We start from the raw sequence: 1,074,860 nt of genomic DNA, 5'->3' as shown, positions 1-1,074,860 counted from the left end.
TGTCAAGACAATTATGTTTTATTTTGAAGATGCTCTCCAATTACATAGAACATAGAACATAGAACGTAGAAATCTACAGCACATTACAGACCCTTCGGCCCACAATGTTATGCCGACCATGTAACCTACTCTAGAAACTGCCTAGAATTTCCCCGCTACATAGCCCTCTATTTTTCTAAGCTCCATGTACCTATCCAAGAGGCTCTTAAAAGACGCTATTGTCATTGGCAATGTTGTCAAGAATCCTCTTACAACACAAACTTCTTTCCTTTTTAATCACTTCCAGGAAAAAACACTTCCCACATCAGGAGTCAGATTAAGATTATCACTGCAATGCCATTTGTATTTTTGGGGTGTTCCAATTTTTAAGAAATAATGTTATTATTTAGGGGCAGAACCAGATGCAGTAAGGAGGAAATTTAATTCCATTTTATAGGCAAAGTTAAATTACATTTGGTAAACGTATTCACTCTCTCCCGATCCTCAGTCATTTTCATTTCAAAACTCTATCCTGAATTTGCTGGATGTCCTCCCACTTCGTTTCCAGTCCTGAAGAAAGACCTCGGCCCTAAACGTTGACTGTTCATTCATTTCCATGGATGGCGCCTGAGCTGCTGATTTCCTCCAGCACTTTGTGTTTTGCTCTCTGTTATAAGTAAAATTTCCATCCTACAATCAAGCAGGATCCCGGTGCAGGTTTAACAGCCCTCTGGGCAGCTTTTGCATCATGAATGCTCCATTCAATCTAACCTGTGGGAAGAGGCCCAGAAATGTAAGTGTACAAATTCAATTCGAAATAAAAAAACAAAAATGCTGGAAATTCTCACTAGGTCAAACAGATATTACCATTTCATATTAATTCTATTTCTCTCTCCACAGAGGCTTCATGACCTGCTGAATATTTACAACTTTTCTTTCTTTTACATCCTCCGAGAGGACTTACAAACCTTGATGTAGTTTGTAAGCTTGCATACCTCAATGACCCGGAGAGCTATGTTGGCTGGATTCAGGGCTTTATGGTTTGGTTCTTGGTAGGGTCACCCATGCCAAACAGGTCAAAGGGTAGAGGCCAGATAAAGAGTGGTCCACCACTCCTCCAGGTTTGAGGGCTGAGCTCAGGGCTAACAGCCCTGATTGGTAAAACAAAATCGTTATGGAAATGGCAATGAAGATTCCTTCAACATAATATTCCTGAATCTCCTACTGGGACTTGCATGACTGACAGCAGTGAAAACTGAGAGGAAACTACTGACATGATGAAGGAAGCCCTGACCACTGCCAGAGATGGAGGACATTCATAGTCATAGTCATAGTCATACTTTATTGATCCCAGGGGGAAATTGGTTTTTGTTACAGTTGCACCATAAATTATAAATAGTAATAAAACCATAAATAGTTAAATAGTAATATATAAATTATGCCAGGAAATAAGTCCAGGACCAGCCTATTGGCTCAGGGTGTCTGACCCTCCAAGGGAGGAGTTGTAAAGTTTGATGGCCACAGGCAGGAATGACTTCCTGTGACGCTCAGTGTTGCATCTCGGTGGAATGAGTCTCTGGCTGAATGTACTCCTGTGCCCACCCAGTACATTATGTAGTGGATGGGAGACATTGTCCAAGATGGCATGCAACTTGGACAGCATCCTCTTTTCAGACACCACCGTCGGAGAGTCCAGTTCCATCCCCACAACATCACTGGCCTTACGAATGAGTTTGTTGATTCTGTTGGTGTCTGCTACCCTCAGCCTGCTGCCCCAGCACACAACAGCAAACATGGTAGCACTGGCCACCACAGACTCGTAGAACATCCTCAGCATCGTCCGGCAGATGTTAAAGGACCTCAGTCTCCTCAGGAAATTGAGATGGTTCTGACCCTTCTTGTAGACAGCCTCAGTGTTCTTTGACTAGTCCAGTTTATTGCCAGGTATTTGTAATCCTCCACCATGTCCACACTGACCCCCTGGATGGAAACGGGGTCACTGGTACCTTAGCTCTCCTCTGGTCTACCACCAGCTCCTTAGTCTTTTTCACATTAAGCTGCAGATAATTCTGCTCACACCATGTGACAAAGTTTCCTACCGTAGCCCTGTACTCAGCCTCATCTCCCTTGCTGATGCATCCAACCAACAGCGGTGTAACAGGCAGTAAGTGAGTTCCTTTTACATAGGTCTGGAAATTACTTTGATAAGGCTTAGAGAAAGTTAGAACTTTGAGAATATAACATGGGCCCATGAGAATAACAAGGCCCATGCCTCTATGATTTAATTCCACTGCCTGGAACTACCTGCCTGTTACATCACCTACCTCACTGTTGACAGGACATTGACAAGCACTTCAGATGAGGAGCAGTGTGGCTTTCAAAAGTAGACCACACTCTCACTTCAACAGATTTAAAACTCCTCCAGTTAACAGGGGTTCCCAACCTTTTTAATATCATGAACCCCTACCATTAACCGAGGGGTCCGTGGACCCCTGCCCTAGTGCAAGTGGGTTGGTTAGGCTTACTGGAATAGAAAATAAATCTCTTTGTTCTATCATGCCTTCAAGCTGTGTCTGAGTACTGATGGTAACATTGGCTTCAGGCACCTGTAAAAAGCTGGTGTTAAGTCCATTGTATAAATGGATAAGGCCTCTATTGGAAATTTCATAATTTCAGATAGCAAGGGGAGATGATTCAGTCAGCCAAGACTGTGTTGGCTCCTAGAACAATTCCATTCCTCTAATATTTCTTTGTAACGTACCGTCTTTCACATGCTCCCCAGCTCCACAATGGTTTTCCTACTATTCAGCTGCACTGCGGACACTTTACAGATACCAGGCGGCATATCTTTAACTTGCCAGAAGAAACTGGAGCCTCTGGGAAGTCGGGATGAAACCGTGTTGCCGGAGAGACGAGACAGCTCCTCTATCCGCGCGGCTTCTGCGTCAACCCACTTATTTTAATGAAAATTTCAACAGATACATGGTGATGAATATTTTCAATATACTATACACTGCAAAAAAAAATTGGATATTACAATTTTAAAAAAAGAGATTCTTTGATCAGTGGGGCCCATTTCCTGTGTCAGGCACAGGCACAGAGAGAATGCTCTGGTGCTTGTGGCAGGTTTTGACAATAGTCAAGCGTGATATTGGGATGTTTCGATAACATCAGGTGTCCACAATGTGAATATACTGATAGGACTGAGAAATAAAATGCTGTAGTGTCCACGGCTGTTGGTGTGTTGTTTTTCACAGGCTGGTGGGTTATCATTGACGTTGCTGTGAAACGGACAGTTTCACCAGCAGTGATGTAACAGCTCTTTCATTTCTGATAACTGCAGTTTCAGGTAGCCAAATCTTTGCAAATGAAAATCAGTAAAAGGACTGCAGGTGCCAAAAATTGAAATAAAAACAGAAAATGCTGGAAATACACAGCAGGTTGGGCAGAAATTGGGGGAAAAGACAGTAAAGACTTCAATTTGGAAGCTCTTTGTTCCAAGTAAATGCCCCACCCCTCAATCCAAAAGAGAAAATAAATTCACTGAGAAGATAAATTCATTTTGGAAGAAGAGAGCTATACCAGGTTAGATGTCAGCTGTTGGATCTCTGTCTATTTTCTGATCCCTAGGGTTCTTCCAGGAGTCAGGAATGATGAGCAGACATAATTCTAATGATCGTTAATTTTAGAGTACAAACAAACACACAAATACTAAGTAAACGAAATCAAGAAGTGAGAAACGATGCGAAGAGGAAAACGAATGTAAGAATGCAACGACAAAAAGATAGTGCCTCTGAAAAATCCATCACTTTTATGGATAAATTAAGGAAAATTCCTTGGATAAACTAAACCAATCAATGGTTGCGCGATTACATCACGTGGGTAATGTGCTAACACTAGCCAATGAAAAATGAGAAAGATTCAGCTCTATATTGCTTGTTGTCAGTGAGCGAGGATGAACAACACATACGGTGAAAAATATGTGAGTTTGTTAAGAAGTACAAATCTTATAAAAAAGTTTTATTTAAAAATACAGTGGTCCACATTGACACCACGAGAGATCCAAATGCAAACATAAAAAGAACAACCAGATTTGAAACACAACATCCCCCCCCACCCCCACTCTTAAGGCCTCTACTAAAGACAACTCTATGGAACAAAGAGCTTCCAACTTGAAATCTTTACTGTCTTTTCCCCCAATTTCTGCCCAACCTGCTGTGTATTTCCAGCATTTTCTGTTTTTATTTAAGTTTTTGGCACCTGCAGTCCTTCTACTGATTTTCATTTGCAAAGATTTGGCTACATGAAACTGCAGTTATCAGAAATGAAAGAGCTGTTACATCACTGCTGGTGAAACTGTCCGTTTCACAGCAACGTCAATGATAACCCACCAGCCTGTGAAAAACAACACACCAACAGCCGTGGACACTACAGTATTTTATTTCTCAGTCCTATCAGTATATTTACATTGTGGATGCCTGATGTTATCGAAACACCCCAATATCACGCTTGACTATTGTCAAAACCTGCCACAAGCACCAAAGCATTCTCTCTGTGTCTGTGCCTGACACAGGATATAGGCCCCACTGATCAAAGAATCTCTTTTTTTTTGAGAGGGAGGGGGCTGGGAGGATTTGATGTTATTATCACTTTTTTTGTGAGGGAGGGGGTTGGGGGTTTGGGGTTTTTGATGCTCCATCTGCCATTTTCCATGTGGGGATATCTGTTAGATTTTTGTGCAATTGGGGGGGTGGAGGGTTTTGGGGTTTGCAAGTTTTGTTCCTTTTTTTGTGCTGGAGGGGCAGTTGATATCTTTTCTTTCATGGTTCTTTTCCCATGATTTTTCTGCACTTCAGCTTCATGGCTATCTGGAGAAGACGAATATCAGAGTTGTATTGCACATGCATACTTTGGCAATAAAATGAACCTTTGTGCTTCTGATTGGCATGCTCATTTTGGTTTCCACTTTGATTGCCACCAGCAAAAAGGAATCTTTGATTTTACTTTTAGACAATTCTATGGATTTGTGAAGGCTAAATTCTGCTCTAGTTTCACCATACACTCCAAGGACATTGCCAGCCTGTGATCACTGACCCTCTGCTAGATACCCAGTGCAGGTCAATGGGAGTAGGCATTTTAATGGGCTTGACTCAGACTAGATGTGCCAAAGAGCCAATTTCTATGCTGTACTTTCCTATGACTCGATGACATGTGTGGTACATATATGAATGAACTGCCAGGGGAGGTGGTTGAGGCAGATACAATAACAATTTTTAAAAGACAGGCCTGAGTCTGAAGCCTCTGTTGGACAGAGTTGATGATGGATGTTGTGTCCTAGCTGTCTAGATATGCAAGCCTGTGCAGTGCGATATGGAGAGCAAGCTGTTGCCCATGTAGAAAGTTCCCCTGTCCATGCATCTGATGAACCCAAAGGAACGGCAGAGATCGATACAGTTTGGTACCAGCAGCGTCGCAGGAGTTGTCAGTCAGCATTGAACTCAATGTAGGACTGCCTTAGGGACTCTAGTTCTCGATTTTTCCCTCGGGGTTTTTCTCCCAAAGCCTTCCTCCTGAGTGGGTATAGCCCACAAGGCAGCGGAGGTTTGAGACCTGAGTTTTCCTTCTCTCAGATGAGCTGCCAACCACAGCTGATGAGCCCCAACTGCCCAAAGAGACTGATTCTAAGGCATCAGTTAACCCGCAGTTGCCCCTTGCACCGAGTTTGGGTCTCGGCCAGCATGGACCAGTGGGCTGAAGGGCCTGTTTCCATGCTGTATTGGTCTAGTACTCTATACAATTTTGCTTTCTATCCCCAGTACCTGTGAACGAGGTACATTAGATTTTTAGATTTTAGTTTCCTTCCAATGTGGCAGCCAATTAAAACTGGAGAAGCTGGGCCAAGTGTCTCTGGACATGTGCCTGTACTGCAGTGAAGCCGAATGCCTAATCCCTCTGACACCTCAAAGAACTTGCCTTAAGACAATGCCCTTAGAGTGGCTTGCTATTAGTCTTGAGTGTGACGTCAATGACCACAGTAAATTTAATGCAACCTGCATGGGTTCATTTACAAGGCAGTCGCTTCCCAAGTGACACAATTCAATCAGCAATAAGAGTTAAAATTTACAGAGCATGGGACAAATTGATGTAGAAAAAAAAGAGTTGGAGCAATCAACAGTCTTCTATTTTCACACTATGTTTGTTTCATCTCCTGTGTTATGTTGTGTAGGATGTGATGATTACCAGCCAGTTGCATCTTGAGATAGAAAACACTGGGACACAGGAATTACAGGCATTATAGAATCTTCAGAAAACACTGGGATAGGAATTACAGGCATTATAGAATCTTCAGAAAACACTGGGACACAAGAATTACAGGCATTATAGAATCTTTAGAAAACACTGGGATAGGAATTGCAGGCATTATAGAATCTTCAGAAAACACTGGGACACAGGAATTACAGGCATTATAGAATCTTTATTTCTCTCAGCTGTTGTAGCACATGTTATTTCTATGAACATGAAAAGCAGTGATATTACAATTTGTTGGTAATTAACCTGCAGAAACATGTTTACTTCTTCAGTATTTCATATTTGGTCACAGGAATTTACAATATTTTTTGCAGATGCTATAGCAGATAATAGGTTGCATATTTCTTTGATTCTCATTATTTTCCTTATTTTATCACTGTTCAACTTTATATTCTTCTCTAGTCAACAAGGTCCTCAGGTAATTAAACAAGGTCATAACTGTGAATATGTAGAATCATGGAATGACAGAATTTTAACAAACCAAAGGGGGTCATTTTGGCCGCTATGTTCTGGTCGATCATAAATGATATCCAGATTAATTCTACTTCCTTGCTCCTGGTGCCTGGCCTTGAGGGCTGGGTACTTGAAATGCATATCTAAGATCTTCTGAAACACGAGGAGGGTTTCTGTTTCAGCCAATCTTTCAGCCTCTTTTCTCTTAATTCTTCAGCCAATTACTTTAAATCCACAATTGACCCTACTGCTAAGGGAGATAGGCCCTTCCTCCCTATTCCATCACAATCTCGTAAACTAAATTCCAAAGGCAAAAACCTCAACCTACACATTCCTCATGGCCAAAATTCTCCATTTTTAACAACTTCTACAAGCCTCTCTAGTGCTTCTACAGCCTTCCTGTGTGGACATTGAATTCATATTTATGTTGGCTCAGGTTGGGATCTGATCTCTTATTTTCTGGCTTTCCAATTGCCCGTAACAGCACTCTGATACTAACAGAACTGACAAGCATTTCTGCCAGCTCTCAAAAACGTCTTGCAAAATGCAGGTTCATTTTTAAATAACATGCGACACTTTGATGGAAAGGATCCTCGATGACTGAGGAAGAATATGATTTGAAACGATGAGAACTTGACTCTGCGGCTGTATACAAATTGTTTAACGTTAGAAATTTGCATGGAATTGCAGAGTAACTAGTTTCTGGGACACATTCCAGAAAGAGCATTTAATATTTTGTCAATTGACTGATAGTTGGTGTGAAGCAGGTCAAACTTTCCTGGAGCAACGGTGGTTGAATGGTAGGTAGAGATCAATAGTGTTTTCAGGAAGAACAGGAATTTCTTTCAGCTAATGTGAGCTGCAGTCGAAGACATGGCTAAAAGAAGGAGGAAATACAGAGAGTACTGAGTGCGTGGGACTTGCTGCCAGGATGGTGGTAGAGGCCACCATTAGGGACATTTAAGAGACTCTCAGAGAGGTACATGAATGATAGAAAATGGAAGGCTATGTGGGAGGGAAAGGTTAGTTTGATCTTAGAGTAGGTTAATGGGTTGGCACAACATTGTGGGCAGAAGGAATTGTACCGTGCTGTAATGATCTATGTTGTAAATCTGAAGTGCATTAGGAATAATTTGTGTGAAAATATAAAGCAAACTGACAATAGGTTTGCCTTTATCCAAAACAAATCCATTTTACTCTCACAATTCAAGCCCCTCTCACATTCCCCTCCAGGAATTATAAAAACACCAGAAACTATTTCATTATCTGGAAGTGTGCCTCTTTGAAGCATGTAATGCTTTCTAGAAAATAATAAAGGAAATGTATTATAGGCAAAATCCATTTTCTCCATCTCTTTTTTATTGGATTTTTGATCTACCGGAGTATTCTATCATAAAAACCCAATAAGTCAAAGACTTAGCAATGTAAACTGCACATATCAACAAAATAAAAACAGACAAAGATACAGTAAAAATCCAGGCATGTCTGTAAATAATTGATTTACAGTCAATATATTCATGACCCTTACAGGCAGGGTACTCATTCCCTGTTAGGTTCAATATATGTTTGCCTTTAATTAAAACAGGAGTTGAACAAAGAATTGGTGAATCAGAAATGAAATTTTGATCTTCGAGCCAGTGTTTGAGGTATCCAATATGGCAATCACAGTTCCATGGTTTGGAGGAAAGATCGACCTTTCTCAAGTTGTAAAGCATATCAAACTTTCCTGGAGCTACGGTGGTTAAATGGTTCTCCTGCAGGTAGAGTTCAATTGTGTTTTCATGAAGAGCGGGAACTTCTTTCAGCTGTCTTGAGCTGCAGTCAACTTTGAAGCCTTGGTGACTGATCTTCGTGCATTCACAGGACATTGGACACAATTCAGCACTTGACAACTTAAACAGGAAAAATAATGCTAACCCAGCAACGGCCAACATTTTTTACTGCACTGAAGCAAACGGCTGTAAAAAACACATTAAAAATGAGCAGAAATTGGTAAGTAACATTTTTTTTGTTCCACTTCTCCCTTTTTCTCTTTTCCCAAAGTTGTTGATTCCTTTACTGGAATAAATAGGACCATTACTCATATGTGTATATTGATAACAAGTATAGAAACATGGAAATATTGAAGTCGGTGGAGGGTATTTAAGCAGCAGAAGTATATGTGCAGTTAAAGATCTGCCATTTCATTCCCAAAGTACTCTAGGCAATATGACAAACTCCGTTGTGTGCTGTAAATCCAGAATTTAACGGTTTATATCAAATGCTGCTTTTACCTGTTCCTGCTACTTTGCTTCTGAAAGTATTTTTTCACTCAAATGCCAGTGTTTTCTGTCCATCCCAATCCTTAAATGAGGACGCAATTAAGAGACAATCACATTGCTGGGTCTGGGGTTCCATTTAGAACAGACAAGGTAAGGGATTGGTGAATCAGATATATTTCTCTGTATAGTTTCATGGCTTCCTTGTCTTTTTTAATGCCGGACTTTAGTTACTTGAGTGAACTCGGCCTTTTCTCCCTGGAGCGACAGAGGATGAGAGGTGACTTGACAGAGGCGTACAAGATAATGAGAGGCTCTTCCCCAGGGCTGAAATGGTTAGCAAAAGAGGGCATAGTTTTAAGGTGCTTGGAAGCAGGTACAGAGGAGATGTCAGGGGTAAGTTTTTAACGCAGAGCAGTGAGTGTGTGGAATGGGCTGCTGTCGGCGGTGGTGGAGGCGGAAACGATAGGGTCTTTTAAGAGACTCCTGGATGGCTACATGGAGCTTAGAAGAATAGGGGGCTATGGGTAAAGCCTAGGTAGTTCTAAGGTAGGGACATGTTCGGCACAGCTTTGTGGGCCGAAGGGCCTGTATTGTGCTGTATGTTTTCTATGTTTCTTTGATAACTTAAGTTTAAATTCGGCTGCCATGACCGTATTCTGTCTTATGTCCCCTGTCCAATGGTCCAGAATTCTACTTGTCAGTCCAGTAACTTAACTATTTAGTACTAGTGTCAAAACTGATGATAACTGATAATGCTATTACACACATTTTCCAAACACCCCAAATCTTGAAGTTACAATTAAGCAACCTTACTTCTAAATTAAGTTCTTAGTATTTTCATCATAGATGTAGCAACCATACCTGCGATATTTGTGGAAGGCACACCCTTAATATTATCCCACCAAGTACTGAAAGAATTAGATAGAGTGGCAAGGATGAATCTAATAGCGGGCGAGTCTAAGACAGAGGACACAGCCTCAGAGTAGAAGGGTGTCCCTTTAGAACAGAAATGAAGAGGAATTCCTTTAGCCAGAGGTAGGTGAACCTGCAGAGTTCATTGCCACAGACAGTTGTGGAGGCCAGGTCATTGGGTATACTTAAAGCAGAAATATGATATGCTCTTGATTAGTAAAGGCATCAAAGGTTATGGGGAGAAGACAGGAGAATCAGGTTAGGAGGAAAAATAAATTGTTATTAAATGGTGGAGCAGACTCAATGGACATAATGGCCTAATTCCACCCCCATGTTTTATGGTCTTACTCATTTTATGTTCCTTCTTCGGTCACTGAGTTAGTGAATGATTAGAGTACACAGTACATGCTCATCAGTTGAACTTTTGCAGCAATGTTAGTTATGAGCAGCTCTACTAATATTAGTGAGAACCATCAAACAAATCTTTATATTTATCATAATTATTAGACTCATTCTCTGTTTAGAGTTAAAAGTCATTAAGAGAATAGGGCAGAAATATAACATGTGGCGGGTGGAGATGTGGAGACAGGCTGGAGATACGTCTCTACCAAAGGAGGTGTAAGGCGCTCCTTCCCTCCGGTAGCCAGCAGGTCACCCTTGGGCAAGGTGTAGCACCTGATCAGCCCCCGATCAGGGTCACGTGAAGCCATGGGAGCAGGCGGTGGATGGTTGTGTGAGCTTATCACAAGCCCTGGTTATGCGACCACTAACACCAGCCAGTCAATCTCTGAAGGGTATGGATAACGGCTGGGGTCACTCGTCTTGTGAAGACACTGCCCAGAAGAAGGCAATGGCAAACCCCCACTTCTGCTGGAAAATTTGCCAAGAACAATCATTGTCATAGACCACAATCGCACACAACACGATGAGAATAGAAGCTGGCAAAATGGAAGTACTGTCCTGCTTCAGACTGCAAAGATATGTTTATTTGAATTTAAGTATTTTGCACATATCTTTATTGGAGATATAAAAATACAGATGAAGATGGCTTAGCATTCCCTGCAAATGTCTAACCCTCATTCTTGTTTCAGCACATACATGAGGAGCAGTTACTCGAGAACAGGCTCCTGCAACCACAACCCACGATCGGTTTCAGAAAAGGAAGGGCAAGAGTGAGAACAACTACATGAAGCATCAGAAGCTGACACTTTCAGTTCACTCTTCAGATTTAACCAATTAGAGGATTAAGGGTTATGGGGAGAAGGCAGGAAAATGGAGTTAAAGAAGTCACCCATGGTGGAACAGATGCGATGCGGCGAATGACCTAATTCTGCCCTATATCTAATGGACTTAATAAGTAAAGATAATTTTTTGCACCAATTTGACGATTTAAAATAAACCATTTGTGTTAGATTTAATCTCTTACCTTGCAGTCCAGATACTTTTTAATTTGGCTTGTTGATCAAATAAAGCCTCAGGATTGAGTGGTACATATAAAACACAAGCAGTCTGTTAACCCGAATGATTAAGCAAAGTATTTATTAGCTTTCGAGGAACTAGTACGGAAGTGAGTTTGCAAACATTGACATATCATTGTGTGCCACATTTCCTGCATTCTGGCAAAATATACAAAACTGAATAGTCCTGGATCTGGCAGGCTCCCCCAACAATGTCTGCCCAATTGGATAACTTTTTCTGGACGTGGAAAACTTGCTGGACTGATCCATCAGACCCAAGAAGTGTCCCAGACCACCAGGCACCAGGCAAGAGGTCCTGAGGGGTCACACCCTTGGAGAGTCCTGATAACCAGAGACAATTAAAAATTGTTCAAGTAGATTCATGTAAGTAGAAATTAATTTAAAATACCTTAAATTTCTTGAAAACAATTGAACATATCAAGGTAAGTAAAACAGATAGAACACTATTTACATTTAACTTTTACTAGGCTGGCAACCATTCAGAAGTTACAGTTCAGAATCAGAATCAGGCTTATTCTCCTTGACATGCTATATGTCATGAAATATTTTTTTTTCTTTTGACAACAGTGCAATGCAAGACATAAAAATTAGTTTTGGTTACAATAAAAAATAAATAGTGTGAAAGAGGAGTAGCGAGGTAGTGTTCATGGGTTCATGGACTGATGGTGGAGGTGAAGAAGCATAGAGAGTGGATCTTCGGGCTCCTGTACCTCCTCCCTGGTGAGTTCATGAGAAGAGGGCATGTTCTGGATGGTGAGAAACCTTAATGACGGATGTCACCCTCTCGAAGCACAACATTTTGAAGATGCCCCCGATGTTGTGGAGACTTGCGCCCAGGATGGAGCTAGCTGAGATTACCATACTCAGCAGCTTTCTCTGACCCTGTGCTTTGGAGCCTCCACACCAGGCGTTGATGCAAACACTTGGAAAGCTCTCCATGGTACATCTGTAGAAATTTGCTAGAACCTGTGGTGACACGCCAGATCTCCTCAGACTCCTAATGCAGCACAGCCACTGGCGTGCCTTCATTGTGATTTCATGTTGGGCCCAGCATAGATCCTTTGAGCTATGATGCCCAAGAACTTGAAGCTGCTCACCCTTTCGATTATTGACCTCTCGATGAGAACTGGTGTGTGTTCTCCCAACTTCCCCTTTCTGAAGTCCATGGTTACTTCCTTGGTCCTGCTGATGCGTCCTTGAGGTGCGCCTGTGTTGATCGTCAGCCAGGTGGAGATTTTATTTCTGCGGTCTCTTGATGAGGAAGTCAAGAATGCAGTTCCATAGGGAGGTACAGAAGCCCAGTTTTTGAAGCTTGTTGATTAGTACTGAGGGGCTGATGGCCTTGGATGCTGATCTGTAATCAATAAACAGCAGCCTGACGTAAGTGGTGCTGTTGTCCGGGTGCTCCAAGGCCAAGTGAGAGTCCACCCCCTGTGGACATGCTGTGGCAGCAGGCAAACTACAGTGGATCCAGGACCTTGCTTAGGCAGGAGTTAATTCTAACTATGACAAACTCTGTAAGCATTTGTCACAATAGATGTGAATGCTACCGGGTAATATTGTCGAGGCAGCTCACCCTGCAACCAGTGGGTTCACACAGGTTTTCTGTAACTAGTCAAATACATCATTGGGGACTGATGCCTTGCATCAGGAAGGGTGCTTAACCCTCTCTGACCAGATCCCAAGGGCTGTATGTAACATACATCTAGTCCCTCTTTCTAGCATTCCGATGCTCCAGGAATTTCTCAGAGTAGTGTCAAAGGATAGATCATCTTCAACTGCTTTATCCAAGTCCTTCCTTCCATTAGGTCACAAGTAGGAACGTTTGCTGATGGTACGTGATGCTCATGTAATGCCCTGGTTCACACGGTTCATGTGTTTTTCTCTGTTATGCATTTCGGTTCTCTGTGTAAGCTGCTTGTTTGGGTTACTGTTGAAGATAAGAGATCGGAGAAATGTGCGCCATCCAATGGGGAGGAACGGATTCAGGGGAGGTTTCTCTGGAGAGGGACACAAAGGTTGGGCTTGGGGCTTTTGAGACGGGAGAAGAGAGAAGATGCTGGAGAGGAGAGGCCAGAGGATTCGACCCAGAGTGGCGCCAGGATTCGATGAAGCCCGTGAAGATCGAAGGAGGACTGGTGAAGAGGAAACCATGAGCTTCAACTTGTGCACATCAGACTGTTTCATTTAAAATATGCCCCTTTCCTTTTTTTTGCTTTTTCTTCATCGAATTACAAATCTAAATCTTTTAATTGTATGTGGTGTACTGCCTGTTATGTCATGGTACTGATTTGTAACAGGGTAACAAATCACGCAGCATCCACACAACAGGGGGATTTGAGGGGGCTTGCACTTCAATCTCCCTCCTTTGGTGGGCCAGAGGGTGTCTTCCTTAGACTTATGCAGCCAATGGAACCAGACTGTTACATTCAGTTCCATTGTTAACTACTTAGGTCTCATCTGAGGTGGAATGACATCTGGAAAACATCTGGTAAATGGTTTGTACCATGCATGAAGCACAGATAACCACCTCTAACTAAAGAGAGCCCAAGTGCCATGATACTGAGTGATATTGCCCCCACTAACAGCATCCTTGATATAGTGGTGTTCGTGGGGACAGTGTCACAAATGACACAAAAGCTAACTATAACCAGCCACACAAATACTGGGGCTAGATCTTGCAGATCAGAGGCTAGTCTTTGTCTAACAGATGATCTCCCGTGGAGTCCCCAGAGATCATCTGCCAGGGTAGTTCAGGAATGAGAGGGAATAGTTTCCACTTGCCTGCATTGTAGCTGGAATTTCTTAATCAACAGCACTGAAGGGCCAACTTCATCACACTGGCAGAGGTGGTTCAACAAGGCAGCTCACCTCTACCCGCTCAAGGGCAATTGACAATGGGCAATAAATATCCAGCTTTAGCCGATACACCCACATCCCATGAATTATTTTGTGAAACTAGATTAGTGACACTTCCCAGATTGGTGTGTTCGTATCTCAAGCATTCTCCTGGGTGTGCATTTGACGTGGCATTTATTTTTTTGGCTCTGCTGCTGGTAAATGGTTTGTACCATGAGATGGTTTGTATTATGAGAAATAGATGACAATTTTGGAATGTATCCAAAAATGTGAGAGTAATTCAAGTTAAAGGAAAGAAACAGAGTGAAAGGAAATGAGATAAACAGAGAAAGCAACATGCCAGATAGTTGTGACTGAAGCCGCTTGCTTCCATGGAAAGATACTGTAAATGACAAGTTGCATTGAATGTCTCACTATTTCTGTGCTGTAACTTTAATTATAGTAGTTGAGTCATAGGGTATGGAAATTGGCCCGTCAGTTCAAGTTGCCCATGCCCACTAAGCTAGTCCCATTTGGCTTAATTTGGCCTGTATCCCTCTAAATCTTTCCATCCATTTTCTTATCCAAATGTCTTTATAGATATTTTTACATATTACTTGCTCCCATTGGCTTTCTCAGCAGATAATCATTTATCCAGACCTCAAAAGGCAATTCCCAGGAAGAATAGCTGGGTTAGGCTGCTGAGGTACACTGTTCTCACGAGACCAAGAAACAACAAGAGATCTTAGAGAAACCTTTCAATCTCGAAAGTCAAAGTGGCCTTGTTTTCCTCTGGTCTTCCAGTTTATCTGCGTTCCCATGACAAACACAAAAAAATTCTTATGTCTCTGTGCAATTCACAATTGTACCTGAACTTGCTTTTCTCTCATGTCTGGTCCTTTACCATATGCAGCTCAGAGTCCAAACCCCACCACATTTCCTTCTGCCCTTGAAAAGTTGGTAGCAGTTAATGGGCAAAGAGAAACACCTAACTAGCTACTTATGTTTGGACCTGGACTCCCTGGCCTTGTGTGCTTGTAGTTGGAAAACCATAATTGGACGTAAATCATCTGACTTTGTGTGATCAGGGAAAACAAGGTCCACCTGCGCGAGGAAGGCGATTAGAACACAGTCAGAAACTTGTGACACAGAGCCACGATTGTGTAATTAGAAACATACCAGGGGTGATTGATAAGTTCGTGGCCTAAGGTAGAAGGAGTCAATTTTAGAAAACCTAGCTCATTTATTTTTCAACACAGTCCCCTCCTACATTTACACACTTAGTCCAACGGTTGTGGAGCATACAGATCCCTTCTTTGTAGAAGTCGGTGTCTTGGACCTCCAGGAGTGGTCCACAGCAGGGGTGATTGATAAGTTTGTGGCCTAGGGTAGAAGGAGATGAGTTATACAGCTCTCGTTACATGCACATGCAGTTCAACTCTGTGAGTGATGAAGCAGAAAGTTTGAAGTTAATAGCTCATCTCCTTCTACTTTAGGCCACGAACTTATCAATCACCTCTCGTAGAAAACTACAGGCCCTTTGGCCCACAATGCTGTACCAAACATGTACTTACTTTAGAAATTGCCTAGGGTTACCCATAGCCCTATATTTTTCTAAGCTCCATGTACCTATCCAGGAGTCTCTTAAAAGACCCTATCACCACCGTCGCCGGCAGCCCATTCCATGCATTCACCACTCTCTGCATAAAAAAACTTACCCCTGACATCTCCTTTGTACCTACTTCCAAGCACCTTAAAATTGTGCCCTCTTGTATTAGCCATTTCAGCCCTGGGAAAAAGCCCCAGACTATCCACACGATCAATGCCTCTCATCATCTTATACACCTCTATCAGGTCACCTCTTATCCTCCGTCGCTCCAAGGAGAAAAGGCCGAGTTCACTCAACCTATTCTCATAAGGCATGCTCCCCAATCCAGGCAACATCCTTGTAAATCTCCTCTGCACCCTTTCTATGGTATCAGAAATTATAATAATAACAATAATAATTAGTATTAGAATAATTACCTTGTGTTTCTCCTTACATCCATGGTGTACAGTCACTGTGCTTCTTTGTGAATTAACATTTTGCTCCATGTTGTTTCGATTACTGGTACAGTTATTCAATATTGCTTCCAGCAGAGTAAGAAGAAATTTGGTTATATTTCATAAAAATAAGAAGATTGAGGCTGACTCAGACTTCCACAGTAGGAAAGATAGAGCCCAACTAAAAATTCAACAAAAGTTACATATGCTCCAACTTTTATTGAAGAATTAGAATATTGAGACTGAATAAAAAAACATTAGTACAGGATGGTGAAGGTATACTAATTTATTGAACAACAGGGGATAACTGATTCACTAAATTGCTTATAGCGATTTTGGCTTTTCTTGGTGGCACAGTTGCGGTTCATTAGCAAGGGGAAATAAAACCAAGGCAAGGACAAGCAGAGGGGCCATTTTTTTTGGAGCAGCCATTGTTGAAGTGGACCAGGTTTAGAGTGGGGAGCTTTGGCTCAGGCTTCAGTGAGATCACGCTCGGGCGGGGTAAGTATCTGGTAAGTTTCTTCTTCTTCTTTCTCCTTCCTCTTCTTCATTCTTCATTCTTCGTCTGTTAGTGCATATTTAGAGCAGGGAGTATAGCTCTAGGGGCTGTGCTGTGCTCTTTGTGTGAGGTGTGGGAATCCCGGGCGACCTCCAGCTTCCCAGGTAACCACACCTGCACCAGGTGCACCGAGCTGCAGCTCCTCGGAGAACGCGTTAAGGAACTGGAGCTGCAACTCAATGACCTTTGGCTTATAAATGAAACTGAGGAGATGAGAGAGGGGAGCTACAGGGCAGCAGTCACCCCTAAGTTGCAGGAGACAGGAAAATGGGTGACTGTCAGGAGGGGGAAGGGAAATAGACAGACAGTGCAGAGAGACCCTGTGGCTGTTCCTCTCAATAGTAAGTATACCATCTGGATACTGTTAAGGGGGATGACCTATCAGCAATTGGGTCTTTGGCACTGAGGATGGTACTGGGGCTCAGAAAGGAAGGGGGAGAAGAGGACTGCTGTAGTGATAGGGGATTCAATAGTTAGAGGAGTAGAGATTCTGTGGACATGATAGAAACACCCGGATGGTATGTTGGCTCCCAGGTGCCAGGGTCAGAGATGTCTTCGATCGGGTCCACAACATTCCATCGGGGGAGGGTGAGCAACCAGATGTCTCGGTACATATTGGGACCAACGACAGAGGTAGGGAAAGCGAGGAGGTCCATGAAGAGAGAACTTAGGGAACTAGGTAGAAAGCTGAAAAGCAGGACCTTCAAGGTAGCAATCTCTGGATTGCTGTCCGTGCCACATGCCAGTGAGGGTAGCAATGATTTGGCTGATGAATGCGTGGCTGAGGAATTGGTGCAGGGGGCAGGGCTTCAGATTTCTGGATCATTGGGATGTCTTCTGGGGAAGGTATGACCTGTACAAAAGGGACGGGTTACATTTGAGCCTGAGGGGGAACAATATCCTTGCGGGCAGTTTTGCCAGAGCTGTTGGGGAGGGTTTAAACTAATTTTGCAGGGGGGATGGGAACGAGAATGATAGGACTGAGGATGGGATGTTGGCTTACAAACAGAGGCAGAGTGCAGTGAGGCAGTCAGGAACGACAAGCAGATGACAGAGCAAAATTACAGTCTGGGGGATGAGTTGCAGTGTCAAAGGGGGACAAAATTGAAAATGGTGATCAATACAGGACTGAAGGTGTTATATTTGAATGGACACAGTATACAGAATAATGTAGATAATCTTGCAGCACATTTAGAGATTGGCAGGTATGATGTGGACATCACTGAGCTGTGGCTGAAAGATTATAGTTGGGATCTAAACTTTCACGGATACAAACTGTATCAAAAGGACAGGCAGCTGGGCAGAGCAGGTGGCATGGATCCGTTGGTAAAAAATGAAATCAAATCATTAGAAAGAGGTGACAGATGACCAGATGATGTAGAATCCTTGTGGGCAGAGCTAAGAAACTGCAAGGGTAAAAAGACACTGATGGGAGTTACATACAGACCTCCGAACAGTGGACAGGATTTGGGGTACAAATTACAATGGGAGATTTAAAACGCATGTCAAAAGGGCAATGTTACGATAATCATGGGGTATTTCAACATGCAGGTTGATTGGGAAAATCAGTTTGGATCCCAAGAGAGGAAATTTGCAGGATGCATATGAGATGACATTTTAAAGCAGCTTATGGTGAACCCATTAGGGGATAAGGTATTGAGTGTTTTGTAATGAATTGGATTTTATTAGGGAGCTTACGGTAAAAGAACTATTAGGAGTCAGTGATCATAATATGAGAATTCACTCTGCAATTTGAGAGGGAGAAGCAGAAGTCAGATATATCAGTATTACAGTGGCGTAAAGGGAATTACAGAGGTATGACAGAGGATCTGGCCAACATTGACTGGAAGGGGACACCTGCAGGGATGACAGCAGAGCAGCAATGGCCGGAGTTTCTGGGAGTAATTCAGAAGGCACGAGATAGATATGTCCTAAAGAAGAAGAAGTATTTGAAACACGAGAAAATCCAAAGCAGCACATACAAAATGCTGGAGGAACACAGCAGGCCAGGTCGCAGAGTATGAAAAAGAGTAAACAGTCGACATTTCGGGCCGAGACCCTTCTCCGGAATTGGGAAGGGAGAAGTCACGGTAAGAAGGTGGGGGGAGGGGAGGAAGAGTTCAAGGTGGCAGGTGATAGGTGAAACTGGGACTTGGGAAGGGTTGAAGTAAAGATCTAGGAAGTTAATTGGTGAAAGAAATAAAGGGCTGGAAGAGGGGAATCAGATAGGGCAGGACAGAAGACCATGGAGAGGAGGGTTGCCATACCAGGAGTTCGAGAAATCGATGTTCATGCCATTAAGTTGGAGTTACTTAGAATATAAGGTGTTGCTCCTCCAACCTGAGTGTGGCCATGGACTGACATTTCACAATGCGAATAGGAAGTAGAATTGGAATGGCTGGCCACCAGGAGATCTTGCTTCTTGTGGTAGGTGGAACGAAGGTGCTCAGCGAAGCGATCTCCTACGGTCTCACTGATGGACAAGGGGCCACATTGGAAACACGGAATACAGCAGATGACCCCAACAGACTTGTAAGTGAAGTGTCGCCTCGTCAGGAAGGACTGTTTGGGGCCCTGAGTGGTCGTGAGAGAGGAGCTGTAGGGGCAGGTGCAGCACTTGTTCCGCTTGCAAGGATAAGTACCAGGAGGGAGATCAGTTGGGAGGGACGAACGGACAAGGGATCCCTGAAGAAAGTGGAATGTGAGGGGGGGTAGGAAAAGATGTGCTTGGTGGTGGAAACCCCCTTCTTTGAAGAAGGAGGACATCTCAGTTGTTTTGGAATGAAAAGCCTCATCATGAGAGCTGATGTGGCTGAAACGGAAGAACTGATTGCTCGCCAATTCTTCCTATGCTGCATCGACAACTGCATTGGTGCTGCTTCCTGCACCCATGGTGAGCTCATCGACTTCATCAGCTTTGCCTCTAGCTTCCACCCTGCCTCAAATTTACTTGGCCCATTTCTGATACCTCTCTCCCCTTTCTCGATCTCTCTGTCCATCTCTGCAGACAGTCTATCTACCGATAATTTATGTAAACCCACTGACTCTCATAGCTATCTGGACTATACCTCTTCCCACCCAGTCACTTTTAAAAATGTCACCCCCTTCTCTCAGTTCATCTGCTCTCAAGAGGAGTCTTTTCATTCCAGAGCATCTGAGGTGTCCTCCTCCATCAACTCTGCCTTCACCTGCATCCCTTTCATTGAATGCACATCTGCCCTCACCCCATCCTACCGCAACCACACCAAGGATAGAGTTCCTCATGTCCTCACCTACCACCCCACTAGCCTCCGTGTCAGGCTCATAATTTTCTTTAACTTCCGCTATCTCCAGTGGGATCCCACCACCAAGCACATCTTTCCTCCTCTTCCACTTCCCGCTTTCCACAGGGATCGCTCCCTACACGACTCCCTTGTTCACTCGTCCCTCCCTGCTGATCTCCCTCCTGGCACTTATCCTTGCAAGCAGAACAAGTGCCACACCTGCACCTACACCTCCTCCCCTCACTACCCTTCAGGGCCCCAAATAGTCCTTCCAGGTGAGGCAACACTTCACTTGTCAGTCTGCTGGGGTCATCTACTGTATCCGGTGCACCCAGTGTGACCTCCTGTACATCAGTCAGACCTGACGTAGGTTGGGAGACTGCTTGCCGAGCCCCTTTGCCCTGTCTGCCACAAAAAGTAGGATCTTCTGGTGGCCACCCGTTTCAGTTCTGCTCCCCAGTCCCATTCCAACATGTCAGTCCACGGCCTCCTCCACTGCTGCGATGAGGTCACACTCAGGTTGGAGGAGCAACACCTTTTATTCCATCTGGATAGTCTCCAACCTGATGGCATGAACATCGATTTCTTGAACTTCCAGTAATGGCGCTCCCCTCTCCTTCACCATTCCCCATTCCCATTTCCATCTCTCACCTTATCTCTTTACCTACCCATCACCTCCTTCTGGTGCACCTCCTCCTTCCCTTTCTTCCATGGTCTTCTGTCCTCTCCTATCAGATTCCCCCTTCCCCAGCCCTTTATCTCTTTCACTCATCAACTTTCCAAATCTCTACATCACCCCTCCCCTCTCTCAGTTTCACCTATCACCTGCCATGTTGTACTTCTTCCTCCCCTCCTCCCCAACTTCTTACTCCGACCTCCTTTCCCTTCCAGTCCTGAAGAAGGATCTCAGCCTGAAACGTCGACTGTTTATTCTTTTCCATAGATGCTGCCTGGCCTGCTGAGAAGTAATCTGAAGGCAGGATGACACAACCATGGCTGACAAGGGAAGTTAAAGCCAACATACATGCAAAACAGAAGACATATAATCAAGCAAAACTTAGTAGGAAGTTAGAGGATTGGACTTTTTAAAAAAAACAACATAAGACATCAAAAAAAGTTGTAAGTGGGGGGAAAGATGAAATATGAAAGTAAGCTAGGCAGTAATATCAAAGAGGATATGCAATGTTTTTCTTCAGATACATAAAGAGTAAAAGAGAGGCGAGAGTAGATATTGGACCACTGGAAAATGACACGAGAGAGGTAGTAATAGGGGAACTAAAAAAAAATGAACCGAACAAGTCTTCAGTGTGGAAGACACTAGCAGCGTGACAGAAGTTCAAGAGTGTCAGAGTGAAAGCAGTCGCTATTACTAGGAATAAGGAGCTTGGAAACTGAAAGGTCTGAAGGTAGATAGGTCACCTGAATCAGATGAACTAGTCCACAATATTCTGGAAAAGACAGCTGTAGAGATTGTGGAGACATTGGTAATGATCTTTCAAGAATCAGTTGATCCTGGCATGATTCCAGAGGACCGGAAAACTGCAAATGTTACTCCACTCTTCAAAAGGGGAGACATGCAGAAGAAAGGAAATTACACACCAGTTAGCCTGATTTGGGTGGCTGAGAAGATGTTGGAGTCAATTGTTACGATGTAGTTTTGGGGTACGTGGAGGAGGCAACTGATAAAATAGGCCAAAGTCAGCATGGTTTCCTCAAGGGAAAATCTTGCCTGACAAATCCATTGAAATTATTTGAAGAAATAACAAGCTGGATGAAGAAAGGAGAATTGGTGGATGTTGTGTTCTTGGATTTTCAGAAGGCCTTTGACAAGGTGTCGCACATGAGGCTGCTTAACAAGATAAGATCCCTTGGTATTACAGGAGAGATATTAGCATGGATAGAGCAGCAGCTGATTGGCAGGAGGAAAGAGTGGGAATAAAGGGAGCCTCTTCTGATTGGCTGCCGGTGGCTAGTGTTGTTCCGCAGGAGCCGGTATCGGGACTGATTCTTTTTATGTTGTATGTCAATGATTTGGATGATGGAATTGATGGCTTTGTGGGTAATTTTGTGGACAATATGAAGTTAGGAGGAGGGTCAGGTGGTGCTGAGGGAGCAGGGAGGTGGCAGAAGGTGAAAGGGCATTGAAGTGGCAGATGGAATACAGTGTCGGGAAGTGTATGGTCATGCACTTTGGTTAAAGGAATAAAAGCACAGGCCATTTTCTAAATGGGGAGAAAATTCAACTCCCCCAAAGTGCAAAGGGACTTGGCAGTCCTCAAGCAGAATTCCTTGAAGGTTAATTAGTAAGTTGTATCAGTGGTGAGAAAGGCAAATGTCATGTTAGCATTCATTTCAAGAGGACTAGAATATAAAAACAAGAATGTAGTGCTGAGGCCTTATAAGGCACTGGTGAGGCCTCACTTGGAGTATTGTGGGTAGTTTTGGGCCCCTTATTTAAGAAAGGATGTGCTGACATTGGAGAGGGTTCAGATGAGGTTCACAAGAATAATTCTGGGATTGAAAGGGTTATCTTATGAGGAGCAATTATTGGCTCTGGGCCTGTACTCACTGGAATTTAGAGTACTCGGGGGGGAGGGTGCTGAGGAGAGTGTGATCTAATTGAAACCTATCGAGTGTTGAAAGGCCTAGATAGAGTGAATGTGCACAGGATGTTTCCTGTGGTGGGGGAGTCTAGAACCAGAGGGCACAGCCTCAAAATAGAGGGGTGTCCATTTAGAACAGAGATGAGGAGAAGTTTCTTCAGCCAGAAGGTGGTGAATTTATGGACTTTGTTGCCACAGACGGCTGTGGAGCCCAAGTTATTGGGTGCTCTTAAGGCGGCGACTGATAGATTCCTAATCAGGGTGTGAAAGGTTACAGGGAGAAGGCAGAAGAATGGGGTTGAGAGGGAAATGGATCAGACATGATGAAATGGCAGAGAAGCCTCGATGGGCCAAATGACCTAATTCTGTTCTTGTGTCTTATGGTCTCGTGGTCTTATAGCAAGATAAATTGGTAAATGAGTTTGTTATTGTTGCATGAGCTGAGGTGCAGTGAAAAACTTTGTTTTGTATGTCACCCATACAGATCGGTTCACTATGACAGTGCACTGAGGTGAAACCAGGGAAGATAGTAACAGAATGCAGAATGAAGTGTTACAGAGACAGTGCAGGCAGGCAATAAGGTGCAAGGCAATAATGAGAAATCTTGTGAAATCAAAAGTCCATTTTATCGTGTTTATAAATGTGGGGTAGAAGCTGTTACTGAGCCTGACGAGGATGTTGCAAACTGCTGTCCTGATCCTCCACCTTGCGAAGGACTGAAGCATCACAGTTATAGTCATCTCGTTATTAAACTTTAACAAGCAACTTTTCTGTTGTAGCTTCTCTTAGATCTATGAAAGAAGAATCTTTTGATCCAAAAAATAACCACATTCTTTCCAGTTTCTAAAACTGTTTCTTCAAAGGGCATCGATAATTTGACAGTTTTCTTGCAGCCACTTCAGCCGATGGAAAATTGTGTTTCAAGTCCAAGAGGAGTTTCCTTCTATGATATCAGTTCTCACACCACAATGCCGTGAGCTCACAGTACCCACAAGTCCACTTACTCTCCTAATTTGTTATGTGCTATTGGAAGAGAGTCCCCTCATTAATATATACATGAGCTGGTCTCAAACGAGAGCACCAGGCTGGTTAGTTCTGCTGAATAGGCACACACAGCACCTCAGGGTACAGTATTAACCTCATTATATATTGTAGACTTCAGGAGAGGGAAACCAGAGGTCCACGAAGCAGCCTTCATCAGAGGATCAGAGGTGGAGAGGGTCAGTAACTTTAAATTCCTGGGTGTCACTATCTCAGCGGACCTCTCCTGGACCCAGCACATTAGCGCAATTGTGAAGAAAGCACAGCAATGCCTCTACTTCCTCAGCAGCCTGTGGAGATTCAGCATGACGTCTAAAACTATGTCAAACTCTATCGATGTGTAGTGGAGAATGCATTGGCTGGCTGCATCACGGCCTGGTATGGGGACACCAATGCCTTTGAACGGAAAACCCTACACAAGGTAGTGGATTTGGCCCAGGATATCACAGGTAAAGCCCTCCCAACCATTGATCATGGGAGATCTTCATAACCCAGACCATGCTCTTTTCTCGCTGCTACCATCAGGTAGAAGGTACAAGTGCATCAGGACTCGCACCACCAGGTTCAAGAACAGTTACTACCTGTCAACCATCAGGCTCTTAAACAAAGGGAGTAACTACGCTCACTTGCTCCATCATGGAGATGTTCCCACAACCAATGATCTCACTTTAAGGACTCTTCATCTTATTATTTCACATTCTCATTATTTATTGCTATTTATTTATATTTGCTGCCTTCTGCATGCTAGTTGATCTTTCATTGATCCTGTTCTAGTTACTATTCTATAGATTTGCTGAGTAGCCCACAGGAAAATGAATCTCAGGGTTGTATGTGGTGACACATATGTACTTTGAAAATAAAATCTGCTTTGAGCTTTGGACCACTCCGAGAACGTCTGAGAAACGACAGCTCATGGAGTTATAGAAGAAATGTTACTGATTCGATACAAGTTGAAAAATAGGAAGTGAACTGGATCATGGCATAATAACTTGGAATCTGGTCCCCTCATTCTTCTAGAGTGGGAATTATTAACAATTCATCCCAGTCTAAAGATGATAAAATATTGCAGGAGAAGGCAAATTGGATCACAGAGAATTTAGGAAGGTTTAATAACTAAGTATGTGAATGAAAAATTGCAGGTATTCATAGAAAATAGGTGCAGGAGTAGGCCATTCGGCCCTTCGAACCTGCACCGCCATTTATTATGATCATGCCTGATCATCCAACTCAGAACCCCGCCCCAGCCTTCCCTCCATACCCCCTGACCCCTGTAGCCACAAGGGCCATATCTAACTCCCTCTTAAACATAGCCAATGAACTGGCCTCAACAGTTTCCTGTGGCAGAAAATTCCACAGATTCACCACTCTCTGTGTGAAGAAGTTTTTCCTAATCTCGGTCCTAAATGGCTTCCCCTCTATCCTCAAACTGTGACTCCTCGTTCTGGACTTCCCCAACATCGGGAACAATCTTCCTGCATCTAGCCTGTCCAATCCCTTTAGGATCTTATACGTTTCAATCAGATCCCCCCTCAATCTTCTAAATTCCAACGAGTACAAGCCCAGTTCATCCAGTCTTTCTTCATATGAAAGTCCTGCCATCCCAGGAATCAATCTGGTGAACCTTCTTTGTACTCCCTCTATGGCAAAGATGTCTTTCCTCAGATTAGGGGACCAAAACTGCACACAATACTCCAGGTGTGGTCTCACCAAGGCCTTGTACAACTGCAGTAGTATCTCCCTGCTCCTGTACTCGAATCCTCTCGCTATAAATGCCAGCATACCATTCGCCTTTTTCACCGCCTGCTGTACCTGCATGCCCACTTTCAATGACTGGTGTATAATGACACCCAGGTCTCGTTGCACCTCCCCTTTTCCTAATCGGCCACCATTCAGATAATAATCTGTTTTCCTATTTTTGCCACCAAAGTGGATAACTTCACATTTATCCACATTAAATTGCATCTGCCATGAGTTTGCCCACTCACCCAACCTATCCAAGTCGCTCTGCATCCTCTTAGCATCCTCCTCACAGCTAACACTGCCGCCCAGCTTCATGTCATCCGCAAACTTGGAGATGCTGCATTTAATTCCCTCATCCAAGTCATTAATATATATTGTAAACAACTGGGGTCCCAGCACTGAGCCTTGCGGTACCCCACTAGTCACCGCCTGCCATTCTGAAAAGGTCCCGTTTATTCCCACTCTTTGCTTCCTGTCTGCTAACCAATTCTCTATCCACATCAATACCTTACCCCCAATACCGTGTGCTTTAAGTGTGCACACTAATCTCCTGAGTGGGACCTTGTCAAAAGCCTTTTGAAAATCCAAATATACCACATCCACTGGTTCTCCCCTATCCACTCTACTAGTTACATCCTCAAAAAATTCTATGAAAAAAAATTCAAAAAATTCCTGTAGATAAAAAGTAAAACATAATCATAGACTCTTAAAATATTAAGCAGAATGAAAGCTAAAAGATAATTTTCTCAGTGTCAGTTGGTTTCTGGTCAGGCTGGTTTAGGAGCACATCATGAGGAAATTTTACATGGAATACTTAACTCAGGATTCTATTAGACTAAATAATGGATTAATGAGGATTGCTGTAATGGCCTTCTGATCACAACTCTTAAAGACCGACAGAGAATAGTGGAGCAACAGGCAGGGCAAAAATAAATAACATACAGAACAGTCTGAAAAATTGGTAAAAAGAAAGATTCAGACTTATTGTAATTCTGTCACAAAATGCAAGTGCCAAACAATTGTGCAGCTGTTGCTGACTGATGCACTGAAGACAGGAAATTTATGAATTTCCATGCATAGCTCGCTGAGTTGCTGTCTGCACGATTTGTTTTTTTGCACGTGGGTGTTGATGTTTTCTTTGAACAGCTTACATGGTCTTCTTTGGTTTTTTTGCTGTCTGGAGAAGAAGAATCTCAGAGTTGTATATTGCATACATACTTTGATAATAAATGTACCTTTTACCTTGAAACTTGAACCTTGGAAAATGGAGCCAGGTATAGGTATAGCAGGGGGTGGGGGGTGTGGGGAGTGTTGGCCTAGGGATTGGGGTTTATCCTGTCAGGCTACGCTTAAGCATGTTTTACCCAGTGGGGTCACCATAAAAGTACTAAATTTAGGATAGTCTAACGTTAAGAAATCATTGTCATGGTTTGTCTGCTTTGAGAGATATTAACTCCCAGCTGACACATTCACAGTCAACAGCTGCAGAGAGTTGTCTCCTTGTACATTCAATATCAGCTGGGTAGTTGTCCACTGCCGTGGAGATGTAGGAATTGGGGAAGAGGGGAATCAGGGTGAGGAGATGGTTATCCTCTTGCACTGTGCCTTAATTGGGCCCAGTGCCATCAGTGGGCTCAGTCGGGCCTACTGACAGATGTCAAAGGGGTCACAAGTCTACAGATGAGCGAGACCGGGGAAGAGGGAGGATCTTGATGCTCAGATGCTGGGCTGTTTGTGATATGACAGCAGGTGAATCATCAATCATCATTATCCAAAGATACAGATGCATAGATGCTTTGATCTGCTCTCAGTGATACTAGCAGAAAGGTTTTAAATGCAGATGGGGGCATGATCTGTGATTCACGACTTTCAGTTATTTTCAGTCCACTTTGAACCACAAGTTAATAATGATAATACAACCTGAGCCAATTTCTGTCAGCATGGAGGACCTGAATTACAAGGAAAGATTGAATAGGTTCGGACTTTATTCCTTGGAACGTAGAAGATTAAGGGGCGATTTGATAAAGGTATACAAAATTATGAGGGGTTTTCCCCACTGAGGTTGGGTGGAACTGTAGTTAGAAGCCACGGGTTAAGGATGAAAGGTGAAAAGTTTATGGGGAACATGAGGGGAAACTTCTTCACCTGGAGGGCCATAAGTGTGTGGAGCAAGCTGCCAGTGCAAGGGGTGCATGTGAGCTTGATTTCAATGCTTAAGGGAAGTTTGGATAGGTACATGGATGGTAGGGGCTATGGTCCCGGTGCAGGTCAATGGGAGTACACAGTTTAAATGGTTTGGCATGGACATAGATGGGCTGAAGGGCCTGTTTCTGTCTCTATGATTCTATAAGTAACATGTTGAAAAGCAACAGGAAAATGACCACCATGTTACAGTTAATAGTAACAGGAAGTGCTTGGACAATTTTCCCTGTGAGGAGGGGCTCAATGGAAATTGGTACAAACACTTCAAAACATGTGGAAAATACTTTACTGCACAGCTTACACTGGGAGTGTGTGTGTGTGTGTGTGTGTGTGTGTGTGTGTGTGTTGGGGTGAAGGAGTGGGGAACGGAGAGGGAGAGGGAAGACGTATGAGGGGTAATTGATAAGTTTGTGGCCTAAGGAAGAAGGAGTCAATTCTAGAAAACCTAGCACACTTAATTTTCAACATAGTCCCCTCCTACATTTACACACTTAGTCCAGTGTGGGCACATGGCCAAGTGGTTAAGGCATTGGACTAGCTATCTGAAGGTTGTGAGTTTGAGCCTCAGCTGAGGCAACGTGTTGTGTCCTTGAGCATTAGGGTATCCTTGCCCAGGCCTGCGCCCTGGAGAGTGAAGACTTTCCAGGCACAGATCCATGGTCTCGCAAGACTAACGGATGCCTTTACCAGTGGTCGTGGAGCATGTGGATCTTGGACCTCCAGAATGTCCACGGATGGGTGATTGACAAGTTTGTGGCCTAAGGTAGAAGGAGATGAGTTATACAAACTCCACTCTTGTATAATTTAGCCACACTTTACCCATTTTTTTAAGACACTAATCAACAGACACTAGATGTGATGACATTTTGAGTGAGCATATTTCATGTCAGAAGTACAGGAAAAATATAGATTTTCAAATGTCCACAAATGAAATAAACATTAAGATCTTTGTTTATTCGAATACAGGATACAAACCCGATATGAAGAATTGATTGCTTATTAGGCAGCCAATGCTAGTACTGGCTTCACACAGAAGAATTAAGTCCCAGGTTTAGTTGCGAGTTATTTTTAAAATTTGCTTACCTGATGAATGTAAAGCAGTTTCCACTGACTTCATATCTAACATATGGAGGATGATCGGCTGGTTGAGTGTTATCACCACTCAACCAGTCAATAGGAGGGAGATTGAAAATCTGGCTGAGTGGTGCCATAACAACAACCTCTCCCTCATTGTCAGCAAGACCAAGGAGCTGAATTTTGACTTCAGGAGAAGGAAACCAGAGGTCCCTGAGTCAGTCCTCATTGGAAGATCAGAGGTGGAGAGGGTTAGCAACTTTAAATGCCTCGGTGTTGTTATTTCAAGGACCTGGCCTGGGCCCAGCACGTAATTGCACTTGCGAAGAAACCACAGCAATGCCTCTACTTCTTTAGGAGTCTGTGGAGATTTGCCATGACATCGAAGACTTTGAAAAACTTCTATAGATGTGCGGTGGAGAGTATGTTGACTGGGTGCATCGCTGCCTGATATGCAAACACCAACGTCCTTGAATGGAAACACCAATACCCGGCCCATCATGGGTAAAGAACTCGCAACCACCGAGGACATCTACATGAAACACTGTCACAGGAAAGCAGCATCCATCATCAGGGACCCCAGCAATCCAGTACATGCTCTTTTCTCACTGCTAACATTAGGAAGAAGGTACTGAAGTCTCAAGGCTCACACCACCAGGTTCAGGAGCAGTTACAGTTACTATCCCTCAAACACCCAGGTTCTTGAACCAAAGGGGATAATTTCATTCAACTCCATTGCCCCATCTTTGAAATGTTCTCACAACCAATTGACTCCTTTTCAAGGACTCTTCATCTCATGTTCTCAATGCTTGTTAGATAGATAGATAGATACACTTTATTAATCCCGAGGGAAATTTAGTTTCGTTGCAGCCGCACCAACCAAGAATAGAGCGTAAATATAGCAATACAAAAACCCTCAACAATCAAACAACAAAATGCAAACTACGCCAGATGGAAATAAGTCCAGGACCAGTCTATTGGCTCAGGGTGTCTGACCCTCCAGGGGAGGAGCTGCACGTTCGATGGCCACAGGCAGGAACGACCTCCCGTGCCGCCAAGTGTTGTATCACGGTGGAATGTGGCCGAAGTCCAACAGTAAAAAGTTCAATATCCAGTCTGCAAACACTTTCCTCAATCGTAATATACCCCGGATTGCACCATCCGTTGTTAGCCAGAACAGTAAGCACCCAACTCCTTTACGCTTACCGCTCTCAGTGCACTTCCGGTCAGCCGGAACGGTATTACCCACCGAACTGCTCTTCTCCATAAGTCTCTGTTGTCTTGACCCGGTCCTCTTTCCTCGACTTTGTGATCCCCCTCTGCATCCTCTGTGTGTCTTCCTCCAGATTTCAGGAGGGGTGCCCACCGCTCTGCTCGCTAAACCGGCCGGTATTTGCTGGTCCATGGAGTACACAATGCGACCTTGCTTCTGTCCCACGTGTCGGGATGTAACCATTTCCAGCGCTAAAGAAAACCCAAATAAAACTCTCTCTACCAGCATATTAGAGAGGGTGCAGCTTCGACGTGTTACCGTGAGAAAAAAATACAAAAAATAACGTAAATTAAAAAGTAAGAAGAAGAAAGTAAGAATAGATCGGAACGGCTGTACCAGGCTGCATGCACGACCAGCGCATGCACACTATATGTTCTTATTTATTTATTATTATTCTTTCTTTCTTTTTATATTTGCACAGCTTGTTGTCTTCTTTGATTGAATGTCCCAGTTGGCAGACTATTGTTGATTCTGTTATGGTTATTATTTTATAGATTATTGAATGTGACCACAAGAAAATGAATATCAGGGTTGTACATGGTGATATATACAGAATGTACTTTGATAATAAATTTACTTTGAACCTTGAACCACACACTCAAAGTCAGCAATATCAAAGAAATAATTATGGACTTCAGGAAGGGCAAGTCAGAAGAACATGAGACAAAGTCCTCATGGGGGGGGGCGGGGTCAGAGGTGGACCAGTCGAGCAGCTTTAACTTCCTGGGTGTCATCATCTCAGAGGACCTGTCCTGGGTCCAACACATCGATGCAATCACAAAGAAGGCACAGCAGTAGCTCTGCTTTGTTAGGAGTTTGAGAATATTTGTTATGTCACCAAAGACTCTTGCACATTTCTACAGATTGAGTGCATTCTGATGGTTGCATCACAGCCTGGTACGGAAGCTGCAAAGCACAGGATTACAGGAGGCTGTTGAGGGTTGTGGACTCTGCCGGCTTTGTCATGGGCACAGCCATCCCCACCATCGAGGACATCTGCAAGATGGGTTGTCTCAAGAATACTCACCACCCAGGACCTGTCCTCTTCTCATTGCTACCATCAGGGAGGAGGTACAGGAACCTGAGAACCCACGCTCAACAATTAAGACAGCTTCTTCCCCTCTGTCATCAGATTTGTGAACAGTCCAGGAACCCATGAACACTATCTCATTATTTGTTTTTCTTTTGTAATGTTCAGTACTGGGTAAAGGCACATGTATATAGCAAGGGTGTCTAAGACTTCTGCACAGAATTGTAGTAATTTTATGTATTGCACTGTACTGCTCCCTGAAGAAAAACTAATTTCATGACATATATGAATGATGATAAACCAGATTTTGATATGGGTCTCTGTTGTTGACTGAGAGTGGGAAGGAGGCAGGAAGAGGGGAATCATGGTTGGGAAAAGGGGAAGAGAGAGAGAAGAGGGAGCAGGAAGCACCAGAGAGATATTCTGTAATGATCAATAAACCAATTGTTTGGAATCAAATGACCTTACCTGGAATGTCAGGACTAGGTGTGTCTGCACTCGCCCCACCCCTGCCCCGGCACTCCTTCTCTGCCACCTGTGCCACGTCCTTCCTGTGATATTTCACCCTCACCATTCCCAACATCTGTTCCTGCCAGATTTACTAAATCGCTCTCCATTCCACGTTGTCAAATACAGTACCATGCAAAATTCTGAGGCACCCTAGCTATATATATGTGCCTAAGACCTTTGCATAGTACTGTATAATAATTTTATGTCTTTTTATTTTTTCTGCTGCGATGTACTAACACATTTCAAATCAAATAGGACAGTGATAGCAAACAACAGGAATTCTGCAGATGCTGGAAATTCAAGCAACATACATCAAAGTTGCTGGTGAACGCAGCAGGCCAAGCAAACCTCATTCTGACTTTGACAATGAGATACAAGGTGGTGTAATGTTACAGTGTGGCCATTAGGGGTCACTGTGGATTTATCTTTACTCATTAATATCCTCAAGAAAATAAAAAAATATTTAATCTGATAACGGACTAATGAAGGCTTCTGGTCTCTAAAGCAGCCATTAAAATTCATCTATCTACTAAACAACAATTTGATTCAAAGCCGGAAACAAACTAAATTGTTGAACAAAATTAAGTTTAATTTGATATAAGACATGGAAAGGATTTTTAAAATAACCCTGGCTTAATGAAAAAGGCTGGGGAACCCTTTGAAGCTGGGAATGACTGTGTGGCCATGATCCAGTTTGACACAAATTAGTTTAATATGTCAGCTGCTTGTAATGATTGCAAAATGTTTTTTTTTCATAAAGATTAATAGAGCTTTAGCATTAAAGATCTTGATGAGTTCGACGATTTAAGTCTAGGCTGTTGTATAGAATTATTACCAGAACATTAACAGAATATTGGCCCCAGGACTAATCCTGGACATTGAGAAATAAGTCCAGGGGTATGACATTATTGACATTACATTAAATGCCGGGAAACGCTCTGGTTCAGGGGAAAACAGAAAATGAGGGGCTGTTCGTTCCAGGATTGATGTTCAAGTAAGTGAAAATGTCTTCCTGGCTTCCAGTGTTCCCTTTAAGATAGGCAGGCTTAATTGCAATTCATAGAAACATAGAAACATAGAAAATAGGTGCAGGAGTAGGCCATTCGGCCCTTCGAGCCTGCACCGCCATTTATTATGATCATGGCTGATCATCCAACTCAGAACCCTGCACCAGCCTTCCCTCCATACCCCCTGATCCCCGTAGCCACAAGGGCCATATCTAACTCCCTCTTAAATATAGCCAATGAACTGGCCTCAACTGTTTCCTGTGGCAAAGAATTCCACAGATTCACCACTCTCTGTGTGAAGAAGTTTTTCCTAATCTCGGTCCTAAAAGGCTTCCCCTTTATCCTCAAACTGCAATCCCTCGTTCTGGACTTCCCCAACATCGGGAACAATCTTCCTGCATCTAGCCTGTCCAATCCCTTTAGGATTTTATACGTTTCAATCAGATCCCCCCTCAATCTTCTAAATTCCAACGAGTACAAGCCCAGTTCATCCAGTCTTTCTTCCTATGAAAGTCCTGCCATCCCAGGAATCAATCTGGTGAACCTTCTTTGTACTCCCTCTATGGCAAGGATGTCTTTCCTCAGATTAGGGGACCAAAACTGCACACAATACTCCAGGTGTGGTCTCACCAAGGCCTTGTACAACTGCAGTAGTACCTCCCTGCTCCTGTACTCGAATCCTCTCACTATAAATGCCAGCATACCATTCGCCTTTTTCACCGCCTGCTGTACCTGCATGCCCACTTTCAATGACTGGTGTATAATGACACCCAGGTCTCGTTGCACCTCCCCTTCTCCTAATTGGCCACCATTCAGATAATAATCTGTTTTCCTATTTTTGCCACCAAAGTGGATAACTTCACATTTATCCACATTAAATTGCATCTGCCATGAATTTGCCCACTCACCCAACCTATCCAAGTCACCCTGCATCCTCTTAGCATCCTCAACAGAAACATTCTGAATGTTGGATGTGTATGTGGCAAACAGCTAGCAATTTCACACAAGTGTCCGAAATAGTCCTCATTTGATTTATTTGTGAAATTAGCTTAATGTTTCAGTGAGTTCTCAGGGTGATAACGAGTTTTCTTAGCCAATAGGTGTGTTTTGTAGACTGCGTGGCAAGAGAGCACGCTGCGTTACAGTTTAAATCTCTCAATACCTATCCACCTTCCTCTTGTTTGTACCATCAGGTTCCTAGCTCATTAAAGTCCAAATTTCTATTATCAAAGTAGATATATGTCACCATATGCAAGGCTGAGGTTCATTTTCTTGTGGGCATACTCAGCAAATCTATAGAATGATAGCTATAACAGAATCAATGAAAGACCAACCAGACATACAGAAGACAACAAATTGTGCAAATGTAAATATGAATAAATAGAAATAAATAATGAGAATGTGAGATAAAGAGTCCTTAAAGTGAGATAAGTGATCGTGGGAACATTTCAATGATGGGGCAAGCGAGTGTACTTATCCACATTTGTTCAAGTTCCTGATGGTTGAGGGGTAGTAACTGTTCTTGAACCTGGCGGTGTGAGTCCCAAGGCTCTTGTACCTTCTACCTGAAGGCAGCAGTGAGAAGAAACCAAAACCTGGGAGGTGGGATCTCTGATGATGGATGCTGCTTTCCTACGACAGCATTTCATGCTTTACCCGTGACGTACTGGGCCGAACCCACTACTTTTTGTCGGATTTTCCACTCAAGGGCATTGGTGTTCCCGTACCAGGCCATGATGCAGCCAGTCAATACACTGTCCACTTCACATCTGTAGAAGTTTGTCGTGGTTTTAGATGTCATGCCAAATCTCCACAGACTCTAAGGAAGTAGAGGTGCTGCTGTGTTTTCTTCACAATTGCACTTACGTGCTGGGTTGAGGACAGGTCCTCTGAAATAGTAACACTCGGGAATTTTAAGATGCTGACTCTGTCCGCCTCTGATCCTCTGATGGACCTCTCTGGCTTCCCTCTCCTGATAATAATCTCCTTTATGATAATACGGTTTTATTTCTATCATAATATTGCATAACTTTCAACATTTCATCTTTTGCAAAATTCTTAGAATCACAGATTCTTGAAGGTCATCATCGTTATATGAATTATAGAACACAGAACATAGAACAGTACAGCATAGTAACAGACCACTCCATCCACAGTGTTGTGCTGAACCAGCTAAAAAGCAAATCAAAAACACCCAAACACTAATCCCTCCTACCTACACAATGTCCATATTCCTCCATCTTCCTTTGGATGTGCCTATCCAAACGTCTCTTAAAAGCCTCCACTGTATTTACCTCTGTCACCATACCAGGCAGCGCATTCCAGGTCTCCACCACTCTCTGAGTGGAAAACTTACCCCTCACATCCCCCTTGAACCTACCCCCTCTCACCTTCAATGTATACCGTCTGGTATTAGACATTTCAACCCTGGGAAACAGATACTCTCTGTCCACTCTATCTACGTCCCTCATAATCTTTAAACCTCCATCAGATTTCCGCTCAGCCTCTGGCATTCCAGAGAAGACAACCCAAGTTTATCCAGCCTCACATGATAGTACATGCCCTCTAGACCAGGCAGTTTCCTGGTAAGCCTCTTCCATATTCTCTCCAAAGTCTCAACATCCTTCCTGTAGCGGGATGACCAGAACTGTATGCAATTCTTAAAAGTATTACCTTCTTTTTCCCCTATTTTCTTTGTTCTCTTACTGTTGTTCATTTAATCATATGCCATGACTTTCTACTTTTATTTCAAAGAAATAAGAAATAAGAGTAGAAATTCATCCCAGGGGCACTGATTTATTTTTCCTTTTGAATGGTTATAAAGGAAACTATTCTTTTTGCAAACGATGCCTGTCTGAGCAACATGACGTTGAATGTGGTTATATTTAAGTCACCTAAATGAAATAAAGCAGATAACTCAATATTTAATATCTATCAAAGTTCTTTGGGAAAATAAAACAAATCCTCATTGTGTGGACCCAGTCAGATGCAGTGAGGCCTCCCTTCAATGTGGTGAGCTAGAAACAGCAAGTTTAAGCACATGTTTTTGAGATGCCTTCCGGCTTTGAAATAAATGCTTTAATGTAGGGTATTAAGCAGATAAAAGCCAATTCAGTTCACAGATTTATTAATGTCTTCTGAAGCATTGTGGCCTATCCAGTTGTGTTTAAACAGTAAATGCTGGCGATATCCAAAGGGCTTTCAATCTGAAATGTTAGCCTTGTTTCTCTCCTGCCTAACCTGCCCATTGTTTCCACCATTTTCTGGTTTTATTTCAGATTTCCAGCTGCTATATCTCTTGGCTTTCATTTCAAAGTTTATTTAAAGCCTTCCACTGAACATTCATAGTTTCCATTATTGTTTTAGTACTTGGAATGTTTGCTTCCTTAACAAACAAATTAATTCACATACAGCTGTCCGGTCATAACATATTTATATATGGATTTTCCTCTCAGCAGTGAATGAACTCACAACCTTCTCAGTGACAGTAGCCTAGAGATATTCTTCGATCTGGTAAATGAGATTTTCTGGCTTTGTGTCCATAGTACTCTCTGCAGAGTTCTGTGGCACAGGCAGTCAGGAGAAGTACCGCAGGAAGCGAATATGCATGACATGCAGGTTTTCAAATGTTTAAAACATAGGCCAATAAAGGACAAGTGAAATCGTAATGATGTAACTGATATTGTTAAAAAGTGAAAAGTAGAAACAAATTAAATTCAGACTGATAGGTAAGTGGTTAGAAAGTTGCTACCCTCTGCTAGAAAGCTATGGGAATGGCTGCTCAGTTCAGAAATATCTTTAAAAGCTGAGCATTGCACATTCTGTTTTCAGAAGAGACTTTTTTAAAAATGAATCTCCGGTGAATTGCTGATATTGTTCAAAGATTTTGATTAGGAGTTAACTGTAGAAGGTAAAATCTATGCCTCACAATTCAATTATTTGTCATATTAAACAAGGTGTTATAAATTATGAAACTTAAAACTGAGGCAAGTGCTGGAAATTGAAAGGAATCCTGGTGTCCTCCTTATCTAATCCACACTATGGAGCAGTTTAAATTACATTCTTAATGCACCACGTTAATACTCTTTGTACTAAATCACTGTTTCCTGGGATGAGATTTGGATTTAAGGCAGACGGAACAGCTGTTTATTGCAGTTCAGAATATATTGAAGTAGAATCCCATGAGATAACAGGCATCAGTTGTTGTGTTGCCATGGAGGCACTAAGTAGGATGTGAATGAGGTTCCTTTAGGGGCTCTTTTTAGCTCCTGTGTACCAGACACTTCCTCACTGAGTGATTAACTCTTGAGTTACCAAATGCATTTTCAGCATGCCTGTATGTTTTAAACAAGTACTAAATAGTATAAAATATATTAAGAAGGTAAGATTGTGGGATAATTAATAAATATCCAATTGACCCCACGTTTTCAAACAACACAAACAAAATGCTGGAGGAACTCAGCAGGCCAGGCAGCATCCATGGAAAGGAGCAAATTGTCGACGTTTCAGGCCGAGACCCTTCTTCAGGACTGTAAGCATGAATTTTAGCATTGGAACAATAGAATATTATTCTGACCGGACGTTAGATAAACAGAGAGAATATGTCACAGCTGGTGCGATAAGAACAGTGAAGGTGTTTGGAAATGGAGTTCACAGTTTCACCAGATGCCACAATATGCTTGCTCTGTTCAAATATTCTATTGTGTTCCTCCTCTATTTATATCTGCTTCCCCCACCCCCCACTCGCTTCCTTCTGAATGCAATCAGATTGTGGGTTATTTCTCCAAGCAATAGCCACGCTCCAACTCTTTGCCTGAGGGACTGTACCTCTTCCTCGGGATGCTGCCAGGCCTGCGGCGTTCGCCAGCAACTTTTATGTGTGTTCTTTGCTTGAGTGACTGCTTTGTTTTAGCAATCAAGTGAACTTCCCAAAGAGTTCAGCCGCTTGCATTAGAGGAAGAAGAATGGCTGGTCTTCCCTTCATTAAATATGGAGCCCTCAGGCCAGATTTAATGGCTGTGGACTATAGACTGAAGAGGAAATCTCAGCTCTCGGTGCATAACAGAAAGCATTAACTGCTGGACAAGCTGAGACATTGAGATGGGTGCATTATTCATGCAATGACTTATGAAGTATATTTGTAGAGTAAGGTTTACGTATTTCATAGCTATGTACTTCATAGCTGTTTTTACATTTGTATTTGTAATCAGAGACGGCAGATGACTATACGGCTGAATTGCGAGGCAAAGAGAGGTGCTTGGGTGAGGGGAAGGCAGGAAGAGTGGCAGAGTTTGTAGAGCTGCTACAGCACTAGTCACTCAGAAACATGAGATCGTCCGCAGACGCTGGAAATCCAAAGCAACACGCACAAAATGCTGGCGGAACTCAGCATCCATGGACATGAACAAATAGTCAACATCTTGGGCTGAGATCCTTCAGCCCTGGAGAAGGGTCTTGACTGGAAACGGGACTGTTTATTCATTTCCATGGATGCTGCCTGACCTATTGAGTTCCTCCAGCATTCTGTGTGTGTGTGTTGCTCCAGTGATTCAAGTTACAACCTGACCACTGGTGATGTTGGTGTGTAGTTTGCATGTTCTCCCTGTGAATGTGTGGGTTTTCATTGGGTACTTTGGATTATTAGGTTAGCTGGAATCTGTAGATGGTGCCTCGTTTGTGGGAGAGTGTTAAACTCCAGAAATAATTGATTGGAGTGTGGGAAGAATAAATTAGGTTTGGGTAGGAGTATAAAATTGGATGCCTGATGCTTGATGAAAACTTTCTTGGCCAAATGGCCTGTTTCCATTCTCTCTCTCTCTATGACTTTCAATATCAAGGTTGGGCGAATGAAATTTGGCTCATTAAACTGTTCAGAAGTCTGATGGGGGAGAAGAAAAAAGCAGTTCCTAAATTATTGAGTGTGGGTCTTTAGGCTCATGTACTTCCTCCCAGATGGTAGCAATGAGGAGAGGGCATGACCCAGATGGCGAAGGTCCTTAATGATGGATGCTATCTTCTTGAGGTACCTCCTTTTAAAGATGTCCTTGATAGTGTGGCGGTTAGTGTTCATGATGGAACTGAGATGAATTGGAAAGAGTGCATTATTTATGCACTCGCAGTTTATTCTCTCGATCAGGGGTTCGCAGATCCCTTGCTGAATGGTATTTTATTCCATGGCATAAAAATGGTTGGGAACCCCTAACCCCTGCTCTAGTAGGTGTGTAATGCACTGAAACTTTTTGTTAATCCTGGAGCGTGTTCTATAGTACAGATACCAAGATTAGAGCCATTGTTCAGATGCCAATCCACAGCATCATTGATCTTCAAGATCAGATTCTTACATTCAGATTTATGGGAAACCTCTTAGAAAATATCAACCTCCCATATATGAAATGACTTGAACAGTCACTTTCAATCCAGGGCCAATTGTGTAATTGATAGATTGTGATATACAGCATACGAGTGGTATAGCTAGGGTTGACTGCAGGAAGTTTTTCCCTGTATCAGAGGAAAATAAAACTAGCGTACATAGACTAAGGTAAGAGGGAAGAGATTCAGTGAGGATATCAGAGGGACCTTCTTCACCCAGAGAGTGGTAAGTATCTGGAATACACGCCCTTGAAGCATTTAAGAACTGTCCAGATGAACTGCTGAATCGCTTAGGTAAAAGAAGGTTGTGGAGCAAGTGCCAGTGATGGGGTCAATATGGAGAGTGCCCACTGGTCAGCATGGACTAGTTGGGCTGAATGGCCTATCATAGTTCTTGGTGGTGAATCATTTTGGTCCAAGGACTTTGCCAAAGGAATTCCTCAGGTCACTGGTTCAGCTCCATGCGTTTGCTTGACGTATGCTAAAGCCTAGACTGGCCATCCAGCGTTTCTGGCAAATATCAGAGTAGCCTGCATGAGAACATTAAATGAAGTGGCAAATGTAATCAATTTGGAAGTAACAGACTCTCCGTCCGGTCCCTGAGTTATTTTTATTGGCTCCATTTTCTGTGCATTATTTCGGATGTAGCTCTGCTGCTGGACCACACACATTTAAGAACAAACGAGTCCTGACGAAGGGTCTCGGCCTGAAACGTCGACTGCACCTCTTCCTATAGATGCTGCCTGGCCTGCTGCGTTCACCAGCAACTTTGATGTGTGTTGCTTGAATTTCCAGCATCTGCAGAATTCCTGTTGTTTGAGAAAGCAACTATCCTGCTTTTCACCAAGATTATAGTTGTCATGCTCTCTTCTCGCTGCTGCCATCAGGAAGAAGGTACAGGAGCCTCAGGACTTGTACTTCTCAGTTCCACAACAGTTATCATCCATCAACCATCAGGCTGTTGAACCAAAGGGGATAACTTCACTCAACTTCACTTGCCCCATCACTGAAATGTTCCCACAACCTATGGACTCACTTTCAAGTTCTCATGTTCTTGATATTTATTGTTTATTTTAAAGTTATTATTATTTATTTATTAATGTATTTGCACAGTTTGTTGTCTTTTGCACACCAATTGAACCCCCAAGTTGGTGCGCTCTTTCATTGATTTTATTGTGAATTTATTGAGTGTATCTGCAAGAAAATGAATCTCGGGGTTGTATTTGATAATAAATTTATTTTGAACTTTGAACTTTGAACTTGACCATCTTCCTCAGCACCACTTTCCTTGCACTGCCCCCATATCCCTTGATTCCCCAAATATCCAAAATATGTTTGTATTATGTTTTTTTTTCTCTTGTGAATGAATGCTGCTTTTCTGATGCTATGTGTCTGTGAGGCTGCTGGCAATTATTTTTTTCATTTCAGCCGCGTGTACTTGTACTTGCTTGGGTGGCAGGGTGGAGATACGTCTCTACCAAAGGAGGTGTAAGGCGCTCCTTCCCTCCGCTAGCCTGCAGGTCACTCTTGGGCAAGGGGTAGCCACCTGATTAGCCCCCACCCCCTCGATCTGGGTCACGTGAAGCCATGGTGGATGGTCATATGAGCAGCTGGTGCACATCACAAGTCCTGGTTATGTGACCACTGACGCCAGGGAGACAGTCTCTGAAGAGTATTGATAATGACTGGGGTCACCCGGCTTGTAAAGACACTGCCCAGAAAGCAATGGCAAACCACTTCTGCAGAAAAACTTGCCAAGAATAATCATGGTTGAAGACCATGATCGCCCACATCATACAAACATGGCACATAATGATGGTGATAACATGTACTCAGAATCAGAAATCAGAATCAGGTTTATTATCACCATCATCTGACGGGAAATTTATTAACTTAGCAGCAGCAGTTCAATGCAGTACATAATCTAGCAGAGAGAAAAATAAATAAGATTAAAAAAATAATAAATAAACAAGTAAATCAATTATGTATATTGAATAGATTTAAAAAAACATGCAAAAACAGAAATACTGTATATTAAAAAAAGCGAGATAGTGTCCAAGGATTCAATGTCCATTTAGGAATCAGATGGCAGAGGGGAAGAAGCTGTTCCTGAATCGCTGAGTGTGTGCCTTCAGGCTTCTGTATCTCCTACCTGATGGTAACAGTGAAAAAAGGGCATGCCCTGGGTGCTGGAGGTCCTTAATATTGGACGCTGCCTTTCTGAGACACCGCTCCTTGAAGATGTCCTGGGTACTTTGTAGGCTAGTACCCAAGATGGAGCTGACTAGATTTACAACCTTCTGCAGCTTCTTTCGGTCCTGTGCAGTAGCCCCTCCATACCAGACAGTGATGCAGCCTGTCAGAATGCTCTCCATGGTACAACTATAGAAGTTTTTGAGTGTATTTGTTGACATGCCAAATCTCTTCAAACTCCTAATAAAGTATAGCCACTGTCTTGCCTTCTTTATAACTACATCGATAATGTTGGGACCAGGTTAGATCCTCAGAGATCTTGACTTCCAGCAACCTGAAGCTGCTCACTCTCTCCACTTCTGATCCCCCTGTGAGGATTGGTATGTGTTCCTTCATCTTACCCTTCCTGAAGTCAACAATCAGCTCTTTAGTCTTACTGACATTGAGTGCCAGGTTGTTGCTGTGGCACCACTCCAGTAGTTGGCATATCTCACTCCTGTACGCCCTCTTGTCACCACCTGAGATTCTACCAACAATGGTTGTATCATCAGCAAATTTATAGATGGTACTTGAGCTATGCCACACAGTCATGTGTGAGTAGAGCAGTGGGCTAGCACACACAGACATCCCACCCTGCAAAAACTCATTTCAGGGAGGTAGCACCCCCACCCCTGCAACCCCATATCCCTCCCACCCCGTCGACCTCCAAGGGCGTATGTAATACTTTGTTTAGTGATCTTGTCTAATCTGTAAACCAAGTTGGGTATATGCAGCAAATGTATGTACTTATATATATAAATATATATATATATATATTAAAGTATGTACTTATATATATATTATATTATATTATCATGGTTGTTCTATTACAACTTTAAGCAAGTCTACAGGGAGTTTGGACTCATCACGTAGGACATCAGTAGCGTAACTCCTTGGCAGCCAGCCAGCTAGTTTAAGTCAGGGGTCCCCAACCTGTTTATCACCGCGGACCGGTTTAATATTGACAATATTCTTGCGGACCGGCCGACCTGGGGGAGAGGGTGTTAAATGTGACCGGAATATAGGTGGTAAGTCAACTATAAGTCACTTGTAAGTGGCTAATACACTCAATTTCATTTCTAAAGGGGTTTATCTAACGAATTTAATATTAAACACACAGCGCATATTTTCCTTGCATGAATGTAGTGATAAGTCAATTGTAACAGTGGTCTCAAACCTCCGGGCCGCGAAGAATGCAGCGGTACAGCGGTGGCCGGAACGAACCCAGCACATCTTTGAACAAAAGCCAAAATAAACAAGCTAATTAATTAGGTGCTGCCCGGCACGTGAATATCGGCCCAGATCAGAGACGACGCAATCGGCAATCGCCCCTGAGGCTGGGGACCACTGAATTATAAGTCAACAGCATCATAACATTTTAGGTAACGTTTGGATATTAAATGCACAGCGCATATTTTCCTCATATGAACATATAAAATCATTGCAACGCACCAATATCACTGAATCAGTGGGAGCCCTGGGTTTGTTTTCCTGCAACAACACGGTCCCATCGAGGGGTGATAGGAGACAGCGATACTCGACGGGGTTCCTTATGTCCAGTCTATTCCGCGATTTAGTTCTTGTTGCATTTATTGCAGAAAACTCCGCTTCGCAGAGATATGTTGGAAATGGAAGCAACGTTTTCAGTGCTTTCGTGGCTATCTCAGGATATTCAGCCTTGACTTTGATCCGGAATGCCAGCAGAGATGTTATGTCAAACATACTTTTCAGCCCGCTGTCATTTGCAAGCTGCAGGAGTTGATCTTTTTCCCGTGCTGACATGGATGATTCACCGGGGACATTCACAAGTGGGTCACGGACCCATTCCTTTGCACGTCTTGGGTCACTGATGGCCTCGTGTGCGTTAAAATTCAACAGTGCGTGACGGAATGAGGAAAGGTGCAGCTGACTCATATCGTTTCATATCGCCCAATCATATCGTTTCCTCGTGGCCCGGTGGTTGGGGACCACTCTTAGCACAAAGAGAGACCAATCAGGATGCTCGCTCTCCCTCTCTCTCTCCCTCTCAAAAAAATCTATTTCCGGGATATTGTATATAATTTCCGGGCGTCAGGGAGCCACTATCGATATGCAGGAGACTCCCGGAACTTCCGGGAGAGGTGGGATGTCTGCACACATATTCTGAGGTGCGCCAGTGTTGATTGTCAGTGAGGAGGATATGTTATCACCAATCCGCACAGATTGTGGTCTTCTGGTTAGGAAGTCGAGGATCCAGTTGCAGAGAGAGGTACAGAGGCCCAGGTTCTGCAACTTCTCAATCAGGATTGTGGGAATGAAGGTATTAAGTGCTGAACTATAGTCAATGAACAGCATTCTGACATAGGTGCTTGTGTTGTCCAGGTGGTCTAACGCTTGTGAATATGACAATGAACTCGACATTGACTTCGGAACTAGTTTATTAAATCTCCTTGCACTCCATCCTTCCCTAGGTAAGGAAGTCAAAACTGTACACTATACTCCAGGTGAACCTCACACAGGTCCAATACATTGCAAGATGATCTTTTATTACGGGCATCTCTGACTTTCATCCATATCTTCTTAATTATCCAATGGTGCAAAACCGGATAAAGCAAAACTGGCTAACCTTGTGTAAAACATCGCACGTGTGATGAGTCAATCAAAAATGAAGTGAGCTGGGTGAGAACAGAAGGGAGCAAAACAAGACTTAGGAGACCGGAGCCGCTCTATTTGCTAAGGTAACTGATTTGTTCATTCATTGTACACAGGGTCAAATTAAACCAGTTCCTGGGCCTAAAGACAGCACATTTGCTGAAGGTATGCCCAGGCCTATCAAAGAAAGCATATCTGCCAAGGAGAAGGCTGCTAAAGCACACAGTGATCAATAGGAGGTAAGTGTTGTTGCTGAGGAAAGCATGTCAGAACAGAAGGGCAAAGCATTCAATAATGCATACGCTTTTTACATGCCTTAATTTTGGTTGAAGTAATTCAAAAAGCAAGAATTTACTCTTGCAATTAGGCCTACAGACTATAAAATAACTAAAACAGGTAAACAATATTATTTGAGAGTGGTGGCTGTGTGGAACGAGCTTCCAGCAGAAGTGACTGAGGCAGGTTCGATGTTGTCATTTAAAGTTAAACTGGATAGGTATATGGACAGGAAAGGAATGGAGAGTTATGGGCTGAGTGCAGGTCGGTGGGACTAGGTGAGAGTGAGCGTTCGGCACGGACTAGAAGGGCCGAGATGGCCTGTTTCCGTGCTGTAATTGTTATATGGTTATATTTTTAACCTCATGTATTTTTATTGAACATACAAATTTAGCATAAGAATAATTTGGCCTAAAACCCACAGTTTAGACTTGGATCTGTTTGCTCAAAATGCTGGGGGTGGGGTTAATTCTTGGTCTACAGCTACAGATGTTGAATATGATGATCACATTTACAGCCACAAAAAATGCAATGCAGGTAGGAAGTTGGGCAGCATGGAGGGCCAGTGGTTAGCACAATGCCTCCTGGTACCAGAGACCTGGGTTCAGTTCCGGTCGCTGCCTATAAGGAGTTTGGACATTCTCCCCGTGACCATATAGGGATCCTCCGGGTGCTCTGATTTCCTCCCAACTGGGAGGTTAATTCGTCATTGTAAAATTGTCCTGTGATTGGGCTAGGGTTAAATCGAGGGTTGCTGGGCAACACAGCTCAAAGGGCCGGAAGGGTCTATTCTGTGCTGTATCTCAATACATTGAAAGAATGAGTAAGAAAGCCCAGTTGATGGCCCTCTTTCTAGCGATGAGATGTGAGGTGATGTCACTGGCCAGTCCAGCACCTATTCCATATTTGCTACTGCCCTTAAGAAGATGCTGGTGAGCTGCCTTCCTGACCTGTTGCGGTTTTGTGTCTGGAAGGTGTAGTAGTGTCAGGGAAGTTTGTTGCAGTAGAGGTTAAGGATTGGAAATATATGTCCAAGTTGAGACAGTATTCGATTTGGAAGTAGTTGTATTTGTCTCCGCCTCATCTGTTCTCAGGATGTGGCTTTCCTTCCCAGGACATCGGAGATGTCTTCCTTCTTCAAAGAACAGGGCTCCCTTCCTTCATTCCACTTGTCCGTCACCTTCATTCAAGGCCCCAAACTGTCTTTCCAGGAGAGGCAACACTTCACTCGCGGATCTGCTGGGGTCGTCCGTTGTGTCTGGTGCTCCCGATGAGGCCTCCTCGACTTTGGGGAGACCCATTGTAAATTGGGGTCTTCTTTGTCAAGTACCTCTGCCAAGAGTGGAACTTCCTGGTGGCCAAATACTTTAATTCCCATTCCCATTCCTGTTCTGACCTGTACCATGATGAGGCCACCCTCAGGGTGGAGGAGTGACACCTTATATTTGTCAGGGTAGCCTCCAAACTGATGGCATGAATATCAATTTCTCCTTCTAGCAAAAAATATCCTCCCCCTCCCCTCTTCTTTTCCCCATTCTGGCCTTTTACCTCTTCTCACCTGCCTATCACCTCTCCCTGGGTCCCCTCCTCTTTCCCTTTCTCCTGTGGTCCGCTTCTCTCCTATCAGATTTGTTCCTCTCCAGTCCTCTACCTTTCCTACCCACCTGGCTTTATCTATCCACCTTCTATCTCTCCTCCTTCCCATCCCCTGACCTTTTCATACTGGTGTCTTCGCCTTTCTTTTTCAATCCAGAGGAAGAGTCTCGGCCTGAAACGTCAACTGTTTATTCTCTTCCACATATACTGCCTGACCTGCTGAGTTCCTCTAGCATTTTGCGTGTGTTACTTTGGACGCCTGGGTGCCTACTTTCCCTCCTAAAATATAGAGGGTGTAGGTTTAGCAGACGATATCAAGAAGAGATCCGGGGAATTGTTCAGTGTATAACGTAGCTTGTTCGCCTTATAAAATATGGACGATGATGCACCAGCAGTTGAGAGAATAAATATTTTCAGAAGGTTAGCTCAGTGGCAATCAAGCAGATTACTCTGCCACATTCCCAGCCATCCGGGGAAGTGGTGAGGGTTCAGTCACACTGCACTCGCTCAATATTGGAAAGGACTCGGGAGTCAGGAGGGATTGAGTGATTGTGTCAGAATTAGGATGGAGTGTGACTTGAAGGGAAACATGTAGGTGGTGGTATTTTGTATGCCGAGTTCCCTGTCCTCCTCGGTGATGGAAGTCATAGGGTTGGAAGGAGACTTGTCTGGTTGCTCCAGAGCAGGTCATGTAGCCCAATGGAGAACATTTCATTGTACTTTCTTCTCATCTTCGGTGGATAATTTTTGAGGGCTCAAATGAGATTAACTGTGTGACAGACAAGTGCAGGGTGCAGGGACCAGGGGCTGTGGAGGTCAGCTGGTTCAGATACAATCTGCTGCAGCACTGGGGACCCTCAGCTTCAGTGAATCGTCTCCGCCAGACCATTCACATGCAGATCGCAGGTCTTATCAGATGACTTCCCATCTGCATGTGAATGCTCTTCATCATCTTTCTGATACATTCACCTTCATTGCTCTCTTCAAACAGTCTTCTAAAATGTCAGATCGGACAGCTTAACGCTCCTGATGTGAAAATCCAGAGGTTCAGTCGGCACCTGTCAATACCACAGTGAGAAAATGTGGCTCTGTGTTTTCCCTGATAGCTTTGTGTCTCAAAAGGTTCCATTTGCTCTACAAAACTCCTGCCTAGTGAGGCAATATTTAACCTCCAGCTCGCCGCCTGCTTGTGGAAGATTCAAGGGCAGACAAAAACGTTGTTTCCTCCTTAACTAACTTCAATTTGAATGCAAGTCCAGTAGTCACCAACCCACAGAGAATAAATGTGACGATAGCATGGCAGCTTTTTGTCTGCTTCCTTTGTTAACATTTCTATTTGTCCTTCACATGGGAGCAGTGACGTGTGGTTCATTCAGTAGCCCTTTGTCAAGCAGCAGCTCCAAGTTCTCCAAGCTGCTCATAGTTGCTAACAATGTGTTCGAAGAAATGTTTGACTGAACGTAATGTGAGGAATTTACTCTAATTTCAATTGACGTGTACTATAACGAGGCCATTCAGCCCATCGCCGGTCACTCTACCCTTGCCTATAGATCTCAGTAACTACAGTGATTCCATTTCCAATATATAGGGTAAATCCTAAAGCACAAATACGAGGAAGTCTGCAGATGCAGGAATTTCAAGCAACACACTTAAAAGTTGCTGGTGAACGCAGCAGGCCAGGCAGCATCTATAGGAAGAGGTACTGTCGGCGTTTCAGACCGAGACCCTTCGTCAGGACTAACTGAAAGAAGAGACAGTAAGAGATTTGAAAGACTCACCTCCAAAAGCTCTTACTTTCAAATCTCTTACTATCTCTTCTTTCAGTTAGTCCTGACGAAGGGTCTCGGCCCGAAATGTACACTGTACCTCTTCCTATAGATGCTGCCTGGCCTGCTGCGTTCACCAGCAACTTCTAAGTAAATCCTAAAGCAAATGTGTTTTGAAAGTTCCAGGTGAAGTACCAGAAGATTGAAGGGTGGCAAAAGTTATTCCATTGTTCATGAAAGGTAATAGAGATAAGCAGATCAGGTTTAATATCATGAAATTTGTTAATCTTGCTGCAACAGCACAATGCAATACATGAGAAGTATAGAGAGAAAAATACTGAACTGCAGTAAGTACATATATGTATATTAAATAGTTAAATTACATAAGATGTGCAAGAACAGAAATAATAAGACAAGTGTTGAGGTAATGTTCATGGGTTCAATGTCCATCTGGAAATTGAATGGCAGAGGTAGGGAAGCTGTTCCTGAATCACTGAGTGTGTGCCTTCAGGTTCCTGTACTTGCTTCCTGGTGGTAACAACGAGAAGGGGTCATGTCCTGGGTGGTGGGTTGTTAATGACGGGTGCCGCCTTGCTGAGGCACTGCCTCTTGAAGGTGCCTTGGATACTATGGATGCTAGTACCTATGATGGAGCTGACTAATTTCACACCTCTCTGCAGCTTACGTTTGATCCTGGGCAGTAGAATTCAGTTGCTGAGGGAGGTACAGAGGCCCAGGTTCTGTAGTTGTTCAATCAGGACTGTAGGAATGAGGGTGTTTAATGCTGAGCTGTAGTCAGTAAACAGCATCCTGACAAAGGTATTTTTATTGGCCAGGTGTTCCAAGGCTGCGTAGAGAGCCACTGAGATCACATCTGCCGTAGAAATATAGTGGCGAGAGGCAAATTGCGGGACTTTCCGGGGGCGTTCATGGAGTGAGCCGCGCTTTGGCATCGCTCCATTCCCTTTACCTCTTTTACCTGTAACCACCCTTATTTACTTTATCTATACCTACACTAAAGGGTTTACACTACAAATATATCTTTGAACTTTGTTTTTAATTTACTGAAAATGCCGACCAGAGCACGAGAAGTTAAAAACAGAAAGGACTCCGGCGGGAACGGAAAAAAAGATGGCGATCCTAAAGCGTCAAAGGAGACTCCATTAACTGTTGAAATAATGACAAAACTCCTAGAGAATACACTTAACCAAAGATTTGCTGTGTTTGAAGAAGTTTTGAAGACGATTCAAGTCGACGTTAAATCGTTTAGACGCAAAGTTAATCAACAACAAATTAGAATCTCGGAACTAGATGAAGATGGTCGGAAAAGGGATCGAAAAATTGAATCTCTTGAGAGGCAAATTGCAGTCTAGCTCTTTGCTGAGGCAGGAGTAGATTCTAGCCATAACCAACTTCTGAAAGCATTTCATCACCATAGATGTGAGTGCTATTGGGCGATGGTCATTAAGGCAGCTCACACTGCTCCTCTTGGCACTGGTATAATTATTGCCCTTTTGAAGCAGGTGGGAACTTCTGACAATAGCATTGAGAGATTGAAAATGTCTTTGAAATTACAGACCAACAAGTCTTACATCAATGCTGGAGAAACCATAGGAGAGAATTTCTAGAGAAAGGACTTATGAGCATTTGGAGAAGCATAATCTGATTAGAGATAGTCAGCATGGCTTTGTGAGGGGCAGCTGTGCCTCATGAACCGGGCTGAATTCTTTGAGGAATTTTTTTTAATGAAACAAGTTACATTCTTACAGAGCTCAACAAGGATGAAAGTTTTCCTGCCTATGATGAGTAGAATCGGGGAATAACGGTCTCAGTGTCAAAGGCTGCCCAAGCAGGAGCAGGACACTCTGAAACTCAAGCCTGCTTGACATTCAGATCATCATATTTTCTCTGCCTTAGTCTCCACCTTCTCATCTAACTAATTCCTCGTAGCCCTCAATGCCTCGCAATGTTTATCCCCCTCCTCTTTAAATACTTCCAATGATCTAACCTGCCCAACCCGCCAGAGATTCATCACACTGATCTGAAAAGAAGCAGCCTCACCTGACAGGATAGTCAATCGTGATGAAGGGTCTTGGCCCGAAACGTTGACTGTTTATTCCTTTCCATAGATGTCGCCTGGCCTGCGGAGTTCCTTCGGCATTTTGTGTGTGTCAGTCAGTAGAAGTTGACTACCCAACAGGACCATGCAGACTCAGTTGCTGAATATATTTCTAGCAGCCAAATATTTTGCAAACTCCCATAGACAGCAGGACTGAACATGGAGATCCAATATTGTGAGGCAGTAGATCTGATAGCACTGTTTTTGTGCTGTCCTTCTACTGATAGATCGCTACTGCTGATGTAAAACTAACTGCTCTGTAGACCCACATTTTCTCTCCCCACTTTTCTTAATAACTGGGGCTATATTTACTACCCTCCAATCTGTGGACTTAATTCTAAAGTCTATGGAATATTTGTCAAACATGATTTCTCTTTCAGAAGTTCACATGACTCTGCCCAATCATATAATTTTTTTCCAATGATATAAATTACATTCTTATGGAAATTGACAGGGATCTTCTGTCTGGGATGAATAAAATCAGGAATAACAGTCTCAATGGCAAAGGCTGGCCAAGCAGGAGCAGCCCAATTTGTCCTTCAGGCCTGTCTGACATCAAATCATTATAACTTTGCGCCTTAGACTTCACCTTCTCATCTGTGCTAATTCCTCATAGCATTCAATGCTTCTCAGCCTTTATCTCCCTCCTCTTTAAATACTTCCAGTGATCTAACCTGGGCAACCCTCCAGAGATCCATCACATTGACCTGAAAAGAAGCTTCTTCATCTCAAGGATAGTCATTCTGGAGAAGTTGACTACGCAAGAGGACCATGCAGACTCGGTTGCTGAATGTATTTGTGGCAGCCAAAGCAAAACCAAGACCAAAACAATTGCCGTTGTTGGTGACCCTACTGATTTGTTATACTTGCATGACGTGTCCTCACCCCAATAATGGTTGCTCCAAAGGTTGACGATATGTATTTGATCCTTTATTAGCAATTAGCAAACATAAGACCTTGAAATGATGAAACTTAAGCACACCCAAGTGTAAGCTAAGTGTTATTGAGTGGTCAGCAAAAGATACGACCTCCGTTCCCCCACCTACGACAAACTACAACGAACAAAGCACAAAGATGTAACTTAATCACTTCACTTTTACCATGTCCACACTCATGTGACTAGTTACCATATAAACTTGCACACAGTATACAATGCAGATAGAAAGCAGATGCATAGCTCCTACAGAATTCAAGCATGTTTTGATAGATCTTTGGATATTGAAGGCAAGGTAAAAGATTCTCATATTGAATGGAAGAGCAGTAGGAGAGGGTGGAATTGCTTCTATTTCTTATGTTCTTAAGAATACCATTATTTTGGGAGTGCAGAGATGAAACACTGCCATTGCCAAATATCCGACAGAAAAATCAATGCATAACGACTACGGTGTGTTTACCTAAATGAGATTCTTCTAACGATAAGTCAGATGTTAATACTTTATTCTTGAATACTTCTGGAATGCCTTACTACCTCTTCTTCTACAATGAAGACTTAATAATTTAAAACATTTTTATGCCTGTTTTCATCTGGTGAAATTTGCCTGGGATTCCCTCTGCATAGCAATGAGACCATAAGAAGTAGGACCAGAATTAGGCCATTCAGCCCATCGAGTCTGCTTCACTACTCCATCCCAGATCCCACTCAACCCTGTACACCTGCCTTCTTGCCCTGACCAATTCAGAAACCACCAATTTTCACTTTAAATACACACATGGACTTGGCCTTCACAGCAGTCTGTGGCAGAACATTCCACAGATTCACTATTCTCTAGCTAAAAAAAATTCCTCTTTACCTCTGTTCCAAAGGGTCACCCCTCAAATCCTCAAATTTAAGGTTGTGCCCTCTCGTGCTGGACGCCTCCACCATAGGAAACATCTTTTCCGCATCCACCTCATCCAGTCCTTTCAATGAGAATCCCCACCCCCCCCAAGCATTCTTCTAATTTCCAGTGAGTACAGGCCCAAAGCTGCCAAGCACTCCTCATACGTTAACCCCTTCATTCCCAGGAAACATCCTCGTTGAACCTCCTCTGGACTCTCTCCAATGACAACACATCCTTTCTGAGATACGGGGCCCAGAACTTGACAACATTCTAAGTGCGGCCTGACTAGTGTCTTATAAAGCCTCAGCATTATCTCCTTGCCTTTATATTCTATTCCCCTTGAAATGAATACCAACATTGCATTTGCCCGCTCAGAAGAAGGTTCTTCTTTGGTCCTTGTAACATGATTTCAACCCAGCTATGTTTAGTGCAAGCATATGTCCAACAGCCATCCAGAAACAGTGCTGGGGTGCCACACCAGCTACTGCACTCCATTAACAACAAACATAATCCCATTAACAGATGTTGGCTTGTCTGATTTTCCACACTAAAAAAACTCAGCATGCAGGACTTTGATGCGCAGCCAGTTTATTGAAATTTCTGCGAGGAAAACCCGCCACCCCCCAGCCAACAGCTCATGCAGTTTAGATTCTGACAGCTGTAAAAAAAATCAGGGCCGTGGTGCCTGACGCAGGCCACACTTCAGAATCAGGCGTCTTATATGACGTGAAATTTGATTTCTTTTGTGACAGCAGCACAGTGCAAAGATATACAATCGCTCTAAGTTACAAAATGAATCATGCTAAAAGGAAAGGAATAATAAGGCAGTGTTCATGGGTTCGTGGAATGTTCAGAAATCTGATGATAGCGGGGAAGAAGCTATTTCTAAATCACTGAGTGTGTGTCTTCAGGCTCCTGTTCATCATCCCTGATGGTAGCAATGAGAAAAGCGCATGTCCCTGCTGGTGACAGTCCTTAATGATGGATGCTGCTTCTTTAATGTCCTTGATGGCAGAGAGGGTTGTGGACATGTAATCCTGTGTATTGGACTGCCCACACCAGTCAGAACGCTGCTCATTGTACATCTATAGAGATTTGCAGGAGTCTTTGGTGTCAGAATCAGAAGCAGGTTTAATATCACCAGCATATGTTGTGAAGTTTGTTACGTTTGCAGCTACAGTACAATGCAATACATGGAAAATAGAGAACAAAAGAATTACAGCAAGTCTATATATATATGTATATGTATATTAAATAGTCCAATTAAAACAAGTAGTGCAGAGACAGAAATTTTTAAAAAAGTAGTGAGGTAGTGTTCATGGGTTTAAAGGAATCTGATGGCAGAGAGGAGGAAGCTGTTCCTGAATCATTGAGTGTGTGCCTTCAGGCTCCTGTACCTCCTTCCTAATGGTAACAATGAGAAGAGGGCATGTCCTGGGTGGTGGGGGTCCTTAATGATGCACGCCGCCTTTCTGAGGCACCGCTCCTTGAAGATGTCTTGGAGACTATGGAGGTTAGTACCCACAATGGGGCTGACTGATTTTACAACTCTACGTAGCTTCTTTTAATCCTGTGCAGTAGCTCCCCACCCCTGCCAAACCAGATGGCGATGCAGCCTGTCAGAATGCTCTCCATGGTACATCTGTAGAAGTTTTCAAGTGTTTTATGTGACAAACCAAATCTCCTCAAACTCCTAACATAAGGATGAAGATAAAGAGAAAGTGAGAATAGGAAAAGTTAAGAATGACAGCAGAATCAACAGAGCAGAAAGCTCAAGAAGGGATCTTACAGTATGGCCAAGCGAATTAGGAATTGATATGGGAGGTGAGGGGAGTAATGAATTAAAAGTATTATATATGAATGCACGGAGTGTAAGAAATAAAGTAGATGAGCTTGAGGCTCAGTTGGAAATTGGTAAGTATGAAGTTGTGGGAATAACAGAGACATGGCTTCAAGTGGACAGGGCCTGGGAAATGAATATTCAAGGTATACGTCCTATCGAAAGGACAGACTGATGGGCAGAGGGGGTGGGGTGGCTCTGTTGGTGAGGAATGATATTCAGTCCCTTGCGAGGGGGGACATAGAATCAGGAGACGTAGAGTCAGAATGGATAGAACTGAAAAATTCTAAGGGTAGAAAGACCCTAATGGGAGTTATCTACAGGCCCCCAAACAGTAGTCTGGATATAGGGTGTAAGTTAAAATTGGCATGTCGCAAGGGTAATGCTACAGTTGTTATGGGGGATTTCAACATGCAGGTAGACTGGAGGAATCAGATTGGTACTGGACCCCAAGAAAGGGAGTTTGTGGAGTCCCTCTGAGATGGATTGTTAGAACAGCTTGTACTGGAGCCTACCAGAGAGAAGGCAATTCTAGATTTAGTGTTGTGCAATGAACCGGATTTGATCAGGGACCTCGAAGTAAAGGCGCCATTAGGAGGTAGTGACCATAATATGATCAGTTTTAATCTACAATTTGAGAGGGAGAAGGGAAACTTGGAAGTGTCAGTATTACAGTTGAACAAAAGGAACTATGGTGCTATGAGGGAGGAGCTGGCCAAAGTTCAATGGAACAATACCCTAGCAGGGATGACAGTGGAACAGCAATGGCAAATGTTTCTGGGAATAATGTGGAAGGTGCAGGATCAGTTCATTCCAAAGAGGAAGAAAGATCCTGAGGAGAGTAAGGGGAGGCTATGGCTGACAAGGGAAGTAACGGACAGTATAAAAATAAAAGAGAAGAAGTATAACATAGCAAAGATGAGTGGGAAGCCAGAGGATTGGGAAACTTTTAAACAGCAACAGAAGGTAACTAAAAACACAATACGTGGAGAAAAAATGAGGTACGAAGTTAAACTAGCCAAGAGTATAAAGGAGGAATAAAAGAGGTGTAAAGCTTCTTTAGGTATGTGAAAAGGAAAAAAATAGTTACGACCAAATTTGGGCCCTTGAAGACAGAAGCGGGTGAATTTCTTATGGGGAACAAGGAAATGACAGACGAGTTGAACAGGTACTTTGGATCTGTCTTCACTAGGGAAGACACAAACAATCTCCCAGATGTAATAGTGGCCAAAGGACCTAGGGTAATGGATGAATTGAAGGAAATCTATATTCGGCAGGAAATGGTGTTGGATAGGCTGTTGGGTCTGAAGGCTGATATGTCCCCGGGAACGGATGGTCTGCATCCCAGGGTACTTAAGGAGGTGGCTTTAGAAATTGTGGATGCATTGGTAATCATTTTCCATTGTTCTATAGATTCAGGATCAGTTCCTGTGGATTGAAGGGTGGCTAATGTTGTCCCTCTCTTCAAGGAGGGAGGAAGAGAGAAAACAGGGAATTATAGACCGGTTAGCCTGACGTCGGTGGTGGGAAAGATGCTGGAGTCAATTATAAAAGATGAAATTACGACACATCTGGATAGTAGTAACAGGATTGGTTTGAGTCAGCATGGATTTATGAAGGGGAAATCATGCTTGACTAATCTTCTGGAATTTTTTGAGGATGTAACTATGAAAATGGACAAGGGAGAACCAGTGGATTTAGTGTACCTGGACTTTCAGAAAGCCTTTGATAAATTCCCACATAGGAGATTAGTGGGCAAAATTAGGGCACATGGTATTGGGGGCAGAGTACTGACATGGATTGAAAATTGGCTGGCTGACAGAAAACAAAGAGTAGCGATTAACGGGTCCCTTTCGGAATGGCAGGGGGTGACCAGTGGGGTACCGCAGGGTTCAGTGCTGGGACCGCAGCTGTTTACAATATATATTAATGATTTAGATGAGGGAATTAAAAGTAACATTAGCAAATTTGCCGATGACACAAAGCTGGGTGGCAGTGTGAAATGTGAGGAGGATGTTATGAGAATGTAGGGTGACTTGGACAGGCGGGGTGAGTGGGCAGATGCATGGCAGATGCAGTTTAATGTGGATAAATGTGAGGATATCCACTTTGGTGGTAAGAATGGGAAGGCAGATTATTATCTAAATGGAGTCAATTTAGGAAAAAGGGAAGCACAATGAGATCTAGGTGTTCTTGTACATCAGTCACTGAAAGCAAGCATGCAAGTACAGCAGGCAGTGAAGAAAGCTAATGGCATGCTGGCCTTCATAACAAGGGGAATTGAGTATAAAAGCAAAGAGGTCCTTCTGCAGCTGTACAGGGCCCTGGTGAGACCACATCTGGAGTACTGTGTGCGGTTTTGGTCTCCAAATTTGAGGAAAGACATTCTTGCTATTGAGGGAGTGCAGCGTAGGTTCACAAGGTTAATTCCGGGGATGGCGGGACTGTCATATATCGAAAGATTGGAGCGACTGGTCTTGTATACTCTGGAATTTAGAAGGCTGAGAGGGGATCTTACTGAAACATATAGGATTATTAAGGGATTGGATACACTGGAGGCAGGAAGCATGTTCCCACTGATGGGTGAGTCCAGAACCAGAGGCCACAGTTTAAGAATTAGAGGTAGGCCATTTAGAACGGAGTTGAGGAAAATATTTTTCACCCAGAGAGTGGTGGATATATGGAATGCTCTGCCCCAGAAGGTTGTGGAGGCCAAGTTTCTGGACACTTTCAAAAAAGAGATGGATAGAGCTCTTAAAGATAGTGGAATCAAAGGTTATGGGGATAAGGCAGGAACTGGATACTGATTGTGGATGATCAGCCATGATCACAGTGAATGGTGGAGCTGGCTCGAAGGGCTGAATGGCCTACTCCTGCACCTATTGTCCATTGTCTATTGTCTATATTGTCTAATGAAGTATAACCACTGTCTTGCCTTCGTTATAGCTGCATCGAGATGTTGGGACCAGGTTAGATCCTCAGAGACATTGACACCCAGGAATCATACCATATCTCCTCAAACTCCTAATGAAGTATAGCTACTGGTATCCATTCTTCATGATTGCATCAATGTGTTGGGCCCAGGATAGATCTTCTGAGATGCTGACACCCAGAAACTTGAAGCTGATCACCCTTTCCACTGCTGACCTGTCAATGAAGACTGGTGAGTATTCTCCTGATTTCCTGTCCCTGAAGTCAACAATCTTGGTCTTCGTTATTGCAGACATTGAGTGCAAGATTATAAAACCACTCAACCGTCTGATGTATCTCACTCCTCGTTCTGTAAACCCCATTTCATTTTGAGGTTTACAGAACCAGATTGTATCCATTCCTCATATAAAACCATGTAATTTAAAACACCAAAATGCCATTATCACACAGGCAAAGACTTAAAGAGAGAAAAAAGATCATTTGAATTTCTGTGTTTTGCTAATGTTGGATGAGATATTGTTAAATTTAGATATTAGGCCACAATTTAGTGGTACACATATACAGCTCACACAGCAGAAGCACAATTAAATTAAGAACTTTCTGTGGCTATGTTGTTCTGATTTTATATTTAGCTTTGCAAAAGCCTGCCCATTGATTCACTGTTCAAGCTGATGTAACCTTTCTGTTTCTGCATTGTAAGTGTAAAATACAGCACTGTGCAAAAGTCTTAGACACATATGTATTGCTAGGATGCCTAAGATTTTTGCACAGTACTGTAGTAATTTTATGTATGACACTGTACAGTTTCCGCAAAAAAATCCCAACAAACTTCATGATATATGTGAGTGATGATAAACCTGATTCTGATATGGGTCTCTATTGTCGACTGAGAGTGGGAAGTGGTCAGGGAGAGGGGGATCATGGTTGGAAAAAGGGGAAGGGAGACGGGAGGGAGTGAGAAGCACCTGGGTGACATTCTGTAATGATCAATAAACCAATCGTTTTCAATCAAATGACCTTGCTTGGTGTCTCAGAGCTGAGGTGTGCCTGCACCCACACCACCCCCCACCCCAGGCACTTCTTCTCTGCCACCTATCCCACACCCCTCCTGCAATGCTCGACCCTCGCCATTCCCAACAACCCTTGTTCCTGCCAAATTTACAAGCTTGTTCTCTGCTCCACGTTGACAAATACAGTATTGTGCAAAGTAGGGGAATTAATGATTATGGGGAAAAGACAGGTAGGTGGAAACCAGTCCATGGCCGTATCAGCCCTGATCTTATTGAATAGCGGAGCAAGCTCGATGGGCCAGATGGCCGACTCCTGCTCCTATTTCTTATGTTTTCATGACTTTTGCACAGGACTGAAGGCTTTCCTTAGATGTCAGTCCACTTCATGCATCAGAGATATGTGTCTGTTGGCCTCTCTGTACTGTAACTACAGATCTGAAATATTATTGGAAGTGTATTTATTAAGATACTTTCTCTTACTTTCCGTCTTGTTTTTAATAATCCTATCTTTTTCAGTATCTGACATGAAACTAAGTTCACCCATTCTCAGTTACACTTCATTCCTTGTGCTTTCAGACTCATTCGGTATGATAGATAAATGGGGGAAATGCCGTCACTTGTCTTACTCCCAGATGTCCTGTAGAGGGAGCATGCTCCTTCAATCCAGCAATGCAAAATACCACACAGCGTAAATCCCTAACTCAAGGCAGTTAGGCCATTACTTTTGAAAGCTCCTGGCTAACTGACTAGTACTTTCTGAAGAAGCCTGTTCATATTCATTCCGCTCCAACTGTTGCATTTTGTTTTCTTTGGTACATTACCCCTGTAAAACTGATATAGCCATAAAGAGTCCTTTATGAGCTTCCCAATGGTAAACCAGTCAGATGTTCCTCATGATGTGTACTGAGCCACACAAACATGAAAAGTTCCATTTCAATCACTGTAGCGACGGAGACTGCACTGTTAGGAAAAAAAGACACACGTTGCAGGGGTGATGCGCAGTCAGTGAATGTGCTCTTTTTTTTGACGAATATTGGATAAACAAATTGCAAACTCTAGTTGGAAAGTTTAACATTATCCAAAGCGTCTTGCTTTGCTGTCATTCATAAATTTATAGATTTCTAAAATGTACCTCAGAGGCTGTCTTTTTAAACTCATTGACAACCATTTTGTGACAAGATTATTTTAAAAGGCAGAAGAAAGGAATTCTAATTAATTTGCAACAAAAGTACATGCTGATGTACAATTCTGCGCAAAGAAGTCTTAACCTTTAAACTCTCAGCTGTTTGAAGCTTCGGTGTCAGAATTATGGTGATGAACAAGACTTCTGACAAAGCTGGGCTTCAATCATTCACCTTGTTTTTGTACTCATTTCAAAGACAAGCAGATAACGTTGACAGGGAATGGACATTAAGTGTATTACCCGAAGCCCTCCATTGGTCGTGGTCTCCCGTGGATAGTGTGTCGTGGCAGTCTATGTGACATACAACCCACGGCAGTACAATATGGAGACCAAGCTACTGCAACAGGCTCTCTCTCTCCACTTCACTGATGAATCCAAAGGAATGGCAGAAGCTGATATAGTTTGGCACCAGCAGCGTCCCAAGAGTTGCCAATCAGTGTTGGTATCCCTTACAGGCTCCAGCTCCAGATTTTCCCTCGGGGTTTATTCCCGAAGCCATTCCTATGAGCGGGTATAGCCGCAAGGCAGCGTAGGTTTGAGATCAGAGTTTTCCTTCTCCTCGATAGGCTGCTAACCACGGCTGATGAGCCCCATCTGCCAATAGTGATTGGTTTTACGGTGCCAGTAACCTGGCTTTGCCCCTTCTCCTGTCGGTAGAAATGCTTCTGCTGGGCTTAGTAGCTAAGCACACATGAAAGCCAGGAGGTGGAGTTGGTTGTCAGAGGCTATTTGAGACGCATGTCATTGGGAACATTTAATAGGTGGTGGGAGCTTATCCCCACTACCACACCATCCATACCCCCCTACCCCGAGCTCCCCAGCTATAACAAACTTAAAGAATCAATAAGATACTGAGTTCTGGTTACTTAACTTAGATTGAAGGGTCAGAGTTTGATAAGCTGAGGTCTCTTAGAAGCAGTACTACCTTGTGTAATTTTGAAACTATCCTGATAAATTTGGTAGCCGAATATTCAAATCCCTGGCATATGTGAACATGGCTTTGTAGCATCTGTGAACATAGCCTTCCCAGCATCTATTCTGATATCTACCTTCTTTTGTTATTCAGTAGAAAAGTAAGGATGTGCGGAATAAATTACAATAATTTACATAAATGATGTTGAATCAATTTGGCATTGCACTTCTCGGCCTAACCTTGAAATTTTCCTTTCAGCATCCTCAAGCTCGCTCAGTTCTTAACCTTACCTGCATACGTTCTTCGATTTCAATATTTATGGTCTTATGAAGAGCTGTTATGGGTTTTGTTAAAGTTCAAAGTTCAAAGTAAATTTATTACAGTATCAATGTACATAAATATCACCAATACAACCCTGAGATTCATTTTCTTGCAGGCATACTCAATAAATCCATAATGGATAATAGCCATGATGAAAGATCAGACCAACTTGCGATTCAACCAATGTGCAAAAAGCAACAAACTGCGCAAATACAATATATAAATAAATAAACAAATAATAAACAATAAATATTGAAAACGTGAGATGAAGAGTCTTTGAAGGTGAGTCCATAGGTTTTGGGAACATATTAGTGATGAGGCAAATGAAATAGAGTGAAGTTTATACTTTATACTTTATTGTCGCCAAACAATTGATACTAGAACGTACAATCATCACAGCGATATTTGATTCTGTGCTTTCCGCTTCCTGGATTACAAATATTAAATATTAAAAATAGTTAAAATAGTAAAAAATAGTAAATATTAAAAATTTAAATTATAATTCATTAATTGAAAATAGAAAAATGGAAAGTAAGGTAGTGCAAAAAAACCGAGAGGCAGGTCCGGATATTTGGAGGGAACAGCCCAGATCCGGGTCAGGATCCGTTCAGCAGTCTTATCACAGTTGAATAGAAGCTGTTCCCAAATCTGGCTGTATGAGTCTTCAAGCTCCTGAGCCTTCTCCCGGAGGGAAGAGGGACGAGAAGTGTGTTGGCTGGGTGGGTCGTGTCCTTGATTATCCTGGCAGCACTGCTCCAACAGCGTGCGGTGTAAAGTGGGTCCAAGGACGGAAGATTGGTTTGTGTGATGTGCTGCGCCATGTTCATGATCTTCTGCAGCTTCTTTCGGTCTTGGACAGGACAACTTCCATACCAGGTTGTGATACACCCTAGAAGTATGCTTTCTACGGTGCATCTATAAAAATTAGTGAGGGTTTTAGGGGACAGGCCAAATTTCTTTAGTTTTCTCAGGAAGTAAAGGAGCTGGTGGGCCTTCTTGGCAATGGACTCTGCTTGGTTGGACCAAGTCAGGTTATTTGTGATATTGACCCCGAGGAACTTAAAGCTTTTGACCTGTTATCCCCTTTGGTTCAAGAGCCTGATGTTTGAGGAGTAATAACTGTTCCCAAACTTGGTGGTGTGAGTTCTGAGGTTACCATACTTTCTTCCTGATGGCAGTAGCGAGATGGGAGTGGTGGGGGTCCCTGATGATGGATGTTGCTTTCCTGTGACAGCTCTCTGTGTAGATGTAACTACTATGTACAAATAACTACTATTGCTTTTGAAATGCGACCTGTATGGTGATTGGATAGAACAATATCAAAGCACATTTCAGCAATGTTAAGAGGTTCTGTGCAAAATGCAACATTTGTTATTGAAAAAGATTAGGTATTAAAATTTGTCATTGAAAAGTTTTGTTTTTGAGAAGCGAAGCCTTTGCAGTTTTTATGAAATAAGGATTTGTATGCGTAGAGCAGTGAGGAACAAGGGTAGAATCAATAGTTCTAGTACCCTAGAGAAATCTTAAAAAATGATGGCCCTGTCAGCATCCATTCTCTCTGAACTGAACAGCCTGGCAAAGAGGTCATCGGTGACCTGCAAAATGATTATGGTTGTTTCACGTGTCTTGGGCTGTGGGATGCTGTTCCCTGAAAATATCCATCAAAACCTATTCAATGGGCTCGGATCTCCACTGTTTTGCACACTGGTTGAATGCCCAGGAGATCTTTCATTGATTCTGTTATGGTTATTATTCTATTATGATTTATTGAGTATGCCTGCAAGAGAAAGAATATTGAAACATAACAGCAGATAGATAGTTCATTGATCCCAAAGGAAATTACAGTGTCACAGTAGCATTACAAGTGCAAAGATATAAATATTAGAAGAGTAGAAAGAATAAAAAAAAAGTTACCACGAACAGCCTAACAGGAGAGGGTCATCACTTCCTCGACTATAGGATGACTCATTATAGAGCCTAATGGCCAAGGGTAAGAACGATCTCATATAGCGCTCTTTGGAACAGTGCAGTTGTCCGAGTCTATTACTAAAAGTGCTCCTCTGTTCAGCCAAGGTGGCATGCAGAGGGTTAGAGACATTGTCTAGAATTGCCAGGACTTTCCATAGGGTCTTTTGTTCTACAACAGCCTCCAGTGTGTCCAGTTTGACTCTTACAACAGAGCAACCCTTTCTAATCATTTTATCGAACCTGTTGGCATCACCTGTGTTGATGCCATTGCTCCAGCACACCACCACATAGAAGATTGTACTGGCGACAACAGACTGGTAGAACATGCGAAGGAGAGGCTGCATACCCCAAAGGACCTCAGTCTCCTCAGGAAGTAGAGGCAACTCTGGCCCTTCTTGTACACAGCCTCTGTGTTGGTGCTCCACTCAAGTCTGTCATCCAGGTGCACACCCAAGTACTTGTAGGTCTTCACCACATCCACGTCCTCACCATCAATAGTAACAGGGAGCAGTGCAGGCTTAGTCTTCCTGAAGTCCATCACCATCTCCTTTGTCTTCCTGATGTTGAGATGCAGATGATTCAGCTTGCACCATTTGACAAAGTCCTCCACCAGGGCCCTGTATTCATCCTCCTGTCCTCCTTCTATACACCCAGCTATTGCTGAGTCACCAGAGAACTTCTGCAGATGACATGACTCAGTGCTGTATCTGAAGTCCGAGGTTTACAGGGTAAACTGGAAGGGAGCCAGTACAGCCCCCTGTGGGGCCCCAGTGCTGCTTCTAGCCATGTCTAACACACAGCTCTGAAGCCACACAAACTGTGGTCTGTGGTCAAAGCATATGTACTTTGATCATAAATTTACTTTGTCCTTTGAGTACATACATCTTACTTAGCAAATTCCTGCTTGCAAAGATGAAGTCACAGAGGAGAGAGCAAACAATTTTTTAAGAATGGAATGCACAGGAGATAAAGTTAGAAAATAAAATACATAAGATTAAACACCACTCTCAAGTTTGGAAAAGCTGCCATTTTATTTTAAGTTTTGTTCCATTTAATGCCATTGACATTGTTTTGAATTTACAGGGTAAAGACACAAATCTTGACTGTGGTATCTTCCATAAAATTGCCTGAATTGAATAAAATTGCCAGTGAACTTATGAACCAGAAGCAGGACTCATTCACCCAGTCCTGCTCTGTCATTCAATAAGATCAGGCTGATCCTATCTTATGTACAAGAACCGAAATGAGACTTTGCAAATTTATGATGTATCAATTTGAGAGCTTTTGTGCTGGGTGGTTACAGCTATCAATCCGCCCAAGCAGCCTTTGACTAGCAAATAATCTAACACAATAGTAAAAAATTACTTTATTTGTATTTTTATAAAGTGAGTCACACATATAGTAAAATAAAGGAAAATACAGTTTACCTTGCTCTTGAAGTACACAGCAAATTGTGCAGCTGCTCTCTCTCTCCCCCCAAAGTAAAAATAGGTTACAGGCTTTGTTTTGGATGTGCATTTTGGAGTTGGAAATGCATACAGAGTATCTGCCATTCTGCACATACAGTCTACTAACTTCAACATTCCCAAACCTTGTTTATGCTTTCATTCAAGGACCATCTATTAGTTCACAAAACACTTCCTTCTCACTTGAGGATCTTTATTCCAGATACCTACACAAAACTTCTGAGAGAACACAGTGAGACATACTGGCCCAAGTTCAGGGAATCTCAGCGAATCGCAGAGGCACAGTTTCTGGCTCTTCCAGCCGCATCTACTTCGGCAGCCCTAATGGAACATTCACTGGCCGCGTCAGGCGGCACCCGGAGTATTGTCAACAATTTTGGGCCCCATATCTCAGAAGGGACGTGTTGTCATTGGAGAGAGTCCAGAGGACATTCACAAGGATGATTCCAGGAATGAAAGGGTTAAGATATGAGGTGCTTTCGGCAGCTTTAGGCCTGTTCTCACTGGAATTTAGAAAAATGCATGGGGATCTTATTGAAATATATCGAATGCTGAAAGGACTAGATGGGGTGGATGTGGAGGGAATGGTGGGGGTTATCCAGACTAGAGGGCACCGCCTCTAAATTGGGGGGGGGGTGACCTTTTAGAACAGAAGTAAGCAGGAATTTTTTTTAAGTCAGAGGGTAGTAAATCTGTGGAATGCTCTGCCACAAACTGTGGTGGAGGCCAAGTCCGTGTGTATATTTAAGGCAGAAGTTGATTGTTTCCTGATCAGTCAGGGCATCAAAGGATATGGCGAGAAGGCAGGTGTGTGGGGTTGAATGTGCTCCAGGATCAGCCATGATGGAATGGTGGAGCAGACTCGATGGGCTGAATGGCCTAATTCTGCTCCTGTGTCTTATGGTGGTATGTTAGGGATTTAAACTGCAACTGAAGCCAAGCACCCACCAACTTTAGATACAAGTACGACAACGTACAACTCTGAGATGGCTACAGTTAAAGCTTGTTACCAAAAGAGTACTGCATGGGAGCTTGTCCAATAACTCCACGATCTGGAGTTGGAGGCTACGACTATACCTTGCTGCAGGGTTATTCCCATCATCAATCACAAGCTCCCTTCAATTTTTTATTTGAAAGATTCCTGGCGAGAAGTGTCAGAGTCATCAGCACAGACTTGCTGATTGGTTTCAGTTCCAGAGACCACATTTTAATGACACAATGCCAATTAATCTAACTTTTGTTTGGTTACCAGGACTAACGGAAATATCTGTCTCACTTAGAAGTGGCTCTACGAGGCTAAGTTTACTTAATTCAGCATAGAAATTACAAATGTTATAGCTGGCTGCTTATGGACATAAATTTCAGTACTGCAGTTTTAGAACTGTTCTCTAAAGTTATCAGATACATTTTGTGTATAATGTGGCAATGGAATAAATACATATATATTTATTGCTGCAATAATATTTATAGTAGCAGCAGCACAATGGTTAAAAAAATCCTCCCCATAGTGTTCACTGGCATTTGCCATTCTGTCTGGATCATAACTATGGCATTTAATTTCCCATTTGAGCTGTTCGGCTGTCTGTATTTGTCACTTCTGCTATTTATGTCAGAAGAGCTCACCCAATTAACATTTCGTACACTAAGTCGGAGTTAAATCTGTCACTTTTTGTGATTTTGTCTAAAAATATATATATTTCATATTAATGACTTTGAGCCAATGTTGTATGTTTTCTTGTTAGAACTTACATTTTAATGATAATCTAATATTTTGGTTGTTCATTTAATACTTCTAAAAGACACAACTATTTCTTTGGGACTCAAATGCACTTGTTAAGCATTCTTTATAGGACAGTCCCCTAGCGTTCTCTTCCTCAAGTTGCAAAGACTAACAAGTAGGAGCCGGAATGATACAATTTAGTCTCCATCCAGTAAAGCAAGTTAATCTGGCCGACAAGTTTAACATTGTGTTAAGTAAGGTGCGTAAGACATTTTTTACGAACTTGCTTGGGGAACAGGAGTTGTAGGTTTATGGGAAGCGTTCGAAGTGCTCGATGAACAAATCAGCAAAGCCAGCTTGCAGATCCTAATCCTCAACAGGAGATAAGCAGTGGATTTCCCAGGGACTGGTGACTCTGAGCTTTTTCCAAAGACTTGCCGGATAGAAGGTCACAAGCAGCAAGTTCATGATACAAGGCATTCAGTACCTCCAGGATGTGAGTCTTTCCTGTAAGAAAGAATCAATAAATCATTTTTTTAGATGAACAATTTATGCTTTCTACACTATTGCTAGGGGGAATGTTAGACACAGGATCTGACTTGTTTGGACATGCAGCATAAGGCAGCTGTTCCTGTATTCATAGGAACAATAAAGTACAAAGTGCTTCTTTGTTGATCCATAATATACAGTGGAGAAAGATGCTGTCAGAAGTAATAGCAAAAACAAAATAAATCCATAGAAGGGGATCAAGCGAATGTAAACTTTCCTCAAAAATACTATTCAAACCCAAAAAGAGGCTCTGCAAATTACAATGTATGAATTCCATAATGATTAAGACCTTCAGATACAGGAGCAGAACCAGGATACCTGGCCTATCGAGTCTGCTCCGCTTAACTATACAGGTAACTGCAGTGCATGTGCTCTCTAACCTGCACATCAAACCTTGATGATTTCAGACTCCTTACCAGCTTCCTCTGTCTCACTCCCTGAAAATTTCACCACTATTTTCAAATCTCTCCCCACTTGTAGCTGTGGCCATTCACTTTAACACTAGAAAATATTTGGTGCCACGTCACTTCGAGTCCCTGGCTCAGGGAGGGCCCTCAGCTGACTTTCTAGCCAGTAGAATAATGTTGGGGGTCATTCTAACGATGTCCGCAAAAACCTCATGAACAGATAGAACTTGATTTCTGAAGGTTCAAAGGACGTTGTCAGATTTCCCGGTGAGGTTTTGACAGTGTTGTTTCAGCACAGTGTTCCCTATTGACATTACACGTTTATTGGTTGGCATCCAACTGTCTCGAAGGACAATGGGCGATAATGATCATCACAAGCCTGGGTGATGATCAGTCATCAAGATCCCCCTCTCGGCCTCACCAGCGTAGTCCAAAGGAAAGCTTATGAAGCAATACGTTTGGCACCAGCTTGGCTGCAGGAGCTGCTGGAATCATGTTCGATAACATCTGGCCCCCTTCGGGGCCCCATTCCGGATCTGCTGTCTGGGTTGGGTCCCGTAGCCTTCCTCTCTCCCAAGGCTGCCCACAAGGCAGTGGGGTTATAAACATGTTTATAGTTCCCAGCAAATGGGACCTCTGCAGTCACTTCTCTGTGGGACCTATGACCGATACCCTCGTAGCCCCATTGCAGTAGTGCTGTTGTGGCAATAAATGGGGAAGGAAGAAGGGCACGGAGAGCTGGATTGGGGGGGTTGGTGAGTTGTTCAGGACGGTGAGAAGTACACATGGGAGGCATGTCCTGCGTTCTGGGAACCACAGTGAGTCTCTAAGACTTCAGGCTGATTTTCCAGGTATGGGGCTGCTTGAGAGTTACAAGTGCCATGCCCAATTGTCTGTATTGTAGGGAAGCCCTAGAATGCGGGCAAATGCCTGTGGCTGCTTTGACCTCCCCATGCAGCAGTGAGAGGCAATCTGTGGACGTGGTGGTGATCGGAAGCAGCAGCAGGTTGAGGCTGGGGGCCGGAGACTGACTGTGATTCTGATCCCCACTGGCGAAGCAATAAAGTATGTAACTGAGATTGTGTTTGAGGATGAAGGGGGTTAAAGACTGCAGCTCCACCACAAAACTGTCAGTTCAGAACAGCGAGCTTGAAAATTTCCCTGCGGGAGTTACATGCCGGGGGAGAAAAGCATTAGAATTGTTAACACGTATACTGTTTACTTGTCTGCTTCATGCAAGCAAGAAATGTCATTGTGCTCGGGTGTATTGTATACGACAATAAACCATTTATAATCTGAAAACAAAACTCCCGCTGTAAAATGAAAAGGTGTATTTCTTGATGGGAATCTAGACGCTGAAACTTGTGTGCAAAATTCTATGTTAATTGGTCATTGTAAATTATCCCGTGATTAGACTAGGGATAAATTGTGGTTAGGGTTAAAACTAGGGATAAAAGGCCCAGAAGGTCTTATTCTGCATTGTATCTCAATCAATCATTCAGTCAATAAATATATAGACAGACATGTGAATTGATGGCTAATCATTCTTTTCCTTTTCGTGATATTTTCATTTTATTCTGTTTTCCTTACGAAATCTTGAATTTTTACGTAATATATTGTCAAAGTCTGCTGATCGTGGAAAGAAGTATCATCAGGTTCATATGGAGTAGCTGGAACAAAACTTCGTGTTGAAAATATCCTGGTCTGTAGAAGAGAATGAGAGAACATTTTTGCCAATTCAAGAGACCACAGCAAATAGGAAATATCAGAAAGAGAAGACAAATAGAAGTCCTGAACTAGCTATAAAATAAAAAACAATAAACATAAATTTTATATTATTTTCTAGCTCATCATCTTTCCCCTCAACACCCCTGCCCCCTGTTTCTACTCTAGCATTCCCCTGCTTCCCAGTCCTGAAGAAGGGGTTTGACCCATAACGCCAACTGTTTATTCATCTCCACAGATGCTGCCTGACCTGCTGAGTTCCTCCAGTATTTTGTGTGTGTTGCTTTGGATTCCCAGCATACAGAGAATTTCTCCCATTTAACGTTTAGTGTTAAAAGTCTTTTTTTTAGAAATTCATCTGGTAAAAAACATGTTCAAAAGTAGCTGCAACACACATCAAGTTGCTGGTGAACGCAGCAGGCCAGGCAGCATCTCTAGGAAGAGGTGCAGTCGACGTTTCAGGCCGAGACCCTTCGTCAGGACTAACTGAAGGAAGAGTGAGTAAGGGATTTGAAAGTTGGAGGGGGAGGGGGAGATCCAAAATGATAGGAGAAGACAGGAGGGGGAGGGATGGAGCCAAGAGCTGGACAGGTGATAGGCAAAAGGGATACAAGAGGATCATGGGACAGGAGGTCCGGGAAGAAAGACGGGGGGGGTGGGACCCAGAGGATGGACAAGGGGTATATTCAGAGGGACAGAGGGAGAAAAAAGAGAGTGAGAGAAAGAATGTGTGTATAAAAATAAGTAATAGATGGGGTACGAGGGGGAGGTGAGGCATTAGCGGAAGTTAGAGAAGTCGATGTTCATGCCATCAGGTTGGAGGCTACCCAGACGGAATATAAGGTGTTGTTCCTCCAACCTGAGTGTGGCTTCATCTTTACAGTAGAGGAGGCCGTGGATAGACATGTCAGAATGGGAATGGGATGTGGAATTAAAATGTGTGGCCACTGGGAGATCCTGCTTTCTCTGGCGGACAGAGTGTAGATGTTCAGCAAAGCGGTCTCCCAGTCTGCGTCGGGTCTCGCCAATATATAAAAGGCCACATCGGGAGCACCGGACGCAGTATATCACCCCAGTCGACTCACAGGTGAAGTGATGCCTCACCTGGAAGGACTGTTTGGGGCCCTGAATGGTGGTAAGGGAGGAAGTGTAAGGGCATGTGTAGCATGGACAGCAGTTGAAAAGCGTTGAAGTCCAGGTGATCTGGGTAGGTGGTCAACAATGGAAACCTTGAGATGAAAGTCAGAGGAAGGGGAGGTTGGCGATGGTGTATTGGGAGTGGCCTGGGAGCAGGCTATATTCTCCAGGGTCAGGGAAGAAGCCCGACCTGCAGAAACATAAACAGGTCACAGATGGAGAAAGCGTGGTGCCACTAAAATGGTGTAAGACAGTGAAGGGACCTAAAAAGCAACTTTAACATGGTAACAACAGACACAATATGACACAAAGTCTTCAAATATATAGCAAAAGGGAAGGAACTGAAAAACTAGTGACATCCCTATCAAGCCAAGAGGAGAACATCAGCAAAATCTGTTTTTTGTTAACCTGAATACTTTTTTAAAAATGTCATTACATAACATCCTGTTTGGCTAGATAGTTCAACGGCTGTTTATATACTTGAAATAATTCTGGAATGCAAGACATGACAAACATTAATCTTCCAAAGACATTATGCTGCAGGAAAGTATTCTCATTATACTGCTGTGCTGGCACATTCAACGCATCACAGCATCACAGAATAATGCAGGAAGGAACAGTCAGTTCACAGGATCTGAGCTGATCCTTTGCCAGAACGATTCCAATTAATCCTTTGACCCCTATCATTTTCCTCATTGCTCAGAAGTTTATTTTCCCCCTCAAAGATGTATTTGCTTGGACTGGATCATCTTTGGTCTGGGCTGCTCCACACATCGCACCCATTGGATTGCACCATCCAGTGACAGACACGAACTGATCCTCCGACCCTGACAGACGTGCTACAAGACGAAGGGATCTGCACGATTTCCCCATATTGCTACTGTTTCCGATTGTCACAAAAAAACTGTGGGTCAATTGTTTAAGAAAAATAACAAGATGGCTTGAGTCGCAAAACTAGACAGAGGTGCTTTTATTTACCTCAAAACAAGACAAAAACTGGAAAAAAACAATATATATAGCTACCCTCAGACTAAACACAAAGGAAAACTAACCCCCAAAGCCTTGGTAACCTGAGGCTGATAACTGCTAAGCCCCTCCCCCTAGACCAACCAAAAGCTAATTAATGCAATTATCCAATTAAAGATGGTATCCTCCACCATCAGCACACCTGCTCGGGTTGCTGCTGCCTCTATGAGACAGCTCCAAGCAGCAGCTCTGTTTCAGACCCAGTCACTATTACTGCTGGGGACGAGTGTTTTTACTGAGTGCGCTATGTGCCATCCGTAATCAGTGACGGGCCTTCGTCACACTGATGTTATTTATCTTAAATTAATGTCTTCTGTTACTGATTTGTCTGTCAGTTTTTACTTATTACCATACTGAAACTATTAATGATCATAAATAATATCAAAAGTTCTGCACTCCAGGTAGAACGACTCCAACTTTTCCATTCTCCCCTTCCAGCTGAAGTCGCTTAACTTGGTATCATTTTCACAAACTTGCCAAGGCCATCGTATCTCATTAAAACCCAATGGATTGTATTACTCTGCTTTGGTAGATGATAGTCTTCCAAGGTATGGATCAGGTGGGAAGGAAAGGCATTTAGACCAAAAGCTCAGGAATCAGATTGGCAACATTTGCAAATGGGACTACAACGAATGGGACAGCGCGGTAGCGTAGTGGTTAGCACAACGCTTTACAATACCAGAGACCTGGGTTCAATTCCTGACACTGCCTGCTTAGGAGTTTGTACATTCTCCCCGTGACTGCATGGGTTTTCTCCGGGTGCTCCAGTTTCCTCCCACAGTCCGAAGACGTACTGGTTGGTAGGTTAATTAGTCATTGTAAATTGTCCCGTGATTAGGCTAGGATTAAACCGGGGGATTGCTGAGCGGTGTGGCCTCGAAGGACGGAAAGGATCTATTCTGCAAAGAGTCTATTCCACACGGCATCTCAATAAAATAATACAGGCAACATGGTCAGCATGAATGAGTTGGGTCAAGGGGCCCATTACCATGCTGTTTAACACTATAACAAGATCATATATAAAGATTAGGTTTATTTGTCACGTGTACACCAAAACATCCCAACATTCAGTCAAATGCCTCATTTTGTCTCAACAACCTACACAGTCCAAGGATGTACAGGAGGCACCCCTTAGGTGTACACGTGCTTCTGGCACCAACATAGCGCACCCACAACTTACTAACCCGAGCCATCTTTGGAACATGGGATGAAACCAGAGCACCCCGAGGAAATCCATGTGGTCCCGGTGAGAACGTACAAATACTTTACAGGCAGTGTCAAGTCAAGTCGCTTTTATTGTCATTTCAACCATAACTGCTGGTACAGTACACAGCAACAACGAAACAACGTTCCCCCAGGACCATGGTGCTACATGAAACAATGCAAAACTACACTAGACTACCTGAAACAACACAAAAACTAAATTAGACTACCTGAAACAACACAAAAACTAAACTAGACTACCTGAAACAACACAAAAACTAAATTAGACTACCTGAAACAACACAAAAACTAAATTAGACTACCTGAAACAACACAAAAACTACATTAGACTTCAGGCCTACACAGGACTACATAAAGTGCACAAAACAGTGCAAGACAGTACAATAATTAATAAACAAGACAATAGGCACAGTAAAGGACAAATTATGGTACAATATAATAATAAATGATGTAAATGTAAATGTAAACAATGTAAACAATGTTTTAACAGGAATTGAGAAAGAAATGAGCAAAAGTCGCAAAGGGAGTGCAGCGGTGTTCAGTTGAGTGAGTGAGTGAGTGTGTGTGTGTGTGTGTGTAGGTTGGTGTCAGACTAGACTCTGGGAATTGAGGAGTCTAATGGCTTGGGGGAAGAAACTGTTATACAGTCTGGTGGTGAAGTCGAACCTCAATTGGAGATCACTGGTGCTCTACGGCTGCTGTGCTACCATGCTGCCAAATATTGATCACAATGTTCTCCACAATTGTGACTTCATTGCGAGGAGTAAATGAATGAAAACACGTTTACTGCAATTATACAAGGCTTCGGTGGGATCATACTCAGTCTTAGTCTCCGTCCCCAAGGAAGAATATATTCATCTTCAAGGTTCTCTAGATGGCACGTACTTTCAATAAGACATATCTTAGAGTACTTTATAGGATAGATGCTGAGCAGATGTTTCCCTTGGCGGCAAGATTATAATATCATAATAAGGAGTCACAAATTTCAGACTGAGATGAGAAAAAATAGTTTCACTCAAAGTTTGTGAACATTTGGAATTTTGTACCCACTTGATAACAATGTTCAGAACTGAGATCAATAGATTTTAGGAGATGAATGGGATTAAGGGACCAAGAAGGTGATCTTAATGCAGACATTTTGACATGATCTAATTGGACGGTGAAGCAGACTGGGCAAAAGTACAAACATATGTACTTTACCTGAACAGTCAATTATTTACCAATGTTCCAATACTTCATAATTAAAAGACCACTTTTTAAATTTTAAAGTACCATCTTAATAATTAGCAAGCAATTTTCAGCCAAATTTAATACTTTTCTCTGACTTTCTGATCACAACAAAAACAAAATTAAAACTCCCCTTTCAGTCTTGCTAATAAACCAAATTTAGTTTAGAAACTGGCAAAAGTTTGCAACCATTCAGACTTAAAGTTGGAACTTATGTCCTTTTCTTCTCTAAACATTTGCACTCCAAATATCTGTAGACCCAACCGGTGTTTCATCAATGTGCGATTTCTGATTCTCTCCACCTCCCTTTGTTGCATGTGCTTGTTTGATTCAAATATCAACTTCCCAGCAAACTCCATGGTTCCTCCTTTATTATCTGTCGCAGAGGCCAAAGAATTGGGCAATCAGCCTACACTCTGTATGAATGACACTAGGACAATTTAATGAAACCCAATCTCTCTAAAAAGAAAACCTCTGACGGACACCTTGTATCCAACTGCTGTGCCAAATATACCTTTCCAGATTACTTAAGTATAATACGGATTTAATAATAATGCATTGAAATTGATTTAATGGACAGTATATTAGCTATATTCCTCAGTAGATATGTTTCTTGATTAGTGAGGGTGTGAAGGGGTATGGGGAGAAGGCAGGAGATTGGAGCTGGGAGGGAAAACAGATCAGGGTGATGAAATGGTGGAGCAGATTCAATGGGTCAAATACCCTAATTCTGCTCATGGACCTTAGCTCTAAGTTCCTTTTCTGCTGAAGTACACAAATTTACAACCATGACAATATCTTAATTTACCATAACACCATACGACCATAAGATATAGGAGCAGAATTAGGCCATTCGGTCCATCAAGTCTGCTCTGCCATTTCATCATGGCTGATCCAATTTTCCTCTCAGCCCCCAATCTCCTGCCTTCTCCCCGTATCCCTTCAGCCCCCATACAATCAAGAATTAACAAGCTAACAATTTTAGCCAATGGAACTTCTGGTAGAATTCCTCAGTGCCTGCGACCATAAATCATGCTACCAAGCTGTTTTTAATTCATTCAAAATCTTCTGCACCAGAAAAAAAATAGCAGATTTGTAAATAAAATCAAATGCCAAACATGACACTGGATTTGCAAATTCTTCACCAAGTACTTATTACTTCTGAGTTATAATTTTTTCTAATAGAACTTGTGACATTTTGTAACTTCAAAACATTGAACTAATTTAAAGGAAGACATGGGGCTCAGAAATGTGGGCTAACTTTATGTTTACTTTTAAGTATTTAATATTTCAATAATATTTGAGTAATCTTATGTATATGTTGAAATATTAAAGGCACAACACAATTCACTTATCCCTTTATAAACGTGAATAATATTCAACTCAATTATCTCGACGGTGAATTTATGGAAACCCCATCAACAGCTGGTACTAGCTTACATTTCTCACTCCTCACAAAATTCCATTACTTCTCTATTAATGACATAACGCTAAATAATACTGGAGCAAAATTTCACATTTACTTCCAGAAAGTTAGCAACCCCTGTGCGGAGCACAGTCAGTGAAAACTGGTGGAAAACTTCACACGTTGGAAATGGACATTTCTGGATTGTATTTTCATCAGCTACTTTTTTTGTACCTGTCACCAGCAAAAAAAAAATTATATAACTTTCATTCTTTAACATGGCAGGAATGACAGTTTGGACGAAGACAATTTACCCCTGCCATGGAGCTAAGTTTTCCCATTGGACTTTTTATGATTGTCTCTAGGATTTGGCCTGATGCTATTATTTTAGCTTTCACTGAATAGCAGAGTCAAAACTTCCATGAGACTTTGACACCCATGTGCCATGCCCTCAAGTCATTCTTATATTATCTATCTTCCTGAGCCTTCTCCATTTTATTTCATGTTCCACATCTCTCCCCCACCAGGGACACGTAGATTGACTTTTATCAGACATGGATGCTATTGTCAAATAAATCAGCTGAGTATTCTTGCTCTCTGTAAGCGCTGTTAAGGACAAAGAAGGACAAAGTGAGAACCACAACATCCACACGTTTCAATTTGTTTACTCACCGTGCTGAGGGTCATTGCAGGATTCCAGAGTGCTGAGCAAGATTTTTCCCAACGATCTCCTCGACACATTCTAGATAAAATAAAGGTTTTATTGAATACACTGCAGAATGAAAATATGGTTGTTAACATTTTGGCACTCAAATACTTTCCAAGTCACATTTAATAATTCTCATGGTGTATTCATTTCTACATAGGGTGAAATTCTTATCCTTTTTTTTTCTGCAAGGTAACAGACATAAATCAATCCTGATGCACCATTGGAAATGAGCTTTTCCTTACTGTGAGAACCTATTGCATTAAATTACTGAAAGTTGTCAGAGCATCATTCACTCACAAGGTCACGTAATTGCTGCAGGAGCTGCAGTACATCCATCAGTTTTTCTTCAATCAGTGATAGACGTACTCGCTCAGTCTCTAACATCTGCAGCTCCATCTGCAGTAGTTCAGTTTCATCCACTTTGTGCTGTAGTTCGCACAGCAACGACCCCTTCAGCTGAAAAGCAAAGACAAAAATGCAGTTACATGTCCAAGCTTTGAAATCAAGTACATAGAGGCACTGCTGAAGAACTTCCCATCATGAACGAACTTGCTTAAGGATATTTATGTCTTTCTGAGAACACCATTAGTGCATAAAATAACTGAAAAGACCATTTGATTAATGAGTATTAATAAAATCCCTTCATGCCCTGACCAGTCAAGAATCTGCCTTAAATATACATAAAGATATCCTCCATAGCTGCCTGTGGCAAAGATTTCTACAGATTCACCACTCTCGGGCTAAAGAAACTCCTGCTCATCTCCATTTTAAAAGGGTACCCTCTATTCCGAGGCTGTGTCCTCTGGTCTTAGACTCTCCCATTATTGGAAACATGCACCCTATTAAGGCCTTTCACCATTCGACAGGTTTCAATGAGGTCACCCCTCATTCTTCTGAATTCCAGTGAATACAGGCCCGGAGCCATCAAAGGCTCTTCATATGATAAGCTGTTCAATCCTGGAATCATTTTCGTAAATGATATGGGCTGTCAGCGGCGGTGGTGGAGGCGGAAACGATAGGGTCTTTTAAGAGACTCCTGGATAGGTACATGGAGCTTAGAAAAATAGAGGGCTATGGGTAAGCCTAGGTAGTTCTAAGGTAAGGACATGTTTGGCACAGCTTTGTGGGCCGAAGGGCCTGTATTGTGCTGTAGATTTTCTATGTTTCTATTATGAGACTTCTACCTTATGCTTTAGGGATTAAGTCTGACTATTTTATTAAAACACTTAATTGTGCAGCATATAATTAAAATATAATTTTATCCCTTCATATTTCTGACATCAGAGATAAAATTTCAAAGAAAAGGAACCAAAAGGTAAAAATTTGTTAACTGGATGTGCTATATATATATGTATATTATATTGTTTCTTTTCCTGTCTTGTGGCACACTGGGTGGCATTTTTGCTATTTCCCTGTTTTTTACAAGGCCAAGTTGCTAATTCAACACAGATGGAAAGCGTGGAAGGAGCTGGCCGGATTTGAACCCAGGACCACTAGCCCTGAAGCCCGCTGCTGCTGCCACTACACCACCGGTCAGTGATATACATCATAGGCTGCTTCCAAAATGTCATACTACTGAAATCTATGGAAGCAGGATCCAACGTACATAAAGTAGACTTAGCTAGCTCTAGCAGCCAAGGATGAAATATTATATCATGTTGCACTTTGGGGCAAGCCACAGGCTGGCAGAGCTGGGGTTTAATAGCAAAGCCCTAGTGTAATAAGTTCTTTGGACCTATGTGGGGCGTCGGAGAACATTGGGCTCTGAGGTTTTTAACCAATTGGTTAATTGTTGTTTAACGACAGTTATTAATCATTTAGAGTACCTTCTGTTTTTCTCGAGCAACTCACTCTTTTTAATGTGGTCTCCTGCTGCCTTCTGTTTAAGCTGGTTAAGTTTATTTTGTTAGGCTCAGGGATACTGTGTTACTTGTAATATTTAAGCGGATGCCTGATTCGCACTAGTTGCGGGGTGCTTGTCTCGAGAATGATTCCTCTCGCAGTGTTGCTCAGTCATGCCACCAATACTCTGTTGGAATTCCTGTGTATAAACTCTCATTTCCATCTCTACATGGAAGCCTGTCGTTTCTGTGCACCTGGGTTCAGTCGTGGCCAGCGCTCACTGTGACACATTAGAATCCCAGGGCTTTGGTAGAACTGGAAAGCAAGGCAAAACGTTGACAACGACACACAGAGGTATTGCTTGGGTAAGGAGTCTTGACTCAGTGTTACTGTGAAGAATCTAACAGAACTAGTAGTTGATTGTAAACTTTTGTCTCGGCAGTAGATTGCTGGTATATGTGATCAGGAGCAAAGACATCTCAGAAACCATTCTGAGTGGTTCTTTTATAACTGAATAGCCAGCTATCATTTATACTCACAGTAAGATAGCAGCTATTCAATGTTGAACCGGCTATTAAATGCTTTATTGCCTATTTCATGAGAAAACAAATGGATAAAGGGAACACAGATTCATTATAAACAGGTGCAGTTCCAATTATGAAGAGAGCAGCCCTCTGGTGAAAAATGATATTGTATTCTTTAAATAGGGGCCGTGGACAATTTTGATTTGATGGAGACGGAGGTGAAAGCACAGAGGAACATCTGGAAAAATTTCTGAAACGTTCATTCGCTGCTGTCATTACTGCGTGGTCAGGAATCTTTCGGAGGGAAGGCCTCAAAATCCCCGGCTTTGCCTGCTGTTGGCCACCGAGATGGAGGTCGAATCGCTCAGATAGAGATGGCGCTCAGTACTCGGTTTCGGAGAGCTGATCAGAGCTCGAAGTTTTCGGATGACTCAGAGTCGGACCATGGTCGGGTACGGCAGGGAGAGTTTTTCTTCCTTCTCCCGTCTGCGTGAGATGTGGGACATTTGAGAGACTTTGAACTTTTACTGTTCTCATGGACTTCTTCATCAAGTTATGGTATTGTTGCACTGTTGTAACTATATGTTATAATTATGTGGTTTTGTTAGTTTTTTTCAGTCTTGGTCTGTCCTGTGTTTTGTGATATCACACCGGAGGAAATATTGTATCATTTCTTAATGCATGCATTACTAAATGACAATAAAAAAGGACTGCGTGTATTCATAATCTAAAAAAATAAAATTGGGAGGCACCTGTCTTGGAAAATGAGTACAAGTTTGACTCAGGCCCACCTCACCCACACTCCTCCCTCGGCTGCACTGACCTTTGCAGCCCCACTGGGCAAGTGAGGGATCAGGCCTCACTACTGCAGCTGTTCCGTGAAGCCAAGCGATCCGTGATTAGCATTAGGCCTTGGGCGGTGGATCCTAAGTCCCCATACCCAGACTGCTCTGGGAACCCTCAAGCTGTCAAAGGCTTTTTTTTCCCCCACTGTTTCTAATTATCTTTCGTTGGCCTATGGAGCAATTGAGTAAGTTAATCAAAAACATTAACATGAGGATAAAAAAGGACAGCCACTGAGCTTCAGTTACTTTTTCCCATCCGGGCTCGTGACCCCATTCAAGTGCTGGTGAAATGCTGCGCACTCATATACAGGTTGCATCTGGCTCCCCAGCGCCGCACATCTGAGTTCTATCAGCTGACTCTTTGCTGAGGGAAGGACAGAAGTTCCAGCATTTGAGTCGCACCCCCCCCCCATCTGCATAACCACCTGCCTCTACAATTAACAGGCACAGAAGTCATGAATCATCTGTTCCGTGCCATACTGTGAACCAGTATCTCTCAACAGAACTTCTGGCTTAAAAATAGAATGAGTCTCATTATTCAGTATAGCAAGTTCAGGTTTGCCGGGGAAAGGAATTTAGTGGATTACTTGTGGAATATATGAGCTTTCCAAAGAAAACATGGATTTGGTTAAAAGCTCAGCTCCTGTGGAACATTTTTGAAGATGCTGTAGATGTGTAAATAGGGAAGTGGCTATTGTCGTCATCTGAACCCTTAGTGCCTAGGTGGCAGATGGGGCCTCAGGGAAGTGCCTATAGATGATGTCTATAGGTTCATAGAAGAAAGCTGGCATGGATCTGTATGAACGACATCTAGCTGGAATAAAATAATACAGATTTGGAAGTAACCTTGTGTCTTGTAATAGATTGGAATGTAGGAGGTTGATGATGGTAACCTGATGAATGTACTGGATTCTCAGCTCTTCACCAAACATATTAAGATAAAAAATATGAAAGTTTGGGAGCTAAGGTGGCACCAGAAGGCAACTTCTTTGAGCTCATCTGTGAAGCAGCTTTAATTCCACTCTTTAAGATCTCTTTCTTCGTTTTCAAGGTGGTTGGGGTCCTGTCAGAGTCTGTGATCTACAGCTGCACTCAAACTGCGGTTCTTCACGGCGGTGGGTTCCACTCCCGGAGCTCGCTGACCAGCCATTTTTGGTATCTCCAGGAGCGGCCTGGAAGACGTGCACCTTCAGGGTGCAGCCCTGTGGGCTTGATTCCTTGTCGGTGTCACCAAATGGAACATCGCGGTAGATGGGAACATCACGACGGTGGGTGAGGCTGGCAGAGGCTTCTGCACTTGGGTGATCGTGCGCTCTCTCCCTCTATCCCCTCCCTCTCTCTCCCTCTCCCTCTTTCGATGGGAGTGGAGGTGAGAGTCTACTGGTCCTTGAGTCGGGAGAGCTCAAATGAGCGTCACTGCAGACTATAACATTGAAATAGCAATCTGTTGGTCTCCTCTCTTGCTGTGACACCTCTCTATCCCTTGTTAGTGAGAGAGAGACAGACAGACAGAGAGAGAGAGAGCAAGAGAGAGAGAGAGAGGGGACACACACATCGAAGTGTTGGGTTATGGACTGTAGTTTTTGACAGACCTCTTTGGGGGCTTTGCTATTGCTTACTTGGTGAGTGGTGGCACTGAGGCTTCCTGCTGGAACCAGTGGGAGGAGGGTTGATGCTTTGCTGCTGCTTGTGCGTGGGAGGGACTTTGGGGATCTAATATCTTTCTGTCATTCGTTCTTTGGGGTTTTCTTCTGTTTTGTGGATGCTTGTGGAAAGTAAGAATTTCAGGTTGTATACCAAATACATTCTCCGATATTAAATGGAAACATTGAGAGTTTGGAGTTCACATTAAGTTAGCCAAAGCTGCAAAAATAGGAACAGGAATCTTAATTGGATTATCTTTTCATTGCTGCCATATTTTCTCTTTTTTTCCTGCTACGTATTTGCTTTCCTCGCTCAAGTATTACTGACTTTCTTTTGATCTCCGCCCGCCCTTTCCCCAGCGCCGTTAGTTTCTTTCAATCCCTTCTACATTTTCACTTCCTCAAGGCATTCTGAATTATTTTCTCCTTCTCCTCTTAAGAAACATTGTTCCTGCCTTTCTTAAATGTTGGTTCACAACTACTAACCGTTTGCAGTGCTGTTATGATTGATGCTGCTGTGTAGCATCAAGGGAAATTCCCAATCCTCTGAAATCCCATCGGCACGTTATAGCAATTACCACAAAAACACAAACCGAAAAGAGTTTGACAGCAGTTTGGCAAAAAAGAACAGAGTCAAAATGAGATTATCAGTCTTTAACTGATGATTTTGTATAAAATTGCCCTCTATGACATTAAGAACTATTGCAATTGTTTTAGATAAAAAGAAGGCTTTTAAGTAAACTACTTGATCCAGATAAAATTGTAACCAAAGAAATCGCAGCAATTGGTGCTGACCTAGATGTTAACCATCACTATTTCAACCATCTGGACCTAAGTTCAGATGTAGCATTTTCTTTCCAATAGTAATTAAAATTATTAAGTCAAATGGTGTTATCTTTCATCAGAATCAATTAGGAACAGTTTGATTTTGTAACTACATCTGACAAGACATAATTTTTTAAAGTGCTCAGTCAAAGAAATCTAATCTAAAGGAAGGTTAACTTTCTCATATCGTTGATAGAATTATTTGATCTCTAAAAATTGGCTTTGAGACATCAATAATCTACAACCATCAGCAAATACGGAGTAATGCTTTTGGCATGATTTTTGAAAGGAATCTAAACTAAATGTCATGAAGTGCACTGGCGATATTGGAAATCAAGTACGGAGAAACGATCAATTCTGATGTAGAGACGGCAAAGAAAGTTTATTCACAATAATTCCAAAAGTACATCGGTGGCTTAGCCGTGCAACACTGTGAGAAGTAACATTCTCAAAACTAGGACCCTGTCATTAGAGCAGATCAGGCATCCACTTCAATAATACAGGTAACACGGAATCCCTGAGCACATCAAAATAAGACCATAAGATATAGGAGCAGAAGTAGGCCATTCAGCCCATTGAGTCTGCTCCACCATTCAATCATGGGCTCATCCAATTCTTCCAGTCATCCCCACTACCCTGCCTTCACCCCATACCCTTTGATGCCCTGGCTAATCAAGAATCTATCTATCTCCGCCTTAAATACACACAATGACTTCACCTCCACAGCCGCTCGTGGCAACAAATTCCACAGATTTACCACCCTCTGACTATAGTAATTTCTCCGCATCTCTATTCTAAATAGATGTCCTTCAATCATGAAGTCTTGCCCTCTTGTCCTAGAATCCCCTACCATGGGAAATAACTTTGCCATATCTAATCTGTTCAGGCCTTTTAACATTTGGAATGTTTCTATGAGATCCCCCCCTCATTCTCCTGAACTCCAGGGAATACAGCCCAAGAGCTGCAAGACGTTCCTCATACGGTAACCCTTTCATTTCTGGAATCATTCTTGTGGATCTTCTATGAACCCTCTCCAATGTCAGTACATCCTTTCCAAAATAAGGAGCCCAGAAATGCACACAATACTCCAAGTGTAGTCTCACGAGTGTGTTATAGAGCCTCAACATCACATCCCTGCTCTTATATTCTATACCTCTAAAAATGAATGCCAACATTGCATTCACCTTCTTCACAACCAACTCAACCTGGAGGTTAACCCTTAGGGTATCTTGCACAAGGCCCTTTGCATCTCTGCATTTTGAATTCTCTCCACATCTAAATAATAGTATGCCTGTTTATTTCTTCCACCAAAGTGCATGACCATACACTTTCCAACATTGTATTTCATTTGCCACTTCTTTCCCATTCCTCTAAACTATCTAAGCCTCTCTGCAGGCTCTCTGTTTCCTCAACACGACCTGCTCCCCCACCTATCTTTGTATCATCTGCAAATTTATCCACAAATCCATTAATCCCATAGTCCAAATCATTGACATACATTGTAAAGAGCAGCGGTCCCAACACCGACCCCTGTGGAACTCCACTGGTAACCGGCAGCCAGCCAGAATAAGATCCCTTTATTCCCACTCTCTGTTTTCTGCCGACCAGCCAATGCTCCACCCATGCTAGTAACTTCCCTGTAATTCCATGGGCTCGTATCTTTCTAAGCAGCCTCATGTGCGGCACCTTGTCAAAAGCCTTCTTTAAATCCAAGTACACCACGTCTACCACATCTCCTTTGTCTACTGGATGAAAGACTTGTAATTTCCTCAAAGAATTGCTGTAGGTTTGTCAGGCACGATTTTCCTTTCAGGAAACCATGCTGGCTTTGGCCTATCTTGTCATGTGCCTCCAGGTACTCTGTAATCTCATCCCTAACAATCGATTTCAACAACTTCCCAACCACTGACATCAGGCTAGCAGGTCTATAGTTTCCTTTCTGCTGCCTTCCACCCTTCTTAAATAGCGGAGTAACATTTGCAATTTTCCAGTCATCCGGTATAATGCCAGAGTCTATCGATTCTTGAAAGATTATCGCTAATGCCTCCACAATTTATCCAGTTACTTCCTTCAGAAACCGAGGGTGCATTCCATCAGGCCCAGGAGATTTATCCACCCTCAGACCATTAAGCTTCCTGAGCACCTTCTCAGTCATAATTTTCACTGCACAAACTTCACTTCCCTGACACTCTTGGATGTCTGGTATACTGCAGACATCTTCCACTGTGAAGACTGATGCAAAATATGCATTCAGTTCCTCTTCCACCTCTGTGTCTCTCATTACAATATCTCCAGCGTCATTTTGTATTGGTCCTATATCTACCCTCGACTCTCTTTTACACTTTATATACTTAAAAAAGCTTTAAGTATCTTCTTTGATATTAATAAACTTAACAAGCTTAAACAGAAGGAACCAGGAAACTGTATTACAAAGAGTGAGTCATCCAAGAAAAACACGAGTAACTCAAAATGATTAACAACTTTTGTTAGGCAACAATTAACCAACTCAGGTGCTCTAAACCTCGGTGCCCAATGACCTCCAGCGCTCCCACAGGCCTAAAGAAATCATTACACTAAGGAGGATGAGCAACCAATAAAATAATCACTTGAGATAATCACTGCCGATTGTCTGATGAGTATCGTCAATTTTTAACTAGAACAGGACGACATGGTGTGCAGACATATTTGCAGCTCAGTAAGCATGCAAATCCCCTATAATGTTCCAAGTTGCATTCTTTCAATTTCAGACGAGTATGAAACCAACGAAATCAAAATAGAAAATGCTGGAAATATTTGGCGAATTTGGCACATTTCTTTCTTTCAGATGGATGAGCCATAAATAACAAGCCTGCATCACCCTCTTGCAACTGACAGCATTGCATTCAAATCATTCTGTTTCCCTTATCTCAAACAGTTCCCTCCAGCCTTCCCATGCCTGGCAACTTAAAACATGTTTGATTTCAAAATTTTGCCCATTCTCTTCAAAAAGTACAGTATTGGATTATTAATCTAAATGATAATCTCTCCTACCCTTTTGGAAGGCCAGCGAGCCAGATGTCAGTAGCGGTTAAATTATTGGAAGGGACCGAATATACACACAGTCATCATCATTATGTGCCATGTTGTAGGCAAAGATGGTCTCTGACAGGCAAATTTTTACACAGAAGTACTTTGTCAATGCCTTCTTCTGGGCAGTGTCTTTTCAAGATGGGTGACCCCAGCCATTATCAATATTCTTCAGAGATTGTTTGCTTGGCATCAGTGGCCTCACGAGAGGACTTGTGACATGAACCAGCTGCTCATACGACCATCCACCTCCTGCCCCCATGGCTTCCTGTGACCCTGACCCGGGTGGGGGGGGGCAAAGCAGGTGCAACACCTTGCCCAAGGGTGACCGGCAGGTAAGTGGAGGGAGGGAGCATCTTATACCTCCTTTGGTAGAGCTATATCTCCACTCTGCCATACTATGCATTCAGTGGCCATACATTAGGATTGGAACTGATTTAAAATTATTGCATCAAAACGTGGTTCACAAATGTTTTAACAAAGACAGCACCCCTTAAATATTTTTGTCATTATACCTCAAAGGCACAGAAGAAATGCATCAAGGTGTTCTGATTTCTCACCTGATCAATGTCGGTCTCCATTTGCTGGGTTTCATACTCCTTTAACTCCAGCTGTTCCTTTAATTTTGCCACTTTTTCAACCAGTTCCCAAACAGCGCTGTTACTCTCTTCACACCGTATGTTCCCAAACTCTGAGAGTAGCTTTCTTACAGTTTTATCATCACAGCTGTGAAAAGATATCACATAACAGGGGATTGTCATGGGGCTGAGGATGCTGTCTACATTCACAATTTTGTTTTAAGAACACTGTTTAGTTAAAACATCCGTGATTTGTTGTCAAAATACCAGTAGGGCTAATAGTATTCATTATTCTATCTTTAGCAGATAGTGTAGAATTCCAGGTGAAACAGGTATATTATTCAATGTGAATTTGGAGCCATGGTAGTGTAGTGGTTAGCACAACGCTTTACAGTACCAGTGACCTGGGTTCAATTCCTGTCACTGCCTGTAAGGAGTTTGTACCTTCTCCCCGTGACTGCGTAGATTTCCTCCGGGTGCTCTGGTTTCCTCCCACAGTCCAAAGACATATCAGTTAGTAGGTTAATTGGTCATTGTAAACTGTCCTGTGATTTGGATTGCTGGCCGGAGAAGTTCAAAAGGCCAGAAGGGCCTATTCTGTGCTGTATCTCAATAAATTAACACATTCCAAATGCTGTTGTCTGTATGACACCATCCCAGACACTAGCCTTGTAGTTAGTAGCTAATAACCACTAATAACCAATGCATTACATGATGTTGCTGTATTTGCTCAACATGTAATCTGCAAACACTAAATAAAGTTGGGGCTTATCTGAAGTTGGGTCTTATCTCCTGAATGAAGTTAGGTCTTATCCACTTCTTCGTAATAACATAATGTTAATTATTACCAACAATCTTTTTCACACTAGAATTTAACTACAGCAACATTTTTTTAACTGTGTGTTTAATATTTTAGAAATATAATTATTTAAATTTTTGTTAAATGTTATGGATAAGGGGACATAATTTTAAGGTGGGTGGAGGAAAATATAGATGGGATATCAGAGGTAAGTTCTTTACACAAAGTGGTGGGTGCATGGAAGCCACTATCGGGGTGGTGGGAGAGGTTCTTAACTTAGGGACATAGAAAAATGGAGGGCTTTATAGGAGCCCTTTATTGGAGGGAAGGGTAAGATTGATTTTAGTAGGTTAAAAGGGTCAGCACAATGTAGTGGGCTGAAAGGCCTGTACAGTCAGGACCAACTCTAAGCAACTCTTTTCTCTTAATCTTAACTTTCTTCTCCTCTCCTTATCTTTTTCTGTTACAAATTTCACCCATCATAATCCACGCTTCATTTTTAGTCTTTGGGCTAATGGGCCAGATGATGTGACTAACTGGCCAATGGTTCTGTAGGGAACCGGTTTCAGTATTTCTATTGGTGTGCCACAGAGTCATATGGTGTGGACACAGACCTGTTGGCCAGTTGAGTCTGTATCTGTATCTGTACCCATTGCACTAACACAGTTTTTCTTTGTTCTTGTTACTTTTCTATCAGCTCTCCGCAGATTCCACCACCCACCCCTTCACAATGGATAATTGACTGCGGCCAGTTAACCTACATATGCTTTACAATACCAGCAACTCAGGTTCAGTTCCTGACGCTGACGCTGACTGTAAGGAGTTTGTACCTTCCCCCTGCGACCGTGAGGGTTTCACCCGGGTGCTCCTGTTTCCTCCCACAGTCCAAAGACATACCAGTTGGTAGGTTAATTAATTGGTCATTGTAAATTGTCCCGTGATTAGGTTAGGGTTAAATCGGAGGTTTCTAGGCGGCAAGGCTTGAAGGACTAAAGGGCTTATTCCATGCTGTATCTCAATAAATAAAGTAAAGGCATCCGTTAGTCTTGTGAGACCATGGTTCTGCGCCTGGAAAGTCTTCACTCTCCAGGGTGCAGGCCTGGGCAAGGTTGTATGGAAGACCAGCAGTTGCCCATGCTGCAAGTCTCCCCTCTCCACAACACCAATGTTGTGCAAGGGAAGGGCATTAGGACCCATACAGCTTGGCACCGGTGTCGTCGCAGAGCAGTGTGTGATTAAGTGTCTTGCTCAAGGGCACAACTCGTTCCCTCAGCTGGGGCTTGAACTCACGACCTTCAGGTCGCTAGTCCAAAGCCTTAACCACTTGGCCACATGCCCACATCTCAATAAATATATGAATAAATATTTACTTATAGTCACATGCACTTGAAAGAAATTTGGAAAGAGTAGGTGACAGTTTCTTCCGTTCCTGGCTGTGTACTGAGAGACAACGAAACCGTGTGATTATGATGCTAGACGAGCAACCACGAGGTGTCATGACATTAAGAGCGAAAATAACCAAGAAATCATCAAGCTGCTGTTAAAGCCCAGAAGTTTCAATAATAAACCTCAGGGAGAGGAATGTATTTATTATTTATAATATTTATCTCAGTATTAATAATTTTTCCATTAGTTATTTAGAAATTCATTGTTATATTCCTATTCCTTTGGGTTGAGTACTATATTTCTAACTGTTCACCTTGGCCATTTGTGAAAAATACCTCTTTAGATCAGCTACTGGTGCTGGGATCGCACTGTATAGATTTTGCAATTTCAAGGTAGTTTTACCCGTTTACCACATACTACATCGGCAATAAAGAAACCTCCATCTTAATACTTGTTTCAAAAATTAAAGCAGTATTCTCTCTGAGAGAATTAATGTGGTTTGGCATTCTCTAATCTATGGGATTGGAGGGAACTGGATGCAGTTCATTACTCAAAAACAGGCATCCATGTCCCTTCTGTTAGGTTTTTGCATCTGATTGTAGAAGATACCTAAGGCTCTGTGGTTACTTAAGTTCAGTAGGTTGTACTCACCCATTCCCACAGCAACAGAGCCGACTCAAAAGCTTCTTCAGTTCTTTCACCTGGGTCTTCTGATCTTCAGTCCACTTCTCATCCTCCTCATCTGAGGCAGCTTGTCCTTCCACTGAGCGGAACATCTGTTCTTCAACTAGTTGATGCAGAGAAGCAAACACTAATGAAACTTAAATGTTTACATCTACAGCAACACTTCATACCCGGATGTGACTGGATTATTTATCTTTTTGTGGAAAGGTTGAGATACTTAGCTTTCAAAATTGATTGTGCACAAAAAGACATAGATTATTTATAGGCACTGGCAGTTCAAAATGTTCTCAAAGCCTCTTTGAGATCTTGGCTTTGACATTTATGAACTGCAAGCCTTAATTCACTAAAATTCCAAAATAAACACAAACTTTGCTCCAAAGTAAAATACATTAGGATTATATCATAATTGCATACAACTTGCATGCCAGGAATCAAAACATTTAAGATATGCAGTATAAATGAATAAATATTTCTTCTATTCTGACTGTAATAGTTAACGCAGGTAAGGCAAAGGTCAGAATATTGTGCTGTTTTAAATACTCTATAATAAAACAAGTTGTGCACTTTGCATTTCCATAAATCTGGTCCCCTTCATTAATGAAGTTTACACAAGACGTATTTTGCACATGCCTTTACAGTTTTTTTTGTTTCATCTTCGAGGATCGGTACCTCAGAAAGGTGGTGTACATTATTAAGGACCCCCATCACCCAGGACATGTCCTCTTCTCATTGCTACTATCAGGAAGGAGGTACAGTACATAAGTCTGAAGGCACACACTCAGCGATTCAGCAACAGCTTCTTCCTCACTGATATCCGATTTCTAAATAGACATTGAACGCATGAACTTTTTAAATTAGCAACACACGCACAATGCTTGGAGGAACTCAGCAGGCCAGGCAACATCTATACAAAAAAGTACAGTCGACGTTTCAGGCTGAGACCCTTCCGCAGGACTCTTAAGTGTGGCGTGTGGAGCGCAGTGGGAGAAGCAGTCAATTGAACATGAGTACCTGGGGTCCTCAGAGGGTTCAAATCCAGAAGCTGGAAAACGAACCTGGAAACCGTGTGGTGCGAGCTGGTGACGAAGACATGTTCCCAGAAAGGATACATGGCTGTAGCAGCGGGTTTGGGTAAGTATTCCGTCGAAGTGAGTCCTGTCAAAGGCTTTCAGCTCAAAACGTCGACTGTACTTTTCTCCATAGATGCTGCCTGGCCTGCTGAGTTCCTCCAACATTTTGTGTGTGCTGCTTGGATTTCTAGCATCTGTAGATTTTCCCTTGTTTGTGAACTTTTCTTATTATTTCTGTTTTTGCACTATTTTTAATTTAATGGTTTAATATTCATATATATACTTACTGAAATTAATTAATTTAGTTTGTTTTCTATATCTATCATATAATGCATTGTACTGCTGCCACTAAGTTAACAAATTTCACAGTGATATTAAACCCAATTCTGATTCTGATTCTAACGTATGTGGTTTATACTTCCAAGTTTACTATCACTGGGCTCATAGAAGGTTCAGGTTTCAGATTTGCTGCAGCATATCTCCATGCGCTATTATTGGTCCCTGTCTCAAACAATTGGTCTTTCCCTGTTTGTTTCAGACAATCCTGATGTCTGTATTGCACTTCAATTTTCTGAGAATCATTGCTGAGATTTAATTCCTTTCACAGTAAGGCATTATCCTTCACATCCCTTTTGGGACTGAGCAAGTTAATTAGATTGCATATATTGTAGAGTACGAGCAATTTTTCTATCTATACTTAATTGATTGCACACCCTTAAAGAGCAATGCCCACTTAATCTAAACCAGTCTGACTTTCCTTAAAATAACAAAATATTTCCTGCTGTATTATTATTCTTTTTCAGGCACTAGTACAGGTCCATTTGCTATCTAACTGGATTTTGATATTTGTTTTCAAAAATGAGGTCCCATATGATTTTTATCTCTATTTTCGATATTTCTGCCATCACAGAGGAATTCTGTACCTAAAGTCAAAGCAGTTTTATTTCTCCCATGTGTCCCAACGTATCTCTTCCTACTTTATTGGCAGATTAGAATCAGAATCAGGTTTAATATCACCAGCATATGTCATGAAATTTGTTGTCTTTGTGGCAGTGGTACAATGCAATACATAATAACGGGGAGAAAACGAAAACTGTGCATTATAGTAAGTGTGCATGTGTGTGTGCATGTATGTGTGTGTATGTGTGTGTGTGTGCATGTGTGTGTGTGCATGTATGTGTGTGCATGTATGTGTGTGTGTGTATGTGTGTGTGTGCATGTATGTGTGTGTATGTGTGTGTATGTGTGTGTGTGTATGTGTGTGTGTGTGTGCGCGTGTATGTGTGTGTATGTGTGTGTGTGCATGTGTGTGTGTGCATGTATGTGTGTGTATGTGTGTGTGTGCATGTATGTGTGTGTGTGTATGTGTGTGTATGTGTGTGTGTGTATGTGTGTGTGTGCGCGCGTGTATGTGTGTGTATGTGTGTGTGTGCATGTATGTGTGTGTATGTGTGTGTGTGCATGTATGTGTGTGTGTGTGTGTATATATATACACACACACACACACAGTTAAATTAAATAAATAGTGCAAAAGATAAAAAAATTAAAAAATTGAGAAGTAGTGCTCATGGTTCAATGTCCATTCAAAATCGGATAGCAGGGGGGAAGAAGCTGTTCCTGAATCATTGAGTGTGTGCTTTCAGGCTTCTGTACCTCCTTCCTGAAGGTAGCAATGAGAAGAGGGCATGTCTTGGGAGGTGAGGGTCCTTAATGATGGACGCCGCCTTTCTGAGGCATCACTCCTTGAAGGTGACCTGGATACCATGGAGGCTAGTGTCCATGATGGAGCAGACTAATTTTACAACTCTCTGCAGCTTTCTTTGATCCTCTGCAGTAGCGCCCCCCTCCCCACCCCATACTAAATGGTTAGAATGCTCTAACTGGCTTAGACTTTCTAATCTTTTTAAGTTAATCAATGTAATGGAGTTAGTGCCAAAAAAAATGTCCCTCTTTTGAGAGACTGTATCTCATAAAGTGATACTGATGTTTTTGGGTGCTGGGTAATTTGTAATGTTAAAGGAGTTTCAATGGTGAAAACAGCATAATTGCAACAGCACTAGCATAATCAACAATCTACCAAAGAGCTTCTGAAGTGAGTCTCTGAGGCTCTGCAATTTGTCATTTCTACGGGTAGCTGCAGGTTAGACTTAGATACAACAAGACAATGAGAAATTTGAGCAGTGGTGCAATAAAGCACTAACCATGGTAGCTGCACCAAAGTCACCCCACATTGCCAAATGATCAGGCCTATTCAAAGTATGATTGTAGACATGTATACTGTGAAACAAGCAAGAACTGAACAGGAAGAAAACAATGGCCTGGGTCTACAGTATGCATTTGCAGGAACCTTTAAAGAACAAATACAGAATCAATCAAAATGTCACAAATGACATCAAACTTGCCATATAGTTTATAGCCAACCTGCCTATAGTCCTTTTCTGGGTGGTATAGTGTGTTACCAAATAACATGTAGATGTTGGGTGTGGATTTGATTCTAGTTCAATACAGTAGGTTGACAGACTATTCTATCAATAATGTGCAGATTATTTCTCTTGCCATTGCACGACTCTGCTAGACATTGATAATGTAAGATGCCATGGACCTGTTTCCCTTTTTCAGTGGTGCGACAGATGGTGGGGGAGCTGCGTGGCCTCAGTTGTAGCAAGGACTAGGTCTCAAGCCGCGGGCTTGCCTGCTGCTGCAGTCCAGGAGAGGAGACACCAGAGGCAGTGTAGCCTGCTTGCTTGGGGGCTAGCATCTCCCATTAGTGCTGCCCTCCAGTGTTGGATTGGTGGAATGACAGAAAATGCTGAAGGAACTCAGCAGGCTGGGCAGCATCTATGGAAAAGAGTAAATAGTTGATGTTTCAGGCCGAACCCTTTCATCAGAACTTTGATATCCAGCATCTGCAGAGTTTCTCTTGTTGGTGGAATGACAGGCTGGATTGCAGAGTCTGTGCACTGCTAGGAACTGTATCATTGATTTGCAGGACATGTCGCTTAGGGACTTGGGCTATATAAGTGTTTCTTTTTGTGTGACTATGTTTTTTTTGCTCACTATTTTGAATGTGCTGTGTATGTTTTGCATCTTGGTCCCAGAGGAACTCTGTTAGTTCAGCTGTATTCGTATCTGGTTGAATGATAATTAAAATCGATATTTGATTTGACTTGATTTGATTTGATTTGAAGAACCTCACCTAAAGTAGTTCCAATAAAATAGCAAATTAAATATCTAACTTGAGAAATGAAAGGGAAAATGAAATGAAATAGATTAAACAGATTGAGAAGAAATAAAGGTACCTCTGCGTTAATTAGCACATAATTTAATTTTACTCTGAAGATCTTCCAAATTTTCTTACTGTTATAAGCTGATGTTTCGATATCCCCTGTTGGAGATCTACGTTCCTGATGTACTGGTAGACATCCCTTCCACTCATACAGTGCAGGAGGAGGCCTCCCCTCTGGAGGATTTGAATGTTGGAATTGAAACTGCATTACCTCTGTCCTAAAAGAAAAGTAAATAAGTAAATGGAAGAGCACATCTCTTTAAGTTTGCAGTCATAATTGGGATTTTCTTACCGTAACTGCTCTCACATGCTTATATACTTTCTAGTTGTTACTTTGAAACAAACCAAAGCTGCTGAAAGATTGAGAATTGACACTGTATGACACACTTCCAAATAACTGAGTTCCAAGTAGAAAAATGTATGTTTGATGCTTTATTATGAAATCAGCAAAGATGAATGATCTTGCAGCAATATTAGAAAGTAGCGTAACCAAAATCAGTGTTCAAATTAGTAGTCAACAAAAAAAATCATCCCTGTCCCTGGCTGCCTCTAACTAACAACTAATTAGGACAAAGCGTGAATGCGTAACTATGCTCATTTGCTTCTACCACGCCCAATCTATGTGACAAATTATCATAACCCATAATAAATGCACAATACAAAATACAATACAGACTGACAGAATATAGATACATAGCACATACAATACTTAAGCACTAAATTTTACACATTTACAGCTATTATAATAAGTAGAAAGCACCACATATTTTCTGGTGCTTCCTAGTGAGTTGCCTGGAATTGTCTGCTCACTGTTAGTTGTTTTAATTACAAGATAATAAGTTTATTTCAATCCAATATCAAATAAACTTAATACATTTTCGAAAATTTTCTGAATGGCATGTTGAGTCAACAATTAATCCTTCCACTTTAGCGATTTGAATAACAAAACAGGTTGGTTAAATGACTATCCTGCTGGTAGCTGATAACTGGAAATTAGATTTTCTTATGCAACACACAAAAAGTACTAGAGGAACTCAGCATGTCAGGCAGTATTTATGGAAGTGAATAAACAGTTGACATTTCGGGCCGAGGACCTTCCTCAGGACATCTCAGCCCAAAACATTGATGGTTTATTCATTTCCACAGATGCTGCCTGACCTGCTGAGTTCCTGCAGCATCTGCCAACTTTCTTACTTATACTTATGTTAATACTTTTTAAAATCACTGCTCTACACTGCTTTATCTCAAAATACATTACACTAAGTTGATTAAAAATGAATTATGTTAAACGTTTTCTAATGTGGGATTTAAACAAAAAAAACACATGGCAAAAGTATTACATAAAATGAAGGAAAATTGAAGAACAATGTTTAAAACAATGGTAAATGTTTCACAGAACACAGGAACCAGGAAAAGCCATTGCCCAATCCTTCATGCAGGGAGATTTGATCTTGAGAAATGACTAAGAAGATAATCCTCCAGTAATAAGACAAAGATAGTGGAACGTGTAATGGAATGAAACAAAATTGGGAAAAAAAAACAATGGAGTAGTTTCACTCATCATCCACAACCACAGCAGTCGGTCAATTAAGATTGTTGAATTCATTGGTTTGAACCAGACAAGTGAGCTCATAAAGTAGCCCATCAATATAAACAATCAAATGAGAAAATTTTGCTGGTTTCACACTGAGTTAGAACTAATTGGAACTTGCAATGCTACACATTGGTAGCTTACAATTTAATAGCTGTAGATGTGCAGTGATATAAATCAAACGCTTGAGTCTTGCAGCTCTTGCAGATAGACTTTCCACCTGTTTAAATGTGCTCATTTGAAGCTCAGTTCTAAGAGCTCAAAACCAACAATGAAAATTGGTCCTTCAAAATGCCAAGACAAAGGTTGATGCAGATAATTTGCTCCATGTGGAGATACGCAATAAGTATAGAGAAGAACTATTAGAGTTTGCCGGTTAAAGGTACAATGAGTTAGAGTAAAATTGCGTAAACTAATGCTAAACATACAGAAAAGACATTTTTCCTCTTGGATGCTCTTGACAGTTTTTAGAAAGATGGAAATTATTATGTTCCAATATCAACAACATATGATGTATATTCTTATTTTAGAACTCGGACTTTATAAGTGTCAAATCAGATTCTAAAATTAGTTTGGTGTCACAAAGTTTTAATCATCAATCTCTAAACAATTTTAGTCATTGTACATTTTTTGTTGTGGTTTTGTTTTATTTGAGAACCAGAGAATTTTGAAGGGTTAGAAAAGATGGGGAAAATAGAACTGAAATTGCACAGAGATCATGAACTCATCAATACTTCCAAGTTTTGGGTAACTTAATGTATTTTTACTGTATTAAATGTAAACAATACTTTAGATTTAATTGTCTAGACAATCTCCTTTTTGATGTAAGTTCTAATGCTGAGCTTTTGACAGAGATCGGCTCTTCTTAATTATACATTCCTACTGTTCGCTTAAATGAGCCTAAGAACAAATTTAAATTATTTTGGAAGTTGCTCATTATATCTTCTTAAAATCCTTTGCCAAACAATTCAACCTAACATTTCACAAACCCCAGTATAAAATCTATGTAGTAATAGCTCAGTGTGATGACCTTCAGAAGCATTGGAGACACTAGTAATGTATCAGTGCATAAATCGGGTGGAAAGAGGTCGCCATAGTGAGAGACAAACATCTCTCTTGTTCTTTTGTGTGAAAGAAGTTAGCTGCTTTAGATCCTGAAACAATGTCATAGAGCGTGAAAGAATGTAAAGTGATAGGTCTTGAAATATTACCCATGACTAATGACATTTTAATCAATGTGACTCTGACTGAAATAGCAAATTAGAAGCCAAATTGTGTAAAACACTTTAGATATAATAATTCCTACTCTGAGTGTAGTTATTTTTACTCAAATCAGTAATTACTTCCAATAATTACCAGGAACTTCTAACAACAACGTATTCTAAATCCAAACTACCATTCAATAAATAGTACTAAATTTTGAAATTCATGAAGGTTTTGGTTAGCCTTGGAACCAAAAATTTAGCTTTGGACACTGCAAAGGGTAATAAATTAGCACAACGCTCTTTCACCTTTGATACTTTGGTCTGACTCCACGATAGATTACCTTCAACTGGATACATGGATTTTAAACAAATTTACTCCTTGAATTTGAGGAGGTATTTCCCTCAGTCTAAAATTCAAATAATTCTACAGACTCATATGCCTTAAGCATCAATTGAGCACAAAGCAAAGACATCTATCATTTGTCAAGACTTTTTAAAATGAATTATCTAATCTATATTTTATGGACATGTAGATTTTTAATGTTGGATGGGTCAGCACACACCCACCAATAGCTTTTCAGGTTTGGAAGTCTCAATTCAACTTCTATTATGTGTTGGTCCCAAGGATAGCCTGTGTGTGTAATGTAGGAACTTATTTAGTACGTACCCAATCTGATGCCAGATTACATTGCCAATGCCTATAGAGACTTTACTCTGTCTTTGAAGTTCAAAGTTCAAAGTTACTTAACTACTTATACATAATACAACCTTGAGATTTGTCTCCTTTCAGGCAGCCACAAAAAACAAGAAACCCAAAAGAACCCGTTTAAAAGTTGTTTATAGATGAATCTAACTGTCTAACTTGAATTTTTAAAAAACATCCCATTCCAGCCCTCTGGGAGATTTTAACCATTGTCTCCGAAACTCCAACTAATTTTTATCTCAACTCCACTGTCTGGATAAGAGCTCCCATGAGATGCCACACTCATTAAGAGAAATAATTTTATTTCATTTTAATCATTTTGCAAGGAAGTTATATTTTTTCATAGACTTTCTTTCAATATGTTTGTAAAGTGTATGGAAATGAGTCTGTCCTTTGCTAAAATGTATGAGTAAAGAGATAATTAGGTGACTACCGGACTCCTTTTTCTCTAACCCTTCTTAACTCTTATTCTATTTTTAGTTTCTTCCAAGCTGCAAACCTGCCAAACTACAAACTCTTTCGGGCATCAGGTTTCAATTACTCATAATCTTGCACTTCAACTCATTCCTTGCCAACTGTTTCTTGTACTATAACTTCAAGTCAAGTCAAGTTTATTGTTATTTAACTATACAGTATACAGGTATACTGTCAAATGAGACATTGTTTCTCCGAACCAGGGTAAAAAGCACAGTAGTACACATAACCTACAACACCCATTATAACACACAATAGCTTAGGAAAGTAAGGATAAAATCTATAGGTGATTTATGCAGAAATAAACAAAGTAAGATGGATAAATTAAATGTTGTCAGATACAGAACAGGTTAGCCAGTGACACTTCAAATGCAGTGCATCAGGGAGTTTAGAAGCCTAATGGCTGGAGAAAAGAAACTTTTTCCTGTTCCACCCATTTCTGTTTTTATGCATCGGAGTCTCCTGCCTGATGGTAGAAAGTCAAAGAGGATGCTCGGTGGATGGGTGGGATCCTTGATAATACTAAGGACCCTGCGTATTCAGCGCTCCTGATAAATGTCCCCAGTGGATGGTAGGGAGACCCCTTTAACCCTTTCAGCCATTGTCACAGACTTCTGCAGGGACTTCCGGATATAACTTTCATTGTGACTTTCCAATGCTTATTCAAAATGGGTAAGATATCTGTACAAACATGAGGACTCAAAGTCTACCTATTGTGTCTTACATTTCAGTCAAGCTCTGCACCCAGCATGATCAAATACTTAAATCCCATTCACTTCATAACAATCCAACTCTACTGATGATATTGGAATCATGTTTTCCAATTTGCTGGAATCAAGATATTGAATATTGATGACAAATTCTGCAAATGTGATTAACCTTCAGTTTGAAATGTTTAGGTTCTGCCACCAGGGACGAAGGGAATCTCAACTAGATGAAAACAGGCATCCCTATACACAGCCACAGTATTTATCTCTCAGATGATTTAATATGGAAGTGAATATGGAGGAGCAACACCTCATATTCTGTCTGTGTAGTGTCCAACCTGATGCCAGTAAAAAAAATCCCTTCACTTTTCTCTCTTCTAATCCTCATTCAGGGCTCTTACTTCTTCTCCTCATCTGCTTATCACCTCCCCCACTTTCTTCCCTTTCTCCCATGATCCACTTTCCTCTCCGATCAGATTCCTGCTTCTCCAACCCTTTACCCTTCCCACCCATCAGGCTTCACCGAACACTTCTTGCGAGTCCTCTTTCTTCTATCCCCACCTTTTTATTTTCCTGTAGTGGCAGTAAATGCTGAACAGCAGAACTATTGCTAGGAGATGCATGTCAATATATTCATTCATTTTATTTTATTGAGATACAGTGTGGAATTGGCCCTTCTGCCCTTCGAGCTGTGCTGCACAGCAATCCCCCGATTTAACCCAAGCCTAATCAAAGGACAATTTGCAACGTACCAACCAGTACATCTTTGAATTGAGGAAGAAAATCAGAGTACCCAGAGGAAACCCACGTGGTCATGGGGAGAATGTACTAACTTCTTACAAGCAGTGGCGGGATTGAACCCGGATCGCTGGTACAGTAAACCGTTGTGCTAACCACTACACTGCCATGCCACCCTCCTGGCAGTCCGATAAGGAGAAAGAGCAATAAATGAGGAAAGTGTTTTTTCCACTGGATTTACTCTCAGAGGAAGATTTTTATTTGGAGATAAACTGAAAAATGTCTGTGTAATCCAAATTTCTAAGCTATTTGGCAATTGTTTGTTCTTAACAATATATATATCAACAAAAAGAAACTAGATTTTCTAATGTTCACAATGTTACATTTCCATCAGAAAAGTATACACATTACAGTAATGTATAAATAGGAAATTAGAAATTTAGAACACACAGCTTAAACACATTTTTTCCGTTAAAATATTTATAATATAATAAGACATTGGAGCAGAATTAGGCCACCACTTGATCGTAGCTGATTTACTCTTCCCTTTCAACCCCAACCAATCTCCTGCTTTCTCCCCATAACATTTGGCACCCTTACTAATCAAAAATCTGGCAACCTCCACATTAAATATACCCAGACTTGGTCTCCACAGCTATCTATGCCAATGAATTCCACAGATTCACCACCATCTGCCTGAAGAAATTTCTCAGCTCTGTTCTACAAGGACATCCTTTGATTCCCAGACTGTTCCCCCCGCCCCCCACAACAAGTCCTAGACTCTACCCCTGCTGGAAACATCCACCCTATCAAGGCCTTTCAATATTCAATAGTTAGAGATCACTTCTCATCCTATATTCCTACGTTTTCATAAATATTACAATACTGTAATAGAACCTCTATGATCTTCACTTCCTTTTACAGTTTCACTGATTAAAATAATTTAAGACTTGGTGTGCATCTTGATATTTAAACCTCGGTATAAACGTGGTTTGAATTTATATAGAACACGTTCATAAAAAGGGAAAAAATGTCTAAAGCTACATCAGGATATAAATTAGATGGAAGTCAATGGAAAATCGGCAGATAGAATTTAATCCAGACTGTAGAAATCGATGTAGGACATTTGCAATAAACAGCAGGGCACTAAGAAATGTCAATGAACTGCGAGAGCTACAGTAGGGGTCCAAGTTTATAATTCCCTGGAAGTGTTGATACAGTTCAATAGGATGCCTTCGTAGGTCAGGACATCCAACCCAAAGTTGGGATTTTAGTTTGCAACTTCACTAAATAAATTGTTGGACTACACTTGCAGTGTTGTGTGCTTTTCTAATTGTCACATTATAGGAAGGATGTGATTGCGCTGGAGAGAATGCAAAGGCGATTCATCATAATATTGCCTGGATTAGAGGACTTCAGCTATTGGGAGAAATTGGTTAAGTCTGGGCTTATTTTTCCGGGAGTGAAGGAGGCTGAGGAGTGAGCTGACGGAAGTATATAAGATTAAGAGAGGGATAAATAATGTTGATGGTTGAGATCTTTCTCCCAGGTTAGGGCCATAAAGAATGCATCTCAAGATTGTGTGTGGTATTCATACCTTGATAATAAATCTACTTTGAACTTTGAAGTAAGAGCTGAGAGATAGGAGCTTTAAAGGGGCTCTGAGGGTAATGTTTTTACGCAGTGGTTGATATCTGGAACTTGCCAAATGAGGTGGTGGAATCAGATACAATTAAGAGGCATTTAGCCAGATATTAATTAGGTAAGGCATAGAAGGACAGATGTTTAATTGCGCATGGTGGACTAGAATAGGTGGACAGAAAGGTTGGTATGTACTTGGTATGGCACCATGATTAAGAGTTACACATAAAAATCTTCATTAACAGACCGAAATGCTGTCAATAGTATGACTGACAAAACCATTAGGTGGATCTCCTTTCTTCATAAGATGCCGAGGATCAGCAGATTTCCAAGATGAACGGGGTTTGATGGACTCTAGATCGAGGTCTCTTTGGGAGCTTTGCTGTTGCCTGCATGGCAGGTGGTGGTTGGGGGGGGGGCTGATGTTTTTGCTGAGGGAAATGGGGGGGGGGAGGGTTGATGCTCCACTGCTATTGTGTGGGAGCAGTGGGGGGCTTTGGAGTTCTAATGCTTTTCAGTCATTCATTCTTTGGGGGTTTTCTTCTGTTTTGAGGATGATTGGGAAGAGTAAGAATTTCAAGTTGTATATTGGATACATTCTCTGATATTAAATGGATGGAGCTGACTAAGTCAGAGTGGTAGAGCTTTGGCTCTACTGCCTCCAACAGCAGCCAGGGTATGGATTACAAATTACAGCAGGAGATAGATAAGGTGTGTCAGAAGGGCAACATCAAGATAATCATTGGGGATTTTAACATGAAAGTGGACTGGAAAAACCAGGCCAGTACTGGACCTCAAGAGAGAGAATTTGTAGAATGTCTAAGGGATGGCTTTTTAGAACAGCTTGTTGTTGAGATCACTAGGGGATCGGATGTGCTGGATTGGGTGTTGTGCAATGATCTGGAGATGATAAGAGAGCTTAAGGTGAAGGAACCCTTAGGGAACAGTGATCACAACATGATCGAGTTCACTTTGAAATTTGAGACTATTTTCCAATGTGTCAGTATTTCAATGGAATAAAGGAATTTACAATGGCATGAGAGGGGAACTGGCCAAGATGGACTGGAAAGGGACACTGGCAGGAAGGACAGCAGAGCAGAAATGGTTGGCGTTCCTGTGAAAAATGAGGGAAGTACAAGACAGATATATTCCAAATAAGAAGACATTTATGAATGGAAGAAGGACACTACCGTGGCTGACAAGTGAAGTCAGAGCCACAGTAAAAGCTAAAGAGAGGGCATACAATGAAGCTAAAGCTAGTGGCAAGATAGAGGATTGGGAAGCTTTTCAGAACTTGCAAAAGGAAACTAAGAAGGTCATTAGGAAGGAAAAGATAGATTATGAAAGGAAGCTGGTGGCTAATATCAAAGAAGATACTAAAAACTTTTTTAAGTATATAAAGGGTAAAAGAGAGTTGATGGTAGATATCGGACCAATAGAAAATGACACTGGAGATATTGTTATGAGAGACGCAGAGATGGCAAAGGAACTGAATGCGTATTTTGCATCAGTCTTCACAGTGAAAGACATCTACAGTATACTAGACATTCAAGAGGGTCAGGGAAGTGAAGTATGTGCAGTGAAAATAACGACTGAGAAGGTGCTCAGAAAGCTTCATGGTCTGAGGGTGGATAAATCTCCTAGACCTGATGGAATGCACCCTCAGGTTCTGAAGGAGGTAGCTGGAGAGATTGCGGAGGCATTAATGATGATCTTTCAAGAATCGATAGATTCTGGTATTGTACCGGATGACTGGAAAATTGCAAATGTTACTCCGCTATTTAAGAAGGGTGGGAGGCAGCAGAAAGTAAACTATAGACCTGTTAGCTTGACATCAGTAGTTGGGAAGTTGTTGGAATCGATTGTTAGGGATGAGATTACGGAGTACCTGGAGGCAATTACAAGATAGGCCAAAGCCAGCAGGGTTTCCTGAAGAAAAATCCTGCCTGACTAACCTATTGCAATTTTTTGAGGAAATTACAAGCACGGTAGGCAAAGGAGATGCAGTGGATGTGGTGTACTTAGATTTTCAGAAGGCCTTTGACAAGGTGCTGCACAGGAGGCTGCTTAGCAAGATCAGAGACAATGGAATTACAGGGAAGTTACTAGCATGGGTGGAGCATTGGTTGATTGACTGAAAGCAGGGATCCTATTCTGGCCGGCTGCCGGTTACCAGTGCAGTTCCACAGGGCTCGGTGTTGGGACCGTTGCTCTTTACGATGTATGTCAATGATTTGGACAATGGGATTAATGGATTTGTGACTAAATTTGCCGATGATACAAAGACAGGTGGAGGAGCGGGTAGTGATGAGGAAATAGAGAGCCTACAGAAAGACTTCGATAGTTTAGGGGAATGGGCAAAGAAGTGGTAAATGAAATACAATGTTGGAAAGTGTAGGGTTGTGCACTTTGGAAGAAATAAATGGGCAGATGATTGGGGAGAATTCAAAATGCAGAGACGCAAAGGGACTTGGGAGTCCAGATTGAGTTGGTGGTGAAGAAGGCGAATCCAACGTTGGCATTCATTTCTAGAGGTACAGAATATAAGAACAGGGGTGTGATGTTGAGGCTCTATAAGGCACTCGTGGGACCACACTTGGAGTATCATGTGCAGTTTTGGGCTCCTTATTTTAGAAAGGATATACTGACATTGGAGAGGGTTCAGAGAAGATTCACGAGAATGAATCCAGGAATGAAAGGGTTACCATATGAGGAATGTCTGGCAGCTCTTGGGCTGTATTCCCTGGAGTTCAGGAGAATGAGGGGAGATCTCATAGAAACATGCTGAATGTTAAAAGGCCTGAACAGATTAGGTATGGCAAAGTTACTTCCCATAGTAGGGGATTCTAGGACAAGGGGGCACGACTTCAGGATTGAAGGAAGTCCATTTAGAACAGAAATGCAGAGAAATTACTTCAGTCAGAAGGTGGTAAATCTGTGGAATTTGTTGCCACAAGCAGCTGTGGAGGCCAAGTCATTGGGTGCATCTAAGGCAGAGATAGATAGGTTCTTGATTAGTCAGGGCATCAAAGGGTTTGGGGAGAAGGCAGGGGAGTGGGGATGAATGGAAGGATTGGATCAGCCCATGATTGAGTGGTGGAGCAGACCCGATGGGCCGAATGGCCTACTTTGGCTCCTATATCTTAACGTCTTATCGTCTTATCGAACCATTGAACCACTGAAATATAATTACGAGAGATTTTCTCGGAAGCTGTTCCTAGCAAACTAAAACAGGATGGCTTGTCCATAGCGAACAAGTTTCAGACCTTGATAAAGTACTAACATAATGGCAATACAATAAATGACAAAGCTTAGATGGATTATCTTTCTTCATGAGCTAACAAACAAAAGCAGACTTCCAAGTACAGTAATACAAATTGAATGATAAGATTAAAGAGGAGTGAAGGGAGAAATAAATGAACAAAAAAATCATTACTCTAGCTGGTTAGAATGATGAACAAGTGAAACATTTCAGGATGGGTTTGGACTTTCTCCCTGGTTAGGTTGGATTCAGCTGTGATGCCTGCAGTCAAGCCCTGCCCTGGGTTTACAGTAATAGCCAGACCAAATAAAACAAAGATTCCAGCAGCTTTCATTAAAAAGATTTTGTTCTTCCTTCAATCAAACATCATAACAGTTCTTTGTAATTTGTGAAGTTTTCTCCTTCAATTCAGCCAACAGTGGAATTCTTAAAAAGACTGCTCAGAACTTTTCTTTTGTTGTATGATTAATGGTTAACATTAAAGGACTCATACTTCAACTTTAATGAAAATCATTTCATTTCAGATACTTTTGTTTGTAAGTTCTTGTTCTGTTTTTAGTGATCTCTCTTTAAAATACAACATATTGTAGTTGTATAAGACGTTGGTGAGGCCTAATTTGGTGTATTGTATGCAGTTTTGGTCACCTAGCTACAGCAAAGATGTAAATAAGATGAAAGAGTACAGGGAAAATTCACAAGGATGTTGCCGGGTCTGGAGGACCTGCATTATAAGGAAAGATTGAATAGATTATAACTTTATTCCTTGGAACATAGAAGACTGAGAGGAGATTTGATAGAGGTATGGATTATGAGGGGTATAGATAGGGTACATGCAAGCAAGCTCTTTCCACGGAGGTAGGGTGGGAGTACAATCAGGGGCCAAGAGTTCAGGTGAAGAGTTTAAAGGGAATATGAGAAGAAACTTTTTCACTCAGAGAGTCGTTAAAAGTGTGGACTGAACTGCCAGCACAAGTGGATTTCAACGTTTAAAAGAAGTTTGCATTGGTACATGGATGGTAGGGGTAGGGAGGGCTATGGTCCCAGTGCAGGTTGAAGGGAGTGGGCAGTTTAAATAGTTTGGCATAGACTAGATGGGCTGAAGGGCCTGTTTTTGTGTTGTACTCTGTCTTTTTTTGTTGTTGACAGCAGAGTTTCTGCTGATAGCACTGTATCTAACAGTAAGTTGGAGTCAGGGTGATACAAATATCTGGACTCACAGCAAATACTCTTTGTACCAAATTAAGTAACTTCACTCAAAGTACAGATTCTATATAAAGAGGAGAATATATAACCAAAGCTACACGACTTCTCCCAGCTAAAGTAAGGTAACTTATTCATGAAAATGCAATCCAGCAGAGGATATTTATCTGCAAATTATGTGCACAAAATTAATCTCATTTACCAAGATTGATGCAAACATCAAATATAATTGATTGGGTAATTACTCAGAAGAGTGCTGACACCATCCACACGTCTCTCGGGAAAGTACACAGAAGCCACTTTTCTATTCTTATGGATGGGGAGACAGAGAAGTGGATGGACTCTGACAGATTTCAACACTAGAAATTAATATGAAGCTAAAATTAGAGATAGCAATGTTTCCCCATCACAGATCATAAGAACATAATGAAGGCCAATATAAGCCACTTACAAGTCACACTGCAAAGGCGATAATAGAATATATTTTAACTGGATGGTTGAATTTTTAAAATGAACGGCAAATTACATTTGGTGCTAATGGGAAAGGACAAGGATTCACAATCACAATCAGAATCAGGTTTAATATCACCCACCAGCCTATGTTGTGAAATTTGTTTTCTTTGCAGCAGCAGTGCAATGCAATACATAATAATAGACAGAAAAACTGTGAATATATATATATAAAATAGTTAAATTAAGTAAGTAATACAAAAATAGAAATAAAAAAGTAGTAAAGTGATGTTAACAACAGGAATTCTGCAGATGCTGGAAATTCAAGCAACATACATCAAAGTTGCTGGTGAACGCAGCAGGCCAAGCAGCATCTATAGGAAGAGGCGCAGTCGACGTTTCAGGCCGAGACCCTTCGTCAGTCCTGACGAAGGGTCTCGGCCTGAAACGTCGACTGCGCCTCTTCCTATAGATGCTGCTTGGCCTGCTGCGTTCACCAGCAACTTTGAAGTAAAGTGATGTTCTTGGGTTTGATGTCCATTCAGAAATTGGATGGCAGAAGGGAAGAAGCCGTTCCAGAATTGTTGAGTGAATGCCTTCACACTTCCGTACCTCCTTCCTGATGGTGCCAATGAGAACAAGGCATGTCCTGGGTGATGGGATCCTTAATGATGGATTTGCCTTTTTGAGGTATCACTCCTTGAAGATGTCCTGGACACCATTTAAAATTGTGTACAAGGTGGTACTGACTAAGTTTACAACTCTCTACAGCTTATTTCAACTGTGTGCAGTAGCCCCTCCCCTGCCCCACCTTCCTCACCGCACCATACCAGATGGTAATGCAGCCAGTTAGAACGCTCTCCAAGGTACATGTGAAGAACTCAGCTATCATGACTCAAGTAGATATCTTGAGATAATGATCAACAAATTTTCATTAAGCTTCACTCTCATAAAAAGCTAACCTTTTATTTTCTATCTAATGAATGACAAACTGCTTGAGTTAGAGTCATCGAGCAATAAAGTATGGATACAGGCCGTTTGGTCCAACACCTTCATGCTGACCACGGTATGTCAGTGATAACCCACCACCACTGGACAGGCCTTAATATCCATGTCAATGCTTTAATAGAGTTTGAATTAAAGGCCATTGTTAAGTATGGTGCTGAAAATTAGTAGCTCAGGTTGAGGTGTTGGATGTTGCAGAGTTCACTGAGCCTGGCTATTAACTTGCAGATGTTTCATCACTAGTTGAGGTGACATACTCAGAGCGCAGTTGTTGGTGTTTTTCTGGGAGTGCTCATGTTTATATAGCACTCCCCCCCCCACTCCGTTCTCTTGCCTTGGTCTTGATTGGCCGTTTTCTTGCCTTGGTCCTGATTGGCTACGCCTTCAGTTGACCTTTGAATTATATTGGCTTGCATTTCTTTGGCTCTTAGGTGCTGTCTATTTCGATACGTTCTGTTTACGGAGTTATCAGAAGAGAACCACGCTTCTAAAAATTCTCGTGCCTGCTTTGTGTTTGCCTGCGCTGGTACCTCCACATTATCCCAGTTAAAGTGGTGTCCTTCTGGTCTTCGGGTACCGAGATCAGAGACAGTGGATCATGTCTCCGTACCACCAGTTTGTGTTCCCACAAATGAGTTGAGGGCTTGCGTGCTGTCTGGCCACCGTAATTCTGTCGCAGTCTCTACAGGTGATCCTGTGCACCACATTGCTTTTGTCAGTTGTCTTTAATGGTATCTTGGTTCTTGTGACAAGCTTCCTTAAAGTCCCCGTTGGTTTGTAAGCGATTGTGCTGCCATTTCTAAAAGTATTAAACTTGGTACTTATGGCAATATGTGATTAAACATTAAATACCTAAAGAGCTCTGGACCCTTATGTGACTACAATGCTGTCAGAACTGGACAGGAGAAAGACTGTGCTGGAAACCAGTGCAAAGTAAATCAAAGTTTCATTTATCATTAAAATCAATCAAAATACTTCAAGAAGTCTAAATGGAAGTTAAACAGTTTTTGGAAAAAATTGCTTTTCTCATCACTTCCTAAGTACTTCCAGTTTATCTCAATTTGTGATGACCCTATGCAAACCAGCAGCAGATGTAATTGACTCCAGTAAAGGGAAAGTAACTCATATAAATGTCCTGTAGAGACATGCCAGAGAAACGACATCTTTAAAACAATTATTTATTATTCATTAGAAATGATTTTGGTATTTAGAGCTTGGATTTTAATTGAGCTATTCTATTAAAACATTTAGATCGAGAGCCTGCCTTATCAATGATGAAAACATCAGTTGGATAAAGTCTCAGCAGGGACTCTTAATGGTGCTACAGTAAATCCTGTGGCCTCTCCCCCGGGTTGTACTTTGCCAATTATTCATAGTGCCCACCAAATGCATCACCAACACTAATTTCATTTCGCCGGGTCAGGCTACATTGCAGACATTGCCTCATATCACGGTGGGATTCCTCTTGCTTTTTTTTTCTCACTACACCCGTGGCTACTTCGTCACAGTTGATCCCACCCATGAGATTAGCATCATCTGTCAAGTTTGAGCAATTTGTTTTGCATGTCTGAATGTAGTGATTTATGTGAATTTAAAAAAAACAGGAAAGGATCATCTGTGATCCCTGAGGTAAACGATCCCATCATTTTCCTGCTTTATTTCCATAATGATAATCTTCTGTTAGAAAATTCTGCCAAATTATTTCTTTCTATGTTGGCTTTTTTTCCTTTCAAGAAAATACCTCAAATCATAAGTAGCAAACCCAATTTTTTTTATAAATTCAAGTTCTATAACAGTTTAATTAACTAAATAAAATTATTTTTGATATTCTTGCTTTCTCAACATTATTTCATCAAACATATACAGAAAGCTTAATGTAAGATACCATAGATTCTGGAAGTATCGGATCAAAATAGAAGATGAAGTAAATAATCTAAAGGTCAGGTAATATCTTCGGATAAAGAAAAAAGCGTCATTCATTTTGATATTTCATCAGAAATGGATTTTTTCTCAGTTTGTTTAAAGGTCACTGACTTTAATATAAGTTTGTTTTTTCCCTGTCTGCAATTGATGCCTAATTTCTCAAATATATTCAATATTTTATTTCATATACAGCAAATTGTTGGAGTCTAGGCTTTCATAAGTCGATGAGAACCGAGTGTTCTGAGCTGACGAATATCTTAAAACCTGATGAGAAATGAATTAGGCTCTCCACGCTTATAAAATTAACTTCAACTTGAAAAATTGTAGAAACAGATATCAGCAGCTCATACAAAGTGCTGGAGAAACTCAGCAGGCCAGGCAGCATCTATGGAAAAGAGTAAACAGTCAACATTTCAGGCCGAGACCCTCTATGGGTAAGCAGTCGACGTTTTGGGCTGAGACCCTTTATGGAAAAGAGTAAACAGCTGACATTTCAGGCTGAATCCAGGACTGATGAAGGGACTCGCCCCAAAACATCAACTGTTTACTCTTTTCCATGGAGGTTGCCTGCCCTGCTGAGTTCCTCCAGCATTTTGTGTGTATGCTTTGGATTTCCAGCATCAGAAGATTTTCTTCTGTCTGAGATATCAGCAACTCTTGTTTTCAAAATTCTACCCAGCAGGTACAGCTAAATTTGGAAGGCTCAGTTCAAGTTCAAATGAGTTGATGAATTTCAAATTCAGTAATCAGTCTAACAACAATAATTATGTAGGCACTTTGATGATGACCTTACAGACTGGGCCAGAAGTGTGAACCTTCACTGAAGTTCTAATACAGCTTGGTTGAGAGTGAGTGTAATTTTTAATTGTGCTTTATAATATTTTCCTTTCAAAACTTGAGCAATTTTCTTTTACAGTAGATATGGTAAATGGAAAAGAAATTAGTAATAACCAGTTAAATATCATAATCAAACAAGATTGGGATCTGTGACAGTTCCTACAGTGTGATAAATGAATATAATGCTATTCTGGAGCTGAGTTTGGAGTGCATGGGTGGTTGCTTTTTGTGTTAATTTTAGCTGCAGAGTTCTTTTATATGAGTACCCAGCCACTGGCGGTCTGATAGACAGCCCCGAGGCCCGTGTAGCAGGGTTCCGAGCTTCACACAATTATGGAATAAACTTTTGAGGGAGAGCTTAGTTAGAGCATGACTGATCCTAAACTCCATGGTGGGGGGTGGTGATGTGTTCTGACATAAAATTGGTCTTGTTATTGCTTTCCTTACCTACTAGTAGAGTTGCTTCTAATTGCTATCCAGTTATGTGCAGTTGGTATACATTTAGAGGCATCCTGGTACAAGTGCTTAGACTTTCCATCTCAATTTCCAATAATGATTTAATTTAGTGCAGAGGGATTGTTACTTCTGATGCAGTTTATCAGCAATGATTATAAGGGATTGAACAGGAGGGAATTATGGTAAAAAGTATTGTATCATTAAGATTAGATTAGATTAGATTCAACTTTATTGTCATTGTGCCGATTACAGATACAAAGCCAATGAAATGCAGTTAGCATCTAACCAGAAATGCAAAGAATAGTGTTATTTACAAAATAACTGCGAATAAAAAGTAACTGCTACAGCACACAAATATAAAAGTACTGAGACAGTACAATATGGGTGCAATACTGCTCAGCGCTGTGATGTGAGGTTCAGCAGGGTCACAGCCTCAGGGAAGAAGCTCTTCCTGTGCCTGCTGGTGCGGGAGCGGAGGCTTCTGTAGCGCCTACCGGATGGGAGGAGAGTAAAAAGTCCATGGTTAGGGTGAGATGCATCCCTGATAATGCTTTTCACCCTGCCCAGGCAGCGTTCATGGTAGATATTCTCAATGGTGGGCAATTGGGTGCCGATAATCCGCTGGGCAGTTTTCACCACACGCTGGAGTGCTTTGCGGTCCGATACGGGACAATTGCCATACCACACTGAGATGCAGTTGGTGAGTATGCTCTCAATGGTACAGCGGTAAAAGTCCGTCAGTATCCTGGGACAGAGGTGAGCTTTCTTGATGCTCCGCAGAAAATAAAGGCACTGTTGTGCCTTTTTGATCAGGATGGAGGAGTATTTGTTCAAATACACTGTATTCAAAATCCATACAGCCAAAAATTGGTTACGTCAGATGTAAAATCATTAGTATTAACTTTATGTAAAAGAACAGTTCATGCATTTTCACATCTTTAAGAGTGGTATTTACTACGCTATTAAAATACAGAGCTGCAGAGACTGCACTGGAAGTAAACTTAACTACTAGAGGCGGATTTTAGAGAACTTACAGTTGACAAACCTGGTATATTTATTAGGTAAGATGGCAGACAGGACACATAGGGAGGGATTAGTGAACGTAGCGTACACGAACTTTATGAAAGCCTTTAAGTAGTGAATTTGATTGCAGAATCTGCCCAATTTATACTCTATTGTGTAAGTGGGATGAGCTGCATCATATTCCAAAGAACTGCATTCATTTTAGCCCTTACAGAGCAAAATGCAGGTTCAGCCTGGTTATTGTAGATCCCAAATTATGTACTATACAATATTCGCCTAACAATTTTTAAAGATACCTCACAATATTTCTTTAATGTCTTGTAAAGGCAGGCTAACAAATACAATATTTGGACTATGTGCAGTTGGCAACAAAGGCTATGAAAAACGACGCTGCATCATAGTTCTGTTTTCTCAAGTGAAATTCTAATTACTTTTGACCAGGTTACTTAACTGTTTCTTTCAATGGTTGCAATGCTGATAAAGGTAACCACAGTGAACTACTTTAGAAATACAAACAGTGCAGAAAGTGTAAGCATCAGAGATGCCCCTCTGTAAATGTATTCATGTCAAACTGACATCTAGCTTCAAGCACAGCCTCTGGCAGGAGACCGGTGTGGATTAAGCTGTAATCTAGGGACTAAACTTCACATGATAAACAGACGCAAATGGACAAGAGAGCAGGTTCATTCATGTGAATCTCCATGCATTCATAGCATCCTGCACACTTTCACTTCCAAAGCTCCTTTTGACACTAACAAGGTCTGACCACAATGTGTCACCATGGAAGATAGTTTTCTGAAAGAAAATTAGGAAGGCTGAAAGATGGATTTAGGCCAACGATACTGTAACAGCCGAACTCATTAGAGAGTCAGGTTGCATCAGTAGAGCGAAATGAACAGTGGATGTTTTGGGTCAAGACCCTTCATCTGCAGTTTCCTTTTTCTCCAGATGTAGTGCTGCAGGAACAACTTTACTCTGTCGAAAGATTATTTCATGTAGTGGCTCTGCTTTCCAAGAGGAAATGAAAATGATCAACTATATCCACAAGCTCTGCGTAGCAACACTTTAACGACAGAGGGATACTTGCTTTAAAACCTCTGCTTCAGGGGATTTGCATGAGAAATAAGAGCAGAGTGGGTTAGATGGGATCTGCTCTGTCATTCAAGATTATGGCTGATCAGATTTTGGCTTGAACTCCACTTTACTGCCTCATCTCCAAAATCCAACTCAAATCCTGAAGTCTAATAATCTATCCATTGCAGCCTTGAATATATTTAATGACTCAACCTCCATAGTTCTATGAGACATCTTTAAATTCATAAAATTTGAAAGAAAAAAATTCAGTCTTAAATGTTTGACTCTTATTTCTGAGACTATATTCCCTATGTCTAGGTTCCCCCACCAGAGAAAAGGTTCTTTGAGAACCGACCTTATCAAAATCTCTCAGGCTCCTGTATGTTTCAATAAGATTACCTCCCACTCATCTAAACTGCAGTGAGCGTATGTCAGTTTGATTAAATTTCTCTTATGAAATTAGCGGCTTAAATCTCAACAAAGGTATGAGGTGTGACCAGAAACAGGAGAAAATCTGCAGATGCTGGAAATCCAAAGCAACACATACAAAGTGCTGGAGGAACTCAGCAGGCCAGGCTACGTCTATCGAAGAGAGTAAACAGTTGACGTTTCAGGCCGAGATCCTTCACCAGGACAGGTGTGAGGTGGGAAGTTGGGAACTACGTTAAAATGAATATGATTGTTAAAAAAAAGTAATGACTAACATTTGTATAAAAATATAGTTTACAGCAAATTTCCAGCACTACTAAATGGCAATACCCAGCAAGGATAGACAGTCCATCCACTGTTAACAAGTAAGCCAAGATAAAGACAGAATCAAATAAAAAGGCAAGGTTTACACTATGAAAGAGCAGTCAATATGATGACTGATTAAAACAAAAACTAAGATTTCAGTAAAAGACAATCAAAACATTGATAAAGGAAAGTGGAATACAACAAAAAGAAATTTAAAGACAAATTGTAAAAGTTTCTACAGATACAAAAAGGAAAGGATCACCATAAATTAGTTTGGCTTCCCTCACTGAAGCAAGAAAAATTAAATTGAGGAATAAAGAAGAATAAATTGAAAGTATATTGGGGAATAAAGAAAAGGCTGAGAAATTAAACTATTATTTTTATCTGACTTCATGCCTTAAATAGATTGAATGTCAATAAATCCAAAGAGCCCAATGATCTGCACCCAAAGATTGCAAAGGAGAGGCTAAAGAGGGAACGGGTGCATGGGTTATTATTTTTAAAATAATGATTCCCATAGATTGGAAGACAGCGTATGTAAGATCAGTACATAGGAAGGAAAAGAATCTTTGAGGTTGTTACTGGAAGAATAGATAAGAACATACAAGTGATGCAGTGCACTTGGGTAAAATTAGGATAGATGGGTTTAGAAGTAAGGAAATAGTGAGAGGAAGGCTGTGGCTTGTGGGGTGGCACAAAGATCACTGCTGCAGAATTCTGATTCCGATTCCCCTTCTGACATGTCAGTCCATGGCTTCCTCTTGGCCAAGATGAGGCCACTCTCAGGGTGGAAGAGCAACACCTTATATTCCATCTGAGTAGCCTCCAATTGGATGGCATGAATATCAATTTCTCCTTCTGATAACTTTTCCCCTCCCTCTCCCCTCTTCTTCTATTCCCCACTTTGGCCTTTTACCTCTTCTCACCTGCCTATCGCATCCCCCGGGTCCTCTCCTCCTTCCATTTTTCCTATGGTCCACTCTCCTTTCCTATCAGATTCCAGCCGTTGGCCTTTCCTGCCCACCTGGATTCACCTGTCACCTACCAGCTAGCCTCATTCCCCCCCCCACTTTCTTATTCTGCTGTCTTCCCCCTTCCTTCTCAGTCCTGAAGAACGGTCTCAGTCTGAAATGTCAACTGTTTATTCGTTTCCACAGATGCTAACTGACCTGTTGAGTTCCTCCAGCATTTTGTGTGTGTTGCTGTGATGTGGATGGGTGAACGAGTGTAATATATCCATGTTAGGGGATAATACCCAACCTTGATGGCAGGGTGAGTTGTAAAGTGGATATAGAGAGACGTCAGGGAGAAAGGGGCAGCCTACGTAAATAGGCGAGAATACGACAAATTCAATAATATGTGAAAAACCGTGAGCTCATTTACCTTAATAGAAAAAAAGTTAAGTATTTTTAAATGGTGTGAGATTGAAAGGTGTTGGTTTTCAGAGTTACTTGACGTCCTTTGTGAATTATTTAAAACTAACATCTAAGGACGGAAAGCTATTACGAATACCATACTTCGGTTTTTAATTACAGCAGAATTTTGATCGCAGGTGTCATGAAGTTGTGTTGCAATTATACAGTATAGAGCTCTGGTAAGTCAGTAGGTATATCGTGCTTACATACGGTTTAATTATCAAAGAAAGGGTATGCTTGTTATAGAGGGATTTTTTTTTTAACAAGAAGAGATTAAACAGCCCAGAAATTAGAAGAATGAGAGGCTATCAACTGAGACCAGGATTTTGTGTATGTATTTGCCTGTAAGTTTGGGGAGGTGGAGAGGGATAGAGGGTGTCAATCTTTCCAAATGGGTCCTATGTATGGCACGTTCACATACTGCAGATTATAAAGAGCCCTATTGGTTGGTGTTGGGATTCTGTAAAAATGGTGAATAACCATTCCTTGGCATTAACTGGGTAGTAAGTTTCCAAGCCCCAATTTGAGGCTATTATTACCTATTTAAATTTTGGCAAGATGAAATCGACTCCAATATTTTCAGCTAGTTAGTCCCCAGACCTATAGTCATTTTTTTCCCATGACCTAGTTTTTTTCCCGCAAGGACGGGAGGACACGAATTTGCTTCAACTTTTGTTTTTGCACTTTCAGTGTGGACTCTCAGGAAATGGTTGATTGTAATCTCAACATGCGATAAGGAATGTGCAGCATTTTGAATGTCCTGAGGAGGAGTCTCGGCCTGAAACATCGACTGTTTGTTCATTTCCATAGACGCTGCCTGACCCTGCTGAGTTCCTCCAGTACTCTGTGTGTGTTGCTTTGGATTTCCAGCGTCTACAAAATTTCTCATGTTTATGATTTTGCTGCTTAGGATATAATCCTTTTAAAATCTAATAGCAAACACCAATAAAGGAAATAGATAAATTAGTCAGCCCTAGTGCTATGATGCATTTATTTGTGCCATGCAACTACAGCGCTTGATAAAAATGCAAAATTACATTTTTGCTAAGGATTCAGAAATGCTGAAGAGCTCAGAAATCATGTTAGTGTAATGTTTTAAGCAATAATTATTTGTTACAGTACGCACCTGACCATGCCGGCCCCTGGGGTTTAGACGCTCAGATTCTCCGGAGTGTGGATAGCTAGCATTGTCCCTTTAAAGATTCTGGCCCACTCCACTAATTGGCGGCCTGTTTGGCGCCCCAGGATTTAGATATTTAAAGAGCACCTGAACCCAGGTTCAGTGCCCAATCATCAGCTCAACTTTAGTTCAGTCTGTGATTGCTTTTAAGAATTATGTCTTGTTTGGATTCTTGTCCAGTCTCATCAGGTTCTTGTCTAGCATCGAGTCATGAGCCCAGTTCTCGTCTCAGTCTCGAAATTGAGTCTCAGTTCTAGTCTCGGATACTTACCATCCTCGCCTGGGCCTCTTGTCACATTATTATTAGTTAAGTTTCTTTTTAAGCAACACCCTCAGTACCTACAACAAAACTTACAAGAAAGCATTACATCCACACACACAAAATGCTGGAGGAACCCAGCAGGGCAGACAGCATCTACGGAAAAGAGTACAGCCAACATTTCAGGCCGAGACCATTCAAGAAGTGAAAAAATATTAAATGTTTATTTTGCTATGGCATAGACCATTTGGCAACCTCCTAGTAGACCAATCCCGTCAGTTCCATTACCTCTTTCCTTATTTCATTGTATCTTTGCAACATATTTGTCATAAACCTGTCAGCACATATTTGGGACATGGGAGGTAACTGAAGTCCTGGATAAATGTGCAAACTCCATACTGATAGTATCCCAGGTCAGAATCAAACCTTAGTCTCTGAAGTAATGAGGCAATAGCATTAACCCTGCACCATCGTAAGTATATTTATTTTGTTTTGCAGCAAAATGAAGTGTTTTTAAGAGATGTTAAACTTCTGAAGCATCTGGAGATGACAACGTTCTCACTGAAACTTCTGAACTAAATATTTCCTTGAGGGCTGAACTGTCAGATCTGAACAAACAGCCTACTCTAAAATGGAACACAGCCCTGGCATGGCTCAGCAGGAATCGGACCAAAATTTCAGCTTTGGTAGCTGACACATGTGATATACTTTTAAATTGGTAACCATCTTTTATTCAATCATCTCCAGTTTATGCTTTATCTATGTAGGTGTCTGAAATGCAACATTTCTTCATTTAGCTGTAGCGTATGTTGATTAAAGTTCCACAAGCCGACGGATAAGTCGAGGACCAGAACCACAGTTCAAGCGGTTGGCAAATAAACTTTTAAAAAAATGAATAAAATCCTCTTCCTGCACTCTCTGAAAGCATTCTTGAGGATAAATTGAAGCCAAACACAGCTCACAATAAACAGCTTGCTTTGGCTGTTCAATTTTGAGTCATATAAAATCAGTAGCCAGTGCAAAAACATTAAAAGAATTCCCTCCTATCTATAATTTTTCACTCCACCATGAGAAACTCATTGTACTTTTGTAAAGCAGGAGAACACATTTTTTTTTTAAAACTATTCAATCGATTACGTAGTGTCTTTCAGAGTCTGGAATGATTGCCAGGTCTTTTATTCACACTTACTTCTTTACCATAGGCACAAGATGCCTGCTATAGAGCAGTAGGAGCTTTGTGTAAACTGTCACCCCATTCTAAAGGATAGAAACGCTCTGCCCTTTGCGGTCCTTCAAACATGAGGCTCTGGCTATAAAAACCAGAAACAAATGGACAAGTGTTTTCAGCACCTCCAGATGGTATTACTTCTTTGCTGCTGCAAATGGCCCTATTGTTTTGGAAAGGGACCAAGTTTTTCATTAGTCTCTTTGACTGTTTGATTGAAACAGTGCTTGGCTAGGTCAGGGAAGGCTGCAGAAATGAAAGGATGAAAAGAAGGTGACGGTTCGATGGCCTCGGTTCTTTCATGGTAATGAACCAAACAGCTTTTTTTTCCCTTTGGTTGCATCCCACCCCATCCCCCTTCTCTTCAGCTGGATTATTCCCTTAATCACTTTACTTCTGTTAGTATGAACTCATAAACTTTGGGAGCGAATCAACTGTCAATCGATGGAAGAATTTTCCAGATTCCAGCACTTTTTTAGTGAGCAGGTACCATAATAATGAGCTGGTATTGCATTTTTTTCTCCTACTTAAATCTGATCAAATGGGGTTCTTCCAATAAATGATAAGGCTATCATAAAGTATAAGTTATCAAAAAAGTTAACTTTTTGCTGGGTGACCGTGGGTTTTGCCATTGTTGTAAAATAAATACTGTATTAACTTTATTTAGAGAGCCACTTATTCACATTGCTGATTCTTTTCCCATAGTCAGCAGCAGTTCCCCCTGTCTATGGGATGAAGTGAAGCTAGTTGCCTTTCTTAACATAATTCAATTAACCCAGAGGCACCTATCTAATAATGCATGAATTGAACACAACAGTTACATCTGAATACTGCTCACTCTTAGCATTCAAAGTCACAAGGTAATTTAAAGTAAGCATCTAAACTGGTGAAATATCAGGCAACAACAATAAAACTATCTGAGTTGAAACTGCCTGTTCCCAGTGATCACATAGTTAAAATTATTAAAATCTATCAAGGCCTCTTTTTCACCTTCTGAAATGTTCGAAATCTCTAAGGACCATTAGTGATTATAAATGACATTCTGTATAGTGCCCTCTAGTCATATCCTTACAATTATTGGCCATCTGGCAGGTCTACAGTTTCTTTCTTTCAATAGCAATAGGATAACACGAGTTTCTGCAAACCACTAGAACCCTTTCAGCCCTGTGAAGGGTACGCAAGGAACCACAATTTACTTAAGCACCAGAGCAGAACTGCAATCACATTTAGCATCATGATCAGCTTTGTGTCCAGATTAAAGCCAACTTTGTAGTTGGTTTTGCTTCACTCCTTATATTGAGTCTTGAAAGTAGCATTGCAACATACGATGTTTTGCAGGAGAGCATCGCATCAAAAATCTAAAATTTCATCAAAACTGTAGATATTAATAAGTGTCTTTAAGAAGGGGAGGAGGGTAGAGAGGAGGCAAGGTTTTGCAAGGGAATTTCTGAGCACAGCACCATTGATGGAATGATTAATCTATGGAAGTAGGTGATGTGTAAGAGATGAGAAATTGAGTGCTATATCATCACCTACAAAAGCAAAAACAATGTAGATCTTCAGAATCAGAATCAGGTTTAACATCATTGGCATGGGTCATGAAATTTGTTAACTTTTCGGCAGCAGGAAAATGAAATACATGATAAATAATTTTAAAACTAAATTGAATATTATTGAATAAAAATCAATCAATATTATTGCATAAAAACCAAATTACATTAAGTATATATATGTCTACTAAATAGTTGTTAAAATAAGTAGTGCAAAAAAAACAACAGAATTAAAGAAAGTAATGAGGTAATAATGTTCATGGGTTCAATGTCCATTTAGGAATCAGATGGCAGAAGGGAAGAAGCTCTTCTTGAACTGTTGAGTGTGTGCTTTCAGGCTTCTGTACCTCCTTCCTGTTGCTAACAATGAGAAGGGGGCATGTCCTGGGTAGTGGGGTTCCTTAATGATGGATGCTGCCTTCCTAAGACACCGTTCCTTGAGGATGTCTTGGAGCCTAGTACCCATGATAAAGCTGACTAATTCTACAAGTTTCTGCAACTTACTGCGACCTTGTACAGTAGCCACCCTCCATCCCCCCCCTCTACATACCAGATGGCGATGCAACCAATCAGAGTGCTCTCCACCGTACATCTGCAGAAGTTTTCAAGTGTTTTAGTCTTCAAACCAAATCTCCTCGAGCTCCTAATGAAATATTGCCACTGTCTTGACTTCTTTATAGCCTAATCAATATGTTGGATCCAGGTTAGGTCCTCAGAGATCTTGACAACCAGGAACTTGAAATTGCTCACTCTCTCCACTTCTGATCCCTCTAAGAGGGATCCATATTAACATTATCTTTTATTTCTTGCCACACAGATAAATATCATTATCATTATTTTTTTCCATTTAAAGCATTATTGAAACTAAATGCTGTCAGATTTTTCTTCTCAATATTCTACCAGCACTAATTATATTACACTGTTAATTATACTTCTTCTGAAATTTGTTAATATGTCAAAAAGATTATGTTGCCACTGTAACCATGAACAGCCTACATTCATAAAGTGATCAATGCTTCTGATGACAGTACACAAATGTAAAGTGAAGTCAAAATGATGTCAATAAAGTTGTAAACACGAGGAATTCTGCAGATGCTGCAAATTCAAGCAACATACATCAAAGTTGCTGGTGAACGCAGCAGGCCAGGCAGCATCTCTAGGAAGAGGTACAGTCGACGTTTCGGGCCGAGACCCTTCGTTAGGACTAACTGAAGGAAGAGTTAGTTGTAATTTGTAACTCAATTTGTAAGTTGTAACTCAATAAAGTTGTATTTTGCTTATGTGAAGAGGCTAACAGGTAGTGTGTAAAATCTCTGCAAAATGTTGCCTTATAAAAATACCTTCAAGTTGCCCTTTACAAACTTAGGCATAGTTTTGGCACTGAAATACATATTACCCAGCATGAAATCATTGAGGCATAATTAATATTTCCTTGTTATTGGCAATGTTGTTCTCTTTCATCAACTGTACCATCCTCTAAGTATGTTCACCAAAGCTTTTTATGGATGAAAATTTAAAAACTGCTGATCTAGATATCTGTAAATAAAGAACAGACATTGCCAGCTGTAAAAACGAGTGAAAGCCTACAGATGCTGGAAATCCAGAGCAACACATGCTGAATGCTGGAGGAAATCAGCAGGTCAGGCAGCATCTATGGAAATGAATAAACAGTTGATGTTTTTGGGCCAAGGCCCTTCTTCAGGACTGGAAAGGAAAGGAGAAGACACCAGAATGAAAAGGTGGGGAGAAGGGAAGGAAGGTAGCTAGAAAGTGACAGGTGGGTAGGAAAGGCAAGTGGCTGGTGAGGAAGGAATCTGATAGGAGAGGCGTGTGGGCCATTGGAGAAAGAGAAGGAGGGGGGACTGAGGGGGAGGTGATACTTGAGAAGAGGTAAGAGGCCAAAGTTGGGAGTAGAAGAAGAGGGAAGGGGGAGGGGAACATTTTTTTTAACCAGAAGGAGAAATTGATATTCATGCCATCAGCTTGGAGGCTACCCAGATAGTAAGTAAGTGTTGCTCCTCCATCCGGAGGGTGGCCTCATCTTGGCACAAGAGAAGGCAATGGACCGGCATGTCGGAATGGGAATGGGAATGGGAATGGGAATTAAAATGTCTGGCCGCTGGGCGGTGGCACTTTTGGCAGATGGAGCGGGGTTGCTTGGCGAAGCGGTCCCCCAACTTATGACGGGTCTCCGCGAAGCAGAGGAGGCCGCGTCGAGAACACTGAAGAAGAGAGAAACAACCAGCAAGTCACGCAGTAACAGAGGAAAGAGAAACAGAGCTCATCTTTCAAGCTGAAAACCCTTTGTCAAAATCATAAGGCTATTTGGTGGTTGATTTGATACAGTCTTTAACATCTTTCTCCCTGTTCTGAGAACACAGCAGAGTAAAAGCCAAGTTTTATTTCTGTATCCCCGAGGGTCTTTGCTAGCTCCCAGCTTGCTGCCAGAAATCTGCAGGGAGCTAGGATAAATTCTTCCCCCAACCATTGACCTGCAAATTGAATTTAGATCATGGTATTTCAGAGGAGGTTTCATTCCCCGTAAGAATGAACTGTTCTCTATTATTAAATATATTGTACCTTAAATATATTGTATAATTTCAGATTTACATTTTTGCCAATTTTAATCTGTTCATTCTCCATTACTAATCTACCTAAAAGCCTGATACAAAGGCTGAAAAATAACAGCCACTTAGAAAAACCAAGCATGAATTTAAGTGGGAATTTGTTGCAAAGGTCATCATAAATATATACAATGAAAACTTGCAGCATTCCAGTCACGTAAAGTACTTCACCCGCACCTAAGCCCTGTTTCAAAGCCTGAATGGTTTTATTTTGAAGATTCACCCTTAACAATGTGTTATGTATAAGTATTTGGCAAGGTCTCAGTCCTAATTTCCTGAAAAAAAAACGTTTGTACTTCCATCTGGGCTCCAGACGTATACTGAAATGGACAAGTATTAAACGCTCACCAGTAGAATGTGGACTGTACAACAGCGAGATCAAACATACCTGACATGTTAAACAAGAGCCTTTAGATGGCCTGATCGTAATTGTGGGAGGTTTATATATTGTTTTCACATGTTTGCTTTCATGATTTTAGGTGCTTTCTTTCGGCCAAATGTCAAATTTACTAGCATTTGTGTTTTGATACTTAACAAGAGTCCTCTTTATGTGATGTCCAGGAACCAGGGTGAAAAAACTCACTGCAAAAACACATATGTTCTGTGTTTCTGCACGTTTCACTTGTCTTGCCAGATAGCCATAGGATGTATAAAATTCAGTTCCCTGTTATGCATTTTAAAATGTCACTTAGAAATCACAGATTTACAAAACAATGTAATAGGAGTCCATTCTGCACTTTATCGATCTAACCAAATCTTAAAGTCTCCTAATATTTCCCTCTTCCTAGAATTGCTTTACAAGTATTTATCAGAATCAGGTTTAATATCACCAGCATATGTCATGAAATCCATTGTTTTTGTGACAGCAGCACATTGCAATACAAGTAAAAACTGTGAATTACAGTAAGTTTATATACAGGCTCCCGTCCCTTCTCCCTGATGGTAGCAATGGGAAGAGGGCACGTCCTGGGCGATGGAGGTCCTAAATGATGGACGCTGACTTTTTGAGGCATCACTCCTTGAAGATGTACTGTGGTCCCCAACCACCGAGCTGCAAACCATGTGCTACCGGGCCGCAAGGAAACAACATGATTTGGCGATATGAAACGATATGAGTCAGCTGCACCTTTCCTCATGCCCTGTCACGCACTGTTGAACTTGAACGTAAGGTTGCCAACTGTTCCGTATTAGCCGGGACATCCTGTATATTGGGCTAAATTGGTTTGTACCATATGGGACCGCCCTTGTCCTGTATTTCCCTTGCTAAGGTAGAGCGTTATGAAACTGTTCGTAAGCCAAAATGGCGTAAAGCAAAGAAGGAATTACCATTAATTTATATGGGAAAAATTTTTGAGCGTTCCCAGACCCAAAAAATAACCTACCAAATCATACCAAATAACACATAAAACCTAAAATAACACTAACATATAGTAAAAGTAGGAATGATATGATAAATACGCAGCCTATATAAAGTAGAAATAATGTATGTTCAGTGTAGTTTCACTTAACAGAATCGGGAAGATTAAGCCAAAACCAAGTTGCAGAAAAAAGATCGGCACGTACACGCATGCGCACATCATGTATGTGCTCACAGGTGCCCGCGCAAGACTTCATGGTCATGGTAGTCTTTTTCGGGGTAAACACAAGTGTCCCGTATCTGACTGCTACTTTTGTCCCTTATTTGGTAGTGAGAAAGTTGGCAACCCTACTTGAACACCACCCCCCCACCACCCCGCCGCCCCCCCCCCATCGGTCAGTCTGCAAGAATGTTGTCAATAGTAAACTGGTCCGCGGTGCAAAGAAGGTTGGGAACCCCTGATGTACCGGATGCTGGAGAGGCTGGCGGCCATTATGGAGATGACACAGGCACAGATTTCTTCAGCTTCTTTCGATTGTGCGCAGTTAGCATCCCCCTCCCCCCAACATACCAGACGGTGATGTAGACAGTTAAAATGCTCTCCACGATACATCTGTAAAGATCTGTGATTCCAATATCTATTTCAGAGTTTTTTTCCGAATCTGTTCTAACATTCTTTCAGGCAGTGCATGCTGGAATGCAGCTTAATGGATAGGTAAAACAAGAGGTTTCCTTGATGCTTCAGGATCCTTTGACCCAATTGCCTTAAATCTGTATCTCCAGTGGCTGACCCTTCTGCTGCCTGTAAACAGATCTTCATTATTTACGGAACCAAACCATTCATTATTTAAAGTCCTGTGTCAATCACAATTCCTCTTCACCTGCTCAGCACAACATTCCTTTCTGCTCTTTTCCTAATCAGTAGGTTCTTCCTGGACTAGTCTTTGCACTGGCTCACAATTGCTGCATCGTCCCACGACATCCTTGTTTCTTGTACAGCAGAAACCATACGCCTTGGAAACCTTTTGCCATTCGAAAATGAAGTAACTTTCTGACAAGTAAATTTGACTGATTTCGGCAGATACTTCATATCAGTCTGAATCCTCGGAGATACAAATAAACTATCTATGGATGGCTGCATTTTCAGCTTTTATCAGTAACCATATAGTGTCAGACATCCCACCCTGCAAAAGCTCATTTCGGGGAGGTAGCACCATCAATTTGTGGGAGACTCCCGGAACTTCCAGGAGAGGTGGGATGTCTGCAATAGAGTAGCTCCTTAGCAGCTAGCCAGCTAGTTTAAATAACGTTAGCTATGCTAATGAATGAATGACACCCATTAAACTCACCTCAACATGTCTTCTACAGTCTTAACCCACCATGGGCAATAGAAAAGTCACTGTTGCAAACAGTGCAGCGAGCAACACTGTCATTATTTTTGACCCCTATTAGGCAGGGGTACACTTTAGGGTAGTCTGGGGTGACGAACATTTTATATTTTCTTTTTTTGGAACACTCTGCCATGGTGCTCTCTCTCTCTCTCTCATGGTCGTGCTTGCTCTCTCTCTCGCGCTCTCTTGCTCTCTCTCTCTCTCTCTCTCTCTCTCTCTCGCTTTCACGCTCTCTCGCTCGCTCTCAAAAAAATTAATTTCCAGGATATTGTATATAATTTGTGGGCATCGGGGAGCCACTATTAATATGCGGGAGACTCCCGGAACTTCCGGGAGAGGTGGGATGTCTGTAGTGTTCTACAAAAATGTTGATCATATTGGAATCTTTTTTCTAGAAGTATTCTACTGAAGTGTCCAAAATGCTGTAAGATCAGTTAAAATCCATGCCCCTTAACCATCTACTGTTTTTAAAGCACCAGAATCAACATTTGGGCCTAAGAAGAATGCCAATACTCACTCAGCCTGCGGCAAACCCCTAGAGACAGAGAGTGTGTCTGTAACATAGTATTTACTTTCCCAACCTTTAAAATTCTAGCACTTAGTTTATTTTTACATTTTATAACCTCTTCCTTCCTTCATTCCTTTAACCTTGCAAAAATATTTTCTATTTATGCCTTTTAACTTAATTTTTTAAAACATCTACTTAGATTTAAAGCTTGTTATTAACCTTCATCCGTATGCCCATTGAATATTTAATGAAAATACTTGAATTCAGAATAAAAACAGAAATTTTTCGAAATATTCAGCAGGTCAAGCAATATCTGAGAGATGAATAGAAACTGAGGAAAAAAATTTCACCCTGAGACATTAACTCTATATTTCCCTATCCAAAAGGTGCTTACTGATGTATTCAATATTTCCAGCATTTTATGCTTTTAGTTCAGGATCCAAGCATCTTTATCATTTTGCTTTTGCATTTGCATTCAGATTTTTTTAACCACCTAAAATGGACAACTTTTGTTTTTCTGCTCCTATTCCTCCTAATTACTCTTTCAGTCAACATTGTCTTTTAATGACTTGTTGTGGGAAGTGGAGCTCACATTATTTAATCCATTCTAATTATATAAGCAACTTGAGTGGATCATGTAAACCATGCATATGTCATAATTACTTCCAGAAATAAGCCAGGAAAGCTTCATTGCCTTTGCCCTTGCACACCAATTAAAAGTGGGAACTATGCTCAGATCAAAAAGGAGGCATTAGCATTATATTTGGGATCACAAGTTCTTGTTTGTGGACGATTCACATTGAATACTGATCACAAATCCTCATTGGTCATTCTTAAAACCAAGCCTGTAATTCTCACAATGGTGGTCTTGAGAAGGCAGAAGTAGGCTGTATTTTTTATCTGGATATAACAATAACATTGAGAATAGAGCATTCAATTGCCTCACCTTTCCGTTCATTAAATACGTGAATTTTATTTTGGTTTATATATTTACTTATTGAGATACAGCACGGAATAAGCCCTTTTGGCCCTTTGAGCCGTGATGCCCAGCAATATCCCAATTTAACCCTAGTCTAATCTTGGGACAATTTACAATCTGTGTCTGCAGATTTTCTCTTGTTTGTGAATTGGCACATCTTTGGACTATGGGAGGAAACCCATGCGGTCGCAGGGAGAACATACAAACTCCTTACAGACAGCAGCAGGAATTGAACGCAGATTGTCTGCACTGTAAAGCGCTGTGCTAACCACAACACCACCGTGCTGCCCTAAAATATTTGTAACCCTTAATGTTGATAAGAGGATCTTTGAAAAGATCTGTGCATTGTTCTTGAAACGTATTTAAATATGGCTTACCACATTATTCAAAATAATCTTTAATTCACTGAGCTAATCTTTCTGCAACAGCATTGATCCCTTTGTGAAATCCACTGTTATACCTAGTATTTCCACTTTTAGACCACTTGAGAAATGACACATCATGTCTGATTTAGAGTTTGAATCAAATAATCACAGCTCAGGAGGAGGCCATTTTCCCCACAGCTTCTAAGCCAGTAGAAAAAGAACTGCTTAATCTAAGTCTACCTTGCTATTAATACTACGTCAGTAGCTCTGCTGGTATTGGCTTTTCAAATGCATGTCCAAATATTAGTTAAATGTGGTGAGTGTTTCGGCTTCCAATGAGTTTCAGATTCTGTGTCAAAAATATTTTTCCTCATTTCTCTGCTTCTTTGTCTACCAATTATTTCAAATCTCTGCTCTGGTTTTTTGAGTCTTGTCATAGGGTAACAGCTCATGCTTCCTTTCAGCCCACCTTCATTTTGTATACTTCAAGTAAATCTCTCCTAAGCTTTTCCTTCTTCAAGGAGAACAACCAATTTTCACATATAGCTACATTTAAAAAAATCTTGATAACAGCTTCGTAAATCAGTGCCTCACTTGAACATGTCTTAACCTGCTTTCTGTTAGTCATATTGATAAACCGTGTGCATATCTCTGCTGCAAACCAAACAACCAGCTGGTATACTGATGGCAATACTAATAAACTGATCAACAATTATAACTTCAATTTTAAAATCACTATATTTTCTACTATTGCCTGGACACTAAGAATCTCTGTGACCTTGACTGGAACGAACAACACTGTTGATATGCTCATGAGAGGTGACCAGTGAAATTTATAGGAGATTGCAGAGCTCATTGAAGATAAAGAATGAAGTAGGAGTACCAGACCTTTAAAGAACACACTTTCAGGGAAACCTGGCTAGTAAAACTTGGCAGAACTGTGAGTAAATGTTTTTCTTTCAGACCAATTCACTGCAAAATATTTGATATGTTTCACCACAGTTGGCATCATTTGGGGGAATTTCATGGCAGGAGAAGTGCAGGGGAGCATGAAAATACTACCAAAAATTAGCAGGAAGATATCCCTGGTGCGAAGACATCCAGAAATGAAGACAAGATTGTCCTGTGCTGGCTAGATTTTTAATAGCACTGGGCATCTTCTTTTAGAGCTGTGTGGGTGATTTTATAGATACATATCTCTCCCTGATAATGCAACCATAAATCATAAACCCTGAGGTCTTTGATAGGCAAGGTAACACGTTTTGTTTTATCAGAACCTTTCTAATATTTTGCTGCAAAGCAGCGTCGAAAACAACTCAGGAAACTCACAGGGAATTTGTTTATGGAGTAGGAGAGAAAGAAGTAGAATCAAAATCAGAATCAGGTTTAGTATCACCGGCATAAGTTGTGACACTTGTTAACTTTGCAGCAGCAATACTTTGCAATACACGATAACAGATTTTAAAAAACTGTGAATTACAGTAAGTGTATGCATATAAAATAGTTAACTTAACTTAGTGCAAAAATAAAAAGTAGTGAGGTTGTGTTCATGGGTTCAATGTCCATTCAGAAATCTGGTGACAGAGGGGAAGAATTGATGAGTGAATAGCTCAGGCTTCTGAACCCCCTTCCTGATGGTAACAAGAAGAGGGCATGTCCTGGGTGGTGGGGATCCTTAATGATGGGTGCTGCCTTGCCGAGGTACCACTTCTTGAAGATGTCCTGGATACTATAGAGGCTTGTGTCCATGATGGAGCTGGTCAAGTTTACAACTTTCTGCAGTTTATTTCGATCCTGCGCAGTAGCCCCACCACCCCCAACCCGGCCCCACACACCAGATGGTGATGCAGCCAATGCAAAGAATAGGTTTTAAAACTAGGATGGTGGAACAAGTTGGACATACTGTCGCGCTTTAAAAATTGCTAGCTAGCATGAGAAGAAATAAGCTGTTTTCCAAAGCAAAATGGTCGTAAGTTCAAATCCCAGACTTGAAGTTTTGCTTGCATCGGGCAAGATTTTCCATTTCACTGTGAGGTTATTAAGTTAGGAGAGCTCCATACTGATGAGGAAACCTCCTTGAGACCATTTTAGTGCCTGCCATGGAGATATCATTGTTCCAGGTTGTTGTAGTAACCAGCTGAAAATTCAATTACCAGCTATAGCAGTAGGAATCCTATAAAAAGGGATCTTGATGATTGAACAAGAACTGTAAAAACAGTAGCTCCTTATGTACATGGGAAATACAGATAGGCAGATGCTGCTCTTATATAAGAGTATCATTAGCAAATTCTCATTCTTAAAAGTTTGTTTGAAGGGGATGTATATTGGTTTAGGGCCTATAACCTACTAATCCATAAACCCTTCCAGTTCTTTATTGGAAACACAGGACTGACACACTGACCCTACGGTGCAGTTTGATTCATTCCAGGCAACTTAGTTTATTGAATCTTGTCCAACAAATTACTTCGGGGAACACCGAACAGACAGCCTGGTTCCAGCCTTATGCATAAGAGACTAATATGATTGGTTTTTCATATGTGTTAGGATGCCTAGAGTGAATTGTTCACCATGTCCTCGTTGCAGCCAATCCCAGGGCAGTACAAATTCTCAACATAAAGAGAGCATTAAGTTTTTTTTTATATACTTTTAAGAAACAGTTCGTTAATTCTGAAGCTACAAACATTTGGATTAGTGCGCAAAGAGACAGAGGCTTTTCATAAAGCTTTGCGAGAGTCTGGGCTGCAAAGCGACCACCAAGAAACCTGTATTATAATAAGATTGTTTACTTTGGCAGACCCAAAAGATTAGACCAGAATCAAAGAATCTGACTGAGAACCAAATACCGGGATGTGAAAGTTGACCTGAAAAGTGCATTGCTGTGTCTAGTTTCATTTACTTGATGATCCTTGTTTCATATTTCTGTAAAGAAGTTTGCTTCTTTGTGGTTACAAGTCAAATAATTCTTTAGGAGGCAAGAAATGATGAAGTGTCACCTGTTCTCGCCCAATTCCTTTGGTTCCATAGGCTTAAAAGTATTAATTTTAGCATATAGGCTGTAAACCCAGTTTTCCTACTATTAAACTAACAGGGCACCGCACACAAAATGCTGCAAGAGCTCCATCGGACAGGCTGCATCTATGAAAAGGAACAAAGAGTCGATGTTTCAGGCTGAAACCCTTTGCCAAGAGGGACCTGGCCTGAAACATCCCCTATTTATTCAATTCCATAGATGCTGCCTGACTGCTGAGTTCCTCCTGCATTTTGTGTGTGTGCGTTACCCCGGGTTTCCAGCACCAGCAGAATCTCTTGTGTTTAATTTTAGTTAATTGACGGATACAGCACAGTAACAGGTCCTTCCAGCCCAAGAAGACTGTGCTGCCCAATTACACCCACGGGAACAATTAATCTGACAACCCATACTTCTTTGGAATGTGAGAGGAAACAACAGCACCCGGAAGAAAGTGACGCGGCCACAGGGAGAACGTACAAGTCCCTTACAGACAGTGGTGGGGACCTTGTGTTAAAATAACAGGGGCATTCTTCCTTTACTCTTGGATTCTATCTGCCACAATTCACCATTATGGAGTCCATATGATTTTCATTTATTAATATTAATGACATGTGGATGCCTGATTTAACACGATGTTGCAGACTGCTTCAATCACTCTTTTGTATGCCATGTGCTACAAGGTTAGGATGGCTCAGAAGGTTAAAAAAAAACATGAGCTGGAGGAACTCGGCTTCTATAGAGGGAAATAGACAGTCGACGTTTTGGATCAATCTGGACTGAAGGGGTATGAAGGGAGATACCCATCTTAAAGAAATGACAAGCTCGGGCTAGAAATAACAAGAGAATTGTGGATCCAGTTAAGGAGCAGTTGACTGGCAGATGGAACCATGTGAGGAAGGGAAGGATAGAGATGGCAATGGGAGGCTAGGAGCTGAGTGCAACAAATGCAGAAGAAACTGGAGATGGGGAGGGCCTGGAAAGAAGGGTTTGTATGAGAGGGCCACAACAAATCCTGTTTTACCACAAACAACAAGAGTTTATTTTAGTGACCCCTGAAAAATATAATTGTGGCAAGCCCCCACTCAGGGTTTGGATCAATATGTTGTGTTTCTCCGCCAGCTGCTTTAAAACAGACAGTAGTAGCTATGCAATATGGAGTTTATGCAAATGTAGAGACAATGACTTTCAGGTCTAAAATCTTGACAATAAAACCCAAGTGGGTGATGTTACAGACTGCCACGGAAGATGACTTTCCTCACAGCATCACATGCACCAAAACCTCATTTTAACAGCCGCGTTTTGATATTATAACTCCACTGTGTAGACTCAGCCCGCTCCATCACGGTGATGGCCTGCCCACCATCAAGGAGACCTTCGAAAAGCAGTGTCTCAAGAAGGCAGCATCCATCATTAAGTCCTTCACCGTCCATGACGTGCCCTCTTCTCATTACGATTAGGGAGGAGGTACAGGAGTACCTCAATGTTTGAGCAGCAGCTTCGTCCCCTCTGCCATCAGATTCCTGAACCTCTATGAACCCATGAGCACTATTCCATTATTCAATTTTTGCAGTATTTACTTATTGTGTAACTTACGTTTCTTTTTCAAAAAATGTTTTGCACTGTCTTAATCTTAAAGCAACAAATTTCACAACGTATGTCAGAGTTAATAAATCCGATACTGATTCTAATTTCTAGTTTTTGTTTCTGATCGTATTTTCTAGTTGTTATAGTTTCTTGCATTCAGGTATAACTTGATGCTTTTGTATAAATGTAAAATTTGAATGAATCAAGTAGAAATATTTATTATGTTGAGCATGATTAACAAAATACAGCCAGTGTTTTGTATGCACTTTTTCAGCTCACAGGTAAGTGTGCAGACCAGCTGTCTCATTCACTCTCTGTAACTCTGCTTGTTCCCGCAGTGATTCTTTCAAGTTCCCTCTCTCTGAGCTGAAATTTCTGAAGTCTCCCTGCATCTCTAAAAGGGCAATGGGGTTCTAGTCAGTACTCTGGCTCAACAGGGCCTTTAGAAATAAGGAGAGGATGTCTTACAACACAATTGGTATGTCTGCATTTCTGGAGGTCAGCAAAGTCAGAACGATACCTTGTCACTCCCATAGAGGGAAGGTGAGCAGGTAGGGATTTTTAGATTGTTTTTGTTAAAGACGGCTGTAAGTATTCCATTGGCATATTCTGGTGGCTCTTTTCTGATGTCAACCAGTTACTCAGATAAATTTGCATTGCGCTCACATAAAGTAAATCTTGTAGGCAAATTTGCTAGGAAAAGCAAATATGAAAAATGAACATCTTCTATTATATGACTGTAAATTTTATGAACACGGATTTTTGGGGAAATAAAGTGTTGGGATTTCTGGTTGAACCCGTGGTTAGGTGGTCAATATGCTCTTGAAAATGGAAGCCAAAGTTTTCCTCAAATTCCTAGCACTGCAATACCCGTAACTTCATCACATTCATGTGTCCTCTGTTCTTTTAAATCCAGGAATGTCTTGGTCCTCTCTTTATGTTTATTTTTCTCCCTTCTTGAATAGCTAGCCACATTCATTTCTCTGCCTTATTTGTGTCTGTTCTGCAGTTAAAATAGGTAGAAATTCTCTTTTATGAATCTATGAAATGCCATGAAAACAGGTGTCGCAATTTTTTTCCCCACAAACATGCACACCCACATGTAGATATTGATCTCATTCTTGGATGATCTTCCTGCCATTTGTGCTTTATGAAGTAACATCAAAATTCTCACTTAATTAAAAGGAGTGAAACCATTGCAGACTTGTTTGTAGGGTATTCTCAGACTGCCCAAGCACTAATTAGGGAACAGTGGATGATGCATAAGGTTATGTGGAGTGTGTGCTGGAGCAGCACTGAGGGGAAAAAAATGCACCAACTATGAAAAAGAACTTCAAATGATCAAACCCATCTGTCCAAAGCTTGAAAGACTACCGCAGCCAAGGGATGATGTAATAAGTACAGGGTGCTCTCAAAGGGGCCTGCTCTGCGATTTCCAACCCGATTTTCTCTAGCTTTAGTTTATATTTTTCTCAATTACTTCAAGCTTGATCAGAATCAGGTTTATTATCACCGGGGTGTGTCAAAACATTTGTCAACTCAGCAGCAGCAGTTCAATGCAATACATAATATAGAAGGACAAAAATAAGTACATATACATATATTAAATAATTAGATTAAAAATAGTGCAAAACAGAAATAATGTTAAAAAAGTGAGGTAGTGTTCATGGGTTCAATGTCTACTCAGGAATCAGATGGCAGAGGGGAAGAAGCTGTTCCTGAAATATTGAGTATGGATCTTCAGGCTTCTGTACCTCCTTCCTAGGGGACATTGCCTCAAGATTCAGGGGAGAAGATTTAGGACGGAGATGAGGAGAAACTGATTTTCCCAGAGAATGGTGAATCTGTGGAATTCTCTGCCCAGGGAAGTAGTTGAGGCTTCTTCACTAAATATATTGAAGATACAGTTAGATAGATTTTTACATAGTAAGGGAATTAAGGGTTATGGGGAAAAGGCAGGTAGATGGAGCTGAGTTTATGGACAGATCAGCCATGATCTTATTGAATGGCAGGGTAGGCTTGATGGGCCGGATGGCCTATTCCTGCTCCTATTTCTTATGTTCTTATGTTCCTGATGGAAACAATGAGAAGAGGGCATGTCCTGGGTGATGGGGGTCCTTAATAATGGAAGCCACCCTTCTGAGGCACCGCTTCTTAAAGATGTCTTGGACACTATGGAGACTAGTACCATGATGGAGCTAATTTTACAACTTTCTGTAGCTTCTTTGGATCCTGTGCAGTAGCCCCCCCCCCCACCCTCCGTCCCCCCATACCAGACAGTGTTGCTGCTTATCAGAATGCTCTCTGCAGTACATCTATACAAGTTTTCGAGTGTTTTAGGTGACAAACCAAATCTCTTCAAATTCCGAATGAAATAGAGCCACTGTCTTGCCTTCTTTAAAACCAGCTACCTTTCTCACTGCAATAAGAATATTCTGAGCACCACACTTACTAGTGAACAGCTATATTATAAACTTTGTTAAGCTAAAGCTGGAGTCGAATAAACTTAATGTTATGTCACACTATTTTTCTGCCCTTAAAACATTCCTGCTCTAATACTGGGATTAATTATTTTCTTACCAACACTGAACATTAGCATTTCTTAGCCTTGGATTAAGAAATTCGGATGGTGTTCTGGCAAACTCTTGTGTGGCACAATTTTGCAAGATACATGATACTGTTGTGGTGGAAAAATCCAAATTATGAAAATCAGTTGAATTCGGTTTGAAACTCTGATATTTTACATGCAGTCCTGGCAACCTAACGCACTGAGATTTTTGCACACCATGAACATTGAACCTGCTGAATAATAAAAGTTAATTTTTCTCCTCAGCTGTATTGTTTCATAAAAGTCCACATGCCAATGTGTTCGTCAATGTGTTTTTAATTAGCTGATTTCTTTTAAGATTTTGAGATCATCAACTTTTTAAAAATGTTAATTCTGCAGCCAAGACTTTAGGCAATTAAATTTGACCTTGTCGTTTGCAGGAGAAGACAAATTGCACAGGAACACTAATTAAAAGTTAGAGATCTGCAAGCAGATTTGAAATAGACATATTTCCTTAATTCTAGAATGGCAAATTATGGTTAAGTCTTCGTTTGAAGTTCTGCATTAAAAGGGAAAGGGGCTGAAACTGATTGGTACTGGAAAGCAGATAGGAACCCTGAAATATGTGAGTAGTCCTGGTCTGCTTGAGATTGCACACAGAATTTGTCATGAGTAGTGTGACCAGCCACTGCTAACTGCACTGTCACTGGTCCGAGTCCATATTGATCTGCTCTAATTTTGGGAGGGACTGGAATTAACTAGAGCGAGCAAGCGATACCTCCTAAAGCTTGTACCTCCTAAAGAGATGGTTTGTGACATCAGATAACAGATCAGACCCTTTTTCCAGACAGTGGTAACTGACACTCCCCATTTCTCTTTGTGCAGCATTTAAACCACTGGGGATGAGGTAAAGTAGAGGAGGGATAACCTTTGGATAGGAGGCAACATAGGCAGATGGTCAAGCTCTAGTGTGAGGAGTTTGCAGTGAAAGTGATCATGAGGAGTAAAGTCCACAGTTGCTGAATTCAATGCAGAAAGAAGCTTCATAATCTATACAAGTATTCTGGTCATTGGTACATCTTCATTTCCCTTCTCCCAAAAATCAATGTTAGCCTTACATACTGCTAATTACAGGACATTTCCACCCGCTCATCTAATACCATTTTTCAATAAGAAGGACTCAATGCACCACAATTTCACACACTTAACACTACTCGAAGCTTTACACCCATATTTCAAAGCTAGCAGTCAGTTACTCAGTGAAGGCAGAGAAATCAGACAAACACACGGACTCACTAATAGCCTTTGTTGGTTTTGCAAGACAGTGTGACACTCTTTTCGACTGACACTAGCACTGCCATCATTAATGTGAAGAATATGAAGGTCAAATGATACTTTAACTTCATTAAGATCTTCATTCGTAGTAATACTGAGGAGTGGACCCATTCAGGCTGAGCCTCAGCACCCAAGATTCACATTACAGGGGTGGCCCATCCTATGGTAGGTTAGCATATTTCATCATGACCCAAACTCCTGCAATCTATGTAATAATGGTACTTAATTAGGAAGAAAATGTAATTGTCACTTTAGGAATAAATTAACACAGTCAGTTAAGGATCTAAGGTTCAAATTATTGCCAACTTGCATGTACAGTACAACTCTAATATTCATCTTCTCCAGATAGCCATGAAATACGGAAAAAACCATGGGAGTTGTTGAACGAAAAGACATCAACAACACCGCCCCCCCTGGCATAAAAAAAGAAACAAAACTCCACCTCCTCCCTTGTAGAAAAATGTGACCAGCTTTGGCCAGAGGGTGGTGAGCTTGTGGAATCTGTTGCCACATGCAGCTGTGGAGGCCAGGTCATTGGGTGTATTTAAGGCAGAGATTGATAGGTTCTTGATTGGACATGGCATCAAAGGCTAGGGGGAAAAGGCCAGGAAATGGAGGAAGAGAAAAAGAGGATCAGCCATGATTGAATGGCAGAGCAGACTCGATGGACCAAATGGCCTAATTCTGCTCCCATGTCTTATGGTCTTAAATCCCCAACCCCCTCACCCGCAGAAAAATAAACAGCGACAATAGCATCAAAACCCTCAATCCTCTCTCTCACGCCCAAAAAAAACTAACAGATCACCCACACAGAAAAACACCAAGAGAACATCAGACCCCAAGTCCCCAACTCCTCCCTCTCACAAAAACTAACATATTGCCCACAAGAAAGAAAACACCGAAAAGCTGAAGGAGACCAATATAAAGTACAGTCCATGAATCAACATAAATCTCAGAATATCAAAAAGACCTTCCCATCATCAAGAGAGCAGCTGCATGAACCTGGTCCTCCTCTGTGGCATTACTACAATTCAAATTATTTACCCCGCAGCCTATTCATGTGTCATTGGACGATTTAGATGAATCATCTATTTGTTTTTAGATATGGTAAATATTTCAATCCCAACAATGATCCTTGCGAAATATCTTTTGGTCAATACTTTGAAGATTAGTAGATTATACTTTGTTCTCAGTCATTCAGCCAAGTTCCTGACCTGACGAAAAACTGTCCTCAGTTCTTTCTTGACCTTCGCTCCAGGTTTCACGGAACATGGCAGAGCCACTGCAGAGTGGTCCTGTGATGTAGGTATTGATTCCACATACCAATTTAATTAGCAGCTTGGTATTCTTTGTATCACATTGTCCTTGTGGGTATATTTCCAAGTACTGGCACCATTTCTGAAAATGTCACTGAATAGTCTTTGTTATGCAATGGCTGTCTTTTGGTTTATATTGATGGCTTGAGTACAGATGGCGAGGCAGATGGCCAGATAATGAAGTTATCATAGCTGCTGCCAAGATAACAGCTTTGATGTGCACTAGTGGATGTTCGTGGTAACAAACGAGCTGAGCGCTGAGGAGTGGAATCCATTCTGGTTGCGGTATATCTGAGAATTGACGTGAACCACCCCCAAAGCACTGTCCTACAATCAGGGACTTACTGCAGATGGAGACAGCGGCTATCCTACAGAGAAGGCGTGTGCTTCATTCCACCTCTTGCTCTGAGGTAAGGAATAATGAAATGTTCGCAGTTCTCTTTGTAGAGGGATTATCTGTGACCTCCTTATCCAACGTTGGATGGTAAACTGGGAGATTTGCAATTATATCCAGCTCCACTCCAGATTGGTCTGCTACTTACCAGGCCCTTGTAGAATCAAGTTAACCAGTAATTATCCTGCTAACCCAGGAGCAGTAATGATCACTGCAAATAATGGTGGTGATAATTCCATTCCAGTTGCCCTCTTTTGTGTGTGGAAAATCCTGCTTCACAAATTTAATTATGTCTTTTTAAATTTAAAAAAGGTGACACAGAGCACAGACAAGGGCAGAGTCACAGATGTTGTCTCTGAGGACTTTAGCAAGGCCTTTGACAAAGTCTGATCCAGAAGGTGAGATCGCATGGGATCCAGGGTGAGCTAGTCAATTGGATACCAAATTGCAAACAAAACAAAATCTGCAGATGCTGGAAATCCAAGCAACACACATAAAATGTTGGAGGAACTCTGCAGGCCAGGCAGCATCTATGGAAAAAAGTACAGTCGACGTTTTGGGCTGAAACCCTTCGGCCAGCTTAGAGAAAAAAAAGCTGAAGAGTAGATTTAAAAGGAGGGGGCAGGGGAGAGATAAACACAAGGTGATAGATGAAATGCCAGAACAAGTGGGATCTCCCAGTGGCCACCATTTTAATTCCACTTCCCATTCTACTATTATTAGATTAGATTAGATTATGAGGACATGCAGTCCTCTTTTATTGTCATTTAGTAATGCATGCATTAAGAAATGATACAATATTCCTCTGGTGTGATATCACAGAAACACAGGACAGACCAGGACCTAAAAACTAACAAAAAACACATAGTTATAACATATAGTTACAACAGTGCAGCAATACCATAACTTGATGAAGAACAGGCCATGGGCACAGTAAAAAAGTTCAAAGTCTCTTGAAAGTCCCACATCTCACATAGACAGGAGAAGGAAGAGAACTCTCCCTGCCATGCCCGACCACAGTCCAACTCTGCGTCGTCCGAAAACTTCGAGCCTCCGACCAGCCCTCCGACACCGAGTACCGAGCACCATCTCTGCCGAACGCTTCGACCCCAGCCTCGGTCACCAGCAGCAGGCAAAGCCGGGGATTTTGGGGCCTTCCCTCCGGAGATTCTCAATCGCACAGTAGCAGCGGCAGCGAACCGGGCATTTCAGAAGTTTCTCCAGATGTTCCTCTGTGCTTCTCACGTCTGTCTCTATCAAATCAGAATTGTGCACGGCATCCTACTTACAAATACGATATGATTTCACTGGAGAGCTGCGTGCGCTGCGTCGCGCCACCATCTTCTCCTCCCGCCTGAGGCCACACTTAGGTTGGAGGAACACACCTTCTATTCCATTTGTGCCGCCTCCAACCTGATGGTATGACCTTTGATTTCTCAAACTTCCGGTAATGTCCTTCACCATTTCCCAAACCCTTTCCCCTCTCTCATCTTATCTCCCTGCTCACCCATTACCTCCCTCTAGTGCTCCTCCCCCCTCTTCCTTTCTGCCATGGCCTTCTGTCTTGGTGGCAGGAGTCAGAGGGTGACTATGAAGCATGTGTTTCAGATCAGAGCCCTGTGGGCAATGGTGTGCCACAGGGATCAATGTTCAGTCTCCTGTTGTCTATCACATATACAATGATTTGAATGACGTCAAAGAGCATAATGGGATCTTGATCATATGCATCAGTGGGCTGAGGAATAAATATGGAATTTTAATTTGTTCACATTGAGATGTTACATTTTGCTAAGATGAACTAGGGCAGGACTTACACGGTAAGTGTTAAAGCCCAGAGAGTTGTAAAACCAGACAGACCTAGAACTGCAGGTGCATACTACAGTTCCTTAAAAGAGTGACACAGGTAGACAGGGTGATTGTTTGTTCAGCCACTGAGAGGTAAGCAAATATAAAAACTGCAACACCAACTCCAAAATGGCAGCGTTTCCATCAATTCAGTAGTGCACACAAATTGATGTCATGATCTGCCCATTCACAATCTTCCCAGCCAGACTCTCATATAATACACCCTGTGACTCTCACCGTAAAGAGCATAATTTTGAAATTTAATTGGCAATTTTATAGATTAAAAAGGGCAACATAGAAGCAATGTCTGCAACCTTAGATTTTTTTCCAGTTTAGACTTAAAGGGGGTGATACACTCCATTGGCTTACTGGATTTATACTATTTACCTCAATAATATTAAAAATACAACTGTTGAGATCTTTATTTGATCATTTATAAGCAATATTTATAGCATTAAGAGAAACAGGTAGCATGATTGATTTCCTTCAACCTGTCAGTCAAATGAAAGAATGCCCAGCAGACCTTTCTTCTTAAAATGCCATGTTCCTCATTTATTGCCAAATAACAGGATTCTTTTCTAACTCAAGAAAACAAAATTGTTTGTCTACATGTCATTCAAGCACAAGTGTCAGGAAATATAGAGGACGTTTGACCCAGAAGCAGAGCAGTGGAGACGATTTAGCGGCGAGCAATCACTTTAAAAATAAACTGCAAAAATAACAAGCCTTGAGGGGCCGCCAAACAAGAGAAAACGGATACTTAACACGACAAGGCAATGGGGTAACTGAAGTCTAGGAGAGTCTGGCTGAGGTTGGCTGGTTTGATAAGGGGACAAAGACTGTGGATGAGGGCTTGGTTTAAATAGGCTGCAGGTGATGCGTTAGAAACAAGTGGCAGGTGAATCCCATTAGATGGGTGTAGACTGGGAGGAGCCTGCATGTTCAGGCCTGACAGGACACCACCCCCACGCCTATGGCTGCCCCCGATGGCCTAGGACAATCTGGATGGGTTTAATGGAACTCTTCAATGAGCGATGGATCAAGGATGTAACTGAACAGCATCCAAGATCTCTCCTCCAGGCTGTACCCTTCCCAGTTAATCAATCCTGTCCACGAAGACATGAATCCATCAACCGGTGAACCGTATATACTAGACCACCTTCCACCATCTTGGGTTCTAGAGGCGCAGGTCTATAGACAACAGGCCTGAGGCAGGATGCGTGGAAGGTAGATGTGATCTTGAGGTACGGTGGCAGCTGGAAATGGCAAGTGTCTGGATCGGTGTGATGGGTAATCTCGGAGGGACCAAAGAACTGGGGTGAGAGCTCGCAGGAGCAGGTCTCGGGTGGACAGCCAGGCACATTTCCCAGGCCGGAGTGATGCAGCTGGGCGCCAATGGCAGTAGGCACAGTTAACAGCTAGGATGGCCCTCTGTGCCCCTTTCAAAGTATTCCAGCAACGGCAAACCAGGGCCCTGGCAGACGGAACCTCCACCATGGCTCCTCTGCGGGGAACAATGGGGTACCAATGATGCACTTCAAAGGGTGATATACCCTGTGGCAGAGGGTGTTGTGTAGATTGTGGGAAAGCCCAGCCCAGATCAGATATTTCTTTCATGTGGAAGGGTTAGAGGCAGCGAAGCATTGCAGAAACTTCTCGACTTGCTGATTGACCCTTTCTGAATGACCGTTGGTCTGCGGATGATAGCCAGAGGAAGCGCAGAGGAGGGATCAGAAGCTTGCCAGAAGTGGGAGATGAACTGTCCTGAGGGAAAGCGTGGAGGCGAACTATGTTGGCGAACCAGGCTCGCCATCTCAGCCGCTGGCAGAAGTTTGGGGAGGGCCAGCTTGGAGAACCAGCCCACCACTGTCATGATTACCATAGCCCAATCAGAAGGCAGCAAACCCATGATGAAATCCATAGAGATGTGGGACCACAGCATCAAGGGACTAGTAGGAACTGCAGGAGCCCAGAGAGCTGCTGAATGGAGGAACAGGATTGGGCACATTGAGAGCAGGCAGCAGCGAACTGCCTTACATCTGTGAACACGGTGGGCCACCTGAACTGGCGTTGCAGAAAACCCAGGGTCCTTCAGGTGCCTGGATGGCCGGAGGGAGGTGAGGAGTAGGCCCACTGGTGTGCCTCAGAGCATGTGGCCACTGGCACGTGCATGTCTGGTGTGTCAAGTGGAATGGGCTTGCGCTGTAGTGCCTTGTGAATCCTGGTTCTCAGGATCCCGGGTGAATGTGGTGACGATGATGGGCTGAGGGTCTATTTCCATTTCAGCTGGGTCAAACTGTCGTGGTAGGGTATCCACCTCAGCGTTTTTGAAGCAGGGTTGGTGGGATACAGTGAAGCTGAATTACTCAAAGAAGAGGGCCCAACAAGCTTCATGTGGGTTAAGCTGGCAGGTCCACTGGCTTTGGTGATATTATACTTTACTTTATTATACTTCATACTTTATTGTCGCCAAACAATTGATACTAGAACATACAATCATCACAGCAGTAGTTGATTCTGCGCTTCCCGCTCCCTGGATTACAAATCGATAGTAAATATTAAAAATTTAAATTATAAATCAATAATTGAAAATAGAAAAATGGAAAGTAAGGTAGTGCAAAAAAACCCAGAGAGGCAGGTCCGGATATTTGGAGGGTACGGCCTAGATCCGGGTCAGGATCCGTTCAGCAGTCTTATCACAGTTGGAAAGAAGCTGTTCCCAAATCTGGCCGTACGAGTTTTCAAGTTCCTGAGCCTTCTCCCGGAGGGAAGAGGAACAAAAAGTGTGTTGGCTGGGTGGGTCGTGTCCAGGAAATCAGGAAGGGCACAGTGTTCCTCATCAGCCAATGTCTCCGTTCTGTCAAGGCCCATTTAATGGTGAGTGGCTTCCTGACTCCTACTCCATAATCGTGCCGTGTAGAGATGAACTTGCGTGGGAAGGCACAAGGGTGCATCATCCCGTCCTGTCCTCACTGGGAGAGGATAGTCTGGCACTCACATCAGATGCATCCACCTCCATCACAAAAAGCCCAGAGGGGTTTGGATGGCAGAGTAGGGGAAGTGTCCCGAGCTCCTGGAAAGCATAGCCTGCGTCAATAGACCGGGTTATCCGTGAGGTAGCTGATTTGGTGATGGAGGTGAGAGGAGGGGTGGCTTGGCAGTAGCTCCTGATGAAACACTGGTAGAAGTTGGAGAAGCCCAAGAAACACTGTAGCTGTTTGAGGGGGTGTAGTCGGGGCCATTCAATGATGGCACACGCTTTCTCAGGGTCCATGGTCATGCACTGGTGTGAAAGGATGTATCCCAGGAAGGAAATAACTGGGGTGTGGAACTGGCATTCTTCTAACTTTCAGAAAAGTTGGTTTTCGAGGAGTCGTTGAAGGTCTGAATGGACGTGACAGACATGGTCTTGGGGGTCTTGGAAAAGATGAGGATGTCATTGAGGCAGGCAAACATTTACCCGTGCAGCTTATCTCAGAGAATCTCGTGAATGAAGGCTTGAGCTGTTGGCAAGTCCAAAAGGCATGGTGGCCAGTGGGTGTTATGAATGCCATCCTCTACTCATCTCCTGGCAGATGCAGATCAGGTTGTAAGCACTTTGTAGATCCAGTTTGGTGAAAATCTAAGCCCCACAGAATGTTTTGAATATACTGTCTACCAAGGGGAGAGGGCAGTGGTTCTCAATGGTGATTTTGTTGAGTCCACAATAAACAGCGCAGAGAGAAAGACCTCCATCTTTCTTTCTGACAAAAGAGAATCCTAAGCAGGGTGGGGACTGGGATGGTCGAATGAAGCCATGCTGTAGCACTTCAGCGATGTGGTCATTCATGGCTTAGGTCTCAGGAGGGGAGAGGAAGAACAGACGGCCTGGAGGGGGGGGTGCAGATTGTGGCCTGGAGGAGGTTGATCGTGCAGTTGAGGTGGCAGTGTGCTGGCTTCACTGTTACTGAAGGTGATGGTGAAAGTGTGGCATTCCCACGGGAGTTTGAAGTTATGGGGTGAAGTCACCTGAAGTTGCAGGCAGATAGTCCAGCAGGTGGGTCCCCAGCTTAGCAGTAAACTGGATGACCAGGCCAAGTGAGGGTCGTGAGTGGAGAGCCAGGGGTAACCCGAGATGAGAGGAGTGTTGAGTGAGTCGATCGGGAGGAAACTGAATGGGCTCGCGGTGCTCTCCAATGCTCACGTGTACAGGATGTGTATGCACTCTGACCATCCCAAACTCCAAGGGACATCCGTCAACGGCTGTGATGCAGAAGGGGTGCAAGATAGGCTTGGTAGAGTGACCAAGCTGCAGACATAGCATCCAGTTCAGACAGTTGCCTGCAGTGCTGGAATCCACCAGAGCATCCTCTGCATGTAGAGCCATTGGGTTGTGGAGGGCAGAGAGGGAGGATTAGTCAGGCTATAGTACTGGAATGAAAGGACGGGCAGATAGAAGACCCCTTGGCTCTATCTGGTGGTGCCATCTTCCCAGATGCAGTGGGCATTTGATGGGTGGGTGATCGGCTGGTCTGCAATAAATGCACAAGTTGTTTCTCCACCAATGCTCACGCTCGGGGTGTGGTGGGGGTTGGTGGTTAAAAGAGCTCTCCCTAACTTGCATGGGTTCTAGGGATGTTGCTGACGAGGGTCCCCCAGCCTGAAATATTTCTGGGAATGGAACTGGGTTACTGGCTGATGACCTGGAGGGTTGTTCCACGAGGCCCTTGTCAACATGGAGGGCCAGAGTGATGATACTTTCGAGGTTGGTGGGCATCTCACGTACAGACTGCTCAATCTTTCAAACAGTCTGAGAGGCTGTGAAGGTAACGGGCTAGCAGTGCTTTCACATTCCAGTCACGCTCTGCCTGAGGGCCCTGAATTCCGCGGTGTAATCCGACACCAAGCATAAGCCTTGACGCAGGTAAGTGGCCGATCCGCCATCTCCCTTCCGCTTCCTGAAGAGTTGAAAACCTGGAGCATCTCAGCAATGAATTCCTCATTTATTGCAGATGGTGCTTTTACCTGTCCCAGTTAGTAGAGGCCCATGTCAGAGCTCGCCCAGTCAAGAGAAAGATGACAAAAGCAGTCTTGGCTTGGTCCATAGAACACAGGGATGGCTGCAGATCAAAGTGCAAGATGCACCGGGACAGGAAGTTGCAGCAGTGGGTTGGGGATCCAGTGAAACATTCAGACACCAGAATCTGAGGCTGTGAGGGAGGAGGCTGTCTGGCCCGGGGTTGCTGAGACAGAAGGTTGGTTGAGTGTTGTGAGGAGATGGTCAATGGGTTCCTGCTGCTTCTGGATTGGGTAAGGCAGGCAACTTCCTTTGGGCAAGCAAACTCTGTTGGGTCAATCTATGGTTCACCCATCTATCAGGAAATGTAGAGCAGGCTTGAGCCAAACGCAAAGCTGCAGAGACAATTTAGCAGTGAGCGATCACCTTAGTAATTAACGGCAAAATATCAAGCAACAAGTTGGCACAAAACAAGAGAGAATGGATAATAAGCACAACAAGGTAACCGACGGCTGGAGCATCTGGTTGAGGCTGGCTGGTCTGATGAGCAAACAAGGATGGGATGAGAGCTGAGTTTAAACAGGCTGCAGATGATGTGTTAGAAACCAGTAGCAGGTGACTCCTATTAGCTGCGTGGAGACTGGGAGGAGCCTGCATGTGCAGGCCTGACAATAAGGAAATTAAGAAAACCCTCAGAATATTGCTAAAAACACAAGACTGAAGAGTGTCAGCTTTTATGAAGTGTGAACGAGTAGTAAATGCAATAAAACGCAAAATCATTAACAAACAAATGGAACTGCTGGGTCTAAAACTTTTTCACTCAGTGTCATTGGTGAAAAGATTTCCAATAACACGTCAGTTTAAAAAACTTATAAATGGAGACTCGTGCAATTAAACATACAAAATCCCCTTTCCAATTATGTTAACTACCAGTAAATTAACATTAATAATAATCTCAGTTTAAAGAATCTCTTGCCACAAAACCATGGGCGTATTGGATGCATGCAAAGCAAGCTAAATGTGACTAAGTTTCCCATATCTTCCCACAGAAAACAGAAGATACAAACAAAACAAAATAATTATGGAAAGGAATAATTATAAACTTATAGCCTTGGATACCAGTGATAATTATAATTCTCAGAGTTCATAAAGATATTTATTTCCTATTACTTTCTGTAGTAATTATCCTTCACATAACTCATCATTCTAAACTAGTTCAGGTGCTATTTAAGTAATTATATTTCTGGCATCTGGTTTTATATTGCATCTTGTTATTAGGATCTCTGTAATGACTGACTGCAATAAATTTGAAATATTCCCCACTGGCATTCTTTTTCTTCTGCAAGTGGGAATTCACTGTTTCTGTCACCCAATTGCTCTTCAACCTCTCTGCTACTTTTCTTTCTCATTTGGTTAAAAGAACTGCATGTTGGATTCAAACCAAGAACAATCAATTTTGCTTTGGATTTTATACAATAAAATTTTCATGATTTTCTGTGAAAAAAAGTTGATATAAAGCAGGCACATAGACAAGAAAATGGAAGCAGCAGGCAGTCATCTGGTCCTTCAAGCCTGTCGTCATTCAGTTTGATCATTGCTGATCTACCCCAGGCCTCAACTGCTTCTACGTGCAATTCTACATTGCCCTTATCCTTCCAGTCTTTCAAAAAATCTATCTGTTTTCACTTTAAATAAGCTATCTTCCATAGCTATCCTTGGAAATTCTCTACAAAAAATGACTACGTATTTTGTTTTTGAATGACCAGCCCATATCATCAAACTATATCCTCTTGTTCCTGAGTCTTCCACTAGTGAAAACATCTTGATGTCAACCCTTTCATGATCCCTTGGGATCCTGTGTGGTTCAATAAGACCCCCCCTCCCTTCTCATTCTTCTAAACTCCAAAGAATACAGAACAATACAGCATAGAATGATTCATGCCAATCAGGTTCTGATGCTGATGAAAATGAGCATGTGATACTGGCATACTTTTGCAATATTTCATTTTGCAACTTTTAATAGTTTTCATGCCTTGCACTGTTCTGCTGCCACAAAACAACAAATTCATGACAAGTGTTTAATTTTTTAATTTAAAGATATGGTAACAGGCCATACTGGCCCAACGAGCCCACACCTCCTAATTGCTGCCATGTGACCAATGAACTTACTAACCTCTACATCTGTGGAAAGTGGGTGGAAACCAGATCATCTGGGAGGAAACCCACATAGTCACAGGGAGAACATACAAACCCCTTACAGACAATGGTGGGGATTGAACTGGGGTTGCTGGTATTATAAAGCATTGTGCTAACCAATGGGTTACCATGCTGCCCTAAATGTTAGTGACAACAAACCTGATTCCGATTCCGATTCTTCCAACACTGGACTTAGAAGAGTTACCTGTGGTTTAAGTATTGCATGAACAAGGAATAACTAATCATTGCTAAAATGACTACACTTTATCTTCTTCATGACTTTTTTTCTCTTAATTGTGAACTTAGACTGCAGTAGGTTGCCATTTTATAATATCTTCGAAGAATATGTTACCAGGTTATTTCTCATAATTAGATACATAGAAGTTACAGACTTTAATAGTTCACCTGTCACCAGTACTTGTCTGGATTGTGATTTCTCGTGTTTCAGAGGTACTGATGATCCCTGTTATTATTAATATTCCTGATGTGCAGAAGAGATTCATCAGAGGTGGTGGCCTGGTGATATACAAACATAAAAAAAAAAGCTCTGAGAGTCTTCAATGTTGACTCTAAACCCAGAAGGACCCCAAAGTGAACCACTTGATCTTCAGCTTAAAGGAATCTCAAATGGTCTTGTTGTGGTTTGGCATGCTGTAAGTTAAGCAATTGATTAGATGTGCCAAGTTAGCATGACCTGGATGGAGAGGAGTTAAATTTAACTTTACCACCCAGCAAGAAAAAAGGAAGCAACAAACTGATTTACAACTTGATTGTTTTTCCATTGAATCCTAACTCAAGGCTATGCTCTTCATTGCAAAGGCCAGTTAATACTCTAGACCAGGGGTTCAACAGACCCCTGATTAATAGTATTGGTCCATGGCGTAAAAAAGTTAGGAATCCCTAACGGAAATTCTGACAGGGCACGAAAACACAGCTGGAGTTTTGCACAGGAATGTTGCAAACTATTTCTGTCCAAATGGTTTGATGAGCAGTAATGATGCATGGAGAGTCATCAAGATGTGATGACTAAACCACTGGATTTCCTGCCACCATTGAACATTCAGCCCCATTCAGAAAGCAATTCCATGCACAGAGAAAGTGATGAATGTACTGAAGCTAGTAAGTGCCTCCCTCCTAGCGAATGCATGTCCACTGTGGTGGACGTTCATCACAGTTGCTTGCAAGGATCCAGTGGTACAAAGGGTTATTATTTTTACAATCTTCAATCCTGTGGGAGGAAGTATCATTGTGGTAGAAGCTGTTTGTCGGCCCACAGGAGAGGATATAAACCTCCCCATAGGGAAGCAGCAATAATGAAGACGTGCCAAGTGCTACAAGTAACCGACAGGTGTCAAGATAATACACTGAGTTTGGTCCTCCAAGCTTGACTTACTCTTACAAACTTGCCTTCCACTTATAAATCATGACAAATTCAGGGAACTTCTCAAATACTCATCACTTTACTTGCCATCACTTAATTTGCAACCACATTTCACATACTGGAAGAAATCAGACATTAAATAGTGCAGTCAAAGCAAAGGAAACAGCATCCTGTTGACATGAAGATAATTCCATGTATGATTTTCCTATCAGTTCCAGCTTGGCAAGATAGAGTAAGTGGCTATTTGAGACATTTCCAGTGGTTTTCAGTCAGAGATCAGGTTAGTTGCTACTGAAGTTTTACTTTAAAAATTCAGATGGGAACAGGAATGGGTAAAAAGTAGTGCCTTGCCTTAGTGAGGAAACAGTTGAATACAATAGATTTCCTGTCCATTACTGGATAGATAACACTGGAAAGGTCAAAGAGCATCCTCAAGTAGATGTCTAAAAGAGGAGGAAATTTGGAGGAGGATATTGTAGTCAATTGTGTCTAAGTTTATAAGGGAGTCACAGGGAAAGAACACCTTTCATTCACCCCTACTTGAGGATGAAAGTTGTGCCTTTGATGAGGTTTGTTCCTGTGTAAGGATATGGCAAAAGGTTAACTCCAGTGCTTCATTTGCAGAAAGACAGACAGACCTATAACAACACTCTTCAAAGGAGAAGTGAAGAATGGAGATGAGGCAGTATTTTGGAATAATGAAAGCGTTTAGAGACAGTGAAAGCAGATTTGCAAGGGAAGAACATAATACCAAATTGTTATCATCTAATATAAAGGCCAAGAGGTAGTTTTTAAGTGAATCAGCAGGAATAGATGCAAGGGAGTAATAAGTGGCTCTTGTATATATGGTAAGTTTACAGAAGACAAAAGAACTGAAGGGAGTTAAAGAGATAAGTGTAAAGGCAGAGGATAATGTGGGATAAGAATTACTTGATGAGCAAGAAAGGGTGCAGAGGATGTGAGATAGATGTTTCCAAAATAATATTTTATCACTCTATGAGCTGGTGCATGTTAGAGTGGTGGTAGTGAACAAGATAGTGGCAGTGTTGGACATAGTGGTAGTAAATGGAAGAAAAGTTTACACTGCACACAGCACATTTTCCTACCATTCACAGGATCTTTAAAAAGTAGGAAGTGCATTTGCTTGAGGGTAGTTGTGTGGCGGGTTCAATTGTTTTTTTCTCAATTTTTCCCATTTTCAACTCAGAAAACAACCGGTCAATTCCATTAATTATTTTAATCTACATGTGAAAGCGAAACATTTAGCACCATACGCTTTGATAGTGACAGTCTGTCCAATAATGTTGCAGATTGGGTTAAAAAAAAAGACAGGTGAATTTTATGCCAACAACATTTTACGCAATCAATCCTCGGAGGAGAAATTGCAAATTGACAGCGCACTGAGTGTCCTACCTGTAGTACTGCAGTTCCGATTCCAGTTGTACGATGTTCCTCTGTAAGAGAGGAACTTGTTTAGCTCTACTTTCCAGTTCTTTCACCTTTTCCAGGCTTCCCAGCAATGCGTGGCGCGCTTCTTCCACCCTCTTCCTCATCTGCTGTTGCTCCTTCTTCAGGCAGTCGTTGCACTCCTCCAGTTTCAGCAGAGCGCCCTGCGATCTGCTCAGCTCCCTCTCCATCTCCCGGTTGAACCTGATCGCCTCCTCGATCTGCCCGTCCCTGGAGATGCGGATCAGCTCGATTTCCTTCAAGACGCTCTGCAGTCCGTTCTTGGGACTGCCGTGGCCACGGAGATACCGGCAAGTGGCCGACCTGGTCCAGGCTAGGAAGCAGTTCTGCGACTCGTGGTTGGCGTGACTCTTCCACAGTCCCACTTGGAGCGCCAGGGATCGGGCATCGCTGCTCTGCAAGGCGGCTCTCATGTCCTCCACAAGCTCCCTCAGGCTTTCGTTCTCCTGCTCCAGCTTTGCGATCTTGTCCTCAGCTGCTTCCAGGGCTACTATGTCCTCGTAGCACTCCTTGGTGCAAGCACCGTGCCGCTCCCAGGACGGGCCACCTCGCTGCCTGTCTAGCGAGGATGCTCGGTTGCGTTTCTCTTTCCTGGGAGATCCCGAGGACGCCGTGCCTGTTGCTTTCTTCCTCCGTCGCAGAGGGCTCCTTAGGCGGATCTGCGTCTCGATGTGCTCGCTGTCCTTCCCGACTAGCAGCCGCCCCGTCTCGTACTGGCAGCCGGCTTTCGTGCTGAAGTGACCGCACAACTTGGCGTGGAACTGCCTGAAGTTCAGCTCCTTCGGCACCTGCTCCAGGATCCCCGCGCACTCTTCGGCTTCCGTGTGGTTATCCAACCCCAGGATCTCGCACAGGGTTTGGAAATCCTCTCCCGGGATCTTGCCCTCTCCTTCGTAATCCAAGTGATGGAAGATTTCCTGCAGGTACTGGTCCAGCCCCGTGGCCAGCACAATGATCTCGTTTTCCACCCCTCGGTCTAGTCCGTAGTGGTAAGCCAAGGCGCTGACTATCCACTGAGTCCGGCGAGCCGGGCACCTGTAAGGATCGCAAGTATCTGATCGATCCATCTCTTCGGAGGGAGCAATGCCTTTAAATGGGGTCAGCACTGAGAATCGGGGCCTGATTGCACTTTAAAGGCGCGGATCCGGCTTTTCCACCGGGCATAATGTTTTAGCAGCGGATCGGAGGACTGACATCGAAACCTGGCCGAGTTTGCCACTTTGCCCAGATTAAGCGCGCCTTGCCTGATGCTGCGAGTTTCGGCAGTTCTCTGCCGCAGTTGGAAGTGATCATCCGAAATCAAAGTCCACGCGTCCGTGACGCTACTGGGGGAGGGAGCAAATCAGGGAGCGCCGGACTGGAAACTTTACCGATCTTTTCAAAGTATGTCCTTTAAGAGAGACTCGATATTTTCCATTTTTGAAAACCTAGATGTTTGAGGATACCTTTCTTTTGAAACTATGCTTGTACTCACAAGACGCTTCTGTAGAAGCAGAAAATTACTTCTGCTACAGCTGCAGACTGCATGTTTTATTAATAAATGCAAATATAATCAGAGGGGTTCGGGGAGGTCTGGATCAAGCCCTTGTCTTTTTTTTTACCAGCTTCTCAGAAGAGGCTTTCGAAGCGTAGCAGAATTTCACAGAATCTTTGCAATAAAAATATTTTAGACATACTGCAGGTATTGGCAATTTGTAAAAATTAAAAACAACGAACTCTACATGTCAGGCAGCATCTGGAGGAGAAACCAAGTGAAAGTGTGCTCAGCCCCCTGCTCTGCCGGCTTTACACCAATGACTGTGTGGCTAAGCACGGCTCCAATGCCATTTTTAAGGTTGCTGATGACATCACTGTCCTAGACAGAATCAAAGGTGAAGATGAATCATCTTATAGGAGGGCGATTGAAAATTTGGCTGAATGGTGCCATGCCAACAACCCCTTGCTCACTGTCAGCAAGACCAAGGAGCTGATTATTGACTTCAGGAGAAGGAAGCCAGCAGTCCATGAGCCAGTCCTCATCAGAGGATCAGAGGTGGACAGGGTCAGCATCTTTAAATTCCTCAGTATTATTATTTCGGAGAACCTGAACTGGGCCCAGCAGGTAAGTGCAATTAACAGCGCCTCCACTTTCTTAGGAGTTTGTGCAGATTCGGCATGATATCTGAAATTCTGACAAACTTCGATAGATGTGTAGTGGAATGTACATTGACTGGCTGCATCACAGCCTGGTATGGAAATGCCAAAACTACAAAAAAGTAGTGGGTAGGGCCCCATCCATCATGGGTAAAGCCCTCCCCACCATGGAGCACATCTACATGAAACATTGTTATAGGAAAGCAGGGACACGCACCAGACAGGACGTGCTCGCTTCTCACCAGTGTCTTCAGGAGACTCTGTATTCACACCACCAGAGATTCAGGAACAGTTATTACCCCGCAATCATCAGACTCTTGAACCAAAGGGATTAACTTCACTTTCCCCATCATTGAAATATTCCCACAATCTATGGACTCATTTTCAAGGGCTCTTCATCTCACGTTCTCGATATTTATTGTTTATTTATTATTATTATTATTTCTTTCTTTTTGTATATGCACAGTTTGTTGCCTTTTGCACATTGATCTGTTTGCATGATTTAAGTTAATGTTTCAGGTTTGCTAAAACGTCATCCATCTGAAACCACAGAATTTCCCTGACTTGCCAAATATCTCGAGCGTTTTATTCTTTCACTTCAAATAGTTTTTGTGCAGGTAGGTAGTTGGCATATCAAGGAAAGAACCAGAAATGATTAAAAGTTATCAACAATAAACCCATTACAAGATCCATTCCAAGATATAGTGTAAACTTTGTCTTAACTCTGAACCCAATGACCCGTTTGTTATATCCTGCTTTGTGACTATTGTTTAGTGGCATTCATATCGACTGTGATGAAGTGCTTTGAAAGGCTAGTCATATCTAGATTCAACTCCTGCCTAAGCAAGGATTTGGACCCACTGCAATTTGCTTATCACCACAGTAGGTCTACAATGGAAGCTACCTCAATGGCTCTTCACCTGGCCTTGGATCACCCGGACTGACTGTTGATTACAGCTCAATGTTCAACACAATCATAAACTCAGTTCTAATCGACAAGCTTTTACAAGTGGTAACCTGCTGCGTGTGGTGTTCATTTTGATGAAAATGAATTAAAAGGTAGTTTATATTGAATCAATTGAGTCAATTTGTGTTGGGTCCCGGCATTTATGAGCTGTCCTTACAATATAATTAATATGGCCAATAAGCACAACATCTGTTTCTTGTACTGTGTGTAAGGGGGTTCACTGTAATGCTAACTATGCTAACTATCTGCTCAGGCTTATAAAATGGCTTCCCTGTAATGCTAACTGCTGAGGTAATGGGTTTTCCTGTAGCTGCGATGTTTGGGTTATAATTGCAGATAACGGGGAACTAAACAATGGGGGAACATGTTATTCTATCTTGTATATCTCGTTCGTGGTCTTTTCGTCGAGGAGAGATGAAGAGGAAGGACGCGCTCGGAGCGCTCTGGTACACCACCGGGGTGGTCCCAGCCAAGGATCGTCAGAGTTCGGAGGAGATCGATTGCTGGAAAGGAAACTTGGTTCCATGAACTCCAATGAATTTATTTGTGCACAGACTGTTTAAAACCAAATATAAGTGGAGTCTTTATCTTTTATATTTTGTTTCTCTACTAACCACAGTCACAGTAAGATTTATGAAGTATAATTATTTAATTGCTTGTTGTGTACTGTCTGATTTTTGCATCGTGGGTCTGTACTGGGGTACATTACACAGCATCCACACAAACTTGATTATGCAGTTTGGCAGGGCTGAAGACCACTTCCTCTAGACCAACACGAGCTGAGTGAGCCTGAAACTTACATTTGGGGGCTCGTCCGGGATTTGAACCCAGGACCTCTCGCATGAACAGTTGCCACTTCCTCAGAGCTCAATTCAGGCAACTGTTTGGTCTTCAGAGCAGTCAGATTACAGCAAACAGTGGGCAGAGCATCATCAGAAACCCCCAATTGATCCACTGCTCGATCCGGCCTCAACTTGTCCTTGGCCTTCACGGCAATCACAAACTGACACATGGCCTTCACCCCAGGGGCAAGAACGCTCTCCCACTCCTCGTCCTTGTCTAATCCCTCATGCATCTCTACGGGGCCAAGTTTGAGGTGAGGACGGACAACAATCCTCTCACTTATATCCTGACCTTGGCGAAACTGGACGCCACAGGCCATCGGTGGTTGGTAGCGTTGTCACAGGAGGTAGTACGAGATGTGAAGGTTAACCAGCCCTCGGCTTCCTTTGCTGAGTATCTGGACACCTTGGAAAGCGCGTTTGGGTTGACTGGGAGTTCCTGGGAGCTTCTAGGGGAATTTCAAAACACGCGTCAGGAGCAGGGTGAGAAGCTCTCGGCGTACCTTTTCCAGCTAGAGAGACGGCTCAACGGGCTGTGGCGCCGGGGCGGAGGGGGAGTTGGATCAGTTAAGGATGGAGCAGGTAACTAGGGGCACCCAGGCTGAGGACAAGATTGCTTGGAGTCTCCGGCAGTCCTATAAAACGTGCCCCCTCCATTGTCCGTTCAGCTGATCAGGGATGTGCGGGAGCATTGGGCCCGCAGGAGGATTCTGGCAACAGGGTGCAATCCTCATTTGTAGCCCCTTGTGGTGAAGGGATCGGAGCCAGCTCCACCTAGTCATTGGCACTATTTGGTACATGGTTAAAAAGGGGGATATGGCTCAGGCGGAGAAGACGAAACACGTTTCGGTGCCTTCACTACTGAAAGAATGGCCTCAGTTGAAGTTGAAGAACCAAATCTTATACCGGGTCACGTCACCCCCGGACCGACCTGGGCATCGCCAGCTGTTCCTGCCTGAGAAGTATCAGAAAATTGCGTTCAATTCACTTCATGATGATTCTGGACATCTGGGAGTGGAAAAGACCTATTGCTCAAAGGCCGATTGCTGTATGTGCTACACACTGATGCCAGCCGAGAGGGGCTAGGTGGCGTCCTGTATCAGGATCAAGGCACGGGGTTGCAGATGTCCTACCTCTCCCAGAAGTTCTGGGAGTCTCCCGCATATTGATAGCGGCTCCCTGACGCCCGCAAATTATATAGAATATCCCGGAAATTGATTTTTTTGAGGGGGGAGCATCCTGATTGGTCTCTCTTTGTGCTAAGTAGACCTAACAGTTTTCTCTGTGGGCAGGCTTTACAGTCGACCTCTCTCTCTTTCATTGTCCATTAGTTCAGTTCAGTGTCCTGCAGTGCCATGACAGAGCACTTAGCCATTAACAATGAGACTGCCAACAAAATACTCAACAAGGAATATATATGTATGTGTGTGTGTAAATAGTTTCAATATGTGATCAAATAAATTGCTGTGTTCTTTCATAATCAAATGTCCCGTATACATACACCCTTGGAGGTTGACGGGGGGTGGGGGGCGGTGGTGGTGCTACCTCCCTGAAATGAGTTTTTGCAGGGTGGGATTCTGGGGTTGAGGTCGGTGGCCTTTGTCAGCCGGAGTCTGTGACCCTCTGAGAGAAACTATCCCACTCACAAGTTGGAATTCCTGGCGTTGAAATGGGTGGTGGTGGATAGGCTGAGTGAGCAGCAGACAATGCAGAAATCCACGAGCTGTAATATATCCCTGCCTTCGGAAATTGAGCAGAGCCTGGGGTCCGTGGCCTGGGAGACCGAGAAAGATCAGATAAAGACTGAAATTGAGAAGCTGCATCAGGAGTTACTGACCTTGATGGACATGGACCACTCTGATAGTTTGACTGGATCTCCAGGCAGCCCTCTCGCACCTGAAAGGTTTGGTCCAGATTGTAGACCAGCTGGTACCGGTTCACCCAGAAGATGACCCTATTGGATGCTGTGTGAGCGCCCTCTTAAATTACTGTTATTATGGATGCAGCTGAGTTCGAGCGCTGGTGTGCAGCTGTAGGTCTGCCACTGAGTAATGCGTGGGGGTTGAGTGGGGTAGAGGTTGGTACCCCGAATGATGTGTTACCTCGATTTTTGAGTATGATTGAAGTTGATGGCAAAGTTGAAATCGTATCGCGAAGTTATGATGAAGAGACGAGATCAGACCTGGTGTTGGTGCAGGCGAGCACTGAACCGACAGCTGCAGAACCGACTGCGGGAGCTGAGTTGCCAGCAGCTAGGGTCGGCCGCCAAGCAGAATCGGGGAAATAATAGGAGGTATGATCAGAAAGTGAAGTTCGCCCAACTACTACCGGGAGACTAGCCCCTCATACGGAATTTGGGACGACCCAGACAGCACAAGTTGTATGACCGCTGGGCGGCCACACCCCATGTGGTGGAGAGTCAGGTGCCAAACCTACCTGTTTTCCGGGTGAGACCAGAGGAGGGGAAGGGGCCTGTTGAGATTCTTCTTCGGAACCAGCTGTTACACCTGGGGCAGGAGGTGCAGGTAGACCGAGAGCGCGACTTGGAGCCTACACCGAGTACGAGGACTCTGTGGAACCGCAGGGTGACGGAAGAGCCCACCGCGGAGGAGATTGGGCCAGGCCCAGCCCCGGAGAGGGATACTGATTCAGATGTGTGGTATGTGCTGCCGTTCGCTAACTCCTCCGTGATGGAGGAAGAGACTCCTGGCCCTTCTCCCACTGAGTCAGGTGAGGCGAGGGGGGCTATTGGTGGGCAGCCTGCGGTACAGCAGGACTCTGAAGGAGAGGAGGTGGGGCCCGAACATGGGACAGGGAGCTCCGTCTTGCCGAGGGACTTGAGTGACAGATCGTGGGAGATTTCGCTCGGCAGGCCCAAAGAGTCTTCAGTTTGTCCAGTAGTGCCTGAGCCGGAAGAGTCACAACAAGGGGTACAGAGGTCTCAGAGAATTAGGAACCCCCCTGGATAGGTTGGCCTATGTAGCGCCTGGGAAGGAGGGTGTGATCTCTATTGTTTTGGGGAGTTATGTCACTGCTTTCTGCACCTGGATTGGGCTCTGTGTTTTGCAGGAAGGGTTGGCGAATTATCTTAATGTCATGAGGCCATGACTAAATTTGGTCGGGGGAGGAGAGTGTAAGGGGGTTCTCTGTAATGCTAACTATGCTAACTGCTCAGGCTTCTCTGTAATGCTAACTGCTGAGGTAATGGGTTTTCCTGTAGCTGCAACGTTTGGGTTATAACTACAGATAACAGGGAACTAACCAATAGGGGGGACATGTTATTCTATCTTGTACGTCTGGGAATCGAGCTTGTTCGCGGTCTTTTCGTCGAGGAGAGGAGAAGAGGAAGGGCGTGCTTGGAGCGCTCTGGTAGACCACCGGGGTGGTCCCAGCCGAGGGTCGTCGGAGTTCGGAGGAGATCGATTGGTAGAAAGGAGACCTGCTTCTGTGAGCTCCAATGAATTTATTTGTGCACAGACTGTTTAAAACCAAGTACAAGTGGCGCCTTTTTCTTTTATATTTTATTTCTTTACTAACCACATAGTCACAGTAAGATTTATAAAGTGTAATTATTTAATCGCTTATTGTGTACTGTCTGATTTTTGCATCGTGGGTCTGTACTGGGGTACATTACACAGTATCCACACAAACTTGATTACGCAGTTTGGTGGGGCTGAAGGCTGTTTCCCCGAGACCAACACGAGCTGAGCGAGCCTGAGGCTTACATGTGGATTCTGGTTAATTGGGTAACTTCGGAACTAGTATATTTTGGCCCAATTAGCCAAAGTTTCATGGAAATAGTTTAAAAGGTATACAAAGGACAAACTGAGCAACAAGTTTTGTATTTAAATAAAATGCAGAACAAATTAGAGCACAACCAATAGTACTACAGTAGTATAAAATTGTGTATTAGTTCCTAATAGTTATCGACAAAGGAGTTCATCCAGTGTATGCAATGATCAAAATCAGCACAGACACCTGGAACAAATAATGGACTGCCTTCGTACAATGCTATCGACGATTGCATCCTCCAAACCTTCATTTTCATTGTGACATACAAAATGATTGTTGATACCTTCAAATTCCTTGTAGTTCCTAACTTGTTGAAGTAGTGAAATGGTTTCATTATCACTTACAGCTGCCTCTGGAATCTCCAAGCCTGAATGCTTGAAACTGCAGTGAGCAAAGGAGTTTGGAATTATCTTACTGCTTAACTCTCACCAACTAGCAATGATAAAATTCACTGCTTTTTGGAAAACAAACATATGCAATTGACACTAGTTGAAAACTGTTTGTTCGAATCATGGTATAGCATCTAACAGTCACGCAGGTGCATGTGACTGATCTGCCCTCACCTCATCCTCCCACTGCCGCACTAGGGATGGGGGTTCCTCTTGCCCTCGCGTACCACTCCACTAGCCTCCACATACAGCACATAATTCTCCATAGCAGACATCCCACCTCTCCCGGAAGTTTCGGGGGTCTCCTGCATATTGATAGTGGCTCCCTGACACCCGGAAATAATATACAATATCCTGGAAATAGATTTTTTTGAGAGGGAGAGGAAGAGGGAGAGCGAGCATCCATTATTGGTCTCTCTTCATGCTAAGAGTGGTCCCCAACCACCAGGCCGTGAGGAAACGATATGAGTCAGCTGCACCTTTCCTCATTCCCTGTCATGCACTGTTGAATTAATGCATGAGAGGTCATCAGTGACCCAAGACGTGCAAAGGAATGGGTCCGTGACCCATTTGTGAATGTCCCCGGTGAATCATCCATGTCAGCGCGGGATAAAGATCAACTCCTCGAGCTTGCAAATGACGACAGGCTGAAAAGTATGTTTGACATAACATCTCTGCCGGCATTCCGGATCAAAGTCAAGGCTGAATATCTCGAGATAGCTACGAAAGCACTGAAAATGTTGCTTCCATTTCCAATATATTTCTGCGAAGCGGAGTTTTCTGCAATGAATGCAACGAAAACTAAATTGCAGAATAGACTGGACATAAGGAAGTATCACTGTCTCCCATCACCCCTCGATAGGACCGTGTTGTTGCAGGAAAACAAGCCCAGGGCTCCCACTGATTCAGCAATATTGGTGTGTTGCAATGATTTTATATGTTCACATGAGGAAAATATGCGCTGTGTGTTTAATATCCAAACGTTACTTAAAATGTTATGATGCTATTGACTTATAAGTGACTTATAATTCAGTGGTTCCAAACCTCCAGGCCGCGAAGAATACAGCGGTGGCCGGAACGCACCCAGCATATCTTTAAGAAAAAAGCTGAAATAAACAAGCTAATTAATTAGGTGCGTAATTGCCGATTGTATCGTCTCTGATCTGGGCCGACATTTACGTGCCAGGCGGCACCTAATCAATTAGCTTTTTTATTTCGGCTTTTTTCTTAAAGGTGTGCTGGGTGCGTTCCGGCCACCGCTGTACCGCTGCATTCTTCGCGGCCCAGAGGTTTGGGACCACTGTTATAATTGGCTTATCACTACATTCATTCGAGGAAAATATGCACTGTGTGTTTAATATTAAATTTGTTAGATAAACCCTTTTAGAAATGAAATTGAGTGTATTAGCCACTTACAGGTGACTTATAGTTGACTTATCACCTAAATTCTGGTCGTGATTAACACCCCCTCCCCCTTGGTCGGCCAGTCCGCAAGTATATTGTCAATATTAAACTGGTCCGTGGTGCAAAACAGGTTGGAGACCCCTGATTTAAACTAGCTGGTTGGCTGCCAAGGAGTTACGCTATTGATGTCCTACGTGATGAGGCCAAACTCCCTGTAGACTTGCTTAAAGTTGTAATAGAATAAACATGATAATATAATATAAGTACATATTTTAATGTCACATTTGCTGCATATACTCAACTTGGTTTACAGATTAGACAAAATCACTAAACAAAGTATTACATACACGACGGGGCGTGGGCAGAATATGGGGTCGCGGGGGGTGGAGGTGCTACCTCCTTGAAATGAGTTTTTGCAGGGTGGGATGTCTGCCATAGGTTCTGCGATCTCCAACAGGATCCCACATCTTTCTCTCCCCCTCCACTTTCTGCAGGGATCACCCCTTACGTGACTCCTTTGTCCACTTATCGATCCCCACTGACCTCCTTCCTGGTGCTTACGCTTGCAAGCGGAAAAAGTGCCACACCTCCTCCCTCACTACCATTCAGGGCCCTAACCAGACTTTCCAGGTGAGCTGACACTTCACCTGCGAGTCTGTTGAGGCCATCTACTGTATCTGGTGCTCCTGGTGTGGCCTCCTGTATATCGGTGGGATGCAACATAGATTAGGAGACTGCTTCGTTGAGCACCTTTGCTCCATCCGCCGCAAAAGCTGGGATTTCCTGATGGCCACCTATTTCAATTCTACTTCTCGTTCCCATTCTGATATGTCTATCCATGGCTTCCTCTACTACTGTGATGGGGCTGCGCTCAGGTTGGAGGAACACCACCTTATATTCTGTCTGGGTAGCCTCCAACCTCATGGCATGAACATCGATTTCTCAAACCTCTGGTAATTTCTCCCCACCTTCTCTGCTTCAATATTTCCCATTCCAGTTTCCCTCTCACACCTTCTCTTCTTCCCTGCTCATCGCCTCCTCTGGTTCTCCTCCCCCCTTCTCTTTCTTCCACGGTCTCTGTCCTCTCTTATCAGATTCCCCCTTCTCCAGCCCTTTATCTCTTCCACCAATCAACTTCCCCGCTCTTTACTTCACCCCTCCCCCTCTTCCAGGTTCACCAATCACCTTGTGCTTCTTCCTCCCATCCCCCCACCTTCTTAGTCTGACTCCTTCCCCCTTCCTTTCCGGTCCAGATGCAGGGTCTCGGCCTGAAACGTCAACTGATAACTCTTTTCCATAGATGCTTCCTGGCCTGCTGGGTTCCTCCAGCATTTTGTGTGTGTTGCTTAGAATTTGGGAAGCTGGCCAGAAGAATTTTGGAATAGTATCAGAAAACTTCAGCAGTCTGTGAGTTGATAGATAAGGAGGTTTGGAAATGTAAGTGAATTGTCTTTGTAATTACACCTCATTAAATGTAAAGTTGAGTTGCATTTTGGGTCTGGATCTGCAGCCTTGCTTGATCAATCATAAACATGCGTTGAACTTGACTATAATTGTCTAATTCAGATCAAGCTCTGTATGAATTATCAGACAAGGATGACCACCTTGAGAAGTGAGTGAGCAGGTTGGGTTCATTCAGTCTTGTCATCTGCTCGAAACACAGTTTTGGAGTTAAGATACATGAAACTGCCTAGCCAGTTTGTGTTCCTTCCCAGCTTATTATAATTGCACTATTTGTTAATTCTATCAGTACAGTTATAAGCCTGAGAATCTCTGAATTAGTTTTAATATCACTGGCATACTATGTCATGAACGAAGGGTCTCGGCCTGAAACGTCGACTGCGCCTCTTCCTATAGATGCTGCTTGGCCTGCTGCGTTCACCAGCAACTTTGATGTATATTGCTTGAATTTCCAGCATCTGCAGAATTCCTGTTGTTTATGTCATGAAATTTGTTGTCTTTGTAGCAGCAACCAATGCAATACACAATAATAGGAAAAAACTGTGAATTACAGTAAGCGTGTGTGTATATATATATATGATAGTTTAAGTAAGTAGTGCAAAAATAGAAATAAAAAAGGTAATGAGGCAGTGTTCATGCGGTCAATGTCCATTCAGAAATCAGAAGGCAGAAAAGAGGGGAAGAAGCTGTTCCTGAATTGCTGAGTGTGTGTCTTCAGGCTCCTGTACCTCCTTCCTGATGGTAGCACAGAGAACAAAGCATGTCCTGGGTGATGGGCATCCTTAATGCTGGATGCTGTCTTTTTGAGGCATCACTCCTTGTAGCTGTCCTGGATGCTACAGAGGCTTGTGTCCATGATGGAGCTGATTGAGTTTACAACTCACTGCAGCTTATTTTGATCCTATACAGTAGCCCTTCACACCGCCCCCCCCACCCCACCAGATGGTGACGTAGCCAGTGAGAATGCTCTCCATGGTACATCTGTAGCAATTTGCAAGTGTCTTTGGTGACATACTAAACCTCCTGAAACTCCTAATAAAATATAGTTGTTATGCCTTCTTTGTAGCTGCGTCGATATGTTTACTTTAAAATCATTATAGAGAGAAGGGGTTTCCATATCCAACTGGTCAACACACATAAAATGTTGGAGGAATTCAGCAGGCCAGGCAACTTTAGAAAAAAGTACAGTCAACGTTTCAGCCCAAAATGTCTGCTGTACTTTTTTCCATAGATGCTGCCTGCCCTGCTGAGTTCCTCTAGCATTTTTGTGTGTGTTGCTCAGATTTAAGGCATCTGCAGATTCTCTCTTTTTTCAGATCCAAATGGTGGAGGGTTTGGACGAAGATAAACTACAGTAAATGATATCAAAAGGCATGGCAGTTGAAGGGAAGGTCTGCACAAGAATTACAGGAATAACATCAATTCTAGCTTTTAGATTTTGTTTTTATTTTATAAAATACAGGATTAATTGCATTAATTTGACCATTTTCAATTATAAATTACTCTGATTTTATTTTCATTGTTCACTTTGAGATATGGATATTAACAGCAAAGCCAGCATTTGTTGTCCTTCAAAAGTTTCCCTTGAGAAAATAATAGTGTGCCTTCCCCTTGAGCAGATTATACATTTAATAAGGGTAATTCCGAAGTACAGTTAAGTGGAGAGTTCCAACATATTGACCAAGGAAAAATGAGAACAAATGTCATAAAAAACACAGACAAGATTGTATAGCTGAACGGCAACTTTAAGCTAGTACGATTGGTGAGGATGTTTATAGCTCTTTATCCTCTTCAGCTTGTTGGATGATCGCATTTGTTACATTAATGGCCAGAAGACCCATTTTATTGAATTGGAAAGATACCAATCCCCCTACTACATTTAAATAGTTTTCCCAAACTATATCATGTTTAAATTTAGAAAAAATCAGAAGTGTCATTTTTGATCCTTTGGTTAAATTTGAAGAGACTCGGAAGCCATTTATTCAACATTTTCATATGATGTAGTTTGACCTTTTCCAAATCCTTTTTTATTAACTTAGGATATATGAACAGAGGAGTGGAGTTGTTGACATTAATGAATGTATTCGATCTAATATATTTTTTGGATCTAGTAGTTTAGTTTTTTTTTTAGCTTTTTTGTTTTTTGGGGTTTTTCTTTGTGATATCCTTTTTCTTTTTATTTCTTTTTAACCATATAACAATTACAGCACGGAAACAGGCCATCTCGGCCCTTCTAGTCCGTGCCGAACGCTTACTCTCACCTAGTCCCACCGACCTGCACTCAGCCCATAATCCTCCATTCCTTTCCTGTCCATATACCTATCCAATTTTTCTTTAAATGATAATATTGAACCAGCCTCTACCACTTCTACTGGAAGTTCGTTCAACACTTACTTCAAGCTCCCCTGTCCTCCCCTGATAATTGACTTATCACTATATTCATGCAAGGGAAATATGCGCTGTGTGTTTAATTTTAAATTTGCTAGATAAACCCTTTTAGAAACGTAATTGAGTGTATTAGCCACTTATCACCTATATTCCGGTCGTGATTAACAGCACCCACCGCCCCAAACAGAATTGCCAAAAACAATTTGTGGAAAAAAGTTTAGAAGTCTATTACACTTGTATTATCTGTAGTTTCTTTTGTATATGTTTATTACCTATAATGTAATTCCAATCTCTTTGTATCACTATTGTTATTATGTTTATGAACTTGAAAACTAATAAAAAGATTAAAAAAGAAAAGAAGAGGATGGTTAAGGTGGTGAAAAGGGTCCATATCTTGTGAAATGGTTTCTCGAACATACTGTTGAGTATTTTCTGTTTTGCTGGACTTGGATCCATCAGTCAAGTGGAGAACATTCTCACATACACCCTGATTTGTTCTTTATAAAAATAAAGGTTTTAAAAGGTGAACAAGGAACACAATGGCAGCAGGATATCTAACTTCTGATCTACTGCAATGGAAAGAAAGGAAGACAGCATTAGAAATAAATTCAAATGAAATAATTAATAACAGTTTAATAGAAGTCCCCAATGTATTACATGTGAGTTGTGGAAACAAGAGCAAATTCAACATCTGTTCTTTATGCAGCCACTGCAGATTTCTCAGCTCTTCAGTGTAAATGAAATCATCTGAAAGTAAGCTTTGCACTTGCCAGTTCATGGCCGTATTGTGAATAGTGGATTAGACTATAAAGCATAGGAGCAGAATTGGACTGTCCAGTCCATTTTTTACCAAAAGAACGAGCCCACCCCCTCTGCCCACGTGTTTGTCTCTTCAATAGGATGTGTATCCTTGGATGATTATCTCCAAGTTGTGATCTTCTTTCAATCATAAATCCTTATTTCAATTTAATATGCAAATAGTAAATAAGTGAAAGAAGCAGTTGAAGTCAACGTGACTCATAGCTTTCAAATCCCATATTTAATTAATTTTCCTACCAGTGAATATCGTCTAAACTGCACACTAAACTCCTATCATGTTTGGCAAATATTCAAGCAAACATTTCTATGTTAATTTAAAAGTAATCCATGAAATTCTTACATCTACATCCAATGCTCAGCAGATGCAGTAGCAATTGAACTTTTGAAATAGTATCTTGAAATCATTAATGTGCAGAAATACAATTTAATGGAGGCAATTTTTAATTCAGTTTTGTTCATGCAAGACAAAATCTGAGCAAAAGTTTGTCAAAAATTTTAAGCATTAACATCCAGAAAAACAGTGGAAGTATTGAGAAGTGTCGAGAATCCACCCCAGCACCTCTCTGCTCACAACATCTCATCCTAACCCACCACTTTTATCACCCACATAGATTGAGGGCAAAGGCATAGCCCCTTACTCTATAACAAATATCAGCATAAATTTGTGAGCAGCACCTGCTATTTCCACTTGATCTGGGTTGCAATAAAGCAGCAAGACATTTTAGAAAACATTCAGCTTTTTGTTGAGTTGCTTCATTAGCCATCTGTTTTTTTAACAATGAATGTTAAAAAAGTACAATCTGTAAAACTGCAAATATTCCAAATGCCATTAACAACATTGTGTTAATTGGATAGGAAGGATCTCGAGGGGGGGTTCAGGAGAATCACCAAATTAATGTTGATAGCATATTGTGTAGAGAGCTGGAAGCATATGCCCGTACAAGAATTTCAGGTTGTGTATTGTATAGTTCTCTGATTTTAAATAGAATTATTGAACTATTTAGGGTAGTAGGTTCTTTTTCAGTAAAGATACGGGTTCCATAACAAAATCAGGATTCCATTTCATTGTAACATTGTTGGTACTCAGCAGACTCTGACAATTTTGTTGGTAACTGGGTCTATAAGGCTACTGGAAGATGCTTTTGATCATTTTATATGGATGGACCATTCTCCAAAGCAACTTGGGCTGCTGATTCCTGAGTCTTTCTACATCACCACAGCAAACACCCTTGCAGTACAGTCAAAAATGCATTGTCTAAATCCCAGCATGTGTTTGTGGCATTCTATTTATTTTGGCATGGAATGAGAATAAGTTAATGGATAGGAATCACAGTGAAAATAAAGAGATCTTTCTCAAACTGCCAGGCTGACTAGTTGGGTAACCTCCAAAGGTTGCAAAGTTAAATTCTGTGACATAAGGGACAGCAGAGATTTGCTCCAGATGAGCTCAATGCCTCCTATACTCACTTTGACCACCAGAACTGGGAGGAACCATCGTGTGCCCCATGTCTCCTGATGATCCTTTGGTCTCAGTATCTGAAGATGACTTGCGGGCATTCCTTCAAGAGAGTGAATCTAAGGAAAGCATCCGGTCCGGAAGGAGTACTTGGCCGAGTACTGAAGACCTGTGTTGATCAGCTGGCTGGTGTGTTCAACCTCTCGCTCCTGCAGTGTGTGGTACCCACCTGTTTCAGGCAGGCTTCAATCGCACCAGTGCCCAGGAAGAGTGTGGTAACCTGTCAAAATGACTATTGCCCAGTGGCACTTACATTCACAGTGATGAGGTGTTCTGTGAGGTTGGTGTTGAAGTGCATCAGCTCCTGTCTGAGTTGCAGCTTGGATCCGCTCAGACTTGCCTAATGAAGCAACAGGTCTACAGCAGATGCCATCTGCATGCAACCCTGGAAAGTCAAGATGGTAAAAATGCATACATCAGGATGTTTTTTATCAATTAAAAAGTTTGAACGGTGACCAGCGGTGCTCCACAGAGATCTGTTCTGGGACCTCTCCTCTTTGTGATTTTTATAAATGACCTGGATGCGGAAGTAGAAGGGTGGGTTAGTAAGTTTGCTGATGACTCTAAAATTGGGGATGTTGTGGATAGTCTGAAGCCATCGTTGTAGCGGCCATCGTTGGAGTGGACTGAGTCAGAGTGGACAGCTTTGGCTCAACAGGCTTCGGCGACAACAGGCAGAGGCCAGGGTAGGTTCTGGTAAGTTTTTTGTTCAGATTGTCTAGCGTAGAGAGAATGCCAGGCAGGATGTTGGAATGCTCCTCTTGCAGGATGTGGGAGGTCAGGGAACCCTCCGGTGTCCCTGACGACGACACCTGCAAGAAGTGCATCCAGCTGCAGCTCCTGACAAACCGCGTTAGGGAACTGGAGCAGGAGCTGGATGACCTGCGGATCATTCAGGAGAATGAGGAGATTATAGATCATAGCTACAGGGTGGTAGTTATGCCAAAGGAGCAGAGGACAGGAAATTGGGTCACTGTCAGGCGAGGGAAGGGGAAAGGGCAGGCAGAGCAGGGTTCCCCTGTGGCCATTCCCCTCAGCAACAAATATCCTGCATTGGATACTGTTGGGGGGGATGACTTACCTGGGACTAGCTGCAGTAGCCGGATCTCTGGCACTGAGTCTGGCTCTGCAGTGCAGAAGGGAAGGGGGAAAAAGAGGAGAGCGGTTGTGATAGGGGACTCGATAGTTAGAGGTGCAGATAGGAGGTTCTGTGGTCGTGACAGAGAATCCAGGATGGTTTGTTGCCTCCCAGGTGCCAGGGTCAAGGATGTCTCTGATCAATTGCATGACATTCTGAAGTGGGAGGGTGACCAGCCAGATGTCGTGGTGCACATAAGCACCAATAACGTAGCAAGGAAGAGTGAAGAGGTCCTGGACAGTGAGTATAGAGAGCTTGGTAGGAAGTTGAAAAGCAGGACCTCAAGGGTGGTAATCTCAGGATTGCTACCTGTGCTAGGTGCCAGTGAGGGTAGGAATAGGATGCTCTGGAGGAGGAACAAGTGGCTGAGGAACTGGTGTAGGGGCAGGGTTTCAGATTTCAGGATCATTGGGACCTCTTCTGGGGCAGGTGGGACCTGTACAAGAGAGACGGGTTACACTTGAACCACAGGGGGACCAATATCCTTTCAGGGAGGTTTGTTAGTGCTATTGGGGAGGCTTTAAACTAGATTTGCAGGGGGATGGGAACCAGAGTGCCAGAGCTGACAGTGGGGCTGGGGTGAAAATAAATGATATTGAAAGTTTAAGCAAATCCGCTGATAGAAAGGTTGTGAGTGGTGGTAAAAATCTTCTGAGGTGTATATATTTCAATGCTAGGAGTATTGCGGGGAAGGCGGATAGTTGAGGGTGTGGATTGACACGTGGAATTATGATGTTGTAGCAATTAGTGAAACTTGGCTACAGGAGGGGCAGGACTGGCAGCTTAATATTCCAGGTATCCGATGTTTCAGATGTGATCGAGGCAGAGGAATGAAAGGTGGGGGAGTAGCATTGCTTGTTAGGGAAAATATTACAGCAGTGCTTAGGCAGGACAGATTAGAGGGCTTGTCTACTGAGTCCTTATGGGTGGAGCTGAGAAACAGGAAAGGTATGGCCACATTAGTGGGATTGTATTACAGACCACCCAATAGTCAACGAGACTTGGAAGAGCAAATCTGCAGAGAGATAGCAGACAACTGCAGGAAACATAAAGTTGTGGTGGTAGGGGATTTTAATTTTCCATACATTGATTGGGACTCCCATACTGTTAGGGGTCTAGATGGTTTAGAGTTTGTAAAATGTGTTCAGGAAAGTTTTCTAAATCAGTATATAGAGGGACCAACTGGAGGGGATGCAATATTGGATCTCCTGTTAGGAAACGAATTAGGGCAAGTGACGGAAGTCTGTGTAGGGGAGCACTTTGGTTCCAGTGATCATAACGCCATTAGTTTCAATTTGATCATGGACAAGGATAGATCTGGTCCTAGGGTTGAGATTCTGAACTGGAAGAAGGCCAAATTTGAAGAAATGAGAAAGGATCTAAAAAGCGTGGATTGGGACAGGTTGTTCTCTGGCAAAGATGTGATTGGTAGGTGGGAAGCCTTCAAAGGGGAAATTTTGGGAGTGCAGTGTTTGTATGTTCCTGTCAGGATTAAAGGCAAATTGAATAGGAATAAGGAACCTGGGTTCTCAATGGATATTGCAACTCTGATAAAGAAGAAGAGGGAGTTGTATGACATGTATAGGAAGCAGGGAGTAAATCAGGTGCTTGAGGAGTATAAGAAGTGCAAGAAAATACTTAAGAAAGAAATCAGGAGGGCTAAAAGAAGACATGAGGTTGCCTTGGCAGTCAAAGTGAAGGATAATCCAAAGAGCTTTTACAAGTATATTAAGAGCAAAAGGATTGTAAGGGATAAAATTGGTCCTCTTGAAGATCAGAGTGGTCGGCTTTGTGTGGAACCAAAGGAAATGGGGGAGATCTTAAATAGGTTTTTTGCGTCTGTATTTACTAAGGAAGCTGGCATGAAATCTATAGAATTGAGGGAATCAAGTAGTGAGACCATGGAAACTGTACAGATTGAAAAGGAGGAGGTGCTTGCTGTCTTGAGGAAAATTAAAGTGGATAAATCCCCGGGACCTGACAGGGTGTTCCCTCGGACCTTGAAGGAGACTAGTGTTGAAATTGCGGGGGCCCTGGCAGAAATATTTAAAATGTCACTGTCTACGGGTGAAGTGCCGGAGGATTGGAGAGTGGCTCATGTTGTTCCGTTGTTTAAAAAAGGATCGAAAAGTAATCCAGGAAATTATAGGCCGGTGAGTTTAACGTCAGTAGTAGGTAAATTATTGGAGGGAGTACTAAGAGACAGAATCTACAAGCATTTGGATAGACAGGGACTTATTAGGGAGAGTCAACATGGCTTTGTGCGTGGTAGGTCATGTTTGACCAATCTATTGGAGTTTTTCAAGGAGGTTACCAGGAAAGTGGATGAAAGGAAGGCAGTGGATATTGTCTACATGGACTTCAGTAAGGCCTTTGACAAGGTCCGGCATGGGAGGTTAGTTAGGAAAATTCAGTCGCTAGGTATACATGGAGAGGTGGTAAATTGGATTAGACATTGGCTCGATGGAAGAAGCCAAAGAGTGGTGGTAGAGAATTGCTTCTCTGAGTGGAGGCCTGTGACTAGTGGTGTGCCACAGGGATCAGTGCTGGGTCCATTGTTATTTGTCATCTATATCAATGATCTGGATGATAATGTGGTAAATTGGATCAGCAAGTTTGCTGATGATACAAAGATTGGAGGTGTAGTAGACAGTGAGGAAGGTTTACAGAGCCTGCAGAGGGTCTTGGACCAGCTGGAAAAATGGGCTGAAAAATGGCAGATGGAGTTTAATACTGACAAGTGTGAGGTATTGCACGTTGGAAGGACAAACCAACGTAGAACATACAGGGTTAATGGTAAGGCACTGAGGAGTGCAGTGCAACAGAGGGATCTGGGAATACAGATACAAAATTCCCTAAAAGTGGCGTCACAGGTAGATAGGGTCGTAAAGAGAGCTTTTGGTACATTGGCCTTTATTAATCGAAGTTTTGAGTATAAGAGCTGGAATGTTATGATGAGGTTGTATAAGGGATTGGTGAGGCCGAATCTGGAGTATTGTGTTCAGTTTTGGTCACCAAATTACAGGAAGGATATAAATAAGGTTGAAAGAGTGCAGAGAAGGTTTACAAGGATGTTGCTGGGACTTGAGAAACTCAGTTACAGAGAAAGGTTGAATAGGTTAGGACTTTATTCCCTGGAGCATAGAAGAATGAGGGGAGATTTGATAGAGGTATATAAAATTATGATGGGTATAGATAGAGTGAATGCAAGCAGGCTTTTTCCACTGAGGCAAGGGGAGAAAAAAACCAGAGGACATGGGTTAAGGGTGAGGGGGTAAAATTTTAAAGGGAACATTAGGGGGGCTTCTTCACACAGAGAGTGGTGGGAGTATGGAATGAGCTGCGAGACAAGGTGGTAAATGCGGGTTCTTTTTTAACATTTAAGAATAAATTGGACAGATACATGGATGGGAGGTGTATGGAGGGATATGGTCCGTGTGCAGGTCAGTGGGACTAGGCAGAAAATGGTTCGGCACAGCCAAGAAGGGCCAAAGGGCCTGTTTCTGTGCTGAAGTTTCTATGGTTCTATGGTTCTATGGGTTCTCAGAGGTTACAGTGGGACATTGAAGGGTGCCAAACTGGGTTGAGAGGTGGCAGAAGGTGTTCAACCCAGATAAGTATGAAGTGGTTCATTTTGGAGGGCCAAATTTGAAAATAGAATATAATATTAATGGTAAGACTCTCTTGGCATTGTGGAAGACCAGCAAGGAGTTCATGTCCATAGGACACTCAAAGCTGCTGTGCAGGTTGACAGTGTTGTTAAGAAGGCGGATGGTGTGTTGGCCTTCATCATCCATAGGATTGAGTTCAAGAGCTGTGAGGTAATATTACAGCTACATAAGAACTTAAGTTACTCCCACTTGGAGTACTGTGTTCAGTTCTGGTCACCTCACTACAGGAAGGGTGTGGATACTATAGAGAGAGTGCAGAGGAGATTTGCAAGGATATTGTTTGGATTGGAGAGCATGCCTTATGAGAATAGGTTGATAGAATTTGGCCTTTTCTCTTTGGAGCAACAGAGGATGAGAGGTGACCTGATAGAGATGTATAAGATGATGGGAGGCATTGATCGTGTGGATTGCCAGAGGTTTTTCCCCAGGGCTGAGATGGCTAACATGAGGGGACATAGTTTTAAGTTGCTTGGAAGGAGGTACAAGGGGTTGTCAGAGGTAAGTTTTTCACAGAGGGAGTGGTGGGTGTGTGGAATGCACTGCCAGCGACAGTGGTAGAGGCAGATACAATAGGGTCTTTTAGGAGACTCATAGATAGGTACATGGAGCTTAGAAAAATAGAGGGCTATGCGGTAGGGAAATTCTAGGCAGTTTCTAGAGTAGATTACATGGTCCGCATAACATTGTGGGCCAAAGGGCCTGTAATATGCTGTAGGTATTCTGTACTCTGTAATTATGTTCTGATTACCGCTCAGCATTTAATATCATTATCCTCTCAAAAGTAATCAGTAAATTCCTAGACGTGGGCCTAAATACCCCCTTGTGCAATTGGATCCTGGATTTCCTCACTTGTAGACTCCATTCAGTTTGGATTGGCAAAAACATCTCCTCCACCATCTGCATCAGCACAGGAGCACCTCAGGGATGTGAGCTTAGACCCCTGCTCTAGTCACTTTTCACCTATGACTGTGTGGCTCAGCACAGCTTCAACACCATATACAAGTTTGCTGACGAGGTCACCGCTATGGGCCGATCAAAGGTGGTGATAACTCAGCATAGAGGAGTGAGATTGAAAACTTGGCTGAGTGGTGTAGTAACAGCAACCTCTCACTCAATGTCAATAAAACAGATTGTAGACTTCAGGAGAGGGAAAACAGATGTCCATGAGCCAGTCCTCATGGGAGGACCGGAGATGGAGAGGGTCAGTAACTTTAAATTCCTGGGTGTCACTATCTCAGAGGACCTGTCCTGGACCCATCATATAATAGCAAAGAAAGCACGACTGCACCTCTGCTTCCTGAGGAGACTACGGAGATTCAGCATGTCATCAAAAACCTTGGCAAAGTTCTTTAGATGTGTGGTGGAAAGTGTGCTGACTGGCTGCATTACACCCTGGTATGGGAACACCAATGCCTTTGAGTGGAAAATTCTACAAAAGGTAATAGATTTGACGCAGTACATCACGGGTAAAGCCCTCCCAAACATTGAGCACATCTACATGAAACGTTAGCTGGCCGGTGGGTGTTGTGGCATCAGCACCAGCCATTCACGGCGAACGGTCCCCAGTTCAAATCCAGCCGGCTCCTTGCATGTTTTCCATCCGTGCAGGGTCGAACATCGCTAGCAACTCGGCCTTGTTTTAAAAAACAGTCAACAGTTAAAAAAAAAATGCCACCCAATGCTACCCAAGGCAGGAAAAGGAACAACATGAACATGAAAAGTTGCCATAGAAAAGCAGCATCAACCTTCAAAGATCCTCACCACCCAGGCCATGCTCTTTTCCCACTGCTGCCATCAGGTAGAAGGTACAAGAACCTCAGGACTCGCATCACCAGGTTCAAGAACAGTTACTACTTCTCAACCATCAGGCTCTTGAACGAAAGGAGATAACTACACTCATTTTATTTCTGGTGTTCCCACTTTAACCACTCTTTATCTTGTTTTTTCATACTCATTATTATTTGCTATTTATTTATATTTGCATTTGTACAGTTTGTTGTTCAGTGATCTGTTTACAGTTACTGTTCTATAGATTTGCTAAGTATACCCACAAGAAAAAGAATCTGGTGACATGTATGTACTCTGATAAATTTTACTTTGAACTTTGGACACTACTCAGTGTCTAGGTCCTGGCTATTCACAATCTATATTAATGATCTTGTTGAGGAGAGCAAGTGGCATGTTTCCAAGTTTGCTGATGAAAGTGCGGAAAAATGAGACCAACAGGATTGATCAAGAATACTTACCTGGCAGAGATCAGGGGGGCCGAGGTTCCAGGACAAGGCTATCTCATTGCACTTCGGGTGTGCTGATGCCTGCGATATCCCCAAATGAGGGATACTGGTCTGTGTAATTTGTGGTAGTGGGGGACTGCGTTTGCGCTCTAAATTGATGACACAAAGGTTGGGGGTGTTGTGGATAGTGTGGAGGGCTGTCAGAGGTTACAGCGGGATATTGATAGGATGCAAAACTGGGCTGAGAAGTGGCAGATGGAGTTCAACCCAGATAAGTGTGAAGTGGTTCATTTTGGTGGGTCAAATATGATGGCAGAATATAGTATTAATATCAGTGTGGAGGATCAGAGGGATCTTGGGGTCTGAGTCCATAGGACATTCAAAGCTGCTACACAGGTTGACTCTGCAGTTAAGAAGGCATACGGTGCATTGGCCTTCATCAGTCGAGGGATTGAGTTTAGGAGCAGAGAGGTAATGTTGCAGCTATATAGGACCCTGGTCAGACCCCATTTGGAGTACTGTGCTCAGTTCTGGTCGCCTCACTACAGGAAGGATGTGGAAACCATAGAAAGGGTACAGAGGAGATTTACAAGGATGTTACCTGGATTGGGGAGCATGCCTTATGAGAATAAGTTGAGTGAACTCGGCCTTTTCTCCTTGGAGAGACAGAGGATGAGAGGTGACCTGACAGAGGTGTATAAGATGATGAGAGGCATTCATCGTGTGGATAGTCAGAGGCTTTTTCCCAGGGCTGGAATGGCTAGCAAGAGAGGGCATAGTTTTAAGGTGCTTGGAAGTAGGTACAGAGGAGATGTCAGGGGTAAGTTTTTTATGCAGAGAGTGGTGAGTGTGTGGAATGGGCTGCCAGCAACGGTGGTGGAGGCGGATACAATAGGGTCTTTTAAGAGACTCCTGGACAGGTACATGGAGCTTAGAAAAATAGACGGCTATGGGTAAGCCTAGGTAATTTCTAAAGTAAGGACATGCTCGGCACAGCTTTGTGGGCCAAAGTGCCTGTATTGTGCTGTAGGTTTTCTATGTTCTATGACTTAATAGGCCAAATGGTCTCCTTTTCTGTCACTATAATTCGGTGAATCTGAGTCAAAAGCAGAAGGATTGACCAGCTGAGCTTTTACCTTGGTTTGAGAATTTGGTAGATAGGTGTGGAACAAGTTTTGTTTTTGGTCTTTGCAACTGAAAGACAAGTTTTCAGACCTTTGACTTTAAAAGTTGAAATGTTAACGTTTTCTCCATACATGGTGCCTGATTTGCTGAGCATTTCCAACGTTACTTTTAATGCAGATTTCCCAGCAGTCAGCAGATTTCATGTTTGTATTCAACCTACAAATCCATACATTTGTTTCTTCCCAATAATGTCAGGGGCTTAGTTTGTGCTGCCAAGATGATTGCTAGTAACACCAAAGCAAAGTGAGATATCAAATCCCAACAACTTTCAGTTTCCCTGTGCTTCTGGTAATTCCCCGACACGTACCTGAGCAGTTAAAGGTGTTAAATATATTGTACCCAGATTGAACGATGTCTGATTTGGTTCATTTCAATAAGCTCAGGTCAGAGCAGGCAACACTGGTCGGCAGGGTGATCAGGTTGGAGTTTGTGGCACACTTACCTTCATTGGCCAGGGCACCCAGTAACGTGCAAGTTGTTGGCAAGGCCACAGTTGGGGCATTGTGCACAGTTCTGTTTGCCCAGCTATGGGAAAGATGCCATTAAAGCTGGAAAGGTGCTAAAACACTCACAAGGTCACTGCCAGGACTGGAGGTTTGGAATAAGTAGGTGAATAGCTAGGACTGTTTCCTTTGGAAGTGTTAGAGGCTGCGGGCAGCCTTATAGAGAGGTACAGTACTGTGCAAAACACATAGGCACAGATGCAGAAAGCCAAAGACTTTTGCACAACACTGCATTTGTCAACATGGAGTGGAGAGCGGGTTTGTAGATCTGATGGGAGCGAAGGATGTTAGGAATGGTGATGGTGGAGTGCCATGGGAGGGGTGTGGGACAGGTGGTGGAGAAGGAGTGCTGGGTTGGGGGAGCTGTGTGGGTGCAGACACACCCAGCCCTGAGACACCAGGCAAGGATATTTGATTCCAAACAATTGGTTTATTGATCATTACAGAATGTCTCTCTGGTGCTTCCTGCTCCCTCCCCTCTCCCTTCCCCTCTTCCCAACTACGATTCCCCTCTCCCTGCCCCCTTCCCGCTCTCAGTCCACAATAGAGACCCATATCAGAATCAGGTTTATCATCATTCACATATATCATGAAGTGTTTTTTGCAGCAGCTGTACAGTGCAATACATAAAAGTATTACAGTACTGTGCAAAAGTCTTGGGCACCCCAACAACATATAAATGAATATATACACATGTGTGTGTGTGTGTGTGTGTGTGTGTGTGTGTGTGTAGACTTTTGCACAGTGCTGTATATAAGACAAAGGAGCAGAAGTCAGCCATTCGGCCCATCGAGTCTGCTCCACCATTCTATCGTGAGCTGATCCAATCTCCCATTTCGTCCCACTCCCCCGCCTTCTCACCATAACCCTTGATGCCCGGCTACTCGGATACCTATCAATCTCTGCCTTAAATACACCCAATGACTTGGCCTCCATTGCTGCCTGTGGCAACAAATTCCATAGATTCAGCACCCTCTGGCTGAAAAGTTCTCTTCGCATCTCTGTTCTGAATGGGCACCCTTCAATCCTTAAGTCATGCCCTCTCATACTAGACTCCCCCACCATGGGAAACAACTTTGCCACATCCACTCTGTCCATGACTTTCAACATTCAAAATGTTTCTATAAGGTCTCTCCTCATTCTTCTAAACTCCAAGGAGTACAGTCCAAGAGCGGTCAAATGTTCCTCATATGTTAACCCTCTCATTCCCGGAATCATTCTAGTGAATCTTCTCTGAACCCTCTCCAACGTCAGCACATCCTTTCTTAAATAAGGAGCCCAAAACTGCCCACAGTACTCCAAGTGAGGTCCTACCAGTGTCTTATAGAGCCTCAACATCACATCTTTGATCTTATACTCTATTCCTCTAGAAATGAATGCCAACATTGCATTCACCTTCTTCACCACCGACTCAACCTGGAGGTTAACCCTAAGGGTATCCTGTACGAGGACTCCCAAGTCCCGTTGCATCTCAGAACTTTGAATTCTCTCCCCAATTAAATAATAGTCTGCCCATTTATTTCTTCTACCGAAGTGCATAACCATACACTTTGCAACATAGTATTTCATTTGCCACTTCTTTGCCCATTCTCCCAATCTGTCCAAGTCTCTCTGCAGACTCTGTTTCCTCAGCACTACCGGCCCCTCCACCTATCTTTGTATCATCAGCAAACTTAGCCACAAAGCCATCTATTCCATAATCCAAATCATTGACGTACAAAGTAAAAAGAAGCGGCCCCAACACAGACCCCTGTGGAACACCACTGGTAATCGGCAGCCAACCAGAATGGGATCCCTTTATTCCTACTCTCTGTTTCCTGCCAATCCGCCAATGCTCTATCCACGTATGTAACTTTCCCGTAATTCCATGGGCTCATATCTTGTTAAGTAGCCTCATGTATGACACCTTGTCAAAGGCCTCTGAAAATCCAAATACACAACATCCACTGCATCTCCCTTGTCTAGCCTACTTGTAATTTCCTCAAAAAATTGTAATAGGTTGTCAGGGAGGATTTTCCTTTGAGGAAACCATGCTGAGTTCTGCCTATCTTGTCATATGCCTCCAGGTACTCTGTAACCTCATCCTTGACAATCGACTCCAACAACTTCCCAACCACCGATATCAAGCTAACAGGTCTATAATTTCCTTTTTGCTTCCTTGCCCCCTTCTTAAATAGTGTAGTGACATTTGCAATCTTCCAGTCCTCCGGGACCATGCCAGATTCTATTGACTTTTGAAGATCTTTGCTATTCCCTCCGCAATCTCCACAGCTACTTCCTTCAGAACACAAGGGTGCATTCCACCTGGTCCAGGAGATATATCTACCCTTAGACTATTCAGCTTCCTGAGTACTTTCTCTGTCGTAATTGTGACTGCGCACACTTCTCTTCCCTGACACCCTTGAGTATCTGGTATACTACTGATGTCTTCCTCAGTGAAGACTGATGCAAAATACTCGTTCAGTTCCTCTGTCATCACCTTATCTCCCATTACAATTTCTCCAGCACCATTTTCTATTGGTCCTATATCTACTCTCACCTGTCTTTTACTCTTTATATACTGTACTTGAAAAAGCTTTTAGTATCCTTTGATATTATTTGCTAGCTTCCTTTCATAGTTCATCTTTTCCCTGTTAATGACCTTCTTAGTTTCCTTTTGCAAGCTTTTAAAAACTTCCCAATATTCTGTCTTCTCACTAATTTTTGCTTCCTTGTATGTCCTCTCCTTTGCTTTAACTTTGGCTTTGACTCCTCTTGTCAGCCATGATTGCATCCTTTTTCCATTAGAAAATTTCTTCTTTTTTGGAATATATCTGTCTTGCACCTTCCTCAGTTCTCACATAAACTCCAGCCACTGCTGCTCTGCCGTCCTTCCCACTAGTGTCCCTTTCCAGTCAACTTTGGCCAGTTCCCCTCTCATGCCACTGTAATTTCCTTTACTCCACTGAAATACCAACACATCACATTTCGGCTTCTCATTCTCAAATTTCACAGTGAACTCAATCATGTTATGGATCACTGCCTCCTAAGGGTTCCTTCACCTCAATCTCTCTAATCATTTCTGGTTCATTACACAATACCCAGTCCAGTACAGCTGATCCCCTAGTGGGCTCAGCAACAAGCTGTTCTAAAAAGCCATCTCATAGACATTCTACAAATTCTCTCTCCAGATCCAGTGCCAATGTGATTTTCCCAATCCACTTGCATGTTAAAATCCCCCACAATTATCATAACACTGCCCTTCTGACAATCCTTTTCTATTTCCTGTTGTAATTCGTAGTCCACATCACGGCAGCTGTTAGGAAGCCTGTATATAACTGCCATCAGGGTCCTTTTACCCCTGCGATTTCTTAGCTCAACCCATAAAGATTCTGCACCTTCCGATCCTATGTCACCTCTTTCTAATGATTTAATATCACTTCTTACCAATAAAGCCACGCCTCCCCCTCTGCCTACCTTCCTATCCTTCCGATACACCATGTATCCTTGGACGTTCAGCTCCCAGAGACATGCATCCTTTAGCCACGTCTCAGTGATGGTCACAATATCATACCTGCCAATCGTAGCTGTACAACAAGATCATCCACTTTACTCCTTATGCTGCGTGCATTTAAGCATAACATTTAAGTCCAGTATTTGGTACTTTTTGCTTTGATTGCACTGCAACTTTATTGCACTGCAACTCATCCCAATGGCTACAAATTTGCCTCATCATCTGCCTGACTTTCCTGACATCTTTACTGCTCACTATCTTAGATTTATTTGTTTTCCCCCTCCTCTGCTCTATCATTCCAGTTCCCATCCCCCTGCCAAATTAGTTTAAACCCTCCCTAACAGCTCTATTAAACCTTCCCACCAGGATATTGGTCCCCTTCAGGTTCAGGTGTAACCCAGCCTTTTTGAACAGGTCATACTTCCCCCAGAAGAGATCCCAATGATCCAAGAATCTGAAGCCCTGCCCCCTGCACCAGTCTCTCAGCCACGCATTCATCTGCCTGATCCTACTATTCTTGCCCTTGCTAGCACGTGGCACAGGTAGCAATCCTGAGATTACTACCCTGGAGGTCCTGCTTCTCAGCTTCCTTCCTAACTCCCAGAAATCTCTCTTCAGGACCTCCTCCCTTTTCCTATCTATGTCATTGGTACCAACATCTACCAAGACAGCTGGCTGCTCGCCCTCTCCCTTCAGAATATTCTGGACCCAATCCGAGACATCCCACACCCTGGCACCTGGGAGACAACACACCATGCGGGTATCTCTATCAGGCTCACAGAATCTGCTGTCCGTTCCCCTGACTATGGAATCCCCTATGACTACCGCATTCCTCTTCTCCCTCCTTCTCTCCTGCACAACAGCGCCAGGCTCAGTGCCAGAGACCCGCTCACCGTGACCGTCCCGTCATGTAAAATCATGCCGTACACAGCTAAGGTGAATAATCGGTCATTTTTTCCAGGGTAAGTGGGGGGTGGGGGTCTCGATTTAAGCTGATAAGTGAAAGGTCAAAAAGGGATCTGAGGCGCATGTTGCTCACATAGAAAGTAATGGGTGTATAGAACGAATTGCCAGAGGAAGCCGCATTACCAGTTACAATTAAAATGTTTAAAAGACATTTGGACAGGTACACGGAGAGAAAAAGGTTCAGTGCCCAGGAAATGGACACTAAACAGGCAAATAGGAGAGACGTCTTGATAGGCATGGGCGAGTTCGAACAGACAGCTTGTTTTTGCGATGTCTGACTATTAAAAGGTTAAATAAGTATTAGAAATAAAAGAGAAAAATAACTCAGGAAAAGAGAGAAAAATAACTCGTAATTAGGCAGAGAAGGAGTGGGTTAACCCCTCAGTCCCTGCCAGCTGTTCGCTACAGCAGTAAGTACACCAGGACGGCCAGCGAAGGGTTTGGGGGCTTGTTCTGCCCTGTCGAAGTTGCTTGGCTGGAACTGCCCGTGCCCAGCAACTTCGTCGTCCAGTTGATTAGTGAAATGTTACAATTTCCAATCCTGCGGAGGGATACGCGGAGCAGCTTCCGACGGCGCGGGGCGGCCGGTTGCTGCGCGACGGGAAGAGTTGTGTCTGTTGCCGAGCAACCAAAAGTTGGAATCAAACTTGCGGTGGGAGCACCTGAGCCCGGGAGAGGGCGAACAATGGAGGCGCGGAACTGGTGGTCCGCTCCCCCAGCGAAGGGCGAGGGTGGGCCGCATCGTCACTGGTACCTGTGTTCGACGCATGGGTTTTAGTTTTTACAGACTTTATTTATTTGCTTCCCCATTTGAAGTGCATTCAAACTTTTTAGAAGCAATTGTAGCTTATTCCACCCCCAAAAATGGACAGTCAGCTTCTGGCTGAGAAGTACACTGTAAGCAGCAAAGAATCCGATTTGAATGTATAGCGAGACATTTTTTCCTTTGATAATAGCAATATTATCGTTCTAATTGTTATTTCACAGGATGATTCGGAAGAATTACATTTCCCTGACTCGATTTCCACCGAACTAGCCCCCTCGCTATTAAGTAGTGGAACACCTATGAGTGGAGAAAGAGATGCATCAGCTTCTGGCGATGACACAGCAGGAGGGACTTCAGACTACCGGCAAACCCTCGCTACCCCGGCGCCAGCTACTGAGCCCAGTAACGCAGAGCAGAGTTCCGGCGTGTCCGAGGTCCCGGGTGATTTCCAAGCCGAGGATACCGCCGAACCCGTTCCTCACCTTGTCACATTCACAGTGACTGTAACCCTGGCAGTACCGACCGGTATGTAACACTAATCCAAACAAAACATTCCCAACCTGTAATAAAGTGGGAAGGTCAGTCCCAGTTTTATTAAACTACTCACAGATACAGACTTTTTTGCACATCGTTAACGGCCAAGAAACGCGGATTACTTGTTAAAATGTTAAATGCTCGTTAGTCAATTTTCGATGTTACTTTTTGAAAAAAATTGCTAATTGTACAATTAATAATACCTGACTGATTGCGATTTATTGCTTTTCAGTTGCTGCATTTTGTACTTTGTTTTGAAGCTTATTTTTGCTGTGACTTTAAGGCACTTAATAACAAATTGTATAAAAATCAAACACAACGTCTCCGTCCTGTTATGTTAACGTAGGGCTTCTTTCTGCAAATGCTGCCTGACTACAATGTTTCCATTTATTAAGTAAGTAATGAAATAGTCATTTCATGGTTCAAGTGTTTTACAGTGATTTGTAGCCTGGGCAAACATTTTCCAAAAATGCCAGTAGCCCATTCTCCACTTAAATGTTTCTGTTTAAAGTTTTCAGAGAACTTTGTGAACAATAAAAACTAGAAATGTATCTGTTGTTGATAATAATAATGGATAATCCTTTTTCATAACTCATGCTGATTTGAGTGTACTCTATATTACATTGACTGTCCTATTTACTATAAGTTACTATGATTGCACATATAGATGGAATGTAATGTAAAGATTTTTACTCATGTATGTGAAGGATGTAGGAAATAAGGTCAATTCAATTCAGATTAATCCCAAACACTTCAATATCTCCCTGTGAAGGTATAGAGGAGTGTAATAGAACATAGAACATTACAGCATTGTACAACCCTTTGGCCCATGAGATGTTATGCTGACCTTTTAACCTTCCCTCCCACATAGCCGCCTATTTTTCTATCATTCATGTGCCAATCAAAGAGTTTCTTAAATGTCCCAAATCTACCTACATCTACAATCACTCCTGGCATTGCATTTTACACACCACCACTCTTTTTTTAAATCTTACCTTCAGCATCCCCCTATACTTTCCTCCAATCACCTTAAAAATTATGCCACCTCATATTAGCCAGTTAGGTAGTACAGAAAGTAACTGAAAGACTGGAAAAAATAGACATGCGCCCTGCTCTAGCATTCAAGAAACAAGCGTTCTTTTGTAAGGCCAAGACTTAGAAAAACAGAATTGCCCCAGTCCAGAGAGAGAATTTTGGCTATTAAACTAATGGTTTATATTTTGATTGTGTAGAACTGGGGAAGAGAATAGCATTCCTGAATTGGGGACTATTCTTGTGCATCCTTCAGTTGCATTACAAATGATTTTTAAATTATATATTCTGTTCCGGGTCCATTCATAGTGCTTCATAAATATTCTTACAGTACTGAACATATCATAATTAATTTGCCCTGCATTCATCACTAGTCCATTTTGAATGTTATTGATTGTCCACTATAAATACCACTGCTAGTAAAAAAACATAGAGTTCGTGTGCCAACTGCTAAGCAGTGTAGGTCAACTCATTTTAGGTAGTTGGCACATGGTATAGATTTGCTTTCAGTAGATTGAATGTTTTTTTTATTAATTATGAAATATGTATTTCTCAGTGAAAGAGAGTAACAAAATGAAAGATCGGAAGTCTAAGGCACTGAAGATGTTGGAAGCATTAAAAGCTATCAGCTACTTCCACATGGAAGCATCTCTTCTTCCAAATGCTGAACCAATAAAATTTGATCTGGTGACCTTTGAAAAAGCTGCTAAGCTCTACATGGCAACTGATTCCCAGGTAGGTGATTTTGTACAGGTTTATCGATTCTGTTAAGAGTTTATGCTGTCTGTGGGCAGAGGACTGAGATGACCATGATATGGAATATGCAGATGGCGAATGTGGATTCAGATGTGATTTTGGAAGGGAAATTGGATAGATCTTGATTGGGAGGGATTAATGCGTGGCCGCTGCTGCAAAAAAATAGAGTGTGAAAGAGTGAACCTGGTTTTTGGACTTGTGTAATGATTCTATTATATAGTTGTAGTCATTGGGTAAAATTTCCTGCTTAGTGCAAATTAGATGTTTTCCCATGACACCATGAACTCCATTGGGAAGCACCACTACAGGGCGTGGATTGACACCAAGCGTTTCACTGAGATTTCAACAGGTTCATTACTATTGTTATAACTCCCAGTCTGTAAATGAATGTGGTACAGAGAGACACTAACTTAATTCCTCATTTTTATTGAACTTTTGTCAGGTTGGCAATGGAAGCTTGGAATTGTATCTCAATATTATCCTTTGATAATAGCATGAATTTAAATTTGAACCAGCTTTTTCAAAGATCGTGAGTGGCAGTTTTTCATTATGCTAGTAGTTACCATGCTTCAAGGAATAAATTATGAATCCTTAAAAATACAGCTCTTTTAAAAATAGCTTTTGAAACATGCGTTTCCATGGCTTCACCTCTCATTATTTCTGTAACCTCCTCCAGACTTGGAACCTTATGTGAATTCTGCATTCCTCCAATTCTAGTCACTGGGAGCTCATCAGTTTTAATTGTGCTACCTTTGTAAGCCATACATTCACCTGTCCAATCCCTATATGCAGGAATTGCTTCATCAGTCCACTCTATCTCTGGCTGCTTTTAAAAACTTACATTGATTTTGTGCTGATTTTTATTTGTCAATGCTTGGAATATTTTATATGTTAGTTTATAAGATTACAGATTGCTGCAGTTATATTTATCTTAACATTTTTTGTCTATTTTATTTAATTAATAAACTTTAAAGATCTTCACCTTGAATTAACTGTTTATATGTTTACTACAAGAGGAAGTTTCCAATTAGTAACATATCACATATTTTGTACTGTCACGGAGAACAATTATTTTTGCCTACTGAAACATTGTTGACAGAGGTGAAAATAAATTTGATTGTCATCTAGTCTCTTACTATTCAAAAGGCAATAGAAATCTTTTGCAATGTTTCAGTTTTAATGTGGGAGAGTTGGGACGAAATGGGAGCTGACTTATGCCAACTGGAACAGGAATGTATCCTTTATTCTCCTGAAATATATTCTGTGACTAAGAGTTCTTAGTATCCAGAGATGCTCCTTCAATCCCAAATCCTCCAATTAAAACCAAGTGGGTAGTGAAAACGCTTGAAGATTAGAATAAAAATATATGGTCCAATTTATTGAGAAGTTGTGGACCTAACGAGGGATTTGCCAAGCTGTCAAAATTTAATTCATTTCTGCTTTGCTATGAATAATGATAGGAAATGGGCTGCAATAATACAGGGAAAATTTAACAAAATTATGCTGCTTCATTAGCTTTTCTACTCAGGGTACTATGAATGCTGCCACAAGATGGCGGCATGCATGGTCGCACCAGCCTCTCTGGCTCCAATAAATGGTGAAATTTCCTCTCTTGTGCATCTTTTCTATGATTGAAAAACACTGCTGGTCATAAAGGATAGTAAAATTTGCAAACGTACCTCACCAGTGACCGGAATAATGAAGGTGCTGCATAGTTATGGCCCCTGCTCTGCACTGCGGCCTACTACGGCTACTTGGGGAGTGGACGTCAAAAGCGGTGCATGAGCACACACAAGTGCGGTATTTGAGGAAAACTTAAAGTGGATCCCTCCAGGCTCGTGCTCCCAACGATTCTACTCACTAGTGTCGATCGCTAGAAAATAAATTGGATTACCTGCACTGGTCTCAACCAGCTGGAAATGAGGGACTTCTGCACACTGGTCCTGACGAGTGTCCACGGAGGTCTGTGTGGCCTCTGTGTCTATGTCATTAAGAATTGGTATGTGAGTGCCTTGGTAGTAACGGCTCACTGCAGATAGAGTTTTTAATGGTGAACTGCAGCCCCTTCTATATATCAACGGAGTTCACTGTCATTGTGAATAATGCTGTTTACTAACCACCTCCCCCTGCCAACCAGGTCTGGGGAAGCACTGCAGGGGCCCTGTGGCGCCATCTGCAATCTCAAAGCCTCTCATCCAGATAGTTTCGGGAGGTGTCAATCACGCCAACTTAAGTACAGTCCTGTCAGAGTTCCACCAGCATGTCAACTTCGCAACCAGAGGAGAGAAGATATTGGACCTGGTCTCTGCCAACGTTTGTGCAGCCTGCAATGCTGCCCCCCCCCGCCCTCACCTCAGACACTCGGACCATATCCCTGCATACAGACCACTGGTTAAGCAAGCCAAGCCAGTTTACAGAGAGATCAGGACCAGGTCAGAAGGTGCCACTCCGGGCTTGTGGGACTGTTTCAAAAGCACAGACTGGAGCATATTCAGGGAGTCGAGTACCTCGGATCATCATGTCAATATTGATGAGTCTGCAGGACAGGTGACTGGCTACGCAGGAAAATGCATTGAGGACGTTACTGTGATTTAACGCTACACTGCCAGGGCAAAGCAAAATCCATGGCTGACTGCAGAGGTTTGTGCACTGCCCTGGGATCAGGGAATAGGACAACTAAGGTCAGCAGTTGCCACATTCTTACATGCCACCAGGAAGGCAAAGCGAGAGTAATCATATAAAACTTCCAGACATCTTTGCAGTGCCTGTGACAAGGTATACAAGCCATAATAGATTACAAGTCCATTCTGTGCCTCAATGTCCCTGATGTCTCCTGTCCTGGCAGGCTGAATGGCTTCTATGGATGACTTGACACAACGAATGATGTGACATCAAGGAAGGTCCCTCCTCCCCAGAGGAACAGGTACTCTGTCCGGCCGTGGCCGAGGTGAGGAGGACCCTAGCCAAGGTAACCCCTCACAAAGCTGCAGGGCTGGACAGGTGCTGATGGATTGTGCAGCCCAGCTAACAGAGGTCTTAATGGACACCTTTAATATCTCTTTGAAACAGTCCACTGTCCCTGCAGGCTTCAAGGCAGCCACCATCAGTCCGGTGTCCAAGAGAGCGACGGTAACTAGCCTAAATGATTACTGCCCAGTGGCAATAACCTCAACCATCATGAAGTGCTTTGTGCAGCTGGTACTGGACTGTGTGAAATCTCACCTTCCAGCTACATTGGACCCTTTCCAGTTTGCCTACCACTCAAGCCAATGATGCCGTAGGCTGAACCCTCCACTCTGTCCTGTCCCTCCAAGAAAATGGTGCCTCTTCTGCTAAGTTGTTGCTTATGACTTCAGCTCAGCGTTTAACACTATCATCCCTCGGAGGCTGGTAGGTAAACTGTTCTCATTGAGGCTTGACATCTCTCTCTCTAACTGGGGCCTGGACTTCCTTGTGGAGAGACCATAGTCAGTCCGAGTTGGCAGCAGCATCTCTAACTCTGTCAGGCTGTGCCCCGGTGCCCCCAGGGTTGTGTACTCACGACTGCACTGCCAGATCCAACTCGAGCTGTGTCATCAAGTTCGCTGCTGATACAACAGTGATTGGCCTCACCAGCACCAGTGATAAGGAGGTAGAGAGGCTTGTCAAATGGTGTGAGAACAACAACCTGAGTCTCACCATGGCAAGACAAAAGAGATGATTGTGGACTTCAGGAGGGTGCAGGTCGGCCATTCTCCATTGCACATCAATAGCTCTGTCATGGAGGGAGTGAAGAGCACAAAGTTCCTCGGTGTGCACATAACCGATGATCTAACCTGTTTCCAACCTCCTCCTCATTGGTCAAGGAGGCACAACAGCATCAACGCTTCTTGTGATATGCAAGTCTTCCCACCCCCATTCTACCACCTTTCTACAGGAGCACCATGGAGAGTGTCCTGCCTGGCTGGGTCACTGTGTGGTACGGAAGCGGCAGGGCTTCGGACTGCAGGACCCTACAGAGGACAGTAAAAACCGCCGAGAGGATCACGGGGGTCTCCCTCCCCCACTATCTGTGACACTTACCAGGAGTGTTGTATATGAAGGGCCCATTGTTGAGGATCCTTACACCCATCCCAAAATTTCTTCGACCCACTACTATCAGGAAGGAGGTACAGGCGCATCAGGCCTAGGACTGCCAGACTGGGTAACAGTTTCTTCCCTGATAATAAGACTAATGAATACTCTGCCGCCACCAAGGTCTTGTCACTAGAACAGTGAGCTGTTTATAGTTTACTGTTAACCTGTGCTGCACACTACATGTACTTTAAATTATGTATTAGTAATTAATTTGTGGTAATAGTTTGTTTTATATGCTGTGTGTGATATATGTTCTGTGGGTGCACTGTGATGTGGAGGAACATTGTTTCGTTTGGTTGTAAGTATATATTATGTAGTCAAATGGCGATGAACGTGAACTTCACTGTTGTGGCTATTTATAGGGGATCTGTGATGCTAGCAAGTGTTACAGGCATCTGTTAGGATCATTAACCAATCAGATTAAAGATTTCTTACATTCAGCAAAAAATATGGATTATAATTAGTGCCTTAACCATTGCTAGTGAATTAAAAGAGACATGCAAAATGTGTAAGGAAGACACAAAAGTATCAAACAAATTAAAAATAATTTTAAAAACATACATCCTTTTTTTAAAAATGATATTCTGAAGGAATGAGACGCTACACATTGAAAATACTTTTACATTCAGTACTGCTCTGCACAGAGCACCTTGCATTGTGAGACCTTCCAAGGGTCATTTCCTCTGTTTGAATCCCAGCTTTACAGTTTAAATAGGTTAATTGTGAGCAAGATTAAAAATCTAATAGCTGTGCCCAGTTACCTCATATTTTGCAGCAATCTAAGATGCGCTCTGATGACAGCCTTGACCTACTAGGTAGAATTATTGCCCGAACAGAAAGTTGAGTCCTACTCCAGATACTTGAGCAAAACTTGATTTGAGTCTTCAGTGTGGCTCTGAGGAAACGAACTACAGAGGTGCTCTCTTTAGAATGAAACATTAAACTGAAGCCTGGACTTCCTCCTGTGTTGGTTCCAAAAAAATCCCATGTTGTTTTTTCTAAGAATAGTAAGGATGTATTACCCAGTAAACAATGTCAATACTCGCTCCTCAACCAATGTGACCAAGACTCGTTACCTGGGCATTGTAATGTTCTTTGTCAAAGATTGTCATATACAAATTGACTGTTGTCTTTACAGTGCTACAATATGAACATTAGTAAGTACTTCATTGTCCAGAAGGTGATTTGGAATACCTCTGCTCGTGAAGAATGGAAATACAAGTTTTATTTTAACACTTTATAAGTTGTGCTATTTCCTGGTAGCTGACAAGTTTTAGACCAAATATCTTGAAGCGGTTATAACAATTGTTACTTGAAGAAAGATTTGGCATTAAAACTTGTGTTGTTGCATGTCATTCATATTTGTGAAATAAATGTTTTGTGAATTCAATTTAAAGATGAACTTGTAGATTTAGGTGATCACTGTATTTTTCCTACCCATGGGATTTGTGTTTCAGTATGTAGTGTTGTTATTCGTTAGTGTTGCTGCATTCGTGTAGGGGAGTGAGCTTGCAGAGAGAGCTGACATTGACCAAATAGTTTTGATTTTTGTTGTGAGAAAATAGGAAAGATATGAAATGTAAGATATTTTTTCCTGATCACTTCCCACTAAGTGATTGAAATTACCTATTATGTATACTAATCAAGTTGACTGTATCTGCATATTTCAATGTATAGTAAGTTTTCCTTTAATGTTATAACTTACCTTTGGAAAATGGGTTCTTAGTAAAAATTGACAGGAACAGATATGTTAATGATATGTTTTCACCAGCTTTGAGATACAAATAAAACAAAACCTAGTACTCAGTACTGGAGACTATAAGAAGATGTTTGAGCAAATTAAAAAAAATTTCAACAAGAAATAATGTTTTGGAAAAAAAGTAGAACTTTGAATAAGTTAGTGACTCTATGATTTCTAGAAGTCATCAGAAGTTCAGATTTTATATTTATTCTTAAATACACATTATGTATTAACTGGGGGAGAACCTGCTCAATAAAAGAGAAGGATAAACTGAGTAATTATAGATAAATTAGACTAATGCCAGAATTATAAATTCTTTAGAACTGTAATGAAAATTAAAATGTACAAGCAGCTCAAAGCAATGTATGTTTGAGAAATACACTTTATTTGAAGATATGATCATTGATTAGAGGAGGAAAATATTTAAGAAATGGACAGTATAAATTTTCTTAAGGTGAATCACAGATAGGTTCTTAGACAATTTAAGTTAAAGCTATAACAGGAAAATATAAACCCTATTGAGAAAACTGGCAAGCAGAAATGAAACCAATACGTTAGGATAAGTGACTTGATTTGATGAGAGAAGGTTAGAACATTGGGTTCAGTCTGGTTCTCTTTTCTCTAAGATGAATTTACATGTTAGGAACTTAGTTTCAAAATTTGATTATATTAGTGAGAGCCTGATGGACACAAATGAGGACTTTAATGACGTCAGGAAAACATAAACTAGATAACACAATGAGCAGATAGACAGTGGGTCAATTTAACAGGTAGATATGATTTAATATAGTGTGGGAGGGCAGACAATAAAAGGAACCTTACCTTGAATGGTACGTATTATGTTTAATGGATGGCTCTAATATAGATCATTGGTATGCCATTACAACATTAGTAATGTAATAGAGTTTTGTTATTTGAAGGGGGATGAGGATAACAGAATTCATCTAAAGTGCAACTGAATGAAACACTTCATTTTTATGCATTTAATTTCAGATTTGTTAAAGAGGCAATGCAGTATAATAGCAACGATTATTAATTTATATCAAATTATAAGTAAGGCACGGTTTTTGACACTGTCTTTTAGGAAGTACAGTATAATAAAGCCAGATGCTGGCTGGTGGTGTAGTGCCATCAGCGCCAGACTTCGGGGCGAGGGGTCCCGAGTTCGAATCCGGCCGGCTCCCTTGCACGCTCTCCACCTGTGCTGGGTTAAGAGCAGGTGATCTCTTTTTTTAAAAAAAAAATTCACCCAGCAGAAGGCAAAGGCAATGGCAAACCACTGCCATGTGACTTCCCAATACATCAGAGTGGCGTGGAAGGAAATCGTCTGCCAGCTGGAAATTCCAGATGTGACATACTGACGACGACGAATAAAGCCAGATTTGCTTTTTGTAAGCTTAGTTTGGATGTTAGAATTTTCTGTTAGTGAGAATAAAACAGTTGACCTTTGTTATTGAGAATGCATCTTGATTCATTTAGTTAGGTAGATGATGTTGATATAAGTTAATAGCAATGTTGATACTAGAATTTACAGTAGAGTAAACAGACACAAAAATGTTACTTTAGAAAGGAAATTTTGTACACAGAAAATGTGTGCAAATCTATGGACAAATTAGAAATTACTTAAAGACTAATTTTGTTTTACTCCTGGGACAGTTGATTGGTTTGCTAATGAATTTTGTGGATGGCGGGGTGCAAATACATCTACCAAAGAAGGTGTGAGGTGGTCTTTTCCTCCACTAGCCTACAGGTCACCCTAGGGCAAGGCGTAGCACCTGCTTAGCCCCCCTGATCAGGGTCACATGAAGCCATGCGAGCAGGTGGTAGATGGTCGTATGAGCTGCTGGTGCATATCACAAGTCTGGGTTATGTGACCACTCATGCCAGGCAGACAACCTCTGAAGAGTATTGATAATGGCTGGGGTCACCTGTCTTGTAAAGACACTGCCCAGAAGAATGCAATGGCAAACCACTTATGTAGAAAAATTTGCCAAGAATGATCATGATCATAGACCATGATGACCCATGTCTTACGACATGGCACATAATGAACAAATGAATGAATTTTAACTCCATATGATGTTGCAGCAGAAATGAAGTAGAGGGTAGTGACCCGTCTGGAGGATATGCAGCATGTAAGCGTATTCAAGCTTTACTTATGATGGCATCTAAGCCAATCACTGTTGAGATTACCTTCAGACGTTATTCAGATGATACTCTTGATTTTTGGTATAACAAAATTAAACTTTGCATTCAACACACACAAGATGCTGGAGGAACTCAGCAGGCCAGGCAGCATCCACGGGAAAGAGTAAACAGTGTATGTTTCAGACCGAGGCCCTTCATCCAGACTGGGAAAAAGGATGAGAAGTTTGAGCAAGAAGGTGGTAGGTGATAGGTGAAACTGGGAGGGGGTATGGGTGAAGTAAAGAGCTGGGAAGTCGATTGGTGAAAGAGATAAAGGGCTGGAGGAGAGGGCAGAAGATCTTGGAAGAAAGGGAAGCGGGGAGAGCACCAGAGGGAGGTGATGGACAGGTAAGGGGATGAGGTGAGAGATGGAAATGGGGAATTGTGAAGGGGTGGGCAATTACTGGGAGTTTGAGATATCGACGTTCATGCCACCAGGTTGGACATTACCATAACGGAATGTAAGGTCTTGCTCCTCCAACCTGAGTGTGGCCTTATCGTGACGGTAGAAGAGGCCACGGACTGGCATGTCGGAATGGGAAGTAGAATTAAAATGTGTGGCCACCGGGAGATACTGCTTTTTCTGGTGGGCAGAGCGTAGGTACTCAGCAAAGTGGTCTCCCAATCTATGTCGGGTCTCACCGATATAGAAGAGGGCACATCAGGAGTACTGGATATAGTAGCTCACCCCAACAGACTCACAGATGAAGTGTTGCCTCACCTGGAAGGACTGTTTGGGGCCCTGAGTGATAGTGAGGGAGGAGACGTAGGTGCAGTTGTGGCACTTGTTCCGCTAGCAGGGATAAGTACCAGGAGAGAGATCAATGGGGAGAGATGAGTGGACAAGAGAGTTGTGTAGGAAGCGTTCCCTGCAGAAAGTGGAGGAGGGGGTGGGGGGGGAGAGGAAAGATGTACTAGATGGTGGGATCCTGTTGGAGATGGCAGAAGTGATGGAGAATTATGTGCTGGACGCGAGCTAGTGGGGTGGTAGGTGAGGACGAGGAACCGTATCCTTGAGAAAATGGGGTGAGGGCAGATGTGCACGAAACGGAAGAAGTACAGGTGAAGGCAGTGTTGATGGTGGAGAAAGGACACCCCTTTCTTTGAAGAACGAGGACATCTCATTAGTTCTGGAATGAAAAGCCTCCTCCTGAGAGCAGATATGTCAGAGACGGAGGAACTAGGAGAAGGGGATACCATTTTTACAAGTGACAGGGTGGGAGGAAGTATAGTCCAGTAGATCTGCGAATTTGCATTGCTTGCTTTTGAAATATATTTAAACCATGTTTAAGCTTGTGACCTCTTTGGTAATGAATTGCAGGTTCTAAAGCCGTGGAATGAAGATGAACGGAGGTGGTTGATCTTCTGCCATAACGTGGAGCTGCCTGTTACTAAGGAATTAATATTAACACTTGTCCCTCATAGAATGACACTTGGGATATGGGAAGGTAAAGACAAAGTGAGCCCAAAGGCCAAGTTTGATCACCCCAAGAACTTGCATCATCTTTTGGACAAGGAAGAAGCAAGTGTCGGTGAGTCAAAAGAGGTGGATTTCTCTGCTGTCTTAATAATAAATGTAAATGATGAAATAATTTAAAAGACAAAAAGACAATTTTAAAATCCAAAACTGTTTACTCTGTTATAACTAACATAATTATATTTGAATAATGAAAACTACATTTAAAACTTGAACGCCATTAGAAGTGATACTGGTTATTGAGTTTAGGATAAAAAAGACAATGTTAAAATTTTCAATGGTAAAATAGTTTGCCTTGTATTCTTCTATCATTATTAGTAAACTGCATGATAATTGGCAGCATGCTGGGATTGTAGGTTGTCCCAATGTTTGTCTCAACGTGAAGTTTGTTACATTAAAGGAGAAACAATGAGGGCAGGGGTTCCCAACCTTTTTTATTCGTGGACCAATGCCATTAAGCAAGGGGTCCATGGACCCCAGGTTAGGAACCCCTGAAGCAGAGTGTAGAAATACAGCTAGAAAACATTTTGTTTGGTTTGTTTACTTATTTCTTTCCTGTCACACCAAAAGCATCTGTGATATCAGTAGTATCTTCACAGTTGTAGAGAAGTACAGCTCAGAAACAGGCCCTTTGGCCCATTTAATCCATGCTGAAACTATTTAAACTGCCTATGCCCACCGACATGCAGCTGAACCATAGACCTCCATACATCAATGATCCTATCCAAACTTCTCTTAAATGTTGAAATCAAGCTTGCATGCACCACTTGTATTAACAGCTCATTCCACACTCTCATGACCCTTTCAGTGAAGACTTTCCCCTCATGTTCCCCTTAAACTCCTCACCTTTCACCCTTAACCCATGACCTCTGGTAGTGTTCCCACCCAATTTCAGTGGAAAAAGCCTGCTTGCTTGCAATTACCCTCTCTATACCCCTCATAATTTTGTATACTTCTATCAAATCTTCTCTCAATAGTCTATGTTCTAAACAATACAGTCCTAACCTATTCAATCTTTCCTTATAGGTCAGTCCTCCAGACCCAGCAACACCCTTGTAAATTTTCTCTGTACTCTTTCAATCTTTCCTGTAGGTCAGTGACCAAAACTGTACACAATTATCCAAATTAGACCTCAGCAACATCTTATACAAATTCAACGTAACATCCCATCTCCTGTACGTAATACATTGATTCATGAAGGCCGATGTGCCAGAAGCTTTCTTTAGGACCCTGTCTGCCTGTAACGCCACATTCAACAAATTATGGACCTGTGTCTCCAGATCTTTGTTCTACCACACTCCTCAGTGCTCTACTGTTCACAGTGTAAGATCTACCATTGTTGGTCTTACTGAAGTGCAAAACCTCGCTATTGCCTACATTAAGCTCCATCTGCCATTTTTTAGCTGATTTTTCCAGCTGATGCAGATCCCTCTGCAAGCCATGATAGCCTTCCTCACTGCCCATTACCATATATATAATAGTATCATGTTATAAAATGGATGGCTTAAATTAATGTTGCTGGAAAAAGTGCATAATTCTTTCTGACTATCTGATTTCATTGGCAGGTAGTATAAAATATTCGGTTAAGGATCAATTAGAATTGTTGGAAAACAGCCCCCTCTTGACAACCTATAAAGCAACAGACGATTTGCCACCAGAAACCATGAACGTTCCTGCGCAAGGTGAAAGAGCACTCTGCAACAAACCAGCATCATGTGCACCTCCACTTTTCTTTAATTGCACGCCTACTGAGCAGTTTTCTGAAAACATCTAAAAACCCATCATGTAGGGTGACATTTGTTTATTCCATGCTGATTGTGGAACTTGTTGTTTAAATGTGTTTGTAGGGCATGATTCAACCAGTGGAATATCAGTCAAGGCAAAACTTCAAGGAATGATTAGAATCGGTTCATATGCATTTTATAACATCTATAACCACATAACTGTTCTCTTTCTTTTAATATTTGTAGCATCCTAAATGTTTTGAGTAAGGATCACTACTGACAATGGCCACTAAGGTTCCTAGGTAGATAGTTTCCTCATAATAATCATAGAATTGATGTCAATAGAAAGAATGAAATGAAGTGAACACACAATGGTTGTGTTGTCATGAGCCGAAGAACTATTGATGCCTACCACGATTATTGAAGCTATCCTGTGCTGTTATCAATATTGTGAAACAACTAAATCAACCACCACAAATCAGTTTACTGGAAAATGTCATGAATAGAAATTCAAGAAATTCTGCAGATGCTGAAAATCCAAAATCAAAACAGCACCAGAATGTTGGAGGAACTCAGCAGGTCAGGCAGCAAAAAATGGAAATAAATAAACAGTCAATGTTTCGGGCCAAGACCCTTCTGCAGGACTGGAAAGGAAGGGGGAAGACACTAGAATTTTTAAAAAAAAGTTGGGGTGAGGGGAAGATCGATAGCTAGAAGGTGATAGGTGAAGCCAGGTGAGTGGGAAAGACCCAGGTAAGTGTGAAGTGGTTCATTCAACCCAGATAAGTGTGAAGTATGAAGTGATTCATTTTGATAGGTCAAATATGATGGCAGAATATAGTATTAATGGTAAGACTCTTGACAGTGTGGAGGATCAGAGGGACCTTGGGGTCCGAGTCCATAGGACACTCAAAGCAGCTGCGCAGGTTGACGCTGTGGTTAAGAAGGCATACGGTGTATTGGCGTTCATCAATCGTGGAATTGAATTTAGGAGCCGAGAGGTAATGTTGCAGCTATATAGGACACTGGTCAGACCCCACTTGGAGTACTGTGCTCAATTCTGGTCGCCTCACTACAGGAAGGATGTGGAAGCCATAGAAAGGGTGTAGAGGAGATTTACAAGGATGTTGCCTGGATTGGGGAGCATGCCTTATGAAAACTGGTTGAGTGAACTGGGCCTTTTCTCCTTGGAGTGACGGAGGATGAGAGATGACCTGATAGAAGTGTATAAGATGATGAGAGGCATTGATCGTGTGGATAGTCAGAGGCTTCTTCCCCAGGGCTGAAATGGCTGCCACAAGAGGACACAGATTTAAGGTGCTGGAAAGCAGGTACAGAGGAGATGTCAGGGGTAAGATTTTTACTTAGAGAGTGGTGAGTGTGTGGAATGGGCTGCCGGCAACGGTGGTGGAGTCAGATATGGTAGGGTCTTTTAAGAGACTTTTAGATAGGTACATGGAGCTGAGAAAAATAGAGGGCTTTGGGGAAGTCTAGTAATTTCTAAGGTAGGAATGTATTTGGCACAACTTTATGGGCCGAAGGGCCTGTATTGTGCTGTAGGTTTTCTAAGTTCTATAAGATAGAATATAGGATTAGAAGTAGGCCATTCGGCCCATCGAGCCTGCTCTGCCATTCAGTCATGGGCTGATCCAATTCTTCCAGTCATCCCAGCTCTCCTGCCTTCTCCCCATACCCTTTGATGCCCTGGCTAATCGAGAACCTATCTATCTCTGCCTTAAATACACCCAATGACTTGGCCTCCACAGCCGCTCATGGCAACAAATTCCACAGATTTACCACCCTCTGACTAAAGTAATTTCTCCGCATCCCTGTCTAAATGGATGTCCTTCAATCCTGAAGTCATGCCCTCTTGTCCCAGAATCCCCTAGCATGGGAAGTACCTTTGCCAAATCTAATATGGTCAGGCTTTTTAACATTCGGAATGTTTCTATGAGATCTCCCCTCATTCTCCTGAACTCCAGGGAATACAGCCCAAGAGCTGCCAGACATTCCTCATACGGTAACCCTTTCATTCCTGGAATCATTCTCGTGATTCTTCTCCGAACCCTCTCCAGTATATCCTTTCTAAAATAATGTCAGTATATCCTTTCTAAAATAAGGAGCCCAAAACTGCACACGATACTCCAAGTTTGGCCTCACGAGTGCCTTATAGAGCTTCAACATCACATCCTTGCTCTTATATTCTATATCTCTAGAAATTAATGCCAGCATTGCATTCACCTTCTTTATCACCAACTCAACCTGTAGGTTAACCCCTTTAATGTATCCCTCACAAGGACTCCCAAGTCCCTTTGCATCTCTGCATTTTGAATTCTCTCTCCATCTAAATAATAGTCTGCCTGTTTATCTCTTCCACCAAAGTGCATGACCATACACTTTCCAACATTTCATTTCATTTGCCACTTTCTTGACCATTCCCCTAAACTATCTAAGTCTCTCTGCAGGCTCTCTTTTCCCTCAACACTACCCCTTTCCTCCACCTATCTTTGTATTATCGGCAAATTTAGTCACAAATCCATTAATCCCATAGTCCAAATCATTGACATGCATCGTAAAAAAACAGCGGTCCTAACACTGACCCCTGTGGAACTCTACTGGTAACCGGCAGCCAGAATAGGATCCCTTTATTCCCACTCTCTGCTTTCTGCCGCTCAACCACTGCTCCACCCATGCTAGTAACTTCAGAAAGTATAAATCTTCAAGTATAAATGCAAATAATATATTTTATATTGAAACAAGAATAGGCAAGCACCAAGTGGAAAGTGAGCCATGTGAGTAAAATATTGGATTGGGGACAGGCATCACTTTTTAGTCACTGATGATTTTGCTCTGTTTGCCTAATCTTTACTCACTCACTTATCTGTACACACTGGTTACCTCCTTTTGCTCCCTTTTCAACTTCCATTCCTACTATTGTACATCACAAATTTAGCTGTCAGGCTGTCAGACTGTCAGAGTCGTCATTCAAGCCATTCACGTGGATTGTGAGATGCTGAGCACCTGCAGAAGTTTAAGGCTCCGGTTCAGGTATAACTTAAGTTGTAGGCAAGTTTCTTTTGGTAAAGGGCTGGAGAAGAAGGAATCTGATAGGAGAGGAGAGTGGACCATAGGAGACAAGGAAGGAGGAGGGGCACCGGGGGGAGGTAACAGGCAGGTAATAAGAGGTCAGAGGCTAGACTGGGGAGTAGAAGCAGAGGGGAGAAGGAAATTTTTGTTTACTGGAAGGAGAAATTAGTATTCATGCCATCAGGTTGGAGACTACCTGGAAAGAATATAAGGTGTTGCTCCTCCACGCTGAGGGTGGCCTCATTGTGACACAAGAGGAGGCCATGGGCTGACATTGCCAGAAAGGGAATAGGAATGGGAATTAAAGTGTTGCACCACCAGGAAATTCCGCCTTTGGCGGATGGAGTGGAGCTGCTTGACAAAGCGGTTCCCCGATTTATGACGGGTCTCACCAATGTAGAGGAGGCTGCATTGGGAGCACCAGATACAACACACGACCCTAGCAGATTCGCAGGTGAAGTGTTGCCTCACCTGGAAGGAATGTTTGGGGCCCCAAATGGAGGTGAATGGGTAGGTGTAGCACTTTGGGTGCCTGCGGGGATAAGTGCCGGGAAAGAGATTAGTGGGGAGGGACAAGCGGAGAAGAGTCTCATGGAAGCAGTGGGGAGTGGTGGCGGTGGGGAGGTAAAGATGTGGAAAAAGCTTTCCCAGTATACATGATGAATAAACTCTTCTCAGGCTTCTAGCCAGGCATAGGTATAGACCTGAACCAACGTGTCAATGACAAACTCTGCCATTTTCATCAGGGATGATGCAAGTCTCATGTTCTGCTACCACCGACTTCTCCAGGTAATCCAAATGGATACATCTTTGACCAACATAAGCTGTGATTTGAGCTTCCTTATGGGTTTGTGGATGGTATTGATCCAGTATTTCTTCCTGACAATCCTTCCAGAAACTGTGGAAATAAAGGGATGACAGGTGGCATCACATCTCCCAATGTAGAGCGGTTCTTTCTACTTCGATTCACCATGTGAAAGCTAGTTTGGGCCTGGGGAGTCTGCATGAGGAAATAAGATGATTACACACTCCTACACAATGGCTACAAGGTGAAGGAAATCAATTGGGCCCTTAAAAGGAAAGACAGAAAAACCAGGAAACCCAACAACGAGGAGGAACCTGTCATTACCGCCTGCCTTCCCTACATTTCCACGGTTTCTGCAAGGATCGCTAGGATCCTGAAGAGATAGCAGATTAATACCATTCACAAACCCATAAGGAAGCTGAAATCACAGCTTATGCAGATCAAAGATAACCTGGGACACAGGACGGCTGGCATTTACGGGATTCCCTGTGAATGTGGATCAGCATATATTGGTCAGATAGGATGCATGATGGAAGCCTGCATCAAGGAGCACAGGAGAATGGGTTACCCAGAGAAATTGGTGGTGGCAGAACATTGCCTTTGCAATGGCCATAGGATTGACTTCAGTGGCACAAAACTACTATGCCGTGCCATTGTCTTTTGGGACCACCAGTGAAGAAAGCCATTGAAGTAAAACTAGAGGAAAAGGATTTTAACAACGATGAAGGTTTGGCTCTAAGTAAGAACTAGAATTCAATTATAAACAAGGTGGGAGAATAGAAATCTAATTGGATGAGGACAAACCAATCAGGAGGGACGGACAACAGGGGTATAAACACCAGCGGTCTAGATATGCCCAGGCATCATCCCTGATGAAGACTGCACAGCTTGTTATTGAAATGTTGGTTAAAATTGGTACCTATATCTGGATGGATAACCAAGAGGAGTTTATAGGTAAAGATGTGTTTAGTGGTGGGATCCCTTTGGGATTAGCAGAAGTTGAAGAGAATGAAGTGTTGGATGTGGAGGCTCATGTAGGTAAGGACAAGAGGAACTCTGTCACTGTTGAGCCGGTGGGAAGATGGAGTGAGCATGGATGTCTGGGAAATGGGCGAGATGTGGGTGAGGGCAGCATCCATGGTGGAGGAAGGGAAACCCCGTTCTTTGAAGAAAGAGAACATCTCTGATGGCCTGAAAAGCCTCATCCTGGGAACAAATGCAGCAGAGCCAAAGGAGCGAGAAAAGGGAATAGCATTTCTACTGGAGACCGGGTGGGAAGAGGTGTAGTGAAGATAGCTGTGGGAATCTGTGGGTTTATAAAAGATGTTGGTTGATGGTTAGTCTCCAGCAATGGAGACTCAGAGGTGTAGAGAGGGAAGGGAGGTGCTTCCAGAGATGGACAGAGAGATCGAGAAAGGGGAGGGTGGTGAATAAAATAGAATGAATGTAATTTTCTTAAGGGAATTATTAAAATTGTCATTCTATTGAATAAATTCTTGGATAATTAACAGTTAGTGAAATTATTGGAAGACACAAACACATCATTTTATCATTATTTCCCTTGTCTGTAAAACTGCACAGACCTTTTAATCCTGCTGGGTAGTTGTGGCTGGTGTTAAAGTAAATCTAGTGATCTATGGTTCTAATTTTAGAATTCCCTTGCCTCATTTTCTCAACACAGGAGCAGTTTCCACATTGACCCTTCCTGAAACTGAAATAACGACTTTGAATGAACAGCTACAGAGGTAAGATCTGACATTTGCTTTTCAGGATGACCATAACATAAGAATGCATGGAACTGGGGTTAATGTTTTAGTGTGGATAGAGCTTGGTTAACCAATAGAAGGCAGAGAGTTGGGATAAATGGGTGTTTCTCTGGTTGGCAATCATTGTGAGTGGAGTGCCACTGGGTTTGATGCTGGGCCCCCAACTGTTCATGATATACATTGGAAGAGGGGACTGAGTGTAGCGTATTTAAGTTTGCTGATGACACTACATTGAGTGGAAAGTCCGCAGAGAGATATAGATAGATTAAGTGAGTGGGCAAGTGTCTGGGAACTGAAGTGCTATGAGAGGTAAAATAGAAGACTGCAGCAGGCTGTTGTGCTGAGAGACTTGGCAGTGCTTGTGCATGAATTGCAAAAGATTGGTTTGCAAGTGCTACAGGCTATCAAGAAGGTAAATGGAATGTTGGACTTCATTGTAGAGGGATTTAATTTAAGAGCAGAGAGGTTATTCTGCAACTGTACAGGGTCCTGGTGAGACCACATCTGGAGTACTGTATGCAGTTCTGGTCATCTTACTTGAGGAAAGATGTACTGGCTTTGGAGGGTGCAGTGGAGGTTGATTCTGGAGATGAAGCGGGGGTTTAACTGATGAGGAGAGATTGAGTCACCTGGGGCAATACTTGCTTGAATTCAGAAGAATGAGAGGGGTCCGCATAGAAACGTGTAAAATTATGAAAGGGATTGATAAGATAGAGGCAGGAAAGTGAGACCAGAGCTAGCGGACATAGTCTCAAGATTCGAGGGGGAATAGATTCAGGATAGAGATGAGGGGAAACTGCTTTTCCTAGAGTACTGAATCTGGTATTCACAACCCAGGGAATAGTAGAGGCAACCTTATTAAATACACGTATGTAAGATGCACTTGGTTAGAGTTGTGCAGGGCAGGGGAATTAAAGGTAATGGGGTAAAGGCAGGTAGGTAGAGCTGAGTCCTTGGTTAGATCCGTCATAATCTTATTGAATGGCGGAGTAGACTCAACTAGTCAGATGGCCTAGTGCTGCTCTTACTATTAATGCAAGAAAACCTGCCAAAACTGCTTTCTTTTACCATTACAAAAGTACAATTAAATATTGATATCTGTTTTACTTTATTTTTATATGCTGTTGAGCTTCATAAACTTAAAAAAAAAAAGTGTTTACAACCATGGAATTTAATCAGGGGTTCCCTACCTGCAGCCCATGGACCCCTTGCTTAATTGTATTAGTTCATGGCATTAAAGAGGTTGGGAACTCCCTCAATTTAATAAATAATTGAAAGTCTGAAGAATTTGAATTTGTGAGCAGTGTTTTTAATGCCCCTTGTAAATTGTTATCCTGCTTTCTGATTCCTGAGCAACATAATAGATGCTGGTAGGCAATGGCAGCACAAAACAGAAGTATTAACTCTACCTAAGTTGGGAACTTGTTAGATTCATGTCACTGTTCTGTATCGGGTACCTGACTGGCATAGCGGTACAGCTGATAGAGCCGCTGCCTTACTGTTCCGGCAACCCAGTGCAGTCCTGTCCTTGGGTGCTGTCTGTGTGGAGTTTCTATGTTCTCCCTGTGACCTTATGGTTTCTTCTGGGTGCTCTCCAGTTTCCTCTCATTATCTCAGAAACGTTTGTAGGTTAATTACCCATTGTAAGTTGCCCCTAGTATTCAGGTGAGTGGTAAGAATCTAGGGCAGGGGTTCCCAACCTGAGGACCACGGATCTCTCAGTTAATGGTGAGACTTCATAGACCCTTCAATAACGGTAAGGCTCTATGGCATAAAAAAGATTGGGAACCCCTGGTCTACAGGGTAGTTGATGGGATGAGACTGGTAGGATTTTAATGTTTCTTGTGAAATCAGTGGGCCAAAATGACTTTTTCCATACCATTAACACTCTAATACTCAATGTTTCTGGATTCTTGATGCACCAATTGATTAAAGATTAGCTTAGTTTGTCACTTGTCGAACAAAACATACAGTGAAATGCGTTGTCGGTGCCAACAGCCAACACAGTCTGACAATGTGCTGGGGGCAGACAAAAGTGATCAATATTATTAAAATAGCCCGATATACAAGTATGCAGTTTGAGTACGGATAAAGAGCTTTACAGTATGAGAAATTTATGCAGAGAAATATTTCCTACTCTTTTAAAAAAAAAAGCTTCAAAAGCATTATTCTCCCGAATATCTCAAATAAACAAGGTAGTATCCAACGCTAAATGTTTGGAATGGGTATTTTTTACAAATTACAATCTTAACAAAAGGTCTTGTTAATCATTAGATATCCAAATACTGAATTTACAAATGTATATGGTGGTGAAGAGACTCAACTTTGGTTACAAATAATGGAAAGTCAACTGTTATGTAGCCAGTTGTTTGTGGCTGTGCTGATGAATTCCATTGGAATTTATGACTGGACTTTACTGTAATGACCAAGCACACTTGGGTTAAACATTGTAATGAATTTGTCAAAGATAAATTAATTTAGGTATCATGGTGTACAGCATTTTGTTTGTATGTTAAATTCTGCAACTCAACTTTCATAAAGAAATATTTACAGAACTTTCTCGTGTGATTTATGTACAGAACTTCATGGAATACAATTAGTAAAGAAAACTATTTGAAAACTGTGACCTTATAATGCAGTTTGTATCGGTGTTACATGATACAGGATGACATCACTTCATCACAGAAGACCTGTCTGGAGGATGATATTGTCAGTGCAGTTTATCATTTTTATATGTTTTTTAAGTAGAAATCAGTAGCATCGGCTGCAGCAGTCACTGAGAAGGGTGCACAGGGAGGCCAACTGCTAGCTATATTTTCCAGAGATAATGTAAAGCAAGTGTTGGCAATTCCTCCGCACTGAAAACTGTCTGAGCCCTTAACTCTTGGATTGATCATCTGTCGGTGATAAGTTTAAATGTTTAAAAGTTGGAGCATCAGTGTTTTCAATCCCTGAAAAGTTAATACATCCTAGCTTTGTAATGAACTTATAATGGCACATTGTTTTTTATTTTTAACCGGTCATTTTCATGTAAAACTAAGGAACGTTTCCCAGATGGTTTATGAGGAGCAGGCAGACCATTTATCAGGAATAATATTTGCCAGTAGAGATACAATTGTCTTTCATTATTTTGCAGTCAATGGAGCGAATACACCATTCAAATCTTTCCACATCATTTATTTGGAAATAGTAGACAATTCAAAAGAGTCTTTTAAGGGTGCTTCCCCGGTTCATTTTGAACATTTATTCTGACCATGAATTTATGTTTCACTCTGTCACTGCCTTTGTAGCACAGTCTGTTATGGCACAAATCCCCTTGCATGGAATTGGTATGTTGAAGAACTGTGAGCTCAGTGTAATTTGATGCTAATTCACAACTCATTTTCCTAGTTAGGTGATTATCAGTTTTAAACTATTCTGACTGATCTCATAGGAAGTTTGTCATTGTAAAAGCCATTCTTTATACTTTAATACTTCATACTTTATTGTCGCCAAACAATTGATACTGGAACATACAGCGATATTTGATTCTGCGCTTCCTGCTCCCTGGATTACAAATATTAAATATTTAAAAAATTAAAAATAGAAAAAATTAGTAAATATTAAAATCTTAAATTATAAATCATAAATAGAAAGTAGAAAAATGGGAAGTAAGGTAGTGCAAAAAGAACCCGATAGGCAGGTCAGGATATTTGGAGGGTACGGCCCAGATCCGGGTCAGGATCCGTTCAGCAGTCTTATCACAGTTGGAAAGAAGCTGTTCCCAAATCTGGCCGTACAAGTCTTCAAGCTCCTGAGCCTTCTCCCCCCCTCCCCCCGGTGGGAAGAGGGACAAAAAGTGTGTTGGCTGGGTGGGTCGTGTCCTTGATTATCCTGGCAGCACTGCTCCGACAGCATGCGGTGTAAAGTGAATCCACGGACGGAAGATTGGTTTGTGTGATGTGCTGTGCTGTGTTCACGATCTTCTGCAGCTTCTTTCGGTCTTGGACAGGACAACTTCCATACCAGGTTGTGATGCACCCCAGAAGAATGCTTTCTACGGTGCATCTATAAAAATTAGTGAGGCTTTTAGGGGACAGATATAAAAAGGATATAGTGCTTTCCAGTGTATATGACGAATAAACGCTTCTCGGGCTTCCAGCTGGATACAGGCATTGATTATAACTGACGTTTCAATGACAAACTCTGCCATCTTCTTTAGGGAACCATTCTGTCCATGTACCTGTTTGGGCATTACCCTCACTTTGTTATTTGTATTGCTTTTACCCCTGTACATGGAACATAAAGATCACATAGTAGTGCAGCATTAGAATAGGCCCTTCATCAAAGTAAAATTGATTATCAGGGTACATACATGTCACCACATACAACCCTGAGGTTCTTTTTCTGCAAATCTATAGAACAGTAACTGTAAACAATAAACTATAAACAAACAGGCAAATGCAGATCATAAATAAATAGCAATAAATAACGTGCATGAGATAAATAGATAATCATTAAATGAGTGTAGTCTTACCCTTTTGTCCAAGAGCCAGATGATTGAGGGGTAGTAACTGTTCTTGAACCTGGTGATGCAAGTCCTGAGGTTCTTGTACCTTCTACCCGATGGCAGCAGTGAGAAAGGAGCATGGCCCGGGCGGTGAGAATCTTTGATGATTGATGCTGATTTTCTACAGCAAAACTTCTCACTGTTTATAAATAATGTTCTTTTTTTGTAACACACACTTGGCAGGTCAGGCAGCAACTATGAAGTTGACATTTTGGGCTGAGGCCCTTCATCAGGACTGGAAAGGAAGGAAGAAGAAGGTGCCAGAATAAAAAGGTGGGGGGGGGGAGAGGAAGGGGGACAAGCTTTAAGGTGATGGTACTGTGCAAATGTCTTGGGGTGCCTGAGACTTTTGCACAGAACTATATTTGTCAATGTGGAATGGAGACCAAGTTTGTAAATCTGGTGGGAGCAACCATGCTGGGAATGGTGAGGGTGGAGTGCCACAGGAAGGGTGTGGAGCAGGGAGCAGAGAAGGAGCACCAGGGGTGGTGGGGGGGGCGGTGGGATGCTGAGGGAGCAGATACACCCAGCCCCGGGACACCAGGCAAGGTCATTTGATTCCAAACAATTGGCTATTGGTCATTACAGACATCACTCTGGTGCTTCCTGCTCCCTCCCCTCTCCCTACCCCTTTTCACAGCAATGATTCCCTTCTCCCTGCCCCCTTCCCATTCTCAGCCCACAAAAAAAACCCATATGAGAATTTAGTTCATCGTCACTCACATGTATCAGGAAATTTGCTTTTGATATACTGTATGTGGCAGCAGTACAGTGCAGTACTGCGGGTGAAGGTGGGAAATGTAAAGGGCTGCAGAAGAAGAAATACTTGCTTGTACTTTACCTGCCAAAGGCAACAACAGAGCATTTCCCATTTTATACCCCAAATGCCATTTTTTAACCACCTGCTTCACCATTATCTATCCTTTTGGAGCCTTTATTTCCTTATTTATGATTTGAGCATAGTTAACAACTATATTTTTTGGTGCCTTCACTAAAAGATATTTTTATGAATCTGAAGTTGAACCAAACACTGATCTCTGTGTCATAACACTTGACGCCAATCAGAAAATACCAATTTATGCTACTCTTTGTTGCCTGTTCTCTTCACACCATTACATTGCCACCAATACACAAGCTATTATTTTCTGTAATAACCTTTGGAGCAGTACGTCATCTAAGGCCTTTGGAAATCTTTGCACACGCAGACGTTCCCCTTTATCCACAGCACATTAGTTCTTCAAAGAATTCAAATCATTTGGCTGGATATGATTCCTCTTTTCATAAAACCTTATTGATTTTGCACAACACAGACAAAATGCTGGAGGAACTCAGCAGTCCATGCAGCATTTATGGAACAGTAAACAATTGACATTTTGGGCTGAGACCCTTCATCAGTCCTGTGTTACACTCATCTTACACCTAAGTATTGTACAAGATTAGTGTAAATGGGTAGTTAATAGTTGGTGCGTACACTGTAGGGCTTGCTTTTCCATGCTATAACTCTTTATCTCTTCTGATTATCAGAGGCTACATAAATGTGTCTGTGATCATTATCGAAATTACTTAAAAACACTCTCACAAGAGCAGATTAAATCATCTACTTGGCTCTGGTATTGGTCATTTTGAATGTCACCTGAGTTCTGGCCTTTACACCATTCCTTTACATAATCACTTGGTTTATTCAGCCATGTAATATTTTTCAGAGTTTGCAAATGTTACTTAATTTTACTTTGCAAAGTTCCACGCTCTATAGTAGCTGAAGTATCTTCCTTTTATTTGTCGTCGTCGTGGCTATCCCTCGAGGTCGAGGATGATGGTCCTTGTTCTGTTGATCCTTTTATTACCTGTATTTGGTTTGACTTCTTGATAGTTTCAATGACTCTGGAATCTTGGAATCTCTGGAAGGTTACGGTGTGGAAGGGGGCTCTTTATCCTGTTGAATTCCGTACAAATCTAAAGAAGACCAGACATGAGGAACTCTGCAGATGCTGGAAATTGAAGCAACACACATCAAAGTTGCTGGTGAATGCAGCAGGTCAGGCAGCATCTCTAGGAAGAGGTACAGTCGACGTTTCAGGCTGAGATCCGTCTTGACGAAGGGTCTCGGCCTGAAACGTCAACTGTACCTCTTCCTAGAGATGCTGCCTGGCCTGCTGCGTTCACCAGCAACTTTGATAAAGAAGACCAGTCCTGCTAGGCTTTTTTCTTTCTCTTGGCTGCTACAATTGAATCTGCCACCTCTACTGCGCTTGACAATCTTCTTCCAGATCCTAACTTACTCACCATGGAAAAAGGATTTTCCTTCTGCTTCTTTTGCTCATCTATGTTCCTTCATTATTGACTTCTGTTAATCAGAGCACGTGCTTTATACTCTGCCTTGGTGCTGCACAATTCTAAGTAAGAGCAAGCAGAAAGCGTAGGAATGGTTTTGGGGCATTTGGGCCATTGGGTCTGTTCTGACATTCTATCATGGCTGATTTATTATCTCTCTCAACCCCATTCTCCTGCCTTCTCTCCATAACCTTTGAAGCCCCGATTAATCAAGAACCTATCAAACTCTGCCTTAAATGTACCCAATGACTTGGCCTGCACAGCCGTTTGTGGAAATGAATTCCACAGATTCATCACTAAAGAAACTTCTCCTCATCTCTGTTCTAAATGGACACCGTTCAGTTCTGAGGCTGTGCCCTCTGGTCTTAGACTCCCCCACTACAGAAAACATCCTCTTCGCTTGTTACAATGCAGTATCTCTCTGAAGTTCACTCACAACCTTTTCTGTTCCAAGAAGAACAATGCAGGAATGTCAAACATAACCCAAGTCTGATATTCTTGTGATTGTTTTAGTAAATCTATTCTGGACTCTCTCTGCATTTTTATATAATCTTTCTGAAGTGTAACCATCAGAATTGAAGTAGGTGTTCCACCTGGGGCTGAACTAGCTTTCTACAAATCTTGATCAAGCATACATAAATGGCACAACGTGCCAATATGCATACTGAAGCAGTGTCCCCTTGGTAATGGGTAAGTGAGCTACTCATGCTATCTGAGAGAAGCCTGTAATGCCGTGGTCCCATCAACCTACCAACTGGAACATCGTTGGGCTGTGGGACGGAAACCTCATGTTCATGAGGATAATGTACAAACTCCATACAGGTAGTGACGGGAACCCTAGATGCTTGTAGCTTTCTACCATTTCCTCTTAGTGTTGCTATGTCTGTGATTTTCCTTTTCTCTTTAGTCATAGATGTAACATCTTTGTAAAGAATTCCTTTTTAATATGGGAAAAAAACATGTTTGAGTGAATGTCAGTGACAGGGCAGCCTTTCTCCTGTGGAACCAAAACTATCTCCACAGGAAGAAGAGTTCAGTGCTCTTCGGTACAGAAGTTATTAGGTAGGAAGACTTTTGTGAATCATTTACATTTATGCTGTTGCTTTATGAAATATTATGTTGCTGATGAAAAACATTCATACTGTGTACCAGTTGCTAAAACTCCTTGAACTAAATTGGACGTTCCTGGACTGTTTCAAAGACTCTGCAGTTTGAGGTTGAATATTCTGTGTGCCTGTTTTTTCGCCGTTGGCACAGTTTGTTCTTTTTTTTGTGTGTTGGGTGTTTGATGTTTACTTTCAGGGGGTTCCATGGTGTTTCTTTGTTCTGTGGCTGTCTGTGGGAAAATGAATGTGGGGTTGTTTACCGCACGCAAACTTTGAATTGTTTTGAATCCATCCTTCCTTTCACATTTGTATAGATGGAGTAGCTGCTTTTAGATTTTAGACTGAGGGTCATTCTCAGGAATCCGCTTGTATTCCCAGGTACTGATTAGTACTGTTCTAGTGAGACTTTTTGTCTTAATTCATGTTCAGGGACTGGATGTTGATGGCAAAGTTTAATGTTTATTGCCCATCTCTAAGTTGTCCAGATAAGGTGAAGGTACGATAGCACATCCCCAAAAATTTCCACTTGCTCAGCTGAAAATTTATATCTCTCATCGCTGATACACAGCATTGCCATTGTCACTTGAAGCAGACTTACAAACCAGAAATCAGCTGTGAGGTTGTTTGACCTCAGGTAAAACCAAAAGTGTGCAAGTTTCAACTCAGAGAAGTTTATCATCCAGGGTATTCACAGTAAATGCTCACGTGATCAATATTCTGAATTTCTGGGTAATTCAGACATCTGGAGAAGTTGATGGTTCTAATCTACAGAGTGCCTGATGTCCAAGACAAGACTGACACAAGAAAGCTATTACAGGAAGAGCACTAAGATTGTTCAGTGAGAACTGGGATTGTTTGGCTGAATAGGGAGGAGGCATTCAAAACCTGATAGTGAATGGGTCATTTTACAAAAATCTACCATTATTACAGAGACTTGGTTGAGAGAGGGACAGGAATGCTTAATGTCCCAGGGCTTTTATGTTTTTAGAAAAGATAGAAAGGGAGGTAAAAGGGAGGGGAGGGGAGTTGCACTGCTAAACAGGGACAATATCACATCTGCACTCAGAGCGGACGTAATGGAGGAGTCAGCCACTGGGTCTATATGGGTAAAACTCAAAAATAGGAAGAATGCTGTACTGTTCTATGTTCTAAGACAATACTTGGTATAAAAGTACCATCTGAGAAAAGTAGCTTGAGAACTACATAAAGACAAGAGGAAAAACATAAGAAGTTCACCAGGTACTGGAAATATTGAGCAACACACATAAAATGCTGGAGTAACTCAACAAGTCAGGCAGTACCTGTGGAGGGCACTAAATATTTGATGTTTTGGGGTGAGACCCTTCACCAGGACTGGAAAAGAAGGGGGCAGAAGCCAGAATAAGAAGGGAGGAGGAGGGGAAGGGACACAGGCTGGCAGGTAATAGCTGAAATCTGGTGAGAAGGTATGTGGGTGGGTGGGGGAAGAGGGGTGAAGCAAGAACCTGAGAGGTGATAGGGTGAAGCAGGAAAGGGCTAAAGAAGGAATCTAAGAGTGGACCTTGGAAGAAAAGGAAGGAGGAGGGGCATCAGAGAGAGGTGACGGGCAGGTGAGGAGAAGAGAATTAGAAGCCGCCTGACTTTCTGAGTTCCTCTAATGTGAGTGTGTATGTTGCACAACAGGGAAAAATAATGTATTTTAAATACCTGCATTAAAAAAAATCACAAATTAACATAAAGGAATCTTGACCCGTAATAGCATCTAAAAATATAGAAATGTTACATTGTGGACAATGGAACTTTAGCCCAGAAGCAAAGTTTAATGATAACCATGAATAATTTGGAGCATCATTCAGACAAGGTGTGAATATGGGAGAAGCGCAACACAGGCAATAGGGTTAACAGCAGGAACCATATAAAAATGACAATATATTCTCCTCTTGGATCTTTGACACTCATTCTTCTTTGTAGAACGTTTTTAAATGGTCCCACTCCCAATGTCCTGTACTGGCCACAGGTTCTGATGCATGTGTTAACAAATCTAGCATTATGCTCCAAGAGTTGTTTGCCTCTCCCAGCAGTAGTTGATTGTGTGAAGGCCCTACCGATTTGTCAAGAATTTGCACCTGTCAAATTGCAGTCCCAATCTGCTCTTGTCCCAGATATGCCATCTAGAAACAGCATGTACTTTTCACAAGGGGCATCCCCACTTTGGCTCCCTTCAAAACTCTTCTTACTGAGTTCTTGGGTTTGTCACAGAACGATTTTGGCGTGTTTCAGAAATCAATTATAATAGGGTTGAATATTACTGTGTTTGGACTGAACTGTCTTAGGATATTCTCATTACATTTATGATCTGTGGGTGCTAGGGAGGAGATGCATCTCTACTAAAGGAGGTGTAAGGCACTCCTTCCCTCCGCTAGCCTGCAGGTCACCCTTGGGCAAGGTGTAGCACCTGCTTAGCTCCCCCATTCAGGGTCATGTCAAACCATGGAAGCAGCTGGTGCACATCACAAGTCCTGGTTATGCAACCACTGACGCCAGGCAGTCAGTCTCTGAAGAGTATTGTCTTTTAAAGACACTGCTCAGGAAAAGGCAATGGCAAACCACTTATGTAGAAAAATTTTCCAAGAACAATCATGTTCATGGAAAGACCATGAGTGCCCACGTCATACGACTTGGCACATAATGATTGAATGAATGATCAAACAAATAAGTGTTCTAATTAATTTGAGCCATAACATCTTATAATCTTGAATTATCTGATACTATGTTCTGCAAATAATCTATATGGTTGTTAGAAGTTCGTTTCTATTTTTTATCGTGGACTAAACTGCAAGAGTGTGAAAGGAGTTTAACAGTGAAAAAGAGGTTAAAATACACAAATAAAATAAAACACCTACAAATACATTCACCTTGTGTTGTGCAGGTTTTAAACTTCATACAACTGTCTTTGTTCAATGACAGGAAAATATGTGCAGATATGAAGCCAAAGAAATTAATCAAGATACAGGGTGCAAAAAAGCATTCATCAGTTTGGATGCCCACAAAGGCAAGTTCTCACAAAAAAGGCAAAGAAGGTATGTAAATGTAAGTTATGGTGTTCAGTTTAAAAAAATAACAAATCATCTCCCAAAAGAAAGCAGGCAGGAACTAAGCAAGACTACTCAGCAAATGACCCGATTCAATTTTCTAAGTCACTCCAAGTCTTCACAACTGGATGCAAGTTGCCAGCATAAAGCACCATTCCCCAGAGACAGCTTTCTATCTAATTGGTTGGAAATTAAGCACTAAAATTGAGTTTTAAGTGGGTTCGGGTTATCATTTTAAAGGGGAGAGTGGGACAAAATGGGAAAGGACACTCTGTGGCTGACACACTTAAGGAGAGTTCCCAAGTTTTCAGATGCAGCCATTGAGATACTGGAGCTTCACAATAAACCAGTTGTCCTCTTTCCACAGATGATTGACAGGCAGCAATTTAAATTGGTATGCGTGAATGGGGAGGGGAGAAGTAAAATAACGTGTATGCGATTAGTGGTTTGAACAGGACCTGGTTGCAGTGCCTAGAGAAATGTAATGGTTACACGAAGAATACCAAGCTGTGACACTCTTCTACATCTTTCCTATTTTCCACCCTGTATCTCGAATCATTTATTTCACCACCACTGATCTTTCCCTTCCCACTTGCTATAGAATAGTACAGCACATGGACCGGCCCTTCAGTTTGTGCTCAACATGGTGCCAAATTAAACTATTCCCTTCTGCCAGCTTTCAGTAGTCAAAAAAAGAAAAGCTCACTGCACCTGCTCTCTCCTTTGACTCCACCACTACATTTTCCCAATTACTTCTCCGCATGGACACATTTGGCTTCCTGTGTTTTCCACACCATGACAATCTGGCCCACAGATGCTGAAAACCATTGTCACAGCACATACTTGGACATGTTTGCTTTGGCTTCCTGTGTTTTCCGCACCATGATAATCTGGCTCACAGATGCTGAAAACCATTGTCATAACACATATTGACACACTGTGCTTGGAGTGGGGTTCTTTCAACTTAGCAGTGTGAATGGGGTGAGAGATCTCCCAGCTGGGCAGTGGGGGTTGTGGTTGATCTCCCGCCTGGGTGGTGTGTGCATTAAGTGATCTCGCCCCCGAGTAGGTGGGGTCTCCAGCCTTCCAGGGTTTCAAACCCCATGTCATTGAATCACACAGTATGAAGTAGGTCCTTCAGCCCAACTCATGTTTGCTGACAAAGATACCAATCTAAGCTAGTCCAAATTCCCACCAAGCCTTGGATATAAGACAGCCAAGGATATATTCTGAGCGCAGTTCTGCAGCTCATGCATCAATGCCTATTGCAGCCAAGGTTACTGCATGCCTAGAACCTTTTTTTGTGTCCAGTTCTTTCCAAGCTAAGAAAAGGACTATCACTCTGCAGGAAAGCATGTGTGGTTGAAGAGGAGGCATGGGAGAAGGCACAATTTAAAATTACTTTGAGGCAATATAAGAGCATAGAAAATTCAAGAACAGCAAGCATTTCAATGATGTGTTGCACTAATAATCAAGTGGTATATGTTGCAATTCATAAATGCAGTTCCTTTGAGTAAGTCCTCACAGAGGAATCTAGAAGTGGAAAGAGTGAGCAGCTTCAGGTTCCTGGGTGTCTATACCTCCAAGGCTCTATCCTGGATCCAACATATCAATGTAGCTATAAATCAGGCACGACAACAGCCATATTTCATCAGGAGTTTGAGGAGACACTTACAGATGTACCATGGAGAGCATTTTAATTAGCCGCATCGCCATCTGGTATGGAGGGAGCAACTAGGCAGGATGGAAATAAGCTGCAGAGATTTGTAAACTCAGTCAGCTCCATCATGGGCACTAGTCTCAATCGTATCCAGGACAGCTTTAAGGAGCGGTGCCTCAGAAAAGTGGCTTCCATCACGAAGGACCCCGTCACCCAGGACATTCCTTGTTCTCATCACTACCATCAGGAAGGAGATACAGGGCCTGAAGGCACACATTCAACAATTCAGGAACAGCTTCTTCCCCTCTGCCATCCAAATTCTGAATGGACATTGAACTCATGAACACCACTTCACAACTTCTTTTAATTTCTATTTTTGCACTACTTAGTTAATTTAACTATTTCACATATATTTATTGTAATTCACTTTTTTATGATTATATATTGCATTGTACTGCTGCCGCAAATATATATACTAGTGATATTAAACTTGATTCTGATTCTGATTGTGACTAACATAGAATGTCAGGAAATCCTGCAACCTGTGCAAACTTACCTTACTGCTTCTCAGTGTAGTGATAAGACTGAATGTATTTACTCTAGAGCAGGGGTTCCCAAACCTTTTTTTATACCATGGACCTCTACTGTTAACCAGGCTGAAGACCCCACTCTAAAGGCTAAACAAGGCTCTGGGAATTCTCTAAGACAATAAAAATGTACAACAGACAGTTTTATATTGGAGATGGTCACTTCGTTAGCTTCAAAGGAGTGAAAGGCAAAGAAGTTGTGGGCAAGAATGACCTTGACAACAATGGGCATTTGAAAGTGAGCTGCAGAATTTCATCATTCATGCAGTAGTTACCACCCAGAAAATCAGAATTTCCATGCGCATTTCACCTCAAAACTTTCAGGTGCACGATCTTGGATGCAGACACAATACTGGTTTTCTGTGATTAGGAAAGAATTCCTCTGAAACTGATTGGAAAAATATCAAATGAAAGGGTTCTGTTTCAATTTAATTACTCTTCCTCCTGCTTCTGCAGTTCCAAGAAGCACCCTCCTTAAGAAATGCCAGAAATCACTTAATTGGGCAATATTTGTAATAGGGATTATGTTTTCAAAGCTTGGGTTAAATGGAGCAAGCTACTGCAAAATAATTGTTTCAAAAGCCTTTTACCCGAGAGGAACAGAAGATTCCTTTGACTGAGAGTTGGAATGGTCACCTTAGGACCATCCACAATTAACAAACAGGGCAAAGGCATATTGTTGTCAGGTGTAGAGGTGAAACAATGTTATTTAATCCGAGTTTGAATTTACTCACCAGACCGGCATTTAATAAAAGTAGCAGAAATAATTTCTCCTGAAACACATTGTAAATGGGGGTGTGAGGGCACGGATGAGCAGATACTTTATTATAAACCCGATGCTACCTTATTTATTATAGAATTGTAAAAAAAAGTGAAAATCGTTCCTTTTTTTGCCTTATATATGACCACCACAAGTTTGACAAATTCTGAAGTATTTTTTTTACTCTTTTTCTATTTTAATTAAAATCATTCCAAAACTGACTGTATTTCATTAATATGGCTGGGGGATGGGAACCAGAGTGATAGGCCTGAGGATGGACCAGTAGGTACACTAAGTAGTGAAACTGTGAGCAAGGACAGGCAGATTATCGGGCAAAATTGCAGTCAATAGGATGAGTTGAAGTGTATCATGGGGGCATAATCACAAAGGATGATGAATACAGGATTCAAGGTGTTATATCTGAATGCATGCAGTATATGAATGAGGTAGATGATCTTGCAGTGCAATTAGAGATTGGCAGGTTTGATGTTGTGGACATCCCTGAGTCGTGACTGAAAGAAGATCACAGTTGGGAGTTTAGTGTACAAGGATACATATTGTATTGAAAGGATAGGCAGGTAGATCGAGGGGATGGTAAATAATGAAATCAAATCCTTAGAAAGAGGTGACATAAGATGGGAAGATGTAGAATCCTTGTGGGTAGAGTTAAAAAATTACAAGGGTTAAAGGACTCTGATGGGAGTTAAATACAGGCCTCCAAACAGTAGCCCGGATGTGGGATGCAACTTGCAACAGGAGATAGAAGAGGCAAGTAAAAAGGGCAATGTTACGATAGTCATGGGGATTTCAATATTCAGGTAGATTGGGAAAAATCAGGTTGGTGCTGGATCCCAAAAGAGGGAATTTGTAGAATGCCTATGGGATAGAATTATAGAGAAGCATGTGGTTGAGCCCACTAGGGGAAAGACAATTATGGATTGGGTGTTGTGCAATGAACAAGATTAGATTATGGAGCTTAAGGTAAAGGAACTCTTAGGAGGCAGTGATTATAGTGTGACAGAATTCACCCTGCAGTTTGAGATGGAGAAGCTATAGTCAGATGTATCTATATTACAATGGAGTGAGAGAATTACAGAGACATGAGAGAGGAGCTGGCCAAAGTTGCTCAGAAAGGGACGTTAGCAAGGATGATGACAGAACAGCAATGGCTGGAGTTTCTGGGAACAATTCAGAAAATGCAGGATAGATACATTGCAAAGATGAAAAAGTATTTTAAAGGGAGGATGACAAAACCATAGCTAACAAGAGAAGTTAAAGACAGCATAAGAGCAAAAGAGAGGGTATATAATATTGCAAATGTTAGAGGATTGGGAAGCTTTTGAAAACCAACAGAAGACAACTAAAAAAAGCTATTAGGAGTGAAAAGATAAAGTATGAAGATAAGCTAGCCAATAATATGAAAGAGGATACCAAACGTTTCTTCTCAGATATATAAACAATAAAAGAGAGGTGAAAGTGGATATTGAATGGCTGGAAAGTGGTGCTGTAAAGGTAGTCATTGGGGACAAAGGAATGGCAAATGAACTTAATAAATATGTTGTGTCAGTCTTCACCCTGAAAGACACTAGCAGTGTGCCAGAAATTCAAGAGTATCAGCAGGCAGAAGTGAGTGTAGCTGCTATTACTAGGGTGAAAGTGCTTAGGAAGCTGAAAGGTCTGAAGATATATTGGTCACCTGGACCAGATGAACTATGCCCCATAGAGGTAGCTTGAAGAGATTGTGAAGGCATTAGTAATGATCTTTCAAGAATCTCTAGATTCTGGAATGGTTCAGAGGACTGGAAAAGTGTGGATGCCACTCCACTCTTCAACAAGGGAGGGAGGCAGAAGAAAGGAAATTATAGACCAGTTAGCCCGACCTCAGTGGTTGGGAAGATGCTGGAGTCTGTTATTAAGGATGGAGCTTTGGGGTGCTTGGAGGCACATAATTAAATAGGCTAAAGAGAGTATGGTTTCCTTAAGGGGAAATCTTCCCTGACAAATCTGTTGGAATCCTTTGAGGAAATAACAAATAGGATAGACAAAGGAGAATTGGTGGACGTTGTATACCTGGATTTTCAGAAGACCTTTGACAAGGTGCCACATATGAGGTTGCTTAACAAGGGAAGTTATTGGAGAGTATTTTTAGGGATAGGGTTTATGAACATTTGGAAAACCATGACCTAATTAGAGAGAGCTAGCATAGCTTTGTTCAGGGCAAGTCTTGTCTTATTATGTTTATTGAGTTTTTTGATGAGGCGACGAGGGTGATTAATGGAGACAGAGCTGTGTATGTTGTATATACGGATTTTAGTAAGATGTTCAACAAGGTCTCTGATGGGAGGCTTATCCAGAAGATTAAGATGCATGGGATTCTTGGTGAAATGGCTGTTTGGATTCAGAATAGGCTTGCACGTAGAAGACAGGGTAATGTTTAAAGGTACTTATTCTACCTGGAGGTCTGTGATTATGGGTATTCAGCTGAGATCTGTACTGGGTCCTCTGCTCTTTGTGATGAATATGAATGACCTACATGAAAATGTAGATGGGTGCGTTAGTAAGTTTGCAGATTATATGAAAATTGGTGGTGTTGTGGATTGTGTAGAAGACTGGCAAAGAATGCAACAGGATATAGATCAGTTGCAGATATGGGTAGGGAAATGGAAGGTGTATGTGAACTGTTGCCTTGGTAATTCAAATGCAAAGAGGCATTACACTGTGAAGAGCAAGGTCCTTAACAGAGTTGATGAGCAAAGGTATCTTGGGATCCAAGTTCATGGCTCAGGTTGATAGGCTGGTTAAAAGGCAGATGGCATGTATGCCTTTACTAGTCGAGGCATTGAGTTTAAAAGTCAGGATGTTATGTTGTAACTTTACAAAACCATAAGATATAGGAACAGAATTAGGCCATTTGGCCCATCAGGCCTGCTCTGTCATTTTATCATGGCTGATCAATTTTCTCTTCAGCCCTAATCACCTGCCTTCTCCCCATATCCCTTCATGCCCTGACCAATCTAGAATCTATCAACCTCTGTCTTAAACGTACAAAAAGACTTAGCTTCCACAGCTTTCTGTGTCAATGAATTCCACAGATTCACCACTCTCTGGTTAAAGAAATTCCACTCATCTCTGTTCAAAAAGGTTGCCCCTCTATTCTGAGACTGTGTCCTCTGGTCCTAGACTCTTCCACCATAGGAGACATCCTCTCCACATCCAGTCTATCAAGGCCTTTCACCATTCAATAGGTTTCAATGAGGTCACCCCTCATTCTTGGGAATTCCAGTGAATACAGGCCCAAAGCCATCAAATATTCTTCATATAACAAGCTGTTCAATCCGAGAATCATTTTTATGACCTCCTTTGAACCCTCTCCAATGTCAGCATATCCTGTCTAAGATAAGAAGCTGAAAACTGCTTACAATACCCCAAGTGAGGCCTCACTAGTTCCTTATAAAGCCTCAACATTTATCTTCTCGTCTCTTGAAATGAATGCTAACATTGCATTTGCCTTCCTCACCACATACTTATCATGCAAATTTACCTTTAGGGATTCCTGCGCAAGGACTTCCACAACCCTTTACACCTCAGATTTTCGGATTTTCTCTCCATTTAGAATTCTCCTAATCTGTCTAAGTCCTTCTGTAGCCTCTCTACTTCCTCAAAACTGCCTGCCCCTTCACCTATCTTTGTATCGTTTGCAAACTTTGCAACAAAGCCATCAATTCCATCATCCAAGTCATAGACATAGGATGTGAAAAGAAGTGTTCCCTACACAGACCCCTGTGGGACACCACTAGTCACCAGCAGCCAACTAAAAAAGACTCCTTTTGTACTCACTCTTTGCCTCCTGCCAATCAGCCACTGCTTTATCCATACTAGTATCTTTCCTATAATACCATGGGCTCTTAACTTGCTAAGCAGCCTCTTGTGTGACAATTTATCAAAGGTCTTCAGAAAATCCAAGTACACAACATCCACCAATCCTCTTTGGTCTATCTTGCTTGTTATTTCTTTAAATAATTCCAAAAGATATGTCAGGCAAGAATTTCCCTTGAGGAAACCATTCTGACTATGGCCTATTTTATCATGTGCTTCCAAGTACCCTGAAACCACGTCCTTAATGGTCGACTCCAACATCTTCACAACCACTGAGGTTGGACTAACTGGCCTATTAATTTCCTTCCTTCTACCTCTCTCCCTTCTTGGAGTGACATTTGCAATTTTCTAGTATTCTGGGATCATTAATAATCAGAATCAGATTTAATATCACTGGCATATGTCATGAAATTTGGCAACTTTACATGGCAGCACAGTGAAATACATAATAAAGAAATATGGAGAAAAAACTGAGTTACATTAGTTTAAATAGTTAAGTTAATATAAGTAGTACAAAATAAAAGAAATTAAAAAGTAGTGAGGTAGTGTTCATGGGTTCAATGTCCATTTAGAAATTGAATGGCAGAGGGGAAGAAATTGTGCCCCTCTGAAGAATACCTCCACAATCTCTTCAGCTACCTCTTTCAGAACCCTGGTCCAGGTGACTTTCCCAAGAACTTTCTTCCTAATAATGGCAACCACACACTTCTGACCCCTGACACTCTTGAAATTCCAACATACTGCTAGTGTCTTCCACAGTGAAGACTGGTGCAAAATACTTATTCAGTTTGCCCGCCATTTCCTTGACCCCCATCACTACTTCTCATTTTCCAGTGGTCTGATATCCACTCTCGCCTCTCTTTTACACTTTATCTGAAGCAGCTTTTGGTATCCTCTTTAATATAATTAGCTAGCTTACTTTGGTATTCCATCTTTTCCTTCTTTTAGTTTTAGTTGCCTTCTGATGGTTTTTAAAAGCTTCCCAATCCTCTAACTTTCCACTAATTTTCCTGAATTATGTGCCCTCTCTTTGGCTTTTATGTTGGCTTTGACTTCTCTTCTTAGCCATGGTTGTGTCATCTTGCCTTTAGAATACTACTTCCTCTTCGAGATGTATATATCCTGTGCCTTCTGAGTTGCTTCCAGAAACTCCAGCCATTGCTGCTCTGCCGTTATCTTTTCTCATCAATCTTGGCCAACTCCTCTCTCACGCCCCTGTACCCTCGTACCCTTTACTCCACTTCAAAACTGATGCATTTGAACTTAGCTTCTCCTGCTCAAATTTCAGGGTGAATTCTATCATATTACGATCACTTGCCCCTATGGGCGCTTTTACCTTACGCTCCCCAATCAATTCTGTTTCATTGCACAACACTCAATGCAGAATAGTTGATCCCCTAGTGGGCTCAACCATTAGCTGCTCTAAGAAGCCATCTTGTAGGCATTCTAGAACTTTGCCCTCTTGCGATCCAGCGCCAACCTGAAATAAAATTCTATTGAGGGGGCATCTGGAGTATTACATACAGTTCTGGTTGGCCCATTATGAGAAGGATGTCAAGGCCTTGGAGAGGGTGCAGAAAAGGTTTACAAGGATGGTGCCTGGATTAGAGGGCATGTGCTATAACCAGAGGTTGGACAAGCTTGGGTTGATTTTTCAGGAGCGGCAGAGGCTAGGGGTACTTCTGATAGAGGTTTATAGGATTGTGAGGGGCATAGATAGAGTAGACAGAAAATATCTTTTTGCAAGGATTAAAATGCAATTGGGCATGCGTTTAAGATGAGGAGAAGGGATAATTTCTTTCAAGGGAGATATGAGGGGTAAAGTTTTTTTTTACACAGAGTTGTGAGTACCCGGAATGTCCTGCCTGGGATGGTGGTAGAGGCATTAGAGACTTTTAAATGATGTTTAGATAGACACATGATTATGAAGAAAATGGAAGGATATGGACACTGTGTAGTCAGCAGAGATTAGAGTAGTTGGCCACTTGATTACTAATTTAACTAGTTCAGCACAACATTGTGAGCAGAAGGACCTTTTCCTGTGCATTATTGTTCTATGTTGGATTATGTACAAAGGTGAAAATAAGAAGCCAAAATATTCCACAAACACCAGGAATTCTGCAGATGCTGGAAATCCAAGCAACACACATCAAAGTTGCTGGTGAACGCAGCAGGCCAGACAGCATCTCTAGGAAGAGGTACAGTCGACGTTTCGAGCCGAGACCCTTCGTCAGGACTAACTGAAAGAAGAACTAGTAAGAGATTTGAAAGTGGGAGGGGGAGGGGGAGGGGGAGATCCAAAATGATAGGAGAAGACAGGAGGGGGAGGGATGGAGCCAAGAGCTGGACAGTTGATTGGCAAAATGGATATGAGAGGATATGGGACAGGAGGCCCAGGGAGAAAGAAAAGGGGGAGGGGGGAAAACCCAGAGGATGGGCAAGGGCTATAGTGAGAGGGACCGAGGAAGAAAAAGGAGAGAGAGAGAGAAAGAATGTGTGTATATAAATAAATAACGGATGGGGCATGAGGGGGAGTTGGGGCATTAGTGGAAGTTTGAGAAGTCAATGTTCATGCCATCAGGTTGGCGGCTACCCAGACAGAATATAAGGTGCCATTCGACTGTACCTCTTCCTAGAGATGCTGCCTGGCCTGCTGCGTTCCCCAGCAACTTTGATGTGTGTAGCCAAAATATTCCAAATATCTTGGTATCTAATTAGCGTTTAATTGTTTCTTTTGTTCATTTAAAAATTCTGGGAAATTTTCCTTAACGAAGATATTATTGAAATGTTTATATTTCTGTTGAGGTTAAGACCTTGTTCGGAGCCAGCTTGCTGCGCCTTTGTAAAGGGTGGGTGGGCAAATATTGCATGTCTCAAGGAAGTCAACTAATTGCTTCAAGCTTGACAGAAAAGTAAACCTTAAAATTTATTCAGACTATTAGGAACCATAAAATATGGAAGAACCAGTCTATTCCATCTCAGACTTCTGGTGAAAAGGTTGGCAATCGTAATTTAAAATCCATCGTTTGCTGTGTATAATAGCATGGAAATGCTCCTGCTTTGGGGAGCTGTGTAAAATAGTTGATGTTTAGCAGGCCAGTAGATACTGTGCATGGGCCTGCTGCTGTAAGTTTCTATTATACTGTAGACATTGCATGTAATTAAACAGGCCTAGCTCCTACATTTTCCTGCTCACCCTTTGATGCAGGATGAAGAGAGATTATAACAAGAGGCTGTAAACTGGGTTTTTCTCTGTTGATGGAGTTGTCAGTGCCACCATCAGGTGTTTGGGGTCATACAGAGATGCAGCACAGAAATAGGCCCTTCCAGCCCGTGTTGTCCACATCGAACATCAGCCATTTGTTTTTCAATCATCCTACATTTTCTTCATTCTCCCTAGATTCTCTTCAGTTCCTCCCCCCAGATTCGATCACTTACCTCTTGGGCTAATTTACATTGACCAGTTAACCTGCCAACCTGAAACTGGAGCACCTGGAGGAATCCCAAAACGTTACGGGGAAAAGATGGAAATACCACACAGAGAGCGTCCGAGGTTAGGATTGATCGTGGGTTTCTTTCACTGTCAGGCAGCAGCTTTACCAGCTGTGCCAAAGCACCATCTAAAAATTGGGTGAGGAACAAGTCTAGCTAGTGGGAGATGCTGCCCTTAATTACTAATGACTTAAGTTAATAAGAAGGAAGGGTGTGAAGAAATATCTCTACTAACTGGAGTTATAAATTGCACCATATTTAATAGAATATAGTCTATAATGTTTCATAGAAAAAATCATGCACAATACTCACAAATTAATATTTAGCAAAATAATATACACATTTTCATTGTCTCCTCTGCTCAGTTTATGGACAAGGAGAATTCAACAATAGCCTGTCAACTACAACCAAAAAGCATAATAGGTCTGAACTTATCATTAGCATACTTTGACAGGCTAAAAAATAATAATTTTAATGAAGTTGTTTGTGAGGGAACTTGTTCACACTGACTCTCCTTTGAAGCTAGAGGAAGCTGTAGATCGAAACAGATTTTTCAATAACAGAATGAAAATGGTTTCCTCCTTAGTCGTGAGGTCTAAAGATCATCCTGGACACCTTGGAAGTCTGGTATTGAAAATTTGCACACACATTTTCTAGGGGCAGTGGTTGTCTGCATTTGATAGCAGTATTTGCCACGTGGACATCAGTTACATAAGTCTGGCTGAAAATGTTTTATAGAATCTCAGAATGATAGGCATCCATAATTGCATGGATCTTTTAATGTCATGTGGAGGTGCTCTTCGAGAAGTTTAATGTTCTTTGCAACATGTAATCCTGGACAAAATGGGTCTATTTTAGAAGACGTTTAGAGTTTGCAATAGATGGTGATGGTAGTGGTTAGCCCATGACCAATGGTCTACCACAGAAATCGCGAATCTTACTGTTTCTTATTTATGTTCATGGCCTGGACAGTTGCCCTCAATATATGAGTTTGCAGATAACAAGAAAATTGGTGATTTTAGTAGTGAGGAAGGTAGTCTTGGGATGAAGAATGATATCGATATGCTGGTTAATTGGGAAGAACAAGAGTAGATGGAATTTAATTCCAGTAAGTATGGTACACTTTAGCAGGGTCAAATAAGGGTTAGTCATACAGAACTGTGCAGAAATCTAAGGCGTATGTATCTAGCTAGGGTGCCTAAGACTTCTGTACAGTACTGTAGTAATTGTATGTATTACTCTACTGCTGCCGCAAAAAAAAATAATTCATGACATATGTGAGTGATGATAAACCCAATTCTGATATGGGTCTCTGTTGTTGACTGAGAGTGGGAAGGGAGCAAGGAGAAGGGAATCATAGTTGGGAAAAGAGGAAGGGAGAGGGGAGGGAGCAGGAAGCACCAGAGAGACATTCTGTAATGATCAATAAACCAATTGTTTGGAATGAAATGACCCTGCCTGGTGGTTCAGGGCTAAGTGTGGCTGCACCTACGCCAAACCTACCCCAGCACTCCTTCTCTGCCACCTGCCCACACCCCTCCTCGCCATTCCCAACATCCTTTGCTCCAGCCAGGTTTACAAACTTGCTCTCCACTTCACATTGACAGATACAGTACCACGCGAAAGTCTTGGGCACTCCAGCTATATTAAAGCATTTGCACAGTATTGTACACCATGTGTGGTAGGGCCCTGCGGAGTACTGAGGAGGTGTGAGTCCAAAGGCATTTGCAGGTGGCAGCATGCATAAATAGAACATTGAAGAAGGCATATGGGTTGCTTTTTTTCATTGGGGCAGCACAGTAGTGTAGTGATTAGCACGAAGCTTTACAGTCCCAGCAATCCAGGTTTATTTCCTGCCGCTGTCTGCGAAGAATTTGTACGTTCTCTCTGTACCTGTGTGGGTTTCCTCCCACGTTCCAAAGACATAACGGTTCATAAGTTAATTGGCCATTGTAAATTGTCCTGTGATTGGGCGAGGGTCAAATTGGGGGTTGCTGTAAATTGTCCTGTGATTGGGCGAGGGTCAAATTGGGAGTTGCTGTAAATTGTCCTGTGATTGGGCGAGGGTTGCAGGACGGCGCAGCTCAAAGGACTGGAAGGGCCTATCTGGACTGTATCTCAGTAAATTAATGAGCTGGGGCAGAGAATACAAGAGAAGAAGGTTGTGGTATAACTTATAAGACATTGATTAGGCCACAGTTGGAGTATTGTGTGCAGCTCTGATTGCCATGCAGTAGGAAGGATGTGACCGCACTGGAGAGGGTGAGGGGGAGGTGCACTAGGGCATTACCTGAGGGATGGATTGCTTCAGTTATGAGGCGACATTGGATGGGCTGGGTTTGTTTCCCTTTGAGCAGAGGAGGTGAAGAGGGATGGCAGTGGAATATAAAATTATGAGGGTCATGGAACAGATGGATAATAAGAATCTTTTCCCCATGGCAAAGGCAATGGACAGACATTGAAGAAAAAGCTAATCCCAGTTACTAAATCCTATTGTCTATTTATTTATTTATCGAGAGATACAATGCGGAGTAGACCCTTCTGGCACAACGAACCGCACACCCAGCAGCCCACCTATGGTATCTTATAATTAGGCTAATCACAGGACAATCTACAATGACCAATTAACCTACTGACCAGTATGTGTTTGGACTGTGGGAAGAAACCCACATGGTCACGGTCCTTACAGATGGCACCAGGATTGAACTCTGAACTCTGGAACGCCAAGCTGTAATAGCGTCACGCTAACCACTTTGCTACCCTGGCACCCACGATTGTTCATTCTTTTAGATTGTTTTTTTGTAAAGTGTAGATTATTCAATCAGAACCTTACAGGTGGAAAAAAAAATAATGGTTGTAAATGTGTAAAAATGTCTTGACAAAATGTGCCATTGAAATCCTTAAGGCATTGTGAAGATGGAAAACTGAAATATAATCAGAAAATGCTGCAAGCACTGGGCAGGTTTGACAAAGGATCTTCAACCTCAGACAATCTCTGTTTCTCTTCCCTGCTTTCAGCGCTTAACTGCTGGGTGTTTCCAGGTTTTTTTTTCACCCCACCACACTGTCATTTTTGCTGACTCTTGCCGAGATGTATGTGATGGGGATGGTACAAGAATTCTGGTATCTCTTTACCAGAGTATGCAATAAAAAAAAAATAGCCCACTCAGTTTTCCCAAGGAAGTTCACTCATTTTAAAGGCAAGAAACAAATGATAGTAGGTTTTCATAAATAAAATGGCAGGGGTGTTTTAAGCTTAAGGGAAACCATCACAACTCCGTTATTGTCCTCCAAACACGGAACATAAAGCGCGGTAAAAAATTCACGTAATTACGTCATCACGCCAGGCCTCTCTTAAAGTGAACCCCAAATCAACATCGGTGGCTGTGAATTATGCATATGCGTCCACCCTTTACATTACCCTGCAATATCACATCATTTAGTGTGGATGCAGAAGCGTCCCGTAGTCAGTCCCGCTCGGTATATATTTGAAAAATAAACCCAATGGAGTGATGACTTCCAAAGAGTGTAGGGAACTGTTACGTTAAAGGAGGAATCTTAATCAGTCATCTAAAAATTGTTAAAGTATTATTAAATGTACAAAAAAATCAAAAAAAAAGTGTAAAGCAGAAAATACTTTTTAATTACTTTCTGCGCTGGCATATGGAATTTTAAAATCTATTGAGTAAGAATTCCCCTGAAGTTTGGAAACTGGCCGACAGTACTAAATGAGCTGTGTTGTTTAACAGTACACACATCCTCGTTTTCATGTTAAATAAACCACAGGACAATTGAAATATCCTGTTCAAAAGAGAAAACCAGTTGTTGCTGAAGCTTGGGTAATCCCCACAAGGCAGTATTCCAATAGAAAACAGCATTGTCACAGACAAATGCAGAAATACTAACTGGAACCTGCTGAGCGATGCTGTTGCTCACAGCTTTTCTGATTCTTAGCAAGAAGTTGTTCCTAATTATTACTATATTTGCATCTGTGGCAGCTATAGCTAAGACAGGCTCCATTAAGTTCTCAAAAAAAACTTTGACTGACAAATTAAACAAAGATGTAACAAACAATTTACCAAATGCTGCATTTCAAATACCTCTAAGTGCAAACTTCCAGATGTTAGAATAATTATCTTAATTAGTTCAGGCAGTAGATTCTTCATGGGTTCTGCTTTTGTGCACTCATAGCTGCTGTGAGTCTGTGTTTCCTCTTTGGCAATCTCAATCCAATAATATTTTCACAGATTCAGAGATTCAAAATTAATAGCTCAGAAAGAGTCCTTTTAGCCCATCGTGTCTGCTTGCAAGGGTGATTAAAGCTATCAAATAAATCAGAATAAAAGCTGATTGCTGCCACAAGACTAATGTCAATTCCACACAGGCAAACTGGAGAGCATTGAAATAGCTCTGACTTGGGAAGTGTGCTTAGAATCGTAGAATATTACAGCACCAGAAATAGCCTGTCTAAATAATTTTACAGGGAAAAGACTCAGGTGAGTAAAAGAAACAGGAATCCACATTTTAAATCAATAGAATAAAGGATTGTAAGACTACTAATAAAGATGGCACACAAACTAGTTTAATAACTGTCACAACACTAAGCGCATGTCAAAACTTGTCTTTCCAAACTTTAATTTAAAAGAAAAAGATGCGTTCAATGTTTTGTTATTGGATCAGCATCACATACGACTTTTGTTACTGTCACATAATTTAGCTTTTTTATCTTGCAGCTGGCAATTTTTTTCTACATTTTGAAGTTTGTAGTTTCTGCACCTTCTCAATTTTCTGCTCTTTATAAAGTTTTGAATTTATGTAACTAAATTATGTAGTTTATTATTTGACTGGAAGAGAATTTTTCGAAGTATAGCCACTTAAACCTATTTCTTTGTCCACAAAGCTGGCAGAAACTGTTTTTTTTGCATTAGACCAGTGTAGAGATAATTCACAATGAAGTACAGCAATAAAGGGATAGAGAATTACAAATATAAGTGGATTAAACCGTGAGTCTACTATTTTGCTCAATGGATGCAGCAAGTAGTTGCTGGTTAAACAGTGGCAATCATGAATAACAGATAAACGTGCCAAGTCAAAACAATAACCAGCAGGAAAGGAAAGTTTCTTATAACTTCAGGTTTCAATTGCTTCATTTGGACCATGTCATATTAACTGCCTTCAGAAAAGTTGCTGGTATTGGCTTTGTTATTTGGAACCTGTATTTACTGAATATGGTAGTTCACCTGCCAGTCATTCTTTTTTATCTTTGTGGGTGTTTGATATTCCTGTTTCATTCTTTGTGGATTTTGTCCCTCTAAGCATCACTGCCTGTTACGGTTTTTCTTTCCTTTGGATGGACGAACAATGAGATGAAAAGAAGCAAAATAGTGAGCTATTAAGTAATGCCCTGAACACAGACCAGGAGCCACTTGCTCGGACCATTTTTTGTGGAGCATTGCAGGAAAAAAAAAGATGTAGTTTACCGGGCAAACCTGCTGAACACTGGTTTGTCAGGCTCATCACCACTCTTAACTACAGCTCTTTACTTGTTGTGGGCTGAGGGACCTTTCCTGTGCTTGTTACTGTTCTACCTCTTACACCTTTTAGCCCGAAACTGGGATTGTCACCTAAGTGTCCCAGTTCATGGCACATTGCTATTTCAAATAGGTGCCAGTGGCCAGAACAATAAAGCTGGCCAGCTTCTTGTAACCAGAGTATATTAGACTACTCTTGTGCAGTTTATGTGAACAGCAAGATATTCCACTTGATCTCTATTTCACTGGTGGGTAATTGTCATGAAAGGGCACATGGGCACCTTTTTAATAGGCAGTGTCAATACACCTTAGTTCAGCGACTCTTTTCCATCTATTCGGTATTATTTAACCTTATTTATGCCATGGACCAATACCATTAAGCAAGGAGTCGGTAGACCCCAAGTTGGGAACCCCTGCTTTAAACCCATTTAAGAGCACTGAAGAAACTCTGTTGGTATACTGATAGTCTCTCCAATTCCCCCTTTCATGAAAAAGCACAACAGATACCACGAGACTCTTGGGACCAACAGGAAACATGGTGCATTTCGATACATATATTCTGGGAGCTCTCTACAACATGAGTCTGTCAACATAGGCTGATTTATTGTGGTTTGCTCCATTCTTCATAGCCTGGTAATTCAATAAAGACTGGTGCCTGAGAAGGTAAAGGAACCACTATTGAGCCAGCACCAATGCACAAAAAAATGCTTGAAGGTCTATTCTATAATAGGCATCCGTTAGTCTCGTGAGGTTTCGAGGGCGCAGGCCTGGGTAAGGTTGTATGGAAGACTGGCAGTTGCCCATGCTGTGTCTCCCCTCTCCACGCCACCAATGTTGTCCAAGGGAAGGGCACTAGGGCCGATATAGCTTGGCACCGGTGTCGTCGCAGAGCAATGTGTGGTTAAGTGCCTTGCTCAAGGACACAACACGCTGCCTCAGCTGAGGCTCGAACTAGCAACCTTCAGATCACTAGAGCAACACCTTAACCAGTTGTTCACGCGCCAACACCTTGAAGGTAAGGGACAACCAAAGGAGACAGGCCAGCACCTAGATAGGTCAGGAAGCATTTGATAATACTGTGCTTTTAATAACCTCACTCAATCTAACTGGTAATTGCGCAATAGCTTCTCAATCCACTGCTTTCCTTTGATTCCTTGGAACAGTGATGTGGAGGAATTTCTTAGCCAGACGGTGGTGTATCTATGGAATTCATTGCCACAAGCAGCTGTGGAAGTCAAGACATTGGGTATATCTGAAGTGGAGCTTGTTAGCTTCTTAATTAGTAAAAGCATCAAAGGTAATGTGGAGAAGGCAGGAGAATGGGATTGAGGGAAAATAAATTAATCACAATGGCATTCTGCTCCTACATCTTATGGTCTAAACATTACCCCATTAAGTACAGCCAATTTTTGGGTAAATATCTTCAGATATCCAACTTAGTGATGAGAGAACTATAGATTGTTATAAAAATAATATTTCTGTTTCTGATCTTCTAGTGGATTAGGTCATCCAAGTTACCAATTTACTTCGCTTCTCGTTGCAGTTTTAAAACAATTTATTCATTTACGGGATGTGGACGTTGCCAGCTAAGCCGGCATTTATTGCCCAGCCCTGGTTGCCTTTGAGTAGTTTCCAGGCATCCCACCCTGCAAAACCTCTTTTCAGGGAGGTAGCACCATCAATTTGCGGGAGACTTCCGGGAGAGGTGGGATGTCTGCAATAGGGTAGCTCCTTAGCAGCTGGCCAGCTAGTTTAAATAACGTCAGCTATGCTAATGAACGAATGACATCTGTTAAACTCATCTCAACATGTCTTTTACAGTCTTAACCCACCATGGGCAATAGAAAAGTCACTGTTGCAAACAGTGCAGCGAGCAACACTGTCATTATTTTTGACCCCTATTAGGCAGGGGTACACTTTAGTCTGGGGTGACGTACGTTTTATATTTTTTTTCGGAACACGGCCACTCTGACTTTTTTTGGAACTCTCTTGCTCTCGCTCTCTCTCTATCGCGTGCTCTCGCGCTCTCTCTCTCGAGGTCGCTCTCTCGCACTTGCTTTCTTGCTCTTGCTCTCGCTCTCTTTGGCGCGCGCGCTTTTGCGCTCTCTCTCTCTCGTAGTCACTCTCACGCTCGCTCTCGTGCTTGCTTTCTCGCTGTCTCTCTCGCGCTTGCTTTCTCGCTCTCACGCTCTCTCGCTCTCATGGTCGCTCTCACGCTCACTCGTGCTTGCTTTCTTGCTCTTGCGCTCTCTCTGTCTCTCGTGGTCGCTCATTCTCGCGCTTTCTCGCTCTCTCCTGCGCTTGCTTTCTCGCTGTCTCTCTTGCTCTCGCGCTCTCTCACTCTCTCTTGCGCATTCTCTCATGCTCGCTCTCAAAAAAATCAATTTCCGGGACATTGTATATAATTTGCGGGCATCAGGGAGCCACTATTAATTTGCGGGGGACTCCCGGAACTTCCGAGAGAAGTGAGATGTCTGAGTTTCCCCTACAAGATGTTGTCCTGGTGGTTTTGACAGAGCTGGACTCTTTCATGGGTTGTCAACATCCTTGCATTGCCAGCACTCTGATGCTCGAGTCTCTGAGAGCCTGGTTGCAGACTGCAGCATTTAAGCTGCTCCAGGGGCTGCTGGCCCAGATGCTTCTTTGAAGGACGATGGCTTTGGTCATGTGGGTGGTTAGGAAGCAGACGTATTGTTATCCTAAGGAAAGCTCATATTGCTACGCAGTCCGAAAGCGCTGGGGGCGGAGGGATCAGCACTTCCTCCATATTTGTTATCTTCCCCTGTATTCAACAGGAAAACTTATTGTATTGAAAATGCAGCATTTTTGCTTTGCCTTCGGTTTTGTGCTGTTGCATGGCACTGCATCATTTGTTGGCAATGACTAAAGATTATGCACTTTCAGTGTGAAATACTGTTTTGGAAAACATTGATAATAGAGTTATTTCATTGTAAAATCTAGCTCTGTGATCAAGCTGCACCTAAACTTGTCCACATTTTGCTGCAGCAACAACAAAGAAGCAAGATACAATCAAAATCATCCCCCCAAAAATACATCATAGGAAAAAGAAAGTCAAAGAGAAACCAGTACCAGCTTTGATAAACCTGGACATTAAACTTCTCCTTGCGGGTGAGTGAACACAAATGTCAGAAATGATCATGTGAGGAAGACAAACCTCAGTGTTCTATACTGCATAGATACTTTGATAATAAATGTACTTTGAATCTTTGAATCTTAAATCATGGGGAATGGGGAAAGGATGTGGCCAACATCTTTTGACAAAATTGTCGTATCCTGTAGGTTTAAACCTGTTAGATTACTTCCCATTCCTTCATTGTTTTATACAAATAGATCATCACTTGGAAGAGATACTAGTTTGTTCAACTAAATGAAATCACTGATGTAACGGTTTTCGGTAGGATACGGACAATGATTATTTTTTTCATGGTCAGCAATTCAAGCTGATAGTGAGACCATTCAAATAATTTCCAAATTTTATAGTGGGTGGCAATGTCCAGCATTTGCAAAGTGAGCTATGGAAGGTTAGCTGCTCTCAGGTAGGTAATCCCTGGACTGACTCAGTCCCTTGGGGTGTGAGGATATGCTAGGATTTCCCAGTACTGTACTGAAGAATTCTCCTGAATTATGAATTGCAAGTGGAGATCTCAGTAACCTGCATGGGTTTTCCCTAATTGGAGATTAGGACAAACAGGTTAGGTTCAGTGACTTGTTTCCACATTTTATTCTAATACTGTACTTCTAAACTTTAATTTTTAGTTTATATTAAGTTTAGTAGTTTTTATGTCAGAATCAGGTTTAATATCACTGCCTTATAATGAAATATGTTTTGCGGCAGTGTACAGTGCAGAGATATAAAATCGCTCTAAATTACTAAATAAATAATTGGTGTTTTTAAAAAAAAAGGAATAACAAGGTATGTTCAGAACTCTGACAGAAAAGAGTCAGAAGGCTATTCACCATACGTTTACAGAAATCTAAGATTCTTGGTGACACACCAGATCTTCTCAAACTTCTAACGAAGTAGAGCCATTGGTGTGCTTTCTTCATGAATGCATCAATGTGCTGGGCCCAAGACTGATCCTGCGAGATGTTGATGCCCAGGAACTTGAAGCTGCCCACCCTTTCCACCACTGAATGAGGAATGGTGCATGTTCTCCTAGCTTCCTCTTCCCGGTCCACAACCTGTTCCTCAGTCTTGCTGTTGTGACACTACCCAGCCAGCTGATCAATCTCACTCCACACTGCGTCGTTGCGAGATGTTACCAACAATGGTGTCATCTGAGAATTTATAAATGTATTTTAATAACATATCCTCCTTGCTGATACTCCTGTATTGGTTGTCAGTGAAGAGGAAATATTATCACTGATCCATACTGACTGTGTCTCCTGGTGAGGAAGTTGAGGAACCATATCCAGTACTGAGGGGATGATGGTATTGAACGCTGAGCAATGCTATTGAATGTTTTGCGCTTGTCTCTGGCTATCAGAAACATTTAAACATTGTCACGAACTTTCTCAGTTGTAAACTGGTGGTGAGACTCTAACCTAAGTTGAGACCTCCATCAAGGTTTGCTGAAGTGATCTTTGAGTGGGGTCTTGTGGGAATTTTGGAAGAAACATGCTCTCACATTGGCCCATTGTCATTCAGAGTTGTATGGCTCTTACTAGGATAATGTGTTACCAAATAGGTATTTCCAAGACTGCCAAGATCACCACATTCTTTGGACAAGTATTTTTTTAAAGAAACAGTTTTAAATTAATGTGACAATATTCTTCAGAATGATACTTTGTATATTGAATCCATCTATTGCTGTAATAAATACCGTACAAAGGGAATAATGTTTAACATGACTTGCTTTAGTTCCTTTTATATACTCTCCATTTTTATGTCATCATCATTATCATCATCAGGTGCCGTGCCCAGTTTGAGCTTTGACTGCCATGGCCCACACACTCCTGTTTCAGGTCAAGTGGATCAATTCATTGGTATTCATTTCTAATTCTTCGGCTGCTGTCTCCATCATCATTTGTCTTTGTCTTCCTCTTGCTTTCTTCCCTTCAATCTTTCCCATAATTACCGTGCATTCTAATTCCTCTTTCCTAGTCACATGTCCAATGAAGTCACGTTGTCTTTTCATGATCTCATACATTATTTCTCTTCTTGTGCTTGCTCTGCTCGTGACATGCGCATTAGATATTTGTTTCATCCATAATATTCTTTGCAAAAACCACATCTCTGCTGCTTCAATTCATTTCCTCATGTTACTAGATATTGTCCAACATTCTGAGCCATATAACGTAACTGGATAAACGTAACATTTTAGTGCTCTGAGGCAGGTTGTTATGCCTAGTTTAGTATTGGTCAGTATACTCTTCATTCTCGTAAAGGTGTCTTTTGCCATCGCTTTTCTTCTGTTGATGTCCAAGCCGCACCTGCCATCTGATGTCACCCAGCTTCCTAAGTAGCAAAAGTTCTGTACTTGTTTTATGTCTTCCTCATTTATTCTCAGCCTGCAGATAGGATTCTCCTTCTTTTTGGATATCACCATACATTCTGTTTTTTTGCAATTGATAAATAGACCCATTTTTGCACTTTCTTCAACAACTGTATCAATTAAGTTTTGTAGTTCTTCCTCCATACTTGCAATTAACATATCGTCATCCGCATATCTAAAATTATTGATGTTTTCACCGCCAACTTTGATTCCCAAGATCTCTTATTTTTTGTAATATTGTTTCACTGTACACATCAAACAAATCAGGGGAGAAAACATACCATTGTCTAATGCCTCTCTTGATTTTCGTAAACTGACTCACTTCTCCATCTATTCTTACAGCGGCAGTTTGTTCCCAGTACAGATTTCTGATTAGTCTTTCAAATCTAGATCTGAAGTTTCCTGTAATATTTTGAATAACTTATTGTGCTTCACTTTATCAAATGCTTTTGTGTAGTCGATAAAACAAACAAATCTTTTTGCACTTGAATAGCTCGTTCTGATAGTACCCTTAACATCAATATCACGTTTCTTGTACCTTTGTCTTTCACAAAACCACATTGTTCTTTACCTATTTCAGCTTGTATCTTACTTTTAGCTCTTGTCATCAAAATTCTTAGTGATATGATTCATTAAACTTATGGTCCTATGTAATTCACATTCTATTGCTCCAGGTTTCTTAGGAAGAGTGATAAATACTGATTTTTTCATCTCTTGTATTATTCCAGTCTCATAAATGTCAGTGATTAAATCAGTAAGTTTTTCAATTCCATAATCTATTTATGTACTTGCATAAAACTCCATTTTTATGTACTTCTTCAAATTTCATTTTTGAAATTCTTTTTCCTTTAGCTACCAATATTACTTTAACCTCTCCCTTATTGATTTCATCTTTAAACACATAATATGTTGAATAATCTCTTTTCGGGCTTCCAGCCAGATACAAATATTGATTATAACTGACATTTCGATGACAAACTCACCTTCTTCAGGGATGATGCCTGGGTATGTCTAGTCCAGTGGTATTTATACCCTGTAGTTCGTCCCTCCTGATTGGTGAGTCCTCATTCAATCAGATTTCCGCTGTCCCACCTTGTATACAAATTCTTACTTAGAGCGAGACCATCGTCTTTGTTAAAATTCTTTTCCTGAAGTTTTAGTTCAATAGCTTCCTTTACCAGGCGCTCTCAAAAGCCATTGGTGTGGCACAGTAGTTTTGTGCCGTAGTCAATCCTATGGCCATTGCGAATGCAATGTTCTGCTACCACCGATTTCTCTGGGTAACCCAAATGGATGCACCACCTGTGCTTCCTGATTCAGGTTTCCACCATTTGTCCCATCTGGCCGATCGATATATGCTGCCCCACGTTCACAGGGAATCCTGTAAACACTAGCCATCCTGAGTCCCAGGTCATCTTTGATCTGCATAAGCTATGACTTGAGCTTCCTTATGGGTTTGTGGGTGGTATTAGTCCGGTATTTCTTCACGATCCTGGAGATCCTTCCAGAAACTGTAGAAACGTAGGGAAGACGGGCGGTAGCGATAAGTTCTTCCTCGTTGATAGGTTTCCTGGTTTTTCCATCTGCCCTTTTTAAGGGCCTAATTGGTTTCCTTCACCTTGTAGCCATTGTGTAGGAATGTCATGAGTAATTGAAAAAGTGATCCTTTTTCACTTAATATGTTAATTTAACTTTGTCACAATCTTGAGGTTGGACCTCCATTTGCCTGAAACTAGCTTTTGCTTTATTCTAGCTATTGGGTGCTTTCGTCTCATTTTTGAGCGCAGTTTTGGTATTGGTTTAGCTGATGAGACTTCACAGCAGTGGTTCAACTAGCAGATGGTGCTGAAATTTATATTTTGTCATTACATCAATCACAATTCCCAGTGCTTCTGTTACTTGAGGCTTCACGATGATTTGCATCTGAAGTTAATTGCATTAATGATACACTTTTTTTTCGTATGCCATTGACATATTGTATTCACAAGTAGGATGTATCTTTCTAAGTGAATTACAAAATATATATATTTGAATTTAAAAATTACATTAAAATCAGGAAATATCTAAAACTGGGGCAGCATGGTAGTGTATTGGTTAGTATAGGCGACCCAGTTTCAATTCCTACCTCTGCCTGTAAGGAGTTTGTACGTTCTCACCATGACCCTGTGGCTTTCCTCCTGGTGCTCTGGTTTCGTCTCACAGTCCAAAGATATACCGGTTGGTAGGTTAATTGGTCATTGTAAATTGTCCCGTGATTAGGCTCGGATTAAAATCGGGGGATTGCTGGGCCAGAAGGACTTATTCTGTGCTGAATCTCAATGAATAAATAAGGAAATAAAATGCCACTATATTAATTGCTCACATTTTTCAAATCACATCTGCCTGATGGCAGTAATCTGAACTATAGAGAGTAAAATAGTTTACAAGCTAACATCGCAATAATAAATTTACCAATTGCATTTTTCAGTGCTTATATGTACCTAAAGTTAAATTGTTATGGTTGGATTTCATTTACTCAATGCACCTAATGCAATTTATTTGATTTTATTCTGGCTTAGAAAATCAAGCAAAATTTGATATTGTGGTTTTGAGTTCTATAGATGTGGGAAGGCAAGTTATTTTAAGATATTACATGTCAAAATGATTCCTCTGTAATCTTGCAGTTGTTGTTGAACTGGAATAAAGCGGAATTTAAAAGAGAATACACATGTATTATCCCACATCCTGTGACAAATTAGCAACACATGCTGCCCTTCCTCAATTCTTCAGCAATTCTTTAAAGATTTAATGATGCTTATTTTGTAGTTGTGTCTACGTCGTGACTTTGAAGTCTTCTCCAAGAGGTAGGGGTAGAACATTTTAATAACTGCCTGTAGACTGGTACCAGACCTGACCTGTCTGCTTGACAGCTTTCTTTTGATATCAACTTTCAGTTATTGCCAAAGTGGATCATCTTGGGGAAGAATAGTGAAAGCTAAAAGGAACCAGACCAAGCTATATATGGCCACTATTTAATTTCCATACAATAATTGTGAGGTATGTCTGAGCTGGCATATGTGCACTGAATGGCAGAATTCAAGCTTCCTGGCAGGAATCCAGTGGAGTGAACAGTGTGTCCATCAGAGGTGGCAGAATGCATGCTTTTATTTATTTACTTACTTATTAAGATACAGCACAGAATAGGCTCTTCCGACCCTTCGAGCCATGCTGCCCAGCAGTCCCCTGATTTAACACTGGCCTAATCATTGGACAACTTACAATGACCAATTAATCTTCCACCATCTTTGGACTGTGGGAGGAAACCAGAACGCCTGGAGGAAACCCATGCAGTTACAAGGAGAACGTGCAAACTCCTTACAGGCAGTAGCGGAGATCGGTTGCTTTTAACAAGGCAGTCACCTTTCTCTCTGGTGGTGAAATGGTCAGGGTCCCAGAGAGAAGCACTCTTTGCTACAAAACCCCACTCCCTGCCCCTACCTTACCCGTTAAAGTCAGGGCAAGAGGGAGAGGGCTACCTGAGTCCCATTATATAGTCTCTATACCAGAGAACTGGGAAAGGAACTTCAATCGAAGAATAGCAGAGGAAATGCAGGCCAGAGGAGGACTTTTTTTCCTCTTCACTCAAGAATGAAGGAGGGAATTTACACAAAGAGCCCGAGGAAGCTGGCAATGTCATTAATGAGTACTTTGCATTAGTAACCTTCAAGGAGGTGAAATGAGAAACTGGGAGATGATAGGTGGAAGAGCTGAACAGTTAAATAAGAAGAAATCTGATAGGAGAGGAGAGTGGACTTCAGGAGAAAGGGATTTTGATCAATTTAAATGAGAATTTTTATTTGTGAATCATATGCTCCTTTTCTCCCACACCTTAGAGCCCAAAAAAAAACACAGGAAAATTGTAAAGCATGGCAAACTAAAAATTCAAAAACTGAAATGTCAGGAGCTCAAGAGTGTTCATCCCCCTTTGCTCAGTAGTTGCTTGAACCACCTCTCACAACTATTATATTCAGTAATCCTTTTGGATAAGTCTCTATTAGCTTTGCACAATGTAATGGAGCAAGATTTGCCATTCCTTATTGCAAAATTGCTCAAGCTGTGTCTGGTTACTTGGGGAGCGGTGGTGAACAGCAGTCTTGAGGTCTAGCTGGAGATGTTCAGTCGGGTTAAGGTCGGGACTCTGACTGGGCCACTCAAGGACATCAATTTTCTTTATTTGAAGTCATTCCGTTGTTGATCTGGCAGTGTGCTTTGGGTCATTGTCCTGCTGAAAGACAAACTTTCTCCCCGGTTTCAGCTTTCTGGCAGAGGCTAACAGGTTTTTATCTAGGATCTCTCTGTATTTAGCAGCATTCACCTTCCTATGAATCCTAATCAGATTTCCAGTCCTTGCTGCTGAAAAGCATCTCCGTAGCATGATGCTACCCCCACCATACTTTACAATAGGGATGATGTTACCTGGCTGATGTGCAGTATTAGATTTACACCACGTGTACCACTCATCTTTGAGATGAGGATGTTTTGTTTTCGCCTCATCCAACCACAAAACTTTCTTCCACATCTTTACAGTATCTTTAAGTGATGCTTTGCCAAGTCTCGATGGGCAAGGATTTTTTTCTAGCCAGGGTTTTTTTCCCTGCCACTCTTCCATAAATATCCGTTCTGTACAAAGCCTTAGAAATTGTGGAGCCATGAACTCCATCTCTGTTGCAACCACTGACTGTTGGCATTACAGTAGCCATGCTTCTCCAGCAACTAAGTTCAGAGGAGATGCATGACCTAGGCAGTGTGGCTGTGGTTTTGTATTTTTCCTCTTTTTCACAGTGGACTGCACTGAGCTCTGAGGTACATTCAGTGCAGTTGAGATGGTCTTATACCCTTCCCCTGATTTGTACTTCTCTATTATCATTTCTCTGACTAATTGTGAATGCTCTTTTATCTTCATTTTGGTTTCATCTTTTGAAAATCTACCATATTGCTGAACCTTACAGACAGAGGGGGTATTTATTCTTATGAATTCATTGAAAACAGGCGATCCTCCAATTTTCTACAAATTGGGTGAATTGGTAAGGTAATATATTGCACCTGAGGATAGAACCCACTAATTGCAAAGGGGATGAATACTTTTTCAGCTTCACAATTTTGCTTTTTTAATTTTTACTAAATTGTTGACAGGCCTTGGAATTTTTCTTTTGATTTGACATGATGCACAATGTCTTGTAGATTAGCTCAAAAATCCTACTTCAATCTATATTTAATTCAGAAAATGAGACAATAAAATGTGAAAATAGTTGTGAAGGCTGAATCCTTACTGTAAAATTGTGAGAGGCATAGATAGGGTAGAATTCAAAGTCTATTCCCAGAGTGGATATGTGAAATATGAGAACACATAGGATTAGGCTGAAAGTTTAAAAGAGATTTTCGAGGCAATCTTTTTAACACAGGGTGTGGTAGGTGCTTGGAATGCTCGGCCAGGGGAGGTGGCGATGGTTTAGAGCTGTTTAGACAGGCACAGGGAATAGTTTAAGAACCAGGTGAAGCTGAAGGGATCAGTTTCATTTGGGATTGTAGTTGATGTAGACGTGTTGTGACTGTGATTTACCCGTGTCTGATAATTGCTGAACAACATGGTTGGCTAGAGGACCTGTCTTTATGCTGTATGTTGTACGTTGATGGGAGAGAGTCCCTCTACCCAGTACTTAAGATGTAGTCTTAGCTGTGCCTTCTGTAAGTGTACCCTATTTTGTATTCATATACCATAGTAATGAACAATAACATTCTTTTGGCTTTTCTAAAATCCAGCTGTACCTGCATCAGAGCCTTTGCAAATGATGGATTAGAACATGCAGATCAATTTGCATCTCAGAACTCTACAATCTCATTTAGATATTATGCTTTTTATTTTTTTCTTTCCAAGATAGACAATATAATTTTTTTTGAAAACAGTATACACTACTCCATCATTCACTCCGTTTATAACCTCCAAATATATACTTCACAACTTGCTCTCCTGTCTTTGTGTCATCAGCAAATTTAACAGCTTCAGTTTCTTCATCCAAGTCATTTATAAATTGTTAAAAAAAAAGAATCTGCAGCATTTTGCTTGTTACAGCTTCCCAACCAGGAAGCCCTTCATTTATTCCTTCTCCCTGCTTCCTATGGCCTGCCATCTCACCATAGCAAGACCTTTTACTTTCTGAAATAACCTTTGTTGGGGTGCTTTATCAAATTCTGGAAATCTATGAACTGTGCATTCACTGGTTCCCCTTTATTCATAGTCCATTTTACATTTTTTTTTAAAAGCACCTCTGGTAGGAGCCATGTATCTATTTTCTGTCTGACTGTGTTGTATTTTGTGTTGCACGTTTATTATGGGTAATTTGTCACGTGGGTTTGGATGTGGTAGAAGCAAATGAGCATAGTTACATATTCATGCTTAGTTCGAATTTAGTCTGGTTAGAGCCAGAGAGTGAGCTGGGGTGGGGCGGGGGGGGGGGGTGGTGTTACTTCTTGTTGACCATTAATTTCTGTATTACACTAACTTTGCTAATTCTGATTATACTAATTTTATTTGACTTTTTAGTTATTGGAACATTAATTTCACTATATGGCTAGATTTAGTTACATTATCTTTATATTGCTATAAGATTGTTCATCTGTGCTGGTTCATAATAAAGGATCGAACATACTTTTGTCAATTTGGAACTCAGTTATTTGGAAGTGCGTCATGCAGTGTCAATTCCCGTACTCAGTCTCTCAGCGGCTTTGGTTTGTTTTCAAGTAACCGCTACAACTCCAAATAATAGTTCAACCATAATTTCCTCTTTCACCGACCATTTTGGCTTTGCCTGATTACCTTGAGTATTTTTCTAAGTGCTCTGCTTTAACATCATTAATAGTAACTTCTAGAATCTTCCCTATGATGGATGTTAACTAGTTTGTAGTTTTCTGATTTCTGTCTCCCTCCCTTTTTGAGTAAAGAAGCTACAGCTGTTATTTTCCAATTTAATTGAACCTTACTCAAACCTCAGGAATTTTGGAAAATTAAAATGAATGCATCATCTATCTCAATTCATGAAGATATGCTTTTATACTTCATTGTTGCCAAACAATTGATACTAGAACATACAATCATCATAGCGATATTTGATTCTGCGCTTCCTGCTCCCTGGATTACAAATCGATAGTTAATATTAAAAATTTTAATTATAAATCATAAATAGAAAATAGAAAAATGGAAAGTAAGGTAGTGCAAAAAAACTGAGATGCAGGTCCGGATATTTGGAGGGTACGGCCCAGATCCAGGCCGTTGATATGAGGTTGAAATCCAGCAGTACTCAGGGATTTGTTAGTTTACAGCTCCAATACTTGTAGGCTTCCCCCAGCACATCCATTGGTTGTTAACACAAATGGCACATTTCACTGTATGTTTCATCATGCCTCTGAATCTGATCAGTAGCTCAATTCCACTTCCCTGGTGATTGTAACTTTCCCAAGTTTCTCTTTCCATGCCCGAGAGGGGGCCCACCCGCATGTGCTCCAGCCACGTCTGCCTTTCCATTGGCTGCGTATAACAGTCCATGTTCCTAGTCTTCTCTGGTAACGCTCCCCAACACATTGATGACTGCATTGGTGCTGCTTTGGTGCATCCATGCTGAGCTTGTCAATTTCATCAATTTTGGCTCCAACTTCCACCCTGCCCTTAAATTCACTTGGTGAATTCCATTTCTCACACCTCCTTCCCCTTTCTCAATCTCTCCATCTCCATCTCTGGAGACAAACTGTTGACTGACATCTTTTTATAAGTCCACCAATTCCTATGGTTATCTTGACTATACCTCTTCCTGCCCTGTCTCCTGTAAAAATGATATTCCCTTTTCTCAGTTCCTTCATCTCCACCGTATCTGTACTCTAGAGGTGGCTTTTCTTTGCAGGACTTCAGTGATGTTCTCCTTCTTCATAGAATAAGGTTTCCCTTCCTCCACAATTGACACTGCCCTCACCCACGTCTTCTCCATTTCTTGGATATCCGTGCTCACCCCACCTTCTTGCTGCCTTAACAATGATAGAGTTCCTCTTGTCCTCACCTACCACCCCGCCATTCTACACAGCTTCCGCCATCTCCAAAAGGATCCTACACCAAACATATCTTAACCTACTCAGAGATCAGTTCCTCTGTGATTCCCTTGTCCAGTTGTCCCTCCACACAAATCTCCCTCTCAGCACTTATCCCTGCAAGTAGGCTAAGTACTACAGCTGCCCATTCACCCCCTCCCTTGTCTCCATTAAGGGCCTGGTAAGGCAACACTTCACCTGCGAATGACCTGGGGCCATCTATTGTGTCCAGTGCTTCCACTGCAGCTTCCTCTACACTGTTGAGACGTGTTGTAAATTGGGGGACCGCTTCGTCAAGCACCTCTGCTCCACCTGCCAAAATCAGAACTTTCTAGTGGCCAAACATTTTAGTTCCGTTTCTCATTCCCATTCCGATATGTTGGTCCATGGCTTCCTGTTGTCTCACGATGAGGCCACCCTCAGGGCGGAGGAACAACACCTTATATTCTAGGTAGCCTCCAACTTGATGGCATGAGTATTGATTTCTCCTTCTGGTTTAAAAAAAAACTCCCTATTCTCCACTCTGGTCTGTTACCTCTTCTCTGCTGCCTATCAGCTCTTCCTGGGTTCCCTCCTCCTTCCCTTTCTCCTATGGTCCACAATCTTCTTCTATCATATTCCTTCTTTTCCAGCCCTTTACCTTTCCTACCCACTTGGCTTCAGCTATCACCTTCCAGCTATCCTCCATCCCCTGTCCAGAAGAAGGGTCTTAGCCCAAAACTGCAACTGTCTATTCATGCCTGCCTGACCTATTGAGTCCTCCAGCATTTTGTGTGTGTTGCTTTTGAAACTTACCGCTGAGCATGTACAAACTTCTGAAGCTCTGATAATCCTACCCCTGCCCTTGCCAAAACAGAAATAACCCCCAATCTGCCCCAGGAGTTTTGAATAATCATGGAAATAAAAATTCCACAAAATCAACTGCAGTTGTCTTTTAATAGCTAAATTACTTAATTCTCCAGATAAAACACAGCACATTCAGACCCATCAATGGCTGTGAGTAAAAGCCATTGATAGTACTGTACAATATATTTGAGCAGGTATTGAATGCACAATTTATGGCCAAAGACACATTAAAACAATGTTGGCTGATTTAAACAACCTTTTAGAAAGCACACAGATACTAATACAGTATACATATTTAGCTATTAAGAATATTGCCTAGTATAACAAGTAACTACACATTTGTTAAGACTTCCAACAACAAACTTTACGTCTGGGATAGAGCGTACCTGCTTGTACTTGAGCTGTTCCTGAAATACAGTAGCTTCAATGTAGGAATTTTATTCTTTGGAGTTTTAATTGTACATCACTTGTGGAAACTCACTGAATTTCAAAAAGCCGATTGATTTAACTGCAATTGGTTAAGTTTTCAGCTAATTATTATTTGGGGCGCCACAATAGTGTAGCAGATAGAGCGATGCTGCTACAGCTCGGCACGTTGGAGTTCAAAGTTCAATTTTGCTGTCCTCTGTAAGTTTGTTCTTTCCTATACATGTGTGCATGGGTTTCCTCCCATAGGCCAAAGACGTACTGGTCAGGTATTGATTGGCCATTGTGATTAGGCTGGGATTAAATTGGTGGGTTGCTGGGTGGTGTGACTTTAAGGGCTGGAAGGGCCTTTTCTGTGCTATTTTTAAATAAACAAATGATTGTCTCCAAATTCAGAAGCAAACTGCTGCTGTGCTGACTGGGAATTTCAATTTTCATCTTTCACCTGCCTTACGAAACTTGCTTCTGACCTGTTTTTGTAGCCATACTTGAGTGGTTGGTCCTTTTGGTTTTTAATGTCAGTAACACAAGGAATATTGCAACAACTTTTGGATAAACGGCAAGAGAAAGAAAGAACACTCATTTCCTTGGTGTTTTAAGTGAAAATAGAGAACAATCAGTTCCAGCTGTAATTTACTAACTGACTGGAGGATTTACTGTCAATAAAATGATTGCCATCAGAGAAAAAAATGTATCGTGAAAGCTGCAAAATTACTCAAGGAACACAAAACTAATTTATGAAAAGCTAAAATAAATTAGTCTGTTTAAAATGGCATGCAAGTGCAAATGAAAAATAACAAGATAATTGGAGTATTGGAAGGCTAGGTCAGTTATGCTAGAGAAGATGCCTCTTTTGAAATAACTACAGAAATATGCAGACCGTTGTGCTATACAAAGAGAGATGGCTGATGTTCTAGTCTTGGATTGCTCTAGCATCTCAGATGGGCTGAAGAGCCTCCTCTTGTGTAGCACCTTTCTACAGCTTTCTTAAACTAGTTCTCACTCTTCAACAGTTCTATCGAAAAGCACCAAGTCCTAGATGTTAGTGCTGCATTGCTTAAATTTTTGCTACACTTAAGAGGCTAATCTTTTCATTATGTTTTCAGTGATTTTGCTAGTGATTCTCTCCATTCCATCTCCAGGAGAAAAATCCGTCACAAATAAATTGGAAAAAATAATCCCTGGACTACTGGATGCTCTTTTCACCGTATCAGTGGATAAATCACTAATGTCAAAGGAAGTGGAGGAGGAATTGAATCCAATGGTTATTCGTATTATTTCAGCCAGCTCAATGCCATCGACCCCTGTGCCAATACATGTACTGCAGGTACACTAGCCATAAGGTGATAGTTGTATTTTCAGAAGATGGTATGGAACTAAAGTTTTCTTGAAAGATATTTTCTAGTGGGATGCATTGAAAAAATGCTACAAACATTTATCATTGTTGTCATGAATTGGATTGTTTAAAGTGTACAAAGCATAGTGGATTGTATTTTCCTGGAAATAAAATACTAATGTTCATTTTCCAACAATACTAAAAGGAAAATAGAGAGAGCAATGCCATGGCTGATTCTCTACTTCAGGAAAGTGCTGGATAGTAATGGATCCAGCACAAACAGTGCCTATAACAAAGTTAATTTTAGGCCTTTGACGCCATCTCTCTCTGACTCTTGAGACAATCTTGCACATCGAAATACCTGATTTCGAAACACTCTACAGCATGATGTACATAAAATAAAACTGTTTAAAACAAGCTACCACTGTGTGTTTGAGGCCAAATAACTCAGGTTCTTTGTTTTGATGAACCTTGGATGAGCTTCACACTATAAATCTATCATGCTACTGTGAAGGCTGCTTATTTCCACCTTTGTAACTTTGATTAACTCTCCCACGCTCCAGCTAGCTCAACTATTCCTGCAACATCTGACGTGATTATTGCACAATTTCTCGGCTGGCATCCCTTGTTCTACTGTAGATTTGAGGTAATCTAATACTTGATAGTTCTCTTGCCATTTCCCTGAGCTTTCTCACAGGCATTACTCATTCAATAAGCAATATGTCAGTTTAAAAATTATTATCCTCATATTTTAAACCTTCCATTTCTTCACCCCTTCCTACACCGGTAATTTCCCCTAGCCAATGATTGTGCTTTCAGTTGCCATGATATTGAGCTCAGAAAATTCATTCACTAAATCTTTTCACCATCAAGACATTCCTTAAAGCAGAGGTTCACAACCTGGGGTTCAGAGACCCCTTGGTGAATGGCAGGGCATAAAAAAGGTCAGAAACCCCTGGCCTATGTCCTTGCATACATTTTTGTCATCTGCCAGCTGGTTGTTAGCTGGTCGTGAACTACAGGAGGAATGGAGACAGGCTAGCCCCTATTGATATCAATGGATCTGGGGTTGAGAGGGTGAACAGCTTTAAGATTCCTTGGCATAAATATCTCCGAGGATCTCACGTGGTCTGTGCATACCGCCTGTGTGGTTAAAAAGGCACGACAGTGCCTCTTCCACCTCAGACAGTTGAAGAAGTGTGGTTATGGGCCCCCAAATCCTAAGAACTTTCTATAGGGGCACAATTGAGAGCATTGTGACTCTGCAGAGATTGGTGCGGACAGTACAGAGCATCTGTAGATGTGAACTTCCCACTATTCAGGACACTTACAAAGAAAGGTGTGTAAAAAGGGCCCGAAGGATCATTGGGGACCCAGGTCACCCCAACCACAAACAGAAGCTGGGCGGCACAATAGTGTAGTGGTTGGCGTAATCACTTTACAGAACCAGTAATCACTGATCAGGATTCAATTCCTTCTGTTGTCTGTGAGGAATTTCACCTTATCCCAGTGTCTGCGTGGGTTTCTTTCAGATGCTCCTATTTATTCCCACATTCTAAACATGCACATTTATGGTTAGGGAGTTGCTGGTAGTGTGGCAACACTTGTGGGTGGCTCCCAGCGCAATCATCGGAACATGTCGGTTGTTGGCACGAAGAACGCGTTTCACTGTCTTTGTCAATGTACATGTGACCTATACAATTAATCTTTCATCTTTAAACTGACCTGATTTAAAGTAGTGGCAGTGGAACACTTTTCAAGTCCTCCAGAGCTCCCTGTAATCTGTGTGGTTATAATTTGTCTGATGAACCGCTGCAGGGGAAAGAGGAAACTTCAGAAAATGCAGGAATATATCCCACACAGGTTGGTAAATTGGAGAAAGATATTGAAAATGGAAAACATGCCTAATCCAGTCACCGTTGTAAGGTTTGACTGCTTTCTGTTATTTTTGCTGTTCTGAAAATATCAGTAGGTGTCTCTTAGTACTGAGTAACTTGTAATGGTTAATGGAGATGACATTCATTGTCGTCTCCTTCCACGAAGCTGGATCATACCTGAGGCTTTATGAGGCCAGAATGCACTTGGAGTCTTGTGAGCAGTTTTGGGGCCCTCATCTAAGAAATGATGTGCTGGCATTGAAGAGGGTCCAGAAGAGATTTGTGGGAATTATCCTGGGAATGAAAGGCTCTAACCCTGTGATTGCTGGAGTCTTGAAGAATGGGAGGGGGTGAGGGGGATCGCATAGAAACCTATCAAGTATTGAAAGGCCTAGATAGAATGGACATGGAGAGGGAGTCTAGGACCAGAGGGCATAGCCTCAGAATACGAGGATGTCTCTTTAGAATAGACATGAGGAGGAATGTATTCAGTCAGAGGACGGTGGTCTGTGGAATCCATTGCTACAAACAGCTGTGGAGGCCAAGTCATTGGATATAGTTAAAGCGGAGGTTGATAGTCCTCAATTAGTAAGGGCATCAAAGGTTACAAGGAGAAGGCAGGGGAGTGGGGCTGAGGGGGGTGATAAATCAGGCACGACGGAATAGCAGAGCAGACTCAATGAACCGAATGGCCTAATTCTGCTCCTGTGTCTTATAGTCTTCAATCCTTTAGTGTCCGCCAATCTAGAACTGCCTTTTCTTTGATATTTATGTAAGCTCAGTTAGGAATTGCATCTCTACACTGGATATGTTTACTCCGGGCAGATGCTGTAATGTAATTCAGGCTGTTCAAACTCTATAAAATGAAGCCATTTTCGCGATGGATAATTTTTTTTTCCACTGACCAGTAACTGTGCAAACTTGGTATTCCTCGAGCCTCCTATGGTTATTGAGTGAAACTGTAATGTCCTTGTTGTATGTTTGGCTTTAGGATTCATTTCTAAGAGCAATTCTTGTAGTCAGTAATCATTAAAATCTGAAGTTAGTTCAGAGATGGACTGCAGATCAAACAGCATACCGCCCGGCTTTATCAGGAAAACTTATTTACTTATTTTAAGCAAGCTTCTTGTGCATGCATAATGTACTGCAATTTAGAAATGAGTTACTATTTGAAGTACTAAATGTGACCATTGGACAAATTAAAGCATTGATTTCAAGTATTGAAGTGAACATAATGACTGTGAAAATTATAAACAGCCTATATGGTAACTTAGCGAAATCTCGTGGGCAATCTACATTGAAAAGATTGATATCTACTTCCCAATATGCAATAAATAATGGTGCCAGAAAGTCCCATAGATGCACTGTTCTTTATTGGAACAATAAAGTGTTTTTGTTTCACTAGGATTCTAGCAAGGTTCCATATGGCTGCATGGAAACTGCCCGCTGAACTCTGCAAAGTGCCAAAGATATGAATAATCTTAAACTTCAGTGCTAAAACTTCATTCTATGAAATCCTTACATTTTCTAATATTACTTCAATGCATCTGACTTTAGCTGCAGTTATTCTGATTTATATACTGTTTGATGACTTCCATAAGTACGTAACATATTAAAATATATATAATTGAAACTAACAAGGCTGACATTGTGATAAAAAATGCAACATATTCTAAAACCTGGTAAAATTGTGCCTTTAAACAACCATAGCTGCCTGAATATTATTGCTGTCTGATCGACTCCTATTGCTGGAACTTGGAAGATCACTCAGCACTGAGGTTTGGAGCTCATGTCTGCTCCTGGCCTGCACAATGAGTGTGAGCCACTGCTGGGGCTGAGAGCACCTGCTCTTTGTGTTGACACGTTACTTGGATCTGGTGGTCTCCCTGCTGCCTTTTCTTTACTTGGCTGCACAGCTCTTCCCGGTCCAGGGACCTCTCCATGCTAACAATTTTAAAAGCCAGCGACTACCATTGAGCCTGTTGCCTGAATGAAATCTCACTCTGACATGCAGCCATATGCGAGGGGCAGCAGCTTCCAGGAGGTGATGAGAGAGACTTTTGGATCTGAGTAGACGGTCAACATATATAGCATGTACTGCCTGTTCCCTGAAGTTTTTCACAACCACTGCGCTCACCAGGGTGTAACACTGAGTCTCCCAACTCAGAGCGAGGTGGCCTAGTGCTTACCCCCACCCACGCAACACCACCCCCCTCAGCAGGTCTCTCCACATGAAGTCTTGCATGATATTTTGCTTTGAGGATGGCAGCAGAAGGGAGTGGTTTGCAGCAGATCGCTGGTACTGAGGTTGCTTGGTCTCAAGTTCCTGTAACAAAGGAAATGGAGGTGGATGTGTATCCGTGTGTGTGAGATCGAGAGAACTATGGAACGTCCCCAGGCTGCAACAGAATTCCATTCATAACACTGACATGAGCAAACACAGCAGTGAAGGGAGAGCAAGCAGGCGTGGGAAGAGCCTCACGGAATCAGCGAGCCAGAGTACGACTGAGTTTGCTCAGCTCTTCAACTCTGCTCGGCCCAGTCCAACCCTGACTGTTGTGGCTCGGAGTGGGGATGGGAACGTGCCCATCCGCACTGGGTGGAAAATGCTTCCAGCTCTGCAACCGCTGGCAGTTCCACTCCCATCGATCCCGCCCATCTCTTAATGCTGTTACAACCTGTGAATTTCTCAGTCTCACACATAGATGCATAACCAGCTCCATTTCCTCCTAAATGCTCATTTGTATGTATGGGCTGTTCATAAGACAGGCCTTTGTAATGTGGGGAGGGCGTGTATAACACATCAGAACCTAAATGGGCTATCAGTGTATTCACAATTTTGATATATTATTGGTTAGCTTATAGATAAAACAGTTTTATTTCTCAAGTATGTTCTGATTTCATTTTCTAACCTTGCTGCATCAAACTGACTGCTACTGTATATCTTTTAGCCATTGCAATGGGAGCTTGCTCATAACTCAACAGTTATCTGGTCTGTGTTCATCTGCAAGTTTTTTTTTGCTGTTCTGCACCCAAACTCTGATCTCTTCCTCCACCCCATAGTACAGATAATACAACATTACGTCATAGTATAGGCCTTTAGGCCCACAATGTTGTGCTGGCCCTTTAACCTACTCCAAAATCAATTTAACCCTGCCCTCTAACATAAATTTCCATTTTTCTTTCTGAGTCTCTTAAATGCCCCTAATTTACCTGTGACTATCACCATCCATGACAGAGCATTCCATACACTTACCTCTCTGTGTATTTAATAAAAAACCTTCCTCTGACATAGCCCCTCCAATCACCTTTAAAGTGTATGTCCTTTTGTATTAGCCATTGCCACCCTAGCAAACAGGAGCTGACTGTCCACTCTATCTGTGCCTCTTACCATCTTGTACACTTCTATCAAGTCTCCTCTCATCCACTTTCTCTCCAAAGAGAGCAGCCCTTACTCACTCAACCTTTCCTCATAAGACATGCTCTCAGTTCCAGTCAGCTTCCTGGTTACTATCCTCTGCACTCTCTGTAAGGCTTCCGCATCCTTCCTAAAATGAGATGACCACAACTAAACATAATACTCCGTGTGGTCTAACCAGATTTTTATAGAGCTGCAACATTACCTCACGGCTCTTGAACTCAATCCCCTTGACTATTGAAGGCAAACACACCTATGTCTTCATAATCGCTCAATCAACATTTAGTATTTTTCAATCTTCTAGTATTTCTCCTGTGGCCAGTAAGGACAAAAAAATCATCACCAACGTCACAACAATCTCTTCCCTCACTCCTGTAGTAACCTTAGTTATATCCCATCCATCCCCACTGCTTATCTATCCTAATGTTTTTCAAAACCCCCGACACTGTCTCTTTCTTAATCTCAACATGTTCCAACACTTACCTACGCTTACCTCGCATTCATCAAGAGCCCTCTCACTGGCGAATACTGAAGCGAAGTATTCATTAAGGATCTCCTCTACCACCTTTGACTTGAGGCACGATTCTTCTTTTATCCCTGATCACTCCTACTCTCACTCTAGCCATCCTCCTTTTCTTCACATACGTGTGGAATGCCTTGGGGTTTTCCCTAATCCGACTCAACAACGCCTTTGGATGTTCCCTTTTAGCTCTCATAAGGCCCTTCTTAAGCTCCTTGCTCTCAGAAATCCTGTCTATTCCTTGCTTCTTAAACCTTAACTGTGCTTCTTTCTTTCTCTTGTCAATCACGGCTCCTTCACCCTACCATCTGTTCTGTGCCTCAGTGGGAGAAACTGATGCAGAATGCCATGTAAGTGCTCCCTTAACACTTCCACATTACCATTGTACATTTCCCTGAGAACATCTGTTCCTAATTTCCTGCCTAATAGCATCATAATTGGCCCTCCCTCAGTTAAATACTTGCCCAAAGTAACTGCCCATATCCTTGTCCAAACCATATGTTAAAGGTCAGGGAGTTGTGGTCACTGTCTCTGAAACGCTCACCCACGGAGGGATTCATCACCTGACCAGATACATTCTTCGTACTAGATCCAGTATGGTGTCTCCTCTAGTTGGCTTGTCCACATATTGTGTCAAGTTTCCTTCCTGGACACACCTAACAAATTCTGCCGATCTAAACCTTTTGCACTAAGGATGTACCAATCAAAATTAGGGAAGTTGAAGTCCCCCATGACAACAGCCCTGTTATCTCTGCGCCCTTCCATAGTCTGCCTACTGATTAGCTCCCCGGTGTTCCTGTTGCTGCAGGGGGAGGTGGGGGCAGGGCTGTCTATAGAATGCTCCCAACAGAGTGATTGTTCCCATCCTGTTTCTGACTTCCACGCACACAGACTCAGTCGATGATCCCTCCACTATATCCTCCATTTCTCCATCTGGTGTTTGGTGACTCTAGTTCTGCACAAGTATGTGGTAACTTATTCAAGGACTCAGAAAATACACTTCATGAGATTGATCAAGTTTATAACGTCAGACAGAGTGAGCCATAAATTTAAAACTCATGGTAGTATTGATTTACTAAAACCATTGTAATGATTATTGTTGTATACATAAACGTATGATTAAGATTCTCCCCCCATCTCTCCTTCTGCTGTCCTCCTTGTTCAGCGACTAACACAATCTGTAAACGTGTACACTGTAATCAGGAGATATGGTAAGCAGCAGTCCATTTGGGAGATGAAAGGAAAATGCTTCATGAACATCCCATGTGATTTACATTGAACTGGATGAAAGCATCCAAAATCAAGAATGCTGCTGTCTGGTTCCAAAGTATACAAACAAAAGATAAAAACACTTTCCCGGGGGTCTTGAAGAGGTCAAATCTGGCCCCTTTTGCAGTTTTGCACATGTTTCGATTTGGATTATGGAAGCACAAGACTGTACAGATATGCATGAGTTAGTCCAAGTGCAGTCTATTCCAGTATTTGATAATCACACTAACCCATTACAGACAGTCCCCAGGTTCTGTTTCCTGAATTGTACATAAGCTGATTTCTTTGTAGTTCAGTAAGTCCATTTGTTGTGGTAACTCATATCATTTCACTCTACATACACCTTCTCTAGTTCTCCCATTTCATTGGACATTCATCCTAACGCTGCCTCATAATTAAACTGATTGAAATATGTACTGTATCCAGTCTCAAAATAATTATTATGATTACTTTCTTGTAAAAGGGTTTGAAACTGAATTTGGGCAAGGTCAGATTTCTAAGTCAGGCCACGTTAGCACAGGAAGCCGCTGTACTCGATTCCTTATACTCATTTTTCCACCAGGTACTTATCTGGTGATCATTTGAAATAACTGATACACTCTGCTCCCCTGGACTCTGCATGAGATGAAAAGGAATGGCAATTTCGGTCTAATAATGTCACACTGACATACCATGGAATCCCCTTATAGTTTGTGCTGGTCTGTTGGAACTCAGTGAGATGACCGCAGGCCCTCGCATCTCCGTTTATTCAGCCATCTCTCATAACTCAGGATCCTAATTTCTGTCATCAGCGGATGTTTTTCTTCAATTCGATAAGTAGAAGTTAGAAATGGAACTAACTTAACATAACTTTTGTTGTTCTGATTGGACAGAAACTGCATTGAACCCAGCTGTGAAGTTGCAGCCTAGTACAGTGTGCTCTCTCTGTTGGCGGTGCACATTGTTCTGACGGTTTGAGTTGACCATCCACCAATCTCGCAGATCACTTTCTTGCATCAGCTCCTGTAATACTATTTAGATTACTTTGTATAACACTTATTATTCTTGCCTAATCTCACAAATTTATGTTGATACTGAATTGTTCCAATCTGTTTAAGCTCTTCACCAGTTAACCATCTCTCTTGTTATAAACAGTACTTCATGGGTTATTGTCCATAGAGTTGTGTCACTTTTGTCACTGGCTCACTTCAAAGTCATTAACATACCATGCAAACTAAAGCTGTAGAAATGCAGAGGTGATCGCTGTAAATTCAAGTAGCAGTAGGACTTGTATTTTTGAGGTGTCATGCTATGTCACTTTGCCTTGTAGTATCTGTCCCAATTTTCAAGTACCAGTTCAAAATTCACCTTATAACAATATTCCCATTCACTATTTTAATCTGGCCTTTCATGGAGAAATAGCTTGGGATATTTCCTGTATGAAATACAGTATATTATATAAATGCAAGTTCATGTAATGGTATCACCACCTAATATTTTTCAGAAAAAAACAATGGATAATCAGTGTTTTCCTCAAACAGATGATTTTAAGTAACAGCAGTAGAATTAAATATTACAACTTGAAGGGGTGGAGAAGGCAGAAGGATATGGGGGAAATCAGCAGACAAGCCTTTGTCAGGTTTAAACTAAGTGAGAAAACCTGTTAAAATCCTGGGAGTTAGAGAGTTCAAAGGCAGGGATTTTTTTTTTCAATTGTGAGTCTGATTGCATCAGTTCTGACCACCGTTCTTTAGGAAGGATGTCAATGTGAAAGTAGAGATTTACTAAAATGCTGCCAGGAATGAGAGATCTGTTACTCGGAGAGACTAGGGAAACTGAACTTTTCTCCTTTAGCAGAGGGAAGATTAAAGGGAAATCACCGGAGGAACCAGCTACAAATTGGGTAACTTGCTTTCCAGCACAACCCAAACATTTCTACACATAGTTGTCTGTCTGATGCAAAAGTTTTCTTCCCTTGTCACACTGCCTTGTGCAATGTACAACCATACAGTACTTTTTCCCATAGGTTTGACTATTCCATGCTCATTTTCTCATTGCCATTTGAGGAATGAAACATGGAACAGAGTGGCTCCAAGAAAATAGGATAAGGTCATTTGTCCTCCAATGTGATTGTGGTTGCATACTGATACAGCAAATTCTACTGAAGCAGGAAATGCCTCTAATTGTATCGATATGCTGTTGTAAAAGTTTCATTTTAAACAGCACAGAACTAGTATGACACAGAGATGCTCCACCAGTCATGGCCAGTCAGCTTTTAAAAGGTACATCTCAGAAGGAAAAACAATTAGAAAAATTGGAGAGATTCATCAATGTGAAAAAAAATTGCTTTCAGGAAATTCCATAAAGTTCCAGTACTGGAAATTCACTGTACAATTTGGAAATTAGCTATTGGCCTTGGACTATTTAACCACAGTCAGAGAAGTGGCTGGTGCAATCCGGTCCAAAGCAAATGGAAAAGTGTGTAAGGCACAATAAAACATTCAGACATGATTGGTGGCTCCATTTCAGGAAGAACACTTTGGATTTTTTTTAAATAGCCTGCTGAAAAGCAGAACTTTGCACCAAACGAGACAAGTTTTCTGGCAGCTCTTTTTCCCCTACCCTGCAATTAATACTGGAAAATATAGACTCCTGGACACTTCTCAATCAGGAAAGTAGATTATAATTATTTTGCATTTTCTGTGGCTTATCATCACCACTTTATTTAAAGGCCCAATGTTCTGTTCTGTTAACTCTTTGCTTAAAATTCCAGTAAAGTCTGTGAACTTCGATGCAGTTGTTCCCATTCTGTGATGGAAGTGCACTGGTAAACCTGTGTAACAGATCCAGAAATAGATTCATAGAGTCATAGAAAAGCACAGTACAGTACAGAAACAGGCCCTTCATCCCATCTAGTCTGTGCTGAAACATTGAAACTGCCTAGTCCCACTGGCCTGCATTTGGAGCATTGCCTTCCATGCCCCACCACCCATGTACTTATCCAAACTTCTCTTAGTTGTTGAAATTAAGCTCGCTGTCACCACTTGTGCTGGCAGCTCATTCCGCATTCTTATGACCCTCTGAGTGAAGAAGTTTCTCCTCATGTTCCCCTTAAACTTTTCACCTTTCACTCTTAACCCATAACCTCTAGTTGTAGTACCATCCACCCTCAGTGGAAAAAGCCTGCTTGCATTTATCCAATCTATACCCCTCGTAATTTTATATTCCTCCATCAAGTCCCCTCTCAAGCTTCTTCATTCCGAAGAATAAAGTCTCAACCTGTTCCATCTCTCCATATAACTCAGATCCTCCAGATCCAGGAACGTCCTTGTAAATTTTCTCTGTACTCTTTCAACCTTGTTTACAACTTTCTTGTAAGTGACCAAAAGTGCACACAGTACTCCAAATAAGGCCTCATCAATGCCTTAGACAACTTCAGCATAACATCCCATCTCCTGTACTCAACACTTTGATTTATGAAGGCCAATGCCAGTGTGCCAAAAGCTTCCTTTATGACCCTGTCAATTTGTGACGCCACTTTCAGTGACTTATGGACCTGTCTTCCCAGATCTCTTTGTTTTACCTCACTTCTCAGTGTCCTGTCATTCACTGTGGAAGACCTACCCTGGTTGGCCCTACCAAAGTGCAACGCCTTGCACTTGTCTGCATTAAATTCCATCTGCTGTTTTTCTGCCCTTTTTTTCCAGCTGGTCCAGATCCAGCTGCAAGCTGGCTGTGCACTACACCCTGCAATCTTGGCAATTTGCTTATTCAGTTAACCACATAATCATCCAGATCATTGATATAGATGGCAAACAACAATGGATCCAGCACCACTCCATTAGTCAGAGAGGCAGCCATCTACTACCACTCTCTGGCTTCTCCCACAAAGCCAACGTCTAATCCAATTTACTACCTCATCTTGAATGCTGAGCGCCGGAACCATCCTGACCAGCCTCCCAGTTGTTCCCAGTTCAGTGTTCCTGGTCACAAGATAGTTGTAAATAATGAAACGTCTGGTCTCTTACTAGTTTTACTTGTTCTATGTTCTGATTTAATCTTTATTTTTGAGAGAGTATTGAGTAGAACCAGTGACTCACCTTCGGTTTAGGAGCTTCACCTACAAATAATTTAGACTCTTAGTCATTTGAGTGACATATGGAGTTATGGTATTTTCCTTTCACATTTATATGAAAATTACCTTGCAGTTTGATATATTAGGCAGCTATTCAGAGGAGGCATCTATGAAAGTGTCATGCTCGGGTCCTCTAGCATCCTGCACCAGGTTTAGTAGTGGCAGCAAGATCAAGCAATAAGGTGTACCACATGTCTGATTAGCTTACACAGAAATACATGGAATGAATTTCAGTTGGGACACTAGTCAAAAATCCAACATTAGGTTATAGAAAAAAAATAAATACTCTGGTAAGGTATTACTAGATCATGTTAGAATAAATGAATCAGAATCAGGTTTAATATCACTGGCATATGTTGTGAAATTTGTTTTCTTTGCAGCAGCAGTACGATGCAATACATAATAATAGAAAAAATTGTGAACTGCAGTAAATATATATATAATAGTTAAATTAAGGAAGTAGTGCAAAAATATAAACAAAAAAGTACTGAGTTAGTGTTCATGGGTTCAATGCCCATTCAGAAATCTGATGGCAGAGGGGAAGAAGCTGTTCCTAGATCTTCCATCTTCAAATTTACCTTGTGTTCTAGGAGAGATCTGGTGTCAAGTACTGTCCCCTCACCTTGCTGAGGCTGCAGAATGAGAAGGATCAAGCGGTTCAGAAGAAGTTTCCATCCATCCACCCCTCCCTCCTACCTAACAAGCCTCACCTCCCAGTAACCCACCTATTTAACTCTAGCCTGATCGCAGGATAATTTACAATGACCAGTTAACCTACTTACCGGTACATCTTTGGACTGTGGGAGGAATCCAGAGGATCTGGAGGAAACCCACGGTCTCATGGGAAGGACATTCAAACTTCTTACAGACAATGTCGGAATTGAACTCTGAAGTCCCAAGCTAACCACTACACTACTTTGGCACTTGAAGCAAGTTGTGTAAATGTTTCTTGAGTCAAGAATAATTTAGGTGGTTTGTTGTTGCAAGAGGTCACCCTGTAATAATGCTGCTGAGATACATCATCAGTGATGTAACCTGGGTCTTCGGGTGTTTTGGGTCTTTCAACATAAGACACTCTCGCCCAAGCGACCCCTCGAGGGTTGATCAGGTTCTGGCTTGTGTCCCAGCAGCCTTGGTCCATGGGTCCATAGTCATCAGGAGGATCGATCAGCCTCTGTGTTGGTCCTGATGGTTCTTTTCTTTGCCATCCCCGTAGTGCCAAGGGGCGTAGGTGCTGTTTAGTGAGCAGCCAGCAAAACCTCTACACCCCATCTCTTTGGCTTAACGAACACTTGCAGAAAGACGTGAGTCAAAATTTAACATTTTAAAATAACATTTTAATTGGACAAAAACGGACTTGTCCTACCGTAACACACATAAAAGTTGCTTGAATTTCCATCATCTGCAAAATTCCTGTTGTTGTTTGTCCTACCGTACATCACTTCCATCCTGAAGTGGTGGGCTCATGAGCCAAAAGAATTCTTTACAAGGGAAAAGAGGTTTTTGAATGAAATAAACATTATTTTTAGTTTATTGGCACAGAGCCATGGAAGTTGAAGGCAAAACTTCCTCAGTTGGTAATATTCACAATCTGGAATTCACCGTAGAGTTAAACGTGAGCTGGATTAGTAATTGAAGAAGGGGAAAAAAGCAGGGTTTTGGGAAAGAGTTGGGAAATGGGACTGACTGGATTGAACTTGCAGTGAACCTCTGTGGTGACAATAGGATAAGTATTAATCCACTGTGTAATGACTCTATTCCATAATTCTAACCAATAACTTAATTTCCATTCACACCAGAGAACTAGTATTCATAATTTAAATTCAGAAGTGGAATAAACTATATAAGGTATCATTGTTGACAAGAATGGACAAAAACCTAGGTGGTTAAATGCTGCAGATGCCGGAGGCTGAAATAAAACAGAAAATGCTGGATATACTCAGGTGGTCAGATAGTGTCTTTGGAGAGAGGAAAAGTTAAAGATTCGAGTTAATAATCTGTTGGATCAAAATAATATAGATAATTTTAAACGTAAATTGCTTCTCATCATTGAACAAGGATTTTTGGCAAATTAATAATTATATGGGAAAAACAATGAATTAAGTGGAGAATAGAAAGTAAACTATATTCTATCTATTTACATATTTGATTATTCAATCTAGTACCTCTGGTTGTATATCCATTACTGAAGTGTATATTTAGAAGTTTTAATTATCTATACTATCAAGAAAAGTATGAATAATACTTTATACTTTATTGTCGCCAAACAATTGATACTAGAACGTACAATCATCACAGCGATATTTGATTCTGCTTGATGATTGTCAATTGTCAATTCTTATTGTTAATAATTGTCAATTCTTCAAATTTTTTACAAAATCCTACAGAAAAACCATCCAATCCAGGAGCTTTAACAGATTGCATTGAAAGAATAGCTTTCTGAATTTCCTTTTCAGTAATAGGAGTATCAAGAGTTAGTTGATCTTCAACAGATATTCTAGGAAAATCAATCTTTTGTAAAAAGGCATTCCTTTTAGAAGGATCAGCTGGAAAGTGAGATTTATAGAGTTCACTGTAAAAGTCATGAATAATTTTATTAATGTCTTCATAATTACAAGCTAAACTACCATCTCCCTTACAAATTCTTAAAATTTGTCTTTTAGCTCCAGCTGCCTTTAATTGGGATGCTAATAGCTTATTATTTCTGTCTCCAAACATATAAAATTGACTTTTTAATTTAAACAAATTTCTTTCAATAGGATAAGTTAATAGTAACTTGTATTGTAAAATTTGAAGAATTGCTTTCTCCATATATGTTGGAAATGCTCAAAGATTCTTCTTTGTTAGGAGAGTTACATCCCACATTTTATGAAGCTTCTATTTCTTTAATTCTTAAGAAAGATAAAGACCCTACTGATTGCGCTTCATATAGACCTATCTCACTATTAAATGTGGCTAAAATTCTTTCAAAAATAATGGCTAATCGACTGGAGAATATTCTAGCTAAAATTATTTCCCAGGACCAAACAGGTTTTATAAAAGGCCGTTATTCCTTCTCTAATACTCAGAGACTGTTAAATGTTATATACTCATCCCTTTCTAAGACTCCCCAATGTGTTGTTTCTCTTGATGCTGAAAAGGCATTTGATAGAGTTGGATGGAAATACTTATTTAACGTTTTAGAGGAATTCAACATTGGTAGTAATTTTAATAAGTGGATTAGAATGTTATATAAAAGCCCTATTGCCACTGTTACTAATAATAATTGCAGATCTCCTTTTTTTCGACTTTCACGGGGTATGAGACAAGGATGTCCATTAAGTCCCCTGTTATTTAATTTGATGTTGGAATCTTTGGCTATTGCACTTCATGAAGCTAAAGATATTCAAGGAATTTCCATAAATGGGACTATTCATAAGATCTCCCTTTATGCTGATGATTTCTTAGTTTATGTTTCGAATCCTGAAGAATTTATTCCTAGTTTATTGAAACTATTAAATGAATTCAGAAAGTTTTTGGGATATAAATTAAACCTTAATAAAAGTGAATTATTTCCTTTAAATGATCCTGCCTCTATATATGATGACATTCCTTTTAAAGTTACGGACTCTTTCTAATATTTAGGTATTATCATCACTAAAAATTATGGAGACCTTTACAGAGCTAATTTGGTTCCCTTAGTGGATTTTATGAAGCAAATATTTTGTAGATGGAATCCACTTACACTTTTGTTAGCTGGCCGAATTCATGCAGTTAAAGTGATGATTTTACCAAAATTTTTATATGTATTTCAAAATATTCCTGTTTTTTTAACTAAGAAGTTTTTTGATCAGGTTGATTCTATTATTTCATCTGTTGTTTGGAATAATAAGAGACCAAGAATTGGGAAATATCATTTACAAAAATCAAAAAAGGATGGAGGTCTTGCTCTGCCTAATTTAAAAATGTATTATTGGGCGGTTAATGTATGTTATGTGTGTTCTTGGTTATATTGGACTGATAAAAATGAACGACCACCTTGGGTTGATTTGGAATTGAAAGCTGTGAAACAACTTTACTTAACTTCGTCATTAGGAGCCTCTTTACCTGTACAACTGGCCAAAATTTCTGTTCTAAAATTATATCCTATGATTAAGCAGTCATTACGAATTTGGTACCAGTTTCGTAATTTTTTTAATCTTAAAAAAAATTAACCTTCTTAAGTTTAATTTATTGAAACTATTTATTTAAACCTTCACTTAGTGATCCTACCTTTTTTCTTTGGAGGAATAAAGGAGTTTATTCCTTCATGGATCTGTTTCAAGATGTCTTTTGAGAAATTAGTAACTAAATATTCTCTCTCACACTCACATTTCTTGCAATATCTTCAGGTCAGACAATTCTTACAAGAATATTTAAGTAATTTTCCATATATACAAGATTCTGACCTGTTAGACATTATTTTAAAAATGAATGCTTTAGTGAAAGGTTTTATTGGGAAAATTTATAATTTACTATTACAACAGTATAATTATCCTTAAGATTAAGCAAGATTGGGAAAGAGAGCTTAATATGAGCTTGATAATAGAGGATTGGTTGCAAATTTTGAAGTTGGTTAACTCTTCTTCAATTTGTGCCAGTCATTCTCTAATTCAATTTAAAATTGTACATCATTACTATTTGACAAAGGAGAGACTGTCTAAAATATTTCCTAATGTTGATAGTCAGTGTGATAGATGTAAAACTGAGGTGGCTATATTGACACATATGTTTTGGTCGTGTTCTGTATTGAAACAGTTTTGGAAATCTATTTTCTCTATAATTTCTAAAGCTTTAAAAATTAATTTACAACCTAATGACTTGACAGTTTTGTTCGGTATAATTCCTCAATATATTCACGGTATTTCTATATCAAACCAACATGTAATTGCATTTGTCACATTATTGGCCAGAAGGGCTATTTTATTGAAATGGAAAGATGCCTCTGCTCCCACTTTGATACAATGGTTCTGTCAGGTGATGTTATGTCTTAGTTTGGAGAAAATCAGAAGTCGAACTTTTGATCCTCGATTTGACTTTGAGTAAAGGTGGGGTTCTTTTGCCCGCTACTGTCATTTGATTTGAGTTAATTAAGATGGTCCCCTTCTGATTCTTGTGTAATTGGATTTGTTTGACGGATTGATGTTTTTCTTTTATGGAAGATTGTATGGTGTATAGCTCCGGGATTGTGTTCCCAATGGTTTTTTTTTGGTTAGTAGGGGTTCTTTTCTCCTTCTTTCTTTTTTCCAAAACAAAATAGTTTTAACATTTTGTTTTTTCTTATTATTATTGGTATACTGTTTAGCTTGGTTAATCAGTGATTTGATTGTTTAACTCTTATTGTATATATTAACATGTTGATTTGACTACTTTAATGTATTTTTCTGTTGATTTTCAATAATAATAATTAATAAAAAGATTTTAAAATGAAAAAAAAGAATAATAATTGTCTTTTATTGTTTCCTCTCTAAGGAAAGATGCAGCCCTGTTTACTGTCAGTATCAGCTCTTTGATTTGCCTTGTCATCAGACCAAAGAAAGAGAACATGGGTCGGAGGTGTCCTTCAAGGATGTCAATGTGATTCTGACTGGGACCATCGATCCAGATAAACTCAGAGAGTATTTCCACGGGCCCCCACTCATGATAGAGATCCACGACCGTGACAAGAAGCCAAAAGCCCAATCTCAACCACCGGCATTGTTTGGTACTGAAACTGAAGATAGCAAGCTGAGCAACATTGGCCTTGTTAGTAATAAGCGAACTGTTCATGACCCCTTTGTGGATGCCAATAAAGCTTGGGATCCTTACGGCATTGCTAAACTGAATTTTTCAGAATTGGTATATGGTGAAACATGCTTAAACCTTGCTTTGTCAATACAGAACAGCAGTTTGCCAGATCCATTAGGATATCGAAGGGACGGATTGGGCGGACGTATTCTAGGTGTTGCAGGAGCTGTTGATGGACCCGAGGACCAGCCATTACCAAAAGGACATTACTTGGAATCAAACTCCATGCTTCATGTTAGAGTGCAAATTGCTTACCCTTTATCACAAAGGGGTGAGTCCTCGTTGAATGAAGAGTGCCAATTTGGTCGGATAATATACATTTTTGATTATAATAACAGAACCTTTCTTCACAGTCTACTCGAGCAAGTTGGTTCAATTAATTCGCTAGCTCTTTGCTTGGATTCACAGTCAAGTGGAAAAGGAAGCGAAGGTGGATCAGTGGATGCAGAACTTAGTTCAGATTCTGAACTAAAACCCAGTTCCAATCTGGATAGTGTTTCAATTTATAATGTGCATGGTGGTTCAGTTTCCAGTTTGAATGTGGTGACAGGTTTTCATGTAATGGATGGAATAATTCACCTCTTTGTTTTGGAGGGACTGAAGAACAAAGGACTCAGGACATTATGGGAAAAGCTGCCTATCAGGTGAGATGATTCAGTGCATCATGCTAAATTTATTAAGCTGTGAAGACAAAATTACTACCTCCACACCCCCTGCCCCGTCTTTCCTCAGGGATTGCACTCTGTACGTTTCCCTTGTCCAGCTGCCCCTCCCCACTGATCTTCCTCCTGGCAGTTATGCCTGCAAGTGGCCAAAGTGCTACACCTGTCCATTCACCTCCATTCAGGGCCACAAACAGTCCTTCCAGTTGAGTCAAAACTTCACCTGTGAATCTGTATTTGTTTCTCCAGATGTGGCCTCCTCAACATTGGTGAGACACATCGTAAATTGAGGGACCGCTTTGTTGAGCACCTCTGCTCCATCCACCAGTTAAATTTCCCGGTAGCCAAACATTTTAATTCCAATTTCCATTCCCATTCTGCCATGACAGTCCATGACCTCCTCTTGTGCTTTGATGAGGCTATCCTCTGGGTGAAGGAGCAATATCTTATATTCAGTCTGGGTAGCCTCCAACCTGATGGAAGGAATAGCAATTTCTCCTCGTAATTCTACGGTTGTTATGGGGGATTTCAACATGCAGGTAGACTGGGAAAATCAGGTTGGTACTGGACCCCAAGAAAGGGAGTTTGTGGAATGCCTCAGAGATGGATTCTTAGAGCAGCTTGTATTAGAGCCTACCAGGGAGAAGGCAATTCTGGATTTAGTGTTGTGTAATGAGCCAGATTTGATAAGGGAACTCAAGGTAAAGAGCCATTAGGAGGTAGTGACCAAAATATGATAAGTTTTAATCTACAATTTGAGAGGGAGAAGGGAAGATCGAAAGTGTCAGTATTACAGTTGAACTATGGACCCATGATGGAGGAGCTGGCCAAAGTGGACTGGAAAGATACCCTAGCAAGGATGACAGTGGAACAACAATGGCAGGTATTTCTGGGAATAATACAGAAGGTGCAGGATCAGTTCATTCCAAAGAGGAAGAAAGACTCTAAGGGGAGTAAGGAGTGACCGTGGATGACAAGGGAAGTCAAGGACAGTATAAAAATAGAAGAGAGGAAGAATAACATATCAAGGATGAGCGAGAAGCCAGAGGATTGGGAGACTTTTAAGGAGCAACAGAAGATAACTAAAAAGGCAATACGGGGGGCAAAGATGATGTATGAAGGTAAGCTAGCCAAGAATATAAAGGAGGATAGTAAAAGCTTCTTTAGGTATGTGAAGAGGAAAAAATTAGTTAAGACCAAAGTTGGGTCCTTGAAGACAGAAATGGGTGAAATTATTATGGGGAACAAGGAAATGGCAGACGAGCTGAACAGGTACTTTGGATCTGTCTTCACTAGGGAAGACACAAACAATCTCCCAGCTGTAATAGTAGCCAGAGAACCTAGGGTAATGGAGGAACTGAAGGAAATTCACATCAGGCAGAAGATGGTGTTGGGTAAACTGATGGGACTGACGGCTGATAAATCCCCAGAGCATGATGGTCTGCATCCCAGGGTACTTAAGGAGCTGGCTCTAGAAATCATGGACGCATTGATAATCATTTTCCAATGTTCTATAGATTCAGGATCAGTTCCTGCGGATTGGAGGGTAGTTAATATTATCCCACTTTTTAAGAAAGGAGAGAGAGAGAAAGCAGGCAATTATAGACCAGTTAGTCTGACATCAGTGGTGGGGAAGATGCTGGAATCAATTATAAAAGATGAAATAGCGGCATATTTGTATAGCAGTAGCAGGATAGGTCCGAGTCAGCATGGATTTACAAAGGGGAAATCATGCTTGACTAATCTTCTGGAGTTTTTTGAGGATGTAACTATGAAAATGGACGTGGGAAAACCAGTGGATGTAGTGTACCTGGACTTTCAGAAAGCCTTTGAAAGCCACATAGGAGGTTAGTGGGCAAAATTAGAGTGAATGGTATTGGGGGTAGGGTACTGACATGGATAGAAAATTGGTTGGCAGACAGGAAACAAAGAGTAGGGATTAATGGGTCCCTTTCAGAATGGCAGGCAGTGACTAGTGGGGTACTGCAGGGCTCGGTGCTGAAACCGCAGCTATTTACAATATACATTAATGATTTAGATAAAGGGATTAAAAATAACATTAGCAAATTTGCAGATGACACAAAGCTGGGTGGCAGTGTGAAATGTGAGGAGGATGTTATGAGAATGCAGGGTGACTTGGACAAGTTGGGTGAGTGGGCAGATGCATGGCAGATGCAGTTTAATGTGGATAAATGTGAGGTTATCCCCTTTGGTGGCGAGAACAGGAAGGCAGATTATTATCTGAATGGTGTCAAGTTAGGAAAAGGGGAAGTACAATGAGATCTAGGTGTCCTTGTTCATCGGTCACTGAAAGTAAGTATGCAGGTACAGCAGGCAGTGAAGAAAGCTAATGGCATGTTGGCCTTCATAACAAGGGGAGTTGAGTATAGGAGCAATGAGGTCCTTCTGCAGTTGTACAGGGCCCTGATGAGACCACACCTGGAGTATTGTGTACAGTTTTGGTCTCTAAATTTGAGGAAGGACATTCTTGCTATTGAGGGAGTGCAGCATAGGTTCATAAGGTTAATTCCCGGGATGGCAGGACTGTCATATGTTGAAAGATTGGAGTGACTGGGGTTGTATACACTGGAGTTTAGAAAGATGAGAGGGGATCTGATTGAAACATGTAAGATTATTAAGGGATTGGACACGCTAGAGGCAGGAAACATGTTCCCGATGTTGGGGGAGTCCAGAACCAGAGGCCACAGTTTAAGAATAAGGGGTAGACAATTTAGAACAGAGTTGAGGAAAAACTTTTTTCACACAGAGGATTGTGGTTCTGTGGAATGCTCTGCCTCAGAAGGCAGTGGAGGCCAATTCTCTGGATTCTTTCAAGAAAGAGTTAAATAGAGCTCTTAATGATAGCGGAGTCAAGGGATATGGGGAGAAGGCAGGAAAATGGTACTGATTGTGGATGATCAGCCATGATCACAGTGAATGGTGGTGCTGGCTCAAAGGGCTGAATGGCCTACTCCTGCACCTGTTGTCTATTGTCTATTGTCCTTCCAGTTTAAAAAAAAATCCACTCCCATTCCCCTCTTCTTCTATTCATCTCCCCCTGGTGTCCCTCCTCCTTCCCTTTCTCCTATGGTCCACTCTCCTCTCCTATCAGGTTCTTTCTTCTCCAGCCTTTACCTTTCCCACCCACCTAGCTTCATCTATGACCTAGTTATCCTCCTTCCCTTCCCCCTACCTTTTTATTCTCGCATCTTCCCCTTTCTTTTCAGTCGTGAAGAAGTGTCTTGCCAAAAACGTCAGGTTTGTTTGTTTCCATGGATGCTGCCTAACCTGCTGAGTTCCTCCAGCATTTTATGCGTGTTGCTCAAAATTTCTAAACAGTTAATTTTGAAATACATATCCAAAATATCAAAAGACCGCTGACAATTGGTAACTTAATAAAAGGGTGAAGATGCTGTCTTTAAAAATATTCTTTTAGTAAATCAAGACATGGAATCCAAGAGATTTTACCATGAATGGAAGTAAGTGCATTGTGTCTGGAAAGATATTCCCAATCTTCTTAGTTCATTGTTAATAGATAATGAACGTTCAGTAGAACATCACATTTTAAAAGGTTACTCTCTCTGATTGTTTTTGTAGGAGGTCAATCCTAACCTGCTTAGCAGTTGTCTCCTAGCCCATGGAAATAGGGTCCATGGGGAATGAGATATGTTCCATGGTGGAATGTGAAAAGTATTTCCCTCATAACAAACAAGAGAAAATCTGCAGATGCTGGAAATCCAGAGCAACACACACAAAATGCTGGAGGATCTCAGCAGGCCAGGCAGCATCTATGGGAAAAAAAGTATGTCGACTGTACTTTTTTCCATGGATGCTGTCTGGCCTGCTGAGTTCCTCCAGCATTTTGTGTGTGTGTTCCCCTCATAACAGCTTCTCTTTCAAGTCTCATGTTGATAATTCCACAGGTAGAAAGAGCTGTACAACCTTTAATTTGAACAATGCATCGTTGAGATAACTGTTCTTCCAGTCAGGAGAAAAATCTGACACATAAAGAAAGCAACCTTGGCAAAGAACTGCCCTGTTATGAAAATCATCATCACAGTCAGTGTAAGAAGGCATGGTGTGTCAGAATCAGAACCAGGTTTATTATCACTGACGTATGTTGTGAAATTTGTTGTTGTGTGGAAGCAGTACAGTTACTACAAGTTATGACAGATGAATAAACAAATAGTACACAAGAGGAATAGTGAGGTAGTATTCATGGGTACATGGACAGTTCAGAAATCTAATGGTAGAAGGAAAGAAGATATTCCTAAAACATTGAGTGCTGGTCTTCCAGCTCCTGCGCATCCTCCCCAGTGGTAGTAATGAGATGAGGCATGCTCCAAGTGGTGAGGGTCCTTAATGATGGACGTTGTCTTTTTGGAGGTACCACCTTTTGAGGGTCCTCGATGGTGGGTTGGGTAGTGCCCGTGATGAAGCCGACTGGATCTACAACCATCCACAGCTTCTTTCAATCCTGCACATTGGAGCATCCACACTGGGCAGTTGCTGCAACCCGTCAAAATGCTCTCCACCGTATCCCTGTCAAATTTTGCTGGTCTTCTTGATTGCATCGATATGTTGACCCAGGACAGATCCTCTGAGATGCTGATGCTCAAGCACTTGAAGCTGCTCACCCTTTCCACTGCTGACTCCTCGGTAAGGACTGGTGTACGTTCTCCCAACATCCCTTTCCTGAAATCCATAATCAATTCCATGGTCTTGTCAACATTGTGTGCACGTTTGTTGTTGCAAACCACTCAAACAACCAGTCAATCTCACTCCTATGCGCCTCTTTTGTCACCATCTGAGATTTTGCCCAAAACAGCAGCAAATTTATAGATGGAATTTGACTGCGCTTAGTCGCAAGTCATAAGTGTAGGGAGAGAGCAGTGCAGTGGGCTAAGCATTCATCTTTGAGTGCTGCGCCTGTGTTGATTGCCAGCAAGGAGGAGATCCACAGTAACTATGGTCTCCTGATGAGGAAGTTGGGGATCAGGTTGCAAAGAGACGTACAGGGTCCCAAGTTTTGAAATATTACATAAATACTTTAATTTTCAACAGAAGCATGACGTGCATGTGTTCAATTCAGTTTTGCACCATGAGGAATTGCTATGATGAAAAATATTGAACAACATGTAAAATGGGATGTTGATATGAAGCAAGAGTAATACAGGTTGACCACCACAAATCCAGAATGATTGGGACAAATCCCGAATGATCGGATTAGCGATTTTGCCAAATCACAGATGGTTGAATTAGGATTAAATAAGTAAACGCCTCTAACCCATTTGATGATCACCTCATGTCACGCCAGTGCAGACATGGCCCAAGTGTGGAGTGAAAAACACTGACGCAGGTCAATAGTTCACAGACTTTAAGGGAAAGAAAGCAATAAACGCTAGGCCAAACAGGGCCGTTGACTAAAACTCTCAAATGGAAAACGAAGCCTACACTGCGGCTGGGAAGAACAACTAAGAATTAAACGAATACCGCTAGTCTTCAGATTCAATTCACTCAACCGTCCAATTTCTCAGGCAAGGCGGAATACGGAAAACAAAATGTGGCTGTGTCCATGTCCAACTCGCGACAAAAACTACGGCGGAATGAATGGAGTTACATGCTTTCACAATGAAACAATAATTAGCTGACATGTACATATTCACGAGTGCAATTGCCCAGTCTGATGAGCTGCCAAATCCGTGGTTCTGACACCTCACCCTTGAATAATAAAGAGAAAAGAAATGACCAATGAAAAGCAAGTGAAATTTATTGAAGTACAGTACAGGCAAGATACCTTGCAAGGTATGTGTATTTACTTACATCAGAAGATTGGTTATTGCCTCTTCCAGAGAAAAGAGTTGGATTGTACAACTAAGCAGAATTACATGTCTGAAAGTGGGGGGGGGGGGGTCATCAGGATTGTCTTGCATTTCACCTGGAAAGACGACTGTATTTTCAGGACCTGGTGGTGGTGATGAAGTTGGCGTAACATCTTCAAGAATTGGTGATGGTGGTGGGAACACATCTGGATGAGCCGAAGTTGATGGCACTGAATTTTTAAGTGTTGACTTTTGTCTTGCACTTTTCTTAGCTATTTTTGTGAACATGTCCTGCAAGCTAAACTGTTTCACGTATGTTGGTCTTTCTTTGAGTACCAAGTTCAGTTTCATTTCTACTATTCCATTATTAATGTTTTTCTTCAGGGGCTGCAGGCTGCTATTTATTGTTCATCTCTCCTTACACCTGGGAGTGGTCAGGACCCTACCATATCTGTGGATTTGAAGCCACATAAGTCAAACTTAAGTCAAGGACAGCAGATTTCCTTTTTTTTATGAATTCAATAGTTTTGTGGTTGCATTTTACTGAGACCAGCTTTTGTTTTGAAACATTCCATATTTATCAAATTACATGAATTAACATTTCCCACAGTGAAATTCAAACTTGGATCTCCAGGTCAGTGTATATTGTAGCTCCTAATTCAGTAATGGAAAGTCACTAGGTCATTCAAAGCCAGATGTACTTGTTTACATGCATTGTTATTTTAACATTAAATGCATACACTTCCTGTTCCAGAAAATTACTTCCTTGTTGTTATAATTGTTTCACCTTCTGGCATGATAAATTACCATGAGCAGATTTCTTATTATATCTCACGACAGTGAAATCACAGAACTCACTTAAAAACAGAACATAATTTTTCAGTTGTTCCATTGACTGAAGTGTATGCTAGCAGAAACTGGAGTGACCATTGGTGAATAATTGTAAATGGAGATGACTTTATAGACATTACTGAAAATGTAATGGATACCTTGGTGTGGCCATAGCTGGGAACGAAATATTCCAGAGTAGGGAATATTTTGGAAGGGCAGGCAAAATTCAAGTCAAGTTTATTGTCATTTAACTATATACATGTATACCGTCAAACAAGATGATATTTCTCTGGACTGGGGTATAAATCACAGTATATGTGACACACATATAACACACAATAACTTGGGAAGGTAAGAATTAAATCTACAGATGAATTACACATAAATAAACAATGTAAAGAGTATAAATTCAATATTGTAGGGTGCAGAACAAGTTAACTGGTAACAGCTCAAATGCAAATGACTGAAGGCTGTTCTTGTCTTTATTCTTTGGCAATCTCCTGCCTGATGGTAGAAACTCAAAGAGGATGCTGGATGGATGGGTGGGATCCTTGATAATACTGAGGGCTCCTGGAAAGGAAAATGAAATGGTGTTATTAATAATAGGTATCATTATTACAGTGGTTAGAAAGGATCTGGTCATGAATTAGAGTTAGAGCCAGGTTGGGTGACATTAAAAGAACATAGGTGGAAGTTGGTTTTAGGCCTCTACGCAGTAATTATACGTATAAGGCACTGTACAAATTTGAAAATTGAAATAGCTGCAGCAGTGTTGTAAAATAATCATTGGGGCTTTAATCTACACATAGACTTGAAAAATCAAAATCATGTTACCAACAGAGAATGAATTGCTGCAATTGAAATGGAATAGATTTTTTAATTAGTGCATTAGGGATCAGGAGGGAATAGGTTGTTTGTGGTCAGAAAGAGTTAGCTAATAACCTCATTGTTGTAAAGAGACCACAAGAAAAAAAAGTGACCATGATATAAAAGAATTCAACATTATCACTTTTGAATTTAATCTGAAACCAGGGATTTCACGGTAAAAAAGAAGAAACTATAAAAATCTGAAGGGAATCTGTCTGGCGGGTTGGTAAACTGCATTGAATGGACTGACGATGGCCAGCATTTTTCTTAAAAAATGATTTGCAACAAATATACATTTCTTTCTAAGTGAGAAAAGTTACAAGAAAAAATAGTCCAACCAGGGATTACAGGAAAAATTAAAGAAAACAACTTGGGGCTGCCAGAAAAAAAAGCAATAAACCCAAGGTCTGGAAGTGTTTTGGAATTCAGCAAAGGGTGACCAAGAAATGATAAATTTCAATTAAAGCTAACTAGCAAGAACAATAAAGGATAGAGTGTAGAAGTTTCTATAGATGTGTCTGTGAGAGACTAGAATGGGCAAAAGTGTGTTCCTTACACGTAGATATGAGAATTTACAATGGAGAGTACAGGAATTAGAAAGGAAGTGAAACAACCAAAGAAACCTAGACCACCAACAAACCAAGGGTCCAAAGCAAAGGAAATCCAGGAAAATAGTCTTATTGAGAGAGAGAGAGAGAGAGAAGAGGAGAGGAAGAGAGAGAGAGACTCTTTCAGGTTTTTCATAAGTCCTTTCATAGTGGTTGAAGATGGGGATTTAGAGGTTCTGCACTGGTGTAGATTGAGAGTTGGTGGATAGCTATATATCAATACAGAAATAAAAGGGTCTTCTGTTGTTGATAGACAAAGAAGATTGGAGTACCAGAACGGAGGTGTTTTACCACAATTAAGTAAACGCTTTGATGATGCCACATCTGGAGTATTGTGCACAATTAGCACAATTGGCATAGGGTCAAGAATATTAGAGAGTTAAATATGTGGCTCAAGGATTGGTGTGGGAGAAGTGGGTTTGAATACATGGGGAATTGGCACCAGTATTGGGGAAGGAGGGAGCTGTACCAGTGGGACGGGCTCCACCTGAACTGTGATGGGACCTGGATCCTAGCGAATCGCATAGCTAGGGCCGTGGATAGAGATTTCAACTAAATAGTAGGGGGGTGAGTTCAACAGATTGGAGAAGTATGGATAAAGAAAATAAGAAAAGTGTGGATAAAGAGAAAACAAAAGATTAAAAGAAGAAAAGTAAGAGTGGAGTGAAGAAAAGTCAAGTGCAAAAGAGTAAAAGATTACAAGATTTTAAAATACAATGAGTATTTGAAACAAAGTCAGTGAACTTGTGGCTCAAATCAGTGCAAAGAGGTATGATTTAGTGGCCATTACAGAGACGTAGTTGCAGGGTGGAGAGGATTGGGAATTAAATATCCAGTGATATCAGGTAATACGGAAGGATAGGCTGGAAGGTAAGGGAGGGAGGGGTAGTGTTCTTAATTAAAGATGAGATCAGGGCAATAGTGAGAGACGATATAAGATCTAAGGAGCAGAATGTTGTATCAGATTAGGAATTATAAAGGGATAAAATCACTGCTGGGAGTTGTCTATCAGCCACTGAATAATAACATTACCATGGCACAGGCAGTAAACAGAGAAATAAGAATGGAACAGCAGTTATCATGGGGGACTTTAACTTACACATAGTTTGGGTGAATCAAGTTGATGAAGGCAGTCTTCATAGAATGCATCTGTGATTGCTTTGTTGAACAGCATGTTACTGAACCTACAAGGGAACGTGCTACCTTAGTTCTGGTCCTGTGCAATGAGACAAGTAAGATTAGTGATCTTGTGCTTGGGGATCCTCTTGGAAAGAGTGATTACAGTATGACTGAATTTCTCATACAAATGGAGGGTACAATAGTTCAATCTGAAATCAGTGTATTATGCCTAAACAATGGAAACTACAATGGGATGAGGGAGGATTTGGCTAGTGTGGACTGGGGACACAGACTATATGGTGGGACAGTTGAGAAACAGTGGAAGACTGTCAAAGAGATTTTTCACAGTGCTCAACAAACGTATATTCCAGTTAAAAGCAAGGACAGTAAGGGTGGGGAGAGCCAGCCTTGGATAACTAAGGAAATAAAAGAAGGCAAAACTCGTGCATTCAAAGTCGCCAAGAGTAGTGGGAAACTGGAAGATTGAGAAAACTTTAAAAAGCAACAAATTACCACGAAGCAAGCAATAAAGAAAGGGAAGCTAGATTATGAAAATAAACTAGCACAAAATATAAACATGGATAGTAGAAGTTTTTATAATTATATAAAGTGGAAAAGGGTGGCTAAAGTGAATGTAGGTCCCTTGGAGGATAAGAAGGGGGAATTGATACTGAAAAATGAGGAAATGGCTGAGGTTTTGAATGACTATTTTGTGTTGGTGTTCACGGTGGAGAACACTTCTAACATGCCAATGTGAGATATTATGGATGCGATGGGAGGTGAGGACCTTTTAAATCTTTTTATTGGATTAGTACACAAAAGGTAAACCATATAGGCACTAATACACTGTGCAATATAACTTTACAAGAGATATTAATACATAAAAAAAGTACAAACAGTGCAGTTCAGATGTAAAATAACAAGGTAATATAATAGTATACTAATTTTCATACCTATCAATAAGGAAAAGAAAAAAAAACCCAAAAAAAACCCTCAAAAAAACCCACCATGCAACTAATCTAAAAAGCAAAGCAAAGCAATGGGCTAACTAGGAATCAAGTAGAGTTAAACAACTTAAAGCTATCACGTCCTCAAACTCGACCTCCATTAAAAACAGTTAAAAAGCAAGAAGGGAATGTAAATATGGACAGAGAGAAAAAAAAATTACATTAAATGAAAATGTTGAATAAAAGATCTCCAGGTCTGTTCAGATTTAGCTGAAGAATGATAAAGATTACTTCTAATTTTCTCCAAATTTAAACATAGTATCATCTGGGAAAACCAAAAGAATGTAGTTGGAACATTAATCTCCTTCCAATGTTGTAAAATACACCTTTTCGCCATTAAAGTAAGAAATGCAATCACTCTACGGGCTGAAGGAGAAAGATTACTGGAAATTTTAGGTAATCCAAAGATAACAGTAATAGGATGGGGAGAGATATCCATATTCAATATCTTTGAAATAATATTAAAAATGTCTTTCCAAAAAGTTTCCAGAATAGGACAGGACCAAAACATATGAGTTAAGGAGGCTATCTCCCCATAACATCTGTCACAAAGAGGATTAATATGAGAATAAAAACAAGCTAATTTATCTTTGGACATATGTGCTCTATGGACAACTTTAAATTGAATTAGAGAGTGTTTAGAACAGATAGAGGAAGTATCGACTAGTTGTAAAATATGCACCCAGTCATCCGCCGAAATAATAAAGCCCAATTCCTTTTCCCAATCTGACCTAATCTTATCGAATGGAGTTTTCCTAAGTTTCATAATAATATTATAAATAATAGCCGTTACATCTTTCTGACATGGATTAAGGTTAATTATAGTATCTAAAATATATGTAGGGGGTAACGTTGGAAAGGAAGAGAGTATAGTACTTAGGAAATTTCTAACTTAGAGATATCTAAAAAAATGTATTCTTGGTAAGTTATATTTGTTAGATAATTGTTCAAAAGACATAAGGGAACCATCTAAAAGTAAATCCAAAAACCGTGAAATACCATTAGTCTTCCAAATTTGAAAAGCACGGTCCGTGGAAGAGTGGGGAAAGAATATGTTGCCTAAAATAGGAATTGCAAGCCCAAATTGATTAAGATTGAAAAATTTTCGGAATTGAAACCAAATACGTAAGGTATATTTAACTACCGGGTTACAAACCTGTTTGTGGTGTTTCAAATCAAAAGGAAGAGAAGAACCTAAAATGGAGCCAAGTGCATAACCTTGAGCAGATTGTAATTCCAATACTACCCATTTAGGAATGGATAGTGTATCTTGGTCAAGTAACCAAAATTTCATGTGATGAATATTAATTGCCCAATAATAGAATCTAAAGTTGGGTAATGCCAAACCTCCATCTCTCCTAGCTTTCTGTAGGTGTATTTTACCCAGTCTCGGGTTTTTATTTTGCCAAATAAATGAAGAAATTTTAGAGTCAACTTTGTCAAAAAAGGATTTTGGAACAAAAATCGGTAGTGCATGAAATACATATAAAAATTTTGGCAGAATAAACATCTTAACTGCATTAATACAACCAATCAAAGTTAAATAAAATGGAGACCATTTAAATGAAAGAGGTGAGGACCTTGATAGCTTTCACTAAAGTGGTAGTGCTGAGCAAACTTGTGGGCCTGAAGATAGATAAGACCCCTGGTCCTGATGGAATGCAACCCAGGGTACTAAAAGAAATGGCAGAAGTTATAATAGAGGCTTTGATGATGATATACCAACATTCTCCAGACTCTGGGCAGGTCCCGGCGGATTGGAAGATGGTGAATATCACACCACTGTTCAAAAAAGGATGTAGGCAAAAGGCAGGTAACTATAGGCCACACACATCAAAGTTGCTGGTGAACGCAACAGGCCAGGCAGCATCTCTAGGAAGAGGTACAGTCGACGTTTCAGGCCGAGACCCTTCGTCAGGACCTGACGAAGGGTCTCGGCCTGAAACGTCGACTGTACCTCTTCCTAGAGATGCTGCCTGGCCTGTTGCGTTCACCAGCAACTTTGATGTGTGTTGCTTGAATTTCCAGCATCTGCAGAATTCCTGTTGTTTGCGTAACTATAGGCCAGTTAGTTTAACATCTGTAGTTGGAAAAATGTTTGAAGCAGTGATTAAAGAAGAATTAGCAAGGCATCTGAAAAGAAATGGATCCATCAGGCAGATGCAGCATGGATTCAGCAAAGGCAGGTCCTGTTTGACAAACTCACTGGAGTTCTTTGAGGATGTAACGAGCGCAGTGGATAGAGGGGAACAGATGGACATTATTTTCTTGGATTTCCAGAAGGTATTTGATAAGATGCCCCATAAAAGACTTATCCATAAGATAAGAATGCATAGAGTTGGGGGTGATGTATTAGCATGGATAGAGGATTGGTTAACTAATAGAAAGCAGAGAGGTGGGATATATGGGTGTTACTGTGTTTACTGTGGTTGGCAGTCAGTGGTGAGTGATGTGCTGCAGGGGTCAGTGCTGGGCCCGCAACTGTTCACGATATACACTAATAATCTGAAAGAGAGGACAGAGTATAGTTTATCTAAGTTTGCTGATGATACTAAATTGAATAGAAAAGCAAATTGTGCAGAAGATACGGAGAGTCTGCAGAAAGATATAGATAGGTTAAGTGATTGACGAGGGTCGGGCAGATGGAGTACAATGTTGGTAAATGCAAGGTCATCCATTTTGGAAAGAAAAATGGAAGAGCAGATTATCATTTAAATGGTAAAACAATTGCAGCATGCTGCTGTGCAGAGGGACTTGTGAGTACTTGTGCATGAGTCACAAAAGGTTAGTTTGCAGGTGCAGCAGGCTATCAAGAAGGCAAATGGAATATTGGCCTTCATTGCTGGAGGAATTAAATTTAAGAGCAGGATGTTATCCTGCAACTGTACAGGGTACTGATAAGGCCACACCTGGTCTCCTTACTTGAAGGATATACTGGCTTTGGAGGCGATGCAGAGGAGGTTCACCAGGTTGATTCCAGAGATGAGGAGGGGTTAGGCTATGAGGAGAGATTGAGTTGCCTGGGACTGTACTCACTGGAGTTCAAAAGAATGAGAGAAGACCTTATAGAAACACATAAAATTAAGAAAGGGATAGATAAGATAGAGGCAGGAAAGTTGTATCCACTGGTAGGTGAGTCTAGAACTAGGGGACATAGCCTCAAGATTCAGGGGAGTCGATTTAGGAGTAGATGAGGAGGAACTGCTTTTCTCTGAGAGTGGTGAATCTGTGGAATTCTCTGCCCAATGAAGCAGTGGAGGCTACCTCAGTAAATATATTTAAGACAAGGTTGGATAGATTTTTACATAGTAGAGGAATTAAGGGTTATGGGGAGAAGGCAGGTAGGTGGAGATGAGCCCATGGCCAGATCAGCCATGATTTAATTGAATGGCAGAACAGGCTCGACAGGCCGGATGGCCTACTCCTGCACCTTTTTCTTATGTTCTATTCAGTGTCCTTGCCGAGCAACAAATGTACATACAATAAAGAGAGTGCAGTAAAGATTCACCAGACTGTCTCCTTGGATAATAGGTTTATCTAATGAAGAGTGTTTAAGCAGGTCAGGCCGCTGTTCACTATAGAAACATAGAAAACCTACAGCACAATACAGGCCCTTTGGCCCACAAAGCTGTGCCTAACATGTCCTTACTTTAAAAATTACCTAGGGTTACCCATAGCCCTCCATTTTTCTAAGCTCCATGTACCTATCCAGGAGTCTCTTAAAATACCCTATCGTATCGGCCTCCACCACTGTCGCCGGCAGCCAATTCCACGCACTCACCACTGCGTAAAAAACTTACTCCTGATATCGCCTCTGTACCTACTTCCAAGCAAGTTTTCCAAGAATGAGATTGATTTCATTTGAACGTGAGGGCTTATCAGGGCTGATGCAAGGAGAATAGTACTGAGCATTTGAGTCTCAGGAGAAGAGAAGGCCAGATAGGACAGAAGGTGAAGAGGAGAATCTTTGGAATTCTCTATCCCAGTGGAGGTATGATCATTCATCACATTCAGGACACAGACAACAGCTCTCTGGATATTAAAGGAATTCGGAGACACGAGAATAAAAGAGGAAAATAGTGTTGAGGTAAAATAACAACCACAATTCTGTGGAACAGCAGTGCCGAATGGCTTTCTCCAGGTTCTATTTCTTGTGATCAGTATACCCCTTCATGGAAAGTGCAGCTGTTAAGTAATGATCTTCTTTTGCTTCTATTTTTCAGATCTGTGGCTGGTGAAGAAGGGGTTAAGGTTTTGTACAATTCTGAATTAAGTTTTCATCAGCCACTATATGCAAACTTAGATGATTACATTTATCATCTTTACCTCCACGAGCCCTTGAGTAATATTATAAAGCAACCTTTGTTATATGTCCGGGATATGGCACCTCAGGACTGTTTTCAGGCATTGCACAGGTGAGGCCTTCCTTTGCAGGAATAATGAATTAATAAGAAATTTGAAGGAATATTCTAAGCAACTCCACCTGCATTTTATACACTCATCTTTATTTTGTTGAGATACAGTGTGGAATAGACCCTTCTGACCCAGCAACTCCCGATTTAACCCTAGCCTAATCACGGGACAATTTACAATGACCTATACACCTACCGGGATGTCTTTGGACTCTGGGAGGGAACCACAGGAAATCCTATTATTTGGAGAACCAAATCAGCTTATCATAATCCAATCCATATATTCATATTAAAGGTTGTGATTGATGCTTTGTAAAACATAGAAGCTGAATAGCATTGAACTACCTGGTCAAAATGTTGAGTATGAAATTTAATTAAAATATCCAATTAACTGACTCGGAGCCCATAATGTTTGGCAGGTCCCTGATATTTGATGTTATATTTATCTGACAATTGATCCAACGTGAAAGGATGTTGAATATTAGCCTTTACTCAGTGACAGCACTCAAACCTCTAAGATATGTATTTTATATGAGAGTGCCAGTCTGAGGTCTGTTGTACACTTCAGTCTGGTACTGGGAGAGTGCTGCACTGCGAGAAGTGCCTTTTATTGGGTAATTCTCTAACCAGTGACTCTGGCTTCTCAGGTGGGTATAAAAGTATCAAGATACCTGTTAAAAAGGATTAGGTATGCGTTTTCCAAGATTTACCGACAATCAATATGTTCTTCCCAAGGTTTACCAATAATCAAACAGGCTCTCTGCTCTTTCTGTGCTTTTTTTCCACATTACTAAATCCTGTACAGTGACTTGGGTCATCCTCAATATGTGGAAGACAGCAGAAATGCAACTTCTTTCATTACGTTGCCTAAAGCCCATTTCCAAATTGTCCAATTAAAAATAATAAAAATAAGACATCCCTGCTTAAATGTGTATAAAATTGCCATGCCTGCTTAAAAGTGACCTCAGGAAGTTATGTTTAAGTTTACCAAAAGCTAAGCAATTTTTTCCTTAAGTTTCAACAAGGAATGGCTGGAAAGAAACGCAAAGAACAGCCACCAGCCACTTATCAGGATGTGTTCAAATGATGATCCCAGATATGTTTGTTTCTTTTTCATGATTCAGTTGTGATTAGGAATTTCCATCTGGAATATTATAGGTTCACCACTGAAATTATTCAAAGCCACACACACATTAGTTTGACTCTTGCAGTACTTAAATGCTTCATACAATTTTAGAAACAATTCTTCCATGGAAAATCTGATGACTGTTCATTGAAAACCTAAATCAACTGAAAAATTGCACCCAGAAGCCGGTGCCTCATTGTGACTCAGGCCAATCGCACTCTTTTACTAAACATAATCCTACCCGAAGCATTCTCTGATTTTTCTACACAATGGTCATCAGCCTCAAGGCTGAGCGATGTGACTTTCATCTTAAATTTGGATTACATAAATTAGCAACAGCAAATTTCTGATATGCCCTACTGTCATACAGCTGTATTAGGAAGGTCAAGCTCATCGGAGGTACTAGGATGAGCAGTTTAATTACTCTTCAAAGTACAATCAACAGTGATTGCAAACACATGGTGCTGTAAACCCTGCTGGTTCCAGAACACATCCTACATAGTCCAGAAAGTTCACCCACGCTTGTACTCTGAGGGGGTTGAAGAGAGCTGGGCTTTGCACATCTTTAAACATGTCATTCTACAGACGTGAGGTAGAGAGAATCCTAACAAGCTGCATCAACGCTTGGTACAGAATTTACACTGTGGCAGACAGGAAGGCTCTGCAACAGGTAGGCGAAACTGTCCAACACATCACTAGCATCAGCCTACCTGCCATCAAGGACATTGATACAGAATGGTGCCCGAAAAGAGCCAGTAACACCATGAAGTACCCCACACACCCTGCTGCGTGCAGGAAATGACATGAAACAATCTTGAATCTTGAAATACATCAGATTTGTTCAAGATTGTTTAATGCTGTTTCCTGCACACAAGGGAAAAGGAGAACGAAGTAATTGTTACTCGAGATCCGATTGAGCACAAAAGAACACACAAGGTAAAGAACACAATTAAAAAATAATAACTATAAGTACATAAGATAGCTTGTATGCATAGTTCAAATGTATGTCCATAAAGTGACACTTGTTTTTTAGTATGATAAAATACTGTGTAGTATAATGGGTGCTATGATAACCTAGCGGTTGGCGTGACACTATTACAGCTCGGAATGTTCTGGAGTTCGGATTTCAATTCCTCCATTCTGTAAGGTGTCTCTACATTCTCCCTGTGAAATGTGTGTGTTGTGCCCAGGTACTCCAGTTTCCTCTCACGGTCCAAAAGCGTACTGGTAGGTTAACTGGTCATTGTAAAATGTCCCGTGATTAGGTTAGGGTTAATCAGAGTTGTGGAATTGCTGAGGTGGTGAGGATCGAAGGGCTGGAAGGACTTCCTCCGCGCTGTATCACTAAATAATAAAACAAATAGAGTTTGCCAAGTTCCAAATGAATTGGAATCAGGAATATATGTTAACCATCTCAACATGCAAAATCTTTTCTTTTCCAAATTAGGTACAACTAAAATCTTGTCGTGCTTTAATCTATTGCAAATGTCTATTGTTTTAGCTTGGGTTTGATTTTTTAAGAATGGACTTTTGTAGTACTGAGATTTTAGGGAAACATGATCACTTATTCTCCAGTTAAATTTCAATTGAGATTCATTTTATTTCTCAGACTTCAATGCATTTGTTCTGCTAAAAAGTTGAGGGAAGTTGTACAGGGCGACCTCTTCCCAACGGCAGCAATGATAATGGTCCTGAGCCGGGAATTTGGAATTCCAGCCTCTGAAACTGGTCCACATAACATCAAGGATTCAGCAACCATCCCAACTTTACTCATCTCAGAAGCTGCACCACTGATAAGGTCTCCTTATAGTCGACTGGACATGTACAATAACAAATATATACAGAGCAAACTACATCAGATAACCCATACAAATCACATTCAGGTAATAAGTTGGCATAGTAGCTAAGTCGTAGTCATAGTCATACTTTATTGATCCTAGGGGAAATTGATTTTCATTACAGTTGCCCCAACCAAGAATAGAGTATAAATATATCAATGTCAAACCATAAATAATTAAATAGTAATATGTAAATTATGCCAGGAAATAAGTCCAGGACCAGCCTATTGGCTCAGGGTGTCTGACCCTCCAAGGGAGGAGTTGTAAAGTTTGATGGCCACAGGCAGGAATGATTTCCTATGACGCTCAGTGTTGCATCTCGGTGGAATGAGTCTGTGGCTGAATGTACTCCTGTGCCCACCCAGTACATTATGTAGTGGATGGGAGACATTGTCCAAAATGGCATGCAACTTGGACAGCATCCTCTTTTCAGACACCACCGTGAAGGAGTCCAGTTCCATCCCCACAACATCACTGGCCTTACGAATGAGTTTGTTGATTCTGTTGGTGTCTGCTACCCCAGCACACAACAGCAAACATGATCGCACTGGCCACCACAGACCAAGAATGGTAGGACTATTCTAAATGTAGAAATTAAAAATTGAATTTCTTATTTGATATGTTATTTTAATCAATGGAAATGAAGTCCCATATATAGCACTGTGCAAAAGTCTTAGTCACATATATGTAACTAGGATGCCTAAGACTTGCACAGTACTGTATCTACTAAATATTTATCAATATTAACAAAAAGACTCACAGATATTGCTGTTTTGAGGGCAAGTAAAGAGGATGGAGATGGATGTAATACCATCATGTGCTTCAAATCAAACCAAAATTAACCCACACAGGAAATGATATAAAAATCATGCTACAGTATGGTGCAAAAGTTTTAGCCACCCTAGCAATATACACACAGTATGTGCCTAAGGTTTTTGAACAATACTGTGTATGTTTAAAGAAACAGCGAATCCTTTCCGTTTGACGACCCTCTAATATTACTCCTCTGGTCCAGTCTCAATTTTGCAGGTTAAAAATCTGCACTATGTTTTGACCATCAACTTTTCAAGCAAACTGGTTTGCAAATGATGGACTGCTCTAAAGCTGTACGTTATAAGCAATAACTGGCTACCAAAGACAAAAAGAAGCACATTTGAAAAAGTCACTAGTTTGTAATGTGGAAGAAATATTTGGACCTGGTATCGAATAATGCACTTTTCAATGACTTTTTCACTACTGCAGCTGACTGTTATTCAATGAACCCTGATGAATTCTGATGATTTGGAGCTGCAAAAGTTTGGAGTTCAGTCTTCTCAGACTGGTGATAAATTTAACATAAGAAAGTAGTATGTTTTGAAGTGCAAATATTCTAGCTTCATGTCTAAAGTCTTTTAAAAGCATTGTTAAATTTTTTGAACACAAATGTTTTCGTCCTTTCAGAGTAATATTGATGCGATTTATGAAGCCAGCAAAAAACTGAAAGAAATCAAACCAAGATCAATAAAAGTTGTTCCTTCTGAAGGGACAAAGGTGCATAACTATTCCATTCAGACCTTCAACTCTGCCGAGCAGGCGAAGGAATTGTTGCGTGAGGAATTGGCTAAGGTACCGATTGACTTGAAGGCGTATATGTATGTGATAGGCAGCTATTAATAAATTACAGTTCATTTCTGATAAGGTGATCAGTTATTTGAGAAGTATAACATCTGGAACAGACCAGTGACTCGGGTAAGTGAGCTACTGCCACACAGCTCCAGCAACCCAAATTCAATCCCAATCTCCAGCGTTGTGTGGAGACATTTGCCCAGTAACCGCATGGGTTTCCTTGGGGTGCTCTGGTTTCCTCCCATCCCAAAATGAATGGATTGATTGGTTTATTGACTGCTGTAAATTGTTCCCCCCCCCCCCCCAGTGTAGGTAAGTGATGGGACCGCGGCAAGACTAGATTTTGGGGAAATTAGTGTGGGGACGGGACTGGTCGGCAAACTGATTTAAATTTGAAGGAATGAAGTGGCCTCCCATGTGGTAAGGTGTCTTGGGAAGATAGTACTGTATTTGATGTTATCATCCTGAATTGCACAATGATAATAAACAAATGATCCTGGAAATATATTACTATGCTGGAGAATTTGCCCATACTTTGCGATCACCTGGATCAACTGTGAATATTTTATTTATTGAGATACGGCATGGAATGGGCCCTTCCTGCCCTTTGACCTGCGCCACTCTGCAACCCCTGATTTACTCCTAGCCTAATCATGGGACAGTTTACAATGACCAATCAGTACATCTTAGGACTGTGGGAGGAAACCAGAGTATCCGGTGGAACCCCTCGCGGTCTTGGGGACAAACTGCTTACGGACAGTGATGGGAATTGAACCTGGTTTGTTAGCACTGTAAAGCATTGAACTCATAACTGTGCTACCGTGCCGCAGGCGGTGGCAACTTCCAATGCTAATAGTTATGTCTAACTTCTTTTTAAAGGTTAGTGTCTGTACAGTTAACGTTGAAAACACTTTTTGTTATAAACTCTTAAGGAGTTCACTAATTTCCTGCTACTTTATCCAGTCTGATTTATAGAGGATGTTGGTTCATTTTTGATTACCACCCCCCCTCCATCTAGTCCATCCAGCTAGATGCTTTGCCTGTTACTCGGCGGCTGGGGCAGGTCGAAGTGCTCGGCAGAGGATGGTGCTCGGTGCTCGGTGTCAGAGGGCTGGTCGGAGGCTCAAAGTTTTCGGACGGACTCAGAGTCGGCTGCGGTCGGGTGCTTCCAATGCATCAGCAAGTTAGCGGTGCTGGAAGCTCATGGCAGGGAGAGCTTCTCCCTTCTACCGTCTGTGTGAGATAATGAGGCTATCGGGACTTGAGACTTTTTTTTACCATGCCCCTGGTCTGCTCTTTCTCAAATTACGGTATTGCTTTGCACTGTTGAAACTATATGTTATAATTATGTGGTTTTGTCAGTTTTAGTCTTGGTTTGTCTTGTGTTTCTGTGATATCATTCTGGAGGAACATTGTATCATTTTTTAATACATGCATCTCTAAATGACAATAAACGAGGACTGAGTGTCCTCATAATCTAACCTAATCTCCCAAGATTCAGGAATAAGTAGGGGTAAATAACGGCTGATATCGACATTGTGTGAATGACTAAATAATTAAGTCTGTGCCTCCCCCTTTTGAACCTGAAGTTCAAAGATCCAGTGCAACGTGGACTTGGATTTTATCTGACAGTATTTCTGGTTGGAAAATGGTGACTCTGGCTCCAACTAGTGATGTAATTGTTTGTCCTTTATGATCACAAAACACTGCTGGATATTAAAAACACCAGGTACTTCAAGCCTACCTCACTAACGAGTTGCTGGGTAGTTGATAAGCGCCGCAACATTGGCTTATTGCATACCGTGCTGTCACCTGCTACAGTCACCCAGGGAAGACACTGTCGGAAACAATGCACAAGGAAGCAAGAGCACGGAAAGTGTGCTGGTGTTCACGCAAGACTAAAGGCGAGCCTCTGTAGACCAGCTCTCCTGTTGATTGTGCTTTCCAGCGTCCGATTGCTGGAAAATAAACTAGATTACCTGCATCTGAGACTGAATGAGCGTGAATTTGTCAGCCCAATACGTCGACTATTAATTCATTTCCACAGATGCTGCCTGACCTGCTGAGTTCCCCCAGCGTTTTGTGTGTGGTGCTTTCGGCAGACCTCCTGGTGTTTATGATGCTCATCCTGAAGGAAATGTTGCTCCAGGACACCGCCCCTGAACAGTCCATCCAGCTAGATGGTTTCATCTCTTTTCGGCCGACAGAATTCTCGCGGTCTCTGGCAAGACCCACGGTGGAGGTGTGTGGATCTACGTTAATATGCGTGAATGCTTCGGTATTGAGGACCCATTATTTGCCTCTAGTAGATTTCTTAACGGTGAAGTGCAGGTCCTTCTATTTACCGAGGGAGTTCACTGCTATTTATATTGTGGCTGTGTTCATCACCCCCCCACCCCTCCACTCCACTAATGCCGCAAGAGTTCTACAGTGCAATCAGTGACCTGCAGACCACACACCCCAATGAGTTCTTCATTGTTACTGGCGGCTTCAGTTATGCTAACGTAGAAACACTCCTGCCCAAATTCTGTCAGTATGTTGACCATAGATGAGAACACATTAGACCTGTTTGCACCAACATTTCATTTCACTTATTTATTTATTTTCGAAGCACCACTCTGAAATTCATTTTCTCCAGGTAGCCACGAAATTAAGCACATGGAAGTCATTCAGAGAGAAGCATCAAACCCAACCCCCCATACAAGAAGAATGGCACCCTGATCATCAAACCTACCCCCCCCAAACCGCCTCTCTCCACACAAAACAGGAACATCGATTCCCAAAAACGCCCCTCCCCCGCACAAAAACTAACACAACATCACCCTCAAACCCCTTCCCCCCGCACAACAAAACAGGAAAGGAATGGGTGATTAAAGAACCACAGAATATAAAAACCATAAGTCAGAAAATGTCCACAGTCCGTAAACGCAATAGTCCACTCCATAAACACAGGACCACGATATCACCGACATTCATCGAAAGAGAGGGACACCACGTGAGGCAGAGAGGCCTACCCACCTGCCACAGCAAGCCACACAGTGATAGGCCGCTCACAGACTCCGTCCCCGGCAGTGATCAGAAGCAGGCAGAATGTGCTGAAACTCTTGCTCGCCTTCTGCATTCCTCGACACTTTAATCGGCGATTAATGGACGCTTTAAGTGACGAAACATAGTCGCGCATTGGCTTGCGCCCTGTCTCAAGGTTTCTTTGCATCAAGACCATCCAAGTATGCGCTGGCTTCCCGGATACACTGAAAGCTGCAGAAGGTTGTAAATCCAGTCAGCGCCATCTTGGCCACTAGCCTACAAAGTACCCAGGACATATTTAGGGAGTGGTGTCTGAGAAAGGCAACGTCTATTATTAAGGACCTCCAGCACCCAGGGCGTGCCCTTTTCTCTCTGGTACCATCAGGTAGGAGATACAGAAGCCTGAAGTCACACACTCAGTGATTCAGGAACAGCTTCTTTCCCTCTGCCATCCGATTCCTAAATGGACATTGAAGCTTTGGACACTACCTCACTTTTTTTAAATATACAGTATTTCTGTTTTTGCACATTCTTTTAAATCTATTGTTTACTTATTATTATGTTTTATTTTATTTATTATTTTTTTCTCTCTCTGCTAGATTATGTATTGCATTGAACTGCTGCTGCTAAGTTAACAAATTTCATGTCACATGCCGGTGATAATAAACCTGATTTTGCTTCTGATCCTGATTCTGATCTTCTCAGAGCTAGCAAAGTGCTGCATCACTCGAACAGTCTCCAAGCTGTGAATCACAGGCTCTAACAGGCCCAGAAACACAAGTAAGGTAAAAACCAGATGTAACCGAAATAAAAAACCTATTTTCATTTGCGATCTGGAAGATGTCGCCCGAGGGAGCATTGTAAACTGGCACCACCCTTACTGCTCCCTGCCCTCGCCACGGAATCTTTGATCACTTATCTGTTATGCTAATTCCTGTATACTGAACCTCAAATTAAATAAATCAAACCAGTTCAAAGCGGGGATTAAGATCCGGGCAGAAGGAGCAACCTCAGCCTTGTGGGACTATTTTGAAAACATGGACTGCAGCTCCAGGTTCCTGGGAGTGCACAAAACAGATGATCTCAGCTGGTTGTTCAACCCCACCTCTTTGGTTAAGGAAGCACAGCAGCATCTTCACCTCCTGAGGAGATTGATGCAAGTGAGCACCCCCCCCCCACCCCGTATTCTAACCAATTTTTACAGGAGCACCATCAACAGTGTCCTGACTGGTTGCATCACGGCCTGGTACAGTGATGGTTCAGGAGGTTTCTTCCCCTCTGCCATCCAATTCCTAAATGGACATTGAATCCACAAATACTACCTCACTTTTATTATTTATGGTTTTGCATTATTTTAAATTTATATTTATTAATTCATTTCCTACATTATAATGTATTGCATTATACCTTTGCTGCTAAGTTAACAAATTTCACGACATATGCCAGTGACAGAAAACCTGGTTCTGATTCTGGTACGGGAATTGCAAGGCATCTGACCATGAGCCTACAAAGATTCCAAGGACTGCTAAGAGGATCACCGGGGTCTCCTTCCCACCCATTCGAGATGTTTATCAGAAGCGCAGCACGCACGGGGCCTTGTCTATGATCCCTCCCACCTGTCCAACAATTTCTTTCATCCCCTACCATCAGACTGGAGTACCATAGCGTTAGGACAAGAGCTGTTAGGAACTCCCAGCCACCGCCCAGATATCATCACATATGAAGCACCAGTATACCGCTTACCTTTTAACTTGTGTCGTAAATGCACCTTATTATGACACCTTAGTCCTGATGAAGGGTCTCGGCCCAAAACGTCGACTCCATTCACCTCCATAGATGCTGCCTGACCTGCTGAGTTCCTCCAGCATTTTGTGTGTGTGTGTGTGTGTGTGTGTGTGTGACCTTATTACTTGTGTACTATCACTTGTGAGTTATTTGTACCGTGTTGTGCACCTTGGCCCGCAGGAATTTTGTTTCATTTGGCGGTATACATGTGTACACAGTTGAATGCCAATAATTAAAGTTGAACTTGAATCTGTCAGTTCAAGCATCTAATTACAGATACACCAAACCCAGAAGGAGAGAGGACAACTTATTTTCCTCTGAAAAAGCATTGATGTTACAAATAAATCTTTTGCAAAAATACTAAATAATGCTGATATAATCAAACATCAGCTTTTAAACATGTTGCAACACATGTTAAAAAAGTGAATACATAAAATCAGTTTTATCGGGCCTGTTAAATTGCTAAACATATAATTAGACTTCAAAAAATACTCATTTAGAATCAAAGCAATAAAGCATAACAAGGACCTGTTCCGTACAGAATTTCTAAATAAATGAATAAAAACTTCAGCACATTTGACTGCAAGTCTGATTTATAAATGCTTTAAGTTCTCAGCAATTGCACTGATTTCCCATGATTTCTCTATTTCCCCATAGCGCACCTGTGGAGGACCGGTGGTTCATTGACAGTAGCTTGTGCATTGCCATGTTCCACTAGATGTTGTTTCTCTCCACGCTTTGTGTTGCTTCAGGCAACAACCTTGCTGTTTCTTTAGCATTTGTCTTTTTTTTTAAAATGAGGCCGAGTTGCTAGCCCTACACTCAACCCAGCACGGCATGCAAGGAGCCAGCCAGATTCGAACCCGTGGCCGCTCGCCTCGAAGTCTGGTGTGAATGCCACTACAGTACCGGCCAGCAAATGTTCCATCAGGCATGCACTGAAATCCTCAACCTAATGTTGTTGTGGTGAGAAGGAACTTTAACTGTGTCATCCACGTTCATGCTTCAGAGCTTGGGCTGAGAAAATCAGCTGGCATTGGAAGATTTTATGCCAAAGATGTAATTTTCCTGTCTGCTCATTATCCTTCATAATTATGCTCACCACTTTGCCACCACTTTGCTGACAGATGAAGTAACATCGCCAATAACATTGACAAAGTTAAAGTTGATGGGATGAGAAGCAACTAATGAGATGATTTTTGTCACAGTATTGCCCCGATTTTCTGTGTACAAGTAACAGGAGATGGGAACATGTCCCTCAAGATTTATTTGTTAGAATTATGATCCTGAATTTGCATTCACCCTTTAATTTTGCAAACTTACATTCCAGTCCAGATGTTAAATCACAGTTCAAAGTTGTGTTTAAAAGTTCCATACAATTTAACCTCATATTTTAAGCTGTGTATCGTGGAGAGCATTCTGACTGGCTGCATCACTGTCTGGTATGGGGGGGAGGGGCTACTGCACAGGACCGAAAGAAGCTGCAGAGGGTTGTAAATTTAGTCGGCTCCATCTTGGGTACTAGCCTACAAAATACCCAGGACATCTTCAAGGAGTGGTGTCTCAGAAAGGCAGCAACTACTATTAAGGACCCCCAGCACGTTGGACATGCCCTTTTCTCACTGTTGCCGTCAGGAAGGAGGTACAGAAGCCTGAAGGCATTTTTTAAGGCATTCGTTAGTCTTGCGAGACCATGGATCTGCGCCTGGAAAGTCTTCACTCTCCAGGGCGCAGGCCTGGGCAAGGTTGTATGGAAGACCAGCAGTTGCCCATGCTGCAAGTCTCCCCTCTCCACGACACCGATGTTGTCCAAGGGAAGGGCATTAGGACCCATACAGCTTGGCACCAGTGTCGTCGCAGAGCAATGTGTGATTAAGTGCCTTGCTCAAGGACACAACACATGTTGCCTCGGCTGGGGCTCGAACTCACGACCTTCAGGTTGCTAGTCCAGTGCCTAAAGGCATACACTCAGCAATTCAGGAACAACTTCTTCCCCTTATGGGTTCATTGTTATAAATGGATATTGAACCTCACATTCAAAATCTCCTCACATTTGTAATATATATTCTGTTTTGCACAATTTTTGATCTATTCAATATACATATACTGGAATTTATTTATTTGTTTATTTTCTCCTGTATTATGTATTGCGTTGAGCTGCTGCTGCTAAGTTAACAAATTTCATGACACGTGCTGGTGATAATAAACCTGATTCTGATTCTGACATGTACCAGTGATTCTGATATTGCAAATGGCAAACTGTTTACGGTACGTTTCTATTTGCTATTTCTTGGCAGAGGCCAAAGCAGAGATTCACATACAGTCAGACATTCTTATGGGGAACAGTGGCTCCTGTGGACATTGCCAATGAGGAAAAGAGAATAAAGAAAATATCGAAGGAGGCTTGGCTAACCTTTGATGGATTCCGGTTTTCGGGGTTCAAAAGTAGCCAGGAGGCAAATGAACATCCAAAAAAACCCGATGAAGCCCGGGTAGACGAACTTAAAAAGGTATAACTGATATTTGAATATTTCAGTAACTTGGTTTTTAGAACTCAAATGGTTTGCTGAAGACATCAACATTTATAAGACATACAGTACTTCATCATCTCAAAATTGATTATTACAGTACTTAGGTAGTAAGTGCATAGAAAAGCAAAATCATCTGTTAAACATTTAGCTTTCATAAACAGAATAACATTTACTGAATTGGAAAGGAACCTTTGAAATTTATCAAGTTTGTAGTTATTTCCCCATTGATTATATGACTTCCTTTGAAGAATTATTGAAGAACATTTGGCCAACTGCAAAAGTTATCGTGATGTGAAATATATTTTGAAAAGAGTAAGAGTGATTTCATTTTACTCTGTATAGGAAAATAATTTTAGTGATATGTTGTAATAATTCTTGCTGGAATCGCACCAACTATGCACAAATAATTTGTGTAATTAAATTACAGCAACAATATGAAATTGATGGCCATGGGGGAATTGTGCAAAATTTATGGGGTTGTTTTTGGATATGAAAGGTTTGGCAGATAGGTAGAGATCCGTGAGATGCAATTAATTTCTACTCACAGATATCAAAAGGTATTTAATTAAATTTATCAGAAAAGCCAGCCTGGTTGCATTCATTCCAGCTTTACTTTTTGTTTATGCAGTGTAATTAATTACATTGCACACATTGTTTTCTGCTAAAGGCTTTTAACAATGAGTAGTAAGTATAGAGTGCAGCTGGGAGGTGGATCAGAGAATAAAACACTTTCAGGATTTGTTCTCAATGGAGCAAAGGAAGAGTGTCGGTAAACAGATTATTAAAAGCAAGGATCCAGATTCAGCAATTACCTTCAAGAGGAGATTGGTGTATAATTGAAAAGTAAAGTTCTGCAGGAGGGGGAAACCACAGGGGTATGGGTAATTTGGAGAACATTTTCAAAGAGCAGACAGAATCAGCAGACATGTAAGCAGTCTCCTTGCTTGCTGTGGGTTCTGTGCTTCTAGGGGGAAAGGGTAAATGGTATTAACATGACATAGATGCAGTGAAGCTCAGACAATATGCTGTCATGTTTAAATCATGATAAAGATTGAACAGAATTTCTGTGACACCAGGGATGTGAAAGTGAAATCACAAGTATAAGATTATAAAATATAAATATATTCAGTGTTTCTGAGAGTTCTAAGAAATACTCAACATTGTGAAGACGTTTGAGAGAATAAGATCTTGGAAATGTTCTCTTAATTGGTAAATGGCTGAATAGAGTCAGCATAAACTAGATTTGCAGGGGGATGGGAACCAGAGTGCCAGAGCTGACAGTGGGGCTGGGGTGAAAATAAATGATGTTAAAAGTTCAAGCAAATCCACTAATAGAAAGGTTGTGAGTGGTGGTAAAAATCTTCTGACGTGTATATATTTCAATGCTAGGAGTATTGCGGGGAAGGCGGATGAGTTGAGGGCGTGGATTGACATGTGGAATTATGACGTTATAGCAATTAGTGAAACTTGGCTACAGGAGGGGCAGGACTGGCAGCTTAATATTCCAGGGTTCCGATGTTACAGATGTGATCAAGGCAGAGGAATGAAAGGTGGGGGAGTAGCATTGCTTGTTAGGGAAAATATTACAGCAGTGCTCAGGCAGGACAGATTAGAGGGCTTGTCTACTGAATCCTTATGGGTGGAGCTGAGAAACAGGAAAGGTATGGCCACATTAGTGGGATTGTATTACAGACCACCCAATAGTCAATGAGAATTGGAAGAGCAAATCTGCAGAGAGATAGCAGGCAGCTGCAGGAAACATAAAGTTGTGGTGGTAGGGGATTTTAATTTTCCATATATTGATTGGGTCTCCCGTACTGTTAGGGGTCTAGATGGTTTAGAGTTTGTAAAATGTGTTCAGGAAAGTTTTCTAAATCAATATATAGAGGGACCAACTAGAGGGGATGCAAACAACAGGAATTCTGCAGATGCTGGAAATTCAAGCAACACACATCAAAGTTGCTGATGAACGCAGCAGGCCAGGCAGCATCTGTAGGAAGAGGTGCAGTCGACGTTTCAGGCCGAGACCCTTCATCAGGAGAGGGGATGCAATATTGGATCTCCTGTTAGGAAACGAGTTAGGACAAGTGACAGAAGTCTGTGTAGGGGAGTACTTTGGTTCCAGTGATCATAACATCATTAGTTTCAACTTGATCATGGACAAGGATAGATCTGGTCCTAGGGTTGAGGTTCTGAACTGGAAGAAGGCCAAATTTGAAGAAATGAGAAAGGATCTAAAAAGCGTGGATTGAGACAGGTTGTTCTCTGGCAAGGATGTGATCGGTAGGTGGGAAGCCTTCCAAGGAGAAATTTTGAGAGTGCAGAATTTGTATGTTCCTGTCAGGATTAAAGGCAAAGTGAATAGGAATAAGGAACCTTGGTTCTCAAGGGATATTGCAACTCTGATAAAGAAGAAGAGGGAGTTGTATGACATGTATAGGAAACAGGGAGTAAATAAGGTGCTTGAGGAGTATAAGAAGTGCAAGAAAATACTTAAGAAAGAAATCAGGAGGGCTAAAAGAAGACATGAGGTTGCCTTGGCAGTCAAAGTGAAGGATAATCCAAAGAGCTTTTACAGGTATATTAAGAGCAAAAGGATTGTAAGGGATAAAATTGGTCCTCTTGAAGATCAGAGTGGTCGGCTATGTGCGGAACTAAAGGAAATGGGGGAGATCTTAAATAGGTTTTTTGCGTCTGTATTTACTAAGGAAACTGGCATGAAGTCTATGAAATTAAGGGAAACAAGTAGTGAGATCATGGAAACTCTACAGATCGAAAAGGAGGAGGTCCTTGCTGTCTTGAGGAAAATTAAAGTGGACAAATTCCCGGGACCTGACAGGGTGTTCCCTCGGACCTTGAAGGAGACAGGTGTTGAAATTGCAGGGGCCCTGGCAGAAATATTTAAAATGTCGCTGTCTACAGGTGAGGTGCCGGAGGATTGGAGAGTGGCTCATGTTGTTCCGTTGTTTAAAAAAGGATCGAAAAGTAATCCGGGAAATTATAGGCCAGTAAGTTTAACGTCGGTAGTAGGTAAGTTATTGGAGGGAGTACTAACAGACAGAATCTACAAGCATTTGGATAGACGGACTTATTAGGGAGAGTCAACATGGCTTTGTGCGTGGTAGGTCATGTTTGACCAATCTATTGGAGTTTTTCGAGGAGGTTACCAGGAAAGTGGATGAAGGGAAGGCAGTGGATATTGTCTACTTGGACTTCAGTAAGGCCTTTGACAGGGTCCCGCATGGGAGGTTAGTTAGGAAAATTCAGTCGCTAGGTATACATGGAGAGGTGGTAAATTGGATTATAGACATTGGCTCAATGGAGGAAGCCAAAGAGTGGTGGTAGAGAATTGCTTCTCTGAGTGGAGGCCTGTGACTAGTTGTGTGCCACAGGGATCAGTGCTGGGCCCATTGTTATTTGTCATCTATATCAATGATCTGGATGATAATGTGGTAAATTGGATCAGCAAGTTTGCTGATGATACAAAGATTGGAGGTGTAGTAGACAGTGAGGAAGGTTTTCAGAGCCTGCAGAGGGACTTGGACCAGCTGGAAAAATGGGCTGAAAAATGGCAGATGGAGTTTAATACAGACAAGTGTGAGGTATTGCATGTTGGAAGGACAAACCAAGGTAGAACATACAGGGTTAATGGTAAGGCACTGAGGAGTGCAGTGGAACAGAGGGATCTGGGAATACAGATACAAAATTCCCTAAAAGTGGCGTCACAGGTAGATAGGGTCGTAAAGAGAGCTTTTAGTTCATTGGCCTTTATTAATCAAAGTATTGAGTATAAGAGCTGGAATGTTTTGATGAGGTTGTATAAGGCATTGGTGAGGCCGAATCTGGAGTATTGTGTTCAGTTTTGGTCACCAAATTACAGGAAGGATATAAATAAGGTTGAAAGAGTGCAGAGAAGGTTTACAAGGATGTTGCCAGGACTTGAGAAACTCAGTTACAGAGAAAGGTTGAATAGGTTAGGACTTTATTCCCTGGAGCGAAGAAGAATGAGGGGAGATTTGATAGAGGTATATAAAATTATGATGGGTATTGATAGAGTGAATGCAAGCAGGCTTTTTCCACTGAGGCAAGGGGAGAAAAAAACCACAGGACATGGGTTAAGGGTGAGGGGGGAAAGTTTAAAGGGAACATTACAAGGGGGCTTCTTCATACAGAGAGTGGTGGGAGTATGGAATGAGCTGCCAGACAAGGTGGTAAATGTGGGTTCTTTTTTAACATTTAAGAATAAATTGGACAGATACATGGATGGGAGGTGTATGGAGGAATATGGTCCGTGTGCAGGTCAGTGGGACTAGGCAGAAAATGGTTCGGCACAGCCAAGAAGGGCCAAAAGGCCTGTTTCTGTGCTGTAGTTTCTATGGTTCTGTGGTTCATTAGTGTCAGAGAAGTGAGTGAGCTGGAAGACATTTTTCAAACAGGTTTATGATAGTACAGCGTTTTGGATAACTTGCTGGTTATATCCAAGTCATTCAAAGTAAACTACAAAGAAATGAGAAAATACTGATGACCCAGACATTAGTGATAGCTGTCGTTGGAAGCCAGGAATGGTACAAAAGGCCACATGGTCTCCAAAAACAACACTTTAATTATTTGGTGACCCTAATTTAAAGCTACCTTGTTGTCATCGTATGCTGGCTGTAAATCATGTGGGAATATTACTAATGTCAGAAAGGATAAGCATTATTATAATACATTATATCATGACAACAGCAATTAGATTGTTCACCACAAGGAATTTTAACACTTCTAACACCAGTCATAAGCATGGAATAGGTCCTTCCACTGCTTCGAGCCACGCTGCCCAGCAACCCCCAATTTAAGCCTAGCCTAATCACAGGACAATTTACAATGACCAATTAACCTCTCAACTGGTACACATTTGGACTGTGAGATGAAATTTGAGCCCCTGGAGTTAACTCTCTCATTCCACGGAGAGGACATACAGACTCCTTGCAGATGATGTCGAAATTGATCTCCTGACCTGTAATAGTGACACACTGACCTCTATGCTATCGTGGCGATTTTAGGAAAAACAGAACTTAATTTCCTCAACGGGTCACCTGCATTCCTTTATTTCAGTAATCAGTGATTAATGCTGCAGAAAAGAGACTGTGGATGCGGCTCTGAGTCAGTTTACGTGTCTCTCATTAACTGCAGTTATCGTATTAACTGATGTTTATTATGGGTATTGAGTGAACACAGCAGTGACGTGCTCAACACTGTAACTGTCCTGTAGAATTTGACTGGCATTTGGACTCCTGCTGAATCAACAGTGCACCTTTTTATTGAAGGCGGCTTTTGTTTGAGTTGGCCCTCGTTTCAGTATTAAACTTTGCAACTCATGCTGACTTTTCACACTCTGCAGCAGTAGAGTCCAACATATCTGTCGTAGGGATTGCGGAATGCGTCCTTACACTGATCCAGGAATACTCTCCTTCCCCTCCAATAGTATTGCTGCTTAAATTCATCCTGTATGCTCTGGCTATGGTGTCTGAAGCAGTGGAACTCTGAATGAACTGCATTGTAGCGGCCAGTAGGTGCCCTTGGGTCACTGATTTTACTGTGTATTAATGAGGACATACTTAGCACAACCGTTGGGCTTCCAGTCTGGCGGAAGGTCCAGATTGGCCTTCAATTCAGGTAGAGATGTAGGACAAGGCCTATGGAGTTGATTTGTTCATAGGTTCTTTCACGGATGACTTTTTGAAGGACATGCAGCAAACTCTCCAATTTTTCTTTCAGCCTTGGAAGGAAAACGTTCTAAATGAGAACCTAAAACCATTGCTCAAGAGTCGAGATAGATGGAAATGGAGTGAAAGGCATAAGGATTTTGAATTGTACAAGAAAGTACAAGCTGCTCCAGTGCCAGTCAGCATTCACTTGGCCGGTATGTGTTTGGTTGATCAGTCAAATTATTACTAAAGACCTTGTAAGTTCAAAACAGAATATCTATCAAACAGTGAGAATTAAAGGAATGTTTCATGTTATAGTCTAGCACACCTGCTCACCAACTTTTCTAAATCGGGTTCTGATTTAAAGTTGTGCTTTTATCCTGAACTATTCCAAGATAGTCAGTTTCTACACACTGTGGCCAGTGTATGTGTACACCTGCTCGTTAATGAAAATAACTTATCCGTCAATCATGTGGCAGCTACTCAATGCATAAAAGCCTGCAGCCCTGGTCAAGAGGTTCATTTGTTGTTCAGACCAAACATCTGAATGAGGATGAAATACGATCTAAGTGACATTGACCGTAAAATGATTGTTGGTGCCAGACAGGGTGGTTTGAGTATCTCAGAAGCTGTTCATCTCCTGAGATTTTCAGTCACAACCATCTCTAGAGTTTACAGGAATGGTGCGATTAAAAAAAAAATCAAGTAAGCAGCATTTCTGTGGACAAAAATGCCATGTTAAGAAGAAAAAAATCAGAGAAGGATGGCCAGACTGCTTCAAGCTGACAGGAAGGTGACTGTAACTCAAATACTACGCGTTGCAACAGTAGTGTGCAGAAGAGCACTTCTGAATGCACGACACATCAAACCCTGAAGCGGATGGGCTACAGCAGCAGATGACCACGAATATTCACTCAGTGGCCACTTTATTAGATACAGGAGGTACTTAATAAAGTGGCCACAGGATGTATATCCCCTGCTAAATACTTGCAAAATCTTAAAGAGCTCACGTACCTTTTAAACTATAAGACTTGTCTATGATTTCTCACAAAAAAAGTAGCAAAAATGACCTTTAATACAAGGGGTGATTGATAAGTTTGTGGTCTAAGGTAGGAGTCAATTTTAGAAAACCTAGCACATTTATTTTTCAACATAGTCCCCTCCTACATGTACACACTCAGTCCAGCGGTTGTGGAGCATACAGATCCCTTTGTTGTAGAAGTGGTCCACAGCAGGGGTGATTGATAAGTTTGTGGCCTAAGGTAGAAGGAGATGAGTTATACAGCTGTTGTTACACGCACATGCAGATCAACCCTTTGAGTGAAAACGCAGAAAGTTTGAAGTTAGTAACTCATATCCTTCTACCTTAGGCCACAAACTTATCAATCACCCTGGCGGTGGACCACTTTCTGGAGGTCTAAGACACCAACTTCTACAAAGAAGGGATCCGTATGCTCCACGACTGCTGGATTAAGCGTGTAAATGTAGGAAAAATAAATGTGCTAGGTTTTCTAATATTGACTCCTTCTACCTTAGGCCACAAACTTATCAATCACCCCTCGTAGCTTGAAATAGTCTGAGGGTATAACCTGAGTGAAACACAACCCTCTGGTGGAGTTACTGATCCATTTATTAAAATGTGTTACTGCTGCTAAGTTTGTAGATGGAGGATACTGGACAGGCATGTGAGCACAATTCACTCAGTTCATTGGGTGTAAGGCACTTTGGGAAGGTAAGAGGTCATTCCGTTTGCCGTATAAGTTAAAGTTTACAGCCTTGTTTTCAGTGGGCTGCTCAGTTATAACAATGGCGTTGGAGATCAGCACTCTGATAACAAAGAGAGCTGCATTTTCCATTGGTTATGACAGCACGAGTACGCCCTTTATCCGCTCTACAATGAGATCATAAACAATCTATTCAATGTATTGGATCATGTTTAATCCAGGCTGTGTACACCCTCGTGTGCTAACCATGCAGTTTCGAGAAGGTGGTGTCCATCATTGGGTACTCTCACCATCCAGGACATGCTCTCTCCTCATTACTGCCATCAGGGAGGAGGTACAGTAACCATGTTGGTGGATGCAGAGTAAAAGACTAAATGTGAGCGCCATGGCCCCAGCTGATAGACGTCCCAGAGAAGGTGATGCTTGATCAAAGATGAGGCATAACTACGCTCAGGGGTGCTGGCTAGTTTTTGTTTTTAACTGAAGTCTGGATGCTGGGAACTAAATACTGGCCCCACGACAGCCACACCATGCAGGCTATGCTTCCTTTATTTGGTTGTTCTCATCACAGCAATGTAACTTACATTTGTTTGTGTGCCTCATTAAATCTGGTGAAGAAACTAATATGAAGATAACTGAGCACTTCTTCATTTTAATTTGCTTCAGCATAATGGGTACAGAGAGATTGAGCTTCAGTAGCTGAAATTAAACCCTGTATTAGCAAAACATTACCAAAAACAAACCGTCTGAATTGGAGGGATGTGCAAGGATAAGCGGAGAAGGGGAAACTTTATGAACTTTGCTCCAACTAGCCGATATTTACTTATAGCTTTTGGACACCTCCGAACAAGAGTCTTTCATGATTGTGACATCTGAACAGACACCAAAACGTTAGTGTACAAAGCAGTGGTAATCCCAACGCTCCTGTATGCAACAGAAACCTGGACAACATACCAACGACATCTGAAGGCACTTGAAAAGTTCCATCAACGCTGTCTTCGAAACATCTTAAATATCAGTTGGGAAGATAGAAAAACCAACGTCAGTGTGCTAAATGAAGCAAAAACAAGAAGCATTGAAGCCTACATCATCAAGAACCAACTAAGATGGAGCGGTCATGTTGTTCGGATGAAAGACGAACTTCTGCCGAAACAAATCTTCTACTCCCAGCTTAAAGAAGACAAACGTAAAAGAGGCGGATAACAGATGAGATTCAAAGACATCTTAAAAGCCAACATGAAGAAATGTAACATCAACAATTGGGAAACCAATAGCAAGGACAGGAAACTCTGGTAAACCATTGTCCGAGAAGGAACAGCAACTTTCGAAGCCAACAGATGTGCAGAATTAGAAGAAAAGAGAAGAAAATGGAAAGAGAGGCAGCAACCGAAGCCCGATCTGCCATCTGGAACTACCTGTCCTGAATGCGGAAGAACTTTCAAAGCCAGGATTGGACCCATAAGCCACTTGAGAGCCCATAAATTTGTAGATCAACAGAACGGAGACTATCATCCTCGATCTGGAGGGATAGCCATGACGACAACTTACAGATACAGTGCGAAACAACCTTTCCAGCCCAACAAGCCGTACCACCTCGCAATCCACCTATTTAACCCTACCCCAATCACAGGACAATTTACAGTGACCAATTAACCTGCTAACCAGTACATCTTTGGACTGTGGGAGGAAACTGGAGCACCTGGAGGAAACGCACATGATCATGGTGAGGGTGTACAAGCTCCTTATAAATGGTGCCTGAATTGAACTCTGAACTCTGGAATGCCCTCAGCTGCAATTGCATTGCGCTAACCACTAGTCTACCAGTGCAGCCCAAACAGCTATTTCCCACGTCGCTGACCAAACTTCACTAGAATGGTTCTGTGCTTTAGAAGTAATGTTAACAGATTCAAAAATCAATCTTGGATTTATCAAAATGTAATCAAATTTACACAGAAGACTTCCAATTACCTAAAAAATTGAAGGGGGGGCCACAGCTGATGTGACATCTAACAGACATCTTCAACATCTCTCTGGAATAGTCCACTGTCCCCTCAGGCTTCAAGGCAGCCAGCATTATCCCAGTGCCCAACAGGGTGATATTAACTAGCCTCAATGCCTACTGTACAATGGCACTGACCTCAGTAATAAAATGCGTTGAATGACTGGTCATAGATTGCACTAAATCCCATCTTTCTGCTTACATTGGACCCTTTCCAGTTGCTTATCGCTCAGATCAGACCTTTGATGATGCCACACCCTCTGTACTCCAATCTGCCCTGTCCCATCTGGTAACTGGTGCCTCATATGCCAGGATGTAGTTCATCGACTTCAGCTCAGTATTTAATACGATCATCCTTTAGAGGCTGGTGGATAAATTGTCTTCCTTGCGTCTGAACACCTCTCTATAACTGGATTTCTTGACTAAAGGTCACAGCCAGTCCGTGTTGGCAGAAACATCTCTAGCTCTACCACGCTGAGCGCTGGCGCTCCCCAAGGCTGCATGTTCAGCCCACTGCTGTTCATGCTGCACTGCCAGCACATCACTGCACTGCTAGATCCAGCTCAAACTGACTCATCAACTTCACCGATGACACCACAGTGGTTGGCCTCATCAACGACGATGCTGGTGGAATGGGACAAGCCCAACAACTTGAGTCTCAATGTGGACAAAAACAAAGAGATGATTTTGGTCTTCATGGAAATTCATGAAACTCCTCACTGCACATACATGGTTTTTTTGTGGAGACAATTAGCAGCACCAACTTTCCGGGAGTACACAATGGACAATCTCACCTGGTCTCTCAACACCATCTCTGGCCAAGAAAGCACAGCAGCATCTTCACTTCTTGAGGAGATTGCGTCGGGTGAGGCATTCACCACCCCCACCCCTATTCTAACCAGTTTTTAAAGGAGAACCACTGCAAGTCTCCAGACCAGCTGCACACTGACTGGTTACAGGAACTGCAAGGCATCTGACTGCAAGACCCTGCAAAGGATTACGAAGACTGATGAATAGATCATCATGGTCTCTCTTCCACCCATCAGAGATTTTCATCAGGAACACTGCGTACGCAGGACCCTTGGTATTGTCAATGATCCCTCCTTAACGTCCAACAATCCCTTTGATCCCCTACCTCAATCAGGCAGGAGGTACCATAGCATTAGGACAAGAACTGTTAGGATAAGAAACAGCTTCTTCCGCCAGGCCATAAGACTACTGAACTCCCTGCCACCACCCAGGTCTCATCACACCTGAAGCGCCAGTAGCATTATACTTTTTAACTTGTGTGGTGAATGCATCTTATTATTTGTTAATTTACTCGTGGTAATATTACGTTGTGTTATGTGTGAGAGTTATCTGTACTGACTTGTGCACCTTGGTTTGGAGGAGCGTTATTTCATAAGACCATAAGATATAGGAGCAGAAGTAGGCCATTCGGCCTATCGAGTCAGCTCCACCATTCAATCATGGGCTCATCCAATTCTTCTAGTCATCCCCACTCCCCTGCTTTCTCCCCATACCCTTTGATGCCCTGGCTAATCAAGAACATATTTATCTCTGCCTTAAATGCACCCAATAATTTGGCCTACACAGCCACTCATGGCAACAAATTCCATCCTCTGACTAAAGTAATTTCTCTGCATCTCTATTCTAAATGGACGTCCTTCAATCCTGAGGTTGTACCCTTTTGTCCTAGACTCCCCTCCCATAGAAAATAACTTTGCCATATCTGATCTGTTCAGGCCTTTTAACATTCAGAATGTTTCTGTGAGATCCCCCCTCATTCTGCTGAACTCCAGGGAATACAGCCCAAGAGTTGCCAGACGTTTCTCATACAGTAACCCCCATCATTCCTGGAATCATTCTCGTGAATCTTCTCTGAACCCTCTCCAATGTCAGTATATCCTTTCTAAAATAAGGAGCCCAAAACTGCACACGATACTCCAAGTGTGGTCTCATGAGTGCCTTATAGAGCCTCAACATCACATCCCTGTTCTTACATTGTACACCTCTAGAAATGAATGCCATTTCTTTTGTCAGTTACATGTTTACAGTTGAATGACAATAACGTGTGTTGAATTTGGATTAAAATCATGTATTTAGGGGAACATTGTTTTATTAGCTAAAGTCTTTAGATTATTTAAGTGTTTGTAAATATGCAAATCTAAATATTTAAACATTTTTAATACAAATCACTTTTTAAGTGATCGTGATTTGCATTAAACAAATGAAAGAATTAGGTATTTCTGTTTTGGGTCAGTAAAATTCTAATTCTCCCTATGACATGTTCCTGCCACATAGTAATGAATTGCCACGTAGTAACAGTCTGTCTCAATCCATGTAATAAAATACAGGGGTTGTATATCTGCTTTATTTTCACATTTCATGGAATAGTTTATTTTACATCCTTTCCATAATTTTGTTTGAATCCCAGATTGGTAAAGAGCGCTCAATTGCGCTCAGAAAGGCAACATACTACCGTGTGGGATGCTGAGCTAACTGGTCTTTATTATTACGCAGTAATAGTATCTGTGAAATTTGTTGTTTTGTGACAGCAGTACAGTGCAAAGATAAAAAATTACTACAAATTATAAAATAAGCAAGGTAGTGTTTATGGACTGTTCAGAAATCTGATGCTGGAGGGGAAGAAGCTGTTACTAAATTATTTTGAATCCTGTATCTCCTCCTTGATGAGAAGACAGTATGTTCAGGATTGTGAGGGTCTCGGGCAATGGATGGCAATCTGTTGAAGATGTGCCTGTTGTAGGGAGGATTGTGCCTGTGATAGGGTTGGCTGAATCTACAACCCTCTACAGCAGGGGTTCCCAACCTTTTTTTATGCCATGGACCAATACAATTAAGCAAAGGGTCCATGGACCCCAGGTTGGGAACTACAGCCTCTATCCCAGTTAGAATGTTCTCCAGTTCACATCTCTTGAAATTTGCAAGATGTACCAAATCTTCTCAAACTCCAAAGTAGAGTAGCTGGCATGCCTTCTCCGTGACTGCATCAAATTGTTGGGCCAACGGTAGAACTTTTCAGATGTTGAAACCCAAGAATGTGACCCCCTCAATGAGGGCAGTTGTGTGTTTTCCTGACATCCTTTTCCTAAAGTCCTTAATCATTTCCTTGGTCTTGCTGACATTGAGTGTGATATTTTGTATAATTGTGATTTTTTTTTTGCTTTAACTATAAAATGCTATAATCTTTCTATATTTTAGGTGATACTTTAAGAGCTGAACAGCTTGAAAGCATTCACAAAGATTATGAGGACTGGCATAAAAAGCTTAAACCTTACAGAGACACTACAAACCCCAAGTTACCATCAACCAGACTAGAAGCTAAGTTGGAGTTAGACAATTGTGTGACAGTCTGTCTCAAGCCGGCAATTTTTCAAAAGGTACTGTCCCACATATTTTACAGAACTTGCTTTTTTGATGGGTCTGGACAGAAAATCCTTTTTATCCACCCCCCCCCCCCCATTCTTTCTCTCATCTGCTGTTTGTTCTGAAATACCAAGGCTCCCAGGGTTACAGATTTACCTTACAGAAATCTGACCTTATACAAATTCTCCCATAATTTTAAATCAATTTTCAAGCTAGTAGTAATAAAAAAAATTCATAGGATTCATTAATGACTGGATACAGTTTATATTTAGGTTTAATTAGGGGCAATTAGTCAGTGAAATGAAAGCAGGTGTATGTAGATAGAATGCTACAAAATGTACAGCAATTGATTTAATCTTACATGGGAAGTTGTGTCTAACCAGTTTTTCAAGGAATTTATCAGGAAAGATGATGAAGACAAGGCAGTGGACGTTGTCTACGTGGACTTTTATAAGGGATTTGACAAGGTCCTGCATGAGAGGTTAGTCAAGAAGGTTCAATTGCTTGGCATTCAAGACGAAGTAGTAAATTGGATTAGACATTGGATTTGTGGGTACTTGCTTCTCTGACTGGAGGCCTGTGACTAGTGGAGTGCTGCAGGGATCGGTGCTGGGTTCATTGTTGCTCCTCATCTATATCAATGATCAGGATGATAATGTGGTTAACTTGATCAGCAAATTAGCAGATGACAATTTAGGATTGGGGGCGTACTGGACGGTGAGGAAGACTATCATGGCTTGCAGTGGGATCTGGACCAGCTGGAAAAAATGGGAGAAGGAATTTAATGCAGTGAAGTGCGAGGTATTGTACTTTGGTAGGACCAACCAGGGTAGGTCTTCCACAGTGAATGGTAGAACAAAGGGATCTGGGAATACAGGTCCATAATTCATTGAAACTGGCAGCACAGGTTGACGGGGTCAAAGGCTTTAAATATGTAAGAAAGCTTTAATCACATTGGCTTTCATATATCAAAGTATTCAGTACAGGAGATGGGATATTATGCTGAAGTTGTAAAAGATATTGGTGAGGCCTAATTTGGAGTAATGTGTGCAGTTTTGGTCACCTACCTACAGGAATGATGTAAATAAGGTTGAAAGAGTACAGAGAAAATTTACAAGGATGTTGCCAGGACTAGAGGACCTCAGTTATAAGGGAAGATTGCAAGCAGACTTTTTCTACTGAGTTTGGGTGGGACTACAACTAGAGGTCATGGGTTAAGGGTGAAAGGTGAAAAGTTTAAAGGGAACATGAGAAGAAACTACTTTGTGGGTGGTGAGAGTGTGGAATGAGCTGCCAGTCGAAGTGGTGCATGTGAGCTCAATTTCAATGTTTAAGAGAGATCTGGATGGGTATGTGGGTGCAGATCAATGGGACTAGGCCAGTTGAAATGGGTTGGTATGGACAAGACGGGCCAAAAGGCCAGTTTCTGTGCTGACTTTTACGACCAGTTCTCGGTAATGAACCCTTAATTAACCTGGGATATTCTTTTAAGTGCTAGGATCATTACAAAGACATGAACAAAAAATCCTGACCTTGGTAAATTAGGCTACTGAATTCCGAAAAAAGCATTCTAACCCTTGTCTAATATTTCACTGAACATAATGCTCGACACTGTATTTCACAAAAATCAATAATTTATTCAAAAGTGAATACATACATTGAACTTGTTTTTCCATAATTTAATACTAGTTATCTTTGAAATTAAAGAATGCAGTCATTGGTATTCGAGTGGTGCAATAACTACAATCAAGTGAATTCCCAAAATTGACCTCTAGTAAATATTTTACAATTCTAATTAAATTTTCTCAACCAGCTGAAGGCTGTATTTGTTTCGAATTTTTGTTACATCAATCCAGACTAATCAAATTGCAGAATATAGCTCTTCTCTTGAAGTAGTTTGTTACTTCAATGCATGTGTTATTCGAGGTACATTGTTCAGAATATGATAAACCAGAAGTCTAGATGCAAGTACAATGTTTAATAGTAATTCTTGAAGGGTGGAGATCTCCCAGTATCCTTGCCTGGTCTCATCTGTTGTGTTCCAATCTCAAACTGTCACTTAAGATATTGTATTCCTATTTAAAAATAATTCCAAACTTTATTGCTGTACCCTGATTTTATTTCATTCATTGTTTTTATTTATTTTATAGAACTTGTGTATATTTAATTGAGAAAAAGTCAGCCAGAACAAAATTTGTCAGTGCTTAGTATTTTATACCTCTTTCAATCTGATCAGTTCCTGAAACCTGGGCCACCATACTGCTCAGTTGTTTTGTCCTGATGCATAGATGCGTGACTGTTTCTTTCTTGGCTACCGAGGATAAACTCAGCCCAAAGTCAGTTTAGTAGGATGATTCAATCATCCTATATCCATGCTTATTTTTGATGAGTATCATATTGGCTTTCCATTAGCCATTATTCTGCTTTTCCAGTCCCAAAGATACACAATTATTCCCAGTATAAAACTAATTACTGTTTTCTGCTCTTCAACCAACTTCTATTTATTTGTAGGATTTAACCATGAATCTTGTTTTGAACTTTGCCAAGTTGCTCTTGGAGATTGAGAAGCCTTCTGAAATAGTAAATCATTATCTGTGGAGACCTTATTAATCTCAAAAAGTCAATGCATTAAGTCAATTGCATAAACATAACTAGAGCTACAATGGATATGTCTTTACATCTTTCTTTCCACCAAAAGATTCTCCTCACTGTTCAGTTAACAGTATTAATTTGTTCACAGTCAGAAACTGCCTCTTTGAGATAAATATCTCACCCAAGGAAAGTGTTGCCGTTCCCATAACATTGTTTGCTTTCATGTGCGCTTTGACCACCTACTCCATTTTTTTTTGCCATTGAATTTCATAATAGGGCTTCCATACTCCTCTAACTACAGCCTATCTAAAACCCCTCTGCTCTATATTCTATCCAATAATGAAAACAATCTCACTTTTACAACCTTTGTATGCAGAGTTCAGTGTCACTCCCAGTCAGTCCACCCATTTTACCCTCAACTTCTCCACTTTCAGCTGGCATCAAATGTTTTTGATTAAAATTCCAAAATGCCTGAGACAGAAATTAAAATGTCTCCAATAAATTGGAGAAACCAAGAGAAGACATTAATAACCATCATATAAAACAGCACCGGGTATACTGTATCATACTAAAACATGCTACCAAGAGGGCCTCATCTTACTCAAAGTTAATCTGATTTTAAAGCTAGTCACATATAATTGTTGGCATTCTTGATATAGAAATCGCCAGATTGATAGGTTAAGCAGATGCATCAGGTTTAAGTGATAAGCATAAATAGAAAATGCATCTAATACAACTCCTTGCTACAGCATAGAACAAGTAAATTGCTGCCCTCGGACATGATTTTCTTAATCATTTTCTTTATCTAGATTATTGGTACTTTAGCAGAATTGATTAGATAACAAATGAATTATTGATTCAACCATGAAACCACTTAATAAATGTGAACTAATCCAATTTCTCTAATGGCCGCTTATAACTTTGGCTCAACTGGCTACATTGCACTCTTAATTGTGAGAGGTTCTGGACAACTATCTGCACACAGGTACCTTCTATGGAAGAATATTCATCTGTTCTGATTTGGGACTGAATAAATTCTGATGGGACACATCTAGGCACTTAGTTGAATAATCATTAAAAATTCCCTGAAGCTAACCAGAATCTGCCATAAATGTGCAACAAACTAACAGTGACAATATTCTCTCACAAATGTTCTGTATTTTTAAGAATTGCTTCAGTGTACTATATTAAAGTTCATGATGTCATTGTACAAATAGCTACCTCTCCAATCCCAGGACTTTAATCATTCTGAAGCCTATAATGAAAACAATATCATAGGTTAGTTTTGATCTCAAATTAAAGCTATTTTTGTGCATTTTTCCTCAGCATGTACTGAAGTAGTCACATCGTCAATGTCTGAAAGCCTACTAAGGATATGCTAAAGACTCATCATTCTCAAGACAACAATATAGCAATATAATCATTCTAAGATAATATGATAACATATACCCAGTTACCTGATTCACCACCTGACAATATTTGTAATTTTTGTTCAAACCAATGTAGAACATATTTAAGTGGCTTGGTCATCTCTATCATAAATACATTGCTTTAATCTGTTACTGAACAAAACTTTTGAATTATATTGTACAATTAAAATTGTGTACAGAATTAATACAGTTTTAATTATTCAGTAAATCATACTTTTAATCGCAGATGTTTTATTGTCAGGTAGTTACATCCAAGTTTATTTGCAACTTGACCATAACCATGATCAAATATTTCTTAGAAAGTTCGATCAAGTGGGTGTGAGCAAATATATGCTCGCTTGTCCAGCACTTGCTGTGCTATTTTCTTAATGCTGTCATCAAGATTTTCAGGAGAATCTAATAAATAAAAAAAACCATTAGGGAATAATATCATTAATCAGCACCTGATAAAGCCAAGAAAAGTGATATAGATAAAACTGGCAATATTGGCATTAAACTAGAAAGAATGCAGAAAAGATCTGAGGATGCTGACTGAGCTTAGGGGCCCGAGTTACAAAGACAGGCTGCACAGACTAGGATGTTGTTACCCTGGAAGTAGAAGATTGATGGTGACCTGATAGAGATTTATCATTCATATCTAAGAATTGATTTGCTGTGCTCTTCTCTCAAAATATGGCCATCTTTAAATCTCAGTGAACAGAACATTACTACCTAGTCTTTTGGCAAAAGACTTTGATTTTAAACTTAACATATTCAATTTCCCTTCTAATAGTCTATCACGATCAATTTTTTCATTTACTATTGAGTAACTTGGGAGACAAGCATTTACAGATCAAGTAGTGGCACTGTCTACAATAATATCCAGTACAAGATAAATATTAATGTTTACTAATGGATTCTGAGAAAGAACCAAGGATAGTTTCTAAAATGCACAAGTATCCCCATTACGGAGTAACGATTAATGTTTGCAATTCTGCATTAAAAGATTATCCCTGTGCACAGAAAAAAAGATTTTTTAAATACCAATCTTATTCATCTGTTACACAAGTCAAAGGATAATCTACAAAAAGGGTTTCACTAATCCATAAAAATAGCAAATCCTCAAAGCCCAACTCTACACATTACACTCACTCATTGTAAAGCTATAAATGTGTAACTTTTATCATGTTATACTTTAAATATTTATAACATTTAGAAACAAGTACACTAATTATAAACTGAGAAGGATCAGGCATTGCAAGATAAATAAAGATAGATGTGGCTATCTTACAAGAAACATCTCATCAGAGCAACAATTGTTTCTTCCCCCATCACAATTACCACATCCAGGAATCTATTCCATATGAAGGACCACCACATAGATCGACCAAATTAGATTTTTTTTGTTTGTCCTCCATCCAGAGTTTATCTCAGCATATGAATTTAGATTTATAAGTTCTTTTTAAGGCTATATAGCTCAGCTTGTTCGTCAGCTTTCTGACATTATGGTGGGTGCTCATAGCTTTTCAATACATTATCACTCTGGTCTGCAAATATCCCTGACAAAAAGAGTGAATAACTCTAAAACTGTTTCAAAAGTACACGTATAAACATTTAAAGTGCTCAGGGAATGCTAAGTTTCTCAGAAAAAAAAGTCATGCCAATTTAATCCAGTAACTTTTAATTTTAACTTACTTGCAGAAAATAAGAAAGGCAGATAACTCTTTTGGGGAGCTGGCATGGGCTTTATGAGTTGAACATAAGAAACAGGAGCAGGAGTAGGCCATCCGGCCCATCGAGCCTGCCCCACCATTCAATAAGATCATGGCTGATCTGTCCGTAAACTCAGCTCCATCTACCTGCCTTTTCCCCATAACCCTTAATTCCCCTACTATGTAAAAATCTATCTAACTAACTTAAATATATTTAGTGAAGAAGCCTTAACTGCTTCCCTGGGCAGAGAATTCCACAGATTCACCACTCTCTGGGAAAAACAGTTTCTTCTCATTTCCATCCTAAATTTTCTCCCCTGAATCTTGAGGCAATGTCCCCTAGTTCTCATCTCACCTACCAATGGAAACAACTTTCCTATTTCTAACCTATCTGTCCCTTTCAAAATTTTGTATGTTTCTATAAGATCCCCTCTCATTCTTCTGAATTCCAGAGCGTATAGTCCCAGGCGACTCAATCTCTCCATAGGTTAACCCCTTTGGAATCAACCTGGTGAACCTTCTCTGCACTGCCTCCAAAGCCAGTATATCCTTCCTCAAGTATGGAGACCAAAACTGCACACAGTACTCCAGGTGTGGTCCCACCAGTACCCTGTATAATTGCAGCATAGCCTCTCGGCTCTTGAATTCAATCCCTCTAGCAATGAAGGCCAACATTCCGTTTGCCTTCTTAATAACCTGTTGTACCTGCAAGCCAACCTTTTGCGATTCATGCACAAGCACTCCCAAGTCCTTCTGCACAACAGCATGCTGCAATCTTTCACCATTTAAATAATAATCTTCTCTTCTACTATTCCTTCCAAAGTGGATGATCTCGCATTTACCAATGTTGTATTCCATCTGCCAGACTTTGGCCCACTCACTTACCCTATCTCTATCCCTCTGCAGACTTTCCACATCCTCTGAACAATTTGCTTTTCCACTCAGTTTAGTGTCATCAGCAAATTTTGCTACGCTACACTCAGTCCCCTCTTCCAAATTATCAATGTTTCCCCCTATCCACTGCACTCATTATGTCCTCAAAGAACTCCAGTAATTTTGTCAAACAGGACCTGCCCTTTCTGAATCCATGCTGCGTCTGTCTAATGGAACCACTCCTTTCTAAATGTTTCGCTATTTCTTCCTTGACAGCTTCAAGCATTTTCCTGACTACAGATGTTAAGCTAACTGGCCTATAGTTGCCCGTCTTTTGCCTACATCCTTTTTTAAAAAGTGGCGCGACACTTGCTGTCTTCCAATCCGCTGGGACCTGCCCAGAGTCTAGAGAATTTTGGTAAGAGATTACCAGTGCGTCTACTAAAACCTCCGCCAATTCCCTCAGCACCCTGGGATGCATCCCATCAGGACCAGGGGACTTATCTACCTTCAGGCCCTCTAGTTTGCTCATCACTATCTCTTTAGTGACAGTGATTTTATCGAGGTCCTCACCTCCCATTTCGTCCATAACTTCATTGAAGGGTTTCTGTTGCAAAATTTAATTACTGTATTCCATACATTACCAAACACTCTGGGAATTGCTGAATACAAAAACAAATCTCAAAGTAAGGCTTAAATAATTTCTCCACAAATTACTTGCCTATATTTGATAACTGCTCACTCTTTAGTTGGATTTAAAAATACTCATCTCTTTATTCATTCACAATGCTAGAAATTTCTATGCCCAGACCAACTCTCACGAATTAAATTACCAGATTTTCATGTTTCTGAACAGTCTTCTGTGATCAAGGATGGCTGCTTTCCACTCCAGTTTTTGAGGTATTTGAGGTGGCTGGAGCATCAAATGAGAAATCGGAAGATTCTGCCACATGTTGTGGTGCTTCACACAGCGGGTGGGTGGGTGGCTAGTTGTCATGGACTCCATGCACTGTGTCTGCATGGATTTCATGCCTCTTACTCCGAGCTCCATCATGGTGATTGACTTACAGGTAACCTCTACTATCCATTAAGAAATTATACCAGATACTTAACATTACTGCATCTCTCTCCCCCACCCCACCCCCATGATCACTTCTGAGACAGTGTAGTCCAGTAGAATTACACTAAATATTTCACAATGCAATTGAAAAAGATTTCAAACCATTAGTATGGTGCAGTCTTTTTTTTGTTAATAGGTCAGAATTATGCAAGATAATTGGCCTGCAAAATTAATTGTTTTTTTCTCTAGAGATGCTACCCGATCTGCTTGTATTTTCAGTATTCTTTACTTCCACTATCTGTGGTATTTTGCTTTGGAGGATTTTGGACATTGCTTAAGTTTTCTGTTGATAGCTGCCTTTTCCAATGCACATTGCTAGAGACAACAGCACCTTCAGTTTTTAATGAAAATGTCAACCTTCTTATGCACTTAACACTATTTACTTTTCACGAATTCTTGTTAAGTACTTACTTTTCTGTAGTTTTGCCATTTGATAGTTATTCTGGAAATGGGCCTCAGAGCAAAAGGTGTTGGCAAGTAAAATCTGATGATAGAAACAGAACAGCTGGGAAACACTTCAGAAAATCATGTCAAATCAAAGAGGAAACAGATGTTAGCTATCTGTCTCCTCTTTTATCCTGCAAAATGCCTGAATTCATCTTTCTATAAAAAAAACACAATTAAACAGAAATAGTAAAATTAACCCCAACAGGCATTTTAAATGAAAGAATATTAATAGTTCAGAGACCATGCATTATCCTTGTGATCTTTAAATGTTAAAAGGTATGAATCATTTTTGAAGAAAGCTACAACGCTTGCTATACAGCGTCTTAAATTTAGAGCAGTCCTGTGAAAATCTGATGCAGTTATCTTTAAATTCCCTCTTGCCTTTATGCAGGGAAAACGTTTCTCTCTAACTTATTCATCCCCTTCAAAAATTTTATGTTCCTCAATCAGATTCCTTCAGCCTTCTCTGTTCCAAAGGAAATCAACCACCAGCCTTTCCAATTTCTTCTCGTAAGCCTCTTGTATTCCCTCCAATGCAAATGCATCCTTCCTGATATGAAAGGCAAACAGATTTGGCAAACAGCTCTCCAGCTGTGACTGAGACAACGCTTTAAATAGTTATACCATAAGCCATGCTTACTTTTTTATGAACCAGCCAATGAAGGCCAGTATCCTGTCTACCCCCAGTGCCAGTGCCTTAAGGATTCATTGGACATTCACACCAAGGTCACTGTGCCAAGTCTACACACATGAAGGGAAAGGAATGACTACAGGGCACTCGGGTATCTGTGAAGTAATTTAAATGATTCTGAATTAGTCAGCTGCTTTAAACATTATAGAAATGTGTTTTTAAATTATTTATCTTTTTATTTTTTACTTATATCATTAACTTTTAATAGTTCAGAATATACATTCTCCCAGAGTTTCTTCTGGGTACTGTGGCTTTCTTCCACAGTCCAAAGATGCATCAGTCAATAGGTTAATTGGTCAATGTAAATTGTTTCATGATCGGTATCAGATTGAATCAGAGGATTGCTGGGCAGCATGGCTCAAAAGGCTGGAAGGGCCTATTCTGCTCTGTATTTCAGTAAATAAATTTTAAAAATATGTTTTGTATATTTCTGGATGTTGGAGGTACTCACAAACATTTAAAATCCTTCACAGAATTGAATACTAGTTCTTGGGATGCAACTAAACAGGCTGTCAAAAGTTTATTTCATTCGTTTTGTCACTGGGTTCGTACTGGGCCATTTACATGATGGCACCACATCAGGCAAGATTCTGCCTAGGGCAGTGCTAATTTCAATCAGGGTTGCAAATTGACTTAAATAGATCAGGAAAAGGAGTGTCTGAAATGATGAGTCACTGGTGTGTGAGCAGCTGACAGCAGGTTCTAGGCCTTAATGGATGTAACTAGTAGAGTGGATAGGGGAGAACCAGTGGATGTGGTATATTTGGATTTTCAAAAGGCTTTTGACAAGGTCCCACACAGGAGATTAGTGTGCAAACTTAAAGCACACGGTATTGGGCGTAAGGTATTGATGTGGATAGAGAATTGGTTGGCAGACAGGAAGCAAAGAGTGGGAATAAACGGGACCTTTTCAGAATGGCAGGCAGTGACTAGTGGGGTACCGCAAGGCTCAGTGCTGGGACCCCAGTTGTTTACAATATATATTAATGACTTGGATGAGGGAACTAAATGCAGCATCTCCAAGTTTGCGGATGACACGAAGCTGGGCGGCAGTGTTAGCTGTGACGAGGATGCTAAGAGGATGCAGGGGGACTTGGATAAGTTGGGTGAGTGGGCAAATTCATGGCAGATGCAATTTAATGTGGATAAATGTGAAGTTATCCACTTTGGTGGCAAAAATAGGAAAACAGATTATTATCTGAATGGTGGCCGATTAGGAAAAGGGGAGGTGCAACGAGACCTGGGTGTCATTATACACCAGTCATTGAAAGTGGGCATGCAGGTACAGCAGGCGGTGAAAAAGGCGAATGGTATGCTGGCATTTATAGCGAGAGGATTCGAGTACAGGAGCAGGGAGGTACTACTGCAGTTGTACAAGGCCTTGGTGAGACCACTCCTGGAGTATTGTGTGCAGTTTTGGTCCCCTAATCTGAGGAAAGACATCCTTGCCATAGAGGGAGTACAAAGAAGGTTCACCAGATTGATTCCTGGGATGGCAGGACTTTCATATGAAGAAAGACTGGATGAACTAGGCTTGTACTCATTGGAATTTAGAAGATTGATGGGGATCTGATTGAAACATATAAAATCCTAAAGGGATTGGACAGGCTAGATGCAGGAAGATTGTTCCCGATGTTGGGGAAGTCTAGAACGATGGTTCATAGTCTGAGGATAAAGGGGAAGCCTTTTAGGACCGAGATTAGGAAAAACTTCTTCACACAGAGAGTGGTGAATCTGTGGAATTCTCTGCCACAGGAAACAGTTGAGGCCAGTTTATTGGCTATATTTAAGAGGGAGTTAGATATGGCCCTTGTGGCTAAAGGGATCAGGGGGTATGGAGGGAAGGCTGGTGCAGGGTTCTGAGTTGGATGATCAGCCATGATCATAATAAATGGCGGTGCAGGCTCGAAGGGCTGAATAGCCTACTCCTGCACCTATTTTCTATGTTTCTATGTTTAATTTATGAAGTATAATACAGCTGTCATTTCAAGATACAGCTATCTGCTTTACAAGTAGCATTTGCACCTCTAACACTTGAAAAAAAATACACTGTACTTGTTTGACAGAAAGCCAAGGAAGATTCTGAAGCACTGTATCATTTTACATGATGATACTTCGAACCTTGATTTTAAAATAATCTAAAATTTAGATTTTAAAAAAGCTTAACATTTTCTTTAGTTCCACAGAAATCACACTAGAAACTTAATTATTAGGCAATTCCATATGAATGAAATGTGGCAGCTCAACTGAGGAGACCGGTGGTGCATGTTTAAATTTACGCTTCTGCACGTGCAAAAAAATCTATATTCTGAGCTGAATTCAGCAAAGCAATCGACTGAACAGTTACCAGCCTAGAGCTATCGTGTGCTTGCTCTATCTCTGGCTAATTAGTCATGACAACCACAAGGTAAGCCAGCTCGATCAATCAGTGGCACAGTATTGAGTGGGAATCAATTGAAAGGTGGTGGTTGTGAAGATCAACAGGTAATAAGCATCTGTTCCATAAAAGAAAAAATTGAAATACTGCTGTCCATTAGAATAAATGTAGATAAAACAAAAGTAATAGCTTACAAAAATGTGGAATCTTTTTGAACCATATTCCAAGTGGCACCAAGGCAAAAAAAAAAAATCAGAGGATGATAGAGTAAAAATACTCTTGTGAAAACAAGATGATATTTTTGGAACCACTGGCCTAACACAAGCAGAAAAACACAACACTGTTGAGAACAGGGCTTGTGCATTATAAGGCACATCAGGAAGTTGTTAGCATCGTTTGATTTCGATCTCAAGTAATCCCAATTCACCAGAGAAGAGAAAAAAATGGACTAGTTAACTTAGCTGTTTAGTTAACTTAGCTGTTTTCTACATTCTGCAGGCACACAGCAAGATATATTCGACTGAACAGCAGGCAAATTGGAAAGCAGATCATGAGCACCCAACATGTTCTGCACCAATATTAATACATAAATATTTTAATCTCCTTCCCAATTGACAGTTTATTTTTTACTGTAGATTTAATTGGAGTAATAATCATTGATTAGGTCATTGATACCTACCTCATGATCATGATTACGGAGGCCAATGCTGATTGAGCGACTAGCTCTCGAGATAACTGCTGTCATAGCATAAAGGTTAATAAGAACATCGGCTACTTTCTTTACCACCAGTTGCTCTTCCACTATAGTCTTTGGAGGGAGGTGCACACGATCCATTGATGAACATGAACAAAAAAATAAATTTAATGTTGTTATATCAAGATAATTTCATCCTACTTGACCTGCTTATTACATTTAATGACTATTCTCCCTAATTTCGTTAACTCACTTCACAAGTATGCATTCAAATTATTATTTTAGAAATCTCTGCCTCTTTGATACCTACGCTTAAACTAATCCAGTATTCTGAATTAGTCATAATCATACTTTATTGATCCTGGGGGAAATTGGTTTTTGTTACAGTTGCACCATAAATAGTTAAATAGTAATATGTAGATTATGCCAGGAAATGTCCAGGACCAGCCTATTGGCTCAGAGTGTCTGACCCTCCAAGGGAGGAGTTGTAAAGTTTGATGGCCACAGGCAGAAATGACTTCCTATGACGCTCTGTGTTGCATCTCGGTGGAATGAGTCTCTGGCTGAATGTACTCCTGTGCCCACCCAGTACATTAATGTAGTGGATGGGAGACATTGTCCAAGATGGCATGCAACTTGGACAGCATCCTCTTTTCAGACACCACCATCAGAGAGTCCAGTTCCATCCCCACAACATCACTGGCCTTACGAATAAGTTTGTCGATTCTGTTGGTGTCTGCTACCCTCAGCCTGCTGCCCCAGAACACAACAGCAAACATCATCGCACTGGCCACCACAGACTCGTAGAACATCCTCAGCATCATCCGACAGATGTTAAAGGACCTCAGTCTCCTCAGGAAATAGAGATGGCTCTGACCCTTCTTGTAGACAGCCTCAGTGTTCTTTGACCAGTCCAGTTTATTGTCAATTCGTATCCCCAGGTATTTGTAATCCTCCACCATGTCCACACTGACCCCCTGGATGGAAACAGGGGTCACCGGTACCTTAGCTCTCCTCAGGTCTACCACCAGCTTCTTAGTCTTCAACAGGAATACTGCAGATGCTGGAAATTCAAGCAACACACATCAAAGTTGCTGGTGAACGCAGCAGGCCAGGCAGCATCTCTAGGAAGGGGTACAGTCGACGTTTCAGGCCGAGACCCTTCGTCAGACGAAGGGTCTCGGCCCGAAACGTCGACTGTACCTCTTCCTAGAGATGCTGCCTGGCCTGCTGCGTTCACCAGCAACTTTGATGTGTGTAGCTCCTTAGTTTTTTTCACATTAAGCTGCAGATAATTGTTTCCTTCCGTAGCCCTGTACTCAGCCTCATCTCCCTTGCTGATGCCTCCAACTATGGCAGAGTCATCCGAAAACTTCTGAAGATGTCAAGACTCTGTGCAACTGTCCGAGCATTACTGAATTAATTCATTAGCATGTCCGAGCATTAATGAATTTAATGAATAATGCAGTAATGAATTACTGCATTAAAGGTGATCATAAATTTGTTTTCAAGCTGGCAAATGTCCTCTTGATCTTTTCCAGTGAAATTCATGCACTTTAACATTTTGGTATGAAAATAATGAACTGCTAATATAAATAAGTTGGTACAATTCTAAACAGAACACAGAAACAGAAGGCTCAGGGTGTATATTTACATAAATTATTATAATTGGTTAACAAAAAGCACATGGGTCCCTGGAATTTGTAAGAAGAGGCAGAAAGTTGAAGACATTTATCAGACTGATCTCATAGTGACTTCTTGGATGGAAGTCAAAATGGGAGTTGTCTTGTAGAAACAAATCATTTAAGTAGTTTTCTATTGTGGAGAGTCATGAAATCACACCATGTAATTACAAAATGTGGTGATCTAAAGTCAAGGACAGAGGTATGGTGGGTTGGTCAGGTTCACAAGGCCATCACATGCATATACCTTAAAACCTCAGGAATATAAACTTTCAGAAATGAGGTTTAAAATACGAAAATTAGATGGAATGGTGAATCCGTTTAATATCTCAATAAAGATCACTTTTCTCTGGAGTGACCATTTTGAGGCTCAACACTACAGCCAAGATGCTGAAGAAATAAAGAAGGTTCAGTTGAGATTATTATTATTATTATTATTATTATTACTACTACTAAATTTACAGTTATGAGTTAACTACAATGGTGTGATTTGGAACTGCATAGGGTAGGCAAGGAATTTTGTTCCTCTGTTCAATTAACCCCTTGGGTGTTTTCAATGAATCTTGTAGGTTTATGGTTGGTTTTGTTACTACTATTTTTTAATTCCAGATTTATTCAGGTTTTAGGATAGGAACTTATTGATCAATGTTCTAAATCTCTGCATGGTCATCCAATGATATAATCATTATTTAACTCCTGCTCCTATAATATTGTCTTGTGAAAGAGTATATTAATAAGAAGCAAACACAGTTCTCATTAGAAAAGGAATTACACGTCTTCCCCAGCATAAGAACGTGTATCTTAAGTACAGCTAGCACCGACAAACAAGTGTTTGGGGTACCTGTGGGATGGATTTTCCAGATGCTGTGGGCTGCAAGCATCTTCCGCTGCCTGAGAACATGGCTCTTTCAGATTACTCTGTATAGGTTGGTCCCAGGTTACGACAGGACAGAACCTGTCCATGATCTGGGGCTAACCTGTACTGGGTAATTTGAAAGAGGTAATTAAAATTAATAAGAACAAGCAAGCAGAGACCAAATGACATATGGGCGACACAGATATAAAATTAACAACAAAAGTTTTAGAAAGCTAAAGATACATTAAGAAGAATGTTGCTAGTGGCTGAATTAGGCACCAATCTCAACAATGGTGGATAGTTCTGAGGCTGGAACAATGGTGATAAATTGTTTTGGCATTAGTATAGTCCTGTCAGGTCATATCTTCTGCTGTGCAGATGGCAAATACCAAATATGAGTTACAGCCAAATCTGTAAAATTTTACATCTTTCTACAGTATGGTAATAAAGGCTCCAATTCACAGTAGGACTCTGTAAGTATTAATTTTTCTCAAAAGGAATCAATGTCAAGTTTTTTTTAGCACACATTATAATATTTAAATGAAAGCAAGAGTTAAAATGGCCCAGACTATTTCCTCTGGTGATAACGACAAAAGGGTAAAAATTGGCTGTAGCACCAGGAATAACTGCTGTTCTTTAAAATAATACAACAACAAAAAATTCTGAGAGAGAAAATATGCCTCAGTTTAATACCTTAGCTGGATGTCTCACACTCCAACCACCTTGAATGTGCTGGTGGCTGATTCCTCAGGGGGAAAAATAAACAGCTTCTCTAGGCTTGCTGCGTTGTTGGAGGTGCTCCACTTTGCATCCAATGTTAAACAAAAACAGAAAATGCCAGGAGCACTCAGTAGGTCTGGCAGTATTTGTGGAACGAGAAGCACAGTACCATTTCCTTTCAAGGAAGCTCACTGCCTCTTCAACCCAAAATGTTTATTCTATTTTTTTTGCTTTCCACAGATGCTGCCTGACTTGCTGAGTGTTTTGGGCACTTGGTTTTATTCCACATGTAACACCCTTCTAATGACTTCATTTTGCTTCTTTACACTCCCATTGAATAAAGAAAAATCCTTATAGAGTGCCATTAAGAGACTGAAGAGCTCTCAAAGCACTTTCCAACCAGAGTAGTTTTTAAGTGCGGACTCTATCACGGGGCAGGAAACACCTTGTTAATTTGCACAAAGACCAATGGGATGATTACCAGATCAATGTTTTAGGGACATTGATGGAAGGGTAATAATTGGCTGTGACAGGAAAATAACTGCTTTTCTTTGAAGTAATGCTAAGATATCTCACGTCTGTTTGAGAGAACAAATGGGCCTCAGCTCAGCACCTGGTCCAAAGGGTAGCCCCTCCAACAGTGCACTGGTTCTACACTGCACAATCAGCCTGAATTTTGTACTCAAATTCCTGAAGACGGATCATTCACTATTACTCTATTATCTATGGTGCACAAATGCTGTCAGCTTTATTTTGGACTTTAAGGCTCAATAAGATGTAAATGGCACTTTGGGGTATGGGAATGAATGTTATTCCCCTCTTTATTTTTATTCTGGATCAACATTCAGGTAATGGCAGTAGTGCCAGTTAGCCACATTTACAGAAGCTATTCCGTTTTCTCATGTTCACCAGCATTCATTATTTAAAATTCATGCTTAAAATTCTAACTTGATTTGCCTCCCCCAGGTGACAAAGCTCTAATGATCTTGAGATCATACATTCTGAGTAATGTAATAACTCCACTGATATTTCATACATTCTTAATAAACATCAGCTCTACTTTTCTTACAACTATAACTGCAGTTAATCATTTGAATTCAAAAGCTTTTTTCCCCCACATCTTCCTCAGTAGGGACACAAGTGTTCTGATGGGTTTTAATGTGAGAATGAGAATGATAAATGAAAGTTTTCTTGCAGACTTTGAAAGGAGTGGTGCTGAGGCTGGTAACATTACTCAAATCAGGTTTACTATCCAGAATGACATACCCCTGGTTATGTTAAAGGAATAGTTTACAAGAGAAAATAAACTTAAAGGCCAGCACAGTAAGGCTTTTAAGTGAGTTGTCAGCTCAGATTTTTCCTCAAATCTCTTACCCTTACATGCAATTTAGGAAGAGACTTCCAGTCTATTGAGTCTATGCCAGTTCAATCAATTCTGTCAATCCCATTCCCCAGCTTCTTTCATTGTAACCCATTGTTCTCCACATGGCCAATAATTCCCATTCTGATGCACTGCAGGCAATTTACAGAAGCCAATTAACCTAACAACCAGCACATCTTTAGCTGCGAGAGGAAACCAGTAGACCCAGGAGAAAGACAGACAATGGCAGGGAGAACTTGCAAACTTTACAGAGATGCCCTGCAGTCAAATATGAACCTAGGTTATGAGATTGTACTTTGCACTTACTACCTGACACTCTAAATTATTCTTTTCTATGAATGCCAGTCACGTAAGAGACACCAGCTCTGCTAATGCTTAGGGATAAGAGCTGACTAATAACAGCTGCTCTTGCTAGGGGGTACATTTTGTCTAGACAGATCTGAAGCCCATAAAGGCTGGTAGATTGATATTTCACAGTAAAGGCATTTGAAAATTAATAACTATTTTAGTTCACCTTGACCATGCTTTATTGGAAAACCACGCTTTTACAGAATCTGTTAGTGTAGCCTTGTCAGAAATTTAAATTTCCCAGTGTTTGAAGGAGTGCAGATGTACAAGCTGAACAATATAGGATGAATGTCCATAACCAGACCAGATACAATTTTTATCAATGATTATTTGAGGAGAGGACTGTGCCTCTGCTTGTACTCATGTGTGCGCCCCTTTGGGTGGAAAATGTTTTGAGATACTAGTAGCTTTTTGGATTCCGAAGCCTTGTATACATTCACCCCTTATATTTTCACATTTTTCACTGTAAAAAAAAGTCTTTCTGATTATTGCCAAGGAAACGCACCAATAAATACATTCTGTGCATATCACATACATCTTAAACTTTTATATTTTGTCAATGACAAAAGCTCATTCTACTTTTCCATTATAGTTACACTTTTGTATAAGCTCCCTTATGTTTAGATTTATGTATTACTGCGGCGTTTGAGACAGGGTGAGGCCATCTAGATGTAAATCTGTAATATAAGCTATTACCAATAGATGGCACTGTACTACATTTTTCAAACCATTTGACATTTTCTGTATTACAGGTTAATTGTCTTAAACAGGATTCTGAACAACTTTGTGCTTAAAAACTGGAAAAACAATATTTACACAATAAATTAACTTAACGCACCTGAATAAATTCATTATTTTGTTTTAAACTTTAACCATCCTAGAAAAAAAAAGTGAGCCTTGGTTTTAAAATGATTGCTATGATTAGAAGAGTTCAGAATGCAAATTCTGACAGTGGTGGAAGTGGATCATGCTTGTTATAAGGTGGAAGGGAATGGAAGATGGAAAACTGGTTCTCAAGAGGGGTATGTAGCTGCACTGAGTACTTCCTTTGTATCACTATATTCTGCATTTTGTTATTGTTCTTCCTTTTGTATTACCTCGTGCTTATGTATGAAATTATTTGTGTGGATGGTATGCATATAGTGCTTTTTCACTGTATCTCATCACTTGACAATAATAAACTAATTACCTACATGTTTCTGAAATATCTAAGCAAATCAGTCCTCACCTATCAATGATATTTTTTCCCTCATCTCATCACATCACCGAAATATACTTGCATTTCTGAAAAGAACTGCGGAACAAAGTAGAACCAAACAAATAAATAATAGCAAGAGTTCGGACTAGAAGACTAGGAGCAAGAATGAAAAAAACTATTGGAACTGGAACAATGGCTCAGAACTTGCAACCTAAAGAGAAAAGTAGATAGTTACCTATTAAATATCTCCTTAACTTATCTAGCTGGTAAGAAAATACAGGTTCCTAATGGGAAGTCCTTGCATGTCATAAATCATGGAGTTTCTGCTTAACAGAATTGTGGGAAGACTGTCACTAATTGGACTTCAGTAAGCTACCAGACAGACACCTCCTTCCTAAGGGCATTTTGGGATGAGCAATAAAATGGTGCTCAGATCCAAAAATTAGAAGAAAATTCACAAGGGTAGTCCTGAACAATTCCTACTCATGAAATGGCCGAAAATAATCTCTGACAGCCCAGAAAAGGCATTATCCAGCTTTGCCAAGGACTTAAATTTTTTCAAAAAAAAATCTTGATATTCAGAAGCATTCAAAAATTAAAAAAGGTAAAATGTTAAGAATAAAATCAGACCCCGCTTAACACTCTGAAGGTGGAGCACTGTGTAAATCAGTGCTATGCAGGGTCATTATAACATTACGTTATAATGAAGAATTGAGTAATTGTATTGTAACGAATCAGTGTCTTGTGGGGTAGCGTTATGCAGGGTCTGAGGATAATCTCAAGAACTAAAATTAAAACAAAGCTCATTCAAAAATGTAAATATACTAATTTCTCCCATTGCTGTGTCAAAACTAAATTAGTGCAAGTTCAAGGAGCAGATTTAGAAGCTCATTCTTGGGGACTAAGTCCCACACTAGAGTCCAATGTCAGAGCGTGAATGCCAGCAAGTTCATAAATGTTATCATTTGCACAGCGTGTTTCCTGGCAGTTACGGGAATGAGAGGAGAAAGTGTTGGCAACCCATGTATAATTATCCACAAAAGCCGGCACTGTATTTTTCGACGTATGGTTGGTTATAAATTCTAGAGGTATGCATTTTCCCCACAGCAGATGCCTATGTGGTGAAGATATCAAAAAGTACAACTTACACCTTAACATTTTTAGACTTTAAAGTACATCTAAGTATTTTCTGGACTTGACCGTATTCTATTAGAAAAGAAACTTTTCATTACCTTGCCATATCTGTACAACAGATTTTCCACCGTGGTGCCTAAGACGTATACATTCTCCTCCAACTTTTTGGCACTCGCCTAAAGGAAACAAAATGAAATTGTTCTTCTTATCCAATTTCACAATTCTGGTGCGTCCAGTTGCCTTTTGCTGTTGATTACTAATTCCAAATCACATGTCAAAACAAACTTAGTGAAGACAAATTGTGTTAGACCAACTTGATTGAGCTCTTTGATGCAATAATAAGGTAGTACAACTGTACATATATTTTCAAAAAAAAACTTGGCGCAGCACCATAGATTAGATTTGTTAGTAAAATTAAAGCTCATGGGGTTGAAAAGACAATGGTAGCACAGGTATAACATTTTCCTAAGGAGCATTTAGTAATGCACTAATGTCTGCATTCAATTTCAGATGTCATTTCTCTCAACATCAGTTGGTTAATGGGAAGATAATTTGGCATAGATTTTCCTGTTCTGCCCCAGTGCTTTGTCCTGGCAAACACTTTCCCTCTTAAGGCTATAGGTGATATAAACCCAACCCATGGCTCATTTAAACTCTACTTCAAATTCATACCTTGTCTTTAATGATTGTTGCTTAATGTAAGCCACCATTAATTTATACCTTCAGTAGATATCTTACAGAATTATTGACTTTGATTAGTAAAACACATAATAAATTTAGAACCCAACTTAACAGAATACAAATTTACATGATAAATTTATGAATTCCAGTTAATTGGGCCGTTAGTTAATAGGGGCAGCTACTTTTTTTGGGATGACTCTTAAAGAACAAAAATTAATCAAGAAAATAGCCAGGACTCCCTTTGTTTAATTGGGATACTAAGCTGCCTAATTGGGGAAGGAGACTGCAGCCAAACACTTACTAACTAGCATGTACTTAGACAAAATACCTTGCTTTGAGCGAACAGTTTTTAAACCGCAGTGAGCAAAGCAGTTCTGAATTGTCTTACTGCTTTATTTCTGAAGTGTGGCGCGTGGCCAAGTGGTTAGGGCGTTGGACTAGCGATCTGAAGGTCGTGAGTTTGAGCCTAGCCGAGGCAGTGTGTTTTGTCCTTGAGCAAGGCACTTAAGCACACATTGCTCCAGCTGAAAATGGGTACTGGCAAAATGCTGAGGGTTAACCTGCGATAGACTGGCGTCCTATCCGGGGGGGGGGGGTGGGAGTGTACTCTCAGTCGCTTCACGCCACTGAAACTAGCATAAGCACCAACCTGATGAGCCTATAAGGCTTGGGACAGACTTTAACTTTTTTATTTTTGAAGAACAGTCCTGGTCCGAAAAGTCAACTGTTTACTCTTTTCCGTAGATGCTGCCTGACCTGCTGAATTCCTCTAGCATTTTGTGTGCACTGCTTTAGTTTTTTTAAATACCTTCAGTTGTCAATTGTAGTTGGAAAGAAATAATCAATGAGACAATTCAGAACTGTTCTGTTCTTTGCAATTTCAAGCATTCAGGCGTGGAGATGCCAGAAACGGCTGAGGGTGAGAATGAAATGATCTCACTACTTCAGCAATTTAGAAACTACAGAGAGTTGAAGGTGTCGACAATCATTTTGAATGTTACAATGAAAATGAAGATTTGGAAGGTGTAATCATTGACAGCATTGTATGAATGCAGTCCATCATCGGGATTAGGTGTCTGCACTGATCTTGTTCATCTACAGTCAAAAGAGCATGATGTGGATGAATTCCTCTAGCAGTATGTATTAGGAACTAATACACAGTTTTATAGTACCACAGTAGTATTGGTAGTGTTCTAATTTGTTCTGTATTTAATTTAAATACACAATTTGTTATTCAATGTGTCTTTTTTATACCTTTTTAACTACTTACATGAAACTCTGGCTAATTAGGGCAGACGCTTAATTAGGGCTGTATGTACGTACATTCTTTCTCTCTCTCATTATTACCATTGAAAAAGTTGGTACAGAAGCATGAAAATTCATACTCAATAAATGAACAATTTCTTCTTCTCAACCGTAAGATTTCTGAATTGTCTTCGAATACTACTGAACTTTTTTTTTGCACTATTTACCAATTTTGTAATTTACAGTTATTTTGTCTTTGCATTGTACTGCTTTCACAACATAGCAAATTTCATGAAATGTGTGTCAGTAATAATAAAGCCTATTCTGATAAATAAAGTTCTGCATGCTAAGTACTGGCTTGTAATTGATTTACACTTCAAAGAAACAACATTTCACTATTAATTATGACACATGAACAAGTACCTCTAAACTGGGATGCACGACACCATTTTTGCCTGTGAGGCCAAAATCCACTTTTGTGGTCAAAGAACCTCCCAATTTTTTTCCTAAAATCTCCAACGCAACTCCGATATTTCCTTTCTTCATCTCTCTGGAAACAAAGAGAAAGAGTGCCTTAAAAAAATAGCTTCATAGTCCAAAAATTATTTTAAAATACATTAATGTGCTTTGCCCACAACAGGTAACCCCCCCCACCCCGCCACTTTATCACTATTCATCTTACAGAAATTCAACATCTGAAAATCCACACGTCACTACCCCAAAATTTGAGGTATGGAATAAAATTCATTTTCTCAAAATTTATGGGGGAAAGAAGTAAATAAGTCAACATACTGTATCTTTGTCAACTTATATTTCTAGACACGTGCAGATAATGTGGCTTCACTATTTGGAATGTCTTCCAGGAATGCAATCTCCATCCCCACTGTAATATACAGTGGGGCGCCTGTTTATAATGGTGATTTCAGATAGCACACAAGATAATATACTGAAAATGAGATAATTAACCAGCAAATTGACAACTAATACCATTTCAAAAAAATGGGAAGTTTATCAAAAAGCAGTTGAAAAAAAGTCGTCTTCTTCTTCATGTGCCTTTCACGTTACACACTTGGGCGATCACGGCTCTCCACATCGAACGATCCCTCGCGGCGTCAATGATATCTCACACACTTAGATCTGTTAGTTCTTTCAGTGTCCATATATTTTCTTCTTTGCCTTCCTCTTCCGCGTTTCCCAGGCATACGGCCTTGTAATGTAAGGTGTTCTATTTCTCCCATTCTGATGACTTGGCCCAGGAATTTAAGTTTCCTCTCATTTAATGTTCTCATTAAAGACCTTTTTTGTATGGGCACGTTGGAATACTGTCTCATTAGTTACCCTATCTCTACGTGATATTTTCAGCATTCTTCTAAGAAACCACATTTCTGTTGCTTCAAAGTTTCTTTGGAGTACTGGTGTTATAGTCCATGTTTCCGAAGCATACAGCAAGATTGACCAGATGTAAAAAAAATACTGGAGTCAAAAGTCAAAAACTGCACAGAAGGGTACTGACTTCTTGGAATCAAATATGTATATTTCAGATTTAGAAACATAGAAAACCTACAGCACAATACAGGCCCTTTGGCCTACAAAGCTGTGCCGAACATGTCCTTACCTTAGCTAAATAGACAGCTATGGGTAACCCTAGGTAATTTCAAAGCTCCATGTACCTATCCAGGAGTCTCTTAAAAGAACCTATCGTATCCGACTCTACCATCATTGCCAGCAGCCCATTCCAGGCACTCACCACTCTCTGAATAAGAAACGTACCCCTGACATCTCCTCTGTACCTACTTCCAAGCACCTTAAAACTGTGCCCTCTCGGGCTAGCCATTTCAGCCCCGGAAAAAAGCCTCTGACTATCCACACAATCAATGCCTCTCATCATCTTATACACCTTGGAAAATTGTAAGTCTGAGATCATGAATATTTACCATTCCTAGAAAAATATTAACACTAAAGATAAATGAACCATGCAGCATTTTCCACTAATATTGCTATTTTTGAGATAATACATTTAGTGAAATTTGAATTGCTAGGAAAGGAAAACACTTGAATGTGTGCATATCTGGTTCTCTCAAAACATATGAAAAACTGGAAGTTCAAACCATTATCCGATGTGTCAGTCATGACCCTCTGAACCATTTGCTTATCCCCATCCGCTGATGTTAAACAAGGACATTTAAAGGATAACATGACTTGTTTTTACAGTTTTATTCTGTCTAACGTTTAAATACTTGGTCTAATTAAAACAGCAAACACTTAGACTTTGGAGTTTATATTCCAAATCAGGAGTCAACTACCCTACTCCAGCAAACTCTATTTTCCTCTACAGTAAAATTGTGATTTCTACTCAAATTTTAACTTTGCATCAGTTCTGCAATTGAACTACATTCAACTACCTCCAAGTTACAGAACAGCATTGCATAATGAATTTAAAAGTAAAATCAGCATTATTAAAACCAAGCTCAGTACTTTCAGGCACAGTCAAAGGCAGCACTGATAGGATGCATCAGCTATTTCCATTAACTAATCAGTAGTCAGTGTGGATGGTGATTAATATTTAGGAAGTGGTCAGAACAGTCTGGTAAAGATATGTATAGGCCAGCTTACTTTATTTTTCCAGTAAGTATTTTCCCTGCATGCTGTAGTCCAGTCAATCCCACAAACATCCTTAGAATTTCATTAGTGCCCTGAAATCCATAAAAATAGAATTATACGTATAGGAAAATGGAAGCTACCAGTTATAAGTTAGAGACTTTAATTGAGATTATTTCAGACATCCCACCTCTCCCAGAACTTCCGGGAGTCTGCCGCATATTAATAGTGGCTCCCTGATGCCCACAAATTATATACAATATAACGGAAATCAATTTTTTCAGAGCGAGCGAGAGAAAAGCAACAGAGAGCGCGCGCGCCAGAGAGCGAGCGAGAAAGCGAGAGCACGCTATTGCAGAGTGTTCCAAAAAAAAATAAAACGTACGTCACCCCAGACTACACTAAAGTGTACCCCTGCCTAATAGGGGTCAAAAATAATGACAGTATTGCTCGCTGCACTGTTTGCAACAGTGACTTTTCTATTGCCCATGGTGGGTTAAGACTGTAAAAGACATGTTGAAGTGAGTTTAACAGGTGTCATTCATTCATTAGCATAGCTAACATTATTTAAACTAGCCGGCCAGATGCTAAGGAGCTACTCTATTGCAGACATCCCACCTCTGCCGGGAGTCTCCCACAAATTGATGGTGCTACCTCCCTGAAATGAGTTTTTGCAGGGTGGGATGTCTGTTATTTGGCTACATTTGTAATGCAGCTACAAGCACTTGATTCGCTGTTTCACACATAGAACAGCCAAACTTCACAAATTATTAAATTCATCACACTGTCACCAAACACAAAAGCCATGTCAATGAACTGAGTAATCCTTGCATCGATCAGGAAATATGTGCACATTAAACATGCAAATCAATAATCCAACCACAGCAATTTGTCTTCTCTACAAAGCATTTTTTGAAATTGGTGAACATTTACATTAACCCCACTAATCTGACAACAGAAAGATTGCATATTTCATGAAGCCTGCTTCTCTTATTAGCAGCGGAAATATTTTATCACAGGTCATGAACGCAAACTGTCAAACGAATGAAGGAAAACACCGTTTCTTTCTAGGAGATTTAAAATAATAAAAAGCTATTCAAATACATTGCATGTCAAAAGTTCTTTTCAAAGAGTATAATTACGCAGGCTCCTTGCGCTGAGAGAAGATATTAAAAAAAGAAACCACAGGTTTGTCAGCCATTCAGGGTCATTACAAAGGTTGTATGGAAACTATCAATAGCATGTTTGCCACAACCAACACAATACAGCAAACTGAAGTTATGTTGGCACTATCTTCTGAAATAACAAATACATATTAAAAATTGTTTTATCTTTAAGAATCAAAGACTAACTTAATTTATTAGAATAGCTCATAAAATCCAAGAAAATACCTTATTATATAGAAATTTTCTTTCTAGTTATATTTCATGATATGCATAATTATTGTTATGATTATACTTAGAAACAACTGGATATTTTACCTCAAAAATCAGAAGAATTCTGCTATCTCTGAGGAATCTTTCATAAGGATAATCTTTCATGTAGCCAAGGCCCCCTAGAATCTGCAGTGCTTCACTTATGCATGTCCATGCTCCCTCTGAACTAAAAATCTAATCCACAGATGTTGCAGTTAGAAATTATTGAGATGCCACATTCATATAGTTAATTACTCAGTAAATAATTATACGATCTACTGAAAGAAAATGTGTACATAATTTTTAAGTCATGATGAAAGTTTACAGGCATTTTGGATTCTTTAATAATCGAACCAGGTTACAATGATGGTTCTTTGTAAAGTGAAGACTTCTATTTTTAAGGAATACAAAATCCCCTTAGCATCATTCCTCATTTTGCGTGCAATTCAGTATTTCATTATGACTTAACATTCATTTTAAAAAATCACCCAAGTGCCCTTTGCCTCCACAGCAAAATGTTTTTTTTAAAAACTCCCTTAATTCCAAGTGGTTACTTAAGGCTTGGCAAATAAATCCACAGATGATTATCACAGTAAACAGTTTATATTTTGACATCACGTATCAGGTTGTTTCTGAATATTAACAAGTGACAAACTTAATTCTTCATCTTCATAATTTTAAAGCAATTTTTATATAATGTACTTTTCCTGCTCAAATGTCAGAAACAAAATCACAACTGAAATCTTCTAAATGAGTTTATAAGAATAGTTCTGAATTTCCATTCATTACCTTAACCATAGCTGCTTCTAGAGAACAGTCTGGCTCTCCAGGACGGTCCATCATTCCTGCAGTCAAGTAAGCCATGCTTTCCATTACATATGCTTGCAAAGCCATCAGAGCAAATTTCTCCTGAAAGAAATTGCAATGTCGATGGAAAATTGATCGGTATACTTAGGTAATGAACTAGATAACCTACAATCAGGCTTACTCTGCCTTCTCTGGACACCCACTCTTAGGCTTCTGTTCAGAGCTTTCACAGCTCAATGGGTCTGATAAGCCTGGAGGCTTGGGTGTCACAGCTGTTCCAAGAAACCTTAGATTTATGCCATTTTTCCACACAACCCGCCAGATCAGCCTGTTGACGTTTCAGCCCTGGAGTCAGCAGAGGAGATCAAGCAGCAGAACAACAGATCAGATCCAATGGCATCTGACCTCCAGCTCATTTGTTTGAATGCATACACGCACATTTCCAAGACATTTCACTAATCAGAGGCAAATTAGTTTCAGTCTTTCTTCTTAAGGTACCCTAGAATGCTGCTCCCTCCCTTAAAGTGCAAGAAGCAGTACTGGTAATTTTAAAACTAATGATTCAGCAATTCACACAAAAAAAAATGACTAACTCAAAAACTATACATGTAATAAACAATAAGAAACAGGAGCAGAATTAGGCTACGTGGCCCATTGAGTCTGCTCTGCCATTCCATCACAGCTGACTTGTTACCCCTCTCAATCCTCCTCTTGGCTTTATCCCTGTAATCTTTGATGCCTTGACTAATCAAGTACCTATCAACTTCTGCTTTAAATATACTCAATAACTTGGCTTCCTTAGCCATCTGTGGCTATTAAATGCACAGAATCACTACCCTCAGGCTAAATAAATTTCCCATCTCTGTTCTAAGTGGATACCCCTCTATTCTGAGGGGTGTCCTCCGGTCCTATGCTTCCCCCACTATAGGAATCATTCTCCCCACATCCACTCTATCCATATCTTCCAATATTTGATAGGTTTCAATGAGATTCCCCCCCGCCCTTAATTTTATAAACTCCAGCAAGTACAGGCCCAGAGCCATCAAACTTTCCTCGTATGTTATCACTTTCATTCCTGGAATCATCCTCCTGAACCTCCTCTAATGCTAGCACATCTTTTCTTAGATAAGGGGGCCAAAACTATTTACTACCTACAATACTCCAAGTGCAAGCTGACCAATGCATTATAAAGCTTCAGCGTTACATTTTGCTCTTATATTCTAGTCATCTCGAAATGAATGCTAACTTTGCATTTGCCTCCTTATGCTTTTTTTTAAACCCAGGGCTTTTTCTTTTCCACTCTTTCATAGAAACATAGAAAATAGGTGCAGGAGTAGGCCATTCGGCCCTTCGAGCCTGCACCGCCATTTATTATGATCATGGCTGATCATCCAACTCAGAACCCCGCCCCAGCCTTCCCTCCATACCCCCTGATCCCTGTAGCCACAAGGGCCATATCTAACTCCCTCTTAAACATAGCCAATGAACTGGCCTCAACAGTTTGCTGTGGCAGAGAATTCCACAGACTCACCACTCTCTGTGTGAAGAAGTTTTTCCTAATCTCGGTCCTAAAAGGCTTCCCCTCTATCCTCAAACTGTGACCCCTCGTTCTGGACTTCCCCAACATCAGGAACAATCTTCCTGCATCTAGCCTGTCCAATCCCTTTAGGATCTTATACGTTTCAATCAGATCCCCCCTCAATCTTCTAAATTCCAATGAGTACAAGCCCAGTTCATCCAGTCTTTCTTCATATGAAAGTCCTGCCATCCCAGGAATCAATCTGGTGAACCTTCTTTGTACTCCCTCTATGGCAAAGATGTCTTTCCTCAGATTAGGGGACCAAAACTGCACACAATACTCCAGGTGTGGTCTCACCAAGGCCTTGTACAACTGCAGTAGTACCTCCCTGCTCCTGTACTCGAATCCTCTCACTATAAATGCCAGCATACCATTCGCCTTTTTCACCGCCTGCTGTACCTGCATGCCCACTTTCAATGACTGGTGTATAATGACACCCAGGTCTCGTTGCACCTCCCCTTTTCCTAATCGGCCACCATTCAGATAATAATCTGTTTTCCTATTTTTGCCACCAAAGTGGATAACTTCACATTTATCCACATTAAATTGCATCTGCCATAAGTTTGCCCACTCACCCAACCTATCCAAGTCACCCTGCATCCTCTTAGCATCCTCCTCACTGCTAACACTGCCGCCCAGCTTTGTGTCATCCGCAAACTTGGAGATGTTGCATTTAATTCCCTCATCCAAGTCATTAATATATATTGTAAACAACTGGGGTCCCAGCACTGAGCCTTGCGGTACCCCACTAGTCACTGCCTGCCATTCTGAAAAGGTCCCGTTTATTCCCACTCTTTGCTTCCTGTCTGCTAACCAATTCTCCACCCACACCAATACCTTACCCCCAATACCATGTGCTTTAAGTTTGCACACTAATCTCCTGTGTGGGACCTTGTCAAAAACCTTTTGAAAATCCAAATATACCACATCCACTGGTTCTCCCCTATCCACTCTACTAGTTACATCCTCAAAAAATTCTATGAGATTCGTCAGACATGATTTTCCTTTCACAAATCCATGCTGACTTTGTCCGATCATTTCTCTGCTTTCCAAATGTGCTATTATCACATCCTTGATAACTGACTCTAGCAGTTTCCCCACCACCGATGTTAGGCTAACCGGTCTATAATTCCCCGGTTTCTCTCTCCCTCCTTTTTTAAAAATTGGGGTTACATTAGCCACCCTCCAATCCTCAGGAACTAGTCCAGAATCTAACGAGTTTTGAAAAATTATCACTAATGCATCCACTATTTCTTGGGCTACTTCCTTAAGCACTCTAGGATGCAGACCATCTGGCCCTGGGGATTTATCTGCCTTCAATCCCTTCAATTTACCTAACACCACTTCCCTACTAACATGTATTTCACTCAGTTCCTCCATCTCACTGGACCCTCTGTCCCTTACTATTTCTGGAAGATTATTTATGTCCTCCTTAGTGAAGACAGAACCAAAGTAATTATTCATTTGTTCTGCCATGTCCTTGCTCCCCATAATCAATTCACCTGTTTCTGTCTGCAGGGGACCTACATTTGTCTTTACCAGTCTTTTCCTTTTTACATATCTATAAAAGCTTTTACAGTCCGTTTTTATGTTCTCTGCCAGTTTTCTCTCATAATCTTTTTTCCCCTTCCTAATTAAGCCCTTTGTCCTCCTCTGCTGAACTCTGAATTTCTCCCAGTCCTCAGGTGAGCCACTTTCTCTGGCTAATTTGTATGCTACTTCTTTGGAATTGATACTATCCCTAATTTCTCTTGTCAGCCACGGGTGCACTACCTTCCTTGATTTATTCTTTTGCCAAACTGGGATGAACAATTGTTGTAGTTCATCCATGCAACCTATAAATGCTTGCCATTGCATATCCACCGTCAATCCTTTAAGTGTCATTTGCCAGTCTATCTTAGCTAATTCACGTCTCATACCTTCAAAGTTCCCCTTCTTTAAGTTCAGAACCTTTGTTTCTGAATTAACTATGTCACTCTCCATATTAATGAAGAATTCCACCATATTATGGTCACTCTTACCCAAGGAGCCTCTCACGACAAGATTGCTAATTAACCCTTCCTCATTGCTCAAAACCCAGTCCAGAATAGCCTGCTCTCTAGTTGGTTCCTCAACATGTTGGTTCAAAAAACCATCCCGCATACATTCCAAGAAATCCTCTTCCTCAGCACCTTTACTAATTTGGTTCACCCAGTCTACATGTAGATTGAAGTCACCCATTATAACTGCTGTTCCTTTATTGCACACATTTCTAATTTCCTGTTTAATACCATCTCCGACCTCACTACTACTGTTAGGTGGCCTGTACACAACTCCCACCAGCGTCTTCTGCCCCTTAGTGTTACGCAGCTCTACCCATATCGATTCCACATCTTCCCGGCTTATGTCCTTCCTTTCTATTGCGTTAATCTCATCTTTAACCAGCAACGCCACCCCACCTCCCCTTCCTTCATGTCTATCCCTCCTGAATATTGAATATCCCTGAACGTTGAGCTCCCATCCCTGGTCACCCTGGAGCCATGTCTCTGTGATCCCAACTATATCATAATCATTAATAACAATCTGCACTTCCAATTCATCCACCTTATTACGAATGCTCCTTGCATTGACACATAAAGCCTTCAGGCGCTCTTTTACAACTCTCTTAGCCCTTGTACAATTATGTTGAAAAGTGGCCCTTTTTAATGCTTGCCCTGGATTTGTCGGCCTGCCACTTTTACTTTTCTCCTTTGTACTTTTTGCTTCTATGCTCACTTTACACCCCTCTGTCTCTCTGCACTGGTTCTCATCCCTCTGTTGTGAACTAACCTCCTCACGCCTAGCCTCTTTAATTTGATTCCCACCCCCCAACCATTCTAGTTTAAAGTCACCTCAGTAGCCCCCGCTAATCTCCCCGCCAGGATATTGGTCCCCCTAGGATTCAAGTGTAACCCGTCCTTTTTGTACAGGTCACGCCTGCGCCAAAAGAGGTCCCAATGATCCAAAAACTTGAATCCCTGCCCCCGCTCCAATCCCTCAGCCACGCATTTATCCTCCACCTCATCACATTCCTACTCTCACTGTCGCGTGGCACAGGCAGTAATCCCGAGATTACTACCTTTGCGGTCCTTTTTCTCAACTCCCTTCCTAGCTCCCTATATTCTCCTTTCAGGACCTCATCCCTTTTCCTACCTATGTCATTGGTACCTATATGTACCACGACCTCTGGCTCCTCACCCTCCCACTTCAGGATATCTTGGACACGATCAGAAATATCCCGGACCCTGGCACCAGGGAGGCAAACTACCATCCGGGTCTCTGGACTGCGTCCACAGAATCGCCTATCTGACCCCCTTACTATCGAGTCCCCTATCACAACTGCCCTCCTCTTCCTTGCCCTACCCTTCTGAGCTACATAAATACCCTTTTTGTGCAAGGCCTTCAGAGATTGTGGAGCCATGAACGTCAGCACTAGTTGCAGCCACTGACCTCTGCAGCTCATTCTGAGTGACTATTAATATCACAGTAGCCTCTCTTACAAGTGCCATTCTTCTCCAGTGACCACGTTTAGAGCGGCAGCCTGACCTGGGCAGAGTGGCAGTGGTTTCATATTTTACCAGTTTTTCACAATGGACTGCACTAAGCTCTGAGGTATGTTCAGTGCCTTTGAACCTTGAGATTGTCTTGTATCTTTCCCCAGATTTGTGCTTCGCTATTTACAGTTCCTGACTTGTCTTGAATGCACTCTTGTCTTCATTTTGGTTTTGTCTGTTGAAAATCTACCATAGTGTTAGAGAGGGGCTATTTATTCTTTTGAATTCATTGAAAACGGGTGATGCTCCAATTTTCTACATCAATAAATTGGGTGAATTGGTAAGGTAATATGCAGTATTGCACCTGATGAAAGCTAGTGTAGTAATTACAAAGGGGGTGAACACTTTTTCAGACTTACCATTTTGGTTTTTAATTTATAGTGAATTGTTGACACGTTTTGGAACTTTTCTTTTGATTTGACATGATACACAATGCTTTCTAGATTAGCTCAAAAATTCCACTCCAATATGTTTTAAATTTTGAAAATGAGACAGTAAATTATGAAAATAGCTGTGGGGGCTGAATACTTTGTCCAAGGCACTGTAACTCTTCGCACAAGGATGCTACATCTTCTGATCCTATGTCACCTCTAATGTTTTGATGTTGATTTGAAATAAGGCAATAAACAATAATCAGCTACAGGTATTTCTCCCTGTTTGCACAAATGATAATGATTATTATTTAGAAACTAAGTTTTTGTGTGTGAGGCATCATATGGGGACATCCAGGGATCTAAAAGGAACTCTGTATATGCAAGTCCTTTCATCCCTTTCTCCTAAAGCTTGTGAGGAATTGAGGTGCATCACATAGACATCAGCTAAGGAACAAGGTGAGTTTTTTCAAAAAGAAATGTATAATAGATCTTTAATAAGTAAAACACTTGTCACCAGTAACCATTCACCTTTATCTTCCCCCACTGTTTTCATATTTTTTCCTATATTAGGTTATTCTCCCTCCCTTTCTCTTCTCTGCCCTTCAATGTCATGACTTGCTTTTCGCCTCCCGGAGCTCCCCAGCTCCTTCCCTTTACCCCAATGGGCTCTCCTATCAGATTCCTTCTTCAGCCTTCTACCTCTTTCACGCATTGCCTCCCAGCTTCTCATATCATCCCCCTCCCCCCCCCAACCCATCTCTCCCTCACCTGGTCTCACCGATTACCTGCCAGCTTGTTCTCCTTCCCTCCCACCTCTGTATTCTTTCCTCTGCCCTCTTCCTTTCCAGTCCTGATGAGGGGTCTCAGCCTGAAATGTAGACTGATTATTCCCCACCCCCAGCATTTTATGTGTGTTGCACTAGATTTCCAGTATCTGCAAAATCTCTTGTATTAAACACTTGTTTGTTGAATATAATTTTTGTTTAATAAATTCACTTCCTTCTAGAGATATCTAAATAAAACCTCTTTTTCTCAGATAGGTCAAACTGTACATTGCACAATTAGTTTACACAATACCCCGAGACAAACAAAAAAAAAAAATGACTCCCTCATGGTCTATTTACAAATACAATAAACAGTCTGCAATAAATTTATCAGTGACTACTGTGCTTCCCTCAGAGCAAATTGGATACAAATTCCCACAGAACCATAATCTGGCATTCCTGATTTTAATTTTATTCTAACAAACAGTTACTATTTGGGGAAGGGGACAGAGAAGAGGGCATTAAAAAGGTGGACCATTGCCCAGGTTAGTTTTCTTTTACCTAATTGTCTTACCTTATTATCCATCCTTATTTCTGTAAATTTATTAGTGAAATACAAGAAGAAGAATTTCTAAGATTCTGACACATTGCCACTTAGTTTATTGTGTAAACTAATTGTGCAATGTACTAAGAAAAACTTCAGATATTAAGAAACTACAGGGCAAACATTTATGTACTTTTACAAGGGCTTAAATTTCATTTTGCTGTCATTAAATTGGCTATAAGTTGCAATGGATATAAATAAATATTAAAAACTAAAGGACCCACCTGGATCAATCCAAACTCACTCAGCTTCCTATCAAATTGTTTGCGGGTACAAGCATACTCTGCTGTCATCTCTACAAAAAAAAACAGAGAACAGGAATTGAAGAGTCGAATTTATACAGTGCCTTGTAAAATCAACGCAAAAAATAGACAAGAGAAGGAACAGGCCTTCTGGTTCCTTGATTAACCAATAGTCCAATTAACCGTTTAATAAGATTGGCTTGGCCACAGCGTCTGTCTATCTGTCTGTCTGTCTCCCTACCGCCCCCCCCCCCACGAATCTTACTAAATGTCTGTCAATTTACACCTGTTTTGTTTTTAATATACAGTGGATCGTGGTTAATTGGGCTATCGGTTATCAGGGCAGCTGCTTATTTGGGAAAACTCTTTAAGTACAAAAACAAATTGAGAAAATAGCCAGGATTCCCAACGTTTATTTGGGACTCTTAGCTGCTTTAACTGGGGCAAGAGCCAGTCAGTCACATGCACATGTGGGGCCACTGGTCACTGCACCGTGCTTAGAGCAAACAGTTGTGTCAGCTGCATGAGCTTGTGTTATGTTATCCATTTGGGCTGATAGACGCTGATTCAAAAAGCAGTGATTTTTGATAATTTTTTTTATTGGACTTCAAAAACAATTTTTTTGAGACCCTTGCCAAGATGCCATGTAAAGATTTGACACTTGCCAAAAAAAATTACCCTCCAGGACCAAATTAAAAGCCATCTGCCTAACACCACTCATTGTCAGCAGGCAGAGATGACTGGAGTGCCGAAATCTACAACTGCACGCTTGATAGATCGGCAAGAAAAGCTACAAGATGAATGGGTGGTTCTCAGGAAGAACAGCGAACATCCCAAAAACAATAGCGTGAGATTAAGGATCCAGATATTGAAGAGGCCCTCAATCAATGGTTTTCCATTGTAGCTGAATGAGACGTGCACATCAGGGGCCAACGTTAAAAAGCAAGTCAGAGGAGCTAGCCAAAACAGCTGGTCACTGACACTCTAAAGCAATGGATGGTTGGTTGTCTTGATGGAAATGCAGGCACCACATTAAATTCAAGAAAGCACACGATGAGAAAGGTAGTGCTGATATTGTAAGTGCAGAAACCTGCAAATCTACAAAACTGCTTGACTTGCTTCAAACATTTTGTGCAGATCAGCATCAGGTTTATAATCACCGGCATGTGACATGAAATTTGTTAACTTAGCAACAACAGTTCAATGCAATACATAATATTAAAAAAAAAATCATAAGTAAATCAATTATGTACATTGAATAGATTTTTTAAAGTGCCAAAAACAGAAATACTGTATATTTTTTAAAAAGTGAAGTAGTGTTCACGGGTTCAATGTCCATTTAGGAATCGGATGGCAGAGGGGAAGAAGCTGTTCCTGAATCACTGAGTGTGTGCCTTCAGGCTTCTGTACCTCCTAACTGATGGTAACAGTGAGAAAAGGGCATGCCCTGGGTGCTGGAGGTCCCTAATAATAGATGTTGCCTTTCTTAGACACTGCTTCCTAAAAGATATCCTGGGTATTTTGTAAGCTAGTACCCAAGATGGAGCTGACTATATTTACAACCTCTGCAGCTTCTTTCAGTCCTGTGCAGTAGCCCCCCACCCCCAACCCCCCATACCAGACAGTGATGCAGCCTTTCAGAATGTTCTCCACGGTACATCTATAGAAGTTTTTGAGTGTATTTGTTGACATGCCAAATCTCTTCAAACACCTAATGAAGTATAGCTGCAGTCTTGCCATCTTTATAACTATGTCCATATGTTGGGACCAGGTTAGATCCTCAGAGATCTTGGCACACAAGAACTTGAAACCGCTCATTCTCTCCACCTCTGATCCCTCTATGAGGATTGGTATGTGTTCCTTCGTCTTACCCTTCCTGAAGTCCACAATCAGGTCTTTAGTCTTACTGACGTTGAGTGCCAGGTTGTTGCTGTGGCACCACTCCACTAGTTGGCATATCTCACTCCTGTACGCCCTCTCGTCACCACCTGAGATTCTACCAACAATGGTATTCTATCTACAATGCTGATGAAACAGGCCATTTTTATCATGCCATGATGGACAGTTCCCTTTGCTGCAAACACACAACACCTTCAGGTTCAAAGAAACCAGCAGATCATATAACTCTGTTGTGTTGTTCAAAAATGTCAGGAACTGATAAAAAGAAATTGATGGCTATTGGGAAAAGCGTTAAACCTCGATGCTTTAAGGGGCTGACATTGGAGTTTACCAATCGAGTACTATGCTAATAAGAATGCATGGAAGACTTCCAATGGCTAATGAGTTGGGGTACCTGTATTGCGCTACAGCAGAGATCAAGCAAAATTTTTCTGCTTGTTGACAACTGTGTAGCACATCCGCACGTAGAATGTTTGAGAAACATCCAGCCAGACCTTGGCATCCTTGGTGCAGTCAATGGAGCAACACACACAAAATGCTGATGGAACTCAGTAGACCATGCAGCATCTAGGAAAAGAGTACAATCAACATTTCAGGCAGAAATGCCGACTGTATTCTCTTCCTAGATGCTGCCTGGCCTGCTGAGTTCCTCCACCATTTTGTGTGGGTTGCTGGGATTTCAAGCATCTGCAGATTTTCTCTTGCCTGCAGTCAACTGCTACAGGAATCATAAAAATTTAAAAGCTGTATAGTGGAAACCTGGTGAACCAGTCTCGAAACAACTGAAGAAAATCTACTGGCATCTTTGTCGTTTCTTCAACAGCCAAGGAAGTGAGTACAAAGGTTAAGCTTTTACAGGCAGTACAGTTTGCTGGTGATAGCTGGTGAGAAATAAGCAGCAAAATAATTCAGAACTGTTTTGCTCACTGCAGTTTCAAACGTTTAGGCTTGGAGATGCTGGAAAAGGCCAGTAGTGAGAATGAAAAGATTTCACTACTTCAACAAATTAGGAACAATGTAGAATTTGAAGGTATCACCAATCATCTTGAATGTTACAGTGCAAATGAAGATTTGAGGGATACAATCATTGAAAGCATTGTACAAAAACACCAGACGGGGAATATGAAGACGAGGAAAGTAAGCAGGATAACACAACTGAACCTGAGCTAGTGACTACACAAGAATACAGGAAATTTATTGCTGGATTACAACATAACTTCAGGTAGGAAGGCAATGAGGGCAGTCCACTATCTACACTAGCTGCCTGCGCTGATCTTTTTCATTTACCGTCAAAAGCACACTCCAGTGTACACTAGATGAATTCTTCCGTCAGTAACTATTACAAACTAATACACAGTTTTATAGCACTGTAATAATATTGGCAGTGTTTTAATTTGTTCTGTATTTCATTTAAATATATAATTTGTTGCTCAATTAAATGGTAGCTTGTCTTTTTTAAACCTTTTTAACTACTTCCCTGAAACTTTAGGTAACTGGAGTAGCTGCTTAATTGGGCCAAAATGTATTGGTCCCAATGTGTCCCAATTAACTGGAATCCATTGTATTTCATGACGCTAGTTCCACAAATGTCTGGGGTAGAATAGTTCAAAGATTAGTGACCCACAAAGATATAAATTGCTCCATTGTCTCCTTATTCCAAACATTTGCCACCATTATGGAAACATCTGTTCTGTATCCACTTTCATGGACCCCGGAGTGGACAATGAGGAAAGAGTGGATTGTGTTTGAACTTTTAGCCTCTGTGGTGCACATTCTAAGTCACAAGATAAGAGCTGGTATCATACAGTAACAGATAAAGGAATTACTAACAGGCAGGAAGCAAAAAGTAGGGATACGACAGACAATAAGACCATAAAAGTGAGAATAGGAACAAGCTAAGTAGTCCCTCAATCCAACTCCACCACTGATTATGATCATGGGTGTTCAGATATTCCTCAAATCCAGCTTCCTATCCTTTCCTTATAACCCTCGATTCCCTTACTGATCTAAAATCTACCCTAGTCTGAAATTTACACAAATGATCAAGCACTGGACTCTCCACCACCTTTTCATGATATGCATAGCAGATAAATGTTGGAATATATTTTTGTGCATTGTTGGAATTGCAAAGCACATCACCTGCTAATCTAATCATTCACTTTCTCCACCACTGGCACATCACACCTGCTTGCCAAGGCTGCTTGGACAGCACCTCTCAAACACACAGCCTCCAATGATCCAGGAAAAGGGTAGCAGAGATGTGGGAACATCATGTCTATCTAGACTTGGAGGTCTATCCATAATCCTTCAATGTCCTTTAGTCATAATCTGCAAACTGTAACTGAGGGAATAGTTTTACACGGTCGTTTACTGTGTATGAAGACAACAGTTCAGTTCCTTTCTCTCAATGGCAATTCATATAAGGTTTTAAATACTGACCTTGCTAGTATAATTGACAGAGCAAAATCTCACTCACATCCCACCAAATCAACAGGATAGGAAGATGGCCATTTAGTTTAATTACATTATCAGTTCAGCTATGTTATAATAAGATTCTATTCTGTCTTGGACAGCATAATGGAATACAAGGTAGAAACAAGTTAGTCTGCATATACTGCGAAAACTGGTGGTGTAGTAGAAGCAAGGGAGGTCAAGGCTAAGCATAGCAGAGCCGAGTTTGAGACATGCAGGGTGATGCACCTCAGGAGGACAAGGGAGGGTCAAACATGCACAGTAAATGATAGGGCAATATGGAGTGATTATGTACAGAGGTACCTTGGGGTACAAGTGCAGAGCTCCCTGAACCTGACAGCACAGCAGAATAATACGGTGAGAATGTACACAGGAGCCTTGTCTTCCTCAGCCACGGCACAGAATATAAAAGTAATAAAAAACGGTTAAGCTACAGTTGAAGTATTGTGTGCAGTTTGGGTCACCACGCCACAGGAAGGATGTGATAGTGACGGTGTAGAGAAAACTTACAAGGGTGGTGCCTGACTGGGACTTCTCCGTGGAGACGAGTCCGGATAAGCTACAGCAGACGAGATTGAGGTGTGAGATGACAGGAGGTATATAAGATTGTGATGGATTATTGGGATACACAAGGCAGATATTAAAGCTCTATTTCCCATGATTAGGATAGGGATGTCTACGACAAGAGGGCATAGGTTTAAGGTAGGAGGTGGGATGGTCGAAGAGCATCTGAAGGATACCTTTTTTTTAAAAAAAATACTCACAGTGGGTGATTAGACTGTAAAGCACTCCCTGAAGTGGTGGTGGCAGCAGATACTCCCAATGGATTTAAGAAACATCCAGACAAGTATCTGAATCACCCAGGCAAAGAAGGCTACAAACCTAAATTGGGTAAAGGGGTTAATGTTGCTAGGTACAATTGGCGGCAAGCACATGGTGGGCAGACAGGCATGTTTCTGTGTGGTTCAACTGCATAAGTCTCTGGCTGTGGTACATCATTCCTAGTGTGGCAGGTTATTTTTCAGAAAAAGAACAATTAGCAAAACCACTAATTTTCTTCATAAAGGAGTGCCTGGCTAGAGGCAGTTTAAAGTTCAGAAGTAGTCTCAACTACACAGATATTCAGCCATCTGCAATGATGAGCCAGACTCAAGCAGAGCAACTGTAGCCCGGGGCCAATAAAATAACGGTGTGGTGACATGTCACTAGCATTTCTCACAAGAATCCACCCGCCTTGTGCTTTGGCTCTTGGTAGGTCACCCATGCCAAACAGGTCAAAGGATATGGGCAAGCCTATGAGTGGTCCCCTGGTCCCCATGTTCGGGGGTTCATCTCAGGGCTAACAACCCTGACTGGTCAAAAAACAATTGTTACTGAAACAGCAATAAAGAACCTTCTGTATAGACAGAGGTGAAGGACCTTCATTGCTGCCCTGAATGCCAGCAGTGTAACAGGCAGTAATTTTCATTAGTGCTTTTTTAAAACTGAAAGTCATGTACTAATTTCAATTTGAAGAGCTTTTAAATATTGCTGTATGTTTCCAGCTTTCTGTCAAAGCCTGCTAGAGGGATTCTATGGCTGAGGCCTACGTGTCACAAAGGCATCTGCGGTTGCTAGCAGGAATCAGAGCCCCAGTGAGATTCTACCTCTATACTTGTACCAGGTAAATACAGATGGGCAGGGTCTCTAGTTAGTGGGTAGATCCAACATGATCCGGTCCATTAACATTAACTACACTTAAAACAAAAGACATAAACTCATCAATACTTTTTCAGAGCACCGAGAAATGTACAATAAGTTATTTTAGCCAGCATTTTATAAATAAATCATACCTAACCTAGATTAGGATGTGAAGGCTGTAATGGATCATACTTTCTGACTTATAATGATAGAAGAGGCAGCCAATCAGCCCATCTCATCCATGGCAGCTCCCAGTAGAACAACCCATCAGTCTCTTTTCCCTGTAGACCTTCCCATGCCTATTGGCTCATCTTGGCTCACTTACTCACTCAGGAGTTAATTTAAAAAAGCCAGTGACCCTTCGATGCATGTCCTTAGGATGTGGGAGAAAACTGGGGCTCTCAGTTCTCAGAAAACATAGAAACTCCACACAGGCAGCACCTGAGGTCAGGCTCAAGCTTGGGTTGCTGGAGCTGTGTAAGATCTAAGTGGAGAACTGTATTGTCCCAATGTTTTACAGTTTCAGCTGGTATGGTTGATAGTTAGAAGATGATTATTCAGTATTTAGCTTACAAGTCAACAAGATTATTTTTTTGTAATCTCACCAATAAGCTTCTTTATCATTCCTGCAGATGCACTCCCCATGCTAAATCGCCCACTATTCAAGATCTTCATGGCCACCTGGAGGAACGGAAAACAAAATAATTTCAGTCTCATCAAAATTTCTATTGACAAAAGCATAATCCTGCTCCATTTACTTTCAACAATGAGCCTACTGTCCAAGTTCACCATAAATTTTGTGATTATCTTTGATGCACAGGAAACAGGAGACCATGGGTTTTCTTATGCCATGTCACCACTTCTGTAAATAAACTCAATTTACACTAAATACAACCTCCAAAGGACTAAAACCTTGTCATAATTTGGAGATCTGCATGCTTCAATGACCCAGAGAGCTAGTTGGATTCAGGGCTTTACACTATTGCTCTTGTTAGAGTCATCAATGCTAAACAAGTCAAAGGGTAGAGGCCAGACTAAGAGTGGCCCACCGGTCCTCCAGGTCTGGGAGTTCAGCTCAGGGCTAACAACCCTGACTGGTATAACATTACTGTTACAGAAACAGCAATGAAGAGTCCTTCCACATCTGAGTGCAATGGCATTCCTGAGTCACCGCGTGGGACTTGCACAACTGACAGTAGTGAAAACCGAGAGGAAGCTACTGACACAATGAAGGAGTCCTGAACAAAGCCAGAGTTGGAGGACCTTCATTGCTGTCCTAAGTGCCAACAACATCACAGGCAGTAAGTGCAGCATAAACAGCTTATACTTCTATGAATCAGTTCACAATACACCACATATATAATTTGAACTCAAGTCTTGACAGCGTTTCATGCATATTTGTGTTAACAATAATGGGAGGTCAGAGAGGCCGAGTTTGATTTTAGCACAGGAAAGGTTAAATAAGACAGATGGGAGTTTTTGCTGGCAAGAAGATCAGCAACTGGAGAATAGAGACAAGAGACAAGGTGCTGAAATCTAGGGCAAGTCAAAGACAGCTTCAAGATAATTGACAAAAGAAGAAGAAAAAAAATGTTCTGATCTGAAATGTATTCTTCAAGATAATTGACAAAAGGAAAAAAAGACAAAACCTTTTGTTAAATGAAGAGTATTCTGATCCGAAATATATTGTCTGAAGGGGAGGTGCAAGCATTTTCAATAATAATTTTGAAAAGGAATTTTAATCTGAACGTTTGAACTAATGTTACAATACTACTGGAGATTAGCATGCAAGTGGGATGATTTAGATGATTCTTTCAAAAAATGAAACAGGCAGAATGGGTCAAATAGCCTCTTTCCAAATGATTCAATGAAATGATGTGGCCCTCCATTGGTCAAGGTCGACCACGGATGCTGCGTCCTAGCTATCTATGTTGCTGGCTGGTGCAGTGCTGTCTGTGGCTGATGAGACCAATGCGAGAGTGACAGTCTCCATTGCAACGGTCGCATCTATAAGTGGTCTTAGCTCTGCTGGAGATGCAGTGTTCCTTTCTATGGGCCTGCTTTCAGAAATTTTTCCTCGTCTGACTTAAGGTGTTGTTTCAGGGTGCTTCTCCATCTGGTGCAGTCAGCTGCAAGTTCCTCGCAGGGCTCAGTGTTGATGTCCAGTGCCTTCATGTCCCACTAGCAGACATCCCTGAGGCGCAGTTGTGGGCGGCCAGCAATTGTCTTGCCTGAAGCCAGCCCACTATTGAAGATGTCATTTGGGATGCGGCCATCTTGAGTGTAGCAGGTGTGGCCCAGGCAGCAGAGCCTACGCTGCCTGAGCAGGGTGGACATGCTAGAGAGGCTGGCACGAGAGAACCTCAGCATCTGTCTCTCCAGGAGATGACCATCTTAAATGGAAGATGTTGAGCCTTCTCTCCTGCTTAGCGTATGTTGACCAGGTACAGAAGTGTGCTGGGGACACAAGCATTTTACACGTCAATCTTTGTTTTGATGGAGAGTTTGGAGTTATCTCAGACTCATGTGGTCTTATAATATTAATGAAATTAATATTTCTACAGACAGTACCAGCTCTTTACAACAAGTTGTAAATTGATGTTCTGGTATAAGCTTCAATATGTTAGGGTCTTGGATACAATCTGCAGTAGATTATTTGTATTAGCATTAACTAGGGACATACCACACATTTGGTATTCTCTAGGTTCAACTTCTATGATACATAAAGGGAACATTTGACTGAGTGTGACATTAAGGTTTCTTAGTTAAAATGAAGTTAAAAGACATCAATAGGCAACACTCCAGTGGTTGGAATTAAACCTACTACAAAGGAAGATGGGAATACATTATTGGAGATGAATTATCCTAGATCCAGGTCATCACTGCGTGAGTTTCTTGTGTAATCTCTTAGTGCCACAATCTTCTACATCATTAATGGCTTCCCTTCCATCACAAAGTCAGAAGTGGGGATGTTAATGCAATGTTCAATTCCCTTTGCGTCTCCTCAGCAATTAAAGTAGTACATTCCTACATGCAACATGATCTAATGGAGGAGAAGATGACGGCGCGACGGCAGCACGTGCGGCCACTTCGGTGATGATATCTGTTATCTGTCAAGTAGGAGACCGTGCACAATTCTGATTTGATGGAGACGGACATGAGAGTACAGAGGAACATCTGGAAAACTTCTGAAATGCCCGCTTCGCTGCTGCTCTGTTACTGTGTGGTAACTGGAATCTCCGGAGCAGAAGGCCCCGAAATCCTCCACTTTGCTTGTTTCAGCGGCTGGGGCGAGATTGAAGGCGCTCGGGAGGCTGTATCAGAGGGGCTGGTCAGAAGCTCGGAGTTTTCGGACGGACGGACTCAGTGTCGGCTGTGGTCGGCTGCTTCCAAGACACCGGCAAGTTGACGGTGCCTGGAGGTTTATGGCAGTGAGTTTCTCTCTTTTGCAGCCTGCTATCAGGGACTTGGGAGTCGATCAACTCGGGGACTTTGAGACTTTTTTTTTTACCGTGCTCATGGTTTGTTCTTCATCAAATTATGGTATTGCTTTGCACAGCTGTAACAAAATGTTATAATTATGTGGTTCTGTCAGTGTTAGTCTTTGGTTTGTCCTGTTTTCTGTGATATCACTCCGGAGAAACATTGTATCATTTCTTAATGCATGTATGCATTTCTAAATGACAATAAAAGAGGACTGAGTGTTCTCATAATCTAATCTAGTTAACATCCTGGCATGGGCTAAAGTGCCAGGGAATAGTCTACTTCAACAAGAAAGAGTCAAATCATCGTTCCTTGGCATTCTGAGACGTTACCATTTCCAAGTTCTCGCACCATCATTTTCCTATGAGTCACTATAGATCAGGAACTTAACTGGACCAGCCAAATAAATATTATAGCTCTACCAGCAAGTCAGAAGCTTGGTCCTCTAAGGAGAATAACTCATCCCGATACCAAAAAGCCCTTCTATCATCTGCAAGGCCTTAAGAAAACCTGAAGCCTCTTGTTTTCTATGGTGTAAAAATCTCCTTCTGCCTGGATGAGTGCAGTTCCAACAAATGTCAACACTATCTAGGGCATGGCAACCCATCTGATTGGCATGCCTTCCATCATCCCAAACATACATTGCCTCACTGAAGCAGTGGCTCCATGGTGTACCACTCTTTTGCTGATGTAACTCTGATTACGTCTCTGAAACCCACCACCTCTCCCAAGGGCAAGAGTGGCAAGGTACACGGGAACACCACCTTTAAAACAGTCTCTCCTTGTTTACACTAACAAAGCCCTTTATTTCGTTATTTCTACATAGAAGTGGCTAATGTAATTTTTTTTTTGTTAAGTGATTTGATCTGTTTCCCCTTTCCATTTTACTGGTAGATTAAGCACTTTCACAGCAAACAGAATTGTACTACAGGCTAACAGCCCTGGATATCAAAACAGCATTTGATTGTAGATGTGCCGCATAGGTGCCCTATGGCTGAGATAAATGATTGCCAGTTAGCTGAGCTGATTGGAGATCAGTCATCTCAGTCACTCAGGAGCTCCCCAGGGCTGTGTCCAAGGACAACCATCTTCAGCTGCTTCACCAATGACTTTCCTCCAGTCATAAAGTCAGAAAACCTGTGGGGAAGTTTGCTGATGACCACACAACGTTCAGCCCCATTCACACCTCCTCAGATACTAAAAGAGTCCACGTCCCAATACAGCAGGGGTTCCCAATCTGGGGTCCATGGACCTTGTGCTTAATGGTATTGGTCCATGGTGTAAAAAAGGTTGGGAATCTCCGCAACACAGCAATACCTGAACAACATCCAGGCGTGAGCTGGTAGGTGACAAGTAATCTTCAAGCCACACAAGAGGCAGGCAATGATGACTTCCAAGTAGAGAAAATCCAGCTATCACCCCCTGACACTCAAAGGCACTGCCATCAATGAATCGTCCCCTATCAATATCCTGAGGGCGAGCATTGCTTAGAAATTGAACTGGAGTAGCCAAATACACAATATGGCTACAAGGGCATGCCAAAGGCTGGAAATCCTGGGAATCCTGTAGCATGCAGCTCATCTCTTGAGACCCCAAAGCCTGCTGACTATCTACATGACTCACGTCAGGAATGCAATTTGCCACTTGCCTAGATGAGTGCAGCTTCAACCACACCTGAGAAGCTTGACACCGTACAGGACAGAGCAGCCTGTTTGATAGGCATCGCTTCCACAACCATGCACTCACCCATTCCACCAATAAGAGCAGTTTGTACCACCCACAGGATGCACTTCAGCAAAACACCAAGGATGCACTTCAGCAAAACACCAAGAGTTCTTCCAAAAATCTGTCCTCTAAGCCCTTGACCTCTACCAGTTAGAAGGGCAAGGGTAGCAGAAAACATAAAAACATCACCAAATGGAAGTTCCCTCCAAGCCACTCGCTGTCCTGACATAGAAATAACACCATAAGACATAAGAGCAGATTTACACCATTCGCCCATCGAGTCTGGCCTGCCATTCCATCTTGGCTGATTTATTATCCCTCTCAATCCCATTCTTTGCCTTCTCCCTGTAACCCTGACATCCTTAGTAATCAAGAACCTATCAACCTCTGCTTTAAACATACCCAATGACTTGGCCTCTACCCCCTCTGTGGCAATGAATTCCAGATTCCCTACCCTCATTTCTTTCTTATCTCTATTCTGACTGAACATACACGTAAGCAAAACAATTATGTGTACAATCTTAGTGTTTGGGCAATACCCTCCCACGTTTCCCTCCGTTATTGTCTGTACACAGCGATGGAGATGCAACATAAAGATTTATACTCCCTCAAGTTGTGAGAGGGATGTAATAAATAAAATTCTAATTCCTTTTGTGACATCCTTCTATTCTGAGGCTGTGCCCTCTGGTCTCAGACTCCCCCACTACAGGAAACATCCTCTCCACATCCATTCTAGGCCTTTCAATATCCTAAAGGTTTCAATGAGACCTTTCAGTAAGGCCCGTACTCACTGGAGTTTTCTTCTAAACTCCAGTGAGTACAGGCCTGGAGCCATCAAACACTCATGATACATTAAACCTTTCATTCCCCGGATCATTCTTGTGACCCCCCCCCCACCAACCCTCCCCAGTGTCAGCACATCCTTTCTTAGATACGGGGTCCAAAGCTGCTCATAATACTCCCAAGTGCAGTCTGACCAATGGCAAAATATATCGGCATTCCATCACTGTGGCTGCATTAAAATCTTGAAATTCTCCCTAACTGTACTCTGCTTACACCCACACCTCAAAGGCTGAAGCAGTTAAGGAGGCAGTTTACGACTGCCTTCTCATTAGGAACAGGGAATTAAAAGCTACACACACAAAAAATGCTGGTGAATGCAGCAGGCCAGGCAGCATCTATAGGAAGAGGTACAGTCCACATTTCGGGCCGAGACCCTTCATCAGGACTAACTGAAAGAAGAGATAATAGGAGATTTGAAAGTGAGAGGGGGAGGAAGATCCGAAATGATGGGAGAAGACAGGAGGGGGAGGGAGGGATGGAGAGAAGTTGAAGGACTGTAGATTATAGATGGGGAGCAGTGAGAGATGGTTTCACTAAACTCCCGTCGAAGAGAAGATTTAAACTTCTTCAGTGTAGGCATCACCGGAAGAGGCTTCACAGAAGTGAATTTAAAAATGTAAACACGAGGAAATCTGTAGATGCTGGAATCTCACCAGCGTTCACCAGCATTTTTTGTGTGTGTTGCTTGAAATGAAAAGCTGGCTGAGTCTGTGATGCCCACATCCCCTGAATGAATAAATAAAAGACACTACAGTCTGGCAAACACAGACATTTTCTACCAGCTCCCGTTGGCACCAAAAGCATGCACTGGGGTACTTGATGAAAAGCTTTATTTTGGATACTCTGTTTCAGTGGATTACTAAAATAACGTTGATGTAAGTTGTAATACTTAGCCGTATTACACAGAGATGCTATAAATGTCAGAATGGGTTAAGAGATAAATGGTTCAAAGCACTGTACTGAACCATTCTGTATCTCAACATTTTACACCAGAAACAAAGAAAAATGATTGAAGAATAAAGATTGTGAGAAAATGGAGTGGGAGAAAAACGGAATAAATGTTTCATTTAAAGTTTAGATCTCCTGAGTAATGCCATAAAAGGCAAATGTTACAAAACTTTAAAACTGCTTATATCAAAAGAAATATACAATTGTTTATTTGTATTGAATTACTTAGCTTTGAAATGCTAATTAAATTTGCCGATGACACGACATTGATTGGCCTTATCTCAAACAATAACGAGTGGCCTACAGGGAAGAAGTCATCTCTCTGACACAGTTGTGTCAAGAAAACAACCTCTCCCTCAATGCCACAAAAACAAAGGAGCTGGTTGTGGATTACAGGAGATGGGCTAACCCCTATTGACATCAATGGATCTGGGGTTGAGAGGGTGAACAGCTCTAAGTTCCTCGGCATCCACATCACCGAGGATCTCATGTGTTCTGTACACACCAGCTGTGTGCTGAAAAAGGCACAACAGCGCCTCTTTCACCTCAGATGGTTGAGGAAGTTTGATATGGGCCCCCAAATCCTAAGAACTTTCTACAGGGTACAATTGAGAGCATCTTGACTGGCTGCATCACTCACTGCCTGATATGGAAATTGTACCTCCCTAAATCGCAGGTCACTGCAGAGAGTGGTGCGGACAGCCCAGCGCATCAATAGTTGTGAACTTCCCATTATTCAGAACATTTACAAGGACAGGTGTATGTAAAGGGCCTGTAGGATCATTGGGGACCGAGTCACCCCAACCACAATCTAGTCCAGTTGCTACCATCTGGGAAACGGTACCACAGCATAAAAGCCAGGACCAACAGGCTCCAGGACAGCTTCTTCCACCAGGCCATCAGACTGATTAACTCGCACTGATTTCAATGTTCTCTATGTTACATGACTGCTCTATTTATTATAAATTACTATGATTGTACATTGCACTTTTAGACAGAGACGTAACATAAAGATTTTTACGCCTCATGTACATGAAGGATACAAGAAATAAAGTCAATTCATTCATTATTGATGTAGCATTAAACGTAATTAAAACATGTATTGATAAAAATATCAAATGAATTGAATTTGAAATAATTATTTAAATAACATACTTCTATTAATTACCTTAAACCCGCCACCAACTTCTCCCAGGACATTTTCTACTGGCACTTTGGTATTCTCAAAATGAACTTCACAAGCTGAAAGTACAAAACTAACTGTTAGCTTTCTGTAATGCACAGACAATTAAAGGGCTGGAAAAAATATAGAAATATGTAATGTCAGGGACATGGAGAGTGTGAATTTTAAAAGGCCAGGTGTAACCTGCAGCCAATGTAGATCAGCAAGCACAAGAATGATAGAGGACAATTATGCCACTCATAATTTTGTATACCTCAATCAAACTACCTCCCCCCCGCCCACCCGCTGCCTCCTCTGCTCCTCTGTTAGATGAGCAGTGATGATATGTGGATGAAGTGCAGTTGTAAAAGGTATCTGGGGAAATTGAAATGCTGTTTATTGCTTTAACTCATCTTCAACCACTAATTAGATTACAACTGTTGGCCTTGGTAGACAACATTGAATTACTTAGCTCTAAAATGCCAGTTCCATTGAATCCACTAACTGGATTGATAAAGAAGATGCCTTGAAATTTCATTATGGTAAGGATATTAGTTTCATTGTTTGTAGGAATAGCTATTAACGTAGAGACAGTACAAATTAGTGATGAGAATGGAGCAAAGAGACATCCAGTGCTTGCATCTATATTTATCAAAAACTGTAGAAAGGGAAGTGCTGAGAAAAAAATGCTACCAGGTCCTCATGAAGCAAATCTTAAAGGACTCATAACCACTGAGGATAAAATACAAAAGCATCAAAAGCTGAAGTGCCATCTGCATAGTGAATTTGATAAAGGATTTCACAGTTCCTTTCCAAAGCATACCATTACACAATTTTCAAATATCCTGCGTAAATTCCTGCTTAAAAGTGGTAAATAAGCATCACTCTATTACAGTCATCATATCCATATCAAATAAACAGCAGCAATATTACTGATTCGGAATCAGTAATATAACTGGAAGAAGTGGACAACTGGAAAAATAAGAGTCCATGCAAGCGGCAGTAGCCATTGTTAAATGTGCAGCACCTCTTTGTGATATTTCATAGTGGAGAACTGTAAATGTAATTTGGAAAAGTTTCCTTTTTCTTGATATCCCTTGTATTTGAAATTCAAGAAACTGCAAATACTGAAAATATGACCATTCTTTCTTTCCCTTACTTTAATTCTCTTAATATTTACATCTACTTATTTCTTGGCCTTCCTCTTTCCATTTCCCAACCTTTAATATATTGTGTATTCCTCTAGCCTAGATTTTAGATAACTAATTCCCTTTTCCACATGATTAACACCTCACTTTCAGCAGCTTGAACCGCAGAGAAATTGACATGTTGACGACAAGTCCAATTAATGGCAACATTGTCAAGTGGCTAATTTCAACAAATTATGGCCAAATGGGAATAACGAACGTGGTCAGCGTGTAATTAAGATGCATTCAAATATCGAAAGCAGATTGCTCTGACATACGGAATCCTGTTCCATTGACTAACCTTGCACAGATTTTAAAATTGAACTACAAGACTTATTTTAAAGCAGAAATGCCTTTCATTTCCACACTGAAGTGAATTGGGTGGCAATGGAAATAATCCGATTCATCTTTGAAGATCAAAAGAGGTAAAACTAGGGAAAATATTTTACTAAAAATAGCTTTGCCAATGAGCGTCTTGTGCTAAATTATGTTGAATGTGCCTGGTAGTTTGGAAAGGTTCACCTGCTCTAGTACAGGCACTCTGGTCCCTCAGCAGAGGTCATATGGAGTTCAATGGAAAAGCACGGTCCCACTGGGATTGTTCAGCATTGTACTACAGAATCCACTGCCTTGCAGTGGAACCTGGTCTGGAGATCAGGAGAGAGAGAGAAAAATGTTTTAACATTGATATTAATATTTATTCTCAGTCCAATGGCTCAGTTAAACCAAATGTGTTCTATTTTGTTTACATTAATTTTATTCATTGTTGATATCACGCTACCTCTTGTTGGGTGAGGTCCAAGGAAGCTGGGTCAGTTTTATAATCCTTCTGCACCCAGCCCAGGTAAGTGCAGGTGGACCCAGACCATGGGCTGAATCCAACTCATATTTGAATTGTAAATTCCTCTATGTGTAAAACAGTAATTAACCTTTACACCTCATCTTTTCTCTACCAACTTGAGCAACTGGTGCAGATGAAAAGCTTTCCAATCCTGTTCATTATTCTGAACAAACCCACTGAGAAGTTATCAAATTGTTCTTGGTAAAATTTGGAGAGAACAGTTTCTGTGAAATGAAAACACTCATTTGGATAGTATAGCAATAATAGAATTTATCAGTTACCATAAACTTTTGTCAATACATCAAAAAAGCTTTGTATTTCCAATTTAATCAAAATGAGTAGCACACAAATTGCATATCAAATGAAATGACTTTGCACTTGATTCTTTTAATAATAAGAAACTTAAATGCTTTCACGCCAGAATCATGAATGCCTTACTATTGGATCCACGGATTCCTAGTTTGTCTTCTGGCTTCCCACTGGTAATACCACCAAATTTTCTCTCCACCACAAAAGCTGTGATCTTATCTTTGGTTGCACCATCTTTGTCAACTACTTCTGTTCGTGCAAACACTGTAAAAATATCTGCAATTCCACCGTTTGATATCCAGATCTGCAGCAGAAGTCAATGAATAGACATCAGGAACAAGACAAAGAGTAATTTCAGATAATACTGTTCAACTAATTGCAATTTTTTTCCAATTAATGTTCTCTTTAAAGTGCAAAATTCTGAACGTTTCACAATGTTTGTGTTCAAAAATATAATTGTTTTTTTAATGTCCCTGAATGTCAGAAACATTCAAGGATATTGCCGACCAGGCTCACTCAGCTATCCATCTCTTGGCTTTATATAGAAGATGTTCATCTTCCTTGTCCGTGCTCACCAACTCACACGATGGCATTCTTTCATAGTGTAACATGACATAACGTTATGCTACTGATATTAAACCTGATACTGGTACATCCGTTGGCTAAACAGGAACCTGCCATATCGAGTGAAGATTGCTTACATTGGCAAGTTTCTGCCAATGGAGCTTCAAAAGATGTTGTATGTTGGTCGGTCATTTCTCACTGCAAATGCTAAGCTAGTTAGTTAAACCATTCACAGGAAATTATGAGCAGAACCTAGACCAGGGGTTCCCAACCTTTTTTTTATGTCATGGACCCCAGGCTGGAAACCCCCTGACCTAGACTGACAATCCAGTGCAGAAAAACATTTATGGCTTTTCATCTCAGCATTTGAGTATTCCACTTATGACTTCTACTGCCCATTTCCATAGTGAGCTTCAAGGCAAGTCAGAAGATTGTCTTTGAAGGGAGGATGACCTCCACTAATCCTGCATCTTCATTTCCAGCACACTGCTAAAGACCAGTCTTCTGCCTGATTCTTGAAAATGAACTAATATTTGCCTAATATGCTTTTGGTTAACAAATATCAATAATTTTGTATCAACAATTTCAGGCAGGAATTTATATTACAAACTCCACCCTGGATGGTCTCAATCCTGGCTACAAAAGGTGGGTGGGGCTAGCAATTCCATGCCGTAAAAACCCAACACTACAGAAACCCCGACAGAAGCTCCAAAGACCTCATCACTGGGAAGGGAAGAAGCTTCAATAGGCTACCCCTTGCAAGACTAACCTAGGACAGAGTACTCTGGTGAGCTGCTATCAGCAGCCTATGCCCCAGTAGGGGTGATAGGCTTAAGAAGAATTATATTACGGTAAAGAATGAAATAGTAATCCCATCATTTTCCTTCTCTCAATCCTTATTTCTCTACAGTTATTTTCCTCATATGCCCAACCACTTCCACTTAATTCTTCTGTCATTTCCTTACACTAAGGAGCAGATTACAGGAGCCAATTTACTTCCCAGCATATCAATGAAAGGAAACCATCGGGCTGAAACAAAGTGAAATGCTTTTAAACTCCACAGGAACAGCACCTGAGATAAGATTAAATCCAGAATCCTGAAGCTAAGAGAACAGTGCTAACTATTCTGTGCTGCTGTTATTAGACCTCAAAATTTACAGGATAAGTTCAAGGTCAATGAAAACGAAACTGAGGCAATCCTGTTTCCACTCCAGCTTGAGAGATTCGCTTGCCCAGAAGCACATAGAACCTAACTGACATTATTTTCCAACTCCGAAGCTCATTATTACCAGCTAAGTAAGATCAGTTTGACATTGGCATGCCATTGATCAAACTAGAGACCTCCATTTTCCGTATAGTGTAGCTCCTCATCACTTTTGAGGATTTGGCTATATGATATCTCAGAAAACTAAAACAAAAATTATGGCCCCCGCGGCAGAATGATGAAAGAGCAGTTCATATTGTAGAGTAGCAACATGAGAAGATAAAAGTACAACGCTACAAAATCTTGCTTTGAATTTTGTTAACATGCTTCCCTTTTCAATATATGGAACAGGAAAATTGGCTACCTGTCTGATGCATTTCCAAAGCAGTTATTCTTGAATCCAACAATAAATCAGATGAAAAGGAAAAAGAAGAGGGACTGTCAAAACCATTTGAGCACTGTATTCACCTTTGATCCATTGAGAAAGTAGTGCTGTCCATCGTCACTGAGTGTTGCCCTGGTTTGAATTGATGCTGCATCACTCCCACTGAAAACAAATTAATAAATATGTGTGATGCACATTAAAAGTTGGGTATCATCAAAATAACTTTCGATCAGTGGAAGTGAAATGGTAGCCTGCTTGTAAACTGCATATAATGGCTGGTTGTCCCAGTGAATGCTCATTATCTCTCTATTGTTGAGAAACCTGTACTGAATCAGAAGACCTCTTTGGCCTCCTCAGGTAATTCTGTCATTCATCAAAATCATAACAGATCCTCTATTTCAATACCATGTTGCTGCACTATCCATACATCTCGTGATTCCCTTACTTCTGAATGGACTTAATGACTGAACCTCTACAGCCTCTGAAAGTAGAACATTCCAATGGCTCTAAATGAAGAAATTCCTCATCTCATTCCTAATCGGGATACCCCCCCCATTCTAAGACTGTGACTCCAAGTTTAAAACTGCTTAACCAGGAGAAACTTTCTTCCTGCATCCATCTTACACATGTAGAGCAGTACAGCATAGAAACAAGTCATGTTATCCACCATGTCTGTATTGAACATGACGCCAATTTAAACTGCATACCTATCTACATGCGGTCTATTTCCCTCAATTCTGTTCATTGATCTAAATGTGGTTTACAGCACCCTGACACTGTGTAAAAAACAAAGCAGCACAACTCTCCTCTAAACTTTCCCCCTCTCGTGTTAATGCTATGTCCTCTAGTACTTGACATTGCCACCTGTGAAAAATGATTCTATCTACCCTGGCTGTGCCTCGCATAATTTTATATACAACAGCCTTTGGCTCTTCAGAGAAATCAATCCATGCTTTTCCAACCTGTCCTTGTAGCTAATACTCTTGAATCCAGACAACGTCTTTGTGCAGAAGAGATTCACCCGTCTCCAAAGTCTTCACATCCCTTGGACCTCTACCACATTAAGCCCTGTAAGAATTCTGCAAGTTTCACTGATATCCGAATCATCTAAAATTCTTAAAGATACAGGACGAAGTTACTCACTCCCTCCCCTACAGCAAACCTGTCATCCTTGGACTGTCAAATGTATCTTCATTGTACTTACCCCATGGCAAGTATATCCCTTTTAAAATAAGGAGACCTAAACTATATACAATGCTCTAGGAGCAGTCTCACCAAGGTTGTGTATAATGGAAGCAAAACGTGTTTCAAATCCTGTCATGGCAGCCTCTTAACTGCCCTTTGAAGTGGCACTTTAAGCCACTCAGCAGTATCAAGCTATTAAAAATATTCAAATCAAACTGTGGTGAGTCAAGGTGGCAACTTGTAATGTACAATAATGGCCAATGAAGGCCCCATCTAAAGAGAGTTAAAAAGAAATGAAGGGATTGATTACAGAAAACAAAACCAACATAACTGCTTAATGCAATAATTATCCTGTGAATGTTCTGCATTGTTGCAAAAGATGCAAGAGTTTTCACTGACAAACTAAGCCATAAATACTGCCGAGCAAAGTCAGCCTGCTTGCTGTCATCACTGCTGCAGGGCACCAGAGACCGTTCCCTACAGCAATGTCAGAAGAGATGAAGTCTGTATTACAGATATCACAAGATAGGGGAGGTTTCTTTAAAGTCAGCCAACAAAACAGTGCTGATTCAAAAGATAGCAAGTTAAAATTTCAATTAGAAACTAATTACAAGTAACAGAGTGAGGATAGACAGGAGTAAAAGACAAAAGGGAAATAAATTGTAATATTTTAATGTATTTTACCACAGAACAATAAATCATGGACAACAAATAAACTACTTCCAACAATGGAAAACGTGAAAGGCCATAAAAGCCAAATTCTTTTGAAATAAAGCATTTTGGAGAAAAAGATATATCACAAATTGTGAAAAGAACAACCGTGAATGCAAAATAACCAAGGTTAATTTAATCAAACCATGACTTCTTTTTAATCGTTTGTCGAAATATTTTATTTATAACACATTCACACATTAATTCTCACAGCCAGCCTGCTTGTTCTTTTTTCTTCTTGCTTGTATTTCTCACATTATAAGGTCAGTTTAGCACCTAGGAATTTGAAAGGAAGGTAGCAACTTCAAATAAGGCTGACAGGATCAAGAATAACATGCTTGGTTGTCTGAGAGATAGCCATACGTGATAAGAATAAAGACTGAAATTTCTGGAAATGCACAAACCAGGCAGCATATGTGAAGGCAGAAACAATGGTTAATTAGAAACAGATAAGAGTCAAGAACAGTCAGTTGCCTTGTCAAATTCTGGTAAATTTACAATACACTTGTAAGAAACAAAAGATGAAATAATTTCTCCATGCAGGTTTCCCTGTAGGTAGTTAAATTAATGATTGAAATGAAATCTCACCAGCTCAGAAGTAAAGCATTTAGCGCTAATTAAAGACTCAGGGATTAAAAGACAACATAGGTAGTAGATGCAGAAGATGACGTCAATGAATTTGTGCAGTTATTCGAAAGGACGATGGCTAATTTTGATCAGCTTCTGTCATTTTTCACTTGCCATAACAAAAGTGGCATAATCCTCATAATAGCTTCCCCCATCCCCCAACATTTTTACAACTTAACAGCACAATACCTTGCTGTTTGCAAGAGAGTAAACAGTTGACATTTCGGGCCGAGACCCTTCAACAGATTTGATGAATGGTCTTGGCCTGAAACATCGACTGTTTATTCTTTTCCATTGATGCTGCCTGGCCTGCTGAGATCTTCCACTGCTTTGTATGTGTTAATTTGATTTCCAGCATCTACTGTTATTTGTTTACAAGAGAGCTGGCTTATTTCAATAGTAGCTTTATTCAAATGCAAAGCTCTCCGGTTTTGGACCCAAGATATAGGAGCAGAATTAGGCCATTTGGCCCATCGAGTCTGCTCTACCATTTCATCATGGCTGATCCAATCTTCCTCCCAGCCCTAGTCTCCTGCCTTCTTCCTGTATCCCTTCATTCCCTAACCAATCAAGAATCCATCAACCTGTACCTTAAATATACATAAAGACTTGCCTGTGGAAAAGAATTCCACAGATCCACCACTCTCTACCAAAGAAATACTTCTTCATCTCCATTCTAAAAGGTCGCCCCTCTATTCTAAGGCAGTGTCTTCTGGTTTTAGGCCTGCCTACCATAGGAAACATCCTCTCCACATCCACTCTACGAAGTCCTTTCACCATTCGATAGGTTTCAATGAGGTCACCCCTCAGTATTCTGAATTCTAGTGAATGCAGGCCCAGAGTCATCAAACACAGTTCATATCACAAACCTGGAATCATTTTCGTGAACCTCCTTTGAACCCTTTCCGGTTTCAGCACATTCTTTCTAAGATAAAGGGTCCAAATCTGCTCACAGTACTCTTAAGTGTGACTTTACCAGTGCTTTATAAAGTTTCAATATTACATCCTTACTTTTATATTCAAGTCCTCCTGAAATGAACGCTAACATTGCATTTGCCTTCCTCACCACAGGCTCAACCTGCAAATTAACCTTTAGGGAATCCTGCACAAGAACTCTCAAGTTGCTTTGCACCTGAGTTTTTTTATATTTTCTCTCCATTTAGAAAACAGTCAACCCTTTCATTTCTTCTTCCAAAGTGCATGACCATACACTTCCTGACATTGTATTCCACCTGCCACTTCTTTGCCCATTCTCCAAATCTATTCAAGTCTTTTTGCAGCCTCTCTATTTCCTTAAAACTACCTGCCCCTCCACCCATCTTCCTATCACTTGCAAAATTTGCAACAAAGCCATCTATTCCATCATCCAAATCATTAACATATAATGTAAAAAGAATTGGCACCAACACAGACCCCTGTGGAACATCACTAGTCACTGGCAGCCAACCAGAAAAGGCTCCCTATATTCCCACTCTTTGCATCTTGCCAATCAGCTACTGCTTTATCCATGCTAGAATCTTTCCTGTAATACCATGGGCTCATAGCTTGTTAAGCAGCCTCATGTGTGGCACCTTGTCAAAGACCTTTTGAAAATCCAAGTACACAACATCAACCGATTCTCTTTGTCTACCCTGCTTGTTATTTCTTTAAAGAATTCCAACAGATTTGTCAGGCAAGATTTTCCCTTAAGGAAACCATGCTGACTAAGGCCTATTTTATCAAGTGCCTCCAAGTACCCCAAGACTTCCTTAAAATTCGACTCCAACATCCTCCAACTGGGGTCAAATTAACTGGCCTATAGTTTCCTTTCTTTGCCTCTCTTCCTTCTTGAAGAGTAGAGTGACATTTGCAATTTTCCAGTCTTCTGGAACCATTCCAGAATCTAGTGATTCTTGAAATTTCATTACTGATGCCTCCATGATCTCTTCAGCCATCTCTTGCAGAACTCTGGGGGTGTGCACCAGCTGGTTTAGGTGACTTATCTACCTTCAGACCTTTCAGTTTCCCAAGACTGTTCTCTATAGTTATGGAAACTTCACACACTTCGTGCTCCTGACACCTGGAACTTCCACCATCCTGCTAGTGTGAAGACTGATGCAAAATACTTATCAGTTCGTCCACGATTTCGTTGTCCCCCATTCCTACTTCTCCAGCATAATTTCCCAGCTGTCTGATATCCACTCTCACCTCTCTTATACACTTTTAAGTACTTGAAGCAACTTTTGAATCCTCTTTAATAATATTGGCTGGCTTACTTTCGCGTTCCATCTTTACCTTTTTAATGATTTTTTTTTAGTTGGCTTCTGTTGGTTTTTAAAAGCTTCCCAATCTTCTAACTTCCCATGAATTTTTGCTCTATTATATGCCCTCTTGTTAGCTTTTATGTTGACTTTGACTTCGTTTGTTAGCCACAGTTGTGTCCTCTTTCCTTTAGAATACTTCTTCCCCTTTGGGATGTATACTTCCTGTGCCTTCTGAATTGCTTCCAGAAATTCCAGTCATCGCTGCTCTGCTGTCATCCCTGCCAATGTTCTTTTCCAACCAATTCTAGCCAACTCCTCTCTCATGCCTTTGTAATTCCCTTAACTCCACTGTAATGCTGATACGTCTGACTTCAGTTTCTCCTTTTCAAGTTTTGAACATAACAATAATTCAGAGGCTTCAAAAGTTCACTTTCGCTCTTGGTAAAAATGCAGTTTTGATCGCAACAACACTCAAAGTTGCTGGTGAACGCAGCAGGCCAGGCAGCATCTCTAGGAAGAGGTACAGTTGACGTTTCGGGCCGAGACCCTTTGTCAGGACTAACTGAAGGAAGAGCTAGCAAGAGATTTGAAAGTGGGAGGGGGAGGGGGAGATCCAAAATGATAGGAGAAGACAGGAGGGGGAGGGATGGAGCCCAAACACATTCTTCCTCTCTCTCTCCTTTTTCTCCCTCTGTCCCTCTGACTATACCCCTTGCCCATCCTCTGGGTTTTCCACCTTGTCTTTCTCCCTGGGCCTCCTGTCCCATGATCCTCTCATATCCCCTTTGCCAATCACCTGTCCAGCTCTTGGCTCCATCCCTCCCCCTCCTGTCTTCTCCTATCATTTTGGATCTCCCCCTCCCACTTTCAAATCTCTTACTAGCTCTTCCTTCAGTTAGTCCTGACGAAGAGTTTCGGCCTGAAACATCGACTGTACCTCTTCCTAGAGATGCTGCCTGGCCTGCTGCGTTCACCAGCAACTTTGATGTGTGTTGCTTGAATTTCCAGCATCTGCAGAATTCCTCATGTTTACATTTTGATCGCAGAGCTAGATGAACTCGTGTGGATAATTAAAATCAAGGCTGGACTAAACAATTCCTTTATAATAATTACAGAACAAAGAACTATTCATTCTAAAGTTACCATTACTCAGGAGAAGGTGCCTGGGGTCTGAAGGTAGATAAGTCACCTGCACCAGATGGACTTCACCCTAGGGATCTGAAAGAGGTAGCTGAAGAGATTGTGGAGTCATTAGTAATGATCTTTCAAGAATCACTAGATTCTGGAATGGTTTCAGAGGACTAGAAAACTGCAAATGCCACTCCACTCTTTAAGAAGGGAAGGAGGCAAAAGAAAGGAAATATAGGCCAGTTAGCATGACTTCAGTGGTTGGGAAAACGTTAAAGTCCATTATAAAGGATGAGGTTTTGAGGTACTTGAAGGTGCATGATAAAGTCAGCCAAAGTCAGCATGGTTTCCTTAAGAGGAAGTCTTGCCTGACAAATGTGTTGGAATTCTTTGAGAAACTAACAAACAAGGACAACCCAGTGGAGGTTATTTACTTGGACTTTCAAAAGGCCTTTGACAAGGTGCCACCAATGAGGTTGCTTAACAAAATAAGAGCTCATGGTATTACACGAAAGGTGCTACCATGGATAGAAGTTTAGGTGATTGGCAGGCAGCAAAGTGTGGAATTAAGGAGACCTCTTCTGGTTGGCTACTGGTGACTAGCGTCGGTCTGCAGGGGTCAGTATTGGGACTGCTTCTTTTCACATTATACATTAACGACTTGGATTACGGAATTGATGGCTTTGTGGCCAAGTTTTCAGATGATACAAAGATAGGTGGAAGAGCAAGTGGTGTTGAGGAAGCAGGGAGTCTGCAGAAGGACTTGGATGGATTGGGAGAGTGGGCAAAGAAGTGGCAGATGGAATATAGTGTAGGAAAGTGTATGGTCATGCACCTTGGTAAAAGGAATAAAGGTGTAGACTATTTTCTAAATAGGTGCAAAGGGACTTGGGAGTCTTTGTGCAGAATTCCCTAAAGGTTAACTTACACGTTGAGTGGGTGGTGAGGAAGGCAAATGCAGTATTAGTTTCGAGAAGACTAGAATATAAGAGCAACGATGTGATGGTGAGGCTTTATGAGGCATTGGTCAGACTTCACTTGGAGTATCATGAGCAATCTTGGGCCCCTACCTGAGGAAAGATATGTTGGCATTGGGGATGATCCAAAAAAGTTCACGATTCTGGGAATGGAAGGGTTAATACGAGAAGCACTTGATAGCTCTAGGCCTGTAACTCACTGGAGTTTAGAAGAATGGGGAAGGGAGTCTCACTGAAACCTATCAAATATTGAAAGGCCTAGATAGTGTGGAAGTGGAGAGCATGTTTGCTCCAGTGGGCCAGACGGCACAGCTTCAGACTAGAAGGATGTCCATTTAGATGAGAGGTGAGAAGGAATTTCTTTAGGTGGTGAATCTGTGTAATTCATTGCCATAGATGGCTGTGGAGGCCAAGTCATTGAGTATATTTAAAGCAGAATTCAAAAGGATCTTGGTTAGTCAGGGTGTTAAGGGCTACGGGAAGAAGGCAGGAGCATGAGGTTGAGAGGGATAATAAATCCACCATGATGGAATGGTGGAGCAGACTCGATGGGCCGAATGGTCTAACTTTTTGTTCTTAGAGCTATCAAATGCTTTTCATATATTAACCCTTTCTTTCCCAGAATCGTGAACCAAATGACCCTGAAGGAATGATGACCAATGTCATCTTTAAGCTATATGAAGCTATACAGGGCTGATTACCAACTGTAAACATATTTTTATCATAGATTCTCTAACTGCAGTCCCTCTAACTTAAATGGCCAGATTTAAAACCGTTCAGTCCTTATTTTACATGCACATTATTTTTGGAAAGGTATTTAAATTTAAAAAGCACATTTCCTTTGTAAGTTGACATTGTGTTTTAGACATTAGGCTAACAATCCCAGCTCTGTCTCTTTGAGATATACAAGGGATTCTCAGGTGGAAATGATTGAAACTCACTGCTTTACCCATTAGTTACATGAAACAAAACAATGGCCTCACTTTTCAAACACCAGTCAACAAGTTAAAGTCTGTGAGAAAGAGCAAGGCAGTTCAATGCAGTGAAATGAAGTCTAAAAATATCACTGGTAATACTACACATGGAGAACATACATTTCCAATAAGTGGCCTGAGACTAGGAAGTTATTATGTTGAAAAACATCATCTGTAGAAGCACATCTCGTTGATGAGACACTTATAAACTGTTCCATTACTCACAGTATAGCATGACAAAATTCTTCCAATTGTTACAATTTAGGACCATTCTTTCAGAAAAAATTAAGAGAGATGATTCTTAAACATTTGGTAATTATCTAATTCAGTAGTTCACTTCTTACCTTCCAGGTTCTGTGAGACAAAAAGCTGCAACGTGCTCTCCTGTTGCGAGATTGGGCAGGTACTTGGCTTTTTGCTCATCATTACCAACAATCAAGATTCCCTAAAACTCAAACAGATTAACAAAGATCAGTTTCTGCTACACACACTGACAACTCATTTTCAACTTTATTTACTGAAGAGACTACATCCAAATATTTTGAATCGTAATCTGATATTACACCATCATCCACCATTTGACCAATTGGAGTCATCTTTACAACCACAAATATACCGCAGTCACTGAATCTAATTTCAAACATCAACATAAAAGAAAAAGTTTGCTTCTACACCTTATTTCCCTCCAGTCCATTCTCTGAAGTTAGCCGTCCTATTCAAAAAAAATTAAAAAAAGGAAAAAAAACAATTCTGACTAAATACATCTATTTAACAAGTCTCAATTTATTTTGTATATTACTTTAATGTTAGGTATATTAGAATGAGCTTCCAGCAGAAGTGGTTGAGGCAGGTTTGATATTGTTGTTTAAAGTTAAGTTTGATAGATATATGGACAGGAAAGGAATGGAGGGTTATGGGCTGAGTGCAGGTCGGTGGGACTAGGTGAGAGTAAGAGTTCGGCACGGACTAGAAGGGCCGAGATGGCCTGTTTCTGTGCTGTAATTGTTATATGGTTATTAGAGAAAGCAACACACACAAAATGCTGGAGGAACTCAGCAGGCCAGGCAGCGTCTATGGAAGAGAGTACAGTCGACGTTTTGGACTGAGACCCTTCAGCATGAGTGGAGAAAAAAAAGATGAGCAGGGTTAAAAGGTGGGGTGAGAGGAGGGAGAAACACAAGGTGAAAGGTGAAACCTGGAGGAGGGTGGAGGGGTGAAGTAAAGATCTGGGAAGATTGGTGAAAGAGATACAGGGCTGGAGAAGAGGGAATCTAATAGGAGAGGACAGAAGGCCATGGAAGAAAAGGGGGAAGGAGTATCTCTTTCACCAATTAACTTCCCAGCTCTTTACTTCACCCCTCCCAGTTTCACCTATCACCTTGTGTTTCTCTCTCCCCTCCCCCAACCTTTCAACTCCACTCCTCATCTTTTCTCCAGTCCTGCTGAAAGGTCTTGGCCCAAAACATCAAGTGTACACTTTCCCATAGATGCTGCCTGGCCTGCTGAGTTCCTCCAGCATTGTGTGTATGTTGCTTTGGATTTCCAGCATCTGCAGATTTTCTCTTGTTTATATTAGAGAAAGGTTTAACTCCAGAAAGCAGCTTATCCAGACAAAGAATTTTCCATCTTTTTCTCTATATTTTTCCTTCTCCTATAGTCTGGATTTATTGCACATAATTGTGTTTGCTTCTGTTGTTTCATTATTTTCCAAACACTCTTGGCGTCTATCGGGTCCTGATAAAGGATTTCATCCCAAAACAACAGCTCTTTATACCTTTCCGTAGATGCTGCCTGACTTACTGAGTTCCTCTAACATCATTTTTGCTAGCATGAGTTATTTAGCTTTGAGATAACTTCCTTTTTTCACTTCCTTCAAGGCCTCCCTTCTCACACCATCTGAAGTTGTGACCTTAATTTGCCATCTAATTCTAGCCATATAATGGAAATTTGCTATAGCTTGGCACAAATTTCCCCCTACCTAGGTAATAGTGAAAACATCCAAGTTCGAAAAAAATTATCATTGTGCTTTTTTCAGTCACGAATAGAAACAATTAATTTGAGAAATTTTTCTGGGCATCAGTGTGAACAATCAGCAAATTCTGCAGTCAAACCAATTTCAGAAGGAACAAAGTTCTTGACTTCACCTATATGAATGATTAAAACAAACTGTGAGAAAGCAAGACCTGAGAGAAGCAGAATTAGTTCAGAAAAGAATTGGGAGAGTACACGATTCTTGAATCACAGCAAGCAGAACACTTCGCTACACTGCAAAACTACCGGCAAATAGAATTCCAGCCAAAGTCCTACCAACTATGTAAGTGATACCATAGGGGTCACATGATCAGAAAGGTGTCAGGATCTAGAAAGGCAAGGGTGGGAAGAGAGAAATGGGCCAAATCTTGTTAATGCTTGTTCAGTAACACTAACTAGGGTTTCAAATGCTGGCTGACAGGAGGCATAGAATGGAGGTAGGAAATGGAGCTGAATTAACAAGTTTAGGAGCTTTTCCTTAAAAGGCCATACTGATGAATTGTTTTCTTACTCTGGAACACTGAAACATTGAACTCAATTTTCCCATTCAAATCAATGCTTAATATTTACTTAGCTGAAGGAATGGAAAATATTTGTATTACCTTCAGTCCAATTGCTTGATGAGCTGCCAGAGTAACGGCAATGGACCCATCCAAGGAAGTAATTTCCCCGAGTCGCGCATACATCGTATTTGATAGGCCAAGGCCGCCTGCAGAGAACGGGCACCAAAAAATTGCCAGTCATGTTTTTGTCAAAACTCAAATAAATCTGGTAGTTAATTAATGGACGTCGTCCCAATTATGAATGTATAGCTAGCTGAATGTAAATTATTTGACCTGCAAGTTTATATATCAGCATTAGCTTTGTTCCTCAGTACTTAACAAACTTACCGTACTCTTCAGGAATCTGTTGTCCAAAAAGGCCCAGCTCTTTGAGCCCTTTCATGGTTTCAGATGGAATTTTTGCATCCAAATCAATATTCTTTGAATCAACTGTTGAAGAAGAAGAGGCCAATTTATATATTCACCTGAATATGTGTTAAAATATATATAAAATGCCTATGCCATTACTAATCAACCTTTTATCAAAAAAAAATTAAAAATACATAGAGTTTCCACTGTTTTATCTACCCCCACCCATGAGTTGACTCCATCTTTGCTCCAATACAGTGAAGCACTGTGTTTGGTCCACAGGATGTTTTTGTATAGCCCCCTTCAGTGAACTGCAGGTTTCTACCGTCTGATACTGAAGTATATCCTGACTGGCAATTCCCTGTGTAATGCAGAGACTTTCTAATGCAGGGCTCTCCAGTCTGGAGTCCACGGACCCCTTACTTAATGGTCTAGGTCCATGACATAAAGAAGGTTGAGAACCCCTGTTCTAATGCAAGACTGAATTCCACACACAAGGGCAATTTAAACTACATCTCAAATTAAAAGTGCACTTGGGACATTTGTGAATATCTCTAACATTAATAAAGAGTGAAAAATATTCAGAATTTCTCAAAAAATTAATCTTAATTTTAAAGTTGCAAACAGAGCATACAAGTTAAACCAATTAATTCAAAAATGCAAATTATATTAACATTCCTCTCCACTGACTAGTGCCTGAATCTTAGTCATGCAGCATAGAAAAAGGCACTTTGGTCTACCAACTCCGTCCTGACCATCAATTCAAATCTATACTTATCCGTTTACCAGCACTTGACTTGTAACCTACAACACCTTAATGTACAAATACTTCCCAAAAATTGTTTATTGAAGCTGTCATTATTAGAACACACTGGCACTTCTTTGAAATGGTAGCATTAACTGTACAAGTAAATTCCACCCACGTGTTGGTGCGTGGCCAAGTGGTTAAGGCGTTCGTCTAGTGATTTGAAGGTCGCTAGTTCGAGCTTTGGCTGAGGTAGCGTGTAGGTCCTTGAACAAGGCACTTAACCACACATTGCTCTGTGACAACACCAGTGCCAAGCTGTATGGGTCCTAATGTCCTTCCCTTGGACAACATCGGTGTCGTGGAGAGGGGAGACGCAGCACGGGCAACTGCTGGTCTTCCATACAACCTTGCCCAGGCCTGCACCTTGGAAACCTTCCAAGGCGCAAATCCATGGTCTCATGAGACTAATGGATGCCTAATTAATATTTGGTTTTCCAAGTTAAATTACCCATGATTTCTTGATCACTAATAATATTAACTTGTATAAAATTATCCAGTTTATCGCTGTTGTCCTTCTTAAATAAAAGTTCCACATTTGCTCTCTTCCAGTCACTTGATACTTCACCTGTGGCCAATAAAAGTTTAAATATCCTCATCAAGGCCATAGCAATCCCCTATCGCAAGTGGGGACACATCTCATCAGGCTCTGGGTATTTATTCGTCTTTATATCCATTAAAACATATTTTTAATCTTAACATGCTTTAGAAATTCACCATATCAAATGAAATCTCCAAATACAGTATCTTTCTCTTCAGTGAAAATAGATGAAAAGTGTTAACATAAGACCTTGTCCACGTCTTCTGGATCCACACACAGATTGGTCCTTCAGTGCCTCATAGGCCTGGCTCTTTACCGAATTATTCTGTTGCTCTTCACATACAGCACTGATAAAATCTCTCAATATGTAGAAGAACAGGTTGGACTTGAATTCTTTTTACTGGTGCTGGTTCAGCAGTCAAGACCCCCAAGCAAAGCTGCAGGGAAGTTAGTGCTTCTCTGCTCTATACGATTAAGACCACTCTTGAAGTTTGGAAATTCCTGCAGTCTGCCCTGCCACAGAAAAGTTGGGCGCCTCTCCGAATAAAATGTTACACAAGAGAATGCTCCAGCCTACAAGCTGAAGCACTCACATCAAGAAGTTTACAATAATTGTACTTTATCTTTTGTGAAGAGAGAATGAATATCCACATGGACACAAACAGGAATAGCGCTCGAAATGTTTTGAAAGCAATTTGATTTTTAATCTATTAAACTGTCATACACCAACATATGCAGTAAAAGTTGGTGGATATTAAAAATGTCCTTAGTAATTGGAAATCTGATTAACCATAGGTGGCGATTAAATATTAATTAAAGAGCAAGATGATCAGCAAATGATTGGATCAGCAAATTTGCTGACGATACAAAGATTGGAGGTGTAGTGAACAGTGAGGAAGGTTTTCAAAGCTTGCAGACGGATTTGGACCAGCTGGAAAAATGGGCTGAAAAATGGCAGATGGAGTTTAATACAGAAAAGTGTGAGGTATTGCACTTTGGAAGGGCAAATCAAGATAGAACATACAGGGTAAATGGTAAGGCACTGAGGAGTGCAGTAGAACAGAGGGATCTGGGAATACAGATAAAAAATTCCCTAAAAGTGGCATCACAGGTAGATAGGGTCGTAAAGAGAGCTTTTGATACATTGGCCTTTATTAATCAAAGTATTGAGTATAAGAGCTGGAATGTTATGATGGGGTTGTATAAGGCATTGGTGAGGCCGAAGCTGGAGTATTGTGTTCAGTTTTGGTCACCAAATTACAGGAAAGATATTAATAAGGTTGAAAGAGTGCAGAGAAGGTTTACAAGGATGTTGCTGGGACTTGAGAAACTCACAGAGAATGTTTGAATAGGTTAGGACTTTATTCCCTGGAGCATAGAAGAATGAGAGCAGATTTGATAGAGGTATATAAAATTATGATGGGTATAGATAGAGTGAATGCAAGCAGGTTTTTTTCCACTGAGGCAAGGGGAGAAAAAAACCAGAGGACAAGGGTTAAGGGTGAGGGGGGAAAAGTTTAAAGGGAACATTAGGGAGGGCTTCTTCACACAGAAAGTGGTGGGAGTATGGAATGAGCTGCCAGATGAGGTGGTAAATGCGGGTTCTTTTTTAAAATTTAAGAATAAATTGGACAGATACATGGATGGGAGGTGTATGGAGGGATATAGTCCGTGTGCAGGTCAGTGGGACTAGGCAGAAAATGGTTTGGCACAGCCAAGAAGGGCCAAAAGGCCTGTTTCTGTGCTGTAGTTTTTCTATGGTTTCTATGATTTGAGTAAATAACATGAATAAAAACCAAGATATTCAAAATTGCTGCCATCACTTCCAGCTTATTGTTCTCACATGGAAAATGTCCCATATAATCAACTCCATATAAATAATATTTCTTTGATAGGATAGTTAGATGAGTTTGTCCAGCATTTTGGAAGTGTATAACTATTAATAAAGTTAGTTTTTACAAAGCTCAGATCAATACCTTCCTAATGAGATTCCAGAGATTCTTTCTGGAAAAGAAGCTCTATCTACCAATGTAGGTTTCCATCATTTCTTGAAATATACCTAGTTTAAATCACCATTTCCATTCCAACTATAGCCTCTTTATAATGCTCAAAACCTCAGTCATATTTGTTTGCTTCACTACTTTGAGGTGACTGATTCAAGCAATCTACAATGCCAGAATACTCCCGTGTTCATGAATTCTGGTTAAATTGCACCACTGATATGTTTCCTCAATTCAAGCACCACTGCCTTGTTTTTTTTCACACTTATGTTAAGGTAATTTGGTCTTGTTGTCAATGGAGGCAATTTCAACATTACTCTCTCGTGGCACGATTTACACATCTTTGATCTAGGAACATCACAAGGGTGGTCAAAGTGATATTGCTCTTCTAAATGGCATGCAAGATCCATCTACTCCAAATCCCAAATCGTACACGGCTGACATAGGAATCTTAATTAAGGTAAAGATAATTGAATCAAAGCCTTGACAAATTCCTCTCAAGAATCATAATATCAAACAGTGCTGACCGAGACCTTCTGGTCCACCATTCATGTTCTGACTACATTTGTTTACATAACACATTCAGGCAATACCTTCCAGATATGATTTGCAAAGTAAATCACCTTTCCTTCAAATCAATCATGTCTCTTTTGGCAGGTGACAGAATGTTGTGGCCTAACCCTATCCACTCCCACCATCTCACTCTCAAATGCCACATTGCCTATGTGACTACCCTTCACTATCAGCACATACACAGTATTCTGCCCCTAAAAGGGGTGTACCCTAACCATCAAAGGCTTTCTGGACTCCAGTAGTAATTCTCAATGAACACTGATGGGTAAAGTAAAAGGGCTAATGCAAATGACAGCTTAGAAAAGAGCAACTATTATAATCTAGCTCCGCCTATTAGTAAGAAAAAACTGCTGGCAAATCACTTGAATGTTTTTGGCCTCACCATTCTTCCAAATATAATAGGAGGGGGAGAAGCATCTCAGTCAGCTACAGACAAATCATGTTTAATTCAAGAATTTAAGTTGGCCATATATGTGATTCCACCAATGACAACTGTAGATGTTTTTGGAGGAAGTGAAAATGAAATACTACATACAGCAGTTTTACCTTTTCTTCTAAATTATTCTTTCAGGCAGAGACAAGAGACAATGCATGACAGGGGGCGGGGGCAGGGGATAGGGGACAGAGGGGCAGGTATCTCGAGTGAAAGGTGCAGTTTTACTTGTCAGTAATACTCGTTGAGATTGTCAGCTGACCAGAAATTGTGGACTTTGTCCACAATTGCCAACTGGAAAGGGCAGTTCCAGATAAGCAAACACTTAGCTGCTATGTTTGAAGAGGGGTATGGTAGAAAGTTTGCTAAATCTGTATTTTCACACAATGTAAACAATTTATTTTCATACAAAGCAGACTCTTCAAACACAACACTTCAAAGAAGGGTACCCCAGCTGCAATGATTTATTTTATTTTAAACCACCTTTGAACAGTGAGTCGAAAACTACATCCATATTTAACTCTGTTTAGTGGACATTGTCTCTAAATTCATTACTGCTCTTGGAAGGAGGCAGCATTTATTTTGAGGTTTTAATCGGGTCTTATTACATTTACTTTTCAGTGAGGCTGTTCTTATTTCTCATCTCTTGGTGAATAACTTCCTGACTTTGTCAAAACGTCTATATAACACTAACACATTTTTGAATGCTCTGCTTAGTCTTTGATTGATATATCTGCCCTGCAGGCTTGAATGAAACAGGGACGACTTTCATTGATATACGCCCACAAGATGTAACCCCCCCCCCACCCAGGGCAAAATCTAAGCTCTGGGTTGATGCTGCACCCATTGACTTAAGCACACCAGCACCTATGGTCATATTGACCCACTGGAAGGAGAATTTAAGCTTCTTAAATACAATTTTTTTTCTCTACAAGATGAACTTGACAGTGTGGAAACTTACTTGTAGTAACAAAATGGCATTTTATCTGTAACAAAATGGAACCTGTACGGTACCAGAGTGCTTTGCTAATAGTGTTCGTGCAAGATTATGCTGGTGGATCGAATCCTCGACAAACTGCAGACCAGTGGATTCAATTACTGGAAGAATACCAAGTACAGTGATTAAGCTGACATACAGGGTGTCCTTGAACTGAAGCTCTACTTGGGTATAAAGCAGTGGCTATGCTGCCTGTTTTATTGAAGCTATCACTGCCTCTTGTGCATGCTACCCTTCTCTTGCAGCAAGTAAAATAAATGCGCTTAACATTGATTCACTCTAAGTTAATTGTTGTTTAAGACGTAATAAAAAAGTGCTTGACACTTTATCAATAGTACAAATTATAAAAATATAACCATTAAAAAAAAATGATCCCACATTAGACAAAAAGAAAACGCACCATCCTCATTGAAAAACTTTTCCACAGGCACAACAAGTTGACCGATCTCCTCCAACTCTTCTTTGCTGATCTCTGGATAAGGAAAAACTTCATGCTAGAAAATATATAAATGTATTGAATTTCAATATTTGTTAAACATGAGGTTACTTACAATCCAAAATTCTCTTTGAATAAAATCTCTTTTTTTTTTGGCATGTGCCTGCGTGCATGCATCCGTGATGATGTTTTTTTCATGGCTTTTTACAAGGCGCGGAGCAAGAGAGAGAGACTGTGTGGGGTGCCACTCCTCACACAAACATTTTCACAGTATTTTTCCCTTTATTTTACGAAGTCCAGTTGCGATCTCGACACTCAACCCAGCACGGATGGAAAGCGTACTCGGGAGCGGACCCGACTGGTTTCGAACCTGGGAACCTCCGCTCCCGGGTCCGGCGCCAATGTCATTGCTCCACTAGCCAGCCCTTTGAATAAGATCTTAAACTGATTATCCTCCTCACTGCTAACTGTCTTGTTTGGAATTAGGAAGCTCTAGAACAGGGGCACCCAACCTTTTTTATATCATGGACCCCTACCATTAACCGAAGGGTCTATGGACCTCAGGTTGGGAACCCCTGCTCGAGAATGTTGAGCAGAAGTAGTGAACCTAGGTGTCTAAATTGACTTTAGCTGCTGTGAAATCCCGTATCATTGTCAGTTAGGGGGCAAAAAAACCGTTCCCTGATTACTATGCAGCATTCGCCCTCCTCCATGATAAATAGCACTTGGAAGCAGTACTGGAAGTAACAAGAACGTTAAGAAGAAAGACTGTACATTTGGAGAAGCTCTTCAATACCCATCAAGAACAGCCAGCTGGATCGCTGGACTGAGACCCAGGACAGCAGCCAGCTCTGCCACATCTGACCATGAGCAGCGGGGGTGCAAAGTATACTTATTTGTCAACTACAGCAACAAATGTGGGTGATCCACCCTGGCTTCCATCTATAGCCCCCATTATCAATGAAACCAGTCTTCAATCAATTCATCCCACATACAGCAGACGTCCTAGCAGCTTCTGAATCAGATACTGTTCCAGTACAGTTACATCAGCATGTACTTGACAATGTGAAAAAAAACACCCAATCATCTTCTATATACAAAAATGGTTAATTGCCCCAGATTCTGTCTACTCTCAAAGAGTAAATCGATGGAAGTGTTATGAAAGTAATCTCTACTCACTGATAACAAGCTCAGTAATGCCCAGTTAGGCTTCACCTAGACCACTCAGCACAGCCTTGGAGCAAACAGACACCAAACAGTCAAATTCCAGAGACGAGGAGAGAATGGTTGCCTCGATGCCAAGGCAGTATTTGACTCGGTGGGGTTAAGGAGTTTGTCGGGGGTTGCTGGGTGGTGTGGCGGATCATTAAAAAAATCAAGGAACCTTGGTAAAATTCAATAGGTAGTGTGGGATAAACAATCAATCCGTTGGAGGCAACCCTCATACAAAGATGGTCGTCAAAGTCAAACTTATTAACTAAGTACTTGTATGTTATCATCCACTACTTCGAAATTCATTTTCTTGCAGCCATTTACAGAAAAATAAAGAAACACAGGAGAACTTATGAAAAGCAACACACACAGACTGACAAACAACCGAAGTGCAAATGAAGGCAAACATGAGTTGTAGAATCCTTGAAAGTGAATCTGTAGGTTGTGGAATCAGTTCAAGATTCAATTTTATGTGTCACAGTGCAATGTGTCGCTTGCGTTAACCACCCACACCCCCAAGGGTGTGCTGGGGACAGCCACAAGTGTTGCTACACCTTCCGGGGCCAATGTAACATGCCCACGTTGCTTGGCAGATCAACACAGAACACTAACAAACAACAAAAATCAACAGCAAAACGAGCCTCCACACCCCTCCCAACCACACAGTCCTTTAACCTTAAAGCAGTCCATAATCTTCAGCCCCCAGTGGACCGAGATTTGGAAGCGAACACACAGACATTGGACTTTTGATTACCCTGGCGGACTTGCAGATCTGGGCCTCCGTCCAGTGAGGACTGGCTTATGGATTTCTGACCTCTGCCTCCTTTGGTCTGTTATCATCTATCGGTTTTGCTAATGTTGAGTGAGAGGTTGTTGTTGTTATTCAATTCAATTTCCCTCCTACATGCCGATTGATTAACACCCTAGATTCAGCCAACAACAGTGGCGTCATCAGCAGACTTAAATATGGCATTGGGAGCTGTGCTTAGCCATACAATTATAGGTGTAAAGCAGGGTGATAAGCTCGTAGCTTTGTGGTACACCTTTGTTGCCAATCTGTACTGATTGGGGAGATGAGGAAATTGAGGATCCAGTTACACAGGGAGCTCTTGGAGTTTAGTGATGAACTGAGGGAATACCGAGCTGTTGTCAATGAAGAGCATCCTGATGTATGCATCTTTGTTGTCCGGATGTTCCAGATCTGAGTGAAGGGCCAGTTTATTGACAGCTACTACCTATTGTGATGATAGGCAAACTGGACACTCCTCAAGCAGAAGGATGTAAGTACTACTGGTTGATGGTCATCCAAGCAGTAACCACGTTCTTCTTGGGCACCTGTATGACTGAAGCCTGCTTGAAGCAGGTGGGGACCACTGAAGACTCAGTAACTCCGAGGAAGAAATAGTACAGGCCTGTGTACAAGAAACCTGGAGTCAACAGTCAGGCATGGGTGAAAAATCTAAAATTACGCAGTACACTGGGCAGCACAGTAGTGTAGTGGTTAGGACAATGCTTTACCGTAACGACAACCCGGGTTCAATTCCTGCCGCCGTCTGTAAGGTGTTTGTATGTTAACCCCGTGACCATGTAAGTTTCCTTCAGGTGCCCCGGTTTCCTCCTACAGTCCAAAGACGTACCAGTTGGGAGGTTAATTGGTCATTGTAAATTGTCCTGTGATTAGGGTAGAGTTAAATCAGGGGTTGCTGGGCAGCGTGGCTCGAAGGGCCGAAAATGCCTATTCCATGCTCTATCTCAATAAATAGATAACTAAATCCCAGACACCTAGATAACCATGGTCTTCATTTCATCAGACACGTTCCTGCCTTACTACATAACTTGTTTATTTGTATTTCTACAAAAGTAACCACAATTTGCTCTCACAAGCATAAAATATACATGTATACAACTGTGTGTTATATATACACACACACCTACATCTTCTTCGGTCGTCCATCGAAACCCGATGACGACGTCCACTCCTTTAACAGTGAGATTACCAACATTACTTGTTACATACACCTGTTAGGGTGCATTCTCCAGTTACTTTATAAGGTAACTGTAGCCTTCAGCCAGGAGCAGATGTCATCAGGCGGTTCCCAACCTTCACCGAGTGTTTTGACCCTTAACCAAGACACTCTCCAGTTAGCGGGCCAGCAGTGGTGGCCAAATCACTGCCCATGGCTTCCAGCTTCCCTCCTCTCGCCTACTCCAAATCCAACAAGAAGCTCGTTCTGCCTCTTCCCCCATCCTACAAGCTGCTTGTTTTTTGCTCCTTTTGTCCAGGCCCAGATCTGACAACAACCGCCATGCTGATTTGGCTGGGAAACCTCTGCAGCCGATCTCAACACATATACATACACACACATGCATATACACGCATATATACATATACACAGACACACCTACATACAGTATTAAAAATAGTAAAATTAGTAAATATTAAAAATTTAAATTACAAATCATAAATAGAAAATAGAAAAATGGAAAGTAAGGTAGTGCAAAAAAACCCGAGAGGCAGGTCCAGATATTTGGAGGGTTCGGCCCAGATCCGGGTCAGGATCCGTTCAGCAGTCTTATCACAGTTGGAAAGAAGCTGTTCCCAAAACTGGCCATACGAGTTTTCAAGCTCCTGAGCTTTCTCCCGGAGGGAAGAGGGACGAAAAGTGTGTTGGCTGGGTGGGTCGTGTCCGTGATTACCCTGGCAGCGCTGCTCCGACAGCGTGCGGTGTAAAGTGAGTCCACGGACGGAACATTGGTTTGTGTGATGTGCTGCGCCGTGTTCACGATCTTTTGCAGCTGCTTTCTGTCAGGACAACTTCCATACCAGGTTGTGATGCACCCTAGAAGAATGCTTTCTACGGTGCATCTATAAAAATTAGTGAGGGCTTTAGGGGGCAGGCCAAATTTCTTTAGTTTTCTCAGGAAGTAAAGGCGCTGGTGGGCCTTCTTGGCAGTGAACTGCTTGGTTGGACCAAGTCAAGTCATTTGTGATATTGATCCCGAGGAACTTAAAGATTTTGATCTGTTCCACTTGCGCACCACCGATGTAAGTTGGGTTGTGCGGTCCGCTACTCCTTCTGAAGTCAACAACCAATTCCTTCGTCTTGCTGACGTTGAGGGATAGGTTATTGTCTTCGCACCATGTCACCAGGTTCTTAATTTCCTCTCTGTACTCAAACTCATCATTACCCGAGATACAGCTTACAATTGTTGTGTCATCAGCAAACTTATATATTGAGTTTGATGGAAACTTGGCTACACAATCATGGGTGTACAGTGAGTACAGCAGGGGGCTGAGTAGACAGCCTTGTGGGGCACCGAGTGACTGTAAAGGAGAGCTTGTCCCCTATTTTTACAGCCTGGGTCCTGTCTATGAGAAAGTTGAAGATCCAGCTGTAGATCTGAGTGCTCCCAGGTTCCGGAGCTTAGGAATCAGTTTATTTGGAATGATGGTGTATATATGCACACATGCATATACACATACACACACACACCTACATACAGTATATGTGTGTGTGTGTATGTATATACATACATACACACACTCCTACATATATACACACACACGCAGCCCAGCACTACCCGCCAATCAGACCCCTATTCCTGGGTACCTGGTTAATTTTGCCCAGAAACAAGTCCTTAGCGTAGGCCAGCGTACGACTCTGGGAACTGAATCCGCGGCGGTGAATAGACGGAGACAAGAGCCGGCGGACCGCGGGGCGTTTCCTGGCGGCCCACAGCAGCGCCCTGAGAGAGAAGCACCCGAAAGCGGAGCCGCTCATCGCCCACGACGGCATAGCTCAGTCTCAGGCCCACCCGTTCGACCTCTCACACCCGCCGCACTTCCGTCACAATTACCGCGCTGCACTCCGGCAGTCGGCAGCAGCAACGGGTAGCGCCCCTTCCGTAAACTAACAGGGCCAAAGACCAAAGGTTTATTAATGGGCTGGAGTGGGGGTGAGTGACGGGCAAACTATGTAGGTGGCAAGCAAAATAAAAGTACCGGAAAATTCGGGACAACAACCTTTCATTGCAAATAGTTAATTTTTCTGATGATCCATGCTGGTGAATTTTAATGCTCTCCCTGATGCCCTCCACTTGGAAGTTCAGTAGTGGACATTGCATATTCCATTCCTGCAAATATTTATTGGATTAATTATTTCACCTATAAAATCAGTTGTTAAGGGTCAAGGAAATCATTCATCAATAATCGGATTGATATTCAGTGGAAAACTCATTCATCACTGTGAAATGTTTAAGTGTTTTATCAGAAAGAATAGTTGGTAAAAGGTTGAAAGTTTCAGCACAATTAATTTCTACAAGATCTGAGTGGACTTTAGAAATGCAACTGTAGAAGACTAACGTATCACCAACAGCATCTTCTGGATCTCAGTTTTTGACTAAGCATTTGTGCACTTCAAAAATTATTCAATTATAAGGAACAGTGATAGTTTCACATGTAGTCCAGTATTTCTTTAAACATGAATGCTGAAAAATTCAGGAAGTGAAAAAAAAAGAAAGCAGCACCTACCTGGAACAGGTAGTTGACCACATGGGATAAATTGGTTAAGTTGGTTATCAGTGTTGTTTGTTGTTTGGAACTGGAAATGGATTGTTATTGTTACATGTAAAATGCTTGTCTTGTATACAGTCCATACAGATCAATTCATTTCACAGTACATAGTACACAAGGTAAACAATAACGCAGAATTAAGTATACAACCACAGAGAAAGTGCAGTGTAGATAGACAACAAGATCATACTAGGTAGTTTGTGAGGTCAAGAGTCCATCTTCTCACACTAGGAATCATTCAGTGTTACAGTTGAAGCTGTCCTTAAACTTGGTGGTATGTCATTTAAGGTTTTTATTAATTCTGCCTGATGTGAGAGAGAGGAGAGAATGTTTGGGGTGAATGGGGTCTTTCTATGCTGCCTGCGTTATATTTCAAACTTTTCCCATCCCTAATTCTCCGTCAATACACCCTATTATTCTTTACTGCAGCATGTTTTATTAATCTCTTTTTAAATGTTTTAGTTGCAAGTTCCAAATTCTAATCACTCTTAAGATAAATAAATTTCTATTGATTGAAAGTCAGTCTCTTGTTTTTATGGTCCCTATTGTGATACTCCCAAGGGTTGAAATATCTTGTTTTGGTGACATTATTTAATTGAATAATCTTGGAAGTTTTTGTTAAGTAGTCACTTCTCATCTATCTTTCCTATAGAGTCATATTATTTTCAATATCAAATCAGAATCAGATTTATTATCAGCGGCATATGTCGTGAAATTTGTTAACTTAGCAGCAGCAGTTCAATGCAATACATAATATAGAAGAAAAATAATAATAAAGTAAATCAATTACAGTATACATATATTGAATAGATTAAAAATCATGCAAAAACAAATAATATATATTTTAAAAAGTGAGGTAGTGTTCAAGGGTTCAATATCCATTTAGGAATCGGATGACAGAGGGGAAGAAGCTATTCCTGAATCGCTGAGTGTGTGCCTTCAGACTTCTGTAACTTCTGCCTGATGGTAACAGTGAGAAAAGGGCAAGCTCTGGGTGGTGGTGGCCCTTAATAGTGGACGCTGCCTTTCTGAGACACTGCTCCTGGAAGATGGCCTGGGTACTTTGTAGGCAAGTACCCAAGATGGAGCTCACTAAATTTACAAACCTCCGCAGCTTCTTCTGGTTCTGTACAGTAGCCCCCCCCCCCCCGCCCCATACCAGACAGTGATGCAGCCTGTCAGAATGCTCTCCACAGTACATCTATAGAAGTTTTTCAGCATATTTGTTGACGTACCAAATCTCTTCAAACTCCTAACGAGTATAGTCGCTGTCTTGCCTTCTTTACACCTGCATCATTATGTTGGGACCAGGTTAGATCCTCAGAGATTTTGACACCCAGGAACTTGAGACTGCTCACTCTCTCCACTTCTGATCCCTCTTTGAGGATTGGTATGTGTTCCTTAAGAAGGTTAAGTTACAGGAGCAGTACCCAGAGATTTTGAACTTTGATCCCAAGATGTTCAAGTTCTGCCAGCAACATTCAAGTAAAGATCTTGAATACAAAGCAAGTATCAATAACTGTGACCAGGACACTACAGGTCTTCCTCCGCTTACAAACACTCATACATATGGAAAGACATTTGGGAGACCAGCAGGATGGATTTGCCAGCTGCTGCAGGTGCCTTCTGCTAGGTGGGAACTCAGTTCATTGTTTCTGACTTGCGAACTATTTAGGTTGCAAACAGTTAACAGGAATGGAGCCCTACCATAACCCAGGGAGGATCTGTACATGTAGAGCTTGAGAACCTGAAGAGTAGGGGGGAGATGGGGCTAGCAGTGTTTAATTTTCTTTAGCTTTCCATCTTTGCAGTACCTGATTCCAATAGTGTATGATTCTCATCTCCAGTGCTAAATGAGGTGCTTTATTTTACTCTTTTTTAAAAAAAATAGGTCCGGCAATTTCAGATTGAAATTAATGTTGATGCTTGTAATGAATGAGATACGAACTCTGAGAAGTTATCCGGGATGTTAAGATACAATAGCAGTCTAAAATTAATTATCCCAAACCAGCTGTCATTTGTGGCAGGGATTACATGCTATAATGGACTACAAAGCCAAGTTGGGCAGCTTTGTCAACAACAAAGTATCCTTTCCCAATGGGCATAGTGCAATCTATGCACATTTTGAACAGAAAGGGATTTGAAGGTCAACAGTGTCCAATGCACCTGAAACCACAATCACTGTTGAGAAAGCAAGATCAGTTTTCCAGAGGGTGAACACATGGAAAACCTAGCCTGAATAGTGTCCCTAGCCATGCCCTTAGATCCTGTCCGATCAACTGGTGGAGGTACTTGCTGACACTTATAGCATCTCCCGGGTTCAATCTGAAGTCCCCACCTGATTTAAAAAGACCACTATCAGAATCAGGTTTATTATCATCGGCATGTAATGTGAAATGTTAACTTAGCAGCAGCCGTACAATGCAATACATAATATAGAAGAGAAAAAAAAAACACAAAATAATAATAATAAACTAAATCAATTACTGTATATGTATATTGAATAGATTAAAAATTGTGCAAAAAATCAGAAATACTATATATTAAAAAAGTGAGGTAGTGTCCAAGGGTTCAATGTCCATTTAGGAATCGGATGGCAGAGAGGAAGAGGCTGTTCCAGAATCACTGAGTGTGTGCCTTCAGGCTTCTGTACCTCCTAACCAATGGCAACAGCAAGAAAAGAGCATTGGTAGGTGCTGGAGGTCCTTAATAATGGACGCCACCTTTCTGAGACACTGCTCCCTGAAGATGTCCTGGGTACGTTGTCGGCTAGTACCCACGATGCAGAGGACTAAATTTGTAATCCTCTGCAGTTCCTTTTGGTCCTGTGCAGTAGCAACCCCCCCCCCACATACCAGACAGTGATGCAGCCTGTCAGAAAGCTCTCCATGGTACATCTATAGAAGTTTTTGAGTGTATTTGTTGACATACCAAATCTCTTCAAACTCCTAATATAGCCACTGTCTTGCCTTCTTTATAACTGCATTGATATATTAGGACCAGGTTAGATCCTCAGAGATCTTGACACCCAGGAACTTGAAACTGCTCACTCTCTCCACTTTTGATCCCTCTATGAGGATTGGCATGTGTTTCTTCATCTTACCCTTCTGGAAGTCCACAATCAGCTCTACTATCATCCCCAAAACCCACAAAAAGCAAGGTAATGTGGCTTCTTGACCATAATCCAGTGACTGTGACTTAAGACCATAAGACATGGGTGCAGAATTAGGCCATTCAGCCCATCGAGTCTGCTCTACCATTTCATAATTGCTGATCTTGGATCCCATTCGACCCCATACACCTGCCCTCTCACCATATCTCTTCATGCTCCGACCAATCAGGAATCTATCAACTTCTGCTTTGAATAGGCCATGGACTTAGCCTCCACTGCAGAGCATTCCACAGATTCACCACTCTTTGGCTAAAATCATTCCTCCTTACTTCAGTTCTGTAAGGTCGCCCCCTCAGTTTTAAAGCTGTGCCCTCTTGTTCTGAATACCCTACCAGAGGAAACATCCTCTCCCCATCCACCTTATCTAGTCCTTTAAATACTCAGTAGATTTCACTGAGATCCCCATGCATTCTTCTAAATTCCAGTGAATACAGGCCTCAAGCTGTCAAATGCCCTTCATAAATATCTATCATTGTGAAGTGCTTTGAGAGGTTGGTCACAAGAGGAATTAACTCCAGCCTCTCAGACAACCTTGACTCACTATATACATGTCGCCTAAGTGATACAAACTGATACTTGGATTGGACATTGTGGTTTACAGCTTTACCAATCAAAATATTGTTTTAAGATTAACAACGTATAAATGATAATTTAAATTTCAGTTTTGAGGAAACCATTAATAAAGTCAGATGTTTTCTTGCCTAATATATTGCTGAATATTAAAAATATATTTTTGATTAATGATTAGAAAATCTATTGCAACACTTAAGTTCAGTAACAATATCTTGTTGACCCAGTCTCCCATTCAGAATTACAATTTATGCTTTCTTACTCACTCCTCCCAAACAACCATACCCACAACTGAGACCAAGTCTATTTGTTTTCCACACCTGAGTCCAGTGGCATAGTCAAAATGTCAATAGGCCCTTCCGTTGGGCAATGTGGAGACCCCACCCTCAGATGCTTCAAGAGCCGCCAAACCTGAGGCAATGCTGTGCATTCGACAAAAATAGTCGTTATTTAATAGGTTTTGGAAGTCTCATCAGATACTTAAAAATCCATTTAAAGTCAAATAGACATTAAACGTTAATATTGTTTAAAGCAAATAAAAAAAATCAAAATAATTTAAAAACCTTATTTTTTTTTTGTTCCATGCACAGCAAATCAGCAGTGTTGGATTCTGCAGTAGATCTGACTTTGCCGTGGATTGGAGAGCAATTTCCTGAGGTTCAGCATGATTAGATGACATGACTGAACTCCACTGGGAGTCCATTGACAGGGAGAATTTACAGATTTTGCCTTTCAAATCTGTTGGAGTTCTGGACTTACTCCAGTTTAAATGGCTGAATGCTAGAGTTCTGTTTGAATGTTGTAACAATACCAAGCAAGATCTGACTCAATGTTTCAATGATTGTTATTTATTTTCCTAAATGATCTAAATAGTATCAGTACTTATCAAAATCTACTGGGAGGAGGAGGCTCTGCATCAATTTCTCAACCTGGATTATTATAATGGTAAACTCTTTAAGAGAAAGGGACTGAAAACTTGGAGCTGTATCAAAGTAGGATCCTGCTTGGACTTAAGACCTAGTTCTGGTCTTGTAATGAATTCCATGTTTTATATGACAGGTTTGGGGGACACTGCAATGTTAGTGTGCTTACTGAGTGTGGTTGAAACAAACCATTCTTAATGTTGGCTGCTTCTGGCTTCTGACTCAGCAACATTGGCCACCTCTATCCATGCCTAAACCTATTTGCTGTCTTGTCATTATCAGTTATCTCCAGACTTGAATTTTCTACGTTTCTCTGAATAATTAACTGCTCATTCTCCACTCTCCATTAACTTCAGCCCATCCAAAGCCAATCCCACAGGCTATCCTGCTTATTTTTTACTCTCCTCCCACCTGGTAGGTGCTACAGGAGCCTCTGCTCCCGCACCAGCAGGCACAGGAAGAGCTTCTTCCCTGAGGCTGTGACACTGCTGACCCTCTCATCACAGCGCTTAGCAGTATTGCATTCGTATTGCACGGTCTCAGTACTTTTATATTTGTGTGCTGTAGCACTTTTTTTATTCACAGTTATTTTGTAAAATACACTATTCTTTGCATTTCTAGTCAGATGCTAAATGCATTTCATTGGCTTTGTATCTGTACTCGGCACAATGACAATAAAGTTGAATCTAAATCTAAAATCTAAATCTAATCTGTTCTGTCCTTGTAGAACTACAAGCTAACATAAAACAACTGCAAAGTCTGTAATTCTATCCATTTCTTTCAAATATCTCTCCCCATTTCAAGTTCTATTCTTTGTGCCACCACCAATAGCAGTGGTAGTTCTATTCACTTAATACATGCATAGCACTCCCTAAAATCTTGCTTCTTCCCTCCCAAGATTCCAGATCTTTTATTGGAAGAGATTTTAAGTTACACGTGGAAAATTGTTCTATCAAATCCACTATCACCTGAAATATTTATGGCAAGGAAGCATAATTTACATGTTTTTTTAAAATCAAGGAGAGTGATTGGCACCAATTATAGCTTTGTGCACTAAAATGTCACTCTGATCTCATGAAGTAAAATGTAATATATTCACAGAAAAGTGACAGAAAGACTAATTTGTGAATGCATAACATTTATAATAATTTGTTTTGGAAAATACGAGTGCAGCATGAAGAACTAAGCCATAGTATACAGCTTCCGTCTCCTGCATCAAAACTTGCATCTATACCATTGGAAATCCTAAAGCTTTTATGAGTTGCCGTGTTGCATCATTATCTTAGCAAAATTAAGTCAATGTGAATCAAAACTTGCATTATATTGAATACAAAGCAAGATAATTGTCACTGTTGGTGAACAATCATATCAACAGTGTTGCTACAGGTATTCCTCAGTGCAGTGTCTTTGGTCAAGCTATCTTTAGATGCTTCATCATTGACCTTCCCTTCCAGTATAAGGGTAAAAATACCTATGTTCAATAATAATTTCTTGATCTTTAATTCCATTTGCACTTCCTCAAAGGAAAGCATCCATGCAGCACAACATGGACAACATTCACTGATGGGATGAGAGGCAAGTAATATTTGCACCAATTAAGTTCTAGGTAATAACCATTTTTCCTTGATCTTCAAAGCCATTATCACTAATTAGCATTGATGGGTGATGATAATTACTTATTATCAACATTCTGGGACCCCTATAAACCAGAAATGTAAATTGTTCAGCCACATAATTGTGACTGTAGAATACAGCCGGAAGGTTGCTATCCTGCAGCTGTAATTCACTCCTAGGCTACCGAAATCAAAGCACAATTCAGAAATATAATGGAACATTCTCATTGTCTAAACAAATGCAGGTCCAATATTTATGAAGCCATGTATGGCCAAATAGCCTTTTGAATGGTACCCAGTCTAAAAATTATGTAGTGTGTACCATTTGCAATATATGCTGCAGAAACTTGCCAAGACGTTTTCAATAACACTTGATAATCCTGAAATTTCTGTGACAAAGAAGAACAAACATTTAGCACAGACAACAATGGTTCATTATGCCACTACTCGACCTTCTTAAGGGCATTTAATGTCGGGTAAAAGTGCTGCTATTTCTAGCGAAGCCACTTCTCATAAATAAGGTTTGATTATGCAATGATCATTACTTAACAACTCGATTGCCATTACAATCACAAAGTTTGTGCCAATATATTTTGTCTGGAATGGCTTGTTTAACATTTAGACATAGGTGAAGGTTTAGAATTTTCCATCAAAAATCATTTGCAGGATCTACATATAATTCCACCTTGTATAATAATAGCAGTCTGTTACTGTGAAGATCAAAGCCTGCAGACCAATAGACAAAAAGCATGCGTAAGATATGATTTTAATAAAAATATAGGAATTGTCCAAAAGGAAAATGGAAGGCAACAAGCAGACAGCTCTCTTTCTGAAAAGGTAAGCAAATCACAAAATAAAAAAGACAAACATAGTAGTTATGTATGATTTATTTTGCGTTCTCCACATTATCACAGTCATAGTTTGACATGGATAGGGTTGTGAACTACTTACAACCATAATGCATATTAGAATGAATCCACTCCTCTCCTCATGTACATAATAAATGGATCTTAGTTGCAAATCAGTTGCAATGCATGGATTCTTGAAAGCATCTGACAATAAATGAGTATGCTTTTAAGAACTCCTTGCTTGCAACAAGCAAACAGTCTGACATGGCTGCCACAGAAGTACAATAGATCTAAGCATTACGATAGTTCAGGAACAGAAATAATGCAACCCTATAATGACTATGGACATATTGATAAAACTAATTTACAGATATATACAAATTAAAGAACTGTCTATTCATTAACCCCACCTTCAATATATTTTCCCACTCCCTTTCCCATCTCACCCTTGAGATAAAGTATTCCATTTTTAGTCTATGTACACAATTACTTTGCTATATTTGCAGGCAGATGTGGCAGTGTCAAATGACTTTGTACAATGAGTACAAACCTAAATACATGCTGGACTGCAGTAACACATTGCTTTACATGAGACAGTAATTTAACATCAAAAGTTTAACTTGTATTTGCTGACGTTCATTCAGTTCTTTGTTACCAGAAGCAAGAGGCTTCTGCAGCATGCATTGCAAGATGGGAAAACATTTGACATCAGATGGTTGCAGCTTTCTCTCCTTTGTAAGCATTACAATACTTGTACACTAATATTAAAGTGATCTTATCCAAAAAAATCACATTATGATACATTTCATTCTTAACTTAAAAAACTCAATACAAATACACATTAGTTGTTTTATTCCAGAAAAGATCAGGTCTGCAACATCTGCAAGATAAAGTGGGTGAATTACAAGCCATATAATGTTCTCTTCTTAGTCTGGCATCATTTGGTAGAAATTATTTGTAAAAATAAAAAAAGAGAAATATCCAACATCTTCATGAAAGTATATGCTTCAGTCAGAATTTTACAAATGACATACGCCATGTGTTGGAAATCATTTACACATCAACTTTCAGGCACATCTATACAGAAGCCAGGACAAATTGATAATGCAGATATTTAAGCAGTAAATATAAAAAATAATCCACACTATTCCTAATTTAATACATTTTTATTTACAATGAAAGTTCACGATAATCTCAAACAATTTATGCACAGTATAAGTAACAAACAATAGTATTCATGAAGGGGTTATTGTGCAATTCCTAGAGGGACTTGGAACAAGTGCCTCCCCCACCACTATCATCTAGAATGGCAACCAGATCTTTTTTGGAACAAGTTTTAGATTATAGTTAGACTATAGTTATAAGTACAGAGGTATGAAGAAACAGTCTAAGTATTTTAATATGAGATCAATTTACCTCAACTATATTTAATGTCAACACTGAAATTTTGCAAATATACAGTATGTAGAGTGTAGCCTCACAATATTAACATTAAATGACATGCAAGATAGTCTGTTTCATTGAGAACACATTATTCTTTATACAGAAAGGAACAGAATCTCAGGAATTAGTCCAAGTAGAGTGATAAGACAATGTGATCCAAGTTGTTCAAGAATGATTAAATTAATAAGCCTGACATATATTCTCACTTCGTAGTACATACTGTAACTGTAAGAAAATATTGCACACACTGGAAACAAAACTGGAAAAAAAAGGCTAAACTCTATTTGCTGTATTTGCTCTCTATGGCAGCTAACAAAGTGCTCAGTTCATAGATTTGCTGGCATTTTTGTAGGGGAAACTGTTATTTTTAGAAAATAAAGAGTCTGAGCTGGTCTTATTTTAGAATGGTCCAGGCCAGTGATGTTCCTTCACTTTTAGCAGACCTTTCACTTTATCACTGAATACATTACTTTGCAAGCTTACTAGTGCTGTCACATCAACCATGTGTCTGCTGCAATAGTTTGATATTAGGCGATATCAACAATCCACATTTGAAATAAAGGGACAAAGTTTTAAATTTCAGAAAAAAAGTATGACAGTGATGTGAGTGCGAGATGTACTCAGCCTGCTGAGTGCAATGTACTTTGAAGCAAAAAAATATATCTCTCTCTCTTTCTTAAGAAAATGGAATTTCACCTTTGAAGGTTTTGCTATCACCTGCTAATTACTCTCAGTGCAGACTTCAGAATATTTGTGTATGTACATGAAGTTATGTTTATACTGTACGTAAACAGATCAAGTAAATTTTGACCTATTAAGTTTTACCTTCATTTGTCTCCAACTGATAAGCAGTGCTTTGGAATGAAGGATGGCAAGTTCACATAATCAGATGCCAACTGAATAGCAAACAGCAATAACTTTCATTAGTTAGCTCACCTAGAATATTAATTATATTAATTTCAATACTGAAGTCAAATAGGTGTGCAGTGTCTCTTATTAAAATATGCATGTTATACCTAAAGCAAATTTTGATTAAAGTATTAAGTGATGGTATAGTTGGCACACTTAATAAAGATTATTTATGATGTGTTTGTTATAAGGGGCTAAGCTGAATAAATACTTAAAGTGTTTATTGTTGCCCAAAATTCTACAATTTTAAGTCTCTGTGAATAGTTGAACAACTTTTTTTTAAAGCAAGGCTTATTTTGCAGCTTCAGGTTACTAGCCATTACTTTCTATGTGCAATTAAACTATCAAAGATTAGAATTCAAACAAAGCCACCAGAACAATTTTCTGTTTATATAAGCATTTCTTCCACTGTCAGAATCCATTGTCACAAAGCAACTCTCAAATCATTTGAACCACATCAGGTATTTTGTTATAGGCTGCCAAATTTGAAATAACAAAACAGCTGTAAGGAGGTACACCAAGGGAAATAAAACATGTTTTAACTACTGGAAAACTAACAGTACAAGCACTGAATGGTAAACAGCACGAAAGGTTTCAACCTGTCTCAAGCAAGGTAAAGAAACCTAGGAAAATTTTCCCCTGGGTAGCCTGAAGGACCATGTCAATTATTTTACTTCTAATTTTGTACTAGGACTGTAAATTCAATTTTTCCGTGGGCTACTATCAATAATACACTGTAGTATTTTCAAGTGCTTTCAAGTTTGCAAGTTAGATTTGTATATTGCTGCATTTAAGTGCCAGTGCAGCTTTCTTGTGAAGTTACAAGCATACAACATTTTTAATTTCTCTTTTCCTCCTACACTATTGTACTGATGCCACTTGTGTGTTTGGTCTTGCTTGTGCTAGGAGCAGATGGCGGTTGCTGGCCATGAAGATGCTGAGTATGAGCAGAATGCTGGGAATGGGAAATAGGCACAGGAGGGTGAACTGCATGGGGGTGCTGTTGCACATAGGGGGCGTGCTGGGAATGCGATAAGTGCTGGTGATGCTGATGAGGGAACTGCGCATGTTGAGGAGGGTGGTAGTGATGATGGTGGTGATAAGGAGGTGGTAGAGGCTGTGTTTGCTGCACATGACAGAATTGGGAATGGTGTGCATGCAGCTGCTGGGACGGTATTTCTGTCTGACCTGTGTGATGCAGAGCTGAGGAATGTTGCTGATGTGGAGGATATGGAAGCTGCTGAGATGGTCCTGCTAGAGTATAACCCTGGGATGATTTTCCTCTTTTACTGCCAAATATAGAACCAAGCAATGATGATGAATTTGACATTGTCTGATGTGGACGGATTGGATTTTCTCCTCGTGTAGATGAGCTGACTCTTCGATGTACGTGCGGGCTGTTAATGACTGACCCCTGGGAGGAAAAAGAAAAGAAACTTTAATTATTTAAGAAAAATTGTTGAAATTTACTTACATCTGACAAGTATTATATTTTTGACTATATAAGATTAATCCATATGTATTGTTTTGATAACTGGATCTCTTTTTTTCCAATGATTATGCATTGTCCTTATCAGATGTCACAAATGAGTTTCAACAAACTAATGTGACTAGACTTTTGAATGATTGACTTATTTTGAAGGAATGATAAACCCTATATAATTTACATATTGATTATAACATTAATCTGTAGATAAATAGTCTTGTAACATTAATTTATATAAAGTAAAATGATTTTTGTATTTTATTTTATTTAGAGATACAGCATGGTAACAGGGTCTTCCAGCCCAAGTACATCCATGTGACCAACTAATCTACTAGTCTCCTTGGAATGTGAGAGGAAATAGGAGCAATTATCTTCATTTTTAATTCAGACATTATTCTAATACGTACTGTAGAACTCCGTATGTTTGGGACTTTAGTGTTGCTGGATTGGTAGATTTTCTTGATTATTGGAAGAGCACATACTCCAGTGCTCTTTTTACCTCACTGTTTAAAATATCAAGCAGGATAGCAGGGTATTTGTTTCAATGAACACAGCAAGTTTCAAGAAAGGGCTTTAGTACGCTAGATTGAGCCTGATTCAGGACTATTGGGATTTTTGAAGAAACAGGTGGTAGATTATTAGAACTTTACATATTTGCATCAACAGTAATCCTAAACCATCCAAACCCATTCTCCCACATGATAAAGCTCATTTCTCAGAAGTCAGTTAAACTCATTTCAAGGTTACTGCTATAGAGAGAAAACTGTAGTTCTGTTGATATCACGCATGCCTGGGCTCTCTTGTTATGCTCTCTTTTTAAAGTTACACTCTGAGTGAATAGAGACCCCTAACTATTATTAAGATCATATACCTTTTGCTATTATATGCTAAGAATATTTAATTATAGAAAAAGCATATAAGATTAAAATTTTCACATTTATATTACAGCTACAACTTTCATAAATATCATGATGCAGATATTTACCTTATTGATTTATAAGTTTTGAATTTCATGGGAAACAAAGTTCATTGCTACTTTAAACTTCTTAGAAACTTCTTATATAGCTGGGTTTTGAAATAATTGACCAATAGATGCCTTTTGACATCAAATAACCATGAGGAAGTGATCAATACTGATGTGTTTAAAAGACACCTGCTTAATTCAATATCTATTTGCACAATAATTTAAAAGACAATTGGTTAATGGATCCTCAATGTCATAAGATCATTGTGATAGGTAAATGAATTAAAAATCCTTTTCTAAAAGGGAGGGATGTTTGACTTCTTCATTTTCTTACAATATTTCATTCTCTGCATTTCTCCACTATTTCCCCGACTTTAAATCCCTCTAAAATTTCTTTGATGAGCACCCATTTATTTTTTCTTAGGGTACCATGACTCGGTATCATACAATTCCTTTACCCGTTTATTCTTAGAGCTCTGTAATGTGGTGCTGACAGTGTTTTTGAAATGAAATTGATTGTTATCTGGATAAATTCATGAATGGAGCACAAACAAATTTGAATATACAAGCAGACAAAAGTGCCATAATCTGCTCATTGAATGGCCATACAAATATAAAAATACATTGTTACTAAGTGAGTAATTTCTCACTTTGGCCTTCAAGTGTGCTGAATCTCAGTTTGGTGAGGAATATGCTGAAGCTCAAGCAAATCCTGAGAGGCTTACAACTTTAACAATTATTTTGGATTCCAAAAACCTTCTATGTCAAGTTATGAAATTTCTGTCTTAGCATGTCTCAATAATTTGTGCATCTTTGGTTGTATATAATCATCTAGCAGATAAAATTGAAATATTCATATAAAAAACGAAATTTTTGTCAAGCTATGATGATCAGATTTTTAAAGACAAATGTATAAAAGATGCAAACATTATTTACAATTTTCCATACAATATTTACATGATTGGAGATACGAAATATATCCTTCATGATATATTGATATACATTGCTTTTCAATTACTGTTTATTCCATAGCAATTCCCCTCAAGCTCCTGTGCAAGAACTCGTATTATTTTCTCAGGTGAACAGGCTGATCTGATCAACATAGGTCCATTTTCCAGGTTTTGTTGACTCTCCAACCTGGAAGCAGAAGCACTGCTCAAGAGACAAAATTTTCTTCCACTAGTATTCAGTTTTTTAATTTCTTTTGTGTCTTAAATGAGGAACTCAAATGTTGTGAAATTCCATCATGGATTTCCCAGATATGAATGATTATTCATTATTCCAATATTTGACCTGGGAGCTACTGGCTACATGTTAGCTGTTTTATATATATTATCTTTTTTACAGAACACCATTCACAAAACACTTCTCCCTCTTCTTGACTAACATATTTATTTTTCACATGAGACTTTATGCTTTCATAAGCCATCTTAATTGCTATGCCTAACTATAAAAGGTTTAAAATTTGCAAAAGATTAACTGACATATATAATAAACAACAATCTCTATATTATCTACAAATTCAATAGTTGCCATGGTGAATTTAAATATTTGCCTTTAATTGGCCATTCTTCCACATTTAAGTAAAATGAACTGAATTGCTATTTGGCCCCCTGTTTGTGCATATGGTCTAATTGTTCATTCAAAATTTTAATACATATTGGACAAATGTGATTGATTGTTTACAATAAGCAACAAATTTCAATTCATTCTTTAAGAACACACAAGACTATTACAACAGGGACATTTGCACAGACAAAACAAAAACTGTAAATACATTACAAATGTTCAGAGAAATTAAAAAAGTTATTTTACAGAATTTCTGGCAATTTTATGTGAAAAGAGCAAATCTATTTATCCTTATGCCATCACACTGTAAGCATGCATGGGCAATACATGAAGTTGGAGCTGGAGCAGGGTAGTGGGAGTAAATGCTTGTAAAATGAATGATTTTTATGAAATCCACACTCAGATCATCTAACACTATCCAGTTTTTCTATGTGTTTCCACACATTGCTTTGAACTGTTTTATCAAAATATTAACATCTTAAGAACTCAAAACCCTGACTGAGAATCTTAAGTGTTATTCTGAAAATTGGTAGCCAAAAAAAGGAATATGTTTAAGTGCGGCTCATACAAAGCAAAATAATAAAACAGCCATGTTCAAATGTTATAACATGGTACTTGTTAAATTTATTCAGCATGACATGCTGATGATCTCAGAAGCTTCAGACTCAATTGCTGCTAGCAGAACCACATTCAACTGATTCCATCAACAACGGTGTGTGCCTCGACAAGAAGCCTGACTCTGCGCGAGCATTAGATGCACTTGGCAAGCAGTTCACACATGCATTTCTATGTGGCAGGCAGGCTACTTACTGGAAAAAGCAAAAGGATGCAAAACAAATGTTTTAAATATATACATTATACATCCAGCTACAGAGCAATTACTTCCTACTTACTTCCATATTGCTGTCTAGCGATCCTGCACTGCTGCGGCGCCCACGCTTGCCTGCCCAGGACATGCAACACCAAAGATTAGAAACCAAGAATTAACCCAGGGGCCACATCCTCATACCCAATGCACATTGACTGGTCTCTGTACATGGTAGAAGCTGAGCACGTCTAATTGGGAACCAGCAGGCAAACTTGAAGGAAACTGAGCAGCGTATTGGGGGACAATAGCTGCAGGAAATCTAATTAGATTTTTTAAGCTTAAAAGTAACAATAGCTCATTGTTGTATTTCATTGTTGATTGGAAAAACATTCTAAATGAAATAATTCAAACAATTAATGCTATTGTTTCAAAATTTGATTTCTGTTTTCAATTCATACAAATATGGGTGTATATTGTATAAAACATATACTGCAGATGTGAAAAAAAATACTTCAGCAATATGGGTGATGGTTATTTTATTACCAATGGAAACTACATATATGACTAGATTTGTGGATAGATAGATGCAACAGTATGAACATGTTGCTCAACTCCTCCTTAATCTGGTATTGTACTTAATTTTTAAAGTAGTATCCATTGATCTGAAAAACTGGACCTCAAGTGGATTTCATTTTTCTACTCTGTGATTGAGCAATGGCTAATACGAAACTGGTGGAACCCAGGTCAAATGGTGAAAGATGAAAGAGCCTCTTTGAAAGAGATGCAAATCCAATCTTCTAACCAATGACCTTACCTAAACATGGTATGTTTTACAGAATATGGGATGTGTAAAGCTGAACATTTTGTGTTAATATTTCTGTTTAATATCAGAAGTGTTTGAATTGTACAGAGAATGAAAGCTCTATAAAGTACATAAACATGGATCCTAGACTAATTTGGGTAAGTAGTCATTTTAAAGTTTCATTAAAACCTAACAATAAAACAGTTTTGTTTTGAATACAAGCATACATCATATGACAAAATAACAGTGCACATCCATAATTAAAAAGAACTTTAAAAGAGAACAAACAGACTTGAGACCAAACATTACTAAGCAAGCTACAACAACTGAATTATTTCCATGAGTTCACTTTGATTTAGATTTGCCAATGCACAATGCCGTTCCTCACATTAAACAAAAACAATGGTTGAACATGTACTGATCCAAGCACAAAGCACAGAAAATTTCGTTTTTGTCTACATTGTAGAACATTCTCTTCATCCTAGATATAATTCACTCCATGCTGACCATTTCTTGACTCAGTAAATCACATGATGTGTTAATCTGAAAACAGGTTATATTTCTGATAATTCCAATGACTTCAAAAATCTGCACAATTGAATAATTGCTTAAAGTACATACATCATAACTCAGATTAAAATGTTGAAAGTGGACTTTTCAATCGCCAACAATTTTAAACTTATTTGTTTACTGATCATAGTTTGGATTCTGCAAGTGATTATGCAACATGAATGTGCTGCAAAACAGTTTAATATTAACATAATAAAATATTTGTGTTCATTGTAAACCATATTGTAAGTACTTTCACATGATATTTTTTGTGACATCACTCACAATTGAGTATCATATTTGCTAAAGCTAAAGTTTGCATGTAAGATTAATAAAATTAATACACAACTTCAAATGCTGAAAATTAAGAAATAAACTGGACTTTTTTTGGAATAAGCATGAAAGAGTCTGCAAAAGTTAACTGACATTTGACAACACCAAAATGGCTAAGTAAATAATGTTTCTAAACTTTTGTCAAAACTGGAAGTTCTATTCAAATCATATTTAGTAATAACAAGACAAAATGGAAGGTAAAAGTAATTGCTATCATCATACCTGCTTCGGAAAGGTCCCTGAGTGAACTGCTTAGGGCGGTCCTCTTTAACCCCTCCCCAGTGGCATAACTATCATCCAGGCTGGTCCTGCTTAATGTACCAATACCAGGTTCCTTTTTCAGGCCTGATGCTTGAGAGATACTTGGCCGTACAACTCCCTTCTGCTTTTCCAGCTCAGCTAAAGATAAAATGTTGAATTATATTTTCTTATAGTGCATGTTGAAATTGTGCAACGGTGTCAACAAGAGAAACAATTCAAGAGCATGATAAATTTGATTTTGTAAGACTACTGCGTTTAGGTTTAAATGAAACCTTCAACATTAGAATATTTCATACAACGAGGAGCTGCAAATTGAAGCAGTAAAACCAAACCTATTGAAGCTCACATGTAAAAGTTGGAACACAAATTCAAGACTATGTCAAATAATTTTGTACTTACATTCTATCCTGTACTTTTCCATTTCTTGAACCTCTGCAATAGATTCACGAAGGTCATCGGTAAATTTTTTACGATCCTGTGGATTTGGGGCATTGAAATTAATAAGGACTTTAATGTCAGCACCTGTATTAGCTGAAGTAAGTCGGATTCCATTTGGGTAATCTAAGAAAAATATAAAATAGTAATTTTGTGTTAACATTTTTATTTTTGCAATACATAGAACTATTACTGACAGAAATAAACAGTGTTTTGAAAGATTTTTAGGTTTAAAAAATTTGGAAGTGCATATTGAGAGTTTATTTAATTCTTACACTGATTTTCAAAAAGAAGAACTTGTATCCCATACAAGGAAAAGGATTGCCGGAAACTGTAGGTCACTGAATTTTTCTTCTTTTGAAAGATCTTTGTAACCTATTAAAAGATAAACATGATTTACTTATAGGTGCAACTGTTAACTATTAAGTAAGCAGTACCACTATCAATTCACTTCAGCCGGGAAACATTTTATAACACAAAATATTTATTAATGTTAACCTTTCAAAATTCTTTTGGAAATGTAGTAATCAGTATTTGAAATAATGCCTATATATTCCCCATCTGGAATGTTTGCGTGAACCAGCATGGCAGCATTGCAGGTAACATAGTGCTATTACAGCACCAGTAACATGGATTCAATTCTGCCACTGTCTGGAAGGAGTGTGTGCATTCTCCTCATGATCGCATGGATTTCCTCCGACATTCCAAAGACACGTGGGTTAGTAAGCGTTAATTGGTCACATGGGTGTCTGCTACAAAAGGCACGATCTCCTGGTGGCTCTCCATTTCAATTCGACTTTCTATTCCCATTCTGACACGAGTCCAAGGCCTCCTCTAGTGCCACAATGAGACTAAGATCAGGATGGGGAAGCAGCAGCTCTAATCTTTCTAACTTTCGGTAATTTCTCAACCCTGCTCCTCCATCTCTCTTTTTCTACTCCTTTTTCTGGCTACCCTCTCACTCCTTCAATTCTCCTCAACTGCTCATTACCTCCTTCTAGTTCCCCTCGCCCTTCCCTTTATTCTATGTCCATTGTCCTCTCACGTCAGATCCCTTCTTCTTAGCCATTTACCTCATTCACCTATCACATCCCAGCTTCCTTCAGCCCTCCTTTCCCCACCCACCTAATTGCCCCCTCACCTGGTCTCACGTATCATCTGCCAGCTTGTACTCTTTCCCTTCCCTCCATTTTCGTATTCTGGCTTCTGCCCTTTTTCAGTGCTGATGAAGGGGCTCATCCCGAAACATCCACTGTTTATTCTCCTCCGTAAATATACCGATGACATGCTGACTTCCTCCAACATTGTGTGTGTGTTTCTACTATCCTACCCTGCTTCTGCTTTTTTCCATCTCTCCCCACCTGCCCCTACCCTCCACGCAGTTTCAGCCAGGAAAAAGGATTTCCTCCCAATCTCCCAAGCACTCTCAACAAAGGAAAACATGAAATGTCAGGATTCATCACTGCCTGTAGTCTGGCCAACTAAACAAAAAAAATTCAAGACTAAGACCTGAAAACCAGCTCCAACCTCATGGTGTATTGAATTGAATTTATTACTTACGTACATCCTTCATATATATGAGGAATAAAAATCTTTACGCTACGTCTCTGTCTAAATGTGCAATGTGCAATTTATAGTAATTTATAATAAATAGTGTGTACAACAGGACAGTCAATATAACACAGAAATACAATTGTATCAGCATGAATTAATCAGTCTGATGGCCTGGTGGAAGAAGCTGTCCCAGAGCCTGTTGGTCCTGGCTTTTATGCTGCGGTACCGTTTCCCAGATGGTAGCAACTGGAACAGTTTGTGGTTGGGGTGGCTCAGGTCCCCAATGATCCTCCGGGCCTTTTTTACACACCTGTCCCTGTATATGTCCTGAATCGTGGGAAGTTCACATTTACAGATGCACTGGGCTATCCGTATCCTTTCTGCAGAGTCCTGCGATTGAGGGAAGTTCAGTTCCCATACCACGCATGGAGCAATAGTTACCCTGTTGAGTTGTCTAGTTCAGAATATGGACAACTTAAAGCCACTGGAGGAGTACCATCAATGCCTTCTCCACAAAATCCTTCAAATATATTGATAGGATAAGCAAATCAATGTCAGCATCCACTCACTAGCTAACAGCTCAGTACTAAAACTCTTAATCTTTGTTCAAAGGCACTGAACACTGAGTGTCCATTCTGTGAGTCCTGCATAGGACTCTGTAGTCACCCCAAAACCTATAAAACTGGATGAAGATGATTCATATCCAAACCTAAAGGACAAACTAATTAGCATCAAGTCTTCAGGAATTTTTCAGCAAAAGAAATATGACACAATTAAAATCAGCATTCTGTCCAATTTAAAAATGATAAACTTATTGTGAGGTTCCTTGCACTCATTGTTTGTTAACAGAAACAGTCCGTTATTCTGCATTAACAGAAATATTGAATGTATGTTAAGGAGAGAAAAAATAACCTTCATATTAACAACTGTGAAGTAAGATTATGTTAGTCATCAATGAATAAATTCTTAGAGAAGAGTCATGATAATGTCTGAGAATGTTATAATTACTTTGAGGGTAATGTGATTTAAGAATTCAACTAGAACCCTAAAGTTAATGAACATCAGTATCAAAGGAGAGGGGAGTGTTGGCTAAGATACAATGAACTAATGGGCCAAAACATGATGGCTGTTAGATATTTGTGAAGCAGCACATTTTTGAACTTCTATGCACAGATGGTCAAAGGCAGGAGACTCTGGTGTGAGAAATCAGACTCTGTCATCGACTGCTGGACTCACTATTGTAGCCAGCAGCAGAAAAGTGACATACTGAAAAGAGCTTGGGTGTACTTTACATTTAATCTTCAATTTATACCCCATGCAACCGCCTTGGCAAAGCATTGTTCTGTGGAAATAGTAAAATAAGCACTTTGCTTATTTCATTTTAACTATATAATTATTCAATTATTTGTTACATTGTAATTAGTGTTTCTTACATTTTATATTTAAATATTTTTAAATTATGTAAATTTATGTGTAGATTTTAAATGCCTTTGAACAACCAAGGACATTTAAAAATGGTTAAAAATCTACTGGTGGCAGCAAGCAAGGGCTGCCAGAGGTTCAATATCCCATGCCTATTTGCCACCTACAGCCTGTTGTACATCATGAGACCTTTGCAATGTATAGAAAGCCAGACTCTTCACCCCTCACATCTCGGAAAAGTCTAGATAGACAGGAATCACTGGCTCTTGTCCAGGCAGCAGGAGGGGTCCAGGATGATGCAGCTCAGTGGAAAACTGATCAGTGAGAAATTTAATTTTGTGAAGTACTTAAATAATATATGATAATTTTATCAATCTCTAGAAGGTCACCCCTCAGTTTCCATGTTTAAAAAAAGCCTAGACCTTAGGCCTTTATCTTAAGCTATTTCACAAGATAGATACAGTTTAGCCTTAATCTTCACATAGACTGGAAGGTGGAATGTAATTTCACTGTTAATAAGAAAGAGAAAAAAAGCAGATCAACTACCAATCAGTTAACATTCCAACAGTAAAAGAGGAATTGCTAGAATTCGTTACTAATTATGTGATAGAAGAGCACTTGGAAATGTAAATATATATTTAGCCAGAGTCAACACCGGCTTTCACAAAAGCAAAATGGTGTTTGATAAACTGAAGTCTGCAACCAATGGCCTAGGTATATTAGAACCAGTAAAACACATTATGCTAACATGAGAAAATCTGCAGATGCTGGAAATTCAAGCAACACACACAAAATGCTGGTGGAACGCAGCAGGCCAGGCAGCATCTATAGGAAGAAGTACAGTCGACGTTTTGGGTCGAGACCCTTCATCAGGACTAATGGAAAAAAGAGATAGTAAGAGATTTGAAGGCACCAGAGGAAGATGGAGAACAGGCAAGGAGTTATTGTGAGAGGGAAAGAGAGAAAAATAAATAGGGATGGGTAAGAAGGGGAGGAGGGGCATAATGGAAGTTAGAGAAATCAATGTTCATGCCATCAGGTTGGAGGCTACTCAGACGGAATATAAGGTGTTGTTCCTCCTACCTGAGTGTGGCTTCATCTCGACAGTAGAGGAGGCCATGGATTGACATATCGGAATGGGAATGGGACGTGGAATTAAAATGTGTGGCCACTGGGAGATCCTGCTTCCTCTGGCGGACAGAGCATAGGTGTTCAGCAAAGTGGTCTTTCCCAATCTGCGTCGGGTCTCACCAATATATAGAAGGCCACACCGGGAGCACCAGACACAGTATATCATACCAGCAGACTCACAAGTGAAGTGTCACCTCACCTGGAAGGACTGTCTGGGGCCCTGAATGGTGGTGAGGGAGGAAGTGTAAGGGCAGGTGTAGCACTTCTTCCGCTTACAAGGATAAGTGCCAGGAGGGAGATCGTTGGGAAGGGACGGGGGGTACGATGGACAAGGGAGTCGCATAGGGAGCGATCCCTGCGGAAAGCAGAAAGTAGGGGGGAGGGAAAGATGTGCTTGGTGGTGTGATCCCGTTGGAGATGGCAGGAGTTACGGAGAATTATATGTTGGACACGGAGCCTGGTGGGGTGGTAGGTGAGGACAAGAGGAACCCTATCCCTAGAGGGGTGGCAGGAGGACGGGGTGAGAGCAGATGTGCGTGAAATGGGAGACATGCGTTTGAGGGCAGAGTTGATGGTGGAGGAAGGGAAGCCCCTTTCTTTAAAAAAGGAAGACATATTATTATGCTTATGCTTGTCACATTATGCTTGTGACCTCGCGAGCTACAAAACAGGTCATTACATGATTAGGGCTTTTAGGTGTGGAGTAATATGTTAACATGGACTGAAAGCTGATTCATGAATAAAAATATATTTGGATCTGGGCCCAAAACATTGATGTAATCATGAAGAAGGCACACTATCAGATGCACTTCATTTGGAGTTTGAGGATATTTGGTATGTCACCAAAGACTCTAGCAAATTTCTGCAGATTTACCATGGAGCATTGTGACTGGTTGCATCATTGCCTGGTATGGATATACACTGGAGTATCTAATTTTCTTGCAGACTACAAATGTCACGACATATGTCCGTGGTAATCAACCTGATTCTGGTAATAAACTGTAAGCAGTTATTCATAGTTAGTTATGATCCATATCAATATCTGATGAAGGAACTAAGTACATCTATAATATGATCACACAAAATTAGGTGGGAAATTATCTTGTGACAATACAGTAAAAACAGTTTCAATTGGGGGGGGGATGAAGGTAGCACATGATACAGGCAAATATGAAGCTGACCATTTTGATGAGAAGATCAGAAATGCTGATTACTTTCATACAGAAATAATTTACAAACTGACCCATGCTGACCTCTTTATCCATATACTACCTACACTTATGTGAATGTACATTTATTTAGAAACAAAATTTCAACTCAATATTCATCTAAAACAGGGGTTCCAAACCTTTTTTTGTGTCATGGACCAGTATCATTAAGCAAGGTGTCCACGGACATCAGATTGAGAACCCCTGAAAAAGAATGTGTTACTTCATTCCAAGAAGTATTAGAAGTACAGGTGTAAAGTAGGTTTACCAGATGATGCATCTATCAGTTGAATCTTTATGATGCATTACACTAAAAAGCAATTTCACAATAAACAGGATTGACACACTGGCAAAATGTGGCGTTTGAAGTAAATCTTATCATCCAATGGATACATTTGGTTAAGTAAAGTGATTACATACCACTAGCAGGTCATTAAATAAGAAGATCTCTCGCTGGTGTAAGCCAAGTTTCTGAGGCTTATTTGGATCTGGAACCTCAAATAATCGGCAATAACAGACTAATCTTCGATGGGGTAGTGAAAGTACCTAATTAATGAAGATCAGTAAAGATATTCAATCAAGAATACTATCACAGAGATGAGCAAATACAATTCAATTAATCTGGAAATGCTTAACAAATCTTTAAGATTTATATTTAAAAATCATCAAGGTGCTAAGATTCATTGAAAACCTAAGTATTTTGTGACTTAAATAAGCATAACACTTGTAATCAAAACATTTCAACAGCAAATATAGAACTTTACATTAGTGTTACAAAGTATCAGTATATAAATCACCATACCATCTTCAATCTGAGCATCCAAAAGGTATCAATAGTTATCCTTTAGGCAGCTTTTTGAAAAGTTTTGGATATATGTGTACTTCTTAAAAAATAAAACATTATAAACCATACACGTTTTCTTTCACATTTTTGAAGATTACTCTCCAAAATCAAATAATGTATAATTATTTTATTAACGAGGAATCTGTCATTTTAATTTTCTATTACATGTAAACAGATCTTAACTGTGCTGTGCTGAAGCATGTCTTTGCCCAGAGGATAAGATCCAAGCTATTTGCAAGAGCAGAGAAATATTAAGTAAGCATTTCTAAACAAGAAATTGGTCGGCTGGTGGCACAGTGAGATCAGCACCAGGCTCGAGTTCGATCCAGTGACAGACCGCCCCCATGCGCGCTCTCCATCCGCATCGGGTTGATGTCGAGCTTGCAACTCGGCCTCGTAAAATAATACTATGAAATGTCTACGCGAGGAGTGGCGCCCCACACAGTCTTTCGAACTGCGCCTTGTAAGGCATGAAAATGCCCAACGCTGGCCTCTCAGGTCTGAGTCGACGTCATCATCATCATCATCATTTCTAAACAAAGCTTAATAATAATGATTCAGAAAGAATGTGTTCTGCAGTGATATTGGTATAAAAGATTATCGGGCTCTGCTCACAACTTACAAACTGCAAACTATTCAACATTCACTTTAGAGTGTCTAATTATCCCCTTCGTTCCACTTCCGAATGAGCCATTCTATTTTCATCTTAGAAAGATGTGAAGGACCCAGGGGTACTATTCACAGGAAAACAACTGAATATCTCACCAGTGGCTTTTATTCTTTAACAATATAATCGAAACAAATCATTGGACCATTATCCTATTGCCATTAGTGGGTACACACTGTGTGCAAATTAACTACCACATTTCCTATATTATAGAAGTAACTTCTTCATCAGCTTTAAATCACTTTGGGATGCCTAGAGGTGGTGAAATATGCTATTTGAATTCAAGTATGTTCTCCTTTACTAAAGCATTAAACTTCCTTTACCTCCTCAATATTTACCTTTCATAAATGCTAGAGGTTCACAGATTTCTTAGTCACTAAGATTGATACTATTTGTTCAACTGCTCAAGGCTCCTAGGCCACCCAGCTCACCTAGGCAAGCTTCAACTAAGATTTCCTCAAACAACACACACACACACACACACACACACCTTGAACTCACATTTCTCTTTCAATTCTCTGCATCTTTCCCTCAGCTTCCCAGAGCTCATCTTGCCCATAAGCCTCGTTTCATGCTCCCTTAACCATATTCAATAGACTATAAACAATAGGTGCAGAAGTAGACCATTCGGCCCTTCGAGCCTGCACCACCATTCTGAGATCATGGCTGATCATCTACTTTCAATACCTGGTTCCTGCCTTGTCCCCATAACCCTTGATTCCCCTATCCATAAGATACCTATCTAGCTCCTTCTTGAAAGCATCCAGAGAATTGGCCTCCACTGCCTTCTGAGGCAGCGCGTTCCACACCTCCACAACTCTCTGGGAGAAGTTGTTCCTCCTCAACTCCGTCCTAAATGACCTACCCCTTATTCTTAAACCATGCCTTCTGGTACTGGACTCTCCCAGCATCTGGAACATATTTCCTGCCTCTATCTTGTCCAATCCTTTAATAATCTTATATGTCTCAATCAGATCCCCCCTCAATCTCCTTAATTCCAGCGTGTACAAGAAGCCCAGTCTCTCTAACCTCTCTGCGTAAGACAGTCTGGACATCCCAGGAATTAACCTAGTGAACCTGCGCTGCACCTCCTCCACAGTCAGGATGTCCTTCCTTAACCCTGGAGACCAAAACTGCACACAATACTCCAGGTGTGGTCTCACCAGGGCCCTGTACAAATGCAAAAGGATTTCCTTGCTCTTGTACTCAGTTCCCTTTGTAATAAAGGCCAACATTTCATTAGCCTTCTTCACTGCCTGCTGCACTTGCTCATTCACCTTCAGAGACTGATGAACAAGTACTCTTAAATCTCTTTATATTTCACCCTTACCTAACTCCACACCGTTCAGATAATAATCTGCCTTCCTGTTCTTGCTCCCAAAGTGAATAACCTCACACTTATTCACATTAAACGCCATCTGCCAAGTTTCTTCCCACTCACCCAGCCTATCCAAGTCACCTTGAATTCTCCTAATATCCTCATCACGTCACACTGCCACCCAGCTTAGTATCATCAGCAAACTTGCTGATGTTATTCACAAGCCTTCCTCTAAATCATTGATGTAAATCGTAAACAGCTGTGGTCCCAATACCGAGCCCGGTGGCACCCCACTAGTCACCATCTGCCATTCCGAGAAACACCCATTCACTGCTACCCTTTGCTTTCTATCTACCAACCAGTTTTCTATCCATGTCAATATCCTCCCCCCAATGCCATGAGCTCTGATTTTACCCACCAATCTCCTATGTGGTACCTTATCAAATGCCTTCTGAAAGTCAAGGTACACCACATCCACTGGATCTCCCGCGTCTATCTTCCTGGTTACATCCTCGAAAAACTCCAATAGATTAGTCAAGCATGATTTACCCTTGGTAAATCCATGCTGGCTCGGCCCAATCCTATCACTGCTATCAAGTTATGCCGCTGTTTCATCTTTAATAATGGACTCTAGCACCTTCCCCACTACTGATGTTAGGCTAACAGGGCAATAGTTCTCTGTTTTCTCCCTCCCTCCTTTCTTAAAAAGTAGGATAACATTAGCCATTCGCCAATCCTCAGGAACTGAACCTGAATCTAAGGAACATTGGAAAATGATCACCAATGCATCCACAATTTCCAGAGCCACCTCCTTTAGTACCCTAGGATGCAGACCATCTGGACCTGGGGATTTGTTAGCCTTCAGTCCCATCAGTCTACTCATCACCGTTTCCTTCCTAATGTCAATCTGTTTCAGTTCCTCTGTTACCCTACGTCCTTGGCCCATCCATACATCTGGGAGATTGGTTGTGTCTTCCCTAGTGAAGACAGATCCAAAGTACTTATTAAATTCATATGCCATTTCTCTGTTTCCCATAACAACTTCTCCCAATTCATTCTTCAAGGGCCCAACATTGTTCTTAACTATCTTCCTTCTCTTCACATACCTAAAAAAACTTTTGCTATCCTCCTTTATATTCCTAGCTAGCTTGCGTTTGTACCTCATTTTTTCTCCCCTTATTGCCTTTTTAGTTAAGTTCTGTTGCTCCTTAAAAATTTCCCAATCATCCATCTTCCCACTCACCTTAGCTCTGTTATACTTTTTTAATGCTATGTTATCTCTGACTTCCTTTGTCAACCACTGTGGCCACTTTCCCCCCCCCGTTGAATTCTTCCTTCTCCGGGGGATGAACTGATTTTGCACCTTGTGCATTATTCCCAAGAATACCTGCCATTGCTGTTCCACTGTCTTTTCTGCTAGGATATCCGACCAGTCAACTTTGGCCAGCTCCTCCCTCATGGCTCCATAGGCTCCTTTGTTCAACTGCAATACTGACACTTCTGATCTGCCCTTATCCCTCTCAACTTGCAGATAAAAACTTATCATATTATGGTCACTAACTCCTAATGGCTCCTTTACTTCAAGATCACTTATCAAATCCTGTTCATTGCACAACACTAAATCCAGAATAGCCTTATCCCTGGTCGGCTCTCGTACAAGCTGCTCCAAAAATGCATCCCGTTGGCACTCTACAAACTCCCTATCCTGGGGTCTAGTACCAACCTGATTTTCCCAGTTCACCTGCATGTTGAAATTCCCCATAACTACTGCAACATTTCCTTTGCCACATGCCATTGTTAACTCCCTATTCAACTTGCACCCAATAACCATGCTACTGTTTGGGGGCCTGTAGGTAACACCTATTAGGGTCTTTTTGCCCTTACTGTTCCTCAGTTCTATCCACACTGACTCTACTTCTCCTGATTCTATGTCCCCCCTTGCAAGGGACTGAATCTCATTCCTCACCAACAGGGCCACCCCACCCCCTCTGCCCACCTTTCTGTCCCTTCGCTAGCACGTATACCCTTGTACATTCAATTCCCAGGTCTGATCCCCCTGCAGTCATGTCTCTGTTCTCCCAACAACATCATAGTTACCCATTTGCACCTGAGCTTCAAGCTCATCCACCTTATTTCTGACACTTCGTGCATTCAGATATAGAATTTTTAACCCATTTCTCCTCTCTCTGTTTAAATCGCTGCCTATTGTGCATAACCCAGCTCCCCGAACTCTCACCGGGCTATACGCCCCTTGAATTTTGTTGTCCTTCTTAAATTTACTTACTCTTTCTGCACATTTAACTCCATGCTCCGTCAGACCATCCCTCTGCACATGTATCCTCCTTATCACTCGTTCCACCTCACCTTTCTCTACTTCACACTTAATATTCCGGAACCGTGTAGTCCCCACCTGTCCTTTATATTCCTATAGAAACATTGACCATGTTGTCTCCCTTGTCCATTTCAAACTAAATAACATTTAACAAAATGTTAACTAATGCCAAGCACAGTTTTGGCATGTGTTTAGTGCTATTGGCACAACTTTTGGCCAATTAACTACTGCAGCCCTATTTCTGAAGGTTTTAACACTGGAGAATAAATTTTATTATTTTTGTTTACATTTTTTTTATCCTTTCCCTAACCTGTTTATCCAGATCTTTTACTCTTCTTACCATCTCATTTTTGGTATTCATGTAACTACTCTAAAAACACTTCCTTAATGGTCCTTGCATTGTTAGTAACTTTTATTTTGACTGGTGACTAAGGATTTCTGTTCAGAAACAAAGTTTCAATGTATACTTTCATCAGCTTTGCATGCAAAAATAATGAAACAACAGCACTTAAAGGCATATTTAACATAGCAAATCTAATACACTCTTCACCATAATTATATAGGTAACTGAGCAGCAACTTTCGGTAGCTGCACATAGCCAGGGAAATACAGAAATTCCAAAATTGCTCTGCAGAACTCGAGCTATGTATTACTTAACTAACATTCACTAAAAAAGTACTCTGTTTCAATACTGAATTGGCTATAGTGTTCATTATTCTAAATGTCACTTTTGGTTTAGATCATGCCACCTCAGAATGGGCTTTTTGATCTTACTGGTTAAGATGGTGCAGGATCAGTTATTTGTTCAGTCCAAAATTATGAAATAGATAACATACAGTGAGCTCTGAGATACAGCAAATTCCAGTATAAATGTTGATAGCTAGAGGAAAAATTTATGTTGAATGAATAACCAGCACAATGGATTGACAGCTAATGATAAGATTATTGTCAATGTATTTTGGTAATCAATCTGCATGATCATTTTTGCAGTCAATTATCTGAGTGCGAAATTATTTATATAGAAGTTAAAAGCTATACTACAGCGCTCCAGTGAGAGTTCAATACCACTCCAGGGCAAATGAAGTAAAAGTACTACCCACAGCCCATGAACAGATAAATTAAAATGATTAAATCTAAGTAGTCAACAATTCAACTGGTTACTGTGATCTCTTTCATGATTAGAACTGTGTGGGGAGGGCTGAACTAGACATCTGCAAAATAAAAGCCTCAATATATGCCATTTCTAAATGTTTGAAATGCTTATCAAAATTTTCAGTACACAAGTAGTTTCATTGTTCCTGTTGTGTTAAAGTCAGTTATTTTAACTAGCGGTGATATCTTGTAGAGAAGTTCAAAAGAAAACTTGGCCATAAAAATAAAAAGTAATACTTACACAACCAAGTCCATGATGCAGAGATCCAATCTACAGCAGAAAGAAATATACAATTTATTAAACTTCAGAAAAATAAAGGAATTAATAACACAGCAGAGTGAATACAGTGCTAAAAGACTAATTCTTCAGAAAATAGAATTGTTTCCATCTGCCATACATATGTGTACTGATTCCATTAGCAACAAGGCTGCCTCTTAAATTTATTCCAAGCTTATAAGTCTATATTTCTTATTTTCTTAATTGCTAATTTTCTTCTAAAGGTAATGAGTCAGACAAGTGTGACAGCTTCTATCATTTGTTTCTAAGAAGTCCTTAAACTGTGTCATCTGGAGCTCTGTCAACAATGTCATTGTTACTTCCCAAGAACTATAATATTCAAGGTATGAAGTAGAAAAAGAGAGACAAAATGACATTGACTTTTTTTGAATGAATGTCAAGTAATGGTGCTGTTAACAATGCATTATATACAGCACTGAGTGCTTCGACCCCTCTAGTTTATGGAATGAATGTTTTGAGATAAGGATTTATTATTTTCTGGTCCAAGAGAAAAATTGCAAGAATGAAGTAAGAGAAACTTGTTGTTATGCCAACAGCATAACAGACCCAACTCGTGCAACTTTTCAAGACTGGATTGAGCATGCAGGTGAGAACAGGAAGTAACCAGCAGTTAAAATTTTTAAAAGGGAGAGATTACAGTGAACAAGTCACAGAACACTACAGCACAGTAAGTCTCTTCTACCATCTAATCAGTACCAGCCTGCCCTTCTGTCTAGTTTTATCTATGTGCACCCAGACCATAGATCTCCATACCTCTCTTATCCATGTACCTATTCAAACTTCTCTTAAATGTTACAATTGACCTTGCATATACCACTTCCACTGATAGTTTGTACCACACTCAGAGTGAAGAAGTTTCCCTCTTCTTCTTCTTAAACCCATCACCCTGACTGGGACATGGGCTGCCGACAGCAGCTCACCAGAGTCCTCCGTCCAAGGCCAGTCTTTCAATTTGTCCCCAGATGTAGCCCATCTTCTTGGTATTCTTTTTCTCCCAGGGATGAGGTCTCTGGAACCTGTTTGCATTTCTGTAGCTCTGCCTTTTTTACAGAATGGGGTTTCTAGCCCCATGCCCAGCACTCCTCCTTTCACAGATGGGCTTGGGACCATCCACGGTGGAGTGAAGTTTCCCTTCAGAGGCCCCTCAAATATTGCACTCTTCACCCTCAACCTATGACCTCTAATCCAACCTGAGAGGAAAAAGCCTACAAGCACTCACCCTATCTACATCCTTCATAATTCTGTCCACCTCTATAAAATTTCCCCTCATTCTCCTGTATTCTCAACTGATTCAGCCTTTTCCTGTAGCTCAGCTCCTCCAGTCCTGGCAACATTCTTGTAAAATTTCTCTGAAATTTCCAAGTAATACAATTAAAACCTGGGATTGACAGATTAATTACAGGGAAGCAGAAGCAATTTTGGCAGATAGTCAACCAGATGGGGTTTTATGGATAGCCAAAGAGCTTCAGGGTCATTTCTGTTATTCTTAACTTAAAGGAAAATGAGGGGTCACCGCCTGAAATGTTGACTGTACTCCATTCAGTACAGTCTGGTCTGGCCTACTGAGTTCCTCCAGCAATTTGTGTATGTTGTTTGGATTTCCAGCATCTGCAGATTTTCTCTCGTTTGTGATGAATTTAAGTTCCTCATTTGACAAGTTAGCATTTGAACACATTCTATAGAATACAAATGCTGGGACATAACCAGAAGCCCACAATTGTTATGTGTTATTTCAGCTAGATGCACAATTTACAGGATGCACTGGTGCAAGTTAACAAGCTGACTTTGACAGAATTTTCCAGCTCTAAAGTTTCTTTCAGTAACCACCAAGACATCAAGAACAACACAATCAGCTTGGTTGTTACCCTGCATATCCAACACTTTTCACTACAGGTATATCTTAACTGCACTGTGCATGCTAGACAAGGCACTGTGACAACACACAAAACCTTCTTAGGTTGCACCTTCGAAACCCATCGCTTTTACCATTTTGGGATGTGGGTTTCATTCAGATGGCCAACATTTATTGCCCATCCCTCAATGCCCTCAAAGTGGTGGTAGAGATTTATCTTCTTGAGCTATCACAGTCCTTCAGGTGAAGATGCATTTAATATGACTTGGACCAAGCAAAGATGAAGGTGAAACATTTCCAAGTCAGATTAGAAGGAGGTGATGTTCATATGCACCCGTTGCCTTTCACCCACTGATGGAAGTAGAAGGTTTGCAAAGTACTCTTGGGCTGCATCTGGCAAGAAACATAGCTATGGTGTGCCAGTAGCAGATGGAGTAAATATTTAGGGTGATCCAACAGACATCAATCAAGGCAGTTGTGTTGTCCAGGATTATGTTGAGCTTCTTGGTGATTGGAAGTGTACTCAACTAAGCAAGCAGACAGTATGTTCATCACACTTCCAGCCCATGCCCTGTAGATGGTGGAAACATTTTGGTGTGTCAAATAAAAAGATACCTAAATTCTGACTGTTCCTGTAGCCTCAGATGTAGACACCCAAAGTAGTTGATTTGGGAGTTCTTCAGTGCTGGTAAGTTCAGTGAACATTAAGGGAAACCAATTAGATACTCTCATGTTGGAAGTAATAGTTGATATTTTAAGACATAGATTTTTTTCCAGTTACTGGTAAGTTGCATATGTAATTGAAAATTTCACAGTCATGTATCTGATTTTATGGAAAGATAATTGATGAAGCTACTGAAGATAACAGGTCAAAGAAAATGGCCTGATGAACTCTTGCAATGATGTAATTTCTTTGTGTTAAAATAGGACTTAAATTGTTGGAATATTTTCACTTTTATGCCTTTTCCTTTTAGTTTTGTCAGTCAATTCCTGTCTTGTCATCAAGGAGGTTGGGTCAATAAAATTAAGCTCTTTGGTGTATGTTTGAAGAACAAGTGCCATTTAATAGCACCACTGAACTTTCATCAATTTGCTAATGACTGAGTAGATTAACTGAGAGGTCTTTACTTGGATTGGATTTGTCTACTTATTTGACAACTTTTCACACTTCTGGGTTTTTGCCAATGTTATAATTATATGGAAGAGGTTAACTAAAGGTACATCTAATTCTGGAATATATGTTTTCAGTACTTAAGATGGAATCTTGTCTGTTCCCAAACCTTTGCTGCATCTACCTCTTGTTTCTTGCTATTTCATGCAGTAAATCAATTGGCTGAGTTTGGTTTGCCTTTGTTTCTTGAATTTCAAGCAGCAAAGGTAGACCATTTACTTAGCACTTCTGGCTGGACATAATTGAAAATTCTTCAGCATTGTCTTCAACATTCATGTGCTGGGCCTCACCATTGTTCTTGAAGCCTCCTTGTCCTCTCATATAACGTTTAATGTCACTTAAAGGAATATCACCTTTCTAGGCTGCACATTATCTTGAGAAAGGCAAAGTACTGATGTTTTTCATTACAAGGTTAAATCTTGGAATTCCCCATCAGCACTATGATAACTTCAGACAACAGTCCAAGACAACAGCTCATCACCTTCTTCACAGGAAAGTAGGTTTGCCAATAAATTCAGAAATGACTGGAAGATTTGTGGATCATTGGGATTTCTTCTGGGGAAGGATGAGCTGTCCAAAAGAGATGGGTTACACCTGAACTTGATAGTGCCCAATACCTTGTGGGCAGGTTTGCTAGAGTTGTTGGGGAGGGTTTAAACTACATTGACAAGGGGATAGGAACTAGCGTGGCAAGTCAAAGGGTGGGGCAATCATGTAAAAGTAGATGCAGCACGTAGAGAGACTGTGAGGAAGGATAGGCAGTGGATAGGACAGCCATTTGGATGAGTTTAAATGTGTCTATTTTAATGACAGATCTCGTGATGGGCGAGCACTTCAGAGACAGTGACCACAACTTAGTGACCTTTAGCACAGCCTTAAACAGGGAAAGGCAGACAGTATGGGAAACTATTTAATTAGGGAAGGGTGAATTGTGGTGCTTTTAGGCAGGAACTTAGGAGCCTAAATTGAAAGCAAATGTATTCAAAGAAATGAAGAACTGAAATGTGGAGGTTGTTTACTGAGCACTTGTATGACGTTCTGGATAGTTTTATCTATTAAGGCAGGGAAAGGATGGTAGGGTGATGGAACCGTGGTTGTCAAGAGATGTGGAATATTTAAATAAGAGGAAGATAGAAACATAGGAATTAGGAATCAAGGGTCAGACAGTGCTCCAGAGTGTTCCAAGATAGCCAAGAAGGAGCTTAAGAATGGACTTAGGAGAGCAAAGGGACACGAGAAGGCCTTGGCAGGTAGGATTGAGAAAATGAAGAACAGACAGATGACTAGTGTGAGGGTAGGACTGATCAGGGATAGAAGAGGAGTCAGAGGAAGTAGGGGAGGTCCTTAATGAATACGCAGCTTCAGTACTCATCAGTTAGAGGTACCTTAATGAAAGTTAAGATAGTGTAAAACAGGTTGATATACTGGAACATGTTGATGTTAAGAAAGAGGATGTGCTGGAACATTTGAAGCTTTCTGAGATTAGGATAGATAAGTCCCTGGTACCAGACGGGATATATCACAGGTTACTATGGAAAGTGAGGGAAGAGATTGCTGTGCCTTTGGTGATGGTCTTTGCATCCTCACTGGCCACAGGAGTAGTACCAAAAAATCGGATGGTGGTATATGTTACCCTTTTGTTCAGGAAAGCTAATAGAGATAACCCTGGGAACTACAGACCAGTGAGTCTTAGGTCACTGGTGGGCAAACTAATGCAGAGCATTCTTGGAGGCAGGAGTTATAAGCACTTGGAGAAGCATTATCTAATTAAGGATAGTCAGCATGGCTTTGTGAAGGGCAGGTTGTGCCTCATGAGCCTGACTGAATTCTTTGAGGGAGAGATAAAACAGATTGATGAAGGTAGAACAGTTGATGTGGTGTAAATGGATTTTGGTAAGGTGTATGCTCATTCAGAAATTCAGGAGGCATGCGATCCAAGGAAACTTGGCTGATGGATTCAGAATTGGCTTGCCCACAGAAGGCAGGGAGTAGCAGCAGATGGTGCATATTTTGACTGGAGGTCAGTGACTAATGGTGTTGCGCAGGGATCTGTACTGGGACCCCCTACTCTTTGTGATATTTATAAATGACTTGGATGAGGAAGTAGCAGGGTGGGTTAGTAAGTATGCAGATGAAGTGAAGGTTGTGGTGGTATGGATAGTGAAGAAGGTTGTCATAGTTACAACTGGTCATTGACAGCATGCAGAGCTAGGCTGAGAAGTGGCAGAAGGAGTTCAATCTGAAAAAGTGTGAAGTCCTGCACTTTGGAAGGTCAAATTTGAAGGCAGAGTACAGAGTTAGTGTCAGGATTCTTAGTATTGCAGAAGCATGAGGGATTTTGGGATCTACATCCAGAGATCTCTCAAAGTTACTGTGCAAGTTAGATATCTATTTAGTGACACAGGACGAAGTGCCTTTCAGGGCCTCGAGTTGCTCAGCGCAACCCCTGACAAACTCGATGAACCCTAACCTAATTATGGGCAATTTATAATGACCAATGAACCTAACGTGTACATCTTTAGACCGTGGGAGGAAACTGGAGCAGCCTGAGAAAATCCACGCATTCCATGGGGAAGATGTACAGACTCCTTACAGAATGCCACCAGAATTGAATTCTGAAGTCCCCAAGGTATAATAGCATCGTGCTAAACGCTATGTTACTGTGGTGCCCTAAGTTGCCAAGGTGGTTAAAAAGGCATATGGTGTGTTGGCCTTCATTAGTGAAGGGTTGAGTTGAACAGCCATGAGGTAACATTGGAGTTCTATAGAAGTCTAATTAGGCCACACTTAGAGGTTTGTGTTTACTTCTGGTAGCCTCATTATAAGAAAGTTGTGGAAACTTTAGAGAGGGTGCAGAGGAGATTTACCAGGATGCTGTCATGTTTTATGAGGATAAGTGAGTGAGCTAGGGCTTTTCTCTTTAGAACAAAGGAGGATGAGGGGTGACTTGATATGTGTATAAGAGACAGAGTAGATCAAGACTTTTTCCCCATAGTGGAAATAGGTAATACTAAGGGGCATTGTTTTACAGTGATTGGAGGAAAATATAAGGGTGTCCCCAAGGTAAGGTCTTTTTTTACACAGAGAGTGCTGCCAGGGGTATAGTAGAGGCAAATACATTGGGGACATTAATGAGACTCTTCAATAATCACATGGAGGAAAGAAAAATAGAGGGCTATGTTGGAGTAAACTGTTAGATTGACCTTAAAGTAGGTTAAAATGTCAGAACAACAATGTTGGACAAAGGGCCTATATTGTGCTATAATAAGTTCTATTTTCTATGCTGAAAACATGATATGACCATTTTGAAATAAAAATTGTTATGGAGCAGTTGCTTGATGTTCTACTGATACACATCATTCTGATGGGAACATATATAATTGTGCAATTTTCACTTGCAATGCATCAGAGCACTGTCATGTACCAATTAGCTGGACGGCCCACCACTTTCCTCACAGAGTAATTGTGGATAAACAATAATTGCTGTGCTGCCTGTATTATCTAGCTCAAAGAACAGATATGCAAGCACCAATGCTTGGATGTGATGTGGAGCTACCATATGAAGAGGACCATTAATGTAGTGAGTAGGATGTGGAAGTTTACTGAAGATCTCCTAAATGAGAGCCTAGTCTTGAAATGGTTTTGAGCAGAAATTTCTGCTTCCCCAAGACTTTGATCTTTAACTACAGCAGTTCAGAGTGTACTTCTTCAATGTTAGGTACACTGAATAGCAATGCAGCACAACACGCAACTGACCGCGTTAATCTTGATGATCCTTGTGGGCTGTTTTACAAGATTCCCCAGTTCTGCTTCAAGCTAACATATTGAACAACTGCATGTATAAGCTGCAGCAATTTGAAATTTGTTCTTATTCTCAGAGTTCTTTATTCAGCTCATTGTTCAGATTTTGCTAGCATTGTTCCGATACATAAATCATCTGCATCACAGCTGTCTTAACGACAACATGTACAAATTGAAAAAAGTTGTAAAGTCACATAGCAGCTAAATTAGATACAATTTCTGCAGACTTCAAATCAAAATGAAGCCTGTGTCCATTTTGAGAAAGGGAATAATGGCATTTGAAAAGATATGCAAAATACATTGGAGGGATAAAGAACAGACACCATCCAAGTTCTTAACTATTTTTAAATGTTCCATTGAAATGCCACAGCCAAAGCAATAGATGAATCAGTGTACAGGATTCTAGATTTAAGTGTTTTTTTTCTAATTTTCTATGTATTATAAATTTGATGAGACAGTAGGTCTTTTTTAGGTGTTACTGAACCAGAAATAGGCTGGAATCACACTTGAATCATACTGTTCCATTCAATTTACAAATCACATTATTTTGATAGGTTGCTGCGAAGTTTCTCAAATTCAAGCTTTCAAACATGTGTCTCCCCTTGGAGTTCTTATTCTCATTAACTCTTTTACTAGAAATTAATGTAGTTTCTATACATAAACATGATAATGTTGTTGCTGAGTAATTAGTGCCAAAAATGAACAAATTAAATGTTTAATTTATCATCAACATTAAACAGACACAGGTTGACTATTATAGATCTACCAAACACACAGGCTATAGTAACAAGTACTTATGCAGTTATCGCTAACAGTAACTGTGAATTACTCTTGTCATTAAAACCCATTTAAATCAAGGAAGAAAATCTGCCAATATCATGCAGTCCGGCTTACAGGCCCAAACCCACCAATGAGGTTGACAGTTTACTGTTTCTTTAATTCAAGAGCAACAGGAATAAAAAAAAACACCCTCACTTTCATTTTGAGTAATGTCTTCATCCTTTAAATAAATTAACAAAAATAAAAGGACATAATGTAATTTATTGAAGAGTTCCTTCAACTGTGTCAAGTTAGCAATTCTATTTTAGAGCCATACGGCCTGTAAACTGCATTTTCTGCATGAAACATAAATTTACGTCCTTAAGTATTTTTACAACATTAAAATCTCCACATACTTATTATTGCAACAGTTCAATTATTGGCAATAAAAAAATCTTCTAAAGATATTTACAAGGGAAAATCTGCAGATGCTGGAAATCCAAGCAACACACACAAAATGCTGGAGGAACTCAGCAGGTCAGGCAGCATCAATAGAATAAACAGTCTACATTTCAGCCCAAGACCCTTCATCTAAATAATCTAAAATGTTCTTTTCTCAAGGACCTACTTAATGTCACTGGGATAATGAATGAGTACATAAACTATTATCTGTTGGAATGTGACTTCCATATTCCAGATCCCTTCTGTTTTCCAGTAAAGGAACAACTGGAACTAACCTAGCAAAGACTGCGATGCAGGGAAATCCAAATTACCATTAAAAGATCTCCAAACTATTTTAAACCAAATCTAAAATTTAAAGTGTGTATTTGCATACTATAATTTTATAACACATAAGTTAATCATACCACAGTTACTTAATCATACTGTCATAAAGCAGACAGCATACTTACTACTTAGAGTATAGCTTATCAATAGGAATTATTCATCAAAATTGTAGCACTGCAGTTGCAATGCCTAATTCAAATAGCCAACTGTCTTTCACACAAAAAATATTTTCAGAAACATATCAATTCCAGAAAATAGACTGTTATAATCAGAATATTTTGGGATAAATGAGTCAACACTAATGTACCCCACTAAAACAGTTACTGTACAGTTAGTGTTACACTACCACACCCACACTTTGATATGTCTGATTATCTGGCTGTACTTCTACTCCCGAGTATAGGTAGAGACTGAAGACTGCAGCACCAGTCGTAAGAACTAAGAAGGTATGGACCAGGGAGGCACAGGATCGCTTACAGGACTGCTTTGAATCAGCAGACTAGATTGTACCTGTCGTAAGAACTAAGAAGGTATGGATCAGGGAGGCACAGGGGTGCTTACAGGACTGCTTTGAATCAGTAGACTGGACTGTATTCAGGGAGTCATCTTTGAGTCTGGATGAGTATGCCAAAGTTGTCACCGACTTCATTAAAACCTGTGTGGATGAGTGTGTGCCCACAAAAACTTACTGTACATTCTCAAACCAAAAGCTGTGGATGAACCAGGAGGCAAGTAGTCTGCCGAGGTCAAGATCTGTGACATTTAAGTCTGGTGACTGAAGTCTGTATAAGAAAAACCAGGTATGACTCGTGGAGGGCTATCTCAAGAGCCAGTAAACAATTCTGAGCGAGATTGGAGGCGACATTGGATGGACGTCAACTCTGGCAGGGTGTGCAGGCCATTACTTCCTACAAAGTGAAACCCTACATCATGAATGGCAGTGATGCTGCACTACCAGATGAGCTGAATGCCTATTATGCTCACTTTGAAAGGGAGAATAAAACCACAACTGTGAGGATCCCTGTAGCATCCGGTGATCCTATGATCTCTGTCTCAGAGGCCAAGGTCAGGTTGTCTTTCAAGAGGGTGAAACCTTGCAAGGCAACAGGGCCCAGTGAAGTACCTGGTAAGGCTCTGAAACCTGTGCCAATCAACTGGTGGGGGTATTCACAGACATCTTCAATTTCTCATTGCTATGGACAGAAGTTTCCAACTGCTTCAAAAGGATAACAATTATACCTGTGCCCAAGAAGTGCAGAGTGAGCTGCCTTAATGACTATCGTCCAGTAGCACCCATATTTACAGTGATGAAATACTTTGAGAAATTGGTCCTGGCTAGAATCAACACCTCTCTCAGGAATGTCTTGGACCCACTGCAATTTGCCTATCGCCACAATAGGTCCAGAGCAGACATGATCTCAATGGCTCGCCATGTGGCCTTGGATCACTAGGACAATGCAAATACCTATCTCAGGATCCTAATTTTTAACATTTAACACCATCATTCCTGCAGTCCTGATCAGAAAGCTACAGAACCTAGGCTCTGTAGCTCCTAACCGGAAGGTCACAATCTATGTAGATGAGAAATAATATCCCTACTTCACTGACAATCAACACTGGCGCACTACAGGAGTGTATGCTTAGCCCACTGCTCTACTCTCTATACCAGTGACTGTGTGGCTAGGCATAGCTCAAGTGGCACCTGTATAACTTGCAGATGATACAACCATCGTTGGCAGAATTTCAGATGGTGACGCAAGGGCATACAGGAATGAGATATACCAGTTAGGTGGTGGTGTCACAACAACAACTTTGCACTCAGTGTAAGCAAGACCAAAGAGCTGATTGTGGACTTCAGAAAGGGCAAGATGAGGGAACACAAACCAGTTCTCACAGAAGGATCAGAGGTGGAGAGTGTGAGCAGTTTCAAGTTCCTGAGTGCCAATATCTCTGAGGAACCAACCTGGACGCAACATATTGATGCAGCCATGAAGAAGGCAAGACAGCAGTTATATTTCATTCAGAGTTTGAGGAGATTTGGGATGACAACTAAAACACTCGAAAACTTCTACAAATTGTCAGTGGAGAGCATTCTGACTGGCTGCATTACCATCTGGTATGAGGTGGAGGAGCTCCTGCACAAGATCGAAGTAAGTTGCAGAAACTTGTAAAATTAGTCAGCTCCATCATGGGCACTAGCCTCCGTAGTATCCAAGACATTGTCAAAGAGCAGTGCCTTAGGAAGGCGGTGTCCATCGTTCAGGACCCCCACCACCCAGGACAAGCCCTCTTTTCATTGTTACTGTCGGAAATAAGGTACAGATGCCTGAAGACAACACAAAATGATTCAGGGACAGCTTCTTCCCCTCTGCCATCCAGTTACTAAATGGACATTGGACCTATGGACACTACCCCAGTACTTTTTAATTTCTTTTTTTTAATGCACGACTTATTTTAACAACTATTTAACAAACACATATATACTTAATGTAACTCAGTTTCTTTTTTTCTATATTTATTTATCTATCATGTATTTCATTGTACTGCTGCTGTAAAGTTAACAAATTTCATAACATATATCGTAATATTAAACCTGATTTTGAATATTCAAAGCAATACACACAAAATGCTGGAGGAAATCAGCAGGTCGGGCAGCATCTATGGAAATGAATAAACGGTCCATATTTCTGGCCGAGACCCTTCTTCAGGTCTGGAAAGGAAGGGGGAAGACGCCAAAATAAAAAGGTGGGGGGGGGGGAGAGGAGGGGTAGGGGGTGGCTAGAAGGTAATAGCTGAAACCAGGAGGGTAGGAAAGATAAAGTGGTGGAATGGAAGGAATCTGATAGGAGAGGAGAGAGGACTACAGGAGACAGGAAAGGGGAAGGGAAAAATCGATATCCATGACATCAGCTTGGTGGCTACCCAGATGGAATGTAAGGTGTTGCTTATCCACCCTGAGGGTGGCCTCATCATGATAAAAGAGGACGCCAAGGACTGAAATGTCAGAATGGGAATGGGAATTCAAATGTTTGGCCACCAGGAAGCTGTTTTTGGCAGATTGAGCAGAGGTTCTCGATGAAGCAGTCCCTCAACTTACAACAGGCCTCACCAATGTAGATGAGGCTGCATTGAGAACACCAGACACAACAGACAACCAGAGCAGATTCACAGGTGAAGTGTTGCCTGACCTAGAAGGACAGTTTGGAGCACTGAATAGAGGGATAAGTGCTCAGAGGGAGATTAGTGGGGAGGGACCAATGGACAAGGGAATCACAGAGGAAGCAATTCCTATGGAAAGCGGGGGTGGGGGAGGGGAGATAAAGATATGTATGGTGGTAGGATCCCTAGGAGGTCAGAAGTTGCGGAGAATGAAGTGTTGAATGTGGATGCTCATGCAGTGGTAGGTAAGAACAAGAGGAAATCTATCACTGTTAAGGCGGCAGGAACATGGGGTGAATATAGATGTTCGGTAAATGGAGGAGATGTGGGTGAGGGCAGCATCAATGGTGCAGGAAGGGAAACTCCGTTCTTTGAAGGAGGAGACATCTCTGATGTCCTGGAAAGGAAAGTTGTATCTTGGGAACAGATGTGGTGGAAACAAAGGAACTGAGAAAATGGAATAGCATTTTTACAGGAGACAGGGTGGGAAGAGGTATAGCCAAGAGAACTGAATTGGTAGTTTTATAAAAGATGTCAGTTGATAGTTTTTCTCTGGAAATGGAGACTGAGAGATTGAGAAAGGGGAGGGAGGGCTGCCTGGCGGCTCAACGACATCAGCGCCAGACCCCGGAGTGGAGGTTCCCCAGTTCGAAACTAGTTGGGTCCACTCCCGAGTACGCTTTCCAACCGTGCCGGGTTGAGTGTCGAGATCGCAACTCGACCTCGTAAAATAAAGGGAAAATACTGTGAAAATGTCTGTGTGAGGAGTGGCGAGCCACACAGTCTCTCTCTCGCATCGCGCCTTGTAAAAAGACATCATCACGGACGCATGCACGGACATGCAAATGCGCAGACCCACACGCACAGACTTGTACGCATGCAGGCACACACCAAAAAAAAATGAAAGGGGAGGGAGGTGTCAGACATGGACTGAGTGTATTTAAGGGCAGAGTGGATGATTAACGAGCTCAGCATGAGTGCATGAAGCAGCATCAATGCAGCCGTCAATGTAGTGGAGGAAGAAGAGCACTATTGCAGTAGGCTTGGAACATGACTATTCTACTTAGCCATGCCCATGGCTTGCCCTCAAATCTGGAGAAAGTGGGAGGAGCCGAAGGAAAAATTGTTGAACGGAAGAACAAGTTCTGTCAGATAGGGTGGTGGTGGAGAGGAACTAATTAGCTCTTTTATTGAGAAAGAAGCAGAGAGCCTTAAGGCCTTCTTGATGGAGGATAGAAATGTATGGGGACTGTACATCCATGGTGACAATGAGGCTCTCAGGGCCAGAGAATTGAAAGCTAGTTAAGAGATCGACAGTGTTAGAGAAATGTTACCAATGTAGGATGGAAGGAACTGAATCAAGGGGATAGGATGGAGCCAAGGTATGAGGGCACGAGTTCAGTGGGGCAGGAGCAGGCAGAAACAATGGGCCTATCTGGACAAAGTATTTTCTTTTGAAAAGCCAGATCTGAATAGTTATCCAAAATTCAAAATTACTCAAAACAGAATTATATATTTCACAATTTTAAGACATTGGATCTTACTGGTTTCTTTCCAACAATCAATTTCTCGACTTTCTGGACTTGGGACACATGATCCTCATTGGTCTTGAGTTCCCTTTTGCGGATTCGTTCATAAATTCCTATTAGTGTTTCTCGAGGGATGTCTTCTCCATCATCCACCCCTGCAAGTTACAGCAATCCTCATTAGTCTCTTATTAACAGTTATCTATTCTATTTTTCTCACATCTATCAGCTCTTCCACGCTTCAAAAGCAACAGTGAATATTTCATAAAGATCAGAATTTTGTGCATAGTGGAATTTTAAAGTGGTTCAGAAGTTTCTCAATTTACTCCAGGTATATGCTATTTTTTAATCTGCATAGAATTATAATAGTTGAGTATTCTATTGATGCCTTTAGCAAAAGAAAATTGTCACACATTTGTTAAGACCATGCATGATAGGCTTGCTAACCAAACCCACCATCTGTCAAGCCAAGTAAATTTTTATTTTCTCCAAACACGGACATCAACTGAACTGACCATCCCCTCAATGTGCCTTGACAACCTATGACAACTCAACAGTAAATAAAGTAAAAAAAAGTCAAATAAACATACGCAGCATGTATGAAAAGTCAAAAAAATAAAACTTTCTGATTTGGAGTTCGTATCTTTCAAGCTGCAAAGGTTCCACTGCATTACCAACTCTCAGCAATTAAGGTTATTAATAATTCATGAAACACACAGCAATGCAAAAATCATTCAGTTCTCTTTTTAAAATGTTATCCAATTAATGCCACTTCCCTGATCATTCCCAGTGGCTTTAAAATTTCCAATTCATATATTTAGGATTATATTGACTAAAGTTATTAATATTCAACATTATCTGTTCGACAGCTTGCACAAGGTAGTAACATGAATACTGGTATTCGTTTAAAACTTTTGTATGTTTCTATTCCATGATATGTTCCAAACAAGGTGTAATTTCAATGTATTTATTTTATAAACAACATGCCCCTAAAATATTAAATTATAGCTACTTTTAAATTTTATGTGTTTTTCTTCTTCTTCACTCTTACAACAAAGATAAACATTTTGATCTGCAGGTAGCACATGCCTTGTAGTTGAGTGTTATGGATAGCCTATTTTCTACAAATTTCTTCTGCAAGCATTCGATTACCTGTCTTTGAGCAAAAAATTCCACCTGATTAAATTTTATTTGCTTCAGGTAACTCCCAGATCAGTTACAGTGGGAGGTAAACCCCTATTTGCACCCTATTTTTTTATTGCCTGCTACCTGCATTGCCCCACCCCCACCTTTCATTAACTCTCTTCACCCCGGGCTGCTTTTCCCTCACTAATACCAGTTATGCCATCATCCATATCCATTTATCTTATTAAAGGCCACTAGGAGGATCCAGTTTTATCACCACTATTCTCATTTCATTTATCTTGCAAATACTTCCAAACTTTTATAACATGTTTAGTAATGTTAATGGCAGGAATATAGAAACAGAAGTAGACCATGCTTGACCCTATTCAGTGAGATATGGCTACTCTGTAATCCAACTCACAAACCTGCCTTTATCTAGTATCTCCTAATGTTTCTTGCTATAAGAAAACTGATCAGTTGTCCCAAACTCTTATCACTTCCTGCACATAAAAATACTCACTAAATTAATTTAAAAAGAACTGGCCCCAATACACCATTAGAAATTGCTTATTTACAGTAATACTTGTATTACTGGTTCAGTTTGTAACTCTCGCCTCTGTCATGTGGATGTGGGTCTAAGACCCTTATCACAGAGCGGTGCATAAAAAAATCTAGGCTCTAGTTCCTGTCCAACACTGACACTGATAATATACAAAGGCCAACCCACCCTCTCTGGTCGATGCAAACTATCCCAAAGCAGCAATTCAAAGAATAGCAAGGAATTTATATCGAGCACCTGGACCAATATTTACCTTTCAAATCAACATAAATAAAATATATTTCCTGATCATTGAAATTCTGTCAATGTTAGGAGATGGGTGAGTGCAATTTGGTTATTGTTCTTTTCATCAAAAATACTGCACAGAGCCCTGGGATGTCCTGGAAGTATTGAAAGGAACAACATAAATGCAAGTCCCTCTCTCTCTATCTAACTTGCCTTGACTTCTGTAATTTCCCTCTTTTGGAAGCTCATAAATAAATATCACAGATACTTCTCTGATCACTCTTTGAATACATCAGTTAAAAGAAAAGTTGTTCATTAGTTTGGACTTGTACACTACAATTTCATTTGTAGACAATTTCAAAGTCTGTCCCGAGCCTTTGTGGCCCATCAGGCTGGTGCATGTGCAGGTTTCTGTGGCGTGAAGCGACTGAGAGTACGAGACTCCCCTCCGGATAGGACACCAGTCTATCGCGAGGTTAACCCCCATTTTCAGCTGGGTGGACCGGAGCAGTGTGTGGTTAAGTGCCTTGCTCAAAGGCACAGCACGCTACCTTGGCCGAGACTCGAACCCACAACCTTCAGATCATGAGCCCAATGCCTAACCACTTGGCCACGCACCACACAAATCTGTCAAGATCTGCAGTAGGAGGAATGGTTGATCGTTTCCTAGTTTTTCCTCTATTAATTCTTCTTTAAAACAAGTAAGATGGAAACAGAAACATACAGGTAATGTTTATCATTTGCTCTGGATTTCAGAATCTTTAATTCTCCTATCTACTCTGTATATTTAAATGCACTCAGCTGAAACATTGCATAAGCAGGTGTGGTAAACCAAAATTTTAAAACCATCTTTCAAGTAAAAGAGATAAAAAGCTATGTTTAAACATCAAGGGCCTATGTGACGCTGGAGGTGATTAATGCTATTACATACTGAATATTTTCCATTGCCCAGCAGGAGAATTGTAAATCCAACACTTACTTAAATTTCAACACTTCAATGCTTTTTCTCCATTTGTATCCATTGTGCTAATAGCTAAACACTTTCAAAGTGCTGTCATAATGTTCTTTTAAATTGGATTCTAAAAATGAGGGTACACATTTATGCTGCTAAATTAATTAATTACACTTAGTGACAGGATTATACACCTCAGTTTAAATAGATTTACAACTCTGCTGCTGGGCAATGGAGAATATACAGTTTATAACACCATTAATTGGAGAACCAGTTTACCGACTCCCAGAATCTACATTTAACAAAGGTTTGAAAGGCAGATAATAGTTACTTATTGAATTATTTTTGGCTCCTAATTATGTTTATTGATACTACAGACAAAAATGTAATCATTGCTTCATTATTTGGAAATAATTTCCTCACTAAAATTACCGTATGCTTCTTTTATTTCTCTAATATAACGAATGTGCATGTTATTTATGTAACTTTGAAATTATTTTTTATAGCGTGAATTATCAGTTTAAGTGTCTAATGGATTTTGTATTCAAGCCAATCACAGCTGTTCTGGAATTTAACACAAAATCTCTTCATAGTAATGGATGAAATTAATTTCAGAAAAAATATACTAATATAGCCAGTTCAAGAAAATAAAAATTCAAACAAAGGCACCTCAATGTCACTAACCTCTCAAGTTTTTGACAAAGTCCTCCAGTTTCATTTTACGTTCTGGTTTCACATTAGGGCTATACATGTCTGTATTCAGCAAAATTATTGCAAAGGCTAGGATAAAGATTGTATCAGGATTTCGGAACTGTCGCACAACTCCAGAATTGCAGATACAGTAACGTTGGCTACAATAGAAGGATTGAAATACAGTTTATTCTGTGAAGTCACTACATAACATAATATCGGTAACAACTACAAAAGAAATTATTTGTGATCAACTGTGAACAAAGATTTACAAGTAATCATCTGTTAATGCATTAGAAAAACATTTGATGCAATACCGACAAAAATGTTGTGCAGACAAGAAATGTGTAATGAAACCATTAACCAATTTGCACACTTTCCCATGCTTGTCCAAATGCCACCAAAGGTCAGTGAATATTCGTTTCTGTGAAATTTTCCACGTTTCCTCACAATGTAAGAGGCAGCAGACTGAGCTTTCCCATCACTTCACTAGTTTTTCCTGTAGTTGTCTCCTCACATCCCTATAAAATCTCCTCACTTCTTACACTTACACAAGGGAAATTTTACATAGACCTGTGAGCCTAACAATCTGCACATTTTTGTGATGCGGGTGAAGAGTAGAGCACGCATGGACCAGAGTTTGGATCACTGCTAAATTCTGGATCCCTGTTTGCATTCCATTTCCCAGTATCACCTTCCAGAGTCGACAGAGACAAGACGACAAATTTTCCAACAAGCTCTCGAGGACATTCTGCTTGTTAGAGAGAGCAATGCTGGGAACCACAGAACAAAGAAGCAAAGTGAAGGAAGTTCACATGATCACCATCTGGAAAGAGCAGAGCTGAGGCATCTTTATAAGTATGCATTCTGACCATCAGCAATAGTACAAACAAAATAAGGGTATCAGGCAATGGCCTTCCAGCAAAGGACTGCCTGATTAGAACAGCATGACCAAGCATCAAAAGGAGAGAAAATGTTTTGTTTACCCAGTTCCAGGATGAGTGACAACTTGAAATGATTGACCTGAAATGGCACTGAGGAGATGGATTTGGCTTGTAGGCAAGTATGTTCAGGTAAAAACTTAGCTTGGTCAAGCTATGTAAAATCACTGCTAGTGTCAAAAACATGGACATATTCTGTCCAGCACACAACACAATTATGCACGCAGTAAGCATGCCTGAAGTAATTTTATTCATCGGCTCCAAGTCACACAGAAATGCCATTAATGTTGCCGAGGCAACCATTCAGCAAAACTGCATCCGCTTGGATTGGTTTATTATTGTCACGATTACCTAGGTAAGGCTTCTCTTTCATGCTGTTCATACAGATCTATGTGTTGCACAGTGCAATGTTAAACAATAACAGAGGCAGAATAAAGTGTAACAGGAAATCAGTGCAGGTAAACAATAAGGTGCAACATCATAACAAGGTAGATTGTGAGTTCAAAAAATCCTAGGGAACCATTTCATATTCCTATATCAGCAGGGTAGAAGCTGTTTAAAGATTCAAATATTAGTGTTATTGACCACATGTACATTGAAAACAATACAGTGAAATGCGTCATTTACATCAAATCAACAAGGATGCAGTAGAGCAGCCCGTCATGTTTCTGATGCCAACATAGTATGCCCATAACTTACTAACTATAACTGTACGTTTTTGGAATGTGAGAGGAAACTGGAGCACCCGGAGGAACCTCAAGCGGTCACAAGAAGATGCAAACTCCTTATAGGCAGTGGTGAGAATTGAACCCCGATTGGTAATGGCTGGCTCTGTAAAGCAATGCAGTAATCACTATGATACCATGCCCGCCCCCCAAACCTGGTGCTTTCAGGCTTTTGTATCTTCTGCCCAATGGAAGAGGGGAGAAGAGAGAGTGAATTGTCGAATGGAACATAAAGGTTCAAAGGTTCATTTATTATCGAAGTATACAACCCAAAATACTAAGTGTTTGCACATAAAGTCTATAAACCTGTTTAAAAAGCAAAAATTGCCTAGTTTAAAGTGTATTGAGTCATTTCCAGCAGAGGTCTTTTAATCGGGATATCTTGTCACCTACAGGGAATTCAATTTAATGGCGGCTGCTGCTGGTTGCAGGGTTTGATCTCATATGCAATTATAGTTTCCTCCATAGATGGAGGTAATGGCACCCCCTTTTACTCCCTATGCCTGCAACTGCCATGAAGTGATCTCTTTAAAAGTGCTAATCCACTTTCCAAGAGACTTAAAATGGCATGCAGTATTTATCTTTCAAGCAGCTGCAATGTGCGAATTGTACAGGTCAAGAGAAGTAAACCACGTTAGTAACTTCTTAAATCAAGGATGTTCCAATTTTGTAGCTTCTTTTTGAAAAAAGACTTTTTTTCAGTGTTAGTTCAGTCTACAGACAGAGAATACTGAAAGTTTGATTGCTAGGCAACACTAGCCAATGCATAATAACTGCAGATAGCAACATAGATTTCCTAGAAAAGAGGCCTTAAATCTCATATGCAACCACATACAGAAACTTATATCCACCACCAGTTAGTAAATTGCTAAAAGTTTTATTTGAAAACTGACACTTCTAGATCGGAAAAGATATAAATTCATTAAGTTCAAAGAACTTTCTGAAACTCAGCAAGATTTCATGACCAAATTGTAATACGGTTCTATCTATGTTTCAGTATGATATCAGGGAGATTTTGTGTAGTTTTACACAAATGGTTAAACTAAACAACCAACAACTGAGGCTGATTATACATGCAAAAATATCTCAATGAGAGAGACTGGTTGAAGACACTCAAGTCTTGTTCAATTTTTGCTCAGTATACCCTGGTCTATGCAGATACAGCACATGATCTTCTTCAAAAGATTCTCAGTTGCACTGAGGCACACAAAGCCTTTATTTGCATTTGACATGGTGGAAAACTGATGTACTGAAGTCCTTTTCCACGACTTCAAGACAAAGCTAAAGAAAGAACTTCAGAAAAAGGAACATAGAAGGCAAGAAAAAATACAGCAGAATGATTGGTTGACGCTCATTGAAGCAGTTCCTAATTCAAGTAACACTATCTCTCTCAGTGATGACTACCCGGCACACAGCTAGAATACATCCCAAGACTTATGTGTGAAGTTGGCGGTCCAAAGCCCTTTAGTAAACTTGACCTGTCCAACACACATGATCAGCTCAATATTAACAAAGATGCAATGCTGCTTAATGAATAATACTCATAAAGGCTGATCTGCAAACTCAAAGCTGCAAGAAGTCAAGTAGTTTCCAAATTATTTCCAAGTCACTGTGGACAAGATAATGGAATACATCGTCTCTGTAATAAAAAAAAAAGACATATTGTTCACCAATACAATTCAGGAAGAAATGTTGAGTATGCTCAAGCATACTTCATAATCAAAACAAAGCAAGTATTCTTTACTTCATATTTACAGGGCAGATAAAAATGGATGGAAACTTATCAAGGATACAAACATAACTTAATACCTGAAGGTTACAGAACCTAGGTACTTCCAGGGTAAGCTGCAGTATTATGCTAGGTTCTTATCAAACTTGACTACCAACTGGTTTGCTAAAACAGTCCATATGAGATCATAGCTGTGAATTCTGTGACCCAAGAGGGACACAAACCATGCTGACACCTCCAAGAAGGTCCCAAAAAGATCATTGAAGTAGTTAAACTTGTAGATGTGTTGATGTAATAAATTTTGTTTCTTTTTCTGCTTTTTCATTTCTAACCATAAAAGCAAGAACAGAAGCACTGCAGAGCTGAAGATGGCATTGTCAAGTGGCCTGTACTGACAGCAGAAAGCAGCTGAAAGTAACACATCAAATAATCAGCTACATTCTGCTTAGGCCCCTGAGTTCTCAGGTATTTCCTAGCGTACTTCTACCTATGGCTCTACCAGGAACTGAACTTAACACAGGTAACATACAACATATAATCAAATGAACTGCAAAGACTTCAAATTTACAATAACATTATACAACAGACATTGATCAAATATAATCTAAATTTATAGGGCTATTCAAATGATGAAAGAGGAAACATTAAATGGCCCTTTTGATCATCATACAATATAAATATCCCACTGCAATTTAAAAAAGCATCAATTAAATAATATATTCTCAAGATGAATTATTTGCAGACTGATATATTTATAAAGATGTGAAGGAGAAAATGTTCATTAACTTTTCATAGGGAATGGTTTGATCCTATTAATAAATAATAATCCAAGTGATTAATAATCAGTTCTTATTTATTTTAAGTAACCACTAGAATTTCAATATTAAACCTCAATATATTTGAATAAAGTGGGCACCAATAGCTTTGTTTTATATTTGTATAGTGGAACTACTGTTCTGCTAAAATACATTGGTGCTGACTAATGGAACAAAGCAAACACAATTTAAAGTTCCACGTTGCAGGGAGCTTTGGAGAAACCTTTTGGACTCTTTGGGTGAAGTTTTTGCTTGGAACTGTAAGTCATACTGTCCCCATACTCATACTCTTTTCTGCAACGCTCCAGACGGCTCTTCACAGATGGTAAAAGATAAACCAGTGCAAAATACTTTCTTTAAAAAATCTTTAAAAATAGTTTACTAAGTTCCTTGTGTAAATGGCATATTCTTTCAGAACTTCTTGCTGCATGACAACAGTTTACCCCTTAGAATCAAACTCTATTGCACAGTTGATTGCCTCTGCGATGATGCCTATCATCTGAGAGCTGTGTACCTGAAAGCTTCAATAAGACGCTCTACTTTCTGAGCTTCGCCTTGGACCCGAATGTGTGCTTGAAACTTTCTGAGTGCTTCATCCAATTCCATTCCTGAAAAATCCATCTCATCAACTACACAGCTGAAATAAAAATCATAGCATGGTATGTTTCTCTTAAAATATATTCTGGCATTTATAGTGCAACAAAACTTTAATAAAGAACTAAGATCTTATAATATATTTCATATTATAAAATAACTTGAAATCAAGTTACAAATTGTAAAGCTACTTTGGAAGATCAACAAAACTGTTCATTATAATGGTACAAGGAATAATCAAGACAATTGATTAACAAGCAGTGGTAGCAGCCATAAGATTTTGACCTGCCATCTTTTTTTCCTTAGATTTGCCATTGAATGGTTTTGCCATTGAAACAAAACCATTCACTTCTCACCAATTAAGTGTCACAGAACCATTGCTGTCTTTCCACTTTGACTGTTTCAGCTGCTACTATTAACAAAGAACACTGAAACAGTGTTGAGAAAAGGCACAAACTTTTAATATTATCTTTGTGTTGGCCTTACAGACTTTTTATGTATGTATTTGACCTATTGAAAAAGTTCCACAAAATATTTGCTATAATTGATAAATAGTAATATAGTTTTTTATATTAAAAACTAGCTAAAATAACTAATTCTTCTTGCCACCTTTATAGGATTGATGAAAATCTGTAAATTTAGCACAAATTTAGTTCTAGAAATCTACTAAATGTGAAACTGAACCAAGGAGTCCAGATAATATTTTGGATATTGGGTTAGAAATAGATCATGACAAATGTACAAGAATAAAGATTTCATTCAAAAAATATCTCACAATACCAATCTAAAGTGATTTTACATAACCACAATTTTTTTTAAGTTTATTAAAAAAAATTAATTTTACAGGATTAAATAAGAACAAATGATCAATACTAAAGTTAGAGAGAAGTGGCTTGGCTTTTTAACATTGGGTTCATACTGACTGCATCTTATATTACTATTGTGTATATTGCTCACTCTTTCAGATTATGCTAAATTAAGGCAAGGGTAGTGACGGTCAATTCTGATAAGGTAGCAGTTGTTTCAAAATAATTCACTTGAACAACAACATTTATATAGAAGAGAATTCCAACAGGCTAGAATGCTAAATTCTGTTTCCTGTCATAAGACAGAAACTGCTGGAGATATTCAGCAAAGCAGACAACATTCATGGAAAGAAAAACAGAAGGAATATTTCAATACCTTCCATTATGAAGTCTTGTCAGAACTTGATTCAGATTGATTTTACTGAGTAAATTCTGTATGTTTCTTAATGTATATTGAACTCAAAGCTGCATAATCTCTTTTTTGCATATAACAAGAAAGGAAGTTTTTGCAATAAAATAATTAATACATACTAGGATTGATGTAACTAATAAATTGTTTTCACATACGTTGCAGATATGACAGTGAGCATGCATCCTCTGTGTATACACATTTGAGAGGGCGTCAAAGAGGTGAGGGTAGTGAGTGGTGTCAGTAGGGGTGGGGCATGGAGAGGAGAGCAAAGAGAGTCTAGGGGAGGGGAGAATGAGAGTGTCTAGGGAATGGTTAAGGAAGTTCTACAGATCGCTGATCTTTTTGCGTAAACTTTGGCAAAATACATCTATGCCTTAATCATAAATTGTGCTTCAAGTATTTGGGATGTTTGTCATTGCTAAGTCAGTTATAACTTATTTTCTGATCTATTAAGGTAAAACTGCACACCACGGGCATTGTAACTACAGATTAATCCTGCTGTATGAGTTTGGTTATAGTAAGCAGATCAAGTTAATCTAAGGGTGTGTACTCAGGTATCCAAGAGAAGGGTATAAAGGTAGGAGTTGTGCAAATAACCTTTTGTTATTGCATAACTTTTATTTTTAATAAACCACATTAGTAGGGTATAGCTCTTTTGTATAGTCTAACATTTATCCCTACTACATCAGGAAGTTAAAGTTGGAAGAGAATTGATGACAGCTTCAATCAGCTATTAACAATGATATGGAATTATGTTAGTCTCTTACATCACCAAGTTATAATACTATTCAAACTGAGAGAGGATTTCAGTTGAGAGCTTTCTTTGGCATTGATTTCAAGAGAATAAAAAACTTAAATTATAACAATGCAGTAAACATTTGCAGATCTTTAATGTTTATAATATACTTCAAACATGTAATTCTCAACAGCAGTGAGCCTAATTGGAAAACACAATTAAGAATTAAAGGTGATGAAAACAAAATGCAAAAAAATGCAAAATCTATGATTTAGGTTTGTCTCGTACAAAGATTGGTCAAGCTTTTCAAAGAGCCTTAGGCAGACACATTACAAATTCATTAATTTGTCAAGAATATATTTTTCTTGCAAGATCAATATTCTACCCAAATTTCAGATCCTGTCATTTTAGCTCATCAATCTAGCCTCGTTAATTTCAACTCAATCAACCAACTCTCAATTACTAGAAAGATGATGCAATGAATTTGTCAACTGTGCTTTTAAGAAACATTTAAAAATAGCCTGTTCAGCATGTTAGATTTTGCAAGAATCACTTTACTCCAGATATCTGCACAGATTTGGTCCAAACATCAGAAAATTCCAGAGTGACTGGCAATGAAGCAATCAGCAGATTAATATTAGTCACAGGGAATCAAGGAGAAAGCTCACCACTTGCTTTAGCCACAACTATATATAATCACAAAGCAATAAAAACATAAGGATAGACAGCAAGAGTAATCCAATCACCTTCAAATGCCTACCCCTAGTTGGACATCAACTTGGATATAGGTCCCACATCTCTTTGTCAAATACTTGGAACACCCAATGTATCAACATTTTTATAGCTCTATTTCAAGGTATGCAAAAGTTCAAGTTCAAGTTTATTGTCATCTGACTGTACATCCATACAACCAATGAAACAACATTCCTCTGGTCCAAGGAGAGTAATAAAAGATCTCACACAGTACATTAAACAAAAATATAAATCAAAATGCATGTAGTGCATGGCACAGGTAAACAGTGAACTGTAACAGATCTCTGTCCAAGTGACAAGACCTTGATAATGGCAGGGTAGTCATTACTCTCACAGCTTGAAGGAAAAAGATGTTACTCAGTCAGGCAGTCCTAGTCCTGATGCTATTGTACCTCCTTCCTGATGGTGGTAGGTCAAAAAGATTGTGAGATGGGTGTAGGGATCTTCAACAATGCTTTGGGCCCTTCAGATACAATGCTCCCGGTAAATGTCACAAGTAGTGGGGAAGGAGACCCTGATGATACTTTCAGTGGTTTTGACAATCCTCTGTGAGGTCTTGTGGTCAATGCCTTGCAACGTCACAATGAACAGCCAGAGAGGAGGCATCTCGAAGGTCCTCAATTGCCTCTGAAAGTGTAGTCACTGCTGTGCCTTTTTGACTATTGAGCAGGTGTTATGAGTCCAGGTTATGTGCACACTAAGGAAGTTTGTACTCTTCACTCTCCACAGCAGAGCTACTGATGTCCACTGGAGAGTGGTTGTCTGCGGCTTTCTGAAATCCACAATCATCTACATAGAACATAGAATAGTACAGCACAGTACAGGCCCTTCGGCCCATAATGTTGTGCCCACCCTCAAACCCTGCCTCCCATATAAGCCTCCACCTTAAATTCCTCCATATACCTGTCTAGTAGTCTCTTAAACTTCACTAGTGTATCTGTCTCCACCACTGACTCAGGCAGTGCATTCCACGCACCAACCACTCTCAGAGTAAAAAACCTTCCTCTAATATCCTCCTTGAACTTCCCACCCCTTACCTTAAAGCCACGTCCTCTTGTATTGAGCAGTGGTGCCCTGGGGAAGAGGCACGTCTTGTCCACGTAGAGACTCAGGTTGGTGTTCTCACACTATTTGACAAGCCTCTCTACCTCCTCTCTGTATTCTGACCCATCATTGTTGCTGATGAAGCCAACCACTTTTGTATCATCTGCCAACTTGATGATGTGGGTTAAGTTGGATCTGGCAGTGCAGTCATGAGTCAGCAGCAGGCTAAGCTCACTGAGCACTGTGGGTCACCAGTGCTCAGTGTGACGGAGTTTGAGATGTTGTTGCCAGGTCGGACTGACTGGGGTCTTTCTGTCAAGAAGTCCAAGATCCTGTATGGGGAGGAGTGTTAAGTCCCAATGTGGGAAGTTTACTCATGGGACGATGGTGTTGAATGCCAAGCTGAAGTTGATGAACAACCTCCTGGCATATGAAACATCATGTTCTAGGTGAGACAAGACCAAGTGGAAGACCGAGGCTATGGAATTATTGGTGCACCGGTTTGCGGGGTAGACATACTAGAAAGGGTCCAATTTAGCTGGAAGGTGGGATTTTATACTATCTATTACCAGCCGCACAAAGCAGTTCATGGTGGTTGAAGTCAGTGCCATTGGGTGGTAATCATTTAGGACCGTTCCCATCGCTCTCTTGGGCACCAGAATAATGGTGGCTGCCTTGAAGCCTGCAGGGACAGGGGACTGTTTCAAAGAAATATTTCAAAAAAGTTAAACAAGGTCTATCAGGTACTGATGGAAAACTATTGTGTGCTGTGTGATATTCTGATTGAGATAATAAACTGAAGTCCATATGGCTGTATTATATCTATAAGCAGTTCTACAAAATTGTTCCAGGGAGCAAGGGAACTCTCCCAAGTCATGATCAAGATTCCATACCCAAATTCCACACAAAAGTTACTTGGAACTTGAGTTTATCACGCAACATAGAAATACATGTGAGATCAGGTATTTTCAAACTGGGCAAAATTCACAAATCTTTGTACAACACTTACTCAAGAACATCTCGGTTGAACTGTTTCTGACGATTGCCCAAAAACTCGCCAATCATCTGCCTGCTAAGGCCTTTTCTCTGCAGAAGGAAGTGTGCAACACCAACAGGAGTATCAGGAACAAATCCACGTTCTATCAAGTACTGTATACCTTTCTCGGGCTTCCTATGTAAAAAAAAAAAGAAAAGTTGAGTTAGAGGTTAAGATACATTGTGTGCTCAAGTGTCTAGAAAGAAAAGAAACTACTTGAAAAATTGTATATTTATAGTGTGGAATTTGTAGATACTCGCACAGTGTTTATACTTGACTAAAGTCATGAGCGGAGAAAAATGAATCAGCCTCAGGAAAGACACAACTTCTTTCATGCAGATCCTTTGAGACAGCAAATAACCTGTAGAAAATTCAGGCTGTACCGCCACACCTGATTTTCCTTGCAAGGATATAATTCACGAGTGCCAATATCACAGAAATTCCACCTATGATTAATTCTAGGGGTAGTACTAAGCATCAATTGAAAATGCAGAACAACAATTTTCACATTTCCAGAAGGATACAATCTCCTCTTCTTGACAATCAATGGCATTATTGTCACCAAGTTTTCAATGGTCTATCTCCTGGTGAAGAAACTGATAAGAAGTTTAACTAGATCATTTACACAGAAACTTTGGCTAAGTAAGGCAAATCAGGAGCTGGGTATACTGCTGGGCAGGACTTGCTTCCCCACCCACCAAATGTTAGCAATCATCCAGGGACGTGAAGAAATCCCCTCCACCTGTTTGCATGAATGTAGTTTCAACAGCTTCATTATCACCTGACCAGCATCAAATCCTCCAGTTTTTAAGCAAAGTTTCTTTTCACTATACGCATTCCGGGAGCTGCAGTGTATACAGCAAAGAAATACTATTAGCCCCACATGATCTAACTTGAAAGCAAAGCTTTATTCTCCTAGATGGCATGGGGTTAAAATCTTGAAGCACTCTGCCTAAAACCACTGTGAGGACACCTTCACCACGACACAGTACTCTGCTATGATTCCATAGCAATGAGCGTTAATACTAATTTGGTGTTTGATTATCATATCCATACATGAATTTGAAAATGTATCTTGTTACATTTTTTGAAATTTCAACTAACTGACAGAATGCACTGCTCTTCTGTCCCTTATTTTCATTAAGCAGGATTGAGCTGCCTGTTCAAGATAAGTCAATTCTGAATTGGATATTCTGAATTTCCTGAAATCACTATTAAATTCAATATTTTCAGACCTCACATCTTATGCTCTTGTTGGGGAGATGAAAGTGGAGGAAATTATTCTTTTATATACTACTAATATATCACTATATACATACATCAACAGAACAAACAAAAATGAACTATTTCTGGCAGGCTGAACAGATGCCTTGCATTAACAAGAGAAAATCTACAGTTGCTGGAAATCCAAGGAACACACACAAAATGTTGGAGGTGCTCAGCAGGCCAGGCAGCATCTATGGAAAAGAGTACAGTCAATGTTTCAGGCCGAGACCCTTCATCAGGACTGGAGAAAAAAAAAGATGAGGAGTCAGATTAAGAAGCTGGAGAGGGGAGAAAGAAGCACAAGGTGATGGGTGAAACCTGGGGTGGGGGGGGGGAGGGTGAAGAAGAGAGCTGGGAAGTTGTTTTTACATGCTTGAAGAAAAAGATATTAATTTATACACTTGAAGAATGCCCATTGTTGAATGAATTTTCTGACCCTTCATTCTACCAATCACACATTTTTCCCTAACTGACAAAGACTCTTTCTCAAGCCACTTGCTATCCTGCTTCATAGCTAACTAGTATGATGTGTATGACAACAGTGTGATGTAAAGACTAATTCTTAAATATCTCTTTGTTTTCTTGCACAACATGACCATCTTAAAAAGGAAGAAACAGAAATCAGATTAGAAATGATGCACACTGGATTTTATAAACCAAAAAACAACGCTGCTCTTCTAATTTGAATACACTGATGAATGCTATGGTATATTAGCAATATAATCAGATTCACAATCACAATCAGGTTTAATACCACCAGCATATGTCATGGAATTTGCTGTTTTGCAGCAGCAGTACATTGTAATATATAATAATAAAATAAACTATAAATTACAGTAAGTCTGTAAATTAAAACATTTAAATAAGTAGCACAAAAAGAGAGGTAGTGTTCATGGTCCGTTCAGAAATCTGACGGTGGATTGTAACTGCATTAATATGTTAAGCCCAGAATACAGCTTCAGAGATGTTGACGTCGAGGAACTTGAAACTGCTCACCTTTTCCACTACTGATGTTGGAGGGGAAGAAGCTGTTCCTGAAACTTTGTTTTCAAGCACCTCTACCTCCTCCTTGATGCTAGCAAAGAGAAGAGGACATGACCTGAATGACGCGGGTCCTTATTGATGGAACCACCCTCCTGAGGCAGCTATTTTTGAAGGTGTCCTCAGTGCTGGGGAGGCTCATGCCCATGATGGATCTGGCTGAGTTTACAACTTTCTGCAGCATTTTCTGATCCTGTGCTCTGGCCCCTCCATACCCGATTGTGGTGCAACCAATTAGAATGCTCTCCATGGTAATCTGCAAACATTTGTAGAAGCCTTTGATGACATACCAAGTCTCCGCTCAATATACTGATAGATCTTCAGAGATGTTGACATCCAGAAACTTGAAATTGATCATCCTTTCCACTGCTGATCCCTCGATGAAGACTGGGGTGTGTTCCCTTGACTTCCCCTTCCTGTAGTCCACAATCAATTCTTTGGTCTTACTGACGTTGAGTGTAAGGATGTTGTTGTGACATCACTCAACCAGCCATCTATCTCACTCCTGTACGCCTCCTCATCATCATCTGAAATTCTACCAACAATAGTTGTGTCATTGGCAAATTGATAGTATGAGCTGTGCCCAGCTACACAGTCGTTAAGACAGAATAGATCGGTGGGTAAGTGCACATTTTGAGGTGCGCTAGTGTTGATCATCAGCAAAGAGGATATGTTATTTCCAATCTGCACATACTGTGGTCTTCTGGTAAAGAAAGCAAGGATCCAGTTGCAGAGCGAGGTACTGAGGCCCAGATTAGAACTGAGGGCATGATTCAAAGGCTCAGATGTCAGAGAAATGTATACAATATACCTCCTGAAATGCTTTTTCTTCGCAACCATCCACAAAAACCGAGTATCCCAAAGAATGAATGACAGTTAAACGTTAGTACCCTGAAGTCCCCCCCGCCCAGCTCCCCTCTCCCACGCGTAAGCAACAGCGAGCAACAATCCCCCTCCCCCCACCAGCAAAAAAAAAGCATCGACTCCACCACTGAGCACTCAAGCATGAGCAAAGCAATAGCAAAGCCAAAGTCTTGCAGTTACCCCAAAGACTTCGCATTTCACCCGGTATTCGACATACCGTAGGTTCTCTCTCTCCCTAATATGGGAGAAAAAGGTGTCTCCATTTTCCCAGTGAGCAGGGAGACATAACAAACAACTTGCTGGTTTACGATGTTAAATGTCTGTTATGTCACTTTTTTTGAGCTTTGTGCCTGAAGATCGCAAAGATCCTGGGTCTCCAGGCATACAGCTGTAGATACTTCGACTCCTCTGACGACGTACGGGTCATTACACCGACCCTCGACCCACCCGTCTCCAGAGCCCCTAGATCCCAGGCTTTCAAATCCAAGCTGGACTCTTAGGCCGAGCTTTTGGTGTGCCGAACAACAGCCAATTATGGAACCCTGAGAGTGGGTCCCAATCCCACAAAGAACCATGGTCAGCGTGTAAGTCTGGGTCAGGGTCTTCAAAAGAACCCTGAAAGGGAAAAATAGAGATACGAAGATGGAAATAGAGCTGTTTCCAAAGATGCAAGCAAAGGAGTTGCTGTTAGGCGTCATTAACTCTCCTAAGCTCCGCCTCCAGATTGTGTTCAAAGCTGACCGGTAATCAATAAACAGCAGCCTGACATAGGTATTGCTATTATCCAAGTAATCCAAGGCCAAGTGAAGAGCCAGTGAGATTGCAGATGCTGTAGAACTATTATGGTGATATCCAAATTGCAGCAGGTCCAGGTCCCTGCTTAGGCAGGAGTTGATTCTGGCCATGACCAACGACTCAAAGCCTTTCACAAGTCGTAACTGGACTTCCTATATGGTTATCATCACCAACCTTGAATGCCACAGATCTAGCCCTCAGCAGGCTATGAATCTCTAGGTTCAACCACGGCTTTTGACTTGGGCAAGTCCAGTATGTTTAGTTATTTATTTATTGAGATACAGCGTGGAATAGGCCCTTCTGGCCTTTCAACCACATCCCCCGATTTAATCCTAGCTTAATCATGGGACAATTTACAATGCCCAATTAACCTACCAGCCAGTACATTTTTAGACTGTAGGAGGAAACCAGAGCCACTGGAGGAAATCCATGCGGTCATGGGGAGAACACACAAACTCCTTTAAGGCAGTGGCAGGAATTGAACCTGGGTTGCAAGTACTGTAAAGCATTGTGCTAACTACTACGCTACCACGCCACCCCAAAGGGCTCAAAGGCATATACTCATCCACAGTCTTGAGGAAGTTTGTTACAGCTGTGGCATATTCATTCAGATTCAATGATGAATCCCTGAACATTGTTCAGTCCACTGTCTCAAAGCAGTCCTGTAAACATTCCTCTGCCTCCCTTGGCCATACCTTCTTGATCCTCACCAGTGGTGCTGTGGTCTTTCATCTGCCCATACTCTGGGAGTAGAAGTTCAGGCAGGTGATCGAATTTTCCAAAATGTGAACACGGATTGCACGGTAAGCATTCTTGATGGTGATTTAACAGTGATCAGGTGATACAGTATGTTGGTGGGTAGTTGTTCTAAGACTTCTTCAAGCTGGATTGGTTGAAATCTCCTGCAAATAATAGGGAAGGCATCAGGGTGTGCTGTCTGGTGACTGCTGATCATGGTGCTCAGCTCTTCCAGTGCCTGCCTGATGTTGGCCCGAGGTGGTATGTACACTGCTACCAGGATGATGGCGAAAAACTCCCTTGGCAAATAAATGGATGACATTTGACTGCTCGACGTTCTAGGTTGGGTGATCAGGACTGAGACAGAACTGCCACGTCTGTGCACCATGATGAGTTAATCACAAAGCTTACTCCATCTCCAGTTGTTCTGTCTTTGTGAAGAATGGTGAAGCCATCATGCTGCAGCATTGTGTCCACAATGGCAAATGTTAGCAATGTTTTTATGAAGCTGAGAATACAGCAGTCCCTGATGTCCCTCTGGTACTGCAATCTGGTACTGCTCTGTGGTCTTCAGTTTTATTTTCCAGAGGCTACATTTTCCAGCAAGAACGTCGGGAGTGGGGTTCTGAAGCCTCTGTATTTCAATCGTACTTGTAGACCGGTGTGCCTTCCCCATTTCCATTTTCTTAAAGAGGAATAGCACACATGACCAAGTCTGCCATCTGGATCTGCTGATTTTGAGTACCGACAGATTTTTTAAACATCTTAAAATGATGTTCTGACATGTCTATCCACGGCCTCCTCTACTGTAAAGATGAAGCCACACTCAGGTTGGAGGAACAACACCTTATATTCCGTCTGGGTAGCCTCCAACCTGATGGCATGAACATTGACTTCTCTAACTTCCGCTAGGCCCCACCTCCCCCTCGTACCCCAGCTGTTACTCATTTTTATGCACACATTCTTTCTCTCACTCTCCTTTTTCTCCCTCTGTCCCTCTGAATATACCTCTTGCCCATCCTCTGGGTCACCCCCCCCCGTCTTTCTTCCCGGACCTCCTGTCCCATGATCCTCTCGTATCCCCTTTTGCCTATCACCTGTCCAGCTCTCGGCTCTATCCCTCCCCCTCCTGTCTTCTCCTATCATTTTGCATCTCCCCCTCCCCCTCCAGCTTTCAAATCCCTTACTCACTCTTCCTTCAGTTAGTCCTGACGAAGGGTCTCGGCCTGAAACGTCGACTGCGCCTCTTCCTATAGATGCTGCTTGGCCTGCTGCGTTCACCAGCAACTTTGATGTATGTTGCTTAAAATGATGTTGTTGAAGTAATCCAGAAAAGTAAATCTTTCATGGAAAGTTAAAGCAGAATCAATCCACAAAAGGAATTGATCCCAACAAAAATGGCATATAAACCTGATGTTAAGGATAATTTTTGAAAATATGCCCATCATAGCGCATAAAAATAAACCTGGTATTACACATTTAAAGAAGAAATGCACAGCTTGAACTTTGAAGATGATTATTGTTTTGGGCTATAACATTGTGAATCTTGAAAACTTAAACTAGTAAATCCAAATTATTAACTGATGTATGGTAAGTAAAATTAAAAGGATAGAAAAACAAAGGAGTTGAGGGATATTGAACCTTATTCAATCTTTGCATAATTAAATTCCAAAGAAATGAGACTCAGCACTTAGAAAATATAACTTTTAAGTTTCATAGAGGGTTGCTGACAATAATTATTAATTATCATGGGGTTAATAGCTTCAGAGGGATATAGGAGAAACATAGGCAAATGGGATTAACTTAGATGCGTATGGATAAATTGGATAAATTGGACCAAAGGGCCTGACTCTAAAATTTCATTACATTTGATTAGATCACCCCCAGCTATAATGGCATATTTATTGTGAAAGTAATGTAACTTCACATCCATCCATGTATTTCAATGCTAGATTTATCATTACGAAGCTGTAATAACACAATCTACAAATGGGGCAGATCAGACTGCAGCTTCCGATTTCTGCATTTAACTATGAATGACCATACTTGAGAAGTTGCTCACCAATGTAATCCATAATCACAGGAAGCACCGTTAGCTTCACTATTACTGTCTGTGCAAAATCCAGGCAAATCTAAAGCCTGAGCTGAAAAGATATTGTAAGATTTATACTAAAGCCATCAATCAACACCTTGCTTTTAGATACCAGAACCAACCAACAAGTATTACTCGATAATAAGCTCAGGCTGAAAGCCTGGGTAATCTGAGAAATATCCCTCTTATATCATATGCATGCAGCATAGGCTGCTATTCTCAACTCCCTTTTCAACTGAAATCATCAAATTCATTCAAAAGTGAAAATTGAACCTTGGATACTCATGATTTCTTAAGCCCACAAGCTATAACAGTACATTAATGAAATATTAGTAGAAGTTGGTTTCACCAGAATTACGATGTACGCCTCATTGCATTGATCAGCAAGGAGAAGACAGGAATTGTTAAATGAACAGATTTCAGAGATATTTGATAAAAAGCAACATCAACATTTCCTTTAAAATATGAAGACAGATCATAATCACCCACACTGGATTTACAGAGGAAATTTTCCACAAAGGCAACTATATTTATCTTTAAAAGGCAACTATATTTATCTTTAAAAGCTGGAGCGCAGGGATAAAAAAAAACTGTAAAAAACAAATTACATTCTTGATTTTAATTATCAGTACAATGAATACAAAATGAATTTAATTTAAATAGGACATTGGCCAGGTCATAGCTGGAGAATTATTGCAGTTCTGATAGCTGCAAGGACAATTGACGCAAGTACTTCAGCAAAAAATGGTAAAGGTTATAGTAATGAAGAAAAAACATATCACCAACTGTCCACTTGCACCAAACTCCTGTCCCGACTACAAAGGTGAAGGGAAATTTACAGAAGTTGAAATTCTGAGTGGTCTTGAGAAAATAGTAAAATAAAAATCTACGAGTTCATCATTTGTGAAAACAAAGTGAGAATTATGAAAAAGTATCTAATCCCAACTCCCATATCTGCACTACGATGGAGTAACAACAAGGAATCCTTCCATACTTCCACTTCCAACTTTGTAGGTTCTGTAGTAGCTAATGAGGCCATGGTAGGAACCATAGGTTTGTTCACAGGTACAGGTCAGGAATTTGGGCAATTTGTGAGGATGCCTGTTGTTTACACAGGGTCTCTGTGTTCTCCCTGTAGACTAGGACTTGACAGTTTGCTTTTGTGAGGTACTGTCATAGAAGAGGCAGCTTTGTGGAGTACTTGTGTCATGGGCCACTGTGAGCTAGAGAGTCATAAGGCACTCACTAATTCTGCAGAGCAAATCCCTGAGATTCCAGTCTAGCTTATTCCTGATAATAAAGATCACTCCAAGAATACAAGAGATCCCTTAGATGCTGAAAATCCAGAGCAACACACAAAATGCTGGAGGAACTCAGCAGGTCAGGCAGCATCTAGGGAGGGGAATAAACAGTTAACGTTTTTGGTCATGATCCTTCATTAGGTCTGGAAAGGAAGGGGGGAGAGTAAAAACCGGCAAGTGATAGGTGAAGCCAGGTGAGGGGAAAAGTGTGTGGATGGGGAGATGAAGTGGGAAGCACGAAGGTGATAGGTGGGAAAGGCAAAGGGCTGAAGAAGGAATCTGGTTGGCATGGAGCGGGGAACCATAGGAGGAACAGAAGGAGCAGGAGCATCAGAGTGAGGTGATGGGCAGGTAAGCAAAAGTGTAAGAGGAGAGCTAGAATGGGAAATGGAAAAAAGAAAAGAGGGAAAGAGAAAAGACTCCTTCCTTTCCAGTTTGTCAAAAGTGGTGTATTCACTACATTATTCTTTAAAATGTCCATCTCCCGCTTGTTGTGCCTCATTCATTGTGATGAAGTTGATGCCAAAGTATCTGAGTTCCTGAGATATGACAGCACATGCTGTTCAGATCTGTTGTTATATTTGTTCATGAGGTTCTTGACATTCTAGTTCCTGAACCTCATTGTGAAATGGAAGATGTACTGGAAATAGACTTTTTTTTAAACATGGGGTAGCTAGTTACTATCCCATGAGCAAGGACTTGATTCAGTGATGAGGAGGCCCAAACACTACCAAAAACCAGGCTCTACCGCATGGGTATAGATGTGCACAGGTACATGGGCATATGGGGTAAAAACTCCATATAGTGCCTGAGTACAGATGTGTGTGCATGTTAACAGCAAGCAAGCATGCCTATGGTGGAATGCTCATACAAGAAACCACAAGATGACAGGCTTGTAATAAGATAAATGGACATGTCACACAGGGTAACATGTTGATCCAGCAAAATAACATAGAATGCAGGCTGTTGATGATTTCCCTCTATCTCAGTGGTGGCATTCACAAAATTTCTTCCTAATATACAACAAATAAAAATCAACTTCTGTTGGGTTATTTTTGTGCTCAAGATAACATGAAAAATTGCCCAGGTATGTCCTGTTCACAAATTGCAGGACAAATCCAAATCAACCATTTACTGCCCTGTTAGTGTAATCTTGATCATCACAGCAATGGAAGGGATAATTGATGGTGCTTTCAAGTGGCACTTACTTTGCAATAAACTGCTCACAGAAGCTCACTTTGGTTCCACCAAAGTCATTCAGCTCCTGATTTGATTACAGCCTTAGTCCAAACATGGACTAAAGAGCTGAACTCCAGAGATAAAGTGAGAGTAACTGCCCTTGGCTTCATGACAGCATTTCAATAACTAACATTAAGAAGCTTTGGCTAAACTGGAATCAATAGGGATCAGTGGGAAAACCTGATACCCAACAAAGGAAGATGGTTGTGGTGGTTGCAGGTTAATCATCTTGGACACTAGACATTCCTCATTGCCTTGTATGTCTAATAGAAGTATCACCTGATAAATTCTCAGGTCAACATATAGCAGTTAATACACATACTTCAGTTCCATGTAGTTTTGGAGTTCCTAATAAATTTTTCATCTCCTAAAATAAAAGTCATTAAAATTTCATAGTGTCAAAATATTTATAGATCTATAAGTAAATAAAAATAGACGTTGCATTGTAATATAAAAATGGTGGGTACAAAGCAAACCAGACACTCACAGACTGTATACAACAGGAATTCTGCAGATGCTGGAAATTCATGCAACACACATAAGAGTTGCTGGTGAACGCAGCAGGCCAGGCAGCATCTCTAGGAAGAGGTGCAGTTGACATTTCAGGCCGAGACCCTTCGTCAGGCCTAACTGAAGGAAGAGTGAGTAAGGGATTTGAAAGTTGGAGGGGGAGGGGGAGATCCAAAATGATAGGAGAAGACAGGAGGGGGAGGGATGGAGCCAAGAGCTGGACAGGTGATTGGCAAAAGGGATATGAGAGGATCATGGGACAGGAGATCCGGGAAGAAAGACAAGGGGGGGGGAGACCCAGGGGATGGGCAAGGGGTATATTCGAGGGACAGAGGGAGAAAAAGGAGAGTGAGAGAAAGAATGTGTGTATAAAAATAAGAAACTGATGGGGTACGAGGGGGAGGTGGGGCATTAGCGAAGTTAGAGAAGTCGATGTTCATGCCATCAGGCTGGAGGCTACCCAGATGGAATATAAGGTGGTGTTCCTCCAACCTGAGTGCGGCTTCATCTTTACAGTAGAGGAGGCCGTGGATAGACATGTCAGAATGGGAATGGGATGTGGAATTAAAATGTGTGGCCACGGGGAGATCCTGCTTTCTCTGGCGGACAGAGCGTAGGTGTTCAGCAAAGCGGTCTCCCAGTCTGCGTCGGATCTCGCCAATATATAAAAGGCCACATCGGGAGCACCGGACGCAGTATATCACCCCAGCCGACTCACAGGTGAAGTGTTGCCTCACCGGGAAGGACTGTTTGGGGCCCTGAATGGTGGTAAGGGAGGAAGTGTAAGGGCATGTGTAGCACTTGTTCCACTTACACGGATACATGCCAGGAGGGAGATCAGTGGGGAGGGATGGGGGGGACAAATGGACAAGGGAGTTGCATAGGGAGCAATCCCTGCGGAATGCGGTGGGGGGGGGAGGGAAAGATGTGCTTAGTGGTGGGATCCCGTTGGAGGTGGCGGAAGTTACGGAGAATAATATGTTGGACCCGGAGGCTGGTGGAGTGGTAGGTGAGGACCAGGGGAACCCTATTCCTAGTGGGGTGGCGGGAGGATGGAGTGAGAGCAGATGTACGTGAAATGGGGGAGATGCGTTTAAGAGCAGAGTTGATAGTGGAGGAAGGGAAGCCCCTTTCTTTGAAAAAGGAAGACATCTCCCTTGTCCTAGAATGAAAAGCCTCATCCTGACAGCAGATGCGGCGGAGACGGAGGAAATGCGAGAAGGGGATGGCATTTTTGCAAGAGACAAGGTGAGATGAGGAATAGTCCAGATAGCTGTGAGAGTCAGTAGGCTTATAGTAGACATCAGTGGATAAGCTGTCTCCAGAGACAGAGACAGAAAGATCTAGAAAGGGGAGGGAGATGTCAGAAATGGACCAGGTAAACTTGAGGGCAGGGTGAAAGTTGAAGGCAAAGTTAATAAAGTCAATGAGCTCTGCATGCGTGCAGGAAGCAGCGCCAATGCAGTCGTCGATGTAGCAAAGGAAAAGTGGGGGACAGATACCAGAATAGGCATGGAACATAGATTGTTCCACAAAGTCAACAAAAAGGCAGGCATAGCTAGGACCCATACGGGTGCCCATAGCTACACCTTTAGTTTGGAGGAAGTGGGAGGAGCCAAAGGAGAAATTATTGAGAGTAAGGACTAATTCCGCTAGACGGAGCAGAGTGGTGGTAGAGGGGAACTGATTAGGTCTGGAATCCAAAAAAAAGCGTAGAGCTTTGAGACCTTCCTGATGGGGACTGGACATCCATGGTGAAAATAAAGCGGTGGGGGCCAGGGAACTTAAAATCATCCTGAAACGTCGACTGCACCTTTTCCTAGAGATGCTGCCTGGCCTGCTGCGTTCACCAGCAACTTTTATGTGTGTTACTCAGACTGTATGTTTAATTGCTTGTGCATTTAAATGAAGGAATGAAGAGATGTCTTTAAATGTCAATTAGCAAGTTACTGGGAGAAAAGTAAATACAATGATATATGGTACATAGTTGCTTAACAGTCCTGTACCAGTACATGCTATTTTTTGACATTTAAAGGAGCCTCAATTTTACAATACACAATTCCTAATACAAACTATTCTTACTTTATGCTTTCATAACTAAACTAAGTGTTGCCTCACAGATCTAACCATAATTTGTGTAAAAGACATTAATTGCATGTTATCCTGATAAAAGGATTTGTTCTTCATGCCTTATACAATTAAATCTATTTCTTATTTAGTCCCACATGGATTGCAAACGGAACACTTCACTCTGTAGGAAAATGCACATACCAAATAAGGAGCTTAGGAGGATGGCGCCTAACAGCCACTCCTTTGCTTGCATCATTGGAAACAGCTCTATTTCTATCTTTGATATCTCTTTTTTTCCCTTTCAAGGTTCTTTTGAAGACCCTGACCTGGAGTTATTTGCTGACCTCGTTTCTTTGCGGAAATGGGACCCACTCTCAGGGCCTCACAACCAGCTGTTTTTCGATATGCCTAAGGATGCGCCCTTGAAGACTAGCGGGCCTTCAGGGTGCCAGGTTTTCGTGGCTCTGGAGATGGGCTGATTCGAGGCCGGTGCTGCCACCTGAAGAGTCGTGGGAGTACACAGAAGATCGAAAGCAATGAGCTGGATGCTGGCTGTGTGCCCAGAGATCCGAGTTCTTTGGGCACAGAACTCGGAAAAAGTGATGCTACAGACTATTAACACCATGGATCAGCAAGTTGTTTTATTATGTCTCCCCTCTCACTGTGAAATGGGGACACCTTTTTTTTCCTTATTAGGGAGAGAGCCTGTGTTATGTTGAACACTGGCTGAATGAATAGTCTTTGGGGGACTGCAAGTCTGTGTCTTTACTGATGCTTTGCTGCATGCTTGAGTGCTCAGTGGGGGGTGCCGATGCTTTTTTGCTGGTGGTAGGGGGGCTGTGCTTTGCTGCTGCTTATGCGTGGGAGGGGGAGTTGGAGGGGCTTTGGGGTTCTAACATTTAACTGTCATTCATTCTTTGGGGTACTCCTCTGTTTTCATGGATGTTTGCGAAGAACAAGAATTTCAGGATGTATATTGTACACATTTCCCTGACATTAAATGTACCTATTGAAAACTATTGAGAGGGAACTTTCAAATAGAAAATATAAAAGTTAATCACCTATATATATCTTCACGAGGAAATTAAAGAGCAAATTTCCAGTATAAAAATTCACAACATGAATGATAAACACAAGAGATTATGCAGATGCTGGAAATACAGAGTAACAAATACAAAATGCTGAAGGAACTCAGTAGGTCAGACAGCATCCAAGGAAATGAATAAATAGTCGATGTTTTCGGCTGTGACCCTTTATCAGGACTCCAGGATAAACATAGACAGTTTATTCACTTTCATAGGTACTCCCTCACAGTGTGAATAATTCTATTTGGATGTTAACCAATGTATCTCGAAAGAATTAAAAAGCCTAGCATTTTTTTTACAAACCTATTCTTCCAGCACAGTGCCTTAAGGGGTATAATGCCTCAATTAAACAGTTTGGGTTTTCCAATAGATAGAAAATAATTTCATTGAGTGTATTATAATGAGCTTCATTTGATTCACAGGGGAATGGAGTAATCTAAATATTCAAAATATTCTCCTCTGCAGGACTATTAGGAAGGAAGATTATGATTTTCTAACAGCCCACACAAAATACTGGTGGAATGCAGCAGGCCAGGCAGCATCTATAGGAAGAAGTACAGTCGACGTTTCGGGTCGAGACCCTTCGTCAGGACTAATGGAAAAAAGAGATAGTAAGAGATTTGAAACTAGGAGGGGAAGGGGGAGACCCGAAATGATAGGAGAAGACAGGAGGGGGAGGGATGAAGCCAAGAGCTGGGAAGTTGATTGGCAAAAGGGATACAAGGCTGGAGAAGGGGGAGTATCATGGAACGGAAGGCCTTGGAAGAAAGAAAGGGGGAGGGGAGCACCAGAGGACGATGGAGGACAGGCAAGGAGTTAATGTGAGAGGGAAAGAGAGAAAAAAAATGTTAATTGCCCTCCTCCCCATCCCTATTTATTTATTTTCTCTCTCTCTTTCCCTCTCACATTAATTACTTGCCTGTTCTCCATCTTCCTCTGGTGCTCCCCTCCCCCTTCCTATCTTCCAAAGACTTCCGTCCCATGATACGCCCCCTTCTCCAGCCTTGTATCCCTTTTGCCAATCAACTTCCCAGCTCTTGGCTTCATCCCTCCCCCTCCTGTCCTCTCCTATCATTTCGGGTCTCCCCCTCCCCCCTCTCAAATCTCTTACTATCTCTTTTTTCTGTTAGTCCTGACGAAGGGTCTCGACCCAAAATGTTGACTGTACTTCTTATAGATGCTGCTTGGCCTGCTGCGTTTCACCAGCATTTTGTGTGTGTTGCTCGAATTTCCAGCATCTGCAGATTTTCTCGTGTTTGGATTTTCTAACAGCTTTGCTTTCCCAAAGCAAGTTACAGACTATGAAGTACTTCTTAAGTATAATTAGTGCGATAATTCAGGAAAAGCAGCAAGCACGTTAAGCACTGCACGCTCTGTAAAATTAAAATATAATGGTGACTAAACTTGTTTTTAGTTCAGTTGTGCTGACAGATATCAGCAAGAATAGTGGCCAGCTACCCAGCTCACCATCTAAACAGTGTCACAGGATCTTTCATGTGCACCCATGAGTGTAGAGGCTGCCTTGGTTTAATGCATCATCTGTAATGTTTGTGAATATCTTTCACGTTCAAAAACATTTTAAAAAGAAACTATTACTAAGCAAAAGTCATATTGCAATTTTAAATAGTTTAGCAAAATTAACACACTTGAAAATAAATCTAAACATATTCCCGGTCCGAGTAGAAGAACAGGAGGGGCTTAAACAATTTCCATTCAAAATAACCCTTGAGAAGTTTACTTACCTTGGAAATGTAATAACCAAAAAGTATAGTTGTCTATTTGAAGCAAATTTTATCCCTCTAATTGAAAAGATTAAAAAGAAAATAGAACTTTGGAAGACACTCCCAATTTCTTTAGTGGGTAGAGTAAATACAGTCAAGATGATCTTTCTTCCCCAGCTGCTCTATCTATTTCAGAATCTGCCCCTCTATCTTACCAAAACCTTTTTTTAAAGGATTAGATTCCATAATTCTACCTTTTATATGGAATTATGAAGCCCATCGAATTAGGAAAGAACATCTCTGCAAGAATAAGACTAGTCAGGGGCTGGCACTACCCAACTTTATTTTTTATTACTGGGCTGCTAACATTAGACATATAGCATACTGGATAGATGATACAGTTGTACTTCTCGGATGGTTGGAGATGGAGCGTGAGGATTGTCTACCATATTCCATAGGGGCAGTCATTATGTCCCCTATTCGGTTAAATAGAGCCTGTTACAGAGGCAATCCCATTATCCATAGCACCATTCAGATGTGGAGACAAATGGGCAAGCATTTGAAACTCAGAACATTATTTTTTCTTCTACCTATATCAGCGAACCCTTCTTTTATCCCCTCATGTATAGATGGGGCCTTTGATGCAGGGCGAGAATTAGGGATACGCAGGATTGGAGAGTTATACATACAAGGGACTTTTGTGTTATTTCGGCAGCTCCAGGACAAATTCGCATTGCAAAAGAGTAATTTTTTCAGGTATCTCCAGCTAAGACACTATATAAGATCACATCTTTCTGGTTTGAGACAGCAGAACCTGGTAAATTAGATAATCATTTAAGATCATGTTTAGGGGCAGAACACATCATTGCCTTTCTGTATGATGCCATACAAAACAGGTGTCATACAACAATGGATAATATTAAAAAAGAGTGGGAAAAGGAGTTGGGTATAGAGATAGAGGAGGTTATATGGAATGAGGCTTTGGAGTATGTTAACTCCTGTCCCATCAATGCCAGGCATTATTTAATACAATTTAAAATCCTACATAGACTATCATTACTCAAAAGTAAGGAATCATAAAATATTCTCAGAGGAGTTCCCAATGTGTGAGAAATGCAAGTCCTCAGAGGCAAATTTGTTACATAGTTATGCTTTATGTCCCAAGATACAAGAGTATTGGAAGCAAATACTTGAGGTCTTATCGAAGGTATTAAAGGTTCAGATAATACCAGGCCCCATTTTATTAATTTTTGGAACTTCTGCGAGGTCAAATAAATTCCAGGCTACCCATCAACAACTCCTGACCTGTGGCATACTTAATGGAAAGAAACTTATACGGATGTTCTGGAAAAAGGAGGAAACTTCATCACTCAGACAATGGCAGGCTGCATTAATGGATACTCTGCATCTAGAGAGGATAAGATACATTATCAAGAACAGACTCAAGGAGTTTGAAAAAATCTGGCAACCATTACTGTTGTATTTAGAAGAGATTGACAGCTGAACTAAGTGTGGGGGGCAGTAGGACCCAAACAGCACATACGGGAGGGGAGGGCTGGAAAGGGGAAAGGAGACGGGCTGGTAGGGTTTCCTTTGCTTTTTGCTTGTTTACTATACATACATTCATTTGACTTTCATTATGTTGTTATAAGAAAGAAAAGAAAAAAGAAGCATTGTACTTAGGACATTGTCTGTTGTGGTTAAGCTGATGTTGCTTCACAATAGTTTTCTGATGACTCTGCCATAGTTGGATGCATCAGCAAGGGAGATGAGGCTGAGTACAGGGCTACTTTGTCACATGGTGTGAGCAGAATTATCTGCAGCTTAATGTGAAAAAGACTAAGAAGCTGGTGGTAGACCTGAGGAGGGCTAAGGCACTGGTGACCCCTGTTTCCAGCCAGGGGGTCAGTGTGGACATGGTGGAGGATTACAAATACCTGGGGATACGTATTGACAATAAACTGGACTGGTCAAAGAACACTGAGGCTGTCTACAAGAAGGGTCAGAGCCGTCTCTATTTCCTGAGGAGACTGAGGTCCTTTAACATCTGCCGGATGATGCTGAGGATGTTCTATGAGTCTGTGGTGGCCAGTGCTATCATGTTTGCTGTTGTGTGCTGGGGCAGCAGGCTGAGGGTAGCAGACACCAACAGAATCAACAAACTCATTCGTAAGGCCAGTGATGTTGTGGGGATGGAACTGGACTCTCTCACGGTGGTGTCTGAAAAGAGGATATTGTCCAAGTTGCATGCCATCTTGGATAATTTCTCCCATCCACTACATAATGGACTGGTTGGGCACAGGAGTACATTCAGGCAGAGACTCATTCCACCGAGATGCAACACAAGAGCGTCATAGGAAGTCATTCCTGCCTGTGGCCATCAAACTTTACAACTCCTCCCTTGGAGAGTCAGACACCCTGAGCCAATAGGCTGGTCCTGGACTTATTTCCTGGCATAATTTACATATAACTATTTAATTATTTATGGTGCAACTGTAACGAAAACCAATTTCCCTTGGGATCAATAAAGTATGACTATGACTATAAAAACATTTGAAAACAGAAATAAATCTAAATACAGTTAAATTTAACTAAATCCAAATTAAAAAGTTGTACTCAGACTTCTGACTAATTAGTTCTTGCCCTTGAATTCGATTGGCCTGCTAGTTTATCCAGGTTACTACCGGAGAAATCAGTAGATGAGTTTTCCTCTGCTGATGGACCATAGATGTTCTGGGTCTAGCAATTAGCTGACTGAGAGCCAAAACTTCTGCTGTGCTTTAAGACCAGACATTCTGATTTGCTAACTAGGTAAAAGGCCATTAGTTCTGAAAACTGCTGGCTTTTAAGCAGTAGATCCACCTAAAAGGAAATGTGTAACTTTTAATTCTCAATCAAGAATAATTATAAGAATATTTACAGCTGTCTATAGCCTAGGGATCTGCAATTCTTAAAAATACGACACATTCCACACCCAACGGCAGAACAAGTAGTACTGGGCCCCTGAGCAAATAGATACAGGAGGCTCTTCCACATCCCATTGTGTACAGGAACACAAGTGTCCCTCCATATAACTAAAGATTCTTGGAGCTGCATAGCCCCAATGGGCCTAAATGTTTCCAATAGCTATGGACATAGCATGAAATAATATAAGGAAATGAGAAGGAATCAAAACTTAGTACAGGATTCACATTAAAAACACAGGAGGATTTTAGTGGATCAGGCAGCATCTATACCAAAACGTCACGTTTCCAGTTTCCTCTAAAGAGGCTGTCTGACCTGCTGCGTTCCTCCAGCATTTTGTGCGTTACCTCAGGTTCCAGCATTTGCACTCTCTTGCATACTAATACAGAGTCTGTTATGTACTAGCCATCTGTGATATGTATTAATGACTTGGATTGTAATATAGAATAGAACATAGAAAACCTACAGCACAATACAGGCCCTTCGGCCCACAATGCTGTTCCGAACGTGTACTGACTTTAGAAATTACTTCGGGTTACCCATAGCCCTCTATTTTTCTAAGCTCCGTGTACCTATCCAGGAGCCTCTTAAAAGATCCTATCGTATCCGTGTCCACCACCATCTCCGGCAGCCCATTCCACACACTCACCACTCTCTGTGTAAAGAAACTTACCCTGACATCTCTTCTGTACCTACTTCCAAGCACCTTAAAACTGTGTCCTCTCATGTTAGCCATTTCAGCCCTGGGAAACAGCATCTCACTATTCACACAATCAATGCCTCTCATCATCTTATACGCCTCTATCAGGTTACCTCTCATCCTACGTCGCTCCAAGGAGAAAAGGTCAAGTTCACTCAACGTATTCTCATAAGGCATGCTCCCCAATCCAGGCAACATCCTTGTAAATCTCCTCTGCACCCTTTCTATAGTTTCCACATCCTTCCTGTAGTGAGGTGACCAGAACTGAGCACAGTATTCCAAGTGGGGTCTGACCAGGCTCCTATATAGCTGTAACATTACCTCTCAGCTCTTGAACTCAATCCCACGGTTGATGAAGGCCAATACACCATATGCCGTCTTAATCACACAGTCAACCTGCGCAGAAGTTTGAGTGTCCTATGGACTTGGACCCCAAGATCCTTCTGATCCTCCACACTGCCAAGGTCTTACCATTAATACTATATTCTGCCATCATATTTGACCTACCAAAATGAACCACCTCACACTTATCTGGGTTGAATTCCATCTGCCACTTCTCAACACAGTTTTGCATCCTATCGATGTCCCGCTGTAATCTCTGACAGCCCTCCACACTATCACAACACCCCCAACCTTTGTGTCATCAGCAAATTTACTAACCTATCCCTCCACTTACTCATCCAGGTCATTTATGAAAATCATGAAGAGAAGGGGTCCCAGAACAGATCCCTGAGGCACCCCACTGGTCACCAACCTCCATGCAGAATATGACCAATCTACAACCACTCTTTGCCTTCTGTGTGCAAGCCAGTTCTGGATCCATAAAGCAATGTCCCCTTAGATCCCATGCCTCCTTACTTTCTCAATAAGCCTTGCATGGGGTACCTTATCAAATGCCTTGCTGAAATCCATATACACTACATCTATTGCTCTACCTTCATCAATGTGTTTAGTCACATCCTCAATAAATTCAATCAGGCTCGTAAGGCACGGCCTGCCTCTGACAAAACCATGCCGACTATTCCTAATCATATTATGCCTCTAATGTTCATAAATCTTGTCTCTCAGGATCTTCTCCATCAGCTTACCAACCACTGAAGTAAGACTCACTGGCTTATAATTTCCTGGGCTATCTCTACTCCCCTTCTTGAATAAGGGAACAATATCTGCAACTGTCCAATCCTCCAGAACCTCTCCCGTCCCCATTGATGATGCAAAGATCATTGCCAGAGCTCAGCAATCTCCTCCCTCACCTCCCACAGTAGCCTGGGGTACATCTTGTCTGGTGCCGGTGACTTATCCAACTTGATGTTTTCCAAAAGCTCTAGCACATCCTCTTTCTTAATGTCTATATGCTCAAGCTTATCAGTCCACTGTAAGTCATCCCTATAATTGCCAGGGTTCTTTTCCATTGTGAATACTGCAGTAAAGTATTCATTAAGTACCTCTGTACCCCTTCTGGTTCCATACACACTTTTCCACTGTCACACTTGATTGGTCCTATTCTCTCACGTCTTATCCTCTTCACATAATGTGAATGCCTTGGGGCATTCCTTAATCCTGTTTACCAAGGCCTTCTCATGGCCCCTTCTGGCTCTCCTAATTTCATTCTTAAGCTCTTTGCTGCTAGCCCTATAATTTCCTAGATCTCTATCATTACCCAGTTTTTTGAAACTTTCGTAAGCTTTTCTTTTCTTCTTGACTCGATTTTCAACTGCCTTTGTACACCATGGTTCCTGTACCCTACCATCCTTTCCCTGTCTCATTGGAATGTACCTGTGCAGAACACTATGCAAATATCCCCTGAATATTTGCCACATTTCTTCCATACATTTCTGAGAACATCTGTTCCCAAATTATGCTTCCAAGTACCTGCCTGATAGTTTCACATTTCCCCTTACTCCAATTAAATGCTTTCCTAACTCTGTTCCTATCCCTCTCCAATGCTATGGTAAAGGAGATAGAATTATGATCACTGTCTCCAAAATGCTCTCCCACTGAGAGACCGGACACCTGATCAGGTTCATTTCCCAATACCAGATCAAGTACACCCTCTCCTCTTTTCGGCTCATCTACATACTGTTGCAGGAAACCTCCCCACCCCATCTCCCTTACTCTACAGAGATGCCAATCAATATTGGGGATATTAAAATCCCCTCTCATGACAACCCTGTTATTATTGCACCATAGGCAGGTAGGGAAGTTCGCAGATGATACAAAAATTGGTGGCATTGTGGGTTGTGCAGACAATTCCAAGGACGCAGCAGATGGAGATCATTTATGGATGTGAGTGTAAAAACATCAGGTGTAGTTTATTTCAGCCAAGTGTAGGTGTTGCACTTTAGGAGAATAAATATAAGTGGACTGTACATTGTTAATGGCAGGACCCTTAACAGCAGTGATGTAGAGGGATCTTGGGGTCCAAATCCATAGCTCCACGAAGGTGGCTGCACAAGTTGATTAGGTACTAAAGGTTTATGCAATACTTTATTAGTTTGAAACATAGAGTTCAAGACTCAGTAAGTTATTTTTCAGCTTCTTAAGCCCTGGTTTGGCCACATCTAGCATTTAATTCTGGTCAGCCAATACTGGAGGGATGCAGAAGCACCCCCTCCCTGGGAAAAAGACTATGTGGTTTCAGAATGCCAATGCTTCTCATGATATTATACACTTATATTCGACCATCAGTCAATCTCCTGTGTTCTAGGAAATAAAGTCCTAGTCAAAAGAACCTCTCTTTGTAACTCAGGCCTCCAAGTCCAGGCAATACCTTAGTAAGTCTTCTCTGAAATCTTTCTAGTTTGCTAACATCTTTCCTTTAAAAGGGTAATTAAAACGGCACAGAATATTCCCTGGGCCTCATCAACGTCTTATATAACTGTGATATAACTTCACAACTCCTATACCCAATGTCCCGATCGATGAAGGCCAGCATGCCAAGTCCCTTTATCACCACACTGTGATGCTGCTTTCAGTGAATTATGCACGTGCACTCCTAGGTCCTTCCAATCCGTAACACGCCTCAGGGTCCTAACGTTCATTGTACAAGTCCTACCCTGGTTTGAGATCCCAAAATGATATACTTCACATTTACCTTGATTGAAAGACACTTGCCAAAACTCAGCCCACATACCTAGCTGGTCAATATGTGTAATTTTTCATAACTTTTACTACCTATTTAAGTATCATCTGCAAAATTATTACCCATACCTTTGACATTTTCATTTATATAAATCAGAAACAACAAATGTCCCAGCACCAACACCACTGAATCCAAACTGCTATCCCCCACTCCACCCCACCCGTATCCCATAAACCTAACCTTTCAGAGCACGTTAGACACTCCCTAGTCCTCTGCAACCTCATCTGTGGCCAGAAATTAAACAAAAATCTCTGAAGGACCTCTGCAATTTCTTCTCTATCTTACCACAAAATCCAAGAATGCACCAGGTCAGGCCCCAGGGATATATAGGTATCATACAGTGTACTGTGCTGTACTATTCTATGTTCTATCTTTAATTCACTTTAAGGCTTCCAATACCTCCTCCCTGCTTATTGGTGTATGGTGCAAGACAATACCAGTCATTTCCTCCATATCCTTAATTTTCAATATTTTCTCACTGGACCCAAAGTACTTGCTAAAAGACACTTCTGCAAGTTGCTCTACCTCATTCCCCAGCAGGAGATCTACTGTTGCATTACCTTCAATAGATTCCCTTATATATTGATCAAGGAAGCTTTCCTAGACACATTTCACAAATTCCACTCTGTCAAAGCCTTTCATGCCATGGTTGATCCAGTCAATATTAGGGAACTTAAAATCTCTCACTAATGCCACCCTATTATCTTTACAAATAGCTGCAATCTCTCTACATATCTGCTTCTCCAACTCCCACTGATAATTGGGGGGTGGGCTATAATACAATCCCATCAGAGTGAACAACATCTTCCTATTTCTAAGTTTGACCAGATGCCCTCACTGGATGATTACCCTGAGTATATTCTCAGAAGAGGTCTATTATTATGTCCTCTTTCATCAAGATGGTAACGACCCCTCTTCTCTGTACCTCTGTCATTCTTGTGGCTTATCATGGAATATTGAGCTGCCAGTCCTGCCCTTCCCTCAGCCATGATTCTGTTATGACTACTGTGTCCCTGTCCTGCTCTGAGTTCATTTGCCTTAATTGTCAAGCCTCTTGCATTGAAGTTAAAGTTTATCCACTATATCTTACATAATCAACTTTGTCTAGGATTCCCTCAAGTTCATGTCCTGAGGGCAACGTGTCAACAGGGATGTGAAATCAAAGAGTATCACAGTCCTTTGTGCATTAACCATTTCTTTTTTAAAAGAGCTCGTTGAAATTTCTGGTACCAGTTTTTATTGAAAGATCTTTGCCCACAAGTGTTATATACCTGCATGCTGACAGGATAACAAGCTTGTGCTCATCAATACCCTAACACAAAACAATACACAAAGTATCTAACTGTATTGTACCTGTGTCATACTAAATGACCTGTGCCCAATTATTTTTTATTCCTGGGTCAACAACTGGATCCAACTCAGGGGCCCAGAACACTGAATTAGGCTTGACATGGATCAGGTTTATGAGCTACTGATCCCTTAAACCTGACCCAGTCTGGCTTCTGGATCGGGCTGGCATCGTGGGCCTTGAGGTACAACAGAGCAACCAGTTTAACGGGAAGGGGCAAATTTTGGGGAAAGCACAGCTGGCCATGAGATTCCTGGCCATGTTCCGATACTCTCCTTTGGTGTCAAAGGGAAACTGGCATACAAAGTAAAAGTTTCAGTTTTGTTCATTTCAGGTAAAGAAAGTCCTGTACCAAATCAGAATGCTGTCAACACTAACCTCAGCTGTAAGGTCACATAACTTGCAGCTTTGTCATTTCTCTTGGGAACCCTTGGGCCTGGACACTCCTACCTCATGTATTAGTTTACTGTTGTTTTACTAGGTGTTGAGGAATGAGGAGAAAAAAAATAGCAACAAGAACCTAGAATTAACTACAAGTGTAGAAGAGTTGAACGAATTACTACAATACTGGTCAGGTCACTTTGACTAAGGGACACTTCTGAGCAAATTTTCAGAAATTATAATGTTCTATTTGAACGCAAGTACCTGCTTTATCAGGATAATATTACGATAACACAATATAAGGGTTCACCAATTTAAACATTACCTGCTTCATAATTAAGTAATGAAAAAATTTCAACAGATTCACTGTTTAGGCCTGGGTCAAGCCTCTTGAAAATCGGTAGTTCAATCAAAGAATAACAGAGTGCTAGCTTTAAAGTCCAAAGACCAACACCAGAATGCAAATAAAATTTGAGATAGAAGGATTAGTAAAAGCAACATACTTATTGAAGAGGTTTAGACCAATTCGGTAGTGGCGTTTCCTAATGATATCATTGCTAAATGCAGGGGAATCCCAGCTGTTTCGTGTTTCCTTGTGATATGTTTGCTTGCTCAAAGTTTGTTCTCGTAAACTATCTCTCGAAGAGGATTCTGAGCTACAGTTTATTGTATCATTGGAATTCGAAGTGCTATTAATACTGTCATTGTCCCCATCAGAAAAATCAGACTCTGATTTGCTTTGCCGATTTGCTGAGCCATTGATAGCAAGATGACTATCAATCTGCCGTGGTCGATGCCGAGCAGGTTCTTCATCACGATGGTGCACTCTTGTAGGAACTGAGTGAGATATATGTTTGGGACTTCCACGTTGGCTATTGGGATTTTGCTCATATGCATTTTGTCTCTTTAGCGATCCTCTTTCTGAACGGTCACTTAAATCTACTGAACTATCACTGGGTGGCTCAATTGTTAGTAAAGGGAGGTGGTCAACACGAAGCCTTGGCTCCTGACACTCCAAGGAAGGAGTGCTTCTGCAGCTTGTATCAGTGTCTAGTTTATCATCCCTGTGGGTCATAGACCAGTATTCCTGAGCAGAATTCACTGAACGGAGTCGTAAATCTGATTCTGTGCTGGATGGCCTGTCTGCAGACTGTAATGACAAAGGAAGTGGCGGAGAGAGCTCTTCCTCATCGATGTACAGAGTTACATCACTGTATGAAGCAGACATTTCATCCAATTTTCTGCGCTCAGCATCATGCACAGACTTAGCATAAGATACACTGTCCAATTCTTCCTCTTTTTGCATGTTTTCTTTGTAACGTTTGCCCTGATCAGTAGGATGCCCATCATCAGTGTGCAAGGTACGACAGTTTAGTGCATCATCAATTGATTCTGCCAGTGATTTTACTTGTCTTGAGAAAGCATCCTCAAGTTCAGTTATTGCATCAGCAAAATCATTGTTTGTAGCTGGAGACTTGATCACTGCTGGATCTCCAAGATCTCCACAATCTGACGGAACAATAGCTCCTAATTTTCCTGCATCATCGGTCATAGACACCTGTTTTCCCTCAAAAAATGAGCTGTGGACTTTCTCAGGTCCTTCAAAAGAAAACTGCATTCTCATATTGGACAACACAATGCGCCTGGACATGCGATTCTCAGACATAGAACTTCTTAGTCTTTCAAAGTTTTTGTTCATTTGATACTGGCGGAATGCTGTCTGAATAGTTCGGGCTGCATGTCTGGTTATGAAACGTCCTCCATATTTACGCTCAAGCATTTCCACCTGGAAAAGTCAAATATTTAATAATTCAGTTACCAGGTTAGAAAGTAAATTTGTGCTTTAATTATCAATTCTAATTTTGCATAGTTTGAAATGATTTAAGTACTTAATACACAATTTAATATTAATCCAATTTCTTACAGGTATCAAATAATTGTTCAGTTAGTAAACTAATAGTTTAACTGAACAAAACTATAATTGAAATAACAGGTTTTAAGTGCACAATGGAAGATATTACAATGGATTTATTTCAAGATAAAATCAAAAAATATTGGAAACACTCAGATCTGACAGCGACTACTGAAGAAAGCAAGAGAGATAACATTTCAGATCAATGTTCTTTTATTGTGGGTAAAGTTTAAAATGAATGGTTTTAACATCAAAATAAATGGAGGAAAAGTAGAAGAGAACATACCACAAGATCTGTAATGGGATAAAGGCTGTGAAAGATTAAAAGGTAAAACGGGATGATGTTGCAAGTGAAGAATAAAAAGGTTGATTCAGAATGAGACTTAAATGGGAGAAGTACAATCATCATTTGAAAAAGCTCAAATAGTCGTATTGCAGGAATACATTGAATACATTTAAGGAAGCTAGATTATTTTACTGGAGGCAATTTAACTGTTTGTTAATATTCACAATTCCTTTCTGGAATGAAGGCGAAGAACATGCATATTTTTACCCAAGGATCATACCATTTGGTCACAATAGCCTGGACAACAGCCTGCACAATAGCCTCCAAATGCACTACAGCATCTGCGGATAATATAGTATCAGTAGTCTGTTCAATGCCAAGCTAGTCTTTCAGGCTATTTTATTCTAATAACAGAATTCCTTTCTTTCAATATGCAACAGTGTCTGCTTCTGCTTTCACCACTTACCTCCCCATTTCTGCTGCCATTTCAATCCCTACAGTCATCATTTCAGCACCAGTGCCTTCTGACTGAGCCCCTACATCAATCCTTGACGAGTTTCAAGTCTACCAGAGGTTATTGTCACAGTCTCACACCAATTCCCTCATTCTCACAGAGGGGGAAGAATGTGCTTATATAAACAGAAAGACCTAATTACATAAGAAATATTGACAGGAGTAAGCCATCTGATTCCTTAAGCATGCCTGCTATTCATTTAGATTTTTGGTGATCCAATCTTGGTCTCAGCTCAACTTTTGTGTCTGTTTCCATAAACCTTCTCTCCCTGTAGACTAAAACAGTTTTGAATATAATGAATTATTCAGATCAACAGCTCTCTCTGGCAGGTAATTTCTAAGATTTATTGGGTTTTGGAGGAGGAATTCTCAGTCATTTTTGATAAATGTGAAACTATGCCCTCCAGTTCTAGATCTCTGCATCAACAGAAAACTCGTCACTGTCTCTACCCTGCTATGTACTTTCAATGATATTTCATCTTTCTTAACTTTATTCGATTTTGGCCCATTCCGCTGAACATTTCTTTATAAATCAGTTTAGTCATCCCAGGAATCAAACTATGAACTTTTGCTAAAGCAAGCAAATCCTGCTTAAATAATGAAACCATAAAAATTGTGTAGTGTTCCACGTGTGATCTCACCAGCACCCTATACAGATGGAGGAAGGCATTTGCACTTGCATCATCGTTTTCTTTTGCAATTAAAGCCAACATTTCCATTTGCCTTACTAATTACTTTGGTCACATTCATGTTACCTTCTTGTGTTTCATGTGCAAAGAAACTCAAATCCTTCTGTACATCAGAATTCTGTAGTCACTTAGAGACAAGAGACTGTCTTGTCTCCCTTTCTCTTCACCATTTACACCTCGGACTTCAACTACTGCACAGAGTCTTGTCATCTTCAGAAGTTTTCAGATGACTCCGCCATAGTTGGATGCATCAGTAAGGGAGATGAGGCTGAGTACAGGGCTACGGTAGGAAACTTTGTCACATGGTGTGAGCAGAATTATCTGCAGCTTAATGTGAAAAAGACTAAGGAGCTGGTGGTAGACCTGAGGAGGGATAAGGCACCGGTGACACCTGGTTCCATCCAAGGGGTCACTGTGGACATGGTGGAGGATTACAAATACCTGGGGATATGAATTGACAATAAACTGGACTGGTCAAAGAACACTGAGGCTGTCTACAAGAAGGGTCAGAGCTGTCTCTATTTCCTGAGGAGACTGAGGTCCTTTAACATCTGCCGGACGATGCTGAGGAAGTTCTACGAGTCTGTGGTGGCCAGCGCTATCATGTTTGCTGTTGTGTGCTGGGGCAACAGGCTGAGGGTAGCAGACACCAACAGAATCAACAAACTCATCCGTAAGGCCAGTGATGCTGTGGGGATGGAACTGGACTCTCTCACGGTGGTGTCTGAAAAGAGGATGCTGTCTAAGTTGCATGCCATCTTGGTCAATGTCTCCCATCCACTACATAATGTACTGGGTGGGCACAGGAGTACATTCAGCCAGAGACTCATTCCACCGAGATGCAGCACAGAGCATCATAGGAAGTCATTCCTGCCTGTGGCCATCAAACTTTACAACTCCTCCCTTGGAGGGTCAGACTCCCTGAGCCAATAGGCTGGTCCTGGACTTATTTCATAATTTACTGGCATAATTTACATACTACTATTTAACTATTTATGGTTCTATTACTACTATTTATGGTGCAACTGTAATGAAAACCAGTTTCCCCCAGGATCAATAAAGTATGACTATGAATATGAAATATTATGCTTTTAACTACATTCTCAAATTCAAAAGATTTATCCACCTTGCAATATCAATAAATTCTGACAGAAGTTGTCAAACGTGATCACTTTTCAGAAAACAATGTTGGCACTATAATCAGTGGCCAGTTTATTAGGTACAGGAGTAGAACCTGCTGTGGTCTTCTGCTGCTGTAGCCCATCTATTTCAAGGTTCTTCAATGTGGTGTGCATTCAGAGATGTTCTTCCGCACACCACTGTTGTAACACGTGGTTACTTGAAATACAGATGCCTTCCCATCAGCTTGTTTCAGTTTAGCTATGCCCCACTTGACCCGAAACAGGAATGTGTGGGCCATAGTAGTCAAAGCTCAGTCTGGGCATGGCACCTGATGATGATGATGATGATGATTCTCCACTGATTTCTCTCATTAGCAAGGCATTTTCACCCATAGAACGGCAACTCACTGAATGATTCTTTTTTTTTTGCATCATTCTCTGTAAACCCTAGAAACTGTTGTGCATGATAAACCCAGGAGATCAGCACTTTCTGAGATACTCAAACCACCTCTTCTGGCACCAACAATCATTCCACTTTTAAACTCACTTAGATCACATTTCTTCCCCATTCTGATATTTGGTCTGAAGAACAACTGAACCACTTAACGATATCTACACAGATTTATACATTGAGTTGTTGCTACATGATTAGCTGATTAGATATTTGCATTAACAAGGTGTACAGGTGTACTTATCAAAGTGGCCACTGAGTATATTTTATAGTGTCATGATTTTAATAGAAGCAGAGTAGCAGAATGTTCATGAACATTAGCCAAAGGGCAGCTATCAGGCCAAATGGCAATAGACAATAGACAATAGGTGCAGGAGTAGGCCATTCAGCCCTTCAAGCCAGCACCACCATTCACTGTGATCACAATCAGTACCCTTTTCCTGCCTTCTCCCCGTATCTCTTCACTCTGCTATCTTTAAGAGCTCTAACTCTTTTTTGAAAGAATCCAGAGAATTGGCCTCCACTGCCTTCTGAGGCAGAGCATTCCACAGAACCACAAACCTCTGTGTTGAAAAAGTTTTTCCTCAACTCTATTCTAAATTGTCTACCCCTTATTCTTAAACTGTGGCCTCTGGTTCTGGACTCCCCCAACATCGGGGACATGTTTCCTGCCTCAAGCATGTCCAATCCCTTAATAATCTTATATGTTTCAATCAGATCCCCTCTCATCCTTCTAAATTCCAGTGTATACAACCCCATTTGCTCCAATCTTTCAACATATGACAGTCCCGCCATCCCGGGAATTAACCTCATAAACCTACGCTGCACTCCCTCAATAGCTAGAATGTCCTTCCTCAAATTTGGAGACCAAAACTGTACACAATACTCCAGGTGTGGTCTCACCAGGGCCCTGTACAACTGCAGAAGGACCTCTTTGCTCCTATACTCAACTGCCCTTGTTATGAAGGCCAACATGCCATTAGCTTTCTTCACTGCCTGCTGTACCTGCATGCTTACTTTCAGTGACTGATGAACAAGGACACCTAGATCTCGTTGTACTTCCCCTTTTCCTAACTTGACACCATTCAGATAATCTGCCTTCCTGTTCTTGCCACCAAAGTGGATAAACTGCATCTGCCATGCATCTGCCCACTCATCCAACCTGTCCAAGTCACCCTGCGTTCTCATAACATCCTCCTCACATTTCACACTGCCACCCAGCTTTGTGTCATCTGCAAATTTGTTAATGTTACTTTTAATCCCTTCATCTAAATCATTAATGTATATTGCAAATAGCTGCAATATATTGTAATGGCCTATGATTTCCTGCTTTGTCTCCCTTCTTTCATGAACTGACTTACTACATTTATTATTTTTCAATTTGGCTGCATCTTTTAAGAAACCAGGGAACTTTGGAAGATCACTACTAATACATATAATTTTCTGAGGCACTTGTTTTAAGATGCACCTCAGTGAGTTCTGAGGCCACCATAAAGCTGAGGTCTTCTGTCGCCTTCGTCTCCGAGCCTACTTCTTTTGCAAGAATTCCCCACCCCTGACCAATGACTCCTCCTGTCTCCATCCCTCCTCCTCTTATTGAACACCACTGTGTGTGTGTGTGTGTGTGTGTGTGTGTGTGTGTGTGTGCGCGCGCGCGCTCGCTCTAGATCTTTTCATCTCTAATTGCTGAGGAGACATCAACTTGCTCAACTTCAGCACTCCTCTTGCCTTCTTGAGCTTACCCCCTCTGAATGCACTGCTCTCCACCCTCTCTGCACCAATCCCAACCTTACTATCAAACCCGCAGATAAAGGTGGTGCTGCAGTAGTCTGGCAGACTGACCGCTACCTTGCTGAGGCCAGGGAGCAACTCTCAAACACCTCTTCTTACCTAGACCTTGTAAAGGACCCCATTACAGACTGCCAGAAAATTGTCTCCAACACCATCACTCACCTCATGAACTCTGGAGCACTCCCATTCACTGCCACCATACTCATAATTCCCTTACCCTGTGTGCTCATTTCTACCTCCTACCCAAGACCCACAAACCTGACTGTTTGGGTAAGACTATTGTCTCTGCCTGCTCCTGCTCCACTGACTTCGAGTCTGCATAGGAGTGCTGATGTTGAGCAAGTTGATGTCTCCTCAGCAATTAGAGATGAAAAGATCTAGAGCACGCAGACAACCAGAGCGCAGTGTCCAATAAGAGGAGGAGGGATGGAGACAGGAGGAGTCATTAGTGAGGGGTGGGGAATTCTTGCAAAAGAAGTAGGCTTGGCGACGAAGGCAACAGAAGTTCTATCCTACTTGCTTTAGTCCCTTCCCACCTACATCTGCGAAACCTTATGTGCTCTCGATCTCCTCAACAACTGCCTCATTTTTACTATGGATGCCCAGTCCCTATAGACTTCTGTCCTCTATCAAGAAGTTCTTAAAGCTCTCTGCTTCTTTCTCAACAAAAGTTCCAACCGGTACTCCTCTGCCACTGCCCTCCTCCGTCTAGCAGAACTGGTCCTCACCCTCAACAATTTCTTCTTCAATTTCTCCCACTTTCTCCAACCTCAAGGAGTAGCCATGGGCATCTGCATGAGCTCCAGCTATGCCTGACTTTTCATCGGCTATGTGGAACAGTTCATATTCCAAGCCATCCCTGGTAATGCTCCCCAACTTTTCCTGCGCTACATTGACAACTGCATTGGTGCTGCTTCATGCAGCCATGCTGAGCTCAACAATTTCATAAACTTTGCTTCCAACTACCAAGCTGCCCTTAAATTCATTTGGTCCATTTCTGACACCCCACTCCCTCTTAGTCTCTCTGTCTCTGTCTCTGGAGACAAACTGTTTATCAACATCTTTTATAAATCTATTAATCCTTATGGCTATCTTGACTATACCTCTTCTTACCATTTCTCCTGTAAGATGCTATTCTTTTTCCTGAGATCCACTGTATCCGTTCCCAGTATGAGACTTCCCTTTCCAGGACATCAGAAATATCTCAAAGTTGCTGGTGAACGCAGCAGGCCAGGCAGCATCTATAGGAAGAGGCGCAGTCGACGTTTCAGGCCGAGACCCTTCGTGACGAAGGGTCTCGGCCTGAAACGTCGACTGCGCCTCTTCCTATAGATGCTGCCTGGCCTGCTGCGTTCACCAGCAACTTTGATGTGTGTTGCTTGAATTTCCAGCATCTGCAGAATTCCTGTTGTTTGCATCAGAAATATCTTCCTTCTTCAAACTACAGGGTTTCCCGTCCTCTACCAATGATGCTGTCCTCACCTGCATCTCCTCCATTTCCCAGATATCTGTGCTCACCCCCATCTTACCACCGCCTTAACAGGAATGGAGTTCTTCTCATCTTCGCCTATCACCCCATGAGCCTCTGCATTCAACAATCATTCTCCGCAATTCTGGCCATCTTCAACAGGATCCTACCACCAAACACATCTTTATTTCTCCCCCACACTCTGCTTTCTGCAGTGACTGCTCCCTCTGTGTTCCCTTGTCCATTCGTCCCTCCCCACTAATCTCCCTCCTGGCAAACATCCCCGCAAATAACAGAAAAGCTACACCTGCCCATTCACTTCCTCCCTCACCTCCATTCAGCATCCCAAACAGTCCCTCTGGGTTTGGCAACACTTCACCTATGAATTTGTTGGGGTCTTGTATTTTATCTGGTGCTCCCTATGCAGTCTCTTCAACATTGGTGAAACCTAATGCAAATTGGGGGACCACTTTGTCGAGCACTTCCACTCCATCTGCCCAAAGCAGAATTTCCTAGTGGCCAACTCTTTTAATTCCCATCCTGATTCCCATTCCGACATGTCAGCCCAAGGCCTCCTCTTTTGCCACTATGAGCCCACTCTCAGGGTGGAGGAGCAACTACTTATATTCCATCCAAGTGGGCTCCAACCAGATGGCACAAACATCGATTTCTCCTTCCAGTAAATCTTGCTCCCTCACCCTTCTCTCTTCTAATGCCTACTCGGGCCTCTTACCTCTTTCTCCTCACCTTCCTATCACTTCCTCCTTCTTCCTTTTCTTCCATGGTGCTCTCTCCTCTCCTGTCAGATTCCTTCTTCTCCAGCCCTTTACCTTGTCCACCCATCTAGTTTTATCTGTTACCTTCTAACTAGTACTCCTTCCTCCTCCCTGCCCCTCATCTTTTTATTCTGCCTTATCCCCCCTTCCCGAAGAAGGGTATTTTTACAAAATGTCGACTGTTTATTCATTTCCATAGATGCCGCCTGATCCACTGAGTTCCTCCAGTAGTTTGTGTGCGTTTTGCTCTGGATTTACAGCACCTGCTGAATCTCTTGTGTTTAGAGTGGTTTACAGTTTGTGTGTAAAAGAGCAATGAAGAGAAACTCTGTTAATATTGCCATAGGAACCACTCAAAACTGGTCAGAGCAGTAAACTACATAAATCAAGCACTGGCCTTTAGCTTCTGCATGTGAGGTTTGACAGGACATAGCAAACTAGAATACTGACAGTCAAACAAAGTCCCATAGGGAGTCAATAATTACAGCTAAAAAACACAAGGCTTATTTACACAATATTGAGATGGATGAGCACCATATAAATGCAGTTTGAAAAGTATAGAAGCAGTTCTAGAAGAGAAATAGAGGCTATATAACTTTTTCCCTAGATGAATAAAATAAGGTAAGCTTAATGATGCTATTTGTTCAAAGAAATGAAACTAGATTAAAATGCATGTCAAACTAAAGAAGCAATGAGACTCAGTGAAGACCATGCAGATAAAATAATAATATGAACGGTGGTTGCATGAAATATAATAACAAGCATGATAATGAGAAGTGGAGTGTAAAAGGAGCTGGTAAAAATGAGAGGCATGGCAGGAGCACCAGCACCTTTAACAGACTATGAAGGGAAGAATCGGGGCTTCAACAAAATAAATAAATGGGCAGATCAGATATATTATTGCGTTGGAGACAAGAAGTATTAGATCCCAGGAAAGTCAATTGCAAATCAACTTTCATCCTCAACACAAGCAAATGAAAACCTTTTTACCTCCCCGCAGTGAAACATAATGACAACCACATTGTCTGCCACTTTGAAAATTTAACGAGAAACTTCCACCTGCTAGTCACCATTACACTTCTCTACATGATTTCTGTTGAAAAATGTATAGGGAATAATGCCATCTGTTATGAGAGTGGGGGGCATAAGAGATGGCATTATTCTCCATACATCTTTCCTTTTCATATATCACCAGGAACATGGGGCACAACTAAATGGAACACCTAGGTTTATCCTTCATCATTACCTCTCACACCTACAAATGCCTCAATCAGCAACTGCCTACCTCTCAATCACTGTCAAATAACCATACTTACCAGATACCCCAACCTCCCAGTCAAATATGCTGGGTTTGGACATGATCCTTCCTCTTCTCCCACACCATCCCTATCAGATGTGTATATCCTCATTTCAAATTCCTGACTTGTATTTCAAAATGTTAGGCTCTGATGCCTCCCTTTCCAACTCAAGTCACAGCACAGGTCCAATTGGGCATGTTATTGTTGACAATAACATGCAATACTCAGTCAGTTATACCTGCAACTGTGCTTTAATGGACTATAATTGCCTTATCATTGCTTCGATCCAGTGCATCCAGCAGTGTGCTAAAATTTCTAGCCATATGCGATGTTCGAAGTTTGGTTCACAGTCGATTAGGATACTGAAACACCGAATAGTGTGCTTCAACATAAGAATGAATAGAAATAGGTGGTATCTATGACGATGATGATATGAAACTTTTTTTTGTAATATAATTTTTATTGAGTTTTCAAAAAGATACATGAAAAGATAAAATCTACCCTCCCCCCTCCCCTTAACCCTCCCCCCCCATATATAGTCCTACCTAAAAAGAAAGAAAAGAGAAAAAAAAAAGAGCCGCCTGGGTATTGGAAGGTTTCCACATGCTCCATGGGATTCAAAATAAATTTGGTATAATTATTCGTTACTTTCCCCACGGGACCAAGATCTTTATCAGAGCACTTAAATATGCCATCCTATCTTTTGTAAATAAGGGCACCAAATATTCAAAAATGTTACATATTTATCTCTTAAATTATAAGTAATTGTTTCGAGTGGAATAGAACTAGCCATTTTGTTATTCCAACGATCCATACTTAAATACGAATCAGATTTCCAAGTAACTGCTATAGTCTTCTTAGCTACTGCCAATGCAATTTTGATAAATTCTTTCTGATATTTATTCAATTTGTTTCGGCTTTATCCCTTCAATATCACCTAATAGAAATAATACAGGGTTATGTGGAAGTTGAGTTCCAGTAATTTGTTCCAATAAGACTCTTAAATTTATCCAAAAGGGTTGAATTTTAAAACAAGACCAAGTAGAATGTAAAAAAGTACCAATTTCTTGATTACACCGAAAGCATTTATCGGATAGATTTGAATTTAATCTATTTATTTTTTGTGGTGTAATATATAATTGGTGTAAAAAATTATATTGTATTAATCTAAGTCGAACATTTATTGTATTTGTCATACTGTCAAGACAGAGTTTTGACCAATTTGTTTCATCAATATTAATATTCAGATCTGTTTCCCATTTTTGCTTTGACTTATGGGTTCCTTGTTTAATTGTCTGTTCTTGAATCAAATTATACATACAAGAAATAAATTTTTTAATTTTCCCTTTTTGAATTAAAATTTCAATTTCATTAGGTTTTGGCAAAAACATTGTTTGACCCAGCTTACCTTTTAAGTAAGCCCTTAATTGAAAGTAACAAAAGAAAGTATTATTTGATATTTTATATTTATCCTTTAATTGTTCAAATGACATCAATATACCTCGTTCAAAACAATCTCCTATAAATTTAATCCCTTTTTGGTAATGATATGAAACTTGTGGCTAATCACCCCAATATCATAGATTGCATAGGACATAATGACACTCTCACCAGTACCACCATAACTTCTGTTGTGCTTTAACACAGCAACAAAATCAACAGCATTTGTAGGAATGTTATTAATTACAAAAAAAATGCCAGGGCAGATTAAGCAGATAGATGTTAGACTACATAACTAAGGAAAAAAGACATGACAAGAGATTATCTCAGAGGGATTTACAGGGTTTACTGCCTTGTCAGTTAAAGTCATAGCTACCAGCAGGATGTTTTAATTAGGGACATTCAAGAGGTCAGAATGTGAGAAGGACAGGGATAAGTAATGGATAGTTAGATGTCAGAGGTAATTATAGAAATAAGGAGATGCAAGACAGCAGTGGAATTTGAAAATGATAATAAGAATATTTGAAGTCAAAAAGTCAGCTTAACAGTGAGCCAGCATAGGTCAGCATATCTAGAGGTGATGGGTGAATGGGGCTTGTTGCAAGTTAGAGTTCAGCCAGCAGTTTTGAATAACCTTAAATTTATACCAGTAAAATTACAAAGGCTAACCATAAGGAATAATCTGGCAGTTTTAGAAGGATGGATAAGCTTGAATGAGGAAGAATACAGTATCGTTAAGCTAGTGAACTACAAACTCATTTCCCTATTCTAAACAGTAGTTTGATTTAAGCTCCTACATAAATTGCAATATTAACTTGCTTTTATTATTTTTTAAAATTTACTTGCTGTACATATGGACATATCCTAAAAGAAAAGTCATTACCTGTTTATCCTGAAGATCTGATGAGAGTTCATAGCTCTCTGACAATGATCTTGATCGCTTGATTGCATCTTCCTCTGCTTGTTTTCGTAATATGGAGGTGGAATGCTGAAGCTTTGGCCTCCTAGGACGTTGCTGACCAGGTGAGACAGGGAATGACACCAGTGAAGAACCATCAAACTGATCAGGGCTAGCAGCAGCACTGAGAGTTATTGGGCCGTGGCTGTAGCTTGAGGGGCTGTCAAGAGAAGTGCCGGTCTCACTTCCTGCAGCATCACCCTCCACACTGAAAAAGAAAGAAAACATTCCAATCACTTACAGATACTAATCCTCTTCCCTCAGTCCTAACTACCTGGTGATACACAGTAAAGCTTGGATGCACTCAAAGTTAATATAAACCATGTGAGACAGGTTTGTAGCTTCCTAGTATTTGACAGATCAAAGTTCACATCAGCTTGTAAAATAATATTCAAACCCTAGTAGGAAACAGGGTAGCCATTGCCACTGGCCGACTCTGCAAGAATCTCTAAATTTAAATGGCTTTGATCAAACTCTGTTGGAAGTTTAAAATACATGGCATTCTTGTCTTTCACAGTGATCTAAATGCTTTAAAGTAATTTAAGATATGAGTGAACACAATTATTTTACCCCTTTCTGATAGATGAAGCAATTCTGTGCTGATCTCATACTGTGTTTACATTTGCTCCATTTTTTTCATGACCTTTGGAGCAATAGCAAAACAATTATCTTTTATGGTGTACGTGTAATATTCCACAATACAGTTTAACCTGATATCAAATGTTAGTTTTGCCATTTAAAGCTAGGATGCATTTTAAACAAACACTTAAAGAAGGCGACAGTTTGATATTTAAAAGGTGAAAGCTTTCTGCACAAACACAGTATGTGCTCTATGAATTGTGAAATAATTTTCTATGAAAGAAAAACTATGGCAAGTATCTGAAGGTGGTGAAATAAAAACGACCTGTAATTATATTTTAAAACTTTGCTATCAAGGAAGAAAATATTGAACTGAAACTCTCAGGCAAGTGACTCCCTAAAGAATCACATGCCAATCATCGCGCCTTTGACATCACGCCTTTGACTTCCCATCCACGAATTGAAAGGTAAATTGGGAGAGATATGCAAATTGAATGTCAGTGCATTTGACCTTGTTCCATTGGTGTACTCACTGCCAAGTCTGGGTAAACTGTTCAGCTCTGTATAGGACCTCTCACCTTAATTAAAAAGTTAAGTGCTTTTACATGTGTTAATTAATATGAGGCGGAACTTTTAAAGACAGATTTTATTTAAATTGATTGTTGGGGAAAATTGATAGTTGTTTAACAGCCTTTGTCACATGGTCTACTCTGTCTCTCAGGGTGCCTAACTTCATGGTCAACTGGTACCATGAAGCTGCACAAATTTGTCTGTTATTAAAACAGGAAATTGGAGTGGATACCGAGCACAAACAAAGGGCCAAATAAAACATAATCTGTGTCGTTGTTATCTTCAAAGGATAGTGAAGTTCGGTATATAAATTACAATCTTCAGGAATAAGGAGGACTATAATATTTTAATTAATTAAAACTCATGAGGATTTGCCATCAGAAATAATAATTACAGAAATAGAATCGGGATCAGGTTTATTTTCACTGACATACATTATGTCATGAAATTCGTTCTTCTGTGCAGCAGTACAGTGCAAGACAAAAATGACTGGAATTTATAATAATAAACAAAATAAATACTGTGAAAGAGTTATAGCAGTGTTCATGGACCATTCATAAATCTGATGGCAGAGGGGAAGAAGCTGTTCCGAAAATGTTGAGTGTGGTCTTCAGGCTCCTGTACCTCCTGCCTGATGGCAGTAATGGAAATGCACTTCCAAAGTCAGACCAATGAATTCGTAATTCACATGTGAAACTATAAAATCTCTAATAATTTAAACAGAAAATAATCAAGATGGTAAATGCTCATTACAAACACTACAGGACAAATAAGATCTTTCATGGCATTGATCATGAACAATTAAGGTGAACATTTGCTTTTGCCAATTACTATTTCTCAAGCAAACATCTAAAAACAGATCAAGCTTCAAAAAAAACATATTTAGCTACCACATTTCAAAATGCGACTATTTATTCTTCCATTATTGTATACAGTTCAAAATAATCTTTCCCGTATGTCTTAATTACTAGCAAAGAATACATAATAATTACAAGTTATTACAATGATTACAAATTATCTAGTAAATAGAACATAGAAAAGGACAACACTGGACAGGCCACCTACTCACAATGATGTGCCAAACCAATGAAATTAGTAATCAAATGCCCAATTCACCGATTCCTTTCTGCCTACACAGTGTCCATATACTTTAAATTTCCTGCATATTCAAATGCCTATCTAAGAGCCTCTTGAAAGCCTCTATTGTATTTTCCTCCATTAACCCCAGGCAGCATATCTCAGGCACCAACCACTCTCTGTGTAAAAATATCTGACCTGCATATTTTCTTTGGATTTGCCTGCTTTCACCTTAAAAGCATGCTCTCTGGTATTATACATTTTAACCTTGGGAAAAAGATCAAGACCAGAATTCAGAATCAGGCATATTATCACTGATATATGTATTGAAATGTGTCGTTTCGTGGCAGCAGTATAGTGCAACTCATAAAAATTTACAATAAGTTGCAATAAATAAATAGTGTGAAAGAGGTAGTGTTCATGGATTCACGGACTGTTCAGAAATCTGATGGTGAAGGAGAAGAAGCTGTTCCTAAAAACATTGAGTGTGTCTTCAGGCTCCTCTACCTCCTCCCCAATGGTAGATACTGGCTGTCTACCCTGTCGATACCTTTCATAATCTTATAAATGTATGTCTGATCTTCCCTCATCCTCCACCACTCCAGAGAAAACAACCCAAGTTTGTCCAGCCTCTCCTTATTGTACATGCCTTCTAATCTGGGCAGCATCCAAGTACGTCTCTTCTGCACCCTTTCCAAAGATTTGACATTCCTCCTATAATGGGGCAACCAGTACTGAATACAATACTTCAGATGTGGCCTAACTAGAGTTTTATAAAGCTGCAACATAACCACCCAACTGCTTGACTGGTAAAGAAAAGAACACTATAAGTCTTATTTACCATGCTATAAACCTGTGTTGTTATTTTTAGGAAGCTATGGAATTTGTTCCTCCACATATCAACACTATTCAGGGCACTGCACTACCTCTTTACATTTGATCTCCCAAAGTGTAACACTTCGCATTCAGTTGAGTTAAACTCCATCTGCCATTTCTCTGCCCATTACTGCAACTGATCTATATTCCACGGTTGCTATTCTTCTGCGCTATCCACATCACCATCAATCTTTATATCATCTTCAAATTTACTAATCCACTCATCTACATTTCATCCAAATCTTTGATATATATAAAATGGGTGGTTGTTTGAGCAGCTGGTGCACATCACAAGTCCTGGTTATGTGACCACTGATGGCAAGCAGACAATCTTGAAGAGTATTGATAATGGCTGGGCTCACCTGTCTTGTAAAGATACCGCCCAAAAGCAGGCAATGGCAAACCACTTCTATAGAAAAATTTGCCAAGAACAATCATGGTCACGAGACCATGATTGCCTACATCATACGACACAGCATATAATGATGATGGTGATGATGACGATGATATATATAAAGCAAACAGAGGTTCAAGCACCAATCCTTGCAGAACACAAATGATCACAAACTTACAGCCAGAAAAAGAGCATCCCACCCATACTCTCTGACTTCTATTGGCAAATTCTGAATCCAAACTTGCAATTCACTCTGAATCCTAAGCATCTTTATCTTCTGAGTCAAATGAAGGTCCTCTGCAATTGAGACTGTTATACGAGGATGTTCAATGCCTATCTTGTGCGGATTTCCTAGGGCTGGAAAATCCTTGCTCCATTATAGTACTACATAATAAGCATAAATCCCATCATACGGTCAAGGAAAATGATGAAAGCATTTTGTAACCAGCTAAGCAGCATTGGCAGTTTAGTTGGCTGTCAAGGTTAACCAAAAAACTGAATATTGTTGAATGTTTTTGAAAGTCAGCATCATTCAAAAATTAAAATATTTAATAAATTATAGAAATATATATATTAATGAAAAACCTATAAATGAAATCATTAAATAATAGTTAATACAATATATTTTATTCCCTTGCAAGAATTGCTCACCACTCAAATAAATGATGATTTCATCCTTTGCCATATCTAACCTGGCATAAGTACTGTGGAATTGCAATAACTTTGAAGTTTGCCATTAGGTTCCATGAGCCAGCACGAAAATGCACTCTGGGGAATGGAAGTTTGGATTTTTAGCAAACCAAACTTGACACAGAAGCAGTGAGCTATCAGCATTTCACAGCAAAATCGACATCAGACTTATTAGCCCATTTTCCACTGTGCCTTTATGGTACTTGTTGTAATTATCATTAGTATATAACTGCCAGATACACTTCTTAAGCATCACCAGGAACTGTCTAATAACTACTATTCCCCTTGAGTGATATGAATTGAATTGACTTTATTTCTTACATCCTTCACACACGAGGAGTAAAAATCTTTACATTACATCTCCATCTAAATGTGCAATGTGCACTCACAGTAATTTATAAAGTTATAATAAATAGGACAGTCAATGTAATACAGAGTACACTCAAGTCAGTGTGAGTTGATCAGTCTGATGGCCTGGTGGAAGAAGTCGTCCCTGGAGCCTGTTGGTCCTGGCTTTTATGCTGTGGTACCGCTTCCCAGATGGTAGGAGCTGGAATAGATTGCGGTTGGGACAGCTTGGGTCCCCAATGATCCTACCAGCCCTTTTTTCATACCTGTCCCTGTACATGTCCTGAATCAAGGGAAGTTCACAACTACAGATGTGCTGGGCTGTCCGCACCACTCTCTGCAGAGTCCTGCAATTAAGAAAGGTACAGTTCCCGTACCAGGCAGTCATGCAGCCAGTCAGGATGCTCTCAATTGTGCCCCTGTAGGAAGTTCTTAGGATCTGGGGGCCCATACCAAACTTCCTCAACCATCTTAAGTGAAAGAAACGCTGTTATGCCTTCTTCACCACACAGCTGGTGTGTACAGACCATGTGAGGTCCTCAATGATGTGGACACCGAGGAAATTTAAGCTGTTTATCCTCTCAACCCCAGATCCATTGATGTCAATAGGGGTTAGCTTGTCTCCATTCCTCCAGTAATCCACAACCAGCTCCTTTGTTTTTGCGACATTGAGGGAGAGGTTGTTTTCTTGACACCACTGTGTCAGGGAGATGACTTCTTCCCTGTAGGCCACTCGTTATTGTTTGAGGTAAGGCCGATCAATGTAGTGTCATCGGCAAATTTAATTAGCAGATTGGAGCTGTGGGTGGCGATACAGTCATGGTTATACAAGGAGTTAAGGAGGGGACTCAGTATGCAGCCCTGAGGGGCTCCTGTATTGAGAGTCAGAGAGTTGGAGGTGAGGGAGTCCACTCTTACAACCTGCTGGCGATCTGACAGGACGTCCAGGATCCAGCTACACAAGGCAGGGTCAAGGCCAAAGACTCTGAGTTTCTTGTTGCGCCTGGATGGAACTATGGTGTTGAATGCTGAACTGTAGTCCAAGAACAGCTTTCTCACATAAGGATCCTTCTTCTCCAAATGCGTAAGGATGGTATGTAGAGCAGCGGCTATTGCGTCATCTATCGATCGGTTGTGTCGGTAGGCGAATTGTAGGGGGTCCAGTTTGACTGGTAGCAAGCTGCAGATGTAATCCTTGACCAGCCTTTCAAAGCATTTGCTTATTACTGAGGTGAGTGCGACAGGACACCAGTCGTTCAGGCATGTTACCTTGGTCTTTTTTGGTACAGGGACAATGGTAGATAATTTGAAGCAGAAGGGCACTCTATACTGGGAGGGGGAGAAATGTCTGTAAACATACCTGCCAGTTGTGCTGCACAAATCCTAAGTACTCGCCCTGGGATGCCGCCCAGTCCCGTAGCCTTGCAACTGTCTACTCGTTGGAAACATCTGCGAACCTCAGCCATAGAGATGAACAGGTTGCAGGTTGTAGCGGTGGTTTTCCTCTGAGGCTCAGAGTTAGTGACATCGAACTTCGCATAAAAGTGATTGAGCTCATCTGGGAGAGAGGTTGCGATGTTGGCAGCACCACAATGTTTGCCTTCGAAGTCTGTGATGGTATGCAGCCCTCGCCACAAGTCACATGTGCTATTCGTTGTGAATCTTGACTCAATCTTCTCCCTATATTGTTGTTTCGCAGCTGTAATAGCTTTACACAGATCATAGCTGCTTTTCTTGAGCTCTAGTTGATCTCCAGCGATGTAAACTCGTTGTTGTAAAGCGCTGCCTGCACAGAACTACTGATCCAGGGTTTCTGGTTCGGGATGACCCAGACCAGCTTCTGGGGGACAACATCGTTGATGCACTTTCGGATGAAGCACGTGACTCCATCAGTGAATTTGGAGACATCCTCATCATGGAAGACATTCCAGTCAAGGTATGATCATTCCAACCACAATACCTTATATATTTCAAATAATTTCTTATACCCTGGTTACAAAACACTATTTTAGTTTCACAAGAAATATTTCCTTTGGTCAAATACTTTCTTCAGTTACAGTGTCATAAAATATTTTAGATGTTTTCCTATGCTCTGGGTGCTATAATGCTACAATGGAAGAGTGAAAGGTACAACTGTAATAAAAAAAACTGCACTACCTCCTCTGTGGGGTAACACAATCTTAATCAGTACTTGTGAATAAACCATAGAATTATTTTGACATTTAATATAAGAAATCAATTATTCAGTATATATCGGTCAAGATTCCTTTTACACATGAAGCAATGAGACTACTGCCTCACAATGACCTCTTTTTCTATTTCATACTGGAGAGAGGTGGCAGCAGAGGCAGGGACAGTAGTAATGAATGTTCATAGTATGAAGGAGTATTAAATAACCTACTGAGAATTAGTCAATTAACTAAAAATCCAGAGGTACATTTTTATTACAGAATAATATTTTAAATGCAAAATAAGGTCAGAAGTCCTACATGCATTTAAAAGAAGCAGAGCGTTGTTTATTGGCATTCCTTAAGAATAACTAAAATACATTCAAATAAGGTTGAAAAGCAATGCTTCAGTTTGAAAATATATGATAGAAAGTAGAAAGTACTCAGGCTATTATTATACATTTAATCACAGTCTATTGTTAGACAGTAGGACACCTTCCACTTGAAGGCAATTATCACTATACCAACAATCCAAAGGCTAAACTAATTGTCCAGAATTCAAATCTCATCATGACAATTGAAGTGCTAGTATTTAGCTTTTTTTTCCTGAAAATTTGGTAGAAATAACCTTTTATGCATAAAAATCATCAAAACGGTCATTAAATTCCAATAGGTTCACTAAAGTCCTCCTGTCCTCTGTGGGGTAATTTAAATCCAACTCCAGTCCTACGATAATATGCTTTGTTTTGTTGTAGTGTGTCGAAATGTTTTTAAGGTAAACCCTTGATCCATCTTCTTGAGACCATTGTGAATTAGATGAATTCCCATATCCCAATAGTAAATAAGTACATATGAATTGCATTGCACATGATTAAGTAAAGAGCTTCCAAATTCTGTTTAAACAAGTAGTTAGAAACAAAAGCTGATCATTCAGCCCCTCACGCCTGCTCTGCCATCCAATGACAGCTGATCATTTACCCACTTGCCACTTTGCTCTACTAATTGAGTATCCCTCAAATCCAATCATATCTAAAAATCTCAAGATCCCCGTCATGAATAGACTCAGCAACTAAGCCTCTGCAGCCTTCTTGGATGAGGAATTCCAAAGATTTACTATTTTTTCAGTGAAGAAATTATTTCTCCTCTTACTTGTTTGAAAGGGGGATCCTTACTTTGAGATTATAATCCAGAGTTCAGATACCACAGCGAAAGAAAAACATCTATGCTGTAAACCTGTAAGAGTTGGGATTCAATTAGATCACTGTTCTTCTAAACATAGAATACAGGCATAGTCTGCTTAATCTCTTATAAAATAAACCTGCTGTCCCAAAAATGAATCTGGTGAACGACTCCTCCTTTAATGTCTATACTCACGCACCTCTCCAACAAAAACACCGGAATTAAAAAGGTCCAAAATGCTTTGTCAATGAGAATAGCTACATCACACTGACCTCTTTTTTTGTTATATTTGGAGGAACATTAGGCAGCAGAGGTAAGGACAGTAGTAATGAATACTCATAGTGCGAAGGATTATAACATTGCCTACATTTTTGTAACACGGACAGAGACTATTTTTCTTTTTATTATACATTCTTCAGAATGGTATACTAAAAAATAATTTTGCTTTCAAGGAAATGCTTGTTAAACTTTGTGCAAAGATGAATCAAATCCACCAACATCATATGCTAACTTTTAAAATATTGGGCATATGTCACAACATAATCACTCCATTATAAACACTTATTTGGTAGCATATACTCTTAACATTATGATGCTTATTCTTTTTTAAACAACAGCAAAAAAGCTATAGATTAAACTATTGAACTACTCTAAGTTGTACCCCTTGACATTTGGTGTTTTTCATGGAATATAATGAGGTTGAATTTGTTCTTAAACATATCCTGTCCAATAAAGTACCAATTCACAAGATAATTGTGATTGACAGAGACTTCCAATCACTCCAGAAACAAGCAACTCTTGTTAGGATTCATCTCCCCAGCACTAGCAATACTTTGTGGCATCATGCAGTTGACTACCCTTTCATAAGAAAATTTAGATAACAAGTTTATTGAAGTGTGGATCAGAGTTAAACCTCATTTGATGTCTGTACTGGTGAGCTCTCCGCAAAGATGCACTTATCAATAATTGACCACAAAAACTGTTGGAGAATGTCAATCTTCATTTAACTCAATAAATATTGTGGATGCCAAGAAACATGATTTGCACAGATATAGGTGAGAATACATATAATTTGCCATCAGACCTCACTTCTACAGGACAAGCCCTGCGTACCAGACTTCCAACTTTCCAAATATAACAGTGCAAAATAATCTAGGCTAATGTAATTTGATGTACAGTACATCTGTCTCCACCTATATCTGTGGTTGGAATCAGTCTTCAAGCAACATCAGAATGAATCAAATATAGAATCAAGAATACCCATCCTTGACGTAAATCTGGGTTTAAACAGCCACTGTATTCATTTACATCAACAATCTGTTTAAAACTCATAAATATATTTTTGCATCTACCACCAATCTTGTTATTCTTGCAGGTGCTGACTCATCCTGTAGAATGATACTACATGTGACAGCAGTCCCTCATATGGCATCCAAAAGCTTTCTCATATAGATGTCTACAAAACCATTTACATATTAACAAATATGAGAAAATCGGCAGATGTTGGAAATCAAAGCAACACACAAAATGCTGGAGAAAATCAGCAGGTCAGGCAGCATCTACAGAAAAGAGTGAACAGTCGACGTTTCAGGTAGAGACACTGAGAAAGCAGAGACCTGAATAAAAAGGTGGGGGAAGGGGGAAGAGGCTAGCTGGAAGGTGATAAGTGAAGCCAGGTGGATGGGAAAGGCCAAGGGAAGAGAGGAGAGAAGAGTGGACAATAGGAGATGGGGAAGGAGGAGGGGACCCAGGGGAAGTTCTGGGCAGGTGAGAAGAAATGAAATGTCAGAATGAGGAATAGAGGAAGTGAGGGGAGGGGGAATATTCTGTTCACTGGAAGGAGAAATCTATATTCATACCTTCAGATTGGAAGGTACCTAAACAGAATATACGGTGTAGCTCATCCACCCTGAGGATGGCCTCATCTTGGCACACGAAGAGGCCATGGACTGACGTTATCGGAACGGGAATGCAAATCAGAACTAAAATGTTTGGCCACCGGGAAGTCCCTCTTGTGGTGGATGGTGCGGAGGTATTGATATACCCCTTTTTAACTAATCCTCTGTCATCCTCTGGCCAAGTACAGGCATTTCCCATGCCAATGTAAATATAGACCCTCACTGATTTCCATAGCCAATGATGCTACAGATAGCTGAAACAGCACACTCTCCTCATTGTCAAGATGAATACATCTACCTAATATTTCTTTTTTTAGTAATCTGTAGATGAATTGATAGATTTACAAATCAAAACTACACAATTTCATTTTTTAAAACTTGCATCATCTAAATTCTATCCCCTCTCAAAAGTTATTGCTAGGGTCATTGTTTTACAATCAGTATATATTAATATTTATATATTTCAGTAACGTAGAAGCTGTGCTTTAAATGTACCACTGCACTCAAATAGCAACAGAGAATTACTATAGTCAAATGCCTGCAATTTAGTTCAGAAAAATATGACAATTTAAATTTTCGGCTTTGTTGCAGATTATTTAACAAAAGTAAAGTTGAAAATTACTGCACACCATTGTTTCCATTCTAATGCATCAGTGTGCTACACCCAAAACAGGTGAAATGAAGCATATTGCAGAACAAATGTAAGTGTTCCAGTTCCTAAAATAAACTTAATAAAGTCCATCCTCACCTGCTGATTTCATGCAGTACATTCCACATTTTGTAGATCAACAATGGATTTTGGTAGATATGCTGCCAGTTCAAAAACAACACTGAAAATCCATGGAACGGGTTGAATCAATGTGTGAGAATATGCCAATAAAGAATGCATTTCAATTCCATCCTGATAGTATGATTGCCAACTTGCCTTGGATCTAGTTAATGATGAGTATAAAAGTCTATCCCAGTTTGACCATTATGTATAGATCTATCTATACAGCTAAGGTAAGTAAATAAAATATGTTCTTCTAATGACATTTCTTGCTGCTTCTTTCATTACAAGCTCAAGTCTTCAGCTGCACACAGCTACCAATCAGAAAGGATTGCGACACAGAATGACATAGCCTGCAGATAAAATCCAGTTTTTTAAAAATATGTTTATGCCTCACAGGAAATCGAATCTCCTGCTATTTCTATTGCTATTTCCTCAGTCAGGAGTTTCATTTCTGTTAAATTTGATTATTATCTGAATATAGAACAGCAGAAGGAGTAAAGCCTCTGTGATAATAATATTTTATCTTGAATAAATTCTGCCAAATAAATACTGAACAGGCAAGATGTCTACAGATTTTTAAAATGTATTCCTGATGGGATATTGATACATTAACATTAAATTCCAATCTGCACTGAATAACTTTGCTTTTATACCTTAACATTAAACAGGATTTAGATACTACAAAATGAAGCTAATTGCATTGCTTGTACTGAGTGGTGATAAACATTTGAGATTCATTTGTCCCCAAAGCCTTCCAAAAATAGAAAAATACCAACATCATCTAACACATACAAGTGTGTACTTCTGGTGTAGGATTTTGTGAATAAAACATGTGAGAGTCTTTTTATGTGCTTAACAAAAGCCGCAGCCCTTTACTTCCATTACAAACAAACCAAAAGCAGTCCCCTTACACTGACATCATTACGTTAGACACCACCTCTTAAAAGTGAACACAACTAAATGACAGTGTTTGTGAATTATGTAGAACAGTGTGAACAATATGGGATATTTGTCACCCATTTCATTACCCTGTAGTGGAATGAAGATTTATAATTGATGCATTACAACACTTATGTGAAGTATGCATTGAAATTATTAAAGGCTATATTTTGTGGGTTAACAACTGAAAATTTGAGCCCTTTATAATCACAGCTTGAACTGTAATAGTGGTCCTTGGGAAGATGTAAATGTGCACGATTTGTGATGATCACTTAGTTGTGTGCAAGTGATAAATACACATGTGATTAGCTTGATCATGCTAAAGTCCTTGAGCTATAAATTAAATGGAAGTCAAATCCAAACAAAATAAAGACTGGATTTTCCCACATGGAAGAAATCCAGTACATTTAATGTACAATTTGCTTGAGATTCTGTGCACCAAGGTGAATTCAGATTTACAGAAATTAAGAATTGAAGACTAAAAGCAATAGTATTAATACTGCTTAAAAATGAACTGTTAGGGAAATGCACAGGAAGTAAAATATATATACTTCATATTCTCAAATTATAGTTGAGTAGCGAGAACTACAAATAGCAATAATCAGATTATGAAGTGAATAATCTACTCCAATGGCAATTGAGGAGCAAGACATAGCCACTGTATATTAATAGCAGTACTGCTGCCTTCACAGACATAAAAACCAGTCATTATTGAATTGCATCAGAATACTGAATATCGGATTATGACCTTTTTTACATAGCAAAAATACATTCCTCTTTCTCTGTAAAATATTTTTTACAAACTCATTCTGGTAAACATTTTTCTCAATATTAAGTACTGAGTGAATCTGAACTACTTAATTTCTAAATTCAGTAAATGATTTCATAGACTTGCACAATCTTTTCTCATAAAACCTTATAATCAAATGTACCACAAATCAGAGAGATATTTTAACATATAAAACCACCAGCACTTCAACATGTCAGAGGATCTATCTTCAGCCCAACATATTGATTCAATTACACAGAAGGCACTTCAGCAGCTATCTTTCGTTAGGAGTTTGAGGAGATTTGGTTTATCACTATGCACTCCAGCAAACTTCTACAGATGTACTGTGAAAAGCATTCTGACTGGTTGATTCCATCTGGTATGGAGGCTCTGCTGCACAGGACCAAAAAAAAGATACAGAGGGCTGTAGACCCATCCAGCTTCATCATGGGTACTAGCTCCCTCCCTCACCATCAAGGGCATTGTCAAAAGGCGGTACCTCAAGATGGCACCTTCTATCATTAAGGACCCTCACCATCCAGGATATCCCTCTTCTCATTTTTACCACCAGGGAGGAGGTACAGGAGCCGAAACACAAACACTCAACACTTTAGGAACAGTTTCTTCTCCTATGCCATCAGATTTCTTCACGGTGCATGAACCTATGAACACTACCTCACTATTTTGTTTTCCTTCTGCACTAATTATGTTTCTTCTTTTTATGATTGCATTGTTCTGCTGCCATAAAACAATAAATTTCACAATATATTTCACAATATACAGTATGTCAGTGATATGCAGGCTGCCTTCAAGAGAGTGAATCCAAGGAACTCATCTGGTCTGGACAGAGTACCTGGCTGAGTACTGACCAACTGGTTGGTGTATTCACCGATATCTTCAACCTCTCGCTCCAGCAGTGTATACTACCCAGCTGCTTCAAGCAGGCTTCAATCGTACCGGTATTCAAAGAGCACGGTAACCTGTCTAAATGACTATCACCCAGTGGCACTTACATCCACAGTGATGAAGTTTTTTGGAAGGCTGGTATTGAAGTGTATCAGCTCCTGTCTGAGTGGCAACTTGGAATCATTCTAATTTGCCTACTGAAGCAACAGGCCTACAGTAGATACCATCCCATTGGCTCTTCACACAACCCTGGAACATCTGGACAGCAAAGATGCATACATCCGGATGCTCTTTATCGATTACAGTTCAGCATTCAATACCATCACCCCTTCAAAACTAATCCGTAAATTCCAAGACCTGGGCCTCAATACCCAATACCCCTGAAAGGATGGATTGGATCCTAAATTTCCTCACTTACGGACCCTAGTCGGTTCAGATTGGCAAAAATATCTCCTCCACAATCTCCACACAGGACCACCTCAGGGATCTGTGCTTAGCCCCTTGCTCTACTTGCTTTCTATGACTGAATGGCTAAGTACAGCTCCAACACCATATACAAGTTTGCTGATGACACCACTGTGGTGAGCTATATCAAAGGGGTGGTGAATCAGCATACAGGAGGGAGATTGAAAACTTGGCTGAGTGGTGTAATAACAACAAACTCTCACTCAATATCAATAAGACCAAGGAACTGATTGTAGACTTCAGGAGAGGGAAACCAAAGGTCCATGCCAGTAATCATCAGAGGATCAGAGGTGGGAGGGTCAGTAACTTTAAATTCCTGGGTGTCACTATCTCAGAGGACCTGTCCTGACCCATTATATATAACAAATATAACTGCAAAGAAAGCACAACAGTGCCCCTATTTTCTCAGGAGTCTGTGGAGATTTGGCATGTCATTAAAAACCTTGGTGCATTTCTATAGATGTGAGGTGGAAAGTGTACTGACTGGCTGCATTACAGCCTGGTATGGAAACACCAATGACTTTGTGCAGAAAATCCTATAGAAGTTTATAGATTTGACCCAGTACAGCATTCCCAATCATTGATTACATCTACATGAAACACTGCAGTAGAAAAACAGCATTCATCCTCAAAGATCCTCACCATCCAGGCCATGCTCTTTTCCTGCTACTGCCATCAGGTAGATGCTACAAGTGCCTTTGGACTCACACCACCAGGTTCAAGAACAGTTACTACCCTCAGCCATCAGGCTTTTGAACAAAAGGGGATAACTACATTCATCTTATTTCTGGTGCTCCCACAACCAATGGTCTCACTTCATTATTCTCCGTAACTTCCGCCACCTCCAACAGGATCCCACCACAAAGCACATCTTTCCCTCCCCCCTCTCTCTGCTTTCCGCAGGGATCACTCTCTACGTGACTCCCTTGTCCATTTGTCGCCCCCATCCCTCCCCACCGATCTCCCTCCTGGCACTTACTAAGCAGAACAAGTGCTAGACATGCCCTTACACTTCCTCCCTTACCACCATTCAGGGCCCCAAACAGTCCTTCCAGGTGAGGCGACACTTCACCTGTGAGTCAGCTGGGGTGATATACTGTGTCTGGTGCTCCCGATGTGGCCTTCTAAATATTGGCAAGACCCGACGTAGACTGGGAGATCGTTTCACTGAACACCTACGCTCTGTCCGCCAGAGAAAGCAGGATCTCCCAGTGGCCACACATGTTAATTCACGTCCCATTCCCGTTCTGATATGTCTATCCACGGCCTCCTCTACGGTAAAGATGAACCTACACTCAGGTTGGAGGAACAACATCTTATATTCCGTCTGGGTAGCCTCCAATCTGATGGCATAAACACTGACTTCTCAAACTTCCGCTAATGCCCCCCCTCCCCCTCGTACCCCATCCGTTATTTATTTATATACACACATTCTTTTTCTCTTTCTCTCTCCTTTTCCTCCCTCTGTTCCTCTCACTATACCCCTTGCCCATCCTCTGGGTTTTTCCCCCCTCCCCCTTTTCTTTCTCTCTGGGCCTCCTGTGCCATGATCCTCTCATATCCCTTTTGTCAATCACCTGTCCAGCTCTTGGCTCCATCCATCCCCCTCCTGTCTTCTCCTATCATTTTGGATCTCCCCCTCCCCCTCCCACTTTCAAATCTCTTACTAGCTCTTCCTTCAGTTAGTCCTGACGAAAGGTCTTGGCCTGAAACGTCGACTGTAGCTCTTCCTAGAGATGCCGCCTGGCCTGCTGTGTTCACCAGCAACTTTGATGTGTGTTGTCTCACTTTAAGAGCTCTTAATCTTGTTATTACATATTCTTGTTATTTATTGCTATTTATTATTATTTGCATTTGCACAGTTTGTTGTTTATTGATCCTGTTTACAGTTACTGTTCTATAGATTTGCCAAGTATGCCTGCAGGAAAAAGAAGCTCAGGAATGTATATGTACTCTGACAATAAATTTTACTTTGAACTTTGAATAAACTTGATTCTGATTCACTGCAAGTGTAATGCAGGTGTACTTTGATTGCGTAAGTATTTAGAAACTACAATATTTCAATCTTAGAATGCTCTCATTATAACTTGACTTGAAAATTCAGACAATTTTTACTGTGATTTTCAAACATTGCTCCTACATGTCTAACAAAAATACACAAGTACCTTGGGGTAAGGTCTGCATTACCAATGCTGTTGTAGCTAAGCTCTGTGGCATTTAATTTCACTTATTGTAAATTATAATCTCAATTATCAATGCTATCAAATATGCTACAAGAAACTATGCCCGGGAAAATAAAAACTGCCAAAGACATGCAAAATATGAGTAGTGCTTTCCTCACCCACTTGCCATGGTGCAGCCAACGTAATATTTGAAAAAAATATATAAATACTTTCAAATTCAGTTACACCTTCAATGGGTTCTATTCATTTGTGCAGAACTTCAGTTGTAAACAATTCTCATCTTAAGGTTGGTTGTAAAATGTGCTTAAATGCCTGTGTATTTTTACAGATTAAGATATTAGATGTATCTTTTAGCAATAAAGTATTTATATACAGTACATACATATTTTTCAGGAAGGTTCTGATTTTTTATTAAATTTCTTTTATTATTTAAATCTTAGGTGTGCTGTAACGAAATAGGAGACCACACACTCTTATCTACTCTCCAGTTCAAGCTCCAGCAATAATTGGGTTAACTCAGATGTACAATGCATACACAACATTGCTAGAACATTAAGCAAAAAGGAGAATGTAATGTGCTAATAAAGCTCCAGTTCAGGAAAGCAGTGTAAAACACAAGGAGGGTGCGTCACAAAACTGAATCTGCTTTCTAATGGCATTCAGGAGACACAAATCATTCGGTGTAAAATAGCCTTTTGGCTTTAGAAGAGAATGAGATTCAACAGTATATGCAGGAGAAAATGACTGACCTTCTTGGGAGTGGTTGATTGATCTGGTTCATCAACCTGATTTGATAAAAGCTTATCACAGGGAGGTATTTGCAACTGGAAGGCAATGCTGTCATCATCTGATACAGGTTGTGTCAGTGTAAACAGCAATACAATGGGGAGGTAAACCATGTGATGTTGTGGAGCGGTTCTATTAATAGACATGCTCATATTGACAAATTCTAAACTTTGGCTTCACAAATTTATTAATAGTATTTGAATTTGTCTAAATATAGATCTCTAGTATTAGTGTCATATCCTTACTTTAAAGGTTGGTAACACAACATACAATTTAGACATACAGGTTTTGGATGAAAATTTTAATTACTTTCTCCTATTTGTTCATATTTCAATAATTCGAGGGAAATAACAAGCATAGATAAGAGAGTAAACAGCTTTTTTTAAACAAAGGCCATCTTCTTAATGAAGCTCAACAAAATATCTCCTGACATCCCAAGGACAGCAAGCATTTGGGAACATCCCCAACTTGAACACTGCCCTGACTTGGCATATAATAAATACTATCCTGATTGGGTGCCAAGGTAGCAGAGTGGTTAGCGCGGACCTGCAGTTCGAAATATTGGAGTTTGGCGTTCGATCCTGGCATCCTCCGTATGGAGTCTCTGTACATCCTCCTTGTAGAATGCAAGAGTTTTCTCCGGGTCCTCCTGTTTCCTCTCATACACCAAAGTCCTGGTTAATAGATTAATTGATCATTGTAAATTATTCCATGATCAGATTAAGGTTAAATTGGAGTTGTCTTGGGCTGCTGGACAATGCAGCTCAAAGGGCCAGAAAGGGCCATACTGTGTCTTTAAATAAATAAATAAATAAAACACTTAATGGCTATTCTTTCTTTCTTTCTTGTTGAGATCTGAAACCAAGCCATTGTGACTAATCAAGATGCCAATTCATCACCACCACTTTAAGAGCAATCTAGCAACAGTCTCATTCTAAGAATAATGTTTAAAAAACTAAGCAGATTTGAACCGTCAAAACATTAACTTTTGTCTCCAGAAACCTTGTATTAGCATGATCAAAGCAGATCTGTACATCTGTTTCAGTATGTTCATAACAAAGAACTGCACAGTTTAAACAAAACTGTTGTTAGACTATTTTCTGGCAGGTTTAAAGAGATAAATCTACCATCATACCATCATCCCCTCAGTACTAATCAATAAGCCAGACATCCCACCTGCAAAAACTCATTTCAGGGGGGTAGCACCACCATTTCTGGGAGGTAGCACCCCCACCCCCGCAACCCCACATCCACCACCACACTCCCCCACCCCCCGTCCGACCTCCAAGGGAGTATGTAATACTTTGTTTAGTGATTTTGTCTAATCTGTAAACCAAGTTGGGTATATGCGGAAAATGTGACATTAAAATATGTACTTATATTATATTATCATGTTTATTCTATTACAATTTTAAGCAAGTCTACATCACGTAGGACATCAATAGTGTAGCTCCTTAGCAGCCAGCCAGCTAGTTTAAATAACGTTAGCTATGCTAATGAACAAATGACACCTGTTAAACTCACCTCAACATGTCTTTTACATTTTAACCCACCAGGGGCACTGTCATTATTTTTGAGGTCGACTATAAAGCCCGCCCACAGAGAAAACTGATAGGTCTACTTAGCAGGGGTCCCTAAACATTTTTTGCACCGCAGACCGGTTTAATATTGACAATATTCTTGCGGACCGGCCGACCTGGGGGGGGAGGGGGGGTTGTTAATCATGACCGGTATATAGGTGATAAGTCAACTATAAGTCAGTTATAAGTGGCTAATACACTCAATTTCGTTTCTAAAAGGGTTTATCTAATGAATTTGATATTAAACACACAGTGCATATTTTCCTCACATGAATATAGTGTTAAGTCAATAGCATCATAACATTTTAAGTAACGTTTAGATATTAAACACACTGCACATATTTTCCTTGTATGAAATCACTGCAACACACCAATATCGCTGAATCAGTGGGAGCCCTGGGCTTGTTTTCCTGCAACAAGACGATGCCATCGAGGGGTGATGGGAGACAGCGAAACACAAAGGGGGTTCCTTATGTCCAGTCTATTCCACAATTTTGTTTTCGTTGTATTCATTGCAGAAAAGCCCGCTTCGCAGAGATATGTTGCTTCCGTGGCAATCTCAGGATATTTAGCCTTGACTTTGATCCAGAATGCTGACAGAGATGCTATGTCAAACATACTTTTCAGCCCGCTGTCATTTGCAAGCTTGAGGAGTTGATCTTCCCGCGCTGACATGGATGACACGCGTGTAATGACCTCGCATGCGTTCAAGTTCAATAGTGGGCGTGACAGGCAATGAGGAAAGGTGCAGCTGACTCATATCGTTTCATATCGCCAAATCATATTGTTTCCTCGCGGCCTGGTGGTTGGGGACCACTCTTAGCACAAAGAGAGACCAATCAGGATGCTAGCTCTCCCTCTCTTTCTCAAAAAAATCGATTTCCGGGATATTGTATATAATTTCCGGGCGTCAGGGAGCCACTATCAATATGCGGGAGACTCCCGGAACTTCCGAGAGAGGTGGGATGTCTGATAAGCTTCAAAACCTAGGCCCTGCACCTCTCCCTGCAACTGCATCCTTCGCTTTTTCATTGGGAGACCACTGTCAGTGGGGATCAGTAATAACATTTCCTCTTCAATTACAATCAACACAGGCACACCTCAAGAATGTGTGATTATCCCATTGCGCTACTTTCTCCATGAGGAGGCATATCCATTAGTTGCATGGTACCACAACAACATCCTTGCACTTACCTTCAGCAAGATGAAGGAATTGATTGTGAACTTCAGGATGGGGAAATTGGGAGAACACACACCAGTCCTCATTGACGGGTCAGCAGAAGAAAGAGTGAGCAGCTTCAAGTTCTTGGCCATCAAAACAGTGATGCAATCACAAAGGATGCATGCTAGTAGCTACATTATATTAGGAGTTTGAGAAGATTTAGTTTGTCACCAAAGACTCATACAAATTTCTACAGATGTACCATGGACAGCATTCTGGCTGGTCACATCACCGCGCAGTATGGAGGCTCCAAAGTGCAGGATCAAAGGAGGCTGCAGATGGATTCAGACTCAGCCAGCTTCATCAGGAGCACAACCCTCCCCTCAAGACAACCCTTGAGGTTATCTTCAATAAATGGTGTCTTCAGAAAGCAGCATCCATCATCAAGGACCCTCAAATGATATATATCACAACATATGTCAGTGGAAAATAAACCTGATTCTGATCCTCACCATCTGGCACATGCCCACTTTTCATTACAACCACTGGGAAGGAGATGACAGAGCCTGTAGACTCACACTCAACAATTTAGGAATGGCTTATTTCTCTCCATTATCAGATTTCTGAACAGTCCATGAATACTATCTTGCTATTCCACTTTTCTACGATTCTGATTCTGAAATACCTGTTGTACATCGTGTCCTGATCATCACATTAGAACATGGACATTCAAGCACTGGAGAAACTGTAGGGAATCTTAGCAAGATGATACAAAAATGTAAACTCCTCGAGAAATGTCTGAATAAACTTGCTCTGCTCTCCAGAAGAAGAAAAATTGTTTCCACCTTCGAAGTTCAAAACTAAACACTGAAAATATAAGGAAGTTGTTTTAAATCAAATCAGGAGTTCAAGAGAAATAAGGAAACTTCAACAATCTGCTATCTCATTGATGGAATCATATATCATCCAGTAGAAATGGATCCTTTCAGTTACCTCATGCATGCCAATTGGGATGTCATTCTACACAATTCTATTTGTCTGCATTAGGCCTGGATCCATCTATGCTTTTTCTAGCTAAAATTAAAATGCCTTTTAGTTATTGTAATTGTATCGGCTTCTACAACCTTCTCTGGCAGCTTGTTCTAGATAACCACTATTTTGTATGGAAAAACTCTTTAACTTCTTCCCCTCACCTTAAACCTGTGCCTTTTAATTCTACATGCCAGTGCCCTGGGAAAGAGACACTGACTATCTATGCCATTAATAAAGTTATAAACCTGTAGATATCACTTGAGTGACAATAAAACTGACCAATCACATCCTTCCTTATAACTATAGCCTTCCATTCTAGAAAACAACCTGTTGAATCTCCTCTGCACTCTTCATAATTACAATCACATTGGCAGCCAGAACTGTGTACAATGCCCCAAGTGTGCTCCGACCAATGTTTTGTATAGCTATACAGCTGTCCAATATCTCATTCCAGCACTTACTCTTAACATCAATGCTACCAAATGCCTTCTTCTATGATTATGTATGACTTCACCAATATTTGTGTAATTTGCAAACTTCCCAAGTGGCCCATCTACATTTTCATACAAATCATTTGCCCATATTACACAACAAAAGGCCTAGCACTAATCCCTGACATACATCACTTACTACAGACTTACAGTAAGGAAAACATATATCATCACTTTCCTTTGCCACCTATTACCAATCCAATTTTGGATCCACGTCTCAGATTCCTTGTACTTTAACCCTTTTGGACTAGTTTACCATGCAGACTATGTCACAATCCTTACTGAAGTTTATTTAAACTGCACCTACCAATTTGCTTTCATCAATTTTCTCAGTTACCTTCTCAAAAAAAAACACAAATTTGTAAGACCTTATCTTCCCTGCTGGAAACTATGCTGACATCTTAATAAGCCCCTGCCTTTCCAACATAAATTCTGTCCCTCAGGCTATTGGAAAATCATGATGGTTAAGACATCTGGCTCATCAATTGATGGCTTACTCTGCTCCTTTTCAACTTGCTGACCTCAGCTTCTACATTCTCTTTAAACTTACGGGAGCCCAAGTTACTGCTTTTCCTATAAATTGGCCAGGGTCATTTTCCTCTGCTCCTTTGAAACTCACTTGGGTCCAACTTGCCATGCTCTCCTTAAAGTTGCTGTGCTCACAGGAAAAATTATTACAATACTGTACAACATCTAAAATGAATAAATAAAAATATATTGAGGTTTTAATGGGAGGGGAGAACATCTAATAATCTGGCACCATTGTTGATGCAAGTTCTCCTATAAGAGCAATGTTAGAACACACTTGGTTTAGAATTTCAAACTAGATTCATGTAGCAGAGTTGCTTAGCTTAACTTGCTAAGTATTTAATTTTAGAGAATAACAGAGCTGAACATTAAACATCCTTCTAGCAACTCCTGCAGCCAAGCTGGTGCCAGACTTATTGCTATATAAGCTTCCCTTTGGACTACACTGGTGAAACTGAGAGGGGGATCTTGACAACTGGTTAACTAATATTGGTAGTTAGAGCAATTGTTGGGTCCTTTCATTCAGACATCCCACCTCTCCCAGAAGTTCCAGGAGTCTCCCGCATATTAATAGTGGCTCCCTGTTGCCGGCAAATTATATACAATATCACAGAAATCAATTTTTTTTGAGAGTGAGCAAGTGCAAGAGCGACCACGAGAGAGAGAGAGCATGAGAGAGAGTAATAGCAAGCAAGCAAGAGCGTGCGAGCGAGAAAGTAAGCGAGAGTGCGAGAGAGTGCGTGGCCACGAGAGAGAGCGCACGCCATGGCAGAGTGTTCCAAAAAAAGAAAATATAAAACCTACGTCACCCCAGACTACACTAAAGTGTACCCCTGCCCAATAGGGGTCAAAATAATGAGAGTGTTGCTCGATGCGCTGTTTGCAACAGTGACTTTTCTATTGCCCATGGTGGGTTAAGACTGTAAAAGACATGTTGAGGTGAGTTTAACAGGTGTCATTCGTTCATTAGCATAGCTAACATTATTTAAACCAGCTGGCCAGCTGCTAAGCAGCTACTCTATTGCAGACATCCCACCTCTCCCAGAAGTTCCGGGAGTCTCCCGCAAATTGATGGTGCTACCTCGCTGAAATGAGTTTTTGCAGGTTGGGATGTCTGTTTCATTTAAATTAAAATTTAGTGTACAGCTACAAGAGGCAATTAGGAAAACACAAGGTTGCCTATCTTGCATTTATTACAAGATAGTTGTTGCAATTGTATAAGGGTGTGCTAAAAAGGTCACCTATAGCATTTTAAGTGTCATACAACACAAAAACAATCCCCTTGGCCTATTGATTCCACACCAATCATTTGAATATCCAGTTTACAGTAATCCCATTTTATTCTTTCCACGCAACCTTTTATTCACATTACACTCACTTACATTAGCAGCAATTTATATTGACCAACTTTATCAATCAACATCTGTGGAATGTGCGAGGAAATGAGAACACCGGAAGAACCTTATTGCTGCCAAAATGCATCATCTCACATTCATCTGGACTGAACTCCATCTACTATTTATCAGCAGATTTTACCAAAACATCGATGTCACTGTGTAACTTAAGAATCTGGCAATCTGTGTGTCATCAGTGAACTTAGTAATCATGCCTCCTACATCCACACACAAAATATTCACATAGATCAGTGGTCCCCAACCACCGGGCATCAAAGCATGTGCTACCGGTCCGTAAGGAAACGATATGATTTGGCGATATGAGTCAGCTGCACCTTTCCTTATTCCCTGTCACGCACTGTTGAACTTGAATATAGGGTTGCCAACTGTCCCGTATTAGCCGGGACATCCCGTATATTGGGCTAAATTGGTTTGTCCCATACGGGACCGCCCATGTCCCGTATTTCCCCTGCTAAGGTGGAGCGTTCCTATGAAACCATTCGTAAGTCGAAATGGCGTAAAGCAAAGAAGCAATTACCATTACAGTAATTTATATGGGAAAAATTTTTGAGCGTTCCCAGACCCAAAAAAAACCTACCAAATAATACATAAAACCTAAAATAACACTAACATATAGTAAAAGCAGGAATGATTTGATAAATACACAGCCTATATAAAAGTAGAAATAAGGTATGTTCAGTGTAGCTTCACTTAACAGAATCCGGAAGATAAGCCAAAACCGATTTGTAGGAAAAAAATCAGCATGTACACGCATGTGCACGTCACGTATGTGCACATAGGTGCCCGCGCAAGGCTTCATGGTCATGGTAGTCTTTCTCGGGGTAAACACATGTGTCCCATATTTGACTGCTACTTTTGTCCCTTATCTGGGAGTGAGGAAGTTGGCAACCCTACTTGAACACCCTCCCACCCCTGTCTGCCGGTCCACAAGAATATTGTCAATATTATACCGGTCCGCGGTGCAAAAAAGGTTGGGGACCCCTGACATATGTTACAAACAGTCAAGTCACAGCATTGATCCCCAAGAACACTACTAGAAACAAATATCCAATCACTACAACAACTCTCAACATCTGCCTCCTGCTGATAAAGCAATTTTGTATCCAATTTGTCACAAACTGCTCTGGATCCTATGGACCCTAACCTTTTGAACAATCTCCTATGTTGCAACTAAAGGCTTTGCTAATGTTCATGTAAACCATATCTATTATTCTGCCCTCATTGATATAATTGATATAATTGATTACCTTCAAAAAAATCATCAGATTGATTATAAAGATCTGCCCTTGACAAAGCCATGTTGATTGATTAAATTTTAGCATTATAAGCGATCATTAATCCTGTCCCTCAGCATTTCCTCCAATAACTTCCCTACCACTGACGTTAGGCTCATAGATATATACTTGTCAGATTTTCCCTGCTGCCCTTCTTGAAAAAGAGGACCACATTTTCTGTCTGCTAGTTTGCAGGAACCTCAAATAAAATACTGCTGAAGCCTCACTCGGAGTATTGTGAGCAAGTTTGGGTCCCTTGTCATAGAAAGGATGTGCTGAAACTAGAGAGGATTCAAAGGAGGTTCACGAAAATGATTCCTGGAATAAATGGCTTATATGAAAAGCATCTGATGGTTCTGGGCCTGTATTCACTAGAATTTAGAAGAATGAGCAGTGACCTCATTGAAACCTATCAAATGGTAAAAGGCCTTGACAGAGTGGATGTGGAGAGAATATTTCCTATGGTGGAAGAGTCAAAGACCAGAGCACGCAGCCTCAGAATAGAATTGCATCCTTTTAGAATGGAGATGGAGTAATTTCTTTTGCCAGAGAATAGTAACTCTGTGGAATTCTTTGCCACAGGCAGCTGTGGAGGCCAAGTCTTTATGTATATTTAAAGCAGAGGTTGAGAGATTCTTGATTGGTCAGGGCATGAAGGGATATGGGAGATGGCAGCAGATTGGGGCCGAGAGGAAAATCAGATCGGCCGTGATGAAATGAGAGAGCAGATTCGATGGGCCAAATGGCCTAATTCTACTCCTATTACCTTATGGACTTCTTATTATTAGTGAGAATCGCCCCAGTAATCTCTTCTCTAACTTCCAAAAGCAGCCTGTGATAGATCTAGCCCTAGGGTTTTACACACCTTTAAGCTGGTTAAGGTACTGATTGCCTCCTCTTTATTTATTGAGATGTACTGTACCTTCACCTTCTCTTTTGCTGAATTCAACTTCTATTGCATTTCCTTATGACTACTGATGAACAGTATTAATTTAGAATCACTCCTATGCCTTCTGGCTGCATTCACAAATTGCTACTGTTGTTCCGAATGGGTCATTAGACCATCCTACTCTTTTCTTGATTATTTTTTGCCCTTAATATACAATTGAGCATCAATGATAAACTTTAATTCTGTCTGCCAGTGATATTTTGTGACCCCTCTTGGCTTTCCCAATTTTCCTTCTGAGCATCTCCCTGTTCTTTTCGTATTCCTGATAGGCTTCCTGCTCCACATGTTTTTTTTCTTTTTATCTAATTCTCAATGTTGTGTATTTGATATTTTAATAATACTTTTGTATTCTTGCATATATATTGGTTGAGTAACCATTCCTGTTCATTTAAATAATTCATTACAGGTTATATGTATAAATACGTGAACTGCATATGTCCTCACACTACCATATGATACATGCGCACCTCACTTAAAGTAAAGATGAATTTACATCTGTATTTCGGACTCCAGTGTCTTTCCTTGAGCTAATGTTTTGAAGTTACAAAATGTAACAATAGCGATGAGGCAGTCTTCAAATGAACCTGAGACAGCTACTGAGAATAAAATGTTCTAATTAACGGCACAGTGAGGAACATTGAGTTCAAAGCAGCACAGCACATGTTCTTCATAAGTGAAGACACGACTGAGTTTTAAAAAAGTAAGAAAATAGAAGAATTCACAGGTTCATAAAGAGAAAGGAATGACTTGCGTGCTCATAAAAAGTGAGAACTCATAAAGAGTTCTGAAAAAATCAGAAATGGCTGGATACATTGGAAAGATTGAAGGTTTTGGTTACATAACAGGTAATTGGCTCATGTACACAGAACTGTTGGAACAGTATTTTGAAACAAAAGATATAGCCAATGCGAAGCAAGTGCCAATTTTGCTAAGTGCATTGGGTTTAAAAGCATACAGTTTGCTTTGAAGTTTAATTGCTCCAACCAAGTCATCAGAAATGAGCTTTGGTGCTATTGTAAAGGAGTGCAGGAACACTTATAACCAAAGACATTACTGATTGCAGAACACTTCAGATTTCATAAGTGGAATCAAAAGGAAGGGGAGTCCATTTCAATGTATGTGACTGAATTGAAGAGATCGTCTGAGCATTTGTCAGTTTGGTAATGGGTTTAAAAATACACTTAGAGATAATTTAGTTTGTGTTATCTTAAAAGGAAGTATTCAAAAATGGCTCTTAACTGAAGCACAACCTACATTTAAAAGAACAATTGAAATTGCTGTTTTAATGGAAACTACAGACAGAGATACAATTGAGTTGCAGTCAACAATGAAAATGAACATGGACAAAATTGCAGCCTGGCCGAACAAATTGTGTTATCATTGTGGCAGGGGCTCACATACACCAAACAAATGGAGATTTAAAGGTGAAACTTGCAAAAGTGCAACAAAATAGGACACATACAAAGAGCATGTTGGTTAGACAAAAATAAATGGACCACACAGAAAAGAGAAAAAAATAAAAGGTCATGTTGCACTTTCAAAAACAGCACTAATCTGCATGAAACACACATCTAAGTTGCTGGTGAACGCAGGAGGTCAAGCAGCATCTGTAGGAAGAGGTGCCTGCACCTCTTCCTACAGATGCTGCTTGGCCTGCTGCGTTCACCAGCAACTTTGATGTGCGTTGCTTGAATTTCCAGCATCTGCAGAATTCCTGTTGTTTAAACTAATCTGCATGAGGTTGATGAAAAATCTGATAATAATGAGTGACAAAGGAATGTGTAGCCTTGAGATTTACAGTGTGAAAATTAACAATAAACGAGCAATATGGCTTACACCAGAAGTGAACAGCAAGTTAACTAAAATGAAATTAGGCACTGGTGCAGATGTTTCAGTCATTTCACAAAATGCATTTGAATGGCATTTCAAAGAGACCAAACTGAATCCTGCAGATATTCAACTAAGAACTTATAATGGAGAAAAGTTAACTCTTGTAGCAATAACATTCGTAACAGCAAAGTACAACAACCAACAAGCCAGATTGAACTTGTATGTGGTAAAAACAGGAGGGGCTGTATTGTAGGGACATCATTGGTTGAGACAACTACAGCTTGATTGGAAATCATCCACCATTTGTATATCACATGCCCTACAATGAAGCCAACTGAAAATGAATTAAGAAAGGTACTGGATGATGCCACAACTGTCTCCACGCCAAACACCATGAGCCATTGCATAAAGATGACAAACAGGTGTTGGTGCCAACCTCTGTGCCTCTGCCTGAAAAGCAAATTGAACCAAGGAAGGACCATGCAGCTCAGAAGAAGCATGGAAGTGATAAAAGCAGTGGTCCAACTACAACAGTTTTCATAGGCAACAAATCTGAGAAAGTTTCTGATATATTAATCAGGCAGTTACTTGCAAAATGTGGCTTGGTTTTAAGCTGGAAGACAGTTCGAGGAGATTCAAGAAAGTTGCAAGCATTCGACGTTTGTGAGTATAATGAACCAGAATCTACTCTGCATTCATTAAGGTTTTTGCATGAACTTCAAGTGGGTGATAAAAAGTTGCTTGTAAAAGTAGATGCTAAGACCAAAGCCAAGCCAGATAGATAGAACGCCGAAAAGAAAGAAGTCAAAGGAGATACGAAAACAGAGGATTCGTCAGATGATGTTGTGGATGAGGACACCAAAAAGAAAGTTGAGATCGTGAAGTGAGGAATAGAAGGATTAACAAGAGAATACTCCAACGAACAAATGGGCAGATTTATTCATTTTATTCACTCCTTAATCATTGATCAAAGTAACCCGACGGACTAGAGCCAACTATGGGAAGCGAGATAGAACTGACGAAAGAGAAGCAGAACAAAAACAATTTTAAAGTTACTAAACAAATAATTTGCCAAGAATGAAATATCATGAGTAAATTGCAATAAAATTAAAGCAAAGATATAAGAATACATAGAGCTGATGAAATTGTGTCTTCTTTACTATAAACCAAGCTAGTTGTTCGTACTGCGATTTTAATAGCCCTCTCTTAGATCTAATTTCCTTTCAAATTTATGTTCACAAGTTCTTAATTCCACATTTTAACCAAATATAAAGAATAGCCTTTTTTAACCTCAATGAATTATTTATTATTTGAACCTGTCTTTTTAATTACATGTACATTCTATCAAACAGAAGGAGCAATTCTCAATAGTGGCAGTTTTAAAAACCTAGGTAACTCCTTTTGTTACAGAAGGGCTTCAGCTATTCAGATTTCTGTTCACAACAGTAACTTATTAGAAAAGTGATTTCAACCAGTTTAGTATATTGAATTTTCTTTGATTTTGAGTTAAAAACAGCTGTATTCCTCTCTGCAGATAGATTAAAATAGATACAAGGACACCTTTGAACTACAGTGAATTCATATCTGAAAGGCCAACTGGGTTGACAGTGAGCAGGGTGGGAGGTCAAAGATATAAGGCTAGAGGCATACACAAAAATAGGAGGGAAGATTATTAAGGTCACAGGGAGGGCAAGAGAGAATACGGAAGATTAGGTATGATCTCCTGTTGCAGGGAGATATTACTGCTTAATAACTTATTAACCAGTAATGCAAAAAACAACATGCACTATCAATTGTCCTGGATCAAATTCCACACAACAATATCTACTTTGACAGTATAGTACAACAAAATATATTCCAATGTTTTATTAAAAAAACAATTACTGGCAATTAGCAAGATACCAAAATGGCAAAAACAAAAAAAAACAGAAACAGAAAATATTGTAACAATGTTTTAAGTCAAAACTTAATGTGATCCATTTTGCGAAAAACTTTGAAAAAGGATAAAATGACCATAAAACATTCAAGACAGACTTTACGTCACATGGTAGCTTGATACAGTGACGAAAACTGCCTTTATAAATAAAGAAATATATACATCTTTTATTTTTCAAACAAGTATCTGTTAATTTGACATTTATAACACTTAGCTAATGATTAACTGAAAAGCTCACCTTAATGTCTTACAACCAATTAAATTTCAGGTTCAAGTACTCAGTAATTTTAAACCACTGACATAACATCATCTCCATTTATTAAACTTGAAGCATCCAAAAAAAAACACAAAGCACGAGCTTAAAGTGAATCAATTACAATGCACTTGTTTCAGGTGCTTAATTTGTGTATCTTAGGACACAGTAGAAAGAATACTTAGTTTCTTTTTAAGTAGAAAACAAAATGCAGCACCAAAATATAGATCTTGTTTAAAACGTAGCAATTGCCAATACTAAATACTGTACCAAAACACTCTTCTCACTATAGACTATCCAATTTCTTATTCTGGCTCACATGCATACTGATACTGTTAATAGTTCTCTCCTCGTTTGGTGCACTTGTAATTTCCTTAACACTCAGGTCACATGCCCAGGAACAAAATGACTAATAATAAAAAGGGTCATTGTACTATAATATATGTAGAGATTCATTATTAACAGGACAGTATTTTTGTACAAAACCATGCCCCCCCACCATTGCTGTGTTCAGCTTTGTCTAGAACCTGAGGAAAACCCTCTCATCTTGACCCACAGCTTGGTGTAGAAAGGCTGGTTGCTGTTAGATGGGTTAGGATGTGCAGAGTGGTGATTCAATGGTGATATGCAGTGCTCAGGCCAGCACATCTTTCTCATCTATCTTTATTGAATGCAATGAAAGCTGTCATCTCCCTCCCTCTCTTTGCTTGGCTGCTCGACTCTCCCCAGCCCTTAAGCTCTTTTACAGTAATTGCTCAAAGTCCAATGACTACAACTATGATTGTCAAACAAATGTACATTTCTTTCCTACACATTGCATTGCCCAACTGTTCTACAATCCCTCCACCTTGTCCAATCAATCTTTTCTCTATGAAAATACTTGAACATTCTAAAGCCTTGCAAATTCATACTCATTTCGTTTCTACTTCCTGTTTATCAACACATTCACTCTAATCTAAATTATTAACATATTAGTCACTTAATCCTCCATTGCTGGAAATGAATACCATGGCCTTGCAGCTCTTGCTTTCTTCAACACTCCTTGCATTTAATCTTGTTTTAACTGTCTCTGTCCAACCACCGGAAATAGCCTGCAAACATCCCAAAATGAAACTCTTGATGCTTTTTGAACACCCCAGCCATTTCTCCTCCCATAAATTATGTGGCTTTAAGTCTCAATTCATGCCATTCTGAAGTTCATCATCTCACCATTTTCCCAGTGGCTTGACATGCCTCAACCAAAACGCATAAAACCCAGTATACTGTGTGATTGTGCTAATCTCATACCTCATCATCTGTTTTCTGGCCTTTTAGGGCCCAGATTTTCCAAGTTTACTACAATCCCATTAACTCACAACCAGTCCATTGTTGTGATGAGTCTGTGGTGGTAGGGATGACACTTAAAATTAACAAGTTCTAGCTGCACTTCATATAATACAAATACTAATAAAATTAGTAAAATTAGTAATATTTACTAAAATTAACTAAAGTACTAATTAATTAATTCATTCATTCATTCATTGCATTTAAATTACTAGGAACATTTTAAATTAATGTGTACTTGTTAGAAAAGGGCTAATATTTAAACATACACTTATGTGCAAGCCTGATAAAAATACAAGAGTTCAATACTTCGATATTTATTAGAGTTCCTTATCACCTGAAATAAGATTAAATTAAAATTTTAAAATGTAAGCTTCGCCACATCTCCAGTTAATATAAAAACTCTATTTACATATTTGCAGCACAAATATAATTACAGATAATACAGAAAATAGCTTCACAAAGAAATCTGGCAAGCATGGTATTATTACGTTCAGTTAATGCAAACAGAAAGTAAATTACACAGTAATTAGTATGATTAAAAATAGATCCACGCTGACAAAATAAGTAAAATAAAACAAAAAATGTTTCCCACCTACTTGGTGAATAAAATCAGATTCACTCAGTTTTAAAACTATTTTTTCTTTGTTAAATTGCAGCATTTGCAATTTTATATGACCATTGAATTGCAATTTTCCCTTTTTTAAAAAAGAAAAATAGTACTTTAAAGTAAAAAGAGTATTTTACAAGATGAACCACTTGAGCACTTTAACATTTCAACATCTAACAAAAAAGCTTTCAGTGTAACCATGATAAAGTTTTTAATTCAACTACAGAATTGAATATCAATACGCACGTGTCACATTTAGACCTCAGGCATAAAGACATTGACAAAATGGGCATGATGCAGTCCTGCAGTACCATGCAAACATCTTAGATATTTTATATACATTTTGTTTTGGATGTTTATTTTTTGTCTTCTGCATTAATATGTTAGTAGGTGAGAGCAAATTTTAGATTTCCAAACATTCATTTTCCATGTTAAATGTTACAGAGAAATTTATTTATTCCTGTCTGGAGGCTGATTTAAAGCATTCAAGATTTTCATATTCATCCTAGGTTTCTACCTGATGCTTCAGTCCTATCCTACATCCCAATGACATGCTGGTAAGGCTGATTGACCATTCTCAGTTATCCATCAGCACTGAGAAATGGCAACGAAACCAAATGAGAGCTGATGGGCACATGAGAGAATAAAGCAGCTGGACTACAGGGAAATGAGGAGTGGAAGTGGGACTGCTGAGTTGAAATGTGAGGTGCAAGATTATCTTACATCTCATCAAACATAGAGTAGTAAATGTAGAGTTCTCAGAGAGGTTTAGTTAATATCAAGTAAAACTGAAATATACAGCACTGCTACTTTCTTAATTTTTAATAGCGAAGCCAGTCTACCAAATTTGTCTAAAATTGACTCTCTAATCTGTAATGTAAAGCTCCATATCTTCTAATATCTGTACATAATACTCAAAAAAGTCTGTGGTAAATGTTGGGGAAGGAGAGAGAGGGAGATTGAAAGTTTTGATAGGGTTTCTTTGTCAGAATATAGTATCCTTAAGAGTCTAAAGCCATGGCACTGGATATTTCGCCTCTTCGTGAAATAAGAAAGAAAATTTGATTTGAAGATCTTATGCCTGAAGTTTAAATTTTACATGGAAACGGGCATTCAGATAAGTGTGATATAAGTAAGGTTTATGTAAGAACTGAAATACTGCTGTAATAATCACTCTTCAATTATGAAGACTGCACTTTGTCTTACCTCAAGTACAGAATGAAGAAAGACTGATTCTTTAACCAGGCAAAAGCTAAATACAGAAACAAAATGCTGGAAATCTGAAGTGAAATGGAAAATGCTGGAAATCAGGCAGCATATGTGGAGTAGAGAAATTAGAACAGATGCTACGTCCACACTACGCCAGATAATTTTGAAAACAAAGCTTTTTCTCTTCGTTTTGACCTTCTGTCCACACTGAAACAGTGTTTTCAACGCCCAAAAACAGAGATTTTCAGAAACGGTCTTCAGAGTGAATAAATCTGAAAACGCCTAATATCCATTGCAGTGTGTACAGGGTAACCGGAGCTATTTAAAACCGCTGTCATGACGTGCCGGAACAGATGGCGGCAGCGCAGCATTTCATTGTTTTCTTCTTATTATTATTATTACTATTTTATTGTTGTCAAACAATTGATACTAGAGCGTACAATCATCACAGCAATATTTGATTCTGCGCTTCATAGAACCTAATTTCAGAACAGAAGGCAATGAGACTGAAGCCAGAAGAGTTAGAAATGTACTCACCAAATACTTTGACCCATAGCTTACTGAATAAATAAGTATACTCACTTTGCCCTGTTTTCTGTCCTTGCTTGTATGAAGGTGCTTTACCTATTTATGCAAGTACTTCTCTGACAATAGATGTGTAACAGCCTAATGTAACGTTGTATGGAAATACAAGATAACACTGATGCAGACATGTTTAATACATTTAACAAGGTGCTTTATTAATGCAACAGAGTTAGTCAGTTTCTCAATGTTCGTCGTCAGCCGGGTCATACTGTCCGTGAACTCCCTGTCGGTTGCCTCCATACGCTCCAGTATTTTTTTTAGTTTGAGATCCTCCTGCGCGAGAGCCAAGAGCAATTCCTTTTAAGTTTTTCTACTCTGTAACTGGACAAAAGCGCACTAAGAACACCGTTTCCTCTTCACCTGTTTTCTGTGTGTCCTGCGCATGCCCAGTAGGAGGAGATTCACCCAAATATCCGTCTAATGTGAACAGAGATATTTTGAAAATCGCTTAGTGTGGACGCCTGTCATTTTTACTCGAAACCGGCGTTTTCAAAATTATCCAGCGTAGTGTGGACGTAGCCTGAGTCTCTTTGGTCAGTGACCTTTTATCAAAATTAACAGTATGTAAACACTTCATTAATTGTACCCATTCTTTCCTATTCTTATTCTAAGGGATAGATTGATCTGATAAAGTTGCACTGTTCATTTGTGAGGTTGAGTTAAAAGTACAACTCATGCAAGCCTGTCAGAGGCCTCGAATAATCCATCATCTTGGCAAAAGAATCAAGACAACCAAATACAAATGTGAGATAATTAAATGGGGAAGGATCAATGAAAACTAAATAGCTGAATCAAAACTGGGATGCTGACCACTTTCTATATACTGTACTTAGTTATCATTGTCTGGTTTTCCATCAAATAAAATAAAGTATCAAAAGAAATTAGATTATATGTTGCATCCATTATAACAATGTTCTGTTGGAACCAAGAGTGAGGTTTGTATTTAGTTCTAAACTTTGCTTTTACAAATAAGCATCACCTGTATGCTTCTGTGAAACATTTTTAAAAACTCATTTTTTCAATAGTAAATTAAAATTACATTACAGCTGTGATGCAATATTGAGTTCAAATTCCAACTTGAGCTCCTATTCCTCCAGAGACATCTCTTCTAAAATTCCAGTTATTTTCCTGCCAAGGGAAAATTCAAACAATAAACACTCTGGTCACTGAGTTTAAAAAAAAAACAGATAACACTGTCTCTTATTATTTCCCTTGCAGGAAGTAAATTCTCCATGATGAAATACTGTAAAACTTTGTTGTCAGGAGGAAAATTTGGCAAAGATTACTTCATAGGGAATTACAACAACTCACAGCTTGTAAGACTTTGAAAAAAGTTTCATGACATGGGTATCTCTGCTCATCTCTAGCAATAGGCTGACATTTAAAAATTTCTGTAGTTTATGTGAAGGTACAGAGTTCCAACCATTAACTTCTGTAAGAGGATAGGGTATGACTTTTCAGATGATTTTGTAGATCATGGTGTTCTCAGATATTGGATACTATCATTCCACAGCTGGTGGATGTGTGTTTGGGAAGATACATAGAAGCTTCGGTTAGTTGTTCCAGAACATCTTCTGGACAATACATATAATAGGCTGTGATTATTTAGGGTGGTAAATGGAGAATCAATCAACTAGGCTCCTTACTACTCTTAGGTGTTGAGATATAAGCACTCTTAAAATGGCATCGACATTCTTGATGGATACCTAGAAAATTATATAAACACTTGGGGGAGGGGGAGCGGGAGGTTAGGAGGCAAAATCAATTGTCCCATCTTGTGTTTAGATCATATAGATACATTATTGAGAAACTGGCCCTTTTAAAAAAACTGATCAATAGCAATACCGATGGTGGAGATTTAAATAATTTTAATGCTGCTTAATGCCAATGGAAATGATAATTGTCTGGCATGTGTTTGACACAAATAATACTTGCTAATAAGCAGCCTGAACATGAATAATGTCCAATTCAAACTAGCATGCTTCATCAGGACTTGAAAGGAAGGGGGCAGAAGCCAGAATAGTAAGGAAGTAAAATGCAATGTTAGCTTTTATTTCAAAAAGGCTAGAGCATATAAAAGCAATGATGTAATGCTGAGGCTTTATAAGACCATAGCTATAAGGTATTTGTAGATTTTACTTGGGAGTTTTGTGAGCAGTTTTTGGCCCTTTATCTAAGAAAGGATGTGTTGGAGACATTCCAGAGTTATTCATGAGAATAATCCCAGGAATCAAATGGTTACTATATGAGCAGTGGCTGATAGCTCTGGGCCTGTACTCACTGGAGATTAGAAGAATGTGGAGAAGAAGCTTATTAAAACCTATTTAATATTTTAAGGCTTAGATAAGAGTGAATGTGTAAAGGATGACTCCAATAGTGGGGGAATCTAGAATCGGAGGGCATAGCCCCAGAATACAAAGTTGTCCTTTTAGAACAGACATAAGGAGGCATTTCTTTTGCCAGGTGGATGCGAAGCCATGGAATTGATTGCTACAGTTGGCTGTGGAGGCCAAGTCACCGGGTATATTCAAAACAGAGGCTGATAGGTTCTTGGTTAGTTGGGGCATCAAAAGTTACATGGAGAAGACATGAGAATGAGGTTAAAAGGAATAATAAATCAGCCATGATCATGTGCCAATAAGCTGAATGGCCTAATTCTGCTCATATGTCTTATGGTCTTATAGAATAAGGTGAGTGGAGGGGAAGGAGTACATGCTGGCAGGTGACAGGTGAAACTAGATGACAGCAAAGGTGGGAGGGGGGGATGAAGAAAGAAAGAGAGAGGTGTGGGATAGAAGATGTAAAGGGCTGAAAAGGAAGGAATCTGATAGGAGTGGGCAGTGGAGCATGGAAGAAGAACAGGAGAGCACCAAAGGGTGCAGATGAGGATAAGAGAAGGGGTGAGAGGGGAACCAGAATGGAGAGTAGAATAAGAGAGTGTGGGGGAGGCGCAGGGGAAGAAATTACCAGAAATGAGTGAATCAGTTTCATGCCATCAGGTTGGAGGCTACCTAGATGGAATATAAGGTGTTGCTCCTCCAACCTGAGTGTAGCCTCAATGTTGTAGTAAAGGAAGCCATGGACCGACATGTTGGAATGGGAGCGGGAAGTCAAATTCACACTGAGAAATTCTGTCTTTTGGTGGTGGACAGAGTTAAGGTGCTTGACGGTGTGATCCCCTATTTTATGTCGGGGCTCATCAATGTAGAGGAGGCCGCATGGGATACAACAGATGACCCTAACAGGCTCTCGAGTGAAATATCACCTCACTTGGAGGGCTGTTTTGGGTCCTGAACAGTGGTGAAGGAGGAGGTGGAGGGACAGGTATAGCACTCATGTAGCTGATGAAAAGTCAGGCATAGTTGGTGCCCATATGGGTGCCTATGGCTAAACCTTGGGTTTGAAGAAAGCCAAAAGAGAAATAGTTGAGAGTGAGAACCTAACCTGCCAGACGGAGGACGGCAGTGGTGGAGGGAAATTGTTGTCTGGAAAGAAGAGGAGAGCTTCACAGCCCTCTTGATGGGGAATAGAAGTGTATAGGGACAGGGTGTCCTTCGAGAACATGATACAATCCAGCCAGAGAATTTAAAGTGATTGAAGTGATGGTATGTGAAGTGTTGTGGATGTAGGTAGGAAGGGACTGAAACAGTGGGGACAACATGATATTGAAATATGCAGACACAAGTTCAGTGAGACAGACATGGACCGAAACAATGAGCCTACTAGGATGGTCAGATTTGTGGATCTTGGGTAAGAAGCAGAAACAAGCAGTGTGGAGGCACAGGAAGTAGTAGTAGATTGACTTCTAACTCTGCAACCATGTCCTTTGTCCTAGATTTGTAACTGATCAGTGGAGAGCTTTATGCTGATTGTGATTTACTTTAGTTTGAGTTCACAATTAATCATTTGTTGATGTGATGCTAGGTAATTTTCACCTCAACTTTGTACATTATGTTAAGTGGATGGATTCATAACAAAACGTGGCACTTCAAAATGGAAACTCATACAATGCTGCAGATCAGCAGCAATTAAACAATCGACCAACTAAACACATAGCCTGGGATGACACCTATTCAAGTAACCCTGGTATAAAGAAGAGTGTAGAAAAGGTACAAAGAGAATCTGGACTGGAAAGGAAGGGGGCAGCAGCCAGAATAAGGTTGGGGGGCAGGAGGGGCAGAAGTACAAGCTGGCAGTCCTGATGAAGGGTCTCAGCCCAAAACATGGGACTGTTTATTTACTTCCACAGATGCTGTTTGACATGCTCAGTTCTTCAGCATTTGTGATTGTTGCTCAAGATTTCCAGCACCTACAGAGCCTCTAATGTCTATAAACTGAAAATCATGGGGCACAACAAAAACGGTAGGACCAAAGAGTATCACAAGCATAGTGTTAAAGGCTTTCACTCAAAAACTGGATGTCACTCCAATACAACTACTGCACAGATATGTACCAGCCAATTAAAAAGCAGGACAAATTTAACCTTACTAATTAATGCCCCATCAGTCTACTGGACAGATGTCAACAATGTACTTATAAATGATTGGTCCACCAAATATTAGTTCAGATTTTACAATTATTAGAGCCTTGGTCCAAACAAGGATAAAAGCTTAGTTGCAACAGAACAAAAGAGAGATTGGCCTTAACATTAAGGCAACATTTGACCTAAAGTAATTTTTCATGTACAGTAAAGGGCATTGCAAACAAAAGGATGGAGAACTGTAATGGATAAATGCATCTCCACAAGTTTGATCTGCAAGGATGCGATCAAGAGAGTTTCTTATAAGTTGGTTTTCTTACCACTTGCCATAGTCCCAGTATTACAGCTACACGCATTAGGTCTAGGTCAGCTTGGTTACTGTAAATGTTACTGAATCTGTTGTTTTCCATGATATTCCCACCCAATGTGCATTCAAGAAATTGCAGCAGTGGTTGTTTAGATTAGCGAGGGCCACAGGAGATTATTGATCTGATATCACAGAACTATTAAATCAACAGTGAATTTCAAGGTTTCTCAAGATGAGAATCTCAATTTTCCATTAGGCTTCTGTTTAAATATGGTGTTTTACTGGAGTCATTTTTGTATCATGTAACGTGTTGCAGCTTTGTGTAGAATAAACTGTATTACAAACATTTAACCATGCTAAAGTAACCCAAACTAGATAACTTTCTGTTTCACACATGGTGAAAAGCTGGTACTCTCTGTACCCAAAAAAGGCTGTTGAGTCTATGGATTTGAAGATCTGAAATTCAGACGGGTAAACGTTTTGTTTGTTTTTAAGTGAAACAGACCATGGCAAGCAAGCCTTCCTATACAGATCAGCCATAGTCTAACTGAAGAGCAGAAAAGGTCTATAGCTGAATGGCCTACTGCTGTTGGCAAATGTCTACGATTTTATCATGCTTACTGTTGAACAGCTGAAATATAATGAGTTTGGTTATTGAAAAGGAAGGTCTCATTATGTAACGGTCCAAAAGATATTATTGCTCTTTTAGACGAGAGAATGAAAAGCACAAAAGTGATCTCACTACTCAATTATCATACAGGCTACACACAATTTGTGTTTATTCTGCATTCTACTCCTATTCCCAACAACACCATAACTATCAATTCAGTAATCCCCATTTTAAAGACTCAGCAGTAGTTGTTGCATTCTTTTTCACTGAACAGACCCCAACAAGTGTTGTGGGTAATGATGACTGGTTTCCACTTGTACCATTTATACGTTGTTGATTCCATCAACTTTAAAGGCAGTTGACAAGATATCTGCTACTGAGAGCATTGCTTCTTTAAACACATTTCATCTTTAATTCTTTGGTGACCATACTTCAATCTCAAACTTACCCTCAGCTCTCTGCCATCCATTTTAGTTCCAGTTCTTTTCTCCCCAATTCATGGTTTTAACCTCAATTAATGTAGAGTATTTAATTTCATTTTATTTTAAGAAATAGCAGCTTTGTTAAGATGCAAGATTTGAAGAGAAATATTAGAAGGTTTCCTTAAATATTAAACTCATGATTAAACTTCCTGTTTTTCCTCTTAAACCTTAAGGTATTCTCTTTGCAAAACAAAATACCCAGTTTAGCAAACAGGAATTGTAGCACATCATTTTTAAAATATTCCATTGAAAGCCTTCTATCCAAACTGCCTTTTCTTCCTGTTATGTTTTAGGGAAGAACATCTCATTAAAGATACACAGAAATACACTGTACAAAATATTAATAAATTTCTCATCTTATTATATTAAGTATCAAAGCATCAAAGCAAGACCTTCCTTTTGATACAAGCATTTAACCATGCTAAAGTAACTCAAATTAGATAACATCACTCTGTTTCACACATGGTGAAAAACTGGTAATCTCTGTACCCAGAAAAGGCTGTTGAGTCTATGAATTTGAAGATCTGAAATTCAGACAGGTAAACATTTTGTTTGTTTTTAAGTGAAGCAGACCATGGCAAGCAAGCCTTACTATACAGATCAGCCATAGTCTAACTGAAGAGCAGTGGTAGTTGAAACAACCTTTACAATGGATCTGTTTTGCCCAGCAGTTTATGGAATCAAAGGGTTTTCTGTATTCAGCAGTTAATTTGAATGATGAAACACTTAATCTGACTTAATAACTTAATAACTGACACACCAGTTAAAAACAATGCTTTCAGCTAAGAGTGCAGTTTCAGAATTAACCTTTGTAACAGTCTTTCCACTCCAAAAATAATCAACTTGATTGAATTCTGCAAACGATTCCATGACTTTCAAAAAGGCAAAATATCTGTAGCAATGGTAATATTACCTAGAGAGGCTAGAATGCATAACGCCCATGGTGGGTTAAGACTGTAAAAGACTTAGTAAAGTGAGATTAACAGGTGTCATTCGTTCATTAGCATAGCTATCGTTATTTAAACTAGCTGGCTAGTTGCTAAGAAGCTACTCTATTGCAGACATCCCACCTCTCCCGGAAATTCCAAAAGTCTTCCGCAAATTGATGGTGCTACCTCTCTGAAATGAGTTTTTGCAGGGTGGGATGTCTGGCAATGTAATGACAGATTTCATGATTGTCTGAAGGACTTGTGGACTCAAGCTATGGCAGCTTTGAGGGGATGGAAGTTCATTGCCATGGTCGGAAGCAAAGCTGGGGGGGGGGGGAAGGGAGCACAGGGGGATTCCAAGCCAGGCTGAAATGCAGAGGGATGAGACCCTCTCTACCCAGCAACTTTCAACAAATGTGCAGTTATTGGAGAACAAAATTGTGGATCTGAGAACAAGACTGCTGTATCAGGAGAAATTGCAGATTGTTGAGTTCTATGACTGAGTGAGACACGGCTTCCTTGGGGCAAGGCAGGTACAGTGATCAAAGCGGAAGGCTTCTCAATTTACCATATGGACCATACAGCTGATTCAAAAAAGGCAAAAGGTGGAGGTGTGTGTTTCAAGTTAAGCTCTCGGCGGTGCTCCAATGTGGCAGTTTTGTCAAACTCATGTTCCCCTGACCTTGAACACCTAACAGTCAAATGCCATCTGTTCTATTTACTTAGTGAGTTCTCCTCCATAATCCTGACCGCAGTTTACATACCACTGGCAGCCGAATATAATCTTGTCTCCAACAAGAAACAGTTCATCCCAACACATTTCATATCCTAGTCGGGGTCTTCAACCAGGTTTGTTTGAAGAACACCCTACCCAATTACTGTCAGTATATAACCTGTAGCACCAGAGGTCCCAACACACTAGACCACTGCTCTACTAAGATAAGGGATGCCTACCTTTCCATGCCCAGATCGCATTTCCGTAAATCTGATCATTTGGCTGTCCTCCTACCTGCATAGAGGCAGAGGCTAAAGAGCAAAGCTCCAGAGATTAGGACAATAAAGCAGTGGTCACAGGAGGCAGAGCAGCAACTACAGGATTTCTTCAAGTTCGTGAACTAGGCTGTGTTTAAGGACTCATCTGTGGATCTGAATTGTTGCCATGGACCTTATTCGAACAATTATAGACAAGTGTATCCCCACAAAATCGTTCAAGGTTTCCCCCAAACAGAAGACCTGGATGACCCTTGAGATCCAGAATCTGCTGAGGGCCAGATCAAAGGCATTGAAGTTTGGTGACCAAGAAAGTTGCAAGGGGTTCAGGTACGATCACCGGAAAGCTATCTCTTGGGCATAGTGGCAATTCCAGACTAAACTTGAATCAACAAAAAGATACTTGACAGTTGCGGCAGAGGTTGAATACTATCACCTCTTATAAAGTTAAATCAGGTAACAGACGATAAACAGGGCTTCACCTCCAGATGAGCTTAATGCTTTCCATGTTTGCTTTGATCATCAAAACATGGAGGAACCATCACAAACTCCAACAGCCCCTGATGATCCCCTGTGTTTCAGACTCTAAGGCCAACAAGCAAGCAACCTCAGAAGAGAGAACCTATGAACAGCATCTGGCCCTGACAGGGTACCTGACCAAGTACTAAAAACCTGTGTTGATCAACTGGCAAGAGTGTTCTTTAATCTCTCACTTCTGCAAGCTGAAGTACCCACGTGATTCAAGCATGCTTCAATTATATAACAGTGCCTAAGAAGTACATGGTAAGCTACCTATATATGGATTTCAGCAAGGCATTTGATAAGGTACCCCATGCAAGGTTTATTGAGAAAGTAAAGAGGCATGGGATCCAAGGGGACATTGCTTTGTGGATCCAGAACTGGCTTTCCCACAGAAGGCAAAGAGTGGTTGTAGACGGGTCATATTCTGCATGGAGGTCGGTCACCAGTGGGGTGCCTCAGAGATCTGTTCTGGGACCCTTACTCTTCGTGACTTTTATAAATGACCTGGATGAGGAAGTGGAGGGATGGGTTAGTAAGTTTGCTGATGATACAAAGGTTGGAGGTGTTGTGGATAGTGTGGAGGGCTGTCAGAGGTTACAGCAGGTCATTGATAGGATGCAAAACTGGGCTGAGAAGTGGCAGATGGAGTTCAACCCAGGTAAGTGTGAAGTGGTTCATTTTGGTAGGTCAGATGTGATGGCAGATTATAGTATTAATGGTAAGACTCTTGGCAGTGTGGAGGATCAGAGGGATCTTGGGGTCCGAGCCCATAGGACGCTCAAAGCAGCTCCGCAGGTTGACTCTGTGGTTAAGAAGACGTACAGTGTATTGACCTTCGTCAATCATGGAATTGGACTTAGGAGCCGAGAGGTAATGTTGCAGCTATATAGGATCCTGGTCAGACCCCACTTGGAATACTGTGCTCAGTTCCGGTCGCCTCACTACAGGAAGGATGTGGGAGCCATAGAAAGGGTGCAGAGGAGATTTACAAGGATGTTGCCTGGTTTGGGGAGCATGCCTTATGAGATAGGTTGAGTGAACTTGGCCTTTTCTCCTTGGAGTGAAAGAGAATGAGAGGTGACCTGATATAGGTGTATAAGATGACGAGAGGCATTGATCAGGTGGATAGTCAGAGGCTTTTTCCCATGGCTGAAATGGTTGCCACAAGAGGACACAGGTTTAAGGTGCTGAGGAGTAAGTACAGAGGAGATGTCAGGGATAAGTTTTTTACCCAGAGAGTGCTGAGTGCGTGGAATGGGCTGCCGGCAACGGTGGTGGAGGCGGACACGATAGGGTCTTTTAAGAGACATTTAAATAGGTACATGGAGCTTAGTAAAATAGAGGGCTATAGGTAAGCCTAGTAATTTCTAAGGTAGGGACATGCTCGACACAATTTTGTGGGCCGAAGGGCCTGTATTGTGCTGTAAGTTTTCTATGTTCTATGCCTCAATGACTATCATTCAGTAGCACTTACATCCACAGTGATAAAGTGCTTTCAGAGGTTGGTTATGAAACATTTGAACTCCTGCCTGATAAGTGACTTGTATCCGTTCCAATTTGCCTGCCAGAGCAACAGGTGCACAGCAGATGCCATTTTACTGTTTCTTCACTCAACCCTGGAACATCTGAACAGCAAAGGTGCATACATCAGGATGCTACTTATCAACTACAACTCAGCATTCAATACCATCATTCTCTCAAAACCAATCAATAAGCTTCAACCCTCAATACGCCCTTGTGCAAATGGATCCTCCATTTCCTCACTTGCAGATCTCGGTCAATTCAGATTGGCAACAACATTTTGTCACGAGGGGCGGAGCGAAGTGATGGTGGTACTAAACAGCAACTCCTTTGTTTGCATCTTCAGAAACAGCTCTATTTCCATCTTTAATATCTCTATTATTCCCTTTCAGGGTTTTTTAGAAGACCCTGACCTGGAGTTATAGGCTGACTACGGTTCTTTATGGGAATAGGACCTGTTCTTGGGGTTTCACAACTGGCCGTTGTTTGGCACGCCAAGGGCTCAGCCTAAGAATTTGGCTCGCCTTTGGAGGCCTAGGATCTCAGGGTTCTGGAGACTGGTAGATCGAAGGTCAGTGTTGTGCCAGGAGATCCATGTGTCATCGGGGGAGATGGTAGATCTACGGCTGTGTGCCCACAGACCTGAGATCTTTGGGCACAGAGCTCAAAAAAAGCAACATAAAGGACTTTTAACATCGTAAACCAGCCAGTTGTTTGTTATGTCTCTACTCTCGCTGTGAAACGCAGACACCTCTTTCTCCCTTATTAGGGAGAAAGAGAGCCTGCGGTATGTCAAATGCCGGGTGAACAATGTAGTCTTTGGAGTAATGCAAGTCTGTGTCTTTACTGTTGCTTTGCTCACCCTTGAGTGCTTGGTGGCGGGTGCCAATGCTTTTTTTTGCTGGTGGGGGAGGGGGGATTGTAGCTTGCTGTCACTTATGCACGGGTGGGATGGGAGTTGGGGGGACTTTGGGGTTCTAACATTTAACTGTTTTCATTCTTTGGGGCATTTCTCTGACATTAAATGTACCTTTGAAACATCTCTTCGATGGTCTCCATTAACACAAGTGTACCACAAGGCTGTGTGCTTATTCCCCTGCTCTATTCGCTTTATATCTATGACTGTGTGGCTAAGCACAGCTCCAATGCCAAATTCAACTTTGCTGATGACGCCACTGTCATAGGCCAAATCAAAGGTGGTGATAAACCAGCAAAAAGGAGGGAGATTGAAAATCTGGCGGCACAGTGCCATGACAACAACCTCTTACTGAATGTCAGCAACACGAAGGGACTGTTTATTGACTTCTGGAGAAGAAAACCTGAGGTCCATGAGCCAGTCCTTATTGGAGGATCAGAGGTGGAGCCAGTCAGCAATTTCAAGTTCCTTAGTGTTATTATTTTGGAGGACCTCTCCTATGCCCAGCATATAAATGCAATTATGCAGAAAGCATGGCAGCAACTCTACTTAGGAGTTTGCAAAGATTCGATATGACATCTAAAACTTTGACAAACTTCTACAGATGTGTAGTGGAGAGTACATTGACCAACTGTATCACAGCCTAGTACGGAATCACCAATGCCCTTGAAAATTCTACAAAATGTAGTGGATACATCCCAGTCTATCACCATTGAGCAGATCTGCATGAAACACTGTTGCAGGAGACCAACATCCATCATCAGGAACTCCCACCACTTAGGTGATGCTCTCTTATCATGGTTACCATCAGGAAGGTGATACTGGAGACTCAAGGCTCACACCACCAGGTTCAGGAACAGTTACCAGCCCTCAACCATCAGGCTCTTGAACCAAAGGGGATAACTTCACTCTATTTCACTAGCTCCATCACTGAAGTGTTCCCACAACCAGTGGACTCACTTTCATGGACTTTTTAATCTAATTTTCTCATTATTTATTGCTTATTTACTTTTATATTTACAGTTTATTTTCTTTTGCACATTGGTTGAACGCCCAGGTTGGTGCGGTCTTTTTTCGATTCTATTATGGTTATTATTCTATTATGGATTTATTGAGTATGCCTGCAAGAAAATGAATTTCAGGTTTTTATATGGTGCCATATATGTACTTCGGTAACAAATTTACTTTGAACTATTTGTATTGAAGTACCTCACAAATAAAACTGAAATAAACAAGAATAAAAATTTCAAAAATATTATAAGCATCTAGATCAAAATAGCCATGGGGAAACTATCCTGAAATATGTAATCAAATTGAAATTAATTATACTTCAATTGCACAGTACATGAGTCAACACAGCTACAGCACTTTCAATGCCCTTTTTGTTGAAGAAAAAGGAACGTTTTAAGCCTCCAAGTAGCAGTATGGAAAAATCCCACAGAGTAATAACAGAAGACCAGGTTGTTCAATAACATTGTAGAAGTTAGCACAACTTCCCTGCCTTGAATTGAGGCAACCAGCAAGGGCTCAATGGAGAGGTACATGATGGCTATGGGCAACGAGGGTACACCCTTTTAAATTAATTAATGACATGCAAGGAGTCAGTAAACTAAGCAGCAAATTTATTCAGGGACTAAAATGTAGCACAAGTGTTAGTGTGTCTTCATAGACACATTATCAAAACAACAGCTGATTGCTGATCTATAAAGGAAAAGGATGGGTATAGTGAATGAAAGGCCTTGGTAAGAGATAGGGCACAAGCCACAGAGTTTACTAACATTGGGTTTGCCAAGAGTAAACATGAGGGACCATCCAAGACTAATCTAGAATAGTTACATCAGAGTTAAAAGACCCTATTGTACCTGCCTCCACCACCATCACTGGCAGTGCATTCCACGCACCCAGCACTCTCTGTGTGAAAAACTTACCTCTGACATTCCCCTTTTACCTACTTCCAAGCACCTTAAAACTATGCCCCCTCGTGTTAACCATTTCAGCCTCGGGGAAAAGCCTCTGGCTATCCACACAAACAATGCCTCTCATCATCTTATACACTTCTATCAGGTCACCTCTTATCCTCCATTGCTCCAAGGAGAAAAGACCAAGTTCATTCAACCTATTCTCATAAGGCACGCTCTCCAATCCAGGCAACATCCTTGTAAATCTCCTCTGCACTCTCTCTATAGTATCCACATCCTTCCTGTAGAGAGGTTACCAGAACTGAACACAGTACTCCAAATAACATACTCACTTTGCAGAGAGAGCAACAAATCAATGCGCATGGGTAAGCTATCAGCCAATAACTAGTGCTAAGGGGAATATTTGCGCTAAAAGAAATAGATTTGTACACTACACCTCCTCCTCCTTTAGATTAATGCAACATAAAACTCTATATGGAACAAAACATTCAATTTCCCTGTAACAGGTCATATTCAAATAAACATGCTTTCACAATAACAATCCATAACTAACTTTCTATACTGAAGATTCAGTCTTTTGGGTTGCGTTCTGTTTCTTTCAGGATAGTGCCCTTGGACCTGTAGAGTGGCATCAGCTTTGGCAGGTGTCTTGTCAAAGACAACTTTTTCTGTTGCAGGATGGTGACTGAGAGGTTAGTCTGATGGCTGTAATGTGTCGATGTTGAAATGAATGCCCTCGGTGATATGCAGTATGAATACAAGATCAAAAACTCAATTCAGCACTAAATAGAATGAAATTTAGGAATGATAGCAAATCTTTTTTTAACTTAAAAACTTGTAACATATGATAAGAAATGCTAGACTAGATTATGGAAGCAGAAAATATAGCATGGTGTAAGAAAACTGGATAAATGAACCAAGGCAAATCAATGGTATATTTTAAAAAAAACAAATAAAATTTTCCGAGATAAGGTAGAAATCTATAACTTTATAACTATTGCCCTGATAACATATTATTCCTCAGTTTAAAATATCAGAAATAACTCAAGAATGAGAACTTTATAGTGATACCCGTGGGAGGACAGGTTCATAAACTGATGCTTTATGCGGATGATATTTTATTATTTGTGTTGGACCCTAGTCCATCGGTGCCATGACTTTTTAACATTATAAAGTCTTACTCTAGATTCTCAGGTTATAAGGTTAATTGGACAAAATTAGAAGCACTGCCATTGACTGCATACTGCCCTGCATCTGCTTTTTACCCAGCCCAATTTCACTGGCCAAAGAAGGGTATACGATATTTAGGTATTAATTTTCCCCCTCTACTGAAGGATTTAGTAAAGGTAAATTTTGATCCATTATTGCAGAGAATTTCACGTGATGCAGACAGATGGTCATCACTGTATTTGTCAATGTTGGGAAAAGTAAATGCCTTGAAGATGAATAGCATTCCAAAGGTTATTTATCCGTTCCAATCGTTACCAGTTCAAATCTCATTCACATATTTTAAGCAATTTGATAAAATAATTAAGGCTTTTATTTGGAATGGTAAACACCCATGCTTAGACTTTAACAAATTACAATTGCCAGTTGAAAGGGGGGGCTTAGGTTTGCCAAAGTTAATATACCATTACTATGCCTTTACTCTTAAGCATTTAGAACATTGGTCTCTCCCTCCGGAGAGAGTGCCTCCTTGGTATCGTATTGAGCGCTCTGCTCGTCCTCCCATCCCTCCATTACAATGTTTGCCTATCAAGTTACCTTCTGAGGCAAGGTCTCACCCAATTACATCGCATATGCATTTGTTTTGGAATAAACTAGCCAGATTATTTAAATTTAATCCAAATTTGAATGAAGCCTCGAGTATCTGGATGAATCCAAAGTTATGTATTGATAAGTCCCCTTTCTTCTGGAGGGAACGGCAAGGGAAAGGTATAATTAAATTGGGAGACCAATAATGGTAATAATTAATGGTGACAGTTTAAAATCTTTTAATCAATTAACCCAACAGTATGATATCTCTAGGTCACAATTTTGGAGATGTCTTCAACTACGTCATTTGCTACATACAACTTTTGGTTCTATACAGCAACCCCCACAAGTTGCTACGATACTGTCTACTGTACTGGCTGCATATGGTAAAGGTCACAAAGCCTCAACTTATTATTCAGCTTTAACACAAAACTCCAGGGACAAATTTCTGTTGGGTCTTAAAAGAGCATGGGAAAAAGACCTGAGTGTGACTTTTGAGACAGAGGAGTGGGACAAAATTTGCAAAAATGTCAAAACAATGTCAAGAGACCTGAGGGTGCGTCTTATTCAGTTTAAGATTCTACACTGTTTTTATTGGACTCTAGCAAGGTTACATAGATTAGGGTTGAAAAACACCCCTGAATGCTGGCACTATGAGGCGAATGAAGGGGACTTAGTACACGCGCTCTGGTCCTGTCCCAGAATTCAAGAATTTTGGATTATGATACATAAGTATATTGGTGAAGTTTTGGATATTCAACTCCCTTTCTGCCCCAGACATTTTGCCTTGGGAGACACACTTGGGTTACTTGGGGATAAACACTCTCAAAATTGGATCCAGACAAGTATAATGGTAGGAAGACAAATTATACTTAAGAGGTTGGAGGAACTTGGGGGGGGGGGCATCATTTCAGGAGTGGGCCACAGAAATCGCTAAAGTGGCAGCTTTTGAACGCATGTCTTACAAACAGTTTGATAAATTGGACGTATACACAAAAATGGGGCAAATATTTAGGTTTCCTGGGAGGGAAATAGTGGTGAACGTGTGGTGAAGCATATTGCTGAATAGCAATCTTTTATGTTATTAGAGGTCTAAATAGACACACATGGTTATTAATTATATTGATATTTATTTCTGCCATGTTTGTTTTTTATTTTATGGATAATTCTATGTTTTGTAAGCTATGATTTACATAATTTCAACACTGACTCAAGGGTTCGGAGAAACATTTGTAAAAGAATTCAATAAAATTTAAATCATAAAGAAAGAAATAACTCAAGTAAGGGCTTAGGAAACAGAGCAATCTAATATTCAGAAATCAACTTTCTCAATGGAACTATCAGCTTTTGTATTTTCACTTTTTCCATAATGAACAGCTAGAATTACAAATTTCCCAGCCATCTTTCATGAAAATAAACTTGAAGTTTGAAAAGTCTTCAAAATCTACTATATAGTTTTGTCCTAATTATAAAAATCTTACATAATAAATGTCTGATATTTCGCAAGGTGCTTTTCCCTCCAAATCTAAGTACATATTTTAAACAGAATTTGGAAAGTGTGATGTAGACATTCGCAAAGTGACTTGAAAATGTGCAACTTAAAATTGATAGAATACGTTCACATCATTCTTTAAAATTATCAGCGCAGACCAACTCCAATTGATATTTTGTTAAATCTACAAGCTAGATATATAGTATTTAATGAAAGCATTAACATCTTCTACCCATATATTATGAAGAATGTCCTCCATTCACTATTATAAGAAACCTACAGTAAACACTTAAAACAAATCTGCCTTGTGTCATCATCCCAGACAGCCTTAATGCAATAAATTTGAAAATGCAGACTATTTAATGAGAACGACATATAATTTTAACTTTTATCACAGAGAAAACCTAAGAATATATCCAAATAAACTCCAAAGCTTTTTATATATTAAATTAACAACTGAAGTACTCATTAATGTACCAAAAGAAATTTAGTTCCAAAGGATGTTTGAGAATTGAAAATGCTATCCTACAGACCTACATAATACTCCTTTCATTTTCAAGGAAAACTTGCTACTAACATGAATATAGCTTTATAATTTCAAGTACTTATGCATCCTTGAAGATAATCTGTTTCTGGGTATTAACAGACTGAAGTCGTCCTAATTGCTCTGTTGTGCAATTATTAATTATTATATTAATCATTATTATTACTCTGTCAATCAATTAATAATGATATCAGATCAAACTTCAGTTACAACTTGGATTTTCTTCCCTTCCCTATTAAAATACTGAGAACTGCAGTGACTTGTCCCCTTAGGATCATCCTTGTTTTCCACCCTTGGTCACCCTGTCTATTTCCCTGCATCGGATTATCAACTTCAAACAATCGAACAATGAAAAACCTCAGGATCATTTAGAAACATGTTAGTATAAAACAGGATTCCATCAGTTTGACTACACACTTTATTGACAATCACAAGTAAATGACCTCTGCCCAAAAGCTGTATTTGATGCTCCTTTTATTGAGCTTTATTGTTGTGCTTCTTCAAAAAAAAATTAAAACAGTAAATATCAAGGCATTAAATTGAAAAAGCAATGAAAGAAGGGTCATCATATTACTGCAAGGCTTCACTTGCTAAAACAGAGTTTCAACTTACACCATTAAATCTGTCCTGTACCTACATCTTCAATTTCTCTCCATTATATCATACAACAAATTGTGGTCTATTACATGGAAATCTCCTCATAACATCAATACTATACCAACACCGATGAAGTAGAAGATTAAACAGACTGCATATTCATCAGATTACACATGTTACTGCAGTCACTTGCTGCACTGCATAATTTACCTACCTCTGACTTCATGCTTTTGCAGACCATGAATAAATAAAAAAAAATTCAGCTGAAGCTGTCAAGGTTCCGGATGCAGTGGAATTGCAGTGACTGCGTGGCCTGAAGGAAGATGAAGCTGTTATAGTGCCTCGTTGTGGAGCTCAGGGCAGGCCTAAGTTGATGGATTTACTGATCAGCAAAATCATATAACGTTGATGTGATGGGCTGTACTTTGTGGCTTCCTCTATTCAGCAGCTTTCATGATCTAGTGTAACCTAATGCACACTCCCTTGATAATTGCTTCTGTTTAACAATCGTGCTTCAAGGTCATCATCTGTTAAAATGTCAGTATAAATCAGGAATGGGAATCAGGAACTGGCAAATATTGAATTTGAGTATCACACATGTAACAGCATTACATACAAATAGCCACGGCTATTTTAGTTCTAAGTATTGGCTATGCAAAGAAATGCTCGAGTCTTTACATTGCAGGTGAAAGTAATCAGCTGGTCTGTAGTATCATGTATGCAACAGACATCTGTAAGGACAATGCAATGACATTCTACACAGCAAACCCACATAGCTTGCAATGATAAATTAGAAAAGATTTCATTTCATTTTCCTATTACCACAATATCTGAGATTAAGTTGCTTTTGTAAAGGCTGGGCCACAAAGTCAATCAATTTACGATTTTTATTGAAGATTTTTTATTTATAACTTTTATCCTCAGGTTATCCAGATGCATCACAAGGTTGTACATACCATAGAATAACACACAAAATGCTGGAGGAACTCAACAGGCCAGGTAGCATCTATGGAAAGCAGTTGATATTTTGGGCTGAGACCCTTCATCAGGTATATAATATGTAGTCATAATTACCTTTTGGCAGACAGAATTGGAGAATTAAGGCATCAAAGCTATTGAACAGCGTTAGCAAAGAATTATCTGAAGTGAGAAATTAGCATCAGTTTAATTATATATACCAGAAACATTATAGTTTGAACAAGCTTGAACCCAGGGTTCCATAGATGCAACTTTCTGATACAATTATTGGGCCTTCACATAACTATCTCGTCAATACATTACTAGAAGCAAACCATAAATGAAAAAATATGAAGTTAATAGGACAGGTAGTATCTATGGAAGGAAATGGACATTTTGGGTTGAAGCTCCCCCTGATCTACTTGGCTCCATCATCATATCACTATATCTCTGCCCATCACCCACGCACACTCCCACTGGTTCTCCTCCTCACCTCCCTCCCTTTATTTCATGCTCTACTTTTCTCTTCTGATTCCATGATTTGAAGCCTGTCAGTTCCATCCATCACTTGCCCATTCCTACTCTCCCCTCTCCCACCTGGCAATCACTTTTCCTCATCTGGATCCATTTGTGAGGACATGCCTCACCTCCAGCTTTTCATACTGGCCCATCTTCCTCTATATTTCAGTCTAAATAAAGGGTATTGATGCAAAACGTCAACTGCCTATTTCCTCCCATAGATTTTGTCTGGCATGTTGGATTCCTCCAGTGTTTCATGTGGTTGCTCCAGATTCTAGCATTTGTAGTCTCTTGTTAACACGACAAATGGATATTAAGAAAACAAATGGAATACTTCTATATTTGGTTGAGGCATAGAAGGGCAGGAAAATCATGTACAAACTTCAGAAAACAATAGGTAAGTCACTTCTATAAAAATGTATATAATTTGTAGCATCACATCCAACTTTACAAAGTGGTACGAATAAAAAAAATGAAGTATCAAATTGTGATAGTGCAAACAGCTTAAAATTAATTCACTCCTGTATCTGTACTACTTAAGGCCTCCAAAATCACAAGTCAACCAGCATAAACATACCTTTCAGCCAAAGGTCCACACACTTCTTTTATGGGCCTTCATTGTCTTATCTCCATGACAAGTGCCATACAGTCAATAGTCCAAAATGGACTCCAAATCTCTGTAGTCATGCATGTGGCATCACAACAAACCACACAAAGGAAACAGTTTGCTGATTATTATCAAGCAGTTTCTTTCAGGTGAGCAATATCTTTTACAATGAACATCACTTGGGGAAAGACTGAATATACTACTGGTGGTTAAGCTGATACACAACAGACAATTCAGGCACATATGATGATAAATAACCTTATACTCACAAGTTTCAAGACAAACCATCTCCAGCAAGCATACGTTTTACCAACTTTCTTAATATTTAGCTGCACCATTATGACCAAGTTCTTAAATCAACCTCCTAGGAGTTGCTACTAATGAGTATTTAACTAGACCAACCACAAAAATGATGTGGCAAAAAGAATAGATCATAGGCTATGACTTTTGTGGTGAGTACTCCATCACCTGACACTAACACAATATCCTCAAAGACCTTGCACAGGGCACAAATTGGGTGTGCAATAGAATACTTTTCACCAGGGCCGGATTTATTGGGGCCAGGGTCCCTGGCCTGGAGGCCCTAATGGGCCCCTGCCAACACCATAAAATGCTGCTGTACCAAGCAAAAAAAGGCAAGAACAAGGGCAAAGGCCGTACTGGTCTAAATATCAAAGCTGTGGACCAAGACATTGGTTTAGTACAATATGTAAGCTATAAACTTACAGGCCTTAAGTGGGAGGACAGAAAGTAATGCAGATTCTTAGTTTGAAGGACAGCATCTGACGCACTCAAAAATTGACCTAGGTTTAGTTGGCTTAGTAAAGTTATGAGGGAGACGAAGTATGATGTACCCAATCTTAAATCTTCATTTAGCTATTGCTGCACATACCATAGGCCTTATTTCTCAAACAATGCCAAAGCATTTTTATCTGGTATTTGTCTCAACTGTGTGTTCTGAGAAAGGAGAGACAAAAAGGCCAGGAGAGATGGCACTATGGCAAACTAGGAAACTTGACAAGACTCCAACAATCTTTTTGAAAAATGAGATCTAGCACATACTAACCTATTGCTGTGCTGTGTGGCTTGCAGAATAAAGACCACTTATTAGTAGACACACTCTGACTCAAACTGTTTTTGCAGTTCTGTATCTATTCTTCCACTGTCAGTCGCTAGTGTAACGTAGGTCAGTATTGTTTTCCTGTGGTGTTCACTATTTCCATGCTCTCCTATGCGCTCTGCAGCATGTTTCCAGTCACTAAAGCCAGTTTCGAAGATGGACTGACAGTTACCATCACTGAAGATGCGACATGCAAAACAAAACACACAGCCGGTGGAAGGGGAATATAAGAGCCATTGCCTTGATATGTACTCACCATTTACCAGCTTGCGTTTGAAGCGAAATTTGGAGAAAAAACATCTCTGCTGTTTGTATAGTCCTTCCGAAGCTTTGATATCCACATCCTTATTCTGGCAGGACTCCGGCCCTTTCTTAGCCCAGTATGCTCGGACTGAATATTTTAACGTTTCCTTTCCCCAGTGAGCAGGATCAGTGCTGTAAGGATCTTCAGTAGCAGTAATGTTAACATTAATGGCGGCCCAACTTAGTTGTTCGGAGGCCTCCATGGTCAGGAGTCCCAAAATCATGCTCTCTGCCTCTTCAACGTTAGCTGCTGACTTTGGCAAGGACAGTGGTCCTGTGCTAATGCTGGTGCTAGTGCTAGCGCTAGCTGTTGAAGAAGTCTCCATTTGTCCACTGGTCTCAGACTGTGACAAGAGCAATGGTACTGCTGCATCATCGAGAACAGGTTTAAAAAATTCTGTCAGTTTCAATGTCTTTTTTAATGCTTCTTTCTCACGGTCCTCTTTTTCTTGTTTCTTTTTTCTCTTCTGTGCTCCACTCTCGTATTTTTTTTTGTCCGCTATGATGATAGCTACCTATTTGGGGCCCCTCTGCAGCTCGGGCCCCTGGGCTGCAGCCCAGCCTAGCCCTGCCTAAAGTCCGACCCTGCTCTTCACTTACCTGGAGAAGCACTGCTCCAACAGTACGGAAGCTGTGACACATCATTAAGAATTGGCACTCTATATACCATATAAAATTTCACTTGTCCTAGAATCAATGCACATCATGTTTAAGATGCACTGTAACAACCCTAAGGCTTCTTCAATCTCCAAAACTGATATCCTCCAATAACAAGTAGAAAGATAGCAGTCAGCTGCACATTCTCTTCCAGCTCAACACGGTAGGGTTCATTGCCTTGCTTTTGGCGTTTTGAGCTTGTAAGAGGTATTCATGGCTTGCCTACTCCCTAAGCTGGATACAGAGAATCCATAAAGAGAAGAGTCACAAATGAAATATTGAAGCAGAGGGAGGGGTTTGAAAAGGACCCCAGACCTGAACCATTAACTGGTTCTCTTCCCATTGATGCTATTCCACCTATTATATGTTTTTAGTATTTATTTCAGGTTTCTAGCACTGCAGCTTATTTGGATTTTTCAGATTCTAATCTTGTGAGTGACATCCTCATCTTACAAATTGTTGAAAAAGAAAATAGTGTCTGTAACAAAGGAATGAAGCTGAGCTGGAAGAGAAACATGCTAACTTGATTACTTAAAAACATTAAATGCACAATGTTACATAGTGGCATAGTGCTTTGATTATGCCCTTATGCCCATAGCAGGATTAGTTCAGAGTTAAAAGCTAATTGCAGGTATATGGTTTGACTACTTTTAATTTTACTTTATCTCAATTTTTTAATCAATTTCTGGCACTCCAAGATATTCTTACTAAGTTTTCAATTCTATGATTCTTTGGAAATCTTAAAGCACTTCAGTGACTTTTAAAAACAACTGAAAACTTCTTTAATAGCAACAAGCATCAAAAGCCCTTCAGGATATTAGGTCTACTATTGAGACAAAGTCATCATTTGCAGGTCACCGAATCTCTGATGATCTTAGCATGATGTGCAAAGTCAATTCAATACAACCTTTGTACCTGGATCTCAGGTTAGTGTACATGGAGGAAGCACAGCATTCGGTGAACAGATACAATTCTTTCAAGGTAATTAGGGTAAATAAAAAGTTAATAAATACAGTACATAAATAGCACAAACAGCTGCCAATGACAGCATGGCCTTTCATTAGACTCTTCATGATGGCTACCTTAGACTGAACTAATTTGAAAGATACTGCTACTACATATCTATTGAACTTAATATTTGTTAAAAAAAAAGGTCTAATGAATCAGAATCAGGTTTATTGTCACTGACATACTGTATGTCGTGAAATTTGGTGTTCTGTGGCAGCAGTACAGTGTAATGCATAAAATAACTACCATAAATTACAATAAGAAATAGAAAAAATAAATTAGGGCAAAATGAGAGCAAAAAAGTGAGGTAGTGTTCATGGTCTGTTGGCAGAGGGGAAGAAGTTGTTCCTGAAACACTGGATGTGTGTCTTCAGGCTCCTTAATGGTAGCAATGAGAAGAGGGCATGTCCTCAGTGGTGGGGAAGCTAGTGCCCAGAATGGAGTTGGCTAATTTTACAACATTTTGCAGTTTTTTCTGATACTATGCATTGGTACCTCCATGCCAGGTGGTGATGCAACCAGCCAGAATGTTCTCCATGATATACCTGTTGAAATGTTCTCCACAGTATATCTGGTGGCACACAAAATATCCTCAAATTCCTTATGAAATATAGACACTTGTATGCCTTCTTCGTAATTGCACCACTATTTGGGCTCAGGATAGATCTTGAGAGATGTTGACATCCAGGAACTTGAAGCTGCTTACTCTTTCACTGGGGACACCTGAATGGAAATCAGAAGTGGAGCAAAGCAACCAGTGCAGCCATTCATAATGAAAGGTCCTCCAACTTCAACACAAGATTCACCCAGCTGCAAATTTTAAAACATTTTAGTACCTAACATTAAACTATTACAATGTCACTTCCTTAATCACCAGTAAAGGTTTCCACACTATCTTTCCAAATGTGCTCAGTCAGATCTCTCTAATGTAAAGAAAACAATAACATTCTGTTACAGTCATGCAAATACAGGCATCTCAAATAAGAATCAGAAATTAAATAATAACAAAATGTCCTTCAGTTTATTAACATCAATATCATTAAGTTTTCAACTAGAGCTACAGTACCTAATGCCAAAGTAATTTCCTTATTATATTCTTACCACTTATCCAATTCAATTTTAAATGATGTTACAAGCTCAACCTCACAGCTATGTTTGAAAAACTTCTCCAATTTCTTCCTTAATTATTCCCGATGATCTTCAGTCTATGCATCCTCATTCCTAAACCATCAACATTATTTACCCTCTGAACATTTTGAAAGTTTTTAACCTGACTTCCATTTATACTTTAACACCTTTAAGTATACCTGAAGTATCATTTCGTTTATTCTTGGATACATCTATCTTTAGAATCAAAGTGGTATGTCGCATTTTAACAGGCTCTTCACTTCAAAGTATCTATGCTGTGCAATTTATCCTCTAAATCAGCGGTCCCCAACCACTGGGCCGCAAAGCTTGCGCTGCCGGGCCGTGAGGAAACGATATGATTTGGCGATATGAGTCACCTGCACCTTTTCTCATTCCCTGTCACGGCCACTGTTGAGCCATTACGCATGCGAGGTCATTACCCGCGTGTCATCCATGTCAGCGCGGGAAGAAAATCAACTCCTCGAGCTTGCAAATGATGGCGGGCTGAAAAGTATGTTTGACATAACATCTCTGCCGGCATTCTGGATCAAAGTCAAGGCTAAATATCCTGAGATAGCCAGGAAAGCACTGAAAACGTTGCTTCCATTTCCAACATATCTCTGCAATGAATGCAACGAAAACTAAATTGTGGAATAGACTGGATATAAGGAACCCCCTTTGAGAATCGCTGTCTCCCATCACTCCTCGATAGAACCGTCTCCTTGCAGGGAAACAAGCCCAGGGCTCCCACTGATTCAGCGATATTGGTGTGTTGCAATGATTTTATATGTTCATAAGGGAAAAATATGTGCTGTGAGTTTAATATCCAAACGTTACTTAAAATGTTACGATGCTATTGACTTACTTATATAACCATAACAATTACAGCACGGAAACAGGCCATCTCTGCCCTTCTAGTCCATGCTGAACGCTACTCCCACCTAGTCCCACCGACCTGCACTCAGCCCATAACTCTCCATTCCTTTCCTGTCCATATACCTATCCAATTTTTCTTTAAATGATAATATCGAACCTGCCTCTACCACTTCTACTGGAAATTCGTTCAACACTTACTTCAAGCTCCCCTGTCCTCCCCTGATAATTGACATCGCTATATTCATGTGAGGAAATTATGCGCTGTGTGTTTAATATTAAATTCGTTAGATAAACCCTTTTAGAAACGAAATTGAGTGTATTAGCCACTTATCACCTATATTCCGGTGGTGATTAACACTCCGCCCCCCACAGAATCGCCAAAAATGATTTGTAGAAAAAATTGGCATGTACATGCACGCATGCGCACTGGTGCCCACGCAAGGCTTCATGGTCATTGTAGTCTCTCAGGGTAAACAACGTATTTGACTGCTACTCTTGTCCGTTGGCAACCCTCCCCCCCCCCACCCCCAAGGTCGGCCGGTCCGCAAGCATATTCTCAATATGAAACCAGTCCGCAGTGCAAAAGAGGTTGGGGACCCCTGCTCTAAATGTTTCCTGTCCACAAACCTATTCAAAACAGCCTTTACCACTTCTTCTGGCAGTTTGCCCCTTATACCCACACCCACCCCAAGAAAAACTTACCTCTTGGGTTCTCTTTAATTTTTTGTACTTTTGTCTTAAAGCTATAGCCTCTAGATTTAGATTCTACCTGGGGATAAAAAACCGTGAACTTACCTATACTCCTTATAAGCAATCCATAAGATCAACTCTCAGCCTCCTATGCTCTAAGAATAACTAATGTCTCCTTATAACTCAAGCCAGCCAGTCTTAGCAACATTCCTGTGAATCTTTTCTGCACTCTCTCCATTTAATCAGTGTTCACCATGCCACCAGGTTCTTAATTTCGTCTCTGTACTCAGACTCATCATTACCCGAGATACGGCCTACAGTTGTTGTGTCATCAGCAAACTTATATATTGTGTTTGATGGAAACTTGGCTACACAATCATGGGTGTACAGTGAGTACAGCAGGGGGCTGAGTAACCAAGCAGTGTTCACTGCCAAGAAGGCCCATCAGCGCCTTTACTTCCTGAGAAAACTAAAGAAATTTGGCCTGTCCCCTAAAACCCTCACTAATTTTTATAGATGCACCGTAGAAAGCATTCTTCTAGGGTGCATCACAACCTGGTATGGAAGTTGTCCTGTCCAAGACCAAAAGAAGCTGCAGAAGATCGTGAACACGGCACAGCACATCACACAAACCAATCTTCCGTCTGTGGACTCACTTTACACCGCACGCTGTCGGAGCAGTGCTGCCAGGATAATCAAGGACACGACCCACCCAGCCAACACATTTTTCGTCCCTCTTCCCTCCGGGAGAAGGCTCAGGAGCTTGAAGACTCGTATGGCCAGATTTGGGAACAGCTTCTTTCCAACAGTGATAAGACTGCTGAACGGATCCTGACCCGGATCTGGGCCATACCCTCCAAATATCTGGACCTGCCTCTCGGTTTTTTTGCACTACCTTACTTTCCATTTTTCTATTTTCTATTTATGATTTGTAATTTAAATTTTTAATATTTCCTAATTTTTACTATTTTTAATATTTTTAATATTTAATATTTGTAATCCAGGGAGTGGGAAGCACAGAATCAAATATCGCTGTCATGATTGTACGTTCTAGTACCAATTTTTGGCGACAATAAAGTATAAAGTATAATCACATCTTTCTTACAGCATGGTGAGCAGCACTGCACACAATATTCCACGTACGGTCTCACCAACATCCTATAGAACTGTAACACGGTGTTCCAGTGCTTGTACCAGATGCCCTGTCCGATGCACATATGCATGCCATATGCACTCTTCAGCATTTTGTTTACCTGTGCCGCCACTTTCAGGGAACTATGTACTTGTACCCCAAGGTCTCTGCTCTGCAAATACTCCCCAAGGCCCTGTCATTTAATATGCAAGTACCCCCTGGTTTAACTGACTAAAATACATGACCTTGTACTTACTGAGTTAAATTCAATCTGTCATTATTTGTCCATTTGCCCACTTGATCTAAGTAACTTCAGACAACATTTTTGACTATCGACCACACCACCAATTTTCATGTCATCCACAAACTTGCTAATCATGCCACCTACATCCTCATCTAAATTGTTAATATGCATGACAAATAACGGAGAACCCAGGCCCGATCCCTACAACATACAACTGGTCATAGGCCTCTAATCTGGAAAACAACCCTCCACTACTACCCTCTGAATCTCATCTCCAAACCAATTTTGTAACCAGGTGGGTGGTTCATCCTCGACCCAAGGCGATCTCACCTTCAAGATCAGCCTACCAAGCGGAACCTTGTTAAAGGCCTTGCTAAATAGGTCCACATAGACAACAGCTACCACCCTACCCTTGTCAATTTATATAGCATAGTATGGTTTGGAATTTGCTGTTGAAAGGATCATGAAACATACAGTAGGATACCAACTTAAAGAAATTTGAAAATATAGTTGAAGAGGATAAAAACATGTAAAATAGCAACAGAATGTGGTTAATTGGCAGGTTTTCCATGCACTAGGTCACAGAACAGTACAGGCTCTTCAGCCCACGATGTTGTGCTGACCTTTAAAATACTCCGAGATCAATCAAACTCTTTCCTCCCACATAGCCCTCCATTTCCTTTCCTATACATGCTTGAATTTCTTAAACGTCTCTAATATATCTGTCTCGACCACCAGCCCTGGCAGTGTGTTCCATGAACCTACCACTCTCTGTGCAAGAAAACCTACCTCTGATATTCTCCCATACTTTCCTCCAATCACCTCAATATTATGCCCTCTCATAGTGTCCATTGTTGCCATGGAGAAAAGTGCTGACTGTCTACTTTATCAATGCCTCTCATCATCTTATATGACTCTAAAAATCACTTTTCATCCTCTTTTGCTCCAATGAGAAAAGCCCTAGTTCGTTCATCTTTCTTCACAAGACATGCTCTCTAATCCAGGAGACACTTCCTCTGCACCCACTTCCATATCTTTCCTATAATGAGGCAACCAGAAATAAACACAATACTCCAATGTGGTCTAAGCATGGTTTCATAGAGCTGCAACATTACCTCGCAGGTCTTGAAATTGATCTCCCGGCTAAGGCCATCATACTATACACTTTCTTAACTACCCTATCAACTTGCATGGCAATATTGATGGATCTATGGATATGAACCCCAAGAACCCACTCTTCCTTTACGTTATTAATAAATCCTGCCATTAATGAATGTATTCTGCTTTCAAATTCAACCTTCCAAAGAGTATTATCACATTTTTCCAGATTGAACTCCCATCTAGCACTTCTCAGCCCAGCTCTGGATCTTATTAACGTCCCTTTGCTATCTGCATCAACCTTTTACACCATCCGCATTTATAAAAATCACAAAGAGCAGAGGTCCCAGAACAGATAGCTGTGGAACACTACTGGCCACTGACCTCCAGGTAGAATACACTCCATCTACTTTCACACTGTGCTTTCTGCAGGCCTGGCACCTTACTAAAACCCATATACACCACATCCACTACTTTACCTTCATCAATTTATTTCATCACTTCCTTGAAGAACTCTATCAGGCTTGTGAGGCACACTGCTACGCTGACTATCCCTAATCAGCTTTTGCTTCTCCAAATGCTTGTAAATCCTGTCTCTAAGAATTGTCTCCCAATAGTTTGTCCACCAATGATGTATTATTCACTAGTCTATATATCCCAGGATTATGTCTATTCATCATCATGTGCCATGTCATAAGATGTGGGCAATTGTTCTTGGCAAATTTTTCTACAGAAGTGGTTTGCCATTGCCTTCTTCTGGGCAGTGTCTTTACAAGAGAGGTGACTCCAGCCATTATCAATACTCTTCAGAGATTGTCTGTCTGGCATCAGTGGCCATATACTCAGGACATGATATGCACCAGCTGCTCATACAACCATACACTACCTACTCTCACCGACTCATGTGACCCGGATTGTAGGGATAAGTAGGTGCTACACCTGGCCCAAGGGTGACCTATAGGCTAGCAGAAGGAAAGAGCCCCTTACACCTCCTTTGGTAGAGATGTATCTCCAACCCTGCTACCCAGAAATATCACTATTATCTTTCTTGAACAAAGGAATAACATTTGGCACCTTCCAATCTTCTGGTACTACTCCTGTGGCTTGTAAAGACACAGTGTGACCAGTGGTGTGCCTCAGGGATCTGTTCTGGGACCCTTACTCTTCGTGATTTTCATAAATGACCTGGATGAGGAAGTGGAGGGATGGGTTAGTAAGTTTGCTTAGGACACAAAGGTTGGAGGTGTTGTGGATAGTGTGGAGGGCTGTCAGAGATTACAGTGGGATATTGATAGGATGCAAAACTGGGCTGAGAAGTGGCAGATAGAGTTCAACCCAGATAAGTGTGAAGTGGTTCATTTTGGTAGGTCAAATATGATGGCAGAATATAGTATTAATGGTAAGACTCTTGGCAGTGTGGAGGATCAGAGGGAACTTAGGGTCCGAGCCCATAGGACACTCAAAGCAGCTACACAGGTCTGTGGTCAAGAAGGTGTATTGGCCTTCATCAATCGTGGAATTGAATTTAGGAGCCGAGAGGTAATATTGCAGCTATATAGGACGCTGGTCAGACCCCACTTGCACTACTGTGCTCAGTTCTGGTCGCCTCATTACAGGAAGGATGTGGAAACCATAGAAAGGGTGCAGAGGAGATTTACACGGATATAGCCTGGATTGGGGAGCATGCCTTATGAAAACAGGTTGAGTGAACTCGGCCTTTTCTCCTTGGAGTGACAGAGGATGAGAGGTGACCTGATAGAGGTGTATAAGATGATGAGAGGCATTGATCGGGTGGATAGTCAGAGGCTTTTTCCCAGGGCTGAAATGGTTGTCACAAAAGGACACAGGTTTAAGGTGCTGGGGAGTAGGTACAGAGCAGACGTCAGGGGTAAGTTTTTTTTACGCAGAGAGTGGTGAGTGCATGGAATGGACTACTGGCAACGGTGGTGGAGGCGGATATGATAGGGTCTTTTAAGAGACTTTAAAACAGGTACATGGAGCTTAGAAAAATAGAGGGCTATGGGTAAGCCTAGTAATTTCTAAGGTAGGGACATGTTCGGCACAACTTTGTGGGCCGAAGGCCTGTATCGTGCTGTAGGTTTTCTATGTTTCTATGAATCATCACCAAAGGAGCAGCAATGTCTTCCCTCACTTCCCTTAGGAACTACATGAAGAGATCAATCTATTAAGAAATAAAATCTATTACTAGACAGGAAACCGAATGATCTCTTCTCTTTCTATTGTATATCAAAGTGTAGAGTGATTTAGTGCATTCAAAGGGCAGCAGATTGAAAAGGTACAATCCAATAAAACTAAAACGATGAAATAGAGTGCAAAATAATCTAACAACTGATGACACTGCAAATTATGGCATTAGGTAAGATTTGCGTCTCTGCATTAAGCAAAAATACTGTATACAGAAATGATAAGTTTATTGGGAACTGTGCAGCCCTTTGTAAATGTGATAATCAATTGATGAATGAATCAGTTTGTACCTACCAAATTTTATTTTAGCTATGAATCTTAATTCAAATAAAATTAAGAAACTAACTATAAGATATCACTGATGGATTTGGATTACTTACTCATTTTGAGATTTTGACTGAAAGATATACTTCAAGTAAAATTTGCTTCATTTTGTTCAATACATTTTGATATTATATATGAAATCACCTTTTTTTTCCAATTTCTTCGTATTTGAGGAAATACAATTGTCTAACGAGGAAAGGGTGAGTAAGCTAGAGCTTTACTCTTTGAAACAAGGTAGGTAAGTGATAGAGCTGTATAAGATTATGAGAGCTATAGACAGAGTGGCCAACCAGCACTTTTTTCTCCAGGTGACAGTGGCCAATATCAGAGGACATCCCTTTAATGTGAGTGGAGAAAAGTTTAGGAAGGATGCCAGAGATTGGTGTTCTTTTTTTTAAACACAGAGTGGAGGGTACCTGGAACACACTGCTGGGTGTAGTGGTAGAGGCTGATACAATAGGGACATTTAAGAGACTCCGAGATAGGCACATGATGTGAGGAAAATGGAGAATTATGGGCTGCGTAAGAGGGAAGAATTAGATTGATAGTGGGGTACATTTACATAAGTCAGAACAACATTATAGCCTGACTGTTATACGCTCTATTTCAATATCTGCCAATTTTTACAGTCTTCACTGTGGAAGACACTAGCAGGGTGATGGAAGTTCTAGGTGTCAGGGGGCATGAAGTGCATGAAGTTAACATAACTAGAGAGAAGATTCTTAGGAAACTGAAAGGTCTGGGGGTAGATAAGTCACCTGGACCAGATGGTGTACACCCCAGAGTTCTGGAAAAGGTGGCTGAAAAGATCGTGGAGGCATTAGTAATGAATGGTACCACAAGACCGGAAAATTGGAAGTGTCACTCCACTCTTCAAGAAGGAAGAGAGGCAGAAGAAAGGAAACTGTAGGATGGTTAGTCTGACCTCAGTGGTCGGAAAGATGTTGGAGTCGATTATTAAGGATGAGGTCTCGAGGACTTGGAGGCATATGATAAAATAGGCCTTAGTCAGCATGGTTTCCTCAAAGGAAAACCCTGCCTGACAAATCTGTTGGAATTCTTTGAAGAAGTAACAAACAGACTAGACAAAGGAGAATCATAGAACATAGAAATTTACAGCACATTCCAGGCCCTTCTGCCCACAATGCTGTGCCAACCATATAACCTACACTGCCTAGGACTTCCCTAGCGCATACCCCTCTATTTTTCTAAACTCCATGTACTTATCTAAAAGGCTTTTAAAAGACCCTATTGTATCCGCTACTACCACCACCGCTGACAGTGCATTCCATGCACCCACCACTCTGTGTGTGAGAAACCTACCCCTGGCATCCCCTCGGGACCCACTTCCAAGCACCTTAAAACTATGCCCCTCGTGTTAGCCATTTCAGCCCTGGGAAAAAAAGCCTCTGGCTAGCTATATGATTAATGCCCCTCATTCTCTTATACACCTCGATCAGGTCACCTCTTATCCTCCATCGCTCCAAGGAGGAAAGGCTAAGTACACCCAACCTATTTTCATAAGTTACACCCTCCAAATCAGGCAACATCCTTATAAATCTCCTCTGCACTCTCTCTATATTATCCATATGTAGTGAGGTGACCAGAACTGAACACAGTACTCTAAGTGGGGTCTGACCAAGGTCTTAAATAGCTGTGACATTATCTCACAGCTCTTGAACTCAATCCCACGGTTGATGAATACCAACACACCATACGCCTTAACAACACTATCAACCTGCGCAGCAGCTTTGAGTGTCCTATTGACACGGACTCCAAGATCTTTCAGATCCTCCACACTGCCAAAAGTCTTACCATTTATATTATATTCTGTCTTCAAACTGGACGCCAAAATGAACCACTTCACACTTATCAAGGTTGAAGTCTAGCTGCCACATCAGCCTAGTTCTGCATCCTATCAATGTCCTTCTATAACCTCTGACAACCCTCCAGACTATCCACAACATCCCCAACCTTTGTGTTATCAGCAAACTTACTAAACCATTCTTCTACTTCTTAATCAAGGTCATTTATAAAAATCACAAAGAGGAGGGGTCCCAGAACAGACCCCTGCAGAACACCACTGGTCACCGACCTCCAAGCAGAATACAAACCATCTACAACCACCCTTTGCCTTCTGTGGCAAGCCAATTCTGGATCCACAAAGCAAGGTCTCCTTGGATCCCATGCCTCCTTACTTTCTGAAGGAGCCTTCGATGGGGAACCTTATCAAGTACCTTACTGAAATCCATATACACTACATCCGTTGCTCTACCTTTATCTATATGTTTTGTTACATCCTCAAAGAATTAAATCAGACTCGTAAGGCACAATCTGCCTTTGACAAAGCCATGCTGACTTTCCCTAATCAGATTACGTTTCTTCAAATGCTCATAAATCCTGCCTCTCATGATCTTCTCCAATAACTTGCCCACCACTGATGTCAGACTCATTGGTCTATAATTTCCTGGGTTATCTCTACTCCCTTTCTTGAACAAGGGAACAACATTTGCAACCCTCCAATCCTCCGGTACTTCTCCCATCCCTATTTATGATGCAAAGATCATCGCAAGCGGCTCAGCAATCTCCTCCCTCACTCCCCACAGTAGCCTGGGGTATATCTTATCCTGTCCTGGTGACTTAGCTAACTTAATACTTTTCAAAAGCTCCAGCATGTCCTCTTTCTTAATGTCTATATGCTCAAGTGTATCAGTCCACTATAAGTCATCCCCACAATTGCCAAGGTTTTTTTCACTGGTGAACACTGAAGGAAAGTATTCATTAAGTACCTCCGCTACCTCCTCCAACTCCATGCACACATTTCCACTATCACACCTGATTGGTCCTATTCTCACACAGCTCATCCTCTTGCTCTTCACATACTTGTAGAATGCTTTGTGGTTTTCCTTAATCCTGCTCACCAAGGTCTTCTTATGGCTCCTTCAGGCTCTCCTATTTCCATGCTTAAGCTCCTTCCTAGCAACCTTGTAATTTTCTAGAGCTCTAGCAGTACCTCATTTCTTGAAGCTTTCATAAGCTTTTCTTTACTTCTTAACTAGATTTTCTACGTACTTTGTACATCATGGTTCTTTAACTCTACCATCCTTTCCCTGGCTCAATGGAAAATACCTATGTAGAACTCCATGCAAATGTTCCCAAACCATTTGCCACATTTCTGCTGTGCATTTCCCTGCGAACATCTGCTCTCAATTTATTCTCCCAAGTTTCTGCCTAATAGCATCACATTTCCCCCTAGTCCAATTAAATGTTTTCCCAAATTGTCTGCTCCTATCCCTCTCCAACACTATGGTGAAAGAGATAGAGTTGTGGTCACTACCTCCAAAATGCTCTCCCACCGAGATATCTGACACCTGACCAGGTTCATTTCCCAATACCAGATCAAATACAGCCTCTCCTCTAGTTGGCTTATCTACATATTGTATCAGGAAACCTTCCTAAACACACCTAAGAAACTCCATCCCATCTAAACTCCTTGCACTAAGGAGATACCAATCAATATTAGGAAAATTAAGATCTCCCATCACAACAATCAGATTATGTTGTACCTGGATTTTCAGAAGGCCTTTGACAAGTCACACATGAGACTGCTTAACAAGCAATGAGCCTACTGTATTACAGGAAAGATTCGAGCATGGATAAAACAGTGGCTAATTGGCAGCAAGCAAAGAGTGAGAATAAAGGAAGCCTTTTCTGACTGGTTGCTGATGACTAGTGGTGTTCCACAGGGGTCTGTGTTGCGACTGATTCTTTGTACATTACATAGCAATGATGTGGATGATGGAATTGATGGCTTTGTTGCAGTTTGCAGCTGATATGAAGATAGGTAGAGGGGGTTTTGAGGAAGCAGAAAGGCTACAGAAGGACATAGACAGAGTGGGAGAATGGGCAAAGAAATGGCAGATGGAAGAGCGTCAGGAAGTGTATGGTCATGCTCTTTGATTGAAGAAATGAAAGGGTTGATTATTTTCTAAATGGAGAGAAAATACAAAAAAAAACTGAGGTGCAAAGGGACTTGGGAGCCCTTGTGCAGGATTCCATAAAGATTAATTTGCAGGTTGAGTCTGTGGTGAGGAAGGCAAATGCAATGTTAGCATTCATTTCAAGAGGACTAGAATATAAAAGCAAGGATGTAATGTTGAAAATTTATAAAGCACTGATGAGGCCTCACTTGGAGAATTGTGCGCAGTTTTGGGCAGCTTATTTTAGAAAGGATATGCTGAAATTAGAGAGGGTTCAAAGGAGGTTCATGAAAATGATTCCAGGATTGAATGGCTTGTCATATGACTAGTCACATGAACGCTAGTCATATGACCTCATTGAAACCTATCAAATGCTGAAAGGCCTTGGTAGTGGATGTGGAGAGGTTGTTTCCTATGATGGGAGAGTCTAAGACCAGAGGACAGTGCCTCAGAATAGAGGGGCGTCCTTTTAGAATGGGGATGAAGAGGAATTTCTTTAGCCAGTGAACAGTGAATCTGTGGAATTCTTTGCCACAAGCAGCAGTGAAGATCAAGTCTTTATGTATATTTAAGGCACAGATTGATAGATTCTTGATTGGTCAGGGCATGAAGGGATACCAGGAGAAAGCAGGAGATTGGGGCTGAGAGGAATATTGGATGATGAAATGGGGGACCAGACTCGATGGGCCTATTGGTCTAATGGTCCAATTTGTATGAAATATTTTAGTTTCTTCACAAAAATAACTTTCTTCTGCAAAGGCAGGAGCTTTGCTCAAGATTTCCAATGTTCTACTGCACAACTTTATTACTAGCTAGCTAATTGTTAAAGCACAGACCAGGAAAGCTAAAATGGCCAGTTTATGGAACAATGTCATATTTCAGAAGACGTGTAGCTGGAGTGGTTGATGGTTGGATTGAGCTGTTCTCCAATCTTCACAATTTACTTGCAAACATTTTGTCAGCGTGCAAGGAGACGCCATCAGTGAGCTGTTGATTGTAGTGTGTCCTCCTAATGTTTGGCCTTGAAAAACATTTCAGTCAGCTGATGGATGTTGTTTCCAAAACTCATTTGTGATGTTGGGAGGAAATAACGTCACTAATTGTTTAGCAAACTTCTTGCGTTGTGGTCTGGAATTTTGCCCTCATTGGTTCATAAATAGGATCGACGTCTACATGTCTGTTTGCAGAATTATTCACACAACCGCCTTAGAAATACGATCATGTTATGAAAGAAAACCAAGATGAATGTTTGCGGATAGCTGGCCAAGAACTGACAGACAAATTAGAAGAAGTGAACAGCGCAGAGTTACCAACACTAGGGATAAGCAACAGAAAGCACTGCAAAAGCAACTGCGGAAGACTGACAAAACGGTTGAGATAGAAAGTAACGATGCGTGGATCAGAAACTTGGCCAGCACACCATTATCAAGTACAGAACAAGAAATCCTCGTGAGAGGACTCAATTTAATTTGAAAAACGTGAAAGACGAAGATATTCTAGCCAGTTTAGAACACGTGCTTTGGTCAAACAGGTTACCAAAAGACTCGCAACAGTAAAGAAGACAAACAATTGTACCAACTGTGATGTGCAACAGCTAACACCTTATCGAGACCAGAACAAAAAACACTAGACGCCCTCTAACGTGATGAGAGTCCTGATGAAGGGTCTTGGCCTGAAACATCGACTGCACTCTTTTCCATAGATGCTGCCTGGCCTGTTAAATTCCTCCAGCATTTTGTGTGTGTTGCTTGGATTTCCAGCATCTGCAGGTTTTTTCTTGTTTGTGAGAGTATTATTGTTCTACCTGCAGAGAAGAACGTATGACGATATTTCTCGACAAGATACATTAACAATTACTCTGTGACACAACAACATATCACTCTATAACTAATGACTCGACGACAAAGTTAGCCTACGAAATAAATACTTATTTGAAACAGTTTCAGAATCTACAACAACATACAAAAGACTAGCTTTGGAAAATGAAGGCAAACGATGCTAACATTGCACAATTCTACAGCCTTCCAAAGGTTCATAAAGCAGGAACACCCTTATGTCCAAATGTATTTTACCGAGTTGCCCCACTTACAACTTAGCGAGAGAATGGTGGCGGCGTCTCCAACGTCTAACAGCGGGATGAGAACACAATAATTAATGCACAACAGTTCTTAAACTGAACAACATCCACATAAACAATTATCTCATTTGATGTGACCTCTTTTCTCCATCAATCTTAGCCTAGCCAAAGAAACTTTTAATGGAACTGCTCCCAATGAAAATCCAAACTGTGGGAGGCAAAGCAAAGATGGCTTATGCACCTGCTTTAAATTTAACGGCACGGTCCACAAAGAGCTGAATGGACACCAATGGGTTTGCCCATCTCCAGGCTCATAGCGGAAGCCGTCATGCAAAAATTAGAAAAGATAGTGTTGCCAATTATAACCCTATAATTTGGGTCTGTTACGTTGATTATACATTTATCATAACGCAGCAAAATCAAAGAACCTAAACTAATCAAAGATGTGTTCAATGATATTAAGTTTACAATGGAAATAGAAACCAAGGGGATCTAACATTCTTGGATGTGCTTGTCAGTAGAAACACAGACGGCACTTGGGGAACTTCTGTTTATTGTAAGGGAACACATACATATCAGATCCCAAATTATCATAACAACTACCCAAATGCACACTAGAAGAGCTGTGTCAAAACTTTGTTCCGAAGAGCAGAGACATGCTGCAGCACAGTGAAACTAAAGGATAAAGAGGAGAAACATCTCTTAAGGTATTTGCACAAAATGGATACACAGGAAACTTCATACCCACAAGGTCGACAACGCACCAAACAAGAAGCGACCAAACAATTTGTCCCTCCATACATCCGAAATATCTCAGGATCTGCTCCAAGAGCATAGAATTTTGGGGTCCCACAAGCCTACAGCAATGTTGAAGAGAGTACTTTGCAGACCAAAAGAATGAAACAAGCTATTGGACAAGGCCAATATAGTCTACAAATTCCAATGCGGGGACAGCAACAAACATTAAATCGGCCAAACTGGGCAAAACTATCCACAAGGATCCATGAACATCAACCTGCTGTAAAGTGGCATGGCCAACTCTACCTATGAAGATCGAGAGGAACACAAATTCGAGTGGGCATCAGTGGAAGCCATGGTGCAAGCAAACACACGACATGCAAGAGAACTCCTAGAAGTGAGACTTTCCGTGAACAATTCCATAAACAAACACATAAAACTCGATCCTACTTATGAGTTGATAGGGGCAAAATTCCAGACCACAACACATGAAGTTTGTTACACAGCTAATCAGCTTTCCTCACCATATCACAAGTGAGTTTCGGAAATGACATCCAATCAGCTGATTGAAAAGTATACAAAGGCCAACTTTTCTGGTGACACACCACAATCAATAGTGCACTGACACTGACTCATCGCATGGGGACGAAAGGTTTTCAGGTAAATTGCCAAGATTGGAGAACAACTCAGCCCAACCAGAACGTCATATCTGTAAGAGGAAGCAGCTCCACTAAATCAATAATTTTCAACTGGTTGATACAGAAATGCTTTGCTAAACAGTCAGGGTTGTGACAGATCAAATGGGTCTCAAGCGAATCCATTCTTGGTTAAGAGCACTTGAAAACCACTTCTCTGGTTTTTTGGTCATGTGAATCTTTAAAATTCACTCACAAGAATCCATTACCTTCCCTGCTGCTCTTTTTCTCCTCTCTCAATGCAACAAGTTAAGAAGAATCAAAGAATAAATCTTTTTTATCCAACAAAATAACAATGAGAAAAAAATTAACAGATGAGAATTTAATTAGTTCATAATTATTAAAGATGTTTGACAATAAAGGCATCAAATAGGTCTTCTAACCGGCATACGACACAAAATATCATATTTACACATCTAGAATTTAAAATGTATTATATAATTGCATTTTAAGGGGCATTTCTGTATTATAACTAACCTGCAATTAAATTTATGAGATGCCATGAATACTAATTTGTTCATTTTCACTGGCTGCCTTGCTTAACATTGAATTACATAATAAAATATTTAATATTCAGCATTGTGAATTTATCCAGGGTTAATTAAAAAAATATGAAAGTTAGAAAATACAAATAAAGTGACACATGACCATTTTACAAATGCACTATCTTTCCAAGCATAGAGAAAATTTTTTTCATGGAAATCTTCAGGAAATCCAAATAACTACTCTCTCATTCAGAATCAGATTCAGGTTTAGTATCACCAGCATACGTCAGGAAATTAGTTGTCTATAACATACACAAGTAACATTCATGAAAGGACACGAATTTGGCAAGTATTGCACTATACATAAATGAATACAATGCTTTCACATGAGTAAATGGCCATTTCACAAGATTCTGTCATACTGCGAATCTTTAGAATGGCCATGGAAAAGGCACAATTCTCTAATCTACAGTACAGTATAAGAACAATTCCAGAATATGAGAAGCTTGGGAGATATCATGTACAGTAAAATAAACTGGTTAAAGACATGCCATTGTAATGGGAGATATCAAAACCATTTTCCCATTAGATGTTTCTTTGGTTACCACCATTCAAAAATAGATATGGCAGGACTACAGAGATTTGATCTGATCTATTAGTTGTGGGATTCCCTACCTCTCCTGTGCTGTAAATTTCTATGATTCACCCCAACTCTAGAAAGAAATGCAATTTTATTTAGTTTTTTTATCCATCTGGGAGATTTAATCACCATTTGTAGGGTGAATATTATTACTGACCCCTGAGTACCATCAAAATAATGGTGGTCATCTGTCTTTCTGAATTACTTAAGTCCTGGTGAAAGGATCTAATGATGCTGAAGGAACATCAATCTATTTTCAAGTCAGAGCACCAAAGGACTTGGAAGGGAACCTGCAAGTGATGGTACTCACACATGTGTGCTGTCCTTAACCTTCCCAGTAGCAGAGGTCACACTGTTGGAGCAATATTCACCAAGCCAGTTACAGTGTATCCCATCATAATGCTCTCCTGTGTCAGAAGTCTAGTCACTGGGAGTTCAAGATACCCAGATTTTAACCTGTTCTTTAGTTTCTGGTCAAGTGAGACATGGTTTATCCTGCTTTTTGTAAAATGTTAGATTCCAGAGTCAGGAAGTATTATAAATGTACTGGAAATGCTTATATAGTCTCAGTCTGCAGCATGTATCTTATATCTTCAGAACTATGTAGTGGATGCAGTCTAGTCCCTTTGATTTTGTTGTATTCAGTGATCTCAGCAGCTTCAGAACATAAGTAATCAGACTGCAGTGCCATTTTCCAGCACTATCCCATTGTCTTCGATTCCCTTAATGTCCAGAAATCCACTGATCTGTTTTCACAACTGCACATTAACTGAACTTCAGCAGTCCTCCAAGGCAGAGAATTCCAAAACATTCACTACCTTATGAGTGAAGTAATGCTGCCTCCTCTCACCTCTCGACCTTTGCCAGTATATTACCCCTAATGCCATGTACTCCAACGATGTTGATCGACTTCTAGAGCAAGACTTCCCTAAAATCACCACAATCCACTCCAATCAACTCCCTGAGAGCATCTCAGCAGATTAGTCACATTTAATTTTTTGGTCATATACCCAGATTGTTTCCACTCAATTCTATTATTATATTCACAATGTCCTGTCATTACATCCTTCATTATGGATATGAGCAGTTTCATTACAACTGAGGTTAGGCTAATAGATCAGCAGTTCACTGTTTTCTCTCTTCGTCTTAACGGGAAAAGCACAATTTTCTAATCTACAGTATAAGAACAATTCCAGAATATGATAAGCTTGGGATATTTCAGGTACAGTAAAATAAACAGGTTAAAGACATGCCACTGTAATGGGGGATATTAAAGCCATTTTCCCATCAGTTATTTCTTTGGTTACCACTATTCAAAAGTAGATATGGTAGGACTGCCATATCAGATTTGATCTGATCTATTAGTTGTGGGACTCCTTACCTCTCTACAGTACTTTGCCCGTGAGGTTACAGATTGTGTACGTTTCTGCTGCTTTTGATATTCCACAGCATCTGATAGATGCCCAGCTTTTAAGTTTTCCATTGACCACAGCAACCTGGGATGTTACGCTGCCATGCAATATGATATTGGGCAATGGAAGCCAGACACATACTTTGAAAGACAGATGAAATGCAGTTTCTATTCAGTCGATATGCCTTGCTGCATTCCACCATTGGTATGGGTTCAGACCCTGCTGATGCTATTCCCTCTCTCATGTCCCTGTAATGCTTTTGCCTTACGTCTGCCAACTCAGGTTTGATCTTGATCTCTAGTGCTATCTTTATGCTGTACTCCTCCCCATGTCTGTGTGGGTTTCTTCCCATGTAGGAAGATATGTAAAAGAAGAAGAGGTAGTGAGGCAGCTGGTGGGACAAAGAGGACCAGTAGAGGTGGAGAGGAAAGCAGAAGGAAATCAGTGTTGTGCAGAAGAAGAGTGAGAGTTGGTGAGGGTGGAAGAGGAAGAGTGCGGGAATCTGTAGTAGAGTAAGGATTGGGAGGGGGGAAATAGGAAGACTGGAAATTCAGGGGAGAGAGGGTGTAGCTTGAGGAGGATATGAGATGGGGTAGGCAAAAGGATCGGAGAATGAAGATGATTTATAGAGGTGTGAGCATTTGTGAGCTCCCTCTCTCTCCCCTTCAATCCTTCATTACCCCTTGTCTTTTCAAATTCAAACTAGACTTCCTTGCTGACAATCAATACAGCCGCATTTCAAGTATGTGTGCTTACTGACTACTTAACTCTCTCTACACACGATTCTGTGGGTAGGCACAGCTCAAACAGCATCTATAAATTCACCAATGACACAACTGTTGATAGAAACTCAGATGGTGATGAGGAAATGTACGGGAGTAAGACAGATCAACTGGCTGAGTGGAGTCATAACAATAACCTTACACTCAATATCAGTAAAACCAAGGAATTTATTGTGGATTTCAGAAAGGGGAAGTCAGAAGAATACACACCAGTCCTCATTAAGGGGTCAGCAGTGGAAAGGGTTCCTGACTGCCAACATTTTAGAGGATTTATCCTGGTATATTGATGCAACATCGCCAGCAGCTATGCTTCATTAGGACTTTGTCACCAAAGACTATAGTAGATTTCAGCAGACGTCATGCGGAGAGCATTCTAACTGGCTGTAGGACTGCATAGGATGGAGGCTCCAATGCTCATGTTTCTAAGAGGCTGCAAAGGGTTGTACATTCAGCCTCATCATTGTCACAATACTCCCCACCATTGAGGACGTCCTCAAAAGGCGGTGCCTCAGGAAGGTGGCATCCATCATTAAGGACCCTCACCATCCAGATTGTGCCATTCACTCATTATTACCATCAGGGAGGAGATACAGGAACTGAAAGACATACACTCAGATTTTTAGGAACAGCTTTCCCCCTCTGCAATAGGAATTCACAATTCTCCGTGAACCCAAAGGCACAGTCTCTTTACTCCTCTTTCATACTATTTATTTGTTATCTACTTATTTATTATGGTGACTTAATTTTTTTAATTGTTTTATTCTGCTGCCACAAAACAACAAATTTCATGATAGATGTCGGTGATAACCCTGCGTATCTCGCCTCTCATCATTCTCTACTTGCAAATTCCTCCCCAAGCATGTAGCAACATTCACCACATTGACAGAACAGTTAAGTCCTGCAATCATTCACTTTCAGCAGTTCAAGTATTGCAGTATGGGTGCAAACCTTTCAAACCTTGCCATTTGGAAAGCAGGTGTTCCCCACACTGCAAAGCAGGCAGCTCTCAGCTTTATACACAGTAGTTTCTGAAAAATATGTTTTAATACAAAAGTGCAACATACACCATGACATCACTGATGCAGCAGGTAATGCAGCTGCCTCAAGACTGGTCTCCAGTGCTATTGGTGTGGAGCTTGCCGTTCTCCCAGCGGCAGCATCAGTTTCTTCCTACGTACGTTCCAGGAATGTGACAGTTAGTAGGTAAATTGGTTACTGTGAATTTTCTCTAGTGTAGATCAATGGTAGGAGGATCAAGGGAGAGTAATGCATACTTGAGGAAAGACAGATTATGCGAGGAGACAGCATTGTTTTGTGAGCTGACATAGACTAAATAGTACAAATGGCCTCTACGTAATAAATAAATATATCATAGTATTGCTAAACAATTTGGAAGTAAATAGTTTGTATAACATTAGATCTGTATTATTCTGTAATCAATCATTTCCTTGAAAAAATGTAATTACTTATGTTAGCTAGTATTTAGTTTTCAAGGAAAACAACATTGTTTCAGTTAAGATTAATCCAAATAAAATTTTTTTAAAACCTTAAAAAATCAAGTACACTGAAATATCTATTGGTTTCTATTCCTTATTTCTTATCCTTTCCAAGTGATGTTGGAATGTAAGGTTTGAAACACTCTAAAGATACCATTTTTATCAATTAACCAAAAAATGCTTAAAATTGCTCATTGTTTTAGGAGAATTATCAAAGTGATAATATTTAATTTACTATAGTTTTTTAAAGAAGTCAGTAGAGTAGGAACCAACAATTTTTGGTAATAAATATTACCAGCAACAGGATTTTTGCTATAAAGTTACATTACATAGAACTTAACAGCACAGAAACAGCCAACTTGGCTCAACTAAGCTCAACAAATCTATGCCAGTGTTTATGATCTACTCTCACCATTCTAACTCTATGTTTGGAAAAGTTATTTCAAAAGTACATCAGTAAACATACAGATATTGTCGCTACAGGTGCCAAATGATTGCCATATAATGTTAAAATCTTAAAGAACTGAATTACTATGATTTGAACAATCAGTCAAGCATCTTCCTCAAAGACAAACAGAAAATGAGGAAACATAAACCAGCAGGAAGTAGTAATATTTTTTGCTGTAGATTCTTTAAAAGAGCACCCTGGCAGGACCTGGAGGTACAAGCACATAATTCCTTAAGGGTGGCATCACAGGGTGGTGAAGGCTGCTTTTGATACAATCAGGACTATCAAGTGCAAGATGTTGGTGGGGCCACATTTGGGATAGTATGTTCAGTTTTGGTATTCCTACCATAGGGAAAATGCCATTGAACTGAAAAGAGCACAGAAATGGTTTCAAACAACAGGAATTCTGCAGATGCTGGAAATTCAAGCAACACACATCAAAATTGCTGGTGAACGCAGCAGGCCAGGCAGCATCTCTAGGAAGAGGTACAGTCAACATTTCAGGCCGAGACCCTTCGTCAGGACTCACGAAGACCCTCACAAAGGGTCTCGGCCTGGAACATCGACTGTACCTCTTCCTAGAGATGCTGCCTGGCCTGCTGCGTTCACCAGCAATTTTGATGTGTGTTACAGAAATGATTTACAAGGACGTTGCCGGGACTTGAGAGACTGAGCTATAGACAGAGGTTAAACAGGCCAGGACTCACTTACTGGAGTCTATGAGAATGAGGGGTGATCTTATACAGCTGCATAAAATCAAGAAGGGCAAAAAAAGGAGATGAACGCACACAGTCTTTTTCCCAATATCAGGGAGTCAAGAATAAGTGGGCATTGGTTTAAAGCAAGAGTAGAGAGATTTAAAAGGAAACGAAGGAGCAATCTTTTCACCTGGAGTGTGCTGCATTAGGGTTAACATATATTAAGAGACACTTAATCAAGAAAATAGATAGGAAGGGCTTAGAGGGATATGGGTCATACAAGACTAACTTAGTTGGGTATCTTGGTTGGGTTAGCATGGACCAGTAGGGCTGAAAGGCCTGTTTCCATGCTGTAGGATTCTGTGACTCTAAGATAACGAAAAATAAGTAAAATAGTGCAAAAACAAATAATTAGTTTAAGATGCGCTGTTCGTTGTAGGATTCTGTTCAGTATTATTATGTTTCCTGTGAATACATTTTGTGCTAACAACGTGATAACAAAAGGCAACAAAGAGTTTTATCATATCAATTTCCTTCACAGCATTATCAATGAACTACAACATTTATGAATGATGAAGCAGTTATTCTTTATAAGTCTGATAGCCAAGTTTAATTACAATGAAATATTTAAAACTATATTGTATTTACATTATTAATGGTCAATTACTGATATAGAATGAGCCAACCTATGGTAGATTTAAAATGAATGTTTCCTATTATTCATGTCTTGGAATCAATTTGGTTAACTGTTGCAATCAACATTATTGAATTGGTGTTTCTAGTCAGCACCAAAATCAAAAAGCTTCATCATAAATTTCAACATTTCATTGCTCATCTGATGTCATCTGATACAGGTATCAATAACCAAATTCTTGTTGCTTCTCAAAAACTAACTGATAATGATTAAATATGAAATACAGAATATATATGCCATTAAAATGGTTGGCAGAGTTTAATAAGAAATATTACTCTTTGATTAATAGAATGGCACTAAGTAATTCTAATTGAATGAACCTAGAATAATTATATTTGGTTGAGATCCTGCATCTTTCAATAATAGAAACACAGGCTCCAAATTATTTACATATACATCTCCAAAGAAGCAGCAGTTTACTTGCAAGGCAGCACCCTTATGTGGTTCCTTAAAATTGTTACATCCAGGGTTGGAAGTAGGGAAAAACTCCCACTACTATTAAAATGATTCCAATGGTGTGTGTCTCAAATAGCCTTTGACAACCAAAACCAGCTCTAGCTTTCACGTGTGGCTTAGTTACTAAGCCCGGTGGAACCATTTCTACTGACAGGAGAAGAGTCAAAGGCAGGTTATGACGCCTTAAAACCAGTCGCTTTGGGGAAAATGGGGCTCATCAGCAGTGGTTGGCAGCACATCTAGAAGAAGGAAAATTCTAATCTCAAACCTCCACTGTCTTGTGGCTATACCCACTCATGGGGAAGGCTTCAGGAGTAAACCTCGAGGGAAAAATGTGGAATTGGGGTCCCTTAGGCAGTGCTACATTGAGTTCAACGCAGACCTGCAACACCACCGGTGCCAAACTGTATCAGTCTCTGCCGTTCTTTTGGATTCATTAGCTGCATTGAGCGGGGGAGCCTGCTATATTGGCAACAGCTTGCTCCCCATATCATACTGCCCTGGCTTGCATATCACATAGACAGCTGGGATGCAACATTCATGGTTGACACCAACCAATAAACGACCTCATGAAGCAACCTTATACCATACCAAGTCTTTAAGCTGCTGGTGCAGACTGAATGTAGGTTGGTTTATTATTATCACAATCATGAAGATACAGTGAAAAGCTTTTGTCTTGCATATCATCCAGACAGATCATTCTATACACAAGTACATCAAGGTAGCAAAATCAAAAACAGAATGCAGGTTATAGAGTTACATTTGCAGTGAAAGTGCAGTACAGCTAGACAACTATCAAGGGCCACAACAAGGTAGATTAGGAGATCAAGTTTGTCATTTAATATCCAAGCCATCCATTCAATTGTCTAACAGTTGGCTAGAGTCACTTTGATGATGCTATACCATTCAGAACCAGGCACATCACATTCCTAACCCTCGAATACAAACACTATATGAACATGTATATGGATGGGGAAAACTCTTTCAGCTTAAACACTTAAATCCGATGCAATAAATTAGAACCATAACAGAGCAACCAGTCTCTACCATTTAGTCAAATCTAAATGATTTATATTTCTACTTATTAGTCTATGATCCATATTATTTTAACATTACTTAAATCCTTTATTTTTTTCTGTTCTATGCATTTCTTCCAAAAAAATTGTCAAACATGATCTATTCATAGAACAAAATGGTCTGTGAAATCAATGGATTTGAAAAAGGAAATGGCTGATGGAAGGAAATTAGAAGAATGATAAATGATTGTTTTCCAGAACTGGCAACAATAGCTAGTACATTCCTCAGAGCTCAGTGATAAGTGTCATGTTTTGTTTTATGAATGAATTGGATATGTGTGCATCAGAGAAACTTCAAAATTTGCAGATGAAAAACTTGCAAGTTAGTTAAACTGTGAGAAGGAAGCAATTGATTGGCAAATAAAAGAAAGTACTGAATTTCTACTTATACAGGTCATGAGTTAAGAAAAAGACAAAATCCTCTGATTGTGTGCGGCACTGTTAAAAGTAAAACAAGGTCCTGATGTAGCTAGTAGACTTCAGTTTAAAGTAACTCATTATAGGAGGGTTGTAGAAGCTTTAGAGAGGTGGAGAGGAGATTTATCAGGATAATAATAATAGTAATATAATAATAATAACAACAACCAGAACATAAATTTGCTAGCATTCCTCAAAACAATTTTCTTTGTGTTTAGCATCATAATGACACTTTTGACTCAACTGTTACATTTTAAATCTGGCAGTCAAATATGGTTGAATAAAGTTCAAATATGTTATTAATCTCTTTGTCAAGAGTTCTGTATTCCCTTTGGTAGCATGTGAAATAATTCAGTACTTCAGCAAGAGATTGGCCATGCAAGGAATCATGCAGAGCTTTGAATATCCTTGTAATGTTTGCTTTGAATGCTTCCTTAACTATTCTGGCTGACCTCCAAGCTACGGCATCTGTAGCAGCATGATAGGAAGTGAGTATGTTTGATACCATTTCACTTTTCCAGAGCAGACTTAAAAACTGGGAACAGAGTAAGCTATAGGATATTATGATCTCTTGGTAAAATACACAAGACTCCAACTCATCTATGTACATTTAGTAGAGATCAGTGAACTTGATGTTGAATATTTAAGTGAGTGTGCAAAACATTGGTAAATGGAATTTAATATGAGAAAATATGAAATTATTTATTTGAAAGGAAGTACATATTTTTACTGAAATGGAGAGAAGTTGCAGAAAGCTGCAACACAAAAGGAATTTGGGGACCGTGTGCATAAACTGAACTGAAGGGATAAAATGATCTGTATGGGTGGCATGCAAAAAAAAGTCAATGTACCTCAGTACATGTAGCAATAACAAAACTATGCACCAAAGCTGAGAAATTCTCCAAACAGAATTTGCTATAATATCAATCATTCCTGTGCACTTTATATAAATTTCAACCAAACCCTTCTTTCTCAAAGGTTATTATCAAAGTATACAACCCTGAAATTCTTCTTCTCCAGGTAGCTATGAAACCAAGAAAGAAAAGAAAGGCAACACGATCATCAACTCCTAAATCCCATCTCCCAGCACCAAAAAAACAAACAAAAATGGAACTGGCTCATCAACCACCAAATCCCTCCTCCCGGACAAAAAAAAACGAGAAAGATTGGGCAAAAAACACAGAATATAAAAAACTATAAGACTGAAAAAAAGTAGATGTTATGGTCTATGATCTATGTCTCACACAAAATAACTCTGTGACAAATATTTGCAGGTCCTCATTTACACATTGTACAAATCCAAATGATGCCTTCAAATTTTGTTCAGAGATATTTAAAACACCAATTCCCTCCAGATCATATCTGGAATTTTAGATGCTCAGGACAAAGAAATAGTTTTTTTCTTTCTTTCTCTACAATTGATGAATTGCTGTTGCAGAGCAGTTACCAGTGTGAATGAAATTGTATGCAATAGCTAATGCAGTCTATTTGCAAAATCCACATAACAAATCAATATAGAGTATTAAGTTGGCATATAAGTTGTTCTGTAATACATTTTATATTTGTTATCTTTGTGACTTGTTATTTGCTTTTCTGTGCCATGTGGAAAATTTACCATGTTATTACTTTCAGTTCTCTCAATCATTGCTATTTCACAAAGATCCTTCTCCAAGAATGATTACAGATAAATGAGGCTGTTCTATTTACAATTGCTCTTTTGACAGTTACTTCCTTTAATTTGAGTAGAATTTACTGTTTGCAGACTTAAATTTACTGGAATTACAGTTCAGGCTTTCCCCCCTCATTCTTGTAATACTTGCTTGTTATGTCATCCATCCTCCTCTTGACTGGTGGGGTTTCATTCTCCTGCCAACTACTTATAATGCTATTCATCACTGATTTCAAAACCAGATGCTAGTTTCAATAGGAAGAAGTACAGTCGATGTTTGGGGCCGAGACCCTTCCTGACGAAGGGACTTGGCCCAAAACGTTGACTGTACTTCTTCCTATAGATGCTGCATGGCCTGCTGTGTTCCACCAGCATTCTGTGTGTGTTACTTGAATTTCCAGCATCTGCAGATTTCCTCATGTTTGCTGGTTTCAATCACTCTTTTCTTTTACCTTTATTCCACAGCTGATCTGAAGAAAATTACATTTATTTCTGAATGGCTATCTTGTTTCTATTGTTCCAGAAGGAAAATAAATGACTTGAAGGTCATTTTTCTAGGAAGATGGAATTCATGATTGAAGAAGAGGCAGGAAGAGTAGAAAGATACCGTAAATGGAAGCAAAAATAGAGTAAATAATCAAAATTGAAGAAGAGTGCAACAGGAGGACAGAAGTTAAGCAATTAAGGAATAGTATGATGTCTTCCACCCCAACTAACAATAATTTCTATTGTTATTATCATGTCTAATTGCTTTGGAAAATCTTCTATTTAATTACAGCTGTTCAAAATAATAATAATAGAAAATAAATGCCCAGTATTTCACATCACATATGGTGGAAGACATTCCATTGATGCTGATCTTCTTCTTCAGTTACTGTGCCCCGAACCAGAGAACTCAATGAAATCAATTCAGTGAAGTGTGGAACATGGTCCCTTTACATTAGGCACCAATACTTAGGGACTTTCACTGTAATTATTTTTAACAACTCACAGCATATATATTTTGTTTTATATTGAAAATTAAATTTAAATCTTAATTACAGCATATTGATTAAGATTGTTAAGAAACTGCATTGAAACACCAGGTAGGGATTGGGATTTTACTATCGAAAAATTATTTTGAAAAAATAAAATCTATCATGAGATACTAGCTTCAGAATCAATGAACTTATGAAAGCAATTGTGCTTATGTTCTATTCTTAGTGAATTGAATTATGAATAGTTACACCTTTCATCCAATTAATATTATTTTTATCTGCTCTTTAGAGCTTGTATCAGACTGGAGAGCTCTTGCATCTGCTGGAATAGTTGCTACAATCAAACTTTGCATATTTTTAGGCCGGTGGGCAATCTGCTTCATTAAACATGCTGTCATTATCTTCAGATATTTTTCACGCGCTTTAATTTTACTCTGTAAGGCCCCTTCTGTTCGTATATGATAAACTAGCTAAAGATTAACACTATTTATTATCCTGTATAATGAATTATGTATTAGGTTTCTTCCATGTTAAATAAGAAAACTATCACAATTAAATAAAAGTTAGAATAATAACATCCATATTTATCAATGCAAATTTTACTACTCGTAAGGTACTTGTAAAAAAAGTATTTCAAATGTGAAAAGGCTTTCTACAAAATATTATCAGCAAAATATTCAATTCTCATTAAATACCAGAGGAGGAAATTATTTAAACTCAATCCGCAATCAAGTTTTACCTGAACTTCAATTTGTTCATTTGCTGAAAAATATTCTCTCCAATAAATACTTCTGTATCTTATCCACGTAAGTTACTTAAGCCTTTAATGCACCCTCAAGTACCCACCAGAAGGTATGTGAACATTGGTCATAATATAAATATATTTAAAATGTGGAACAAATATTCTAAAAGCATCTTGATTCATAAAGAAATTGACTGTTAAATGGAAGTAGTATAAAAAAGTACTTGTATTATGGAGTCTATTTCCCTACTGTCTGTGTCTCAGTGTATATGTTACTAACATAATCATTGACATATCAAAGTAAAATTACTTCTATTACAGTCCAAAAAGAACAGATTGCAATACGGAGACTTCCAATTTAAACTGATCATCCTGTGGAAAGGTATAACAAAAGGGAAATCCACCAGCTGCCCCAAATGGCCTCTCTGGAATAGCCATCAACATTGTGAAAGAAAATGCGTTTGTGAATCTGCTCATTATACTGAGGCAACAGAATGGATGTGCCATCTGCAGGCCCATGGCCAGTGCATGCTGATTGCTGATAATTAGGAGGTAATAAATTGGGTAAATAAGTTTTTCTATCATATGCTAAGTAGGACTATTACAATAGTTATTACTGGTCAGCTCTTAATAAGAATTTCATACAGAGATTGGACGGAAATGTGAAATTGAATATTCAACAATTTTGTTTTAAAAATATTACCTCTTAAAAGATCACATTACTCCCAGTGGCCACCCACTTCAACTCTGCTTCCCACTCCCATTCAGATATGTCCATACATGGCCTCCTCCACTGCCATGATGAGGCTAAACTCAGGTTGGAGGAGCACACCTCATATACCGTCTAGGTAGTCTCCAGCCCCTTGGTATGAACATAGAATTCTCCAACTTCCGGTAACTCCCTCTCCCTCCCTTCCCCTATCCCTATGTCACTCTGCCCCCTCCCCCAGCTGCCTACCACCTCCCTCTTGGTTCCACCTCCTTCTACTACCCATTGTGTTTTCCCCTATTCTTTCTTCACCTTTCCTGCCTGCCTCCCTTCCCCCACCCCTTTATCTTTCCCCTTACGGGTTCTTCACCTGGAACCTACCAGCCTTCTCCTTCCCACCCTCCCCCCACCTTCGTTATAGGGCCTCTGCCCCTTCCCCCTACAGTCCTGACGAAGGGTTCTGGCCCGAAACATCAACCGATCTTTTCCACGGATGCTGCCCGACCTGCTGAGTTCCTCCAGCGTGTTGTGAGTCATATTACTTTACAGTATAAAGGACATTTCTGTGCAGAACAAAAGAACATTTCTTCAATTTGAATGATAAATGCTTCAAGGTCAGGTTTAATACATGACCAAGTCAATGCACGTGCCAGCTGGTGGCATAGTGGCATCAGTGCCGGACTTCGGAGCAAAGGCTCCTGAGTTAGAATCCAGCCAGCTCCCTTGCACGCTTTCTATCTGTGCTGAGTTGAGCGTCGAGCTAGCAACTCAGCCTCGTAAAATTAAGAAAGCCTGCTAAAAAAAAAATGCTGTCATGATGGCGTCTCGATGACTCCACTTAAAGTTAAGGGCAAAAAAAAAAGTCAAGGCAGATTTCATAAAATTAAAAGCAGATTCTGATAAAGCATGCTAGTTAGGGATATAACTGTGCTGTATGCATTTCAGCATACATTGGAAAGAAATATCTGAAATATCACAATATCTTTTCTTTCTCCAAAAATGCTGACACATTGTATTTCATATTGAATTTCAATGCTGGCTTTATGCCATAACAGGGAGGAATATTGAGAGCTAAGTCACTCTCCTTCATGGTTATTTTTCCGAGTATAACATTTCTCCAAGTGTTTTTCTTTTCCTCCCTTTTCCCGGGCTCAAACAGTTTATCCCTTCTTTAGCCTTCACTGGCAAGACACAGGGTGTGTATGTCTGTGTTCTTTCGTGCTGTGGCCTTTTCTACTGAAATTATCTTCAAGATGGTATTGTGTAAAACTCTTCCTGCTCTCTACCTCATAAGGTTTTTTTATAAAATCAAGCAATCTATGCTTAGGCCATTCTGTTAGCTGAAAACCACCATAATTGGTTTAAACTTGTATTTGTTTGAACTTACTTTATTTTACTGTTTATTCAAGTAGAGCACAGGATGGATTCCACTGTATAAAATCTAAATCCATTTTAATTGACAAATTCATACCACGAAATTATCTGTTTGACATATCTAGAGCTTTGTTTTTGATGCCTGCACATTTTACTACAACTAATTGGATCAGTTTCAAACACATTTATCACAGTGAAGTCATAATTATTACACCGACACACAATAGGAAATGATAGGGTCATCATGACATGAATTTGAATAGCAATATTAATTATGCAATTGGATGGAAATATGGGGTGTCAGAAATCAATAAGCATCATGGTTTCCTTACAACAGTACCTGCAGGGATTATGAAAAATCAAGGCCAGAATAGCAGACTAAGGAATGAGGCAATAAAAATGGGCCCAGAGCTGCAACAGCAAGCAAAGGAAAGGTTGTGGACTGGTCATCCTTATACTGAAATAAATGTTTTTTTTAATCTTTCTTCAACTCAAGACTGAAAAGGTTAAATCTCAGTCCTCTTAAATCCTGTAAGATGTACCACTTACATGATGGCTTTCCTGTCCATGTGAAAGAAGAGGCTCTTTTACAAATCAGCCCATATTATAGGGCAACGGGTCAATTCAGAATCAGGTTGATTCTCACAGACATTGGTTGTGAAATTTGTTTTGTGGCAGCAGTACAGTGCAAGCATACCAGATTACAATATAAATAAAGGAATAGTGAGGTAGTGATCGTGGGTTCATGGACCATTCATATAACTGATGACAGAGGGGAAGAAGATGTTCCCAAAACATTGAGTGTGTGTCTTCAGTCTCCTGTACCTCTGCACTGACGGTCAGACTGAGAATAGGGCATGTACCAGATAGTGACGGCCCTTAATAATAGATGCAACCTTCTTGAGACACCACCTTTTGAATTTGCCCTCCGTGGTGGGAAGGTGTGTGCCTGTGATGAATCTGGTTAAGTCTACAACCCTCTGAAGCCTCTTATGATGCTGTGTATTGGCACCTCAATACCAGGCGGTGATGCAATCTGTCAGAATGCACTCTATGGTACACTTGTAAAAATTTGCTGGAATCTTTGCTGACATACAAAATCTCCTCAAATGCCTAACAAAGTATAGCCACTACCGTGCCTTCATTGTGACTGTGTTAATATGGTGGGCCTAAGATAAGTCCTCTGAGATGTTAATGCTTGAAAATGATCACCTTTTCCAAATTGGACCCCTCAATGAGGAATGGTCTGAGTTCTCCCGACTTCTTCCTGAAGTCCACTGTTACATAATTAGAACCATTAAGGGGCAGAGTTAGGTAACTTTGCAAATGACCAAGGTACAAAGAACATTCATGATTTATAACATGGAACATTAGCTAACTGAGGTAAATGAAATAAGGAAATCATTTAAGAAAAGAATCATGCAGGACATGCAGAATGACAGTAGGAATCTTGTCTGAGCCTAACAAGAAAAGCTACACATTCCTGTCATAAATGCCTTTCTTTGAGTCAGTAAGAACATTGGAACCTGTGTGTTTTGATAGAATATGTATGTAAATCATAAGGACAAACTCATATTAACTAAAAGTTGCAAGAAATTGAGTTTTATTTGTCCAAAAATGCTCCAAAGACATGAAATGGATTTATGGATAATTTAGAACCCCAAAAAGAGTGTGCGCATTTGAATCCATATCGAAGCCAATGACTGAAAAACAAAATGGGCACTAATTTCCTGTTGAAATAGTGCAATATGCAAATTTTTATTGCAAAACTGTCTCCTGATTATCAACAGGCTCCTGTCACAAACAAGAGAAAATCTGCAGATGCTGGAAATCCAAGACCTGCAGAAGGGTTTTGACCTGAAACTTGACAATACTCTTTTCCATAGATGCTGCCTGGCCTGCTGAGTTCCTCCAGCATTTTGTGTGTGTTGCTTGAACAAGCTCCTTATTGTTTACAGACATCCATTCATTAGTCTAGTTTGTGCAGAGTTTGGAAAATACACAAAATCACTTAGAAAAGTAGACATACTTTTACAATATTGTAAATTAGGTATTTCCTGTACCTGATAAAAGTGGCCATTGAGTCCGTGGTCTTCTGCTGCTGTAACCTGTCCACTTCAAGGTTCAACAAGTGCGTTCAGTGATGCTCTTCTGCACAGCACTGTTGTAACGTGTGGCTATATGAATCATGTTACCTTCCAGTCAGCTTGAACCAGTCTGACCATTCACCTCTAACCACTCTCATTAACAAGGCGCTTTCACCCACAGAACTGCTACTTACAATGTTCCTTCTAATTTTTTTTCAGCTGCACAGACCAACCATTCCTCTGAGCAGGAAATTTTAACAAGGCCTGAAAAGTGCATGGCACTTTAAATATTTTCAGTAATATGCATATTATAAATATTAAGAATGAAAATTGAAAAAACACATACTTTTGATCGTATTTATTTATTAATTAATTGAAGGGTATAATGAAATACAGTACAGCAAAGAAAACCTTTCCTGTTTCATAATTTTTTTCTCTTCTGGCTCTATTACAAATCCATTATCTATAAACACGGTCCAGATTAATTTCACATTCAGATGAAAGCTACAAGTTAATCCTCATCAGATCATTGAAACATCATTGTCATAAGCCAAATTGAAGTTGGTGATGAATCAGCATATGGGATTCAGCCCAGTACATCACGGGTAAAGCCCTCCCAACCATTTGGCACATCTATACGAAATAGTCATAGGAAAGAGGAATCCATCATCAAAAATCCTCACCACCCAGGCCATGTTCTCTTCTCACAGCTGCCATCAGGTAGAAGGTACAACCAGGTTCAAGAACAGTTACTACTCTACAACCATCAGGCTCTTGACCAAAAGAGGATAACAGCACTCTCTTGCCCATCCATTGAGATGTTCCCACAACTAATTATCCCGCTTCAAAGACTCTTTATCTCATTATCTAATGTTCTCATTATTTATTGCTATTTGTTTATATTTGCATTTGCACTTTGTTTTCTTCTGCACTCTGGTTGATCTTTCATTGATCCTTTTACAGTTACTATTCTGTATATTTGCTGAGTATGTACATAGGAAAATGAATCCCAGGGTCGTATATGGTGACATTTATGTACTTTGATAATAAAATTACTTTGAACTTGGTTGTGAATGTAGAATATATGCTTATGATTGACTTTGCAGATGACAGGATAGTTAGTTGTGATGGGAGTAACAAGGAAGGTTGACTAAGGTTACAGCAGGATATAGATCAGGTGGAAGGTTTGGTAGAACATTGGAAAATGGAATTCCAACAAGTGCAAGGTGGTACAGTTTGAGAATTCAAATAGGGTAGGATGTATACATGTAAATGGCAGGGTGTTTAGAAACATCGATAAACAGAAGCAGCTTGGGGTTCAAGTTCATTAATCCTGAAAAGGGTTACAGATGAATAGGATGGTGAACACAGCATATGGCATTCTTGCCTTCATGTGTCAGGGCATGGAATAAAAGAATTGGATATTATGTTGTAGTTTTACAAAACACTAGCAAAACCAAACTTAGTGTGCAATTGTGTGTGATTCTGGTTGCAGCACAATAGTAAGGATATGCTGAAGAGAGAACAGAGGAGATTCACCAGGATGTTAGCTGGATTGAAAAACTTCAGTTATGGGGAGAGATTTGATAGACTCAGGTTTTATTCTCAGTAGTGAAGGAGGCTGTGGAGTGACCTGAAAGAAGCATATAAAATCTTGATGCATAGATAAGGGAGGTGGTCAAAATCTTTCTCCCATGGTAGGGTATGGTATCAAAATCAACAGGGCATAAATCTAAGGTGAGAGAGAGGGGTTATAATGGGGATTTGCGGGGCATGTTTTTCAAAGTAGAAGAGACTGATATCTTGAATGTATTGCCAGACTAGATGTTGAATCAGATACAATTACTACACTCAAAAGCTATTTTGAAAAAAAAAAATTCCTAATGGAATCATACGGGATTAATGTAGATGGACAAAATCTCAACGTGGGTGTGGTGAGCCAAAGTGCTTGTTTCTGTGCCATATGACTATGACTCTCTGTTTTTCATTTCTATGACAATCACATTTGTAGAAATGATGTCAGCTTAACACTAGTCTTCAGGAAACATCTGGCTTTGACAATCTTTGTTTAAGAATCCATAGAAAAAAGTGCTTGCAATTACATGGAGCCTTTCACTTTGGCTCTACACTGTTTCAACTGAATGATTTAAGTGTTAAGGGCCATTTGCCTAGCAAATGCAGCAGCGTTTTATAAACGGAAATTTAGTTCAACAACTAATGAACAGTTTGAAGCACTTTGGCTGCGTCAGATATTTGGGTATGTTTGGGGCCAACCAACTTTGCTGATGAATGCTCTAGGATTATTTAATATGAGCTGTCTAGGATTTATTCGCGATGCAACCTGCAACGTGCAACAGGACTGGCAGCTCAATGTTTTGGGGTTCCATTGTTTTAGACATGATAGAACAGGAGGAATTAAAGGGGAAGGGGTAGCATTACCAACCAGGTAAAATGTCATGGCATTGCTCAGACAGGACAAGCTGCAGAGCTCGGATTCTGAGTCTACAAAGGTTGAACTAAGGGATAAGAAAGGGATGACTACATTATTGGGATTATATTATATATTATAATCATTATAATATTATAATCTGCAGGATTTAGAGGAGCAAATTTGTAGAGAGATGGTAGACTGTTACAAGAAATATAAGCTTGTGATAGCAGGTGATTTTAACTTTCCCCATATTGACTGAGATTCCCACATTATTAGAGGGTTAGATGGGATAGAGCTTGTCAAATGTGTTCAGGAAAATTTCTTTAACCAGTACATCAAGATCCCAACTAGGGAGGGCGAGATACTAGATCTCCTATTAGAGAATGACACAGGGTAGGTGACAGTTTGTGTGGGGAAACACCATGCATCTAGTGATCATAATGCCATAACTTTCAAAATAATTATGGAGAAGGATACGTCAGGTCCTCATCAGGTTGAGATCCTAATTGGAGAAAGGCCAATTTTGATGGCATCAGAAAACGATCTGGAACATATATTCTAGCAAAGGTGGCACTTGGTAAGTAGGAGGCCTTCAAAGGTGAAATTTTGAGAGTACGGAGTATGCATGTTCCTATGTAATAAAAGACAAGGATAACAGGTTTAAGGACACTTGGTTTTCAAGAGATATTGAGGCCCTGGTTAAGAAGAAGGAGATGCACAACAGGTAAAGACAGGGAGGAACAAATGATGTACTTGAGGAGTATAAGAAATGCAAGAGAACACTTAAGGGAATCAGGAGGGCTAAAAGAAGACATGAGTTTCCTCTAGCAGGCAAGGTGAAGGAATATCCCAAGGGCTTCCACAGATATATTAAGACCAAAAGAATAGCAAGGGTCAAAATTGGTCATCTTGAAGATCAGCGAGGTCATCTATGCATTGAGCTGAAAGAGATGGCTGAGATCTTAAATGGATACTTTGCATCTCTATGTACTCAGGAGATGTACTCAGAATCTACAGAAGTGAGGCAAAACAGAAGGGAGGTCATAGACAGTACACAAATTACAGACAAGGAGGAGCTTGCTGTCTTGAGGTAAATTAGCGTGGATATATCCTCAGGGTCTGACAACTTGTTCCCTCAGACCTTGTGGAAGGCAAGTGCGAAAAATGCAAGTGTCCTAGCAGAGATATTTTTATCATCCTTAGGCATAGGTGAGGTGCCAGAGGATTGAAGAATAGCTAATGTTATTCCTGACGAAGGGTCTCGGCCCGAAATGTCGACCGTACCTCTTCCTATAGATGCTGCCAGGCCTGCTGCGTTCACCAGCAACTTTGATGTGTGTTGCTTGAATTTCCAGCATCTGCAGAATTCCTCGTGTTAATGTTATTCCGTTGTTTAAGAAAGACTCAAAGGATAAGCTGGGAAATCATAGGCCAGCGAGACTGAATTCAGTAGTGAGAAAGTTTCTAAGGGAATGAATATAGAAGTACTTGGATAGACAGAGACTGTTTAGGGATAGTCTACATGGCTTTGTGTGTGTTAGGTCATGTCTAACCAATCTTATAGAGTTGTTTGAGAAAGTTACCAGGAAAGTTGATGGAGGCAAGGCAGTGACTGTCCTATCTAGGAGGTTGGTCAAGAAGATTTAGTTGCTTAGCATTCAGGATAAGGTCATAAATTGGATTAGACATTAGCTTCGCGGGAGAAGAGTGGTAGTAAATGGTTGCCTCTCTGACTGGAAGCCTGTAACTGGTAGTATGTCACAGGGATCGGTGCTGGATCTGTTGTTGTTTGACATCTACATCAATGATCTGGATAATAATGTAGGAAACTGGATGAGCAAATATATAGATGACACCAAGATTGAAGGTGTAGCAGACAGCAAGGAAGGCTATCAAAGCTTGCAGCAGGATCTGGATCAACGGGAAAGTGGGCTGAGAAATGGCAAATGGAATTGTTAAAAACTAATTTGGAATATTGTGTGCAGTTCAGGTCACCTACCTACAAGAAAGATATGAATCAGATTGAAAGTGTGCAGAAAAAGTTTATAAGTACGTTGCCAGCACTTGAGGACCTGAGTTATAAGGAAAGGTTGACTAGGTTAGGAATTTATTCCCCGGAGCATAGGAGAATGAGGGGAGATTTGATAGTGGTATACTAAATTATGAGGGGTATAGATAGGGTAAATGTAAGCAGGCTTTTTCCACTGATGTTGGGTGAAACTACAATGAGAGTCATGGGTTAAAAGTGAAAGATAAAATGTTTAAAGGTAACATGAGGGGGAACACCTTCACTCAGAGTGTGATGAAAGTATAGAATGAGCTGCCAGCAGGTAGATGCAGGCTCAATTACAACATTTAAAGAGTAATTTGGATAGGTACATGAATGGGAGTTGTATGGAGGCTATGGTCCAGGTGCAGGTCAATGAGGCTAGGCAGATTAATATTTCGGCATGGACTAGATGGGCCAAAGGACCTATTCCTGTGTTGTAGTGTTCTGATGGTCTGACTATCTTTTTTATTTAGAATCCTATTGAAAAACTGCATTTGGAATTAGGGCTATACTGTGTCAATAATTTAAAGGAGAACAGTGCCAGATATATCAGATACAGGAGGGATTAAACTAAATTCAAAGAGAAGATCAGCTCAAAAAACCAGTCCAGAGAGAATAGCATTGAACATCTTGTACTGAAATAATTGAGTGATTTATGCCAATCATCTACAGATAAGGTATCAAATCATAATAATTTACAGGAAATTTCCCCATTTCAGGAGAATTAGGGGCCAAACACAGATTAATTCAAAAAGATTAAAAACTTAAAGAAGATCCAGAATTTATAACCAAAATAGAAATTACAGAGAAAAATATACAATTAAACATTTTTGAAGCAGTTTTGAAAAAAGAGATACATGAAACTGAGTCTCAATATAAAGTTCAAAGTAAATTTATTATCAAAGTACATATATGTCAGCATATACAACCCTAAGATACATTTTCTTGCAGGCATACTCAATAAGTTGATAATAGAATCAATGAAATATTACACCAACTGAGCTTTCAACCGGTGTGCAAAAGACAACAAACTGCACGTATAAAAAGTAAAAACATAATAATAAATAAATAAATAAACAATAAGTATCGAGAACATGAGATGAAGAGACGTTGAAAGTAAGTCCATTTGTTGTGGAATATTTCAGTGATGGGGCAAGTGACATTGACTAAAGTTATCCCCATTGATTCAAGAGCCAAATATGATCAGATCATGTGTAAAATATGTTCTAGAAACCTGCCCAGTTGAAGTTTTCTGCCTTTACAAGCATCATCATTTGGCCACATTCACAATTATGAGCTAATAATGTCTCCTACAGTTTAGCCAGACTCCAAGTTTTGGATTATATATTATTCTATGTATCAGATGTGCAGCAACATAGTAAATGGAATTTGTCAACTTTGTTATTTTCTACAATCTCTGAGCACCAAAGTACACAGATATTCTTTGAAGATATATAATAAATGACAAATTGGAAGTGTACTATAAACCAAAAAAACAAAACAATGCAATCAAATGAAAAAGATAAGAACATTCGCATTCAGTCAGAGCCAGAAGGCCCCTGTTTCACCATTACTTCATATGTATAATTCAGCCAACTAAAAGTCAAAGTGATGGACTCATTCCAAACTGTGTTCAATTTGCTGGCCCCAAATTAATACTACACACACGAATAAAATGAGCAACTCTGCAGCTAGGAATATATATTTTGCACATTTGAGACATTTTTTCAGGAGGACATCATCACATTTGTTTCAAATTTAAGTCCATTCAACTGCAAGCTGCACTTCATACAGGCATTTTTTCCATCCAAAAAAACTCCATTTTTTAATCAATGCCAATCATTAGAAATATGTGAAATGTTGAAATTTCACATAGCTGGAACAAATGACATCCCATCATTTCTTTTAGGCAGAGTACCATGACTCATCACTTCAAACTTCATAAATTTTGACAAACATAACAGCAGCCTTGCCACCTTGTGACCAGTCTACTTCTCACTCAATTGTACACGACTGCAGAATAAAAGTTGACTGCCAGCTACTTACACCACAGCATTGTATATTGGCTAATTCATGATCAGAATATGTCCTATGACCACCTATGCTCATGAATTCAAGCACAATTTTTTTTCAGTATTTGTGGTAAATTAACCATATTTCCAAATGCAATTAGGGCAGAAGTGTCCACATTGAACCTCATCAGACCATGAAACAACATCAAATTGAGGTACATGTTCATTTTTAAAATTCAAAATAATTAACAATATGTTAACTTTTCTGGCAATGGCAGCTTTGTCTGCCTACAAGCAACATTCAAGGAGCTCTTCAGAATCCAGGACAAAGCAATTTGCTTGACAGGCAACACATCCTTAAGTCTCTACATTTATTTCTTCTGTCACCACTGTAGAACAGCTGTGGTGTGTGTCATTTTCAAAACACACTGTCGATCTCTGCCTATTTAGCATGCACCCAAGTCAAAACCCCAGCCATGAAAACTTAAGGAGCAGCAGACATGTGGGAATAGTACACCATCCTGATTTAGAAACATAGAAAACCTACAGCACAATACAGGCCCTTCGGCCCACAATACTGTGTCGAACATGTCCTTACTTTAGAAATTACCTAGGGTTACACATAGCCCTCTATTTTTCTAAGCTCCATGTACCTATCCAGGAGTCTCTTAAAAGACCCTATCGTATCTGCCTCCACCACCATTGCCAGCAGCCTATTCCACGCACTTACCACTCTCTGCATAAAAAACTTACCCCTAACATCTCCTCTATACCTACCTCCAAGCACCATAAAACTGTGCCCTCTCGTGTTAGCCATTTCAGCCCTGATTTGAAATTACATTACTGCTCCTGCAAAATTACAGAAACTAAGCCCTTACCTAAAAAGATAAATTTTGCTATCTTTCATAACTGTCCTCCCTCCTTAGGGGTGCAGACCTACAGCTATGTTACTTTTGAGATTCCAGGCCTGTCAGCTTTTGACTGAACAGTAAACTGACCTGCAGCGATAGATGATAAATGCAAACCCTGCCAGTAAGCAAATAAAATGTTGTTTGGCCATGTTTTAATTGTACAGAGTCCTAAATGTTGATTACTGTTCCATAATCTCTCTGGCCCAAAGAAACATATTTAGAGCACAGGGCAGGCTATTTCCTCAATTGAAATAATAAGAAAAACTTACAATGCATGTCTAGTCATTATTCTTAGAAAATGATTAAAATATTGGTTAAAAACCATGTCAGTTCCTGGTTTGTTGCCAGTGTGAATTCTTCAATGTTCAGCTTGCTTAATCGCCTCATTATTTCCAGACCCAGGAGGTTGGTTACAATACCAGACAGTAACCAGTCTCAGGAGAATATAAATACAAGCTACATGAACCACTCTGTTTACAGTTTCTTAATGCAGCCATTTGCTATTATTCTGCCACCAACAAAATCTGGACTAATGTTAGAATCACACCAACTTTTAACAAACAAAGTTTGGTAGGTCTATTGATCATCACAAAACTGAACAAAAATTGCAGTGCAGTAACAAAAGGTTGCTGAGATCATTGCATTCTTTTCAATATGAATTGACTCTATAAAAAGCAGTAGGGTAGCATGTAATGCAAATCGAAAAACAGGACATACTACTATCAACATAAATCCTATGCTTATATATTCTGACAGGCAAATTGATATTAATTAACAACTTGAGCTTCAAAAGAGTATAATTGGCCCAGATGCCTTTGCCAATATTAAAATGCAGCAGGTTTCATTGCTGTAAATTAATGATTAAATCAAGAAATTGAAGAAAAATAGCAGAGCTTTGAGTCCACTAGAAAAGCTAAGTAAAATAATTTGATTAAGTTTTCATCAAAATACTCAAGATTAAAATTTAAAAGAGGGACTTACTGTGATTCCTCCCAAATTCCAGTCCTGAACTGGATTTTGCCATTACTCATATAAGTATATCCTACACATTTTTAACCATAAATTGCATTCAAAACTAATACATGCATAAAACAACTATCAAGGAGCAAGGAGTAATATGACAATGCAGTCTCCACCCTTAATAAAATCCTCCTGGTGACAAATTCGGATTAAAATCGTGTAAAAAATTTCAAATCAGATGCCCATATTCCAAATGGATATATATATCTTTCATACCACATACCTGAACAAAAATTCTGTGTCGTGCCTTTTGAATAACTAAGGAAGAGATCAAATGCTACCCCAATGACATAGGACCATTCTGACATCACAACTGCTATTATTTTAGCAAGTCAAGAGTGACATGACATAAAAAACCTGAACTTCACCACAGTATTTGTTAAATCCCTTTTTTTCCTAGGAGTTGTTTGAATATGAACGAGTGCAGCTTTATAGACACCAGGTGCCATGTTTTGTCAAATGTGAAACATGAACAAAGATGTTGCCCATTCTTGAGAGCAACATCATTTTTCATGCTTCAGATTTGACAAAAGATCTTAGAACAATTTTATTAAATTGTCAACAGCATCAAAGCAGAACCTATCCCTAGATTACAGGATCTTTATTTTGCAGATTTTTATTCTGATCTGACCAGCTCACAGAAGAGAATAATATTGAGCCTAGGGATGCTTAAATTGAGATTAGCGAATTTAGTTCAAACTAGAAATCAGCAAATAGCAAGCCAGAAGTTTTTAAGAACCAAAATAGATCTTGCTAAAATGGGACCACTATTTGCAAATTGAGCAGCAACTCCACCCATGAAAAGCCTTATCTAATCTGTAAGCACAAGACCGTTTTGCTGCTAAAATTGCCTGACTTGGATGAAGTTTTTGGATTTTAAATTTGTGAAAATCAATTAACTATACAGACACTGGGAAATGGAAATAAAAAAATTAACATGTTGAGCACTCTGAACATACTCTTTTTTGTAGCCTTGAAAGTTCACACAGCCTGAAGTATGTCCTTGCCTATGCCAGTTTTTAAGCTCTGAGGTTTTAAAATATATAAATCTCTATAAAAGTCAGTAAGATTTATTCCATTGTTTATAGTCTCTAAATCATTTTTTAAAAGTTAAAATAAAACTGGGTAACAATTAAAACACAGGTAATTAAAAGTGTTGAAGAAAATCAAAAGAGTAAAACTGTATGTTTTTAACCTTGATATCCCTTCAATCCCCATTGAAATCAATGGAGCTGTCGATCTTGCACTGGGTTTTGGAGGATTCAAGAACTGACTCAGTTGTTTAAATGCTGGGCAATCTTAGGAAATTCAGAACTTCTGTCTTTGACTGTAGAAGTTTTGAATACTTTTGGCATTTAAACTTATAAATATCTACTGTCCTACTTACAGCCACTATCATTTACTCGTAAAATCTGGTACCAACAGTGTATCTGCATCCTCTTAAAAACTTTTCAATCAAAACTGAAGTAATTAATCTTCAAATATCATTGCTTACACTATGTATAATGCCTTATATTTTAGATTTCCACCTGATGTTTTAGACTACCAACTTATTTTGAGAGGAAAAAAACTTTTGAAAGTCTTCAAATTATTGAATATACATACAATTCTGCCCCAGTAAATAAATAAACGTAAAGCATGTCATACCTGATCGTCCGCACAGAGATACAGTATTTCCACATTAGATTCCACATGTTTCTGGAATTGCCAATTTGGTCATTTTATTTCTTCAGATCATGGAGTTTTACAGTTGCAGCAGAGTAAAAGGCAGCTTTCAAAAGCAAGAAAATTATTTCCTGGTGCTGCCAGCAGGCAGTAAATGACTCACAGGCATTTAACAATTTCCATCTCAACTTATTTAAACCTCAAGAGAACGTTGTTAATATTTTTCCAAGATTTTGTTTGCCACTGTACTTTCCAACATTGCTGTGTTTGCCTGATAAATATTTTGTTGATTGTTGAAAGAAAAAGAATAACTAAGACGTATGATGCTCACAATTACCAAGTAAGGTAAAAGTCTAAACAACCCTATGTGATTTGACAGTCGAGTTCAGCACTGGATAAGATTGGTTGGGCCCCTGAATATTACTTACCAGAAGACAGCAAGTAATCAACAACACACCCCAAATCATCTGGTATGGGCTGCTTAAGCTCTCCGCTGTCTGCTAAGATTTTTTTAAACTTGTCTAGTATAATAAAACATTTCATATGGAATTAGTGATGAATAGATCTGTGTATCTTCCCTGTTAAACATTTGGCAAGAAACTACAAAGTGTGGTTTTTAAAATGGTTTATTCAGTGAAGTCACCGCTTGAAAATTATAAAATTCAGAACTCCAGAAATGAAAACTTTTGTACTGCAAATTTTACATCAAATTAAATACTGTATCTAAATCGAGAAGCATTTTGTTCGGCTATTCTTTGAGGAAAACTTAGCCAATAATACTTAAAACAAGGACTGGATTAGGCAAAATTCTAGAGTATTAATTTTCAAAGCACATTCTTCAGAAGGCCTAGAGGAGTTGCAAAATTTCCAAAATAAAACTGAAAATACTTATTCTTTCTATTTAAAACGGTTTTGAATTCCTGGTACTTCTAAAGCTATTTAGAGCTTATTAAGGTTAGAACATAGAACAGTACAGCATATGAATAGGCCATTTGGCCCACAATGTATGTGCCCACTAAAACACCAATTCAAACTAATCACTCCTGCCCATGCCCAACCATTCTCTACCTTCTCACGTGCCTGTCTAAACGCTTCTTAAATGTTGCTATTGTATCTGCTTCTACCATTTTTCCTAGCAGTGCATTCCAAGCACACACCATTCTGTGTAAAAAAGCTGAGCTCATAAATCTCCTTTAAACTTTCCACCTCACACTTTAAAGCTATGTGCTCTAGTATTTCACTTTTCCATCCTGGGAAAAAGATAACATCTACCCCATCTAGGGTTCTTACAATTGTTATCACTCTTCCACCAGGTTCACCTTTAGCTTATGACACTCCGGAGAAAATGATGCAAATTTGTCCAACCTCTCCTTCTATCTAATACTGAATAATCCAGCTAATTTCTTGGATTACAGAGTAATCTATACTCACTCAAGAACCTCTGCACCTCTCCTGTAATGTGGAGTAGAGAGCTGTACCCAATATGCCAAATATGTCTTAACCCGTTGTATATAGCTGCAGCATGACCTTCTGACTATTATACTCAGTATCTTGACTAATGAAGACAAGTGTGCCATGCACCGTCTTTGCCACCCTACGTACTTGTGTTGCTACTTATTGGCTGTTCCATACACCAGTGCTCCTAAAGATCCCGCCATTTACTGTATGTTTTCCTCTTGCTTTAAGCTTCCCAAAATGTAACATCTCAAACTTACCAAAATTAAACTTTCCCTGAGCATATTTATTTATTTATTTTATTTAGGTACATTACAGAACAGCCCACCAGACAATTTACAATGACCAATTAACCTACCAGCTAGTACAGTACATCTCTGGAACGTGCAGGGAACCAGAGCACCCAGAGGAAACCACTACACTTGCGGGAAGGACATACAAATATCTTACAGACAGCACGGGAATTGAACTCCAAATCCTGACACCCTGTGCTGTAATAGCATCAAGCTAACCACTATGCCACCATGATGCCCAACTGGTCTATGTCCCACTGAAGCCCCTGGTAACCTCTGTCACTAACCACAATCCCATCAATGGTTGTATTGTCTGAAAAGTTCCCAATGACTCCAACAATATTTTTGTTATATCCTCAAATAATCCTCAGTGGATAGACGGGAACAGATTGACATTATTTACTTGGATTTCAGAAGGCATTCAATAAGGTGCTGCATAAAATCTCTATGCATAGAGTTGAGGGTGACGTATAGCATGGATAGAGGATTGGTTAACTAATAGAAAGCAGAGAGTTAGATACATGGGTGTTACTGTGGTTGGCAATCAGTGGTGAGCGATGTGCCGCAGGGGTTGGTGCTGCGCCCGCAGCTGTTCATGATATACATTAATGATCTGGAAGAGGGGACTGAATGCAGTGTATCTAAGTTTGCTGATGATACTAAATTGAGTGGAAAAGCAAATTGTACAGAAGATACAGAGAGTCTGTAGAGAGATATAGATAGGTTAAGTGCGTGGGCAAGGGTCTGGCAGATGGAGTACAAAGTTGGTAAATGTGAGGTCATCCACTTTGGAAGGAAAAATGGAAGAGCAGATTATTATTGAAATGGTAAAAAGTTGCAGCATGCTGCTGTGCAGAGGGACTTTTGTGCATGAATCACAAAAGGTTGGTTTGCAGATGCAGCAGGCTATCAAGAATGTTGGCTTTCATTGCTAGAGGGATTGAATTTAAGAGCAGGGAGGTTATGCTGCAACTGTACAGGGAACTGGTAAGGCTGCACCTGGAGTACTGCGAGCAGTTCTGGTCTCCTAACCTGAAGAAGGACAGACTGACTTTGCAGGTGGAGCAGAGGACGTTCAGCAGGTTAATTCCAGAGATGAGGGGGTTAGACTATAAGCAGAGATTGAGTCACCTGGGACTGTACTTGCTGGAATTCAAGAGACTGAGAGGAGATCTTATAGAAACATAAAATTATGAAAAGGATAGATAAGATAGAGGCAGGAAAGTTGTTTCCACTGGTGGGTGAGACTAGAACTACGGGACATGGCCTCAAGATTCAGGGGAATAGATTTAGGAGTAGATGAGGAGGAACTGCTTTTCTCTGAGAGTGGTGAATGTGGAATTCTCCGCCCAGTGAAGCAGTGGAGGCTACCTGAGTAAATATGTTTAACACAAGATTGGATAGATTTTTGCATAGAAGGGGAATTAAGGGTTATGGGGAAAAGGCAGGTAGGTGGAGATGAGACAGTGGCCAGATCAGCCATGATCTTCTTGAACAGCAGAGCAGGTTAGACAGGCCAGATGGCTTATTCCTGCTCCTATTTCTTATGTTCTTATATTTTCATCCAAATCATTTATATAATCACAAAGGAAGGTTGCAGAATTGATCCTTATTGAACACCACAGGTCACTGTCCTCCAGTTAGAATTACACAGCTTCTCAACATTTTTCTGTCTTCCATGTCCAAGCCAATTTTGAATCCAATCTACCAAGTTTCCATGTATCTTATGTCCCATAATGTTCAGGATCAGCCTAGCATGTGGGACCTTGTTGAATACTTCACTAAACTTTTTTTGTACAATATCCACTGCCTTCCCGTCATCTATTATCTTTGTCACCTCCTCAAAAAACTCAATCAGACTTTGATGTGGCCTCTCCTGGAAAAGGCCCATTGACTGTCCTGAACAAGTCTATATGCAAATACATCCTATCCCTCAGAATTTTGTTGAATAATTTCCCTAATCCCATATGCCTATATCCTACCATGTGCCTGCCTTAATGTCTTTTAAATGTTGTTACTTATAGGTATCTACCACTTCCCCAGTGATGCAAGGCTCACCAGCCTACAATTTCCAGGAAATTCTATTGCATTTTAACTTTAGGAATCAAAAACTCAATCTTTTATGGAGGCTGAGAGCATGTCAGCATATTGAATATTTATTAACTATCCTCACTAAATATGCCAATTTCACAACAAAGAAAGTGATAGTAGAAAAGTTATTTTATGATAAAAGCTGAGGAGGAGAGATAAAAGTGTGATCAGCTTTATCAAGTACCATAAAATTACTCTTTCCAGCTGCCCAAGGCAACAACTCTATTCAGTCTGGGGAAAACAAGAACATCTTTTCAAAAACACCTTCTGGTCTCTGATCCTCAGGCAATTTCATAACCACTGAGCCATTGCCTTTTTAACTTTATGTGATTTTTCCCAAGTTTAATATGTAGTACTTCATTAAATACTTTTTTGAAAGTCCATGCACCAAACATTACTTACATTACTCTTGTGAACCCTTAAGGCCTTAAAGAATTCAAACAAATTCAGCAAATAAGCAAGTCAAACTCACTTTTACAAAATACTAGCTACACTGATGAGTAGTGTGATGCAGCAACTTCTGAGCATAAGTTATGATTTCAAGAGATTTTAGAAAGTGCAGACAGATTCATTACTTAAAACCAGAGTTCAACAATTATTCACTTTCTGTAACTGAAAACAAAAGCAAAGCTGTTCTCCTTGGAGGTGTTTAGAATTACACAACTGGAAGATATTTAGAAAGCTCAGAGCAGATACACTGCTGAGGTTCTGGCTAAGAATGATCCAACAGCCTTTAAGAGAGGGTAAAGTTCTGCAGCCAGCTGTACCTCCTGTCAAAGCCATGAATCTCTATTTACATTTTTCTAAAGTCCAATGTCTAATTTAAAATAAATAAATAAACTATGATAAACTGAAGAATTATTTAGACACATTAAAACAAATCTGAAAGAAATATATTAATTTATTATTTTCCCCTTCAACATCGACAAGAGAGCTGGTCATTTATTTCAGAAAGGGCAGGGGGAGGGAGGGTTGGGGTGGTGCAAATGCTCCTGTCTACATCAATGGTGGTGAGTTTGAGAGCTTCAAAGCTCCTAGTCATGGACATTATCAATAGCTATCCTGGTCTAACCACATTGATGCCATGGCCAACAAAGCTCACCAATGCCTCTACCTTCTCAGGAAGCTAAAGAAATTTGACATGTCCCTATTGACCCTCACCAATCTTTATCAATGCACCATAGTAAGCATTCTGTCTAGATGCATAACAATTTGGTATGGCAACTGTCTGCACATGACCACAAGAAATTGCAGCAAGCTGTAGATATAGCTCAGCATTTCACAGCAACCAGCCTCCCCTCTATGGGCTCCGTCTATACTTCTCACTGCCTGAATAAAGCAGCCAGCATAATCAACAACCACATCTACCTCAGACATTCTCTCTTCTCCTCTCTCCGACTGGGCAGAAGATACAAAAGCCTGAAAGCACAACAACCAGGCTCAATGTTAGCTTCTATCCCACTGTTATCAGATTCTTAAACGGACCCTTGTATAAGATGGACTCTTGACTTCACAGTCCACTGTAGTAATATTGGTAGTGCTCTAATTTGTTCTGCATTTCATTTAAATATGTAATTTTTTATTCAGTTCAACAGTAGTTCATCTTTTTTTAAACTAATTCCATGAATCTTTAGCTAACTGGGGCAGCTGATTAATTGGACCAAAATGTACTGGTTCTGATATGTCCCAATTATCTGGAATTCACTTTATACAGTTTTAAATGCATTAAGTGAAACGAAATTATGTCACCTTATTGTTAAAAGTAAATTTTACTTGGTTATCTCAGTTCAGGAGAGAAATGCAAATTTCTTTAACATCTGTCGGACGATGCTGAGGATGTTCTATGAGTCTGTGGTGGCCAGTGCTATCATGTTTGCTGTTGTGTGTTGGGGCAGCAGGCTGAGGGTAGCAGACACCAACAGAATCAACAAACTCATTCGTAAGGCCAGTGATGTTGTGGGGATGGAACTGGACTCTCTGACGGTGGTGTCTGAAAAGAGGATGCTTCCAAGTAGCATGCCACCTTGGACAATGTCTCCCATTCACTACATAATGTAATAGTTGGGCACACGAGTACATTCAGCCAGAGACTCATTCCACCGAGATGCAACACAGAGCGTCATAGGAAGTCATTCCTACCTGTGGTCATCAAACTTTACAACTCCTCCCTTGGAGGGTCAGACACCCTGAGCCAATAGGCTGGTCCTGGACCTATTTCCTGGCATAATTTACATATTACTATTTAATTATTTATGGTTGTATTACTATTTAATTATTTATGGTGCAACTGTAACGAAAACCAATTTCCCCCAGGATCAATAAAGTATGACTATGACTATGAAATTAAAATAACATTTCTTTCACCTTGTAAATTAATGACACCAAATGTCACAAATACAATTACTGAATTTCAAGTACAACATGCAACTCAAAATGATTAAAGTTAAAATAACAAACAAGAGAAAATCTGCAGATGCTAGAAATCCAAGCAACGCACACAAAATGCTGGAAGTACCTAGCAGGCCAGGCAGCATCTATGGAAAAGAGTACAGTGGATGTTTCGGGCCGAGACCCTTCATCATAAGCTATATTTCCCCTTTTAAAATGATTTTGAGAGAAAATGCTATTATTTTCAGCAGACATAATGCAATATTTCTTTGATTGTCAGGTTGTGCACCTGTCACTGCCCACTGTTTTCTTGAATGGCTTTGCCTTTTCATGCAGAATTCAAAACGAGTCAGAATAAATGGCATTCAAAATTTTGGGAAACATTTATTTGCCATTTAGACTGTAGCAAATCTGTCATAATAAGTGGGAAAATCCTTTTTAAAAGTAGTTATTTGAGATAATTTGAGAAATAATAAAATACACTTTAGAATATGTTGAGACATGGGTGGCATTTAAAATTCATTAACATGAAATCTTGAGAACAATCTCTGAATTAGCCTCGTTGCTTCAAAACAGTTGATAGAAAATACAACAACAATAATAATAAAACTAGGAAGGCCACCTGGTATTAATCAAAGGAGTAAGATTAGGATGTGATAAAGGCTCATTCAACCTGGATCACCTTACTAGTCCTCAGAAGGACTGGTATCTAAAATGAATCCATCAAACAACAGCCTGATGAGGACCATACTCATAGAATCATTGATTTCCAACAGCATCCAGGTCTCTTGCATCATGACCTAGAAATGGAGGCAGAGTTTTATTTTGAGGAAGAATGGCCAAAGGAACTCTTATCCATGAAGTCCAATAATACCCAATCAAGCACAGGAAAAGATACTGCTGATTACCACTTAATGGACATCCCAATGTAAAAATGGTATCATTAAAAACATAAACTACCTACCATTGATCTTGGAAATGAATTCAGACATAGCAAATTGTTCTCATCTTGGTTCAACTTTGTATAATTGTCCTCACTGAATCTGCACATAAGTGTTTCATAGAACCAGGCTCTTTCAGCTCACTTCATCCATATCAACCCTGATACTGGGTATGCTTATCTTATTTGCCTGCATTAGGCCTTTAACGTTATATGCTTTTCCTATCCAAGTATCACTCTAAATGCCTTTATAACATTCAACAAGAACTGTATCTGCCTCCACCACCTCCTCTGGCAACAGTTTCCAGATACTCATCATGCCTGGTGTGAAAACCTAACGCTTGGATCTCCCCTCTCATCTTAAACCTGTGCCTTCTAGTTTTAGACTCTCCTGCTCTAGGATAAATTGACCATCTATTTTACAAACCTTGATAAAGTCAACTCTCAGCCTCCTCCATTCTGGTGAGATTAAAACCAGCCCATCCAATCCTTTTACAAGTCCTCCGTTATTAGTAAAATCAAGTCTCTCTCTTTTTGTCCTTATACATCATTCCTATAAAGTGATGACCAGAAATGTGCACAATACTCTCTAAGTGAAGTCTAACCAAAGTGGAGATAAAAGTCCTGTCTTGACACAAAGAACACCCTCTGCACTACCATGGGGCCCAGTGGGATAAATTCAGAAAAGCTTTGAGAGCTCACAGCTGGTATTTCTGACATGAGCCAGCTCTGTGACCTCATGTTTCCACATGATCCTTCACTCACTATAATCACTCACCAAGCCAGGGTATCAATTTTGGCTCAGTGAGGAACGTGGAAGGACTTACAAGTAGAGTACAATGCAGGTCCTACCGAAGGGTTTTGGCCTGAAACTTCGACTGTACTCTTTCCCTAGATGCTGCCTGGCCTCCAGTATTTTGTGTGTGTTGCTCGGAACAGAAAACTAAACTGCTTTCCTCTGAAAGGTCATCCCTCCCCACCTCTCCACCACCTTCCCCACAACGCTTATGAAAATAAGAAACTTGTTACTGAGGGGAATGAGCAGAGTGGAATACTGCACTTTCTGCCTATCCCTTCTATCTTTCCTGGTAGTCAACCAACTACCTGCACATGTACGCATCAGACTGTAACTCCATCCACTCACTACGATTAATCAGGAACTGCAGCTAGATACATCTTCCATAGGTAGTACTTAGGTACACTGAAAGTTTCCTAGTTCTCCCACATCCTGCAGAAGCATACAAATGCTCTACATCTTTAAGCTACCAAGACTACAGAGAATAGTAAAATACAACTGTAATGTATGGATCTATTTCTTTTAGAGCAATGATTCTCCGCTTAGAACTACACATTGATCTGTTGTCTTCACATGTGCTGTTGTCTACGTATGCACATTGTGCTCTCTCTCTTGCTGCAATGTGAATACACTAATTAACGCTATCTCCCACCTACATGCTTTCATTTAATATAAATACAGTTGTGCACAGACACAACAAATTGGCGACGAGTATGAACCTGAATGTCAGAACCAACTGCACTGACAGTTACGGGATGAAACAGCACAAGGCAGCCGTCACAGTTGATAATAAACACATGAGTACAGTGCAGAGTAGCAGTGAAAGACTCATTGAATTTAAAGTGACAGGTGTTCCACCTCTCCCGGAAGTTCCAGGAGTCTCCCACATATTGATAGTGGCTCCCTGACGCCCGAAAGTTATATACAATATCCTGGAAATCGTTTTTTTTGAGCACAAGAGCGAGAGAGAGAGAGCAAGCGAGAGCGCGAGAGAGCACGCCATGGCAGAGTGTTCCAAAAAAAGAAAATATAAAACGTACGTCACCCCAGACTACACTAAAGTGTACCCCTGCCTAATAGGTAGGGTTGCCAACTGTCCCGTGTTAGCCGGGACATCCCGTATATTGGGCTAAATTGGTTTGTCCCATACGGGACCGCTCTTGTCCCGTATTACCCCCGCTAAGGTAGAGCGTTCCTATGAAAACGTTCATAAACTGAAATGGCGTAAAGCGAAGAAGCAATTACCATTAATTTATATGGGAAAATTTTTTCAGCGTTCCCAGACCCAAAAAATAACCTACCAAATAACACATAAAACCTAAAATAACACTAACATATAGTAAAAGCAGGAATGATATGATAAATACACAGCCTATAAAAAGTAGAAATAATGTATGTACAGTGTAGTTTCACTTAACAGAATTGGGAAGATTAAGCCAAAACCGATTTGTAGGAAAAAAAATCGGCATGTACACGCATGTGCACACTGGTACCCGCACAAGGCTTCATGGTCATGATAGTCTTTCTCGGGGTAAACACAAGTGTCCTGTATTTGACTGCTACTTTTGTCCCTTATTTGGGATTGAGAAAGTTGGTAACCCTACTAATAGGGGTCAAAAATAATGACAGTGTTGCTCGCTGCACTGTTTGCAACAGTGACTTTTCTATTGCCCACGGTGGGTTAAGACTGTAAAAGACATGTTGAGGTGAGTTTAACAGGTGTCATTCACTCATTAGCATAGCTAATGTTATTTAAACTAGCTGGCTAGCTGCTAAGCAGCTACTCTATTGCAGACATCCCACCTCTCCCGGAAGTTCCGGGAGTCTCCCGCAAATTGATGGTGCTACCTCCCTGAAATGAGTTTTTGCAGGGTGGGATATCTGAAGTGAAAATAATGTGGCGATGGCTTCAGTCAGGAAAGCTGATGAATTTGATAGTGCTAATGAAGGCTGGGAGTTGTATATCAAGAGGGTTGAACTGTTTAATAACATTAACAACGTGGATGAACGAAAGAAAGCCCCTACACTTCGTGGCTTAAGGGGCCCAAGAACGTACAGTTTCTTACACAACCTAGTAACCCCTGAAAAGCCAGCAACCAAGACATTTGACGAAATTGTTACAATTTTACAAAGTCACTTGAGCTGGTAATAGCTGAGAGATCTAGATTTTACAAAAGAAACCTGTCAAAAGATGAAAGCCTTTCTGAATACATTGCAGAACTGTGCAAACTTTCCTGTTACTGTGACTTCAGAGATGGACTTTCTGATGCATTAAAGGACAGGTTTGTATGTGCATGCGTAGTCAAAACAATCAAAACAAACTATTATCAAAAAGAGAGCTAACCTTAGAACAGGCATTGACCATTGCAGTACCATTGGAGACTGCGGCAAAGGATGCAGCAGAACTATGGAAAAGAAGGTTAGAATATGAAATGCACAAAATGTCCCTGAATGGTGCAAAAAGCCAAATAATTTATCGATGTGGCAAATCCTCCCATGATGCAAATGACTGTTGGTTCAAAGAAAAAATCTGCAGGAAGTGTCACAGACAAGGTCACACAGAGAGAGTGTGCAAGGCAGACAAAAAGCACAATCAAGTGAAAAATCTCAAACATTAAGCAAAAAACTAAGCAAATGAATAAAGTTACTAAATGTAAAACAGAATCAGACAACATAGAGGACATAGCACAATAGATATGTCCAGTGTAAAACTAAAAATGGAGCTAGATACAGCTTTGTCCATGATTCCAGAAATTGACTACAACAGACAGTTTTCTAAGATACCATTAGAAACAACTTAGGGATGCTAAAGACCAACACAGGCAAAAAAGTGTCCCCCAAAGGCAAATTGAAAGTGAAGGTGACAAATGGAGGCCAAACACAACAGTTAGAGCTTTATGCATTGAAAAGTGGAGGTCAGGCACTTTTCAGATGTGAATGGTTGAGAAAAATCCAACTATACTGGCATTCAATCAAAGCTCTCAGTGTGAGATCCACAGGCAATGGTAGTCCACACAATAGTACTTACCAGGCACTAGCACAGCTGCTTAATGCTAATAAGGTGTTTGAGAAGAAAATAGATAAACAGATCGAAGGCTTGGCCAAAACCTGTTCGGGATGCCAAAAAGCTCTAAATGCAGCTCCACAGGCAGTGTTATACCTGTGGGAGTACCCGTCTTCACCATGACAAAGAGTATACATTGATTTTGCTGGCCCATTCATGAACTCCATATTCCTGATTGTTGTGAATGCTCATTCGAAGTGGCCAGAGGTTATACAACCACCTCAGCAAAGGTTGCCTCTGCCCTGAGGACCATCTTTGCCAGGAATGGCTTACCAGAACGAATTGTGAATGACAATGGACCATAATACACGTCAGAAGAATTTCAACTGTTCATGAAGAAAAAGGGCATCAGACATTTCAAGTCAGCTCCTCACCACCCAGCAACGAATGGGTTAGCTGACAGGTTTATCCCAACCTTCAAGAAGTCCATTAAAGCAATAAACAAGGAGGACATTTCTCCACCGCACAAAGTGGCAAACTTCCTTTCTGCGTAAAGGAACTCTGTTCATGTGACGACAAATCAAACATCTGCAATGCTGTTCATGAGCAGGAGTCTGAGATCTCGCATAAACCTCCTGAAACCAGACCTCCAGAGGAAAGTACAGAATAAACAGTTCAGTCAGTCGCCAAGTGAAGCAGCAAGGAGCTTCAAGATTGGACAGGAAATCCTCACACAAGATTACCAAAAAGACAAGTGGACATCCAATAGGAGAGCTACAAGAACTGGACCACTAACATGCACAGTGGATGTTGGAGATCAGACATGGAGACATCATGTGGACCTGATACTGGCTGCTCAACCGAAAAACACACCTGAGTTGATTGCCCCAACAAGACAGACACATTAGAGTCACCAGACTTACCTCCAAGTGATGATCATGTCACTGACAGCAACGTGACATAGGAAACCAAAAATGTTGTCTTAGACAAGGCACGTACCAAACCCAATGCCACTCAACAGGTCCAGAGACATGGCAAGAATGTTATCATTGACAAGACACCTGCCAAACCTGATACCACTCCACAAGTCCAGAGGCGCTATCCTGAAAGAAAGAGAGCACCACCCAAAATACTGAACATTTAGAACTGTGAAGTTAGTTATGGACTGTAATTGTTTATTTGGAATGTGGGTTTATGAAAAGAAAATTGAATGTTTTGTATACTTACAGCTTTATGTTGCATTAATCTAAAGGGGCAGGAAGTGTACTATATAGATCTACTTAGATCTATTTCTTTTAGAGAAATGATCCTCCCCCCCCCCCCCCAGCACTACATATTAATCTGTTGTCTGGGCATGCGCTGTTGTCTATACACACAGATTGTTTTGTTTCTTTCTTTTTCTCTCTCTCTCGCACTACAATGTAAAAACACCAATTAAAGCCATCTCCCGCGTGTGTACTTTCATTTTATATGTAGTTGTGCACAGACACAGTAACAGCCACAACACTTCTCAGCCTTCTTGTCAATGTCTCTCGAAACAAAACCTCAGCATGACACTTCAAACACATCATTGCAACCTCAACAACCATTCTCACAAAAGTTGGTCCAAAGTGGAGTTTAGATAATATAACTTTTCCTCTTTATACAGGAACTATTTAAACAGCTTAATGTTTCCTTTCTGCCTACCCCCTTATCTTTATATAGAATTACTGTATTGAGCTTTTGGAACATTTAACTTTGATGACTTCCATCAAAAATATACATTGAGATTCAGTGGAAAGTGAAGAAGAGGAAAGAACAAAAATGGTAGAGTCTGTGACAAGGTGGAGAACTCAGGAGGTTAAATGACAAAAAAGGATGAGAACATATTCAAAAGAGTTTGGTAATGCAACAATTAAAGAAGCAGATAGCTTAGTAAATTGCAGAGATTTTACCCAAAGTTGTTGAAAAGCTGTAAAGAGCCTCAATGAAAAAATCAGTTATTATTCTTTGCATACAGTGCATGGAAAACTAAAGACAATTAAATAGAGTGGGAGTGGTAAGAAGAATGAAATCGACTTTTAACCACAATCTCAGATTCATACTGAGGTCTGAAAGGCGACCTTCTAAATGGCAACATTCTATATGGCCTCTCTATAGTCAATACAGCAATATGGAAGAAATACATGTGTATTACCGTTACAACTGTAAAAAATGCTTAGGACCAAAAGATACAGGAAAGTTGGATACATGTGCTTGCACATGAAAATCCAATGGGAACAATATGGGATACTTATGGCGAAAATATCAGCAAGTTAATGATTTCCAAGGAATGCTGAACAGAGAAGCAAGATGCACTTGCAAATGGCATCAAGTTGGTACTCCTGGGAATGCTGGAAAATGATCAATTGAACGTGAAGGTTGTGAAAGTGGTTAAATCTTAGCTGTCACATTGCCACAAGTTCAGAGGGCATAGATTAGAGTAAGTGAGCAGTGCAGAAAAATGCATAAAATCAGAAAATATTGGAAATACCCAAGAGGTCATGTAGCATTTTTAAATACTATGTTTGGCTTACAGCATTTCATTTCTTCTTATACTGTTAATGTCAGCTTACCACTCTATGATTTTTCCATTCATATTAATTATGTTTTGGCTACATAAGTACACAATTCAGTCACCAAACAATGCAACTTTTGTAACTAAAATGCCAGTTTCCCTGTTCTTGATTTTCCTTCTTCTAGCCAACAAAAGGATCATGTAAAACAGTTCATTTTCATACCTTTGTCTTTACAGTTCTTATAAATGTCCATATTAAAACAAAATATTTTTTCTTGTTCTCTGACTCTCAGCCCCTCCCCCCCCCCACCCCCAACAGCTCTGGTAACTCTACTCTGTCTTCTGTAATTACCATCCAATGAAACCATGTCTTTCTTCTCACAGCTATGTCATTTGTCTAAGGCGAGGCCATGTCAGATACTGCCAAAAACGTTTGCAATACATTTTAGTACTGATTCTAAGCTCAAAAGAATTTGCAAATATACAATGCAGACTAGCCTTCAACTTTCTCTCAGTCTCAATTAGCAGGGGGCGGTGTCTACCTCAAGCTGCATAATTCTTCATTTTTCACTTGGGTTCCCTCAATGTCATGTTTGATAATATAAGTAAATATGCTCTATGTGTTTCTATATGAGTTTAGATGTGAAGTTTTGGTCCGGACAAGTATCTAGAAATAAAGCCCAAATACTGTATTCTGCCTTTAATATTGGGCAGATTTAACCAGCTATTGCATGTAGTATGTCACAGATAGAGTTAGTGTGATCAGCAACTTCAACAGCAATCCTGTTAATATCATGAAAGGTTGGAGTTGAATCATCTACTCATTAATATATGTGAACCTGAGGCCACAGGGCACCACTGCTCAATACAAGAGGACATGGCTTTAAGGTAAGGGAAGTTCAAGGGGGATATTAGAGGAAGGTTTTTTACTCAGAGAGTGGTTGGTGTGTGGAATGCACTGCCTGAGTCAGTGGTGGAGGCAGGTACATTAGTGAAGTTTAAGAGACTACTAGACAGGTATATGGAGGAATTTAAGGTGGCGGGGTTATATGGGAGGCAGGATTTGAGGGCCGGCACAACATTGTGGGCCGAAGGGCCTGTACTGTGCTGTACTATTCTATGTTCTATGTTCTATAAGTTATAAAAAGATAGTGTGGCCCTTAATGAAACTTATAAAGATTAGCTTTAGCTTTATTTGTTACATGTACAAACATACAGTGAAATGCATCGTTAATGTTAACGACGAACACAATCCAAGGATTGTTCTGGGAGCAGCCTGCAAGCATTACCATGCTTCTAGTGCCAACGTAGCATGCCAAAAATTTACTAACTCTAACTCATACATCCTTGAAATGTGAGAGAAAACTGCAGCATCTATCTCCTTATGGACAACTGCAGTAAATGATCCCTGATCATGATCTGACACTGCAAAGCATTAGGTTCAACTGATGCACTGCATTAAGATGCAAATATCACAGAGGTTAAATTTTGGGGAAGTGATGATTAAATTCTCAATATAATTTCATGTTTTCTTACAGTAAAGCATTTTAAAAACTGCAAAAATATAAAAAGTATATAAAATTGACCTGCATATGTTATTTTCATAGCAAAATTTCAACATTTTCCAAGAATATGCCTTGGATATTTGAAGTTTTCCTGCACACTTTCATCATTTCTTTTTCCAATTAAGTTGAAGACAACAAGAATTACCATGTCCACATAAACAATTTTTAAAAATCATGAAATGCTTTTGATCTCCCATTCTTGGGATGTTCTAGCACTTAGCAACATTTCTGGTTGACATGTGTGGTGTAAACCCAAGAATAAACCTAAGCACAGCCCAAACATTGAGTTAGCACACTAAATTTTGTAAAGAATACACTTTTTGGGGCATTTCAATTCAACATACACCATTGGTTTAATTTATCTATATCATCAGCAAGTTGACAATTTGCTTCTTAACTATTTCATTCCACACACAAGCTAAGTCACTACTTTTGAAAGCATAGAATCTTAATACTAAATTTGTACCTTACAATATGTAATTAGAAACTCATTTCCTGCTTCATTTCCAGTTATGACATTAGATTTTATATCCAAGTAAAGTTGTTGAATGCAATGAATACAGAAACAATCCTTCAAATTCAGTATTGTCAAACACAAATCCTTTGTGATTAAAACTTGTCTCATATTACTCCTGTACAAGGATCTTTTATTCTCGTGTCAGGACACAAGTAAAATGTGTGCCGCTATTGTTCACAACAGTCACAACCTATCAAAAGGAACGGTTGCTGTCAAAACTGTTGCCTAAGAAACAACATGACTTATTGAACATCTACAGCAAAAGATAGGGAGGGATTTATCTGTTAAAATCATAAACTATTAAAACATTAAATATGACAAGCAATATTTATTATCTTTCAATTAGCTGCCAGAAGAAATTCAGCGAAAAAAAAACTTGAAATAAATTGTGTCAGTACTCACAGTATAACAAATTTGACAATATTTATAAACACAATAATCAACTACAAACAGAATTAAAGATAGGGACATTTTTGTTATTCTATTTTGTTATTCCATTGTTGAACTATTTATTTTCGTAATTTACAGTAATTTAATGTCTTTCCACTCTACTGCTGCCACACAACAACAAATTTCCCAAGTCAGTGATAATAAATATGATTCTGATAATTCTCAACAGGGATGAGAACACACAAAACAAAAAATACTTCAGTTGTTTGAGAAAGCTACCCTTCAAGTTTGGTTATGGGAAAACTAATGTAAACAGCATAAGTAAAGTACACTAAGCTTGGAAACTAAGTTATTTTCAAAAAGATGTTGACTAGACTTTTAACCCTCACCCAGCGTCTGATTTTTACAAGACAATCACACAAAATTCCATTTTTATCCAGAATAAACTGCACCAGAAATTTTGCAGATTAAGTCGTGACAATTGCAAAATTGGAACAATTAAATTTCTGTACAGTGTACACATTAGTACAGCTGATCTTTCTTAACCTCAGTTACAGTGCCTATAAAAAGTATTCACTACCCTTGGAATCACAATGGATTGTGACACTGTGACACTGATCAACAATAAAAGACTCTTTCGTGTCAAAGTAAAAACAGATCTCTATAAAGTGATCTAAATTAATTACAGGCATAAAACACAAAATAATTGATGGCATAAGTACTCACCCCTTTAATATGACACACCAAATCATCACTGATGCAGCCAATTGCTTTTAGAAGTCACATAACAGCAGTTACTCTATTGGGAGTATTCTATAGACCTCTTGGTAGCAGCAGACATACCGAGGAGCAGATTGGGAGGCAGATTTTGGAAGGGTGCAAAAATAGCAGGGTTGTTATCATGGGTGACATTAACTTCCCTAATATTGATTCGCACCTGATTAGTTCCAAGGGTTTGGACGGGGCGGAGTTTGTTAAGTGTGTCCAGGACAGATTCCTGTCACAAACAGGAATTCTGCAGATGCTGGAAATTCAAGCAACACACATCAAAGTTGCTGGTGAACGCAGCAGGCCAGGCAGCATCTGTAGGAAGAGGTGCAGTCGACGTTTCAGGCCGAGACCCTTCGTCAGGATGTTGACAGGCTGATGAGGGGGAATACCATACTAGATCTAGTATTAGGTAACCAACCAGGTCAGGTCACAGATCTCTCAGTGGGTGAGCATCTGGGGGACAGCGACCACCGCTCCCTGGCCTTTATAATTATCATGGAAAAGGACAGAATCAGAGAGGACAGGAAAATTTTTAATTGGGGAAGGACAAATTATGAGGCTATAAGGCTGGAACTTGCGGGTGAGAATTGGGATGATGTTTTTGCAGGGAAATGTACTATGGACATGTGGTCGATGTTTAGGGATCTCTTGCAGGATGTTAGGGATAAATTTGTCCCGGTGAGGAAGATAAAGAATGGTAGGCTGAAGGAACCATAGGTGACAAGTGAGGTGGAAAATCTAGTCAGGTGGAAGAAGGCAGCATACATGAGGATTAGGAAGCAAGGATCAGATGGGTCTATTGAGGAATATAGGGTAGCAAGAAAGGAGCTTAAGAAGGGGCTGAGGAGAGCAAGAAGAGGGCATGAGAAGGCCTTGACGAGTAGGATAAAGGAAAACTCCAAGGCATTCTTTAATTCTGTGAAGAACAAAAGGATGACAGGAGTGAAGGTAGGACCGATTAGAGATAAAGGTGGGAAGATGTGCCTGGAGGCTGTGGAAGTGAGCAAGGTCCTCAATGAATACTTCTCCTCGGTATTCACCAATGAGAAGGAACTTGATGACGGTGAGGACAATATGAGTGAGGTTGATGTTCTGGAGCATGTTGATATTAAGGGAGAAGAGGTGTTGGAGTTGTTAAAATACATTAGGATGCATAAGTCCCCGAGGCCTGACGGAATATTCCCCAGGCTGCTCCACGAGGCGAGGGAAGAGATTGCTGAGCCTCTGGCTAGGATCTTTATGTCCTCGTTGTCTACGGGAATGGTACTGGAGGATTGGAGGGAGGCAAATGTTGTCCCCTTGTTCAAAAAAGGTAGTAGGGATAGTCCGGGTAATTATAGACCAGTGAGCCTTACGTCTGTGGTGGGAAAGCTGTTGGAAAAGATTCTTAGAGGTAGGATCTATGGGCATTTAGAGAATCATGGTCTGATCAGGGACAATCACCATGGCTTTGTGAAGGGCAGATCGTGTCTAACAAGCCTGATAGAGTTCTTTGAGGAGGTGACCAGGCATATAGATGAGGGTAGTGCAGTGGATGTGATCTATATGGATTGTAGTAAGGCATTTGACAAGGTTCCACACAGTAGGCTTATTCAGAAAGTCAGAAGGCATGGGATCCAGGGAAGTTTGGCAAGGTGGATTCAGAATTGGCTTGCCTGCAGAAGGCAGAGGGTTGTGGTGGAGGGAGTACATTCGGATTGGAGGGTTCTGACTAAGTGGTGTCCCACAAGGATCGGTTCTGGGTTCTCTACTTTTTTTGATTTTTATTAACAACCTGAATGTGGGGGTAGAAGGGTGGGTTGGCAAGTTTGCAGACAATACAAAGGTTGGTGGTGTTGTAGATAGTGTACAGGATTGTCAAAGATTGCAGAGAGACATTGATAGGATGCAGAAGTGGACTGAGAAGTGGCAGATGGAGTTCAACCCGGGGAAGTGTGAGGTGGTACACTTTGGAAGGAAAAACTCCAAGGCACAGTACAAAGTAAATGGCAGGATACTTGGTAGTGTGGAGGAGCAGAGGGATCTGGGGGTACATGTCCACAGATCCCTGAAAGTTGCCTCACAGGTAGATAGGGTAGTTAAGAAAGCTTATGGGGTGTTAGCTTTCATAAGTCGAGGGATAGAGTTTAAGAGTCGCGAGGTAATGATGCAGATTTATAAAACTCTGGTTAGGCCACACTTGGAGTACTGTGTCCAGTTCTGGTCGCCTCACTATAGGAAGGATGTGGAAGCATTGGAAAGGGTACAGAGGAGATTTACCAGGATGCTGCCTGGTTTAGAGAGTATGCATTATGATCAGAGATTAAGGAAGCTAGGGCTTTACTCTTTGAAGAGAAGGAGGATGAGCGGAGACATGATAGAGGTATACAAGATATTAAGAGGAATAGATAGAGTGGATAGCCAGCGCCTCTTCCCCAGGGCACCACTGCTCAATACAAGAGGACATGGCTTTAAGGTAAGGGGTGGGAAGTTCAAGGGGGATATTAGAGGAAGGTTTTTCACTCAGAGAGTGGTTGGTGTGTGGAATGCACTGCCTGAGTCAGTGGTGGATGCAGATACACTTGTGAAGTTTAAGAGACTACTAGACAGTTATATGGAGGAATTTAAGGTGGGGGGTTATATGGGAGGTAGGGTTTGAGGGTCAGCATAACATTGTAGGCCGAAGGGCCTGTACTGTGCTGTACTATTCTATATGTTCTATAATTGATTAAATGGAGATCTGTTTTTGGAAACCTGTGTGCATTCAAGGTGTTTCAACTGACTGTCGTAAAAATACACCTGTATCTGGAAGGCCCAACAGCTGGTGAGTCAGTATACTGGCAAAAACTACACCATAAAGGCAAAAGAACACTCCAAGCAACTCTGCAAAAAGCTTATTGAAAAGCACAGGTCAGGAGATGGATACAAGAAAATTTCCAATTCACTGAATATCCCTTGGAGTACAGTTAAGTCAATCATCAAGAAACAGAAAGAATATGGCACAGCTGTAAATCTGCCTCGAGCCAACCGTCCTCAAAAACTGAGTGACTATGCAAGAAGGGATTAGTGAGGGAGGCACCCAAGAGAGCTATGACAACTCTGAAGGAGTTATAAGTTTCAGTGGTGAAATGGGAGAGACTGCGCATACAACTATTGCCCCGATGCTTCACCAGTCGCAGCTTTATGGGAGAGTGGCAAAGAGAAAGCCACTGTTGAAAAAAACTTACATGAAATCTCAGCTTGAATTTGCCAGAAGGCATGTAGGAAATTCTAAAGTTAGCTGGAAGAAGGTTCCATGGCATGATGAAACCAAAATTGAGGTGGCTGCATCATGCTGTGGGGATGCTTCACTGCAGCAAGTCCTGGAAGGCTTGTGAAGGTAGAGAGTAAAATTAATGCAGCAAAATACAGGGAAACCCTGGAAGAAGACCTGATGCAGTCTGCAAGAAATCTGTGACTTGGGAGAAGGTTTGTTTTCCAGCAAGACAATGAGCCCAAGCATAAAGCCAAAGCTATACAGGAAAGGCTTAAAAACAACAAAGTTAATGCTCTGAAATGACCAAGTCAGAGTCCAGACCTCAATCCAATTGAGAATTTGTTGCTGGACTTGAAAAGGGCTGTTGACTCACGATCACCATACAATCTGACAAAGCTTGAGCAGTTTTGTAAAGAAGAATGGGGGAAAATGGCAGTGTCCAGATGTGCAAAGCTAACAGAAACCTATCCACACAGACTGAAGGCTGCAATTGCTGCCAAAGGTGCACTTACTAAATACTGACTTGAAGGGCGTGAGTAATTATGCAATCAATTATTTTGTATTTAATAACTGTAATAAATTTAGACTAACTTGTAGAACTTTGTTTCACTTTGACATGAAAGACTATTTTCTGTCAATCAATGTCAAAAAAAGTCAAATTAAATCCACTGTGGTTCAATTTTGTAAAACAATCAAACATGAAAACTTCCAAGGGGGTGAATAATTTTTCTAGGGACTATATTTGCATTGCATCTTTTGCTGTCCATATGACAATAATATTGACCTTAAATCTATGAAAGTCATGGTACAGTCTACACAGCACTAGGAACATACTGAATTCGTTTGCTGCTTTTCTTACTGCTAAATCTATACACTACTGCCATTGAAATATCAAACTGAGTAGCTTTAGATCTCAATGCAGGTTGCTCCAATAACTTAGAAACTTGAAAGACTCCCGTCATGGAAGTTTCACCACAGAATTCTTGGGAATAAGTATTACCCTCTACCTCATGACTGCTCATACCAATGCTCTCTTCAATCACAGCAGCTGAGCATGAATCCGGTGGTAGCCATGCATATCCCACAGTAATAGTCAAGAATATGATTAGACACTTCAAAGTGATTTTCTTTCTTTGCTGAAAAATGTCTATATCTTGGGCTACACAGCACACAATCTTGCAAACTAAGGACAGAAGCAAGTAACATCGGATGAACAGCAAGGAGACCTTGTGCCAGAGAATGATGAAGTAGAGCCTGGAGAGGATGAAAGCACTGTCAAGAAGGGACTCACAGACAGACAGAAGCTACTCCGTGGAGTAACCCACTCTCCACTCCAATGATCACCTTTAATAATCATGTCAGAGGGAAGAGGTACATAAAAATTCCTTACATCTCATTCGTAGGTCTACCTGCACAAATTATACTGTATGAATGAATTCTTGATAAAATTACTTCAGTGGCTTGTTATATCTTAAAATCTTACTTAATAATATTTTGTAGAGGGATACAATGTAGCATTAGCATCAGGTGCAATCATATTTTAAAATAACGTAAATAGGTGATTTAGTTTCTAAAAGCTCATTTGGCCTTAGTATCTCTCCAGATTCCTGGACCAACAATCCAAGAAAACACCGAGCACTGAAGGCAGCTGGTGGCAATAATACTTCCTTCTAAATGGTACAATTATATGTGCAATAGAGTTCTAATCCAAGGTTATCACAGATTTCATGCTAATTTCTATTAAATTTGGATGTTATCAGGTAAACCCAATGCAGCTCAGCTTTTTCCTATATGTTTATTGAATCTGGATTAATGTCAAAGCAATTATTAGAATTCAATAGATTCAAATTTTTTTAGGCAAGATGAATGATAGAAAGTTATGCAAAACATTTAGGCAAGATCAAAGATCTGATAGCTATGATCTTACAAAATTTGTATTGAATTTGCAAGGGCCTTTGGCCTTCTTTTGCTCCTATTTCTTATGTTCCTTATTTTCTTTAGAAAGAAAACAGCTATCAGGATTATCATTACCTTTTGAAGAAATGGACGAGAAAATTATTAGAGAGTTGGTGAGAGGGAAGAACAACAATTAGCAATGGAAAGGGTACGCCACTGGAAAACTTTATGTTTTGTAAATCCAAAGCAAAAACTAATTGAAGGAAAGACACGGAACTGGGATAACTTGTGTACATTCTTAGTTTATACTTTTAGCAAGATGCACACAAATAACATGGAGGTATGATGACATGTGTCATTCATGTACTTTCACATATACGTAACCCATAATGAATTATTTAAACAAACAAAAATGCTTAATCAAACAATATATACATACAATATCACTCAAATATAATTGAAATATTAAAAACACAACACTCCTCCCTGCTTAGCTATAAACTCAATATAGAATGCATTTCAACTATATACACAGTATTCTATATAATACAGCTAAGATACAGACTTCCACAGCATAATAAATTTTAAATTGTCCCACTCAGGCCTAAAGATTTAATTGCTACGAAGGATCTCTTTCTCTTGTGCGATAACATCCTTCCTGACAATAAGGGTGGGGGGGGGAGTGGGAAGTGGGAAGTCACTCTGCTTGGCAGCTGAGACCTGTGACTGTGAAAGATTCAGGGGCCTCCTCCGTGGTGATTGTAGGAGTTGACTCTGGTTCTGACAGCACCAGACCCTCTATAAAAATTGACTTTGCTGTACTCAACTGACGAATGTGTCTTCTCCAGATGACATCGGTGACAATTTCCACTGTTTAGGAGAGTGGTCCATTCCTGTCCTCAATTTTGCCAAGTACCCACTTTTGATTACATTTGTAGTCCCTCGCCAGGACTGCTTGTCCAGGAGTGAAACATCAAACCTTTTTATATGAAGAGCCTTCAATTTGTCTTAGCTATTTGTCCTGCATACTCATTCTGAGATTTGATTTGAGGAGATCCAAGCATGAGTACAAGGAACAACCCAGAACAACATGGTTGGTGAGTTGTTGGTTGTGGAGTGCTCTGCATTGTGATATGCAAGGCTACATGGCCTTCTTGGCTACTGGGACCACTGGTGTTGTCCATGGGCTTCCCTCAACCTTCACCCTCCATGTGATTTAGCTCACTGGCTACTTTATCATGGATGGTATTAGGACTAGATGGGCTTTGTCATTTAACACTATTTTACCCTTGATATTTGAGTTGAGTTTTCCAATGCTGTGACATAATCCAGTACAGTACCTTTCTTAATTTGCTTTCCGTTGACTCTATTGCAGGTGATGTAGATTGCAAATAGTGACTGGATCTTCAATCAAGTTGAATTTGTCTCAGCCAATCACGACCACACAATGCTGACCTTTTGTTTTACCACATATGGCTTGTTTTATTTCACTGTTACTAATGTCAGTCGCACAGGAGTTATCTTTTCTCCAGTACAAGCCCTTAGTTGGATACAGTACTATGCAAAAGTCTTAGGCACATATATATAGCTACGGTGTCAGATACTTTTGCACAGTACCGTATTTGTCAACATGGAGCGGTGAGCGAGTTTGTAAATCTGGCTGGAACAAAGGATGTTGGAAATGGGGAGGGTGGAGCACTGTGGGTGGAGTGTGAGACAGATGGAAAAGGAGGAGTGCCAGGGTGGACGGTGGCTCAGGTGCGGACACACCCAGCCCTGAGACACCAGGCAAGGCCATTTGATTCCAAACAATTAGTTTACTGATCATTACAGAACGTCTCTCTAGTGCTTCCAGTTCCCTGCCCTCTTCCCGACCATGATTCCCTCTTCCTCCCCCTTCCCACTCTCAGTCCACAATAGAGATCCATATCAGAATCAGAATCACTCACAGATATCATGATTTTTTGCAGCAGTACAGTGCAATACAAAAAAATCACTACAGTACTGTGCAAAAGTCTTAGGCCCCCTTCCTCCTCCATTGATGGTGCCCTCACCCCCCGCATCTCCTCCATTTCCTGAACATCTACGCTCACCCCATCTTCCTTCCACCTTAACAGCAATATAGTTCCTCTCATCCTGAACTACCACCCCATAAACTCCACATCCAACATATTATATTCCTCTACCATCTCCAAAGGAATCCTACCACCAATCATATCGTTACCTCTCCCTTCCCCTCCACTTTCCGCACGGATCGCTCCCTCTGTGATTCCCCTGTCCATTTGTCCCTCTTGACTAATCTCCCTCCTGGTACTTATCCCTGGAAGCAGCCAAAGTACTACACCTGCCCATCCACCTCCTCCTTCACCTCCATTCATGGCCCCATACAGATCTTCCAGGGGAGGCGGCACTTTACCTGTGAATCCGCTGGGGTCATGTATTGTGTCCGGTGCTCCCAATGAGACCCATCATAAATCTGAGTACTGCTTCAAAGAGGACTTCCGCTCGATCTGCCAAAAGTAGAACTTCCCAGTGGCCAAACATTTTAGTTCATTCCCATTTTGACATGTCAGTCTGTGGCCTCCTCTTGTGCCACCATGAGGCCACCCTCAGGGAGGAGGAGCAACAGCTTATATTCTGTCTGCGTTGCTTCCAACCTGATGTCGTGAATATTGATTTCTCCTTCTGGTAAATCTTCCCCCCTTCCCCCTCTCCCCTTTTTCTTATTCCCACTCTGGCCCCCTATCTCTTCTCACCTGCCTATCACTTCCCCCGGGTCCCCTCCTCCTTTTCTTTCTCCTATGGTCTACTCTCCAATCCTATCAGATTCTTTCCCCTCCATTTCTTTACCTTCCCTAGCCACCTGACTTTGCCTATCACCTTCTAGCTATCCTTCTTCCCTTCCTGCCCCACCTTTTTATTCTGTCATCTTCCCCCTTCCTTTCCAGCCCTGAAGAAAGATCTCTGCCTGAAATGTTGACTGCTTATTCACTTCCATAGATGCTGCCTAACCCACTGAGCTCCTCCACCGTCTTGCTTGTGTTGCTTCGGATTTCCAGCACGTCCAGAATTTCTCATGTTTATGACTAGCTGTATACATGTACCTATGATTTTTCCACAGTACTGAATCAGCTGGCTTCAGTTCAGTAACTTTGAAATGCCTTTCAAACGGACTCATTTTGTGGAATGACTGAAACAGCCAAGCTGTTGCTCATTGATTTTTATCTACCCTATATGCTCTTTGTATGTGTCCCACCACGTATGAGGAGGTGGCATGATGACACATGCTATTCTCGTATTTTTACACATAACCTGTAATGAATTATTTAAGTGAACAAGAATGCTTAATCAGACAATATATTTATAATATTTTACAAATACTACTGAAATATTAAGTACACAACAGAAAATTTGCCATATTCAGAGTGGTGATGGTTTGATCTCACCATGAACAAATGATTACTATGGTAAGTTCCAAAACTTCCAATTACAGGGAGCACCTTAGACATTGTATTCTATAGGTACTGACCATAACAGCATATACAATTCCACTGAATTGTGTTGGTCACTCATCATGTCAGTTTGCTGGGCGAAGTTGAACTGATGGTGGGAATGAGAAGTATTCTGATAGCAACTAATTAGGAGTAGCAAAAGAAATTTGGGACAATTCTTTCCTCCTGGATGTTGCAACTTTCAAAATATTTAAGGGAAACTGTGATTTTCACCTTGGAACCCACAAAACGCTTTTAAAAAAACCAAGCTTAATCTTCTCTTTCTTACTTTTGCACACTTGCCATTTTAGAATCTATTAATACTCCCTCATTCTCCCCCGAATCTTAATCACAAAAGACAGTTCTTTAAGAAAGCTGTATGCACTGAAATTATCCAGTGTTTTCTCACCCCCCCCCCCACCGTAACTACGATGCAAATGACTACAACAGCAGCTGGCAACAATGAACCTCATTGGAAATTCACAAACACTAAAGTCGTTCTTTAAGAGATCTGCTTGCCAGATGAATAGTAACGCTCCCCTGTTGGCGATCCAGACATTCAATTAAGTTTTTATTATTACTTAGCAAATTTCGTTACACATGTCCATATCGCAATATACTAATATAATTTATACACCTTCTGTTGAACTGCAACCCAAAACAAAATGCTTATGTGCAAAAACCTTACTAGAAAATCAAACTAAATTCATTCCAACATTAAAATGTATAAAGTTCTTTCTACCTAACCTGACACTTGCTACTTTTCCCCAAAGATGGCAATTTTTTCTAGATGTGGAAACTCAGTAAATTAATTCCATCAAGCTTAAAAAGCAAGAAAAGAATAACACCAAGACATTCAGCATTTACTTTGGTATACACAACAATCATGATGCTACAATATAATGTATGTCCTACCTTTTATAAAATCCATGGATTGGTTGTAGACACAAGAACTGCCAGTAATCCAAGCAGAAGGCTTTGAATTTTAACATTTTACAAGTTGCCTGTTGATTTGTTTCTAATTTCACAAAATTGCCTTTAAGTAACTCACAATAAAATCACTGCTTAGGATTCAGTATTAGGATCTCAGAAGCATTTATATTCACAAAGTAGTTCAATATTCTTCCACAGATCTTGGAGTTTCATTCTTCACAACACCAATATTTACAGAAGTCAGATCTGTAGCTTGTATTTTCATTAAGCTTCCTGAGATCAAAAACTTATGACAAGAAATTCAGCAAATTTCAATTTTAGTCAACAGACTTTTTAACACCGTCTCGAGTTTACAGAGCCTATTCAACATACGAAGCATGATAATCGGTACTTCTTTGTCATTCGAAACCAGCTTTGTACTATGTAATTTTAATCCCGGCGTGAGGAACCTTAAGTGTTCATTGTTTCCTGGATTCCCAAAGATGCATCAAAAAATACTGAGATATGGAAAAAATGCATGATAGTTGCTCAAAAAGATCATCTCAAATTCAGGCTTCTTTGTCTAACAAAGAAACAAGGGGTTCAACTACAGCAAGTACAGTACGAACAAAACTGTCTTCACTGGACACAATTTCAGAACTACAGCTGCTTCATTGTCTTCTATTCAGTGTGAGAAATGTGCCTTTCCCAGTAACCCGGAATGACAACGAAGACAATACCTTACTCAATCAGGGTGCTAATTATGCTTTATCTAATTCCCATCACCCTTTGCCAATCAGCTCTGTGAACATAGAAGCTAATCATCTGTACCACATGGTGCTCAGTGGGCACTCTCCTGACCGTGGAGGTTGCACGCTTGAGTAGTATAGATAGGCTGATGATGGTTGCCTTGGCAACTGAATCACATTGATAAAATCTGCAGTGACAAATGTGTGACAGCCCTCGTACTGATTCTAAAATAATATTTAAAAGCTTAATAATCTCTTGGTATCTCTCATCAACTTTAATTTGAAAATGTTTTGTAGATTACTATAATGAAGAAAAATAAATTAAATGTATTTTCAAAAATAAACGACTGAAATATCATCCAAAAAATGAGCATTTTAAAACTAATCTCACTATTTACTACTATTAAGCATTTTTCAGATGGACAATCAAACAAAATTCATAGTTATAGTTGTTCTGATTTTCTTTTGTTTTTAGAAAAATAAACTGAAATAAAGAGACACTTCAGAATAGGTGGCAAACATCAAAGTATATCATCATTAGAACAATTGTAGGTTAACCAGTAGAATCATGAGAGAGTTAATAGTTCTGGCTAATAGGAATGTGGGTCCTTTCATGCTTTGTGTGGTCTAGTTGATTTTGTGGTCAATGGTTAAACGAGTCATCTGTCACATCTATTCACATTCTGCATCACTTGGCGCTAGAATGTGCAGCAAAGAGGATCATACGAAGGAGCAGCAAAGGTGAGAAAGAGCAATCATTTAACGGGCACTTAGACATCAAAGGTCAAAGTAAAGACATTGCTGGGCAGATAGTAGAAGCAGAAATGTTTTACTGATTAGACAGTCAAAGATTAAATTAGGAAGATTTTTTTAAATGGAGAAGTAAATCGGCAGTTTTATATCCAGCTCTGTTCAAGGACATTAGAGGGATTTGGTGGATCATGATACATTGACCTTGTAAATGAAGCAACAGTAGTATTGAGATCACATGACAGTAAAATCAAGAGAAAAGGCACAAAATATAATTTGTGGAGCTAGTATCAAAGGGGGCAATTAATGGAGTTAAAGAGGAAAGAAAACATGATAAAATAAAATGTAGACTGAAATTAAAAGAGGATGAAACAGTGCTAAAACAAAGATGGGGATGGTGGGGGGGGGCGGGCGTTATATATCAGCAGTCAAAAAGACCTATCCTGTCTGGGAAACACGAGATTTTTCAAAAATTTGATAAAATGTAATTTCAACACAATTCAGTAAATATTATGTATTCAGGGCTTTTTACAATGGTTGGGATTTGAGAGTCAGCAAAAAGTAGCAGCACACACCACTGATCTGATAAGCTAACACAAATGTTTAGCTAACTCGATGGCACAGACTTCCCCATGTTCAACATCTGTGCAGCTGCCAGTTCAACAGGATCTGTGGCATCTAGTAATTATGGTGTCACAAGCTACTTAGTAGGCAACCACATTGACAATTCACACATACAGCTGGTCAAAGTATAAAGAACTGACTTACTTTAAAATTTTTGCAGCAAGTGAACTAAAAACTGCAATACACAAACAAAAGAAGATGAAATAACAGAATAGTGCAAAAACATTTATTCCATTATATTCTGAAATATTTACTCAAGAATAAAAATAGAAGTAGTTGGCCATTTGGCTCCTCTCACCTGCCCTTTTGCCATTCAATACATTATGGAAGATCTTTTATCTCAGCACTTTTTCCTGTGCTGTATTTCCCTTATCCTCCTGTATTCTAAACATACAAAAATCTGTCAATCTCAGTCTTAAATATACTTAGTAATAGAGATTTGAGGCCTCTTGAATGGATATTTCTAATGATATATGGCTACTGAGTTTTCCAAAACATTAATGTAAAAAAATGACATTAATTCTATGTTCTATTAAGGTGGGGGGGTTATATGGGAGGCAGGGTTTAAGAGTCGGCACAACATGGTGGGCCGAAGGGCCTGTACTGTGCTGTACTATTCTATGTTCTATAAATATGCATAGATTACATCTCAGCATACCTTATTGTTAAACAAAGGTGGCATGGTAGCGTAGGAGTTAGCACAACATTTTACAGTACAGGCGACCTGGGTTCAATTCCCGCTGCTGCCTGTAAGGCGTAAGGAATTTGTATGTTCTCCACATGACTGTGAGGGTTTCCTCCAGGTGCTCTGGTTTCCTCCCACAGTCCAAAATCTTTCCAGTTGTTAAGTTAATTTTATATTATAAATTGTCCTGTGATTAGGCTAGGGTTAATTTGGGGGAATGCTGAGCAGCGCTAATCTAAGGTCTGGAAGGGCCTATTCTGCACTGTATCTCAATAATAAATAAATAAATCTCAAACTATTTCTTCCAATACATAACCATTATTCTGACTTTTAATTCCTAATTAACTTGCTATACAGATCAATAACTTGCTTTTTAATTTACAATTTTCAGTTTAGTTAGCAGTTGCATTATGTGGAGGCTTAACAAAAGGCCTCCAAAAACCTGCATGGACTAAACCTACATTGTGGACATCAGTTTTGGTTTTCCCTCAGGAAATTTTATTCCATTTAGGGATGTGACCAATCCATGCCAATCCATACTGGTATTTGGTTTCGCAAACACGAGGAAATCTGCAGATGCTGGAATTTCAAGCAACACACATAAAAGTTGCTGGTGAACGCAGCAGGCCAGGCAGCATCTCTAGGAAGAGGTACAGTCGACGTTTCGGGCCGAGACCCTTCGTCAGGACTAACTGAAAGAAGAGCTAGTAATCTCTTACTATTAGATTAGCTTTCAAATCTCTTACTAGCTCTTCTTTCAGTTAGTCCTGACGAAGGGTCTTGGCCTGAAACGTCGACTGTACCTCTTCCTAGAGATGCTGCCTGGCCTGCTGCATTCACCAGCAACTTTTATGTGTGTTGCTTGGCATTTGGTTTAACATTTTTTTCTTGGTATGTCTAGTTGCACTGGTTTTATAGATTTAAATGGTTTTTAATGTCTAATATGAATAATTGCAATGTAATTGACCCAGTATCTCCATTCAATCAGGTACGCAATTAGAACTAGCAAAAGAAATTCTCCAGGAACCCAATGTGAAATCAAACTGACCATGGAATATGGCAAATAATAAATTATTATTTTATAATTATTTCATTACTAGCTAATGAAATTGTTTTAGTTTGATTCACACTGCCCTCTAACTGGAATAAAATGGCACTCATACACATTTTCATCACCTGTTGAAATTGCTATTAATCAAGGAATTAAGAAAAGAGAAATATACGATATACAAGCTTAACAAGTGGCTTCCTTTCACTTCTTTATGAAGAGTATCTGCTGCTTTATTTACCAATGTTTAAACAGAGTTAAATGTTTTAATATGTACTCTCAGCTTAGATGGCATCCACATTATTCCAATAATTGTTCCCCGATCTTCAAACTCTGAAAAGAATTTATTGAAACCAGGCTATTACCTTCACACAAAATGTAAACTTTGCTTAGCAGTATTTTACCAACAGTGTTTTAAGAAGCTAGGTAATTAGCGGTATTTTGCTGCTCTTGTTCCAGCAGCAGAGCTCCTAATTTCCTCAGGCTTTGCTTCTACTGATAACAAGAGGACTACAGTATATACAAAACTTTTTTGGAAATTATGGCAACCTGGATGGTGGTTTTCAGTTAAAACACTGTAATTACCCACTTTGAAATACCATTCTGTAATGTTTCAGAAGCAGAATACCATTTCTAAATCGACTTCTGTAGAAGAAATGTTAACTGGTGTCCCAAATTTCTTCAAGTAACACAAAAGGTCCCATTACCACGATTTTGAAGAGCAGCACAGGAGTAGCTCTTGCACTAAGAAAGTTAATGGAGTTTGGAGACTGTGGTGAACTAAAGCATAAGTAGTCTCCAAAGAGCTTTGTGGTCTATTGTTCATCTTTCTTGGCGAGAACATCATCATCTTTATTTACTTGTCTGCACTTTAGAAACCATCTGCAGACAACTTGGAGGCAGTTCAAGCTGATACATTGTGCAAACATATTCAAGTGGAGAAATTAAAGCATGATGTAAAGAGGGCCAAAATATACTGGAACATAAAACTGATGGGAATATTTTCCTTGTAATTTTGAACAAAAGGAAAATTCTTGTATTGTTACAGGAATAATATTAGACCATTTAGCCCCTTGTTCTTGTTCCAGATTTTAATTAGATCATAGACAATCTTTGATCTAACACCACATAACCTCCTTTTCCCTATGTGCTTTCATATTTTAGTTTAGTTAAAAAATTACCACTCAGAATTAAAATGAGCAACTGATCTAACATCAATGGTCACTTGCAAGATGTCTTGCCGTGTGATAGTTCTGGTCTTAATTTTTAAGGCTGTGCTCAAGAGCTGTAGACTCACACACGCAAAATTTCTCCTATCAGTTCCCCTCCCCCAAGTACTTCAGCACTTTAACCAAATGGTCTGAATTTTCAAAATTTCAGATAATACAACTGTAGTTAAAGCAGAACCCTGATGTTACTCTACAAATCTATGCTACATTCCCTCCGAGGGCAACATGTCATCCCCAAAATGAATGTCTGAAACCGCTCACTGTAATCCAAGTAGGATCTAGAAGGATATTTGTATAATATAATGGTAAAATTGACTGGCTGACTGGCAGACCACAGTACGTGTGCTTGCAAAACTGCGTGTCCGACAGAGTGATCAGCAGCACTGGGGCTCCACAGGGGACTGTCTTGTCTCCCTTTCTCTTCACCATTTACACCTCAGACTTCAGCTACTGCACAGAGTCTTGTCATCTTCAGAAGTTTTCAGATGACTCTGCCATAGTTGGATGCATCAGCACGGGAGATGAGGCTGAGTACAGGGCTATGGTAGGAAACTTTGTCACATGGTGTGAGCAGAATTATCTGCAGCTTAATGTGAAAAAGACTAAGGAGCTGGTGGTAGACCTGAGGAGAGCTAAGGTACCAGTGACCCCTGTTTCCATCCAGGGGGTCAGTGTGGACATGGTGGAGGATTACAAATACCTGGGGATACGAATTGACAATAAACTGGACTGGTCAAAGAACACTGAGGCTGTCTACAAGAAGGGTCAGAGCCATCTCTATTTCCTGAGGAGACTGAGGTCCTTTAACATCTGCCGGACGATGCTAAGGATGTTCTACGAGTCTGTGGTGGCCAGTGTTATCATGCTTGCTGTTGTGTGCTGGGGCAGCAGGCTGAGGGTAGCAGACACCAACAGAATCAACAAACTCATTCTTAAGGCCAGTGATGTTGTGGGGATGGAAATGGACTCTCTCACGGTGGTGTCTGAAAAGAGGATGCTGTCTAAGTTGCATGCCATCTTGGTCAATGTCTCCCATCCACTACATAATGTACTGGGTGGACACAGGAGTTCATTCAGCTAGAGACTCATTCCACCGAGATGCACCACAGAGCGTCATAGGAAGTCATTCCTGCCTGTGGCCATCAAACGTTACAACCCCTCCCTTGGAGAGTCAGACACCCTGAGCCAATAGGCTGGTCCTGGACTTATTTCATAACTTACTGGCATAATTTACATATTACTATTTAACAATTTATGGTTCTATTACTATTTATTATTTATGGTGCAACTGTAACGAAAACCAATTTCCCCCGGGATCAATAAAGTATGACTATGACTAAAAGAAGGAAAGTGGAATCCAAGGGTAGGATCACTATGAGATTATTATTTAGAGTAACAATTTATTTAGACATCGGCATCACAGAGATAATTCCAAAATGTGGAAATAACAACAAATTAGGGTAGTAGTATGGTCATTACTAGCAAATGACAACAAATTACAAGATGGCTTGAAATATTTGCAGAACGCATGTGTAATTGACAAATAAATTTTGAAAGCAACTGCAAACTATTTCGAACTGTGTTCTGCAGTCTGTGGTCTATTGTACAGCACAGGGACAGACCCTTCAGTCCATAATGTCTGTGCAGAATTAAACTAATTTCATCTGACTACACATGGTCTATATCCCTCTAATCATTGCCTGCTCATATGTATGTCCAAATACCTCTTAAAATGTTGCCTTCTTATGTGCTTCCACAACTTATCCTCGCATCACATTCCAGACATCATTCGGGCTGTGTAAAATAAAATCTTAAGCGTCTCCGCCCGAAACGTCGACTGTACCGCTTCCTAGAGATGCTGCCTGGCCTGCTGCATTCACCAGCAATTTTTATGTGTGTTGCTTAAAATAAAATCTTGTCAATCTCCTCTAAACTTTCCTTCATTCACCTTAAAGCTATGTCCTCTGATATTTGACAGGGAATTAGATTCTGACTGACTACCCCAGACATTCCCAATCTCATCAGGAAAATGAATGATACACAAGCCTTCGACCACATTCCACCAGCTTCTATCCTGCTGTTGTAAGACTGTTAAACAGTCCCCTGGTATGATAAAATGGGCTCTTGACTCACAATCTACCTCATTTGAAGCTCTGATGCTTCAGAGAAATCAATCCATGTTTGACCTTATAGCTAATATTCTCTATTTCAGGTAACATCATGGTGAGGTTCTTCTGCATCCTCTTCACAGTCTCCCCATCCTTCCTGTAATACAGCAATCAGAATTGCACCCAATACTCCAAATATGGCCTGAAGAAAGCTGAATGTAGCCGCAATATGGCTAACTTTTATTTAAAAGGCCCAACCAATTAATGCAAATCTGCTATATGTGGCCTTTACCATCTTGTCCATTTGTGTTGTCACTTTCAAGCTGCTCCTGAGGGTCCTGCCATTTTCTATATGCATGACTACTCAACGTGCAAATCCTCAGACTTGTCCAGGTTAAACTCCATCTGTCATTTCTCTACTCATATGTCTATGTGCTCTATATCCTACTGTATCCTTTGATATCCTTCCTCATATTTCACATCTCTGCCAATTTCCATGCCATCTGCAAACTTACTAATCAGCCCACCTAAATTTTTCATCCAAATCATTTGTATATAATCACAAACAGCATAGTCACAGCATTGACTCATGTGTAACACAAGTCACAGATCTCCAGTTAGACTAACACACCTTTCACCACTTTTCTCTGTCCTCTATGGCCAAGCCAGTTTTGAATCCAATCTACCAAGTCTTCATGGATCTCATATGGCCTAATCTTCTGGATCAGCCTATCATGAGCAACCTTGTCAAAAACTTTATAAACCTTCATGTATACCATATCCACTGCCTTGGAAGAATACTGTAAATAGAATACTGGAATGAAAGGTTTGAAATACAAATATAGAAATCACAAAATAGCAAATGCTGATAACATGGCCATAATGAAAACAAGCAAGCACCAAAGGAAGGATAGGATGATAAAGTAAGTATGTTAAACTTGTACCAATCTTAATTAAGCTACATTTAGAGAACTATGTACAATTAAGACCAGCAATTTATATACATAATAAAATAGCATTGGGTAAGTTTCAAAATAGTCTTTCCGAGGATGGTAGCAGACATGAAAGGTTACCCATGTCATAAAAGTAAGAATGAGGTAGATCTCTTCTTTCATGAAAACAAATAGAGGTGGTGAACTAAAAATATCTATAATATTATGGCATATATTATAGGAATCAGCTGGAATCTTCCTATCAACAAATTCCTAGAGATTTTAAGCATAAGACAGTCATTGAGAATTCATTAAATTGTGAATTCAGGATATCTACATTTATAATTCATCTATAAAAATGCATACAGAACTGAGATAACTTTTACTTGTGTATTTAAGTAAAAGACTGATATATGAAGAGAATTAAAGTAGTATTTGAAATTGCATTAAGATTTTAGCTTCATAATTCCCCATATAAAATAGAGCATTTCTGTCCTGCATATTCCATGTATTTCTGTGTAACGCTTATACATGAGCTGCAACTCAGGTGCGCAACTTATTTTAGCATTTTGGAAGTTTAACTCAAATTCAAGTAAAATGTTTAATTAATAAGTAATTCATAAATAAGCACAGGACCCATCTTAAGTATTCACACAATATAAATCACAGCAGAAAAAAATTTGCCTTTACAAAATAGAAATGTCTTTCATTCTAATAAATCATGACTTCTGGAGCTTGCAAATACCAAAATATTGTTTTGTTTAAAAGGTCTTTGTTTTGCTTTTAAAAGAATTTTGTTTTGTTTCAAACACACACACAAACAGATCATTGAAAGATAAAAGGATAGATTAATAATATAGTTAAATGGGCAGGTGGGATCTTTTTATTTACTAGCCAAGAAGGACAGGTTATGCTAAAACTGTATATGTAATGTTAACTGGGCCATTATTTTAATACTGCATACAGTTATGGTCACCAAACACCAAAATAAAACTAATATATGACTACACTGGAGAAAGTACAAAGAAGATTTATAAAGGACTGAATCTGTCAAGAAAATGTAGTTAAAATAGGATATCTTCTTTAGATAGTGAAAGCTAAGAAAGACTTAACAATGGTGTGTTAAGTTATAGGGCAGTGAGGTGGAATAAATAGAAAGAATCTATTTCCGGTGGCAGAAGTACTAAAAACAAGAGAGCATTGATATAAAGTACAAGGACAAAAGGAGAGATCAGAACAATTTTTTCACCCAAAAACATTAGTGGTGGTGTGGAACTCACTGAAAAATGTTAAAGAAAATATCTTCAACACATTCAAAGTATTCCTGGACATGTCCTTTAAAAATGTTGACCCTAGGTCTAGGGATTATATGGTGTAGTAGTATGGTCAAGTGCTCTAAAAGATTCAAAGGTTCAAAGTAAAAAGTATGTATAAATTATACAATCTTGAGATTTGTCTGTTTACAGGCAAATCTGGATTAAGACTCAAGGCTCCAAGGTGGTTGGATTCAAATTCCACCACTGCCATCTGGTGCACACCTATATTTTCAACAGGGCTGGATGGAACAGAGTTCAGGAAAGTTTCCTAAATCAATACATAGAGGTCCTAACTAGAGAGAATGTGACACTAGATCTCCTATTAGGGAATGAGACAGGGCAGGTGAAGTTTGTGTAGGGGAATGCTTTACACCTAGTAATCATAATGCTATCAGTTCCAAAAAATTATGGCGAAGGATAGGTCTGGTCTTTAGGTTGAGATTCTAAACTACAGAAAGGCCAATTTTGGTGGTATCAGAAAGGATCTGGAAAGTGGATAGGACAGGTTGATTTATGACAAAGATGTTCTTGGTAAGTAGAAGGTCATCAAAGGTGAAAATTTCAGAGCACAGAGTTTGTATGTTCCTGTCAGAGTAAAAGGCAAAGATAATATGTTTAAGGAACATTGGTTTTCAAGAGATATTGAGGCCCTGGTTAAGAAGAAGGAAGAATTGCCTATTAGGTATCGGCAGGAAGGAACAAATTAGGTACTTGAGGAGTATGAGACATGCAAGAGAAAACTTAAGAAGGATATCAGAAAGGCCAAAAGAAAGAGTGAGGTTACTCTTGCAGACAAGGTGAACGAGAATCCAAAGGGCTTCTACAGATATATTAAAAGCAAAAGGATAGCAAGGGACAAAATTAGTCCTCTTGAAGAGCAGAATTGTCATCCATGCGTAGAGCTGAAAGAAGGGGGAGTTCTTAAATGGATATTTTCAACTGAATTTACTCAATAGATGGACATAGTCTATAAAAGTGAGGCAAAACAGCAGCAAGTTCATGGACCATATACAGATTACAGAGGAGGATGTGTTTTCTGTCCAGAGGCAAATTAGGGTAGAAAGATCCCCAGTGTCTGACAGTGTCCTTGGATCTAGTGGGAGGGTTGTACAGAGCTTGCAGGGACTCTAGCAGACATATTTAAAACATCCTTAGCAACAGAGAAGGTGCTGAAAGATTGGAGAATAGCTAATGTTGTTCTGTTTAAATTAAAGGCCAGTAAGTCTAACACCAGTAGAGGGTAAGTTATTGGAAGGTATTCTAAGGAACCAGATATATAAGTATTTGAATAGACAGGGACTGATTATAGTCAACATGGCTTTGTGCACGGTAGGTCGTGTCTAGCCAATGTTACAGAGTTCTTTGAGGAAGTTACCAGGAAAGTTAATGAAAGCAAGGCAGTGGATGTTGTCTACATGGACTGTCCCACACAGGGGGAAATGGGGGTTAGTCAAGAAGACTTAGTCACTTGGCATTCAGGATGAGGTAGTAAATTGGATTAGACATTGATTTTGCGGGTGAAGCTAGAGAGAGAAGTAGTAGCAGATAGTTGCCTCTCTGACAGGAGGCCTGTAACTAGTGGTGTGCTGCAGGGATCAGTGCTCTGTTGTAGTTTGTCATCTATATCAATGATCTGGATGATAAAGTTGTAAACTGGAAAATTTGCAGCTGACACCAAGGTTGAGGCATAGTGGACAGCAAGGAAGGCTATCAAAGATTGCAGCAAGGTCTGGATCACCTGGAAAAATGAGCTCAAAATGGCAGATGGCATTTAATGCAGATCGTGGAAAAATTGTATCAATTAACTCAAATGATAATAACGAGCAAATGAGCCCCATCTTTTCTCAAAATCAAATAAAGGTTCAAAGGTTCGACTTCTAATTTTCTCCAAAACTAAGACATAGCATCACTTGAGAGAACCATTGTGACAAAGTGGGAGCTGATATATCCTTCCACTTCAACAAAATGGCCCTCATAGCTATCAATGTAACAAATGCAATAACATGTTGGTCAGACACAGAAATACCATGAATATTTTGAGGAACTATTCCAAACAGCACAGTTAATTTATTAGGTTGTAAATTAATTTTGTGCTTTAGAAATTGTTGAGAAAACCGACTTCCAGAACTGTTCCAATATACAACAAGACTAAAACATATGTGTCAGTGTAGCTATATTGTAAATTTTTTTAGTATATTTTCTTTTCTTGCTGGCGGTTTGATGTTTATTTTTAGAAGCTTTTTGAAGGACGCATGACTCCGGGGTTGTACACCTAATGGGTTCTTTTTTTCTCTCACTTTTCTGCTTAGTAGATTTTTTTTGGTTTATCACAAAATTTTTTTTCAATCTTTAAGATAATGTTTTTTTTGAGGCATTGTAAGTGTTGTTACTTCGATGTACTCATGTTATTTTTCCTGTATATAACAATAAAAAGAATTTAATGCAGGCAAATATGAGGTGTTGCACTTTGGGAGGACATACCAGGGTAGGACTTACACAGTACAGTAGAACAAAGGGTTCTGTGAATACAGATTCATAAATCCTGGAAGATAGCATCTCAGTTACATAGGGTTGTAAAGAGTGCTTTTGGCACATTGTGCTTCATAAATCAAAGTACTGAATACAGAGGTTGGGATGTTATGTTGTAGTTTTCTAAGATGTTGGTGAGGCCTAATTTGGAGTATTGCGTAGTTCTGGTCACCTACCACAGGAAAGATATTAGTTTACAAGGATGTAGCTGAGACTTAAGGACCTGAGTTGCAGAGAAAGGTCGAAAAGGTTAGGATTTAATTCCCCAGAATGTAGAAGCTTGAGTGGAAATTTGATACAGGTATACAAAATTATGAAGAGTATAAATCGGGTAAATGCAAGCAGGCTTTTTCCATTGAGGTTGGGTGATACTAGAACTAAACATCATGCATTAAGGGTAAAGGTGAAATGTTTAGGAAAACATGGGGAGGAACTGCTTAACACAGAGAGTGGTGAGAGTGTGCATTGAGCTGCCAACCGAAGTGGTGGATTTGGGTTCAATTTCAACAGTGAAGAGAAATTGTAAAAGTTGGGAGGAGAAGATGGTGGCGTGACGCAGCTCGCAGCAGCCACTCCGGTGGTGATGTCTGTTATTTGTCAAGCAGGGTGCCGTGCACAATCCTGATTTGATGGAGACGAACGTGAGAGCACGGAGGAACATCTGGTGAAACTTCTGCTGCTACTGTGTGGTCCAGAATCTCCGGAGGAGAAGGCCCCGAGTCCTGGCTTTGCTTGTTGCTCGGCGGCCGGGGCAGGGTCGAAGCTCTCGGCAGAGGATGGTGCTCAGAGAGGCTGTGTTGGAGGGGCTGGTCGGAGGCTCTAAGTTTTCAGACGGTCTCAAGAGTCCACTGCGGTCAGTGCTTCCAATGGCGCTGCAAGGGCAAGTTGGTGGTGCTTGGAGGTTCATGGCGGGGAGAGTTCCTCCCTTCTGCCGCCTGCGTGAGATGATGAGTCTATCGGGACTTTGATACTTTTTTTTACCGTGCCCATGGTCTGCTCTTTATCAAATTATGGTACTGCTTTGCACTGTTGTAACTATATGTTATAATTATGTGGTTTTGTCAGTTTTAGTCTTGGTTTGTCCTGTGTTTTCTTGTGATATCATTCTGGAGGAACGTTGTATTATTTTTTAATGCATGCATTTCTAAGTGACAATAAATGAGGACTGAGTGTCCTCAAAATCTAAAACAAATTTGGATATATACATGGATGGGAGGGGTACGGAGGGCTATTGTCTGGGTGCAGGTCAATGGGACTAGGCTGATGAACAATCAGTACAGACTAGATAAGCTGAAGCGCCTGTTTTGTGCTGCAGTATTCTATGACTCTATGTCTCTATCATGTGCTGAAGGTTGGATGTTGTTTTGAAAAGCAGAGACATATGTCAAACAGTCTTCCGTGTTAAGAATTTTCAATGATTCTACATAGTGTATTAAGTAAATGACAATTGACATTATCAAATAAAACATGGAAACTAAACAAAATAATCACATATTTTACACTATAGCTCCCTCTAGCTGTATGTAGCAGATGGCAGCTTCATAGCTTAAAGGATACTGGAGAGCGCTTGCGTGAGATTTTCTGCCAACGGCGCTTGCGTGAGATTTTCGCTACGGAGAACAGTGCAGGCGATTGTTGTGGAGAAGTATTTCTAATTTATATAGGCTGTGTATTTATCATTTAATTCCTGCTTTTACTATATGTTACTGTTATTTTAGCTTTTATGTGTTATTTGGCATGATTTGGTAGGTTATTTTTGGGTCTGGGAACGTTCACAAATTTTTCCCGTATAAATAAATAGTAATCGCTTCTTCACTTTACGACATTCCGGCTTACGAACCGTTTCATAGGAATGCTCTACCTTCGGATGGCGGGGGAAACCTGCACTGCAAAAGAGCCCACACAAACAATGAAGGCAAAGATTTGCCAGTAAGTCTCAATGTGTATTAAATGCTTAAAGTAAATGTTATACAAATAGGTTGTACTTCACTCAGGCTTAGAGTTTCTTTGAATCTGCTCACCACTGACATTTGCCACCTATTAACATCACATTTATATTTACAGAATTGGCAAGGCCATAGAAACACAAATCACCAGCCGCACCTACAGGTCTCAAGCCCAACCATGTGTCAACGCATTGAGTGTAGGTGAATGCCTCTGACATTCAAAACCCAGAATCTTTTACAACTGAATGCTCTTTGAACTTTAATTTATTGAATTACTGTATAAACTTAAAAATCTAAATAAATTGAACTAATTTGAATTAACTTATTTAGATCAAACATTTCACTCATCAGTAACTTACATCCATCTCCCATAGCCGAGGAACGGAGTCACTACAAATACCAGGGGATCAGTGGGGAGATGTACATAATTGTGGAAGCATACTTTATCATAATAATGACTGCAACGAAGGTACTCTCAAGACCGTAAAGAATGATACCATTAAGAAAGTCTTTGACCACAAGTACCTCGGGTCAAGAATGATGAATTCGAAGAAGGACATAAAGATACGGAAGATGCTGGTGTGGAGGGCTATGAACAACATGAAGGAAATCTGGAAGTCGAACCTGACCAGAGGGCTTAAAAAGAGGATTTTCATAGCAGTCATAGAGTCCATTGTCACGTACGTGAGACGTGGACACTAACCAAGACTACGCGAAAGTCTCTAGATGGTTGCTATACACGAATGCTCTGGATGGCTCTTGATGTGAGTTGACAACAGCAATGACAAACATCGAGCTCTATAACGACCTACAGATGCTCACCACTAAAATCGAGGTGAGAAGAGTACAACTAGCGGGGCACTGTCTACGCCACCTTGAGCTACCTGCCAGCCTAGTCATCATATGGGAGCCCAAGCATGGGAGAGGGAGAAGTGGAGAGTCCGTCATCGTGCCGGACGCCGGACGCCTAGGCCTGAGTCGACGTATACTTTATCAATGGGAAGTCCAGCTGCAGAGTGCAATCTAAATGACAGTCACTACATTTGTGCACACATAGGAGACAGCATGGAATGTTCACATTTTCAAGGTTTCCACTAATAATTCAACACAGACCTGCCAACAATCCTGTAGAAATTTCTGGGCATTCCCTAAAGATTTCTGCAATATTTTCTGAAAACCTGAAACAAAATTGTTTCCAGTAGCACAAAGATGAGAAAATCTGCAGATGCTGGAAATCCAAACAAAACACACAAAATGCTGGAGAAACTCGGCAGGCCGGGCAGTATCTATGGAAAAGAGTAACCAGTTGACATTTCAAGCCAGGTGGAGAGTCTCAGCTCAAATGTCAACAATGTACTCTTTTCCATAAATGCTGCCTGGTCTGCTGAGTTCCTCCAGCATTTTAGATGTGTTGCTACAAAATTATTTCTGTTCTTTTTATTCACTTAAACTGTATTCCATACTAAATGGAGCTCTGCTATCTCACAAAATATTTCAAAATAAGTCAAAATGCCCCTAGACTCTACTCCATTTATATGTGACTTTAAGAGCAAAGCCATTTATTCCTCAAGTTTTTGTTATGTTTGCAGTATTTGTCACAGGTGACGATAGCATTGGATGGGGCTGGTGGTGGTGGGGGGGGGGGAAGACACAGTGCAAAAGTATGGAAAGTGGAGTAAACTTCAAAATTTGTCAACTTTGGTGCAGTGGGACCATAGCTGAAGAAACTGGAAGACACATCAGAAGCACATGTAAAAAAGATGTTGTGGTGAAAACAGATACAACAAAGGAGGAGAATCTGGGAAAATGCAATGGAAACCTTGTCAAAGGCAAAGTGGGAGTACATTTTATCAAGTCACTGCATTCAACCCATTTCCTTCCACTCAGAAAATGGAATGGGTTTTCTGTATCACCCAACTTCCATCTCACCCACCTTTACACACAACAAATTTCCCAAACTTTCAATATGATGTCATCATTGGGTTAGTATTTTTGTCCCATCTCTACATTCCAAAAATAAGATGATTGTTTTGAAGAACTCTTCTATTTTGTCCCCAAGAGTTACAGAGTTTCCAATTGCCTGTTACTTCAATTCCCATCCCATTCTGACCTTTATCTTTGGTCTTTTTTTTTCATCAAAGCTCGATGCAAGTTGAGAAACAACATTTCATCCTGACTGTACACATTATAGCTTTCAGGACTTAACATCAAGTTCAATAATATCAAATTATCAACTTTGTATCTCACGCTTACAACAATCAGCCTTTTATCACTTAATTTTTTATTATTTGTTATGCAGGTTTCCCCCGCCATCCGAAGGTAGAGTATTCCTATGAAAAGGTTCGTAAGCCGGAATATCGTAAAGTGAAGAAGCAATTACCATTAATTTATGTGGGAAAATTTTGTGAGCGCTCGCAGACCTAAAAATAACCTACCAAATCATGCCAAATAATACATAAAACCTAAAATAACAGTAACATATAGTAAAAGCAGGAATGATATGATAAATACACAGCCTATATAAATTAGAAATACTTTTTCACAATCATTGCCTGAACTGTTCCCTGTAGCGAAAATCTCACGCAAGCGCCGTCGGCAGAAAATCTCACGCAAGCGCTCTCCAGTAACCTTTAAGCTATGAAGCTGCCAAATCATACCAAATAACACGTAAAAATATACAGCCGATATAAAGTAGAAATAATGTATGTTCAGTGTAGTATCACTTACCGGAATTGGGAAAGTGTGGAGCACACTGATGATGGTGTGTTAGACTGAGTTGTCGGAGTTTGGGTGGTGCAGTGGCCTCCACCCTCTGGGCAGAGAACCGATACCGATTTGCGGAGAATGCAGCAGTAGCCGGGAGGCACACAGCACATCTTTAAGAAAAAAGCCAAAATAAACATGCTAATTAATTAGGTGCCGCCTGGCACGTAATTGTCGGCCCAGATCAGTGCCAATTGCCGATTGCATCGCCTCTGATCTGGGCCGACAATTACGTGCCGGGCGGCACCTAATTAATTAGCATGTTTATTTCAGCTTTTTCTTAAAGATGTGCTGTGTGTCTCCCGGCTACTGCTGCATTCTCCACGAATCGGTATCTGTCCGCAGCTTGGGGGTTGGGGTTGCGGGATACTGGGGTGTCAACTCGTCGTCTGTTTCCACTAGAGCAGGCATCTCATCTTCTCCTATGACTGCCCGCCTCGATGTTGAAGGTCAAGGTTCGTCGTCTGCTGTGGCTGATGTGGAAGACTTGCTTGACTGCTGAGCCTCGCGCATTTTTCTATCATACAGTTCTTTGTAAGCACTCAAACTATCCTGCAAATATCCCCTAAACCGACGTACCCTTTCAAAATTAAAGTCGTACTTTATCATTACTCATTCGGTTTCGATTGTTATCCTTTCCTCTTCCAATTGCATCAGCTCTTCATCTATCAGTTCTTGGTCCTAAGTTCCAAAACCTCTTCAACATCATCTTCATCAACTTCCACAAGCCAAACTCACTTAGTCCTTACTTCGTTCACCACGATCAAAATGCTTAATTATGTCTAGTTTTACGCTAAATGTAACACCCTTAGGAGCTCTTTTAGACTTTTCCGATACCATAGAACTCATCTTGCAAACGGCTGCTCTCAGGCACGTGCTCAAGCAATGCCGGCTAGAATGCCATTCCGAATCCCAGGGAGAGCGGCTGCTCGGGGCACGCGCTGATTTTTTTTCGCGCGCTGCCTTTCTTCGTAACAGTGAAAACACCTTCTGTTAGCGAAAACAGGGTACTAATGTAGGTCTTTCGTAACAGTGAGGTTTCGTAAAGCGAACGTTCGAAAGGCAGGGGACACCTGTATTTAGAAAATAAGACCATAAGATATAGGAGCCCATCGAGTCTGCTCCACCATTTCATCATTTCTGATCCAATTTTCCTCTCAGCCCCAATCTTCTGCCTTCTCCCCGTATCCATTCATGCCCTGACCAATCAACCTCTGCCTTAAATATACATAAAGGATTCACCTCCACAGCTCCCTTGAAACCTCTCCAGTTTCAGCACATTATTTCTAAGAGGTCCAAAACTGCTCACAATACTTCAAGTGAAGCCTCGCCATGCTTTATAAAAACTCAACATTACATCCTTGCTTTTATATTCTAGTATTTTATAATTAATGCTAACATCACATTTCCTTCCTCACCATAGACTCAACCTGCAAATTTACCTTCAGGGAATACTGCACAAGGACTCCTAAGTTCCTTTGCATCTCAATTTTTTGTATTTTCTCTCCATTTAGAAAATAGTCAACTGTTTCATTTCTTCTACCAAAGTGCATGACCCATACACTTCCAGACACTGTATTCCAGCTCCCATTTCTTTGCCCATTCTCCTAATCTGTCCAAGTCTTTCTGTAGCCTCTCTATTTCCTCAAAACTACCTACCCCTCCAACTATCTTCATGTCATCTGCAAACTTTGCAACAAAGTCATCAATCCCATCATTGAAATCAATGACATATAACGTAAAAAGAATTGGTCCCAACACAGACCCCTGTGGAACACCACTAGTCACTGGCAACCAACCAGAAAAGGCTCCCTTAATTCCCACTCTTTGCCTCCTGCCAAACAGCCACTGCTTTATCCACGCTAGGATCTTTCCTGTAGCTTGTTAAGCAGCCTCATGTGTGGCATCTTGTCAAAGGCCTTTTAAAATCCAAGTACTCAACATCAAACGATTCTCCTTTCTGTATCCTGCTTGTTATTTCATTCATTTCCTCTATTTACATCTCATTACACATTAAACCTTACCAGCCAATTTCAGCCATCAGCACCATCTGCGTCACTTGCTCTGTTCTTGTCCCCATCATATCACAGTCTTTCTCTTGTTCTCTCTACTAAACCCAATTTCTGAAGTAAGAATACTGAACCGAAATGTTAAATCCTTTTTCAATGATGCTGCTAGCATCTTCTGAACTTTTCTACAACTTTGTTTTTAGATTGGTACACATTGAAATTAACATAGCAAATCCATTTTCAAAACTAAATTATTGGCCTTATTTGTGATGATTACGATAATCCTCCTACATCAAACCTCAGAACAAGAAAACAACAGAGCAAGATTGCAGTACCAGAGGGACATCAAAGACCGCTGTGTACTTTGCTTCACAAACACATGGCTCACCTCTAGCATTCCAGATGCAGGGCTTTACCTTCTACCACATGAACTGGACAATGCTGGTCTCAGTCGTGCTTCACTGACCTGAACATTGGCAGTCAAATGTCATCCATTCTATCTGCCGAGGGAGTTTTCCATCAACATCATACTTGCAAATGTACACTCCCCTTGCCAACATCAGACTAGCATTGGAGGAGCTGAGCACCATGATCAGCAGTAATAAGACTGAGCACCCTGATGCCTTCCCCATCACTGCAGGGCATTTCAACCAGTCCAGCTTGAAGACTTCTCTGACCAACTGTGACCATCATGTAACCTGTAGAACCAGAGGAGCCAACACTTGACCACTATAACACCACCACCAAAAATGTTTACCATGCCATCCCACTCCCAAACTTTGGCAAGTAAGATCACCTGACTATACTTATACTCCCAGCATACAGAGACTGAGGACAACAAAAGTATGTTTAAGGGAAGCAGAGGAGCACTTATAAGACTGCTTCGAATCAGTGGACTGGACTAAATTCAGGGATTCATTTTCAATCTGAATGAAAATGTCACAGTTGTCACTGACTTCATCAAGACCCGTGTGGATGCGTGTATACCTTTGAAAATGGACATACCCAAACCAGAAGCCATGGATGAACCATGAGATTCACAGTCTGCTGAGGGCTAGATTTGTGGCATTCAACAATAATGATTCAGAATTCTACAAGAGGTCCAGCTACAACCTACCAAAGGCTACCTTAAGAACAAGAAAGCAATTCCAAGTGAAGTTAGAGACAGAATCGGATATATGTTAGCTAATAGTTTGCAGGTCATTACTTCCTACATCATAAGCCTTTTAGGACCAAGATGAGGAAAAACTTCTTCACACAGAGAGTGGTGAATCTGTGGAATTCTCTGCCACAGGAAACAGTTGAGGCCAGTTCATTGGCTATATTTAAGAGGGAGTTAGATATGGCCCTTGTGGCTAAAGGGATCAGGGGGTATGGAGGGAAGGCTGGTACAGGGTTCTGAGTTGGATGATCAGCCATGATCATACTGAATGGCGGTGCAGGCTCGAAGGGCTGAATATCCTACTCCTGCACCTATTTTCTATGTTTCTATCGTTCTATAAATAACTCCCCAACGAGCTGAATGCCTTTCATCATGCTTTGAAAGGAAGAATACAGTTATACCTGTGTGTATCCTTGAGCATCTGACAACCTTGTGATATCCGTCTCAGACACTGACGTTAGAATACTTTTCAAGAGGATGAGCCCTTGCAAGGCTTCAGGCCCCAATGGTATACCTGGTAGGGCACTGAAAACCTGTGCCAGCCAACTGGCTTCAGTTCTCATCTGCAATCTCCCACAGTTGCAGTCAGAGGTTCCATCTGCTTCAGATGGGCATCAATTATATCGGTGCCCAAGAAGAGCAGAATAAGGCTTATCACCAGGTAGCACTCACATCTACTCTGATGAAGTGTCTTAACCCCCCACCTAAGCAAGAACCTGGACCGACTGCAATTTGCCTAATGCCACAATAGGTTTACAGCAGATGTAATCTCACCTGGTTTCAATTTGGCCTTAAACCAACTGAATAACAGCAATACCTATGTCGGTCTTCTGTTTATTGATTACAGCTCAATGGCATCATTCCCTGAGTACTAATCAACAAGTTTCAAAACCCGAGCTTCTGTACTTCCCTCTGAAATTGGATCCTTGACTTCCTCATCGGAAGACACAGTCAGTTTGGATTGAAAATAATATCTCCTCACTGACAATCAACGCAGGTGTACCTCCTGGATGGTATTTAGCCCACTGCTCTACGCTCTCCACACTCATGACTGTGTGGCTAAGCACAGCTCAAAAGGCATCTATAAATTCATTGATGACACAACTGTTGTTGGCATATTCTCAAATGGTGATGAAGAGGCATACATGAATGAGATAGATCAGCTGGTTGAGTGGTGTTGCAACAACAACCTTGCACTGAATATCAGTAAGACTAAGGAACTGATTGTTGACTTCATGAAGGGAAATTCGGGAGACTACATACAAGTCCTCATCAAGGGATCAGCAGCGGAAAGGATGAGCAGCTTCAAGCTTCTGGGTGTCAACATCTCTGAAGACCTAAACTGGGCCCAACATATTGATCCAATTATGAAGTCGATACACTAGCAGTTACATTTTGTTATGAGTTTGAAGACATTCGGTATGTCACCAAAGACCCAGCAGATGTACTGTGGAGAGCATTCTGACTGGTTGCATCACCTCCTGGTATGGAAGCCACACTGCATAGGATTGGGAAAAGCTGCAGAGTTGTAAACTCAGCCTGTTCTAGCATGTGCATTAGCTTTCCCACCATCAAGGACATCTTCAAAAGGTGATGTCTCAATAAGGCAGCATCCATCATTCAGGACCCCCCATCATTCAAGACATACCCACCTCTAGGGAGGCGCTGCAGGAGCCAGAAGACATACACTCAATGTTTTAGGAACAGCTTCTTCCCCTCTGCATCAGACTTCTGAATGGTACATGAACACTACTTCACCATTTCGCTCACTTTTTATACTGCTTATTTTTTATGTATTGCACCGTATGGCTGCTACAAAATAAATTTCTTGACAAACATTCGTGATAATAAACCTGAATTCAAATACTGATTCTGGAACAAATGCTGTAATGAAATAACTAGGTGAAATATTAAATTCTGTCCTTTATATCACTGTAATGATTCACAAATTCAACACATAAATGAGTTCTGTGTTTGGTGCCTCTGCTGATTATACAGCCAGGAAGCTTTACATCAGTAATGACAGATTTTTCAGAAGAAAAACAATTGCAAAATAGGATATGTGAATAAAAGTGTGTGGAGGTATCACTGAACTCTTAGCAATAAAGAAAATCTCTATCTATTATTCCTACAGCTTGGGTTACTGATAGCAGCAGAATAGAACATTAATTATTTTAAGCATTAACACCACAAAACACATCCTATACATTCAGTAATGTTCAATTTGTCATAGAGCATGGTTACAGATTCCAAGCAGTTTAAAAATTCAGTCAATAGAACCCAGTTTCAAACGCTGAGTAGAATGCATTGCAAACAATTCTGTTAAATCGATTAAACTGGACCAGTTTCATTCACAATAGTGTAATACAAACACAAAATAATCTGCAGATGCTGGGGTCAAAGCAACACTCACAACATGCTGGAGGAACTCAGCAGGTCGGGCAGCATCCCTGGAAAGGATCTTTTCCACGGATGCTGCCCGACCTGCTGAGCTCCTCCAGCGTGTTGTGAGTGTAATACAAATATATGACAGCCATTTAATATAGAGTTTTCAAAGTACTATATGTCCTTTAAAATGCAGACAATATTCAAAGCCTACCTTGGCAAGAACACCAAATGAAGTATCAGAATAGCAGCAAGACCACAGTTAATTCTTTTCAACAACTGAAATGGAGTTCTTGTCTTGGAAACCAATCATATGAAAGATTTACAATGGAGGGTACTTAAATATTTTAAAAGTAATATGATTCACAATGCACAATCCTGATTAGGTTTCAAGGTCAATCTGGTTAATAATACCAACCATATATCTGGTAACAAACACATCAGAAGCTGCTCACATCTGTGTTTGCTCATTGAAAATATTTCTACTGTTGCTGGAACCCTCTTTCAGTTCTGATGAAGGGTCTCAAGACCTATAACATTAAATATTTCTCTTTTCATGCTGCCTGACCTGTTTTCCTCCAGCAGTTTCTGTTTTTATTTCCGATCTGCCTACCCCCTCCCTCTGATTGCCTTTTTCATTCACTTTCATCCATGCCCCATTGTCTAATTAGATTCATTCTTCTTCAGACCTTTACCTCTTCCAATCACCTCCGAGCTTCTTGCATTATGGCTTCACTCCCACGCAACCACCTACCCCCTCTCCTGGTCTCACTTATCACCTGCCAGCTTATACTCCTATCCCTCCCCCACCCGACTTTGGTTTGTGCCTCCTTCTTTTCCAGTCCTGATAAAGGGTCTCAGCCTGAAACATTGACTCTGTTTCCTTCCCTCCATTAGATGCTGTCTGATTACTTCCATCAGCATTTTATGTGTGTTGCTCAAGATTTCCAGCATTTGCAGAATCTCTTGTGTCGATGATCTACTGCAGGTCAGTCATTTAAAAACTTCAGTGCTGGGGAAACTTTTAGCAATGATAATTAGACTCAGAATTAGCAGTCACCAAAACAAGCAGATTAAGGAAAACCAACTGTTAAAGGTATATTGTTTAACCAGCTTGAAAGTAGTAACAGAATATCAGTTAAGGAAATGTGGTTGATATAATGTCAATGGACTTTTAAAGTGCTGTCCCAAGATTCGTCATCAAGATTAAAACTGATAGAATAGAAGGGATAGTAGCAGGACAGATAGAAAAATCGACAAAGTAGTAGAAAATAAGACAGAGGAAGAACATGAATGGGATGATCTTATGGGATCCATTTGAAGATCACTCTTTCTAAATAAAGACAACAAAAATTTTGAAACATTGAAACAGGATAAAGGGTGTTAGCCCAAAATGTTGATTGTACTTTTTTTCCATAGATGCTGCCTGGCCTGCTGAGTTCCTCCAGTATTTTGTGTGTGCTGCTTGGATTTCCAGCATCTGCAGATTTTCTCTTGTTTGCCATACAAAGTGAATGTTATTTTAACTTATAGCTTTGTTTTTTTATTTAACTGAATTGACCCGATTTTGGCTAATCATGACCAAATTAACTTTTTAAAATTTCACTGTAATTTTCAGTTTTTAACATTACCTACATTATAGACACATGGTTCCTGTGACTGGTAATTTTTGTTTTGAACAGTGTTTAGATAATGCTATTCTAAATCTATGACTTTATTGTTCTTTGATCAATCAACAAACATGGAAATGGGATGGTGGACATGGTAGGAGGAGTGTGTTTTTGCTTGTGGACAGTCTGGTCACTGAGCTTGAAGATGGCCTTGGTCAAGGTAACTTTGATAACAGTTTCACCTCCACCACTACCAGCACCATACACTGTGCAGCTTGCTTTGAATAATCCATTCCCAAAGTGTACTTACAATCTTGTACAATTTTAATTCTGTCCATTGTAAAATACCACCTGATGTAAGTCTGTATTTCATTATCTTTGGCTTTACCTCCACTTCATATAGCAGCTGAGGTGGCACACATACTTTCCCTCCATAGCAACACACACTAAGTGCTGGAGGAACTCAGCTGGTCAAACAGTATCAACTGAAATGAATAAACGGTCAATGTACGAGGCTGAGACTCTTTATCATGACTGGGAAGGAAGCGGGAAGATGCCAAAATGAGAAGGTGGGGTGAGGGGAAGGAAGATAATAGGTGAAGACATCTGAGTGAGGGAGGGAGGATGAAGTAACGAGCTGGGAGGTGATAGGTGGAAAAGGCAAAGGGCTGGAGTAGAATGAATCTTATAGGAGAGTAGATAATGTGAGAAAGGGAAGCACTCAGGTAAGGTTATAGCCAGGTGAGGAAAAAAGGTAAGAGTGGGGAATAGAAGAAGAGGAAATGGGGAGGGGAATAATGAAATTACCAGAAGGTGGAGAAATTGATATTCATGCCATTAGATTGGAGGCTAGAGGATAAGGCAAGAGGATAACTAGGGAGAGGGTAGGACCACTCAAGGATAAAGGGGGAGAACATTTGCTTGGATGTGGAGGATATGGGTGAGGTCATTAATGAGTACTTTACATCAGCTTTTACCAAGAAGGACGTGGAGGATAGAGAGATCAAGGTTGAACACATTGATATGCTAGGGCATTTTGAAGTAAAGGAGGAGATAGTGTTGGGGTCTCTTAAAGAGCATTAAGGTAAATGTCCCCAGGGCATGATGGGATATATTCCAGGTTATTGAAAGAGGCAAGAGATTGCTGAGGCCTTGGCCAATATCTTCATTTCTTCTCTAGTCACAGGCGACAGCCTGGAGAACTGGCAAGTAGCTAATATTGTTTCATACTTCAAGAAGGGAACCAGGGATAATCCTGGGAACTATAGACTGGTGAGTATCGCATTAGTGGTATGGAAGTTACTGGAGAGAGACGATAGGTATAGGATTTATGAGCATTTGGAAAACCATGGCCTAATTAGGGAAGTCAGCAGGGCAAGTTGTGTCTTACTAACTTGACTGAGATTTTTAACAAAGTGATAGGGGTGATTAATGAAAGTAGAGCTGTGGATGTTGTCTACATGGATTTTAGAAAAGCATTTGACAAGCTCTCTCGTGGGAGGGTCATCTAGAAGCTTAAGATGCATGCGATCCATGGTAAATTGGGCATTTAGATTCAGAACTGGATTGCCCATAGAAGACAGAGGGTAGTGATTGAAGGGACTTATTCTAGCTACAGATTAGTGATTAGTGGTATTCTGCTACTGTACAAGGACCTCGCTGTTTGGGATGTATATAATTGACCTGGGTGAGAATGTAGATAGGTGGATTAGTAAGTTTAGAGATGATATGAAGATTGGTGGTGTTATAGACAGCATAGATGACTGGCAAAGAATATAGCAGGATATAAATCAGTTGCAGAGATGGATGGAGAAATGGCAGATGGAATTTAACTCATCAAATGTGAAGTGTCACACTTTGGTAGATCAAATGTAAAGAGACAGTGTACTGTTAAGGGCAAGGTCCAGTGTTGGATAAGTAGAGGGATCTTGAGGTCCAAATTTATAGGTCCCTGAAAGTAGCTACACACGTTGATACGGTGGTTAAGATGGCATTTATATTAGTTAGGGCATTGAGTTCAAAAGTCAGGAAATTATGCTGTAGCTTGATAAAACTCTAGTTAGGCCATATCTGGTGTATTGCATACCGTTCCAGTCACACCATTATAGGAAGGATGTCGAGGCTTTGGAGAGGGGGCAGGAGAGGTTTACCAAGATGTTGTCTGGAATTAGAGGGCATATGCTATAACGAGAGGTTGAACAAACCTGGGGTTGTTTTTTCTGGAGTGGCAGAGGCTGAGCGGAGATCTGATAGAGGTTTATAAGATTATGAGAGGCATAGATAAGAGTAGACAAACAATATCGTTTTCCAAGTGTTAAAATGTCTAATACCAGAGGGCATACCAGAGGGGGGTAATTTCAAAGCAGCTGTGAAGGGCGGGCAAGTTTGTTTGTTTTGTTTTTACACAGAATGTGGTGGATTCCTGGAATGCATTGCTTAGGGTGGTGGTAGAGGGGGAAACCTTAGGGACATTTAAGAGACATTTCGATAAGCACATGAATGTGAGGAACTTGGAAGGATGTGGACATTGTGTAGATTGAAGAGATTAGTGAGCCATTTAATTACTATTTTAATTGGTTCAGCACAACACTGTGGGCTGAAGGGCCTGTTTCTGTGCTGTACTGAGATATGCTCTTTGGGCATCTGTTTATCTCTTTATCTCTTTCACCAATCAACTTCCCAGCTCTTTACTTCATCTCCCAGTTTCACCTATCACCTACCACCTTGTACTTCTTCCTCCCCTCCTCCCACCTTCTTCATCTGACTTCTCCTCTTTCTTTCCAGTCCTGATGAAGGGTCTCGGGCAGAAATGTTGAACGTTTACTCGTTTCCATAAATCCTGCCTGACCTCCTGAGTTCCTCTAATATTTTGTGTGTGTTGCTTTAACAGTTTGCTCTTTTTCCCTGGGAATAACTTATAGAGCTCAAGTCCTTTGTTACACAGCAACTTGAGATAAACTACAGCAAACACCACTACATCTCTTCCCATGCCTTCTTGACAAATGGTGGTAGACCTGAGGAGAGCTAAGGTACCGGTGACCCCTGTTTCCATCCAGGGGGTCAGTGTGGACATGGTGGAGGATTACAAATACCTGGGGATACTAATTGACAATAAACTGGACTGGTCAAAGAACACTGAGGCTGTCTACAAGAAGGGTCAGAGCCATCTCTATTTCCTGAGGAGACTGAGGTCCTTTAACATCTGCCGGACCTGAGGATGTTCTACGAGCCTGTGGTGGCCAGTGCTATCATGTTTGCTGTTGTGTGCTGGGGCAGCAGGCGGAGGGTAGCAGACACCAACAGAATCAACAAACTCATTCTTAAGGCCAGTGATCTTGTGGGGATGGAACTGGACTCTCTCACGGTGGTGTCTGAAAAGAGGATGCTGTCTAAGTTGCATGCCATCTTGCTCAATGTCTCCCATCCACTACATAATGTACTAGGTGGGCACAGGAGTACATTTAGCCAGAGACTCATTCCTCCGAGATGCAGCACAGAGCGTCATAGGAAGTCATTCCTACCTGTGGCCATCAAACTTTACAACTCCTCCTTTGGAGGGTCAGACACCCTGAGCCGATAGGTTGGTCCTGGACTTATTTCATAATTTACTGGCATAATTTACATATTACTATTTAACTATTTATTACTATTTTTCTATTACTATTTATTATTTCCATGACTATTACTATTTACTAATAGTAGTATTACTATTATTATTTCTATTACTATTTATTATTTATGGTGCAACTGTAACGAAAACCAATTTCCCCCGGGATCAATAAAGTATGACTATGACTATCAGAACTACATGGAAATAAGAATATATCAAAATCGAATTCCTTCACTTTAATGTGGAGAAGAGCAAACTAACTTAATGACAAATGGGAAGACTTAACAAATGCCTCATTATACATGATTCCTTTGCGATCTTCTTTCTCGAGAAGTATCCCAGGACATTCATGCCATATTTAAAGGATGGTCCACTGAAGGGATTATAATGCCTGACTCCTATCATAATTTTAACAATTGTTCCAAGGCAAAAGGTTGAACAAGAAATCTTGCATAATTCTTAACAAGCTTACTTTTCTATCAGCTCACTATGCTCTGCCCTCCTCACCACTGAGCAGATCTATACTGAGTGTTGTTACAGGAAAATGGCATTGATCATCAGGGACCTACTCTATTCTCACTACTGCCAACCTTACCACCATGTTCAGGAACAGTTATTATCCCTCACTCAGCAGGCTCTTGAACCAGAGGGGATCACTGACCATTCCCACAACTTATGGACTCACTTTCAAGGACTCTTCATCTCATGCTCTTGATGCTAATTGCTAATATTTATTATTTTTATTTATTTTCTTTCTTTTTGTATTTGCATATTTGTTTGTCCATCCTGTTGAGTGCAGCCTTTCATTAATTCTATTGTGTTCCTTGTATTTACTGTGAATGCCTGCAAGACAATTAATCGCAGGGTTGTATATGGTGATGTATGTACTTTAATAATACATTTATTTTGAACTTTGAACTCAGAGATAATCTGCTCATCTGAGCACTGGGCCTTGACTTGAGATCAATGCAATAACTAGGTCATAAGGTAGTAATACGTGTACCATGGAAGCAAATATTTGGTCTGTCAATAGTCAAACGCACTGCTGATTATTCAGGAAAAAAGCATTGTAGCTGCCTCTGGGTATGCTGATGTTGCAAAAATGTTTTTGTTCTGGCTGAAGGCTACAAACCAACTTTATATTTTCCATCTGACATACGTCTCAGCTCTCAAGTTGAGAATCCTGCAATATTGTAAAGTCTATAATCATTACAATGATCCCTGTACTTGCTTTAACAGATGATTTCAACTCTTCTGGACCAGCGAACCCTAGTGCCTTCCCCAGTACAGCTGTGCGCAGCAAAGTGGGAGATCTGGTATAAGACATTATTCCAGCTTGAAACCAACACAATTCAAAAACATTCAAAGATATTGTGATTTTAAGTGCCAAATTCAGGAAAATTCTGGGTATTCTCTATGACAGCAGTTGTGCCTACAACACCTGAAAGATCTTAATGACTACTACCTTCATGAAGCGGAGCTTCCTCTATCATTATGCATCAGTCAAATGCACAAACAAAACCTAGTCACTGTATGTTTTTTTTTCCCTAGATACTGCCTGGCCTGCTGAGTTCCTCCAGCATTTTGTGTGTGTTGTTTGGGTTTCCAGCATCTGCAGATTTTCACTTGTTTGTCACTAAATTTATTATGAGTCCCCTCTGAAAATTACTGAGAATATTTCTCCTATTGCAATCCCCTTGAGTGCATTTTGCAAATTAGATGTGTCTTCCACAGTAAAGATCAACATAAAGCACTTGTTCAAGACCTCGGCTATTTCCACATTACCGAATATAAATTCAGTCTTCTCAACTTCCAACCTACAAGGCAGAATGATATTCACCCTGCAACAGGATGAGGGAGCAGCTGATTAGCATAGACTAGAAACATGGGCTATAGGGTGGGACAACTGATCACAGAGATTTTTCACAGTGCTCAGCATAAGCATATTCCATTTAAAAGCAAGGAAAGAGGGTGTGGGGAGAGCCAGCCTTAGATAATGAAGGAAATGAAAGGAACGAACTCAAAGTGCACATGTATGAAGTCGCCAAGAGTAACATAGAAACATAGAAAACCTGCAGCACAATACAGGCCCTTTGGCCCACAAAGCTATGCCAAACATGCTTTAAACAACCTTAGAAATTACCTCGGGTTACCCATAGCTCTCTATTTTTCTGAGCTCCACGTACCTGTCCAGGAGTCTCTTAAAAGACCCTATCATATCCATCTCCACCACCGTTGCTGGCAGCCCATTCCACGCACTCACCACTCTCTGCGTCAAAAACTTACTCCTGACATTTCCTCTGTACCTCCTTCCACGTACCTTAAAACTGTGCCCTCTCGTGCTAGTCATTTCAGCCCTGACTATCCACACAATCAATGCCTCTCAATATCTTATACACCTCTATCAGTAGGAACCTGTAAGATTGGGAAGACCTTAAAAAGCAACAAAGAACCATTAGGTAAGAAATAAGGAAAGCCAGATAGATTATGGAAGTAAAGTAGCACAAAATATAAAAACAGATAGTATAAGTTTTATAATAATATGAAGCAGAAAATGGGGGCTAAATTGAAAGTAGGTCCCTTGGAAGATGTGATAGGGGAAGAGTAATATGGAAATGGCTGAGGTCTTGGACAACTATGCATCCCAGAAAACTGAAAGAAATTATGGAAGTTATAATAGATGCAAATCTGATAATTTGCCAGATTTCTCTGGATTCTGGGCAGCTTCCAATAGATTGGAAGACAGTGAATGTCATAAATTGTTTAAAAAGGATGTAGGCAAAGATGGGTAACTATAGGCTTATCTTCTGTAGTTGGAAAAATGCTTGAAGCTACCACTAAAGAAGAAATAGCAAGATATCTGGCTAGAAACGTTTCCTTGAGACAGACAAAACATGGATTCACGAAGGGCAGGTCCTGTTTACCAAACTTATCTGGAGTTCTTTGAGGATATAATAAGTACAGTGATAGAGGGAAAGAACTGGGGTGTTATATATTTGGGTTTCCAGAAGACACTCTATAAGCTGCCACATAAATGACATATGATAAGGATGCATAGAGTTGGGGGTATGGATAGAGGATTGGTTAACCAATAGAGAACAGGGAGTTGGGATAAATAGGAGTTCTCTGGTTGGCATCAATGGTGAGCAGAGTGCATTAGGGTCAGTGCTGGGCTTGCAGCTGCTTAAGATATAAGTTACAATTTGGAAGAAGAGAACAAGCTTGCTGATTACACTAAGGTGAGAGAAAAAGCAAATTGTGCAGAGGATGCAGACAACCTGCAGAATTATAGATAGATTAAGTAAGTAGGCGAGGATCTGACAGATGGAATACACGTGGTAAATGTCAGATCATTCACTTTAGAAGGAAAAATAGAAGTTATGATTACTATTTAAATTTTGAAAGATTGAAACATGCTGTTGTGCAGAGGGACTTGTGAGTCCTTTGCATGAACTGCAAAAGGATGGTTTGGAGGTGCAATAGGTTATCAAGAAGACAAATGGAATATTAGCTTTCGTTGCTGGAAGGATGGACTTTAAGTGCAAGGAGGTTTTGCTGCAACTCTACAGGTACTGCTGTTGAGGCAAACCTGAAGTACTGTGTGTAGGTCTTGTCTCCTAAGTTGGGGAAAGACATTGTGGCTTTGGAGGCATTATACACAAGGTTCACAAGATTGATTCTGGAAATGAGGGGATTAACTAATGAGGAGAGATTGAGTTGCTTAGGACCACATTCATTGGAATTCAGAAGAAAGAGAGTAATCTTGCAGAAATGCAAAATTATGAAAGGGATAGACAAGATAGAGACAGAAAAGTGGTTTCTCTTTGATAAGTGAGACTATAAATGGACACACAACCTCAAGATTTGAGGGAATAGATATAGGATAGAGATGAGGAAAAACTGCTTTTCCCAGAGAGTAGTGAATCTGTGAAATCTTTGCTCAGGGAAACACTGCGGCTATTTCATAAGATATATTTAAGACACAGTGAACAAATTTTTGCACAGCAGTAAATTAAAGTTTATGGGGAAAAGGCAGGTAGGCAAAGCTGAGTTTGCAGCCAGATCAACCGTAATCTTATTGAATGGCAGAGCAGCTCACCCCCAGATGGCCTACTCCTGCTCCTATTTATTATGTTTCAGCTACCTACTATGCAGATCCACTCCTCATTATTCCTGTCACAGTCCATTCCCAGTGATCTCCAAACAAGTTACCATATCATGACCTCAGCCATATAATTTCTCACAAACCAAAACATTTTTCACAAACTGAAACTTCAAATCACACAGACCTGCACATAACTGACGAAAGTTTCTAAAATTGTTCAGATAGATTACGTGGTACCTTCTTGATGCTAAATGTACTGAACATTCTGTGACATTATCTCAGTTTTACACAAGAATCAATGTCATAAATTGCTCTATGCATTTGCTGAGTTAGGTTAAAACAAAGTGTGATGAGGCTAAGCAATTTAAATTAGAACCATGTTGCTACCTGTAGCTTTGATAAAACATACAAAATGGCACTTTTGGTCCCCTATTTCTAAACAGAGTGGAAAGGGAAAATAGGTGCTCATTTCTGAAACTTAGAAGATAATGAATTGCAGATTTGAACAAAATGAAAACTGGAAGAAACAATGCATTTTATTCCATCTGTATCCAAAGTCTGCTATTTAAGTTGTACTAGCACATCCGTTTCTCAGCGGTGCACAATGCATATGGGGTTGCATCAAGAAAATGTGACAACTTTCCACTGCCTGAAGTATTGGATCATGCAGTGGCCATTATCAAAATCAGAATTTGCCTACTCTGGCAAGTCAAAGAAGCTCACTCATACTGATGGCATAATTTTTAATTTTAGAATTGTGCTTCAGTTACAAACTCTCATTTTTCCATACTTCAATCATCTAAAATTCAAATCATCTTTGGTCAGATATAATGATTTTTAATGAAGCTTAAAACCTGTCTAATGTTTTTACTTCACCATTCAACATGTCATAGAAACATTCTGCATAAATAGCCCAGTTTGTTAATCCACATACAAGGTAGATAGTATATAGTGTTGTTTCATATTATCCAATATTCACTTAGTCTATTCAAATAGTTCCAAATAAAAGCTGCTAGAATTGTGTGATATTGTGCATATATACTGTAATAGACAATCCAAAACTAAACCTCACAAATTAGAATTGCAATATCTGAAATGAATTTAGAGTGGTGCTAGAAAGTTTATGAAGCCTGTAAACTTTCTCAATTTCTGCATAAATATGACCTAAAGTGAGATCAGATCTTCACACATCCTAAAGCTAGATAAAGCGAACCCAATTAAATAAATAACACAAAAAACATTATATTTGTGCATTTATTTTTAGAGAAAAATGATCCAATATTACATGCATTTGTTGGAAAGAGTATGTGAACCTTTGCTTTCAATAACTGGTGCGATCCCCTTGTACAGCAATAACCTCAACCAAATATTTCTGGTAACTGCACACTGGCTTGGAGGAATTTTAGGCCATTCCTCCTTACTAAACTGGGATGCTGGTGGGCTTCCTTGCATGAACTGTTTGCTTCAGGCTGCTCCACAATATTTCTATATGATTAAGTTTGGCCATTCCAAAACATAAATTTTCTTCTTTTTAAACCATTCTGTTGTTGATTTATTCTTGTCTTTTGGTTCACTGTCTTGCTGCATTATCCGACTTCTATTAACCTTCAGGTGACAGACTGCTACCCTGACATTCTCCTGTAAAATGGCTTGATACAATTTTAAATTTATTGTCCCCTCAACAATTACAAGCTGTCCCGGTCCTGAGGCAGCAAAGCAGCCCCAAACCATGATCCTCCTTCCACCATGCTTCACAGTTGGGGTGAGGTTTTGGTGTTCATGTGCAGTGACTTTTTTCCTCCAAACACAGCAATGTGCATTTCTACCAAAATGTTCAATTTTTGTCTCTTCTGTCCACAGAACATTGTCCCAGAAGCATTGTAGAACATCCAGGTGGTCTTTTGAAAACTTGGGACATGCAGCAATGTGTTTTTTTGGAGAGCAACGGTTTCCTCCATGGTATCCTTCCATGAACACCATTCTTGTTCAGTGTTTTTCTTATAGTGGACAGATGAACAGAGACTTCAGTAAGTTCTAGAAATTTCTGCAGGTCTTTTGCTGTTAACCTTGGGTTCTTTTGCACCTCCTTCAGCACTGCACATTGTGTTCTCGCTGTGATCTTTGCAGAACGCCAGCTCCTAGGGAAAGTAGCAACAGTATTGAGTTTCCTCCATTTGTAGACAATTTCTCTTACTGTAGACTGATGAACATTCAGGTCTTTAGAAATACTTCTGTAGCCTTTTCCAGCTTCATGCATCACGACGATTCTTCTCCTAAGGTCCTCTGAAAGTTGTTTTGATCCAGGCATGGTGCACACATAAAGAGATCTTTCTTGAGAACAGCAGGTTTTGTCAGTAATCTGACTTTGTGTGTGTCTTTTTTTTAATATAGGGCAGGGTGCATGTACAACCCACACCTCCAATCTCATCTCATTGATTGGAACACCCGAGTCCAAATAGTTTTTGTAGAAAGCATTACCCCAGAGGCTCACATACTTATTCCAACAAATATATGTAATATTGGATCATTTTTCTCAATAAAACAAATGATCAAGCATAATGTTTTTGTGTTATTTATTTAATTGAGTTTGCTTTATCTCGTTTTAGGAGGCGTGAAGATCTGATCACATTTTAGGTCATATTTATGCAGAAATAGAGAAAATTCTATAGCATTCACAAGCTTTCTACCACCACTGTCTCTTCAATAAAACTAAGACACTTATTCTGTTAAAATAGTCAGAGGATGAAGAAAGATTACAGAAATAAAAATCTTCCCAAAAAATTTAGTTCCCCTCAACAAGTACTATTACTTCAAGAATTCAATGTAGACTCAAGATCTATTGCATTTGAAAACAGTTAATAAGCCTATACTCAGATGAAGGCATTAGTTAATCATAGAGCTAAAATATTATGCATCCATATGAACATATTTGAGTAAATTAACATTTCCATTCAAACAACTTCAAACCACTTGGAATTGAACAAGCAAAAAAGGCGATGCTTTTATGATAAACTTCATCTTCAAATCTTTGAGGACTGACATAATTATAACCTAAGAGTAATAACACTCAGTCATGGCTTTTCTCTTCATAGACTGGTCACTCATAATTCACTTGTAATTACTGTCATTAAATGCAGCATTAACACAGTAAGTAAAGGTATTTCACTTTGGCCTCAAGCAATACATCTATTTCCGTGCATAGAAGATAAGGAAAGACAGACATTAGCTTTCAATTCCTATTTAACCTTTCATTTATATTACAAAAATCATTTGTTTTCTACCCACATCTGAGGTTACTGCAGGTAACAAATACTATCAAAATGAAGCAAATCAATTTATAAATAAGCACTGGAGGTAGTGTAATTAGCTCACAGATTAGATATTAACATAATTTTTTCTTTATTATCATTGGTTAAATCTGGGAAGTCCTATGCACAAAATATTGCATGAAACTAAGAATGGATCATGCATATATTTACTACAATCCATCTAAAAATCATGATTGCTTCCATGTTGAATGATCTTCTGGTTCTTATCCCACCTGCAACACATCTCCACACCCAGAAATCAAGAGCTGTCTCCTCCAATTACAGATTTTTATTTTGAAAAAGAGTAGTACCCTTACAATAATATGTCATGACACATTACAATACTGACATTATATTGTATATACTTTTCTGTATTTTGAATACAATCTGCAATGAACCACTGTCAAAAGTGCCTCATTATTAATATTTTTCCTGGATGTCTAAATCACATTTTTACAGTACACCTGATTACAACCATCTAATATGTCATCTTACATTACAAAATCTGCTTCTATATGTAGTATGGACAAATGAAAAATTATAGCACTGAAGGCAGTTGCTACGAAATATTTGAATCACTGCAAAGGGACTTCCGATCATTAGATGACCTTTCCCTCATCTTTTAATGTTGCAAAGCACTAACTATTCAAGCCATAATCTTAAAATATTTCAGAAATATGGGGCAACCTTGTACTTACAAATGACAATGTCTAAAGGCCATTCTGAAGCTGTGTCACCTTGATGATCGAATAAAAAGCAAAGATGGTTCATTAGGCTATTTGCAAAAACTACAACCACTGGACTTCCACATTTCTTCCAGCTCAGTTAAAAGGGTAAACGTATACGGCAGAGAGGTTTGATGCAACCAGAAAATAACTGCATCACCTAAACTGAGCACAGGGTAAGATATGATGGGGTTATAGTATTTCCCAAAAGATTGCTCTTTTGCATATGCCACCTCATTTAAAAATACTATATTCCAAATTAAACAAAAATGCACAGTTGCTTAATTTACATTCAAAATCAAACATGTAAGAAATATAGTCAGATTTAAGTTATTTTTCCACCTCTCTTTAACCAATATAGTTCAGTCCAAAATAGTGAATGCCGATTGGTGCCATATCACCATGACAACGGCAGTTATCAGTTGAGGCAAATCTTAGTCACTTTGACAATGGCTATTCAATTTATAGGCAGTCACTACATAGTGAGAGATGCTGTAGATGTATTTAGGTTTAATGAACATTTGCATTTGTATAATTAGCCAGGCAGAAGAAAATTAATGATAAAATCCTTGTTTTTTTAATTACAATGAACTTCAGAAAAGCTTCCAATTTAGTGTACAAAAACATATATCTTATATTTACAGACATAAAGCAGTTTTTAAAGAAATGTTTCAATCACACAGTACTATCTCTCAAACTTAATAATGCATGAGTGATTCTTTCATGTCATTACAGCTGCATGTCCAAATAACTCACAAAATCAAATACATCTCCCATTTCTGTGAGATACTGACAAAGTAATGTAGCATATCATATAAAACAAGAATAAATTTCCCATTCAAAATATTTTTATTTATAAAATCAGTATGAAAATAACAAAGCCTTTAGTACCTACAGCATCTCTGCTGACATCCTAAAATTATGTGAAAAGTTGAGTCACAATCTGATCAACCATATAAGGAAACTGAGGATACATCTCGGACCTTGACCATCTCCTGACAATAATAGAAACTAAGCACAAGGCTCTTCCTCAATCTCCTCCTTGTAGTGGCTGAAGAGCTGCTTCCCAACGCGCAGTGCACACACCATTCATTAGGTGCTGTGGACATAATGGTCACTGTGTCAAACTCCAAGAAAATGCAGGGAGCAGCACCAGCCTCTATATATGGGCTTACCTTAATTCACTAAAACATTGGACTTAATCAGAAGCAATTGTTAAACACTTCTCAAATTTGGCTACCCATAGAAATGTGTCTAATTCTTATGTCTGGTCTACAATGACATGCAAACTATGACACTAACCAATGGGTCTACAACCAAGGAAGGTTGCATTTTCTTTATTTTTTAATTATATTATAAATAGTCTTTATTTAGTTTTAATGTTTTAATTGATTTAGATGACAAACATTTGAATGAATGTATTTAGAAATGAGCCATTTGGTCCAGCCCAATGAAATGTTTTTCTATTTGCTCCTTTAGTAGGGTCTCCATTTCATTCAAACTTGTGAAATACCAACTCCTCCATTGTGACCCGCCAATATTTTTCATGTCAGAATGTTTGCAAACACAGAAATCCCAAACCTCTTTGGGTTTTGCTGACTGTGTTCCAATGTTGTATTCCCTGTATATATAACCAGTATCAGGGTCTGAACCTGTTACAAATTCCTAGCATTTATCCTGGGAAGTTTGTCCCCTGAAACAATTCCAGTTTTACATTAAAAGATGCCAGACTTAAAACTGGCTACAAGAAGCAGTAGTGACATGTGAACTACGATTTTTGACAGTTTAGCTAGATATTAATGTCATATGAAATTGCTAAGTATGAGAATTTACTATACCATATACCTTTATTAAATCACTAGGCCAGCACAATAAACATTAAATGTCAGCAAGGCATTGGTTGATTAAAGAGGTGTTGCTGGGAAATCATATTCTAAGCCTTAATGCACGCGAGTATATAATCAGAATCAGAATCAGAATCAGGTTTATTATCACCGGCATGCGTTGTGAAATTTGTTAACTTAGCAGCAGCAATACAATGCAATACATGTTAATATAGAAAGAAAAAAAATAGATAACTAAGTAACCAGGGATGGGAGCTCAACGTTCAGGGATATTCAATATTCAGGAGGGATAGACACGAAGGAAGGGGAGGTGGGGTGGCGTTGCTGGTTAAAAAAGAGATTAACGCAATAGAAAGGAAGGACATAAGCCGGGAAGATGTGGAATCGATATGGGTAGAGCTGCGTAACACTAAGGGGCAGAAGACGCTGGTGGGAGTTGTGTACAGGCCACCTAACAGTAGTAGTGAGGTCGGAGATGGTATTAAACAGGAAATTAGAAATGTGTGCAATAAAGGAACAGCAGTTATAATGGGTGACTTCAATCTACATGTAGACTGGGTGAACCAAATTGGTAAAGGTGCTGAGGAAGAGGATTTCTTGGAATGTATGCGGGATGGTTTTTTGAACCAACATGTCGAGGAACCAACTAGAGAGCAGGCTATTCTGGACTGGGTTTTGAGCAATGAGGAAGGGTTAATTAGCGATCTTGTCGTGAGAGGCCCCTTGGGTAAGAGTGACCATAATATGGTGGAATTCTTCATTAACATGGAGAGTGACGTAGTTAATTCAGAAACAAAGGTTCTGAACTTAAAGAGGGGTAACTTTGAAGGTATGAGACATGAATTAGCTAAGATAGACTGGCAAATGACACTTCAAGGATTGACGGTGGATATGCAATGGCAGGCATTTAAAGGTTGCATGGATGAACTACAACAATTGTTCATCCCAGTTTGGCAAAAGAATAAATCAAGGAAGGTAGTGCACCCGTGGCTGACAAGAGAAATTAGGGATAGTATCAATTCCAAAGAAGTAGCATACAAATTAGCCAGAGAAAGTGGCTCACCTGAGGACTGGGAGAAATTCAGAGTTCAGCAGAGGAGGACAAAGGGCTTAATTAGGAAGGGGAAAAAAGATTATGAGAGAAAACTGGCAGAGAACATAAAAACGGACTGTAAAAGCTTTTATAGATATGTAAAAAGGAAAAGACTGATAAAGACAAATGTAGGTCCCCTGCAAACAGAAACAGGTGAATTGATTATGGGGAGCAAGGACATGGCAGACCAATTGAATAATTACTTTGGTTCTGTCTTCACTAAGGAGGACATAAATAATCTTCCAGAAATAGTAAGGGACAGAGGGTCCAGTGAGATGGAGGAACTGAGCGAAATACATGTTAGTAGGGAAGTGGTGTTAGGTAAATTGAAGGGATTGAAGGCAGATAAATCCCCAGGGCCAGATGGTCTGCATCCCAGAGTGCTTAAGGAAGTGGCCCAAGAAATAGTGGATGCATTAGTGATAATTTTTCAAAACTCGTTAGATTCTGGACTAGTTCCTGAGGATTGGAGGGTGGCTAATGTAACCCCACTTTTTAAAAAAGGAGGGAGAGAGAAACCGGGGAATTATAGGCCGGTTAGCCTAACGTCGGTGGTGGGGAAACTGCTGGAGTCAGTTATCAAGGATGTGATAACAGCACATTTGGAAAGCGGTGAAATGATCGGACAAAGTCAGCATGGATTTGTGAAAGGAAAATCATGTCTGACGAATCTCATAGAATTTTTTGAGGATGTAACTAGTAGAGTGGATAGGGGAGAACCAGTGGATGTGGTATATTTGGATTTTCAAAAGGCTTTTGACAAGGTCCCACATAGGAGATTAGTGTGCAAACTTAAAGCACACGGTATTGGGGGTAAGGTATTGGTGTGGGTGGAGAATTGGTTAGCAGACAGGAAGCAAAGAGTGGGAATAAACGGGACCTTTTCAGAATGGCAGGCGGTGACTAGTGGGGTACCGCAAGGCTCAGTGCTGGGACCCCAGTTGTTTACAATATATATTAATGACTTGGATGAGGGAATTAAATGCAGCATCTCCAAGTTTGCGGATGACACGAAGCTGGGTGGCAGTGTTAGCAGTGAGGAGGATGCTAAGAGGATGCAGGGTGACTTGGATAGGTTGGGTGAGTGGGCAAACTCATGGCAGATGCAATTTAATGTGGATAAATGTGAAGTTATCCACTTTGGTGGCAAAAATAGGAAAACAGATTATTATCTGAATGGTGGCCGATTAGGAAAAGGGGAGGTGCAACGAGACCTGGGTGTCATTATACACCAGTCATTGAAAGTGGGCATGCAGGTACAGCAGGCGGTGAAAAAGGCGAACGGTATGCTGGCATTTATAGCGAGAGGATTCGAGTACAGGAGCAGGGAGGTACTACTGCAGTTGTACAAGGCCTTGGTGAGACCACACCTGGAGTATTGTGTGCAGTTTTGGTCCCCTAATCTGAGGAAAGACATCTTTGCCATAGAGGGAGTACAAAGAAGGTTCACCAGATTGATTCCTGGGATGGCAGGTCTTTCATATGAAGAAAGACTGGATGAACTGGGCTTGTACTCGTTGGAATTTAGAAGATTGAGGGGGGGATCTGATTGAAACGTATAAGATCCTAAAGGGATTGGACAGGCTAGATGCAGGAAGATTGTTCCCGATGTTGGGGAGGTCTAGAACGAGGGGTCACAGTTTGAGGATAGAGGGGAAGCCTTTTAGGACCGAGGTTAGGAAAAACTTCTTCACACAGAGAGTGGTGAATCTGTGGAATTCTCTGCCACAGCAAACTGTTGAGGCCAGTTCATTAGCTATGTTTAAAAGGAAGTTAGATATGGCCCTTGTGGCTACAGGGGTCAGGGGGTATGGAGGGAAGGCTGGGTTCTGAGTTGGATGATCAGCCATGATCATAATAAATGGCGGTGCAGGCTCGAAGGGCCGAATGGCCTACTCCTGCACCTATTTTCTATGTTTCTATGTTTCTAAATCGATTACAGGAAGTGTATATATACATATATTGAATAGATTAAAAAATAATGCAAAACAGAAATAATATATATTTTAAAAGAAAAAAAAGCGAGGGCGTGTTCATGGGTTCAATGTCCATTTAGGAACCTTATGGCAGAGAGGAAGAAGCCTGTCCTGAATCACTGAGTGTGTGCCTTCAGGCATCTGTACCTCCTTTCTGACGGTAACAATGAGAAAAGTGCATGCTCTCAGTGCTGGGTTCCTTAATAATGGACGTCACCTTTCTGAGGCACCTCTCCTTGAAGACATCTTGGATATTACTGAAGCTAGTATCCTTGAAGCAGCTGGTTAATTTTACAACTTTCTGTCACTTCTTTTGGTCCTGTACAGTAGCACCCCACACCCATACCAGACAGTGATGTGGCCTGTTAGAATACTCTCCATGGCACATCTATAGAAGTTTGAGTGACTTAGTGACAAACCAAAACTCGTCAAACTTCTAATGAAATATAGCCACTGCCTTGCCTTCTTTATAGCTGCATCGATATGCTGGAACCAGGTTAGATGCTCAGAGATCTTGACACCCAGGAATACAAACATGCTCTTTAAAGATACCAGTTGATAATCCTTTATCAACTAGATATTGGAAGATAGAAATTTAGGTTTCAACAGAACTGAATTTATATAGTGCTTATTTACTAAGATATTGATATGATTGGAAAAATCATTGCTATGAGCAGAGTTTAGTTAAGAGCTAAGAAAATTTTAGTTATATTTCCTAAATCCTTTGCTATTGATCCAAATGTTACTTCCTCTGTCACTTTAATGGTGGGAAAGGACATCTAAGGGACATACCAAAGAAGGATGAACTACCTCTCACAAAGATAATGACAATTAAAATACAGAAATGTAATTTGTACAGAAACTGTCGCTGTTTGGCCTTAGCGCTGCCATGTGTCGCTGGATTCTGGATTTCTTGACAGAGAGACCACAGTCAGTCCGTGTTGGCAGGAACATCTCTGACTCCACTGCACTGAGCACTGGATCCCCACAAGGCTGTGTGCTTAGCCCATTGCTGTTTACACTGCTAATACATGACTGTGCAGCCAGATTCAAGGAGAACCTGATCATTAAATTTGCAGATGATACCACAGTGGTGGGGCTCATCAGCAAAAATGATGAAACAATGTACAGGGAGGAGGTCAAACAACTAGAGAGCTGGTGCAGGGATAACAACTTGATGCTTAATGTCACCAAAACCAAGGAGATATCGTCGATTTCAGATGGTCTCAGCCTGAGCACACACCCCTCTCAGCATCAGCGGCTCCACAGTGGAGAGAGTGGAAAACATCAAGTTCCTTGGGGTGCAGATCTCGGACAATCTCACCTGGTCCAGGAACACCACTGGGATTGTGAAATGGGCCCAGCAGAGATTGCACTTTCTGAGGAAGCTTAAACAAGCATCACTCCCCACTAACATCTTAACTACATTCTACAGAGGCGTGGTTGAGAGTGTGCTGACCTTTTGCATCACAACCTGGTACTACAGCTGCAGTGCTGTTGACAAAAAAGCCTTGCAGAGGGTGGTTAGGGGAGCAGAGAAGGTTATTGGGGTCTCCCTACCTTCTGTCCAAGACCTCTTTCAGAGTCGATGCCTCCAGAAGACACGGTACATCATTAAAGACCCCTCACACCCTCTCCACGAACTGTTCGTTCTTCTGCCATCAGGCAAACATTACAGGAGCATCAAAACTAAAACCACAAGGCTACTAAACAGCTTCCTCCCACAGGCAGTCAGACTGCTAAATAGCTGCTCTACCTGACTCTGCTTTGGACACTTTTAACTTGCACTGGACACTTATAACTGATTTAACTGACATGTGTCTGTTGTGTTTTACTACTTATTGTTATGTTTATTATTTAGTGCTGCGTTTGTTATGTTATGATTGCACTGCTCCTGAGAAACGCTGTCTCAGTCTGCTCTGCAGAGCTGATGTACGGTTAGAATGACAATAAAGTTTTTTGAATCTAAATACATCCATTTCTTCCCCAACCACCACCAATACAGAACTAGATAAATGACATGGTAGCTTTTTATAGTGATACAAAATACAAAAAAAAAGCATATTATAAATTAAAAATGAAGGTGATATAAATTCACATCAGAGAAGTTTTGAAACAATTTTATCTAAAAGTTTGTTCATTATGTGATAGCACCACATAATAGTATCAGCGTATAATTTCAGAGGTGGAATTCAACATGCTGACAAGACTTCAGAGCATGGTCCCTTCAAAGCTTTGGGTTAACCCAAACTTGTAAAGGTTTTCTTTACTGCCTTCCAGGACAAAATAACAATTAAAATGAATCTACCAAATTTCGCTCTCCGGAGTGGAGAAAAAAACTTCTGCTGAGACTATTTTGATAAGTACTGCTGTAATTTCTTCATTTCTCATCACAGTTCCCACTGTCACAACTATTTGCTGTTTTTAGGTATTAAGTCTTATGTGACAGAAAGAAATGTATTGTTTCCTAGTATATAACAACTAAGGAACTAAAAACTGTAATCATAGAAACAATTATAAATAATTGTGATAGATAGTACCACACCACACTTCTTTAGGATATATCACAAAGCATTTGAAGTACAAATAGCTATTGTTCCAGTAAACCAACATCATTATTTTAAAATGTTTTTTCTCTATTGGGACAAAAGCTCTTATGGCCAATTATTGCAATTGTAATCACAAGCAGGAACTTTGAACATTTATTGGACTATCTATTTCAAATTATATGTTTTTCTACATGAATGTCAATGATTTCTCCAAGAAAATTTCACAATATGTTTACATATGGAGGAATCTAAAGTGGGGGCTTATATGGGAAGCAGGGTTTGAGGGTCGGCACAACATTGTGGGCTGAAGGGCCTGTACTGTGCTGTACTATTCTATGTTCTATGTTCTATATATCCAGTTACTAAAATTCATTGACTTACTTGCACCAGTCAGGTCAGTAGCACTGTGACTGGATCTGAGGTAGCTCAGCAGGGAAGGGTAAGGTCGGGCAGAGCAATTGTGATAGAAAGCTCAATAGTTTGGGGGGCAGACAGAGAGTCTGTGGCTGCAGCAGAGATGCTAGGATGACACCTCCCAGGTGTCACTGTCAAGAATATCTCTGAACAGCTGCAATAAGGTCTGAGCAGCTGCAATTTACTTTTGATATCGCAGCCACCACCCTGCAATCAGACATTGTCCTGGTGTCTGAGTCGACTAAGCAAGTGGTGCTGCTGGAGCTGACAGTCCCATGGGAAGATCGCTTGGAAGAGGCCTTTGAAAGGAAGCTCTCCAAGTACGCAGGACTGGTCAGCAACTGTCAGCAGGCTGGATGGAGAGCGAGGTGTTTCCCAGTGGACGTTGGTTGTAGGGGATTCGTAGCCCGTTCCTTAGTTAGAGCCTTCAGCATTTTGGGCATCAAGGGAGAGAGGAAGAGGAGAGCCATACGCAGTACCACTGAAGTGGCAGAGAGGGCCTCAAGATGGCTGTGGCTCAAACGAGGGGAGCCATGGAGTCATAAGTAGCTAGCCATCTGGACATAAGCTGGGGTCTGATCAGCCCCAGCTGGGTCACCTGGAGGAGGTTGTATGATGTTGAAAGACCTGAAACACCCGATGATTCCAGGAACATCACTGAAGATGTGTCCAGAAGCATCAATAGATGTATGTACACAGCAGGGGGAGGGGGGCTAAACAGCCAAAGGACATTGTACACGTTGTTACAAATGACACAGGCAGAAAAAGGGACAAGTCCTGCAGAACAAGTATAGGGAGTTAGGTAAGAAATTAAAATGCAGGATCTAGGGTGGTAATCTCTGGATCACTCTTGGTGCCACAAGCTACTAAGCCCAGGAATAGAAAGATAGAAGAGCTCATGCAGGGGGCAGGGTTTCAGATTCTTGGATAGAAATATAGAAACATAGAAAACCTACAGCACAATACAGGCCTTTCAGCCCATAAAGCTGAGCCGAACGTGTCCCTACCTTAGAACTACTAGGCTTTACCCACAGCCCTCTATTTTTCTAAGCTCCATGTAGTCATCCAGGAATCTCTTAAAAAACCCTATGGTTCTGCCTCCACCACCACCGCCGGCAGCCCATTCCACGCACTCACCACTCTCTGTGTAAAAAACTTACCCCTGACAGCTCCTCTATACCTACTTCCAAGCACCTTAAAACTATGCCCTCTCTTGCTAGCCACTTCAGCCCTGGGGAAAAGCCTCTGACTATCCACACGATCAATGCTTCTTATCATCTTGTACACCTCCATCAGGTCACCTCTCATCCTTCGTCGCTCCAAGGAGAAAAAGCCGAGTTCAGTAAACCTATTTTCATAAGGCATGCTCCCCAATCCAGGCAACATCCTTGTAAATCTCCTCTGCACCCTTTCTACGTCCTTCCTGTAGTGAGGTGACCAGAATTGAGCACAGTACTCCAAGTGGGGTCTGATCAGGGTCCTATATAGCTGCAACATTACCTCTCGGCTCTTAAACTCAATCCCACGGTTGATGAAGGCCAACGCACCGTATGCCTTCTTAACCACAGAGTCAACCTGCATAGCAGCTTTGAGTGTCCTATGGACTCGGACCCCAAGATCCCTCTGATCCTCCACACTGCCAAGAGACTTACCATTAACGCATTAATTAGGATTTCTTCTTTTACAAGATGGACGGATCAGGCTGCACCTAAGCCAGAGGGAGGCCAATAGAAATTTGTTTTTGCTACCAGGGAGGGTTGAAACTAGATTGCAGTGGAGTGGGACTTAAGAGACCAAAGTCAGTAAGAAGACAGGGGTACATGCAGCAAATAGTGTAAGGCCATCAATCAGGATAGCTATGTTTACAGTAAAAGGGCAGCTTGGACTACTGCTTTAAATTCCACCTACATCAATGCACGTAGCTGAACAGGTTAAGGCAGATGAACTGAAGGTGTGGATTCCCTCTAAGGGCTGAGTTATTGTGGCCATAACAGAAATGTGCCTGAGAGAAGAGCTGTACTGTTCATGGATACTTCAGTGTAACAGAGGAATATGTAGGAATGGAGGTCAGAATCAGAATAATAGTTAAGGGAATAGAAACAGGTCCACAGGGTTAAAGTCCTGAACTGGAGTACAGCCAACTTTAAGGTCATTAGGCAGGATCTAGCTGGTGTTGACCAGGCAACTCTATTTAAAGGCAAAGGAACAGTAGGTAAGTGGAAGGTTGTTAGAAGGGTAACGTCAAGAATCCAAGTGCAGAATGGTGTTGTTAGGATGAAGAGTGGACATACCAAATTCATTGAGCCCAAGTTGATGAGAGATATCGAGGCAATGGTCAGGAAAAAGAAGGAAGCGTACATTAATTTTAGGCAGCAAGGTACAAATGAATACCTCGATGAATATAAAAAGATTAACAGCATGATTAAAAGGGAAAGCAGGGGGGCAAACAGATAATATGAGATGGATTTGTCAGGCAAGTTTAAAGATAATCCTAAGAGGCTCTTCAATTATATTAACAGTAAAAAGGTGACTAAGGAGAGACTAGGTCTTCTGAAAGACCAACAGGGGCACCTCAGTGTGGAGCTGTTGGAGATGGCCACAATTTTTCATGTATATTTCTCCTCAGTTTTTACAAAGGAGAATAACATGGGTGCAAAAAAAATGAGGGAAATGAGCAGTGAGGTCTTGGAACACATGTATCTTATGAAGAAGAAGGCACTTACAGCCTTGAAGCACATTAAGATGGGCAAATCCCCAAGGCCTGACCAAATGCATCCCAGACCATATGTGCAGCCAGGGAATAAATCATAGAGGACCTTGTAGAGAAGGGGATCCCAACCTGGGGTCCATGGATAGGGACTTTGTCAGGGTTCATGGCATAAAAAAGGTTGGGAATTCCTGTTCTAGAGATACTTGTTTCATTATTAGGCACCAGTGACATTCCAAAAGATTGGAACTTGGCAAATATTGTTCCATTGTTCAAGAAAGCACAGGCTGGGGAACCACAGTCTAGTGAGGCTGATTTTAGTTGTAAGGAAGTTACTGGTGGGAATTCTGTGGACCAAGATCTACCATCACTTACATAGTCAAGGCCTGATCAGAAATAGTCAGCATGATTTTGTATGCAAGAAGTTATGTCTGATGAATCTTTTGGAGTACTTTGAAGACATAACACAAGATAAAGATGAAGGTAGGACAGTGAATATTGTCTATATGGACTTTAGTAAGGCCTTTGGCAAGATGCCACATGGCAGGCTAATCTGAAGATTTAGACATATGGGATTCATGGGAGCTAACAAGATGGATTCTGCTCACTGACAGCAGCAGAGGTGACCGTCGAAGGTCAATACTTCAAGTGGAGGCCTGTGGCTAATGGAGTGCCCCAGGAGCTAGTCTTGGAACCCCCTTTATTTATTTATGTAAATGATTTGTCTGTGAATATACATGACATGATTAACAAATCTGCTGTGATAATAACTTAGGGAGTCTTGATAAAAGCAGGCTGCAATGTTCTACAACAGGGGTAGGCAACCTTAAGCACAAATGATTCTCTAGCATGCATTATTCATTAATTTGAGGCAAAACATAACTAGATGTATTTAAATGGCTAATTCCCATATTTCAAGTTTTTAATGGCATTTATCTGGCCCACCGTCCGCTCATTAATACACGATCTGACCCACAGAGGCAAAAAGGTTGCCAACCCCTGTTCTACAAAGTCATTTTGATCAGTTAAGAAAATTGGCTGGGGAACGGCAAATGGATTTCAAATGAAGTAAGTGTGAGGTGATTCATTTTGGACATTCAGTGAATGGCAGGGCATGGTCATGTGTTGTGGAACAAAGGAACCTGGGAATACAAGTGCACAGTTCACTGAAAGTGGCTGCACAGGTAGAAAGAGTGGTGAAGAGGCTAGAGAGTCAAAAGGAACATGAGAAGTAACTTCTTTACACAGAGGGTAGAGAGTCTCTGGAATGAGCCATCAGTGGAAGTGGCCAGGACAGGTACAACAGACACATTTAAGAGGCAATTAGACAGGTACATAGAGAGGAAGGGCTTGGAGAGTTATGGGCTGAGCACGGACATTTGGGACAAGCAGGGAGGAGGCTGTGGTCAGCATGGACCAAATGGGCTGAAGGGTCTGTTTCTGTGCTCTATTACCCTTATGATTCTATTATTTTGATATTTAACATTCATCAAGCATACCAGATCACATCTTGTATGAAAGGCATAGGATGTCTCACCAAGTGATTTTACAAAAATAATCTCACTGATTATAAAACTGCCTGTATTTGCATAACAATATAGCAAAATATCAGAAGGCACTTGAGTGTTATTAAAAATGTTGATACAGAGCCACAGAATTTTGTTAGAGATGCAGTTTTTTAGAATTACTTCAAAAGGAGCAGAATGTGAAAACAGAAGTAAATTACATAATCTTGCAAGCCTATTCCACTCTTTCATGATATTCCACTCTTTCATGATATCAAGATGAATTTGTGAATTATTTTGTAAACCTGCTTTCTAACCCTCCCTCTACCCATCACTTAATACCTATGGTTCAAAGTAATAATCTTAGAATCAAAATCAATTGATTTTTGCATCAAAGGTTCAAAGTTTCAAAGGTTCGTTTTATTTTCTAAGTATACATGTATAAATAGAGAATTAAATAGAGAAAGACTAAAGGGTGCAGATGAAAGAAAAGACATCAACTCCCTCCCAACCAGCATGAAACAAGCTTGAAGACCCCAAAATTCTCCCCCGTCGCTTGCAGCAAAAAATATCCACAGAACAATCAACGTTCTTCTACACATAACAATCCCTGACCCCCACACTCACAGAAAAAAACAGCAACAGTAGCACCAAATCCCCTAAATCCTCTACACACAAAAAAATTAACAGGTCACCCAGCCGCCAATCGACCACAAGACAGAAAACACTGAAAAACTGAAGGAAATTGATATAAAGTACAGTCCAATAATCACACAAATCTCAGAATATGAGAAACATCTTCGTTGCATACGAGGAAAACAGCCACATGAACTCAGTGCTTCCATAAAAAGCGACTGCCGACCTAGGTCCTAAAGCCACCGATCTAGGGTTGAACACTGCCCACCCAAGGGCTGGACATGCCAATCTGGGTCCAAACACACCGATCCAACTGCCGACCGTCTCATGCTGAGCCATCGCTACCCCCTCCGCTTTCACCTCGATGCTTCAATTTTCCTCGCCATTTTAAGACAGAGTCATTCATGGCCCCACGCCTCATCTCTGGTCTTTTCCAGGAGTCAGCTTGTGTTCTTGGATGTTTTTGGCCGTCCATCTCTGATCTCCACAAGGCAGATCTCTGGACACAACACAACGCTTCGATCAAGATTCAAATTGTACAACACAGACTCCAACAGTTTCTGTAACACGAACAAGATAAAAAGAACAAGCAAGAGGCATAGAAAAAGAGAAATAATAGGAAAGTTTTGCTATCTGGAAGATGGCAACTATGGAATCGATGTTTGTTGGTGCCATCTTGACCGGGAGAAACAAAGGCCAATTGCTTATGAATTTCTAAATCCATTTTTAAAATATTTTGTATGATTTATAAGTTCACCCCAAAAAGGTGATTAATCTTTAGACCATGTGTTATAGTCTTCGACTCCGCAACTACCTCCATTAATTCTATCTACTGTATCTGTCTTCCTTGCATTTTGTAAACATTCAGATAAACACATATTAACTTTCTAATTTTCAGGAAACACAACCTTGTTTGCGTAATCTCTCATCATGGTCAAACCCCAGGAGTCTAAGTACCATTCTAGTAAACCCATTATATACTCCCCAACAGATTTAAAATTTAGTTTCTGTAACTTCCTTTTGTATCCAGATGTGGTTTAACTGTGGCTTTCTACTGCTCTGGGATGTCACCTAGTTACATTGGTCCAGTCCTTGAGACATAAAAGCCAGCATTCAGATAACTTTATCAATTGCTCTTTGCAACTATCATATTTAATAATTTAAACAAGTAGATGACCATCAAACAACCCCACTCATAGAGATTTTGTATCCCCAACTTTTCACCTTTCCACCAGTTGTTCAATACACCAGTATATCGATTTAAGTTACAAAGAAAACAGGCCGAATTTGTCAGTTTTCTTATTATATTTTTGCATTTCCATAAATAATATTGCAATCTAGCTCAGTAAAAAAAAATTTGAACATGTGCCTTTCTATCACAACATGTAATATGCTATTCTCCAACCAAATCAGCAATAAGGCCCTTCGTTGGTCAGGGTTAACCATGGATGTTGCATCCCAGCTGTCTGCATCAAAGTTGATATGCAAACCAGGACAGTACAATATAGAAAGCAAGCTGGTCCAAATCAATACACTGCTTCAAATTCATTAGCTTCAACTTATATTTGGATGGACTTCTATCAAATGCCTTTGGACGTATATTGTCTATCAATAACATTCATAAGTATTCCGTATTCCCTGGCCCAGAAATGTAATCACCTCTTCAAAAAAATTCAATCATGTTTGACAGATATCACTTATCCCTTACAAATCCATGCTGATACTCTTTGATCAACTGAAAATGCTTAAGACTTTTGATCATATTCTTCTTCAATTATTGACACTAGCATTTTTCAACAGATGTCCAACTAAATGATCTGTAATTCCCTGTTTACCTGCTTTGGTTCTAAATAATGGAAAAGCAGCATGATTACCCAATCTGAATAAATAGGTCCAAGTGGAAGGTTATACTTGTGCACCTGCAAGGTTGTTACTTATTTTCTTTAAAACTCTAATGGAATCTATGTGTAAGATTTTAATGTCATTATTTTCTTCATGGCTGAAATGTCGTGTACTAATTTTGGCAAGTCCCTATCCAATTCAATATTGTGTCATAACAACAGAAATTACTGAAAACAGTCAGCTGGTTAGGTAACAAATAAGGTTAATGTTTCAGATCAATGATACTTTTACAGAACTCAAAGAGAAAACAAACTCACTTTTAAGTTGCAGTATACGAGAGATGAATAGGACAAAGGATATATGGTAGGTGCCATGGTAATAAGTTGTAAAGGGTCATTTAGAGAAAAAAAGAGCCATGAGCTAAAATACTCTTTCCACTTTTCTGATCTTTTCTTTCATGCTTTTTAAAGCACCCACATTGCTCTTGACTATCCATTTTATTTTAACTTAATTATAATTTTAGTTCTGATGTTGGGTTACTTATTGATACATTAACCTTTTTTTATTCCATGGATTCATTGTAGGTAATAAAACATAAAATATTGGGGATATTCATTGAATTGCCAGGTATTCCTAGCATTTTCTGTTTTTGCAGCTAACAAAACATAATCCTGTACTTTCAGATGGTGTGAGTAATAACACAGGTAAATGAGAAATAGAGTGGCCAAATATTGATCTTTTTGTGATTCTGGAGCATAAGACTACAACAAAGCAAAATAAAGCAATTAAGTAAATTTCTTTACCACGATTCAACATATAGGAATGGAAACAAGTACATTGGCAGCATTTATAAAATCTTGTCATAAATAGGAAACACTGAATTTCTAGGCTTGCCAAGATTCTGTTTAAAATTCTTTGCAATAAGACTACTTGCCTGGCAGATGTTCTGACAACATAGCTAAAAGACAAGAAAATCTGCAGATGTGCGTGTTGCTTGATAACATAGCTATCTTATCAGGGTTTGTTTTATTATTTTAGGAGACTGCTGTGGAACTATTTATGGATTACCAGAAGAAAACCGATGTAGTTAAATGCCTGTATCATGTAGATGTCAATGTAAATTATTTCTGATTATTGGAGATTTTTTGTGTTTTACATAAATGAAACAATGAATTAATGCCAATCTTTGTACCCCAGCTAATCTCCACTTTTCAAATTTTCTCACTCTCCTACTCTACTCCATCAGTATCCTAAAATTAATGCAAGCCCAGAATGCTACCCAAAAAATCTGGAAATACAGTGTTGTCAGGTTGCATCCTTGAAGTGTCCCCTACACCTCTATTCCAATATCCACAGCTTTTATCATCAGAATGTTCAGGAGACAATATAAAGCAATTTCATGCTGTTTTCTCTAACTCATAGTAACTACTCCCATCTGTTAACCCCCCCGCCCCTTTGACTTCCTTTATCCCTTGAGCCCCTTTAACCTGTGTCTTTCCCCTCCCCCATCTCATGATCTACTATCATTTCCTCCTTCTGGTTCCCCATCTCCTCCCCTTTGTCTACTGTCCTCTCCTATCCGACTCCTCCTTCTTCAGCTCTTTACCTTGTCCACTATAACTTCCCAGCTTCTCACATCATTTCCTTTCCCTGATCTCCCACCTTCCTATGTTCTACATCTCACCTGGATTCATCTATCACCTGCCAGCTTGTGATTCTCTCCTTCTCCCTCTCTTTTATTCTGGCTTCTGCCCTTTTTCTTTCCAGTCCTGCTGAAGGGTCTCGTCCTGAAATATTGACTATTCATTTCCCTTCAAAGAAGCTGCTTCACCTGCTGAATACATCCAGTGTTTTTTTTATGTGTGAATATGCGCGTGTGTGTTGTTCCAAATGTCTAGGCTCTGCACTCTCTCATGTCTTCATTCAAGGCATTCCTTTCTTTTTAAATCTTTTTATTGAGTAAGTATACAAAAAAGGTAAGCCATATAAACATTAATACAATGTTAAAGTATAATAAAATTCCAAAAGATAACAATACCAAAAAGAAAATACTACAAACAATGTAATTTAAGCATAAGAAACCAAGATAACATAATAGTATACTAGATTTTATATATATCAATGGAAAAAAAGAAAAAAAAAACCCCCCAAAAAAAAACCCACCGTGCAACTAACTAAAAGCAAAGCAAAGCAATGGGCTAACTTGAAACCAAACAGAGTTAAACTTAAAATCACGTCCTCAATCCCGACCTCCATTAAAACAGTGAAAAAAAACAAGAAGGGTAAATATTACATTAAATGAAAATATCGAATAAAAGGTCCCCAAATCTGTTCAAATTTAAATGAAGAATCATAAAGGTTACTTCTAATTTTCTCCAGATTCAAACATAAAATCGTCTGAGAAAACCAAAAAAAGGTAGTTGGAGCATTAAGCTCTTTCCAATGTTGTAAAATACATCTTTTCGCCATTAAAGTAAGAAATGCAATCATTCTACGGGCTGAAGGGGAAAGATTACTAGAAATTTTAGGTAGTCCAAAGATAGCAGTAATAGGGTGAGGAGAGATATCTATATTTAATACCTTAGAAATAATATTGAAAATATCTCTCCAAGAAGTTTCCAAAGTAGGGCAAGACCAAAACATATGAGTTAAAGAGGCTATCTGCCCCGAACATCTATCACAGAAAGGATTAATATGCGAGTAAAAACGCGCTAACTTATCTTTGGACATATGTGCTCTATGCACCACTTTAAATTGAATTAGGGAATGTTTAGCACAAATAGAGGAAGTATTAACTAATTGTAAAATCTGCCCCCAATCATCCACAGAAATGGTAAGCCCCAATTCCTGTTCCCAATCTACCCTAATCTTATCAAATGGAGCTTTCCTGAGTTTCATAATAATATTATAAATCATAGCCGATGCACCTTTCTGACATGGATTAAGGTTAATTATCGAATCTAAAATATATATAGGAGGAAGCATTGGAAAGGAAGGAAGTATAGTACTTAGAAAATTTCTAACTTGTAAATATCTAAAAAAATGTATTCTTGATAGGTTATATTTATTAGATAATTGTTCAAAAGACATAAGGGAACCATCTAAAAATAAATCCAAAAACCGTAAAATACCCTTAGTCTTCCAAGTTTGAAAAGCGCGATCCGTAAAAGAGGGAGGAAAAAATATGTTACCTAAAATAGGAATCGCTAACCCGAATTGATTAAAATCAAAAAATTTTCTGAATTGAAACCAAATACGCAAAGCTTATTTAACGATCGGGTTAGAGACCTGCTTAAGGCGTTTCGAATCAAAAGGAAGAGATGAACCTAAAATAGAACCAAGTGTATAACCCTGAACAGATTGTAATTCCAATGCTACCCATTTAGGAATAGATAGTATATCCCGGTCAAGTAACCAAAATTTCATATGTCGAATATTAATAGCCCAATAATAAAATCTAAAGTTAGGTAATGCTAAACCTCCATCTCTCTTAGCTTTCTGTAAATGTATTTTACCCAGTCTCGGATTCTTATTCTGCCAAATAAATGAAGAAATTTTAGAGTCGACTTTATCAAAAAAAGATTTAGGAACGAAAATTGGTAATGCCTGAAACACATATAAAAATTTTGGCAAAAAAAACATCTTAACTGCATTAATACGACCAATCAAAGTTAAATATAAAGGAAACCATTTAGATGAAAGTTGAGTAATATGGTCTATTAATGGTAAAAAGTTAGTCTTAAATAAATCTTTATGTTTACAAGTAATTTTAATCCCAAGATATGAAAGGTAATTATTAATCAATTTAAATGGAAATTTATAATATAAGGGAAGATGTTTATTAATCGGAAAAAGTTCACTCTTACTAAGATTTAATTTATAACCTGAGAAAAGACCAAATTGTGCTAATAACTCTAAAACAGCAGGAATAGATCTCTCAGGATTAGAAATATATAAAAGTAAATCATCAGCATAGAGTGATAATTTATGGGACTTTAATCCCCGAGTTATCCCAGTAATATTTGAAGATTCTCGAATAGCAATTGCCATTCAAGGCATTCCTGAAGTGACCAATAAAAAGAGAAGCTGCATCTCTACCAATGACTTTGCCTGCCAGGGGCTGCATAAATATCTAGAATGTGATCAGAAGATTCTATTGACACAAAGCAATAGCAAATGAACAAAAACATTTAGCCTTCAGAACTTTCCCTTTGCTGAAATTATTCTCATTTCTATTGGATACAAGTTTAGGTTAAGGCAACTTTTTTGATTACATTTCCAGTCTTCCTAATAACTACATTTGCACCAGGTGCATCCAGCTGCAGCTCCGTACAAACCATGTTAGTGAACTGGAGGTGCAGCTGGATGACCTTCTGCTGAAATGGCAAAATGAAGTAGTGATTGAGAGAAGCTACAGGGGGTTGTCATCTCTAAGTTGAGGGAGGCATGTTATTGGGTGACTGTCAGGAGACAGAAAGGGAATAAGCAGATAGTGGAAAGTTTAGTGGTAGTTAATAGTGCTATTCCACTCAATTAGCCACTTCCACGCAGGAGGAGTTCACATACTGTACTGTACAAGCAGGGTTACCAATAAAGTTCAGTTAAGTACCTGCATACTGGCATCCTGGTGTCAATATTCCTCAGTAGCAAACACACAATGGTGTCAGAATACGTTGAATCATTGATGAATTGATGCTACAGACCAAGTAAGATCCCCAACAAGAAAGAATTTACAGAAAGACTGTTCTTGTTCACATACATCTATGAAAAATATCCACAGACTTATCAATCTAAATTGCCTGTGCTAGTTTGCTAAACGTATGCACATGAAGCATGAGCTGAGAAAGGCCAGGGTTGCTAGGCAATGCGTTTAAGCCAGGGGCGGTGCTAAGGTGGCACTAGCTGTTGCTATAGCCCCAGCAGAAATTACAATAGCACCACCAAGAAATTAACTGAAATTTTACATACAAAATGCAGCTGCTTTGCTTTCTCTGTATAGTTTTGGATACAGCTTGTTTCTCCAGCTGATCTAGTGAAACAGCGCCCCCAATTACCATAGCATCCACGCAGCAATAAAGTTATAAACTCTGTGCTGGTGTATGGTCAGATCCACTCTGCACTTATGCTTATTCATTCATTGTCAATGTCTTGTCGTTGCTGTCCTCAGATCAGTTAAGTTGATCTAAGATCACTTAAGGTGGTGATGTCACTTACTCTCACTAATGCGAGAGATTGATAGTATACATCCAGACGCAGATCCATGGTCTCGCTATCGGATGCCCCACACACAAACTCACCGTGCTTTTACTAGCGTGGATCTAGCACGTGCATTATTTTGGCCGGCGTGAAAAATGGATCGATTTTTAGTGAGAAAACGACCTCATCCAGAGTAATCAGTGGTGTCTCAGCGTGAGCCTGTCTTAATTGAAAGTGACATGCAGAAAGAAGTAAGTGGGGATGAGGACGACAGCAGTTCATCGAAGGAGTGTGACGGCGAAGTAGAGGAACAAGAAATGGAACGGGATTCGGAAGAGAACGTGGATGAAGCTGATCTTAGTGCTAGTGGGAATACAGTTAACAATGTTAACCAGCAGCCTGAGGAAGACCCCGTCGCCAGCATTGAAAAACTACCCTTCGCAACAGTTTTGAAATCAGCAAAGGAGTTTTATTCATGGCTGGTTTGACCTGTACTCCTGGCTGGAGTATTTGATCACGCAAGATACTACGTTCTGCTTCGCATGCAGGCATTTCCTGTGTGGAGGACATGGGTTCCATTCTGAGTCTACCTTCACTGTCACTGGTTACCGCAACTGGCGGAAAGCTACAACAGCTCTTAAAACCCACCACGTAAGTGCAGCTCATAAGTTTGTGATGGAGGCATGGGCTGAATTCAGATTGAGAAAACAAGATGGTTCAAGATTGGGAAATATGCTTGATAAAGGACATGCAAAGATTACCCAAGAAAATTTTGAGTATATGAGAGCTGTGATTGAGTCTCTACGCTATACTGCGTGCCCAGGCATTGCCCAGCGAGGACACCGGGAGGATGATGGATCTGGCAATAGGGGAAACTTTGTTCAGTGGCCCAATACTATGGAGTGACTGAAGTGAACCTGACTGCAAAGCTACATCAGGTTTGGCGTCTGCTGGAAACAAAACAAAAGCAAGGACAGACAGTGAATGACACAGTGGAATTTTTAGCTCTAATGAGACCGTACCGCGATGCGGTTATAGATTTATTCAAACTAATCTGCATATCACTGACTCTGCTTGTGACATCTGCCTCATGCAAACGTAGTTTCTCTTGCCTCAGACACCTCAAAAACTACCTAAGGAATAGCAGCGGCGATGCTCGGAGCAGCAACTTGGCCCTGTTGGCCATAAACAGCCGGAGGACCAAGGCACTTGACATCCAGAAAATCATTGGTGCTTTTGCCACCAATCACAACAACAGACGGATTGTGCTTCTCTGAAAACATCAATGGTGAGTGCAGTTGATTTTTTAAAAAAATTTGGGCCTAGACTAATGCTGATTGTAATTATTATTTTGTGGTGGATACCCCATATTCCTTATGTCTCCTGCAAATCCTAAACTATTACATTTACTGCTATTAAGCCTACTGGTTTTGCTTAGACTTCCAAGCGGTGATTCTGTTGATTTTTGTTTCAAATTCAGTAGCTGAATTAATTGAGGTATTGCATGATCAGAGTACGATTTGTCCAACTCCTGGTAAAGCTTTGCATCTGTTGTTTGCCTTATTTGACTTTGATAACAGTGTATCTTTTGGCATTGTCTGTCTATGTAATGCAAGTAGCAGTTGACGTCATGGGTTAGTTTTGTGTTTTTCAGTTGAAAAGCACGCATTTGACGCTGATTGCGGGACTGTGCGTGATTCATGTTGTGCGCTGTGGGGCGGGTGCTCTGCTGGTTTGTTTGTTTATGCTCTGTGTAGCCCAGTTTGTCTCCGGTACTGTTGACACTGTCACAGTTCATTTCCATATTAGATCTATTAATTGCTCAACAGTAGCATTTATAGTAGGCACATAATGCTTGAAACTGACTTTTGAACGCCATGCGTCTGGCCTTGCGAATACATATTACCATGGGGTACATCCCTCAGCACCATCACTGAATAATTCAGCCCCACTGTAGCACCAGCAAGAAAAAATTTCCAGCACTGCCACTGCTTCAAACTACACCCAAAAGTGGACACATTGTAATAATCTGTGGACCACTAGCCTGTTGTCAGCAACAGACAGAACTCAAACATGAAAATGATGCCAAGGTAAAGTTGGAAGCTGTACAAAAATAAGGGTACAAACAAGGTGCAGTCAGAAAGACTACAGAAAGAGATGACACTAGAGCTCAGCTCAAAGCAGGCAAACGAAACAAAGAGCAAGTAAAATGCCCAATTGCAGGAGATGCGGCAAGTCTCCATTCCACATCAAAATGTTCTGTTCAGCAAAATAAGTGCAGTGTCACCAATGCAATAGGGTTGGCCATTATAAAATCCAGTGTCACTCAAAAACTGTTTTTAATTGGTTAAAGAAGAACATGATTCAGAGGAAGAGAGAGCTTTCCTTGAAGCTCTAGATTCAAATAGACAAGCCTCGCTTCCTCCGGTTCCGTTGTAAAATGAGGCAGTGATGTTCAAATCATGTTCAAACTGGGGCAAACATCACAGCCATCCCCAAATGTCTGTTCACAAAACTGGCGAAGAAAACAAGATTATGCTAAATGCAATGAAGATAGTGTTCATGGGGCCAGAGAAACATAAACTCAGTGTGAAAGGAATATTTACTACTTCCATCCATAAAAAATGAGAAACAGTTAGAAGAGGATGCCTATTTTGTACAGAATCTCTGTACCACCACTGGGACAACATGCCATCAAATAGCTAAACCTTATTTAAAGGTTGGATTCACTAAACAATTTTCAGTGGCAGGAGAAGTACCTGGATTTGTTCACAGGCCAGGGGGTACTGAAAGAGAAGTACCTTATCCAAATGAGGCTAGGAGTGATGACCTATTCTGTATCTGCAGTGAGGCGTATACCAGTCCCATTGATGGACAAAGTCAAAGCTGAACTAGAGAGAATGGAGGCATTTAACATCATAACTAGAGTGAATGGACCTACTGACTGGTGTGTGGGCATTGTTCCTGTTCCCGAGCCAGATGGCACAGTGAGGATCTGTGCTGATCTAACCAAACTGAGCAATGCAGTGAGGTGGGAGAAGTTTATTCTGCCCTCTGTTGAGCACGCATTAGGTATGCTCAGTGCGGCAAAGTTCTTTACCAAATTAGGTGCAAACTCTGGGTTCTGGCAGGTCCATTAAGCTCCTGAGTCATAGAAGCTCACAACCTTTATCACACCATATGGACTCTATGCCTTCAAAAGGCTCCCTTTAGTCATCTCATCAGCCCCTGAACTCTTTCAGATGAAGCAAATTTTGGAGGGACTGGAAGGAGTAGTCCGCCATATGAACAATATACAACCTTCGGAGTCACAAGTGAAGATCACGACAGAAGTGTGGAAGTTGCCTCGGAGAAACTGAAATAGGCTGGAATCACCCTGAATAAAAAGAAATGTGAATTTGGAAAGTTGGACATGAAGTTTTTGGGCCATTATCTACCCTCAGAGGGAGCGCAACCAGATTCAGACAAACTGGCAGGAGTTCAGAACGTGGAAGAACCTATAAATGTATCAGAGATCCGCAGTTTCCTTGACATGGTAATCCATCTGGGAAGGTTATTCCAGATTTGGCAGAGGAAACAAAGCCACTACGTGACATCCTTTCTCAGAGAAATATTTGGAACTAGACGCACCACAGGAGAAGTCACTCTCATCACTTAAAGCAGAGCTTATCTTTTTGCCAACATTGGCGTTCTTTGAGCCAAACAAAGGAGCCAAGGTCTCAGCAAACGCCTCTTCCTTTGGCCGAGGTGGACTGCTCATGCAATACTGCAGTGGTGTATGGAAACTGGTGGCATATGCATCAAGAGCACTGACTCCTACTGAACAGTGTTTCGCCCAAATTGAAAAGAAAACACTGGCTCTCGTGTGGGCTTGCGAGCGCTTCAGCTGCTACTTGATAGGCATTAAATTCCTACTTGAAACACGCCACAGGCCACTTGTCAGCCTCCTCAGCTTGAAACATTTGGATGACCTACCTCTACATCTGCAAAGATTCAGAATGAGGTTCATGCGATACCGTTATGACATTGAACATGTCCCTGACAAATCTTTCACAACACCAGACACTCTGTCGAGGATGCCATGTAAAAGTGAGTGGACAGAAGCTGACTCTGCCCTCATGGAAGATACCAGCATCTACTTAGCTCAGGTACATGAAAGCTTCCTAACATCACAAAGTAAATTGGACAAGATTCACACTGAGTTGAAAAAGGACCAAATCTGCAGCAAGGTCATGCAATATCATGAGCATGGATGGCTAGTTGTTCCAGAAGGAACTCACAAACTCAGAACTTACTGGATTAAAAGAGACACACTTGCCATTGTTGATGGTTTGCAGCTAAAGGGCTTCAGACTTGTCATCCCTGCTTCTATGCATGCCAAAATTATCAGTCAAATCTACCAAGGACATCAAGGCATCAAAAAATGACACTTAAGAGCATAGCAGTCCATGTGGTGGCCTGGTCTGAGCACACAGCTGGAAGATTATGTAAAGCAGTGTGAAGTATGCAGAAAAATGCACAAAAATCATGCTGAACCTCTCTGCCCAGAGAGTTCCCAGACTTCCCATTGCAAATTGCAGGCACAGACATTTTCGAACTGAGGAGACAAATATCTTCTCACTGTGGATTACTACTCTTGGAATGTTCAGGCGTCCTAGTTGTCTTCTACATCCTCAGCAGCAGTTATACAGCAGCTGAAAGCTGTATTCGCTTGCCATAGAATACCAGGGACACGTGTCAGATGACAGCTCACAATTCAGCTGCTCAGAATTCAAAGCCTTTGCTAGGAACTATGAGTTCAAACACCAGACATGCAGTCCACAGTATGCACAGGCAAATGGAGAAGCAAGAAGAGCAGTGCAAACTGTAAAGAGTCTCCTACTGAAGGCAAAAGACCCCTGCAAAGCACTGCTAGCTTATCACTCCACGCCTCGTGCGAATGTCTACAGTCCATCAGCGCCATCAACGGACTGGAGACTGAGAACAAGCTGCCTATTCTTCCTTCCCTTCTCCAACCTCACTTACCAGACCCATACAAAGTGAAAAATTTTGAGACAACACAGCGTGAGAAAACAAAGAGCATGCATGATCTCAGACACAGAGCAAAAACTTTGCCATGACTCAGGAGTGGTGAAGCTGTTTGGGTTTCAGTCCATTTCACGAAAGGAACAATAGTCCAGTAACATCCACCAAGATTGTTTGTGATCAGAACATCACAAGGTGAAATCAGGCAGAACAGGTGTGTGCTCACGTGCCTTCAAAGTCCACAAAATCCTCCCGGGAGGGGGGAGAAGATGGCGGTGCAACGACAGCCCATGCGGCCACTTCGGTGATGACTATCTGTTATCTGTCAAGTACGGGACCGTGCACAATCCAGATTTGATGGAGACAGACATGAGAGCACAGCAGAACATCTGGAAAACTTCTGAAATGCCTGCTTTGCTGCCGCTGCTACTGTGTGGTAACCGGAATCTCCGGAGCTGAAGGCCCCGAAATCCTGGGCTTTGCGTGTTTCAGCGGCCGGGGAGAGGTCAAAGGCGCTCGGCAGATGATGGCGCTCGGGAGGCTGTATCGGAGAGGCTGGTCGGAAGCTCGGAGTTTTCGGACGGATGGACTCAGGGTCAGCTGGGGTCAGCTGCTTCCAAGGTATCGGCAAGTTGACGGTGCCTGAAGCTTTATGGCAGGGAGTTTCTCCCTTTTGCCGCCTGCTTTGGGGACTCGGGAGTCGATCGACTTGGGACTTTGAGACCATTTTTTTTGCTGTGCCTATGGTCTGCTCTTTATCAAATTATGGTATTGCTTTGCACTGCTGTAACTATGTGTTATAATTATGTGGTTCTGTCAGTGTTATTCTTGGTTTGTCCCGTTTTCTGTGATATCACTCCAGAGAAATATTGTATCACTTCTTAATGCATGTATGCATTTCTAAATGACAATAAAAGAGGACTGAGTGTTCTCATAATCTAAAAGGTAGAAAAAGAAATAGGAGGACCAATTACCTGAAGTGGATGCACCTGTTCAAGAATCTCCATCCATTCTAACACTTCCAGGAACCTAAACCAGATTGGGTTGTTTATCTGTCCCACCACAGAGACATATTCCATAGCCTAATAGCTTAGGACAAGTGACTAAAGAGGCAGAATAATTCTCACACTTTGCCGGAGTGTTTGGGTAGTCTACCCTGACCTCCATTAGATTTAGTCAGGAACATAAGTTACATGCTATGGGTAAAGAGAACTGAATTGCTCAATTTCAGTGACTATAATTTCAATGCAGTTCTATGGATAAGAAGTACATACTGTACCCAGTTTTTCTTCCCCCCCCCCCAAGAAGGCGAGACGTAGTGGTAGTACACAGCATTATTCCTATACCACTTGTTTAGCCATTCCCACATGGGAAGACTTCATATACTGTACAAGCAGGGTTATCAATAAAGCTCAGTTGAGTATCCTGCATGCCGGCATCTTGTACTCCTGTGGCCGATCTCCTCAATAATAAGTATAGCACTTTGAATACTATTCAGGAGGGGATGACGAAGCAGAGGAAAGCCGTAGCAACTGGTTCTCTGGTACTGAGTCTGGCTGCGTGGCTCATAAGAAAAGGGGGGAGAAGAGGAAGTAGAGTAGTGAGAAGAGATTCTATAGTTAGAGGAGCAGATGTGAGATTCTGTAGACCGGATGGCATGTTGCCTGTCTGGTGCCAGAGTCAGGATCAGATCCAGAGCATTTTAAAAGAGGAAGGTGAACAGCTGGAAGTTGTGGTACCTATTGGTACCAACGATGTAGGTAGGAAAAGGGAGGAGGTCCTAAAGAGAGAATATAGGCAGTTAGATAGACAGTGAAAAGCAGAACCTCAAGGGTAGTAATCTCTGGATTGCAGCCTGTGCCATATGGCAGTGAGGGTAAGAATAAGATGATTTGACAGATGAATTTATGGCTAAGGAATTGGTGCCGGGACTGGATTTCAGATTTCAGGATCATTAGGATCTCTTCTGGGGAAGGTATGACCTGTAACAAAAAATGGATGGCTTATACCTGAACTTGAGAGCAACCAATATCCTTCTAGGCAAGTTTGCTAGAACTGTTGGGGAGGATTTAAACATATTTAGCAGGGGGATGGAACCAGCATGATAGGGCTGAGGGTGAGAGAGTTGTATACAAATTGATGTAATGTGTAATAGGACTGTAAGGAAGGATGGACAAAATTGCTGTCATTGGAATGAGTTCACATGTAATATAGAGGCAAAATCAAAAAAGGTGATGAATATAGAACTTAAGGTGCCATAATTGAATACACACAGTATATGAAATAATGTAGATTATCTTACAGCACAGTTAGAAATTGGCAGGTATGGGCATTATGGCCATTACTGAATCATGGCTGAAAGAAGTGTCCTATCGCTACACATTGTATCGAAAAGACACACAGGTAGGCAGAGGAGGTGGGGTGACTCCGTTGGTTAAAAAATGAAATCAAATCCTTAGAAAGAGTGGAAGATGTAGAATCCTTATGGGTAGAGTTAAGAAGTTACAAGGGTAAAAAGAGCTGGATGGAAATTATATACAGAACTCCAGGATGTGGGATACAAATTACCAGGATAGCCAGGATGTGGGATACAATTTACAACGCGAGATGGAAAAGGCTTATAAAAAAAGGCAATGTTACAATAGTCATGAGGATTTCAATATGCCGGTAGATTGGGAAAATCAGGTTGGTGCTGAATCCCAAGAAAAAATTTGTAGAAAGCCTACGAGATGGCTTTTTAGAGAAGCTTATGATTGAATCCACTAGAGAAATAGGAATTCTAGATTTGGTGTTGGGCAATGAAACACATTTGATTAGGGAGAGAAAGATAAAGGAACCCTTAGGAGACAGTGATAATAATATGATGGAATTTACCCTGTAGTTTGAGAGGGAGAAGCTAAAGTCAAATGTATCAGTATGACATTGGAGGAAAGGGAATTAGAGGCATGAGAGAGGAACAATGGTGGGTTTTCTGGGAGCTATTTTGGAAGATGCAGGATAGATACATCGTAAAGATGAAGTATTCTAAAAAGATGACACAATCGAGACTGACAAGGGAAATCTAAGACAGCGTTCAAGCAAAAGAGAGGACATATAATATAGCAAAAAAAGTGGGAAGTTAATGGATCAGAAAGCTTTTAAAAACCAACAAAAGTCAACTAAAAAAAAGCAATAAGGAGAGGAAAGATGAAATATGAAGGTAAGCTCGCCAATAATATACCAAAAGTTTTTTTTCAGATAAAAGGGAGGCAAGAGTGGATATCAAACTGTCAGAAAATGTCACTGGAGAGATAGTAATAGGGGACAAGAAATGGTGGAAGGTATTTGCAATATGCTTGACATTCCAGAGTGTCAGGGGGCAGAAGTGAGCATAGTCAATATTAAGGAGAAGATGTTCAGGAAGCTGAAAGGTCTGAAGGTAGATAAGTTATCTGGACCAGATGGACTACACCCCAGGGTTCTGAAGGAGGAAATTGAAGAGATTGTGAAGGTACTAGTAATGATCTTTCAAGAATCACTAGATTCTGGAATGGTTCTGGAGGACTGGAAAATCGTACTCTTTAAGAAGGGAGGGAAGCAGAGGTAGGGAATTCTAGACCAGCCTGACTCATGTGGTTGGGAAGATGTTGGAGTTCATTATTAAGGATGAGACTTCAGGGTACTGGGAGGAACATGATAAAATAGGCCAAAGTCAGCATGGTTTCCTTAAGGGAAGATCTTGCCTGATAAAATCGGTTCGAATTCTTTTAGGAAATAACAAGCAGTTGGTGGATTGTGAGAAGGCCTTTGACAAGGTGCCACAGATGAGGCTGCTTAACAAAATAGAGCCCATGGTATTACAGGAAAGATACTAGCGTGGTTAGAAGATTAGCTGATTGACAGGAGGGAAAGAGTGGGAATTAAAGGGGTCATTTCTGGTTAGCTACCGATAACTAGTGATGATACACAGAGGTCAGTATTGGGACCGCTTCTTTCCACATAATGATTTGGATGATGGAATTGACGGCTTTATGGTCAAGTTTACAGAGGACATGAAGATAGATAGAGGACAAGTAGTGTTGAGGAAGCAGAGAAGCTACAGAAGGATCTACACAGATTAGGAGAATGAGAAAATAAGTGACAAGTGAAATATAATGAAGGGGAGTGTACGGCCATGTACTTTAATCAAAGGAATAAGGGAGTGGACCATTTTCTGAATGGGGAGAAAATTCAGAATTCATAGGTACAGAGGGATTAGGAGGTCAGCATGCATGATTCCTTAAAGGTTAACTTACAGGCCAGGTTGGTGGTAAAGAAGGCAAATTCAATGTTAGGATTCATTCAAGAGGACTAGAATGTAAAAACAAGGATGTAATGTTGAGGCTTTATAAGGTCAGGCAACACTTAGAGCAGTGTGAGCAGTTTTCAGCCTTTTATGTAAGAAGGGATCTGTTGGCATTGGAGCAGGCCCAAAGGATTTCACATGACTGATCGCAGGAATGAAACTTTCCTAATATATGGGGAATGCTTTCTGGCTCTGGGCATGTAGTCAGTGGAGTTTAAATGAATGATGGGAGATCTCACTGAAACCAGATAGAATTGGCATGGAAACAATGCTTCCTATAGTAGGGGAATCTGGGATTAAAGGGCACAGACTGAGAATAGAAGGACATTCCTTTGGAACAGAAATGAGGAAGAATTGAATCTGTGGAATTCATTGCCACAGACAGATGAGGACGCAAGTCATTAGGTGTATTTAAAGTGGAGGTTGATAGGTTCTTGATTACTCAGGATGTCAAAGGTTATGGGAAAAAAGGCAGGAGAATAGGATTGATGGAACGGCAGAGCAGACTTGATGGGCCAAATGGCCTAATTCTGCCCCCATATCATACGGACTTACTTGGATCCAACTGTTTGATGAACAGTTCACTGGCACAATATGTAATCTAATGTAGTCAATGATCTGCTTGAATATTGCAGACCTATAACTTAAACATTGTACTGAACTCAGACTTATACAGAATAGAAAATGTGTGCCCATAACACTGCAGAATTACTACTTCCAATTCAGAACTTCCATGTTACAAAACAACCCATTTCGGCTTCCAAATCAGACACATATAGCCGGTAAATACAAACAAGTACTTAAGTGATCAGCAGTATGGAGCTGACAGTTGTCTGTAGGGATCTTCTGCCACCAGCCGTAGTTCACAGGCATGGGATCCTGCCATTATCTAGGGACAACCTGCATCACTGAATAGCTATACACAACTTTAATTAAGCTGTATCTTTGCTGTCACTTCTTGCCTCTGCCATATAAAAGACAAGGCAAGGATAAAGCACATATCACATATCAAGATGGCACCGGCAACACATGGCAATGTTTTATGGGCTGCACACAAAACTTCTAAAAATATCTCTTCTGAACTACAATCACCGCAATCTGTAGCCTGTACTTTCCCTTTAAGTTACCTACTTTTAAATCAGCTTCACGGATAGAAATTTTAAGATCTTCTGAAGAACTCAGTAGACTTAGCTATTAAGAATGCAGGTGCAGCACCTTTAAGCAGATGAAGGCACATTGACATGGCTGAAAGAGAAGGAAGAGGGAAGGATTCTAAGTCAGACTGAAACATCAGGATATGAAGCTTCCTCTCCCCAGTATTTTGTCAACAAATGTACAGTCTCTGGAGAACAAGACTGAGGATCTAAGGACAAGATTACTGCATTGGAGAGAGATGAGGAATTGCTAAATACCGTGCTTCACAGAGACATGGCTAACTCATGACATACCAGATACGTCAGTAAGACCCAAGGGTTTCTCGACACATCAGTTGGGCCAGACTGCTGATTCGGAGAAGGCAAAAGGTGGGGGCCTTTGTTTCATGATCATCTCATTATGGTGCTCAGTTACAGTGGTCTTGTCACAATCTTGTTCCCCTGACTTGAAACATCTAATGATTAAGTGCAATCATTCTTCTTACCACAGAGTTCTCCTCCTTGATCCTGACCACAGTGTACATATTACCAAAGGCCAATGTCAAGCAGGCACTCAAGATATTGAGCACTGCCATTAGCAATCAAGAATCAGCCTAACCCAATGGCTTTCAAATCATTGACAGGGACTTCAATTCAACTTGTTTGAAAAACTCACTGCCCAATTATCAGTAACACATAAGGTGCAACACCAGGGGTCGCAACACACTCAATCACTGCTTTACTATGATTCAGAATGTCTCCCGTTCCATGCCTGGACCACATTTTGCACAATCTGATCATCTGGCTGTCCTCCTCCTACCTGCATACAGTCAGAGGCTAAAGAGCAAGGCTCTCGAAGTAAGAACAACAAAGAGGTGGTTGCGGGAGGCAGAGAAGCGGCTAGGGATTGCTTTGGGTCAGCATTCAGTACTATCATCCCCTTGACTAATCAATAAGCTTCAAGAACCAGGCTACTTGATACCTCCTTGTTGCAGCTGGATACTCAATTTCCCTCAGCTGCAGACTCCAGCCAGTTCAGTATGGCAACATCTACTCCACAATCTTCAACACACACAGGTACACTACAAGGCTATGTGCTTTGCCTCCTGCTCTATTCACTTTATACTTATGACTGTGAAGCTAAGCACAGCTCCAATGACATATTTAAGTTTGCTGATGACACCACTGTTAATAGCCAAATCAAAGATGGTGACAAATTGGCAAATAGGTGGGAGACTGAAAATCTGGCTCAGTGGTGCCACAACAACAACCTCTCACTCAATGTCAACAAGATCAAGAAGCTGATTATTAATATCAGGAGAGGATAGCATAAGCCCATGAGCCCGTTCTCATCAGGGGATCAGAGGTGGTAAGGGTCAGCAATTTTAAATTCTTAGTGTTATCATTTCAGAGGATCTGAGCTGGATCCAGCATGTAAATTCTGTTATGAAGAAAGCACAGCAGCGCCTTTACTTTCTTAGAAATTTGCGAAGATTTGGTATATCATATAAAACACTGACAAACATCTACAGATGTGCGGTGGAGAGTACATCGATTGGTAGCATCATGGCCTGGTATGGAAACACAAATGCCATTGAATGGAAAAGCCGACAAAAAGTAGTGGAGATGGCACAGTTAATCACTAACACTGCCCTCCCCACCACTGAGCACATCTATACTGAGCACTGTCGCAAAAAAGCAGCATCCATCATCAAGGACCCCCACCATCCAGGCCAGGATCTCTTTTCACTGATGTCATCAGGAAGGAGTTACAGAAGCCTCAGGCCTCACACCACCAAATTCAGGAACAGTTGTTACCATCAGGCTGTTGAATCAGAGGGGAGAATTCAATCACCCCATTACTGACCTGTTCCCACAACCAATGGGCTCACTTTCAATGACTATTCATCTCATGTTTTCTATAATTATTGCTTATTTATTTATCATTATAATGTAAATTGCGGTGCCACAGTAGCGTAGCAGTTAGCACAATACTACTCCAGATCAGGACACTGGAGTTCAGAGCTCAGTTCCGACAACCTCTGTAAACAAATTTGTAAGCTCCTTCCCATGTGCGTGTGGGTTTCCTTCAAGTGGTCCGGTTTCCTCCACCAGTCAAAAGTGTGCTGGTTAGTAAGTTAATTCGTCTTTGTATGTAGTCCCATGATTAGGCTAGCATCAAAATCAGTGGGTTGCTGGGTGAACAGCTCAAAGAGTCGGAAGGGCCTATTCTGGACTGTACCGCCAAATAAATAAATAGAAATAAATTATGATTATTATTTCTCTTTTTTTTTCAATTTGCAGAGTTGTCTTTTGCATATTGATAGTTTATCCATGCTGTTGGGTGTGGTCTTTCGTTAATTCTATTTTTTTCTTACATTTACTGTAAATGCCTATAAGAAAATGAATCTCAAGCTTGTATATGGTGACAGATATGTACTTTGATTATAAAATTACTTCGAACTTTGAACAGACCTTAAATTACTAACAGAGCTCCAAGACATAAAGGAAGGTGAGGGGAATTTAAAAGGAGGAAGGGATAGCCTGCAAGAAAAGTGTCAAGAAAAATGTGGCTGAAAATATTCATTCAGTTGCATGATTCAGTTTATTCTTCTGAGAGCCATATCATCAGTTTTGAAAATAATTGGCAAGGAATACTATCAATAATGATTTGAAATTCAAGTGTTCTAATCACTGTGAAGACAATGGCCAAACAGCCATTCTGTTTGTGTTCCTTCCACACACAAAATGCTGGAGTAACTGAGCAGGTCAGGCTGCCTCAACGGAGGGGAACTTCCTGTGTTTTGTAAATTTTCTATTATTCTAGAGCCAAGCAATTGAAATGTCTTTTTCCATGATTTAGAGTTCAGCTGATTATGATTTTATTTTACAAAAACTATATGATTCCTTTTACACGTTTGAGCAATGCTGCACTAACAACTTTAAATTTGATCAATAGATAGCAGAGCTGAGCCATCTTTAAGTAACCTGTGTTTACAGGTGGAACAACATAATCTATTGGATGTTTGTTGACTGTTTTAATTTGAGAATGGAAATGTCACCACAGAGTTACTATTTATCTTACTTTGCACCAATTTTTGGAAGGAGTTCAAACTACAACTGAAGTATGCAAAACAATGCAATAGAAATACCATGTTATCTCAAGAAGACTTTCTAAAGTGGCATGTATTGTTTTCAATTCTTTACACTAAACACTGGCTATAATCAACCTTTTATCACAGAAATCTGCTGACTCTGAATCAGTAATCATAATCCAATTCTATTTCTCTTTGAAAATGTATGTATTCCATTAAAATTGATAATTACATCTGATTAAAATAAGCCATTCATTTCGATGTTTATCTATTAAAACCAACAGATAAATGCATTTAAAAAATAACATATTGCAATAATTTGTGAAAATAAATCAAACTACCTAAAAAAATGTAATGAATGATTTCATGTACTCAATCCAATCAAATATTTGGGAATTCAGGCTTCTGATTCAAAAGCAGATCCCCAATGTTTGATCAATTAGCTGAAAGTTTGTTTCAATTTTTTTTGTGAACATTTTATAACTTACGAGTCTTTGAAACATATATTGCAAAATCTTAACTGAATCCACTACTGTCACACTTCCAGAAGGGGGCAGAAAGATTTCTATTTTCACTTACAGGGTACTAAGAGTGCTTCTTTCAGAATCAAATTTCACAAAATGTTTTACAAAAACTTTCAGTGCGTAAAAAAATTTTATCAGTAACATGAAAACATTGCATTGCATATGGCACTACAATTTCACAGTATTTGATTTGCTAATAAGGGGAGTTGTCAATAAGGCTGCGTTGGCTTAGTTAATGACTAACTCTTCAACTAACTCCGTCCATAATCTTTTGTTACATCTAACTGTTTAATTCATAGATTACAATGATCAATTGTTAATTTCTTTGCAGTTTAACTATTAATTACCTGCTTGCATTTTAAGTAGTTCTTATATGCATATGGCAGTTTAATATGCCTCTAGTGGCTATACAAAGTATAATTCTGGAAAGCTCTGGAAGCTTCTTTACTCTGCATTATTTGAATAAGAGCTTTCTCATTGGCTAACTTTGTTCTCCATTATTTGAATAGTAGCTTTCTAATTGGTTAATTCTTATTTATAAATTTGAATGGAATTTCCCTTTTCTCTGAGGTATAAAAATAACTGCTCAATGATAGGTGCCATATTATTTCCTTTCTCCCTCTCTCTCTTTGAATAGTAGACTTTTGTCACTGTCTGTTCAACTTAAATTTGTGCTATCAGCCCCTAATAAAATGATAGTGGAGCAACAAGTTTTGTGCCCCTTTTCTGACTTCTGAAAGAAGGTTCGATCAAGAATGTCAGAATCCAAAACACAAAATACTCTGCAGATGCTGGGGACAAAGCAACACTCACAACACGCTGGAGGAACTCAGCAGGTCGGGCAGCATCCGTGGAAACGATCAGTCAACATTTTGGGCTGACCATCAGAATCCAACACTTCCAAACTAAAGTGTTTTTCATTAACAAAAGAAAAGCAAGTTACTGAGACTAATTTTGCACTTCCAATTCTGAAGGCAACTGAAAGACAGACTTGAAAAAATAACACAACTCAAAGTGTTTTACAGGCAATAAAAGGTTTGCCTGTGTAATCTATGTTGCATTGCAGATAAGATTGCAGCCCAATCTGCACAATAATAAAATGACAATGAGATAATGTTTTTTTAGGTGTTAGGAAGCACTAAATATTAGTCAGAACTCCGTTCTTCTCTGAAGAATTTAAAATAGAATATTTAATAGCCTGCCAGAGAAAAAAGACATTTGTTTAATACCTCATTTTAAAGGACCATCTCCAAAAATACCCCACTCTTCTCAGTTCAGCCAGATTTTGGCATTTTTTTTTGGAGCCAGGCCTCTGCATTACAGTGATATTAAATTACCAAGAAGGTGGAGGAGCTCAGTGGCAAATGGTGAAATAATTTTGGTTTCTGCTGTGATACAATCATCTAACAGGAAATTAGAAATGTGTGCAATAAAGGAACAGCAGTCATAATGGGTGACTTCAATCTACATGTAGATTGGGTGAACCAAATTGATAAAGGTGCTGAGGAAGAAGATTTCTTGGAATGTATGCGGGATGGTTTTTTGAACCAACACGTCGAGGAACCAACTAGAGAGCAGGCTATTCTAGACTGGGTTTTGAGCAATGAGGAAGGGTTAATTAGCAATCTTGTCGTGAGAGGCCCCTTGGGTAAGAGTGACCATAATATGGTGGAATTCTTCATTAAGATGGAGAGTGACATAGTTAATTCAGAAACAAAGGTTCTGAACTTAAACAGGGGTAACTTTGAAGGTATGAGACGTGAATTAGCTAAGGTAGACTGGCAAATGACACTTAAAGGATTGACGGTGGATATGCAATGGCAAGCATTTAAAGATTGCATGGATGAACTACAACAATTGTTCATCCCAGTTTGGCAAAAGAATAAATCAAGGAAGGTAGTGCACCCGTGGCTAACAAGAGAAATTAGGGATAGTATCAATTCCAAAGAAGAAGCATACAAATTAGCCAGAAAAAGTGGCTCACCTGAGGACTGGGAGAAATTCAGAGTTCAGCAGAGGAGGACAAAGGGCTTAATTAGGAAGGGGAAAAAAGATTATGAGAGAAAACTGGCAGGGAACATAAAAACTGACTGTAAAAGCTTTTATAGATATGTAAAAAGGAAAAGACTGGTAAAGACAAATGTAGGTCCCCTACAGACAGAAACAGGTGAATTGATTATGGGGAGCAAGGACATGGCAGACCAATTGAATAATTACTTTGGTTCTGTCTTCACTAAGGAGGACATAAATAATCTTCCAGAAATAGTAGGGGACAGAGGGTCCAGTGAGATGGAGGAACTGAGCGAAATACATGTTAGTAGGGAAGTGGTGTTAGGTAAATTGAAGGGATTAAAGGCAGATAAATCCCCAGGGCCAGATGGTCTGCATCCCAGAGTGCTTAAGGAAGTAGCCCAAGAAATAGTGGATGCATTAGTGATAAGTTTTCAAAACTCGTTAGATTCTGGACTAGTTCCTGAGGATTGGAGGGTGGCTAAAGTAACCCCACTTTTTTAAAAAGGAGGGAGAGAGAAACTGGGGAATTATAGACCGGTTAGCCTAACGTCAGTGGTGGGGAAACTGCTGGAGTCAGTTATCAAAGATGCGATAACAGCACATTTGGAAAGCGGTGAAATCATCGGACAAAGTCAGCATGGATTTGTGAAAGGAAAATCATGTCTGACGAATCTCATAGAATTTTTTGAGGATGTAACTAGTAGAGTGGATAGGGGAGAACCAGTGGATGTGGTATATTTGGATTTTCAAAAGGTTTTTGACAAGGTCCCACACAGGAGATTAGTGTGCAAACTTAAAGCACACGGTATTGGGGGTAAGGTATTGATGTGGATAGAGAATTGGTTAGCAGACAGGAAGCAAAGAGTGGGAATAAACGGGACCTTTTCAGAATGGCAGGCAGTGACTAGTGGGGTACCGCAAGACTCAGTGCTGGGACCCCAGTTGTTTACAATATATATTAATGACTTGGATGAGGGAATTAAATGCAGCATCTCCAAGTTTGCGGATGACACGAAGCTGGGCGGCAGTGTTAGCTGTGAGGAGGATGCTAAGAGGATGCAGAGTGACTTGGATAGGTTGGGTGAGTGGGCAAATTCATGGCAGATGCAATTTAATGTGGATAAATGTGAAGTTATCCACTTTGGTGGCAAAAATAGGAAAACAGATTATTATCTGAATGGTGGCCGATTAGGAAAAGGGGAGGTGCAACAAGACCTGGGTGTCATTATACACCAGTCATTGAAAGTGGGCATGCAGGTACAGCAGGCGGTGAAAAAGGCGAATGGTATGCTGGCATTTATAGCAAGAGGATTCGAGTACAGGAGCAGGGAGGTACTACTGCAGTTGTACAAGGCCTTGGTGAGACCACACCTGGAGTATTGTGTGCAGTTTTGGTCCCCTAATCTGAGGAAAGACATCCTCGCCATAGAGGGAGTACAAAGAAGGTTCACAAGATTGATTCCTGGGATGGCAGGACTTTCATATGAAGAAAGACTGGATGAACTAGGTTTGTACTCGTTGGAATTTAGAAGATTGAGGGGGGATCTGATTGAAACGTATAAAATCCTAAAGGGATTGGACAGGCTAGATGCAGGAAGATTGTTCCCGATGTTGGGGAAGTCCAGAACGAGGGGTCACAGTTTGAGGATAAAGGCAAAGCCTGTTAGGACTGAGATTAGGAAAAACTTCTTCACACAGAGAGTGGTGAATCTGTGGAATTCTCTGCCACAGGAAACAGTTGAGGCCAGTTCATTGGCTATATTTAAGAGGGAGTTAGATATGGCCCTTGTGTCTAGGGGGATCAGAGGGTATGGAGGGAAGGCTGGTGCAGGGTTCTGAGTTGGATGATCAGCCATGATCATAATAAATGGCGGTGCAGGCTCGAAGGGCCGAATGGCCTACTCCTGCACCTATTTTCTATGTTTTCTATGTAATGCAATTTCCTGTATGTCCTTCTTAATCTTAGTTAAGCTCAATAGTTGTTCTTTATTCCATATTAAGCCTCAAGAATATTTTATTAACTGCTGAAACTTGCCAAAGATACTTACAAAGCTAATCATTTCAAGTGAAATTTTAAAAAATTATTACAAATATTAATTGTCTTGGAGAAGGCTAGGTAGCACCCACACTATGTTCACCAGACTCAAAAACCATTACTTTCTCCAAGCAGTAAGGCTAATCAACACCTCCGCCCACTAACCCACCCCCTCCACACCCCCAACCACCACTACTTTATCATTTCCTCACAGCCACATTATGTACTGACTCTCCTGTGCCTAGCGGCATTTTATGGACATACAATCTATGTATATAAGCTATCTTATGTATTATACTTATTTTGTTTCATTATTATTGTGTTCTTTATCTTATTGTGTTTTTTGTGAGCTGCATCGGACCCAGTATAACAATTATTTTGTTCTCCTATACAGAGTGTACTGGAAATAACATTAAACAATCTTGAAACTTTACAACAAATACTACTCAATTCCATCACTTACTTCTGATTCTAAGCCAACTATATTCACTGTATTACAATAATAATTAAAGCATATAAAGTAAAACCTAGAAGGAATGTAACATTTTGTGCTTCATGGAGAGATACCGGGTGACGCCATCGAGCCCTCTGGGTTCTAAAAACCTCTCTGGAAGAGTAAAGGAGGTGGGTTATGCTTCATGGTCAATAATGCTTGGTGCGATGCATTCAAATCCTTTTGCTCCCCAGATCTGGAGGACTTTGTGCTGCTGCGTAGACCTTTCTGGCTGTCCAGAGAGTTCACAGCTGTTATTATCACGGCTGTGTATATTCCGCTGCAGGCTGATACTGACCTGGCTCTTAAAGACCATCAATACCCTGGAGATTGAATACCTGGAGGCTGCTTTCATCGTCACCAGAGATTTTAATCCAGCATCGCTAACTAAAGTCTCTCCGAAGTTTTGTCAACACAACCAGGTGAGCACATGGGAAGATAACATACACGATTACAGCTACTCTCCCTTCCACAACGCTTACAAAGCATTCCTCCATCCACTGTTTGGGAAGTCTGATCACTTCTCCCTCCTGCTTCTGCCTGTGTACTGGTAGAAGCTGAAACAAGAGGCAGCCATAGTTAAAACTGTCCACAGTTAGTCCAACCAATCAGTTTCCATGGTACAGGACTGCTTTGATGACGTCAACTGGAATGTCTTTCGTGATGTGGATGTCTCAGAGTTCACAGAAGTGGTCACAAGATTCAGCCAGAAATGCATCAAGGGCGTTGTCCCCCAAAATCAGTCAGGGTCTATCCAAACCAGAAACCCTGGATCAACAGTTCTGTGTGTGCTGCACTCACCGCTCGAGACAGAGCTTTCGCCGCCGGAAACCACTCAAGAACTGCAGCTACAATATACACAAAGTCACCAAGGAAGTGAAACGACAATACAGGGACAAGATCCAGTCACAACTCTCCACCAACAACACATGCAGCATATGGCAAAGTCTGCACACGATCTCAGACTTCAAAGCTAAACACAGTGGTGCTTCCAGCATCACTGCCTCTTTCCCAGATGAGCAAATTCTTTTTTACACTTAGTTCGAAGTCATCAACACTGAGCTCCCTGAGGAGAGACACTGATGCGACCTGCACCCTGGTCATCTCTAAGGCTGAAGTACACAGGTGTTTCCAACACGTGAACAGCTGCAAGTCTACGGGACCAGACGGCATCACAGGGTGAGTACTCAACAGTGTGGAGGGCACAACTGACTGAGTGTTAGCAGGCATTTTTAATATCTCCCTCTCCCAGGGTAGAGTGCTCTACTGCTTCAAAACATCCACCATTGTCCCTGTACCTAAAAAGACCAAGGTAACATGTCTGAACAACTGGCGTCTTGTTGCACTCACCTTAATAATAAGCAAATGCTTTGAGAGGCTGGTCAAGGACCACATCTGCGGCATGCTACCACCCATACTGGCCCCCTACAATTCACCTACTGACACATCTGATCGACAGATGACGCATTAGCCACAGCTCTACACACCGTCCTTACACACCTGGAAAGGAGGATGCTTATGTGAGATTGCTGTTCTTGGACTACAGTTCAGCATTCAACACCATAATTCCCTCCAGGATCGACAAGAAACTCAGAGACATCGGCCTTCACCCTCCCTTGTGCGGCTGGGTCCTGGAATTCCTGTCAAATTGCCAGCAGGTGGAAAGAGTGGGCTCCCTCATCTCTGCCCCTCTGACCCTCAACACAGGAGTCCCCAAGGCTGCGTCCTAAGCCTCTTCCTTTATTCTCTGTACATCCATGACTGTGTCGCCACCCACAGCTCCAATCTGCTAATTAAATTTGCAGATGATACTGCATTGATTGGTCTAATCTCAAATAATAACAAGACAGCCTACAGAGAAGAAGTCATCACCGTAACACAGTGGTGTCAAGGAAACAACCTCTCCCTTAATGTCGCAAAAACAAATGAGCCGGTTGTGGACTACAGGAGGAACAGAGGCAGGCTCACCCCTATTGACATCAATATCCAGGAAACAGTACTGCAGCATTAAAGCCAGAAACAACAGGCTCCAGGACAGCTTCTACCACCAGGCCATCAGACTGATTAATTCACACTGCCACAACTGTATTTCTAAGCTATATTGACTATACATACCATTTATTACAAAGTGCTGTAATTGGCATGTTGCAGATTCAGACGGAGACGTAATGTAAAGATTTTTACTCATCACATATGTGAAGGATGTAAGAAACAAAGTCAATTCAATTCAATTCAATTTAAAATCCCTGTAGCTAAACTAAAATGTCAATATTTTCTTGGTAAAGCCTAATATGCAGTTGGAATGTGTTGGAACACATGCAGACATTACTTACATTGATTTAACTTGCATTTAGGTAGCTGACAATACTGTAGGTACTATTCAATTATGAGTGCACTGTCATGAATTGCTCATAGGACTGAATTAATGATGAGACAGCCTATAGGGAGTAGGTACAACATTTGACAGAATGGTGTTGTCATAATAACCTGGACTTGAACATCACAAAAACCAAGGAGCTGATAGTAAACTTCAGGAAATCAAAGCGCGTCGAGCACTCTGCTCTGCACATATATGGGAAAGAGGTGGAGAGAGTAGAGAGTTTCAAGTTCCTCGGCGTCCACATCTCGGCTGACCTTACCTGGACTGCCCATATCTCTTATCAGGTGGGGAAGGCCCAACAGAGGCTCTACTTCCTAAGGAAGCTAAAGCACGCTCTCCTCCCTCATCACCTGCTGATCAACTTCTATCAGACAACTATAGAGAGCCTCCTGATGTATTGCTGTGCAGTGTGGTTTGCCAGCTGCACAGAACAGAACAGGAAGGACTTGCAGCAGGTGGTGAGGGTAGCAGAGCGGGTTATTGGCACAACATTACCCTCCCTCAGAGACATTTATACTGGCAGACTTCAAAAGAAGGCTACTTGTATTTCAAAGGATCCCACTCATCCTGGACATCACCTGTTTTCCCCTCTACCTGCTGGGAAGAGATACAGAGCATTAAGGACGAAAACAAAGAGACTCCTTAACAGCTTCTACCCACAAGCAGTGAAATGTATAACACCCCCTTCCCTTCTCTTGCCCCCCCCCCAAGACAGCGGCAGCTAAATGCATCACACTTCCAGGAATGGCAGGTCTGCAATAGTCCTACCCCCCCCCCCCATCCATATATTATTAATTTTGGACGGCACTCCTGAGGTTTTAGAGTTTATTTTATGTATATATTCTTTGTCATGCTGCAAAACGTTGAGCTGCTAAACTGTGTTTCATTGCTCCACAACAATGGCAATAAAGATATTCTTTATCTTTAAGTCAGAAATACTGAGATAATATCACTACCTCCAAATTCCCTTGCAATACAGCCAAACTTAATCTTATAATAATGGTTACCTATTCACTGTTCATTGATAAATATACTGGAAATTGTTCCAACACCATTCTCACGACCACTTGTCACAGGTTATTACAGCTCAAGTTTCTCCTTATTTTCCAACAAAAGTGAAAACAGACAACAAAATACTTCCCACTCAGTACCTTAGAAAACTATGAATATTAATTCAGAACTGGACTGTTTTACTGGCAATGATTGAGTTACAAGTAAAACAATTCATAATTGACATAGCCAGCCCAAGAAGGTTTGTATCTTATCATCATAGTAAGGAATAAATAAATAAATATTTTTATCAGAAACAGTACGAACAACTCTATCAACAAATAGAGTACCTTTTCACATATAGAGTACAACAAGCATTTCTTTCCATCGAACCTGAATGACTCAGAGGATGGTAAATGACTGAGAATGGAACCCAATTAAAATGTGGTTCACAGTTTTTAATCAACAATAAAAACTAAGGATGCCCGCTAGAAACACCAAGGAGCAGTTAAGTGTTTAAGCATGATTAAGAGTTTCAGTAACAGGTAGTGTGAGGCAGGACTAAGGCAACAGAATGGAAGTAGTAACAGGCAGTCAAAGATAGATCAGATTTGAAGTTTGCCTAAAGATAAAACAAAACATCAAGTTACACAAAAATGTGAGAGGAAATCAAGTCAGGCTGATTTATGGAGGAAAGTAAGCAGTCGATGTTTCAAGCCGAGACCCTTCATCAGGACTCGGCTCTTCACCTGAGATGTTGACTGTTTATTCCCCTCCATAGATGCTGCCTGACTTGCTGAGTTCCTCCAGCATTTTGTGTGTGGAAATTTTGAGTCTCAGACAGCTGAGCAGACAGTGTATGTTGACAGCATGGGAAAGAAGTTTGTAGTGGAGATTTAAGATAATAGCTTTGATTTTATGTATATTCAAATGATGGAATATTTTCTGTGTAATTAAGAAGAAAAATAAATTTAATGTTCAGAGTCTGGCCATTCTTAGTACTGAATAAAACTACTCCATATCTTTTGGTCATGCTTTAAATGTCTACTGTAATAAGTACACAGTATATGTTTTGTGATAGAATTTAAATTGGTTCAGATAGAGCTCTTTATGAAGTCTATACATTCAGTGGTTGAAAATATAGTACACAACTATTCCATTTATAAAGCCATAAATTAATATTCTGCCTAGAATATTATGAAACCTACAACTATGAACTTGACTTCTAACATTCTTCCAAGCATTTAAATGAAGTCTAAATGCTTGTGAAATAACAAGATGCTCTTATGTTGTTATAATCATATAAAATGAGACAAAAAATTACAAATTCTGTAAACAAAAGATATTATTAAGCAACTGACAGAATTATAAGTGGAAACAATTTTATCTCTACCCACATGAGAAAGTTCAATCCTGGTTTTATATCCTGCTGATAATATATCTTACTGGTTAATATAAACAGTACTTGGTTAGCATGAGCATTCCTCCTGACCTCTTGAGCTTCCTGTCTGGAAAAGTGTGTGAAAATTATATCCAGTTCATTTGATTGAGAATCTAAAAGAATAATAACTTAAGAATACAGTAAACATTCTGACTTACTTTGATACAGGAATTCATGGCTGAACATTTTCTTTGCAAACGGCTGAAAGTACAGAATGTTACCATTCCTAAGGTGGCTGCTTTTATGGGACCAGAACTATACGGCATTTTAATAGGTTATATAATGCTTTGATAACTGTTTGGGCAGAATAAAATGAAGAAACACATGAGCCAATTCATATGGTGATTCCACAAAAGGATGTAAAAATGTTGTATGATTCTGGCTAATTGGCAGATTGAATCGCCAAGGAAGCTTACCGACAAAATTAAACAGTAAAACACTACAACTGTATGTAAGGCATGACTGGCCAAAATTAATATAAATTTTGGAATCATAAGAATATTCTTCAAAGTTTCTGAAGATTGTTATTTCTTGAAGCATTTTATCCAACCCCTTCAATGTAAACTGACTAAAATTCGATTTTAAAAAAGTAAATTATTGCCACAGAATAGAAAAATGGTAGGCTAAATTTTTTTGGTTGGAATATTTACCATGTTTGGCAATTAAGGATTCAAGTTACCACAAGAAACAATACACATTAAACGCTATTAAACAGTATCATGGGATTTTTAAAATTTTGCATTGCATTTACAATTTAATCGTGTGTGCACGCACACACACACTCTTACAGAAATATGATGCAAATGCTAGAAACCCTCTGCAGGTTAGAAAGAAAACCATCATTGGAAAGAAAAATAGTCAAGGCTCTAGACTGACACCTTTCATCAGAACTGAGAAAGATAAATATATTAGTAGTGGAGAAAGTGAAGGGTGGTAGTGGGCAAAAAAAATAATTTCTGTGACAGAGTACAATGATGTACTCTTTAATGATAGTTAAGCTTCTATGTTTGTGTAATGTTTTTAATTCTAGATAGTGTTGTATATTCCGACCTACTGAGACATGCCCAGCAAGCCATAATATATAAATATAAGAAAGAAGAAGAAAGCAGCAGCAGGCAAAAATGATACAAATAGAAAGAGCAGAGCAAATTATCTTAAGTTGAAGAATTTAACATTGAGCCCTTAGGGCTAAAAGGGGTCTTCAAAAATAGCAAAAGGAAATACAGCGCACTATAGCTCTTGATTTAACAATAACGCTCAATCATCAGGACATGGCAAGAGAATTCAAATAGCTTGCAGAAGGAAGAAAAAGAAAAGTTATAATACTGATCTTTTAATATTTATGTGAAAAAATAGACACACTAAAAATTAACTAAATCTGCCAAGTCTGCTTATCCAGCTATAAAAACAAAGTGGTTCAGGAAAGGGAATAAAAATTGTGCAATCGAGGTATTTCACAGCCTCAGGAAAAAAAGCCTTTGTGAACTAGTTAAAACCGAGCTAATTTAGCTAGGTAAAGCCAAACATTTTGTTCTTGGTTAAACAACACTGAGTTTAGTGATGCTGATTCAAGTCCAATTTGTGACTTTTTAAATCTTAGCTCTACTAAAGTACTCTAAAGAAAACCACAATCTATATCCTGGTCAACTTCAATTCAGCCACTTCCATAGTGATTTGGTAAACATATTAATTATTAAATTTGAATGAGCCAGTAATACAATATATGACAAAAGTAACACAAAAGGTACAGTCCTACATTTGGATGCTCAAACATCTTCACTTCTTGTAAAAGTAATTAAACTTAGATTCTCCCCTCCCTACCCCATTACACATCTTAAATAGCTCATTTTGTAATAATGCTTTAAAACATTTTATTTTCATGAACTATTTCAATGCAGTAGCTATAAGCAACTCTGTCATTTATGATTTGGATGCTTAACATTTACAGTGGTCTGCTCTTGTATAAACACATTTCCCTGAAGATCTGCAATTATACTATTTGCCTGCTGGATTAGATTCAGTCTTGTACTACTTTGCCACACTTATTTTGAATAGACAAATTAGATTTTCAAGCTAAACCAACTAATATTTATTTGTAAACATAGATAATGAAGCAGAAAAGAGCCATTAATATACTAACAGTGCAATGTAGAGCTGCTGTGGCTGGTGAGGTATTCCAGAATTTTCAGCTGTAGCCTACTTTCTCCAAGTACATAAGTGATATAGACAAAAAGTAATATCAATACCTGTAAATTATAAATTTGGGAGAACAATAAATTGAGGACAATCTAAAGATTATTACAATAGACACTTACAAGCTGTAGTAAGAGAATTGAGGTAAAACTACTTTATTGTTGAAAGAAGTTACAGAGAAAAAACTTTTAAATAGTAAATGCTAATGATTCAATACAGTTTGGGCTACTGTGTTAAAGCAGGTTTTTTAAAAGATATAATATTAACATACAATAGAAGTAAATCATTGAACACAAGTTTTGGTGGACTGTTGATAAGCCAATATGGTGTCAACATTCATAACCAGTGATTATTCAGATATGAGGAACTACAGAAATGTTCGCCTTACTTTAACCACATGTAAAACAATGACTCGTATATAATTTAATTTAGTTTTAATTTTTGAAATAGTAAACAGTAATTAACATGGATTTGATGCATTTTGCACCTTGATTTCCAAATGAGCTTGGCAAAATTCTAAAATGGTATTATTTAATATCAAATCTATGGAAAATCAGGATAAATCTTGGTCATGAAGAAGAAACCGATTGAAGTGTACAAATTGAATGGGATTTAGAAAATATTGCATGGAGTGTCCCAGGATCCAAATTCAGGAAGCATATTGTTTTCATTTTAAATTCAAGGTTTCGATTCAAAAGAAGTCAGAAAGACAATTTAAAAGGATAAATGAATAAATCTCAGAAAAAGAAAAAAAAATTAAAATTAATGCAGACAAACACAATGTATAGCTGGTATACAGCTACATTAGCAATACTCAAAACAGCTCAGAATCAGTGCGCGCGTGCGCGCGCGCGCACACACACACACACACACACACACTCACTTACACTCAATTTCTCACTTGCTTGTTTTGTTATGGCTATTGTTTCAGCTCTCTGGAACTATTCACAAGTCCCTACCTGGAGTCTCCCCTTTCCTTTCAAAAGCTTTAATTCTCATTGTTACTTCTATTTTCTGTTAAAACTAATTTTGCTAATGAAAAGATATACTGCAAAAATCCATATCTGGTCAAGTTCTGTAACTTTGAGACATCATCACCCACAATATATGAGATCCGTTCAACATTTACTCAATATTAGCATATTGTACAAGTTCCACTCCACATGTGCGTCAAAAATAATTTAGACAATTTGCAAAGTTTACAACCAAATATATATATATGAAACTAAATAATGAATATCACAGCAAGAACTGTACTAAAACTAATGACAAATTTGGCAAATATACATATTAAATCCATGGTCACAATAATTATATTTTGTTTAATATAAAATTACATTAGATTCAGAACAAATTGTATATCTTAAAATAGTAAAATGTTTTCTGTTAAAAGGAAAAATATATGATAATAGGGCAAAGGATGAATCCAAAGGAGATACAAGACATATGTAACAGATGAACTGAATGGGATCAAGTCCGTAATGAACCCAATCACACAAAAATGAACTCAAGAAGACAGCAAGGTTCACTGGGAAAATACAGAATAGAAACAAAGATTGTAGACTTGGAACAGAGAAGTGACAAGTTTTTGAAAACTTGGAAACGCACCTGTGAACTCCTAAAGATATTAATCAATTTACTTTTTCTCTTTACTTTGTAGAGACCACAATATCCTGAGTATGCCAAATGAAAATAGTATTATAGGTTATTTTACCCAGAGATTATGGATAAGACGATGTGTGAGTAGAATAAATGTAGTAAAAAGGCAGATACTGCAGTGCCACAAATATCAAAATTAAAATATCAAATGATAATAGATCTTTATTAATCACCAGTTAGACCCCACCAGGATTACTATATCTAATTCTGGATATGATAAAAATAAGTTCAATGTTTTAATGAGAGTATAGAATGGATTCACAACAATATAAATTATGCAGCTAGCACAAAGACATTAGGGCTGCTTTTCTTCACACCGAAGATTAAAATGACAATTAATTGAGATGAAGCCTATCATAAAGCTTTGAAGAAGATGATTAAAGAAGAAGAAGATTAGTTTATTTGTCACAAGTACATCTTACTCTCCTTTTTACTCTCCTCTCATCCGGTAGGCGCTACAGGAGCCGCTGCTCCCGAACCAGCAGGCACAGGAAGAGCTTCTTCCTTGAGGCTGTGACCCTGCTGAACCTCTCATCACAGCGCTAAGCAGTATTGCAGCCATATTGTACTGTCTCAGTACTTTTATATTTGTGTGCTGTAGCACTTACTTTTTATTCGCAGTTATTTTGTAAATAAGACTATTCTTTGCATTTCTGGTTGGATGCTAACTGCATTTCATTGGCTTTGTATCTGTACTCGGCACAATGACAATAAAGTTGAATCCAATCTAATCTAAATCATACAATGAAATGCATCGTTTGTGTCAAATTAAGTCAGCAAAGATTGTGTTGGGGCACCCTGCAAGGGTTGCTATGCTTCTGGCATCATCAAAGCATGCTCACAACTCAATAACCCTCACTGTAAGTCTTTAGAATGGGGGAAGAAACCAGAGCACCTGGAGGAAACACACAGGGTTACAGGGAGAACGTACAAACTCCTTACAGACAGTAGCAGGAATTGAATTCTGATCACTGAATGTTGGCACTGTAAAATAACTGTGCTAACTGCTGAACCGTGCACTATTTTCTTCATACTTTAGTTCTATTGGTGTTATAATGAAAGAAATAAAGACGAGGTCTTAAGAGTTGTTTAAAAGATTTTGTCAACACAATGAAGACCAATATGTGGTAAAAACAGAATCAATAATAATTCTCAAAAGAGGACAGTTATTTCAAGGGGGGAAAATTGTAGGATTATGGGAAGGAGCAATAGGAATGGACAAAAAACTGACAGGGAATAATGCAGCAAATGATCCCTTCAAAGCATTATCACTTTAAGATTCAACTTATTTTTCACTGCCCTTGACCTTCACACTCCTGAGATAACTTTTCAGAATATTCAAACACATATGGTGGCACATACACAATTAAAATATGATTCATATTACAAAGCCACCTGCCAAGAGTTTCATTTGGCTGCAGGCAATATGATGGTTGGTGTTTTATGAACAACTGCCAACATATCTTCAGAATCGATAGACTCGGAACAGATCTGCAATTGAATGTTGCGCATATTCTTAAAAAATGTTCTGTTTCCTGTCATCCTGTCATTCTATCTTACAAGACCATCTGAAAGCTAGTCCTCTAATGCCATCAGGTAGGCAGGGATAATGCTTTCTATCAGGGTATTTAACTTCTATAATTCTGCAGTTATTTGATCCAATATTCCAAAAAATGAAGACCATATTAACAGACAGAAAGATGAGCATGTACACTAAAAACAGAATACTGCAGTGCTACATTTATTCTATCCTGACTTATGGAAGTGAATGCTGGACCATTTCCCCAGCAATGGAAAAGAGACTAGAAGCAGCTGAATTATGGTTTTACAGGAGAATGTTAAAAATATCATGGACCACACACACATCAAATGAAGAAGTTCTCAGAAGAGCCCAAGCAGTTCGATCATTCATACCAACAATAAGAGAAAGACAGCCCAGATTCCTAGGACACATCATGCGGAAAGATGAGCTAGAAAAACTCATGCTCTCCGGAAAGATCGAGGGGAGTAAACCTAGAGGAAGACCTCGGCTTATGTACATCAAAAGCATAGCCAAGTGGGTACACATCGAGGAAATGGAAGTCATCCAAAGAACGAAGGATAGATCTATATGGAAAACCATGGTCACCAACGTCTGCATCGGATATGGTTCCTAGACAGATAGACAGACTGCAGAATACATAGCAGAAATCTAAGTGCTGCTGAATATAATGGTTCTCTAATGTGTCCCCATCCATCAGGGATAAATTTCATTTGTTCAGACTTAGTGTAACTGTGGAAGGAGTTGTACAGGAGTTTGAAATTCTAACTGCAGGAACCTATCTCCAAAGAGATCACAAATATTTTGTTCTACTAACTTAACTGTAATTGCAAACAGAGCTCTGGTCTATTAATGGCTCCAGTCCATTATTTACCATCTGTAGTAAAAGTATTAAATGGTGTAGTCATGCGACTTGTCATGCAAGTGACTGTTTTGTACTATTTCAAGTTCTATGTTCTAAGTGTAACCTCCTGGTAAGCCTCAGGCTCGCTCAGCTCACTCTCGTCTAGCGGGAGCAGCCTTCGGCCCCGCCAAACTGGGTAATCAAGTTTGTGTGGATGCTGTGTGATGTACCCCACCATGCCAAAAAACAGACAGTACACCATATGCAATTAAATGATTACACTTTATAACTCTTACTTTGACTATGTGGATAGTAAAGGACCAAAATAAGAACTGTTTAACTGTTTAAAAAAAAGAAAAAGGCGCCATTATTAACCAGTTTGTGCACACATCATTGGAGCTCTTACAGAACCGGGTCCCCCTTCCTCCAGTCGATATCCTCTGAACTCCGCTGACCCATGAATGGGACCACCCGTGGTGATCGACCAAACGCTCTACTTGAGTCTGTCCGTGTCTTCTCTGCTCGCCGAAGACCTTGGACCTCGGACCTCGGACTCCCACTCAGAGTCCGTTCCGTCGCCCAGCTTACAGCATCTCTCGGGTTGCGTCTCCTCTCACTGTCCCCATCGCGCCTTCTCCCCAAAGCCCGCAAAAAAAACCAGCTTACAGACACACAAGAATAACGTCTACCCCAATTGGTTAGCAAATGAATACAATTCCCGTTATCAGTAATTATAACCCGAACAAGCTGCTACCGTTAACTCAGCAGTTAACATTACAGAGAAGCTATTTTATTATAAGGTAACAAAGAAGCCATTTTATTAGCCTTAGCAAATAACATGAAGGAAGAAATCCTTACAGGACTGAGAAATATATCGCCATTTCTCCATTGCTATTCTGTCCAAATCCAGGCGCTTCCTATTCACAATATGTAGGGACATTTTTATCAGAAGGATGACAGTCATTTATAAAGGAGCTTGACCATTATCTTCTCAAGGCAATAAGGGAGTATTGATGAAACGATGGCCTTACCAGCAAAGTCCACTCCAATAATGGAATAAAATGTAGAGAAGACTTGCAGCATCAATTAAACCAGCAATATAATTAACATGCCTCAATCCATTGCCGAAGTCAGTACTAACTGAACCAGCAAGATTTATATTAGCATTTCATTACAACTTAGTGGGTCACCAAGTTACTTCAGAGGGCAATTAATAATTAACATCTTTGAAGAGAAATGCAGAAGAGATTTACCAAACTTCTTTGCTGGAAGTCTGGAATTGCATACAAGCTGAGCAAGGACAGTGAATTCTCTTGCCTTGAGGGTATTAATGATCCACAGGCCAGATAGAAGCATGACACAACCATGAAAGAAGCTAGCTTTTTAGTCCAGATAATAAACCCAATTTAAATAGCCCAGGTGCCACAATGAAATTTGAAATTATGCCCCCGATCCTTTAGGCTAGTATCCTCAATTACTTGTTTAGTAATAGCCACCGCGCTACCATTCTTTCACAGACAGGTTAAGAGAAAAAAAATGGTGCTCAAGCTCCTTTGTGAATGGTACAATTTATTCTACCCCCATTACTATTCCAGACAGAAAATGCCAGTACTTCCTCTACTTCAAAATTCTGTTATATCATATTTTATTCTTTTGCCAATCACCTTCATTCCCACTCTCAGTTCTTGACTCTTCTGCCAATTTTACACCTTTTATTCAGTCTGCACTGGAATCATGCAGGTAATTCTCTTCTACATTCTCTTCAAAACTTTCACATCTTGCTTACTGTTAGGCACCTTGAACTGAATGCAATACTTCAAATGTAACAAAACCAACCACATAACTTTCTTCTATTATTCTTTGCATGAATAATAATATTGTGTGCAGTTCTGGTCATCTAACTATAGGAAGGATATCAGTAAGATTGAAAGTGTGCAGAGAAGATTTACTAGGATGTTGCTGGGTCTTCAGGAGTTGAGTTACAGAGAAAGATTGAACAGGTTAGGACTTTATTCCTTGGAGCGTAGAAGAATAAGGGGGGATTTGATAGAGGTTTACAAAATTATGAGGGGTATAGACAGAGTAAATGCGAGTAGGCTCTTTCCACTTAGATTAGGAGAGATAAATACAAGAGGACATGGCTTTAGGGTGAAGGGTGAAAGGGGAAAGGTTTAGGGGGAACTTCTTCACTCAGAGAGCGGTGGGAGTGTGGAACAAGCTGCCATCTGATGTGTCAAATGCGGGCTCACTCTAAACTTTTAAAAATAAATTGGATAGATACATGGATGGGAGAGGTCTGGAGGGTTATGGACTGGGTGCAGGTCAATAGGACTAGTGGAATAAAGTTTCGGCACAGACTAGAATAGCCAAATGGACTGTTTCCTGTTGTGTAGTGTTCTATGGTTCTGTGGTTCTATGGAAAGTGTTTGCTGGCTTCTTGACTGAAAAGCCCAGCTCTGATTTTAAAAATCAAAGTTGCAGATCATGTATTTTATTATCCACCTGCTAAAAAGAATACCCACCAAAATCAAAAATGCTGCATGAGACCTTTCTCTGCATAATGTGGAGATATCTCAGAAATGGCTCTTCGTCCATCAATTTGCATTGATTGGTAAGGCTTACCTCAGTGGCAGTACTCTCATACCAGTACTGAGGTTGTGGATTCAAACCACAATTACAAAATTGAACAAGTAATCCAGGCTGGAGAGCGTTTTACTTTAAGAGGTTTTATATTTCAAATAAGGTTATCTAAAGCTCAGCCTGTCCATTCAGATGGATTGAAAGTATATTACAAGTGAGGAAAATGGTTTACCCTGATTAATATGTATTGCTTAACCAACTTTACAGGAGAGAGACGATGTGATTATTTATCTCATTATTCTCTGCAATACTTGCTTATGCAGAAATTATGCACAAAACCTATCCGGATGTTCTACCAGTTGGTAGAACAACTGCCTGGCCTGAAACCACAAGAAACTGCAGAGAACTGCAGACACAGCTCAGCACATCACAGAATGCAGCCTTTCCACCATGGATTTCATCTATACTTCTCACTGCCACAGTAAAACCATCAACAAAATCAAAGGACCCAACCACCCCAGACATTCTCTCTTCTCCTTCCTCTCAGGAGGTGGAAGATACCATGCACCAGCAGGCTTTAGGATAGTTTTTATGCCACTGTTATGACACTACCAAAAATGGTCCCCGGTACAATTAGATGGACACTTGACATCATAATCTACTTTGTTATGGCCTTGCACCTTATTGTCTGGCTGCACTGTACTTTCTTTGTAACTGTAACACTTTATTCTGTCTTGTTATCATTTTCCCTTGTACTTTCTCAATGTACTGAGGTGATGAAATGCTCTGTAAAGATAGCATGCAAAACAAACTTTTTCACTGTACCTCTATATATGTGATAGTAACAAACTAACCACAAATTCATTCAGTATTTTGATGCATTATAAAAGAAAATATAACTCAGGTATGCTTCATTGATGATAAAAAATATTTGGGAATTGCAATGCCAAGAAAGTTATTGGGTAAATGCAAGTTGTTCTTTTTATCCCAGATGAAGGAAAACATTGTATAATGCCTGCTGAATTTTCCTTATACTGTCTGTTGCTTCCAGTCTCTTCCTTACTATCAGGATATATTCTGCTAAACAGAAACTATTTTTTTTTGCAACAGAAAACCCAATGAGGCACACCGGATACAAAAATTCCTACTCTTATAGTTATCTGATAATCATTATTAGAAGTATCTTTCAAGGTTATTGCACAGATATATCAACATTATTGCAAGTTTATTTTTCTGAAATATGCAGGATTCTTACTGAATGGTTAATCAATATAATTAAGCAGCCAATTGAAAAAGGATCTAGTGCTTTCCCGGCATATATGACAAATAAACTCTTCTCAGGCTTCCAGCCAGGTACAGGTATCCATTTTAACCGAAGTTTCAAAGACAAACTCTGCCATCTCCATGAAGATGGCAAAGTCTGTCATCCAAGTGTTGTTTAAAATTAATAGCTGTACCCTGCTGGAAGCCCAAGAAGCGTTTATTTGAGCAGCTAACATTTCAACTGTCCTTTAAACAATGAGGAAAACCTATGATTTCAACTTATTGTGAGCACTGCTTGAGAAAGTGTGTGCAGAGACCTGTTGTACTGGTATTTCTTTATGGACACACTGATAAATGAGCAATGCAGTTTAGAAGAACATCATCAAGTGGCAATAAAATGAGCATTCATGCATAATGTTTTCTTCAAGACTGAAATCAAAATTATTGCCTCTGCTTCACAACTTATTGCAGCTACAATTTAAAAATAAGTAGAACTTAAAAATAAATGTTGCCTTCTTTTACAGTTAACCACTGAGGTGAATGGGTAAAACTTCCTTAACTACAGCTATTATGTATAAATACATGTAGAGCTGATCAATGTGGACTATGATTTTAAAACGCATCTTGATCGAAATTATGTAGCACAGTATAAAAGGTTACATAAGAGTACTTTTCTTCTGTGAAAGTATCTTTTCATAAGAAGTAAAAGATTAGATCACCAAGTGCTACAGAAAGAAGATTGCTGAATGACGTTTAACAATGATAACCAGAAGCAAAAATCATTGTTTAAAATAACAACCTCACATTGGGGAGCAATTTTGTGAAACAGTCGAGTATGTCATCTCCCAGTACCAGTCCATGGCTTAGGTCAGCATGAAATCTAACAATGTAATGCAATTTAATTTGTAATAGCATAATCATAAGCATATAGGTCAACCCTAAAATATTGGCAAAACTCAAAAAAAATTATAGTTACAGGGTGGTGAACCTATTGTACACATGCACAAGGTGGCGTGTGCTAAAATTTCGTTGGCACGGAGCATGCAGTACCACCCCATGAATCTTTAAACCCCATCCATAATAAAATGATACATAGTGATTATCGCTACTGTTAAATGAAACAGCAATTTTTTTTTACAACCCAAGAGCATTGAGATGCTTTCACCGGAAACATCTCACACTGGCTTGGCACCAGCTAGACAGTTGCAAGAATAGGTGACATTAGATGATACAGTTTTAAATCCTTGCAGATTTGGTATACAAATCAATAATTGGATAGCAATCAGTTACAACAACAATTCTATTCAGAAATGTCATTTTTCAATTGTATTTTTATATGATTAATATTAAAAATTTTTGAAAAAGTTTCCTAAAATGCTTCATTTATTGCAATCTGTTGTACTTTTATTAATTGTAAAACAATAAATACCTGTAAATAAGCATCAGAACTCACAATTTTTCCTTTAGCAAGTACCTAATTATTGTTACTTACTCACTAATCAATGATAATTTCTGTTGCAAATTCCCTTGGCATGTGAGAGAAATTTTTAGCAGATTATCGCCAATTTGGGCCCATGCTCTCAAGAAGGTTCACCACCCTGTTATAGTATGTACTATAGATGTACTCTGCTCTCACCCCATCCTCCCGCCACCCCACTTAGGGTTCCCCTCGTCCTCACCTACCACCCCACCAGACTCCGGGTCCAACATATAATTTTCCGTAACATCCGCCACCTCCAACGGGATCCCACCACTCAGCATATCTTTCTCTCCACCCCCCCCCCCGCTTTCCGCAGGGGTCGCTCCCTACACGACTCCCTTGTCCATTCGTCCCCCGCATCCCTTCCCACCGATCTCCCTCCCAGCACTTATCCTTGTAAGCAGAACAAGTACTACACATGCCCTTACAGTTCCTCCCTCACCACCATTCAGGGCCCCAGATAGTCCTTCCAGGTGAGGCAACACTTCACCTGTGAGTCGGCTGGGGTGATATACTGTGTCCGGTGCTCCCGATGTGGCCTTCTATATATTGGCCAGACCTGACGCAGGCTGAGAGACCGTTTCACTGAACACCTACGCTCTGTCCGCCAGAGAAAGCAGGATCTCCCAGTGGCCACACATTTTAATTCCACGTCCCATTCCCATTCTGATGAGTCTATCCACAGCCTCCTCTACTGTCAAGATGAAGCCACACTCAGGTTGGAGGAACAACACCTTATATTCCGTCTGGGTAGCCTCCAACCTGATGGCATGAACATTGATTTCTCTAACTTCTGTTAATGCCTCACCTCCCCTTCATACCCCATCCCTTATTTATTCATTCATTCATTCATTCATTCTATGTATATATATTTTTTCTCTCTTTTTTTCTCCCTCTGTCCCTCTCACTATAACTCCTTGCCCATCGTCTGGGTTTTTTCCACACTCCCCTTTTCTTTCTCCCTAGGCCTCCCGTCCCATGATCCCCTCCCTTCTCCAGCCTCGTATTCCTTTTGTCAATCAACTTTCCAGCTCTTGGCTCCATCCCTTCCCCTCCTGTCTTCTCCTATCATTTCGGATCTCCCCTCCCCCTCCCACTTTCAAATCTCTTACTATCTCTTCTTTCAGTTAGTCCTGACGAAGGGTCTCGGCCCAAAACGTCCTCCTCCTATAGATGCTGCCTGGCCTGCTGCATTCACCAGCACATTTTGTGTGTGTTGATAGTATGTACTAGTTGCTTTAAAGATAATAATCTTTGAAAATACACAGAATTGCTTTTTAAAAAGCGATCATATGAATATATTTCATGCACTTTAAGAGAACTGATCCCCTCTTCAATTTATTCAATTGTATTTTTAAATGTCTATTTGAAGTTTCAATTCAAACAACATTTATTCAGAAGTAATAGCAGAAGTAATAGCCATGTATCCTTTTTACTTCAGTTGTTGTAAATAATGGTTGGTCCTCTCAAGAATTCCCTAAGAACACTGCATTAGGCCATGGAGTACAACTAGCAACAATATAACACAACTGCAGAAACTCAGAAAATACATCTGATACAAAAATAACTTTCACTGTATTTTCATCTAGTGATCAGTAAATCATTAAATCTACCCCCATCTGCAAAAGAGGGTGAAGTATAACATCAGCTTTAACCTTGTAACTAAGAGGTCAATTACATATCTGAGCCCAAATGTAAGCCATAATTTTTGACTTCAGTGTGTGATTTTTTTTAAAGCAGCAGTGATGAAATTACGTCCACAAGGTTAACAAAGCAGGAAGTTGCGGGGAACCCTACCCTGCAGGGTCTTTCCCTGGTGAGAAAAAAAATTACAGCATTTCCTTCCCTATAGAAGTCATAATAACATTAAGTCAAAACATGGGGTATAAAACAAGCAAACAATCTCTATTAAATCTAACCATGTAAAAAGTCAATAACAAGAACTGTAAAAATCCTGAAATCAAACGATTCAGCTAGCGAGATGAAATGCAATTAAAGCCTTGGGTTAAAGATTTTATCAGAATTGTATTGCAGATTGTGTCAAATAACTTTCTAGCTGCTAAGCTTTACATAATACATTTCCATGTCTCCAATCACACAGCTAAACTGATGAAAACGATAAGATGTTATATTACACCCAAATATATCATACGTTCTGATCACCTGGCAAAATGCAAATCTTTTATAACAAGTCAATACAGTTTCAAACCCATAAAACATGCTGTCCATGAAAACATGAACATGAAACATGTTAACAAGCATTAACTGCTTGCTCATGTTAATTCAGAATTATGTTTATTATCACTGTCTTATATGATGTGAAATGTGTTATTTGTGGCAGCAGTACAGTGCAAGGACACAAAATTATTATAAGTTACAAAATATTGCAGAAAAAGGAATAATGAGGTTCATGGTACAATCATTGACTATTTGTACACAGACTAGGAAAACCACCCGAAGTTTCAGGATGGGTAGTGTACAATAATCTGATGTTTTTCTAAAAGCAATAGACCAAAAGGGAAATATAAGAAATCTTCTCCCCAACTAAGAGTTTGCATTGGTTGTTGTTTGTGACAACTGACATTCCAGTAGATGGCAGATTATCAAGTATAACATACGTTACACATTACACATGTTTTAAACAAAACGTATTTAATTTTCAAAGGGGTTTGATAGCATGTATCAAGGTACTGAATTATTATCAGATCTGAACAATTTATGTGGTGAAAGAAGCTCCAATCCCATGATAGCAGTTGATAAAGTTAAATTCTTTTTTAAAATTTAGAATAAAGAACTAAAACCATCAAAGCTCAGTATCAAAACAATGGGTTGTCATGAAAACTAACCTGGCTCAAAAATACACTCTATGGGCAGAAATCTTCTGCTTTTTATATGACTAGAGACTAAATTATTTGACTGACTCTTAATTGCATCTGACCTTGCCAGGAATATTTTCATATGATGAAGAAAGATTGAAAAGTGAAATCCTGAGAAAGTGATAGTTGCTGAGAAGCAATTTTCTCTGCTTGGAGAGTCAAGAATCTGAAGTCCTTCAAAGGATAAGAGGTTGAAAATTTAAGACTATGGAGAAACTTCATTCACAAGGTTGTTAATCAATTCACAAACAAGAGAAAATCTGCAGATGCTGGACATCCAACCAACACACAAAGTGCTGGAGCAGGCCAGGTAGCATCTATGAAAAAAAAGTACACTCAATGTTTTGGGCCAAAACCTTTCAGCAGGACTGGAGAAAAAAAGCTGAGAAGTAGATTTGAAAGGTGCAGGAAGGGAGAAAGAGAAACACCAGATGACACATGAAGCTTGGAGGGGGAGGGATGAAGCAAAGAGCTAGGAAGTTGATTGGTGAAAGAGACAGGCCATGGAAGAAAGAAAAGGGGGGGAAGACCACCAGAGGGAGGCAATGGGTGGGCGAGGAGATAACATGAGAGAGGGACAAGGGGTTGGGAAATGGTGAAGGTGGGGGGTGAGGGGAGGCATTACTGGAAGTTTGAGAAATCAATGTTCATGCCAGCGGGTTGGAGGCTACCCAAACGGAATATAAAATATTATTCCTCCAACCCAAGTGTGGCCTTATCCTGACAATGGAGGTGGCCATGGATAGACATATCAGAATGGGAATGGGGAGTGGAATTAAAATGGGTGGCCACAGGCTAGTTCTGGTAGACGGAACGTAGATGCTTGGTGAAGCAGTCTCCTAATCTACATCAGGGACACTCCCATTCCCATTCCTGCAGCTCCCAGTTGTCCAACTCTTGCACTCAAACATCCAAACTCACATTTAAGATACAAGAACAGCTTCTCATATTCTAAACATATTTTGCAGCCTTCACAGTCAAGAATGAATTCAACAATTTTGGATAGTCACCACATCGAATCTCTGTCTCATGTTTACAACATGTAATTTTTCCATTCCTACTGATAATTTCAGTTAATTACAATTCAATAACATGATAATCTAAGTTGTGGAAGCAGATGCTGGTAAGACCTCAAACAATTCAGGAATCAAAGGTTCAGCACGGTGCAACCAGTGTCCTGAGCTGTGTATATTTGAAGGCAAGGAATATCATAGGAAAGGTGGATGAGCTCAGGGCATGGATCAACAACTGGAATTATAATGCTGTTGCCATAACTGAGACTTGATTGCAGGAGGGGCGGGACTGGCAGCTCAATATTCCGGGGTTCCATTGTTTTATCAAACTCCTCTGTAAAGATATCCAATGACTTGACTGCCACAGCCACCTGTGGCAATGATTTTCACAGATTCACTACCTTTTGGCTAAAGAAATTCCTCCTGATTTCTGTTCTACATAGACATTCCCCTTTTCTGAAGCTGTGCCCTCTGGACCTGGACTCCCCATCCCCCCTCATTTTTCTATACTCCCGTGAGTAGAGACCCAGAGCTATCAAATGCTCTTCATACATTAACCCTTTCATTTCCAGAATCATTCTCGTGAACATCCTTTGAACCGTTAGATAAGGGGTCCAAAATTACTCTCAACATTCATACTTTCATACTTGCCAATGCGGCTCTTAGGCACAATATACTTTCCGCCACCCTGATAGTGTAGAAACATGTTCTCCCTATGCTAACATGAGAAAAATGAGTCGGCTTTTAATTTTCATTTGTCTTTAAACCTTGCTTACACAGTACCTGTACGTTATACAGCAGCTTCAATATCAATGTGATCCTTGAGCTGATAGCTTTTAGCAAGAATTGAAATATCTGGTTCAAGTTGTGACAGCAAAAACCTTAAGTCCTCACGTGTAACAATGTCCAAACAGTTTCTGTTTTTTTGAGAGAATGTGGTCAACTGCATTGAAACCTCTTTCAACAAGATAGGAGGATGGAAATGCCAAGAAGAGCAGTTTGGCTCTTCTCTAAAGACCAGAAAACTTTGTATAACAGTGCAGCCATATATCAAAAAAGCTGGTATTTTGAATAGCATTGTTTGCTTCATCATTCAGAATTTCAATAATTTCTTCTTGCAAGCTCTCTTCCTGCTCCTCCACCTACAAATAAATGGGTTATTTACAGATCATTCAAATCCTTGAAACGATTCTGAAAACCCTTCTTTAGTGATTGCAGGCACAAGTAGTACTCTTGCAAATCACTGTCTGTGAAAGAGAGTGCCATACTTTCCATGCAGGGAAACTGTAAGAATATTCTTCTCCCAATGTTTCCCTCATATATTTCCAATTTTCCAATAATGGTGGATTCTGCACTTTCTGCCTAGATTAAATTGAAATTCTCACCCTGCAGTCTCATATTTAGAACATTTTAGGGAGCAACCTTTTGACAGACAGCACACTTCACTGTAAAGAAGCAAGCATTCAAACTCTTCATCATTATCTTGGTATAACCGGCAAAATATTCTGCTATTTAATGGATGAGCTCATAAAGGGATCACAAGTGGAGAGAGTGAGCAGTTTCAAGTTCCTGGGTGTCAAGATCTCTGAGGATCTAACCTGGTCCCAACATATTGATGTAGTCATAAAGAAGGCAAGACAGTGACAATACTTAGAAGTTTGAAGAGATTTTGGTATGTCAACAAATACACTCAAAAACATCTATAGATGTACCGTGGAGAGCATTCTGATAGGCTGCATCATTGTCTAGTATGGGAGGAGGCTACTGCACAGGACTGAAAGAAGTTGCAGAGGGTTGTAAATTTAGTCAGTTCCATCTTGGGTATTAGCCTACAAAGTACCCAGGACATCTTCAAGGAGTGGTGTCTCAGAAAGGCCGTGTCCATTATTAAGGATCTCCAGCACCTAAGGCATGCCCTTTTCTCACTGTTACCATCAGGTCGGAGGTACAGAAGTCTGAAGCACACACTCAGCGATTCAGGAACAGCTTCTTCCCCTCTGCCATCCGATTCCTAAATGGACATTGAACCCTTGGACACTAACTCACTTTTTAAATATATATTATTTCTGTTTTTTGCATGATTTTTAATCTATTCAATATATGTATGCTGTAATTTATTTATTTATTTATTATTATTATTTTCTTCTTCTGCTGTATTATGTATTGTATTGAACTGCTGCTGCTAAGTTAACAATTTTCACGACACACGCAGGTGATAATAAACCTGATTCTGATTCTGATTTTGTTGGTAGCAGATATTACTAGAGTCATGGCTGAAAAAATTTGCTGGCTGAGATTTTTGGTTGCGAGATGTTGATGATGAATTACACAATGGGTTGCAAAAAGACTTGGAATTTCCTTCTCATAAATGCCACTAAACTAGCATGGTGACCTATCTGGTGCTCCATCTGTTGCACAAGAAATCATGTTCCTAAATCAGAATACATTTATTCTCAATATACATTTTGAGCAGATTGATTCTCCATTGATACTTATGTTTAACTTTTTATAAAAGAGAATCTCATCATAAACTTTTCTATTTTTAATAAACCATACAGATACTATTAGCAATGCCTGGTTGTCTCACACAGCTGATTCATCCAGTTGTATCCCAAATTTTGTTTTTTGTAGCTCTGTGCATAGTTGATACTCAATATGTTCACTCAGTTTGTCAATACGACAAACTATAGAGCTGTTACTCAGAGGAATTGATTTTAAGATACTGGTATCCATTTTGAGAACAGTGGTGAGCACTTTTGATACAGAAGGCATCATTAATCTTTCACCAATTGTATGAGATTTTCCACACTACTATCATTTTGGAAATGTTATAAGAAGCAATGAGACCACTTCCAAGGTCAATTTTAGCTTTCTTCGCAAATGACTTAAGTGCGCAACACTTTTCAAATGCTCTTTTCATCTTGTGGAACTGAGTAATACCATGAGGTGTCTTTTACAGAAGTGTTCCTGCCATCTTGATGATTTCATGGCTTCATTAGACAGTGCAGTATTTCAAATAAGGTACATGGGGCATCACTGATTTGACGGGTACAGAATTAAACCATACTCCAGGTATGTTACATTGTATTGACACACTTTCTGTAGTTTCTTGTTTCTTGGCAGGATTAGAATGCAATCCTTCACTGCCTTCAGACTCATAGAGATCACACCGTATGTATTAATCAATCATTAATGGGGCTAAATTAAAATAAAAAATTATCACAAATTGGGAATGCTTACCGGATGTTCACGACAGCAGTGAATTGACAGTCAGTCAGGGCTCGTGCCTCAAGTTAGGGCGCCGCTTACCGCCCCCCCCATCAAGAATCTTGAACGCCCCCTCCCCCGATGACTTCTATTTCCCTTGATGACTTCTTAGGACACATAATCACCTCCAATTAGGAATCACTGCCTTAAGGGAATGCTGCATGAGAACTCCCAAGTCCCTTTGCACCTCTGATTTTTGAATTTTCTCCTTACTTAGAAAATACTCTATGCCTTTATTCCTTCTACCAAAGTGCATGACCATATACTTCTCTACACTATATTCTATCTGCCACTTCTTTGCCTATTCTCCCAATCTGTCCAAGTCCTTCAGCAGTCACTCTTGCTTCCTCAACATTACCTGCTCCTCCATCTATCCCCATATTGTCTACAAACTTGGCCTAATGCCACCAATTCCATCCAAATCATTGACATATAGCATGAAAAGAAGTGATCCCCATACCACTAGTCACCAGCAGCCAACTAGAAAAATCTCTATTTATTTCCACTCTTTGCCTCCTGCCAGTCAGTCAATCTTCTATCCATTCTAGTGCCTTTTCTTTAATACTATGAACTTTTATCTTGTTAAGCAGCCTTTTGTCAAAGGCCTTCTGAAACTCCAAGAAACAGCATCCACTGACTCTCCTTTGTCTATCCTATCTGTTATTTCCTTAAAAACTTCCAACAGATTTGTCAGACAAGATTTCCCCCTAAAGAAACCATGCTGACTTTGGTCTATTTCAGACATCCTACCCTGCAAAAACTCATTTCAGGGAGGTATCACCACCATTTCAGGGAGGTAGCACCGTCCCGTCCCCTCCCCCCACCCCACCCCCGTCGACCTCCAAGGGTGTATGTAATAATTTGTTTAGTGATTTTGTCTAATCTGTAAACCAAGTTGGGTATATGCAGCAAATGTGACATTAAAATATGTACTTAAATTATATTATATTATCATGTTTATTCTATTACAACTTTAAGCAAGTCTACAGGGAGTTTGGCCTCATCACGTAGGACATCAATAGCGTAGCTCCTTAGCAGCTAGCCAGCTAGTTTAAATAACATTAGCTATGCTGTAATAACACCTGTTAAACTCACTGCAATATGTCTTTTACATTTTAACCCACCATGGGCAATAGAAAAGTCACTGTTGCAAACAGTGCAGCGAGCAACACTGTCATCATTTTTGAGGTCGACTGTAAAGCCCGCCCACAGAGAAAACTGATAGGTCTACTTAGCAGGGGTCCCCAACATTTTTGGCACCGCAAAATAAAAAATTGACAATATTCTTGCGGACCAGCCAACCGGGGGCGGGGTGGGGGGGTGTTAATCACGACCGGAATATAGGTGATAAGTCAATAGCACCATAACATTTTAAGTGACGTTTGGATATTAAACACGCAGCACATATTTTCCCCGTATGAACATATAAAATCATTGCAACACACCAATATCGCTGAATCCGTGCGGCCCCTGGGCTTGTTTTCCTGCAACAAGACGGTTCCATCGAGGGGTGATGGGAGACAGCGATACTCGAAGGGAGTTCCTTATGTCCAGTCTATTCCGCAATTTAGTTTTCGTTGCATTCATTGCAGAAAACTCCGCTTCGCAGTGGTATGATGTTGGAAATGGAAGCAACGTTTTCAGTGCTTTCGTGGCTATCTCAGGATATTTAGCCTTGACTTTGATCCAGAATGCCGGCAGAGATGTTATGTCAAACGTACTTTTCAGCCCACCATCAGTTGCAAGCTCAAGGAGTTGATCTTCTTCCCGCGCTGACATGGATGACGTGCGGGTAATGACCTCGCGTGCATTCAAGTTCAACAGTGGGTGTGACTGGGAATGAGGAAAGGTGCAAATGACTCATATCGTTTCATATCGCCAAATCATATTGTTTCCTCAAGGCCCGGTGGTTGGGGACCACTCTTAGCACGAAGAGAGACCAATCAGGATGCTCGCTCTCCCTCTCCCTCTCAAAAAAATCTATTTCCGGGATATTGTATATAATTTCCGGGCGTCAGGGAGCCACTATCGATGTGCGGGAGACTCCCGGATCTTCCAGGAGAGGTGGGATGTCTGCTATTTTATCATGGGCCTCCAAGTACTTCGAAACCTCAACCCAAATAATGGACTCCAACATCTAAACAACTGAAGTCAGGTGAACTGGCCAATAATTTCCATTCTTCTGCCACCTTCCTTTCTTAAAGAGTGCAGTGATGTTTGCAATATTCCAGTCCTCTGAAACCTTTCCAGAACCTAGTGATTCTTGAAAGGTCACTACTAATGCCTTCACAATCTCTTCAGCTACCTCTTTCAGAACTCTGAGTGGTAGTCCATCTAGTCCAGGTGATTTATCACACCATTTACTTCCCAAGCATCCTCACCTGAGTAATAGCAACCACAGTAACTTCTGTCCTTGACACTTGTGAATTTCTGGCTTACTTCTGGTGTCTTCCACATTGAAGACTGATGCAAAATATTTATTTGTCCGCCATTTCTTGTTCCCCCACTACTACGTCTCCAATAATCCGATATCCACTCTCACCTCTCTTTTACTCTTTATATATCTGAAAAAACTTTTGGTTTCCACTTTTATATTATTAGCTAGCATACCTTCATATTTCAACTCTTTTTTTTAGTTACCTTCTTTTTTAAGTTAACTTCTGAAGTACTTTAAAAGCTTCCCAATCGTCTAGCTTCCAACTAATTTTTGCTTTTATGCTGTCTTTAATTTCCCTTGTCAGCCACAGTTGTGTCATTCTCCCTTCAGATTACTGCTACTTCTTCTGAGGCATTTTCCAGAGTGACTCTCAAAGCCCATTATGCTTTTGTCTAGCTTTAAATCCACACTCTCATTTACTGAATTAGACAAAAATAAAATATCAAATCAGAAACAGCCAAAATAATTATACCTTGACACACCTTCTATACTTGAATAATTTGAAATGACATGCCCCTTCATCAGTAAAGCTAAAGCAATTAATTTAAACAGTAGAACTATTTTCTAAAGATATAAACATGAACTTTGGACAAGCACAGAATATTAAACATAAAGAAAGGTGCAATAGAGTTAGTAGAATATAAAACAGAGTATCAGGATACAATATAACCAATGGATGAATATGAAAGATATTAGCATCCAGGATATCAACAAGCAAAAAAAAAAGATCTAAGTGTGATAAAGGGAAAACTTTTGACAGAGTTTACTTCAAGGCTTAAAAAGATCTGCCAAACAGCACTCAATGGTAAAAATATAACACAGGCAATAAACACTTTCGCTATACCCATATTATCATATTTCTTTGGCATAATACCTTGATCCAAAATTGATCTGGAAATTTTCTAAAGAAAAATAAGAACTTAAGTGACAATTTTTAGAAAACACTATCTACACCCGAACACACTTAGATTAACACTACCTAGGACAGAACAGCAATAGAAATAACAGACATAAAAATTCACACAACAGTCAGATAAAACTTTTAAGAATATATTTTCAACAATGAAAATAGGACTCAGCACTCCACGTCAGTATAAGCAATTCTGATAAGTACAAACCACTAAAGTTAAATGAAAGCACAACACAGAAAAATGAAGAAATTATCACTGCAGAAGAAAGAATTAACCAATGGAAGATCATTGAAGACATCCTCTATGGAAGACATCCCAATGATCTAAGCAGACTAGATGTCAAGAAGGAAGTGTTGAATGCCTGGCTCAGAGTTTGGAGACCTCTTCCCAGAAGCAGAGGGGTTCCTTGTGGCAATACCGGACCAGGTGGCTAACACAAAAAATTATCAAAAATACATAATAAAAGACCAACAAATTCAAGACAATGAATGCAGAAAATACTAAGAGCAAGCAGAAACAATCCAACAGATTACAGGATCCTGCAGCAATTTAACTCATTCTGATTACTTACACAGGCATAAATCAGGTGGCAAACAACATTCACCAAAATCTTGCTTTCATATGTAAACTCATAAAAGACACCATACCTTTCTACAAATTATATTACAACCAATCCATTATTATAGATAGGACAATCCATATTAACTGTCTGTATATAATATTACAGGACAAACAAGCAAGAACAACTTAATAGGTACAGCTACCAAACATACATAATACACAGAAATCAATAGTGAAAAACACCAGAAATATGCTGAATTAAAAGAGGAAATTGAAAGGCTATGGAATGTGAACAGGGTATACATTGTTCCAATAGTAATATCCACAACTGGTATGATCTCAAACCCACTATACAATAGCATTTAATAATTAGGCCTACACAGCACTGTTTATGCAAGTCTCCAGAAAGCCACAATACTAAATACCGTAGAATAATCCAACAGTTCCTAGCAATTGAGAAATGAGTGTGCATGTTTATGCCTATACCTCAGATTTTACCAGCCTGAGCTGAGAAAAACAATAATGAAAAAAAGACTTTCTGATTTAGGTCAAATTATTTGCACAGATAAGCCATTCAGTGCAGGAACATAGCACTTGCAATTAACTTCTGCTCAACTAGCTTTGCTTTTTCCCCAGTAGAAGTGATAATTTTGAGTCCTACATTTGTATTCCCTTGATTAGAGTGATTCTGACTCTTGGCTTCCAGTTTTTATATTGATCTTTCAAAATAAACTAATTTTTAACTGAAGTATTTCAAACAAAACTGCATATCACAGAATGTTTCACTATTGTTTTTAAATTCCCCGCCATTATTCTCTGTAACAGCAAAAAGAAAAGCATGCTTCTCTGAAAGCTTTGTAAAGCTAACAGTCAGGACAAAGTTGTCGGAAATGCACCGACTTCGAAAATGTATATTAATCATATATTTACAAACATTAACAATTTGACCAAACATTCATGTTCCCCAAGTTACAAACACTACAAAGCTGAATATTCAACAAACATACATACATTTAACAAACATACTTAGTTAAAAGTATGCGCAAAACATACCTTCCTAATCATCATGTGCATCCTTGCCTTCGATAAAGGAAGAAGAGAGCAAGCCCCTTTCACATGCTATTTTATGTACTCAAGACATTTGAAACTGGACACTAGGCAGCTATCCAATGGGAAAAGCAGTGACAGTTTCTAAACTAACCAATCACAATGGATTAACCAATCAACCGATCACTTTTGACGATCAGAATAAGGCACAGCCCCACAGGATAGGTCCTAGCACAGATCCCTACAGTAGACCATTAAGCATAGACCTCCAGCAAAGACCACTACCCTCCATCGTCAATGGGCAAGGTTGTTCTGAATCTAAATGGGCAATTCATCATGGATCCCATGCATCTTAATCTTCTTGGGTCTTGTATAAGGGACCTTGTCAAACACCTTATTAAAATTAATGCTCTACTTGCTTTATACTTATTACTATGAAGCTAAGTACAGTTCCAATGCCATATTTAAATTTGCTGATGACACCGCTGTCACCGGCAGGAACAAAGGTGCTGATGAATCAGTATATAGAAGAAAGACTGAAAATCTGGCTGAGTGGCGCCGCAACAACGTCCCACTCAAAATAGCAAGGTCAGGGAGCTGATTATTGACTTCAGGAGAAGGAAAGTGGAGGTCCATGAGTCAGTCCTCATCAGGGGATCAGAGGCGAAGAGGGTAAGCAACTTCAAATTCCTTGGTGTTATCATTTCAGCATATAAATGCCATTACAAAGAAAGTTAGGCAGCATATCTACTTTCTTAGAAAATCTCGAAGATTCGGCATGTCATCTAAAACTCTGATCAACTTCTTTAGATGTGTGGTGGAGAATATATTGACAGGTTGCATTAGGGCCTGGTATGGAAACACCAATATCCTTGAATAGAAAAGCCTACAAAAAATAGTGGATACAGCCCAGTCCATCACTGGTAAAGCACTCCCCACCATTAAGTACATTTACATGAAGTGTTATTGCAGGAAAGCAGCATTCATCATCTAGGGCCCCCCCACCCCCACCATGTTCTCTTCTTGGTACTGCCATCAGGAAGATGGTTCCTCAGGACCCACACCACCAGGTTCACAAACAGTTATTACCCCTCAAGGATCAGGCTCTTGAACCAGAGGGGATAACTTCACTCAACTTCATAGCCAATCACTGAACTGTCCTTTAACTTATGGACTCACTTTTATGGACTCATTTCATGTTCTCGATATTAATAGCTTATTTATTTATTATTATTTTCTTTTTGTTATTTTTGTATTTGCACAGTTTATTGCCTTTTGCACATTGGTTGCTGCCTATCCTTTTAGGTGTGGTCTTTCATTGATACTATTGTGTTTCTTGTATTTACTGTGAATGCCCACAAGAAAATGAATCTCAGGGTTGTATATGGTGATACATGTGCACTTTGATAATGAATTTGCTTTGAACTTTGTACACAACATCTACAGCTCTACCTTCATCAATCACCCTTGTCACCTCGTCAAAAAACTCTATCAAGTTAGTATGACACAGCTTGCCCCACACAATGCCACGCTGGCTCCTTCTAACTGAACTGTCTACATATTCATTGAAGAAATCCTCCTGGAGCAAATCTGAGACATCCTGGACCCTAGCATATGGAAGGCAAAACACCATTCTGGCATCTCTTTCATGGCTACAGAATCACCCCATCCATCACCTTAACTACCAAGTTTCCTATCACTATAGCTCTGTCTGACTTTACTCGTCCCTGCTGAGCCTCAGAGCTGGTCACAAGATTGACTCCTTCTGCTGTGTCCTGATAGGTCATCCACCCCAGGAGTATCCAAAGGGGTATATTTGTTGCTGAGGGGAATGGCCACAGAGGAACCCTACACTTACTGCATATTCCCCTTATTTCTCCTACCTATTATCTGAAGCCTGCACTCTGGGTATGACCATCTCAGAAAAAGTTTAATCTATGAGGTTTTCAGCCTCCTGAATGGCCCTGAGTACAACCAAGTCAGTTCCTTGACCTTGTCAGTCAGGAGATGAAGTTGGATGAACTTCCCACAGATGTAGCCATCAGGGATATTGTTAGTTATCGTGCAATCCCATGTATTACAGGAGGAATATTCTATTGCCTTAACTACCATCCTGCCTGCACTAAATTAAGGACTAAGGATTTACAGATGTTAGATAAGTGGGTTTTGATCAAAGGAAAAATTAGAATGGATTAGATTAGATTAGATTCAACTTTATTGTCATTGTGCCAAGTACAGATACAGAGCCAATAAAATGCAGTTAGCATCTAACCAGAAATGCAAAGAGTAGTGTTATTTACAAAATAACTGCGAATAAAAAGTAAGTGCTACAGCACACAAATATAAAAGTACTGTGAACAGTACAATATGGGTGCAATACTGCTTAGCGCTGTGATGAGAGGTTCAGCAGGGTCACAGCCTCAGGGAAGAAGCTCTTCCTGTGCCTGCTGGTGCAGGAGCGGAGGCTCCTGTAACACCTACCGGATGGGAGGAGACTGAAAAGTTCATGGTTAGGGTGAGATGCATCCCTGATAATGCTTTTCGCCCTGCCCAGGCAGCGTTTATGGTAGATGTTCTCAAGGGTGGGCAATTGGGTGCTGATAATCCGCTGGAGTCACTGAGTACTTTAGTGCAAGGGTGCTCATAAGGTGCGTCAAAATATAGTGAAAACAGTGAAAAGAAAACTCCCAATATTTACAAGAAGATTTCAATCAGAGAACACAATAATAGCTCCATACTATTTTTGTCCAGTGAGAACCACTGGCAGCCCGTATCTCTCTCTCTCTTTCCCCTATTGAGGAGGAGAGCTGCTTTTTATTTGGCACTAGGGCATACCACCTTTAATTACCAAGTTAATAGTCATGAATTAGAATATGAGGCACCCCACAAGGTAGTTACAACTATATTACAAAATAAACAGAACTATCTATCTTAAATACAGGATACAGACAACATATACGCATTTACACATCCCCATTACTGAAGAAATGGAATATTCCACTGTATATGGTGAGAAAGGCATCATAACCTGAGACTTCAGCTTAGTTGAGGACCCTTTATGAGAATATTCTGGGGAAGACATTGAAGTGCATACTCCCAGTGCAATAACAGCAGAAGGACAAAGGGTTTCGGCCCAAAACATCGACTACCTCTTCCTATAGATGCTGCCTGACCTGCTGCATTCCACCAGCATCTTGTGTATGTTGCTTGAGTTTCCAGCATCTGCAGATTTCCTCATGTTTGAATGACTTGTGGGATCAGATTATCGAACTTGAGCAATGGTTTTCAATTCAAATTGTGGATATATAAAAGCAGGTCATGAAGAAAGTAAGTCATAAAAATAGTCACTTGCCATGCATCAGAAGCACATAAGATTTGGGAAACCATGCTTGGATTTTGTTTTCTTTCTTTATATTCAAATCAAGTTACACCTTTGTCATATGTAACTTGATTGTGTAGGATTTCTATAGATTACAATTACTTTTCATAAACTGCACATTAGCTGATGTTACATCATGTTTTTGTTATACTGTATGATTGAATCTGACATTTGTTCATTTGTGCAGAGCTGACATTTTGCACAATGAGTAGCATCTCCACTAGCTTCAATGAGGTGAGTCATTCTGGCTGCCTGTCATTCTCTCACTAAACTGTTTTTGCTTCTTGGCCTTGGAGAAGGGCTGTGCAGTTTACTAAGATGCTCGGACTTCAGTGAATGACAGCAATGCAGGACATTAGCTGCATAATTGAACACAACAGCAAGGTCATGATCTTGTCTCTTTTACTTTGATTGAATCTTAAGTTAATTTTTTTTTGGTGTGTAATTTTCATACTGAGGAGTCACCAAAGTAATTATTTTCTCTTTAGTACAGTGACTTACTTGGGACCAACTCCTTGGGTGGCTTACTTGTGTTCAGTGGAAATAGATCAGCAGTGTCATTGTCAAGTTCTCTATCTGCAGTAGAATTTAAAAACCTGACACACATACTGCAGTTCAGTTTAAAAAGTTTTGGAATGGATAAATTCACAGTTTATCCAACTGCGGTGGAATAAATCAAAGCATTCAGTGCTATTGATAGAATCAGATGGTAATAAGAACAGAGCTAATGTTTCCAGTCAATGACTTTTTAATCAGAACTAGCAACTGTTAAAAATCAAATGTTGGCAGTAGTGGGAAAGTGGAGAGAATAAAGAGGATTCCTGTTATATCATGAAGAACATGGCACAGTGAATGACAGTTGACGGCAATGCTGGTTGAAAATTTATTTTAATCTCAGCTCGTCCCTCTGCAGAGGTGTAAGTAGGAGGAGATGAATTCAGACAAATGGGAAATAAAATACTGGAGCTGTTTTTCTTTAGTTTGACTGATTAACACTTCCAAGATTATGCACAGCAGGTCCAAGATCTGCTGTGCATAATCCTTGACACATACGCCTCATCGAACTCCCTCAAATGTTTCTCAAGATGCAAGGTGAAATGGGTGTAACCTGATAAAAGCATTTGAAGATATTTTAATTGTACATGAGGCCACTTAACTATAAATATGATGCACTCACAGGATTGAATAGCTTGCATATGAAGAGCGTTTGATGGCTCTGGGCCTGTATTCACTAGAATTCACGAGAATGAGGGGTGACCTCATTGAAACCTATCAAATGGTGAAAGGTCTTGATAGAGTCGATGTGGACAGGCTGTTTCCTGTGGTTGGAGAGTCTCAGAATAGAGCAGGTCCTTTTAGAATGGAGATGAGGAGGAATTTCTTTAGTAAGAGAATGGTGAATCTGTGGAATTTTTTCCATGGGCAGCTGTGGAGGCTAAGTCTTTATGTGTACTTAAGGCAGAGGTTGATGCATTCTTAAACACAAAATACTCTGCAGATGCTGGAGTCAAAGCAACACGCTGGAGAAACTCAGCAGGTCGGGCAGCATCCGTGAAAACAATCAGTCAACGTTTTGGGCCGGAACCCTTCATCAGGGCTGAAGAGGGAAGGGGCAGAAGCCCTATAAAGAAGGTGGGGGGAGGGTGGGAAGGAGAAGGCTGGTAGGTGCCAGGTGAAAAACCAGTAAGGGGAAAGATAAAGGGGTGGGGGGGAGGGGAAGCAGGGAGGGGATAGGCAGGAAAGGTGAAGAAGGAATAGGGGAAAGCACAATGGGTAGTAGAAGGAGGTGGAATCATGAGGGAGGTGATAGGCAGCTGAGGGAGGGGGCAGAGTGAAACTGGGATGGGGGAAGGGAGGGGGAGGGAATTACCGAAAGTTGGAGAATTCAGTGTTCATGCCAAGGGGCTGGAGACTACCCAGACGGTATATGAGGTGCTGCTCCTCCAACCTAAGTTTAGCCTCATCATGGCAGTAGAGGCCATGTATGGACATATCCAAATGGAAATGTGAAGCAGAGTTGAAGTGGGTGGCAACCGGGAGATCCTGTCTGTTGTGGCGGACAGAGCAGAGGTGATCGACGAAGCGGTCCCCCAATCTGCATCGGGTTTCACCGAGGTAGAAGAAATTCTTGCTTGGTCAGGGCATGAAGGGATACGGGGAAAAGGCAAGAGATTTGGGCTGAGAAGAAAATTGGATCAGCCATGATGAAATGGCGGAGGAGACGAGATGGGCTAAATGGCCTAATTCTGCTCCTGTACCTTATAGTGTTATTATGGCCTTATCTAGGCTGAGTCATGTCTCTTATCCTCTGCAATGACGCAGCCTTCAATTTGATGCGAACAGCACTTTAATGTGACAATCTTATTCTTCTCAACTGTGGATTGTAATGGTAATTTCTGTTTAGAGAAACAAGCTCCAATCTCAGAAGTCAAACTGACAGATCTTACTTACATTCCCTCTATTGTAAGGAAAGCTCTCTTTATAGAGGAAAAACTTTATACTCCATAGCATTGTCACAAAGCTTAAAGATCATTAATGAACATAAACTTTTCATCTTCACCAAGATAAAACAAGGACTTCAAGTTATCAACACCAGAAATTCTGCAAATGCTGGAAATCCAAAGCAACACACACAAAATGCTGGAAGAACTCAGTAAGTTGGGCAGCATTTATGGAAAAGAAGAAACAGTTGACATATCCGGCTAAGACTCTTCCTTCAGGAATCAAGTTGATATTTTATCTACTTTATCTAATTCAGAATCAGGTTTAATATCATTGGCATCTGTCACGAAATTTGTTGTTATGTGGCAGCAGCACATTGCAATGCACCATATTTTAAAAATACTGTAAATTACACTATTTATATATATATATTCAAAACTAAATATATAGTGCAAAAAGGCAAGCAAAATGCAGTGAGATACTGTTCATGGGTTCAATATCCTTTCAGAAATCTAATGGCAGAGGGCAGGAAGCCATTCCTGAATCGATGAGTGTACGTCTTCGGGCTCCTGTACCTCCTCCCTGATGGTAACAATGAGAAGAGAGCATGTCCTGGGTGATGGGCAGTCCTTAATGATGGATGCTGCCTATTTGAGGCATTTCTCCTTGAAGATGTCCTGGATGCCAGGGAGGCTAGTGTCCATAATGCAGCTGACACAGTTTACAACTTTCTGTAGCTTATTTCAATCCTATGCAGTGGTACCCCCACCATATCAGACAGTAATGCAGCATGTTAGAATGCTCTTTCCAGTACACCTGGAGAAATTAGCAAGTGTCTTTGGTGACACTAAAATTGCCTCAAACTCCAAATGAAATATAGCCACTACTGTGCCTTCTTTGTAACTGCATCGATATGCTGGACCCAGGATACTTCCAGCAACTTGAAATTGCTCACCCTTTCCTCCACTGATCCCTCAATGAGGACTGGTGTATGTACCCTTGTCTTACCTTTTCTGAAGTCCACAATCAATCCTTTGATCACACTGAGCGCAAGGTTATTGCTGCCACACCACTCAACTAGCTGATCTATCTCACTTCTGTTCGCCTTCCTGTCACCATTCTGCCAACATTAGATGTAGCGACAGCAAATTTAAAGATGGCATTGGTTGATTTTGTTTTTAAAGTTTGAGCACTTCATGCTGAAATATTTTAAGATCATTTGAATATCCAAAATTTATCATATTTTGCTGAGACAAAATTCAATGTATTCAATTCTGCTCTCAGTAATCAAATGAATGATAAAGGCAGTCATCCGGCTAATTGTCTGCTTGAAATAAACTCTATTTAAACATATCAAAGATAATGAATGTGGCTCTGCTAAGAGAATGTGTTAAGCTAAGATCAAAACTTAAAAGCAGAAACACCAAGGGAACAATCTCTGAACTGTCCAAATTTATCACTGAGATATGAGTATGAAATGCCTGTCCCAAAGACTGATATTGGCAAAAAGGTTTTCAATTTATAGGACATTGACCCCTGTAATGGGGGATCAAGAAACTGTAGCTTTGGGGCAAACTTCATTTGAACATCATTAATGAATCAATTAACCCAGCACACAGAAGGAAATAATACAGGAGGGGATTGCAGTGAGGGTATTTGGAAATGTTTTTGAAGTGCAAGGCGATAGTGCAGGGTGAGTAACTGTAGGCTTTAATAAGATAATGACATGAATGTTCAGCGCTTGTGAGGAAAGTCATGGGACTAGCTTGGTAAGCACCATAGTCAGCATGGACAATTGGGCTGAAGGGTTTACTTCTCTGCTGTTTGACTCAACAACTCTAATCCACCTTGTTAGGTGCTTTGAATTCAGCCATGTTCTTTATGTGTTTTTTTTTAATCTGACATTATTTTCTGACTCTTTCATTATTTCAGGCAGCACTTTCCTGATCATCAGAATTAAAAGATTTTTCTTCAACTTACCTCAAATCTTTCTTACCTTAAACTTAAGTCCCTTTATTACAGGGAAAAATGATAGAGGATCTGGTCATTCAATTCAGTATTTTCCCCTTGAACCTCTCCTGTTTGTTTTTATCAAACTTTAATGCTATAGTCATCTTTCACATCCTTGTACAGCTTCCCATAAAAATAGCCAAATGAGATTGCACATGCTGGAATACAAAATAAAAACAAAATGCTGGAAGATCTCAGCAGGTCAATCAGCATCTATGAAGGCAAAAGGCAAAAATTGACGTTTTGGGTTGATATCCTACATTTTCAGGCAGTTGTGTACTTCTACCCTTTGGAAGATTTCAGATCATCTATCCTGGCCCAGCACACATATGCAATCATACAGAAAGCGCAACAGCTTTGTTAAAAGGTTAATGAGATTTGGCTTGTCACCAAACAAACTTCTACAGCTGCACCATTGAAAATAGAATATAGAACATAGAATAGTACAGCACAGTACAGGCCCTTTGGCCCACATTGTTGTGCCGACCCTGACTGGTTGCATCATGGTCTGGTACGACAATTTGAATGCATAGGAACACAAGAAGCTGCAATGAATAGTGGACTATACTCAATATATCATGGGCGTTTTTTTTTTCAAAAAGGCTACATCTATCATCAAGGATCCCCAACACCTGGGCCATGCCATTTTTTTATAGCTAGTACTGAACATAGAATGGCAGAGTACAGTTCCTACAGCTCATGATATTTTGCTGACTTTACAATTTAGTCTAAGATCAATCAAAATCCTTCCCTCCTACATCGTCCTACATTTTTTTAATCATCCATGTGCCTAAGAATTTCTTAAGTGCCACTTATGTATCTGTCTCTACCTCCACCTCGGCAGTGCGTTCTATGCACTCATCACTTCCTGTAAAAAACTCTGAAATCCCCTGATATTTTCCTCCAATCATCTTAAAATTATGCCAAATATGCCTCCTCATTTTAGCAATTTCCACCCTGGTAAAAACTCCGACATTTCACAGAAACATAGAAACATAGAAAATAGGTGCAGGAGTAGGCCATTCGGCCCTTCGAGCCTGCACCGCCATTTATTATGATCATGGCTGAACCCTGCCCCAGCCTTCCCTCCATACCCTCTGATCCCCGTAGCCACAAGGGCCATATCTAACTCCCTCTTAAATATAGCCAATGAACTGGCCTCAACTGTTTCCTGTGGCAGAGAATTCCACAGATTCACCACTCTCTGTGTGAAGAAGTTTTTCCTAATCTCGGTCCTAAAAGGCTTCCCCTTTATCCTCAAACTGTGACCCCTCATTCTGGACTTCCCCAACATCGGGAACAATCTTCCTGCATCTAGCCTGTCCAATCCCTTTAGGATTTTATACGTTTCAATCAGATCCCCCCTCAATCTTCTAAATTCCAACGAGTACAAGCCCAGTTCATCCAGTCTTTCTTCATATGAAAGTCCTGCCATCCCAGGAATCAATCTGGTGAACCTTCTTTGTATTCCCTCTATGGCAAGGATGTCTTTCCTCAGATTAGGGGACCAAAACTGCACACAATACTCCAGGTGTGGTCTCACCAAGGCCTTGTACAACTGCAGTAGTACCTCCCTGCTCCTGTACTTGAATCCTCTTGCTATAAATGCCAGCATACCATTCGCCTTTTTCACCGCCTGCTGTACCTGTATGCCCACTTTCAATGACTGGTGTATAATGACACCCAGGTCTTGTTGCGCCTCCCCTTTTCCTAATCGGCCACCATTCAGATAATAATCTGTTTTCCTATTTTTGCCACCAAAGTGGATAACTTCACATTTATCCACATTAAATTGCATCTGCCATGAATTTGCCCACTCACCCAACCTATCCAAGTCACTCTGCATCCTCTTAGCATCCTCCTCACAGCTAACACTGCCGCCCAGCTTCGTGTCATCCGCAAACTTGGAGATGCTGCATTTAATTCCCTCATCCAAGTCATTAATATATATTGTAAACAACTGGGGTCCCAGCACTGAGTCTTGCGGTACCCCACTAGTCACTGCCTGCCATTCTGAAAAGGTCCCGTTTATTCCCACTCTTTGCTTCCTGTCTGCTAACCAATTCTCTATCCACATCAATACCTTACCCCCAATACCGTGTGCTTTAAGTTTGCACACTAATCTCCTGTGTGGGACCTTGTCAAAAGCCTTTTGAAAATCCAAATATACCACATCCACTGGTTCTCCCCTATCCACTCTACCAGTTACATCCTCAAAAAATTCTATGAGATTCGTCAGACATGATTTTTCTTTCACAAATCCATGCTGACTTTGTCCGATGATTTCACCACTTTCCAAATGTGCTGTTATCACATCTTTGATAACTGACTCCAGCAGTTTCCCCACCACCGACGTTAGGCTAACCGGTCTATAATTCCCCGGTTTCTCTCTCCCTCCTTTTTTAAAAAGTGGGGTTACATTAGTCACCCTCCAATCCTCAGGAACTAGTCCGGAATCTAACGAGTTTTGAAAAATTATCACTAATGCATCCACTATTTCTTGGGCTACTCCCTTAAGCACTCTGGGATGCAGACCATCTGGCCCTGGGGATTTATCTGCCTTCAATCCCTTCAATTTACCTAACACCACTTCCCTACTAACATGTATTTCGCTCAGTTCCTCCATTTCACTGGACCCTCTGTCCCCTACTATTTCTGGAAGATTATTTATGTCCTCCTTAGTGAAGACAGAACCTCTGCCATGTCTTTGCTCCCCATAATCAATTTCACTCGATCTATTCCTCTTATTATCTTGAACACCTCTATCAAGTCAACTTTCATACTCCTTTAAACCAGAGGGAAAAGCAGGAAGTACAGAAGTCCCATGCCATCAGATTTAGGGAGAAATACTTCCCTTCAAACATCCAATTCTTGAGCCAACCAGCAAAACCCTAATCATGACAATTGTTGCTTTTATGATGCCTGTGATGCTGCTGCATGTAAGCTTTTCACTGAACCTGTGTACTGCTACACATGACAATACACCTCATTTTGATGAGCTCACAAAATGCTATAGCACTTTCCAGGGCCCTGCTAATACTGGGCAAAACTCTGGTTTAACTTCCCAAACTACGGCACTTCACACTTGTCCAAGTTAAATTACATCTATTCTTTAACCTACTTCTTCAGTTGATATATCACCAATTTTGTTTCATCCACAAACTTACTGACCATGCCAGCTACTTTCTTATTCAAACCATTAATGGAGATGGCAAACAACACTGGACCCAGCACTGACCTCTCCACTACACTGATTTTTACAGGTCTCCAGTATGAAAAATAACCATCCACTATTACCCTCAACTCCTTTCACAAAGCCAATTTTGCCCACCCTGGATCCCATGTCATCTTCTTTTATGGATTAGCCTGTCGTGTGGGATCTCATCAAAAGCCTTGCTGAGGTCTATGTAAACAACGTCTTTTGCCCTGCGCTTATCAATCCTCTTGCTCACCTTTTCAAAATTCATACAACAATGCTGCTTATCGCTAATCAGCCTTGCTTTTCCAAGTGCAAGTAGATCTGTCTCTCAGAATCTCCTCTGATAACTTTCCCACCATTGACGCTGGGAAAGTTACTGATCTATTGTTCCAAGTGGTCATTCATAAGTAAAGGCACAACAGTAGCCATCTCCAGTGATTGGGAGAGGGGGAACAAAGCTTCAAAATTAAAGTCAATAACAATAAATAAAATTTAATTCAATTATTACTGAAATAAGTTTTCAGTAACAAATTTGTTTAGGAGAAAGTGAGACAAAATAGCCTTCCTTTTCAGTTAGTTTGTGGTCATGAACCTGAGAAGCATATCAACTTCATTTTTCCTATTAAAATCCATAGTGAAGTAGTGGGAAACAATTTCTAGAGCAAAGTCAACTCTGATAATTTCCAATTCCCTGAATATTTTTAGCCACATTAATATTATTTTAGTAAACCCAGATCAATACTCCAATATTTTGCATAGATCAAGTCATCTAAGAAAAAAATATTGTAAATGTTTGTATATTAAAGAAGTAGGAACAAATGAAAATAAACAATTCACAATTTAAACCAAGGACCCTAAACAAGTGATGCAATTGCAATTCAAAGTGTCCTGGGCAAGGCACGGATTATTGATTGACTGTTCAGAAGGTGATGTGATACACACAAAGAAACAGATCAGCTGTTCTTAATCAAGAACTTCCCAGTGCTCAGGAGAAAAAAAGGACTCCTTCAGTGGCTACAATGAATAACTGTGGGTAACGGGCAGATTGAGAGGACCAATGAGATAACAGATAAAAAAAAAGGAAAAGGGGAGACAGAAGGGAATGATTACCATGAATTAGAGAAATTGATATTCAGACTACCCGGACAGCCTTGGAGACTACCAAGGCAGAATACAAAGTGTTGTTCCTCTAATCTGTGTCTAGTGTCAACTTGGAAACATATGAGGCGGTAGACAGACACGTCCATGTAGGAATAGAAAGTGGAATTAAAATTGCTGACCACCAGGTGATCTCAGCTAGTGCAGCTCGATACTCACCGGCCCCCATCACCCACCTTTTTCCTCTTCCTGCCTGCTCGATCTGCCCATCATCCATACATTTCTCCCAGCAGTTCCCTTCTTCAACTCTTTCCCTTTATTCCATATTTCATTGCCCTTCCCATCATATTCAATCTTCTTCAATGCTTTGTCACTTCCACCTATCACCCCCCAACCTCTTACATCATTCCCACTCTCCCCTCCCTCAGTTGCTTATCAAACCGTCACCTGAACTCAACACTCCTGGCAGCACTCACTCCACACATTCCCCCACCTTTTTATACTGACTATCTACCCTCTCTCTTTCCAGACCTGATAAAGGGCCTTGATCCAAAATACTAACCATCCATTTTCTTCCAAAGATGCTGCCTGGTGCGTTTCATGTATTACTTCAGATTTGCAGCATCTGCAAACATTTTTTTCTCCATAATACAACTGCCATTGCTCTAGACATACGCTCTTTCACTATAGTCTGCTGGATGTATTGTAACAACATACTAAAAGGATAAACAAGGAGGTCAATCAACTTCCAAGTACCTTTCAAGCTAAATCATCGTAACATGAAAAAAAATGACTATTCCTTCACTGTTACCAGGATATATTTATTCAACAACCTACTCAACACCAACCACCATCGGTAAGGAAGTTTGGGGGAAAAGACCAACTTGGCTTTCTCAGAACTATCCAATCTATAAAGCAGAGAGGCATAAAAGACTGCAATGCTGTAATCTGATTTCTCCAACTGTTTGTTAGATAGAGACACATTGCAAGAATTGTCTATATTGAAATCTGTTTTTAAGTTCTGAAGATTTATTTTAAAATACAGGATAATTAATTTTCAGAGGTTTGGTGAAACTATGTCCTGAGTATTACAAAGCATATATCTTGACCAGGGTCTGAGACATCTGTGGAAGTTGCAGTAATGCAAGGGTTAATGACAATGTCCAAGGATAGCCTGGGGCAGTTGTAATCAACTGAGACCTTTGAAGTGTGACTGCCAGAGTCAACCTTGTTTACTGCAGATAAGATAGGTGAGAATGACTTTGGCAGTGGGTAATCAGTCTATAAGGATGTAGCTTCCCTTTACACAGTAGGGGTTGCCAGAGACAGGCGAGATCGAGATCAGAACAACAGAAAGATGTGAAACACACCCAACAACTAAGGGACAATTGCTTTACTAACTTCAAAGTGTCTTCAGTTATCAGCTTGTAGTTACTATTGTCTTTTAACAACTCTATTATGAATGGCAATTGATCTTGCAAGTAAGGAATCCAAACATATCCAATTCCAATTTACCAAATAGTCAATATCATTAACTGATAAACCAATTCTGTCCGGGTTTCTGAGCAGTGTGGTGACAGGAGCCATGCGGTTCTCCTTGTGCACAAGTAAATAAAGTATGTTTGAGTCATACGAGTGTGTGTGTGTGTGTGTGTGTACTGACATACAAAATGCTGGAGGAACTCAGTAGGCCAGGTAGCATCTATGGAGTAAACAGTTGTCATTTCAAGCTGACACCCTTCATCAGGACCAGGTACTGAGCCCAGTTACTTCAGTTATTTTACGATCGGCAATGGCACATCAAGGGTCAAACGACAAAGACAAAATCAACTGAATATTAAAAATACCAATGAATCTGCAAATGATCGTCTTGAATAACATACGTGGAACTTTGTTTTAAGAAGTAGAATAGCATATAATTTACTCTGTGAACACATTTTAAAATTTATAAAATGCTATTTACTCTACATCCATGCTCATTTAACCTGATTACAATACAAGTTACAAAAATTTGTCAAGTAGTTCCATGTCCTACTAACAGCTAGGCATTTTCAGGCCAGAAATCTCATGCCAATAAATATCTAGTTGATGATGTTGTCTCAAATCTCACTGATTCAAGCCATTTTTATTGTCTGATTAAATTGCTTTATACAATTTTGCACATAGGAAAACCATCCAAATTTCAGTATATACAAGTGCCTTCGATTGCTACCTTTGAAGCGATAATTAAAGTGCTAATTGCAAAGCAACATTTGTTTAAACACTCCTGGTGAAAATTTGTTCCGTTAATGATTTTGCAGCAAGTAAAAGCAATACCAGCTTATTTGTTTTTTTATTACATCATGCCCAGTTTTTTTTTGAAGATAGTAATTCTTGAGACACTCAAATTTATATGCAGGTTTGGTTATTTTCTACCTGGCAGGGTATTCAATTAGAGGTTTCACAACAGAGCCTATGACATATAATACTTACCAGGAATAATTGTACAGATTCATGTACATGTCTCAATGGATTATTTGCTGGAGTTGGAACAGATGTTAATTACTTTCTGTATTGTTAGCGGTTCTGAATTCTTTACAGCCATGATACAATTCTGGCTCCTAATCAGAAAGTCATTGCTTATGTGAACCATGCAACCTCAAATCCAGGTGACTTCATCAAGTGGTTCGGTATCCATATTTAATCATTTCCAAAGATAATCTGATCTACATTACTACCCAGAAATTTCATCGTCAAAACTCATAAGCATTGAAAACAACATTGTTCAATGTTGTAAAATGCCATTAGATTGGTCAATTTACGCCAAAGATGGCCTGTAGCAGTTTTTGGCTAATGATGACCCACAGATTTATTCTCACTGAAATCCTGTGGCATGCATGAATTTTTCTGTATCTGGCATATACTATCTCGCACCAAGGAGTTCCACAACAATTCTAAATTGCCACCTCAATTATTGCTCCTGCCTGGAAATCTATGCACATATGGTCAGAAAGCTGGAATCATTCTTCTGCACCCCCTCCCTTCTTCTCTGCTCTCCCCTATATATTGGGCTTCAGAATATTCAACTTCTGAGATAAAAGTTCCTGCATGATGAGAATACAGGCAGTGACTCCAAGCAGCAGGCCTAAATGATGAAGAGTCTCCCAATAACAATAATCCTGCTTGAGATATAGAGGCAATTCATTGGATATTCACTTTTTTAAGCCTGAAAGGCTGAATAGATGGGTAACTATTAATGTCCATTATCACAATGCTGGAGCAGTTGTAAGTTTCAATGCTATTAAGCATTGAAGTTAGTGTCAATATCTAAAGAGATTAATTTTGTAGTTTTATGATTCAAAATGAAATATTCATCTTAATTAACAATCAACTTACACCGATGAAGAATCTGCATTAACATTTAAAGTGAGTTTTGTAAGATTACATAACATATCTCTTCACCTCAAAATCTATGGTCAACAGAGAAATACAATACATTTGCACAGATATGAACTGGCCACCACTTGAACTGAATTGTTGATCATAGATTTGAAAATTCTCATAATTGTTTAACAAAAAATGAGGGAGCTACAGATTAAAAAGGTTTTCTAAGGATGTAGTGGGATAGATATCAGCTAGAAAGTTTGGTGGAGCAGAGGGTGATAGAATTTAATCCAGAAAATTATGAGTAATGAACCTTGGGAGGTAAAGTTCTCACAGGGAATATAGAGTAAATGGCAAGGATTTGGGAGCATTGATGTACAGAGACACCTTGTTGTCCACATTTCCCTGAAAGTGGTGAGACAAGTTGATAGGGTGAGAAGAAAACATTTAATATGCTTGCTTCTGGTCACCTCACTATAGGAAGGATGTGGAAGCATTGGAAAGGGTACAGAGGAGATTTACCAGGATGCTGCCTGGTTTAGAGAGTATGGACTATGATCAGAGATTAAGGGAGCTAGGGCTTTACTCTTTGGAGAGAAGGAGGATGAGAGGAGACATGATAGAGGTATACAAGTTTTTAAGAGGAATAGATAGAGTGGATAGCCAGTGCCTCTTCCCCAGGGCACCACTGCTCAATACAAGGGGACATGGCTTTAAGGTAAGGGGTGAGAAGTTCAAGGGGGATATTAGAGGAAGGTTTTTTACTCAGAAAGTGGTTGGTGCTTGGAATACTCTGCCTGAGTCAGTGGTGGAGGCAGATACACTAGTGAAGTTTAAGAGACTACTAGACAGGTATATGGAGGAAATCAAGGTGGGGGGTTATATGGGAAGCAGGGTTTGAGGGTCGGCACAGCAATGTGGACTGAAGGGCCTGTACTGTGCTGTACTATTCTATATTCTATGTTCTCAATGGCTGAGTCATTGTGTACAAGAACTAGGAAGTTACATTGCACTTGTACAAAATGTTGAACAGATCACACTTGGAGTGTTGTGTACAGTTCTGATCTATAGTTCCATACTATAGGAACAATGTGGTAGCAATAGAGAAAAAGCAGAAGAGATCCACATGGAAAAGAGTTGCATAAATTAGAAGGAGAGATTGGATGATGATGCTCATTTTCACTGCAGCATAAGAGACTGAGGGATGACTTTATACATAGAGTTTTACAAAACTATGAGGGCATAGATAGAAGATCAGAACCTTTTCCCTAGGGTAGGGGAGTCCAGAACTAGAAGACACGGGTACAAAGTAAGATTTTAAAAATTAGTCTTATTTGTCATGGGTACATTGAAATGCACAGTGAAATGCATCATTTGCATCAAATCAAATGAGCAAGGATTGTGTTGGGAACAGCCCGTTAAGTATTGTCACACTTCCAGCAGCACCAAAGCATGCTCACAACTCACTAACCCTAACTGTATATCTTTGGAATGTGGGAGGAAACCCACGCGGTCACAGGGAGAAAATACAAACTCCTTACAGACAGTGGCGAGAATCAAACTCCGATCGGTGATCACTGGCATTGTAGAGCGATTACACTAACACTAAAAAGTGAGCTAAGGTGCAACTTTTACCACACAGGTAGTGGTGAACATCTGGAATAGGCTGCCAGAGAAAGTGATGGAGACTGACACAATTATAACATTTAAAAAGACATTCAGACAAAGATTTCAATGGGAAAGTCAGAGAAGTATGAACCTAATTCAGGCAAATAGGATTAGTGTAGACAGATTATAAATAGATTAGTGTAACGCCTTTACTTCCTGAGAAAAGTAAAGAAATTTGGCCTGTCCCCTAAAACCCTCACTAATTTTTATAGATGCACCATAGAAAGCATTCTTCTAGGGTGCATCACAACCTGGAATGGAAGTTGTCCTGCCCAAGACCGAAAGAAGCTGCAGAAGATCGTGAACATGGCACAGCACATCACACAAACCAATCTTCTGTCCTTGGACTCACTTTACACCGCATGCTGTCAGAGCAGTGCTGCCAGGATAATCAAGGACATGACCCACCCAGCCAACACACTTTTCATTCCTCTTCCCTCTGGGAGAAGGCTCAGGAGCTTGAAGACTTGTATGGCCAGATTTGGGAACAGCTTCTTTCCAACTGTGATAAGACTGCTGAACGGATCCTGACCCGGATCTGGGCTGTATCCTCTAAGTAACCAGATCTGCCTCTCGGTTTTTTTGCACTACCTTACTTTCCATTTTTCTATTTATGATTTATAATTTAAATTTTTAATATTTACTAATTTTACTATTTTTAATTTTTTAATATTTAATATTTGTAATCCGGGGAGCGGGAAGCGCAGAATCAAATATCGCTGTGATGACTGTATGTTCTAGTATCAATTGTTTGGCGACAATATAGTATAAAGACACAACAGTCGATATGGCCTACTTGGGCTGTAAGGGCACATTTCGATGCTATACATTTTCATGATCCTATGTATTAAACCTGTAGTTCCTAATTTAAAACCTATTCCCCTAATCATAGTTAAATTTAGCATTGCATTGAAGTACTTGTTGAGAAAGGAAGCAAGGTTATTTGATTAATTTACAATATTGAAATTGAAAACTCTTTACAAAATGTAAAACAGAGCTTTTAATATAATTGAATTTTTAAATTTAAAACTTCAATTTATTAGAGCACCATATAACTATCAAACGAATTATGACAGGGTTAACAACAGTTTGTTTTCAATATACAGCTTTGACACAAAGAACTTGAAAGTTAGGAAGGAAACAGAACGGTAAGCAATGAGAATATCATGAAAGCTCTCGTGAGTGCAATTAAGCATTTTTACAGGAGATTTCTAGAAGACATTGCAAATGATGAATTACTTAATCATACCAGATAATTAAAAATTGTATTAATGTACACACAATCAAGGAAGTTGCTCCTGTAGAACTCCAGATGGATTCTACATAAAACTGCAGTTCCACTTTCTCAGCTTTGAATTTCAAAGCTCCTTCGGTTAAGAAAAACATTCCATCAGCCATGTGCTTTTCTTGCATTTATTTTAATAAATTGTGCACTAACACCCAAGTTAATTTGATTCATTCACCATGGTTCCTACCAGATCTCCAAAATGTATAAATGATCCCTATAAAGATTCCTTTCATTCTGTAAAATCATATTATGTACTGTCCTTTACAGTTCTCACTGCTCACTCAATCTCTCACTGCTGCAGTCAGAGGCTCCCAACTGCTTCAAAAGGGTATCAATCATACTGGTTCCCAACAAGAGCAGGGTGAGCTGCCTCAACAGCCATTGCCCAATGGCACACACTTCTACTGTAATGAAGTGCTTTGAGATGTTTGGCTAGAAATAATTCCTGCCAAAGTGAAGACCTGGAGTTGCTACAATTTGCCTACCACCACAATAGGTCTACACTGGATGCATTCTCACTAGTTCTCCACTTGGTCTTGGGCCACCAGGACAATAGTAATACTTATGTTAAGGTGCTGTTTGTTGATTACAGTTCAACATTCAACATTATCATCCTTTCACTACCAGTACCAGTCAACAAGCTTCAAAACCTGGGTCTCTGCACCTTCCTCCGCAACTGGATCCTTGACTTCCTCTTTGGGAGACTGTCTGGATCAGAAATAATATCTTCTCCTCACTGACAATCAACACAGGATGCATGCTCAGCCCACTGCTCTACTCTCCCTACACATGACTGTGACTAGGCACAGCTCAGACACCATCTATACATTCACTGATGACTCAACTGCTATAGGCAGAATCTCAGATGGTGATGAGGGGATGTACGGAAGTGAGATGGATCGCCTGGTTATACTGATTGCCAGTAAGTCCACGGAAATGAATATGGACTTCAGGAAGGGGAAGGAACACATACCAGTCCTCATTGAGGAGTCAGCAGAGGAAAGGATGAGCAGCTTCATGTTCCTGGGTGTCAATATCTCTGAAGATCCATCCTGGGCCTACCATATTAATGCAATTATGAAGAAGGCATGCCAATAGCTATACTTCATTAAGAGCTTGAGGAGATTTGGTATGTCACCAAAGACTCTTAGCAAATTTCTACGGATGTACCACGGAGAGTAGTCTGACTGGTTACATCACCTTCTGATGTGAAGGTGCCAATGCACAACATCAGAAAAAGCTGGAGTGTCTTATAAACTCAGCCAGCCCCATCATGGGCACTAGCCTCCCCACCATCGAGGACAACTCTGATACGCAATGTCTCAAAGCGGTGACATCTATCGTTAACAACCCCCATGATCCAGGACATGACCCTTTCTTCATTGCTACCATCAGGGAAGAGGTACAAGAGCCTGAAGACACATACTTAACCTTTTAGGAACAGTTTCTTCCCCACCACAATCCGATTTTTGAACAGACCATAAATACTACCTCCCACTTTACTCTCTTTTTGTACTACTTATTCACTTTTTATATTCCTTATTGTAACTGATAGTAGGTAATTTATGCATGGCACTGTACTGCTACCACAAAACAACAAATTTCATTACATGTACTAGAATCATGTTTATTACCACTGATACAAAAAATATTCCATTTTATAAATGTCCTGATAAATGCTTTGAAACAGAATAAAATGACCAACAACAAGTCAACATGCCCCCTTAAATATCAAATCTTTAAGCTGTAAAATTATTGCTTTATAGTTTAAGCACCCCTTATCCAAAATGCTTGAGGCCAGAAGTGTTTCTGATTTTGTAATATTTGCATCTATATAATAAGATACCTTGGGGATGGGAACGCAAGTCTAAACTCAAAATCCATTTACATTATTTATACAACTTATATATACACCTAAATATCATTTATATAATATTTCTAATACTTTTGTGCATGAAACAATAATGTGTACATTGAACCATCAGGAAAGTAAACTAACACTATCTCGGGCACCCAGGTGAAAAGTCGGAGGCTGTTTGGCATCGCCATTATTCCTAACTCTGAATTTTTGTGTTATCATTAAGCAGACTTTGTCTTACACTTGTTCATCACGTATATGTACTGATGCAGTAGTTCAGTGCGTTAGATTTTCATCAGCAATGACTTTGGAAGGAGTACCAGGGGCGGCGGATGGAGCAGATGAAGACACACCCAGGCAAGGTAATTTGATTCCAAACAATTGGTTTATTGATCATTACAGAATGTCTTTCTGGTGCTTCCTGCTCCCTCCCCCTCTCTCTGCCTTTTCCTGACCGTGCTTGACCTCTTCCTGCCCCCTTCCCACTCTCAGCCCACAATAAACCAATATCAGAATCAGGGTCATCATCAGTCACATATGTCATAAAATTTGTTTTTTTGTGTGGCAACAGTACAGTGCAATATATAAGATAATGACAGTACTGTGCAAAATTCTTAGGTACCCTAGAATAACACTGGTAAAAAGCCCCTCTGTTCTTCAGGTGGATGTTTGAAAGCAAAGGACGGTACCGTTATCATGGAAAAAGATGAGATTATGAACAGATGGACTGAGTATACTCAGGAATTGTTTGAAGATGATCGAGGCGAAAAACCAGAAATTAAGAAAAACATTGAAGGTCCAAGTATTTTAAAATCTGGAGTTTGTAATGCAATAAATAAGATGAAGAAAGGAAAGGCAGCAGGTCCTGATGAATTAGTAATAGAACAAATTATTGCCCTTGAAGATTATGGAATTGAAAAACTTACTGATTTAATCAATGACATTTATGAGACTGGAATAATACCAGAAGAGCTGAAAAAAATCAGTATTTATCACTCTTCCTAAGAAAGCTGGAGCAATAGAATGTGAATTACATAGGACCACAAGTTTAATGAGTCATCACACTAAGATACTTCTAAGAATTTTGATGACAAGAGCTAAAAGTAAGATACAAGCAGAAATAGGTAAAGAACAACGTGGTTTTGTGAAAGACAAAGGTACAAGAAACGCAATATTGATGTTAAGGATAGTATCGGAATGAGCAATTCAAGTGCAAAAAGATCTGTTTGTTTGTTTTATCGACTACACAAAAGCATTTGATAAAGTGAAGCACAATAAGTTATTTGAAATATTACAGGAAACTCTGGATCTAGATTTGAAAGACCTCCATCTAATCAGAAATCTGTACTGGGAACAAACTGCCGCTGTAAGAATAGAAGGGGGTGAGTCAGTTTACGAAAATCAAGAGAGGCGTTAGACAAGGGACACACATCAAAGTTGCTGGTGAACGCAGCAGGCCAGGCAGCATCTCTAGGAAGAGGTGCAGTCGACGTTTCAGGCCGAGACCCTTCGTCAGGACTAACTGAAGGAAGAGTGACTAAGAGATTTGAAAGTTGGAGGGACAAGGGTGTGTTTTCTTCCCTGATTTGTTTAATGTGTACAGTGAAACAATATTACAAAAAAAAGAGACATCTTGGGAATGATAGTTGGCAGTGAAAACATCAATAATTTCAGATATGCAGATGACACTGTGTTAATGGCAAGTACAGAGGAAGAACTACAAAACTTAATTGATACAGTTGTTGAAGAAAGTGCAAAAATGGGTCTATTTATCAATTGCAAAAAGACAGAATGTATGGTGATATCCAAAAAGAAGGAGAATCCTATCTGCAGGCTGAAAATAAACAGGGAAGACATAAAACAAGTACAGAACTTTTGCTACTTAGGAAGCTGGGTGACATCAGATGGCAGGTGTGACATGGACATCAAAAGAAGAATTGGGATGTCAAAAGACACCTTTACAAGAATGAAGAGTATACTGACCAACACTAAACTAAGTATGACAACCTGCCTCAGAGTACTGAAATGTTACGTTTATCCAGTTATGTTATATGGCTCAGAATGTTGGATAATATCTAGTAACATGAGGAAACGAATTGAAGTAACAGAGATGTGGTTTTTGAGGAGGATGCAAAGAATATCATGGACGAAACAAATATCTAACGAAGATGTCATGAACAGAGCAAGCACAAAAAGAGAAATAATGTATGAGATCATGAAAAGGCAACGTAACTTCATTGGACATCTGATTAGGAAAGAGGAGTAAGAATGCACAGTAATTATAGGAAAGATTGAAGGGAAGAAAGCAAAAGGAAGGCAAAGACAAATGATGATGGAGACAGCAGCCAGAGAGCTGGAAATGAATACCAATGAATTGATCCACTTGACCCAAAACAGGAGTGTGTGGGCCATGGCAGTCAAGCTCAGACAAGCATGGATTCTAGCACTTCTAGCAGGGGCTCTCCCACACCTTCTCAGTGCCTCCTTTCCTGGTCAGCTGCAACAGTCAACCCTTCAGCCTCAGCCTTGTCCTCCCCACAACTGAGGCGATGCAGTTCCCCCACCATCAGACTCGCCAATGAACCAGTGAACCAGATTTGCAGTATTATACATTACGAATGTTTAACAGGGTCTTGCGATCACAATAAACTTCCAAAGACAATTGCTCACGCTGCACACCATCCAATGGTGTATGACAAGTCCAGGCGCCAATACACAATTGGTATGCAATAAGTCCAGCTCCAGCGCTTTCGAACAACTTGCTGATGGGATAGCCATGTAGTACTTGAAGTTCTTAGTATCCAGCAGTGATTTGCCATCATAAAAGAGACATACAAGACAAACAAGTATACCTTTGATTGGACCCAGAGTGGATGCTGCATCCGAGCGCACCACCATCTCACCAGATGCTTTATTAGATCTGATACTTTTTTCCCCAGAGTAATGCAAGCAGAAAATTTTTGATCAAACTCTGCTACACATCAATCCCATACCAAGAGGACCCAAGGACCTTTCATTTCCTCCTTGTACAAAAATGAAATCAGTCCCTCTCAGCCAGCACAGTCCTTCACCAGGGTGAAGTTACTTACAATTGAACAATTTTTTTCCTTTAACTATCCTCACTTTGTCTGCATTAAAATGGGTAGCCATTGGATCTTGCATGGAATGCTAGTGGTGGAATAGATGGATCAGTCCTCATTTTAAAACAACATGACTCCTGTCATGACTCTGCTGAATCCTGTTTTAATCAAGTCAGTTCTATTCTAAACTCCAACAGATATAAGCCTAGCCTGTCTGCCCTTTCATCACAAAACAAACCATCATTTGTCATCAGTCTTCATGAAATACTGCTTTCAATAGATTAACACAGTGATCCAAGTATGGCCCTACCTAAAGCTAATATACCCTCTCCATCTTTGTACCATTCCACTCCTATTGAATAATAACATTGCTAGCTATCTCAAAGTCTTGCAATACCTCTATTCCAGCTTTTCAGATACCCACATCCCTCTGCTTCTCAGAGCTCTACAGTTTCTGAAACAAATTTTGGTCATTGGCTGGAGCATAAGTTAAAAGATTACAAAGCTCAATCGGAAAAATGAGTCAGTGAATTTAGTTGAGGAAGAGTGAATGAGGTATTGATTTAGATCAGAGAGGATGAGAAACCAAGTACTCAGTTTAAATAAAATGAAGTGAAAAATTGGGGTAGTGGGTTCACAGACAACAGTGAATGGAATGGAACGGCAAGAGAGATCAAGCTAAGACGCTTGAGTGTGGTGGTGAGGGAGAGGAGAAAGTGGAGTGAAGATGGAAAAAAATACAAGCCCAAGGTTTTGCCTAGAATTCTTTCTTACTTGGCTCTCTCCCAATTTTTTTTATTCCTGCTGGAAAATGGTTTATGTCATCTTCTGACTTAATTAATGATAAAAATGGTATGAACTGTATATATAAGAATATAAACCCAATTGTCACTTTATTAGATACATATGCTCATTGATGCAAATATCTAAATAGCTAATCATGTGGTAAAAACTCAATGCATAACAGCATGCAGATATGGTCAAGAGGCTCAACTGATGTTCAGACCAAACATCAGAATAGGGAAGATATGTGATCTAAGTGACGGTCACCATGGAATGATCGTTGATGCCAGACAAGGTGGTTTGAGCATCTCAAAAACTGGTGATCTCCTGGCATTTTCACGTACAACCGTCTATAGAATTTACATAAAATCATGCAAGAAACAAAAATATATCCAGTGAGTGGCAGTTCCATGGGTGAAAATGCCTTGTTAATGAGGGAGATCAGAGGAGAATGGCCACGCTGGTTCAGGCTGATAGGAAGGCAAATAACCATGTGTTACAAAAGTAGTGTGAAGAAGAACATCTCTGAATGCACAGCATGTCGAACCAAGTGGATGGGCTACAACACAAAAGCCCATGAACATACACACAGTGGCCACTTTATTAGGTACAGGTGATAAGGTGGCCACTGAGTGCATATTCTTCCATTAATAGAAAAACATAAACACATAATGATATGTAGTAAAAAAAAACTCAAGAAAAGAATAAGTGAAAAATAAAAGAACAAGTTAGAACACGCTACCACAAATTGTCTCCGAAGATCAGACAGGATTTATTAAAAACCGTTACTCACATTTTAATATTAGGAGGCTAATGAACATTGTATACACTACTTCAGTTAAGACTCCAGAGTATGTTATTTCACTCGACACTGAGAAGGCATTTGACAGACTTGAATGGGAACATTTATTTGATATACTTGAGAAATTTAATTTTAGCTCAAAATTTATATCCTGGATTCAATTGTACACCTCTGCCTGCTATATTTACCAATAATCAGAGATCCCCATTTTTTAGGCTTTTTCAAGGTACTAGGCAGGGCTGTCCTTTAAGCCCTTTACTTTTTGATATTGCCCTGGAGGCCTTGGCAATTGCTATTCGTGAGTCACCTAATATATTTGGCATTATTCGTGGAAATTGGATGCATAAAGTATCCAATATGCAGATAACCCGTTACTATATATCTCTAACCCAGAGAAATCTGTCCCTGCAGTAATAACACTTTGCTCAGTTTAGTAGTAGTTTTTCTGGTTATAAACTGAATCTTAATAAGAGTGTGCTTTTTCCATTAAATATGCAAGTTCCAATTTATAGACAATCACCATTTAGATTAATTACTGATTATTTCACTTATTTGGGTGTTAAAATTACTAAGCAGCACAAGGATCTATTTAAAGTTAATTTTTTTACCCTTAATTGATCATGTTAAACAACTGTTTACTAAATGGTCCCCTTTGTCCTTATCTTTGATTGGTTGAATTAATACTATTAAGATGATTATTTTACTTAAATTTTTGTATCTAGTTCAGGCAGTATCAATTTTTATCCCTACATCTTTTTTTGATATTATTGATTCTAAAATTTCTTCATATATATGGCAGAATAGACATCCCAGGTTAAGTAAGAAATATTTACAGAAAACAAAAAAAGGTGGTTTGGCTTTGCCGAATCTTACAGTTTACTTCTGGGCAATCAACATTTGATATTTAACGTTTAAAATTGGATGAAACTCAATGTCCACGATGGATGAACCTCGAGCGGGAGTCTGTACAGGGTTTTCATTGGCTTCTATTCTTGGAGCTGTGCTTCCCTTTACACTTACTAAATTGAATAAACAAATGATAAATCCAATAATTAAACATACAATACGAATATGGTTTCAATTTCGTAAATTCTTTGGATTGAACAAATTATCCTGTCATGTTCTATTATATCGAATTTTTTCTTTCAACCATCTAGAATTGATCAAGCTTTTCTTTTATGGAAAACAAAGGGAATAACATGTTTTCGTGATTTATTCATGGATGATTGTTTTATGTCTTTTGAACAGTTGTCTAATAAATATAATTTGCCTAGATCACATTTTTTCAGATATTTGCAGATTAGAAACTTTTTGAACACCACTTTATCTACCATTCTAATATCGCATCAAATTGAAGTTACAGAAAAAAATTTTAGGTTTTAACCCCTATCAGAAGAGTTTAATAGCAGTTATTTATGGCCTTTATTAATCGAAGTATTGAGTATAAGAGCTGGAATGTTATGATGAGGTTATATAAGGCATTGGTGAGGCCGAATCTGGAGTATTGTGTTCAGTTTTGGTCACCAAATTACAGGAAGAATATAAATAAGGTTGAAAGAGTGCAGAGAAGGTTTACAAGGATGTTGCCGGGACTTGAGAAACTCAGTTACAGAGAAAGGTTGAATAGGTTAGGACTTTATTCCCTGGAGCGTAGAAGAATGAGGGGAGATTTGATAGAGGAATATAAAATTATGATGGGTATAGATAGAGTGAATGCAAGCTGGCTTTTTCCACTGAGGCAAGGGGAGAAAAAAACCAGAGGACATGGGTTAAGGGTGAGGGGGGAAAAGTTTAAAGGGAACATTGGGGGGGGCTTCCTCACACAGAGAGTGGTGGGAGTATGGAATGAGCTGCCAGACGAGGTGGTAAATGCGGGTTCTTTTTTAACATTTAAGAATAAATTGGACAGATACATGGATGGGAGGTGTATGGAGGGATATGGTCCGTGTGCAGGTCACTGGGACTAGGCAGAAAATGGTTCGGCACTGCCAAGAAGGGCCAAAGGGCCTGTTTCTGTGCTGTAGTTTCTATGGTTCTATGGTTTCTATGATTACGAAAATACGTCTAGGTACATCTGATAAAATTAAGTATGTGTGAGAAAGAGAACTATCAATGTGTGCCAGACACACCTTGATACAAGTTAAGGTGGTCCATAGGGCTCACATGTCCAAGGATAAGTCAGCTCGTTTTTATTGCCACATAAATCCTGTTTGTGATAGATGTAATTCTGAGGTAGCTTCCTTGACACATATATTCTGGTCTTGTCCTCTTCTAGAAAAATATTGGAAAGATATTTTTGATATTATTTCAGTAGTTCTGCATATTGATTTACAACCTCATCCTATTACTACAATTTTTGGACTACCAGTGATAGACTCTAGTTGTTTATCCTTGTCAGCTTGTTGTCTAATTGCATTTGTTACATTAATAGCCAGAAGATCCATTTTATTTAAGTGGAAAGATTCTAATCCCCCCACTGCATTTCAATGGTTTTCCCAAATGATAAAATGCCTAGACTTGGAAAAAATTAGGAGTGGTACTATGGATCCTTCGGTTAAATTTGAAGAAACTTGGAGGCCATTTATTCAATATTTTCATATGATGTAAGTTGATCCTTTCTGAATCCTTTGTAGTAATTTTTTTGTTCATGTATAGAGGAGCGGAGTTAACGACAAATAATAATTTTAGCCGATGTAATATGACAGCCCAAGCTTTGTTTGTTTTTTTTAGTTTAGTTTTTCTTTTTTTCCTCTTTATAAAATATCTTTTTCATGGTCAGTTACTTGAGACTGGGAGGCTAAGCTATATTTGTTACTTGGAATCTGTACTTGTACATGTTAACTGTTATTATTGTAATCCTGATCTCTATGTATCATTACTATTATTATGTTTAATTTTGAAACTTAATAAACAGATTGAAAAAGAAAGTTAGAACATATTTGATTGAACATATTATTACTTCAAAAATAAAAACAAATTTTTGTAACTTTGTGTCATTAACTCCCGGGAGGGGAAAGCAAAATCCTCCAAGATCTCTTCATGAAAAACAAAAATAAAACACAGAAATCTGCTGGTCTGCAGTTCAACCATTAGGTTTGCACGATTCAAGAATACCATTCCAACTTTTCAACTGTCTGATTAAAATACTTCAAGGGTCACACAATTAGTTGGTGTCTCCCTACTCCTGATAAGCTGTAAAACAAGCTGTTTTCAATGAGTGAATGAGATGTTAGACAGCAGTAAAATGAAAGAAAACAAACCTACTGTTGCCCAACTTCAGACAAATTGATTTCCACTATCTGTATCAGTCACCTGATTTTTTTTTTGTTTTTTTTCTCCTGATTTTTTCTTGTTTTTCCTCTGGGAGTGGAACACATACCCTGCCCGACTTGCTGGGCATGTCTTCCAGCTCTGCATTCACAACTCCAATAGAGTGTGAGTGTGAGAGAGTGTGTGTGTGTGTGTGTGTGTGTGTGTGTGTGTCCGTCCCCTATGTTCTCAGGCTCTAACTGCTTCATTGACCAGATCATCTTGTTTACAGCTTATTCCTATTCCTATGATCACCCCTTTTATCCTATCAATGCGATTAAAATAGACTAATTTTAGCATTTGCTTTTACACGATCAACACTCCAACAGGTTGTCAATTTTGTTCAAAATTTGTATTTGTTGGTGGGCAAGTTTATTTGCAGACTAATATCTTAAAATAGCAAAATGTGTATTTTTGCCAGAATCTGTGTTTAAGAATGTAACAAGACTGAGCATCATAATTTGCTTCACAAGTATTTTCTGACAAATAATTTAGAATGAAACTGTTCAACTACAGATTGTTATTCCATATGTAAAGCAAGAAGGAATTTTAGATTAATTTGCAATGTTAACTTTGTAGTTACCTTACATTCAAAGAACTGTCTACACCAAAAAGTATGAGCACTATCAAACATGAAAGGCACCATTTGATTAAAAAACATAAATGAAGGTTATTCTTTTACTCTGTCCTCAACTAAATATGCCGATAGAATTTATACCAGCTTGAAAATCAAAATGCAACGATTATAGAGAGCATCTTTCATTTATTCATCTCATTCAGAAGGAGCTACTGATTTACATAAGAATCATGAAAGACTTCAATGGAAATGATAGAAGGAGCATTGTTAAGTGAAGACATCTGATTCAAAGTTAGGCTGCCTACAATGAAAATATTTGTTATTCCTAACCAAAGTCAATTCAAATACAATGCTCTAAAGCAGGGGTTCCCAACCCTTCTTTATACCATGGACTCCTACCATTAACTACCATGGACCCCAGATTGGGAACCCTAGGTTCTAAAGATAACAATTTGATAGCATTCATTAACAAGATACTTCTCTAACTCTCCAGAGTCACAGACTAACAATTCTTGCTCCTTCCATTCAATTTCAGTATCAGCTCTGCAACAAACTGTGGGTCAAAATGGAATTTTTTGCTTGTGAAAAACTACACTGACATCTTCTTATTTAGATTTCATTTATGAACAATGGTAAAATTGTGTCAAATCACAAACTTCCTGCTATATAGGCAACGCCCATGTCATTGCGTAGGATGAGTGCAGTACTAGAAGATGATCTGTATCACGATTCTGCATAATGTGAAATCACATCACCTGTCCATAGGTCAAAATTCACATAAATTCCATTAGTGAACTTCAGTCTGTGTGTTAAATTCTTGGGTGGTGTCATAGAGTCACACAGCACAGAAACAGGCCTTTTGACCCAACTGTCCATGCCAACCAAGATTCTCATCTAAAGTGATCCCATTTGCCCACATTAGCACACAACTAAACCTTTCCTATTCACGTCAAGCGTTTGCTATCGTGTTAAATGTATCTGCCTCCACCACTTCCTCAGCAGCTCATTCCATATACTGATCACCCTCGGGAGAAAAAGTCGCCTTCCCCCAGGTTCCTTTCAAAACTCTCCCCACTCACCCTAAACATGCGTCCTCAAGATCTTGATTTCCTAACCCTGGGAAAAAGACTGCATCCATTGACCCTCATTATTTTATACATCTTAATGAGGAATGGGAAAAAAGTGGCAGTTGGAATGCAGTGTTGGGAAATGTATGATAATGCATTTTGGTAAAAGAAACAATTGTGCAGACTATTATCTAAATGGGGAGAAGTTTAAACATCAGAGGTGCAGAGGGACTTAGGAGTCCTCGTGCAAGACTCTCAGAAGGTTCATTTACAGGTCAAGTCTGTGGTAAAGAAGGAAATGCAACGTTGGCATTTATTTCAAGGGGAATAGAATATTAAAAACAAGGAAATAATGCTCTATGGTTGCTCTGGCAGTGTGCTTTTGATCATTGTCTTGCTGAAAGATTAACTTCCTCCCCAGTTTAAGCTTTCTGGCAGAAGGCTAGCAGGTTTTTATCCAGGGTCTCTCTATATTTAGGACCATTCATCTTCCTATCAATCCTGACCAGCTTTCTAGCGCCTGCTGCGGAAAAACATCCCCACAGCATGATGTTACCTCCACCGTACTTTATAGTAGGGTTGGCGTTATCTGGCTGATGCACAGTATTAGATTTGTACCACACATTCTGCTTAGTGATAAGGACAAAAAGTTCCATTTTAGTCTCATCTGAACACATGTCTTCTTCCACATCTTTACAGCATCTTCCAGCTGATGTTTTGCAAAGTCTTTACAAGCAATAATATGCTTTTTTTAAAATCCAGTACTTCTTCCTTGCCACTTCTCCATAAATACCCTTTTTGTGCAAAGCCTTAAAAGCTCCCTCAGAGTGACAGTGGCCTCTCTTACAAATGGCATTCTTTTCCGGTGACTAAGTTTAGAGGGGCAGCCTGACCTAGGCAGTCTGGCAGAGGTTTTATGTTTTTCACGATGGACAGCACTGAGCTCCAAGGTATGTTCAGCGCACTTGAGATGGTCTTGTGCTCTTTCCACAGATTTGCGCTTCTCTGTTATCATTTCCCTGACTTGTCTTGAATGCTCTTTTGTCTTCACATTTGGTCTATTGAAAATCTACCATACTGTTGGACCTTACAGAAAGAGGGGGAAGTTATTCTTATCAATTCATTAAAAACAGGTGATTCTCCAACCTTCTACATCAACAAATTGGTGAGTGGGAAAGTAAGATACAGTATTGTACCTGATAAAGGTCAGCGTAGTAATTACAAAGGTGATTAATACTCTTTCAGCATCACAATTTTGGTTTTTAATTTTTAGTGAATCATTGACAGGATTTGGAATTTTTCTTTTGACTTAACATGATGCACAATGCTTTGTAAACGAGCTCAAAAAATCCTACTTCAATATATTTAAAATTTAGAAAATGAGACAGTAATATGGGAAAATAGTTGTGGGGGCTGAATAGTTCTTCAAAGCACTGTAAATCCAGTATAATTGCATGTTATGTAAGACCATGCTTATTTTTTCAAAAGAAAACAGATTTTAACAATAACACCAATGATGAAGGATGCAAAAATCAGATCAAATATTTGGTATCACTGAACAGAAAAGTGCATTCAATAGGACTCAAACCATCGGTAGGACAGTGAAAGGAATGATGTTTATTTTGAGTTCTTTTTTTCTTGGACTAAAAGAGGAAACCATGAATTTATAAGAGGTTTATGTCAATTTAATTCCCTATATTTTATTTTATTATTGGCATTCATTATCCTTCACTTTTTTCCAAAGGTCAAGATCTTTGTTTCAATAACATCTATATATCATAAAATCTATACACTACTTGTTACACAAGAATTCAAAATTAAAAGAGTACAGCTTACATTCATCTTTCATTATATGCAATTCTTACTGAATTGTGTGCAAACTTAAAGCACACGGTATTGGGGGTATGGTATTGAAGTGGGTAGAGAATTGGTTGGCAGACAAACAGGACCTTTTCGGAATGGCAGGCAGTGACTAGTGGGGTACCGCAAGGCTCAGTGCTGGGACCCCAGTTGTTTACAATATATATTAATGACTTAGACGATGGAATTAAATGCAGCATCTCCAAGTTTGCGGATGACACGGAGCTGGGCGGCAGTGTTAGCTGTGAGGAGGATGCTAAGAGGATGCAGGGTGACTTGGATAGGTTAGGTGAGTGGGCAAAATCATGGCAAATGCAATTTAATGTGGATAAATGTGAGGTTATCCACTTTGGTGGCAAGAACAGGAAAACAGATTATTATCTGAATGGTGGCCAATTAGGAAAAGTAGGGGTACAACGAGACCTGGGTGTCATTATACACCAGTCATTGAAAGTGGGCATGCAGGTACAGCAGGCGGTGAAAAAGGCGAATGGTACGCTGGCATTCATAGCAAGAGGATTCGAGTACAGGAGCAGGGAGGTACTACTACAGTTGTACAAACTTGGTGAGACCACACCTGGAGTACTGTGTGCAGTTTTGGTCCCCTAATCTGAGGAAAGACATTCTTGCCATAGAGGGAGTATAAAGAAGGTTCACCATATTGATTCCTGGGATGGCAGGACTTTCATATGATGAAAGACTGGATCGACTAGGCTTATATTTGCTGGAATTTAGAAGATTGAGGGGGCATCTTATTGGAACGTATAAAATTCTAAAGGGATTGGATAGGCTAGATGCAGGAAGATTGTTCCTGATATTGGGGAAGTCTAGAATGAGGGGTCACAGTTTAAGGATAAAGGGGAAGCCTTTTAGGACCAAGATGAGGGAACAGCTTCTTCACACAGAGAGTGGTGAATCTGTGGAATTCTCTGCCACAGGAAACAGTTGAGGCCAGTTCATTGGCTATATTTAAGAGGGAGTTAGATATGGCCCTTGTGGCTAAAGGGATCAGGGGGTATGGAGAGAAGGCAGGTACAGGGTTCTGAGTTGGATGATCAGCCATGATCATACTGAATGGCGGTGCAGGCTTGAAGGGCCGAATAGCCTACTCCTGCACATATTTTCTATGTTTCTATGAAATTGAGGACATTACAATATGGCCAGAAGGCACAGATTTAAAAGTTACACTCGTTTTTCATCTATTGACAATAATTAATGGTGAAAGTGAACAGAATTATCCAGGGACTATGTAAATTGCAAGCAATTTAATTAAATCAATAAATTAATTTAATTACAACAAACAAGTTCTTCTTTGGACCACCAAAATGAATGAAAACTACTTTCCATCATGTTGTCGTTTTTATGTGCACGTAATTTGTTGTATTGCCTGATAGCTAAAGTTGCCTATTTCTAGTCCTTTGATTGGACACAATAATAAGCATAGGTATTGAAAGCAATGTGTTACACATTTTGGACAGTGTTCATTTAATTGTTAATTGCTTCAGTTAATTCCTTTACTGAGTACACACACACAATGATTTTATTGTTTGATAGCATTCAAGTTTCTCTTTTCTCAGACCTCACCTTTTCTTATTTCTGACTATTCATCAATTGATTCAATTGGGCCTGCTCTTCAAAACTGGTATGACATCCTATTTAGGATTTAGGAATAGCAGTACAAAAAGATCCCACAGTAATAGAACAGGTAGTGCTTCAGCAATCTGGATTTAATTCTGACTGTAACTGCAGTCTGCATGGAATCTGTACATTGTTCCATGCTGCATGGGCTTCCCCCAGCTGTTCCACTTGCCTCCTAAATCCCAAAAGTGTGTTTGTGGTTTAACTGACTATTTCAGGAAACTACGGTATTGATGGACATGCAAGTTACAGGGAATTAAGCAGGGGAACAGAGTTATAGAATCACACAGCATCGAAACAGGCCCTTCAGCTCAACTTGACCACATTGAACAAGGTGTCAACTTGAGCTACACTAATGTGTGTGCATTCAGCCCCTATCCATCCAAACATTTCCAATCTATGTACCTGCACAAATATGTTTTAAATTTTGTAATTGTTCTTGCTTCTACCATCTCCTCTGGTAGCTCATTCCATAAACCCACCACTCTTTAAAAAGAAAAAGTTAACCCTTAAGTCCCTTTTAAATCTTTCCATCCATATACTGATTGAGAAACCTTTTATGAAAAGACATTAAAAATTCTGCCCCGCCTCATCCCTGATCACTATGCTATTTGCAGTCAATACCAGGGATTGATTGGAATGATTTGAGAGCAACCACATAATCTATTCCTTTTTTTATATAAGAAAATAAACATCCTATCTCAAAATGTCCATTTCCTGCATTCCTAATACCAATTCTTCTACATCCATGAGTGTTTGTATTCAGAGTGGTTTAACTCTTAGCTGCCAAACCCACAAGGACTTTAAGTAGATCCAGCAGCATCAATGAAGAGAAAAAACAGAGCCTATTTTTCAGATAAAAGACCTTTTACCAAAATTTTCTGACTTTTTAATTATCTTCAATACTTCAGATCTCCACCATAAAAATCAATGCTTCTATTCCTGCTTCAATGTAAGAAAGTGGTCCAATTGTTCAAAAAAAATCTACATAGTTTAATCGTTATGAAAAAATTTCCAAAAATGTTTCAGTTAATAATTTGTATTATATTTGTTGATTAAGTGTCTAAATCACCTGAGGCAAGTATAGGTATACTGGATCAAATTAAGTAGTTTTTTTCTGGTTTGTAATTCTAAAATCTTCCAGTTTATCCAAATCTGTTCAAATGCAATGTTAAGCTGCTCTTAGGTAAACAATTCCCACCATCCATACCTTTCCGATTTTCAGTCACTTACATCTTTTTAAAATTTAGATTTATATACCTGTATCCAGTTTATACATGTCAATTTTGTGATCTCTTGCTTTTCTTATAGCCCAACAATTCAACATAATAAAACAGACTAGGATAAATCAGCTGTGCTACGAATAAGCCTGTCTTTGTTATTGTTGTCAACTTTCATTGCACTGCAGATTCCTACAACATTGCTGCAAATATTTTTATCTGAAAAAATTTGAAGAAATGTTTGATGTCTATCAGCAGGTTCTCTTCTTTGATTAGATGAAATGGCACTTTTTCCCTGACTTCCTGCACCCATTCTAATCAATTGCTTTTCATTTTGTTTATGGTGGATGCTGGAAGTATTATTGATCCTTCCTTAGCTATGCATTTATAATTGCTTCATTGCAGGGAAAGGAAATGGCAGTGTTGAGTAATTAATCTTGTGAAAATAACCTTTCCCAGGATTACAGCACCTTCATTTGTTCAAATCTGAGTGTTCTACATTCTAAACAGACTTCACATAATCATTCTTCTATATTACATTTTGGCATTAATTAGGGGATTAAAGTAATATTTTTGGCAATTTTGCATCAGGATATGTTTACAATTCATTCCCTATTCAGGTTTTGATTAAGATATTAATTAAGCACTTTAAATTAAAATTAAACTGCTTCCCCCATCCTTTAAGTATCAGCCAAATAACTCAGAGTGGCTAATTTTAACAAGTACTGTATATGAGTCTTGAATAAGAATGCTTCAGAAAACCAGATAATCACTTAATAGGCTCACGCTAGATGTATTTTACTTTAAGCTGCATAATACATACAAATAAACAGGCAGCGTTCGTATCACGCAAACACGAGGAGATCTGCAGACGCTGGAATTTCAGCATCTGCACTAATGCCTGGCATGTGTGTTCTCCAAAAAAAAAAGTACAGTATCCTACAAAAGTAGAGGTTTGAATGAAATTACACACCAGTTATTGCCACTACATTTGGCACCACTGAACAATTTCAGCATTAAACACAGAAAATAGTTCAATTTTATATAATCTCTCTGAAGTACATCTTTATGCTGAATTATTTTTAATTTAAGGATTTTAATCACATGACAGAAGAAATTGACAATGTCAGCACCATGATCAGATTTCAAAATGGGATATACATAGCAAAGTTTATGATACACAATCAAAATATATTACTCATTATGTTGAAAGAGTTTTAAAATCATCCACAGAAGCAATCAGAACTCCTGCAAAACTAAATTCTATGAAACAAAGCTACTGCCAATCTAGCAAAAGGTATTATTATTGGTCCACAATTAAAACTCATTGCACCAGGTACACAAGTGATCAACGGTACAGGCATAAATAATTATGTATTGAAACAGGAAGAAGCTTGAAGCTGAAATTTGATCAAAAATTATGAGGCAAATATTAGGTGCAAAAGAATCTTAAAAAATGTGCACTGCATTTTTGGGAATGTAAAACATAATAATTGGGTTGAAAAAAATGGTGGTTGCTAAAAAGGTTTAACATCAAATTATCACAAAAAAAACAAAATCTAACTGGACAGAACAAAAAAATAAGGGGTGAGAGTGAGAATTGTCATCATGAAGAATCCCAAAAGGTAATTTTACTGCTAATTCATGAATGGCAAAAGAGGATTGATCTTTGATTGGAAGGCTGTGATGTGAAAATTAACTACAGGGATTAGAGCTTGGCTCCAGCTTTTCACGATCTACATCAATAACTTTTGGCTAAAAAGATGTTTCCAACTTTGCCAATGATACCAATCTGGCAGGGACCATTTATACAGAGGAGGATGCGAAGAGGCTTCAGGGTTATACAGACAAGCTAAGTAGGTAGACAGAAGAAAGCAGATAGAATATAAAATGGAAAAATATGAGGTCAAACAAGAGAAAATCTGCAGATGCTGGAAATCCAAGCAACACACACAAAATGTTGGAGGAACTCAGCAGGCCAGGCAGCATCAATGGAAAAGAGTACAGTTGGCGTTTCAGGCTGAAACACTTCGGAGTTATCCACTTTGGTGCACAGAGAAGTGGAATAGTTGTTACATCCAGAGCGTATGGAATGCAGATTTCAAACGGACTTGGTACGCTTGTTTACAAATCTTTGAAGGCCAACATACAAGTGAAGCCAGTGATTAAGAAAAATAATGATGCGTTAGCCTTTACTATGAGAGGATTTGCATGCATAATAATTATTGCAATTATACAGAAACTTGCGGAGACCATGCCTACAGTATTGTGTATTGCATTGGTCTATGGAACCTGGGTTTATTCTTGATTCTTTATGATTTATTTAGAATAATTGGACATTTATGTAGCACCACATAAAGTGCTGGAGGAACTCTATGGAGGGAAAGGGACAGTGGAGACTCTTCACTAAGACTCCATTTTTGCACATTGCTTTCAATTATCCTTAAAATGGAAGTGGCACTGAGGGCTAAAGAAATACAGTTTTGGGTCAAGATACTGTTGCAAAGTTCCTCCAGTAATTTCTTTCATGGTAGTAGGAAGGGACAGTGATTATAAACAAAACAATATATTCCCAATTAGGGTCAGATTGCTACTTCAACAAAATTGATCAGATCTTCATGCAAGTCCTAAAGCTAGATAAAGAGAACCCAATTAAATAAATAACACAAAAAATTATACTTATTCATTTATTTATTGAGAAAAATAATCCATTACATAGAAAATAGAAAACATAGAAAACCTACAGCACAATACAGGCCCTTCGGCCCACAAAGTCGTGCTGAACATGTCCCTACCTTAGAAATTATTAGGGTTACCCATGGTCCTCTGTTTTTCTAAGCTCCATGTACCTATCCAAAGTCTCTTAAAAGATCCCATCGTATTCGCCTCCACCACCGTTGCCGGCAGCCCATTCCACGCACTCACCACTCTCTGCGTAAAAAACTTACCCCTGACATCTCCTCTGTACCTACTCCCAAGCATCTTAAACCTGTGCCCTCTTGTGGCAGCCATTTCAGCCCTGGGAAAAAGCCTCTGACTATCCACATGATCAATGCCTCTCATCACCTTATATACCTCTATCAGCTCTCCTCTCATCCTCCGTCGCTCCAGGGAGAAAACTCAACCTGTTTTCATAAGGCATGCTCCCCAATCCAGGCAACATCCTTGTAAATCTCCTCTACACACTCTCTATGGTCTCCACATCCTTCTTGTAGTGAGTTGACCAAAACTGAGCACAGTACTTGAAGTGGGGTCTGACAAGGGTCCTATATAGCTGCAACATTACCTCTTGGCTCCTAAATTCAATTCCATGATTGATGAAGGCCAATACACCGTATGCCTTCTTAACCACGGAGTCAAACTGCGCAGCTGCTTTGAGTGTCCTACGGACTCAGACCCCAAGATCCTGCTGATCCTCCACACTGCCAAGAGTCTTACCATTAATACTATATTCTGCCATCACATTCGACCTACCACAATGAACCACTTCACACTTATCTGGGTTGAACTCCATCCGCCACTACGCAGCCCAGGTTTGCATCCTATCAATGTCCCGCTATAACCTTTGACAGCCCTCCACACTATCCACAACACTCCCGACCTTTATGTCATCAGAAAACTTACTAACCCATCCCTCCACTTCCTCATCCAGGTCATTTATAAAAATCACGAAGAGTAAGGGTCCCAGAACAGATCCTTGAGGTACACCACTGGTCACTGACCTCCATGCAGAATATGACCCATCTACGACCACTCTTTGCCTTCTGTGGGCAAGCCAGTTCTGGATCAACAAAGCAAAGTCCCCTTGGATCCCATGCTTCCTTACTTTCTCAATAAGCCTTGCATGGGGTACCTTATCAAATCCCTTGCTGAAATCCATATACACTAAATCTACGGCTCTACCTTCATCAATGTGTTTAGCCACATTCTCAAAAGATTCAATCAGGCTTGTAAGGCATGACCGGCCTTTGACAAAGCTGTGCTGACTATTCCTAATCATATTATACCTCTCCAAATGTTCATAATTCTTGCCTCTCAGGATCTTCTCCATCAACTTACCAAATACTGAAGTAAGGCTCACCGATGTATAATTTCCTGGGCTACCTTTTCTCCCTTTCTTGAATAAAGGAAGAACATCCACAACCCTCCAGTCCTCCGGAACCTCTCCCGTCCCCATTGATGATGCAGAGATCATCACCAGGTCCTGGCGACTTATCCAACTTGATGCTTTCTAAAAGCTCCAGCACAACCTCTTTCTTAATATCTACATGCTCAAGCTTTTCAGTCTGCTGCAAGTCATCACCACAATCACCAAGATCCTTTTCCATAGTGAATACTGAAGTATTAATTAAGTACCTCTGCTATTTCCTCCAGTTCCATACACACTTTCTCACTGTCATACTTGATGGCTCCTATTCCTTCATGTCTTATCCTCTTGCTCTTCACATAATTGTAGAATGCCTTGGAGTTTTCCTTAATCCTGCCCGCCAAGGCCTTCTCATGGGCCCTTCTGGCTCTCCTAATTTCCTTCTAAAGCTTCTTCCTGTTAGCCTCATAAGCTTCTTGATCTCTAACATTACCTAGCTCTTTGAACCTTTTGTAAGCTTTTCTTCTTGACTAGATTTACTACAGCCTTTGTACACCATGGTTCCTGTACCCTACCATAACTTCCCTGTCTTATTGGAACGTACCTATACAGAACTCCACACAAATATCCCCTGAATATTTGCCACATTTCTTCCGTACCTTTGCCTGAGAACATCTGTTCCCAATTTACGCTTCCAAGTTCCTGCCTGATAGCCTCATAATTCCCCTTACTCCAATTAAACACTTTTCTAACTTGTCTGTTCCTATCTCTCTCCAGTGCTATAGTAAGGGAGACAGAATTACGATCACTATCTCCAAAATGCTCTCCCACTGAGAGATCTGACACCTGACTAGGTTCCTTTCCCAATACCAAATCAAGTACAGTCTTTCCTCTTGTAGGTTTATCTACATATTGTGTCAAGAAACCTTCCTGAACACACCTAACAAACTCCACCCCATCTAAACCCCTTGCTCTAGGAAGATGCCAATCAATCTAAACCCCTTGCTCTAGGGAGATGCCAGTATATTAGTTGGAAAAAGTGTGTGAACCTTTGCATTCAGTAACTAGTGTAACCCCCTTGTACAATAATAACTTCAACCAAACTTTTCCGGTAATTGGTGGTCAGTCCTGCTCATCAACTTGGAGTAATTGTAGGATATTCCTCCTTACAAAGCTGCATCAACTCTGGGATGTTGGTGGGCTTCCTTACATGAACTGCTTGTTTCAGGTCCTTCCACAACATTTCTATAGGATTAAGTTCAGCCATTCCAAAACACAATTTTTTTTCTTTTTAAACCATTCTGTTGTTGATTTACTCTTGTCTTTCAGGTTATTGTCTCGTTGCATTATCCAACTTCTATTAAGCTTCAGGTGATGGACTGCTTCCCTGACATTCTCCTGTAAAATGTCTTGATACAATTTTGAATTCATTCTTCCCTCAACAATTACAAGCTGTCCAAGCCTTGAGGCATGATGCTCCTTCCACCATGCTTCACAGATGGGATGAGGTTTTGGCATTTGTATGCAGTGCCCTTCTTCCTCCAAACATAGCAATGTGCATTTCTGCCAAAAAGTTTAACTTTTGTCTCATCTGGCCACAGAACATTGACCCAGAAGCATTGTAGAACATCCAGGTGGTCCTTTTGGAGAGCAGTGGCTTCCTCCATGGTGTCCTTCCATGAACACCATTCTTGCTCAGTGCTTTTCATATAGTGGACACATGAACAGGCACTTCAGCAAATTCTAGAGATTTCTGCAGGTCTTTTGCAGCTACTCTTAGGTTCTTTTTCAGCTCCTTCAGCATTACATGTTGTGCACTTGCTGTGATCTTTGCAGGATGCCCACTCCTAGGGAGAATAGCCATAGTACTGAGTTTCCTCCATTTGTAGACAATTTCTCTTACTGTAGACTGATGAACAATCAAGTCTTTAGAAATGCTTTTGTAGCCTTTTCCAGCTTCATGCATCACTACAATTCTTCTTCTAAGGTCCTCTGAAAGTTGTTTTGATCCAGACATGGTGCACACATAAATAGATCTTTCTTGAGAAGAGCAGGTTCTGTCAGTAACCTGACTTTGTGTGTGTGTTTTTTTATAGGGCAGGGCATCAGTACAACCTACACCTCCAGTCTCATCCCATTGATTAGAACACCTAAGTCCGAGTAGTTTTTGTAGAAGGCATTACTCCAAAGGTTCACATACTTTTTCCAACAAAAACATGTAATATTGGATCATTTTTCTCAATAAAATAAATGAACAAGTATAATGTTTCTTGTGTTATTTATTTAATTGGGTTCCCTTTATCTAGTTTTTGGAATTGAAGATCTGATCACATTTTACGTCATATTTATATAGAAAGAAAGAAATTTCTACAGGATTCACAAACTTTCTAGCACCACTGTAAATCCCTGCATTGTTTGCCCATGTACAGCAGTGGCTTTGAATATAGAAACCATGTGTGGAAAGTGGTATTTGGGCAAGCTGAAGCAATAGCTGTAGCCATACAGTACTTATTGTGGGGCCCAGGGCTCCACACTGGCTGGCATGTTAATACAGGCTACCATTGGCTCTGGCAGCATCTGCTCCACATGTTGACAGATCACCTAGATCATTTCCCTCATCACTGCCTGTTGGATGCAATGGAAGCAGCTATCTCCCCATCTATAACTGGCTGCTCTGCTCTCCTTATTCCAGAGATTTCTCCATGTTAACAAGTTCGTCTACTCCACTTCTCCACACGCATGTTCTTTGATAATCCCAATGATGGGTCAGGGATATGTGCTGGATTTTCAGGACTGCAGAGTAAACCTTTAGACTGCAAAACTAGGAAAGCTGCAAGACATCAGCACTCTACGGGTGGGGTATCAGTGTATGCAAAAGGAAAATAACAGTAACTAAAGTGTAAGTGGGGCCTTTACAGATGAACACAGAATAAATTATACTGGGGAAGAAGGAAATGACAGAAACAGTAAACAAATACTTTGTGTCTACCGGCACTGACATGAACAACTACCTCTCACTTCCTGAAAATTATGGCTGATCTTTAGTGAAGTCCTTGATCCTGGAAACAGAGAGGAAAAGCACCATCCTGAAATCATATTTTCAGCTACAGAAACATCTCCCACCTAGAAGATTCATTATTTGGGGAGCAAAGCTTATTTAAAATACATGTTCATTCTATGTGCATTTATCAATTTAAATGCATTTAAGTACTTCTATCAACCTTTTACCTCTGAAAAAGAGTGACTAATTCCAATATATGTAATGAGGTCAGTGCATAATTTGAAGATACTGCAACATGAATGCTCAGAACTTATAAGAGAAGGTAATTAATGCATGGGATGTCTCCTGATTCAACAACAGCATGGAAATGCATTCTCTAAAAAGATCAGTGATTCAGAATAGGAGCCCAACATCACCTTCTCAAGGGATAGACAATAAAATACAATGTCTACTAGCAACCCATGCATATCATAAATAAAGAGCAAGAAAAACTGTCATAATTCATTTGCAATGTACAAATCCTCAGCAGGAGTAACTCCACTGAAAGCTAACCCAGCTCCCTGTACCCTACAGTATCTGTCAGTGGATTACAAACTTCCTGATAGGAAGCAAGCAGTAAGTAGGCTGGGTTCCTACTTGCTTGATCCAACGTCTACAAGTACAGACTTTGCACAGGCTTCTTTCACCCCTCCTGTTCTCATTTTATACAAATGACTGTACCTCCACAGACAAATCAACTAAAATCTCCAAGACTGCAGATGACACAACTGTAGCTGGTCTTATCTCTGATATTGTGATCTGTGATACATTACAGATTACTAGAATCTTAATAATTAGAATTTAATTATTAAAATGGAGTGGCATAGTGATACCTTTTTAAAGACAGATTTAATAATATTTATTTTAGATTCCACTAAAGAAATGAGAAGGTAAGCATTAATAAACCCAAATATCTTACATTCAAGGCATGAGTTCCACTGCGTCTAGATCTTAGGTGCAGTCAACCAACAAAGGAGTGGTCAAAGGGACAGAGTTTCATTTAGGTACTGAAATCCGAAAAGAATACAGTGGATTCCAGTTAATTGGGCCATCGGTTAATCAGGGCAGCCGCTTATTTGGGACAATTCTTAAAGAACAGAAACTACCCAGGATTCCCTTCATTTATTTATTTGGGACACTATGATGCTTAATTGGGGCAGAAGACTGTTGCTGAACAGCTTCTAATCAGCCGCCAAACACTACACTGTGTTTCAAGCGAAGATTTTAAATAGTGTTAGTTGCGTGTGTTTGTCATTGTTGCAGTGATTTTTGTCATTGATGGTTGACAAAAATTAAGCAGCAAGACAATTCAGAACTGTTTTGCTCATTGCGATATCAAACATTCAGACTTAGAGATACCAGAAACAGCCAGGAGTGAAAATGAAACAATTTCACTATTTCAGCAAGTTAGGAACTACAAAGAATTTGAAGGTTTCGACAATCATCTTGAATGTTACAATGAAAATGAAGAATTGAAGGATGCAATCATTGACAGTATTGTGTGAAAGCAGTCCATAATCTGCACTAGGTGTCTGCACAAATTTTGTTCATTTATAGTCAGAATAACATGATATGGATAAACTCCTCTATTGATAAGTATTAGGAACTAATACACAGCTTTGTAATACAGTAGTAGTTTAGGTACTGTTCTAATTTGTTCTCCATTTCATTTAAATAAATAATTTGCTACTGAGTTTGTTTTATACATTTTTAACTAAACAGCTAACTGGGGCAGAAGCTTAACTGGGTCAAAATGTGTTAATCCCAATGTGTTTCAAATAACCGGAATCCATTGTAATATTTCATTAAGAATAGTGACCGAACACAAACCTGACACTTCTTGAGCTCTCTCCTTCATACCTGTTAAGTAAAAAAAAGAAGAATGGTTAGTACAAAACATGGAAATAATTTTCTGATGTTTTCATTTAATTAACTGCTTTCAAATCCAAAACCAATGGAGAAGTGACAATTCTGATTAGACCTAGTCAGAAATAAAATTTTCAAGCACTCAATTACTACTCTTCTTTTGTTCAGCATTATTCACATCTAGATGGATTTAAATTTCAATTTTAATAAAGCACTGAATATGCTTGTGTTTGTTTTTTTAATCTAATAATGTTTGAGAGAATACTTGGAAATTAATGCTTTTAGGGTGAAAAATTAAGATCATTTTCATTAAATTTAAAATTCAAACAATAATTTTCAAAGGAAGAAAATACGCTTATAAATTCATAATCAGTTTTATAAAGAGCTCAAGTGCACAATAACTATCTTCACCATCATCATAAATTTGACTTATGAGAAGTAACATTAGTTAATGAAGGAATAATTTAAATTTTCTTATTGGTATCTAGCAATCAGCCATTGCTTCAAATAGAACTTTCTAGGCTTGTGAGGTAGAGACCATAGAACTTAACCACAAAATCATGACTTATTTAATTAATAGAAAAATATCTATAGGAAAAAAAAACAAAGTTGCTGTCTTCATAAATTGCACAGCATGATATTTTGAAAACTAGGCATTACATTCTGCACTCACTAATGTTTAAAACTAAATACATCATTCCACAACAAAAATAAGCACCTTGTAAAACAGCATTTAGGTAATGTCATATAATAAATATATAAGACACTCAATATTTAACGCGTATTTTAATGACAAAATGATTTAAAGTTCTCTTCAAAATGTGCAAATTTCATTTATTATCGAAGTATGTATACATTATACAACCTTGAGATTTGTCTCCTAACAGGCAGCCACGAAACAAAGAAACCAAAAAAAAATTTTTTTTAAACTGTCAAGCACCCAATGTGCAGAAGGAAAAAAAACAAATCGTGCAAACAATAAATGCAAGCAAATAGTGTTCTGAGCGTTCTCTAAAGGCTGATTTATACTTGTGCGTACGGACTACGCTGTAGCCTACACTGTAGGCCTGATTGATACTTTTGTGTAGCCCTACACCGTAGCGAGCATGTATAGTTGTGTGTGTGTCGGTCTGCAATTCCCTGCCAAAATGCTAGTTGGCGGTGGGGTTTCTATGCCACTGTGTTGAGTTTCTTCGTGAGACATGGACGAGGAAATGCATTTCAAATATTTTCGGATGTCGGCAGGTGGATTTGATGATTTGGTTCATCGTTTCCAACCCCCCATTTATTTCACATCAGTGTACAGACATGGCGGAGAAAAGCAACCAGAAATGCGTAGGAGGAAATGCAATGCTACCAACCAGACCAATCACAGTTGTTGCGGTCTGTGTCGCCGCGACTTTGGCCTATACTCTATCGAGTTACATTTTTGGGGAGGTGCGCATCACCCTACAGCGTAGGGAACGTGGTACCTACGATGTACATTTGACGCAGAAGTATAAATTGGGCTTAAGTCCGTTCTCAGACCCTTAGTTCAACGCAGAGCCGAATAAATGTTGGGCAGTAGTGAGCTGAACCAGTGAATCCCTTGCCTCAGGTCTCAACACCTTGACCTTTTCAAACTGAAATCATTCTCCAAACATCAGGTTCAGGTACTTTTATATGCTCTGGATCCTGTTGCCTTGATTCAGCCTGTACCCAATCTTTCTAATTTGGCCCAGCACTTAAACTGTCATCCAAAGATTTTTTGCACATTAGGTTAAACCTCACAAAGAAAGCACAGATTTTTATGTAGTATAGAACTGTAAGTGGAAACTTTCCTACATATCTTAATTGCTTGTTGCTGTTTTTTTTTAACAAAACATTCTACTACTTCATAAGCTACATTCGACAGTATGCCTCAGTCTAAGATTTGAAACGAAATCTGTACTTGATCTAGTGGCTCCCATTTGCCAAGCCTATTCCAAAAGAAAATTAGTCAGAAAGTTATCTGAATTTTGAGACTTGTGATAATCATAAGCTGCACAATATGTGTTGATGGTAAAGCCAAAATGCAATTAAATTGAGTATTTCTGATTAAGATGAACAAGTTAGAGTACTGAGTATAGATACAAAATAATACCCTTCCTATGGGCAAAATAAAAGAGAGCATAGATATTCTTCTTGAATTACCAGGCCATTAACTTTACGTGGCTAACTTTCTTTCCAGGAGAAACTTTGGCAATGCTATATTTGACTTTCAAGAAAGATACAAGCATTGGATAGAAAACAAAAAATGCAGGAAACACTCAGCAGTTCAAACAGCATCAGTGAGGACAGGCATGCATTGTCAGGTCAAGAATGCTACATAAAACTGGCATGTGAAGCAACAAGCATGAGAGTGATGAGTAAAGAGATTAGAGACAAGTTCTTCGACAGAGTATAGGCCAAAGTTGTCAAAGTAATAATATTCTTTAAAAAATCAATAATTGGTGAAAAGAAAAAAGGAAACTCACTGGATTTTGTGACACCTTTGCCAAGTGCCTCTTTTTAGTCCACATAGGTGACTGAACTTCCAGTAACTTATCACCATCCTATTCCCACTTTGTCGTCAGCTTCCTATATTGCTCTAAAGATGCCCAACGAAAGCTCATGGACAACATCACTTCTTCCTTCTGGTTATTAAAGGGCTCTGACTCAATATTAAACAATTTTAGCTAACCTCTTTTCTTCCTCTCCAAACATGTGCCTGTGTCATTCTTTCTTTTTTCTTACATGTCTCTAAATGCCAGTTTTAAAATAAATTTCTCCTTGGCAACTTTGACCTGTACCCCCTCTCTGCAATTTAAAACACAGGTTCCTTTCTCACTTTACTAGTTCCAATGAAGAACCTCAACCCAAAATGTCAAATGTTTCTTTTCCTGCAGATACTGCCTGACATGTAGAATACATCTCTCCTCCTTGGCCCGTACCCCCTCTGAACACACTGCTCTCCACCCTGTCTGCACCAATCCCAACCTTAACATCAAACCTGCAGACAAAGAGCGTGCTTTTGATGAGTGGCGGACTGATCTCTAACTTGCTGAGTCCAGGTGGCAACTCTCAGACACCTCTTATTTACCCTGTTTAAACAAACCCACTCTTTAGCATCAGGCCGCTGTCTTCAGCACGATCAGTAACCTCATCAACTCTAGAGATCTCTCATTCACTGCCACCAAACTTATGGTACCCTTACTCAACCTAATCATTTTACCTCCTACACAAGTTCACAACCCTGACTGTCCAGGTAGGCCCATTGTCTTTGCCTGATCCTGCTCCACTGTCTTTGCCTGATCCTGCCCCACTGAACTCATGTCCGCCTACCTCAACTTCATTCTATCCCCCTTGGTTCAGTTCATGCCCACTGATATCCATGGTACTTCACATGCTCTCGATCTCCTCAACAACTCTCAATTCCCCAGCCCTGACTGTCTCATTTTCACCATGCATGTCCAAGTCCCTATACGCTTGATCCCCCATCAAGAAGGTCTTAAAGCTCTCCATTTCTTTCTCAACAAAAGATCTAACCAGTTCCTTCCACTACCAGCCTCCTCCATCTGACAGGACCGGTCCTCACCCTCAACAATTTCTCATTTGGCTCCACCTACTTTCTCCAAACTCAAGGGGCAGCTATGGGCAACCCCATGGGCCCCAACTATGCCTGCCTTTTCGTTAACTAAGTGAAACAGTGCATGTTCCAAGCTTTCTCTGATAATTCTGCGCTACATTGCAACTACATTGGTGCCGTTTCAAACACCCATGCTGAAGTCATCAATCTCATCAACTTTGCCTTCAACTTCCACCCCGTTCTTTAATTCACTTGGTCTATTGCTGACACCTCTCTTTCCTTTCTCAATCTTCTGTTTCCATCTCTGGAAACCAAACTGTCTACCAACATCTTTTACAATCATGCTGATTCCCATGGCTACTTTGATTATATCTCTTCCCACCCTGTCTCCTGTAAAAATGCTATTCCCTCTTCTCAGTTCCTTCATCACCGCCATATCTGAGCCCAGGATGACCTTTTCCTTTCCAGGACATCCAAGATGTCGTTCTTCTTTAAAACACAGGATTTCCCTTCCTCCACTACTGACGCTGCCCTCACCCGCAGCTCCTCCATTTCCCGGACATCTACAATCACCCATCTCCCCACCACCTTAACAGGGATAGATTGAGTTCCTCTTGTCCTCACCTGCTACCCTGTAAGCCTCTGCATCGAACACATCATTCTGAACAACTTACGTTATCTTCAGCCGGATCCTACTACCAAACAGATCTTTACCTCTCTCTCACTCTCCATTTCCAACAGGAATAACTCCCTCCATGATTCCCTTGTCCATTCGTCCCTCTCCACTAACCTCCTTTCTAGCACTTACCCTTATAAGTGACAGAAATGCAACTTCACCATTCAGGGCCCCAACCAGTTCTAGGTGAAGCAACATTTCACCTGAGAATCTGTTGGGGGTCATCTATTGTATTCAGTACTGCCGATGTGGCCTCACTAAATTGGTGATGTAAAGTGGGGGACCACGTTGTTGAGTACCTCCGGTCCATCCATCAAAAGTGGAATTTCCTGGTGGCCAACCATTTGAATTCCTATCTCCATTCCTGTTCCAACATGTTGGTCTATGGCCTCCTCTTCTAGCATGATGAAGCCACTGAAGTGGAGGACCAACACCTCATATTCCATCTAGGTAGCCTCCAACCTGATGACATTTACATCAATTTCTCCTGCTGGTAAAATTTTTCCCATTTCTCCTTTCCTCTTCTTCTATCCCCCACTTTGGACTCTGACCTCTTTTAATCACCTGCCTATCACCTCTCACAGTGCCCCTCCTTCTTCCCTTTCTCCCAAGGTCCACGGTCCTCTCCTATAAGATTCTTTCTTCTTTAGCCCTTTACCTTTGCCACCCACATGGCTTCACCTTTCAGCTTCTAGCTAACCTCCTTCCTTCCCCCCACCTTTTTATTCTGGTGTCTTCCCCCTTCCTTTCCAGTTCTGATGAAGAGTCTCAGCCTGAAACATCAACTGTTTGTTCATTTCCATGGATGCTGCCTGACCTACTGAGTTCTTCTATTATTTTGTGTGTTACTTCCAATATTTTCTGGGTCTTTTTGTTTTGGATTTCTAACATCTGCAGCTTATTATTTCAATTGCAAGTACCAGATTGTCTTCAATGTAAATTTATTTACCTCTTCAACTAATGACAATACAGCAATATTTTATTTATATTTAAACCTAGACCGACTACTTCTGTGATCAAAAAGCTCCTTTTTGTATCCTTTGGATATCTGTTGAATCTCAATGTTAGTCAAGATGTACTTTGTATTGCCCAGAGCTCATTTCTTCATTGATCCATAGACAATTCTCCTAAACGAGGAGAAAATTCTGAAATCAGAGGTGCAAAGGGACTGGAGAGTCCTCATGCAGAACTCCACCATGAAGGTTAACTCACAGGTTGAGTCAGTGGTAAGGAAGGCAAATACAATATTAGCATTCATTTCGGAAGGACTAGAATATAACAGCCAGGATGTAATGCTGAGGCTTTACAGGCATTGGTCAGATCATACTTGGAGTACTGTGAGTAGTTTTGGGCTCCTTATCTAAGAAAGGCTGTGCTGGCGTTGGAGAGACTCCAAAGGAGATTCACGAGAATAATCCAAGAAATGAAAGGGTTAATTTATAAGGAGCATTTTATGGCCCTGGGTCTGTACTTGCTGGGGTTTAGAAGAATAAGAGGGGAGGGGGGAATCTCTTTAAAACTTATCGAATATTGAAAGGCTGAGATAAAGACAATGTTTCCTACAGTGGGGGAAGTCTGGCACTGGATGGCACAGCTTCTAAATAGAAGGATTTTCCTTAGAACAGACATGAAGAGGAATTTCTTTAGCTAGCAGGTGGTGAATCTTTAGAATTCATTGCCACAGACAGCTGAGGAGGTCAAGTCATTGGTTATATTTAAAGAGGAGGTTGATAGGTCCTTGATTAGTAATTTATGGGGAGAAGTCAGGGAAATGGGGCTGAAAGGGATAACAATCAACCATGATGGAATGGTGGAGCAGACTCAATAGGGCCAAATTGCCTAAATCTTCTCCTATGTATTACGGTATAAATTTCCAAGGGTAATACTCAAAGTTTCTTAGATACTTATCTAGTTCATATCAGTTTGTATTTGCCAAAATAATAGCTTGCACTGTACAATAGCTTGATGGTTTACCTTCAACCCTAATCCAATACAGCAGGAGTCCTGGAAAACAAAACTAATGAGGGAATATCGATAATTGCACTCATTGTGCTCATTACAACCATTGTGCTCTTACACAATGAGTCAGTTTAATTTCAGCTGTCAAAATGCAAGTTTTGAATCTATATAGAATTTTTAAAGCCAAATACTATATTAATAGCAACCTGAAGAATTACTTGAAAACTGAACAGAATATTCAGGGAAAATTATACATCAACCCTATTGTCAATATATGAAAAACAAGAAACATTCAAGCATATCTGAAACTAAGAAAGTATTTTATAGCTTAACTGAAAATGCTGATGATATAACAGTTATTGCATGAGAGAACCAATTATCTAAATATATTTTAAAAGAAATTTATTTAAAAATAGATATCTACATTTAATTTAAATGCAATTTCTCTGAGCATAAACCTTAGTAGGGCTGGGGTTGTTGGTAAAGTACAGCCTTTGAAAATAGTGTTTTAGAGAGTTATAGATGTAAATAATATTTTGGACCATATTTTCCTGGAAAAATAGAATTTAGAAAAGAATTACATTTAGACAGCATTTTTAAATCAAATTAGGAGCCCAAATTTTGAATACGTATATTGTGCACCCACTGACAACTGCTTCTGAATTATGCTATTTATGAGCCATGCATCAATTTCATTAAAACTAGGTGGACAATCTATGAAAGATAGCTGATCAAATAACATTTCAAGCTACAACTAAATATAATTTTAATTAACACACATCAAAGTTGCTGGTGAACGCAGCAGGCCAGGCAGCATCTCTAGGAAGAGGTACTGTCGACGTTTCAGGCCGAGACCCTTCGTCAGGACTAACTGAAGGAAAAGTTAGTAAGAGATTTGAAAGTGGGAGGGGGAGGGGGAGATCCAAAATGATAGGAGAAGACAGGAGGGGGAGGGATGGAGCCGAGAGCTGGACAGGTGATTGGCAAAAGGGATATGAGAGGATCATGGGACAGGAGGCCCAGGGAGAAAGACAAGGATGGGGGGGGGGGAACCCAGAGAATGGGCAAGGGGTATAGTCAGAGGGACAGAGGGAGAAAAAGGAGAGTGAGAGAAAGAATGTGTGTATAAAAATAAATTACGGATAGGGTACGAGGGGGAGGTGGGGCATTAATGGAAATTAGAGAAGTCAATGTTCATGCCATCAGGTTGGAGGCTACCCAGACGGAATATAAGGTGTTGTTCCTCCAACCTGAGTGTGGCTTCATCTTTACAGTAGAGGAGGCCGTGGATAGACATGTCAGAATGGGAATGGGATGTGGAATTAAAATGTGTGGCCACTGGGAGATCCTGCTTTCTCTGGCGGACAGAGCGTAGGTGTTCAGCAAAGCGGTCTCCCAGTCAGCGTCGGGTCTCGCCAATATACAGAAGGCCACATCGGGAGCACTGGACGCAGTATATCACCCCAGCCAACTCACAGGTGAAGTGTCGCCTCACCTGGAAGGACTGTCTGGGGCCCTGAATGGTGGTAAGGGAGGAAGTGTAAGGGCATGTGTAGCACTTGTTCCGCTTACAAGGGTAAGTGCCAGGAGGGAGATCAGTGGGGAGGGATGGGGGGGACGAATGGACAAGGGCTGTCAAAGCAATAGCATCCAATGCCCAAGATACTATTTCCTTTCACTATTCACAGTAGTCTAAAATCATGACTATAAATGCTGAGAGAGCATAAGGGAAATGGCAAAATAAATAAATACTTGAACTTTTTAACACATTGATTTACTTTACTGATTAAAGGGGGATTTTGAAGCAATAGCTGATAACAATTAAAAATTATATGCACAGATAAGTTTAACAGAAGTGCCCTGGGGAGCGGCAATTGTCATCCAGTCCCATCAGATCATCTGGCTGATTTTTGCGTCAGTGGTCTGCAGTGTGGGGTCCACAAAACCATATGACAATCCAAGAAATTTAGGGGATATAAAAGAATTTAGTGAGGGGAAAGGATGAAATAAAATCCTTCTTTATTTTTTGATTACAAACTGTATTTAGTAATACTCTAATAATTGAATATAAAAAAAGCCATACTGATCGTGAAATTCATAATACTTCAAGTCTTTGACAGAAAGATTGACTTTGGGGAAGGAAGGTGTATACTTTAAAAAAGAAAGTGAGCTACTAGTCTGGACATGCACAAGTTTGTTTTATTTTCTCTATTTTATGATTCCCACCCTATGTAGGACAGGTTCCATATACAAAAAAAGACAACATTTTAATTTAGTAAGTCATTTTCTCCATTTTTCTGTCAAACCCTTGATAAACTTTTAACCAATTAGAATAGGTAAATTGACTAGAATATCAAAGAATTAAAAAATTGTACACATTTGTATTTATTAACTGTTTAACCACCTACATTTGAAGTGATTTCACTCAGATGATATATATATAAATTACACCATGACATACAGCTTTGTCAATACCAGTAGCCTTAAGAAGTATCCTTTAATCATGGAGAAGTCCTCCATGACCTGGATCAACACATTGATGTCATGTGGGGGCACGTGTGCTTGAAGGACTCCATCAGGCAATGCCAACTCAGGGCCACCCATGCTGTGGGCAAGATGCCAGACAAAGACCGATCCAACCCTGGCTCCCAAGTGTCTTCCCTTCCTGGGCCACACTTCAATTAGAAGTGTGAACGCCATATAAAACAACAACATGGAGAAGTGCTGTCTATTATCAGTGAATGCATGAAGTAGTATACAAATCACCATATTGTTTCTAATCAGGCTACTGCTGGTTTAAAGGGAACCACATTGAAACATGATCAGCACCCATTCCATTCTAGGTGCCAAGACAGAACACCACCCCACTCTATTTCTGTAAAAGATGGAAATAAAGAAGTAATCTTGCTTAAAATATTGAAGAAATGTGTCTTCATCTTTTCAAATCTTTTTATTATTATTATTCAAAAAATAACACGAGTACATTGAAGTAAGCAACACTTACAATGTCTCAAGGAAAAAAAACATTATTTTAAAGATTGAAAAATTTTTGTAATAACAAAAACCCCTACTAAGCAGAAAACTGGGGGAAAAACCCATTAGGTGTACAACCCCGGAGCCATGCGTCATACAAAAAGCTTCTAAAGATAAACATCAAACCGCCAGCAAGAAAAAAATATACCAGAAATTTACAATTAGATTGTGGAGAAAATCTATCAATTAATTCAAATGATAATAATGAGCAAATGAACCCCATATTTTCTCAAAATCAAATAAAGGTTCAAAGGTTCGAATTCTAATTTTCTCCAAACTAAGACATAGCATCACTTGAGAGAACCATTGTGACAAAGTGGGAGCTGATGTATCCTTCCACTTCAACAAAATAGCCCTTAATCAATGTAACAAATGCAATAACATGTTGATTAGACACAGAGATACCATGGATATTTTGAGTAATTATTCCAAAAAGCACAGTTAATTTGTTAGGTTCTAAATTAATTTTAAGTGCTTTAGAAATTGTTGAAAAAACTAACTTCCAGAACTGTTCCAGTATAGAGCAACACCAAAACATGTGTGTCAGTGTAGCTGTCTCAGCTTTACATCTATCGCAATAACTATCAACATTAGGAAATATTTTAGACAGTCTCTCCTTCGTCAGATGGTAACGATGTACAATTTTAAATTGAATCGGTGAATGACTAGCACAGATCGAAGAAGAGTTAACCAGCTTCAGAATCCGCGTCCAATCCTCCGTCATAAAAGTCAAATTGAGTTCCTTTTCCAAATCTTGTTTAATCTTAAATAAAGGACGCTTATCCCATTGTAATAATAAATTATAAATTCTTCCAATAGAACCTTTCATTGAAGGGTTCGTACTCATAATAGTATCTAACAGGTCAGCCGCCAATATGTAAGGAAAATTACTTAAATATTTTTGTAAGAAATGTCGGTATTGTAAAAAGTGTGAGTATGAAAGAGAATATTTATCAACTAATTGTTCAAAAGACATCAATCTATCTTCTTTAAATAAATGCAAAAAAGAATTAATACCTTTAGTTTTCCAAAGTAAAAAAATTGGATCACTCAAAGAAGGCTTAAAAAAGTAATTTCGATAAATTAAACTACAAAGTTCAAATTTTTTAAGATTAAAAAAATTGCGGAACTGGAGCCAAATTTGTAAACAATGCTTAATCACAGGGTATAGGTTTAAATTAGCAACTTTAGCTAATTGTATAGGTAAAGCAACTCCCAATAACGAGGTTAAGTAAAACTGTTTCACAGCTTTCAATTCCAGGTCTACCCAAATTGGCTGATCATTCTTATCAACCCAATATAACCAAAAGGACATGTATCACACATTAACAGCTCAGTAATACATTCTTAAATTAGGCAAAGCAAGACCTCCATCCTTTTTCAACTTCTGTAAGTGACATTTACTAATTCTTGGTCTTTTATTATTCCAACTAAAAGATAATAGAATCAATCCGATCAAAAAAGCTTCCTAGTCAAAAAAAAACAGGGATATTCTGAAATAAATATAAAAATTTTGGTAAAATCATCATTTTAACTATATGGATACGACCGACAAGTGAAAATGTAAGTGGACTCCATCTACTAAATAAGTACTTCATAGAGTCTACCAAGGGAACGAAATTGGCTTTATAAAGATCCTTCTTTTTTTTAGTAATTATAACACCTAAATATCTAAAAGAATCTGTGACTTTAAAAGGAGCATTATCATATATAGAGACAGATTCATAAAAAGGAAACAATTCACTTTTACTAAAATTTATTTTATATCCTAAAAAATCTCCAAATTCATTGAATAATTTTAGCAAGGCAGGAATAGATTCTTCAGGATTAGATATATAAACCAATAAATGGTCAGCGAATGGTCTCATTCACAAAGATCCCATGAATATTTTCAACTTCACAAAGAGCAATAGCAAGGGGTTCTAATATTAAATTAAATAACAAAGGACTTAATAGACAACCTTGTCTTGTCCCCTGTGAAAGCTGAGAAAAAGGAGACCTACAGTTGTTAGTAGCAACAGAAGCAATAGGAGCTTTATATATCATTCTAATCCAATTATTAAAATTAACACCAAAGCCAAATTTCTCTAAAACATTAAATAAATATTTCCATTCAACTTGGTTGAACACTTTTTCAGCATCCGAAGAAACGACGCATTGTGGAGTTTTAAAAGAGGACGAATATATAATGTTAAATAGTCTCCGAACATTTGAAAAAGAATAATGCCCTTTATAAAGCCTGTTTGATCTTTAAAAATAATTTTACCTAAAATATTCTCCAACCGATTGACCATTATCTTCGTCAGAATCTTAGCATCAACATTCAATAATGAAATAGGTCTATATGAGGCACAGTCAGTAGGATCTTTATCCTTTTTAAGAATTAAAGAAATAGAAGCCTCATAAAAAGTAGAGGGTAAATCATCTTTCACAAAAGAATCCTTAAACATTTCTAACATATACGGAGAAAGCAATTATCCAATTTTTTAAATAAAATTCTACAGGATAACATCAAGTCCAGGGGCCTTACCAGATTGCATTGAAAAAATAGCTTTATGAATTTCAGCTTCAGTAATTTGGGCATCAAGTGTTTTTTGATCCTCAACAGAAATTTCAGGAAAAGCAATCTTTCGTAAGAAAGCACTCATTTCAGAAGAATCTACTGGACATTGAGATTTATAAAGTGCAGTATAAAAATCTTCAAAAATCTTATTAATTTCTTCATGTTCCCAAGCCAAGGTACCATCTTTCCTACGAATTTTCAAGATTTGCCTTTTGGCTCTAGCTGTTTTTAACTGAGTTGCAAGCAGTTTGTTATTTTTATCTCCAAACATATAAAATTGCCTCTTTAACTTAAGCAAATAGCCTTCAATGGGATGAGTTATTAATAGGTTATATTGTGATTGAAGTTCCACCCTTTGTTTGAATAAATCAATATTAGGGGAAATTGCATAAAAATTATCTAAGTCTTTAATTTGTTTTGAAATCTTATCTAATTCTGCTTTAGTCTGTTTTTAAGCTTAGCTGAATAAGAAATGATCTGACCACGTAAAAATGCTTTAAATGTATCCCATATAATTAATTTAGACATGCCCCCTATACCATTAAAAAGAAAAAAATTCTTTTATCTGAATATCAATGAAACTGACAAAGTCAGAATTTTGCAATAATGTCTGAGACATGTGCCATGCTGGATGGGCAAGAATGACATCATCAAATTCAAAAGACAAACTCAAAAAGGCGTATGATCAGATAGAGCAATAGAGTCATATTCACAATTTTTAACACTAGGCAAGAAGCGGGGATTGATTATAATATAATCAATCCTCGAATATCTTTTGTAAACGTGAAAAGAAAGAATATTCTCTGTTATCGGGGTGCAGATACCTTCATAATTTGATCAATCCAAAATCGATCAAAAAGGAGTTAGTAAGTGACGCGGAGTGATTTGGAAGTCGCTGATTGGTTGAGCTCTTGTCAATCATAGGATTTAAACAACAGTTAAAATCCCCACCCATTATCAACATATATTCATTTAAATCAGGCAGTAAAGCATATACCTTTTTTAAAAAAAGGATCATCTAAGTTAGGACCATACAGATTGACCAAAACAACTTCTCTGTTACAGATCACTCCTTTAACAATTAAAAATCTACCATTAGAATCTGACTCAATATCCTCTTGAATAAATATATTGGATTTAATAAAGATGGACATGCCTTTAGTTTTACTCTGAGAAGTCGAGTGGAACTTCAAACCTCTCCATCATCCAAAAAATCTATTTTGATCTCCCGCCCTGATATGTGTCTCTTGAGCAAAAATTATATCAGGTTGGAATCAATTAATAATTTTAAAAGTCTCTTTTCGTTTGATAGGATGATTTCAACCATGTACATTCCAACTTATTACATTAATCCATTTAAATACCATAATATAATTTTATTCTACTTAATACATGCGTAGAACACATACCAATACGGGATGATCAAAAATGGCGGCGATGAAGAATACAACCGCATAGAAAACACGCATGCTCCGGAACCACCCAATGGGAAAAAACTCCTAACACTAATCCCACCCCCCTCACCGAAAGCCCAAAGGAAAGGCAAGCAACCTATGACAGAATACAAAGCCAGGGACCGCTCTGTCTGTACAGAAAATTTTCTTTTTTAAAGGATTTTCTTTCCCTCCCCCTAGTTAGTAAAAAAACCGAGTGACCTTGTAAGAAAAACAATAAAGTCTCAACCAAGAAAAGTGTTTACATTCCAGCATCTATTAAACAAGAAAGAACCAAAATAATGTTATCTCTCAAAAAGAAAAACCAGCGCCATTTTTAAGTTTAACATTAAATCCCTGAACATTAAATCGGTTATAAGACATTTTAATAAAGCAGCAAAAAAGAACATCAAACCAGATATTAGGTTAAAGAAACAAATCCCTTTATCTTCTTTTCTCAGTTGAATGTCTGAGTAACCATTTAAACAGTCATACTTGATCCATAAATCTTCTTTCCAAAAGAAAACCAATAATATGCAATTATGAACAAATCACCTTATCTTCTTTTATTAGTCTCTCAATGGAATATCCAAGTAACCTTCATAAATCTTCTTTCCGAAATGCGAATAGTATATAAATAACCAAACAACCTTTCAGATAGTTCATTCGGTAGCGGTGGCAGGTATAGTTTGAATGAAGTCCAGTGCGGCTTTTGGATCAAAAAATGTACGAGGAGGAGAATTAGGAGGAAAAACTTTAATTCTTGTTGGGTAACGCAAAGAAGGGAACAATTTCTTATCATATGCCTGTTCATTACCAGAGCAAATCTTGATCTTTGTTCCATTATCTCCGAATAATCTTCATAAAAACGGAGCTCGGATTCCTTAAATCTAAAAACTCTCTGTATTCTTGCCTGTCGCATTATTTGATCTTTAATTTTAAAGTGATGAAAATAAACCAAAACAGATCTTGGCTTATTTGGATCTTTAAATTTTGAAGTAAAAGCTCTGTGTGCTCTTTCTATAGCAGGCAGCTGTGATACAATAGTAGGAAATAAAGTATGAAAAAGCTTACCAAAGGAAGCAGTTAACTCTCCATCTTCAGCTCCTTCTTGCAGCCCAACAATTCGTATATCCCTTCGGCGAGACCTAGTTTCCAGGCCTATAATCTTATTTTGATATCTTTCCAAACGGGTTGTAGCTTCAAACAATTTTTGCTTAATTATCTTCAATTCCTCTTCGTGTGTAATAACTTGAGTTTCCAAATCTTTAAGTTTTCCCAAAAATAACTTCATTTCATTACTATTCTTTTCCAGTTGGTCTTTAATTGACCCATTCTGATCTTTAATTGCATTCAGTGTCCAAACAATATCTTTAGCCCATGGTGGCATTTCATCAGATCTTTCCTTTTGCATCTTTCCTTTCCCATTACCTTTATCACTAGGTTCAGACAAGTTCTTCCTACTCTTCGTAGACACAGACATATTGTTCTCCCACAAAAACCAGCAAATAAAAATTTTTAATTCGAAATTTAAACTAGGGGGAGAGAAACAAAACTAAGAGCAGCACAAGATTGCTGCTACTCCATTTGCAGACAGGCGCGGTCTCCTAAAGAAATGTGTCATCTTTAACTTTATGCCTTTTGGAAATCAGTTCATCTTTTACTCACTTAGCTATTCACAGTAACAGAAATTTTGACTAGGAGTGCCCAAACTTCTGCATGCCACTGTATGTGCAGTCTCTCCCATCTCAGTCACTGAAGCTTGTAACTCCTCCAGAGTCAAGGTCCCTTGGTGGCCTCCCTCACTAGTCCCCTTCTTGCACAGTCACTCAGTTTTTGAGGACGGCCTGCTGTAGGCAGATTTACAGCTGTGCCATATTCTTTCCATTTCTTGATGATTGACTTAACTGTACTCCAAGGGATATTCAGTGGCATGGAAACTTTCTTGTATCCATCTCCTGACTTGTGCCTTTCAATAACCTTATCGTGGAGTTGCTTGGGGTATTCTTTTGTCTTCATGGTATAGTTTCTGTCAAGATACTGACTCAACAGCAGTTGGACCTTCCAGATACAGGTGTATTTTTACCATAATCAATTGACTGCACACAGGCCTCGAAAAACAGATCTCCATTTAACTAATTATGTGACTTCTAAAAGCAATTGGTTGCATCAGTTATGATTTGGTGGGTCATATTAAAGGGGGGGTGAATACTTATGGAATCAATTATTTTGCATTTTATATTTGTAATTAATTTAGATCACTTTATAGAGATCTGTTTTCACTTTGACACGGAAGAGTCTTTTTCTATTGATCAATGTCAAAAAAGCCAAATTAAATCCACTGTGATTCAATGTTGTAACACAATGAAAAATGAAAACTTCCAAGGGGGTAAGTACTCTTAATAGGCACTGTAGGTGAGTGGTGGAATATGTCTGGCATCAGTAACTCCACTTAAAAACCTAAGTGATAAATCAATGCTGAAAATTATCATTTCAATTTTTTCAAAACAACTCTTTTAATATGGACTGTTGCTCCACAAAATACTTAATACCTAGAAATTTTAGTTTTGTCTCAAGTATAAATTTTGTAACACACATCAAAGTTGCTGATGAACGCAGCAGGCCAGGCAGCATCTCTAGGAAGAGGTACAGTCGACGTTTCAGGCCGAGACCCTTCGTCAGGACTAACTGAAGGAAAAATTAGTAAGAGATTTGAAAGTGAGAGGGGGAGGGGAGATCCAAAATGATAGGAGAAGACAGGAGGGGGAGGGATGGAGCCAAGAGCTGGACAGGTGATTGGCAAAGGGGATACGAGAGGATTATGGGACAGGAGGCCCAGGGAGAAAGACAAGGGGGGGGAGGAACCCAGAGGATGGGTAAGGGGTATAGTCGGAGGGACAGAGGGAGAAAAAGGAGAGTGAGAGAAAGAATGTGTGTATAAAAATAAATAACGGATGGGGTACGAGGGGGAGGTGGGGCATTAGCGGAAGTTAGAGAAGTCAATGTTCATGCCATCAGGTTGGAGGATTATGGTAATAATTTTTGTAACTAGTTTATTAAAAAAAATGAAGATTTTCCAAAGGCATCACACACTATGCCTTCGTTTACAGATCTGTACATTGTTTAAAATAGTCTGTGTCTGAATTTTGCAAGAATCATTGCATGGAAGGTATTTCTAAAAACTCACATAAAAACTTAAATAAGGTATAGGTGATCTATTTGAAGTAACAAATGACTGGCATTTTCTCCAACCTCCAGTTGCACCTGCAGCTAGAGATGACCGAAATAATAATAGAGGAATCCTATGTTCCATTGTTAAAGACTGTAGAAGAATCTTTTTTTTCCAAAGGAATCTGTAGGAGCTATGTATCTATTTTCTGCCTGTATTCCATTTTGTGGCACTTTTATTATGGTAATCTGTCACATGGGTTGGAGCTTGGTAGAAGCAAACATTTATAGTTATGGATTCACACTTTGTCTTAGTTTAGACAAAGAGGGCTGAACTACGGGGAATTGAATTTTTTTGTTAACCACAAACTTCATTATTTCACTATTCCTGCTATTTGGAATGCTTAGTTATGCTAATTATGCTATTATACCATTTAATATCACTAATATCACCATTAGACCACTATTTAGTTTCATTAGCTTTTCTATTGCTACAAGATCACACATCTTTGCTGGATTTGTAATAAAGGATCAAACATACCTTTTTCAATTTGAAAATTCATTATTTGGAAGCACGTCACGCAGTGTCAATTATCCTGGCTTAGTCTCTCAGTGACTTTAACTTGATTTTCAAGTAACCACGATATTTTGTCAACGAAAAACAGTGAAAGTGAACACGAGTCTACTGGAAAGGATTGCCTCAGACCTCTTGGTGAAGCTGGAGCAGCTTGCGGCAAGTAGACGACCGTTTGCTGATTCATGCTGTGTACTGTGGTTTGAACACAGTTTTGATCGAACAGTGCTGCCTGTCCATTGGAGACCATTACTTGATCCTGTGGAGTTTGCCAAAGGGTTTGTCACTTTATCATTTAAATTGAAAGCTGTTTGTTCAGTCTGGTTTAAGCACTGGATGCGCGAACCGTTTATTTGTTGCCTATGTTTATTGAATCAAATATCACTGGTGCTGCAGGTGAACAAAGAGTTAATTGCAAGTCACACAACTAAAGAAAGTAATACAAGTGTATTGAAGCATGACATTGGTGGCAACAATCCTGGAGTCAGGGCTTGCAAAAGAGAAATTAAAGCTAAAGCTAACAGTAATCTAATCAAAAGTCTTCATAGGAGAATGAAGCAAATGTGAACAAAATTAAAGGTTTAATACCATCAATTAATAATCAATAAAATGCCTTACAAGTGCAATCTCGGCTTCAGGACTTGACTAATCTCTGTGATGCTGTTGCTAAGCAAGATCGCATGCTACTCTCAATACTTTCCAAGGCCGAACAAGAAAAATAGAACCAATATTTTTGAAGTATTGATTGCTATTGCAGTGCATTCATAGAGGATACAAAAAAATGGTTGAACCAAACATGTTCAATTGAAAGCCATGTTGCTGCAACAATCACCTCCCATCACACAACTTTCTCAAGTTCCAAGGCAAGTTCTAACTACGCATATAGCGGGTAACCCACAGAATGATGTAAAACAAACAGTATTCAAATGAGTCCTGACGAAGGGTCTCGGCCTGTACCTCTTCCTAGAGATGCTGCCTGGCCTGCTGCGTTCACCAGCAACTTTGATGTGTGTTACTTGAATTTCCAGCATCTGCAGAATTCCTTGTGTTTAAGTATTCAAATGTCAGTACTTGAACTTCTGTTGCAGGAAAAAAAATCTTCAGTATCTACTACCTCCACTGCATGCATTAAATCAGAGGATGATTTTGCTGCATTAATGGTATGTCAACAATTATTGAAGGACAGACGTGCTGGAGAAGCTAGAGGAACAACTAATTGCTATGGAGCTACAGAGAAAGAAGGAACAGCTTAAGGGAGGCTGGAACTGTCACACAGGTGGTCAATGTTAGTGTGCAAAGGGCTGTGTGTCCCAACAGAGTGATCAGCAGCACTGGGGCTCCACAGGGGACTGTCTTGTCTCCCTTTCTCTTCACCATTTACATCTCGGACTTCAACTACTGCACAGAGTCTTGTCATCTTCAGAAGTTTTCGGATGACTCTGCCATAGTTGGATGTATCAGCAAGGGAGATGAGGCTGAGTACAGGGCCACGGTAGGAAACTTTGTCATGTGGTGTGAGCAGAATTATCTGCAGCTTAATGTGAAAAAGACTAAGGAGCTGGTGGTAGACCTGAAGAGAGCTAAGGTACCAGTGACCCCTGTTTCCATCCAGGGGGTCAGTGTGGACATGGTGGAGGATTACAAATACCTGGGGATACGAATTGACAATAAACTGGACTGGTCAAAGAACACTGAAGCTGTCTACAAGAAGGGTTAGAGCCATCTCTATTTCCTGAGGAGACTGAGGTCCTTTATCATCTGCCGGACGATGCTGAGGATGTTCTGCAAGTCTGTGATGGCCAGTGCTATCATGTTTGCTGTTGTGTGCTGGGGCAGCAGGTGAGGGTGACAGACACCAACAGAATCAACAAACTCATTCGTAAGGCCAGTGATGTTGTGGGGATGGAACTGGACTCTCTCACGGTGGTGTCTGAAAAGAGGATGCTGTCTAAGTTGCATGCCATCTTGGACAATGTCTCCCATCCACTACATAATGTACTGGGTGGGCACAGGAATACATTCAGCCAGAGACTCATCCCACCGAGGTGCAGCACAGAGCGTCACAGGAAGTCATTCCTGCCTCTGGCCATCAAACTTTACAACTCCTCCCTTGGAGGGTCAGACACCCTGAGCCAATAGGCTGGTCCTGGACTTATTTCATAATTTACTGGCATAATTTACATATTACTATTTAACTATTTATGGTTCTATTACTATTTATTATTTATGGTGCAACTGTAACGAAAACCAATTTCCCCCGGGATCAATAAAGTATGACTATGACTATGACTATTTATATGCGGCAAGTGCTGAAAGTGCTCCAGTGGTCAGTCCTACAGTGTAAGCTTCAATATTGAAAGGCACAGAAGAAAACATAAAAACTCAAATTTTAATGTTGATTCATTTGTTCCTCAGGTGTTTGGGATGCACGGATAAGTCCCCCAAAAGATAGTTCTGGGTGTTTACTCTCAGCCTATACTCATGAGGCACTCTGAACCTATGTCATATCCAATGCTTAAAGTGCTCATGGGAACATTAACTTACAGCATAGAAACACTTTTGTTTCAGACATAGATATCAGAATAATATTATTGATATTATGAGGTAGCAAAATGAAATTTTGGTATTGGTACAACAGCAACATATTTCATCTTTGCCTAAAACAGCGATTCAGATCTTCAATGGAGATCCACTGCAGTATCATACATTCATAAGGGCTTTGAAAGTACTGCTGAAGGCAAGACTGACAGCTATAGTGACTGCCTCTGTTTCCTTGAACAATACACTAGGGGTCAGAACTAAGTCAGAAGTTACCAGCATGCTGAGTCTAAGAAAGGATATGTAAAAGATGAGGCTTTACTTTAGGAACAGTTTGGTAACGAACAGAAATTTGCATCTGCCTACATATAAAAGAATCTTTCTTAGGTACCTATCAAATCTGAAGATGTAAAAGCTCTTCAAGACTACAAACTTTTTCTTAGAGGCTGTTGCAATGCTATAGAAGTACAGTACGCACTTGGCTGGACATGCCTACCAATATGTCGACTGCCACAAAGAAATTGTCCTTATCCTTAGGGATAAATGGAGAATGGTGGTCTGTAAACTGCAAGGAAGGTATAACTCTAAGATTATTTTCACTAATTTTACTGAAATGCAAGTAAAGATTCCTACACACCCAGTGTTTGGGAAAATTTAAATGCTACATCACCTGCAATAAGCAAAGGTGTGAACAAAACTAAGTCACAATTTCATTCTAAGACTAAAGGAAGCAGATTTGCCTTTACTGTGGCCACTATGAGAAGAAAAACTAAAAAAGAACCTGTAACTAATTGAAGGCAAATGGTCTCACACTGGACCAAGTGGGATCTCCCAGTGGCCACCCATTTTAATTCCACTTCCCATTCCAATATGTTCATCTATGGCCTCCTCCACTGTCGTGATGAGGCCACACTTGGGTTGGAGGAAGAACACCTTATGTTCTGTTTGGGCAGCCTCCAACCTGATGGCATGAACATCCATTTCTTAAACTTCCAGTAATGACTCCAACCCCAATTCCCACCCTCTTCTCCATTTCCCATCACTTTTTCCCCTCTGTCACCTCATCTCACAAATCAACTTCCCAGCTCTTTACGTCATCCCTCTCCCTCCAGATTTCACCTATCACCTGGTGATTCTCTCTCCCCTCCCTCCACCTTTTAAATCTACTCCTCAGCTTTTTTTCTCCAGTCCCGTCGAAGGGCTTCAGCCGAAATGTCAATTGTACTTTTTTCCATAGATGCTGCCTGGCCTGCTGAGTTCCTAAGCATTTTGTGTTGCTTGGATTTCCAGCATCTGCAGATTTTCTCTTGTTAGTGGTTACTTATGCTTTCCCTATATCCAGGAAATATAGCAGTGTTCTGCACAGAGGGCCTAATAAACAGGCTCAACCTCACAGGAAAAAGGACATGCATTCTCTTATGCACCATGGATCAAGAGAAGGTTATGAGTAGCTATATTATTTCAGGATTGGAAGTGGCTGGCTTGGATGGTGAAAACTATTGCAAACTACCTAACATCAATATGCCTGCTTACAATGGGAACATTCCATGACAACAGCAATCTCCAGGGATGGTCTCACCTGAAACACATCCATTTGCCAGAGATTGATTCAGAAACTGTGGTGCTGATAGGGACAAATGTGCCTAATGCACTGGAGTTGTTGCAAGTGATTTGTAGTGTTAATAATGGATCCTATTCAATTAGAACCATGTTGGGTTGGACTGTGAATGGACCACTGAAAGGAGACCATGGTGATGGAAGAGACTACACACAGCCAAGCTGACAGTTAACAGTATCTCAATTTTGAACGTGGATGAGCTTTGGCAGCAGTAGTTCAAGGCAGACTTCCCCGAATGCAGTCAAGATGAACAACCAGGTTTGCAATGAGAAGACCACAAGTTTATGGAGCTGGTTGCAAATTCTAGAAAACGTGTGGATGGCCACTACCATATTAGTTTACCTTTGAGAAAGAATAAGGTTAACATGCCAAATAATAGGAAGATTGCTGAATAGCATGCTCTAAAGCTAAGGAAGAGGTTTAAGAAGGATTTGTCACTTCACACTGAATACACAGCTTTCTCGAAGGCTGTCATCTCCAAAGGTTTTGCCAAAAGAGTGTCAGCAGAAGATCGGGAACACAGTGATGGGGAAGTCTGGTGTATTCCACATCATGGTGTTTATCACCCCCAGAAAAAGGGAAACTTTGTGTTGTGTTCAACTGTGGAGTGACTTTTCAGGGAAAATCACTTAATGCTTAGCTTTTACAGGGACCAGATCTTACTAGCTCACTGACTGGAGTCAGAACCAGATTCAGAAAAGAACCAGTGGTGATCATGGCAGATACTGAATCAATGTTTCATCAGGTTAAATTACCAGTGGAAAAAGCAGAACTGCTGAGTTTCTCTGGTGGCCCAACGACAGCCAAGATATAGTGGACTTTAGAACGGTGGTACACATCTTTGGAGCAACTTCATCACCACATTGTGCCAATTTCGCTCTTACGAAATTGCAGGAGACAATGAAGACCAGTTCAGCCATGAGTCAGTGGATAAGGTTTTGCATTGCTTCTATGTTGATGACTGCCTTGTATCTGTGTCCTCTGAGGAAGAAGTGGTGTCTCTCTATTATGACTTTGCATCCATTTGTGCTGATAGAGGCTTTCAACTCACAAAGTGGATAAGCAACAGACACGGTGTGGTAGCTGTGATACCAGAAAAGCAAAGAGCAAAAGACATGAAGGATTTGGATTTGGATCGAGATATACTTTCAGTGGAGAGAGTACTGGGTATGCAGTGGTGGATTCAGTCTGATATTTTCAAGTTTAAGGTCGCAATACGAGATAGACCGCTCACCAGAAGGGGGATCCTCCCCACAATTAGTTCCATCTATGATCCTTTCGAATCTTGAGTCCAGTGGTGCTACATGCTAAGAAGATCATACAAGATCCATTTAAGAAAGGACTTGGCTGGGGTGGCACTATACCAACATTAGTTGCTCATAAGTAGATAAGCTGGCTGGAAGAACTCTGCCAGATGGAAGACTTCAAGGTTGTTAGATGTTTGAAAACCCTGGATTTTGGAGAAGTTACTGCTGCTCAGTTACGCCACTTCACAGACTCAAGCAAAGGTGGCTATATGGCAGTGACCTACAGTACTATAGTTGCACAAGTATTTTCAGATGCACAGTGCTCTTATCATGGGAAAAATTCGGGTAACTCTTTTGAAGTTAGTTTTCATCCCTCTTATGGAGTTCACCCACTGCTGTGATGGCAAGCCATAGGAACACGTTGTGGAGGAAGGAATTACACATGCAGATTCATGATAGCACTTCGTGTTGAAGTATATCTGGAATGAAACTTCCAGGCTCTGAACCTTTGCAAACAGAGTTTAAGAAATTCTTAAGTTCTCACAGCCATCTCAATGGAGGTACGTAAACGCATCAAGCAACCCAGCAGATGTGACCTCTAGAGGGTTGAAGGTAAAAGCATTCCTGAAGAATGAGACATGGGCGACAGGGCCTCAATATCTTTTTCAGCCTGGAAAGGAATGGCCTGTGAATCCCAATTGTTCTAGAGAACTTCTGCTAGATGGTCTGGAAGTCATGAGGAGTGTTACAATGAATGGCAGGCAGATTGAAGAAGTGGACATGGTAACACATATAATCTATCACTCATCATCTTGGACCCACCTGAGGAAGACAGAGGCCTGGATTCTTAAATTTGTCAAAGAAAGATTTCCAGATGAATTCTCAAGTTTGCAAAGGAGAGAAAGTGTGAAAAGGAACAGCTATAATTTTCAAGCTCAATCTAGCACTTGAAGATGGTGTCTTGAGGTTGGTGGACGGCTTAGTAGAGCAGCTATGCCGGAAGAGTCTAAACATTCTGTTGTACTGACAAAGGATCTTCATATCTCAGACATCATTCTGAGGCATGTTTATCAAGAAATGGGACATGGTGGCCACGTTATCTAGGTTGCACCAAAAATACTGGAGTCTTGACACTAGTACAGCTATAAGAATAATCCACGTCTAAGTGTGTTGTTTGTTGACGGTTGCACACAGCTCCAGGATGCAGCACCTTGGATATAGTCTCTCCAGATGAAACTCCCCTTACACATGGAGGAGTGGATTATTTTGGACCCTTTGAGGTGAAGATCAAAAAGAGTACAGTGAAGAAGTATGGGTGTTAGATTTACCAGTCTAGCTACATGAGCTGTTCACATTGAAGTAGCACCTTCTTTAGACATAGATTCCTTTGTTAATGCATTTCGACACTTTATAGCAAGACGAGGATTGGTTCATGAACTGCGCTCTGATAAGGCAACAAACTTTGTTGGAACCCAGCATGAGTTGCGAGAAGCTATTGAAAAGTGGAATCATTCATGGATCAATGATGCCCTTCTTCAAAAAGGAATTGTGGATTTTAAACCCCCCAGCTGGTTCACATCATGGAAGAAACATGGGAGAGACTGATTAGATCTGTGCAAGCGGACCTCAATTCCACCATGAAGATACATAATCACTAATACTATTCAAGAGGCTAGTGTTAGTCACATGACAACCAAAGAAAATAAAATTAAGAGAAAATGCAAACATATCCAAAATGTTGGGGGGGGGGTTCAAAGTTCAAAGTAAATTTATCATCAAGATGAATAACTTCAATTACCTAAACACTGACCTGTCCACAACCTTTCTTGTGTCATGCCAAAAGTACTCAAACTTCTTAGAAAGTAAGGGTCAACATACATCAAAGTTGCTGGTGAACGCAGCAGGCCAAGCAGCATCTATAGGAAGAGGCGTAGTCGACGTTTCAGGCCGAGACCCTTCGTCAGGACGTCGACTGCGCCTCTTCCTATAGATGCTGCTTGGCCTGCTGCGTTCACCAGCAACTTTGATGTATGTTGCTTGAATTTCCAGCATCTGCAGAATTCCTGTTGTTTAGAAAGTAAGGGTGCTGCTTTGCCTTCTTTATGATGGCACATGTGTTCCCAGGACACATCCTCTGATAACTCCATGAAATTTAAAGTTACTGACCCTGTCCACCTCCAATCCCCTAATGAGGATTGACTCATTGACTTCTGGGATCTTCACCCTGCTCTTTGGTTTTGCTGACCTTGAGTGAGAGATTGTTGTTGTAATGCCGCTCAACCAGATTTCAAATCTCTCTTCTACATGCTGATTCATCCCCACTTTGATTCAGCCAACAGTGGTGTCATCAACAAATTTAAATATAGCATTGGTCCGGAACTTAGCCACACAATAACAGGTATAAAGGATTGGAAATGCCTTCATTGATAACATTACCCTGAAGCAAATGTATGTAAGCTGTATACATACATCTACTGATGCCTCTGGACACATCTTCAGTGATGTTCCTGGAATCATTGGGTGTTTCAGGTCTTTCAACATCATGCACCCTCCTCCAGGTGACTCAGCCGGGGCTGATCAGACCCCAGCTTGTGTCCAGATGGCTAGCTACTTATGACTCCATGGTTCCCCTCTTTTGAGCCACAGCCATCTTGAGGCCCTCTCCGCAGCATTGGTGGTACTGCGGATGGCTCTCCTCTTCCTCTCTCCCTCGATGCCCAAATTGCTGAAGGCTCTGGCTAAAGAATGGGATATTACTGGTCAAACAAAAATTAAATTTCTATGCCCACTTCACTTTACACCATATTACAAACAGAATATCAAAATAAAAATTTTGCATCTTTGATAGCAAAATAGCAGGCACAAGACTAAATTGTGAGCTTACGGATTTTGCATCTAGAGTACATCATAAATGAATTTGCACCCTGTGTCTGGACACCAGACAAAAATCCATTATCTCTCTTTCTGGACTTCTCTTACAATTGTTATTGGGCCTGAAGTAACTGCTTAATAATCCAAACAGCGACCACCAACAAAACAGCCTTTCCTGCTGATACTCAGCTGTGAGTTGCAGGCTGATAAAATAAAATCTACATTCATTATATGCATTTATTAAAAAGTTATACTATCCCGCATGTATCCTTTAAAGAACACATTCAAATTCTTAGTTATTTACATGCATAAAAGTATTTACAGATAATTTACTTTATATGTACTGACAGAATATACCATAAATCAAAACACACATGTACTCAGAACTTCCAAAGTTTCTTCAAAAACAAAATGTTTCACTCATGAGTTGTACTTCACATTTCTGCAGTATCTGCACTAAGTTAAATCATTCAGTGGATTATTTCCAGACTTTATATACAGTACGTCAGGTCCGACATCCTCCATTGTAACTGCTACCTTAAATGCCTATCTAAATAACATTGCACAACTATAAACACATGGATCAGAATTTTTCCAAAACATCAAAATGTAATTGATATCATTCAGTTAATATAGGCTGATAACATTTGTCATCTAATACAATAATTACAAATATAAATAACATTTTGGTACATTTGAGATGCCATGAATGCACTAACAATTTGTTTAAGGTTCTCCACTTTAGTGCCTGTGCTTTCACACCCTCTCACATCCAGAAACTTAGTTCAGGGCTAGTGTCATCCTGATTAGACAACATCAGCTGTGTTAGTAGATTACTGGTATTATTGTAAGAGCTGTTGTGACAAACATCCCAGCGAAATAATGCTTACCTACCCACCAGTTCTTAGAACTAGATATTATAATCATTTGAATCATTTGGATGGGTAATAAGTCCTATTTGGTCACAAGTTGAAGTTTCACTTGTTCCTTTCCCATGTGCTACATCTTGCCAAATGTTACCCGGGGCAGATTTCCAGAAATTGCAGCCAGAAATCAAAAGCAGCTTAAAATAAACAACATTCCAGCAAGAACTACAAATCCCAAGGCATTAATTTCATGAGATGCAATTTCACTCTGAGGGTTCTTTCTTCCCAAACATACTGAGTATGTGATTGACATATTTGATCTGACCTGAGTCAAGTTTCATATTAATAGCAGAGAACGTCACAACTGAACAATACAGCAATTAAAGAAAAGTATTTAACTGTCTATGCAAATATATAATTGATGTTTGAAATATCAATAAGTGGCCAGAAACAAAGAAATCAGATCAGACATCTCCCCCATAAACCGCTGCTTCTTCAGTTGATGTTAAATTAGATGTTATGCTTCTTCTGCTCAGACCTTGATCACAAATTTTTGGTTCAGTTTAGTGTTTTTTTCCTAAATACATATAATTTCACAGATCTTGGAAAGAAAGAACACAAACTTAGGAGCAACAGGAAAGGACAAACACACAAGGAAAAAGCAGCACTTTTACAGAATTGCAAAAGTATAGGTGAAGTGTATGAAGGATTTGACATCAACAATAAGAAAAATCTAAAAGAGAAACACATTCAAGAGCGCATTGTAGGAGTATGATCAAAGTTCAAAGTAAATATATTATCAAAGTACATATATACCACCATATACAATTCTGAAATCCGTTTTCTTGCGTGCATACTCAGTAAATCCAAGAAACATAATAGAATTGATAAAAAGACTTGGGCAGACAAGCAACCAATGTGCAAAAGGAAACAAGCTATGCAAATACAGAAGGGAAAATAATAATAATAAATAAGCAAAAATATTGAAGCATGAAATGAAGAGTTGTTGAAAGTGAGTACATAGCTTGTGTGAACTGCTCAGTGATGGGGCGAGTGAAGTTATCCCCACTGGTTCAAGATCCTGATGGTTGAGGGATAATAACTGTTCCTTAATCAGGTGGTGTGAGTCCCAAGGCTCCTGTACCTTCCTTCTGATGTCAACAGTGAGAAGACAGCACAACCTGAGTGGTGAGGGTCTTTGACAACGGATGCTGCTTTCCTGCAGCAGCACTCCTTGTAGATGTGCTCAATGGTGGGAGGGGCTTTACCCGTGATGGACTGGGCTGTATCCATTACATTTTGTAGGATTTTCCATTCAAAGGGACTGGCATTTCCATACCAGGCCATGATGCAAATAATCAACATGCTCTGCCACACATCTATAGAAGTTTGTCAACGTTTTAGATGTCATGCTGAACCTTCGCAAATCTCTAAGGAAGTAGAAGCACTGCCGAGCTTTCTTTATAATTGCATGTACGTGCTGGGCCCAGGACAGGTGCACTGAAATGAAAGCACGAAGGAATTTAAAGTTGCTATCCACTCCACCTATGTCCACAGATGAGGACTGGCTCATGGATCTCCAGTTTCCTCCTCCTGCTATCAATTATCCACTCCTTGCTCCTGCTGACATTGAGTGAGAGATAGTTGTGCATCACTTAGCAAGATTGTCAATCTCCTTCTTATATTCTGATTCCTCATCACTTCTAATTCGGCCAATGACAGCGATGCCATCAGCAAACTTAAATAGATAGATAGATATACTTTATTGATCCCGAGGGAAATTGGATTTCGTTACAGCCGCACCAACCAAGAATAGAGCATAAATATAGCAATACAAAAACCACAAACAATCAAACAACAAAATGCAAACTATGCCAGATGGAAATAAGTCCAGGACCAGCCTATTGGCTCAGGGTGTCTGACCCTCCACGGGAGGAGCTGCAAAGTTCGATGGCCACAGGCAGGAACAACCTCCCGTGACGCCCAGTGCTGTATCTCGGTGGAATATGGCTGGAGTCCAACAGCAAAAAATTCAATATCCGGGCTACAAACACATTCCTCGATCGTAATATGACCCGGATTGCACTATCCGTTGTTAACCAGAACAGTAAGCACCCAACTCCTTTACGCTTACCGCTCCCAGTGCACTTCCGGTCAGCCCGAACAGTCTGGAAGCCGTCCATGGAAAAGATTTGATCGGGTATGTCCTCGTGCAGCCCCGTGCCAGTAAGACACATAACACTGCACTCCTGAAATGTTCTCTGATGCCTGGCTAGCGCCGTGAACTCGTCCATTTTATTACCCACCGAACTCCTATTCTCCATAAGTCTCTGTTGTCTCGACCCGGTCCTCTTTCCTCGCCTTTGTGATCCCCTTCTGCATCCTCTGTGTGTTTTCCTCCAGATTTCAGCAGGGGTGTCCGCCGCTCTGCTCGCTAAACCGGCCGGCATAAGCGCAATCAGTTGGTCCCTGGAATAAACAATGCGACCATACTGTTGCCCCGCTAATGAGACGTGTCCGAATGTAACTATTTAGAGCACTAAAAACCCAAATAAAACTCTCTCCACCAGCATGTTAGAGAGGGTGCAGCTTCAATGTGTTACCGTGAAAAAAAATACAAAAAATAACTTAAGTTAAAAAAGTAAGAAGAAAAAAGTAAGAATACTCGTCAGAACGGCTGTAACAGGCTGCATGCACGACCGGCGCATGCACACTATATGGCATTGGAGCTGTTCTTAGCCACACAATCAAAAGTATAAAGCCAATAGAGCAGGGGGCTAAGCACACAGCCTTGTGGTGTACCTGTGCTGATGGAGGTTGAAGAGGAGATGTTGTTGTCAATCCGAACCGACTGGGGCCAGCAACTGAGGAGATCAAGGATCCAACTTCACAAGGAGGTACTGAGGCCAAGGTCATGAAATATTGATTAGTTTTGAGGGGATGATAGTATTGAATGCTGAGCTGTAGTCAATAAAGAGCATCCTGATGTATGCCTCATTGCCGTTCACATATTCCAGGATGCAGTTAATAGCCAATGATCAAGTTGGAAGTGGTGAGGTATAATGAGGTTATGCTAGGGAGCAACTCGAAGTTTACTGTAGGTCATTGACCTGAAATATTAATTATTTCTCATGCCGCAGAATCCTTCTGACCTGCTGAGCAAGCTGCTAGTAATTTGTGCACAAGCTTGCGCAGCTAAGGTGATCATGACCAGATATTCTGCTAGCAATATCATTTGGCTAGAACATCAAAAATTACTCATCCAAATAGTGTCTTGGAATTTTGTTTTATCAACCTAACAGCATAGAGGGGACCTCAATCTGACGTTTTGATTGAAAGATAACATTTCACAATGCAACAGTACCGCATTATGGCAATGAGATTTCCAGATCTCAGCCTCCATTTCTGCAAGCAAGTTTGGCTTGGTGATCAGTGTCAGTAGATGGTGGTGGAGGATGATTTTTCATACTGGAGGCTCGTAACCAATGGCACACCACCAGGATCTGCACTTCGTCCTCAGTTGTTTGTCACATATATTAACAATTTGGATGAGAATGTTTGTCACACGATTTGCAAGTTTGCACGTCACGTAGAAGAGCTTAGCCCACCCTACGTCAGCACCAAACACAATACCGAATTTAACTAAATCTCTTCCGCCTGTACATGATCCATATCTCTCCATTCTCTGCATATTCATGTTTCTACCTCATAAACACCACTGTTGTATCTGCTTCCACCACTACGACAGGCAGCCATCACTATGTAAAAACATGCCCCACACATCTCCTTTAAGCTTTCTTCCCCTCGCTTCAAATGCATGCCCTCTAATATAACAGTGTGTGGAAAGTGAAGGAGGCATCTGCAGCAACGGGATTTAGATTCCATATAGGTTGTATATGAATTTTTATCTTATAAATGTATATATGGATTTAATGCCCAAATATAAACATTTTGTTACATTAAAGGCGTTACAGATCATACCTAGATAACAAATGAAGTGCACTTTACCTACATCCTTAAGTCATTATTTTCCTTAAGTTGGAAAATGCTCAAAAATTACTCTGTATGTTAACCATATCTCCACAGTATTGTAGTGAATGGTATCAAAAGCATACATGGCTGATAAAAATGAACAATTATGAGAAGTGGAAAGAGGGAGGAAACTCATTCTGCCATTTGTAGGAATGAACATATATAATATCAAACTTATCAATTTAACAAATTTGTTTGTACTCGTTTGTTTGTATGGATGTACCCAAGCTGGGCATTCATAATTTGGGAACAGCCAGTACATATTGTACATATGAACTGAAAGCTCAGAAAGGACCTCAATTTAACCTTTTGTTTGAAGGATAATCTTTCACAATGTAGCATTACCCATTATAGCAATGGAATTACAAGCCTAGGCTTGGCTCTGAGGTAGGAGTCAGTGGGTGGTAGTGGAGGATGAATACACTCCAGGATTCTGAAATAAATAGCTGAAGAGATTGTAGAGGCAATGGTAGTGATCTTTCAAAAGTTAGTAGATTCTGGAATAGTTCCAGAGAACTGGAAAATCACAAATGTCACTCCACTCTGTAAGGAAGGAAGACAAAAGACAGAAAATTGTAGGCCAGTTAGGTTGATTTCAATGGTTGGCAAGATGGTAGAGTCTATTATTAAGAGGTACCTGAAGGCATGATAAAATAGGCCGAAGTCAGCATGGTTTCCTAAAAGCCTGACATATCTGTTGGCAGGCCAGACAAGGAGAGTCAGTGGATTTTGTTTACTTGGATTTTCAGAAGACATTTGACAAAGTGCCACACATGATGCCGCTATATAAGAGCCCAAGGCATTACAGGAGAGATACTAACATTCCAAATTGTTCTGTTGCAGACTTCAGGAGTTAATATTGAGTTCTCCAAGTTTAGATTACTTATTCTTTCTGTATCAGAATGTGCTATTTCTTCCTGTTATCATATTGGCACAGTTCTATTTCTTTTTATTAGCATGCCTTAATAATAACAACAACACAATACACAAGGCAGCATAATCTGCTACTTAACTAATACTTTAAGTCATTAGTCTCAGCCTAGCAGAGATACTTCCTTTGTTTCATCCATCCCTCCCCCATCACATTTACTACCTTAAACTCCCCCCCCCCATTTCTCGTGATATTGACAATTTCACTTTCCACAGATGCTGCATCACATGCTGAATGTTTCTACCATTTTCTGTCTTTATTTCTGGTTTTCTTTTGAGTTGAAAATTTTATTCCAATCTACAATTATAGGATTGATTCAATCATTTCCTTTTCTACATATTTAATTTTGATTTACACACTAATCATTTACATAAACTATCTTTTGTTATTTTGGATCTCATTTGTCACATTTTGGCAATTTAACAGATAAAGTATAAAATTAGATCTTAGCTCTTTTCCATTGTAGTCGAAGTTAGAAGATGCATCTAGATATCTTATTTGTGATGAAATATTCCAAATAAAGCAGTCTTTCCCAAGCTCCAATTTCCCCTAACTAGGATATCCTCATATTGGATGAATTCTAGTGTTAAAAGAGATGCTAAGAAGTTAAGAATAAAAACAAAAAAATGTAAATATTCAGCCTGATAGGTAATAATTTGGTAGTGGCAGATGATAAAGATTATCAGCAGTGATTGCCCTTGGAACTACTGACCACAGGCAGCTCAATATCTCCTAGTGGGATTATCAGTTTGTTACCGTCTTCAAGTTCTGAGCCACAAAATAAAAAAAATATGAACACAATCCCTACAAGTACAACATTAACACAATTGGGACTACATTTTATCATCTTTCTACTTTTTTGTGATTTGTGCTCATTTCCTCTTCCAAATCAACAGATTCAATGCACCATGCCCCTATTTTGTAACAGTAATGATAGAAACATCGTGTTAGCCTTAATACTTCATGAAACTAGTCTTACATAGAAATCCTAAAATTGATAAGTGTGAGGTGGTTCATTTTGGTAGGTCAGATATGATGGCAGAACATAGTATTAATAGTAAGACTCTTGGCAGTGTGGAGGATCAGAGGGATCTTGGGGTCCGAGTCCACAGGACACTCAAAGCTGCTACGCAGGTTGACTCTGTGGTTAAGAAGGCATATGGTGCATTGGCCTTCATCAATTGTGGGATTGAGTTTAGGAGCCAAGAGTAATGTGAGACCCCACTTGGAGTATTGTGCTCAGTTCTGGTCGCCTCACTACAGGAAGGATGTGGAAACCATAGAAAGGGTGCAGAAGAAATTTACAAGGATGTTGCCTGGATTGGGGAGCATGCCTTATGAGAATAGGTTGAGTGAACTTGGTCTTTTCTCCTTGGAGTGACGGAAGATGAGAGGTGACCTGACAGAGGTGTATAAGATGATGAGAGGCATTGATCTTGTGGATAGTCAGAGGTTTTTCCCCAGGGTGGCAATGGCTAACAAGAGAGGGCACAGTTTTAAGGTGCTTGGAAGTAGATACAGAGGAGATGTCAGGGGCAAGTTATTTTACGCAGAGAGTGGTGAGTGCATGGAATGGGCTGCCGGCAACGGTGGTGGAGGCGGATACAATAGGGTCTTTTAAGAGACTCCTGGATAGGGACATGGAGCTTAGAAAAATAAAGGGCTATGGGTATCCCTAGGTAATTTATATAGTAAGGACATGCTCGGCACAGCTTTGTGGGCCAAAGGGTCTCTATTGTGCTGTGGGGGTGTTGCCTTACATAGAGTTGTTATTCACTTGTGGGGGAAATAAGAGAATCCCTTAACAGTATAATAGTAAGGCTGTTTCAAGGAGTTTTTTGGAGCTTCTTCATGGGCTTGATTTAAACCGGTGCCTGGCAACCTTGATGCCACTTCATGTCTCGAAGTATTGGGGCTCCCTAGCAACTAAAGACCAAGTGATTAAAAATATATAAGTAGTACTGTTAATTTGTAATTGCTGGTAAGTGTTACTATGAATTGCATGCAACCTTGAATTACTTTATGAGTTTTTTTCTCTTTTAGTTGAATTAGACTAGATTTGTAGCTCACACAAAATGCTGGAAGAACTCAGCAGGTCAGGCAGCATCCATGAAAGTGAACAAACAGTTGATGTTTCAGGTCAAGACCCTTCTTCGGGACTAGAAAGGGAGAGGGAAGACACCAGAATATAAAGGTGAGGAAAGGGGAAAGAGGGTAGCTAGAGGGTGACAGATTTTCAATTTCTCTGTCTCTATCTCTGGAGACAGCTCATCTACTGATGTATATGATAAACCTTCTAACTGTCACAGCTACCAGGCCTATACCTCTTTCCATCCTGTTGCCTGTAAAAATGCCATCCCTGCTCTCAATTCCTCTATCTCCGCCGCATCTGCTCTCAGGAAGAGGCTTTTCATTCTAGAACGAAGGAGATATCCTCCTTCTTCAAAGAAAGGGGATCCCCTTCCTCCACCATCAACGCTGCCCTCCACCACATCTGTTCCATTTTGCACATGTCTGCCCTCACCCCATGCTCCTGCCACCCCACCAGGGATAGGATTCCTCTTGTCCTCACCTACTACTCTACCAGCTTCCGCATCTAGCACATAATTCTCTGTAATGTCCACCATCTCTAATGGGATCCCACCACATCTTTCCCTGCCCATCCACACTTTCTGCTTTTGATAGGGAATCGATTGATTACTAAACGACTCCCTTGTCTATTCGTTCCTCCCCACTGATGTCCCTCCTGGCACTTATCCCTGCAACCTGCCTCTACACCTCCTCCCTCACTACCATTCAGGGCTCAAACAGTCCTTCTAGATGAGGCGACACTTCACCTGTGATTCTGTTGAGGTCATCTATTGTATCCGGTGCTCCCGGTGTGGCCTCCTGTATATTAGATTAGATTAGAATTTTATTTCTTACATCCATTTTACAACATGAGGGAGTAAAAATATTTATGTTACTTGTCCGTCACTATGTTCAAGCAATAAGGAAGGGAAATGTGAAAGGATATTGCCCAAACACTAAGATTGTATATAATATAAATTGTTTTCTATATATGTATGTGCAGTCAGATATGCAATCAGATCAATGTGCATTGATCAATCTGATGCCAGGTGAAAGAAGCTGCCTGGAGCCTGTTGGTCCTGGCCTTAATGCTGCAGTACCATTCACCAGATGGAAGCAGCTAAAACAGTTTGGGGTTGGGGTGTCTGGAGTCCCTGATGATCCTCTGGGCCCTTTTTATGCACTTGCTGCTGTAAGTGTCCTGAAGAGGAAGATTCACATGCACAGATGCGCTGGCTGTCCACACCACTCTCTGCAATGCCCTGTGATTGAGGGTGGTACACTTCCCAGACACAGCCAATCAGCATGTTCTCCATGGTGATCCTGCAGCAAGTTTGGGGATGCATGCCAAACTTCTTCACCCATCTGAGGTGAAAGAGATACGATTGTGAGTTTCTCACCACACAGACCCTACGTACTGTCCAGGTGAGATCCTCGGTGATGTGTATACCGAAGGACTTGAAACTCCTCACACACCCTTGTATCAGTGAGAACCGACATAGATTGGTAATCGCTTCACATAGCACCGCCAGAAAAAGAGAGATCTCCCATTTTAATTCCACTTCCTATTCTGACATCAGTCTACGGCCTCCTCTATTGTCGGGATGCAGCCACATTCCGGTTGGAGGAGCAAAACCCCTTTTTTCCCATCTGGGTAGCCTCCAACCTGACAGCGTTAACATCGATCTCTCAAACTTCTGGTAATGCCCGCCCCCTTTACCATTCCCCGTTCCCTTTTCCCTCTCTAACCTTATCTTCTTGCCTGCCCATCTCCCTTTTTCCTCTTTTCCATGGCCTTCTGTCCTCTCCTATAAGATTCCCCCTTTTGAAGTCCTTTATCTCTTTCACCAATCAACTTCACAGCTCTCTACTTCACCCCTCCTCACCTCCCCTCTCCCCCCCACCCCGGTTTCACACGACCTTGCGTGCCTTCCTCCCCTCCCCACCTTCTTACTCTGACTCCCCATCTTTTTTTCTCTAGTCTTGGCCCAAAACATCAACTGTACTCTTTTCCATCAATGCTACCTGGCCTGTTGAATTCCTCCAACATTTTGTGTGTGTCCATTGAAAAGAAACAAGCTATGTTTGAGACAGAAACAGTTTTTAAATAGTTTGTTATTTAAAAAGACTAAAATATACTTTTTAAGAACTTGTAAAATCTCTTCAATAGCTTAATTTAGAATTAAAGTTTCTATAAATTGCAAATGATTTTGTGGATCATTAAATACTAATCACCCCTCTAAGCAATTCAGGCCAAGTTAGAGAGTGCTTTTTGAATGTATCTTTTATACTATTACTGTTATTTGATTTTGTTTGCAAATCTAGTTTTTACTCTCGCATATGTTATCTCTAAGGCACAAGAAACAACAATGCAGAGAAGCTGTGCATTACCATAGTTTTTTTTATCCAAGACATCACTGGGATGATTATACAATGCAAATTAGAAGTTTTTAAATCACGTGCTCCTAGCACAATAATTACCACAAAATCTGGGCAGATTGCTAGAAAGTAAATCACTCATAATGTTAAATATTTTTCAAATATTAATGAGGGAATTTGATAAATACAGCTAGCGTAAATTCACTCAGGGTAGTATTTTCAGAATATGACCATGAACAATAAACCATGCCCTAAATTAGAATCTTAAAAGTATTTGTGAAATACACATCTGTAAAACATTCTCCACGAAGCTGGTTCACGGATTTCGCAACAAGCTCTACGTCACCATGTTCAATGCAAAATGGTGAAAATGATAACAGTTTAAATGTGTTCAAGGTGAAGTTCCTCAGAAGGCTTTGTTACTTGGGGCTCCATAACAGAAACAGTCCTGCAGATAGGACAAGTATTGAAACAGACTCTTGCTCATCTCTCTATCATGGCCACACATTGTGCTATTTCCCATACTGTGTAAACCCGATAACACAATGTCTCTTCACTTCATTCAGAAAGTTGGGACGCATGGGATTCAGGAAAATTTGGCTGTGTGCAAAGGGTGGTATTAGGTGGAGCATACTCTTCCATGAGTGGCCAGTGGTATTTTGTTCTGGGACCCCTGCTCTTTCTGATTTTTATAAATGATTGCATAAGGAAGTAGAAGGGTAGGTTAGTAAGTTTGCAGATGACATAGAGGTTTATGGTGCTGTGAATAGTATATAAAGTTGCTGCAAGTCACAACAGGACATTTACTGTGCTGAGAAGTGGCAGATAGAATTCATTCTGGAGAAGTGTGTAGTGTTTCACTTCGTAAGATCAAAACAAGGCAGAATACCAGGTGGACGGCAGAATTCTTAACAATGTAGACGACAGTACGATCTTGGGGTTCACATCCATGGATCCCTCAAAGTTGCAGTGCAAGTTGATAGTTAAGAAGGTGCACAGTGTATTAGTCTTTACTAGTCAGGGTATTGACTTCAAGAGCTGCAAGGTAATGTTATAGCTCAAATAAACTCTGGTAAGACTATACTGGAGTATTGTGTTCAGTTCTGATCACCTCAATATAGGAAAGATGTGGAAGCTTTAGAGAGGGTGCAGAAGAGATTTACCAGGAGACTGCCTGGATTAGAGCGCATGTCTTATGAGGATAGGTTGAATGAGAGAGAGCTTTTCTCTTTGGAGAGCAGGATGAGAAGTGACTTGATAGAGGTGTATGAAAGGCAAAGATAGAGTGAACAGTCAGAGACATTTTTCAATATAAATCAATTGATCTAATCTACGAGGAATTACAATTATTAATACCCATTTTTGAAATGGAAATTAATGCAGGTAACCTCACACCAGGAAGTACCTGATTAAATATCTGGAGTGATATGAATCAAATCAAAAATAGTTGCTATTGTATTATATTCCAGGAAGCATCCATTTTAATATTTTATGAAGCACAGACTGTGAATGTTAAAAACTATTTGTCTATTGACACATTTCAGCATTTCATTCTTTCTCATTAAAATAAATTATCATTAAAATCATTTATGAATACTTCCCTCATTTTAAACATAAAATTTCGATTTGCTTAAATACAAATAATCCGCAGAATACACACTAGTATTTTATGCAGACCTTAAGTACAAGATAAAACTGCATAGCAAATAAAAATATAAAAAAGACAATTTTCACTTAATTGATTTTCAACACATCACACATGATGATCAGCACACGTATGTACCCCTCTAGCAGACGATAGATCTGCAGAATCTCTTGTATTTAGAATCTCCATTTGTTTAGCTATAGATTTTATGACCTATTGACCTCTTTCCTATCTGTCAAGGCAAGGGAAAGTAAACACAATATGCAATCACATTTGAAGTTTAATTTTAAAATATCTTTCTTATGGTCCTACATTCTTGGAGAAGTGCCAATTTATATTTATGCCAATCATTATAATGTATTAAAAAAAATCAGGATGATGCCTAACTTTTCCACATATTCACAATTACAAGTTTAATATTAAATCAGTTTAATCTTGGAGTTCCATCTGTTTTTTAAGAAAAAATATACTTAAACCATTAAATTTAACTTTTACAAACACCACTGTCAGAAAATTAATGACTGTTGTGGCAACAGATTACATCATGTAGGCTCAAACTGATCTGTAACAAGGTGGTTGATACTATCTGCTAATATTAACAATGTTGTGATGTGAATGAATTAAAAAGTTCAATTTCAACACCAATTAACTTAGAATATCATGCCTAAATGACACTAATAATGAAATATATACAACCTTGCTCATTACATTTGAAAACCAAAAAAAAAACTGGCCACCTTTTGATAAAGAGCAGCTGAGGAAGTACCTAAAAGTATATAAAATGATGGGAGACAAAGGCAGAGTAGATAGTTAAACGAGTCATTTTCCCAGGATAGATATATCAAATACTGCAGGAAATAACTTCAAGGTGAGTGGGAATAGTTCAAAGATTTACGAGGCAAATTTCTTGTTTTACACAGAGACTAGCAGATGCCTGGAACAAGTTGCCAGGGGAAGTGGTTGAATTAGATAGGAAAGCAAACTTTTAAGCAGCATTTAGACAGACACATGAACTGATAGGGATGGAGGGTGTATACAATGTGCAAGCAGAAGGAATTAGTTAAAAATGTAATTGTCAGTACAGACTTCTTGGGCCAAAAGGCTTATTACTGTACAGTACTGTAATTATTTATTGTCTGTTGGTACCACTGTGTAATGTCCTCTCTCTACTGCTGCAACCCCACTTGCTGAGCATTTCCAGGATCTGCACCAATCCTTCTTGGTCCCCAGCCTTTCACAGTTAGTCTCTTTGTTGTCACCTTCCTTCTTCACAACTTCTAATTTTGGCCTTTATCAGAATTAAGATTAGCTTCAATCATAAAAGTTGCTGGTGAACGCAGCAGGCCAGGCAGCATCTGTAGGAAGAGGTGCAGTCGACGTTTCAGGCCAAGACCCTTCGTCAGGACTAACTGAAGGAAGAGTGAGTAAGGGATTTGAAAGTTGGAGGGGGAGGGGGAGATCCAAAATGATAGGAGAAGACAGGAGGGGGAGGGATGGAGCCAAGAGCTGGACAGGTGATAGACAAAAGGGATACAAGAGGATCATGGGACAGGAGGTCCGGGAAGAAAGACAAGGAGGTGGGGGGGGACCCAGAGGATGGGCAAGGGGTATATTCAGAGGGATAGAGGGAGAAAAAGGAGAGTGAGAGTAAGAATGTGTGTATAAAAATAAGTAACAGATGGGGTACGAGGGGGAGGTGGGGCATTAGCGGAAGCTAGAGAAGTCGATGTTCATGCCATCAGGTTGGAGGCTACCCAGACGGAATATAAGGTGTTGTTCCTCCAACCTGAGTGTGGCTTCATCTTTACAGTAGAGGAGGCCGTGGATAGACATGTCAGAATGGGAATGGGATGTGGAATTAAAATGTGTGGCCACTGGGAGATCCTGCTTTCTCTGGCGGACAGAGCGTAGGTGTTCAGCAAAGCGGTCTCCCAGTCTGCGTCGGGTCTCGCCAATATATAAAAGGCCACATCGGGAGCACCGGACGCAGTACATCACCCCAGCTGACTCACAGGTGAAGTGTTGCCTCACCTGGAAGGACTGTTTGGGGCCCTGAATGGTGGTAAGGGAGGAAGTGTAAGGGCATGTGTAGCACTTGTTCCGCTTACACGGATAAGTGCCAGGAGGGAGATCAGTGGGGAGGGATGGGGGGGACGAATGGACAAGGGAGTTGCGTAGGGAGCGATCCCTGCGGAATGCAGAGAGAGGGGGGGAGGGAAAGATGTGCTTAGTGGTGGTATCCCGTTGGAGGTGGAGGAAGTTATGGAGAATAATATGTTGGACCCGGAGGCTGGTGGGGTGGTAGGTGAGGACCAGGGGAACCCTATTCCTAGTGGGGTGGCGGGAGGATGGAGTAAGAGCAGATGTACGTGAAATGGGGGAGAGGCGTTTAAGAGCAGAGTTGATAGTGGAGGAAGGGAAGCCCCTTTCTTTAAAAAAGGAAGACATCTCCCTCGTCCTAGAATGAAAAGCCTCATCCTGAGAGCAGATGCGGCAGAGATGGAGGAACTAAGAGAAGGGGATGGCGTTTTTGCAAGAGACAGGGTGAGAAGAGGAATAGTCCAGATAGCTGTGAGAGTCAGTAGGCTTATAGTAGACATCAGTGGATAAGCTGTCTCCAGAGACAGAGACAGAAAGATCTAGAAAGGGGAGGGAGGTGTCGGAAATGGACCAGGTAAACTTGAGGGCAGGGTGAAAGTTGGAGGCAAAGTTAATAAAGTCAACGAGTTCTGCATGCATGCAGGAAGCAGCGCCAATGCAGTCGTCGATGTAGCGAAGGAAAAGTGGGGGACAGATACCAGAATAGGCACGGAACATAGATTGTTCCACAAACCCAACAAAAAGGCAGGCATAGCTAGGACCCATACGGGTGCCCATAGCTACACCTTTAGTTTGGAGGAAGTGGGAGGAGCCAAAGGAGAAAATATTAAGAGTAAGGACTAATTCCGCTAGACGGAGCAGAGTGGTGGTAGAGGGGAACTGATTAGGTCTGGAATCCAAAAAGAAGCGTAGAGCTTTGAGACCTTCCTGATGGGGGATGGAAGTATATAGGGACTGGACATCCATGGTGAAACTAAAGCGGTGGGGGCCAGGGAACTTAAAATCATCGAAAAGTTTAAGAGCGTGAGAAGTGTCACGAACATAGGTTGGAAGGGATTGAACAAGGGGGGATAAAACCATGTTGAGGTATGCAGAAACGAGTTCGGTGGGGCAGGAGCAAGCTGAGACAATAGGTCGGCCAGGACAGGCAGGTTTGTGGATCTTGGGTAGGAGGTAGAAATGGGAAGTGCGAGGTGTGGGAACTATAAGGTTGGTAGCAGTGGATGGGAGATCTCCTGAGTGGATAAAGTCGGTGATGGTGTGGGAGACAATGGCCTGGTTCTCCTTAGTGGGGTCACGATCGAGGGGTAAATAAGAGGAGGTATCCGCGAGTTGTCGCTGTGCCTTGGCAAGGTAGAGGTCAGTACGCCAGACTACAACAGCACCCCCCCTTATCGGTGGGTTTAATAATAAGGTTAGGATTAGTGTGGAGGGAGTGAAGAGCACAGCGTTCCGAAGGAGTGAGGTTGGAATGGGGACAAGGTGCGGTGAAGTCGAGACGGTTGATGTCCCGTTGGCAGTTAGCGATAAAGAGATCCAGAGCAGGCAGAAGACCAGAGCGGGGTGTCCATGAAGAAGAGGAGGGTTGAAGACGGGAAAAGGGGTCATCGGTGGGGGTGGAAGAGTCCTTGCCGAAGAAGTAGGCTCGGAGACGGAGAAAGAAAAGTTCCACATCATGGCGAACACGGAACTCGCTGAGGTGTGGGCGAAGGGGGACAAAGGTGAGGCCCTTACTGAGGACAGAGCGTTCTGCCTCCGACAGTTGAAGGTCGGAGGGGATGGTAAAGACCCATCATGGATGAGAGCTGGGATCAGAGGGGGGAGGGGGGAGGCTGGGGGTGTCAATGGAGAGGGGAGAGTTGGGGTGAGAGGAAGATGGAGCCTCTGAGGGCCCAGGAGCTGCTACATAAAGATCTAGAAAGGGGAGGGAGGTGTCAGAAATGGACCAGGTAAACTTGAGGGCAGGGTGAAAGTTGGAGGCAAAGTTAATAAAGTCAACGAGTTCTCCCCCTCCTGTCTTCTCCTATCATTTTGGATCTCCCCCTCCCCCTCCAACTTTCAAATCCCTTACTCACTCTTCCTTCAGTTAGTCCTGACGAAGGGTCTCGGCCTGAAACGTCGACTGCACCTCTTCCTGGAGATGCTGCCTGGCCTGCTGCATTCACCAGCAACTTTTATGTGTGTTGCTTGAATTTCCAGCATCTGCAGAATTCCTGTTGTTAGCTTCAATCATGTTGGCAGTACAGTGACAGTTAGTAGAACCTCAACTCCAACAGCCTGGGTTCAATCCTAACTGTAGGGCCTCCTCCAGTTGGCTCCATTTTCCTCCCACATCTCAAACATGTACCGGTTGGTAGGATAATTGGACTAAATTACTAAATTGATAAGAAATATTCCATTGCTCCTAGTAAGGAGCTTTATAAACAGACAGTCGAACTTCAAATGGAACATAGCTTATTAACATCCTCGATTGAAAATCAACTAATGAAAACCAGAAGTGAGTTTTATATACAGTGATAAATCAGGTAAATTATTATTAGCTAATCAATTGAAAACTGTTTCGGTTAAATGTCGAATTACCAAGATTCATAAACATGATACCTTGACAGTTGATCATGACGAGATAAACAAATCTTTTCAAGAATTTTATACCTCTTTATACCACCCTGAATTCCCTCATGATTCCAATACCATACATGACTTTTTAAGGAAATAGAACTTTCCGAAATTATCACCTGTCATGTGTGACGCCAAGCAGAGCTGCAGGACGGATGATGCTAATGAGAGAGATAACGGAAGACAATGGAGAAACATTCAAAATGCTAATAAGAGAGAAGAGAGAGATTAATGAGAAAGAAACACAATTCTGATGTTGGTGTCTGCGACAGGCCATTTGCTTTGAACCTGAACTGTTTGAAGTTTGATGGACAGGTGATACCCCAGCAGGGGGATAAAAATAGCAGGTTTGCTAAGGCACGGGACACACGCCACGAGACCCTGGAAAGAGCAGTGTGCCCCACAAGGTGGTGGGAGTTTGGAGGACCGGTTCGTGGGAATCAGTCAGAGGCTCACAGGGTGTAAAGGGAACCTGGTGTGTGTCCGCCCTTGCCTGGGTGCCGGGTTCACCACGGAAGAACGATCACATCCGGAACGGAGGGGTCACAGTCGGTGACCACAGCTGGATCAGAAGGCATCGAAAAGGTTTGCCTGAAACCAACTGCATCTCTCACTCTCTCTCTCCAACGGTACAACAACAGCGATTACTTCGAACTGCACTAGACTGAACTGAATTCTGCTTCACTTAAGACTGATCATTTTACCCCTAGACTGCAATAGAGCTTGATTGATTCCTATTACCCTATTTCTGCGTATATGTGTATACTATCATTGCTAACCTGTTACATTTATATCCTTGCGATTAGTGTACTGTATTACTTATTTTTTTAATAAAACTTTATTAGTTCCTAGTAATCACAGACTCCAACACGTGATACATTTCTGCTGGTTTCACAACCCAGTTATGGGGTACATAACACACCCGAAGAACGATTAACATTAGAAACTCCTATTACGGATGAAGAAATAAAAGGTGTTATTTCCTCAATGAACTCTGGCGAAGCCCCTGGTCCAGATGGCTACACAGTAGAATGCTTTGAGTTTTTTTTTCTTCTATTCTTTCTCCTTGGTTGTGTAGAGTTTTTAAAGAAGCAATTAGATCAGGTAAATTACCACAATCATTTTATGGAGCTTCTATTTCTTTAATTCTAAAAAAAAATAAAGATCCTACTGATTGTGCATCATATAGACCGAAATCCCTGACGAATGTAGATTCTAAGATTTTTTCTAAAATATTAGCAACTAGGTTGGACTAAATTACTTCTAGTGTGTGGGTGAAGAGTGGAATCTAGGAGAACTAATGGAAATGTGAGGAGAATATTATGATTAACATAGGGCTAGTGTGGGTGCATATCAGCACGGACTGCTAAGAACTAAGAAGTCATCTGTTCCAGTCTTTGTGCTTGACAAAACAAAAACAGTGGAATGCTTAGTTTTTTTTTATAAAGAGGTTTGAATGTGACAAAGGTAAAAATGCACAGAGCGCTGAATCAATGGTAGACTGCGGCTTCACTACAGTGTCTTTTAATTTGTTAGATTGTGTACAATTCCCAAAGCATTAAACTTTCACCAGGAATAACAGCTGAACTCATTTCAACAAACTATATACGTATCCTCACGTGGTCAGTTTGCAAATAAAACTGGCAAAAGGTGTTTGTCTTTTCCCAAAAAGAGAAATATTTGAACCATGAGTTTGCCAAAGTGGTATTGGCAGTGTAACAAAAACCTTTTCTTTCTTTTTCAATCCTTTTATTACAAAAACCTTTTAAATGAAAGATGTCCTTGTTAGGGAATGGAAATTCATACTTTAAAATTCACAAGATCTCTGGTTTATTGAGAAAATTGTTTCCTTTAACAACTTAACTAGCCACATCAATACAAGCCTTATGAGTTTAATACAGATCTAAGATTAAAGACAGTTATGATAGCCATGAAAAAAATCAGTATTTATCACTCTTCCTAAGAAAGCTGGAGCAATAGAATGTGAATTACATAGAACCATAAGTTTAATGAGTCATATCACCAAGATACTTCTAAGAACTTTGATGAGAAGAGCTAAGATACAAGCTGAAATAGGCAAATAACAATGTGGTTTTGTGAAAGACAAGGGTACAAGAAACACAATATTGATGCTAAGGATACTATCAGAATGAGCTATTCAAGTGCAAAAAGATTTGTTTGTTTGTTTTATCGACTACACAAAAGCATTTGATAAAGTGAAGCACAATAAGTCATTTGAAATATTACAGAAAACTCTAGATCTAGATTTGAAAGACCTCTGCCTAATCAGAAATCTGTACTGGGAACAAACTGATGCTGTAAGAATAGATGGAGAAGTGAGTCAGTTTACGAAAATCAAGAGAGGCGTTAGACAAGGGTGTGTTTTCTCCCCGATTTATTTAATCTGTACAGTGAAACAATATTACAAAAAAGAGACATCTTGGGAATCAAAGTTAGTGGTGAAAACATCAATAATTTCAGACATGCAGATGACACTGTGTTAACTGCAAGTACGGAGGAAGAACTACAAAACTTAATTGATATAATTGTTCAAGAAGTGCAAAAATGGGTATATCTATCAATTGCAAAAAGACAGAATATATGGTGATATCCAAAAAGAAGGAGAATCCTATCTGCAGGCTGAGAATAAATGGGAAGACATAAAACAAGTACAGAACTTTTGCTACTTAGGAAGCTGGGTGACATCAGATGGCAGGTGCGACTTGGACATCAAAAGAAGAATAGGGATGGCAAAATACACCTTTACGAGAATGAAGAGCATACTGACCAATACTAAACTAGGCATAACAACCTGCCTCAGGGTACTGAAATGTTACGTTTATCCAGTTATGTTATATGGCTCAGAATGTTGGACAATATCTAGTAACATGAGGAAATGAATTGTAGCAGCAGAGATGTGGTTTTTGAGGAAGATGCAAAGAATATCATGGACAAAACAAATATCTAATGAGGATGTCAGGAACAGAGCAAACACAAAAAGAGAAATAATGTATGAGATCATGAAAAGGCAACGTAACTTCATTGGACATGTGATTAGGATAGAGGAGTTAGAATGCATGGTAATTATGGGAAAGATTGAAGGGATGAAAGCAAGAGGAAGACAAAGACAAATGATGATGGAGACAGCAGCCAGAGAACTGGAAATGAATACTAATGAATTGATCCACTTGACCCGAAACAGAAATGTGTGGGCCATGGCAGTCAAAGCTCAAACTGGGCATGGCACCTGATGATGATGATGAAGACGTTGTAAGTGTATACAAAAGCCCAACACAATTTACTGTAAGAGTAGACCTTATTGAATTTTAAGTTAAAGGAGTATCAAGTTCAAAGGCAGGTGTTCTTGGATTTATATAGTACTTTACAGAAAATCAGTGTTACAATTAAAGACCTATTTTTTGAAGAACATAATGCAGGAATTTGGTATTTTTCTACCATTCACTAATGCTAACTTCACAAGTGATTAAGAACAGAAGAAATAGGAGCAGGACTAGTCCATCTGGTCCATCAGCTCTCGTATACCTTTCAATAAATTCATAGCTGATCTATCTGTTGGCTCTGCTCCACTTACCTCCCTTTTCCCCATTACCATAATTCCACTACTCTGCTAAAGTCACTACTTGTTGGGAAAAGCAGTTTGCACTCATCTCTAACAAGAGGAAATCTGTAGATGCTGAAAATCCAAACAACACACACAAAATTCTGGGGGTACTCATCAGTCCTGATGAAGGGTCTCAGCCCAAAACGTCAACTATACTCTTCCATAGATGCTACCTGGTCTGCTGAGTTCCTCCAGCATTTTGTGCGTGTTACTCATACTCATCTCTGTTCTAAATCTACTCCCCTTATTTATTCAGTTTCCACTTAAATGAATGAATCAAATGAATCAAATCTGGTTAAGATTCTTAATTAGTCAGAGCATGAAAGGATATGGGGAGGAGGCAGGAGATTGGGGTTGAGAGGACAAATGGATCAGTCATGATGAAATGGCAGACCAGACTCTATGAGCCAAACGGACTAATTCTGCTCCTATATCTTTTGGTCTTGTGACTTTTTTTAAGTCATTCTATATTATTTCATTCTAGTTACTCTGCAAATTCTTATAGATTTATAGGTGTTATCTTCTTTATGAAACATTAAAAAAAATGTAACGAACTCTGCCAGATAAAAGTGTTACAGATTGACAGATGATACCTAAAGGGCCATTCAAGCCACCAAAAAGAGCACACTTGTGACTATTCTCACTTTCTAGCCCATGATTTAGTCTTGGGGATTCAAGTGTCTCCACATACAGCACATATTTTTGGAACAGGGTGGAATTTTCTGATTCAAGCATGCCTAAGCAGTTTCAGACCTCATCTACAATGATTTTGCAATACAGCCACCCTGCTATTCTCTTCTATATCTCAGCCAGTATGGTACATGGGTTAATTGCCTTTACCTTGCTAATTAGCTTCTAGGGACCTGTACTCATGCATTTTAATTCCCTTTGTTAATCTATACTTGAAGGAGCACCGGTTGACTGGGCTGCTAAGCATAAATATACAAATGGGGGGAAAAATTCCACTGCACACTGTTGCCTAGTAATATATTTCCCTTCTATTACTTAAAGCTTTATCAATAAAGTGCTATTAAGATACCACCTAATATCAACTTGAAACACTAAATTTATTAGACTTCAGGAGAATATGCCAAGACTTGAGAACTTAATGAATTCATGGTTTGATTTAAGGAGGAAATAAAATGACCAAAGATATGTAAAACAATTATTACTTCTATTTGTGGCAAAAATAGAGGAAGGGGCTTAATTGGCAATGAAATGACAACACATGAGAAATCAAAGCATTATCAGTAAACTAAAACAATAAATGCAGGAAGGCAACTTTCGATGTACATAGAAGATGGACTGGAGGAAATGTTGTGTTGTAAATAAAATGATTTTGAATAAAGCCGGACATCAGGAACTGACAGTTACACTCCAGGGATTACATGCCAACAGTTATATTAAGATTGTTCAAGCAATTTACTCACAGTGGTCAAAACAAGCATTGATTGAGCTAACCAATGACATTTTCAACAGAAAAAGAACATCAGGGATTAATTGAATAAAATTGCTAACAAGGTAAATATGCTGAATACATTAAAATTCAAGGAGCTAACGAGTAAAGTGAAGATGGAGAATTAGCTGAAAACAAATGAATGATAAATGAGACAGGAATGGTAGCTAGCAAGAACAATCAATATTATGAGAAAAACTACAGAACATGTCTCAACCAATAATATAATTATAACTAATACAAGTACATGATTTCCTGAAAGTGGTGTTGCAGGCAGACAGGTTGGTGAAAAAGACTTTAGGCATGCTGGCCTTCATCAGTCAGGGCAATAAATATATAAACTGAGATTGTCATTCTGTAATTGCACGAGACATTGCTGAGACCACATTTGGAATATTGCGTTCAGTTTTGGTCACCCTGCTATAGAAAATATGCCATTGAGCTGGAAAGAGGGCAGATAAGATTTATGAAGATGTTGTTGGAACTCATGATACTAAGTTCATTGAGAGAGGTTGATATGGTTGGGATTTAGTTTCATTGGAGTGTAGGAGAATGATGGGTGATCTCATAAAAGTGTATAAAATCATTAGATGCATAGATAGGGTCAATATACAGTCTTTTTCCTCTCCAGAGTTGGGGAACCAAGAACTAGGGTGCACAGATATAAGATGAGGGGGAGAAATTTAATAGGAGCCTGAGGGGCAACTTTATTATCCAAAGAGTGGTTAATCTGAGTTGCTAGAGTGATTGAATCAAGAAGTCATAATCATACAGCAAAAAAAAACAGGCCCCAAAACAAGCTAGTCCAATTTGCCAGCATTTAGCCCATGATCCTCAACTTCTCCAATCCATTAACTATCCAACTAGCTTTTAAAAATTATTATTGTATCAGCCCCAACCACTTTCTCTGGCAGCTGATTCGACAGATTCCAACCTTTCTGTAAAGCAGGTTGCCATTCAAGTTCCTCTTAAATTTTCCCTTTCACCTTAAAACTATGCCCTCTAATTCTTGATTCCCCAAACCAGGAAAAAGGCTGTTTGCGTTCACCCATCACCCTATCTATTCCCTTTATGATTTTATGCACCTTTATAAAGTCACCTCTCAGTCTGCTATGCTCTAAGGAATAAAATCCTAGCTTATAGAAAATGCTGCAGCAACTTATCAGGTCAGACAGCATTCATGCAATGCAATAAACAGTTGATAACTCTGACAGAGACTCTTCATCAGGGCCGGAAAGACCATAAAACCATAAGAAATAGGAGTAGAATTAGGCCATTTGGCTCATCAAGTCTGTTCCGCCATTTACGCATGGGTGATCCTTATTTCCCTCCTCCTCAACTGCATTTCCAGGTCTTCTACCCGTAACCTTTGATGCCATGTCCAATCAAGAACCTATCAATCTCTGCCTTAAATACACCCAACTACCTGGCCTCCACAGCTGCACGTGGCAACAAGTTCCACAAATTCACCACTGTCTGGCTAAAGAAACTTCCCCGCATCTTTGTTTTGAATGGACGCCCCCTATCCCGAGGCTGTGCCCTCTTGTCCTAGACTCTGCCACCATGGGAAACATCCTTTTGACATCTACCCTGTCTAGTCCTTTCAGCATTCGAAGAGTTTCAATGAGATCCCCCCTCATCCTTCTAAATTCCAGCGAGTACAGACCAGGAGCCATCAAACATTCCTCGTATGATAACCTTTTCATTCCTGGAATCATCCTTGTGTGCCTCCTCTGGACCCTCTCCAATGCCAGCACATCTCTTCTAAGCTGAAAAGCCCAAAACTGTACACAATACTCAAGGTGAGGCCTCACCAGTGCCTTATAAAGCCTTAGCATCATATACCTGCTCTTGTATTCTAGACCTCTTGAAACGAATGCTAACATTGCATGTGCCTTCCTCACCGCCAGCTCAACCTGCAAGTTAACCTTTAGGGTGTTCCGCACAAGGACTCCCAAGTCCCCTTGCATCTCAGATTTTTGGATTTTCTCCCTGTTTGGAAACTAGTCTGCACATTTATTTCTACCACAAAGTGCATGACCATGCATTTTCCAAATAGAAAATGAGGCAGGAGAAATAATAACAAGGGACAAGAAGATGGCAGATGAACTAAATGAGTATTTGCCATTTTCTTGCCCATGCACCAAATCTGTCTAAGTCCTTCTGCATCCTATCTGTTTCCTCGCCCTGCCCCTCCACCAATCTTCGTATCATCTGCAATCTTGGCAACAAACCCATCTATTTCATCATCTAAGTCATTTATTTAACAGAAAAAGAAGTGGTCCCAACACCGACACCTGTGGAACACCACTAGTCACTGGCAGTCAACCAGACAAGGATCCTTTTATTCCCACTCACTGCCTTCTTCCAATCAGCCAATGCTCTAACCATCTTAGTAACTTTCTTGTAATACTACGGGCTCTTAACTTGGTAATTAACCTCATGTATGGCACCTTGTCAAAAGCCTTCTGAAAGTCCAAACGTACAACATCCACTGCATCCCCTTTATCTATCCTACTTGTAATCTCCTCAAAGAATTCCAACAGGTTCGTCAGGCAGGATTTTCCCTTAAGGAAACCATGCTGACTTTATCCTATCTTTTCCTGTGTCACCAAGTATTCCATCACCTCATCCTTAACAATTGACACTTATATCTTACCAACCACTGAGGTCAGGCTAGCCAGTCTATAATTACCTTTTTGCTGCCTTCCTCTTTTCTTAAAGAGTGATGTGACATTTGCAATTTTCCATTCCTCTCATACCATGTCAGAGTCCAATGATTTTTGAAATGTCATTTCTACTGCCGCCACAATCTCTAACGCTACCTCTTTCAGAACCCTAGGGTGCAGTTCATCTGGTCCAGATGACTTATGTACTTTTAGTTCTTTCAGCTTTTTGAGCACCTTCTCCCTTGTAATAGTAACTGCATCCACTTCTCTTCCTTCACACACTACAACATCTGGCACACTGCTAGTGTCTTCCACATTGAAGGCTGACGCAAAATACTCATTTAGTTCACCTGCTATCTCCTTGTCCCCCATTATTATTTCTCCTGCCTCATTTTCTAGCAGTCCTATATCCACTCTCATCCTTCTTTTATTTTTTTACATAGTTGTAAAAGCTTTTACTATCTACTTTAATATTATTTACTAGCTTGCTTTCATATTTCATCTTTTTCCTTAGAATGATTTTTTTAGTTGCTCTCTGTAGATTTTTTAAAACTTCCCAATCCTCTTCCCACTAATTTTTGCTTTGTTGTATGCCCTCTCTTTTGTTTTTACATTAGTATTGACTTCCCTTGTCAGCCACAGTTGTACTACTTTGCCATTTGAGTATTTCTTCACATTTCGTAAACAGATGTCCTGCACCTTCCTCATTTTTTCCCAGAAACAGACGCCATTGCTGCTCTGTTGACATCCCTGCCAGCAGCTCCTTCCAGTTTACTTTGACCAACTCCTCTCTCATACCACTGTAATTTCCTTTACTCCACTGAAATACTGCTATATCAGACTTTACTTTCCCCCTATCAAATTTCAAGTTGAACACAATCATATTGTGATCACTGGTTCCTAAGGGTTCTTTTACCTTAAGCTCCCTAATCGCCTCCGGTTCATTACACAACACCCAATCCAGTATAGCTGATAACCTAGTAGCTCAATGCCAAACTGCTCTAAAAAGCCATCTCTTAGGCATTCAACAAACTCACTCTCTGGAGATCCATTACCAACCTGATTTTCTCAATCGACCTGCATGCTAACATCTCCCATGTCTATCATAACATTTGCCCTTTTGACATGCCTTTTCTATATCCTGTTGTAATCTGTGGTCCACCTCCCAGCCATTGTAGGGAGGCCTGTATATAACTGCCATCAGGGTCCTTTTACCTTTGCAGTTTCTTAACTGAACCCACAAGGATTCAACTCCTTCGGATCCTATGTCACATCTTTCTACTGATTTGATGCCATTCTTTACCAGTAGAGCTATGCCTCCCCCTCTGCCTACCTTCCTATCCCTCCAATACAACTTGTAACTTTGGACATTCAGCTCCCAACTAAAACCATCCTTCAGCCACAATTCAGTGATGGAAGAGGGAAGAAGCTAGAATGAGAAGGTAGGGGAAGGGATGGAGTACCAGGTTAAAGATAGGTGGGTGGGGGAATGGGCGAAGACAGGTAGGTGGGGGAAATGGGAGGAAGGCAAGTGGAGGTGAAAGTGAGAAGCTGGAACATGATAGGAAGGTCCTAATGAAGGCTCATGGCCCAAAATATCAACTGGTTATTCATTTCCATAGATGCTGCCTTACCTGCTGAGATTCTCCAGCATTTTGTGATAGGTAGATACGTCACCTGCTCCCTCACATCCATTCAGGGCCCCAACTAGTCTTTCCAGATGAGCAACACTTCACCTGCAAGTCTGTTGATGTCATCCAGTGTTCCTAATGCAACCTCCTCTACAAAGGTAAGACTAAACATAGATTGGGAGACCCTTTTGTTGAGCACCTTCGCTCTATCTGCGAACAAAATTTCATGGTGACCAACCATTTTAATTCCAATCCCCATTCCCATTCCGACCTGTTGGCCCACGGCCTTCTGTACTACCATGATGAGGCCACGTTTAAGTTGAAGGAGCAACATCTCATATTCCTTCTTGGTAGCCTCCAACTTGATGGCATGAACATCAATTTCACTAACTCTCAGTAATTTATCCCCCTCCTACTTTCCACTTTTTCCATACCCGTTCTCTTTTCCTTACCTGCCTATCACCTCCCCTGGTGCCTTTTCTCCGTCCTTTTCACCTGTGGTCCACATTCCTCTCCTATCAAGACTACTCCTCCTTCAGCCCTTTACCTTTTCCAGCAGTTAACTCCTGGCTTCTCGCTTCATCACCCTTCCCTGTCACAGCTTTACCTACCACTTTTTAGTATGTACTCCTTCCCCTCCCTCACCTTCTTTTTCCCCCTTCCAATGTGGTCCTGATGAAGGTCTCAGCCAGAAATGTGGACTGTTTATTCCTTTCTATGGATGCTGTTTGACCTGCTTAGTTCCTCCAGCATCTTGTTTGTGTAACTCTGGATTTCCAGCATCTACATTATCTCTTGTGTTTATGAAAGTCCAAGCCTGTTCAATCTCTCCCAATAAAAGTCCTTCAAGTCCTACCAACATCTTTGTATATTTTTTGCAGTTTAAGAACATCTTTCCTATAGCAGGGCAATCAAAACTGAACACAATAGTCCAAGTGTGACCTCACCAGTGAGAACAGTATGATCTCATAAATATTGTGCCAAACTCCCCCTTCCTTCCCAAAAGGGGAGAAGTTCCAACTTACTTTGGAACCTATCTCAAGTAGAATTGAAGATTAGTTGCATCCCCTCCTCTCCCAACACAAAAAAAGACATTAGAGCAGCAGATGACCTTCTCACAGGTTTCCTTCTCAAAAAAAGGATGAGAGGTAGACAAGAAGAAAGTTAAAATAAAAATAAAGGTCCCTAGCAGTGCCAGAAAAATTGAGATATCTTATGGCATTGCAGAATATCAAATTTACTAAGGGGGTACTAATTTTCCCCAAGCAGAACAAATGCCAAGATCATTTGGTACAACAGTCTGAGCGTAGCTAGACATAGCTCTAAAGACATTTTCTATAAAATATGACCTTAAATTATATAGTCTAAAAAACTCTTACAGTTCTCACTACCCAGAGTTTACAGATATTATGTAAAAGAACAAAACATTTGCCAAAAGCTAATAGTAAAGAAGATAAAGTGCTAACAATTCCAATCATTGCCTTTTATAATGCAATCTACATACAGTAGCTCCTAATCACACTAAATCCTACACAAAATTTGTGTGATTAGGTCAATATTGACCTCCAAGATATTGACTGCTGAGGATTAAACATTGGCAATTAAATTCACTCTTGCTGATAATTATTGCCTGACAGTGGAGACAATAATTTTACTTGCCATTTTTTGAAGTTCAAAGTAAATTTACTATCAAAGTACATATACGTCACCATATACACGCCTGAGAATTTTCTTGTGGGCATACTCAATAAATCCAGTAGCCATGATAGAACCAATGAAAGACCACACCCAACAGGGGGGACAACTAATGCGCAAAAGACAATTATCTGGAGTTGCAAATAAACCTAAATATTGAAGTAAAAAAAACAGCAATTGACCTAATTATTAGGATCTGAGATACTGCACTATCTCGAGAAACATTTACAGTGTATTTGTTCTAGACATACTCAAGTTCCTCATTGGTCGATACCAACTCTATGGCTGTACTTACGAGTGTCTCTACTTCCTTAGGAGTTTGCCAAGATTCGGCATGACATCTAGAACTCTGACAAGCTTCTATAGATGTGCAGTGGCGAGTATATTGATTGGCTGCATCAAAGCCCTTGAACCAGAAAATCCTACAAAAATTAGTAGATATGGCCCAGATCATCACAAGTAAAGCCCTCTGAGCACATCTGCACAGAGCGCTGTCGCAGGAAAGCAGCATCCATCATCAGATACCCCCACCACCCAGAAAATGCTCTCTTCTCACTGCTGTCATCAGAAAGGTGGTACAGGAGCCTCAGGACTCCCACCACCAGGTTCAGGAGCAGTTATTGCCCCTCAACTATTAGGCTCTTGAACCAAAGGGGATTACTTCACTCAACTTCACTTGCCCCATGATTATAATGTTCCTACACCTATGGATTCACTTCCATTCATGTTCTTGATATTTATTGCTTACTTATTACAATTATTTCTTTCTTTTTTGTATTTGCAGTCTGTTGTCTTTTGATCACTGTTTGAATATCCAAGTTGTTGCAGTCTTTCATTGATACTATTATAGTTATTATTATATTATGGATTTATTGAGCATGCCTGCAAGAAAATGAATCTCAGGGTTATATTTGGTAACATATATGTACTTTGATGATAATTTTACTTTGAATTTTGAACTGCTAGGACCATTGTGTTGAACTGGGGTAAATAGACACAGGTTGTTGTATGGGCTCAGGTATTTACCAAATTCTGTTTTCCAAGGTGGATAGTGATAACATTGAATAAAATGAATGAACTGATAAATTGTACTGTGCAACTTTGAGACTCAATATATGCCATTTATCATATTGTCATGAGTCTCTTCTCATCCTCCTTCTCTTCAGACATCCGGGTAAATCTCCTCTGCACCTTCTCTAAAGCTTCCACATCCTTCCTATAATGAGATGATCAGAACTGAGCGCAATAGTCCAAATGTGAGCTAACCAGAGTTTTATATAGCTACAATATTACCTTGTGGTGCTTTATCTCAATCGCCCAACTAACGAACCATATATTTTGCCTTCCAAAGTGAATCACTTCACAATTTTCCATATTGAACTCTGTCACTTCCCAGCCCCATTGTAACCTATGGCAAACTTTTTCTGCCATCCTCAACACAACCTTGTGTCATTTCCATTTTACTAACCCACCCTTCCATTTCCTCATCCAACTCATTTATAAAAATCACAAAGCATACCAACATAGAAATGTTGGAAAGATATTAGGTGGCTTGATGAAAAACATGGTTAATGTAACTCATGTTAATATAAAAGTTACTGGGAGATGGTAATTAAGGGAATGGTGCTGGAACAGAAAATTACTAAAGTGTCTGGAAACCACAGAAAAACTAATTGATTTCACAGGCAATTGTTAAAACAAATGTTATTAAGAGGGAAGGGACAGTGGTGAATAAATGGAATCTGGTTCCAATTTGGTGAAAATTTAGTAAAGAGGACTACATGATGACCTATCGCTCTTATTTTCCATTCTGGTGAGTAAGATCTTTTGCTAAAATTATCAGTTATTCATTTACAGCCAATTACTAAGTTTTCATTCTTTTCATCCTTAATCAGCTGTACATGTAATTTTAACCTTGATTATATGCTCCAGTGGAAATGAAATAAACTGCAACTCCCAACAGAAAACAAACCTTTTCAACTGTACAGAATTATTTTCTGAAAAATACCATTTCAAATGGGATCTTATTTCATTTGTAAAGTTTTCTCTCCTTACCTTTGCCACCTCAAAGCAAAATAAATTTCAGAAGGTTATTTCATAGAAAAATTGCAAAGCAGAATGAACCACTTCTATCTGCATTTGGTCAAAAGAGGAGTTACACAGCCTCACCCCATCTTCTAGTCAAGGCCCATTTTTTAAATACATTTATAAAAGGATTTTGGAATTCTCTTTAATTCTGTTGGCCAGGGCTATTTCTGCCCTCCTAACTGCCTTATAGTCTCTCCTACCTCCTATATAAACCTTAAAGGACTTGCTTAACAAAAATTTTCAATACTCAAAATATACCTCCTTCTTTTTCCTGATCAACCGTCAATTTACTTTGCTAACCAAGGTTCCCTTATCTTTGCCTCTTACACTTACAGAGACACAAGAGTTCTGAACTCTCTTACTATTTCACTTTTAAATGTATCCTGTGTATCGGATGTTGTTCTTAAGCAGCTGACCCCAATCCACAGTCTTGTACCAATGAATTTATTTCTTCTGAATTTAAAACCTTAATTCTAGATACAACTTCATTGGTTTTCATGACTTCCTTATAAGCTTTCTGAATTGTGGTCACTGAAAACAAACTGCCTCTTCAGAATTATTTTTGCCATTTGCACGTCCACTTTCCTTAAAATAAGGCCCAATAAGTACAGCTCACTTTACAAACCCTTCCTTTATGCATTTAACAAATTTCACTCCATCTAAGCCCCTTCTGAGGCAATCCCAAACAATAATAGAAAATTTCAAGTCATCCACTACAAAACCCTTTGCTTTACACCATACTGATATTTGTCTACAAATTTGTTCTTCCTAATCCTGCTGACTATTTGGAGACCTACAGTATAAGCCCACCAAAGTGATCTTCTCTTTCTTAGTTCTAAATTCAACCATATAGCTTCCTTGCCAATCCCTCCAAGATATCCTCATTGTGTACCATGGTATTGCTCTCTCTAATTACCACTGCAACATCTCCTCCTCCTTTACAGTTTACACCATCCCTAATTGTATTTAAATACTCTCCAATGGAGTCACATCTTACTCGAAAAAGTGCTGACTAGAACTGCATACAATATTTCAGCAGTGGCCTAACAAATATTGTATATAATTCAACCATTACCTCCCTACTCTTATATTACATACACCAGCTAATAAAGAAAAAACATTATACTGTATACAGTATTCGGAAAAAGTCTTAGGCATTATATATGCCTGGGTAATGAATGTTGGGAACGGTGAGGGTAAAGCTCTGCGGGAAGGGTGTAGGACAGGTATTTATAAGCTTACATCATAAATAAATGCAACAAAAAGCAAAGAATAGGGTCTTGACCCTTGGGGAAATAACAAGGTTCTACAGAAACCCTATATTCTGCAGAAATTCCCTTATTTAAAAATGTCAAAAAAATTCTGAGCAGCAATGGAACATTAATAGTGCTCCAATCCTCTACAGCCAGGGATGATTAAAAAATTCGATCAGAGCCTTTGCGGTTTCCTTCCTTATTTCATCCAGGCTGCATGCTTGTTCAGGCTACAGAGGTTGTATTGAGAGCATCCTGAGCAGTTGCATCTCTGCCTGGTTCAGAAATTGCACCATCTCGGATCGCAAGACCCTTCAGCGGATAGTGAGGTCAGCTGAGAAGATCACTGGGGTCTCTCTTCCCACCATTACAGACATTTACACCACACACGGCATCCGCAAAGCAAACAGCATTATGAAGGACCCCATGCACCCCTCATACAAGCTCTTCTCCCTCCTGCCATCTGGCAAAAGGCACTGAAGCATTTGGGCTCTCACGACCAGACTATGTAACAGTTTCTTCCCCCAAGCCATCAGACTCCTCAATACCCAGAGCCTGGACTGACACCAACCTACTGTCCTTTATTGTGCCTATTGTCTTGTTTATTATTTATTGTAACGTCTGCACTGTTTTGTGCACTTTATGCAGTCGTGGGTAGGCCTGTAGTCTACTGTAGTTTTTGTGTTGTTTTACGTAGTTCAGTGTAGTTTTTGTATTGTTTCATGTAGCATCATGGTCCTGAAAAACGTTGTCTCGTTTTTACTGTGTACTGTACCAGCAGTTATGATCGAAATGACAATAAAAAGTGACTTGACTTGAAAAAAAATTATGCTGGACCCCTAACACTTCCTCATTCATTTTACATCTGCTACCGTTTCAAATAAAAGCAAGCAATTAGATTTTTGATTAAGTAACCTTCATAAGAACATGACAGTTCCTTTCTAATCAAAAGGAGAATATTTGCATTAAAATAATGAAACTTATTACAATTGGTTGAGTTTAGCAAGTGCAGTATATGTGAAATGTAAATAATCTTTATCAATAACACAGAGCAGTGAGAAATAATCTCAAACAATCACAGCTACGGTTCACTTTGATGAATGACAAACAAAATAATATTCGTAGTTTTCATCTGATAATCGTGAGGAAGCATCAAAATAATTAGTGGTAGTTACTTGACACCTTGAAAGTTAATATTGCCAATGCTTCCTACTTGAATAGACAGTAATTATTATAAATAGTAACATATCTAGCAGTATTTACAGAGAGAAAGTTAACATTTCCAGTAGATTACCTCTGGAAATCAACACCTCCCTGTGCAATTGAATCATTGACTTCTTGACCAATAGACCAAATCAGTAAGGATAAACACAATATTTCTGCCACAATTATTCTCAACATTGGTGTTCCACAAGGTTGTATCCTCAGCCGCCTTCTCTACTCCCTGTACACTAATAACTGAGCGACCACAATCTGTTCTAACTCCCATCTACAAGTTTGCAGGTGATACCACCATAATGGGCTGTATCTCAACAATGAGTCATAGAACAGGAAGAAGATAGTGAGCTTAGTAACGCAGTGGCACATAACATGTCAATAACCTTTAACTTCATATCAGCAAAACAAAACGTTTCCTCAATGACTTCAGGAAGGGGGTGACGCACATGCTCGTCTTCAATAGTGCCGAGGCTGAAAGGGTTGAGAGCTTCAAGTTCCTAGGAGTGACATCACCAACAGCCTGTCCTGATCCAACCATGGACCACCAGAGACAAGAAAATTCACCAAGCCTCCACTTGCTCAAAAGGCATTAAGAAGGATTCTTGACCTCACAATCTACATACCTTGTTACATTCTTTTAACTTGTTGTCTGCCTGCACTGCACTTTCTCTACAGCTGCATTCTGTTTTATCTTGTGCTCCCTCAATGCACTGTATAATGAATTGATCTGTATGAACAGTATTAAAGACAAACTTTTCAGTGCATCTCTGTATATTTGACAATAATAAACCAATTGCAATTAAGTTACACCTCAGATGGAAATATCAGCCCGAAACATTGGATCCATTTCTCTATATTTAAATCTTTTCATTTTCAAAGCTTAAGAAATAAAACAAAATTTTGATAATGATAACATTCCTACTTACAATTAAAGTGAGAATCAATAGCCTACCTTAGTATGGAAAGCAGACCAATAAAAGAAATGATTAGTCAGTACAAATACAGCAAAGTGGCTGGTCTTTGTTTATTCTTCAATGTCCCAAGAATTCTACAGTTGGTAGTCTAGAGTTGATAAAGCTTTCCACATCAGTGTCTCTGAAATGTCTTAACCTCTTCCTTAATTGTGCCTTCCTCTTTACTATTATTTTCTGAGCTCTTAATCCCATTTATTTTCTGAGCTCTTAATCCCATCTATTTCCTAAACTTTTGCATTCAACCCCTCTCCACCCACACAGATCAAGCATAAGAATTCCTGTGGATCACAACATCAGCCTTTGCATTCAGCAAATCATAGAACACTACAGCACAGTACAGGCCCATCAGCCCACGATGTTGTGTCTACCTTTTAACCTCCTCCAAGGTCAACTGAAGCCATTATTCCTAGTAGCCTCCCATTTTTCTATCATCCATCTGCCTATCTAAGAGTTTCTTAAATGACCCTAATGTATCTGCCTCTATCACCATGTCTGGCAGGGCATTCCAAGCATCCACCACTCTGTGCAAAAAACACTTACTCTGACATCCCCTTCTTTACTTTTCTCCAATCACTTTAAAATTATGCCTCCTCATATTAGCCATTTCCGCTCTAGGAAAAAGACACTGTTATCCACTTGATTTATGCTTCTTATCATCCTGTACACCTCTATAAAGTTGCTTTTCATCCTCCTTTGCTCCAAAGAGCAAAGCCCTAGCTCACTCGACTATCCTCATCAGACATGCAGAGGGTACACATCGTCCGCACCCTCTATAAAATTTCCACATCTTTCCTATAAAGAGATGACCAGAACTGAACACAATATTACAACCAAGGTTTTTATAAAGCTGCAATATTACCTTGTGACTCTTGAACTTAATCTCCTTACTAACGAAAATCAGAGACCATATGTCTTTTTAACAACCTTATCATAGACATTCCACCCCTCCTGGAAGTTCCGGGAGTCTCCCACATATTGATAGTGGCTCCCTGATGCCCACAAATTATATACAATATCCTGGAAATCGATTTTTTTTGAGAGCGAGCGAGAGAGAGAGCGAGAGAGAGACAGCAAGAGAGAGCAAGAAAGCGAGAAAGCGGCATGGCAGAGTGTTCCAAAAAAAAAGAAAATATAAAACGTACGTCACCCCAGACTACACTAAAGTGTACCCCTGCCTAATAGGGGTCAAAAATAATGACAGTGTTGCTCGCTGCACTGTTTGCAACAGTGACTTTTCTATTGCCCATGGTGGGTTAAGACTGTAAAAGACATGTTGAGGTGAGTTTAACAGGTATCATTTGTTCATTAGCATAGCTAATGTTATTTAAACTAGCTAGTTAGCTGCTAAAAAGCTACTCTATTGCAGACATCCCACCTCTCCCGGAAGTTCCGGGAGTCTCCCGCAAATTGATGGTGCTACCTCCCTGAAATGAGTTTTTGCAGGGTGGGATGTCTGTTATCAACTTGAGTAGCAACTTTGAGGGATCAATGGACACAGGCCCCATAGATTCCTCTGTTCTTTATAACTGTTAAGAATCCTGCCATTAACCCTATATTCTAACTTCAAGTTTGGCCTTACAAGGTGAATCACTTCACATTTTTCTGTATTGAATTCCATCTGCCACTTCTAAGCCCAGCTCTGCATTCTATCAATGGCTTATTTTAACCTATAATAACCTTCTGCACTTTCCACAATTCCACCAATCTTCATGTCATCTGCAAATTTACTAAACCACCCTGCCACTTCCTCATCCGAGACATTTATAAAAATCACAAAGAATAGGGGCTTTAGGACAAATGCCCGTGGAATACCACTGGTTACCGACCTCCAAGCAGGATACACTCCATCTATACTGACCCTCTGCCTTCTTTGGGCAAACCAAATCCGAATCCACACAACCAAGTTTCCCTGGATCCCATGCTCCCTGCCTTTTTAAATGAGCCTATCATGGGGAACTTTATCAAATACCTCATACACTTTATCCACTGTTCCACCTTCTTCAATGTGCTTCGTCACATCCTCAAGGAATTCATGATCTGCCCCTCACAAAGGCATGGTGACTATCCCTAAGCAGACTATGCTTCTAATCATCCTTTATAATTTTTGGCTCCTTCAGCAAAGTACAAACTACCAGACACAATTTCACCTTAAATCTCCTTCTAGCATTCTAAATAAGTAATTGAGTTCTTGAACCTTTAGCTTGCTCTTGCAAAACAAGGTTTTCACTCTACCCCACTACATAATTAACATTTCAGACTCAGGATTTTTCATAAGAACTACGCAGATGTTCTGATGAGGGATCCCAGAATGGAAATATTAACTTGTTTCTTTCCACTGATGCTGCCTAACCTACTGAATGTTTCCAGTATTTTCTGTCTTTAATTTCAAATTGCCAGTATTTGCATCTTTATTTTCATTTTCAAATTCCTTTTGATTTTTAGTGAGTAGTTGTAAAATTGCGATATGTAATGAGAAACCTTGTCTCATCTAGAATATAGAGTAGCTAATATCTGTATGTAATATTGTTTATAGATGTTGTTTGCTAACATATTGTTTCCATTAAATGTGATTGAAGTCTTTGGATTTGCAATTAACAAGCATGTGCTGCAGGGAGTCTGTTGGTTTAGAATGACTGTGCAAAAATAAACCAAAAGGTAATTGGTATGGTCATTAAGCTGTCTGAGACAGGATTTGAGCAAATGTTCATGATACTGCAGGTCAGCCGCTAAGATGGACGTGTACGGTGTGATGATAATAGTAAAGAATGGACAAATTACCACCAAGTGCTAATTAGGCTGGAGCAGAAGGTCATCTGGAATCTTCAGCAGATATGGCATTTTTTAAAAATCACAACATCCATTGAAAGATTATGTATAAATTGATCAAGTGACTGAGAATTGCACAGCTAGACTGAAAAGAGAAAATAAGTTAATGTCATTTGTGTCCAGAAGGTCTCCAAAGACCAACAGCTGTGATGTACTCATCAACTTTTGCCTATTGAGAAGCATTATATTTTTTGACTTTGACCTGCTATATTTTTCTAAACACAATTGGTTATTTATCATTTTGTTATGTGCAAGAACTTTTCCAATCTTACAACAACCTTGGACCACTGTGGTTTGAAACAATAGCCTGGAATCTGAAAACAGGAAATGGGAAAGTCAATCAGTATTTCAATGGACGAATCTGACACCAACTTCTGGAGAGGGCATCTAAGCAATTAAGCACAGAGTTCTCTGTTCCAGTAGTAATCAGTTATTCAAAATTATAATTGTTCCTCCTTAAAAACTTTATTTCATATGCATAAAGTTAATTCCCTCAATTATTTTAATTCCAAGATTTTTAAAATATTTTAAACTGCTTGATTTTTAAAAAATCTAATTTAATCTTGTGCATTTACTGGAAATCTGGAGTAACAAAATGCTGAAGGAGCACAACACATTAGATATCATCTGTGGAGGAAAAGTGACATTTGACATTATGGGTCAAGACTCCTCATCTACACAGCAGAGGGGTCTCAACACAAAATATCAACAGTCTCTTTCCCTCTGTTGATGCTGTCTGACCCACCGAGTTCCTCCAGCATTTTGAATGTTGCTTAATCTTGTGCACAAATCCAATACTGTAAATTATTTTGTGTTCTGAAAATTATTTTTAAGATGATTAGAAATTAGTTCTTCAAACTTCTTTGTTTGGTGTCTGAGCATTCTTTAACACTGTTTTTAAGTTTATGAATACATTCATGTTTCTGAACACTAGACAGCTTCACAGCAACACCTGATATTGGGTAAGAATAATCCACAGAGCTTCCTAAATCATGGCAAGCAGCTTCCTGCAAGAAAGACAATGACCAATAACACTGCACTATTATGGATAATAATAAGTACAAGAATTGATGGGAGTGAATGATTAAGAACAATCTAGCTAAAAGCTGCCAGACATGAGCTACATTTTCAGAATTGCAAATTTTAGTTTTATGTATTTGGATCCACTCACTTTATTTCATTGAAGAGCCTATTTTTAAGTTCTGATAGAAATCTGAAAATTTTCAACAACGCCAAATATTAAAGTCAATCACTGTTGACTTCTGAGAGTCATTCTTTAAGCACCAAGTTTTGAGTTAGCAAAGGCTGATTTTCATTTACTACTTAACTCTGATCTATACTTCAATGGAATTATCAGAACTATAAAACAAACTACATTCACAAAGTTTTTATAAAATATTCACTGGGAACAAGAATCATAAAATTAGATAATTGCAGACATTCCACCCTGCAAAAACTCATTTCAGGGAGGGAGCACCATCAATTTGTGGGAGACTTCCGGAAGAGGTGGGATGTCTGCAATAGAGTAGCTCCTTAGCATCTGGCCAGCTAGTTTAAATAACGTTAGCTATGCTAATGAACGAATGACACCTGTTAAACTCACCTCAACATGTCTTTTACAGTCTTAACCCACCATGGGCAATAGAAAAGTCATTGTTGCAAACAGTGCAGCGAGCAACACTGTCATTATTTTGACCCCTATTAGGCAAGGGTACACCTTAGTGTAGTCTGGGGAGACGTATGTTTTATATCTTTTTGGAACACTCTGCAATAGCGTGCTCTCGCTCGCTCTCTCTCTCTCTCTCTCTCTCGTGGTCGCTTGCGCGCTCTCACTCGCTCTCCCTCTCTCGCTCGCGCACTCTCGCTTGCTTTCTCGCTCGGTCTCTCTCGTGGTCGCTCTCTCTTGCTTTTCTCTCACTCGCTCTCAAAAAAATTTATTTCCGTGATATTGTATATAATTTGCGGGCATCAGGGAGCCACTATTAATATGCGGGAGACTGCCGTAAGATCCGGGAGAGGTGGGATGTCTGTAATTGTACCATTATAAGATCAGGTCCACCATTTCTGTACATCACTTTATTTATAAATAAAACGGACCCAGTGCTTTCTCAGCATGTATGACAAATAAACTCTTCTTGGTTTCAAACCAGGTACGGGTATCAAATATAACTGAGAATTCGATGACAAACGCTGCCATCTTCTTCAAGGATGGTGCCTGGGCCAATCTAGTCAGGTGGTATTTATACCTCTGTATTCTGTCCCTCCCCATTGGTCAGTCCTCATTCAATCAAGTTTCCACTCTCCCACCTTGTTTACAATTCAATTCCAGTTCTTACTTGGAGCGAGACCTTAGTCTTTGTTAAAATTCTTTTCTTCTAGTTTTATTTCAATGGCTTCCTTTACTACAAACCCATAAGGAAGCTCAAGTCACAGCTTATGCGGGTCAAAGATGACCCGGGACTCAGGTCAGCTGGCATTTACAGGACTCCATGTGAATGTGGAGCAGCGTATATCATCCAGACAAGATGCATGGTGGAAACATGCATCCAGGAGCACAAGAGGTATATCCATTTGGATTACGCAGAGATACTGGCGGTAGCAGAACATTGCATTTGCAATGGCCATAGGATTGACTTTGATGGCACAAAACTACTGTGCCACACCAATGGCTTTTTGGACTACCTGGTAAATAAAACTAGAGGAAAAGAATTTTAATGAAGACAAAGGTCTCACTCTAAGTAAGAACTGGAATTCAATTGTAACAAAGTGGGAGAGTGGAAACCTGATTGAATGAGGACTACCTATCAGGAGGGACGAAATGCAGCGGTATAAATACCACTGGACGAGAGAGGCTCAGGCCTCATCCCAAAGTTTGTAATCGAAACACCAGTTATGATTGATACCTATACCCGGCTTGAAACCCGAGAAGAGTTTATTAATTTTATAAAAATATTCTGAAATCCAGCTTTCAAAGAGAAACTAATAGTATTCTTATTTTGAGGAAACCAATCTGCAAAAAGATGAAAATCTGTTACCAAGATGGACCCTTCATGATATACCACATGTCCAAAATAATGATATATATTTATGAGAAAAAATATCACCCGGGCCTCCAAGGTTTCCTGTAAGTTAATCAACATTTCAAACGTGAGGTCTTTTGATCTTAATATATCATTCTCCCTTTAATGCAGCTCCCTCATAACTACTGAAGTTATGCTCACTGTACATAAAATGAACTCTAAAGTAAGATATCATAATGCTTGAACAAGGTCTTCCAAAAAGCCATACAGCCAGAGAAATGCAAAAGAATGTGACTGGAGATGCAAAATGAAACAAGTCATTTTCAACAGTTGATGCAAGTCTGTGATGAGAAGAATGGCAGCAACAGACTCTCTTTTTATGTAAGACCCATAAGAGTATGATCTGATCCCTAGTGTATGACTCATATCCATATCTAATAATATTACCTATTTAGAAATTGGGAATGGGTGCAGAATGCAGTTAAGGAAAATGAAATTGGTGGGGGAGAGAACAAGATACAGGTTTCCCCCGCCATCTGAAGGTAGAGCGTTCCTATGAAACGGTCCGTAAGCTGAAATGTCGTAAAGCGAAGAAGCAATTACCATTTATTTGTATGGGAAATTTTATGAGCGTTCACAGACCCAAAAATAACCTACCAAATCATGCCAAATAACACATAAAACCTAAAATAACAGTAACGTATAGTAAAAGCAGGAATGATATGATAAATACACAGCCTATATAAAGTAGAAATACTTTCCCACAATCATTGCCTGAACTGTTCTCTGTAGCAAAAATCTCACGCAAGCGCTCGCCGCAGAAACACGGCGCAAGCGCTCTCCAGTAACCTTTAAGCTATGAAGCTGCCAAATCAAACCAAATAACATGTAAAAATACACAGCCGATATAAAGTAGAAATAATGTATGTACAGTGTAGTACCACTTACCTGAATTGGGACAGCGCCGAGCACACTGATGATAGTGTGTTAGGCTGAGTCGTTGGACGTTGGGATGGTGCAGTGGCCCCCACCCTCCCGGCAGCGAACTGATACCGATCCGCAAAGCATGCAGGGGTACAGCGGTAGCCGGGAGGCACACAGCACATCTTTAAGAAAAAAAAAGCTGAAATAAACAAGCTAATTAATTACATGCTGGACGGTACCTAATTAATTAGCATGTTTATTTCGGCTTTTTTCTTAAAGATGTGCTGGGTGCCTCCCAGCTACCGCTGCATTCTCCGCAAATCGGTATCTGTCCACGGCCTGGGAGTTGGGGTGGTGGGACACTGGGGTGTCATCTCATCGTTGTCTGTTTCCATCAGGGCAGGCAGCTCATCTTCTCCTATCTCTGCCTGCCTCGATGTCGAAGGTCGAGGTTCGTCGTCTGATGTGGAAGGCTTGAAAAACGACAGTACAGTATGCTTGACTGCTGAACCTCGCACATTTTTCTATCATACAGTTCTTTGTAAGGACTCAAACCATCTTGCAAATATGCCCTAAACTGACGTACCCCTTCAAAATTAAAGTCGTATTTTATCATTACTCATTCGGTTTCCATTGTTATCCTTTCCTCTTCCAATTGCATCAGCTCTTCATCTATCAGTTCTTGGTCATGAGATGCCAAACCTCTTCAACGTCATCTTCGTCAACTTCCACAAGCCAAACTCACTTTGTCCTTCCTTCGTTCACCGTGATCGAAACGCTTAATTATGTCTAGTTTTACGCTAAGTGTAACACCCTTACGAGCTCTTTTAGGCTTTTCCAATACCTTAGAACTCCATAAGACCATAAGACAAAGGAGCAGAAGTCGGCCATTCGGCCCATCGAGTCTGCTCCGCCATTTTATCATGAGCTGATCCATTCTCCCATTTAGTCCCACTCCCCCGCCTTCTCACCATAACCTTTGATGCCCTGGCTACTCAGATACCTATCAGTCTCTGCCTTAAATACACCCAATGACTTGGCCTCCACTGCTGCCCATGGCAACTCACAGGCAATGGCTGCTCACAGGCAATGTGTTTAAGCAATGCCAGCCAGAATGCCATTCCGAATCCGGGGGGAGAGCGGCTGCTCGGGGCGCGCGCTGCCTTTTATTGTGTGCTGATTTTTTAGTAACAGTGAAAACACCTTCTGTTAGCGAAAACAGGGAACTTAGGTAGGTCTTTCGTAACAGTGGAGTTTCGTAAAGCGAACGTTCGAAAAGCAGGGGACACCTGTAAAATGTTGGCACTATTTCTGCCTTCAGAGTTTTCATTCTCTCAAATAGCATGTTAAATAACAACAACACACACAAAATGCTGGTGGAATGCAGCAGGCCAGGCAGCATCCATAGGAAGAAGTACTGTCAACATTTCGGGTTGAGACCCTTCGTCAGGACTATCGGAAAAAAGAGATAGTAAGAGATTTGAAAGTGGGAGGGGGAGGGAGAAGGGGAGACCTGAAATGATAGGAGAAGACAGGAGGGGGAGGGATGAAGCCAAGAGCTGGGAAGTTGATTGGCAAAAGGGGATACAAGGCTGGAGAAGGGGGAGTATCATGGGACAGAAGGCCTTGGAAGAAAGGGGGAGGGGAGCACCAGAGGAAGATGGAGAACAGGCAAGGAGTTATTGTGACAGGGAAAGAGAGATAAATAGATAAATAGGGATGGGGTAAGAAGGGGAGGAGGGGCATTAACGGAAGTTAGAGAAGTCAATGTTCATGCCATCAGGTTGGAGGCTACCCAGACGGAATATAAGGTGTTGTTCCTCCAATCTGAGTGTGGCTTCATCTTGACAGTAGAGGAGGCCATGGATTGACATATCGGAATGGGAATGGGACGTGGAATTAAAATATGTGGCTTCCTCTGGCAGACAGAGTGTAGGTGTTGAGCAAAGCAGTCTCCCAATCTGCATCGGTTCTCACCAATATATAGAAGCCCACACCGGGAGCACTGGACACAGTATATCACACCAGCAGACTCACAGGTGAAGTGTCGCCTCACCTGGAAGGACTGTCTGGGGCCCTGAATGAATAAGCCCATGGACTCTCACAGCTACCTGGACTATTCCTCTTCCCACCCTGTTACTTGTAAAAATGCCATCCCCTTCTCTCAATTCATCCGTCTCCGCTGCATCTACTCTCAGAATGAGGCTTTTCATTCCAGGACGAAGGAGATATCTTCCTTTTTTAAACAAAGGGGCTTCCCTTCCTCCACCATCAACTCGGCCCTCAAACGCATCTCTCCCATTTCACGCACATCTGGTCTCATCCCATTCTCCTGCCACCCCACTAGGGATAGGGTTCCTCTTGTCCTCACCTACCACTCCACGAGCCTCCGGGTCCAACATGTAATTCTCTGTAACTTCCGCCACCTCCAACAGGATCCCATCACCAAGCACATCTTTCCCTCCCCCCCCACTTTCTGCTTTCTGCAGGGATCACTCCCTACGCGACTTCCTTGTCCATTCATCCCCCCCATCCCTTCCCACCGATCTCTCTCCTGGCACTTATCCTTGTGAGAGGAACAAGTGCTACACCTGCCTTTACACTTCCTCCCTCACCACCATTCAGGGCCCTAGACAGTCCTTCCAGGTGAGGCGACACTTCACCCGTGAGTCAGCTGGGGTGACGTACTGTGTCTAGTGCTTCCAGTGTGGCCTTCTATATATTGGTGAGACCCGACGCAGATTGAGAGACCACTTCACTGAACACCTACACTCTGTCCGCCAGAGGAAGCAGGATCTCCCAGTGGCCACACAGTTTAATTCCACGTCCCATTCCCATTCCGATATGTCAATCTATTGCCTCCTCTACTGTTGAGATGAGGCCACACTCAGGTTGGAGAAACAATACCTTATGTTCCATCTGGGTAGCCTCCAACCGGATGGCATGAACATTGATTTCTCTAACTTCCGTTAATGCCCCTCCTCCCCTTCTTATCCCATCCTAATTTATTATTTATTTATTTTTCTCTTTCTTTCCCTCTCACAATAACTCCTTGCTTGTTCTACGTCTTCCACTGGTGCTCCCCTCCCCCTTTCCTTCTTCCAAGGCCTTCTGTCCCATGATACTCCCCTTTCTCCACTCTTGTATCCTTTTTGCCAATCAACTTCCCAGCTCTTGGCTTCCTCCGTCCCCCTCCTGTGTTCTCCTATCATTTCAGGTCTCCCCCTCCCCCTCTCAAATCTCTTACTATCTCTTTTTTTCCGTTAGTCCTGACGAAGGGTCTCAACCCGAAATGTCGACTGTACTTCTTTCTGTAGATGATGCCTGGCCTGCTGCATTCCACCAGCATTTTGTGTGTGTTGCTTGAATTTCCAGCATCTGCAGATTTTCTCATGTTTGCATTGTTAAATGATGGTATGATTTTAATGCTATTGATGACAAGCTTCTGCATAAACTTGAACCTTTTATATTTTGGGAATCACCTCTCAAATTTATTTTCCTGAAATTTACTGTTGTTTTTGGCTGTCTTAGGAAAATTATATTTGAAGATCAATACTTCAAACCCAGAACAAAGTACATGGTCTACGAAGCAAAAGTGATCCCTACCCATCTATTTGAGACTTGGTATACCTGCAGCAGGCACCTCAGAGCACCAGACACACCTGACAAATGCAGTTTCTATAAAATCCACTGGCACGATTTAAATCAACACCAGCCTTCTCTCCCAAGCCAATATCCCCAACCATAAGGCTCTCATTACACACAACCAGTCCATTAAGCATGCTAATTCATATGCAAGTCTAATTCCAGATTCCTAATACAGACCTCTCAGCTCAAATATGACTACAGACTATCCAGTGTACAAAGGAAGAGATTCAAAAATGCTTTCAATACCTCTAAAAATAATGCAACAAATCCCGGGAACACCAAGTCCATGAGTGTTCAAAGTAGAGAAGGAGGAATCATAATGCAACTGAGAATTTGGAGTCCCTGCATAGAGAGAGAGCAGACCATCTTACAAACCAACCATCTATCCACCCTGAAAACCAAATCCTGTCTCACTGATGGCAAAATCTGCAGGTCACACATTGACCACATCAGTCAACTCCATGCTGACAGAACCAATGCGTTAATAAATCAAATGGTAATAACATTAGGGGGAAATTGGTAAAAAATTATTTGAAATATTACTGTGCCAATAAATCATTTAAGTCTTGATTACATGATCTTCCTAAGAAAGCATACCTGAAGGCGTTAACTTCAGCATCACAGATTCAAAACTTTCATAGACATTTTATATTATATTTACTTTCCACAGTTACCTCAGGAATCCAATTTGTTAAAAGCAAGCACAGGAGCAAAAAATGGCTGAGAAGTAGCTAACAGAAAATAGAGCAATCAAATTCTGTTCGCAACATTGCAAACCAAAAAAAATTGTTCAAAAAAGTGACAAATATCGAACTCTGCCATCTGTTGAGAAAAATAAGTTAGATTCACACTATAGTGTTATCTCTGCTTCTGTAACACTAATTCTCAGCAAACTAATCAGAAATAAAATATGCAAGGCTAAGTGCAAAAATGTTAAGTCATTACTTTATATAGTAAATATTAAACAAAATTTGTCTTGCATGTTGTTCTTAACCAGTTGTGGCATGAAGAGGAAGGGAAAATGGTAATAACACAGAACAGGAAAATGTAAGAAGCTTTTGGGATTAGGACAAATGGTAATCTACCATAATTAGATACATTGAAAATAGATAAAATAATCTGACATGGTAGCACCTTGTCAACTGTAGTACTGTAAAGTGATAAAGGATATTTTCTGAAATCATAGAAAATAATGATCTATACACCGGAAACAAAAGACTAAACCACAGTTGCAACATTTCTTGCTCTGATTAACACCTCCAGAAACTCAACTAATTACTTCCAAAGTTCAAATTCAAAGTAAACTTACTACTAAAATGCATATATGTCACCATTTACAATCCTGATATCCACTTTCTTGCAGGCATTCATGATGGAATCAATGAAAGACCACGCCTAACAGGACGGACAACAAACAATGTTCATAAAAACTAAACAACAAACTGTGGGGATATTAAAAAAAGAAAAAAGAAATAATAATAATAAATATCAGGAACATGAGGTGAAGAGTTCTTGAAAGTGAGTCCAAAGGTTGTGGGAACAGTTCAGAATGTTGTGTAAAGTTATCCCGTGGTACAACAGCGTAGAAGTTGAGCAGTAATAATTGCTCCTGAACCTGGCAGTGTGAATCCTGAGGCTACTGTACCTTCTTCCCGATGGCAGCAGTGAGAAGAGAGCGTAGCCTTGATGGTGGGGGTCCTTAATGATAGATGTTGTTTTCCTGCAACAGCGCTCCATGTAGATATGCTTAGTGTTGGGGAGGGTTTCACCTGTGATGAACCGGGCTGTATCCACTACTTTTTGTAGGATTTTCCACATAAGACATTGATGTTTCCATACCAGGCCGTGATGCAACCAGTCAATATACTTTCCAACACACGTCTGTAGAAGTTTGTCAAAGTTTTACATGACATGTCGAATCTTTGCAAACTTCTAATATGCTGGACCTAGGACAGATTCTTCTTAGGATAGCCCTGAATAAAGTTCCAACGTCATAGTTACGGAGCACCAAAACAGGCTTTCAGCTGAACATCCATGCTGATCAAGGTATCTTCCTAAGCTGATACTATGTCTTGCACTGTACTGCTGTCACAAAACAACAAATGTTGCGAGTCTGAGTGCACTGGAGGCTGGAGGGAACCTGCCTTGGAGTTGGAAGCCCATCTGTGTGAGTGAGTGGGTGGATGAGCGGGGAGGAAGAAAAAGGGTCTGTTTTGCTGTTGTGTTGTTGTTGCTAGTGTTGTTTTGCTGAACACTGGGCATATTACATTGGCATCAGAATGTGTGGCAACATTTGCGAGCTGCCCCCAACACATCCTTAGGTTTTGTTGGTTATTTACTCAGATTATGCATGTCCCTGCATGTTTCAATGGACATGTGATAAATGAAGTTGAATTTCATAATGTATGTTCTTTTAATAAACCTGAATCTAATTCCAATATTAGTATGCGCTTTATTCCTCTAAACCTTTCTTATCCATGAAAATGTCCAAATGTCTTACGTGTTGTAATTATACTCAGCTTTACCATTTCCTCTAGCAGCTCTTTCCATGCACCTACCATCTCTATGTGAAATGCTCATCTCCCAGGTCCAATCTAAATCTTTCCTTTCTTGCTTTAACTCTCTGGACTTAGACTCCGCTACGCTGGGAATAAAGACTGTGACCATTCACCTTATCTATGCCCCTCATGATTTCATTAACCTCCAGAAATTTATGGCTCAGCCTCCATCACTCCAGGGAGAACAGTCCAAGCTTATCCAGTCTCCCCTCATAACTCAAGCTATCCAGCCCCAGCAACATCCTTGTGAATCTTTTCATCGTCCCCTCTTACTTAGTCACATTCTTCCTAGAGCATGACAACCAGAACTGCACACAATATTTCAGGTATAGTTGCATAGTCCTGTACAACTATAATATGATGACCTAACACTTATACTCAATGCTCCTTCCAGTGAAGGTACTCATACTACACACCTTCTTCAGAACCTTGTGTCGTACCATGTCCCTCTGTTCAACAACATTCCCCAAAACCTCAACATCTACCATGTTCTGCCCCGGTTTAAAGTCCCAAAATGCAATTCTTCACACTTACCCAAATTAAATTCCATCTGCCTTTCCACTTTCCCAGCTTATCTAGATCTTATTGTAGCCTCAGAATTCTTCTTCACTGATCACTACACCAGCAATTTTGATGCCATCCACAAACTTACTAATCATGCCACCTACATTTTCATCCACAGCATTAATACAATAAACAATGGGGGTAGCACTGACCTCTCTGGCACACAACTGGACACAGGCCTCCAATCTGGAAAAACCACTGTCTACTACCACCCTCTAACTGCTTTCATCAAGCCAATTTTGCATCCAATTGGCCAGCTCACCATGCATCCCAAGTGATCTTAACTTCCGAAAGTCTCGCTAAAATCCATGTAGACAGCATCTTATACGCTGCCCTCATCAATCCATTTGCTCACTTCATCAAATTTTGAGACATAATTTCCCACACACAAAATCATGCTGACTATTCCTAATCCATCTGTACCTTTCCAAATGCAGATTACATCCCATCTCAGAAACCCCTCCAGTAACTTTCCCACAACAGATATTAGGCTTATCAGTCTCTAGTTGATGGCTTATCCTTGCAGCCTTTCTTAAATAAAGGCACTGCATTAACCACCCTTTCAATCTTCCAGTACCTCATCCAAGGCAAAGAAAGATACAAAAATCTTTACCAGGGCAGCTACAATTTCTTGTTTTCCACGTTATTCCCAGATAGACAGGCAATTAACCACCTTAATACGCCCAAGACTGCCAGCACATCCTCTTCTGTAAGGTTGATATATTTCAGCACATAACTGTTCTCCCTTCCAAATTCTCTATCTTCAAAAATCTATTTCATGGTATCCTTTATACTCAATAATCATAACAGAATTAATGAAAGACTGCCCAACTAGGGAGTTTAACCAGAGTACAGAAGACAATAAACTGTGCAAATACTAAAGGAATAATAATAATATAAGTAAATAATAAGTATCTAAAAGGTGGATTCCATTTTAGGAACATTAGTTTTTGTTTCCCTTTTGACAGTATTCATGATAAGCTACTGCCTCTGTCACCGTACCAATCTAACAGAGTACCACTCCCCGAGTGCAATTTGTGTTTAGGATTATAAACACAAAGACATGACATATTCTTGAAAACCCATTTGGTGGAGGAGAAAATTTCTGCTGCTTTGAAAGCACATCCATTCTGATGGAAGGCAAAAGTCAAAAGTTGGCTTTTATTCAACTTTTCAAATCAAATTAAAACATTTTTTATAGCAGAGCTTCAAAAATAGCATTTTCACATTATCAGCCTGCCTATCTGCACTTTACTTTATCCCTCTGTTTTATTAGGACTAAAAATAGTTTCCTTTTCTTCCCTTTCATTGATCTTCACCTCTGCCAGGTTATCCAATTATTTTTAGCAGAATCCAAGCCATGGAAATGCCACACTAGTAGAACCAGAGAAGGCATCTCTCAAGACAGTGTAATTAGAAAAGCAGCAGCATTTTGGTTTTGTACTTTCCCCGGGGAGAAATTTACTTTAACATTTGATTTAAAATCTACACCTGGTCAGATAAACATATAGGACAACAGCTTTCTTAAAAAGTCATTCTGTCCAGAAACATTGCCCTTAAATAAGTGATACTCCTTTCCCATTCTCAACCCATTTCTTAAAACACATGGACTAAAGCAATGGGAACAGCAATAGGCAGGGTGCTTTCTCAAACTTGTTCTAACATTTTTTAAGACCACAACTGATTTGAACTCAACCTCAAATATGCTTTCCTTTCTGATCCTCTTAACCTTCAATTTCCCTAAATTCCATCTACCTCTGCTTTGAAATATTTCATGACCCTTTCTCCAAATCCCTGGGGTAGAGAATCTCAAAAAAAAGTTCATGGGCCTCAGAAGAAACTTTTTTACCTCTGTCAATCTCAAATGGGTGACTCTTTATTCTGAAACAATCTATTTTTCCACTCAAAGTACATAGATAACATCAAATTTCTCCCATCATACACAATTTGCTATATTTTGATCATGTACATAACTTACCTATATCCCTTTGTAGATTCTTTCTCACAACTTGTCTCCCCTTCTACTTTTGTATCAGTAAACTTGGCTACGAAACATTTGGAGGAGGAGAAGATGGCGGCGTGACGCAGCGCACTCGGCCTCGCCGATTAAATTATATCGTATTTTGTTAAATAGGGGCCGTGCACAATTCTGATTTGATGGAGACAGACGTGAGAAGCACGGAGGAACATCTGGAGAAACTTCTGAAATGCCCGGTTCGCTGCCGCTGCTACCATGCGATCGAGAATCTCGGGAGGGAAGGCCCCAAATCCTCGGCTTTTCCTGTTGCTGGCAGCCAGGGATGAGGTCGAAGTGCTCGGCAGAGATGGTGCTCGGTGTCGGAGGGCTGGTTGGAGGCTCGAAGTTTTCGGATGACTCAGAGTCGGACTGTGGTCAGGTGCTTCCAGGATGCTGCATCGGCAAGTTTGCAGTGCTGGTAGCTCATGGCAGGTAGACAGTTTTCTTCCTTCTCCCGTCTGGGTGAGATGATGGGACTTTCGAGAGACTTTGAACTTTTTTTTTTACCATGCCCATGGCCTGTTCTTCATCAGGTTACAGTATTGCTTGCACAGTTGTAACTGTATGTTATAATTATGTGGTTTTTGTTAGTTTTTCATACTTGGTCTGTCTTGTGTTTCTGTGATATCACACCGGAGGAACATTGTATCATTTCTTAATGCATGCATTACTAAATGACAATAAAAGAGGACTGCGTGTCCTCATAATCTAATCTAATCTAATAACATTTGGTCCTTAGGTCATTAATACAGATTGCAGATATGCCCCAGCGCTATTCCTTATAGCATCCCAAAGTTACTAATGTAATCCAAAAATAAGACTGACTTCGTCTTACCTTCAGTTTTTTCCTAGTTGGCCAATCTTTTATACATGCCGTTTCCCCAAATCCAGGGCTCTTTGTACAGCAAGCTTTTAGAGCACCTTAAATGTCATTTGGAAATCCAAATAACCCTGCATCCACTGCTACTTTATCCATGCAACCTGTTACTTGTTATGGATGGTTGCATGGAAACATCAATGCCGTTGAACAGAAAATCCTACAAAGAATAGAGGATACAGTCCAGTCATCATGAGTAAAACCCTTCCCCGAATTGAGCACATCTACATGGAGCACTGTTGCAGGAAAGCAGCATCATTGGGAACCCTCACCACTCAGGTCATGCTCTTTTCTTGATGCTGCCATCAGGAAGCTACAGGAGCCTCAGGACTCACACAACCAGTTTCAGGAATAGTTATAACCCTTAACCATCAGGCTCTTGAACCAGTGAGGATAACTCCATTTAATTTCTCTTTCCCCATCACTGAAAACTGTTCCCTCAACTTATGGACCCACTTTCAATGACTCTTCATCTCATGTTCTTGTAGTGTATTGCTTATTTATTCCATTGGAGCTGTTACTGAATGTGTGGCGAGGCACAGCCCAAATCCAATCTATAAATCTGCTGACAACACAACTATTGATGGCAGAATTTCAGATGGTGACGAGAAAGTGAATGGGAGTGAGATAGATTGGTGGGTTGCGTGGTGTTGTAGCAACAACCTTGCACTCAGCATGATTAAGTCCGAAGATTTGATTGTGGATTTCAGAAAGGGTAAGACGAAGGAACACCCACCAGTCCTCAGAGAGGGATCAGAAGTAGAAAGAGTGAGCAACTTCAAGTTCCTGGATCTATCGAAGGATCTATCCTGGGCCCAACATATCGATCCAGTTACAAAGGAGGTATGACAGCGGCTATCTTTTATAAGGAGTATGAGGAGATTTAGTATTATACCAAATACACTCACAAATTTTACAGATGTAATCTGGAGAGCACTCTAACTTGTTGCATCACCACCTGGTATGGGGGGGGGGCGGGGGCACTACATAGGTTTGAAATAAGCCGCAGAAAGTTGTAAACTCAGTCAGCTCCATCATGGGCACCAGCCTCCCCAGCATCCAGAACATCTTCAAGGAGCGATACCACAAAAAGTTGGCATCCATCATGAAAGGCCCCCATTACCCAGGACGTGCCCTCTTCTCATTGCTACCATCAGAGGGGTGGTATGGCAGCCTGAAGGCATACATTCAACAATTTAGGAACAGCTTCTGCTCTGCCATCAGAGTTCTGAATGCCCATTAAACCCATGAACACTATCTCTCCACTTTTTTCCCTCTCTTTTTGCACTGCTTCAAAGGTTCATTTTATTGACAAATGTATGCATGTACAGCTACTCGCCCCTTATGGGTGGGCATTCACTGCCCGTCGGGTCCGGGGACTTTCTCCTAGGTGGTTAAGGGAAACAGTCATTCTCACTGGGTAGCCTAGAAAGTAGGTCTTAAAACACCTTTAAGAGAATGAAGAGTATACTGACCAACACTAAACTAGGCATGACAACCCGCCTCAGAGTATTGAAATGTTACGTTTATCCAGTTATGTTATATGGCTCAGAATGTTGGCCAATATCTTGTAACATGAGGAAAAGAATTAAAGCAGCAGAGATGTGGTTTTTGAGGAGGATGCAAAGAATATAATGGATGAAATTAATATCTAACGAGGATCTCATGAACAGAGCAAGCACAAAAAGAGAAATAATGTATGAGATCATGAAAAGGCAACGTAACTTCATTGGACGTGATTAGGAAAGAGGAGAATGCACGGTAATTAGGGGAAAGATTGAAGGGAAGAAAGCAAGAGGAAGGCAAAGACAAATGAGGATGGAGACAGCAGCCAGAGAACTGGAAATGAATACCAATGAATTGATCCACTTGACCAGAAACAGGAGTGTGTGGGCCATGGCAGTCAAAACTCAAACTGGGCATGGCACCTGATGGTGATGATGATGCATGTACAATACAACGCTGATTTTGTCTTCTCCAAATAACCATGAAATACAGAAAGACCATAGGATTTGTTGAAAGAAAAGACATCAACTTGCTCCCACCACAAAAAATGTAAAAGAAACAAAACTCGCAAACCTTAAAATCTCTCAACCCCTCCCCAGCAGAAAAAGAAACAGCAACAACAGCAACAGATCCCCAACCCCTCCACCACAGAAGAAAAACAATTATCAATCCCCAACCCTCCTCAATTGCAGAAAAAAACAGCAAGAGTAGCATCAAAATCCCTAACCCACCCACCCCAACACATACACAAAAAGCTAACAAATCACCCATTCGCCAATCAGCCACAAGAAAGAAAACACCAAAGAGTCTGAAGGAGATCAATATAAATTACAGTTCAAAAATCACATAAATCTCATAATATCGAAAAAAAATCTACCGTCAGCATACGAGTACAGCAGTGGCACGAACTCAGTGATTCCATAAAGAGCAACCATGTTGCTCTTATTTAATTTTATATAAACAGATCTGTACAAAGTGATCTGAAATACAAAATAACTGATTGCATACATATTCACTCCCTTTAGTATGATGCACCAAATCATCACTGATGCAGCCAACTCGTTTTAGAAGTCACATAATTAGTTAAATGGGTCCAACTGCTGGTGAGTCAGCATCCCAGAAAAACTAGGCCATAAGATCAAAAAAACACTCCAAGCAACTCCACAAAAAGGTTATTGAAAAGCGCAATTCAAAAAAGAATGGGGAAAAATTGCAGTGTCCAGATGTGCAAAGTTGATAAAGACCTATCCACATAGACTCAAGGCTGTAATTGCTGCCAAAACTGACTCTACTAAATACTGACTTGAAAGTGGTGAGTAATAATGCAATCAATTGTTTTATGTTTAATAATTGTAATAAATTTAGATCAATTTGTAGAAATTTGTTTTCACTTTGACACAAAAGAGTCTTCTGTTGATCAGTGTCAAAATAGCCAAACTAAATCCACCGTGATTCAATGTTGTCAAACAATAAAACAGGAAAACTTCCAAGGGAGAGTCAATACTTTTTATATGCATTGTATATGTACTTTGATAATAAATTCCCTTCGAACTTTGAAAAATGGCAAGTAAAATTATTGTCCCTACTGTCAGGCAGTAATAACCAGCAACAGTGAGTCTAATTACCATTGTTTAACCCTCTGCAGTCTATATCTTGGAGGTCGCTATTGACCGAATCACACATACAGGTAGTCTGATTAGCAGGTATGTGGATGGCATTGTAAACAGCAATGATTGGAATTTTCATTAGCACTTTAGTATCTTATTATCTTTCAGCATTGTTTTGTACTTGTACATAACATCTACACACTCTGTATAATGAGAATTGTATGATTTATGTTTAATCTATATAATTTAAGGTAATACTTTATAGAAAAACTCTTTAGAGCTATGTCTAGTTGTGCCCTGGACAAGTTGCGTACTATTGGACTTGGTGAGTACCATTACGCTGAGAAGGTGCACGGTCAGTGACTATCTTTGATGTTTTTATTGTGATCCTATCGGTCATTGGTAACATAGAATACTGCAACTGTGATTCCTTGAGACCAACAGCGGGGGAGCTACATTGCCCCAGTTGTGGCAAAGATTAGGTCTAGGCCAAGGCCGCGGGGTCATTTGTGGCAGTTGCCCAGGGCAGGAGACGCCAAGGTGGTGTTGCCTTCAGGTGTTTGCTCTGCACTGTCCTCCGGTGTTCGTTTGGTGAAAAAACAAGCTGGACCAAGACAGCTTGAACATTCTTTCTGTGTGTGTGTGGGTTTTTTCTGGGTGCTCTGGTTTTCTCCCATATCATTGATACAGAAATGGAACATAACATATGCCTCCAAAACATCATAATCAAAGTTCCAGAGAAGCTTAGCCTTCTCAACTACCATTTTTAATCATTTGATTTGATTCAAAAATCACTTATTGGTAGTGTACTTGAGTTGGTTCATTATTAAAAGCTGTTCCTAAAACACTGACTCTGTGTCTTCAGGTCCCAGTACTTATTCCCTGATGGTAACAATGAGAAGAGAGCATGTCCTGGGTGATGGGGGATCCTTAATGATGGATGCTGTCTTTCTGAGGCATTGCCATTGCCTTTTGACTGTGTCCCAATGCTGGGGAATATGCCCTGGATGGAGCTGGCTGAGTTTGCAACTACACGACTCCCTTGTCCATTCGTCCCCCCCATCCCTCCCCATTGATCTCCCACCCGGCACTTACCCTTGTAAGCGGAACAAGTGCTGTACATGCCCTTATACTTCCTCCCTCACCACTATTCAGGGCCCCAGACAGTCCTTCCAGATGAGGCGGCACTTCACCTGTGAGTCGGCTGGTGTGATATACTGCATCCAGTGCTCCTGGTGCAGCCTTCTATACATTGGCGAGTCCCGACACAGGCTGGGAGACCATTTTGCTGAACACCTACACTCTGTCCGCCAGAGAAAGCAGGATCTCCCAGTGGTCACATATTTTAATTCCACATCCCATTCCCATTCTGATATGTCTATCCATGGCCTCCTCTACAGTCAAGATGAAGCCACACTCAGGTTGGAGGAACACCACCTTATATTCCGTCTGGCTAGCCTCCAACCTGATGGCATGAACATTGACTTCTCTAACTTCTGTTAATGCCACTCCTCTCCTTCTTACCCTATCCCTTATTTATTTGTTTATTTATTTATTTTTCTTCTTTTTTTTTTCTCTCTCTCTTTTTGCTCTCTCTGTCCCTCTCACTATAACTCCTTGCCTGCTCTCCATCTTCCTCTGGTGCTCCCCTCCCCCTTTCTTTCTCCCTGGTCTTCCCGTCCCATGATCCTCTCCCTTCTCCAGCCTTGTATCCTTTTTGCCAATCAACTTTCCAGCTCTTAGCTCTATCCCTCCCCTTCCTGTCTTCTCCTATCATTTCAGATCTCCTCCTCCCCCTCCCACTTTCAAATCTCTTACTATCTCTTCTTTCAGTTAGTCCTGATGAAGGGTTTCAGCCCAAAATGTCGACTGTGCCTCTTCCTATGGATGCTGTCTAGCCTGCTGTGTTCCACCAGCATTTTGTGTGTGTTGCTTGAATTTCCAGCATCTGCAGATTTACTCATGTTTGTAACCTTCCGTAGCTTTTTCCAAACCAGTGCAATGGCCCCTCTATACCACCAGTTAGAATGCCATACACCATGGTATATCTGTAGCAATTTGCTAGAGTCTTTGGTAATATATTAAATTACTTAAACTCCTAATGAAATATAGCCACTGATGTGCTCTCTTTGTATTTGCATCATTACACTGGGCCTAGGATAGATCTTCAGAGATGCTGACATCCAGAAACTTGAAAGTGCTCATCCTTTCCACTGCGGATCCCTCTATGAGGACTGGTGTGTATTCCCTTGACTTCCACTTTCTGAAGTCCACAATCAAGGCACAATAAATCTGGAGCAAACCCATTGAAGTAAAATTATATTCAATAGATAATTACTTTCCTGCCTTCCTGTGATGTTACACTTTCACTTAATTTCTCCCTCTTCAACCAAGACAGCCCTCTCACCACAAACCCCACCTCCACATGTCATCCAGTTCCCTATCTGGACAAAATTCTTGCACTCCTTTGAAATACATTTAGTATGCATGTGTACGATGTCTGTGCATTTCATGTTTCTCCTCTACCTTAGATTTCAATCATCTGAACAAGCTCAATGAAACTTCCAGAGAAACAACAGCTAAATAGAATTTTCATACCTCTGGTCAACACTGCCATTTATATCTTGGATCTCTCTTCTATTTTGTCAAAGATGGCCCCTTAAACCGTAATCATTTTTATATCATCCCTATACTTTTTTCACCTTTAACTTTTGAATATCATCAGCTTCCCTGTAGGAATACATCTAAATCTTTTAAAAACTCCATACATTAAACACTCTAGACTTCTATCAACCTTTTAAATAACTGCCAGGTAAAGGTAGGAAGTATATTTGAATTCTTAATTTTAAACTATTGTTCTTCTCTGCCCACATTTCCTGTTTTAAATTTCACCCGGCTCACATCATTTCAACAGAAACAGCACTTTCAAATAAAACATTTTTAAAAAGTCTCAGTTGGAATTTCTGATAATAGCTGGCACTACCTAATTTTTAGTCTATATACTTCTAACATCTTCTGTCATTTGGAAATCCCAAAGGACAGAACATTCATTTGATTGGATTCCACTACACACCCTCCCTCCACCAAAAGCAAACTGCTCTTCCACCACCCTCCCCATGCAGATTCCTCACTGCCTTCAGATTTCCAAAACAGACAAAAATTAAAATTTGTACATTGCTCAACATAATGCATAAACTTTAAGACCAAAGGTTTCCTCTTTATTTAAAAACTAAACCACTCCACTTGCCTCATAAAATAAAGGCATGATTCATTTATTTACAGACAACAGATATTTTTATACTCCATATAATAGATTCTGCTTTTGGCTAGGAAAGCTATTGCAATCAATCTCTCTAGTTTCAAGATTTGTTTCTGACCATGCCAAAATAAAACTCATACATGTTTCTCAACTGACAAAATTGTAGCGTAGTTGCTTCCTGACACTATCAATGTCTTTGTATTTCTTTCATTTTTAAAGTAAACCTCAGTACTAATTTACAGCTTTCCTTCAAATCTTCTTTGCAATCATAATACCAAAACTTGTTGAGCACAGCAGATAGCAAATACACAATCCAAAATAAGGTTCTGGAGACAAAACATCTTCAAACTCATCTCAGACAAATACTAAGAAAAAAAGGGACAAATGTAACAACAGAACAAAAAAGAGGCAACTTGTCAGGTTGAAGACCCTTCAACAAAATTAGGGGACAAGAAGAAAGAACAAGCTAAGTTCATCTTCTCCCCTTTATCAGACAAGTGTGTAATTTTCCTGTCCTCTGATGCAACTCCCATATTTATGGAAGATTGTTAAACTGAGACTCTGGAGGCTTTCTCAAATGGATGTGAAATATCAACACTGTGCAATATGGAGGTTAAGATCATAAAACATAAGATCAGACATGGACTGTGCAGCCACTTGAGTGTGCCCTGCCACCCTATCATGGCTGATTCATTATCCCTCTCAACGCCATTCTTCTACCTTCTCCCTGTAACCTTTGATGCCCTTATTAATCTAGAATCTATCAATCTCCATTTTAAATATAACAAATAACTTAGCCTCCACAGCCATCTGTGGCAATGAATTTCACAGATTCACTATTCTCTGCCTGAAGGAATACCTTCTTATCTCTGTTCTAAAGAGACATCACTCTATTCTGAGGCTGTGTCCCCTCATTCTACCCTCCTGCTCTATAGAAAATATCTTGTCCTCATCCAGTCTATATAGGCCTGCCAATATTCAACAGGTTTAAATGACATATCCTTTCACTCTTCTGAACTCCAGCAAGTACAGGCCCAGGGCCATCAAAAGCTTGTCAAAGGATAGCCCTCTCATTCATCAAGTGAGATCAAGTGAGTTATCCCACATATCCTACCTAATGATTTACACTTAAATCAACATCAATAAAAACAGGTCTAATCAATAAGCATATTTATGATTGGGAAAGTTTGCTGTTATGTTTCATCTGAGTGAATACACCAGGGTTGGAACAGACCTTATTCTAACAGCTGTATATAAGTGTGACCCCATTAAATCATTGTGTCTTCCCCAATCAGAAGCCCTGGATATACCATGAGATACGAAATTTGCTGAGTCCCATATCGAAGGCATTCAAGTCTGGAAACCAAGAATGCTACAAGAGGTTCAGGTATGATCTCCAGAAAGCCATCTCCGTAAAGCACTTCGTCCGTCAGGCTCTTGAAAAGAAAGAGGATAACTACACTCACTTGCCCTTCCATTGAGATGCTCCCAAAACCAAAGATCTTACTTTAAGGACTCTTACCTTGTTATTTCATGTTCTCGTTATTTATTGATATTTACTTATATTAGCATTTGTACAGTTTATTGCCTTCTGGCTGATCTTTCATTGATCCCGTTATGTTACTACTCTATAGATTTGCTGAGTATGCCCGCAGAAAAAATGAATCTCAGGGTTGTATATGGTGATATCTATATACTCTGACAATAAAATGTACTTTGAACTTAACACCACAACAAATACTTCAGATTAAATACTTCAATGGTTGCATGTCTGTCAGGATGCCTGGAGTTTATGAATGACTCCATGGAAATACAACTCTACCTTAACAGGCAGGCACAAATAACAAGAGAAACCCATTCCACTGTTCATTTCAACCTCCTCCTCTTGAAAGAAGAAACATCAAAGACTGTTTTCAAGATTAAATGTGCATGATCATTGGGTTTAGTAGAGTAGAAGAGTTTTTTTTTGAGAATAAAGACTGTAAGGATAGACAGACCAATTAACAGCCTGATGGTGGAGAAGTATCGACCATGTGCAGGGAGATGGGATTAGTTTAAACTGGCATCAAGGTCAGCACAGGCACTGTGGGGTGAAGGGCCTGTTTCTGTTCTGTACTGCTCTTTGTTTAATGTTCTAACGCATTGTCTAGGTGTCAAAGAATTGTGAAAAGCTTCCATATCTCAGACATTTGAAAACCATCCACATAATAAATGTAATTAACAGTACAAGACAAGAACAAACTAAGAGCCTTGGAGTAAAACATCCAAACTTATGTCTTCCACAGAGACAGCAATCCCATTCACATGAAGATGGTTTGTACAGTCATTCTTTCAGTATAAAGGCAAGGGCTGGAAATAATGTGCATCTGGACAGACAGTCTTCAGCAATTCAATTGTCTGCTGTTGGACTCAATGGCAAGTTGTGCTGGCTCCAGCATGTCGCCAACTTCCACATATGCACACAAGCTCAAGAGATGCTCAGAAAAAGGAACCACTGATAATCAAACAACATGATTTGGGGCTTTATTCAATATAAAAGTTGGTTTCTCTGAAGATGCTATCAGCACTTAGAAGTTGTAGTTTAACAAATAATGTCATAGAGTACCTGCAGCACAGAAACATCTAGTCCAAGCCAACCTGGTCTTCTGCCTAACTTCATCTACCTGTACCCAGTCCATAGCCCTCCATATGCCTCTCATCTAAGTACTGCACCTATCTAAGTCCTCTTAAACATTACAATTAAACCCGCATCTACCTCTTCCACTGGCAGCTTGTTCCACACTTGCACCACCCTCTGAGTGAAGTTCCTCCCACATGTTCCCCTGAAATATTTCACCTTTCATTCTAAATCTATGACCTCTAGTACTGGTCTCACCCAACTTGTTGGCAAAACGCCTTCAAATTCTCCAAGTATCAAGTTGTGCGCAAAAATGCTTGGAACTAGACTAAATCTCAGCAAATTAGTTTCCACTGTGGTGATGTTTGAAATGAAAAAGTAAAATGAAACCAAACATCAGAACAGACAGAATTAATATCTAAAAATTAAATGCACATGGAATATATATAAATATGTTTAATCGCTATTAAGGAACCACTACCATTACCACTGAACAGTTATCCCAAAATGATATGCAGCTTTTTCTCAACTAGCCTTCTGATGGCTGTCCGTCTCTGTATCCATACCCCTACCTGCCCATGATGGACAATTAATTTCTGGTACTTCCTAAAATCCAGTGTTATAGCGTTAATTACTCTAGGCCTCATTCTTGTTTCAGATAGCGCAAATGCAGTAACATGTTTGAACACTGAGTGGTATAGTTTTCAGATATACACAATTGCAAACTTACACTTGATGCAGCCTTGATTATTGTATTAAATACAGGAGGAAATAATAATTACAAACAACAGGAATTCTGCAGATGCTGGAAATTCAAGCAACACACAACAAAGTTGCTGGTGAACGCAGCAGGACAGGCAGTATCTCTAGGAAGAGGTACAGTCGACGTTTCAAGCCGAGACCCTTCCTAGAGATGCTGCCGGGCCTGCTGCGTTCACCAGCAACTTTGATGTGTGTTGAGGGAATAATAATTCTTGACTTGTGCAATAGGAGTGCAAACATGCAAGTCAAATATAATGCTCTCCTAAGGGATTGTCTATTAATGGGTCCTTGAGCAACTGTAGAGGCTGATCCAGGATCCCTCTATTCTGGTGCAGTATGGATACAAGCAAGTGGTGGCTGTGATTAATGGTTGGGTCTTTTGGTTGTTCAGTCTCTTCTTTCAAAGCTGACACTTGCTCTCTGCAGCACAGCATACTTTTAAACAAATTTCCTCGAGGTGTATCTATATAGTGCAATCCAGACTTTACATGTAATATTGAACTTGCTCACTGAGTAAAGGATCTGTTTGGGGAGATGTGAGCGAGGCATCTGGATGACATGGCTGATCCATGGTAGTCAGTGTTACTAATAATTCTTTATAATACTAAGCAAAGTATGGAAAATATGATCTTAAGAGGAGGAGGAGAAGAAAATGGCGGTGCAACGCAGCTTGCGGGGCTACTCCAGTGAACAATTATCTGTAATCTGTCAAGTAGGGTTCCATGCACAATTCTGATTTGATGGAGGCAGATGTAAGAAAACAGAGGAACATCTGGAGAAACTTCTGAAATGCCTTTTTCGCTGCCGCTGTTACTGTGTGATCCAGAATCTCCAGAGGGGAAGGCCCCGAATCCTCGGCTTTGCTTGTTGCTCAGCAGCCGGGACGGGGTCAAAGCACTCGGCAGAGATGGTGCTCGGTGCTCAGTGTCGAAGGGCTGGTCGGAGGCTCGAAGTATTCAGACAGACTCAGAGTTGGCTGGGGTCGGGTGCTTCCAATGCATCGACAGTTGTCAGCGCCTGGAGGTTTATGGCAGAGAGAGTTTCTCCCTTCTGCCACCTGCTATCGGGGACTATCAGGAGTCAATCGGAACTTTGAGACTTTTTTTTACCGTTCCCATGATCTGTTCTTTATCAAATTATGGTATTGCTTTGCACTGCTGTAACTATATGTTATAATTATGTGGTTTTGTCAGTGTTAGTCTTGTTTTTTTTGTGATATCACTCTGGAGGAACATTGTATCATTTCTTAATGCATGCATGCATTTCTAAATGACAATAAATGAGGACTCAATGTCCTCATAATCTAATCACTACTTCAAAGAATTCTTATAAGTGCATTACATAACAAAAATCTAATCAAAGGGATTTAATAATCAATTTCCATTAGCTCAGAGTTAATTGATAATACACAAGAAAATAAAGTTATTAGATATCTGAAATATGAAAATGTCGTGACAATTTACTGGTTGGTCTAGACATGTTGCAAAACCTCTTCAAACCAAAAACAGCTCTTCAGACATGAACTATTACAATGTATTCACCTTTCTAAAAAGAATGCAATAAGCATGTGGGAAAAGGATGAAAACTGGGATTATGTACAAACTACTGAACTAGAGGTTAAATAGGTAATGTTCCTCGCAGTGTAATTTCTGTCTGAATGTCTACACAGTAAGGCCTTCTGTATTCTCAGAACATGTTGACTATTTTTTTAAGCTTCAGATCCTGTAAAATCTCAACCTTCCCAATCATTCTTCATAAAGAGGTATGTTATTATTCATTTTTTAGGATCTGGGAGTCACTAGCAAGACTGGTATTTATTGTTTATCTTGGTAAAAGTATTCCAACTGCATTGCTCCACAGGGAATGCCAAGGATTAGACCTAGCACAGTGAAGGACTTGCAATGTTTTTCCAACTTAGATGGTGTGCGACTTGAAGGGAGAAATGCAAAGTGGTGGTGTTGCTCTGCAGTTGCTACACTTCCTTCTCTCAGTGGTAGAGGTTCTGTATTTGGTGAGTAATTCCAGTGCATCAGACATCCCACCCTGCAAAAACTCATTTCAGGGAGGTAGCACCATCAATTTGCGGGAGACTCCCGGAATTTCCAGGAGAGCTGGGATGTCTACAATAGAGTAGCTCCTTAGCAGCTAGCCAGCTAGTTTAAATAACATTAGCTATGTTAATGAACGAATGACACCTGTTAAACTCACCTCAACATGTCTTTTACAGTCTTAACCCACCATGGGCAATAGAAAAGTCACTGTTGCAAACAGTGCAGCGAGCAACACTGTCATTATTTTTGACCCCTATTAGGCAGGGGTATACTTCAGTGTAGTCTGGGGTGACATATGTTTCATATTTTCTTTTTTTTGGAACACTCTCGCTCTTGCTCTCTCTCTCGCTCGTGGTCGCTCTCACTCACGCTTGCTCTCTCGCGCTTGCTTTCTCGCTCTTGCTCCCTCTCTTGTGGTCGCTCTCACTCGCGCTTGCTTTCTTGCTCTTGCACTCGCTCTTTCTCGCGCATTCTCTCACACTCACTCTCAAAAAAATCAATTTCCGGGACATTGTATATAATTTGCGGGCATCAGGGAGCCACTATTAATATGCGGGAGACTCCCGGAATTTCCAAGAGAGGTGGGATGTCTGAGTGCATTTTGATGTTGGTTTTCTTGATTCAGATCTGCAGCTGTTGTGCTCTGTGGTGGAGAGTGTTCAGGATTTGTATTTGTTAGCCTTTTCTACAATAACTTTTTAAGCAATGAAGTGATTAGAGGAAAAAGTGCTACCCTGATGGCACAACTTAAACATAACATATGATTAGCAGAAAAACTGAATATGCCTGGAGATGCGTTCTGATAAAAATACAGATGCATGAAAATTGAAGATATTTGAGCTCAACCAGTAGCTGATTCAATGAATAAGAACAGGTTCAACCCTTACCCTGCAATCTTAGACCTTGTAAGGTATGTTGGTCTATAATTTTCTTTGCCCTGAATCAGAAAAAAAATATATCAAATAAATGCCAGAACTCTCTCTGTTGGCATATATGCATACATGAAATAGAGTTCAATTCTAATGGCCTTCAGAAATATCTGTCAACATTTGCCTTAAAAATATCCAGCAATATCACTGCATTTTTGAGGACAAAACCTCTCTGATGATAGGGTTTGCTTTACCCACATCTAAAACGGTTGACTCCTGATCACAGATTTTCAAACACAAGGAATTATCCTCTTCACATCTACCCGTGGCACAATAGCAATAGCAGTTAGCACAAATCTATTATGTCTGTTACGTACCCTATAACTGGGTTGCCAAGCCAGCAGAAATGGACCACTTAGTTGGAGTCCGGATTACTGGAACTAAAAGTTTTATTAAAGAAATAAGTAACAGAGTGCTCTAATCGTAAGGGTATAAATGCAACAGGTTAGCAATGATAAAACACACATGTACACAAAACTAGGGTACTAGGAATCAAACAAGCTCTATCGCAGTCTAGGGGTAAAATGATCAGTCTCAAGTGACGCAGAGTTCAGTTCAGCTGAGTACAGTTCGCAGTAATCGCTATTGTGCCGTTGGAGGGAGAGAGAGAGTATGCAAATTCTAATTCACACAGACCTTTGTTCTTCGCAGTTAGCTTTCGGGCGAACCCTTTTATGTCTTCTGTGGTCACCGACTGTGACCCCTCCGTTCTGGATACGACTGTTCTTCCGCGGTGAACCCGGCACCCAGGCAAGAGCGGACACACACACCAGGTTCTCGCCGATCGTACCTTTTCACCCTGTGCGTCTATGGTCGGTCCCGCGACCAGACCTCTAAACTCCCACAAACTTGTGGGGGCACACCGCTTTTCCAGGGTCTCGTTATCTCGTGATGTGTGTCGTGCCTTAGCGAACCTGTTCCTCTTATCCCCCTGCTGGGGTATCACCTGTCCATCAAACTTCAGACAGTTCAGGTTCAAAGCAACCGGTCTGTTAATACTCGGAACTGTGTCTCTTTTCGTTATCTCCCGCCTCTCTCATTAACATTTTGAACATTTCTCCATTTGTCTTTCTTATCTCTCTCATCAGCATCAATCTTCTGATAACTTGGTTTTTCGTCACATGTCCAACAGCTGTAAGAATGGGGTTCAATTACCACCATTGTCCATAAAGAATTTGTACATTCTCCCTGTGGCCATGTGGGTTTCCTCTGGGTGCTCCGGTTTCCTCCTACATATTTTCCAAAGCACATGGGTAGTAAGTTGTAGGAATGCTATGTTGGCACTGGAGCATGGCAACATTTGTGGGCTGCTCCCAGCACATTATTGGACTATGTTGGTTATTGACCCAAATAAAACATTTCACTCAGATTTACTGTAGATGTGACAAATAAAGCTAATCTATCCTTAAATATTTAGGCCTACTTACAATTTATTTTCCTACCCATTATGTCATCAGTAAATTTAGCAACCATGCTTTTGTTTCTTTTTTCTAAATAATTTCCATAAACTGTAAAATGTTACGACCCCTGTGGAATACCATTCATTATTCTTGCTGTTTACTTTCTATTTCCCATTAGATTTATTCCTCCTCTATTCTACACTTATCTCCCCTAATATTTTGTGGCAAATTTTGTTTGAAAATGTTCCCATGAAGCGCATTGGGATGTCTTGCTACGTTAAATTAATATGGTCAAGATTGTGCTTGATTTCATTCACTGTACTCATACCACACTTTTGCAGCCTGATGGGTCTATACTTTCTCTAGGCCTTGCAGCTGTGGATATTATGTGAAACACAGCAGTCAGCGAGACACAGCTAGTGCTTCATATAAAGCAATGCTACAATAAATGATGATAAAATTGATAGATAATATAAGCTATATTTACATTTTCCTGCAATAAAATCAGATACAATGGAAATCAAGGTCATTGTTAAATTCAAAATATTGAAATTTATGTAATTATGGTCAAGTTTTAGAAACTTGTGTTTGCTACTCAGAGTATTACCATAATACATAGGAGCAATTTGTCCATTCAGCCCACTGAGTCTGCTCCATCATTCTATCATGGCTGATCCCAGATCCCACTCAATCCGATACACCTGCCTTCTCGCCATATCCTTTGATGCCCTGACCAAATGGGAAATTATTAACTTCTGCCTTAAATACACCCATGGACTTGGCCTCCACCACAATCTGTGGCAGAGAATTCCACAGATTTACTACTCCTCCTTTACTCTGTTCTAAAAGATCACCCCTCAATTTTGAGACTGTGCCCTCTAGTTCAGGATACCCCCACCATAGGAAACATCCTCTCCACATGCACCTTATCTAGTCCTTTCAACATTCAGTAGGTTTCAATGAGATTCCCCCTACATTCTTTTTAAATTCCAGTGAGTACAGGCCAAAGCAGCCAAACGTTCTTCATATGTTAATTCCTTCATTCCCGGAATCATCCTTGGACTCTGGACTCTCTCCAGTGTCCTGATTATAATATATCAAAAATTATCTTCATTCTGAGGAAATAAAACCCCTAGTAAAATGTTGCTTCACACAAGTCAATAATCCTCCTTTACAACACTAAGTGAGTGCCACTTAAATGAATTTAAATAACATTACCTATGGTACCTGAGACTTCTTCCAAAACGCTTTCTCTCCTCCTTTATTCTACTTTTCTTAAATAGATCCAAAAATCTCAGCTGTGTCATGACCCATTTGCCAGCACCTCAAACCATATTCAACCTCCACGGGCTTTCTTGAAAAATAAGTGTAAACTCTCAGTCTTAAAATCTCTCCACCTTTTTCTTTCTCCACAAACCTCTGTTTGTACTTATCCATTTATTATCCACTATTGCACTTATTCTGAATCCTGGATTATTCTAGACTTAATGTGAGAATCATACTGCATGTACACCGACCTTTTAGTCCAACTCATCAATGCCAACCAATGCTGACCAAACTAGTTCCATCGCTCAATACATTTGTGTTATGATCTTGTTAAATCTATAGTCACCCTGCAATATCACCTTGCACTTTCTCTTTACTTCCCAAATGCCCTCACTGCAATCCTTTCCCATATCATTTGAACATTCACAATAATGCATTCAATTGTCAAGGCCCTAAAACTACAAAATTACTTTAATTATGATTCAATGTACATGATTTAAGAGAAGGATAACGTCACTTACTTTTGAGTGATTCTTCTAACTACTACAGCTTAGAAGGAAAGAGGATTTGATTGGAACATAAAAGATCTTCATGGATTTAGACAGGGTAGATATGGAGAGCACCCTTCCTTCTCTGGAAGAATCTTGAACTAGAGGTCATCCATTTAAGATGGACAGAAGGCTGACCGCCTTTGGGACACTTGTCTTCTAAATTTGGAGCGAACAAAGTATCTGGATATTTTTAAGGCAGAGATTAAACATCTTAAGGCACAAGTATTAAGCTCTGATAAGTCACAGGATGAAAGAATACAAGCTGTCAGATGGCAGAAATGAAGTTACAATCACATCTACCAAGATTTTATTAAATGGCTGAGCAGTTTCAAGGACCATATTCCTGCTCCTACTTCTTAGATATGTGCGATTAAATGATTTCCAATGCTCTGCCTTGATTGAAGGCATCATTGTGAATGTTAAAGAGATTCAATGTAGAATAAACAAAGATGCCAAAACTGATAACTACAAATATCATGGGTTTGCAAAGAAAGGATGAAGGAGGATTTAAAAACTAGCAATTAAAAATGCATCACTGCTTAACTAGGAGTCAGTAACAAAAATGTATTGAGATTGTAGCAGATGGAATTTTGGGTGAGTTTAAGAAGGGTAAAATGAGATAGCTTGTACTGGACAAAGTTTTCAAGCAGTAGAAGTAAAGTTGAGCTGAGACACAATGGATGAGTGAATGGGGGTGAGGAAGTGATCTAGGAGATAGCAAGGTTATGGTGCACATATCAAATGTGCAGTTATTGACCAATATGTCAGCTTTTCCCCCGCATTTTACATGCTTTAACCATTAAGAATAAAATGCAGACTCGAAGTAGCATAGTTTACTCTAGTTTTATTCACCTGTGATAAAGGGAAAATACTTCTGCAATCTACTTTATCTATACCCTTTAAACTTATATACCTCATGTCCCTTCTTAATCTCCCTCATTCTGCGAAAAAATCTAACCTCTCCCAAATAAGATGCTTGACCCCGGTGAATTACTTCCATATCTTCTCCAGCACTATTACACCTTTTCTATCACACAGTGACCAGAACTGCAGAAGTCTGACCTATGTTTTATAAAATGGAAGCATAACTTTCATGTTCTTGTATTCAGTCCCATGACTCCTAAAGGCCAGTATCCTATAGACGTTCTTAACCACATTATCTTCCTGCAATGTAACCTCCAAGAATCCTCGGACCTGCCATTTCAGAGTGACCATTGTTGGAGTAGCCAATGTTAGAGTAGGAAACTGAGGCTGTGGCTCAAGAGGCTTCAGCATATTGGCACCAATGACATAAATCAAAGTGGGGGGGGTGAGGGGGGGGAAGAGGTCCAGCACAGTGAGTAAAGGGATTTTGGAAAGAGACTGAAAAGCAGGATCTTAAAAGGTAGCAGCCTCTGGATTACTTCCAATGTCATAGGCTAGTCAGGACAGGAAGAGAAAGGTAGAACAGATGAATGAGTGGCTGAGGAACTGGTGCAGGGGGCAGGGTTTCGGGCTCTTGGATCATTAGAACCTTTTCTGAGAGCTGAGTTGACCTGTGCAAGAGGGATGGGTTGCACCTTAACTGTAGGAGAACTAATATACTGGCTTGAAAAGTTTGCTAGTGCTACTCAAGAAGGTGGAGGAGGGGGTGTAATTGAATTAGTTTGGAAGGGGGGTGGGAACCAGGTCAGAAGGTAGCGAGATCAACAGAAAAATGTCATGACTAGTAAGAAGAGGCAGGGGCAAAGTGACAGGCACAGTGAGACAGATGCTTTGAAGTGTGTATATTTTAATGCTGGGAGTATTATGGGTGGGGTGATGAATTAAGAGCATGGTGCAACTGGGATGTTGTGGCCAATACAAAGACTTTGCTGCTTGGTTAAATGGGAGCAGTGATGGGTGCTTAATGCTCCTGGGATGTGATGTTTTAGAAAAATTAGAGGAGGTAAAAATGGAGGGTGGGTTGTAGGGGGCAAGAGTTGAAGAGCTGCACACTGCAAGCAACGTGCAAGGTTAAGGGGATTGCTTTGTTTCACAAATAACTGTCAATTCCTTTGACTGAATGATCTTTGGCAAAGGTATGCTGCCTCTGTGTGGCACAAAGAAAATTAATATCTATTATTAAGTGCCCAACAATCTTCATCCAAATCCAGCTGCACATATGCATGCCACAAATAGGATTTCATAACCAAAAAAATCTGGATGTCTCCTAATGTGGACAGAGCATTTTAACTGTATCTTCCTTTGGAACATTAGTTATTTTTGCCTTAATACTGATGACAGGCAATCTAAACACAACAATCTACCAAAATTTGAAAGCAGCACTGTATAGCCTACTAGAAATGACAGCACAAAATTATGCTATAGTTGAGAATACCAAAAAACAGTAAATAATGCCAAAATACAAAGATAATATACGGTGATGCCACACATTTACATACTCCCTCTGTAAAAATGTGGGATTCTTCTCAATATTCTAGCTTTCTCTCTCATGCTATACATACATTGACAGATTAAACTGCTACTGTAAGTTGCCTCTATTCTAAGTTGGTGGCAAGTGAATCAATGAGCATGCAAAAAAGAATTGATTACAGAGCAATAATGTGGAGAATGGGATTGGTACAAGAGCTAGCATAGATTCAAAGGACTGAATAGCCACATTCCCTCGTGATAAAATACCACACGGAAGATATATGACAGCCCAAATGAGTGGAAGAAGACAAAACGTAACTTCTGTAACAAACTCATGATGCAAGTTAAAGAAAGAATTCCAAGAAGAGGCAAAAAGCATTGCAGCCAAATTAGACAGCAATATACTAAAGCAAATCTGAGAAATTGTAATAAAAGTGCAGAAAGGACAGGCATGACAATTAAATTAAACCCCCAAGTGCATCTCAATTCCACTTTGAATGAAATACAAATCATAATTAGCTTCAGCACTTTCCTGTTGTACTCAACCTAAAATGGTAAAGCAATGTAAAACCACAACCAAATGACTATTATTCAATGATTCTGCAATATAAAAGAAATATGCACAGGAGAAACAGCTTATAAATTTCATTGGGAAAGTATAAGTTATTAACTCTCTACAAACAATTGGACAAACAGACAAATTAGATCCAGCTCATGAGCTGAATATATTAGTTTTTTTTATTCTGTTCCAATAATCTTAATATTTCTACAAGATTTAAGTTCATTTAAAACCCTCTGTCACAGCAGAGAAGTGTAATCCAGGGATTCCCAACCTTTTTAATGCCATGGATGAAACCATTATGCAAGGGGTCCACGGACCCCAGGTTGAGAAGTCCTGGTGTAATCAATTATATTTTCTTCTAAAGCTGATTAAAATCTTTCAGAACCTACAAAACTCAACATTTAAAACACTGTATAAAATAATTGCCATGTAACAGAATTAACTTCATGGGCTGTAAAAGCAATACTTGCAATAAAACACAATAAAAAACGCGAGTTACAAATACCAAATTGTAACAATTAAAATTTTAATATTTCAGTGGATATTTCCCAAACCTATTTCAGTTTTGCTGTTCAACTTCCATCAAGCCGTGTCTCTGGCCAATGATGTTCTGAGCATTTTTATTTCATCTTGGAAATAAAACTGTCAAAAATGCTTGAAAATTTTACACCAATTTAGTATTTTGTTGCAAGATTTATTTAAAATGAAGCTTGTGATCCCAAAGTAGTATTCTATCGGTTACATTTGTGATACAAAGCAAGAAAGAAAATACTTATTTGTTCTTCAAGGGAAATTCAAAATATGCAAATAACACCACAAGAAAGTGATTTAATTGAAACAACCTTGGTATAAAAGCCTACTTAACTGCTGCCTTGAATTCAGGAATGGGGTATTAATCTTACAGTTTGTGAGAGATTAAATTTATAGCACAGCAGTACCCCAATCCTACCTCATTCTGTGATGTCCATTGTGGCAGTATAAAGACTCTATTTTCCCAAACAAGGAAGTAAAATAAACTGTTGCTTACCATTTCTTAAATGGGCCCCAGGAGTCCCTTTAAGCACTACAGCAAAATTGCTACACAGCATGCTCCACCAGGCTCAACTGGTGACCTGCGAAACTACTCAGTACACACCTTGCTTAGTTACATTTATCAATTATGTATTCGAGACACCAAAAAATAAGATAGACAAATATGATTGCGGCCACTTGTCCAGAAACTAGTAAAACTGGAACCCATTATACATTCAGGTTAAACAGTCTATGGACTACTATCTATGACAGAATAAGGATTAATTGGCCAATAATGCAAATTAAGTTTAATACTGGTGCTTAGAACATATGGCAATCTAGCAATCAAGAACACAATCTTTTTTTCCCAGTTTTAGAAGTTGCCACGACTCCAAAACTAGTATTGTGAAAGTAAGCACCCCAACAAACTTATTTTATAGAAACAACACACACAAAATGCTGGAGTAACTCAGCAAGACAGGCATCTATGGGAAAGAGTACAGTCGACATTTCCGGCCAAAACCCTTCAGCAGGACTAGAGAAAAATGCTGAGGAGTAGATTTAAAAGGTCGGGGGAGGGGAAAGAGAAACACAAGGTGGTAGGTGAAACCTGAAGGGAGAGGGATGAAGTAAAGAGCTGGGAAGTTGATTGATGAAAGACTGTCACCTCACCTAGACTGATCCTGGCACTTATCCTTGCAAGCAGAACAAGTGCTACACCTACCCCTACACTTCCTCTCTCATTACCATTCAAAGCCCCAAACAGTCCTACCAGGTGAGATGACATTTCACCTGCGAGCCTGTTAGAGTTATCTACTGTGTCCGGTGCTCCTGGTGCGGCCTCCAGTATATCAATGAGACCCGAAGTAGATCGCCAAGCACCTACACTCCATCTGCTAGAAAAAGCAGAATCTCCCTGTGGCCACCCATTTTAATTCCACTTCCCATTCCCATATGTCCATCCATGGCCTCCTCCATTGTTGTGATGAGGCCACACTTAGGTTGGAGAAACAACACTTTATATTCAGCTTGGGTAGCCTCCAGACTGATGGGATGAACATCAATTTCTCAAACTTCCGGTAATGCCCCCACCCCCCTCCTCTCCTTTACCATTTCCCATCCCCTTTTCCCTCTCTCATCTTATCTCATTGCCCGCCCATCACCCCTCTCTGGTGCTCCTCCCCCCTTTTCTTCCTTCCATGGTCTTCTTTCTCTTTCACCAATCAACTTCCCAGTTCTTTACTTCATCCCTCCCCCTTCAGGTTTCACCTATCACCTTGTGTTTCTCTCTCCCCTCTCCACCTTTTAAATCTATTCCTCAGCTTTTTTTTCTAGTCCTGCAGAAGGGTTTCCATAGATGCTGCCTGGTCTGCTGAGTTCCTCCAACATTTTGTGTGCGTTGCTTGGATTGACAGCATCTGCAGATTTTCTCTTGTTTGTTATCTTATAGAAGTCTTTCGAGGAAAGATATTTGCCACCTTGAAGTCTAAACCTGATGCAATTCAAGTTCCATAATAGCAGGTTGACCTCAATGCTTATTATTCAAAAATAACTATTTCAACCTAGTCAGTCAAACATGATGAGTACACTCTAAAAAGTGTCAACATAGAATGCAATTTTAACTGTAGATATCTGATTAATCTTTAAATTGTCCCAATATTAAAAACCTCTTAATGATCACTATCTACCAACTCCTTTCTCTTGTATCCTTAAATTCCGGCTTTTGACATCAGCTTCCGAGACAGAGCTCACAGGGTCACCAGATGCTGCAAGGATTAGCACAGGTGTAGTTTTATTCTCCCTTTCAAAGTGTGCATAAAAGGCATTGAGCTCATCTGGGAGTGAAGTATCACAACCAATCATGATGTTAGGTTTCACTTTGTAGGAAATAATAGCCTGCAAACACAAGTGCTGATGTGCATCCAATTCCATCTTTAACATCAGTGGAGTTGTTTCTCTGCTCCTAAAATAGCCTTCCATAGGTCGTACTTGGACATCTTGAATAGTTCTGGATTGGTGCATAAATCTAGCCCTCAGCAGACTACAAATCTTTTATAACTCCAGAAACTAATCAGAAGGAAAAACACATGTGTCTACTTCATTTTACTTTAAGTGAGGTGTTCGCAGGTGACATGGAGACATAATGACATATGCCATTCACGTAATAATTTATGTCAATTAAGAATGCTTAATCAACCAATATATTTATAATGTTACTCAGATATTACTGAAATATTAAATACACAGCCAAATCTATTATTTCATCCATGGCTTTTGGTTTGTGAATGTCTGGTATGTTCTCGAAGGTACACATTCATCCACACAGGTCCTGATGAAGAAGTTGGGACAATTGTGACTTATTCGTTCAGATTCGAAGATTATTCTATTTCTCTTTTCACAGATGGCCAGCTGAATGGTGCCAGCAATTCCAATTTATTTATTTGATAAAACTGCAGATGCTGGAGATATAAAATGTTCTTTTCAAAACAGACTGCTAGAATCTGGAGCAAAAAGTAAAATGCTAAAAGAACTTAAAAGACTAGGCAGCATCTTGGAGACAAAAGAGATGTGTCCATGTTTCAGGTCAAGACACCCACACCTGTGTTCCTACCCATTCCCATTAGTCCAGACAGGTTCTCTCTCTGTTTACCTTTTCCAACTCCCTTTCCCTCTCTGATCTGGCTTCATTTTCGCATCATTCCTCTCCTCGTCTGGTTCCACTTATTGCTTACAAAATATCTCACCCCTCCCACCCACTTCATTAGACCAGCCATCATTCCCTTTACCTCCACCTATCCCTACAGTACCAAGCTCTGAATTGTTATTTTGATGTTTGTGAATTATTGATTCCATCTGGAAAAATAAAGAATCAGTTTTATTGAAATGAACTGGGCAAGAACGTACATTGTTAACTTGGCGTAGATACACTAACAATCTCAACCAGTAAGCTATGAGCAACAAACCATAATTCTATCTTTACAAATTGTGGAGAAAATTTTTCAAGACTGTATATTCCAAATTCAAAATGGTGATCATGAAGTGAATGTGTACTTTTCCAAAAAAAATGATTACACTTCCTATTAAGAGTCTTTCAACAACCAGAAAATATACAATCATAGTGATTCTAAAATATTTACATTTTATTAGATTACATGCAATACTTAAAAAAAAAGTTCACATTCCAAAATTCAATCTGAACCTAAATGTGAGCAACCAAAGAGCTAAAAATGCTCCTTCATGACAATGCAGGATTACTCCACTTCAATTTAGTTCACTTTAGTAATGAAAGTAATTTATAAATCAAGTCTTGCACAGGTTTAAGAGGTTGTGACATGGTTACCAAATACACATACCCAAATATTTAAGCACATTTTAAACTGTACTGGAATCTGTGTTGGGTTCAGATTGTTTTACAAAATGTACGGACAGTAAGGATAAAGCGTAGACAGTACAGTGGATTCTGGTTAATCAGCCATCGGTTAATCAGGGCACCTCTGCTGTGGAGATGAGGCCACACTCAGGTTGGAGGAACACCACTTTATATTCCATCTGGGTAGCCTCCAACCTGATGGTATGAACATTGACTTCTCGGGCTTCCGCTAATGCCCCACCTCCCCCTCGTACCCCATCTGTTATTTATTTATTTATATACACACATTCTTTTTCTCTCTCTCCTTTTTCTCCCTCTGTCCCTCTCACTATACCCCTGGCCCATCCTCTGGGCTTCCCCCCCTTCCCCTTTTCTTTCTCCCTAGGCCTCCTGTCCCATGATCCTCTCATATCCCTTTTGCCAATCAACTGTCCAGCTCTTGGCTCCATCACTCCCCCTCCTGTCTTCTCCTATGATTTCGGATCTCCCCCTCCCCCTCCCACTTTCAAATCTCTTACTAGCTTTGCTTTCAGTTAGTCCCTGACGAAGGGTCTTGGCCCAAAACATCAACTGTACCTCTTCTTAGAGGTGCTGCCTGGCCTGCTGCGTTCACCAGCAACTTTTATGTGTGTTGGTTAATCAGGGCAGCCACTTCTTTGGGACAACTCTTAAAGAACATAAACTAATGGAGAAAATGATAGCCAAGATTCCATTTGTTTATATGGGACACTATGCTGCTTAACTGGGATAGGAGACTGTTGCTGAACAGTTTCTAACTAGCATCAGTTGTGTGCACATCATGTGGCTATTAGACACTACACCGTGCTTAAAGCAAGCAGTTTTTAAACAGCATAACTTGCATGTGTTTGTGTTCAAAAACCAGTCCTTTTTGTCACTGATAGTTGCCAAAAAATAAACAGCAGGACAACTCTGTACTGTCTTACTGTGGTTTCAAGCATTCATGTTTGGAGATGCCAGAAATGACTGAGGTGAAAATGAAACAATTTCACTACTTCAACAAGTTAGGAACTATGAAGAATTTGAAGATATCAACAATCATCTTGAATGTTAAAATGAAAATGAAGATTTGGAGGATGCAATCACCGAAAACACTGTATGAAGGCAATCAATTATTTGCACTATGTACCTGCACTGATTTTGTTCATTTACAGTCATTCAAAAGAACATAGCTGTGTACACAAGATGAATTCCTCTGCCAATAACTAATATATAATTTCATAGTACTGCAATGTATTGACTGTGTTCTCATTTGTTCTAATTTATTACTCAGTTAAGTGGTAGCTTGTCTCTTTTTTTTTTAAACACCTTTTAAAACTATTTCTATGAAACTTCTGCTAATTGGTTTATTGGGTCAAAATGTACTGGTTCTGGTATACCCCAATTAACTGAAGTCCACTGCACTGTATATAAAATGTCTAGTATATTTACAGAATTAATCCAGATTTCGGACATGCCGAATGATATTCATTCAAAGGACTTCATGTAATTGGAAAGTGGAATCAGAATTCCACTTATCGTTGAAACTAGAAGAAAATGCACAAATGTCCAGTAAGTTGTATTGTAGTATAAGTTGCACTAATGAACAAGGTTCTTTTCAAACAAAAATTCTATGACTCCCTCAATAAAAGAGGAAATGCTATTGCAAAAATGGAAATGAAACCTCCTGCAAGGAGGGATTATTATTTACCATTAAATCTATTCTTTTAAACTTGAATTCAAATAAGAAACTACTATTAGAGCCGTGGTTTTAAAGATTAACTATCATGCAGGTAAGGTACCAGAAGGATGTGTTGAGGAAGCCATTTCAGAGATTAACATCAACATAGGTAACACCCATGTTGAAAATAACCTGTATCATGATTACCATCTGCCCTTGTGCCAAGGGACAAGAGGTGAAAAAAATAGTTTATTTCCCTCCCCCACATAAGTTCTGTGAGTGTGAATTTTATTCCACATCTCAAACTTTTGGCAGCAAGCTATGAAATCTGTAAGGGCAAATTTCCTTAGTTCAAGCAACAGAGGGGTCACCTGCAACAAAAAAAAAATGCACAGAGCACAAGAAAGTTTTTTGTATACAGTGTTGTTTATAATGTTTTTAAGAAACAGATAAAGTTACTAATATTTTGCTGGTACCACATTTTTGAATTTATGAGTTAATGTGATCACTCAAGTCGAGTATGATGTTCTCCTAAGGGACTGTCTATTGGTGAAGCCTCAGGTGGCTGTAGAGGCAAAAGAGGATCAACATATTCTGATGCTGTGTGGGCAAGAGTAAGTGGTGGCTGCGATTAGCGGTTGGTCTTTTGGTTGTTCAGTCTCTCTTTTTGCAGCTGTTGTTTGTTCTCTTTGGCACAGTGTAATACAGTTCCCTCTTCAAACAGATTTCTTCCAGGTTTATCCATTGTCTTCCCAGTTTTTGGATAAAATGTGGAATTTCTTCAGGCTGATTTTGATGTTATTGTTGAAGCATTTTCTTTGCCCACCAGGAGCTTGCTGACTTTCTTTTAGATGGGAGTAAAGTATCTTTTTGGGGAGATGCGAGTTAGATATCCAGACAACATGACCTATTCATTGGAGCTGGTATTGCTTTATAGTGGTGCAAATGCTGCTCATATCAGACTCCTCCAGTACATTGGTGTTAGTGTGGTGGTCCTTCCAGCTTTCCTTAGGCTCCATGGTGATACTATTCCAGGGCTTACAGCTGCCTACTGTGGTCTATGATTCAGCTCCACACAGTAATGTAGGAAGGATAACTGCTCTGTAAGTTTTATTTGGACTAGACAAAGCCATAGTCAACTCAAAGAATAACCCTGAAAAATACCTCATTTTATTTTGATAACAGTGGTTGTTCTTTTTAGGTTGTTATTAGACAGGGGTTTTATAGTATGCCAAAGCTTCTTCAGATGTTGTGAGAATTTCACAAATATTGGGTGCGTTTTATACATATTAAGAGCTTCCGTTAAACATAAATGTCGGACCTAAACATTTCCACCAAGCTTAATTTAGAATCACAGAATCTATTATCTGCTGGTCTTTACATCCTTTCATACCCCTACAGCATCCTTTCTGCCCTTCTATAAGTATATCATGGTTACCTAAGTGAGTGGTTATTAGTTATAAGATGCATGATGTTACAATTTTATATGTAGTTTGTGAAAAAAAAGAGTAACGGGACAAAATTTTGAAGAGTCATTTGGGATTTTGTCTTCAGTTAAAATATTGTTTTACCTTCTGTCAAAACTTTGAGCTCTTTTCCAGGATTTTTAAGCAAATTTTTGAAATGTATCAATTGGTACGGTTGAAGGCAAGTGAATTTTTATACATTAATTATGAATATTATCACTGCCAGTACTTTTCCAGTTGTGCATATTTTTATTACTTCTTTTAGCCTATCCATTGTAATTTCAAGTGTTTGTATGTCCTAAATTGTGTGAGTGCATTCTTTCTCTTCTCTAATTCAGCTTGCTCATTGATTGATCATCATTGATTGAACTCGAGGGGGAGCAATATCCTTGCAGGTAGGCTTGCTAGCATGGTTCAGGAGGGTTTAAACTAATTTGCAAGGGGGATGGGACCCGGAGCGATAGAGCAGTGAAAGAAGTGCATGGAGTAAAGCCAGATCTAACATATAGAGAGGCTTTGAGGAAAGAGAAGCAGAATAAATGGTGTAAAGGTAGTAAGGCAGAAGGCTGAAGTGAGTGTAGCTCAATGCAAGAAGCATCAGGAACAAAGGTGATGAACTGAGAGCTTGGATACATACATGGAATTATGATGTGGTGGCCATTACAGAGACTTGGCTGGCACCAGGGCAGAAATGGATTCTCAATATACTAGAGTGGTTGGTGCGTGGAATGCACTTCCTGAGTCAGTGGTGGAGGCAGATACACTAGTGAAGTTTAAGAGACTACTAGACAGGTATATGGAGGTATTTAAGGTAGGGGGTTATATGGGAGGCAGGGTTTGAGGGTCGGCACAACATTGTGGGCTGAAGGGCCTGAGATGTGCTGTACTATTCTATGTTCTATGTTCTATAGGTCATGGACTTCAAAAACTCTTTTCCTTAATCTTGTATATGCTCCATAAACACTATTCAGGCAGAGGTTGATCTCTGAGTTGATGTCTGATTTTGAGGACAGAATGCTGCCAAGGTAGGGAAAATGGTCTACATTTTCAAGGCTGATATTGTCAACTTTTATGGAGTGCTGGATAAATGCTGATTGGGAAAAGGCTGATATAGGACCTTTGTCTTTTTAAAATCAAGACCTAGGGGCTGATATGCTTTGGCAAAGGAATCCAGGAAACACTGGAGGCCTTCTTCCAAATGTGCATTGTCATCTGCATACTGAAGCCCCATGACACTGATGGTGCTGATCTTGTTCTTGGCCTTGAAGTAGTTGAGTTTGAAAAGTTGAGGATGAGGTGCTCATTCTATACACGATTGGGATTCTCTGTGGCAGGTCATGGCCAATGAGATGAAGGATGGCAGCAATAAAGATGGAAAATAATGTGGGCACATGGATACAGCCCTGTTTGACTTCTGTCTTCACAGTGAAGGGCTCTGATTCAGCACCGCTATTGCTGAGTACTATGGCATGTCATTTATGAGTATTTTACTGAAATTAAATAAGGGTAGTCAGACATTCAACTTACAGCAAATTAGAAGTATTTTTGATTAAGCTGATAGTCTTCAATATCATTTCAGAAGGGAAAAGAGCTTCATAAATTCATTAAAATTAGGTTAGATAAACCGTAACTTTAAATATCTAAAGCAACATAACCACAGTCAACTTCAATAATAAATGAAATACAAACCAACTGTTTTGCCAGTGCACATTGTACAAGGAAAGCTTCCAGGAATAAGCCTCAAATAGCGAGCATCTCTAGATCTTGCTTAGCTACTGTCCAAAATGATTTTGTTTAAGCTACTGTCAGTCAAAAGATTACAGGTGCAAACTAGTGTCTTATTAAGCCAATGAGATCTGTAATAAAAACAATATACCTGATCCAATCGGTGGTAGAAAGAGTGGTTACAATTACAGTATATCATTTGGAAAGAAAATAATTTGTTCATTTATAAATATCTTTAGAATTGCCTGTATTTACAAACACTTCTCAATCAGGGACTTCATTGTATATTTGGGGATTTAAAAAAACTATTTCTGAATTGAAGGTAAATGGCAGCTAACTCCAGTTCTCAGACTCTCACACATCTAATCAACAATTTGATGTAAAACTATAACATTTCTGTATCAATGCATCAGTGAACTTTCCATCAGTTAACAGCCTAACCTTCTCAAAAGTTGGCTTGAACAAATACACTATAAGAAATAGTAAGGTCAAATGAGTTAATCATGGATTTAATTACATTTTAAACAAGTAAAAATTCTGAATGTTGAAAGAAAAATGGTTTGGCTTTATATCCTTTAATAATAACTGAAATTATTGTTAAAAACTACAGAAAGTGCTATTAATTTTCTGTATCTAATATTCTCCAGTCTGATATCTCATTCAAATTTAAGTGAATTGTGTACCATGTATGCGGAAAAGGAAATGTAAGACATTAGTTGCAATGGAAAACAACCAAGAACTGTCTTACTTCAGTTATTGTTTTGAAAACATTTTGCTTACCTTTATGGTTTTAGGCAAGACCAGAAATATATCCCAAAAGCTTGAGTTAAACATAGAAACATAGAAAATAGGTGCAGGGGTAGGCCATTCGGCCCTTCGAGCCTGCACCGCCATTCAGTACGATCATGGCTGATCATCCAACTCAGAACCCTATACCGGCCTTCTCTCTATACTCCCTGATCCCTTTAGCTACAAGGGCCTTATCTAACTCGCTCTTAAGTATAGCCAATGAACTGGCCTCAACTGTTTCCTGTGGCAGAGAATTCCATAGATTCACCACTCTCTGTGTGAAGTAGTTTTTCCTCATCTCGGTCCTAAAGGGCTTCCCCTTTATCCTCAAACTGTGACCCCTCATTCTGGACTTCCCAACATCGGGAACAATCCTCCTGCATCTATAGAATTTTATATGTTTCAATAAGATCCCCCCTCAATCTTCTAAATTCCAACGAGTATAAGCCTAGTTGATCCAGTCTTTCATCATATGAAAGTCCTGCCATCCCAGGAATCAATCTGGTGAACCTTCTTTGTACCCCCTCTATGGCAAGAATGTCTTTCTTCAGATTAGGGGACTAAAACTGCACACAATACTCCAGGTGTGGTCTCACCAAGGCCTTGTACAACTGCAGTAGTACCTCCCTCCTCCTGTACTCAAATCCTCTTGCTATGAATGCCAGCATTCTATTTGCCTTTTTCACTGCCTGCTGTACCTGCATGCCCACTTTCAATGACCGGTGTACAATGATACCCAGGTCTCGTTGCACCGCCCCTTTTCCTAATCGGCCACCATTCCGATAATAATCTGTTTTCCTGTTCTTGCCACCAAAGTGGATAACCTCACATTTATCCACATTAAATTGCATCTGCCATGAATTTGCCCACTCACCTAACCTATCCAAGTCACCCTGCATCCTCTTAGCATCCTCCTCACAGTTAACACTGCCGCCCAGCTTCGTGTCATCCGCAAACTTGGAGATGCTGCATTTAATTCCCTCGTCTAAGTCATTAATATATATTGTAAACAACTGGGGTCCCAGCACTGAGCCTTGCGGTACCCCACTAGTCACTGCCTGCCATTCTGAAAAGGTCCCGTTTATTCCCACTCTTTGCTTCCTGTCTGCCAACCAATTCTCTATCCACATCAATACCATACCCCCAATACTGTGTGCTTTAAGTTTGCTCACTAATCTCCTGTGTGGGACCTTATCAAAAGCCTTTTGAAAATCCAAATATACCACATCCACTGGTTCTCCCCTATCCACTCTACTAGTTACATCCTCAAAAACTTCGGTGAGATTCGTCAGACATGACTTTTCTTTCACAAATCCATGCTGACTTTGTCCAATGATTTCACCACTTTCCAAATGTGCTGTTATCACATCTTTGATAAGTGACTCCAGCAGTTTCCCCACCACTGACGTTAGGCTAACCGGTCTATAATTCCCCGGTTTCTCTCTCCCTCCTTTTTTAAAAAGTGGGGTTACATTAGTCACCCTCCAATCCTCAGGAACTAATCCAGAATCTAAAGAGTTTTGAAAAATTATCTCTAATAGATAGATAGATAGATATACTTTATTAATCCCGAGGGAAATTTGGTTTCGTTACAGCCGCACCAACCAAGAATAGAGCGTAAATATAGCAATACAAAAAAACCCCAACAATCAAACAACAAAATGCAAAACTATGCCAGATGGAAAATAAGTCCAGGACCAGTCTATTGACTCAGGGTGTCTGACCCTCCACGGGAGGAGCTGCACTTTCCATGGCCACAGGCAGGAACGACCTCCCGTGCCGCCAAGTGTTGTATCACGGTGGAATGTGGCCGAAGTCCAACAGTAAAAAGTTCAATATCCAGTCTGCAAACACGTTCCGGATTGCACCATCCATTGTTAGCCAGATCAGTAAGCACCCCACTCCTTCAAGCCGCTTACCGCTCTCGGTGCACTTCTGGTCAGGCGGAACGGTATTACCCACCGAACTCCTCTTCTCCAAAAGTGTCTGTTGTCTCAACCCGGTCCTCCTTCCTCAGCTTTGTGATCCCTCTCTGTGTGTTTTCCTCCGGATTTCAGCAGGGATGTCTGCCGCTCTGTTCGCTAAGCCGACCGGAATTTGCTGGTCCGTGGAATACACAATGCAACCCTGCTTCTGTCCCGCGTGTCGGGATGTAACCATTTCCAGCGCTAAAGAAAACCCAAATAAAACTCTCTTTACCAGCATATTAGAGAGGGTACAGCTTCGACGTGTTACCGTGAGAAAAAAATACAAAAAAATAACGTAAATTAAAAAGTAAGAAGAAGAAAGTAAAAGAATAGATCGGAACGGCTGTACCAGGCTGCATGCACGACCAGCGCATGCGCACTAATGCGTCCACTATTTCTTGGGCTACTTCCTTAAGCACTCTGGGATGCAAACCATCTGGCTCTGGGGACTTATCTGTCTTCAATCCCTTCAATTTACCTAACACCACTTCCCTACTAACATGTATTTTCCTCAGTTCCTCCATCTCACTAGACCCACAGTCCCCTACTATTTCCGGGAAGATTATTTATGTCCTCCTTAGTGAAGACAGAACCAAAGTAGTTATTCAATTGGTCTGCCATGTCCTTGTGCCCCATAATCAATTCACCTGTTTCTGACGGTAAGGGACCTACATTTGTCTTAACTAATCTTTTTCTTTTCACATATCTATAAAAGCTTTTACAGTCAGTTTTTATGTTCCCTGCCAGCTTTCTCTCATAATCTTTTTTCCCTTTCCTAATTAAGCCCTTTGTCCTCCTCTGCTGGACTCTGAATTTCTCCCAGTCCTCAGGTGTGCCACTTTTTCTGGCTAATTTGTATGTTTCTTCTTTGGAATTGATACTATCCCTAACTTCCCTTGTCAGCCACGGGTGCACTACCTTCCCTGGTTTATTCTTTTGCCAAACTGGGATGAACACTTGCTGTAGTTCATCCATGCGATCTTTAAATGCTTGCCATTGCATATCCACCGTCAACCCTTTAAGAATCATTTGCCAGTCTATCTTAGCTAATTCACGTCTCATACCTTCAAAGTTACCCTTCTTTAAGTTCAGAACCTTTGTTTCTGAATTAACTATATCACTCTCCATCTTAATGAAGAATTCCACCGTATTATGGTCACTCTTACCCAAGGGGCCTCGCACGACAAGATTGCTAACTAACCCTTCCTCATTGCTCAATACCCAGTCCAGAATGGCCTGCTCTCTAGTTGGTTCCTCGACATGTTGGTTCAGAAAACTATCCCACATACATTCCAAGAGATCCTCTTGTTCAGCACCCTTACCAATTTGGTTCACCCAATTTATACGTAGATTGAAGTCACCCATTATAACTGCTGTTCCTTTATTGCACGCGTTTCTAATTTCCTGTTTAATGCCATCCCCCACCTCACTACTACTGTTAGGTGGCCTGTACATAACTCCCACCAGCGTTCTCTGCCCCTTAGTGTTATGCAGCTCTACCCACATCAATTCCACGTCCTCCCGGCTAATGTCCTTCCTTTCTATTGTGTTAATCTCCTCTCTAACCAGCAATGCCACCCCAGCTCCTTTTCTTTCATGTCTATCCCTCCTGAATATTGAATATCCCTGAATGTTGAGCTCCCATCCTTGGTCACCCTGGAGCCATGTCTCTGTGATAGACTAATTTCCAATTAGGTCCTTAAATAGGAACTTCACTCCTTAAAAGCAATTTTAAAGAGCTGACTGAGTTCAGGATATTTTGCTACCAAGACTGAAATAGTTTGATCTATTCATCAGGTTTTCCCTCCTTTCCCTTAGTCCATTAGACAAACAAAAAAGGGTTTCCACCTATCCTCAGAATGACTTTATAGCTCTCAATTACACACACAACACAGATACACAGACACTTCACTACATCATGCTCCCCGAGTACTCTCCATTGTTCAGCTGCAGCAGGTACACAAGCTTAGTTCTATACTTATCCCTGCAGCTTATTTATTGTGAATTACACTTGAGGGTCATACAGTATGGAAATGGGCCCTTCAGCCCAACTGGTGCATGCTGACTAAGATGTCTATCTAAGCTGGTCCTATTAGTCTGCATTTGACCCATGTTCCCAAAGTATTGCCTCCTTCACCCTGGGGACAGTAGGAGATTCTAAAGGGGCAATAAACATTAAGGGGGTGGTGGGGAGGTGCTCAGTAACAAAGGTGGCAACTGAGGGATTACAGACTTAATTTAAAAAATGATTTACTTATTATAAGCATTTTATTCTCAGTGCTTCATAATTGATTACAATGATTGGGTAACCACCTCATTTCTCGATAATTCGCCATTCTCTTGGACTTTGCTCAAAGCGCATTATACTTTTGAAAAGCAATGTGAAACTTTCATATGTAGCATATCATGAGAAATTTGGACTGAAGAAATAGTGTTATTTCCAAGCCCAGTCCCACATTATTGCCATTCAGTACTGTAGTACAGTGTTAGCTAGTACGATTTCCATATTATAATCATGCAGTGGCACCATTCATGGGAATTAGGGTATTGGGATAAAGTTAAGAATCTGTCCTTTTAAATGGTTCTAAACTCTCTAGCCCACGGCCCAGCCGAGATATCTTTGCCTATTTTATGTACCTTCAGGCTGAGGGTTGGTTTCGCCCGAGCTATGAAAACATCATAGTTTTCCCCTTTATTGATTGCAGTGCTTGAGGTTGGACTTAAACAATCGACGATTTGCTATAGATGTTAAATGGCAGAAGCAGACCAAACAAAAGAAGTGTAGACAATATGGTGTGGATTATCTGAAATATGGGTTAATACTTGCACCAAACAACCAACAGCATCCAATGAGTGTTGTTTGAAAAAGATTTTGCAAATGAGGCAGTGAAACTGTCCAGGCTCCTTGAACATTGGAATAGAATACACTCTGATAAAGCAAACAGGAACTTGGCTTATTTTCAGTCACTTCTCAAAAACTTTTGGAAAAGGAAAACATTTCAAAACATGTTCGCCAGCTCTTCACAACAAAACAATGATGGTTTGCGTGCTTCATACAACATTTCATTACTCATTGCTAAATATGGAGAGCCCCTTACATTTAGAGAAGAACTGATTCTGCCAGTAGTAAGGTAAGTTCTCAGTAATATTTTGTATAAAACACCAGATCAAGTAATTAAAGCGATTCTGCTCAGAAACAGCTCTGTTCAAAGTCGAATAGATGAAATGTCCGAGAATGTAGAAAACACACTGTGCAATATACTTAGGACAACCAAATTTCCTCTGCAATTGGATGAGTCAACTTTGCCAGGAAACACATGTTTGTTTCTTGGTTATACAAGGATAAAGGCATGGTTCAAGAGATGTTATTTGCAAGGAGACTAGAAACAGATATGAAGAAAGAGCCAATATTTCGGGTTGTTGAGCAATTTTTCAAAGAGAAGAACATTCTGCTTGTGCAACAGATGAAACACCATCAATGACAGGATGCCACTATGGGGTTATTACTTCCTTGAAAAAAGCTGTACCCAACATATTTATCATTCACAGTGTAATTTACAGACAAGATCTTGTCACAAAAAACCAAAGTGATTGGCTGCACAAATCATTAAGTACCATTATTACAATGGTAAATAAAATAAAATCCCATGCTTTCAATCCTCGACTATTTCAAGAGCTTTGGACCGAGAGTACTGAACAGTTTGAATGTTTGCTGTTGCACAGAAGGAAGATGTCTCTCAAAACGAAACTGCCTGAGATGCTTTTATACACTTTTTTGAAACTGTGATAAAATTCTTTGAAGATTTGAATGGTGCATTGCTTAATTGTCAGAATTATTCGCAAACAATCTTCAATTGCAAGGAAATGGTGTGAATCTTATCAAAGTCAAATCAGCGTCTCCACATTTCTGTCCAAGTTAACCCCATGCAAGTGCAACACTGGCCATTGTGAATTTTTCCAATTCTGAGCCTCTCAGAGTCTGGAAAAAAGAATACCAAATGACGATCTTCAAGTATACTGTGCCCACCCACATGAGCAGCATAAAGCAGCATAAAGACACGTCAGAGAGATTTCAGGATTTTCTCTCAATCCAAATTCCAGACAGATTAATAAAACTAATCCTAAGCATTTGTAAAAAGAAATTAGCAGGAAGGATGGAAGAAGAACTGATCTTGCTACAAAATGTCTTAAAGCTGGTCAAAATTCAAAAAATCATATCAGGACTAAAAAGGTCAGGATGTTCTTTATTGCTTTTCCAACATTATACTTCGTTGAGCATGGTTTCAGTACAATCAGAGCAATGAAGCAAAATGCAAATTACTAAAAATGGGGATCTATGACTCCTTCTAAATCAGGGGCCCCCAACCCTTTTTTTGCACTGTGGACCGGTTGATTATTGACAATATTCTTGCGGACCGGCCAACCGGTGGAGGGGGGGAGGGGAGAGGGGTTGCCAACGGATAAGAATAGTAGTCAAATACGTTGTTTTGGGGGCGGGGGGGTGTTAATCACGACCAGAATCTAGGTGATAAGTGGCTAATACACTCAATTTTGTTTCTAAAAGGGTTTATCTAACGAATTTAATATTAAACACACAGCACATATTTTCCTCACATGAAATCAATTACCGGGGAGGACAGAGGAGCTTGACGTAAGCGTTGAACGAACTTTCAGTAGAAGTGAACAACAGGAATTCTGCAGATGCTGGAAATTCAAGCAACATACATCAAAGTTGCTGGTGAACGCAGCAGGCCAAGCAGACGAAGGGTCTCGGCCTGAAACGTCGACTGCGCCTCTTCCTATAGATGCTGCTTGGCCTGCTGCGTTCACCAGCAACTTTGATGTATGTTGTTTCAGTAGAAGTGGTTGAGGCAGATTCAATATTATCATTTAAAGTTAAATTGGATAGCTATATGGACAGGAAAGGAATGTAGGGTTATGGGCTGAGCGCAGGTCAGTGGGACTAGGTGAGAGTAGCATTCGGCAGGGACTAGAAGGGCCGAGATGGCCTGTTTCCGTGCTGTAATTGTTATGGTTATATAAGTCACTTATAAGTCAATAGCATCATAACACTTTAAGTAACATTTGGATATTAAACACAGAGCACATATTTTCCCCGTATGAACATATAAAATCATTGCAACACACCAATATCGCTGAATCATTGGGAGCCCTGGGCTTGTTTCCCTGCAACGAGACAGTCCTATCGAGCGGTGACGGGAGACAGCGATACTCGAAGGGGGTTCCTTTTGTCCAGTCTATTCCGCAATTTAGTTTTCGTTGCATTCATTGCAGAGATATATTGGAAAAGGAAGCAACGTTTTCAGTGCTTTCGTGGCTATCTCAGGATATTTAGCCTTGACTTTAATCCAGAACGCCGGCAGAGATGTTATGTCAAACATACTTTTCAGCCCACCGTCATTTACAAGCTCCAGGAGTTGATCTCCTTCCCGCGCTGACGTGGATGACGCATGGGTAATGACCTGCATGCGTTCAAATTCAACAGTGGGCGTGACAGGGAATGAGGAAAGGTGCAGCTGACTCATATCACCAAATCATATGGTTTCCTCACGGCCCGGTAGCACATGCTTTGCGGCCCGGTACCAGTCCACGGCCCAGTGGTTGGGGATCGCTATTCTAAATTATATCGAGCCTGATGCTGAGATGCTGATATCATTGTAACAATATATCCAACTCACTGAAAGGTGAATAAACAATGAAGTAAATAGTTGACCAACACCTGTATGCTCTAAGATTGTTTTTATTGTCATTAAATAAATAATTTTATTTGTAGCTTTAAACATATTTGAATAATATTTTGCAATTATTTGTCATTGCTTTGAATTTGCATTTCCTATTTTCTTTCACTGAGCATCATAAAACAAAATTCTTTATAATTTTATGTAAAGGCCAGAAAGGGAGGGGGAGTACTGGATATCAGGTCTGGGTAGTAACCCAAAATGCTTGGGAATCACTGCTTTAGACGTTTCCTATCCAAGTACCAGTCTAAGTGTTTTTTTTAATGTTGTTAACAAACTTGCTTCAACTACTTCCTCTGGCAGCTCATGCCAAGAAACTATAGGCAGGTATTTAGAACATATTTGCCAAAGGCAGAGTCATGATGGCGCTAAGATGCGACTCCTTCATGTTCATCGATAAAAACAGCTTAATTTCTACCTCGATGTCTCTTCTTTTCCCTTTCAGGGTGGATGGGGTTCTGTGAAGACTTCGGTTCTTTGCGGTGGTGGGGCCCACTCTCATGACCATTTGCTTTTGATATCCCAAGGAGGCAGCTGGAAAATGAGCATGCCTTCAGCATTTCAAGGTTTCACAGTCCTGCGAACAAGCTGATTCAAAGCCGGTGCCACTGACTGAAATGTCGCGGGAGAGAATGGAACATCAGCAACAACGGATCAGCTGTCTAAGGCTGTGTACTCGTCGAACTGTTCTCTCTCCCTTCCCCACCACCCTCACTGGTGGGTGAGAGATTGTTGCCGATTCTCAGGTCACAGAACTCACCTTTTTTTCCCTTTTATTAGGGAAAGAGAGAGAGCCTGCGGCATGTCGAATTGTTTGGTGAATGATTAGTTTTTGTTGTATCGCAGGTCGTAGTCTTTATTGGGGGCTTTGCTATTTATGCTTGGCAGTTGGAGGATGCCGACGATTTTTTGCAAAAGTGGGTGGGGGTGAAGAAGGGTCATTGCTTTGCTGCTGTTTGTGCATGCAAGGGGGAGTGGAGGGAGGGCTTTGGGGTTCTAATGTTTCAACTGTCACTCATTCTTTGGGGCACTTTGGTTCTTGTGGATGTCTGCAGAGAAAAAGAAGTTCAGGATGTATATTGTACACATCTCTCTGATATTAAATGGAACTTGAACAGTATGGTACAGTACAGGCCCTTCGGCCATAATGTTGTGTTGGCTTTTAACCTACTCCAAGATCAATCTAACCCCTTCTGCTACATAGCCCTTTATTTTTCTATCATCCGTGTGATTCTAATGTATTTACCTCTACCACCTCCCCAGCAGTGCATTCCACCCACCTCCCATATTTTCCTTAAATCCACCTTAAAAATTATACCTCCTTGTAGCAATCATTTCCACCTTGTGAAGAAGTCTCTGGCTATCCACTCAATCTAAGACCCTTATCATCTTGTTCATTTCCATCAAGTCACCTCTCATCCTCCTTCACTCCAAAGAGCATCCTCTTTTCAGACATCACAGTCAGAGAGTCCAGTTCCATCCCCACAACACCACTGGCCTTACGAATGAGTTTGTTGATTCTGTTGGTGTCTGCTACCCTCAGCTTGCTGCCCCAGCACACAACAGCAAACATGATAGCACTGGCCACCACAGACTATCATGTTTGCTGTTGTGTGCTGGGGCAGCAGGCTGAGGGTAGCAGACACCAACAGACTGGCAGACCACAGTACGTGTGCTTGCAACACTGTGTGTCCGACAGAGTGATCAGCAGCACTGGGGCTCCACGGGGGACTGTCTTGTCTCCCTTTCTCTTCACCATTTACACCTCAGACTTCAACTACTGCACAGAGTTTTGTCATCTTCAGAAGTTTTCTGATGACTCTGCATAGTTGGATGCATCAGCAAGGGAGATGAGGCTGAGTACAGGGCTACGGTAGGAAACTTTGTCACATGATGTAAGCAGAACTATCTGCAGCTTAATGTGAAAAAGACTAAGGAGTTGATGGTAGACTTGAGGAGAGCTAAGGTACCGGTGACCCCTGTTATCCAGGGGGTCAGGGTGGACATGGTGGAGGATTACAAATACCTGGGGATACGAATTGACAATAAACTGGACTGGTCAAAGAACACTGAGGCTGTCTACAAGAAGGGTCAGAGCTGTCTCTATTTCATGAGGAGACTGAGGTCCTTTAACACCTGCTGGACGATGCTGAGCATGTTCTACGAGTCTGTGGTGGCCAGTGCTATCATGTTTGCTGTTGTGTGCTGGGGCAGCAGGCTGAGGGTAGCAGACACCAACAGAATCAACAAACTCATTCATAAGGCCAGTGATGTTGTGGGGATGGAAATGGACTCTCTGACGGTGGTGTCTGAAAAGAGGATGCTGTCTAAGTTGCATGCCATCTTGGACAATGTCTCCCATCCACTACATAATGTACTGGGTGGGCACAGGAGTTCATTCAGCCAGAGACTCATTCCACCGAGATGCAACACAGAGCGTCATAGGAAGTCATTCCTGCCTGTGGCCATCAAACTTTACAACTCCTCCCTTGGAGGGTCAGACACCCTGAGCCAATAGGCTGGTCCTGGACTTATTTCCTGGCATAATTTACATATTACTATTTAACTATTTATGGTTTTATTACTATTTATTATTTATGGTGCAACTGTAACGAAAGCCAGTTTCCCCCAGGATCAATAAAGTATGGCCATGACTATGACTAAGAGCAAAGCCCCAGACCACTCAATCTATCTTCTTAAAACTGCTCTCTAATCGAGGCAGGATCCTGGCAAACCTCCACTCTAAAGCTTCTACATCCTTCCTTTAGTGAGGCAACCAGAACTGAACGCAATAATCCAAGTGTATCCAACCATTTTATGGAGCTGCAGAACTACCTCACAACTCTTGAACTGCATCCCCTGCCAGTGACAGCAAACAGACCATATGCCTTCTTAACAACCCTAACAACTTCTGAGGCAACTTTCAGGAATCTATAGATGTAGAATCCAAATTACTTCTGTTGCTCCACACAGCTAATACAACTTCTGTTAACCTTGTATTCTGCCACATTCCCTCTAAACTGCTCAGGTGTGCAGCTGTGTAGCAACTGAAATGCTCCTGTGCACATAACTTGTGTTGCCGCACAGATGGAATTTTCTTTAAAATAATGTGAATATAATCTTGAAATCTGTTAATATAATTGTGAAATAATCTATAATTGTTGATGAATATAATCCATAAATTTTCTAAGTAATAAAGGTACCACAACCTTTATTGTGAAACGTTACAGAGCTACAACGCATTTACCTGTCAGTATATCAAGTTCAAACACTGTTGCAAATTGCAATAATAAACACAGAATGGATGTCAATAGTTCACTATTAATAAACCACCAACCTGCTGAAAGCCAATGCCATTAAATGAAAACACTTTACTTTTGCCATTGTGCCTGTCAGTAATTTTGACTGCCTGAGGAACTCAGCAGGTCAAGCAGCATCTATGCAAATTGATAAACAGTCATCGTTTTGGGACAAGACCTTTCTTCAGGACTGGGAAGGAAGGAAGAAGGTACCAGAATATAAAGTTGGTAGGAGGGGAAGGGGGATAAATAGAAGGTGAGAGGTGAAGCCAGTTAGGTAGGAAAGCTCTGCAGATGAAGGAAACTGATATGAAAGGAGAGTGGACAATGGAATAAAGGGAAGGAAGAGGGAACCCAGGGAGAGTTACTAGGCACATGAAAAGAGGTTAGTGGCCAAATTGATGAATAGAAGAGGAGATAGAGAGGGGAATTCCCAACACCACCCCCCCCATGTCCAAGAGGGAGAAATCAATATTTATGTCCCTCCATCCTGCAGGATGGCCTCATTGTGATACAAGAGGTGGCCATGACCAACATGTCAGAACAGTGTAAGGGGTTTCTTCTTTTATGTTACTGCAAAGGCTAATAAAATGGCTTTTCTGTAAATATAACTGCGATGTAAGGAGTTCTCTCTCTCTGCTTGTTTGGGTTATATTATTGACAAGACAGAAAACGAACCAGTGTCCATGTTATTCTTGTTGTGGGTGATATTCTGTCTCATATGCTGGGAACCGTGTGGTTTGGTGGGCTTTTCGGGAGGAGACCCAAAGAAGGACATGCTGGACGCGCTCTGGTCGACCACCATGGTTGGTCCTGAGCGGTGAGTCAAGGGGATTGGAGCAGATTAGCCTGGTGGAATGAGGACCCCGTTAATTGAGTTCGAACAGTTGTGCACCAAGTGGCTGAACTCTGATAAGTTTGGCACTCTTTACTTTCCCTTTTATATTGTATCTCTATTAATTACATAGTTCCAGTAAGATTTATAAAGTGTAATCTGTAAATCGTACGTTGTGTGCTGTCTGATATTTGATGTGTGAGTTTGTACCAGGTGGCATTACACAGCAACTACGCAAACCATGAGACATGGTTGGGCGGGCAGATGGGGCTTCCCCTAGATAAATACAAGCCGATAGACCTGAGCGTTACATTTGTGGGGGCTTGTCTGGGGTTGAATTCTGTGTAAGCTGTATAAATCGTGTTAAGTAGCGCGGAGATGGATTGAGATAAGATTGTAATCTGGTGTGAGTTCGAGGACGTACCGGTTAATCATGCGTGCGTGTTAAGTGGGGCGGATTTCCACACTTCAGAAGAAGTGCTAGTGCAAGGGTTGAGTCTGATTAAAGCTATTGGCAAGGTAGAACTGATAGCTAGAAGGTGTGGTAAAGAAGTGGAATCCAGCTGGGTGTGGGTTTGTACAAGTGCTGATGTCATGACTTTGGAACTGCCAGCGACAGTCAGCACCCAGGGGGAGGCGGGGCCGTGGGGCCTCTACACTCTCCCGGAGGACGAATGTGAGGAGACACCAGAGGAGGAGTTTGAGGAGAAACTGGGGGGAAGGGCAGGGGTGCCAGTAGCCAGTGGTGGAGGGTTGAAGGAATTTGCTAGGCAACAAGTTCTCAGGCTAATGAGGGAAGAGGGCAAGAGGGGTCAGAGTGGGTAGGATTGGTCAGGCCCAGTCCCCCAGCTAGAGATGAGACCTCTGAGTTGGCAGTCGCCATTACCTCCCTAGTGAGAACGGCCGAGGGGCCCCGCCCAAAGCTGAAAATTTTCTCAGGAGCCACGCCCACCCCAGAAGGGGAGGACGATTATGAGACATTGATCGAAAACACGTCCCAGTTGTTAGAGGAGTGGCCAGTCGGCTAAGGAAAAGAGACAGCGATTGGTGGAAAGTTTGCAGGGAGTGGCGGCAGGTGTCCTCTGGGGGCAGAAAGCTGAACAGCCCTCGGCTTTCCTGGCAGAGTATCTGGGAGCTTTGGAGGGTGCATTTGGATTGACGGGAGGTTCCTGGGAGATTTTAGCGGAGTTTCAAAACATGTGGCAGGGAAGAGGGGAAAAGCTCTCAGAATACATTTTTCAGCTGGAGATAATGCTTAATGGGTTGCTGCACTGAGGGGTATTGAAGGCGAATGAGGTGGTGAAGTTGAGGATGAATCAGATATCTAGGGGTTCCCTGGGGGGGGACAAGGTGGCTTGGCGTCTCCGGCAGTCCTAAAAAAGGAACCCCCCCTCCATCATTCGGTCAGCTGATTAGAGAGGTGCCGGAGGATGAGAGTGCGTTGGGCTGGAAAGAGGACTCTGGCCACCGGGAACGATCCTCAGTGGTACAGGAGGTGGTGGCAGGGTTGAGAACCGAGCGACCCAAGGGATCCCAGGTGGGTAGGGACCCCTCGCATGAGTGGATTGACAGGGAGAGCACCCCCTTCAGGGAGCAGGCTGCACAGTGGGCTGGGAGTGGCAGGCGTCCCGGGAGGAGAGGGGCGGCGGGTAGTGTGTTATAACTGTGGGAAAGAGGGGCATTTCCAGCGGGAATATGAGCGGCTGGAGGTGTGGGGAAGAAGGACACTTCTGGAGGGATTGAGAGAGACAAGACACCCCACGGGGGGCAAGCCCCCGGGTGACTAAGAAGGGAGAGGTGTCAGGAAACTTAGGAGAGACTCAGTGGGGGAACGGACTGGAGTCTCTGGAGGAACATGTTCCCAGAAATCTGCCATGTGGCCCCACAGGCCCTGGTGGGGTCTTGGAATAAGATCCCAAGCCCTTAGTCCGGACGGATTAGTGGGACCCCGCTCCAGCGTGTCCCTACGGATGGAGGGAATCTTTGCAAGGGCCATCCTTGACACCGGGTCGCAGGTCACCTTATTGTACCGGTCATTCTACAACAAATATCTAAAGCATTTGCCAGTAACCCCATTTAATGCCTTGGAGATTTGGGGTATAAGTGATGGTGATTACCCGTACGATGGGTACCTGTCAGTGAAATTGGAATTCTCAGAGGACGATGTGGGAGTGTCTGAAGCCCTTAAGATGTTGGTGTTGGTTTGTCCGGATCCAGTGGAAACAGGTGGCACGGCCCTTCTGGTGGGGACTAACTCCCCTGTTGTGCAATGGCTCCTGGGAGCCTGTAAGGAGAAGGCGAGGGAGAACTTTCTGCAGACCCCCTTGGTACACCCAGTGTTTCGAGCGGCGTTCAAAGAAGCAGGTGGCCACAGGGGGCTGGATCGTGAGTTCAAATGAGGGACGGCGTGCTGTACTCAGGCGAGGCCTAAAGTGATACGGCCAGGGAAGGTGGCACTGGTGTTGGGGACCCCCAGATTCCCTGGAGTACCAGCGGGCGAGGCCCTGTTAGTAGATGCCCCAGAAGACCTTGAAGGGGAGTCTCAGTTCCCAGCTGGGGTGCTGGTGAGACCTGAATTGCAGAAGCCCTCAGTGTTACAGGCACGCCGGATGGGAGTGACTGGAAGGAACACAACGGACAGGAAGATCACCTTTAAGCGCAGGATGCCCCTCGTGCACTTGTTCCTGGTGACAGTGATGTCTAGTGCCCCCGTGAGGCCCACTGGAGGAAAACTATTGAAGAACAGGGGGCAGTTGATCGAGGAGGCCTTTAATTTTGAAGTCTCCCCTGTGCCGCCGGAGTATAAGAGAAGGCTGGTGGAGAAGATGTTGAAGCTCGGGGATGTCTTTTCTCAGGGCGAGTTTGACGTGGGTTGTTCCAAGAACACTCGTCACACTATCCAGTTGACAAATGACACCCCGTTTAGAGAAAGGTCGCGGCGGCTGGCCCCGGCTGATGTGGAAGATGTGCAGCAGCACTTGCGCCAGTTGAAGGATGTGGGGATTATCGCAGAGTCCCGGAGCCCCTATGCATCCCCCATAATAGTGGCTAGGAAGAAAAATGGGAAGGTACGCATATGCGTGGACTACAGGCCCTGAACTGGCGCACTGTCCCTGACCAGTATACAGTACCGAGGCTTGAAGATGCATTGGCTTGTCTGAGTGGTGCCCAGTGGTTTAGTGTATTGGCTTTGCAGAGTGGGAATTACCAGATTTCGATGAGTAGGGCCAATAAAGAGAAGACGGCCTTCATCTGTCCCCTGGGATTCTTTCAGTTTGAACGAATGCCCCAAGGCATATCGGGGGCCACAGCCACCTTCCAGAGGGTCATGGAGAGGACAGTGAGGGATATGAATTTACTTGAGGTGTTGGTGTATCTGGATGACTTGATAGTGTTTGGATCTTACTTTGGAAGAACATGAGGAGCGGCTGCTGAAGGAGGAAGGGTTGAAACTTTCCCTGGGAAAATGCCAGTTCTGCAAGACATCTGTTGGATATGTCGGACACATAATCTCGCGAGATGGAGTGGTTACTGATTCGGCTAAGATAGACACAGTGACCATCTGGCCGAGACCCCAGACTGTGAGCGCCCTGCGCTCATTTTTGGGGTTCTGTGGGTATTATCGGCGATTTGTGAAAGGATATGCTAAAATGAGTCACCAGCTTTTGTGTGGCTATCCCCCCCGTAGGGAAGGAAAGGAAGGGGGACCGAGGGCAGGAGGCAGGAGGATATCTGAACCTGTCGGAGCCCTTTGGACCGAGGTGGGATGCTCAATGCGAGGAGGCGTTCCAATTGCTGAAAAGGGCGCTGACACAGGCCCCGGTGTTGGCTTTTGCTGACCCCCGGAAGCCATATATGCTACATACTGATGCCAACCAAGAGGGGCTGAGGGCTGTCCTGTACCAGGAGCAGGGCAACTGATTGAGGCCGGTGGCGTTTGTCAGCTGAAGTTTGTTGCCTTCTGAGAGAAACTATCCCATTCACAAGTTGGAGTTTCTGGTACTGAAATGGGCGGTGGTGGACAAGTTGAGCGACTATCTATACGGGACCAAGTTTGAGGTGAGGACGGACAACAATCCTCTCACTTATATTCTGACCTCGGCAAAACCAGACGCTACAGGGCATCGGTGGTTGGTGGCCTTGTCTGCCTATGAGTTCAGCCTGAAGTACCGGCCAGGGAGCCGGAACATCGATGCAGATGCTTTATCTCGTCGGGCGCATGAGGGATCGGGCACGGACGAGGAGTGGGAGAACATCCCCGCCCCGGGAGTGAGGGCCATGTGTCAATTTGCAAGCGACGCTAAAGCCAGAGACCTAATGGGGCCATATCAGGCAGTGGATCAATTGGGGGTTGATGATGACGCACTACCCACTGTTTACTGTAATTTGACTGCTCTGAAGAACAAGCAGTTGCTGGAGTTGAGCCCCAAGGAAATGTGGGCGGCTCAGCGAGATGACCCGGGCATTGTCACTATCTGATATGCAGCCTAAAAGGGGGATACGGCTCAGGCGGAGAAGACAAAACACACCTCAGTGCCCTTACTACTGAAGGAGTGGCCTTGGTTGAAGCTGAAGAACCAAATCTTGTACCGGGTCACGTCGCCCCCGGACCACCCCTGGCGCTGGCAGCTGTTCATGCTTGAGAAGTATCGGAAGACTGTGTTCAAGTCACTACATGATGATTCCGGGCATTTGGGGGTGGAAAAGACCTATGGATTACTCAAGGACCGGTTTTACTGGCCCCGGATGAGGAGGGAGGTTGAAGAATACTCTAAGACATGCAGTCGCTGCATCTGGAGGAAGACCCTGCCTGCGCAGGCGGCTCCTTTGTCCCACTTGCAGAGTGCGGGACCCATGGACCTGGTGTGTATGGATTTCCTGTCTATTGAGCCAGACACCAGCAACACCGCGAATGTCTTAGTCATCATGGATCACTACACCAGGTATGCTCAGGCATTTCCCACTAAGGACCAGAAAGCTACTACAGCGGCGAAGGTGTTATGGGAGAGTTATTTTGTTCATTATGGCCTCCCCAAACGGATACACAGTGATCAGGGATGGGACTTCGAGAGCAGGCTTATCCATGAATTTCTGGATATGCATGGAGTCGAGAAATCCAGGACAATGCCCTATCACCCACAGGGTGATCCTCAGCCCGAGCAGTTTAACCGGACCCTGTTGGACATGCTCGGGACTCTGGAGATCAGTCAGAAGAGTAAGTGGAGTCAGCACATCGGGCATTTGGTTCACTGTTACAATTGAACCTGCAATGACGCTACAGGGTACTTGCCTTATTATCTGATGTTCGGGTGGGAAGCAAGGTTGCCCATTGACCTTTGTTTTGGGACTGAAGCAGGTGAATTACCTTCGAAGCCCTATCTGAAGTATGTGTCCAATACGAGGAGAGAGTTGAAAAGGGCGTACGAGTTGGCTGAGGCGGCGGCCACCAAGCAGAATCAAGGGAATAAGAGGAGGTATGATCAGAAAGTGAAGTTCGCCCAACATATGCCCGGAGACCGGGTCCTCATACGGAATTTAGGACTACCTGGTAAGCACAAGTTGGTGGATCGCTGGACGGCCACCCCCTATGTGGTAGAGAGCCAGATGCCGAACCTACCTGTTTACTGGGTGAGACCAGAGGATGGGAAGGGGCCTGTCAAGGTACTCCATCGGAACCACCTATTGCCCCTGGGTCAAGAGGTGCAGATAGACCCAGAACCCGAGTTGGAGGTTACGCCTAGTACGAGGACTCTGCGGAGGTGTGGGACCAGGGAAGGGCCCACCACAAAAGAGACGGGGTTGGGCCCCACCCTGAAAAGGGATACTGATTTGGAAGATGATGATTCAGATGTGTGTTACCTGTTTCCGTTTGTTAATTCCCCGGTACTGGAAGAAGAGGCTCCTGACCCTTCCCCCAGAGTTAGGTGAGAGGAGGGAGGGTGTTGGGGGGCAGCCTGGGATACAGCCAGCCTTGGAAGGAGAGAGGGTGGAACCAGAACCCGAGACAGAGGGCTCCAAGTTGACGAGGGGTCCCAGTGAGGGAGCGGGCGAGGGTTCGACAGGTAGACCCGGGGTGTCTCCAGTGGTGTGTGAGCCAGGAGGGTCGCCAGAGGAAGGTCGGAGGTCTCAGAAAAGTAGGAACCCCCTGGAGAGGTTGACCTATGTAGCGCCTGGAGAACAGGGTGTGATCTCTACCGCCCTGGGAAGTTATGTCACTGCTTTATGCACCTGGGTTGGGTTTTTGTGTTTTGCAAGGAGGATTGGTGAACTCCTTTAATGTCATGAGGACATGACTTTATTAGGTGGGGGGGGAGAGTGTAAGGGGTTTCTTCTTTTATGTTACTGCGAAGGCTAATAAAATGGCTTTTCTGTACATATAACTGCGATGTAAGGAGTTCTCTCTCTCTCTGCTTGTTTGGGTTATATTATTGATGAGTGGCAACGAACCAATCAGTGTCCATGTTATTCTTGTTGTGGGTGATATTCTGTCTCATATGCTGGGAACCGTGTGGTTTGGCGGGCTTTTCGGGAGGAGACCCAAAGAAGGACGTGCTGGATGCGCTCTGGTCGACCACCGTGGTTGGTCCTGAGTGGCGAGTCAAGGGGGCTGGAGGAGATTAGCCTGGTGGAATGAGGACCCCGTTAATTGAACTCCAACAGTTGTGCACGAAGTGGTTGAACTCTGATAAGTTTGGCGCCTTTTACTTTCCCTTTTATATTGTAGCTCTATTAATTGCATAGTTCCAATAAGATTTATAAAGTGTAATCTGTAAATCGTACGTTGTGTGCTGTCTGATAATTGATGTGTGAGTTTGTACCAGGTGGCATTACGTGAGACACGGTTGGGCGGGCGGGCGGACGGGGTTTCCCCTAGATAAACAAGAGCCGATAGACCTGAGCGTTACAACAAGAATGTGAAATAGAATTAAAGTGGTTGGCCACCTGGAAGCTACGCTTTTGGCAGATGGAGCGGAAGTGCTCAACAAAGCAGCCCCCCAATTTTCAAAAGGTCTCACCAATGCAGAGGAGACCCATAAGGAACAGCAAACGCAATAGACGACCTTCACAGATTGGCAGGTGAAATGTTGCCTCACCTAAAAGGACTGTTTGGGGCCTTGAATGGAGGTGAGGGAGGAGATGAACAGACAGATGCAACACTTCGGTCACTTGCATGGATAAGTGCCAGGAGGGAGATTGGTGAGAGGGTTGAATGGAAAAGGGAACCACAGAGAGAGCAAACCATGCAGAGAGCAGGGAAAGTAAAGATATGCTTGTTGGTAGGATCTCTTTTGAGATGGTGGAAGTTGCAGAGAATGATGTGCTGGATGTGGAGGCTCTTGGAGTGATAGGCAAAGGCAAAAGGAAAATGGAGTGGGGTGAGTGCATATATTCAGGAAATGGAGGAGATGCGAGTGAGAGCAGCATCAATGGTGGTGAAAAGGAAAAGGAAGACATCTCTGATATCCTGAAAAGAAAAACTGTGTCCTGGGAACAGGTGCGGTAGAGACAAATGAACTGAGAAAAGGGAATAGCATTTTTAAAGGAGACAGGGAGGGAAGACGTATAGTCAAAATAATCGTGGGTATGGTAGTTTTGTATAAGATGTCAGTCGACAGTTTGTCTCCTAAGATAGAGCAGAGAGATCAAGAAAGGGGAGGGAGGTGTCAGAACTGGATTAAGTGACATCGTTGGAATATTGCAAGCTTGACTGCAAACATGGTCTCTGTCTTATGAATTCAATCAAATGTAAATCCAGGAACAGACTAGAAGTGGAACGTTTGGATGTACTAACGAGGATTATGATGTATATTTCATCTGGATGCAAAATTAATCTGGACAGCGTTTATAGACACAGGATTTGTAATAAGGACAGGCGAGAAAAAGTTTACAATACGTGAAAGATTTTCATTATGTACTGTATTTCATTATTCCCTTCAATTAATTAAAATCAAAGTATGTGATTTTTCAATTTTCATCCTAAATGTTTGTAGTATGCATGTTACAAAAAAGAAGCATCTGAAGTGCCACACAGTTTTCAGGCCATGTAAAAACTTCACACTTTTCTGGGTTGAACTCCATCTACCACTTCCCACCCCAGTTCTGCATCTTATCAATGCGTCATTATAACCAATGACAAACTTTTACACTTTCCACAACTCCTGCAACCTTTGTGTAATCCGACTAACCCACCCTTCCACTTCCTCATTTAAGTCATTTATAAAAATCACAAACAGCAGGAGTCCCAGAACAGATCCCTGCAGAAAACCACCAGTCACCAAACTCCAGCTAGAATATGCTCCATTTACAACCACCCTCCATCTTCTATGGGCATGGCAATTCTGAATCCACACAGCCAAACATGTTGGCTTCCCAGGGCAGTTGTGGACATGAGGGTGTTTAATTTGTCCTGCAGAGCCACAAAGTAAATAATGCAAGTACAGGGGTAACAGAGAAGTTTCTTCAGGTGCATCCCAGATCAAGCATTTTTCGCCACATATAGTTAATCTGATGCAAATTGTTTCATCACAATCTGCAAAATGTCTTCAGTTTTAAACTATGTTATTGATATTATCTCAATAGTAATTGGTTTGGAAACCTCCTGTGCCTTCCTGGACTCAGATAATTCATTAAAACTGACACTTAACTTATTCATCTTTTTTTTTCCAAACTCACTGACTGATTGAAATAGCTTAACAAGTATATTATGAAGTATCAGCAGTGGACAGAGTGAACAAATTGAAATACAAGACAGTACAATGTGACAATGTGAGCAAGTTAACAAGTAACCATGTTTCCACAAATTCCTTTCAGAGAGATCTCCATTTTAGCATTCTGTTCAATTTCCTTGACTTTCTAAGCATCACCTTTCATCAACATTTCACTTAGCTTTTATTGCTCAACTCCTACCTCAGGATCCAAGAACCTGCTCCTCTCCAAAGCAAAGCATCTGCAATGGAGAGCTACAACCAAAGAATCACTGCTCTCACCATTTTCCTTCTCACCAGAGTAAGGATAGGGTGCCCTTAATTCTCACCTTCCAGCCCACCGGCCTCCACATTCAATGGAACATCCCTCACAAATTCCACAACCTTCCATAAGATTCCATCTCCAGACATCTTCCTCTTTCGTTTAAGAAACAAATATTGATCAGAGTACAAGCAACAAACACGCCATGATCTGAAGCAGCATCACAGCACTTAGTTTAATATGTCCTTCAAAGTTAGCACACACTAAGAACCACAATGGATTTTTGTGCACAAACATCAAAATGACACAAAAATCCTCAGATCTTATAAACATGCTATTAATCGAATTACTTATAGATATTTTATTAATCCCAAAGGAAATTACAGTGCAACAGTAGCATTACAAGTGCACAAATATAAATATTAGAAGAGAAGAAGAAAGAATAAAAAAATAAAGTTACCACAGTCTGACAGGAGGAGGTCATGACTTCCCCAGCTATAGGTTGACTCATTATAGAGCCTAATGGCTGAGGGCAAGAATGAACTCATAGAGCACTCTTTGGAGCAGTGTATAAATATAGAACATATTTAAACTGTACCTAAACCTTTCAAATATTTAACTCCAATTTAATCGTGGTCATATTGCCCAAAATGATCGCATATCTTTAGAGTTATTTGCATTTTAAGTAATAATGGTGCCATGTAATTATTCTGAAAGCAATATGTTATTAAATAGTGCTCTAATTTCCAAGAATCCCAGTTACTCAAAATATTGTTGAAACTAGATAGATGGACATAAAACAGATTAGAAGACCAAGTTTAAACCAAAAAGCAGCCAAACCACTTTGCACAATAACAGTAACAGACCAAAGTGCAATTCATGCAAATGTTTAACCAATTGCAAACAACATGGCATTGGAAATTGTGGTAGAACAATTGTAGTAAATTGATTTTAAAACACTATCCTACTGCTGTTGGTAACATATATGTATTAAGAAGAAAAATGTGGAAGTAATTCAACATTGCTCAACATTGCCTAAATCTAGAGTCCAACCTCAAAAGACATACAAGAAACAAATGAAAATTCATAACAGATGAGTAGGAATAAATGTGATTTTCTGCTTGACAATTAGCTTCCCACTTCCACCTACCATCCAACCCTACTGAAAGTTTTGATGTTTTTCTAGATACATTCTATTTAGGGTGGGGGATCTGGTTGAAACCTATCAAGCATTGAAAGGCCTATTGGACATGAAGAGGATGTTTCCTATAGTGGGGAAGGCTAAAACCAGTTAGTACAGCCACAGAATAGAAGGACGTTCCTTTAGAAAAAAGATGAGAAGGAATGCTTTAGCCAGAGGGTGGTGAATTTGTGAAATTGATTATCACAGAAGGCTATGAAGGCCAAGTCGTTGGGTATATTTAAAGTAGAGGTTGATAGTAAGGGTGTCAAAGGTTACAGGAGAATGGGGCTGAGAGAAATAATGAATCAGCCATTTTGAAATGGAAGAGCAAACTCAATGGGCCTAATTCTGCTCCTATTTCTTATGGTCCTACTTCATCACAGAGAAAAAAAAAGACAACTGTTGCACACTTTCATTTTGTATTGTTGTTCCAGGCAATGGTTACTAATATTCAAGAACATAATGTATATAATTTCATCCATACCCTAAAAGATCAACGAATCCAAGTGGTGAAGGTAGACTCAATGTAGATCACAGGAAACAAATTCCAAAATTTTGCTAAGTAACAATTAAGGAAGAACAATACTTGTTTAAGTTAGGTTGGTGAGCTATTCATCCAAACTTGCAGCTGATTATGCACTCAATTTTGTTCCAGTGCCAACTAGATATAGATGATAATGGGTATGGTTAAAGTTGCATTCACACAAAATAAAAAACAGGGAAAAGACACAAAAGGAACATGGAAAAACAAATGAGGAGCTGCAGGAAATAGCCAGCAGATCAAGCTGTGCAAGTCATTAAAGGAAAACAGTCAATGTTACAGATGGATAATCTCCAGCATCACTGCTAGTTATGATGCAATCAAATAAAGCATATAATTTTGTTGAATTTGATCAAATTTAGAAGAGTTAAGAGAGGAGATCCCAAGAAGGACTAAAATAAGGACTGTTCTATGTGTCTCACAAAAAGGGAGGCAACGCATCGCCCCATATGAGTTGCGGACTATGATATACACTGAAGGAGGATGCAGTAGTGTTTCTCAAGTTCATTTTGGACTTCATTGTAACAGTGCTAGAGGCCATATACAGATGTCGGAATGGGAATGGAATAGAAAAATAACAGGCAACTGGAAGCTGAGTCTTCTCCATGGACTGAATGAATGCAGGTCACCTAATGTGATCACCCAACTTCTATCTTGTTTCTCCAAGATAAAGGAGTTCCAACGGGCATTTTTTCCCCCACAGAGAGTAGTCAAGCTGCCAGAATAAAGTGATAGAAGTCGGTACAATTACACAATTTAAATTTCATCTGGCCAGTGCATAGATTGTAAAGGAGTAGAGGAGTATAGGTAAAGTAAGGAAAATGGGACTAGATCAGTCAGGCAACTTAGCCAACTTGTTCCAAAGGGCCTGTTTTCCATACCGTGCAGCTCCATTACTCTAAAAGCTTAACAAGGAGAAGTGCTTTGGAAGAAAGGGGAATACATTTCAGATACACAGGTGGAAGGCAGCATCAAAGCAGATATGACCTTGGAAATGGAAAAGTAGAGCAGAATCATTAAAGGAGGCTGGGAATATTCAACTATGTGCTTATAGTGCATGTCTACCATTAATCTACGCTTTGAGATAGAGATTCAATAAGGGAAGAGTCTGAAATGAACTGATATCAGAGTGGAAATTGGCAGCAAAAGTAGTGAAATATTTGAGTTCTCTAGGAGTGCAATATGCAGCATGAATATAGTCATCAAGTATATGGGAAAAGAGGAAACGGTGTGGATCCCAAGAAGGACTAAAATGACGACTTTTCCAAGTAACCCACAAAGCAACAGGCACTGCTTGAGCCATGCCAGATCCCACGGCTACACCTTCAATCTGCAGGAAGCGAACGGAATTAAAAGACAGGATGTTTAATGCAAAAATGAATTCAGCCAAGTGTATGGAGTTTGGCGGAAAACCAATTCGAAAAAATTGGAGAATCCTCAAGATCATCTGATATGTGTAGAGGGCTGGTATATCCATGTAAAGGTGATCCAATTAGGACAAGGAATTTTAATATTATCAAAAGCAAAAGACTGCCATAGATGCAAAGATAAATGAATCTGGACAAGGGAGAAAGATGGAACTAATGTAGAAAAAAAATAAAGTAGGGTACGGGCACACTAAATCAATGCATTTGTCCAAAGTCTTCCTTGCAGTAGATGTGGGCTGTGCCGTGTTGAGATCACCTGCTGGAGATGGTGAAGGAAAGACCTCCTGAGTTACAGTACAAGGTCCATGTCTTATGGAAACAATGGCCCCATGGCCAATATGGAGTCATAGTCCATTGGGAGACAAGTTTTGTTGTTGCGAGAACTGACATTCAGCTTCTGTAAAGAAATGACAAACACAACCCCCTCTCATTGTACTTGTCTTTACAATATTAGGAGCTGCAACAGCTATCTTTTTTCTTCTTTCCTTCTCAGCATGGAGAATCAAAACAATGTTATCAGATAAACCAGCAATTCACCTTCATTTTCAGTTCACAATCTAGCAAACTGAATTCAGTACTTACAATGTGGTCTCCTCTATGTTAAAAAAAATCAAGCTAAATTGGGTGATCTTTTCACAAAGCACAGACATTCAACCTACAGATGAAAACGTAAATTTCTAACTGCCTTCACATCCTTCACATTAGTTTGCCATCTTAACTGACCTCCATCTGTGGCTTTTTGCACTGTTATAATGAAGCCCATCAAAACCTCAACAAACAACACTTCATCTTTGAACAAACAAATAAAAGCTGAAGAACTCAGCACATCAAGCAGCATCTGTGGAGGTCAGAGGTACAAGTCAAGGTTTTAGGTTAAGACACTGCATTAATATTTTGAGGAAAGAGGAAAGATTGCCAGTATATAATCAGTAAAGGCAGGGATTGGGTGAAAGGAAGGTGGTTGATTTGTGATAGTTGAAACCAAATGGGGAGAAGATGATGAGCAGATGGACCCAGATACAGGAAGGGAATATCAAAAGGTGAACAGAGGGAAAAGATTACTAGGTGGACAAGCAAGTGTTTGTGGCAGGAGAATATTGGTGCTGTGGAAAATTTTACATTCATATGATTGGGACGTAAGCTACTCAAGTAGAATATGTTCTACTAATTTTAATTTGGCCTCTCTAACAATGGAGAAGGCCAAGCACAGGTAGGAAGGTGTATGATTGGTAAAGAGTTATAAATAACATGCAGCTAGAAGCTCAAGATAACAGCTCTGGACGAAGTGAAGGTTCTCTGCAACATGGTTGCCTAGTGCTTTGTTTCACCATTATAGCACAGGCCTCATTGTGAGCACCAAATGCAATAAATCATATTGGAAGAGGGGTAAAGCTGCCTCACTTGTAATGGCTGTTTAATTCCCAGGATGACAATAAGGGAAGAGGTTAATGGACAAGGAATTACATCTGCGGCTGAGGGGTTAATTGCTAGGGGATAGAGAAGGGTAAGTAGACCAGGGAGTCAAAGATAGGATTCCTGGTGGAGTGTGGTTGGGGGTGGGGGTAGGGGACCCAGTTAGAAGAAGAAAAGACTGGCGGTGAAGCTGGCAGAAATTGTAGATGATAATGTGTTGGATATGGAGGGCGGTGGGTTGAAATGGCAAGGACCAAGGGAACACTGCTGTTATTTTGTGTGGGGAAGAATAGGGGTTTGGGGGAATGATGAGAGCAGACATGTGGGAAATGGAGTGTCCAGATCTGAAATGTCAGCTTACAACTTTTGCCTTCACAGACAAAAGTTTGACCCACAGAGTTCTTCCAATGGTCTTTTTTGTTCCAGATTCCAGCATCTGTAATCTCTGCTGTTAAGCACCTCATGTTTGCTATGCACACATTATAATCTTCTAGACTCAATACAGAATTCAACAACTTTGCATAACTATCTGTCTATATTTGAACAGCAATAATACCAATTTCAGCACTTCCTACAGCCCTACGTTACAGGGGTACATATTTTTATTTTCTCTCTCTCAAATCAACAGTTTATCACCTCAGCAACTATAGGCTCACACTTTATAATTATTCCCTAGTTTTCCCCCTTCCTCCCAGCAATTTACAATAACATGCTTTCTCTCTTTCCCAATTCTGTCTTTGGCCCCAAGATCTTTGACCTTAATATTAAGCTCTGTTTCTCTTTCCATGGTTAACGCCAAAACTGCTGAATGTGTCCTGCATTTCTATTTTCTTATATTAAGATCTTCAGAAATATTTTGATTTCCATTTCCCAACTGTTATGTTGGTTGTTTGAATATTACCCAACATCCAGGTTACCTACTAACCAGGTTACTTTGCACATAGACTTTGACCTAACATTGTGTAATTCTTAGCAAACATCTGCATGATCCCATGAGGAAGTGGTCATTTTCCACACTGTGGGTTGCAAGTAATATTCTATGCTTCTTGAGCTGAAACAAGAAATGCACGATACAGTAAATTATGAAGCATTTACTAGATACTTTAATAAATAGTGTACATACAGTATTTAGGTGGCATAACTTTCCTGCTTTCTCTACAAGAGAAATACTAGCAGAGAATTAATAACAGCTATGGCAAATCTATAAATTTAATTATGAATGGCAACATTTGTCATTGCTACAATTTCAAGATCTCGACCTTCCAAGCATTACCTTACTAGACAATACCGTCTAAAAATTTAGTGTTCACAGCTAAATTATAAAACAAATACGCAAGGATCACCATTTTATTATCATTGGCAGGCTGGCAACCTCAAAACATTACTGCTAGCCCTAGACTAAATGTAATGAAGTATTTATAAATAAAACAATGGGTAGACAAGATCTGTCTTTAAGACATTCAAAAGAACAAATAATATTTAATCATCATAAACAAAAGAATCCCAAGTGCACGCATTTAAATTCTCCTTATTCAATTACTCAAAGAGTTCTTTCTTCAGTATGGGCTCAACTGATTGAATTGGCTTCCCTCAAGGTAGCAACGACCCAGATTTTTGTGAGAATTGTGAGAATTAGGCCAAAGTACAATATATTTGAAGCAAATTTTTAGTTTTTTTGTTTCCTTGTTCTTTTAGTGGTGCTGCAGGATAACAGTAGAACATCAATAGCAAAACAGCAGGACATAGAAGAATGTCTGGAGTGAAGTATTCACATATAATCGTATTATGGGTTAAGAGCAACAGATAAAACTGTCATCTTTCCATTTTCTTTAAATATATTAAAGTTTTTGCTTTTTGCAGGAGATTGAATCATAATAAAGTTCAAGGCAAATCAGCAGGCGGAATATTTGTCTTCACATGAACTGCCAAGCATTTGTACAAATTAGGAGAAGGCTACTCAGCTTCTCCAGGTAATAACATCTTCTCCTCACTTTTAATCAATACAGTCACACCTCAAAGGCATGAGAAAATCTGTAAATGCTCATCCGTGCAGGTCTTCACAAATCCCTCTGAGCTTCCCCTCTCTGAGTCAGGACATTCTGTCCTCAGTAAAGGATTCACCTTTGTCCATTGCACCCACACCTCAGTGAGTCCCATGCCCACCATGACTTCTTCATGAGCTCTTCTTCCACCACCACCTCAGTCTCTATGCCTGCTTCTTTAGCAAGGACTCTCTAGCTCACACTGATGACCACTTATCCCATTGTCAGCACTCCTCCTCTTCCTGGACACTGCGCTCTGGTCTTCTTCCTGCTCGGAGTCTTTTTATTGCTTACTGCCGATGAGACATCAACCATCTCAACTTTACCACTCCTCTCTCCAATTCAAAGCTCATTCCTGAATGCGCTGCTCTCCACTCTCTCTGCACTAACCCTAACCTCCACATCAAACTCACAGTAAGTGGGGTGTTGTAGTAGTCTGGCAGACTGACCTCAATCTTACTGAAGCCAGACGATACCTCCTCTTATTTACCCCTTGAACAAGACCCAACTAAGGAGCACCAGGCTATTGTCTCCCACACCATCACCAACCTTATTAACTCTAGTGATCTCCCAACCATGCCACCAACCTCAGAGTTCCCTTACCCATCACCTCCCACTTCTACCTCCTACCCAAGAGCCATAAGCCTGCCTGTCCAGGAAGACCCACTGTTTCTGCTTGTTCCTGCTCCACCAAAACTTATGTCTGCATTCCTCGACTCCGTTTTATCCCCTTTGTACCTACATTCATGACTCTTCACACGCAATTAACCTTTTCAATGACTTCAAGTTACCTGGCCCCAAAAGTCTCATTTTCACCATGGATGTCTAGTCTCTATACACCTCCATCCCTCATTAGGAGGGCCATGTACCTCTCTGCTTCATTCTTGACAACAAACTCAACCAGTTCCCCTGCACCACCACTCTCCTCCATCTGGCAGAACTGGTCCTCACTCTCAAAAAATTCTCCTTTGGCTCCTCCCACTTCCTTCAAAACCAAAGGTGTAGCCATGGGCACTCGCATGCATCTGAGCTATGCCCGTCTTTTTGTCTGCTATGTGGAACAGTCCATGTTCCAAGCCTACAGTGGTACCACTCCCCAACTCTTCCTATGCTACACCGATAACTACATCGGTGCTGCTTCCTACACTAATGCTTAGTTTGTTGACTTCGTCAACTTTGCTTCCAATTTCCACCCTGCCCTCAAATTTACTTGGTCCATTTCTGACACCTCCCTCCCCTTTCCTGATCTTTGTTTCCATCTCTGGAGAGTCTGCTCCCCAATATCCTTTATAAACCCACTGATTCTCACAGCTACCTGGACAATACCTTTTCCCACCCTGTCACTTGTGCCCACCATCTCTGCCACATCTGTATCACTGGCTTCTGTGGAAGTTCCAATGTGCATGATTGAAAGAGGCTGCAGAGGGTTGTAGGCTCAGTCATCTCCATCATGGGCACAACCCTCCCTGCGATCTGATTCTGAGAATGTTCAGCCATTTAAGATCATAATTGATTTCTCAACCTTGAATTCCTTTCAGTAACTTTTGCCCCCTTACTCATCAGGATGTTTACCAGCTCATAATTATATTCATGATATCTATATTCACTGTGCTTTGGGAAGGAGAGCTCCTAAGATTCACAACTCTCACAAGGGAAAAAAATCACCTATAGTAAATAGGTGACACATTATTTTTTTTTATAAATACAGTGACACTTAATTTCACATTCTCCACAAGAGGAAACCTCTTCTTCACATCCAATCTAATATGATGGGTTTTTTTTATTTCAATCATGTAGCCTCTCACTCTTCTAAACTCTAGTGGATATGTCAAGCTTGTCTAAGCTTCTTCGTAAGACTATCCATTCATTTCAAATATTAGTCTAGCAAACCTTCTCTGAGCTGCATTTAAAGTGTATTAAGTTATTCAGTTTTATTATCACTGATAAGTGTCATGAAATTTGTTGTGTTGTGGCAGCAGTACAGTGCAAGATTTTTTTAAAAACTATAAATTAGAATACTAAATATTGCAAAAGGGGAATATTGAAGTAGTGCTGATGGGTTCATAGCAGAGAGGAAGGAGCTGTTCCGAAAACATTCAGCACATATTTTGGAAGTATTGTACCTCCTCCCTCATGGTAGTAATGAGAAGAATGTTCCAGAAGTGAGGGTCCTCAATGATGGATGCCATTTTTTTAGGAATTCACATTTTAAAGATGTCCTGACAGTGTGAAGGCTCATACTCATGATGGAATGGCTGAATCTAAATCTCTACAACCCTTTTCAATCCTGTGCATTGCAGCTCCATACTAATTACATCAGTATGTTGGTCCCAGGATATATCCTCTGAAATGTTGACAGCCAGGAACTTGAAGCTGTTCATCCTTTCCACTACTGACCCCTTCAATGGGAACTGGTGAGTGTTCTCCTGACTTCCTCTTAGAAACATAGAAACATAGAAAATAGGTGCAGGAGTAGGACATTCTGCCCTTCGAGCCTGCACCGCCATTTATTATGATCATGGCTGATCATCCAACTCAGAACCCTGCACCAGCCTTCCCTCCATACCCCCTGATCCTTGTAGCCACAAGGGCCATATCTAATTCCCTCTGAAATATAGCCAATGAACTGGCCTCAACTGTTTCCTGTGGCAGAGAATTCCACAGATTCACCACTCTCTGTGTGAAGAAGTTTTTCCTAATCTCAGTCCTAAAAGGCTTCCCCCTTATCCTCAAACTGTGACCCCTCATTCTGGACTTCCCCAACATCGGGAACAATCTTCCTGCATCTAGCCTGTCCAATCCCTTTAGGATTTTATATGTTTCAATCAGATCCCCCCTCAATCTTCTAACTTCCAACGAGTACAAGCCCAGTTCATCCAGTCTTTCTTCATATGAAAGTCCTGCCATCCCAGGAATCAATCTGGTGAACCTTCTTTGTACTCCCTCTATGGCAAGGATGTCTTTCCTCAGATTAGGGGACCAAAACTGCACACAATACTCCAGGTGTGGTCTCACCAAAGCCTTGTACAACTCCCTGCTCCTGTACTCGAATCCTCTCGCTATAAATGCCAGCATACCGTTCGCCTTTTTCACCGCCTGCTGTACCTGCATGCCCACTTTTAATGACTGGTGTATAATGACACCCAGGTCTCATTGCACCTCCCCTTTTCCTAATCGGCCACCATTCAGATAATAATCTGTTTTCCTATTTTTGCCACCAAAGTGGATAACTTCACATTTATCCACATTAAATTGCATCTGCCATGAATTTGCCCACTCACCCAACCTATCCAAGTCACCCTGCATCCTCTTAGCATCCTCCTCACAGCTAACACTGCCGCCCAGCTTCGTGTCATCCACAAACTTGGAGATGCTGCATTTAATTCCCTCATCCAAGTCATTAATATATATTGTAAACAACTGGGGTCCCAGCACTGAGCCTTGCGGTACCCCACTAGTCACTGCCTGCCATTCTGAAAAGGTCCCGTTTATTCCCACTCTTTGCTTCCTGTCTGCTAACCAATTCTCTATCCACATCAATACTTTACCCCCAATACCATGTGCTTTAAGTTTGCACACTAACCTCCTGTGTGGGACCTTGTCAAAAGCCTTTTGAAAATCCAAATATACCACATCCACTGGTTCTCCCCTATCCACTCTACTAGTTACATCCTCAAAAAAATTCTATGAGATTCGTCAGACATGATTTTCCTTTCACAAATCCATGCTGACTTTGTCCGATCATTTCACCGCTTTCCAAATGTGCTGTTATCACATCTTTGATAAGTGACTCCAGCAGTTTCCCCACCACTGACGTTAGGCTAACCGGTCTATAATTCCCCGGTTTCTCTCTCCCTCCTTTTTTAAAAAGTGGGGTTACATTAGCCACCCTCCAATCCTCAGGAACTAGTCCAGAATCTAAAGAGTTTTGAAAAATTATCACTAATGCATCCACTATTTCTTGGGCTACTTCCTTAAGCACTCTGGGATGCAGACCATCTGGCCCTGGGGATTTATCTGCCTTTAATCCCTTCAATTTACCTAACACCACTTCCCTACTAACATGTATTTCCCTCAGTTCCTCCATCTCACTGGACCCTCTGTCCCCTACTATTTTTGGAAGATTATTTATGTCCTCCTTAGTGAAGACAGAACCAAAGTAATTATTCAATTGGTCTGCCATGTCCTTGCTCCCCATAATCAATTCACCTGTTTCTGTCTGTAGGGGACCTACATTTGTCTTTACCAGTCTTTTCCTTTTTACATATCTATAAAAGCTTTTACAGTCAGTTTTTATGTTCCCTGCCAGTTTTCTCTCATAATCTTTTTTCCCCTTCCTAATTAAGCCCTTTGTCCTCCTCTGCTGAACTCTGAATTTCTCCCAGTCCTCAGGTGAGCCACTTTTTCTGGCTAATTTGTATGCTTCTTCTTTGGAATTGATACTATCCCTAATTTCTCTTGTCACCCACAGGTGCACTACCTTCCTTGATTTATTCTTTTGCCAAACTGGGATGAACAATTGTTGTAGTTCGTCCATGCAATCTTTAAAGGCTTGCCATTGCATATCCACCGTCAATCCTATAAGTGTGATGTGCCAGTCTATCTTAGCTAATTCACATCTCATACCTTCAAAGTTACCCCTCTTTAAGTTCAGAACCTTTGTTTCTGAATTAACTATGTCACTCTCCATCTTAATGAAGAATTCCACCATATTATGGTCACTCTTACCCAAGGGGCCTCTCACGACAAGATTGCTAATTAACCCTTCCTCATTGCTCAAAACCCAGTCTAGAATAGCCTGCTCTCTAGTTGGTTCCTCAACATGTTGGTTCAAAAAACCATCCCGCATACATTCCAAGAAATCCTCTTCCTCAGCACCTTTACCAATTTGGTTCACCCAATCTACATGTAGATTGAAGTCACCCATTATAACTGCTGTTCCTTTATTGCACACATTTCTAATTTCCTGTTTAATACCATCTCCAACCTCACTACTACTGTTAGGTGGCCTGTACACAACTCCCACCAGCGTTTTCTGCCCCTTAGTGTTATGCAGCTCTACCCATATCGATTCCACATCTTCCCGGCTTATGTCCTTCCTTTCTATTGCGTTAATCTCATCTTTAACCAGCAACGCCACCCCACCTCCTTTTCTTTCATGTCTATCCCTCCTGAATATTGAATATCCCTGAACGTTGAGCTCCCATCCTTGGTCACCCTGGAGCCATGTCTCTGTGATCCCAACTATATCATAATCATTAATAACAATCTGCACTTTCAATTCATCCACCTTGTTACGAATGCTCCTTGCATTGACACACAAAGCCTTCAGGCGCTCTTTTACAACTCTCTTAGCCCTTATACAATTATGTTGAAAAGCGTCCCTTTTTGAGGCTTGCCCTGGATTTGTCGGCCTGCCACTTTTACTTTTCTTCTTACTACTCTTCTTGAAGTCTACAATCAGTTCCTTGGTCCTACTGATGATACATGCAAGACTGTTGTCACAACACTACTCAGCCAGCTTATCTGTATCACTCCAGTATGCCACCTTGTCATCAGCTGAGAAAATGCAATAACAGTTGCATCATTGAGTGAATTTATAGATGGTGTTTGAGCTGTGCCTAGCCATGAGTGTCACCAATATCCTTCACATGATAATATTCCATCAACATTCCTAATTACTTGCTGTACACATACAGTAGCTTTTTTGCCATGCATTCAGCCATCCTTTGATTTCAGAATTCTGTAATCTTTCAATATGGAGATATATGTGCTTTTTAAAGTTCCCCATTGAAGTTGGAAAATTCACATATTATACCCTTTCTGCCAGCTCTTTGCCGTTCACTTAATCAATCTACATCCTTTGACTTAATACCTTACGCTATCTATCTTTGCGCCATCAGTGTCATTGCGCCCTTCTTCCAAGTATTGTATATATTTTATTGCAAGTCGAGGCTCCAGCATCAATATCATTTGCAAACCATTCATTACACTTTGCGAAGCAGAAAAGCAGTGTATGTCTGCTCCAGATTTAACCTTATTGTCCTGATGAAGAATCTCTGCCCAAAACATCAACTGTTTACTCATTTCATAGATGCAGCCTGACCTGCTGAGTTTTTCTAGCATTCTGTGCATACTGCTCTAGATTTCAAGCATATGCAGAATTTCTCATGTTTATGCTTCATTTCCTGTTTGCCAAAAAGACTTCCACCTATGCCCCTGTTAGCAATGGCACTACAAGCTATTCTTTTCTATAATAACCTTTGATGCAGCACCTTATCAAATGTGTTCTGGAAATTTTAATATAGTACACTCAGCTGCTTCCTCCTTATTAACAGCACATTTGTTCTTCAAAATATTCCAATCAGTTGAACAAAAACAATTTCCTTTTCACAAAGCTACACTGACTTTGTCCAATTACCTCAAATTCTTAATAACTGCCCAACTTAATGTTTTTAACAGCTTGTAACATTTTATACGAAAGACAAAAGACAGTAAGACAAAAGAGCAGATTGTGGACTTCAGGAAGGGTAAGACGAAGGAACACAAACCAATCCTCATAGGGGGATCAGAAGTGGAGAGAGTGAGCAGCTTCAAGTTCCTGGGTGTCAAGATCTCTGAGGATCTAACCTGGACCCAACATACTGATGGAGTCATAAAGAAGGCAAGACAGCGGATATATTTTATTCGGAGTTTGGAGAGATTTCGTATGTCAACAAATACACTCAAAAACTTCTATAGTTGTACCGCGGAGAGCATTTTGACAGGCTGCATCACCGTCTGGTATGGGGGTGGGGGACTACTGCACAGGACCGAAAGAAACTGCAGAAGGTTGTAAATCTAATCAGTTCCATCTTAGGCACTAGCCTGCAAAGTACCCAGGACATCTTTTGGGAGCGGTGTCTCAGAAAGGTAGCGTCCATTATTAAGGATCTCTAGCACCCAGGGCATGCCTTTTTCTCACTGTTACCATCAGGTAGGAGATACAGAAGCCTGAAGTCACACACTCAGCGATCCAGGAACAGCTTCTTCCCCTCTGCCATCCGATTCCTAAATGGACATTGATGCTTTGGACACTACCTCACTTTTTTTTTAATACACAGTATTTCTGTTTTTGCACGTTTTTAAAAATCTATTCAATAAACACAATTGATTTACTTTATTTATGTTTTATTTTATTTATTATTATTATTATTTTTCTCTCTCTGCTAGATTAAGTATTGCATTGAACTGCTGCTGCTAAGTTTCAATCTCAATGTTTCAGTTAAGTTTCAGTTTCAATGCTGCTGCTAAGATAAATTTTCAATCAAAAATTTCACGTCACATGCTGGTGATAAACCTGATTCTGATTACCCTTGTGACGAAAGAGGGTTACAAAAGTACACATAGACTAAGATGTTAACTGTCCTGTGCTAGCACCAGTGGGATCAACAGTTGATCTGCCACCTGTCTTCAGGAGAGAGAGATAAGTAAGACAATGGAGTAGCATTTGGAAATGTTAATGAAGAGACGAGAGAGTTTAACAGAAGGAGACACTGGTCTGAGTATTGTCAAGACCGGCTCCTTTTGAACCCTGAATTGTTTGAAGTGTGATGGACAGGCGATACCCCAGCAGGGGAATAAAAAAGGGGCAGGTTCGCTGAGACACCACACACGACACCACGAGGTAACGAGACCCTGGAAGCGGTGTGCCCCCACAAGTCGGTGGGAGTTTTTGGAGGTCTGATCGCGGGACCAGCCATAGACGCACAGGATGGAAAGATACGGTCGGTGGGAACCTGGTGTGTGTGTCCACCCTTGCCTGGGTGCCGGGTTCACCGCAGAGGAACGATCGTATCTGAAATGGAGGGGGCACAGTCGGTGACCTCAGAAGACATTACAAAGGACTCGCCCGAAAGCTAACTGCGAGGAATATCAAAGGTCTGTTGAATCCGATTTGAATATCAGCATTCGCTCTCCCTCTCCCCAACGGCAATTACTGCGAACTGAACTAAACTGAACTCTGTCACTTGTGATTGAACATTTTACCCCTAGACTGCGATAGAGCTGATTGACCCTATTATCCTAGTTCTGTGTACATGTGTGTTTATTCATTGCTAACCTGCTGCATTTATATCCTTACTATTAGAGTACTGTGTTGCTTATTTCTTTAATAAAACTTTCTTAGTTCCAATAATCCAGACTCCAACTGAGTGGTCCATTTCTGCTGGTTTGGCAACCCAGCTACGGGGTACGTAACAACCTTGACAAATATTAGGCTAACTGACTGTAGTTTACTATCTCTCTAGCTTTTTGCTATTTATCAATTTGATGAAATCATCCTCAATCTAGTAATTTTTGAAAAATAAAAGCATCAACTATTTAACTACCTGCTTCTTTCAAGAGCATGGGATGAAATCCATTAGTACCTAGAGCTCCATCAACCCAAAGCTCAATTTTTCCAATATCTTTTCCCTAGATATTACAGACTTCTAAGTTTTTTCTTTCCCAGTTCCCAATTTGAAGCTACTTTGTAATGTTACTTATATCCTCTGTAGTGAAGACTGATGCAAAGCCTCTGTTAAATTAATCTGCTATTTCCTCATTTCCCCATTAATTCTCAAGACTTACTTTCTGTAAGACAAATGCAGCAGTTCTTGTTAAGTTTCTAAATATCTGTAGAAACTTTTACTAATGTTTGACACCAGGCTACCTTTGTCTTCTATTCCAATTCTCTTATTAATATTTTAATAAGAGAATATTATAATCTTCATATATTATAATCTAAATATTATAATCTTCAGACCTGCTATCTACCTTTAGACAATTATTTAATTTCAAAAGTTTGGTACCATCTTTACTTTTTTTAAAAAGTTAAATACATAGAACAGTAATTTGTCAAAGCTCTTAAGCTGTGTCTTTTTTAATGCCATCATTCATGGTTAAATAGTAATGTTGGATTTCCCTTCCTCTAATTTAACACAAAATTCAATATGATTACTGCCACAGTGAAATCTTTAATTAACCCCATCTTGCATCAAATTCATACACTGAGATTCACTGTTCCCTTATTTTCCCAATAGATTTTCAATTCCCAATGACCTGAATTTCAACTGAAGTAGTAATTTGTAACTGGAAAAGTAAAAAGATAAGAGGTAGAGATGCATTTGTCACATGTACATCGAAACATTGAAACACAATGCATCAGCTGAGGTTCAGTTAAAAAGTCAACACTAACTAAACGTGAGACTTAGCAGCAAAACCTGTTGTCACAAACATTATTACATTCTGCAGAGGCAAAATATGAAACCATAACTTTTCTAAGGAATGCATGTGCTATCCAGATACCAAGAATACACAGTGGGGTAGAAAATTTAAAGCATGACTGCAAAAAGAATTTATATTCTTTACACTGTTCAGTTATCATGGACAAGTATTTGCCCTCAAAGAAAGCAATCTAATTAACAAATTATTTCACCAATGTTCCTAACATTTTCTTCTTTATAAACGTAGACTCACCATAATAATCTTAATGTAGACAAGACCCACCATATCAGTGACAATGGAACAGTCTTAATCCTTACAGATATGAGAGTCAGGGATCAGACAGACTGATAAATTAATGCAGGAACTTTGGTAAAGTTAGAAACTCACACTGGAGAAATGTTTTGTATCCATGAGGGATGGAATTCACACAAAATCTTTGAAGGCCTATAAATTCTCCCACAGTGTTGAAGAAGCCTTTAAGGAACTGAAATAGATACTAAATGCAGTAGTCTGTCCTGAAAAATCAGAAGTAAAATTGGTTGCCACTTTCAATCATGGAGAAAGGACTATGCACAATAAATCAGTCCTTAAGCTTTAATGCCAATGCTAAAATTAAGAGCAGATAGACAGACACAGGTTGCCATGGAAGAACAAAATCAGCATTTCTTGCATTAAAACATGCACCTGAAATTTTCTCTAAACCATCATAAACAGGGACTGAAAAGATTATTAGGAAATAGTAATAGTAATTTTTTTTAGGGAAGAGTTAAATATATTGGCCCGCAAGAAGTCACTAAAACAATTCTTGCACAAATCTACTCCTTCACAAGAAAAGATGATCTCCAACAAGTAATACCAGCAAACCAACTCTGTTACTGCTCAAAGCAAATTAATGTTTTTGTTCTTCATGCTGTAGAGTATTAACAGCACATGCACACATAAATAAGCATCCCTGATAAGTTTGTTACTGCAAAGTAAATGCTTAAGACAGTAACTATACCCGACAACCTCAACATACTGCAATTTGCCTACCGCCAATACAGATGCCATCTCCCTGGTCCTACACATCTTTGGAGCATCTGGACAGTAAAGAGTTAAGCTACAGTTCACTGATTACAGATTTGCATTCAATACTATAAACTCCAAACAAACACATCACCAATCTCAGAGACGCAAACACGAGGAAATCTGCAGATGCTGGAATTTCAAGCAACTCAGAGACCTGTGTTAACACCTCCCACTGCAAATGGATCCTCAGCTTCTTGACCAATAGATCACAACCAGTAAGGATAAGCATCAACACCTCTGCCACAATCATTCTCAACACTGGTGCCCACAAGGCTATGCCCTCAGTCCTCTTCTCTACTCTATGTATACTGATTACTGTGTGGTTAGATCCTGCTCTAATTTCCATCTAGAAGTTTGAAGATAATACTACCATAGTGAGCCATATCTCAAATAAGACCACAATACCATAAGATATAGGGGCAGAATTAGGCCATTTGGTCCATCGTCCGCTCTGCTATTTCATCATTTCTGACCCAATTTTCTTCTCAGCCCCAATCTCTTGCATTCTCCCCGTTTCCCTTCATGCCCTGACCTATCAAGAACCTCTGTCTTAAATATACATTATCTGGCCTCCACACCTGCCTGTGGCAAATAATTCCACAGACTCACCACTCTGTAGCTGAAGAAATTCCTCCTAACCATGAGTTGGAAGACAAGAAGGAGATAGAGAACTTAGTAACATGGTATCATGACAACAACCTTTCTCTCACTGGCTGCAAAATAAAAGAGCTGGTCATTAACCTTGCAGTGGCAAGGGGAAGGGGGTGTGATGTATATACTCCCGTCTTCATCAAGTTCCCAGGAGTGAACATTACTAACAGCCTGTCCTGGTCACCATGGCCAAAAAAAGTTCACCAATGCTTCTACTTCCTCAGTGAGGCTAAAAAAGTTTGGCATGTTCCTGTTGACCCTTACCAACTTTCAATGTACTACAGAAAGCATCCTAGCCGGTTGCATCATGGCTTGGTATGGTACCTTCTCTGTTCGTGGCCACAAAAAACTGCAAGAATTGTGGGCACTGCACAACACATCAAGGAAACTTGCCTCCCCTCCATGGGCTCTGTCTATACTTCTCATGGCCTAATCAAAGACCCTATCTATCCCACTCTTTTTTTCTTCCCTCCCTAATTACCCATGAAAGTCCACTCTTCCAGGCTCAAGGGCAACTTCTACCCAACTGTTATAAGGTTACTGAAAAGTGTGTACTTTTGACCTCAATTTACCTTATTATTACCTTGCACCCTTTTCTTTACATGCGCTGTACTTTATTTGAGGCTGTTACAGTTTATTCTGCATTCTATTATTGACTTACTTGGTACCACCTTGATGCACTGTATAATGAATAAATCTGCAAGAACAGTATGCAAGACAAAATTTTCACTGTGTCTCAATAAACCAATTTCAATTCCTAGTTCTAATTTTATCTAACAAAGTTGCAATTCTTGTAGTATAATCATCTAAATCCAGGAAATTTTTCAGGGTAATATCCTAGGTTGAAAAACTATTTTCAACTGTTCAAGATACCTTGCCATTATCATTAACTCAACATCAAAGTTCCCTCCTAATGAATGCAAAGTTTTCAGTAACAACCACATAAAGAAGTCTGCACCCACACAGACACCTATGAAATGAATTTGAACACAGCAAACTTGCTCCCATCTCAGCAAACTTTGAAAATTCCTCTTCACATAATTCGGTGGATGATGTTTTAATTGAGAAAGTGGTCTCACAGAATAATGAAGAAACAGCCTGATACCTACAGTATTTCACCTTAAAGGCAATGTGTCAAAACTCTTCAATCAGAGTACCTATTTGCATTTTGTCCAACCAGCAGGTCAGACTCACCGTAAGTGGCCACACAGTGTTGCAAAAGCAGAAGGAGCAGCCGTTTATATCTCCAATATAGATTCCAGATATTAGGCAATGTTATGGCATCAATTCAAATGTGGGCAAAGAATCCACATCCTGATTACCATCTTAACTGATAAAACATGTTCCTCTATTGCAGCATTGAGTACCCAGGGCACAGAATACCCTCTGCTGAGGAATCTCATAATCCTTCAACAGCATTCTAATAATACAGACTGAATTGCCTGGGAATAGAAAGACGCTGCTGCAGGACTGCGTTTGTGACAGGTAGCACATGCAGCAACACAGGAGAAAAACTTAATCAAACTCATCATCAATAACCTATGCCAGATACACTTACGTAGGGAATGCAGTGGGTGAAACGACCATTGCACAGAGCACAAAGAGATGAAATCTTGTCTTCACACAGTGGTCCCTCCATTGTGTTTGTGGCACTACAAATGCACTTAACAAGATGGTCTCAATAGACCTGACAACTCAAAATGTAACATCAATAGAGCAGCAGCAGCAACAATATACACTACAATTTATAATATTACTACTCACCATATTGATCAATATCTGATTACTATTAAATCAAATGCTATTAAGTACTTACTGAACTGCAGTTCAATAAGGAGTGCAGAAGTACCAACTGGGAGCCAAACCAGGCCCATCTAAAACTGATGAGGTGCAACACAGAATTACATGCCTGCTCAACAAACAGACACAGCAGGCAATATAGAGAACAAAGTAATTTCACAACCAATGATTGAAATCAAAGCTCCCCAGTTCTATAATATAGAGTTATGAATAGTGGTGTATAATTAAACGTTTGTGTGATTTATTTATAAATGTTTTTATGCATGACATGAGGCCAGATAAGTTTTTGTTATTAGTAATAATTAAACAGACTGGAACCTTTTTTCCAAAAAGAATGTATGTTGCTAGGACAGGACTTGAGTATCCGAGTTATTGGTAAAATCTGAATAGGTTAGGACTTTATTCCCAGGAATATAGAAAGTTGAGGTGAGGTTTTAACAGACGTACACAAAATTATGAGGAATATAGATACGGTAAATGTAAGCAGGCTTTTTCCACTGAGGTTGGGTGAGATGAGGTAGAAGCCATAGGTTAAGGGTGAAAAGTGAACTATTTAAGGAGAAGATGAGGGAGAATTTCTTTACTCAGGGTGGTGTGAGTGTGGAATGAGCTGCCAGCAGAAGTGGTGGATGTGGGTTTGACTGCAACATTTAAGATTGGATAGGTATAAAAAAAATAGGAGGAGTATGGAGAGCTATAGTCCAGGTGCAGGTCAATGGAACTAACCAGATTAATAGTTCAACAAGGACTAGATGGGCCGAAGGGCCTGTTTGTGTGTTGTAGTGCCCTTTGACTCTAAATTGAAAGAAACGTTGCAAGAACATTCCTATCTCAATGAGGACAAGGCTGAAACATACACAACCACATCAGTTAGAAAGTGCCATATCTATGGCAGACTGTTAAAAGAAACATAAGGTTGTTATAGTAGGTGATTTTAATATTCCACATGTTGACTGGGACTCACATACTGTAAAAGGATTAGATGAAATAGAGACTTTCAAACGTATTGAGGGAAGTTTCCTTAATTAGTACATAGAAATCCCAATAAGAGAGTGTGCGATACTTGATCTGCTATTGGGGAATGGGACAGGTTAGGTGACATAAGTTTGTATAGAGGAACTCTTTGCATCTAGTGATCATAACAACATTAGTTTTGAAGTGAATACACAAAAGATAGATCTGCTCTGCAGATTAAGATTCTAATTTGGGGAAAGGATCTGGCAAGCGTGGATTGGGACAGGTTGTTTTCTGGCAAAGGTGTACTTGATAAGTGGGAGGCATTCAAATATGAAATTCTGAGAGTATAAAGCTTGTACGTACCTGTAAGAATAAAAGGTAAAAGGTAACAGGTATAGGGAACTTTGGTTTTCAAGAAATATTGAGGCTCTGGTTGAGAAGAAAAGGTGGTGCATAGCAGATATAGACACGTAGGAAAAAGCTGAGGTGCTTATGGAGAATAAGAAATGAAAGGGAACACTTAAGAAACCAGGAGGGCTAAAAGGAGGCATAAGGTTGCCCTAGCAGACAAGCTGAAGGAGAATCCCAAGGGAGTCTACAGATATACTAAGAATAAAAGGATTGCAAGGAACAAAATTGGTCCTCTGGAAGATCAGAATGATAATCCAAGTGTGGAGCCAAAAGAGATGAGGGAGATCTTAAATTAATTTTTTTTTTGCATTTGTATTTACTCAGAAGGACACAGAGTCTACAGAAGTGAGGCAAAATGGCATCAACTTCATGGACCCTGTACAGATTACAGGAGGAGGTATTTAGTGTCTTAAGGCTAATTTGGGTATTAAATCCACAGGGCCAGATATGGTGTTCCCTCAGACCCTGTGGGAAGTGAGTGCAGAAATTGCTGGGGCCCTAGCAAAGATATTTAAATCATCTTTAGTGTCAGGCAAGGTACCAGAGGATAGCCGATGTTGATCAAATATTTAAGAAATGTTCTAAAAAAAAAACAAACAAGGAAATTACAGGCCGGTGAGCCTGATATCAGTAATGGGAAATTTAGTGGAAGATATTCTAAAGGACAATATATGAGTATTTGCATAGACATGGACTGATTAGGGATAGCCAGCATGGCTTCGTGCATGGTAGGTCATGTCTAACCAATTTTATAGAGCTTTTCAAGGAAGTTACCAGAAAAGTTGATAAAGGCAAGGCAGTGGATGTCATCTACATGGACTTTAGCAAGACACTTGACAAGATCCCATATTTTGGTCAAGAAGGTTCAGTCCTTCGGCACTCATGATGAGGCAGTAAATTGGATTTGACATTGGCTTTATGGGAGAGAGTGGTTGCGGATGGTTACCTCTCAGACTGGAGGCCAATGACTAGTGGAGTGCCACAGGGATCAGTGCTGGGTCTATTGTTGTTTGTCATCCATATCAATGATCTGGATGATAATGTGGTTAACTGGAAGATTGGAGGACCTGAGTTATAAGGAAAACTTGAATAGGTTAGGACCTTATTCCTTGGGGCATAGAAGATTGAGGAAAGATTTGACAAAGGTATACAAAATTATGAGGGGTACAGACAGGGTAAATGCAAGCAGGCTTTTTCCACTGAGTTGGGAGGGACAACAACTAGATATCATGGGCTATGGGTGAAAAGTGAAAAGTTTAAAGGAAACATGAAGGGAAACTTCACGCAGAAGGTGGTGAGAGTGTGGAAGAAGCTGTCAGCACAAGTGGTGCATGTGAGCTCGATTTTCATGTTCATGAGAAGTTTGGATATGTACATGTATGGTAGGGGTATGGAAACCTATGGCCTCGATGCAGATCGATGGGAGTAGATAGTTTAAATGGTTTGGTGTGGACTAGATAGGCTGAAAGGCCTGTTTCTGTGCTACACTTTTCTATGACTCTCTAACAATATATTCTGACTTCCCTCTGAGATTATCACCATCACAGAAGCCAGTCTCAAGCCATTTGATTCACTCTATGTGTTATCAAGAAGTGATCCAGGTTACCAAACACAGCAAAAGCTACAGGGCCAACATGCCCACCTTTGGTACTGAAGATTTATATTCTACAACTAGCTGTAACTCAACCCAACCTGCTCCAATCTGACAAATATGGAACTGTGCACAATATGCCACATTCACAGACAAATGCAATCCAGCTACTTACCACCTAAAATTAGTCTACTCTCAATCATAAAAGAGAATGAACCAATTTTCTACAGTTTTAACAAATAATAACAAAAGAGTTCAATTGTGGAGGCAAAGTGGGAGTGACTGCCCTTGACATCAAGGCAGCATTTACCTAGTGCACCATCAAAGTGCCTTAGTAAATGATAAACAGCAGATATTTCAAGTGCCCGGAATTTATCAATCCTAAAAAGATGATGGTTATGGTTGAAAGTTGTCAATCATCCCAAAAGGTATATCTTAGGGAAGTGCCCCAGGCTCAATCATCTCCAGCTGCTTCAATTACTTTCTTGCCATCACAAGGTTAGAAAAGCAGTTGTTCACTGATAATTGCAATGTTCATTTTCATCCACAACTCGTCAGGAAATAAAGCAGATTGAGCCTGCATGTAGTCAGATCGGGCAACATTAAAGCATGAGCAGATAGGTGATTATGTAAAATTCATGCCACAAAAGTTACAATAATCATCCCTGGCATGTAAATCCAACCACCTACAATCACCTCTGACACCAAGATCTTTCCACTATCAAACTGGGATTCAATACACCCGACTTATCTGGTGTCATGGAGAGTACCTTGTTACCATCCAGGACAAAGCATCTTGCTTAATTGCACCTCAACCACTGTTCTAAATGTTCTTTCTCTTCACTATTAGTGCTCAGATATTGCAGTATGCCATTTACAAACTATACAGTGGTTACTCATCCAGACCACTTAAACAATTGTCCTTCAACGTTTATCACCAAGAAAGATAAGTGCATAAAAGGCACTGAACACCAGCGTCTGCAGATTCTCCTCCAGGTTGCACACATGTTAATTTGGAAATTTATCATCACAGCTGGATCTAAATCCTGTAACTCCATGCCCAACAACACTGTGGGGTAACTAACTAGAATGATGGCAGCAATTCACCATAGCAGCTCAGCAGCACCTTCTCAGGGGCTGTACAATAAATGCCAGCCTTACTGGTGATGGCCAAATGCCAAAATAAATATACAGAAGGGAGCTCCAAAAATGCTAACTGGCAATAGACTTAGCTAATGTCAGAGATTCAGATAGAGTCAAATAATTTCTTTTACCGTCTGGAAGCTCCCTGACACATGACATAGAATCATACTGCAAGAGTTAGGTAAAAGACATCTCTAACAGGCCTTATCACCTACCCTCAAGATGCAATCACTGTTGTATGAAATCCTTCAACTACATCTTAAGTGTGATGGGCACAATGAACAAAAAATTTTAACTGAAACAGCCACATAAATATACAGATTACAAAAGTGGGTCACAGCCAGATACTCCAGATATTTCCCTCACAGTTTTTCCACCATCTATAATTTGGAAGTCAGATTGATGGAATATTCATACACATTGATTAAATACAATTCCAAAAAAGATAATAACTTTGATAATATCGAAAACAAGCATCAATGTTTCCATAATCTGAAACAAATGTTCTTCTCCCTCTCCATTATGCAGCTGCCAAGTGTGTCTACATAAGAAACCTATCCAACTTGACTTCTTCGAAGTCCCAAACACATTATTTTCTAGTATCAAGTTGATCAAAGTAAGCAGGTGCCACAATGGAGAAATTGCCATTCAAGACCTATACAACCCCAACTGAAAAATGTACAGTACTGTGCAAAAGTCTTGGGCATGTACTATGTACATATAGCTAGGGCACTGAAGACTTTTGCACAGTAGTTATTTTATGTATTGCACTGTGCAGCTGCCACAAAAAAATCATGATATATGTGATAAACCTGATTCTGATATAGGTCTCTATTGTGGACTGAGTGTGGGAAGGGGGCAGGGAGAAGGGAGAGAGCAGGAAGCATGAGAGAAAATTTCTGTAATGATTAATAAACCAATTGCTTGCACTCAAATAACTTTGCTTGGTGTCTCAGGGTCGGTATGTCTGCACCTGCAACACCTCTGTCACTGGCGCTCCTTTTCTGCCACCTATCCCACACCCCTCCCACAGCATTCCACCCACACCATTTCCAACATCCTTTGCTCCCACCAGATTTATAAACTCGCAATTTGCTCCACATTGACAAATATAGGAGGACTGGCAAGTGGCTAATGTTGCACCTCTATTTAAGAAAATCCTGGGAACTATAGACTGGTGAGGCTCACGTTAGTTCTGAGGAAATTGCTGAAGAAAATTCTTAGGGAGAGGCTATATGAGATTTGGAAACCCATGGCCTAATTAAGGACACCAGCATGGCTTTGTGCGTGGCAGGTCGTACTTTACCAATTTGATAGAGTTTTTTGTTAAGGTGACAAGAGAGATTGATGAGGGTAGGGCAGTGGATGTTGTCTGCATGGATTTTAGTAAAACATTTGACGAAGTCTCTAATGGGAGGCTAATCCAGAAAATTAAGACGTATGGGATCCACGGCAAATTGCTTGTTTGGATTCAGAACTGGCTTGCGCATAGAAACATAGGGTAATGGGTGAAGGAACTTATTTGAGCTGGAGGTCTGTAATTAATGGAGTTCCACAAGGATCTGTGCTGGAACCTCAGCTGATTGTGATATATAAATGACCTGAATGAAAATGTACCTGGGTGGGTTAGTAAATTTGCAGATGATACCAACATTGGTGGAGTTGTGAACAATGTCGATGGCTGGCAAAGAATACAGCACAATATGGGCCAGTTGCAAATATGGGCTGAGAAATGGCAGATGGAGCTTAACCCAGCTAGATGTGAGGGGTTGCAGCTTGATAGGGCAAATGCAAGGAGACAGTACACTCTTAAGGGAAAGATTCTTAACTGTTTTGCTGAGCAGAGATTGGCCACAGCTGGTGCTACGTTGCAATATGCAAGGAGGAGACTGGCAAGCTTCTGATTCAGTGTCAGTTTATGGTGTTCTGCTGACATTGCACACAGTGCATTCCTTTGGCTCTGGACAAACTCTCTACCAAGCCATTTGTAGCTAGGTGGTATGTTGAAGATGTAATGTATAGTTGCAAGAAAAGGTTTTGAACCCTTTGCAGTTACCTAGTTTTCTGCATTAATTACTCATAACATGGGGTCTTCATCTAAGTCACAATAATAGACAAGCATAACCCGCCTAAACTAACACAAACAATTGTACTTTTCAAGTTTTTATTAAGCACATTGCTTAATCATTCACAGTCCAGGCTGGAAAAAGTACATGAACCCTTGTTTTTAATAACTGGTAAAAACCTCCTTTAGCAGCAATAACCTCTGCTAAATGTTTCCTGTAACTGTTAATCAGACTTGCATGATGGTGAGCAGGAGGAATTTTAGACCATTCTTCCATACAAAAACTGTTTTAGTTCATCAATATTTCTGGGATACCTTGTATGAACAGCCCTCTTCAGGTCATGTCACTGCATCTCGATTGAGTTAAGGTCTGGACTCTGACTTGGCCACTCCAAATCACAGATTTTCTTCTTTTTAAACCATTTTGTTGTTGATTTAGTCTTGTCTTTTACATCATTATCTCATTGCATCATCCAACTTCTATAAAGCTTCAGGTGACAGACTGCTATCCTGACATTCTCCTGTAAAATGTCTTGACACAATTTTGAGTTAATTGTTCCCTGAAGTATTGCAAGCTGTCCAGGCCCTAAGGCAACAAAGCAGCCCCATACCATGATGTTCCTTCCACCATGCCTCACAGTTTGGATCAGGTTTTGGTGTTGGTGTGCAGTGCCCCTTTTCCTCCAAACATAGCAATGTGCATTTCAGCCAAAAAGTTCAATTTTTGTCTCATCTGTCCACAGAATATTGTCCTAAAAGTAATGTGGAACATCCAGGTGGTCTTTCGCAAACTTGGAACATGCAGCAATATTTTAGAGCAGTGGTTTTCTCTGTGGTGTCCTTCCGACAAACACCATTCTTGTTCAGTGTTTTTCTTACAGGAGGCATGTGAGCAAAGTTCTAGAGATTTCTGCAGGTCTTGTTGCTGTTACCCTTAGGTTCTTTTTTCACTTCCTTCAGCATTCATTGATCAGACACCTGACTCCGAATAGCTTCTGTAGAAGGCATACTTTTTTGAACCTAGTCTGTGGTTGTTTAAATGGTGTACTCAGTATTGACGAGAAGTAGTACAATTGTTTGTGTGTTATTAGTTTAATCAGATTGTAGTTGTCTATTATTGTGACTTAGATGAAGATCAGACCAAATTTTACGAGTAATTAATGCAGAAAACAACGTAATTCCAAAGTGTTCCCAAACCTTTTCTTGCAACTATATGTCTTACTCCATTCATTTTTAAGAATGACTGAAACAGTTCTGCAACAAACTATGTCATTAAGTGTTTTGGGACACCAGTTCTTGAGAGGAGGCAACAGGGTGCAAGGCTGTAGTGGAGGCTATTGGGTACACCTCTGGCCATTTTGTACCTGCATTCACTACTACTAAGAATTTTGTACCCATGAATAATCTGGCTAAATCCAGGTGAATCCTCTGCCATGGCAATGCAAGCCATTCCCAGGGATGGAGAGGCACTGCTCTTATCATCTTCTGGATGTGTTGACATCCTGATCAGTGCATGGCAAGCTGCTCAATCTGTTGATCTTTCCCAGGCCACCAGACAAAGGTTTGAGCAAATGCTTTCATTTTGATCATGCCTAGATGATTGGCATGTAGTTCCTCCAACACTTTAGCTCTCAGCTTAGATGGTACAACAACTCTAAATCCCCATGTAAAGCAACCACTGTCAAGGGAAAATTCATTCCAGCACTGTTAAAAATGGGAAAACTGGAACGTCTGCAACATTTTGTGTTGCAATGTGAACCTTAGACAGTGTGGGGTCTTTTCTCATTTCCCTTTGGATCATTGGATCTCTGCCATAATAAGGAGGCTTCAATTTGCAGTAAGAATACATCTAAAGGAGTATCCTCTTTTATAAACTCTTCAGATATTTCCTTTCCCAAAACTAAACAGGCCAATCCTTCAGTATTTCTATAATTAGTTGTCCTCTTAAGTTTGATCTTGTAATTGTACACACCAAGAAACAGAGCCCATCTCTACATTCCTGCTACCGCTTACAGCGGAACACCCTCCTGTGGATTGATGATCAGTAAAGAGGGTAAACTCTCTTCCATATTAGTTGAAATGTTTTATACCCTAAACCAGACTCAAGGTCCCTCAAGGTCCATCTGTCAATCTGTGCACAATTTTTCTCTGCAGCATTAAGGGTATATGGTGCAAAGGCTATGGAGCACTCTCTTCCATCACTCATAACATGCCACATGACTGCACCTACACTGTACCATAGGGCAAGGCATCATCACAGGCAAGCTTCACTGAATGATGCGGATCATAATATGCGAGTACAGTGTCTGAATGACCACTTCATTTGTCTTTTGGAAAGCCACCTCATACTGCTTTGTCCATTGCTATTTCTTCTCAATCTGTAATAATGAGTTCATTGGGTGTAGCACAGTAGCCAGGTTTGGCAGGAACCTGTTATAGTAATTGACAAATCCTAAAAAAGGACCACAACTATGACACATCCTTTAGCCTTGGGGCATCCACCACTGCTTGAATTTTCCTAGTACACTTCTATATCCACATGCATCAATAGTGCACTCACAGTAAGTGATGCTTGGTTTAAAGAATTCACTTCTGTTGCGTCATGCTCTGAGCCCATAATCTTCTAATCTTTCTAACACTGTCTTGATTCTTTGGAAATGTTTTTTGGCATCATCACTGGTGACAATAATGTCATCCAGGTAACACTGAGTGTTTATGGTGAGAAACACTTTGGACTTTCCTTCAATCTCTACTCATAGGTTGGCCTCGGTTAAGACCACTTTGCTGAAATATCTCCCTTTAGAAAGGTTCGCAGAGATATCCTCTATCCTGGGCAGAGTGTATTGATCTAATTCCAGTAATAGGAATTATCACATCAAAATCATCACAGATCCTGACAGACCCCTTGAACCTGCAATGGTCTTGTTTATATGAGCCCCTGCCATAATGGTAACAATTTGTTTGGCTGGGCAGGTCTCTGTTTAGATGGTGCAATCTTGTTCATGCTCACTTTCATTTCTGACTGCAACTCAATTCTGACTCTGGCTGCCGTTCCCATTGATACAATGATCTCAACTAAACACGAGTTTTGCTTCAGTTAGGAGCCATGTTTTAATATTTTCTTTCAAGATTCCACAAACTTAACAATCTCTCAATGCATCATTAAGACCATCACTGAACTGACAATGCTCAGACAACTTCTTCAGTTCAACCCTGCTATGCTGAAATGGACTCCTCTTCCTTTTGAAACCTAAAGCATTCTGCAATCAACCATGGTTTCTGTTCTACATGTTCTTGCATTACTTTCACAACAGCAGCAAAGCCTACTTCGGCTGGTTTGGTTGGAACAGTCAAACCAGACTAAGGAACTATATGCTTTCCACCTAATACACTTAGCAAAACAGACACTCGCTTTTCATTGGCTATTTCATTCACTTCAAAATACTGCTCAATTTGTTCAGTATACATAATCCAGTTATCTGTTTACAATCAAATGAGTCTATCTTTCTGATGTAGCCAGCCTCAGAATAATGTATTGAAATATATATAAAATATAATATGTAGGATTACAAAAGAAACCAACTATATTGAAATACAGTTATCAAAATATATTTTAAAACAAATTTGTGATAATTGATATATACATACTTCTTTATTAAAGCATTAAATACCAAGACTAAAATTACTTTTTAAAGCCATATCAGTGTTGTTGGCTGTTGTTGTTTAGCTTGAATAAAAACACTAAACTGTGGGGTGGTCTTTGACAAAGCAGCACATATGTCAATTACAGGTCCTGACGAAGGGTTCCAGCCCGAAACGTTGACTGATTGTTTCCACAGATGCTGCCCGACCTGCTGAGTTCCTCCAGCATGTTGTGATTGCTGTCAATTACAGGACTGCCCAATAGTTGACCACAATGTCGCATTAGCGTCCGCAAGCAGGAAGACCATGATCAAGCAAACAACAGGAATTCTGCAGATGCTGGAAATTCAAGCAACACACATCAAAGTTGCTGGTGAACGCAGCAGGCCAGGCAGCATCTCTAGGAAGAGGTACAGTCGACGTTTCAGGCCGAGACCCTTCGTCGGGACTAACTGAAGGAAGAGTTAGTAAGAGATTTAAAAGTGGGAGGGGGAGGGGGAGATCCAAAATGATAGGAGAAGACAGGAGGGGAGGGATGGAGCCAAGAGCTGGACAGGTGATTGGCAAAGGGGATACGAGAGGATCATGGGACAGGAGGTCCGGGAAGAAAGACAAGGCGGGGGGGGAACCCAGAGGATGGGCAAGGGGTATAGTCAGAGGGACAGAGGGAGAAAAAGGAGAGTGAGAGAAAGAATGTGTGTATAGAAATAAATAACAGATGGGGTACGAGGGGGAGGTGGGGCATTAGCGGAAGTTAGAGAAGTCGATGCTCATGCCATCAGGTTGGAGGCTACCCAGACGGAATATAAGGTGTTGTTCCTCCAACCTAATCTTTAGAGTAGAGGAGGCCGTGGATAGACATGCCAGAATGGGAATGGGATGTGGAATTAAAATGCATGGCCACTGGGAGATCCTGCTTTCTCTGGCGGACAGAGCGTAGGTGTTCAGCAAAGTGGTCTCCCAGTCTGCGTCGGGTCTCGCCAATATATAGAAGGCCACATCGGGAGCACCGGACGCAGTATACACATCGGGAGCACCGGACGCAGTATCCCCTTTGCCAATCACCTGTCCAGCTCTTGGCTCCATCCCTCCCCCTCCTGTCTTCTCCTATCATTTTGGATCTCCCCCTCCCCCTCCCACTTTCAAATCTCTTACTAACTCTTCCTTCAGTTAGTCCTGACGAAGGGTCTCGGCCTGAAACGTCGACTGTACCTCTTCCTAGAGATGCTGCCTGGCCTGCTGCGTTCACCAGCAACTTTAATGTGTGTTGCAAGACCATGATCATGTTTGATCTAACGTAGGGTCTAATAACTACTATAACTTTGAAGTAGTGATGAGCATGCTGTAAATGATATTTTGAGATATTTGTAACAACTGTAACGTGATATGAAAATATCTGCGATTTCTATTGGTGACAAAGTCACAGGTACTGCTAATACTAATGTGGTTTGTTGCCTACATTCATAATTGAAGGAAATGCTAAATATCAGTCAGAAGTTAGTGGGAAAAAAGATGTAAATGTTTTTCCATCCAAGTTCACAGAATCTATCTATGGACACCCAAGGGATTCAAGGACCCCAGGTTAAGAACCTTTGCTCTAGAAAATGCCACTCATCCAAGCACAAAGTAGAATCTGTACTAATAGAATAAGTGCCTTAAGTCATCAAATCTTAAACACATTACTAAAGCTAAATCCAACAATAATGATTCACAGAAATCTGAAAGAACAACATTGGGTAAAGAACACTGGAATGTCAAATCAATTAATTATTGGGAAAGCTGTGGGCCGAAGGGAAAGGTTATCAATGGGTTTGTGGAAGTGGGTCTAGATAACAAGACAAGAATTCTTTCAAGATTATTTGCAAATTCTTTCAATATCAAAATGGAGCATTCCAAAAACCTCAATAAAACCTCTCTCAATTCATCTCCATGTTGCTCCATAACCTCTGACAAGATGGAGGCAGTGACCAATGGTGACATCTTGCAGACAACTTACAAAACTACTGGATACTCTCCTTCTTTTAGATACACTTCTTTCCTTCTTCTTCTGAACTACAATTGATTGCAACCTGTAACTTCACTTTTAAGAATGCATGATTTGGCTGACTGAATATCTGGTGCTTTTGCGATCTCCTGGGATATCAGCATGGAGTGCATCTCCGGCCCTCCCTGGAGGTGGCTGCATCAATTTCCAATGGTGGCATGCAAATCCATGGTTGGCTCCATTACACCATGCTGATTGAGGTATTGAGCAAGATTATAATTGACCAGGACAAGAACAGAAAACAAACAGGTGTTCAGGGCTATCTGCCTGTGTTTGTTCGGTCTCCCTCTCTGCTGCCAGCTGAAGGTGCAGGAGTCTTGGGTCCCATGTGATAAGGTACAAATGCCTCGGCAGCACATGCATGTCGTCTCATTTCTGACTGCAGTTTGATGTTTAATGCCCTAAGTGCTGAATATGCTTTACTATTTGCATGATGTGATCAAGGCACTTTGGCACAGAACTGGATCTGCAGCTGTGGTCAACAGTTCTTGACACAGCACTGAACTGACTGACTCAGTGGCTGTGGCCATCAGCTCCTGAGACCGGCTTCACTTCCCTTGGTGGCTCATGGCTATGTACTCACTTTTGGGGAATTGATGTTTAATCTTCTGTTTGTAATTTGTTTGCTTTTTATTGTTTGCATGATTTGTTCTTTTTTTCCTGAATGTTTCATCATCTTGTTATGTGGAGGTTTATCTTTAAATGGGTTCCTTGGTGTTTCTGTTTTGTGGCTGCCTGCAAAATTATGAATCTCATGGTTGTATATTGTATACATTGTTTGATAATTAAAGTACTTTGAACTGTGCCTTCATTTTCTATTGCAGGACGGACCAGATATTTCAGTTGCTTGACTTTAATTCTCTATCCCACATTCACTTTTTTACCACTCCAACAAATTCCAATAAAAGCTGAAAGACTAAATCTTCCTGTGATACATTGTTGAATTTAATACCAAATGTCTAGGAATGCAATTTTCTACCTATCAAAGGCAATCCCTTTACTTTTTTCACACCTCTCTGACTCCTTTGCAACACAACTCTTCGTGGTGTCCGGTTTATGATAAACTTGATATAGTGCACTGAAGCTGTCTTGTCCCCAACCTGTCCATCACAGATGGACGCTCAAAAGTTGTGACAGAACTTGCACGATATAACTTACCACAAAGAAAGATCAGGTAGCATAACTGGTAATGACCAATCATTCCTGGATGAGAATGCCTTTTATACACGTTTTGATAGATTGAACTATGACACAACCACATGCGCCCTCGCATTTTTGGATGACCTTGCAATTTCAATCACAGAAGCTGAGATTTGGCATCCCTCAAGAGGATGCATCCACTAAAAGCACCTGGTCCAGACAGTGTACTTAGTATTTGTAGTATTTATAGACAGTCATAGTAATACAGCATGAAAACAGGCCCTTTAGGCAAATCTTGTCCATGCTAATAACAGTATCCTCCCTGCTAGCCGTAGTTGCCAGAGCTCAGCCCATAACCTTCCAAGCTCTTCCCCTCAATATACCATTCTAAATGCCTTTCAAATGCTGTTGTTGTACCCAGCTCATCCACTTCCTCTGACAGCTCATCACCATCCCCCATGCTAAGAAGTTACCTCATAGGTTTCCTATTCAAAAATATCACGTTTGTGGTCCAAAATTCCCACCTGCTTCAAAAATCGTGTCTATTACATTGGTGCCCAAGAAGAAGGTGCAGACCTGCCTCAATGATTACCATCCCGTGGCACTTACACCAACTGGAACACAGTGCTTTGAGACCTTGGTTATGGTGTGAGTCAACTCCTGCCACAGAGATGTCCTGGAATTCCTCCAACTTCCCTAGTGACACAACAGCTCAACAGATTTATCTGGCTCTACTATGCTCTGGACAACAGGCATGTATATCTCAGTTGCAGCTGTTCATTAACTACAGTTCAGCACAATCATCCCATCCAAACTCATCATCAAGCTTCAAGATTGTACCTCCCTCTGCAACTGGATAATCTGCTTCCTCACTGGCCGACCTCAGTCAATGAGGATTTCACAACTCTTCCTCAATGATCATCAACACAGATGCTCCACAAGGTTACATGCTTAGTCCCCTGCTTTACCCTTCATACATGACTGTATGGCTATGCACAACTCCAATGCCATCTTCAAATTCGCTGATCGTACTACTGTCGCTGGACAAATCACAGATGGCAATAAGTCAGCTTACCAAACCAAGACAGGTCACCTGGCTGAGTGGAGCTGCAAAAACAAGCTCAACTTCAGCAAAACTAAAGAGCTGATTGCTGACTTCAGAAAAGGGAAGGAAGGCAAACATGAGCCAGTATACATTAGGGAGGAAGTCGGCAGTGTAGGGAGTCCACAGCGTTAAATTCCTCTTCATTAACAAAGATGACCTGTCATGGGTCCTGTACACAGATGCAAACATAAAGAAATCATGGAGCATCTTTACTTTCTTCTGAGGCTAAGGAGGTTCCATTTATCATGAAACATTCTAACAACTTCTGAAGATGTACTACTGAAAGTATCTTGACTGGTTGCATCATGGTCTGGTGCAGCCACTTGAATTTGCAGAAAATTAATAAGCTGTAGTGAATCGTGGACCCCTTATGCAGCAATATTTAGTCCCTCAACAATGCTACGCTTCTATTCATTAAATAATCTCACATTTTCCAACATTATATTCCATCTGGTATTTTCTTGTCTATTCAACCAAATTACGTAAATCCCTTTGTGACTTCCATGTAGCCTTCTTTCCCCACATAGCTTTGTAACATTAATAAACTTAATGCCCCTTACATTTAAATATATAATTGTCAATATAACATTGTGGAAAGCTGGAGGTTCAAACATAATCTCAAAGCATCCCACTAGTAACTGCAAATAATTATGAAATGGACACATTCTGTTCTGTTTTTAACCCAATCCTCTATTCACATTGTGATGTTATCTCAAACCTTCCAGGCTCATATTTTAAAGATGTCAACCTCATGTGGTACTTCACTATCACATGCAGCATATTTCCTAATATCAATTGCTGTAAATTGTTTGTTTATGTGATAACAGATGACATTGATTGCTTGGTCGGCTTAATTACTTAAGTATTCTCAGCAAGCAAATCAGGAAGTCAAAAGTCAATTTGAGCTAGTTTTATAAAGACTTTGCAGAGCATGAAATAAAGAATGATTAACATATAAATATTAACATTTTAATAAAATTAAAATGCATTGCATTTTGAAATATCTAGTCAACTTAAGCCCAAAAGGGTTATCACATAATAATTATAGCTTCATATGCTATAAAAACTACTTTACCTCATGCATTAAAGTGCAACATTTTCAGGAAATTTTGGAAGTTTATAAATGTCCTACCGTCATCTGCTCAGTGACATTGTTTGTTTATACTGGAGTTGATCGCTAAAACAATACACATTGGTTGTATAGGGACAGGAGATTACGGACAGCAACTTCTGGATAACCATATTGAACTTCGTGTGCATGGCTTGCTGCCATGCTCACCTTTGCATCTTGGGTCAAATGCAATTTCCTTTCATCAGCTGCCTTTTAAAATGCCTCCATAATTCAAAGAGACATTTAAAAAAGTCAAATTTACTTACAAATGCTTAAAACTAAAGAGAACAAAGGAAAATACTGAAGGCCATCAATTCATTTCAAATAAATGATGTCACAGTACTAACACCAGCCTAGCTTGAAAAAAACACAAAGCATTGGCATGTGTTTCAATGTGCAGGAAGGGGAAAATCAAAGAAATAGACCAGGAGAATGATATCACTGGCAGTTCTCCATGGAACCACTATCAGAAGGTAAGTATGTTTCAGTCCAGTCTAATAGCGAACAGTAGGCATCGGTATTTATTTTGTTATTACCATTGCAATATCAAATATCATGGGAATAGGAACAGGCCTCTGATGCCTAAGTGAGTCTCATGTGCTTAAAACCCCAAATTTGACAATTTTATCCATAATTCTTACCTTAACTCAAAGCAATCCTGGAATCTTTACTTTTCAAGAGATCTCCATATTACTATGCTGCTAAATTAAAGTATAAAGATCAAGCAAAAATACTATGTATACTACATTGATTTATGAAGGAGCCAGGAAAATGTCAGGTGATAAACTCAATATTTAGGATGTCTTTGTGAATCCTGAAGGGGTTGAGTGATCAATGGGCATCTCCAGACAACACATACAGGCTTGTTCAGTCAAATGGTGCACATTCTCCTAAAAAATACTCGTGATTCTGTTTTCCAGCATCTGCATGGTTTTTTTTCTCTTTGTTTTTCAACCTCTATCTAGATTTTATCCATTTCCGTTATTTGTTTTTTTCCACAGAGGCTGCCTGATTTCCTGCACTTTCCTAGCTTTTTTCTTTCTTTCAGATCTCCAGTAGGTACAGTCCTGTATTTCCCATTTCATCATGTATTTTGTTTCCTTCTATAGATGATTTCCCTGGATTTACACCTCATCCAGATAAATCATCCCTCACTAACAAGCCCCCTTCACCTTCTCCATCATTTCCGATCTATATCAATCACTCTCCTGGTCTCAACCTCAACACATTTCTTTTCATCAACCTTCTCTTTTTTTGAACTTAAAATATTCCTGTTTTTAAACACCCACATATCTCAAGAGTCATCAATCTTAAAGTTTAACTCAGTTTTTCTCTCCCATGATACCGTAGAGTATTTCTGTTTAGCCTGTATACCTCAGACTTTAGATACAACACTGACCCATGTCATCTGCAAAAATTCTCTGATGACTCAGCAATAATTGGGTATATAAAGGGAGGATGGGAGGATGAATACAGGGCCCTGGTGGAGGACTTTCTCGAATGGTGCAACCTGAAACATCTGCAGCTGACCATTTGTAAGACAAAGATAGTGATGGACTTTAGGAAGACTAAGCCTGTAATGCTCCCTGTTACAACTGATGGTGAGTAGGTGGATGCGGTGAGGACCTACAAGTACCTAAGGTGCACCTGGATGACAGAGCGCTATGAGGTCATCCATTCTTATCCTTGGTCATTAGGCTCTATAATCATATCAACATATCATGGGCAAGTGTTAGACCATAAAATATAGAAGTAGGCCATTCAGCCCATCAAGTCTGCTCCGCCATTCAGTCATGCCTGATCCAATTCTTCCAGTCACCCCAACTCCCCTGCCTTCCCCCCCATATACTTTGATGCCATGGCTAATCAAGAAACTATCTATCTCCGCCTTAAATGCACCCAATGAGTTGGCCTCCACTGCTGCCCGTGGCAACAAATTGCATAGATTTACCACCCTCTGACTAAAGTAATTTCTCCGCATCTCTGTTCTAAGTGGATGTCCTTCAATCCTGAAGTCGTGCCCTCTTGTCCTAGACTCCCCTACCATGGGAAATAACTTTGCCAGATCTAATCTGTTCAGGCCTCTTAATATTCTGAATGTTTCTATGAGATCCCCCCTCATTCTCCTGAACTACAGGGAATACAGCCCAAGAGCTGTCAGACGTTCCTCAAACAGTAACCCTTTCATTCCTGGAATCATTCTCGTGAATCTTCTCTGAACCCTCTGCAATGTCAGTATATCCTTTCTAAAATAAAGAGCCCAAAACTGCACACTACTAGACTGCTTGTGGTAACATTTTTTTTATTCTTTCTACTTCTCTTCTAATATTTATATCTGTGCACTTGTGCTGCTACTGTGACACTGTAATTTCCTTGGGATCAATAAAGTGTCTATCTACCTATAACAGTCCTGCCAAAGGGTTTCGGCCCAAAATGTCGACTGAACTCGTTTCCATAGGTGCTGCCTGGCCTGCTGAGTTCCTCCAGCATTTTGTGTGTGTTGCTCGAATTTCCAGCATCTGCAGATTTTCTCGTTTGTATCTATACCGTTATTTTAATTTCAGATCTACAGCATTACAGTTATTGGCATAACCCAAATCAGAAATTTAGGAAAGAGATTGGAAATACTCCACGGACCAAGCAGCATTTGTGGAGAGAGAAACCACTTCACGTGGATGTCCTTTCGTCTAACTTAAAGTGCATTTCTTTCCTTCAAAATGTTAATTGGGGAATAACCCACCACTATAGCTTGCTTTGGTTATCCAAATACGCACTGGTGAAACTTGCAAAGCAAAGCAGTTAAAGTAGGTCTGTCAACGCCGGCTTCCAGTTCAAAGACGGTTGGAAATATGGCGCCCCCTTTCCGCGGGCTCGGTGTCACTGCGCATGCGCGCCGCTGCCCGGCTCCTGCGGGACGTCGGTCAGGAGCTCCCGGCCAGCTGAACTGGGACCCAGCAAGATCGGATCAAGGTGACATGTATCAGTGACATGAAACAGCAGTGCAAACATCGTTAACCTCGCCTGCGATTAAACAGCCAACCCAATTTTTTTCAAAATATATAATCACTGAAAAGTTGCGTTGCAAAACCACAGCAAGTATCGTGCAATCAGCCTTCACCGTTCTGAGTCATTCAGCATTCCCTGGTCAGGGAATAAAACCAACCTTAAACACCGAACTCTAGTATTTTCATTTACATTGAACGCCCCATTAGGATCTATTGTGAAATTCTAATCAAAACTACTTTTGAGTATGTACTCGCTCGATGCTCTTTCATATTGGAATTTAACAAAGCTCGCTTCAACCATACGCATTACAGCTGAATGGCATTTACCCGCTGTCAAGTATCGATCTCGTTCACTGTACGAATGAATTAATGTTTCTCTTTACATTTACGGGTGTACAGGTACACATGTCGGCACTTTTCATTTCAGTTCTCGAGAATCAGTAGACAGATAACGGTGCCGCAGTAACAATTGTCCAAGTGAACCCGACGATCTTTCTAATATCAAAACGTTTTAAAAGTAAGAGGGTCTCTTAAAAAAAAACTGCACGTTGCAATGCACGATCTATCAAACAAGAATAATACTTCCTGTCTGAGTTATTTTGACACTAAAAATGACAGTCGAGATTTGTTGGAACTAGCAGTGGCTGAATCTAAGTTCCCCCGTTCTCGATCTTGAGCACAGATACGCCTAGTTATTTCATTCATCCAAGCACAGGAATACATCAATGAAGAATGAGTTAAATTGTTGAAATACATAAATCCGAGAAGTGTAAGTAAATATATTAAGGATATCCTTAACACGGGAAGGCTTTAAAAGTATCGGAAAGTCAAGGCCACTATTCCATGAGTTTAGATACTAAAAATATCACGGATTACAGATTAACTAAATCGACTTATCAAAACACTGTCCTAAATATCAAGATGCCACAGATGGTAACGAATGTTATACCAGTTTCACCGATGTAGTCTTTTACTTCCCTTCTGAAAAACATGCAGCAAACTGGAATAAAGTCCTCTTCGCACTTAAAAGATCGTTCATTAATTTGAAATCATACCCATTAACTGGAGACGGAATTTTTTTGACAGAAACTGTACCCACTGGAGTTATTTCGACTCATATTTAAATTACAAATGTCCACCGTATTTGTGTATAAACACAGAATACAAAACAATGATATTTGCGTTTCTGAATACTTAAGTTATCTTCTATTTAGTCCCATATTACGTCGACCACTTGGACAGCTAAGACCAGCAGATGATTCTAAATCCTTTTAAGAACTAGAATAACGATTCCTACTTAATTTTAATACGAAATTGAATTACATTTTGAGATTAATTTAAACGATGCTACTAACACAAACTGCCCACTATCCAAAATAATTACTCTTCAAAAGTATATGAGATTATATTTTTCAAAGAGTTTCTTCTTTAAAACTCTCTAGATCTATATACATAACCGGCTACCAAATAAATAACAGCTGGAGCCCTGTAATAAAATGCAGACGCTTACTTTCTGCAGTCGTTTCCAAAAAATGACAAAACTCAAGAGCAATAGGCAGAGTCATATGATCACTGTGTGTAAAGAAAATTATAATTCATTAAAATTGCCCCACTATAAAGATCCCCAAGAGGAAAAGCTTAGGTTTTGACTGAGACGATTTTCCAAAGAGCATCTAAATCCGCACCCATATAACTTAGATCAGTACATTTTACTCAGTCCGCTTTCACTTTATATCCGCTTTGGCATTAAAACACCAAGTTGCCTCATGTCAAGTATTCTAATGAATATTAAAGAAAGCCCAGACCTTACAATGTCGATAATAACCCTTGCTACACTTATAGAGTATCTGCACTTCAAATTTAAACTTATAACATTAAGGCAAAATTCAATCACCGCCTAGAATAACGGGCAACACTTCGCAAACGGAATTACATAGGATATATAAACCAGCAGTGAGTATCATCAGATCTTACTTTAGATCTTCTTGTTTTAGGTCCTCTTTAATTGAAGCTAGAGGCGTATAATTGGCGCTCTGCAAACGGCAAGTGGCCAGATGCCGCTGGTGTTCCTCTTTGAGAGAAGCATTTTCCTTCCAGAGCTCGGCCACTTGCTGCTCCAGCTCCTCGATGCGCATCTTCTGGTTCTCCAGCAACTCTTGCTGAGTCTCGATTATTTTATTTAGCTCTTTTAGATATTCCACAGCTCGATTCGGATTCTCCGCTGCGCCTTCCATGGCGAACATATAGGTTGTGCATAAGTTCGTTTGCCCGCGGGAAAACGAATCACAGCTTTTCCTTAACACTGAGGTAAACACAAAACGCCTTTTCCTAGCTGCTTTCCGCCATTGTTTGTATTGCACTGAGTGAATGAGTGAACGTGTGGCTGGAGGTTTGGCCACCGCCGCATGCCGTCCAGCTGAGCTCAATGTTCATCACACGTACGGGCTCGACGTGATTTCACCAGCTAGCTGTACTTAATTGAGGGAACTCGACTTAAAGAGGCAATTTCCACTATAATTTCTGATCCCGCGCCGTGTGCTTTGCACGTCTCTCTAGGCAAACATGAGAAATTAGCGCACAGAAAACGTTTAAAGGACGGAATAAAGCTGTAACTTCGAATTGTGACTCTGTGGGTCCCACCGAATCATCAGGGTGAAGAATGTAAATGTTTCGTCAGAACAATTACTCTGAGATGGTGAAAGAAAATACGGCGACAGGATTTCAGCAAGAGCTTTTAAACTACTGTCATTGCAAACTTTGAAATGCAGACCATTTAATTGTTCAACAATTTTAAGGGAAAGCGACACGACACTTACATTCTGGGCACAGAAAGATCCCATAAACAACACTATGATGTGATCACATTTTTGGCTGGTGGGATTAATATTGGGCAGTGGACCAAACAATCTAGTCAAACAAAATGGGGATCTTGTGCATCCAACGGAGAGCAAAGCGGCTTCAGTTTATCGTGTATTTTCAAAGTATTCGGAAGGCTTCGCGTGTAGTGCAAAGATCCCACAATAGCTGGTAGAAGTTGGAGCCAAGGCCCTGCTGCTCTCTACTGAGACTGGCTCTCTTATTCAGAGTTGAGAGTGGGACCTCTCTGAAAAAGGATTACACCAACCAACAGATTACTGGTGGTTGCAGATATTAGACATTACTGAATTTTTAGGGAACAGTGTAATTGGTCCTAAGAGACTAGTGAAATAATATTGAAACTTGTGGCCACAGGGGTTCTAAGGTTAATGATGGCCTTGAATTTATGATACTTTCAGCATGCAGGTAAAGAAGAACTGAACAATAAATTGTCAGTAAATGGGGCAAAGTCACTATTAATGGCCTCAAATTAGAAAGGAAAGGAGCTAGAAATGCTGCTTTGAAGTTACTACTCTCTATCCCCAAGAGCATATATATCTCATATAAAGTGCTGTACCTCCATAGTGTTCCTGCAAAGGATTCTAGCCAGGATTTTGTACTGGAGTAGGGGTTAAAACTTCAATTCTTGTGAGTATGTCACCATTACCTTGATGAAAACCTTTATGTCAGGATATGGTTAGGCTTAGAGTCCTCAGTAGGAACTTGCACAAAGTACAGACAGTGCTTTACCGTAGGGACTGTTATGGCTGAGACTAAAATATTAATTAAAGTGGAATTGGAGAAGTATTGAAACAGGCATATTTTAAAGGATCGTGGGGAGAACAGCATAATGCTACTGGACATTACTGTTTGGTTGAAAAGCCAATGCTGTCTCTGGAAGCAAATTACCTCTTTGCTGTAATTCAGTGATCAAGTGTTAATTTTTCCACATCACCTACAAATGAAACCTTGACAAGTATTATGTAATGTTTTAGTAAATAGTTTTCATCAAACTTGCACATTAAATGTTTTTTTTCTTTTCTCATAATTAATTACAAGGAATATGAAGATATTTCCAGATTTGACCTGGCTTTTGTGATTCAATAGCACTCGTGAACCAGAAATGTTGCATGAAAAAGTAATTAAATTGTACATATTTTGAGATCTTGGAATAGCATATATTGTACCTGAACTGGAACTGATTGATTTATTAAAATGTTGTCACTTATTGAATATTGTTCCTAGACCATCTTAGACTACACATGTAGATGGAGGTTAAAATATAACGTATAACAGTGCTCATCAAACATCCAGACTCCCTATTCTCTTTCACGCACTCTTAAAAACAAATAAAATATTTACAACAAAATCTAGACTTTATTCACTGAACTTCACTACCATCTGTTTGCTTTGCTTAGCTCACAATAGTTCAAAATCAAAATATTGTGAATGCTGGAGATCTAAAATAAAAACAGATAGAGTTAGAAGTACTCATCGTTCTTTTTCCAGAGCCAACTTTGTTTTTCTGAGTGAAAGCTATTGACGGGAAATGTTAGCTTTGATTTCCCCTACAGCTGTTGTCACATCAGTTGAGTAACCCCAGTACTCTCTATTTTTATCTCTTATGCTGTGTATATATACTCAAGGTATATGCCTGCTAAATACGTAGTGTAACCTGAAAATCTGGAACCGAAACAGATTTCAGAAGATTGATTCGCTAAGAGGAAACTGCCTCACATTACATGAATTTCAAATGTGATGAATCAATGTTTAAAAAGTGTTATGATAATCCATTTGGCCATTCCAGCACTCTCTATATTTACTACTTGGTGTTACCTTAAATATTTAGAAAGAACAAATCCTCAAGTGATACTTAATAGTTTCAAAAACTAGAAAGCTGCTCTTGGGTGTAAATGTGCATTTTCTCTCCTTGAGAGAAAAATTACATTTGGAATAAAAATATTAACAAACCTCAAACTTAATTTGTAATCATCAAAATGGTATTTGACCTGGCGTGTGAAAGCCCCACTCAAGGTGTAGATAATAAAAGAACACTCCAAAGGTTGGAGCTAGGTCTTGCATGAAGACTGCCAGCACAAGTGGTGTGTGTAAGTTCAACGTCAAAGTTTAAGAGAAGTTTGGATAGGTATATGGAGGTAGGGGAAAACAAACTCTGAACTTTATTCGATCTTGTAATCATCAAAATAACATTTGACCTGGCACGTGAAAGCCCCACTAAAGGTGTAGATTATAAGATAAGAACACTCCAAAGGTTGGAGCTATGCCTTGTACAAGGGCTCTCAGTATAAATGGTGCATGCGAGCTCGATCTCAACACTTAAGAGAAGTCTGGATAAGTACATGGATGGTAGGGGTATGGTCCTGGTGCAGAGTGATGGGAGTAGGCACTTTAAATGGGTTGGACAAGAGAAGATAGGCTGACAGGCAGAGTGTTCCAGATTTCAACTACTCACTGGGTGGGGGGAAAAAATTCTACCTCAAAACTCACCTAAATCTTCCACCACTTGCTTCAAACCTCAGCACTTTTTCTCCTTTGCTGTGAGGGAAGGTTTCTCAGTATTTATTCGTTTGTACCTCAGTCAGTCGCCTCTTAAACACCACTTAAAGGAAAATACACCCAGCATTTCCAGCCTCTCCTTATTGATAAAGTTCTCCATTCCATCCCAGTGCAATCATAGCCTTTCTAGAGTATGGTGGCCAGACCGCACACAATAGTATATGGCCTAACAAATGTTCTATATAACTGTACTTTCACTTTCTTATTCTAATATTTTATGCCTTGGCCATTGAAGGCCTTAACCACTTTATTGCATCCATGTTACTCCTTCAGGGATCCTTGGACATGTGCATTAAAGTCCCTCTTCTTCAGTACTTCCTATATTCGTGCCACTCGTTGTGTTTCCCCTTGCCTTATTTTATCCTCCTAAAATGCATAGCCTCACATTGGTCAGGATTAAATTTCATCTGACTTTTTTTCTGCCGATCTGTCAGTACCTCCAGTTGAACTTAGTCTTCTTGTGTGCTTCCCCCTAGCCGTCAGTCCATGGTTTTGTGTTGCCATGTGCTCCTGCTCTACTCCTGAGTCCTCCACCTCTCACCTGTGTCTCATTGTGCTCCACCTCTCACCTGTGTCTCATTGTGCTCCACCTATCACCTGTGTCTCATTGTGCTCCACCTCTCACCTGTGTCTCATTGCGCTCCACCTCTCACCTGCCTCTGTTTATTGCTCAGTGTAGTTCAGTTCTGTGTTTTCACCTGTTGCCAGATTGTGCCAATGAATTTTCCTGAGCTTTTCCAGCATTTGTATCTGAACTCTGTCTGACTATCGACTCTGCCTGTTTCCCGATTCTGGTTTTTGGATTTCTCTGGATGTTTTGATCTCTGCCTGAACTTTGAGACTGGCTTTGTATGCACCTCGGGATTTGTTACTCGATTAATATCACTGTGTGCACAGTATGGGTCTGCAATTGGATCCATGCCCCAGCGCCCTGACACAATCATACCTAACAATCAGCATTGTTCTGTAGCTGAGAACAACTATCCTCACAATGGAAAACATCCCCAATTTTCATGTGATCGATAAACTTGACAGTATTGATATTCCTTCATCATTAGGATAAATCCTGGAACAGTTGCCCCCACAATACCGGTGAGTATCTTCAGAAAAATGACAGCTGTAGCTGAAAATGGTGCCTTATCACCATCTGCCGGGAAATCAAGAACCTGCTGAGTAGTTCCAGAATTTTCAGTTTTTATTTTAGATTTCCAGCATCGTAGTTTTGCTTAAATATTCTCTACAGGGTTAATAATGAGTATTGATCTTTCAGACCTTGCCCAGATCCAAAAAAAATTAATATTTTGGGCAGTTGAATTTTTATTCCGAAGTTGAATGTTCGAAGTAAATTTATAATCAGAGTCTGTAAATATACTCCCTGGAGATTCATTTCCTTACAGGCATTCACAGTAAAACAAAGAAAGGCTGACAAACAAGCAATGTTAGCTGGTTGTCGACAACCAAAAGAAGACAAACTCTGCAAATAAAAAAAATAATGAATACATAAATAAATAATATCGAGAACATGAGTTGTAGTGTCCTTGAAAGTTAACCAGTGCATCTTTTTGTTTGATTCAGAGCATCAGTGGAGTACTATTCAATCTCTTGATCTTGGAAAATATGTATACTGCTGTTGTTTTGGGGCAGAGAGTTTCAGAGAACTGCTATGAACAACTATATGCATAAAAGAGTACATTTATTCAGACTGACTACATCAATTGAGATTATGATATACATCTTTTGCAGATGAGCAGCTTCCATTGCATTCTTTACCCTTTGTTTCTTTCAACTTCTTGATATAGGGCTTCTCAAAGATGGCAGGAGTGCGTAACTGTCCGTCTGAGCTGATATGCCTAAGAGTAGTGATTAACTTGCTGAACGAGAGCAGCCAGAGCTCTAGCAATAATCTAGAGACATGAGTCCAAATTCCACCATGGCAAATGAGCAAATTAATTCTGTAATTAGGTAAATCCGGAGTTTAAAAAAGACTATTTTCAGTTTATTGTCATATGTACAAGTATGTTTTTCGCAGTTGCAATGAAAAACTTACTTGCAGTGGCATTACAGGCATATAGTATGAAAAGGAAAACATAAATTATACGAGTATAGTACAAGAAAAGAATGCAATTGGAACCAAAAAAAAAATCAAGGCTCTTTGGAGTGTAAAGTAGTCATGGTGTTGCTATTACAAAGATAATGATTAGGATTTTGCTGGTTGCCTCAAGAACTGAAGGGTTAAAGGGAAGTGGCTGCTCTTACCTGGTAGTGTGGGACTTCAGGCTTCTGTATCTCCTGCCTGATGGTAACTGTGTGAAGATGGTGTGGCCCAGATGACAGTTGCTGCTTTTTTGAGGCAGTACTTCATATAGATACTTTTGATGGTGGGGGCAGGTGGGGGGAGCTTCTGTGAAGTATTGGGCAGAGTCCACTATATTTGCAGCTTCTTCTGTTCCTGCGCATTCGATTGCCATTGCAGATCATGATGCAACCAGTCAGGATACTTTCAACAATATATCTTTAGTAATTTGTGAAAATGAATGAATGAACAAATAAATAGAAAATAAATCTTTCTCTGATGATATACTTAGTTTGCAGCGCTGACAGGGAAGTTGAAGTCTTTTGCCCACTGAAGCTCAGCAGTAGATAGAAAACTGCTTGCTACACACATTCTTTGAATACATTTTACCACTATTGTTGAACGGGTGATAGAGACTGTTTTCAGTTTTGATTGCTTTCTTCTCGGATAGAATCACCATTCTGTGGTTCTGTAAATATCACTTGGCCACCACCACTTTGGGCTAAGTAAGGAAGCAAATAATTAGAGGATTTTAAAAGAAACTCATCTTTTGCACTTTGTCCTTTTTCACAACAGTGAGCACGAGGAGTCCATTGGAAGTGGGAAAAGAAACGTCAGTAATAGTCCGTTTTGGCCTCTCCTACACTGGCAACTTTGGTCTCTTTCCAGACTGTCCTGGCAGAGCTATGGTTTGAAAATCTACAGGTTTGAGCAAGGTTGCTGACTATGGTCATATCAAAGAAATTTCCACATGAGTATCCACAGCTTTTCATCAGCTATGGTAAAGTGACCAGCTGAGGACTTCATAATGATCATAAATGAAAGAAAACTTGCTTTCTGAAAACTACCCCTAGATGACCATTCATGTATCTAAATTTAATTTTGTTCATTATTCATCTTTTCTTATAACATAGAAAGAGGCCATTCATTCTATCAAGTCTATGCTAGCCCCTGGAGCACTCCCATTAGTCCAATTCCTCCATTCTCTTTCACTCGCCCACAGTTCCACCATCATTCACCTGCCACTCATTTACAGCAGGGAGAATTTACAGTGGCAAAACTTACAAAAAGATTATGGGGCCATTTAAATAAATATACTGCGGCACAGTGTTTGTACCTACTGTTTGTGAATATGTTCTTTCTAAAGCGATATGAATTATTGTTAAGTAACTGGACTGCACAGAGTTTTGGATCACTGATACAGAGATGAGATTGAATCCTATCATTGCAGTTGGGAATTTTAAATTGACATGATTACATATATTGCGAATTTAAAAGGAAACTGGTGTTAGCAACAGTATCCAAGGAATTGCTAGATTGTTATTAAAAACCCATCTGGTTTGCTAATGTGCTTCAGGGGAGAAAAATTGCCATTCCTACCCTTTCTGGCATACCTAGAACTTCAGACCCACCAATGTGGTTAACTCCTAACTGCCTCCTCAGTTCAGTCGCAATTAAGGAAGGAGACAAACACTTACATACTATGAACATATATTTATGAGAAAAACACCATGGGCAACATACTAAGAGCACTTGGACCAAAACGGCAAATGCTGAAAAAAAAACAAAAAAAAACTAAAGCACCATCCCAAAGAGAGAAACACTCTAAAGATTAGGGTCCTTTATCAAAACAGGAAAAGAGAGAAAACAAGTAAGTTTTAATCTGCAGAGCTAGAAAGGGTAATAATTTAGAACATGTTTTTCCCCTCCTTTTTCCAGTCGTGGTGAAGAGCCTTCATCTGAAATGTTGACTCTATTCTTCACTCCATCACCTGCTGATTGCTTCCAACATTGCCGATCTTTATACTAAAATACTGGTTGTTCGTTAAAGGTTCATAAATGTCATTGGAGCCCTCTTTTATTGTCCTTTGTTTCTATATCACCCTGCCTTACATGTCCAAAAATGCTTCTCCTGTAGAAAAAGAGAACAAAGTCCTCCCCAGTGCTGCCTTTTAATCAATCACAAAGTATTAAATTCTGACACAGTTCCTCTTTGACCGACTCCCAACCTGGAAAATAGTAAGAATAATCAGACCATGTTGACAGTCGTGCACAATGGATTAAACTTTACAGGTACAGTATTCTGTAATCTGTCTCTCACAATTGTGGTTGGGAATTTCTGTATGTATGATTATGAAGACACGCAGTCCTCTTTTATTGTCATTTGGTAATGAATGCATTAGGAAACGATACAATGTGTAGAAGCAAGCTGATAACTCTCTATCGATGCTGGTTCACTGTGAGAGATAAAGCATGAGATAACAATGCAACTCAAGTCTACAGTTCTAAAATAGGCTGTCCTTTCCTCATAATTCTAAAACAACAACAAAGATAAGTACCCCACAGGACTGATTTAGGAGGCAGCAGAAAACTTACAACAAAGATGCATATATTAGGATTCAATACCATTTACTACAGCTCAGCATTCAATACCACCATCCTCTCAAAACTAATCAATAAGTTCCAAGACCTTGGCCTCAATTCCCCCTTTTGCAATTGGATCCTCGATTTCCTCCCTTGCAGACCCTAGGCAGTTCAGACTGGCAACAACATCTCCTCCATGATCTCAGTCAGCACATGTGCATCACAAGGCTATGTACTAAGCTCCCTGCTCTGCTCGATTTACCCCTATGACTGTGTGTCTAAGCACAGCTCCAATGCCATTTTCAAGTTTGCTGATGACACCACTGTCAAAGACCAAGATAAAAGTGGTGACGAATCAGCATATATGAGGAAGATTTAAAATTTAGCTGAGTGGTGCCATAGTAACAAATTCTCACTCAATGTCAGCAAGACCAGGGAGCTGAATATTGACTTCAGGAGAAGAAAACCAGAGATCTATGAGCCTGTCTTCATCAGAGGATCAGAAGTGGAGAGGATCATCAACTTTAAATTTCTCAGTGTTACTATTTCAGAGGCCTGTCCTAGGCTCAGCACGTAAGTGCAATTATGAAGAAAGCATGGCAGCACCTCTACTTCCTTAGTAGTTTGTGAAGATTCAGCATAACATCTAAAACTTTGACAAACTTCTATAGATGTGTAGTGGAGAGTAGATTGACTGGCTGTCTCATAGCTTGGTATTGAAACATCAAGGCCCTTGAATGGAAAACCCTACCAAAAAATAATAGATACAGCCCAGTCCATCATGGGTAAAGCCTTCCCCACTATTGGGCATATCTACACGAAAAGCTGTTGCAGGAAGTCAGCATCCATCATCAGGGACAACCATCACCCGGGACATGCTCTCTTGCTGCTGCCATTAGAAGCTTCGGGACACGCACTACCAGCTTCAGGAACAGCTACTACCAACAGGTTCTTGAACAAAAAGGGATAACGTCATTCAACTTCACTTGCCCCATCACTGAAATGTTCCCATAACCTATGGAATCACTTTCAAGGACACTTCATCTCATGTTCTCAGTATTTATTGCTTATTTATTTATTATCATTATTTCTTTATTCATGTATTTGCACAGTTTGTTGTCTTTCACACACTGATTGAACACCCAAGTTGGTGTGGTCTTTCATTGATTCTGTTATGGTTATTATTCTAAGGATTTATTGAGTACATCCACAAGAAAATGAATCTCTGGGCTGTATATGGTGACATATATGAATTTTGATAATAAACTTACTTTGAACTTGGGATATTTGAACCTATTCTAAACTCGACAATAATGTTCTTGCAGCCTAGTTGCTTCTCACAGAGTCAACTGTTGAATTCTGTCACCAGTTTACAATCTGACAATAGACAATAGCTGCAGGAGTAGGCCATTTGGCCCTTCGAGCCAGCACCGCCATTCACTGCGATCATGGCTGATCATCCACTATCAGTATCCAGTTCCTGCCTTATCCCCATAACCTTTGATTCCGCTATCTTTAATAGCTCTATCCACCTCTTTCTTGAAAGCATCCAGAGACTTGGCCTCCACAGCCTTCTGGGGCAGAGCATTCCATACATCCACCACTCTCTGGGTGAAAAAGTTTTTCCTCAACTCTGTTCTAAATGGCCTACCCCTTATCCTTAAACTGTGGCCTCTGGTTCTGGACTCACCCATCAGCGGGAACGTGCGTCCTGCCTCCAGCGTGTCCAGTCCCTTAATAATCTTATATGTTTCAATAAGATCCCCTCTCAGCCTTCTAAATTCCAGAGTATACAAGCCCAGTCGCTCCAATCTTTCGACATATGACAGTCCCGCCATCCCAGGAATTAACCTTGTGAACCTATGCTGCACTCCCTCAATAGCAAGAATGTCCTTCCTCAAATTTGGAGACCAAAACTGCACACAGTACTCCAGGTGTGGTCTCACCAAGGCCCTGTACAGCTGCGGAAGGACATCTTTGCTCTTATACTCAATTCCCCTTTTTATAAAGGCCAGCATGCCATTAGCTTCCTTCACTGCCTGCTGTACTTGCATGCTTGCTTTCAGTGACTGATGTACAAGAACACCCAGATCTCGTTGTACTTCCCCTTTTCCTAACTTGACTCCATCTGTGTGGTGGTTCAGTCTGTTTCATACTCCAGCACACTTATCTCAGGACCCCAGTGATCTTGGTTGATTGCTTCAATGCCAGGTGTTTCCAGCAAGTAATCACCAGCGAAGATAACGCATGCCAGGCGGGTATCACAAGGTTCTGTGACAAGCAACATTAAGTGGTTGCTGCCTGCCTTCCATTCACAGCTCTGTTGAAAACAAAATTAGACCACATTGGTGTAACACATATGACACTGAAAATTATATTGTAATTTTCTTTTCACTTTGCAATGTTGTTTTGGAAATCGTTATGGAATATATATCATGTGAAAAAAAACTATTTAACCGAGATATGAATTATATCTGATGTATGAATATTATGCTGACTTTAAAAGAGGCAAAGATGTAATGATGACGCTGGAATTATCCACTAGGGAGAAAGTTAGGGCGTTTCATCTTTTTGTGTTCTGGGGAAAAAAAAGCTTTTCTAAAAAATTCCATGTTGCGTTGCTATCTCCGCCCTGATAAATTGTGGAGTAAAGGAAATGTTTTTTTCAAGCTCTGGCACCTCGACAAATATTTATGGCTGGAATGTAAAACAGAATCACCCCTCGACTACATTGCGATACAGTGTCATTCAAAGGACAGTTCGCGACGGATACTAGGAACAACAAAATACATTTTACTTAGTTCCAACTTCTACAGATACTGCCATTGCTCTGTGCAAAACTTCCAGAGCGATTGTATTCATAATACAACTCACCGCGATTGAACCACAGCTTCCATAGTGGTGAGCTGTATTAAAAACAGCGACTCTATTACGATTAGTAAGTCTACGCCGTCATTCTTGAAAATAGTCATTCTTTCAGCATAATCAATTTATATGTATTTTTTAAAAATATATAAGTTAAGAAGTCAGTTCTGTTTGGCGGAAGTGTAGAAAATTGATGAGACCAACCAAGTTGTTGAAATTAATCGTGTAGTTTAATTTCTTTTGAAGTATGATGTGATTTTCTTGTACTAATCGCCTAATTAAAGGAAGAGCTTATTCTGAGGTGCGAGAGCGTGCGTAGACAGATCACATTCTGTTGGGATATCACATATCCTTCCTCGCAACGTCCGATGCATTGGAATGACACACTTCACATGCCCCTTCTGCTGGTCTATCGCTCCCTGCTGTGGATTTTTCCTCAGTACTCAAGGAGGTTTCCTTGTAAAGCGGATGTAATTTTCATCGGCTATAATTGCCAAAACAATACACGGAAGCAAGAAGTGTTGTGAGCTCAAACGGAAACACAGACAGATACCAGATTTCGATGTGCACTCAAAACAAACGCATATTACTTAGTATCCCGCGCAAAGTATCCAATAAGCTTGCCATTTGTCTTGTGTTCTCCCTAGCTACAAATTTTAGTTAATTAATAATTACACGTGTCAGGGTTTCTTAGCACACCAGTATGAAACGAATACTTAAAAAGTAAATAATTTTTCGAACAAGTTAATTAAGCGGGGGTCTGCTCGCAGAGCCAACACTTGATAAAAATGGCAAATAATTTTAGCGCTGCTGTAAACCATTTTTAACAGTCGCCCTTTGGACCTATCCGTCATGGAATGCCCCCGTTTCTGTTATTTTGCAGTATATTTATTCAAGTCGCATCTGGATCTAGAAACAAACAAGAGAAGATCTGCTGATGTTCGAAATCAAAGCAACACACAAAAAATGCAGGAGGAACTCAGCAGCCCAGGGAGCTTCTATGGAAAAAAAACGTACTTTTCCTCCAGCATTTTGTGTGTGTTGCTTTGGATCTAGAAAATAAAATTTGATTCATAGATTACTATTTCATAAACATTTCAAAAGAAGTAATGGTAAATGAATGATTAATTAGGTTCGCTTTAAAATTTTAGCATAAAAGCAGGCAGCTATGAATGCACACTGCACTACCTATGATTCTTCCAAATAGTTGTAATTGTGGGTTGTGGGAAATTATTTTAAATCCCGTGGATTACTTTAAATTACTGCCTGTTCGGACTCAGCAATAGCTCTTAAAAGTAGCGCAACTTCATTGTGTCATGTGCAATAGGACATTTTGACGCCACAGTGAGGAGCAGAAATAATTAGCATTTTCAAAATATCAGTATTGGGAAATTAAAGATAAATCCCCAGGACATGATGACCTTCTTCCCAAACTTTCAAGGAATGTAAAAACATTTGGGTATGCCAGCATAGTGGTTGGCTTCTAAAGGTTCGAACTAATGATCTGGAAGTGTGCGTGCAATTCCACTTGGCAGCTGAAGAAATAAATTCAGTTCATTAAATATTTATGGAATAAATATGTAGACCATGAAACTACTGGACTGTCACTAAGAAAAGAACTTTGTCCTTTAAAAAAATGTAATCTAAAGCCCTTCCCATCTCTGAGCAAGTGTGTTGCCCAAAACACACCAGATACCTTCTGAAATGGCACCGGAAGGCAATGGACTATGGAAGAGGACAAATAAGGACAGACACATGATGTTTCATTTATCAGTAATGATGTTATGATGTTATGATCTGTGACTTAACTCTATAACGTTTGTCTTCTCTCCATATCACCGAGTACATTTAGAATCATAGAAAACTACAGCACAAAAACAGTCCCTTGGCCCATCTAGCCTGGGCTGACCATTTAAACTACTTAGTCCCGTTGACCCGCACCTGGACCATTGCCCTCCATACCTCTTCCATCCAAACATCTCTTAAAATCTGAAGTCAAAATTACATCCACTACTTGTGCCAGCAACATGTTCCATGCTCTCACCAGCCTCGGAGTTAAGAAGTTTCCTCTCATGTTCTCCTTAAACATTTCACCTTTCACACTTAACCCATGACCTCTAGTTGTTGTCTCACTCACCCAAGCTCAGTGGAAAAAGCCTGCTTGAATTTACCCTTCCTGTACCCCTCGTAGTTTTGTATAGTTCTGTTAAATCTCCCCTCAATCTTCAATGTTCTGGGGAATGTTCCACCTATTCAATCTTTCCTTATAACTCAGGTCCTCCAGTTCTGGCAACATCCTTGTAAATATTCTCTGTACTCTTTCAAATTTATTTACATGTTTCCTGTAGGTAGGTGACCAAAACTGCACACAATACTCCAAATTAGGCTTCACCAGCATCTTATTTAACCTCAACATAACATCCCATCTCCTATACTCCTATTTGATAGAATCAAATATTGCTATGATGATTGTATGTTCTAGTATCAATTGTTTGTCGACAATAAAGTATAAAGTACTTTTATCTATGAAGGCAACTGTGCCAATATCTTTCTTTATAAACCTGTCTACCTATGAAACCACATTCAATGAATTGTGGACCTGTATTTCCAGATCTCTTTGTTTTACCGCACTCCTCAGTGCTCTACCACCCACTGTGTAAGACCTACCCTGGTTAGTCCTCCCAGTGCAACACCTCACACTTGCCTGCATTAAATTCCATCTGCCTTTTTCTAGCAGATGTTTACAGCTAGTCCAGATCCCACTGCAAGTTCTGATAGTCTTCCTTGCTGTCCACCACGCTCCCAGTCTTGGTGTCACCTGCAAATCTGCTGATCCATTTAACGACATTACCACCCAATTTGTTGACATAGATGACAAACAACAACGGATCTAGCACTGAACCCCGCAGCACTCCATTAGTCACAGGCTGCCAGTGAAACAGGCAACCATTTACTGCCAATCTCTGGCTTCTCCCAGAAAGCCAATGTCTAATCCAATTTATTACCTCGTCTTGAATGCCGAGTGACTGAGCCTTCATAACCAACCTCCCATGTGGGACCTTGTCAAATGCCTTCATGTAGACTACACCTACTGCCTTACCTTCAACTTTCCTGGTAACTTCCTTGAAAACTCTTTAAGATTGGTTAGACATGACCTACCACGCATAAAGCTACTACTGCCACTACGTCGACTCAGGCCTAGGCGGCCGGCGTCGGGCAGGATGACAGACTCTCCACTTCTCCCTCTCCCTCATCAGTGTGTTCAGTTCATCTACATTAGCTGCACCACTGTCTTCTAGGAGTGTGTTGACCATAGTCTTGCGAGGGCGCCCAGGGTTCATCCTCCCATGCATGGGCTCCCATATGATGATTAGGCTGGCAGGTAGCTCGGGGTGGTGTAGACAGTACCCCGCTAGTTGCAGTCTTCTCGCCTCGATTTTAGTGGTGAGCATCGGTAGGTCGTCATAGAGCTCGACGTTCGTCATGTGCTTTTGCAAACGCACAAAGCCATGCTATACAAATATCCATATATCTGGTCCCTTAGAATACTTTCCAATAACTTGCCCACTACTGATGTCAGGCTGACCGGTCTGTAATTTCCTGGTTTATTTTTAGGGCTTTTTTTTAAACAATGGAGCAACATTAACTATCCTTCAATCTTCCGGTATATCACCAGTCACCATGGATGATTTAAATATCTCTGCTAAGGCCTCTGCAATTTCTGCACTTGGCCTACCACAGGGTCTGAGGGAACATCTTGTCAGCCCCTGGGGATTTGTCCACCCTAATTTGCCTCAAGACAGTAAACACCTCCTCCTCTGTAATCTGTATAGGGTCCATGACTTCGCTGTGGCTTTGCCTCGCATCTATAGACTCTGTGTCTGACTCCTGAGTAAATACAGATGCAAAAAAAAAATCAATTGAAGATCTCCCCCATCTGTTTTAGCTCCACACATAGACCAATCTGATCTTCCAGAGGACCAATGTTGTCCCTTGCTCTTAACGTATCTGTGGATGCCCCTTATGATTCTCCTTCACCTTGTCTGCTAGACCTCAATGAGGATCACAACCTTGTTGTGTTATGGAACCTTGTGTGACTCAATGACCCGGAGAGTCTCCACCTGGGGCTTGTATGACTGACAGTAGTGAAAATGAGAAGAAGCTACTGACACAATGAAGGAAGCTCTGAACACCGCCAGAGATGGAGGACCTTCATTGCTTCCCTAAACGGCAACAGTGTAACTGGCAGTAAGTTGTCTGCTCAAGCAACTTCATGCCTTTTCTTAGCCCTCCTGATTTCTTTCTTAAGTGTTTACTTGCATTTCTTATACTCCTCAAGTACCCCACTTGTTCCTACGTTCCCATACCTGCTATGCACCCTTTTTTTTCTTAACCAGGATCTCAATATCTCCCAAAAACCAAGGTTGCTTAAACCTGTTATCTTTGTTTTTTTTTTATTCTGACAGAAATATACAAACTTTGTAGTCTCAAATTTCACTTTTGAAGGCCTCCCACTTACTAAGTACACTTTGCCAGAAATCAGCCTATCTCAATCGATACTTACCAAATCCTATCTGATGCTATCAAAATTGACCTTTCTCCAATTCAGAATCTCAGCCCAAGGACCAGACCTATGATTTTCCATAATTACCTTGAAAAGTGGCATTATGATCACTAGATGCAAAGTATTCCCCTACATAAACTTCTGTCACCTGCCCTGTTTCATTCCCTAATAGTATATCAAGTATCACACACTTTCTCATTTGGATTTCTGTGTACTAATTACGGAAACTTTCCTGAACATGTCTGACAAACTCTATCCCATCTAGTACTTTTACAGAATGGGTGTCCCAGTCAATATCTGGAAAGTTAAAATCACCTACTATCACAACCTTTATGTTTCTTACAACAGTCTGCAATCTCTCTGCAAATTTGTTCCTCTAAATCCTGTGAATTGGGGGTTGGGTGGTTTATAATATAGCCCCATTAAAGTGATCATACCTTTTTTATTCCTCAGTTCCATCCACAAAGCCTCACTCAAAGAGTTCTCTGGTCTGTCCTGACTGAGCTCTACTGTGACATTTTCCCTGACAAGCAACGCCTCCCCTCCCCTGTTAATCCCTCCCCCTCTATCATGACTGAAACAACAGAACCCTGGAATTCTGAGCTGCCAGTCCCGCTCCTCCTGCAACCAAGTCTCACTAATGGCAACAAGATCATAATTCCATGTGTTGATCTATGCCCTGTGCTCATCTGCCTTTCCGACGATACTTTCTTGCATTGAAATATACACAACTCAGAACATTAGTCCCACCATATTCAACCTTTTGATTCCTGACTTTGTCTGTGTTCTTAGTAACATCTGTCTCCACAACCACTCCACTATCTGTTCTGGCACTGTGGTTCCCATTCCTCTGCAACTGTAGAATAACCCCCCCACCACAGTACTAGCAAACCTTCCCGCTATGATATTAGATCCCTCCTGTTCAGGTGCAAACCAGCTCTTCTGTACAGGTCCCACCTTCCCTGGGAGAGAGCACAATGGTCCCAAAATCTTACATCTTCCCTCTTACACCAACACGTGTTAAGCTGTACAATCTTCCAATTTCTGGCCTCACTAGCATGTGGCATAGGTAGCAATCCTAAGATCACAACTCTGGATGTCCTTTCCCTTAACTGAGCATCTAACTCCCCGAACTCACTTTGCAGAACCTCATCACCCTTCCTACCTATATTATTGGTATCTATATGAACCACGTCCTCTGGCTGCTCACCCTCCCACTTAAGAGTGCTGAGGACTTGATCTGAGATGTCCCGGACTCCCAGGCACCTGAGAGCAACATACAATCCGGAAATCTCGTTCTCGTCCTCAGAACTTCCTTTCTGTTCCCCTAACTAATGAATCCTCATATTGCCACAGTTCACCTCTTCTTCAACTCCCCCACCCTTCCCTTCTGAGACATAGAGCCAAAGTCAGTGCCAGAGACCTGACTGATGTGACTTCCATCTGCTAGGTCATCACTCTCCAACAGCATCCAGAGTGGTATACCTATTGTTGAGCGGGATGCCACAGGGGCTACCCACACTAGCTGTTTAATCCCTTTCATCTCTCTGACACTCACCCAGTTTCCTGTGTCCTGCACCTTGAGTGCAGCAACCCCTCTATGTGTCCTACCTATCACCCCCCTTAGCCTCCCGAATAACAAATATCTACTAATCTCAAATACAAATGTAATAATTAACCTAACAAGAGCCAGTGATATGGAAGGGACTTCCACACTTGGCCAAACACATTGATTAAAGAAGTGTTTCTTAAAACACTTCTGAAATGTCTGACTCTAATCTTTTGGCTAGGCCACCAAAACTTAAATGCCTGAATCTCTTCCAGAAAGAATATTTTCTCTCAGTCTATTTTTAATATCTCTGTGGTATCCAAAAACTTCAACAAGATCATCCCATACTTTATAAATTGCAAGTAATATATCAAAGGTAGTGTATTAATTACTCATCATTTAACCTGGAGCCGGCTACACTCCCTCAAGTCCATAGAACATAGGAAATAGCAGGAGGAGGCCTGTCAAGCCTGCTCCATCATTTAATAAGATGGTGGTTGACTTGACCACGGTTTCGGGTCCACCTAACTGCCTTTTCCCCATAACCTTTAAATCCCCATCCTGCGCAAAAACCTTTCTAACAGTGGCTCAAGTACATTTAATGAAGCGGTCTCTACCGCTACCCTGAGCCGAGAATCCCACAGATTCAGAAGATAGGTTGAGCGAGCTAGGACTTTTCTCTTTGGAACAAAGGAGGATGAGAGGTGTCTTAATAGAAGTGTACGAGATGTTAAGAGGTGTAGATCGACTGGATAGCCAGAGACCTTTTTCCAGGGCAGAAATGGCTAATCCAAGGGAGCATAATTTTAAAGTGAGGCAAGTATGGCGGGATGTCAGATGTAAGCTCTTTATACAGAGCAGTGGATGCTCTGCTAGGGGTGGTGGTAGAGGCAGATACAATAGGGGCATTTTAGAAATTCTTAGGTGGGCACATAGATGATAAAAACATGGAGGGCCTTAGTGGAGGGAAGCCTCTAAGATACTGCTCTCAACTACACAACTAGGCAGTTTGTTCCATGTGTCCACAACTCGCTGTGTAAAGAAATGCTTCCTGATGTTAGTCTGAAATCTCCCTTGAACCATATCCTTGACAATGGATTAATTTTGAAGTAGCAGCTGGCATTCACTTTACTTATACCCTTAATGATTTTGAACACCTCTATCATGTCTCCTCTCATTCTATGTCTACTTGGGCTAAAAAGATTCAATTCTTTCGATCTTTCTTCATAGCTCATACCCTGCAGACCTGGGATGAGTCCAGTCGTCCTTCTCTGGACTCTCTCCAGCGCCTTCACATCCCTCACACAATATGGATACTGAAATTGTACACAGTATTCAGGGTGTGGCCTCACAAGTGCATTATACAGCTTAAGGAGAACATCTCTTGATTTGAACTCCACTGAGCGCATTATATAGCCCAACATTCTATTAGCCTTCCTTATCGCTTCTGTGCATTGTCTAGAAGCTGATAGTGATGAATCTACCAGGACGTTAAATTCTTCTCATACAGTGCACTTTCTAAATCAAGACCCACTATGTCCTTCTCTGCATAATTTAACAACTCTCTATTATTCCTAGAACACTTAACTTCCTCCTTGACTTTTCCTATACTACTAAAGTATTGAAAAAAAATCTCTTAGGGACGTTTTAATTTTCTTGCAGGGATTTAAAAGGAAAAAAGAAATACAGTTGAATTTGTAAAAATCTATACATAAGCAGGCTGAAAACAACCAATGTACCAAAGAAGTTAAACTAATTAAAAACATATTAAAAAATCAATACTGAGAACAAAAATTGTACGCAGTCCTTGAAAGTGAGCTGGTATATTGTAGAATCAATTCTGAGTAGTGGTCAATGAAGTTATCCATGTTGGGTCAAGAGCCTAATGACTGTAGGGTTGTTTTGACTGTGAACAAAGTCAGTGGAGAAACACTGAAGATGGTGGATACAGAAGTCTCTATTCAGCAAAACAAGTATGTATCATACCTGAGACACTGTGGGAAGAAGAGGCCTGCCTGACCCAATACTACATGACATTTTAATATGCTAAAGATCAAAGGTAAAAGCAGTTACAATGTATCCACAATGTTTCCTTTGAATGAGCTATAATTTTCAAACACTTCCATCTTCACACTAACACTCCAGACACCCAAAGTGAATGTTAATCTCTGTGAACTCTGCAGCTGCATTCATGTATATACAGACAACTCAGGTGAATGGATGTTTCCTGGTTTGCAATTAGCGTCAGTCTGCAGCGCCAGGAAGACCATTGTTCAGAGCTGCATTTTAAACTCAATCTACAATCCATATTCAGGTCTGAAGATAGGTTGCTGTTGAAATTAGTATTTGCTATGTACCATAACTCCAGAATACGCCTTCACGGGGTAATAACTGTTCCCGAACCTGGTGGGTGGGACCGAAGGTTTCTGTACCTCCTGCCTGATGGTAGTAATGAGAAGAGGGTATGGCCTGGATGGTAGTGCTCCATGTAAATGTATTCAGTGGTTTGGAGGGCGTTGCCTGTGATCGACTGCGTTGTGTCCACCACTTTTTGTCTTTTCCTGTTCCTGAACATTGGTGTTTCCATACCAGGCCACGATGCTATTCGAAACACCAGGACTGTTTAGATGAGAATGATCGGGAAATTTGATGTCAGTTCGCCACAAGCACAAAGTGTTCACAGAATGGGAATTTCACCAAACCTCAAGGATAAACAGACAGTTCTACAGGCTCCTGAAGGTCAAGGTTCAACAAAAAACATTCAAACTAAAGAACAAGCAGCTTTCAGTAAGAAGGTGGCGTGCTCGTACGCAGCAGCCACGCCAGGCCCAATCAAAGGTGTATTTGTTCACCTTGTATGTTTTTTTTATGGTCACATGTTGCTGCTGGATACCAAGTACTGCAGGACCATCCCATACGTGAGTTGCTCGATAGTGATGAAGCCTACCATTGTTGTGTTGTCGCCTGGACTTGTGTACCATTGGATGGTCCATAGTACGAGTGATTGTCTTGGACATTTTTTATTGTGATCACAAGACCCTGTTGGACAGTGGCAATGTACAATACTGTAAGTCCAGTTCACTGCTTCATTGACAAGACCGACGGTGAGGGAACTGTGCTGCCTCAGTTCTGGCAAGGACGAAGTCCTTGCCGTGGGGTTGCCTACTGTAGAAGACACTGAGCTAGTGTAGAGAGACCAGTAGTCATTGAGAAGGTGCTGGAATCTATACTGGTCTGGGGGCTAGCCCCTCCTATTGCTGCTCTCCAGTGTACGCTTAGTTTAAAAACAATCTGGACCATGACAATTTATCATTAATCTACAGTCATGCCACTCGGGGACTTGGGCAGTGCTATATTTTTCTTTGTTTTTCTGAAATCATAAGCTTATGTGCTATGTGCAATGTGCTGTGTGTTTTGCATCTTGGCCCCAGAGAAATGGTGTTTCATAGAAACCACAGAAACCATAGAAAAACTACAGCACAGAAACAGGCCTTTTGGCCTTTCTTGGCTGTGCCAAACCATTTTCTGCCTAGTCCCACCAACCTGCACACGGACCATGTCCCTCCATATACCTCCCATCCAGGTATCTGTCCAATTTAGTCTTAAATGTTAAAAAAGAACCTGCATTTACCACCTTGTCTGGCAACTCATTCCACACTCCCACCACTCTCTGTGTGAAGAAGCCCCCCGACTAATGTTCCCTTTAAACTTTTCCTCCCTCACCCTTAACGCATGTCCTCTGGTTTTTTTCTCCCCTTGCCTCAGTGGAAAAAGCCTGCTTGCATTCACTCTATCTATACCCATCATAATTTTATATACCTCTATCAAATCTCCCCTCATTCTTCTACGCTCCAGGGAATAAAGTCCTAACCTATTCAACCTTTCTCTGTAACTGAGTTTCTCAAGTCCCGGCAACATCCTTGTAAACCTTCTCTGCACTCTTTCAACCTTATTAATATCCTTCCTGTAATTTGGTGACCAAAACTGAACACAATACTGCAGATTCAGCCTAACCAATGCCTTATACAACCTCATCATAACTTTCCAGCTCTTATACTCAATACTTTGATTAATAAAGGCCAATGTACCAAAAGCTCTCTTTACGACCCTATCTACCTGTGATGCCACTTTTAGGGAATTTTGGATCTGTATTCCCAGATCCCTCTGTTCTACTGCACTCCTCAGTGCCTTACCATTTACCCTGTATGTTCTACCTTGGTTTGTCCTTCCAAAGTGCAATACCTCACACTTGTCTGTATTAAACTCCATTTGGCATTTTCCAGCTGGTCCAAATCCCTCTGCAAGCTTTGGAAACCTTCCTCACTGTCCACTATACCTCCAATCTTTGTATCACCAGCAAATTTGCTGATCCAATTTACCACATTATCATCCAGATCATTGATATAGATGACAAATAACAATGGACCCAGCACTGATGCCTGTAGCACACCACCAGTCACAGTCCTCCCCTCTGAGAAACAATCCTCTATTACCAATCTTTGGCGTCTTCCATTGAGCCAATGTCTAATCCAATTTACCACCTCTCCACGTATACCTAGCGACTGAATTTTGCTAACTGACCTCCCATGTGGGACCTTGTCAAAGGCCTTACTGAAGTCCATGCAGACAACATCCACTGCCTTCCCTTCATCCACATTCCTGGTAACCTCCTCGAAAAACTCCAATAGATTGGTCAAATATGACCTACCACGCATAAAGCCATGTTGACTAAGTCCCAGTCTATCCAAATACTTGTAGATTCTGTCTCTTAGTACTCCCTCCAATAACTTACCCACTATCGACGTTAAACTTCCCGGCCTATAATTTCCTGGATTACTTTTCGATCCTTTTTTAAACAATGGAACAACATGAGCCATTCTCCAATCCTCCGGCACCTCACCTGTAGACACCGACATTTTAAATATATCTGCCAGGGTCCCTGCAATTTCAACACTAGTCTCCTTCAAGGTCCCAGGGAATACCCTGTCAGGTCCTGGGGATTTATGCACTTTAATTTGCTTCAAGATAGCAAGCACCTCCTCTTTTTCAATCTGTACAGTTTCCATGATCTCACTACTTGTTTCCCTTAATTCCATAGACTTCATGCCAGTTTCCTTAGTAAATACAGACGCAAAAAACCCATTTAATATCTCCCCCATTTCTTTGGGTTCCGCACATAGCCGACCACTCTGATCTTCAAGAGGACCAGAGGACCAATTTTATCCCTTACAATCTTTTTACTCTTAATATACCTGTAAAAGCTCTTTGGATTATCCTTCACTTTGACTGCCAAGGCAACCTCATGTCTTCTTTTAGCCTTCCTGATTTCCTTCTTAAGCATTTTCCTGCACTTTTTATACTCCTCAAGCACCTTATTTACTTCCTGTTTCCTATACATGTCATACAACTCTCTCTTCTTCTTTATCAGAGTTGCAATATCCCTTGAAAACCAAGGTTCCTTATTCCTATTCACTTTGCCTTTAATCCTGACAGGAACATACAAACTCTGCACTCTCAAAATTTCTCCTTTGAAGGCTTCCCAATTACTGATCACATCCTTGCCAGAGAACAACCTGTCCCAATCCACGCTCTTTAGATCCTTTCTCATTTCTTCAAATTTGGCCTTCTGCCAGTTTAGAACCTCAACCCTAGGACCAGATCTTTCTTTATCCATGATCAAGTTGAAACTAATGGTGTTATGATCACTGGAACCAAAGTGCTCCCCTACACAGACTTCTGTCACCTGTCCTAACTCGTTTCCTAATAGGAGATCTAATATTGCATTCTCTCTAATTGGGTAACTCTATATATTGATTTAGAAAACTTTCCTGAACACATTTTACAAACTCTAACCCATCTAGACCCCTAACAGTATGGGAGACCCAGTCGATATGTGGAAAATTAAAATCCCCTACCACCACAACTTTATGTTTCCTGCAGTTGCCTGCTATCTCTCTGCAGATTTGCTCTTCCAATTCTCGTTGACTATTGGGTGGTCTGTAATACAATCCCACTAATGTGGCCATACCTTTCCTGTTTCTCAGCTCCACCCATAAGGACTCAGTAGACAAGCCTTCTAATCTGTCCTGCCTGAGCACTGCTGTAACATTTTCCCTGACAAGCAATGCTACACCCCCACCTTTCATTCCTCTGCCTCAATCACATCTGAAACATCAGAACCCTGGAATATTAAGCTGCCAGTCCTGCCCCTCCTGTAGCCAAGTTTCACTAATTGCTATAACGTCATAATTCCACGTGTCAATCCACGCCCTCAACTCGTCCGCCTTCCCCGCATTACTCCTAGCATTGAAGTATATACACCTCAGAAGATTTTTACCACCACTCAGAACCTTTCTATTAGCAGATTTGCTTGAACTTTTAACATCATTTATTTTCACCCCAACCCCACTGTCAGCTCTGACAATCTGGTTCCCATCCCCCTGCAAATCTAGTTTAAAGCCTCCCCAATAGCACTAACAAACCTCCCTGAAAGGATATTGGTCCCCCTGTGGTTCAAGTGTAACCCGTCTCTCTTGTACAGGTTCCACCTGCCCCAGTAGAGGTCCCAATGATCCTGAAATCTGAAACCCTGCCCCTACACCAGTTCCTCAGCCACTTGTTCATCCTCCAGAGCATCTTGTTCTTACCCTCACTGGCATGTGGCACAGGTAGCAATCCTGAGATTACCACCCTTGAGGTCCTGCTTTTCAACTTCCTACCAAGCTCTCTGTACTCACTGTCCAGGACCTCTTCACTCTTCCTTGCTATGTCATTGGTACCGATGTTCACCACGACATCTGGCTGATCACCCTCCCACTTCAGAATGTCTTACAAGCGATCAGAGACATCATTGACCCTGGCACCCGGGAGGCAACAAACCATCCTGGATTCTCTGTCACGACCACAGAACCTCCTATCTGTACCTCTAACTATCGAGTCCCCTATCACTACTGCTCTCTTCTTTTTCCACCCTCCCTTCTGCACTGCAGAGCCAGACTCAGTGCCAGAGATCCGGCTACTGCAGCTTGTCCCAGGTAAGTCATCCCTTCTACACCACCCCCCGCCCCCGCCCCCAGTATCCAATGCGGTATGCTTGTTGTTTCATTTGGCTATATTTATGATAATTAAATAATTTAAATAATTGGAATTTGAATTTGGATGAAGAGAGTGCAGGAGGTAAAGCAGCTTATTAATAAACATGACAAGTGCAGATTGTTCAGTGATGTCAAGTCAAGCTGCCACACAAAGTTCCCTATTTTGTGACTGATGTGAATGAAAATATATATTTACAGTTCAGCTTTGAGGGCATGGCAGGGATCTGATTTTAAGTTCTATTTTTATTAAAATTTAATCCTTGAGTTAAATTCTGTTTTGCTTTTATATTCTTCTTAACTTGTTACAATTTATAATTTCACCAAAATGCACCAATTCATAGTCACTAGTTAAGAAGTTCTTTGTAAAGCAAGACATCATAACCTGATAGAATGGGTGCTGCATTGTGGAGATACCTGACCCTGGGTCAGAAATGACCATCACTGTTCAGGTTGGTTATTAAGGTGGACTTTAATCCTGATAGATATCAAATGAGTTGGGTCTCAGCACAATTCCAGATGCTCGGGGGTGAGTTTATCCTGGTTCAGATGCAAAAGCATGTCAATCAGTATATACTATGGCGTTAAGTACAAGTGTTCCTTCAGTTTCCTGCATATCTAAACTCAGGGTGTTCTTCCTCCTACGCTGCTGCCAAATTCAAGAATCTTGGTCTCCATTATAGTGACTCAAGTCAGGGCTCCCCTCTCTCCTCCACTGGTATTTAGCTCAAGGCTTGGACTGACACTGCCCCGTGTTTGCAGCGCTGTGCCAAGCTCTTTTGATCAACCATATAGGAAAACTTGATACCTCACCTGGTATGTGACTGTGGGTCCATAAAATATCTGAGGGCTCCAGATGAAATTTCTTCTCAATTTATCAGATTATTACCACTTCAAGCAGTACTAATTAATCAGTTACTATTACATCTGAGCTTATCTTGACCACCAGGAAAAGCTTTTTTTTTGCCTACTCCCGTGGCTTACTTTCGTCAAGATCAGTTTATTATTGTGTACCATTTGGGTGCAATTAAATTTCTTGTTTATGTAAAGCTCACAAAATAAACAGTATTAATTGTAATAATAAAGATAATAATTAGTATCATCATCAGCAGTGATCACTTGTAGTCGAGTATGATTCTTCTCCTTGTGGTTGATCTGGTCACTCGTGACTGAGGAGGCTGATCTGCGATCCACAAGTTCCGATGTTGGCAGCTGTAGTTCATTGAAGTGGTAGTGGATGTAGCTGGTTGGGCCTTTCCTAGTATCTCCTTATGTTGAAGCTGCTTAGTGTCAGTGGCACAGCGGAGGTATTCTTCGAGCTGTGCAGTCCCCTCATAGACAATCCTACTCCAACATTTCCTATCCTTTGCTAATTTCTCCCATCCATTCAGGTTGATGTGGCACTTCCTCAGGTGGGTCTTGATATTGTCTTTGAACCACTTTTTCTGCCCTCCAGGAGTCTGCTTTGCATCCTTGAGTTGGCCAAACAGGAGTTGTTTAGGTAGGCAGGAGTCAGGCATGCAGATGATGTGGCCAACCCTTCGCAATTGGTGTTGAGTCGAGATTGTGGCTATGGAGTTAATGGTAGCTTCCTCCAGGATGCTAGAGTTAGTACGGCTGTCGTTCCTGCTAGCTCTCAGAATCTTTCAGAGCCATCTTTGATGGCAAGTTTCTAGAAATTTTATGTGCCTGCTGCACGTTGTCCATGACACCGCTCCATATAGCAAGGAGGGGAGGACTATAGCTTTATAGACCAGAAGCTTAGTGTTGGTTTTGATATCCCGATCTCCAAAGACCATCTTTCTCAACCTGGCAAAAGCTCCACTCACGCAGCCTATTCTGTGATTTATTTCAAGGTCAATGTTGGCTCTTGAAGAAAGATGGCTGCCAAGATATGGGAAATGATTAGGGGGTTCTCCAGAGGGATGTTGTCAACTTGGATGGTTAGAGGTTTAGGGGTTTGATCAGGAGCAGGTTGATGCAAGACTTGGGTTTTCTTGATGTTTCGATCAAGTCTTAGGAGTTGTAAGCTCTAGCAAAAGTATCCATGATGCACTGCAGATCCTCCTCAAAGTGAGCTACCCATGGTGGTGTCGTCTGCATGTTGGAGCTCCATGATGGAAGTGGTTGACACCTTGCTCTTTGCCTTGAACCTGCTAAGGTTAAACAGCAACCACCCCCCCACCCCCATCTATCCTATAGAGAATCCGGACTCCCGGTGGGAGGTCTTGGCCTGTGAGATGAAGAATGGTTGTAATGAAAATGGCAAACAGAGTTGGGGCAATGACCCTGGTCCCAACCTTAAAAGGTGCTGTTTCAGAGCCACTGCTGCTGATGACTGTTGCACACATTTCATTGTGTAAGACCTGAAGGATCTTGAGATATTTTTCCTGGCATCCAATTTTAGACAGTACCTGACAAAGGGCAGGATGATTTACAGAGTCAAATATTTTTATAAGGTCTATGAAGGCCATACAAAGTGGGAGATTTTGTTCCCGGGCCTTCTTCTGCAATTGACATGCCTTAAAAATCATGTCAGATGCTCCTCTGGCTGCACAGAAGCCACACTGAGACTCAGGCAGGAGATAACCTGCCATAAGAACAGCTGAAGAACAGGACCCTAAGGGTGGCATTTTCAGGATTTCTGCCAGTGCTACGTGACAGTGATGGTACGAATTGGAAGAGATGGCAGTTGAATGCGTGGCTGAGGAGTTGGTGCAGGGAGCTGGGTTTTAGATTTTTGGATCATTGGGATCTCTTCAGGGGAAGATGGGACCTGTACAGATTGGATGGGTTGCATCTGAACTCGAGGGGGAGCAATATCCTTGCAGGTAGGTTTGCTAGTATGGTATGGGAGGGTTTAAACTAATTTGCAAGGGGGATGGGACTCGGAGCGATAGAGCAGTGGAAGAAGTGCATAGAGTAAAGCCAGATCTAACATATAGAGAGGCTTTGAGGAAAGAGAAGCAGAATAAAGGCTGTAAAGGTAGTAAGTTAGAAGGGCTGAAGTGTGTGTACCTCAATGCAAGAAGCATCAGGAACAAAGGTGATGAACTGAGAGTTTGGATACTTACATGGAATTATGATGCAGTGGCCATTACAGAGACTTGGCTGGCACCAGGGCGGGAATGGATTCTCAATATCCTGGATTTCAGTGCTTTAAAAGGGATAGAGAGGGGGGGGAAGGGGAGGAGGGGTGGCATTACTGGTCAGGGATACTATTACGGCTACAGAAAGGGTGGGTAATGTAGCAAGATCCTTTTTTGAGTCAGTATGGGTGGAACCCAGGAACAGGAAGGGAGCAGTTACTCTATTGGGAGTATTCTATAGGCCCCCTGGTAGCAGCAGAGATACAGAGGAGCAGATTGGGAGGCAGATTTTGGAAAGGTGCAAAAATAGCAGGGTTGTTATCATGGGTGACTTTAACTTCCCTAATATTGATTGGCACCTGATTAGTTCCAAGGGTTTGGACGGGGCAGTTTTTTAAGTGTGTCCAGGACGGATTCCTGTCACAGTATGTGGACAGGCTGACTAGGGGGAATGCCATACTAGATCTAGTATTAGGTAACGAACCAGGTCAGGACACAGATCTCTCAGTGGGTGATCATCTGGGGGACAGTGACCACTGCTCCCTGGATTTTAGCATTATCATGGAAAAGGATAGAATCAGAGAGGACAGGAAAATTTTTAACTGGGGAAGGGCAAATTATAAGATTATAAGGCTAGAACTTGCAGGTGTGAATTGGAATGATGTTTTTGCAGGGAAATGTACTATGGACATGTGGTGAATGTTTAGAGATCTCTTGCAGGGTGTTAGGGATAAATTTGTCCCGGTGAGGAAGATAAAGAATGGTAGGGTGAAGGAACCATGGGTGACAAGTGAGGTGGAAAATCTAGTCAGGTGGAAGAAGGCAGCATACATGAGGTTTAGGAAGCAAGGATCAGATGGGTCTATTGAGGAATATAGGGCAGCAAGAAAGGAGCTTAAGAAGGGGCTGAGGAGAGCAAGAAGGGGGCATGAGAAGGCCTTGGTGAGTAGGGTAAAGGAAAACCTCAAGGCATTCTTTAATTATGTGAAGAACAAAAGGATGACAGGAGTGAATTTAGAGATAAAGGTGGGAAGATGTGCCTGGAGGCTATGGAAGTGATCGAGGCCCTCAATGAATACTTCTCTTCGGTATTCACCAATGAGAGGGAACTTGATGACCGTGAGGACAATGTGAGTGAGGTTGATGTTCCGGAGCATGTTGATATTAAGGGAGAGGAGCTGTTGGAGTTGTTAAAATACATTAGGATGGATAAGTCCCCGGGGCCTGACGGAATATTCCCCAGGCTGCTCCACGAGGTGAGGGAAGAGATTGCTGAGCCTCTGGCTAGGATCTTTATGTCCTCGTTGTCCAGAGGAATGGTACTAGAGGATTGGAGGGAGGCAAATGTTGTCCCCTTGTTCAAAAAAGGTAGTAGGGATAGTCCGGGTAATTATGGATGAGTGAGCCTTACGTCTGTGGTGGGAAAGCTATTGGAAAAGATTCTTAGAGATAGGATCTATGGGCATTTAGAGAAACATGGTCTGATCAGGGACAGTTAGCATGGCTTTGTGAAGGGCAGATCGTGTCTAACAAGCCTGATAGAGTTCTTTGAGGAGGTGACCAGGTATATAGATGAGGGTAGTGCAGTGGATTTGATCTATGTGGATTTTAGTAAGGCATTTGACAATGTTCTACATGGTAGGCTTATTCAGAAAGTCAGAAGGCACGGGATCCAGGGAAGTCTGGCCAGGTGGATTCAGAATTGGCTTACCTGCAGAAAGTAAAGGGTTGTGGTGGAAGGAGTACATTTGGTTTGGAGGGATGTGACTAGAGGTGTCCCACAAGGATCGGTTCTGGGACCTCTACTGTTTGTGATTTTTATTAATGACCTGGATGTGGGGGTAGAAGGGTGGGTTGGCAAGTTTGCAGATGACACAAAAGTTGGTGGTATTGTAGATAGTGCGGAGGATTGTCAAAGATTGCAGAGAGACATTCATAGGATGCAGAAGTGGGCTGAGAAGTGGCAGATGGAGTTCAACCCGGAGAAGTGTGAGGTGGTACATTTTGGAAGGACAAACTCCAAGGCAGAGTACAAAGTAAATGGCAGGATATTTGGTAGTGTGGAGGAACAGAGGGATCTGGGGGTACATGTCCACAGATCCCTGAAAGTTGCCTCACAGGTAGATAGGGTAGTTAAGAAAGCTTATGGGGTGTTAGCCTTCATAAGTCGAGGGATAGAATTTAAGAGTCATGAGGTAATGATGCAGCTCTGTAAAACTCTGGTTTCACTTGGAGTACTGTGTCCAGTTCTGGTTGCCTCACTATAGGAAGGACGTGGAATCATTAGAAAGGGTACAGAGGAGATGCTGCCTGGTTTAGAGAGTATGCATTATGATCAGAGATTAAGGGAGCTAGGGTTTTATTCTTTGGAGAGAAGGAGGATGAGAGGAGACATGATAGAGTTATACAAGATATTAAGAGGAATAGATAGAGTGGACAACCAGTGCCTCTTCCCCAGGGCACCATTGCTCGATACAAGAGGACATGGCTTTAAGGTAAGGGGTGGGAAGTTCAAGGGGGATATTAGAGGAAGGTTTTTTACTCAGAGTGGTTGGTGCGTGGAATGCACTGCCTGAGTCAGTGGTGGAGGCAGATATACTAGTGAAATTTAAGAGACTACTAGACAGGTATGTGGAGGCAGTTAAGGTGGGGGGTTATATGGGAGGCAGGGTTTAAAGGTCGGCACAACATTGTGGGCTGAAGGGCCTGTACTGTGCTGTACTATTCTATGTTCTATATTCTATAAGATTCGGGTAAGTACCTTTCCTGTTGTAGAGAGGTGGGAGATGCCTCTACAGTTTCTAGAGTCAGCTTTGTCACTCTTTTTTTAAGAGTGTGACTTATACGAAGTATAATAATAAATATAGTGGGTACAACACAATGGAATGATGGAAAGATAGTTGTGTAAGTAGAAATAATGCAAGAAAAAATGCTCAAGTAACAATATCAGAATAACTGAGAGAGGCTGAATTAAGAGTCTAAGGACATGGCAGTTCCACAGGGAAGCCGATATTATTTGCAAACTTATTCATCCATTCCAGAAATGCTTCCCTATCACTATGTAAGTTCCCAATCATTTTATTATGTGGTTCAATTCTGATGCTCCATTTTTTCTCCCTTTGATGCGTTTCCCTTGCATAAATGTTGGCTTCCTGCTCAATTATTCCCACATTCTGTGATTTGACCTGTGGCTCCTTCTCAGTAGCTGCCATAGGGTTAGGTGGTTCAGCATCATTAGCTTCAAATAGGTGACTGTTCATCAAATTCTCTGCAGAACATCACAAAAAGTAGTCTGTAGAAGGCACAGGACGATATGTCACCAACCTATCAGCACGTTCAAAATACCCCACAGTGATTCACAGCAGTTGCTCTCCCTGCTAACCAGCTAGTTTTGAGTCGGTAAACAAATCAGGTTGTTTCAAATATTTATCAGTACATTCTTTTACAATAGCCTTGTAAAACAACATTTAAAGTCACCGTGTAATAATTATGTTGATGTTCAGCTGAGATTAGTGTTCACACAAAAAATGGAGTAAATATCAAATTTCAAAGTAAATCTATTATCAAGGTACATTTATGTCACCACGTACAATCCTGAGATTTGTTTTTCTGCATGCGTACACAGTAAATCGAGGAAACGCAATAGACTCAATGAAAGACTACTCCTAAGAGGATGCTGAATCTTTGCAAACTTCTAAGGAAATAGAGGAATGGCCATGCATTTTTCAAAATGGCATTTATGTGCTGGACCCAGGACAGATCCTCTGAAATAGAAGCACAGAACATCAAGCAGTGCAGCCCTGGAGTAGGCCATTCGGCATGCAAGGCTGTGCTGTACCAGCTAAACAGCAAATCAAAAACACGCAAACCTTAATCCCTCCTAGCTGCATCATGACCATATCCCTCCATCTTCCTTACGTCCATGTGCCTGTTCAAACATCTCTTAAAAGCGGGGGACAAGGAGATGGCTGATGAGCTAAATGAATATTTTGCATCAGTCTTCATTGTGGACACACTAGCAATGTGCCAGGTGTCGAAGGATGTGAGGGAAGTGAAGTTACTATTACAAAGGAGAAGGTGCTCAAAAAGCTGAGAGATCTAAAGTTATATAAGTCACCCAGACCAGATGAACTGCACCCTAGAATTTTGAAAGTGGTAGAGGCAGAAGTTATGGAGGCATTAGTAATGATCTTTCAAGAATCATTGGACTCTGGCATGGTTCTGGAGGACTGGAAAATTGCAAATATCACTCCAGTCTTTAAGAAAGGAGGGAGGCAGCAGAAAGGAAATTATAGACCAGTTAGCCTGACCTCAGTGGTTGGGAAGATGTTGGAGTCAATTGTTAAGGATGAGATTATGGAGTACTTGGTGACACAGGCCAAGATAGTACAAAGTCAGCATGGTTTCCTTAAGGGAAAATATTACCCGACGAACCTTTTGGAATTCTTTGAGGAGATTACAAGTTGGATCAATAAAAGGGATGCAATGGATGTTGTATATTTGGAATTTCAGAAGGCCTTTGATAAGGTGCCACACATGAGGCTGCTGACCAAGTTAAAAGCCCATGGCATCACAGGAAAGTTACTAGCATAGTAAGAGCACTGGCTGATTGGTAGGAGGCTGTGAGTGGGAATAAAAGAGTCCTTTTCTGGTTGGCTCCCAGTGACTAGTGGTGTTCCACTTCTTTTTATGCTGTATATCAATGATGATGTTGCCAAGTTTGCAGATGGTACAAAGATTGATGAAGGGGTAGGTAGTGTTGAGGGAAAAGGAAGGCTGCAGAGGGACTCGGACGGATTAGGAGAATGGGAAATAAAGTGGGAAATGAAATACAATGTTGGAAATGCATGGTCATGCACTTTGATAGAAGAAATAAATGTGCAGAATATTTTCTAAAAGGGGAGAAAATCTAAAAATCTGAGATGCAAAGGGACTTGGGAGTCCTTGTGCGGAACACCCTGAAGGTTAACTTGCAGGTTGAGTCGGTGGTGAGGAAAGTAAATGCAATGTTAGCATTCATTTCAAGAAGTCTAGAATATAAGGGCAAAGATGTGATGCTGAGGCTTTGTAAGGAACTGGCGAGGCCTCATCTTGAGTATTGTGAACAGTTTTGGGCTCCTTATCTAAGAAAAGATGCTAGCATTGGAGAAGGTTCTGAGGAGGTTCACTAGGATGATTCCGGGAATGAAACAGGTATCATATGGCTCTGGGTATGCGCTCACCGGAATTTAGAAGGATGAGGAGGGATCTCATTGAAACCTTTCGAATGTTGAAAGGCCTGGACAGAGTAGATGTGGAATGGATGTTTCCCATGGTGGGGGAGTCTGAGACAAGGGAGTACAGACTCAGGATAGAGGGGCATCCATTTAAAACCGAGAAATTTCTTTTGCCAGAAGCTGGTGACTTTGTGGAATTTGTTACCACAGGCAGCTATGTAGGCGGAGATTGATAAGTCCTTTATTGTACACGGCCTCAAAGGTTATGGGGAGAAGGCTGGGCAGTGGGGCTGAGAAGGGGAGAAAAGAATCAGCCATGATTAAAATTTTCATTTGCTCCAAATTGACTTACCATCAAAAGAGTCACAACATATTATTGCATCTCTTGGTAAGCTACATGGCTTATCAATTCAAAGTTATTCTCCAAAAGTCAGTGCTGGTGATCTTACACAATACTAGAAAATCTTAATTACATCCAGTATATCTGAAGTTATTTTCTCCTGTTAGAATTGGGACACCTACAATAAATTATAACAATATTTAAAAGGGGAAAATGCTAATGCTGAAAATGCAGGGAAATAGAGTTTGTTTGAAGCAGAAGACTCTGTCACAGCATACAATAAATCCTGATGAAGGGTCTTTGCTCAAAACGTTGACTGTTTATTCCCTTCCATAGATGCTGCAAGATCTACTGAGTTCCTCCAACATTTTGGGTGTGTGTTGTTATGCAGTACAGTATTCCATTTGATTTCAAAATGGTTTAACATGATCACAAATAGGTGTTAAAGAAGATAATTCATTTATCATAGTTGTAATATTGATTTATGAAATACAAAACACTTAGTTTAATAATTATCATAACAATATAAAAGTAATTTTAAATATTATTTCAAACATGGTCACACAGATGGTCTGGAAAAGGTCGTTTTCTGATTTTCTGGTGCATTCAGGTGGACAGTTGAGAGGAGAGAAGTACCTTTTTGGCTTACAGACATCTGCTGCAATGATATATTTAATAAAATTATACTGTGATACAGCTCAGAAGGCAGCCATTGGTCCAAGCTGTCTCTGCTGATTAATTGGAAGATATGAGCCCAGATGGAGCAGAGAAATAAATGGATCTTAGAAAGTAAAGACACTTATCATTAAAAGTTGTTCTACAAGTTATCAAGCAAAAGTGAAACCAAGCCAAGCGCTAAGGTCTATTCCTGGAGAAACAGAAAGAGTGTTAAGAAATTATGCTAAATCTATATAGAACCCATTTCAATCACACTGCATGTGGTTTTAATTGCCTTATAATAAAAATTATATAGAGAAAATGGAGCGATTACAGGAGGATTTACAAGGATGATATCAGAAATGTGAAGAGATATATCATAAAAGGTTGAATGGTTTGGGCCTCTTCACCTGAGACAAGAATGCTGAGAGATTATCATCAGTGTTAAAAGTTGATGGAAGATTTTGATCGGGAGGTCCTAAGAGAACGTTGGCACTTGTGAGGAAGAACATAATTGGAGGTCATCAGTGTCAAATGGTTATGAAAGTACTCAATAGGGGATTTAGAAAAAACTTCTTTCTGCAAAGAATAGTGAGAACATAGAATTCACTCCCACTGTGAGATGTCAGGACAGACATATGAGAGGAGGAACTATAGAGTCATGCTGAAATAAGAAGAGACAGGAGGAGGCCGAAGTAGAACCTACGAGGGGTGATTGATAAGTCATGGCCTAAAGTAGAAGGAGTCAATTTTAGAAAACCTAGCACATTTATGTTTCCTACATTTAAACACTTAGTCCAACGGTCATGGAGCTTACAGATCCCTTCTTTGTAGAAGTCGGCGTCTTGGACCTCCAGAAAGTGGTCCACAGCAGGGGTGATTGATAAGTTTGTGGCCTAAGGCAGAAGGAAATGAGTTATTAACTTCAAACTTTCTGCATTTTCACTCAAAGAGTTGAACTGTATGTGCATGTAACGAGAGCGGTATTACTCATCTCCTTCTCTCTTAGGCCACGAACTTATCAATTGCCCCTGCTATGGACCACCTGGAGGTCTGAGACGCTCTTGAATATCCCATTCTGATAGGTCTATCCACGGCCTCCTCTACTGTCAAGATGAAGCCACACTCAGGTTGGAGAAACAACACCTTATATTCTGTCTGGGTAGTCTCCAACCTGATGGCATGACATTGATTTCGCTAACTTCCGTTAATGCCCCTCCTCCCCTTCTTACCCCATCCCTTATTTATTTATTTATTTTTAATGTTTTCCTTTTTTTCTCTCTGTTTCTCTCACAATAACTCCTTGCCTGCTCTCCATCTTCCTCTGGTGCTCCCCTCCCACTTTCTTTCTCCCTAGGCCTCCCGTCCCATGATCCTCTCCCTTCTCCAGCCTTGTATCCCTTTTGCCAATCAACTTTCCAGCTCTTAGCTCCATCCCTCCGCCTCCTGTCTTCTCCCATCGTCTCGGATCTCCCCCTCCCCCTCCCACTTTCAAATCTCTTACTATCTCTTCATTCAGTTAGTCCTGACAAAGGGTCTTGGCCCGAAACGTCAACTGTACTTCTTCCTATAGGTGCTGTCTGGCCTGCTGTATTCCACCAGCATTTTGTGTGTGTTACCAAGGCTTTGGGCCCTGTTTGGGTTGCTCCAGGGATTTGGATCTAAGGACTCAATTTGGTTCAGAATGCTGTTGTTGCTTGCTTCTATTGTTTGCATGATTTGTTTCTTTCTCTTCCTCTGTGGACACTGGGGGTTGGTCTTATTTTTTTAATTGAGTTCTTTCGGGTTCCTTGCTTTGTCATTGCCTGTTAAGCAAACAAATCTCAAGGTTCTATAATTTATCCATTCTTTGATAATAAATGTACTTTGAATCTTTGAATCTTGAATCTCCTGTAGATCACAGGAGTGGTCTGTGGTCTGTGACATCTTTTTGCGTGTGCAGTTCCCAGAGCCAACTCTAACTCTCCTGTTGGGATCCTGCTGAACTCAGCAGAATTTCCCTTCTTTTGTACCCTGGAACCTATATTTTTCATCTTTTCTCAGCCCCAAACTTTGATTATTATTTAGTTATTTACATGTTTATTAAAAGCTTTCTTGTTGCCATATTTTCTTTTAGTTTCTCTACATTTTGTCTTCTAATGTTCTCTCTGCCGAATTAAAAATTTGACTTAGCAAATGTCACATTTTTTTTTTGTTTTTCAGTTTTAATCATTATAGGTTTAGTCCTCTTTGGTTCTCACAAAGCCAGTGCTCCTCAAAATCTTCAAAACGGCAAGTAAAACACATTCTGTCTTGTATATATATCAAATACCAGTGGTCTGGCTTTCTTTAATTTTCTAATTGCATGTGATTGATTGCCTAGTTCAGCAACACGTTCGCAAATTCCTCCAAAAGGTCAAGGTTTTATTTCATAAAATATTGCTGGCAATATTTTCTATTATTATGTGGAGACTCTTTGCTGATATTTTTTAATCAAGCTTAATCTCGAATCATATCCTCCATTCACAAAAAGCATAAACTACTGCAGCAGTAATGATATTATCAAACAGCTAATTTCAATGCCAAAGAGCAAAATGCTGGAGGAACTCAGCTGGCCGGACGGAACCTGTGGAGGGAAATGGATGTTTGGGGTCAAAACCCTTCATGTGGACTGAAAGAGCCAAGATGCGAGGGCCCAGGATGAGGACAAGAGTTGTCTTGTGGTAAGTGGAAAGGAGAGAAGGGGAAATATGGGGATAGGGAGTGGGGGGGGGGGATGGCAAAAAGATGTAATAGGTGTACGTAATAAACGGTTGCAGGTGACAGAATACAACAGGAAAGGGAAGTGGAGTGAGACGATGGGAACAGTGGGGAGGAGTGACTGGGTAATGAGCAGAGGGAGGGAAAAGGAATTGCGTGATAGGTGGTGGGGGGGGGGGTCGGGGAGACTAGTTTCAGGCGTGTGAAAGAGGAACTGGATAGACCAGGAGGAGGGAGAAAAGGACAGAACGGGAGCAGGTTATGTGAAATTGGAGAATTCAATAGCCTCCCATTAGGTTGCAGACTACTCAGGCAGAGTATGAGGTGTGATTCCTCCTGTCTGTGATCGGCCTCCACTGGCAGTAGAACACAGAACACATATAGAACATAGCACAGGATCAGATCCTTCAGCCCACAGTGCTTTGTTGAACTAATGAAATTAGTAATCAAACGCCCACTAAACTAATCCCTTCTGCCCATATCCTTCCATTTCCTGCACAGTTATGTGCTTATCTAAGAGTTTCCTGAAAGCCCCTATTGTGTTTGCTTCCTCCGCTACCCCAGGGAGTGCGTTCCAGATACCCACCGCTCTTGTGCTGGGGGGAAAAAACTTTGCCTTGCACATTTCCTTCGAAATTTCCCTTTCTCACCTTAAATTCATGCCCTGGTAACAGATGTTTCAACCCTGGGAGAGAGATATTAGCAGACTTCTCTATCTGTGCCTCTCATAATTTTATAAACCTCTACCAGATTTCCTGTCAGCCTTTGCACTCCAGAGAGAACAACCCAAGTTTGTCCAAGCTCTTGTAATTGCACATGCCCTCTAATCTAGGCAACATCCTGATAAACTTCATAGAACATAGAACATAGAATAGTACAGCACATTACAGGCCCTTCGGCCCACAATGTTGTGCCAACCCTCAAACCCTGACTCCCATATAACCCCCCACCTTAAATTCCTCCATATACCTGTCTAGTAGTCACTTCCTCTGTGCCTTTTCAAATACTTGCACAATGGATAACCGGAACTGAATACAATGCTCCCAATGTGGCCTTACTAGAGCTTATCAAGTTGCAACATATCTTCCTAACTCTTGATCTTATTTTCTCAACTGATAAAGGCAAGTTTGCCAAATGCCTTCCTCACTTGTCTATCAACATGTGTCGCCACTTTCAGGGAGATATGAACTTGGGCCCCAGGATCTTTCCATTAACAGTACAGTCCTTTACATTTGATCTCCACCCATATCTGCAACTGATCTATGACCTGTTCTATACTTTGCTAAACTTTTACACTATTCACACCACCAATCTTCATATTACCTGAAAACTTACTAACCCACCCATCTGCATTTTTTTATCCAAGTCATATATATATATCTCACAAACAACAGAGGTCCCAGTACAGACCCAGCAGAATACCACTAGTCATAGACCACCGGTCAGAATAAGTCTCATTGACCACTACCACTGGTCTTCTATGGGCAAGTCAATTCTGAATTTAAATGCCCAATTGACCAATCTTCCAGTGAGCCTCCCATAAGGGACGTAGTGTAAAACCTCACTAAAATCCATGTAGACAACATCAATCACCCTCATCACCAACTCAAAAAAAAATCAGGTTAGTAAAACATGATGTGCCCCACACGAAGCCATGCTGACTGTCTCTAATTAGGCCATGGTTTTCTAAAAATGCTTATAATTCCTATCCCAAATACAGTAATCCTCTCTAGTAGTTTCCCTTCCACTGACGTAAGACTCACCGGTCTATAGTTTGGAGGATTATCCAGTACAGATGGCTGAGGACAGACATACCAGTGTGAGGTTGGAGAGGAGAAAGTTGGAATGGTTACAGCAACCAGGATCTGCAGATGACCAAGAAGGGAGAAACGTACTGTAAGTGCTGGACAACGTGTTTGTCTGGTCTGTGCTAGACACTGATGTTAAGCAGGTCACATTGAGTGCAGTGAGTGTAGTAGATGAGGTTAGAGGAGGTGCACATGAATCTCTGTCTCTTAGAAGGCATGTTTATGTCCTTGGATAGTGGTGAGGGAAGCAATTTAGGGACTGGTCTTATACCTCTTACGAGGGAAATGCCTGGGGATGGGTGGGGAGGGATGACGGAACCAGGAGTCATGGAGAGAAAGCAGTGGGATGAGAAAGATATAGCTGGTGGAAATGTTGAAGAATGACATGCTGGACCTCTAGGCTGGTCAGGTAAAAGGCAAGGACAAAGGGAACTCTACACCTGTTCTGTCAGCGGGGGAGGTGAGATGAGAGGCCAAGTGTGGGAAATGGAAGAGATGCAAGTGAGGTCTTCAATAATCATAGTTGGGGAGGGGGGAGAGACAAAATGGGAGGAGTTGTAATCGAGTAGCTCCAGCAATCAGTCGGTTTGCAATAATGTCGGTGGAAGGTTTATTTCCTGAGATGTATAAAATTAGATCAAGAAAGGGGAGAGAAGTGTTGGAAGTGCCCAGGGAGGAGGTTAGTAGCGTAGTTGATGAAATTGCCGACTTCTGCATGGAGACAGCACTGATGCAGTTGTCAGTTTAATGGAGAAAGAGTTGGAGAGCAGTGCTAGAGTAAGTCTGGAACAAAGGCCGTTCCATGTTATCAACAAAAAGGGTGCATAGCTTGGGGTCATGCTAGTGCCCTTGTCTCCATTTAATTCCAACAGATAGACAGCTGGGTCATCTGAGAAGACAGGGAGATAAAAATCACAGTTCTTTTTTTAAAATCTTGTTTGAAGTAATGATGCATAGCAAACAAAGATATACAAAGTTCAGACACAAAGTATTGGCTTCTTATTAAAATGAACCTGATTGTCATTATCTGAAAGATCATTATAAAGTGGAATACTGTAGAAGTGTTTAATACAATACTCACAAACATGTTTCTTTTTAAAATAAGTAATTTTCTCCAAAAATTTAATTTTTTTTGCATCAAAGTAATGCATCAAATTGGAAAGAGAATAATTGCTCCCATTCTCAAGTGAATACCTATATGGTACATTCATTTTTGTTGCTTTATCAGTTCAATTATTTCATTCAAAACAAACGCTTTTCTGACAACTCCAAATCAGCTGGCAAAACACAGACTGCGGCATGCCATTCAAAGTGAATTGTGTGTTACAATTAACTAAGAAGACACAGAGCTGTAAATAAAAGAAATAGATGCAGTGGATTCCAGTTAATTGGGACACATTGGCACCAGTTCAATTTGGCCCAATTAATTGGCTGCCCTAATTAGTCATAGTTTCATAGAAATAGTTAAAAAGGTATAAAAAAGATGAAGAACCATTTAACTGAGTAACAAATTATGCATTTAAATGAAATACAGAACAAATTAGAACACTAACACTACTATTATAGTACTATAAAACTGTATTAGTTCCTAATAGTTATTGAGGGAGGAATTCATTCAGTGACTGTAAATGAACAAAATCAGTGCAAATGATGCACTGTCTTCAAACAGTGCTTACAACGACTACATCCTCCAAATCTTCATTTTCATTGTAACATTCAAGGTGATCGTGGATTCCTTCTAATTCTTCCGAACCTGCTGAAGTAACATAATTGTTTCATTTTCACTCCCGACTGTCTGTGGGCATGTCCAAGCCTGAATGCTTGAAACCGCGGTGAGCAGAGCAGTTCTGAATTGTCTTACTGTTTATTATCCCCCAACTATCAGTGACAAAAACACTGCTTTCTGAATACAAACATGCATGTGACTCTATTCAAAAACTGTTCGCTTTAAGCATAGTGTAGTGTCCATTGGCCACACAGCGTGTATGTAACTGATGCTAATTAAAGAATGTTTGGCAACAGTCTCCTGCCCCAATTAAGTGGCATAGTGTCCCAACTAAACGGACAGAATCGCAGCTATTTTCTCAACTTGTTTTTATTCATAGAAACATAGAAAATAGGTGCAGGAGTAGGCCATTCGGCCCTTCGAGCCTGCACCGCCATTTATTATGATCATGGCTGATCATCCAACTCAGAACCCAGCCTTCCCTCCATACCCCCTGACCCCTGTAGCCACAAGGGCCATATCTAACTTCCTTTTAAACATAGCTAATGAACTGGCCTCAACAGTTTGCTGTGGCAGAGAATTCCACAGATTCACCACTCTCTGTGTGAAGAAGTTTTTCCTAACCTCGGTCCTAAAAGGCTTCCCCTCTATCCTCAAACTGTGACCCCTCGTTCTAGACCTCCCCAACATCGGGAACAATCTTCCCGCATCTAGCCTGTCCAATCCTTTTAGGATCTTATACGTTTCAATCAGATCCCCCCTCAATCTTCTAAATTCCAACGAGTACAAGCCCAGTTCATCCAGTCTTTCTTCATATGAAAGACCTGCCATCCCAGGAATCAATCTGGTGAACCTTCTTTGTACTCCCTCTATGGCAAAGATGTCTTTCCTTAGATTAGGGGACGAAAACTGCACACAATACTCCAGGTGTGGTCTCACCAAGGCCTTGTACAACTGCAGTAGTACCTCCCTGCTCCTGTACTCGAATCCTCTCGCTATAAATGCCAGCATACCGTTCGCCTTTTTCACCGCCTGCTGTACCTGCATGCCCACTTTCAATGACTGGTGTATAATGACACCCAGGTCTCGTTGCACCTCCCCTTTTCCTAATCGGCCACCATTCAGATAATAATCTGTTTTCCTATTTTTGCCACCAAAGTGGATAACTTCACATTTATCCACATTAAATTGCATCTGCCATGAGTTTGCCCGCTCACCCAACCTATCCAAGTCACCCTGCATCCTCTTAGCATCCTCCTCACTGCTAACACTGCCACCCAGCTTCGTGTCATCCGCAAACTTGGAGATGCTGCATTTAATTCCCTCATCCAAGTCATTAATATATATTGTAAACAACTGGGGTCCCAGCACTGAGTCTTGCGGTACCCCACTAGTCACCGCCTGCCATTCTGAAAAGGTCCCGTTTATTCCCACTCTTTGCTTCCTGTCTGCTAACCAATTCTCCACCCACACCAATACCTTACCCCCAATACCGTGTGCTTTAAGTTTGCACACTAATCTCCTGTGTGGGACCTTGTCAAAAGCCTTTTGAAAATCCAAATATACCACATCCACTGGTTCTCCCCTATCCACTCTACTAGTTACATCCTCAAAAAATTCTATGAGATTCGTCAGACATGATTTTCCTTTCACAAATCCATGCTGACTTTGTCCGATCATTTCACCGCTTTCCAAATGTGCTGTTATCACATCCTTGATAACTGACTCCAGCAGTTTCCCCACCACTGACGTTAGGCTAACCGGCCTATAATTCCCCGGTTTCTCTCTCCCTCCTTTTTTAAAAAGTGGGGTTACATTAGCCACCCTCCAATCCTCAGGAACTAGTCCAGAATCTAACGAGTTTTGAAAAATTATCACTAATGCATCCACTATTTCTTGGGCCACTTCCTTAAGCACTCTGGGATGCAGACCATCTGGCCCTGGGGATTTATCTGCCTTCAATCCCTTCAATTTACCCAACACCACTTCCCTACTAACATGTATTTCGCTCAGTTCCTCCATCTCACTGGACCCTCTGTCCCTTACTATTTCTGGAAGATTATTTATGTCCTCCTTAGTGAAGACAGAACCAAAGTAATTATTCAATTGGTCTGCCATGTCCTTGCTCCCCAAATCAATTCACCTGTTTCTGTTTGCAGGGGTCTTTATCAGTCTTTTCCTTTTTACATATCTATAAAAGCTTTTACAGTCCGTTTTTATGTTCTCTGCCAGTTTTCTCTCATAATCTTTTTTCCCCTTCCTAATTAAGCCCTTTGTCCTCCTCTGCTGAACTCTGAATTTCTCCCAGTCCTCAGGTGAGCCACTTTCTCTGGCTAATTTGTATGCTACTTCTTTGGAATTGATACTATCCCTAATTTCTCTTGTCAGCCACGGGTGCACTACCTTCCTTGATTTATTTAAGAGATGTCCCAAATAAGTGGCATCCCTGATTAACCAATGGCCCAATTAACAGGAATCCACTGTACCTTCTATTTTTGAAACAGATCCAAATCTGATTACTTGTTCTATAAGGCACAGTGGACAATGAAAGCATTTGTACCTGGACAACTTCAGATAATTTTGCCGCAGCTTCTTAATGGTGTGAACTTGGAAAATGTGCTTATGAGTTTATGTTATGAATTATTAATTTCATTGCAAAATTATTATAGGACTGCAAATGATATCAACACACAAAGAATGGAGAAATTAGATGTGTTGGAGGAACAGTGTGTGCCAGACTGGGACTGTTTTATGTTGCAATATGGTTATTTGTTGGCCTGTGTAGTTTGTTACACTTGACATTTAATATGTGTCATCTGGTTTGTAATCTTTTTAAACAACTTTCTTTTAAGCAAATCACATTTTATAGAACAATACATAATACCCCATTTCATATCAACTCATGTATCCAGTCCCACTGCAATAGAATTTGCTGCCTGAAGCTCAGAGCCCAATTTCCTTAAAAATAAGTGGTTTTTTTTAAATGCTTTGGCTTTGGCAGGTTGCCCAGTTTTGCCCATTGCAGAGTTGGAATGACTCTGGCTTATCATCAGCCCATTTGGATGCTGTGTAGAAAGGCTACTTATGTGCACAGATTGTGCTACCAACGCCAAGGTCTGGACCATTAGATTCAATATTAAACCACCATCCCTTCAAGACAGGACAGTGTTGAAAAGCGTTCATCCCACAACGTGGACTCAGAAGTCGGAAAGGGTCGGAGCAATATGTGAAACACCTGCATTTTTACAACAGGAAAGTATCTTTTTGAGAATTTTTTTTTTGAAATAGTTATATCTATTTTACACTTTGGCAAGGGTTCATGAATTCATTGTCCTTGGGACAAAAATATTATTTGGTTGAATGCTTTGAGTACTTAACATAGGCAATATCAGATTAGAGATTGGATTAATCTGAGGTAGCTGAAGGGAAGAGGTATTAACATTTAGTGGATATTTCTTGCATGCTCTCAATAATCCATAGACAATATTTCGTACTTTCAACATGCTGCTGCTACTGATAAAAATAGACTGTCTGAACATAATTACCTGAACCCTTGCAAATCTATGGAGTACATTCCCACCTGTTATATTTGTGATACTTATATTGAAAAAGATATCACTGAAATGGATGAAAGTGATAGGGTTCCAGTCATATCAGTGACACCTATCTCCTTCTTATCACATTGTTTGAACCTGCTTTGCTGAACAAACATACTGTATTTATAGAATTGGCTCATTATCCTAAAATCTGGCATTTATGTTATTAATCTAAATCTTTTTATAATTTACAGTGGCCAGATAGGGCTTGAAAACCCAATTAAGATGTCTGTTTATTTTTGCCCTGTTAACAGTAGCCACGTTAGATCAGGTGCAGCAACCTACAGATATTATTTTTCAGGCAAGAGAAAATCTGCAGATGCTGGAAATCCTAAGTTACACACACAAGATGCAGGAGGGAATCCGCAGGCTAGGCAGCATCTGTGGAAAAGAGTAAACTATCCAAGTTTCAGGCCAAGACCCTTCATTGGGCTGAGGACTGTGCTGATGAAGGGTCTCGGCCAAAACGTCGACTGTTTACTCTTTTCCATAGATACTGCCTGACCTGCTGAGTTCATCCAGCATTTTATGTGTGTTGCTTATTTTTCTGGCCTTCTGTTTTGTAACCCCAGCATCTAATTAACCATGAATGGATTGCCCATCCCATTTCTTGGAGAAAATGGCAGCAGTCTTTCACCTTGAATTGCCATAGCTCTCAATGCCCTGACACTCAATCCAAATATTACAGAGCATTGAGCCTGTCAAGATGAGGCCAGTTATAAATCAATATGAATAATATTTATTATTTAGTTGCTGACACGTTTTCCATATGAAATTAACTTTGAATGTTTTGTGCTTTGCAAGCATAATATAGAAACAGCTTAAATCAATGGCAGATGTCAAATTTTGGCAGGGACCCAAATCAATCCTTAAGTTTAGGTCAGGATCTCTCAATTATAACAAAGTGCTGGGTATGTTGGAAATTTCAGCACAAAATTTCAAGAAGTAACCAACTCACAGAAATTGCGCATTTTTTTGTCATTATTACTGAAATACACACTCATCCAGATTTTGGATAAGTATCAAATACAAAGGGCACCACAGAGGCAAAGTAGTGGTTAGCACAAAGGTATTACAACTCGGGGTGTTGTGGAGTTCAGAGTTCAATCCCCTCTGTAGGAGTTTGTATATTCTCCTCCTGACCACGTAGGTTTCCTCTGGTGTTATGTTTTGTAACTTCAGAACATTCAACTCCTTCAATGGAAGACACAGGAGTCAGAAATGCTAGTCTATCTTTGGGTTTTACATCCGGGTGCTCCCGTTTCCTTCCACGGTCCAAAATCATACCAGGTTAGTAGGTTAATTGGTCACTGTAAATTGTCTTATGATTAAGCTAGTGTTAAATAGGTGGGTTGCTGGGTGGGGCAGCTCATTGGACTGGAAGGGCCTGTTTTTGCACTGTAACTCTAAATTAATAAAATTAAAACTTCAAAGTAAAATAAACATCTAATTAGGCTCATGCCTTAATCTGCCCTTTAGATTTGAAATAAAATTTGCAGAATATTTTGATTTAGTGAGGCTCCCTATCTCTTGGGCCCCTTTCCGATGAGAATTTGAATATTCACAAAACACTGAAAACAGCAGAAAAGTGGAATGTGAATGAAGAGTTTTGTAGGAAGCACTGTACGTATGTATAAGGTGTAAAATTGCAATGAAATGTTATAGGAGTAACACCAATTGAGGAGGGGAGAAGATGGCGGCGTGATGCAGTGCACGCGGCCTCTTCGGTGAATGATATCTGTAATCTGTCAGGTAGGGGACCGTGCACAATTCTGATTTAATGGAGACAGATGTGAGAGTACAGAGGAACATCTGGAAAACTTCTGAAATGCCCGCTTCGCTGCCGCTGCTACTGTGTGGTAACCGGAATCTCCGGAGCAGAAGGCCCCGAATCCTCGGCTTTGCTTGTTTCGGCGGCCGGGGCGAGGTCAAAGGTGCTCGGGAGGCTGTATCGGAGGGGCCGGTCAGAGGCTCGAAGTTTTCAGACAGACGGACTCAGTATCGGCTGTGGTCGGCTGTTTCCATGGCATCCGCAGTTGTCTGTGCCTTGGAGGTTTATGGCAGGGAATTTCTCCCTTTTGCCGCCTACTATCGGGGACTCGGGAGTCGATCATGACTTAAGACTTTTTTTTTACCATGCCCATGGTCTGGTTCTTTATCAAATTATGGTATTGTTTTGCACTGCTGTAACTATATGTTATAATTATGTGGTTCTGTCAGTGTTAGTCTTTGGTTTGTCCTGTTTTCTGTGATATCACTCTGGAGGAACATTGTATCATTTCTTAATGCATGTACGCATTTCTAAATGACAATAAAAGAAGACTGAGTGTTCTCATAACCTAATTGGCTCATTAGAATATACAACCAATATTGGCCATTCAAATCTACAATGGCTCTTAGAGCAATTGTTTCAATCCTATTTTCTCGCATGCACTTTTATTAACGACACCAACCCACTCCCGTCACATCCCTTCATTATATCCAAAATATTTATTGTAAAATAGAACATAATTGCATAAATATCTTCATTCATGCCCTAAATCCATAAGGCGCAGATCAATGATTTGCATATTGATCGAGATCATATTTGTAAAAGTTGAGCTAATTGTTCAGGAAGCGACAGGTCATTATCATTTTGTGTACAGAACAGGATGGTTAAATATGACTGATCTCTTATTATCCTCCTTGTCTTCTATAAGAAGCCACATTCGACATCTTGTTTTTCTTCCACTTTTCTCTTTTTCTGCCTCCCTCAAGGAATGAAAATTATATTGGGTGTTGACTGTTGTAGAAGGAAGACTAATGTGGCATTCAGTGGCTTCTTTCTCAGACATCTTCATTTACTCCTGCCACCCTCCCCACCTCTTTCGTCATATTGTAGTGTTATCCCTTTACTTTCCTTTGTTTTTATCATACCACCTGCACACTGCTAAGAATCCACAAAGACATCCATGGAAACTTTAAACTTGGTCTGTGGTGTGCTGGCCTCCAGTAATCGGGGGATTGAGTTCAAAAGTCGGAGGTATTGTCGCAGCTCAATAAAACTCGATCGCACTTGGAGTATTGTGTTCAGTTCTGGTTCTCTCATTATAGGAAGAAGGTGGAAGCTTTAGAGAGGATGCAGATGAGATTTACAAGGGTGCTGCCTGGATTAGAGAGCATGTCTTATGACGAAAGTTTGAATGAACTGGGACTTTTCTCTTTTTTATGGCAAAGAGGATAACAGGTGGCTTGATAGAGGTGTATAAGATTATGAAAGGCATAGATAGAGAGCCAATGCATTCTGGCGCATGGCCAAGTGGTTATGGCGTCGGTCTGGTGATCTGAAGGTCGCTAGTTCGAGCCTTGGCTGAGGCAGCGTGCTGTGTCCTTGAGCAAGGCACTTAACCACACATTGCTCTGTGACGACATCGGTGCCAAACTGTATGGGTTCTAATGCCCTTCCCTTGGACAACATCGGTGGCGTGGAGAGGGGAGACTTGCAGCATGGGCAACTGCCAGTCTTCCATACAACCTTGCCCAGGCCTGCGCCCTGGAAACCTTCCAAGGCGCAAATCCATGGTCTCATGAGACTAACGGATGCCTAAAAAAAAAAGACAGCGAGCCAGTACCTTTCTCCTAGGTTGGCAATGGCCAATACCAGAGGACATCCATTTAAAGTGTGTGGAGGAAAGTTTAGGGGAGATGTCAGAGGTAGGTTTTTTACAGCGGCAGATCCCTGAAATGCACTACTGAGTTGAGGTTGATACAATAGGGACACTTAAGCGACATGCTTTCTTCTTGAAACTACCATCAGGCAGGAGGTACAAATGCCTTCAGTGCTACACCACCCAGTTCAGCAACAGTTACTATTTCCAACCCATCAGGGTTCTTAATGTTACAGATAACTTCAATCATCACTACTCTGAACTGCTTCTACAACCTAAAGACTCACTTTCAAATACTCGATGACTTATGTTCTTTGTATCATTATTTTTTATTTGCAGTTTTATTTTTTATTGACTGATTGCATTTTAATTGTTTGTCGGTCTTTCTTTATCTATAGTTTTTCATAAATGTTATTGTATTTCTTTATTTTCCTGTAAATGTCTGCATTTTCCCCATAGATTCTTTGATTTTGACACGGATATCAGAAGAATGGAGGGTTATGTGCTGTGTAGAAGGGAAGGCTGAGATAGATCATGGACTAGTTTGTAGGGGTTGACACAACATTATGGGCTGTAGGCGTGTACCGTGCAGCAGTGTTCTGCATTCTATCTTCTTAACACCTTTTATGACACTAAAACAATGAGTAATTAAGTAATCAGATAAATTTTCCTGGATTTTTAATTTGCATGTTGATGGATACTATCCTGTCAAACAATAAGATCTTTAAAAATTTGAACAAGCAAATCAAGTCTCAGATCAACATTCAGCTGTTTTGTGTCCTCGAAGATTTATATTGCTTGTTTCTTTGGACTGAGTTAAAGAGTTCAAACTCCTCATTCAGAGGTGAAAATACTGCTACTGAACCAAGATAATGCTTAGATGTGCTCATTAGTAAATGTGTGAACTTCAAATAGCGTAGTAAATTGTCTGGAATATAATTTAAAATAAGACAAAAGCTTAGAGAGCTTTAATTTAGGGTGGTAATGATCTTATAGCTACCCTTTATGAGCTGGCCTGACACCCTCAGTAAGTCATAACCACAATATCATTTATTTTGACATGATCTGAAATTCTACACAGGGAATTAATTCCAGAATTAAATTTTTGAAAAGTCATTTTCAAGGATGCAAGGCGAAAGCTGAAACAGATTAACTGGGGAAAATTATTTGATTCTTCAGTAAAGGATTAAAAAGAACACCTTCAAATGTGCATTGTTGAACATGTAAGATAAGTAATTATGAAGATTACTAAACACAGCCATAAAAAGCTTAAGCCTAAATGGATTACTGGCACAAATGAAGTGAAATAGAAAAGGATGAAAGACAAGAGGATCGATGGGGAAAATGCAGGAAACTTTAGAAACATATCGGAAGAGTTAGAAGGACAAATGTAAATCTGATAATTAGCATCATTGCACATGGCAGAAACAGCAATAATATCTTCTTATATTACAAAAGACAAGGATGAAAGCATGAAAGGATTAAATTACGAATGAAGGGGAACAGTTAATATCGACAATGCCTGGCTTAAGTATTCAGTGGTTAAATCTATTTTAAAATACATGTCATTTGCAGTGATAATAGAATTAGATTTTCCAATTTTTGACCTCAGCAGGATGAAAGTGCGAGAGAACCCAAAGTAAGCCCACGGGACAAATGACATTAATTACAAGGTTTGAAAGTTAAAAATGAAATGTGCAAAGTATTAAGGAGTTCCGGTATTGAGATGACGCCATGAGATTATTCTTATTACTTGACGATCTTCTAGAATCAAAGCTGATTTGCATTTACACCAATTCTGTGGGTACGGAGATGACTGGTAAGGTCAGTGTAGGAACTCCAGATGGGACCACAAGTAGGACAGGTGAGTGGGTAGCTTGTGTGTGGTGTTCTCCCTCTACTTCTACAGGGCTCCTGTGTACTCCAGCTGAATGGACAAGGTTCTCAATGTCCTCTCACACTTCCCTTCTCCATCAAAAGCAGACATATGTTAGGAATTCACTTGTGTCATAATGTACTTTCAAGGCTTTGTAAACATCCTTGAATCATTTTTTACTGTCTTATGTTTACAAAGCTCAGAATAGAGTATATATTTCAGGAGCTTGGTGTTGTGCATGGCCTGCCCTTTGGAGTCAGCTGAGTGTAATGATGGTCAGTGTTTGGTAAATATGCAATATCATATTCCATGTCTCAGAAAGTATAATGTAGGGATTACTGAGGTCCAATAGTTTATGAATTGGCTTTGAGGTTTTGGCCTTGAAATACATTTTTTTCTGAGATGAGTAAAGGTTTTTCTTTTGAATAGTCATTTCTGATCAGCTGAATGGTGTCTCTTGAGGTATGGGAAGTGGACTGTGTATTCCATATGGGTCCTTATTGACAGTAGGTACGTAACAGCTTCTGATTTGTCTTATAGATTAGTTCCGCTCCAACAGGAAGCTTGTTGGAGGTCAGGAGCAGCATTGCTGTTTGAAGCACTGAGAGAAGCGCAAGTGCGTGCTCGAGATCACGTCTGCATAGGATTGGGTTTCTTGTTGATTTGATCACTGTCTGCAGGGGATCATGTGGCAAATGTAATGGAGAAGAATTTCTATGGACAGACTAATTTAGAGAAGGCATATACCTGAGTAAAAAGGCCATGTATCATGCCTGATACTTATTTTTATTTTCTCTGGTGAAAGCTTCATACACCGTGCCTCAGGATGGATGGGTTTGCATTGCAATTTACATGGTAGTTCTTTGGTCACTGTGAGGACATGGTTGGAGAGGTCCTTGGTGATGAATTTTCCTGTGCTAGATTTCAGGGAGACCCTATTGTAGAACCAGGGTGAGATTCATCCTGATTTTAGAGCCTTAACTCCCTTGTACGTCCCTTTCTTTCCAGACTTGAGAAAAAGTTGTGAACTTGTGCCTGGACCTCCTCATGCTTAGGAGTTAAGGACATCAGCAGGGAAACTGCTTCCACGGTCTTGGTTGTCAGTTGGCATGTGATGTTTTCAACTTCTTAATCAGGGCTGATGATGACTCCAGACTGGTCAGTTTGCTGTGGAATGGCAGGAAGGGCATTGTCAACAACCTTGACCAACAATAAATTGGAAGACTCATATACCAAATGAAAAACAACAAGTATAGAAACGTGCTTGAGACAGTTTTTGAAGTGCTTCCTCCTGCGGCCACTGACTGCCTCTCTGTGAATAAGTTCACTACCGTTCTTGGCACTGAATGGAATGGTCCCATGAGTGTTTTGATATCAGTGGTTGATAGTCCTGCCGCACTGAGGAATCTGCATGTTATAGTTATCAGAGAGATGTTGGACCTCCTGCGTTCTTTCCACCCACCATCTACTCTCTAGCTCATGTTGCAGGGCACCCACAAAATCGCTTCTTTTCCTCTGATGCATGATGGATCTTCCAGATCAAGAACACCTTCATTTTGAGTTAACAGGCTTCTGGATTTTCATGTCAATCTTATCAAAGCTGCCCAGGCATTTTACAGTAGAGGAGCAAAGCATTATGGTAAAGTTTAGGGGAGTGGATATCTGCGACTCCCCTTGTTTGGGGTCACAGGGTTATGTATAAGGTACTGTCTGTGAAGAGCTGTCTTTTCAAGCTCTTTAAGACCAGAAATAAAGTAAAGTTTGGTGACAATAAAGTATAAGTCATATCACTATTAAATAAAGTTAAAAACATAAGATATTCTGCAGATGCTGGAAACCCAGAATAAGACATACAAAGTGCTGAAGAAACTCAGCAGATCAGGCAGCATCTATGGAAAGGAATAAAGAAACAACGTTTCAGGCTCAGAAACTTCATCAGGACTACGAAGTTAAATCTGGCCAATTATAATTGTATTATAATTACGCTAAGCAGCAAAATAATTAAATATTGAGCTCAACTACAGCTGAGTCAGAAGAATTGGTTGCAACTAACAAAAGATCTGTTAATCAGGAGTGACAAATAACATCAACTACAAGAAACTGAACATTGTTTTGCGTCATATACTGCATGGTGAGCAACTCATAAACTACAAAGTGTGTAAAAGGCAAGTAATTGTAAGATTCGGGATCAATCTGTCAGGCCACTGTGAGCGATGTTGCTAAATCAGTAGAACATAAATAAACAGATATAATATTTAGATAGGCGGCAAATGATGAGGCACACCAGCTATGGCTCAGTGGTGAGCAGCATTTCTTCAGCCTGAAAGTCCACAGCCACGAACGAGTACAAAACCCTAGGTCAACACCTCACTGCAGCAAAGAGAAACCTATATTGTCAGTCTTTTAGGTGTTGAAACACCTGTCTATTCTGAAGTGACTGAAAAACATCAAATCATGCTACTTCATATTGTCAAGATATCTTATGGCTGGTGCCTGGGCCAGCATTCATTCCTCAGTTGACACTTCTTACACGGATTATCTTGTCTTTGACATATTACTATTTTTGGGAGCTTGCAGAGCACAAATTGATAACTGTTATTTTCTACAATATAATAGTAACCATATATCAATAAACGGCAAGTTAGCTGTGAACGATTTGGGATATTGAAGATGTATAAAGCTATATAAATGCAAGTTTATCTGATTTTAAAGAGTGCGACTAATAATGCAAATATCCCTGGCAGGATCTGTCATGGCCAAATTCAGGGAAAGGATAAAATGTTGAAACCGTGCCAATCTCCTGCTCTTTGTCTTTTTTGGCATTTGCTAGGGACTGAAGGTGACTTGCTTTTGCTCGGTGATTGTGGGTTCAGAGGTGACTGACGAGAGGATTTGGGAACTGCAGACTGATTTAGATATGAGGTAGGAGATGCCTGATGGGGGATGCAGATGGATAATTAGTTTGAGAGGAGGTATATTCCTTCTACCACTTACTTGGGGCTCCTGGCACTCCCAATGCACGGACTTGAGGTTTTCCTCACACTGTGCTACCCCTCACACTCCTCCGATATTTGGGAACTTTGAAATGTATTGGCCAGGAATACCCAATTATCAATGAGGATGGTGCAGTTTTCCTCAATACTGTAGGCAGCTCAGGGTTTCCAGATTAAAATATTTCAGAACACTAGGGGTGGTACGGGATGCTATTCTGACTGACAATCTATGACCAATGGTATTCAATGCTGGGGCCTCTGTTATATAAATAATTTGGACTAAATGTAGGGGGCCGATCAGTGGGTTTTCAGGTGACACAAAATTGGCAAACCAGTGGGTAGAGACGAAGGTTGTCAAAGGATTCAGATAGATGTAGAGCAGTTTGAAATGCAGGCAGAGAAATGGCAGATGTGGTTTAGAATCCAAATCAGGTATATTATTACTGACATAGCAGGTCATCAAATTTGTTGTTTTGTGGCATCAGTACAGTGCATTCATTTCTGTAGGTTACAATAATAAATTAATAGCGCAAAAGAGGAATAGTGAGGTAGCTTTCATGGACCATTCAGAAATCTAATAGTGGAGGAGGAGAAGCTGTTGCTAAAACATTCAGTGTGAATCTTCAGGCTCCTGTACCTCCTCCCTGATGGTAGTAAAGGGGGCATGTCCCAGATGGTGAGGGTCCTTAATGATGGATGTTACATTCTTGACGCACCCCCTTTTTATATACTGGGGTACAGTACAGAATAGGCCCTTCTGGCCCTTTGAGCCGTGTTGTCCAGCAACCACCAAGCCCGATCACGGGACGATTTACAACAACCAATTAACCTATTAACCGGCATGTCTTTTGACTGTGGTAGGAAAGCAGAACAACTCATGCATTCCACGGGGAGGAAGTACAGATTCTTTACAGATAACGTTGGAAATGAACTCCGAACTCCGATGCCCCAATAGCATCGCGACTAAACACTGCGCTACCGTGGCACCTTGGAGATGAATTTGGACAAATGTGATGTGTTGCATTTTGGGAGATCACGAATACGAGAGGAAATATACAGTAAAAGTCATGATCCCTAACAGCACTGATGCACAGAGAGACCTTAAGAGTGCAAGTCCATAGCATCCTGAAAGGGGTAACACAAGTAGAGTGTCATTAAAAAAAAATTAGATTAGATTAGATTATGAGGACACGCAGTCCTCTTTCATTGTTATTTAGTAATGCATGCATCAAGAAATGATACAATATTCCTCCGGTGTGATATCACAGAACACAGGACAGACCAAGACTGGAAAACTGACAAAAACCACATAATTATAACATACAGTTACAACAGTGCAAGCAATACCGTAACTTGATGAAGAGCAGACCATGAGCACGGTAAAAAAGTTCAAAGTCTCTGGAAAGTTCCACATCTCACGCAGACGGGAGAAGGAAGAAAACTCTCCCTGCCATACCCGACCACAGTCCGACTCTGAGTCGTCCGAAAACTTCGAGCTCCGACCAGCCCTCCGACACCCAAGTACCGAGCACCATCTCTGCCAAGCGCTTCGACCCCAGCCCCGGTCGTCAGCAGCAGGCAAAGCCGAGGATTCTGGGGCCTTCCCTCCGGAGATTCTCGATCGCACAGTAGCAGCGGCAGCGAACCGGGCATTTCAGAAGTTACTCCAGATGTTCCTCTGTGCTCTCACGGCTGTCTCCATCAAATCAGAATTGTGCATGGTACCCTATTTAACAAATACAATCATTTCACTGGAGAGGCTACGTGCGCTGCGTCACGCCGCCATCTTCTCCTCCCGCCTAAACATACTTAATTTCTTAATTACATTTTAACTTCAAATATCAAAGTGTTGAGTGTAAAAGTCAGGAAGTTATGTTGCAATTGGTTAGGCTATACTTAGAGTGTTGTGTTCAGTTCTGATCAACAAGTAACAGAAAGAATGTTGAGACTTTGGAGAGAGTGCAGAAGAGGTTTACCACTTGACTGAATGTAGACAGTAATAATATGTTAATTTGAATTTGTTGACTGCCTCGTAAATACTTGATGTTTGTACTTCATGTATTTTTTTTGTGTAATTTTGTTTAAAAAAAGACATTTACCAGTATAGTGCCTGGATTGGAGACCATTAGCTACAAGGAGGGGTTGGCCAAACTTACATTGTACCCTCCCGAGTGCTAGAGACATAAAGTATATGACATTTTAAGTGGTAAAGAAAGGTTAACCAGTCAGAGCTTTTATCCCTATGGTGAAAATTTCAAATATCAGAGTGCTTGCCTTTAAGATGAGATGGGGAAAGTTTCAATGAGATTTGTAGCAAGTTTTTAATCTTATTTACATTGAGAATTGTAGGTGTCAGAGATACGCTGCCAGTGAATGTGGTGTTTGCAGACACTTAAATATTTAGATAGACACATGAACAGGCTGAGATATACTGTAGGTCATGGGCAGGCGGATGGTTTAGTTCAGAATGCACCATGGTTATGGGCCTAAGAACAGTACAGCACAGGAACAGGCTCTACGTTTGGCATTCAATGCTTTATGTTCGCTCTCTGAAGCTGAGTACATCATTGCATCTTTCCCTACATCTGCCTGGTTATCTCATTCCCACAACAAAGCTCAGAGAAGGCCTTCTGCTTCAGGAGTCTGACTTCAGGCACCCAAATGAGGTCCTTGGCCTAGTAGAGTTGACTGACTATAACTGGAGCCTTACGGCAGCAGATATTGTCTAGGGAGTGGACACTGCTGTTGGTTTGCTCACCCTTCCAATGGATTTGGGGGATTTTGCAGAGACTGCATGGGTGGTACTCTTCCAGTACCCTACGTTGCCTGATGTGGGTGGTAGAGATTGGACTGCTTGAGTTTTGTACCAGGTCTGAAGTTTTGATCTCCAAACATCCCTTTCCTTAATTAACCAAAGACTGTGCTGGCACATTGAAGGCATCAGTGAGTTTCATTATTGATGGCTGCTTTTGCTGAGAGGTGGCTTTCTTGAGATGAGAAGAGAATTTATTCCTGTTTTCCAGCATTTATATACTATAATACCTTTAAAAGTCCCAAGGTACAATAGAATTACCAATAGGAAAAGCAGTGAGGGATAATCAAGAATTTGGATAACGTGCTTGGATTCAGAGATGGAAAAGGAGAGGAAACTTAGAGAAGAATTTCAAGCAGCTGAAATGCCTTGAACTTAGAGATACATTAGACATGGCCGGCATTCAGGAGACAGGGAAATCAAGGAAAATTGGGGTATTTTTGAGTTATTGAGGGGAAGAACAATAGTGGAACTCTCGTATGAATTAGACTGTTAGTATGAACCTTCTTAATGGGAAGTTAATGATATATTCATATTCTTTGGTGTCAATACTGAAGTTATTTTCATCCTTGTTAAAAGACCTCTGAACAAAATTTTAAATCCATGTGGATTTGGGAGTGAATCGGAAAGTACTGGTACCAAACATGACTGTGCAAGAAATTTGCTGACTTCCACTTTTAACAAGAACACAGAGCATGGAAGCAATTCCCTGAACAGAAATCTGCTGCTAGAGGCTGTCCATTAATAGTTCATTAAGAGTGACATTTGCTAGATTTTGTACAGCAACTGAATGCATGCATTTCCTCAAGCTTCCTAAATCAGTTAATGAAAGGCAGAGCACTGGAACGGGCTGAAGATCTGATAGGAAGATCCCTGAACAATCCTCACAGCCATTTGAAAAGATTGTTAACAGAACTTGTAACACAAGATGACTTTAAATTCTTGAGCTGTAACTTATTTTTATGTGGTTAAGTAGTTCATAAACTTGGCAGCCTGTTTTCCAGATTGGAGGTGGAAATGTGTGAAGCATGCTTAGTTGCTCTCGATGCCAGCATCAGTGTAGATGCTACAAATGTTCTGCTAGGTTTTGAATAAATGGTATAAGGAGTCTCAGGATCACAAGCATGATGGTACTTGTATTTCCAAGTGCACAGGGCAGAGTGGCGCAGCAAACTCTCAGCAGAGTTGTGCAGCTCAGAGAAAGCCAAACCCACCAAAATAGGGTGTATACACTTAAGACCATAAGATATAGGAGCAGAATTAGGCCACTTGGCCTGAGTCTGCTTTGCCATTTTATCATGGTTGATCCAATATTCTGCTCAGCCCCAATCTCCTGCTTTCTCTCTCTGTCCCTTCATGTCCTATCCAATCAAGAACCTATCAACCTCTGCCTTATAAAGACTCTATTCACTTATAAAGTGATAAAGACTTGGTCTCCACCACAGAATTGCATAGATTCACTGCCCTCAGGCTAAAAGAAATCCTCAGTTCCGTTCTAAAAGGAAGCCCCTCTATTCTGAGGCTGTGTCCTCTGGTCCTAGACTCTCCCAACATAGGAAACATCTTCTCCACATCCATTCATCAAGGCCTTTCACCATTTAATAGGTTTCAATGACGTCACCCCTTATTCTTCTGAATTCTGGTGAATACAGGCACAGAGCCATCAAACACTCTTCATACGACAAGTCATTCAATCCTGGAATAATTTTCATGAACCTCCTTTGAACCCTCTTCAGTTTGAGCACATCCTTTCTAAGATACCCAAACCTGCTCACAACACTCCAAGTGAGGCCTAACGAGTGATTTATAAAATTTCAACATTAAATCCTTGCTTTTATATTCTAGTCTTCTTGAAATGAATGTTTACATTGCAATTGCCTTCCTCACCACAGACTCAACCTGCAAATTAACCTTTAGGGAATCCTGCATAAGAACTCCCAAAGTTCCTTAGCATCTCAATTTTATATATTTTCTCTCCATTTAGAAAACAGTCAACCCTTTCATTTCTTCTGCCAAAGTGCATGACCATATACATCCTGACACTGTATTCCATCTGCCATTTCTTTGCCCATTCTTGTAACCTAAGTCCTTCTGTAACCTCTCTACTTCCTCAAAACTACCCACTCCTCCACCTATCTTCATATCATTTTTGCAACAAAGCCATCAATTTCATCCTCTAAATCATCAACATAGATCGTGTACGGGGTCATCAATCAGCCAGTACTTCATCTTTGCTAGAATCTTTCCTGTAATACCATGGACTCGTAGATTGTTAAGCAGCCTCATGTGTGGCACCTTGTCAAAGGCCTTCTGAAAATCCAAGTACAAAACATCAGCCGAATCTCCTTTGTCTGTCCTGCTTGTTATTTCTTCAAAGAATTCCAACAGATTTGTCAGGCAGGATTTTCCCTTGAGGAAACCATGCTGACTACGGCCTGCGTGTCCAAGTACCCCGAGACCTCATCCTTAATAATTGACTCCAATATCTTCCCAGCCACTGAGGTCAGACTAACAGGCCTATGGTTTTCTTTCTTCTGACTCTCTCCCTTCTTGGAGAGTGGAGTGATTTGGAGTTTTCCAGTATTCTGGAACCATTCCAGAATCTAGTGATCACTACTAATGCCTCCACGATCTCTTCAGCCACCTCTTTCGGCGTATGATGTGAAATGTGTTGTCTTTGCGGCAGCGGTACAACATAATACATAATAATAGAAAAAAATGTGAATTACAGTAAGTATACACATTATATATATAAATAAAATTGTTAAATTAAATAAGTCGTGCAAAAATAAAAATAAAAAAGTAGCGTGGTCGTGTTCATGGGTTCAACGTCCATTTAGGAATCGGATGGCAGAGGGGAAGAAGCTGTTCCTGAATTCCTGAGTAAGTGCTTTCAGGCTCCTGTACCTCCTACCTGATGGTGGCAAAGAGAACAAGGAACGACCTGGGTGATGGGGCCCTTCATGATGGATGCCACCTTTTTGAGGCACCGCTCCTTGAAAATGTCTTGGATACTCTGAGGCTCGTGCCCATGATGGTGCTAAGCTTCCAACTCTCTGCAGCTTATTTCGATCCTGGTCTGGAGCACCCCTCCCACTGTAGCCAGCTAGAATGCTCTCCACGGTACATCTGTGGAAATCTGGGAGTGTCTTTCGTGACATACCAAACCTCAAACTCCTAATGAATTAAGCCGCTGTTGTGCCTCCTTTATAGTTGCATCGATATGTTAGATCTTCAGAGATATTGACACCCAGGAACTTGACATTGTTCATTCATTCCACTCCTGATCCCTCTATGAGGACTGCACAAATCACCAGCATGCTTGAGATGAATTTCATTTCAGGACCCTGATAATATGCATGTGCACTTTAAAATGTGGCATCTCCAAAACTGTGTGGTTGGACTAGACAGCATAAAACCTCACTGTATGATTAAGTAATGCAGGGAAGCTAAAAGCATTACCCCTCCTTCAGAAGAGTTGTTGGATCCCTACTGATTTCTTAAGATGCTCTTTGCCAGCATCAGGGTTCTCCAATTGATCCACTGGTGGGTTACTATTTAAAATATATTCATTGCTAAGTGATACAGCTTGGAGAAGGCCCTGCTGCCCAGTCAAGCCACACAGCCCCTGCAACCCCCGACAAAACCCGATTAACCCTGGGGCAATTTACAATGACCCACTAAGCTACCTGGTACGTCTTTGGACTGTGGGAGGAAACCGAACAACCCAGAGAAAACCCACAGGAAAGACATACAGCGTGTCCTTACAGAATGGTGCCGGAACAAAAAGCTTTAATTTCCTGTAATAGTATATCTACCTCAGAATAAGTACGTCACTATACTTAACCAGAATTTTATTCACATTCTCAGGAGGGCTTCATGTCGCTAAATTTAAGAGAATTCTTATTTACTGGTGAACTAAGCTACATCTGACAGCTGCATTATGTTTTTGGCAGAGTTTTCTCAAAGTCTCAGATAGTGTCCATGAATATTTAATACGTACTGGTGAATGTCTCAAGAATCAGCAATCTAAATGTGATTGATAAGAACGTATATACTCACCTAAACAAATTACTAAACAAAAGCACTGATACTAAAGAAGATTTGGGTGACATTTATTATTTGCCAAGCATTTAGAAAACCAGCAGTACATCACTCTGAAAGCATTAAATTAAAAATAATGTAAAATAAAACCACAACTAGTCATATCTCTAGCATTCATTAATTGCAGGTTTTTAAGGCACATCCATAATAAAACTTCAAGGTTAAAATCACATTCACAAGAACAGGTGAAGCAGGCTTATTTAAAAGGACTGCCTGATGCTAAGCATTTGGTCTGTTCAAGTACACTTAGCATTTAAGACTGTCTTCACATTTTATTATATTCCAACTATAGGGATTGTTTTTGTGATACAGTAGCAGAACAAAATTACTTTTTCACATTCTAATTGCCTGAGAAAATAGATTGTATATTTTATAAATTAATTGTGCAGTTAAAAAGTTTGCATTCACTAATTTTGAAGACTCTTGACCTTGACTGAAATAGTCCAAATACGAGGTTAGTACTGCAAACATTTTTGTCCAAATAAATTTTCTTGCAATTTCACAAAAAAAGAAATTCAGGCTCTCGACTGCTGAAATGAAGTTACTAATACAAAACAATTTTTTTTGCAAATATACACTCTTCATACTGTTGGTCAAGTACATTTTAAACAAATTCAAACAGTAAAAACTCACTGCAATATCAACAAAGCAACAGGAATGAAAACTATCAATTGCTAAATACTTAACGCTGAACACCAGTCTTTATTGCATAAACTGGTTATGATCACAGCAAACTCATTTATCTACCACAATGTACCTTTTCCCAGCAGATTGGTCAAATGGAAATTTCACTTCAATATGCCAGAGAGACATTACAAAGCTTCCTTAAAGCTAAAATCTTGACTTGTTAAGCATCTGAGCCATGCAGATCTTGGCACAAGGTCTGTGCTCAACTGCCCAACTCAAACTTCAATAAATAGAAAATAAATTGCCGTATTTCTTCTTCACAGGGAGGTAGTTTCCCTCCTGATCACAGTACCACATCCATACTGCACTGCTTCTTCAGCAACATCAGGCCAGGGCATATGTGATATGGCCGTGTTGTCCCAATTGTTCAAGAGCTGATTGAAGCTACTCATCTATGAGTCAGCCATCAGGCAGGTACTGAGGTACAAACAGGTGCCTGTACAACCAGACACCATCAAATGATCAACTTACCCATGAGGTAAGGTAAAGATGAAATCATTTTAGAAATCAGCAAAGGCAAAGGCACCACGATTTAGAAAGACGGCGAACAAATGCTCCTGGGCTGTATTAGATGAAATTTTCTCCATATCAGCTGCTTTTTAACTTAAGATCGATTGGCTGTATTTACACTCCATAGTGGAGACCGTGATCTGCTGGACAGCGGGCTTGCATTGAATTGAGTTGGGGATGGTGTATATTCTAAAAAAAAAATCAATAACATTATGTTCTTATTAGTCTAAAATATCTGAAGGACTAGCTTTCTATCATATTATTCAATTGGGTTTTAATCTTTCTAGCTGTTCTGACTTCATAGCACGTACATGCCCAAATATTTAGTCAAAATCTACTAAGTTGTTCTACAAATACAGTTAGCAGCAAAACAAATGCTTCTGAAAAATAATGTACCACATTGAGGGATTTTTAAAAAAAAAGTTCAGCAATATCAAACCTTTCTGGAAAGTACTGATCAATAAGATACAATTAAGATAACAATTCAATACCAAAAAAAACATTTTCACACAACTAAAATCATGCATTTTTCTTGAAGTAAAATAACCTCAGCTTGTTTATATTTAAAAGATGTCCAAAGCATATGTTTGACGTCAAATTAAATTGTTGGGCATATCAGTTTTAAATGGAGAGGCTCAGCGAATATACAGGAAATAATGAGGGGATAGGTGTTTTATTTTACCTATCTGTCGTGGTGGTGAGGTCCATACAAATGCTGGGTGATGAAATTGTTGCCGTGGTGAAAAGAAAGCATGATAGGCTGAAAGTGAAAAGACATATTTAATAACAGTAAAATCATAACAAGTTAAATTTTAATTCGAATCAGTGACACCTACCGATAATCATGATTGCCGTCCCAGTGAGTAGAGCAAAGAATGTGAAGAACATAACTTGATAGGAATTAATGAACTGGTGGAAGAGACCAACACCTTCTAATCGAGCTGTTGTGAAATGAGCTAAGGAAAAAATGAACACATAAATGAACAACTTTGACAAAAAAAATTGCTTCCAACTTAAAATTGTGCCAGAGTTGCATGTTTCAATTCATATAGGTTTTAACAAGAAAATCTTTCATATAAACAGCTTAACTGTTTCGTCAGGGCAGACACTTTCGACAACTTTCAATCTGTCACATGAACATCGAAACATACAATAAAAGGTGTAGTTTTGCATTAATAACCAGTCTAGGAACGTGCTTGACAGAGTCCGCCAGTGCTTGCGGTGCCCACTTCGCATGCCCTCAACTTGCTACTTGTATGTCATTGGAAGATGGGAGGAAAATGGAGAGTCCAGAGGAAACCCACGTGGTATTGGGGAGAACATACCAACTCCTAACCGACAGAAAGAGTAATTGAACCCTGACTGGAGAACGCTGGCACTGTCAAACATCGTGCTAACTGCAATGTTACTGTGCTACCCCATCTAGGTTATCCATAACTATTTCTGAACAATGATCCTATGTCAGATGAGCATAACAACTAATTATTCTAAAAATGATCCAGATGTACAAACTTACCTTGTGCTTCATTATTTTTATCAGAAATGTACAAAACTTTGACTGGAAGAGAGATTGATTGGTCTGTCAGTGAATTGGATATACTAAGAGTGGTTAAGATAGGCTCCTGGCTGATTAATCGAGAGTCAGTCAAGGAGACTGCAAACTTCACATAATTATGGGATCCACAGATCTTTTCCTTTTCTTGAATATCTATTAGTGATGATCCTGCTGTAACCTGAAGGGGAGTGAAAGAACACTCATTACTCGAAAACAAACACATGAATTTGGAGCAGATACCCTGGTCCATTATTAAATATTATGGCTTATTTGATTGCACATTCCTGCCTATACACAGTAATCATTTACTCCCGTGATTCTCAAGGATCTACCTTTATCTTCCTTAAAAATATTAAGTAGCTACTTCCACGTTCTCTGTGAAAAAGAGTTCCAAAGACCTACAACTCTTACAGAAAGGATTTCACATTATCTGTCTTAAATAGGTGACTTCCTTTTCTAGATTTCCACATATGAGGAAACATTCCTTCCACTATCAAGCCCTTTCACAATCTTATGTATTTCAAACAAATTGACCCTCAAGAATATGAACTTCAGTGGATATGCACCTAGCCTGTCCAACCATTCTTTATATGACAACCTGCCTGATCTAGGTGAGGGCCTTGTAAACCATCTTGGAACTTAAATGTCTCTGTTAACCTAAATTTGTCAGTTCACATTAGCCAACATTGCTTTATGCCCTGAAGTTTAAAGTATTAGTCTTGAACCCATTCCTCTCTCCTTCAAACTGAATTTAAAATTCAATGATATGATGATTGCTGCTACTAGGAGTGCCTCTTGACATAATCATTTATTAATCCATTCAAAATGCAAAACACCAGGTTCAGTACGCCCTGCTCTCTGGTTTACTCTAGAACATGCTGCTCTAAGAAATATACTCAAAACACTACAAAATAGCTTACCTTTGCTCAGATTTCCCCAGTCTACCTATAATTTTAAACTCCCCCATGATCACTAGCATACCTTTCGGGCAGGCTCCCATTATTTTTTCCAATATCATAACACGTAATTACTGCTTTGCAATTATGCAAACAAGTCAGGCTGGCATGCAAAACAGACAAGAACCTTGCATATCCATTCCTAACAATAATTTGTATGATGCCAGGTGGCGATTTGCCACTTAGAGATGCACATAAAATCGGAAAATGCTGAGGTCAGGTCAGGCCAGGTCGTATCAGTGGGAAGAGAAACAGGACTAAAGTTTAAGGTGAAATAATTAGGAAGAAGACACAAGAAGCTTATCAAGCTTCAAGGAGGGTTGGGGATGTTTCCAGTTGGGTAAAACTGGTGACCATGGGATAGAGTATAAACAAGCTTATAAAGTCAGTGATTGACTAGGAACTGTTCAAGAGTGAAAACAGACAAAATAATGTAAGAGCTGTGAAATTCACAGCAGGAAGACATGCCAGACATGCTCACCACTGCTGGAGAAGACAAAGCAACCAAACTGAGCCAATACCACAGATGGATGCCTGATGCAGACAGAAAGTGGTGTCTGAAAAGAGGATGCTGTCCAAGTTGCATGCCATCTTGGACAACGTCTCTCATCCACTACATAATGTACTGGTTGGGCACAGGAGTACATTCAGCCAGAGACTCATTCCACCAAGATGCAACACTGAGCGTCATAGAAATCATTCCTGCCTGTGGCCATCAAACTTTACAACTCCTCTCTTGGAGGGTCAGACACCCTGAGCCAATAGGCTGGTCCTGGACTTATTTCCTGGCATAATTTACATATTACTATTTAATTATTTATGGTTTTATTACTATTTAATCATTTATGGTGCAACTGTAACGAAAACCAATTTCCCTCGGGATCAATAAAGTATGACTATGACTAACTCAAGATACCTGAAGTTGGAGAATTCAGTAAGTCAGGATTAGGTCCATGTGCGATTCCAGTGGAGAATTCAAATGACAGGCAATGGGAAACTCAGAAATGCTTTTGCAGGCTGAAGCCTGGTGGTCCACAAATCACTCCCACTTTGACCTACTGGTCTGTAGCCTCCTACATTGTTACAATGAAGTCTATTGCAAGCTTGGGGAATGGTAACTCATCTTTGGTCTGGGCACAAAGCACCCTTCAACTTAACATCTGTGATACTGTCTCAGCTTGGTTGCTGTTTTACCCACACATATTTTCTTTTTTTCCCCATCTCTGGGAGTGGAGGACTTGCTTTGCAGGTCTTCCTGCTTTGATTTTCACAACTCTTAGTTCTTTTTTCCCAGTTCTTCTGTCTACATTCTAACTCTCTAACTACTCTCATTCACTCATTGATCAACTAACTTTGTTTACAGCTAAACCCCATGGTCAGCTCAGACACATTCCCCTTTCCCCACCCACCCTAGAGATGAACAAGCTGGTCTTCTTCCCAGTTCTCACAAGGGTCTTAGCTTTGTGTCTCTTCGCACAGATCCAGCCTGCTGAACATTTCAGGCATTTTATTCTTAATTCAGATTTCCAGCATCAGCAGTGTTTTTGATTTTTACTTGGAAATAAGTGGTGGGATTTCATTTTTGTTCAATAAAAGCACTTGCGTCTTTTGCCTCAGCCCTTCCTTTCCTCACCCCCACCTTTGCAACAATGATTACGGGGTTATGAAAAAGATGAAAATTGGCCATGCGGCAAGCTAACTTCACTGCTGATATGCTGGAGGAACTCAATAAGTCAGGCAGCATGAAGGGTCTTGACCTGAAACATTGACTGTTTATTCACCTCCACAGATGCTGCCTGACTTGCTGAGTTCTTCCAGCATTTGCTCCAAATTTCCAATGGAACCTCTTGTGTTGATTACTGCTGATGTGACAAGGATAAACAGGGCATGAATACTTTAGTACAAAGTATATTGAAAATCAGCTCCACAGGTACAGTTCTACATTAACAAAACGTGAAAATATGGAATTAGTTTAAAAAATCAAGTATTTATTTAGCAAGTCATAAGAAAATACTTTTAATTTCCAATTGATTTTCACAATAGAAATTTATACAGGATATTTACAAATTTATAGATTTGCTTACTGAATTCCCAACATATAGCCTAGAAAACCAGGGTGATTTCTTAAGATTCAATTCTATTAACTAATTTCTTATAAATAATATCAAGCTGTTTATTACATCCTATTTGCCAAAGAAATTGGGTGTTCTAGCTTCTTTCAAAATTTGGATTACTGTTGCTTCTATATAGATATCGGAACAAATCACTGCAGATGCTAATCTGTCCCTGTATGATTCTCAGTGCACTGTCAACAATTACCAGTCGACAAACAATAGGAAAATTCTTAGTAATGCAAGTTTCAGTCCATAAGTTCATTAAAGGGGAGTTTCAAACTCATTTCAAGGTAATGCATCAGTGCCAGTATAACAGCTAGGACTCAAGTATTTTCACTCCAGTACTGAATAACTGTATTGCTCCATTACCAGAGCAATACAGTAACCAAACCCAGAGTAAAATCCTACTCTCTCCTTGGCATTATGGGGGCTGCAAAGAAATGAGCCGTCAGGACTGTCACAGAGGCTGCTGAGTGAGCTTCCAGATGGCTATGGATCAAGAGGTGTGACCCGTGGACAAATGCTGCTGGGACACAAGCCGGGGCCTGATCAGCCCTGGCTGGGTCACCTGGGCAAGGGTGTCTGACACTGAAAGACCCAAAACACCCAATGACGCCAGGTTACAACACTAATGATGTAACCCAGCGCATCCTAGCATCTATCTCACCATCAGTTCAATGTGTTAGTGGAAGAAAATTAATTTTTCCAAATAGATCAAAACTTCATGTGTCAATATGCTAGTCCATTACCTCCAGGTTTGCCAGAATTTCAGATATCCCATATACTGTAACTTCAGTAGTGGTGTGTAGGTTGCTCAAAAGAATTTCTGAATGGTCAACGTAAAAATCAGGTAAAAACGAGACATTTGCACCAATTTGTTCTCCAGTGAATTGAGCATCAAGTACCAAGGCTTTCACATTGACAGAGGTTTTGTCTTTGACTAATATTTTAAGCTGGTGATCAGTCAATTTCTGTACTGTAACACCACAGGTGTAGTGGCCTAATAAGAAAGAAAAATATTACTTCAATTTAGATTTAAATAATGAAAAACAAAATCATGAACAACAATGGAAAGTACACTTAAAAAGCTAAAGTATTATTTCATGTGATTAAAATATTTTCTTTTGATTTAATATGGATTTCCTATAATAAACTCTATGATATTTAAACTACTGCATCCAAAAAATAAAACAGAAAAGCTAATTCTTACCTGAATGGGCATCAAATCCTGTTTGGACACTGAACACATCTTCAGCTGTTATTTCTATTGCATTATTAAACTGCAAATTGCAAGTGAAGAGAGACTCTGGGTGTATTTGATCGATTGCCTCAACATGTGCAGCCGTACAGTCTCCTAAAAGAAAACATGTTTAAACCTCTCTCTACATAATATGAACAATGTAACTTCAACATGTGAAAATACTTACTACAACATTTAAGTTGTCATTTCTACAAAACATTTCATCATTTTACCCAGTTCAGGTCTTAAATTTACTGATCTTGCGGCTTATTTTTTAAAATTTTGTCTATTTTGAATCTCCCTCTATACGGAAGGAAAGTCCACCACACTCTCTGGTAAACAGTTAGCTAACAGATCTAGCTGATCTTATTCCCAGCTGATTCCTCTCAATAGGTGCTGCCTGACCTGTTGAGTTCCTCTAGCACTTTGTATGTGTTGCTCAGGATTTCCAGATTCTGCAGAATCTCTCGTGCACCTGAAGATTTAATTCTGTCTATAGTTTACTTGACTTTATATTGGAATGTTCTCCCCACTCACAACTTGGATAAATTAAAGACCATTAAAATCACAACATTAAAATAACTAAATCTTTTTCTATGTGGAATGTTGAGCCTGAGTGCAACCTTGTTACTTTGTTTAAAAAATATTCAGAATTTGTCAGCAACAAAACTTTACTATCGGTACTGTGAACATAATTTCAGCAACAGCAGAAACCAGCATTAATCAGTATAAATCAACGTGATTTCAGAATATTGAAATGGATATTGATTGCCCAATCTTTTTATTCCAGGGCTCAATGAATGCACGTTAAAAGGATTTTGACTGTGACCGCCACAATAGGTCAACGGCAGACGCAACCACAGTTGCTCTCCACACAGCTTTATACCACCTGGATATCATAAACACCTACGTCAGGATGCTGTTCATCGACTATAGCTCAGCATTTAATACCATCATTCCCACAATCCTGATTGAGAAGTTGCAGGACCTGGACCTCTGTACCTCCCTCTGCAATTGGATCCTCGACTTCCTAACCAGAAGACCACAGTCTGTGTGGATTGGTGATAACATATCCTGCTCGCTGACGATCAACACTGGCACACCTCAGGGGTGTGTGCTTAGCCCACTGCTCTACTCTCTATATGCACATGACTGTGTGGCTAGGCGTAGCTCAAGTACCATCTATATATTTGCTGGTGATATAACCATTGTTGATAGAATCTCAAGTGGTGACGAGAGGGTGTACAGGAAGGAGATATGCCAAAGAGTGGAATGGTACCGCAGCAATGACCTGCCACTCAACATCAGTAATATGAAAGAGCTGATTGTGGACTTCAGGAAGGGGAGACGAAGGAACACATACCAATCCTCATAGAGGGATCAGAAGTGGAGAGAGTGAACAGCTTCAAGTTCCTGGGTGTCAAGATCTCTGAGGATCTAACCTGGTCCCAATATAACGATGTTGTTATAAAGAAGGCAAGACTGCGGCTATACCTTATTAGGAGTTAAAAGAGATTTGGCATGTCAACAAATACACTCAAAAACCTCTATAGTTGTACTGTGGAGAGCATTCTGACAGGCTGCATCACTGTCTGGTATGGAGGGGCTACTGCACAGGACTGAAAGAAGCTGTAGGAGGTTGTAAATCTAGTCAACTCCATCTTGGGTACTAGCCTACAAAGTACCCAGGACATCTTCAGGGAGCGGAGTCTCAGAAAGGCAGCGTCCATTATTAAGGACCCCTAGCACCCAGGGCATGTCCTTTTCTCACTGTTATCATCAGGTAGGAGATACAGAAGCCTAAAGGCACACACTCAGCGATTCAGGAACAGCTTCTTCCCCTCTACCATCTGATTCCTAAATGGACATTGAAACTTTGGACAGTACCTCACTTTTTAAATATACAGTATTTCTGTTTTTTCACTTTTTAAAGATCTATTCAATATATGTATACCATAATTGATTTACTTATTTATTATTTTTATTTTTTTTAATCTTTTTTCTCTGCTAGAATATCTATTCCATGAACTGCTGCTAAGTTAACAAATTTCATGTCACATGACAGTGATGATAAACCTGATTCTGATTCTATATTTTCTGAAATAATCTTGAGCAGCTTTTAAACAAGAATGCAAATTTATTTTTGTTTTTACAATAATCATTTACTGCAATTTCTCTGTAACATTGCCCCCGAACCCTAAAAATTCCAACTTCTTTCACTATCAAACAGGAATTCAGCTACTTCAGTTAAACATATGAACTGAACTCAATGTTCAAGCAAATCATTTTTCCATGAGAATTTCCTGGAATGTTGAAAGATATTCTACAAAAATTGAATTAAATACTAAAAGTTATATGAGAGCTTGTCAGTGCCACAATAACAAGGAATTAAAATTATTGAAAACATTTATAACAATGGAAAATATGTCAAAATACCTAATTAACTGGACTATCATCCATTAGATTATATCTGTTTTAAAATGTTTGGAAGTTCAGAGGTATAAAGCACATCAAAACTTGCGCAAATCAAGCACAACATAATCCATGCTAATTTTAAAAACAATATACGCTCCACATACTTTATTTCTCTGCAGACTAGAGGAATTGGTTATTTAAACTCGTGTTCACTGTAGTTCAAAGGACTATCAGCTATTTTAATTACAAATATCCCCTACTGCTTATTGCAAATTAGAATATGACGATTATGTAACAGAATGGGTTACCAAAGGTTATGAGACCTGCCTTTAGACCAGGGGTTCCCAATCATGTTCATGCCATGGGCTGTTACCATTAAATGAAGGGCCAGTGAACCCCAGGTTGGGAAACGCTGCTTTAGCTCTTTTTTACAGCTTAGTTCAAGGCATCGTCTACCCTTGGCCCCGCAAGACCCATTACAGTGCAGTCCAATTCAGGGCCCTGATTGCAGACAGCCAGCTGTGATCCCACAGTAGCATTCTGAGTTACTAGCCATCAATGAAACACAATTTTGGAATTTTGCTGGCATTCAAACAATGAAAATGACTAATGAACTGTAACAAAATCTGATACATAAACACCAAAACACACACTTATACACAATGGCGGCAAATTCATCATGTAACTTTCCCAGTGTTGGCACGTGGCCAAGTGGTTAAGGCGTTGGTCTGGTGATCTGAAGGTTGCTACTTCGACCCTCAGCTGAGGCAGCGTGTTGTGTCATTGAGCAAGGCACTTAACCACACATTGCTCTGCAACGACCCCAGTGCCAAGCTGTATCGGCCCTAGTGCCCTTCCCTTGGACAACATCGGTGGTGTGGAGAGGGGAGACTTGCAGCATGGGCAACTGCCAGTCTTCCATCCAACCTTGCCCAGGCCTGCACCCTGGAAACCTTCCAAGGCACAAATCCATGGTCTCATGAGACTAACGGATGCCTATAAATAAAACTTTCCCAGCTCAGAAATCTAGAGGAATGCACTGCCCTTTTGGATTCTAACAGAAGACCACCAGAACACCACAAGTTTTGAGGCAGGCTGTCAGTTCTGAAGGCTGTGGTTCATTTTGTGCTTACTAATCTTGATTTTGAGTAACTCAGCTGTTTTGTTTTTTTTATAAGTAGCACATTGGGGTTAAGTGAGTTTTATTTTAAAAAGGAAAGAACTTAAAATTAGGCAACTCAATGCTTGGCACAACTATTTTGCAGCCAATAAAGTGGTTGTGGTCCTAATATGTAGGGAAATAGAGTAAGATTTTTATGTTTCAACACAGGAGGTTAAAGGTAAGTTCTTTTTCATAATATTGGCAAGGAATCCCCTATCTGAGAATAAATATATTTTGACGGGTTGATAGCTTAAATATCATCCAAATGATGGCATCTCTGTAATTGCAACTTCTCAACACTGGTGGTGGATCTTAAAGCTCCTAAGTATTTTCTCAGCTGTCTGATGGCACTTGAATTCACATCCTCCTGACACAGAAGTGGGAGCATTAACATCAATCAATGGCTGGCACTTTGCTCCTTAGGACAGAACTGAGGAACAAGATTTTCTTCTTCTAGGGATGTATTTATAAAGCATCTGTATAATCACTTCTAGCACATTTTTCTTTAGAACTTGCATCATGTATCTGAAAAGTTCTGAAAGTTGAGTTTAAATCAAAACTTGATTTTCATGAATGGTTTTATTATTACAGTAAAAATGGCACTTAAGTGTTTCTCTAAATAGTGACATTCATTTGAATTATTACTTCTGTTTCTTACTTTACTAATTTTCTATTCTTTCCTATCTACGTAACATTAATTTTACTTATTTATAGCATCAAGGCCAATCACCCACTTACAGTAAAATATTAACTTGATTGGAAATCTGTTTCCTTTCTTCTAGTACATTGGAAGACAGGTTCTTACAGTGAGCAACTAGCAGTTCAACTTTGATACTTGCTTCGTTGTTATTTATGAAAACCACAGCAATAATACAGGAAGTAAAAAATAAGTGTTGGTGAAGATAATTGCTCGGAAAAAAAAACTTCCGTCAACAGCCCTCCGTGACTAATATTAAATAAATAAAGATGGATGACATTTGGAAAAGATGTTTGGCATGTTACAGTGACAATATGGATTATCACAGTCATCTAAATGATTGATAGTAAAAACTTCCTCCTTTCAGCTCAGTTTCATTCTATTGACACAACACGTCTGCTCATATTAAGATTGCTGCAAACTTTGCAAGGCAGACTGCTTAATCAATTACTAGACAAACACAACTGATTCCCCTCCCCTCTCTCAAAATCCCCATCTACCCAAGACAAATACCTTTCACTCACAACACGCTGGAGGAACTCAGCAGGTTGGGCAGCATCCATGGAAACAATCAGTCAACGTTTCGGGCCGGAACCCTTCGTCAGGACTGTAGAGAGAAGGGGCAGAGGCCCTATAACGACGGTGGGGGGAGGGTGGGAAGGAAAAGGCTGGTAGGTTCCAGGTGAAAAACCAGTAGGTAGAAAGATCAAGGGGTGGGGGAGGGGAAGCAGGGAGGTGATAGGCAGGAAAGGTGAAGAAGGAATAGGGGAAAACACAATGGGTAGTAGAAGGAGGCAGAACCATGAGGGAGGTGATAGGAACCTACCAGCCTTCTCCTTCCCACCCTCCCCCCACCTTTTTTATAGGGCCTCTACCCCTTCCCTCTTCCGTCCTGACAAGGGGTTCCGGCCCGAAACGTTGACTGATTGTTTCCATGGATGCTGCCCGACCTGCTGAGTTCCTCCAGCGTGTTGTGAGTGTTGCTTTGACCCCAGCATCTGCAGGTTATTTTGGGTTCACAAATACCTTTCAAATTGTTGTTCTCTCCTATGATAACAGGAAGCTTAAATGGCACAGTCCCAGCCTGAGAAGATAAGTGTGCACCACTCGGCAGCTGAACAACAGTCTTTCCTGCACTCTTAACCACCATCTGAAAAACAATGGTGTTTGCTAAATATAGTTCATCAATTAGAAATCACTAATAATAGAGTGACAGATTTGTGGAGAGTAATATTATTCTGCAATGATAAAGTAACTGTAAAGTGTGTTGGCAGTACACCAAGCAATGGCATAGAGATAAACTGTAGCCGTTAGCACACATTTGAACCACCGGAGTTTGGAGTTCTATTCCAGTGTCTGTATATTATCCCAGTGGAATGTGTGAGTTTTTTCCAGGTCCTCTGGCTTCCTCCCACACTCCAAAGACGTACTGGTTAGCAGGATAATTGGTCACTGTAAATTGTGATTAGACTTGGGTTAAAATTGAGAATTGTTGGGGGGTATGGCTCGAAGGGCCTGTGCCGTGCTGTATCTCTAAATAAGATATAATAAACATTGTTCCATTATGCTAGAAGGGAACCAGGGATAATCCTGGAAACCACAGACTGGCGAGTCTCATGGTAGTGGTAGGGAAGTTACTGGACAGAATTCTTAGGGATAGAATTTATGAGCATTTTGGAAAACCATGGCCTAATTAGGGAGAGCAAGCATGGCTTTGCTGGGGCAAGTTGTGTATTACTAATTTGATTGAGTTCTTTGATGAGGTGGCAACAGTGATTGATGAAGGTGGAGCTGTGGATATTGTATACATGGGTTTTAGTAAGGCGTTTGACAAGTTCCCTCATGGGAGGCTCATCCAGAAGATTGAGATGCATGGTATCCATGGTGAATTGGCCATTTGGATTTGGAACTGGGTTGCCTATAGAAGACAGAGGGTAGTGGCCAAGGGGACTTATTCTAGCTGGAGGTCTGTGATTAGTGGTATTCCACAGGAAACTGGGACCTCTGCTGTTTGTGAAGACAATGTTGGTGGGTGGTTAGTAAGATTGCAGTTGATACAAAGATTGGTGGTGTTGAAGACAGCATTGAAGATGGGCCAAGAATATACGGGCATATAGATCAACTGCAGATATGGGCAGATAAACCCGCGTCCATGTGAAGTGTTGCACCTTGGTAGGTTAAGTGCAAAGAAACAGTACAGTCAAAGGCAAACTCCTTGATGGTGTCGATGAACTGAGTAGCTCCCTAAAAGTGGCTACACAGGTTGCTAGGGTAACGAAGGCGTGTGGCATGCTTGCAATTATTAGTTGAGGCACTGAGTTCAAAAGTCAGGATATTAGAGTATGTTGCCGCTTTCTAAAAGTCTAGTTGGGCTGCATATGGAGTGTTGCGTACAATGCCGGTCGCCCCTTTCTAGAAAGGATGCTGGGGCTGCAGAAGGGGTTTATCAGGATGCTGACTGGGTTAGAGGGCATGTACTATAACAAGAGGTGGACAAACTTGGGTAGTTTTCTCTGGAGTGGCAGAGGCTGAGGGGTGATTTGATAGAGGTTTATAAGATCATGAGAAGCAGAGATAGAGTGAACAAACGGTATCTTTTTCCCAGGCTTGAAATGTCTCATGCACTTAAGGTGAGAGAGGGTAATGTCAAAGATGATGTCAGGCAATTTTTTTTTAATATTGATAGTGGTGAATGTCTGGAATATGCTGCCTGGGTGAATGTAGAGGCAGAAACATTAGAAAGTTTTAAGGGACGTTTAAATAGACCCATGAATGTGAGGAAAATGTAAGGATATAGACATTGTGTAGGCAGAATAGATTAGTTAAGCATTTGATTAGTAATTTAATTGATTCAGTACAACATTGTGGGCTGAAGGGCCTGTTCCTGGGCTGTATTGCCTTTTGTTCTATAACAGGCATTCCCAACCTGGCCTCCATGGATTCCTTGCCGAATGGTATTGGTCCACAGCATAAAAAAGGTTGGGAAAAGACCACTACAGCAATAACAATGTTGAAACCAAAAAATAAATCTGAAATATAGAAAATCTAAATGAGAAAAATATAAAATGCTAGAAATGCTCAGTAGGCAAGGCCATGTTGAGCTATTTTCCCTGTCCCACCCCTCTTGTAGCATAGAAACTTCTTTTCTCACCTTATTGAAGAGTCTTCAGTCTGAAAAAATAACACCACTTCTCCCCCTGCAGATGCAGCCTGACCTGCTGTTTCTTTCTAGCATTTTCTGTTATCAAAGCAAAAAGGGTGTCCTTTGCCAAGAACAGAACTTAAAACATAGACAAATTTGTGAAGAATGCGTTTAGTTGTACAAATTGAAGGAACTGGGAATGAACACTGATAAATTTGAATTCTTAGCAGTCTCCCCCCTCCCAAAGTACTTAGTGATCTCAGCTCACGTAAGATTGTAAATTTAACAGGGTGATTGTGAAAGCTTGCTGAACATCACTATCCATACAAGAGAAAAGTACCAGATTTCATGTTGTGTTTCCAACATGTGGCCAAATGAACTTTCTTACTTGCAATATTTGAGATATTGCCATACTTGTCCGTAGTACCACATATGCAGTGTGGCAGGTGTTACAAATATAATAGGTCACCTCCAGGATATCTTAAAATCACAAATGATTGGTAGACAGCCAATAAACTATCTAAATCGATAGGAAAGCTTAGGGTGATACAGGCCAAATACAGCAAATGTGATTAGCATAGTAGGCATCTTGGTTGGCTTGGATGATTTAGAGTAAAGAGCTCTATAAATCTAAATTGACTGCAGCATTGCTTGGTACCAGGATAATCATAAGAAATCAAGTGATGGTGGTGATTTCATTGCAGGTTGCCAAGAATATTTGAATATGATAGTGAAGGAAGGAAAACGTACAACAGAATAATCCTCTGCGGACACATGCATTCAGGCTTAAACAGCTTATCACTTATTATATTCATATTTACCACAATTAGTTGTCTTGATTGCATCAGCTAAACCATCCAATCTTTTGTGATCTGTGCCCCAATCCTCTAAAGCTTTTTTTAAAAAAAAGATTCCTGCCCTTAAAAGATGGCAGATTTTCTCTTGGTATGGACATCCGAACTTCAATCAAATATTAAAATACATATTCCCAGTTATTTTACAGGAAACAGTACATTGTTTTAAGCCATGCCCTGTTCTATCAAAATAATTAGTTGACAAAATCTAGGCACAAAACAAAACTAGTCTCAGCAAGTGTTCCTTGTTATCGGCAAAGCTTACCTCTCTGTAGGTTTTGAAGTATCCTGGTATTTCATAATATACTGTGACAAGGCCAGAATTTCTTGCAACTGCTGTGCCTGTCTTAGGGCTAATCTGAAGAATGTTACTGGAAGACGAACTCCAAACTCCGAATTGACCTGAAAGAACACAGGTGGATTGTTGCATTTCAGCAAACAGTCATACACTGAACATCGCTCTGAATATCCTTTAATATATTGGATGTTTACCTTCCTGATTAACTAGATTACTGCTGAAACATATAACATCACCAACTACAAGTTCGTCCAGCAATTCAGGTTGGATGAAATGTTCTACAGGCAAGGGAACGTAATCAGCAATGCCAGTATGTTCTGCATCCCATATACTCAGCAAAGTGAGCCCCATGTTAACCGTCCTTATTATAAAGGTATTATTCATAGTTCCTTTGCCAATTTGAATGAGGTCATCCCTATAAAAATCAAAATAAACATTAATTAATACTGACACAATTAAACAAATAATCAAATATAATATAGGCATAATATTTCAGACCACGTTCGCTGTATTTCAAAACCTGAACTTCGGTGGATAAATGAAAAAGCCTCACTCTCATATTCGTATTTGTGATCCAAAAAATACATATATGCTGTAAACTGGTCTAATTTTAGATCCTGTTGTTTAGTTATTTATTTAATCTCTAAAGCAAGCCCTCATGGATTTCATTGCAAGTATTTATAAACAAACATAATGATTCATTAAAGCGTGCATGGTCACTGGCAATCAGACTTTCTACTCACTTTTATTAATTTAAAAACCTCATCTGTGCGAGAACGACTTAATATGGAATTTACTGTCTCCAACATCAGTAACGTTCAAGCTTTCCTCAATTAATCTTATGTTACTACTGAAGTCTCCTTTACATAATTAACCACTCAGATACAATTACAAATGCAAGGTGGAATGGGAGCGATTTTCTCTACCTTTCCTGCTTTTTCTTAGCCCAAGTCCCAGCTCTTTGGTGTCTGAATTTTGTCTCTATCATCTCTGAAAATTTGCCCCATGTCATCACTTTCCATGCTTCATTATCACAGAAGCCCAAGGGTTGAAGACTGAAGCCAGCAATTCTGGAGGCTGAAGCCCGGAAGTCAAAGGCCCTGGGTCAGTGTGTCTGGAAGTCAGAGGTCTTGTTTGTGACTGAGTCCAGGCTCAATGTCCGCGAGTCTGAGAGTAGGACTCTGGAGGCAGCCTGTCCTGAGGATGGAGATCTGTCCATGTGTGTGAGTGGGTGGGATGGTGGGAAGGGGCTTGTTTTGCTTTTGTAGTGGTAAGATGGTTGGCATGTCCAGACGCAACGGCCTGTCTGGGTACAACCAAAGGTTCGCCCTTTATACCTTTTTCATGATCGCAAGACACTGCTGGATGTCAAACACCGCAGGTGCACCCCATCAGTGAGCTGCTTGATAGCAACGGAACTGGAATTATTGTGTACCACTGTTGTTGTTGTCGTCTGGACTTGCTGCATACTGTTGTGCTATGGCGATGCGCGGTCCAGCAAATGGTGCGAGTTGGTCATTAGTAATAGAGAATACTGCAAGTCTGGTTCTCTGGTGAGGGAGCTCTTGATGATTTTGTTTACTTCATAACGCTGAAGTTATTTAGGATATGTTGGCTATGTTAAGACCACTACACAAATGGAATCAGTAGCTGATGCTCTAGTAAACTGAAACTGATCAGCAGTTTAAGATGATGAAATTCCTGTAACGAAATATTCTGAGTCTTCTCCCTACCCAGTTTATTAAATGTTCTAATTCTGTAGACATTCCCCCCTCCCCACCTCATTCACACTCCTGTCAGAGGACAGAATTTCAAAAAAATGTACTGAGAATTTAATTAAAAAGCTTATGGGACTTAGAATAAAACTACAATTATCTATTTGACTTTTGAGTGGCTATTTTTTGGCAACAGATTCATTGTTAGCAGCCTACACCTTTGCTCATTAGTTACCGCAAAATCTTTCTAAGCATCAGATTGTGATTTGTTGTTTTACAAAGTGCATCATACATCATTTGATCTCCTTTGCTGTCATTCATTGCAAATCCAATAAAGTGGTTAGCAGCAAATTGTCTTGTGGAAATACATCACAATTAAGTCACAGGAGGCAAACTTCATTATCCATTGTAGTGGGCTGGAGCAAAGAATTGATGAATACTGACTCAGCTGAAGTCTGGTAGCATTAGGAGAGGTTCAGAGATTGACACGTTTAACATACAGAGAGCCAAAAGGAATATTAAACTCGTAATCCTTTTTAAATCAAACTCTCCAGACCCTCTCCATTGTTTTTATCTTTGCATTTTGTCTTGCCAACTTTACAATTTGGACTATACCACAATATTACTATTCTTATAATCTGTTTTATGACAAATAATACTGTACTACTCAAAAATCTTCAACTCTGCAACCTGTTAAAACAATATTTGTATTATAAATTTCAAAGCAATGAAGCCTCATAAATGTTCATACGTGGTGCCTATTAAACCCATAGTTAAAAGAGAATTTTTTCACCTTATTAGGTTCTAAGTTATAGAATGTTTCTTCTTAAATCCACAAATATAAACATCTTTCAAAACCATCAAAACTTTACCTGTTCATTGCAAAATTTATCATTGTATTTTGAGCATGGAAGAGATCTCCAGAGCTATCATGGAAATGGACAGTCAAAGTTAACGTTATTCCCACTGGAATGGCTAGGGCAAACTCCTTGTTGAGTGTGTGTATTACAGGACTTGTGCTGATTCTCAAGTACGAGACAGGTGCAACCTAAAAATTACAAAGCAGCACATGAGGAAGCAGCATGAAAGTAGTTTCATGTAAAACATCACATTATTTTGTTGTCCTATTGAAGCAGATTGTATAATTACTGTAATCTTCAAATGAATGCTTTGGTTCGAGCATCACTGAAAAAATTAAGTTTCAGATATTTGAATCCTAATTTAAATGTGAAACAGAAATATCTATCAATGTAAACAATAGTTATAAACTGGAAATATGCTTAATTTGTGTGTAGCATCTCCCCAAAAAAATTAAAGTCAGATGTATCAGTATTATGTGGAGTAAAGGGAATTACAGAGGCATGTTAGAGGAGTTGGCCAGAATTGATTAGAAAAGAACACTGGCAGGGATGACGTTGGAGCAGCAATGGCTGCAATTTCTGGAAGCAATTCAGAAGCCACAGGATATATACATCCCAAAGAAGTAGTATTCTAAAGGCGAGATGACACAACCCTGGGTAACAAGAGAAGTCAAAGCCAACATAAAAGCCAATGAAAGGGCATATAACTGAGCAAAAATTAGTGGGAAGTTAGAGGATTGGGAAGCTTTTAAAAACCAACAGAAGGCAACTAAAAATGTAATTGAAAAGGTAAAGATGGAATACCAAAGTAAGCTAGCTAATATTATTAAAGTGGATAACAAAAGTTTCTTCAGATACATAAAGTGCAAAGTGAGAGGTGAGAGTGGATATCGGACCTCAGGAAAATGATGCTGGAGAGTAATGGGGGACAAGGAAATGGCCGATGAACTGAATAAGTATTTTGCAACATTCTTCACTGTGGAGGACACTAGCAGTATACTGGAAGTTCCAGGTGTTGGGGCATGAAGTGTGTGAAATTGCCACAACTAGAGAGAAGGTTCTTGGTGAAACTGGAAGGACAGAAGGTAGAGAAGTCACCCGGACCAGATGGTGTAAATCCAGAGTTCTGAAAGAGGTGGCTGAAGAGATTGTGGAGGCATTGCTATACAGATTACAGAGAAGGAGATGCTTACAGTCTTGGGATGGATAAATTCCCCAGGGCTTGACAAGCTGTATCCTTGGACATTGTGGGAGGCAAGTGCAGAAATTGCAGGAACCCTAGAGAGATATTTAAATCACCCTTAGCCACCGGTGATGTAGCAGTGGATTGGAAGGTAGCTTATGTTGTTCTGCTGTTTAAGAAAGGCTCTAAAATAAACCAGGAAATTATAGGCCAGTGAGCCTGACATCAGTACTGGGGAAGTTATTGGAAGGTATTCTATGGACTAGTTGCATTAGCATTTGGACCAGACAGCGACTGATTAGGGATAGTAAACATGGTTTTCTGTGTGGTAGATTTTGGCTATCCAATCCTATAGTTTTTCAAGCAAGTTACCAGAAGAGTTGATGAAGGCCAGGCGGTGGTTGTTGTCTGCATGGACTTATGCAAGGCATTTGACAAGGTCCTGTGTGGGAGATTGGTCAGGAAGGTTCAGTCGCTTGGTGTTCAAGATGAGGTGATAAACTGGATTAGACATCGGCTTTGTGGGAGAAGTCTGAGAGTGGTGGTAGAGGTTTGACTCTCTGACTGGAGGCCCGTGACTAGTGTGCTGCAGGGATCGGTGTTGGGTCCATTGTTGTTGGTCATCTATATCAATGATCTGGATGATAGTGTGGTTATCCGGAGCAGCAAATTTGCGGATGCCACCAAGATTGGGGGTGCAGTGGACAGTGAGGAAGCTTTTCACACATTGGCCTTCATATATCAAAGTACTGAGGGCAGAAGTTGGGAGGTTATGTATAAGAATTGGTTTGGCTTAACTTGGAACTGTGCGCAGTTTTGGTGACCCAGCTACAAGAGAGACGTAAATAAGGTTTAAAAAGTACAGAGAAAATTTACAAGGACATTACTGGGACTGAAGTTATAGAAAAATTGAATAGGTTAGGACTTTATTCCTTGGAACGTAGAAGTCTGAGAGAAGATTTGATAAAGGTACACAAAAGTATGAGGGGTATAGATAGGGTAAATGCAAGCAGGCTTTTTCCACTGAGGTTGTGTGGGACTACAACCAGAGGTCATAGGTTAACAGTAAAAGGTGAAAAGTTTAAGGGGGAAATGAGGGAAAACTTTTTCATTCTAAAGGGGGTGAGAGTGTGGAATGAGCTGCCAGCACAAGTGGTGCATGGCTTGATTTCAATGTTTAAGAGAAGCTTGGATAGGTATATGGATTGAAGGGGTATGAATGGCTATGTTTTGTGTTCAGGTTGATGGGACCAGGCAGTTTAAATGGTTTGGCTCAGACTAGATGGGCTGAAGGGCCTGTTTCTGTGCTGTAATTTTCTATGACTTCATGACTCTCCATACATCAAGACAAAGCCTTGACATTTAATAAAGGCAATGAATTCAAAACTATAATAAAAAATATCAAAAGAGAACTAGAAAAAGATAATGATTTATTCTGACCTTAACAGCAACCGTGACAGTTTGATTGATACCAAACTGTTCTTCAGAGTTTACTTCAATTGTACAAGATCCAGTTATAGAACCAGAAGTCAGAAGACCATTTTCATCCACTTGTATCACAGGAGATTTGTCAGAACAGTCCTGTACTTGGTAACTAAGAGAAGCCACGCCATCTCTGCCAATCAAACAAGCATTAAATGTTATCAGCGAAAAACATCTTTGTTGAGCAAACACAAATTATTCTAAGAAATCTTTCATCCCTGCGAACCACAGTGATGTGTAGAGACATGCAGAGTTAACTCTTAAGGCTGATTTATACTCCTGTGTCAACTCGGCGCTGTAGGTACGGCGTAACCGCGAACCCTACGCAGTGCCTATGTGGATCCCTACGCCGTAGCTTGACGCGCGCCTCTCCCAAAATGTAACTACGCGTCGCAGCAACGCAGACCTCAACAACTGATTGGTCCGCTCGGTAGCATCGCATTTCCTCCTACGCTGCAATAGCTTCCCACTGGGCGACTGAAGGGCAGGGAAGGAACTCTGGCTGCAATGCTTTCCATAAAGCTTTACAGACCTCCGAAATTATGGAGGACACATTTGGCTTTTACGAAAAAAGATGCTCGCTTTAAACTTGTTTACCCCGGGAAAGACTACCATGACCATGAAGCCTTGCGTGGGCAGGTGTGTGCGCAGGCGCGACGTGCCCGAATTGCAGAGCGACGCAGACATACCAACGCACAAGTATAAATGTTCACAACGCGTGTAGGCCACTTGCGTAGATTACGGCTTCGAGTTGACGCACAAGTATAAATCAGCCTTTACACAGTTCAAAAAGATAAAGCATAACAAAAAGGCAGTATAGTGTGGTAAATGTACATTGATTTTAAACCAACCATGGCAGTTCAATGTTCATTAAACCATCACAAAGCTGCAGGCATGTAGTAAACTTGAAGCTCCCTGCCTCCTCAACTCAAAGACTTCTCATTTAGTACAAAAACAAATGATTTTACTTGTGATGAGATCAACCAACTAACTTACTCTAATATTTTGTTCAACATTTTAGTCAGTTCAGCCCATTCTTCCCAATTCACTCTTAAAAACTTCTACTTAACCAACACATATTCAGATAGGTGCCTGAACCTCTATAAAGCACATTCAACCGTTAGGAGATTGCTTACATTACAATAATTGACAGGAAATGCAACATTATTTTGGAGGAACAAGAGCTAAACTGCACGCATCATTACTGGAGCATCAAAACAGTTCAAATGTCACCAAGTATGAACTTTCATCTATTTAAGTCAAACAACTTTCACCAATTCCATACATTCTTTGTCACCCAAGACTTCAATCATTTAGGCTATAAATGGAACTGGAGTTTTGATTCTTAAGTTTTAAAATAATTTAAAAATGTAACAGAATATTCAGAAATTTGGTGTTTGGAAGCAGAAAATATTTCATTGCAAATTCAATTCCTTCATTTCTGCTAATTCAAAACTGATGTTTGGAATCTCATGTTACAGCTCAGACATGGCCATTTACATTTTATCTCAGCATGGTGCCAGGAACTCCCAACTTAACTCTATTCTTCCACCACTTCTCCAAACCTTTTTAAATTTTGTCTTTTTCAAAACAGAATTTCCTTCCATTTAAAAGCTGTTATGGACAACCAACAATATAAACTGCTAAATTACGTAACTACTAAAAGTTGCTAATTTCCCCCTCATTCTTTTGGTAATGCAGTTATCGCTTCTACCTCTTTAAATCAACTAATTCAAAAAAGAAAAGAAATTTTTTTCCCAGTACTTATCCATGGCATTCACAAAGAAAAAGAAATGAAATGGTTAATTTTCCCTAATCAGGAAAGAATACAAGTAAATTTAATTGAGTTAAGTTAGGACGGTCAGCTTGAACAAATATACTGACATTGTTATTCCATTCAATATGTCCATGTTATTTGAATTGACAGAAATTTATCGTAAACTTACTTTCTACTGTGCTGTCATGCCAAAGTTTAAGTGCCATGTTGTGATCTACTTTACCATTACTCAGTGCTAGCTTAACATCCCTTGAGAAAATTAAGCCAGATTAATGTGTATTAAATGAATTCACTGCAGAATATTAGCCAAGTATTTTAAAAGTTCAAAGTAAATTTATTATTAATGTTATCATAAACAACCCTGAGATTCCTTCTCTTGCGGGCAACCATAGTAAATACAAGAAACGATAGAATCAGTGAAAGACCATACCCAACAGAGCGAACAAAAACCATTGTGGAAAAAAAACAAACTGTGCAAATACAAAAGGAAAGAGAAAATTAATAATAATAAACAAACAAATATTGAGAACATGAGATGAAGAGTCTTTGAAAGTGAGTCCAGTTAAAGTGGGAAGAGTTCAGGGATGGGATGAGTGAAGCCATCTACTTTGTCAAGAGCCTGACGGCTGAGGGGTAATAACTGTTCCTGAACCTGGTGGTGCGGATTTAGCATCACATGTTTTTACACTGTAATGAATTCTTGTAGAACTGTATAGGATGGGTTAGGGTGGTTATAATTTACATGATTATTTGACAGAGTTCCAAGTTAGATTCCAGTTCCTAGCTTGTATATGGGGGATAGTTAATATTTAACTACTGAAGAAAAACAGTGATGTTTCTATATTATACAGGCATTATCCTCTTGAAGTAAGTTTGGGCTATTTAAAGGGAGAGAAATGTAAACTTGATAACATGCAGATTAAAGCAGTGACAACCTAATAATTGTTGTTCTATCTGGAAATTAGTTTTCTTAACACTGGAATGTTTGCTTCAAACTTTAAATTACAGATTTAGTTGCTCTATCAAACTTATTGGCAAAGTCACTTAAAAGTGAGGCAATGAATTCACATCATCAAACACCTAATCAAATAAAGCAGATTCAAATGCTAACCTTCAAAAATCAACTTCAAATAAAGTGAAATTAAATCCACAAATAGCTGCAGAAGGCTATTACCAATAAACAGTAACGCTTCCAAGGGAAACCAAGTACCTTCATTCAAAGCTACGTGGATAACATTTCATTACCTAAATTTGGCAAATCATTCTAAACAACCTTAACAGAGTTGAAAAACAAAACAAGCAAAATAGAATAAACAGTAAAATAAAGTTACATCGGCTTGAATTTAATTGTCAGTAGTCATAAAATGCAAGTACTGGTTACAAATCAGGTTAGGAATCCAATGCTCTACTTCTTTGTTGGAAGTAGGGAAAATGCTGACTTCCTTAAGAGTCTGTGGTGACTTGGCATGTCATCAAAAACTTTGACAAACTTCTATAGATATGTAGTGGAGAGTGTATTGACTGGCTGCATCATACCCTGGTATGGGAACACCAAGCACTTTGAATGGAAAATCCCTCAAATAGTAGTGGATTCGGCCCAGTACATCACAGGTAAAACTCTCCCAACCATTGAGCACATCTATATGAAATGCTGTCATAGGATAGCAGCATCCATCATCCGAGATCCTCATCAACCAGGCAATGTTCTTTTCTTGCTGCTGCCATGAGGTAGAATGTACAAAAGCCTTACGACTTGAACGACCAGGTTCAGAAACAGTTACTACCCTTCAACCATCAGGCTCTTGAACAAAAGGGGGATAACTACACTCACTTGGCCATCCATTGAGATGTTCTGGCAACCAATTATCTCACCTTATGAACTCTTTATCTCATGTTCTTGTTATTTATTGCTTTATATTTATTTATATTTGGATGTGCAGTTTATTGTCTTCTGCACTCCGGTTGATTTTTCATTGATCCTGTTATTGTTGCTATTCTATAGATTGGCTGAGTATGCCTGCAGAAAAATGAATCTCAGGGTTGTATGTGCTGACATACATGTACACTGATAATAAAATTTACTTGGAACTTTGAAAGATACAACAGCATAATACCTTCAAAATAACAGAAAAGAGCATCAGAGGGCATGGGATTTATATGAAAAAATGTTTGATTAACCACTTCAGTCGTTTGCAGAGAGGACAGAGGTTTGAAGCTGAGTTGATGAGCAATTGAATCATTTAGGCTATGGACTAAGTGCTGGAAAATGAGATTAATACGGAATGATGCCCACTGCATGTTGATAAATTGGGACTAATAGCCCACTTTCATACTGTATGCCTCTAAGACTGTAGTGATAGACAGGAAAACAGTGTATGTAGTAAATTGAGATTATGCCAGGTCTTCAATAAGGTTCTGGCCAGGAAGTTGGTCCAAGTTAGAGAACATACTGTCATACATTGAGAATTGGTTATCTGACAGATGGCAAAGAGTGGGAATAACAGATACTTCTCTGTCTTAGGAGACTGAGACGAGAAGGGCACAGTGGGGATTTGTGCTTGGGCTCCAGCTATTTTAAATTTCTATCAACGATTTGGATGAGGGATCACATATACAAAATTAGATGGAAGTATGGAAAGGGACATAGAAAGGCTTCAAGGGGATAAATCAAACTGACTAGGTGGGCAAAAACATGACCGTTGGAATATAATGTAGCAAAATGGCAGACCCATTTTGCACATAACAGAAATGTTGAGATTTTTTTTAAAAAGTAAAAGATTAATAATTGTTGATGGCACACAAAATGCTGAAAATCAAAATGCACGTGCAACAGATCTGAGGTTTTGCACTTCAGCAGGACCAACCAGGGTAGGTCTTACACTGTGAACAGTAGGGAACTGAGGAGTGTGGTAGAACAAAGGGATCTGGAAATACAGGTACATAATTCATTGAAAGTGGCATCACAGGTAGATGAGGTCATAAAGAAACTTTTGGCTCATTGGCCTTCAAAAATCATTGTATTGAGTACAGAAGATGGGATGTTGTATTGAAGTTCTACAAGACATTGGTGAGACCTAATTTGTAGTATTGTGTGCAGTTTTGAACACCTACCTACAGGAAAGATGTAAACAAAGTTGAAAGAGAGCAGAGAAAATTTACAAGGATATTGCCGGGTCTGGAGGACCTGGGTTATAAGGCAAGATTGAATAAGTTAGGGCTGTATTCTTTAGAACGCAGAAGATTGAGAGGAGATTTGATAGAGGCATACAAAATTATGAGGGGTAAAGATGGGGTAAATGCAAGCGACTGAGGTTGGGTGGGACTACAACCAGAGGTCATGGGTTAAGGGTTAAGGGTGAAAGGTGAGAAGTTTAAGGGGAACATGGGGGTAAACTTCTTCACTCAGAGGATCATGAGAGTGTGGAATGAGCTGCCAGCACAAGTGGTGCATGTGAGCTCGATTTCAATATTTAAGAGAAGATTGGATAGGTACTTGGATAGTCGGGAAATAAGGGCTATTGTCCAGGTGCAAGTCAATGGAGTGGGCAGGTTAAATGGTTTTCTCGTGGACTAGATGGGCTGAAGGGCCTGTTTCTGTGCTGTATTTCTCTATGACTCCATAAGTGATTAGGCGGGCATTATGAAGTGAGTAAAAACAGGAATAAGGATGTTTCAGAGCAATTGTATAGGACCTGAACTTTTGACCTCCACACTTAAAATGTACTTGTCAGAGAGAAAATGCAACAAAGATTCAATGGTCTTGTTCTGGAGATAAAGTTTGCAGCATGAGGTAATACTGTATTTAGAATAAACATGAGAAAGTGTGCAGATGCTGGAAATCCAAAGCAACACACACAAAATGCTTGGAGAACTCAGCAAGTCAGGCAACATCTGTGGAAATGAATAAACAGTCCCATTGTTTTGGGTTAAGACCCTTCATCAAGGCAGAAAAGGAAGGAGGAAGACAGAATAAAAAGGTGTGCGGGGGGAGGGTTGGGGCTTCACCTATCACCTTCCAGCTAGCCTTCTTTCCCTCCCCCCCACCTTTTAATTCTGGTGCCTTCTCCCTTCCTTCCCAGTCCTGAGGTAGGGTCTCGGCCCAAAACGTCAGCTTTTTCATGGAAAATTCATTTCCATGGATGCTGCCTGTCCTGCCGAGCTCCCCCGGGAGTTTGTGTGTGTTGCTATGAATACAGAATATTTATATTCAATTCAAACTTACAAAGTTCTCACTGGATTGGCTGGATCAAGGGAAGCTATTTCACTGGCTGAGGAGTCTATAAGCAGTGGAAACACTTTCAGAACAAGGGTTTGCCTGACTGCTACTGAGATGAATTAAAAGTTTCGTGAAGTTTTGGAATTCTCATCCTCACAAGACAGACATTGATTTATGAATGTTAAGGAAATGAAGGGATATGGGGACAGTGCAGGAAAATGATGCTCAGGTTCTGAATTTGATGAATGGCAGAGCCCATCCTGGAGGGCTGGATTGTCTACTTTTGCTTCAGTTATTTATGTTCTTACAAACGTTCACCGATGATAATTTATTTTTCTCCAGATGCTGTACAATGATGATAAAGATAGACAGTAAAAGCAGGTTGTGAGGAGGGTATAAGGAAGTTGCATTGGGTGTAGGTGAATTAACTGAATGAACCAACATATATATGGCAAATGAAGCACTATGTGAAATTCAAACAACAGGAATTCTGCAGATGCTGGAAATTCAAGCAACACACATCAAAGTTGCTGATGAACGCAGCAGGCCAAGCAGCATCTATAGGAAGAGGCGCAGTCGACGTTTCAGGCCGAGACCCTTCGTCAGGACTATGTGAAATTGTCCATTTTAACAGGAAAAATATAAAAATGCACCTTACTTAAATGCTGAGAGATACCAGAGCTCTAAGATGCAGAGGGATCTGGCTGTCCAAGTTCATTATTTTCAAATGGCTACTCTGCGCGCACACACAGCAAGCAATTAGGAAAGATGACAGAATGTTATCATCTTTTGTTAGGGGAACTGAATGCAAATGTAGTGAGGTTCTCCTTCAGCTATACAGAGCATTGGTTGTACTATCTCAAGGGTACGGCATGTTGTTGGTCTCCTTATTTGGAGAAGAATGTTAACATGTTGGAAACAGTTCAAAGGAGATCTGCTGCATCAATATCTGGAATGGGCAAGTTGCCTCATGAGGAACAGTTACACTAACTAGGCTCGTATCTACTGGAGCTACTAGAGTGAGAGAGAACTTCTCTCCTGAGGAGTTTTGACAAGATGGATGTGGAGAGGGTATTTCTTCTTATGAGAGGATCTAAAGTAGAGATTTCTTTACCCAATTTCCCTCGGGATCAATAAAGTATATCTATCTGTTTAAAGTTAACATAAGACAGTGAAGGGGGCAGAATTACTATGGAGGGTTGCAAGTTTTTTAGAACTCTTGTTCAAAGAAAGGTGGAAGCCGAGTTTTTGGATATCTTTAAAGTAGATTCTTGATAAGCAAAGGGGGCAAAAGGTTCGCAGAGTTGAAAGGAATATACATTTGAGATTACAATGAAATCAGCCATGAAATTATTAAGTAGTGGAACTTGCTTCAGAAGTTGGTGGGGGGGGAGGGAGAGAAGGAGTAGTGGAAGAAAAACATTCTAGTTACTAAAAAGTTTGTTTATTTGTGATAAACAGTCTCTGCTTCACCATTAATTGTTAGTGTATTTAATATCCTCCCCTACTCAGATAACTCAACACCATGATCACAAATCCATATTACAAGCCCAGTTCCTTGTGAAATACTATTAGATGGTATCCTGTTTAGGGATATATCACAGATAGGGAGTTGATGGATTAGTTCACTGATTTATCATTTGTAAGGGTCTTTTGGGGATTTTATTCAACAATTCTGTTGATTTGCAATCAAGGCCACTAACTCAAGTTACTTTTTCAGCACAAGGGTTCCATGATATTGCACTGATACTTCACAGATTCATTCTGCAGTATTGGGTGTTAAGGGTGCAAATCAGACCTTATGGAAGGAAAGTGTATTAAGACAATGTGTTGTTTCTCAAAATGAAAACCAGCTCCCCAATCAGGTACAATAAGCTTTAATTCATAATGTTGTACTTTATAATTCCTTCTAGTGTGGCCCTTTAATTATATATTAAGCATTTCATTTATTTTACACAGATTTAATAATTCAAATAATTTTTCATAACCCTGAACAATTATCCTTTTGAATATTTTCCATAAACGATTTGGGAATGTACCCTAGTATTTTTCAGTCCATTGGATATTACTGCATGATTGAAAATAAGAGAAATCTGATGAAACCTAATGATCAACTTGAAATTTGACCTGTTGCTCAAAAAGATTCCCAAAGAGCTGGAGAAATTAAATAGGTGATCAACTAGCCTTACTGCCATTTTTTTCTCTCTCCCAGATAGCAGATAATAATCAATTTGCTGGCTTATCCCTTAATCAACATCATTTCCATTCTGTTCAAAGGTCCTGATCTCCTTGAGTGATCAGAATTAAAGCAGAATATCAGACATCCTTAAAGTAGTTTGGTGTTTGCAACAGAACCTTTACTTCCGATAGCGAAGATCAAGGTAAAATAAGAATGGACCCACTTATGTTAGCTTGCAAATTGTTAACGTTATTCGTGCGCCTGCTACATGAAGGCGAACTGCATCAGAGGAAGAAAATGACAGGGAATCTTTACCAGTCATCTGTATTTTTAACTCTTTGTATCATAATACGGTCAGTCATTTGAATCAAGTTTTGCAATAGTTAATGCCTTGGGGAGGTTAAATAAAATCATGAAAGGATATCTGGATTCAACATTAACATAAGCAAGAACGAAAATACTTGGGCAGGTTACAACAGCAACTGAAGTCGGAGCACCAAAATTCACAAATGCCACTACCAAGACCAAGTAATGTTTTTGAATAACGAGAATACTTGGACTGATCTTCTAATTTATTTTAGCTTTTCAGAAAATCTAAGTGGTAGTATTTAAATCTTGCAAGATCTAAGTTCAAATTGTTTGTTACATGTTAAAACATACCGATTTGTTTGAACTTTAAAGAAAGAGTTTGGTGACATTAATATCTGCTCTGCTTCAACCTTGGGATTTAATAACCGCAGCTTTTCAAACACCTAAAGGGTAAAAGAAAAAACAATTTTACAGTTCTATAATATGTAAACATACAGGCAGTTCAGAGTATACAGTGATAGAAAGAGCTGTGGAAGTGAATTCTTCAGAGCTTCCCTGGCCTTAATGTTTTATATGCATGGACTGTAAAAAGCATTTAAGAATAATTAAATTTAAGTTCAGCCTCTACTCTAATTTCACGCTCTAATCACGAAAAAGTGATTGAAATAATGTTTTTTTTGGTGTAAATTTCCTGGTTTTCTTTCGGTGAGCTAGCATGATTGGTTGCTCAGTAAGATGAATGATATTACACTTCCCAGTTAGTTGGAACCAACATCAAAACTGATTCCTGGATCTTTGGATGCTGAGGTCTGTGACTTTGTTTTTAGATAAGATTACTTTAAGAATTTCAGAACAAATTAAGGGTTTTTTTAAAAAAAAAATGCTGCCAACTAGATTCTATGGAAGTTGGATTAGGATAAGGATGCAAACACAAATTCAAAAGACAATGAACCCTTACACGAGGAAATCTGCAGATGCTAGAATTTCAAGCAACACACATAAAAGTTGTTGGTGAACTCAGCAGGCCAGGCAGCATCTCTAGGAAGAGGTACAGTCGACGTTTCGGGCCGAGACCCTTCGTCAGGACTAACTGAAAAAAGAGCTAGTAAGAGATTAGAAAGTGGGAGGGGGAGGGGGAGATCCGAAATGATAGGAGAAGACAGGAGGGGGAGGGATGGAGCCAAGAGCTGGACAGGTGATTGGCGAAAGGGATATGACAGGATTATGGGACAGGAGGCCCAGGGAGAAAGAAAAGGGGGAGGGGGGAAGCCCAGAGGATGGGCAAGGAGTATAGCGAGAGGGACAGAGGGAGAAAAAGGAGAGAGAGAAAAAGAATGAACCCTTTCTCATTTTCCTCTCATATTCTAATAAACAGATCATAGAGTGGACTGTTCTACACACCTTACACTAAAAATACAATTCCTTCTTGGGCTCCTTATACAAACTGGTTATGATTAAAGGGCAATGAATTGCAGCTTCGTGGTCATTTTCTCCCAGACATAGGATCACACTATTACTTGCTGTTTAGCACCATTCTGCTCTTGCCTTCACTCAGAATCAGACTAAGGTTTAATATCATTGGCTTATGTCATGAAATTCCTTTGTCAGTAGCTGCAGTACATAATAATAAAAACAATAATTTTTTAAAAAAATTAAGTAGTGCAACAACAATGAAAAAAAAACTGACGTAGTGTTCATTGGCTCATTGTGCATTCAGAAGTTTGATGGTGGAGGGGTTGGAAGCGGTTTCTGAAATGTCGAGCGTCTCCCCTCAGGCTCCTGTATCTCCTCCTTGCCGGTAACAATGAGAAAAGGGCATGTCCTAGCTGACTGGGGTCCTTGATGATGGATGCCGCCTTTCTGAGGCATCACCTTTTGCGGGTGTTCTCGACACTGGGGAGGCTAGCGCCATGATGGAGATGGCAGGGTTTACAATTTCCTGCAGTTTTTTTTCCGATCCTGTGCAGTGGACCCTCCATGCTAGATGGTGATGCAAGCAGTTAGAATGGTCTCCATGGTACATCAGTAGAAATTTTGCAGAGTCTTTGGTGACCTTCTAAGTCTCCTCAAACTAATGAAATATAGCCACTGTTGAGCCTCCATTGTAATTGCATCAATACGCTGGGCCCAGGATAGATCTCAAGAGATGTTGACATCCCGGAACCTGAAACTGCTCACTCTGTCCACTGTCAATCCCTCGTTGAGAACTGTGAGTGTTCCCTTGACTTCCCCTTCCTGAAGTCCACAATCAGTTCCTTGGTCTTACTGACATAGAGTGCAAGGTTGTTGTTACAACACCAATCTACCAGGTGATCTATCTCACTCCTGTATGCCTCCTCATCACCAGCTGAAATTCTGCCAACAATAGTTGTGTCACTGGCATATTTATAGATGGTATTTGAGCTGTGCCTAGTCACACAGTCGTGCATGTAGAGCAGAGCTGTGGGCTAAGCACACATCCTTGAGGTGTACCAGTGTGAGGAGGGGATCTTATTTTGGATCTGCACTGACTGTGGTCCCCTGGTACAGAAGTCTAGGGAGGGTTTTGGAGCTTACTGAGGGTATGATTGTGTTGAATGCTGAATGTGCCTTGCCTTCACTCTGGCCAGTGTATGATGCTTTAGGCACAATGATATCAAGAAGGTAAAAAAAAAGATGGGAGCAATACCTGAATTTGTACTTCATCTGACAATTCCCTGGCGTTGTTCTCAAACTGTCCAGCTGCTCGATCTGTAGCTCGTACAACAACCCTCAGTCCAGTTCTACCTTTAACACGACTGTACACATTCATTGCAAAATTGTTACTTGCTTGAAGCTGAAAAGATGCCTTGAAACAGAAAATGAAACTTCTCTAAGTTAAATTTAAGACAAGTTTTGCATAAAAAAATTAAAATACTTTCAATATTGGAGTTCATTTCTTGAAGTTCATTTGTATAGTTACTTTGAACGATAGTCATAGATATTATAGTAAATAGCAAAACAGAATCTGTAATCTTAGAAGTTCAGTTTACCTCAGAGTGTCTTGTATCCAAGTCAATGATGTCCCTTTTAGTGACAGACCAATGAAATGTCAATTCTGGTACTGCATTGCCAAATGCAAATGGTGTTTGATTGCTTGTAATTCCCATTACATAAATTGGCATCTGTGAATGATATTAATCAAAACTACTGCCATTTTCAATGTATATTATCAAATTCAAAGGTGTACAACAGTAGATTATGTTTTAACCATCTTGAATGTAGTAGTTTTAAACTGCTTTGTTAATATTTTGTATCTTTAGAGCTAATAGGGATAATCAGAAATATTCAAGAACCCAGAGATTAAAAAAAACAATGAGAACATAACATTACCCAAGTGCCAGTCTTCATTCTTGTAATGGGTGCATGGATTCTCACAGCTTTAAGCTGAACAACTTCCACATCTACTTCATCCTTTAATGAAATAAAAGCAGCTTATAAACAGCATTATAAAGCCAGGCAAGCAAAACATTTGCCTCATGCCACCAGTTCTCATTTTGTACCGTGGCATTAATCTCCAGAAGACAGTCATTTAAGCACTGGGAAAAGGATTTATTTAAAAATGCATTCTAAAAAATTCATCCACATGACTAATTTTAGGTTAAGAACACAGGATTAATGTGCATTACTCTGATCTAAATTTAGGTAATAATATAAACAAATATAAATGTTATATTTCTCATCATTCGTTTGTTATGCCCTGTGTCATATGACGTGGGTGACCATGTCTTTCCATGACCATGATTGTTCTTGGCAAATTTTTCTACTAAAGTGGTTTGCCATTGCCTTCTTCTGTCCAGTGTCTCTACAAGATGGGTGACATTAGCCATTACCAATAATCTTCAGAGGGAGTCTTCCTGGTGTCTGAGGAGGAATTGTGATATGCACCACCAGCTCTCATGGCTTCACGTGACCCTGTTTGGGGGTGGGTGGGCGAAGCAGGTGCGACACCTTGCCCAAGAGTGACCTGCAGGCTAGTGGAGGGAAGGAGTGCCTTGCACCTCCTGCGGCAGAGACGTATCTCCACATGCCACCCTATATTTCTCATACCCTAGTTATAAAATTGTAGCAGTATAGCAATATAAAAAGTTGACTGAAGTAGTTAAACAAAAGTAACAAGTTAAAACTAATTACAGAAAAGGATCCTATTTGCATTCCTGTTTTGCTGTCTATTTGAGTTTAGGGGTGTCACGGACTAGTGGTCAGATTTAAACAAATTTGATTTTAGATAATAGGTTTGAACCCGGTTATTCAACTCAGACAAGGAAAATATCTGCTAATTATGGGAGCAACATTAGGATTACGCAAGGATGAGCTTGCTGATGTAAAAAGGTCAGGAAATATCAATATTCCTGAAAATGTCGCAGATAATACCAGCAACCACTACACTGTATTTCACTCTTCTGGACAGTAGTGCCAAAGCGTGTTCTATAACCAGCTTTATTTGAAAAGCTGAGATTTTCACCTTGGCCAAGACAGAACAGCATCTGTGTACCGATGTGGCAAAATTATAGCAGAGATTCAAAATATCTTAGGGCTACAAATCTGTTTAATAAGATTCTAGTATTAACAGATTCAGCCACAAACCTAATTAGGCATGTTCTGATAATACTTGCATAGCATTCATTACATTCTCAAAAATGAGACCCTAGACATAATGTCACTTTTGAAGCATAGTCATTGTTGCCTTGTCAAAAGCAGCAGCTAACACATAAATATAAATATTGATCCAAAAATGCTGGTGAAACTCTACAGCTCTTTATTCCGATTTGAACTTAAACAATTGCATTAGAAGGTAATATAAGGTTGTATCCACATCAGTATTAAAGGTATTACAGATACACGCATTTGACGTTTTGATCTTTTTTCCTATTATTCTGCCACATCAGTAATGAAATAAGTTGTTGAAGCTTGAAGGCAGCACCTTAAATTAGTATCTCATTCAAAAAGCAACATCTCTGACAGAGCAGGATTTTACTACATGGTCAGCTCGGATTCAGTGCTCAAATCCTGCAGCAAAGTTTGAACATTCAACTTCACAACTCCGTGGCAGTGCTGCCAACACGTGAGGAAAACTGACTCGTGATAACATATGCTAGTTAAAGCAAGAGGTCAACGCTGACTAAAACGCCAATGTCAACACCATTGATTGAACAGATTTAGATCATTAGGTGCGTCTGATGCAAGTGAGGCAAATTTAGAGACTAAGATTTAATGTTTTCCATTATTTTTAATTCTAGAAGATAAACTTAGAGGAACTCCAAGTGCAATTGGGAATAGAAGGGAATCAGGATTCATATCCATCAGGATGAATGCCTTCTGCATAATAGGTAAGAACTTGCTTCATGTATGTTTTAGAGGGGAAACTGAGGAATGCAGGCAAAGGTACCATTAAAACTGATACAAAATGTGAAAAGTTGAAGCTATATAGGACCAGGTAACAAACAGTCACACTAGTAAATGAGCTTGAGTAGTTCTTGAAGAAAAAGGAATTGTATTACATTTGCAGTATGGGAAATTTGTCAAAAAATTATTAAAAAGGTGAAGGAAACCCCTTTGGCTGTTTCCTTCACCTGACAATGGAACAAAGAACAATTTAAACAAAATCACCAGGTGAAAATTCATATTTTATTTGACAGCAGCATGTCCCATAACACAAAGTGTTGCTTGGCCTCCACAAATGGAAAGCAGAAAGAGATCAATACAAGGGTGAGATGACTGAACGATTTAAATGTGAATCTGAAGAGAAACATTAGCTGGGCTCCGAATAAAACTTCAGTATTAAGTCCAGTAACAAGCCTAAGGACACCTGAAAATATCAATGTATTATGCACTTGAATGAAAATGGCTCTCTCAACTGGAGGAGAAAAATTTCAACAAGCACAAAATGAAGAATGCAAAACCTTGTAACATCAGAGCAAGGCCATTAAGTAGAACACGATGAACATTAACAGTGCAATTATAATCATTTTGAGAATATGTGCTCTCTATTGTATTCCTGCAAAGAGCAAATTTCAAATTTCCACAGTTTGGTTCAAGGTAGACTAAAATCTTTCATGTCAACTCCTGGAAGAAAAGGTACAGAACCATACTGAATAATACTGAGCGGCTGCAGCAGCCCTTGGCTATTGTTCATTCATCCAAAACAATTATACACAGGTCAATAAATTGCAAAATCAAGTTCTTGTGGCTCACTTCCTTCGGAACAGATAAAAGCTAAAGTACTGCAAACCCAGCTTCAAACGACTAGGAAGGAAAAGCTGCACATTCTCATTTACTGTAACGTGAGCACACCTGTACAACATGGGGGATAAAAGTTCTATCTCCTTATTGAGAAGGAATATAGTGAAGTCCCCCTAAAATGATTACCAGAAGGAATGTCATTTTTTGAGGAGGAATTCAGTAGAATCTGTATATACAGAGAGATTAAAACTAGCTGCAAACACTCCAACCAGCTGATCTAAGGAAATGGGCCAGATGCTTTCTGCAGGTTTGCTCTAGAAGACTGATCCAAAATTCCCAATGGTTTAGTGGGTTCAAGGGCATTGGAGGTAGTCAGGGTGGGTGGTGGCATTCCAGTCCCTCACCGTCCAAAATGTGCATAGGATGTATTAAGCGCCACACATAAAATGCTGGAGGAACTCAGCAGGTCAGGCAGCATCTATGGAAATGAATAAGCAGTCAACATTTTGGACCAAGACCCTTCTTCAGGACTGGAAAAGAAGTGGGAAGGTGTCAGAATAAAAAGGTGAGAGGAGAGGAAGGAGGATAGCTAGGTGATAGATGAAGTCAGGTGAGTAGGAAAGGTAAAGGGCTGGAGAGAAGGAATCTGATAGGAGAGGAGAGTGGACCATAGGACAAAGGGAAGGAGGAGGGGCACCAGGGGAGCTGATAGGCAGGTGATGAGGCCAGAGTGGGTAATAGAGGAAGGGGGCAAGGAAATTTTTTTGTTACTGGAAGTGAAACCAATATTCATTCCATCAGGTTGGAGGCTACCCAGATGAAATATAAAGTGTCACTCCACCCTGAGAGTGCCCTCATTGGGGCAAAAGAGAAGGCCATAGATTGGCATGTTGTAACAGAGATGGGAAATAGGAATTAAAATGGCTGATCACAGGGTAAGTTCAATTTTGACAGATGGAGAGGAGGTGCTCGACAAAGCCGTTCCCCAATTTCCTCACACCAATGTAGAGGAGGCTGCATTGGGAGCACGGGATACAACAGATGACCCCAACAGATTCAGATGTGAAGTGTTGCCCCACATGGAAGGACTGCTTTATCACCCATTAGAGCACGTAAACCTTGCCAACTGAGTTTACAAACAGCACTCCTAAATACTCAATTCATCACTTGTCACTTACTGCTCTTGAGAAGATGATGATAAGCTAAACCTCTATTGTGTGGTTGGGTAGGAAGTTCATGTGTTTAGACCCAGTGACAATGCAGGAACAGAAAATATATTTCTGAATCAAGACAGAAGGCAACTTGGAAAGGATGCTACATGATGTGGTGAGTAGTCCCAAGCTCATAATCACCTTATACTTCCTGATTATGAAGATCTTGTACTTAAGAGTGCTCTCGTATACCATCTGTGTATACATTACAGATGATATACACTACATCTACAATGTCTGGTGGTGACAGGGTGATTGTTCAGGTTAGTGGATAGGATACTATCAATTATTCTGCTTTGTGACAGATAATGTTCAGCTCCTTTTGTATTGTTGAGTGTGAATTAATGTGAACTTCCTATTTCATGCTCTGCTTTTGCTGTAACTTTTTGAGTAGAGATAAGCTGAGTTTTTTCCATGTTAATATTAATACAAATTCCTGTTGACCAAAATTCTGGAAAAAAAGTTGTAAGTTAGTTGTAAATTCTTTATTACTTTATGATATTTCCCAGGTATGTTCACCAATATTCATTTTGTTTGTGTAAAGTTAATCAAAAAGTTAAACTTGGGTGCCATGGTAGCGTAACGGTTAACATGACACTATTACAGCTCGGGGCATTCCAGAGTTCAGATTCAATTCTGGCACTGTTCTGTAAGTCCTCCCTGTGGAATACTTGGGTTTCCCCATGTACTCCAGTTTCCCCCCACAGTCCAAAGTAGGTTAATTAGTCATTGTATATCGTCCCATGATTAGGTTAGGGTTAATCAGGGTCATGGGTTACTCCAGCGGTGTGGCTCGAAGGGTCTATTTCACGCTGTATCACAAAATAAAATAAAATAAATAAAATATGATTATATTCAATATATGCTGAAAAAGTCCAAGCAATGTTTGGCTATCAGCTTGCTTCACGGTTGCTGATGAACATCAGAGGAGGTTGAAATGAATCTCAGGGTGTATACTATCCTGCAGAGAGCGCTGATTTCTTGAAAGCTAGTTCAATACTGGCCACAAAATCCGTATCATGGTAGGATTAAGAGAAATTACAATCAAATCTTTTGGTGCTTCATTTACAATGTCAATAGCAGGAGAAGTGAACATTAACCTTGATGTTGAAACTATAGTAACATTTTTTGGGGTGGGTAGTGACATTCCGATCTCCATCTGCTCAAAACCTGCATAGAATGGGTTAAGCTCATTTGGAAGGGATGCACTGCCGCAGAGCTTCATTTTGCAGTCCACTATTACATGCAAGACCTGCCAGAACTGACAGCTGGTTGGGGACTCGATTTTGGACTGGTATCCCCTGATAACTTTAGAGGCTGTATCTCAATTTCTTGTAAAGGTCAGGATCACCTGATTTGAATGCTGCAGTCCTAGACTTCGGTAGGGATTGGATCTCCCAGTTAGACCATGGTTTCCATTTTGTTGGCGTATCAAGGTGGAGTTAAAATAGGGAGATTCTAGAGCTCTGAATGGGTGCCACAGGAGTTGTAACTTAGAAACAATAGAAGTCCCAACATTATTAGCATCTTGGATCAGAAGCTCAAGAAAATTTTGTCAAACTTACAGGGGTATTAAACCAGGGAGAAACACAGCAATCTAAGAGAAAAGGCTGCTCATGAAATATGGACCGTAGTGCAGAGAAAAGAACCAAATGCAATTTAAGCACTACTCACAAGGGGAAAATGGATGGCATATATTCAATAAATGATGAAGCAATTGCCAACAACGTTGTTGGAAAAAGACCCAGGAGTCCTCATAGACAACATCTTGGCATGTCCAACCATTGCAGAGTAGCAATCAGCAAAGCTGAGACAAGACTCAAAAGAATTGAATACAAATGAGAAGAGGTCATTTATGAATTGCTCATCCAGTCACTCTTTCTGGTTGCTGAGAAACAATGGAGATGACTCATTGCTTTCCGTGTGTAAAAGGATGCAAATTATGTGGAAAGACTGAAGAAATCCTTCTTTTAAAGGAAATATAGAAGCAACCATTAATTCTTCACTAAATAGGAATGTGAAACAAATCTTGCATCACCAAGTACTTTCTAATAACCATCAGGTCCTTGAGCTAGCTTGCACAACCGTTATCCTACCTCAGCAACACAACATTATAGACCACCTTTTGCACTACTATGGACTTGTCTGATTGTGGATTTGTTGGCAGTAATATCTTGTGTTGTAGTCACCCTTTACTTCACTAAGATGTATAATTTGTGTATATAACTTACGTTGTATGTGTTGTTGTTTAATTTAAATTCCTGTGATGCTGCTGCTGCGTGCATGTTTTTAATTGTACCTGCACCTCACTGTATTGTGCCTATGGCAATAAATTCAACTGGATCTGAAAAATCACTTCATACAAAAGCAAGATAAAAAGATGCGTTTTAAACTATTAGGTAAACTTCATTTTGCTCATTTTTTTCTCTATGGGGAGTGGAAGTCAAATAAAATAGAGGAGGGAAAAGCCACTGAAGAAGATGACTTTGAAGGTATGGGAATTCAGGATTTTTTACTGATAACTAAATTAAGTTTTGCATTGCTAGTAGCTTGTCAGCTGCGCATCACTTACCTCTTATTGATAATTAACCGACTATATGATTTGAGACAGTTACTGATTAGGAATATTGCTTTTATAAAAGAATCACTTCATGACCATTGTTGTGAGACCAGATAAAATTACAGGTTGACCTTCGCTAATCTGGCACCACTGGGACCTTAGGAGTGCTGGATTAGTGAAATGCCAAATTACAGAAGGATCACATTAAGCATAATCAGTGCCGGGTCATCGAAGGAACCGAATTACAGGTAGTCGGATTAGTGAAGGTCGACCTGTATTTGAAGCATAAAAATTTCAGATATTACATTAGTTCATAACTGTATGATTTGTAAGTTAACAAAATATATTTGAAGGCTTGATTTGGTGAATAAATGTTGCAAGGATTCTCCTGCATACCTTGACACCTTCCATGCAAGTTTAAATGAATATTAATACTCAGAGGGCTTAGCTGAAAGTTTCCTTTTCAAACAGAGGATTAACCCAAGCATACAATTTATTTTAGCTACTTTCTCCACAGAGCATTAGTAATACAAGTAGCCGAGGAATTTCAGTAGAGTGGGAACTTTATACCCTCAGAAACCTCTGTGATCAATGGATACAAGTAATGTATGGACTGATATAAAATGCAGTTAAGGCACCTCAGGTTTTAACTCCTCTGCGCTTACCTGAGAAATCACCACCACTTTTCCACTTTCAGCATCAATGACTTGGACTACACCTGTCACTTTCCCACTTCCAATTGCAAGCCCCTTCACATGTCCAATGTTATTTACTGTAGCAAGGTCTGGATCACTTATGGAAAATATGATGTTGGACTGAGGCTGTGGACCTCCTTCAGATGTAATCTGCAAGAGTAAATTTAAATTGTGCAGCCTTAGAAATATTTGTGTAACATTCAATATTCTGCATCCTTTATTTAAAGTTAGCATGTTTCTGTTCCAAATATTTGTCAGAAGTAATCACTTTGATCCCAACCTACCTGCATCATTGCACCCACAATGAGTGTTACTTTTCTTGGAATCAACCGAAAAGGATGGAATACCTGTGGAACAGAGAAAGAAGGGGGAAAATAACAGATAGACAGTGACTAAACATTACATCTGATATTCCTTAAATTTTAATAATAAGAATTTTTGAATTCTATACAACTGTTCGATAGTTTATATCATGATGATGAGACTTCTCAATTATAGAAACTGGAGAAAACCATACTCAAACTTACTTCAATTTGCTGAGGTGCAGAACTTAGTTTTTTGCCATCTTTGGTTACCACCGTTGCTGTTAAGCTTGTCTGTCCTATAGCAGTACCTTTAACAGTAAAGCCAACAGTGTAATCATCAAGGATGTCATCAAGTGGCCTAAAATAGAAAGTGTACGAGTGGATGGAGAGGGGGATAGAGTGGGGGTAGGGGAGGGAAGGGTTGAAAAAAAATCAGATCAAGCATTGAAGATTAAGAATGAAAATGCACCATGAGCCAAATAATTATCCCAGCATGACCTGGCCTTCATTCTTGAGAGATTAAAAGGATGAAGGTCAAAAAATCTTACTTACTCCAAAGAAAGTATTTGAGAAGCTGCTTTCAGTTTTAACTTCATGAATGGTAAGTATTTGGACAAGAAGGGTTTTTTTGAATAATCCAGAACTCTCACATAGGCTTTCACAGTTTTAGAAATCTCTACCTGTGGAAGACAAATTTATTTTAGTACAAAATGTTTTCATAAATGCAATTTAAATAACTTGAGGAATAAACTGAACTGGATGTAGTGAGTATGTACACGAGAAAAGGAATCTCAGGTTTGTATGGTATATGGTGACATACTTGTACTTCGATAATGAATTTATTTTGAACTTTGAACTTGAGCTGACTATCAGAGATATAATAAACAAACCTCCATCTTTCTCTCCTAGCAGACACCATCATCTTCAGCCCTTTGCTGCCTCCACAATATCACCCCCCCCCAAGCATGTGTCACTATTTCCACAGGTCCTTCCTCCATCCAACTTCCTCCAACTAAACCAATTTCCCCCGGGATCAATAAAGTATGACTACTACTACTATATCTGCTTATCATCCAACTTCAGCTGCGTCCACCTACCATTCTCCAGCTCTTGCATCACTCCTTCCCTCTAACTCTTTATACTGGTCATCTTCTCTCTATCTTTCAGACCAGATGAAGGGTCTCGACCTGAAACATTGATTATCCATTTCCCTCCACAGCTGATGCATGGCCCTCACTCCACAGAAGATACATAACCTGCTGAATTCTTCCAGCACCATGATTCTTGCTCCAGATTCCAGTACTTAATAGTCTCTTGCATTTCTATTGCTTCTGACCTGTTATATAAATTCCTACATTCCACACAACTGTGTATTTATTTGGCTTTCTGCTCCTGAAACCTTTCCCTTTAAGAAAGCATTTCTACCATATGTAACGGCATAGTCATAATCAAACTTGTACATTTTTTAAATGAAGTAACTGCACAATGGACTTCGTTCAAAGACTGAAATCTGCAGAGATAAATGTAACTTAGCATTTTTTGAATGCAGACAGATTGCCTCAATTATAATTTTGCTAAGTGCCATGATTAACACACATTCCAAAACTGTAAAATATTTACAATCTTAATTCACCCATCATGTTTATATTTATGATAATTCTCTACTGTTTACTCAGAACTTCATCAGTTTGCTGTGTTTGAAGAATAGTTTGTTTTCCTTTTGAAGAATCAATTGATGCCTCAAGTATTCTCTACGGTACCACATTTTATGCTCAAACACACCATGAAGAATACTCTCCCTCATTTCTTTCCTTGCACAATGAAACAATGTTAAAATGTTTCAGTTTAAACTGATGGGCCGAATGGCCTAATTCTGCACCTATGTCAAACCATCCATATCACTTTTACTGAGAAAATTCATTTTCCAATTCATCCCATCATATGCCTTGCTACTTTAAAAAAAAGTGTTAAATCTCCTTACAGCTTCTTTGTTTCAGCCTACCTGGTCCTTGATCACTCGTTTCCCACCAACAGCCCCCTCAAACTACAGTTGTTCATCTTTATCATCCCATTCATGCTGTAGTACATAGTGTACATCCTTCAAAATCTTTTCCATCACAGACAGGAGGTACAGAAGCCTGCAGTTCAACACAACCGGGTTCAAGAACGGCTACTTCCATTCAAACTTTCATTTTTTAGCCAGCTGGCACAACCCTAATCATTACAGTTTAGCAACTTTGATCACTTTGCCAGAATTTGAACTTAGTTTTATCTTGTATGTAATGCCGTGGTTCATATTTTTACTGTTACGCTGTATGTATTTCATTTAGTAGTTCAGTAAGAGCAGTCTGTTCTGCTGTCAGCCTGTTTGGGTTATTGTTGAAGATAAGGGATGATGAGGAATGTGTGCCATCCAGTTAGGACGGTAGAACTGAGGGGAGGTTTTTCTGGTGAGGGACACTGAGGTTGGGCTCGGGGCTTTCGTTCGGTGGGTGATGAAGAGAGAAGACGCTGGAGAGAACAGGTCATAGAATTTGACCCGGAGTGGGACCATGATTGACTGAAGCCAGGGGTGATGATCGACTAAGGATCGGTGATATGGTGAAGCATTCAGCCCCAACTCGTGCAAATTTGACTGTTTAATTAAATAGGCCCTTTTCTTTTTGTTTCTCTTTAATAACCCCTTAGTTAAGATTCATAAATATAATCCCTTTAATCGTATGCAGTGTACTGTCTGTCATTTTGTGGCACTAACTTGTAACAGGGTAGCAAATTACACAGCATCCACAGAAACTGGGGTCTGGGGTGGGAGAGCATCTCAGTTTTGCGAGTTTGGCGGGACTGGAGATAGTCTTCCCTAGGCTTATGCAGCCAAGGAATCACGCACTAATTGTGTTCTTTCTTCTCAAATCATGTATAATGTGTGTTTAATATAAGTTTTTCTTGTGAATGCTGCTTAGTCAATGCTATGTCCCTGTGATGCTGTTGCAAGTTTTTCATTGCACTTGTGCATAACAAACAAGACTTTCAAATAACCATCCTTGCTAACAATATGTTCTAACCATTAAGTTGTACAAATTGAAACTTACTTACTTTTAACATACAAGAACCCTAAAAATTAGTGTTATTTGTTATGCCTTTATTCAACTGCACTTGAAAGTAACATTTGCAGACTAACCTTGTCCACAACCCGTACGTATAACTCTAAGATATCTGATATGTGTACTTCAGCTTTAGCAGGCCCCAGAAAAGCCAGACACAAATCGTGGACCAAAACAGCCAAAATTCCTGGATGAACTGGCCACACCTAAAGAAGACAAAACATGCTTAGTTGAAATATGTTTGGTATAAAGCTTCTACATGTATCTGTTCAGATATCATAATTAGCTAATAATTAGCTGAGTACTTTCAATTAAAGGTAATTTAACATTCTTAAATTACCCAAAGCTATAAATGATTTTATGAATTCCAATTATTTTTCAGTTAACCCATTGTTAAAATATAACAGGATGGTTTAATTCTAATCAAGCACCACCAACCTCCCCCCATAGTATTAAGAAGAATGACTCACCTGAGCAATGTTCTGGGCCTCCTGATACATAACCTTTGCCAGTTCTGTTGAACTTGTATTAATGAAAAAGTATCCTGATCCTTCCTTAAGTGAAAGCTCTGCCTTATAGATAAAAAAAAAGAAAATATTGAACTTGAATAACTATTTTCTAAAGAGATCCTTTAGGAATCTGTATCCCAAAATCTTTGTAACACACATCAAAGTTGCTGGTGAATGCACCAGGCCAGGCAGCATCTCTAGGAAGAGGTACAGTCGATGTTTCGGTCCGAGACCCTTCGTCAGGACTAACTGAAAGAAGAGCTAGTAAGAGATTTGACAATGGGAGGGGGAGTGGGAGATCGGAAATGATAGGAGAAGACAGGAGGAGGAGGGATGGAGCCAAGAGCTGGACAGTTGATTGGCAAAAGGGATACGAGAGGATCATGGGACAGGAGGCCCGGGGAGAAAGAAAAGGGGAAGGGGGTAAGCCCAGAGGATGGGCAAGGGGTACAGTGAGAGGGACAGAGGGAGAAAAAGGAGAGTGAGAGAAAGAATGTGTGTATATAAATGAATAACAGATGGGGTACGAGGGGGAGGTGGGGCATTAGCGGAAGTTTGAGAAGTCAATGTTCCCAAAATCTTTGTAGAACTTTACCTTAACACTCGGATGGTTGTAAATGGTAATGTTCTCTGGAATAACTTTAACATCCTCCACAAGCAACAATTCAATGGTAGCTGATACAGGTAGTAATGGATCATACTGTTATTTAAGGAAAATCAAAATTAGAGTGGCCAGAATTCATCTTTAACCACGTTTTAAGCTAGTATAACAATTAAAACATTGCCCCCCAAATGTGAATCAGCCTTTAGCAAACCATTCTTGAGTAAGTTGTATACTTCAGTTCACCCTATTATTTTGCTTACACTAAGTGCATACCCTGGATTTAACTTTAGCTGCGATGAGATGTTCCTGCTGGTAGCCTGTTGCATTTGCCATGACAGAAGTTGTTCCTGATTCATGATGAACCAGCACAGTTTGTAAACCTTGAAAGAATGAAATGCACACAGTAAGGCTGTGTAAGTGATTAAACCTTTGCAGAGTAAACCAATTAATGACATTTTAACAGTACCATGTTGTTTCCTTTGTCCATTTCCATGATCTTTCACATTCATTTGCATAGGCATGCTGCGCTCAACACTGGCTAAGGAAGGTTTTGATGATTCCCACAAAATACTAAGGGAAGAAAAGTTGTCAAATTTACGCCCTTGCTGGTCGTATGCTTCCAAATCAAGGACTGGATTCCGATAATTTGACACAGGAACCTAGAAGAGATGCAGTACTATTAAGATACATGACTCAAGATTGTTTAACGTCATTTCCTGTACACAAGTGTAAAGGAGAACCAAATAATTGTAACTCCAGATTTGATGTTGCACAAAAATAACTGCAATCAGAAAAAGACACAATAAATATAAATACATAAGATAGCTTATCTACTTAGATTGATTGCATTGCATAAAGTGACATTAGGCACAAGGATGTCTGTACATAAGGTGACTGACAGGAAATAATAAAGTAGTGGTGGTTGGCGCCCTGGAGGGGTGGGTTAGCGGGTGGAGGTGTTGATCAGCCTTGCTGCTTGGGGAAAGTAACTGTTTTTGAGTCTGGTGGCCCTGGTGTGGATGGTACCTAGCCTCCTCTCCATTGGGACAAACCGTCCATGAGCAGGATGAGTGGAATACTTCATGATATTACTGACCCTCTTTCAGAACCCTTGTGTATATATGTTCTTGATAGCAGGTACGCTGGTGCTGGTGATGCATTAGGCAGTTTTGACTACCTGCCATACAGCCTTCCTGAAGGCTGGAGTTTCCATAAAGTAATTATTTCAACTAAGTTTTTTCTAAAAAAAAAACAAATTAATTAAAGGGATCTAAACTAAAAATGCTGTCCAAAAGAAACCAACAGATGTATAAGGTCTAAACTCTTAAACAAACTTGATAATCATTTTGACAATTTGCCATGAAAAATTAAACTTGTTAAAAATTGCAAGTTTAAAATTTTAAAACTCAAATTTGACATACAACTTGCTTATTTCGTTGAAGCAAAGGGCATGACAGGTCCAGTTGAGAACTTAGGTACACAGGAGCCAAGGTAAACCTTGTAGGAGGAGAGCAAATAAATTTGACGACAGCTGGTTCTACTGCAGGGTAAGAGTTTTTTAAACTAGGCTTGTTTCCAACTGACAAGGCCAAGACCTAAAAAAAGAAAGAAAAATACATTTAATGGAAAATTTAAATAGTTTAAAATAATAAGCAATGAATAAGCCAATGATATTGCAATATTCTCAAAATACTACGGCCAGGTAAGAATCTGTACAGTGAATTTAAAGAAGATGGTATTTTTATTTAAGTATCATGAAAGTCTACAAATAATTTGCAGAATTACTTAGATATCCCAACCAAGTATCATATTCATCTTGGAAAGAAGTTGATATTATAGACTTTTTATTGCATAATGTTGTAGTATTCGTGTCAGGAAACTATTTTTGAAGGTAGTTTAACTTACAACATGAGACACAGCAAAAGCTGCTGCTTCTCACCTGCTCTCCCAGTGCTGTGCAGGTGGCTCTAACCAAATGCTTTGGTTGGTTTCTGAATGCGGGGGAGCTTATAAGATGAAGATTGATGCTCTCTTCATTTTCAGCAGTAAGTTCTGTGAAGAACTTTGAAGGCTCTAAAACCCATGGCCTGGGTCCTCCCTCGAAGAGCATACCCTTTGATGACCCCAAAGTTACCAAAGCCACAGATACCGGATCAACAGCCTGAAGATAGGAAGATAAACACCATGCTTTCATAACACATACTGCAAAATTATAATACAAGTTCATATGCTACTAATAATGTGCAACACTGATTTTCATGCAACTTCAATTCATTGCACTCTTGACTCTAAAAGTAGTGCTTATCACCAACAGTGATTAGGGTAGAACATAGCACAGAGATCACTTTGTAATCAAAGTACAACTTTCAGAGCTGCCTCTACGGTTCAGGAGCAATCAAATATGGACAATAAGAAAAGGCACTTCAAGAAAAAAAATAAAGTAACATTCATACTCATGAGCAAGACCCAATGACCCTTGCTAACACTTGCCTGGAAGGAATTATTGGAGTCTTACAGAGGTGAAACATAGAAAACCTACAGCACAATACAGAATTATGTGGATGCCTTCTGAATCGCATACCAACCACGTACAATAAGGGGAGCTTTACCGTAGCCAATTAACCTACAAAGTACCCAGAACATCTTCAGGGAGCGGCGTCTCAGAAAAGCAGCGTCCATTATTAAGGACCTCCAGCACCCAGGGCATGCCCTTTTCTCACTGTTACCATCAGGTAGGAGGTACAGAAGCCTGAAGGTACACACCCAGCGATTCAGGAACAGCTTCTTCCCCTCTGCCATCCGATTCCTAAATGGCCATTGTACCCTTGGACATTACCTCACTTTTTTAAATATACAGAATTTCTGTTTTTTGCATGTTTTTTAATCTTTTCAATATATGTATACTGCAATGATTTATTATTATTATTATTTTTTCTCTGCTAGATTATGTATTGCATTAAACTGCTGCTGCTAAGTTAACAAATTTCATGTCATGTGCTGGTGATAATAAACCTGATTCTGATTCTGATAACCAGGATGTTTTGGGGAAATATGTGGAAGCAAGCGCCAAAATAAATCCAAGGTCACAATGAGAATGTGCAAGTTCCACTCAGCAGGTCAGGATTGAACTTTGATGCCTGGAGCTGGTCAAAACCTAACAGACGCTCCAGGAGTCAGATATGGAGGCTGGGGACTGGGGAGGGGAATTCAGTTTATATTCTGAAACCAGGGTTTGGACCGAATTGAAGTTCAAGGCTAGAGCAAACAAAAAAAGATGTGAAAAGAAAGGAAACTTAAAGAGGGTGCTTCCATCATACAAGCCAACAACCACATTTATCCGATAAATGTTACTCAGGGAACTTCAGACTGAGAATACTTACTACATGAAAATAGATCTTTAGACACTGCACTGCCCACGTTCATCATTATGGAGAAAATTACAGTACATTAATGCAACAGTCAGAAAAGCAGCAGCCACATACTGACCCTCAGCTATCTACAAACAATACATTATGCTGATTGTTGAACTGAGTGAGAGGGGAGAACTTTAAAGGAAATCAGATGGTGGGTACATTTTTCCACACAAAGGGTGGGAAAGAGCTGCTAGAGGAGGGGGTGGGGGTGGAAGCAGATACAATTAAAAAGAATTTGAATAGGTACTTAGACAGCAAAGGCATAGGTGGTTGCGCATCTATGGGGACAAATTAAATTAGTATAGATATGTGTCAAGCTGCTGTACGACGCTCCGACTCTCTGAAAATCTTCATTGTAAACACTTACCTTAAGCGGCACATATGCAGCAATTGTGATGCTGGCAGTGAGGTACACGTGGCTGTGACTATAACTAACTACAAGAGTTGTGTAGCCTGGAGCCTCAGCCTGAACTCTTATTCCACTGCAGTGCTTAGCACCCGGTTCCAATCTCCCTGTTAAAACATTGAGAAAAATTAATTTTAACTTTCAAATCACTTTATAATTATAATGCATTATAATCTACTCCTATTGTTAGCTCTGAGATACTGAACTGGCAGAAAATATTTCTCCCTCATTGGAAGGAAATATTTCCTCAGATTAAACATGGGTCATTCCATCATGAACTACAGAAAATTTTCTACAGTTCCAGAAATATTTTGCTATAAGTTCTTACAAAGCACTTTTAAGAGGCATGTGTATTAAATGCAAGTGTCGGTTGCTTATTATAACGTACTAACTCATTTGGATTAAAGAGATATTCAGGTGTAAAATTATGCTAAGCTCTAGCAATTGATATACTGAATGTTAATAGCTGAAGTTATTTAAACACATCATTTTGTACTGGGTACGTTGATTTTAAAAATATCATTTAGTAAAAATTATATAGTAGTACATCATCATCACAAAACCTGGAGGGAGAGGGTTGAGAACAGGTACCAAACACAGTGTTATTCTTAATCAAAATTGGTCATCATAGCCTGGGCTAACACTCTGCCCCCAATCCAGGGTGGAGTGGCTCAGCCCACTCTTTACTGTGGTGGAGATCAGTCAGGAATTAATGCTACAGCCTTCCTGGATTAACACAGCAGCCCCCTCCCCCACTAACTTTCTCTCTGTACCCCACAACCCACCAACCAACTGCTTGCTAAGTTTTTAAGTCTCTGAGAAATGGATTTATGTGTGAAAAAATGCCTTTTCTTTTGACATTTGTAAGATGTGGCCAATTCAGTCAAGAAAAGCAATGCACTACAATTACTTTATTAAACAATATTACAGTTACAAACATGTTCCTGCTTCACGCTGTGATAGTGGATGATTATAGCGGTCCTGGAAATAGGCCAAAGGAGAACCATGATATGTTTTTCAGTTTAATGAACTTCAAGCTACTCAGAAAGCTATATACATGGGTCCATTTAGTTTACTGTAGCTTAGACTTGGAGGTGACCTGATAGAAATTAATAAAATTGAAGTGCTGGATACTGGAATGATGTTTCCAGTTTAATAATTTGCCAAGGTCTAGGAGATACAAATTTTAACACATTTAAGCATAGGAACATAATGGATATTATGCTGTGCTCTTCTCAGGGTAGTGGCTAATCATAAACATGAGAAATTCTTCAGATGCTGGAAATACAAAGCAACACACACGAAATGTTGGATGAACTCAGCAGGTCGGGCAGCATCTGTGGAAATGAATGACTAGTCGACGCAACGCATGCAAAATGCTTGAGGAACTCAGCAGGCCAGATAGCATCTATGAAGAAGAAGAAACAGTCGACGTTTCGGGCGGAAGACCTTCAGGACTGAGAAGGGGGAGGGGAAGGAGGATAGCTAGAAGGTGGTAGATGAAGCCAGGTGGATAGGGAAGGTAAAGGGCTGGAGAGAAATGAATTTGATAGGAGAGTAGAGTGGATCATAGGAGAAAGGGAAGGCTGAAGGGACCCAGGTGGAGGTGATAGGCAGGTGAACAGAGTTAAGAGACCAGAGTGGGGAATAGAAGAAGAGGGGAGGAGGGGGGAAATTTTTTTTTACCAGAAGGAGGCATCTATATTCATGCCATCAGGTTGGAGGTTACCCGGACAGAATATAATATGTTGCTCCTCCACCCTGAGGACGGCTTCATCATGACACAAGAGGAGGCCATGGACAAACATGTGGGAATGGGAATGGGGATCGGAATTTAAGTGTTTGGCCACCAGGAAGCTCCCCTTTTAGCGGATGGAGCAGACGTGTGCGATGGAGCGGTCCCCTAATTTATGACGGTCTCGCCGATATAGAGGAGGCTACATCGGAAGCACTGCGCACAACAGATGCCCCCTTCACAAGTATAATATCGCCTCACCCGGAAGGACTATTTGGGGCCCTGTGAGGGAGGAGGTAAATGGACAGATGTAGTACTTTGGTCGTTTGTAGGGATGAGTATGATGTTGTAGCCATCACTGAATCATGGCTGAAGGATGGTTGTAGTTGGGAGGTGAATGCCCAAGTTTAGACATTGTATTGGAGGGACTGGAGGTAGGCAGAGGGGGTGACAACAAAGCAAAAATTAGTGGGAAGATAGCGGATTGGGAAGTTTTAAAAACCTACAGACAGCAACTAAAAAAAAATCATTAGAATGGAAATGATGAAATATGAAAGCAAGCGAGCAAATAATATCAAAGTGGACAGTAGAAGATTTTTTCAAGTATGTTAAAAATAAAAGAGAAATGAGAGTCGATATAGGACCACTAGAAAATGAGGCAGGAGAGATAATAAGGGGACACAAGGAGATGGCTGATGAACTAAATGAGTATTTTGCATCAGTCTTCACTGTGGAAGACACTAGCAGTGTGCCTGATGTTGTAGTGTGTGAAAGAAGTGAGTGCAGTTACTATTAAAAGAAAGAAGGTGCTCAAAAAGCTGAAAGACTTAAAGGTACATAAGTCACCTGGACCAGATGAACTGCACCCTAGAATTCCGAAAGAGGTAGCGTTAGAGATTGTGGTGACAAAATCATTGGATTTTGGCATGGTGCCAGAGGACTGAAAAATTGCAAATGGTCACTCCACTCTTCGAGAAAGGAGGAAGGCAGCAGAAAGGAAATTATAGACCAGTTAGCCTGACCTCAGTGGTTGGGAAGATGTTAGAGTCAATTGTCAAGGATGGAGTACTTGGTGACACAGGACAAAATAGTACAAAGTCAGCATGGTTTCCTTCAGGGAAAATTCTGCATGACGAACCTGTTGGAATTCTTTGAGGAGATTACAAATTGGATAGATAAAGAGGATGTTGTATATTTGGGCTTTCAGAAGGCCTTTGTTAAGGTGCCATACATGAGGCTGCTTACAAAATTAAGAGTCCATGGTATTACAGGAAAGTTACTAACATGGTTGAAGCACTGGCTGATTGGTAGGAGGCAGCCAGTGGAATAAAAGGATCCTTTTCTGGTTGGCTGCCAGTGACTAGTGGTGTTCCACAGGAGTTGGTGTTGGGACTAGTTCTTTCTATGCTGTATATAAATGGGACTTGGGAGACCTTGTGCAGAACACACTAGAGGTTAACTTGCAGGTTGAGTTGGTGGTGAGGAAGTAGATGCAATGTCAGTATTCATTTCAGGACATCTAGCATACAAGAGCAAGGACGTGATGCTGAGGCTTCATAAGGCACTGGTGAGGCCTCACCTTGAGTAATGTGAACAGTTTGGGGTCCCTCATCTTAGAAAAAATGTGCTGGCATTGGAGAGGGTCCAGGGGAGGCCCACAGGGATGATTCCAGGAATGAAAGGATTATCATACGAGGAACGTTTGATGGCTCTGGGTCTGTACTCACTGGAATTCAGAAGGATGAGGCGGGGATCGAATTCGAATATTGAAAGGCCTAGACAGAGTAGATATTGAAAGGATGTTTCCCATGGTGGGAGAGTCAAGGACAAGAGGGCACAGCCTCAGGATAGAGGGGCGCCCTTTCAAAACAGAGATGCAGAGAAATTTCTTTAGCCAAAGGGTGGTGAATTTGTGGAATTTGTTGCCACATGCAGCTGGGGAGGCCAGAGATTGATAGGTTCTTGATTGGACATGGCATCAAAGGTTACAGGGAGAAGGCCAGAAACCTGGGGTTGAGGAGGAGGGAAAAAAAAGGATCAACCTAGATTGAATGGGGGAGCGGACTTGATGGGCCAGATTGCCTAATTCTGCTCCTATGTCTTATGGTCTAAGTACCAGGAGGGAGATTAATGGGGGAGGAATGAATAGACAAGGGAATCACAGAGGGAGTGATCCCCACAGAAAGCAGAGAGAAGTGGGAGGTAAAGATACGCTTGGTGGTAGGATCCCTTTGGAGATGGCGGAAGTTACAATGAATGATACATTGGAAGTGGAGGCTCAAGGGGTAATAGGCAAAGACAAGAGGAACTCTATCATTGTTAAGGCATTGGGAAGATAGAGTGCATGCATATGTTCGGGAAATGGAGGAGATGCAGGTGAGGGCAGCATCGATGGTGGAGGAAGGGAAACCCCATTCTTTGAAGGCTGAAGTGATGCATGCTAATTTTGTTTTAAATCTCATAGTAATTCTGCTGGTTACTGAATTGGGAATAACATGTATTATAGAGGAAGGTCTTCATGGATAATCCTGAGTTTATATGGGTCTATTGTACAAATTGTTTGAAGGGCCAGAGAGAAATTTTACAGAGTTCACCTCTTCTTACCTCCATCTGGACCATGATTTTTTTTGTGTGTTCTTCTACCTTTTTGTGTATTCCCACATTATGACAATTCTGGTAATAAAAATTCACCCTTATGGAATGCAGAAATCACCACCAAAACTTTGAGATACAGAATAAAAATTAATTCTTATGAAATTTACATGAGGGAAAAAAGACAAATCATACACAATGAGAATTGTCAAGCATTTGCAATACAGAAAATTGCAATATGAATATTTTCCTGGGAATGCAATCCCTCCCTACAGAGATTCATTGTACTTAACGACAAAGAGGCTTATTTGTGAGCTGCCATTCTTTATATGAGACACAGTTCTGAAGAACCAGCAAATCTTTTCCTGTTCACCTGATTTATACGTTGACATGTCAATTCAATATAGAATTATTGATATTAATGCAAAGTTTGAAGTCCCCAATTCTGTCCAGTTTTTACAGGAACAATGTTACTTCCTCATGCAATCATTTTGCAGAATTTCACTGTAAACACATATTGTCTGCCATTTCTCATATTTAGACAAGTAGTGCAGATTCACATCAGACATGAATTATTTATTCCCCAATTTTTGAGCTTCGAAAGATAAATATAAGCACAGTACGAATAAATGAAAATAATGCAATGCAAAAATATGTTGCATTGGAAATAGTGAACATGGGTGACAAACTCCAAATCAATTTTCAACAGAGAAATTTCAAAAATGGCTTGATGTTTTATAGTTTAAATTTATTTCCGCTTGAAAATGCACGTTTAATTGCATTAAAATTCTGCAAAATAATTTTATTCTAGCGCTAAAGTAAAAAAAAGCTCTCTTTTGTTACCTTCTATATTCTTGAAAACACCACGATTTTCAATTTCTGTCACAAGGTCAAAATGGGAGCAGTCAGTTAGCATAACTTTTTCCTGTGTTTCCATGTTCATGAGGCCATAAATTTTGAGGGGCAAATCCAATTGTTGTCCAACTCTAGCTTCCACTTGGCAGGGTGCAAACTCCATTTGGATTGGTTCTATTACATATACCTTGAAGTTTTTTAAAAAAAATTATAATTTTATGATGAATCAAGACTACAGCTAATAGTTAAATCACAATACATTCCAGACCAGCATTTAGTTTTATAGTGGAGGATTACTTATTTTAAAAAGACTAACTAGGTAACTGGTACAAACCCTCTGATCATGTACAACCCAAAACCCCGCCACCCCCCCCTCCGAATTTTGTACTTCCACAAGCAAGAGGACACAACTATTTAAAAAGTTGTATTCTATATTGTCACTGCCAATGCTGCGCTACTTCACAACACAATGAAATATTAGCAAGGTTTTCTGCTCAAGTTTTCAGTGGGATTTGAACCCATTTCTTTTTGACTGAGGAGACAGTACTAACTTCTACACCAAGATAACCATTATCTCTTGTTGTAAACATTCTGATCTGGAAATTGTCTTCAATCCCTTCTTGTAAGTTCTTGTATTGTAGTAACATTTACTGATCAGATACTTTGAGCAGCAGCTTTTTGTCTTTCCTGTACAGTCTTCCAAAGACTTTGAGATGTACAAGAACAGATAATAGTGTCTTCTTAGGCCGTAAACCATTCAATTTAAATTTGCACAAGCTATTCTATGAGTAACCCTTCTAGCAAATTAGCATATTCTTAAGAAATTCAGCAACATAGATCCATTCATTCCGTTTATACTTGCTCACAGAAATTCCATGAAGAGAGCCAAAGCACTATAGCACCCACCCACTAGTATTCTAGAACATGACTGAATAGGGGAAAATTAGTCAAATTCAAAAATCCTTTCTGACACCGTCTTAATTATGAAGCAACAGAATTAGGAATTTGTTGCTGAAGACAAAATTTTTTAAAAGGGTAGAAAACAAAGATGGGATTATAAGGGATAAGAGACAAAATGTGCATTTAAAGTTTTTAAATTGGTTAGTATTAAAACAGAGTAAATGAAAATGCATGATCACAAAAGGTAATTTTTTTGGTGCCAGTAAAGGCATAATTAAAAATGCAAATATTAGCACATACAATATTCATTTTTCCTGGTAAATTCAGTAGTTGTCTATCACTTGGGTAGTGTAAATTCACACCTCTCCATGCACTTCAATCCCAAGACATTTGGCAAGATAACAATTACTGGATAAAAAAAAATCAAATTAGGGAGCACTGTTTTGCTTTTCATTTTTAATTGTAAATGGTGTTAAAGAAGTCACTCAACAAGTTACACCTAAAGGTACCCTTGGCATCATGATCACTTCCACCTTCATAACTCCACAGATACTGAAAACTTCATTTCAACACGAGATACATTTTATATCTCTCTTACAGATAATGTTCAGTAAATAAAAATGAAATGTAAAGGTAAAAATGAATCAAATTACCATCATTTGTCCATAGTGTAATGGATTCTGAAGATCATGAGCTTTTATTATGCTCAGTCCTGTATCACTTCCCGTTGTCATAATTCCTTTAACTGTCACTGTTGCCACTGCTTGATTGGACGATGACCAAATAAAATTTCCACTCCCACCTTCGGCCTACACAACAAATAAAATTAAAAAGGGAAATATAAATGCAACGTCATCTGTCATTGAAATATACTGTACATTCAAATCACGAGGCAGAACATGATCTCCCTACGTGTGCAAGTGTTGAGTGCATCATCTCCCTACATGTGCAAGTGTTGAGTGCATCATCTCCCTACGTGTGCAAGTGTTGAGTGCATGTTTTGGGCAATAATAAGAATACAGGTGCTCAAAACACTCACTCAGGGTGTGGGAAAGGAAGCAGTCAATATTACTAAAACTTTCACTCCATTTCTCTTCCTGCAGATTCATTCTGCTCTGCTAATTGTTTCCCACATTTTAGACGATAGAACAGTACAGCACAGGAACAGGGCCTTCGGCAGACAATGTTGTGCTGAATCAATTAAATTGGTAATCAAATGATCAATTAAACTAATGCTTTCTGCTTATGCAATGTCCATATCCTCCCATTTTCCTCACATTCACGTGCCTATCTACAAACTCCCAAATGTATTGGCCTTATCCACCACCCCAGGCAGTGCATTCCATACACCCACCAATCCCTGTATATAAAACTTGCCCCTTACACCTCCTTCCGATTTATTGCTCTCAATTTAACTGCATGCCCTCAGGTATTAGACAATTTAACCCTGGAAAACAGATACTGTCTGTCTACTCCACCTGTGTCTCTCATAAATATTTAAACTTCTATTGGATCTCGTCTCAGCCTCCGCCGCTCCATAGAAAACAACCTAAGTTTGTCCAGCCTCTCATTATAGCACACATCCACTAATCCAGGCAGCTTCCTGGTAAACCTCTTCTGCATCCTCTTCAAAACCTCAACATCCTTCCTGTAATAGCCGACCAGAACTGTTCACTATACTCCAGATGCAGCCGAACTAGAGAGTTTTAAAAAACTGCAACATAACCTCCTGACTTTTGAACCCAATGCCTCAAAGTATGACGTATACCTTCATAGCCACACCATCAATCTGTGTATATAGCTGAGGGAGCTATTAACTTCGACCCTTAGATCACTCTGCTCATTAACAGTGTTGATGACCTTTAAAACTGTTAAAGGTCTTGCCCTTAACAGTGTACTTCCTCTTTACATTTGATTTTCTGGCATTATTTAAAATTTTCAGCCTTTTTAATGTTAACATTTATAATCATTGTAACCCTCCTTCCCCCTCCAAAGATGCTGCCTGGCCTCCTGAGAATCCCCAGCATTTTTTATGTTTTCAATTTTAGTTTTCCAGCTTCTGCATGTCTTTTTGTAAAGTGTTTTTGTTACCACATATTGAAGATCTTGACAGATTTATTCTCCGAATAGATTTAGCAGAATAAAATATTTAAGTTGTCATTGCTTCCTCTAAAAAAAGAGGTAATATATCTTTTTAACAATTTCCATGAAACTTCGGCGACCATTAACTGGGCCAAAATGTATTGGTCCTGATGTGTCCCAATTAACCAGAACCCACCAGCCTGATGGACCACAAGGCTCGGGACAGACTAACTTTTCTAACTATTTGGTAATTAGGAAAGATATATTGTATTCACAAAATAAGCACCTTTATTACATATTGGTAAGCTCCAGCCACTTGCTGCCAGGGAAACGTCAAAATATTTGGTGTAAGAGTAATCGGATTATAAATTTCGACTTCTTGTTGGTTTCGCACTGGGACAGCCATGGAATGCACAGCTCCATTCTGAAAGTCAAAATTAATAAAATATTTGGAATAGTATTAGTAAAACATTGAGCAGTACTGGAATAGGGGCAATTAATGCAACTGACATTAAAGAAAACGAGCATTAGCATAAGTTTAAAATTTTTAAGATGATTTTAGAGATACCCAGACCTCCAAAACTTCATGACAATGCTGCAAATTGATAGTATTTATTTAAAAAAACATTTGTAGCCATGCACTCTGTTCAAATTGGCAAAAGCCTAGTTTTGCTTCAAAGAATCACAATAGTAACTATGAATTTGTATGTAGTATTTTAAGATTCTTGGAATTATAAATAAGTTTTAACAGAACTAATATACATTCCATTTCTGCAATACAAGGATGAAAGCCCTCATCCCTTCATATTTGCATATATTTTTAAAAAATGTATATTGCAGAGTTAATATCAACATTACATGAGTTTCATAACATTTTTAAAAATTAAAATTTGCATTTAATCCCAGAAGCAGCTTATAAATAGTATCATAGACCCAAATGAGATGGATTTTGTCTGCCACCTGCATTTGCTGCATTTCTTGTTCATCCACTTATGCTTACCTGGGCTGGTTGCGGGGAAAGAAAAATTTATGGAATGCTTGCAGTAATTTAATATTTTAATAATTCTTTTTACAAGTGTGTAGAGGTGAGAGTTACTTTTTCTTTTATTTTCTTCCCCATGTAATATCTGGAACCCTCAGTAGTGAAAAAGTACTCAAAACAAATTGTACACAAGCAGACATCTGCATTCAACTGAGCATGGTTTCTGATTTAATCCAGGTCTGGACAAGGAAATCCAGAAATGCACTGGAAAACAGATGTGCTGGTATCCGTTATGTTACTTTGCACTGGGCCTATTCCGGGTTCTGTAAGTCTGGCATTTAGTTATCTGGGACCAGCTGAATGCCAACATTTCCAAACACAAAGCCTGCTTGAATCAGCCTACCTCTTCCTTTCTAAGTGTTGCTTCAGAAAACAAAGATTGTGCAGTGCACTTTGAAAATGCCTCTGCTGACAGAATGGTAGGGTGTTTTTGCTTACCTCCCAACAGAACAGGGATAAGGTTTTAACATTTCATTCAAATGACGGCACAAGCAGCAATGCTGCACTGATGCACTGATGCGTTCATATCCTGAAGAACCCACCATCAGGTAAATCAAAGTAAAAATAGCAACAGGGCCATAACTGATACTGTGACATTGTTTAAACCCAATAAAAAGGTTTAAACCAAATTGGATTATATTCCTAACAGAGACTATTAATAATACTGCATTTTATTCCACATCATAGTCCAAATATTAGCAGAGCATCTGAATTCCTCAAAATTGTTTTGTCCCCAACATGACATTAAATCAATATTTCAAAGTTTATCATTATATATTAAATATTTAGTTGCTTCAAAATTGATCCTGAATTCAGTCACATACATGTATACTCCTTTGTATGACTGATCTAAATTCAAATCCCGAATTGGACAATTGTTTGAACACTTATTATAAAGTTACTATTTCTTTAACAAGAATTCTCACTAATTTTGAAAATTAGCTAAGAGCTGTTTATAACAATGTGAAATATGCAAAGATCTTCAATTGAAATAAATACTTCAAAGCCTAGCACATGCCACTGAATCTACAAAGAAGTTCTTTATCCATGTAACCCTGTGGTTATAATAGGTCAGAAGGTGAGAAGTTTTGTTCTGTTCGTTAAATTCAAAGTACTTTTTTTAATACTTATGACATTGCATACTTCAGGATAAAAGAAATACATTCTCACCTGAGATATCACTTTACTTAACGATGCATCAATTATTGTCTGCCCCTTTTTCAATGCCCTCACACGATGATATGATCCATTTAGAGAGCTCTCCAATACATCAAAATACTCTGCTGGAATTTCTGCATCAATTCTGATTTCCTATGTTGTCATGAAGAAATGAGTTATCATAAAATATCACTACATACTTTCAACAGTGCACATTGCAACTTGTATATAATACATATGGCATACAGAACTAGAACAGCTAAAAACAAAAATTAGCCTTTGCCAGAGTTAAGTGGGGTCTAACAGACTAGCCACTTAACGTATTCTCCTCTGAATACTTTGGAATCAAATACATGGGGATAAAACAAAGGGCAGTTGATATTTTTGGAATCATTGTAGCACTAGCAACCAAAATCTAATTTCTATTTCATGGTCTCAATTTGAAAAAACAAAATCTGGCAAAAAAAAACTCAACTATGCCCTGACAAGTAATGTAAAATTAATCAACAAATGGACCAGACTAAATACTAATGATATTGCTTAAACACAATCACAATAAGATGTGGCCTTCAGATTGTTAAGCCATTTTAAAGGGAAGACTCAATTTTCTTCTATAGTTTGAGTGGGGGCTGACAGGGAGATATTGGAGTTTGAAAATTTCACTTTGAAAATTGCCATTTTGATCGTTTCCAACAAGGCAAGGTCACTTCAAAATTGACAATGTGATCTTCCAATTTTTACTTGATTCCATTTTTATCTTATCATTGCTGGGCTTAAAAACATAAATAAGCAGCCATTAGTTTTTATAATTTTACCTAGTGTACAGATGGCTTGACCTTGGCCTAAAATTTCCTGAAATGCTAAGACTGCGAATGACACATATAGTTATTGCATAACTTGAACTACGGGAGAATTATCCCACGAATGAAAAAAAAGTCACAAGTTGCTGGATAATTTCTCTTTTGTAATGAGCTTTGTGAAAATGACATCTTGTCCTTTACCTCCCTATATACTTCATGGAGTTGCTGTACTTAAACGTTAATTGCTCACTTAATGTGCTATGAAAGTTCAACTCATAGCACAAGTACTCTTGTTAAAGGGAGTTCATTCTCTGGGCTCAAGTTTGATAGGTAATCAGTGTGGATGCCTGTCCTGGGAGTAAATCATTTGAGCATTTAAATGTCACAGGAAAGTTAATATTCTTCCCTTCCCTCAATTACAGCCTTTAGTTTATCCCCTGTATGTTCAGCTCTCATTAATTAAGGGACAAAGCCCTGGATGTCTTTTTCACCTTATACTGCGAGGACAAAGAAAAACTGAACTGAAGGATGCAAGAAAAAGTTGAACCGATTAGGAAGTTTGTCTTAGAATGTAGAACAGCAGCGCACAGTACAGGCTCTTTGGCCAACCATTTAACCTACTCCAAGATCAACCTCACCCTTCTCTCCCACATAGCCTTCCATTTTACTTTCATGCATGTACCTATCTAAGAATCTCTTAAATGTCCCTAATGTATCTGCCTCAACCACGACCCCAGGCAGCACGTTCCATGCACTTGCCACTCTCTGTGTGAAAAACCTACCTCTGACATCCTCGACACTCTTCTCCTATTACCCTAAAAGAATGCCTCCTCATTTTAGTCATTACCACCCTGGAAAAAGGCACTAGTGTTCAGTCTATCAATGCCTCTTATCAGGTCTCCTATTATTCTCATTGCTCCAACGACAAAAGCCCTAGCTCACTCAACCCTGCCTCATAAGACATGTTCTCCATTCCCGTCAGCATCATGATAAATTTCCTCTGCACTCTCTCTCTAAAGATTCAACATCCTTCCTATTTTGAGACAATCACAGTACTCCAAGTGTGGTCTAATCAGAGCTTTATAGAGCTGCAATATTACTGCATGGCTCTTGAACTTATTCCCCTGACTAATGAAGCCCAACACAGCATACACCTTCTTAACCACCCTATCAACCTGTACGGCAACTTGGAGGGATCTATGAACTTGGATCTTGGATCCCAAGATCCCTTTCTGTTTCTCTACACTGCTAAGAATCCTGCCATTAACTTTGTACTCTGCCATCAAATTCAGTGGGTGGTGGGGTGAAGATACATCTCTACCAAAGAAGATGTAAGGCACACGTTCCCTCCACTAGCCTGCAGGACACCCTCGGGCAACGTGTAGCACCTGCCTATCCCGCGATCATGGTCACATGAAGCCATGGGAGCAGGTGGTGGATGGTCTTAAGAACAGCTGGTGCATATCACAAGTCCTGGTTATGCAATAACTGATGCCAGGAAGACAGTCTCTGAAAAGTATTGACAACAGCTAGGGTCTCGTAATGAGACTAAATAGAAGAAGGCAACAGCAAACCATTTCTGTAGAAAAATTTGCCAAGAACAATCATGGTTATGGAAAGACAATGATCACCTATATCAGACAACATGGCACACACTGATGATCTCCCAAAGTCCATCAATTCATATTTTTCTGGATTTAACTCAATCTGCCACTCCTGCATCCTGAAAATATCATTTTGTAATCTCCAACAAGGTTATCTTGTTCAAGCGAGTTCTAGTTCAGTGACATCCAGGCCCAGTTACATTGAGAGAAACAGTTATAATTAATAAAAACTTGGTTGCCCAGCTCAGTAACAAGTGCTGTGCTCAGTGAGGCCGGAGGGAGGGACAGGGGCACAGGGAATAGTTGGAACATCTCTCGATTACCCATCACCTGTCAAGTCCAGGAAACATTGGACTACTGAGGCTTTAAAACATCTTTTGTGTCTGAAAGGTTTTCCTGCTCAGAGCGACACATATTTCCAGTTAAATGTAGAAGTGAGGAATGAGTCAGTTGCCAAATCATTTTACACTGTCAATTGAAAGCACCGTGCATACATTCCAAAACTAAGCAAGAGGAAATAAACAGACTAAAACAAACCAAGTTATTTGTACACAGCACAATCATCTTGAAGATTAATTGTTGGGAATTTTAAAGTTTCACAAGTGAACCAATTACATCTTTTTCTTGCCTCAGTAGAATACTTACATCTGAGTGATAAAATTTATTGCTTTCTTTATCATACACTTCAATTGTTAGAACATATTCTTTGCCAGTTTCCAAAATCCATCTGTCACCAGGATAAACTGTAAATCCTATACACACATAAAAAAAGTTACTTAATTTCTATACAGCCTTAGCATAGTTCAGTTTTCAAATAAAGGTATTACATAAGCAGAGGAGACTTACAAACCATTTACTCTATGAAGTTCTGCATCTTTACAGTGGCCATGTCAACAATGGCTTTCTAAAAGATTATGTCACTGCTCTACATTTATACCACAATTCTTGTGACCGGCCCAGAGCAGATCAAAACGAATGCATTATTCTTATCAAAGGGTAATTTTATTGTATTGGTATAATTAGGAAGACCGTACTAAAGTTGGGTACTGTAAAGTTGTTATTTCATTTTTTTCTCAGCTGAGATGAGTTGAGAATGTCCTGCATTACAGGAGGCCTTTTCAAAATCGGGGCATTATTTTGTAATGAGCAATTAACTTCCTAAATAGCATTATGAAAACTTTTCCTCCATTCTATCTGAATACATTGCTCATCATATAAAATTGGTTTGGTGCTGTCAATTAGCCGACAACAACTGCAATTACAAACCTTGAAACACATTAAAATGGATTTGTTCAATATATTTACTGACATCAGTAATTATTATATTGTGTATAAGCACATTACAATGTTTTATTGTAATGTTAATTTGCAATACTTGTCCAGTAAACTGAAATATATTGAAATTCTGAACCACCACTGATTGTGTGTTGTTTCACCCAAGTGTTGTACATGATATTCAAGAAAAAGGAATGGAACAATCAATCCCCAAAAGATGGATCGATCGTCCTCAACAACTTAACAATTCTTCACTACCGCAGCAAAACCTCAGCAATTATCTGTCAGAGGTTGTCATAAAATCATTGGATAGATCCATCTATCTAAGAGATGTATAATCTGAAGATGCAGTAATATTCATAAACATGTTTTTGGTGCAATTCCAATGCAGTCTCGAAGAAGAGGCAGACTAAGTATAGAGAAATATATATTTTCTCTATGCATCAAGAAAAAGCTACTTAAGTAGTCCCATCTGTTTGAAAAGATAAATGACAAGGTAAACTACAAACATAATTGGAACTGAGCAGTACTGCTTAGAAAGCGGTAAAGAATACATTTCATATATTCAGAACAAAATGAAGAACAATGTAGCTTGTCTGGCCATTGAACGAATGTTTTAGATAATAACCCAACACTATAATTAGGCAAACATGAGGAAATCTGCAGATGTTGGAAATTCAAGCAACACACACAAAATGCTGGTGGAATGCAGCAGGCCAGGCAGCATCTATTGGAAGAGGTACAGTCGACGTTTCGGGCCGAGACCCTTCATCAGGACCAACTGAAAGAAGAGATAGTATCTCTTACTATCTCTTCTTTCAGTTAGTCCTGACGAAGTGTCTCGGCCCGAAACGTCAACTGTACCTCTTCCTATAGATGCTGCCTGGCCTGCCGCATTCCATCAGCATTTTGTGTGTGTTACTATAATTAGGCATATTTTAATACCAGAGGGCATGCATTTAAGGGGACAGGGGGTAATTTCATAGGAGATGTGAGGGGCAAGTATTTTCCCTCCACAGAGAGTGGTGTTTGCCTGGAATGGTGGTAGACACAGAAACATTAGGAACTTTTAAGAGACGATTAGATAGGCACATGTGAGGGGAAGAAAGTGGAAGGACATAGACATTCTGTAGGCAGAAAAGATTAGCTCAGCTAGCTGTTTGTTTGCTAATTTACAAAGACAAGAAAATCTGCAGATGCTGGAAATTCAAAGCAATATACACAAAATGTTGGAGGAAGACAGCAGGCCAGGCAGCATCTATAGAAAAAAGTAAACATTCCATGTTTCAGGCTGAGACCCTTCATCAGGACTGGGGAAAAAAAGACGAGAAATCAGAGCAAGAAGATGGGGGGAGGGGAGGAAGAAGTACAAGGTGGTAGGTGATAGGTGAAACCGGAGGTGGGGGGGGGGTGAAGTAAAGAGCTGGGAAGTCGATTGGTGAAAGAGATAAAGGTCTGGAGAAGGGGGAATCTGATAGGAGAGGGTAGAAGACCATGGAAGAATGGGAAGAAGGAGGAGCACTAGAGGGAGGTGATGGGCAGTTAAGGAGATAAGGTGGGACAGGGAAATGGGAATGTGGGGAATGGTGAAGGAGGCGGTGGGCTATTATTGGAAGTTCAAGAAATCATGCCAACAGGGCGGAGGCTACCCAGGCAGAATACAAGCTGCTATGATGAGGTCACACTCGGGTTGGAGGAGCAATATCTTATATTCTGTCTGAATTGCCTCCAACATGATGGCATGAACATTAATTTCTCGAACCTCCAGTAATTGACCCCCACCCCTGTTATGAACTATAAAATGTTTTATTTCTTGATTTTAAAACTTCTATCTAAAAATGGATTTACAGTGAAACCAAGATAATCCATTATGAGGCTGTTCACAAATCCTGATGGTTTGCTATCTGGTTCACTTGGTTTGATCTCTCAAAGTTTAGCACATCACACTTGCTCAGATTAAACTCCACCTGCCATTACTCTGCCCATATTTGTAACTGATCCATATTCTGCTATAGTCTTTGGTGGGTGCTATTCTGGATGGAGGCCCATGACCAGTTGTGTTCCACAGGGATTGGTGCTCAGTAATATATATGTAGCACCCATCTAAAATGAATGTTTGGACAGGAGGAAGCACTGAGTAACGGAAAAACCTTGGTGTACTTCTGCAAAAATCCCTGCAGGCAGCAGCACAAGTACATAACGGCAATTATTAAGCATAAGGAGTCACAGAGCCACAACAGGAATACCATGTGCAGTTCTGAGTACCACACTATAGGGCACTGGAGAATGTGCAGAGAAGATCTACCAGGAAGTAACTGGTATGGAGCATTTCAGCATTAGTTACTTTTCGTTACGGTAGAGAGAGCAGAAGGTCGCAGTAGGTGGGATCCCAAATGAAGTATATAAAATGAAGGATGCAGATCAGGTGGGCAGTGTGTAACCTAGAAAAGGGGAATGAGAGTACATGGACTTAAGGTAAAAGTAGATTAATAAGGCATTTGAGGAAGAATATTTTCACCCAGTGGACAAATAAAATGAGGAATGCTTTGCCCGAGAGGTGGTGGAGGCAAGTACTTGCACAAAATTTAAGGTACTTTAATGAGTACACAAAACCGTTAGGATGGAAGGTTACAGGCTCAGTGCAGGAAAATGGGACCAGTAGAGATAGGAACTTAATGGTTACAGAGGCTGATGAGTTTAAGTTCCTCAGCTGCCATAATGGAATTCAAAGCACTAATAAACAATAGCTGAGCTACAACTGCATCACTGTTTCCATTCTGGGCACTGACAGTCAGGAGAGACGTTCAAACCCTTGGAGAGCACTGAAAAGATATCTGGCAAACAGGTTCCCAGAATGGGGCAGCACAGTAGGGGCACATGGTTTTATAGTGTCAATTCCCATAACTACCACGTGGGTTCCCTTGGGTGCTCCGATTTCCTCCCATATTCCAAAGATGTACGGTTAGGTTTAGTGAGCTGTGGGCATCCTACGCTGGTGCCAGAAGTGTGGAAACAATTCCCAGCTCAACCTTGATTTGATCTGATGCAAATAACACATTTCACTGCCTATTTCAATGTACATGTGACAAACAAAGCTGATCTTTAATAAGACCTTTAAGACATAGGAGCAGAATTAGGCAATTGGGTTTTAAAATAAGGTGATGTTCGGTAATGTGGATAGACTGGAGAAGGTTGTGCTGTTTTCCTTGAAACAGAAGAGATTATGATGGGATGTGAAAAGGATATGAAAGGGATAGAGTAGATGGTAGCTACTCCCAGCAGCAGACGTGTAAAACTAAGCTACAGAGAATGGAGGCATTTGGGAAGAGATAACCAGAAGTTGCACAGATTTTTTTTTGATAAAGCAAAGTTAGTGTCAAGGGCCTTGAATGTACTACCGAGGGTAGTAATGGAAGACGATTGGACTGCAGCATTCAAAAGGAAGTTGATTAGTACCTGAAAAAGAAATATGGCCAGTAATGGGCAGAGGGTGGGTGAATACGATTTTCTTTTCAAGAGAAGCGAAGTGGTCACAATAGGCCTAATGGCAACCTCCTGTATTGCAATCATTCATTGATTCTGTGTCTTTCAGCTGATAGTCCAGAATTCAGGCTGTAGGTCTAATAATTTAACTGTATTTCCACCAAATACATCTTAACTGATATCATGCCGATATACATTTTGAAATACTTACCTAGGTAACGTGGCTCAACAACGTATATTGTGCAGTTTGGTAACCGAGATACACCTTGCATACGAATATCTATGCATTTGTTAAGGCCCTTTTTTAAAAAAAATGCTACTATTCTATTTTTTTCAAATAAACAAATAATAACATGGATCTGAATCATTCTCAGATACCAAAGATGAACAACACTTGTAGATTTGTAAGAACTTGTTGCCAACATGACAGGAAAAGGATTAATTCCTAATTTAGATGAAGTTTCATTCATTAGTCTTTCTCACTTAAATCCTACAAAAAAGGAAGTATTAGAGTAAAAATCACCCACTGGAATTAAGTGATGAATCAAAAACTTCCCTCACCCCCACCCTGACACATAATTCAGTTCCTGTCAGTAAAGACTTCTCAAAGATTATCAAACATTGTAAAAGCATGCAAGTGGCATTCCGGTAGCCAGCAAATGACGGTTTTTTAAAAAAAATTTTGAGTAACAACAATCTGTCTGTAAAGGTAGAAATTCTATCAGCCCCATCATTTCAGACCTGCAATTTGCTGGTGGTGCAAATGCCTATGTCTTACGCCTTCATGTGGTCCTCTGCCAAATCTTGATCATTAACATAATTGATGGTGCTACTAAAAGATTCAACCAAAATTGTTTTGCTTTGAGAAAGAACCATTACTTTCTGCATCATCTAGGATTCTTGATTTAGATTATGAGAAAACTCAGCTCTCTTTTATTGTCATTTAGAAATGTATACATGCATTAAGAAATGATACAATGTTTCTCCGGAGTGATATCACAGAAAACAGGACAAACCAAAGACTAACACTGACTGAACCACATAATTATAACATATAGTTACAGTAGTGCAAAGCAATGCCCTAATTTGATGAAGAACAAACCATGGGCACAGTAAAAAAAAGTCTCAAAGTCCCCGAGTCGATCGATTCCTGGGTCCCCGATAGTAGGCGGCAAAAGGGAGAAACTCCCTGCCATAAACCTCCAGGCACCGTCAACTTGCCGATACCTTGGAAGCAGCCGACCACAGCCGACACTGAGTCCGTCCATCCGAGAACTTCGAGCCTCTGACCAGCCCCTCCGATACAGCCTCCCGAGCACCTTCGACCTTACCCCGGCCGCTGAAACAAGCAAAGCCGAGGATTTCGGGGCCTTCTGCTCCAGAGATTTCAGTTACCACACAGTAGCAGCGGCAGCGAAGCGGGCATTTCAGAAGTTTTCCAGATGTTCCTCCGTACTCTCACGTCTGTCTCCATCACATCAGAATTGTGCACGGTCCCCTACTTGACAGATTACAGATATTCGTCACCGGAGAGGCCGCGCTTGCTGCTGTAGTGCTGCCATCTTCTCCTCATCCACATTTTGAAGTGTTATCAAAGTCCAGTCATATTCAATTAATGGGTTGGATCTGTACTTACTTTCTTGATGGACCAAAACACAGGATAAAATGTCAAGAAGTCCTAACGGTTTAAGAAAAAGGTGTGTGACACCAAGTCTGTGATATGACCATACTGGTAAATTTAAATTATTTGCACGCCTATCCAAAGATAACATGACATACTGGAAGCCGGGATGAATCTAAAATAATTTCTCACCAACTTCTTGAATTCTGGTCATGATGCAGCATGAAAGAGGTGCAGGTAATGCTGCCTTCCACATCAACCCATCAAATATTTCATTGATTAATTCAAAGGCTAGAACTAGCTAAAGTTACACTACGTTCTGTTGCTTGATCTCCCATTGGGTTGAAATTGTGATTTCTGAGCAAAGAAAAGACACTTCAAGGTCAGTTCCACTAATATAGAGAGCAGACATCCCACCCTGCAAAAACTCATTTCAGGGAGGTATCACCACCATTTCAGGGAGGTAGTACCCCCGCCACCCACAACCCAATATCCTCCCCCCCCACCCCCGTTGACCTCCAAGGGTGTATGTTAATACTTTGTTTAGTGATTTTGTCTAATCTGTAAACCAAGTTGGGTATATGCAGCAAATGTGACATTAAAATATGTACTTATATTATCATGTTTATTCTATTACAACTTTAAGCAAGTCTACAGGGAGTTTGGCCTCATCAAGTAGGACATCAATAGCGTAGCTCCTTAGCAGCTGGCCAGCTAGTTTAAATAACGTTAGCTATGCTGTAATGACACCTGTTAAACTCACCTCAACATGTCTTTTACATTTTAACCCACCATGGGCAATAGAAAAGTCACTGTTGTAAACAGTGCAGCGAGCAACACCGTCATTATTTTTGAGGTCGACTGTAAAGCCCGCCCACAGAGAAAACTGATAGGTCTACTTAGCAGGGGTCCCCAACATTTTTTGCACCACAGATCGGTTTAATATTGACAATATTCTTGCGGACTGGCCGACCGGGGGCGGCGGTGGTGTTAATCACGACCAGAATATAGGTGATAAGTCAATAGCATCATAACATTTTAATATCCAGACGTTACTTAAACACACAGTGCATATTTTCCCCGTATGAACATATAAAATCATTGCAACACACCAATATCGCTGAATCAGTGCGAGCCCTGGGCTTGTTTTCCTGCAACAACACAGTCCCATCGAGGGGTGATGGGAGACAGCGATCCTCGAAAGGGGTTCCTTATGTCTAGTCTATTCCGCAATTTAGTTTTCGTTGCATTCATTGCAGAAAACTCCGCTTCGCAGCTATATGATGTTGGAAATGGAAGCAACGTTTTCAGTGCTTTCGTGGCTACCTCAGAGTATTTAGCCTCGACTTTGATCCAGAATGCCGGCAGAGATGTTATGTCAAACATACTTTTCAGCCTGTCGTCATTTGCAAGCTCGAGGAGTTGATCTCCTTCCCGCGCTGACATGGATGATGCGCGGGTAATGACCTCGCATGCGTTCAAGCTCAACAGTGCGTGACAGGGAATGGGGAAAGGTGCAGCTGACTCGTATCGTTTCATATCGCCAAATCATATCGTTTCCTCATGGCCCGACCACTCTTAGCACGAAGAGAGACCAATCAGGAAGCTCGCTCTCCCTCTCAAAAAAATCTATTTCCAGCATATTGTATATAATTTCCGGGCGTCAGGGAGCCACTATCAATATGCAGGAGACTTCCGGCTCTTCCAGGAGAGGTGGGATGTCTGAGGGAGGTTCACAAGAACTCTCGTTAGCAAATAGCAATTCCGAAGTTACAGTCAGACCAGTTTGGTCAGTCAGTCAGAAGAGACAAAAATAGTCTGTTGGAGAGCAACACACAAAATGCTGGAGGAACTCAGCAGGTCAGGCAGTATCTATAGAGATTTTTCCTGCATGAGGTGAGACTGACTCAACTAGGTGCTTCCAATTATTAACATTTCCTACCGTATTTTAAGTTAACAGAGAAAGAGAGCCAATCAAACAGAAACAGAGTCAATGATACGAGCAAAATTCACAACAATGTTAGACCTAGATTATGATTTCTTGTTTTGCTATACAAGCTGGAAACAACCAAACGTCGGACAGATATGAAAGCAGCTGGGTACCAGTGATGTGCTCAGCTGAAATGTACTAAAGGCCATTCGTAGCATAACTGCAAACTGAGATGCGCAGCAACTAAACAGTTAGTCTGTTATTTTAATTTCTACTTAAGTTACCTTTAAAAAAAAATGAAACCTTGCTTTATTTCAATTACTTTAGATTAAATGCACAGCACTGTACCAGAGAAGCATAAACTATGTAGATTCTGATATTTTATCCACAAAGCATGGAAATATTGTGCATCCAGCAATTGATGCTCACACAGTTTATGCAGAATAAGCATCGAGTAAACACTGCAAAAGCAGGAAAAAAACAATGCTACTGCAGCAAAATAAACAGCTGGCTCCTCAGATCCAAACCATATAGACTTATTAAGTTAGTGTGAGGGACAGGTATTGTACAAATAGCACTGTTGCTGTCAAAACTTTTATCATTCAGCTTCAGCAGTGTGTAAGCTTGTTTCTCCAAAACAGTAAAGGATACTTTTGTGCATTAGCACCAGATTTATTTGCCCTTGCTGCAGTGCAGTTACTGTCGATGTGGCTTGTTCCAGTTTGCACACTGGTCGGCTTGCATCTCTCCCTGGACTTGCCATGCTGTTTTGCAGCTCTAGCTCATACTGGTCAGAAGGCATAGTTAATTCTGGGGGAGAAAAAGTTAAAGGAATTTTTATAATGAAATTGAATTTACCAAGATAACTTACAGAATGCTTCAGCCACATAACAGTGAAAAGCTGATGCAAAAGCATGATTGCAAGGAAAAGACCACCTGCAGTCACAGGGCTGAAGCTGCAATTCACTTCAAATAATTTAAAACACTGTCAGTTTATTACACATTAGTATCAATCTTTGCATTGGGTAAACACAGAAATAACCTGCACTAATAGGAAGATATTAAACATTTGATACCTAACTTAAAAATCTCAAATCATATAAACAGACATCACTACTGTGATGTGAGCAGAATGGAAAGATGGCCCAAAGACCCGATGCAGATTTTTTTTAAAAATGCCTGTCTTAGCAAGTTTGGGGGGGGGAAATGTATGTAAAAGATGGGAAGTTATTTATTGTTGAATAAAGTATATTTTGAAATTTTAAAAAACATATTCCGGGGATAAATAAATTGCTGAAGCGCCTTTCTGAACATTGCCGCTCAGGTCATTATGCAAAGAATTTAAGAAATTTAACTAAACTTGTAACGGAGAGGGAAAGCTGTGTCAGAATTATTGCTCAAACACGAGGAAATCGGCAGATGCTGGAATTTCAAGCAACACACATAAAAGTTGCTGGTGAACACAGCAGGCCAGGCAGCATCTCTAGGAAGAGGTACAGTCGATGTTTCGGGCCGAGACCCTTCGTCAGGACTAACTGAAAGAAGAGCTGGTAAGAGATTTGAAAGTGGGAGGTGGAGGGGGAGATCTGAAATGGTAGGAGAAGACGGGGGGTGGGGGGGGGGAAGGGATGGAGCCAAGAGCTGGACAGTTGATTGGCAAAAGGGATATGAGAGGATCATGGGACAGGAGGCCTAGGGAGAAAGGGGGAGGGGGAAGGCCAGAGGATGGGCAAGGAGTATAGTGAGAGGGACAGAGGGAGAAAAAATATATAAGATAATAATAAATAAATAAATAACGGATGGGGTACGAGGGGGAGGTGGGGCATTAACGGAAGTTAGGGAAGTCAATGTTCATGCCATCAGGTTGGAGGCTACCCAGACGGAATACAAGGTGTTGTTCCTCCAACCTGAGTGTGGCTTCATCTTTACAGTAGAGAAGGCCGTGGATAGACATATCAGAATGGGAATGGGACGTGGAATTAAAATGTGTGGCCACTGGGAGATCCTGCTTTCTCTGGCAGACAGAGCATAGGTGTTCAGCTACAGAAGTATTGCTGTGATCTTGTTAATGAAAATCAAGGAAATTTTCAGCAGATTCAGACTCAGGCAAAAATTACCGAGCATAGCATTTATTGCTGATTTCATGAAAAGGACAAGAAAGGAGATTTGACAGATATCAACACTGATTCAAAAAGATTTCATTGGATTTATCATTGTGCTGCTTACACATGAAATCAGAGTAACTGCAGAATCAGTTTCAGTTTTGATGGATACAAATAAATTAACAAGTTTCACAGTGGGGGAAATGTAATTTGCTTGATCAATCTTAATGGACTGCTTTATTGCCAAAAACTGGTACATACATAATCTGACCAGGTTTCTAAGATATTGAGAAAAAAATCTTTGTGGGGTACATTTATGAGATTTCACAATGGTGTAGAGGAAATGAAAAGAGTGAAATCTCCATAGTTTTTAATAATAATTTGGTTGTAGAAACATCCTTGGTGAAATTCTTCCATTGCCGACGGTAAAGTATACAATCCGAAAAAAAGCATTAAATTGATATTGAGATTTTGAATGTCTCTTAAATTTGATTAATTTTTCCAGATGTTGACAAAGCTAATTTTTAAGATACTCTATAAATTCACTTCTTATCTGTTTCCTTGAAAAGTGAAAGCTCACATTTCTTCAGGCTCTCCTTAACAACACAAGCCAAAATGATATCAAGTTGTGGTTTTCTGAATGCTCAACTGGTCCCTTACATTCAAAGATTCAAAGTATGTATGCAGTATACAGCCCTGAAGTTCGTCTTCCCCACAGGCAGTCATGAAACTAAGAAGAACCATGGAACCAACCCGTTCAAAAAAAAACGTCAAACCCCCTCCTCTCATGTGCAAAAAAAAATCATGTGAACTGCAACAAAAAAAAGGACCGAAACACAGAATATAAAATGCCCAAGGCATATTCCAGTATAATCTGCAGGCCGCCCAATTCAAAAGTTGCCCAATAGTTGTAACAAAAAGTGCAACCAAAACCAGAAATAAAAAACATCATAAAAAATGAATTAGTCCAAATCTATAATCTGCATCGATTAAACGCTCTGGCCTCACCCACCAACATCGAGGGAGAGAGAGAGATCACTTGAATGCTCCTGAGGGAAGATCCTTGCAACAAGCCAGACCGCCATATACAGACACCTTCCTCCAGCAGCGAGCAAGCGCGAGGCTGGTAGGTGGCAGTGAACATTCGCTCACCTCCACACCCACCTCGATGATATTGTAGTACTATCATTGGAGGGATACAAAATAAGGAATGATTTGTGACAGCTAAGTAACACAGGATGATAATTGAAATTAGGGAAAAGTAAAGGCCCTTGTATACTCCAATAAGGGCCAAGTTTTATCCTTTTGGATAAGTGAACCCAAACCACACTTACAATCACGTGGCTGGAATGATACAGCTCATAATGTTTCACTTACATATTTTTCCTTCATATATTGTTAGGCTTCAAAAATAAAAAGCAAAAAACAAACCTGTGATCTTCCCTTGCTTCAATTTCTGCACACGGTAACGAATAGAGCTGCCCTCAATCAGGAAGATATCATAAGCCGGATTCAGCATAATGTTTTCTAGGATTAGGAGTTGAACCTCTGCAGCTGGCACATTCTTACAGGTAAAAGATAACAATCGTCAAAATTTGATATTAATAACAATAGTACTGTTCAGATATCTGATGCAATTTTGTCAGAATCAGTTTCAGTTTTATGATCACTGTCTTATATGACATGAAATTTGTTTCCTAGCAGCAGCACACTGTAAAGACATAAAATTACAATAAATTACAAACAAGGGACATACATCACACATGGAAATCTGAACATTTCATTTAGATATTCCAACTCAGTAATTCTCAATCTGTGGATTGGTCAGCATGCTGCTGAGGCTCATTCTGCTAATGATTTTTAAATGGATATAAGGATTCTATATTATATGAGTGCAGCCTGCGATGCTTTGTAGGCTGCACCCACCTTAGCAAATCAGCAATTGTTGTGATGCATGTCCCCTGTTATCAGACAAAACCTGAAAATAAGACAAGGTAGATGTTCCAGCAACTTTTTAAAAAAAATGCAATTTCAGCAATACATTTAAGTCAGCAAGACTAAGGAATTGATTGTGAACTTCAGGAAGGGAAAGCTGGGAGAGTATACACCATCCTCACTGAAGGATCACTGGTAAAAAGAGTGAGCAGTTTTAAGCTCCTAGGTGTCAACATCTCAAGAGGGTCTATCTTGGGCCCAACACATTGATGCAAGCACAAAGAAGGCATGCCAGTGACTCTACTTCATTAGTTTAAGGAGATCTGGTATGTCACCAAAGACCCTGGCAAACTTTGATAGATGTATGGCGGAGAATGTTCTGATGGGTTGCATCACCATCTGGTATAGTTATACTAAGTGGATTTCAAAAATTGCACTCATAAATTCATTCCATGATGCACCCAAATCATTCACTACTTTCTTAACGGAAGTGAGGGGAGGGGTGAAGATCAAGGAAAAAGAAATCTCTCCCTGTCCAAAACATTTCTATGAAATCAACAGTTGCACCTTTATCAATGCATCAGAGTCACTTAAAAAGTGAAAGAAAACTTAGATCAAGTTTTCTCCTTTGTTGGACTACAGAGAATCCACAGAACACTCAGTAAAAATTCTCATCTCCCCTCTTTAAAGTTAGACAAAACTGGATCAAATTTAAAACAGCATTATCATGTCCTTAGTCACTTCCTCAAAGCCTTCAAAGTTTGTGCTGTGGTTCTGCAACAACTGATGAGTCTCATGCGGGAATTTGTGGCATCTGACATGGAGATGAATGGGGGTTCATGGAGTGGGTGGGTGGGTTGGTTGATTTAACTAGCTTCTTAAGGATCCCTTCCTCTGCTTGTACATGGCCTCTATGAAGACTTAGTGCCTTTGTCACTGCGTGGACTGCATTAGATTAGCATTCCTATTATTCAGTGAGAAAGTTATATTTCCAGACTTATTTCCCATTCTGCATGAGGATTTTTAAAGATATTCGAGACTCCTCCTCCTCCAGAAACTTCTTGCTATTTGCCTAGTAATGCCATAATTCTGGAGATGGGGAGATTAGCCTGGGAGAGAGATTAGTTTGCCTGTCATGCATATTTGGCAGACACTGCAAGTCTGTGTCAAATTTGCTACTCATTTGGCTTGAGGTGCCTGAGGTAAGGACATCTCAAGTATATAGAGGAGACATACAGCTCAATGGGCTAAGATATTTGCACTGGAAATTACGTGGGTGAATGCTTTTCCACAAATGACAAAGACAGATTTTGATGATATGCTTCACTAAGAGATGGTTCCCAAGACACAGCAAGTGATACCAGTCGATCCTGATTATAACAAATGATACCATACACCCATGGACCATAAGTAGGCCAATCGGCTCATCGAGTCTGCTCTGCCAATCAATCATGGGCTGATCCAATTCTTCCACTCCCCTGCTTTCACCTCATACCATTTGATGCCCTGGCTAATCAAGAAACTATCTATCTCTGCCTTAAATACACCCAATGACTTGGTCTCCACAGCTGCTCATGGCAACAAATTCCACAGATTTACCACTCTCTGACTAAAGTAATTTCTCTGCATCTCAGTTCTAAAAGGACGTCCTTCAATCCTGAAGTTGTGCCCTCTTGTCCTAGAATCCCCTACCATGGGAAATAACTTTGCCATATCTAAACTTTGCCTTTTAAGATTTGGGATCCTGGCATTTGGGAGACAGAGCTACGTAGCAGGTAAAGAACACCAGTTTTCTAGGTGCTAATGAGAGGCTCATATTCTAATGTACTTCAGTATAGGAATCAGCGATGGTCTAGAGTTCAAGAGCAAATGTACACATACATCCAAGTGCTTTCTACACTTATCTGTTATTTAATGACTGAAATTGGTGTGATGGAGCTGAAGATTCAACAGTTTCAGCCTGCCCTGTAGACTAGACACAACCCAAAAAAGGAGCAGTGTTACAATGAAAGATTAAAAGGGTTGATGCAATGAAAGTGTATCTGAATCCCAGTCTACACTTGGAATGGTATCTTACTTGGTGAAGACTCTAGTTCAATCATCATCCAAAAAAAAGTGAGGACGGGCGTGAATTTTGAGACAACCAAATCTCAGAATCTTCCTGGCTATTGCAATGTCAAAGGAGCACATGTACAGTGGTAGATGAAATTTTCTCTTCTCTGGATTTGTCACGCAGTGAAGATCTTGTTCACTGTGCTCCCTAATGGAGGGATGAGGGGTGGTGGAAAGAAGCTCTTCAACCAATAGCAGAGAAGGATGCTCAGAAAGGCTTTCCTTATGATAGTCATCTGGGAGAACCTGCAGTAATAATAGTGTCTACAGATGCTTCCTTTCTTGGAGATATTTAGATTAACTGAAGGGCTCAAAACAACATGATTCCTTTGCCACCATTTGTACTACCATTCTGCCCAGTGGCACCCTCCTGTAATAATCAAGGCTCATTGTTCTTGAACTGATATCTTAGCTCTTAGCCAGATGGATAAATGGACCATGCACAATGCTGAAGGATCTTGCAAGACATGGGTGTTGGCTCGTTACTGGATTACTCGCACTTTCCATCAAGTCTGTTCATTAGGTCATGATACTTTTGAACCCCAAATTTCAGATGACCAAAGATCTAACCTGTACCTCTAACCCTACACCCCCCCCAACCTGCACCTCTAACCCTACCCCCCCCCAACTGTTTCCAATTCAAGAACATCTTGCATTTATTTAATAGTTTCCAAATCTTATGGTCATCCAAAAAGAGCCAGCCTCTTCACAGAGGTATTTATTCTGAATTTCAAGGCACACTGCAAGACACAGATGTTGTGAGTTGGGAATAGTAAGTTTGAGCATGATGCAGTGATTGCATCTTTTTTTTTTGAGATTTCCCACAGCAGTTTCCATTGCCATCATCCTTTATGGAAACCACTGGGGGAAGTAGAGACTTGTCCAGTACAGGATACAAATATTCTTAACATTTCTCATTCAGAAGATGAAACAATCTAATAAGTGTGGGCTCTTGGGTTGGAGGCACAGGTCCTTTGGTTTGTGATCATAATCTAACTATTGTCAGGCAGACAACTCCATGGAGTAAAGCTTTCCCTACTTCCTTAAGCAGAGCATTTTGAGGGTTGTAATGATTCCAACTCCAGCAGCCCACCTGATGAAGATAAGCATGCCATGCACCTTCTTTACCCACAACCCTAGCTACTCCATGAATGACCTGGCACTCCAAGATAAGAATGTCATTGAGTAGATATATGTGCACATATTCTCTACGGGACAGTTGTTGTACACTACATTTGTGCATTAGAATTGACAGAATGAGTTTTTGATCCAACAGCACAGAGGTCTGGGATGATCAGAGACCAGACTTTTTAAAGACTTATACATACAGGCACTTCAACTCAGAGATAAGCATATGAAAGCATCAGTATTATACAAAATGTAAATAAACTGGAATTGCTTTAGTGATACTGCTGAAATTCAGTATCATCCTTCATTGCATCCCTGCACCAAGGGGAGTTTTGGATGAGAACATCATTTAAAAAATAAAACAATAATGCCATTTGTAAGAAGAAACAGGATTGGAAAATAAGTGTTGCACTCATTAATTACAGCATTTTAAAGAGTCTTAGAAATATGCCAATGTTGAATTACTCTGTAAATTGCTTCTTGTATTTTCCCTTTCAATTTGGAATTTCCTGTCTTCATTCCCGACACCAAGATGGTATCTCCCTGGATGCCATGCTTCTCCATCTCTGATATGTACGCTGGGGGAGTGTAGGCAGATTCAGAAAACTTAACTATCCTGCAATAAAAAGAATCAAGTAATTCTCACTTCACTTTCTCACTAAAGAATTAAAGTATCAAGAAATGTTCAAATCAGCTGACTCTATTTACATAACCACCTAAAGAAAATGTTATTTATTAGATACTTATGTGCCATTTACAAAAGATAATATGCAGGATGATAATACTCCATTCTAATGTCCCAATTAATGGATTTATACTGTAGGAACCACTGCATCAGCCAGAAGAAAGCATCTGATATTATTCAGAAACTTCAACATTAAATATTATTCAAGAGCAATTACCTGCAACATCATGGCAATATTGTACAATAATAAAATACAAATACAGTATGTATTAGAATGAAAATGACCATCTACCACTCATCTCCAAGAAATTTAGTTCCATATGATATAAAACAGTCAGCACTATTACGTACTATGCACAGAAGAATATGCAAGCAATTATTCCGTTGGGATTTGGCTGACAAGACCTTGGAGATTCCTCGAGTTATTTGTAACTTAAAGGCCAATAAAAGGAAGCCAGGTACAAGTCGAGCGGTCATTTTTGGAGTGGGGCGCGGTTAGAGTGAGAGGCTTTGGCTTAACAGGCTTTACCAAGAAGTACAGGCAGAGGGCTAAGGGAGCTGAGTCTTTTGGAATCATTTAGTTGATTGTAGAATTTAGGCTTAAGAAGTTAGAGACAAAGGTATAACAAGTGTAGACAAGGTAGCTATTGTGGGATTCCAGGGTATGTAATGGTCTCCCTCACGACTACATCTGCAGGAAGTACACCTAACTTCAGCTCCTGAATAAAAAGGTTAAGGGACTGGACCTGGACATACTCAGAACCACCCGGGAGGCTGAAAACCTCAGATAAAACTTTTACTGAGGTGGTCACACTTCAGATGGATGACCACCAGAAGTGAGGGGAGTAATCATTTAGTGCAGGGTTCTGTTGTGGCCATTTCTCTCAGCAACAAATATACCCCCTTGGATATTGTTGGGGAGGGAGAAGACTTATCAGGGCACAGCAGCAGGAGCCAGACCAGTGGCACTGTGACCAGCTCTGAGGCTCGACAGGGAAGGGCAAAGTCAAACAGAACAATAGTGACAGGACACCTTATAGTTCAGGGGATGGACAGGAAACTCCGTGGCCATGAAATATGCTAGGATGGTGTGTTCGCTCCCAGGTGCTAGAGTCCAGGATGTCCCAGAGTGGCTGCAGAATATTTAAAAGGGGAAGCTGAGCTACCAGAGACCATGGTGCACATTATTACCAATGACATAGGTCCTGCACAGTGAGTATAGGGAGTTAGGAAAGAGGCTAAAGAGCAGGACCTTCAGGGTAGTAATCCCTGGATTATTCCCAGTGCCAGATGTTAGTCACAGGAACAGGATGATGGTACAACTGAATGAGTGGCTGAGAAACTGTTGCAGGGGGAAGAGTTTCAGGTTCTTAGATAACTGGAACCTCTTCTGGGGCAGGGGTGATCGGTACAAGAGGGACGGGTTGCACCTAAACTTGAGGAAAACCACTATCCTGCCCCGGAGATTCACTAGTGCTGCTCGGGAGGGTTTAAATTAGCTTGGCAGGGAGATGGGAAGCAGAGCTCCAGGCCAGAAAGTGGAGTGGTGAAGAGGGAGGTAGATGCCAGGGTCAGTAAAAACAGGCAGGAGCAAAATAATAGATATGATGGGATGGATGGTTTGAAGTGTGTGTATTTTGATGCTAGGAATATTATGGGTAGAGGTAATGAACTTAGAGCATGGATCAGTACATGGAGCTATGATATTGTGGCCATTGCAGAGACTTGGTTGACAGAGCGACAGGAATGGGTGCTTAATGTCCCAGGTTTCAATTTTTAGAAGAGAGAGAGAGGGAGGTAAGGGAGGTGGGGGAGAGCGAGTTGCACTACAATTCGGGAACAATATCACAGCTGCACTCAGAGAGAACATAATGGAGGGCTTGTCTACATGGGTAGAACAGAGGAAGAGAACAATCATTCTGATGGGATTGTACTACAGCCTCCCCAATAGCCACCGGAACATTGAGGAGGAGCAGATATGCAGGGAGATTAAGGAAAAGTGTCAAAACAATCGGGTTGCTGTCATGGGGCAGGGGGGTTCAACTTTCATAATATACACTGGGACCTTCTGAGTGTAGAGGTATATAGATAGTCCAAAAAGAGAAGGGGCTGCACTGGACCTGGTGTTGGGTAATGAGGCTAGCCAGGTAATAGACCTCTCAGTGAGTGAACAGTTAAGGAAAAATGACCACAACTCCTATAAGTTTTAAGATAGCTATAGATAAGGATAATTACGGATCTTGCAGGAGAGTACAGGTGTCCCCCGCTTTTCGAACGTTCGCTTTACGAAACCTCACTATTACGAAAGACCTACGTTAGTACCCTGTTTTCGCTTTCAGAAGGCGTTTTCACTGTTACGAAAAAAAATCAGCACGCGATAAAAGGCAGCGTGCGCCCCGAGATTTGGAACGGCATTCTCACCGACATTGCTTAAACACGTGCCTGTGAGCAGTCGTTTGCAAGATGAGTTCCAAGGTATTGGAAAAGCCTAAAAGAGCTCGTAAGGGTGTTACACTTAGCGTACAACTAGACATAATTAAGCGTTTCGATCGTGGTGAATGAAGTAAGGACTAAGTGAGTTTGGCTTGTGGAAGCTGACGAACATGATGTTGAAGAGGTTTTGGCATCCCATGGCCAAGATCTGATAGATGAAGAGCTGATGCAATTGGAAGAGGAAAGGATAACAATTGAAACTGAATACCGTAGCGAACGGACCGAAAGTGAAGTCGTCCAGGAACTGAACGTGAAGCAACTGCGTGAGATTTTCGCTGCAATGATAAAGTACGACTTTAATTTTGAAAGGGTACGTAGGTTTAGGGGATATTTGCAGGATGGTTTGAGTCCTTACAAAGAACTGTATGATAGAAAAATGTGCGAGGCTCAGCAGTCAAGCAAGCCTTCCACATCAGCCACAGCAGACGACGAACCTCGACCTTCAACACCAAGGCGGGAAGTCATAGGAGACTTTGGGCTGCCTGCTCTAATGGAAACAGACGACGAGATGACACCTCAGTGTCCCACCACCCCGCGATACGTGGAGAATGCAGCGGTAGCCGGGAGGCACACAGCACATCTTTAAGAAAAAAGCCGAAATAAACATGCTAATTAATTAGGTGCCGCCTGACACGTAATTAATTAGCATGTTTATTTCGGCTTTTTTCTTAAAGATGTGCTGGATGCCTCCCGGCTACCGCTGTACCCCTGCATGCTTCGCGGTTCGGTATCTGTCGGCAGCCTGGAGGATGGGGGCCACTGCACCATCCAACCTGCGACGACTCAGTCTAACACACCATCATCAGTGTGCTCTACGCTGTCTTCCCAATTCCAGTAAGTGATACTACACTGTACATACATCATTTCTACTTTATATAGGCTGTGTATTTATCATATCATTCCGGCTTTTACTATATGTTACTGTTATTTTAGGTTTTATATGTTATTTGGCATGATTTGGTAGGTTATTTTTGGGTCTGTGAACACTCACAAATTTTTGTCATATAAATAAATGGTAATTGCTTCTTCGCTATACGACATTTCGGCTTACGAACCGTTTCATAGGAATGTTCTACCTTTGGATGGCGGGGGAAACCTGTATTAAATTAAAGCAGGACAAATCATGAGAACTTTAGGCAGGAACTAGGGAGAGCTGACTGGGAACAGTTGTTTATTGGGAAAGTCCAAACCTGACATGTGGAAGGTGTTGAAAGGCCAACTGCACAGAGTACGGGACAGGAATATTTCAGCAAGAAGGAAAGACAACGATCCAGTAAGGAAGGTTGACAAGGTAAGAGAACCTTGGATGTTGAGAGAGGTGATGAATTTATTCAAGGATAAGTATGTAAAGGTCAGGAAGCTAGAATCAAATAGAGCCCTTGGGGATTATAAATAAGCCAGAAAATAACTCAAGAGAATTAGGAAAGCAAGGAGGGTCCATGAAAATCCTTGGCAAGTAGGATTGAAGAGAATCCCCAAGCATACTATATATACACCAAGAGCAAGAGGATAACTAGGGAGAGGGTAGGCCACTCAAGGATCGGGGGTGGGGGAGGGGAGGGAGAGAACATCTGCTTGTAGTGGTTGAGGTCCTTGAGTAATTTTAATCAATATTTATCAAGGAGGATGTGGAGTGTGGAGGACTGGGAGATCAGACTTGAGCACCTTGATACGCTTGGGCATTTTGAGCTAAATGAGGAGGTAGTGTTGGGTGTCCTCAAGAACATTAAGGTGGATAAGTCCCAGAGCCTGATGGGATAAATCCCAGGTTATTGAGAGGGGGAATAGAAAAGTTTGCTGGGACACTGACCAATATCTTTGTGTCCTCTCCAGCCATGGGCGAGGTCCCAGAGGCCTGGCAAGTAACTAATACTTTTTCATTATTAAAAAAGAGGAACCAGACATAATCCTGGATACTATAGAGAGGCGAGACTCACATCAGTGGTAGGGAAGTTACTGAAGATAAATCTTAGGGATAGGATTTATAAGCATTTGGAAAATAGTGGTCTAATTTTCCACTGGAGTTAGTCTGGTGAGGAGGGTGTGAGGACACCCAGCAGGACTGAAAAAAAGACCTGACAAAGGGCAGATGAGCTCCTTGTGAGCCAATGGCTATCTTCCGTGGAAGAGATTAAAGCCTCACCACGTATCTACGAATCGTATGCTATGCACCTAGTTAGAAGAGACATGATGAACTTGGGCGCTGCACCGTGTGCCTGGACCTGCCCAAGGTCTCCGCCTAAGGAAGGGCCGAGCTCAAAGAAGCGGCCGTGGCTGGAGGCCGACACGGCCTCGGGCTCAAGTTCAGCGGGGGTGGCGGCAGGCGGTGCCAAGGCAGCCAGCGAGAACAAACTGGAGGCGAGGCTGTACTTGGTGCTGTCGCAAGATCGAAGAAGATGGAAGTGCGTAGCTGCCAACCTTGGATTTGGGACGGCACCCACTGACTGACTGTTCTAATTAGGGTGGGCCAACATGGCTTTGTGCAGGGCAAGTCATATCTTTTATGACAAGGTCACAAGAGTAATTGATGAAGCTAGAGCTGTGGCTGTTATATATATGGATTTTTGTAAGGCATTTAACAAAGTTCCTCATTGGCAGTTCATCCAGAAGATTATGATGCATGGGATCTATGGTGAATTGACCATTTGGACTCAGAACTGGCTTGCCCATAGAAGACAGAGAGTAGTGGTCAAAGGGACTTATTCTAGCTGGAGGTCTGTGATTAGTGGTGTTCCACAGGGACCTGTACTGGGACCTCCGCCGTTTATGTATATAAATAATGGGATGGGTAGGTTAGTAAATTTGCAGATGATGTGAAGATTGGTGGTGCTGTGGATAGCGTAGAGGATTGGAAAAGAATACAATGGGACATAGATCAGTTGGAGATATCAGTGGAGAAATGGAAGATGGAATTTAACCCGGCCAAAGGTGAAGTGTTGCACCGTGGCAGGTCAAATGGAAAGAGATGCTTAGATAGGCACATGAATGTGGAGAAAATGGAGAGGAGATTAGTTTAGTTAGCCATTTGATGACTAAGTTAAGTGGATGGGCACAATATTGTGGGCCAAAGGGTCCGTTCCTGTGCTGTGCTCTATGTTCTATTTATTTAAAAACAACAATCAGATTTGCAAATACACTTCTGTAGTACCTCTCAACACTTAGTTTTAGTGTAAATTGGCAATGTGCTTTCTGCTGTAAGCAGATTCAGGCCCTTGAGTCCTATTCTCAGAAGTGTTTAAGAAAAAAAAGAACAAATTTGAGAACTCATTAATGCAAAGAACAACAAAAATCAGAAAGTTACAGACAATGTCAGCTTATGAATTATAGCTTATGAACATTAATCTCAGGTGTAATGAACAACAAAAACAAATGAATGCATGGCAGGAAGATACTGCACAGCAGTTATTCTGCAAGCCTGAACACAAGAGATTCTGCAGGTGCTGGAAATCAGCATCAGGTTGCTGGTCCTGATGAAAGGGCTCAGCCCAAAACACTGACAGTTTAATCCCCTCCATAGATGCTGCCCGACTTGCTGAGTTTCTCCAGCAGTTTGAGTGTGTTATTCTGCAACCTTACCCATTTTAAATTGGGAACAGCTTTTCTTATTGTCTTCATGCACCAAGTTTTAGATGTGTGATTAATAGCAGACAGCAACTCTGAAGTGAGCTGGGCCACTTACTCCATGTGAAAATCCAACAACTGCAACTGGGATCTGGAGCAGCTAGAAAAATAGCAGATGGAATTTAATGCGGACAAGTGTGAGGAGTTGCACTTCAGTAGAACCTACCAGGGAAGGTTTTACAGTGAACGGTAGGGCACTGAGGAGGGCAGCAGAACAAAGGTATCTGGGAATACAGGTCCATAATTCATTGAAAGTGGCGTGACAGGTAGGCAGGGTCGTAAAGAAAGCTTTTGGCACATTGTCCTCCATAGATCAAAGTACTGCGTACATGGGATGGGATGTTACGTCAAGGCTGTAAAAGATATTTCAGATACATAACCTTTTATTGGAACTGAGGAGAAAAATAGGAACTTCACAAGCTTTAACTTGCGAAGAAAGGCAGAGGGCTGCTGACAGAACAAAAGGGATCTGTAATTGGGAGTCAGGAGAGGCAGCCTGACCCATTCGCTATGCAGCTGAAAAAAGCTGGTAAAGGCATTTGTAGAGGATTCAGGTGAAGTCAATGATGTCAGCAAGGGCAATATAACATGGAATCCTTGAAATGGTTAGATAATGACATTTTGGTAGAAAAATGGTCAACCAACAAGGAACAAAAGGCATAGGTGACTCTTTCACTGGTTCACAAGATATAATAAAACTATCACATATTGGGTGAAGCAACACACATCAAAGTTGCTGGTGAACGCAACAGGCCAGGCAGCATCACTGGGAAGAGGTTCAGTCGACCTTTCAGGTCGAGACCCTTCGTCAGGACCAACTGAAGGAAGAATTAGTAAGAGATTTGAAAGTGGGCGGGGGAGGGGGAGATCCAAAATGATAGGAGAAGACAGGAGGGGGAGGGATGGAGCCAAGAGCTGGACAGGTGATTGGCAAAGGGGATATGAGAGGATCATGGGACAGGAGGCCCAGGGAGAAAGATGGGGGGGGGGGACCCAGGATGGGCAAGGGGTATAGTCAGAGGAACAGAGGAAGAAAAAGGAGAGAGAGAAAGAATGTGTATAAAAATAAATAACGGATGGGGTACGAGGGGGAGGTGGGGCATTTGCGGAAGTTAGAGAAGTCAACATATTGGGTGAATGCATGGTTGCTAAATTTGTGGACAACACTAAGATTGGTAGGAAAGTAAGTTGTAATAAGAAGTTAGAAGGCTATAAATGGGTATAGGGAGAGTAAATGAGCCGTTACAGATCTGGCAAGTGGACTGTAATATCTGGAAATGGTCAAATAACATCAGCGAAAGCTTAGTGCCATGGCAACTCTGTCCAAGCCCCAGAGCCATTACCTTTGTCCTTTCCATTCCTCATGAAGCCCCTCTGCAACCCAATATGACCATTTGCCCAGTTTTGATGGGTTGTTTGACATGAAATATCAACTCAGTTTCTCTTTCCACAGATATTGCCAGAACCAATGAATGCATCCACTGTCTTCTGAAGTATATACGCTATCTTTTTAATTTGTTTCAATTACTTTCCAGATTAGAAGCTGAGGCTTAATTTTCCCCTGTGCAAAAGTGATTTTATCGTGATGATATTTACATTCAGATGGGAGTGCCTTTTAATAATCTCATGAACTATTTGTTGGATGTTAGCAGGATCTTGGAAAGTAGTGGCACTTTCCTGCCTCCAGCTGTATGGGGGAAAACTTGGACATCAGTCATGAGTGACAGAAATGATATCATACTTATATAATTTGTCAAGGAGAAATGGTTCAGACACTTCTGGCTGGTTTCTTTGCACTGCATTTTTGAATATCAAACCCATTTCAGCTGAATAACCTCTATGAGGAGCTGCAATGTACGTCATTTCACCCTTCCTTAAACTCACTGAATATATTTGCATGAGAGAAGACATCAAATGGAAAACATCTGGTGTGAAAACTGACAGTGGAGAACTCAGTACATTATCACATAAATTCAGAATCTATATATCAAACACCAAGTTAAATTATGCTTGAAGAAAACAATACAGTAGATTCTAGTTAATTGGGCCATTGGTTCATCAGGGCACCTGCTTATTTGGGACAACTCTTAAAGAACAAAAACTAATAAAGGAAAAAAACCCAGATTCCCTTCATTTATTTCAGACACCATGCCACTTTAATGGGACAGGAGACTGTTGCTGAGCAGTTCCTAACTAGCATCAGTCACGTGCAGTTGTTTGACTGTGTATAGAGTGAACAGTTTTTAAAAAGTGTTAGTTGCATGTATTTCTGTTCAAAAAGCAGTGATTTTTGTCACTGACAGTTGCCAAGATATAAGCGGTAAGACAATTCCAGACTGCTTTGCTCACTGCGGTTTCAAGCATTCTGGCTTAGAGAGGGCAGAAATGGCTGCGAGTGAAAATGAAAACAATTTCACTTCTTCAAGTTGGGAATCATGAAGATTAAGGTAAAGACAATCATCTTGAATGTTCCAATGAAAATGAAGATTTGGAGGGTCAAATTACCAAAGACATTGTATGAAGGTAGTCCATTATCTGCACTAGGCATCTACACTGATTTTGTTAATTTACAGTCAATCAAAAGAAAACAGCAGCCTGCACTAGATGAATTCCTTTGTTGATAACTACTACAAACTAATACACAGTTTTATAGTACTGTAGTATTGGCATTCTGAATGTAATTTGTTTTACATTTAATCTAAATACACAATTTGTTATTCAGTAAAATTGTAGTTTGTCTTTTTTATATCTTTTTAACCATTTCCATTGAACTTCAGCTAATTGGGGCAGCTGCTTAAATGGGCCAAAATGTACTAGTCCCAATGTGTCCCAATTAACCAGAATCCACTGCGTCTACAACCGAGTGGATACATTCCACCTATATAATCTTGAATTCAATATTCACACATCAGACTGAAGAGCATAACAAAATAGGAGTCGCAATAAAGCACTTGACTCCTCAAGCCTGGATGATCTACCTTAATTCATCTCTCTTGTGCCAATTCCCTTCAGTCCTCAATTCCCACTTCTTTCAAGGAACTTAGCTGCTTTGTCATTAAATTCTCCCAAAGAACTCGCCTCATCTGTCTTGAGCAATGATCAGAGCACTGCACAGCTGGCTTAATATGTTGCAACTACTAGCTAGACCAGCGGTTTAAAAGGGAGGTGTCATATTTTTGAGACTTAAAAATGAAAGGATAAACTATTTTATTGCGAAACATAATCACTCAAAGAAAAAGTTGCATCTGAAGAGTCAGGAGAAGCAGATCTTTCTGGTGCCGAAACATTTTAATTCTGATTCCCATTCCAAAGTGTTGATCCATGGCCTCCTGTGCCGAGATGAGGCCATCCTCAAGGAGCAACATCTTGTATTCTGGTACACTGATCTCTCCTTCCAGAGAAGGAAACTCCTCCAAACCCCCCATTCCCCACTCAGACCTTTTATTGCTTATTACCCCCCTGGGTCCTCTCCTCTTTCCCTTTTTCCAATTGTCCACCCTTGTGTCCTAGTAGATTCTTCTCCAGCCCTTGACCTTTCCCACCCACCTGGCTTCACCCATTGCCTTCCAGCCAGCCCCTTGCCCCTTCCCCCACCTCTTAATTCAGGCATCTCCTCCCAACCCTCTCGGTCCTGAAGAAGGGTCTCGACCCAAAACATCAGCTGTTTACTCTTTTCCGCAGATGCTGCCTGACCTGCTGAGTTCCTCCAGTACTTTGTGTGTGTCGCTTTTGATTTCCAGCATCTGTAGATTTTCTTGTGTCTGTGATTACCTACCTTAAAGCATTGTGGGAATCTGAATATCCAGCAAATTCTGTATCCTTCACTATACTCCATTCAAATACGATTCCTGCCAAGGTGCTGAATGTGTTGCCTGTAAGGGGGGATAAAACAACTTAGTACCTGCACCACAGGTTAATATGCAATTGCAGCTCAGCTGGTTTCTCTCAGGCTCTATCACCAATATCTATTTCAACGCACTCTGGAAAAAGCAAACAGGTACCTGAAGGAGTGAAAACACAGCAGGAGATCTCATCAAAAATACCACTGCAATTTCAACATGTGCAGCGACCCGTGAAGCTGGATAAAACTGGGATTTTAACAAGGATGTGGGCACCAGTTACATCATCAACATGACATTTGTGTCTCTCAAAACAAATACTCAATGAGACGGTTTATTATCTAACCACATAACACAAGTAGATCATTCATGACTGCTCTGTGACTAATGAGGATATTGGGACTCACAGCCTTAGTGCGCTCTTAATTAAACTGAAATTGCACTGTACATCTACAAAGATATACTGAATTGTTGCCAACATTGCCAAACAAAATATCAAATATTAAAGCAGAAGTAACATGTTTACAAACAGCAGGATATTGAAAGCAATAGATAATGTTCTATATGTATTAGTTACAATCTCATTGAAGACTGCTGTAGCAATCCCCAGGTTACGCGAACTCCCCAAGGGAAGTCCATAAACCACAAGTCAGAAACAAACAATTTCAGTGAGAGTTGATTATCAGAGTCCCGTTTAATATCACTGGCATATGTCATGAAATTTGCTAACTCAGCAGCAACAGTACAAAGCACAATAGAGAAAAATAAATAAATTACACTAGGTCTATATTAAATAGTTAAATTAAAAATACTGCAAAAACAGAAATAATAGAAGTGAGGTAGTGTTCATGGGTTCAATGTCCACTAGAGAATCAGATGGCAGAGGGGAAGAAACTGTTCCTGAATCAGAGTGTGCGCCTTCAGGCTTCTGTACCTCCTATTTGACGGTTAATAATAAGATCAGGGCGTGCCTTGGGTGATGGGGGCCCTTAATGATGGATGCCACCTTTCTGAGGCACTGCTCCTTGAAGATGTCTTGGATACTATGGAGGCTAGTACCCAAGATGGAGCTGACTAATTTTTCAACTTTCTGTAGCTTCTTTTGATCCTGTGCAGTAACCCCAACACCCACCCCACCCCCATACCAGACAGTGATGTAGCCTGTCAGAATGCTCTCCACAGTGCATCTGTAGAAGTTTGAGTGCCTTAGGTGACAAACCAAATCTCCTCAACATGATTATTTAGTTGTTTTCCCAGGTATTGATACATTGGTACAGAATCAGAATGCCCCACATACAATGGCAGTTTTGGTAACCTTAAAGTATTGACCGATATTATGTTCTTCGATAGTAGAAGATATTGCCTTGTTAGTTTCCAAAGCAAATGCCTCAAATGTCCTCACATTATGAACTGGTTGTCTGTGCCTGGTGTCTACTTGATTACTGCAGGGAGTTTTTGCAAACAGAGTTTTCTTCTGAAATAACTAACTGTTGCTCATAGTCCATAACTTCTGAAGATGTTTGTATTGCTGTAACACATTTTTGTTTCTTTAAAAACCTATCGGGGAGTTTGTGTAAAATCAGATTTTTCTAAGCCAGATCCTCTGCAACTCTGAGAGCCCAGTGTGCCTACATGAAATTATTTCATTATGGAAAGTATACAATTCCTGCCACTTGTTCCCTTTTAAATTGCCTCAGCTAGTTTCAAACTTTCTGACCTAGTTCACAGTTGCATTTTGTGGTGGCACATTTTAACCATTTGGAATGCTCAATATTAATGAGAACCACCAATTTTATTTAAATGTCAGAAATAAATTCTTCATTAGTTTAACTGCCCCACCTACTCTCCATAGCAGTGGTTCCCAGCCTGGGGTCCATGGACCCCTTGGTTAATGGTGGGGGTCCATGCCATACACAAGTTTTGGAACCTTTGCTCTTTCTATGACCTGCAGTATGAAAGCTCCATTGTCACAACAACCAGTGTGACATGAAATAAATCATAATTGACCTTTGCCTGCAGATTAGGAAACCGAGGGCATGCTGGAGGCTGCCCATAGTAACAACTGCTATAAAGTCTGCCATGTCAAGGAAATGGCCAAATGAACCATGGATTAAAGAAAGGAGGGGGAAAAAATATTTTATTTAGAGATACGATGCAGAACAGGTCTTTCCGGTCCTTTGAGATACACCAGCCAGTAATCCGTGATTTAACCCCGACTTAATCACAGGACAATTTACAATGACCAATTAACCTACCCAATACACCTTTGGACTGTGGGAGGAAACTGGAGCACCTGGGGAAAACCCACATATTGCACAGTCTCCTTACAGACGGTGCTGGATAGTGAACTACTGTTTAAGATGTAAGGTATGAATTTCTGTGATAAAGTCTTGATGAACAGGACGAGTTTTCCCAAAAGGAAGTCACTGTTTAAAATCTTGTAAGCATATTAACCACATTATAAAGAATGGATGGAATTATGGGATACATAACCATAAGAATTCCATTTCCTAACAGGGTGCTATAATAGATCAGGCTCCTTGATGTCTGCATTACTGCCAAACTCACTAACATTAAGATCATCAATGTAGTGAACATTTACGAAACAGAGAAATGCACTTTGGATCTTGAATTTGAACCAATATTCCTTTTCTCTTGCTTTTGCAACCCCAACCAAGCAGACTAGTAAGTAGTTCAAGTTGTCATTTCCAGAAACCAGAATTCTAGGTTAACATACTTTGGAATGCCAAGTTCCATAGATCAGATTTTCATAGATCATATTGCTATCGTTCTCTCCATTGATTAAATTTGATCTTGAAGGATCCAATGAATGTACTTGATTTGAAGCAACTAGAAATTTTCCCTCTACAGATGCTGCCTGACCCACTAAGTTCATTTCTTGTTCTGCAAAGGTGCTTTCACTTAATTGCAAAGAAATATTTAATGAAGAGCAATGTTAAGAAAAACAGATAGAAGTTTACTGGAGATGCCACAGCGAGCAGCGAGATGCAGTCATGAATACTTGAAGCTGTGAATAAACAAATTCATGACTAACAAGGGATGAGTTTAAGGTGAAGCCTATCGGAATATTTTTTCCTCTTCTTTTGCAATTTGCTCCATTTCCTTATGTAAATCATACTAAACAAATGGATACTTAGCATTCGTTTCTTTTTCTGCAGCTCACTCATTAACCATATTGTTTGTTCCAACTCCAGGAGTGGATCACTATGATCGAGTCCAATGCACCAGTACAGAGGAAATGCTCCACTGCCAAAGATGCCATCTTTCAACTGTGATGTTAAGCTGGCACATTAAACCAACTCAATTCTCTTAGGTGGACACAGAACTTCCTCTATTTAAACTGAAACCGAGTTCTGTTGAAGTTCTGCCAACACTTAATCCCTAGAACACATAAATCATTCATATCATTGCTGGGCCATTCTGTGCACAAGCTGGTGTATACATTTTCAAATTTTACTCGGGTGGCTCCTCTTCAACAGTGATTTATTGCAAATCACTTTTGTATAACACAGGTCATGAAATAAAAAATTTCTTCTTGCTTATATTTTCACTTCCCGAGGCATTATCTTCCACCTAGAAGTCCAAAATTCAGCTGTGGCTCATCAATAATTTCACCAAATGTCTGTTGTGATGGCGAGTGGAGAACAAGTAGCAAATTCTGGTTCACTCACCTCTCCCATTTCCATTTACATGAAGAATAAGGAAGTGTGGTGACAATTGCAGACTGCCTCCATACAGCACATAACCAGACCATGTTGATCGTTGACACAAATGACGCATTTCACTGCATGCTTCGATGTTTTGATGTACATATGATAAATAAAACTAAGTTTTGGCAGACTTGGTCACAGACTGCTTTTATTATTCTGTTAACATCAAAGTTTTTTTTTACTGAAGTACCACAGTGGTGTAGTGGTTTTATCCTATTTACAAACTGAAAATTAAAATATCACTTTTCTCATGGCAAACAGTCACATCCGTAACCTTGATAGTGGATCATTATTTCATACGATAGCGTATTTAGTAATTCATGCATCACATCTCACAGTTTAGCTCCCAGATCTCAGTGCTGCTAATTCACCTTAAATTTTGTAGTTTGAATATAGTGTTTAGAGACTTGGAACTGATCAGAGAGCAAAGATAAAAGCACATTCACTCTCCACAGTCAGGAGAGACTAACTGGATTGAAATGTAGCTTCATATATAAGACTTAATCTACAATTCAGCTTTGCATCAAGGCTAATGGTTTGCTGAAACATCCACATGACCACGACAGGAAGGTTAAAGAAAATGACAGACTCAGCTAAATCAATGACAAGTGAAAATGAAATTGTTTACATCATGATTTATGATGTGATGTAGATGAAAGCACATCAGAATAACTACCATCAAAAAATTATAGCAATACAAATACCATGATGGAATACAAATTTTAACCGCAGGCTGATTTGCTGCACCCATCTTGGCGCAATGAATTGCAAGTGACATCAGTACCATCAGGAAGCTTTGAAAAGGACTGGTAAATGTACATCTGGGTTTCCCAGCAACCACAATAATAATAATATTGATGCACTATCAATTACTCCAAAAGACTGGAAAGTAGAGTAAATAGTGAAAGGCTTTTATTAACAGTAAAATGGATCCACGTCCATGCTGTGTGTCTGTCCTGGACTGTGGGAGGAGCAGTGACACAATAGCCTTTATTCAGGGGTCTGTGGGAGGAGCCACAGGAGCAGTCAGCCAAGGGGCGTGTCTAGGCATGTCCAGACAGGTAACCTAGTTACAACCTATATACGTGGTTTACCACAAATATGCTCAACAAATATGCCCTTTTCTCATTACTACCATCAAGGAGGTGGTAGAGGAGCCTAAAGATATACACTCAACATTTTATGAACAGTTTCTTCCCTTCCGCCAGATTTCTGAGCTGCCCATGAACCCATGAATACTACCTCTCTTTTCTGCTCACTTTACACACATTTTCCAATTTCTTACTATAAAGTTTTTTTATGTATTGCACTGTAATGCTGCAAAACAAATTTCATGACGAACAGTATGCCAGTGATAATAAGTTGATTGCGATTATCTAACAGCTCTGCAGAATCTCTCATGTATAGGGTAATGTAAAACTTTACAGAAATCCCAGGAATATATGGAGTGGTGCAAATGTTAGTTCAGGTCACTTCTGCACTAAGAATCCCAATGATGTGAATGTTCATGTCCCTAAAAAAATTTAGAGATGCCAATTCATACCTACTTCATTATAAAGCAAATCCATAACTTGTATACATTAGTTTATATACATTTGGAATGAAATTAAATTGGTAAACTTAATTTTTTTAAAAATCTAGCATTTTCCATCAAATACGAGAGAACCAATGTTTTAGGAGTAAGTGTTCATATGACATTCCCATTTGCAGGAGACAATGAAATAAATTTTACAATACATCAAAAGACATATTTATTTCATTAAGGGAATTTTTATTTCATAAATACTTACCTTTGTTTAATCACTTAATTCCTTTCAAATAGGGAAACAGCTTTAAAATCTGAACTATTTTCTTTAAGTTTGAGTAAGGGATTTCTTCCTTCAGTTAGTCCTGACGAAGGGTCTCGGCCTAAAACGTCGACTGCACCTCTTCCTACAGATGCTGCTTGGCCTGCTGCGTTCACCAGCAACTTTGATGTATGTTGCTTGAATTTCCAGCATCTGCAGATTTCCTATTGTTTTTCTTTGTTTATTTAGAATGGAATGAGAGAAAAACTCCCTTCATCTCAAAAATCTCATGTTGAAAGTCCTGACAGCTATCCAGAAGTTCCAAAACCATTTGCACTTGGAAAGGCCTTGCTCTGCATTGATCCTTGGTCAGTGACCTCAGGGTAGCTGAAGATCTTTCACATAAACATTCAAAGTGCTTTGGAACAAAAACAGGCTGTTCCTATTCTTTGAAACCAATGACTTAAAAGCCCAAAGGACTTGACTTAAGGAAATGAACGATATTGCCAACAACTTGAAGATTCATGATACAAGATCTCATACCCTAATCTTGAACTGGAGGTAGAGAAAGCTAGAGAACTCAAAGTTAATCCAACAAATTGAATATTACAGCAAGATTTCAAATGCAAGTGGGAAGAAAAGTAGATTTAAGGATGTATACTCGTTTATATAAATTTCCATTGATTTAATATGCAACCCCTTCATGGTAGTTAACATTAGATTAATTCAGCAAGTCAGGCAGTACCTATGGAGAGGAATACAGTTAAAATTTCAGGCTGAGAGTGTTTATTCCTCTTCATAGATGCTGCCTGACCTACTGAGCTCCTTCAGTATTGTGTGTGCATGTGTGTTACTCTAGATTTCCAGCATCTGCAGAATCTCATGTGTTGACAATGAATGAAATCATTTTGATATCTGCCTTAATTTTCACTTTACCACAACTCAGTTTGAAAACCTCTCTTGTTCCTCTCCAACAACCTAAGTGTTCGTGGCTTATCCCTGGTTCTCCCTGAACTCCTGCTATTAAGGCACCAACTTATGTTTCACTCCATCTGCTACCTTCCCTGAGCTCTGCTTCTGCTGTCCAGTCACCGTTTACTCATTCTCATCTGCTAGCCTGATTCTTACCGGTTTGTAATCTCAAGGTTTTGCTTTGATTTTTGGGTGACAATGAAAATCCTGTTAAGGCTGTGGACTATTGAGAGCAAAATGGAGGATCTAGGCCACAGGCAGATCCAGTGAGAGTCCAGTGGAAATAACATAAGGAATATTATTGCCACATCAAGGTAGAAAGGAAATCTCAAAACTTGCTGCACATTCCACGGAGAATACCAGGATGCATAATCATGTCAGGACCACTCATTTCCTTGCAGAGTGATTGGCAATTGAACCCAAAAGGTGAAAAAAAAAATTAAAAGTGATGTACTGTTCAAAACATATCCAAAACCATCCTTGCTGCTGACCTGCGGAAACAGCAAAGCTTAAGCGTTTAGAACGAGTTGAAGGTAGAGCAAGAACTTTTCCGCGGAATGGCATTGGGAAATGCAAAACATTTATGCTGCAGGCATTGCCATGAGCAGAATGGAGCAACTACAACCTAACGATTAAACAATCAGATCCTGGGAAAGCTTGTCAAAAAGAGCAAAAAAGGTGTCTCCCATGGTTTAATTGGCAAGCATCTGCTATTTAAAATAAAACTTAATTGTTGCAGCGTGGTTGGGGAGGGTGTTAGAACATGGCATATTTTTGTAAAGAACATAAATTAAATCCAAGGTGATCCTTGGATGTTTTGAAATAATCAAAGTATTACCTAGAACAACAGCAAAGCCTTTTATTTAAATAATCCCATAATACAACACGGATTTATTGACATATACCCTTAAACTGGTAAAATATCCCCAGGTACAACTGTGAAATATTTGGCATTAACCAAAAATGATATTGGAGGCCATGACTAAATCTTTGCCTGAGCGCAATACTGAACAATATTAAAAGGAAAGTGTATACAAGATTGGAGAACTTTAGGGAGAGAGCACCAAAATTTTGGCTACGGCAGCTGAAAACATCACCATGGAGCATTTCATCTGAGGTTGATCAAAAAGAACCAAATTGAAGAGTATGGACTTGAGACCTGGATAACGCACAAAATGCAGGAGGAACTTAGCAGATCAGGCAGCATCTATGGAGATAAATAAACAGTCAATGTTTTGGGCAGAGACCCTTCACCAGAAGTTCTGGACCCAAAATATTGACTGTTTATTCCTCTCTATAGATGCTGTGTCTGTCTGTCGGTCTCTGGATTTCCAGCAACTGCAGAATCTTTTGTGTTTAAGATCAAGATACAAGGAGCTTCAAGCCATGATTTGAAGGCTTAAAGTTTTTAAGAGTAAGATCTCATTTAACCAATTACTCAATCACAAAAAGAGGGTGCAGAAGACTCATTGCAAGTTGAGAAAGAGACCAGATGAATTTGCTAGGACCTCAAGTTTATGAGGGCTGCAATGAGAAAGATCAGACTGGACAGGAACAATCAAGCTCAGAGCAAACAAAGGCATGGACTGAGGGCTTTGGAAGGAAATAAATTGAAGCAAAGACAGAGTCAGTTGATGTTTGTATAGATTAAGCCATCTTGGTGATGGTATAAACGCAGCACAAAACTCAATAGTCAGAATGTCACAGCGTGGAAACAGGCCCTTTGGCTGATATATCCAATGCAGACTAACATGCCTTTCCATGATAATCCCATTTTTCAGCCTGTGATCCATATCCTTCTATTTCTTTACCATCCAAGTGCCTAACCAAATGTCTTGTTAAACAAACTGTTACTCTACCTGCCTTTACCGCCTCACCTGGCAGCTTGTTTCATATACCCACCATTCAGCAGAAAAAAATTGACCCTCAACATTTCGCTTAAATAGTTCCTAATCTTATTAAACCTATGTCCTCTAGTTTTAGTCTCTGTCCTTAGAGGAAAGACTAACCATCCAGTCTGTCTATGCTCCTCAATCCACTCTCTCTTTGTGCCTAAAAGCCCTTCATTCCAAGCAACATCCTGGTGAATCTCTTCCACGCTCTTTCCTGTGCTGCTATATCCTGATCCAAATGGCACACAATATTACAAATGTGGCCCAAATGTTTTGCACAGCTGTGGCATGACATTCCAAAGCTTAGACTCAATCCCCCACCCCCCATCCCCTGCCCAAACCCCCCCCAACTATGAAGATAAACAAGCCGAATGGCATTTTCAGTATTCTACCCAATTGTGTCACTATTTTCAGGAAGCTATGAACTTGCATGCTAAGATACCTACTGTTTACTGTACATGTCCTGTCATCATTAGATAGCCCAAAATGTATTGCCTCACACTTAAATTCCATCTGCTACCATTATACCCAACTTTCCAGCTTCTCCATGTCCCTCTATCCTTGGGCATCCATCTCTACAATGTACAACTCAACTAATCTACACGTTGTCAGCAAACTTGCTTATCAGTAAGGACCTAGACCCACTGCAATTTGCCCATCGCCACAAAAGGTCTACGGTGGTTGCGGTGTCACTGGCTCCCCACACGGCCTTGGATCACCTGGACAATACAAATACCTATGTCAGGATGCTGTTTATTGACTATGGCTCAGTGTTTAGCACCCTCATTCTTACAATTATGATCCAAAAGCTCTGGAACCTGGGCCTACGTACCTCCCCTTGCAACGGGATTCTCGACTTCTTAACCAGAAGACCACAACTGGTGCGGATTGGACATAACCTCTCCACCTCATTGACACGCAACACTGGAACACCTCAGGGATGTGCTTAGCCCACTGCTCTACTCTCTCTACACCAATGACTGTGTGGCTAGACATAGCTCAAATGCCATCTATTAATTTGCTAATGATACAACCATTGGTTGCAGTATCTCAGATGGTGATGACAGGGTGTACAGGAGCAAGATATACCAGTAGTTGCATGGTGTCATAGCAATGACCTTGCACTCAATGCAAGTAAGACCAAAGAACAGATTGTGGACTTCAGAAAAGGCAAGACTAGGGAACACACACCAGACCTCATAGAGGAATCAGAGAAGTGGAGAGAGTGAGCAGGTTCAAGCTCCTGGGTGTCAATATCTGGGAGGACCCAACCCGGTCCCAACATATCGATGCAGCTGAAAAGGCAGCAACACAGTGGCTTCAATAGGAGTTTGAGGAGATTTAGTTTGTCACCAAAAACACTTGCATATTTCTACAGATGTACCGTGGAGAGCATTCTAACTGGTTGCATCATCATCCGGTATGGGGTGGGGGGGGGGGGGTGGGGGGTGCCTACTGCACAGGATTGAAGTAGGTTGCAGAGAGTTGTAAAATTAGCCAGTTCCAAATTGGGCACTAGTCTTTGTAATGCCCAGGTCATCTTCAAGGAGCGCTGCCTCAGGAAAGGCAACATCCATCATTCAGGGCCTCTACCACCCAGGGCATGTCCTCTTTCTCATTGCTACCATCAGGAAGGAGATACAGAAGCCTGAAGGCACACACTCAATTATTCAGGAATTGCTTCTTGCCCTCTGCCATCCAATTTCTGAATAGTCAATGAACCCATGAACACTACCTCACTACTTAGTTAAATTATACACACACACACAAAAAAAACTGTAATTCACAGTTTTTTCCCCTATATTATCATGTATTTCTTTGTACTGCTGCTGCAGAGTTAATAAGTTTCACGACATATGCTGGTGATATTAAATCTGATTCAGAAATGCAGTCATTCTCATCCAAGTCATTTATATATTTGACAAGAAAGCAACTATGCCAGCACCAAGCCCTGCTGTGCACCACCAGATACAGACTTTATAGTCAGATAAACAACCCTCCACCATTAACCTCTGCCTCCAATCACCAAGCCAGTTTTGGATCCAGTTTACGATAATATCTTGTACTTCATGTGCTCCAACTTTCTGGACCTGCCAACTGTCTGGGTCCTTGTCATAAGCCTTGCTAACATCCAAATACACGAAATCTGATCTTCAATGATCTTAGAAAGCTCCTCAAATATCTGTCTGATTTGTGGGGCAGGATTTTCCATTGATACATAGAAACATACATAGAAAATAGGTGCAGGAGTAGGCCATTCGGCCCTTCGAGCCTGCACCGCCATTTATTATGATCATCCAACTCAGAACCCAGCCTTCCCTCCATACCCCCTGACCCCTGTAGCCACAAGGGCCATATCTAACTTCCTTTTAAACATAGCTAATGAACTGGCCTCAACAGTTTGCTGTGGCAGAGAATTCCACAGATTCACCACTCTCTGTGTGAAGAAGTTTTTCCTAACCTCGGTCCTAAAAGGCTTCCCCTCTATCCTCAAACTGTGACCCCTCGTTCTAGACCTCCCCAACATCGGGAACAATCTTCCTGCATCTAGCCTGTCCAATCCCTTTAGGATCTTATACGTTTCAATCAGATCCCCCCTCAATCTTCTAAATTCCAACGAGTACAAGCCCAGTTCATCCAGTCTTTCTTCATATGAAAGACCTGCCATCCCAGGAATCAATCTGGTGAACCTTCTTTGTACTCCCTCTATGGCAAAGATGTCTTTCCTCAGATTAGGGGACCAAAACTGCACACAATACTCCAGGTGTGGTCTCACCAAGGCCTTGTACAACTGCAGTAGTACCTCCCTGCTCCTGTACTCGAATCCTCTCGCTATAAATGCCAGCATACCGTTCGCCTTTTTCACCGCCTGCTGTACCTGCATGCCCACTTTCAATGACTGGTGTATAATGACACCCAGGTCTCGTTGCACCTCCCCTTTTCCTAATCGGCCACCATTCAGATAATAATCTGTTTTCCTATTTTTGCCACCAAAGTGGATAACTTCACATTTATCCACATTAAATTGCATCTGCCATGAGTTTGCCCACTCACCCAACCTATCCAAGTCACCCTGCATCCTCTTAGCATCCTCCTCACTGCTAACACTGCCACCCAGCTTCGTGTCATCCGCAAACTTGGAGATGCTGCATTTAATTCCCTCATCCAAGTCATTAATATATATTGTAAACAACTGGGGTCCCAGCACTGAGCCTTGCGGTACCCCACTAGTCACCGCCTGCCATTCTGAAAAGGTCCCGTTTATTCCCACTCTTTGCTTCCTGTCTGCTAACCAATTCTCCACCCACACCAATACCTTACCCCCAATACCGTGTGCTTTAAGTTTGCACACTAATCTCCTATGTGGGACCTTGTCAAAAGCCTTTTGAAAATCCAAATATACCACATCCACTGGTTCTCCCCTATCCACTCTACTAGTTACATCCTCAAAAAATTCTATGAGATTCGTCAGACATGATTTTCCTTTCACAAATCCATGCTGACTTTGTCCGATCATTTCACCGCTTTCCAAATGTGCTGTTATCACATCCTTGATAACTGACTCCAGCAGTTTCCCCACCACCGACGTTAGGCTAACCGGCCTATAATTCCCCGGTTTCTCTCTCCCTCCTTTTTTAAAAAGTGGGGTTACATTAGCCACCCTCCAATCCTCAGGAACTAGTCCAGAATCTAACGAGTTTTGAAAAATTATCACTAATGCATCCACTATTTCTTGGGCCACTTCCTTAAGCACTCTGGGATGCAGACCATCTGGCCCTGGGGATTTATCTGCCTTCAATCCCTTCAATTTACCTAACACCACTTCCCTACTAACATGTATTTCGCTCAGTTCCTCCATCTCACTGGACCCTCTGTCCCTTACTATTTCTGGAAGATTATTTATGTCCTCCTTAGTGAAGACAGAACCAAAGTAATTATTCAATTGGTCTGCCATGTCCTTGCTCCCCATAATCAATTCACCTGTTTCTGTTTGCAGGGGACCTACATTTGTCTTTATCAGTCTTTTCCTTTTTACATATCTATAAAAGCTTTTACAGTCCGTTTTTATGTTCTCTGCCAGTTTTCTCTCATAATCTTTTTTCCCCTTCCTAATTAAGCCCTTTGTCCTCCTCTGCTGAACTCTGAATTTCTCCCAGTCCTCAGGTGAGCCACTTTCTCTGGCTAATTTGTATGCTACTTCTTTGGAATTGATGCTATCCCTAATTTCTCTTGTCAGCCACGGGTGCACTACCTTCCTTGATTTATTCTTTTGCCAAACTGGGATGAACAATTGTTGTAGTTCATCCATGCAACCTTTAAATGCCTGCCATTGCATATCCACCGTCAATCCTTGAAGTGTCATTTGCCAGTCTATCTTAGCTAATTCATGTCTCATACCTTCAAAGTTACCCCTCTTTCAGTTCAGAACCTTTGTTTCTGAATTAACTACGTCACTCTCCATGTTAATGAAGAATTCCACCATATTATGGTCACTCTTACCCAAGGGGCCTCTCACGACAAGATCGCTAATTAACCCTTCCTCATTGCTCAAAACCCAGTCCAGAATAGCCTGCTCTCTAGTCGGTTCCTCGACATGTTGGTTCAAAAAACCATCCCGCATACATTCCAAGAAATCCTCTTCCTCAGCACCTTTACCAATTTGGTTCACCCAGTCTACATGTAGATTGAAGTCACCCATTATAACTGCTGTTCCTTTATTGCACACATTTCTAATTTCCTGTTTAATACCATCTCCGACCTCACTACTACTGTTAGGTGGCCTGTACACAACTCCCACCAGCGTCTTCTGCCCCTTAGTGTTACGCAGCTCTACCCATATCGATTCCACATCTTCCCGGCTTATGTCCTTCCTTTCTATTGCGTTAATCTCTTTTTTAACCAGCAACGCCACCCCACCTCCCCTTCCTTCGTGTCTATCCCTCCTGAATATTGAATATCCCTGAACGTTGAGCTCCCATCCCTGGTCACCCTGGAGCCATGTCTCTGTGATCCCAACTATATCATAATCATTAATAACAATCTGCACTTTCAATTCATCCACCTTATTACGAATGCTCCTTGCATTGACACATAAAGCCTTCAGGCACTCTTTTACAACTCTCTTAGCCCTTTTTAATGCTTGCCCTGGATTTGTCGGCCTGCCACTTTTACTTTTCCCCTTTGTACTTTTTGCTTCTACGCTCACTTTACACCCCTCTGTCTCTCTGCACTGGTTCCCATCCCTCTGTTGTGAACTAACCTCCTCACACCTAGCCGCTTTAATTTGATTCCCACCCCCCAACCATTCTAGTTTAAAGTCACCTCAGTAGCCCCCGCTAATCTCCCTGCCAGGATATTGGTCCCCCGAGGATTTAAGTGTAACCCGTCCTTTTTGTACAGGTCACACCTGCGCCAAAAGAGGTCCCAATGATCCAAAAACTTGAATCCCTGCCCCCTGCTCCAATCCCTCAGCCACGCATTTATCCTCCACCTCATCGCATTCCTACTCTCACTGTCGCGTGGCACAGGCAGTAATCCCGAGATTACTACCTTTGCGGTCCTTTTTCTCAACTCCCTTCCTAGCTCCCTATATTCTTCTTTCAGGACCTCATCCCTTTTCCTACCTATGTCATTGGTACCTATATGTACCAGGACCTCTGGCTCTTCACCCTCCCACTTCAGGATATCTTGGACACGATCAGAAATATCCCGGACCCTGGCACCAGGGAGGCAAACTACCATCCGAGTCTCTGGACTGCGTCCACAGAATCGCCTATCTGACCCCCTTACTATCGAGTCCCCTATCACAACTGCCCTCCTCTTCCTTGCCCTACCCTTCTGAGCTACAGGGCCAGACTCTGTGCCGGAGGCAGGGCCACTGTCGCTTCCCCCGGGTAAGCTGTCCCCCCCAACAGTACTCAAACAGGATAGAACCATGTTGCCATCCCCTAATCTGTTCTTGCCTTTCTAATTGAGCACAAATACTATCCCTGAGAATGTTTGGCAATAATTACTCACTGATAAATACTGATGCAATGTATTAATTCAGGATACCACACATACCTCCTGGCCCCACACAAAGGCTAGCCACTGGCTTCTAATGTATCTATAAACATTTTGGAATTATTTTTAATTCAGCTGGCCAGGGCCAATATACACCACCTTTTCGCCCTCTTAGCTGAAAAACACTTCCTCCTTCCTGATCAACCTTATTTTCCTCTGTTAATCAAAGTTCCCTTTACCTTAGTTTCTTTGGTTTTCACTGTTATAGGGACATATTATCTGGGAATTTCCATTTTACTTTTAAACACCTTCCATGTATTGGATGTTGTTTTTCTCCACCAGATACACCCAATCTAGATCATGTCTTATACCAGCAAACTCAGCCCTCCACAATTTAAGATCTTAAACTCTTGGCCCAAACTTACCCTTTTCCATGCCTACCTTAAATCTTACTGAATTCTGGTCAGTGACTACACAGTTCCTCACAGATATTTGCATGCTCCTCATTCCTTGAAATAAGCTTGAGTACAGCTCCCTCCGTAGAACAACTCGTTACATACTGCTTTAAAAACTCTTCTTGGACCGCGAACAAATTTCACCCCATTTAAAAGTAAGGCAGTCCCAGTCAATATTAAAGAGGTTAAAAATCACTGCTACAGCCCTATTGCTTTTAAAACCTACTGCTATTTTCTACATATTTGTTCTTCTAAATCCTGCTGACTATTTGGAGGTTTATCAGTATAATCCCAAAGTGATCTGTCCCTTTCTTATGAAATCAATTTCAATTTCCAATCAATGTATGATTACATAGTACCAAGGTTAAAACCAATCTTTTCAGTTTCTGATAATCTTAGATTACTTTTATTCATCCAATTTTGGACACTGGGCAGTCTGATAATTCAGAGTTACTGAATGGCTTGAAAGAGCTTATGCTGAGGTAGAGCAACATGCCATTAACATAAATGTATTGCTGTACTTTATAGGGCTTTGGCCAGTACACAGATGAGAATGAGGAGACCAACGACAAATACTTACAGAGATACCAGAGGCAATGATAAGGAAAGATAAGGAAAGAAAAGCTACTACACTCACGTTTCTGAGGATTTGATAGATAAGAGTACAACTCAGCAATAGTTGGAGTGCTTGAATGGAGTCTCTTAAAACAAAAATGAAAGGACTGAGCAGAATCAATCTGGATTTGTAAAAAAGGTAAATTATGGAAGATTGGAAAATGAAATGCTTAAGGTTATTGTGCAGGTATAACAAGTAGTTAGGAAGGCGATCAATAAGCTGACCTTCGTTGCAAGAGAGCTTAACTATAGGGGTAAAGACATCTTACTACAATTCTATACAGCCAAGGGAGCACCACTCTAGAATATCATGTGTATACCTGGTCTCCCTACCCAAAGGGAGGATATACTTGCAATAGAGGGATTGCAGCAAACAAACTTTGAGAGATTAATGTGACGAGAATACACATAAAAATTAAGATGTTTGCTGGCCTGGGTTAGCATCAGTGACATCAGCAAGTGGTCTGCCACCTGCCCTCAGGGGAAGGAGAGATAAGGAACAATGGAGCAGCGTCTGGAGATGTGTAATGAAGGGACGTGGGAGAGAGAGAGCTGTCTGGAGCGGCTCCCCCCTTTGAACCTTGAACTGTTTGAAGTGATGGACAGGCGATACCCCAGCAGGGGGATAAAAAGGGACAGGTTCGCTAAGGCAGCACACACACGCCACCCGAAGTAACGAGACCCTGGAAGCGGTACGCTTCTCACGAGTAGGTGAGAGGTACCAGACAACGGCCAGGGTGGAAAGGTACGATCAGCTGGAACCCGGTGTGTGTCCGCCCTTGCCTGGGTGCCGGGTTCACTGCAGAGGATCGACCGCATCTGGAGGAGGGGTCACAGTCGGTGACCTCAGGTGACATCACCAAGGACCCGCCCAAAAGCTGCTTGTGAGCCATCTCGCTGGTCTGTGAGTGAAGCTGTGCTGAATGATCAGTTGTTCCTGTTCTCTCTCCCTCTCCCCGCACGTTGTCCATCGCCATGGCAACGATTACTGCGAACTGAACTACTAAACTGGACTGAACTTTGAGTCACTTTGAAATTTGGTCATTTACCCCTAGACAACGATAGAGCTTGATTGATGCTGTTATCTTAATTCTGTGCACATGTGTGGTTATCATTGTTGAACTGTTGCATTTATTATCCTTTCGATTACTGTGTTGCTTGTTTCTTTAATAAAACTTTCTTAGTTCTAGTACTCCAGACTCCAACTGAGTGATCCATTTCTGCTGGTTTGGCAACCCAGTTACGGGGTACGTAACATTAAACACAATGAGTCCGTGCCCATGCTCAGAAGAACTGAAATGTATGAAGTCGTCATGGGGACTCACAAGGTAGGAGTGTAGTTGGTTTCTCCCCCGGCCGGGATGTTTAGATTCATGGAGGAAAGTCTCAAAACAAGGAGTCAACCATTCTGGACTGAGATTAGGACTGAGTATGTATTTGCTATTCCCTACATAAGGAGACTCAGCCATTGAACATATTCAAGACAAAATGTTAAATATTGGATATTTAGGGAATCATGGGACATAGTGTCACTTTCCTGCAGGGATTGCAAAACCTAAAAAAAAAATGAGCCATGGCAGAGTTAATGTGAAGAGATGAACAATTTTTGCTCCTATTTTTGTTCTTTATGTGAATGGTGTGGTTTAAAAAAAAAATCAAAGTCTGTAGTCAAGTGCAGGGGGAACTGATTAGCTTATCACAATCATCTATGATTACAACGTAGAGTAAACTTAGTGCCAAGTGGACAGGGGAAGTACACCGAGTTTGCAATTGGCCACAAATTTAGCAAAAACTAACTTCATCTTTGACCTATCCATCTCGCATGGCAATCCATTTTCTCACAGCAACTAAGAACAAAACACTTAATAACTGAGTGAGTGTCTTTCTCTCTGTGTTTGAAAATGGAAAGGATGGCACATTCAAGTAATCTCATGACTGGAAACTGGATTCATACAAAACTTAAGTACCTGTTACCATACAAAGATTTGCATACCTTCTGAATCCAAAGCCGTAATTCTTAATTTCAGTGGAGAATCTTCCAAGTAAAGTTCACGAGTTGTAGACACAATTTCAATCCTGCTGATGACATCAACTATTACGTCACACCGCAAGACCCGGCCAAATGCTATTAAAGGGAAAAATATGCACAATGAAAGACAGATAGAAACTTTTGCAAAAGAAAAAAATCACTTCATTCAAAGTCACCTACATTTTTCATTTGCTCATGATAAATTGGAAACACATTTTATAAATACTAAAATCTCTTTTAAACCATGTGGCTACAACATTTCTGTTCATCTAATTTTCACCAATATTCTTAAATCCCATTGGGTCAAATTTAAAATTTTAAAGTGACTGTCATAACTCTTTCATCATCTTTCACTATCTCATTATCTTTCGTCCTAGAACCAACTATGCTTGTGAATTCTCACCATTTCCCAACTAGTGATATTAGTGCTGAGCCAACCCAACATTAATAGACAGAGTTGCAAGAGAAATAAAGAACTGATAATAAGGCTTTAAAACATCAGAGGAAATCTTGAGACGTAGGGGAAAATAACAATTTGTGTTGCGTACTAATGAAGCTAACATGATTGAGATCATCATGGTACAATGAACAGTGAAAATATCTTAATAAAAGAAACCGAACATTCTAAAAAAGACCCTTTCATTTCAAAATCTTAACTGCCCTCAAGAGACTGCTTTGGAAAGACTGTAGCATTCATAGAGGCATTGGAGAGTGTGAAAACAGGCCTCCAGCCCAACTCGTCCAGGTCGAAGGGTTGAGTTCACTCCATTTCCCTGTATTTGGCACATTTCCCTCTGAAACTTCACTATCCATGAACATGTTCAAATGTCTTTTCAATGTTGTAATTGTTCGTGCCTCTACTAACTCCTCTGGTAGCTCACTGCATATTCCCACCAACCACTGTACGAAAAGTTCACCCCTCAGGACCTCTTTAAATCTTTTCCCTCCAACCTTAAAACTGTGTCATCTTCCTGTTGTAGACTTAATACCCTTGAAAAAAAAACACACCATGACTGTATCTCTGCTCCCTGTGATTTTACAAATCTCTAAGGTCGCCCCTCAACTCCTTCACTCCAGGAAAAAACAGCCCAAGCCTATTCAATCTCTCTTTGTAAAACTAGCCCACCAATCCCAGCAACATCCTTGTGAATCATTCCTACATTCTCATCCTATTCAGTCTCTCCTTGTAGAACTAGCCCACCAATCCCAGCAACATCCTTGTGAATCATTTCTACATTCTCTCCTAGTTTAATCATATCCACCTTATTGATAGTGAACAGAACTGCACATAAGGATCTAAGTGTGGTCTCACTGACTTTTGTTGAGCTGTAACATAATACCCTTCCTCTTATATTTAATGCCCCCAATCAATGATGGAAAGCAAGCTATTTGCTTATTTCATCATTCTGTCTACCACTTTCAGGAACCATGCATTTGCACCTGGGACTCCACCATACACTGTTTGTTCTGCCCTGGTTTAACTTCCAAAATTGCACCACTTCACACTTGCCCAAGTTAAATTTCATTTGCCATTTCTTTGCCCGCTTTCCCATTTGTTCTAGATCCAGTTATTAGACAACATTTTCACTGTCCACCATATACCCAATTTTTTGAATCTTCCATACACTGATCATGTCACCTACGTACTTACCCAAACGATAAACACACACGTGCACACACCCTGTTTTCCTACTTGGTTACAAAGAATCACTGAGCATTTTGAAAGAAAGCCATGTTCAGGCCATTAATTAAAAATGAATGAAGATCTCAGCACAACTGAACTTCACTCAGTGACAAAAGTATGGCAAAAGTTACTCGATAGTGCAAATGTTAGCTTCAGTATTACCTGAATTTATTCAGAAAACCATACCTATTTCTTCAGCAAAAATAATGCTGGTGAGGCGAGCCGGTTGAGATGCACGTGAAAAAACAACTGCATTTTGGGAACATTGTTGATCATTGGGGTTCAGAGGTTCAATGCTGGCAACATCTGGTCTTGTTGACCACCTGGAACAAAATATTGTAATTAAAAAATTTTGCCTTCAAAATATACTTAAATGCCTTAAGAAATAACCTCATAGCAGAATTCCATAATAGCAATGCTAGTTTAGAATATAATTGTCCGGTAACTTTGTTCATCGGCATTTAGTTCCATTGAAAACTGAAACTTCAAACAAACTTAGTTTGACCTAGAGCAGATGTTATCTACTTTGGACCTCTGCCATTGCTTCTATATACATCCTTTTCATAATATGACCAAAAATGTTAATACTTCCCTGATAAAACCACAAGGTATAGGAGCAGAATTTGGCTCACTGCGTCTGCTCTGCCATTTCAACATGGCAGATTCTGATTTTCCTCTCAGCCCCAAACTTCTGCCTTCTCTCTGTATCCCGTCATGCCATGACCAATCAGGAATTTATCAACCTTGGCCTTAAATATACATAAAGACTTGGATTCCACAACTACCCGTGGCAAAAGATTCCACAGGTTCACTACTCTCTGGCTAAAGAAATTCCTCATCATCTTCATCCTAAAAGAAAGCCCCTCTATTCTAAGGCCGTGTCCTCTGGTTCTAGACTCTCCCACCACAGGAAACATCCTCTCCACATCCACTCTATCAAGGCCTTTCATCATTCAATAGGTTTCAATGAGGTCACCCCTCATTCTTCTGAATTCTAGTGAATATAGTCTCAGAGGCATCAAATGACAAGCCATTCAATCCTGGAATTATTTTCATGAACTTCCTTTGAACCCTTTACAGATTCAGCACATCCTTTCTAAGATAAGGGGCCCAAACCTGCTTGCAATATTCCAACATAATCTGCAGATGCTGGGGTCAAAGCAACACTCACAAAACGCTGGAAGAAATCAGCAGGTTGGGCAGCATCCGTGGAAACGATCAGTCATGTACGGGGTCTCTTTTTTTAGTATGTTAAATTTTAAATGGCGTCTTTGTTATGTTAATCTTTAAAATTGCTGCGTATGTGGATTAAAATGACTTCTATGTTATGTTAAATGCTGAAAAGTTTCTGGCTAGACATTTGCTTGGGTTAATACAGACAGCAGGTGCTAATAGCCAAAGGGTATTCATGTTATCATTTCTTCGCGTGATAATGCTGTCTCATATGACTGGAGGGGGTTTTTGGCGGGGAGTCGGAGGAGAGACAGGGAGGACGGTGGACGGGGTTTTTGGTGGGGAGTTGGAGGAGAGACAGGGAGGACGGTGGACGAGGTTTTTGGCGGGGAGTCGGAGGAGAGACGGGGAGGACAGCGGACGTGCGAAGAGGCTCCAGTTGGTCACTCCGGATGGTCCCGAGCTGCGCGTCGGCGGGGTCTCGGCGGTCCCGAGCCATGTGTTGGCGGGGTCCAGGCGGTCACCAGGAATTTCTGAGCTCCAACTTGTGCACGAAAAACTTGGACTTTGATAAGTCTGACGCCTTTTTTCCCCCCACTATGTCCTTTTCTGCATCGAACTTATATTAATTCCATAGACTTAGTAAAATCTATAAAGTGCACTTGGTAAACGTGCTGTGTGCGCTGGCTGATGATTGATGTTTGGGATTGACTCGGGTGGCAGTGGTACAGCAACCGACCCAGCGGGAAGCGTCCAGGCCGGTGCCGGGCAGGATTTCCCCGAGACATATACGAGCCAATATAGCTGAGCGTTACAGTCAGTTCCAGCTCAAAACGTTGACTGATCGTTTCCACAGATGCTGCCCGACCTGCTGAGTTCCTCCAGCGTTTTGTGAGTGTCGCAATACTCCAAGTGAGGTCTCACCAGTGCTTTATAAAATCTCAACATTACACCCTTGCTTTTATATTCTAGTCCTCTTGAAATGAATGCTAACATCACATTTCCCTTCCTCACCACAGACTCAACCAGCAAATTAACCTTTAGGGAAATCCTGCACAAGGACTCTCAAGTCCCATTGCACCTCTGTTTTTTGTATTCTTTCTCCTCAGAAAAAAAAATCAACACTTTCATTTCTTCTACCAAAGTGCATGACAATACACTTCCCAACACTATTCCATCTGCCATCTGTGCCCATTTTCCTAATCTAAGTCCTTCTGCAACCTCTCTACTTCCTCAAAACTACCTGCCCTCCACCTATCTTCATATCATCTGCAAACTTTGCAACAAAGCCATCAATTCCATCATCTTCCGCTCTCTCTCCCTCTCACCTTGATTTAGGGAACCCAAAATAAAAAGCAATGCTTCAGACTGTGACTGTAACATCTACAGAGTGACTGCTTCTCTCCCCTCTTGCCGTGGAAGTGACATCGGCTTCTCCCGCTAGTGAGAGAGAGAGCGCCTGAGGGAGGTCGATTTGTTGGAAGGGACAGTTAGTAGATCATGTGGAAGACCATGATCTCTCTTTGTGGGCTTTGCTGTTGCTTGCATGGTGGGTGGTGGGAATGCTGAATCTCTATGCTAGAATAAGTGGGGTGAGGGGGAGGCAGGAGTGCCGATGCTGCTTGTGCGTGGGAGGACAACAGGGGAGTGCGGGGTTCTTACACCACCCCCCCCCCATCATTCATTCTGTGTTGTCGATGTCTGCTAAGAGTAAGAATTTCAGGTTGTATATTGAATACATTCTCTGATTTTAAATGGAACTATTGAACCATGAACACCATACAACTTACCCTCATGAAGATGGGTGTTTTCTGAAACTTCGTGACTATGCTCTATTCCCAAATCAAAAGATTCACTTCCCATTTGTAATAGTAGTTCCCTCTTGCCAATCAATTAAATAGTAATAGTGCTCATCTCTGCAGTGGCTCTTCTATTGGAAATTGTTCTGACTTAGTCAGGCTGATCCAAAACAATTGACATTTGTGGCAAAAATCCGGACAAATCATGCTCCCATAACATTTTGGAACAATTCTCAGAAAATACCCCTCATACACAGCCCTGGTTATTTCCCATAGGATCAATATAAATATCATAGCAAGTTTCCATTAAACACACAACTTTCAGCCTTCAAAGATACTCTTAAAGATGCTATAATTTTAACATGAAAAGGAAAAAGAACTATTGATAAGTAATTCTTAAAAAATAGATTTATTTAGAAATGCGTTGTAATCTGGATGGTAGAAGGCTTGTCCCTACAAACTTCGACAACCTTCACTATCTCAATACATCACTCTGATATTTAGATATTTAAAACTATTTAAATTGAAGTAAGTAAAGCTTTTGTTTTCATCAGCAAATATAACTGGAACAATAACTTCAGGACATCTGTGATTCACAACACATGCATAGAAGCACAGGCTTTTAAACAGCAAAACCGGGACATTCTGTTTGGAAGCACCAATTCCACTCAGCAAGGTCTGGCCCACCCTCACCACTCTTAGTCACAAATAAAGAGAACACTCGGGAAGGTACCAGCAGTAACTCAAACAATGAACCAAAACCAGAAAGTAGCAAGAGATGTCAGGAAGGAAGATGGGGGTAAATTTCTGAGAAGTGTAAAAATATCACAGTGGGGATTAAAACTATCCCAACCGCAACAGAAAAAGATGACAGAAGGAACATGATTAACATACTAAAATATCTAATGAACATAATAAAAATATCTAAGAAGCCTTACAAGGTACAGAAAATGGGAATGAGCCTGAGCAGTGGGAAAGGTTGCAATGGGACACTACATTGGGCACAGTGATAATTATATTTAGTTATGGGAAAAGTACATGTATCGACTAGGATCAATAATGTCCACTAAAGGACAATTTTAATAGATTAAAAATAGACTGGAAAAAAGATACTGGGAGGTATATCAATGCCAGAGAAATTAGGCACTCAAGAAGATTTGTTTGAAATTTTAACAGTACACCCTTAAAAAAAATTGTTAAATAAAGGTAATTAAGAAAACAAATGAGATACCTCCCTTTCATGGTTGAGCCACAGACCATAGTTTAGGAAGATTTCACTGAAGCTGCACACAGTTTCAGCAAACAGCAAGTTAGTATAATGCGCCAAGTCACCACACTAAAGAAATATGATTGCATAAGAACATCTCCTCCACAATCTCCATCAACCCAAGTGCACCACAATTCTGTGTGCTTAGCCAACTGCTCTATTCACTTCATACTTATGACTGTGACGCTAAGTACAGCCCCAATGCCACATTTAAGTTTGCTGACAACATTACTGTTGCTGGCCAAATCAAAGGTGAAGAATTGGCATATAGAAGGGATATTGAATATCTGGTTGAATGGTGCCACAACAACCTCTCACTCAATGTCAACAAGACCATGGAGCAGATAATTGATTACAGGAGGAGGAAACTGGAGGTCCTCTTTGGAGGATTAGAGGTGGAGAAAGTCAGCAAATTGAAATTCCTCAGCATTATCATTTCATAGGACCTGTCCTGGGTCCTGCTCATAAGCGCCATTACAAAGAATGCACAGCAGCACCTCTACTTTCTTAGAAGTTTGTGAAGATTTGGCATGTCATCTAAAAATTTGACAGACTTCTATAACTACAAGGTGAAGAATATACTGACTGGTTATTTCACGGCCTGGTATGGAAACACCAGTGCCCTTGAATGGAAAACTGACAAAAATTAATGAACACAGCCCAGCCCCTCACAGGCAAAGCCTTCCCCATCATTGAGTATGACTACACTGTTGAGCACTGTTATAGGAAATCAGCGTCTATCAACACCCGTCATCTTGGCCATGGTCTCATCTTACTACTGCCATCAGAAAAGAGGTACAGCAGCCTTAGGTCCTACACTACCAGGTTCAAGGACAGTTATTACCTCTCAACCATCAGGCTCCAGAACGCGAGTTAATAATCACCCCTCAGAACCAGAGTCGATAATCACCCCAGCATTAAACTGATTCCACAAACTATGGATTCACCTTCAAGGACTTTACTAATTTATGTTCTCAATATTTTTTATTATTTCTTTTTTTGTGTGTTTGTAAAATTTGTTTTTTGCATAGTGTTTATTTGTCTATCGTTGTGTGCCATTTTTCATTCATTCTATTGTCTTTCTTGTATTTACTGTGAATACACACAGGAAATCGAATTTCAGCGTAGTATATGGTGACAGATATGTACCTGGATAACAAATTGACTTTGATCTTTGGGAAGAGATAGAAATAGGACCTTTTTGACATATTTGATGAATTACGAGAGACTATAGCTGGAGGTTGTTTTCTTTTGAACACAAGAGACTAAAGTATTAAGTTGTGTGAGCCAAGAAAAGGTAAACTGAACAGAATAAGGTACATATAAGTCTGGAAACACTGGGCTGGATTAGGGTAATTAGGAGTAGTCACCATGGCTTTGGGTATGGGAGATCATGTTTTATGAACTTGATTGAGTTTTTTTGATGAGGTGAATAAGAAAGTTGATCATGGCGGGACCATAGAACCATAGAAACTACAGCACAGAAACAGGCCTTTTGGCCCTTCTTGGTTGTGCCGAACCATTTTTTGCCTAGTCCCACTGACCTGCACACGGACCATATCCCTCCATACACCTCCCATCCATGTATCTGCCCAATTTATTCTTAAATGTTAAGTAGATATGATTTAAATGGACTTGAAGCCTTTGATAAGTTTCCATATGGCAGGCTGCTCTGTGAGGTTAGATCACATGGAATTCAGGAAGAATTGGATATGCCTGATGGTAGAAAGCAGAGGAGGGTGACAGGTTGAATTTCTGGACTAGAAGCCTGTGTCTAGTGGTGTGTCACATGGATCAGTGCTGAGCCCATTTTTGTTTATCATTTAAAGGACTGGATAAGGATGTCGGCATATTTTCCGATTATGCTAAAATAGGTGACATCATAGACAGTGAAGTGGTTAGCAAAGATTGAAGGGTGATTTCAGCCGCTGCCTGTAAGGAGCTTGTATGTCCTCCTCGTGACTGTGTGAGGCTCCTCTGGGTGCTCTGATTTCCTACCACAGTCCAAAGACATACCAATTGGTAGGTTAACTGGTCATTGTAAATTGTCCCATGATTAGGATGGCTTTAAATTGGGGGATTGCAGGGTGGCGTGACTCAAAGGGCTTACTCTGCGTTGTATCTCAACTTGTTCGGCAAGTTCAACAAGTTAGACAAGGTATGTTAAATGGAGTTTAATTGAGATAGGTGTGAGGAGCTGCATTCTGCAAAGTCAAATCCAGGTAGGATATTCAGAGTAGAACAGAGGGACCTTGGAGGACAAGTACATGGTTTCCTGAAAGTGGCATTATGGGTAGATGGTTTGGTGAATGCAGCTTTTGGCACACTGGCCTTACATCAGGGCATTGAGTATAAACGTTAGGAGGTGTTGCTGCAGCTGTACGAGACACTGCAGAGGCCGCACTTGGAAAATTGAGTTTAGCTTTGATCGCCATGAAAAAAGATGTTACTGAACTGGAAAGAGTACAGAAAATATTTACAAGAATGCTGCCAGGACTTGAAGGACTGAATTATTGGGAGAGTTTGGACATGGTAGGCTTTTATTCCTCCGAGCATAGGAAAATGAGAGGTGACCTTATAGATTTGTGTAACCTCATGAGTGTAGATAGGGTGAAAGCTCTGTCTTTATCCTCCCAAAGTTTGGGTGCGAAGAACTAGTGGGCATAGGTTTAAGGTATGAGAAACTTGAGAGGCTTTTTTTAATGCAAAGGATGGTACTCATGTGAAATCAACTGCCTGAGGCAGTGGTTTCCCTGTGCTTCATGGGACTTATACACTTTATGATATCTTGCCTGCTTTTATCCTATCTTCAGAAAAATGGTCACAGACTTTAACTATTCAATCCCTCAAGCCTGTTTTAACTTTTAAAATCAGATAAAACTACTCACATGGCTCTGCATGGCAAAATTATTTTAAAATTATTTTTAATTTTAATTGCCTAACCACCATCTTGTGTTGGGTATAAGATATGCTCATGCGAATGCCAGGTATGCCCATGAAAACTTATACCAATTTATGCAGAGCAAATTATGTCATCATGCAACCAATCTCTCATACAACCTGATTAGCAATTAAAGACACAAGTGATCTGTGCAGGAGGAACAAGTTCATATTTACAAGTGGGGCCCAAAATCCTATGTGGAGTTTGCTAGTGTCACTTTGGAGGCTTTAGTCTGGAGAATGGCAATTGCTGTGCCTTTAAACAAGCAGGACAGTGGGGACAAGCATGGAAATAGAGGCTGGTGGACCTTCTATGAGTGGTGGGAAAGTTATTGGACGGAATTCCAAGATACAGGATTTGTCTGCATTTGGAAAGTTGTGGCTGATATTGGGATATTCAGCAGGGTTTCATGCATGGGGAAATGAACTTAATTGTTCTATTTTTGAAGAAGTGACGAAGAGGACTAATAAGGGAAAGGCAGCACAGAGTGTCTACGGGAACTTTAATAACATATTTGACAAGTTAGGCTAGTACAAGAAGTTAGAACACATGGGACCCAGGGTGAACTAGCCAATTGGATACAAAATTGACTTGGTGGTAGGAGGCAGGGGGTAATGGTGGATGGCCGTTTTGCCAGTTTGGAGGACAGTGACCAGTAGCAGGGATCCGTACAGGATCCTTGGCTCTTTGCCAAATGTTTGAGTGATTTAGATGTTGGTGACATGATAGGGAATTTGCAGATGATACCAACATTGTGGTGGTTTAGTGAACAGTTGCTTAAGGTTACAACTGTATATAGATTAACTAGGAAAGAAGAATCAGAAACAAGTTTAATAAAACCTCCATGTGTCAAGAAACTTGCTGTTTTGTGTCAGTAGTATAATGCAAGACAGGAATTACACTAATTTGGCAAGGGAATGGTAGGGGTGTCTGAAAATAGAGGGCATATGTTTAATGTGACAAAGAGGGTTTAATGGGGCAAGTCATTTAGGACTGAGACGAGAATACGTTTCTTTACAGAGTACAGAGAACCTGTAGGCTCCACTACCACATGGGGTGGAGGAGGACATGTGGAACCGGAAAAAGATGTCTAGTCAGAAAAAAAGTATTAAGAGGTAGACGGAGAGTACAGAAATATTGATATTGAGATCAGGAATGAACTAGAGTTATAATGAATGGACAAACACTGCTCTTAACTGTTTCCAGAGAGAAGGCATGGTGTGTAACCTTAAAATCAACCGCTCACGTGCTCGCAATGTGGCAAGTCGCTGAACCGAAACACAAATTAATTTAGCAGCTTAATACTTTACTTATATCCAAATGTGAAAAGAAAGCGACAAGATTAAACAGTAATGTTTAAAAACAATCAGACAATCGCTCTTGGCCAATTCAGTTTGTTTAATCTTACCATTTGTAACATCCTTCCGCCGCTTCCAGTGTAAAATTGACAGTTGTGCTTCTAGCAAAAGGGAGCAAAACTTTAGGAATATTCAGTTTCGAGGCTTCAGAGCAAAAAAAGATGCAGCTGGCTGCTATCAATATCCAGTTACGAACGCAGAGGGCCATATCTCCCTGACAATTCAATTATAAGCAGTTACTGCTTTTGAATTCGTCCAAAAAACGAGGTAAAAACTGGTTTGAAAACAAGAACTTGAAAGTTAGAGGTGGTGCATTCACTTCACTGAGACCGTCAGAAAGGTTGCAGTTCAGAGATACATAGTAACTCGTGCTTCATGGCGCTCGGGTCTGCACTGCCGATAATGCAACTTTAACTGAACAACAGTTAAAGGCATGGATCACTGTTGCCAAAGACCATTGATTTCACTTGCTTCTGCTCAAAGGCCCTACACGCACGGCCTCTTCTCAAACCACGCTGGAAGCAATGGGGTCCGAAGTGGGGACGCTTCCTTTACCCTTCTATTTTAAAAAAAATATATCTAAAACGCACAATCCTTACTACCAATACTGCTGTACTCCACACAAGAAAAACCCGCCTTTTCCAACCATTTGACCAACGTCATGCACCAACCCTGAAGCGAGACTCAGAAGGCTGAAAGGTAACGCATGCGCTTTCGGAATCGGATAAATAACCGGCTGACAGCTGCTCTGCTTCACCGCAGCACCGAGAAATCAGATTTCAAAGTGATAACAAAGAGGAAGTCATTTTGGGTTGCTCCTTCTGATTACGTCTAGTTGTTTCCTCAAGTGATCTAGTCTGAATATTCATTCTCCTTAGACAAGCTGCATTGCAATACCCCCATTACAAATTACCCAAGACTGCCTTTCAACTCGCGGTTTAAGATCCTTCCGCTTTTGCAACTTGCGGGCTTTGTACTTAAACCCTCACACGTATCGAATGTATAGGGAAAGGGGGAAAAACATGATGCGATCCTGGTATATTGTAAGTATTGAAAGCAAATAAATGACGTTTACTACGATGTGAATGGTGACATATGAATGCAAATTTTACGACGAAATGGATGGAAATTTAATTCTGAAGCGGCTTGAGGGTTGCATTTTGGAAGGACTGATAAAGGATGCACACAATGAATGGTAGCTTTCTGAAAAGGTAACGAAAACAAGAATGCAGATCGGAGGAGTCCTTCGAGAGCAGCATTGGTAGGTCAGGTGGTTGGTTAACAAGTACTTGAGATACTTGTCTTCATTAGCAAGAGCATTAGACATAAGAGAAAGGAATTTATGCGACAGTTATATAAAACAACAGTTCGGTTATAGCAGAAGTAGTGTGTGCACCTCTTGTCACCACTGTCTATAGGAAATATGTGGTTGTTCTGGAGCTGGCACACTGGCACAGAGGATGTTCCTTGGGATAGACTAAATAAAACAGGCTTATTATCACTGACTTGTATGGTATGAAATTTGTTGATTTTATGGAGGGCAGTATGGCGCAAAGGCATAAAAATGACTACAAATTACAGTAGTAATAGCACAAATAAAGAATAACAGGGAAGCATTACATGGACTATTCAGAAATTTGATGGCAGAAGGAAAGGAGCTGTTCCTAAATGATTGAGCATGAGTCTTCAGGAAAGCAGCCAGTGAGTGAGTGGGCCAGTGAAGGAGTGGAGCTTTGAGGCTTTGACTCCAGAGGCTTCAACGAGAAGAGGTGGCGGACGAGCTTGTTCCCAGTTAGTCTTTACAATGCCTCCTGAGACGGTGATGTGCCTCTCATATGAGATGTGGCAGTCGCGGGGGAACTCCCCTCTCCCCCTGAGTCACATCTGCCAGAAGTGCATGCGGCTGGGCGATCTGGAAGACCGTGTTAGGAATCTGGAGCAGCAGCTGGATGACCTTCGACTCATAAGGGAAAATGAGGCGGTCATAGATGAGAGCTACAGGGAGGTAGTCACATCTAGGCTGTCAGAAGCGGGTCGTTGGGTGACAGTCAGAGGGGGGAAAGCAAAGGTGAGTAGACAGGTAGTGCAGAGCACCCCTGTAGCCATTCCCTTAAATAATAAGTTTACCGTCCTGGATACTGTTGGCGGGGACGACCAACCAGGTGTGAGCCATGGTGGCAGGGCCTCCGGCACTGATTCTGACCCTGTGGTGCAGAAGGGTGGGACGGAGAAGAGGAGAGCTGTCGTCATTGGAAACTCTATAGTCAGGGGAGCAGACAGGAGATTTTGTGAATGTGAGAAGGACACCCGCATGGTTTGTTGCCTCCCGGGTACCAGGGTCCGGGATGTCTCTGACTGGGTGCAAGACATCCTGGTACAAGAGGGGAAACAACCAGATGTTGGCACCAACAATTAGGCAGGAAGAGGGATGAGGTCCTGAAGTGTGAGTTTCAGGAACTAGGCAGAAGGTTGAAGAACAGGGTGGCGTTCTCAGAATTGCTGCCAGTGCTACATGATAGCAATGGTAAGAATTGGAAGAGGTGGCAGTTGAATGCGTGGCTGAGGAGTTGGTGCAGGGGGCAGGGTTTTAGATTTTTGGATCATTGGGATCTCTTCTGGGGAAGGTGGGTCCTGTACAGATTGGATGGGTTGCACCTGAACTCAAGGGGGAACAATATCCTTGCAGGTAGGTTTGCTAGCATGGTTCGGGGGGGGGGTTTAAAATAATTTACAAGGGGGATGGGACTCGGAGCGATCGAGCAGTGGAAGAAGTGCATGGAGTAAAGCCAGATCTAACATATAGAGAGGCTTTGAGAAAGAGAAGCAAAATAAAGGGTGTAAAGGTAGGAAGGTAGAAGGGCTAAAGTGCGTGTACTTCAATGCAAGAAGCATCAGGAACAAAGGTGATGAACTGAGAGCTTGGATATATACATGGAATTATGATGTAGTGGCCATTACAGAGACTTAGCTGGCACCAGGGCAGGAATGGATTCTCAATATTCCTTGATTTCAGTGCTTTAAAAGGGATAGAGAGGGGGGTAAAAGGGGAGGAGGGGTGGCATTACTGGTCAGGGATACTATTACAGATACAGAAAGGGTGGGTAATGTAGCAAGATCCTCTTTTGAGTCAGTATGGGTGGAAGTCAGGAACAGGAAGGGAGCAGTTACTCTATTGGGAGTATTCTATAGGCCCCCTGGTAGCAGCAGAGATACCAACGAGCAGATTGGGAGGCAGATTTTGGAAGGGTGAAAAAATAGCAGGGTTGTTATCATGGGTGACTTTAATTTCCCTAATATTGATTGGCACCTGATTAGTTCCAAGGGTTTGGACGGGGCAGAGTTTGTTAAGTGTGTCCAGGATGGATTCCTGTCACAGTATGTTGATAGGCCGAATTGGGGGAATGCCATACTAGATCTAGTATTAGGTAAAGAACTGGGTCAGGTCACAGATCTCTCAGTGAGTGAGCATCTGGGGGACAGTGACCACCGCTCCCTGGCCTTTAACATTATCATGGAAAATGATAGAATCAGAGAGGACAGAAAAAATTTTAACTGGGGAAGGGCAAATTATGACGCTATAAGGCTAGAACTTGCGGGTGTGAATTGGGATGATGTTTTTGCAGGGAAATGTACTATGGACATGTGGTCGATGTTTAGAGATCTCTTGCAGGATGTTAGGGATAAATTTGTCCCAGTGAGGGAGATAAAGAATGGCAGGGTGAAGGAACCATGGGTGACAAGTGAGGTGGAAAATCTAGTCAGGTGGAAGAAGGCAGCATACATGAGGTTTAGGAAGCAAGGATCAGATGGGTCTATTGAGGAATATAGGGTAGCAAGAAAGGAGCTTAAGAAGGGGCTGAGGAGAGCAAGAAGGGGGCATGAGAAGGCCTTGGCGAGTAGGGTAAAGGAAAACCCCAAGGCATTCTTCATGTGAAGAACAAAAGGATGTTAGGAGTAAAGGTAGGACCGATTAGAGATAAAGGTGGGAAAATGTGCCTGGAGGCTGTGGAAGTGAGTGAGATCATCAATGAACACTTCTCTTCAGTATTCACCAATGAGAGGGAACTTGATGACAGTGAGGACAATATGAGTGAGGTTGATGTTCTGGAGCATGTTGATATTAAGAGAGAGGAGGTGTTGGAGTTGTTAAAATACATTAGGATGGATAAGTCCCAGGGGCCTGACAGAACATTCCCCAGGCTGCTCCACGAAACAAGGGAAGAGATTGCTGAGCCTCTGGCTCAGATCTTCATGTCCTTGTTGTCTACGGGAATGGTACCGGAGGATTGGAGGGAGGCGAATGTTGTCCCCTTGTTCAAAAAAGGTAGTAGGGATAGTCCGGGTAATTATAGACCAGTGAGCCTTATGTCTGTGGTGGGAAAGCTGTTAGAAAAAATTCTTAGAGATGGGATCTGTGGGCATTTAGAGAATCGTGCTCTGATCATGGACAGTCAGCATGGCTTTGTGAAGGGCAGATCGTGTCTAATAATTCTGATACAGTTCTTTAAGGAGGAGACCAGGCATATAGATGAGAGTAGTGCAGTGGATGTGATCTATATGGATTTTAGTAAGGCATTTGACAAGGTTCCACACGGTAGGCTTATTCAAAAAGTCAGAAGGCATGGGATCCTGGGAAGTTTGGCCAGGTGGATTCAGAATTGGTTTGCCTGCAGATGGCAGAGGGTCGTGGTGGAGGGAGTACATTTGGATTGGAGGCTTGTGACTAAGTGGTGTCCCACAAGGATCGGTTCTGGGGCCTCTACTGTTCGTGATTTTTATTAATGACCTGGATGTGGGGGTAGAAGGGTGGGTTGGCAAGTTTGCAGATCACACAAAGGTTGGTGGTGTTGTAGATAGTGTAGAGGATTGTTGAAGATTGCAGAGAGACATTGATAGGATGCAGAAGTGGGCTGACAAGTGTCAGATGGAGTTCAACCCGGAGAAGTGTGAGGTGGTACACTTTGGAAGGACAAACTCCAAGGCAGAGTACAAAGTAAATGGCAGAATACTTGGTAGTGTAGAGGAGCAGAGGGATCTCAGGGTACATGTCCATGGATCCCTGAAAGTTGCCTCACAGGTAGATAGGGTAGTTAAGAAAGCTTATGGGGTGTTAGCTTTCATAAGTCGAGGGATAGAGTTTTAAGGGTCGCGAGGTAATAATGCAGCTCTATAAAACTCTGGTTAGGCCACACTTGGAGTACTGTGTCCATTTCTGGTCACCTCACTATAGGAAGGATGTGGAAGCATTGGAAAGAGTACAGAGGAGATTTACCAGGATGCTGCCTGGTTTAGAGAGTATGGATTATGATCAGAGATTAAGGGAGCTAGGGCTTTACTCTTTGGAGAGAAGGAGGATGAGAGGAGACATGATAGAGGTATACAAGATATTAAGAGGAATAGATAGAGTGGATAGCCAGCGCCTCTTCCCCAGGGCACCACTGCTCAATACAAGGGGACATGGCTTTAAGGTAAGGGGTGGGAAGTTCAAGGGGGATATTAGAGGAAAGTTTTTTACTCAGAGAGTGGTTGGTGCTTGGAATACCTTGCCAGAGTCAGTGGTGCAGGCAGATACACTAGTGAAATTTAAGAGAGTACTAGACAGGTATATGGTGGAATCTAAGGTGAGGGGTTTTTGGGAGGCAGGGTTTGAGGGGCGGCACAACAATGTGGGCCAAAAGGACTGTACTGTGCTGTACTATTCTATGTTCTATGTTCTGTACCTAATGGTAATATCAAGAAGAGGGCAGGTCCTGGAAGGTGAGGATGGAAGACAGGCTTGTCATTAAACAGCCATGAAGAATATCTGGGTGACTAAAAGGGAAGCCTTACAACAAATATAATTTGACAAATTATTGCTTAATTGAACCACTCTCTCTTATCGTCACTTACCAATACCAGTGTTCATTTTGGATTTCACCATAATCACTTGGCTCCATGCCTCTTTAGAGCTCTTATTTAAATATTGACTGAAGAGGTGATTTTTCCAGAGAAGAGATTAAAATGATTACCCTTGATATCAAACTAGTATTTGACCGAGGCAATGGCAGGCCAAGCAATTCAGACTCATGTTATAGAATTGAAATAATTCCTGGTTAGACAAAACATTCGTCAAAAGAAATATTTTCATATTGCTTACAAACTGATTACATTTTAGTTGAGGTCAAATATTTAGTGGAAGAAATATCACAAAATTGAGGATATTTCTTCATGTAGTGGTAACTTTGTGGGACGTGAAGTTGGAAAATCTCGACCTGAGTTTGGATGCACATTAGCACCTGATTGGTCTCCTTAATCCAGAGTCTCAGAGTTGTAGCAGTAATTACTTTTGACTCAGCAGAGGCTCTGTATCTTTGCTTCATTAGCAGGGAGTGGGGTCACAGTGTCCAATGAGACCCCCTCATGAATCTAGAACATTTTTCCTACTGATACTGGCAGGCTTGTTGGGGTAGACTGAGGAGACTGAGGTCCTTTAACATCTGTCGGACGATGCTGAGGATGTTCTACGAGTCTGTGGTGGCCAGTGCTATCATGTTTGCTGTTGTGTGCTGGGGCAGTAGGCTGAGGGTAGCAGACACCAACAGAATCAACAAACTCATTCGTAAGGCCAGTGATGTTGTGGGGATGGAACTGGACTCTCTGACGGTGGTGTCTGAAAAGAGGATGCTATCCAAGTTGCATGCCATCTTGGACGATGTCTCCCATCCATTACATAATGTACTCGTCGGGCACAGGAGTACATTCAGCCAGAGACTCATTCCACCGAGATGCAACAGTGAGCGTCATTGGAAGTCATTCCTGCCTGTGGCCATCAAACTTTACAACTCCTCCCTTGGAGGGTTAGACACTCTGAGCCAATAGGCTGGTCCTGGACTTATTTCCATCTGACACAATTTACATATTATTATTTAATTATTTATGGTTTTATATTGCTATATCTATACTCTATTCTTGGTTGGTGCAACTGTAACGAAACCCAATTTCCCTCGGGATCAATAAAGTATGTCTATCTATCTATAGATACAATGGCACTCACATCTCCTCTGCAGATTAGTCAGATTCACGGCAATGAACATAATGTTAAAGGCAAAAGAAGAGACAAAGGTTTCTGCAATCAATGTGCACAAGCCAGTCCAATCAACCTCTCAGAACATTCTGGAATGGAATTGACTTTATTACTTACATCCTTCATATACATGAGGAGTAAAAATGTTTACGTTACATCTCCGTTCAAATGTGCAATGTGCAATTTTAATAATTTATAATAAATATTATGTACAACAGGATAGTCAATATAACATAGAAATACAGTTATGTCAGCATGAATTAAGCAGTCTGATGGCCTGGTGGAGGAAGCTGTCACGAGCCTGTCCTGGCTTTTATGCTTGTGGTACCGTTTCCTGGATGGTAGCAGCTGGAAAAGTTTGTGGTTGGGGTGACTTGGGTCTCCAATGATTCTTCAGGCCATTTTTACACACCTGTCTTTGTAAGTATCCTGAATAGTGGGCAGTTCACATCTACAGATGCGCTGGAGAGTCCTGCCATTGAGGGAAGTACAGTTCACATACCAGGCATTGATGCAGCCAGTCGGGATGCTCTCAATCGTGCCCCTATAGAAAGTTCTTAGGATTTGAGGGTCATACCAAACTACCTCAATCGTCTGAGGTGAAAGAGGTGCTGCTGTACCTTTTTCACCACACAGCCAGTATGCACAGACCACTTGAGATATTTGCTGATGTTTATGCCAAGGAACTTAAAGCTGTTCACCCTCTCAACCCCAGATCCATTGATGTCTATTGATCTTCTTCAGAGGTGTAAGGATGGTGTGTAGAGCTATGGCCATTGTGTCGTCTGTTGATCAGTTGTGTCGGTAGGTGAATTGTAGGGGGTCCAGTGTGGGTGGCAGCATGCTACAGATTTAGTCCTTGACCAGCCTCTCAAAGCATTTGCTCATTATTGAGCTGAGTGCGACAGGACGCGAGTCGTTCAGTCATGTTCTATGAAACAACAATGACAATGGCAAAATATTTAAATATGGAAAGAGAGGTAGATTTAATATTTAAGTAATATTTGAGTAATATTGAAAATATATTGTTTGATTAAGCATTCTTTGTTCACATAATTCATTACTGGGTAATCGGTAAGAAATGCATGAATAGCATACGTCAATACGTCATATATGCGTGCCTCACTGAAGTAAAGGAAAGAAAATTAAGTAGACCTGTCTCCCCAGGTCCCATGTTTTTCTTTTGATTAATTTCTGGAGTTACAAAATATAACAGTGGTAACGAGGAAGTTTAAGGCAAACCTGAGGTGACTACCTATTTGTTGAAACACAGGATGATTTTTCTTCGGAAGGGGAAAGAGACTTTCGAGTTAAAAACAAAACATAGCGTGTGTTACTTCAGAAGGTGAGAGAGATGGGTGATAATAGTAATAAATAAACAGAAATGGCTGCCTACATTGGGAAAATAGATGCATTCGATTGCACAGCAGATATCTGGATGATGTATACTGAACAAATTAAACAGCATGTTAAAGCAAATGGAACAGACAATAAGAAATAAGTGCCAGTTTTGCTGAGTGCAATAGATGGAAAAGTATACAGTTCTTTTAGAAGTTGTCATTTTCTTGGCTCTTCATGCAACCCTGGAACAATAAACAATAGGTGCAGGAGTAGGTCATTTAGCCCTTTGAGCCAGCACCACCATTCACTGTGATCATGGCTGCTCATCCACAATCTGTACCCTGTTCCTGCCTTCTCCCCATATCCCTTGACTCCACTATCTTTAAGAGCTCTGTCTAACGCTTTTTTGAAAGAATCCAGAGAATTGGCCTCCACATCTGGACATCCGGACAGCAAAGATGCATACATCAGGATGCTCTTTTTTGACTACAGCTTGACATTCAATACTATCATCCCCTCAAAAGTAATCAGTAAACTTCAAGACCTTGGTCTCAGTACCTCCTTGTGCAATTGGTTCCTCATTTTCCTCACTTGCATATCCTAGTCGGTTCTGATTGGCATTTCCTCCACAAACTCCACCAGCAAAAGTGTACCAAAAGGCTTTGTGCTTAGTCCCTTGCTATAATCACTTTACACTTATGACTGTGTGGCTAAGCACAGCTCCAATGCCATATTTAACTTTGCTGATGACACCACTGTCGTAGGCTGGATTGAAGGT

The 1,074,860-nt window shown here is 40.5% G+C and overlaps 5 protein-coding genes and 1 pseudogene across 10 annotated transcripts; 2 read left to right on the top strand and 4 right to left on the bottom strand.

Annotated features, from left to right (window-relative positions):
* Positions 1–62,578: 62,578 nt before the first annotated feature.
* Positions 62,579–145,900, bottom strand: efcc1 (EF-hand and coiled-coil domain containing 1). Its single transcript, XM_063068142.1, is given in 8 exon segments — positions 62,579–65,243; positions 74,109–74,178; positions 74,443–74,601; positions 83,451–83,616; positions 86,305–86,440; positions 90,766–90,911; positions 144,589–145,745; positions 145,747–145,900. Coding segments are annotated over 8 exon segments (2,028 nt in total). The 5' UTR covers positions 145,807–145,900; the 3' UTR covers positions 62,579–65,109.
* A 21,500-nt stretch (positions 145,901–167,400) lies between these two features.
* LOC134357184 (U1 spliceosomal RNA) lies at positions 167,401–167,548 on the top strand (annotated as a pseudogene).
* Positions 167,549–174,205: 6,657 nt separating this feature from the next.
* Positions 174,206–297,833, top strand: cfap92 (cilia and flagella associated protein 92 (putative)). Of its 2 annotated transcripts, XM_063068139.1 has the most exons (17): positions 174,206–174,440; positions 174,531–174,834; positions 176,432–176,610; positions 185,997–186,207; positions 187,718–187,834; positions 193,450–193,513; positions 204,467–204,579; positions 223,504–223,626; positions 236,540–236,724; positions 253,422–254,380; positions 268,876–269,067; positions 271,800–272,073; positions 273,469–273,633; positions 280,743–280,955; positions 286,737–286,881; positions 293,615–293,793; positions 297,698–297,833. In XM_063068139.1, the coding sequence occupies exons 1-17, from the start codon at positions 174,408–174,410 to the stop codon at positions 297,710–297,712; spliced, it is 3,471 nt and encodes a 1,156-aa protein (XP_062924209.1). In that variant the 5' UTR covers positions 174,206–174,407; the 3' UTR covers positions 297,713–297,833. The 2 variants fall into 2 exon arrangements, with proteins under 2 accessions (XP_062924209.1, XP_062924210.1); XM_063068140.1 differs by lacking the exon at positions 187,718–187,834.
* Positions 295,415–367,286, bottom strand: acad9 (acyl-CoA dehydrogenase family, member 9). The gene is made up of 18 exons (XM_063068141.1): positions 366,992–367,286; positions 362,133–362,226; positions 356,363–356,464; positions 356,075–356,181; positions 353,786–353,886; positions 345,680–345,758; positions 343,573–343,747; positions 341,113–341,186; positions 333,551–333,626; positions 326,877–326,947; positions 319,742–319,861; positions 319,019–319,147; positions 317,553–317,632; positions 315,363–315,489; positions 313,112–313,189; positions 305,680–305,808; positions 301,897–301,969; positions 295,415–298,197 (listed from the first exon to the last, which is right to left on the bottom strand). The coding sequence occupies exons 1-18, from the start codon at positions 367,175–367,177 to the stop codon at positions 298,097–298,099; spliced, it is 1,902 nt and encodes a 633-aa protein (XP_062924211.1). The 5' UTR covers positions 367,178–367,286; the 3' UTR covers positions 295,415–298,096.
* Positions 367,287–375,086: 7,800 nt separating this feature from the next.
* iqsec1b (IQ motif and Sec7 domain ArfGEF 1b) lies at positions 375,087–893,518 on the bottom strand. Of its 5 annotated transcripts, XM_063068134.1 has the most exons (15): positions 891,837–892,990; positions 727,527–727,556; positions 458,646–458,928; positions 446,521–447,803; positions 422,734–422,895; positions 417,894–418,016; positions 413,164–413,330; positions 409,637–409,776; positions 396,508–396,537; positions 390,374–390,499; positions 384,914–385,013; positions 384,603–384,764; positions 384,165–384,341; positions 382,344–382,393; positions 375,087–378,845 (listed from the first exon to the last, which is right to left on the bottom strand). In XM_063068134.1, exons 1-15 carry the CDS (start codon positions 892,103–892,105, stop codon positions 378,288–378,290), a joined length of 3,660 nt encoding a protein of 1,219 aa, XP_062924204.1. In that variant the 5' UTR covers positions 892,106–892,990; the 3' UTR covers positions 375,087–378,287. The 5 variants fall into 5 exon arrangements, with proteins under 5 accessions (XP_062924204.1, XP_062924207.1, XP_062924205.1 ...); XM_063068137.1 differs by lacking the exons at positions 727,527–727,556; positions 891,837–892,990 and adding an exon at positions 617,016–617,130; XM_063068135.1 differs by lacking the exons at positions 727,527–727,556; positions 891,837–892,990 and adding an exon at positions 555,152–555,904.
* A 57,112-nt stretch (positions 893,519–950,630) lies between these two features.
* nup210 (nucleoporin 210) lies at positions 950,631–1,066,354 on the bottom strand. Its single transcript, XM_063068133.1, has 40 exons — positions 1,065,729–1,066,354; positions 1,057,327–1,057,463; positions 1,055,421–1,055,552; positions 1,037,909–1,038,005; positions 1,027,800–1,027,950; positions 1,023,591–1,023,723; positions 1,020,709–1,020,867; positions 1,016,718–1,016,786; positions 1,012,394–1,012,500; positions 1,009,357–1,009,497; positions 1,007,431–1,007,568; positions 1,005,716–1,005,871; positions 1,004,151–1,004,349; positions 998,942–999,087; positions 997,101–997,322; positions 996,583–996,756; positions 995,628–995,820; positions 995,435–995,541; positions 995,153–995,257; positions 994,519–994,620; positions 994,126–994,254; positions 991,500–991,627; positions 991,170–991,305; positions 990,927–990,989; positions 990,613–990,792; positions 983,327–983,407; positions 982,987–983,118; positions 982,644–982,802; positions 980,327–980,418; positions 971,453–971,627; positions 968,842–969,017; positions 966,449–966,669; positions 966,222–966,358; positions 962,987–963,110; positions 957,657–957,800; positions 957,196–957,446; positions 953,338–953,554; positions 952,658–952,777; positions 952,504–952,581; positions 950,631–952,010 (listed from the first exon to the last, which is right to left on the bottom strand). Exons 1-40 carry the CDS (start codon positions 1,065,884–1,065,886, stop codon positions 951,916–951,918), a joined length of 5,664 nt encoding a protein of 1,887 aa, XP_062924203.1. The 5' UTR covers positions 1,065,887–1,066,354; the 3' UTR covers positions 950,631–951,915.
* Positions 1,066,355–1,074,860: the final 8,506 nt, after the last annotated feature.

This window comes from Mobula hypostoma, chromosome 15, assembly GCF_963921235.1.
Source record: "Mobula hypostoma chromosome 15, sMobHyp1.1, whole genome shotgun sequence".
In the NCBI taxonomy this organism is placed as follows: Eukaryota; Metazoa; Chordata; class Chondrichthyes; order Myliobatiformes; family Myliobatidae; genus Mobula; species Mobula hypostoma.
This window is presented reverse-complemented; position numbering and strand designations above follow the sequence as displayed.

What these genes read in the sequence shown, in the direction of transcription:
- acad9 (XM_063068141.1), bottom strand. Translation starts at nt 367,177, where the DNA reads ATGCCGTCGTGGGCGATGAGCGGCTCCGCTTTCGGGTGCTTCTCTCTC. An exon ending in ATCAAGCAATTGGACTGAAG is followed by an intron (nt 353,887 to 356,074) that starts GTAATACAAATA and finishes TTTGAGTTTTAG; the next exon opens with GGAATCTTGATTGTTGGTAA. An exon ending in AATGATAAAGAAGCTTATTG is followed by an intron (nt 326,948 to 333,550) that starts GTGAGATTACAA and finishes TTTTTTTTGTAG; the next exon opens with AGATGACAGCAGAGTATGCT.
- nup210 (XM_063068133.1), bottom strand. Translation starts at nt 1,065,886, where the DNA reads ATGGCCCTCTGCGTTCGTAACTGGATATTGATAGCAGCCAGCTGCATC. An exon ending in CAGCTAAAGTTAAATCCAGG is followed by an intron (nt 995,258 to 995,434) that starts GTATGCACTTAG and finishes CTTAAATAACAG; the next exon opens with TATGATCCATTACTACCTGT. An exon ending in AGGATTTGATGCCCATTCAG is followed by an intron (nt 957,447 to 957,656) that starts GTAAGAATTAGC and finishes CTTTCTTATTAG; the next exon opens with GCCACTACACCTGTGGTGTT.
- cfap92 (XM_063068139.1), top strand. Translation starts at nt 174,408, where the DNA reads ATGGACAGTCAGCTTCTGGCTGAGAAGTACACT. An exon ending in ACATGGCAACTGATTCCCAG is followed by an intron (nt 176,611 to 185,996) that starts GTAGGTGATTTT and finishes AATGAATTGCAG; the next exon opens with GTTCTAAAGCCGTGGAATGA. An exon ending in GGGTAGACGAACTTAAAAAG is followed by an intron (nt 280,956 to 286,736) that starts GTATAACTGATA and finishes TTTTTCTTTCAG; the next exon opens with CCTTGGAAGGAAAACGTTCT.
- iqsec1b (XM_063068134.1), bottom strand. Translation starts at nt 892,105, where the DNA reads ATGTTCGCCATGGAAGGCGCAGCGGAGAATCCGAATCGAGCTGTGGAA. An exon ending in GAGAGCTCAAGAAGTGTCAG is followed by an intron (nt 458,929 to 727,526) that starts GTTTGTGTTCGG and finishes TTTCTTTTTCAG; the next exon opens with TGTGGAGGGTGATGCTGCAG. An exon ending in GGTCTAAACCTCTTCAATAA is followed by an intron (nt 422,896 to 446,520) that starts GTATGTTGCTTT and finishes TTTTTTACATAG; the next exon opens with GAAGCCCGAGAAAGGTATAC.